Source organism: Dasypus novemcinctus, chromosome 8 (assembly GCF_030445035.2).
Source record: "Dasypus novemcinctus isolate mDasNov1 chromosome 8, mDasNov1.1.hap2, whole genome shotgun sequence".
In the NCBI taxonomy this organism is placed as follows: Eukaryota; Metazoa; Chordata; class Mammalia; order Cingulata; family Dasypodidae; genus Dasypus; species Dasypus novemcinctus.
The window spans coordinates 38081783-39193687 of record NC_080680.1 but is presented as its reverse complement, the minus strand read 5'-3'; the positions used below and the strand labels follow the sequence as shown (position 1 = coordinate 39193687).

The window sequence follows — 1111905 nt, the reverse complement described above, 5'->3', positions numbered from 1 at the left end:
CAGTGTATTTTTAATTTCATTTATTGTGCCTTTCATTACCATATGATCTATTTTTCTATGTATGCTTTCAAAATCTTCTTTGTGCTCATCCAATATCTTCTTAGTATCCTTAATCTCTTTAGCCATCTCATTGAATTTATTAAGGAGATTTGTTTGAACATCTGTGATTAGTTGTCTCAATTCCTTAAGTCATCTGGAGGCTTATCTTGTTCCTTTCACTGGACCATAGCTTCCTGTTTCTTGGCATGGACTATAATTTTTTTGTTGTCTTGGCATCTGGCTTACTAGATGTATTTATTCTGGGTTCAGTTTCTCCCTTTAGTTTAGGGCTTTCTTGCCCTTTCTCCCTTGTGGGTTGTATAATAGGAGCCAAGGATGTAGTTGGTGCTGTAAGCTGTGGAGGCTCAAGCTGCCCTCTGCCCCAGGGCCCGATGAAGCTTCTCCCAACTTTCTCCTTTGCCAGGGGTAGGGACAAAGCCACAGCTGTGTGTAATAATCCAAGTTGTGCATGCCTAGACTGTAGTTGCCCAGAAAGACTGATGAAGCTTCATGCCCCTTTCTCCCCTGCCTGTGGCAGGGATGGAGCTGCAGATATAGGCAGCAATCTATGCAGTGTGGGTCCAAAATGACCACATTTGCCTTAGTAAACTTCCAACTACTCTGTTTGTGCCAACCTAATATACCTGCAGTTACCCAGAGAGGCTGGGACAGGGCCCACCAGCTTCCTCCCTGCTAGAGGTGGCGCTAAAGCCTAGGTTAGGGTTGCAGGCTGATCTGGGTGAAAGAAGCTGATCCCTACTGTCACTGTGATTTTCAGTCAGCCCAGCTTCCCTTCATGTCGGGAGCAGAGCCAAAGGGCGGAAACTGGCCTCCTTCTGTCTTGGATAAGTTCAAACGTTAGCTGTTCTTAGGGTTATACTTTAGTCAACAGAATTTATGAATCAGTAGCTGGAGTCAGTGGCCAATCTTGCATCTCAGGATGATCACTGGCCCCCGTGGCTGCCTTGTATTTTTCCAGAGAGGCTGGCGCAGGTCCCCTCAGCTTCCTCCCTGCCGGAGGTGGGGCTGGGGCTTAAGCTAGAGCTTTGATCTGATCTGGATGGAAATAAGCCGGTCCCTACCAGCACTGTGATTTTCAGTCTGCCCTGCTCTACTTTGTGCAGGGGCTGGACTTAAAATGGCTGCTACTAGCCTCTTTCTGCCTTGGGCGGATTCAAAATTTAGTTGTTCTTAGAATTATACTTTAGCCAGCTGAATTGATCAGTAGCTGAAGTTGGTGCCCAATCATCTCTTTCTTCCTCGTTTTTGGGAAATGGAGCTTCTGATTTCAGCCACAAAATAGCTCCTGAGGTGGCTTGTGCTACCACTGGAGGATGGGCACTGGCCTCTGGGGCATTGAGTGTGCTCTACTTATGAATCTTCTCTCTAGATGGGCAGTCTCCTCTTTCCATTCTTTCAAGGATGGTGCAGAATGCTCTTCTGTCTCTTGGAGCCCCCAAATAGGTGCTTTAGATAGCCCTGGGTGACTACTGCCTTGTAGCAGGAGCTGACTCCTGAAGCTCCTTGCTCTGTTGCCATCTTGCTGGTTGTCTCCAGGGTTTTTTTAAATACAATTTTATCATTTGTTTTGACTTTTTTTTTAACTGACTTCTGGCAGAAACTTTTACCAGCTTCAGTTGTGTTCCTGAACACCACTATAACTTAGCTGAAAGTTACAGAGACCAACTCAAACTAGCTTAAACAAATTAGGAAATTCATTGACACACATAACGGGGAAGTACAGAAGAGGACCTGGAATTCGGGCACAGCTGAATCCAAGATCTCAAAATAACAACTTCAGGTCTCACTCTGGCTCCCTATCTGAGTTCTTCTCTCCTCTCTATTACTCTTTTTCCTCCTGTACCTATGGTTTCTTTCACTTAGCCAGGAAAAATGGCCTTTTTCAGTGTCAGACTCACAGTTCAACTTAGCAAAAAACACAGCAGACAAAAGCATTTTTCTTTCCTAACATTGGCTAGGCCAATCAGAGTATTTGGAGGAGACAGGGTACTAAAGCCCCCAAAGGAAGGGATGTGGGCACCCTACAAGAAGATAAACTAGTCAAGAAATTAAGAGCCTAATGGGAAAGACAAGAGGAACCAAATTGTTTTTTTACTTTATAATGTTGGGGGCTACAGGAGCCCAGAGGAACAAGTGACCAAATCTTTGTTTTAAAAACTGACTGGACTTTTCATGATTAATATCAATGTTGCATCATCTGAAATCCTTTGATCTTTATAGTTCATTTCTCTTTTTTTTAAAGATTTATTTTTATTTATTTAATTCCCCTCCCCCGGTTGTCTGTTTTCTGTGTCTTTTTGCTGCGTCTTGTTTCTTTGTCCACTTCTGTTGTCAGCGGCACGGGAAGTGTGGGTGGCGCCATTCCTCAGCAGGCTGCACTTTCTTTCGCGCTGGGCAGCTCTCCTTATGGGTGCACTCCTTGCGTGTGGGGCTCCCCTACGCAGGGGACACCCCTGTGTGGCACGGCACTCCTTGCACGCATCAGCACTGCACATGGGCCAGCTCCACACAGGTCAAGGAGGCCCGGGGCTTGAACCGCCGGCCTCCCATGTGGCAGACGAACGCCCTAACCACTGGGCCAAAGTCCGTTTCCCCATTTCTCTTAAGTGTAACATTTTCTCATGAAAAGGTCTACATTTTACTTAGCCCCCAATATTCACTTTCATTCTTACCCTTCACTTCTTCATCTGCAGAAGGTGAGTGAAGATTATTTCAACTTTTAAATGAGTGACATTATCCAGTTGTTATCGTTCTCCAAAATGTGTTGGGTTTATTTTCCAATTGTGTTCCTGTACACATTATTATCATTAAGATTTCAAACAGGGAAACAGATGTGGCTCAAGCAATTGGGCTCCTGTCTACCATATAGGAGGTCCAGGTTTTCACACCCAGGGCCTTCTGGTGAAGGCAAGATGGCCTGCACAGTGAGCTGGCCAACACAGAGTGCTGGCCTGTGCAGGAGTGCCACTCCACACAGGGGTGCTGCCCCATGCAGGAGTGCTGTCCTGTGCAAGAGTGCCACCCACGCAAGAGTGCTGGCCAATGCTGAAAGCTGACGCAGCAAGATGATGCAACAGAAAGAGACACAGAGGAAAAACAATGAGACTTAGCATACCAGGAACTGAGATGGCACAAGAGAATGATCACCTTTCTCCCACTCTGGAAGGTCCCAGGATTGGTTCCTGGAGCTGCCTAATGAGAATACAAGCAGACACAGAAGAACACACAGCGAATGGACACAGAGAGCAGACAATGGAGGGAAGGGGGAGAAATAAATAAATAGATAGGATAGATAAATAAATCTTTAAAAAAATAATTTCAAACAGAATTTAGGGTGTCAAAAGCAATAGGAGGGAAGCGGACATGGCCCAGTGGTTAGGGCATCCATCTACCACATGGGAGGTCTGCGGTTCAAACCCCAGGTCTCCTTGATCCATGTGGAGCTGGCCCATGTGCGATGCTGATGCACACTAGGAGCGCTGTGCCATGCAGGGGTACACCCCGTGTAGGGGAGCCCCACGCAAAAGGAGTGCGCCCCGTAAGGAGAGCCACCCAGCGCGAAAGAAAGGGCAGCCTGCCCAAGAATGGTGCTGCACACACAGAGAGCTGACACAACAAGATGACGCAACAAAAAGAAACACAGATTCCCGTGCCGCTGACAACAACAGAAGTGAACAAGAACAAGCAGCAAATGGACATGGAGAACAGACAACTGGGGCGGGGGGAAGAGGAGAGAAATAAATAAAATACATCTTTAAAAAAAAAAGCAATAGGAAAATTAAATGCCAGTTTCAAAAGTAAATCTCAGGCACCCTCATTTTAAAATGATTTTTGGGCTACCTATATAATCTCAGATACTGAAGTTGGAGGACTCTTAATTATTTTTAACTGCTCTGGGGAAAAAATAGCCCATATTTTAGAAACAACAGATTGTATATTAAAGTTGATTTCAACTCAGAAAGATGGAAAAACAATCTAAAATGCACTTACTTTTGGCTACCTTAAAAATGGGGAAGGTAGCTGGAATATTGGGTGACAAAACTACAATATAATGAAATTATCAAATTCATCCCAGAAAATAATAAAAAGCTTGGGGGAGCTATAAACAACTTAGCACTTTCTCTTTGGGGGAAATTGCTGTCCATTTCAGAACTGTTTTGGTTTGTCAATATGTGTGTTCAAATGAGCAAACGTTGAGTCTGGCCTAGGAAGGGTCATCCAATCTGTAGGAGCGGTTAAGAAGAAAGACTCCAACAGAGATGAAACACTGAAACTGAAGGGACTAGAGTTTGGTAAGTTGGAAAGGGCTGGTATTCTGCTGCTTTAAAGTGGGGAAATTCTGCAAACCTCTGATGGTTTGCAGCTCATAAAAATGCAAACCAAATACAAAACCCTAAGATTTTTCTTAGGATGAACAAAGAGAAGCTTCCTTTAAAACTGGGTAAAATGGTTGTTTGGGGGCAATGAGTCTGCAAGTCATGTGGTTTTCCCCACCTGAGATAGCCACAGAATTAGCAAAATCAAGTTAGTTTGACGTGATTATCGTCATCTAAACGTAACAGGAAGTATCCACTGTATTTCCAGTGGCTGTTGCCCTCTAGATTCTGTTCTTCAATATACCCCTTTATTTCGCATCTTTTGTATTTAATAGAGGTTTTTACTTTTATAGGAAAAGTGTATGGGGGGGGAAGCTGATGTAGCTCAAATGGTTGAGCACCTGCTTCTCATGCATGAAGTCTTGAGTTTGATCCCCAGTACCTCCTGAAAAAGAAAATAAACACACACACAAAAAGGAAAAAAACTGACTTTCATTGGGGAGCAGATGTAGTTCAGTGGTTGAGCACCTGCTTCCCATATATGAGGTCCTGGGTTCAATCCCCAGTATCTCCTTAAAAAAAAGGATGCAATGCTGGACTCATCCTTGGATTATTTAGGGTCAGGGTAAATCTAACCTAGGCAGCCAAAACTGGTGGGGTTGCCAGACACTTTCCACCAAAATTCCTGTTACCAGAGAAGAAAGAACAAATAATCTTTCTGCAGGGAAGGGGCCCTACTGTCCCTGTTCTGGCACTTGCCTTTTGCAATATTAAGTAGAATCCTTACCATTAGTATCTGAACATCTTACTTAGATAAACTAGAAGGTGAAAGTAGTCACACTTCACAAGGAATCCTCATATTACAAAAGGATCACAGGTTAAAGTAGCATCTTCTCAAATGTTTGTTTATAAACCATTAAATAACAAGGGAGGACAGTGATGAATTGATCTAAAGCTTCGCTGACTAAATATTTAAATATCAGTTAGAATTTATGATTTAAAAAAATCTAGAATGATAAATTATTTTAAAATGGAGATTATAAGCTAAAAGCTTAACCCTGAAAGCTGGCCATGACCAGTAACTGGTGGCTCCTAACCAACAGGCAGGTAAAGTATCTAGAAAGGAATATACCACCTTATGTGTGCCAGGCGTGCAAACCCAAACCGATCACAGACTTCATCTGTGTTGAAGAAATGAAACAAAAATGGAGACGTTAAAGTCTTCAAAAGACATTTTGTTTAATTTAAAAAATTCAGTTCAATGAGCAGCCCCTTCCTTAAGAAGCTTTCCTTATGAAATACTTAGATAAAAAAATAGATAGCCTAGAGCAGGAGTGGGCAGAGTAAATATTTTGGACTTTGTGGGCTAAAGAGTCTCTGTGGCAACTTAATCACCTGTCAATGTATTGTGACAGCAGCCACAGACATCACTGAAATGAGTAGGAGCACCTGTGTTTCAATAAAGCTTTATGAATACTAATATTAGAATTTCATATGATTTTTACCTTTTTCAACCATTAAAAAAATGTGAAAACCATTCTTAGTGCACTGACCCTACAAAAAGAGGTTATGTATCAGATTCTACCAGGGGCTGAAGTTGGCAGACACAGACCCTGCTCTGTCCCTCTACCCCCAACACCCCCAGCTCAATTCCATAAAGACTGATGTAAGAAAATTGGACTCATCAAGAGGGAGAAAAGGGGTTGTAACTCTCATTAATTGAGGGTCATATTAATCCTGGAGTGAGAGATGGAAAGAACAAATATTTGTTAAAAACCTAATACTGAGCCAAGCATTATACTAGTGCCTCATCTATCTTATTGACCCAATCTGCAAAACAATGTTATAGGATATTATATTTTTCTCATAGATGAGGAAACTGAGACTCAGAGAAATTAAGTAACCTGCCCAGACCTGGTACCCAGCTAGGATGTGAACATGGGCTGGTCTTTTCAGAAAACTTCAAATGTGATATCTTGACCTGGGAAGACCTAAGTGAAAATGCTGGAGGAGCAGAAGCTGCACCCAGATGACTTGAAACTCAAGAAGCAAGAGCTTCAATGCCAGGATGAGCAGAGGTGACATGAAATAGAGCACAGATGAGAGAACTGGAGAACTCTCCTCTGCTGGGGCAGCAGCACCTAGTCATTCAGGAGCAATCTAAGCCAACCTCAGGGCTTGACTCACAGAGTTGGCCTGTTCATGGTGGGACATGCAGACCAGAAGTGAACCAGGAGCAAACTTAACATGAGGTCAGACCATATAGCTAGGTAATCTCTATGTGGAGTTCAATGCTGCTGTTTTAGGAGTTGGTATTTAAATTGACGTTGGGCATTTTGTTTTATTCTTTTTAAAATGTGATACAAATTCTCTTTGTTGAGATGTTAAAAATGTATATACAGATAAGAAGGAATATAAATTAAAAACCATCCATACTTTCATGCCCTGAAATAATCACAGATAACATTTTTGTGTAATATCTTCCAATCTTATAGCCTTTCTTTTAAGCATGTGTACATGTTTTAAAGTGGGACTATGTAAAAAGCACCCTGCTTTTTATACTTAATATAGCATGAATATGTTTCTGTGTCATTTTCTCAAGTTTGATTTGTAAAGTATCCCTAAAAATAAAAAACAAAGCAAAACAATTATTCCATAATCAAATATGTTTGTGCCTTCCCCCTCAATTTTGTACAGTAAAGGCTCTGAAAAGAACTCCAATAGAGAAACCTGGTTTGCCATGCCAGGGTTTCCCAAACTTGTTCAACAATGGGATTCTTCTATAATGCAACATCTGGAAAACTAATGTTCTACAGAATATCTTTGGTGAAAAGCTATTCCATATAATTTGTAATGGTATGTGAGATTCCATTGTTGTTGTTGTTTTACTTCTATATTTATTTCACACGGTTAGAGAATATCCTTAAAAGTCAATCATTCAATTGCTTTCTGCATTTTCCCCTCCCAACTTTGGTATGCCCTTTATTTTTATTTTGTTTAATATACTTAACCATTTTTTTTAAAAAAAGATACTTAAATTACATAAATGTTATATAAAAAATAAAGGGGATTCCCATATGCCCCACTCCCTACCCCTCCTACACTTGTTATTTAGAAATTTATTAGAGTTGAAGTCAGCTTTTCACTATTATAAACTATACTTACCACGTACATTTTTACAGTGGAATCTTTGCAAACATTCATGATGATTCCTTGGGCATGGAATTACTTTTATAGTTTTTTTTATACTTATGGCCCAATTGTCTCCTAGAAAAGTTGTACCAACTTAAATTCCCTCTAGAATAATGCCAATTCTTGACAAACTGCATCCTTAAAAGAAAAAACACTTTGCCAACTGCATAGACAAATAATTTTCTTGTTTGTTCATGTTTTTCATGTTTTTTTTTAACATTTTCTACTTCTAGTTTTGTGCATTTGAGTTCTTCCCCAAATCATAATTTATGAATTTTCACCTATATTTTAAGTGCTTTTATCATTTTACTTAAATCTTTAATCCATACAGGATTTATTTTGGTATATAGTATGAGCTAACTTAATTTTTCACATATAACTAATCTGTTAGCTAAACAAAATTTATTGGCTAATTCAAGCTTTCCCATTGATTTGGAATGCCATTCCCAAAATATATTAAGCTCTTACAATAGGCTGTCATTCCTGGTAGGGCAAATTCCCCTTACTTTTCCTTTGCAAAATACTTTCGGCTATTCTCATAAGTCAGGTATAAGTGAGTTTCCTAAAATGACCTGAGACGTTTCCTATCGTTTCCTTTGCTCTACCTTCTAACAATTTAAATTCTAAAGGAGACAGCAGTTCTTTAAAGGATTGCAAGACCTTACCTATAAAATTATCTGGGTGCCAAAGTTTTTAGATATTTGTCAATTTCTTTTATAATTTTTAGGCTTCTCAACAGTACACATCCATCATTATTGTTTTTTTCCCAGAAGAGTCATTTTATCAAAATGTCCAAAACTACTTTCTTATTAATAGAATGCTTTTAAAAACATATATTTCCTCTTTATAGTTCTATCTCTCCTCATTCATAATATCATGCATTTATATTTTCACTTTTTTTTGCTTTGTCAAAAAAGCGTCTGTTTTGTAGGTCTCTTCATTTCTATGACCATAATTTTCTCTTTTTCATTTGTTCTATTTTTTGGTACCTACCTTTCTGACCCCTCTTCTTCTGTTCTCGGCTCTAGCCTGTCCTCCCCAGCCTGTTACAGAGTGGTTATCCCATTCCCTTCTGCGTTTTCATAATACGACAGCTTCCAAATGTCTTGTCTGGACCACCTGTTTGAGGTCTAAACTTATATATCCAATTGTTCTCCTCACTCTTCCTTTGAAGTCTGATGAGCCTATCAACCTCCACGTGTCCAAAAATGAACCTATGGCTTTTCACTCATGCCAACCTTCTCCTTTCTCCACTTTTTTCCACTTCACTGAACTGCATCCACATGGTCCCCGATGCTCATCCCATAAACCTGAGAATCATTGTGGGTCCTTTAGATCCTTTACCGTTCACATCCTGTCACCACCAAGTCCGGAAGATTCTGCCTCTGAAATATTTCTTGAAACTATTCACTTCTCTGTTTCCATGTGAACACCCTGTTTGAATCACCATCCCTTCTTGTCTGGACAAATTCAGTAGTCTCCCTTCTCATCCCCCACTCTTGCCCTTCTCGGGATCCAGAATAAGCTTGCTGAAATATATGTATATCTAATCCTATCACCCCTCTGCTTTAAACTCCCCAGTGGAGGCCCCGTGCCCTCATCATCAAATTCAAAGTGTGTGTGTGTGGGGAGGGGGGTGAGGTATATGGGAATCCCATATTTTCCATGTAACATTTATGTCATCTGAAGCTTCTTTAAAAATAATAAAAAATAAGAATCAAATTCAAATGCCATATCATAACCGACCTTCATGGTCTGATCCCAGCCAACCACAGCTTCCCATCCTCATTCTCTCTGGTGTTTACACCCCAGGCACCCCAACCTTCCTTTGGTTCCTTCAAGATGCCTCTCTCATTCCCGCCATCTTCCTTGCTCTTGCTATTCTTACCCTGTCCACACATTTGCAGGCCTGGCTGACTTCTTGTCATTCGGTCTTGGCTTAAAGGTTTTAGTCCCTTAGGGAGACCTTTGCTGATCACCCAATCTAAAACAGCCTCTCCTCACCCTCCCCTCCCAGTCACTGTCATCATCCTGTTTTATTTTCCTTGTAATGCTTATTGCTATCTGAAATTATGTGGTAATTTATTATGTGTTTCTCTCCACTAACATATAAACCCCTTGTCTGTTCTTTCCACCTTTGTATCCTCAGTGATAACAGTGCCTGGCACTAACAGGTGTTCAATAAAATTTCTCAATGGGTATTACATCAGTAAATCCTGTACTTCCCTGATGCAGGTGCATGGAGCTGGATGGCAGGATTCTGCAGATATGGATTTAAATGCTGTCTCTCTGCCACTTACTTGATAAGTCACTTAGTAAATTATCTCATTCTCAATTTTCTCATTTGAAATATGTGGATAGTAACAGTATTTACCATACAGAACTATTGTAAGGATTAAATGAGAAAATAGCCGTAAACATGTAGTGCCATGACTACCATGTAATCAGATCTTAATAAATAGGAGTTAGCTGGTATCTAACTACATAAATTACACATACACGCACACAATTTGATATTCACCTTCACTTGGCATCATGTTTCTTTTGTCCTATCTTTGATAAGGATAATTTGGGCATTCTCATCAACATCCTATCTCAAAAGCCCAATCTGAGTCTCCAACATTTTCTGACCAGTTCTTACAAATGACCCCCATTCCACTGACTTCCTTAGAGGTCCATGATTAATACACAGTCTATTCAAATATTGCACATATTGAAAGGCACAGAGTAAAATCATTCTTGTACTTACCATGAAAACCCTGTGAGTGTAATGTTAAAGTAGTAACTTCCATTCTGGGAAAATATGCCCCCTTTATGTCACATAATGGCTGGAATAATATTTATCATTTATTATTTTTATTTGGACAACATATATACATATGTACAAAATACCTACTGTCAGAATCCTCTTTTATAATTTCATTTGATTTACAAAAACAGGACAGCAAAATAACTTAGGTCACTAATACTGTACAAAAATAAAACTGATTAAACAGTTGTAAAGGTCAGTATCTTACAGTGTTACAGATCATTCATCTGTTGTGAAAGAACATGTCAATCTACCCCGAGTGATGAGTACTATGCTAAATCTATCGGCAAACTGACAACTAATCGATTTCTGTAATTATAACTACCAAATATAATTCTCAAAAGAAGCATGATGTATAGCTAGACCTTAAAGCCGGAGCATCAGTCCACAATGGTGAAGGGCTTTCTTCTTCCCTAGTCAAGGAGAGGAGTTATCTTAACTCTAAAACTATTAAATTTTCCAGAATATGACAATTACTTACAGTATTAGATAAAACAATTTTTCTTCCTTTTAAACACCTGCAATAGTCTTTCAAAAATTCAGTTTGGTTAAAAAAGTAAACAAAAATTACTATCCTGCACTTGGATTTTTATAAGTTAAATCCATGTCTTTTTAATATAAAAAGTAATTGCGTCATAGTTTTAGTGTTCAATGAACTCTAGTAGTCCTATTTGAACCATATCTTGATATAGTAAATCTAATTAGAATGCTGGTTCCTGTTTTGTGACATTTTAAAACAGGATTTATCACAAAGAATAAAAAGCCTTGAGTTTATACATTATGTTACTGTGACATATAAGAGAATATCAAATGTGTGTTTTTCAATGACTTGAAAAGGCAGGTAGCAACTTTTTTTGGGAAGTAAATTGTGCATTTTTTTTTTAAACAAGTTGCTGCATTTATATCCATCTAAGTGCTCAACAAAAGCCACTTATAGGTTTACTCCTGAAACTATAAAGATTGTCTTTCACTGACTTTGTGTTTCTTCGTTTCTGTGAGGGAAAGATGAGTTTTTCCAAGCTACTGAGTTGCTAGGCAACCCCAAACTCACTCTCATTAAAGGCAGAGTGCAGGGTTCTCCTAAGCAGAATCATCCCATGAGTTCAGTAAGAAATAGGCAGCTCACCTATCTCATATGGAAGAACAGATGTCCTTAAAACTTATTTTGGACACAGAAATTAAAATTTGGTTTAAAATAAGCGTTTCAAAAATCTGAAACAGAGGTAGAAAGTGTTCTTTATTTTCCTGACATGTTTTCCCGTGAGAAAACACTTTCCTTTTTATCCCATGGACTGCTCCCAGTCCCTAATGTTAAAAGCAGTCCTCTTTATAGAACCACATTGGTTCTATACAACTACATTGGTTTCCAAAAAAAAATACCGTGCTAGTGATGGCTGTTGTATTGGAAGTTGGAGAGTCAGCTGGGACCTGCGCCCGTGCCTGCTCCATGAGCCCACACTGCTTCTGAACTGGAAACGAGCATTTGTCAGGTGAAATAATGAGTTCACTTGTAGGTGGGTACCCTAAATTTACATGACACATTTTATAGCACATGTATAAAGTAGAGTGCACCATAGCTCCCTGTTTTAAATAGCAGATAAAACTGTCAGACAGCATTATTTCTGAAGGAAAAAAATGTAAACATTTCCCCCATGATCACTGCTGACTCCCCTCACTTGAGGTTTCTTCTTAACTCTGAAAACTCAGTTCATTTTTCTGGCCGCACAAGGGCCAAAATTAAGTTTTCAGGTAAATGGCGTTTTATGGATGCAGTGGTTCAGGCCATTGTAGACACCTAGATACAAGATAGAATAGTGGTGAGCCTCTGATGTAAGAAACACGGTCACGTGTTTTCCATTTGTACATATTCCATTTCCCTACATTCTCCAAAAGGGACTATTATGCAGAGCCTCCTCTGAAATCACTGGGGTATTTTCCACTGGCATTCACTATTTATAGGGATATAGTTTTCTTTTTTATATTTCGGCTCCCTTTTCCCTTTACATAAAACTCTTGCACCTGTTAGTGGGAGTTTTGTAGGAACATGGGAAGGAGACCAACAAACTTTTCCTTAAAAAGGAAAAAAAAAGCTGTTTCCAGAGCTCATTCCTATTCTGCACCCATTCAAATAAAACCCAAAGGAGTAAAAACCCTGTCCCCTAGTGGCATTACTACACAGTAAGATGATGTTAACTAAAGGATAGGAAAATTTGGAAAAGTTAATAGAGTTAAAATTGTTCTCTTTTTTAAAAAACACTACCCTCCTTCTCCTTCAGGATCTGCTACATGTATTCTGCCCTCACATCTCTGCCACGATTTCTTAGGGAAACGTGTATACTATAAAATAAGCAGATTATAACGTGGTGGCCAAACAGAATGTCTGCTTTTATCCTTAAAGCATGTATTTAACTTATTCATCCTCTGCATTAGAAAATAAAAGTGCAGCTTATGTTCAAAAAGTACAATTCATACAAAGCAAGTTTTAAAAGTTCTGTACTTAGTGTAACCTTTCAAAGGTTTGTCTTGATTAGTATAAATTCAGACTCTGCATACCCATTGACTATAAGTAACTTTGTTTTCATGTCTTTAGATGACAGATCATGCTGGAGTAGATGTGCTCTTGCTTGCATAAAGACAGCTGTGCTATGGCATTTTCATCTCAAAAGTTAAGGTGATTCAAGAGAGTGGTTTTTGCTAAGGAAACTGAAGCACACTCGTCATTACATCAATAGGTAAGAAAAAAGTTCCCAGAAACAGCAAGCATAAAGGGCCCAGAATCACTGTGTGAGACCACAGGTCAACTCACCCAGTCAGACATATGTACACCAGTGTTGAATCGTTAAAATTCTACCCAGCCTTGGCCTTGACCCCCTCCCCCCACTCCCTGCCCACCCCCGGAAAATAAAAAGGGGAAGAAAAAAAAAGAAAAGCATTTGCCTTCCCTCCAACAGTCAGAGACCCCGGATTGGAGAGTTGCCTCTGCAAGGGGACCAAGTGTTGACTTTGATCTTAGGCTACAATGTGCTTTTAAAAACAAGGCAGGGAGAGGAAAATCAGAATTTTGACCAAAGAGCAGTAACTTCCTGTGCTGTAAGGGCGCCTCCTCCGGGGCTTAGATTCCACGTGTCTGGCTGTTTCCTGGGAGTCGTTTTGTCTTTGCGGGGTCCATCCCTCCTTGACCTCCGTGGGCAGCACCTCACAAGGGGTTGGCCAGCGCCTTTTTCGACCGCTTGATCATGCTGGGGTGGAACTCGGTGTGGCGCCGCGCGTGCTTGGTGAGGTGGTCGCTCCGCATGAAGCGCTTCTCGCACAGCGGGCAGCGGAACTGCTTCTCCCCGGTGTGGGTCCTGTAGTGGCGGGTCAGCTCGTCCGAGCGCGAGAACTTTTTAAGGCAGTCTGGCCACGTGCAGGGAAAGGGCCGTTCACCTAAGAGAAGGGAATCAAGGCAGGGTACGGTTTAGAGGGTGCTCACAGGAAAAGCCCCGCGGCTGCACTTCACCACCAATCCCGCTATGACTCAAAAGACAGGCCCATGCCTCCGAGGACATTTGCTGAGAATAATCTTCTCTAAGCAAACGAGCTTGCTATTTTGCACCCGATGGATCCCTCCTCGGCTGTTATTTATTTATTTTTCTGGTTTGATTCTAAGTGGTTGTTGGTTTCATGAGTTCTCGCAGAGCAGTCAAAAAACTTAGCCCCTGGATGAAATAACCAGAAGAGTCGAATTCATAGAGACAGAAAGTAGGTTAGAGGTTCCCAGGGGCAGGGGGAGGGGGGGGGAGTCGGTGCTTAACTGGAGCCGAGGACCTGAGGTGAGGATAAAGTTTGGGTAATGGATGGTGGGGGACGCAGCACAACATTGTTTTGTTAATGTAAATTAATGCCACTGAATTGTACGCTTGTTAAGAGTGGGAGATTTTATGTTGTATTTATATTACCGCAATAAAAATAAAAGCAAAAACAAACAAAAACTGCCTTTGCTAAAGTTGCTGACATCTCAGGAATGAGGAGAGCTGAGGCCCCCGTTTCTGCCAGCTGGGCACACAGAGCAGGTTTTCACTTGAGCTGCTGAGGGCTGTAGCCACCCAGCCTGTCTGAGCATAAGGATGGGGAGCCCTGGACCCGACAAGGCAGCCTGGTTTGTTCTCGAGCATCTCTGTCACAAACACTCTTAACAATGTGAAATAAGCCTTGCTGTGAAGTCCAGATTTTAAGTCACGCTGTCTTAACACTAGACATGAGCTGGTTCTCTCTGCCACATATTAATCCTTTAAATACCTGAAGACAGCTATTATGTCTTTTTCTCTAATCTTCTCCAGACCAACCAATCCAAGTCTCTGCCACATTTCTCATAAAATCATCACATTATTATAAAATGATAACTTGCATTATCTTGTTGAATTCTCATAGGATACCCCATGAGGTGGGCTCATTTTGCAGATGAGGAAACAGAGGGTTGGGGGACTTGATAATGACTTGCTCAGGGTCACACAGCTACAAGTGGTGAAGCCATGAACTGACCCCATCCACCAGGCTCCTGGACCCATGTTCTTGGCGACTCAGCTGTCTGGCCTTTTGTGGGTCATGAGGACTTGGCACTATCTCCAAATGCCCCTTATTCTGATTGCCTTCCTTGGATTCACTCTATTGTCTTTGTGTCCCAGCACGATCAGGTCAGCACCAGCACTGTGAGCCTGCACCCCACATCTGGGGAGGGCATACCCATGCAGAAAGGCAGAATGTGCTTTTAAAGATGAGTGTAGTCTTGCTTTCTCCTCGTTTGAGTGCCTGCCACCTCTACTCCCAGAGCCTTCCTGCCTATTCCTCACACCTTTCCAAGCACAGCCAAAAGCTATGGCTCCTAAACACGGGGCACACGGACTCCTCCTTTCCATCGAACTCTCCAGATGCTCCTTTGGTAGGTGTGAGGAGTGAATATTTTCTCATCCCTGTCCCACCTCCCTGGAGCCCGGAGACTTGCAGAGGCTGGGTAGCTGTCCAGTGTGGTACATATGAGTCATCCAAAAATTATTCATTCTTTAATCCTCAGATTCTCCTATCCTGTGCCAAAGAGATGTAGAAATAACAACAAAAAGCTCTTCCAAAGAAATGATCATAACGCCCTGTACAACCTTCTTGTTCTTGTAGGAAACCCAACATGGGCAAGACTAATCTGTAGCAGCTGATTTGCTATATGCAAGTCTATTTATAAACCATCACTGAGCTCTGGGCTGAAAGGCTACAGCAGCAAAGAGCAATAACAAACTGAACCTGACTCAAGGTGGATGAGAGCTAAGGTTAATGACATATGGAGATATTAAAAGTCTACTGCAGGGAGGCCAAAAAAAAAAAAGCTTCAAACTTTATGCCTCAAAAAAACTCAACAGTGACATAAGAGTTGAAAACTACATTTTTTGCAACTATTGGATCAAACGACATTTTTATTCAGTTCTTTTGAGCAAAGGGTGAGACACAGGTTGTCACAACTCAACAAGGCTAAGGGCAATGCCACGTATGGTTTTTGTACTATGCATGCTACTAAGCAAATGCCTAAACTTAAAACACTTAGACTGAGTTAGTTAATCCTCCAGGTCCACTCATATTGACTAAAACCTGCTTAGAAGTTACCAGATTACTGGGGAAGACTTCTGGACCATTCCAAAAATAGATGGCAGCCAAGTCTTCTCCTACTCAATGGAGTGCCTATGGAGGAAACGTTCTTCTAAATACGTATGGAATTTATACAGTGATAAGTCATTAATTAAAAAAAAAATACCTTTGACCTTTCCTTTTTGGAGCGCTCTCTCCACTGTTCGACTGATGTACTTTTACTGACATGCATGAAAAAGAAAAGCTCAGTTTCTTAGTGCTTGTTAGGACAGGTTTTCTTGGAGGAGCAGTTATATGGTTTGGCTTACTCATTGGCACATGTACTTGTTTCTTTCAAGTGAGTCACAAGAGGAGGTGGTCAATTTATTTGAGTGCATCTGTGTCTACTGTGGGAAAAAGAGATCAGGAGACCACTTTGCTGTGTGCCAGGACTGGAAAATAAATCTGGCATTCCCTCTGTTTTAGGAAGATGGCTCCACAGAAGTGCTAGTCAGTGGAAAACTGTCATGAAGCCTCAATCAGCTGTATGTGCAGCTGAGCATTTATGCTTATGATCTCCATATATTTCAAATGCAACCAGGAGCCACCCCTACTGAATTAACTTTCAATTTCATTTATGGCCACACACTCTTGACCACCCTCATAGTGGTCATTCTGTGATTGTTGGCATTGCTTCTAATCCAGATGTTGCCAATGACCTCGCCTCCTTAACCCTGAGGCCTTTCACAGAAAGAAGACAGCAAATCAGCACTAACAGTAGCTTTGTTAAGATTCAGGTAATTCGTATAATTCAGATTTACAAATTTCCAAGAACTTAAAAAAAGAGGTGCTCGGACACGAGCTGCTAGTGTAAAAGCCGCGGAATCATCTTGATTCTTTGGGATCCTTTAGAAAAGCATTAGGCACTTTTGTTCAATGATCTACATCTGGTTAGTAAACTTGGGCCCATAGGCCAAATCTGGCCCACTGCCTCCTGCCACCTGTTTTTGTAAGGTCCATGAGCTAAGAATGGTTTCTACTATTCCTACCATTGCTTTTTTACTAAATGGTTGGGAAAAATCGAAAACGGAATAGAGTTTCATGAACATGAAAATTACATGAAAGCTAGCTGAACTCTGAGAAAATCTGAACTTCACCTTGGTGTACACCAGAGCTTGTAAATTCATGTGTCCTCAGGAGCCAGACAGGTAATAAAAAGGGGTGAAGTGGCCGGGTATATGGTCATAGGTAGTGGTGGAATCTGTGGCAAACTGGAGGCATTCGTGGTACTTCAGGGTATGCAAATTTGACACTTTATAAAACACTATGCTGGCCAAACAAGTGTGTGTGCAGACTAGCTTCTGCTCGTGGATCTACAGTTTGCAGCCCTTTGAAATCGTCCATCTCTCCAACTTTGAAATGGAGAGACTTTGCATACAACCTCCTATGGAATACATTTCATCATGTTAATGACAGACACATAATAAAGTACCATCTAGAAATGGAAACATGTTTTGCATATAAGAAAGTATGGAATGGGGCAATGGGGCCAGAATGCGAAATCATATAGGAAGAGAAACAGAATGTAAAGGCCAAATGGGGCATAAGATGATTTGCAGAGGAGGAAAATAGAGGCCAGAGAGCCGAGGCTGTGACTCGCCCTATTTCCCATAGCCCGCAGGAGACCAGGCCAGGCCTTTCTTTTCAGCTCAGTGCTAAAGCTCCAAAAGAGAACGGGCAACACTCTTCATACCAAATAAATCATATGGCAAAGCAACTATCAATTAAGGAATCTTTAAACTTGCCTTTAGTATTAATGAGAGAGTTACCATCCTCCTGGGAAAAAAAGAAAACACATGTACCAGTGTTTTATTTCTGGCCTTCTCAGGAAAACACACCCAGAGGCAGTGACACAATAAACTCTACTTTACTGGAGCACAGCTGTTAACAGCACAAGTTTCTCTGAGTTCTCATTATTTATATACCACTCCTCTCCTCTTTCAGCAACAAACTAAGCACCTCTGGCTGACAGACTCAGCTCAAGAGTATAACATAAAACTTGATCAAAAAGGCTGCTACCGAACACAGCACCAAATGCATAAGACTTTCTTTGCAGAGACTGTCCGGAAGCCTCCAAGGGTTCAAGAGAAGCAAAGTAGCGCCTGCAGACTATGTACCTGCCCTCAGTAAGCACAAGTAACACCCCCGCTGCCGCTAAGAGGGAGCCTTTACTTGACCTGGTGACTGGCTGATCATGCCAAGGGAAGCTCACTCTTCTTGGTAAAGTCCTGAAATGAATGCTGGGTGAGTTGTCTGCACGAGGGCAAGCCTGGGGTTTGCTCATGGGATAAACCCTGCTCTTCTCCACGTGTTTTTCAGACCCTGGCCTGCATCAGTGGGCCCTAGGCTCTTAGACCTCCTTCCCACCAGGTCTAATCTTTGTTGAGGCAGAAGGTTAAAAAAAACAAAACCTAAATCTCCATTGCTTCTAGCAAAAGGAAATGGTTCTGGTGAAAACAAATCTAAGGGAACTAGGCTGCCTTTTCAGAACAGAATAGGAAAAGTGCTAATTAAGAATCACGGCTTCTTGCAGATGTACAAAATCAAGGCTTCTACTTAAGAAAAATACAGTGTCTTTTGATTGCAAAAAGGCAACTAGGATCCCATCAATATATAAATAAAAGGATAATTTGATATTAGAAAATCACATTGATATTATTGCCCATTTTAGTAGGCTCTCACACACACACAATTTTGAATTGATAAGAGACAAATTTATACTTGCTAAGACTCAACATCCATCCCTAATACGTTTTTAAGAAAATAGAAGAATAATTCCCACACAGGATAAAGACATAGCTCTGAAACCTCTCATCAGTAAGTTCAATAGTAAAATAAAGGTAACATTCCTGCATTCCCACCTCTATCATCATATAGTTGTTTAACATTGCTCAAGAAATGCTGAGTGCAATTAGTTAACAAAATAGGAAGTAAATGATGGGAAGGAGGAGGTGAAATAAGAATTTTTTGCAGTTGATACAACCATCTATTTGGAAAACAATAACTGAAAAATTAATATAAATCAAAGGTGCCGTCATATAGGTGTTAAATAAAATAACACACAAACACACACACACACACACACACAATGGATTTCTTATATGCTAATCATAACCATCAGGAAAAACCTAACCATAAAAGTTCAGGATCTTTGTGAAGAAGCTATAATTTAACGATGTAAAAGAAAATGAGTAAGTGGAAGGTTTCTCATATTCCTGGATGGTAAGGCTCAGTAGTGTAAAAATTGCAATTCTATACAAATTAATTTTTAAAATTAACACACCTCAAAGGAATTTTTTTCCTTAAACTTGGCAAATTATTCTACAGTTCATCTGGAAGAATAAACATGCTCAACTTGCCAAGGAAACTGTGCAAAAGAATAATAGTAAGCATTGAATTGTATGATTAAAACTACAATAATTACAATAGTAAGATACTAGTACAGGAGAAACCAGATCAAGACTGAAAGTAAGCCCAAGATGCTATGGGGCTTTAGTATATGACAAAAGGGGATATTTATAACCAGTGAGGAAAAAGATGTTCTAGTCAATAAATGGCATAGACATCTGGTTAAAGAATAATCTAGATCCCTACCTTATATCTTTCTCTTAAATTCTAAATGGGCTACACATGTAAATATATATTTAAAAAAACTCATAAAGATTGTAAAAGAAAAATATAGATGAATATTTTTAGACTCTTAGAGTGGAGAGGGAATTTTCTAAACAGGGAACCAAAGGCAGAATCCTTCAATGTGGGTAGTTTTGAATATATAAAAATGTTAAACTTCTGCAAGGCAAAAATATACGTTAAAAAATTAAAAACCAAAACGATGAACTAATAAAAGACATTGTAGCATATGACAAAAGGTTAAAATCTGTAAAACAAAAAACAAAAAAAAAACCACCCACAAACTTGCAATCAAAATAAGCAGCCCAATTTAATAAAAGACAGAGAGGCAAATAAGCAAATAAGAGAAGAAATATTAATGAGCAATAATTAAATATATGAAAATATATTCAATCTCACAAGTAATGTAAACATGCCAAGGAAAACCTCAATGAAATATCTAGTAGGCTGGTGAAAATGTTACAAAGTCTGTTCCACCTATGACTGGTGGAGGCATGGGGAATAGGCCTTGTCCTGCACTGGTGGGACAATCTGGCAATATATTCTTCTAGGGCTTATTATTTTTTAAAGAATCAGATAGGACTACAAAAGTATATTGTGACCCTAGCATTGTTTACAAGACTAATAATGGGTAACAACTTAAGTGCCCAATAATAAAGAACTAAATTATAGTACATCCATACAGTGGAATAATATGCACCTGGTAAAAATGTATTTGATTGTTATATAACGAAGTGGAAAGACGTTTGCTGTGATTTTTTTCCCCCTGTATTTTCTGATTTTTTACAAGAAGTACAAATTTCTCTTTTAATAACAAGAAGGTGGGTTTTTTTTTAAAGGTTACTAAAAGTAAGGAAAACGAAGAGTATACCTGAGTTTAACCTTTTCCACAAAGGTACTGGTCAAGAATCTATTTCACAGTGTGGGGCTTAGTTTCAATTGAGAAACTACTGGGACATTCTAGGTGTCCAAGACCAAAGGAAGGAGAAGAGTCATTCTGTTTCTTTCTCAGGCAAACTGTTGAAGGTGAACTTCCCCAACATACTACGTTGTTCTCATTTCTGCTCCGCCTCCTTCTCTCCCACTGTTGCCTTCTGTGAAAGGAAAATGGCCCTGGCAAGAACAGATATGAATCTTCCTTCAGATGCTGAATTGCGCAAACAGTAACGCTGGGTGTGCCCAACCAAGGAGTGTCCTTGTTAGGAAGCAGAGGGGAAGTGAGCGCTGTGAAGGGGGCAAGGCCCAGTCGGCTGAAGCGCTCCTCTTGGCCGAGGCGGTAGGGCACAGGGCTGCACGGATCTGTCCCGACCCCAGGCCCATTGTCCGTTAACATCCAGTCTCATTCCCACTGGGGAGACAACATGGACTGGGAAGTACAAAACATGAGGAGTTGCTTTTACTCTAGAACCCACCAGTACAGAGCCACAACCACCTGATTGGGGGGAGGGCTTGTGTGTGATGGGACTGTGTGTGCAGCCATCCCAGGGTGCAGAGAATTCTATACTTTCCTGCACCATTAATACTAGGTTCAAAAATCAAGACACAAAATGCCTCCTGTTTGCCAGAAATATTACCATACGTGTAGATGAAAGAACAAAAATGCTTGGTGGGCTTTGAAAGAATAATCCTGCCTGAATGCCATGCCATCCCATTACCACTGTCACTGAGTCCTTCCCTTTTTATTTTGTCTGTTGACATAACAGAGTCACTACAGGACTTGGATGTGAGATTTTACTTCTTGGTCCCAGGGCTTATCTGTGGAAAGCAGCTCGTCCCATAGTTTAGGATCTGAAATGGGAAGTGGGTGTGTGTGTCTGGAACATCTGTGACGCAGCACTTCCTCCCCGAAGCACGACAGCGTTTAGGAACAAGCCTGTGGGAACAGTGCTTACATGTCCCCAACCTCAACTCATCTGTGCTGGGACCTCAGAACTAACGATGAGACCAACAGATTCTTGACTCTTTAGGCTCTCAACCCAGCAGGAGATACCTCTTGATGTCTCAGCAAGGTAAAACGCAAACCTTAACACAAATATTTTTTACCACAGTGAAGGTCTGCCTCTTGGTGTGGTTCGATAAAAGGCAACACTTAACTCGTAGTCACCGAATTTAGAGCTGGACGAGATCTCAGCGAACCTCCGAAGGTCCACGAGGTGAAAGAGCCGCCCTGCAACTGCACAGCTAGTCCCTGGAGGGCCGAGGTTCAGCCAGATTGTCTGAAGCCAGGTCCGTGTTCTTTCTCCGTCCCAGGCTACATTGCCCCCGTGCTGCTATTTGTGGGAGAGGTACGTAAATAAGCTAGTAGGTACTGAACACGGAACGGGAAATAATGTTCAATGGCAAAACTTTGAATCTGCATTTTTGGTGGTTTTGACGATCATCTCACTCAAACCTGTGAAGTCCCAGCTGAAGTGCACTCAGAGGGATGATTTGCCCAAGGTCACAGGGTACGATGGGGTTAGGGCTGATTTTCTAATCCCTCCTTCAGCTTAATGCATAAAACAAGATTAGATGTGCAAAAAGGCCACGGCCTAACTAAATGCAGGGAAAACCTTTCACTGTGTGTTTTTCCAATTCTCTTACTCCCTGGCCTTTCTTTCCAAATACATTGCTTCAGGGGAGGGCAACAGTCTAGAACAAATAAATTGCTGCTGAACTTTGAGATTCAAAATAGAATTTTAAAAATGTAAAGCAGACCTAATGATACAATCTGCAACTCTTTTGATTTGCCAGGGCTTCCCACCAAGATCAGAGCTGCGGAAAAGAGCAATTGGAGTTTTAGAGTTTAGCCTTAAAGGTCTCCCAGCGCTCTTTCCTTTGGAGACAGCTTGGCAAGTCCCAGAGGAGTGGCCACTGTGGCTCGGGTTCTCCAGGGCATGCCTTGAGCCTTATCTGCTGGGAAGTCCCACACAGGCCCTGGCACCTGAGGAGTTGGATAGCCAAGGTGGAGAGAGAGGTCTCTGTGCAGGGCTTGCAGCCTCAGACTCCCACTCTTCCTGATACAGAGTAGAGAGAAGGGCTGTGCCTTCCTGAACCCATAACCAGGCAGCTGGAAAAAGCCATGGGAAGACCAAGTCACAGAGTACAAGGAACCCCCCCTTCAGCAGAGGATGCCAGCACCTGAAGACGGACACCCAAGCAGATGCATTCCAGCCCAGAGGAGACCACTGAGGTCAAGGGACGGCACGCAAAGCTGATGGCGCTCCCCTCATGCCAAGCCCAGAAGTGAGCCCCTTGCCCATCAAATAATGGATCACTCTCAGGAGAAAGGAAGGGAAAGAGAGAGAACACTGATTTTGCGAATTTACCCAAAGGGTAAATTGCCAAGCTAAAAGTTTTCCACCAAGAGCAGAAATAGAGGACTTGAGAGCTCAGTAGATTTTGGTATTGGACAGTTAACCTCTTTGCACAGCCGATGTCTGTGACTGTGAAATTCTTAACCAATGCACAGTTGCTTTATGAGAGCCAATGAGACTTTTGGCATCTTTAGCAAACAGAGGGGTAATCACTCCATTTGAGCAAGTAAATGAATAAAATTACACGTAGCATCCACAGCTTCCAGTCTAAGGGTAACTACTATCCAGAGTTGAAGCTTCTGGCTCAGAAAAGAGAGAGGGCAAAAAAGGAAAAACAGGGAAGCGGATATGGTTCAAGTGATAGGGCTTCCACTTACCATATGGGAGGACCTGAGTTCGATCCCTGGGGCCTCTGGGTGAAAAAGAAAAAGAGAAAGCATGGCATGGTGAGCTAGTGCCTGCACGAGTGCCCGTGTGGTGAGTCAGTGCCTTATACAAGTGAGTCACGCAGCAAGATGATGAGGCATCAGAAAGAGAGACAAGGGGAGAGTCAAGGTGAAGCACAGCAGAAACAAGGAACTGAGGTGGTGCAGTTGACAGGGAACCTCTCTCCCCATCAGAGGTCTCCAGGATCGAATCCTGGTGAATCCTAGAGGAGAGAAAATGAGAAGAAAACCCAGACAGCAAAAACAGCACGGTGGGAGGAGCGGAAGGTGGGAAAATAAATAAATAAACAAATCTTTTTAAAAAAGGAAAAACACAAGAATATATATATATTTTTTAAAGTAAAAACAGAGATGAGACTGATGCCCGAGTCATAGCAATGCCTACTTCACCTGTCAGCTTGGTTGTGGGACCTGCAATGATTCATACTGACTGGTGATGCTGCCCCGGCATGTGTTTCTAGCATTTTCCCTCTGGTTCACCCTCTGCACACTGTTGGTACCAAAGTTAGGCTGCTAGGACCAGCAATCTGACTCACACACACCACATGAGTTATCCTCAAACAGTCTTTCAAGCATAATTTCTCTGTGTCTAGGGATAGAAAATGAGCCACTAATTCAGAGGGCCTGGCATTCACCATCAAAGGCCATGAAGAACCTCAACCTTTATGAAACAGACCCACAGACTCCCCTTAGTTCTCAGAGCAGGAATGAAGATTTCCTCGGGCAGCCATTCCTGGGCAAGGTTTCGAAATTTGGGAGCAAGCAGGACGTTGAGAAGAAATGACTCAGGATGGTGGGAAATAGCCCGTGCTCTTTTACGCTGGGAACCCCCGGCTTCAGGGGGATAATGGTCACTGGACAAACATTTTGTGGCTGGCCATGGGTATGAAAAAAGAGGAAAAGTGAGCTGTTTGGTTGTCAGTCAGCTTATTTTCATTAAAAACTGCAATGGTACAAAAATACAGTTTGAATTATGGTAGTGGAGGGATTTGAATCATTGTTATGTGTGTTTTTGAAGTTATTCTTAAATTTTATAAACTTTTGCCTCTTAACCAAGACATTTGTGTTTTTGTTGGGATTATGCACAATGAATAGACTTCTGAATCCCAAGAGGAACCACTACAGAAACAGCTCATATTTGTGCATTCTACGCCTTTATATATTAGCCCCTAAGGTAACAAATGTTCATATAAACACAATTTCTCTCGGCATTAAAATGGACAGACTACTGGGGAAGTGGACTTGGCCCAGTAGTTAGGGCGTCCATCTACCACATGGGAGGGCCGCTGTTCAAACCCCGGGCCTCCTTGACCCGTGTGGAGCTGGCCATGTGCAGTGCTGATGCGCGCAAGGAGTGCCCTGCCACACAGGGGTGTCCCCCACGTACAAGGAGTGTGCCCCGTAAGGAGAGCCACCCAGCACGAAAGAAAGTTCAGCCTGCCCAGAAATGGCTCTGCACACACGGAGAGCTGACACAACAAGATGACGCAACAAAAAAAGAAACACGGATTCCTGTGCCGCTGACAACAACAGAAACAGACAAAGAAGAACACGCAGCAAATAGACACAGAGAACGGACAACTGGGGTGGGTGGGGGGGTGGAGGGAGAGAACTAAATAAATAAATCTTTAAAAAAAAAAAAGGACAGACTACGGAAATGAAGACCAAGTGAATGGCACTGCTGATCACACTGCTGCCGCTAACATTTGTTCCACACCAGGCTTTTGGTATTGGTTTCTAGAGCAGCCACTGAGGAGCGCCCAGGGCCGTAAGCCTAATGTATGTTGCAATAATCTATTTTCCACAAAGACCTTTTTGTACATGCACTGATGGCCTTATCTTTCAGGTTGAATACCAGAGATAGTTCAGATCTCTTTCCCTTCAAAGAGGAGGAAAAAAATGTCATACTGTTTTGTCTCTCATTTTGTCAAACTCTGCTCTCGGAAAATCCTGTTTGTAGTTCTAACTGGGCCGATAAATAAATAGCTATTGGTTTTGCCTGCCTGGCATCCAGTCTCTCTTTTGACTAATAAATAGCACACCCTGAATTTCCTTTTGGACATCACCTCTTCCCCACTGAGTCCATGTAATTCCAGGGGGGCTGACCTGGCATCCCCAGCCCGAGGGGTTGGATGTGGCCCGGTCATGCTTTAGTGACTGATTTCAGGGATGGGCACATGAGTCAAGCATAGTCACGGAGCTTTAAGCCTGGCACTTTTACTGGAATCATTAGGAAGGGGGAACTGTCTTTCCACTGGGCTTGCTGAATTGGCAGGATGTGCGTCTGGAACTGCTGGCAGCCATCTTATCACCACCCAGAACAAGCCTACCCATGAGTGCAGCCAAAGCAGAAGTCGGCAGAGTAGAGCCACGGAGAAGTGCGGATTCCTGGGGCCACTAAGTACCTGTATCCAGAGATACCGGAAACTAGAGTTACCTGTAGATATGTTTGTAACTTGAACCTATAAAATTCCATTTTTTCTTAAGCCAGTCCACCTTGGGATTCTGCTGATACAGAACAGGGGTCTCTTTCAATTGTAAAGAAGCAGCTTCTGAATAAACTAGGGAAATTACCGGGTAAGTACGGTCAGAGCTTTCTGCAGACACTCCTAATTAAGGTTCATGAAAACCAACCACAAGCCAGAGTTAGAACAACCCAAGGAGTCCAGGTCAACCATTCAACACAGTTTCAAGCACCTGGAAACATAATGGAAAATTCCAGTGTAACCTTGGACTAGGTTAACTAACTCCAGGTCTGAGTCCTCCGATAGGGAAAGTTACAGTTCCTTTCTATCTCAAAAGATTGCTGTGAAATTAAATGTAACCATGTGTGTATACCACTTACTCTGAACCTGGCATATAATAAATGTTTGATGTTGTCATCATCATTATTATTCACAAAACTCACAGTACCTGCTATCAGCATCTAGCACAGTCCTTTACATTGTAAGAGTCACTATTTTTTAAATGAATAATAAAAAATTATTTAAATGAATGAGACACCCACTGTTGTATTAATCTGGAATTCTAAACAAAAATTCTAGGAATCCCAAGGTCTTCCAGGCAGCACAATCAAATTATTTACTTTAATTATAATAGTAGTCAGTGTATGGGGATATTGCTAAATGTATTAAATACCTCAACTGAATTAAGCCTCAGAATAACTCCCTGAGTATAATTACTGAGCTCCATTTTACAGATGAGAAAACTCACCGGAGGCTCAGAGAGTTTAAGTATTGCCTACATCCTCAGAATTAGAGAGTGATAGAGGTGGGATTCAAACCCAGGTCTGAAGGGCCCTAAAGCTGGTGCATAACACTCCACTATACTCCCTCCCTGCAAAGGCCTCTATTGGAGGCACCTTGCTCACTCAGGTACCTAAGAGTGGACTGATCTCCTTCCTGGGTCCATCAGTGGGTGGGACCTTATTCTTTCTTGATTGCCTCTCCCTCTTGAAGCTGACTTCCCGGGAGAAATGGTGAAAACCATTTTTTTCTTCCTTTCACTCTCTTTGAACAAAAGATGATCTGTAAGATTCCTTCCAGTTTTAAAATGTCCGTAATTCTCAGGCAGAGTTCCTGTGCTTTTGCTCATTGCTTGCCCCACTAGTTCCCATTTTGGTTCAAATGAGGTCCTCTGGGAGGTATTCACTTCCCCAATGACAGAGGCTGCTCACACTCAGTTTAGTATAAAACACTACTGCCTGCTTTACAGTCCTTGCCATTAGGTTTGTGTGACTCAGGCTTCCATGTCTTTATTTTAATTTATTTAAAGTCACTAATCTATTTAAAGGGCTCAATTTGGTCAATCAATGATAAATTCCATTCTACTGTTCAAATTTGTGATGGGTCTCAATTTTATTAAAAAAAAAAAAGAACTCAAAGGCCTCATGCCTGGGCTTAGAAGGTGAGGTAACTAGTTCTTGCAGCTCTAGAACCTTAAGATTTAGGATCCAGATTTTCGATTGTCTTCTGAAAACTTCCAAGTTTAATATGCCTCATATAAACTGAAGTTAAAATGGAGGCCTGCAGGTACACTGTCATCTACACAGCAGTTAGCCCAAATGGAAAGGAATGCCTTAGAAGACCTGAGTTATGAAAAATGAATGCACCTCACTCCCTTAGTGGGGAATGCATTCTCTGTAAATAATAATGTTAGTCCTGTCCTACAGTATGCAGAGAATGCTTGAGGCCCTGATAAGGCCAATGTCCTCTCCTGGCCTTCATGCATCAAAAAAATCCAGGCCTTCATGCATCAAAAAAGCATTAAAGGGGAAGCAGCTGTGGCTCAATCAGTTGGGCTCCCGTCTACCATATGGGAAGCCCTGGGTTCGCATCCCAGGGCCTCCTTGTGAAGGCAAGCTTGCCGGTGCCCACGGAGAGCTGACCGCCTGCGCCTGTGGAAAGCTGTGCAAGATGACTCAACAAAGGGAAACCAGCAGATACAGAAAGAATGCGTGGCGAATGGACACAGAGAGCAGACAGTAAGCAAGCCACTGTGGGGGTGAGGATGTGTGTGTGTGTGTGTGTGTGTGTGTGTGTGTGTGTAAAAATAAATAAATAAATTTTTAAAAAGCACTAAAAGTTTAAGGAGCGGCCCAGGAAAGAAGGAGTAGGAAACCTCCCAAGAGCTCTGCCTGGGGCTATCCAGGAGACCCGCCCTTCCATAATAAAGGCTAAAGGTAGGCAGAGGCTGGCCCCACCTCTGCCCTTTTACTGGTTAATTCTAGGCAGCATTTTGGGCCAAGGTAAAAAAGAAAAATTGCTACCAGAGATTGAAGTCCTCTGGAGGCCGGGGAAAAAATTCAAAAGGAAAGAATTAGAAATGAAATACTTTGCGAGGGCCCAGCATGAAGGCTTAGCACATGATTTCATCTTGTCCACAATCCTTCACAGTACCTAGTAATCTCGCTGCAAGCTGAGGAAACTGAGGCTCAGCTTACACGATCTGCCCAAAGTCCTGGCGGAGAGCCTGCCTCTCAACCCTCCAAGTCCCCGAAAACGTTTAAACGGAACGATACCCATCTCTCTGACAGGGGTGGGGGGATGCACATTTTTCCAGACAAAATGATGGATGTGGTGACCTCCCAAGGTCACTCCCAACCTCCCAGTTCTATTCTTTCACTGCCACCCAGTGCTGTGAGGTAGGCCAGGGCCTGTGACTAACTTCTCAACAAAAAGCGGGGCAGCACAAGAGCCAAGATTGCTCCAAGACCACTGCAGAGGATCCCATTTCTTTCCCTTTTTAACCATCTGTGGTTTTTCCCCTTCCTTTTGCCCCTCCTTTTTTCGTGTGTTGCATAGAAACAGAAAGTGCCTTTGTACCAATTACTAGGCACTAATTTACGCTCTTCAGTGGGCGCTGGGCTTGCCGGAGAAAACATTAGGCAAAGGTGGGAGGGTCGTAGGTGGGGGAGGACTCTAGCAGGGGAGGGCTGGAATGCTGCAAGCTTTCCCTCCAAGCCTGAGAAGAGTCAAGGGGCGTGGGTGGGGGGGGGGCGCAGATTTGGAAGTCAAGATTTAACACTACAAAATAAAAATAAAAAATGTTTATGTTCGTAAGGATTTCAGAAATCAAACTGATGGGCTAGAAAGCAAGCTCCAACTAGGGTTTCTCAGGGTGTTTTAGGGGCTCTGGGAAGAGTGAATACTGGGAAATAATCCGCCCACTTTTCTTCTCAATGAACTTATTAAGGAAGACCATTGTAAGCCACTTTCCCAATATGTCATATGATGTTTCTCCCTGGGAAGTTCAATCTGGGAATTTCCCACAGACGTGGCAGAATTACTAGTTCTTACGATGAGCGTAAGCAGTGGACACAGGAATGTAAAATCTGACCCGTATGTTCATTTCCCTCAGGTTACAGCTTTGTAACGGGGTGTTACAATCAAAACGGCACATTATTTAGCCTGCACACCCCTCCCCCAGTCCAGCATCCTTCTCTTTCCTCACCACCTACAGATTTGAGAAGAAAACCAAGGGAAAACAATGTTTTTACTCTGTAATTTTACTCCACTTTTGTTTTCTGTTGTGAAACAGTAATCGTGCCAGCGGCAGAAGCTTCTCTAAGGCAAGCCTACCCTGTCTTTGCTAGGACAGGAATACAGAGAAGGCTGGGGGTGGGGGTGGGGCCAGCAACTGGTCCTCCCTACCTGCCAGACTAGAAAGGAAGACCTGTGTGGTTTCTCCACAGGCCTCCATCCCCAGGACCTGCTTTCTAGCAGTGAGCTGGGGCTGGAACAGCCTGCCTGGGCCGTCTTTCCTTGGACTCAAGGGAATTTTAGAGCCTACTGTCTGAAACCCACAAGCATACCCTATAGGCAATGCTTGCAGCTCTTAGAAAACCAATTTCCTCTACACCTAGAAACCATCGGCAGCCCTTTGGTCTCTTCTCCAATGTAAATTACTTTCTCCAAACAGGATATCTGAGACTGTGCCTAGACTTTCTCAGAGGGGAGCGGGGAGGGGATGAGGAGGCGTGATAACATTCCCAAGGCGGCAAAACTTGATTCTTGGCAGGTGAAAGAAATCTTAGCTGTTACAATGGTTTTCGATCTCCAAACAGGCATAACTATGCAAACTCTACACAGCATATAAGATATGTAGTACATATGTGGGTATCAATACGTCACGGGAGAGGGCAATTATGAAAAAAAAGTCTAAAAGGGCTCTTTAGGGTAGAGATCATGAAAAAGGCAGAGAAGCAATTACCTGCTCAATTCCCACTCAAGCTTAGTTGCAAACATATATAAGGTGAAGCATGTCAAGTTATAAAATAATCCCCTTCACTCTGGGGAGCCCTCTAGAAAAATTAATGGGGTAGAGAATGTCCTCAAGGATCAAGGCACAAGGCTTCCCTTCTGCCCAGAAAGATAAGAGAGCAGTAAGAACTGGGAAGAGGCTGCTAACAGTCTGCCCAAAGGCCACTTCTGAACTAAGGCCCTTAGTCTGGACCTGCGCCAAAGGAGCTGCTCTCCTGAACCCCATCTCTTGGCCAATGGAGGTGGGTCTCTCTGCAGTCACATTTCTGATGGCACTAGACCCTCCTTAGCCAAAGAGCTAACTCCAAGGCTTTTTGCAGTCATTAAGGGAATGGAGGAGTGAGGGAGTAGAGTGTAAGAGGCACAGACTAGGCTTGGCACCTGTATAAGCAAAAGTTTAACGAGGAAAGAACATCCTCACCTGAGTTAGCGTTGGCCTGTGACCGACATTCCTGGACAGACTGTATCCCTTAGTGGAAGACAACTTCCACTTCAGAAGCTACCCAGGTTCCTTCTGCCAGGTATTCTAAATATCCCAGGGAAATGTTCAGACAGGTAAAGGAGAAACAGACGCAGACACTTTTGGGGTTTTTGTAGTTCTTCTCTCTCCTTGTTTTATATGAACTTCCTTCCCCCAATTAAAAACTGTTGGATTTACATTTTTTTCTATGGAACTGGGGTATGATGGTTGGGATTTAAGGCTTTATAAATTTCAGAATCCAGTAACCATTGTTATCACCTAACCCACTGTCACCACTGGAGGACAGCTGACTTAAACCCCTCAAAAGGGAGCAAAATTGCAAATGGCCTGGCAAAAGAGCCTAAGCTTTCTATCATCTGTACAGCAACGCAGCCTGACTTTAGAGCAGACTGTTGTGGTGACTTTTGGACTAGTATTAGATGGTGGTGGTTCTCTTACCTAAAGGATACACCTCCCTCCCCCAACATGCATATACTCTATGAGGGGGTCCCACAGTGAGTAACCATGATGGACTTGATGTTAATTTCCAAATCACATGCTTAATATGTTTTAGGTGAAGTTCATCTGCAAAAGTACAGTGAATATACTATAAAGTGCATAAAAAGTCTGGAAACAAGGAAAAGAGTGAATTTGTTGCACTTTTCCCCAGATTAACAAATGACCCCTGCTTAAAATTTAGAAGTACTCCACTTAAAAAAGATACCTGGCGTTTGAAGAAAACCAAACTGAGCATATTATTTGACAGTGTAAACTAACATACTGATTAAAAATAAGTTTATTCTTTGTTTCCTGAGTTTGAGCACCCTGTATCTTACTCAAAATGACAAGAGCCAACATTGAGGGCCTGTTGTGTGTAGAATCCTATTAGGTGTTTTATATATGTTGTCTTTGTATACCAGTCTATGTGTTCAGTGATAGTACCCCTAGATACAAACTATGGCTCAAAAAAGTAGAGGTTGCAAACTTGAGTGCTACCAGTGATGACATAAATAAAATGAGGGATTCTGCCCCGCAGAAAGAAGGCTCAGTTCAGGTCAATTGTTGTTAGGTCAAAATTCAGGCCCAGTATTGCCAGATCTTTCGATTTTTCCAGAGAAGCCAGAAATCTGGATTTGTGCCCCAAACCCTGATTTTTAGATAATGGTAATGAATTAAATTTTTATAAACCCTGTGTTGGTCAAGTCAAACAAATTTGGAAAGCAAATTCAACAGACGTCTGAATTTAAGTCACTTGCTTAAGGTCACATAACGAGGCAAATCAGATCCCAACTCAACCTGCCTCAAAGGTGTCTTTTCTCTCAGGACACCGTAGAAGTAGCTGTGTTGCATTAAATGAAATTTGTTTAAATGAATCAGCCTCTAAAGCCACATCTAGTTCTGTAGAAGTGGCAGCTGTAGAAGGCTCCCCCAGGAAGGCAGCAAGGAGCAGGTGGAATTCTTGTTGGGCAGCACTGAGCAAGGGGGCGGGGCTGGGGTTTCAGCTCCGAAATCTTCACAGGACGCAGACATTCCAAACACTATCTCTGTGCACCTTCTGGATTTAATACCAGCAAAACTATAATCACGGTGCTCCTAACCCTATCCCAGGGGGAACTGAACTTGAAGCTGCATGTGAGATTTCCAAATGCATGAGACTTCTTACAAGTCTCTTATTTAGACTATCCTTAAAACATACTTCCTGTAAAGGATTATACTTTTGACAATATTTACAGGGGCCAAAGTTTTTATCCCACCACTGTTCTAGGATTAGAGAGTCCCAAAACATAAATGACAACTGCATCCACCACCACCATATCGCTAGTTTCAAAACACTGACTGTAGCATTTAAAGTGAGATTAACATTTCATTTCTGTTTCCACTCTTGACTGTGTAAAGGATTCTCCTGAAACAGCTGAGCCTACTTGCCTTATGGAGAATTAAAGAGCAACACGCATGCACGCACAAGCAGCCATTTCTATAAATGCCTGAGAAAATCACTCAGCCGAATGGCCCAGGAGGCTGGAAAATCCTTTTCCGGAGTTGGACGGACGTGGGAGGCTCACACGGAGGCCCTGCAGGCTTTGCCAACTGCACGACTGGGCAGCTCCCTAGAGGAGAAAGTGCCTTTGCTCAAGGTGGCAGTGGGTGTCGATATGAACAACTGAACTCCGGGAATATGGCTGACACAGCCAGGCCCGCCCAACAGCTGTTGGTGAGTAACACCCTGGGGCTAATGTACCCCTGCTTCACCCAGGAGAATCACGTGAAAGGTCACATCCCTCAGCTCAAGCACAAGTCTTTCAACATCCCTAGAGATACAAACTTGGAAATGTGCTGTTTTCTGGCAACTGAGATGACAACCCCAAACAGTCTGATTTTGCATTCACCACCGAGGACAACCAGCTTTATTCTTGTGCCAGCAGACACCTTCAAGAAAGGCCTTCCAAAGGAAATAAAAATATGAGATAGCCTTTTTTATCAAACCATTACACCCTAAAACGACTATACTTTCCCAATAACTCCAACAACTACCTCTTCAACATGATGTTAACAGGAGGGAAAAAAGCAGTTATGAAATAACCAAGCCCTTTTCCACCTTATCAGAACAGCCGTTGTAAAAGAACCTTTCTAAAGATGATGATATGGCATGTCCAAGTATGAAGGCTTTCCAACTTTTCCTGATTACGTTGAACTGAACCAAGAGAACTGGCTGACCAAGGTCCCTCCCTGTACATCCCCAAAGCCCATTTTAAACTGCAGATGTCTTTCTAGCCACATTCATCTGTCCAGCCCCGCTCTTTGCTGTCGCTGGGATCGCCTGTTCTGCTCGCATCCAGAATGTCACCACATTCCTTACCCAGCCTTGACCTCCGGCACGGACCACACCTCCGCGCTAACTGCTCTACTCAAAGGTGGAGGGTGCGACCTAAATCACACAAGAAAAAATAAAATAAAATCAGCTCTGAAATCGCGCCCCTTCGGAAGGCTAACTAGTCGGTGGGTGAAGATAACCCAACACCACTACCTGATCAAACTCCTCTGCTGCCTGAAGCAGTGTTATTTTAAACTGAACTCTCTGGGGACCCTTGGCCAAATTTAAAACCACCTTGGCAAGCTCTGAAAAAGTAGCACGCATTCAGCTAAGTGAATACTTAGTCATCCCTAAAAGGCTCTATGTAAGTGGTGCTGCTTCCCCACCAGGTTTCGGCCACCTCGCTACAAGCCCACAAGGAGATGAAATAAAATAGACGCCATTTGACTTCCCCGCCGCAAACGTCTTCCCAGGTGGGATGGCCCCACAATCGCCGGGTGAGGGAGTCCTGGGGGCGGGGCGGGGCAGGGGAGGGGCGGGCACCACTCCCCGCGAAGCCACGCACAGGGGCTGGCACCCAGCACTCTGCCCGCCACTTCAATGCTCTCCGCTGCTTCTGGAGGCTTGGTATAATTAGGATGCGAGTGAGCTTTCTGCAGATACACGGTTAAACCATTTAAAGACTTAAATAGCTTCTTATCCCCAATGTTTGCGCCCTTTAGGCCGAGTGTGGTGTCCTTAACGCCCAGGAACGCTACCCGGCCAAAGGTTAACCCCAGAGCTCGGTGGGAAAGGGAGACGCCGCTAACCTGTATGCACTCTGTAATGGGCTTTGAGATGGGAGGATTTTCCATAGACTTTCCCACAGCCACTGTAGGGGCACTTGTGCCTCTTTTCGGAGGCGTGTTTCCCCTTCGCAGCCACTCCAGGGTGGAGGAGGGAAAGCGGGCTGGGCGCGCTGCCAGGATCCTGTCTCTCCTCGGGGCTGTGGGAAGGACTCGACCCAGATTCGGTGGTCACGTCGCTGTCGGATCCTATATCCTCATCCGGACTCTCTAGACTGTCGCTGCACACCGAGGGGGTCTGGATGGGTCGGTACTTGTTCAGGTCCAACAAGCTCTTGGCGATGGTGACCAGCGTGCAGTAATCCTTCCAGGTGTCCCCCGGGTCACCGTGCTCCTTGGTCACCTCGCACTCAGGTAGTCGCAGCCGCTCGGCGTCCGGAGCGCTCCCATGCTCCGGCACCGCAGCGCGGTTCGAAATGGAAACCAGACACTGGGCAGCCACGAAGTCCATGTAGGCGGCCGCGGACATGGTGCGGGCAACAGCAGCCCGGGCGGAGCGGCCAAACTTCGCTGTGGCTGCGGAGGTTCGGCTCGCCCTGCCCTAGCCTCGGACGACGAGCGCGGCGCGGCGCGGCGGCCAAGGGGGCGGGGGCGCGGGGCGCTTCCGACTCGCAGGAGCGCCGAGGCGACCTCAGCCCCTCATCTTTACGTAACCGGCAGCGCCTCCGCACGCAGCATCCACGGCCCCGGGCTCCGCCGCGCTGCCGGCTCTCGCCGCCGCCCCTGCCCCGCGCCGGGCGGGATCCCCCAGACGGGCGCGCCGGCCCCTCGGAGCCGGCTCCCTTGGAAAGATGCCACACGTGGCGGCCGCAAGTTTATTCGACTGAAAACGCCCCCGAGGCGTTGGGAGAAGAAACTGCACGGGAGGCACACGCCCTCGGCCGCCTCTCAGTCCAGCCGAAGCCCCAATACATTCATCCGACCACCCAGACGCGGGTGGGAAGGGCCGGACAAAACGCCAGGTCTACGAGACACTTTGCCCCCAGTCCATAGACGGCTTCTGAGCCCCCGCTCCTGCCGGTCCGCACCGTTCCGGCATTCTCTTGCTCAGTAACAATTTCGCAGAATCCCATCACGTCACAATCCAACCCCCCTCCAATTGGCCAGTGGGGAGGGTGATTCAACTCTGTTTACTTTCTCCCCCTGCCAGTCAGAACCGCCTTTCGGTGGAGAGGTGCGTCTAGAACTGAGGCGTGCGGCCAATCCGACTGTTCCGTTTCGATGCCTCGTGCTACCCCTACAGCCCCGAACGCTGACATTTAAAAGGGTAATAGCTGGGAGGCCGGAAAGGAGAAGCCTCCCTTCGTGAGGACAGCTCTCTCCCGTAGCCCGGCCAGGTCGACAGGCTCACATTCCAGTTGGCGGAGCCTTGCGACACACCTTCCCAACTCAGTTGCGCCGGTCCCTCTGACAAAAGAGAACTTCAGCTTGGGTTTTCCGGCTCGCAAATAGTTAAGTGACTTCCTGCAAACGCTACAGACCCAGCAACCAGTCTTCCAATCAAAAGTAAGTTGGTTGATGTCACTGACATTGGCTCAGCCAATCAGAAGGGCGTTCCAAAAGCTGGCGCTCAACACTTGTAAACGCGAAGTGCTGTAGTGAAACTGGACACATCCTTGCATTTTGTGATGCAGGTAGTAAACTTGAGGTGCGTTTGGGGGGGTAGGAGTGATGAATAAATGTAGTGTGCATCTATAATGAAAGGAAAAAGAAACTCTAAATATGCCAGGCCAAGGCGTCCAAGAATAAACATAAATGAGAAAGCATCATGTTTGTTTTTGGGTTTTTTTCTACTTAAGTTTATGGCTGCAGTGTACTTTTCGGACTCCTAAAAATCCTTCCATCTAATAGATTATACTATGACCAATTCATCTGAAAAAGGAATGCTGATAAAAGTTCTGTTTTAAAGCATCGTCTTTCAACTATCTAACTATTATTACAGTGAAACCCCATTTTTATTTTGGTGATACCTCTTGATACTTCTACTTCCCTGGTTCAATTTCTTTTAATTAAAATTATTTTATTTTTGTTTTGAAGCTGTGGTAACCCACCTTCAAGTAAAAGGAGACAAAAACCCTCAGTTGTCTAACTCTTTAAAACTCATTCGACTAATTTTCTTTTCACAGACTACTGCATAGTTGTTAAGGGCTTTTCCCTCCCTTCACAAATGTGGGGACTAAGGCACAGAGGTGACTTGTCTACCTTACTCAACTTAAATTATTAAGTCTCCTGATTTCTAGCTCTTTGTGCTTTACAACAATTGAGTCATTTGGTTTTGTGAGATATTAGCTATGCTAAACAGATTTTTATCATCTAGAACCAGGCAGTGATCCTTAGCTCTTGAATATTGTGGCATTACTTGATCAACTGTTGATGTGGGTCTTAGAGTCTAATGAACTAAGTTTGCCTCTTCCTCTGACACAACAATGAGGTTGTTTTCCATCTTGATAGCAAATGAAAGAATCTAGGGCTCCATGGCTCTTGCAGGAGGCATAGTGTCAGCACAGTTGATTAAAAGTACCTTTACTTTCTTAACTGGAAAAGTAAGGAAGTACCTGCTTCTATGTGATGTAGATCCGGTGAGGTCCAACAGTGACCCTACTGTCGGTTAACCTTAATTTCCTGAGATTTGGGGATGTCTCTAAGGGAAAGGTCCCAAATTAACCTGCCCAGTTTGGACGCTAGGGTAGTTTATTTTGACTTTGCTTTTGAAATGGTACAGGGAAGATATTTTAGTAGGTGACTTCATGGAGGAAGGAAGTTGTAGAAAGGGGATGCTTGTCAACCAGGAATATTATCATCCTCACTATCACTGTCATCATCATTATCCCTGCTTTCTTTTATGGAGGGCTCACTCTGTGCCAGGCCCTGTGCCAAGTACCCTGCATAAACCCTCACAACCACCCTGTAAGGGTGCAACCCTAGCTTGTATTCCAACCCCCTTAATTTTAGAAAAGAATCTGCTGAAGCTCAGGGGAGTTTGCCTACTTTGTGATTTTTCTGGGACAAATTCTGTCTCTGAGGATTATTACCACTCAGAACAATGCACCCTAGCTTGAAACCTCTTTAAGGCCCAGCACAACTACCATCAGGACCAGTCTAATGCCAGCAGGATCTCTCCTGGGTCTCTAGGATCATGGCCTGTATGGCTTCTGAGAGTTGCATTTTAACTGGCATTGCAGCAATGAAACACATTCCATCCACCTGGGCACCTTCAAGTAGCCCCAGAGTTAACACTGGGTTGTTGCAGAGAAGAAGAAAAGTCTATCTCCCTTGAAAATTGTAATCCAGGAATTTCATAAATCAGTCACCCTGTTTTTTTTTGTTTTTTTTTTTAATACAAACTTTAGCCTCCAGTACTTCTTGCCCTCTTCTCTTTAATTCCCTTGTTGGGACTGGACCTGAATCCTGAACTCTTCTGACTCATTCAGTTCAGAATGATAGGAGAAAGGTAATAACAGTAAACTAAGATTCCATCCAGAAGGATTTTCTTACACGTTTACAAGCATAAGTACTGCTTCACTTGATTCACTTGCATACGTTTCAAACCAGAAATTCTAGGATTATGGATTGTTCTCCCCTTTGTCCCCTTTTCTACTTATTCATTCTCCAGATATTTATGTTCTTGGCAGTGAGCTAGGCATGGGGGAGTACAGAAATTTTTAAAAGTCTGCCCTGAATGGGTTTATATGTTAAAAACAAATATATATAAAATAACACATCACAGATAATAATTCTTATATCAGGATTTTTCTTGTATGTTCCAAACAGGGTTGCATTGCTGTTTTGGGATGTGTACTGTAACAGTTTTCTGATTAAAACCAGTTTATGCTATTTTGCCAGCATGTGGTTCTCCCAGTTAAAATGTTGGCAAAATAAATTACCTCAAATTAATATGAATCAGTTTAATTAAAGTGAATAAACTACCAGTAAGATATATTTTACATCAGAAAAAATATGAGGTCTTTTTTTCCCCAAATTAGGCTTTGTAAACCCACATCTCAAATCCACACAAGCCAACTGAGATAATCACAAGAATTCAGACTGTAACTGTACTTCTAGTTTATAAATGTATGTTTTCCTCTCTAAATTCTGTCTAAACTTTGCTTTATTATCCAAGCTTTCATAACAATGGCTGATGGGCCTGTAGTCCAAACATGTAAATCTTGTTTCCTGTGCATCCTAAAATTATCAAATTTACTCTAGTAAATTACAATAGAGCCCATAGTGGGCTGTTTCAGGATATCTATGGTAGCAAGGGGAAAAGGCACTGGCCTCCTGGCATCTCAAGTGACCTTTGTCAACCTCTCTGGCTTTTTCCTTGTCTGTGAATTGAGGGGATTAGATGAATACATCTTTGTAGCCCCTTTTGAACTCAAAACTCTAATACTCTAAGAGGTCCATAAAAATCTTGGGGGAAAAACTGGCCAGACTTGGGTTCTTTGAATTCCACCTGATCTGCTGTGCCTCTACAAATGCTGTTCTTTATGGCAGGGAAGGTCAGAATATCTTAAATCAATATTTAATGGGCTAGCAGACGTAAGTATAAATCTGTCAAGAAACAGAACTTTAAAACCGTTCTTCCGTAATTTCACGCTCTTGCCTTTTCCTTCTTTCCTCTATCCGGTATGTGGGAAGTGGCTTGGGGGTCGCCCAGAATCCCATCCTTTCTCCTAGGCAAGTCTTCTCCTCTAGCTGGAAGTGAGGTATTTCCTGGCGAATGCAGGCAGCGTAGATTCCCAGGTCCCTCCTCTGGAGATTTTAATTCAAATTGAGCCCCGGGCAGGTTTTCCCTAACTCTCTGGGTGGAGCAAATCAACTTGGAGTTCAGTTTTTGAAAGGCAGATTGCGGGGTCCCATCCCTGCACCAGACCCTGGGAAGTTTAGGTTAAAATCTCTTTCTATAGGTATTGGGTTCCGCCCACTCTGGCTTTTTTTCATTCTTTTGTGCCAGGAGGCGTGGAGGGTGCTGGGCAGAACTGCCAGCCTCCAGGCGGGAAGCAAGGAGAACAGATGGCCCACTGGGGGTAGGGGATCACATGTCGGACCTAACTCTGGGCTGGATCCAGCCCTCCCTATCCAGACCAGGCCCTTGGATTTCGGCGACTACGCCTAGGCACATGGGACATACTTGTGGAAAGCAGTGTTCATTTTAGAGAAAGCTGGGGAAAAGGGGAAAGCGTCGAGCTTGGGGAGGGGGGAGGCGGGGCTGAAGGGCTCGGGCTTCCAACAGTGGCGTTGTTCCTGAATCTGAAATACTATCAGGTAAAGCCTGATCCGGTGAAACCCCAGTGCTGCAATCGACAGCTAACACCCGGGGGCTGGAGAGGGAAGGGGGTCCTGGCAGGCGCGAAAACTTGCACAACGCCCTACTTTGCTCCCGCCCCACTTTGCAGCCTTCCGCAGAACTCCAGCCCTCTCCTTAGACGAGCTGAAAGGCCACCCGTTCATGCATATGCAGAAGGATAAGTTTAGCTCGCAGCCCCCCGCGCCGAGAGCAACCCTGCGCAGCGCCTGGTGAATCACCCGCACTCGGGGGCGGGCGCTTGACTCCGGCCGTAGAGCGGCGGGCGGCGCAGCCACTAGCGGCCCGCGCGCCACGGCCTGGCATCGCCCTTTTAAAAAGTCTTCCGCAGGCGGCCGCCGCCGCAGCAGCCGGAGGAGGCGAGTTCATCTGAGGACAGTCCCAGTTCTCAGAAATCCCTTCCCTGCTGGAACATCAAGCTCTCTTTACTGCAGTTGAACAAACTGCCCTAGATTGGGGGATGAGGAACCCGCCCCAAAACTCGTGCAGGGAGCTCCGGGCGCCCGCGCCCACGTGAGCTAACCTTGAAATTAGCCCCCACACCCAGGCGGGAGGTGGCCATGGCTCCAGGCGGCCGGAGCCCCCTAGGGTTGTGCCCCCCGCCTGAGCGCACCGCCCCCACCGCCCAGTTTCATAAGTCAAACAGGGCTGCGATCTTTCTTTTTTTTTTTAATCTCCCGGGTAAAGAGGTGTAGGGTGTTGGAGGGGGACGGCAGCAGGCCACCTTATCCATCCCCCATGCCGGCGAAGAAGAGAAAAACCTGCCCTGCCGTCCCCCCTGGGAACACTGCAGAGTAGGGTGTTGAGATGACATCAGCTTCTAAACATAGCCGGCACCGCACCCCAACTCTGAGCGCCGCAAGCGGGGGTGGGGGTAGGGGGACGGAGGGAGGCTGGTGCTGCTATCCGTGGGCGGGGCGGCCGGCTGGCCGGGCTGTGCAGGAGGAGATGACTTTGCAGGAATCGTGCTGTCTGGAGTTTGCAGGCAAATCGCTTCTGCGATGGCCGGGCCACGGGGTTAGGAAACATTCCTGCCATTCCGCGCAGTCCCTTGCCCCACAAAAGACACGCACACACGGGCTTTCACCCAACCCTTGTATCGAATAGACCTTTATTTGTAAATTACCCATTCCCCCAGCCCTAGACCCCCGGGTCCGGTCCCGTCCCGGGAGCGCCCACGCCCCCCAGCCCGCACCAGCCTCCCGGCTAAGCCTGCGAGGGGGTCGGCGCGGCCCTCCCGGTGAGTCAGATGGGCTGTGTTTCCTGTGGTTGCTGTGGAACAGTTTGTCCTTTTTACCACCCCCCCTCCCCACCCCGTCTCCACCCCTTTGGTAAATATAGCGCTCACGTTTCATCATCTCTTTGTCCAACGAGCGCCAGACTCCCCGGCCCGCGGCCTCTGCCTCCTCCCTCCTCCTCCCGGCTCGCGGTTACCTCGCATAACCCGGCGCGGGCAGGCAGCGGGTAGCACCCTGCCCCGCGGCCTTCGCCTGCCCTGCACCCAATCTCTTCCCGTTGCAGCACACGCCCACCCTCTCCTTTCCCTTCCCTTGCTTCCGATTCCCCCTTAAGTTGTGCCCCCAAACCCCTCCACTCCCTCTACCCGGTGCCAGGGGGACAGGGTCCAGCCCTGCGCAGGTGTTGGGAGGTAGACCCCTCTTTCTCACTGCCCGAGGCGTTACCCCACGCCCAGGCCAGTACTGGAGCGTGAACTTAACCACCCCCTTTTCCCCGCACTTTGTCCCCCTCCGCCCAAGACCACCCCCTGTTCCTCTCCCGAATGCAGGTGACTAGCTGCTGAGATACTGTCTGATTCACCGACAGCTGAACCGGCTACTCGTACTTTGGAGTGGGCGCTTGGTGAACCGTCTCGCCCTCCTTCCTCCTCCTCCCGCCAGGGGGAGTGGGCTGGCGGGTCGGGGACTGGGGAAAGGCGAGGTGGGTGGATGACAGCCGAGCGGTGCGTGCTAGCGCTTCCTTCTCTCCCTCCCCCTCCCAGTTTCATTTCCACACATACAGCCACCCACCGGGGACCGGAGGCGGCTGGTGTTCTCTGAACGCAGGGAACTGGCTCTCTCTGTGGTCTCCTGTTTACTTCCCTCCTCTTCCCCCTCCTACCTCCCCGCCCCCACCACCCCACGCTGCCTCCCGCCCCGAGCAGCTGGGAAACCTGCAGCAAACACTGCAGTCATGAGACTTCCCTGGACCGGAGCTGTGCCCCGGGTTTGCCCTGACCTGCCCTGGCCTGTCCTGCTTTGCCCTGTGTCCACTTGGGGCACTTCTTTGTCCTGGAAAGAAAAGCTTTGGGGGCTCCCCATCCAGGAATGTGGAAGAGGTGACAGCTTTCCACCCTCCCTCATCATTTTATCCTCTTCCCCTTGGCACCAGACACCATCCTGTGGGGTCCGCCTGGCTGCCTTTTTGGCCAGGTTTCTGGGCCACCCTCACGAGTGGCCACCTGTCCAGGGAGGGGTGATGAGAGAGCTGACAGTTCCTAAGAACTCTGCATCCAGGATGCTGCAGAGCTGGCTTATTTGCCATCACAGGCTGTCTTGTTCATGACAGGGTCCCAAAGTTCCCTGCTGACCAAGGTTTTCCAGCAGAGCCCCAAAAAGCTGGTCCCAAGGATACACCTTCTCCTTATGGAGCCTGGCAACAACTTCCCCTTAAAAGCTTGCTTCCCAGCGGGGCAGAATTCAGCTTCTCCCCGCAAGTAAGTTGAATGAACAAAGGACTCTAAAGGAGGCCATGAAGGTTCGAGCTCTGGGTGCTGCCTGCCTGAAGTTCAGCCCATTTAAAAACCACCTCTTCACTGCCACCCTCTGCTCCACTACCATGGTTACCAGCTCCCTGTCCTTCAGCAGCACAAATGTTGCACAGAGGCAGAAACAAACAAGAGCATTTAAAATGTTCTTTTAAATGTCCAAAACACTGCGTTGGTATTTTGGTAGCAGAGAAAAGGGAATAAAGCCCCTGACTGTTTCCTGATTTCCTTCTGACTCCATGGCCCTACATAAATCTTTTACCCTGGACCACCTCTCAGCTGCCAAAAGAGAAAAGGAACCTTATTGAGATATTAGAGAGTGGAGTTCAGAACAAAGCAGGTCCAACCATGGCAGGGGAATTATTACCCAAGTAAGACTTTCCCCCCTCCCTCCTCCTGCGTTAAACTCCCCAACTGCTTTGAAGTACCTGCCATCAGACTATACCACCCCCTCCTTGTTGCTGTCATCTGCAGGCTCTTGTGTACTCCCCCTCATTTCCCAAAGATTCTCACACCTGACTCATTGCCCACCCCCCCCCACTCCTGTTAACACTTTTTGTGAATTTAGCATCCACGCAGAATCGTGATCCCATCTGAAACCCTAGTACCCCGAACTGCAACCATCTTTTCCTCTGAAAAGGCCACCATTGAATTCATTTCAGACATCCCAGAGGGCCACTCTGACCAACACCTTTTTCCCTTCTAGCTCCCTTACTCAACCAAATTCTAACAATTCTTACACCCTATTTTGACCACCAATCCATTGATCCAACCATTTTTTGCAGTATTTATCACTGCCCCTATACTCACATCCCTCCTATCCAGCTCAGATTTCATGGTATACCACTGTATCATTCTTTTGCATGTTCCTGCTCTTCCCTGTCCCTCAGACCATTTGGCAAAACCCTGATTCTGTCCAGTTTAACATGTTGGACAAAAACAGCACTGACTATTGTCACTCTAAAATTATGATAAATCTCAGGTGAGCTCTCAGCACTGCCCCTTCTTCATTTCTCTGGTTGGGTTTCCCACACTCTGAAACGACTATATTGCACCTTTTGTCCTCAAATATACAACACCCCTCCCCTCCCTTACTCTGAGCTGAAAACCTTTATTTTCACCTAGAAGATGAAAGCAGTTTCCTAGTTTTCCCACCTCCCTATCTTCCTATCTACCTGCCTCTTTGCCTAGTCTCTGCCTTCCTTCCTGCTACATGGATATATTGTTCCTGCTCCTACCTAGGCAAACCCTTTCACTTGACACCAGAAGCTGCTCCCTCTTGCCAACTTAATGACTGATCTTAAAAACGATACCCTCCCCCCATTTCCTCCTTATCAGGAGGTGTCCCTTCCTCTCTTCTAAATCATTTATTTCATTTCAGCACAAAAACATTGTGTACTGTCTCCTGTCTTTACAAGTATGTGTATGCGTGTGTGTATCCCCTTGGTCCCACCTTCCCTTGTATTATTCCATTTGCCCCTTTTCTTTGCTGCAAATACCTCCAAAAGTTGCATGTATTCATTGTCTTTATGCTCACACCTCCTATTATAATCTCTCAATCTCAGGCCAATCAGACTTTCACCCACATCACTCCACCAAGACTGCTCTTGTCAAGATCACAGATGACTTCCATCCTGCCAAATCTATTGAGCAGGTATTCACCTCATCCAAACTGAAGTAGAACTGGGCACAGCAAGGAAGACTAAGAAGGAGTGGTTGGTAGAGGAAAAGGAAAATAGGAGAATATGGTGTTCTAAAAGCCAAGAGAGAAAAATGTTTCAAGGAAGAATGATTAGATTAATGCTGTTTTGTCTCCTTTGCTGGTTTCAACTCTCCTGGCTCTGTTGATATTGGGTGCCCCAGGTTCCTGTCCTTGGCCCTCTTCTACATCTGTGGCAGTTAGGTATTATTTATGAATTCCAAAAATAGATATTGGATTATGTTTGTAGACCACTCTGTTCCTTTGGGCACATTAGATTGTATTAAATTCAGAGGTTTCACTTTTACTTGATTAAATTATGATTAAGGCTTTGATTTAGCCACATGGGTATGATGTTGAGTCCCCACCCTCTTGGTGGGCAGGGAATTTTAGAGAAAGTGACATTCCAAGGGAGAGAGCTTTAGTTTTCACTACTGGAGTGGCAGGAAGTAAATAGACAGGAGAAAACACGGAGGAATAGAGACAGCTCCATAGACGAAGCAGAGATCCCAGGAAGAGAATGAGCCTGGTAATCTACAGCTGCAGCTGTGCCCAGAGAGAAAGGAGCTCCAAGAGAGAGACAAGACTTATCCCAGCCTACAGCTATGATCGGAAGAAGCTGGGACCACAGAGTCGTAAAAGGAAGAGGAAGGCTGAATCCTCACAGACATCGCTGGCAATCTTGCTTCAACACGTGGCAAGTGACTTTGTGTAAGAAAGTACCTGTTGACGCAGCAAATAGACAACGCAGAGAACAGACAACTGGTGGGGGGGGGGGTGCAAAGGGGAGAGAAATAAATAAATCTTAATATAAATCTTTAAAAAAAAAAAAGAAAATACCTCTTATGGTACCTTGAGTTGGACTCTTTAGGGCCTGGTAGCTGTAAGCTTCTACTCCAAATAAATACCCTTTATAAAATCCAACAGATTTCTGGTATTTGTATCAGCACTCCTTTGGCTGACTAATAAAATATCTATACTCACTTTTTTGGTGATTTCCTCTAGCCTCCAATCTTTTAAAAAATACCTTCTATATACCAGTGGCACTCACATCCTAAATCTTCAGTCCATACCTCTCTCCTGAACTCCACACTTGACTATTCAATTACCAACTCATCATCTCCTCCTGAATATCTAATAGGTAACTCAAACTTAACAGATTAAAATTGAACTGCTAATAATTTCCCCCAAAATGGCTTTTCCCCATCTTAGATGAAGATACTCTTGTGTTTCTGACTGCTTAGGCCGAAAAAACACAGCGTTATCCTTTATTCTTCCCTCCAATTTATACCCCTCATCTAATCCATCAGGAACTCTTGCTAACTGCATTAAAAATATATCCAGAATCTGGCATTTCTCATCATCTTCACTGCTACTTCTTGCCTAGATAACTGCAATAGCCTCCTACCTGATCTCCATGCTTCCACCCTTGTCCTTGTTTCTCTTCTCAGCACTGCCTGAATGCTCTTCTTAAAATACATGTCAGGTCATGACCCTCCTCTGCTTAAAACACCGCAGCAACTTCCATCTCACTCAGAGTAACTGCCAAAGTTCTTGCAATGGCTGATAAGGCCCTATACTATCTACCCTCCCCTAGCCTCTCTGACCTTCTTTCCTTCTAGCCCCATTCCTCATGCCGCTTCAGCCACACTGGCCATCTTGTTCCTCTGGGGACTTATCAGCCACACTTCTGCCTTAGAGCATTCATCCTGGCTGCTTCTTCTACCTGGAAACTTCTCCAAGTCTCTTCTGGCTCACTCTTTCACCTTTCCAAGACTTTGCTCAAATGTCCCCTTCTAAGGTCTGCCTTGGCCGCCTAATTTGTAGTTGCAATCCCTGCAGTGCTCCCAATTTCCTTTACTCCAGTCTAACTTTTCTTTTTTCATAGAGCCTTACTTTTACTTAAATATTGTGTTTTTTGTTTATTGTCTGTCTCCCCCTTCTAGAATACAAGCTGTTTTGTTCACTGAGGTATTCTTAGTACCTGGAACAGTGCCTGGCAGACTTTAAGCAGTCCAGATAAGAAAAGAAGAAATGAACTTATATTTGAACAGCCACTCTATATAGAGGAAACCAAGGTTTGCAGTTTGAGTTCAGTCAAGTTAACTGTCTGCTTAAAGTTTAAAAAAAAAATTGATTCTTTTTGGAGCAATATAGCAGAATACATAGTCTCTGCAACCTATTATTCACAGTGACTAAGATATATTCCATTCTCCTAAGCATACATGAACCCAAGTGCCAAACACAGGTTCAGTAAAAGTGACAGAAGAGGCATGTGTAGAGAAGTTATATCTGATTCCAACACCTTCACACTAAGGAGCACAAATTCTAAAGTAGGGCCCACTGGCAAGGCACTGAGCTCAGGAGCCATCTGCCATGACCATAGGACCTGGGTGTCTCTGTAGCCCTTAAGGAGCATCACTACCTGGGATAATATTTACTTTGACTCTCTCTGAGATCCTGCTGAGACATGCATAAGTGCAACCCCTCTAATGACCTCCCGACTCATTTTGAAGTCTGTAGCCATATAAACTCATTTGTCTTTAGCATTTTCCCTTTTTCAAGGTCTTTTTCTAGTTGCATCACCAGTTGGTGCTTGGTAGTAATCCCTCAGCACCAGGGAGGTTCATCCCAGGGAGTCATGGCCCATCTGGGGAGAAGGCAATGCATTTACATGTTGGGTTTGGCTTAGAGAGTGGCCACATTTGAACAACATGGAGGCTCTCAGGAGGTAACTCTTAGGTACCTTGCAGCTCTAGGCCTAGTTGAAATTTCAAGCACACAGGCTCATAAGCATAGTCATCAGTATCAAGGGCTCATCATTGGACCATCCTTCTTGACTGGTCTTTGCCCTTGCACTTGGGGGATTTTTTCTGCTCCATTGGGGAGTACAACAGAGTTCCCCAGAATGGGAACTCAGCACTCCCTCAGTTGGCATGTGAAACTCTACCCTCTATGTCAATATCCAACAAACATCTGGACACATCTATATACCCTATATGAACCCTGGAGAACTCCTTCCCACCCATACATCCCCCATCAATGATACCCCAAATCAGTGCTCTCCCTTGCCCTGATTGATCCCCTCTGTGATCCAAAATTTATTAAAAAATGAAGTCTAGTGTATTGCCAAATTCAATTAATAGGAAAATGAAATAGTCATGATAGTTTTAAAGATTAGAAATAGTATACATAGTAATTTAGAAAAACTAAAAGTAAAAAATAAATTGGGATATTAAAAAAAATAAAAAATACCATAAAATTTTTTTTGATGTTTTTCCTTTCATCACTGTAATAGGTGTTGCCCTGCATGTACAAGGCAATCTCTTCCATTTCTTTCTCAGAGTTGCTGAGGGCAGGGAGAGGGAAGAAAAGGTGTGATATGGGGGCATTTTCAGGACTTGGAGTTGTCCTGAATGATATTGCAGGGACAGATGCAGAACTTTATATATCCTGCCATAACTCACTGAATGGACTGGGAGAGAGCGTAAACTACAATGTGAACTATAAACCATGCTGTGTAGCAGTGCTCCAAAATGTATTCATCAAATGTAATGAATGTGTGACACTGATCAAAGCAGTTGTTGATGTGGGAGGATTTGGGGGTGGGGTGGGGAGTGTGAACCTCTTACATTTTTTAATGTAACATTTTGTGTAATCTACATATCTTTAAAAAAAAGATAAAGGCAATCAACAGAGATCAACTCCTAGATGGCCTCTATGTTGTAAATTGTAGATATGAATTTTAAAGCAGCTACTATAATGATGCTCATGAATAGAAAGGAAAATTTGCTTTAATAAATGAATAGGAAATCTCAGCAGAGAGAAACTGAAAAAAAGAGAATGAAATAGAAATTCTAGAACTTACAATTACAGTACTGAAAAAAAATAAAAGTATTCATTGGCTAGGCCTAATAGCAAGTAGGGATGACACAGAGTCAGTGAATTTGATAGATTGATAAGAAATTACCTAGTCAGAAGAGAGGAGAGAAAAAATTTTGACCAAAAAAAATAGCCTAAGGATCTGTAAGACAATATCAAAATATCTAAGACATGAGTAATTGAGTCCTAGAAGGAGAGAAAAGATAGAAAGGGACAAGCAATGTATTTGAAGAAATAAGAGTGAAAGATGTAACTATATACATTTAAAAAGCTCAGTGAACACTAAACAGGATTAATGCACAGAAAACCATGCGGAAGCACATCATATTCAAACTTTGAAACCTGAAGACAAAGAAAAATTTATTAAAAATTGTCAGAGGAAAAAAAAAGGCACATTATACTCAATGGAACAATGATTTGAATTACAACTGACTTCTCATCAAAAACAACAGAAGCCAAAAGACAATGGATGACATCTTTAAAGTACCAAAAGAAAAAAAAATTCCTGTCAATCCAATTTCTATATCTAGTGAAAATATCCTTCAAGACCGAAAACAAAGTAAAGATAATTTCAGATAAAAGAAAACCCGTAGGCCTGAATAAAAGAAATGCTAAAGGAATTTCTTCAGGATAAGGAAAATAAAACCTGATGGAGACTGAGATCTTCAGAGAAGAATGAAGAGTATCAGAAATGGTAAATATGAAAGATTTGTAAAAATTTCTTTAACATAATGGTTAAGCAAAATGATAACATTGTCTTACGTGATTTATAATGAATGTAGATATATTACATATGGCAACTATGGCATAAAGTATAGGAAAAGAGTAAATGGACCTATGTAGACAAGTTGTCAACATGTTATGTGAAGAGGTACAATTTTAACTCTAGATATATTTGATGTACAGCATATTAATTTCTATAACTGTGAAAGAGTTCGCAGTATGCTGGAGGAAGGCAGATGTGCAAATAATTACAATGTAGTGTGACAATTTCACCAATAAAAGTTGTACAATAAACTCTGGGATCCCAGGGAATTACTGAGTAGCTTTCCTTGGAGGTAGGTAGGTAAAGGCTTCATAGTAGAAGTCATTTTCAGAAATAACTACTTTGATCATTCTGATCAGCAAAAGTTATCTCCTAATTCTTACTTGTTCATCATTCCTCCTTTCCTCCCTTTTTTTTTTGTTAGAGAAGTTGTAGGTTTCCAGTACAGTTATATATAAAATATAGGATTCCCACATACTGCCATATCACCAGCTCCTTGCATTGGTGTGGAACATTTGTTACAACTAATAGAAACACTTTTTAATAATTATAGTATTTCTTTAGCAGTACTTACTTTTCTTAAAATTGATGAAAGAGTATTGAAAAGTACTATTTTGGGAAGCGGACTTGGCCCAGTGGATAGGGCATCTGTCTACCACATGAGAGGTCCACGGTTCAAACCCTGGGCCTCCTTGACCCGTGTGGAGCTGGCCCATGAGCAGTGCTGATGCACACAAGGAGTGCCGTGCCATGCAGGGGTGCCCCCCCATAGGGGAGCCCCATGTGCAAGGAGTGCGTCCCGGAAGGAGAGCCGCCCAGCGCGAAAGAAAGTGCCACCTGCCCAAGAATGGTGACGCACACACAGAGAGCTGACACTGCAAGATGAAGCAACACAAAGAAACACAGATTCCTGTGCCGCTGACAACAACAGAAGCGGACAAAAAGAAGAACTCACAGCAAATGGACACAGAACAGACAACTGGGGCAGGGGGTCGGGGGAGAGAAATAAATAGAATAAATCTTAAAAAAAAAAGAAAAGTACTATATTAACTATTATCTATAGTTTACTTTAGGTGTGTTTTCCCCATATACCACCCTATTATTAATACTTTATAATGGTGTCATACATTTGTTATAATCCATGAAAGAACATTCTTACACTTGTACTATTAGTCCATATTTTATAATAGGGTTTACTGTGTTATACAGTCCTGTTTTATCCTTCAATTTTTACTCTAGTAACATAAACAACCTAAACTTCCCCCTTTTAACCACATTCACCCATATAATTTAATGCTATTAATTACACTCACAATATTGTACTACCATTACCATCATTCAATTTTCAAACTTTTACAATCAATCTAAATAGAAATTCTGTACAAATTAAGCATCAGCTCCCATTCTCTAAACACAATCTATCCCCCAGTAAACTATAACCTAGATTCTAACTCTATGAATTTGCTGTTACACTAAGTTCATATCAGTGAGATCACACAATATTTGTCCTTTTGTGTCTGGCTTATTTCACTCAGCATAATGTCCTCACAGTTCATCTATTTTGTTGCATGTACCAGGACTTCATTCCTTTCTATGGCAGAATAATATTCCCTTGTAAATATATACAACATTTTGTTTATCCATTCATAGACTGATGGACACTTAAATTGCTTCCATCTTTTGGTAATTGTGAATGCCAGTATGAACATCAGTGTGCAAGTAGCTGTTCGAGAATATGACTTCAAATTCTTCTGAGTATAGGACTAGTAGCAGGAGTGCTGGATCATATGGTAATTCAATACTTAGCTTTCTGAAGAACCATCAAACTGTCTTCCATAGCAGCTGCACCATTTTACATTGCCACAAGCCATGAATGAGAGTTCCTATTTCTCCCCAACACTTATAGTTTTCTGTTTTTCTTAATAGAAGCTGTTCTAGTGGGTGTGAAATGGTATCTTGTGGTTTTGATTTGCATTTTCCTAAGAGCCAGTGATGTTGAGCGTTTTTCATGTGCTTTTTAGCCATTTGTATATCCTCTTCGGAAAAATGTCCATTCAAGTCTCTCACCCATTTTTTAATTGGGTTGTTTTTCTTTTTATTGTTGAATTGTAGGATTTTTTAATATACTCTGGATTTTAAACCCTTATCAGATATGTGTTTCCAAACATTTTCTCCCATTTCTTTTTACTTTTGTGACAAAGTCCTTTGGGGCACAAAATGGGGCACATTTATCCATTATTTCTTTCATTGCTTGTGCTTTGGGTGTCAGGCTAAGAAATCATTGCCTAACACAAGATCCTGAAGATGTTTCCCTCTATTTTCTTCTAGGAGGTTTATAGTCTTTGTTCTTACATTTAGGTTTTTTATCCATTTTGAGTTGATTTTTGTTTATGGTGTGAAATAGGGGTCCTCTTTCATTCTTTTGCATATGGATATCCAATTCTCCCAGCACCATTTGTTGAAAAGACTATTCTTTCAGAATTGAGTGGACATGGCAGTCTTGTCAAAAATCAATTGGCCATAGTTGTGAGGGTCTGTTTCTGAACTCTCAATTTGATTCCTTTGGTCAATATAGCCATCCTTGTGCCAGTACCATGCTTTGGCTATTTGGGGCTACTTACCCTTCCAACTAAATTTGATAATTGGCTTTTCCATTTCTGAAAAATAAGTTGCTGGAATGTTGTTTGGAATTGCATTGAATGTGTAAAAAAGAATTGACATCTTAATGATATTTAGTTTTCTAAATCCATGAACAGCATGTCCTTTCATTTTATTTAGGTATTCTTTAATTTCTTTTAGTAATGTTTTATAGTTTTCTGCATATAAGTTCTTCTGAATAGATTCCTAGTAACAGGATTGCCAGATCATACAGCAGTTCTGTATCCACCTTCTTGAGGTACCACCAAACTGTCTTCCACAGAGGCTGCACCATTCTACATTCCCACCAACAGTGAAGGAATGTTCTTATTTCTCCACATCCTTTCCTGCACTTATAGTTTTCTGTTTTTTCTTTTTAAATAATGGCCATTCATTAACATGTGAAATAATATCTCATTGGTAGTTTTGACCTGCATTTCCCTAATAGTGATGCTGAACTTTTGTCATGTTAATTTGGTTTTGATGAGTCTGAGGAACATTGGGGTGGATGATGTAGTTGCTGTCTTAGTACTGAAACTCCCTTCTCTCTCTTTTATTTATTTATTTATTTATTTATTTCTCTCCCCTTTTCCCCCCCACCCCAGTTGTCTGTTCTCTGTGTCCATTTGCCGCATCCTCTTTGTCCGCTTCTGTTGTCGTCAGCGGCCCGGGAATCTGTGTTTCCTTTGGTTGCGTCATCTTGCTGTGTCAGCTCTCCGTGCATGCGGCACCATTCCTGGGCAGACTACACTTCCCTTCACGCTGGGCGGCTCTCCTTACGGGGCGCACTCCCTGCGCGTCGGGCTCCCCTACGCAGGCGACACCCCCTGCGTGGCATGGCAGGCATCAGCACTGCACGTGGGCCAGTTGCACACGGGTCAAGGAGGCCAGGGGTTTGAACCACGGACTTCCCTTGTGATAGATGGACGCCCTAACCACTGGGCCAAGTCCTCCGCCCTCACCCTTCTCTTGGTAGGAGTAGTTGGCTTGGTTTTTGTTTTGGTACCCATGTTTTCACTGACAGTCCAGGTATTTGGGAGGAATCTGAATTCCAGCTCAGTATCTACAACTTGTGCATGTAGCTTCAGGACTAAGCTAATTAAAACAATTTCATCTCCTAATAGTTTAGAAATGGGCACATGATCCAACTTGGATAATGATCTTGGAGACTTTTCTGGGGGCTTCTGGAAAAGAAGTTCATTTTGTCTCTTTCCTCCTAGAAGGGATAGTAGTATGTGATTGTAAAGCCTAGAGAGCCTGCAGCTATTCTTTCACCATGAAGGGAGCAACCTTGGATGAGTCAGACAGACAGAAGGCAAGTGTAGAGTTGGAAAGGAATTGGGCTCTTGATGACACTGAGTTCCTATACCAAACTGACCCTAGAGGCTATACAATCTATGGACTATTAAGTTACATGAGCCAGTAAGTTTTTAAATTTATTAACCCAGTTTCATTATATTTGCAACATAAACAGGCCTGATTGATATATTTAGGGAAAGGTGGCCAGTAGGCATTTGGAAAGATAGAACTGGACCTCAGTATAGTTTTGGATTTTAGAAAAGTCAATTCCCTAAGTTGAGATTAAGGTTATGATAGTGGATAACATTAGCCAGAGAGTGAATGTCAAGGGATAAGAGAAAATGTCGTGTACATGTAGAACAAGAGAAGTTTTGAGGAAAGTCAAAGGAGACCAAGAAAAAAGTGTGTCAGAAGCTAGAAGAAGACAGGTGCAAGAGAAAGGGAGTGGTCAACAATGATCAGGTAGGATGAGGACTGGATTCAAAAATTAAGAGGTAGGTGGTAAGCTTGGTTGGTCAGTCAATTTATTTCCTACTCAAAGGCAACCCCTCTCCCCCTTCTTACTGGTGCAAACCCCTTGATCAGAAAAGGAAGGCCTACTCTTATTCTGGGGATGGGCATGTGACTCAGTTCTGACAAATGAGAGGGAAGGGTAAGTTTGCTGAGGGGCATATAGGAAAGCTTTTCCTCCATACTCAGAGACAGGCACATGAGGAGAAACTCACTTTATTTAGCCATGTCAGTTCTCCTGCCTTTGAATGAAGTGGTGTGAGGATATGGTGTTTTTCTCTTGTGGCCATGAACATGAGAGAAAGGCCAAGAGGATTTATGAGATACCATCCTTGAGCCCTGTCATCTCTTAAGTGCTGAATTTCTAGTCATGACCTACTTCTGGTCTTGTTAAATAAGAATTAAACTGTTTGTGTTTAGGCCATTACTGGTTGGGTAATCTGCTACTTGCAGCCCCAAAGCATTCCTAACAGAACATTTAGAAAGAAAAGTTTCAGTAGATTAGTGCTGTTATTCAATATCAAGTAAGTGAAGGCATGAACTGTAGGTAAACACATAGCGCCAGATATTGAGAAATGCTTTTCAAAAAGTTGGGAGATTAAGGTGGAAAAGCAGATGAAGAGTTATCATTGAGAGAAGGAATGATGATGGGAACATTTTTTTAGATTGCAAATATTTGAGTATGTTTTAGTCAAGTGGAAGGTAATGGCTAGGAAGAAATTAAAAATAGATGGAAGAGGAGATCATTGACACAACAAGGTACAGAAGAGAAGAAGGACTAAAGGCCCAGGAAGAAAAAGGAAATCTCTGTTTTGCTTTGAGAAGGAAAGAAGGACTTGATTCTGGATGAAGATGTGGAGAAGTTTGGAGGTGGAAGGGAGGAAAGCCCTATGAATTTGCACCAGGCAGAACCTGTTTTCTTTGTGAAGGAGGAAAAAGGTTGTGTGCGTGAGGTGATGAGGAACCTGGGAGGGGGCCTGAGGAGAGTGGCAAAGGCTTAGAGTTCCTGTCACCAGAATGAGCTACCGCATCATAGCTCTCTGCACTATGCCTGGCACATGGCAGGTGCAGTCTGTTAGAAGAATGAGCTGACTAAGTATGAGTAATAGGATTGTTAAACAGCAATAGCTGCCTAGTGAGTGGGGAAACCATGCACCAGTGAGGCTTTCTTAATCATTTTTATTTATTTTTTGTGACAAAGCCAATACATTTTCATTGTTAACAGGTTAAAAATACAGATAAACAAAACAAAATAAATTCATTCCTATTCCACAAATCCAGAGGTAACCATGGGTAATATTTTAGTATATATTGGTTTTGTCTAGTTTTTGCATATACATTTTTTAATTAAAATGAGATCCAGTTTGTGTACTCTTATAATCTACCTTTTCAGCTAAAATTTTTCTGTTTTCACACTCATTTACATTCTTCCACCCTATTATTGAAAAAATAGTTTATCCTTTGAATAAATATTCACATGGTTCAATTCAAAAAGTACAGAAGAATATATGATGAAAGATCTCCACCCAACCCTATTCTGCAGCTATCCAGTTACCTTTCAGAAGAGGAATCAAATGTTACCTTTTTTGTGCATGTGAATCCTTATTTTATCTATAGCCAAGCAAATATACCTATTTTCCTCACATTTTTACACAAATGGTTAATATTATAACAGTTCTACAGTGTTCTGCATCTTACTGTGTTAACTTAATAATATATCTTTAAGGTGACTACTTATCAATATATAGTGCCTTCATGTTGTAAAAGGCTGCCATAGACTTCTAATATAAATGTACATTAATTTATTTAACAAGTCCCCTACTGCTTGACATTTAGGTTACTTGTGTCTTTTGGAATTTCAAACAGTTCTACAGTGAATAACTTTCTTTCACATTGAGGCAGTACACCTGTAGTATACAATTCTTGAAATATATTTGTTGGTTGAAGGAGTACTACATGTATTTGTAATTTTTCAAAAAAAGTTGTTGAAATATATCATTCATACATGGCCATACATAAACAGTAAGTGTATAGTAATTATTGTGAACTTATAAAACAAACATGCATATCATTGTACAGAGCTCCCATATATCACTCCATCACTAACATCTTGAATTGTTGTGAAACATTTTTTGCAAACTATGAAAGAGCACCATCAAACTATTACTACTAACTTTAACCTGTATCTTGCATTTGGTGTATTTTCCCCCAGTTATTAGCACCCTCTGTTAGTATTCTATATTTTCTATTGTTCTTGAGAAACGTTCTCATATTTGTTTATTACCCACAATCCACCTTCCAACACTGAATTCATTGTTATACAGCCCTATGCTTTGTGCAATCCATTCAAAATGTATACTCAGTGGCTTTCATTTTCATTGCAGAGTTGTGCTGACCTCATCTCAGTCAATTTTCAGAAAGTTTTAATTACTCCAAAAGGAAAAATCCCATACCCCATTATATACCCTATTCTTGTCCCTTAGAATTGGTATATCTTCCTTGCCATTGCCACAAAAATATTACAATATTACTGTTTACAATCATCCATAAGTTACCTTAGTTATAATTTTCCCATGTGTCATCATATTCTTAACAGTTTGTAGAACATTCCTATATTTGTACATTACCCACAGTCTTCATCTACCACCAAAATCACTGTTACACATTCCCTAGATTATTCTCTAGGTTCCTTTTAATTGACATTTACATCCACAGACTATGCCTTTCAGTGACAATCACATTCATAAACCAGCACTGTTAGTTATACTTACTATAATGGGTCACTATCAACTCTATTCATTTCAATGCTTTTATAATAAACCTTAATAAAAATTCTACATACATTAGCCATCAGCTCCCATTCTTAACCCACATTCTATTTCCTAGTAACCTATACTCTAGAGTTCCAGCTGGGTGGGTTTTGACAGCCTTGTCAAAAATCACTTGACCATAGATGTGAGGATCTGGTTCTGAGGGGAGGGAGAGGGAACAATAGGTGTAACATAGATCTGTTTCTGAACAATCAATTTGGTTGCATTGGTCTATATGTCTGTCTTTATGCCAGTATCATGCTGCTTTTACCACGGTAGCTAAATAATACTTTGAAGTCAGGAAGTGAGTGTCCTCCAACTTTGTTCTTTTTTCAATCTTTAAATTTTATTTTTAAAGAAGCTTTAGGTTACATAAATGTTACATAAAAAATATAGGGGATACCATATACCTCAACCCCTCCTCCCATAATTTTCCCCATTAACAACATCTTTCATTAGTGTGCTACATTTGTTACAACTGATGAGCACATATTGAAGCATTGCTACCAACCCATGATCTATAGTTTACATTATGTTTTACACTTTTGCACCACACAATTTTATAGGTTTTGACAAAAGGTATAATAACCTGTATCTGCCACTGCAATGCCATGCAGAACAATTCCAATGTCCTTAAAATGTGCCATGGTTATACCTATTCTCTCTTCCTCCCCTCAGAATCTCCGGTGACCACTGCCTTTATATCAATGTTACAAGTTCTTCCATTGCTAGACTAATAATAAATCTACTTTAGTCCATTGTTGCATTCCCTCCTTATATTAGTTCATTCTTCAATCTTGAGGATTTTGGTTGGTCGTGACCACTCTGCTTTCAATTGAGATGGGACTTAGATTCCATGGGACAGATGGGTGGAACTGTCTTGCTTGCAGTTGTAGATACTTTCTTTTTTTTAGATCGGCATTGTCCATTGTCATCCTTTTGTTAGTTGTCCTGGGTAAGTCTGATGAACTGGAGAGTAGGCGTTGGCTATAACTCTGCTGAGATTCAGGGCTCAACCGGCATATGAACAGATAGAAGATTTAAATTTCTGGGACTTATAATTAATGGGTATAGTGCTAATTATAGGTTCAAATAAGAGGGGCATAAGAACCATGTGTAGGAAAATTATAAATGAGTCCATCTCCAATACATTGGGGGGGGGTAGGTTATCATATATTCATATCATATATTATCATATATGATATGTAAGGCCCACTGAAAGGGTGCCAAATTCATGGGGTTGTCTGCTATGCCTATACTTTCCAGCTGTCTCTAGAGCCCACAGGAGTCCCCTGCTTGAGACACTGCTCATTGGGGGCAGTCAGTGAGATCCTCCTGAGAAGTGCAGGAGCATAACCTCTGGGATGACCTCCTGACTCACTTTGAAATCTCTTAGCCATAAAAACTCATTTGAATTAATATTTCCCCCTGTTGGTCAAGGTCCTTTTCCAGATGCATCACTAATTGGTGCTTGGTATTAATCCCTTAGTACCAAGGAGGCTCATCCCTGGGAGTCATGTACAAGTTAGTAAGTTTACATGCTGAGTTTGGCTTAGAGAGAGGCCACATTTGAGCAACAAGGAGGCTTTCAGGAGGTAACACTTAGGTGATATATAATACTAGGTTAAGTTTCAATTTCACAAGAACAAGGTTCATAAATATAAGCATCAATATAAAGGGCCTGGCATATTGACTTTCCTCCTTCCTAGGCATAGCCCATGTACTCTAGGGATTCTTGACACTCTATTAGAGAATGTAGCAGGAGTCCCAGGATGGGAGTTCAATATTCTTTCAGTTATTGTGTGCATCTCCACCCTCTGAGACAACACCCCATGACCACTTGAACACATTCCACAGAGGCATGCCTTGTGGGCAACCCTCCCCACATACCAACTCCCCCCCCCCCCCCCACCAAAACCCAGCTGTTCTTCTTTTTAAAGATATTTTTGGCTATTCTTTGTCCCTTAACCTTTCAAATAAACTTGATAATTGGCATCTCCATTTCTTTAAAAAAGGCATTTGGGATTTTTATTGGAATTGTGTTCAATGTTTAAATCAATTTGGATAAAATTGCCATCTTACTGATACTTAATCTTTCAATCCATGAACGTGGACTTTCCTTCCTTTTTTTAGGTATTCTTTTAATTTCTTTTAGCAGTGCTTTATAGTTTTCTTTTTTTAAAAATTTATTGTTTTATTGATTTTGTAAAAATATTACATTAAAAAAAAAAATGAGGTCCCATTCAACCCCACCACCCCCACCCCACCACTTCCCCCCCAGCAACATTCACTCCCATCATCATGACACATCCATTGCATTTGGTAAGTACATCTCTGGGCATCTCTGCACCTCGTGGTCAATGGTCCACATCATGGCCCATACTCTCCCCCATTATATAGTTTTCTGAATACAAGTCCTTTTTGTCCTTGGTTAAGTTTATTTGTAAATATTTGATTCTTTTAGTGGTTATTATAAATGGATTTTTTTCTGACTTCCTCTTCAGATTGTTGATCAGTAATGTATAGAAATGCTACTTTTTTTTGCATATTAATCGTGTATCCCACCACTTTGCTAAGTTGTCTGTTAGTTCTAGTAGATTTGTTGTGAATTTTTCAGGATTTTGTAGATATAGTATATTAGTTAGCCAAAAGGGTGCTGATGCAAAATACCAGAAACTGGTTGGTTTTTATAAAGGGTATTTATTTGGGGTAGGAGTTTACAGATACCAGGCCATAAACATAAGTTACTTCCCTCACCAGTCTATTTTCAGGTGTTGGAGCAAGATGGCTGCTGAAGTCTATGAGGGTTCAGGCTTCCTGGGTTCCTCTGGGCTCAGCTCCTCTGTTTTCTCCACAAGGTCAGCTGTAGACTATGAGGCTCTCTAGACTTTACCTCTCTCCACAAATTTAGCTGTAGACTATCAGGTGAATGGCTCTGTCTCTCTCCCTGGGGCTTCAGCTTAAGACCTCATCATCAAACTCCAACATCAAAACTCCAACATCAGAAATCCTCCAACTCTGTCCTTTGTCATGCCTTTTATCTGTGAGTCCCCACCGGGACTCAGTGCCCTAATGACATGGCCCAATCAAAACCCTAATCATAACTTAATCATGCCAAGGTATAGACTAATCCAGTGTCTATTTTTGGAATTCATAACTATGTCAGACTGCTACAGATAGGATCATATCATCAGCAACTAGTGAAAAGTTTTATATCTTCCTTTCCTATTTGGATGCATTTTATTTCTTTTTCTTGACTAAGTGTTCTAACTAGAACTTCTAGCAACATAATGAGTAACAATGGGGAGAGTGGGCATTCTTCTCTTGTTCCTGATCTCAGTGGGAAAGCTTTCGGTCTTTCACTGTTGAGTATAATGTAAGCTATAGGTTTTTCATATATATACTTTACCATGTTGAGAATGTTTCCCTCTATTCCTATATTTTGGAGTGGTTTTTTTTTTTTTTTTAATCAAGAAAGGCTGCTATATTTTATGCCTTTCCTGCATCAATTGAGAAAATCATATGATTTTTCTTCTTCCATTTATTAATGTGGTTTATCACACTAATTAATTTTCTTTTGTTGAATCTCCCTTGCATGCCTGGGATAAAACTTACTTGATTGTGGTATATAATTCTTTTTTTAAAAATGTTTTTTCTTTATTTTTAAAGAGCATTAGGTTATAGAAATGTTACATAAAAAATATAGGGGATTCCCATATACCTCACTCCCTCCCCCTCCCACACTTTCCCTCATTAACAACATCTTTCATTAGTGTGTATATTTCTTACAGTTGATGAACACCTATTGAAGCATTGCTACTAACCATGATCTATAGTTTACATTGTATTTTACACTTTGCACTGCACAATTTTATAGGTTTTGACAAAATGTATAATGGCTGTTATCTGTCATTGTAATTTCATGTGGAACTATATCAATGTCTCAAAAATGCCCCATGGGGAAGTGGCTATGGTTCAACTGATAGAGCATCCACCTACCACATAGGAGGTCCAGAGTTTGAACCCATGGTCTCCTGGCCCATGTGGTGAGCTGGCCCATGTGCAGTGCTGCCATGTGCAAGGAGTGCCATGCCACACAGGGGTGTCCCCCATGTAGGGGAGCCCCACGTGCAAGGAGTGCATCCTGCAAGGAGAGCCGCCCTGTGCAAAAAAAGTGCAGCCCACCGAGGAGTGGCACTGCACACGTGGAGAGCTGATGCAGCAAGATGACGCAACAAAATAGACACAGATTCCTGGTGCTGCTGAGAATGCAAGCAGACACAAAAGAACACAGTGAATGGACACAAGAGAGCAGACAATGGCGGGGGGAGGGGATGGGGAGAGAAATAAATAAAAACAAATCTTTAAAAAAAATGCCCCATGATACACTTTTGTTCCCTTTCCCTCCCTTTAAAACCACTGGTGACCATTGTCTTTATAACAATATTATAAGATCTTCCATTACTAGCATAATAAGAAGTCTCCTTTAGACCATAGTTGCATTCCCCCTTATGTTTGTTTATTCCTCTATGTTGAGGATTTGGGGATGGTGATGCCCACTCTGTTCTGATTGAGAGGAGGCTTAGATCCCATAGGGCAGATGAATGGAACTGTCTTGCTTGCAGTAGAAGATACTCTCTGCTTCTTGGGCTGAGCATTGTCCATCATCACCCTTTTGTTAGCTGTCCTGGGTGAGTCTGATTAACTGGAATGTAGGTGTTGGCTGCAACTCTACTGAGATTCAGGGCTCAGTTGGCATATGAACAGCCATATGAACAGATTTAAGTCTCTAGGACATGTATTTAATGTGTATAGTGCTAATTACAGGTTCAAATAAATTTGATAGAAGAATCATGTGTAGGAAAATTATAAATAGTCTAACTCTGATACATTGGTGGAGATAGGTTATTATATATTCCAAGGTAAGGCCTATTGATGGGGTGCTGATTTCCTAGAGTTGTCTGCCCTGCCTATAGTGTCTCAATGTCTCTAAAGCCCCTAGGAGCACCCCTACTTGAGGCACTGTTTATTGTGGCAGACAATGAGATCTTCCTGAGATGTGTACAAGTGTAACTCTGGAATGAATTCCCAAATCACTTGGAAATCTCTTAGCTATAAAAACTCATTTGCATTTAATATTTCCCCCTTTTGGTCTAGGTCTTTCTCCAAATGCATTGTTAGTTGGTACTTGGTATTAATCCTTCATTGCCAAGGAGGCTTATACTTGGGAGTCATGTCCCATGTTGGGGGGAAGGCAGTGATTTTATATGCTGAGTTTGCTTAGAGAGAGGCCACATTTGAGCAGCAAGGAAGCCCTCAGGAGGTAACTCTTAGGCAATATATATTACCAGGCCATGTTTCAATTTCACAAGAACAAGGTGTACAATTTTTTTAATGTGCTTTTGGAATCACCTTGCAAGTATTTTGTTGAGGATTTTTGCATCTACATTCATTAGGGAAATTGGTCTGCAGTTTTCTTTCTTTATAGTATCTTTATCTGGTTTGGTATTAAGGTGATGTTGGCATCACAGAATGAGTTTGGTAGTGTACCTTCCTGTTCAATTTTTTGGAAGAACTCGAGCAAGATTGGTATTAGATCATCTTTAAATGACTGGTAGAATTCACTTGTGTCCCCATCTGTTTGTGTGCTTTTATATTTGGGAAGTTTTTGATGACTGTTTCAATTTCTTTACTTTTTTTTTTTTTAAATGGGGTATTTCTCTCATAGTTTTTACTTACTTATTTGTTTTTATTTTTTCATCTTTTTAGGAGGCAATGGGGTTTGAATCTGGGACCTCATACATGGGAAGCAGTGCTCTGTTGTTGAGCTATCCCCACTTCTCATCAATCTCTTTACTTTTGATTGGTTTGTCAAGGTCTTCTAGCTCACATCTAGTTAGGTCTTTTATATATATATATATAAATATATATATATATTTATATATATAAATAAATAAATATATATATAAATATAGGAGGTACTGGGGATTGATCCCAGGACCTTGTAAATGGGAATTAGGCACTCAGCCACTGAACCACACCTGCTCCCTTCTCTCTTTCTTTTTTTAAGATTTATTTTATTTATTCTGCCCCCTCCTTGTTTGTACTCACTGTGTGCTCTCTGTGTGTGCTCATATTCTTTTTTTAGGAGGCACCCAGAACTGAACCTGGGACCTACCATGTGGAAGGGAGGTGCACAATCACTTGAACCACATCTGTTCCTGCTTTTGTGTCTCTCACTGTGTTTCCTCACTGTGTCTCCTCATTGCATCATCTTGTTGTGTCAGCTTTCTGTGCCTGTCCATTGCATCAGTTCTCTGTCTTGCTTGTCTTTTTTAGGAGGCACTAGAAACCGAACCTGGGACCTCTCATGTGGTAGCAGGCACCCAACTGCTTGAGCCACATCTGCTTCTCTTATTTTTAATTTTTATTTTTTAAAGATTTATTTTATTCATCTCCCCCATCCTTGTTGTTTGCATTTGCCGAGTCTGTTTGTTGTATGCTGGTCTTCTTTTTTTTTTAAAGGGGGCACTGGAAACTGAACCTGGGTCCTCAGATGTGGGAGGGAGGCACCTAATTGTTTAAGCCACTCTGCTCCCTGCTTTGTTGTGTCTCTCATTATGCTTTCCTCGTGTTTCTTGTTACATCATCTTGCGTGAGCTCACTGTGCCTGCTCATTGTGTCAGCTTGCTGACTTGCTCAACTTCTTTAGGAGGCACTGGGAACCAAACCTGGGACTTCCCATGTTGTAGACAGGAGCTCAATTGTTTACATCACATCCACCTACTCTTAATTGCTAACATAAGCATTGAGGGCTATAAATTTCTCTCTCAGCACTGTTTTTGCTGTATCCCATAGGTTTTGCTATGCTGTGTTCTCATTTTCTTTCATCTCAAGATATTTACTGATTTCTCTTGCAGTTTCTTCTGTCCCACTGATTACTTAAGAGTGTGTTGTTTAATCTCTATATATTTGTGAATTTTCCCTTTTTCAGCCTGTTATAAATTTCCAACTTTATTCCATTATGATCAGAGAAAGTGTTTTACATAAATTCAATGTGTTTAAATTTATGGAGGTCAGACTTATATCCTAAAATATAGTCTATCCTGGAGAATGATCCATGAGCACTTGTGAAAAATGTATATCCCACTATTTTGGGGTGTAATGCTCTAAAAATACGTTAGGTCTAGATCATTTATCATATTATTCAAGCTGTTTACTTATTGATCCTGTCGAGGTGTTCGATCCAATGCTGAGAGTGGTGTATTGAAGTCTCCAACTATTATTGTAGAGATATCTATTATATCTATTTTTACCTTCAGTTTTGCCAGTGTGTACCTCATGTATCTTGGGGCACCCAGGTTAGGTGTATAAATATTTATTATAGTTATTTCTTCTTGGAGAACTGGCCCTTTAATTAATATATAATGGTCTTCTTTATCTCTTATAACAATTTTGTATTTAAAATCTATTTTATCTGATAATTAATATCATGACTATGATCTTTTTGGTTACTATTTGCTTGGAATATCTTTTTCCAAACTTATTTTCGGCCTGGTTGTGTCCTGACATTTGAGGGGAATTTCTTGTAGACAGCATATATATGGCTAATTTTTTTTTAATCCATTCTGTCAGTCTATGTCTTTTGATTTGAGAATTCAATCCATTAACCATCAATGTTATTACTGTAAAAGCATTACTTACTTCATCCATTTTATCCTTTGGCTTACTACTGTCTTTTTTTTTTTTAAGATTTATTTTATTTATATATTTCCCCCCTCTCTCCAGTGGTTTGTGCTCACTGTCTGCTCTCTGTGTCTGTTCATTGTGTGCTCTCTGTGTCTATTCATCTTCTTTTTTAGGAGGCACCAGGAAATGAACCTGGTACCTCCCATATGGGAGGGAGACACTCAATTGCTTGAGCAATCTCTGCTCCCTACATATTGTGTCTCTCATTGTGTTTCCTCCTTGTGTCTCCTCATCGCATCATCTCCTTGCATCATCTTGTTGCATCAGCTTACTGTGCCATCCTGTCACATCAGCTTGTTTTGCTTGACTTCTTTAGGAGGCATCTTTAAGAGGCATCGGGAACTGATCCTGGGACCTCCCACATGGTAGGCAGGTGCCCAACTGCTTGAGCAATATCTGCTTCCCATTACTGTCTTTTCTTCTTGAATTTCCCTTCCTAGTAATCTTCATTACTATACTCTTCTCCAAGTTTCTCACTCTTTTTTTTTTTTCCTTTCAGGCTATAGCACTCCCTTTAGTATTTCTTGTAAATCTTATTCTTTTGGTAACATACTCTTTAAATTTTGAAGGACAGCTTTGCCAAATAAAGAATTCTTGGCTGAAAGTTTTTCTCTTTCAGTACCTTAGATACATCATACCACTTCTTCTCACTTCCATGGTTTCTGATGAAAGAGTACCACATAGCCTTGTGGAGGTTCCATTGTATGTGATGCATTGTTTTTCTCTTGCTGCTTTCAGATCCTCTTTTGATTTCTAATATTTGTAATTCTGAATAGTAGCTATCTTGGAGTAGGTTTATATGAATTTGTTTAGGGTGTGTTGCCCTTCTTGGGTATTGATTTTATGTCTTTCATTAAATTTGGGAAGTTGTTGGCCATTATTTCTTCAAATATTCTTTCTGCCCCTTTTCTGTATTCTGCTTCTTCTGGGCCACCAATAACACATATGTTTGGGTGTTTTACATTATCATTCATTTCCCTGAGATCCTGCTCAATTTTTTCCATTCTTTTCTCTTCTGTTCTCCTGTCTTTTCAAATTCAGATGCTTGGTTCTTCATATCAATAATTCTGTCCTCCATAAATTCAAATCTGCTGTTATATGCCTCTAATGTATTTTCAATTTCATTCATATCAGCTTTTTTTTAGAATGTACTAGAGATTGAACCCAGGACCTTGTATATGGAAAGCAGGTGCTCAACCAATGAGCTATATCCACTCCCCAAAAAGAGTTTGCTTTGTTTGCTTGTTTAGTTTTGTTTTTAGGAGGTACTGGGGATCAAACTTGGGACCTAATACATGGAAAGCAGGTCTCAAACACTTGAGCTATATTCTTAATATCATTTATCTCTTTAGTATTTTCCTTCAAGGCTTTGAAATGATTTAGGAGATTTGTGTTATTATCATTGATTGTCTTAAATCCTGTGTCTTATCAGAATTTTTGACTTGTTCCTTTGGCTGGGCCATCTCTTTCCATTTCTTATTATGACTTGCAAATTTTTTATGATGTCTAGGTATCTGGATATGTTGGTGAATTTACTCTGATGGCCAATTTATTTCTTTTGTCTAGTGGTTTGTTTCATGGCTCTTCTTTGATTTTTAGTTCAACTTATTCTAAGTCCTTGAAGTTTCCCTGCTTAAGTTATCAAAATAGAGCTAAGAACTCACTATTGAGATGAATATTCGATTCAATGGGTCTTGAATGAAAGACTCCAAAAAGCATGTTTTTCACGTTGTAGTTTCCCGGTCAGACAGCAGATTGCACTTGGCGTGAATCTTTCCATGGAGCTGCCTATTTCAACCTCCGCTTGCCTGTGATTCTGCTCTTAGCCAAAATTCAAAGCAGGCTCTGCTGGCTGAACTCAATGAATAGAAACCACTCTCTTTCCTCTGCCATACCATCCTTCTTCCCTGGGAGGAAGACGCCTTTTCCCCCTCTCAGTTGGTTGTAGTGAACTATGGGCTTTATTCAGACTGATCACCATTTAGGGTGGGGGATGGGAGCCATTCCTGGTCATGGGGTTCGTCATTCATGGTTTTCATCTCCACTTCTTCATTTCTCTATCCTTTGCTCTCCTGGAGGATGTGCAACACTCCCCTGGTCTGCAGATCCCCAAAGCAGCTCCCTTGGATAGCTTTTTGCCCCTTCTCTGTTGTTTTTGTGAGAGAGTTGAGCCCTGCCAGCTTACTCTGACACTATCTTTCTAGAAGTTCCTGCATTTATAATTTTGAAGGTAATGCCTTCTTTCTTTCCCTAGAGTTTGTGCCGGTTTATAATCCCACTAGCAATATATAAAAGTAACTATTTCTCTGTATCTTTCATAGTGAGTATATAAAAAAATGTGTTTGATCTTTATCAATCTGATTTATACAAAATGATATATCAGGATGCTTTTAATTTTCATCCTCTCATTATGGATGAGGCTGGGAATCTTTTGATATATTTGAGAGATTTTGATATTTCCTTTTTTTCCATACCCTTTGTCCATTTTCTTTTGGATTGTTGGCTTTTTCCCCCCCTATAGACGCTCTATATATTTGGATATTAGCCCTTTAAATGGAATGAGATGCAAATACTTTCCCCAATTTTTGTATACCCTTTAATTTGCTTCTTTTGCTTTTGCCATGCAGAAGTTTGTTCTGTTTTGTGCTGGTTATTATATTCATCAGGTTTTTAAAAAAAATACTTGTAGATTTTATTTCATAATTAGAAAGGCCTTCTACATCCAGATTATAAAATAATTGTCCCACGTTTTTCTCTAGTGCTTTTATGATTTTATTGATCTAGTTACATTTTTTTTTTTCTGGTGTAATTTGTGAGGTGTGTACTCAACTTAATTTTTCCCCAAATGATATCCAGTTGTTCTAATTCCTTGTGTTGATTTTCTACATATACCATCATGCCATCTCTGAATAAAGCCAATTTTCTTCTTTTCTGAGCGTCATGCCTTTTATTTCTTCTTCTTACCTTACTGTACTTGCTAAGACCTCTAGTAAAATGCTGACTACAAGTGGGGTGAGTAGATGTCTTTGCCTTGCTCTCAATCATACTGAGAGCAAACAGGTAAATGATTGACTGGCTTTGTATTGCCAAGCTGCTCTCCACAAAGTTTCTGCCAATTTAAACTACTCTGCAGTATATGGAATTGCCTAGGAAACCATATTACATTAAGTATGATGTTAGCTGTGGGTTTTTTTGTGGATGCCCTTTATCAGATTGAGAATGTTCCCTTCTATTTTAGTTTGTTGAGAGTTTTTATTATGAATTTTGACAAGTGCTTTTTCTATATTCTTGGAGAAGATCATATGATTTTTTGCCTTTATTCTATTAATGAGATGAAGTATATTGATTTGCTTTTGAATGTTTAATCAACCTTCCATTCCTGGGATAAACCCCACTTGGCCATGATTTATTATCCTTTTTATATTTTGCTTTGTTCTGTTTTCTAATACTCTGTCAAGGATTTTTGCATTATATTCAGGAGGCATGTTGGTCTGTAATTTTCTTTTCTTATAATGCCTTTGCTGTATATTGATTTGATATACCATTTTAATCATATGCTAAATTCCCAATATATTTGAGTCCATTTCTGGATTTTATATTATATTCTGTTTCACTGCTCTCTGTCTTTTCTATCTCATTGTGGTAAATGGATTCATTGTGGGACATTTAGGATTTATGTTGTTTTCAGTACTCTGCTATTATACACAATGCTGTGATGAACAGTGTTTTAGCTAGATCTTTTCCTACTCTATGATTATTCCCTTAATATAAATCCTTAGAAATTGAATGGCTGGGTCAATGGGTAGATATCATTTTAAGGATTTAGCTACTTTTGTCAATCAGGAAAATAGAAACCCTGCCAGTTGTTTCAATCAGGGGGCTTAATTTAGAGAATGATTATTATTGTTGGAGGAGTAAAGGAGCACAAAGGGAAAGAAGATAACTACGAAATTAGATGCATGACTGCAGTCTCTTGTCTCCTCCATTTTCACATGGCCTTCTCCCCTATGGTTGTTCTGCTGTGTGTCCAGATTTCCCCCTTCTCCTAAGGACACCAGTCATACTAAATTCGGTTAGGCCCTAATTATCTGCATCTTAACTAACTCCATCTGCAATGACCCTATTTCAAAATAATGTCACATTCTGAGATATTAAGGGGTTAGGACTTCAGCAGATCTTTGGGGGGAGACAACTCACCCATAACAGTGGTGTTACCACAGCCCAGGAAACGCTCACTGCTGACATTGAGGAAGACTGTTCTTGCTGTTGAAATCACTAACATTGCTACTAGAACCACTGAAAGATGTTGGAGCCATAGCCACCCACCACCCAGCTGCTGGAACCACCAAAAGATGCCCCACTGCTGCAGGAGACATCTCCAGAAGCAGAGAGGAGGGAAAAACAATGCCTTCTTCCTTCCTTTCCAGTTGCAATGCAGCTTCCCATTAGCTGAACATATCAGAAGCAAGATGGTGGGTGAGCCTGGAAAATTTGTTGCAAGGTCCAGCTCTCTGGGATACAGAGGAGCAGGCCTGGCTTCATGGGAGTCTGATCTGAGAGGTTACATACGGTCCCAGACTTAGAAGAGCCCTGTACTTGGTTTAGTGTTCACTATGCTGTCTTGAGATTTTTAAAACTGTTTGAACAAGGGGTCTGGCATTTTTATTTTGCGCTGGGCCCACAAATTATGTAGCCAGTCCTGCTGAGCAGAACATGAAAGAGTAGAAACGGACCAGAGAGCACGCAGGAAAATGCCACAGCTGGCTTTGAATTGCCAAATTGCTTTTCACAAAGGGTAAACCAATTTGAACTACCCAACAATGTAGGAAGTTGCCTCGGAAACCATAAACTAGGTATAGTGCTGATAGGCAAGTTCCCAAGATTTTTCCTAAGCAGTCTCTGGCAGTTCTAAAAGCAAAAGCAGAGAAATCAATTAACTGGTTCTCTTGTCTCCAGCCCGTGGTATTAGATTGTAAACCCTCCTTGAGTTGCTATGTGTAATTTCGCTAACTCACTCCTTCAAGGAGGGAACAGGTTAGACTGGGAGAGTGTTGGTCTTCATAAAATTCATATATTACTGTTTTATCTTTGTATATATGGTGGCATTCAATTTTCTATTGTTAAATTTATCTTTTATTTTTCCTCTTTCTATTCAGAGATAGTAGAAAATGGTGGATCAGACACTGAGAAACTCTACGGGTTTTGTAAGGCTCATAAAGTTGGATTTTCTAGTGCTGAGCTCCTGTAGGTAGAAACAAGTCTTCATGTTGGCATTGAATAACCCAGCAACAGTATGAGAATGGGAGAGATGTTCAGAGGATGGTTTTGAGATTTTACCAGAGTAATTAAGTTATAGCAAAGATCAGAGTATGGCCGTGTCATTGAAGGGGAAGGAGAGATGATGTGGAAAAGAAATAGAGCACCCGCACAGGGAGCCCTGACAATGTTCCAGCGTACATTGTCCAAGAAGAGCCCACTTGGGCATATAGCACTTTCAGGTATGCCCTCCCATTGGCCTGCCGTGATTGTCTAAAATATCCTTCTAAATATCCATTTCTTTGCGTTAAAGCATGGAGCCCATGGTGATTTTCTCTAGTTACATGTAAAGGAAGCAATTCATTCACTAATTCATTCATTCAATAGATTAGGCTTACACTATATGCCAGCACTGGGCTTGGCACTAGGGATATCATGGTGAATGGGCCACACATAACCTGCCCTCTCAGAAACTATAGTCTAGAAGAGGAGAGAAATAATCAATTGCAACACAGCATGATTAGTCCTGTGATGGGAGAATTAGAATGCTAACAGGAAAACATAATAGGGGTCACTTCCCGGGTCAGAGCATTAGTGAGGGACTGAAAGCCAAGCAGAATAGGTGTTAGCCAAGTAAGAAGGGGATATGGATTGAGGAGAGATGTTTTAGGAAGAGGGAAGAGCAAGTACAAAGGTCCTGAGGTAAGAGATCATCTCTATATAAGGAAAGAGTGCAGCATGGAAAGGCAACAGTGGAGAAAGGGGAGGCTGGGAAGGTAGGCATGGATCAGATCTTTTTTTAAAAAAGATTTATTTATTTATTTATTTAATTTATTTATTTATCCCCTACCCCCTAATCGTGCCCTGCTATTCTTGCTGTCTGTGTCCATTCGCTGTGTGATCTTCTGTACCTATTTCTCTTTTTGTCTTCTCTTCTCATTTTTTCTCCTCTAGGGTTCATGGGGATTCGATCCTGGTGACCCCTGTTGTGGAGAGAAGTTCCCTGTCAATTGCACCACCTCAGTTCCCAGTCTTTGCTGCGCTTCACCTTCATCTCTCTCTTGTTGTTGCATCATCATCTTGTTGCATGACTCACTTGTACAGGCACTGGCTCATTGTGTGGGCACTTGGCTTGCCTCACAGGCACTTGGCTCACTGTGCAGGTACTGGCTCACCATGCGGGCACTCATGTGGGCACTGGCTCACCATGTGGGCATGCTTTCTCTTCTTCTTTTTCACCAGGAGGCCCCAAGGATCGAACTTGGACCCTCCCATACAGTAGGGGGAAGCCTTATCACTTGAGCCACATCTGCTTCCCTCGATCAGATCTTAAAGTGCCTTGAATGTGCCTCTGGCCTTTATCTTTAGAGCAACAGCAAGCCATGTGGGTCATTAGTCAGGACAGTGACATATGAATGAAGAAGGAAGAGCAAGAGTCAAGGACAGAGATGGTAGTAGCTTGGACTAAAATAGTGGCAAAGGATGGGCAGTACATAGATGCCAGATAAATTTAAGAGGAAAAAGGGACAAGACTCAGATTTGGTGAGTAAGGGCAAGAATGGAGTAAGGATGTCTCCCAGGCTTCTGGCTTGGACAACTGTGGAGAATACAATTTTGTAGGTGGGGATATGGAATTTTATTTTGGGTGACTTGAATTTGAGTAATAAACAATTTGAAAATTAAATAGTTTGTACACCAAAGGTAATGTATTAAAAGTTTATTATACTTACTCTTTTCTCTTCTTTCTTTTTCTTCAAATTTTCCAACTTCTAGTAACTTGTGCCTTTCTTAAAGTCACACTGAATTTAAAAATAAAGTTATAGCACAGGAACATACCCCCAGGACAAACTAAAAGCTAAATATGAGAGTGCTTTGAAATATATGAACACAGGGCTTGTACATGACAGCGTCATATTCTCTACAATAAACAACTGTGTCAAGGAAATTAGTCAGTGCGTCCTTGCTTGAAACTCTAATGAAGAAATACAAATTATTGTTCATTATTTATTTACTGAGGTTTCTTTTATTTAAAAAATTATTGTGGTAATAAATATGAACCCAAATTATCCAATATTAACCAATTTCAGGTGTAAACTCAGTGATAATTACATTCACTATATTGTGCTGCCATCGCCACCATCCATTACTAAAATGTTTTCCAGCACCCCAGAGAGAATCTCTGTACCCATTAAGCAAAAACTTCCATTTACTGCCTCCCCCAACCCCTGGTAACCTGTAATTTACTTTCTGTCTCTATGAATTTGATCATTTTAGGTATGTAATGTAAGTTAAATCATATAATATTTGTCCTTTTGTATCTGACTTATTTTACTCAGCGTCATTCTTTTCTGTGGTTGAATAATATCTATTGTAAACATATATCACATTTTGTTTATCTATTCATCTCCTGATAGACCCTTAGGTTGCTTCCGCCTTTTGCTATAGTGAATAATGCTACTGTGAACATTTTTATACAGTGTCTGTTTGAGTCCCTGTTTTAAATTCTTTTGGATATATACCTTGGAGTGGAATTTCTGGGTTATATTGTAATTCTATGTTTAATTTTCTGAGGAAATATCAAACCAATTTCTGTACCCAGCAAACTGTTTTCCACAATGATGGCACCATTTTACATGTCCATCAACAATATATGAAGGTTATTTTTCTTCATCCTCATCAACATTTATTATCTTCTGTGTTTTAAATAATAGCTACCCTTGTGTCTTTAGTGAGTTTTTGAGTAAAAAAGTTGTTATGCACTGCTCCCCAAAAAGAATCACAAATAAATTGGTATAACTCTTCAAGTGCTGTTTTCTGAAAAGTTGTTAACGTGTAAATAAAAAAATAGAAAAAAATGAATGAAGAAAGGATGGATAAATGCATGATTGGTCCTTAGTTAGAGCCCTTTTTTAGTAGGAACCCTGTCCTGTGAGGGGAAGCCTGAGAGCTCTGAAAGCCATATAATGGTGGAGGAGGTGATGGCATACCAATGAGCTATGGGGAGAAACAAAGCACAAAGAATAGAATATGGGAAAACTCTAGCTATCCCTGATTGGTCACTCAGTATATGCTAGATGTAGTGATAAGAAGATCTCCTATCCAAGAGCTCTTTCTCCTGCTTTATCATTTTGCCGAAGGCTATATACACTGTTTCTATTCTTCAATCATCAGTCATTTTCAGTGGAATAATTCCAATGAACATACTTCAAGTGTTTTTTAAGACAGTCTTAATTTCAAATATTCTGTTCAATTGTCAGGTCATGTGTTTCACTTTTGGTTTGGAAAATACGGTCATTATAGGGAGCCTAGAAAGCCTTGGAACAGGGCGAATAGTATGAATGAAAGGGAAGAAGGGAAGCGGACTTGGCCCAATGGATAGGGCGTCCACCTACCACATCGGAGGTCCATGGTTCAAACCCCGGGCCTCCTTGACCCGTGTGGAGTTGGCCCATGTTCAGTGCTGATGCGTGCAAGGAGTGCCGTGCCATGCAGCGGTGTCCCCCATGTAGGGGAGCCCCACATACAAGGAGTGTGCCCCGTAAGGAGAGCCGTCCAGCGTGAAAGAAAGTGCGGCCTGCCCAAGAATGGTGTCATACACACAGAGAGCTGACACAACAAGATGATGCAACAAAAAGAAAACAGATTCCTGTTGCTGGTGATAAGGATAGAGTGGTCACAGAAGACTGGGCGGGGGAGGGGGGAAGGGGAGAGAAATAAATAAAAAATAAATATTTTTAAAGAAAAGAAAAAAAAAAGGAAAGGAGGGGAACAATTGGCAGTTGGTGTACTTTTTGGCAGTATGTTAAACTATGAGTTGTACCAACTATTTTTTACAGTTTTGCTTTTTTTTTTTCCCCATGATAATCTAGAAACGATTGAGGTAAAGAAGAATAAACTCTCAAGCTTTAAACAATACATCATAACCACATCAGGAAATAGGAACTTGAGATGAATGAATGGGTAGGGAATGGAAATTTTCACTCCACCTTTAGCTTTGAATTTTACCTCATTCATTCATTCTTCTCCAACTTTTCCATAAAAATATTCTAATAGTTCAGAAGAGTGAAACTGAATTTTTAAAGACAGGACTCACAGGAAAACAACGATTCCTTGGGATTTCTTTGAAGACTGGCGTTTTATTACAAAAACTCATGGATTTTTAAATTAATATCATATATATGTATTTATCTTAACTTAAAAAATATATTGTTTCTTATCCAAAACAAACAGTAAAATTTTCAACCCAATATATAGTAGTGCTGGGTAGTATATAGTTAAAGGCTTCATGTCTAACTCCCACCCTATAAATGCCACATTGCCATGTACTTCTAATTTGGGATGCATATTCTTGTGAGTTCAAGGGTAAATCCATCTTTTGGATTTTATTTTAATGTTTTAAATATGCATTTATCTGCCAAAAGTTCTGTTTTTCTTTCTTTAACTGGAAACCTCAGGGGAAGATGATTCTACCAAAGAGATCATTAAGCAGTGGGTCAGTCGGGGTCAACCTTGTGATGGTAACTGCCCCTTGCACTTCTCTTGGTCAGACACTAATCAGTGGCAAGGCTGAACAAGTCCCTTCCCCTAAAAGGTAGGAAGAACATGTGGGCCAACAAAGAAAGTCACAGCTCTATAAACCACAGGTTTTGAATCAACATTTGACACATCACTTTCCCTTCCATGAATGTTAAATTTTTCCACATAGACAAAGATTTTTGCACCTTCAGGCCTGGTACAAAAAAGATTTGAGCGAAGACTCTGTCAAGATAGTATTGTAGGGAAGCGGACTCGGCCCAGTGGTTAGGGCATCTGTCTACCACATGGGAGGTCCGCGGTTCAAACCCCGGGCCTCCTTGACCCGTGTGGCCCACACACAGTGCTGATGTGCACAAGGAGTGCCGTGCCACGCAGGGGTGTCCCCTGCATAGGGGAGCCCCACGCGCAAAGAGTGCACCCTGTAAGGAGAGCTGCCCAGAGTGAAAGAAAGTGCAGCCTGCCCAGGAATGGCACCACACACATGGAGAGCTGACATAACAAGATGACGCAACACAAAGAAACACATATTCCCATGCCGCTGACAACAACAGAAGCGGACAAAGAAGAACACGCAGCAAATAGACACAGAGAACAGACAACCGGGGTGGGGGGGAAGGGGAGAAAAATAAATAAATACATCTTTAAAACAAAACAGAAGATAGCATTGTAAGCTTATTCTCCAATAACCATCTTTGCTCCAGTCACATACCAATGATAGACAAAAGAGAAAATGAAATAGTCAAACAGAACTAGCCATGCTCAAAAACAAGATAAACATCTGTTGGCGACAAACAGAGAAGAAATACAAATAGTGATCAGGGATGAAGCAACAGGTCTACTGGGTCCTGGGTCCAATATTAGGGAAAGGCAAATATATTCAAGTATTATGGTTTATATCAAGAAATCAAAATGATACAACAAAGTTGAAAAACAGAAATTGATAAAAAGATATAGTAGGCAAATCTCAACTCAGAGAAAGTTGTTGTAGTAATATTAATAGCAGAATAAAGAGAATGAGTAAAAAACCAATGAGTGATAAAGATATTACATAATGATGAAATGAATGATTTACCAAGAATTTATAATAATCATAAATGTATATGTTCCTAATAAAGTAGCCTGGAACTAAAAAAAAAAATTGAACATTGATAAGATTAAGAGGAGGCAGGAACATAAATATTCACATATATAGTGGGAGGTAATGTAATAGTTAACAAAAGAAACCTCAAATTTTAAATAATTTAAATAATATAGACCATTTTCTTGGTTGCAATACATTTATATCAGACATTGACAGTCCTGAGTATTTTAATCTCCAAATGTTTTGAAACTAAAAAACATACACACACGTTTGATAATAGTTTTGCTAAAGAGGGAATCACAATGGAAATTATGATTTTCACTTTAGAATGGAATGTCAGTAAAAGAATTGCCCAAGAAAACTTCTGGGACATAGCTAATAAAGAACTTAAAATAAAATTTATAGCATTCAATACATTTATTATAGAAGAGGAAAAATGACAAATAAATGAATTAAGTATTCTATTTGAGAAGCTGAAGAGAGGATAACAGGGCAAATTCAAAGAAAGTGGAATAAAGAAATTAATAAAGTAAAAATAAAACTAATTAAAATAGAAAATTAAAAAACAATAGAATATCAGCATACCAAAAAGCTGTTTTTTAATAAACAGCTTAATAAAATAGTTGTATTTTGGGCAAGCTTAACCAAGGGATAATAAACAATATTGGGATCATAACTACAGATATTAAAAAACCCACACATGCTTATTATAAAGAAATTTATGCCATTAAATTTTAAAACTTTGTTAGAAGAGACAATTTTCTAGAAAAATATAATACACTGGAAGTGAACCGAGAAACTCTCTGGGTTCAGTTATTTTGCAATAACATGGCTAAACACACCAGGAAGGTCAGAATTGTCAAAAAATATGGGACCTGTTATGGCACCTCCCTTAAGAAAATGAAGAAAATTGAAATCAGCCAGTGGGCCAAGTACACTTGTTCCTTCTGTAGCAAAACCAAAATGAAGAGACGAGTTGTGGTTCCTACATAGAAACAGCGGCCAGAGGTGCCAAGACCTACACCACCACCTGTGCAGTCACAGTGAAATGTGTCCTCAGGAGACCAAAGGCACTGGAAGACTGGTAGAATCTGAAACATCTCTAGTTTAATAATAATAAATGGATTAATCTATGTAAAAAAAAAATGAATCAAGAAGAAAGATGAGTAACTATTTAAGATACTGACTTGGTCATTTAAAGATCTTCTCTTTAATTACACTATACCCAAATAGTTTTACAGGCAAGTTTTACTAACTCTTTAAGAAACAGATAATCCCTCTTAATACAAACTTTATAGCCTAGGGAAAAGAAGTGAGTCAATACGTCTAGCCCACACTCAAAGGGAGGAATTATACAAGTGTGATTACAGGAGGCAAGGATCATTGGGACCATTTTGGGGCTGGTTACCACAATCAGGATAAAGGAGGAAAAACACATAACCATTCTAATAATGAAGAGAAAAATTTAGTTTAAATTTAAAATAATAAACATAGATTATTTTTGAAAAATGTATAGGAAAAAAAATGGTTCTTAATAGTGAACCTCTGAATCCAGAAAGCAGATTGGTCAGAATTGGTCAAGTTTCCAGTCTAATGGATGGGAAGGACCTAATAAGTTTTGCCTACTGGGAATTCTCTCTCTTCCCCTGAAGACTGGCCTGGGATTCTTTCAAGTCTGCCACTTTCTCTAGACTAGGAACCAGGATGTCAGGTGTCTCATCTGAAACCACACTCCCGTGTTATTCAAAAGTCTGTCAGGTGAGCCTGACCTCGTCCGGGGCTGCCTTGCACTGTCAGCATACGTGCTGGCATGACTGTCCTCTTCCTGGCAGCCTGTGAAGCACAGTCTCACCCCTTCAAGTCTATTCCCATTGCTTCAGCTCAGAACAGTCTGGAATTGAGAACTTTTTTTTTCTTTCCATTTACCATTTACCTGGCATAAGGATTCCTTGAAAGGTAGGTATTTTATTCCCACCTCTCTCCTTCTTCCTCTTTCCCACTTCTGTTTTTGCATTTGCTTCTCTGGTTTCCTCACCTGAGTTTATTATTTGATGTGTGCATCTTCTTCTCTTTGGTCTGCCCCAATACTTCTATCCTTTTAAATATTTCTATCTTTTTCATTTCTATTCTCTCTGTGGCTGTCCTCTGGATTGGAGATAATGTTGTTTGAGGCTCTGTATTTATGTGAATATCAGTAGGTGCTTTCCATCCCGCAGACCAATGGGAATGTGCATTTCTTGGATGAAGGTGGAAGGCCAGCCTCAGCAAAGTATAGGATCTGAAGTCCCAGGAGATGGTAGCCATTGAAATGCCGTACATTGCAGGTGATTTTTATTTAAGGCTTTCTTTTGCCTTTCAAATTCTACCTAAGGTCTTTTACTGAACAGGAATTAGCTCATAGCCAATGGAAGGTGGGACAAACAGTGGCATAAGAAGCTGAAATAGAGATTCTTCCAGCTGTCTGAACTAATTCTAGGAACCTTTCTTGGGTTAACAAGCAGTGTTTTTCAGCTAGCTTTTCAGCATTCAGCCCCTAGTGTCCAGTGTTAGTACTTGAAAAGGTTTATGACTTCCTGTGGGGGCATCTTCTTTATTGCAAAGTCTTTAATGGGGTTTTGGATTTGACTGCAGACTGAAATAATCCAGTGACCTGAGAAAGTTGTGTCTTGGTGTTAGGCTAATTTCAATAAATTATAAATTGAAGTAGCCACCCTGAGTGAAGCCACCCATCCAGTCCCAGTTATATGAACAGGGGTTTTAGATGTCAGCGCTCTCATATTTCATATTACCATGCTGGATCTAAATGGAAATTTTACTCGGCATGACCACTTAAGAGGGAATATCATGTCTGAGTTATTTAAAAAAGGCAGTTCTGCCTTTCTATAACACTTTTATACTTTCAGTATAAAATTAATGAGAGTCTCTGTTGCCTGAAATGGAGGCAGGCATTATCACTGTGATGTCATGGATGAAGAGATGGGGCACAAACCTTAATTGACTTGCACCTTGCAGGATGATAGCTGAGTCATTCAAGGTCACAGGTCTCCTTCTTGCTGCTTGTTCTACAGGACAGCATCACCTTGTGGTCAGTGAGTTAGAACTCCTGGGCTCAAGTGCTGACTGAGGGAGTCTGTTGGTGACCTTGAATGACTTTCACATTCTCTATGGAATGCTCGTTTTCCTGCCTGAAGTCTAGATAACCAGCCCACACTTCTGATCATGTCCCTTTTGTTAATTAGGAAGAATGGGTTGCTAGTGAACCAGAGGTGAAGAATTCCATATTTCAGAAGCATAGAAATTTTGCTTTACGGCAAAGGGGCACTTACCCAGGATTTCAGGGTGTCCGTGAATTTGAATAGAAAATTCAATAAAACATTATTCTCCGCCCCCCCACCCCCAAGTTGTCTTCTCTCTGTGTCCATTCACTGTGTGTTCTTCTGTGACCGCTTCTATCCTTATCAGGAGCACAGGGAATCTGTGTTTCTTTTTGTTGCGTCATCTTGTGTCAGCTCTCCGTGTGTGCAGGGCCATTCCTGGGCAGGCTGCACTTTCTTTTGCGCTGGGCGGCTCTCCTTCCGTGGTGCTCTCCTTCCGCGGCGTGCTCCTTGCGCCTGGGGCTCCTCTATGTGGGGGACACCCCTGTGTGGCAGGGCACTCCTTGTGCACATCAGCACTGCACATGGACCAGCTGCACACGGGTCAAGGAGGCCTGGGGTTTGAACCGTGGACCTCCCATGTGGTAGGCGGATGCCCTATCCGTTGGGCCAAGTCTGCTTCCCTAATGTATTTATTAAATACTCCACAGTATTGTGTGGACTTAGTATGGGGTCTGTAGTTCTCACCTGATTGGCAAAGGTGTCTGTGGAACAAAAAAGGTTAAGAACCCCTGCTTTACAGGGGAATTAGTGAGGGAATTTAAAAATATGATTCTTAAGACCCCTTCCAGACCTGCCAATTGGAAAATATCAGGGTGAGGACCAGAATTCCATGTTTTAGAAAATCTGGTCTGGTGCAGATTTGGATGCCATGGCTGAGTACAAACACTCCCAGTACTTTGGACAGGGTACACCCTCTGCAAATGATGAGGGGTCAGATGTGCAGTTTAAATAGAAGAAGCCATGGGTCAGAATCATAACCTCCTTGAAAGCAATCAAGCAGATGGGAGCTGGACTGGGAAGAGTTGTTGAGAAACCCTGGACTTTGTTTTTGCCAGTAAGTCCTCAAGCTTAAATATGGAAGCTGAAAGAACATTTAATTCCATTAGGCTCAGCATCAACCAGCTCTGTGATCTTGGGCAAGCCACTTCCTCTCTTTGGGCCTCATCTGTAAAGGCCGTCTGGTAAAATGAGGATGTGGACTTGTTGATCTCTAGGTCGTTTCTATGACACTTTGATGCTTACCTAAAGACCTTTTTGATGCTGACATGCTATCATTCAAGATACAGTGCATTACCTTCTATGGACCCAGTGTTTGTCCCACCAGACCTGTTTTCAGCCATGGTCCTTCCCGAGCAGAGTGAATGCCTTGCCTAGCCCTTGAGTCACTGCTATTGGTCACAGGGCTCAAATCTTTCCCAGAAGATGCTCTGCCATCTCAGGCTAGAAAAGCAACCACTGAGAAGGTGAGTTCCAAGGGAGGGAGGTAGAAATCTAGATTGCAAAATTGTTTGGAATCTCTGCTCCAGGTTGGGTAGTTCTGTTTGTAGCCTGCTATTTAAAAAAGTGACCAAAGAATGCTCCATTAACTGGTAAAAACTAAGCACTTTTTAGTTGCCTTCTCCCCTTGCCCCTGGGTCATGCACCTGTTGGCAGGAAAAGTGTTCCTACCACCTGTTGGGCCAAGCCTGGTCAATGAGAGGAGGCTTAGTGAAGAAAGGATACATCTGTGGCATCATCTTTGTAGGCAAGAAACAATCAGGTGCTCGTGACTGGAAAGGAATGAAAATAAAAGAGTTTACAAAAAGTTACCTGATAACCCAGAAATTCTAGTCCTAGATATATACCGCAAAGAACTCAAACATATACTTGTACACCAATGCTCATAGCAGCATTATTCACAATAACCCAAAGGTGGAAACAACCCAAGTGTCCATCAATAGAAGAATGGGTAAGGAAAATGTGGTCTATCCATACAGTGGAATATTACCCAGCCATAGAAAAGGAATGAAGTTCTGATGCATGTTACAACATGGATGAATTTTGAATATTATGCTAAGTGAAATAACCCAGCCACAGAGGGAAAAATATTATACAAAACCACTTATATGAAATATCTAGAATATATAATTCCTAAAGACTGAAAGTAGATTAGAGGTTACCAAGGACTGTGGGAAAGACGGAATGGGAGCCATTGCTTAATGGTACAGAGTTTCTATCTGTGGTGATGAAAATATATTAGTACTGGATGGTGGCAATGGTAGTATAAAATAAATATAATTGATGCCCCTGAATTGTACACTGAAAAATAGTGAAAATGGCAAATAGTATGTTATATATGTGTTACAATATAATTTTTTAAAAGCTATGCTTTCATATGCATAAGGTTCATGATGATTATATATGCTTTGTGGTTTCTTAGCTTAATCAATAAAAGTATAATAAAATGTTGGGGAAAAAGGAAGACAAAAGAAGTGTTTAGGTAAGAAAGCCGCAGGTTGAAGAGTCAAGTAATAGATTTTATTAGATTTTTGTTAGAGTCAATTGAATTCAATGGAGGAAACATGTATTGAGCACCTACTGGGCATCAAACTGTGCAAGGCTTTAGCAACAAGACAAACGAGGCATGGTCCCTTTCTTTAGATGTTCATAACCAACTAGGGAAGTTCTACATAAGGACAAAAACAATAAAGTAATTCTAATGGTGACAGTGTAGCAGGGGAAGGAGCTTACAGTGTCTTAGGCAGCAGGAAAGGAAGGCAGATGAGGTGACATTTGATGTGCTCTTAGCCTGACATTTGAGAAAAACTTTACTAGGAGAAGAAGGGAGCCTTCCAGGCAGAGGAGAAAGAATTAGCAAAGGCAAGAAGGTGCAAAAGAGCGCAGTGCTTTTGGGAAGGATGGAAAGCAGATTGGAACTTTAGGGACAGTGTGTGCAGGGGACATGAGGATGGAGAGGTGGGGCTTGCAGCCTTGCTAAGGAGCTAGGTTTTGTTGTGTGAGTGTGTGCCGGGGTTTCTAGAAGCCTTGTAGTAAAGGGTTCTCTTATGAAATAGTCGCATTTATGTTCTAGAAACATTGTCCTGGGAGCAGTGTGGAGGGACAAATGGGCCCAGTGCAGAGGACAAGAATGGACCTGGGAAACCTGTTAGGAAGTCAGGGAGGAAAGGCAGTGGCAGAGAGGCTGGGTGTCTTTGGGATTGGGCCACAGCACGGACCTGGGGGCATCTGGGTATGGACAGTGCAAAGGATCATTCTCCGTTTTGTTTTCTGGCTTGGATAAGGGCCTCCCGAGATAGCACCCTCCCTTCCCGTCCAGTCTGCATCAGCTGGGCTGGGGCGGACTCCAGCTCTCTGCTTTCATCACAGGTGTCCCAGATAACCTGGATGCATACGGTCTAGGGACACTTTAAGAAACGGGGTATTACATGGTAAGTTCGTAGAGGCGCTAGAAGAAGAAACTACTTTTAAGCAAACTTTTGCAAAATTTTTTAAGGGACTGTGCAACCTTTAAAAAAATACACACACATTTATGTATGTGTGTAAGTATACGCATTTATATATATACAAATTGTGGCATATTACCCGCATACTGAAATGCATACAAAATAGTACACAGAACAGTGATTCATAACAGAGCAAACATCTGTGGGAGGGGCGTGGGGAGCACTGCCAGCACCCGGGAAGTCCCCTTCATGCCTTTCTCTTGGCCACTACCCTTTGGATGATCCCCCCCCCCAAGTCCTTTAATTCCTCAACACATTCGCAAATTAATACTAAATGAAAGCAAATCTTCCTAAAACTAAGGAAATCTGAATAAACTATGGAGTTTAGTTAGCAATAACAATTTAATTTTGGTTCATTAATTGTGACAAAAGTACCCTACTAATGTAAGATGTTAACAATAAAGGAAACTGGGTTTCTGTACAGTTTTTGTAAATTTGTTGTCAATCTAAAACTATTCTAAAATAAAAAGCGTTATTAACAACAGCAAAAAAACCAAGTCTTCCTTTATTTCTGCTTTTTCGATTTGGTTATTTCCCCCTCACTTTCCTAGCCTGACTGAGTTTAGGGTTCCTGAAACAGCCATTTGGGTCAATAGCAGTAGTTGTAACACAATTGTGATCTAGGCTGCTCTCCGTGCCATGTGTGTATGGACTAAGCTGTGGCCGTTTATCAATTAAACACCTCTGTAACTTTTGGTGGCTTTATACAGCTGTGAGCTTACAGAAAGGCCGCTTATCTTGAGGGAGGCATTTGCTTTTGTGTCAACAGTGGTGAGTGCGCTCCGAACCACGTGAAGAGATGGGGGAGAGGAGACAAGGATAAATTGCTGAGCCTGGAATCCTAACAATACTTAGTTTGGTTCTGGACGTCCTGATTGGTGGGTGAGGAGCTATTTAGCAGCCCATCTTCCTGAAGCTGTTTTGTTTTGTTTTTTTAATATAATTTTTACACGTTTTATTTATTTTAAATCTTTAGTTTGAAATTCTAAAAGTTATAAACTGTACCCACCAAGCCGCTATATATATATTTTAAACAGACTGTTAGAATGATCTTTTATCACAGAAGGGAATTGGAGGGTCTGCTTAGATGAGAGAGTGGGCCACCCAGACCCCTGGTCAAGTATAGTCACGCCAGTGAATGGTTGGCCTGTAACAGGGTGTCGTGACCATTTGGACCAGCAAATTGGTAGGAAGGCAGTGGCTCCTGCTCTGCCGTCCCCAGGCTGGGCTGGGCCAGACACCTCCGAGTTCATGTCGAGGTTTACAAAGGTCTGTGTGTGTGTGTGTGTGTGTGTGTGTGTGTGTGTGTGTGTGTGCGCGTGCGTGCTGTGCTTGACAGTTTTGCAGAACACTCTGCAGTTGTTTTTATTAGTTTTAGCCCAGCTGTTGCTCCAGGGCCCTTCTGGCAGCCAGGCCATCCAGGCCACCTTGGAATCCCTTGTTAACTGACTCAAGTCATGAAAAGGTGCCATCTGCATTGAACTCTTGCCTGTTGCAACCCCAGACAAATCCCAGGAATGCACCAAAGGAAAAGCAGTAATGAGGCTCACACCTCCAGGCTTACAGTGCAGAAATCTGCCACTCAGGTGTTAAGTGCAGGGGTGAGGTGCCAGCCCTGGAGAACCAGGCTTGCAGAGTAAACAGACCCTGAGAAGGCGCTGCCTCCTGGGCCCTCAGCGCCTGGCTGGAGAGGAGGTTTCACAGCATTGCTGTCAGAATCCCGTAGTGAACAGCATCATGATGACCCAGATAAATTCACACTTATCTGTTACTCTCTGTGATTTTACTTCACACCAACTCTCTGAGATATGCCTCAGTTTGGGAGAAACCTGGGAAGAAGACTCAGTGAGATTTTTCCTGTGAAGCTATTAGTTTTGGTCTACCTCATGAGAAGGGCCGTTGGTCATCATGATGTAACTGAGGTGTACTGCTGTTGAGATACTTTGTTTCATATTTGTTAATTAAAAGCTATGGCAAGGGCAGAGACAACAGAGCAACATATTGGCCTTTCTGAAATAAATCTTAGTAGCAGTGTTTTTAAAAAGCATTAACTATGCCTTTCCCCAACCTCAATAAATAGCAGAGAGTTTCCCACCCTGTCAGGCAGGGACTCCTGCCCCTAACCAGCAGGAAGCAGCTACAGAAGAATGACCATTGCCCATCAGCAACCCGTTAAGAATGAGAGTGTAAACTCTCTGAAGGGAGAGTTGAGGCAAGTTAGTTTAGGAAATGAAAGCATGCCACTGGTCAGGATTATGCCATAACAGCTGGGACCCCAGTGGGCCGAACACAGTCACGAGACTGCTCCTGGAAACCCCGTGAGGGAAGGCAGCTAACTGAGGACAAAGCCGTAACCATTGCAGCTAAAGAGCCCACGGAGCCCCTTTTCACAAGGTCCCATCTGAAAGTCCCAAGCTCAGTAGAAGCCTTAGATAACTCCAGACAGAAAGGCCTCCTTATTGGTTCCCTGAAAGCTGACACGTGAAGGCAGAAAGGCAACCCATCAGGACAGCAAAAGCTGGGATCCCTCCTTAATATGGGGAAAGGAGAGGAGGAGAGGCCTTAAAAAGGCCTACCCCATTTTATGTCATCTATGCATCTTTTAAAAAGAAAGAAAGATAAAAAGTAAAAATAAAATTTTTTTTTTTTATTTAAAAAAAGACCCACCCCAGGGTCCCACATTTCATATCTCACCCTGTAGCATGCCTGCACCCATGTCTTGGGTTTGCACTATCTCTTTCCTTATTTCTTAATAAACTCTTTTTACTGGTCTCATTAAAAAAAAAAGCTTTAACTAGAGAATGAAATAGACTACTATTTCTTCCAGTACAATGTATAATCAGACTCTTTCCTTGATACATTTTAATACCTTAAACTTGATCTGAGTCCAAATTTGAACAAGCATACTTCTTAAAGACCAGTGTCCAATATGTTGTGATTTATCAGGAGTGATGAATCACTAGCGGAGACCAGGAAACATCATGGTTTAGAATGACTTGGAAAGATTCTCTCAAATGTAACCAAGTATAGGGCATGATAGGTGGGGAGTAGTGGCAGATAGAGGGAGAAGCCACATATTAATACAGTTTTAGGAGCTATATCAACTAAACGCAATGTATAGACCTTGTTAGGATCCCAATTTGGAAAAAAACCTTTTTTTTTTTTTAAAGTAAGACAGTTGAGAAAATAACACCGACAAGATATACATGACATTAAGGAATTATTTTTTTAAAAATTAGGTGTAAGAATGGTATTGCACCTTACTTTTTCATTTTTTTTAAATGAATAAACATGAATGAATTTTTATTTGAAAGAAAAAAAAGCAAGGGTTTCTCTTCACTTGGGCATACAACTTAACCCCTAATAAATTTATAATTAAGGAAATTAGGCTCTTCTTAATCCTGTGATTCTTTGCTTATGTGATTCTGTGAAATTATGGTCAAGTGATAATCATGAATGCTGACCCCGCAATGCGGTTGGAGAGAGGCAGTAAAGAAAGATAGAACTTGCAACTGGAAGTTGCTGATTTTGCATTTACACAAAAGCAGGGACTTGGTCTGAATATTTTTAACGGGGTTGGGGGAGGGAGGGACAACAGAATGTTATGCTTTGGGGTACTTGTGGATAGGGAGGAGGAGTTATGGTTTGTGTGGTAACAGAAACTCAAAGGCTCAAATAGTAGTTCACCTCTTAAACTGAACTTCTGATGCTATCACATCTGTATTAGTTATCCATTCTGTGTAACAAATTGCTGCAAATCGTAGTGGCTGTAAACCACAAATATTGATCACCTCACAGTTTCCCAAGGTCAAGAATCTGGGAGTGGCTTAATAGGGTGGTTCTGGCTGAGTGTCCCTCACAAGGCTGCAACGGAGGTTACTGGTTGGTGGGGGGTGGGGAGTGGGGGTGGGGTTGCTGTCATCTCAAGCCTCAACTGGGCGAGGATCTGCATCCAAGGTCATGCGCATGGATGATGGTTGACCCCAGATCTTCTTCCAGGTTCACTGATGTCTCCCCACAGGTCTGTCTTAAGACATGGCAGCTGGCTTCCCAGAGCAACAGAACCAGGAGAGAGTGAGAGAGCTTACCACACGGAAGCTGCAGACTTTTAAAACATAATATCAGAAGTAACAACTCATCACTTTTTAAAAAGTGGATGACCAAATCCCCCTAAGGTGACCAACTCATCCCCATTTGCTTGGGAATTTCCCTCTTTTATCACCAAAAGTTCCGTATCTTAGGAAACTGTCAGCACAGGGCAAACCAAGATGGTTGGACATCCTAATTCTAGTTCACAAATGGAAGGGGATTACCTAAGGCTGTGAATACCAGAAGGTAGGATCACTAGGGAGCATAATAACTTTCCTAAGATTTAGTTCTCTTAATTATGGAAAAACAACGTCTATGAGCCATTTTATGATGCATGCATCAGAATACGTGCCTCAGCTGTTTGTTTTTAAACTTTATTTCAACTTCAAAAAATAAAATAACAGACAAAAGGCAGCTTAACACATTGTGGAAGCATTACTTTGAAAAATCCTGTACAGGCACATTTATCTTATTTAGTCCTAAACACCAACTCAGTTGTTTCTCCAGTGTTCCAAAAGATGAATAAATGAGCACAGATTAGTTAAATGGGGTATGACCAAGGTCTCTTTGTTAATGAAGAAAATGAAAAAAAAAAAACCTCAATTTTTTTAATGGTATGACAAATCATGTTAAAGTGAATTGAATAAATATATAAATATATAAGAATGAATTTTAAAAACAGAACTTTTTTTGGGGTGGGGAGAATCAATGAGATGTATTACAAAATTTTTTCTGTCTGGTCATCCTTTCAAAGCATCCTTTCGGTGTTGGTATATTAGTTCTGTTTTTTTTTGCTTCAATTTCTAGAATTCTTGGCCAGATTTATGACCTATTTTTCTTTTAAACTAAAGAAGTTAATTGTTTTAATTATAAAAGTATTATACTTAATTAGAGACTACTGGAATCTACAGAAGAGTTAAATGAAGGATGAAGGACAATACCTGAATATTTTTGCTTATTTCCAGAGTTGTTTAATGTATTGCTTTGGGTTTCACATTACAGTGCTTATACTATACGTACATATTGAATACTTCTTTCCACATTAATATTACAAGCATTTTTCTATCATATTACAAATTCTTCACTGATTTTTTTTTTTTTTTTTTTTTTGAGGTACTGGGGCCAGCTTGGAACCTGGGAACTTATAGGTGGGAAGCCAGTGCTCAACCACTGACCCATATTGCCTCCCAATTGATGTGTTTTTAAGGCTACATAAATTTTTAACTAAGAGCATATGCCATAATTTTCTTTACGCTTCCTCTATGATTGGCTATTTTAATTATTTTGACTTTTAAAATATATTTTAAAATTTTCATTCTGTTTGGAACTGACCATTTTGACTTTGTCTCAGAAAGAGGGTCAAATATTCATTTATTCAGTCATACCAGAGATATTTATTAAGCATCTACATTGTGCTGGGCACTGTGCTCAGTGGTGAAGATATAGGAGTGATTGAGAAGGACCTGCTTATTGTTTGACCTCATGAAACTTGGAGGCTATTGGTCAGTGAAATGAGGCATCAACTTTTTTATCCACCAATGTGGGCTCAGTGCCTATGGCAGTTTGAGATTATTTATAAATTCCAAAAGAAGAGATTATGTTTGTAAATTGGTCTGATTCTCTGGGCATGATAACCCTTTGATTATATTAGATTCCACTGAGACATCTGCTTAAATTTTGTTAAGATTAGGACTCTGATTCACCATGTCACTAGAGTGTGACTCAGGGTTGCATCCCTGCCCGCTTGGTGGACTGATAAAACAGGCTCTCACATGGAATTAGACACACTTCAGAACACAGAGAAGATACACAGAGGAAGAGAGACAGCTCATTAGACATGGCAAAGGTCCTGGGAAGAGAGATGAGCCTTATGCCAGCCTATAGCTGAGATCAGAAGAATCTGGAACCACTGAGCCATAAGAGGAAGAAGGAAGGCTGAACCCTTGTAGACATTGCCCACCATCTTGCTTGAATACATACCAATAAACTTTGGTTAAGAAAGTACCTCTTATCCTCCTGAGAGCCTCCATGTTGCTCAAAAGAGGCCACTCTCTAAGCCAAACGCAGCATGTAAATGCATTACCTTCTCCCCAGCATGGGACATGACTCCTGGGGATGAGCCTCCCTGGCACTGAGGGATTACTACCAATCACCAGCTGGTGATGCAACTAGAAAAAGACCTTGAAAAGAGGGAAATGGTGAAGATATATGAGTTTTTATGGCTAAGAGACTCCAAAATGAGCCAGGAGGTCAGGGGTAATGCTTATGCACATCTCAGCAGGATCCCAGAGACAGCCAAAGTAGATACAACCCCAGGTGATGGTGCTCCTGAGGGCTATGGAGACACACAGGTTCTATGGTCATGGCAGATGGCTCTGGAGTTCAGTGCCTTGCCAGTGAGCCCTACTTTGGAATTTGTGCTCCTGAGTGTGATGGAGTTCAACTCAGATGTGACCTTTCTACACATGCCTCTTCTGTCACTTTTACTGAACCTGTGGTTGGTGCTGGGGTTTGTGTATGCCCAGGAGACTTGAATCTGTGAACTGTCCATGTACCAGCTTGGCCTGAGCCTCAGCAGAGTTGCAATACCTACTCTCTGGTTTGTTGTACTTTCCCAGGCCAGCTAACAGGGATGTGAGGATGGCCAATCACCACACCAGGGAACCAAGAGAGTCTACGACTGCAAGCAGGAGAATTCCATCCATCAGCCATATGGGATCTAAGCCCCCTCTCGACTTAGAGGTGGAGTGGACATCACCATCCCAGGGTCTGCAGGTTGGAGGAATAAAATATGGATTAGAGTGGACTAACTGGTATTCTACTATAGAACTATTATGACTCTAGCAATGGAAGAAATTGTGTCATTGATGTGGAGACAGTGACCATGAGACTTGCTGAGGGCAGGGAAGAATAAGTGTGATATGGGGGCATTTTGAGGACTTGGATTTGTCCCAAATGATGTTGCAGGGATGCAGGACATTATATATTCTGCCATAACTCACTGAATGGACTGGGAGAGAGTGTAAACTACAATGTAAACTATAATCCATGTGGTGTAGCAGTGCTCCAAAATGTATTCATCAAATGCAATGAATGTGCCACACTGATGAAAGAGATTGTTGATGTGGGAGGAGTGTGTGTGGGGGTGGGGAGTGGGGTATATGGGATCCTGTTATATTTTTTAATGTAACATTTTGTGTGATCTATGTATCTTTTTAAAAAAAGACAATTGTATTTTCAGAAAACAAACATTTGAATAAACTACTCTCTGACAAAAACAACAACAACAATGTGACAACATTTGAAGTGGCCTTTATCTATTATTGTAAGGTCATTCTGACCAATTCTAATGCCATAAAAATGTCCCACATTACATCTATATTCTGTTCTTCCCTCCCCCTATTCTTGGAGCCTAGGGTGATCACCAAGTTTCAGTTTTTGAAGAATAAGATTCATAGTTATTTACAAGAAAAAAAAAAGAAAAGAAAGTACATCTTATGGTACTTTGATTTGGACTCTTTAGGGCCTTGTGACTGTAAGTTTCCACCCCCCAAAAAATACCCTTTATAAGAGCCAACAGAGTTCTGGCACTTTGCATCAGCACCCCGTTGGCTGACTAATACAGTGTCCCTTCCTTGTGCGACATCAGTGTCATTTGCCATGGTTATATGACCCCTAATGCTTCACGGAGATTATCCAGATGTGTACAAGTTTCTTCCACTGCAATGTGAGCTCCTTGAAAGCAAGGAACACATCGTTATTCAATCTTTAAAAAAAAAGTTTCAAAAGTTTACAGGAAGTTTACAATATCTGCTATGCCTTGGTTAAGAAAACTAAGATCATCTTAGTTTCCTTTGAGTTTTCCAGTCTGGCAGGAAGACAGACATTAGACAAGTAAATGCCCAAACAAATAGAGTTACAAATTGCAGTAAGTGCCAGGAAGGAAATAAAGGGTATTAGGAGAGAGAATAACAGGAAAACCTGGCTTGGGTGAGCTAATGAAGGAAGGCCTATCTAAGGAAAGACATTTGAGTGGAGATGAAGAGTTGGTGGAGTATTCCATACAGAAGGGATAAAGCATGCAACGATCCTAAGAGGAAATAAAGCATGCAAAAGGGCTTAGAATATTCAAGGAATGGAAAGAAGACAATGTGGTAAAATGTGGTGGGAATAAGGATGGGAGGTGAAAATTGGTGAGGTATCTAGTAATATCTTTCTAGGACAGGTTAAGGATTTTGAACTGTGTCCTAAAGGCAATGGTATTCCATGGTAAGGCTTTTAGGCAGGGGAGTGACTTGTCTTAGACTGGTTTTCCCCCAGAGACAAAGCCTGAGTCAAGAACTGACACACAAGTAGTTTATTTGGGAGGTGATCAAAAAAACTTCAGTAGGAGAGTGGGGAATTGAGACAGGGAAGGAAAGAAATCCAATAATGGTTGCATTATAAATCATGTTATCACTTGGACAACTGAAGCTTAATTGCTCTGGGGCATTCTGGGAGCCACTGTAGAATATGTCCTGCAGGAGGTGTGAGAATTGGGGTATTTATATACCAAATCCTGTCATTGCTTGAGGACTGTTGGGGGTGAGAGTGTGTTAATTCCCTGGCATTTTCAGCCTGCTGCAAAGGTGAGCAAAGAAGCTTTGTGGCTAGAGAAAACCATCTGGCAAAGAAATGCTGGTCCTGAAGGTTGGAAATCAGGCTGATGAACCCTGAAGTCATAAGGGTGAGGGCATATCAGCAGAGCCCTGATGGAGCCTGCTGCAAATATGCCTCATTTTAGGTGTTAAAGATCACGCTGGTTCTTTTGGTGGTAAGTAAACCAGAGGCAGACCAGAATGAAAGTGGGAAACCAATTAAGAGTGTATTTCATTGATCCTGGCGGGACACGGTGGCTGGAAACCTGGTCCTAGTGATGGCAGATGGAGGAGATGAGAAGACATGGACTTCAGATTGCTGTTGGAGATGGTATCAACACCTTGGTGATGGTATGGACATGGAGTGTGAGGGAGAAGGGAGTTAAAAGAGTGCTTTCTGCCCTGTGTATCTGGGTAGATGGTTGTGCCATTTACTGAAATGGGGAAACTGGGAGAGGGTTGGGTTTGGGTCATGTGTTTATAATGACATCAATGAACACAGCTGCATGACTTTCTCCAGCAGTGCTGAGCAGGTACAGGAGAGATGGATCTTAGTTTTCATCTACAGGCAGGAGTTTTCTAGTTGCATGCAACAGGGGAAAGAGGACAAGGGAATTGCAAGGGAGTGGTTAGTACAATGCTTGATTAAGGACTCTAAACTCCTGGACAGGGACATGAAGGCAGAAAGGGGCAATTGATCAAGGACAAGTGAGATGAGTGGATCGACAGCAGGGCTACTTGAGAAAATAAGCTGGAAGAACAGCAATGTATGGTTTTATTCATTGCATAACTCCTGATTTAGCTCCTGGGATGTAGTAAGAGTTCAATACATGTTCGTGATTAAAATAAGATAACTGTTGACCTGAGTGTGGGTCTTAGAGTGATTGAGTTACATATTTCTCTATTTCTTGGGTTTGGCAGTCTTTCTGAATGAGTCCATTCTATTTTTCTATTCAAGTTCTTCTTCTTAGGGCTTAGCGCTCAAGAACTGCCTTCCTTCCAATCCATGGCAAGGTGTAAACAAAATAGTTGCTGCTGCTTGGTCCTGAAGTCACTCTGTGCTCATGTGAAGCTGGATGGACTGTGGACTGGTCTCTGGATATTTCATCCATTCATTCTTTCATTCTCTCAATCATCCATCCATCCATCCATCCATCCATCCATCCATCCATCCATCCATCCACCCATCTATCCAATAAGCCCCCACTGAGTACCTACTTTAAACCTATCTTCATACTAGGTTTTAGGATAGCAAAATCAATGTGTGTAAATGGCCAAAAAAGTTTTGCTCATTAGGGAGCTATAAATAGCCCTTGGGTTTCTGGACATGAACTTTTTGCCTCTATGCCCTTCATACACAGTTATATTGGGACTAAAGAAGGGAAAAGCCTTTATTCTTTTGCCTGCTGTGTTGTTTTAAAATTTTATCAGAATGTACAGTGCTCTGAAGAAACCCAGGGAGAAAGAAATCTTTCTATGGTGTCTAAAAATGTACAGATCCATCTCTCTAAGGGCTGTGGTCAGGTCAGCAGTCACTCTTCCATAAAGAGCAGGGGCAGCCCTTTATGACAACCCAACCCTTTAACATTTCTAAAGTCACTGCATGTTAATGTTTAGAACGTTTTTGTGTACTTAAGGGTAACCCTCACCAAGCCTTCCTCAGAAGTTGTGCAATTTTCCACAAGTGACATTTAATTTTTAGTTATTTGAATCAGCCATTTATTTTGTTTTTCTAAATTGTCCCACACTACCAAAAAATCTGTGAAGAATAAATCACTCTTTAAGGTAAAGGGAGCCAGGCTCCGATGAGCTTCAGTATCACCCTTTTTCATTATTACATTTAGCTGGTTGGCAGGGGTGAGTGAGCTTCAGGAGTTCGCCAGGTGTCTGCCACAAGAGCACATAATAGATGCTCAGTAAACTCTTCTTTGACTAATGGATAAATATACATCTCGCAGGGCCTCCTATATTGTAGGTGCTCAATAAAAATATTTATTGAATGATTGCATATGAATATTGCTGGGGAATTTTGAGCTCTGTAAACCCAAGCACAGGCTCCGGGGTTGACTCACTTGATTTCTTCTCATTCTGAAGAATAATATCAAACATGGCCATGATATTAGAACACTTTTGCTTGCATCCTGCAGACAGAGTCATCCTCAAGCAACACACCAAACTAACCTGCTCCTTCTTCTCCTTTCTCTGTCATGTGGAAAGCACCACACCAACCAAGTCACTGATGTAAAACACCTGGGTTTAATTGGTACGTCTTTCCTTCCTGCAAGATTGTCATGACCCGAAATATAAAGGGGCAGCCCTGAGAGGCTGCAAATGAGAGGGAGCACTAGAAAGTTAGACGTACAATCTGTGAGAATAGGAAAAGGTGAAGGAAGAATAGTTTTCTGAGCCACTCCTGAGAACTCCCACTGTCATCTTGGTTTGGTTTGTATCTTGGTTCAGGCTCATGTTGGGGGAGCACTCACTCCCCACTCATGGTGTTTCTTCAATGGGGAGGGAATCTTCTCTTAAAATAACACCTTTTTGCTAACTTCTCCCAGGAGAGGATGGGTGACTTACTAGACTAAGGAGTTTGGGAAAAAGAATTGCATCTGTCTGGTTCAGTTTCACACTCTCTAGCAACTGAGGTCCAGGCAGAGAGCCCCATTTGGCTCTACTCCTCCTTGCCATTTATTGGACAGCCTTTGCCTCTGCTGGGGGCCTGTAATTATCTAGTGGTGCCTGTGCCTGGGTAGATATGTCTGCTAAATTCTAAGATTCAGTATTAGAAAGCTCCTTATTGCTGCACACCTGAGCCACATCTTCCAACCTAGCCTTTATGAGTAATAAAGATGGTCTTTTCATCTCTATCTACATGACTCCTGAGACTTTCTCTCAATTGGTTCCAAATATGGGTGGCAAAAGGGGTCCCTCAAATCCCAACAGCTAAGGTCTAGTGCTTGGGTAGGGGAGTTGATCTGGCTTAAAAGGCCAGGAATGTGCAGACGCTGTTACTTAGGCTCAACCCTTGCTCAGTTTGCATGGACCAGCTTTCTTCATGCTCTGTATCCAAGATGGCCATGGCACTCTCCTACAGTTGCACTCCCTTTCCTACTCTAGCTGTTATTCTCTGCTGTTGCTATTTGCTGCAGACCTTTCTCCCCACCCTCCCCCACCCCCCAGCATCCTTCTCCTAATAATATCATGGGCAGGGGATGAGGAGGTGAAGATTTTGGGGTGTAAAGGACAGAAGTATTCTGAATAGCAGTTCTAAGACAGCACCTGGTGCCACACTCTTTAACCCCATACTCTGAGACTCTCTGTTTCATTAGGTTGAGTTCTTCTCCATGAGACACCTTGGTTCCTCATGCAAACAGGACTCTTGACTAACCTACCCCAATAGCTGGCCAGGCCATGTCTAAATCTGCAGTGTATATATACGTATCTTAGGATCTGACTCTGCCAGAGGGATACATATGTGTACCTAGAGACACGTGTGTGCACACATTTGTCCCCTTTACAAGGTCTGTCTGTTACACATAAAAGAACCAACAGTCTTAAACTTCATCAGAGACAACGGATTGTCTTCGTATTTCTGCTGTCCATGAGGTTAGCTCTTTTAATTAATTCTGCCTTCAAGTAATGTCCTTGGAAGAGAGTACATGGTAGGCAAAGAAGTTAAGGACCTGGGTCCTCTTTCTGACCACATGCCTGGCTATATGCCCTGGAGCACCATCCACTTCTCCCACTGAGCTTCACTGTTTCTGTAAGGGTGGAGTCCACACTGTATTGGCTCCTCTTAGCTCCTTCTGAGGATATATTCTCTGATCAAATAATCAATGCTTTTTAGGTAGCCAGAAGAAGAAATGGGGGGACAGAGAATTTGGAGTGGTTTGAAGAGACATAAAATATGGTAGCCCTCATCCATGAACAGTGACATATTGTACAATTGGCAAAGGACAAGAATCCAGATAGTCCAACTGAATGCAATGTCTACCTCATCAATTCTTGCAAGAATGGTTTAGATAACCACAGACAGTTTTGAGCCCTTTAAAAGAGGCACTTATAGGTGTGACAGTAGTAAGCAGACTCACTTAACAACTATATCTATTGAGCACATGCTATGCTCTTGGTATTCTGTTGGGTACTGTGAGAGACATGTGGACCCTTCCCAGTTGCTTGGCATCTCTGGCACGGGATGTCACTCATTGCAGGCATGGAAAAAAGCTACTCTTCAAGCATGGGGCAGGTAAAGGGCTATGGAATTTTGATACATTAAAAGTGATTCCTAAAACTTTCTTTAACTCCTCAAACATTCACCAGGCAAATTCCTTCAGGAGAGGCCCCCTATCTGATTCATGTTTCATACTCTCACTTGGCCTATCCCATGGAAAGCATGATAAATATTTGTTGAATGTATTGCCACTCGTTATTTGCAATGTACTATGCTTGGATTGTGGTTAGGCAGGAACAAATTTAGAGCAGTTTTTGTGCTCACCACAACTCTGTGCTTGAAAGATATTACTTATGATGCTTATAGTGGGTTTGTCCTTTCTTTTCTCCACTTTCTAGTCACATGAGCTCTCTCTTTCCCTCAAAATAGTCTAATGGGACAGAGATTCTTTTACTAGAAACACAGTACTTTGCAAAGCTTGAAATTGTATGAGTCCCTTTGATTTCCATATGTAGGCTGTGAACTGAGGGCCGTGCCATCCACCAAAGGCCTTATGCTGGAAAAAAGAGCAATTTTGAAAGTGGGAAGTGCCATGTGAACAGTTGGCTTCTCTGGACCAGCTGTTGCCACATGTGTATGGGCACTTCTGAAGGAGAGGATAAAAATGACTCTAGGTCCCTGGGTGCACATACTAGGTAGATTCTAAGCAGTGGTTGTTGCTACTTATTAACAATTATGAGCAATAATTACTCATTTAGTGTTCATGGCAAATCCCCAAGGTAGGGATTACTGTGACCTGTAATTTATAAAGGAGGGGGCATGCAATTTGACTATGTTTATGTACCTAATAAGTGGCAGAGCCAGGATTCCAACCAGACTTGACAGTTCTTTTCACTGCCCCTTTTGCTGAAGGAATGATTGATTGAATGAATGAATGAATAAATGGTGATATCACGAAGATGGGCACCGGCTGAACTTTCACCAGAAGTTGATCTAACTGGTTCTGAAATTTGAGTGCTTTCCCCCAAGTATTGGCATGATTCATGATCTAAATTGAAGGTAGGTCATTTGGTGGGTATATGCCATAGCACTCTGTTAAAATCATGAGGCTGCTTCTTAAGTAAGCATTTTGGTGAGAGAGGGAGGCATCCTCCATGAATCAACAAATGTTTGGGTCTTTATAAATTGATAACCTAGGTTCCCAATGAGGTGAAATTTCCAGATACTCTCAAATGTTCACTGTAGCCACTTGTTTCTTTCCTAATCTAATGCTGATAATGTGTAGTCAGACTGATCTCTCCTCATTCACATGGGGCAAATGGGACAAAGATGAGTTCCCAGGTAGCCATGGAAAAAAAAAAGAAGGGACTGAGTGATTCGCAACTTGGAAACCAGTGGTTGAATATGTGAGTATTACATATTATAATATGCATTACATAGTATTACAGTGAGGAGTAGCGTATAATTATTCAGAATTCCCTCATTCTTCCTCCTCTTGTTCTGTCTATCTTAAAGTCCAGGGTGTAATTTGTTGTTCCTGATAATATAGGCAGCTAAAATGTGTATAACCCTTAACTCAGACAAGGAAGTTCATGACAACTCTATGAGGGAAGTATTATTATTGCAATTTAGATTTTAGGTGAGAAAACAGAGCCTCTGAGAGCCTATGACTCCAAATTCAGTGCTCTGCAGGTGCCCCAGGATGTTAAGGAACAAAAAGTATACTACAGAGTGCCCCGCACATCCCTGACACTGAGAGACTGTCATGTGTTCTGGAGTAGAATTGTTTTGGAGAGCACCAAAAGCCTTGGATTTTACAAACTATTCCACAGCTGCTCAGACGTCAGCTCACGAGATTTGTCCTGACAGGCGTACACAGTGGTTTCTGGTCTAAATACTGACTTTTTGGTATTTCCTGCTGGAGCTCTGGTTGGGTGGAGTTCCCTTTGGAAGTGTCAAGAGTTTTCCTGTTTGTGCAGTTAATTTTCAAAACCTTAAATAAACTCTGCTGTTATGTGTGCAGTATAGTAACAATTCAATGACTACTTACTAAGCACCTACTACGTTGAGCCTGGCAGCTAAGATACAATAGTGTCCTTAGCAGACCCTGCTTTCAAAGAGCATTCAATCTGGTCCAGCAGACCGAGTAGTAAATTGTGTTGGGGGTCAAAGTCCAGGGTGCTGGGTGGGGAAATGGCAGGGAGTGGCAAGGCTCCAGGCTGTGGGCTGTGCCAGGAGAGGCTTTCCTGAACCAGTTAAGCTGTGTCCTAAATACGAGAAACTCATTTGTTGTAGACTCTGTTTTCAATTATCTGCAAGTGGATTATTCAGTTAATTTGCAAGAAAACTTTGTCAAGGGTGTTGGCATTTTTAAAATTTATTATTATTTTTTATTTATTTCTCTCCCCTCCCTCCTCCCTCCTCCCCCTCCAGTTGTCTTCACCCTGTGTCCGTTCGCTGTGTGTTCTTCAGTGACCGCTTCTATCCTTATCAGTGGCACCTGGAATCTGTGTTTCTTTTTGTTGCATCATCTTGTTGTGGCAGCTCTCCCTGTGTGCGGCACCATTCCTGGGCAGGCTGCATTTTCTTTCTCGCTGGGCGGCTCTCCTTACAGGGCTCACTCCTTGAGCGTGGGGCTCCCCTACGCGGGAGACACCCCTGCGTGGCAGGGCACTCCTTGCGCGCAACAGCACTGCGCATGGGCCAGCTCCACACGGGTCAAGGAGGCCCAGGGTTTGAACCATGGACCTCCCATGTAGGCGGATGCCCTAACCACTGGGCCAAGTCCGCTTCCTGGTGTTGGCATTTAATACCTGCTTTACTGACGTTCTTGCTGCTAGAGAATCTCAGTTCTCTCTACTTACCCTGCATGGTAACAATCTCATGGAGGTGGAAGCACCAAACTAGATATCCTGCTTGAAGGAAGGTTTGGGACTGGGCTGAAGAGTGCATTTACTGCTTGGAATGAGAAGAAAGAAGTGATGACAGTTAGGGAAATGAAGTGCTTCCTAGCTCCCCAAAATCCAGTCTTCATAGGGAACTTTGTTATTTCATTCGAAGTGTGTGTTGAGGATGTCAGGTGGGCACGTCCCTATTCAAATACCATGTAAGCGACAAAGCATATTCCAGAGCCAGATGTGAAGCACTTGGGTACGGTCTTGGGTTTTTAGATTCCCCATGCCATTGTTCTCCTCCATTAGAGCAAATAATAAAGATCAACCACTTACCGAAATCAAACGGTGGCGGTGGGGATGGGGAACAACGCAAAGGCTTCTGTGTATCTGGTCGTATGGCGTTTTCTGCAGTTGGTTTTGGATCTTCTTTTGCTGTCTTGGTCAGGCAATAAAATGCCTATTTATTTTAATTTAAAAATAAATTTCATTGAGGTATAATTTACATAAAATAAAATGCACACTTTCTGAACGTACAGTTCTTTGAGGTTTGACAAATGTATACGCTGGTGGAACCACCCTCACAATGAAGAGCTGGAACACTTCCAGCTCCAAAGATGTGCCCTTGCACCTCTTGGCAGTTTCTCCCACCCCTGGCAACCACTGATCTGCTTTCTGTCACCATCTATTAATTTTGCCGGTTCAATAAATCAAATCCTAACATATGTATTCTTTGGTGTCTGGCATTTTCACTCAGCATCTTTTAGAGATTAATCTTTGTCGTGGCATATTATCTGTAGTTCATCCCTTTTTATTTTAAAATGCCGGGTTTTGAAGTAACAAATAATTGTTCGGTGCGCCGCTCGGCAAGATGAGCAGGGCGAGGAAGTCCCTCTGGTCTAAAAACTGCATCAACTAGCCCAGGAAATGAAGGCCTGGGAATTCCATTAGGTTTGTACAGATGGCATTTAAAGAGCAACCAGGCACAGGAATTTCCAAGCTCCAGGAGCTGAGGCAGACCGGAAGAGAAGTATCCTCGGTGAATGATAGAAAGTTTTACTGAGGATGACAGGGCTATTTGTTCAGCTCTGTTATGAGCTCAGCAAATTGTGACCATCCTGGAAATATAAGTATATATTGCTATATTTTTATGTGTGTTTGTCTCAGGAGACCTAGGGGGGATGGTAGTGGTGGGTGGAAGAGTGGTTTCTTGAAGGACTTGGGGAGGCAGAGATAACAGGGTGGAGCACAGCCAGTGCCAGGCCATACCGATCCGTAACAATTACAGTAAAAATTACAATACAAGGTGATAACTACCGAGCACCTGCTCCACGATGTCAGGCCCTGTTCTATGTTCCTCACGTGCAGTGCTTCAATTTGCCTGCACCACTATCCCATATGGCAAACAACTTCAGATCTCTGTGCACGTCTTGGATCCTTTTGCCATAGTCAGCCAAGGGGGTGCTGTTGCAAAGTACCAGAAATCTGTTGGCGTTTTAAAGGGTGTTAATTTGGGGCAGAAGCTTACAGTCACAAGGCCATAAAGGGGAAGTTATTTCCCTCACCAAAGTCTGTTGTCACGTGTTGGAGCAAGATGGCTGCCATCTCTGTGAAGGTTCAGCCTCCCTCTTCCTCCTAAGGCTCCGTGGTCCCAGTTCCTTCTGATCTGAGCTGTAAGCTGGCATAAGGTTTGGGCTCTCTCTCTCTGGGTCTTGTTCCCCTCCAGGCCCAGCTGCTCTGGTCTCCCCACAAGGCCTGTGTAGCCTCTCAGGCTCTCTCTCTTCCTGGGACCTCTGCCATGTCTATGGAGCTGTCTCTACTCCTCTGTGTTCTCCCTCTGTGTATTTACTTCCCAGGGCTCCAGCATCAAAACTCCAATTCTTGCCTCTGTCTTGTCATTTTTCTCTGTGTCCCCATTCTGGGGAACCCAGTCTTAGACAAGGTACTGTCAGTACAGTCATTTTACAAATGAGGTCACTGAGGCTCTTTCTCCCTCCCCCACTCATGGACTTAGCTAATGCTTTTCATTCTTCAGATGAAAACCCAGACTTCACTTTCTCAGGCAACTTCCCTGACCCCCCAGTATAAGTCAAGTCGCCTTGCTTTATACTCTCAGAACCATCATTTGTAGCACATATTTTGCTTCTATATTTATATTTATCTATATAATTATTTCACCAGTGACCATCTCTCCTAATAGACTGAGGTCAGGGCCAAGTGTCTTTTGTTTTTATTGGTATCTCCAGCACAGCATAGATTCTAGAACACAGTCATTGTCCAATAAATATTTACTGAATGAATGAAGTTCCTTTAATTTCCTTGCAGGAGCTCACTGCCTTCCAGCCACTTCTCAGCCTTTGTGTGACCTGGAAATGCATAATTATTACTATAACCCCCTTCTCTTCCTCAAGAGTGCCCCAGGTTTGCTCTTCACTCCCGTTCCTCCGGGTGTTCAGGGCAGAGCACTCTCCAGGGCAAAGTGACAGTGCCTTGCTCCAAGGACCAAAATTTAAAATCAGCAGTAGAATTGAATCAGGAGGTTAGCCCTGAAGACTGGGTAGAGTTTGAATTGATTATTAGGAGGGAATTTGAATAAAAAAATTTTTTTTTTAGCTTAAAACAACAGAAATTTATTCTCTCACAGTTCTGGAGGCCAGAAGTCCTAAATGAGTATCACTGAGCCAAAATCAAGGTGTCAGCAGGGCCACATGATTCGTTTTAATGAAAAGCACTGCTGTTTAAAAAAATGGTAATAATGAAAAAAAGAAAAACACTGACAATTAAATATGTATTTCTGGATTCTTGTACTACCCAACGAAAGTACACTTTGTCCCAAATTCTTGTTAGGAAGCCCATAAATATCTCTGCCCTTCTATTCCAGCCATGGTGATTCCCCAGATATATAAAATTTACAAACTACATGGGAAGCATTTGTGGGAAAAGGTACCATATAAAAGTATGAAATTATTGAAATAGATGCTGATTTGGAGGTTTCCCAGGGGGATAGTTAAAATATACATGGACACACATATATACTCACACTCCACACTCAAGACACGTTTCCTCTGGGAAAGCTCCGATTAGTGGAGATAAATATTCCCACCTGACAGATGTAAATCAAGAAGTGTGTTTTAATAGTCACCAGCTTTCTGCTTCTGTTTGCTGCTGTCTCAGGCAATCCTTCACCTGCTGGGACTCAGCACCCAAAGGGTCTTGATATATTTTCTCCACTGCACATAGTGAAGCAGTGCTTAGCAGCATGGTAAATATTGGCATAGTGCACGTGAGAGATGACTATAAGTAAGTCAGGATACCTTCAGAAATATTCACCTCTAGACTCACGATTTTTCTTACCAATAGGCTAGCATGAAATCATTAATTTCCTGAGTTTTTGCCAAATCAAAATAAAAGATTTTTGTTGCAAGATGGAAATTGGAAAGTATTTGAGAGGTCAGTGCCTGCACATGCTAGGTACTCAGTAAATGCTGAATGAATAATTATACAGGTGAACACATGCCCTGATTCCCACAATTATTTCTTACTTATTGCATTAGATAGTTGAACTAGCCCCCCTGACATTCTCCCACATAAGCCTGTTCATCGATGTTTGCTTGGAGTTTGTTGAGCAAGCCAGGCTGTTCCATATACCACAGGGCCTTCACACATGCTATTTTTGTGTGCCTGGACTGGAATGCTTTCCATTAATTCAGAAGGGCTGGGGACACTTTCCGATTTTTCAACATCCAGTACAAGGATCACTTTTCACCTCCTTTATGAAAATTTCTTAACTATTTCCCCACTTTGTCCTACACAAATTTGGTTTTTCATCTTCCTTTAACACAAACATGACTGGGCTCCCTTCAGAGATAATGTCCTGTATCCATTTTGAGGCCACAATCAACAATGTAATGTAATCCATTGCCCCTTTGTAACATCTCAAGCCACTTCCAAAATATTTTGAGTGATGTAGATTTTTATTGAAATGTTCACAAGGGAAAAAAGTAGAGGATTTATATTGAACACCACATGGCCAAACTTCATGAAAACCCCCATAAAAAATCTCTGTTCATCCCAAAAGCTTTTCTCCCATTGCCAACTACATTACCTCCCCTATCTCTTCTGAGCTTCCCCTGTCTACACTTTTCAACCTCCTCTCACCCCTGGATCCCTCACCACCACTCCCATCCCACGTAGCAATTTAGCCCTCTCGGCCCTTACTTCTTCATGAACTTGCATCCTTATGATTTTGGTCTTATTCATCAAAGCAGTAGTCTTTGAGATTAATCCCTCCTAAATGGCAGTGCTATTACAAATAACTCACACATTTCTTCTCTTCCAACTAGAGACTGTAGCAACCTGAGGGCAGAATTCACGTTTTAGACAATTTTGCATCTTCTATGCAAAATATTTGTGAAATGAAGGAATAAATAGCTGAAAGAATGTAGGCGCAGATTAAAATCCCTAATCCCACTCTAATCATGTTTTTTCCTGTCTAAAGATCTTCCATACCTTTTCAACTAATGCCTTAGCCAACTGCCACTTGCTCCCCAACTCTAGCACTCTACTCAGCCAGGATGGTCCCTCTCCCCCTCAAGCCCACTATGAAAATTCTTGCCATCAGGTCTTCATTCAGGTTGCCTCTCTGGGCCTGGAATACCCTTCTATGGCATTCATAGGCATGGTAATTGGTTGTGGGTTACCATCATCCTATCAAAGGTCAAGATGGATGTGGCTGGTCTGGTCTTGCAGGTCCATCAAGCCCTTCCACTCCTGAAGGCTCAGTGTCAGTCTTCTCTAACTCAGGGTCCTTCACTGGGTTCTCCAGTCTAGCATGGTTCTCCCTCTCTCGAGTCCTTAGGCCAAAAAGCATGGATGCATCCACTTGGATGGCACTTCCTCATTACAGCCTTACACTGCTGTGGAGTTTGGGGTCTAAGAGTGAGGTCATTCCTCTTCCCAGACTGTGGTCATTTTTAGGGATATTCACCATTTTTTTCTGGGTTTTCCCCATTTTCAGACTTATGGTGGATTTGTACTTCTCCAATCCCTGGATGTTATGTGTAGCAGTTTGACTTGGTTGGGCCAGTGAAATGTGAGCAGAGTTGACACAGGTTCCTTTGAGGAAGAAATTTTTCAGAGGAAGAAGCATTAAGGGCCAGTAAATGCTTGATGGATCACACTCTCTTCACCCCTGACATGGTGGCTGGTAATGTTTGAGATGTCTGATGGGTTGTCAATCAGCCTGGGTTCTCAAATGAAGGCCCAGCCAATCTACAATGGGTGTGTGGCGATAAGCAAGAAATAAACTTTTGTTGTGTTGAGCCAGTAAGATACCGAGGTTGGTTGTTACTACAGCACAACCTAGCCTATCCTGACAGACTATAAATTACTTGAAGGCAGCACTCATGTTTTACTCATCTTTTTATCCTCTGGAGAACTTAGCACAGTGCCTACTGAGTGTTCAATAATGATAACTGATCGGTTATATGCACTGAGATAATGTAAAGTATATGAAATCATAGAGTTAGACTTTGTGTCAGGACTTCAGACTGAAACTGCAGTATCTGAAAAAGTGAAATAAACATATGAGACGATTCCAATAGTATTCTAACAAGAGCCTTGCATACAGGGAGGTAGAGTAGTGTAACGGAAGGAAGCTGGGCTTTTAGGCTGGATAGAGTAGTCAAACCCCACTCTGACATGTACTTGGCTGCATGCTTGGGCAAGTTATTTTAGCTCTTTGAGTCTTGGTTTCCTTGTCTACAATGGGGATAATAGCACCACCTCCTCACTGGATTAGTGTGGGGATTAGGCAGGAGAATGTATGTAAAGCATTGGGCACAGGATGAATAGTCAACAAACGTCACTCTCTTAGGCCTCTCCTTTCACCAAGGATGTGTGGGTTGGTGAATGAACTCTGGCTTCATTTTCTGGCAGCTGCTTACCTTCATTTATTCTCTCTGAGGTCTCGGTTACTTGCCTAGAGCCTGGATTTATTTAGTTTGGTCCCCCTCAGATGCTGAGGAGTTTGTCTTTTGTACCCAGGGCAGACTCTGGCCTTTTTGGAGAGTCCATCTGCAAGTGGCTAGACTTACCAGTTGCTCTTGGCAAAGGACTCCAATAGGGGGGCAGTGTTTTTTAGCCAAAATTTTAGCCATGATCCTCAGAGGGTCAGGGAATTGCAGTGGAGCTGGTCTCTATAGAGAAGAATTCAGGTTGCCATGGAACCATGGTCACCCCGACCCACCTTGGCCTGTGCCTGGCCCTAAGGGCAGGTGATTCCTCTACTGAACCCTGGAGTAGTATCAGAAATGGAAGCAGGGAAGTCTGTGAAATCATCTTCAGCAACTGACTGACTCGTTTGGGCACAGCTGGGCCTGGAGTGGTGGCTTGAGGGCTTGAGGGCTTGTGTTTTGTTAACTCCAGGCCCCAGAGAGCCTTGTGTTTACAGGTTGGCATATTGGAGTCCTTGAGGCCTGCTTCCTCCCACCCCCCTCAGCAGCTGTGATGTGGCCTGTCCAGCCGCCCTAAGGTGCTTGTATAACTTGTTTTCAAAAGTCTTGGCAGGAGCTCAGTCTGTCCTGAGGTGAGAGGGGGCGTTAACATTCTGAAAGAGCAGTGCTGCGCAGCATCCTGTGTTGGGGCTGTTCCCCACCGAGCCCCCAAACCCCCCATCCCAGCTGCCTCTTTCTGTCTGGGATGGCTGGTAGCCACGGAGATCATTTTGGACTAGGAGGGACATGCCCGAGCCTGAAGGAAGGCTGTGGGAAATATTTGCAAAGGCCAGGGCCCTGCCACTGCCCTGTGTGAACTACCCTCGCGGGAAAGGTGAGTCTAAGGACAAGGTTTTTATTTATTTATTTTTGAGGTACAGGGGCCAGGGATTGAACTCCGGACCTTGTATCGGGAAGCCTGTGCTCAACCACCTTGGCTCCCCTGCGCTGGGGTTTTATTTGTTTGTTTTTTTCGTTTGTTTGCTGTTCGTTTTCAGGAGACACCTGGGACCAAACCGGGACCTCTCATGTGGGAAGGAGGCAATCAACCGCCTCAGCCACATCCCCTCCCCAGGACAAATTTTTATTGCCACAGCACCCAGCACCTTGCCCAGCACAGAGCACCGTGCTAGCTGCCCGTGCTCAGTTGACATTCACTATGTAAACTGTGGAAAGGTGAGAGAAAGAAAACATTTCAGAGGACAGATTGATAGAACTTAATCGATACCCCAGTTAACAGCTTCCTCTGGTCAATACTTACGGGTGGATAATAATAAATTAATATTTAGTATACACATAGTCTATGCCAAGGAAAGACACATATTATTTCCTTAAATTTCACAGTAGTCAACAGTTCTACAATATAGGTATTCGTCTCCCCAGTTAATGGCCGAGGGCACAGAGACAGGGGCTCAGAGGCCGTGTATTGAGCTCCAAGTCACAAAGGCAATAATAAATCAGGATCTAAAGCCCCTCCCACAGAAGCCACAGCTTTTCCTCTCGGTCTCCATCTCTCACCGCAGTCCACCCCCCCGCTGCTGGTCTCCACTTCCTGAAACAGCCCTGGGAAAGGGTAGCCTTTAAAGCAGGGCGAGGCAGCAAGTCCCCCGCCCTGCTGCAGGCAGTTTCGCATTCCTCTGGCCATTTCATCCTCTGGCCATTTCGTCCTCTTGCGAACGGGCCTGAACGCGAGGTGGAAAGAACCCTGGGGAAGCAGCCGGGTTCCAGATGTCTGCTTTGTCGTATGTAGGAACACCCACCCACGTCCAGGGCCTTTAGCGCCCCGTCTTGCAACCTCCCAGGAGCATGTCCTCCTTCCATCTCTACATGTGTAGACACTCGTTGCTTTTTAGGGCCAGGTTTTCCTTCACCACGGAAACCTTGCTATGAGTGGGCAAGCCCTGACACAAAATAAGCACTCACTAAATAGTTCTTTAATTGCACACCACATTCGAGACAAAAGCGAAGAAAAAACCCTGGATCCGGAAGAAAATAGAAAAGCTTGGGGGGCGGGGGGGGGGGCAAAAGCACTCTCCACCCTCTTCCTCTCCTGCCTGACTCCCAGTCCGCCCAGCAGCGTATGTAGCATTAATGTTGTCATTTGATTACTGTAACATCCAAATAGATGGAGAAATTCCAATCAATGCCAGAGCAGAACTGCACACGCAGGGGGGGGCTGTTTCCTTGGAAATGTTTCAGCTCTAATTACCCTCCAGAGAGAAAGATCCAACTTCCTTGACCCTCCGGGGAGAAGCAGTTACGACTACACTCCCGTGCGTGCGAGAGGGTGCGTGTGTGTGCACGCGGGGTGTGCTGCCCCGAGCCCGCGTGCTCACACGCTGGGCCGGGGCTGGCGGCACAGAGCCGGCTGCTGCGAGGCTGAGATCACGCTGCTGAGCTTGTTTTACCGAGAGCAGCCCAGCCTGTTGCGCCGAGTACAGAATGTTCTCTTCTGTGAACTGAGCTTGAACTTTTCCAATCCACTTTGTTCGAGGCACCACACAGACGCAGAGAGAAAAGACAGAGACGATAACCCCCGAAACACTGAAATCATCGTGTTCTCTCCGATTTTGGCCCGGATCGTTTGCTTGTCACTGCTCAAAATTAAAAATCCCAAGCATTACAGTTTCTTGGAAGAACAAAATGCCTTTTTCTAAGTCAGGACTCAGCATCGACTTTGGAAATTAACAAGTCTGTCGCTGTTTCGCTTCCCTTTCTTTTTTCCCTCTTGGGCGTTCAAGGAACAACAACAAAAGCTATTTTCCTATAAGGGAAAGGAAAGGCACCCCTGGCCCGTGACCTCTCAGTTGTTGAAAGCAGTCAGGATATGACAAAGAATGTTCCCCCGCTTGCTGGTGTGACCTGGAAAAACTTGCAGGGAGAGCTTCAGAGCACTGGCTTTGATGTAATTGGCAGAGAAGCTGACAAGGGATTGGTGAGATAGTTTGGAATTTCTCTTCATAAAATGCCTTCACCTGGTCTTAGGACCCAATCTCCAGTTTGGAGACACATTGACAAATGGTGTAGGAGAGCTGTTGGAGGACCCGAGGGTAAGACCTGTACAGGATAGCTAGCATGGTGCAGGGCAGCGGTTTGCCAACTTTTTAGTCTTTTTTTTTTTTTTTAATAAGAGTGCATTCCTTTTTTACACCAAAATTTACCAAAAAGTCCACTGGTGAAGCAGGAAAAGCACTGGATTTGCACTGAGAACTGAGGATTTGAGTCTCCTGCAGCTGGGTGTGCATATATAAAAGTCACGTTTTTGAAACTCTGTTGGTGAAAGGGGCATAGACTTGCCCTATGTATCTGTAGCATTGTAGGGATCAATGAGATAGTGTGAATGTTGTTTATTAGTATCAAGTACAATACCATTTACCAATGAAAAATTCTTTTCTTGAATTTGCAGCTCCCATCACCTCCCTGGAGCTTAGTTTGGAGGCTGCTGCCTTGTGGACTGTGTTCACTACTGGCAACTGGGAGATACAAGAGCATCTTTACCTCTGACATGGTTTCAGTTCCCAGAGAATTCCTGTGACATTTTATTTTTTTGAAGAATCAACATGCCATCAGAATACTTAGTGTTTTATTTGTTCATTAGTTTTATAAACTTCCATTGAAAATTGCTATGATTAAATTATTGGGCTCAGATCTGGGGTTTGGGAGATGAGTAAAATATGTTCACTGCCTTCCCAGAGTTTATTGTCCAGTAGACAGAAATTACATACATATGGCTAAGTTCATGTGTCAGCTTGGCCAGGTTATGATGTCCAGTTGTTTGATCAACAAGCACTGACCTGATTGCTACTGTGAGGATATTTTGTAGACTTAAATTGTTAGTAGTTGATTGCATGTATGGCTGATTGCACCTACAATCAACTGAGATTGTTTTCAACAATGAGAGACATCTCATCCAATTAGTTGAAGGCCTTAAAGGGAAAACTGATGATTTCAGCGGTCAGAAGAGAGAATTTCCATTTCTGTTTCAGCCAGCCAGCTTTTCCTGTGGAATTCATGGAAACTTTCATCAGAGTCCCCAACTTGTGGCCAGTCCTATGGAATATGGACTTGCTGATCCTGGGTCATGTGAGACAATTCTTACAAAAATTCCATAATATTTACATTATGTATTATTTATCTGCTGTTGGTTCTCTTTCCCTAGAGAACCTTTACTAATACAGTTGGGGTTCTCCAGGGCAACTGAACCAAAAGAATATGTATTTATGAGAAAGTGGAGGCTGACAAGTTCAAATTCCAAAGGTCTGGCTACAAGCTGGAAGCCCTAATAAGATGATTCTGTAGTCTGGGAAGTCTGTCTTTTTCTGGGAGTCTAGCTAACTAAAGATAAGGAGAAATTCTTCTTTCTGATTCTGAAATTCTCAGTTTTGGCTTTTAAGACCTCCAACTGACTACATGAAGAAACTCCTCAAATTGCTGAGGGCATTCTCTGTTGTTGATTGTAGATGCAATGAGCCACTGGTGTAATCAATTGCTAATGCAAATTCATCTATGAAATACTCTCAGAGTAACAATCAGGTCAATGCTTGCTTGACCAAACAACTGGACACCATAACCTAGCCAAACTGACACATGAACTTAACCATAACAATCCATCCCTTGTCAACTTGGCACCCATATACATCTTTTTACTTACTCTCCTCTTACTGACCAAATGAAGATAATAACATAGTCATACTTTTGCCTAACAATGATACAACCATCCTGTGTACAACTGAAAATGCACTAACCCTTTCCCCAGAATAGGATGAAAGTCTTTGGGTGATATACACTCTTACTGTTAATATCCTCTAACTTAAATACTATGATGGAAAGTTAATATAACCTGTGTTGTATGATAAGGGGATAAGAGAGGGAAGAAAACAAAGATATTACACACACACATTAATGACAAAAAAAGAAAGAATTACTCATAATAATTACAGTCCTCATTTCTGCAGCTGGTCATGTGCCATGGCTGATATTTATAATTACCTTCTTCCACTCCCATTCCATATTCCCTTCATCCTCAGTAATCACCTCAACTGGTCATAGTTACTTTCTCTGGTGAGGTGACTTAAACCTTCCTTCCTGAAGGGTCTGGGCCATCAGCAGTCCTGTGTGGACTGGATTACTGTAGTTTTCCATTGATTTTAGTTACAGGGTATGGTAGTACTAATAGATGCCGTAAGGGATCCCCTGTATCTCAGGCATACCTCCTGGAAATGGATATGCCTACTTCTTCTTTACCTTCAACGTGTAGTAGCAATCCAATATCCCCTTAGTAATTAGGACCTATTACCCCAGCCTGTATAGTAACTTTCTTCTTTGCCTGTTAATTCAGTGGTATGAGGTACCCAAAGTGTCTGGATGGCAGACTTAACTTCCAGTTCAATGAAATCATTGTTATGTATCCTGGTGGAAGCACTCCCCTTTGGAACTCAGAATTCTAGACAAGCAGAGCATATGGTTGTGGGGATACACACATACACAAATGCATATATATACACAAATATACATACAGGCATCCATAATATTTATAACATAAAGGAGGCTGATATTTTCTCAGTGGAGGTACAAATAAGTAGTAACCTGAAGGCAGAGTTCTATAGGAACAAGGTGAGGATTCTAACAGGTGCAAGTTGAGAGGAAAGAATATTCTAGATTGTAAAAGAAAAGAATTTTGAAAATAAATGGTCTCATGGTTAATGGAATTGTGTGGTATATTTGGATAACAGTGAGTAGATTCTTGTGGCTGAACAGTTGATGCTAGAGTATGTAGGAAGAAGCAAAAATAAAAATAAGCCTAGATCAGGAATATCTACTTCTTCCTCTTGTACCCATGGTAAATATTGCTAACCTCTCTTTCTGAGTTTTATGTATTTGTATTTTATTTGGTTGTTGTTGCGGAGGTATTGCATGCTTTTAAGAATCAGAATAAGGTGAATGACAGGGGGAGTGAATGTATCTCAAGTGGTTAAGTGCCTGCTTCCCATGTATGAGGTCCCAGGTTCGGTCCCGCTCCCTCCTAAAAACAAACAAATGAAAAAATCAGCTCTCATTGGGGAGCAGATGTAGCTCAGTGGTTGAGTGCCTGCTCACCATGTATGTGGTCCTGGGCTCAACCCCCAGGGCCTCCTTTAAAAAATAAAAAAGAGTGAATGACATGATTCAACCTCTGTTTCTCTAAGGAAGCTGATGGCCATATGTAGGATCCATGGCAAAGGTAAGAGACTGGGAACAGGAAGTTCAGTAGGAAGAATTAAAAAAAAAAAAACGTTGGCAAGTTTTATTGGCATAAATCACAGAAATTGAAATGGAGAAAAGCCAGGTAGCCAGGTTAGAAGTTTACAGGGAAAACAGAATAAAAATCAAATCATCAAATAACCACCAATCCAGAGCTTGGACCCCTGAAACCTCCGTCTCCATTCCAGCTTAGGTTGGGTTGAAGGTCAGGTGAAGTTGGTCAATTGGTTTAACATGGCTCAAATCATAAATGAACACTGCATTTTTCCACCATGGGAATGCAACCATGGACCAAAGTAGAGTTACTGTTATTGTAGTTATTAGCATGTGGTATTGGAAGAACTTATAACATTCATATAAAGATAGTGGTTATTAGAGGTTCTGAGGGGAGAGGGAGAGAAGATTAGATGGAACACAGGGCATTTTTAGGGCACTGGAATTTTTCTGTATGGTACTGCAATGATGGATTCATGTCATTATACATTTGTTAAACCTATAAAACTGTACAGAGCAATGTGTAAACAATAATTAAACTATAGGCCTTGGTTAGTAGCAATGCTTCAATATTTACTCATTAATTGTAACAAATATACCACAGTAATGTAGGATGTTATTTTTATTTTTAATAATTTTATTTCAAATTCAAAAAATAAAATAACAGAGAAAGGCACCTTAACAAGTTATGGAAGCATTATTCTCCAAAAGGTCTGTCAAGTCACATTTATCTCATCTAATTCCAACTACTAACTCAGTTGTTCCTCTACTGTTCAGAAAGATATAGATGAATGGATTAATTAAATTACATAGACAAGGTCTCCTTATTAATGAAAAAAAACGAAAAGAAAAAAATGCTTAATCATATTCATATTTCACAATCCCAAACCCCATATTCTTTTTTCTTTTACCTTTAGCATTAATACAGTACCAACTTTGCTCTTGCAACAAAAACATTACATTGTTTTAGCTATAGTCCATAAATTAGATTAGTTATATTTTCCCCATATATCACGTTCTCAACATCTTGTAGTAGTAGAACATTCCTGTATTTATATTATGAACCACAATTGTTATCTATTGCCAAAATGATTGTTATACATTCCCTATATTATCCTCCAGTTGTCCTCCAACTAACAATCTCCCTAGACTCCTCATTTCAGCCACAATTACACCTGAAATCAATAGTGTTTGTTACATTAATTATAATGTGTTACCATCAAGTCCAACCATTACCACATATTTATATTTGGCCTTATTAAACATCTGGTCCTGGACTTTTCATTTTGGGGAGGTTTTGGATGACTGTTTCAATTTCTTTACTTGAGATTGGTTTGCTTAGGTCTTCTCTTTCTTCTAGAGTAATGTGGTTTGTTCACGTGTTTCTAGAAATTTGTCCATTTCATCAATGTTGTCTAGTGTGTTGGCATACAGGTTTTCATCGTATCCTCTTATGATCTCTTTTATTTCTGCTGGATTAGTGGTAATGTCACTCTTCTCATTTCTGATTTTATTTATTTGCATCTTCTCTTTTTTCTTTGTTAATCTAGCTAATGATTTATCAATTCTGTTCATCTTCTCAAAGAACCAACTATAACTTCTATTGATTTTTTAATTCTCCATTTCATTTGTTAGTGCTCTAATCTTTATTATTTCTTTCCTTCTGCTTGCTTTGGGATTGGTTTGCTGTTCTTGTTCTAATTCTTCCAGGTGTGCAGTTAGGTCTTTGATTTTAACTCTTTCTTCTTTTTATTTTATTTATTTTATTTTTATTTTTATTTTTTTAAGATTTATTTTATTCTTTTCTCTCCCCTTCCCCATCCCGCCTCTCCCCACCCCCCCTGTTGTCTGCTCTCTTGTGTCCATTCACTGTGTATTCTTCTGTGTCCACTTGCATTCTCGGAGGCACCGGGAATCTGTGTCTTTTTTTGTTGTGTTATCTTGCTGTGTCAGCTCTTTGTGTGTGTGGCGCCACTCCTGAGCGGACTGTGCTTTTTTCGTGTGGGGCTGCTCTCCTTGCAGGATGCACTCCTTGCACGTGGGGCTTCCCTATGTGGGGGACACCCCTGTGTGGCAGAGCACTCCTTGCATGTGACAGCACTGCACATGGGCAAGCTCACCATGGGCCAGGAGGCCCTGGGTTTGAACTTTGGATCTCCTATATGGTAGGCATATGCTCCATTGGCCACATCAGTTGAGCCACATCCTCTTCCCTCTTCTTTATAAATATAAGCATTGTGGGCTATAAATTTCCCTCTCAGCACTGTCTTTGCTATATCTCATAAGTTGTTTTTTTTTTTTTAGTACTGGGGCTAGGGGTAGGTATTGAAGCCTGGACCTCATAGGTGGGAAGCTGGAATTCAACCACTGAGCCACATCAATAATCCTGAGTCAATTTTTTCATTTGTTTGCTTATTGTTTTTTTCTGGAGGTACTGGGGACTGAACTCGGGACCTCCCATGTGGGAAGCAGGCACTCAGTTGCTTGAGCTGCATCTGCTCCTGCTATAAGTTGATTTCTCTTGTAATTTCTTCTTTGACCCACTGATTATCTAGGAGTGTATTGTTTAATCTCCATATATTTTAAAATTTTTCTTTTTTCTGCCTGTTCAAATTTCCAACTTCATTCCATTATGATCAGAGAAAGTATTTTGTATAATTTCAATTTTAAAAATTTATTTATATCTGACTTATATCCCAACATATGGTCTATCTTGGAGAAAAATCTATGAGCACTTGAGAAGAACGTAAATTCGGCTGTTTGGGAGTGCAATGTTCTATATATGTCCATTAGTTCTAATATTCCAACTCTCCTTTTCCTTACTGATCCTCTGTCCAGATGTTCTGTCCAGTGCTTAGAGTGATGTTTTGAGGTCTGCAACTATTATTTTAGAGATGTCTATTTCTCCCTTCAGTTTTGTTTTTGTTTTTTGTTTTTGAGGTACCAGGACCTGCAATTGAACCTGAGACCTTGTATGTAGGAAGTTGGCACTTAACCACTGAGCCACATCAGCTCCCCTGAATTGGTTTTATCGTTTATTTGCTTGGTTTTTTTTTTTTTTGTATTTTATTTTAGGAGGCACCAGGAACCGAACCTGGGACCTCCTATGTGGGAAGCAGGCACTCAACTGCTTGAACCTCATCTGCTCCCATCTCTTCAGTTTTGCTAGTGTGTACCTCATATACTTTGGGGCACCTATGTTAGGTGCATAATATTTATTATTGTAATTTATTCTTGGTGCATTGTCTCTTTTTATTAATATATAGTAAACTTCATCTCTTGTAACAGTTTTGCATTTAAAATCTACTTTACCTGATATTAGTATTGTGACACACTCTCTCTCTTTTTTTTTAATTTTATTGCTCTTAACATGGAATATCTTTTTTCCAACCTCTTACTTTCAGCCTGTGTACTTGCATCTGAAGTAAGTCTCTTATAGACAACAAATAGATGGCTCATTTAAAGAAAATCTCTTCTATCAGTCTATGTCTTTTAATTGGTGAGTTCAATCCATTAACATTCAGTATTACTACTATAAAGGCATTCCTTACCTCAGCCATTTTATCCTCTGGCTTCTGTTTTTAACTATTAATGTCTCCTAATTATGTTCATCATTTCTACCCTCTTCTCCAGGATTCTAACCCTTGTCTTTTCCTTCTAGGCTGTAACACACCCTTTAATATCTCTTATAGATTTGGTTACTTGGTAACATACTCTTTCAGTTATTGTCTGTAAAGACTTTAAATTGCCTTCATTTCTCAAGTATAGTTTTGCCAGGGAAAGCATTCTTAGCTTAAACATATTGTACCACTGTCTTCTCACCTCCATGATTTCTGATGTGAGATTGGCACTTAGCCTTATTGAGGCTCGTTTGTAAGTAATACATTGCTTTTCTCTAGCTGCTCTCAAAATCCTCTCTTAATCTTTGGACTTTGTCATTCTGAATATTAGAGTTCTCAGAGTAGGTCTATTCAGATTTATTCTGTTTGGGATATGTTGTCCTGCTCGAATATTGATATTCCTGTCTTTCATAAGATTTGGAAAATTTTCCATTAGTATTTTCTCAAATATTCTTTCTATCCTTTTTCTGTTCTCTTCTCCTTCTGGGACACCTATAACATATATGTTTGTGTGTTTTGTGTTATCATTCAATTCTCTGAGACTGTTCAATTTTTTGCATTCTTTTCTCTGTTCTCCTATCTTTGCAAGTTCAAATGTTCTGTCTTTGAATTCATTTACTTGCCCTTCTAACTTTTCAAATCTGCTATTATATGCCTCTAATGTATTTTTTAATTTTTAAAAAATTTTATTGAAGTATATCATTCACTTATGAACATACATAAACCATAAGTGTATAGTAAAGTTGTGAAACCTCTATTTTTTAATCTTATCCATTGCATCTTTCATTCCTATAAGCTTTTCTTTTTGCAGGCTTTCAAATTGTTCTTTATGCTCACACTGTGTCATCTTAATATCCTTTACCTCTTTAGTCAAATTTTTCTTCATCTCCTTCAATTGATTAAGGATGTTTGTGTGTACAACATTAGTTGTGTTAAATCCTGAATCTTATCTAGATTCTTTGTTTGTTTTTTTGTCTGGGCCATTGTCTTCCTATTTCTTAGTATGGGTCATCTTTTTTTGATCTGCTTATGCTGATGATTTTGCTCTGTTGATCAATTTCTCTCTTTCCTAGTGGTTTTGTTTCATGGAGCTTCTTTGATTTTTAGTTTAATTTTTTCTAAAACTTTAATATTGCCCTAAATATGTAGTCAAAACAGGGATAGTGAACCACTAATGGGGCCCAACCTAGTCTATCATGCCCGGGTAAGAATTGGGAGAGACTAGTCTGTCTTTTCACTTTCCCGGCTGGCCAGGAAATGATGCTCCTTGGCAAACCCCTCCAGGAACATGAGTCCTTTAATGTCCACTAGCTTTTCTGAACCAGTGAGTTATGGTAGCCATATTCATGGAAGAGAACTACACAATTCTTCACCACACCCTCCCACCTCCCTGGGATGAATCTGTCCTTTCTCCTCTCTGTAGGCTGCTCAGCCACAGATTTTACCAATATTTTACCAAGAAACTTTCCCTTGGGGGTGGGAGGATGAGGAATGAGCAGCATTCCCAGAGGGTTATCAACTCACAGTTTTCTCTTTGGTCTCTCAGTCTCTCTTTCCCCAGTCCCTCTGCACAATGCATGTGGCACTCTCTTGGCTTATAGGGGTCCCCAAAGTGACTCTCTTGAAAAGTCTCCATGCCCCTTTCCCTACTTTGCAAGAGAGCTGTGCCTTGCCTAAGCTACTCCGAAATGATTTTGAATTCTTCCCACGTAAGATGTTATTAAATGGGGAAAATATGGGTGGAGGAGGGATGGGTTATATGGGAATCCCCTATACTTTCAATGTACCTTTTCTGTAATCCAAAATTCCTCTAAAAATAAAGTTTATTGTTAGAAAGAAAAAAGAATAGAACGAGGCTTTTCTTAGCAAAAAATTTATAATTCCAACAACCTTCTTTGCAGAAATGGAAAAACCAATCATCAAATTTATACACCCATGCGCAGTGCTGATGCATGCAAGGAGTGTCGTGCCACGCAGGGGTGTCCCTGCATAGGGGAGCCCCATGTGCAAGGAATGTGCCCCATAAGAAGAGCTGCCCAGCGCGAAAGAAAGTGCAGCCTGCCCAGGAATGGCACCACACACACGGAGAGCTGACACAACAAGATGACACAACAAAAAGAAACACAGATTCCCATGCTGCTGACAACAACAGAAGCAGTCAAAGAAGAACAGAAGCAAACGGACACAGAGAGCAGACAATGGGGCGGGGGAGGGGGAGCAGGTTGGAGGGGAAGGGGAGAGAAATAAATAAAAAATAAATCTTAAAAAAAAATTTATATAGAAGGGTAAGGGGCCTTGAATAGCCAAAGCTGTCTTTTAAAGAGAACAAAGTTGGAGGACTCACACTTCCCAATCTTAAAAATTATTACAGGGGAGTAGATGTAGCTCAAGTGATTAAGTGCCTCCTTCCCATGTATGAGGTCCTGGGTTCATTCCCTTGTACCTCCTAAAAAAATTTATTAAAACCACAATAATCAAAACATCATGGCACTGGTACAGGAACAGACATATAGACCAATGGAATTGAAATGAGAACTAAGAAATCAACCCTCATATTTATGACCAACTAATTTTTGACTAAGAGAAAAATTCCACTTAACTAGGAGGGAATAGTCTCTTCAACAAATGGTGCTGGCAAAACTGGATATCCATTTGCAAAAGAATGAAGAAGGACCCCTACCTCAACCTTATACAAAAATTAACTCAACAATATTTTAATATTCTTTTGTCAATTGTAACAAAGTCATCTACACCAATGTTAAGTGTTAACTATGGGGATACATGGGAATGTATTTTTTATAGACTTTTATGTAAACCTACAAATTCTTGAATTTAAAAAAATTAATTATAATAATTAAAAAATCATGCTAAGTGATAGAAGCCAGATACAACATACCACATATGGTATGGTTTCATTTGTATAAAATGTTAATATAAATAAATCTATAGAGATAGAATTAGATTAGTAGGACTGGTTAAGGATAGAGGAATTGAGAAGTGACTACTAAGGGCTATGGAGTTTTTCTTTTTGGAGTAATGAAAAAAATAGTTCTAAAATTGATTGGTGATGAATGTATAACTCTGTGATTATACTGAGAATCAATGATTGTACACTTTGGATGGATTGTATGGTATACGAATATATCTCAATGAAACTGCTTTAAAATTAACTCAAAATAGATTAAAGATGGAAATATAAGAGCCATAATGATCAAGCTCCTAGAAAAAAACATAAGGGAAGTATCTCTAAGACCTTGTGGTAGGCAAAGATTTCTTAGACCTTACACCTAAAGCACAAGCAACAAAAATATATAAATGGGACCTCATCAAAATTGAAAGCTTTTATGCTGCAAAGGGCTTTACGATGAAAGTAAAACAACCACCTACATAATGGAAGAAATGATTTGGAAACCACATATCTGATAAAGGTTTAATATCCATAACATATAAAGAAATTCGTCAACAACAACAACAAAAAAGACTACCAACCCAATTTAAAAAATGGGCAAAAAACTTGAATTGATAACTCTCCAAAGAAAGACATAAAAATGGCCAAAAAGCACATGAAAAGATGCTCAGCATTGTTAGCCATTAGGGAAATGCAAATCAAAACCACAATTAGAGGAGCGGGTAGTGATTGAGTGCCTACTTCCCATATATATGTGATTCTGAGTTCAATCGCTGGTATCTCCTTAAAAAAAAAAACAAAAACAAAAACCAAAAACCAAAATGAAATACTACTTCACACCTACTACAATGCCTACTATTTAAAAAAAACAGAAAATAACCAGTATTAGAGAGGATTTGGAAAAATATGAATACTCATTTGTTGCTGATGTCAATGTAAAATGGTGCAGCTGCTTTGGAAGACAGTTTGGCAGTTGCTCAGAAAGTTAAGTATAATATTACCATATGGATTTAGCAATACCATTTCTTAGGTATATACCCAAAAGAATTGAAGGCAAGGACCCATACAGATATTTGCACTCCAATTTTCATAGTGACATTATTCACAATTGCTAAAAAGTAGAAGCAACCCAAGTGTCCCTCAACACATGAATGTATAAACAAAATGTGGAATATACAAACAATGGAATATTATTCAGCTGTAAAAAGAAATGAAATTCTGGGACGTGAACGTGGCTCAAGTGATAAGGCCTCCACCTACCATATGGGAGGACCCAGGTTCGATTCCTGGGACCTCCTGGTGAAAAAGAAGAAGAGAAAGCATGCCCGCGCAGTAAGCCAGTGCCCACATGGTGAGCCAGTGCCCACACGAGTGCCTGCGTGGTGAGCCATTGCCTGCATGGTAATCCAGTGCCTGCGCAAGTGAGTCATGCAACAAGTTGATGACACAACAAAAGAGAAACAAAGGGGAGAGTCAAGGTGAAGCACAGCAGAGGCCAGGAACTGAGGTGGCGCAATTGACAGAGAACCTCTCTCTATATCAGAGGTCCCTAGGATTAAATGCCTCTGACTCCTAGAGGAGAAAAATGAGAAGGGAAGACAAAAAGGAGAAATAGATACAGAGGCTCACACAGTGAATGGACACAGCAGGGCAGGGATGGGGGTGGGGGCAGGGGCAGAGAAAAGTAATAATAAATAAATAAATCTTTAAAAAAAAAAGAAATGAAATTCTGATATATGCAACACATAGATGAAGCATTAAGAGATCATATTGAGTGAAATATGCCAGACACAAAAGGACAAATACTGTATGATCAACTGATATGAAATAATTAGAATAAGCAAATTCATAGAGTTAGAATCTAGAATATAGGTTACCAGGGGATCAGAGTTAAGGCAAAAATGTATGGTTCCTATTTGAAATAATGGAAATGTTTTGTTAATGGATAGTGGTGATGGTAGCACAACAGTGTGAATATAATTAAAAGCACTGAAATATATATCTCTATAGTTAAAAGGGAATTGTTAGGTTGTATATATAGTAACAGAAAAAAATAAAAAAAACTAATCAATGGAACTGCGCTACACAAACAATGAACCCTAAATTAAACCCTGGACTACAGTTAATAGTACTATTATAAAAGTGTGTTTTCATCAATTGTAGCAAATGTTCCACACCAATGCAAGGTGTTAGTAATAGGGTGGTATGTAGCAAATCCTGTATTTTATGCTTGATTGTTCTGTTAACCCACAATTTCTTTCTTCTTTTTTTTTTTTTTTGAGGTACCATAGATTGAACCCAGTATCTTGTACATGGGAAGTAGGCACTCAACCAGTGAGCTACACCTGCTCCCCAACTTCTTTAATAGCAAAAATAAAATACATAAAGAAATGAATGAAGGGATCTTCCATCTGGCTCTAAACAATCATATACAAATATAAAGCTGTTTTTAAGTCTTCCCTGGCACTTCTGTGGTGCTCATGTCACCTCTTGTACAAATAGTCTATTCTGCATCTGTACTTGAGAGGAGACAGGATCCTCATTTTGAGCAAGGTTCATAGTAATGCATTTGTAAACCTTTAGTGGGATTATAAACTATAAGTTGTGGCGACAAGCTGGCAACTAAAAAAGAAAAACTTGACAGTAGTTGTCACTGTACTAATACCTATGGGTAGGTGGGGCTATTGAGCTCTGCTCTCTCTGATAAACCTTTATCAATCAATCAATCGATCAATCAACCAACATAAATAAGCACCAACTAGAAATTAGAGACTAACACTTTTACATCATTTTGCATAGGCCCACCCAAGCCAGTGGCTGCTTAATAAATACTTACGGTAATTAATAATGTTATACAGTCTTGAAGTTATTCAGAGATACGATTTTGAACAGATAGAGAAGAAATTCTTGGTACCAAATACAGAAATCATCAAGTATTGATCAAATATTCCTGAGCTAGTAGTAGGTACTTCCCTTTCGCCAACTTTTAGCCTTTGATTTTTGGAATATTATCAGTCAAAAAATCAGAGACCAGGACACATTTTTAAATGCTTTTAACAGAACAGATTATGCCTTGAAATAAATCACTGCCCCACCTTAAATGTCCCAAACTGCAGAGGGCAACGTCCTGTGCCTGCATTTAGCCTCTGGTTAGGTCACACATGGACACATCCATGGCTCAGGCTAAAATCGGAGTTTCTCCAGCAGGAGGTGTCCCTCTCATTTAAGTGCTTCTGCTTGGTGACTTTTTGGAACATTGCAGGCACCCTGTCTGGCCCCTTTTAATCAAATCTGTCTGTAATAAAATCATAATAAAATAATTTCTGTGACCTTTTGCTAAGGAGCCCTATAAAAACAGCTCCCTTTCAGAAGCACTTCAGAAATGAGACTAGTGGCTTATTGTTATTATTAATATTATTGCCAAATGAGTCTGGACCCAATTTGCCAGGACTGCTTTTTTATTAGGAAAACCTACACATTAGGGTTTACATGCAAAGGCTCTCAATTTTAAAAACCCTGAGTGGCAAAACGCTCATTTGGGGTCTAGATCCATGGGCCACTGTCATTTTGTGTATTCTGAGAAACTGTGCAAAATGATAACTTGTTTAAAACCAGGATTTTTTTTTGAAGTGAAGCACTGTATTTCCACTTACTTTCCTTACCACCCCCCCCCCCGCCCCCCAGAGTTGGCTTCCTCATCTGTTTGCTCATTTTCTTTAGGAGGCACCAGAACCAAACCTGAGATCTCCCATGTGGGAGGTGGCTGCTCAACTGCTTGAGCCACATCTACTACCCTTCATGCTTACTTTTTTTTTTTTTTTAAGATTTATTTTATTTATTTCTCTCCTCTTCCCTCCGTTATCTGCTCTTTGTGTCCGTTCATTGTATGTTCTTCTGGGTTCGCTTGCATTCTTGTCATGCGGGACCGGGAAACTGTCACTTTTTTGTTGCGTCATCTTGCTGCATCAGCTCTCCGTGTGTGAGGCGCCACTCCTGGGCAGGCTGCACTTTTTCATGCAGGGCAGCTCTCCTTGCAGGTGCATTCCTTGTGCATAGGGCTCCCCTATGCAGGGGACTCCCCTGCTTGGCACGACACTCCTTGAGCAGGGTAACACTGCACATGGGCCAGCTCACCATATGGGTCAGGAGACCCTGGGTGTAGAACCCTGGACCCTCCGTATGGTAGGCGGGTGCTCTATCAGTTGAGCCACAACAGCTTCCCACCACATTTACTTTTATCCCCATTGTTCTATGTACTGACTCTCTCCTCTGCAGACTGCTTTGCTAGAGGAAGAGTTCTCTATCCTTGGAGGCATTAGAAAACATATTGTTTATTCTTTTAGAATTTCCTAAGTTCCATGGAGTTGAAATGCCAGATGGCCTGTGAAAGAGTTCTGAGCTTGAAGGTACCAAAAGCTCTATCACGTGCTTTTGAGTTTGGCAAAAGCTCTGAACAAAGGTGCTGGGTCAGGGTCAAGAGCCATGGGGTGTGTGCTGGACGTCAGAACAGAGGAAGAGAGAGTCACAGGAGGTCAGGGGGCTGGCAAAGTACCTGCAGCTCCACGGCACTGCTAACATACAGGGAATGGTATTGAAAGAGGGCTAAAGCAGAGAGTGTTTCAGGTTAAGAGGTAGGAAGGCAATTGGGAGGAGTCTGAAAATTATCATTGGAGAAGTAATTAGATTTGAGAAAGACTGCTTTGTCTTCACGTTATTTAAAGATGCTGGATTTGAGGTGAAATGATCATTTTGGCTATGAAAGCAGCTGATCTGCCAGCAACAGTACTCCCTTACTCTTAAGACTTTAGACCAGGGACTCTTAACCTTTCTTGTTCCATGGACCCCTTTACCAGTCAGGTGAAAACCATGGACCCCTTACTAAGTCCACACTATACTATGTATTATTATTTACTAAATATATCACACCTGCACCATTGTGTCCCCACAAGAACAATGTTCTTTTGAATTTCAATTCAAGCTCATGGATCCCTAGTTAAGAACCCCTGCTTTAGAGCATGCCACAGAAGAATAAATATCAGAGGGGAGGGAGAAAAACCACTGTTTGGATACAAATTGTCCTTCAAAGAGTCCAGGAGTGATAACGGACGCTATTGAAACATAGTTAAATTGACTTATGCCGAAATGTGTTGCACCATGTTAAGAGGTTTCCCCCACTTTCTTTGAAAGTGTCCTGAGTTCCTCCCCTTACTCATTGCCCAGTACAGTTTATAATGTCCTCTCTAAAATGGAGGAGAAACAGCAGAAGGCGTCAAACAGAAAGCAAAGAAAAATCAAAAGATTGCAAGAGCAATTTCTCCAATCTTAAGACATCATAACATTTTTTTTTCTATTTTTATTATATTTTTTTCATAACATCTTAATATCTTAAAATGAATAAAGAACAGAAAACTGGTAAATCTCCTTGTAAAGCAAATGTAGGTTTATACATTTGTTTCTGTGGATCTGACTTTTGGGTTTTCTTAAAGTGGGACACACTTATGTTCTGTCAAAACCTCTCCCCCAAAGGGAAGCAAACCTCAGCTGAACGAACATGAGCAATTACCAATTATTACTTTGCTATCTACGCGGTTCTTCTGTTTTGTGTTAGAAGTTGACTAGTCATAGCTTGTTGGAGTAAGGAGTATTGATATCCTTGACTCTGTCTTCTTCCATTTTCAGACAGGTAAACTAAAGCCCAAAGAGTTAACGAGATGAGCCCAGGGTCACATTGTTAATTAGTAGCTTTTACGACATTCTTGGTCTTACCCAACATCTAGACCTTCCATCTTTCTTCTCAACAGAATCACAATTTTGAGATCTGTCCTTCCCCAACATGACTCAGGGAAAACGGATGCCACAGAAGAATAAATGTCATTCTATCTCCAGGATAAGCCAGTCAAGCATGGCAAACCCTGGGCAAGTGCTATTGATCCAACAGTGGGCACATCACCTAAGATGGCCCAGTCAGACTGAAGGGAAGGGCTTATATCCCATGCTTGGGGGAGAAGACTCTCTCTCCTACATGCAACCTCTGTTACCATTGGGTGTCATCTTTTCACCATCAGGGGCCTAACTGCAGATGTCCAGGCATAATTAGATACAGCTCAGCTTCTACTAAGTGAAATGCATTTCCTATGCCTTACAATTTGCAGCAGGCTAGTGCTGTTCCATTGGGCATCTAGGGAAAAGGAACTTTTTCCACTTTTCCACTGCTGGGTAGAGCTGGTGATTAGTCATAGAATAGCACTGAAGGAATTTCTATGGCTCAGTCTTGGGAGATTGAACGTTATGCTACTCCCCAGTGCTGTGGATGGCATTACCTGCATCTGCTATGACTAGTGAGACAAATGGAAGAAACTACTTGAACCAGTCAAGATATCTTAGTCACACATGACAGATGATACAACTCAAAATGCCTAAATCATGAAAGGAATATATTGGCTCAAGTAAATAAAAAGTTCTGGGATATGTGGTTCTATCCAGAGGCTCAGATGATGGCCCCAGGACCCTGCCTCTAGTAACTTCTTGGCTTTCCTATCATCCACACTGGCTTAATTCTTAGGTTCTTCATGGTGGCAAGATGGCAACCAACAACTCCAAACCCACTTTCTCCCATGGGCAAGCCCAATGGAAAGAGGTGGGCCTTGCTTCCATTTCAGGTGCTGCAGACACCTTGCCTCTCACTGGCTCTGATTGGATCTCTTGCCCTTTCCTGAACCAGTCTGTGTTTTCAAGGGACAGACATGAGTTTCATGTTGTTCCCAGGATGGAAGCAGATAGAGTGAGAATGGCAGCAGATCCCCAGAGAAAAACTGCTGTACTGTTACCCAGGAGACAAGCAAATAGGTGCTGGCTATACAACTCAATACCTAGAAGCTTTTCTAAATGTCTCAACTTTTTTGGGTGTGTACTGTGCAAAGACAAGAAAATCTAAAATCAGAAGCTGGGTTTCTGACTCCCAGCTCTTCAACTATTACATGGGAAAGAATAATGACTTTCACCCAGTTTGATCCAGGTGTTGCTCTAAGGCTTGAACGAGATGCTGTATACAGAAATACTTTCTGAAATGTTAAGAGCTAAACAAAAATGAGGAATTGTTGCTGATGTTATCATTATTACTATATCTTTTCTGAATTTCTCCCACTTATGCTTTGATTATGGTTCAAGGAACCTTCAAGCAAGACATAAAGAGTAAATGCACCATTAGCAGTCAGAAAGAATTTGGTCAGGGTTGCTGCAAGCACAGCTAGCATCTTTGGGAGAATCAGAAATAGACCACCTCTCCTTGCCTCTGGTCAGCACAGCCCTCTGGGAACATGGCTTGGCAAATGCATGGTACATTTGTAAAAAGAAAAAGTCACTCCTCCTTTCAGGCTAACACACCTGCAGGCTAGAGTACATGGCTTGGTAAGTGGAGGGCATGCTGGATTTCAGCTGCCACTTATCACCTTAGCTGCACTCTGGATGCCTTATTCCTTATTTTCCTGGCAAAGTCCAACTAAACCTCTAAGACTATGAACCTCTTTTCCCTTTTTGAAGCATTTATTCCTTTGGGCGGAATGAAGCAATCTGCTGTTTTAGTTAATACCCACTAATGATCCAGATTCAGCTGGACTTTTCAGATGCTCACCTGCCTAGCATTCCAACTACAAAGAAGAGAATCCTTCCCTTTTAACTGTCCTGATGAGTGATTTTGCAGAGGGTGACTAACCCTTTAAAATGAATGCAGAGTATTGGTTGACCACGGTTGGCTGTTGTTCGAGAGTCAGATACTGACATCTCTGAAATGCCCAGCAAGAGGGGATGAAAAGCACAGGCAGATTCACCTAAATTGACCACCACTGTCTGCTATTCCAACCCTCCTGGCAATAGAAACGCCAGAAAGACATTATTTGAACTAGATCCAGCTCAGCTCCAGGGTGTCAGGGATGCAATATTGTAGCCTTTGTGTTACCATGCCTTAAAGACTTCCTATTCATACAAGATTATCCCTCCCTTCTGTGAGACATGGCTAGTCAGAGCCAACAGGCACTTATAATGCTGGGTTGTGACCAAGCTGCCCCTTTCACTTCATCACTAGTTTCTTTTGGGGCACCTGAAATACATGAACTCTGACAAATTTTACTGTACTGTTTTAGCCAGGATTATCAGGTCACCCCGAAATCAGTGAGGCAGTTTGGCTGAATTGGGCTTCTGCTTAAAGCATGCTCGGGACCTTATCTCCCTTCTTTGTGCAGAAGACGGCCTAGCCTTAGCCTTCGTTCCCTGAGTGCTAAGTGACCCTTCACTTCCTCCAAGTTGGTGGCTCTTCTGTTTGTTCCCCTCCTCCCACAGATCCACTCTCTGCATTTCTGCCCCTCCTGGGCTCCAAAGCCCTCTGGTTTCTGGGTGGTTCATGGGGGGGTACGTGAAAGGACAGTGCCGAGGAGTGTAGTTACTGCCCGTGAGCCTCCGTCCCAGCCTAACCTGGGGGCTGGCCCAGGCCGCCTCCCTCCACGGGGCAGTTCTAGGCGTGGGTGGTGCGTGGGTGGGGCCTCCTCCGGAGCCAACGTCATCACTCCCTCTTTTGACCCCACAGGCACATCCTGGAAACAGCTTCCAGGATGGTGACTCCCTGCACCCCCGTGCCTTTGAATGTGCTTACACGGTTCATGGACCCTTAATTAAATTCTTTACAGTTACCCTTTCTGAGTGTCCACTTTGACCTGCTGGACACCAACCCATACAGAGTTCATCCTCAGCACTCTCTCTCCCCGACACACATACCCTGCTGTTTTTTGCTGTCTGTGATCTTCTGTATCTGTTTCTCTTCTCATTTTTCTCCTCTAGGATTCACCGGGATTCGATCCTGGGGACCTCTCATGGGGAGAGAGGTTTCCTGTCACTTGGGCCACTTCAGTTCCTGGTTTCTGTTGCACCTCGCCTTGACTCTCGCCTTCGTCTCTCTTTTTGCTGCTTCGTCACCATCTTGCTGCATGACTCGCCTGTGCGGGCACTGGCTCACCATGCGGGCACGCTTTTTACCAGGAGGCCCCAGGGATCGAACCTGGGTCCACACATATGGTAGGCAGAAGTTCAATCACTTGAGCCACATCCGCTTCCCATTACTCTTTTAAAATAGCTCCATGGTTGTCATCAGGGACATCAAAAACAGGTCCGGAAGACAACTTCCCAGCCCTTCTCCTCAGCCGCTGTGTGCTCAGGTTAAGTCTTCCTCTTGATCTTCTTCTTTTAGGTCTCTAGATGCTGCTCCATCCTCCTTTCCTTCTACCTTTTTGCTCACTCTCTGACAAGACCTATTACAGTTGTTTTTAAGTGGTCCCCCAATATCAAGGGTTCCTAACCAGGAGTCCATGCATGTCTGTGAGCTTGAATCGAAAATTTAAAAAAACGTTTTTCTTGTGGGGACGTGTTGGTGCAGGTGTGATCTGTTCATTAAAATAATACACTATAGTGTGGACTTAGTCAGGGGTCCGTGGTTTTCACCTGACTGGAAAAAGGGTCTGTATTTCCATTTTCTCCTATCCCATCTGCCACATAATCCATAAAAATGTAATCTTTTTAAACACCCAGAACCAATTTATGGGGCAGTCTCTACTCAGTGGAGGTGGGTGCTGGATAGTCTCCAGTTGCCCCTCTAGGCTGTTTCCAACCCTCTCCACCCCACTCTAAGGCCTGGGAAACTGACCTTCGCGAATGCATCAAAGGGCTCCCTTGCCCTCCAGCTTCCTGTTGGGTTCAGTCAGCTAGGAGGCACTGGCAAGAGACTGGAAACGAGGTTGGGGTATTTGTTTCCTGTTGTTTCCCGGCTGGGTGGATGGTGGCCAGTGGCTCCGTTTCCCTCCCAAAGGCCACAGCTCCTGTCAGGGGGTCCTCCCCTGCGGCTACAGCTACTCTCACCCTTCTAGGCCTAGGGATGGTGGCATCTCCCCACCACTGCTTGCCCTGCCTGTTCTCCTTAAGCTGCCCGCTGCTCTGTAAATAGTCCCATTCCGTTAAAGCCTTCTTAATTACCTCCATTTGAGGGTGCCCTACTGGGCCCCTGACTGGCTCTGGGGCTGCAATCACTGTCTTCAGTCAAGTTCTGTAGACTCTCTCTTTGCCATCTCTTAGGGAGCTCTAGTCATTTCAATTTATTAAACCTAGTCCAGTCTGGTTAAAACTTATATCTTCATCTGATTTATTTATTTTTTGTTTTTTAAAAAGATTTATTTTTTATTTATTTCTCTCCCCTTCCCCCCCAGTTGTCTGCTCTCTGTGTCCATTCGCTGCATGTTCTTCTGTGACTGCTTCTATCCTTATCAGCAGCACCGGGAATCTGTGTTTCTTTTTGTTGCGTCATCTTGTGTCAGTTCTCCGTGTGTGCGGCACCATTCCTGGGCAGGCTGCACTTTCTTTCCTGCTGAGCAGCTCTCCTTACGGGGCACACTCCTTGAGTGTGTGCCTCCCCTACTCGGGGGACACCCCTGCGTGGCACAGCACTCCTTGCACGCATTAGCACTGAGCATGGGCCAGCTCCACACGGGTCAAGGAGGCCCGGGGTTTGAACCGCGGACCTCCCATGTGGTAGGCGGACGCCCTAACCACTGGGCCAAGTCCGCTTCCCTTCATCTGATTTAATTCTCACCTCCTCCCCTCAGTTCAAGGCTATGGACCTGAGGAGGAGGCAGAGTGTATTCTTTCACTTCCTGCTTCTCTACCAGGCATCTTCTGTTTGTTGGGGAAGCAGGAGAAAAAGGGAAAGGGACAAATTGCTCTGTTGTCCACTAATGTGACGCTGACAAATATCAAGGACCTCTCAGGGCTGTGTGTGGGGCAGAAGTCCAAATGCTGATTCTTCTTGGAGGGGTGTAATAGTCAGGATGGGCTAGGTTATGCTGTGGTAACAAACCGTTCCCAAATTTGAAAAACTTTGGTCAATAATAGCTTATTTCCCTTTCATGTTACATGTCCACTGCAGGTTAGCAGGAGTCTGATCACCATAGCCACTCAGGGCTGAAGGCTGATGAGACAGCTGCCATCTCCAACAGTGTCAGTCACTGTCAAATGCACAAGAGCACCTAGAATATTTTGCATCAGGACTTAATTGGTCCAGTGAGAGTGACTTATCCTTGTATTTCAAAGTAGTGACATGGCCTCATCCTACCAGAAAGGGGCTAGGCAGTACAATCTTGCTCTGTGCCCAGAAGAGGGAGCTCTGGAAATATTTGGGAACAGTACTGATATGTACTAAGGGCACATGTATGAGTTCTGCAGCACATCCAGTATGACAGCATTTTGAAGACACAACGGCCTTATCCCCATCTCCTCCCCCCTCATTCCTGGAAATACACTCTGGCATCTTGCTGTTTGATCCCTCTCCTTGAAGGGAGCCCTCTGGGTAGACTATTGATGAGAATGCTTAACCCCAACTACTTTTTTTTTTCTCTTTTGAAGATTTATTTTACACATTATACCACACTGCATGGCATTTTAAACAGTGACCTATAACCCCTAATAAGATAAAGCAAAGACAAGTTGTTTATATTACTAGAAATAAGAAACACCATCATTTTATAGTCTTTGAACATTATGCACTTTAACTTTCATAATTTTACAATGGAGTCATGAAACAATGTACAGACAACTAGTATTTTATTTTATTATTTTTATATATTTTTAGGACATACCGGGATTGAACCCAGGACCTCTTATGTGGGAAGCAGGCACTCAATCACTGCGCTACATCCACTTCTTAATGAGAATTTGGTTTTTTCAATCATTTGTTTTTGTTTTTAGAAGGTATCGAGGATCGAGCCTGGGCCCTCATATATGGGAAGCGGGTGCTCAGCCACTTTAGCCATAGCCACTTCCATACAGACAACTACTATTTTTAAGGAATCATGACTGTATGTCCTAAATTGGTTATTAGGCATGAATTTTATAAAGAAAAATTGTTCCTTCTACAAGCTATGGCTAGAAACACCAAGGCCGTGGCGCTTAGGGCCTCCAGGTGTCAGTCCACAAGCCCAGCACCTCCCTGTGCCTGTGGACTGGCTTGGTGATCCACTGGATGTCAGGATTGCTCCTGATATCTTTGCAGAACGACTGCAAAGAATTTGACCATGGAGTCTTCACCAACCCAGAGAGAATTCAGGACTCTCAGGGGTCTGCAATGGCATCCACCTTGCTCCTGGGCAACAGACTTGAGGCTTCAAGCAAATTTCAGCTGGCTATACCACGAAGGACAGGCTGCCGTAGGCTGCAGCCCTAGGAACCGGGTGTTTTCAGCCACTACGGAGCACACAAGTACAGTGGATGACATAGCCTTGCTTGGCCTCATATCCCAGTCTGTGCACTTCATTTGGCAGGGTGGAGTGTGGGGGTGTGGGGTTTCGGTGAGAGCAGAGAGCTGGTGGTATTGCCAGCAGTGGACCCCCAGAGAGAGTGCATCACATTGGACTGCTGCTCCCGCCATCCTGGATGTACTTGTAAGCACTCATCTTGACTTACCTTTAAGATAGAACTTATGGCAACTGGCAGACGGAAAGGAAGGAGCCCTTCTCCCTACTTAAAAAAAATTGTAGCAGAATGCACCTAACTTAAGATTTATCATTTTAAACATGTTAAAGTATACAGTGGTGTGATGGTCAGGCTAATGTGTCAACTCGGCCAGGTAATGATGCCCAGTTGTTTGGTCAAACAAGCACTGGACTAGTTGTGTTACAAAAACATTTCATGGACTTTAATCATCAGTGAGTTGACTACATAGATGGCTGGTTCCATCTACCATCAGCGGAGGAGACTGCCATCAGCAACGCGTGATGTGTCATCTAATCGGTTGAAGGCCTTAGAAAGAGCAGTGATTTCAGCATTCAAGGAGAGAATCCCCATCTCTACTTGAGATAGCTTGTGTCTCCTGGGGAAATCAGTGAGGACCTTCATCTGTGTCCCTGGCTGCCTGCCTACAGAATTTGGATTTGTGCATCCCCACGGTCACATGAGACAATTTTATAAAATCTCACGCTATTTACAGCTATCTCCTGTTGGTTCTGCTTCCCTAGAGAACCCTGACTAAAACAAATGGCATTTAGTACATTTACGATGTTGTGCAGCATCACTACCATCTAGGTCCAGAACAATTTCATCTCTCCCAAAAGAAGACCCCCTCTCTGTTAGCAGTCACCCCCCATTCTCCCCTCCTCACAGCCCCTCATAGCTGCTCATCTGCTGTCTTTCTCTGTGAATGTACTACTCTGGGTATTTCATATAAATGGAATCACACCATATGTGGCCTTTTGTGTCTTTAAGACCGGCTACTTTTTTAGGTGTCCTCAAGGCCCATGGGAGACCCAAACAATATTGCTGCCCCAACGGGGAGGCAACACAGGTTCTTCGCAGCTGCCTTCTCTTTCCACCTGCTGTTGCTCCAACTTTCTTTTCCCTGTAGAAGGGGATCAGCATGCTGCTGCTTCAGCAGGAAACCGATTGTCCAGCTCCTCTTCTTTCAAGTTCCTCAGGCTTCATGAGGGACTCTTGGCACCCCCTCCCTGACCCGCATTAATGGAGAGTGGGGAAGAAGATTCCTGGTGCACAGAGGAGGAAAAGCGACCGCCCTCCCCCTAGGCCAGTGTCTCTCCCCTCCCTGCCTGCCCCAGCAGAGGCGTTTTTATAGCTCGAGGTGGCGGGTGACTGGAGTGCTGCTACAGTTAAGAAGTCCTGGGGAAGCAGTGATTCCTGCCCCATTATTTGCCTGTACGCTTTACAATAGGAGTTTTTTTAGCCATGGCTGCTGATACCATTTCTTTTGCAACAGGGAAGGTCTCATTTGATATCTGGTTACACATCATTTTGCTAATGTTCCTCCTCTACTCACAAAGTGGCCGTGTGTCTCCATTATGAGTGGGATGCATTCCAAACTCTTTGCATCTGAATTCTTCCAATTTAGTTTTCTAGCTTTCTCTCTTAACACCCCCAGCCCCAATTCTCAGCTCCTTTTAGCCAGGGTTTGCACACTCGCTGCTGCCGAAACTGTCTTGTTCAGTTTGAGTTGGGGCCCTATATTCATCCATCCCCACCTAAAATGTTCTTCCCTTCCTGCAATGAGACTTTGTTCCCATTTCCTCCTCCCAGCTGCCCCAATCTCTTCTCTGCTCAGAACTCTGCAGCCTGGTCTGCACCCCAGATGGGCACATGCCAGCCCCTCGTGCTGAGTGAGCTCCTTGCTTGTTTGGGGCCGGAGGCAGGTCAGCTGACCACCTGCTGGCCAGCGGAGGCTGACCCCCACCCGCCCGCCAGCATGCTCAGAGAGGAACCCTAGCAGATGGGGTAAGCCATGACCACAGAATCCTCGGGTATTAGGAATGGGTGAAGGAGGCCACTCCGGACAGCTCAGCCATCTCCCCAGGACACCTGCCCAGCTCAGGCTGGGATTGGGGGCCTGGGAGAGATGGTCATAAATTTTCCAGAGGTCCTTTTATTTTGACCCAGATGGACAGTCTATTGTTAATGCGCTTGGGGAAAGCAAGAGAAAGGAGGAGCAAGAGGGGCAATGTGGGAAGGGAGATTGAGACAGACCAAGGGAAAAGGCAAGTAAGGTGGGGCAAAAAGCAGAGAGGGGAGGGGAGATTGATCCCAAATCTTGGGTGAGAGGAAACGGGATCTCCCTTGTGGTTCTGAAGGGTGGAATCCTTGCCTGGTGGCTCTCTCTCTCTCTTTTTTATAAAGATTTATTTATTTATTTCTCTCTCCTTTCCCCCACCCTGGTTGTCTGTTCTCTGTCTATTTGCTGCGTCTTCATTGTCCACTCCTGTTGTCAGTGGCACGGGAATCTTTGTTTCTTTTTGTTGCGACATCTTGTTGTGTCATTTCTCTGTGTTGGCGGTGCCATTCTTAGGCAGCCTGCACTTTCTTTCGTGCTGGGCGGCTCTCCTTACGGGGCGCACTCCTTGTGCGTGGGGCTCCCCTACGCGGGGGACAACCCTGCGTGGCAGGGCACTCCTTGCGCTCATCAGCGCTGCGCATGGGCCAGCTCCACACGGGTCAAGGAGGCCCGGGGTTTGAACCACGGACCTCCCATGTGGTAGACGGACACCCTAACCGCTGGGCCAAGTACGCTTCCTGCTCTCTCTTTTTCTACCCCCTCTCCCCACTCGCGTGCGGGCATATATAGTCTCCAGTTATCCTCAAGTTGATTGCCTTGCTAGGATAAAAAGCAGCCCCAGCCGGGCATGCATTCCTTCTTGGTAATCTTGTGATTTTGTGCTGTGGCTGTTTTTGTTTTTGTATTTCTGGTTCAGTTTGTTTCTGTGAGATGGGGTGGGGTGGGCTGATTTGTGCTTTGGAAGAATTAGTCCAAGCCCTGGAGGAATGCCCCGAGGGACAGAGCTACTGCCACATCCCCTGGCTTAGCCTGACCTTTCTCAGGATGGCCAAGAGCCGCCCAGCACCAGAAGTTCCTGTCCACGTGCCAGCACCTGGCAGCCATCGTGCCTGGTGCCTGTGCCTTGCCCTGGAGGGATGGGAGTATTTGGTTTCCACTTAGGTCTCCCTTAGTCAGGCCAGGTTGGCAGTATTCTGTTTTGAGACACCTTGACCTTTGCAAATCCCTTGCTCCTCTAAAAGTGAAGGCAGAGGCTACAGGCCCAGGGGCTGTCAAGAAAGTCCCAGGGCTCTTCCAGGGATGTCTTCTAAGAGCATTCAAAATGGTCCAGCGTTTGACATACCATCTTAGGCTATCCTACAATACTGCTTCTAACAAAACTAGGCTATCCCGGATCCCTGGTAATAGAATTGTTTACCTTTATACCAAGAAGGTTGGGAAAGCACCAAAATCTGCATGTGGTGTGTGCTCAGGTCGACTTCAAGGGGTTCATGCTGTGAGACCTAAAGTTCTTATGAGGTTATCTAAAACAAAAACACATGTCAGCAGGGCCTATGGTGGTTCCATGTGTGCTAAATGTGTCCGTGACAGGATCAAGCGTGCTTTCCTGATTGAGGAGCAGAAAATCATTGTGAAAGCATTGAAAGCACAAGCACAGAGTCAAAAAGCTAAATAAAAAAATATGAAGCTTTTTTGAGAAACAAAAAATAAAAAATAAAAAAACAAAAATAAGAAAAAAAGAAAGTCCCAGGAAGCTTGAGACTTGGCTAGCTGTCAGGGGCTGTGGCCAGCTGTCCTGTTCAATTGTCTCAACATTATTTCTGCACCCTGCTCCCTCCCCATTCAGAAGTCTCCTCACCTGGACTACTGCAGCAACTTTCCAGGAAGCCTCCTTGCCTCTAAACTCTCTCCTGCAATTCATTCTTTCTGCGGCTGCTGGATTAATTTTGTTAAAGCCCCTCCCTTATCATTCCTCCACTCAAAAACTTTCTGGGGCTCCCATTCTCCATGGAATAAATCCTAACTAATTTGTGTAGTCAAACTTTAGTCCACTTTAGTGGACCAAAAAAATGGCAGGGGAGCTACTGCTATGGGATAATAATATTTAACCAAAGTTTCCCCACCTCCCTTATTTCCTTATACCCCTAGCCCTATCCTAATTTCAGGCTAAAGACATTCTGTTTTTAGTTTCTTGTTGCATGAATGGCTCAGCAAAAATGCAGAGAGAAAGCTCAGAGTCTAAAGAGACTTTTAAAATGCCTGGCAGTGATGGTAATTTGAGTAATAAAAGCTTTTGAAGTTCAAAAGCTTAAGTTTTGAATTTTCAGAAGCATGGCCTGTAGGGGAACTCAAGACATAGAGAATGTATGATGAGTGGAAAAAAAACAAAAGCAGGTGTGTGTGTGTGGGGGAGGGGGGAGACACACAACAAAACTATGCTAGAATGGAAGGGGGAGTGAGGAGGAGAAGAAATGGAGAAAAGTAGGTCTCTAAGAAGGTTGTCTATACCTGGCGTCCCCTGGGCCATGACTGGGAGAGGGAGAACGAATGATGGAACTCTGGACAGATTGGGAAAACTGAGGGCAGAGGCAAACTGTGCCCTTCTCTCCTGGATTGAGCCCAAGAAAATGCCATTGAGTTTCTTCAAGTCCGGGGTGGTGTGGGAGCTGTGGACAGGACCTCCTGTTTCTGAGAGTGGCATGGATGAGGCACAGAGAGATGGTGGATATGAAGGGGAGCTGAGCAACATGACAGAGGACCCACGGAAGTGAGCAGGACCTTTCGGCAATATCAACATAGTGAACGATGACCCATTTAGCAGAATGGGAAAGGAAGATGGAACTTACGTGTGGTTCCAGAAAAAGAAGGTTTATTTTTTTAGCACATTTTAGCTGCTATTTGTACATGCTACACATAGGAAGAAATTACCCAAATTATGGTTTTGAGGTGACACTTTCTCTTCCCTGTGACCTGGGAGGCGTACTGGTGGTCTCTCTTAGGGAGCATCAAGGTCACTGCAAGGGCCCCCTCTCTCTGGAATACTGGGTGTGGACCTCATCACTGTACTTCAGGGAGCACTGACTGGCTCTGGAGAAGGTTCAGAGCTAGGTAGTAATGAGAGAAGCAGGGAGATAGTGGGACTGTGCTGCCACACAGTTCACCTGGGAAATTATGACCAGGGCCTAGAATGCAGACGGCTGATAAGAGATTTAATCAAAGTCGGCAATGGTGAGGACCCATAGACTGAGAATTCCTGGTGCAACCCAGACATATAAACTAGGTTAACTCTGGGCTTGGAGGGAAGAAAAGAAATTCTGGATCAGAGAAGAAAATATATCTCTGTAAATTTATGTAGGTTGAAAATATAAATATGTTCAAAAAGAGCTTAGTTTAGTTTAGGGTTTCTTTACCTGGACATGGTTGGAATTTTGGGCCAGATTCTTTGTGGAGAAGCTGTCCAGGGCAAGGTAGGATGTTTTTTGCATCCCTGGACCATACCCACCCTCACACCTCCCTCCCCCAACTCCAGTCGTGATAATCAAACGTGTTCAGACATGGCCCTGTGTCCCCCGGGGGACAAAATCACCCTTGATTGAGAAACGACGGGTTAGTTTAATGTTCTTTAACAGTGGGTCACAGACTAGGGGCATGCAAAAAGAAAGTGAGATCTGTAGTCAAGTAAGTCTGGAAATACTGCATTGAAACATGCTAAACAGAACATTTTATTTATAGGACTTCTCAGGTCTGCAATATGCCAAGGTTGACTTTACATCTCTGAGAGGGTACGTGTGGGATGAGCAGGCATTGAGGACACTCTGGGCAATGCAGTATCAGAGACAGTCATGGATTTGAAAACATGAGGGTTAATAACAAACATGTTGTCAGTGCTTTACAGATGGTTAAGTGTCTGCGAAACAGATTTTGTATTTTCCTTGTCACAATTCTCCAAGGTAGTTTTCTTCTTATAGGTGAAAGAACTGGGGTTCAGAGAATTAAAAACTTGCCTATGGCCACACAGCCAGCAGGTGGGGAAATTGGGACTTGAACTGGTTCTTAGACTCTGTTCCATATTTCTCACAGGGTGCCATGCTGCATCATGGGCATGGCTCTGTGCTTTTGAAATGGATGTCATGCCAGAGTTAAGTATATCTTATTCTGAGTAGCTCTTCAGAGACATTGTCAGCTGGATCTACATTTACATGGGCACATAGGGAGCTTAAAGGGAAAATAGTGACTATCTTCAGCATAATGAAGAAAGTTTCTTTTTATTATAATTATTTTTTGTTGTTATTGTTACTAATTTTTTAAATAGTTTTTTTTTTTTTTTTTTTTAGGTACCAGGACCGGGCATTGAACCTGGGACCTCGTGTACAGGAGGCCGGTGCTCAACCACTGAACCATATGGCTCCACTGTGATGGCTCCCTTGTCTGTTTGCTTGTTTTTCACTTGTTTTCTTTAGGAGGCACCAGGAACTGAACCCGGGACCTCCCATGTGGGAGGCAGGTGCTCAAATGCTTGAGTCACATCCACTCCCCTTATTATAATTCTTAAGTAAAACTTTTTTCTTTTTCCTAAAAATGAGATCAATGTTTTATGTTTTTTTCCTTAGTTGCCAAGAAGCTCAGATCCAAAATTCCCATCTTGTTGGATGTTCTTGTGCCCTTTCCTCTTGGTTCCATTATTATTTATTGTATGTGTTTCTATATGTTTTGTATGTTGCCTCAAACTTTTTGGTGAATGATAGCGGTATATAAATATATATTATTAATAATTGGAAACTTTCCAAAATATTCACCCGCTTTTAAAAACCACAATGTTCAAAAATGTTTCCATCTCGTTTTGTTTCCTGGTTGTGTTGGAATGTCATGTAATAATGGGTAGAAGCTGGGAATGATTCTGCTTGGGTAAAAGATTAGTAGCCAGCTATATGGGTTGACTTATTCTTACTTTTAAATAATTACATTAAATGGATGTGTGGATAGGGGTTTTGCTTTACAAAGCCCTAGCACAAACATCATCTTATTTGGTCTTGTCAGCTGTCTCCTCTGAGAGCTGGAACAGGTGTATTATTAATAAACATTCTCATTTTACTGCTGATGAATAAACCCAGGCTCTGTTATTGTAGGTAACTTATTCTTACTTTTGAATGACCCAGATTAACTAGTGGAAGAGTTTGGAAGGAGATCTTTGGCCTCCCAATTGGACGTTGGACCTGAGCAGGGGTGACCAATCTGTGGTACATGCATTTGATCCCCCACCACACCCAAATCCAGCCCCAAAGAAGTGGCAGTAGCAGCTCTAATTTATCCAAGCTCTCTTTTTCCATTGACCCCAAACATACTCAGACTCATTCTCAACACTGTGCCCCAGGCACACACCACAGTGAATCAAAGTTGACACAAGACACCCCAGGACTAGATATTTTTTAGGATTTCATTAAACTCAAGCATTCTCAAATTGTGTGATTACATACTGGGTGAGAAACCAGAGCTCCTTGAACATGACGGGTCTTGTCTTAGCATCTGCTTGGCAATTTAAAAAGTAGCAGATAAGTCATCTTATTCCCAAGGCTTATTCGAGTTTGAATGGTGCTAAATTTCTAATCAGCCATTACTAATGGACACTAAAAATAGTAGTCAAAAAAAAAACCCACTTAGATTATACCTTTTACAAAAATCTCCTGGTTGCTTCAGCTATGCTGTCCTGAATTCACTTCTCAGTTGATATTTGGAGTCCTACATTCACAGTCAGTAACTGCAAACCTTGCTTTAGGGCCAAGATTTTAACATGACCAACTTTCCAGTATAGTGAATATAAATAAGTATTTGGGAAAAGAGAAAAATTTCTCTTTTAAGCTTTAGGGAATGGCCCAAGCAGAATTCAGTTTCCTGTCCTTCTGAATATTATGATTTTAAGATTTTGGTTTAAAAAAAATCACCGCTTTCTCTAATGTCTTGCCTTTTTCTGGCTGTCGTAAAACTTAAGAGCAACTAAAATCAATGTCTTTCTCACTGCATGGTATGGTTTATAATAAATTTGCTCCCTTTAATTTCTGGTCATGATAAAAGATCTCCTGTTATCACTAATGGACACGATCATCATCTAAGGGTTGCTTTTTATTTAAGGCCATACTTGTATTATTTTTTAAAAAATCTCATTTGCTCAATTTCATGTGAATGTGCTAGAAAATAGTCAAATGATGAAGGAATCTTTGGACCATTGATTGACAGTTACAGACAGTCCCTGTTTCCAATTTTTTTCCCATCTCCTTCAAGTATAAGGGATCCTGATTCTTTCATGATAAAACCGCAAATTATGCTGAGCAAATGAGGCTGAGCAAAAATAAATTCTTTTACTGAGAATTTCCCAGGAGTTTTGATATTTTTGACTCTTGCTCACTAAATATGGAAAGGATTCAGACACTAAGAGAAGCAGGGGAACTGTTCTGCTTTTTTTAGACTTTCCTTTAAGAAACTGTTTCATCCCTTTAATGCTATGTTCATAATATACCAACAATCTCCTCCCTGTAGAGAAGTCACAGCCCTCTGAATATCAATTTCTAGAGAAGTTCAAGATTTAATGTAAAGAAATTTAATGTAAAGAACAAACTTCCGTGGATTATAATTTATATTCTCTAGTGGGCCAAATGATGCCCAACATGTAGAAATGATAGAAATGGGCTTTTCACAGCATCTTTCTTCTTGGGTGAGTCAAAATCCCGTTAGACCTACTCCTATCCTCTGTCTCCCATCCCACATAGGCTCATAGTATTATCCAAATTCAGAGGTGTGTCAGTGAAAATGTGGTGAAGGGGACTTGTGTCCAAGGGGTAGGGAATGAAGTTTGTACTTCGAAATGAATGTGTAGAACGCATTTTTATGAAGGCATAGACGTGATCACGAACTTTGGTTAATGGGGTTTTATTTTAAGGATATGAATGTGGAAGACTGGTTAAGGTGGAACAGTCTTGACAACGAATTCATTTAGGACTCGTTAAGGGCTTTGAAACTTCGATGGCAGTTGTATTAATCCAAGCACAACTTGCTCACCTGCCACACTGTTGACTCTGTTTCACATCTTCCCCTGCTATTCATTTAACATGTTTCTCTGTCCGTTGTGGTATGGGCAAATTTGTTGTTAGACTTAGAGGTGTGATCAGGTTCAACTTTTGTTTTTGTTTTTGCTAAGACTTCAAAGTTGGTGTGGTGTTTTCCTTCAAGTTGTCTCTTCATTAGGGTTGATCTCGATTACCTAAAGCCATTAATTCATTAGTACTCCAAATCAGTAGTATTCTAATTTTATCATTCTTCATTTATTTGCTGGAATACCTACGAAGAGAAACTTTCCCATATCAACTGTTTCATTGCCTTGATGTTCGTTTGTATTGTCAGAATAAATGCTTGATCCTTTCCTTCTATTTATCAGTTTTGAAGATAGTGAGTTGGTTTGCTATCATCTTCCAAAATAAAGATTTTTTTGAAAAAACATTATGATTATTTTATTTAAGCATATTTGTTGTATTTTCTATTTATTGCCCATTTTGTCTTTACTGATGTCCAAATTTTCCCGTATTTGACCAAGGGGAGCCTCTTCAAGTTGGCTCCTAAGTCCTTTGATGTGATCTTAGTAATCTTGGGTAGTTTCCTTGCATACAGGTATGAAAAGATGTTCTAGGTTCACCTTGTACATTTTTGCCTTCACCCCTAGAATCAGCCACCTGTTCAAATACACCTGGTTCCTTGTAGTGGAAAATGATATTTAGCCTCCTCACTCAGGATGCCAGAGGAGCTCATCTGATATTGGATTGGTCATTGTTCTAAAATTTTTTAAGAAAATCTGAAAATTATTTATAAAATAAAGAAAACATGCATTTAAACTGAAACTTCTAATTCAAATTCAATCCTACTGGATTTTTACTTAAGCTTATCAATCTTATATCTGAATCTGCTTTTACCCATGTTGAAAATTCTGGTTCCCAATAATACCAAAATAACTACTAAATTGCTTTATTCCATTATTCACACACAACAGTCTCAGGATAACAATTCCAGCATCAGGAATAATATTGGAATTTAGTAATATAATTACTAAAAACAGCTTAATGTTTTTGACAGTTTTGTATTTTAGGTGATTTGGAACACTTCATCTCTGCATGGTTATGCCACCAACTGGACACATGGGATTATTTGTTCTTTTTGCTCTTGATTTTGAGGGTTGTTTTCATATTAAATTAACTTTGTTATAATTTTACAAAATATTAAATAGTTCTGAAGTTAAATCTATAAAACAAGGTATAGCTGAAGAAGTCTACCTCTGCCCCTATTCCCTCTACCCTTTTCATCCTTCTATCTCTAGGTAACATTTTAAAAATTATGGTTTATTATTCCATTTTAAAAATAAAAGCAGATATGCATGTATCTACTTATATCCTTCTCCTTCATAGACAAATGGTAGTACATCATACATGCTTTTCTCCCCACCTTGCTTTTTTGTACTTAATCTTAAAGATCATTCCTAAATTGTATATATTCTTCATTCCGAAATGGGAATATTTTTAACTGTGTTCATGCACAACTCAGATCTTAACAATCTTTAGGACCATACAGGAAAAATAAGACCCTTATAGAAGACACAACACAGTTGGTGGCGATGTATATTGTTACAACCATATTGGAGGGCAATTTGACAAAATATAGAAATGATGACATGTGTATTTTCTACAACCCAGCAGTTATTTTTCTAGAGAAATTCTTGTTCAGTGTTGAAGATATACAATACCATTCATAATGCTGGGAATAAAGAAACCTAAATCTCCATCAAAAGGAGAAAAGCTATATTAACTTGTGGTATATTTAAATGATGGAATGCTATACAGCAGTTAAAATGAATGAATTAGATCAGTATACGAAAATCAAAGAAGACCTAAATAAATGAAAGGGCATGCCATGTTCATGCACTGGAAGACTAAGTATCATGAAGATGTCAATTCTACCCAAAGTGATTTACAGATTCAATGCAATCACAAACAAAATTCCAACAGCCTGTTTTGCAGAAAAGGAAAAGGAATAATTAAATTTGTATGGAAGGGGAAGAAGACCAAATAGTCAAAATCACCTTGAAAAAGATGCACTAAGTTAGAGGACTTACATATCCTAATTTGTAAGGTAAAACGACAATGATCAAAAATCAAGGTACTAGAGAGCAGGTATAGCTCAGTGATTGAGCACCTGCTTCTCCTGTACGAGGCCCCGGGTTCATTCCCTGATACCTCCTAAACAAACAAACAAAAAACAGCATGGTACTGATACAAGGTTAGATATAAAGACCAATGGAATCAAACAGAGTTCAGAAATAAACCATCACATCTATGGGCATCTGATTTTCAACAAAGGTGCCAAATATAGTTCATGGGGAAAGAATAGTCTATTCAACAAATGGTGCTGGGAAAACTGGGTATCCATATGCAAAATAATGAAGGTGGATACCTGTCTCACACCAAATGTGAATATTAACTCAAAATGGATCAAAGACCTAAATATAAGAAACAAAACTTTAACACTCTTACAAGAAAACATAGGGCAACAACTTCAGGTTCTTGTGCTAGGCAATGGTTTCTTAGAGTTTACACCAGAAGCACTAGCAACAATAAATAGATGGGGATTTCATCAAAACTGAAAACTTTGTGCATCAAAGGACTTTATTATGAAAGTAAAAAGGCAGCCTACACAATGGGAGAAATATTTGGAAAACATATCTGATAAGGGTTTAACAGTAAGAATATATAAAGAGGGAAGCGGACTTGGCACAGTGGATAAGGTGTCGGTCTACCACATGGGAGGTCCACGGTTCAAACCTTGGGCCTCCTTGACCTGTGTGGAGCTGGCCCACGTGCAGTGCTGATGTGTGCAAGGAGTGCCGTGCCACGCAGGGGTGTACCCTGTGTAGGGGAACCCCACGCAAAGGAGTGTGCCCCATAAGGAGAGCCGCCCAGGGCAAAAGAAAGTGCAGCCTGTCCAGGAATGGCGCCACACACACGGAGAGCTGATGCAGCAAGATGGCACAACAAAAAGAAACACAGATTCCTGTGCCGCTGACAACAACAGAAGCGGACAAAAAGAAGAACATGCAGCAAAATGGACACAGAAAACAGATAACTGGGGTAGGGGGGGTGGAGGGGGTGGGAGGGAAGGGGAAAGAAATAAATAAAATCAATTAAAAAAAATAAAAGAATATATAAAGAACTCCTACAACTCAACAACGAAAAGACAAACAAACCAATTTAAAAATGGGCAAATGCCCTCAGCCCTCCCTTACAAATAAGGACATGAACTCTCTGAGCAGAGAGTTGAGGTAGGTTATCTAGGGAAATGAGAAGGCAAGCCACAACATGGCTAACACACAACATAGCTGCAAAACCTTGCTGAAACCTTGAGTTAAACCTTTTTTTTCCCCAAACAAAAGGTCTCACATATTTATTACTGAACCAACTCTTTATGCCAAAGCATTAAAAAAAAACACACCAAGAAACAACTTTTTCTTCCAATAAAGTCCAACTGTTAAGAAAGAAAGGGTCTCATTCAACAAGATGTAAGTGAACTCAATACATCGTAAACATGTGAGCTTTACATGTGTGATTCCTTACTGACCTAGCTTGGTTCTTCTCCAATGTCTTCTCTTTGAGTTTACCTGATTTTATTGCCAGTTTTCATTAGAATCCATTGAGGAATGGGATGATTCTGTTTTTGTTTCTTGGCCAGGAATCACTTGATTCTAAAAGTCTTATGTGATGACATGGTGAAGCTGGAAGTCAAGAGCCTGAGTTAAATCTTGAGGTTCTAGTTCTTCTTTCTGGGACCTTTTCTTGGCCCTGTATGTTCCAAACAGACCTCACCGTTGGCCCGCACCATTGGTGGGGTAAATGATAACAGTTAGGGCTCATCTCCTTAGCATGAGCAAAGGGGAGGAATAATTAACAGTTTAAAAGGTAACCACACGAGGCAGAGTGTGTGCTCTCTTCCTAGAGGAGCCTGCACTGAATCTTGGTGTGTATTTCCATCTTGCCCTCCCATTTCTCAGTAAGCTCTGCTTTCCCCCCATTTCCTAATAAATTCTTTTTACTGGCCTAAAAAAAAAGGGCAAGAGACTTTAATAGACATTTCTCCAAAGAAGATATACCAATGGCCAATAAATCCATGAAAAGATACTCAACACCATTAGCCATTAAGGAAAGGCAAATGAAAATCACAATCAAAATCACACCCACTAGAATGCCTATTAAAAATTTGGAAAATTGTAGGTGTTGGAGTTGATGTGGAGAAAGGAATGCTCATTCATTGTTGGTGGCAATGTTAAATGGTATAGCCACTGTGGAAGATAGTTTGGGAGTTCCTCAGAAAGTTAAGTATAGAATCACCATATGACTTTGTTAACCCCACTTCTAGGTATATATCCAAAAGAACAGAAAGCAGGGGTTCCAAAAGATATTTGCACACCAATGTTCATAGCAACATTATTCACAATTGCCAAAGCATGAAAGCAACCCAAGTGTCTTCAACAGAAGAATGGCTAAACAAAATGTGGTATATACATACAATGGAATATTATTCAGCTGTAAAAAGGAATGACGTTCTGATGCATGCAACGGCATGAATGAACTATGATGAACACCTCATGTTGAGTGAAATAAGCCGGACACAAAAGGACAAAGATTGTATGATCTCATTGATATGAAATAATTGAATAAACACATTCACAGTGCCAGTAACTAGAATACAGGTTACTATGGTCTGGGTAGTGGTAGGGAATGGTGAGTTAATGCTTAATTGGTACAGTTTCTGTTTGGTATGATAGAAGAATTTTGGTAATGGATGATGGGAATAGGAGCATGACACTGTGAATGTAATTAACACCTCTGAATTAAACATTTGACTGTGGTTAACAGGAAGAAATTTTAGGCTGTGCACATGTTACTAGATTTAAAATTTTTGAAAATGAACCATAGGACTATACAGCACAGTGAACCCTAATGTGAACTATGGACTATAGTTAGTGTATAATTACAATAACATTGTTTCATCAGTTGTAACAAAGCTACCATAATAACACAAAATGTTAATGATAGGGAAAACTGTGAGGGTGAAGAGGGTATATGGGAACTAGGTATTTTATGCATGATTTTTTTTCCGCAAAACTACAACTTTGCTAATAAAAAATAGATTTTGAAAACTTAATATTAAATAAAGAAACCAGTTACTATATATGCGTATAGTTACATCATTTATATAAAGTGAAGACCTGTAAAAAACCCCACATTTTTTATGGCTACATTTATAGGTATTAAGTCTTAAGACATCAACTGGATGACTATCTACCAGTCTTCCTTCTATGAGCTCACTGTGGTGGGAACAGAGAGTTGTACTTTGTAAATTGAAGTGTTTTTATAGTACTTTTCTCTCTGTTTCTCTATTCTCCCTTGCCTTTTAGTTTTCCCCTAGGATTTAGATTTTTTAAAAAATTTCCACTTTGACTCATTCTTGCCAAGGGATACTAAGAAAAACGTATTGAGCATGGTAGGCAGTAATGTACCTTGGAGGCCCTGAGTGGAAGCAGCTGTGGTAGTTGAAGTAAGAGAGAACCCCAAGGCTACAATTATTTGGTGATCGTTGCAACCATCCAGAAGCGAGAAAAATCTGGGGGAAACAAGTCAAAAGTCATGTCAAAATACACAAAAGCAGCTCCTCTAATTGTGAAATATCAGTTACAGTTCTTCGTGTCCTGTAAGAGTACAAAGTGCATATTTTCATCGTTATAAATGATAGTAACAAAGAAAAACAAAGCCCTGGAAGATACTGGATGGGAGCCACAGTTTAGGGTTGGAAGAAACAGTCTACGAGAAAGGAGAGTTGGGCTACAGGACATATGCAACCCATGAACATTCTTGTTTGACTTGCATGGGATTATTTAAAAACAGAAGTTACATGTAAACCTTTAAGTATTAGTAGATTTCATATTAAAAAATCCATAATTCTGGGTTCTCTTGAAAAACCAGAAAATTTGAGAACACTGGCCCCACTGTACAGCATGGTAGCAATCACCTGCAGTTCTCCTCTTTAGGTGGGTGGGTGTGCATCTGCTATGCACAGCCCCCACCTAATAGTGCCACTTATTTACATATATTACCTGCCTGATTTCAGGCTATGAAATTGATCATGCCTAGTTTAGGGTAGGAGATAATGGCATTTGTGTTTCTTGCACCCAAAGCAGTTTCCACCCTTCAAAAATTGTAGTGATGTTTTTCCAACTGTATTTAAATGAAAACACAGAGGGCTTGCAAGTCAGGGCTGCTGGGTCCCCAAAATCTTTTGTCAGAGTATCCCTCCAGGACCACACCCTGGAACTTGTGATCAGTTTTATTTGGGGGTTGGGCAGTGTGAGTCAGTTAAATTGTCAACAGAAGGCCCTCAAATTACCGTTGCCTCAGTGAAAGATTATGGCTTTGGTGCTCATTGTTGGCTCTATGTGGCCATAAGAAATGGCTGAGTAGGAATAGCAGAGTATACCAAGCAACCAGAATTAATTTGTATAATTCTGAATGCAGACCACACTCCATTATTTATAACTTCCACAGAAACAGTTCCCAAGGAACTCTTACTAAGAATTCCTGCTCATTATCTAGTGAGAAAATAGATTGGGATGACCCGAAACTCCATCCAAATGTACTGCATGGAGTGGGGAGAGGGGGGTGGGAGACCCCACGCGGCCTCTGGCAGGATGAGGAGAAAGAGGCTCAACAGTGGGTTTAAATACTGTCATTCAATCAAAAGGACTTGTTTCTGCCAGGCAACCTTCCAGAAGACTTCCTATTCAATGCCGGGGCTAGAAGTTGGGTTTGAATGAGTCAGGGGGGTTGAATGAGTAGACTAAGTAGAACTCATGCAGCCAGAGGTGGGATTTTCCTACGGAGTAAGTGGGCCCAGGCATGACGTGACTTAAGGAATGCTGGAAAGGATGGCCCAGGTGATGCCTACAACCACCAAAAGTTTTTGAAATTCATTTTCCATCTTTGTTTCCTACCCTGCCTGAAATCCCATCATTAGAGAGTCATTCTTTTATTATTCAGGCACTCTCTCTAGGCATTATCTCTTTATATGTAAATATCTTTTGGGGAAGCTTTAAAAAAGCAGTCTTAAAAACACTGCCGTGATGAGTGTACAACTTTGCGATTAAACCAAAAGTCGATGAATGCTCACTTTAGACAGATTGTATGGTATAGGAATATGTCTTAATCACATTGCTTTAAAAATATGGGAGAATGTAAATTACAATGTAAACTATTATCCATGCGGTGCAGCAGTGCTCCAAAATGTATTCACCAAATGCAGTGAATGTGCCACAATGATGAAAGAGGTTGTTGATACGGGAGGAGTGGGAGTGGGGTGGGGTGGGGGGTATATGTGAACCTCTTGTATTTTTTAATGTAACATTTTGTGTGATCTATGTGTCTTCAAAAAAAATACGATTCAAAAATAAATAAATAAAAATATATAAAACTGGGAAAAAACAAACACTTTCTGTCTGTGCCATTCTTTCTTATGCAGGAATTCATGCCCAAGGCCCACATAGCCAGTAAGGGGTCACGAGGATTGGAGCCCATCTAACGCCAAGTTTATTACTCCTATAGGGTGGTTTTCAAATTATGGTCTTAGTACAACTGTGGGTGCTGGAGACCCTCTCATGAATTTGTGATGTCAGCACTATTTTCACAGTAATTCAAAGACATTATTTGCCTCTTTTACTTTCACTGTCTCATGAATTTACCAGAGAATTTTCCAGTCTGTGTGATATCACAATGGAGTGAATGCAGAAGCAGATATGAGAATGCAGCTGTCTTCTATTAAGTCAGACGCTAAAGAGATTTGCAAACGTAGAAAAACAATGCCATTGTTCTCATTAATTTTGTGTTTGTTTGTTTTGGAGCTCTTTGGGCTTCTCAATAATTTTTTGTTTAAAGATTTCTTTTATTTATTCTCCCCTACCCCCCTTGTTTGCACTTGCTGTCTGGTCTCTGTGTCTGCTCATCTTCTTTTTTTTTTTTTTTTTAGGAGGCACTGGGAATAAACCCAGGACCTCCCATGTGGGAGGGAGGTGTCCATTCACTTGAGACACCTCTGCTCCCTGCTTGTTGTGTCATCTTGTTGCATCATCTTACTGTGTTGGCTTGCCATGCCAGCCCATCGCACCAGCTCGTTGTCTTGCTCATCTTCTTCAGGTGGCATCAGGAACCAAACCTGGGATCTCCCATATGGTAGGGGTGCCCAACTGCTTGAGCCACATCTGTTTCCCTCAATAATTTTTAAAGAGTGTAAAACATCCTGAGACCAAAGTATTTGAGGACTACTTCTCCTGTAGCTGAGCTAACATGGTCTCTAGCGATCCTCATTTGTGTATGACCTGAATGATTAATTGCTTTTTTATTTTTTTTGAGATAGTTATGAGAGGCACTGGGTATGGGTATAGGGAGGCGGGAAAAGACGGTGTCTGCCTATAGAGGATGTGATTTAGGAAATGAGAGGGTAACACAAAGGTCCTCAGGAGGGGGTAAGGGCAAAGAGAGGGGAGCCCAGGAGGCATTAGCAATAGACTTTCTTCTTGCTTAGGACTGGTAATTGGATATTCAATGTAGTGGAAGGAATGAAGATATGATTCAGAACGCTTGCTTCAGCAAAAGCACTTGAAAGTGATGTGACTGGGCCAAGTCACTTACCCTTGCTAGACTTTACTTTCTTTGGATGTGAAATAAAAGAGTTGGACTAAATCAGGATATTCAACCCAGTATTGTGATAAAATAATAGATAATACAAATAATAGTAATTAAAATAATAGATGAACTAGCCAAGTTTGTAAATATAATATTTACTTAAGAACTTAAGGTAGATTTATCATTGTCTCTATTCATCATCATATCACTCTATGTGCTTGATTTTTTTAAAAAAAATATTTTAATATGAAATTCTTCACAAATTTGCATGTTATCCTCATGCAGGGGCCATGCTAATCTTCTCCTTGTCATTCCAGTTTTAGTATATGTGCCGCTGAAGCAAGTACTGTACTTGAGTTTGATGTGCTTTCTTGACTGGAACAGTGCTGCTAGCATGGAATTGCCCTTAACTCAGGGAGTGTAAGTCATCATGGCAGATAAGAGCAGCAAACAGCCATTGGAACTAGATATTTTGATAAGGTTCTTTTCCAGCTCGAATATATAAATATATAAAATAGTGTTTGGTACCTAGCCTTTCGATATAACCTCAAAGAAAAGAGAAGAGACCTACTTAGAAGAAGGGTTAGTTAGACTTTCCAGCCAACCAGACCTGGGATGATTTTTAATTTTGCCACCTGATATTTATGTGTTTTGGGGCAAGAGATATCATCTCTCTATAAAAAGGAGACAGTAATGCCCACCTCCCCAAGCTTTTGTAGTAGTTCAATGAGAAAACAGGCCAAAATGGCTGTGTCATAATCAGCAACTAGAGAAAACTTAGCCTTCAATTTTCTCAAAGTGGGAAGTAGAAAACTCAAAGGCATAACATGAAAGGTTTTTCCTTTTGGGTGCCTCCTGACGAAGGGGAGGCCTGAGGCCAGGGTGCTTAGATGATGAACAAGACAAAGACGGGAAACAATTTGATAATTCTGTAGCCTGAAGCCGAGCAGGTTGGGAAAGGTTATTTTGGTGACCTGCTCTTTCTTGGTAGCCACGTGGAATGTCTTCTCACCCATGTCTCTTCCCTTGGGTCTCATTTCCTAGGAGACATGATGGATGAACTACAGCCTACAAAGACTTGTTCCCCATCTATATCTTCTGGCTTGCTTAGTGGAGCCATTTGCTTTCCAACAGGTGAGATGGATGAGATGGATTGCATGGTGTCAAAACAGTAAGTAATGGGATGTTGTGGTCATCCCTTTGTGATATAAAGTAAGAAACTTTTAAGCATTTTGATATAGCTTAACAGTGAGCTCAGGAAATGGGCATTTATGATTCCCAAACTGCCTTCCCCCACCTGTTTTACTTACTGATTTAAAAATTACCATGAGAATGCTTTATTCGTATATTTTTAAAAAACTGTTTTCTTGGCATAAAGTATTTGTAGAAGATAAAGTAAATACTGACTAAAATTAAACACTATGGTCCTTTGTACAAATAAATATGGTACGCAGAGATCTGAGAAGACTTTGTTGCTATTCATTGGCTTCTTCCATCCAATGAGCTCTAACTGAAGAACTACTCCTTGACAGCTTAGAGCCCAAAGAACTATGGAACTCCAAAACCATGGTTGCACATACTACTCTGAGAGGCAATGAAGAAGAGTGGAGAAAGCATAGATTTTGGAATCTGAGAGATCTCCATCTGGATCTGAATTTGGTCTCCACTACTTACTAGGTTTGGGAGCTTGGAATTACTTCTTAACCATGCTGAGCCTCAATTTCCTCATCCACAAATTGGAGATAATGAAACTTATCTTGTGGAGCTGTTTTGAAGGTTAGACATAATGTGTGGAAAGTGTTTTGCATTTGCAGATGCCTAATAAATGGTGGCTCTGATGATGATGTATGCTGTTTGTGCTGCCAAATTCAGTATGCACGTACCAGAGCTATTTACTCTTTAGAGTTGCCCCAAAGTACTGCTTTATATACAACATACTTCTCAATTCTGTCCTCTAGTCTGGCTGAAAATTATTAGAACTTTGGAGAGGTTAACAAATTAATTGACTGGCTTAACATATATGGTTACAAGTCACATAACTAACATTCTGAAGAAAGTAACTTAAAGCTATAAAAGCATATGAACATATGTATGTTGTGTAAAAGTAAAATCAATTGCAGGTCTTATGGATGAGAGCACACAGAGGTTCTGCCACAGATTAAATCTGTGCATTTGTTTTTCTCTGTCTAGTGATGGCAGCAATAATTTTGGAATCATTGAAAATAGAACCCCTTGAAGAGGGTGTAGACATTAGTATCACTTGAGGATACACTCATAAAACGGCACATCTTTGATTCACTGAGTATGGCTTCCTCTAAAGGGTACATGGGGAAAAGGAGTGTCATCGGACCCACTGTATGTGGTTAATAAAGGAAAACCGCCCACCTTGTACTGAATATTTGCAGGTCTTTGGGAAAGGAATGGGGTTAGTTCCATCATGGGGTCCATGAGGAAGAAGATGCTGGCACCACCTGTGAATCAGCTGTGAATCAGCACTCCTGAATTGGGTGGATGTGCTGAGATGAGGTTGTATATGTGAACGAGAAAACTGAATTAAGAGTGGGGCACCCTTCAGTCCACTTAGCACTGATGGAATGGGATTGGCCTCCTTTGCCAAACACAGCAGCACATTCAGGGATCTGGACTAAGGTAGCATCATCTCAGAGTGGACCCTTTGGAGTGAGCAAGACCAGCCTTCAACAGTGACACCCTGTGGCATCACAAAGCAATGACGGTGGCAGACAGAGGAGACCTAATTCTCACTTCACTTGGATGTGAAATAGGACTGATCCTCTTTTGGATGTAATCATTAATTTAGCCAAAGAATACTAAAACCATTAGTGAAAGGTTTTTTGGGGAACAGGATATTTGCATGGTATGTATCACCCACCCATTACGAATTATAAAGGCAACATGTGTTTTACACTGGAGAGTAACTGAACTTAACATAACCAGTAGCAGAAAGACCTGGTGTCATGTGCCTCCTGGCATGATGCAAAAGTATATAAGGGAAGTGGACTTGGCCCAGTGGACAGGATGTCTGCCTACCACATGGGAGGTCCGTGGTTCAGACCCTGGTCGTCCTTGACCCGTGTGGAGCTGGCCCATGTGCAGTGCTGATGCACATAAGGAGTGCCATACCACGCAGGGGTGTCCCCCACGTAGGGGAGCCCCATGCACAAGAAGTGTGCCCCATAAGGAGAGCTGCCCAGTGTGAAAGAACTGACCCAACAAGATGATGCATCAAAAAGAAATGCAGATTCCTGGTGCCACTGATAAGAATAGAAGAGGTCACAGAAGAACACACAGCGAATGGACACAGAAAGCAGACAACTGGGCGGGCCGGGGGGGCGGGGAGGGAGGGGGCGGTAGGGGAGAGAAATAAATAAAAAATAAATCTTAAAAAAAAGTATATAAGATGCTTTTGAAGTATTCTTGTCAGATAAGTTTAACTTGAACCTAATCAGGCCTTTAAATCAAGCTTCCAGTTTATAGGAATCAGAACATTAACAGGAAAGGAGGAAATAACTGGGAAATTCAGAATGTGGATGTTCTATATACAAGGCATGGACTCTTTAAAAAGTCAATGTCATGAAAAATAAGTGCATGCTGGGTGATTACTCGACTCAAAGACTAAAAAGACATAGCAACCAAATGTAATGGTTTGGAAAATAAAAAATAGTCATAAAAGTAAAATTGGAAACAATTAGGAAACTTTGAATATGAATTAGATATGAGGTGACCTTAAGAATTATTGTTTTCTTAGGCTTGATAATGGTGTTATGGTTATAGAGGAGAATGTCATTATTCTTAGGAGATAAATGTTGAAATACTTAGATCCAATTATTTTGCAGCTCATTTTTGTATAGTTTCAGCAAAAAAAATTACATACAGAGAATGAGACAGCAAATGGAGCAAAATATCAGCAGCCATTGAATATAGGCAGAGGGTATGCAGGTAGTCATAGTTCCATTTTTTCCAATTTTTCTGTATCTTTGAAAATTTTCATAATAAAAAGTTTAAGAAAAAGAAGAGGGGGACTCAAAAGGGAATACTAGACTAAGAAGAATGAGAATTCAAAGGATTCACTGATAAAAGAGGAGGTGTGACAATAGTTGTACTGAATATTTGTGGAATAGCAGCTTGTGCTGATTTAAAAAAAGAGCAGACGAAGCCTGTTCTCTTGGGATAGCTGGTTTGACAGAGACAAAATGGAGTTATGTGCCAGCCACGTGCGGTCCTGATGGGAAAGGCGTCTGCTTGAGTCTGGGTGACTGGCTCATTGGCAGGCCCTCACCAGGTGGAGACCTGATGGCCAGGTCAACTGAGAAAACTGACATGACTTAGTTAATCTTCATTTGCAGGCAGCGCTTGCGGTTGGAGGACCAGAGAACCTTTGGTTTGAAGCTGCACAGACTGTTTTCATCAGGAATAGTTTGACTTAATACAGAATCTTAATGCCTCGAGTTCAGTGCATTTGTTCAGCAGCTGTGGGGGTGGACAGTTGAGTGCCTGCTGCTTACAAAATCATGGCTCATCCAGCTGTCGGTGTCCTTTCTTCTACAGGCAGATGTTACAAACTGACAGTGTGTGCTGCTGGCTTTCACAGCCTGCGTGGCGTCTCAGGGCTTCAGAGCCGAAAGGACACTTACTTCGTCCCTTGGGGTGCCTAAATTCTTCCTCTAGGTGACTGTGGATGGGTTTCAGGGAGTTTTGAATCCCCTAAAACAGTCTGCCAAATCTAAGCCTCTCCCCCTTCCCCTGGAAAGGGTTCTTAGCTTTCTGCTCATTTCTGTAAGAGCTATAACTAGCTCAAAAAAATTTAGGAGGCCTGAGCTAGTCCAACCTCTAAGCCCCACTTAAAAGACAGAGAAACTGAGAAAAATCGGAAAACAAATCATTCTTGAATGTTTTGAATGCATGTATACTTTATAGAACTGACCTGGTTTTCCTCCACTGCAGAGTGAGCTAATGGCCCAGTAAAAATGGTTGAATGAAACAGAGCCACTAGGGAGCTTTGCTATCAGCAGAGAAACTCCAAAGAGCAGAGACAAGTCTGCTCCAAGTCCCTAAGAAGGAAAATAGAATTTATGACCCATACTTACAAGTCTCCAGCAGCCAGTGAGACGGGGTAGACCCGTTAGGTTCTTTTGCTTGGATTACATTTGAGCTCTAAGAAGAAAAATCATTGGGAAATATCTGTATCGAATTCCATTCCTTTGCCCACTTTCCACTCCACCCTTTCTACCTTCATTTTAAAAAGTGAGTCCCTTGGCAGAACGGAACATAAAGGAGATAGCCCAGTGCTCTTTCTGAAATAGAACAACCACTCTGTGTGATGAGGCATTGCTGTATTTACTAAATAACACAGAAAAATCTTTGAAGTGAACATTGAGAATGATAGAGGAGGGAATAGGATTGAAGAACAATTGTAACTAAGAACAATGCCGTTTAATTAATTTTGAAAGGCTTCAAGCACCTGAGGCTGCCTATGTATCAGGCAGGAGAGACTCGGGCTTTGGGGAGATGTGCTCTCTGCCATCAGTGTCTCCTCAGTCACCTTCTTTTGCTGTCAGCTCCTCTGGAGCATCTGGTGATGCAGAGGCCTACAGTGGAATTCCTTTTGAGTAACATCTTCCCACGACCCCACTGGCTTTCACGCCAAGTTCAAATGATCTCTTAGGAACATCTGTGGGATTTTACATACAATTTTCATATTCAGACACACCATTGGGGAAAAACACCTTGATGGGTGAAGAATTTATGGCCATGGTCCCAATCACTTTTCAACCCAGATCTAATTTGGGATAGAAAGTTCCATGTGTCTTCTACCTCAACGTTATTCCTATTTTTCACTGCTTGGGACAACGTACCAGCATTCACTTGTTCATTCATTGAACCCATCACTTTTTCTGTAATTCATTTATGTTTCACTCATCCATTCAATTAAAACTTATTGGATCCCAATTGAAATATATATCCATCTACACACACACACCAGAATATTTCTGGGATCCACTTTTTTGGGGAAGTACAAGGGATTGAACCCAAGACTTTGTAAGGGGAAGCAGGCCCTAAACCATTGAGCTACATCCACACCTCAATGAGCATTAGTTTTTTTGTTTGTTTTTTGGAAGTACTGGGGATTGAACCCGGGATCACGTTCATGGGAAGCAGGTGCTCAACCACTTGAGCTACATCTGCTCCCTGGGATCCACTTTTGAGACTCAGAGTCTCAGTCTTTGATTTTCCCTTTTCAGTAGGCTGTTTCTGCTTTCACTCTATTGGATCTGATCTAATCGATTCCTCCTGCTATATTAACCCATTCAATGACCCTTTTACCCCATTGACAAGTCTTGTCTATTTCCCATTTTGGCCCCCTCTATCATTTCCCTGTTGCTTCTGTTCAGCTCCTATCTAGATAAAATTTTCTGGGCTCAACTCTTTTGACTTATGATAGGTTGACATATGCTCCAGTCACAACCACTCACTTTCTGTTTTTCAGGGCTCTGTTGTAGCTTCATTGCTATTGTGGTTTTTCTTGGTCATGGTATACTTTTGCCCCTCTCCCTCTTTACTGCCTCTTGAAATTCTCCTCATCTTTCAAGGCAGAGATATTTGAATTCAAATATTATCTCCTCTGAGAAGCTTTCCAAACTTCCCTTCAACCCGCTCTCCATTTATTACAAATTTAAATACACATTTTAAAAAGCATGCTCTATATTTCAGAGCACTTTGTTTATATAATTTATTTATGGATCTTTGAAAAGCCTGATTTGTATAGTGATATATCTATTTCAGCTCTTTTGGGAACATACTGAGAGCAGGAATTGTCTATCCATTTATTTCTTCATTCATTCTATATGCAGGTACCAACTGAGGCACTGGGAACTGTGCCATGGCACTCACAGTCTACCTGGAGAGACAAATAGATAAACTCATCAGTATTGTGTAGGGTGACAATTGCTCTGATAGAGGGTAAATGAAAGGCTTGATGGATGGTCACAAAAGCAGAATTCATTATGGTGAATTTGGAGAATGCTTCACAGAGGAGGAGGTGGTTGAGTTGGGATGTAAAGAAGATATTGCCTTATTTATTCTAAGCACATATATATTTTTTCATATCCTGAAGTCGAGATGTGTCTTTTGATAAAAACATACATTTTATATTTAATTGGGCAGGGTTTCTTTCCTACCCCAAATTAGGTATGAATTTTGCTGTGTGTCTTTCAATTTGTGGCATCTTAATAACAAGAAAATATGGCACTTAGACTCCTGTGGTTGCAAATTAGAGATACCAACTTGATTCAAAAAAGTAAGGGAAGTATGTGTGTGTGTATGTGTGTGTGGTGTACATTCCAGTCGCCACTTGTATTAGTCAGCCAAAGAGGCGTTGATGCAAAGTACCAGAACTCTGTTGGCTTTTATAAAAGTTATATATTTGGAGTAGAAACTCAAAGTCACAAGGCCCTGCAGAGTCTAACTCCTGATACCATAAGAGGTACTTTCTCGCTCAAAGTCTGTTGCCACATGTTGATGCAAGATGGTGGGCAATGTCTGTGAAGGTTCAGCTTCCTCTTTCCTCTTAAGGCTCGATAGTCCCAGCTTCCTCTGATCTCAGCTGTAGGTTGGCATAAGGCTCATCTTTTCCCCTGGGGCTTGTTTCTTTCTGGGCTCAGCAGGTCTGGTCTCTTCACAAGGTCAGCTGTAGACTATCAGGCTCATCTCTCTTCCCAGGGCCTCTACTGTGTCTAATAAGCTGTCTCTCTTCCTCTGCATTCTTCTTCTTTGTGTATCTACTTCTGTGTGAGAGTCTGTTTTATCAGCCCAAGGGGGCTGGGACTCAACTCGGAGTTGCACTCTAATGATATGATTGAATCAAAGCCCCAATCTTAATAAAAGTTAATCAAACTTCTCAGCTGAATCTATTACAAAGTGTTATCATGCCCAGAGGAACAGACTAGTTTACAAACACAATCTATATCTTTTTTGCAATTCATAGATAGTGTAACTGCTACACCTGCTACACAACTATAACAAATGTTCATAAACCTCATGGCTTAAAACAACATAAATTAACTTTCTTACAGTTGTGGAGGCCAGAAGTCCAAAATGAAGCTTAAGGAGCTAAACTCAAGATGTCAGCAAAGGTCATATCAGTGAGGTCATGTAATATTTGTCCTTTAGTGCCTGGCTTACTTCACTCAGCTTAAGATCTTCATGATTCATCCATGCCATCCGTGTGTTAATACCTCATTCTTTCTAACAGCTAAGTAATATTACATTGTATGTCTATGCCACAATTTGCTTCTTTATTCATCTGTTGCTGGACACTTGGGTTGCTTCCAACTTTTGGCAATAGAGAATATGCCACTATGAACACTGGTATACATATATCTTTGCTCATGTTCCTGCTTTCAGTTCTTCTGGGTATATACCCAGCAGTGGGATTGCTGGATCATATGGCAGTTCTATAGTCAGCTTCCTGAGCCAAACTGTCCTCCACAATGGACGCACCATTCTACATTCCCACCATGAGTGTTCCCTTTCCTTTAAAGCCTTTCCAACACTTGCAGTTCTCTGTTTTTTTTTTTAATAGCCACCAGTCTAATAGGTATAAAATGATCTCATTGTAGTTTTGATTTGCATCTTTTGAGCATCTTTTCATGTGCCATTTGTATTTCCTCTGTGGAAAAGTGTCTATTTTAATCCCTTGCCCATTTTTAAAGTAGTTTGTCTTTTTATTTTTGAGATGTAGGATATCTTTATATATGCTGGATATTAGGCCCTTATCAGATGAAGGGTTAACGCATATTTTCTCCCATTGAGTAGGATGCCTTTTCACTTTCTTGTGAAACTTGGCAATCTTTGAAATGCAAATGTTTTTAATTTTGAGGAGGTCTTAATTTATCTGTTTTTTTCTTTCATTGCTTGTGCTTTGGGTGTAAAGTTTCTGAAGCCATTTCCTACTATAAAATCTCATAGATGCCTCCCTACATTATCTTCTAGGAGCTTTATAGTCTTGGCTCTTATATTTAGATATTTGATCCATCTTGGGTTAATTTTTGTATAGGGTGTGAGATGGTGATCCTCTCTCATTCTTTTGGATATGGATATCCAGTTCTCCCAGCACCATTTGTTGAAGAGGCCATTCTCTCCCAGTTACATGGGCTTGGTGACCTTGTTGAATATCAGTTGACATATATGAGGCGCTATATCAAACTCTCAATTTGGTTCCATTTGGTAATCTGTCTATCCTTGTGCCAATACCATGCAGTTTTGACCATTGTAGCTTTGAAGTATGCTTTAAAGTCAGATAGCATGATTCCTCCAATTTTGTTATTCTTTTTTAATATGTTTTTAGCTATTCTGGGACCCTTCCCCTTCTAAATAAATTTCATAATTAGCTTTCCCAATTCAGCAAAGAATGCTATTATAATTTTTATTGCAATTGCACTAAATCTGTAAATCAATTTGGGTAGGACAGACATCTTAATTATGTTTACTCTTCCAACCCATAACAAAGAATATTCTTTCATTTCTTTAGGTCTTTTTAAAATTTCAATTTATGTATTTAAAATACAACGTTGTATGTAGTACAGAATGTGAACCATAACGTAAACCATTGACCATGGTTAATGGCAAAGCTTCAATATATGTTCATCAATTTGTAACAAATGTACCATACTCATGTAAGATGTTATTAATAAAGGAAAATGTGAGGGGGGGGGAAGAAGGTGGGGTATATCAGAATCCTTTGTATTTTCTATGTCATTTTTTTGTAACCTCAAGCTTCTTTGAAAATGAAGTGGAAAAAAAAAGGAGGAGACACTGGCAAAACATACAGAAGAAATCGTCACTGTACTTAAAAGATAACAGATCTTACTGCGGTGAAAGATATAATGCAAAAAGTTTAAAAAATATTTTTATATATTTTTATTTTGTGTTTATTATTATTTTTTCATTCATATTTTTGACTTTGCTTTTGGGGAGGTTTTGGATCACAGAAGAGTCTCAACTTTGACAGGGGAGGATCACTGGTGTGGGGATAGGTGGTAAGGGGATGTGTGGGGAGGGGTGCATCTGGGGCATGACTCTATAGAATATGAATATCTTCAAGTGGTCATAGGATGTTGTCTTGGTGGGTGGAGACACACACAATAACCGAAAGAATATTCAATTCCCATCCTGGGGAGTCCTGCTACATTCTCTAACAGAGTATCAAGAATCCTTAGAACACATGGGCAGTTCCAAGTGAAAGAGGACAGATCAATACCCCACGCCCTTGATATTGATGCTTGTATTTATGAACCTTGTTCTTCTGGAATTGAAACTTATCCTAGTATTTCATATTGCTTAAGATTTACCTCCTGAATGCCTCCTTATTGCTCAAATACAGTCTCTCGCTAAGCCAAACTCAGCATGTAGATTCTTTATCTCCCCCTGCCTACCCCCCTACATGGGACATGACTCCCAGGGATGAGCCTCCCAGCACTGAGGAATTATTACCAAGTGCAGACTAGCGATGCATCTGGAAAAAGCCATTGACCCCAAGGGGGAAATATTAAATGCAAATGAGTTTTTATGGCTAAGAGATTTCAAAGTGAGTTGGGAGGTCATTCCAGAGGTTATGCTTATGCATGTCTTAGAAGGACCTCACTGACTGCAGCAGTAAACAGTGTCTCGAGAAGGGGGGCTTCTGAGGACTCAGAGACATCTGGACACTACAGGCAAAGCAGACAACCCCAGGAATTCAGTACCCTGTCAGTGGGCCTTACTTTGTAATATATGATAATCTATTCCCCCAATGTATTGGAATTGGACTCATTTATAATTTTCCTACACATGGTTCTTATGCTCTTTTTATTTGTACCTATATTTAGCACTATACCCACTAAATATGTGTCCCAGAGAATTATGTTTTCTGGCTGTTCATATGCTGAGTAAGCCCCAAATCAGCAGAGTTGTAGCCAATACCTGCCCTCCAATTCATTGAACTCATGCAGGTCAACTATCAAAATTATGATGATGGACAATGCTGACTGCAAAAAACAGAGAGCTACAATCCCAAGCAAGACATTTCCACCCATCTGCCCCATGGGATCTAAGCTCCCTCTCAATTGGAAGCAGAGTGTGCACCACCATTCCCAAATCCTCAAGACTGATGAATGAACAAACCTAAAGGGGGAATGCAACTATGGACTAAAGTAGACGTTATTATTCTAGTAGTGGAAGAATGTACAACAATGATGTAAAGGCAATGGTCACCAGAGGTTCTGAGGGACGGGAGAGGGAAGAATAGATGTAACATGGGGCATTTTGGAGATATTGGAATTGTTCTGCATGTCATTGCAATGATGGAAACAGGCCATTATACATTTTGTCAAAAACTATAAAATTGTGTGGTGCAGAATGTAAACCATAATGTAAACTATAGACCATGGTTAGTAACTATACTTCAATATGTGTTCATCAATTGTAACAAACGTACCACACTAATGAAAGATGTTGTTAGTGGGGAAAGGTGTGGGAGGGGGAGGGGTTGGGAAATATGGGAATCCCCTATATTTTCAGTGTAACATGTATGTAATCCAGAAAAAAAAAGAGTTAAAAAAAAAAGAATGTTATTAGAGCTGACTCCTTCTGGAGCCTAGAAACAGGCTCTAGGGGAGAATCTGTTTCCTTCTTGACTTTTCCAATTTCTAGAGGCCATCTATATTTCTTGGTTCATGGCTCCCATCCTTCATTTTCAAAATGTACCACTTCAATATCTGTTCTCATTGTCACATGGTCTTCTCCCTGCCTCCTGCTCTGTCTCTCTTGTGATTAGGTTGGGCCTGCTTGGATAATCCAGGATAATCTTCCCATCTGAAACCTCTTAATTTACTCAAAATCCCTTTTGCCATGTAAGGTAACATCAAAGGTTCCAGAGATTAGGGCATGGACATCTTTGAGCAGTGGGTGGGAGTGGTGGGGGTGCAATATTCAGCCTACCACAGAGGCAGTTTATTTTAAGGATACTGGTAAGTCTTTGAACCCCAAAGATGGGACCACAGCCAGGCCCAAGGAAGAGTATACAATCTTCTGTTTCCCATATCTGCTCTTGTCTTTATGTTACCATTCCTCCCTCCCTCTCTCCCTTTCTTTCTGGATTGACTTCCTCTGCAAGTAAGCCAACATGCAGGAATGTGATTGCTGACAGTACCTGAGAGTCTGTAAATTATGGTTTCACTATTCAAATAGATTGCCCCCCTCTCTCATCTTTATTCCAAATACCCAAGGCAAAAATCTCTGATTGGCACTTTTGGGTCAATGGAATACTTTGCCAAGGGGGTAGCAAAAGCTGTAGTGTAGCTAGAGGGTACAGCTTGTACAAAATGGTTGCCAGCATGGAGGCAGTTCAAGGGATGCTCAGCTGGGCTTAAACTAAAAACAGTCCTCTATAAAGTATAATTGGTTGTTAACAGGGAAGTAAGAAAGAGGGTGACATTTTAGAAAGACTGTCCTTGTACTTAGCCAAGTGTTTTTCAGAAAGTGGTTACCCAAGACATGTTTACTGAAATGAATTAAGTTGTAGACTTTCTTCCAAGTGTCTTTTCATCCATAGGGTTTTACCAGCTTTTGCCTAGAACACTGTAATCCCTCTCATTGCATCTGCCCCTCCTCTGCCTTGCTATATTTTTACATACCACATTTTTGCCCAGTCATTTTCTTTTATCTCAGAATAAAAAACAAACATTTTACCTGGCAGGTATGCTAAAATGATGAAGCCACTTTGCCCCATCTAGATAAGAATAATGCCAATCTCATAGATGTGTTGAGAAGAGGAAATGAATACCAGGGAGTATTATACTTTCCCATACATCTGCATTGTGAGTTTTCTGTCCTGGTCAGTTTGGTTTCCTCCTGCTGCCCAAGCATGATGTCATTGTTCTTGTGGCTCCACCTTTGTTCAGGCTGGAGCTGCAGCTTTGGAGGTGTCTGCCTCTTCCCTCCTATCTTTTCCAGTCCTGCTGCTTGTGCTTCTATGTTCTGCAGGCTACAAATGTTCACTCATTCCTCTTCGTTTTAAGATCATTTCTTGTCTGTTCGACACAGAATCTCAGAGTAGATTATTTAGTCCAATCTCCTTCCTAATGGTGGGAAAACTTTCCATATCTTGCCTTCCTCTTGGCCATTTTTGCTTTTACCTGAGCACTGGTAGTGTTGATGAACTTAAACTTGGACCACTCATTCCCATTTTTCAACAGCTCTAATTAAATAACTACAATATGCAATTATCTTTTTAGTCATGATTGTCTTGCCTTTTTAATTAAAATTTAGTTCTTCCAGAGGAACAAAGTAGCTGCTCAGAAGGCATCGACTGTATTTATGCCTAAAATTATAATTTCATGACTTAGTAGTTAAATCATTGTTACACCTGTATTTTCCTTTATACTAACTTTATGATTCCTTGGAGGAGAAGATGAGATTATTGTAATGATGCCTATAATGCATCTCTGAAAAGAAAAATAAACCCTCTGGGTTGATGTCTACTGATACCAACTTGACTTAGGCTACTTTAGGTTATTCTTAAAAAGCATTTGAATTTTTGAAAAAAAAAATTCTGTTCCAAAACTTTTCTTGATTTCCTTCCTTTTGGCATATTCTTCTAGTCTTTTTACTATTTCTCTATAAATATATCCATTTTAACAAAACATGTGACTAGACAATATATGCTGCTCTATGTTTCCTTTAAAAATACTTATTAATATAACAATAATACCTTTTCATGGCAGTTTACATAAATTTTATTATTTCTAATGGCTTAATGGTGTAGCATAATTGATTTATTTTTCCCCATTGATCAACATATATGCCATTGCTAATTAGTTCTTGAATTTTGATTCCTTTACTTTAAGAAGCAATAAAGTTACATTAAAAAGATACATGATCACCATATTCATACTCAAAAATTCACCTACTCTTAAAACGTGATGTTTAGTGCTTGAGACAGAATATTGGTGAAACAGATCAAGATTTAAAGTGAAGAACATTCTAGGGTGACTATTCTGTCACAGCATATGTACCAGCAATACTTAGTAAGAAAATGACTGTGATACAGCCGAAGCCTTCCAGGACATGGCTTAAAACTATAAGAAAGTAATCTACTTGGGCCGAGGTCAAGTTAACAACCAGAGATCAAGAAGAGTAAAAAAGAAATAATTACTGAGAACTTCCTGTGGGTAAGGGTGTGGTAATCCAGCCCTTATTATATGTTACATTCTTGTTTTTAATCTATAGTGTAATGTAAACACATGAGTAATGACAAATTAGTTTTAGAGAATTTATTCTCCCTCTCTCTTGATCAATATCTACTTAAAAGAAGTCCCACATTGGTCTAAATCAGAGATGTTGGCAGCAAATGATGGTTGACCAGGTTTTCCAGGAAATCTAAGGGCACATGGTTGAATGTTGTGTGTTTTACATAAATGGGCATATTTATGAATATAGACAAGTTGTGTTCAGAAAACGAGCTAATGGGAGGCTGAAAATAGAAGGTGTTGGTTGGATGGGGAGTGTGTGTGGCTCAGTGGTTGAGCGTCTGCTTCAACCATGTACAAGGTCCCTGGTACCTCCTAAAAAAAAAAGCTTTGGAGAAAAGCTCCATTCTCAAAACAGGAGGCCATGCTGGGGATGCACACAAGGAGCTGGGGCCATGTGGCAGTTCTAACCAGGGTGAGGCACTCTGACATTGACATGCTATTAAGCAAGTTAGTGTTTCACTTACCTGGAGTTCCATCTTTTTTCTTAGTTTAATCCTCCCAGTTCTTCAAGGCATATTTCAGTGTAGACACTTTCGCAGAGTCTTCCTTGCCCTGAGCTACAAAGTACTGCCACTCCTCTGAAGCTCTAAACTTTTATTTTCATGCTCTATTCCTTAGGCAATTAAATTGTAATTATAAGACCATATATACATTTTCATTACAGATAAATTATAAACTCCATGGGGGCAGGGACTTTGCCTACTTTATTCACTTTGGCGCATTGCTAGGCATCTAGTAGGGGCTCAACAACTATTTTTTGAATAAAGGTTGAATGTATTTATGCTTTCAATTTCTCTTCCCACTACTGTTTGAAATTAAAATATTTGAAAGGGCAGGGATCATTGCTTATTCCTTTTGGCAGGAGCTGCAACTGGGGTTACTAAGTGGAAATGGGGTTGAGCCCCTTCCTGCCATCCTTCAGCAGTCCCAAAAGTCACTTCAATGACAAATCATAATAATATCCTTAAAACCGCATAATGGAACCATGTCTGCTATATGTCTTTAACTTCAAGACAGGTTCTTCACGTCTCTCTTATCCAACTAAATTACCATCTTCTCAACCTTTCCTACTTTGAAATTCTAGAGCTGCCACTACCTTTTTTAAAAATTTTATTTAATTTTTAAATTTTTTGCCACTACCCTTTAACATCCTTCAATATGGGGGTCGATACTGTACAGTATATAGGGGTCTTCCAGGTAACGTTAATGAGTGAAGGGGACCAGACGTAAGAGACAGTACAGAGAGGGAGGGATTGTGTTAGATTGGAAAGCACATGCTGCTTCTAAAGGGGGAAGCCATGATACAGCTGACTATTATTATGTGGATATACAGGTCTCATTTTATTAGATCATCAGGCTTGTCAATGGAAGCCAAGAATCTGGAATTATATGTGAAATCTATCAATTTTTAAATGTTGTTTCAAATTTTAAAACATATCGTGCTGGCCAACAACATCCCTTTTCAGCTGGCTAGGCCATATGACCCTTATGCCATCAATTTGCAACCTCTGCTCTACTGATAAAAGTAATTTATGGAGTCCCAGGTAAAAATCTCTATGAACATCAACAGTGCTTGGCATGAGGATGGAGGAAATCAGATAGCAGCAAATAAATGCGTAAGAAAGTCCAAATCATGTTTTGAACTACTGAAGTTTTTTTTTTTTATTGCAAAACTGTTACAGAAATTTCAGAAAGTGTTTCCCATGGTGTCTGCCAACTTCTGCTTTGAATTATATATCTAAACAAACAAGCTCAAAGTGCATTGTGAATCCAATAATACACCTTTAAAAAAGAACAATTCCTCTTAGGATTTATATATATTTATAATGTTGCTAGATATGCAAACTGCTGTCTATCCATACACAAAGAAGGAAAAGATGTATATATATTTAACAAACCCAATTTCAAAATCTTTGTATTTATAGGAATTCATTTAAAAATGATATTTGAATAATTTCCCCCATTATAAACTATGGTTAGAACATTTACAAATGAGTGTCTAAATTCTATATTCTGAAATGGCTGTGAGTACATGTGCTGTTTTACACAGCAGGAGCAGCGATATAAACTTGCATCAGGTGCTCTAGGGACAGGAAGCAGGTAATACAGGATACAATGCTACAGTACTCTTCTGCATCTCCTTTACAAAGATTCTGCAGTTGGCTCAGAACAATGCAACTAACAAATACACATGCATATATCATTCGGAAGAACGGGAACAAACCTGAAGAGGGTGAGTTGCCTGTTCCCCTCTTGGTTGTCAGTGTATTTTGTGTATATGCACACTAAGTCAAAATTGAGAATCTGATCCTGGTTGGCCTTTGGGCTGAAATTCTGCTGGCAAGCACACTTGTTTGGCTAGCACAGCGTTGGACAATCTGAATTTGATTGTCTTTGGAGGATTTTCTCTCATGTCCTATGAGCCCTACTGCTTTCTGCAGTCTGAATCATACATTTGTGTTCTGGATCTGACATCTCTGTATATTTGAGTTTGCGACCCTTCGATCTAGTTTCGGGTGGTTTGTTCTGATAATGTGCCTGAAGCTGGGATACAGATGCGAGGACTTCTTTGGGATTCAGATAAGCAAAGAATTGGATGAGGCTGCTGAAACAAACACCAGCCAGATTAGTAGGAGTGTGGGGTAGGGGTGCGGGGAGGCTTTGTCAGTGGAAACATTAGGGCTGCGATGAAGTCCGAATGCTTGTTTTTTCCAAGTTGCTGCTGTTCAGCTTCCTCTACCAGGATCCACAAGCTATTGAGGCAATGGGATCAAGGCCTGCTGGTATGCCAGAAAAGCAGCTAGTGCTGGGATAAGAAAAGGTAGGCCAGAAAAGGGGATAAAGAAGGCCACAAGTCCAAACAGAAGGCTGAGCTTCTCTTTGTGTCCACAGTTCTCAGCAGCCTGCCTCCTCCAGAGGAAGGCCTGGCCATGGTTGGCTTTGAAGCTCTTCAGGAAGCCCATGAAATTCTAGCTATACACATGTTCTTTGCACTTTCCAGCACATTGGTGCAAATGAGCAATGGCCTAATGATTTAAGGTGGCTCAGAAGACTAGGTAAATTAGGGAAGGGAAAATTCACCTCACTGTTATTGCCATCTGGATTGCCTAGTCACCCAAGTCCTCTCTTAGATGAAGTATAGAAATTGTCACCTCTTGACTTCATTAGCAGTGATAAGTGCAAGAAAATCATCAGAGAAAAGATAACACGATTGTCTTCTCAAATGAATTTTTTAAAGAAGAAAAACATCCATGATTCCCATAGAATCAGAATCAACCCCCTCCTCTGGCTGACTCCAATCTGAGAGACAGACTTGCAAAAGGAAGAGAAAGCTTAGGTCAAGTTTTCTCTACGCTTTTTAGGAATAGTCATTTACAAAGCTGTGCAAAATGACTTCCCTTTCTCCCCGCCTTGTTGAATGACTTCTAATAATGAAATGGTGATATATTTAAAGGGCAGACCCTTTAGTCACCCATGGCTTGATCAGACACTTAGCTGCCCACCCCCCACAGCCCAAGCCCATCCACAACAGAAAACCACAAGGCAGAGGCAAATGACATGTCTTATCATTGGTCCACTCATCGACAGTGACCTGTGTCCTTCTGCCTTGTCAGGGAAGGGCTTCTCACACTCATCTCGGGTTTAGCAATTTATACCCAGTGGCCCTGAAGAATCAGAAACATGTCTTTCAAATATCACAGGTGAACCCAAGTGGTGTTGGATAGCCATCTCCAGGTCCCATCCTATATACCCTATGGGTTAATACTTTATTTCATATTATTTGTTCAGAGCTTAAAAAAAAAAGATAAAATAACCCTTGGTTACTTTTTTTGTTTTTAATTTTTAAAAATTGAACATAATCCCCAAACAGTGTAAGGAGCCCAACAATCTGAGTGAGTTCCTAACCCGCTTAAGCATCACAGCAGGCAATAGTATAAGTGCCTTCGAAAAGTCAAAAGAAATGCATAAAGCAGTGCATGCATTTTTAATGCCATAAAATTAAGACTGGATTTGGAGCAGGGTTATTTCATTTAAGCCACATTGTTATTGTTAAAGAATAGTGAGTTATAATGCAATATCTAGGACAAGTATATAACCACCTACACACTAGCATCACTTGATCTAGAAATGACATAGTGTTACTAGATGAACATATTTATAAAATACTGTACACTGCTTCCACATTGGGTCAGCAGATGTAAACAAACAGCTAATTCAACTGGAATTTAAAATACCATTTTAGGTTCATTTGTCATATAGTCTTTTGCATAACATGCCAGTTCATCTTTCACAAAATCACAACTTGCCTACCCTAGCTCACAGGGCTGATTAGGAGATGTACATCCGCTTATATAAATATTTTACAGTGGTCTACAGAAATGTGAAAAACATAAAGCAGATCAGGAACAAAAATGTCTATTTCATGAAGATGTTAAATAACATGGAATTGGGAACTTAGTTCATCCTTGCAACATGTGCTTCTTTATTGAATGTTACAGATTTATAAATGGTTATAAAGCTATCCTGTAACGTTCATTAATACAACCACATGCTACAACTATGCTGGGTTAAACATGGGTTACAAACATGTTTACATGTATTTTATAATACAGCATTACCTGACATATTGAGGGATATAGCCCATAGATATGGCATAATGGATGACTGGATAATATTTATTATCACTGAAGAAGTTAAACAGCCCAGTCTGATGCAGAAAGCTCAGACTGTACAGCCATGGAGAGTAGAATAAATGTACTATCCAGTTATCTACCATAATGTTATCTATAGAAACCACATTTTAGAATACATGTGAAACATTCAGAAGAAACACACTTTGTGTTTTTTATGAGTACATTTTTCCCATTCGATTATTCATATATATACATATTTATTTAAAGGGGGATCTTTCAAAGTGCTAAGTAATATCCTAGGCCTGGAAACTTGGACTATAAAAAACAACCTCCTTTCTGTAAAGTGCTTTGTTCTACCCCTTAATTCACTTCTTAGCTTGGGGAAATACACAAACTAGCCATGATAATCACACTCAACGTTTTCCAGTGCCTTGTTCTACTCCATCAAGGAGGGCTTAACCTAACTATAAATATAAAGTGTTTGTTAATCGGGAAACCTCCATGATCATGTTCATAAAATTTCTTAATTTCTTTTTCAAAAGGAAGAAGCAGCTTCGAATAAATCATTACATAGAGTAGTATATAAAAATTGGCACCTTAGAAGCAGATGATTAAACCTAAGCCATTACTTTCTTGGGCTCTCTGTGACTTTATTTACGTCCCTCAATAACTTGCTGCTCATGAGCGGCTTAATTCACAGAGACAGGTAATTAACATTCCCTCGATCAGGGGCATGGTGGAATAAATGAGCTGAGTACAAGCTGATTGTACAAGGCCACAGAATCAATGCCACATTGGTATGCAGAGAACTCAGGAATGGAGAGAAATGGATTGAAAAACAATACACATGCGTGTGCACAGGAAGGAAATGGCTCATGAAAGTTATACAGCGTGTGTTCAAAATCATTTAACTTTGGCTTATATATGTCACACATTTTGCAAAAGACTTTAGAACTTAATTTTCATGTAAAATAAGGAGCCAGGTAGTTAAGTCACGAGGTCAGGACTGTTAAGTATTTCGTTTTCCAGGTCCTGTTCTTTACTCTCCAGAAACCATGATGAATGGAAACACTCATGCTCATAATTTTTCCCAACTTCCAGTCTCGACTCCGGTGCAGGACGAGGCCCTGGAGGTGCCAGCATGTCCTGCTCTGTGGTCAGAGAACAATGGTTTTACCTCCTTCTTGGATTCTCTACAGTGGCTCTCAGAGAGCCTTTCACTGTTTGTAAGTCTGCTTGCTACTTAAAGTCATCAAAATGTTAGGACACAAGTCTATCGGTCTGGCAAAATATAATCTAAGGAATGAAAATAATGAAAACTTCGTGCAGACTTTAGTGCTGAGATTTGGCCTTCCTGAGAATCACAGAGAAATGGTCTCAAAATATAAGGTGCCTATTATGACGGTATTGATTATGAAAAAATGTGGTTCCTTTTCCTCCTGATACATCAATAGGGAACTGGGGTCCCTGAACTCCTTAAAATGATATTGAAAACTTTGTATATATGTACAGTTTTTCTGGGAAGAAGGACCAGAACTTCCATCAGATCTTCATAGGGATTCATGACTTCAGGGAGTTTTAGAACAACTGATTTAATCTCAGACTATATCCATGTTGGCAGTCACTGTGGGCTCATTAAAAATCTAAGTGTTTCTAGAGCAATTATAAGCAAAGAAGTGATGGCCTGTAGCCTGCTTGTTTGAGACTTTCTGATTCACCTAAACACCAAGGATTGAGAAGGAATTCTTTAATTCTTTCCATATGTGACTTCATCATTCGTACTACATCTGAAAAGCTGTTTCAAAGGTTTTTATTTTTTAATATTTAAGGACTAGAGGTTTTGTCCATGTATTTACTTGAGTTCACAAAATGAGATAAAACTTGGAATTTACAAATATAATTAAACAAAAGAGCCAGCTAGTATCTTGGGTCAGAAACATTAAGTACTATTTTTGTCTCAGTAACCCAAAGAGAAATCTGAAGATTTTGGGTTAAGATTTCTTTCTCCCACTTCAAATCCAGGTTCTGATCTAAAAACCTCTGCATATATTTCAGAGTCTATAATACTAACTGGTTTGGAATTGCATGTCTATTCAGATTGCACTTGGTGAAAGAGCTTTGTGCAAGAGACGCTAAAACTAAACAAGATGCCATGGCAGTGTGTGCTTTTGGACAAAAAGGGGCCAAAGGCAGGTAGGGAGTAGTTTGGACAACTCTAATTTGGTACAAAGTAAAGGTAAGGTCGTAGGGGTTTAAAAAAATCACAACTTGAACATTTGGTTCAATAATATAATGAACTCTTTCAATGGAATTCCCTGGATATTAAAAAAAATCCTAGTTATTCCTCAAGGTGATAGAAAAGTTCAAACCTCTTATCAAAACTATATGTCTGTTTATATACTATATATAAACATGTCTCTCTTTATAAATGCATATATATGTATATAAGCAGCACATGTAATAGAATTCTTTGTATGGTTTATTTATTTTCTATTTTGGTGTACTGGATCTTTTTTTAATAGCTCTGAATATAAGAAAAATATTCATGGTATGCTTACAACTGATGGCTTTGGGTTTATACCAAATTCCTAATCAATTCTAAAGTTACTTATGGTTTTGAAACTTCCTTAGAAAGTAGTGTGGAACATTTCCATAAAAAAGATACCAGCCCTTGAAAAACTCTAATTAAATTTATGCTGAGCTCAGCTTAGATGGCAAAACTTGAGATATGAAAATATTCATATATACCATATATTCATTTACAAAATGATCATGTGAGCCGTGGTGTGAAAAATTGGCAGTTACACATTAGAGGTGTTCAGAAGACATAGTGGAGTCATGCAAATGATCAATGTCACACAGCAGCAAAACACATGAAATGAATGGTGAGAATCCAGCAATATCCCATATTACAATTTTAGGTTAGTTCTGTCCATTATTTTTTTTTTTTAGTTCAATATTATATACTTAGTGAGTGCATTCATTGATGACAAGTGAGATACAAAATAAATTTAAAAATATAAAATTGTTTAATTACATTCATCCTGAGCTTGCTCGACTATACTTGAATGCCCCCTATATATAATAAGTCACTTGACATCTTTTTAACATCAATTCTTCTTTCATTTCAAATGCAATACAAAAAGGCATTTCTTTTCCCCTATTTTCTTCAAAAAAGATAAACAGTTGTGGCACCAGAAGTGAATATATGAGAGACAGGTGAACTATGACTGTTACCTTGATTTTTCTTTATAATGATCAATTACAGAAGTGTTGGCATGAGAAGGATGTGGGACGTTAGGTAGAACTGCTTGCTGCCGGCTTATACTGAATAAAAAGGATGCTCTTCATCGGTCACCACAGTGATGGAGCCAATGTGAAAAGAAAACAGAATTGAAGTTTAGAATATCTCATTTGTATGCTGGCTATTTCATTTTATTTTATTTTGCAATGTAGCCCTGCATCCTAAAACTCCTGAATGGTCAGAGATCAAAGGATGCCTCCTGGCATGGAGAGTGCTGGTAGCCCCTTGATTCCCCAGAGCTCATGGCTCTCTGAAGTGACTGATGATGCTCATTCACCTCTAACCCTTCTTCTCCCCTCTTCTCCCCTCCCTCCCCATGAAGCATGAACATGACTTAAAACCCCTGTGTTTGGCACTGGCTCAGACCAAATGCATTGTTATCTGTGGCCCAGAAGTCACCTTTGAGTTAATACCTCCCAAAGCATTGCTCAGCTAAGAAAAAAGCAGGTAGGATTCAAGGAAGAGGGAAAGGTAGAGCTTGGGGGGAATTTTAGGGCTGGATTCTCGAGCCTCCTGCAACGCATATCAAGAAGGTTTAGCTGTGCTTGCTTTCAAAGCTGTGGAAAGCAGACATTCTGGACAGTCTCCTCATGGACAGGCTGTCCCCTCGACCCTCCGGCTTGGAGGATTTACTCCTTTGGAAGGGGTTTCGCAGGTTTGCTGTGTTCCGCTGCCTGTCGAGTTTGTCACTGATGGAGAAGCTCTTCCTGGTGTGTGCATGTGGCATGCTTGGTTCCTCCGCAGAGTAGCTGTTGGCACGCTCTATCTTGGGCACAGTGATGTTGTTGGACAGGGCTGTGTCGGTGTTATCGCTCTCCTGGGAGGACAGCGCCACGGTGGCTTTCTGGCCCCTGGCCTCGGTCTCCTCGCTGTCAGAGCTGGGGTGACTCAGTTCTGCTTCTCGCTCTGGATGGCAGCAAGATAAGCCCTCCGCTTTGTCACTGAGACCACTGAGGAAGGCGGTTCTGTCAGCAATTGCTTGAGGGGCACTGACACACCTGGTGTCAATACAGTCTGTAATACTTGTGTATTCCGCTGTTTTCACAGGCACCCCGAAGTTGGCATAATAACTCCTCGAAGGAGAAAACATAAAGCTATGAGATTTCACAATGGGGGCTTCTTCCAAAAGAAAGGGCGTGGTGGCTAGATAGCGGCTGCTCTTGGAGCGCTCGATAGTGTGGTACATTGGAGGGTCTGAGTCCCAGGGGTTTTGGCATTCTGGGAGGTGGGTATAGTCAGAAGAAAAAGATCTAGTGTCCATGGAGGTGATGTCCTCGAAATCAATGCTCCGGCTTGGAGGTCTGTCTGTGGGGGCAAGGGTTGCATAGGCACTACTTGAAGGGGCGGTGGAAGATACCGGAGCTGAAAAGCTTGGCTCGCCCAGCCCAAGGATGTTCATGGAATTGTCCAGAGGGTCTATATCACAGTGGAGCTCATCCATGGTGGAGACATAGATATCTATGCATGACGATGGTCTTCTGGTGTCGGGCACGATGGCCAAGGTGTTTGCAGGGGCTGCAGGAGTTTTGGATTCTTTTGAAACTGAGTGGGAACTAGTAGCCCGGTGTAGGCTCAGGGACCTCTCTTTAAAAATACTTTCCAACTTTTCTATACCACCTTTGTCTTTCATATTGACTGAATAGAAAGAATGGCTTCGCATACGGGGCATTAAGGTTGGAGAAGTTGGGGACATGGTCTCCTCACCTGCAGGGTCTATACTCTCTTGGAGTTTGAAGGTATTCCCCTCCTGGCTGTTGAAGCTGCTCTGGCGGACGATGTAGGCTGCATCCGTGCAGTCCGAGGAGGTCCGGGAGCGGATTTTGTTAGACTCAGCCCGCTCCAGACCAGTCAGGCGCTCCAGGGCCGTGGCCATGCGCCCAATGAGATCTTCCAGCTGCGCCAGCCGGATGTCCACCGTCTGGAGCGAAGCCTTCATGCAGTGCTCTCTCTCGTTGACCTCCTCCAGCCGCATGGACATGTTCTCTACCCTGTGGCAGGAAGAGAGAGCCAGAGTCACTCAGGGCTGGGTTTCTCTGTGGGGAGGGTGGAGGTTTAGAGAGCAGGAACAGAGGCGATGGAAGCTGTGCTCCTGGCATCCTAACAGAGAGGAAGAGGATGGAGTTGCAGTAGTGAGAGGGGGTAGGGAGGAGAGAAGGGCATTGACACTGTCCCTGAAAATCACAGAATCCAAATCTTTTAGAGCTGGATGAGGCTTGAAAGATGATCTAATCCAGTGGTTTTTAGTTGCCAGTCTTCCCTCAATGAAATTTAATGTGCAATCCCAATAAATAAACCTGAAAGTGGAGCAGCTCTTATTGTGTTGGAGTGGGGCTGAAGTCTCACCCTTTTACTGCCCCCATGGCCTGCCTACCTGTGCCATCGAGCAGGACTTAATGACCTAAAGCAACTATTAGGGTGTAAGTTTAGCCGCCACCAACCAAATGAGAGTGTTGCACTTTGTTAACTTAATCCAGAATTTTGCAATAATGTTTTAGAATACAACTATTTTTCTTGCAGTGCATATCTAAAATTTGTATTTTGTGTGCTGGGATTGTTTTTATTTTGCATCCCCAGGATAATCCTTTCTGTTATTTTTTATGATAACTTTTTAGAATTGAGTACCTCTTAAGGTCTTAATAGGATTTGTGACTGAGGTACCAGGGTTGACCTAATCTAATCCAAGCCTTTCATTAATAAAAGCAAAATAAATTCAAGAAATTTAACCAAGGTTACATAAAATAATTTGGAGTAAACTCTGGAGTATCAAATGGAAAATTATCCTGTCTTCCCTCACTCTGGATAGCTGTCGTAGATCACAGATGTCTGACCCTCCCCATGGTCTGATATTTGTGCTTCATCTTCTGTGTCGCCAGCCCAGTGCTTGCTAGTTGTCATTACATGTTCACACAGTCAATGGCTGTTATGAAACTGACTTCAATCATCTAATAGTCAGTCTGATTATTTATCTACAAAGACAGAGGCCGCATATTATAAATAAAACTGTACCATAGTTTTCACTTGCCAAAATTAACTCGGAAAGGATAAACCAAAGCCAAGTCATGGTTTGAGCTCAAAATTTCACTTTCACATGCCCAAAGGCAAACCTTTTGGAGAATTTAATGAAGCCCATTCAGAGCTTTTCAGGAGAGGATAAAGATACCTTTCTAATAACCCCAATATACAAATTAAAGCATTTAACTGCTGACTTTTAAAAGACACATACCAATAGGTAAGGCCACTGCCAGAGAATGTGCTTTACAAAGAATGATGGAAATTAAAGCTGGGTCTGCCCGGATGTTCTGGCTGGGGGAGGGGACAGGGTGAAAGGGAAGAGTGGTGTGGGGTGGGAATGGGTTGTCAATGACCTCTACATTTTTAATAGGGAGGAAGATGCATTTCAAAGCCTGAGATTTCATTTCTAGATGGAGATAGAAGAAGCATGCAGATTCCTGCTCTGAGGGAGCTCTAGGCTTTTTTTTTTTTAATCTCCTCTCTTGTTGGCAAGGGGGCAGTGTGGTTTCCCTTGCCCAGGGGCACTTTTCTGCCTCTCTCTAGCCTCTCCTCTCCCCTCTACTCCCTCCTCCCACCCACAGGCCTCCGCTCTTTATCCTTTAGCTTCCCTTCACCCAGCCTAAGCCTGGGAACTGCTCTCAAGAACATGCTGTGGAGACATTTGATGCTGCTCCCTCCTCAGCCACTGCTACCCCATAAACACAACCCTGCGCCTCCCAGGTGTATTCCTAAAAGACTTGCAAATTGAGCTAGTCTGTGTCTGCAAACCTAACCCTATTTACCCAGCTAACACACATAATTCAGGAGGAAAATACAATTTTTCTTTGTTTCACTTCATTTTTGGTATAAACATAGCTCAAGAAAGAAATTACTTACAATAAGTCTGTGTCAGTGTCTTATAAACTTATATTTCAACTGTTTTCACCATCTAGCTTATGTAGTTTGATTTTGCAAGTACTACAATTTCATTTTTGCAATGCAATTGGCTTAGCAAAAGTGGATAAAATACTTGTTCATTAAAGCCAGGAGAACGGCAAATGGTGTGTTTCTATACAACATGATTTATAGTTTAGTATACACTAGGTACTGGGTCCCTCTAGCTCTTTAGCACTGGTAGAGTATCAAAAGGCAGGATAGTTTTGTTTCTTCTCTTGTGGTAGTTTGAGGCTTTTAAGGACCCCAGAAAAATCATGCCCTTAGAGCTAATCCATTCTGATGAGTGTGAACCTATTGTAGATGGGACCTTTTGATTAGGTTACTTCAGTTAAGGTGTGACCCAGGGTGGGTCTTAATCCTCTTATTGGAGTCCTTTATAAATGGGATAAATATGTAGGGAGATGGAGAGAAAGCCAGAGGAAGCCAGAAGCTGAAGCGATGAAACCCAGAAGAGAAGGGAGACCAGCAGATGCCACCATGGGCCTTGCCATGTGACAGAGAAGTCCAGGATTACCAGCAGCTGGTCTTCAGGCAGAAAAGCATCGCCTGATGAAGCCTTGATTTGGACGTTTTCATAGCCTCAGAATCGTAAGCTTATAGGTTAATAAATCCCCATTGTAAATGTCAACCCATTTCTGGTGCATTGAGTTCTGGCAGCCTAGCTAACTAAATTGCCACTTCTTTCCTCTCCTCAAGCCTGGTGCATACAAGAATGGGTTTCTAAGGAGATGTAAATCCACTTTTAACATAATTGCATGTGATTATTGTTTTGAGCACTGTGAAATATCTCCCTGCCATGATCTGCACTGTGAGGGCTTCTCTCCTTGCATCTTACCTCCCTTCAGCTCCAGGATCCAACACTGCAGAGAAAACTAGCATGTGGAAAGCAGAGCTGAGGCACTGACAAGAGGCAACGGAAGAGTCAGGTGGCGAGTGAACGGGACACCTAGACCCAGGAGCTCATGGGGATGGGAGATGAGAAAGGTGGTACAGGAGGCAGAGGCTCCTCAGGGAAAGCAGGGAGGTGCCGTGTGGGAGCCCCAAGAGTGAAGAACAGTGGCCCCAGTGAAGGAACTAGGGGAGGGAAGCTACTGGAAGAGGGCTGAGGAGATTTTCTTAACCAAATATCAACTCTCTTGTGGCTCTGAAGTTGGTTAGAATATAAGACTTGAATACAAGATAATGGACTGACTATTCAACAAATGGTGCTGGCAGAACTGGATATCCATACCCAAAAGAAAGGGACAACTCTTGTGCACTTTATACAAAAATTAACTCAAAATGGATCAAGGACCTAAACATGAAAGAGACAACCATAAAACTCCTAAAAGAAAATGTAGGAAAATATCTTCAAGATCTTGTGGTAGGTGGTAGTTTCTTAAACCTTACACCCAAAGCACGAGCAACAAAAGAAAAATAGATGAATGGGACCTCCTTAAAATAAACAATTTTGCACCTCAAAGGACTGTGTCAAAAGGAGGAAAAGGCAGCTGACTCAATAGGAGAAAATATTTGGCTATCACATATCTGATAAGGGTTTAATATGCATGATATACAAAAAGGTCATACAATTCAACAATGAAAAGACAAACCACCCTATTAAAAAATGGGCAAAAAGGGAAGCCGATGTGACTCAACAGATAGAGCATCCGCCTACCATATAGGAGGTCCAGGGTTCAATACCCAGGGCCTCCTGGCCTGTGTGGTGAGCTGGCGCACGTGCAGTGCTGCCACACACAAGGAATGCCATGCTATGCAGGGGTGCACCCTACATAGGTGCATAGGGGTGTCCCATGTGCAATGAGTGCACCCCATGCAAAAAAAGCACAGCCTACCCAGGAGTGGCGCTGCACACACAGAGAGCTGATGCAGCAAGATGATGCAACAAAAAGAGATACAGATTCCCAGTACCGCCTGACAAGAATGCAAGCGGACACAAAAGAACACATAGCAAATGGACACAGAGAGCAGACAATGGGGCAGGGGGAGGGGGGGAAGCGAAGAGAAATAAATAAAATAAATCTTAAAAAAGAAAAAAAGGGCAAAAGACCTGAAAAGACAATTGTCCAAAGAAGATGTACAAATGGCAAAGAAAAATGAAAAAATATTGAATATCACTAGTGATTAGGGAAATGCAAATCAAAACTACAATGAGGGAAGTGGACTTGGCCCAGTGGTTAGGGCGTCCACCTACCACATGGGAGGTCCAAGGTTCAAACCCCGGGCCTCCTTGACCTATGTGGAGCTGGCCCATGCACAGTGCTGATGTGTGCAAGGAGTACCATGCCACGCAGGGGTGTCCCCTGCGTAGGGGAGCCCCACGCGCAAGGAGTGCACCCCGGAAGGAGAGCCACCCAGCACGAAAGAAAGTGCAGTCTGCCCAGGAGTGGCACTGTACACACAGAGAGCCGACTCAGCGGGATGACGCAACAGGAGATGCAGATTACCAGTGCCGCTGATAAGGACAGAAGCGGTCACAGAGGAACAAGCAGCGAATGGACACAGAGAGCAGACAACTTGGGGGGGAGGAGGGAAGAGGGGAGGGAAGAGAAATAAATAAAAAATAAATCTTTAAAAAAAACAAAAAAACTACAATGAGATATCATTTCATACCGTGGCTGCTATTAAAAAGTCAGTAAATGTTGGAGAGGTTGTGGAGAGATAGGAATGCTTATTCACTCTTGGTGGGAATGTAGAATGGTACAGCCACTATGGAGAACTGTTCAGCATTTCCTAAGGAAGTTGAATATTGACTTGCCATGTGACCTGGCAATACCATTACTAGGTATATACCCAGAAGAATTGAGAGCAGAGACGCAAACAGACATCTGTATACCGATGTTCATAGCAGCATTATTTGTGATTGCCAAAAGTTTGAAACAACCCAGATGTCCATCAACTGATGAATAGATAAACAAATTGTAGTGTATACACATGGTGGAGTATTATGTAAGAGTAAGAAGAAATGAAGTCAGGAAGCATATGACAGCATGGATGAACCTGGAGGGCATTATGTTGTGTGAAGCAAGCCAGGCACAAAAGGACAAATACTTTATGATTGTGCTACTATGAACTAAATATATTGTATAAATTCATGTAGTTAATAATTAGAATATAGGTCACCAGAAAATAGAAGAAGGGTAGAGAATGGGAAGCTGAGGGTTAATTTGTGCAGAATTAGTAAAAAAAGGTTGTTTGTAAATCTTTGGAAATGAATAGAAATGGTGGAAGCATATCTTGGTGTTTGTAACTAGCAGAGCTATTAAATGACACTGTATGACAGTGGTTGAAAAGGAGAGTCTAAGTTCATTCATATTCATTCATTTTATTAGAAGGAAAGCTAAAAACTAACATGGGACTGTATAAGATAGTAAATCCTCATGTAAAACACTAATATGGGTGATATTGCATATATAAGACTGTTTTTACAAAATATAAATACAAGTATACTAGAGAGAAGGAAAAAGAATAGCTGCTATATATGGCAGGCGAGGCATATAAAGATTGAGAGGTGATAAGTTTCGTTTGTTTTTTATTATTATTATTGGAATAATGAAAGTGCTCTAAGAATGATGTGATGAATGCACAAATATGTGATTACACTGAATACCACTGACTGTACACTTTGGATGGATTTATGCTTTATTAATATGTATCAATAAAATTGATTCATTAAAAAATAATGGACTGAACTGTGGTATATCCATGCAAGGGAATATTATTCAGCTGTAGAAAAGAATGAAGTTTTGATATATGTGACAACATGGATGACCCTCGACAACTTCACATTGGGTGAAATGAGCCAGACACATAAGGACAAATGTTGTATGATCTCATTGAAATGAATAAGCAAGTTTATAAAGACAGAAAGAACATTACAGGGTACCAGGAGCAGGGTGAGGGTGGGGAATGGGGAGTTAACACTAATGGATACAGTTTCTGTTTGGGGGTGATGGAAATGTTTTGGTGATAGATGGTGGTGATGGTAGCACTACATTGTGAATATAATTAACACCACTGAATTATATACTTGAAAGTGGCTAAAATGGGAAATGTTATGTTATATGTATGCTACCACAATAAAAAAGAGACTGTTTTATCCACTTTCTTCCAGAATTTAGGGTGTGCTTAATTGTTAAATAGTAAGACCATTTATTTAGGTTGTGGACCAAACTAATAGGGGTTTAGCTTGGGGACTATGAAAGAATAAATGTTCCTAGAGTCAAATTTATATATGTTTGCTCCATAATGTGAGTGCTTCCCTTCAACCTTTTCTTTTTCTTTTTTCATTCTTGACGTGTTCAATGTAAATGCAGAGAAGCAAAAGGGATTTTACTGTCTGGGTTTACAAGAGCTCATTGGTAAATGGACATACACCATGGATGTAAATAGGCCTGAGGAGCAAACCAAGAATTTTGGGTAATGATTGTAGTCCATAAGTATGGAGTCCTGTCAAATATAAATGGAATAAGAATAATCCCAGGAAATAAAATGGAGAAGAGAATGACAAGAATTTATGGATAAATAGTAACTACCAAGGAGATAGATACAAGAAGTGACTAACAACAATGGCAAAAAAGGCTAAAGAACTCTTTATTTTTCCTTCCCTCTTTTACATCTTGAGACTTTGAATGGCTTATTTCAGAATAACCCAGGTGGCAATCACAACGGGGACACATAGGGTCCTGGGAAGATATGAGGTGAGCCCAAGAGGATGACAGTCAGGAGTCCACTAGCGAAGTCAATAGTTTGGTGAAAAAACTCAGGCTAAGAAGATGACCAGCCTCTTCAGGCAGTATGACAAGGAAAAAGATGTCAAAGGAAGATTCTGCTTCAACATGCAATTTCTTAACTCAAGAACTATGTTATTTTCTATGAAGTCATTGTTTCTGACTACTTTGAAATATGGTTAAAAAAGGAAAAAGAGGATGGGCTGGTCCTGTCTCTTCTAAATTTCAAATGTTCGCCAGAGTCCTAGTGGTGAGGTGGGGGTAGGATGGAAGGGAAAAACCATCCTGTCTCCCATGAGCCTAATCCTGGGGCCTTTTGTTGGGGGGCAAGGAAGCCCCAATGTGGGTTTTCAAAGCATAGGCAGAGATGCAAAAGGCTAAAAGGAACTGAAACCTAATTTGTGAATTATTTAAGTCCTTTTGAGTCACCTACCCTTCCCATTCAACCAATTATCCTTCTCATTAACATGAGAAAGAAAAAGGGAGAAAGGTTTAAACTCAGGTTAATCACCAGAGAGACCAAAGATCAGACTTTGGAAAAAGATATGGTGGGAGATGGAGATGGTCCTCTTTTTTGGCTTACACTGGTGTTTTTGCTTATTTGTGAGTTTCAGATATCCCAAGTTACTCCTGGCTCTCACTCTTAAGAAAATTTCTAAGTTTAATAAAACATGAATAGTCACATTTCCATCACTTTTTGGGTCAAGGGGAGGTAAAAAAGGGCGAAGAAACCCTTTGACTTGGGCAGGATAATGCTACATTAAAAGATGATACTAGGAATAAATAGCTTAATTTTTTACCATCACAGGGAAAATCGAAACTGCCCCTTCTGGAGACAAGGAGAACCGTACAGGTAGGGTGATGGTTGACATGATCTGGATGCTTCAAGTCAGGGTGAGAGAATTAAATGCCTTTGGGTGACCCACATCATGTGAGTAAGGCAGGCAGGGTATAAGGCAGTTGAGACAGGGGTCCTGTGGCTGTAAAGTATGCCCAATGCAAAGCATTCAGAGCGGATTTTAGAAATCACTGCAAGCCCCACAAAACAGTCTTCTGTGGGCAGATGCTGCCAATGAGCCACCAGTTGGTGATTTCTGATTAAATAAGTCATGAAACAGAACTTCCATCTGTGAGCACCAGAAAATTCAGATAACCCTGAAGAACCAATGGGGAGAAAAAAGAAATGCCAGGAGACTTGAGATAGGAAAATATTTTCCTGATATTCAAAATTCCTGGATTCTAGAAATTATAGATGTGAAAGTTTGGCATAAATTCTTGGGTAGCATTACAGAATAGCTTAGTGGTGTTTTTTTTTTTTTTTTTTTTTTAAGTTTTCAAGAAGGTAGCATTAGTTAACAGGGGACTGCGTGGTTCAATTGTGTTCTTTTTCGATCATCTAGACCAGTGGACAGACATAGATGCCCAGGGTCTCTGATAAAGCACCTTGTGCATTTAGCAGAGGTTGACCTACTAGACTCAATGTGGAGAAACGTGGACACCTGTCTGGTTGACTAGCCAAACCAGAAATCAAAGAACAATGAGCTGACATGGTCACAAAAGGTATTTTTTGGAGTCGTGCAAGGGGCCTCTGTCCAGGTTCACCTGACTTGTGCTGGTGAACATTTTGGTGAGCTACTTGGATAAAGACATAGGAAGTATGCTTATCAAGCAAACAGTGACATAAAGTGGATAAAATGAATAATTAATAGATTGGATGACAAAATCAGGATTCAAAAGGTACCTGAGATGTTGGAATAATGAACCAAAGGGAAAACAATTAAAGAAAAATTTCACAGCAATGAATATTACATCCTGATTTTGGGTTAATACAAACATTTTACAAGAAGAGGTTTGCGGATGTTTGATAACAGCCTCATCTGATAAAAAGCCCTGATTTTAATTAATTGCCAGCTCTCTATGAACCAGAAACACGACCTGTCTGCTAAGAATGGTAATGTAATCTCACAGCACATACAATGTGCAGATCAAACAATAATAATAATCATCATTTATTGAAAGCTTGGTACTTCCTATATGTTCTCATTAACTTCTAATACCCTGCAGTTAGGTTTTAATATTCCATCTTATAGATGGGGACTCAGGTTCAGAAGAGTTAAGTAACTTGCTCAAGGTCACTCTGCTAGTTATTGCAGAACTGGTATTAAAATCTTCTCATTATGCCATGCTATTTATCCTACTGTCCTATGTAAGTATTAGCCCAGCATATTATAGGTACTCAAAAATAGTAAATGAATGAATAAAATGATTAAGGCTAGACTCAAACTACCACATGGAGCATTAAGTTCCAGTTAGGCACCATAATTTAAGGGCAATGTTAATAATTTAAAATGTATACTGAGACCATGAGTAGGGTAGTGGGCAATCTGCGGGAAAGCATGCTAATTAGTTAAAGACTCTTGGGATATTTCATTTGGAAAAGAGAAAACAAAGTGGGGCGCTGATAGTGATCTTTGCATATGTCAAATATTTTCTCAGAGAGAAAAGAATTTAGCCTTTTTTTTTCTGTGTTCATTCATAAGACTGGTATTTTAGGCAGCTTCTCCTCGGTTCCAGGAGGTGTTGAAATAAAAGCTGAGCTTGCCTTCTTTAAATGTGTCTTCTTTAAAAGTAGAGTCCCCATAGCCCCACACCCTAATCCAGCAGCCCCAAGCTCATCCCAGGTGTTAGCACATATTTGTTAAATTGCTCTTGGTCAGATGTGCAGGAGATAAACCTTGGGAACAAGTATTCTGTACTCTGTGACCACCAGAACACTGCCTTCCAAATCTAAGGTGCCAATATTTTATGAGCACTATAGTAGATAATTTTGTACTCCCTCCCCCCAATTTTTTACTGTCAGTGGTTCTCAAAGAATGTTTCCTGGGACAGGCAGCACCAACACCCCAGGGGAATTGTCAGCAATGCAAATTCTCAAGAACCATCCAGACCTGGTGATCAGACACTGTGGGGGTGGAGCCCAGCACCACTGAGGTTTGAGAAACGGGGGTCAGGTGTTTCTGGCCGCCCTGCCTGGTGTGTAACTGGCATCCAGTGAGCCTGTGTGTTCCTTGAGGCAGGGCCCACTCCAGGTGCATCCACAGCGCCTGGCCCGGCACACAGTGGAAGCCCAGGCCTCTCTGAATTTAATGGAACAGACTTCAGGGAATGGTTATCTTTAGCCAAGGGTCCAAAAAACCCTCGGAAAAGTCAGTCAACAATGTCATTTAATAATTATAAATTTAGTTATTTTAACGTAATTGTCAATAGCCAGATAATTGACCCAAACAAAGCGGAGGGCCCTGGTTACTCAACCAGCTCATTATTTCTAGAGGTATCTTGTCTTAGAGGCATTAGGGTTATTGCTATGTGAAAAATGAAAAGAAGGAATTTTCTGAATCGAGTTCCTATGAGGTGTTAATGATATCCCGAATATTTTATTTAGCTCTCTACATATCATTTAGGTACTAGAATATGAATAATGATCCACTTAAATGGATAATTATGGAAGTATCTTTATAGTTCTAAAAAGTCATGCACATACAAATTTCTATATCAAAAAGAAGAAAATGGAAGAAAAACATAAAAAAATCTCTATAATGCCTATGTCTAGCCCAAAGGTAAATAACTATATACTATACATGTTAATGTATATGTTAATTCACCTATATGTCTCTATCCAAATGTGTGTTTGTAAATAGGACAGATTTCACTCACCTTTCCACTCAGAACAGGCATGAACTAGAGTCTGTATGAGATGGCTAATTTTTTTTTTAAACTTTAAATCCGTTTATTGACACAGTAACACAACACACTTGCCTCCCTCACACCCCCCAGCTCCCTCACCCACGCTAAATCTTCCTCCATACTTAAGCTGTTCAGGGAGAACAGAACAGGGCAGGCCACCTCTATACCCCCAGCCCCACCTCTAGGTCCGCGGAACGGGTGTCGGGCACTCCTTAGAACCTGTTAGAGAGTGAGGGGAGGCAGTTATCACCCCGCTCAGCCAGCCAGAGGCCTCCAGTCCCGCAAACCCCAGGCCCCCACTGGCTATGCTTCCACCCGGGGAGGAGGCTTTGGGGCTTGCGCTTGCTGCCAGGGGCAAGAACTTCTGGCAGTGCTTTGAGAACTGGAATTTGACTACTATTTTTTAAGGCCCAGGTGCTCTGAAAAAAAGCCGGTGGTGGTGGGAGTGAATTTCAACGACCCTAATTAATATGCTTTGACAGCATCAATCAGATGAAGCCAGTTTAACCAAATCCCAGAATTACATTAAAGCCGTAAAGGAGCAGGGGCCAGAGCTGCTTACTCCAGGCCAGAAACAAATGCACGCCTGGAGCAGCCCAGGTGGAGGTTCAGAAAGCTCGAAGACACTGCCCAGGGGCTGATAAAAGCTATACCCAGGAGCCCTGGGGGGCTAGGAAGCAAGGAAAGAAAAATGACAAGGCTGAAAACCCACTGCAGAAAGCCCCGCGGCGCGGCGCCGGGGTTGCCAGTGCTGCGCCCAGCCCTGCCCGGCGAGCTAGAGCAGTCACCGCGCAGTCGGAAACGCTTCCGACGCCAGTTCCCCTTCCTTTCCTATTGTGATTCCAAGTGAACAATGCTTATAATGTTCCTTGTGGAAAGCAATTTCAAGGAGTCAGCTCCGAGAGCACGCACGCAGCCCTCACCCCGGGCCCTCAGTGTCCTCCCCTGGGCGGCGAGGAGCCCTCCTCCCCGCGCTGCCTGGCCTTCCCCGCTTGCCCCACTGCGGCTCTCGGGCAAAGCCTCCTCCATGCCCACGAGTCCTCATCGGACAAGTTCCGGTCCGGGGGGGCAAACGCCGAACATCCCATCTGGCCGAGGGAGACACAGGGACGGCCTGGATGCACAGTCTCAGGGCCCCCGGAGCTGACGGGCTTCGCGAGGGGCGCGCTGCCTTGCCCGCCCTCCCCAAAGCAGGTGATGACAGTGCTCGCTCGTCTCCTCCACAGCCTCTAACAGGGCTAACAATCCTTCTCTGCTCCCATCAGCTAATAATCCATCTGGGATTTCTACTAACAGCCTCTGGCTAGACAGGACGGCATCCCAGGAAGAGGCCTTGGGCTCAGGGACCTCGTACCGGACGGGGGCGATGTGAGGTTTTCCATGGTTCATGGGGAGGTCGTGGGTCTCGAACTCACGTATTAGAGAGAAGCGTCCCTGCCGCCCCTCGCCCACCGGGGAGCTTCCACGGTCAGGAGCACCAGGGGCCCCGGAACCAAGTGCGCTGGAGCTGGGGACGGTTACTCAAAGGCAAAATACCCCTGTCCTGGGTGTTGATCCTCCTCGGGGCTCTGCTCAGGGAGGGAGGAGGCGGCGCAGGGAGGGCGTCAGCGGGGGAGTGGGTGGGCGTGGGGCGTCGGTGGGGGAGTGGGTGGGTGTCGGGCGTCGGTGGGGAGTGGGTGGGTGTCGGGCGTCGGTGGGGAGTGGGTGGGTGTCGGTGGGGGAGTGGGTGGGCGTGGGGCGTCGGTGGGGGAGTGGGTGGGTGTCGGGCGTCGGTGGGGAGTGGGTGGGTGTCGGGCGTCGGTGGGGGAGTGGGTGGGTGTGGGGCGTCGGTGGGGAGTGGGTGGGTGTCGGGCGTCGGTGGGGAGTGGGTGGGTGTGGGCGCGCGGGCCGAGAGCCCTCCTCCTCCGCCGCCAGCGCCTGCCTCCAACGCGCCCTGCCTGGCCGCCCACCGCGCTGGGGGACTTGACTCCTTTCTTTCCTGGGTCAATCTCTGTTCCTTCGTTTGTTTCATAGTGCTGCTGTGTGGAGTGTGATTCTAGTGCTTAAAGACGTTAATTTCTGGTACATTTAAAAAGGAAAACAAAACTGAACAAAACAGCCTCAAACCACCACGGCCAGAAGCAGCAGAAGCAGGAGGAGGCGCGGGCCGAGGTGCTCTTTTCCAGCACCTGGACTTGGCCACCGGGTCGCCCTGGTCCTCCAGGCCCCTTAGTCCAGAATGTCAAGCTCACGCCTGGGACTGGGACGCAGGAGGGGCGGGCCCACCTTCTGTCCCCCACTTCCAGGACTCGCTCCCTGAGGGTGGGGCTCTGCATCTACCCGGGAGGAACGGGCCTGGAGAAGAGTCCTCCTGGAGAGTTGGCAGGCTCAGCTGGGGCTGCTGGAATCCTGATCTGTTTTGTCTGTGGAATTGGCCACAGTACGGGCACTGGTCTGTGCGTCTTTATCCTGTTTCCCAGGTCCGTGGCTTTTCTGAATTTGAAAAGCATTTCCAAGGCCCCTGGATACATGTTTGGGCAATATCAGTGAGCAACAGGTAATGTGTCCACTAAACACAATTTTCTGGGAATCACCTGGGTATTTGTCCATTAATAAATAACTATCTCAAGGCTTCAGAAAGAGAGGGATCTTTTGGATTTCCAGCTCCTTTTTCTATCTGCCAGAAAATTGCTTCACATCATATCACTATAAAATGCTCTATTTTGCCATGACAGATGTGCATAAAATCTGTGCATGGCTTTGAACTTTATTAATATTGGCTGGGTACCTATGGATACAGTGACTCAATAGCAAATGTGTGCCTACTTATCTAGACAGCAATCTTTGGTGAAACAAAGGGTCAGGGAAAGAAAAATGCCATTCATGTAATTTCTTCAGTGCCACTAGAGAATGTTTTAACTGGATAAGCATACAAAATGCCATATCACGAAGACTGGAGGTACTGCCTTGACTCTTAGAAACTTGTGTCATATTGATTAAAGTCATCCATGTATTATATTAGCTTTCTACACTATTTATGATTTGCTTCTGCCATATTTATATCTCAAAGGTTTAAAATTTAAAATTACACCAATGCTTTGTAATACTGTGGGTATTCTTTAGAATAGTGGTTCCCAAATGCTGGGTTTGAGTGTGCCAGTCTGGAATGAAGTTTTTATCACTATATAGCAAAATATGAAAATTAAGAAAATGTAAGTGCATTTGCATAAAGCTAGAATTATTAAATTTGAGGGATTCTTTTTTCATTTTATTTTGAGATTGTTCTTACAGCCTTAATGGCCCACAAAACTATTTGGTCAGTGAGATCTAAAAGTACATAACCACTGGTGTAGAAAATTCTGCTTCTATTTTTTTGCTTTTATCTTGTTCTATAAAAAGGAAAAGCAAAACAATTCTGAAACAAACCCCAGCCATTATTATGAATGATTGACAAGTCTCTTGCTGTCCTTTATTCAAAATGTATTGAGTACCCACTTAAAGGCAGGCTCTAGGACTGCTTCTCTAGTATTCCTCTGGAGAAGACCTCAGCGGGTGATCTGGATGGAACACAAGCATGCTGGGAAGTCTTGAGTTCGGATGGGTCGCTCTTGGTTTGAATCTGGATCAGAACTATCAAAATGTATGGTCTAAGCCAGAAACTCCAACCCTGTCCTGGACTCAACAATCTCCATTGCCCCGGAGGGCAGCTATTTATTACTGCCTGTGGGAAGAGCGTGGATTTTTGGTCTAACTTTGCGCAGACACTCCAGGCAATGTTCTATTCTCCCAAAAGCTTGATGGCTCCTTGGATAATCAGAATAAATACCAGGGTCTCTGTTTTGTGGCTGTGCAAATAAATTCAACAGATAAAAGCATGCCATGGCATAAACCAGCTGCAAGAGGCATGGGCCATGGGCCATACCTTTCTGAAGTCACCCGTATCCTCTCGTCATTGGATGAGTTGAATCTATCATCCTTTTCTCTGAAATACTCCTCTATGCATTGCTCTTCAAAATCGTGCACTTTTTTGAGCTCATCATCAGTTATGAAGAGTTCTGTGAAAAAGAGAGAAAGAACCATGAATAGGAGAAGAAAAAGCAAAGATATCATATTGGTTGTTATGAGAAATTCTAACGATATTCCTATTGTGTTGGATTGAATTATATGCCCGAACAAAAGACAAACTCTTAATCTTAATCTGCATTCCTGTTGATGTGAACCCATTGTAAATAGGAACTTTTGAAGATGTTCATTTTAGTTAAGGTGTGGTGCAACTGAATCAGGGTGTGCTTTAATATTACTGGAGTCCTTTATAAGCAGAAGAGATCTGGATACAGTCAGTAATAGAAGGTCACACGGGAAGAAGCCGAAGCCAGCGGAAATCGGAAGAGCAGACAATGGGAGAGAGAGAGCACCACGTGACAGGAGGCAGGGGTGCAGGCTTAGGAACCCCAACCATTGCAGCTGCACTGCAGACTTTGGGGGGAAAGCACTGTCTTGCCTCTCCTTGATTTTAGGCTTCTAGCCTCTGAAATTGCGAGACAATAAATTGCTGCTGTTTCAGCAAATCCAGTGTATGGTATTTGTCACAGCAGCCTGGCAAACCAAGACACCTAATTAAATCATGGTTAGGAAGGGGGGCCGAGATTCTTTACTAAATCTCAGACTAAATCCAAATCCAATCACACAACTTGCATCACTCTTCTTTCCCCCCATACATTCTTTTCATTGTCAGTCTCTAAAGTTCATCTGTATATATGTGTTTTACTGCAGGGGTTGCTTAGAATTATACAAGTTATAAACTCAAGGATGTAGCTAAATCAAGGAAAGGGCAACTGTATAGAGAATGGAGGTGTCTTAAAAACTCAAAAATTTCTGGATTGAGAGGCGTGGCAGACACATATTTTTGATTGGCCTTACCGAACGCAATCTTGCAACCCCTTTTACCCTCTCCCCTTTCCCACCATTAAGCCAAAAACACATTCCCAGCTTCCCTTAAAGCTGACAACAACTCAAAGTGAAACACCAGAAGTCTGTAGCAGGGAGGGGTGGTGTTTTGGGAAGATATTTTGTTTTTTAAATAAAATAATACAGATATGGCATCTCTTTTTATATTTCTTTCTTGTTTATTTTTTCTTTCCCTTTCTTAGACATGAATGTGATGACTGGAGCCACAGCAGTTATCTTGCTACCATGACACAAGGCAGCATGATAAGGAAGAGCTTAAAAATTGGATTCTGGGTCTTTGATTTCATTGAGCCATTGTTGAGCTTTGGGCTACCTCTTCACTTTTTGTTAAGTGAGAAAAATAATGCCTTATTTGTTTCTGTTATTGTTAGCCTGCCTTTCCATTATTTTCAGGTAAACTAATTCCTTTCTTTTTTAATTTTTAATTTATTTATTTTTATTTCTCTCCTCTCCCCCCCCCACCCCAGTTGTCTGTCCTCTGAGTCTATTTGCTGCGTCTTCTTTGTCCGCTTCTGTTGTTGTCAGCGGCACGGGAATCTGTGTTTCTTTTTTTGTTGCGTCATCTTGTTGTTTCAGCTCTCCATGTGGGAGGCACCATTCCTGGGCAGGCTGCACTTTCTTTCGCGCTGGGCGGCTCTCCTTAGGGGGCGCACTCCTTGCGCGTGGGGCTCCCCTACGCGGGGGACACCCCTGTGTGGCAGGGCACTCCTTGCGTGCATCAGCCCTGCACATGGGCCAGCTCCACATGGGTCAAGGAGGCCTAGGGTTTGAACCGCAGACCTCCCATGTGGTAGACAGATGCCCTAACCAGTGGGCCAAGTCCACTGCCCAGGTAAACTAATTCTTAACTGATACCTTGGTAGAAAGAGCCCAAAGGAAATTCGAACCATTAAATGCTATGGAAAAGCTTTGGGAGAGGAGAGCTGGTTTGGAAAATCTATAAGTGGGCTGGAGGAAGTCCTCTTCTAACACTGTGCCCTTGAGATGCCAAAGGGGTTGTCCCAAATGCTTAGAAGCCCTGGATTTTAGAGCCTCAGGGATTTGGTTTCTAGAGGTTGCTTTGGCTTGCTGCATCGTATTAGTCTGAATCTGTCTGGGGCATAGGAAATATGAATGTATAAGTAGATGAGAGTTAAAAAAATACCAGAAATCAGATCCCTGTTCTTAAATGTGGCAGAACTCTTTGGGAAGGGAGGGGAGGAAGAGGTTATCAAAAGTGAACAGTTGGGATTTAGTCATGAAATTGTACAGAGCATTAGCTTGGAGGGGAGGGAAGGAAGGAAGGCAACTTATAGAGCCCCTGCCCCCAAAGCTCTCCTTCCTGCTCTTACTATATTTTAGACCAAAAGGAGTATATGTAAATTTTTACTCCGCTGGCACCTGTGTGATTTCTTTAGCTATACTAATACTCTTTTTAAAAAATACTATTTTTAGGAAAAAATCATGATAAATGTTAAAAGGAAAATTAAAATTTATACTTTAGAATGCTTTCAGCTGAGGCTTTGCAAGTACTTTTTGACTATGTGGGCACAGGAGATGTCCTGAGGTCTTGTAATTAAGGAACACAGACTGACAGTGAAAAGTTTACCTTCACCTAAATGATTATTGTAATGCAGAGGCCCTCGTTTCTGCCTTTTGCCTTTGCTGACCCAGCCAAGGCTCTGAAGTCCTCCTTTGAGAATGAGCTGACTCTTCGTTCTATCTCTTCCATCTTCCCAGTGACCTGGTGATACTTCTTATTACTACAATTGGTGATAACAAGAACGTGAACTAGAACATTACGTAGCTGGCTCCCACCTAGCCCAAAGTCTGGCATGTTCAGGTTGTCCTGTCTTTTGCAAGCCTGTAGACAATGGAACTGAAGTGGGTCTCTGGGCTGCCCATTTCCTTTGTTGTATCTCCTGACACCCCTTTCTAAGCTCTCTGGAGAAGTGAGGTCCTCCTCCTATCACATGTGAGCCACCCTGGGCTCATGTCATCCTTTATCCATTGCAGGCTATGATTCATTCATATTCCTCTGCCCCTAATTTGGCAGCTAATGTTCTGCCACACAGTCTTAGGCTCCTGAGTACAGAAGCTCAGGGTTTATCTTCATTTTCCCCCCTCTAAGCTTACTATTTGCCTCAAGTTGTATTTCAAATGAAAATAGTGAATTTTGGAATCCCCAGGTCTCTCCAACTCTCTTTAACTCTCCAATTTTAGCATCTAGAAAGGAGTTAGGCACTGTGTCAGGGAGGTGGTTCAGAGCTCCAGGTTTAGAAAAACGGTTGATTAAATAACTTTGGTTTCAAACCTTACAGGCACTGAGTGTGGCCAAGAATCTCTTGGGTAGCTTGTAAAGAAGGTAGGTTCCTGGGCCTCATTCCTAGAGGCTCTGTTTCGTAGATCTGTTGTAGGTTGCCTACTTACCATACTTGGAGAAACCATGGTAGCTTGTTTGAATGGGCTGGGTACCCTCTAATTCTTAAGTGAGGGTAGTACTGCCCCTTTAAGGGGCATTTAGGAATCTACAGGAGCTACTGATATTCACTGTGTGGAGGCCAGGGATGCTAAATCTCCTGCAGATATGGAATGATCCTCCACAATGAAGAATTGTTCTACCCAAATGCCAACAGCACCTCCTTTTAGAAACGTTGTGCTAGGAGGTGGGTGGTAAAGGGTCTCCTGTTTTGTCCTTTGAATAATGGGAACGAGGGCTGCTTTCCTTATGAGTTCATAGGGGCACAGTGCTTAAAACTTAGGAAAATGTTTAAGACTGAAAAAAAATGACAGGTCTAGAAATGGTCATGGAAAATCAGGCTCAGCCAACTGCAACTCAACTCAGCTCGTATGTCACGATGATTAAACTACATAATGTAGCATTGGGTGCCTATTAATGTGATTGAAATGTCTTGTGGTGGAACCTCTGGAAAGTAAGAGAGAACCCATGAAGATGCTAAAACAGTCCTGCTCCAGACTGGTTTTTATCTCTCTAAGAAAGTAGGTGAGGCCAAGGAAGCTCAGTTTCAGCCTCCACTGTTTTCCTTCCAGCACCATTTCTCATGCAAGAGGCTCTCCCCTCCCCGCCCTGCCCAGTCACCGTCCTTAGGAGGGATGGGGTGGTCACGGAGGGGCTGCCCGATTGCCTATGGAAGTGCAGGGATTTCTGACCCTGGCCACTTACTCAGGCCGTAGTCCCTCTCGTCAGGGTCGCTCTCGTGCTTCCTCCAGCGGCAGCACAGGTGCTGGCATATCATGGTCATGTGGCTGAAGATGATGAGCGGTGGGGGCAGAACCGGCCTCTCGTGGAAAGTCATGATGAGCTGATACCGCTGAAACTTCCACACTTGGTTGGATATGGATTTGACCTCGAAGAACGTGTTGCTGAAAAAGAGATCGGAGAGAATCGAGTGGGAAAACCCGCCGTTGTCGAGAGCGCCCCCTCGCGCCCCGCCCAGGGCTCTGCGCTCACTTGAAGACGGCGATGAGGAGGTTGACCAGCAGGATGTTGGCCACCAGCAGGTAGCAGGCCATGATGGCCGGCACGATCCAGGCCCCCGTCTTGCAAGGAGGCAGCTGGATTATTTTACCGTCCTCTCGGGTCTCATTTTGTCCACAGGGAGCTGGAGAAAGTAATACAGGCAAGAGATGAGAAGCTGCGGCCATTGGATTGAAAGAAGAAAAAAGACTAATTTGAATGACAATTTTAGGGGAGGAGAAAGAGAGCCATCTCAAAACAAACAGAAAAATATTTCCAGGCGCAAAATTGAGAAATGAAAGCATGGTGAATATCCCGAGGGGCTGCTACTCCAGAGGGGAGTCAGCTTGCCTGCATCTGGACTTGTCGGGTACGAGGGCGGAGGAGCCGCCTGTTGGATCTCTGTCCGGACACTCCCCGCCGAGGGGCGCAGGGTGTTCCTCAGGAAGCCTGGCGAGGGCTTTCCTGGGCAGTGGCCGAGGAGCAGAGGGCACCCTGCCCTGGAAGTTACTTTGCAAATGTGCCGTGGAGGCCAGAAGCCCACAGCTATGAGAGCAGCAGCAGCAGCGAGGGGCTACTGACTGGGAACCAACACCCCGGCAGCGGTTAATTGTTGCAACAAACAACCCAGGGGCCTGGGAGCCAAGGATTTGCTGCCTCGGTACAGAAGGAAGGAAACAGGACTACACCTGGGGAAGTATTTAGAGGGCTTGTCACTCGGTCCCCGTGATGGGTGGGATTTCACCGGGAGAGGAAGGAGGGGAGATGGACCACGGAGCGGAGCCTGCGGACACCTGCTTTCTTCCAGTAGCATTTCCATTGCAAAAGCATGCTTTTCAGGGCGTAAAGAACAAAACCCAAATGCACTGAATAAGTGTGGGGGAAAAAAAGGCAGGGGGAAGCAGATCTGGAGGTGGTGGGTGAAGAGGAAGGTGATGTGTGGGAGGGGGTGAGCGTGAGTAATGTGCTAATGAGGTTTGCTTAGCGTTTCTGGGTAAATTCAGGGAGAAAAAAAAATCCTTGACAAAGCCCCTTAGTGTTGCACAGACAACGTGGACCAGGCAGTCAGGTGATGTCCCACCCCAGGTGTCCCGGCGCAGGTGAGCTTGCCCTCCCATGGGCATTAACAGGGTCCTTCTGCAATCATTTGTATAAAAGATGGGGCAAAGAAATAAACTGGGGACCTGGAGGGCTCTCAGGAGTTGCCACAGGCTGCTTTTGAAAATCTGCCAGGAAGGTTTGAAAAGTTGACATAGAATCTACTCGGCTGGAGCACCTGGCGAGGGTAGTCCATTCCTTTCTTAAGAGTTCCCGTTGCTAGGCTGCACGCTCTCCAGTGGTTCCAACCCTGGCTGTACACTGGATCACCTGGGGAGCTTTAAAGAATACCCAAGCCTCGCTCTACCCCAGGCAATTAAGTCAGAACCTCTTAGGGCATCAGTATTTTTTTTTTTAAAAAAGGGTTCTCATGTGCCACTGAGTTTGAGATGACTGAGGTAGAATTAGGTTGAAAAATTGCTTGATTTCATAACTGGCCCTCGTGTCCAAAATGTATCCTCTCAGCCCATTACAGTTATAATAATGTCAAGACACCAGGACCTAAAATGGCCAAAGCTCTTCCTTTGGTTCTGCCTGGACCATGCCTGGGAGAAGGAATCAGGTGTTTAAAAGGAGCCAGATCCTTTTTTATTGTTGGCAATTTTGTTGCACTAACCACCCAAGACATCCCTGTAGAAGATCCTGATCATTTTCTCCCCCAGAAGGAAAACCCAGTGACAGAGCCCTCCACTGGCTTCAGGATAAAGTCCAGACTCTGAGGATGGGGGCCCAGAGCCTTCTCTTGCCACTTCCCATCTCTCACTCTAAGCACAGACTGGACTGAGTTCTTTGCATGCTCTCTCAATTCCTGATTTTCAGCCATGCTGCTTCCCTTGTTTCCAAAAAGTGCCTCTAACATGCTGCTCCCCCGCCCACCCTTTGCCTGGAAGAATTCTCTTCATTATTTAGCGCTCACCCAGCTTATTGACACCTACCCCAGCTCCCTCTCTACTCCCTTCCACCCTGGGTCTGGTACCTTCCTAACTGTCCTAGAGCATCTTCTGCTTGCCCCCAGTGGGTCTTCACACACCATGTCACCACGGCCAGTTTAGAGTCCCACATTAGATTCCCAGTGGGAAGATTGTTGTCCGTGGTTTCCTGTTACCTGGCACAGCACACAGAGCACATCTGAGCACATCCATCCACACACAATCAGTGTTTGTTGAATGAATAAAGACGACCATGTGCACATGGTTTTATCGATGAGCACTAACGTATTTCCACACCACCACCCAACTCGTGGTGTGCAGTCCGCCTTCTGAGGGGTCGTTAGAGTCTTCTTTAGGGCCTGTCCAGAAATCCCACCCTCGGCTTGGCAAGAAGCCTTCGTACGGTTAGCCAGACTTCACGGTCTCTGGTACCCACGTGGCTGCAGCCCTCCCAGGATCGCTCGCTTTGATTTTCTCTCCCCTGGGCAGCTTCTCCCACCACGCTATACCCCTGCCCTCCAGGTCTAACTCCGGGGGACTCTCTTATTCTGCCCTTCCTCCGGCTCCTGCTCAGATCTCTACTGGGAAGCAAGGAGGGAGGAACAGACGTAACCATTTGGGGACGTTACGAAGCTTACCCAGATTTAACAGATGTGGTTCCTGAGCTCTGTTTCTTGGCTCCCTCTGAGGAGGCAAAATAAAGTTTTGAGGGGCAGAGAGCCTTCATCTTGCTCCTCTGACCCCATATTTAGTGAAAACCAAGCAGACATTTCTACCTCTAAGGCCCTTCTCAGCCTAGAGATGAAACCGGGGAAAATGGTTGTTGCCCCTGGATGCAAGTGGCCTCTGTGCAATCCACGGGCCTCCTGGTAGGTCAATCAACCTGTCACTAGGTCCCTCTTGCGTTCCTCTGGTCGGTTCATCAAAGGCCTCTTCTGGTTAAAAAAAAAAAAATGGACGAGCTTAAAATCTACCCATGATTTCATTTGGTATGCAACATCACCCTGAGGGACTTAATTTATTCCAGCTCCTCCCCTTTTATCTACCCTGGTTTTATTATTATTATTTATTTATTTTTTTACTTTTACATGGCTTTATTAGTAGGTATAGGTTCTGCTGCAGCCTGTTTAGATTTTGAAAACATTGCAATACAAATCATTATGAGAATAAACCATTATCCACTTACTGGGTACCAAGTCTCCAGTAATTGCTTATTGAAAATGCATCAATTATACTAGTATTATTAATTGAGTGGTTAGGGATATGCAGTAGAATCACACAGACCTATGTTCAAACCTGACTCCACCATTTTCAAATAAGGTGACTAATTTTACTCCATAAACTACAGCTTCCTCCTCTATAAAATGGGGGTAATAATAGTATATACCATGGGGGGGGTGTTGAGATCATGAAATGAGATAACGCACACAAAACCCTCAATATTACCTACCACATAGATCAAGTTAGCGCTTGATCAACTTTAGCTGATGCCCTCATTATTATTGTTATTTTTGTAATTAATAGACATTAGGCTTCTAAGGTCAAAGACTATGTTTTATTCCCCTTTGTTTCACAATCACTAAGTGTAGCATTTATTCTACTAACATTTAGTCAATCATTATAGTGTGACTGGTTCTGGGGATATTGGGGGTCAAAGAGAGTCTCTGTTGCCAGGGATCTCACAATTTAATAAGGAATAATGGGGAGTTAGTGCTTAAATTTTACAGTTTCTATTTGGGTTGATGGAAAAGTTTTGATAATGGATGGTGGTCTTGGTAGTACAACTTTGTGACTGTAATTAACAGTACTGAAATAAATATCTGAATGTGGCTAAAAGGGAAACTTTTAGGTTGTAAATATATTACTAGAATTTGAAAAAACCACATTGGACTGTATGACACAAATAGTAGACTGTAATGTAAACCATAGACTATAGTTAATAGTACAATTATAAAAATGTTCTTTTATCAATTGTAACAAATGTACCACACTAATGCCAGGTGTTAATAATTGGGGGGCTTATGGGAACCCTGTATTTTAAGTATAATTTTTCTGTAAACCTACAACTTCTCTAATAAAAAAGATTTAATGCGGCAAATTGTTAAAAGTTGGTAGAACTGGGTATCTGGGTAGAGGATATGTTGGAGTTCTCTGTGTGGGTTTTGTATTATCTTTGCAACTGTCCTGTAAATGTGAAATTATTTCAAAATGAAAAGCTTATTTTAAAAAAGGGAACAGCTCTTTGCACTACTGTGTGGTAACACTTTCTGGCCCTTTCTAGTGGGGGCCATAAAGCCATCTGGTAGTCTGGACCCTCCTCCTGCCTTGAGACGTGCACAGTCCATCATCTAGATTCTTCAGCAACAGGTGCAGCATAAATGAATTAGATGATCCTAGTGACAGTGAAAATGATGATAAAAGTGCACACAGCATTCATTTGCTAATATTACCAAGAATTAGGAGAAATTATATGTAACGGTTAGTACAAAACTTTGCTCTCTAATGTCTCCTTATGATGTCCTTGTTCTAGCTATTTGCATCAGGAAGTGCTATGAGGCAAACTTACAGATGTCTACCACTGATGAAGATGAGCTGGGTGCCTTGGAGTCCTGATAAGCAGCTGCTTTGGGGAAGGGGGATGTATTATCTGGTCATCACAGAGCACCAACCAGTAGCTGGAAGCTCATGTTCCCAGGTGTTATGGGCTGAATTATTCCTCCCCCCACTCCCCCAAAAAAGATATGCTGACATCCTAATCTCTGGTACCTGTGAATGCTACCTTACGTGGAAATAGAGTTTTGCAGATGTAATCAAGTTGAGGCCAGACCGAATTAGGGTGGACCCTGATCCTCTATGACTGATGTCCCAGAAGAGGAGGAGTGGCACAGGGAGGATAAGACCATGTAAAGGTGGCGCCAGGGCCTGGAGCGACGTGTCTACAAGCCCAGGAACGCCACGGGTTGCTGACAAACCCCGGAAGCTACGAGAGGCGAGGAAACAATCCCCTGCACAGGTTTCTGAGGCAGCCGGCTTCTGTTGGCAGTGATTAGTTCTGGGATGCACATGGGATCCAAGCCTGACCAGTCCGAGCTCTTGTGGATTTAGTTGTGTCCTCCAAAAAGAGGCTCTTCGAAGATGTTCTCAGTTAACATGAGGTTAAACTGCATTAGGGTGAGCCCGATCCCACCCTAATGACTGGAGCCCTTATCAGAGGAAATGTGGACACAGTCGGTAAGAGAGGCAGGCACACAGAGGGTGGCCGAGTGGAGCTGCGCAGCCACATGCCAGGGAGCACGGTGGACTGCTGCTCCTCCACCCACCTCAGGAGCCAGCAAGCATGGCCCCGCTGACACCCTGACTTCAGACTTCTCACCTCCAGAACTGTGGGACAAGAAATCTGTTGTTTAAGCCAATCATTCCATGGCATTTGTTGCCTCACCCCTGGCAAACAAAGACAACAGACAATAGGCATCAGCTCTGGGGCTTTGCCAGAGCTAGCACAAAAGGGAATCTCTCTTTCTACGGTACAATATCAGGCCCCCAAGTAGAGAAAGGCTGACTGAGAGTGACTCTACCACAGAGAAGAGAAACTATTCCTGGTCTGGCCCTGCCTAAAACCAGTCCTTTTCGGTTACACAAGTCGTAAAATTTCTCTTTTGCTTAAGCCAGATTGATTTGGGTTTCTATCACTTGCAACTGAGAGTCCTGACTATTGCAATCACCCCCACCTCCAGCCCCTGCCTACAGACCTGTAAAAATAGGGGTTGACAGCTTGGGCTCTCCAACCCTGAGAGGTTGCATTTCTTTTTTTCCCTATCTGGTTGCATCATCATTTTTTTGGTGCATTGCTTCGCCGTGCAAGGATCTGCACCTGTCTCCATGCCATCTCCACTCAGGTCTGGGTGCCTTTCTCTCTCTCTCTCTTTTTTTTTTTTTTTTTTAAAGATTTATTTTTATTTTACTTAATTCCCCTCCCCTCCCCCGGTTGTCTGTTTTTTTTGTGTGTGTGTCTTTTTGCTGCATCTTGTTTCTTTGTCCGCTTCTGTTGTCGTCAGCGGCATGGGAAGTGTGGGCGGCGCCATTCCTGGGCAGGCTGCTCCCTCCTTCGCGCTGGGCGGCTCTCCTTATGGGTGCACTCCTTGCGCGTGGGGCTCCCCTACGCGGGGGACACCCCTGTGTGGCACGGCACTCCTTGCGCGCATCAGCACTGCGCATGGGCCAGCTCCACACGGGTCAAGGAGGCCCGGGGTTTGAACTGTGGACCTCCCATGTGGTAGACGGACACCCTAACCACTGGGCCAAAGTCCATTTCCCTCTCTTTTTTTTTTTAACCAGGAAGTCCTGGGGATTGAACCCAGGTCCTCCATATAGTAAATGGGAGCTCAACTGCCTGAGCCATGGCCACTTCTCAAAAGGTTGCATTTTGAAATGGCATCTTGAAGTAGTATAAAGTGATTGGAAAGGACAACTAGAAATGTAAAATCTACCCAATGACAAGGTTTAATCTTCATGTCAGAGGCCACTATTGTACCCCCTTCTTCCCAAAAGTATAAAAAACTTAAGGGGTCTGCACTGATCAATGCTCTGTTGCTCAACTGGGGTCTCTCATTAGAAACTAAAGACACAGATTTGACATAATGAGGGCAAATGCAGCTGGGACACTTTGGCCAAACACTTGGGCATATCTAGCTACAACTAAAATGAAGAGAAACGTTCTAGAAGCTGATCATAGATTCACCTGCAGATGCCTCAGGGTGGGGGTACAAGTACAGAGTGGGGGGCTACATCTATGTAGATGTGGTCAAATTAGAAGGGTTCAAACACTTGACAATTCAGATCTATGTGGGTTACTCGGACACATGGCACAGCAGGAAGCTGGAAGTGCTATTTTTGCTAATTATACACTAATAAGCAGAGAGAACAGATGATTGGGTTCTAGAACAAACTGATAGGTTGAAAAGTCACACACATAGGATATGGATGATAGTAGAAAGCCTTTCCTTCTCTGTATATGTTGAAGTTGTGGAGAGCAGTCTTCTGATGGGTGGCATTTTTTCACAAAAAAATTTTATAGGTACTAAACTAAGGTTCTTCATCCTCATTAGAATGTAAGCTTCATGAGGGCAAGGGTTTTATATGTTTTGTTCATAAAACTATCTAGAACAGTGCCTGGCACACAGTAGGTGCTCAATAAATATATGCTGAATGACTGCAGGCAGGAAAATGACATACTGTGCATTTGACCTGCAGTGTCAGGCATTTCTCTAAAGGTCTCACCTGATCAGTTTCCCTGGGTTGCTGTTTATTTTCCTATTTACTTCAAGATTTCAAGTGCCAATGTGTCCTGCCAATGTAGGATGGGTACCATGAGAGCAAAACACTGAGCGAAAAAAATGGAAGGTAGATTTTTGTTTTGTTTTTGCAACTGCCAAGGTTAAACGAACATGCCTAGTCTTAGGCAACGGCGACAGTGAACCTTGCTTGGGAATGCTGTGGTGTAAATCTCCATGGCACGCCTGCCACAATGCTCTATCTTCCACCTGTGGCAGACATTGCTAACCAATCATGAAACTATCTCCCTTTGAGCCATAATGTGACCTCAGAATCCTTTATAAGACAAAACTCCCCAAAGCACACCCAAACAACTGAAGTTGACACAAGAGCTGGAAATTTTCCCCTAGCCTCTTCCAAAATTAGAATGTATCTGAGATGAAAAGTCATTTTTATCCTTTTCAGGATTCTTATCAGGCCCACTTGGCCTGGTTGATACCTGACATATACCAGCTCATAGCTGCCCAGGAACCAAAACGGGGCCATAATCTGACATCCTGGGGAGTGGATGTAGCTCAGTGGTTGAGCACCTGCTTCTCAAATACAAGGTCCCAGGTTCAATCCCTGGTATCTCCTAAAAACAACAAGCAAACAAAAAACCCCAATTCTTATTGGGGAGCAGATGTAGCTTGGTGGTTGGGTGCTTCCCATGTACGATATGAGGTCCTGGGTTCATTCCCTGGTATCTCCTAAAAAACAAAACAAAACCCCCCCCCAAAAAAAAACTGAATCCAACATCCTGCTAATCTCAGACCCTGATGTTTCTGACCAGGAACTACCTTGTGGGACTTCTCTCTCATACTTCCTGCGGCACTGGACACTGTCCACTGCTCACTTTAAAATATAACTTTTTAAGTGGGGCTTCTCCTGGAAATGCAGATCCTAATTCTCCCATGATCTGGGATCCTCAAAAGTGAAGGACAGTGGAGATATGGGAATAAACATCTGTGGAAAACATACAATCAGACTCTGTGCTGGGTGCTTGACATCTGCCATTGCATGTAAGCTTCCTAGCAGCTTTGAAGGAAATGTATTATCCTTGGTAATTCATTCCTTGTGCAGGAAACAGGCACTAGGGGGTGAAATGACTTACCCCAAATCACACAACTAGTAAGGAGCGATGCTGGAATCATTCATTCATTCATCTCAAAGATGCTGAGCTCCTGCTTGGTGCCTGCAAGAACTGGCCCTGGAGATGCAATTGGGAGTGAAACAGAAGTGGGCCTTCTCCTCCCTCTGATCCCAAGGCCTGCATGTACTCTGCTGCACTTCACTTGGCCTTTCCAATAAAGTAATTCTAGTGACCATCTACTGAATGTTTAAATGTAAGACCCTGTGCTATGAGCTTTACTTACATGACTTTATTTTAATATTTCTAGTATCTTGACAGGGTAGCTATTATTACCCCAGTTTTATAGATTGAGTGTGGGCTTGGAAAGCTTTATATATCTGTCAGTATCTCAAAGGCAATAAGAACAGAGTGAGGATGTTTCATCTCTGGGCCTCTGAAGAAAGCTAACAAGGGGCTGAGAGGAATCTCGCAGCCGTGGACAAAATTAGACTATTTGATAGGTATCTGAGTTTTTCTCATTCCCATTAATAAGAGTAACTTGGCCTAAGCTGTTTAGGTAGAGAATGGAATTCTATTCTTACCAAAAGCTTCATATGTAGGCTCCCATGTCTCAGAGATTGAGACACTTACCGTTTTGATTTAGTTCTATAATATGTGAGGAAAAGAAATCTTTATTTAATGTGCACATTACTTGTTCTCAAAAAGTAAGGAGGGAGCAGATGTGGCCAAGCAGGTGAGTGCCTGCCTCCCACATGGGAGATCCTAGTGCTTCCTAAAGAAGACTAACAAACAAGGAGCAGACAAGGAGCAAAAACAAACAAGCAGGGAGCAGATGTGGCTCAAGCAGTTGTGCCCCACCTTCTACATGGGAGGCCCCGGGTTTGGTTCCTGGTGCCTCCTAAGGAAAGAAAGAAAGAAACAGATGAGCAGATAATGCAGAAAAAAACAAAACAAAACAAAACAAAAAAAACAACGAGCAGACAATGAGCAATGAATGCAAACAACTGAGTAAAAAAACAAGCTAACTGATGAGGAAGCCATCTGCAGGGGGAATTCTGTGAAAAAATTTTTTTAAAGTAAGGAGGAATTTAAAATGAAACACCAACCAATGTTGATATCATCAGTGTCATATTTATACATATGATCAAGAAGGATATTTCTTGAAGATTGTCCCTTCCTCTCCTGACTGAAGAAATATCTCAGAGCTTACTCCAAATCACAGATAGTGGAATAAGCAGCTTAGGTGAGTGTCTGACTACATTTACCTTTTTTTTTCAAAGAAAGAATTTTTCAACTAAAAATCCAGCTTGAAAAGATAACAAGACAAAGAGGATTTCTCCATCTCCTTTTGAAAATCTGTACAGCTTGCAATGGAGGATTTAGAATGTCATTAACACAACTCCTGTGGCTTAACCCATGGATGAATTAGACGGTAACTCTGCTCTTTAGTCTCTGTGATGGTTAGGTTCATGTGTCAAATTGGATAGATTATGGTGTACAGTATGGTCAAAAAAGCACTGGCCTGATTGTGGCTCTGAGGGTAACATGGATTGAAATCATTAGACAGTTGACTGCAGCTATGGCTGATTAAATCTACAGTCAACAAAGGAGATTGCCTTCAGCAATGAGGGAAGTCTCATCAGATCAGATGATGAGACTTCATCTGATCTCAGATGATTTCAGAAATCAGAAAAAAGAATTTTGGTGCTATTTCACCCTTACCCAGGATTCACAGTTCCAGGTGGAACTCAGAGTGGTACCAATCACTCCAAGTGATCCACCAGGAAATTTTTTGCCTCCTGTCTGCACAACCTTAAACTCTGCTGGTCTACAAGTCTTAGTTCCAAAAGGAAGAGTATTTCTACCAGAAGATGTAACAACAATTCCATTGAAATGCAAGTAAAGAACTGCTACCAGCAACTTTGGGCTTCTCATGCCTCTGAATCAACAGGCCAAGAAGGGAATTACTGTATAGGCTAGGATAATTGATCATAATTATCAAGGAAAATAGGACTGCTATTAAACAATGGAGGTAAAGAAGTGTTTGCCTATCTTAGGGCATCGATTACTACTATAATGCCTGGGAATTAAAGTCAACAGAGGGAAGCGGACTTGGCCCAATGGATAGGGCATCTGCCTACCACATGGGAGGTCCACGGTTCAAACCCCGGGCTTCCTTGACCCACGTGGAGCTGGCCCATGTGCAGTGCTGATGCACGCAAGGAGTACTGTGACACGCAGGGGTGTCCCCTGTGTAGGGGAGCCCCACGTGCAAGGAGTGTGCCCCATAAGGAGAGTCGCCCAGTGCGAAAGAAAGTGCAGCCTGCCCAAGAATGGTGCCGCACACATGGAGAGCTGAGACAACAAGATGACACAACAGAAGGAGACACAGATTCCCGGTGTCACTGATAAGGATAGAAGCAGTCACAAAAGAACACACAGCAAATGGACAGAGAGAGCGGACAACTGGGGGGGGGGGGGGGGAAGGGGAGAGAAATAAATAAAAAATAAATACATCTTTGAAAAAAAAGTCAATGGAAAACTGCAATAACCAGCTTCAGCAAGCACTGTTGTTAATGGACACCAAACTTCAGGAATGAAGGTTTGGGTTGCCTCATCAGACAAAGGACCAAGCCCAGGTGAAATGCCTTTGGGGGTAAAGGGAATATGGAATGGAGAGTGGAAGAAGGTAGTTATAAATAGAAGCTACGACCATGTGACTAGTTGCAGAAATGAGGGCTATGATCATTATAGTATTTCTTCCTTGTTTTGTTATGAATGTTTGTGTATATACATAATGCAAGTGTTTTTGTTTTCTTCCCTATCTTATCCCTTTATCATATAACATAAAATGTATTAACTTTTTGTCATAGTATTTAAATTATAGGATGTCAAGGTTACGTTTGAATATTACACAAGGACTTGTATCCTCTTGTGGGGAAAGTTAGTGCATTTCCAGTTGCATGCAGTCAGTTGAATTATGTTAAGTGAAAGTATGACCTTGTTTTTCTTTAGAAATTAAATATGGCTGGGTTACAAGGGCTGGACTGTGATGGTTAGTTTCATGTATCAACTTGGCTAGGTTATCAGGTACAGTTGTTTGGTCAGGCAAGCACTAGCTTGATGGTTACTGTGAGTGTATTTTGTGGATTTAAATCATGTCAATTATTGCTTCTATGGTTGATGGCATCTACAATCAATAAAGGAGATTGCCTCTGGCAATGAGAGAACTCTCATACAATCAGCTGAAGGCCTTCAAGGGAGAAGTGATGATTTCAGCAGTCAAAAAGAAGAATTTCTATCTCTACTTCAGCCAGCCAGCTTTTCCTGGGAAATTCATGGTTCATTGAAACCTTCCTAGGAGTTTTCAATTTGCAGTCTGCCCTGTGGAATTTGGACTTGTCAATCCCCATGGTTATGCAAGCCAATTCCTATAACAAATCTCATAATATTTACATACACACTATTTGTGTGTGTGTGTTTGTGTGTGTATGTAGATATATATATATATATATACTGTTGGTTCTGTTTCTCTAGAGAATTCTGACTAATACATTTGTCTTAACAAAATTATAGTTACAAAAGAATTACAGATAAGCTGCTTTCTTCTTCAACTCACCCTCCCCCCAACATAAACAAATCTGAGAAAAGATCAAAGAAACAATTAATTCTTCCAGATTTCATGCAGTGATCCAACTCTGTTGTAATTCTTGATTGTGATGGTCTTGTCCTAACTCCTCTTGGTGCAACAATACACCTTCCAGGTCGATGAGGACAGCTAGAGGTGCATCCCAGGGGCAGCAGAGCTCAACTCCATTCTCACTGCCTTCACCATGGAAGGTTTTCTCTGCAGGTCCACACCGCCTTAACCTCTATGCTTCACATCAAGGAATACATTTGCTGTTTTTGTTTAAAATGGGATTGTATTATTTTTTCAGAAACCATAACATCTGTTCCTTAGGATATTTAAAAAGGGAAGACCAAGGCCTACTTTAAGAGGGGCTTTCTAAAAAAAGAAACCTGCAAGCTCATGTCAGGGCTCTCTGTTGTTCCTGGAAGGATCAGTCTAGTGAGCCAGCCTGTTCACATCTCTGGGCAGGTGCATCTCAGGGCCCATGAGGCTGGACTAGCTCCCCAGAAATAATCTGTGACTTCCACTGACTCCCATTGGATTGCACCAGAGGGGTTATATGGCATCTATGGAAAGAATCAATGAGGCTCCTGATACTCAAGAATGCACATATAAGCAGACCTAAGTTCCTGCTGTCATTATTTACAAATTCCTTGGTAAGCGACAATGCAAGAAATCCACTTGTACTCACAGCTCACAGCCTAACTCTGACCTGCTGGTGCACATGCCTCTCTGAGCCCCTCATTTCCTTTCTGTCCTCTGGACCCGAGACTTTCTTCTCCTGGCCCTCTCTTTTAAGTTCAAGCTACCCACTCTTCTCTGTTTACTGTTAAAACCTGAGTTTCTCATACTTTAAATGATGCTCCTCAAACTGCAAAGAATCCAGATAGTATTCAGTCCATGTTCTGCTCAGAACCTGAATGGCTGTTGGTAGGAGATCATATTCCAGTGCCAATCACTCCCTATCATGTTGTGAATACTAGTTCAATTGTATGCTGAATATAAACAATCTAAAATTATAATAAAATGGTTGGTGGCAGGACACCCTTGTACAGTAGATTAATAAATATTTTTTTCCCCAGAGCAGCCCTGACACACATCAGTGAAGATCAAATAAATAAGCATTTTCATTTGGACAGATTTATCTGTTAAAAATAACAAACTCAGATGCCATTTAAATGGAGACGTGAGGTGGGGAGGGGGCCACAAAAAGAGGGGAAGGGGGAAAAGACACTTCGCGGTTAGTCAGGGCTTGAATATTTTAACTAATCATATTACCCTATGTTTCCTGTTTTGGCATCTGTCCATGACTGATTCATCTTCCTAAATCATTCCTTGAAGTCATTAGACTCAAGGCACTACCTTAGATGGGTTCTTTTTGCATCCTAGAGCTTACATTTGCCATCTGTGGCTAAGTCAATGTGCCTATGGGTAAGTCTGTGGGTGAATCATCTCTTGGGTAAGTCAATTAATGTCTGTAAACCTGATACTATGATAATAGAAATAATATTGATGATGATGATGGTATACATTTCCAGCTTCCCTCCTCTTTCTTTCAACAGTATTTAATGAGCCCTACTATGTGCCAGATACTAAGTGCTTGGGATCCATCAATGAACAAAACACCACAGATTCTTAACCTTGTATAGCCTATTTTCGAGGAGTTAGGGGCGGTGGTAGTGGTGTGTGGATAGAAAATAAACAACAAATAAACTAAGCGATGAGTTAGAAAGTGATGAATGCTGTTAAAGAAAAAGTAGAGTATGTAGGATGGGAAGCATGTGGGTGGCTGGAGATAGCCTTGAGAAGGTGAGACGTGAACACAGACTCCAGTCCTGGATGAGGGAGTTGGCAAGAGGCTCTCTGGCGAAAGAGTGTGCTAGGCAGCAGGCAGGCCCTAAGGCTGTAGGGCATCTGCTGTGCTCTAAGTACCACAAGAGGGTTCCCTTGACTAGAGTAATTCCCTAGGAGAACAACTGGAGAAGACGAAAGCGCCTTAAGGGGTGGAGGGAGGGAGAGCATTGTGCAGGCCTCTGTAAAGACCTCTGGGAAACAAATCAGGCTCAGGGGAGATAAACATATGACACCAGGGCATTTTTAATCTACATTAATCCTTTCTAGGATTTACTAAAGAAACCTATTCCCCTTTGCTTTGGCCTGATGGTTCTTGCTCTACTAAGCCCTCTATTCATTACTTCTAATTTTGTTCCATAGATCTCCAGTGCCCTCAAATGAAACAGGCATCAAGTCCTGCACACCAGTGGGAGAAATGAACCGGTGGGAAGACAGATGAATTGTGTCCTCTGCAGGCTGCCCCAGTAGCTCTCAGTCTCCCTTTCATGTCCACTTACCATAAAGAAATGGAGGGCTAATAAAAACGGGTGCCAGGCCTTCCTCTGGTTTTCTCTGAATCTCACTACATAACTAGCTATCCTGCCTTTATTGGCCAAACAGCAGCCAGCAGAAGGAAAGCTGGATTCTAATTTGATTTGAGTAAAATCAGTTTTGTAGGTAGAAGAAAATCTCACAGTTATAGGCTTAGGGAGAGGGAACAAGGTTCTTATCGATGACTTCGGAGCACAACCCGGGCTTTCTGATCGCAGCTAAACTCCTTAGCAGTTGCTGCTCAGCACAGACTGCTGCACCTGCTGTGTTGAAGAACAATAAGCTTAGGTACAGGCAAACTTTCCTGTCCCTTAAATACTTTAACCCTTTCTGAGGCAGGAAACTCAACAAAAGCTGTGGCCAGCAGTTAGTCTGAAAATTTTCTGCAGTTTTATCTACCAGTGGTGGGTATATCCATTTCAAGAATATATACAGGAAGGGCAGATTTAAATGCTCATTTCCCTTCTTCCTGAATATAGGAATGATCTTCTCTCTCTTTTTTAAGGGGAATGGATGGCTAAATCAATATTTTTCTCTTAGACCTGGAAACACACACACACACACACAGATGCTGCTATTTTCACAAATGATCAACTGAGTCTGTGGTAGAAGTATCATGTTCATTAGAATGTTTTGAAAATAACATTGCTTTGCTTTGCCTTTGCATAAACACTCCAAAATACAAACTAGCAACATGTGAGAGCTGACCTAAGATTGCTTTTTTAAAAAAATATGGCCATCATGGACTATAAGCTAATGCTGCATGCAGCTCCATTCAGATCAATGCTCTCTGAGAGGCATTTTTCTTTAGCCAAGTTGGTTTGAATAGACCTGTGGGAAAGCCCTAAAACTAAACCACAAGCAATGCAAAAATTGGCTAGTTTCTGGGTCCCACATAGAGAGGAAACAAGTTGGGCTTCTTCTACTTCCATTCCTTGTCAAATTGAAACAGAGTCTTCTGAGCTCTGGTAGACCAGAAGCGGCAGGGAATAAACTTGGGGGTTTGTAACTAAATGTCCAGCCTGCCTTTTTCCACAGTGTGAAAAAATATTCACTAAGCGGGGGCTGGTTAACTTCAGGCTCTATGCCGCACTCCTAGATCACACATATACATACTTGCATGTACACGCACAATACATGTACGCACACAGGGTGGGCAGTGAGAGGGAGGGAGGAGAGAGGAGAGGGGGAGGAGATAGAGAAGACAAGATAGGGAAAAGGAAAAGGAGGAAATTTTCAACTCCCTCACTATGAGAAATAGCACAATGTGGTTATTAAAATGATGAAAACTTAAGTCTGAATCCAGGCTCTGCCTCTTAGTAGCTGTATGTCTCATAGTGAGGGAGTTGAAATTTATTTTAAAAGCAGGATAGTTTGAATGCCCAGCCACTTGCATTTAGAGTTTCGTTGTGCTTCTTATATTTGTCTGGGTTAGTGGCTTTCAAATGGTGATATTCATAGGTAATAAGCAATACTCTTCCCATGGTATAAAGATTTTTAGGATAAGTTTGACTATAAGTGATATTTGCCTGATATGCCTATGCTGGAACTACATTCAGGTAGGTAATACATTCAACATAAATGGAAAACTTCAGCACAAACATAATGAAATAAAAATGTCCAGTTGTCTTTTTATTTATTGTCTGATGATACCTTTTGAAAAGAGTAAACTGATACTCTTTGGAAGGGACATGACCAATTTCAGGCAAGAAAATGTCTTCTATAGTGTGTGGACAAGGTGATTCATTTCACAGGCTCGATGATTTGATTTAAGTCCTCTTCAGGTCTTATCACAGTTAACTGTGTACACAGTCCACTTTTAATTTATAAAACTGGAGCCTTCTCCATTTCATTAGACTGTGTAGATGGCCCGAGAATAAGCGGTTTGCTTCGGTAGGGTTATTTCCACTCACCTTGACTGATAGCTTCTTTTTAGCATGGAAGGACTGGCTTTGCAGCAGGATTTCTGTAGAGAAGAGGCTGAGGACCAGCATAAAATAATGCATAAGCAATGAACAAAGCAAAATCTTGTTCACTGTCTGTCATTAAGAATAGCCTATTATTTCACATTACTAGGCAAGTGAAGGAACTCGTTATATTGTCAGTTTCCATGGATATGTACAACTCCAATTGGTCCCAGATTACAATAGGAATCAGTGATGTTCAGTCAAGGAATATCAAGCAAATGGATCTGTCTTTATCAACAAGTGGAAGTCTGTGCATCAGCATCTGCGATAAATCAAGATGTTCACAGTCACCTTTACATCCATCTAAGAGAAGGATTTGCTCTATGGAGGGCGTAGTGGGCAGAGAGGTACCAAAAATCTGTTCACTGCAGTATTCTTTTCACTAATTAATTAATTAATCTGTTATTCCTTTTAATTTTTGCTTCCTTGAGATTAGGTCTATCTCCAATCTAAGGTATGTTTCCAAGGAACTGACTCAATATTGATCCACGGGCAATGGTTCATGGAACATAATTTATTCCATTTTGAGACCTAAAGAGATGAAGTAAAGGATGTTTCCATCTTTGTGTATATCTGGAAGTCTGAATTACTTATGTAGAGCTCAAAATTAAAATTACTCAGATTCTGGATCTTTTATTTGTGTAGGATCTTCTTTATAGACAATCCATAGCTAGCCTAATTTAGGATATAAAGTAATGGAATTGCATTTAAAAAGAATCTGCAATTCAGATTTTGCTAATTCAGATTCACCTTCTCTGTTTTTTGGAATTCCTAAAGTTTTAACTCATATTATTTAATGATATCTTAAAACATAAATTTGCTCGAGAGAATTATTTTTCCTCTTTAAGAAAATCTGGTGTAAATTAAGCAGACTGAATATTGGGCCACTATGACATGACCCCCTAACTATCTGACAGAATAGATACCAGCACCAAAGGTTCATCGAACAGCCAGTGAATGATTTAAGGAGGGAAGAAACCAGTCAATTGCAAATAAAAGACTTGATCCCAAATATCTCCAGGGTGGGCACTCTTGAAATACTTTTTATCATCTGTCTTCCAGTTTTTCACACTGTTTCATTTTATTCCATCATCTTTCCTTTTCTCTTTCACATCGTTGCTTATTTTCGAAGAGAAAATTCCACCTAAATAGCAATATCAGCCATTTTGAGCTGGGCAGAAAATTCAGTGCATCTTCTACCAAATGCAAATGCTTATTGTCCTATCAAATGCAAATCTCTTATCATATATTTTGAGGTTTGGCTGGGAAAGTTCTCTCTCCTCCAAACTATCCAACTACAGCAAAAGCTCGTCTCAGTCCAAATTCTGCTCCATATACAAATGTATGAGAAGCAGAGAACATGGACTCGGGCTCTGGAGCCAGCCTGAGTTCAAATTGCAGCTCTGCCATTTATTACCTGTATAAACTTCGGTGGGTCATTTAAACTTCCTCAACTATAAATTGAGTGATAATCACACCTCCTTCAAAAGCATTGCTGTGAAGGCAAATGAGTTGTTGATGAGACTTGTGAGGCTCTTAGCACAGTGCCTGGCATACAGTGAGCACTGAGTAAATGCTGGTCCTCCCTATGGGAGGCTTGGAGGCTTGCAGCCCAGGCTTCAGAGCCAGGTGTCAGGGTTCAAAGCTCAGCTTTGCCTTTCAAATAGCTGTGCATCATAAGCTAGTTTCTTATTAGGTCAAACCATATGAACTAGCTGACAGTAGGCCATTTTTGACCTACAAAAATGGCAAAGTCATATGGCTCAATCTAATATGTGGACAATAATACAATATAATACAGTAATCTAATATGAAGGCAGTAATCTCTGTGCCTCAGTTTCCTTATCCTTTAAAAATAGGGGCAGTAATCCTATTTCATAGGATTTTATGGGGATTGAATGAATTAACATACATAAAACATGTAGGACAGTCCCAGATAGCATAAAAGGTGCTATTTAAATATGTGCCTTTATTATTTTTATTACCCTCACATCTCATGACTGACATAAACTTTCCCCAAGACTAGCCCCCTTATGGGTCCCTTTTCTTGTTTCTGTTAACCAGCCTTTCTCTCTGGCCCCTCTACTCCTTCAAAACTTGGTCTCAATTTGCCTGATTAACCCTCCCTCGCCTTTCACTCCATTTCCCCAAGGCCTCCTTGGCACTTGTATTTTCACAATGGACGTTGTGTTTTGCATTAGTTGATAGTGAGCCCCGTGTCGTCTTTGTCATCTAACGACAATGGAGAAGGTGGGCCTAGGAGGACGTAGCGTTTCTTCTGTTTTAATTGTGTCTTTCCATGTGATGGTTACTTGAAATCTTTAGAAAAAATCCTTATGTTCCGTTTAAATGCAGTATCCCTAATGTCCCTCTACTTTTTTAAAAACAGATTTTATTTAGAAATAATTTTAGATTTATAGAAAAGTTGCAAAGATAGTACAGAGAATGCCTGGGTGCCCCTTACCCAGTCTCCCCTAATGCGTCTCCTCTTTGGTCTTACATAACTACGGTGCATTTGTCAAGCTAAGTCATTTTCATTGGTATATTACCTTAACGACATCTAATTCAAATTTCACTAATTTCCCACAGATGTCCTCTTTTCTCCCAGGATCCCATCCAGGAGGCCACCCTGCATTAGTCATCCCATCTCCTTAGTCTCCCCTGGTTTGGGACCATTTCTCAGTCCTCTCTTGCTTTTCTTCTAGATCTACCAACTCCTAATCTGCAGAATCTAGTGCTTGTTCAGACTTCAACAATATACATGGTTAATCCAAGGAAAACCCTGAACTGATGCTGAAATGCAGATCAAATCATTCATGTCACACACACACCACCACCAACCCACTGCCTGCACAAAACTCTATAGGTTTCCCATTAAATGTAGGAGAAAATTCAAATCCTTAAATTTGCCTAGAAGCCCACGCATGACTTGATCCTCATTCTATACCAGCTTGCCTCTTGCAAATTATGCTTCTGTCATGCTGGCCTTTTCTCCGTTATAGGAGTTACCCTCTTTCCTGCCTCAGCTCCTTCGGACCTGCTAGCAATCTCCTACTTATTCTACAGATCTTATCTGAAAAGTCACATCCTCAGAGAGCCTTTTCCAGTCCCTAGTATGCCTCCTTGTTAGATATTCTCATAGCACCCTCTATTTCTCAGTCACACACATATCAGCATTTAGGATTGTTTGAATCTATGTTTGACATCTGAGTGTCTCCCAAACCCCCAGCTCTTAAGAAGGCAGGGCCTTCATCAATTTTGCTCATTGGTGTTTTTCCAGCATGCAGCTTGTGCCTAGGACAGAGTAGGTTCTAAATATTTACTGTCCCCATGAATGGGGTAATAGCTGGATTCACTGCTCAGAATGACATTTAGGCTGGCAAGAAGGCAGACACATGGGACAAAAACAATCATGGCTTTTCATGATGAGGACTAGTGTAATACTCTCTATTTTGCTGTGAAGAAAGAGACGCATGCTATCTGAGACTGCTTCTTTTTCCCTAGTTTTAATGGGCCTGAGGAGCCTGGAAAGCCATTGTCTGTCTGGATGAGTCCAGGCTCCTCCACCAACCTTAGTTGGCTTCCCTGCTGGAAGGGACTGGTGAAATAGCTTTTCATGCTTCAGCCTTGTAGGATTCGACCCTCCAAGTACCCTGTGTCATTCTTCCACTGTTACTAGACATTGGTATTATTTTTTAAAGTATAATTCTGTTTCATTCTTTCCCAAACTCCAGTCATTTGGGTGTCATTTTCATTAATTTGGCACATCCAAACAACACCAGTGCTATTATTAAATGCTTTTCTGGGAATATATCTTGCTCTGACATTGATGCAGAATTTAACTCCATCATATTATGCATGAATTCCTGATACGCAAGAATTCTTGTATTTCTTGGGCTTTTTTCTGAGGGGGGGAAGGACTGTTCTTTTACTCAAAAATGTTCCCGTGGAGGAAGCGCACCAAGGAAGATCTCCTTACTGTCCTCAATTCATTAAGGATACCGAAGAAGAGAGAAGTTCAGTAATTTGCCCAAGGTCACAGAACTAGCAGAGGTGGTAGGCCTGGGATTCAGAGCTTCTAGCTCCAGGTTCTGTCCTGGGCTGTCCTTGTCACACTAACTCAAACCATTCTTCACTGAGTTGTCCATCCACACTAGGAACTCCATAATTGTGAATGTCCATGGGACTAATGATCACTTCAAAAAGTAAACTCTTTCTGTAAGGTTTTATCCCTGTGTCCGTTATATTCAGTGCAGCCTTTTACATGCCTCTTTCCAACTATACATGTGTAATTTACTGAGGCTCCTGTGAGACATGTCTCATTTATAGATGCTGCATTCTTGCTTGCATCACCAGGTTGCTCACAATTTTGCTGATGGATGTTCTTTTGACATACAGACAGACAGCTGAATCTCCTCTTGGGAGGTACTATATATATTTTTTATGTTAGCATTTCTAATTCATCCATGTTGGGTGCTTCTGAGAGTAATGCAAGGTGTTACAATCCCAGAGCCATTGAAACCCTTCTGTGAGGCCACAGGATGGTTCCAATGGTGAAGCAAGCTTCCTTCCTAATTCTGGAAGCCACTGGCTTCTGGGAAGTTCTTTTTTTTTAATTAATTTCTCTCCCCTTACACCTCTTCTCCTCCCCCCCCTTCCCGGTTGTCTGTTCTTTGTGTCCATTTGCTGCGTGTTCTTGTTTTTTGTCCGCATCTGTGTCTCTTTTTGTTGCGTCATCTTGTTGTGTCAGCTCTCCATGTGTGTGGCGCCATTCCTGGGCAGGCTGCACTTTTTTCGCGCTGGGCGGCTCTCCTTATGGGGTGCACTCCTTGTGCATGGGGCTCTCCTACGCAGGGGACACCCCTGTGTGGCAGGACACTCCTTGCGCGCATCAGCACTGCACATGGGTCAGCTGCACACGGGTCAAGGAGGCCCGGGGTTTGAACCACGGACCTCCCATATGGTAGACGGACGCCCTAACCACTGGGCCAAGTCCACCTCCTTCTGGGCAGTTCTGAAGTAGCTACCTTCCTGACTGCCAGCACCAAGGGGTTGTTCTGTTTCCTGAATGTTTGCTGATTCAGTTCTTAAATCTAGTCTTCAGGATTAAATGACATACTTGAACACAGGTTGACCTGTTATACCAATTTGAGCTGTTTTAGGTATTAGACTCCAGACACTCTGTCCCTCTGATCCTACTTGAACACATCTTCGTCATTCTTACATGGTCTTTGTCCTTCCTGTTCCCCAGATCTTCCTACACCCATTTTCTTTTTTATTGGTCATATTTCAACTCAATGTTACCTCTTCAAGTCTTCCTCTGACTAACCCACATAAAACTGTAGCCCCAAACTCCTACTCTAATGACTCCCTATCCCATTACTTGGATTTATTTTCCTCATAGAACTTATTACTATCGGAAAGTATCAAATTTGTTTACCTATTTATTGTCTATCTCTCCTTAGCCCCTGTGCAGGAAGATTAGCTTAGCAAGTCTGGGTTGTCTAAATCCTGCACACCCCAAAGGAAGATTTGGTCCTTGCCTGAGTCCTGGGAGTTAACCTTTAAGCCCTTACAACATCCTGCCTGATGAGAATGTCCTCTGTTTACCTGGGACCCTGGACCACACCAAGTAGTCCATGCTAATAAAGTGATTTAGAAGGTGGGGGCCTTGGGCCACATGGTGTCAGTCTGACTTCTGGAGAGTATGGAAAGTAAGAGGAGCCACATGGGTGGTCAGCTAAGCCTATGTGAGCAACCCCCAATAAAAGTCCTGGATCCCAAGGCTCCGGTTCGTTTTCCTGGTTGGCAGCAATATCCCCTGTGTGTTGTCACACGTTATTGCTGAGAGAACTAGGGACTTGTCAGCGTGACTCCACTGGGAAAGGACAACTGGAAGCTTGTGGCTGATCTCCCTGGACTCTGCTTTATTGCCTTTTATTGTTGTTGATTTTAATTTGCATCCCTTCACTGTAATAAACTGTAAAATCATGGGTGTAAAGGCTTTGCTGAGTCCTGTAAGTCTTTTAGTGAATCACTGAGGGTGGTCTTGGGGATTCCCAGACATCCCCCAAGAGAACGTTACTCCTATGAAGGGAAGAAGGACACTTCTCTCATTTACCGCTTTATCTCCAGTGCTGAGGAGGTCACACAATGAGTAGCTGTTAAGCAAACTAAATGAATGACTGAGGTCCCATCACTGCAGTGAGGTGCAGGGGAAATAGTAGGGCTAAGGAATCAGACAGAAACAGCTTCCCATTTTAATGTACAATTAAAAGAATGGGCTTTAGAGTTAGACAGGCCTGTGTTCCAGTCCCACGTCTGCTGCTTCTTGGCTGTGTGCTGCAAGCAAGTTAATTTCTACTCCTTATGTACATCAACAGTAAATCAGGACTAAATGGGTTGTGGTTTATCATGTGCCTGGTCTGGTGCCAGCCACTGTAATAGGATCTCAACAAATGTTAAATGACTTCCTTTCCCCTAGAAATGTCAGAAGAAACCCATGGAACTTGTGGCACAGCCTCTATAGCTGATAAAGTACTCAGGCATCTTTATACTCAGTACAATCTGCTTTAGAACAACTGCTATATGCTTTGCCAAAAAAAAAAAAAAAAAAAAAAAGGTGACATTTTTGACACTTGGTTATATTCTATAGACTCCTGATAGAGTTTATAATCTTAACTCCACTGGGAAAAAAAATCAAATTTTTTAGCGTGTGACCTGTTTGATAGAGGTAGTCCCTCACCCTGTATATTCAATTACATATTGCTATATAATAGAACTGCATGCACCATATATAGTTCCTTCGGTAGTTGAACATTATGTTCCTCAGGTGGCATAAGTGACTTTGAAGTACTTGTCAGCAACTGGCTTTCCTGTAACAGTACTGTAACCATTCAGTTCACAGTGGCATTTTACTTCTGAAGTCCTTGTTCAGAATATTAAAAAGGGCATGCTGCAGACTTTATTCCTCTGCATCAAGGGTTGTAATTTTGCAAGTCTGGACCCTGTGGCCTACTCAGGAGAGAGTCGCTGGCTCTAGCAAATGTTTAAAAACTTTTGATTTTGGTCCAGTGGTGTTAAGCTGGTCAGTAAATATATTCTATCTGATCATAGGGAATGTGATTTTCTTCTGTACTTCATCCCAGATGATGAGCTGAATTGACTGCACTGGAAAATTCATCAGGACTTCTGAAGTCACCCCCAGACCACTAGGAAGAGCATGGGGGCACTTTTTTAATTAAAAAAAAGCAAAACTGGCATCTTTCAGATACAAACTTGGGAATGGAAGTGCTGGAATTTGCTAGATGCCACCTGGATCAGCAATACACATGGGGAATTCTGAATGATGGTGAAGGCCTCTGGGTTCTTCCTGTTCTTCATTGCAATGAAACCTGGACTTACTCTACCCAAAACTAGCACACAAAAGCAGGAAGAAGGATCTACTGGTGGATGTCAACACTAGTTTCATCAAGTAGACCATTCTGACACTGTAGTTGCATGATGTCCTAAATTGGCCTGTGACCTGAAGACACAGTGGGGCCACAGGGGGAAAGGAGGAAGATGTAAAACTCTGTAAGTGTTGGTAAATGGAGACCCAGAGCACATTGTTTCTGGTTTCAGGTTGTAGGATGTGGGGTCTTTTCATATCTATCTTTAAGGACTTTCATAAAGTTGAGGGCAACCACATCGTGCTATTTTTCTTTGAGAAGCAACAATAAGGAGTTAAAGCTTGAATTTCAATATATCAGTGTTTCTCAACCTTGGCAGTGATCACATTTTGGGCTCAGTAATTCTTTGTTGGGAAACAGTCCCATGCACTGTAGGACGATTAGCAGCATCCCTTGTCTAGATACCTATAGCACCTTCTAAGTTGTGACAACCAAAAATGTCTCCAGGCATTGCCAAATGTCCCGAGGGGGCAAAATTGAGGCTGGTTAAGAACCACTGAGATACACCTTAACAGCAAGAGATTTGTTTGTAATTACAAAAAAACTTCTTTGAGAACACTCTAGTTTCTCTTGGCCTTTCTCAGACCTTTGAGATGTTTGGTTTCTTGGAAGTTGCAGATTGAATTACGTCCCAACCCCTGGTCCTGTGGGTGTGAACCCTTATTGTAAATGGGATGTTTGAAGATGTTATTAGTTAAAATGTGCCCAAACTGAATGAGAGTGGGCCTTAATCCAAAATGGCTGAAGTCCTTTTGAGCAAGGGAAATTGGACATGAAAAGAGAAGCCTTGGGGAGCAGCTAGAAGCTGGAAGTCAATGGAACCTGGAAGAGAAAGGGGAAGATGCTGCCATATGCATTCCCATGTGACAGAAAAGCCAAGGACCAAGAAATTGCCAGCAGCCAGACTCAGAATGCTGTTGTCTTCAGGGAGAAAGCGTCACCATGCAGATACCTTAGTTTCAGACTTCTACCAACCTCAAAATGGTGAACCCATAAATTCCCATCATTTGAACTGACCCACTGTTTGTGTTTGTTTTAGTAGCTGGAAAACTAAAAAAACCAGGGAATAGATTTTTCATGTACCTATGGACAGGCAAAGGATGAACCAATGAAAAAGTGGAAAAGGCAAAAGGGTGGCACATGAATGCATTTAGTGCATCTCTCTCTCTTCCTTCCTCTCCTCTGCCCTTCTGTTAGTCTTCTACCAGGGGGAAGGGGGGGGGCGGGTATTGACGAGGAGAAACTTGGTTGGGGTTGGGAAACACAGTGCCTGCACACTGAAGTGAGGGAGCAAGAGGCATTCAGAACTTCAGCAATCCTGATATTTGAATTCAGTCATCAGCAATTTATTTAAATGGAATAGCAGAGAAAATGGTTTTTAGAGGAAAGCCGGGCATCTGCCAGAGCCCTAGGCAAAACAGCAATGTAGGCCAAGTTGTTTTTGCCACCACCTCCCTTTCTGAACCTCCCCCCCAGTCTGTCTCCCTTCCCTCCAGGCACACAGTCTCCTCACGCTGTCCTCTGGCTGTCCAAAGTCCACCTCACCAGGCTGAGCCATCTGCTTCCAAATCACCTGCCCCCATTGTAACTCTCCTTCCCTGAATGCTGATTTTAGCTATTCTGGGGGATTAAAATTAAAGATTCCCAAAGAATTAGTTGGTTTAACCTGTCAAGGGATGTTTGATTCTTAAAAGAGAAGCTTGTTACTCCTCTTTTAGAAGATATTTTGGAATAAAGGGCTTTTCTATGGCTTATCTGGTTTTCCTGAAATGAGCCTTGCAGTTGTCTGTTTGCCAGCCACAATGTCCCCACTCTGCAATCAGACTGACAAACTCCGTGAACTGGAGCCTTAACTTAGAAAGTGACTCCGCAGCAAGGTGAGCTGTGAATTTCCCATAAGAAAAGATCCATTTTTTTTTTAGCCTGGCACATAAACAGATGGTCTTTCTTTACAACAGTCTCCCTTTATAATCGCATCTCCACTCAGTCACTCAAATGACAATGGAAAAGATGGACGTGGACCCTGCCCCACAACTCCCTCCAAATGCATATAGCCCAGCGGTGGATATACATAGGAAACATGGCATCACATGTCAACCCATGTTTAACTGGAGGCTTGGGAAATCCTTGGGGTGAACTAATCTTGACCTGACTGGCTCAGGAAGAAGTCTCACGGTCCTCCAGTCTCCAATGCCTGCACCTGGCCTCCTTCATCAGCCCTCTTAGCTTTGTACAAGACAATGCTCTGTCTAGAATGCCCTACCTCTCATTACTTGTTTGGAAAACTCTTAATATCCTTTATGATCCATCCTAACTGATTCCTTCAGGAGAATTTCCCAGACCTTACCTCGTCTTATCTTGCTTTTCTCTGCTTCCCCATGTTCCCTTTACACCCCAATAAAAGTGTATTCTTTCTACTGAGATAAATCCTAGTACATTACCTCTGTTGGAACATGTATCACACTGATTTGCAATGAACTGTTTGCTTGGCAGTTTTCCCCATTAAAATTATTTCAATGTTGAGGCAATACAGTAATTTTTAAAGAAAATCTCCAGTCCCCTAGCACAATGCCTGGGACACAGCAGGTACTCAGTGTCTTTGAGTGAATGAATCAATTTATATTACCATCTGGTAAATGTGAAAGCAGGATGTCTCCTTTATTCCTTTTTTATTAAATTGTAAGATATATCATATATATAAAAAAGTACACAAAACATATGTGTGCAATATAAAATGAAACCCATGTAACCACAACCCAGGTCAAGAAAGAGCCCCCTTTCAACTCATCAGTGGATGTCATCTATTGGAATTAAATGTATCACTAAGGTGGGGACACACAATCCTGTATCTGCCATGAAGTTATTGGGGTCTTCTTCCAAACATGCAGTCATCTTGAACCTTGGGCTAATACTTGAGACAGTAAATTTTTGACTGCAAGCCAAGCAATCAAGTACAACACCACTTGGCAGACGTCGTCTGAAATGGAGCTGGGCAGGAAGCTATTTGCTCCACTGGATTGTGTCTTGCAAAAAAAGATCTTGAGCACCTCGCTTCACCCTAGGCATTAAGGTTGTGGGCTTACTTGGACTTTGTCACATTGGAGAGAAAACAATAAACATGCATGCCTTGCTGGGATTATCTGTTAATAGTTAACTTATGTGTGCATCAGTCTATTTCTTGGTTGCTGTTAGCACAGATCAATTAAAATCTTGCCACGTTAATCAGAAGGGCTGTACTCTGCTCTGTTTTGGGTGGAAACCAACCATCTGCCTCACTGCGTTTGGTCAGAACACTGTGCCTTTGGAAGGGCCCGTGGTTACAGCATGCATGGCAACCACCGCCAGTGTGGCACAGCTTGGAGCTGGCAGGGCTCTCTGCATGGCCCGCCTTTGGTCCCACTGCTGGACTCACACAGCTCTAGCTTCCTTCCTCAGATGCTCTCAACAACCAAGGGCATCCCCCCTCCCTCGATTCCTTCCTTCTTCTCTTCCTTCCTCCTCCCCTTCCTCCCTTCCTTCCTTTCGCACAGCTGCCCAAGAGACAACTGCACATAGATTAGAGTGATGACTTTGCTCAAAGGGTATTTCTTTAATCTGGCTGTAATTCCTTTCTTGAATACAAATTATTCAGCTAAATTTCAGCAAGTTACCAACTCTAGGATCCCCTTTGATTTCACTTTTCTGGGTATGTGATGTGAAGTATGAATCCACGATTGCTACATTTAATTTAACCCAAATTTCATGTCCCTTAATAACAAAGTTAACTCTTTTTCATTCTCTTCCTTGACATTTCCGGCACTTTTCTAATTCTTTTATAGGTAGCCCATGAAATCTTTGTTTATTTGTTTAAAGTTTGTAACAACCTCACTCTTTCTCTATCCCTTGCTTCAAGGAGTTTAATTCCTGCATCTATGATTTTCTAAGCACCTACTATGAGCCAGGCAGTTTGAGATGTTGGGTGCATAGTCCTGAATCAGGCTGATGTGGTCCCTGCTCTCATGGGCTGGAGTTCTAAAGGGTTTTTTTTTTTTTTAAATTATTTATTATTATTTTTTAATTACATTAAAAAAATATGAGGTCCCATTCAACCCCATTGCCCCCGCCCCCTACTCCCCCCACAGCAACACTCTCTCCCATCATCATGACACATCCATTGCACCTGGTAAGTTCATCTCTGAGCATCACTGCACCCCATAGTCAATGGTCCACATCATAGCCCAGACTCTCTCACGTTCCATCCAGTGGGCCCTGGGGGGATCTACAGTGTCCCGTAATTGTCCGTGAAGCACTATCCAGGACAACTCCACGTCCCAAAAACGCCTCCACATCTCATCTCTTCCTCCCGTTCCCCACACCCAGCAGCCCCCATGGCTACCGTTCCCACAGCCATTCCACATTTTCTCTGTGGACATTGGATTGGTTGTGTCCATTGCACATCTATGTCAAGTGAGGGCTTAGATTCCATATGGGTACTGGATGCACTCCTCCCGCTTCCAGTTGTAGACACTCTAGCCTCCATGTTGTGGTGGTTGACCTTCTTCAACTCCATGTTAGCTGAGTGGAGTAAGTCCAATAAATCAAAGTATAGGAGCTGAAGTCTGTTGAGGCTCTGGGCCTGGGTGTCATATTATCAGTCTAGAGATTCAAATCCCCTACATATATCTTAAACCCAGCACCAACTACAATTCCAATAAAGTAGCATGCAAGTCTAAAGGGTTTTTATATTCTAGAATGATTCAATATGATAGGCACCTACCACATGCAGCTATTTAAAGTTAATTAAAATAAAATTTTAAAAAAATTTAGTTTCTCAGTCAGACTAATCCCATTTCAAGTGCTCAATTGCTTCATGTGACTAGTGGCTACACAGATTGGGCAAGGCAGCTCTAGACCTGGTCCATCATCACAGAGGATTCTATTGGACAGGGCTATTCTGGAAGAATTTATCAGAACTACCACCTATCTGAGAGCTTAAGAAATCCCTATAGCAATATTATGAGATGCTTTATTATGACATCAGATCATAATGGCTTTGCATACCATCCTTCTTTTGAAACAGGGAAATTAGGTCTAGCATGCCTAAAGCGAAACATTTATTTTTATTTTGGGCATCCTCTTTTTATTTGCAAGATAGCTAAATTAGTGTGGTAGAATAGTATTTTGAAATTCTCACTCCTTCCCTCCTGTCTTTCAAGCAGGTATTGGCTCTGCACCCACCATCTCAGGGAAGGGGAGGTTGCAATGTCCCTCAGGCCCAGAGGGACATTTCAGCAATAACCTGTGTGGACAGATGTCTAAAGAACCAGATCCTGTTCTCCCTCCCAGACCATGATCCACCCTCAGAGAAGGTGAAGGGGATGCGCCTGAGATTACAATTTTCTCCCAACTTAGGGTTATGGGTGTTCAAAATAGAATGAGTGAAATTATAACAATAAAGAAAGTTGATTTTCCTGTAGCATCTACGTGGGTGGCTTAGGAGCTATATACCCTACTCCTTAAGCAGTGTGGCTTTCTTTTCTATACACTGATTTAACAACAACAGACAATCTTCTCAATTTGTCTATTTTGAATCAGTGCTAAGACATTTTTTCCTGGGAGAAATGAATGCACAAAGCAGTGTCATCTTACACACTTGAAGAGAACTTGAATTAGGAAGTTGATTTGTCCTGTAGCTCTGCTTTTACACATTACTCAAATGAATTAAGTGGGAAGGAAACCAATGAAATGACATAACTAGATAGTTTAGATCAGGGGTCAGCAAACTACAATCCGTGGGTTAAACCTGGCCTGCATGCTATTTTTTTAAATAACGTTTTATTGGAACACTACCTCCCACATGATTTTATGTATTTTATGTGGCTGCTCTTGTACTGCAGTGGCAGCACTGAGTAGTTACAACACTCAGAGACTAAACAGCCCCCAATACCATCTGACCCTTCCCTGAAAAAGTCTGCTGACCCCTAGCCTACATTACCATCACCTGAAAGACACCAGCAGTGTCTATACATCTTTCTGTTTCCTTACTGGGCCTGCCTGGGGCACAGCACGAATTTGAAAAATATGATAGAATAAAAGATCTTTAGGTTGGACTGAATTCTGCAGCTTCAAGGATGGCTCCTTTCAATGACTCTTGGTGACATAATGCCCTGAGTTACAGCCATTAACATCCGGCATTAAGAAGTACAAGGTGGCAATTAAATCTGTCAGCTGTAATGAGAGATAATCTTGTCACCTTGTTAGTTTAGATAACTGGATCATCCTTCTGCTTTATACATAATCTGGGGCTCCCCATGGCCTCCTGCCCTCTTCCCCTCACTGCAAGGGGCTAGCAGGGACCTGGCTGGAGCACTAATGGTATCTGCTACCCGCCCCCCCCCCCCCCCGCCCCTGATTCTGGCCTTCTCCTCCTATAGCGTGGTTTGGAATTATACGTGCTTTTGAATTATCCATGTAGTTTCTATGAAATTGGTTCTTCTTCCTCTTTTTCCTCATCTGCTTCCTTTTTTTTTCAAAAGCAAATGAATTCTTTGGGGGGAAACAAATAAAAACAAAACAAAACAAGCCACTCTTTGCTGGTGTCTCCTTTCTTATGATCAAAGAGATAAAAATTTCAAAATCCTCTTTGAGACTCTATTATTTCTCCTATAACATTTCTTGGGAGAAAATAAATCCCATACATTTTCTACCCACTCCATAGAATGGTATTGCCTTTACTTGAAGGAAATTTACCTCTTTCACACTTCAAGGGATTCTTGGTTCAAGTATACACTGGGATTTGCTGATCAGTGCCATGATCACTGTCTCCTCTGAGTGACGTACTTTGTGAGTTCAGAGGCTTCTGAACTCCTCACCACTACACTCAGTCTCCAGTTCCATCCTTTCAGGGCACCAGAATGATCCTCCCCCAACTTGAGTAGTGAAGGCACTCAAGACAGACATCACTAACTTCATCTGGTCTATCATACCATGAGGATTTCAGTCGTCAGTTGCCTTGAAACTCTGGGCAAGTTACTTCCATTGTGCTTTTCACTATCTCCTGTTATGGTTTGAATTGTGTTCCCCCCAAAAGATATGTTCAGATCCTAACCCCTGGCCCATGAATATGACTCTATTTGGAAATAGAATCTTTGAGGATGTGATTAGTTAACGTGAGGCCAAACTGGAGTAGGTAGGCCCTAATCCAGTATGACTGGTGTCCTCATAAGGAGGAGAGAATTGGACTGATAGACAGACAAAGGGGGAAAGGCCACATGATGACGGAGGCAGAGATTTTAGCAAGCCAAGGAATGCCACAGATTGTTGGCACACACCATTAACAAGGAAGAGGCCAGGAACGATTCTCCTCCACAGGTCTCAGAGGTAGCACGACCCAGCTACACCTTGATTTTGTCCTTATAGACTCTGGAACTATTAGGCAAAATAGATTTTAAACCACCTAGTGTGTGGTACTTGGTAACAGCAGCCCTAGGAAACTAGACAGATCCTCTATTCCTGCTTCTGAATACAAGCTTCTCCAGTCCCCTATGAGAGCTGCTGTTCTCATATGATGCTGTGCTTTCTGCTCACTGGATTTTCCCATCACAGCTCCTTTTCCTCGCTTTCCATTGTGCCTTCTGGAACCCCCTGTATCATTGAACACAGACTCTTCTGTTTTCTCATGCTTTAATAAGCCAATTCTCCTATTTTCTTTACCTGACTAAAAATCTGCTTTACTGGAACCCACCACCTCCCTATAACCTTCTCAGGTGAAGGTTGTGCATTCTCTTACAGCTACCTTCATGGTTCCCAGGGGAAATGCCTGCATTTGCCTTAATACCCTTTGCCCTTCCAGACCATTGTTTTTCCACTCTTATGCAAGAAACCCTTTCTCCTTTGAGTTCCAGGTCATTCCCCATCATAGTCTTCCTGTTCTCTCCCTCTTCTGCCACTGTTCTGGAGAACTGCCATACGAAAGAACCTAGCTTAGGATGCTTGACTTCAATTCCCACAAATCTTTGACCACATCCTTATAGCTACCCTTGGATCTTGTCATTATCCTAAATTGTTCTACCTCTTACTTAATGCCAATATATCATCCTCAGACCACAAGAGCTTATCATCATGACTCCCAGGATCCTTTGTTCTCTGTGCACTTGCTGCCCAGTCTGGAGCACCAGTCCTCTGACTATTGTTATCCCTCACAACTCTTACCAACATTACCTTTACTTTATTCACTCTCCATCTGAGAACTCACATACACAACTTTAAGAATCCTTGTCAGTATTTTCAGTAAGCTTAGTTCCCATTCTCTCTGCCATACTGGTACAGCACAGCCTGTCTTGGATTAATTCAATGAATTTTCTTTTCTAATACTGTACCCGGGCTGCTGAGGTAAGCATTCACAATTAGGCAAAAAGGTAGCTCTGGACAATCCTTTGATTTGCACCCACTCAATGCCATCTTCCATTTCCCCCAGTGATCATTCCAAAACATTACTTTTCTTCTTAAGACCTCATTTCATTGGTGCATCTATCCACTTCCCATGAGTATATATAACTTCTCTCCATTTTCCCTAAGTCAATGCTTTGCCTTGCTGCTCATTTACTCTTAGTTAGTTTTTGCACTGACGCTGGATTGATAATGCTCTGGCAAAAGTCATCAGTGACTTCCTAAAGGTCAAACTGAATATTCACCTAACTGGGCTTTTCTCTCCGCTTTGGTCTTTTCTTCTCTATTTGTGCTCTCTGAAAAACTCACCCAACCCCAAGCTTCTAACTGGTAGTTTATAGCCTTGATTCCCAAATCTATATTTCCAGGCCAGCATTTTCTATTGAGCACCAGAGTTCTGTACATGAAACAGCCTTCTTCCTGGCTTTCCTGGAATTTCCGTAGGCAGCCTCATCCTCAATCCAATCCCAACTGAACAAATCTCCCCCCAAAGATCCTCTTCTTAGGTTCTCTGATGATAACGTCAGTAAATGACACCACCCTTTGGAGTGATCTCCACCTCCTCCATTTTCAATCTTCATCTAGTTCCCTCACTTCCATCCCCTGAACCATCTGACCTTTTCCCTAATCCTTTTGAATTTACCTTCCTAAAGTCCTGTGTTGCCTAACTTCTCCCCTCCAACTGCTGTTGCACTAGGTAATGTCCTCATCATTTCTCATCTCCAGTCTCAACCTCTTTCATGGATCCCCCACACTTCTGCCTGAGGGCTCTGATTAAAATGTAAATCTAGTCATGGCACCACACTGAACATGGAGTGTAGGTCCTCCAGGATCTATATTCCTGCCTCTTCAGGCCCATCTGTCCTGTCTCCTGCCTCTCCCTCTATAGTCAGCCATAACTGCGGTTTCCTGGAATTTTCTGTATCATCTCAGTTTGGAATGTCATTCTTCTCACTTTAAAACCCCCTGCTCTCATGTGCCTAAGAAACATCTGCTAATATTTCAAGGCTCAGTACAACCTTCCCTTTCTTTGAGAAGCCTCATCTACTGCACCCTTAACTCCATCCCAGGTAGAAATGACTACTTTCCTCTTTGGGATACTTCTCTACACATATATTTTTGATGTCAGTTTGCTTCTCCTGGACAATGTTTTTAAGCTCCTGGAAGACAATGTTTGTGACACATGAATCAATGAGCTTTGGTGTCCAGCTCATAGTAAGAACAAAATACTTATCTACTGAATGAAGAATGAACTAATTCGAAATGAAGTCCTACCTGGGATCAAATGCTACATTAATAGTATGATAGTGGAATAAATGTTGATCACAATAGCCTAACAAATCACCACAAAGGCCTATCTGTAGCTCTGTTACCTGTAAACCCATTAAGTCTCAGTTTATATTAGTAAACAAGCTATATCCATATTCCCTAGAACATGAGCTGAACTTTCAGGGACAGAAAATGGGGGTAGTGTCTCATATTGGCTTGTTTCCTTAGCAGTTCATGGAAGCAAACCCTACACAACAATTTTTGCACTTTTCCAAAACTTGGCATTGGCTCAAGTTTTTCTTCTCCAAAATACTTTCTTTGGCCAGGCAGCATTCCTCACGCTATAGCCGTTAGGCATTCATGTGCTCTGAATCCACTACAGAAGGTCAGCACTGAATACCAAACAAATGCACAGCTCTGAGTTTTGAGAAATGGAGTCAAAGGACTGAAATGCATAACAATGGCCATTTTCTCCACCCATGCTATTTAAGTTCCACCATAAGCAGGTATATTTTAGAGACTGATTCCTTGGGTGGTCCCAATTTCCACACCTGACTTGAAGAACAAAGAATTTGGGGCAGAAAAGTAATTCAGGAGAGTATTTCAGCTTTACATGCACATACTTGGTCCTTGTTTCTTGACAAAAGCAACACTTTAAATCTAGTCGTAGTAACAAAGACAATATGTATACAAGGGATCAAGGATGTTATTATAGCAAAACATTTGTACTACAATAATACTAAAATAAAGTAAAACCAAACAAAAACCAATCAAACAAAAAGACTCCTACTCCAGATTACCTACATGGAAAATGAAAATCCTAGGCTGTAAGGAAAAAAAAAATTGACCCACTCAGTAAATAGATTGGATAGTTAATTTGCAGTGAGTGGAAATGGCAAGATAATAGTAAGTTGTCATGGTAGAAAGTTAGTTTTGGACATTCTGCTTTTACAATACTACCCAAACTTGTAAAAATACTCAGAAAGGCAGAAAGAAAGATTAAATTTAGCTCCTTATTTAATGCATTCAAGGGCATGATTCATTTTCCTTCTGCCTTGGTTCAGTCTGGGGACTGTGAGTATACGGCAGGCAATACAAGGATGCCCAGTAAATAAATGGAAGTCTCATTCACTCAGAGATGAGAGGAAGCCAGAGATAACCCATTTTCTCTGCCAACAAAGGTGTACTTCCAGGTGCTTCACACACTAAAACACAGAACTGTATTTCTGAGTTGGAGAGAGTCCATCTGATTTTGGCTTCACCCCCAGCCTTGGCAGAAATGCTGCTGGAAGTTTCTTCTGTTGCTCCTCTCCTCTAAGTGACATTTTTCCTCTCAACCTTCAGTGGGACCCTGATCAGCTTTTAGAAGCCAGGTTACACCCTAATGAGACTGCCCCAAAGGTCCTTATCATTGGGCAGTGTATTAGTCAGCCAAAGGGGTGCTGATGCAAAATATCAGAGATTGGTTGGTTTTTATAAAGGGTATTTATTTGGGGATAGGAGCTTACAGATACCAGGCCATAAAGCATAAGTTACTTCCCTCACCAAAGTCTATTTGGAGCAAGATGGCTGCCGACATCTGCAACGGTTCAGGCTTCCTAGGTTCCTATGTTTCTGGGGTTTGCTTTCCTCTGGGTTCAAGGTTCCTTTCTTCCTGGGGCTGGCTTCTCTTTCCTCTGTGAGCTTACTTCCCAGGTCTTCAGAATCAAACTCCAACATCAAAACTCTAACATTGGAAGCCCTCAACTCTCTTCTTTGCCATGCCATGCCAACGCCCTAATGACAGGGCCCAATCAAAGCCTTAATCATAATTCAATCATGCCCAGTAATAGGCCAGATTACAAAGATAATCCAGTATCTATTTTTGGACTTCATAACTATATCAAACTGCTGCAGGTAGCAATACATTTGGTAAGCTGGAGCCTAAATCATTTCATGATAGCAAGTACCTGGAGTCAGAGAGAGCTAATATTATATTAATATCTATCACAAACATCTAAAAGCAAGATTGGGCTATTTGAAAACAATCAAACAGCAACCATGGTATGTTCTGAATCAGCCAGATCTGATACCTAGTTCTTCTTCTTACCTGGGTGAGGTATAGAAAATTGCTTCATTCCCATTAATTAGATCAGGGGTTAAGCAAAGTTCCCAGGGCAGAGCAGACCATTACAGTCCCTCCCTCAGCTTCATTATCCTTTGCTTTCAATCACATTCTTGCATTCACCTCTATGTCCCATCACCCTCCCCCAACTAAACCAAATATTTTAGCCTCTACAGATAATTTAGATTAATGTTGGCCTATCATTTGTGTTAGTCTGACCTGCTGTCCAGGTGAAAATACCAAATTTACCTTGTGATTTTACAGTGTCTCCACTCTTAGTTTTTCTTTTTAGTTTATAAGCACATTTAAAAGTAATCTTACAAGTCCCATTTTAGCTTCTTTGGGCTCACTGACATTGATAGTTTCTTTGTGTAGGACAAACTATGGGAAAAAAGATGAAATGTATATCAAGAATCTGCAGTCAGGTAACAGTGAAGGCATTAAATGCCCACTCTTCAGAAGAGAAAGACTTAGGTTAATAATCACTCCCTCAGGGTTCCACTATATATCCACATACATTCATTCCAGTTAAGAAACAGATTATTTTCCCAAACATGAAATGGGTTCAGCAATTTTGAAGTTAAAAACAAAAAAAGTTAGATATGGTGCGCGTGCATTACGTTAGAAATGAGTCTTTCTGGGAAGGTGTGTTTGAATGAGCAGCACTTGGAGAGGCCAGCACAGGACACATCCACAGGATGTTATTGGCAGACCCTGGGCAGGGCCATGGATTCAAGTGGATATGAGGTCCGATCAGCCTGAATACATGCTTCACAAACCAACCTGGACACTGCACAGAAAAGAGGCAAGACACCATTGGGCAGCATAAATGATTTGTACCTTTCTCAAATAGCTTGGTACTTGGATCTCCCTTGCAATTCTTCTGAATGACCAAATGGGGCAGTTACCCAACCCCAACTGGACCTTTCTAGTGCCATAACATGAAAATCAAGTCATTTAGAAGACAGGGCTGTCTAATGACCTTGGCCAAATGTAGTGACAGATGTGGGGGCAGGCTTCTGTACCCATTTGAGAAAGGACAAATATTCTTTAGCACTCTACACAGAAAACTGGCTGATTTAGCTTAGAACACTGGGGAAAACATTAATGATGCCAATTTCAGGACATCAAAAAGGCAGTTAAGTGGTTGGGGAGAGGGTGTCATGAAGGTTGCATCTATCCAAGGCTGTGTCACTTATATACTAAGATACACGGTAAAAATTATTCTCTCATGTGTAGAACACCATAGATCTAAACAACAGTGTGGGAAATCTGTTTTCATACTTCACTCACACAAAACACTTCTTTTCTGTCTCTGGGGGGCGGGGGGTGTTTCAAGTTCTAAACTACAATCAGCCCTTCTTTTAAAATAACAATAATAAATCCTTGTATTCAGCCAGATGGTGGTGTTTGTTGCACTAGGCTGGGTTCATAGTACAACATCAATAAATGGCCACTTGTAGAGGGACAGACAGAATCCTGTTTATAAAACATAAATGCCTCCCTCCTTCCCCCATCCCAATAGGTTGTACTATTAAATCACCCTGGGGTCTTAATCTCATTTTGGGGAAGAAAGGAAAACCAGAAAAGGCAAAACAATGTGACAAAGTGGAAAAGAAATTTCTTGGGGGAAAATATCACATTTAATCTCTGAGGAGAATGACCACAGAGGTGGGCTTGTTAGTGTTGTTTTGCCTTTAGCGATCACTTGAAGAAAGAATCTCAAAAAGATTTTTCCCAGTCACTGGAAAGCTGTCTTGGTGAAGGCTGCACATTGCCAACCAAAGGCATTACAACAGGGAGATAAAGTTAAAATTCTTCCCCAGCAACTTGGCTAAGTCTCATGAAAAGAATATTTGTTTTAATTAGGTGTTCCAAGAAGCCTTGTTTGGCTCAGATAACTGGTTTTGAGAATGAAAGGGTATTTATTTGTTCAAAATCCATCATGGAAGGGAAAATGATGTCCTGGTATGTTCTGTTGCCTCACAGGTCTGGAGGACTCATACCCGTTAGTGCTTATTCCTTTTGACCCTGGTCTCAGTCTTCCCATGTAGGTGGTTGGCAGGGGGAGGAGGTGGTGCTGACTAGTCTCAGCTCCTGCTCTTAATAAGCTATACCACCTGGTTATGTAACCCTAATCCATGTCCACAGTCCAGGGCTCAGATGGCTGACCTGTCAGCAGAAATGTTTGAAAAATGTTAATTCAACAATGTTGGAGGGATGTTATTTCTAGAGCTAAAACTCCTCAGGGAAAATGTGAAATAGTTGCTCTTGGGATTCATCTCCTCCACTCCGAAAGATGTTTCTTTCCTGATGCTTTCTTCCCAAATAATTTTCCAGTGCCTCGTAGGCCCTGACATTTGGTCTAAATAAAATTCTGGAGCAGACTACTAGGATATAATTAACCTTAAGCTCTACAGAAGAGTAGTGTTTATGATGAAGAATCAGTATTAGTGCCTGAACCATTGGGGGCCTGGTCGTGTTTGCTCCTCACAAGGCATCATTTTATGATATAGATACCAATTTTTTTTTCTTCTTGCATTTACAGCAAGTAACTTGGTTTATGACCTAAGGCATTTTCCATACTTCCAGGCAATGAATACTAACTTCCTCTGAGTCTCAATAGCACATAATTTAAGACAGTGGGGGAGGGAGTTGGAGAATAGTTTCCAGTACAAGGAAAACACCATGCAGATGTTTGCCCCTACTCTGAATTCTGATGGTGAAATTGAGAATTGTTTATTTGTTCTAAAGTCAAATCCAGAGAATTTATGCTGGCGTTGGGGTTAGTAGTAGTGACATAATATATTCTTGATGTTGATATATTCAACACATGACCCTAAGATTTTGAATCCCAAAAGAATTTAAGTTTTTTATAAAAATGGTTCATTTCTTAGTCAAATTTGGTATACCAGATGCCGATTTGTGTCACAGAAAGGATATACCTAAAGAAACATCTGAGAACTACCTTCACTAAAATTATATATTCACCTTCCATAATTGTTTTTTTTTTCCTCCAAGATAGTAAGTTAGGAATCAGTCCTCTATCTTGAGCCATTTATTGAGAACAAACAAATGAACTTGGAAAAGATATGACCCAATTAAAGTTAAATACCTGACTTTGGTGTATGAGAATCATAAACTTGCTTACGGTCTATCTGGTCTGCAAACACTTCCCCATAAATCATCCAATAGGGCATGTAGAAGATGTTCTTGGCCAGTTTCCATGATGGCTCCTCATTGGGAAAGAGTATGGCTTGCCTTGCGACTCCAAAGCTCATCAGCACCACCAGCATAATGATGACAAAGTACATCATATCTATCATCTGGAAGGGATGGAGAAGCAGAGAGAAAAACAAAAGAAAACTCATATGATTGAGTGTTCCTTGAATGGTGACATTGATGGAGACCTTTCAAGAAAGTTCACTTCTTAGACTGAAGATAAGGGATGTTTATATAGTGAGTTGAGACCAGATAAGAGAACACTTGACCTATTGAAGCTAATGCCTATAGAATCTAGTCAGCAAATCAAAAAACAATTTCTTTTTAAAGCACATGTGATGGAGCCCCTTCTTCTTTTTTTTAAGGAGGTACTGGGGATTGAACTCGGGATCTTGTACATGGGAAGCAGGTGCCAACCACTAAGCTACATCCACTCCCCCCGCTTCATTTTTCATTGCTGTTTGTGGGACTTAGTCCAGTCTACACATAGCAGTTATATAATACAGAAGGTTGGATCTCTATATGAATCTGGTAATAGTGTTTTCTCTGCTTCTGAGGAAGGCAAATGCCCCTGGGTCTCTTTTGTCTTAGCAAAATTGGAATTGTGATAGTAGAATTATTTAAAGGGCTATTACAGCATTGTAAGTTTCCTTTCTAAGTTCTGGAAGGGAGTTGGAAAGAGTTAGAAAGGAAGAGTTGGAAAACTCAAAAAATAATTGCTTGTGAACAAGACTAGGACAAAACAAATATCCATGATATACCATCTTCTTGTATCTCCACCCTCACTTCATGATATTCCATCACACATCAGTCTCTCAGAGAATCATTCTTTCTGTATTGACTTCTCTTGTTGGTTTCCTATCAGCCATGGAGGGTGATTCCTTAGCCATCAGAATCACATAGCCAAATGACTCATTCTTGTGCCTACTAGTAAAATGTTGGATTTTCATCCTGATGAGTATAAAATGCTCTTCACCATATTCTAGTACTATTTTATAGCTTGTTCCTCTTTGTTCCTTTCTTCCTTGTTTATTTCTGTTATATATGTTATCTGGGATCTGTTTTTCATGTGCCAAATTACTTGCCTCCTGTTACCCAACATAGATGAGGATGTAGTGCCTTTGTGTTTGCCTGGCCAGAACTCATTTCCTCCTTCTTTTAGAAACATTTCCCACCATTTTGATTACAGGATAGGTGTATTTCCCAGCCCCTGGCAACAGTGATAGGAGACTGGCATGTGACACAAGACACGTCAACTAAGAATCCTTTCTCTGGATTTTTTCCAACTGAAGCTGGGAGAGAGAGAAGATCTTTTCCTCTTTGTAACGATGCAAAATCAGAATGAGCACATGTTCTGACAGAGTTTGAGTCCCTGGTTACAGCCGTCATTCAGGCCAAGTCCTTCAAGCCTTTCTGTTAGTCAATATAGCCCTTCTAGACTTAAGTTAGTTCGAGTTTGGTTTCTATCCCTTGCATCAAACCGTCTAATACATAAGACTACCTTCTCTTGGAAATCAGAATTCCTGAAGAAATGGCCACAGACAAAGAAAAACTAATGGTAATTTCATCAGTGATAATGAGGCTTCCAACTAGTATATTTGAAAGGAGTATTTTCCATGGTACTTGTTTTGGATTACTGGAATTCAACATTATAGCTTCCAAATGCCTTAGGACACTTGATATATTCTAAGTCAATTAATTCATAAAAATAATGTTTGACTTTGAAGCTAAATTTTTATCTCTCAAAATTTGACATTCATTCACATTTGCTCATTGTCTTTACAAATATTTGCTAGTTACTTAGTTATTTCTTCCAGAGCTTAGTGGTCTCAGACCTCTCCTAAAGAAAGCAAGCCAGCTGTGTTGAAACACTTTTATGGGAAACATGGGTCTGTTTTTCCTTCTCTCTCAATCATTACCCTTTTTTATTTCATAAAATTCTTTCATCATTTATGTACAAAAAGTTCCATCAATGAAAAAGCACCCATCTAATGGGTCCTTCATGTTACATTTATTTAGATTGATTGAATGATGAAGAGGAGAGAAAGGTGTGTACTAATGAGATTTAGGAGCTAGTTTAATTGAAGGAAACTCAGCTAGTAAGAGCATCAATTGTCTTAATTTTTTAGGATTATTTTTGTTCAAATTGATTGTTAACGCTATCCAAAAGGTCAAAAGAAATAACCAAAGAGAAGAAACATTTTTCCCAAATAGTCAGACTCACATATTTCAAAGAAGTCTTAGCTTCCATACAAATGCCTCAATCTGGCAGAGTAGAACACAGAAATAGAACATTATTAATGGAAACTGAGGCTGATTACTTCTGTTTTTAAAGCTAAATGGTCCAGTTGGTTCAATATTAAGAGAGCTGATTGTTTCACTCTTGCAAATATTTTCATGTTGTGTTCCAGAAAAGAGGCTATATAGTATGGTGGTTAAGCATGTGTTTTCAGGCATCAGGCTGTGTGACTCTGCTAGTAAAACTAGCTGGGTGGCCTTGGTCAAGTAGCATAGCCTTTGTGTGTTCATTTGTAAAGTGGGGATAGAAATAATAACAACAATAATGCATATTATTTTTGTAAGATTTAATCAGATAACATTTGGAACACTTAACATGGTAAATTCTCAGGGAATGTTAACCTATTATTATAACTGGATTAGGGAGGAGGTGAGGCTGTGGAGTCAGAAAGATATGAGTTTGAATCCTGTCTTTGTCCCTTGCTTTGTCCAATTGTTAATAAGGGTTAAAAAGATGTTGACATAACTGACATGGTATCTGGCACATGATAAAAGATAGTTGTTATTATTTTTATTCTGGATTATGTAAGTGAGCTTGTTATTAGGCTCAGGGAATTCTGGTCAGAGTGGAGTATGATGGAAAGAGGTCAGGATTCTGTTAACTGATCCTGGGACCTTCAGTTCAATTAGAATCCAATGAGGGTTTTCCATGCTGCGAGGCATTTGGTACACTGGTTTCCTCTACCAAGCAAAGACTCACAGAACCAATTTCAAAATGGGCTTCTGATCATTGTTGTATCTAGAAGTCCTGTCTGTTCCTATATCAAAGGGCATAATGAATTACTTGTCTGTTGAGCACTGAATGGGGATGCCCTGATGTTGAGAAGCTTTCAGTATAATCAGTCTGGGCATTCTTTTGTTAAGCTTCCAGCCTGTCAGTTCATCTGGTTCACGAAAAATTCTATATGAATATTTTACCTACCTTTTGGATCAATGACTCAATTATTGAACTAATTATCTTATAAGCCCCATGAAGTAGAAGCAAAATCCCCAAATATACTCCTTTCCTACTAATTCTTGACTGATAAATGAAGTCATTCATAAGTTAGAAGGTAGAGGAAATACAGTAAGTCTCTCTTGCTCACTCCTTAGTAAGGTTTCATTCTAGTCAAAACTGGGAATAATTATGCCAATATTAAAATGATAGACATGGATTTTTAAACACTCTTGCCTGCACTGTTGTAACATTAGTTATTGCAAGCACCTAAAAGCAAACCAGTCTTTTTAAAATAATGTATTAGGATTGTTTAGGTCTTATCAGTTTTTACTTATTGAAATAAAATAAGGTAACAGTCAGAAGAGGCAACGGACTGGATTACACAATCACCTAATGCTGTGGTTCTCAATAGGGACTGATTTTTGTCTCCTGCCTCTGCCCCCTCCTTGGGGACATCTGGCAATGTCTGGAGACATTTTTGTTGCCATAGGTGGGGGGAGAGGTGCTACTGGCATTTCGTGGGTAGGGTCACGGTGCTGCTAAACATCCCACAATGCACAGGACAGCCGCACTCCCTGTCCCCAATGATTTATGTGGCTCCAAATATCAATATTGGCAAAGTTGAGAAACCCTGGACTCACGTTACAGCTGAAGTCATAGTTGTTCACTTCCATTGGGTGCTTTTGAGTATACACTAGAGAATCTCATGAAAACTTGACATCTCTCTCTAGAAAATTCATAACCCATACATTTTTATATAAAAATTGGGGAGATGGAGCCTCCAGATCATCTCTCCTAAGCCCATCCTCAGATTCTAGGTCGAGACTATTGGCCCACTACAATCTCAAATTCATTATTAAAGTACAAAGACAAGGATGGGACAGGCAGCATAAGAAAGTAAGATAAACATTTTTCCTAGTTAAAAATCCTGCATTGAACTGGACTTTGGGTAAGTAACTCAAGCTTGCTGAATTCAAGTTTTCCCTTTTAGAATGAGCTAAAGTGATATTTGCCCCAAACAACACTGGTGTTATAAATACCAAGCTTTCTTACAAAAGGGTGAGAAATACAGTGGAATAACCATCTTCACCATTTTTTTTCCATTGTACTTTAAAAAACAGTATACACATAATGACAGATAAAATTTATCAACCATGTACTATGAGCCAGACACAGTGCTGGTCACTTAATGTGTAATTTTTTAATCTTACAATAATCCTACAAGATTGGTATTTATTATTTCTACTTTAGAAATGAGTCACCTGAGTCTCATAGAGGTTAAGTAAATTGGTCAAGGCCTTTTAATCCCTTCGTTTTGGATTCAAACTCTCCCTCTCTTTGCACGGATTTTTCCAGTACTTTTGTAGGAAGAGTCTTGGTTATTTAGGTTTCATTTCAGTAGTTTCACTCCCACCCATGTTTACTAAATACTGATTTGCTGATTAAAATAAAGTAACAATAATATATATAGTAAAATTTGAGTGATGAGTGATAAAGAGTATCTACTATTGATCAATTGTTTCAACAGCTCATACCACAGAAGTCTAAAGTGGGTGGAAGTTAGTAGCACAGAGAATTTTTATTAAGAGGTGTTTGTCATGGTAGGATGGATGTACTTGGCTTTTCCACATCTGTCCTGTAAAGGTGAAGTAAGGTATACACTTAGAAAAGTGGGAGGACTGCCAAAAAGCATCCAGTTTCTGGACATCAGGTTCTGATTCTTTCTCTAGACAGTGTGGAGAGGAAGCTCATCTACCTGTACACCCCCAGCTTCTCACTGATGCTATCCTCATAGGGCTCAATCTTATGAAGAAAGTCTAGAAGCTAGTGTGTGGTTAAAGAATGTTGGCATGAGACCATGGCTATTTGTGGGAAGGATATTAGTTAGAAATTGGGATTCTTTTTTTAAAGAATGAAATAAGTTGGAACATCATCCTGGAACCTAGTTAACAGATATCATTTTCCAGTAACATAACAAAATACATGACATATTGACAGAACTTGATATTCAATTCAAATTCCACTCACCTCAGCACAACTCAGGAAAACTATGCTTTTCTCCCCTTTGTTTATGGGAAGGATTTTTTTAGCACTTCATTTAAAAAAAAAAAAAGATCTGTTAAAAATCTTAAAGTTCTGTTAAAAACTTGGAGTAGAGACTTGTTTCTGCAAAACTCAGCTTAACTGTAACCTCTAGGTGGAGCCCTGCCTGACCTATATTTTCTTTTCTATGCCCCTGTTGTAATTTATATACATCTTTTTTTTTAGATAAACATTTTTTGGGGAATACTTTATAAATATCTATCTATCTATCTATCTATCTATCTATCTATCTATCTATCTATCTATCTATCTATTTTTAGGACATACCGGGGATCGAAACTGGGACCTCGTACATGGCAAGGAGGCACTCAACCGTTGAACTATATCTGCTCCCTATATACACCTTGATTACAGCATTCTCACACTGTGTGGTGATTATTTCTCTCAACTTCAATATCCTGGAAAGAGCATCTCTGTATTCCCAGCACCTATCCCAGTGCCTGGTACAATACAGTTTTTAGCAAATGAATGGATGAATGATGGTTCATTCTACAGATACGTAAATAGATACAGTCAAACTCCCAAATACTCAAAAGAAATAAAAACAATACCCCAGAGATATTTCACTTAGACCTTGATAGCAGATCCAAGTGAGTTATTTTCCTCTTACTATTAAAACGATTCCTCCTCTGAGGACCCAAATCATGGAAATCAGAGGACATTGCTTACCATTTTTCCAATCATCATTACATAAGGGCCCAAATACTTGTTCACGCCGAAGATGTCTAGTAGACGGATATACCAATAAATAATGTTCACGCAATAGATGACCCTCCCATCACTCCTGAAGGGCTGGTCTTGAAGACGAAGGATCATTCCAACAGAGAATAGGAGGATGGCTATGAGATCTGTGACATTCCAATACTCCTGTAGCCACACCTTTACTTTCTGTAGCAATTTCCCTGGCTCAGACATCAGAATCTAAAAGGCAGGAAGGAGAGTGGGTTTAGGGCTAATTCTGTCTCTATTTTCAGTCTGCTTGAAAAGTACTTGGCTTGTTAGTTGGTATTAATAGCTTGCTTTGTCTACCTGTGTCTACTTGAATACTTGCATAGTATGAATGCACCACTGAGCTAAGCTTAGGTTATCCAGATGCAAGTATTCCAGAAGCAGATATAAAGAATAATTTTGATCCTATGAGTACCCTTGCAATTCTAGACTTACACTAGGGCTTTGCTATAAAATTAGTGACAGCTAATACACTGCAAATCTTTTTTCAAATCCTCCTCTACCTAGGTAAATAGTGCCACCAGGTTGCTCAGGCCACTTACTTAGGACTTCATTTCTATCTTCACACCCCATATCCTCTGCTTCAACAAGTTCTATCCCCTCTATTTCTAAATATAACTCAGTTCAACCACATCTCATCACTTCTGCTGCTACTGCCCTATTCTAAGCCCCATCACATCTTGTAGATGATTGCAATGGCCTTCTAACTGGTACGTTCCTGCCATTACTGCCCATCCACCCTCAACCCATCCTCAGCAGCATATGGAATGATCTTTTAAAAACCTATGTCATGATCTGGATGGTGATTACATGGTTGTATGCAGAAGCAGAAACTCATGAAGTTGTACCCTTATGAGCTATTCATTTTGCTATAGGTAAATTAATCCTCAATTTTAAAAAAAGAGACTCAGGAATCATATCGACAAAAAATACCACCACCACCACCACCACCACCACCACCAAAAATGCTAAAACAAATTGTGATTACTATATATACCTTCTGATGGCTGCCATTGTAAATAGAAAAAAGTTCCAAATTTCTCACCATGGCCTCATTTTATGTTCCACCCTATTTCCCCTCATTCCTTACCCTACAGGCACAGTGGTCTGCTCTAAAACTTAAGTCCATTCTATGCGCAGGACATTTGCCCTTGGTGTTCCTTTCAGTTGGGCAATTTCTTCTCGCATATTTTTTTCATGGCTAGGACCCATTCATCTTCAAGGTCTCCATGCAAATGTCCCCTTCTTAGGAAGACCTTCCTAAGTGACCTCTATATCCACAACCACTTTCTAACACATTACTATTTTTTATTTTAATTTTTCTTTAGGTACTGGGGCCTGAGGATTGAAACCTAGGACCTTGTATTTGGGAAGCTGGTACTCAACCACTGAGCTACATTGGCTTCCCTGAGGTGCTTGTTTTGCTTGTTGTTTTTTTGCCTTTTCAGGAGGCACGGGGAAACTGAACCGGGGACCTCCCATGTGAGAAGTGGGAGCGCAACTGCTTGAGCCGCATCCACTCCTGCTATTTTGTAATGCTCCAGTCTCTCACATATCCTGAGAGTTTGTTCCATCTCTTCAAATCCCTTCTCACACTCAGGACGTCCCACAGGAGAAGAGAGAAAAGACCAAGGACACATCTAATCTGTAGCCATTTGAATCATTCATTTCCATTTTCATGTTTTACCTTGGCCTAAAATGCTAAGGGAGGGAGGGCTTGAAAGGCTGCACAAGGAGGCAGGTGCCACCCATTACCTTGTTCTTCACCTTCGTGGCCTCTTCTAAGAGCTTTAGCTCAGGTTTCTTAAACTAGAGCCTGCCCCAGAATCACCTGGAGGGCTGATCAAAACACACATGGCCTGGCCCCACCCCCAGAGTTTCTGCTTCGTGGATCTGGGGTGGGGCTCAAAGAGTTACAGCTCTAACAAATTCCCAGGTGATGCCCCTGACTACACTTTGAGAACAACTGTCCTTCCCATCAGGAATCCCTGCAGCAGGTCCAGTCCTGTCGGCTTTTCATTTCTCCCTGGCTGCAGCTTCCTCAGGGAAAAATCTGTGTCTGGGTGGGAGGGGCACAGAGGGACTGGCAATGCCGTAGGGTTTTTCCAGCACTTTGTCTAATATGGCTTGCTTTCCTAAAATTGTTAAAGGCAACATAATGAACTGCAGAGTTTTGTAGTAAATTTTCTTTTTAAATAGAGAAAATATTTTTGTGAAATCTCAACATAAAAAAGATAAAATCAGCAGCTCTGGGGTGAAGTAGGAATGAAGAGTCAAGAGTCAAAGAGCCCCCACCCTCTGCCCCCTTCACTTTCTGAACCAGTTCTTAGGCACCTCCCTTAGAATCCTGTGGCTCTGGGAAGCATCACAGTTTAGAGCCCACTAGGGGACTGGCTCAGCGAGCCTAGGGAAGGATCAGGCAGATTTAACACCTAGTTCTTCCTAGCTGGGGGAACACAGGAAGATTGCTTCATTCCTCTGAGGTTTGTTTTCCATACCTGTAAAAACGAGGCTGCAACAATAGCTGTGCCATTTACCACACAGAGTTGGAGGCAGGAGAATAAAAATGAGAGAATGCCCACTAAAGTGTGCTGTAAACAGTTACGTGACGTTAAGGACTTGGACTTGCTTGTTTTGGTGACTACACGCAGAAGTATGTAGTGTTGGGAGTGGGGAGGCAGCATGGGAAACCACAAAGCCTTCCTTGTGTATCCCTCGCAGGGCACGGAAGCTTACAAACTTTTCCACGTTTCCCGGCTCTCGTGGGCCTGCCCTGCGGCTGTGAAGGAAGCGCCCTGGCGCCGAGACCTGTGGAGTCCCCACTCCCCTGGGAGCTCGGCGGAGGCAGAGGCGCAGAAGTGATGGTGCCGCCTCGCGGGGCCGCAGGGGACACGCCTGCGCCGAGGTGGCCGCTCCCCACGGCGGCCTCAGAAGCACGGGCCCTCGGCTGGCCCCGTCCTGACCCCAGCCTCCAGATGCCGCCCTCTCAGCTCTTCCATGCCGCCTCAGGAGAAATGGATACCGGGGCCTTGCGGCCCCTGGCAGCCTGGCAGTCTCCGCAGCACAAAGCCTGGAGGACAGGCTGCTCCCCGTCTACTTCCAGTCTAGTCCCGGGAGAGATTCCTAACTCCCCTCTCAAATCCTTCCCTGTTCTACTTCTCACGGGGAAAGAATATGCATTTGGGCATTAAATCGAAAGAGAACCAGCTGGCACTTTACAACATCAGCGGCCCTCGGTTCTCGGAGAGCTACACAAAGACCAAAACAAATTTATGACTGTTTCTCTGTAATCCACAGGATTGGCCAAGAAGTAGAAGGTACTAGGAATGGGAAGACCTAGATGTGGACAACCTATCAGAGCAAGGCAAGACATTCTTTAGTCTTTTCTTTCTAGTCCCTTACAAAATGGGGCTAGTAAACCTGTCCCCTAAGTGCTCTGGAATGGGGGATGTTAGAATTTAAATACCCCCAAGCAGTTTAAAAAAAAACGAAGAGAAGGGAACTAAATAAAGATGAGATTTTTTTAATGATCCCAATAATACTATATATAACAGATACTAAGTGTTCTTTTCTGGAGCATAACATTCTAGAGCTGAAACCCCCTTATTATGTCTGGGTAATGAGGCTGTGGGGAATTTGTGGATTTGTAAGAAACCTACAAATAGGATGGTTCCAGAGCTCTTGAAGACGCAGTGGACCTGGCAGGGAGCAATTCTTCCAGACAAGGCCTCTCTTCCAGGGAAAAGGCAGGGGAATCGCCACCCTCTCACTCGCCAGCCTTCCCTAGGAGTTGTTTTGTCCTGGAATGGGAGTGTGTGGAGTGCATCAAAGCAGGGTTGCAGAGCCCTCTTGTGGACTTTCACTGGACCACTTTCATTTTAGCGGCTCTTTGAATTTGATGGGCTCCTGAGGTTAGCTTTGACTCCAAACAAATCACACAGGGTTGATATTTTGATGGCTCCTTTTAGGCAATGTAGGTGGAGGGAGAAAAAATGCCCTCAACCCCGAGGACAAGAACTGCTCAGTTCACCATGTTGAAAAAAAAATCTGCTCTGTGATGCCCAGGGTTGGTGCTCAGATAAACCAGAAAATGAGTTAAATGAATGAAAGGGTAGTTCCTCCAGAGCTGCTGAAACGCATGTGGAGAATCATAGGTATTAGTGGAATGTGTCCAAAGGGACCCACAGTAGGGGTTTGAAACAGGAGGTAAGAGTGAAAAATTTAAAGAGTCATGCTCATAGGGACAAAGACAGGTGTAAACAGCATGGGAGACAAGCTGCAGTCTACAAGGGAAGTCATCTGGAGTGTTCCCTGGGACAAGAGAGCTATGCTAGCAGAAAATAGACTAAATCCTGAACATCATGGAGTGACAATTCCATAAACATCACACCGTGAAGCTTCCCCTGGTTTCTGAAAGGAAAGAAGCAGTCCTTGAAGCCGAGACCATTATTTCTGCGGCAGCGTGAGAGAAAATAGTTTCTTGCTTAATTTGGATCCTGAGTGTCCCCCTGCCCCCTCCATCCACAAACCTAACCAACCACTTTCTTTCCCCAACATTATCTCTTAAGAAAACGGTTACCTCTCTCATCTTTTCTATTCCCAGGGTGAAAATATAGGAAATGACGATCCATTCTTGGGTGGAAGGCCAGCGTTCCATCTTCACTAACACGATATAGTTGAAGAGCATCAGGTATCCGATATACGCCAGCTGTAAGGAAACACAATACAGTGCTCGGGCTGCGAAGGCCGAGGGGCAGCCCTGTCCTTGCTCAAGGCCATAGCACAGCCCTTAAAATGAGGTCAGTCAGTAGCACATGGGATTCAAGACTAAATGAATGTAAAGACTCTAAACTATCCAAAGAATAAAAAGAGGAGACATGAAACCATTTACAATGCAATCATCTTTTTTTTTTTTTTTGATCCTTACATGTGTCCCTGCCACTCCGGTACCTTGCTTGGACCTCTGAGTCATGGTGCTTCACTTTGTTTTGCAATTACCCAGTTTCTTGTGTCTCCCCCACTAGAGAGGGACCCTCTTCTATCAGGGGCTGCTCTTGCTCATGCAGGGACCTCGGGTTCTTGAGCTAGGACAGCACACTAAATATTTGTCTAATGAATACCAGGCATTAGTGGTTGAATGTCCCTAAGAGGGAAAAGGAAGACATGCCCTAGACCTGGTAATTGCTCAAACCAACTAGGAAATATCCCAGATCTTATTTTGAAGCCCAACTTTAATTCATTTCTGAGTTAATGTCTTCTTTTCACTTCTCCCTTAAAGTGCTTGGCTTGTCAGTGTCTTGGGAGGTTTTTTACCTACTTTTTTATCGCAGCCCCTCCTGCCCTATCTAAGCTGGAATATTCTTTTTCGGTTTCTGGTCCTTTGAAACAAAATAAAATAGGAGAAGACAAAGCAATTTATAGCAAGGAATGGGTATGTGTGACCCACTGTGGATTGGCGCTGACTTTAATTTTCAAGAAGCTCTAGCACCTTGAGGTTAAATCCTGATATGTCTGGCTGAATTGCTGAAAATTCAGAAATTCCCCCCAGGTTTGGTGATAGTCACTGGAGGGTGCAGTTATTTCTCCACAAGTGGAGTATAGGAGGACTGACTGGCAAGGTTCTTGCACAAGGGGCTGAGGAAACTTGGGAGAAAAACATTTCCTAAGGGAAATGACACATGAGCTAGCATATCTCTAGGCAGTGCCTCAAGGTGAGTGAGGCATGGTATCTGGCCTTAGAGGCCTTAGGGGCTGAGAACAGGGACTAAAAGTGAGCTTATTTAAATTTTCTGCACTCTCTGGAACCAGCATAGCAAAGGAGAGGACACAGCATGGGCAGAAGGATGGAGGCCTTGAAGTTCTGGAGGTATAGTGTCACATCTAAGTGGTGGAGGCAAAGGTACAGCCTGGCTGAGAGAAACTTGAGGGAAGACTGCTGGCTGCCCAAGAGAACTAAAGAAATGCTGCTTCTACTAATGCGACTGCTCTCTCTTTTTAAATGAAGAAAGTGATTCTTCATATGAATCAAGTTATCTCCTGAAACCTTAGTCTGTCAACACATTTGCAGAATACCACTGTGCCATATAATTTCCTCTTCAATTAAATGGCAAAACTATGGCAGAGTTCAGTTAGATCATGTGTGAAAGCATGAGAGCAGGTGTGTAGATGGCTGGAGGGTCAGCTGAGCCCACTCACTCTCCATCTGATTGATTGGATCTTGCACGCCCACCCTCAGGAGCAGTCATTCCAATCCGTGCCTCAGTTCCTACCCCTCCCAACCTTGGGATCATTAGAAAATTGTGAAAATCTCACAAGACAAGCCTTTACTCTACCTGAAATTATGAGGACACAATTATAATACACTTGCATTCACTCTGCAGTCTGTGACTACTGTATTTTACAAACTCAAAGAAAGGACTTCAATGGTTCAAACTCTAAAATATATATGTGTGTAGCCTCCTCCTGGCTTGTGGAAAGCTTCTCTTCCTGGCTGCTCTTTGTTGGATCAAATTCCATTGTTCCTGGGTGAGATGAATCTTGTTAACTGCCCCGGTTTTATCATTTTATACAATTCATGGCAAAACATTTCAAAGCATTATCTTCTCTTCTCACATACACAATTCTTCCAGAATCTCTCCATTTTAGTACTTAAGTTACTTTTTCAACTCACCTCTGTTCTCTGAATAGGGGTGCAGACTGAGGCAGTGTGTTTGGTGGAAGGAATGTTGAGGCAGAGGTCAGTGGAACTTGGATCTAAATCCTAGCTCAGGTACTTTCTAGCTGTGTCATTTTTTATAAGTCTCAAACTGTCTGCATCTTCGTTTTGTAAAATGGAGATGACTATTATTTACCTTATAGGTTTATTGGAAGGAATAAGGTAGGGGTTGCAGGGGGCAGGGAGGTAGGACATATATATATATATCATCTTGACACATTGTAGAGCTAGAATAAATGGTGGTTATTATTATCCACCTTTTTTTCCAAGATGCTTCTGCTATTCCTGGTGTCTCCTCTTACCTCAATTCTTGCTTCCCTTTGATGCCCTGTTAACTATTCATATTCTTTTAAAAATTACCCTCATTATTGTTCATGCTTCCTCTACTATCATCCTTTTTATATCCTGCCTATTTTTCACATCACAGTTCATCTACCATGACCTTCTATTTCCATGCTCAAACTACAACATAATATTTTGGGACAACTCCCAAAATATAAACTTCTGGAAATAAGGCCTTCAACATGTTTAAATGGCATAACAGAGGGCTGGCTGTTTCTTGGAAGAAACTTATCTTAGAACTTACCAACATTCATGGGTCTTTCAATGTGGATTATTGTGTATGTGTGTTTAAACACATACATATATACCATATGCTTTAACAAGCTATGTAGAGTATCAAACTTTTGAACAGAAATATGACCTTATGATTTTCACTTAAGTCAGTGGGAGTCCTATAAGAATTTATATTTCATTTGCTTTTATTTTTTATTTATAGATTTGCCATTAACCAAGGTGACTCCTAAATGATCAGATGCAAGCACCAAAGCCTACAGCAGTGTGCTGTGGACCTCTGGTGGGGTTTTACTATTCTTCCTTCTTTCCAGGGCCTTTACCAACTGCCTCTAGAGCAGGTGTTCTTAACAAGGGGTCCGTGAGCTTGAACTGAAGTTCAAAAAACCATTATTCTCACAGGGACGTGTTGGTGTGAGTGTGATAAATGTATTAAATAATACACAGTACAGTGTGGACTTAGTAAGGGGCCTGTGGTTTTCACCTCACTGGCAAAGGTGTCTGTGGAACTAAAAAGGTTAAGAAGCTCTGGTCTAGGGAGAAGCGAAAGCACATGGCGTCAGGAGAGGAAAGAGGCTGACTGACTCTGGGGACCCTCTGACCCGGGGCCACGTCGCGCCATGAATTTGAATCCTTGCCAGCTGGACACTTCAAATGGGCTCATCACAAACAAGGTCTGGGAGCCAGTTGGATTCCTGCCTCTTTTCTTCTTGGACTAGGAGAGGGCCCAGCCTGCTCCTCAGGAAACTTGCTAAGATGTGGAAGGGAGGTTAAGAGGGAAGGAGGTGGTGTCCTACCTGTCAGTACTTTGGGAGAGGGGCAAGGGAATAGTTTTGAAAATCAGGGGGTGAAGTATTCTCATAGGAAAAACAAGATAGAAAAGGAAATAGGATCTTCCACCTAAAGGTGAATTTTATTGATAAGCATGTCTGAGGATTTAAAAGACAGGCACCCATTTCATCTCCATTCACTTCCTTGAAACTTGGTCTTTGTCAACATAGTAATATAAATATGGATTTCTGAAAAACATCGAGTAAGCTCAAGTGAATGCCACGGGGGATCCAGTCTGATGGGACTGTGGCCGCTAACCAAATCAGCTGTGCAGAAGGGGGCTGGAAACACCAATCCCGCCCCTCAGAGGCAACTGCATGAATGGTGGCTAGGGATAGAAGAGTCACAAGCTCCCCTGATTATTAGATTCACCTGCAAAGCTTGTCAAACACCCAGCCACTCAGACTCCTCCCTGGAGATTTGATGGGAAATTTCCAATTCTGACAAACCCCCATACCATCAAGGAAATTTGGAAGTATTGGACTAAAAACTCAGCACGCCCTCTTCTAAGGTGATTCTCAAGTTTGGCTGCTTGTTACAATCCCCTGGGAGCTTTAAAATATACTCATTCTGCAAACCAATGACACCAGAATCTCTGGGTGGGAATCCCAGGCTTCAGCATTTTAAAAAAGTTCTCCAAGTGATTCCAATATGAGACAAGGTTGCGAACCACTAGCCAGGGCATTGGTAATTTAAAAGTATCCCTTCTCTTGACTCACAAATTGCCTTAGAGCCTCAGCTGAGTAAGTGGAACCTAGGGGAACCAAGGAAAATATACTGATATTGAGCACAGATCAAGGGGGAAAAAAAAGAGATTCCTTGAAAGGATAAGAAAAGAAAGTACTTCATTTGTAACAGTGATAGATGATTCTTTGTGTGTGTGTGAGATGGATGATACTTGATACCATTACTTCTACTGTTTTTTAATTTTATTTCAATTTTAATGCTCTAAACCAAGGGTCTGTAAATTTTATCTGTAAAGGTCCAGCTAGTAAATAGTTAAGACTTTGTGGGCCAGGTAGTTTCTATTGCAACTAATCAACTCTATTAGCACAGCATAAAAGCAGCCAGACCATAATAAACAAAGAAGTTTGCCTGTGTTTGGATAAAATTTTATTTATGGACATGGAAATTTGAATTTTCATATAATTTTCACATGCCACAAAATATTATTCTTCTTTCGATTTTAAAATGTAAAAACCTTTCTTAGCTTGCTGGCCACAATAACAGGTGGGTGGGATTGGCCCACAGGCTATAGTTTGACAGACCTTGTTCTAGATTGAGATAGTTGAGGCAGAATAGTATAAGGAAGGAGACGCCCGGGTATAAAATGGCAGTAAAAATACTCCTTGATAAAATTGTGCAGGAGACAGTCTAAACTACAATGTAAACTATAATCCACGCTTAGTGGCAAATGCTCCAAATGTGTTCATCAATTGTAACGAATGTACCACACTAATGAAGGATGTTGTTAACATGGGAAAATGTGGGAGGTGTAGGGAGCGAAGCATATGGGAATCCCCTCTATTTTTTATCTAAGATTTATGTAATCTTAATATCTTTTAAAAAATATATTAAAAATATTATAAAAAATAAACTTACATCTTATTGAAAAAAACCTTGTAAGGACTAGGGTGAGAATATATGAAGTACCTAGAACAGTGCCTCAGACAGAGGTGTCCAATAAATATTATTGTTATGTGTCTGGATGAATAAAACACTGACAATCTATTGTTTCTAATATGAATAACCTGAGAATAACAATAGTTAGCTTTATACTAACATGTGCCTGGCATTATTCTATGGGCTTGACAATATATTTTGTTTTTTAAATACATTCAGTCTTCACTAGCCCCTGAAAGTAAGTACTGTTATAACCCCCATCGTACAGATGAGGAACCTGGGAGATACAGTGGTAAAGTACCATGCCTGAGGACACACAAGTAAGAAGCACTGCTGGGATTCTAACCCAGGCAGTCTGACTCCAAAGTCCATGTTTTTAAGCACTAAACTATTTTCTGCAAGGTGAGTAAATGTATAGATGTATCTGTATAAAATATATAAATAGAAATAATTTTTGCATGCTTTAGTTATTTTTCTGGGAAGAATTTTTTCTATTTGTAACATTAGGCTGTAAAAATATTGAATTTTTAGTTCACTAAATAACCCTAATGTTTCTATTTTGATAACCTTCCATCTTCTTTCAAGGTCATAATTTAAAGCAGTAGTTTTCAAAAAAACAATAAAGCAGTGGTTTTCCACCTGGGCAATTTGGCAATGTCTGGAGTCATTTTCTGGTTGTCCTACCTGGGAGGTGGGGCAGGCTATTGGCACCTCGTGGGTAGAAGCAGGGAAGTTGCTGAACATCCTACAATGCACAGGGCTGTCCCACACAACCAAGTGTCAGTGGCGCGGAGGCTGAGAAACCCCGCTTCAAAGCCAGCGTGAACTGACAGCCTGCTGGACCACAAAGAAAGCACCACACCTGGTCACTTGAGTCACCTGGGCCTCAGACTCAGATCATCCTGTTACTAACTCAAGTGACTTCTCTGTTGCTGGTTGTGCAAAAGGGTTAAAATACAGACTCACACTATCCGTAATCTGGCACAGTTCCCCTGTGGCTGGAGAGAATCAGAGATGACCGGGGTCAAGGCTTACCTTAAGCTTAAAATATCATTGAGAAATAGAAGTAGAAAATCAAGAATCGAGCCATTTCTGCCACATCAGGAGGCTATTTCAGTGACAAACCATTGTTTTATAGGCAGAACATGTTTGCAGTTTTACATACTGGATAAAATTTGTCACGATTACAGGTTGCTTTGAGTAGTTTTCACTGCTTTATTTTGCACGTTGTTTAAATGTGGCAGAGCAAGAAGGGTTGTCTGATTACACAACGAGATTGGGTGTAGTTACACACATAAGCTACCCATATCTAGTGGTGTTACTTCTAAAACACACCTCAGCCTTTACACCCCAAATGTGCCCCCAGACCCAGGCCTGGCATCTAAAATGGGCAACTCTGATCTAGAGTTTATCCAACCAGAACAGGGAAGTGTTTTGGAAAAGGACATCTATTTTCCCACTAGACTAGACTCATACTCATTCTCACTTCTATTTTTGTTAGTTATCACTGTTACCATTTCCTTTCTTTTCTATGAGGAAGAGAAATGTAGCTTATGGAAGCTGCCACACAAACTCCACAAATCTTACAAAGCTATGGAAAAAGCAAGGTCATAGAGATTTCCTTTTTACATGCATGCTACTTATATTATGACTTGTACAGAAAGCTGCCCAGGTGCTTGAGAGATGGACATTGGCTCCTCATGGCCATCAATTAGGGAGAAGAAAGGGAAAGATGCTTACAGTGTAGAACCAGAATTTCACGATGGGTGCATTGTAGAATTCATAGATTTTTCTGCCCAGAGGAATTAATCTGTGCCTGCTCTGAACTTCCTCTTCGTCCTTCTTCCTTGAGGATTCCCCATTGTTTCGTCCCAACATTGCCTACAGTGGAAGAGAATCAAAACCATCATGGCTGTGCTCTGAAGAACATGTAGTTCAATATGCTCATTTCACAGCTGAGGAAAGGATGCTCATAGAACCTAAGAGATTTTCCTGAGGTCCTCCAAAAATTTTATGCCTTCCCTAAATATTGCAATTGCATTATACATATAATCTGCATATAATATACCTTTTGCCTGGGACAGAAGACTTTTGGGATATTTTTTGACCATTCTCTTCGCTTTCATCATGGGACTCTTAGAAGATGTGGGTGATAGGAGATGCCCAGAGTTCAGAGAGGGAGACAGAAAGGAGCCTGGGAAGGCAAGGCTTCAGAAATCTACTTTTCCTCCCCACCCTTTTCCCACAGTGATGGGCTAAAATGAGTCCCCAAGAAAGTTATGTTGAAGTTCTAGCCCCCAATACCTCAGAATGTGACTTTATTTGGAAATAGGGTTGTTGCAGATGTAATTAGCTAAGATGAGGTCATCCTAGAGTACAGCAGGCCATTAATCCAATATGACTGGTCTCCTTGTAAGAAGGGAAGAAGTGACAGTAAAAGAGACTGGAGTTAGGCAGTTATGAGCTATAGATCGCTGGCTACAACCAACAGCTAAGAAGGGGCAAGGAAGGATTCCTCCCCTAGAGACTTCAGAGAGCAAGGGCCCTGACGCTACCTTGATTCAGACTGCTGGCCTCCAGAACTACAAGACAGTAACTTTCTGTTGTTTAAGCCACCATGTTTGTGGTACTTTATTCACTGCAGGCCTAAGAAACTAAAGCACCATGTGTATATGTAGTGAAACAGGCAGATCTGGGCTCAAATTCTGCACCATCACATGCTAATGAGTCTTAAGTCAGATAAATTGGACAAGTGATACCAAATTTATCCAAAGGTTGTGACTGTGAACTATGCAAGAGGTAAAGTTATCTGAGGTACCTGGAGCTTGGTTGGGTTAGGGACATTTCCCCAGACCTTAGGCATATGTCTTGCTTCCCTGATTTCAAACCCATAAACCCTGAATTTCAACTGATATTGGTTCCATGGTAACACCTGGGCAAACTGCCTTTCCCTGCATGGGAGAGTCAACCAGTGGGAACGGGAGAAGGATTCTAGTTAGGACTGACCTGGAGAAGTCCTCATCTCCAACTCCTGGAGACTTCTTAAGAATGGAAAGATTTCCTTCTCATTCACAACAGCAGCAAATGCCACAACAATAATGATTTAACATTGCGACAAAGCAGAACTTGGGAAAAGGCAGGCACATGCTTCTCTGGGTGGTAAGACACAGGATGCCCCTCAGATGGATGAATATCCTAATGGAGAAGGAGCCCAGGCTGTGGGTCACTCAGATGGCAGATTAAGTCTGAACTCAGACACTTAGAATCCATGTGACCTCGGGCAAGTTTCTTAAACTCTCTGAGATTTAGTTTCTTTAACTGTAAAATGAGGATAGTAATGGCACTTCTTTATACATTGATATACAAATCAGTTAGCATCTCTGGCACTTAATAAGTGCTAGTAAATATTAGCTAGTCCTTAAAGTCAACTGAGACATTCTCAGATACCCTGCTGAAATGATCTAGTTGGGATCTCTGATCAGAAAAACATTATTAGGAGTCTGTAACAGTGTAATTCCTTGACTTTAAAAAAGAAAAGTTCGTTCCACAGAAATATGGAAAATGAGATTTTTATTAAATGTGAGAAGTAGGTAAAGCCTTACAACTAACTGCTCAGTGACTGGCCGGGATTTAGGATAAGAAAAATCATGGAATGTGAGTTCAGAGTCAAGAGATCTAAATATAGAAATAATTTAATTTTTGTTTTGAAGTTGAGAATAGAGACAATAACAAGGTAATTCTGGTTTCTAACAATCTTTACCTAAACTACTCAAATATTAGTTTCAACTACTTAGATCATTGTCTCAAATATCCACTTTACTCAAGTATGTAACAATGAAAAATAATGTATCTGTGACCAATAGGATTTCTGGAGAAAGTAACCTCCATTTTCTTTATGGACCCTCTAGCTAATAAAGTACCTTCAGTTAATGAGTAGGTAAGATTCAGTACTGGGGCTGACAGATGCACTTGTTTTGTTCTGAGTAATTGAGTTGAGCTGAGTAAACCTTCAAGATGGATATAACACACGAGACAGCAATGGAGTTCTATAAATATTGGCCATTGACCTCAAGAAACTCTAAGTGAACACGGTATTTGTCCTTCTATAATTTAAAATATATGTAACTTAATTATACTGCTTCTGCTCTGATAATTTACATGATTAATAATACAATGCCCTTTGGGGACCCAATGAAATGGTAGCAAAGGCAGCTTGGAGGGCTGGAGGAATATTCAAGAGTGGCATCTTGCTGTAACTACTGGGGATGGTGGTTTTCTCAACAGACCTAGAGCAATGCCCTGGGTCTGTGGACATGTTGGGACTTTTTAAAGCAATTTACAAGGTGGGGACACTTATCTGGCAATGCAGGCAAAACAAAAAACAAAACAACAAAATGTTTTGATTTTATTATCCAGATACATTCCAAAGTGACTGTTTGGAAAAGGCTTTTTTTTTGTGGGTGTACTTCTCCCACAAAAGACATTTCATTAATTCCAGCCTAAGAAGCTTAACTTGATGAGTTTGTTGATTTGTCTTCCCTTTAGTCAAACATTCCCTATAACATTTCTTAATGCAGAATTTAACAGGGATAAATACAGACGAAACTGCACAAAGATTAGAGAATCTTTGCTGGCTAGGAAAGATCCTTTGAGATGAACAAAGCTCCTAAAGGCTACTAAGATGAAGAAAACTGAGGTTGGTATTTCAGTATATAAAATTTGAAGGGCCAAGAGAGGATATATTTAACACAAAGGTCACATGTCAATCCTATGAAAGGAGCAGAGGGGTCAACAAGCAGCACTCTCTGATGCTGTCCAAGGTACGCATGGGGACCAGGCCAACCTGTGACGGAGTTTGTCATCAGAGTCACAGGAGGCTCCACGTTCATGACAACTGCTGTCCAACCCTGAGCTTGCCGGCCCAACGTTTCTTTCTTTCTCTCCTTCTCCCTGAGGAGCATACCCTCAGGCAGTAATGCCACTGTGGTGTCTTCTCAGTCAACAACAGGGATTATCTTCTAGCAAGCACACTTTGCTCAGTTTACAGATGCATTTTTTCATTGTGGTTTCTTGAAGAATCACGTCTTCAAAGCACTTGACGGAGCAGGAACAGGGAGCTGTCCCTTTTGTTTTCTTCCTTGAGACCCAACCACAGAGGATGCTGACCCAGCTCTGGCTGCCTTCCCAGATGTATGCTGATGTTAAGGCCATGTCACACTTGACACAGGAGGCCCGCTCATCATTTTTTTATTCTCTTTGCTACACGGCGGACAACACAAGCTCAGTGCCTACATCTGAAACTAGGAAGAAATTCTCTCTGTCCTTTAGCTTCCTGGCTAAGAGCGTGGTCAGTGGAGACTGTAAGTCTGGGTTCTAATTCTGGTTTTACAACTAGTTAACTGGGTACCTTAATGCAATTTCACCTCTCTGAATCCCAGCTTCTTCATTTGTAAAAGGGAATAATAATAGTACCTACCTGACGGGATTGCTGGGAGGATTCTAAGAGTAAGCACAAATAAAGTACCTGCCACTGTTACAACAATCTTAGTGGACATTTTTCAAGGCTTATGGGGTGCTAGGCACCAATCTAAGTAGTTAACGTGGATACTTGTTAAACCACACAACTACCTACGTGCCTAGACAACATTACTCCTATGGTAAAGGTTAAGAAACTGTCCAAGGCCACAAAGCAAGTAGGTGATGGGGCAGGACCGGTGCTCTAGAACCTGTACTCTTTACCACTACAGAAGTATTTCATAAAAATTTGGTGTCATTCCTATACATGTTTCTGCTAAGCCTTAAACTATTATTTCCTATCATTGAAGGCATTCAGAGGCCAAACTTGTAAGAGCTTTAGGGAAGACAGTCATGGGATTCTGTCACAGAGGCAGGCAGACTCCCTTCACAGATTTCGATAAGGAGCCAACCTGAAACTGAAAGCAAACATTGGCTTTTCGTAACCACTCAGTGGGTCAGAAACTATGCATGATTAATCAAAAGAGTGATCTGTTGCATATGCCCTGCTCTACTTAGGGCTGGGATTGTGCCTGTAAATAGATGTTTAGGAAGAGCCTACTGCGAGGAAATACTGTTTATCTCCAGGAAAAACAATTCACAGGGTGGTCCCTCTAGGATGATAATGCAAAGGTCTTTTGTCACCTGAGCAAAATCACTTTTTGTTTTCTCCCTTTATGGCTACTTCTGGGTCATTACAGCAAGAATTGTGGGGAATATCAAGGAAGTCCTGATGGAGTTGCTTGATGTCTCCAAAGCTACGAAGCCTGGTTTGTCCCTTTAATAGCCTGCGATATTTTTAGCTTTTGGGTACAATCCAAGTGGCAGTCACGCTGCTCAGCCAGGGTTGCAGGAGGCTGTCCCGTGCCCAGCTGCCCCATTCCCCTGGCAGAACAAAGCATCCATGCTCTATAATTACACCAGGAAAAGCTAATAAAAGCTTTCCATACAAACCTCAAAATTCAATTAGTCCTGCATTTGTGAGCCTGACCCCAAAGACAGATAAAGGCTTAGCTTCTCATCACAGAAGAGTTCCAGCTGAGTGAAGCCGGCTGCTCTCAAACCATGGATTCCCTTTCCTTCTCCGTGTGTGCTGAGACTGTCACATTACCTGGTTATTTATAAAGCATTGCCTGTTTGGAAAATCTGTGATGCCTCGCTTTTGAATTTCCTTGGTTTGTCCTGCACCACCAAGCCTGGCTGGAGGATTTCACATAGAATCAGCCCCTAAAGTCATGTTGTTTGTGCACAGAGAGGAAACTTTTATAGTACCCTGGCCTCAGTGCTTACATGAAAGTACTCCCTGGAGTTTTCAGCTTGGTGGGAGGCTGATCTCTGACCTCAAGAGGTATTGGACCTTAAGCCCTACAGACAAGACAGGTGGGTTAGGGGATGCCCCCAGGGAGACTAACTGCACAATTTTTTCTTACTGTCAATTCCATGTCTTCTTCATCTTTTTCCTTTGTGGGCTTCTCTGGTTCTTCTGGCTCCTTCTCTTGGAGATGGATTTCCTGGGCCTGAGACATATAGGGCATGTCGTCTTTGTTCTTGAACTCCAAGCTGAGAATTGAAGGAGGAAGTAGAATTCCCAGAATTACCTAAAGTAATAATAATGATAATAATAATAATCACATTTAAAGGATTAAAATTAGGGTAGTTGTTTAGAATCAGAGGGCCTGGGGTGTGGGATATGTGGATGTGTGTGTGGGGGTGTAGCTCTGTGTGGGGAGCTGGACATCTGGACATGTTAATAATTAAATACATCAGTGCCAGGCTGGGAAACAGACATAGTAGCTCATTCTGCATTTTAGATAAACAAATGCATTTTACCCAAATTAATGCCCACTTTGCATTGGGGAAACTGAGGAACAAGAGAGAACCTACCCAAGGCAAAAGTGGGAAAGAATTTCGCTTTCTATTTAACTATTAGGCAGCACTTCTCTTTGAATCATGAAATTAATTTAGATATCCATCTACTGGCATTTATTTGCTAATATGTCAAGTGAAATTGTTTATGTGCCATTAGGTCATCTGTATAAATTATGCTGTCTTAAACTGACCTCAGGAAAGTACATGTAGGAAAACATGTTATTCATTTTAGAGCATTCCCATGGCATGTTCTAATACACAACAGAAACACATGCACACATCAGTGGGCTCCATATTTGCCATAAGAATCTGCCTACACCCCCCCCCCGCCCTCCCCCCATACAATTACCCCAGGAAGGGCCACCACTGTATTTCTCTCATGTATAAACAACACACTTAAATCTTTGTAATGATACTAAAAACAAAGACCTTTCTTTCTCATGAAAGGGTGATCTCGGTCTTCATTTGCCAGGAAACAAGCTCATTTCTGATAAGGCTGACATCTGATTTGTGCTCCCTAAGTCTTTTCCTATCCTTTCTCTCAGGTCTGAATTGGTTTTGTTGTATAAAGCTTCTGAAAATGAACCTTCTTGAAGAAACGATCAAGATAAAGGGCTAAGGGGAGCGTCAGTCAAAAGGATCCTCAAGTAATGAGGCAGCAACTCTGGGCTTGGATGCCCACAGGGTCTTGAGAGTAGCTAAGGGAGAAGGGAGAGCCATGACCCTGGACACAGGTGCCTGGCAGGCCTGGGAGGGTGCCTGTGGCGGGCTGGCAGCCTCGGAAGGACGCGCCACCCTGTCCTTGGAGCTGACAGCAGCGCTTGGCTCCTTGCCTGGGGCCAGGCTTTCTAGTCTCCAGCAGTGTGGCTATAGATAGAATGCCTACAACCCTCCTCATGGGACCCTTCTGTGGCTCTGGGCCAAGAGGAGGCTCTTAATTGGGAGAGAGGTTGGTCGGGAGAGGGGAGTGCTGCTCCAAGCAGGGTGGCCTCAGGGGACTGCTCCTGCTGCCTAGTGGCCCTTCTTTTGGCTGGCCTCAGAGTTGCTCACATCAGATTGTTCTAGGTAAATTTGAGCCTACCTTAAGGTGTAACAGCCACAGGCTTTAAATAAAGCATTTTAAAACATTCTTTCAATCTTCACCCTCCCATTTTCTCTTTCTTTTACTTCTTTCATTGTCATTTGAAAAACTGAAAAAATATGTAGAAAAGCAAAAGCTACACATCCTTCTACTTTTAAACAGTAGAGTCCTTCACAACATCCATCTACATCCCATCCCCTCATATGTAACTACAGTGAATATACTCCGTAACTATATACACATACACACACCCTTTTTAAAAAACCAAAAATGGATTCAGGCTAGGCACATGGTGAACAAATTGTGTTTCTTTGCTTAAGAACAGATCATGATTATCTAGCAATATCTTCATGTACAAGTCCAATCTCATATTTGTTTCAATTTAAAAAATTCCTTAAGCTCAGCTGATAGGAGCCAACATCTCTATGAATTGATACATGGGAGGGTCCACAGGTCTATGGGTTCAGACTCCTTCGGCGGTGAAGGGACTCATATGTGAGGGCTCCCTGCAAAGAACAGCTTGTACCAGAAGCAAACTGTACCTCCTATGGTACCTGCATGTTACCATCACCATTGGATCTTCTGAAAAACATTAATGTCTGGACACCCGTCTCTAGAGATTCTGATTCAGCAGGACTTGGGGGAGGCCCTAGCCTCAATATTAAAGAAAAATGCTCTATGGATGGACTTGATGCACAGCAGGGTTTCGGACCACCCTCCTGGGATGGGAAAATGCCCAATTTCACACTTCTGGCTTGGAAGACTCCAACCAACCCTCTGGACCTCGGAGGCGCTAGGGCCTCTGGGCATGCTGACCTTGAGGCCTGAGTTCTTGCGCATCCTGAGCCGGCCCATCCACATGTCGGTGAGCAACATCTGGCTGCACGTGTGCGCGATGAAGTCGCGGTGCTTGGCAGCCACGGCGAGTTGCAGGCAGGTGGCATTGCTCCAGTTCTTCAACTCGTACGTCAGCAGTTTCATGGCCAGCTGCTCGTCCTGCTTGTAGGACTGGTCCAGGAGCTCCACGGCCAGCTGACCAAAGTCCCTGCAAGAGAGAATGTGCAGCAGAGTCCTTGAGGCCTGCTTGGAGACTTAGATGACAAAGTATGGACCCATGGGAAAAGCCACCAAAGGTGCTTACTGGGGTAGTTGTTTCTTATGGGGTACAGTCTGTTTGTTCATTCATTCATTCTTAGCATTCACTAAGAATCTAGTGCCAGAATCTAGTGCCAGTCTTGAGAACTGGGTATATAAGTCAAACAAACATGATCCCTTCTCTCAAGGTCCTGAATTTAAGGCATGTGCTTGGAGGAGGCAGATCAGTAAATCAATGGTTACAGTGCAGTATGTCTGTTAAACATGACAGACCTCAGTTCAAACCCCAGCCATGCTACCACAAGAGTATGATCTTGGACAAATCACTTAACTTCTCTGAGCCTAATTTTCCTCAGCTATGAAATGTCCAGTGTGAAATGTGTGTACTAATAGTCCCTACCTCTTAGAAGGAAAAAGGATGAAGTGAGAATATCTATGTATCTTGTATGTGCCTCCAGCCCCAGCTCTGTGTCCAATAAATGTTAATTATTCATTTCCACCCTCTGTGTGCACCACTTGAGAGAAACTGCCTCCCCTCAAAGTTTGGGTAGCTCAGACCATACGGTATTTGGGGCCCATCTTTTCTTCTTTTCCCTGACCACCCCATTCCATTTGCAGGGTCAGTCAACCTGGAGTTATGGTTCAGCTCCTGGGAGATGTCATCAACCATGTCGTTCTCAGAGGCCTCGTGAGCCATGGCTTTGCAGAGCTTACAGGCTACCAGGGCCTTAGCCATGGCCTCCTCGCCATGCTGCCAGAAAAACAAGGCCATTTTCTGTCGCTTCATCAAGACGGCCCACACCATCAGTTCGTGGAAAGGGAAAGGGAAGTGGTTGATCTCAGGGTCGTCCAAATCAATGTCCACCTCTTCTTCACGCTTCTTGGTCGTCTTTCTCCCTCGCCTCAAGGGGACATCATCCTGCGATTTTAGGGAAACATCGAGGTTGAGTTAGAAATGAATCAATTCCATTCAGCAAGCACTTATTGTATATTGACTAATGTTTCAGCTCTGGGATAAGTACAGAAATGAACTAGGCCAGCTCTGATCCTAAAAGAACTCAAAAGGACATAGACGCCTGACTTTAAAACAAATTATAATAAATGTACAAGCACAGTCCCATGGGAACATGTCAAGGCTATTCTTCAATTTTAAAAATTTATTTCAGGGGGCCATTTTCTTTTTCTTTTGCCCACTTTTCCCCTCTCCACAGGTGGGATTACTTGCATCTCATGATGGACAGCACTGCTCTTTTCATTGAAAGGACAAGGACATCCTATACTTGCATTTGCATATTTAACAATAACCACATGAACAAAAGACAGGAAACAGTCCATCTTGAGTTTCTGCATACCTGTTAGATGCATTTGTGAAATATTTCTGGTCTTTGGATCTGTTGTCATTTGAAAATATCCATGAATAGATTTTACTTACTGGAATTTATATGCTTCCTTGGTTTTTCAAGTTAGTATTTCAAATAGGATTTACATTCTTTATTGTAATGCTCACATAATCTCAGGGGGAGAATTTTCAATGCTGCTGTGACTGCCCTTTTGACACTGGAAATATTTTATTTCATTATTTTGGAATCATGTACTAAGCCCTACCTCTGAAATGAACTTGTGTGTGTATATATATACATACACATATTTTAAAAATTGTGTAATAAGTAAATTTATAACCTCTCTAATAAAAAAATGTAGGGGAGCGGATGTGGCTCAAGCAGTTGAGTGCCTGCTTCCCACATGGGAAGCTCTGGGTTCAGTTTCCAGTGCCTCCTAAAACAAAAAACAAACAACAAGCAAACAAACGAAAAAACCAACTCAGGGAAGCTGATGTGGCTCAGTGGTTGAGTGCTGGCTTCCCACATATGAGGTCCAGGGTTCATTACCCCACCCCAGTACCTCAAAAAAAAAAAAAAAAAAGTAGAATGAAAGAGAATAAATAATTGACATTGATATTTTGAGCAGACACTTACCTCCATTCCCAGAAGTTTCAAGGCTTTGGGCTGTTAAGAAAAAATGTTGTGTACAAAGTTAGGTCTTTCTTTAATAGAGGTAAGAAAAGAATCATACTGTATCTTAAACAGGTATGAAAAGACTCTATTGTACATGATAGCATTTATTCACTTCTCCAAATAAAATACCACAAAAAAGAAAGTATTTATAGAAATTCTAAGAGATTTAGGGATTTGGTGATTTTGGTATATCACAGAAAATTAGGAAGCTACAGAGGCATGAGGTGACCCAAGGTTAGAGCTTGTAGGTTTATAATCTCTTTTGTGTACCAGGGTTTCCTACACCTTCTTAAGACCATCCTGCTTGGCCAATAGCTTGATGATACCAAATGCATGGGTGGGCAATGAGGCATTCAATCAAACGACGAGATATTTCTCAAATCAAGAAAGCCCTGTTATCTGCAGGCTTGGGATTTTATTCAGAAATGAATTTTTAGATGCCCCATGCTGATCACTTCCCCACGCTGCTGCACAGGGGACCAGGAGTGAGTGGGGTTGGAGAGGCATACTCTGAAGGCAGTGGAAGGCATTCAAAGGCAGGGCAAGTGGCAGCCCACACAGTAGCAGCATGGTCTGCGCTGGGAATGTGAAAAGCAGGCCCTGTGAGATAGGGCAACAGCAAATGACAGAACTTGCTCTCTATTTAGCAAGGGAGGTTCACAGTTACATCTCAGAATTCAGGAATACCAATTCTATGTTTTCAAGTATTCCAGAGTGGTTAGGGGCCCTCTGAAGTTATCTGAGTAAGTAGTAAGGTTAAGGCAACTACAGTTACTCCAAACTCTCCATCTAAGTTTGGGTATCTAGAACTTAGTCTCCTTTCTTTTTTAGCTTCTCAAATAACCACCACTTTAAAATCTGAGAGATTTTCTTTTCTTAGGTATACTTTTTGGTGTTATCAAAGTTCTTTACTACCACAAAATACTTCCATAATCAGAAGACAAGCTTAGTTAAAAATAAAAAAATAAAACAAACATGGCCACCACCATCTAGAGTAGCAGTTCTCAAAATGTGGCCTACTGAGACCCTTTGACTGTAAAGCCAAAGCTATTTTCTCTTTAATTTTTTAATTTTTATTTTTTAAAGATACATAAATCACAAAAAAAGTTACTTACAAAAAATAAGATGTCCCCATATACCCCGTTCCCCACCTTCCCACTCCTCCCACATCACCAGCTTCTTTCATCATTGTGGCACATTCATTGCATTTGGCAAACAAAGCTATTTTCTTAATAACACTAAGAAGTTATTTGCTTTTTGTGCGGTGTTAACATTTGTGCTGATGCTGCAAAAGCAACGATGAGTAAAACTACTGGGGACCTTGGCAAACTTTTCTAGTAGTCATGGATTCTTCACTGTTACTCACAATTAAAAACAAACAAAAACAAAACAAAACAAACCCTCCAAGCATGCTAGTTTCACTTGAGAATGTCCTTGATGAGGCATAAAAATTATTTACTATATAAAATCTCAACCCTTTTTAGTATTCTGCGGGATGAAATGCAAGCATGCGTAGAGACCACTACACACTGAACTGTGATGGTTGTCTTGAGGAAAAGCAATTATACGATTGTTTCAGCTATAGCCTTTTTTTTTTTTTTAACAGAATATCATTTTTACCTGAAAGAATGATTAGCAGCCAACTATGGCTCTTTAGACTTGGACATTTGTCAGACATTTTTGGAAATGAATCAAGTGAGACTGTCATATCAAGGAAAACAACTATTTGTTGCCAATGACCAAACTTAAACTTTCAAACAAAAATAAGAATTTTGGGAAACTTGTATGTCCTATCATGACTGTAACAGCTTCTCAGCACTCAAAGACTTTCCAGATGAGATTGGAGGTGATATTATTGAGTGTGAGTTTTTGGTTATTGTATAATGAACTGTCAATATCTGGAAGATCTGCATAAATCAATGAACCAATACTTTCCAAAGACCAATCCCAATGCATGCTACTGAGTAAGACAGAACACTGGATTTTAATGTAGAAGAGTATGAAAAGTTCATTGATGTGGTTTCAGATTTTACATTGCAAGTAATCTTTAAGAAGCTACCATTTCTTGATTGGTGCAGAACCAAAGAAGAACTTTGCAACTATCTGTAAAGATTATTAAAGTATTTCTTACTTTTCTAACTACATATTTGAGTGAGACTAGGTTTTCTTTCTATACTTCAACCAAAAAAATATCTCACAGCAGGGAGAATGCAGTAGTTATGAAATCCGGCTATTTTTAATTAAGCCAGATGTTAAAGAAATTTGCAAAGATGTAAAACAATTAAGATTAAATTATGTTTTTGTTTTTGAAAATACAATTATTTTTCATAAACTTATGTTAACATGTAATGGACTTGCTATTATATTAAAATGTCTCGATTTTAATTTCTAATATGGTAAACCTCAATAGCTAAAACTTACTAGATAAAATCTTTGAGGTCCTCAATAATTTTTAAAGGCATTAATAGATCCTAAGACCAAAGACCCCAAAAACTTAGTTAATAAGAATTGCTTCAATTTCATTTCTATTCTCTGATCATCTAGGCCCATTCTCAGTGCTGTTTTCTGATTCGAATTGGAGCTAGTGGGAAAAATACAATTCTCCACCTCACCAGATATATTCCTGCTTTTTTTGGAAAAGATTTGAAGGTAGAAGGAGTAAGAGGAGGGGCAGATGGCAGGTGCCTCTACTCTGGTCTCCCCTTGAAGACAAGGTAGCCACAACTCAAATACCTCAGGCACCCTAGACCTCTCTGGTGGAATCAAGGAAACAAAACTGCAAGCCTCACCCTCTTGGGACCAAACAGGTTGTGGTAGAGAGTCCTGAAGCGCTTGCGCGTGTAGTTACAGCGATAAGCTCCTCCCATCAGGTACTCGATCACCAGGCCGATGTCAATCAGGCTGATTCTGTAGTCTGGGGGCAGGTTCCCCTATCCAAGGAGGGATGGAACAAACAAACAAACAAACAAATCCAAAAGACAATGCGGTTTACTAGGGATTCTGGTCCATGTGTTTTGTAACTATTTAGAGTAAAAAAATAATTAAAAAAAAAAAGAAACATAAGAATGTATTATTATGCTGGTTAATTAATTCACCTTAAAATAGATCCAACCGAAACCTGGATATTCTCGCTTGGAAAGAAGACATAAGTTAAATAAGAAGATGCAGTAACAGTTGGCAATAACAGAAAATTACGTCTCAATATTTATTCAAGTCTTCAGCTGGGGAGAAAAAAACACCAGTGTGGCAGAAAGAAACACAAGGCTAGACATGGCAGACACTGTCACTCCCAGCCACCACCAACTACGTTCCCCAGAGGTTCCCGGCGCCCCTCTCTGCTTTCCCACCGCTGCTCTGCCTTTTTGACCCAGGCCTATCACCTCCTTCTCACCAATCATCTATTTCTTCACGTTCATTAAATGAAGACTCCTTCCAGAAGATGATTGCTATTACCAGGGCCCTCATCGGGTGGGACATGCTCAGAGCCCTGTCCTCCTTGAATGCAAAATCTCTATTAGCAATTAAAAAATATGTACTGGCACCTTCTTCATAAAAGGATAACAGTGCCTAGGGAGGGGATTTTGAGTGTCAGGGTGAAGTGGCATAGGACCATTTGTGTTTAGAGAGAAAAGGCAGGGAGGGATAGGAGAAGCAACTTTACCAGTGGGATATTTATTTTCCCCCAAATCAAGGTTTTTCATACTTTCTTTTGAAAAGAACAGTCCTTCTTAAAGCCTTGTAGCTACAATTTATCGTTCAGCTGCTTGCCATATATAATGGAACAGCAGAGAAGTTTGTTTTTTTAAAATCATTATCTACTCTTTACTAGTTTCTACTGTACATGGGGCGCTCTATAGAATGTAAGGAAAGCCCTTCCCCGGTTAGACCAAGGAAGAGTTAGTTCCATTTGTGGGAAATTTGGAGCGTACACTGAGTTCTGGAGGGCATGGTTGATCAGCTCTCACCATCTGGTTTGGGGTTCCTCAATCTGGGAGCATCCCCTAAACCATGAATGGCTGGTGTATCACATGGTTTGGGAACCTGGCACTGTTCCTGAGATGTATTTTGGAATGGCGTGTGGGGCTTCACTCACATTTGTCCTTAATAGCAGTGCCCCACCCATGATGCTGTGAGATTTCTGCTACTCCACAGAAGCAACTCTCAAACAATAGTGGTGGCTCTTAAACTTCAGTGGGTGGCAGATTCATTTGGGGACAATACAAAGGCCTTGGCCCTGTCCTCCTTCAATGAACAGGACCTCTACGTGCTTTCTTAGCCCTCCAGTGACTCTGACAAACACCAGAGTCGGAGAATCACTGTTCTCCTGCTGTTCTACTAAGTAAGGTTCAGGTGGCAACGGTAGATTACACAGGAGAACTAAATTATTCTGCGAATCTGAGTTTAGGTTTCACAGTCATCCTTATTCAGCTTTCCTAGGGGCAACAGCATCTATTTGAAGGTTTGGGGATTCAGGGTTAGAGGTGGCCCACTGTATCCTATCTTTAAATCTTTATCTTTTCCATTTTTCTTAATTATTTTATCGTTGTATTCCTAGGAACTATTATGGTGTCTGGTATATGGAGTTGACAGTAGGTACTCAGAATTTTTTTGTTGAAAACGTGAATGAATAAAACAGTGATCATGTTCATTATGGAACATGATCAAGTCTGGGTTTGGGGTTTGAGTATTATGTTCTCAGTAATAGATCATAGCCACAGTCTATTAGTTTACCCTTGGTTGAGAGAGCCCATTCACTTTGAAAAATTGACGGTATGTGGAATTCAATGGCTATTCTCATCCGGCTGGGAATGAGGGCATGGCAATTGAAGAACCACCTTCCAGGGAGTGAGATTCCACTGCTGCTCTTTAGACTTCCTTATGGTCTCCAGACTTAACTCCTACCCAAGCAGGCCTGGGGACCTAGACAGAGTCGGCTTAGCAAAATGGGGCTGTGGGAAGGTAGAAGAACTTTGGGGTCAGAACCCACAGCCTCATTGTTGGTTAATTGCCTCCAGTCTGGGAGCCATTTCATTAGCTGAATTGTCTCTTCACAAAAATAGTCTATGCCCCACTTTGAAGATTATCTCATTAATCTAATTGATTCAGTAGGATAAGCCATCCCCAGGCTATCAAGGGAGACCAGTTGTCTCTCTTTATGCAAAGCATGGTAAAAAGATCACACAGGGAACTCGGAGAAAGTTTTATTTCCAGATAGTAACTTTTCATGGATTGCCTTTTCCATCAAAATTAAACTGCGTTTAAAAATATTACCTATGCAACCACTTTTCTCCCTGATTCAGGGGCAGGTTAGCCAGGCTGTGGTTTCTGTGTCCTGTGGCTCCTATTTTAAGGGCACAAGAGTCCAAGAGCCTGCATGCGCTTAGGTGAGCCTAGTCTCACTTACATTTGGTTCCTATGAGGATGGCCCGCAGAGGAGCTGTGACTGGCAGGCAGGGTAAAGAACACAGACTGCCCGTCAGCTGCCCAGCTTCTTTCTGGCCTCTGCTAACCAGTCAGGTCCCTCTGGGCCTCAGTTCTCTTTCCAGTAAAAGGGGTTAACCTTTGTGGCCTCCGTGATCTGTAGCATTCAAGTACAAGGTTTCAGAAAATCCTTGAAGGATTTATTGATGCTGTTGAAAGGCAGCCATAGAAAGTGTGTGAATATGTGTCTTTTTTTCATCCCGTGATAATTTTCTATTGGGAAGCAGTGAGCCTAATGCCTATGTATTTCCTTTGAGAAACCCAAGCGTGAGCATCAGTTTGATTTCTAAGAACACAGTCAGAAATTTTGCCTGAAGACCAATGGTGAATGACAGTATTTATGCTTTTGAGGCATAAGCATGGGAGTTGCCAGGAAAGTGATGATAATAATACATGGATTTTATTTGTTTTTAAAAATAACTCGAAATTTAAGAGGGGCAAAGAAAACCTTTTTTTAGCAAGTGGCTTTAGTAAAGGGCTGTTAGGGTATATTGCCTCCAGGCATGTGCTGGAATTTCCTTTTTCTGGAAACAGCTCATGTAAAGCTTGATGTTTTTGTAATGATTTAGGTATGGTCTGGCCTGAAGTGGGGGAAAGGATGCGGGTGACCGTTCTGGGGTCTATGAAGTACTTGCATCCTGTTGATCACAAGGGGGCGACGTTCGCCCAAGTAAAGCCGACGAGGGGCCTTCCTTACCAACATGTATCAGCCTGTTCTAAGTGATTTACTTGTATCCTAAAGCAATGAAAATAAATACAGAGGGATTGAAGGATTTGGGGACGGGGGAGAGTCCAGCAGCTTTTGTTGAAGTGAAATCCAGAAAAGGGAAAGTTCACTTTATACTGATTGCCTCTCTTTCTTTCCAGAGGCTTTTGGGACTAGAGAAAGTAAGGGGAAATTAAGTTCTAATTTTCTTACTAGGAAGTGTGGAAACCTCTGGGGAAGAAGAAACTGATTTCATAAATGAATAAAATTGGATACAGTTTAGGCCTTCTTGGGCTAACTGTTACCCCGGGTAGCCTCGAGGGATGGCACCACTGATGCACGTCTGAGGGCTTGGGCGGTTAGCTCTGACCGCCTGTGACCTCCAGACGGCACGGAGTACTGGCGCTGCTTCCCGCAGGACGGGCCTTGCAGGGCAGAAGGGGACCTCACGAGTGACCCCACAGTGGAAACAGCACTGGGATCGACTGTGGGCCTGGCTCTGCCCTCCCATGGGGCCCTGGACAGATCAATTCCTTTCTTTGTACCTGCATTTATTCTCTGAAAATAGGTGGCTTGGACATAGTTACTCCCGAGTACTGTCTATTTATAAAGGTTCAAGTATATGAGCACTACCTGGGAGGCTACTTGGTTTTTATGGCAAAGACCCCAGGGATGTAGTTTCCGGCTATGTCCTGGAGTTTAATTAGTGGAGCTGGGGTCTCAGAGACCAGGGATGGGGAAGGGACAGACAGGACTGGGATTGTGCTTATCTCATCCACTCCCTGCCCCGAAAAAAGCAGAGAAAGCGAATGGTGCCTCATAGGCCTCTAGGTGATATCCAAAAATCTTCTGGAGGAGTCGTACCCTGTTTGGCTGCTTGGGTTGTTTTCAAATTGGAAGTCACAAATGATACTGGAGTACTATTTCTGCCTGATGTTTTTGTTATTTCCCCCTTCACCACTCCCCACCCTCCTCTTTTTATAATTCCTTTGGTATGAACATATTGGTAAAGCCTGAACAACGATTTCCCATTTCATACCTTAGCATCACATAGTAGGCCATGTGATTCAAATACTTGAATCCACAAAGTAAAATATGGGTAGGTGCAATATGACAACTTGAAGATGTCATTTCCTTTTTTGTACTATGAACTACTACTCTCAAGTTAAATTTTAATCCAGAGCATTCATATGCTATGCCTAAGGAAGACTTAATTAAAAGAACTGTACAAATTCACTTGTCAGATCCTTTCTTCAAAATGAACTGTTTTTCAGATGTCAGCTCATGATATCACCATCAGATTTCAGCTACTTGGGAACATTTTTTTTGGGAAATTCAAGCAAACCTTTAAAACAAGATTGTTTCCTTTTGATGGTGTATGCAAGGTATAAAATGGTTGATGGTTGTCAGTCTCACCAAGAGGGTGCTGGGGAAAAACTCTCTTGGAGAGCTTTCTAATAAAAGAAAAGTAGAAGGTGGTTGGTAGTGATCAGATTGGGGCTTAATCTGGTGAAAATTCATGGAAAAAAGAGGTCGTTTGCCCAATGTTCAGCAGATTAGCATGTGAATAGGGCCATTTTTAATAAAAAATAATATTTTTGCAAATTTGCATGAACTTAGCAGATGGAGTTATGAAAATGTCCTTTCTTTATCCACTGTGTGTTTAAAAATGCTTTTTTCCCCCATTCTGCATGCTCTGTATCTTGATTCCCATGTAAATGAATTTTAAGTTATAATTTCACCAGTACTTCTACATAATACTTAAACATTACCCATATTTGGTAGGAGCGAGAGAAGAGTTAATTTGAAGTATTAGCACATTAATTTAAGAACTCAGGAATACTACTTTAAAACATACAGAGGCACAAATTGAGCAGACAGTTAGCTACTAATATGGCAAGTTATATTTCACAGAAAAGCACACAGACTTGGCCACTCTGGCTTAATATGAGAGCACTGGAATATTCAATGGATTTATGCATGAAAACAGTTCAGGGAATTAGGGTGGTATATACCAATTTAAATATCTGATTGATGCTGAACAGCAACACTTTTACCCCATTGCTTCTAGATTGCTCCCCTGATACATATAATTTGAGAGTTTGAACCTAGCTTGGGAGCAATTCTCCAAATTCAGTTCCATCAGCTTCAGAGAATAGTTGAACATGGAGGTGTCTCACTGGTTGATTTATGATGGATGGTCTGATCATTCTAAATATATTTACTGAGTTTGTAGGAGTTTTTAAAACTTAATTGTACAGACATATTATCAAACACTATGTTTAAGGTCCAGAAATGTGTTCCTAACTCGTGAACAGCTTTTTGTACCAGGGTTTATCACTGATGAAGTTTTGTCACAGATGAAATTGATTCATAAATATAAAAGTCCTAACATTGTAAAGCACAGAGCACATGTTAAAATTATTATGATGATGTTCTTTAATTCTGAAAATTGCTTAAACTTCCCAAGATTTCCTTAGCATCTTAAACCTAATTTTTGACCCTCTGAGCATCTTACTGCCTAAATTGCTAGAAGTCATCTGGATGTGTTTGAGACAGCTGTGTACCAATGTTAATTTCTCTCATCAATCCTTTAAAAAAAGAACCCCCTCCCAAATAAAGCCTCATTTTCAGCTCTGTTCATCCACATAACATGAAACAGAAACACTTTCTGCTCCTGTAACCACCATAGTTATCCTACCTTGCTTTATCATAGTCAGACACTCACTTTTATTATAGAAATTAACAAAGTCTGCATTTACTGTCCAGTTTCTTCCCAAAGGAAGAAATTAAACATGGGCTTTCTGTTTCTCTCTACCTTATTGGCAGTCTCTTCTCAAACATAAAAGGATTCCTAGGCCAATTTAGTTCAGTATTGTTTTGTGTTATTTTGTTATAATGTTTTCTGTTACTTAGTTCATAAGTGAATACTTACATAACTATTTTTGGCTCCAGTGTTTGGACTGCACTAATAAAAACTGCTCCTAATACTCCCTTACTCCCAAATTTTTACCATCCTGTTCTTTCTTGCAGGTTTTTATTATTTTTGAGACATAGTTTTAGCAAAAAAGCCCAAAATAATAAAAACCCAAAACAACAGAAAATTACTTCTCATGCCTTTTTTTACAAGTGATGTGAGAAAATGCAAAAGGCAGTTAATGAGATTTCAGAAAATAGAAAATGATATTGCAAAACAGAGCAGTATGGAGAAGAGCACCTAAAAAGAGGGATTTTGAGCTTCTCTTCTCAGTGAAATGAAAGTACTGGCAGACCTGGGAGAGTGGCCATTGGTGAGTGACTTTATTTGAAGACTTGAATTAGCAGGTGGTTGGGATTAAGAGGCAAGGCACAATATGTCTTCAGAAAGCCTAACACTTCCTTTCATGGCCCTGACTAGTTTAAGGTAAGGGGAATATCCTAAACACTTAGAAAAACTCAGAATATTTTATTGAACATGAGCAACACCTATCTTGTCAAAGAATGTACCTTGAATGTATATACTTTTAATAACCTGAGATCCAGTAGTTTCCACACAATTTTTAAGCCAAAATAAATAAAACTGGAAGACTCAAGGAAAAGAGAAATGGGTTTGTTGAAACTCTGGCTTGCAATGGGGCAAACCAAGGAAAGATGTGATCTTGGTAACATGGCTGTTGCATTGGGTGTACAGATTGCACAGCATCTGTTTCCCTTCTCCATCAGTTTGATATGGTTCATTATTCCAAAAATAGATATTAGTTTATGTGTGTAAACTGGTCTATACTGGACTTGATTAAATTATGATTAGGGCTTTGATTGGGCCATGTCACTAAGGTGTGGGGTCCTCATCCATAAAAGACATGGCAAAGGATAGAATTGGAGTTTTGATGTTGGAGTTTTGATCCTGGAGTTTTGATCTAGAGCCCTGGGAAGTAAGCACACAGAGGACCTTGGTCATGAAGAGAGAGAGAAGACCCCGGGAAGAGAGATGAGCTGTTTGCCTGATAGTTTGTTGCTGCAGATACCAGAGAACAATCAGCAAAGCCCAGAGAGAGGCAAGCTCCAGGAAGAGAGGAACCCAAGAAGCCTAAACTCTTGGCAGATGTTGGCAGTCATCTTGCCCCAACACATGGCAATAGACTTTGGTGGGGGAAGTAGCTTATGCTTTATGGGCCTGATAACTGTAAGCTTCTACCCCAAATAAATACCCTTTATAAAAGTCAACAGATTTCTGGTATTTTGCATCAGCACCCCTTTGGCTGACTAATACGCCTTCTTTGGAAAGAACTGTAGCCCTCACAAAGGCAGATAAAAATCCTTTATTAAAGTGAAAATGGAAGGAAGGTTTCCAAGGGCATAGAGAGGAGAGTTTTTTGTTTGTTTGTTTGTTTTACCCTTTAGTCATTATTAGCAAAGGTCCAGCAGGCTAATATGTACATTATAAACAGCCACAGTGCATTTGCTTGGCCTTTCAAAAGATAATTTTTAAAACACAGCTACAGGACACCTAAAGGCCACTTCTAGCTAACAGTTTCCTAGGAGATGATTAGCAGGTCTGACTTTATAAAGGTCTATTTTCGACCTTGTTTTGTAGCTTTCTATGGATTTTGGTGAAAAATTGCTACAAAGTGGTGATGGTATGTATTTGTGTGTGTATATGTGTGCACATGCATGCCTGGCTATGTGGGTGAGGAAAATGTCCCTATTTTATCCTTCGGAGTGACAGCATCACTTTCTGGGAACACTGACAAAGGTTCAGGACCCAAGCTAACTCTAAAGGAGATTGTAGAGGGCAAAAGAATAAACATTAGGCTAAGAGGAAACATGACCTCCTTGAGCCTCATTTTTTCTCATCTGTAAATGGGGATATTCATACAAATTTCACAGAATTGCCATGAAGATTAAATGAGTTAAGATGCATAGAAAGCTTAGGCCAATGCCAGCCACCTAGTAATTACTAAATGTTGGCAATTATTATTTTATTATTATTTATTAAAGGATTTGTACTCTAATCCTAGCTCTCAGTAACCACCTACATAGCATTCTGGGTTTCAGCTTCTTTATAAAGTGGGAATGATTCTACTCAATCCATACCCATAGGAATTTTGTTTTTCATCAAATGAGATAATGAGTGTGAAAAAATATTCTGGAAAAAATAAAGTGTTAGAAGAATGGACTGCATGTGTGTATTTTATTCCATTTCTCTGAGACTTTCTGAGCTATGCTTACTCATTCTGTATAATGCTAGAACTGAGAGTGATACACAATTCATCTAGCAAATGAAGATCCCTTTTTAAGTTCAATTGGACAGCATGGAAATTAGCTCCTCAAACAGGGAGGGGCATATGGAAAAATGCAGGTAATAGCATAAATCCACATGGCATGGGAAAGCCTAGAGTTCTATCTCCAAAGCATTATATCCAATGAAAGCATCTCAAACCATGGAGACTGGAGATTAAATAAACCATTGCTGCATCATAAGCAAAGGTGTTAAGAGTTAAAAAGACACACACACACTGTATTCTGAAATGAAAGGGAGAGGAGTACTCTGGCAGCTCATGCAAAACAGAGGCAGTTTCTAATCACAGGAAGCAGTCAAGCCAGGCCTCCGACTTGCAGTCAAGAGGGTTCTTACCTTTTTGACGTCCCTGACCAAGTGGTACAATGTATTTGAAGGCCCATGTCTCTGAAAACAATAAAGAAGAATCAAATGGATCTGCTAGTCAGGAGCTCTAGCTGGCAAGGGAGGATGGGTTTGGAAGGAAGGGTTCTGGTTGACAACGGGGCAGTTTAGCAAGAAGAGGGACCTTGTTCTAGTTGCTCAGTTGTACCTGTCTTTTCTAAACAAACACCATAGTGGATTTTTGGATTATATTTCCTCAAGAAGACGCATTTGGGGTCCTAGGTTCAAGTTTTGTAAAGGAGACAATCAACTTGGTTGACAGCTTGGTCAAAGTATCATTTGAGGAGCTAGTTCTGCTGCAGAGGGATATAAAGGGGCTAATTTACCTCACTGGAAATGCACTGGCATATTACGATTTCCACTTGTTTATTATCTATATTGAATGAGAAATGGTCTAAAGCAGGGGACAGCATATTTTTTTCTGTAAAAGACCAGACGTAAATACTTTAAACTTTGTGGGCTGTGCAGTTTCTGTTGCAACTACTCAGTTCTTCCTCTGTAGTCTGAAGCAGCTGTAGACAATATGGAAACACATGAGCTTGGCTAGGTTCCAGTGAAACTTTATTTAGGGACACAGAAATTTGAATTTTATGTGGTTTCCTATCACAAAATATTATTCTCTTTTTAACTTTTCAGCCATTAAAAATGTAAATGCTGAACTCTATGATGAAAGTGAAAGCCACTGAGTGCACATTTTGGGTAGAATGTACAAGGCATGGGACTGTATAACACAGTGAACCACGTGGTGGAAGATGGACTGTGGTTAACAGTACAAATACAAAAGTGTTCTCTCAAATTATAACAAATGTACAATACTAATACATAGTGTTAATAATAGGGGTGTATGGAAAACTATACCAAGCATGCGCTATGGACCATAGTTAGTGGTAATAGTCTGATCATATTCTTTTATAATCTGTACCAAATGTTCCACAACAATGTAAGGAGTTGGATGGAAGGGTGATGTACAGGAATTCTGCACATTATGCATGATTGTTTTGTAAGCTCACAACTTCTCTAATAAAAAAAAAGGAAAAAATGGAGGAATAGGAAAAAAATTTTAATGTAAAATTCACCTCGGCTTGCAGGACATACAGCAAAAGGCAGTGGGCTAGATTTGGCTCTTGGGTGATAATTTGCCAAAAACTTGGTCTAAAGAAAAAGCGACAGGTTTTTTGGAAATAAAGAGAGTCACAGTGAAAAAGATGTATGCTTGCTTGGTGTAAGAATAAAATGAAATGGGTTGTTACCTCTTGTCTTCCTGGAACAGGGTTTCCAGGAAAAGTACAGGATGCCCAGTGAAATTTTGTATTTCAGATAAACAAAAACTTTTAGTATAATTATGTCTATATATATAATTGTTTTTTAAATCTGAAATTCAAATATCACTGGGCATTTTGTATGTTTATTTGCTAAATCTGGGATCTAGAGCAGTGATGATAGATCCTTAAGCAATGTTATGACACATTCAAGTATTGAGACAATCCTTGAGTACTGTCTCAACTATCTGCCCATTCATCCAGATATACTCTTCAGAACTCTTTTTCCACTAAGAGAATGCAATATTGTATAGTGGTTAAACATGCCATCTCTGGAGTCAGATTGCCTGGCTCCAAACCTGATTCTTCTGCTTATCAACTCTGACTATGGGCAAGCTACTTAACTATGACTCAGTTTTATCATTCCTAAAATGGGGGTAATATACCATTTATCTGGTTAAGATTGTCATGAAGATTAAATGATCAAATGTACATAAAGCCATTCAAACAGTGCTTAGCATGCAATCAATGTTAGCTATTATTATCATTACCAAGGCCATTCATTATCCTTCTTAACAGAGTACTTCAGCTGGAGCAGATCAATAAGCTCCTTCCCATTTGTGCCCTGGGTGATGAAATAGTGAGGCAATATGATAAATGAGCAGAAGAATAATCTATGAGACAGAAAGTTGGGTTCAGTACTGGCTTCTTCCTTAGGAGTATTGTGACCTTAATTAAACCAATTTATTTTTTGATTTCAATTTCCTCATATGTAAACTGGGGGAGAACAATATTTACTCCTTTAACTACAGTGAATTGTAGTGAGTATCAGATCAGAGCCAATGCACTTAACTTGTTGAATGTTCTCAAAAATTCTTAAATAGCAGAATTTTAAAATGATGACTTCCTGATATTCCTAGTGAATGAATTAAATACTTATTACAAAACAAAACAAACAAATGAAAACTTTTGGGTAACTTCAAATTGGAGATATCTTGTATTTTATTCCATCATAGTAGAAAAGGAATGAACTTTATAGTGTTGAGGATAACAAAATGGTGCAGGATACTTAATCAGCCTCCTTTGCTGGTTGGGAGTTAAATGAACCCTCTTTTGCTGTTTACTTCAAACACCCTATTTCCAGAGCCTTGTGGTTTTGTGTAAGAATTTGAGAACATTTGCTTAGATGTTGACAACTGAGCAATTAAAACAAGTAGAATCCTGTGGGTTGGTGTTTGTTGGCTGTAGAAGGTCCATGCATTGAGGGGAGGGTTTTGGGTCACAGGCATGTGGGAGGCGGGAGAAGGTAAAACCAGAAACTTAGAGAAAACAAAATGTGCCTTAGCTTGGTCCTACCGTATTGTACAATTCCTCTAGTCTGGAGATGGTGAGAAAACGGTGCATGCTTACTCCATTCTCTATAAGTAATTTCACAAAATCCACTCTATCCAGCACTAGGGCATCCAACATGGCTTGCTCCAGAGACCCCACCTGTAAATGAAGTCACTGAATTAGTGTGCTCCACAGGATAGGGATGCAGTTCTTTGACATTCACCTGAGGAGCTTAGAAATTGATGCCTTTGACATCTGGTAAATCTTCAGCACACCCAAGAACATACTAGCTCCACTTTTGGGATTGCACCCTTTCCTGGGTTTAGGGACCTGAGTTTGCAAATGGCAGCCTAGGATTTCTAGTACCAAAAGCCATTCACTCCATGAATCTCTTTCTTGCTCTGGATCCTGAAAAGGGGCAAAGGTTTGAAGGGATCTTCCCCTCTCAGACTTCTCTGATCAAAGTTCTAACAAACACCACCAATGATGTTCCAAGGTGGGTACTCTGCTATCTTCATTCCTATCTTCTTTAGGTCCTGAATAAGACCACCAGGCTGACTTAGAAGAGAATCACAAGTAAATAGACCAAAGGACTGAAGTAGATGCTGGCTTTCCTGATAGAAAGGGGCAAAATGGACAAGGCATGTCACTTAACTAAAGAAGGAAGGATCTGTTTTCTAGATTTGTCACTGGTTAAGATTTCTATTTAATTCTGTTCACATTTTCCTTGATAAATCTTTGTTCTAGCAATTTGCTAGCACTAAATGAAGACATATGCTCAATCCCAGGTAGATGGTCCCTGGGGGAAAAGGGGGGTTAAAGAAAGACCTGCACAAGATTGGTGCTGTCTTTCAGTGATTCCAGGTCCAGAAATCAAATTTCAGGCTGCTAGGCTGCCTCCTGGGGATGCACGCACACACCACCCAATGGCCCAAGATGTTATTTTTGGTTGAGTCAATTGAGGGAAACAAACCAAGAACAGTTATATAAAGCTTCGGTTCCCTCTGTGCTGTTCTTTGGGAATAGGGAGGACCTGTGCTCAGCTACCAGGACCAGATGGCACCTGCATGCCGAAGCCTGCTAAATCTGCACTCCTGATATGTGACCCAGCCGTACACCAGCATGGGGTGCCACCACTTGGAAGAAGCAACCTCTTCCTTTTACCCATCCCCACAGCAACCAGAAACAAGCTGCTAATTCTATTTCCTCCTTAATTTTGGTTAATGAAACTTTGTCTTATAATTTTCTTTTCAGTTCTGTTAAAAGAAATGATATCATTTGCAACTGCAAATTGATGTCAAAGGTCGCTCAGATGGAAATGGACTTGTGTCTAGTCATAATTTCCAGGAGGTGGCAGTATTTCTCTAAACATGAGAGGGCATCGCCACGAGGTTCCACACTGTAAAGGAACATTTCCATCCTGAAGAAAGGCAGTGGTTTTCTGCACTGCTTTCAGAGCCTCCATAAACAAGTACTCTTCCATAAGCAGGTGGGTTTTTCATGGGGGTGACGACGTATACTCTACCGGCCACTGTTGCCCATAAATAAAGATCTGGCTGCGAGCGATGTCAACTCTGTTCCAGGCTAAAGCTAAGCTGAGTTGGTCTGGGGCAGAGGCATTGGCTCCTGTGTGTAGACAAGGGGGAGAGAGAAAACATGAATTAGTTATTATACCAGGAGGATCCACTTCTTTCACTTTCCCATTGACCTCTCTTCCTAAAGAGCAGACATGGCTCCACACTGTGGTTTCTCAACCTCACAGCTACTGACACGTGGGGCATTGCACAAGGTCCAGCAATATCCCTGATCTCTACCCACTAGACTCCACTGTACGCCCCTTCTCAGTGTAACAATCTTAAAAGTGTCTTCAGACATTGCCAAATGCCCCCTGGGAGAAAAATCTGCCAGCTGAGACCACGGTTCTATAGCCATCATACTCAGTGTGGTCCACTGATCAGCAGCATCAGCATCACCTGGGCCCTTGTTACAGCTGCAGAACCTCAGGCCCATCCCAGGTCTACAGAACCAGGGTCCATACTTCAACAAGATCCCAGATAATTCACGTGCACATTAAAGTTTGAGAAGGGCTGCTGCACAACACTTTTTTTTTTTTCCTACTGGCCAATCACTGATTTCAAGGCATCATTAACTTGTATATTGTTTGGAGACGGTGCTCTCATCCACTAGTGGGTCAGTCTGGCCACTATTGAAAAAGAGCTAAGAAGATCTTTCCAGGAAGGCAAACAAGTAGCTGGGGTTTACTTTGGTCTGTGGGTGGAAATCATAGGAGCATTTTTCAGTTTCCTATTATTCTCCAGCCCCTGTCTCTAGATTTGTGCTGTCCAATAAGGTAGCCTCAAACACATGTGGCTATTTAATTTTAAATGACTAAACAAAAATTTCAATTTTTCAGTTACACTTGCTGCATTTCAAGTGCTCATGTGGCTGGTGAATTAGCACAGATTAGAGCATTTCTATCACCACAGCAAGTTCTACTGGATTGAGCTGGTCCAGATAATTGCATCTTGCCCACAGATGCAACCTGCTGAGCTGCTCAATGTGAGGTTGAGGAGGCAGTGTGTTGGGTGGAGGGAACACTGGAATAGTGTCAGGCACCTGAACTTGCCATTTCATGGCTGTTGGACATTAGACTTCTCCAAGCCATGTTCTATCATCTATGAGGTGGGGACAGTAATAATTATCCTGCCCACCCAGCTGGGATGTTGTGAGATTGAACATCATATAAGTGAATTCACATAGGACTTCAACAAGTGTCCTTGTGCCCTGAGCAACATAGACTTTCCTAAATATATGCCCAACTTCATGCTGCTGGGTATCCCCCAGCAGGGGAGGATGGTTAAGAGACACCACTTTTCCCTGACTCAGATTTTTGAACATCTAACATATGGTAGGCAAAGTTAGGCACTCCCACATGTTGTCATACACGATGTCCCACATAATCTTGGGAATTGAGTCTTATTGTCTCTATTTGACAAATGAAGATACTGAGGTCCAGAGAGGTTGGAATGAATAGTCAATGATCACACAGCTTCTAACAGGGGGGAAATGGAACAGGCATTCATCATGCCAGAGGTGAGATCCCATCACAGCTGCTTCTGTTTTTTTTTTACATGAAGGAAAGAGGGAGAGGGTAGCAAATGCGAATGCTGCCCATTCTGGGTTCTTCAGCAGTGGAGGGCAAAAGCAATGAGCTGAGGTCAGGGTTGGTGGGAAGTAAAGTCCCTCAGTGATTCTCAAACTTAGCTGCAATTAGAATCACCTGGGGGAGAGTTGCACCCTCCCTATGCTCAGGTGGCACCCCAAACCAATTAAATCACATCGTCTGGGGTGCGAGCCAGGCTTTAATAGTTTTTCAAGATTTCTAGGTATTTCCAATGTACAGCAGAGATTAGAAACCACTGTGCCATATGCCTCCTTTTCCCCCTGCTTAGCTTTGCCGCTTCCCTCTAGGTTGAGTCAATGGCATCAAGAATTAGGAAAAAAAAAAAAAAGGCATTCTCTAGATAAGTGTTTCTCAAAGAATAACCTGGAGAGATACCTGGGCTCCAACTCCATAGATTCTGATTCAGGAGGATTGGCTGCAGCCTGAGGGTTTGCGCATCTGACAAGCTCCCAGCTGGTGCTAATGTTGCTGATTTGGGGACCACACTTTGAGTAGCAAGGCACTAAAGAGCTGAAGTGCTATTTTTCCTTTGTAGATGAAGGGCATTTCTGATTCTGTTGTCCGTACATTGATAGATTTAGTGTAATTCGCATATTTATAGTAAATTGATTAGTGTTTAGAATTAGTGAATATTCATGTAGTTTATACAGGAATTTTTCCCATCAAGAAAATTATTTCTTATCTCCTTAAGTAACAACAGGGACTGCAGACTCATAGAGTAATTAGCATAAAGAATTTGTCAAAATGTAATGTCATCAATTTGAAGGGAAAGAAAAAGGCTCATTGGGATTTCATGTGGAAAGGTATTGCTACCATTTCCTTCATTTCTTTAGCTGGTCTGTTGGTCATTGCTGGCCTGCTGTAATGATTCAATTGTTCCCTTTGCATTTTTATGCCACAAATTTGTACATCACCCATGTCAATAACAGAAGCAGAAATCTGAACAAGAACACATAGCGGGAAGCAGTCATTGAGCTTGCTGTGAGCTATAGGTCTGAATGTAATTAGATATATGCCAAGTGGAAGTAAGAAGGCAATGAGTATTGGCTTTTCAAAATTTGAAAATATATCACATGAGAATGGTCCTTGGTGTCTGGTGGTTCCTTAGAAAGTTAAACAGAATTACCACATGAGCTGGCAATTCCACTCCTAGATATATGTCAAATAGAATCGAAAGGAGGGACTCAAACAGATATTTGTGCACCAATAAATTATAGCGGCATTATGCGCAATAGCTAAGAGGTGGACACAACCCAGTTGCCCATCAACAGATAAATGGATAAACAAAATGTGGTATATATACACAATGGAATATTATTCAGACAGGAAAAGATTGAAGTTCTGATACATGCCTCCAGATGGCTAAACCTTGAAGACATCATGCTGAATGAAATGTCAGACACAGAAGAGCAAATACTGTGTGATTCTACTTATATGAAATCCCTAGAATAAGCAAATTCACAGAGATCAGTGTTGAGTGGGGGAGAAAATTGCTATTGAGTTTCTGTTGGGGGTAATGAAAAGTTCAGGTAATAGATGGTAGTGATGGTAGCACAACATTGTGAATGTAATTATTTGAATTGTATACTTAAAAATTGTTAAAATGGGAAATTTTGAATGATATATGTATTACCACAATGTGACAGTGACAGCATTAGCACTAAAATGCCTACATCCCAGAAAACTCCTCTGTCCTGAGCAAACCTGGATGGTTGGTCACCCTATTCTCAATCATGTATGTACATTGGAATTGCCTGGGATTCACCTCTAGACATTGGTTTAATCGGCCCTGGACATTGCAATTTTTCAATGTTCCCCAGGTGATTCTAATGTGAAGCCAGGGTTAAGAAACTCTAGTCTAGATAATATATATTCATTCATCTGTTCATTCATTCATGCATTCAAAGCTACTAAGTTCATGCCTGCTCATAAGCCAAGCACCATGCCAATATGAAGACTGAGATCACACAGTCCTGAGGAGGGAGGCCTGTAACACCATTTTATTCAATAATTCATTTATTTATGCATCAGGTATTTACCAAATACCTTCTGTGCCAGGCACCATTTTGGTATTGGGCTCACAATGGTGAACAAAAGGTCCCCCTTTTCACAGAACTTACATTCTATTGGGGTACTTGGAGGGTAGAATGGGGTGGGTTCCAGCAAAAAAACAAATAATTAGGTAGCATACATTGGGGTTGTGTAAGTGCAATGAAGGATCTGTGCTGTTCCCATGGTGGGTGGTCCTGTGTCCAGATGAACAATTTGAGTCACTCCAAATCAACATGGCAGCACCATTCTGGCTGCCCAATAGGATGGGTCAGAGCCTGGAGGCTGGAGGCTGGAAATTATTTGGTTTCAATGAGAAGAAACCTTTCTCAGAGAAAGGAGGGAGAGCAGAGAGGGCAAGTGAAGAAACAAATACTCATGACTAGAAAAGAAAAAAAGGAAAGATAAACCTGAATATTATAAGTCAAGTAAGAGGGGGCACCATCTGCAAAGAAAGGAGGGAGAGGGGACTCAAAGAGAGTGGAGGGGTGTGGAGAATGTCAGAGGGCAAGGTATGAGGAAAGAGGGGGTTTCAGAGATTCAGAGCAGAGTTTGGGATCACCAGGTAAAATATCACAAATATGGCATGGTACCAATGGGTACATGTTGCAGGGAATATTTAGGGACTTGAGCATGAGTTTTTGGGGAAAGGTTGTGTGTATATGTTTTAATCCTGATGATCACTAAACAACTCAATGAATGAGTTGTTGATGGAAGCTGAGGACACTCTTGCGGGGAGGGGAATCTAAATAAAAAAAGATCAGGAGCCTCATCTGACCTGGATAGTTTATTTATGGTCAAATGTGAGGCTCTGAGGGTGGGGAAGGAGAGTAGGATTTGCTGACCTTGCAATGTCTTTATCAGTTGCCACGATTCTGTGAAATATAGGATGAGGCCACCCATCCCCTGTAATCATGTCAAGGAGAATTTCTTTTCATTGGGGTCTTTGAACCTTTTCTTTCCTTCCCTAAAAAAAAATCTTGTCTGGATTATATATTCTTCCTAGGGATTCTATTCATTTCCATCAATTTACTTTATTTGTAAATGTTGCAACTAAATGTGAAAGAGTTTCGGTCAATGAACATCCACCCATTCAGTCATGAAAAGACATCAGATTCTTTGCCTATATGAAAACCACTAAAGTGGAAGGAAACCCCCTGCAAAGCCTGTTATGTGAGCTTGGGTGGCTAGAATACACTGTCAATTATCTTCCTGAGTGGAGAGGATGCCTACTCTGATGAGCTAATTTATTAAAGTTTGAAATACACACATGGAAAATTAGATGAGGTCTATGCACATAATTTATTCTTTGCTCTATATTCTTGCCCTGAAAGATAACTATTTCCTTTTGGTAAAATAAATAGGCAAACTTCCAGAAGAAAAGTTAAAAGAAATCAGGAAAAAATGGATTAACTTTAGTTGAAGAAATCTTATTTGGCTTGTAAGGAACAAATAAAATGGGTAGTAGAGTAGGAGAAACCTTTTGAGACGAAATAGGGTTTTCATTCTTGATTTTTTAGCAAATAAGAAAAGATCAGAATAACTAACATTTCTTTAATGTTTAGCTTGTGCCAGGCACAGTTTCTAAGTGTTAATGTACTTAATTCTCCAAACAACCTATCAGGTGTATTTATCCTCATTTTTCAGATGATAAAACTGAGGCACAGAAGCTTGCCCATAGTCAAGTAGCTCAGAAGTGCCAGAGACTAGATACAAATCCAGGCAGTCTGGCTTCGGAGCCCAAACTCTTGATTTCTTCATCTTACAGCCTCTGAGATTCAGAAGGGGAGAGGCTGACTTTAAGAAGAAGAGCTGGATCCCCACTGACTTATCTCAACACATTTTATTGAGCTCCATTTTTCTGCCAGCTTTTCTTGTGGGCACTGGGGAAACAGGGCTGGACTAACGTCCATACTCACAGGGGGTGGAAAAATCTACACATACACACACATTTTGGGCTCTATTCATGAGTCTCCATTTTGGACCGGGCCTGCTAAGGGCTCCCTAAAAGTCTATATGCCAGTTTCTGAAGTGACTCAAAATGAACTGTCTTCTTAAATTTCTTTTGGAATAGTAAAGATTGGTTCTAAACTGAATTCCCCTCACCCCTACCCAGTCCATTCATTCCAATCATTTTATGTCTATTTCCACCCTTCCCTGCTAGTCATAAATAGGAGTTTTCACTTTAAACAACCATGCCATAGAAATGAATATTTACAAAGCAGTAAATCTGTTGATATTTACTTTATAAAAGGATTCTCTTTTACAAAAGTATTTATCATTCTTCCTTAATTAGAAATTTGTAAGTGCATGGAAAATATGATGTAGTTCAAAAGATACAGTTTACAAATATATATTTTAGGGAAGCTATTGTCTGGATAAAATCATGTACACTTGTACGGGCAAAATGAAACCTGTTGGGCATTGTTTTACTTCATTTATTTGGAGGTTTGATTTTCATTATTAATAAGATTTTTAAAAAATCCTTTCCTAAACTTAAAGTCCCCCTGATAAATAGTTGATATACTGTTTATTTGCAATTCTCCAGGCTATTTATTAGCTTTAATAGATGTGTATAGCACTTTATGGTCTTTTACTGGCATTCTGAACTGAAGCCGCCCATTATAAAATGCACCTCCATAACAAAATTTCCCCTCAACCCAGGAATTTCTTTCATTTGGGCTTTTTTTTTTTTTAACATTTTATTTACATTTTATATCATGGGCTACACTTTGCCGTATTTTAAGACTTTGTTGCTCTTAAGATAATGCTGTATACACAGTAGGTACTCTGGGGATTAGGTCATTTATTTATCCCATGATTTGGACTGTTGGAAAGCTGCGTGAGATACCAGCCAGATGGCAGTTGCCTAACTCAATTCTGGCCCCTGCCAGGTTGCCCTTTACTGCAGCGCAGGTGAGTGGCAAGTGTAAACATTGGCGGGAACAGCTTCCTCGAGGGGACGAGAAAGAGCACACAGCTTAATTCATTAACTGTGGAGCCTCGGGAAAGTTATTTAACTTTCTTCATATATAAAATGAGGTCAATAACATCTCCCTCACAGGGGTACTTTGAAGATTAATTAGAATAATAGATGGAAAAATTACTTGGTTAAATTAAAGCATTGTGCAAAGATGATATTATCTTCAGCATCTTATATATTCCTGACAATACATTTCCCGATCAGACTAATAATGCTGTTGGCCATTTATACACTCCTGGAGGAGAACAAACACCAGCCAGCCTTATTACGGTTTCTGGTAGGATGGACTGAACGCTGAGGTGCCATTGAATTTTCGCTGTACTGTAATTCTAAGAATTCGGTGCACAGTCTCTGAATCACCCAGACCTTATGCGCATGTCAGAATTGCAGATGGCGCTCGGGCCTCCAATCAAATGCTTCCTTACTTTGGGGTTTTCTCTTCAGACACTCCCCTAAGTGAGCGGAAGCTCGTAGGCCCTAACGTGTAAATAAGACCGCGGAAGCATCAGCATTTAGGTACAAACATTATGTTTGAGTTATAGGAATGTGACTGCTTTGTAGGAACGTAATGTGAGAAGATTGGTGATGTGTTAGGCCATGGAGAGGAGGCACACAGCCACAGCCATACCCAAGGCGGCCGATGGAAGGTGCGCCTGCGCCTGCTTCCCGCCGCTGCCTGGTACTAGGACTTCCGCCCAGGCCGCGCCCCTGCGGCCGCCCGCTGACGGCATCGCTGCCCCTGAGCTGCCGGGCCAGAGCTCCTCAGGCACTGCAGGCCGCGTCTTCTCCGCACAGTAGGCCGCCCTTTCTGGAGTGACAGCTGGGCTCTTCCTCTCCCTTGGGCCTTCCTAGCCACTGGGTCCAGGGATGGGAGGAGGTGGCAGTAAAGCTGGGTTTTCCTCTTCTCGAGTTTATGGTGCCTGAGTTTTCTGGGAAGGGTTCACTAAATTTGGAAATCTGTTCTTTCCTAGTTTCATTTTCAGAGCTAGGATATTAGACTTTCATGGACCAAAGACACATAAAAAACTTATCAGTATACCCTATGTGGGGCTATTTGCCAAGAGTTTCTGCTGAAAATATTACTGCTCTTTCTTTGCTCCTAATAAGCAGGCACGAAATTATGTGGCTTATTATTTAATAACACTTTAGAGTAGTATGTTATTTACTTTTTTTTTTTGGCTGACCTACCTAAATGGATGTGGCCTCTTTATCATGCCCTTTCTTCAATAAAAGAAGCCAACACTTTACTAAGTCTACTGTTAACGTGCTAGCAAACAACTTTATAAAAGCGTTACTGTTTTAGGCAATACACAAAGCTGAAAAACATGTTAAAAGCATAAGAAGGAGTAAAAAACTTTCTATTGTGTTAATCTGCTTGCTTGTGATATGACAGAAAGGAATTCACTTACATAGGGAGGCAAGTGAAACATTTATGTCTTTCATCTTGGTATTTTTAAGGAGGATTATAGAAATAATAGTAAGCCTCATTTGAAAAGTAGATAATCCAGGACCATATGCACTTTATTTTTATTAAAGTTATACATGCACTGAGTTTAGAGAGTCTTCATTCCCACAAGCTTTGTTATAAAAAACACGTTTTCGGGACTGGAGTTGTCCTGGGTGGTGCTTCACGGACAATTATGGGACATTGTGGATCCCCCCAGGGCCCACTGGATGGAGTGTGGGACAGTGTGGGCTATGATGTGGACCGTTGACTATGGGGTGCAGTGATGCTCAGAGATGTGCTTGCCACGTGCAGTGTATGTGTCCTGATGGTGGTAGAGAGTGTTGCTGTGGGGGGAGTGGGGGGTGGGGGCGGTGGGGTTGAATGAGACCTCATATTTTTTGAATGTAATATTTTAAAAAAAAATAAAATAAAAATAAAGAAACAAAACAAAAACACTAGTCTTACAGCTCCATTCCTTCTTCCCCAGATAAAACCTCTTTCACTTCTTGTACTAGATTATTTTGGTCTGCTCTGCTAGATGGCTTCCAATGAGCCACCTTTCCTTTGTGATATGCTCTCCCACAGTGTATCTGGGATGGTCTTGTGACCTGCTTTGCCCAATACAGTGTAACAGAAGTGATACCACACCTGTTCCTGCTTAAGCTTTAAGAAGGCCTGGCAGCTCCTGCTTTTGCCTCCCACTGCCTGGTATAGAGCTGTTACCTTGGGTCTCCCTTCCTCCTCCTCCAAGCAATTTCCAACACCTTTCTCCTGATTGGGGCTCTATTTGCCTGTGTTCCATGTTTCCTATTTTTTGGTATCCTCTTTCATTTAGGTGGCACACTCCCTTCAGTAATTTCCAAAGAATTTCAAGGGAAGTAAATTTTTTGGCACCTCATATCTGATGCCTTTTTTAAAAAAACCTTCACAATTGGCAGTTAGCTTAGGTATAGAATTCTAGTTTGAAAATAATGTTCTTCATTATTTTACAGGCACTGCATAATTGTATGAAAGCTTTCTGCATTATTGTTTAGAAGTCTAAAACATTCTAGCCCCCAGGCCTTTACCTGTGATCTGTTTTTCATTCTGGAAGCTCTTGGGATATATATATGGTGCTGGACACTCCGTGGACCCTGATAATCTGGAAACATATACCCTGGAGTTCTGGGATATTTTCTGGAACTATTGTATTGATGACGTCCTAACTTCTGTGCTCTTTTTCTTTTCATCTCCTTGTCTCTTTCTCTACTTCTGTAATAATTCTTCAACTTTATCTTTTAATTCTTCCATTAATTTTTTATTTTGATGCTATCATATTTTTAATTCCCAAGAGCTCTAAATTTTTTATAACACTGTTCTATATTTACTTTGATTTTGGGGGGGATATTAATGATAGTTTTGGTCAAATTTCCTTCTTGTTTCAAAGGTTCTATCTACTCCAAGTTGCATTTCTCTGCTTAAATCTCTATCTTCTATGTTAGAGGTTGTTTTAGTTTTCTTGGCTGCTCGAGCAAATACATGTAATTTGTTGGCTTAAACAATGGGAATTTATTAGTTCATGATTTTGAGGCAGGAAAAGTGGAAATCAAGGCATCAACAAGGTGATGCTTTCTTCTAGAAGATTGGCATTCTGGGGATGGCTGCTGGTGATCCTTGGTCCTGGGCTCCTGTCATGTTACAATGCATGTGGCAGCCTCTCCTGGTCTCTCTCTCCTCTTCTGCGTTCTGTTGACATTCAGCTTTTTGCTTCCCATGGCTTTCTCTCTCTCTGGTTTTTTTTAAAGGACTCCAGTAATAGATTTAAGACTCATCCTGATTGAGTTGGGCCATACCTTAACTGAAGTAACCTCATCAAAAGGTCCTACTTAACAATAGGTTCACACCCACAGAAAATCATTAAGAAATGGTTTTCGGGGAAACGGACTTTGGCCCAGTGGTTAGGGCGTCCGTCTACCACATGGGAGGTCCGCGGTTCAAGCCCCGGGCCTCCTTGACCCGTGTGGAGCTGGCCCATGCGCAGTGCTGATGCGCGCAAGGAGTGCCCTGCCACGCAGGGGTGTCCCCCGCGTAGGGGAGCCCCACGCGCAAGGACGCGCACTCCTTGCGCCCGTAAGGAGAGCCGCCCAGCGCGAAGGAGGGAGCAGCCTGCCGAGGAATGGCGCCGCCCACACTTCCAGTGCGGCTGACGACAACAGAAGCGGACAAAGAAACAAGACGCAGCAAATAGACACAGAAAACAGACAACCGGGGGAGGGGAGGGGAATTAAATAAATAAAAATAAATCTTTAAAAAAAAAAAAAGAACATGGTTTTCTGGGGCACATGCAGCTCCAAACCACTATAGAGGCCTTTCTAGTATATCTGGTAATTCTTGTTGATCTGGTCATATTTAAGAGTGTGGCACTAAAGAGATGATTAGAAAGCCTGAACTCATGAGTGGAGTTCTATCTACTTGAACTTCATTGTGTGCTAAACTGGTTGGGTGACTTAGTTGGTGAATTTTTCATAGTAGTATCTTTAGTTATTTTATCTTAGGAAAATAAAATTTCATAAACAGACTCTTTCATTCTCGTGCTGGCAGGTTGAAGACTCAGCTGCCAGCATTCTGGGAGCCAGGTGAGGGAACTAGACTGGGGTCTCAGCATCCAAAGTACATTAATTTATTTACACCCCTGTTTCCATTACTGTGTCCAAGCCCAAACCTTGCATTTGATTTCACCTAGTCTCAAGAGAATCTGTTTTACCCTGTTAAGAGACTAAATCTTTACTTTGTGGTTAGGGAGGGCTCTGGGGAGAAGGAAAGAGGATATGATATTTTGGCTGCTTCTTAAAAAGAGTATTTCAGCAAATTATTTAACATCTGCCCTCCCTTTACTTCCACTTTACAAGGCTCTGGATGCAGTGATTTCTGGGCCTTTTAGGTATTGTGAAGTATAAATAAGCTTGATGCCAGTGATGTTTTCAGTTTCTTTCTGGTCTACTAGACTATTTTTCATTCTATCTGTGTTTCCTCCTCCAGGTCTAGAAATGGCACAATCACTTCTCATAGCATCCCATTGGTGGGAGCACGAGCTCCTAACCTCCAGCAAAGGAAACTTAGTCTTCCAATGCTCACAAAATAATTTTTCTGCCATGATGTTTAATGCATCAAGGAAGGTTGAGCAAACAATAATCATTCAAAACATGCCATAAGTGGGGGTGGTCCTTACTTTCTGGTCCTGGCCATAGTTGCCCAATATGCAGAGCAAGTGTCTAGACTCAGACAACCTGAATTCATGTCCATAAATTACTTGCTGTGTAACAGTGGCCAAGGTACTTAGCATCTTTGTGCCTCCGTTTCCTCAGCTGTAAAACAAGTGAAAATGATAGTACATGCCTCGTTGTGATATTGTGCAAATTAAATTGTGAATACTTGTAAACATAGCAAGTGCTGTATTGTTGTTTTCATTGCTATTGCTCTTATCTTTATTATTAATGGAAACCACCTATTTCAGAATTGTGCCGCTGCCAACCTGCATGATTAGTAATTCAACTATGCAATGACTGATTTAATGAATGAAGCTGATTCATTGCTCTCAAGTCAAGGAAGAAAAAGTATGATTTTGTAGCCCTATGGGGAAGTCAGCCGTGATGACTTATTCACAAGCTGAGAGTCGCTCAGAAGCTTTGGGTTTGCAATTAGCTTAATGTTCAGGTCACTGAGCACATCATTTGCTGTTCCTGTGCCAGTTCTGAGGCATGAACAAGTTATAGAATGAAAGGATGTTTGGCGTCTGTGTAACAAGGGGTCAGGGATGACCACATCTGCCGTATGGCCTGGTAGCATGGTACAGGGAAGGAGTAATGGATGGGGGAGCTGCAGACCTGGATTTCAGTTCTGCCTCCAAACACCAGCAGAGGCCTCTCAGTTTCCTTCTTAAAATGAAGGAGTTTGAACTATAATCTTTATGGCTTTATCCAGATTTAAAATTTCACAATGCGACAATCTTATGGGCACAGTCACAACGATGAAAATCTGGGAATGGCCTGTCTGATGTTGCAGATGTGGGGGTCCTGGTGTCCATGGTCCTTGCAAGCACCTGAGCCTATGTGCTCTACTTTTCCTGCTGGTGCTTATGACCCTGGAGCAAATACCACCATTATAGAAGGGGAGAGACGTACATTCAAGCTCCACTGTTTCCCTTATGCAGAACTGAAGAAATCACTGTCTTAACATTTGACACCAGAACTCCTCTTAAGGAGGGGGGGCTGTCTTCATTTGCAAAAATACCTTGAAAGTTTCCTTAGGGCAGATAAGCCCTTGGAGATGGGCCAATGCATCAGAAAACAAGGACAAATTGCTCCATTTAAAAGGAGAAGAGGAATTATTTTACCCTTAAGGGGATAAATACGAAAAAAATAATGGAAGAAAAAAGGAAGAGGGGCCTATAGGATAGCATCAAGGCTAAAGGATCCATGGAAGTTCCCTGGGCACAGTCGCCAAAGGATGTCTTGACACTGGGGATACCTGCCGTTCAAGTCACTGTTTGCATTATTGAGAAACAAATCTCTGATCCATCTATACTGACATTTTCAGAAATTTCTACTACATCTATCACATGCTTTGTGTAAGTGAATTTTTCTTTTGAAACTGTGGAAGGGCTAAGTTTTACATTTGGACTCACATGGTAAGAAAAGCATGGATCAGAAGCCTAAGGCTGAATTTACCAGGAGAACTTAAGTCTTTCAGTAATTTGTGGAAATCCTGGGCAGGGCACAGGATTTGCAATTCTGCAGATTACTGAACTGAGAGGTTAGAGCCCATGGTAATGAAATGGAAGGGGAAGGAGGCCCCAGTTTATGTTTAGGCAGTTTATATGCCTTTGGCTAATGGCTGATTGGTCTGGTACTCAATTTCACATCTTTCAATCAATAGATATTTATGGCAGGCATTGGGCTAGGTGTGGGATACCAAGGTGAAGAAGACATGTCCTTTTCCTTAGGGCTTACTAATCAAAGCTGGGGTTGCAACCAAGGTGATCATAGCCCTCAGTTTTCCTGGGACAAATTTTTTACCATTTGTTCTGGCCTAATTATTATTACTATCTGCTTTCATACACAAGGCAGTCCCAGATTGGAGATAAATTCCTGGTAACCCATTCCATAGAGATGTATGTAGATTAGATGATAAAATTTATGTGAAAATGCTTTGTGAATTGTAAAGCATTATACAAATAATAGGGATTATGTGACTTTTCTTTTATTGCATTCTCCTATTAGAGACACACAGAAATGTTTAAAATTACTGTCTTCTTTAGTCTCTGTTATTCCTCTGAGATCTATGTGGGTTTTCAGGAAATAAACTTCCAGAAAATTAATTTCATCCTAAGGCTGCTTGCCAGGTTAAAGTCCTTTTTGTGTTCTGTTCTGAATCCTTACATGTGTATGCTAGAGGGGTTATAGTCTCCCCATTGGGTCCTTTTGAATTTGACATTTTATGATTCTGATGTGCTTAGGACAGGGGACACACCTCAGTGCCCTACAAAAATTTAAAGTATGTTTTAGGAGGAAAACAGTACGAAACTACTATATATTAATATTAAGTAGGATTTCAGTATATAATCTTATTCCAAAGTCTGTTCATTATTGATTCATGAGTTCAACAAATACATACTGAATACTGACTACATGCCAGACACTGTGTATGTGTGTATGGTAGTGAGTAAAACAGATGTGATCCTGGCCCTCATTTCTAATTTGGTGTCATCATCATCACCATCATCATCAATTAGCTCATCCTCTATTAAATAGATTTTCCCAGCTACTGTGGTGACTACTTGCTGGGGATTGAATCATGCTCCCCACAAAAGGCATATTCAGGTCCCAACTCCTGGTCTTGTAGGTATGAGCCCACTTGTAAATAGGACCTTTGAAGATGCTATTAGTTAAGGTATGCCCAGACTGAATGAGGGTGGCTTTAATTAAACATGGCTGAAGTCCTTACAGCCAAACGGAATTGGATAAACACATACAAAGCCATGGCAGGGAGCAAGAAGCTGGAAGTCAATGGAACCTGGAAGAGAAAAGAGAGTACATTGCCTTGAGACAGGAAAGCCAAGGAACCCAAGGATTGCTGACCACTAGAATGCACTGACCCCAGAAGGAAGCAAACCTTCTAGCCATTAAATCTGAAAAAGGTAATAATGATAATAGCAATAATCAATGTATAGTCAATAATGTTAATAAAGTACATATTTAGGTCTACCTGAAATAAACTTTTTAAGTATGCCTTGGATGAATATCTAAACCTTGATTAGCTTTCATTTAATCTAGTTAGTTCCCATCTTTATCTACTGAATAAATAATTTCTTCCTGGTACATAGATTTTGAGGTATTCACATTTAAGGTAAATCTGACACTTTGCTCCTCAGTATTTCTTTTAATACCATTGTAGAGTCATGTGTATAATTTTTTTTTTCAGATTGCTTTTGGTTTTATCAGCACCCTTTCCTCCTCACTTTTCTCATTACAGTCATAATTCTGTGACTTGGGTGGAGCAGTCCCTTTCTCTCATTTCCTGGTTAAAGAGAGTCTCCCATTTCCCCGGCCACCGTGATGGGTTCAGGGATGGGCACTGATCCAAAGCAAGCAAATCCAAGCCCTCTCTGGGACTTTTCTGTTTTAATTACTAGGAAAGATGAGCCTTTTTTATTGGCTTTTGCTCATCTGGTGGGGTGGGAACCTGGGGCTGTTGAGGGCTGCTTTGTTTGACACAGCTGAGAGATGGAGAACAGACCCTGATCAGTGCTCCCAGAGCTTTCATTTCTGTGGCATTGTAGGGCCAGGGAATCCTGGGTCCCCCAGAGCCTCCTAAGTGTAATATAAAGAAAATGGAAAAGAAGTGAGGATATCTGGGATCTAGCTTTGGCTCTACCACTGATTTGCTAAATGATCTTGGAAGAAACGTCTTTTGTGCTCTTGGCCTCAGTTTCCTAGTCTGTAAAATACATGCAGGTAGCAAGGTAGAAGGGGATATTTTGGCTTCAAGGTGGCTTTGGGAGGAGGTGATAAGAGGTGGGTGGCAGACATAGGCTATGCGGGTGCTCATGGCTGGGCTCCAACTGCTGATGGCCAAAGTCACCTAAGTGAAAAGATCTGACTGAAGTGGTCAACTGGACCAGCAGAAAACAATGCCTGTGCTGAAGCCCACCTCCCCACAAGTCAAAGGAAACAGGGAGACCAAAGTGGCTTTAAGCACAGAAAGTCATGATAAGTGCTTTTGTAAACAATCTACATTGTAAAACTTTCTTGGTGAGTTTAGTCCCTAATAAAACTAGTTCTCTATTCTCCAACTGTTTACCCCACACAGCAATTCCTTCCATGTCCCTTTATGCCTACAAAAATGCCATGCATTTTGACCTTGTAGGTCTGTTTTGGACAAATTATGAAATACTTCTACTTGTGTCATATTTGATAACTATGTTGATTTTACCTTTTCTATAAATGAGGAAAATATCAACATGGATGTCTCTTTTTTTGGCCTTAATAAATATCTCTAAACAGCACCTGGTTAAGAAAATAATAAAAAGCAAGCAAGCATATGCTATATTGATTGTCTATGCAGTGGAAGGAGGGGCAGCAAAGATTGGGCACATCATTACAAATATTTTATTTTCAAAACAGGATCATAATAAATTCCCATAAAACTCCTTCATGGAACATCTGCATTAACATGATGCAACATCACAGTAAACATTCTAGGATAAATTAGTTGCTTATGGCATCTACCAGGTTGCTTAGAGTTCTTGGACAGAGCCCTTCAGAACATCTACCCACATTTTTGTTTTACTAGAGACTGATTAAGCCATTTAAAAAACTAAAATGAGTTAGGTGGCAAGACCAATGGTCTATTGATGTCCGTACCAGTTGGTGATAATAGCTCTGCATTTTCTAGTTAATAGATGAGGAGGGGCATGCATTTAGAAGTAGCTATAGAACATTAAAATACATTAAAAAAGATTTTATCCATCTTTTATTTCAGTTTTTTTTAGGATGCAATTTATAGGAAGATGAGTCAGAACACAGTCTTCTTATTTGTTGCTTTTTATTATCTAAAGGCATTCTTATTAATTTTTTTCTAAAGTAAAGCCAGATAGAATATATTGCCTATTCTTTCTGCATTTGGATTCTTATTTCAATTTTTTTCTTGCATTTTCAGCAAATTTACAACTGTGTATCTTAGGGAAGCTGTCCTTTTCCACCTACTATCTATAAGTAACTAGTTTATTAATTATTGATAGCATTACTTATTATGTCTGAAGAATGAAAACACATAAAATAAAATGAAAGCAACCAAGTAATTATCTCTGAAATGATTGTATATCCATGGGAAAATTTGCTTTCCTATACACTGTTTTCTTTTAGTTGTGCTTTCATATATCTCTTGCTTAGATTCCCCAATTGTATTTTTAATGATTGTGCAGCTCAATAGTGATTAGTTATTATTCATACCTATATGATATGTAGATACTTTATATAGATATAGCTTGTACCTGTTATAGTCCTTTGATTACACATGTACTTAACCTTTACAATTAATTCCATAAGATGCTATCTCCTTTTTTTCTTTTTGATATGAGTGTGGAGTTTCCTCGACTACATTGTCTCCTTTTCAGAACCATAATATGTGATAGCATGTCTTTCTTATTTTACCCTTAACACATTTTAAAAAACTAAACTCCATACTTTATTCAGATTTCCTTAGTTTTATCTACTGCCCTTTATCCCATTCAGGATATCACATTACATTTAGTTGTCATGTCTCCCAAGGCTCCTCTGGACTGTGAAAATTTCTCTGACATGTTTTTGATGATCTTGACAGTTTCCAGGAGGAATATATTATTTTTGCACTCTGTTTTATCTCTTATAAAGTGTTTTCCAGAAAAGGAGGTAAGCGATAAGTGTTGTTTTCTCTCAATGCCTCAGATAAACTTCTTACCAAAGAAGATGGAATGCAGAGAAAAAGAATTTCTCATCTCTGGAGGACAGTGATTCATCACATATTATAACTCTAGTGCATGTATATGAATGAAAGAGTAGAAACTAACATGATTTGTTTTTTTATTTAGCCCAAGGTCTACAAGACCCAAGATTAAAAAAAATTGGGGGTAATTTTATTTACAGAAAAGGTGCAAGGGCCACTTAGGATAACTTTGAGCAGATCAAGGCCTTGAACACGTGTCCTCTGGCATTACTGAGCCTGGAGGAAGAGGGATGCAGACAGGACGAAGAGGCTGAGAGCGCAGATTAATAAGCACTGGGACAGTTTATGAACATCTGTTTGGGAAGGAAGAGAAGGAAGACAGAGAGACTTGGTGACTTTCCTAGATTCTAGATACCTTCCCACGGAATCTCTCAAGGTGTCTGCAACCTAGTAGTATTAATGGCACTAGACCTCTTCTGAGTAGGGTAGCTAGCTTATCAAATATAAATACAGGACTCCCAGTAAAGACTGAATTTCAGACATAAGTAGGCTAAATTTTTTTGCTGCTTATCTGAAAATTCAGAGTCACCTGGAAGTCTGTATTTTATCAGACAGCTCTACTTCTGAGCCATCTTCTTGGCCTCACCTTCTTGGGAGTGGGGGTGGTGTGGAGGACAGAGTGAAGGGAAGAGAAGAGTGCATACTCTTTGCGAGCTCTTACCTGAATGTGAAGGATAGATGTGTCATCAGTGATTCTCAAAAGCTACCCTAGGTCAGAATTACATCCCTGGAACAATATTCTCTTTGTCTCCTCCTTATTTGAACAAGTAACTAATAAGCTTTTATCATATAAACAATATGCTCTAATATATACAGATCCTGAAGAAAATCAAACCAAATGGGTTCATAAACAAGGAATAAAGCATTTTCTCCATAGCCACCTGGTTTCTTCTCTGTTGTTTTTTGCAGGGAGAAAGTGCTGGATTTATATATAAGTGGCTAGTTTGGTCATTCTCTCCTCCTATCTAACTTCTGATTTTCTTAGGTGATGAAGAGAATAAAAACAGGAATGTACAAAAGATTTGCCATGCATTAGACAAGTCAAAACTAAATATAATTGCAAAAATAAGTGTTAAACCATGTTTTGTGCCCAGTCATGATTTTTAAAAAATACATAGGAAGAATAAATAAACAAAATATCAGACTTTGAATCTGATATAGGTATGCTCTTGGCCACCAAAGAAGTCAGCAAAAGTCTTATGCTTGCACCCTTCACAAATCAACGCGGTCAGCAGCCGAGAGCATTTAGAAGCCTTCACAAAAGGCTTTTTTTTTAAATGTAGTTTTTAATTTAAATTTTTAAAAAGAAACTTAGATTACATAAATGTTACACAAAAAATATAGGGAAAATAATTTTTTAATGGCCTAAATTCCCATTAACATCAACTGCTGCATAAATAATGTTTATTGTGGTGATTAGAAATGTTAATTTCTTAAAGCAATCATAATTTCCTTTAATCTTCTATGGCAGCGTTTTTGTTTTTTTTTTTAGCAGTGTTTTTTTAAAATTTTTTTAAAATTTTTTTTAAAATTTTTTTAATTGACTTTGTAATAATATTACATTAAAAATATATATATGAGGTCCCATTCAACCCCACCCCCCCACCCCACCTCTCCCCCCCCCAGCAACACTCGTTCCCATCATCATGACACATCCATTGCATTTGGTAAGTACATCTTTGGGCACCTCTGCACTTCATGGTCAATGGTCCACATCATGGCCCATACTCTCCTCCATTCCATCCAGTGGGCCCTGTGAGGATTTACAATGTCCGATGATTGCCCCTGAAGCACCATCCAGGACAGAGCAGCGTTTTTTAAACAGCAGATTATAACACATTAGTGGGTCATGAAATCAGCTTAGTGGGATAACCAATTTCATTGCTTAGAGTCAATATAAATATTGTTTCATGATACTTTCAGTTCAATTTTTAATTTCAGTTGTTACATGTATGTAAGTACTTGATCTACTCAAAATATATTACTGTGTGTCATGCTCAGAAAAGCTGGAAACAATTACTCTATTAATCAGAACAAATAAATTCTAAGACTGATCAAGAGTTTGTGAAGCATGATTTTAAGTCTCACAAGTTGGTAAAGGAAAAAGAAAATATTTTTTTACCAACAATTCACTTGTCTATTTGCTATGAATTTTGGTCCAAAGCTATAAATTTGGTGTTTTGCTTCATTTTATCAGAGGGATAGGGATATCTTGGTGGTGTATGCAAATGAGAGCGATGGCATCAGACAGTCTGTGCTCACATCCTGACTCTATCTACCACTTGTTGACTGGCTCATCTTGGGCACACTGCTGAATTGCTCTGTGCCTCAATTTCTCCATCTATAAAATAGGGATTGTAACAAACTGGACTTACTGAGCTGTAAAGATTAAATTAATTCATATACAGAGTGCACCTAATATAGTGTTTGGTACATAGCAGTTCTCAGTAGATGTTAATTATTATAATTATTACTTTTTCTCAATTTTACTTAAGAATAGAAAATATCATAGATGGTTTCTTGCCTCAGTGTAAGCTATAATCCTCACTTAGTTGCAATGCTCCAATATATGTTCATCAATTTTAACAAATAAACCACAGTAAGGAAGGATGCTGTTAATTGGATAAGTGTGGGAGGGGAAAGGAGTGGGGAAATGGGAATCCCCTAGATTTTTTATGTAACATTTATGTAATCTAAGTATCTAAAAAAATATAATAAGTTTTTTTCTAAATGACAAAGAGAGAATGGAGTCAGCTCGTGCATGGCTCCTCAATTCTCTCCAATGTATGTATTTTTTAGTTCACTGTAATTAAAGGCTTTAAGAGAAGATAATTTTTACCTGGGACACATGGACTTACTTCATGGGATTATGAACCTCCTGAAATGTGGTCAGAAATTTGAGTGAGTATGCATGTATACATTTGGGAGGTGGGTGTAGAGGATCAGTAGCTTCTAGTGCCCAGGGTGTCACATTTGGTATATTAGAAACAATTAAACATTACCGGGACTGAAGTCGAAACTCTCCTAATTAGCATTGTAACCTTTAGAAAGTTACTTTTCATCTTATCATCCTACTTACCACATCTGTAAAATGGGATTAAAAATAGACCCTGCATTGTTCAGTTGTTGCGATACTAATGTTTACACTGTGTAAAAAGCTGAGCACAATGGTTGCAATGATGGACTTCATGTGAAAAATAGCAGTGGGAAAAGGACAGGTAGACTAGAAGTTAGAATACAATGCTGTTTCTGAGTTTTAATTTTGGAATGCTGAATCTATCACCAAATCTTTGAGCAATCCTTTCATTCCTTTATTTAACAAAAAATTGATTGAATGCTGCTATATGTTAGGCATTGTGCAAGGTTCCAAGAGAGAAGTAATGGACAAGACATATTCTCTGTCTTTACAGGGCTCACTGCAGAGGTAGAGAGCGATCAGCCAGGTGGTAAATGCTAAAGCAGGCAAAATGTGGGGCTGAGAGAGAATGTAGAGGACATTTCTAACCTACCTCATTCAGCAGGGTTTGTGGTTTTGTTTTTGTTTTCCACTTCCAGTTTTCATTATGTCAATACTGAACAAAGGCAATTTCCTTTGATTATTTTAATACTTTTTACTAGAGAAAATCAGCCTTTTACTTTATATATTTATTACAATTCAGTAGACACAATTTGTATAGTAGTGTATTTAAACTTTATAAAATTGAGTCACACTTTAACAGGTTTACTCTAACAGAATTTAATAGCGGTACCGGTGTCATATAGGAGAGGTCCTTAATGTCTTCAATGATTGAATGTTTCATGGTATTATTTGGGATTGGAATTATTATTGGGAAACATAAAGTTGTTGTGTTCATCCATTTAAATTATTTTGGCACTGTCTGAACACAGAAACGCTTTTACCTTTGAGTAAAGCAGTCAGGATGGCTAAATCAATGTCCTGGTGTCCTTCCGACCCCATCCGAAATACCGTAATCTGCAATTTGAGAAAGTGACCATTAGCAATGCATTTTTCCCCAAAGAAGTTAAATCAATAAAACCACATCTGAACACCGACTACCTTCACACCTCGAAGGTGAATGAGTCCTCACTGGGCACACCTAGCCAGAACCCAGGGATACTGCTCTGCAGTTCATTCGCAAGGAGAGGCCTCCGTTGCCTCTAAACAGAGATCGCCTCTGGTAACTGCACTGGGTATGAGGATGATGAGGAGAAACCAGAGACCAAGCAAAATGTCACCTGCTACCATTTCAGGTTTTTTTTTTTCCCCACAGAATATAGTTTATTTAACAGAAAAATATATGAAAATGGTGAAAGAAGAAAACCTGGCATGCCCAGGTTTTCCCATGAGAACTGCCCCTTTCAGCCCCAAAAAAGTTTCCCCAAGAGGGTCAGGCAGAGAGAAATCCTAACTTCTAGTCTACCTGTCCTTTCACAGTTTTATAAAACTGAAAGCACACTGATGTACGGCTTGTGGTCAGGACTGTGTGTATATGAATTGCTTCGGTTTTAAATTGTGATTTTCAGGATTGACAAAATGTATACCTACAAAACATGTGAATTGAGAAAGAAGTGTTGAATAATAGCTAGTTAGCCCGCTCTTCACTAAATGGTCCCATGTGTGTACCCAGGAATATACAATATAGCATCGCTACACTCACCCCTCAGCCACAGTTATCCAAGGGTTCAACACTGATTCCTCCAGACCTTTCTGGCCTCTCATTAGCCTTGAATCACCTTTAGAATAACTTAGTAGTATACTCAAATTGTGAGAGGGGAAAGTAGACAATACAATTACACCTTTTCTGTTGGTAATCCAGGGGAGAAAAATCTTCTCTAGGGAAGAATAAGGGGAGGAAAGTTAGGAGATAGCAGTGAAAGATCAATACATGTTGGTGTCTTGACTGTTGATAAGAGAGAAAGGAAGAGGGAACTGGGGCATTCATTCTAGAAGATGTTGTTACTGACAATTGGTACTGCTATCATGAACTAGCCATTGGGTATAGTCTCTGCTTTTATGACATTGAAGAATTTTCGTCATAACTGTACAATTCCTTGCTGCTAACATAAATCGTGGGGAATATTATTTTTATGCACACACTATTGGTCATTACAGACCCGAGTTTGTGCTCCCTGGAAGGATCTTTAGTGGGCACCGAGGAAGCATCACAGCATCCTCGTTGCTGTGTAATGGAGGATTCAATGTTATCTTGTGCACTAAGAAGTGAATCTTCTCACAAAATGTGGTTTAATCGGCCCCTTTTTTTGTCACTTTAAAAAGGCTGATTCAAGAGAGAAAGCTGCCATCCTCATTCTGTATTTAGGTTTGAGAGGCAAAGAGAAACATCATTATATGACCAGGGGTAGCAAGTGGCAGACAGAGTTCAACTACAAAAGACTCAGGATGGAAGGCACGGTCAGAGAACAAATGCCCTGGGAAACAATGAAACTCATTAAGGAGTCCCTAGTATAGGAAAATGATATTTCATTCTAGTTCCAACAATGTAGGACAAAAGCAACGTGGTTAAATATCACTAGTTTCTAGTCAAGAACAGGCTAAAGGTGATTTTGGAACAAAAGTTTGCATAATAATCTGTATAGAAAGATTAGTTTGTTCTAGAGTAAGGTTGAATCTTTCTCAAGGAATCCTTTTATCATCTTTATCAAGACTTGGCTAAGATCCTCACCATAGAAAAGTATAAAACATTTCAGAAGATCAGGAAAGACTACCTTACTAAATGGAGGGCTTATACTAAGTACAATGATGGGAAAATGCACTATAGTAAATATATTGGTTCTCTCTAACATAGAATAAATGGTAGTTTCAAGAATATTCCAATAAATTTTTTTGTGGTCCTTGATAGACTGTCAAATTCATTTGGAAGAGTAAAGGTCTCATAAGAGGCAAAAATTTCGCAAGGGAAAAAGGAGCAGGAAGGGAAGATTTGATGTACTAGTTATGAAACCTTATAAAACCATGGAATTTGAAACAGTATGACATTGCCACAGAGATGGATAAATCAATTAATGAAATATAACAAAACTCCAGAGACATTCCCATGCCTCTCTAAGAACTTGGTGTAAGACAGAGAGGGCATTAAAATTTTGGGGGGTAAAGATTTTTCAGAAAATGGTGCTGTGACAATTCGATTCTGCATCAAACATGTCATTGATTTTGTTGTTATTTTTTACAAAATTCAAATACGGATAAACTAGAGAAAAGGAAACAGAATAACAGCCATGTACTGCAGGGGAAGCATAGAGAGATTGAGAGGTGAAGTGTATTTTTGTTGGTCTGTTTTTACTTATTTATTATTATTGAAATAATGAAAATGGTCTAATAATGATTGAAGTGATGAATGCACAACTAGGTTATTATAACAAATACCACTGATCATACACTTTGGATGAATTCATGCTTTATTAAAATGTATCAATAAAGTTGATGTTAAAAAAAACAAAACCTCAGTTGGTTGCTACTTCAGTCAACAAGGATTAAAGATGTAAGGGTGCAAAACAAAATTAAAATACAGGAGACTATCATAATGAATTTAGGGTAGGAAAGACTTCTTAAATAAGACATAAAATGTACAAATAATACATGGTCATGGTATTATTCTTTGGGCTTTCTATACATTTAATATTTATTTAACAAAATAACTTTTTCATTGTTACATATCTTGATTAGGCATAGCGTACTTGATTTTGGTGCCCAGAGGTACAAAAACATGTCCTCCTTGCAAAAATTCCTCTTTAATGAGCCAATGTTTATTTGATTTTCTACACTGAATTACTATTTTTTAAATTTTTTAAAATTAAAGTTAATAGATCACAAAGAATGTTACCTTAAAAAATATAAAAAAACAAGAAACATAAGACGTTCCCATATAACCCACTCCCCACCCCACCACATCATTTTGTAAATTGTATTTTTTTGAGGATATATACAGCACAAAAAAATGTTACACTAAAAAATATAAGAGGTTCCTGTATACCCTCCACCCCCCCCACCCCACTCCTCCCACACCAACAACCTCCCTCATTATTGCGGTACACTCATCGCACTTGGTGAACACATTTTGGGGCACTGCTGTACTACACAGATAATAGTTTACCCTGTAGTTCACACTCTCCCCCAGTACAATGAATTATACTGTACTCAGTTGCTTCATGCCTCAAGTTTCTCTGCCAGTAAAATTGAGATAATCCTGAGGCTTGCTTATTTTCAACTTCATAGGAAGTAACCTTTACATCATTTGCTAGTACGTGATTCTGAATTTTGCCACTATGGTGTGGAGACTAGTCATGGAACTGTATACTGTTCAACTATCAATTGCCTTAGAAATCTTTTAGACCACCACATAAAGTAGCTTGCTGAAGGTAAGCCAATGAGGTAGAAGATCAGCTGTGATTGGAATTCAAGAGCTTCTGGCTTCCAGACTTAAGTTGTTAGGAAGAAGTGAGGTGAGGCAAGACCAGAGGAGCATCTGACATGTCCTGAGGTCACAGCCTGGGATGAGTCAGGAAGAGGTTGCAAACACAGAAGTCTTCATATGCATTTGAACTTAAAAACTTATAAAAACATAGAGAGCCATTCAGTGGGTTATGGCAGAATATGTAATGACCTGCATCTGTCCCTGCCAATATCATTCAGAACAATGCCAACTCCCAAAAATGCCCCAATATCACACCTCTTTTTCCCTCTCCCTGCCTTCAGCAACTCCACTGGCCACTGTCTCCACATCAATGATATAATTTCTTCCATTGCTAGAGTCACGATAATTCTATAGTGGAATACCAGTTAAGTCCACTCTAATCCATATTTTAGTCCCCCATCCTGAGGAACCTGGGATGGCAATATCCACTCCACCTCTAAATTGAGAGGGGGCTTAGATCCCATACGGCTGATGGATAGGATTCTCCTGCTTGCAGTTGTAGACTCTCGGTTTCCTGGTGTGGTGGTTGACCATCTTCACCTCCCTGTTAGCTGACCTGGGTAAGTCCAACGAACCAGAGAGTAAGTGTTGCAATTCTGCTGAAGCTCAGGGGCCACCTGGCACATAGACAGTCTAGAGATTGGGAGAGAGTGTACACTACAACATAAACTATAATCCATGCTGTGTAGCAATGCTGCAAAATGTACTCATCAAATACAATGAATGTACCACACTAATGAAAGAAGTTGTCCATGTGGGAGGAGTGGGGAGTGTGCGGAGTGGGGTATATGGGAACCTCCTATATTTTTTATTGTAACATGTGATTTATGTATCTTTTTAAAAAACAAAAAAACAAAAACCATTGAGAGCCAAATAAAATCCATCTATATCCTGTGCCTAGCTTCTGAGCCATAGTTGTGCTCTCTGGTAAGGGAGGCTTGGTAGAGGTGAGTCCCAACTCCCTGAGCTTTGCACAGAAATCACCTCTGCCCAGCCATAAGTTGACTTAACTGCCATCTGGCATTCTCCCAAACAGCATTGCTACCCCACAAAACCCACTTGGAGGATGAGATGCACTTCTCCTGATCTCAGGAAGGAGTGCATAAATTGGGAAGAAAATATGAGGTCATTGGAGAAAGAACAAGGGGGCAGAGTGGAATTTTGGCCAACCCTAACATCTGGCACAACCTGGCTATGATCTGACAGGTATTGTCATGCATTTAGCTAGAAACAAGCTGAGGAGAATCAGGACAACATCATTCAGAAGAATGAAAAAATTAGGCATCAAGTGGAATTCCTCAGAACACCCAATCTACCTATTTTGTTAATGGCTAAATTTCATTTCATATTTAGAGAGAACATTTCAGATGCAAATTCTTCTGGAGCAGCAAATAGATAAAATTATCCTGAAGTGTAAGATTATTGGACTTCCCTTGACTCAATTTTATGTTTTGTGTTTTACTTGATAATAAAATCATTTCACTGAGATTTTTAAAATCTCCTCCATATCTGGAATTGCATGTCCACGACCAAAGTCATGGTCATTTCATAGAAACAACTTTTCATTTTATTGGTCAATATTATTATTTACAATATAAAACTATTTTCTGTTTCTGTCAATTATTCATTTCTTCTACTTTGGCTTCCTTAGTGCTCTTTGTCTAGACTCTTAATTTGAATCCTTAGTCAATTTATTTTCATTCTTTCTTGTTTTCTAATGCATTTTAAATTACATATCTCACATTTTCTCAATTAAAAAAAATCCAAACAAATACTCTCCCTTCCTCCCTCTATTAGTCAGCAAAGGGGTGCTGATGCAAAATACCAGCACCATATCTGTTGGTATTTTTAAAAAATATATTTTTTTATTTATTTTTAAAAGATATTTAGATTACATAAAACGTTACATAAAAAAATATAAGGGATTCCCATATGCCCCACTTACCATACCTCCTATTTTTTCCCACATTAACAACTTCTTTCATTAGTGTGGTACATTCATTGCAATTGAACACATTTTGGAGCATTGCCAGTAAGCATGGATTATAGTTTACATTGCAGTTTACACTCTCTCCCACTCAATGCTGTAGGTTGTGGCAGGATATATAATGGCCTGTATCTGTTGTTGCAATGTCATTCAGGACAATTCCAAGCCCCAAAAAGGCCCCCATATTATACCACTTTTTCCCTCTCCCTGACTTCAGCACCTCCAGTGGCCACTGACTCCACATCAATGATATAATTTCTTCCATTGTAGAATCACAATAAGTCTATAGTAGATTACCAGTAAGTCCACTCTAGTCCATATTTTATTCCCCAATGATGAGAATTCTGGGTTGGTGATATTCCCCTAATAATTGAGAGGGGGCTTTGATCCTATATGGCTGATGGATGGGACTTCCTGGCTTGCAGTTGTAGAGTCTCTTGGTTCTTTGGTGTAGTGGTTGTCCATCCTCACTTTCTTGTTAGTTGTCCTGGGTGAGTTCAGTGAACTGGAGAGTAGGTGTTATAACTCTGCTGAGGCTCAGGGCCCAGCTGGCCCATGGACAGCCCAGAGATTCAAGTCTTTTGGATGTCCACCTATCAACTCCAGCACCAACTACAGGTTCAAATAGAAGGGACAGAAGAGGCATGTGTAGAGAAGTCACAACTGAGTTCAACTCTGTCATACTTAGTTGCACAAACTCAAAAATATGGCCCACTGGCAAGGCACCAAACTCTGGAGCTCTTTGCCATGACCTGGGTGTCTCCAGAGCCCTCAGGAGCCCCACTATTTGGGGTAGGCTTTATAAAAGAGTGTTTACTTGGGGGTAGAAGCTTACAGTTAACAGGCCATAAAGTGTAAGTTACTTCCCTCACCGAAGTTTGTTGCTGTTCTGTTGGAGCAATATGGCTGCCAATGTCTGCAAGGATCCAGCCTTCCTCTTCCTCTTAAGGCTCTGTGGTCTCAGCTTCTTCCAGTATCAATGATAGGCTAGGATAAGTCTTGCTTCTCTCTTGGGGTTCATTTCTCTCTGGGCTCAGCTGCACTGTTCTCACTACAAGGTCAGCTGTAGAGTATGAGGCTCTCTCTCTCTTCCTGGGGTCTCTATTTTGTCTATGGAGTCATCTCTATTCTTTTATGTTCTTCTCCTGTGTTTTTACTTCTGGGGTCTGCAGCATCCAAAACTCCAACTAACTTCTCTGCTTTGTTGTTTTCTTGTGTCCTACTGACATGGCCCAATCAAAGCCTTAATCATTATTTAATAAAGTAAAAGTGAAACCTCTGAATTTAATACAACCTACTACACTCAGAGGAACAGACCAGTTTACAAACATAATCCAATATCTATTTTTGGAATTCATAAATAATACCAAACTGCTACACTACCTCCTCCCAATATCTGGTAATCTCTAATCTACTTTCTTTTCTTTTTTTTTTTTCCTAATCTACTTTCTATCCCTGAGATTTTGCTATTTTTAGTTATCTCTTGTAAGTGATATCAAACTGTTTGTCCTTATGTGCTCTGCTTATTTCAATGAACTTAATGTTTTCAGGGTTCTTCCATGCTGCAGTATGTCTCATAATGTTATTCTTTCTTATGGCTGAATAATAATCCATCATGTGTATGTTCCACATTTTGTTATACATTTGTCTGTTAATGGACACTTGGGTTGTTTCCATCTTTTACCTATCATGAATAATGCTGCTATGAACTTTGTTTTAAAAGTATCTAGTTGAGACCCTGTTTCCTTTTTCTTTGTGTATATACCTAGAAGTAGGATTGGCAGGTCATATGGTAATTCTATATTTAACTTTTAGAAGAACCACCACATTGATTTCCACAGTGGCATCACTTTTATATTCCTACCAACAATGCACTAGAATTCCAATTTCTCCAAATCCTCTTCAACACTTTTTTTTTTTTTGGTAACAGCCATCCTTGTGGGTGTGAGGTGGTATCTCACTGTGGTTTTGATTTTTATTTCCCTAATGGCTAGTGATGTTTAGCATCTTTTCATGTGCTCATTGGTCACTTACAACTCTCCCTTGGAAAAATATCTAAGTCTTTTACCCATTTTTAAACTGGGTTATTTGTCATTTTGTTGTTGAATTGTCAAATTCTTTACATATTCTGGATATTAATCCCTTTATCTGATATATGGTTTGCAACTAATTATTCCTATTCAGTAGGTTGTCTTTTCACTTGATCATTTCCTTTGTTGCATAAAGTTTTAAATTTGATGAAGTCAAATTTCTCTTTCTTTTGTGCTCATGCATTTGTTTTTAAATATATGCAATTTATTTTTTCTTATTTAAAAATGTGTTTTAAAATTATAGTGGACATATATGGATGTATTCAATCATTCTTTCTCTCTTTCTCAGTGTCTCATCATCTATCATCATCTATCTCCTATATTTTTATATCCTAACTGTATTATGTATCCTAATGCACAATGTGATTGTTTTGTTTGAAAAAACTGTGTATTCTCTATTGTATATAGTTAAATATATACAATAGATTACATTTACTAATTTTTATTAATTCCTCTTTGTGGTCACTTACTTGTTTATATTATCTGTTGATTTCTGAGAGGCATGTTAAAATTCTCCTATTATGATTATACATTCCACAATTATCCTTTGAAATTAAATGGTTTTTGCTTTGTATGTTGTAAAGCTTTTTATAAGTGTATAAAGTTTCATGACAATCTATGTTCTTGGTGGATTATAGTTTTTATTTACATATAATATTCCTTTTCCTATTTAATGCCGTTACTATGTATTATATTTTCATTTTATTAATTTCTGTTTTATAGTGTATGTGCCACACATATGTTTTAGGGGATTAAGCATTGTCTGGTATATTATCCATTCATTCATTTGCCACTTCTCTATGGTCATTTTGTTTTAGACGTGCATCTTATAAAGAGCAAAACTAAAGTCTTCTAGCCACCTAAAACCTAATCAGAATATCTCATCTCTCAGTTTTCAAATTGTGGAATAGAATCCAGCCATATTTAATATATGATACTAACATTTTGCCTTCTTTCTTCCATCTTAATTTTGTTCTCTTTTCCATACCTTCCTGTCATTTCTTGTCCACATTCTTTCTTGCCTTAAAAAATATGAATATATTTGCATTGGTAATAAGTTCACCCAGCACAGAAAAATTCCAAGTATAAGAAGATATGTGGGGATACATTTACATGCTGAGTTTGGCTGAGAGAGTGGCCACATTTGAGCAACATGGAGGCTCTCAGGAGGTAACTCTTAGGCACCCTGCAGCTCTAGGCCTAGTTGAAATTTCAGTCACACAAGTTCATAAGCATAGTCATCAGTATTAAGGGCCTATCACTGAACCATCCTTCTTCACTGGTTATTGCCCTTGCTCTTGGGGGATTGTTGCTGCTCCATTGGGAAATGTGGCAGGGTTCCCCAGGATGGGAACCCAGCCCTCCCTCAGTTGTCATGTGAATCCCTACCCACTGTGTCAATATCCAGTGAATAACCGAACATATCTATATACCCATATGCACGACCAGCGAACTTCCTTCCGTGCATCCCCCATCAATGACACCACACACCAATGCTTCTCCTCTGCCATAGGCAAACCCCTCTGTGATCCACAACTTCTTAAAAAATGAAGCCTAATATATTGCCAAATTAATAGGAAGATGAAATAGTAATGATAGGTTTAAACCTTAAAATACAAAATAATTTAGAAAAACTAAAAAAAAGTAAAAAACAAAACAAAACTGGGGTATTAAAAATGAAAAATATTATAAAAAAATTTTTTTTGATGCTTTACCTTTCATCACTGTAATGGGTGTTGTCTTGTTTGTACAGTGGCAAGGAAATGAAGCGTATTAACACTGTCCCAGCTCTCCAGCAACTCTCAACAAAGGCAATCCCTAATACCAGTTTTAAGATGCTTTATACATTTATGCATTTATAAAATGCTTTATACATTTATGCATTTATAAAATGCACATGTCTTCCTTTTACATAAACGGTAGCATGCTTACACACACTTCAACCCTTTTCATTTTTTCCACTTGACAATCTGTCTTGGAGACCATTCCATTCAGCCACATATAGATGGGCATAATTATTTGTTGGCTGCCTGATGTTTCTTTATAGATATGTACCCTAATTAGTTAACCAGTCCTCTATTAAAGAACACTTGGATTGTTCCCACCCTTTTGCCACTGTAAAGAGTATCACAGTGAATACTGTATGTACATGGGTGAGTACATCTGTAAAATAAAATTTGTACATGAGGAATTTCTTGGCTCAGCTACTCTGAAGGAAGTTCTTTAATTCATTGCTCTGATGCTGCTCCCAGGTCCTCTTCTGTTCCCTGCCTTGTCTATTTGGTATCTGAAATAACTTCATCTTCATAGTATGCTATTTCCTCTGACAATGATTTGGACTTTGCGTTCTTTTTTTTCCACTCTAGTTTCTATACCTGTTTTAAATCCTCCAGAAATTATTTATATTTCTGGCTGGCTAATATGTTATTCATTTCCCTTCCCACCCCAAAGCACTGATAGGCATGTATTTGTTTAAGAAAAAACATATACATATATATATACACATATATAGTCTTTTTTTTTAATCACTTGAGGGGCAGGAGGGGAAATAGGCACATATGTTGATTCTTTCACATAAATCTCACCGATGTTATTATTATTATTATTTTTTAAAGATTTATTTTTATTTATTTAATTCCCCTCCCCTCCCCCGGTTGTCTGTTTTCTGTGTCTTTTTGCTGCGTCTTGTTTCTTTGTCTGCTTCTGTTGTCTTCAGCGGCACGGGAAGTGTGGGCGGCGCCATTCCTCGGCAGGCTGCTCCCTCCTTCGCGCTGGGCGGCTCTCCTTATGGGTGCACTCCTTGCGCGTGGGGCTCCCCTACGCGGGGGACCCCGTGTAGCACGGCACTCCTTGCGCGCATCAGCACTGCGCTTGGGCCAGCTCCACACGGGTCAAGGAGGCCCGGGGCTTGAACCGCGGACCTCCCATGTGGTAGACGGACGCCCTAACCACTGGGCCAAAGTCCGTTTCCCTTCCGATGTTATTTTTTAAAGGAAAAAGCATAAATTAGAAGTAGAAGTTATACACTTAACTGTTTTCTAGGCAATTTAATGAATAAAACCTGACTTTCCTTTACTATAAAGTTGATAGTTTTAGCATGCATCCTAAAATTAATTCTTGGATTTGTGTCACATAGTTGATTATCTTATCAAAGCCCCATGGGATTGGGGAGATTAAAGTGTTCTTCAAGATACAAAAGAAAAAAGATCTAACTTTTTGTTTAAAAAAATAAAACAATGCTTTCTCCCCAAATTCAGTTTGATGTCTTCTATCTTGAGTTCTCTTGTTAACAAATTGTTAGCCTAGCTGTTCTGATTCTCGCATTGAAGGAAAGCTAAATCTTTCAAAATGACACTATTCTCCCGTCTTCCTCTTGTCCCTGTTCTCGACATCCCCGCCCCCCCCAACTGTCTGCCCAGCTTCTCTACTTATGTTCTTGTTCTCATTTTGAAGCCCCTTAGAAGTCATGCTTGATGCTCTCACTCCACGCATAAAACTGAGTCCCTGAACATGTATTTATTGAGTGTGGCTTTTGTGTCAGGTCCTGTTTAAGTGCTGGTGATAGAGCAGTGAACCAAACTGAGAGAAAGTTCCTGCCTTCATGGAGCTTACATCCTAGTGAGGGGGGGGAAAGTAAGCAAAATAAAATAAATAGCCGTATGTTAGTGTGATAAGTGCTCTACTCACTCTTGTTTATTTCCTTCTCTCAGCCTCACTGTCACGACCTTCATTCAGTTCTTTGCATTTCAGTTATTGCAGCAGTTTCTTACTGGTCTCCCCAATCCTGGTCTTATCCCCATCTCCTTCCATTCTAATTCTCTGTGCAACTCTTCAAGCAATCTTCCATGCCTGATTATATCACTCTCCTTATTGGAAATGTTCAGGGGCCTCCATTAAGCTAAACATTCTTAGCAGGGCACATAAGGACTGCTGATATCAGACTCTGAGGTGCTTCTTTGGTCTTATCTCTCACTGACTACATGCTCACTGCCACAACCCTTCATGCCAATCCCACCCCATCCCCACGACCACAGACACTGATGTCCAACTTGGGCTGAGCAAGCTCAGGACCCCAGCCTCTCCACATTTATTCGTTCAGTTCCTTCTTCCTGGAATACCTTTCCCTCTGTTTCAGGAACAAACTGCAAACCTTTCACTCAACATGTGCTCCCTAAGAAGTCTTCCTTAAAAGTAGACTTGAAGCTTTTCCTCCTAGCATATTACTTTCAGCCTTTTATTTATACAAATGTCTCTTGGTATCCAAGGGAGGTTTATTTCAGGCAGGGATCCTGAGTCCTTGCTCAGTAAATGTCTGTTGAGTTGCTGAATTATTACTAAATGGTTGTGTTCAGGAGACTGATTTGCAGAGAACAAAATTTATAAAGTAAGATATTCTATCAAAGACTGGTAAAGTGAATGGCTGTATTAGGCCATAGGCCAAGAACTCATTTCAAGAGTGAAGAGTGACTTTTAAGTGAGATTTAGCTTTATCTGATACAAATTATTGCTCATGGGTTAAGCACTTAGTCAAGCTTCATGTAATAGAAACTGGCTGCCTGAGTTTTAGAAATTATTTATTGAAACTCGGTGTACATGTGACATTTTTGAGATATAGGCAGTAACAATTCAAAAATATACTTCATTAAAATTGTTTACATCTTTGGTTCCATGTAGATTAAACCATAGTGTAGAAAAAGACTCAAAGCAGAAATGTATAACAGAAAAATGAAACAAATAGGAGTATGGAAATGATTTGGATGAAGAAATTTTATGTTTGAAGATAGTCTGGTTCATTTCTATGCAACAAATAAGGATATTTACCACCTAAATTACAAAACAGTATATATGGCTGAAAGAATCATGGATTTTCATTTCTAAAACTCAGCAGGTCTTATACTTGAACAAGATGAGGGTATGGAAAAATATATTGGGAAAATTAAATTGACTCCCTTTCAATGGACCTATTAATTAGCTTTATATATATATATTTATTTATTTATATCTCATACTGAGCAATGAAGCTGTGAAAATCAACATGGAGATTGAGTAGAGTTGTTGAAAATGAAAATAACCATGATATTAAACTGAAAAACAGCTAGAAACTTCAAGGATACATTGACTCGATCTATCAAAAGTAGAAAAGAACACTCCACAGTTATTTCATGCCATGTTAGATATTTAAGAGATATCTGAGTTTGACAAATTGTTTGCAGCATGTCTGAGAATTTTTAGAGAAATATCATCACTACCCATTAGATAATCTGCAAGGAAAGGTCTTATAAAACTTCCAGATATTTAGAAAAGTATACATATGATAATGGTAGCCAGTAGGCTTAAGGACAATAAAAATGCTACATTTGGAATTTCTTTATCATAAAAGAAACATCTATGAAATGTTTCCTATCTTCCTATTGGATTTCTTGATAAAATCTGAAGATATATTTCCTGAGGACAGGAGCAGGGGGAGAGGGGAGAGAATCAGACCCAGTATGTGAGCAATCACTGCAATGGAATGGCTTTCAAATTAGCAGATCTATTAGAGTATTGCCCTGTTGAATCATTAATAATCTTAAAATAATTTGTAACAATTGAATGATTAATAGGAAATACAAAAATACATGTTCAAAATATAGAATGACACAAGAGCCCTGATAGGGATCCAGACAGGACTCCTGATTGGTCAAAGGCATTAAAGTGAATATTGGCTTCAGTTTTCTCTTGGACACAAAATTCACTTAATCACTATCCCCATAATTGGCCACTTACATTGTTTCTAAATGATTGTGATAAGTAACAATGTGATGAACTTCTTTGGGTATGAATTCTATTCTGTATTTAGCACTCTGTCCTTAGCATAGGTTTCTAGAAGTTTGGGGGTGTGGTGACAAATTGCTTCGTAGGTGCAAATAAGTATTTTAGCATACTTGAACCAGATTTTCTGTGATGGCACTCTGGCCATATTAGTGAAAATCCTGGGGAGGGGGAAGTAGCTTTTACAAAGTCGATTTTCCAACATGGTCATGGAAAACATGGGCAAACGCATAGCTCTTCTGCCTTCACATTCGGAGGCAGAAGAGCCATGAGCAGGATCGGCTGTTGTCCCCTTTCTATTTGCAACACTACCAATGACCTGGAGAAGCATAGGTTCTTATTTCTTGGAAAACATGTCTCAATAAACGGATTGATCCCATAGCTCTCTCTCAGTTTCACTCTCCCGATAATTCCTTTAGGCCTTTGAATACAGAGTAGGTCCCAGGGCAGTGCTGGTTCATGTAACTGGAGGGTGCAAATGAAATAATTCAGTACATGATCTTTGGATATATTGTTTTAGTACGTAAGTCAGGTCACAGTAAGGAAATTATTAAATAGGGGTCAGTAACTCAACCAAGGCTCCCTGGCCCCATGATTGACTTACCCTTCATAGTCTAAAGAGCACTTCGTGATCCTTAATTGACAGGCAGGGAGGACAGGAAAAGGCAATTCAGCTGATTTGTGATAGGTGAAAAACAGGAACAGGTTAAACTCATCTACCAACTCTATGGAGGAATTTCAGCAGGGTTCTTTAGTGGGTTAGAACTATATGACAACCTGTCATCTATTATCTCCTGCTTTCAATTCTTTTCCTGACAGTTGATGTTACCGCTTTCATTTTTATATAACCATGTGGTGTACCTCACTGAATGCCAATGTGACAGATGCCACAGGTCCAGCAATAATATTTCCAGAAGCCTCCTTCTATGTCCTGTGACTTGGCTAACAGAATCAAGAATATTTATTGGCCAACCAGATGGGTGAAAATTCAATTTTACCCATGGTAATATTTTTCATCTCAGGAAGGACATTATTGGATTCATATGCATTTTTTTTCATAATTAAATAAAAACCTAAATAGACATCCTTCTGAGGAAAATGCCCAGGACCACAGATGGTTCTTCTAGGCCAACACCACATAAGCTTCTTATTGGATTGTAATAATTTTTAGTTTTTGTTTGTTTTATCTTTTTTTTTTTCATTATCATTGGATGGATGGAGCTACATCTTATTCTGAATTTCCTGTCATATTTATAAGGATATCATATACTTCTGAAGCTCAAACACTTCTTTGAGGGACTACCACCAGGGGAGAGATTATTAAAAGGAACCATAAAGTGCTATAAATGGAGAGGTTCTCCTGCCTCCCTTCTCAAGCCAGGTCATTCCCTTGGCTCAAGCTTGTTCACAGTTTCAAAGGTTGGTAGGCCAGAATGCCCTTGGCTCACCTTTCTGGGAACCTGCCCACCAGGCCACTGGGCCAAGGCTACCCCTCCTCTCAGGCAGAGCAAACTTAAATTTAAACTAGTGAGAGAGAATTTTGAATTTAAGGAGAACAACATTTTGGATTTTCCTTTCTTACCTCCTGTCTTACCATAAGGAACATCGGAGACATGTTTCTTGAAGGTAAGGCATGCAAGCTCACTGAAGACAGGGCTCTGGCCCCCTTCTGTACCTTGCTGGGTAGAGGAGTAGAAGAGAGTTGCATAAATAACACCCAGCTCAGAGCCTGTGAAAAGGTCTGGGGAAGACTTGTGAAGAACACCCCTCAGCCTGCATGATTGCTCTCAGGTTCCAGAGCTCTTCGCATGGCTGAGGGGGATGGATTTAGTTTAGTATGCTGATCTTCCATGTTTTAAGGCTCTTGATCTAATCGTCTCATTTCTCTGAATCTTGGTTTTACCAACTACCAAAAAATTCTTTTTTGACTAGCTGGTCTGTGGAGTTCTTTTCGCACTAGAGGTCATAAGTTTTCTTACTTCATCATCAGAATGACAGAAAACCAGCATTGGGACCATCTAATACATCTGACCTCTTATCTGATACATCAATTCCCTCGACACAGCCCCTGAGAAAGGACCTTGATTTTCATAGATGATATCCAATGAAAAACTTGCTTTCACTTGTTGTTCTGTCTAATCTGTGTATTAGTTTAGGGCAAATTGTCATTTTTAAAACATTCCCCTTATATGGTGCTGGACCATGGTACCATAATCTCTGTTCCATGCCAGGAAGACCACACTGTTGCTGTTTAGCCTATTACATGCCCTGCCCTTACTCCCATGTGGTTGTGTAAGTGGCTCATGATGACCCCTTCCCTATTCTCTCCCATGGCCCAGGATGGCACCCAAGTCCCTTCCTGTGCACACGAGCACTTCCATGGTCTAGCGCCTGAGTTCTCAGCTTGCATCCCCTCCCAACACAGACATGTTTTTTGTTTAAGCTGAGAGGAGACGCTATAGAGGACAGAAACTACAGATTACATGGGCTTTCGAACTGTGCAGTCTTAGAAGTGAATCAGGTCAGTAACTAGAAGTGTACCCCAGGCCAGAGATGACACCTTTCTGAGGCTTGGCTTCTCCATTTGTGAAATGGGGATAATTCTTTGTCTCAGGATTATTGCAAAGTTTTACGTGGGATCATCTTTTTAAATCATGCAGCACAGTTTCAAGTATCTGGATGGGCTCAATAATTGCTAACTTCCCTGCGCCCATCTCTTTCCCACTGCCATGACTTTGCACTGTCTGTCTTCTCTGCCTGGTATATCTTGTCCCCTGAAGCTGTGCCTGGCTGTCTGCTACTTGTCCTTTGAGGCCCAGTTCAAGCATCACCTTTTGCAAGACCTTTTTTATTCAGTTTGTCTTTGCCTGGGTTAGACTCCCATCCTCTCTGCCTCCACAGAACTGTGTGAAAATACCTCTATCAAAGCACTTATACTATACCCCAGACAATACCAATATCCACAGCAACAGTCTTACTAATGATCATTTATTGTGTATTTACAGTAAGCCAATGGAAGCACTTTACAAACACGACTGCAACCAATCCCACCAAAATCCATCACCTAGTTACTGTTGTTATTCCTGTTTCACAGATAATGGCCTTGAGGTCGAGGGGTTAACTAGCACCTGCAAGGCCAGGCAATTAGGAGCAGTGCGAGCTTTTGGACCCAGACAGCCTGGCTCGAGGGCTTATTCTCCTATTTGCTTTTCCGCCTCCTACAATAGACTCTTCCACCTCTTATTACCTAGTCGTGTGCATGGCACATCACAGGTGCTCAGTGAGTGTCTGGGGAATGAATCCTCATTCCCAGTCTAAATCCGGTCTGTATTTTTCAGGCAGGTAATGTATCTGAGACTGAATGGTCGTGATCGGGTTCAGGTGGGTAGCGCCAGGGTCTTAGGTGTCCAAGGGCTCTGCTGCTGTTTGCCCAAGGCTCTTCTGCATCATTTCCTGCCTCGGGGTTGGGTCTGGTTTACACCCAACATCCATCTCCAGCCTTACAGGTAGCGGGAGGACAAGCTCAATGCTTCATTCTAAGGGCGCTCAAATCCCAAAGGGTTAGGACTCCCTGCGCTTTGCAGGCTCATAAGCAAAAATGATACTGCCATTTGGTCAGGAATGTCCATGTGTGGGTATAAGAACCAGTAGTAAAATAAATTTCCAGCCTGAGAGAGGGTGAAGAAGGAAAACCTCCTGGCTGCTTTGCAGCTGGGTGTGCAGACCCATGTTTGAAGGATTGGAAGAGCTAATGCCAGTACATTCTGGGATTTGTGTCTGATGCATGATAATCCTGAATTCTGTTTGTTGGTTAAAGTTAATAGATTTGAGAGCATTCATAAATGGAGATGTGATGATATATTAGTGTTATGATTATTGTCTTCAATAATGTCAAATACAGGGGAAAATCACACTCTCCCCTGCAGTTAGGGTCCCTGCCTGCCAGGGGCAGCTCTTGTGTCCCTGATCCTGGGAGCCTGACCATCAGTCCCACTGGTAGAGAAAAACCCTTGTTTATTTACACAATGGGAAGCCGGGAGAGGCTGCTTTCCTCCCACTCCTTTCTGCAGTTTTCAATTTCAATTTGAGCTTTCTTCACAGTTTTTTTTTTTTCCTGGGGCCACTTGAGAAGAATAAGAAACAAGCAGCTTCCTTTGTCCTATGACAACAAGGAAATACAAAGGAAGACCAAAAGCAGCCCCAGGAGGCTTTCCCCTTAAACCAGCTTGGCGAATTAAAAATAAAGCTGGTGGGAGAATGGAAATCCTCCCACAAGGCTGGTTTTCTGACCTGACAATAGAAGAACATGACATTTGGTAAATGGTAAAAGGGGCTATTGGTCCAGGGCTGTAGAGTGTCTTATTTTCCCAGCCCTACAAGGGAGCTCATTTTGAAAATGTTTCTGTTTTTTTCCAGCTCAGATGCAAATAATTCACAGAAAGAAGAATTGTTTATCAGCTGTACTGCATCTTTGTAAATCCAGGTAATTCCCCTCTCTTCCCTGGGCCAATAAGAACACACAGTCCTGTGTCCTCCCTTTGAATAGTCAAGTTGATTCTCAGTGTTGCCCATTGTACAAGCCTTAGCTGCTAACTACTCCAGACTACTGTTTGCATAAAAATTGTAGGCTACGATTTTAGGACTGTTAACTTTTTTGAGAATGACTCTTTAGTAGGGAGGGACAGCCTTAAGTGGAGCAATTCTTTCCTTTGTGTTTCTCTTGGGATTGCTTCTAAGTTCCTTGTCACACTTAAGAAATTAAGTTAGGAAGCTACAAGAATACAATTTTCCAGTGTAATTATCACTAATGATAGTTAATATCCTCAGGGGTGTGTACTGGGTCCCTTGTAATGCCTGGTGTCTCCTCCTTTACAATGACTCCAGAAAGTGCCCGCTCCTCACCTTCCTCACCGCACCGCCCAGTCTAAGCTCCTGTGCTTTCTTGCATGGACTAGTGCCATCGGCCTGCTGGGCAGTTTCCCTGCTTTCTCCAGCACCCCTTCTTCAATCTGCTTCTCCATGCAACAGCCAGAGTGATCCATTTGAAACCAGGTCAGGGCCCTCCTCAGCTCAGAACCCTTCAAAGGCTCCTATCTCCCTCAGATTAAAAGTCAGAGAGTCCTACTGTAGTCTATCTATGTGGCCTACATAAATGTCCCCTATCTCTCTCCTTTTTGTCTCCTCTTCTTTTCACCGCCTATATGGGCCTCCTTACTGTTTCTTGAGTAGAGCATGCATGTTCCCACCCCAGGGTCTTGGCACTTACCGTGCCTGTGCCTGGCTTATTTGCTTATTTTTTTCAGGCTTTACTTGAATGCCGTTTTCTCAGTGAAGCTTTTGTGGCCTCCCTATCTAAATTGTCAAGCCTCTTACCCCTTCTTTTTTTCTTTTCTTTTCTTTTTTTTTGAAGACTTAGCATTAATTTATAGCACATACTATATCCACTATTTACTTATCTGTCTAGTTTACTGCCTGTCCTTCCCTAAAACTTAAGCTCCACGAGGGCTGAGATTCTGTTTTGTGTACTGTTATATCCTTGGTTCCTAGAAGCATTCTTGGTAAGCAGTAAGCTCTCAACAAGTATGTGTTGAATAAAATTATGGCAGTGGAAAATTTCTTTATATTACTTGATATTTGACTAGCACTTGCACTTTGGGAATAATGAAAATATCTTTCCTTTCCAATAAAAATATTTCAGATTGATTCCTCGAAATGAATTTTATTTTTAAAATTTTTCATTCTTATTCTTCTGTTAAGACAGCAGAAGAGATGATTTATTTTATATGTGTTTACACTGAGCCACAACTGAGAGCAGAACTAGTCCAGAATGTCACAGGCCCAGGGCAGAGGACCAGAGGGATTTCCGTATTCCGACTCCCCTCATCTCCATACTACCAGTTTATTTGGAACTCTGCTTCATCTTTCTTCTTTGGTGCTTCAGCCTGTGCATTCGCTTCTTCCTCTACTTGGCTCTCTTGGTGCAGAGGTTTCTAGCAAGATGACACTAAGGTTTAGAGCTTCAACAAATTTGAAATCGTTGATGTCTCTAGACAAATTGCATTCTCATCTCTTTACACACTGAAGGCCAGTTTGGTTCCAGGTAATTACTGATAATTTGAGTTTAGACCAGGGATGGCTAATCAATTTTATCTTAAATGAACTATTGACTCCATTGGCAATGTAAATGTGAGACTCTGGGGAAGAGTACCATACTCTATTAACAATGTCTGCTGTGAGTGCTGGATGGGAGAGTGGAACCGCTTGCCACACATGCATCTTCCCAGGTCTAGACCAGCAAGGGTTCTGGAACTCCATCATCTTGGATCACAGTCTTTTCTTCTTCAGAGGTAGCTGAAGGGATGCCCTAGGCTTCATATCCACTAGAGAGTAATCCCAGGAATCCTTTACTAATTCAGATAGTTAAAAGACCTGCAAGAGTTTTAACTCATACAGCACATGGTAAGTGCTCAGTCCAGGTTTGTGGGTGCAAAAATGCCTCCATAGTATGGGGAAAGGGGGACAAACTTCTTCCTAAATAACAATAGTCCCCCGCCCCAAACAGAGGTGCCATCATCAGAAAGGCATAATGACATAATAATGCTCAGTTATCCTGAGTCTTTGTTTTGCCAATAAAAATGGAATGTTTAAGGTGTGACTCACAATTTATGCAATTGATTTTCTATACTATTGCACTTCATATTCTATTCATTATAAATTAATATTATATTTTTTCCTCTGGGAAGTTGGGAGGTCATAGATATTGGCATTGGGCTCTCCTGACTCTAGACTACAGTTTAGATGGGAGAAAAACAGAGTATTGAAATGAGAAACCTCTGGAGTCAGGCTGCTTGTGTTTGAGGCTCTGTTCTCCCTCTTACTAGCTGTATATATTGTTGGGGCAATTATTTAGCTTCTCAAAACCTTAATTTCCTCATCTGGAAAATAGCAGTTATAGTAATTCTTACTCCATTTATTTCCTGCTCAAAGTTAAATGCGATAATGCATGTTAGGTACTTGGCACAGTCTCTAATGTGTTAGATATTATTATTATTACTGTTATTATCACTGGATTAAAGAGTAGAAGGAGAAAGTGCAGATTCATACACGGAAGACATGCATCCTGAGTATCTACATTGTTTGGTTCAGAGACCTTTGGTAAGAGAAAAAAGAAGAGTGAAATTATGCATAGGGTATAGTGAATATTCAAATTGGCTTTTGCAATGGGAAAAGGCTACTTATGAAACAAGTTCAAAAGGAAGGTTGGAATGAGTTGTGGGTGATCTTCAATGCCATGGAATTTGGACACAGTTCGCCATGTACTAGGTCTGGTGCCAAGCACTTCCTATATTTTATCTTGTTAGTCCTCACATCAACCCCATGAAGTTCAGAGATGAAATAATTACCTATGATCAGGTAGATGGTAAACTGCAGACTCAAGATTTGATCTCAGATCTGTCTGACTCTAAAGCTGGTGCTCAGAACCTCTCCAGGGTATCTTGCTAAAGTCCAACACTGCTAGAGGCAAACTAATCTGGCGATGGGGTTGAAGGTGGGGCCCAGCCTCAGAGCTGTTGCAGGAGGATTGCAACGAGATCCTCAGGGCCTGGATTAGGTGGTGGCTATGGGAGGGAAGAGACACTATGGGAGGAATTTCAGGAAGAATCACATGGTGGGTTGAGTTATAGTGGCCAAGGAAGAGGGAGGAATCAAGAATGACTCCAAGCTTTTGAGTTTTCAATGCTGGCATCATGGGGTTGCCCTTAACAGAAATAGGAAAGCCAGGATGATTTGGGGGAAGGTGATGTGTTTATCCAGAACTTTACCCTTTTTGACTCAAAAGTTGAGTGTAGGCCCAGGGCAGGACCCTGGAAGACAGGGGGATTCGGCCAGCATTCTGCCCTGCAGAGAACCCAAAATGAAAGGTGTCTTCCTTGCCCGTTGCCTTAGAAATTTTGTTTCTGTACTGTGAGATAAAACGATGTACTTTTTGTTCAAACACCTGAATGAAGCTACTCTGCAGCGCTGGGGAGATTCTGAAAAGTGGGGAATAGGAAGGATTTGGTGAAACTTAGAGGCTGTCAATAGCTTTTTAGGTTATAATTGCCAGAGAGCAACCCCAAGATTAAGAAAACAGAACCTCCCATCAAGTTGCTTTCCTTGGAGAGCAAGACTAGAAGGAAGTTTTATACACATGTACACACTCATACACGTGCACATAGTGGTTTCATGGGTCACAAGACTGACAATGTTAAACATATTAAATATGCTAATGTCCTAGAGGCAACTCTGGTACAATTTGAGTGGGGTTCTATGGATGGCATTCAGTCAGCAGCATCTTTCCTACAAAGAACCCTCAGAAAAATGTTCTACATTACATTTATGATGTTAGTAAAATGCTAGCATTTTTTTTTCACATATCCACATTACATTTATTGTATAGCTACACAATGATGTCTATTTTGTTCAGATATATTTAAAAAATGAAGTGCTCTGTAGAGGTGAATCTTCTACTTAATTATGGGTTATCCCTTGATGCCAGTTAAAACAATTTAATTCTCTTGGATGGGAACTTTTCTGAAATACAGTAGAATGGAATGTTGTCTGCCTTTTTAGACAACATTTGACAGGATGAAAATCCATCATTTTCTTTTGGTGTGACTTAGCAATATTCTCACTGGCTATCAAGAAAGAAGGCTTTTGGTCCTAAGTAAATGGCCCCAGAATGCTCAGTTTTACAGTTCATGTGGCTGCTATGGTAGAGGTTTCTTGTCTCCATGGTCTGGCTGACTGACTCTTCTCACAGCTTTCGTTATACCTATGCTCTCGCTTCCCCCCAGTTTCTAGCTGCACTGGGCAGGAATACCAGACCAAACTCAGCCGAGGAGAGGTGTTTTCTATAGCGTTTAATGACCATGGCTGTGCAGGTTTTAGCAGAGTGATTGTCTGGTATGGATATTGGCACTCAAATAGATCTTTTCTTATTTCCTGTTTCTTGTATATATTCTGGGTAGTTGAGGATCTGTGTAAGGAAACTTTGGATAAATTAGGTATATGAGTAAGGAAACTTTGGATAAATTAGGTATTATCATATTCTTAGCAGGAAAATCTCCTCTACTAAGGAGTGAAGGATTGAACATATTTAGACCTTTAAGGACAGCAGTTGCTAAGTGACATAAACAGGTCTGCCTAAGGCAGAAGCAGAAGAGAGCTCTTAATAATAGCAACTGCCTGCTTTACCCTGTGAAGCACTGTACACACGTAGATCTCACTTAATCGTCCAAATGACCCTCGGTGTCATCCTTCCTATCTTACAGGAGAGAGAGCTGAGAATCAAAAGGGTAAAGCGATGTGTTCCAAGGTGCATAGCTGGAACCCCAGTGCTGTGCTCCCAAACACGACACTGATGAAGGGTGCCCCCCTCCTTTTGCTGGGTGACTCATCGGTTTTCTGGATTCTATGGAGGGACAGAAGGAAGATGAATGGAAGCCACAATGAAGTCAGAGGAAGGGCTTCCTCTGATGTTGGAGGCCACAGCTTTCAAGCAAACAAAGAGCCTGCTGAGAGTGTGGGTAGGGGAACAGTAGAGAGTCGGCTGGTCACCCTGGAAGCCTGGTGGCTCTCAGGCCTCCCGAGCAGCTGCTCTGTCACTGAAGCCACAGCATCCCTTATTTTGCACAGTGCATCCCTCTAACAGTGGACTCAGGAAAGAAAAGGAAAGCCCACTAGCTGTGGGGAGGTAAGAATCATGGGTGCTAATCATTCTTCCCTTTGCTCATTCTCTAAAGTTCAGAATTCAATCTCGTTTTATTTCCTGGAAGACCATCAACTTATAGAAGAGAGTAAAAAGAATCTTGGTTACAAAGAAAGAGACAGGGTTACTACATAATCTGGAAATTCCCCTCTATTGCCTTGGCAAGAATACCTACTGATGTGTCCAATTATCCAAACATATTTTATCATCGATCATCAGCTCTCTTAGACGTTGCCTTTAAAATAGAGAATTCCCTAGATGTCCACAAGCAGAGCTAGCATGGAATAAAGGAAGTTGCAAAAGAAAATCAGATTCCTAATAAGCTGGCATGGTAAAATGGCATGAAAAAGTATATATTTTTAGCTAGCAATTATAAAGCTAGTACATTTAATTGAGGTAACAGTTGTACAAAGTAGAATGCAATTATTTTTTGTCCAACACCTGTCTTTGAGTCTGTCACTTTGCTATTCATTTCTAGACATGCTGAGAGATTCCTTTTTAACCTCTTCCTTATCAGTGCATTGCAGCAAAGCACTCCTTAGCTTGAATATTATGTATAGATGCATGGGAACATTCAAGAATCATTCAAACATTCAAATGCTGAGTCCCTCTTTCAAACAAACCCTGCGTTTTTGTTGTTTTTTTTTTCAGCCTCCTCTTTCTTTCCTCATTCCTTCTGTCACTTCCTATTTTCAGGCCTTCCAAAAATAAAAAGTGACAGGCACTATTCTAAGCCCTGGGGATAAAATAAAAAATTAAATATACTGACACTGCCCTTAAATCACATGTGCCCTTTATTTCAGGTTTTGGATAATTGGGTAGATAAAATTAAATCAACATGTTCTTACTATTTTTAAGAAAACTGTGACACTAGATATATACTTATTTCTGCAGAGTTGTAACTATAGCTAGGTAGAGTGCAGTTCAAAATTTCTAACTTTGAAAACTGCATCATTAGAGCATTTTTACTAGTTAAAAGAGCAAATTTGTTGAATAGGGACTCTGTTTTTGGTCATCATTGTTTAAAATAAGAAACAATGGGGAAGCATCTGTTGCTCAATCCATTGGGATCCTGTTTACCTTATGGGAGACCCTGGGCTCATGTCCCAGGGCCCCCTTATGAAGATAAGCTGGCCTGGGCCCACGGAGAGCTGATGGCCTGCGCCCATAGAGAGCTGGCCCAGCAAGATGATGCAACAAAGGGAGTCAAACAGACACAGAAGAATACACAGCAAATGCACACAGAGAGCAGAGAGCAAGCAAGCTGCAAAGGGGTGGGGTGGGGGGAGGTAAATAAAATTAAAAATAAAAAAAAAAGAAACAATGGAATATGTTACTAGGTCAATGAAGCTAAATTTCACAGTGGAGAAAAATTACAAAATTATGTACTACTCAGCATGTCCCTGAAATTCTGAATGAAAAGAAAAAGAGTAGGTTTATGCCAGAGCCAATGGACAATTCCAATTCCTTGAAAAGGAACCAGGTTTCTTTTTCATTTACTCTTTATAAAAGAAAAATGAGTTTTTATCAGGTAGTAGAGTCTGTCTGAGAGAATGACATAATCAGTGGCTCTTCATAACTGTGGTGTCAATCAGAAAGAGCAGGCAAGACCAAGTTCATGACTTATGGGCCTAAGTCCTGAGCTTTTCCCTGTGGCCATCTCTGACTTCTGGCTTGCGGTTTCCTTTAGTCCTTAAAAGAAATTAGGCAACAGGAAGATTTGCTTTTCCCAAAAGAAGAAATAAAATGTGAATGGCAAGTCCTTTAGTTATTTAAAAGATTATCTCACGAACTGTCTCATCACTATTTTAATAAAAAGACCACCTAAAACATGATAATGCCGATAATCACAAAGACAGTGCACAGCCACCCGCATCTCTTGACGCTGTGAAGGATGGGAAGGCTTGGGAACATTTTCGAGGCTGCTTTGTTTTTTGAGGCCATCCGTCAGGCCAGCTCAAATCCTCCAAGAATTTCCAGATGTGACAGACTGTCAAGAGCTCTGCTGAGCATGAAAAGTTTCATTTCAAGGAGTCCAGCTTGTAATTTCAAGTAGACTGGCTGCTGTTATAGGCCCAATCAACTTGCGGTTTTGGTTGGCTTTTCGAGTACTGCTTCATTGATTACATTCAGCAATCACAGAACAACCCAGGCCAGTGTGGCAAAGAATGGGAAAAAACTCACAAGTCACGTAAAGGAAAAACATATTTTAGCAGCGTTTTGAAGCAGTCGTTATAAATATGCATTTTTTACAGTGTACCTTACATTCTTCAATGTGGACGAGGAAGAGAAGGCATTTCTGGAACTAGGATGAAACTGAGGGAGGACCTGTCCTCCTCTTCATTGGTGACTGACTTATGCTGACTTGTGAAAGAATATTGGAAGTTCCTGATCTCATTTTGACTCCAAATTGTTATTTGACCTTTACCTACAGTTTCCCAAATAGCTGGGTTTAAAAATTTTACAAGTGCTTTTGCAGATATCAGTTAAAAAAACTTTGAAAATGTGTGTGCACGTGCGCACAGACAGTTTTAGTTTGCCGGGCTGCTATGACAAGTATCACCCTGTAGGCTGGCTTGTGAACTGGCTCACAGTTGCAGAGGCTAGAAGTCCAAAATTAAGGCGCTGGTGAGACCATTCTTTCTCTCCAGAGTCGGTAGCATTCTGGGGCTGGCATCCTGGGGTTCCTCGGCTGGCATCCCCTCCCCTTCCACGTCATGTGGTGATCTTTCTCTCTTCTTTCCTTGTGTCTGCTCTTCCTGTTACCTCTGACTTCCTGCTTCATGGCTCCGCTCTGTGGCCTTCTCGGACTTCTGGCTTCTGGTTTCTTCTCTCTTTAAGGCCTCCAATAATCCAGATTCAGGCTCACCCTGATTCAGTTGGGCCACTAAAACACCAACTAAAAATACCACCTTCTAAAGGTCCTCTTTACAACTGGTACACATAGGGATGAGGAATAAAATTAAGAACATGTTCTTCTTTGGTCAGAGTATATAATTCAGTCTGCCAAACACATACATGCACTCAACCCCATTAAACACACATATGCTGACTATGCAAACTTGAATTTTTCAGAGCAGACCCTATTTCACATATTCTGTCCAGTAGTTATATCACATCTGAGAACATATATGTGGGATAATACATGGGATATGGCATATTTAGTTCCACTTTTCCTTACTAACATAGAATGGATTTGTAATACTCTTGCATGTAATATTCCATATATAGAACCTTTTAGATAAATATATTTTTATAAGTTCTAATATATACTGTAATAATATTTCTTATTTATCATTAGATATAATTTTATGTAATATAATATGTTATATAATATAAATAATGTTATAAGTAATAAAATATCACAATATATAACCATGTAATATATTAGGCCACCAAACTGGCTCTGTGACCTTGAGCACATTTTACAGACAAGGACAGTAATAGTACCTGCTTTATTGGTTTGTTGTGAGCAAAGTGAATGAATATATGTAAAACCCTTAGAAAAGGACTTGGCGTATGCTTGGAGGAACTGAACTGTCCTGACAGATGGGCTCAAAACCAAGCCACCTGAAAAAAGTAAGTGTTCAGTAAATGCTGTTGCGATTACTTTATTCTTATTATTTTTTAATAGTACTGATTTCCTCATTTGTACGCTGAAGGGCCGGATTTACTTTCGACTGTCCCTACAGTTCCTTTCTTTTTGTGATGCTTTGCTGCTTGTCCTTTAATTTTCTAGGGAGTGAAAAACATCCTAGATAGTGGGTCAGGTTAACATTTAACAGAATTGGAAATATACCCCGAGGTGTTAAGAGCCCATGGTAGCAAGTAGAAGCCTAAGAATAACTGATTTGTCTTGCACTATGCAAATAATTTCTCTGTGTTTGCTGTTTTATAATGCCAGAAAGATGCAATGATAACAGGCAGGTAATTTCCTCTGGGGGCTTAAAAACTTGGCCTAGCTTTGAAAGAAGGAGGGATCCAGAAGGGGAGAGCCTCAACTCAGCCTGAACAGGGAGCAGAACAGCTTGCCAATAGGTAGTTTTAGCTCCCCAGAGGCTCACTCTGATACAGTAATTTTGTGTTTTAAATCTGGAAGAATGTTTGGACTGGCTGAGGGCCAGTTGTTCCAACAACTATTATTGTAAGTCCTTCATTCCCCAAATAGTTGCTCTCTTTCAATCAAAAATCTTATGTAGACTAAATGCTAGGCATGGGGGTAGTAAACTGCTTAAAATTAGACTTTGGGCCTCATGAGTGTGTCCTCTCCTGAAAAAGAATTTTTTTTCTGACTTGTCCCAGTATTTTGACTCCACCAATATCCAAGGGCTATATTTTTTGCTCCTAAATGCATAGAAAAAGTACTTTTTAAAAATTGATGAGTGGAAAGTAGTCAAAAAGATACAATTTTTTGAGGAAACAATAGCCCAGATGAGAAAATGATATCTACTATTCATCAATAGTTCAGTTTCAGTGGTGAGTTAAAAAATGAACCACTTTTGATGACAATTGGAAGTACTGCCTGCAAAACAATTCAAAAGGAAAAGAAGGACAAATAAAGAAATATAGTATGCACAAGAAAGGGCATGAAAGGAGACTGATTCTCTTTGGTGGTTCTATTTGATTTCTAACATTGTTCTCTGACATAGCTTTTGTTGAATGTAAAGAAAACACTACACAGCGACCCAATAATCTTCAATAATGGGTCACTGTTTTGTTAGTCAGCAGCTGGTATGTAAGTAACTTTGCTGGTTGTATTACACCCAGGAAGCAGGAGACTGACAATGGGAATTTCACCAGGGCCAGCATTAGAGCCTCATTAATGGAGAATGCAAATATGAACAGAGATGGGATGGGCAGGAGTTCATCAGTGAAAAAGCTGCTTTCATCACAGATGCCAAGTATAGGCTGGGTCTTCCTATTTTTTTTCTGTGGCTCCATCACACAGACCATGTATTCATGAGACAAGGATTCTCCAGTCAGCGTTGACTCAGGTCAGACTTCACAATGCCCAAGAGTCGATGACACTCACCCACTCAGCTAATTGTCTAACAAAATCTTTTGGACATTAAATGCGTTAAAATTATTTTGATACATGAAATTCACAAGTGGTCAGGGCAAGTAGTAAGTGTCGTCTCTATATTATAATATTCACATACAGTACCCTGTATATAAATACCCCTCTCTGAATGCTGTAAATATTATGCAGTATAAATGTGCAATTTTAAGGGGTAGGAAGGACTTTGTTAGGCAGGTGAAGTTGGCATGCTCCTAAATCTCAAAGTTTTTTCAAGTATTCTCAATAGGGCCATAATATTGATACTAGGATAACCCAAAGTTTATATTTGCCAAGGCAGGTTCCTTGCAGAAAGCAGTTTTGAGAAGTATGGTGGAAATAGGGGAAGAGACAGTTAGTAGTTCTGACAAGGAATCCTTATAACCAGACACCTACTTTTTTCTAAAAGCAGGACTAGGAGGGCTTGTGTGCACTATTAGTACCTTTCTCCCAGCTGAAAACTCAACCTAATGTTTTCAGTAGGGGAATCCCACTCTGGAATAACGAATGACCCAACCTTAAAAATGTACATTTATGGGGAGCGGATGTGGCTCAAGCTGTTGAGCGCCTGCTTCCCACATGGGAGTTTCTGGGTTCAGTTCTCCGTGCCCACTAAAGAAGACAAAAATGAACAACAAGCAAAATAAATGAAAAAACTAACTCAATGGAGCCATGTGGCTCAGTGGTTGAGTGACGGCTCCTAAATACGAGGTCCCAGGTATATTCCCTGGTCTCTAGTACCTCAAAAAAAAAGTATGAAAAAATTTTGCTATATAAATATATATAATTTGGTTACAATTGCATTTAGAACAAAACCAACCATAAATATATAGAAGAACATTTAACAAAAGTCATCAGTGATTGCAGGGCTACTGGGCTATGGGTGATATTTTTCCTTTTTATTTTCTGTTTCTAAATTTTATAAACTAGACCTATTTTATAATCAGCATCCATGATTTTCACAATACTCAAGTTCAAGGTAACATTTCATTTAGAGATGTGAAAATAATTTGAAATATGAAAGAAAACTTTTACTATGGAAATGATCCACAGAATTCAAGAACAGCAATGTCAGATGGGACCTAGAAATCACCTAGATTGTATTCCATGTAATCAGGTTATTTGAGGGTGAGATTTTGGAGTTAGAGAGTTAGATGACTGTCCTCACATTAAAGGAGAGTGGAAATGAAAAGGACACAAACTATTTATTCAGTCAGGTCTGTGTTTAAATCCTGATGCTACTCTTTAACTCTCTGTTTCCTGGGGCAAATTACTTAAACTCTCAACTTTTGAGAGGGAGGATGAAAATAATAATACTCCTTAAGTGGTTTTCAGATTTAAATGAGAGAGAGGAATATATGTAATTGTCTGGTGCCTAAAAGGCATCCAATAAATGGTATCTATTTAGCATTATTATTATTTGGTCCTCTTTGGTTCCTCAGTGGCCCTTAGGCCAGAAGTATTTTTATACTATTTCTCTTGGGTTTAGAAGAGAATGAATATAACTACTGAAATCTCTGTCCTGTGTTTTCCAGTATTGTATAGGATAGTTAAGAGCCTAAAACATGACATATTTTATGATCAAGAGTTGTTACTATATCTCATATCTTTTAAAAATCCTCTTTGATCTCCATCTTCCTCCATTTTTTCTTTTCCTTTATTGCAAAATTCCTCAAAAGCATTTTCTTTACTCACTGTTTCCACCCTTCAATTTCTATCCTCTCTTGAATGTACTCCACTCAGAATTTTTCCCATAACACCACTGAAACAGCCTGTCTCAAGGTCACTGGTAAACTCCATCCTGCTAAAATTGATGGCAAATATTTAATCCATGTATTATTTGATATTTCTGCAGAGTTGATGGCTTCCTCGTCCCTGAAACTCCTTCACTATTTAGCTCCCAGGACATCACACATTCCTGGTTTTCTTCCCACCTCACTGCTGGCTTTTCTTATGGGATACTCCTCTTCCCATCCTCTAAAGGTTATAGCGCCCTGTGTCTAAGTCTTGGTCCCTATCTCTGTACACATTTTCTCCTCAGAGGACTCATTCAGTTCCATGATGGAACTTGTCACCAAATTCATATCTTCCACTCTAAGTGCTCCCCTGAAGTCCAGGTTCATCGATCTAACTGCCTCTTTGATGTTACCCCTTGGATGTCTACTAGGCATCTTCAAATGATCATGTCCAAAACAAAACTCTTGTTTCTACCTTCTCCAGAGCTTCCCCTTCCCCATGCTTTCCCATCTTAATAAATGGTGACGCCCTTTTCCAATTACTCAGGTCAGAATCCTAGAAGAGATCCCTGATGCCTCTCTTTTCTCATACTTCTCATCAATTCATCAAAGTCCTCATCAAAATCATTATTCAAATCATCAGCAGCACCAGCAAACTACATCCTCAGTCTAACCACTTCTCACTCCCACCCCAGCCTACCCACCACACATTTTGTCTGGATTACTTAGCAGGCTTCTAACTGATCTCCCAGCTTCTAAGTTTGGCAGGTGCCAGAATGATCCTTTGAAAGCCCAAATTAAATCATGTTATATCTGGTTCAAAAAAGTCCAAAGACTTCCCATCCCACTCAGAATAAAACCCAAACACTGTCATGTACTTGCTGGCCCCTGGCTCCTTCTCCAACCTCATCTCCCGTAATGCCCCTTCACAGCTTTTCTCCAGGCTTGCCAGCCTTCTTGCTATTCCTCAGACCCTACAAGCCCATTCCTGCCTCAGGGCCTTTGCCCTTGCTCTCCCCACTTTCTGGAATGCTCTGCCTCCAGATCAGGGGTTCTTAACCAGAAGTCTGTGAGCTTGAATTTAAATTCAGAAAAACATTATTCTTGTGGGGATGTGTTGGTGCGGGTGGGATATATTTATTAAATGATACATAGTATAGGGAAGAAGTTGTGGCTCAACTGATAGAGCATCCACCTACCATATGGAGGGTCCAGAGTTCGATACCTAGGGCCTTCTGACTATGTGATGAGCTGGCCTACACTCAGCGCTGCTGCGTGCAAGGAGTGCCGTGCCATGCAGGGGTGTCCCCCACAAAAAAAAGTGCAGCCTGCCCAGGAGTAGCACTGCACACATGGAGAGCTGATGCAGCAAGATGACGCAATAGAAAAAGCAACACTATTTCCCGGTGTCACAAGACAAGAATGCAAATTGACACAGAAGAACACATAGCAAATGGACACAGAGAGCAGACAACCAGGGGGGAAGAGGAAAGAAATGAATAAAATAAACCTTTAAAAAATAATAATAATAATACACAGTATAGTGTGGACTTAGTAAGGGGTCTATGGTTTACACCTTCCTGGCAGAGAGGTCCTTGGAAGAAAAAAGGTTAAGAAACCCTCTTTCAGATCTTGGCTTAGCAGTGTCTCCTCCCTTTGCTAAATTCTCATCTTTAGTACATGCCCTCTGAGAGGCCTTCTCCAATCACCCTACCCAAGCACTCAACAAATATCTGTTGTGTGCCAGGCCCCATCCTAGGTGTTCAGGGCACAGCAGTGAACAAAACTGCCCTGCCCTCAAGGACTTGCCCCACCCCATCCCACCCCATTTTGTGGCTCTCTAATCCCCTAATCCTGCTTTTTTTTTTTTTAATCACTGCACATATCATTTTCTGATATTTTGACCCCTATTTATTTTATTATTTCATTGTCTCTTCCTCACTAGAGTGTGAGCTGAGTGAGGACAGGTACTACTATATCCCATACCTTAGGACAGTGCTATAAACAAAATTCAATAAATATTTGTGGAAAGAAGGAATGATCACAAATGTAGTTTGGCTAACAGAAGATGATTGCAGATAATAGACCGAGACTTTACTCTCAAAAGGGGTCCTAAGTGGATTGTGAATGAATGTTCCAGGCTGAAGCCCAGCCCCTGGACCCCACCAACAGTTTCTGGGCACATCCTAGACTTCTGGTCCCCAAGTCAGTGTTTAATCATTTGCTGGCATGTGCGATGACTTGGCCTTTCTTATTTGGATTTTTCTGCAGTGAGCTTTGGCTGTACATGCCCATGTTTGTTTGTGTATGAGGTGTGCTGTGCCTGACATCTGCTGCGCTTCCTGCCTCTCTGCGTGCCTGTGCCGACAGGGCATCTGGGAGTTCGCCTGCACGTTATAAGGTGGTTTAGAAAATCCTCCTCCCTGAGCCCTTTGGTTTAGCTTATCGAGGCTTAGAAAGCTACCAAGTATCACTAATCTGGCAGAGTGACAAAATCAACCCACACAAGGCAAGAAAACAGCTGCAGTGGGGATAGAGAGCTTCTGAGGACCAATGAAAGAGGAAGACAAACATTATGGCTCATGGATGGCAGATGGTTGCGGTCTGGTTAGGAACTGGGTTATTGAGAAACACTTTGTCTTAGCAGCATGGGAACACTGACATTTAAAGCCACAGATAGGCCAGTGACAAGTACTGGCAATCCTAAGTGTTATCTATATTTTACTTCCCCATAATGGAACTTGCAAGTTGGTCCTTGTGAGGCCTGCATTTTTTGGATGCTACTGGATGCATTCATTATCTGGGCACTTCTGTCCTTTGTCCAGGGCACTCAGCCAACCCAGGAACACCAGAGAGATGCTGCTTCCAGCATGGGCTTGGATGTTGTATGCTGAGGTCTACTCCAATGAGGCACTTGACATATAGGTATTAAGAGAGATTTCCCAGGAACCATGGAAAAGGAACTTGCCATTCTAAGTGTGGCAGTTTGATATAGTTATGAATTCCAAAAATCGACACTGGATTATGCTTGTAAACTGGTCTGACCTGGGCATGATTAAATTATGACTAGGGCTTTGATTGGGCCACCAAGTGGTAGGGACTCACAGATAAAAGACATGGCAAAGGACAGAGTTGGAGTTTTGCTGTTGAGCTGGAGCCCTGGGAAGTAAGCACACAGAGGAGCTTGGTTGTGAGGAAAGAGAAGCAAGCCCTGGGAAGAGAGGGACCTAAGAAGCCTGAACCCTGGCAGGCATCAGCAGCCATCTTTCTCCAACATGTGGCAATAGACTCTGGTGAGGAAAGTAACTTAGGCTTTATGGCCTGGTGACTGTAAGATTCTACCCCAAATAAATACCCTTTATAAAAGCCAACAGATTTCTGGTATTTTGCATTAGCGCCCCTATGGCTGACTAATACACTAAGTGACTGATTTCAGTGTTTCCAGAAAGCCATATCCCCAATAAGGATTATTTCCCTGTGTTTTCTGCCAGTGAACACCCATGATTTTGGCAGAGCAAAATGGGGCAGGGGGTTGATGGGTGAGGGCATGGACAAATTAAAGAAAAGGAAGAAAGATAAATGAGAAGCATTTTGTTCAGTTCTTTGGAATGATTATCCATCTTCCCTATTGTTCTTTCTTTTTTCCCTTGAAGTGTCAGAGTGAAAAGAGCAAACTTTTGGAATTTGACACATTTGGGTTCGAATCCTGGCTGTTTCAGTTTTGATGTTGGCTTAGGCGAGAAACCTAATTTCTCATAATCTTAGTTTCCTAATCTGTAAAATTGGAGAATAATACCTATTCCACAGGGTTGTGCTGAGTATTAAATAAAATCTGTGCCAAGTGCCTAGAATGGGGTGTGAAATACAGTCCTCCTGAAATAGTAGCTATACAAAGGGGAAGGGAGACTCTGTAGTATCAGACATGGGAGACCTGGACTTCATATATTAATTTATTTAGCAAATATTTAAATGGAACATCTACTTCATATCTAGAAAGGTGTGACATGCTGTGCCTTCATAGAGGCTACATAGAAGCTGTCTGCAGACGGACAAAAACATATACAAACAAACAAACGAGAGATGTGCAAAGTGTGATGAGTGCCATGAAGTAAAAGCATAGGAGAATGTGCTTTACATAGAGTCAGGGAAGGCTTCCTGGAGGAAGCAATATTCCGGCTGAGAATGAAGAATGAAAAGGTACCAGCCATGTGAAGACTGGGAGGAAAGTGTTTCAGACAGAAGGAAGACTGTAAGCAAATGTCCAACACCAGGGGAGTGGATGTAGCTCAAGTCGTTGAGTGCCTGCTTCCCATGTACGAGGTCCTGGGTTCATTCCCCAGTACCTCCTAAAAAAAAAAAAAAAATCCAACAACCAACAAGATTCAGGTGTGTTTGAGGTAATGCCAGTAGACGAATGCAGCTAAAGTGATTGAACAAGAGGCAGAGAGGCAGAAGGTGAAGGTACTGGAACTAATTCTCAGGAAAAAATCTCCTTGAGAGCTTGGATCCTCCAAGGAAATGCTTCCTTCTAAGGAGATGTCTCTCTCTGGTTGCCCAAAAGTTTTGGAAACAAAATGATGCCATTTTTGTTATTGTGCAGTAGCCTGCTTCTATTTGAATTATTAGCATTTTACTGTTTCTCAGTGTTGTACAAGAGAATGGGTGGATTATTGTGACCACTCCACCACTTTCCACAAGAGCCCGGGCTGGACCCTGTTAGCTCCCTAAAAGGAGAAGCCTCTCCAGCACCTTCCCTGGGTGGCATGATGACCTGGGCTCACACTCTAGTCTGCCATTCATGCTGAATTCCTGCTGCAAGCTGCTCACGGAATTTCTCTTTCTCCCATGGCCAGATGAAACTGACCCAGCTCCCGCTGGAGACCAACATGCTGCCAGGAAAAGTCAGTCTCTACTTCTAGGCTCTCAAGGAACCCTGTCTCCCACCTGCAGGGGTGAGAGCTGTATGCTTTCCTCTCCCGTTTGGCTGGACCTGCTCTTCCTCCCAGCTGGAACTAGGTGGGCGGGAAGGAGCCATGAAATTTTCATTGACTCAGCGGTGGAGAATCTATGTTCTCTACCTAAGAGAACATGCCTCTTGGTTTCATCTTCAAAACTAGGGCAGTACTCTGAGTGGATGACCACAGCAAGGCTGATTAGGCCACTTTCTAGCTGACTGACTTTGAGCAAATGATTTACCTCTCCTAGCATGTTTTTTTGGTCTGTAAAAAACAGAGAAAATATTATTTGCTTCTTAGTGTTGTGGGGAAGATAAAATTTGCAAAAAAGCAACTGGCAGGTTAGATGTTAATTTATTCTCTTCCTTCCCTCCTTTCTCTTCCCTTTCCTCCACTAGTCAGGGACTCTTTCTCCCTCTTGTTTTTTTCAATGAGTGACTCCTTGTTGGTGTGTGCCAAGAACAGGTGGTGTGGTAGTCAAACCAAAACAGTCATTCTCACCACTTGTTAGGAGCTGTGGCCAAGTGCTTGGAGAAAGTTGTGATCACAATATTTAAAATCAAGTTGTTTGGACCAATTTCCTTACTCTGCTCTCTCTGCTCCAGCCCCCACCATGCCTGATCTCAATATATAAAGATGCTTCATTTGGCTCATTTGGAAAATGAGGGTTTCATATAAGTCAATATTTCTTTTACTAAAAAAATGAAGCCTGTCTGACAAATTACCAGGCCTTCTCTAGACTCAAAGGCACAGTAGGAAATGGAATGTGTAAGTGGTAATGGTGCTGAAGCAAGAATACTCTATCAGTCTCCTATCAGTGCATCTCACCTGGGAAGCTTTCAAATTTTTCATGCTCATGTTTCATTGGTCATAAGCTAGACCAATTACATCAGAATCAAGGGGTTGGACCAGGCATCAGTGTTTTTAGAGCACCCCAGATGATTCCAATGTGCAGCCAAGGTGCAGCACCACTTCTCTGAGGTTTCTCAACACCCAAACCTCATGTGTGCCGATGTTTCTTTGATTTTTTTCTTAAGAAACACAAGGTGGTGATTAGCCATAGGCCAACACTGTGGACCACGTGCAGAGGGGTGAATGAAGTGTTAGCCAAAGCAGACACATCATTATGGAAATAAGAATGAGCTTCAGAGCGAGGCAGGCGCTACCAGCCACTTAATGGATAAAAACAACAGTGGATTCTGACAGTGGCATAAAGAAATACAAAAAGAGAAAGAGGCCAGATAAGAAGATGAAAATAAGGGAGATACTATTTAAATATAAAGGAGATTATATGAGGGTAAGTCTTTTGAATTTCCTTCAAGGAAGAAGATGGCCAAGTAAAGAATATAAAACCTAAAGATAAATGGTAGAGAAATAGTAGTAACAGTGATAAACTTTAGGCAATGTATGTTTGTCTTCCCCAGTGAGGATCATTTTCTCAGATTGAGGTTCAGGTTTGGTGAATGCAGATAATAAATTGGTAGAATGATGAGTTGGGCAACATGTGGTCAACATCAGGGTAACGGCCCTGGGATATGATGAACGTATCCATTTACTGAGCATTGCATCTAACAAAGGTGGCATAAATACTAATAAAAAAGGAAGTGGGGAGGAAGGATTTCCAACGATGGATCGTATTTTATACACAATAAGAGCAAGAAAAATGTTCTGATTTTCAGACACCTGGTTTACAAACTACATGTATAAATAGCCTCTCACCACCCACTTTCCCCTCAAAACTCCCCTCCCCTCTTTTTCTCTAAAAACAAAACAAAACTTTGGGCAAATTTTGAGGGATCATAAGTGCGGTAAGAGAATGGGCCAAGGAAATTCTGATTATTTTGGGTAGAGATTTAGTCCTAACACCTTTGTTCAAATAAAATGTAACTGAGAAAGGGTTAGAGAATTGAAGGAAATTTAAAACCAAGATAGGGTGGGCCAGAGTCTTATATATTCAGCATCCTTTCCCCCCCTTGCCTTTAACACCATGCCCCTCAAGATGCTGTAGGAAGCAGTTTGGAAATGATTTGAATATGAGTTGGCACCAACAGGAGATTTTTTAACAAGACCCAACAATCTATGTGATGGCCACACCTCCTTCTTAACTCTTCCCACCTGCATTTCCCCCTTCATTTTGTTACACTACCTTAAGGTTCCCTAATCAATAATTCCTTTGGATTAATATGTCTTCTATTGAAAGTTCAAGTATAACATACTCACAAAGGTAAAGAACTATCAGTCCTGCATACACAAATGTGAATTCAATTATATTGCTGGCCTCCAGATACCCAATGGTCTCCTTTGCGGTGAGGAAATGGAATTGCAGGAGGTAGGAGGTAGGCAGTTCTGGAGGAGGAAGATGGAGAAGTCCTGGTAGGCTGTCTAAAAGGGATTTACAACCCCCTATCCCCTTCCAAGCTGGCAGCGAGAAGAACTAAATGTGGGAAATGCTGCAGAAAGGAGAGAGCAGGTACTGAAAACAAGCTGCTTAGAGTCTGTTCTGCTCCCAAGAAAAGGGTTGGAAAATCTTTTTCTTCTTATTATATTTCTTGGTTTCTTGTTCTCAGTCTCTTTAGAGCAAATCAGAATTTTGCTAAATTATTTACATTGCTTTCTGAGAAAATGGATTCTAGTTTGCAAATAGATCCTTGGACCACAGCCCACTTACAGACTGATGACTTCCTGAAATGCCTTTTTGACTACTTAATGTGGACTCCATTACCTGTACAAAAACTGTTAATGAGAAATGTGCAAATTCACACATTTAAAAGTTACTGAGAGAAGGTTAAGTGTTTATCAAGAGGAGGCATCACCGAGGTACTGGAAGGAATTTAAAGCAAAGCTGATGATTTCTTAATCCTAATTTACCTGCATGCCCTAATGTAGTGGCTCTTAATTCTTTAGAGTTATTGATACATTGGGGAATCTGAGAAATGAATGCATTCTTCCCATGAGAAAATCTTGCCTATATTTTCAGAATGTTCAAAGAACTCCCTGAAGACTTCTAGTTGTTCATGACCTCTAGTCTAGGCTAAGAATTGTTTCTTTACTGACTTGAGACAAAACACCATCCATGTCTAGAAGAAAAATTCCTCTTTGTACCTAGGCTCTAGGGTAGGGGCGGAGAATACATCCTGAGGCTGGTAGAACCTTGTGTGTTTAGTATTAGAGAGACAGCTCAAGGGCTTGTGTAGTTCCCTGATGATCAAAAGGAAAAAAAATGGTGAGTCGGTATTCTGATCCTGTATACCTGGGATATTCATCAAGACTCTGTAGTGCCATAAAGATTGACTTGTGGGTCCCCTGCAATATTTTTCCCTAGCAGAGGATTTAGTAAACACCTACTTATTCTCATTTATTCATTCTTACCACATTTATTTACCACCGTCTCTGTGGAAAGGTTTTGTGCTAGGTGTTGTGAGGGGACACAAAAATGGACAAGCTATGGACTTTCTCCTCAAGAACCTCATCACTGTGTAGCAGACATGAACTCTGTAATCTCAGAATGGAGAGTGTGTTCTGGAATTAAGTCTGCCTTGGTTCCAAACCTCATTGGTCCCTCTCAGCAGGGTAACCCTGGGGAAGTTATCTTGCCTTGGGTGTCCTCATCTGTAAAATAAAGATAATAGTTAGGGTGACCATATAATTAATAGTCCCAATAGGATACTTTTGATAGCAAAAGAGTGCCATTAATAATTAGGCTGGAAACAGGCATATACTGAACTTGCCTCAGGTAAACAGGACATCTGCTCACCCTAGTATGGAAGGTTGCTCCGAGGGTAGTTGAAGCTATGCAAGCAACGTTACTGCAGTGTCTGGGCCTGAGTAAATGTTATCTGCTGCCCTTCCTACTATAGATGTGCACATGTGAAAAGTGGTATTTGAAGTCAGTGGAGAGATTATTATTTTGTAAAATCCAACATTTATTAGGCACTAAAATTTTTATGTATGTCTATATGAAATATATGTATTAAAATAATATTTTTGACCTTTTTTAATGACATGGGAAAATCATGTTATTATGTGTATTATTAGGTAAAAAATCCAGACTACAGAACTATATGTAAATAATTACCTGAACTGTGTGAAAATTATGCATAGAAAAAGTGGAAGAACATGTACCAAAATGATGCTCATGGCTATTTAACCTTATCATATATTCTTTTTATGTGTTTTCCAGGTTTTCAACTAAAATATTATTTTTGTAATTAGAGAAATCATTCAACTATTATCATTATTATTTGTAGTTATACTAGTTGAAAGAAGCCCTAGGCTTGTGTCCTGGTTTCAGCACCTGGCACTGTGTAGACCCAGATAAATCTCTTACTATTTTTTTTCTTTTCTTTTTTTATTAAATTGTCTTTTTTATAAGGTACATAGATCACAAAAAATGTTACATTAAAAAATATAAGAAGTTCCCACATACCCCACACCCCAACCCCTCACTCCTCCTACATCAACTCTTATTATCTTTGAGTCTTAGGTCATCATGAGTACCACATACATAATAGCATCTGCCCTGCCTACCATGAGTCTTGAAGATCGACTCTATGAGCTGATAGAACTGATCAGGCTTTATCACTTGTAGTCAATCTCCTTAAATCAAGTTCCATTTCTGAGTTTCTCTGGATTGCTCATTGGAACCACTATTCTTGACCAATATCTTTCCTCATCCACCACACTCAATTACTCTTTGCTGTGAGTTTCAGGAAAAGTCCATAAAAGAGGTGGCCCTTACCCTGTGTTTAGAGGGTAGACAGAGAGGGTTGACAGAGAGGGTTATAGAAGAGGGACATTGACAGTAAATGCACACAGGTGGGAAATTCCTGACTCTTTAGAAAATCAGATTTGGCTAAACTAGAGTATGAAGACCAAGAGCATTAGTATTGGTACCTGTAACTGGAAAGGTTGATTCAGCTGGATTAAGCAGAGTCTTGAATGCCGGGTTAAAGATCTGCACCTTAATTCTGAGGCCAGTATTTTCCAAGCTACAGTCATTCTTATACATATATCAACAGTATGATTAGATGTTTTCTTCAAATTGGTTCCTCTTTAAAATAAGTTTATTTAGGTTTAATTGTCATGGTTTTGTGTTTTATTATACTTATAAAATTATAATTATTTCTAATACAAATGTAAAAACATAGCCATCAAAATAGTTAATATTTAACTATCAAAATATTAATTTACAACCCACCTAAAAGGATCTCATATCCATCAATGGTAGGCATTCCTCACTTAAGGAAACATTAGGAGGAATGAAGGTGAGATGTGTGGTCACCATAGCACTCCAGTCCCTAGAAAGACCTCTCTAGAGTCGGAACTCAGACCACCAATTGTCATGTAAATTGTTTGGTAATACAATTTGTTTTTGTTTATTTTTATTTATATTATGTTTTATTGTAAAAGTTTTATTTTTCCCAGTAGAAGAGAATACTTGCTATGTTTTTCCATTGCCCCTCAAATGGGCACTTTCTGTACACTTTCATAGACTTCTCCAATTTGTTTAATTATTCTCAGCTGAAAAATAGACACAATTCTTGTCCCACTGTTGTGCAGCTCAAGTGATACAACAAGTGGAAAAGAACATTGTACATTATGAGGTGTTATATATTATACTTCATAAGATGAAAAGTGTTATTATTTTATTAGATTTCTTGGCACAGAATTGTGTGAATGACACTTCTTTCAAATTCCTTTTCATCTTAATGCATATTTTGTGAGAAGATATAGAATGAGTTGATCTCTAATTTTGGGTTTCTGGTTAGTCTCATTAAAATATTATAAATATGAAAAAATAGTAATTTGAATTCATTTTGCTCTTAAGGCAGAAATATCAAAGGATCTGGGTATTGTGTATAAGTTTTCCTTGTAGGAACATAATTATTGGTACATATGGAAAGAGGACATTCCAGGAATACTAATTGACAATGTGTTTTCTTCCCAGGAGTCTCAAAGTCTTGCAATATTTGTCCAGATTATTCCAGGAATGAGAGAGAAAATGGGTTATTGATTTATAGTGACTTGGCCATACCTGAAATTTAAAATATGGACTTGACTGAAATATGATGGAAAGAGGCTAGGATTTGGAGAAAGTTCCTATGGATTCAAATCCTGGAACTGCCACTAAGTAGCTTTGTGATCTTGGTCCTGTCATATCTTTTCTTTGAGTCTCGGTTTCCTCCTCTGAAAATGGGGGTACTAACACTGACCTCAGCAAGGTTGATTTTAATATCAAATAAGTAATATGAAAATGCTCTTTGTTAAACATAAACTGCTATATAGATATCACAATTGTTGTAAGAAAAGTATTTATTATGTTCTCTGCATAAATTAACTTGTTTAGTCCTTATAATAAGCCCATGATACAGGTACTATTTTTATCTCAATTTTACAGAAGAGAAAACCAAGGCACCTAGAGTTAAATAACTTGCTCAGTTCCATATATTAAATGGCAGATCTGGGATTTGAAGCCAGGCAAACTGGCTCCCAAGCCTGCATCATCTCATTCCTAGCATAATGATATTCTAATAATTTAAAGGAGTTTCAGAACCTCCATTAGTTAATCTGTAACCCACTGTGTGTTGAGAACTAATACGGAAAAAACATTTAATAAGCAATGTTTCTTAGGTAGCCTCTTTCTACTATCTCATTTTAAATGTTTTGTCTTATGTTATAAAAATGATATTCAAATAAACTTTAAAATGGGTCTAGGTATAATTCAGCATCTATCTCACAGAGAATTTCTATTGCTCTCCAGATGTTTGTTGGAATGAATTCTTTTTTTAACCTTATACATGACTCTATGACTTTCATCCATTTGGTCTAAAATGTCCCTTTTCATCTCTAAGAGGTTTCTTCCTATCGTGCTTTTTGGCATTCAGTGTTAATCAAGGAAGGCATTGTCTTGCTCCTTTCCTATCACCTGGGAGGGTACATATATGTTTCCTCTTGCCCGTACTCTCGGTCCATGAAGATTAGGAAGGAGGGAAGATAGAAGGTGAGGTGAGACAGAAGGATAATCCTTCACCAAAGCCAAAGTGTGCCTCCTTGACATTTTAACTAGGACTCATGGAGAATACAAGGGAAGGAGTGGACATCTGTACTTATATCAAAAGTAATACTTGTAGTTACTGGGAAATAATTGTAATGATAGTTAACACCTATTGAGTGTTTCCCATGAGCCACACACTGTGCCGATATTCTTTACACATCCAGAAGTGTTTAAGTCAACCAACAATGCAGGGTGATGGGCTATTGAGGATCCTTAGGAATATTTCCTACATGGTGCTGAGACCTGAACCTACCAAGTAACATGACCTGCCCATTCCTCCGTGGTATTAAGAGTCTGACAAGTGTCTATTTTTCTAAGGAACACCTTGGACTTTGTGGTTCTTTCCCAGATATAGGATGCTTCTTTGCAATAGGAAAGGAATCCTTTTCATCCCCACCTAAGTCCTCTTTGGACATCATGCTTGCTGCCTTTTTATGACTGTTAAAGGATAAGTAGAGTGTGGCCCCTCAGTTTCCCAAATATGGTAGGACAGTTGTGATTGGATGTTGGCATAGGCCTCAAATGTGCCCTGAAAAAAATAATCAACACCCTCTCTTTGGAAGGGTAGCTGAATTTGAACCCCAAAGACTCAACCATAAGGAACACACAAAACCCATTTGTTGTCCTCCCAGCCTCTAAGGGGGGGCCCAGAACCCTCAAGCAGCAGATGGGAAGCTGTGTAACACCTGGATACTGCTTGACCATGCATTTGGTTGGGAATATAGGACTTGTGAAACCCTCAGACCAGTTTTAATCTTTGGTGTCTTGATACTTGCATTGTGGTAAAAAGAAGAATTAAAGTGTAGTCTGGATTAGAAAGGAGGCAGCAGCCCCAAGTTTGGTGAACCCTGGGAGAAAAGAATCTTTTTATATCTCTGTTTTATCTGAGAATACTAAGGCTTAATGGAGTGGTTAAATCACTTGAGTGATGAAGTAAGACTTGCAATCAAGGTTTTCTACTTCTACAGTTTGCTCTCATAACCAACACATTAGACTCCCTCCTCTAGGTCCAACAACTTAAGCAGATGGCCCTCAATCGAATGTAAGTCCATAAACCAAATCTATAACCCCCTAGGGAGAAGTGCCACTTGTGTTAATGGAGATTTTAAAGCAATTTATAGACAATGAATATGTATTATCCCCACTAATGTATATTCATCTGAATTCATTCATTCATATACTCATCCATTAAACAAAGATTTATTGCGTGTTTGCTATGGTACTAAGCACAATTAGGGATGATGAGTATAGGAGAGAGAAACAGAATAATGAATCAGACACAGATCCTGTTCTTAAGCGCTTACTTGGAATGATAGAGATAACACAAATAACTTAAGGTATAAATGATAAGTACCACAAGAGAGTTACAAATAAAAGAGCAAGTATATTCCAGGTGTGTGTGTATGTGTGTATGTCTGTGCATTTATTTGGCTAAAAAGAAGGCTCTAAGCTTGAACAAAGGCAGGGAAGCAGGAAATCACAGAATGAATGCAGGAAATAGCAAGGAGATCAGTTTGATTAGCATGAAGGGTCCATAAAGAAGCAATGGAAATGAAGCATGGAATGACAGGCAAAAATATTGTACTTTACATTAAAAAGAGTGATATGATTAGCTCTGCTTCTGCAAGAAGAACCTGGCATTATTATATAACCAGGGCTAGAAAACTGTGGTCTACGGTCAAATTCAGCCTATGGCCTGTTTTTCTATTGTCAGCAAGGGAATGGCTTTTATCTTTTAAAACATTGTTAAAAAAAAACAAAAAAACAAAACATAACCCCATACAAAAATAAGCAACGTAGACTGTCATGTGGTCCACAAAACCTAAACTATTTACTATCTTACTCTACAGAAAAATTTGTCAATCCCTATAGTGTACATGCTGGATTATTGGGGTTATCGGATTGGGCAAGACAAGTTTAGTAGGGAATAGTAATAGTCTAGGCAAGGAAGAATGAGCGTATGAATAAAAGCATGGTATTTGGAAATGCAGGAGCTTGGAGGAAGACAAGGGTAGGTAATTGTGCATTTGGGAGCTATCTCAGTTAAAATAGTATCTTCATTCAAAATAGTGAATAGAAGGAAAAAGAGCCAAGAGTTGATTCTTGATAAATGTCACTCACATCATGGAATCCATTGGAAAGTAACTTTGAAGAAGAGGAGGATGACAGCATTAAATGCTAGAGAGATGTTACTAAAAAGGATGCAAACCTAATGAACTAATATCTTTACTTCCATTTGTGCCATTACTGCACTTTATATGTCCTTGGCTTTTCCTGGCATTGAGGTGTCCTAGCCAAGTGAGAATGTGATGATAATGAGGTGCTACATTTTCAGCTGCTAGGATAAAACAATGACCTACCCCTTAAATTTAGCTTAGGTTACTTGTCCATAAACTTACAAATAAAGGCAGACACCGATTCCCTTCTAATTTCTCCCAAATGACTTCTTCCCCATGTCTACTTGTTACTATTTATGTGGAACTTGGGAGCTTATTGACCAATGAGGTTTAAGGAAAAATAATTTTATTTTCATTTCTGTGCATTCTGAATTAATGGACAGGATAAAAAATATTTAAAACTGTGTTTACAATATTCGCTTCTTGATTTTAGAATCATAATTGCAAAGGAGAAGCATCTAAGGGAGGAAAGAGGGAGGCCCATGTTACCATACCATAGAGGTTGTGAAATGCATTATAAAGAAGTACTAAGGAAATTAAGATTTTAAAGTAATTTTTCCATATAAATTATAATTAGTTCATTTTTTCTTTTTTACATTCAGAACATGAACTCTCCAATAAGTACTCAATATGTGACTGTATTAGTCAGATAGAGGGGTGCTGATGGAAAACACCAGAAAACTGTTGTCTTTTTTTAAAAATTTAATTAATTAATTTCTCTCCCCTTGTCCCCCCCCCCACCCCAGTTGTCTGTTCTCTGTGTCCACTTGCTGCATGTTCTTCTTTGTCCGCTTCTGTTGTTGTCAGCTGCACGGGAATCTGTGTTTCTTCTTGTTGGATCATCTTGTTGATGTCAGCTCTCCATGTGTGCAGCGCCATTCCTGGGCAGGCTGCACTTTCTTTCACGCTGGGCGGCTCTCCTTACGGGGTGCACTCCTTGCGCGTGGGGCTCCCCTACACAGGGGACACCCCTGCGTGGCACGGCACTCCTTGCACGCATCAGCGCTGCGCATGGGCCAGCTCCACACAGGTCAAGGAGACCCGGGGTTTGAAGTGCAGACCTCCCATGTGGTAGACGGACACCCTATACACTGGGCCAAGTCCGCTTCCCAAACTGTTGTCTTTTAAAAGGGTATTTATTTGGGGTAGAAGGTTACAGTCACAAAGCCATAAAACGTAAGTTACTTCTGTCACCAAAGTCTGTTACCACATGTTGGAGCAAGATGGCTGCCGGCATCTATCAGGGTTCAGGCTTCCTCTTCCTCTTAAGACTCTGTGGTCCCAGCTTCCTCCAGTACCAGCTATAGGCTGGGATAAGTCTTATCTCTACCCCAGGCTCATTTCTCTCTGGGCTCAGCTGCTCTGCTCGCTCCACAAGGCCAGCTGTAGACTGTCAGGCAAACAGCTCATCTGTCTTCCTGGGGCCTCTGCCGTATGTAATGGAGCTTCTTTCTTTCTCATGTATCTGTTTCTCTGTGGGTCTACTTCCTGGGGCTCCAGCATGAAAACATCAACTAATTCCTCTGCCTTGTCATTTTCTCTGTGAGTCCCCACCAAGTGGGTGGTGATTCAAGGTCCTATGATGTGTCCCAATCAAAGCCTTAATCATTATTTAATCAAGCAAAAGTGAACCTCTGAATCCAATATAATCTAAGGGTATCACTAGCCCAGAGGAACAGACCAGCTTACAAACATAATCAGTATTTCTTTTTGGAACTTATCAATAATATCAAACTGCCATACTCCATACTTTGAATTCCAAAAAGGCATTACAATATTCAGGAAACCCTAAATCAGTAACAATATTAAGTCCAAAATCATATCACAATCAGTTTAAAGAAATATAGTTTGTCTTAGGCCAAAGTCCCATCTGGCTGTAGACCTCTGATGCTTACAAAACAATTTATCTTCTTCCAATACACAAATGGACAAAGGATAAACATTTTCATTACCAAAAGGAGAAATTGGGAGGGAAACATGAGTCATGGGTCTCCTACAATTCTGTAAACCTGCAGGGCATGCTTCATTAGGTTTCAAAGTCTTAGAGTCATTCTCAAGATGATGGTTTCTTCTCCCTGGAGCCTCATGAGGACCCACCCTTTCCACAGGCTTACTCAACAGTCATTTTCTTGGTTCTACCCTGATCAATCATCTGGGTGGTGACCAAATTCCAGACCTCACCCTCTAAGAACATTGGGGTGGTTGCCACACTTTACCCAATCTTTGGGGTAGAGTCTTAACCCCCCTAGTATAGTGAAGTGAAGACAACATTCTCCCTAACCTTTGGCATACAGGTCCAACCTTCTCAGAGCAATGAGTTGTTGACCTGACCTTCCCTAATCCATGAGGGACAGGTCCACCCCTCTCAGACCTATGAGGTGGGGACCTTAACCTCCCTAATCCTTGGGAAATGAGCTTCACCCACTCTGTACCCCAGAGTGCCAAAACTATCCCTGAACATCAGGTGAGAACATCCACCCTCTTCAACGGCCAGGGCAACCTTATCCTTTCTGTACACATGGGTGGGGGTTCTCTCTTAGGCGGAGGAGATGTCTTAATTCCAAATTTCAGCTCTTAAAGCTGTTTCCCCTTCTACTTCTCCTGTCAATGTCCTTTTTAGTTCAGGATGACAGTGGTTTTGTTCATACAGCTCTCTCAAAATGGTTGTTGGTTTAGCATGCAGGAAGTAGGGGTCCAAGCCATCAGACAGTAAAACTTTCCACAAGTCTTTCCTAGATAACTGCATCTTCAACCCTGATGTACAAGTTGCAAGTTTAATTAAGTCCTCAAATGGGACACTATTTTTCTGGGGACTTGATTTCCGGAGGCTTGGAATTTCCAGAATCAGTTTCTGGTTTCTTTGTGCCCAAAAATTCAGTCCTCAGCTTATCTCACTTTTTGCTATAAGCTGCAAGGAGAAGCCAAGCTACACTCCCTGAGTTTACTTTGGAAAGTTCTTCAGCTAAATGCCTCTTCTTGCCATTTTCAAATTCTGCCTTAACACCAGGAGTTAATCTTGCTAAGTTCTCTGCAACTTGAAAATACTAATTGCCTTTCCTCCAGTGTCCAATAATAGTTTCATCATTTACTTCAAAGCACTCTAGGCCTTTACCATCAAGCATCTCACAATTCCTCTAAAAAATACCTCTTACCCATTTATAAAACTATTCCAGCATTTTGGTAATTACAAAAGCACTTCCCCACTCCTTAGTACCAAATTCTGTATTAGTCAGCTAGAGGGATGCTGATGCAAACTGCCAGAAATCTGTTAGCTTTTAAAAAGGGTATTTATTTAGGGTAGAAGCTTACAGTTACCGGGCCATAAAGCATAAGTTACTTCCCTCACCAAAGTCTGTTGCCACATGTTGGAGCAAGATGGCTGCCAACGTATGCAAGGGTTCAGCTTTCCTCTCCCTCTTAAGGTTCCTTGGTCCTAACTTCTTCCAATATCAGCTCTAGAATGGGATAAGTCTTGTTTCTCTCCCAGGGCTCATTTCTCTCTGGTTTCAACTGCTCTTTTCTCTCCATAAGGCCAGCTGTAGACTATCAGGTGAAATTCCAGACCTTTCCGGGGCCTCTGCCATGTCTAGTGGAGCCTTCTCTCTTTCCTCACATATCTGCTTCTCTGTATGTCTACTTCCTGGGGCTTCAGCATGAAAACTCTAACTAATTCCTCTACTTGTCATTTTCTCTATGAGTCCTCACCCACCAAGGGAGTGGAACTCAAGGTCCTACTGATGTGGCCCAATTAAAGCCTTGATCATTATTTAATCAAGTGAAAGTAAAACCTCTGAATCTAATATAATCTAAGGTTATCACTAGCCCAAAGGAACAAACCAGTTCACAAACAATCAGTATTTCTTTTTGGAATCCATCAATAATATCAGACTGCCACAATGACCAAAAAACAAAAAACAAAACAAAATAAGTAATTAGATTACTACCTTATTTTGGAAACTGTAATAAATAATAATTTGGTTATTATTATTATTGGATCAATTTGCCAAAACATATAATAATAAAGAGGAAAACTACAAAGCACTCTAGTTTGTGAGGTAAGTATAATAAAATTCTGATTATTTCTTGTATTCCATATACCAAGTAGGACTAACTGAGATCATCTTGGAGAAGGTAGCAAATTAACACAAAGTTTTTGTTTTTGTTTTAAATCTTTCAACATAATTAAACATGGACTTACATTTCACTTTAATGGGAAAAGGAACCTGGCATATGAATATTTCATTTGTGTAAGAGAATCATAATAGATCAAGTCCATTTGACCCAGAAGTAGATTTCTGTCTTATTTTTTTTACCAGTACCAGATGAGATGCTTTCATGCCAGGCATCTCATTTAATAATTACTACTCAATTCAGGTTATTATAACCATGAATCCTAGCGGAGGTTATACAGATAATAAAACATCAGCCACCCTGTGTGAGCCAGGACACATGAAGACCTCTGCCAATGAACAGGCCGGACACATTGTATCTGGCAACTGTAAGATTATACCATGCACTTCTCTGTTGGAAAACATAATAAACAATTGTGAGATGTCACAGCTGGGATATTTGCAGCTTCATTTGATTTGAACAAGTGGATATGGCAGGAAGGGAGAATGATTTTCCAGATGAAGAAAACGACTGGAGTTTGGAAAATCTGAATACTACTTGGCAGTGAAAGGAAGTAATGAGAGTGTGGGACTGATTATCCCAGGGTGCATTCAGACTGTGGAGGATGGAAAACACCAGTTTAAATAGATTGGGCATTCATTGGTAGCAGAAAGAAATCCCTGATGGGTATTATATGGTCTCACTGATATGAATTAATATGATCAGTAAACTTACAGAGTTAAAACATAGAGTATAGGTGAGTAGGAGACAGAATGAGTTGAGAAGGGGGAGCTGATGCTGAATGTATGAAGAGGTTTAATCAGGGATTGTAAATATGTGGTAATGGACAGAGTTGATGGTAACACAACATAATGAGTATAACTAACACTGCTGATTTATAAATATGATTGTAGCTGAAAGAAGTAGTCTAGGGAGCTTAGTGTTAACTGAAAGACAACTTGAGGATAATCTTGGGACTAACAGTGATTTTGGAGGTAGATGAGGATTGTGTAATAAGAATGTTTTTCTATTACAAGGTGTTAAGAATATGGTGATACAGACTATGGTTAACATAATACCATAATATTTTTCTATCAAATGTCAAGAAGGTATATCAATGCTAAAGGTAAAAGAAAAGAATATGAGATTTAGTTTTATGAGATGTGACTATGATCAAGCATTTTTTTTTTCATTTTCTTCATTAACAAGGAGACCTTGGCCATGTCATTTACCCAATCTGTGTTTATTTATTCATCTTTCAGAATACTGGAGAAACAGTTGAGTTTGTTTTTAGGATTAAATAAGATAAATGTGCCAGGACAGGATTTTTTAAAGTAATTCTTCCACAATTTGTTAAACTGCCTTTTTTCTGTTATTTTATTTTATGAATTTGAAATAACATTTTATTTAAAACAAAAAAGAATTCCCTGAGAGTATTTGGGCAAAGGAGTGTTAAACTCAGAACTGGACCTCAAGAAGAGCAAACCTGGATCAATGTACAGGATGGCTTATGGGAATGAGAATGAAGAGGCCTGGCAGGAAACCACTGATACGGTACAGGTGAAGAAAAATGGGGATCAGAATGAGGGTAATTATAGCAGTTTGACATAGTTATGAATTCCAAAAATAGATATTGGATTATGTTTGTAAACTGATCTCAACCTGGGCATGATTAAGTTATGATTAGGGCTTTAACGGGGCCACATCATTAGGACAAGGCAAGGGAAAGAGTTGAGGGTTTTTGATGTTGGAGTTTTGATGCTGGAGTTTGATGCTGAAGCCTTAAGCTGGAGCCCCAGAAAGTAAGCTCACAGAGGAAAGAGGAGCCAGTCCCAGGAAGAGAGGAGCCCTGAGCCCAGGAAGAAGCAAGCCCCAGGAAGAAAGGAACCTTGAACCCAGAGAGAAGAAAGACCCTGGGAGGGAGGAACCCAGGAAGCCTGAACCTTCACAGATGTCAGCAGCCATCTTGCTCCAACACGTGAAAATAGACTTTGGTGAGGGAAGTAACTTATGCTTTATGGCCTGGTATAGGTTAGCTCCTATCCCCCAAAAATACCCTTTATAAAAACCAACCAATTTCTGGTATTTTGCATCAGTACCCCTTTGGCTGACTAATACAGAAATATCTCTGGAATCAAAGTAGAGGAGGCAAATGTGAGAGACACTGCCAAGAGAAAATTGAGATAACTCAGCAACTGATTTGCTAGGGTGGCCTGTTGGTGCAGGGAGGAAGAGGGCAGAGGTGAAGCTTTTAAGCTTGAGGGGATGGGAGAGTGGCAGCACCCAGGCAAGATATTAGAAGGAGGAGCTTGGTGGATGGGTGGGGTGCTGGACGATACTGGAGAGGTTGATTTTGTTTCTGAACATGTAGAACTGGAAGTAATGATGGGACAACCAAGTAAGACATCCAACTGGAATGTGGATGTGGAGATTAGGAGAGAAAGGTCGGGGCCAGAAATAGAGTTTTGTGAATAATTTCCAAAGAGATTACTCCGGAAGCCAATGAGAGGTGTATGATATCACCAAGAAGAAAAGGGTCACTCCAGGGTGTCAAAAGTCCTTTTATTGCTTTACCAGTAAAAAACTAGAATCAGCACAAGAGACTACAATATTTGAAAAGTTAGGCAGGGTAAACAGCACACAGCATACACACAGATAGGCTAAATTCACTGTTTTAAAAATAGTGCCTCTAAAAGCAAAAGCTATATGCTGTTTTCAGGAAATTCACCGAAATCATAAGGACACAGAAAGATTTGAAATAAAAAGAACAATTTCTATACCAGACAAACATACTAACTAAAAGAAGCTTGTGTAGGTGTATTGTCAAACAAACTGAATTGCAAGACGAAAGCATGGCCAAGGATAAAGCAAGCCACTTCATAATGATAGAAAATTAACTCATTAGGAAACATAATGATTCTAAAAGTTTATGAACCTAGTAACAGAATCTCAAAATATGCAAAGCAAGAGTTGGTACATTTTCAAGGAGAAATTGATGCAATCATGGGAGGAAATTTTAAATCATTTCCCTAAAAATGTTACTAAGAAAAAAGGGGGAAGTGGATTTGGCCCAACGGATAGGGCATCCACCTATCACATGGGAGGTCCAAGGTTCAAACCCAGAACCTCCTGACCCATGTGATGAGCTGGCCCATGTGCAGTGCTGATGTGTGCAAATGCAAGGAGTGCGCCCCGTAAGGAGAGCCGCCCAGCACAAAAAAAGTGCAGCCTGTCCAGGAATGGTGCCGCAAACATTGAGAGCTGATGCAGCAAGATGACGCAACAAGATGAGACACAGATTCTGGGTGCTGCTGACACAAGCGGACACAGAAAAACACACAGCAAATGGACACAGAGAGCAGACAACTGGGGGGGGGGCGGGGAAAGGGAGAGAAATAAATAAATAAATCTTTTTAAAAAAAGGAAAAAAGGACTGAGAAGAAAGTTTTAGGGGACGTCTACATTTACAGATGAATGCAATGAGAAGATCAAGGAAAAGAGGAGGAGAAACAGCTAGAAAAGTCAAAAGAAGAAAAAAGCCCTGTGTCATTGAGCTTTAGGAAGGTAGGAAAGATAGATAAGAAATCAGTTAAGAGGGAGTAATTGAGAGTGATACTGTTCAAGAGGAGTCTAATTTTTAGGGTGAGATCACAGAAGAAGTACAAAGTGATTGGATGTGTAGCCTGCGTTTAGGGAATGATCTTAGGGAAGAAGAGGGAACACTACTTCCTCTGATGGCAGAGAGGAGAAGAGCACAGGTCAAAAAAGGGTCATGTGAGGTGGAGGAGAAGGAAGGTGGAAAGTTTAAATTTGTAGCCTTAGATTTTTTTCAAGGATAGCTCTTCCGTTGAGAGTGAGGGAAATACATTTATAGGTTCAGTGCAATTCCACTCCAAATCCCAACAATGCATGTGTGTGTGCATATCTCTCTGTGTGTGTATGATTTGACAAGCTGGTTTTTAAGTTATACCTATGAGCAAAGGGCTAAAATAGCTGACAATAATGGAGAAGAATAACAAGGAGGAGAACTTGCCCTACCGTATATCAAGAATCATAAAGATATACTAATTAGGAAAGTGTAGTAATGGTGCAGGAATAGTCAAAAAGGGAATTCAGAAAGATTCATGCACCTACGGAAATTTGATTTATTTATTTATTTATTTTTAAATTATTTATTTATTATTTTTTAAAAAATTACATTAAAAAATATATGAGGTCCCATTCAACCCCACCGCCCCCGCCCCCCACTCCCCCCACAGCAACACTCTCTCCCATCATCATGACACATCCATTGCACCTGGTAAGTTCATCTCTGAGCATCACTGCACCCCATAGTCAGTGGTCCACATCATAGCCCAGACTCTCTCACGTTCCATCCAGTGGGCCCTGGGGGGATCTACAATGTCCCGTAATTGTCTGTGAAGCACTATCCAGGACAACTCCACGTCCCAAAAACGCCTCCACATCTCATCTCTTCCTCCCGTTCCCCACACCCAGCAGCCACCATGGCTACCGTTCCCACACCCATTCCACATTTTCTCTGTGGACATTGGATTGGTTGTGTCCATTGCACACCTATGTCAAGTGAGGGCTTAGATTCCACATGGGTACTGGATGCACTCCTCCCGCTTCCAGTTGTAGACACTCTAGGCTCCATGTTGTGGTGGTTGACCTTCTTCAACTCCATGTTAGCTGAGTGGAGTAAGTCCAATAAATCAAAGTGTAGGAGCTGAAGTCTGTTGAGGCTCTGGGCCTGGGTGTCATATTATCAGTCTAGAGATTCAAATCCCCTACATATATCTTAAACCCAGCACCAACTACAATTCCAATAAAGTAGCATGCAAGTCTTGTGAAAAGAGATCCCCTCTGAGTCCAATTCCATCATGCAGAAACACCAGCTCCAAAGAAGGGCCATCTGTCGGAAATTTGATTTATGATGGAGATGGCATTGCAGATAAATGATGTAAGAATGGACTGTTAAATAAATCATATGGGTCATAGTCCATATTTATGGATGGTACCTCACACCATATATTTAAAAAATCATTTCTAGGTGGGTCAAAGATTTAGTGTAAAATGTGAAACTACATAAATTTTATCAGAAATTATAGAAAAATATCATTTTGATCTTAGGGCAGGGAAGAATTTCTTAAACAAGAAGCATAGAGTACAAATATAAAAAAAGGTTTAATAAAGCTAAGTACACTAAATTTGAGAATTTTTGTTTGTCACCATAAATAACAGTGAAGAAACAAGTTTCAAACTAAGAGAGAGTATTGGCAACACACAAACTGACAAAGGGTTAGTGTCTAAAACTACATAAAAAGAATAAGAGGAATTGGAATAAGGGGATGTAAAAGGTTTAGAACGATGATTACAGGGAATGGGAGAGGCTTTCAATACAAATGAAAAAGGATCGCCCTCCATCGTTGAAACCCATACCATAATATTTCTCTTTACCCAGGAATATTATAGAGAAGTATTAGGCACACAGGGCAGAGGGATAGATAGAAGAGAGAATCAAGAAAAGGGTTGACAAAGAAAGCATGGAGTCACAAGTCATCACAGAGAAAAGAAAAAGAAAATTTAAAATATCCTTCCACGTAGGTCATCTCAGGAGTTTGATCACAGGCTCGTGAATTATGGAGCCCAAGTTCTATATGAATGAAATGGTGGTAGTGGTGGTGGGGAGATAGGAAGGTTGTGTTTGAAGTAGTGTGAGTTTAGAGTCTCAGAGTTTGGAGCAGCATCAGTTGTGAGTGGAGACATATTTCCCAGGTGTAACTGAAGTGGTGGAAAGAAGAACAGCACTGGACCAGAGGAGGTCAGGCAGCTGGAAGGGAGGCAGGAAATTAGGAGAGGCATCCGTGTGGAAGTGGAAGGTTGTGAACTAGGAGTGGGGCGGGCGTTAAAGTCCACCAGGACTTGTTTAGTGCCACAACTACCATGGGGCTTCCATTGGTAAGTCTAGTGTGGGGACAGCAGATTCACTGCTCCAGCCTGGAGTTGGTGGGTTAGAAATGGTGCCAAGGAGGTGCAGTTAATGTTGGGGTTTAAGATATATTTAGGGGATTTGAATCTCTGGACTGACAATGTGATAGCCAGATCCTGAGCCTCAACAGACTCCAGCACCTACAATCTGATTTATTGGACTTACCACACTCAGCTAAGATGGAGGTGAAGAAGGACAACCACCACACCATGGAGCCTAGAGTGATTACAACTGAAAATGGGAGGATTGCATCCAGCATCCAGGTGGAATCTGAGCCTCCTCTTGACATAAAGGTGCAATGGACACAACCAATCCAGTGTCCACATAGAAGAGGTGGTATTGGATTGGGAAAAGTGGACATAATGGACAAAGGGTATGGGGAAAGGCAGGAAGAGATGAGAGGTGGAGGCATCTTCGGGACATGGAGCTGCCCTGGATGGTGCTTCAGAGGTAATCACCGGACATTGTAAATCCTCACAGGGCCTACATGATGGAATAGAGGAGAGTATGGGCCATGATGTGAACCAATGTATATGAGGTGCAGAGGTGCCCAAAGATGTACTTACCAAATCCAATGGATGTGTCATGATGATGGGAACGAGTGTTGTTGGGGGGGGGGGAGAGGGGGGGTGGGGGGGTGGGGTTGAATGGGACCTCACATATATATTTTTAATGTAATATTATTACAAAGTCAATAAAAAATTAAAAAATTAAAAAAAAAAAAAAAAAAGATAAGAATATTAAAAAAAAAAAAAAAAAAAAAAAAGAAATGGTGCCAAGGGAAGCCTTGGGCAGGAGTCCAGAGGGCAGACAGGGACTCTGGGAGGCAGAAGCAGAGAGAAGGAGCTGGCACTGCCCTCTCCTCAGGAGCTAAAAGGCTCTGTGGTTTCTACACACATCATCAGCCCAGACTGAGCGTTGCCACTTGGGGTCCCCTCTTCCCTGCCTTGATATTCTTTATGACCAAGTTTCCTCTAGAGGAACAAGTTAAATGAGGAACACTCAGTCCTGATTCCTTAAATTTGCTCCAAGCTAATACTAAGATACTACCTAAACAGCTATTTCTTCTTTAATTTATATTTTTACTTGATAACAATGATGGAGCTTAGCTGACAGGTTGGTTTTTAGGGGATATATCGCCACAGAAATTGAAAGGTTTTGATATAATCTTTTCTTCCGAGGTGGAAGTAAACAGAGAATTGATTTTCTTGAACTCTGTGAATGAGTAAAAAGAACAAAGAATCCCTGTGATGATGTCCTGAGAGGCTGCCCCACATATCAGGACTTCAGAAAGGGACCATCAAGGCATTTTTTCCATGAATCTCAAGCGTTTCACCAGCTAAATAGGTATCTACATTCTACTTTTTATTAAGTATGTTAATAGGAAGCTGGGATGAGAAAGATGTCAGATTGGCTCTAGACCAAATCCTGTAGCTGAACTCGGTAATGGTAGGATTGATTTCAGAAGGTTATATCCCTTTTGGTTTGTAAAGGGAATTAAAAGCAACTTTAAGGATATAAGAGAGTCTTCCGGGAAGATTGGACTAAAAAGATACGGGACTCTCTTCTTTCCCAGAAAAATAGCTAGAGGACTAGAGAAAAGGACTGGAAAAAAAACCTTGTAGGGTTTAGGACATGTGGGGAAGGCTGGACACGGCCCAGAGGAGAGAGGGCAAAGGAGAAGAATCACAACAGCAAAAACTGTGCGTAGGGTTTAGGACATGTGGGGAAGGCTGGACACTGCCCAGAGGAGAGAGGGGCAAAGGAGAAGAATCACAACAGCAAAACAGTGAATTCCAAGCTGCAGCTGCTGCTGTGTGCACCCTCCCTCACTTTTGAATTCTCGGGACTCAGGGCCAGTGGCTACAGACAAAGGGGGTCCCAGGGATCCTCCTCCCCAAAAAAGGGGAGAGAGAGAGACTCAGTCTAAGGCTGACTCAGCTTTGACTCACAAATTTGGTCTGCTGTGTCCCAGGAGCCCTTCCAGGTCAGGTGGGACCATGCGGTTGTTTGCCTCAGGAGCCAGTTTGGGACCAAAGAAATCGGGGACTACAGAGATCCGCTTTCTCAATCCCCACCTCTCCTGAGCAGGACTGATTGTTGAGGATGCAGACAGGAGGGGAATTATTTCTTACATGGGAAAAGGGAGGGGCTGCCAGCGAAGGTTGGAGAATGGCTTCTGAGAAAGTTTGAAATATGAGGCTCTTAGTCTCCAGGCAAGAACCTCTATCACAGTGATAGGGTCTTTGTTGCAACAAACACTCTAACCAGGCATTGAACCAAGGAGTGCCGTCTACTCCTAGACCAAGGAAGTGACGTGAGGAAATTAAAAGTAACTAAATAAGTGAAGCATTTTCCAGCCTTTCCAGCCTCCCTCCCCAAGGCCCTTGGAAGTGGGTCTGCAACTCATTACTGGGGTCCAGAGCCCAGTTTTGGGCAACCAACAGGGACAATCCTAATGATCTAGAACAGATTGAACCAAGAATCAAAGAACAGCAGTAACACATAGACTTCCACCACTAAAACCCTATGAAAGAGAAAGAAATTGAGCATCTGAGTAAACCTACCATCCTAATCAGATGCCTAGACATCAGCAAAAAATTATGAGCCATACTAAGAAAATCGAAGACATGGCCTAAGAAAAGGAATAGATCAAAGCCCCAGAAGAAACGCAGGATTTGAGACAACTAATCAATGAAACACACAAAAATATCCAAAATCAAATTAATGAGGCTATAAGAGAAGAGGAGCTCCACTAGGCAATGCTGCTTTATTTTGTGTGCTGAGCTATGCAGTGTGGAAGGGAAGATGCTTTGGCTCTGCAGAAAGCCAGGCCTGCTGGGCAGTTGCTGGCTGTGTGCACTGTTCCTTACCTGGCTGAGCCTCCGTTCCCTCCGCTACCTCCTGCAAAAGGAGAAGAATAATGCCTTCCCTGTACCCACCTTGTTTGTAAAGCATCAAATATCCCTCAAAAAGGGGAATTAATTTATAATCATGATGTATTGAAATTCCTAATTTACTTCTATGAAGCTGTAGAGACTTTTTAGCTTTTTAAGAAGATATTTGCTTTCCTTAAAGATAGTACTACCTCACACTTCTTACAATAAATTCCTCGTGTTAAAATGCAATTGACTTTCCACAGGGATGAAGTGAGGGGACAATTATCAGGCAGATTACCAGGCAGAATCCCATGGAACTATCCCAAAAAATGTTTAGAGAGGTACATTCAGCTTCATTTGGCTTTATGACTTCTTACTGGGTCCTAGAATTGTAATCCCAGCTGCCTTTCTAGGAAATTTGTAGGACTACTGAAATGTAGAGCTCTGATGAGTTTTAGTGTTAGCACTGTCCTTAGTGTTGGAAAATCATCAGTACTCAATCAGAGGGAAATCCATGCCATGGCATGCTGAAGCTCCAGATTCAGCTCCTTGGGCAGAGGAAGCATGGAAGCTAACTAGTTAGGGATGGGAGAACACAGGCGCAAGCACTCTCTGGGTGTGTAGAGGCTCTCCTGGGACAACAGCAGTCCTGATGGAGTGTCCCACCTGCAAGCTGGCCTTCTTTTACGGGGGTGGGGGTGGGGGAGGGGGGTTCGCTGGCTGAGTATTTGAGTCTATAGATACTTAAGGATTAGTGGTGTTCTCATCCTTATCTCCACTCCTCTGATCTCCAAGCTCAAGCCTGGAAGCTTCTCACAAAGGCCCTGTGGGTTGCTTTCTGGAGACGGGACTTGCCTAAACGTTTGGCTTCTCAAACTGAGAAGTTCTTTCCCTGCTGCACGCCACCCCTCCTTCTGTCCTCCCCTCCTCTCCCTCCCTCTGTTCTTCCTTCTCTCCCTCCCTCCCATCCTCCTTCCTTCCTTCTTTCTTCCCCCTTCCTTTACTTCCTGCCCTCTCCCTCTGTCATTTCCTTCTTCCTGCTCTTTCCTTCCTTCCATCTTCCCCTCCCTCCCTCTCCCACTCTCCCTCCACACAGTCTTAGTGGGCACCTGTGGTGCCAGGCACTGTCCTAGACACAGAAACATAGTCAGGACCAAGAGGGTCCTAGCCCTAGCCCTTGAGGAGCTGGCAGTCTAAAGGCGGAGCTGGAAGAAAGGATGCTGACTTCATTCGACCCCATCTCTCTCCTGTGGTTAAGACTTTTAGGGTCTGTTGTTCCCAGAAACAGTCAGCTCATGAGAGCTTGGCAGACTTAGGATGATCCAAACCTGGCTGGGACAAGGTTGGATTCACACTGCTCCTTTGCCCCCTTTCAGCATTCAGGCTCAGCTGACCTTGGAGGACAGTCTCCTTCAAGGTCTGGCAGGAACCTACTCAGAGTAGACCATTCATGTTTATTTCCATGAGACAATTTCTGAATAAAACGGTTTCTCACAGAGGTTAAACACCCCAGTTTTGAATCCTGGTTCCTCATTTACTAATCAAGTAAGTTTGAGTTTCCCCATCTGTAAGATGAGAATAATAATTGTACCTCTCACTGGGATAGTCACAGAGATCACATGAGCTAATGCTTGTAAATGATCCAGCACCCTGCCTGGCACATAGCAAGTACTCTTTAAATGTTGGCTCATGCTATTTATATTCAGCCTGTCAGGGCATCTCATTTGTATGACACTTTGCCCAGATTTAAGAAATAGCTCAGAAGCCATTGGAGGAAGTGACGAAAACTATGGACGTTTCCAGCATTCTTTGGGTGCTCTCTCCATTTCCCAAATGTGCAGATTAGTATATTAGCCTGGGCCCTGTATGGCTCTAGTTATCTGACACAAAGCACATCCATGATTCACTACTCATAAGCAAAGTGAAAACCCCAAATCTGCGAGGGTCAGCTGACATACTTTCCAGGAAGAAACCCATTTTGCCTCTTCAACTCATTTTGTTGAAACAGTCACAAGCATTCAGATGAGCTCCAAAAGGCAAAGATGTTAAAACCCTGCTGTACACATTTCATTAAATTCAGGGCAGAAAAAGCAGTGTCCTAGCTATTTTGTGGGAGGAAACTGCAGGAGACAATGAAACCTGATGAGGGTTATTAACTCGACCGGAAAGCAAAACAGTTGGTGTATGATTTCAGAAAGTGGTTAAACTGTCAGAGGGAATGTGAGGGCCCTGCCACCCACTGGGTCACAGCTTACATACCAGTTCCTTCTTCTTCATGCACTCCATGAGGATGATAAACAGATGCTGAGCTTGGGTTCGAGTATAAGTGAAAGTCTTCTGAATGGTCACCAAGAGTTGGTCCCTCAAAGATTCATTTATAAGTCTGCAAGTTAAAAATAATATCCCAAACAGGTCAACATAGCTCCCATTTAATACATATTTCTGAGAAATATTATAGAACACAAAAAAACATTATGAGGATTCACTTTAGAGAGGGTTTATTTTTTTCCTGTATTTTTCTCACCATAGTTGTTTTGACTGTGATAATTTAAAAATTAGTGCATTTGGAAATAACCATTTTAGTATTCTAGAACATAAAAGAGTTAAGTAGGGAGTTTGATTTTGTTCTCTTCCTATGTTTCTCTCTCTTTTTTTTTTTCCCTTTATATGGCATGAATCTAATATACTCTTTTCCCTCAGGTTCTGTTATCAAAAAATGCCTTCAATCATTCACAGCTTAGTAAGAATTTATTATATTACTTATATGAAAGAGATTTAAATTTCACCTTTAAATGTGGAAAGAAAGGTTATACCTTTTTAATGGATTTTCAGGGATCAATGAGCAGAACTGTTTCTTCTAAAATCATTCCATGTAGGTGGTAGCCTATGATGAATCATAGGTCATCTGCACTTATATCAAGCTTTTGGTCTCTTACAGCAAATAAATCTGACCCATAAGGAGGTATAATATTGACTCCTTTATTAAAAAACAATTTTCATGCCATAGAAAAATGAATGAGAGCAAGGAAGTTACATTATTTTCAATCGATGCTCAACCACCTTTATTAAGAGGATCAATTACAACTAATTTTTAACTCCTCTCCCATCATCAATTTATTGGGCTGTTTCTACCTGCCATCAAATGGCAGGTAATAAAAACTCACTTTATTATTAGCAGATATAGCAGATATTGTTCAAAATCAGGAAGTTAAGATTACTCTGAAGAACCATGGCAAAATCACAATTTACCTAGTATTTTGCAGTTTACGAATTGCTTTCATAATAATGTACCAGCCACCCCTAGATTAAATAGTAAAATATAATTATTATTTCATTTGGTGCTTACAGGGACCCTATGGGCAAGTGATTTATACCATTTTATAGACAGGACAGTTTTGGTCATAAAGAACCAGATGACTTACTTAAGGTGACACAGTAATTAAGTGACAGAGAGAGAGAACTGCAACCTAGTTTTTCTGGCTCCCTGTCCAGTGCTCTTTCCATTATACCTCTGCCTTTCTTCATTGGTGTGGCTGCTTGAGCAGGAACTTATGTGAAACTTCCTTTAACATGAAACCAAGACAGATTTTGTTCCATTTGAAGAAAGCAAGCAAGAAGGGCGGTATTTGAAAACGTCTTGATACCAGTGGAATACTGTGTTCCAGGGTTCTTTGAAGACTTTCCCCAACCCACTAGGTTGGGTTTTAGGGTAGCCTCACTTTGAGGAAGGAGGCATTCCCTGTGATAGAACTATACCAAAGATCTTGGAGGTTCACCTAGTTGAATGAAGGATGGGGTTACTCTTTGCCTCCCAGGAAGTTCTCAATCAGAAATATAACATTTAAAAAAAGAGGATGGCAGAGATAAGGCTGAAAAAATAATACCAGATCCTCTCTCAAGATTATCTAAGTTATTCTGATGGATTCTGTGATCTCAGCTGTGGATCAGCTTAAAACAATTCACTCATTATTCATTCATTCAACAAATGCTTACTGAATGTCTGTTTGATGCCAGGACTTTGGTAAATGACAGAGATACAAAGGACAGATGAAATAAACACACTCCCAGCCCTCATTGAGTTTACATGCCAGTGGAGTAAGATGTTAACCAGCAATTCAACTGTGATGACAGAGTGAAAGAAGTAGGAAGAATGTGACAGATGAACATAATCTAATTAGGGGTTCAGGGAAGACTTCTCTGAGGAAGTGCTGTTTGTTTGAAACTTGAATGAACATTGGCACTGTCAGGGGGTGGTGGGGTTGGGTAAGAGCATTCTAGACAGACAAAACACTATTAACAGGCCTACCTTGGGGAAAATGAATGAAGGTCAGTATGGCTGGAGCAAAAGAGCAAAGGAAAGTACAACATGATGGAGGTTTGGAGGGAGTGAGCAGAGATGTGATCATGCAGGAATTTGGAGACTTTGGGTTTTATCCCCTAGGTGATGAGAAGCCACTGAGGGTTTTAAGCAGAAGAGTGACATGGTCACATCTGTGCTGTCAATTAATCTCTTGAAGCACTCCTACCTGCGCATGTGTATACTTGACAGGTGACCCATGTGGATGGGTCTAGACAGCTCTTTGCAATATCAAGTCTACATAAATGCTGTACATGATTAACACCAGAAGGGGCTCCCCTGATTAGCCACTTGACAGATCCAATCATTGGTCTGCAGGTGTTTAATTTTGGTAACAACTCAAAATTTGTTTCCTACTGCCAACCATCTGTAGTGAAATCCCAATTCCCTGAGGTCATTTACTGCTTGAGGGATCTGTCACTTGTTTCCAGTTTGTCACTTTGTAAAAGCTAAAGAAAGATGTACAGCTCAGCTGACTGTGGGCTTCAGTGATTAGTAGAGCTGCAGACACTAAGCATCCTATATTTCTTAATTCAGTTTCACAATTGACTAAGTTGTGACCTTGGATTAATCATTTAGCATCAAGGATCATAGAAAGTCAGAAATAGGATTCTCTCCATTGGTGTTTTCCAATGTGCTGGATGCCTATCTCTGATGGAATAAAGATGATTTTAAGTAGAACAAAAGTGATTTGGTCCATTCGATATCTTAAAATTACTCTCATTAACTGTTATTCCTGGTGCACTTATTTTTCCAACCTTCTAATTGCATCAGGAGGAAATTCTCATTTTTAGTGCAACTTTGCCTTTAATAGCTCCCCAATGTTGACTATCCCCTTTAAAGAAGAAATAAAATAGTTTAGGCTCTACACCTTTGGAAGGAATTTAGTAACAGTGTTTTAAATAAGATCCCCTATGACATTTGATGTGACTATCACCCTCCATGGTTTACAACACACAATGGGTTACAGGGGTAATCTCTTTTGATCTTTAAAACAATTTGTGAGACAAACATGTTTTAATTCCATTTTGCAGAAGAGGAAACTGAGTGCAAACAGGTTAAATGACCCGTGTCAAGTCATGTAGCTTGAAAACCTCAATGCTTGGGTTGAGTCTAATGGCTTCAGCCTTCTTTTCCAGGTTCTGCTTTTCCTGTTTGTATTCTGTAAGTAAGCCTTTTTGTTTTCATAATCATTTGCATTGGAGATAGAAATTTGAGTAAAATTGTTGCGGGAAAATGATATTCCTTTTTTGTGATATATAGAGAATATCTAAAGGCAATCAGACAAGTTTGGAGAAGATAAAGGGAAATGGACAAATGAGAATACCGGCAAAATGCATTCAGTAATTTGAAGATTATATTTGCTTCTAATTTTTAAGGGGTAGTTTCTATGCGGAACCAGATGTTTTCTGTGTGGCAAAAAGGTGTGCTCTGTCTTCTCCAAAGATCTTTTCTTATTTTGTGGCCATATTCTATAGGATATAGGGAAGCCTGTTTTCTTGAAATTATTGCTTTCCTAGTTCTTCACATAGTTTTCATGCACAGAACTGAAATGATTTAAAAATTTTCACTGTGATATTTAAAAATCAGTGAAATGAGAAATAATTAGAAAACAGTTCAATTATTTTCTTTTTATAGCACTAGAATTATGATTGAAAATTTCTTGGCATCAAGATATGATCATACTATTATTTGAATTTTTAGTTCTAAAATTAAGTCCTTGACATAGTGGTATCTATTTATGGAAACAGTCAATTTATGACTGCATATATTCTAGTTTTATTTTTGGTACACCTCAAATTAGAGGGTTTTGTGACTTAGAAAGCATAGTCATTGAAGTGAGATAAATCTCTATACTATAGCATTTGTGTCTACATTTAAATGCTGTACTTATGATATAGAACTCTTTACATGAGTCACAGAGTTATTTAAAATAGGTCAATGCTCATCCAATTGACGAGCATACTAAACTACTTATTAGTATTCTGTTCAAGTGCTGGCAATGCAACCCATGCATATCAATACTTATCTCAGAATGAATTCACCTACAATATCAGGGTTTTGTTCCTTGATTTAACAATTAGAAAATACAATGGGTCTTTAAAAGCTGAACTTCAGTTACTGGCTTTTGTGTACTCGAGAAGCCATTCTCATGACCCCCAAAGACATTCTCTATTAGAATATTCAGATACAATATGAAAAACTTTTACTTATATAAAAAATAATAGTTAATAATACCACAATTTGGTACTTAAAGGACATAATTTTCTGGGGAAGCTCTAAAGAAAAATGAAATTTGATCATTTGCTTAAAGCCAAAGCAAATAACTAAATGTAGTGCTCAGGGCACAGAAAGGTTACATGCCTTGACTAAGGTCACAGAAAAAGGCATTTTTCTTTTCTTTCTTTCCTCTTCTTTTTTAAAAAATAAAATTTACCATGTCCTCTCAAACATTAGGTCTTCTGGGGTCGCAAGTAGCATAGTTCTGCCCAGATTGGCAGGTCAGCATCATGAATAAAGCACATCTGCCAGATGCAGGCTGTCTGGTTTAATTAACACACTTGCTAACTGAAGGAACTTGTGTAAGTTATTTAATCTCTCCATGTCTCAGTTTCCCATCTGTAAAATGGGAATTATAATAGTGCTTACCTTACAGACTTGTGAATATTAAATGAGTTAATCTTTGTAAAGGGCTCAGAAAAATGCCTGGCACATAGCAAGTTCTATGTAAGTGTTACTATTATTAAAACACAACACCACAGTATTCCTTAGGAGAGAATCACTGATGATGCATTCCTTCTTATTCAGTAGGATGATCAGTAGCTGGGGCCTCTGTGTACAGTGCGAGCTTTCTACTTGGATCAGCAGAGCTCACCACACTTGGTGCATGCGATAGAATTAGGCCTTTCCCAGTAGAGCCCACAGAAATAACTTTCCTACTTCAGAAAAGGCAGAGATGAGCCATTCTTCTGGATACGTTGAAAACAGAGATACTTAACAGATTTAGGAGGCTTAATTATATTGATGCTTTGCAAATATCTCATTCAGACATTTCTACATCTGTTTATTTAACCAACAAGCAATATTATGCCTGACATGTATAATGTTCTATACTAGGAGTAGAGTGATGAATAATATTTAGTTCTAACCTCAAGGTGCTTGCATGTTTGTATGCCATATGTTCTGGCAGTCTATTACTAATTAATAAATCAATCCAAAACCTAGTAGTGTAAAACAGTATCTACTTATTGTGTTCATGAAGTTGTGGGTTAGAAATTCAGGTAGGGCAGAGCAGGGAAGACTTGTATTTGCTTCCTGATGTCAGGGACCACCATTCCTTTCCACGTGGCATCTGCTGGGGCTGGAATGTTTAAGATGGGAGCTGGCCAGCATTACTCTCTCCCTGGTGGTTGCATTGCAACTGGACTTCTTACAGGCAGCTGGTTTTTCCCAGAGTAAAGTTTCCAAGAGTATGTCCAAAAAGGCCCAGGCAGAAACTTCAAATCTTCTTGTAACTTAGCCCCAAAGTCTATATATTCCATTGATTAAATCACTAAGAGCAACAACCAGCAAGATGGCAGCAGCATAAGGAGCTCCAAGTGTCAGCTCATGCTATAGGGCAGTTAGTAGTCATTCAGAGTTATCTAAAGCATCTGTTTGGGGGCTCCAGGAGACCAGAGGAGTATCCTGCAACATCCTTAAAAGAAAGGAAGGAGGAGACTGCCCATCTGCTGAGAAAAATTGTGAGTAGAGTCCTCCACACCTCAGAGGCCAGTGCCCATCCTCCACAGGGGGCACGGGCACAAGCCACATCTGAAGATGTTCTGTGACTGGAGTGGGAGGCACCATTTCCCAGGGTCAGGGGAGCAAGAGATGTTTGGGTGCCAACTTTAGCTACCGATTGGTGGATTCACCTGGCTAGAGTGTAATCCTAAGAACAGCTAAAGTTTGAATCTATCCAAGTTGGAGGGAAGCTGGTGGCTGTGATTTTAACTGCCCCCAGCATGAAGGGAAACTGGGCAGATTGAAAATCACAGTGCTGGTAGGGACTGGCTTGTTTGCATTCAGATCAGATTGCAGGTCTAGCCTAAGCATCAGCCCCACCTCTGGCAGGGAGGAAGCTGTGGGAACCTGCTCCAGCCTTTCCAAGAAACTATAGGCTGTGCCACAGAGGCCAGTGCTCATGCTGCTTTGACAGTGCAAGCCACCTCAGGAGCTATTCTGTGGCTGGAGGTGGAAACTCCATTTCCCCATGTAGGGTAGGAAGAGATAGTTGGCCACTGATCTCAGTTACTGATTTGCAAATTTGGCTGGCTAAAGTATAACCCTAAGAACATCTAAAGTTTCAACTGTCCAAGTCAGAAAGAGGCCAGTAGTCACCATTTTGATTCTGCTTCTGACATAAGGAGAAGCCAGGCTGACTGAAATCTCAGTTATGGTAGAGACTGGTTTCTTTCACCCAGATAGGCCTGTAGCCCTAGCCTAGGCCCCACCCCCACCTCTGGCAGGGAGGAAGCTGGCAGGACCTGTATCAGCCTCTCTTGGTAACTGCAGGTACATTTGGCTGACACAGACTGAATAGTTGGAAGTCTACCTGGGCAACTGCAGTCCTTATGGACCCACACAGCATATATTCTTGCCCACTCCTGCAACTCCAACCCCACTCCAGGCAGGGGAGGAAAGGAAGGGGCGTGAAGCTTCATCAGTCTCTTTGGGCAACTACAGAGAGTTTTGGCCTGCACGACTTGGATTATTACACATGGTTGTAGCTCTGTCCCTACCCCTGGCAAAGAAGAAAGTTCGAAGAAGCTTCATTGGTCCCAGGGGCAAAGCAGGCAGCTTGAGCCTCCACAGTTTTCAGCACAAACTACATCCTTGGCTCCTACTACAAACCAGCAAAGGAAAAAAAAAAGCAAGAAAGTTCTAAACTAAAGAGAGAAATTGCACCCAGAATAAACACAGCTAGTAAGCCATATACCAAGACACCAACAAAAATTACAGTCGATACCAAAAACTGGAAGATATGGCCCAGTTAAAGGAACAAGATAAGCCTCCAGACAACATAAATGAGTAGAAACAACTAATCATTCATCGTCAAAAAAACCCCTTAAATAAATTCAGTGAGATGGCCAAAGTGATTAAGGATATTAAGAGCACAAAGAAGAATTTTAAAGCATACATAGAAAAAATAGATCTTATGAGAATGAAAGGCACAATAAATTAAATAAAAAATATACTGGAGTCATATAACAGCAGATTTGAAGAGGCAGAGGAAAGGATTGGTGAGCTTGAAGAAATGGCCTCCAAAAGCAAAGATACAAAAGAACAGATGAAGAAAAGTATGGAAAAAATTGAACAAAGTCTCAGGGAACTAAATGATGGCAAGAGACATGCAAACATACTTGTCAAGGGTGTCACAAAAGGAGAGGAAAAGGAAAAAGGGGCAGAAGGAATATTTGAAGAAATAATGGTAGAAAATTTCCCAACCCTATTGAAGTTCATATATATTCATGTCCAAGAAGTGCAACATACTCCATTTGAATAAATCCAAACAGACCAAGTCTGAGACGCATACTTACAGAATGCCAAATACCAAAGATAAAGAGAGAATTCTGCAATCAGCAAGATAAAAGCAATGCAGAACATATAAGGGATTCCCAATAAGATTAAGTGCTGATTTCTCATCAGGAACCATGGAAGCAGGAAGACAGTGGTCTGATATATTTAAGATACTGCAAGAGAAAAACTTCCAGCCAAGAATCTTATATCCAGCAAGACTGTCTTTCAAAAATGAGGCCAAGGTTAGAATATTCACAGATAAACAGAAACTGAGAGAGCTTATAACAAAGAGACCAGACTTGTAGGAAATACTAAATGGTATGCTACAGTCTGAAAAGAAAAGACAGGAGAGAAAAGCTTAGAAGAGAGTCTAGAAATGAAGATTCATCAGTAACAGTAACTAAAAGTGTTAAAAGAGTGGTGAAAATAAAATATGACAGAAAAAGCCCAAAGGTTAAAGTGAGTGAAATGAGAACTGCCTTTACAGTAATAACATTGAATGTTAATGGATTAAACTCCCCATTCAAAAGACACAGAATGGCAGATTGGATAAGAAAATATCAGCCATCTATATGCTATCTACAAGAGATTCACCTTAGACCCAAGGACACCAACAGATTGAAAGTGAAAGGCTAGAAAAAGATATTCCATATATGTAGTAACCAAAAAAAAAAAAAAAAAAAAAAAAAGCTGGAGTAGCTATACTTATATCAGATGAAATAGGCTTTAAAAGACACTAGTAATGTGCAACCTGAGGAGGAAGTCAGGAAAAAAATTCCATTTATAATAGCAACTGGAAGAATCAAATATTTAGGAATGAATGTAACCAAGGATGTAAAGCACTTGTTTTCAGAAAACTACAATACATTGTTAAAAGAAATTTTTAAAATACCAAAATAATGACTCAAGTGATTGAACTCCTGCCTACCACATGGGAGGTCCTAGGTTCATTTCCTGGTGCCTCCTGGAGAAGATGAGCAAGACAGCAAGCAGGCACAATGGGCTGGCATGGTGAGCTGACTCAACAAGATGACACAACAAGAAGACACAAAGAGGAAACACAATGAGAGACACAACAAAGCAGGTAGCAGAGGTGGCTCAAGTGATTGAACATCTCTCTCCCACATGGGATTCAGGTTTGGTTCCCATGCCTCCTAAAGAGAAGATGAGCAGACATAGCGCACAGCGAATGGACGCAGAGAGCAGATGGTGACTGCAAACAATGAGGGGGGAGGAAATAAATAAATAAATAAATAAAAATAAATCTTTAAAAAAAGGCCTAAATAATTGGAAGAGCATTCTGTGCTCATGGAATGGAAGACTAAGTAAGATGTCCATTCTGGGATGTGGATGTGGCTCAAGCAATTGTGCTCTGTTCTACCATATAGGAGGTCCAGGAGTCGATGCCCAGGGCCTCCTGGTGAAGGCAAGCTGGCCCATGTGGTGAGCTGTCCCATGCAGAGTGCTGATTTGCACAGAATGCTTCCCCATTCAGGAGTGCTGGCCCATGCAGAGAGCTGGCATAGCAAGATTACGCAACAAAAGGAGACAAATAGGAGAGATAATAACAGATGCAGCAGGTCAAGGAGCTGAGGTGGTGCAAGAGAATGATTGCCTCTCTCCCACTCCAGAAGGTCCCAGGATTGGTTCCTGCAGCTGCCTAATGAGAATACAAGCAGACACAGAAGAACACAGAGTGGATAAACACAGAGAGCAGACAATAAATAAATAAATAATAAATACATAAATCTGAATAAATAAATAAATCTGAAAAAAAAAAAGTCCATTCTCCAAAATTGGGATACAGGTTCAATGCAATCCTGATAAAAATTCCATTAGCATTTTAAAAACAAATGGAAAACACAATTATCAAATTTTGGAAAGGCAAGGAATCCTGAATAGCGAAAAACATCTTAAAAAGAAAAGTGAAGTTGGTGGACTCTCACTTCCAGACTTTAAATCATATTACCTAGCTACAGTGTTAAAAACAGCATGGTACTGGTGTAAAGATAGACAAATAGACCAGTGAAACTGATTGATGGTTTGGAAACAGACCCTCACATCTATGGTCAAGTGATTTTTGATAAGCCTGTCAAACCTACCTAGCTCACACAGAACAGTCCATTCAACAAATTGTCCTGAGAGAACTGGGTATCCATAACCAAAAGAAAGAAAGAGAACCCCTACCTCACACTTTATATGAAAATTAACTCAAAATGGATCAAAGATCTAAATATAAAAGCAAGAACAATAAAACTTCTAGAAGAAAATGTAGAAAAATGTCTTCAGGACCTGGTGGTAGGTGGTGGATCCTTAAAGGTGATAAGAGGAGGACTGAGATGGACTATTGATGTTTAATGTATGTAGAAGTTTTAATTAACTTTACTGTAAAAGTGTGAAAATGCATAGAGTTGATGGTAACACATAATAGTGAGTAATAGCTGGTTTATAAATGGGAATGTGGCTGGAAGGGATAGTCTAGGGATGTAAATATCAATTGAAAGAAAGCTAGATAATAATCTAGGGACTGAATAACTCAGTGAACCCAGAGGTGGAGGAGAATTGTGGTGGATGGTATAGGTGCAAGAGTGTCCTTCTGTGAGCTAGAGCAGATGTATGTCACTACTGCAGGGTGTTGGGAATGTGGAGAAGCATAGGAAGAATGCAACTGGAGTGACCTGTGGAATGTGGTGAACAGCATTACTGTAATATTCATGTATCTTTGCCAAAGATGTACTGTGTTGATAATGTGGGAGTATGGAAAAAGTGTGCCAAATGTGTGCTGTGGACCATGGTTGGTGGTAATAATGATATTATCTAATAATCTCTAACAAATGTTTCACCGTGGTGTGGTGTGTTGAGGAAGGGGTATTGTATGGGAATTCTACACATTTGCATGATTGTTTCATAAGTTCACAATTTCTGTAATAAAAATGTATTAAAAATAATAATAGGGTTGGGAGAAAATATACCAAATGTAAGATAATGACTTTAGTTAGCAGTAAGATTTTGACAATATTCTTTCATAATTTGTAACAAATGTCTCACAACAATGCAAGGTTAGTAGTAATATTTTGAGGATGCTCTTTCATCATTTGACAAAAATGTCTCACAACAATGAAAGGTATTGTTGGTGGGTTGATTTAGGTGACCCCTGTGTGATGTTATACATGTTTGTTTTGTAAGTTCACAACTTTTACTATATACTTATTGTTTATGTGTGTCCATGTATGAATGATATTTTTAAAAAGGTGGTTTTTGGAGAAGAATTCACCAAATGTAACATAATTTGGTTAGTAGTAATATTTTGAGGATGCTCTTTCATCATTTGATAAAAATGTTTCACAATAATGCAAGGTATTGGTGGTGTAGTGAGGTATGAGAGCCCTGCATGATGCTATGCATGTTGTTTTGTAGGTTCACAACTTTTACTATACACTTATTGTTTATGTATGTTTATATATGTGAGATATACTTCAATAAATTTTTTTAAATGAAAAAAGTCACTTAAGAGCATCCCAGATTCAAGAGAAGGGAAGGAATAAACTCTGTCTCTTGATGGAAGAAAGGCATGACAGTACAGAGAGGGAAGGAATTGATGGTGATCACCTTAGAGACAACTATATCAAGTGATTCTGTTCAAATGAGGCGTTATGAAGCAGCAATTTTATCCATATTTAAGTAACAAAAAGTCTCAGTTGTATTACTTTGAATTCTCTCTTTTAACATCTGATTAAAATGAGAACTACCATTTTTCTTTAAAAGTGATAGTCTAACCACTCATAGTTTTAAAATATCATTGCTCATTCTATGCATAGAACCTGCAAATAGTTCTTCTGATCTCTGTATGCTTCCAGAGGAAATTAAAGAACCTGAATTATCAATCGCAAAATAACCACAGGTATGAATTCATATTTAGAGCCAATTTACATTTATTTGGCTCCTGGTGTGTGCCAGGTATTTCTTTGAGGCCTTGGGCACCTGGCTTGAGCCCTATCTTGTGGATACCACCATCATATCCCTGCTAAACACTGTATATAAGGGGCATACTCAGTAAAATATTTGTCATCCTTTAAGGCCTGGCTTAAATCACCACCAAGAATAGCTGGGTATTTGCTTGGTATCCTAATCTCACTTTGGGTTCTACTTGGAGAGGCAAAGCAACAGTTGTATCTTTTCACTCTGGCAACTCCTGCTAAGAGCTAGATAAAAGAGAAATCTGACTTCAGAAAATATTATTCTAGTATACCTCATTATCAATCCACCTTGGATTATGCTGAAAGTATAATATTGGCAACTGAGAATTTTATGCATGTCTAAATTGTCTTTCAAAAATGAGGGAAAGATTAAGACATTCCCACATAAACAAAAACTGAGAGAGTTTATCACCAGTAGACTAACCCCACAAGAGATGCCAGAGAGTTCTGTAGCTTGAAAGGAAAGGACAGTAGACAAATAGATTGAAGCTGCATGAAGAAATAAGGATTTTCAGTAAGGTTAGTGAAATGAGTACATATAAATGCCACTACTATAGTATTTTTGATTTGTAACTCCACTTTTTACCTCCTACAGGATCTAAAAGGCAAATGCATAAAATATAATGATAAATCACTGGTTTGGGGCTCATAATGTATAAACATGCAATTTGTGACAAGAACTGTCTAAAGGCAGGGGGATGGTGGGGTATAGGAACAGAGATTTATGTACCACTGAAACTGAATTACTACAAAAGGGGAGTGTTGTAAATTTTGGATGTTAAATTTAAGCTCCCTGCTAACTACAACTAAAATATCAGAGAATATGCACATGCATAGAACAGAAATTTGAATACAGGTTGCCAGGGGTGGGAGCAGGAGGAATAGGGAGTTACTGCATAATAGTTTTCTGTTTCTTTTTTTAATAATGGAAGGTGGTGAGGGCATCGCAACAGTATAAATATGAGAATCCCACTGAATGGTATGCTTGGGAGAGCTTGAGATGGGACAGTTTATGTTGTATATATGATCCCACAGTTTAAAGAAAGGAATGAGCAACTAAATAGACAATAACAATTAAATGCAATATGTGATCCTGGATGGGATCTAATAATGAAGGAGAAAAGGTCCAAAAAGGCATTTTTAGGACATATGAAAAAATTGGAATACAGGCTATAATTTTTATATCAATGTTAAATTTCATGAATTTGATAACTGCCCTTAAGGTGGTTACATAGGTGAATATCCTTGTTCTTATGTGTTCAAGGAGCATGATGTATGCAGCCTACACTCAAGTGTTCAAGAAGATAAACAGCAAAACGGACAGGTGGATTGGTGGATAGTTGGATAGATAAAATTATATGGCAAAGGTGGCAAAATGTCAAGATCGGTGTAGCAGTTTGATATGGTTATGATTCCAAAAATAGATATTGGATTATGCTTATAATCTGATCTGTACCTGGGCATGATTGAGTTATAATTAGGGCATTGAGTCCCCACCCACACTCACAGATAAAAGGCATGGTAAAGAACAGAGTGGAAGGTTTCTGATATTGGAGTTTTGATGTTGGAGTTTGATGCTGAAGACTAAAGCTGGAGCCCCAGGAAGTCAGCACACAGAGGAAAGAAGTCAGCCCCAGGAAGAAAGGAACCTTGAACCTAGAGAAAAGCAAGCCCTAGGAACATAGGAACCCAGGAAGCCTGAACCCTCGCAGATGTCAGCAGCTATCTTGCTCCAAATAGACTTTGATGAGGGAAGTAACTTATCATTTATGGCCTGGTATCTGTAAGCTCCTATCACAAAAAATATCCTTTATAAAAATCAACCAATTTCTGGTGTTTTGCATCAGCACCCCTTTGGCTGACTAATACAATTGATAAATATGGATATCTGGAAATAGGGGCATGTTGGAGTTCTCTCTATGAGTTTATGTTATTTTTCTAACTGCCCTGTAAGTTGCAAGTATTTCAAAATAAATTAAAAAAATAAATAGCTTCCCATCACTAGCACAATAAAACCTCAACTTGGACATGGCATTTAAGTCTTATCATGATATCCCTTTCCACCTAGCCTCATCTGCTACTCTCTCACACATACTGACATCTCCAGAACATGCCAGATTTTTGTATGCTCTAGGCGCTTGTACTTGCTCTACTTTCTCCTTGGGATATACTCTATTTAATTCATAATTAAAAACTCATCCTTCAAAACTCATCTTAAACAATACCTCTTTTGTGAAAATCTCTGATGATTACCCCTCCCTCCCAGGAGTTCCCATTGCACACGGTACATGTTGCTATAATTATTATATTGCATGAAAATTATTTGTTTACTTGTCTGTCTTCCTCTAGTAGATTATGAACTCTTTAAAGCAGTGATTGCATACTTAACCTGCCTGCAATTTAAGTTCTAGAAGGGGCAAGTTCTTATTCACTTGAGTCTTCCCCATAATTCTTAGGGCAATGTCTTATCCATAAAACCTGCTCAATAACTGTTTGAAGACTTCAAGAATTTCAGTGATATAAAGATAATTTCCTTCACATAGGTTTTGATGGTTTTGACAACTGTAAGTAATTATATCACTTAAAAATTGACACATACACACATCTACATTTTTTTTCCACCTAATTCAATGTTATTAGTGGAAGGGATGATATCAGTTTCACCGTCTTCTATAGAATAGAGTATGACATAATTAAAGGCACTAGGGTATGGTGACTTTTGTTGGGATCTAGTCCTTTATTTACAAGTTAGGGACCTGAGGCAAGTTATTTGTTCTCTTTAAATCTCATCTTTTCTGTTAAATAGGGACAGTATATGTCATTTAAGGTTGGTGTATTTGGAAAAAAAAGATTATGTATGGAAAGCACCTACCATTGTTCCTGACAAATGGTTGATGTTTAATAAATAGCAATTTTTTGTTGTTATTATTTTTTCAGTGCCTGAGGGAACTTTAATTAAAGAAGAAAGTAATGTGGTATAAGAACAATATAGAAGGATTCTGTTCCAGGCAGTTTTACCTAGTATATGTAGAATGAAGTCACTGGGTCAGAGTTTTAAAGCTGGGTGCAATTTCAGGCATCATTCCAACCCCTTCACTTTACAAGTGATAAATCCAAAGTCCAGAAGTTAAATATCTTGCTCAAGGTCACACTATTGGAAGCAAAGCTGCAGCTAGAATCCTGGTGTCCAACTCCCAGAACTTCTCCTTTTATTACACTACCATTAGGAAGTTTAAAAAAGAAAAGGAAAGCCTGAAGGGAGATTCTTCCATAAATCAAATGAATTTGAAAAGCTCTAAGGGCTTTCAAACCTGCAGGGAATCCCAGTACTGCTTAGCACAAAGCTGAAGCAGAGGATAATTCATGTGTGAATTAGTGTGAAGCGATCACCCAACAGAGAGTAGAGACTGTTATTTCTACAAAGGCTGGGTGGAATAAATCTGAATGGGATGGAAAAGAGCATGATTCAAAACTGCTTAGCCAGAATTTCAAGGGAGAGAACCCATTTACTCTCTGAACATGTTCATCAAGATCATGCAAATACAAAAACCAAGCACTTGATATTAAGAAGCCCTAAAAGAATTACTCATAATTTTATACAGTTTCGAAATCAAACAGGTATTAGGATCAGAACTATTACTTGATTGTGACCTTCTCCTGAAGCGCAGACTTTGATATTTCTGAAATCCATGTTCTAGGGAAGGTACTAACTGAAAAGTATACTGAGGGATTTGAAATTTAGAAAAATGGTATGATACAACTTTAGAGCATCGTTTTCCAGATGAAGAATCTGAGAAATACAGTGGTGAACCGACTTGCTTAAGATTATGTAGTTGGTAAGTATCAGAGCTGGGTTTAGAGGTAAGAAAATGAGGAAGGGAGTCTCTGATAATGAGTTATACTATCCTAAGTACATAGGCTCAACCCAGTGATTTGCTGGTTTAAATGACTAGATATAAGTTAAGAGGTCTTCAGTTTGGTCCCTAATACAGAATGTTATATATCTTATATGCAAGAAGACTGAGTAATGGGATTTCCAGGATCCACTACTTTCCCAGAGTTACGCCCCTGGCTTATCAAATGCCCAAAGTTCCTTTTACTTAATTAAAAGGGAAACAAATATTTGTTCAACAATTAAATGCTTTAAGAGCCACTTTGGGATAATTGATGGTTTATGGTCAAACTTTACTTAACTGTAACTATCTGATGTTGATTTTCAGAAAGCACCAGATGGATAGAAAGTTGGGGAAGAAGAGAAGGAACACAGAAAAGATCCAATAAAAGGGATGGACTGGGTGGGAGATTACTTCACCCAACTTTTTACTCTGAGGATCAACTCCAGCTACAAATGACCTCAAACAGCCAAAGCCTGTGAGAAATAGAACTGATAATACTACTTTAGACTCTAACATCGAAAAGTTGTTCACCTGGGCTTTTACCTAGCAATGTGAAGTAGTTAGAAGGACCTTAGCAACAGGATGTATACACACTGATGGTGCAGTCTGTTCTCTGACACATTTAATTTACTGCTACCCATAGATTGGCTTTAACTTATGTTTGTCCTCTATCTTTTTCTTTTTTACCCACTCCAGAATCCTGAACTAAATATGGTAAAGGAGGAAGCATAGATACACATACAAAAGGAAACATAAGTTGGGTGACTTGGTGGGGCTGAGAGTGGAAAGGAGGCAGTTAGTATACATCATGAGACCAGCTTTGTGCTGTGCATTTTATATATAGCATTTCCTAAAGACAGATCAATCCAAGAAAATTCTGGCTAGATTGTAAACTCCTCAAAGGCATGGGGTGTACATTATATTATTTGTGTGTTCTCTCCTTTCCCCTTCCTCCAATGCTAAGCAAGGTGCTGAAGGCAGAAAACTTTCCACCATCCTTTTTCTTGATCCGCCTTCCTAGGCTCTTTCCCAACTTCTAAAACATTATGCAGTGTGCTTATTTGTTATGTTTATTATTTATTGTCTATTTACCTCTGCTAAAATATAAGCTCCACAAGGCAGGGATATTTATCTGTTTGGTTCACTGTTATGTTATCCCCAGTGCCTAGAACAGTGCCAAGAACATAGTAGGTGCTCAAAAAATATTTGCAGAATTACTGAATACATATGTTGGTTATATAAAAGGAATGCAATTAAGAGATGAAGGGATCACTGTCAAGTAACCCTGGAAGTCTATCAGACATTCAAGTAGTTCCCATTTTGGTGGAACCCAACTGCAGAAACTCTAGAACTGTGTTATCCAATATGGTAGTCATTAGCCTTGTATGGCTATCTAAATTTAAATTAATTAAAATTAAATAAGATTAAAAATTCAGTTGCTTAGTGACACTTTAAGTGCCCACTGGCCACATGTAGCTAGTGGCTATTATACTGGGCAGTGCTGATACAGAATACTTCCATCACCATAGAAAGTTCCATTGGACAGAGCTGTTCTTGAGGCTTTAAAGAGAGAACTGTCAAACTCTCAAACTTAGGCAGGACTAGCAGGGAAGTTAGGTGAAAAACAGTGTTGGCTGGTGTCTGCAGTGCTCTGTCTTTGCAATTTTTCTTCTCACTCTTGCTTTGGGAAAGAAGAACGGGAATGTGCCCAAGTGTGGAAAGTGAAGTGTTGCTAAAGGATACAGAAACTGCCACACAGTCAGGTAGCTTCACTGATGCCAAAATTATAAGGAATGCATGTCCTCTGAGTCCCATCAGCCAACAATGTACATAGCCAAACAAGAAGAAACGTGAAGCTTTTCATTTATTTAAGCACTGTAGAGAAGACAGAATCAGAGCTGGACTGAGATGCATGGAGTCTCCGGGTACCTTCAGCTGACATGCCTTAAATGTTGACTCAACATGCATTTGGAGGAGAGGTTAACCTGCCTGTGAGAAAATGAGAAAAGCATGGATGCTGGTATAGACCTTGGGCCCTACCCTGTTGCCCCAAAGAACTCAGCTGTGTAGCAAGCATGAAAAATCCCCTGCAGTTACTGGGTCCCATCTTCCTAGAAGGCAATAAGGGGAAGCTGCTAAGTACATAAGTTCCAGCTCCAAGCTTACAGCTTCAGTTGAGAAACATTGAGCAAGTTTCCTAGCCTTTCTGTCCTCAACTTCCTTATTTATAACAGGTATGATAATAATAACTGCCTCATAGTGTTGATAAAATAAAGTGTTTAATTTGGAATTTTGCATGCAGAGGTTATAAAATCTTAATTTCAATTTCTCAAGCATGCTTTTGGGGAGAAGGTTAGAGGTGTGGGGAAAAAGGGAGGGGCACATCCAATTTCTCTCTCAAAGTAATTGGCCAAAGTATTCCTTCTAAACCTATATCCTTTATGAGATGTCGTGGTAAATATAATTTTCTCTATTTTTGTTATATATTCGTTGATGGATTGGTTCCTAAGAGTTACGTTAGAAAATACTCCTTCTTACAAATGATGTATAAGTAGAACTGCTCAGCTGGCTTGTTCCTCAGTTCAGTTCCAAACAGTATTCCATAATAATAAAGAGCTTCTTGTCTTAATATTCTATGCATTATGCCTCTGTGGAAAGCCTATGTCATTAGATAATTTAAAAACCAGGGAAGCGGGCTTGGCCCAGTGGTTAGGGTGTCTGTCTACCACATGGGAGGTCCGCAGTTCAAACCCCGGGCCCCCTTGACCCATGTGGAGCTGGCCCATGCACAGGGCTGATGCATGCAAGGAGTGCCCTGCCACACAGGGGTGTCCTCCGCGTAGGGGAGCCCAACGCGCAAGGAGTGCGCCCCGTAAGGAGAGCTGCCCAGTGTGAAAGAAAGTGCAGCCTACCCAGGAATGGCGCTGCACACATGGAGAGCTGACATCAACAAGATGACGCAACGAAAAGAAACAGATTCCTGTGCTGCTGACAACAACAGAAGCGGACAAAGAAGATGCAGCAAATAGACACAGAGAACAGACAACCAGGGCGGGTGGGGGGAAGAGAAATAAATAAATAAATCTTAAAAAAAACAAAAACAAAAACCAATGCCCTTCACAGCAGTGATAAAAATTATTTCCTTTGCTAGTGTTGACTCTATTTAGGTTTCTTATATTTTTCCATTGGTTTTACAGTTTATTGCACTACTTGATGATCATCTTAAAATAATAGATGGAGTTATCTATAAGATTCAGACTTCATTCTGGTGCAGGAGTGGACATTTGTGGCATGCTGACTGCAAATTCATTTCTCTGTCACATCAGACATATCTAATCTATTGCAATATACTCTGAGCCCAGGTATGGCCTCAGAAACATTCTCAACACACTATTCCAAGAAGCAAGTACCAGATGATTGGAATTGACTCAAAACTATTTTTCCATCCCTTTTATACAGATAATAAAATCTCAAATATGCTACTAAATTGGTGGAAACCAACAAGCCTATAGGGTTAGAGAAGTCCAAATTTTATGTCTGTCTCAGGCACTGAGATGTTGCTTCTATGGATTTAGAGGAGTGGATTCTTTCCTGCTTACCTAAGACCTTCAGGAATCTCAGTTCCCTGAGAGATATTTGCTTTGTATAGGAAATACTCAGAAAACATAATAAGCATGTCTATCAACTCCAGGATAGTTGCCCAAAGATTAGGACAATAAAGAAATGCTTTCTTAAAACTGAATGGAGAATTTTCTAGGCAGCAATACAGATTTGCGTGAGCCCTGGAATCATACTTTAATGCATCTTTAGTGTTTCTCTGGTTAAAGAAGCTTTTTTAGCTGGTAGTCACTGTGTGTAGAAGTTTCATAAATACTGTGGTCAATAACCAACATCTGAGATTTGCATTGGTTTTATGGAGGAAACCTGTTAAGAACATCCCAAACATTATTTATTATTAACAATATCACTGGGTAAGATATTAATCCACTGTATTTCTAGAAGCTGTAGGGTCTAATGTCAGCCACGTTGATTCAGAATCCATTTCCTCTAAGGTAGAAAGTCTAAATACCAGGATATCTTACTATCTCAGCTTCTTGCATATGAGTTTTAAATGTTTCTGTGGATTTTACAACCCATACTCCTGCTTTTCATGAGAGATACTATGACATAGAATGTCAGAGAAAAACTTACTAGAAATTAAGTGACTTAAAATGTATATGTATGACTATGTAGGGATCAACCGAAGTCCATTATTCTATGACAAAGATTTTTAAATGGATTCAAACTTTGGCACAGGGCATAAGATGACTGTGGTAACAACGAAATAAACATATCTTAACTAATATGTGCTATGCTTTGTGGATACAGTTTATTACTACTACTATTCTTAGTAGAAGTGGTGGAACTGGCATAAACATTTTATATTTATTACTCCACTTATTCTTTACTATCACCCTATGAATTAGCTACTATATTTTTTCAAATTTTTCATTTTTCAGTTGAGGAACTTTAATGCTAGTACAGTTACATCCTTGTAAACAAGGACAGAGGAAGCTGATATATTATTATTATTTTTTAAAAGATTTATTTATTTATTTCTCTCTCCTCTCCCCCCTCCCCCCAGTTGTCTGTTCTCTGTGTCTATTTACTGTGTGTTCTTCTTTTGTCCGCTTCTGCTGTCAGCGGCACGGGAATCTGTGTTTCTTTTTGTTGCGTCATCTTGCTGTGTGAGCTCTCCGTGTGTGTGGCACCATTCCTGGGCAGGCTGCATTTTCTTTTGTGCTGGGTGGCTCACCTTACAGGGCGCATTCCTTGGGTGTGGGGCTCCCCTACGTGCGGACACCCCTGCGTGGCACGGCACTCCTTGCGTGCATCAGCACTGTGCGTGGGCCAGCTCCACATGGGTCAAGGAGGCCTGGGGTTTGCACTGCGGACCTCCCATGTGGTAGACAGATGCCCTAACTACTGGGCCAAGTCTGCTTCCCTGATACATTATTAAGCTTAATTAAAATTCTGTTTATTCACTTACTACATGTTTACTGAGCAAATTCTATAAAACAAGTAGCACACTTCAAGCTTTTAAGTTCTGTGTAAGTCCAGAGGAGGGGATTACAGTAGAGGGAGGGACTAGGCAAGGAATTCTGATGAGAGATCATTTCAGTAGGGTTTTAAAGATGGTGTTTGTCAAGTATAGAATGGGAAGAGTTGTGCATGAAGAATCTTCCTGAGAGAATGAAGAGTGTACACTAAGGCAGAGAGGCCTGTGACAGCACAGTGGGTTTTTTGGCAGTGGGCAGGTCAGTTCAGTTGGGTTGTAAAGTGCTTTCATTTTCTAGGCTGCTTAGAGCAAGTACCAAGAAATGGGCTGGGTTTAAAAAAAAGAAAAAGGAATTTATTTACTTATGGTTGAGACTGGAATATGTTCAACCCAGGGTATCATAAAGGCAACGTTTTTTTCCCAAAGACTGGTCATTGGTGCTCCTCTGCCATATGGCAAGGACAGGACAGCATGTGTTGGTCTCTCCCCTTTCTTCTGGGTTTCATTGATTTCAGTCTCTTGCTTCTATGGCTTTCTCCCTTTTCTCTCTGTATTCATTCCATTTATAAAGCACTCCAGTAATAAGATTAAGACCTGCATAAGGTGGGTCACACCTTAACTGAAGTAGGCTCATCAAAAGGTCCTACTTCCAATGGGTTTACACTCACAAGAATGGGTTAGATTTAAAAACATGTTTTTCTGGGGTGCATACAACTTCAAACCTCTACATAGGGTGAATGGAAGGTTCATTGAGTACGTAATAGCTCTAGAGAGAGGCTGAGGTCAGAATGCAAAGGGTCTTGAGTCCAATCAAAGGAATGTGGCCTTGACCTATAGATTAGTGTTCTTCAGCTGGGTCCTATGAGGAAGCCCATGATATTCTGAGGATTAGCTCCAGAGAGGCCTTAGAGCTGCCTTACTGGATGAGAGTAAGGCAGAAAGGGGAGGCTCTCTAGGCCAGTGATTTTTTTCAGTGGTTGCTGGACCAACAGCATCAGCATTTTCTAGTTAGTCCTTTGAAAGGCAAATTCTCTGGCCCCAACCAGACTTGTTGAATTAGAAACTGTGTTTTAACAAGCCCTCTGCTTGATTTTGATGCATGATACAGGTTGAGAACTACTGGTCTTGGTCTTCCACCTCAATTTCACCAGAGTAAATCTGTATCTCCTCTGTTTTATATATTGCATTTGTACTTAAGGTTTCATTTGAGAAAGGGTTCAGGGCTTTAAAAAGTAAAAGTCAATGCTACAGGCAACTGGGAGATAGGAACTCTTGAAACTCTTGAAAGGCTGTTCATTGCTATTGGAAAGCAAAAGAGAGTGAGGCAAGATTCTTCTAATGCTGAGCTTGTCATGGTGGGACTTAATGATTGTCTCTTGAACAGCTGAGAGGATCATCATTTGGAATCAACTAGCACCCTTTCACTTTTAAATAAGTTTCCTTTTCTCTTTGTTTTCCTTCTTTTTCTTTTTAATTGGTCCTATATTTTGAACTAGTCAGAAAGTAATTTCTGGAAGAGCTAAGGACATAAGAGAACTGAATGACCTTTAGAAATCCATGTAAATAAAGATACTAGTAGATAAGTCTACCAGTCCCATCAAAAGGAGTATTATTGTGGTATAACTGTCTCTTCAAGGAGGGATTTTCAAGTCTGACAGATGTTTGGAACCAAGAACAGTTGTGGTAAAGAAAGAAATGAGGTGCATCATGCTAAGTGCATTTTTCAAGTCATCTGGGTTCTAAGGACAAAGTTCGGCAGAGGTTATGAAGTGATTGTCATAAGAATGCAGTGAATTGTGCGAGGAGAATGTAAGTGAAGTAGAGAGTCTGAAGGTAAGTAGCTATTTTTTGAAAATATGAATGAGTATAAAGGGGAATTCAATTACTATAAATTTAGAAGTGTATTGAAAGGATGGTACATGGACCATCGTCCTTGGAATTACCTGGGAATCCCGTTTCAAATAGTGTTCCAGTGCCCCACTCCAGTTACATGAATTAGGATATTTAGGGGAATCTGCATCTCATAAAACTGTCAGGGTGAGTCTCATGCAAGCTCTAGTCTGATAACCACATTATTTTTTTGAATATTTCTGTCAAATGAGTGGCCAGAAATTCTAAGCAAAGCTCAGAGGAACTTGACTGACACCTCTGAAATCATCACTTGGAATTGATGGGCTGTTCACAAGCTGCAAATGATGGTTCTCTGAAAGGGATTTCCTTATCATAGTGGACTATACAACTAAGTGATTTTCTGATGTTTGCTATTTATATTCAAGGTCACACTGTCCCAGTGAGCTTGGAGTTGAACAGTTCTGAAGTCAATTTAATCAATGTCTGAACAGATAGGACAATTGAGGTCAATAAAAGTTCCCCCCTCAATGGTGCTTTCTTCCATGAACTCTAGATAATTTTTTTTTAAGTCAGTGCTTCTTTTCTCCCCATGTTGACATAACATGGGGGGATCAAATAGCAAACAGTAAGACAAAAATATTTATTTTATTTTGCACATTTAAAAATAAATGGAGCCACTCTAACCTTGTGGAATGTGGATATAATGATGTAATAATCTGTTTATAATTTTATATACCACACAGATGAAAACTGCAGTAATACTCTCTCCATGAAATTTTCTCTATCTACTCCATCCTATTTTCTTCCCTGCCTTCTCAGAATTCATTCACTAACATCCAACTGAAAATTATTCATTATATTAGTTCAAATGAGAGTCTAAGTCTAAGTCTCTTGAGGAAAGTTATACTCCTTTTCATTGTATTTATGATTCCTGAAACAGGCATTGAAAAAATACCTTGTGATTGATTAATTTGGAAAGTCATATTACCAGTTCTATTCTTAAGTCTTCTTAAGTCTTCACTTAAATTTTAAGCATACACATATATAATTAAATTACCTGTATAAGTATGTATAATTAATTTTATTGAATCAAATTAAATTTTATTAAACTGAATCTCAGTATCTATATCTATATACTCTCGCATATACACAAAACAGCACAATACCATCTCATAGAATTTGTCTACTTTATCTCCTTTTCTTCAGTCTTATTTAGATTAATTCTTTTTTCAGTGTTGATTTACACAAGAGAGGGTCTACTATTAGCTTTTTCTCTGTCTTCCAGGCTGCCTCTCAGTTTAGGTCTGGTTTAGGTCTGGTTTTTGATGAAAAAAGTTAAGAGGAGAGATAGGTTCATTACATTATCATTTAGAGGATAATTAACATACAGAGTTAAACTGAAAAGATTCTCATCAGGAACACCAGACTTTGCCCCCTGTACTCTTGTAACAAATAAGAACTTTCTTATAGAACTGCAATCCTATACTTGTATTCTTGGCTATGTTTTAATCTCCATTATAAAGTCCTTGATAGCTAAAAACATGCCTTGCTCATCCCCTAACAGTTCCTTGAATACAGCAGGCACTTAATAAATGTTAACTTGGAAAACAGTTTACAAAAAACATCTCTTTAAATAAAGCCATGGCATTCTTTGTCTTTCCAAAGTATTTTCAAGATTTTTTACTTCCCTTCTAAAAAAGTTGCAAAACAGAATCAAGTTTTGATGTGATTTCTTATAGAAAATTCTAGAAAAGAGACAAGGTAAGCTTGAAATGAACAAAAAATAAAATGGATACTTGACATCAGCAGGTTTGATGTTTGTTTCCTTCTTTCTCACTTGACATTCCAATTATCTCTGAATCATGCTGTAATACAAACCATTGAGATCAATTATTTTCAATGGGAAATCTTATATAGACAAATGATAGGGTTTTGACATCCTTCAGCTTAAATGGAAATCTTTTGGGCAGCAGAGAAAACATGAATGACCACAGGGATATGCCCTAGGGAATACACACAAGGAATCTAAGGATAGTCTAACCTGGGTTTCACTTCTGGTGACTTTCTCCTGTCTTATGTCATTTGGAGTGAAACAGAAACATTTGTCACATCTTTGCTAGGGTACATAATTATTGAATTTGAAGCCATGCAAAATAGTTTTCCTTTTCCAATTTTAGCTAGTGTTCGATTCATGCCTTTTCTGAGCTAATCTGAAAATGAAGGGACTCTTACTTAGCTCCCAGGGAAATATTTTTTATTTGAAATAAATTATATTTAATCTGTTTTTATTTGAAAAAATATAAATATGTTATTACCCCCAAAAGCAAGGCAGTGGCTCATTTATTCTTCACAATATCTGATTCAAATTCTGCTGGCATATAAGTATGTGAACAATCTTTTGGAGTTTGCTCATCGATAATTTCTCAAAAAAGTTACTAATTGCTACCAACAACTTCTGTTTCTTGTCCTAGACTGTCTGAATATTATATATCCAGATGATTAGTTTTGGCACATACTCCAAAATAAACACAAGGATCAGTAATAAAAGTTAGATGAATGAGAGGCATCATCTTGGAACACACAGTTTTTCACATGCCCTTTTCACAATGACAGTTTCCTTTGTGAAGTACTCCCTCACTGATTAATAAATGAGGGGTTAGCCCACACTTATCTGCAAGCTGAGATTTAGGTTGACAAATATTAGGCAACATAATCTCTGATTTCAACTTTAAGGGGTCTATGGCCTGAAAGGTATTCTTGACAATGCGTAATGCTGTTCATCTTGCTTCTTCAAAGTCTGTCACTGCAAAAAGTGAAATCCCTAGTATTTAAAAATCTTGGTAACTGAGTCTAAAATCCTTTTACTGAACTCAACTTTATCAAAAGAAATGTCCCACAAATAAGGAAACAAAAAGATGGTGTGGTATGTATGTATGTATGTATGTATGTATGCGTGTGTGTGTACATATATACACACACATATACATATATATATAAACATTAATCTATTGTTTATAGTATATGTCTAGGAATCAAAATTTTATAATATTTCTAAAGCAATGAAATATAGTAAAGGAAATTGATTTGTGACATTCTACATTGTGGCAGAGAAAGAGAAAATATTGTACAACTATAAGGAGAAACTGGCATTTGACCCATTTCTTTCAGACCAGCGTATATGCCACAGAGCAGAGATGAGGATAAAACAACAAAAATAAGAATTTAATTGCAATTGTCTCTTAGCTTATTCATTCATTTTGATTGAAACAGTCTGTCTTTTTCTATGCCAAGTAAATCTCATTTACAAAAGCTAATTGTTTTTGCCAGTTATAATTTGTTTCCAAAGTGATTCTCTTTCAAATTCATATTCTTGGAAAATGGTTAATAACAGGGAATTCAAAGACAAAATAGAAAGTTTTGCAAAGGTTAAAAATAGGTGTGCAAAATTCATTCATTCCTTTAAGATTATAAAATGAAAAAAGCTAAATAGCTGAATATCCACATTTGTAGTCTTTGGACCTTGGTTATTTAAAACCTATCAAATAAAAAGAAAAAGAAATATAAAAAGGGAAAATAGCCTAATAAACCTGTGGGGCACCATCTAGTGCACCAATATATGCATTATGGGAGTCCCAGAAGGAGATGAAAGACAGAAAGAGGTAGAGGAAATATTCAAAGAAATAATGACAGAGAACTTCCCAAACTTAGCAAAAGGTGTGAATATGCACATCCCAAAAGTCCAGAGAACACCAAACAGGATAAACATGAAGAAAAATACACCCCGTCATATATTGATCACACTATCAAACGCAAAGGGCAAGGAGAGAGTTCAGAAAGTTGCAAGAGAAAAGCAACCTGTTATGTACAAGGGAACCCCCATTAGACTGGGTGCCAATTTCTCATCAGAAACCATGGAGGCAAGAATGCAGTGGGTTGAAATACGTAAAGTGCTAAAAGAAAACAACTGCTAGCCAAGAGTTTTATATCTGGTAAGACTTTAAAAAATGAGGTGAAATAAAGACATTCCCAGATAAACTAAAGCTGAGGGAGTTCATTACTAGTAGACCTGCCCTACAAGCAATGCTAAAGGGAGTTCTTCAGGCTGAAAGGAAAGAACACTAGACAGTGGTTTAAAGTGGTATGAAGAAATAAAGAACAGCAGCAAAGGTAACCATTTGGGTAATTAAAATGCCAGTATTATTGTGCTGTATTGTTTGGTTTGTAACTCTACTTCTTGCTTCCTACAGGTGCTAAAATACAAATGCATTAAAAGTCATGATAAATATACAAAAACATAAGTGGTAACAAGTATAATAAATAGTGGAGGGACAATGGGGTACAAGAAAAGCATATATGTATGCTATTGAAATTAAGTGGTGTAGCAGTCTGATATTATTGATGAATTCCAAAAAGAAATATTGGATTATATTTTTTAACTGATCTTTTCCTCTGGGCATATTAGATTATATTGGATTCAGAGGTTTCCTTGATTAAGTAATCAGGCAAACCTCTTGTGCCAGTAGGATGTTGAGTCCCCACCCCTTGGTAGGTGGGGACTCCTGATTAAAGGCATGACAAAGGACAGAACTGAGGGTTTTTGATGTTGGAGTTTTGACTTGGAGTTTGATGCTGAAGCCTTAAGCTGGAACCCCAGGAAGAGAGGAATCCTGAACCCAGAGAGAAGCAAGGCCCTGGAAGGGAGGAAGCCAGGAAACCTGAACCCTTGTAGACATTGGCAGCCATCTTGCTCCAACATGTGAAAATAGACTTTGGTGAGGGAAGTAACTTATGCTTTATGGTCTGGTATCTGTAAACTCCTACCCCAAATAAATACCCTTTTATAAAAACCAACCAATTTCTGGTATTTTGTATCAGGACCCCTTTGGCTGACTAATACAGTGGGTATCAAACCAAATATGATTGTTATAGATTTAGGATGTTAAATTTTAACCCTATCATAATCACACACACACACAAAAAGGTGGAAAATATATCCAGGCTGAAATGAGAAGGTACTCTATATGGGGTAATACAAAAAAATCAAATAAATATAAAAGTAGGCTTTAATGGAAATGAGGGACACAAAAGGTATAAAACTTACAAAAGCTAAGTAGCAAAAGGACAGAAGGAAGTCCTGTGTTATCAGTAGTGACTTTACAAATGGATTAAACTCTCCAGTCAAAAGGTGAGATTGGCAGAGTGGATAAAAAAGCATGACCCAACTAAATGCTATCTGTAAGAGACTCATCTTTAGTTCAAAGATACAAGTAGGTTGAGGGTGAAAGGATGGCAAAAAATATATGCCATGTAAGTAGTAACCGAAAGAGAGCTGGGGTGGTTATGGTAATATTTGGTAAAATAGACTTTAAGTAAAAAACAGTTATGTGAGACAAAGATGGTCATTATATATTGATAAGGGGGACAATTCAGTAGGAAGATGAAATAATTGTAAACATATATATACTTAACAGCAGAACCCCAAAATACATGAAGCAAATATTGACGGATCTTCTGAAGTACACATGGATCATTGCCAGAATAAACCATATGTTGGATCACAAACCAAGTCTTATTAAATTCAAAAATATTGAAATCATACAATGTATGATTGTACCACAAGAGAATGAAGCTAAAAATCAATAAAAAAGGGAGAAATAGAAAATTCACAAATATGTGGAAATTAAACAACATACTCTAAACAACCAATGGGTTAAAGTAGAAATCAGAAGCAAAATTAGGAAATATCTTGAGGTGAGGGAAAATGAAAATACAATATGCTAAAACTTATGGGATGCAGTGAAGGCAGTGCTGAGAAGGAAATTTATAGCTCTAAATGATTACATTAAAAATAAGAAAGACTTGAAATCAGAGACCCTAGCATAAAAACTGGAAGAACTAGAAAAAGAAGAGTAAATTAAACCCAAAGTGAGCAGAAGGAAGGAAATAAAAATTAGAGCAGAGATAAAATAGAAAACAAAAACTAAAAAAATTAGAAAGAATCAAGAAAATGAAAGGTTGTTTCTTTGAAAAGATTAATAAAATTGACAAACCTTTAGCTATACTGGCAAAGAAAAAAGAGAGAATACAATAACTAAAATCAGAAATGAAAAGGAGGACATTACTACTGACCTCACTGAAATAAGAAGGACTATAAGAGGATACTAGGAACAACTGCATGTCAATAAATTAGGTAACCTAGAAGAAATGGACAAAACACTAGAAACACAGAAACTACCTACATTGACTCAAGAAGAGATAGAAGATCTCAACAAACCTATAACTAGTAAAGAGATTAAATCAATAATAAAAGTAGCCCAGGACCAGATGGCTTCACAGGGGCATTCTACCAAACATTCCAGGGACACTTAACTCCAATTCTGCTCAAACAATTCCAAAAAATTGAAGAGAAGGGAACACTCCCTACTTCATTCTCTTAGGCCAACATCACCATCATACCAAAGCCAGACAGAGAAACCATAGAAATGGAAAACTACAGATCAATATCTCTTATGAATATAGATGTAAAAATCTTAAACAAAATAGTAGCAAACCAAATCCAGCAGCATATTAAAAGAATTGTATACCATAATTTAGTGGGATTTATCCCTGTTATGCAAGGTTGGTTCAGTATAAGAAAATCAATTTCCACATTGACAGAATGAAGGGGGAAAAGTATACAATAATCTCAATTGATGGGAAAAAGGCATGTTAAAAACACTTAGAGCACTAGGAGTAGAAAGATACTTCCTCAACATGATATGGGGCATATAGGGAAAATCCACAACTAACATCCTGCTTATTGGTGCAAGACTGAATGCTTTCCCTCTAAGATCAGAAACAAAAAAAGGATGACTACCATCACCACTGTTATTCAATATTGTATTGGAAGTTCTTGCCAGGAAAATTAGACAAGAAAAAGAAATAACAGGCATCTGTATTAATCAGGGATCTGTAGAGAAACTGAACTGATAGGAGATATCTGTAAATAATATGAGATTTTATAAAACTGTCTCACATGTGGGGATACACAAGTCCAAATTTCATAGGGCAGGCAGCAAACCAGGGGCTCCCACAAATGTCCTTGATGAATTCTCCAGGAGATGCTGTCTGTCTGAAGTAGAGGTGGAAATTTTCTCTCTGAATACTGAAATCACTTCCCCTTTTAAGGCCCTCAACTGATTAGATGCGACTTCACTCATTGCTGATGGCAATCTCCTCAGTTGATTGTAGATGTAATCAGCCATCTATGTAATCAAAATCACTGATGATTAAATCCATGAAATTACCTTGTATTACAAGTAGCCCAATGCTTGTTTGACCAAACAATTGGGCATCATTACTTGGCTGAGCTGACACACTGGGGTAACCATCACATCATCCAAGTTGGAAGGGAAGAAGTAAAACTTTCCCTATTTGCAGATGATATGATTGTATATACACAGAAACCTAAAAAATCCACAACAAAGTTCTTGAGCTAATAAATGAATTTAACAAAGTGGTGGGGTACAAAATCAACACTCTAAAATCATTGGTGTTACTATACACAAGCAATGAATAATCAGAAGGAAAAAATCAAGGAAAGGATCCCGTTCAACTTAAGAACTAAAAGAATCACATATCTAGGAATAAATCTAACCAATGACATAAAAGACTTGTACACAGAAAACTACAAAACATAACTAAAAGAAATCAAAGAGGATCTGAATAAATAGAAGGATATTCTGTGTTCATGGATTGGGAAGACTAAGTATCATTAATATGTCAATACTACTCAAAGCAATCAAATTTATATAGAAAGATAAGGGGCCTCGAAAAACTAAAACCATCTTGTAAAAGAAGAATGAAGTTGGAGGACTCACACTTCCCTATCTTAAAACTTACTACAAAACAACAGTAATCAAAACAGCATGGCACTAGCAAAAGGATAGACATATAGGCAAATGGTATTGAACTAAGAACTCAGAAATCAATCCTTGCATTTATGATCAACTGGTTTCTGACAAGGTAGCAATGACACTCAATTGGGAAAGAAAAGTCTCTTGAACAAATGGTGCTGGGAAAACTGGATCTCCATTTGCAAAAAAAAGAAATCAGGCCCCTATATCACACTATAAATAAAAATCAACTCAAAGTGGATCAAAGACCTAAATATAAGAGCTAGAAATATCAAACTCCTAGAAGAAACTATAGGGGAGCATCTTCAGGACCTTATGTTAGGCAACGGTTTCTTAGACTTTACACCAAAAGCATGAGCAACAACAAAAAAATTAGATAAACGGGACTTCATCAAAATTAAAACTTTTGTGTCTCAAAGGATTTCATTATGAAAGTAAAACGACAACTTACACAACAGGAGAAAATATTTGGAAACCACATATCTGATGAAGGATTAATATCCAGAATATATAAAGAAATCCTTCCATTTAACAACAGCAACAACAACAACAATAAAAAGCTGACCAGCCCAATTTTAAAAATGGCTTAAAATAGCATTCTTATTTGGAGAAATGGAAATGTTTAGGTAATGGGCAGTGGTGATGGTAGCACAACATTTTGAATGCAATGAACAGCACTGAAATATATATCTCAATGTGATTAAAAGGGGGAAATGTTAGATTGTATACATGGTATGAGAATAAAAATTTTTTTAAAGTTCTTGGAAGTACTCTATACAAGGAGTGAACCCTAATTTAAACCAAGGACTTTCACTACTAGTACAACTATAAAAATGTGGTAACATCAATTGTAACAAGTGTTTCACACCAATACAGGGTGTTACTGGTGGGGTGGTATATGGGAATCCTGTATTTTATGCGTGATTGTTCTGTAAACCCGCAACATTTCCTAAAAAAATTTTTTAAAAAACCTATTAAATAAACTGAAAACATTTTAGTGATATTTAAATTGCCAAAGTAACTAAAAAGTAAAAAATCAATGATTTAAAAATCCTGATTCAGCACTGAAATAAAGATTCCATAAATAGAGTATGTATATATCCTACATCCAATTTTATATGCACAAGCACACATTTATTTATATAGGTTTGTTTATATAAACATGTAATTATAGATCTATTTTTATTTGTAGTGAAACAATGTACCAAATATGTTGGATTTTGTTGGAAATCAAAGAACAGATAATTCTTGGTGAATGAAGTATAGTTGAGATACTTCTTTTATCACATAAAAAAAGGACACTACTATAAAATAACATTCTTTGGAAATGATTTTTAAATTGATTGTACTTCTGTGGCTAGATAATTTATTATCAAGCTAAATAAGCATGGTTAACTCTGGCAGTTATCCAGATGGCACACAGAAATGTTCAGACTTCATTTTATCAGGATTAATTTATAATTTCTTTCCTAGAGTAGGAACACTTTTATCATGGCATTATATATGTGTGTGTGTATATGGATGTGGGGGTGTGGGTGTAATCAGCCATAGTTCATATGTTTGTATAGATCCCATATAGATCATGCGCCAATTAAATTAAAAGTGCACAGTATTTTTGACTTCTAATTTTGAGGTTGGGATGTAGGGATCTGGTTTGGGGATGGAAAAAAAATTCACATAGTGTAAGTTTGTTCAGCTTTGGACATTAATTTTTTTTTCTTCTTTATTTTCTTTTAAATGTTACATTAAAAATATGAGATCCCCATATACCCCCCACCCCCCTACCCCACTCCTCCCACATCAACAACCTCTTCCATTGTCGTGGCACATTCAGTGCACCTGGGGAATACATTTTGGAGCACTGCTGCACCACATGGACAGTGGTCTTCATTGTAGTCTACACTCTCCCCCATTCCACCCAGTGGGCCATGGTAGGACACACAATGTCCAGCATCTGTCTCTGCTGCACCACCCAGGACAACTCCAAATCCTGAAAACGTGCCCACATCATATCTCTTCTTCCCTCTCCCTACCATCAGCAGCTACCATGGCTACTTTCTCCACATCAATATTACAGTTTCTTCCCTTACTAATCTCAATAGGTCTCCAGCAGAACACCAGTAAGTTCACTCTAGTCTATACTCTATTCCTCCATCCTGTGGACCCTGGGGTGGTTAAGCCCAGTCCCCCTCTATGTCAAGAGGTGGCTTAGATTCCACATGGATGATGGATGTAGTTCTCCTACTTGCAGTTGTAGGCACTCTTAGCTTCCTGGCATGGTGGCTGATCTTCTTCACCTCTTTCTTAGCTGGCCAATTTGGACATTAATTTTTAATCAGGGATGCACTAAGTTTATCTTTCTGAAATATACAGAATCTTTAAGATAGGATTTAAAAAATACAAAAAAGAAGCTGAAGGCATTTAATTGTAGTTTCCTGTTTAAAGGGGTATCATTGAAGTATTATACAAAAAACACTAATGCACATACCACAAAACATATTACAACAATTTTTTTTCTTTTTAGGTACTAAACCCAGGGATTCAAACCCAGACCTTGTATGTGAGAAGTTGGTGCTCAACCACTGAGCCACATCAGCTCCCCTGAGTTGGTTTCTTCATTTGTTTGCTTGTTGTTTGCTTTTGTTTTTATTAGGCAGCACCAGGGATTGAACCTGGGATCTCCCATGTGGAAAGCAGATGCTCAACAACTTGAGCCACATTTGCTCCCCTACAATGTATTTTTATAATGCACCATAAAGAATCCTGGCCTGGGATCATGGGCTGTGTGATCTTGGGTAATTCACTTAACTTCTCTGTGTATCTGTCCCTAGATTAATCTAGAGTACTATCCAGGACTAAAAGTTTAACCTTTCTTCCATATTAAAACAGAATTAAGCCGGGCAACCTTATCAGAAAGTTTAACCATTTTGAGGGTACACAAAATAAATAATTTTATTTAATAAATAAAATAACCTATGAAGTTTAGACTTTCATTATCTATAGGCCTAGAAAACATGAAATGTTGATGTGAACAGCTGACTTTTTATTAGTTCCTAAAAAAGAAAATAGCATTTTGAATTCAAACATGTCTATTTTGTTGAATACAATAAAATAATTGTAAACAAAAGGAAGTGGTAATTAAGTCAAAGTTAAGAATTAGCACCAATCCTTCCCAAACTCTTCCAAAAAGTCAAAGAGGAAGTAACTCTTCTTAACTCAGTCTATAAAGCCAGTTTACCCTACTACCAAAACCAGATAAAAATATCAAGAGAGGGAAGTGGACTTGGGCCAGTGGATAGGGCATCCGCCTACCACATGGGAGATCTGTGGTTCAAACCCCGGGCCTCCTTGTCCTGTGTGGAGCTGGCCTACGTGCAGTGCTGATATGCCGTGCCATGCAGGGGTATCCCCCGCATAGGGGAGGCCCACGTGCAAGGAGTGCGCCGTGTAAGGAGAGCTGCCCAGTGTGAAAGAAGTTCAGCCTGCCCAGGAATGGCGCTGCACACACACAGAACTGACGCAGCAAGATGACACAACAACAAAGAGACACAGGTTCCCATGCCACTGATAACAACAGAAGTGGACAAAAAGAAGAATACGCAGCAAATGGACACAGAGAACAGACAACTGGGGTGGGGGAGGGGGGAAGGGGAAAGAAAAAAGATATCAAGAGAAAAGAAAATTATAGACACATATATGTTATGAATATAGATGCAAAAATCTCAACAAAATACTAGCAAACACAATCCAATAATACAATAATTAAAAGGATTGTATACCACAAGCAAATGGGGTTTATTCCAAGAATGCAAGATGGTTCAACATGAGATAATTAATCAATGTAATACACTATATTAATAGAATGAAGGAATAAAAAACCATGAGATCATCTCAAATGACATAGAAAGGCATTTGATGAAATCCAGCACTTTTTAAAAATAAAAACAGAAAAACTAGGACTTGATAAGAACTTCCTCAGTATGAAAAACCCATAGTGAACATCATATTCAATGGCAAAAGACTGAAAGCTTTTCCCCTAAGATTAGAAATGAGATATAGATACCTTCTTTTACCACTGCTATTCAACACTGTACTGGAAGTTCTAAACCAGGGCAATTAGGCAAGAAAAAGAAATAAAGAGCATCCAAATTGGAAAGGAAGAATTAAAACTACTTCTATTTGCAGATGGCATGATCCTATATATAGAAAATCCAAAAGAATCCACTAGAAAGTTACTTGAGCTAATTAACAAATTCAGCAAAGTTGTAGGGTACAAGATCAACAGGCAGAACTCAGTTGTATATAACACTAATGAACAGTCTACAAAAAAAATCAAAAACACAATTCCATTTATGATAACATCTAAAAGGAAAAAATATCTAGGACTAAATTTAGCCAAGGATGTATAAGACTTGTACACTGAAAATTGAAAAAAATGCAGAAAAAATTTAAAGAAGACATAAATAAATGGCAAGATATTCCATATTCATGAATTGGAAGACTTAACTTTAAGATGTCACAAATACCCAAATTAATTTACAGAATTAACATAATCCCAATCAAGAGTCTATCAGTCTTTTTGGCAGAATAGAAAAAGCAATCACCAAATTCATGTGGAATGACAAGAAGCAACAGATAGCCAAAACCAGTCTGAAAAAGAATAATAAAGTTGGAGGACTCATACTTCCTAATTTCAAAATTTACTGCAAAGTTACATTGTGGTTCTGGCACAAGGACAGTTATATAGGCCAGTGGAATCAAACTGAGAGTACAGAAACAAACCTTCACATCTATGGCCAAGTGGTTTTCGACAAGGTTGCCAAGTCCATTCAATGGGGAAAGAACTATCTGGGAAAACTGGATATCCATATGCAAAGGCATACAGCTGAACCCCTACCTCAGGGCATATACAAAACTAACTCACTCAAATTGGATCAAGGAGTTAAATATAAGAGCTAAAACCATAAAATAAAATTCTTAGAAGAATGTATGGAGGAAAATCTTCAAGATTTTGTATTGGATTTTTTAAAGATATGACACCAAAAGTATGAACAAGAAATAAGATAGATAAATTGGGCTTTATCAAAATTAAAAACTTTTGTACATCAAAGGACATTACTAAGAAAATGAAAAGACAGCATAAAGAATGGAAGAAAATATTTGGGGATCCCATATCTGATAAAGGTTTAATGTCTAGAATATGTAAAGAACTCTTACTACTCAGCAACGAAAAGTCAAACAACCCAATCAAATGACCAATGGATTTGAATAGACATTTCTTCAGGTAGGATATACAAATGGCCAATATGCACAAGAAAAGATGCTCAGTATCTGTAGCCATTAGGGAAATGCAAATCACATCCACTAGAATGACTACTATTAAATAATGGATGTGGAGAAATAGAAAACAATGATTTTTGGTGGGAGTATAAAATAGTGCAGTCACTGGTAAACAGTTTGGTGGCTCCTCAGAAAGTTAAAAATGGAATGAACATATATCCTAGCAATTCTATTCCCAGGTGTTTAACCAAAATAATTGAAAACTGTGACTTGAACAGATATTTGTACACTAACGTTCAGAGAAGCATCGTTCACAATAACCAAAAGGTAGAAAAACCCAAGTGTTCATCAACAAATGAATGGATAAATGGAATGTGGTATAAACATATGATAGAATATTATTCACTATAAAAAGGAATGAAGTTCTGATACATGCTACAAGGGATGAACCTTGAAGACATCATATTGAGTGAAATAAGCCAGACACAAAAGGACAAATACTGTATGATTTCACTTACATGAAACCTAGAATAAGCAAATTAATGAGACAGAGAGTAGATTAAAGGTTACCAGGGGGTAGGGTTGGAGTTAAGGTAGGCTGAGAAATGGGAAATTATTGCTTAATGAGTACAGAGTTTCTGTTTGGGGTGATGAACAAGTTTTGGTAATAGCTTGTGGTGATGACAGCACAATATTGTGAATATAATTGATATCACCTAATTGTACACATATAAATGGTTATAATGAGAAAATTTGTATGGCATATATGTTATCACAATAAAAAAAATTGAAGAAATGAATTAAGTCAATGCTGAAAGTTTTATAAATTCTTTAGTTCATTCCCCAAAAGGAATAAATTGCTGTATTTAAAACAATAAGAACTATGGTTGAACTTTAGCAAAAACAAAGCACACTTGAGGATCTTTAACTCTGGTTGGTAGATATGGAGGTCTTTGGGCAAGTGATCTCATTTTAGTTTCTTAGTTATAAAAGGGACAATATTTACTATCAACAAAAAAGATTATAGTAATTTAATTAAATTTGCAAGTTACCAAACTCCAACTTCCTGCTTACAAATTTAGCTTTCTTCACTTTATTTCTGTGTCATATATTTATAGTTCATATTCTAAACCAGGAAGAGTGCTGTTACAGTAAGTCTCCTATAATGCTGGTCCACTTGCAAAGACAAGGAAGAGAAGAGAGAGCATTGAGGAGATAATGTCCTGAAGTTGGCAGGCTCACCAGTTATTTTTATTATTACATTTACATGCTTGTATATTTATTAGACAGATATGTTCTTCATAAGTGTAGGAATGTTGTATTATTCTTTTTGTTTGTATCTATAGTGTCCAGCATAGTGCATGGCACCCAGTAGATTATATATAAAGTTCATAAATAAAAGATCCCCACTTCCTGTGGGACTCCTTTCTTCTACTAGTTTCTTTTTAGGAAAATTGACTGGGTTAAGAAGCCTCATTTTAAGAAGTCTCATTTTAAAAACTTCATTGGCTCCCTTAAGTTTTCCTCCTTAAACTCATTCACACCTTGGATTGAGTTATTTTGATTTAATAATTTGGAAGAGCAGCTGGATTTCAGTATTCACTGACTGGGAACTCTGACTGGAGGGGAAGGCTGGAAAGAGCAAGTATCAATGAGGTTGTAAACTTTGGACTGGTGAAGGCAGCAATAAGGGGCTGAAGACAAAAGAAAGTATGTGAAGGGTTCAAGAAATGTTTAGAAAGGATCAGAGTGAGTGCCATTAAAAAGATTTCATATTCTAAGCGAGTGTTTTTACAGTAGCTTGACAATACTGATGTCTGGAGGTCAAATCTGGAAGTTGTACATCCCAGCCTTTCCCAAATTACTAACCAGGTCAGATGAGTTGCGCTTTATGAGTTGAAACCTTATCCCTGCTTCTCCCTACTGGCAGGAGGAAAAAAAGAAGAAAAAGGAGACCATCTCTTATGGCTACTTCTTTCCCCTTCATCCTCTTTATTATTAGTGTGGCCCACTAATTATGGAATTTCCCACTTCAAAGCAAATTTAAAATATATTCCCCTGCTTTTCCCCTTCTCCCTCCCATGACAACTTGTTCATAGCTCACTATTTTGGAGGATTTGGTTGAGATGGTGAAAAAAATAATCAATGAATCCACTCTTTCCCAAGCTTTGAATGAAGTCTTTGCACTCAAAAGTTTACTATGGGCCCTTGCAAATTACCTACCCGCCTTCTTCTGAATATTTATGCCCGAATGCCAGGATGTCAGATGCCCTTCCACTCCCATCACAGACCACAACAGGCACGGGTGGGGTGTCTCGAAGGTATTCCAAAACAATGGAGATCACGTTGGGCCCTCCTTCTACGATGAGTGCCACCACTGGAACGCCTTGACCGATTCCTGTATTAAGGAAAAGAAAAGGGGGGAAAAAGAGAGAAAAAGAACGCAAAGCCAGCAAACCAAAGAAACAAAAAGAGAAACAAAAAGCACAAACTAAAATTACTGAGCACAAGGGAAGCCACAACATATGAAGGGATAACATACTGAGCGAAAATAGCAGAAAGCCCTGTAGCAGGATTTTCCCATCAGAGAGTCTATTTGACTTTGCCCTCCCCCTACAACCTCCTGGGCTCTGGGGTCAGTTAAGGTACTGTTTACCACACAGTATAAGGGAGGGCCTAGGGTAAGAAGGGGAGAAAGGAATTGGTCAGTAGATAAACCCTTGGGCCAGAAGCCAAAAGGTAAATGTCCTCTTCAGCAAGTTTCCCTCTATGAAAAACGGGAAGTTAAAAAATACCACCAACCCAAAGTGATCAAAATGGAAAGAAATCACCTAAATAACTCTTTTTATCAAAGACTATCAAAATCAGCTAGGAACGTATTTTAACTTATTGAATTGACTATTGGCAGGCTTATGGATTTATTTGTTTCTGACCATAGATGATCAGCATGATTTTTGATTCTTAATAGCATAATAGTCAGAATACATAACCCAGGAAATATGACATCTGTCATGTAGTATTACTGCATCCTTACTACTGAGCAAGGAAACAGGTACATGATGGGTGTTCGGTAAATATTTGTTGCATTCAGTTGAATTAAAGGATTTTACAGATCTTCCCTAAAGTATTTAAGCTATTGACTCTGAACCATAAGACATTGCTTTTTTGAGATAAAAAAGTTGTCTAATATTGGCACTTACATATGTTCAACCTAACACAATAAAGAAAAGTATTAAAAGCAAATGTCCTTGAAGATATGATGAAAAAGAAATTAAACTCATTTTTAAGTCAGTGTCAACATTTTTCAACAGTAACTTCCTTTTTTTCAATTTAGTATCACACAGTATTTTCTCACCCTGATGCCTCAAACTAGAGAGTCAAGTCAATGCCATAAAAATGAGACTGTTTTGTAGGACACATAAAGCAGTTAATTTAAAAAAGAAATCATCAACATCTGTATTACTTCTATAAATATGAACTAAAAAAGCCCTTAGTAATCTCAGTTCTCCCTCCTCCATATTTTTCTATGGTTTTATCTTGTATCACAAAACTGATTCTTGGTGAGAAAACAATACTTTGGGATTTGGTTTCTTGCTCTATTAATAAGAGATTTTATTTGAGTTATGTGGCCTCTTTTATTCCTAAAGTATAAGTACTTTGGTCTCCTAGGGTTTTCTTCTAAGTCAGTGTTTTTCATGGGTTGATTTTCACCTTAAAGGAATGGTCCAAAAATGCCAGTTCACAGAAAGTAGTGCCATTTTGAATCTACATTAAAACAAAGTGTAAAGAGAATGATGATTGTTGATCAAGGCAGGGTGTCACGATTTCCTTTAGTTCCCCAGAGGGAACTGGGAAAGGGAAGTGACCTGTGGTTCCACCAGAGACTCCTTGAAATCTATGGAGAGGGAAATGAAAAGGTCTTGCTTCTCCCTTCCAATCCCAAAGCCTTTGGTGACCCAGACAATATGTCTCTGTAAAGGTCTGTTTGGATGTCAGTGAAAAGCTGCCCACTTTCCCCGCTGCTGCTGGTTATGAGGGTTTCAATAAGGTCCTGTTGAAAAGCACTTTGAAGATTCAGGGCTAACTTGAAATATTAAAACTGCACACTTCTTTTGGAGGAGGATTTGCTGTTTTACAATACAATTATCAAAACTACCAACCCCAAATAGATTTGCCTTTTAATATGCCTTGGAAGAGATCATTTCTTTCCGATGCTTAAAGTTATTTTTATGCGGTATTTCCCAAAGTACTATGTGATTTGATTTTCCTTTCTTCTTTGCTTTATCATATGCTCTCACACTGTTGACCTCATATCCCGGAACAATACGTTACACCTGCTGTTTTATATCAAATGATTTATTTAGACACATTCTGTGGAGCTTCCAAGAGAAATCTTTCCCAAATTCTGTCTCTTGAGCACTGAGTCTGTGAGTGGGATCTCTACTCCACTTCACAGACCATCTGTGAGCTATGCAGTGTACTCATGGAGGAAGCAATACTAGCAAGACCTGCTAAAATGCTGCAGTGATCTCGGGGCTACAGTCAACAGGCAAGATGACTGGAAACCTCCCCACCTTCCGAGAGAATACATAGGTACAAAGGAGCAATTTCCATAGGTTCTTTTGCTTGAGGCTAATAAACTGTATCTTTCTTGCCAATTTTTGTCAAATATTGTCTAGGAATACAGAAGCATTTTCTGGATGATCAGATTTCCTATATTTGAAATGAAACTAATTATCAATTAAGGTGATGAAAACAACTATATTAACCCAGAGTTTAATACTAATATAGACATATATATATGTGTACATGTATACCAATACATATGCATATATGTATATCAAGGATATCTATCAATTAATATGATAAAAACAAATATATTAACACTGAGTGGAATATTAATATGTAAGTAATTAAAATATATATACACAGGTATATATTCAGTCATGTCTAGTGCTAAAAATTGGATGAAAAAAATGGATGAAGAAAAAGTATAATCTAATTTTTCATAAATATTGGATATATTTATTCCTTCAAATTCTCTCTCATTTCCTTCAGTGATAATACATAAACATTTGTTTTATAAACAAAAGCATTTTTGAGTTTCTTAGTTACGAAAGAGAGAGGATCAGGCTATGTCTAAAAATTTATACTTATTGTAAATTAAACTTGTCAATATGTGGTATCATTAAGCCTTTCTGTCAGGTCTCTTTCTATGCCTCTGTCTCTTTCTGGCTCTCAGCAGTCATATGGCTCCAGTTAAATATCAAGGCATAATACTATTATTATTTGTTAAAAACCTAAACACAATGGCTCCAGGCCCCAAACATACACATACGCATACACATACACATACACATACACATACACATACACATACACACACACATACACATACACATACACATACCCATACCCACACAAATGCATTGCCTTTGTCTCTGGGAAAGAAAATGGTAATGAATAATTAGTCATGACTTAAAGCAGTAGTTCATAGCCTTGTCCGGAAGTTGGATCTTAGAATAGTTTTGTGAATCTGATGAAAGTTAGCGGCCCTCTCTCCAGAAAAATAAATGCACATATGGATAAACAAAAATGTTTCTATGACATTTCAAGAGGTTCCTAGATCCCTGAAGTGTCTCCATAAATGTCTTGTTCGTGGACCCTTATGAAACTCTGCCCTAAATGAAGTATACTGATACATCTGCAATGAGCATCAGTTTGTGTTACTTTATGCAATTCACTAAGACCTGGGAGAGAAGTTACTCTAATGAATTGGGTTTTCAAACAAAACTTGATGTCCAGGGGAAATATATCATGTTATTTTTGCCCAGTTATTCTGATTGGCTAAACTCTCCATGGTAGGTAGAACACTGTTTATAGGCTCTCTCCCCTCCTTCCTACCGTCCTTCTCTCTCTCCTTTCCTTTTTTTTCCTTCTTTCTTTGGTTCAAACCTTTTTTTCCTAAATTACATTTTGGACATAGGCTATTAACAAATTTAGAGAAAATTACAAATTAGATTCTGTAGGACAGAAATTTACTGGTAACAAGAAAAAGCTTTGTAAAATATCAAGAACAGTACATTTTTAACAGTGACATAAAGAAAACTTTTTGAGAATCCAATCATATCCAGCTGGATTCACAGGGCCTACTGCCATTCTCTTTATGCCCATAAAAAAATAAAGATAAGTTCCATTAAAGATTCTCACAAATGTATGCCTTGCTCAGCTAAATCTATTAGCCATTCACCAAAAAAAATAAAAAAATAAAAAGTTTAGACTTTATCTTTAAAAAATATAATCTCTATTATTCAGGAAAATAATTTCATTTTATCTAGATCCCTTAGGGACCTTTTTGTGTGAACACTTGTTCTATTGGCATTGGTGAGAAGTAGGTTAGTTAATTCCTTAGGTGATTACAATAATTTTTTATTTGCTATCATATAACCGAAACTCGCAGTAGTTTTCAGAGATTGCCATTAAAATTTAATTTTAGAGCAATGTAGAGTTGCTTTAAGCAGGAAGAAGCAAATGTTTTCCACTCTCATTAGCTTTTACAGTCTCAGAACCAGGAGTATCACATGGCCTCAGATATGAGTGTGGGAAATTATTTGCTAATTGTAAGGCTTCTAGACTGAACTAGGGCTTTCTTATTACATGCTGAACCACAATTAATCATTCTTTGTAGAAAATAACCTCCTGGACCTTTGTCACATTTGGTTCCTACTGCTACGTGATTCATCCTGGGTTCCCAAAAAGAGGAATAGTGTAGCAAGTGTCGTAAAGATGGAGTTGGAAGTTGTGAAGGAGGGAGGTGGCAAGAACTCCCAATAACTTTTTTGATTGTTTGATTTACAGCAATTATCTCTCTTTCTGCTGAAATGAAGTTATAACCTATGATCAGTTCAGGCACTCATGAAAACATTTGTTGTGTTATAGGGAAACACTTGGATAACTGAGATTTTTGTTCAAATGAAATTAGTACTTTAGTTTTATGTCACTGTCTCCATTCACAATCTAAACTTCTTATGGGCCCAAAGAACAACGTATTTGCTGTTGGAAAATGCTCATATTTACCTGCAGATGGAGAATAGAAGATCAATCTTTAGTTAAGTCTTAATAACTTCCAGCCCCAGATCATATGATTATCATATTATAGGTCACTTATGTGCATGATGTCTTCCTGAAGATGTAGACCAATTCGAAACTGGGTCTGTCAGGAATGAGTGGACATTTCTTTTTGCCAGCTAATGCCATGCAGCGATAAAATGAACACAGTTAACAATTCACTAGCTCTGTCTGAGTCTTGATGATTTAGAAGTTTGTAAGGAGAACTCACTTGATTTGAAATTAAGCCTATAGTAAGAGTTTATCAATGTATTTTATATTGCATAATTCAAAATTTTCATAGATGGAAAAAGATTAACAGTTATGTATGGCAGGAGAAGGATAGAGAGATGGAGGGGTGACTACTAAGGTAGGGTTTTTGTTTGTTTGATTTTGCTGTTTTTCTTTTTTCCTTTTTTTGGAGTAATGTAATGCTGTAATGGTAACTGAAGTGATGATTGTACAACTCTGTACAAATGACATTGATTGTACATTTTAGATGGAGTGTATGGTTTATGAATCTGCTTCAACAGAATTGATTAAAAAATACTATCTGGAGGAAGGTGCAAAATTCCTCCAAAGTTTATGATCTTGATTCCCATAATTAAAGAGCAGTCAATCAAAAATTACACTATATATAGAAACAATCCGCCATGAGTAAAACTCAAAAGAAAAAAAGCTGGAAAAAATTCCCCTAGTTAAATTTTGCATAAAATAAAAAAGCATTGAACATATCCCCGTGTGTAACTGCTCTCTTGATATCCTGGTGTTCACTATGATGGTTGATTCTACCAACAGAAACCTTGTTCACCATGTCCTGTATTTGGACTACGTAATGGGGCGTAAAAACTTAGTAATTCCTCCCAAACCTCGTATAGATTCAGAGAGGTCCCGACATAGACTTGTGGACAGCAGCAATTACTCTAATGATTAGAAGAGAAGAACCCAAGCTGTTTGCCTGATTTTAATGGGCACCAATTGATTGAGAAATAATGGCAGAAGTTTGCAACATACCAGTCTTAGAATTGCCAAAACCAGTCTTAGAATTAGAATCTTGATACGCTTACCCACTTAGCATATCTCTTCTGTGGTGTGGAGTGTGATGGGTTTATGGAAACTAGATAGAACCATCAGTTCTGCCTAAGAGACAATATACAAAACTGCTCCTCTTTACTTAAGTTTAAGGTTCCTTTTACAATTAGGAAGGCTCCCATTGCGAATGCATGAACATTCAGATGCAATTGTAGAAATCTCACTGTTCAGAAAAAGGATATTTCAAAATGCTATATTTTTGCAAAAAATAAATGTGATTGGAAATTGTTGAGCTGCTAAGGAATAGTGAGCTCAGAATAATCTCTAGAGATGACATAAGAAAAAACATTTTATTTTAATTAGAATATATTCAGTGCAAGCAAGCAGATGTTTTACATATTGCCTTCATGTTTTGGAACATTATCTCTCTAAGGAAGCAGAACTATAACTGTAATGACTTTGATCTTATTTCAAAATGGACAATTAACCCAAATATCTTCTAATGGATCCTGACGATGTGGCCAATTGGTGGATGCCGATTCCAAGGCAAACCAATCCTAAGTGCCATTTGTACTACAATTGTTTTTTTGTAACTATGATTCTGCACCTAAATTGATGCTTAGGGAAGCATTCGAATATATAACGTAACACACAATCTATTAAGCAGTCAAAATAAAATCACATTCAACAAGATGTTTCACTTCTAGATATTTTTGGTTCTCTATTGGGGAAAAACTCCTTAAAAGATGGGTGGGGCCTTTCCATGAGGTTGGCACTTCCCTAGGAAAATGCTTCTAACCAATTTAGGGCCAGGACAGGGGTGAATATCACGCAGATTTTAAAAAATAACTTTTCCTGTCCTCACCAATCCCCACAGCAACTCCCTAGTTGTTATTTAACTTAACAGAACCCTTTCATGTACAATCTTCCCATATTTAAAGCTAACACCAACAATAAACATGGAGGTGTATCTATTCCTCGCATTAAAAATCCCAGAAATCTTGGCTGGAGATATGGGGTTGTGAAGACACTGAAAATATATAGTTGGATTCATGGGAATGGCCATAGAGATGGCGATTAAAAAAACAACAACAAACCAAACAAACACTGGAAACTGATGGTGCATAGGATTTATTATCCTGGGGACTGGGAATATAAAATCTGTTGAATTAATATGGTAAACCTCCATTTTTTTCCTGCTTGTTTTCAATACTGTTGAACTAACGTATTTTGTGTTTTATCAATGCTCCAGACATATTCATAGGAATTCTATACTAGCCCCTATCAGCTGGCTTTCATTTTGGGGATTGTGGTCTTGCTTTGCTTTTCTGCCTAGTAACCAGAGACCAAAACACAGAACTGGAATGGAGGAGGGAGTAGACCAGGGAACCTTGCAGCTGGCCACAGAGGTCACTGTGGCATGTGTGCTAGGAATACCCATCATATCCTTCCTGGTTACACTCTCTGTTAGAAGGGGTAATTGTAACTGCTCCTGTCCCATCTGGTGGGTCAGGGGTGAGTACCAAACCCACAGTGGGCCAGATTTGCCTTCCTGGAATTGCAGTTGAGACCCTCGCCCCAAGGTGAGTAACTGGGAGAAGAGGGTTGGGAGCGCATGGATTTTTGGGAAGGGAAGCTTCTGTTAGTGGTGGCACTGGTGGGCCTGTGGGAAGGTGAATAAACAAGCAAAGAAGCCTGTATGCAGGAAGAAAGGATGGGAGCAAGGGGCACCACAGAGGAGAGAGCACATGGTCTGAGAGGGACAAAAGGTGTGTGTGTGTGTGTGTGTGTGAGAGAGAGAGAGAGAGAAACTGGATAATTGATGACTTCTCAATCCCAGTTACAGTCACGTGGCTATAGTTCCTACATACAGTTCCCTATAGACCAGGGGTCAGCAAACTTTTTCTGTAAAGGGATAGATTGTAAACAGTTTAGACTTTGTAGGCTGAGGGATAAAATAGAAGCTATTATGCAGGTATTTATGTAACAAGAGAAAAAACAAATTTCTACAAAATTTTTCTTGAATTTCAAAATGCAATTGAATGCAATTTTAAAAATACAGGTCTACAAATGAGAAAAATGGAATTTTTATATGGAGGATAAAACTTGATTATCATGGGTCATAAAATATTATTATTTTGGTAATTTTCAACCAACCACTTAAGAATGTAAACATCATGAGGTATGGGAGCCATAAGAAAACAGGTTGGGCCTTAGTTTGCTGACTCCTTCTATAGACACATTTCTCTCTCTTTATGAAAAATACCTTTTATTTAATCTACTTTGAGTGAGTTTCTGTTTATTTCTATCAAAATTCTTCCCTTCCCCACCAGCCACTCTCCCAGGACGTCTTCACCAGTCCTCAACTACCCACAAAGTCTTCACTTGTTCTTTTCTAAGCATGAAGACCTCCGCAAGGAGATAGTACTTGAAAATAATTCATAAAGGAGGAACTTGGGTCAGCTGAGTTGATTTTTTGAGGGTGGGGTGCTAAGAGGCATTATTAAAGTTGAAATTGGGCATAAATCTAGTATCTCTGCAGGTGCCAGGCCAGCTTCATTTAATAGCATAATTGACAGTTTACCAGTCATGGTTAAACCACTCTGCTTCTCTTACTTAAAGGGTGAAGGAGTTCACCTGTGAGCTGTATTAAGACTTCACCCTAACAATGGAGGCATTCAGATCTAGTCCTGTTAGAGCTATAAGCCCAGGGGTAGAGGGAGAAATTCCTCCACTCTGAATCTCTCTAAAACCCCTAGACAGCACCACCATTCTACATCCTAATTAGGCTGGGGCATTTGCCTGCTCCCCTTTTAGAAATATGGACATCAAGACGTGGGCTTTACCTTGAGTTCAGTGGGCTTTCATGGGAGAACTTTGCCCAACACCACTACCATATCTACCCTGAACTCTTGAAGCCTTGACTGGTCAGATGGGGCTCTTCCTTAGACCTTGGGCTGCCTGTCTGGAATGGGACTGAATTCTCCAGGTCCTTGTCCTTGGTCTTTAATTCTCAGTTCTATGACTGCCTCTGGCTCCATTTTTCTGCAGGCTTTGTGCTGACTCCCACTTCCCTGGAATAGGGTCACCATTGGCTCTCAGCATGTCTCACTTCGGACTCGCTCACCTCCCTGTTATGATAAACCCTGACAGCATGGGTAGACTACATAGAATCAATAATATTATGTTACTGTAATCACATTCTAGGAAGACAAATAAATCTTGATGTATAATGGTATACCAAAAATATATCTTGGTATCCTACACAGTATCTAAAACACAGAGAGTAGGTACATAATTCATAGAGCTGTTTTAAGTAACGAATTGTTATTTATAAAGCACTTAGAACAGAGTCTGGTATTTAATAAAAACTATATGGTCAAATAAATATACATAATCATGTTTATATTTATTAAACATCAAAAGGTTTATGCTTTAAATATACAAATGATTCATCAACACAAAAGGAAAATGAATGGATTTTATATTTTTAAATCAAAAGGATGTTCTGAACTGAAATAATCTGCAATGTGATTTTCCAAAGTTTGCAAATTCTTTCAGGCAGATCACTAATATGCTTAGAAAGCCAAATAATCTTATATCTGAAAGGCTAAAACTTTCAGCTCTTTCATTGTTTGAAAACAGATTGGATTTGGGTGGGTGACCTTTGATATCACTCCCCAAATGTCTTCTACCAAGGCCCTCTCCTCAGCACTTCAGTCAACTTAAGTCTCCTGAGCTCTGTGGATTGGACATAGAAGTGAATGCCAAGTAACAAACCCATAAACAGACTCCGAGTGAATTATATGCTCATGAAGCTTTTGATTCAATCAATGGGAAGCAGTTATTCCCTTATGGCCTAGACTGCTTTGATTGAAATATTCTGCTATTAATGTCAATATATCATAAGGGCATCCAAACAGCATCCCCCCTGAATCATTTCAAAAGAAAGTGAACAGTCACTCCCAAGGGCTGTAGGGCAAGTATTACTTTCATAAACGGAAAGAACCAGCATTATTTTCTTTGGAGCTATTGTTTGCAGGCTGAATGTTTTAATGTAATTGATCTAAGTCTACAAGAAAACTCTCCCAAACAAAGCTATAGTCTTCTTGGTCTTTGCTTTGTTTAAAACCCACATCAAAAGGCAGACTTTGCCTTCTCAAATGAAAGGTCATCGGCATGGCTCTCACTCATTTTACTTTATAATCCTTTGACCACAGGCCTATAAAAATGTGCCAAGATCTGGGTCCACAGCCCATGCAAGTTCCTTAGCATGTTGGCAGAATTAGTAAGCAGCAGAGCAGAGAAGGGAATTGTGGATTGGAAAAACACAGCTACCGCCCTTGGTGCAGAGTAGAGCTGGCTGGAGGACGTAGATGGTAGGAGAGCGGAACATTTTGCCTGTGGTGTGCTTATTACTTTGTCTTCCCAAATTATTCCACAGTATCTTTTTGCCTCAATTGATGTAACCCTGATTACTTCTCTGTGCCCAATACAAAGAGTTCTGTTCTCTCTTTAAAGAATGCTCTTTTTGATGTTCTGCTGTGTGATGAACTTACACTCATCCATGAGGTCCCAGGTCCAAAGAAAAGTCTTCCATGGACAACTTTTATTCACCCTCAAGAGGAAGAATTAACCTTTCTCACTTGTGTGTTTTTCATAGCATTTGCCTTTTTAAAAGCCCATAAAAATGAATATATTTTATAAATTTGCCAATCAACTAGTATGGCATAAAGAAAAAAATTCTCTGCGTACCTTACATACACAGTATTTTTTGAAGTTTTATCTCTTTAATTACATGCTTAGACACCTCTTTTTTCCTATTAGGTAGAGTTGTCTTTGAATCCCCCTGTGTCTTACAATGCTCTACATGGCTTTGTTGCTCGCTAACATTTGGGGAAAAGAAGGCAAGACACTGAGTTACCATCAAGTATATTCTGATCTCTCATGGGTTAAATGATAATATAATCTTTTCCACAGCACTTTAAGTGTGTTATGACACAAGCAATTTCCCCTCAATCAACTGACCTGAGGTCCAGGGTACTTAGCTCTGATTTCAAAGCTCAGGAAATCAGGAGTTGTGCCAAATGACCAGTGCCTGTGCTCATTGGCTTTCCTGTGACCTCCTGAAATTGCTTCCTCACTGATTTCCCTGCCTCCACAATACTCTTCACATAACTGCTAGTTATCACCCATAAATACAGGCTTCTCTATAAAAACCTTTAGTGGGTTCTCATTGCTTAGAGATAAAAAGCCCGACTTCTTCAGCATGCCTTGCAGGGCTCCCCAATCTCTGGACCCAGTATTTGTTTGCAACCTCCTGTCCATCTGGAGCTCTCTGTTCACCCTGATCCTAGGTCTCACTGGACTCTCCTCTTGACTTTCCATCTCAGATTTTTTTTTTTAATTCCCCCCCTTCGGGCTTGCCTGCTGTCTGCTCTCTGTGTTCACCCACTGTATGCTCTTCTGTGTGTCTGTATTTATTTTTTATTTATTCCCCCCTCCTGCCCTGCCTTGAGGCTTGCTTGTTTGTTTGCTCTCTGTGTCCATGTGCTGTGTGGTCTTCTGTGGTGTTTTAACTTGTCTCCCTTTTTTGTTGTTGCGTCACCTTGCTGCGGCAGCTCTCCTCTGTGCTTGCTGGCTGGTGGCTCTCCGTGGTGGGCCGACAAGCCTGTCCCCCCAAAGAGGCCCCCCAGGGCCTCCCACATGGAGCCCCACTGATTGAGCCACAGCCGCCTCCCTCAGATTATTTTTTAACCTCCTCTTAGCCGTCCTAATTTTTAGAGAGGAGTATCTTTGCCCACTCCTGCTTTCCATGAGTAAGATTTTTTTCCTAAGCAATATTGGGTTTTCTCTGCCCCTATACTAACTTGGCCTCTTGGTAAATTTGAGAAGAAAAACTGTGTCTACTCAGCTCAGCATCACTCTTTTTCTTCTCAGCATCAGCCTGCCTGCAGGGAGCCTGAGATCTCTCCAGTTCCATCAGGGGTCCTGCTCCTAAAGGGGTGGGGGCAAGGGCAAGGGGAGGCTCACTGTGGGGGTCCACCTAATTCTGGGGAGTCATTAAGCTCACTGGGCCAGCAAATCTACAGCTGCATTCATGTTTGTCCCCTATAAGAAATAAAGATGATGTTTTGAGTTCCATCATGTATTTCTGTTACTTTTTTCTCAAATTGTTCTGAACTTGGATGAAGAAGAGGGGTGCTATTTATAGTTGACCTTTGGAGACCTTTGGAGCTCAATCTTCAGACCCAGTTAGATGTTCCCAGTCTCCTGAGACCCGTAACTCTCTCAAGCAATATTAATTATTCATTACTTTGTGTTCGCATCATTTTTTTTTGTTTTTGTTTTTTTAATTTCTCTCCTCTTCCCTCCCCCTCCCCCCAGTTGTCTGCTCTCTGTGTCCATTCACTGTTTTTCTTTTTTTTTAATTTTTTTTTAAAGATTTATTTATTTATTTAATTTCCCTCCCTCCCCTGGTTGTCTGTTCTCGGTGTCTATTTGCTGCGTCTTGTTTCTTTGTCCACTTCTGTTGTCGTCAGCAGCACGGGAAGTGTGGGCGGCGCCATTTCTGGGCAGGCTGCTCTTTCTTTTCACGCTGGGCGGCTCTCCTCACGGGCGCACTCCTTGCGCGTGGGGCTCCCCACGCGGGGGACACCCTTGCGTGGCACGGCACTCCTTGCGCGCATCAGCACTGCTCATGGCCAGCTCCACACGGGTCAAGGAGGCCCAGGGTTTGAACCGCGGACCTCCCATATGGTAGACGGACGCCCTAACCACTGGGCCAAAGTCCGTTTCCCTCACTGTTTTTCTGTGACCGCTTCTATCCTTATCAGCGGCACCAGGAATCTGTGTTTCTTTTGTTGTTGTTGTTGATCTTGTTGTATAAGCTCTCCGTGTGTGTGCGGCACCATTCCTGGGCAGGCTGCAATTTCTTTCACACTGGGTGGCTCTCCTTACGGGGTGCACTCCTTGCTGTGGGGCTCCCCTACACGGGTGACACCCCTGCATGGCAGGGCACTCCTTGCTTGCATCAGCACTGCGCATGGGCCAGCTCCACACAGGTCAAGGAGGCCCGGGGTTTGAACCACGGACCACCCATGTGGTAGGCGGATGCCCCATCCATTGGGCCAAGTCCGCTTCCCCCCATCGTTTTGTTTTTGTTTTTGTTTTTTCATGTCTTTTGGCAGCTATTTTATTGTCTGGCTTTAAAGAGAGTTTCCTCCACTAAATTGCAAGCTCTTCAGGACAGAGACACACCACCCCTCTAAGGCAACATTCTGGTTCCCGTAGTGCCTCACACTCAGAGGGTAGTTCAAATAAATATTTGTGAAACAAGGATAAAATCTACAGTGCCCAGGATCTGAGCCTTGGGACTAGCACAGAGGACAGGAGAGACATAAACTGGCAGTTCGAAAAGGACTGATGGTCATATCTCAATTCTATTGATATATCCTGTTGATTTCTTTTTTGACCCACTGGTAGTTGAGTATATTAATTTCCACATATTTGTGGACTTTCTTGTTCTCACTTTGTTATTGATTTCTAGCTTCATTCCACTGTGGTCAGAGAAGATAAGATATATGATTTCAATCTCTTAAGTGAAGATGACAGTCACTTAAGTGGCCCATGGTGCCCTTCACAGGCCTCAGCTACTGGGACTCCCCAGTGGGCAGAGACCTGGAGAAGAACATGCTCACTTGCAGGAGAACTGGGTGGACACTCATGTTTTGCTTGTCCATCTGGATTAAGTCTGAAAGAGCCCACATTCTTAAGGGCTTCAACAGGCAGTTTCAGTTCAGCTGTACTGCACTTTTAAATTAAAGAAAGAATTTCTCAGAATTTACCTAGCTGGAGCCACAAAGTCCTGGACATGGGGGAGCAGGGATGGAGATATAAACAAGGATTTATATTTTTGCCCTTGCTGGAAGAGTGTTCATAAAATCTATTATTTCCTCCAGTTGAAATGAATAGGGAACTGTATGACAGAAATGGAAACCTAATTCTGCTCCTGATGAGGTGAATGACATGCTTTAGGGGCTCAGGTGCTGTAGGCTGGGAGTGACTTTCATCCAACACCAAAGTTTTAAAAATAACTGTCAGTATCACATTCGAGACAATGGAAAAATATTGATTACTGTGTATCTGGTATTGGTATTTAATTCAATTTTTGATCCACAGTTGGGAAAAGAGGCAATTAAAAAATTTTTATTATCTGGACATCTTTTCTAGAAGATAACAGGTAAAGTCCAATCTGATCAATTTTTATGGTGACTAAATTCTCAGTGGGAAATACGTATGACAACATGGTGAAAACTTCTTTCCTCTTGTTTCATACTTGGCAGAAGGAGCTCCATTAGTGTGACACTTCTAACTTCTTGACCTTTCTTCACTCTTCTCCACACAAATAATCGAGTAGCTTGGTTAGTGGTGACCACCATCTGTCCATGATTCTTGATTGGGTGGAGATAATCTCCTAAGGATCTTTCAGTGCGAGGGACTTATATTCTTTCTTCCTTTTCCTTTGTGGATCAGTGCAGGTAAATGTCTGCTTGAAGATTCAAATTTGTCCTCTGGTGAGTTGTCTGGGGGCTGAGGTGGGCAGGCAAATCCATTTGGCCCTTACACTAAGTCACTATCTCCAACAACTTCATCATTAATAAAAGTGATATTTGATCTCCATCTGTTTGACTCCAGTGTCCAATTCTCAGTTGATGTGAATCTTATCCAGCCAAGAGTCGGGTATAATTTAATAAAACTCTTCAACTTCCAGCACCATGAATTGCAATACTGTCATTTCTGTTTCTGGCACTCATTTTGCAGCAGCATCTAACAAACGAGCTTCTGGTTCAAGTCTGTGAACATGAACTTATTTTTTAAGCACAAATATGGCCATTTCTGAAAGACAATGTTTTCTTGACACCCTTATGGCTCTTGAAAAGGCAATGACAATTGCAGCAGGTTAAAAAAAACTCACTACAAATGGAACAAGAACATGGCTGTCTATCAACTTCTGGGATGTAGAGAATGATTTAATTTAGGGAAGTCAACTGGGCCGATCTCCAGAAGGCAGTTTCTCTCTCACAAATGGGAAGTTGCAGTTGGTGCATATTTATTAAGTGTTGGGCACTTGATTGGCCAGGTTGCATAGACTTTCTCAATCTGTTCAATAACTTTATGGTCGAGACATTTTTATCCCATTTTACAGTGAAGGAAACTGAAACGCTGAGAATAAATTGTAAAATTCATACAACGAATAAGTAGACAAGCTGGGTTTCAAGCAGAGACTTTTTAGGAAATCCAGATTCTGTATTTCTTGGACCATATAACTTATCCTACAACCTAAAACTACTCTGGGATGATAGATATAAACTATTAGGTATTGGACAGACCCCTGTCTTCTTTCTGGATCTCAAACCTCTTTCTGGTAGCATTTAAAAACATATGCCTATACCCTCTATTTAGAGAGGTGCCTGAATTTGTTCACTGAGCCTTTGTAGCTTCTCTGCCTTGATTTACAAGGCTAAGACTCACTCTTTCATTTCTTATTTCCTGGGATTAGGAGTCTTGCTTCATCTAAACCACAGCTGTTCATTATCAGAAATATTCCTTCCCTTAGTTACACGAAGGGATGAAGCTCCAGGGAAGGATTAGGTCATTAAGGAAACGATCATACAGCAACAATACAGCAGCACCTGCATAAATCCTGGAAGAGGAAAATACCAATTTAAAGTTTTTCTCATGTTCTAGCATATCCCTAGATGGTGCTGGAAAGAAATCGCTTCTACTGTTCTCTCTTATAAATGAATGCCCCATTACCATCTATCAGTTAAACACGTTGCAGTCCATGAAGACCAGGAATTAGCAGACAGTCATGGACAGAGTACCCAGCGATGCAATGGGCACTTTGGACCCTTAACCACTGGGGGGGGGGGGGTTAACCTTATTATCCTATTCAATCATGTTGATGCGAAATAGCTACTTGGCTTTTTTTCCTACTGCTGCCACCAAAAATCTTTATGACTGCAATGGTAAGTGCTAATATTATTATTCTAGAAAGCAGCCAATTAAACCCTAATTCTAATGTGCAAAGAATTAGTTTGTGCATTGAAAATTATTACAAGGGGAGTGAATCCTCATTTTTAGTTAACCACTCTTCTTATCAGTGTTTGCTTTAGAACAATTGCTTTCAAACATTAGCATGCTTCAGAACCACTTGGAGGGCTTGCTAAAACCTTAATTGCTAGGCAGACTTTCTCATTCAGTACGGCCGCGGTAGGACCTAAGAATATGCATTTCTAACAAGTTCTCAAGTGAAGCTGAAGCTCTCCATCAGTATCTGCCCAACCAAACAGCTGCAAGGGGAGCAGACTTTCACCTGTGAAAAGAGTGAGCATTAAGATGTGCCTCATGGAACAAATTTTAGGGAAAAGCCCATGAAATGGGGCTGAAACACCCAAGAACAATGTATTTTCAGAAGTATACGTTAAAGGCTAAACCAGGGATCAGCCAACTTTCTCTGTAAAAGGCCCAGGAGTAAACATTTTCAGCTTCGTGGGCCAATGGTTGCTTGGTTGCAACTATTCAGCTCTGCGGCTGTGGTGTGAAAGCAGCCATAGACAACACAGAATAGGCATGACAACCTTCCAGTCAAGATTTATTTACAGAATCAGAAAGTAGGCTGGATTTGGCCCATCTGCAATAGTTTGTCAACCCCTGGGTCTAACTAATGTGGTTAAAATTATTCACAGGAGGCAACACCTGTTTGTTTACCAAGTTCGGACATGCTTGTGGTGAGTGAGAAACTAACCAACTCAGGAATCTGACTTGATAAGCTGAGCACTGACACCAGCTTCCGTGGTACATAATTGATATAGTATCGCCCTTACTGGAAGATATCTATTCTCCTTGCAATTTAGCACCTAGAACCAACTATTTGAGACTTTAAAAACGAATGTCTTACCACTTCACCCTATTTCAGGAGCAAAGAGTTTCAGGGCACTGCTGGAAATTACTCATCTATATTTAGTACATTCTTCACTTGGTGCTTTGCCTTCAAGTAAAGAATATCTCTTCTGTGTAGCAGAATTATTTATTGAATTATTAATTTAGATTGTGTTTTCCATTTGTTTTTCCCTATCCTCATTTGAAAAAAAAGGGTCCTTTGGGTTGTCTTTTCTCAGGGTTTGCATTCTTGGCCAGAGGTTCTAGAAAGGAGAAATTGCTAGTATCTTGAGCTCCCTTGATGGGATTTGTAAAAATCCACAAGAAACTCAAGTGTCTAAGATGGGGGCAAGCTGGGAGCAGGTGAGATAGAGTAGAAATTTATTCACATCTTGAACAGGGAGAAGAGGGACTTGCAGTGGCCCTGATGGTCAGCTACCAGGTCACTTCTTGGTCTATTCTCTCCTCTCAGAGGTTCTAGAAAGGAGAAATTGCTAGTATTTTGAGCTCCCTTGATGGTATTTGTAAAAATCCACAAGAAAGTCAAGTGTCTAAGATGGGGGCAAGCTGGGAGCAGGTGAGATAGAGTAGAAATTTATTCACATCTGGAACAGGGAGAAGAGGGACTTGCAGTGGCCCTGATGGTCAGCTACCAGGTCACTTCTTGGTCTATCCTCTCCTCTCCTCTCTTTGATTTCATCCACTCACATGTCATATACCATCTGCAAACTCACAACTCCTACATTTATATCTCCAATCCAAGTGTCTCCACTCAATCCAGTCTTGCATAACCATGCCTTTCTTAATATCTTCAAATATGCTATTAGGGATCTTAAATTGATTTGTTCAAAACTAAGGTCCTGATATTCTCCCATTCCTGCCTCCCAACCCCTGCAGTCTTCCTCACTCCAGAAATTGGCAACTCCATTCTTTTAGCTAATCAGCCCCAAACAGAGTCATTCTTGACTTGCCTTTTTCCCTTGCACTCCATATCCAATTTGATGGTAAATCTTGCCTGTTCACCTTCGAATGAGAACCAGAATTTGACTACTTCTCACTGCCTCAATTGTTTAGACCTCTAGTCTAAGCCACCACAACCTCTTGCCTGGATTGTTGCAAAAGTCTCTTAACTGGTGTCTGCCTTTCATCTGTGCCCCCCACTTAGGCTACGCTCAGTACAGAAGGTACAGTGATCCTGTTGACAGATATAAGATCACTCTTCTGCTCAAAATTCTCTAAGCTCCCCATTTCACAGAGTGGAAGTAAAAGTCAAAGGTCTTAGAATCCTGTACTGGACCCAGTCTGTTGTTCCCTCTCTGCCTTCATTTCTTGCTACTCTCCCTCTTGCTCATTCCACACAGCCACCAAGGCCTCCTGGAGGTTCTTTGAGCATGTTGGCCACACTGCCACCTGGGGATATTTTTGTTGCTGTTTCCTCTCCTGGAAATGCTGTTCCCTAAGATATCTGCACAGTCAGTTCCCTCACTTTCCTCCAAGATTTCCCCACCCCTCCATTTCAAATGGTGGCCCTTCCCCTGCTCTCCCTTTTCTGTCCTCTCTGCTTTATTTCTCTCTTATCATTATCCAGCACACTATATATTTTACTAATTTATTTTAATTATTTTATGTCTCCTTCCAATAAAATGTACGCTCCATAAGGGTGGGGGTTAGCACAGGCATCTTGTCTGAGGGAACTTCTGTGACATACACCTTGGGATGCTGAGACTGGGGCTGGACAATTATTCTATCAGTGGTAATTGTGACTGAAGGAAGTTAAAAGGCCCCCTTCCTATTTCCCTGTTACCCTCTGAGTGAGTGAGAGAGAGAGAGAGAGAGAGAGAGACAGGGAGAGAGAGAAAGACAGGGAGAGAGAGAGAGAGAGAGAGACAGGGAGAGAGAGAGACAGGGAGAGAGAGAGACCTAATAAATATGTTTGAATTTACAAAAAACTAGATGGAATAGAGGCTTAGAATTAGATTTATTTGAATTAAAGAACATGTTTTTTATGTGACATTCTTAAATATTTATGGTTATGAATAATACTTCATATTCTCTACAATGATTCTTATTTTTTTTGAATAATGGAAATGTATAAATCCACATACTAAAATAAATCCTGCTCCACGTATGCTGAGAAACAGAATCTAAGGTATGGAAATAAAAGAGTGAAGTGAACTTTCTACTTCTCCACAAACTCTTTATGTGGGCATGCCATGGTTTTCTTCAGAATCTCCCCCATGACTTCATAATAAATTCGGATGTGCCCCAGAATTAGTATTCACATCCTGTGTTCTCCCTCTAGGTAGAAGAAATGCTGCTAACGAGATAAGGCTCAGCTCAGATTTGCATGATGACCAGAAAAGCTGACTCTTGGGTTTAGCAAAGGCACACCTGTTTGGCTTTTGTTTTTTTTCCCACCCTGCCTCCTTCAGGCAGGATTGCTCACAGAACCCTGGGTGGACACAGAGATGCTGAGGCTCCTTAGCCAGCACGAGCTGTTGCTCCCTCTGCTTGTGATTTAGGGCTGCAGTGTTTGCCTGCTGGATTGGGGTGTATGGAACTCTTCGCAAGCTTTTGAAATCTGGCCTCCACACAGAACAGGGACAGCCTGTTCCGTGAGGGGAGTGGCTGCTTCCATGTTTCAGCTATGGAAGCCAAAGAAGAAGGAGAATCAGCTGTTGGCTTATTTGGCCAGTGTTAGGGCATAAAATCTCTATTTTCCTCATTTTTCTCAGGGGTTACACATCTTTCTTTGAGGGTTCAAGGTTAGAGTATTTTTATCCCATTAAAACCTAGGACAACTTTCTTAGTGATATCTCAGGAGTGCTATTTCTAGTAATTCTTCAATCCTATAGGAATCAGGCTTCACTTTTACACCCAGTAGTTTCAATGGCTTGAAATAGTCCAATTGATATTTTAAAAAAGATGGACAAATTATTATAAATCCGAGGAATGAACTTGGAAGGATCCTTTGATAAATTCCCCACCTAGAAATATCTTAGGCAAATTAAAATCTCAGCCCTCTTTTCTTTAAGACCCCTAGGGAATGAGGCTCCTTGTCCTATCTAAATATATCTTACTGAAAAACGGTTGGAATGTGGTAGAAAAGTACCCAGTCAGCACAAGTTTTATGATTTACTTTATGTCTGTGGAACTTTCTAAAGTTACCTATGTATTTCTACTGAACGGTTGATCCTAATCTACACTGAAAAGTAGCCAAGGGCAATTAACTCTTTAAAATAGTGGGGGGAAATCAGTGGTTATCTCTTTTCCTGTGTAAATGAGAATCAAGTCATGATGGCAATGGCTGCTACCAAAAAATATACATTTTAGACTTTTTAAGGTCATAAGATGGACATTATTTAACAACAGTCATGATTCAACAGGAACACAGTCAAATTCATCAGAGTAAATGCTTTCCTGCCTGCAAGTCAGAGGTATGCATGATGCTTTTGTCTGTTCATGTTCCTATTTGTTTATCCTCCCCTCTGTCTCTCTGTGTAATTACTATTTTATTATTTGTCTTCCCTTTACAGCTTTTATATATCTTAGGCCTTCTATGATATTTCTACATCAGACTGGAGCACAGAGCTAAAAATAAGGCCAGGAAAAGCAGACATTGATACTCAAAATAAAAATTTATTGAACACCTCTTTGGATATGCCAGGTACTGCACTAGGTTTGCAGGATGACAGGAAAGAATGACACAGGCCCTGCTCCCCAGGAGCTCACAGTCTACAGATGATGGGGGACGGTACAGGCAGGTAGGCAGATGACCATTCTACCCAAAGAAACAGTACTCGACAGATTTTCACAGAGTACTGTGGAACATGGAGGAGATGGCACATAACCTGGGCTTCGGAGGATCTCAGGGGAGCAGGATGGGGCCAGAAAGGTCAGAGAGGATTTCATTGAGATTTTTGAGCTGAAGCTTGGAGGGAGTGCAGGTTTTTGCCATACGGGGAGGGGCTTGGAGGAGAAGATGGAATTTCAGCAAATGTTGAACAGAGACAAAAATAAATCTTATAGTATATGTTGTTTAAGGGAAACTGCAAGTAATTTGGAATTAGTAGAAAACAAAATCCACATGGTGCTGTGGCATGAGATGAAGCTAGAAGAACAGCAGATGAAAAGATGACAGAAGGTCTTTCAGTTAGCAGTGAAGCAGGGGAGGATTGGGACCCATCAAAAAGGTCTATGTTGTCATGATAGGGACCTGTTAAATCTGAATAACCACTGCAAACTTTACTGACTTTGAGACCAAATGCCAGTCAAACATTTGCAACCCAAATCTTCCCAGTATGTAAAAGGGTCTCAGATATCTTATCAGAATGTGGGACTTTTACTCTGTTCAGACTCATTTAAAGAAACCATCCCAGTCCCTTAACAAGTAATTTTCCAAGGTGGAAAAGGCTTTTTTCTTGAAACAAAGACTACTCCTAGCTTGAAAGGGAAAAGAGATCAGATAAAGGAGATAGGCAAATGCTAGGAAATGGGGTTTCACTAAAATTTTCTTCTGCTTCCCCAGCTATTCTTCTGTCTCTATTATTTTCCTGATTGCCAAAGTGACTTTTTCATTAACAAGCATGACAGACATTTCAGTGACACAGCCAACCTGTTAAGCCATTGCATGAGACAAAGATAGGACAAGGGATTAAATTGTGATGTCTTCTTTACACAATCTCTTTGTCTTCACACAACCTATTATTCAGATGCAAGACCCTTAAAAGGCAGAGAAAACTTTGAACAACCCTTCCAGTCGATGGCATCTGAAAAATGGCAAGTCATTTGCAGTCCAATGTTAACCGAACATGAATTAGATATTTGTATTTTGGTAGTGGTAGGTCTTTTACTTAGTTGATTTTGTCTAGGCAGTAAGATCTTTCTTTATACTTAGCTGGCAGTCTGGGTGATAGTACTGAACAGGCTAGATAATCAACAGAATTCAGTGCTATATTCCTGATTTACGTAACCTTCCCAGAGGAAGCTTAACTTCCTTTCCAAGTCATATGGTTTGAGCTAAAGTTTCTTATTTATGAGAGTATAACTTAACTTCTTCCCTCTTCCAGAGCTCCCCAGAAGAAGAAGTTCTGCTAAGACCTTGAATATATAGAGTTGCTATTAATCTCATTGGACAGTTATGGACTTAGAGATGGAAAATTTCATGTCATGGTTATTCCAATGCATTTGATGATGATGCAATGATCAAAAAAGATGCCAGTGATGACAATTGAACGTCCCTTTGCCTTCCCAGCCTCCTTCATATATTCTCAGGCATAGGATGACAAAGGGAAGTCCACGAGTCACATAAAGAAAGACTGTAGCCATGGCTAGATGATCAGAAGCTCCTCTGCTCGCCTCTATCCCCACCCTCCACTCCATTACCCTATCTTATCTTCTTCTCATGTTTTTCTTATGAGATCTTCTATCATCTTGCCACTCACCACCATCCTCTGTCCTAAGTTCTGCTGATGACTCATTCCAACTGTACTAATGCCCAACCCGTGTCTGGCATAGAGTTTGTGGTTGAATGACTCAGTGACCCTCAATCCCTCAAAGGTAATGAAATTTAAGGGATCCTTTCTTTGAATGAAATAATGCTTCCATATGAGGGGTGGAAAGAGTGAGAGTTTTAGAATCACATCAGCCTAGGTTTGCTCCTGACTGTGCCATTAACTGGACCTAAGACAAGGGATTATCCTCTCTGAGCTGCCATTTTATCATATGTAGAAAGACGATAATCCTTACCATGAAGGGTTTTGAGAGCATAAAAGGAGAGAGTATGTATGAAAATGCCTAGAACAGTGCCTAGAACATATTAGGACCTAAATAAATGCTCATTTCCTTCCTTTCTAGTAATCTCTTTAGGATGGTAAATAATAGGGAGTAATTAATTTCTGACATGACTGGATGTCTAGAAGAGATAGAGATAAACAGCAGTCATAGGGAGGGATATTGTTAGGAATTTATAAAGAAAATGAATGTTTCTATGGTTAATTTTCTTGGTTGGGATATAAGGAGAAATTCAAGTTGTCCATTAAGTATACTTACCAATTGGGTCTAATTGGCAACTACCCCAAAATGAATAAAACAAGCGGGAGTCAAGAGAGAAAAACGGCAGGCATCCTGTCAAAAAATAAAATCTTTGAAATTTCTATATCCCAGTGGGTGGATACACATTTATTATAGCAGGTGGATCAACCAATTGTAAATTTTTGCATGTGATGGCAACCCAAGTTGCATACTCAGACCTATTCAAAGTGTCAAAGGGCCCTTCTGTACCAGTTACATCTTGTCTCATCAGTCCTTAAGTTAAATAGGTCCTTAAAATCAACATCCCCTTCTCTGGAGGAAGTGTCCTTCTTTACTCCATTTCAGCATAGACAGCTGCTGATGTGGTGAAAGGGTTAAATGATTAATCCCATGTGAAATGCTTAGCACTTATTAAGTCCTCAAGAAATATTAGTCGTTATGCTAATTATAATAATAATTATTAATCTTCCAATTCTGTGCCTTCCAGGACAGAACAAAAACAGGACTCCCCCCCTCTCCTTTTAAAAACATTTTCCATTATCACTGGAGAAACAAGTATCCTATATTTGGTTGATTTACTACTTTTTACATGAAAAACTATTTTTTCAGAGGCTAATCTCCCTAATTTCTTCCTTTTCTTTCTTTCTTTTTTTTTTAAAGGAATTGAAACAAATACCAACATGTCATTCAATATGTATAACATTATTTACCGGACTGATCTCAATAGTTCCTACTCTTCCTCTTCTCTCATTGGTTAAGAAAATTATATACATACATATATACATACACACGCACACATACCATGCCATCAAAAATGTCCTGAAAATGTCCTCACAGCCATGTCAGTGTATGTGGTTTCCTACCAGTTTGGCTATTCCATTCCAAACCAGGAAACAAATGTAATGGTAATACCACATTTTTACAATTGCTAACTGACTGAACAAGTCAGTCTGGGGCTTGACGGTACAGGCAGCATCTGATTTCCAATCTAAGCCTTAGAGGGGAATATCATGAGCTTTTGCTCATTTTTGTTCCTTCCCTAGCTGCAGTATTTATGGTATATCCCATGCCCTCAAGTTAGGTCTTCTGGCCCTAGCTTTCTCTCTAGCCAGGCATCCAGATCAACCTTAGTTTGGGGCAATAGTTTGGAGGTGGCAGGCAGCTGGGTTGGGGGTAGCTGGTTGGTGACAGGCATTGTAAGGGCTCACCCACTTTTCATGGAATGTCAGTTGGTAATCCTTCAGTGCCTGTACCCTGGCAAAACTGCCTTTTCTTTAGAATGCCCTCACTGGGGAAAACACTAAACAATAGTCCTTGAAATGAAACACAGGGTTGGTTCCTATGGATTCTCAATGGTTTGCAAAATAACAAACCAAGAGTAACTACTGTATATTTTCCAGAAAGTAACTAATTAGCACATTTCTGAGAATATGAATTCAGCTTGTGAGCACATACTCCCCAGGCTGCTCTAACACTGTGTTTGAAAATTAGCCTGCTTGCTAAATACCATGAGCAAAGCCTCAAAGAGCCAACAATATAAACCCTCCCAGAAATTTAACACAAGTAGTTTTTAATGGGACCAAGCACAAAATTGTCTTAACTACATCTTTCCCTTAGAGTTAACAGCACACTGGTATTTTCTGTTTACTTCTTCCCCCACCCCCTCGGTTACCAAACTATAATTATCAAAAGTTAACATGACAATTTTAGTGAAGATCAACCAGGGTAAGATTCGTGGCATGGCTAAAAATGGAAATTTTTGGATATAAGCTTCATGGTGCCCCCAAATGTTCCAATATTTCCTTAATTACCTTTCAGGTTACAGTAGAGAAAATGGCCTCTAAGGAAAAAAACAAACAAACAAACAAACGAGGGGACTAGAAGGGTGAGGATTGTGCATGGTCATGAGGTTCACTCCCCGAGAGTCCTTCTGTGTGATGCTCAGGTGCATGGAGAGCCTTTTCTTGTTTGAGTTCCCCAGGTGCTGTATCAGATAGGCTCAGAAAGGTACCTCTCCAACTAGGCTAGTGAGTGATGTGACGCTGAGCAAAGAGCAGCAAAGCTTCTGGCTTTAGGTAAACGCTCTGCCAGTTAATTCACTGTGGGACACGAGACCTTTTCACATTGGGTTATCCCATCTGCAAAATGAAGGCAATGAGCTAGATGGATACACTGTCCCTCCCATCATTCTGATTCTATATTCTACTTTAATGTCTCTCTATTGGGTGGGGGGGGGGGGGGTCAATAAAATGGAAACAAACATGAATAGTTTTCCTTTTGCTGCTGCTGATCATATTTCCTGAGACACTAATCCTACTTCACAAATGGTCCTTATTCATACTTACAGCTGAAATTTTGCTTATGAAGATGGAAGGTAAACAGTTTAACAAAAGGAAAATAAATTTAGTTAGATCCCATGTTGTACACTAAATACTGGGGTGTTGAAAGCTATCACTTGTGTGGCTTGTACTCCCTTGTCCTCATTCCACCTTATTTAAAATAGCTTACTTAAAAAATCCCTGCCATGTACCCCTGATAACTGTCTGACCCAGAAAGGCTTTCTGTATGAATTCCTGCTGTATCTCATGTTGCTAAAGCACATTCAATAGTTGCCATTTTATGATGCAGCTCTTTGTGTGCTGTGTGGAGCCCAGAGGTTGAGCCTTCTGGGGTCTGCTATACTTACTAGTTGTTTGACCTTTGGACCTATTACTCTACATCTCAGTGCCTCAATTTCCTTATTGGTAAACAGGAACAATAATGGTATCTACTTCGTAGGGTTGTTTTAAATATTAAATCGTATTATTACTTGTAAAGTGTTTAGGACAGTGCTCAATAAAACTGGTTATTGTTAACTTATTCACAAGACCAAGTTCTTCAAGTGCACAGACATGCCTCACTTATCTTGCAACCCCAGGTGAATACTGGTAGAGAAATAAGTTTACTAGAAGTAATACCTGCAGGAAACATAACAGCAATCACTACTCATTTTACACGACTGATATTTTGAGTTCTCGTTTTTGCCATTAAAGCTGAAGAACTTTTGACTGCATTTTTGCCTTCCTAGAAAGCATCTTGAAAGGATACTGGCATAAAGAGTACATGGAAGCCACTTTGTCACAGTGAGCATTACAAACACTATTCAACAGGAAACGGCTGTTGAATGAGCCAGCCCCGTGACCAGGAGTAGGACCCTGGGACCAAGGAGCTGGACTCTGGGATGCTCGTGGGCACGACAAAGCGGGGAATAAACAATTCTAGTTCAGCTATATTGTACTCATGGAAGGGAGATAAAAGTAGGGCATCTTCAGTATCCCCATTACACATTAGATATCTGGTCATGATCAAGAAATGGGAATGAATTTAAGCTGTTTTGTTAGGCTCCAAAGGCAAAAAGGGAAGGTAACTTTGGTTCTAATTTCAGTCATTATCAAATGTGAACATCAAATCTTTTGACAATTGTCTCATTTTCATACCCATCCTTTATAGGAGATTTGAAAATATTGTTCTTGATATGGTGATCTGTGTGCATCCCTGAACCAGCCTCTCTTCCCTTAGGCTCACTGTCTTGATTCTTTTCCCTTGGAGGGAGCTAAGGATAGCAAGAAGACCGAATGAGCAAGAGAAACCAATGTACGCCAAAAACGTCTGTGTGCTCTCACCTGCAGGTCAAGAATGGGAGGAGGTTACCCAACTCCTATGTTACGTGTTTAGGCTGACTACTTCCAAAGGTCCCACCCTCCCTCTCCTCTCCCCTCCCCTCCACTCTTCTCCTCTCCCCTTCCTATTGTAAATGCTATATCTGCTAATTTTGTAAACAGCATTGAGAAGCATAAAGTGAAAAATGTCAGTTCCCTTTCCCTCCTCCCACCTTGAGTCTCACTAATTTTTGTTTCACCTGTGTCCTTTAGGATATTTTATAAGCATATAATTTTTAAAATATATAAATGCTATACTAAACACACTGTTGTAATATTGTATAATACATCAGGTTTTTAACTTAAGCAAAGAAAAAAATACATTTGGGAATCTTTCCATATAAGTCTCAACAGAGCTATTGAATTATTCATAATAGTTTCACAGTATTTCACTGTATGTTTTTATTGATGGATCTTTAGGTTATATCAATTTTTGTTGCTACAAACAATTATTTCAATAAATACATATAGAATAAATTCCTAGAAGTACTATTTGGGGCCACAGGACATGTGCATATAAAATTTAATAGGGATAGCCCTATTGTCTTCCAAGTTAGATTGACTGTCATATTTACATACCAACCAAAAATGTATGTGTACATATTACCGTATATATTTATTGACACTATATCTTTATAATCTTTCGTTTCTGTCAACTTTATGGGTTAAAGAAACATTTCATTGTTGCCTTAATTTCCATTTATTTAATTGAGTAAAGTTGAGCTTTTGCATTTTCTACTTTATAATGTTCCTGTTGATGTATTTTGTCCATTTTCCAGGAAAGTTTTTCATTTTTCCTTTTGATTTGTGGATGCTCTTAGTACATTATGGAAATTATCCATTTCTGATTGTTACAAATATTTTCTTTGTTTTACCATTTGTATTTTGGATTTGTTTATTGCATTTTCTAATGAAGTTTCTAAACATTGAATATATTTTCTATAGAAACTTGTCTGAATATAAAAGTCACAATAGCTCTGAGTTTGGTATTATAAAAACATGAAGGGAAAAGATGCACAAAGCCAGAAACAAGCAAAAAAGTTGTTCTACATATAGTGTATCCAGAGAGGAAAGGCAAGATTTATTTTCAAAGCCTTTGTGGTTTTGTGAAATCTGTAAGTCAATAGGTACTCCTAGACTTTAGTCACGTACTAAGATATAAGGGAAAACCCAACTGTAGATTTTGGGTTTTATTGAATAAGAGAAGCTGAAATCAAAAGAAAAACTAACTAGAGTTGATTAATAATGACACATCTGGGCCTCCAAAACCAGGTGACCCAATTCACTATCTATTAAGAGCAATTCTAATTAATATTTTTATTACTGTCATTGTCAACAAACACTCCCAATTATATATTTCCTGGCATTCAGAAGGCTTTAAGAGGCCTTCCACACTGTCTGTCTCTGCCAAATTGGTAGTTACCATTTATGGGTTATTAAAGTGTAGGAATGCCCAGTTGGAGGGGACTCTTTAAATCCCTCACATGGTCCTCCACTCAGCAGGGTCTCTTCAAACGTTTTCTCAACTGAGTCAGAAGATGGACTGCTCTTATTCCCTAAGACAGGTCTTTTGTTCTTCTCCCCCAACAGGGCCCAGCCCAGCTATAATTGTCCCTCCCCAGGAGAGCTGAGAGGCTGCCTGATCTCCATTCTTCTGTTGCCAAGTTTGCAATCGCATGTAGGTCAGGAGAACTGTTCCCCAGAATTTATCACTGAAATGCCAATAGCAAAGATAAAGTGCCATAGGAATGCAGACTCTGTCCTCATATTTATTTTTCATATTTTTGGATTTAAAATGTTACCAAATTATGTGTCACAAAATACATGGTAAAGGATCTACTATGGAATGCACATGCAGTATATGTAGCATTATTTTGAGGCAAAGAGGGGGGTCTGTTTTGGCCAGTTAACGAGTTAACTATACCAGGATGGTCTAAAATAAGGTATATAATTTTAGGTAGTTTATCCCCATTTTATTTCACATTATTATTTCCAGATTCAGCACAAGCCTTTTCAAGTGCATATCACTAAAATCTTCCTAGTGGAAAAGACGAGAGGGCAGGAGCTATTTGTGGGTGAGGCTCCCCATCTCATGAGTAAAGGTGTAATTTACTCATGAATAGCAGCTATGCTTTATGTCATGTACCAGCTCCAGCCAATCCTTAACAACTGCCCAGAGTTGGTTGTTGAAAAGGTGTGGCAAAAACTGCAAGTGTCCCCCAATATCTGTCTTCCCTCCCTTCATACTAATAGGATTTTACCTGACTATAAACTTGCCCAGGGTAAGGACTACATTTACTCATGCTCCTTTGGCTAGGGGTGACCCTGTGCTCAAACACTGGCACGGGGGATGGAGGCAACGGTGGCGTGGGCAGCTTCTTACTGCGCCTTTCAAGGGAAGGGCTGTGCCTTTCTTTGCTCCTCTTTTAGATTCTGACTGGATTTTAGATGAGGTGATGTGCTCCCATGGACCATGCAAAGAGGGGTGGCAGAACACAAGTTAGAAAGAATCTGGGTTTTCAGTACCACGAGGCCCCCCTATGTGTGTTCAGAATGGCACGATTAAGGAATAAACTTCTGTCTTATTTAGCAGCCATTATCCTGAGCCACTGATAGAGCAGCAGAACCTATATCCTAACTACATCAAGGCTCAGTGGGAAAAAGTGTCATGCTAGCTTGAATGTTGGCCATGGGCAAGGGTCTTATGAACTCATGTCAACTCTAAATCTTACTATGTGGATAGCCAAGTTATTCCAAAATGGAAAACTGTCCAGAAGAAAATTCTCATTGCTGTGTATACAGCAACACAAACCTTCCTTTTTCCAACTGCTTCCCTCTCTGTGCTACTTCTTACCACCCCAGACTTGGCCTCTCTGTATATGGTATAAATATGAAATGAGTCTGATTTAACAATCATAATAAGAATGAAAATGTATAATATAGTATTTATGATATATTGTTTATATTTACAATAATACTATATCCATTTAAAGTAACCTCCTAGGAAACTATATGCTTATTTCAAAGATGCTGCCATCGCTAAAACAGTTTTGGGATTTTTTTTGAAATTGTAAATTCCTGCATTATTTTTTTTTAAATAAAAGGAATGGGTCCAGATCACTTAAATTTCTTTCATGCCCAATCAGCAACTATTTATTGAGCACTTACTATATACAACATTAATGTCAGTGCTGGTATCAGAAAGGTTAGTAAATCTATTGGGGATGTTAAAAGTACTCTTTACAGGTGTGATGTGGGGACATTTTCAAGACTTGGAGTTGTTCTGAATGATATTGCAGGGACAGATGCAGGACATTATATATCCTGCCATAACCCACTGAATGGACTGGGAGAGAGTGTAAATTAAGTGTAAACTATAATCCATGCTGTGTAGCAGTGCTCCAAAATATATTTAACAAATGCAATGAATGTACCACACTAATGAAAGAACTTGTTGATGTGGGAGGAGTGGGAGGTTTGGGGAATGGGATATATGGGAACCTCTTATATTTTTTAATATAACAGTTTGTGTGATCTATGTATCTTAAAAAAAAAAGATAATAAAAACACACACATTAAAAAAAAACATAAAAAAGTACTCTTTACTTTAGATAACCTATGTCTCCAGGGATACATTTGTAATTTAAAGTTCTAATTAAATCAATTAAATTAAATCAAGCTTTGTAATTTAACAATAGAAAAATAATAATACATATAAGGCATTTACTGTAGTCCAGGGAAAAGAAAGTCATCTACTAGGAGAGAAATGTGAATTTTAAAAATCACTTCATGGTGTTTTACTCCATTAATCTCTTTATTCATTCAAGAGTTATTTTACTTCCCTGTCCCCTTATTTCCAAACTGGTTTTCATTAATTTATAGATTTAAAAAATTATAGTTTTCTTTGTATTCAATTTCTAACCCTCTATTCTACTAGGATTATGATTTATTAAAATCGTCCCTGGGTTCTCCACGGCCCTGAGGGTAAAGCCACTGCATTCCAGGGATTTTGCCTCTTGCCCAAAGTCAACTGGTAAGTGTGGACTGTAGGATTTTTCTCTGAGTATCAGGGGCTCTGACAGCAAAGCTCCCAGTGTCAAGCACAGTTCTGGAGTCACTGTGTGAGAACCATATTAAAGCAGCGATGCTACAAGCAATGCTGAGGAATTGGAAATTCTGATCTGATTTTCTTCATGAGTTCGTTCTGCCTGTTAAGCAGGTCAATATGTCTCTTCAAATGAAAAACAGCTTCCTTACAGCCATGATAGCTGAAAGGTCAATTCAAGTCCATTGACAGTTCACACATCCCCGAAAGCTCTAAAACAGATAATGGGCCTCACCCAGAAAAGAACAGGATGAAGAGTTAGTATGAATGAAGTGAGATATAAGGAGGAACTTCCCAACAGCAAGTGACATGAAGATTTGAGGGTGGTACAAAGGTTGATACACAGCTTGGGTCATGGATTTAGAATAGTGGAGTCTACATGCGTTGTTAAATATTTTCACTCTCACTGCAGGCTCACTATTGCTGCTTCTACATATGTTTAAAAACTAGGACAGACTATCTTGGAAGGATGTCATCATGCAAATGAGGTGTGGGCTAGTAGCAGGATTTGAAAAAACGCAAAGAAAACTAAGGGAAACATACATTGAGTCGAGTTTCCAAGGGATGCTATTGGCATTTGGGCCAGGCAATTCTTCATGTGAGACTCTCCTGCACGTAGTAGGATATTTGACATCAACCGCATTAAGGAGTGCTAGAAATTGTGACAAATCCAAATCCTTTCTCACATTTTAAACACATCTTAGGGGAGGCACTATCATCCTTATTGAGAACTACTCTAGCTCTGTCTAAGAATTACCACCAAAAAATGGCGGTAAAGGTATCAGGATATAAACATATACAGTCAAGAGCTCTTTTTTTTTTTGATTATAGATATTTCAGTGAAACAAAATGCTTCAAATTCGTGTGCATCCCCTCATAGTCATGTGCTTTTCAAAATAAAATCTTCTGTTACTAACTGGACATTGCAATGTTTGATGTACTTTGTGGACTAGTAGTATATTAATGGTGTTTGTATATATACAACTCTGGGGAAAAGGAAAATATTTGTTCCTCATGGTAAAGCATGGCTTATTAGGGATGACATTCTGTAATACTGGGAGACATTGTTGTCATTTTTGTTTTTGTTAGTTTGTGTGAATAAGTACCTAATCATATATGAATCAGTGTTTGGCATAAGGACAGCATATGAAAAAATAGTTTTTTCTAGAGAACCCTGAATACCAATATCTTCAAATACCAACTTTGACTATGGTGTTGTTTTTTTTTTTTTTTAAGGTACTGGGGACCAGGGATTGAACCCAAGACCTCATATGTGGAAAGACTGTGTTCAACCACTGAGCTACATCAGCTCCCCTGAGTTGTTTTTTTTCATTGGTTTTGCTTGTTTTTCTTTAGGAGGCACCATGAACAGAATCTGGGACCTTCCATGTGGGAAGCAGACTCTCAACCATTTGAGCCACATCTGCTTCCCTTGAATATGTTTTTTAAATCTGCAATCATTTCTGCTACTCGTTTACTTAGAAATGACAAGCCCATTATAGAGAACAGTAGTCTATACACTTCATCAGCAAAGCCATACTCGAATGTCAGACATTATTCTGGTGCAAAGAGAAGAACATCCAATTCTCTTTCAAGCAAACCCCAAAAGTAGCAAAATCACTGATTATAGAACTTTAAATCTACCCAGTCTCCACAATTAATGTTGTAAAATATTTATATCTATAAGGTCTATGCTGGGGAAATAATACCTTATATTGGAATTAGTCTGATGTGGAGTTTATTTCCAAGAAGAGAGAGAGCAAAGCCAGAAGATCTTAGCCTCAAAATGAAATTTCTCACACCTAAAATTGATGTTCAGAACATAATTTGATATGCAATCCAAACAAAACCAACCTTCAATTCACCCAAACCTAAAATAAGATTCAAACACAAGGGAATGACACCCTAATCAAATGGAGGCCAAAGAGAACTGGATTTCTACCTCCCATCTCCTTTTGCATTAAATGGTAAATTATACAAAAAGATCTGATATTGGACCAAATCTAAACTTTCAAAATATATTCTGGGCCAAGTCACATTCATCCCAAGTTCTGACACCTTCAACAAATAGAGTACTCAGCAATCCTAACTGGAATTAATAATGTTTACTTTGAGGCACTGAAATATCTCGAATCTCTAAAGAAAGTTTAAACTTTATTTACTCAGGCAGTAGGGTCCAACTTTTCTAATTGTTGCTATGATGACCAAGAAGTTAAAATAATTAGTCTTCAACAAGTAGTGTTAATAGACATTTGATGATACTTGCTAGGGTATAATTTTTAGTCTGTTTTCCCTTCGGACATTTTCTGTCACTAAAGGTATATGTGGCGGCTCCTTACCTAGCAGAGTCAGGTTACAATTTGTCATCAAGTATTCTGATGAACAGCCTGGAGCCTGATAGGCATTGAGTGAAAGGGGCTGGGGCTGGTGCTGGAACCTATGGCAGTGAAGCGGTATAATAAACATGATACCTAGCTTCTCATTTGGGACCACTCCTTGCTTTTCATCTTGCCCCCTATCTCAGTCTAATCTCTATACACAGCAGCAGAGGCATAAGGTAGATCCTGTAACGTGCCAGATCAAAACTCCATTAGGATAAAATCCAACTCTTTCCAAAGGATTTCTTGCTCCTCATTGAACTCTCTGGGCGTTGTCCCGGTTTCTGCCTCCTGGGATGCTGGTTCCCTCACTAATTCAGGGCTCTACTTAAATCCATCTCTTCAGAGAGGCCATTCCTGGGCACATAATCTAAATGTCCTGAGTACCTAATCTAAAGTGTGCATGCACACACATACATATATATATATACACTTTACTCAAGTTTATTTTTCTTAATATCACTTTTTCCTACCAGACATCATTTAAGTATTTGCTTATTTATTCATTCTATTTACTTCTCTCAACTTAAGCTCAATGAATTGTTTACTGCTGCTTTTCTAGAAACTTAGCCATGACTGGCACATTATAGGAGTTCAATAAATATGTGTTTACTAAAGGAATCTTTGGACTTGTTAGAGGCCTTGTATATTAAACTTAAAGTTTAGGAAACTGCAGATGGAAGAGTGTTCACAACTAGGCACCTGCTCACGTCTGAAAGAATTCTCTTCTAAAAACAAAGCCAATTGTAATAAATGATAAATACTTCTACATTGACTGAGCATAGGGTACTTAGAGGGAGGCAAGAGAATGAGACAATGGATTCCAGAATGCTGAGAAAAACGTAAAGCACTCAATGTTTGCAAGATGTTATTATTAATAATTGACATGAATGTGAAAGGGTTTATAGGTCTCCTGAGTGGCATTCACTTAATAGTGAAGTAAAGCCTTCTTGGGAAAATTATGCCATTTATGTAAGGAAATAGGCTTGTTGACAGGTTACTACAGTACACAGGTCACCACTAAGTGATCAGGGTGGATGGCACTTTAATGAGGAAAATGCTGCGTGTTCAGATGTCCCCTGGAGCCACCCTAATGTAGCAGTCACTCAGGTAGTGAACTGATCTCCAGGAGGCTGCATAAGGGCCTCCTGAGATGGAGCTGGGCAGTTGTCAGGAAATGAAAACGGAAATGGAGTTTACAGAATGAACTCATAGAGGAAAGTTTTATTTTTAATAGGAAGAACCTTATTGCTAATTATGATAAAGAAGGAAATAGGGTCCAGATTAGAGAGGAGAAATTGCTATTCTAAAATACTGCTTGAGATTGCATCAAGGATTTGTAGTCTTACTTTTTTTGTTTCAGGATATAACCAAGTCAGTGTGAACTTAGTCCCTTCTTTCTCAGTTTTGTTCTGGAGGCTTCTGTGTTCTCAGAGGGCACTTTTCTTTGCTGCTACCTACAGTGAGGGCTCAAGGACCTGCTGTAATTCGGTGAGCCTGGATCACCTCCGGCCTGCTTTGTGGTGTGAGTACAGTAATCAAAGAAGCAGACCCAATGATTTGTGACTCCCTTGTAGGGTGACCTACCATCCTGATTTGCCTGGGACTGAAGGATCCAGAGGCAGGCGACTTCTAGTGCTAAACCCAGGAAGGTCCTGGGCAAACCGGGAGGAGTTGGTCATTCCAGCAATATTAAGTTCAGGGTAGAACTCTCATGGGTGCTTACTGTGGCATCATTCGCTTCAGCTCATGGGCAAATTCCTGTTAAAGTTAACAGTCAGGGATCTCTGCTGAGTTTTTTTAACCCACCTCTTGCCATTCAATTATATTCACTGAATGGGAGAGCTTGCGGGTTTCTGGTAAGTCTCAAATGCAGTTCCTAAAGCAAGAAGAATTATATATTTATAAATTACGTTGATTGCAGTATCCATCTGACTCAGTCTGCCCCCACCCCATTCAGCCTCCACTCTGCAGGCTCAGTCCCTGCCCTAGATTCTAGGTCTAATTCTGTTTGTAAGTGAGGATCTTTTCTGACCTTGTGCCTTGTACCTGGTACCTGGGTCCTTGCCTCTCTTCTGTACAGTACTCTATACCCCTAACTGGGCGTGCCACTTGCCAAAGTGCCCACATGCCAACACCTGCCTTGGTAATCAATCAAGGGCCCAGAGCTTGATCTTGAATTTTCTCCTTGACTACCTTGCTCCCATTTCCTTCAGCTTTCAGCTCACCACTAATTAAAATCTCATTCTGAAACTGATAGTATAAAGAAAAATAATTCTATAGCTTATAAAAACCTAATAGAGGACAATAACACATAACATTTTCCCATCCTATCAAATAATATAATTAAATTAAGGTTTGGCTTTCCAGTAAAACCTACCATCCATTGATAACAGTGCTCTATAAGGTTTGACCTCTGCTGATCAATTTTCTAGTCTTTTCTAATAGTTTTGTCCCAGAAGATGTTCACCTTAGCATATGCTATACTTTCTCTTTCAAAAGACACTTGGGAATTCTTAGATAGAAGGGAGTTCACCACTGCAACTATACCAAAATTTATTTTTCTAAGCTTCCCTGTGAAAAAGATGAAACCGTGAAAACATAACTGCCTAAAACAGCAGCCGTTTCTAAAAGGTGGAACCAGGAATGAGAGTATAGAAAAGAGGAATCATGGTCTGAAAGGCTTAGCGTCGCTGTTCTGAAAGAAAGGTCGCTTTAGCAAGGATGGCTCACCTGGGACAGATGTGGAAAAAAGACTGGAGACAATGAAGGCCATTTGGACAACTTGAGTCACATTACACTAAATTTTTGAAAACTTATCTAGCCAAAGAGAATCTTTTGCTTTTTGGAGTTGCGAACTTTGGAAGTTCAATCAATCAGATCAAAGTTCCCCTGATGGAATTTATAATTACCCCCACAGTGTGACCCTGCCATGAAGTCTCCCAGGCTGCTTCCTAAAAGCAAAATTGATTTTATTTTGTGAAGAGGGACAGTAGATTATTTTAATACCGGTATGACATTTAAATGTAAGCCATTTAGGGATTTGGGGAAGCAATGCTGTTTTTACTATGCTACCTTTATAAAGTTAAAACAATGATGTTGGTAATAAATATAGCATACAGTGCATAAATGCTTAAGAGATTATTTTAGTATAAGCATGTAGTGTGTATTATGTGGTACACATATGCCTACATATATGTAGACAATGAATAAATAGATACATAAAATTAAGTGACAGAAGTAAAGGTTCATCAAGGTATTTCACATGATGCTTTCACTTAGAGAAAGTTTCGTTTCCTTGAAATGCCTTGGCACAGCAATATCTATCCTAAGATCAAAACCTGATTTTTTCCCCCTTTTTTAGCTGCCAAAAAAGCCTAATAAACAGAAGCAATTTCTCTGGGGTCCCTTTTCTTCTTAAAATACTGTATAAAGGATGTAGAAAAAGTTTTGAAAGAAAACTTATCCATCCACAAGCCCCAAATGGGGTTGGATTTCTCACTCATGATAAATGGGTATAAATCTACTAATTGCATAATCAGTTCTTATGCCTCCAATCCCCCTCCTCTGGATGCCTCTCTCTAACTCTCAGGACCAGCCTGGTGGAAATAATGATCTGAGTTTGAACTTGCTGCATGGTGAACTTAAAGTTACCCACTCTCAGCATATTTCCTATAAGGCAGAACAGTGGGAACAGCGACCTACTTACTTGTATTTATTTTCTGGAGTGAAATATGCTTTTCCAGTTGTCTCCGAAGTTTCACCTCTGCTCCATATTTTCCAGTGGTCCCATTGTCAGCCAGAATGAAATGGGAATGCATGCTGTTGAGAATAGTGAGCTTGCTCATGGGATTGGACATAGTTTGATAGGGCCGGACAACCTGCGGGATTTCAAAAGAGGCAGGAGTCAAAAAAAAAAAAAAAAAAAAAAAAAGACAGAAAAAAAAAATGAAAAGGAGAACCACTCAGAATGGAAAGAGAGAGAAAAGGAAATTAATATTTTGATACAGTAAAATTATGGTACACATCCTCTTCCTAATATTGCTTTGAGAAGAAGTAAGATTAATGGTAGAAAGTTCCATTCACAGCAAGATCATGCTTAAAGGACTATATATTTATTTACTCGAGTTATACAGAAACTAGAGTTTGTGTTTTTGATACACTCAAAAACTGGCATGTCAAAGAATGTTTCATTTTAGAGTTGATCTTTCATTTGCTAATGAACCAACATAATTTTTAAAATTTAGCTATTTTCTTTATTGCTCTTCAGTATCAGGTACATACCTGATATAGCATATGCACATAATAGAAGAATCATGATTCTTGAGGTGATGTGTGATCTCTTGTGCCACGTCTATACATTTCTAAATATTACAGCAGTCAGAACCAGAATCCACACCCAAGTTTGCTTGAGTCCTAAATCTACCCTTACTCCAGCTTCCTACAGTGCTTAGACACAATAGGAACATAAGATGATGGGTTGGAATTCTACTCCTAAATTATCGAGGTAGGAACTTCACTTAGGAGTATGTTCTTTTTTGGGGGGGAACTTTCCACAGTGATACCTACAGCTATCACTGTACTAAGTAGTCCAAATTGATAGGACAAAAATAAACATTGCTGGTTATTTTTCCCTATGCTTTTGTGTGGTGTGTATATTAATTATCGAGTTGGGATGCTCTTGTTCAATTTCAGTATGTAACAACTCACTATGAAAAGCTGCAGTGAGATTGAATAGTTTGCTACCAGAATTACAAAATGATATAGAGAAGACAATTTTCAGCAGTGAAGATCTCACGAAAGTAATTTTTTAGACCCTGATGCTGATTTCAAAACCTCTATATTTCTATGTGCCTGGCAAATAGAATGTACTCAATAAATAGTGAATGAATGAATAGAAAAACTTGAGACAGACCTACTTTTGTTCAAACTCTTTTTTCTGAATTGTTTGATAATTGATCAAATCTAAATTTAAAATGTTAATTACGAGCCTTTGAAATATGCTTCATCCCTGTTATATGCCCTATTTGTTAATGTAGCATTAATATAACTTTAATTCACAGCTTCTTCTTAGTTGGTTCTTATTGATTAAAGAAGCACACTGCTTTCTGATTATTGTTTACACCAATTACAAGAAGTAGTATTCAATTACTCCTTTATTTAGATGATGTAAGGAGTGACCCTTAAATACTGAGACAGTGGTTTGCTAACTCCATCCTGAGCGCTCTAGGAAGACTAGGTCACTGGGGGTTGAAGTTCCCATTTTATTGTATTCATTTTTGATCATAAAACATTCATTCTACAGTAGAGTGCAAGTTAATAAATATTAATGTTATGTTGAAAGAGGCTTGGCAGAAAGTTTTTCTCCTGTTTTTCAAGTGGCCCTGCATATGCTTTTGGACAAAAGAAAATGCTTTTGATTACCATCCTGCTCCCTCTCTTCTAACAGAGCTCCCCCAGTGCTCCGTGCTAGGGAGGGAGGAAGACCCCAAAACAGTTCTGAGAGGAGAGACACAGTGGGTTTTGGGGAGATTGAGATATGTGTGGTGTTGCACCCCAGATATTTGGGCTGACTGACACAGTATCCCACATTTTGAATTCCTGAGAACCTAATTAAAGACTTCAGCAGGAGTGAATTTTCAAATGAATAAAGGAATGAAAAAGATTTGAAGCCAAGCTGATGTACTCGCCACAGTCTGAGAATGATGGAACATAATAAAATCCATAGACTATTGTCTGTACATCTACCTCCTTCTACCACTGATTCTAAGATGCATTGATGCTTTAGTCTTTTGAGTTTGCCTTTTTTTTTTTTCTTATGAAACATGGCTTAACAGCTTTTGGGAATATTGTACATCTGCATTAGTCATGGCAAGAGGGTCACATTTACAGTATCACTCATGAATTTTAATTTCTTCATCTTACAGGTCCCCATTCCTTCTGATCTTCTATGACAGATGAGTTAAATGTGATCATATTTTGGCAGAGAGTTTGCCTGCTGAATAATAAGGGCTATAAACCTGAGAAATAAGTAAAATGTCCTAATTTATTTTTCAGGTATCATTAAAGGAAGATGTATAGAATCCTAAAACAATCCTGATCATTTGAGCCACAGAAATCTGTTTGAATCCTTGCTCTACCAATGGCTTTGGGACTAATTTTTTTTTAATCTGTAAAAGGTTTTAATGATAAAACCACTTACCTCATGGGAATCAAATGAGATTATATGTAGAAAGGGCTGGGTAATCATTAAATGTTCATTTCTTCTCCAGCTCTACTTTATTTTACCAACTATAAACTGATTTGCCAGTTGCAAACTAGTGAGTGAAATGAAACGATAGGAGACTAATCATTGACTTTTGTTTGAAAGAAGAGATTTAAACCAATCAATGTGAGTAAAGGGAAAAAGCAATCAGCAATCAGTTGGCAGAATATGCTGTGAATTTTTCTTTGCCAATTCTTTCTAAGCATCTAAGAGAGAGGTGCTCTGAATTATTTGTTGATGAACTGCAAAGTTGGAAATAACTTCCTGAATAGTTCAGAGGAAGGCCTTTGGTCTAAGTCACCTACAAAATCCACTTAATATTCTTCATAGCACACATACCAGCAGTCTATTTTCATTTGGGTTATAATTTGCATATATACAAAAGATTTGCTGATCTTGCTGTTGGGTTTTCCAAATAGAAAAAATAATATATTTTTATCATGTGACTACAAATGAATTTTTCCCTTTGAAAAATGCAGCCTCTTTCATTTTTAAAAACTCAGAAAAAGAGGGCAACTTTATATGAATTATATATACACAGGCACACAAACACATGCATATGTGGGAATGTGTAGTAAATAAGAAAAATATGAGACATGTTCATAAATTCTAGTTATATTGGATACTCTAGCATATTTTTCAACCAGGTTTTCTCAAGAGAATTAAGTGCTAATAGCCTATGGCATCCACTGCAGGTAATGGATTACTGTGTCCCTGAACATCTATCCTGGTTAGCTGTCACCCTTGGGAGAATTGAGAAAATAGCCACTCAAGTTATTTCTGTGTATCCTAGATCAGAGAAGGAGTATAGGTTGGGGTTATGGTGGCTGAGAGGACTTCAGATAGAGTGACCTTTCACTATTGGTAAAGAGCATAGTGTCTATACATGGAAGGGGAATTGGTTTAGTAGTGGATTTTCAACACTATTCTCCAGCCATCAGGGACCAGACTACCTTAAGATAGTGATATTTTGCCTCCCTTTCTTGTCTCTCAAATGTAAAAGAGAGAATTCTTCACTCATTAATCCATTGTACACACTTAGGACTGGTTCATTGGTAAAATTCTGGGTCAAGTCTGCTATACAACCTGGCTCTGAAATACAGAGTGTGAAATGAAATGGAAATGTGAGAACCTGTACAGAAGGCACTAGTGCAGTCTTCATCATTACCAGGAGGTGAGTGATCCAGAGACACTGGAAAAACGAAGCCTCGTGCATGTTGCTGTGTCAGACTGTTGTATTTACCTTCCCTGGATGGGCTTAAATGAGTCATTTGGAAACTGACAGATGATACCTGCTAGTTGTTTTCATGCATGGTCTGATCTCACCCAGGAATACTTAGTAGAAGTCAGGAGATGTGGGTTCTAATTCTAGTTCCTCTGGTCACCAATTTGCAAACTTGGGCAAGTTTCTGAATTCATTCATTCATTCATGTGGTAAGCATTGTGCTGGGTCGAGGAGGTACAAAAGCTAACATCTAGCTTGATAATAGCTCATAATAAACATGCAAAATATGATTCTTGAAAGAAACTTTCTGGACCACAGTTTTCTCATCTATAAAGTAGAAGGACTTGATTGCAATTTCTAAGCTTTCTATCTCTAAAATGGAGTCTGAACAGCCTATGCTAAAAAGTACATTTGCCCTTTCCAAGGACAATAACCTTCCTTGTATGCAGGTTTCACAAAAAGTAGTTCTCTGGTATACTGGGTATCTTTCATCTTACGGTGCTTTCCACAGTACAAGGGCAGTTTGGTCACCTGGAGCTCCTTTTCTAAACAGAAGTGAATGGGACTGAAGTCAGGTTTTTGATCCATCAATCACAGGCCCTCAGCCGTCTCAGATCTCTTTCCCTCCTGAGCTGTGTAGCAACATGCCACAAGCAAGTAGCAGAGTAGGGAATGCCACTGCCCAGAGTCACTCTTTCCCTCCTATTATTACTATCATTTTAACATAGGCAGGACGAAATTTAGCATTCACTGACTACCTACTGTATGCCAGGCACTGTGATAGACACTCTCACATGGATTAATTCATTTCATACTTATTTTACAGGCAAAAGTATAGAAGCCCAGAGAAGTGATGTGTTTTGGCCAAGTTGGTCCTACTAATCACATTCTTTCATCTAGACCAGATGTGGATGTTCAGATTTTAAATTCCATTACAGGCTAGGAAACATTAGGAGACAAGACAGAGGATCCAGTCTTTTTATAAAGGAGAATAGGGTTGGTTTTGCTGCTGGACATTTTCATCATTGGCTCAGCTGGACATTAACATCCTTTACTCTGACAGCTGATCAGATTATTTGCAGATGAGTCATCCAAAACTGAATGTATACAAATGTCAGGAAAGGAGGCAGCAGGGAGGAAAATGGGGTTTGAGCTTTGGAGAAAAAGAAACAAAAGGAGTGGCAATGTTCTCTTGGGATCAGGCATCCATTTCTAAGAGGGGTGAGGCACTTGTTGAGATACCGCTGAGAAATGGGAAGCAATGTCTGCATCTGGAATAAAGAAGTACGGGGACTGAGAGAATGAAATGGAGAAACAGGCTCTGTGTGTCCTCATAATCATAGAGAGTCTGGAGCCAGCAGAGACCCTGCCTTGTTATTTCCTATTCAGGCAGCTCAGTTGTAAGTCTAGGTGTAAAGCAGGGTCACAATCCAAATAAGAAACCAGTGAACCCAGGGATCCATCTTCAAAGAGTGCCCAGATAGTTTAGCTGTGTCACTCCCATTAAAATCCACGGGAGGAATAATTACATCCTTCTGCAGCACTTTGAAAATGTGTCCCTCAGCTCATGTACTGCAGAGTGATCCACAGTCCTCATTCCATGATTTCTACTCAAATAGACCCACCTCCCTTTGCCTTGTCCTGAAAGGAACCATGTTCCATTCAGCCACAGGGTCTACTGGCAGCGAGAAAAGGCACTTGAGTTCTGAAAGGGGTCCCCTGCTTTGGAAATCAACACATATCAGTGTGGTGATTTTAAAACAGGTTCAAATTCTTTGAAAGCCTTTCCCTTAGATTGGGCTGGACTTAGTGACTAGTTTCAAAAGGATGAAATAAAACAAGTGGTGGAGTGTGCCTTTCAAGACTAGTTCCTAAAAAGCTTCCTCCTTTCCCTCTTTCAAATCACTTACTCCAGTGCGGGTGGGGGGTAAGCCTGCAGGTATGTCATGAAGACAATAAAGCAGCTCTATAGAGAGGTCCACATGGGGAGGAACTTAGCAACAACCAGCAAGGAGCTGAGACCTCCTACCACCAGATGTGTAATAAGACCATCTTGAAAGAGGCTCCTGTAGCTCCAGCTGAGCCTCCAGGTGACAGTAGCCCTAGGCGACATCTTGACAGTGACTTCTTGAGAGACTTCAAGCCCAAACCACCCAGATAAGCCACCCCGACCCACAGAAACTGTGAGATAATACATGCTGTTTTACCACTCCCTTTGGGGGTAATTTGATAGCTAATTAGATAGATACAATTAGATACAATAGACAACTAATCCAATAGAGTATTATTGTCTTCTTTAAGACCTCAGAATGAATCCTCTCCCCTGTATGCAGTTGATGCATAAAAATATAATTCCTGCTGGGTCCTCTGTACTGCCCAGCATACTTTCCTAGGCTGTAATCAGTTCTGTTTGCTGTTCTCCATCAGGCCTATAACTAATATCTTTCACATTCCTCACACCTCTGACTGTAGCACCATCCCTCTTCATTTGGCAGATGATCTGACTTGTGTGTCTATACACTTGCCAGTTAGTGAACCTTAGCCTCTGAGTCTCCATCTGTAAATTGAGATTAATTATAACCACCTCATTGGGGGTTTTGAGGATTAAATGAGATATAAAGTTCATAGAACAGTACACGCATGAACTCTGAATAAGTGATAGTTATTACTACCGAGAAGCAATATTGCATACTAGGTAGGGATATGGTCTTGGGAGCTAATGTCCTAGCTTTCACTTACATCTACATCCTTTACTAGTCATGTAACGCTGGACAAGTTACTTAACTTTCTGTGTTTAGTTTCCTTACCAGTAAAATAAGGTGATGATAGTGGCAGTATTAAAATAAACACTTATGAGTGCCAATGTAAGAAGTAAGTGAGTTAGCATTTGTAAAAGGGCTTAAAGGGTGCTGACAGTAAGCTCTACAAGTACTGTCTGATTTATTATTATTTCAGAGATAAATGATAAACCTCCAGGTTGAAACTCATTCAACTTGTTGCCACCAACCCTCTGCATGCACATACTTTCTTTTTCTCCTTCAGTTATAAGGGTGTAGGTGGTTGATCTCTCCCCCTCAGTTTCGGACTCCCTCAGCTCAGGGCTCCTCCAGGATTTCATCAAACATCTTCCCTCTCTCCCAATCTCTCTTGCCACCATCAATGCATAAACAAACTCAAGTCTCTCTCTTCCATCTTGAAAGAAAAAAAATTGTTCAAACTCTGGTTTCTTTCTCTTATCCATATCTTTTCTCTGTTTCAAAGCCCAACATCTTAAAAAGCTGTAGCTACTTGCTGTCTTCATTTCTTTACCTCTTTCTCCTTCCTCAACCCAAACCCATTGATATGTGGCTTGCTCCTTCATCTTTCATTGAAACTGCTTTGATCAATGGTGCCAATAATATCTTTCTTGATAAATTTGATGGACACTAAAAAGTCCTTACCTTTCTCATCCTCTTGAAAAAATTTGCCATTACCTTTCTTTAAAATATTTTTTTTTTTATTTTAAAAGAATCTTTAGATTACATAAATGTTATATAAAAATTCTGGGGATTCCCATACCCCCCCATCCGCACACTTCTTACATTAACAACATCCTTCATTAGTATTTGCCCTTGCCTTTCACTCCATCCTTTTGAAACACACTCTTTCCTTGGCTTCCAAAAACTGATTCTCTGGTTGTGCTCCCACCTCTCTGACATTACACTCTCCCTTGATGATCTCATCTACAATAGCTTTAATTACCACCTATTTGCAGATGCTTTCCAAATCTAAGTCTATAACTCTGATCTCACTCCTGAGCTCCAGACTCTTATACTCACTGGCCTGCTGGACTGTTGCACATGGATATCTCAAAGGAACTTCAAAACTGACATGTCCAAATCCCAAACACACCACTGTCTTCAACAAATTTGTGCCCTCCCACATAAGTGAATGTGACAAATGCCTGGGCATTTAACCCAGAACCTGAGTGTAGTCCAGGCTCAGCTAGCATTCACTCCCTCCTGAATAACTGTAACAGATTTGGGCGGGTCTCCTTGTCTACTCCATTTTCTTTCTCAATTCTGGATACATCTTAGCTAATCTAGTCATAGAAATCCAGTGAACCCCATATATAAACCACTATTGGGTAGCTTTCTGGGTTTACAATATGAAGTCATATTTGACTGGCCTCAGAAATCAGTGACAAATGTGCTGAGTTGATAATTACATCAGAATTAGTAGTCAACTTTTTTCTTGGCTTGAAATATAAAGATTGAATCAAAAGAATACTTTTCAATTAATTCATTCCTAAATGCTATCAAATTCTGAGAAGAAATCCCTAGCATAGAAAAAGTTGAAGCTAACATTGAATCTAAAGATAATTTAATAACACATAAGATGATATGTTAGAAATATCCCGAATAAAATTTTCATCCACAAGTTAAAATGAAAACGGCTCTTTCTTGTGATCATGGCTGGGTTTTTAGCTTGGCATTTGTCTTGTTAATTTGGGTTCAGGAAAAGATAAATTACAAAGGCTTCAGAAATTGTTCAGTTACTTGAAACAATTTTGGTCAGATTGTTTTCTAAGTAAGGAATTTTAATCTAAAATGTATTACATGAAAATATAGTTCATTGGAAATTCTTTCTTGACTTTATACTGGTGGTATTTCCATAATCATCTATCCATGTAGAGATCCTCTAGGGACAGAGAAAAGGGCTTCTGGTCACTCACTGAGTCCATTTTCAGGTTCAATTTACAGGTATAAGATATATGCCAATATTTCAACTGACAATAAAAACATAATATCATTACTTTTTAAAAATTTCTTACCTTACTTGACATTTTACAAGATAAGAATTTGGGCTTTGGAGACAGTTGGGTCTGGGTTCTAGTATTTGTTTAGTTTCCCCTATAAAATAGGTATAATACATACCTCATAAGGCTAATTAATACATGCATCAGACTAAATGTAAAGTTATTTTTATATATTAACATATTCTTATAAAAGTATACTTAATATACTCATAGAAGTCTCATGAAAGTAAATAAAACAGAGAAAGTGTTTTTGTAGTCCACTTATATATGAAGAAATCAAATCTTATAGAGTTTAAATAACCTGTTAATTCTTCAATTCATGGAAATATTACATTAGAGGTTACCAAGAAACAAAGGAAATGAACAAATCAATCCATGTTTTTAAGGAGTTTATGATTAAATTGGAGAAGAAGACAGTTGTGGGAAAATTACTATCAGATATAAATGTTACAGGTAGAGTGAGTTAGGGAAGATGTCTTGGTAGAAATGAACCTGAAATCAAATTTGTTGGAAGTGTAGGCTCATGGGTTGTAAAGGAAATGGAGAGTAGGAATAAGAAGAAATCACAGGGGTGGGTTTAACCTCAATAGCAGAAGCAATATGTTTTCATTCTAAGTGACAGGTCAAAATGATTATGATCTCAGACTTCATAGGCTTACCTCTCCCCAAAGTCAGTTTTTTTGATCTATTAATTGAGAAAAGGGATTGATTAAACAGAGTGGAAGTTATTTACATTTAAAGCAACAATTTATCATCTTCCATAGGGTTTAGAGAAAGATCTACTCTTATTCCTCACTGCTTTGCCCCTTACACCGACTTGCTGAACTTCACCATTCACTTCTCACTTTGAGTTGAGATATAAAAGTTTTATGTTTAAATGCTTGGTTAAAAAAAGACCCCACTATAGTCACTATCATATAATTTATCTTGGGGATATGAGTAGAAATGAAGTTGTGGTAAATCTGTGAACTGATAAGATCGTTCATTATATTTTTTTCATAGCATTTACTTTCCAACTTGAATTTCATTTGCCCAATCCACCTTCATCAACATTTATTGAGCACCTACTAGGTGTGAGTGTCTAAGCTGGGCTCTGAGAATCCAAAGAAACATGTTCTGTTCTCAATAAACTTCTCTAGTTAAGAGATATGAATTGGAGGGAGGCAGAAAGCCAAGTCAAACTCATAAGATGACTGAGAAAAAGCAGTGTATAAAGCGAATGCTTCAAAATATCTTGGAGCTGAACCAAGGACAAGTCAGCTTTCGCTCTTTATGTTTTGAACTAGGTTTTCACCTTTATAGCACCATTCTAAAGGGATATTCTGGTTCTAAGATTAATAGCAACTGCTATATCTACTACTTCTACCAATAAAAAAAAGAATTCTAATAATACTTAGATATTCAGCTTCTAACAGTATTCATCTGAGATCCAGCCCTACAGTAACAAAATCATGTTTTCCATCAATCTGGAAACAAATCCACTGTAAGAAAATAACAGGCCTAAGAAATGCAGCTTTTATTTTAAGCTTGTATTTATTTCAAGAAAATTTCCTAGATTTCCCTTGACATTTATTTTGCACTACTTGTACATTATTCTGGAATGCAGACATAAATTAGACCAAGAATGCAACTTTTCTAATTTTCTCACATGACTGCATTTTGATAGAATTCTGAAGAGGTCAAGATATTTAATAATACATTAGGGTTTTGTTTCCCTTCTACCTAATGTCTGATACTAAAAAGGTTTATTTATTTTTGATGTTTATTATATGTCAGTTTGATTATATAAAATGGGAAAAAAGGATAGAAGACACTAAATTAAGCTAGCTATAAAAGTTGTTGTAACTACTTAGGATGCTTTCCCAACAACAGTTCTGCTTCAAAGATTTTAAGGAGTTTTTCACCAGCATTTTATTCAAGTACTTCTTTAATGGAAACCTAACATCAGACTATTTTTTAATATGCCACATTACCATATTGAACATGCATAAAATCTATCCCAAATGATGTCATAAATCCCATACACCCAAACTAGCACCTTTGCTCCAAATAAATTACAGCTTGAAAAACGAACTATATTGTCACACAAAAGAAATTCTATGTGTACTCCAAATCCCCAATTTTAAGGGAAAAATGTACCAGCATGGTCAAAATTCAATAGATCTTGTTCAAAGTTAGGCAGGTTAGTATAGTGAAAGGGGGAATGCAGCTGAGGCCCAGCAGACAACTTGGCTGACAGACAACATGGCCGTGAGACCCAGCCTGGAAACCTCTTGAGGGATCCCAGGAGACTCTGGCCATGAGAATCCTGTTTGGAATGAGAATCCCATTTGGGGTCAAGGGATAGCCCTGGATACCCTCAAAAGACCTCACCGTTGGCCCCCTGGGAGCTGACAGGTGGGGCAACCAACCAGTACAGTAAGCAACTGGGACCCCACCCCCAACATTATGAAGCGGAAGAGGAAAGACAGACCCACTGTTCATGCCTCTCGTTTTCTTGTTTCTTAATAAACTCTTTGCTTCCTGGGCTACGGTCTGACAGGTCCTTAAATTCTTTTATGGGACATAAGCCAGGAATCTAGATGCCAAGAACCCAGAGCTTTCCAATAACACAAGTTTAACTGAAAAAGTCAAACACAACTATGTCTCCTGTACTCTATAACCTACCATTTCCATTTCTTTTTCCCGATGATCTCTGTGCCTGTTCACCTGGTTCTCTGCAAGCCATCGTTGGACTTTATTAGACATCTAGGAGAAGGATGCTGAATGCGCAGATTTAACTGAACATGAGTGGGTTTTTCTACCGCCTACACTGGGGCCAAGAATGTTTTAATTGGGAAGTCAGATGATGCCGCTAAGTCCACTGGGACTGAGTAATTGAGAAAAATAAAAGGAGAGGTTAAAAAAAGCCATGAAAGGAAGTGAAAACAGAAAAAGTTGGAACTGCAGGGATAAAAATGAGTGGCTCATTTGATTTTAGCCCTCTGGGAACTGATTCAGTTTCTTTTCATAAGCATAGACAACTATGTCATGGGACATAAAGCTGTATTTTTAAAGCTGTAGGTTGTGGCCCATGAAGGAATGGTGAAATGCACTTAGTGGGTCACAAGAGGTACATTTTAGAGTGCATTGCATTTAGTAAGATAAGTATCATTTGGACTACTTTTGTTTCAATTTAATAAATATATGTATTTATGTATATTTGTGTTTTCTGGGTCATGATGTAAAATTTAATTTTTACTAAGAGTTGCAGCCAAAATACGTTTGAAAATTACTGTGGAAAGAATATATTTTTAAATCCTTTCCCCTTTGATTATCCCCATTGCAGAAAATTTGAAAATGAAGAAAAGTACAGGCAAAAAAATATTCATTACCCTAATTTCAGCATCAGAGATAAACACTGTTAACATTTTGGCTTTTTTTCCTCTACTATTTATACACACACATATACACACATATACATGCATATCTACACATGTACATATATACATATATACTCTATTGCATGTATAATTTGATATTTTTGCCTTTCTATATTGAGCTTTTTGCTTTTCTGCTTTTTTTTTTTTTTTTGCTTTTTGTCCTGCTCTTTGTTTTCTCTCCTATGCACGCCTGAATCTGAATTAAACATAGGTGGGCCAGCTATTCTGTTAATTCTTTTATCTGGGCTTCAGATTTTTTGCCTATTTGAAGATGGATGTTTATGCCAGCATGAAGGAAAAGTAATGAATTCACGAAGTTTCCATTCATTATATTTTGAACAAATCAGGATAATTACACAAGCCTTCCATTTCAAATCAAGGAGTCATGTTCATTTAAACTTCCATTTGGCCATAGGTCTAATTGTATGGTAAAACATCTAATGTAACTTAAAGATATTTTTTTAGCCATTTGGATTACAAATAACAGAATAATAAGTCCCAACTTTTCCAATTTCCATGTTCTCTTACCAAACAGTATAAAAAAGCTTGCATGTGATACAATACTTAAAAATGAAAATGAAAAGTCAGATGTTTTCAGACATACAACTACTTGGCATCATGGACTCACTATCACTCTATTTTACTGTTTATTTTCCCTATTAGGTTTTCATTTACAAAATGCTACAAAAATTAGGCTTTGGGTAAATTAAATATAAAATTTAGAATCTATTGCATTGTCCAATAAAATGATTTCTATGAGGCAAAGGTACAGAAAATGGGTTTTTGGGTGTTTACTAACAAAGTAAATCCTAGCTAGTTTTCTTTCTTTCTTTTTTCTTTTTTCCTTCCTTCAAGAATCTTTCTGCAGTCATATAGGATTATCAAAACAAACAAATAAAATGACACAAAAAATGTTGTAGTCCAGCATTCTCTGCAAATACTTAGGCAACTGAAGTGATTATTTGGTTATTTTCTCTGGATAAAGAGATAATCAGCTTCCATTTACCTAGAGTTCATCTTCACAAGAAAGTTCCAAAAGAGTCCCCTCCCCCCACATAAAATTGAATAATGATAACTCAGGTTTACAATAGAAATCCTGAAGCTATGAACATTTCCAAGTAACTTCTGGGTCATCACAACATTTTTAATCATTAACTCATTTGTTAATAAAATGCAACATTAAATGCTTTTGGTGTTGAGGATATTTTAGGATATTTGAATTCTTTAAAAATACATATTTGTTTTATTTCACAAACATACATTTAAGAGCCTACTTGGAGTGTAAGGCAAGTATTTCCCAATATATTCTGGGTAAATTAGCATTTCTATATGTAATTTGATAGCACTGATATGAACACTTTTTAGCACTCAAAAATAAAGGTTGTAGAGGATCTAAAGAGTGTTTGTTTATTGCTTGTTCTTCATAACATTTGATTTTTTAATTCAACTTATTTTGCATTGCATTTTAAAAATTCCATATATTACATAGCATTGCATTGCAACAGACTAGAAGAGCAGTTTAAAACCAGTTAGTGATCGACCTATTTTGATTTTTCTCCTGTTCATTTTTTTTTGGCTCAGACAGAAATCATGGCACTTGAAAAAAAAACTTCTTAGCACATTTGTAATCCACTCTGACAGACTTGATTAGAAGGGAGGGCTGTAGTGATCTGAATCAGAGAAGCTATGATAAATAATTAATTCTAAAATTGTTGGGAGGAAAAGCAAATAAAATATGGCAATCTGTTACAGCTGAATTACTGTACAACTGCAATTCATATCAATATAATTTTGAGAAGTGTTCTATAAGGGGAAAAGTCAGTAGGAGAGAATAAGCCTTTAAGGGAGGCTGGAAATGATGTTTCTGGTTTAAAAAAAAAAAAAGGAAGAAAACCCTGGAAAGAACAGAAATAAGAGTGACTCAGGAAAAAAATGGGATAAAGTTGGATTCTTGGCAAAATCATTGATTGATGAGTGTGTGACTCTGGATGTCAGAGTATGAAATAGGCAGGTACCCTGCTGACTTTGGTGAAGTACTTGTGAGGAGCTCCAGAAGGGAAACAAAGGACCCAGCTGTGCTCACTACCCACCCAGGCTTTCAGTGAATGAATGGTCTACCAGGGATACCAGGGAAGCTACAGTCTTGAATGAAAAGAATCTCTACCTCTGCAGCTCTCCTTAGCTAAGTGAAGAGTACTCAAATAATAAAGAAGCTAGAACTCTGGGGGCAGGGTTAAGAGACCTCCCAGTTTAATGTACCAGCCAATGAGTTTTCCTTGCTATATATGACATGCTGTGTTAATTAATTTTAATGTAACTATGCCAAAAGCCCTGGGAAGATTTGATAGCCGTGGAAAGACCATTATTTGATTCAAACTGAAAAGGGTAGTTGGTAAGTCTTACTTTTGATGTTTCTTGATCATAAGAATTCACACGGAGTTTACATAGGTAGACTTTGAAAATAAGTAGTCTCTCAATAAAGTGCTCCTAACAGGAGTTCCAGTTTGGAAGGTGGGGACTAAGCGAGTATGATAATATGCATATTTTGGATACTAATTTTTATTTTATTCCTCATGTATCCCCTCTGAGAGAAAATAGTCCCTCAAAGACAATCTCGTGAAGGGGCAGCCCCCAGGACTTACATCTCTCCCGATCAGGTCCTCCTGGTTTTCCACAATCCCCCAGGGGGCGATGCCTATGGTACATATCTTCCCCCGAGATTTAGATGCATGGTCCTTCAAGGCATCGCCAACATGACGAATGACACCTAAGAGGAAAAAGAGAATGAATCTTCTCTATCAAAGCAATTACCTTTCCAGTGCTTTAAAGGAAATTGTGGTCACTGTCTCTCTGAAGGTGAAATCCATCGACTATAACATTTTGACGCATTTCTAAAGGAAATTGTGGTCACTGTCTCTCTGAAGGTGAAATCCATCGACTATAACATTTTGACGCATTTCTATACAGATAACTTAAATTTAGGAGAACACGCAAACTTGTTGTTTAATGCCAGGTAAGTTTGCCAGACTTGTGTGTGAGCACTAGCAATGCATTTCCTATTCTACTTTATATGGAGGGAAAAATGAAAAGCATCCAAAATGTATGCAAAAACAATAATAAAAAATTTTTAAATGTAGATACTCTTTTTTTCTTGCATTATCAGCATAGTGAATTGCTAGCATGTCTAAGAATTAAGACCTTGACTCTATCCTGTAAAAAGCATCATATATATTAAATTTATATCATAGTTTGTGGAAAGGTTGAGGTCATTTGAAAAGAGTAGTTATTTACCTAAGATTTCGTGAACCTTAATTTCATCTTCCTATTTATGGACACATAATGTGGAGAATCTTCTTCTAAGGAAAAATTTAGCATATTCTGTGGAAAATTTATGTTAAAATTGTATACATGCATTTTTTATCTTCATTCTCCTAATTGACATCCTCTTCTGCTATCATAACCTTCCCCATCACAGTGTAAAAAGCGAGAAAGCGGTTTACACGATGATCCCTCTCACCTCTCTCACAAGCTATTTAAAGGAGATGCAATTTCTAACCTTTTAATCTCCCTCTCAAATGATCATTTTTGGGGAAGAGTTATAACATATAATCTTTAAAACATGACATTTCTTCTTGTCAAAATTCTACCTATTCCTCAAGGAAAACTTCTCATGTACTGTCATCTCCACATGAAAGCTCAGTTGTATTTGATTCCTTATTTGAGCAAGATTTCAGTTTGTATACCTGGAATAACTCAATACATCACCTAACATATTCTGCCAAGACTCATAGTAATAATCGTGAGGATGTCTCCTCTAATAGTAAAACTCTATGAGAGGAAGGTTAGGGGATTGGTGTTCTACTCGCCTTCAGAGGCTAACATAGAGGAAGGGCTCAAAACTGTGCCCTGAACTCATTAAGCACACAATCATGGGAGAGGACTACAGGTAGTAAAAAAATCAATTCTGATATAGTCATAACCAAATGGAAAGATCCTCCTTTAAAAAAATCCAATAAAATACTACAGCTGGGAAGTGGATTTGGCTCTACTGATAGAGCATCCACCTACCACATGGGAGGTCCAGGGTTCAAACCCAGGACCTCCTGACCCATGTGGTGAGCTGGCCCATGCACAGCACTGATAACACGCAAGGAGTGCTGTGCCATGCAGGGGTGTCCCCCATGTAGGGAAGCCCCACATGCAAGGAGTGCACCCCATAAGGAGAGCCACCACATGCGAAAAAAAGTGCAGCCTGACTGGGAGTAGCACTGCACACATGGAGAGCTGACGCAGCAAGATGATGCAACAAAGAGACACAGATTCCCTGTACCACTGACAAGAATAAAAGTGGACACAGAAGAACACACAGCAAATGGACACAGAGAGCAGAAAACTGGGGCGGGGGGCGGTGAGGGGAAGGGGAGAGAAATAAATAAATACATAAATAAAAAAAAAACAAAAACAAAACTACAACTGACTGCTAACCCATGTAAAACTATGCTTGGAGTATTGGGAAGAAAAACAATTTCACTGACTCATTTATCTATTGGTCTTTTAAGTGAGAGGACTAGTAAAGAAAAAATAAAAACAAGAGTAAAGCTGTGTATTGGTGTTAAATTATTTCCTATTTATTTTGCAAAGCTCCTGTCAGGGCAGTCTCACTTCATGGCATGCCCCTCAGACGGCCAAGACTCGACCATCATCTTTTTCCTCTCCTGAGCGTCCCACCGATAGAGCCTCCCTTTAGGTATTGGAGTGAACACTAAAGCCCAGAGTAAGGCAGAGACGAACTCTTTGGTCAAGAGAATTGATGTTGTAAATTCCTCTTTGATTTTGGACATATTTCCTAAAAGAGGAAAAATAATAAACAATGCCCAAAGTTCCTACAAATAGAAGATGGGTGAGAATTCTTTGGAACCTTTAGTTATTTCAGTAAGTCCCTATAGAAGGTACAAGTTATGACAGGAAAGCAATAGACTGAATAAACATAGGCAAGGGATGCCTACCTAAGCTGTGGGTGGACCTTGGAGCCTAAACCCTGAACAGTCATTGGAATAAAATTGCTTTGTAGATAGTTGAGTATTACAATATAAACAGTAAAGAGCTGACTGAGCAGCCCATTCTCAGATCATGTCCGTTTTCAGACCACATCAGAATTTCACATAATAGTGTGGAATGTGGGTGCTCTGCAGAGATCCCTGCTGACATGCGCCTGCAGAGTGAGAGCTGAATGTTCACAAATTCTGGGTATTTAGGAGAATCTGAGTGTATATCTCGCTCAAACACCATCAAAGCTACAAACAAACATACAAAAAATTAAAGAACATTGTCCAAAACACAAACTTTCTAGCTGGTCCAGGATTACATTCAGAATGCCCCACTAACTTCAAATGTGTCCACACATACAGACTGTGAGCTTTGTAACAGGCTTGAATTGACTTACTGCAGTATTATTTGCGCACTTCCATTTGGCAGTTCTGACTCAGGCTGGGGCAATATGTCACAAAAATTTACAGGCATACATTCCATTAGCTGTTACACTTTAATCATGTTCTGCAGAGAAGCACTTAACTGTAAGCGGGCTTCTAAGAATTGATTTGACAGCCTGCCTGTATCACAATATAGAAACTCATTTGGCAAGTAGAAAAATCTGTTTGGAATTCATAGTGGGGCGTGTCTTCCATTGGTGCAGGGATGATTTAATAAAATCTTAAATAATAACACTGTAATACCCCTGACTTTGCTGTAATGATTTATGTCCCAGATGGAAATGGCATCGTAAAGAAATTAAAGCTATTTGGCACCAAACTTGGAATTGCCTAAAGAACAGAGATTCCATTTAAAGCAAAAGTTATTCCTTAAAAACTTACTGATTGCTAACATGGCAACTTGGGTGGTTGAAGATACCCTGTGAAATCCTGCTAGCACATTCACACATTCTGTATAGTCAACTACCAAGCATTCCAACCTGTTTCTTATATTTAAGTAGTTCTCCTCTGTTGGGAAATAAGTGTAGAGTCATTATTTAGGTAAATAGGGAACAGGAATCAGAGAGAAGAGCAATAACCAGAAAATGTGGGCACACAGGGGTGGGGGCTGTGGTGGAGAATATTAACCTTAGGAGAAAATGGAGAAAACTATCTTAGTCACCACATTCTCATGGCTTCTGTTGGCTTTCTCTGCCCAACTTCTAATTACCTGTGTTAACCCCTCCAGTGAATATCCATGCTCCGGTTGTCATGGCAGCTTTGATCAGACCTTTCCCGAAGACTTGCTTGAGTTTCGGCTGGAGTTCAAAGTTCTGCAGGCCTCCATGGACAGAGATGAGAAGCTTGGGAAGCTCCAGTTGCCATTCCTTGGTCATCAGGTGTAGGAGCAGATCAGGTTTTGTATCGAAGGACACTCGCACATACTAGAAGAAAGGCCATCGATTAGGTTAATAGGCAATGGCTGGTGAAGGTCGTTTACCTTCACTGATTGCTCTTATATGTATAGTTACTTTAAGAAAATGTCTCATGTAAAAATAGGTTTTTACAAAGGGTTAATCATTTGCTTTTCCAAATAAGCCTTCATTAGACAAAGGGATTCACCATTCTTAAAGGCTTTCTTGAAATTGTGAGTTACGAAAACTTTAAAATTACTTGATTTTCTGAAATGCAGGGCAAACACAACCTTACCTGGAATGAATTCTTTGTTCATTTTGTATATTTTATCAACTTTAACATTTTTGCAACAGTTTAAATGTTTCTACTATTTTCAACATAGATAATCCCTTTATACTAATTAGAACCAGATATAGCTGTTTCTGAAAGAGCCTACAATTCTACATAATGCAATGAAAATTTTATAATAAGGTAACAGCTGATTATATTTATTTAAATCTATAATAACTGCTCAACAATTATTTTATCTTTTAAAGAAGCTGAGTGGAAATAAGGCATGCCAATAATTCAGAATAATTGAAATATTAAAGTTTAAAGCAGATATCAATGTGTTACCAGTTCCAACAGGAAATAAAGTCATAAGTATATATAAATGAAACCTACAAACACACACAGTGATAAAAATCTGTATTAACATATAGATAGATATTCATTTAGGTCTCAATATAATTATACAAAGACTTCCATTTCTACTTGGAAACAACTGAAATCCTGGGCAAACATATTTGAAAGCCTTTTGAAATGCATTGTTGAGGTGGCATTAAAAAAAGTAATAGACTTCTAATCAAAGTGGAAACTGTTACCTCTGGTGGTAAGTGAGCACAAAAGCAGGCTTTGTCCTTAAAGGGCCTCTGCTAATCCCTGGACACCTGAAGAATCTGCTTTAATGGCTTTCAGCAGTCCCGGGGAGTTTAATAGGTACCCCACATAAAGCTGGGACTCTTTAAAGGGCTCTACCCTCAAGTATAAGGGTGAAAAAATAAATACATCTGACACACAGAAAAAGAATGCAAGGAAATTGCCTGTTTTGACTTTGGTTCGGGTGAATTGCAAACAATTTCTCCTTTGAGTTATTATAAACTCAGTGGGCCCTCACACAGGTTTTTGGTTCACATTTACACTATCAATGCAGTTTGAAAAATGCCAGAATATTTAATGTAAAATGGTTCTGGCTGGGTAACGCCCCCAGATAAGAGGTAGAAGCACATTCAGATCCTCAGTGGAGGAATGTATTGTCAATCCAGGTCTTAAATAATTTCCATAGAAAGATATGCTTTTCAGAGTAAAAAAAAAAAAAATACATCACCAAGTATACCAGAAATAAAATAGCAGAATGAGAACCAAGAGAAACAACAAGCAACAGATCAAGACCTTCAAAGGTATTGAAATAATCACAGAGTATAAAACAGTTATGTTCAAAAATACAAATAAGAAGATTGAATACATAAGCAAGGAACAAGAGATTATAGAATAGGGACCATATAGATTTGAAAATCAGTCAACTAGAACATCTAGAAATTAAAATTTAATAATTTAAATAAATAATTCAATGGGTAGGGAAGCAGCTGTGGCTCAATTGATTGGGCTCCCATCTACCATGTGGGAGACCCTGTGTTCGCTCACAGGGCCTCCTTGTGAAGGCCCGTGCTGGCGGAGAGCTAATGGCCTGTGTCCATGGAGAGCTGGACAGCAAGATGACACAACAAAGGGAGACAAGCAGACACAGAAGAACAGGTAGCAAATGGACACAGAGAGCAGACAGCAAGCAAGCTGCAAAGGGGGGGGGGCGGTTAAAAAAATTCAGTGGGTAAATTAAACTTCAGATCAGTCATATCACAGAAAGATTCAGAAGATTCAGTGATTCAACTGCAGCCTAGAGAGATAAAGAAATTGAAAACATAAAAGGAAAATGAAGAACATTGAGGAGACCATCAAGATTCTGGATTGAGAAAAAAAGAGAATGAGGAAGAGGAAACATCTGAAGAGATATTGTCCAGGAATTTCTCAGAATTGTTGAAAGTTAACAATCCTCAGATCCAGGAAACTAAATGAATCACAAGCAGGAAAAGTGAAAATGATATCCACTCATAGGCACATCACAGAGAACACACATACACACACACATATCACCGTTACACCGGGAAATAACAGAACATGAATTTCCTTAAAAAAAGTTAGAAAAACAAAAATGCCACATCACTTACAAAGTCAATCAGCCAAAGGTCCATTCCTCAACAGCAACCCTGCACACCACAAGTCAATATCTTTAATGTGCTGAGAGATGTTATCTAGAATTCTCTATCCAGCAAAAAGATCTTTCAAAAAATGAGAGCAAAAGATGAACATTTTCAGAACACCAAAACTGAAAAAGTTTTACCTCTTGCAGACCTCCCTGAGGGAAATTTTAAAGTATATATAGCAGGCAGAAGGAACGTGCTTCCAAATGGATGATCTGGGACTCAAGAAAGAGTGGTAAATAAAGGTATTAGGAAATATATGGTAAATCAAAAAGGTATTGGGGGAATGGATGTAGCTCAAGTGGTTGAGTGCCTGCTTCCCATGTCTGAGATGTTGGGTTCAATCCCTGGTACCTCCTGAAAACAACCAACCAACCAAACAAACAAACAACCAAACAAATAGAAAACCAACTCTCATTGGGAAGTGGATGAAGCTCAGTGGTTGAGTGCCTGCTTCCCATGTACGAGGTCCTAGGATCATTCATCAGGAGCTCCTTTAACAAAAAAAAGGCATTGGCTGTGTAATATAAAATGATAATAATGTTTAATTTATTATTAAATTAAAGAGATAGAACAAAAACACTTGATTATGAGAGTATATAAATTGGTGGGGGATAATCAAAGTTATAGCTTTCTAAGGTCTGTATGTTGTATGGGAGTGAAAAGATACTGATAATTTTAGAATTTGTAAAATAGTAAGACTAAAGTAGCATAACCACAGAAAGAATAGAACTGAATATAATCTAGTAAGACTAAAGTAGCATAACCACAGAAAGAATAGAACTGAATATAATCATACACACATATTATTTTGGATGTATAAATAAAATTATGAATTTATTGCTATTTTTGGATCTGGGAGATCACAGTGTTGCAAATACCTCAAAAATTGAACATCTGTTCCTTTGATAAAGTAGATTCGAAATATATTTATCTGAAATAGTCAAAAACACAGAAAATAAATATAAAGGTGGCTTGATAAAAAACTGCATTATCAAGAAATACCAATGAGTTAAATTTTCCTATACACGTACATCAGAAATCTAAAGAAATGTTGGAATCCAGTATAGGTGGGTCTATATTGATTTGATCTACCTAGAAAGAAACAACTCCAGAATGGGAAGAGTAAATGTTGGCAATTTTGTGCCAACTGAATTTAACTATACTTTATAAATTTTAAAATGGCATATTTTGTGCACAAACTCTCTTATAGTTGTTGAGGACTTCAAGATACTTATCTACAGAAACTCTTAACAACAATGTGCACTTTTGTGCTATGCAAGGAACCTAGGGGTTGGTGAGAGGTTATGGCAGTAGTGGAGGCAAACACAAGTGTTTCTTAAACAAAAACCTCTTTATTATGTCCATGGAGTGACTCTTAAAATATCAAGATAACGAATGCTAAAATATTTTCTGTGCCTGTACACTGCATCTATGCTAATCGAGTAGTTAAAATTTGGTGATTCTGATGGATTAAATTATCTATTATTTTGATTAATTCTAGGAAGGGAAATTTAGTGGAGTAAATTAGAACTGGGAACCGCAAGGCTTCCACACTATACAAACCAAGAAACTTTTGCTGTGAGATATATTCATAAGATGTTTTTTAAGTTACTATCCTCTGATTCAATTACTTTAATGTATCATTCTCTTATTCCTCCAAAAAATCTCAATTAAATTAGGACCTGCATTCTCCTAAGGTGATATATAAATGACACTTTTATTACTGATAAAAATACAACTAAAGTATAAAGATATTCCTAAAATTATCTTTTATCTCACATATCTAGAGAGTAGTTCCTAATTTTCCTGGAGGATTGCATGGATATAGTTTCAATGATCAGAGAATGCATAAATGAGAAGAGTATAATGTTTTGAACAACAAGAAAAGAAGTTGCAATTGTGGCTCTTAAGGCTTCAACATTACCCCACTTCACATCCCCAGCTGTGTATTTCATTTAACCAGGTAAATAATGTGAAATTTAGAGCTATAATTGGTACCTGGTAACCGATATCCATGTATTATTAGCTCACATGGTGTGTGAAGGGAGAATATGATTTATATTGTCATTATAGATATTGGGTAATAATTTCAGTAAGCTTAACCTAGTGAAGTGACATATGATGGAGTCTGATAATTCATTCTTCAGAGATGTATTCACCAAATGCAATGAATGTCTCATGATGATGGAGGAGGTTGTTGTTATGGGGGGAGGAGTGGGGGGGGTGGGTATATGGGGACCTCATATTTTTTGAATGTAACATTAAAAAAATAAAGACAAAAAAATCCAAATGTATTTGATAATTTACTCAATAAATAATTCTCTTTGGGTTTTTAAAATTATGCTTAGAACTTAATCGTAAGGAAACAAACTATTTCTTTATTATGTTGAGCAGTTCACTGGAAAGTGACCAACGAATCTATTGAATACATTGAATTTCCTCTTGACAGTTCATCTGGCCTACTTTTCCTGCTCAGAAAACTAGGCAAAGCCTTGTTCATATCACAGAATTCTTGTTAATTAATAAGTAATCAAGTGATGAATGAATGAATGAATGAATGATCCAATAGATCATCTCATCTATTCCCCAGCTCCTTGTTTTACCGATGAAGAAATGGAGGCACTTGGAATCTGACCTGTGTAAGCTCACATTGCTTGTGTGCTCTCTTCACATATTTCTCCCTGCACACAATATCTTAACTCCTGAGAAAAAACAGCCACAAATAAACAAACAAAAAACCCCCACAAAACTGTGTATTTACTGTCCTCCAAGCACATGCATTCTGTGTGCTTTCCTTTTGTGTACTCCTTCCAACAACCCTATGAGCAAGCTGGTTTCATCCACATTTTATAGACAGGTAACAAGAAGGATCCCTTTTTGTTCTCAAGTTCACACTGCTGGTACATGGTGATAACAGAGTTCAAGCTCCCAGGTCTGTCTGACTCAGGAGCTCTTGCTTTTGACCTCGAAGATATAAATTCCTCCCTTTCTTTACTTCTCCATTTCTTCACTAGCATCTAGTCAGTCTCCAAGGCCTATTGATCTTTTTCGCAAAATGGTGCCCTCAACCAGCCCTTTCCCTCTGTTCCTCTGGTTGCCATTTAAAAAATAGTTTCTCCTTACTAGGATGTCAGTTTTGGTTGTTGTAACAGTTTCCTAATGGCTTCCTAACCCTGTGGTCTCTTTGAGACACCAGCCGACAGGCTTGTTTCTCTATTTCCTTTTTGATCGTATTTCTCAATTCAAATCTTTACATCATATGCAAACTCCCCATCCCGTCTGTCAGAACTCCCCATAATTTGGTAGCCTTACATTTTCCACTCCCCCATCCCCACCTCTCTCTACATTTGGTTCATGCTGCTTGCCAAGTCCTAGAAAATGCAGGTCCTTTCCTTTCATCCACATTAATCTCTCATCTTTCAAAGGCTTTTATTTCATCCAAAAATACAAGCTCATGCTGACACCATATTACTCTCAATCAAAATCAGTCTGATATTTTCTCTGTTTGTTTCTCCTGTCAGTTTTATCTTCCTGAATAGTAAGATCGTTGCATGTAGGACCTTTTCTGACCTGATGATGTTTTTTTTTGGAAACCCCTTCAGTGCTGGCTATGTAGTAGTTACAACCTTAGGAATGGAAGGGAGCTTGGACATGTTTTAGCAATTGTGGGAACTTAGTGTTCATCTAATTCCATTCTTCTGCTTAACAGATGAGAACACAGAGACCCAGAGAAGGTTAGTGACTGACATCAAGATCACAGAGCCAGTTACCTAATAATTAACTGTTGATTTAATTCATTACTAAAACTTTGATACACTGGAGGCACTGCGTTGGGCCATACGTCTCAAAATTTAATGTGGGCATGATTCACTGGAGACTGTCAAAATGCAGCTTGTAATTCAATAGGTCTGGGCTTGGGGCTTGAGAGTCTGCCTTTCTAATTAGCTTCCCAGAAACCATATGAGTAGCACTGATTAGAACCCTCCCTCATATTAAGGATCACAAGTGGTAGATCTTGTGTTTGCCATTGGGCCAAAGAAAAGAAAGAACACTCAGTATTTTACGTGAAAATCAAAGAGAGGAAATACTGGAAAATTACTCAGATCATTATAAATATGAGAGTGCAGCGATAGACAAGCTACTCAGTGTATTTCTGCCCTCCTAACCCCTTTCAACCAGGACTAACTCCAATATAAAGAACACATGATAATAGTCAATACTATCGACCATGGTTGATTATCTAGAAGCTGGTAAATAACACAAATATTGGGTAGTTCTGGTTTTTGATGTTGCCCATTATTTCCAATTTATTGAGCCCTTCTCTTACAGAATAAAAGGCAATATAAAATAAGGGGCACATTTAAGTGAATCGTTTTTACTATGCTTCTTTTTGCCGTTCTTGTTTAGCAACTGAAGCGAATAGTTTTTGGGATAAAGTAACACTGAAATTTTCTGAAGATTTCAATTTTTAAATTATATTCTTATATACATAAAATCATGTTATTCAGGAAGCTCTTCGGATGCTTATAATGCAACAGTTAACTCATATGGTGAATCAGGAGCTGCATGGTCATAAATAGTTGTGCCCAGAGCAGTTCATCAGTTCTTGCTAAATGGTTGATGTGATTCAAAATTAGTAACTATTTTGGTTGCCAAGATAAGCAGTTCTGACTGTCCACTTGTGGCCTCATTAATTTGTAAGGGATCATCTTACAAACAATGACAAATTTTCCTAATGCACATATTAAATTTTGTCACCTGGACATTCTCTGATGTGGTGATGTGTATGCCCATTTATGGATGGCCCAGTTGTGTACACTATCTTCCAATACTGGCATTGCAATCATTTGGCCAATCTCAGCATTCTCTCCTGTTAAACAGGGGTGATCCCAACCACCTCATAGGACACTGTGAGGATTAAATCATAGAACAGGCCTGGTAGGGCAGATAAACCAAAACATAAATTGCATAAAGTTTACATGCAACAACTGACTCCTGCATGAAACAGGATCCAAGTAACTTACCATTAGCTCTTTAACTAGTTTGCCCTCCAAAATAGCCCTTTGTTCTCGACTCTGAGTTATCTAGGGAGTAACTGGTATAGATCTTTATAAAAGTTCCTGTAGAGAAAAAACAATGCTACTGCTGCTCTGGGCTACCAAACCCACCCTCGATCCATAGGTCCTAGTTTATAATTTCCAGAGATAAACCGAGCCCACATAAATTACCCATTTCTGGAATTATTTACTCTTTTCCCTTTCTATCATTATTTCCCAACCTGTCAGGAGGAAACCTGTGTGGTGAGTGAATGACAGTGAGAATAGCAGCTCAAGAAGGCTCTGTGCTGTGGACAGAAAGCAAATGAAATAGAGGTGAGCTCAAGTTGAAACTGTACTATTCGATCTATTCTTAGATGTGCCAATGTGTACAGCATGATTTCCACAGGAATACGTATTTTGAGTTTCAAACAACAAACATCCAAATGAAATTTTGTGACACTACAATAGGAAAACTTGAGGTTTTCTTACATTCAAACGGTAGAGGACTTCAGTAACTAAAACTCCTGGGTCTTTGCTCTGTTTGGTGTTACAGGTCTTTTTGTTTAGCAGGTGACTGTACTGCAGTGTTTACTAAACCCGCTCTTATTGCTATGTCATTAGAAACGTTATGTCATTTACCAAAACAGAATTCAAATGTTCCACTACAGTGTGGTGTGTTGATAGATGGATGTTGTTTGGGAATTCTGCACATGCACATGATTGTTTTATAAGTTTACAAATTCTGTCATAAAAAACATATTTAAAAAATAATAATAGGGTGGGTTGGGGAAAAAAATACACCAAATATAAGATAGGGACTAAAATTAGTAGTAAGATTTTGACAACATTCTTTCATAATCTGTAACAAATGCCTCATGACAATGTAAGGTGTTGGTGGAGGGTTGATGTGTGGGACCCCTATATGATGTTATGCATGTTTGCTTTGTAAGTCCACAACTTTTACTATATACTGTTTATGTATGTTCATATATAAATGATATAGAGATAATAATAATAGGGTGGGTTAGGGGGAAATGCTTTGGTTAGTAGTAATATTTTGAGGATGCTCTTTAATCATTAGTTTTAAATGTTTAACAACAATGCAAGGTATTGGTAGGGTGAGTTATGAGAGTCCTGTATGATGCTATGTATGTCTGTTTTTTAAGTTCACAGCTATTACTATACACTTATTGTTTATGTATGTTCATGTGTGAGTGATATATTTCAATAAATTTCTTAGAAAAAGGAAAAAAATAAACAATTCAGTTTTATGATGGCTTCACTTTGGATGAAACTTGGAGACCAACGGAGGTGTCCCAAACTAGAAACTATCCCTTCCTTTCCTAACGCTCTGAGTGAGCCAAGACTGGAAGATGGGAGAGCAGCCTTTACTTCTTAGAACAAGCTGGAATCATTTAATTAAAAAAAAAAAAACATATAAATCTTTATTTGGTATTCTGAGCTGGAGCTTTAGTGGAGCCATTTGACACTGATAATTAATCAGTCACCTCTTTAACCCTAAGTTTTACCCATGTAACTTGGCCTAACTATTTTTATAAAAATATACAAGAAATGCAGAACAATAAATCTGGCTACACCCTGGAAATGTTAAATGATGAATCTTCTCATATTGTAAAGCTATCTTTAATTGTTAGAAATAATGACTTTGTGTTATAAGTAGTACTTGTTCTGAATAATGGAAATAGTATTGGTAAATCTACTTTAACATTATTTTTAATGTTTCTCTTCCAGGAAATTTGTGCTGTGTTACCTTTTATTGAAAAATGAGAGAAATACCATGTCATTTTATAACTCTTTGTAGTCACATTTTAAACAGGCATTTTAATTAAAGCTGTGGCCAAGCAGATTGCATTACATCAGACTAAGACAATTTTGCTGATATCAGCTGTGCAAGTCTATGGTGCCTTTTGTTCTACAGTGAGTTTAATGCTTATGGTGGATTAATAGATATAAAAGCTCCCTTAGAAAGAAAATATTTGGAATGCAAATATGAGGTGTTATTGTTATTGATGACCTGCAGAATTTTGGAAGTGAAAGTGTCATTGTAATTTATTCCATATCGTTTTTGTGATTCCCCATGGTTAGATACCAGGTACTTCCAGGTGATGAGTTCTGTTAAGCCAAAACTAAATGTGTAGAAAATAACATAACAATTCACTGAGCATATGAACAGGTAATAGGGGTTCTCTATGAATTTTCTATCAGAATAGAATCGTTTAGGGTAAAACACTCTGGAGGTAAGGAGACAGGATGGTTTCTTGGAGAAGGGATTGGTTCTTCCTTCTCTTTATAAATCAGTGATTAGGCTCAGACATATGTGATAAATTCTAATTTCATTCTCAGTTTCATAAAGGCCTTCCAAAGTCACTGCCAATTCACTAGTCTAGAGATTGGAAGGTGGAAAATGGAAATCAATAGAGCAGTTACAAAAACTATCCCAAAAGCTTACCATTCTTATGGTAAGCTGCCTGGTTGGCCACAGAATAGTGATTAGTTATTTGTGTGTGTGTGTGTGAAGTAGGATTGATTTAATTTCATATTGAAGTTTTCAGTCAATTGTGGTTCCTAGGTCAGATTTGCACTAATGCAAAGAAAGCCATTTTTTTAAAAATCTCAATTTCAATCCCAAAGTAGTTTAAGAATGTCAGGTTGTAGATGCCACGCTGCTGACAACCTCTACCCCAATTGCACGTCCATCAACAATGCTTAGAGAATAATGCTTTCTTCCTGGCAGGCAGAATCAGTACTTAGAGCTTTCAGTGTGAAAATGAAAGATAGGAATAATTATTGGAATTACATGAAAAAAATAGCAAGGAACTCACCTGGTCTAATAAGCACAGTACATAGCAAGGCAAAACCTGAAGAGAATTATGTATGACTTGAGAGGTTTAAATACAACTCCTTAATTAGGTTATACTAACCTGGTCCACATGTCAGCTCAGCATTAATTAGAAGAGATGATTAGCAAGCAAATAAGATTCTATCTGTAATCAAGCCCAGCAGGGCTTTCTTTTTAAATAATCAATGGCCTTATCCTCAGATGAAAAGAGCCTTTGAAAAATGACTTAATGTCTGCTGATAGGACATCTTCTTGGTGTACTTTAAGGCAGTTTTTAAGTTACCTGGACCCCTCTCTAGTGAAACAATGCCTAAGTCAGAGCTTTGGCATATTTTTCCTTGGTACTTCTGATCTCACTTTTATAAAGTGTCTGAATGACCTACCAGGTCCTCTGATAGCCCAGGAATGGCTTTTATTTATCCCCATGCAATTTGGTCACATGTGGCTTGGTATTGAGAAAAGAAGGGACTCAGGAACCCTTCACTCACTGTCAGCTGATAATGTCTCTTTTCTGTACCACAATTCCTCTCTCTGTAACGTGAGAGAGCTACAGATTTCATTGCTATTTCACTGGGGTATGTTGAGCCTGGGAATTGAGGCCAGAACAATGAAAAGTACATAGAAGGGGTCAGAAAATGGTAATTTTAATTCAGGATGTAACTTTACAAAGAATTCTTCCTGCTCACAGCTTTTGAGTTTAATTAACCTCATCAACTAATGGTGATTTTATAGTTCATACTACAAAAGTTTGCAAAATAAAGAGACAGAAACAATAGTAATCGTTTCCTTTCAATTTCCTACATGTATCTTCCCAAACAAAACATCTACTATAGTCTGTGCCTTGCAGACAGATGTGGTACAGAAGAAAAAGAACTGACAGGGAGCCCTGAGATGCCTGGATTCCAGAACCATTTTTGATGTTAAATAATTATGTAACTCTGGGAAAATAATTTAACTCCTTCTCTGGGCTCCAGCTGCCTCATCTCTGAAAGCAGTAGAGGGACTGGGATTAATTAACAGTTTTCAAGCCTAGCTATATAGTTGAATAACCTGGGCACTTAAAAAAAAACCACGTCAGATATCCAGGTGCTATTAACAGACCAATGAATGAGGCTCTCTGGAAGCGAGTTTTGGCTGTGGGGGGTTGTGGAAGTCCTGTGGGGTATTCTGAGCCTCTGGGTTGAAAAACCCTACTTCAGACATTTGATCCCTCAGGTCCTTTGTTGGCTAAAGTTCTGTGAGGTCGTATTCTACCGCCTGTCTATGTGGTAGAACAAATACATAGCGTTTCTGAGATATGGTTCTCATGGGACCTGCAATATTTTAATTATGATTCTCTTTTCTCCAACTGCGTCTTCTACCAAAACTCCCACAGATTTTGCCTCACATTGTGTCCAGACCACATTAGGTTTTTGAAGACACAAGTGCTCCAACTTGGGTAGCCTTGAAGGAAAAATATTAATATTGTGTCTTGTTTTTTAAAAAATGTCAAAGCCAATCTCTCTCTCTCTCTAGAGAGTTTTTCCCACACTTTGTTAAAAATTACTTCAACTTTCGAATATTCTTGTTAGGAGCAAGGGAACAAAAGCATAATAAGTTAGTCCACCTACTTGACTTAAGTCCTGATGAATTATTAACTATGCTTTCTCCATCAAAACCCTGGCACACTTTAACAGTGGATGTTGATTTTCTCTTTGTCCAAACTGCATGTTGATTAGAGAGGATGACAGGTAAAGAAAGCACTGGCTGGCCCAGAACTGTGTAATAAAACAAAACCTCTGAACTATGGACAGCATGGCCCCTTTATGAAGACAAGGGAGTCAGAATAATTCAAGGGCAACTTTTCAAAGTAGACAACATGTTCATTTGTGTCTGGATGAATAGCTAAGTCTCCCAGTTGTGAATTATTTGGTTATAAGAGGGAAAACTGGTTATCCTTTGGCTTTATGAGACTTGGAAAGAAAGGTTTCTTCTTGGAAGGGACTGGTCTGAAGCTATCCAAGACAATGGAGACCTAGCCTCAGAGCAGGTGCACAGCTCAGAGGGGTCCTGTGCTTGAGCACTTAAAACTCTTGAGCTTGCTGTCTTGAAATTCTTCATCATTTTATCGTTGAATATGTGTTTCCTTAGTGAAGCCTGATGGGACAAGGAGTATCTGCCCAAGAGCTTGGGGCCTTGGCTCCCACTGGTCCTGCCACCCACTGCCTCCCAGGGCTGTTCTCAGCCACCTGCTCCTACCCTTGATGCCCCAGCCCGGCCAGCTGCCCCCTCCATGCCCCTGCTGAGGCAGCGAAGAGTTGTGGTCCACCATCATCCTCCACTCGTGGTGGGGGCCCTGGGTGCAGGCAAGAGGGAGGTCAGGGTCAGGTGCACACCCTGCAGCATACTGGGGGGGGGGGGGTGGACAAGGTAGCAGCTGTCTTTGTCAGGCTGGCAGCCAAGAGTTTGGTGGGTAACTTAGAGGGAACTCTCACCAACTTGGATACCAAGCCGGTGTGACAGTTGCAATTCACTGGGACTCACCCCATCTACTGCAGGTTGGGCTGGCCAGTCATGAGAAGGGGAGATTGATTTCCCTTCCCCTACCAGGACCCCACGTTTTCATTTTACTCTGGGATCTACAAATCATGTAGTTGACGTTGCCTAACCTGATTACTCCAAATAGCTCTGGGGTTCAATAGAGTTATGCGAGGAATTTGGTGGTGTCTCCACTCTTCTCGAGCAGAGAGAAAGATCTTTCTGACTCTTAGAGCTCTTCCTTCTACTGCTAAATATCATAATAAATGTATATGTTATTCATTTGCTGTGTTGGGTGGGGCAAATTACTTAAAATTTCTAGGCCTTAGTATGTTCTGTTGTATAGAAATAATATTACTAGCAAACATTAAATGAGATAACCTATGTAAGTACTTGGCACAGTGCCTGGTATATAGTATTCAATAAATTTTAGCTGCTATTATTATTAGGATTATCATCATTATTTGTATAGTCTCTAGAAACAATTTAAAAAGTATTTTAACACTTTAAAAGATACACATTCTAAAAAACTCATTTGAAGTTTCATTTTCCTGGGTTCTTATGGTCTCTCAAGTTTACTAGAATTTTTCAGGAAGGAAAAAAATCTCAGGGAGATAAAACTGTATAACAAGAAGTGACCCTGGATTTGTCCATTAAAAAGGCACAAATTGAAGCCCATGGTATCTGTCTGAATGTTGAGATTTACACTGAATAAAGTAGAAAGGACAGGTACTGGTATCTTGCTTTCTAATTTGCTAGAATGAGCAGATGCGGCAGATTCACTGGATGTGTAAGTCAAAGTTGTATACTATGGTTATTTATGTATACATCCACATCTCAATGTTATGGATTAGCTTCTTGCCAGTGCTTGGCATTGAGGCTGTTAAACAGATCAGGGCAGTAGGTTACTGCTTTATACAGCCTGGGGCTCCTGTACCTCACTCCTAACTTCTAACTCCTCTCAGAAATATTCTAACACATCTTTGGACTTCCAGGAAGTAAGGGAAGCTGCTTCACTGCTATTATTTTCATAAACAGTTATTTTCATAAATACAATGATCACTAGCTGTATGTCAGATGCTTTTAGTAGTCTCTCTAATCTTCATTGGCATCCATAAAGCAACTACACCTACCTGTAAAGGAAATCTGAGGCTAAACTAAGTTAAATGATTTGGTTAAGAGTTTTTAGCTAAACAGTGAGAGTATGAGGGCTTAGCCCTAGTTCTGTCTGACTGCAAAAATCATGTGTTTTATTTTAATTGATAACAAAACCCTTAGTTTAGCTATAGGAAGTAAATTCTTTGCAGGAGTAACAATAAGAACAAACACTTGTTTAGCATTAACACCAGGCACTGTTCTAAGCACTTGGCATTTATTGACTCTTTTCATCCTTGTATTACCCTTTCAAGTAGTTAACTACTATTCCCATTTTGCCAATGAGGAAACTGAAGCACAGGGAGGGTAAATAACCCAGATGTAGCCACATAGCCAATAAGTGCCAGAACCAGGATCTAAATTTAATAACGCGATTTCAGAGTCTATTCTCAACCACTAACCTAAGGAGTCAGACCTTCTGGAATTATTTCAAGGGGTTAACTGAAAAAGTGTAATTTGACTTTCTAAAATAATATGCCAAGACTTATACATCCAAATGATGTATAATACTTTGCAATATTAATCAAAATATTTTTTGCAATTTCTTTTAGAACTTGAAGCAAATAATAATGATGATAGTAATAAAAAGAGCAGCTAAAATCAATTCACATCTATTATGTGCCCAGCTCTGTGCCAAGTGTTTTGTATGTTATCATATTTAATGTTTATATTGGAAGTGTTAATATTCTTATATAGCAATAAATTATGAAGGCTCAGAAAATTTAAGTAACTTTTCCCACACCACACAGAAAATACATAATGGTTCTGAGATAAACTTGGACTATCTGAATCTAGAAGCCACATTCTTCACTACCACACTAGTACTCCCTTCTTTTAAATATCTTTAATGGTGGAAACCAAAAATCTGACAGTAGTGATTTGTGAATAAGTTTTATGAATTTCAGTTACTTGAGATAATTTAGTTGAAACAGCATTTGACAGAAATATTGCCTGTTTTTCTCTTGTGACATAAATTTTTGAAATCAGTGCCCAAAAGGCAGATCAAAACATATTCTGGCCAATGACAGCATTGTGGCAATTGGAGTCTCCTAAGGTAATGACTTTGAAGGGATGCTCTTACAAGTATATTCATGCTTCGTGTTTGACAGACCCTGAATGCTAACAGTGGAAATGATGTCCAGATGCTTATACATGCCTGCTGGGCATATGGCATGAAGCTTGCCAGCACCACGCACACATTCTGGGAAGGCATTGAGTGTCCCTCTATAATGATTATTATTGCCTGGTAAGTTACTTCCTCATTCACAGTATTTTTCTTATAGAGAGAACTCGAATGACTAAATGCATGGTTCCAAAGAATCTGCACTGTCTTTGGGTCAATCCCTTACTGTGAATAGGAACTGTACTTAGTTAGGGAACCTGAATTTGATCTCATATGGCTAAATACTTCTCTTAAGTGGATGAGGAACTTGCCAAATCTCCATTTCTCTTTCTTCTGCATAGGTCAAGACTAACTCACTCATTCTTTGTTTATCCAGGGATTCCTGGAGTTTGCAAATAGCATGCTCTTCTTTCTAATATATAGTCCAAAATTAGTTTTAATTTAATATATATCTCAAAATGAATATATTCTGTAAGAAGAGCCTAGTCAGCCTTTCTTGATGAAGAAAATACCATAGTGAGGTAGGGGAGAGCGAGAGGAAGGGAAGAAAAGGGAAGGGAAGGGAAGGGAAAGGAAGGGAAGGGAAGGTGAGGACAGGAGGGGAGGGGAAGGGAAGGGAAGGGAGGGGTGGGAGGGGAGGGGAGGGAGAATGCTTTATTACACATTTAAGACTATGACTGCTATGTGGGGACCTTACCTTGTATTTCACAGTATACTTGTCTAAACAAAGTTTATCCTCCAAACTCAGAAATTTTTGTGACATGCCTAAGAATAACTATGTCCAACTACTGCTCCACCCTCAACTAACTCTTAACAGAAGCAAGCTTGTGAAAATACAACATTTCTAAAACTTTCAAACAGATGCTACACTGGCAAAAATATGTCAGCCAAATAGGGAGTGGTTCATGATGAAAATGAAATTTAGAAGTGAAATTTGGGTATTTTCTGAAGCCTCCTTTAAAAAATCTTTTCATATGGAATTCTTCTACTGAGAACATTACTGAACACAGCCACTTGGAGGAAAAATACTAAACTCAAATGGCAAGCACTTTGTTACAAGAGGGAAGGAAATAGTTTGGGAAATGAGAAATATGCTAGTTACCAACAGAACAAAACAGAAACCTTCAGATAACATATTCTTCACCAAAGAAAAAAAGAGAGAAGCTTGAAAAACATGTCAGTGAATAAGACCGAGAAAGTACCAACAATAAACAGCAAATAACTATAGAAAACTATTTGTTATTATAATGATTTTATATACTGTTATCATATGCTAATTATATTGTTATTAATAATAATAGTCACCGATATATTAATTACCACAAAAATCCTGGGAGGAAGGTTTACCTGCCCCCATTTTATGGATAAAGAGCTGAAACACAGGGGTGTGTTTCTTAGAGCATGGTCATCCTGCCAGGAAGGGGTAGAGTTGGAATTCAGCCCCAAGATTAAATCCCAAGACCTTAAGTATTCCTTGGCAGGATTCAAATCAGCATTTAGGCAGTCGCTCAAGGGCTTTCTGATTACCATAGCTTTGTTGGAATGGCCGCCTCCTTGGAACTCAATGGTCCCAAAAGCGTCTGTTGGGCTGAGTTGAGTGTGCTTGCTGATGGACCACTTCTCAGACTGAACGTCATTTCGGGAGAGGCGGCCTTCATTTTTCTCATTCTGAAGAACGGAGATACTGGGAGTGAGACCGACGTGTTGGCCAATTAGACGCCCACAGCAACACCTACAACACAAGAAGTCAAAGTGACCCCTTTTTATTAGGTGCTACTGGAATATGTACTTGAGCATAGCACTCATTTCAGTCAATTCTCAGGTGGAATTGCATAACGTGGATGTTTCAGGGGATGGTGAACTCAGGATTTCTTTGACATAGACAGCTTCTTTGTTCTCTACCATCTCCCCCCGTATTCCTTTAGCCATATAAGCTGTAACACACCTCCTTTCTTTTCTCCACCTACCCCTTTTCAATCCCGGCATATTGTTTACGATTGGACATCTGCAAACAAAAGTTCTCTGGATTTTTCTACTTCTTACTCCTCCCATGTATCAACTCTTGCACAGAATTCACTGAACAGTGTCGAGGGAAGGATTTTAACGTGCACACTTAAATAAGGAATCGTGCTTATATGTGAGTCACAACCTAACTTATCTTTTCCAAATTGACTTTCACTGTCAAATACTTAGAAGAAAAATATGCAGATTAATATATTCCTGAACAGAGATGAAAATATTATTCATGAGATATTTCAGAACTTAAATTCTACTCTTTCCACCAAGAAAATGTCCTTCACACAACTACTACTGTTAGTAGTATTAATAGGCCCAATACGTAGCTATTGCTATTAAAGACCACGTGTGGGTATTATTGCCACACTCAGTGGATGAAATAATTGACATTTTGAAGATGCCAAATGTTGCAGAGCTGGTCTGGATGACTCTATAGTCCATATTCTAAACTGCTTTGTTATATGGCCTGTTCATAAAGACTTTTCCAGACATTCATTTGTTATATTTTCTCAAATGCTTTCTACCTTAGTTATTACTGATGTTCAGGGAGGTAAGTAGGGTAGTGAACATGTGCTTGCATGGGAATCTGAAGGTCTGTGGTCTAATTCAGCATCTGATAGGAACCCTTTACTTTTAAGTCTCTTTTCCACTAAAGCAGAGCATGTTGGTCCAAGCTAAATATTTTCATGAGCTGCTTAGAAAGGACTACCAGCAACCATACTAACACTTCCCATTCTTGTGTACAGTGATTAATTCCTTCCTCATTGATATATTGGTTATTCTATATAGGTTCTTGGAGGATTAAAGAAGGCACAGCATAGTATAGAGTAGGTAAGAAGATTTCTTCAAAGATGCCCAACAACGTCAAGATAGAGCCGTAGTTTGACAGTGGTTCCCTTGTAGTGGGTACTGATCTTTGTTGCAGGTTTATTCCATAGTTGCTATATCATGTTCTTGACACATTATAGAGACAGCAAGGTTACCTATGGGGGTCTTTGGTGCTGGGTATGATGTGAACACATTCTCTTTTATAAAATGCTCTCTCTATCCAGGATTTCTGAGCCTGAAAAAAAGAAAAAGAAGAAAGATGAGCATAAACTTTAAATATTTTTGACAAGGAAGCAAAATTTCCTAAATAACATAATAGACAAGTGGTGCATAAAGTGAAAATTGGAATTGTGGCTACTTCACATATAAACAGTGCATTTAACAAAATCCTTTGCTCCCAGACCCTGATGATTTGGTTATGTAACATTATAATATTGAAACTAAAAAGAAATGATCATAAAAAAATTATTATAAATTTAAAAAATTTATGCCAAATTCACAGTGATTTCTATAGGACAGAAAGACAATGCTATTTGCAGCAGAAATGCCTTTGCAGGTCTAGAAAACCAGGAGTAATCAGCGGTGGGAAGAAATACACCTAAGTAAGGACAAAGTTTTCATGGCTGACACTTTCAACAGATTGTTCTGGTAGAAGCAAATAAAAATAGTGAGGGAATTACATAAGTCAAAAGCCTAATCTGTCATCATGCTTTTTCTAAAATCCAAATTAGGAGAGCTTACATGCAAAGAAAAAAAAAAACATGAGGAAGATAAATATTTTCATTACAGTCCCAAATTTCACTGGTAGTGGCTTTGGGAAGGAAGTAAGATAGCAGCTTTGCATCCCACATGCCTTTAAGCACAGCAAATACAACCTCTCAGACTGTTCATTGTTGGGACTGTTCACCCACAAGCCCAGCTACTGAGGTTGGGTTCCCAGGCAGACAAAGGCAGTTCCGGCAAACTGTACAATCTTTGTTCCAAAGCCCAGTGTCCACCCTCCCTCCCTCTATGCCTTTCTTTGCCAGCACTTGAAATAGTAGAGGAGTCTCCTATGACATTAGTAAGCTACTCAGGCATTTCGCTCTAAGAGTTTGATGGAAGTTGCTAGAGCAACCTGTAATGTTATTTCTACATGCTCTCATCTTCTCTCTAACCTGGCATCAGGGTTAAATTTGTACTGTTAAAATTTATAGAGCTAAAACAAAGCCAAGCAGATTGCCTGATCTTTCTTTGTGTCTGGTGTCAACTGCTGCAAGTCTCCATTTGTTGGCGGTAATTGGCAACGACTCTGCCAAAGGCCCAAATGTCTGTATAAATTGTGCTACTATCTGGTTTGCCCTTAACTCCTAAATCTTGCACCTCCCTCTTCTCTCACAACACAGGTCTACTCAAGCATTTGGCACTGATGGAAGTATTTGTCTAATGCTCATGACAAGACATGCTTTAAAAGTAAGCACCACGGAGGATGGTTGCGGGGCAGGAAGGAAGAGCATCCTGTTTCAGTCATGGCCCTAAACAGAGCGCATAGCTCCTGAGTGTTTATGCATTGTCAGCGTGAAAAGGAGTTCCCCACCGCCTGGGGATCCATGTGTCCAGCTCTCCCTCTGTGTCCTCACACCACAAAGGTAACATTTGTAATTCTCTTTGTCAGCTGGATTTGAGAAAAGTCTCAGCCTCTCTCAAAGGTTAGTCTTCTCAAACATGTAGGAAAAACTAATGCTGTATCTATGCAACAGGAAAGAACTTAGTAGCTTAGAGACCTGTCTTTATCTTTGCAAAAAGCCTGTAAGTTACACTATTCATAGGCAGTGATTTGCCCTAGACAATGAATACTTTCACTGATAATATCTTTTTGGCAGAAAGACGGTAAAATATTCCTCCCTGGACATTTGAAACCAACTTTTTCTACACCTCAGGAAGCAGAAAAGAGAAAGTGTATTTTCCTTTTCTCCTTGTGGGACACTTTGGCCAGCATTCAGAAGTATCTTTTGGGAGAGCAATGGGAATTTCAGGGAGTGCTGCTCAATATTTCTGAAAGAAAAAGGAAAAAGCAATGTAATGGGTAGAGCATGAGGTTTGCAGTTAGAAAAGGTGGCTTAACTAAGACTCTGCAGTGTGGACAAAGTCATAAAACTTAACTGAGCCTCAGTTTTCCTCATCTGTAAAATGGGGCACAACAGTAATACTTGACACACGTTTGTTATCGTTATTATTTGAGTACTATGCTAGGTTGATTCTTATTCTAAAGGTTTAGATGAGAAATACCATGACATTATTACACCAGATCTGACCTAAAGTGATCTCAATTTGCTTTGGAGATGAGAGGATACCAGAAGACCTGGCTGGCCACTAACTAGGTATATAGAAAAATTATTTAACTCTTCTGTACCTTTTCTATAAAATGGGGATAACCTTAGCTATTTTGGAGAGTTGTGATAGCCAAAGTAGACAATTCAGGCAAAGTACCTGGCACTCAGTAGGAGCTCAGTAAGTAATAACAATAAGTAATAAACAATACTTATTAGAGGCTCATCACATGCCTGCCATTACTTCCATGGCCCTTCATAAGAACCTCTTCAGGGGAATGCTACTATTATATCCATTTTACCAATGAAGAAATTGAGATGCAGAGATATAGCAAATCAAAGTCAGGGTTTGAGCTTGGGTGTCTGCCTCCAGAGTTCATACGCTTACCTACTCTGCTAAACTGCCTCTCCAAAGTAGACACCAATAATACTAATTTCACTTGCTATGGACCATGCCATTTGGGCATGCCTGGAAGTGCCTTGGTATTTGGACAAAGTTGGGCTTCTTGAGGCATGCCTTAGAAGCAGTTCATACTTGCTTCTTTCTCTTCCTTATTTTCCCATTTTAGAGGTGGAGTAATGAACATTCAGCTACCTGGCTTTTCTCTCTTTGGGGTAAAGAATGGAGGTGGAATATTAGGAAGGCATCAGAATATAAGAAAGAAGCAAAAGAAGGGGGCATTGTGATGGCCACGGCAAATAAATATTATCACAAGAGGACTCCTATATAGCTGGAGAATCTGGGGGACCATGACAACTGGGTTAGACTTTTTAAGGACAACTTCACCACTTCTCTCCCACATGGGTCCCAGTTTCAACTTGGAAAACCCTGGACCTTTTAGGCAGACGGCGTGTAAGAAGACTACAAAAAGATTACCAACTTGTTTGTTAGTCGTTAAGTATAAAGTAATTTGACTTTTGTGTAGTTTAGCAACTTAGTTTACATTCTCAAAGGTAAAAAGCTACCTTATTGTTAGCAAAGGGATTGGTGATCAATTTCTATTTATAATTAGCAGATGACTAAATCTTTTTAGCAAAAGCACAGAAAATTGGGAGGAAAAAACAGAGAAGCATAACTAGAAAAATCTTCCCATTTTTCGTAATTGAATTGGATTCTTTTCTTTGTTTAAGAAAAAAATAATAGAAAGAATGCATGTTTAATAAATGAATTAGAATTTTTACAAAATATTGTGCATAATTTACTCCGTTGTGGATTATGTTTTACTGTGCTTTTATTTAGGTCTTCCACTGTGGACAGATATTGGATACTTTTTAAGCAAATCAATTTTATTAATTCAGATTAAGAAAGCATATAATTTATACAAAGTGCACAATCAATATAAAACTACTAAATAAACAAATAAATAATTGTGTAAGAATAACCAGAAATAGCAGTTATCTACAGCAGGGGAAACAGAGATTGAGAGGTGAGGAATTTTCTCATATGCCTGTCTGTTTTTTATTATTATTATTGAAATAATGAAAATGCTTTAATAATGATTGAAATGATGAACACACAAATACGTCATTTTACCAAATACCAGATATTGGATTTTAAAAATTATTTTTAGATAGGGCATATTTGATGTATAACCGTGGTTGAATTTATCAGCTAAACTAATCTCCTTTTCTTTCTTTCAAAGTCTTTGAACTATTCTGTGTAAAGCTTTCTACTTGGCTTTAACATTGAACTAAGTTAGTCCAGAATCGTTATCCTTGCTGTTGGAAGCACAAGATAATTCTGACACGCCATATTCCTAGCTGCCTCCTCTAATGCAAAACCTCAGCAGACAGTGTGGCCTCAAATCTTTATCTTTAAATTTGCTTCAGAAGTCTCATGTACTCTTAGAAAAGATGGCTTCTATCTGCCCTTAGAAAACCATTTTTGTACATTCTTTTCCAAAGGTAGAATGTTCAGGTAACCATGACTGAGTTTGTGAAGGGCTACTTTCTTTCTTGTCTTTCTGCATTATCAGTCATGTGTGATATGTAACAGGGAAGTGTTTTTCTAAGGTTAATATTGGAGGCTAATAATTACTCAAAACAAAAATGAGGTCACTCACATTTTAGATGTATAATGATTACTCTCAAAGGTTAAATTACATAAAGTACTTATTGCGAAAGTTAAATGTACAGTCAAAAAACTATCAGAATGACAGAAACAAACGAAAAGCTGTAAATAGTGCCTCAAAAAAGGAAGAAAAATTAAGTTGTTTCATTTAGGTAGGTTTCAACTGTTTTTACAAAACCTTGGCTAAAACTTTTAATCTTCTGGCTGCGCATTCCCTGCTAGCTACAGAATCAAGAACTTCTCCAGATATGAATGGTTTACAAATACATTCATAGAGTGTGCATTAAATCCATCTCTCGAAAGTCTTGAAAAGTGCGACTGCAGTCCACCCTTTTAGCAGGGCAATGGAACAAAAGTACAACCCAGACTAGAAAGAGCAAGATTAGAAGAAAGAATCCACTAACTTTACATGAACAGACTCGAGGAAAACTTCACCACACTCCTCATTTTCAGACTTTCATGTTTCAAATATACACCCTGTCCTAATCAGAACAAAACACCAAAGCACAAAAGGTACTGAATACGTATGTTCATTTTTTGCTTTTTGCTTCCCTCACCACCTCCCTGGGCATTCCCTGGGTCTTCCTTTAGATCTCCCGAACCAGTATTGGGAAGTTGAAGAAGAGAAGAGTTAGCCGACACAGTTTTACCTGAGCACTGACTCTGGGTGGTGAAGGCAGTTCCACAAGCAGCTCGCGTTGCTTTCATTTTGCTCTGGCTGGGGCTGGTCATCTTGTTAATAATGCTCCTATGACCGCCCACTGAAAAAAAGTCACTCGCCGGGCTCTTCCCCCAAGAGAGGTTTCAAGTAAGCCATGAACTTGGGCAGATTAGCCTCTTGGAATGCGCTGCTTTGGGATTAGCCTCATTAAGAACCCCATGGACATTCCCTCGCAGCCCTAAAACACCACTTGATTTGAACATCTAATCTGACGCCAGAAGCAAAACAAATCCCCTGAGAGATCGGATTTAATTGGCACAAGTCCTGACAGGCTCCCCTGTACGCCCTCTCCCCCTTTTCTTTTTCCATTTTCAGAAAGAAGGCTTGTGAAAGTGTGATAAGGTGCTCCGAGTTCAGAAATTTCAACTTTGGAAAACAAATCCTTCCAAAGAAACAGTGTATTGATGCTCGAAGTGCTTCGAGCACACAAGCGGCATTGTTCATCTCCAGAGAATGGAATGATAGCATTTCTTTAAAGAGAAACTGCTAAAAACTCAATGTTTAAAAAGAACCTTTTGGTCCCTGATCATGAGCCTAAGTAGAATAGCGTCGGAGTGTCCAGTGACTCTCCACGACTTCTAAGATGTCAATAATAACGCTTGTTGGAGCGCACTCTTCATCCACAGCTGCTCCCCGCCCCCCAATGACAAATGTATGATTAGAAACCTACACTCCCTGTTCCCTTATCAAAAAATATGAGCTGTGACCACCACAGCAGTTGGGTGAAGATTAAAAGAGTTACACTGTGCTATGTTTAGCTGGCGTGGCCCAATCGAGCCGGCCTGGCTGGTATTCGGACACCACAGAAGGGGCTCTTTCAAATATCATCCAGGCGTGAATTTTTGTAGATAACAGCAGTTCTTAACTAGATAAGGGAACAAACGTGGGGAGAAAAGAGCAGAAATTTCACAAGGCAAAACTACCTTTTAAAACAATATATGGGCGCCTCATCTCCAGCGCTTTCATATCTTCCCACAGACAAAAGTTAGAGCGGAGAGGTGGTATTCTTCACTGCCAAATCTGTGGACCATAGGTCTGTGAAGGAAAGTACCTTTGTTTTTCATTTTTCCATAATCTTCTCCCACGTGCCTAGTATGTGTCACGTGGACACGAAATGAGAGGAATAGTGTGTGAACTGAATGGCTTGTTTCAAACTCAAATTAGATCCTCAGACTTCATCTTGCCTCTCTGCTGTTTCCAGGATTGATATCCTTCCAAACAAATTCCCACATCTTTGGTCTCCCACTTATTAAGGCTTCCCCAAAGACAAGGGATGATAAACTACGTGGTGAATTTCCCCTGAGGACACACTCTGAGAGGCAAGACCCAAACGGAATCTCAGACAGAGCGTTCACACTGAGCTCATGATCAAGTAAAATCCCTTGGCCTTTGTTCAGGAACTGGCTGTAGAATAATGGGCCGTGAAGGCCTTGATAATGTGCATTCTCTTCCTTCATGCAGCTCTGCCACTTCTGAGCATTTATCTAAAGGGAATCATCAAGAGATGTGAGCATGCAAAGATGTTTATCGCAGCATTATTTAAAATAGAGAAAATTGGGGAATATATTAAAGGCCCATCCATAGGAAATGATCAAAATCAGGTTTCCAAAGACAATTTAATTACATAAAAGAAATGTACTCTTCAGTGTTATTTGAGACAAGCAGGTCATGAAATAGTATGCGTAGAATAATAACAATTATTAAGTAGATATAGAGATGGCAGGTGGGAAACATTAAAGTGGTACCTGGGGTTAATTTTTATCTTCTTTTGCTTTTTTTTATATTTTCTCAATTTTCCCCATGAAACCATATATTTGTTGTTGAAAAGTATATTTTGTGTAGTCAGAAGATTTCCAGGAACTTTTGTTTAGTTGTTAAGTTTAACCTTTAAATTATAGGAAATCTTTGTGAAAGAGTTGCTCAGGAAATGACTTAGAGGGGAGAATTCAGTTGAATAAGAGAGGAATCAGTGGGGGAAGATTTGAAAAGGAAAGTTCTATAATGTACTGGCTGAGTTTTCTAGGGTTGGAGTGAAAGAGAGTTGGAGAAGTGAAGGAGGGCTGATGAGGCAAATTAGCAAGCTCCTGCGAGCTCTCCTGAGCTAGTAGGCTCTGGGGTGTCTGTGAGATTAAATAAACTGGTTCTAGATATAATCTCTCAACTGTAAGAAACATTTTTACAACTAATATTTCTCACCTTCCTTCTTCAGTAGACAACCCTTCTGAATTAATTTAAATCCTGAGTTCAATCACTCACATACAGTCTTTTAAATACTACCCATGTGTATTTATTTTTTTACACTCATCTTCCTATTCTTGTTTTTTTTTTGAAGATTTATTTATTTTCCTCTTTCTCCCACCCCTTCCCCCACCCCCTCCCCCACCCTGCTGTATTTTTGCTATCTGTATCCATTCGCCGTGTGATCTTCTGTATCTATTTCTCTTTCGGTCTTCTCATTTTTCTCCTCTAGGATTCACTGGTATTCTATCCTGGGGACCTCCGATGGGGAGAGAGGTTTCCTGTTAGCTGTGCCACCTCAGTTCCTGGTCTCTGCTGTGCTTCACCTTGACTCTCCCCTTTGTCTCTATTTTTGTTGCATCATCATCTTGCTGCGTGACTCACTTGCACAGGCACTGGCTCACCACGTGGGCACTCAGTTTGACACGTGGGCACTGACTTGCTGTGTGGGCATGCTTTCTCTTCTTCTTTTTCACCAGGAGGCCTCAGGGGTCAAACCCAGGTCCTCCCATATGGTAGGTGGAAGTCCTATCACTTGAGCCACATCCACTTCCCCTTACTTGGTTTTTATTTTTGTTTTTATTTTGACTTCTTTTCCCTTTATGAAGAGAAATGTTCAATAGGGAATAGAATATGAAGCATCTTTCATGAACTTTACACCAAAGACAAAAATACTGTCACTGGAACCCTAGGCAGTTTGTTTAAATGTAAAAGGAAGCCCTAAGTTGGTCAACACAATTATTTTTTTTTTCATATGAGCTTACAGATAAATTTGAGGATCCTTTGATTTAAGAAGGTAATTAGTTCCATAGAGACATGGAGCTCTGGGCCACACTTCCCATCTGGATCTTTTTAAAATCTTTTGCCTCACCCAACAATACAACTCCTTATAGCTATATTACTGGCCTGTTCAAGATGTAGTTTGGTGAGAATATAATATGAATACTAACAGGAAAACACTCCTAGTGTAACACTAACTGTGGTCATTCTTTACTCCTATGTTTTTGTAACGGCAAAGAGCATTATACTCCCAATGCAGCTTTAAAGAAAAATTACACTCAAATAAAATTACTAAAAAAGCTTCTACTGGCACAAAACTCAGTTTTAAAACATGAAACTGGCTTTGCTGTAAGTAGAAACTAGATTTTTTAAATATAAAATTTTTGAACTGTCTCATTCATGCATGACCAGACATCAACAAAACTTTATAGCAAAAAAATTTGTGAACTTACAAAACATGCATATCTTCATACAGGGCTCCCATATCTTACCCTACCACCAACAACTTGCATTGTTGTGAAACACTTATTACAAACTATGAAAGAACATCATAAAAATATTACTGCTGGGGAACATAAAAGAGAAAAAAATACAAAAGAAAAAAGAAATAAATATTACTACTGGGAGCTGATGTGGTGCAGTGGTTGAGCACTGGCTTCCCACACAGGAGGTCCTGGGTTCAATTCCCGGCCCCAGTACCTCCAAAAATACCTATATATATAGATGTAAGAATATATACATATATAACATATATATATGTAACTACTAACTATAGCCCATATCTTACATTGGTGTATTTCCCCGCAACCCACCCAATTATTAACACCCTGTTTTAGTATTATATATTTGTTAGAGTTCATGAGAGAACTTTCTGATATTTGTTCTGTTAACCACAGTCCATCATCTACCACTGGATTCCCTGTGTTTCACAGTCCCATGCTTTGTATAATCCATTCAAAGTATACACTCAGAGGCTCTCATTTTCATCACAGTTATGCTGTCATCCCCTCAGTCAAGTTTAGAATGTTTTCATCATTCCAAAAGGAAAATTCCATATACCCTTATACTCCCCTATTGTCGTCCCTTAGAACCGATATATCCTCTTTGCCATTGCATCAAAAATATTGCAATATTACTGTTAACTATCATCCAAAATTTCATTAGGTATAATTTTCCTTTTAACACTTTATAAAAGAAGAATATTCTTATATTTATACTATTAACCCCAATCTTCATCCATCACCAAAATCACTATGTTTTACATTCCCTAGATTATTCTCTAGAAACTAGATTTTTTTAAAAGATTTATTTCTTATTTCTCTTCCCTTCCCCCCCAACCCCCCTGTTTTCTGCTCTCTGTGTCCATTTGCTGCGTATTCTTCTTTGTCCGCTTCTTTTTGTTGCGTCATCTTGTGTGTCAGCTCTCCATGTGTGTGGCGCCATTCCTGGGCAGGCTGCACTTTCTTTCGGGCTGGGTGACTCTCCTTACGGGGCGCACTCCTTGCGCGTGGGGCTCCCCTATGCAGGGGACACCCCTGCGTGGCAGGGCACTCCTTGCATGCATCAGCACTGCACATGGGCCAGCTCCACATGGGTCAAGGAGGCCCGGGGTTTGAACCACGGACCTCCCATGTGGCAGGCGGATGCCCTAACCACTGGGCTAAGTCCGCTTCCCTAGAAACTAGATTTTGATACAGAAAATGCATGTTCTACTATTATCAAGATAGTAAAAGCATTTTATTCTGTGTTGTCCACATATGACAACAACAACAACAACAACAAAAGAACATGATTTTGAGCAGGGGTCAGCAGACTTTTCCTGTAAGAGACCAGATGGTAAATATTTTTGGCTTGGCAGGGCAGATGGTCTCTGTCATAACAATAAAGCCACAGACAATAAAGCAGGCAGTGGGCTAGAACTGTCCTGCTCCGACTGACCTCCACTATAGAGAAAAGTTCTGCCCAGGGGGAGAAGGCCCTAGGAACTGGGCTTTAGTGGTCCTACCACTGATTTAACATCTTTGCTCTTCCTCAAGTGGTGAGGCAAGGCCTCCCCTCAGGGCCTTGGCTCCTCTTGTTCCTTTACCTGGACAGCTCCATCCTCACATAGCCCCACAACGCCCCCCCCAATGCAGCTGTGTAACTGAGAGGTCTTCCTCTACCATCCCATCGAAAGGCACATACATGGTGTCACTTGCTCTCACCTGCTCACCTCCTTTTCCCTCATGGCCCTTCACATCACCTGACATCATATCATGTTTCTGTGTTTATTTGCTTTCTCTCTGTGTCCCCCATTAGAATGTGAGCTCCTGGGGGCAGAGATTTTGTTTTGTTACTGCTGTATCCCCAGCACCTAGAATTGTGCTTGGTGCATGGTAGGCACATGGGGGCTGGGACAAATGAGTCTATCAAAAATATTTAATAAGTTAGAATAAAATTATCTTAGATAAGAGAAAAATCACAATTATATCTTAAAAGTGACTGACATTTGGGAAACATAGGACCAAAGCCTCTTAAATGTCCCTTCAGGCTCCTTGCTTTTATTCTAGTGCTTGAAAATAAATGTATTTTGTTCAGAATTGCCATTGATCTACAAAATCAAGCAATCAGAGGACCATGCCAAAGCCCCTTGATTCCAGAGCACACTGCCACCAGCATATTCTTTCTAAAACAATTGATGATGCCATCTCCTGGACAATATCCTTCAATAGCTTTCCAGCCCCTGCATGGCTGGCTGTGCATTCAAAGCCTTTAGGCTCTGGCTCTGCAGGTATCTTTATTCAAATCTCTCAATTTCCCTCCAAACCTTCGAGCATTTTATGTTCCAACAAACCAAATTATGGATTGTTCCCCTACAGCAGCATGCTGTTCCACATGTCTACACCTTCGCATATGTTATCCCTGGAATGCTGGTGTCTTCCTTCTGTACTGGATAAATGCCTCTTTGTTCTTCAGAACTCGGGGTAAGACATTTAGCTCTTTGAGAGGCTTGGTTGGCCGCTGCCGGACAGAATGAATCACTCCAGCTATTGCTCTAGTTCCATATTTTGCTTACACTTCCATCAGGGGAAATGCCACATGATAGTATAATTATTTATTTAAATTTCATATGTACATTCACCCACAGCCAATTTCCAATGCAAATACACAATCCTCTAGGTTTATTGAGGCAGAACTGGAGTTTTGTAGCCTAGCCTAGGACACTTCCCTTCCTCCTATTTTTAACATTATTTCTGAGACTATCTATTCCATGTTCCTAATAATTCACCTTTGAGGGATAATTTCTTTGTGAATTGAAATTGTTTGTACTGAAATTCACTTTATAGCCTCTAAGATTAAACACTGTGAATGAACCTTATAATAAAGTTAAACTAGAATATATCTATTTTTCTCATCTGATTGGGAAAAGTAAATGATCTTTACAACCATAAATGAAACATATTATCAATAGGTCATGCTGTAGGCATTATATTTAAATGCACTCAGAAGAATTTTTATGTAGAGGTAATGTGAGTATTTATGTAAAAGTGTTATTCTTATAGGCATTTTCATAAATAATTTAAAAAGTGTATTTGCAAGATTCTTTGGAAAATTGTTTCTTTCCACATTAGAAAGGAGTTAATTGTTTGGCAATAGTGCATTACATTTATAAAGCAATCTACATACTTTTTAAGTATAATGCTTACACAATGGCTTTCACATCATAGTACTTCATACAACCTTTACAACAACACTGTAAAGTATGTATTCTAAAATTCCATTATAAAAATGAAAAAACTAGGGCTTACAGAGGTTAAGCATCATCCCAAAGTCACACAGACTTTTTTGGGGGGCCTTGGCCTGATGGGCCCAAAGTCCTATTGCTTCCATTAGGATAGAGAGACCCCTGCCTCCCTTCCACTCAGTGGCTGACTTTAGGGACGCTGAATGATGTTTTTCTTCATTGTGGTGGAATAAGTGCATTTTAATCATTCTAAACTTAATAAAAATAAACACACTTCATCCAGCCTTACAGACAATGCTGGAAAATAGACAGGAGGATGTGGGCCTAGATTTCAAAAGCATTTATGGTCAACGATTGGTCCTCTGTTTGAACACTATAGCTATTTCCACATACCTGATTTTAAAACTTAAAATCTACACACATAACACACAGGCTATTGCCTTCGTCAACCAAAAACAGAACTACAGCCATGACAGCCCTAGAACACTGGTGTATTTCAAAAAACAGTAGGAAATCAAAGATATGATTATGACCAAAGGAAAACAAAGAACAAAAAGCAAACTATAAGATTGAGGCTTGACGTGCTCCTCAAAGGCCAGAAATGTTAGTGATGGATCATTTGCTAGAAAGCAATAGCTCAGGGACCGTGGCAGTGCATACCTAGCGTCCAGGAGGGCTTCTCCATTGATAGAGTCTGCGCCTGTGGGGACTCTAACTTTGTTCTCTGTCAAGTTAACGTGGAGCAGAAGCAACGTAAAGCCATCCTTTAAGTCCTTAGTTCTTTAGTGTTCACACCCCATCCCTGTACCATTCTGACTATCAGGAGTCAAAGAAATGTGCTGAGTCATGAAAGGAGAACATTATATGTTATATAGTAATGCAAAAGTTATTGGACAAAGAACGTCTCAGATTCAGAGGCTGTTTATTATTTTTTTATGTATACCTCTTTTGCTTGGAAGAAGGAAGGTACTGAGAAAAGTAGAGGGTGAAAATGAATAAATAGCTGCAATTCTATTTGTAGCAGAATTCTCATATCAGTAACGACTGAAGAAATCAATGTCTGTCTACCATCGGTTTCTTTCTCTCCACATACAAATGTAGATATAATGATATATATAACAATACATATAATTTTTAAATTTGTTTTCTTTACTATCAGTTCTAACTACCTTACTCTATGTAGAGGTCCTGGTTTATTTTCATCAACAAGTGATTCAGATTCTAAGGTCAAGCTCTTTATTTTCACAAGGGATAGACTTACATTTGGCTATAGGTTTAATTTTTGAAATCCTGACTTTCTTTATGCATTAAAAGCAGAGACAGAGCCTGGGGGAAGCGTGACTGATTAGGAGTCACAAGACACGCATCCTAGCCATGACTTGGTCACAGCTGGGCAGGTGACCTTAGGGTAGTGACAATCTTGATGGTGTAAGGCCAGCCCCAGGTCTTGGAGTCTGGAGAGCAAATGCTCACAGCTGTGTTGTGTGCCCCTTATTAACGTATAAAAAGTAGGTACAGAGACTTTTTAAAAACAAGAAGTTTCTTTAAAAATTACATTTTTACAAATTCATGACACTCCTTTGATAACTGAACCAAGGGTTGCAGAACACAAGGTCTTGTGTCTGTCGAGCACAAGGTACATAAGGAGATTTGACTTAATAAATAATCTCTGAAAGAATTCTCCCTAGACTCCAATCATTCTTTAGAATGCCCCCAGGTTAGCAAACCCGCACAATGTGTAAAGCTCTAATTCTGTTTCAATAAGACTTCAAGTCTGATTAAGACATTATTGTGATTAAGTAATAATCTGACATCTCTAGTCTTGCCATTGAGAGAGTTTCTTTCAAGACTGGAACCTGGTATTCTCTTGCCCTCCCCCCACCAAATGATAAATCAATTCTTGATAACCATTTGGATTAGAATATGCAGAGACCACCAATGATTTGTAAGTCATTTTAAACTTAACCACCAGAATAATTTAACTGGAAGGACTAAGAACAAATCAATCCTATTTTTATAGTCAGAAGCAAGTAATAAGCAGACAGGTCCAGCAATATAAATATAAAGCATTCCTATTACTCTCTAGAAATGAAAAATGATTAAATATTAAGTTAATGCAGCATAAATGTATTTCTATCTGATAACCATCTTTCCCTGTCAAGTTACTAGATTGTTAGGTAGAAAATAAAGCCATCCATATAAATCCAGCCTTTGGTTACGCTGTACTAATGTGACAGCTTTAAGGTTGTTCAAGGTTATTACGCCCAGCTTCAGAATACTGTCAATGTCTTTCCTGACACATTCACTAGCCAAACTTATAACTTACTGATTTATTCTTAGCTTAGTGTATTAATATAAAATCTCTCTGGAACATTTTAGGTGTGATAAGATACTAATATGTATATTAGCTTTCTATAAATATATCCATCTAGATTGGATTCACGTAGAAATGAACACAGAATCAAAAGCAGATGTAAAGAATTTTAGTTAGAGCAAAAATATAGATTTAGTCTACCATTTGTGTAACATTGGTGGCAAGATGATTTTTTTCTTCCTTTCTGTTTTCTCACCTCCTCACCCTTACTCTACTGTAGAGTTCTAATTTCTGACTATTTTATCCCAAAATGAATTTCTCATACAAAAAAAAAATCTTCTGAGAGAAGCTCTGCCAATAAAGATACTCTAAAAAGAATACTTTACTGGCTTCCTAATTGATCCCCTCATTCCATTCTTTACCCAGCAACAAGAGTGATATTTAAAAATGAGAAATTGGTTCATAGTATTCTGCCTACCCACCTCAAAATTGTTAAGTGGCTTCCTATGAATTCTAGAATAAAATCCTTAAGGTGGTTCACAAGCCTTGCACAGTGAAGTCGTGGCTCATTCTCCAAGCTCTTTCTAGGCCAACCTGATTCAACTCATTGTTTCCAGGCACACCGACCTGTCAGATCTTCAATTTCTCAAAACTAAAAATTTAAGAGGCAAAAATGTCACAATATAAGTTAGTCTTTAATTTGAATACTACTTTTTCAAGGGATACAACAAAGGATATTGATAACTTGGGAGAGAGGGTTGTGGGTATAAATATTCATAAATAGCAATTTCAGAACCAACTCCTTCTAGGAAATGAAAAGTTCCCCAGAGACTGGTTTTATTTGACAGTGTGATTTACTCTAAGATTCCTATATGGCACATGAAGGGTAATTTTTAGAAGAAAAGAAATTAGTTAACTCATTGGGAAATTGTGGGCAGAAACCAAGTATCCTCATTCATCTATTAATATGAATCCCAAACCTGAAGTTTGTGAGAGATACCAGCATTTAGGTAGAAAACCAACTTCTTCCAAGTAGGTGACACCTTGTATTACCTCGTGGGAAAAAATGCTCTAAGGCAGGGGTACTTAACCTTTTTTGTTCCCTGAACCCCTTTGCCAGTCAGGTGAAAACCCAGGATCCCTTACTAAGTCCACACTATACTGTGTATTATTTAATAAATATATCACACCAGCACCAACACGTCCCCACAAAGAATAATGTTTTTTAGAATTTCAATTCAAGCTCACAGACCCCTTGCACTAAGGGGCCTGTTTTGTATGATATAACTGCAAAGGACAAAAATCATAAAACACAAACACAAGAAATTTCTAACTCTGAGATGTTGTACCTGTATTCGAATACTACTGTATTCAAATTTATTCATTCAACTTCAAATTAATTTATTAAAAAATTTTGCCACAGATGAAGACATTTAATAAGCTATGGTACTAATTGACTATCACACCAAAAAAAAAAAAAAAAGGTATGTTTCTTTTGCTTGAACAGTTCTTTCTTACATGACAATTATTGTTATGTGAGCTCTACTCGTGACCCCAGAAGATGAAGAACAATGAGGAAATGTGACATATTCATGCACAGGTGTGTATGTATTTTGTCCAGCTTCTGATTCCAATGTTAATTATTTCTATATACAAGTGATTCTGCCTTGATTGTTACCTGCCTAGGGTGAAAGTGGGCTTGTATTCTACTACTATACAAATCTTATATCTCCCAGGAGAGAACTAGGCAGCAAAAACATCTCTTTGTGCTTACAATTATAAGAAAGCCAGAAGTCTTTAACCAATCACTAAGAAAAAAATATAAATCAAGGCTTAGTTATGAAATTTCTAATTGTACGTCATTGGAATAGATGCTATGTGGAGCTCTTGAGAACTTGAAAATGGACAATCAGAAATGCACTCATTATTTATAATTAATTCACCCATATATTAAAACATATCTGCTGAATGCCAACTTTGTGCAAAGCTCTGTGGTTGCTAAGGAGGAACAAAATTTGCAAAGACCTTAGGTTGACTTTCTATTTTATGCTAGGTTCAAGAGCAATGCTTCTGAAACTATTTGTGGGGAAGGTGCTTTAAACATTTTGTTTCAATCTATTTCTTCTGCCCATTAACACTTTCCACCCTGATTATGGTGTGCAGTTGTCCTACATCCTCACGCTGCACTCTAAGCTCATTTAGAACAGAGTCCCTACCTAATATACTTTTTTTTAAAAACACAGCACATCTCTCCATTTATTTATATATTTGATTTCTTTCATCAATATTCTGAAGTTTTCAGCATGCAAATCACACACAAATTTTATTAATTTATACCTAAGTACTTCATTGGGGACAGGGAGTCCTACTATAAATGGTATTTTTAAAATTTCAAATCCCAATTGTCCACTGTTGATATCTAGTAGTATAATTGACTTTTTTTTTGTTTGTTTTGGAAGTACCAAGGATTGAACCTACGACCTTGTACGTGGAAAGCAGCTGCTCAACCACTAAACGGCATCTGCTCCCCAATGAAAGTTGTTTTTCTTTTTCCATTTGTTTTGGTTTTAGGAAGTACCAGGGATCTAATCTGGGACCTTGTACATGGGAAGCAGGCACTCAAGCACTACATCTGCTCCCCAACAATTGACTTCTTAAAAAAAAGTAATTCATTGAAGTATATCACTCATACATAAACATATATAAACAATAAGTGTATAGTAGTAGTTGTGAACTTAAAAAACAAACATGTATAACATCATACAGGACTCTCATAACTCACCCTACCACCAATACCTTGCATTGTTGTTAAACTTTTTAAACTAATGATTAAAGAGCATTGTCAAAATATTACTACTAATGGAAGTAATTTTCCTCCAACCCACCCTATTATTATCTTTATATCATTTATATATGAACATACATAAACAATTAAATGTATAGTAAAAGTTGTAAACTTACAAACCAAACATGCATAGCATTATACAGGGATCCCATATATCAACCCTCCACCAACACCATGCATTGTCATGAGATGTTGGTTACAAATTATGATGAAAGAATATTGTCAAAATCTTACTACTAATTATAGTCCTTATCTTACATTTAGTGTGTTTTCCCCCAACCCACATATTATTATTTTTTAAATAGGTTTTTTATGACAGAAGTTGTAAACTTATAAAGCAATCATGTACATATGAAGAATTCCCAAACAACACCCCTCTATCAACACACCACACTGTGGTGGAACGTTTGTTACAGATAACATAATATCATCTGATTGTTACACACGTCCATAGTATACAATTGGCTCACATTTTACATACTGCCTCATTATCAACACAGTATTATCTTTGGCATAGATGCAAGAATATTGTATTATTACTGCTAACCATAGTCCATAGGTCACACCAGTTGTATTTTTCCCATGCTTCTCTACATTCCCAACATCCTGCAGTAGTGATGTACATTTGCTCTACCTCACAAAGGACATCCTTGCATTCTGTATCATCAACCACAATTCCCAACCACCTTTTGGTTTACTGTGCTATGCCGTTTCTAGATTATTCTCTAGCATTCTGTCAATTGGCATTTACACACTTCAACTATATTTTCAGCCACATCCCCATTTATAAACTAGCTATTACTCACTATTTGTTACCATTCACTCTATACTTTTCCATACTTTAGTACTTTTCCATACTCTTCTACATACATTAAACATCAGTAGTCCACTCAGTCCTCTTCCTATCTCCTTTAAGAATCCACCACCTACCACCAGGTCTTGAAGATATTTTCCTACAATTTCTTCTAGAAGTTTTATGGTTCTTGCTTTATTTTTTAGGTTTTTTATCCATTTTGAGTTAATTTTTGGATAAGGTGTGAGACAGGGGTCTTTTTTCATCTTTCAGCTATGGATATACTGTTCTATCGGCACCATTTGTTGAATGGACTGTTGCCTGAGCTGTGTAGGTTTGATAGGCTAGTAAAAAATCACATGACCATACATGCGAGTGTCTGTTTCTGAACTATCAATTTGGTTCCATTAGTCTATCTATCTGTCTTTATGGCAGTACCATGCTGTTATTACCACTATAGCTAGGTAATATGATTTAAAGTCTGGAGATGAGGGTTTGCTTTCTTTTTACAATGTTTCTGGCTATTCAGGACCTCTTACCCTTTCAAATTAATTTGATAATTGTGTTTTCAATTATTTTTTAAATGCTGGTGGAGTTTTTATTGAGATTGTATTGAATCTGTATATCAATTTGAGTAGAATTGACATCTTAATGATATTTAGTTTTCCAATCCATGAACATGGAATGTTCTCCCAGTTATTTAGGCCTTTTTTTATTTCTTTTAACATTGAGTTTTAGTTTTTTGGAATACAGGTATTTTACATTGTTGGTTAAGTTTATTCCTATTTGAGTTTTATCTGTAATATTTTATTTCAGTCTTCTGATATATAATCTGCATTTCTAGACTCTTCCAGGCCTTTCTCTCCTGTCTTTCCTTTTCAGGTTCTAGCACACCCTTTAGCATTTCCTGAAAATCTGGTCTCTTGCTTAGAACTTCTCTCAGTATCCATTTATCTGTGGATATTCTAATCCTGCCCTCATTTTTGAAAGACAGTTTTGCCAGATATAAGACAAGGAGAGCAGCCCCACACGAAAAAAGTGCAGCCTGCTCAGGATTGGTGCCACACACACGGAAAGCTGACACAGCAAAATGACACAGCAAGATGACGCAACGAAAAGAGACACAGATTCCCAATGCTGCTGACAAGAAATAAGTGGACACAGAAGAACACACAGCAAATGGACACAGAAAGCAGACAACTGGAGGGTGGGGAAGGAAAGGAGAGAAAAAAAAAAGATTCTTGGCTGGAAGTTTTTCTCCTGTAGTATCTTAAATATATCAGACCACTGTCTTCTTGCTTCCATGGTTTCTGGTAAGAAATCAGCACATAATCTTATTGGATATCCTTTATATGTTATGCATTGCTTTCTTATTGCTGTTCTAAGAATTCTCTCTTTGCATTTGACATTTGACATTCTGATTAGTATGTGTCTTGGAGTTGGTCTATTTAGAATTTTTCGGATGTTGGTACATTATGCTTCTTGGACCGCTGGGAAAATTTCTACCATTATTTCTTCAAATATTCCTTCAGCCCCTTTTCCTTTTTCTTCTTCTGGCACACTTATGATATGCATGCTTGCATGCCTTTTGCTGTCATTTAGTTCCCTCAGACCTTGTTCATTTCTTCCATTCTTTTCTTCATCTGTTCTTTTGTATGTTCACTTTTAGAGGCCATTTCTTCAAGCTCACCAATCCTTTTTTCTACCTCCTCAAATCTGCTACTATATGGTTCCAATGTTTTTAAAATTTCATTGATTGCACCTTTCATTCCCATAAGATCTGCTATTTTTCTATGTATGCTTTCAAATTCTTCTTTGTGCTCATCCAGTGTCTTCTTAATATCCTTAATCTGTTTAGCCATCTCTTTGAGTTTATTAAGGAGATTTGTTTGAACATCTATGATTAGTTGTCTCAACTCCTTTATATCATCTGGAGGCTTATCTTGTCCCTTTACCTGGGCCATATCTTCCTGTTTCTTGGTATGGATTGTCATTTTTGGTTAGTGTCTTGGCATCTGGCTTACTAGAATATGTCTTCTGGGTGCAGTTTTTCTCTTTAGTTTAGGGCTTCCTGCTTTTTCTCTCTTGCTGGTTGTGTAGTAGGAGCCAAGGATGCAATTGGTGCTATAAGCTGTGGAGGCTCAAGCTGCCCTCATTGAACCAGGGACCAATGAAGCTTCTCCCAACTTTCTCCTTTGTCAGGGGTAGTGTAGCAGTTCAATATTATTGATGAATTCCAAAAAGAAATATTGGATTATGTTTGTAAACTGATCTTTTCCCCTGGGCATGTTAGATTATATTGGATTCAGAGGTTTCCTTAATTAAGTAATCAGGTAAGCCTCTTGTGCCAGTATGGCATTGAGTCCCCATGCCTTGGTGGGTGGGGACTCACAGATAAAAGGCATGGCAAAGGACAGAATTGAGGGTTTTGATATTGGAGTTTAGATGTTGGAGTTTGATACTGAAGCCTTAAGCTGGAACCCCAGGAAGAGAGGAACCCTGAACCCAGACAGAAGCAAGACACTGGAAGGGAGGAACCCAGGAAGTCTGACCCTCACGGATGTCAGCAGCAATCTTACTCCAACACATGAAAATAGACTTTGGTGAAGGCAGTAAGTTATGCTTTATGGCCTGGTATCTGTAAACTCCTACTCCAAATAAATACCCTTTTATAAAAACCAACCAATTTCTGGTATTTTTCATCAGCACCCCTTTGGCTGACTAATACAGAATTTGGTACTAGGAGTGGGGTAGTGCCTTTGGAATTACCAAAATGCCTGAACGGTTTTATAAATGGGTAAGGGTTTTTTTTTCTGAAGGAATTGTGAGATATTTGATGGAAAAGGCCTAGATTGCTTCGAAGAGACTGTTGATAGCAATATGGATGCTAAAGTGACAATTTATGATGCCTTAGATAAATGATGAAACTATTATTGGAATCTGGAGGAAAGGCAATCAATGTTTTAAAGTTGCAGAAAATTTAGCAAGATTAACTCCTGGTATTTTATAGAAGTCAGAATTTGAAAATGGCAAGCCTGGGCATTTAGCTGAAGAAATTTCCAAACTAAACCCAGAGAATGTGGCTTGGCTCCTGCTTCTTCTGCTTGCAGCTTATAGCAAAATACTAGATGAGAGAGATATGCTGAGGACTGAACTGTCAGCCACAAAAGAAACAAAAACTGATTCTGGAAATTCCAAGCCTCTGGAAATCAAGCTCCCAGATGAAAGTGCTCCACTGGAGGACTTAACTAAACTTGGAACTTGTAAATCAGGATTGAAGATGCAGTTATGTTGGAAAGACGTGGAAACTCTTACTGTCTGATGGCTTGGACTCCTGCTTCCTGCATGCTAAACCAACAGACTTTTTGAGAGAGCTGTATGAACAAAACCACTGTTAGCCTGGAGTAAAAGGGACATGCAAAGGAGAGATTGAAGGGGAAATGACTTCAAGAGGAAAACCATGGAAGCTGAGATCTGGAATTAAGACATCACCTTGGGCAAAGAGAGGAACCCCGCCCATATGTACAGAGAGGATGAGTTTGCATCAGCAGTTGAAGAGGGTTGGATGTTCCTACTTGATGTTCTGGGAGAATTTTGCCACCCCAGGCTACAGAGAGGATGGAGTACATTCCTCAAGGATTAGGACAGTTAAGGTCAGCACCCCAAAGTTCTGAGAGAGATGGGCCTGTTCCCCATGGATTGGGGAAGGCCAGGTTGTCAACTCATTGCTCAGAGAGGGTGAGCCTGTATCCCAAAGATTAGGGGGAATGTTGTCTTCACATCACTGTACTAGGGGGGTTAAGATTCTAACCCAAAGATTGGGTAAGTTGTGGCAATCACCCCAACACTCTTGGAGGGAGAGGTCTGGAGTTTGGTCGACACCCAAATGCTTGATGAGGGTGGAACCAAGAAAATGGCCATTGGGTAAGCTGGTGGAATGGGTGCATCCCCATATGGTCCCAAGGAGAAGAAATCATCTTCTTAAGAATCACTCTCAGTCTTTGAAATCAGACAGAGGATTCCCTGCAGGTCTACTGAACTGTAGCGAAACCATGACTCATGTTTCCTTCTCAATTTCTCCTTATTGTAATGAAAATGTTTATCCTTCATTTGTCCATTTGTGTATTGGAAGCAGATGAGTTGTTTTGTACATTTCAGAGGTCTATAGAAGACAGGGCTTTGCCCCAGGACAAACTGTACTCCTTTAAATTGATTGTGATATGATTTAGTACTGGCATTGTGACTGACTTAGGTTTTTTAAAACTATTATAATGTCTTTTTGGAATTCAGAGGGTGGAGTGTAGCAGTTTGATATTATTAATGAATTCCAAAAAAATATTGGATTATGTTTGTAAACTGATCTTATCCTCTGGGCATATTAGATTACATTGGATTCAGAGGTTTCCTTAATTAAGTAATCAGGTAGACCTCTTGTGCCAGTGGGGCATTGAGTCCCCATGCCTTGGTGGGTGGGGACTCACAGATAAAATGCATGGCAATGGACAGAATTGAAGGTTTTGATGTTGGAGTTTTGATGTTGGGAGTTTGCTGCTGAAGACTTAAGCTGGAACCCCAGGAAGAGAGGAACCCTGAACCAGACAGAAGCAAGACCTTGGAAGGGAGAAACCTAGGAAGTCTGAAACCTCGCAGACACCAGCAGCCATCTTGCTCCAACATGGGAAAATAGACTTTGGTGAGGGAAGTAACTTTGCTTTATGGCCTGGTATCTGTAAACTCCTACCCAGAATAAATACCCTTTTATAAAAACCAACCAGTTTCTGGTATTTTTCATCAGCACCCCTTTGGCTGACCAATATAGGTAGGGACAGAGTCACAGCTGTGTGGAATAATCCAAGTCATGCAGGCCTAAACTGTAGTTGCTCAGAGAGACTGATGAAGCTTCACATCCCTTTCCCCGTCTGCCTGGGGTGGAGTTGGAGCTGCAGGTGTGGGCAGCAATCTATGCAGTGTGGGTCCAAGATGAATGCAGTTGCCTGGGTAGATTTCTGATTATTCAGTCTGTGCCAGCCAATGATACCTTCAGTTACCTGGATAGGCTGGTGCAGGGTTCTCCAGCCTCTTCCCTGCCAGAGGTGGGGCTGAAGTCTTGTCTAGGGCTCCAGACCAACCTGGGTGAAAGAAACTACCTTCATTGTGATTTTCAGTCCTGGCTTCCCCTCAGGCTGGAGGTGGAGTCAAAATGGTGCCAACTGGCCTCTTTTTGACTTGGGCAGAGTTACACCCCAGCTGTTCCCAGGGTTATACCTTAACCAGCTGAATCTACTAATCAGCAGCTGAAATCGGCAGCCAACTGTCTCCTCCTCTCCTGTTTGTGGCTAGAGATTCCAATTCTAGCCACAGAATAGCTTCTGGAATAGCTTGTGCTGCGGAGTAGGATAATCACTGGCCTCCATGACTTGGCTGGTAATTTCCCAGAGAGGCTGACACAGGTCCTCACAGCTTCCTCCCTGCCAGAGGTGGCACTGGGGCCTAGGCTAGACCTGCAATCTGACCTGGATAGAAAGAAGCTGGTCCCTAACAGTACTGTGATTTTTAGTCTGCCTCACTTCCCCTTGTGCCAGGTGCAGAGTCAAGATGGCAGCTACTGGCCTCTTTCTAACTTGGGCAGGCTCAAACTTTAGCTGTTCCCAGGATTATACTTTAACCATCTGAATTTATTCATCAGTAGCTGAAGTTGGTGCCCAACCGTCTCTTCCTCTCCCATTTTGGGGAAGTGGAGCTTTCAATTCCAACTGTGGAACAGTTCCCAAGGCAGTTTGTGCCTCCAGTGGAGGATGGGCACTGGCCTCCACGGCATAAAGCACTCTACTTATGAGTCTTGTCTGAAGATGGGCAGTCTCCTCCTTCCATTCCTTCAAGGATGTGGCAGGATGCTCTTCTGGTCTCCTGGGGCCCCCAAACAGGTGCTTCAGAGCTCCAGATAGCTCTGGGTGTTTACTAGCTGCCCTGTAGCAGAAGCGGACTCTAGGAGCTCCTTACTCTGCTGCCATCTTGCTGGTTGTCCCATATCTAATTTACTTTTTACCCTTCTTCCTAAACTCAAATACCTTGCATCTGGTAGACCCTCAGGAAACATTTGCTAAATTAATGGGTAATAATTATGCAGTTATCAACAAAACAGATCATTCAACTGTAGATGAGGAATTCTTTAAGGTATTCGTGAATGGAATACCTTGCTCTTCTCTTTTCCTAACATGTTCTGCTCCAGTGGAACTGTCTTAAAACACTGGGCAAATACAACTTTCAGTTTAAAGTGCTGCCACTGAACTGACTGGTTATACCATCACATGCTTGTGTGTAGGCACACACCCATGCATGTATTAATACAAACTTACATGTATGTTTTTTACTGTTGGTGTCTGGTAGACACTCTCCAAGTTCTACTTTTATCCATTCTACATTACAGATAACATGTTGAAAAATACCAAAGAAAAGAAAACTATTTTAAAATGTATTAAACCTCCATTTTCCCATCTTTCAGCATCAGTGCTTATTACACCTGAAGGACAATGGGTTGGTGCCACTATTCTTGAATGCCTGGGCCTTCAAATTAATATTTCATGGTCTGAGGGAAAAAAATCTTAGGAAATCTCTGGATTGTCAAATGCTATTTTGGGGGGTAGGCAAAATCTTTTCTTAAAGTCAGCAGATGTCATCATTATTTAAATTCAGCCGTTCGTTAAATACTATAATTGCCCATCAATTATCTTTTTCCACTGAATTTAGATCTCAAGTTATACCTCCCCTTTGCTCAAAATCTTTCAAGCCTTACAAAAACAGACTGATGTAGACAACCTGAAAAATAATTTTCGTCAGCATAATTCAAAATAGAGAAGATTAGAACTTTGTTAGGTAACTTTTAAATGATGGTCCTTACTAGTTTTTATTTTACCCAAATTGAAAATGCTGCATTGTAAAGAAAAATAGTTGCACCCATAGAATCCTGAATGGGTACTTTATGGTTGGTGTTTTGCATGTGTGTGTGTCTGTGTGTGCCCTGGACAGGCTTAAATGATTTGTCTGTGACATAGAGGACAAAATCCTGAAATGCTTTGTTCAGCTAACTTTTATGGCTCCCTTTCTTTGTATTCTAGAAGCACACAGTCTACCCTCATCTAACCTGCTGCTACTCGTCATTTAGCATTTAAGACCAAACTGATGAATTCATCATGACATCATTGCTATCGACTTGAGCGTTTGTGCCAGACATTAATACAAGTAACTTGGAGAATGTCTCTGGGGATCCTTAGCCACTTAAGTAGTTCTCCTGTTCCTACAGTCCTCTCTTACATGGGCTTTTAACAATAGAGAATGGAGATGAAGTGGTAGCTTGCTTGTGCTCCTGACTATGACTGGGGACAAATCCTTCCATTGCCTCAGTTTCTCCTTTTGCATACTTAAAGAATTCTGCCCTCTTCACTATCTCACACAGGTCCATGGTTGGGGTGAATGAATGCTATGGCAACTCTGGATTCTTTAAGAGTGTCATATAAGGACTGGTTAGCATAGGGACCTGGTTTGCCATATGCAGATTAAAACCTTCTCGTGAAAATAGGTGGCAGAATTTAAGCAGTTTTAAATTACATTCTTGCTTGCCTTACATATAAATGCCTATCTTATTTGGGTTAAAAGAGCTATATCAATTAATATCACTAAAATAAAATAATACCTATCAGGAATTTTCCAAGATTTAAGTAACATGGAATTTGATTATACAGTGAATTCTGGGGCTCAGCCACAGCAGGCTGTAGGCACCAGGCAGGCTGATTATGACTTAAGCATTGTTTCAATGTGATTTTCAAAGGATTTCATTTAATGCAGATTAGTAAGTTTATTAAGCTGTTGATGATTGAAGCCTCTTAAGTTTGGTAAGTACCATCCAGTGAGGTAGATTAGTGGAGTTTAATTTGTTGCTCTCAAATAGCAAATGAAGACTTAGTAGAATAATTACATCTCCTTTGTGTGCTAATAAAAGGCAGTGCCACAATGGTGCTTTTGACCATTTCTGCATTTCTGCAGTTTCCTTTAGAATTTTCACTCCCTGGTCTCTCAAGTGACAACAAATTCCATTGCGTTAAAATTACTTAGAGAGACATCAAAAATGAAATGTGAGTCACACGTGGAGTATTCATTTTAGAGCATTCTGGGCTTATCTTGACCACAGGTTTTCTACTCTTTCTTGAAAATTTCTGCTAATTCCTTTGACCAAGTTAGAGATACATTGAGGGTAGGTATGTCTCTCATCTTATTTCTTAGTGATTTGTACAGTATCTAGCACATAGAGGCACTCAGTATGTTTGTCTAATAAATGAATGAATCATCTTAATCATAAAGTATGTTCTGGAAATAACCACCAAGTTGTCCAGTTATAATATGTTGCTCTTGGCCAGAGAATAAAGTAGGTCTGCTAGTCAAAAGACTAAGAGTTGACTAATAGGAAGGTGAAGATGGTCAACCACCACACCAAAGAACCAAGTGCCTACCACTCCAAGCGGGAGAATCGCATCCATCAACCATGTGGGATCTAAGCCCCATCTCGATATAGAGGTGGAGCAGACATTACCAACCCAGGGTCCACAGGATGGAGGAATAAAATGTGGATTAAAGTGAACTTACTGGTATTCTACCATAGACGTATTGTGACTAGTATGGAAGAAATTGTAGTATTGATTCAGAGAAAGTAGCCAAGGTAGTTGCTGAGGGCAGGGAAAAGGAAGTAGAGATGAGATATGGGGGAATTTTCGGGATTTGGAGTTGTCCTAAATGATATTGCAGGGACAGATGCTGGACATTATATACCCTGCCATAAACCACTGAATATACTGGGGGAGAGTGTAAACTACAATGTAAACTATAATCCTTGCAGTGCAGCTGTGCTCCAAAATGTATTCACCAGGGAAGTGAACTTGGTCCAGTGGTTAGGGCATCCGTCTAGCACATGGGAGGTCCGCGGTTCAAACCCCGGGCCTCCTTGACCTGTGTAGAGCTGGCCCATGCGCGCATTGATGCGTGCAAGGAGTGCCGTGCCACACAGGGGTGTCTCCTGTGTAGGGGAGCCCCACGCACAAGGAGTGCACCCTGTAAGGAGAGCCACCCAGCGCGAAAGAAAGTTCAGTCTGCCCAGGAACGGTGCTGCACACACAGAGAGTTGACACAAGATGATGCAACAAAAAGAAACACAGATTCCCGTGCCGCTGACAACAACAGAAGCGGACAAAGAAGAACACGGAGAAAAATAGACTCAGAGAACTGACAACTGGGGTCGGGGGAGGAAGGGAGAGAAATAAAATAAATAAATAAATCTTTAAAAAAATGTATTCACCAAATGTAATGAATGGGCCACAATGATGAAAGAGGTTGTTGATGTGGGAGGAGTGGGGGAGTGGGAAGTGGGGTATGTGGGAACCTCTTATATTTTTTAATATAACATTTTTTTGTGATTTATGTATCTTTTTTTAAAAAGACTTATTTAAAAAAGGAAAGAAAGAAAAAAAGGGAAAAAAAGAGTTAACACATCAAAGAGATCATATCAATGAGTAAAATGATGATTTATTATCAGCTAGATTCTTGGCCACACACACATTCAGGCCAAGTCAGTTGACTAAACAAATCTAGTTAGTCTCTTGACATGACCAGGTTCTCATTTCAGTTGATTGGGTTACAGGCATATGGTGTCATTGCAAGAGGAAGAGAAAGAGTCCTTATTCCTCTGGGACTCCTCTGTCATATTTCTAGCAAAGTCACAAACAAGTTTGAAGAATGCTACAGTGGGGAGAGCTCACAACCAATGTCTTTTAACAAGAAAGGTCAAATTTATTTGGAATGGCTGGAAATGAATTTCTTAAGTCACTCTTGGTTTCCTTTCGTTTTCATTTCTGAGTGGTTAGAACATCAGCAAAGTTGCAGGTGAGGAGACCTCAAGTCTCAGATGACGTTACTTGTTTCTGTTTTTCCATTGGCTTATTCAGGCAGCTATTTCTTCAGAATGACAGCAAAACTTGAAACTTAGCAAGAAATTTTGAATACCCTGGAAGATAACACCTTCCCTAAAATGCATTTTAAGTGCAAATCCACAATCCCACCCTTCTATCTCCCACTTCATTCTGTTGGTCACATGAGGTCTAATCTGAGTTACTAATATCTCTTAAATATTTTACCAAATAACTTGACACAGATGCTTGACTGTAGGTCATGACAACTATTCCCATTGACTTTATATCACCACAAAAAGCAAAAAAGAATGAAACCAGACTTTGTTCCTTCCTTTTAGTGAGTAGTGACTTTGCTTTTTAATGGGTACCATTTAAACTGTGGCCCTGTTTTCTAAGACAACACTCCTGCTGTTGCCTGTATTATGCAATGCAATAGGATAACAGAACAAAACCTCAAAAAGACATAGTACACTAAATCCAGGAGTTACAGCGAGTTACCCAAGTCAACATTGCAGCTGATGCTTATCTACACATGGATGGACATTTTTATTCCATATATGATGCCATAACAACATCTAGCCCTCATGGGAATAGCCAAATAGACCAGTGGACCAGTGGTGGTGCCAGGCTCAAGAGGAAAAAATCCATAAGTTGGGCCCTGAAGAGAAGCTGACCAATCATATTCCCTGTTTTGGGAATGTGAACATTGAAAGTTAGAGAAAATGAACAAGGAAACATGGGGAATTAATGCGGAGAAGTCTTGACATGGAGTTCCAAATTGGCAGCAACACTTGCACGAGCAAAAAGTGAGAGATGAATGTATGTATTATCAGAAGACTCTCTAGCACATATGCAGAAAGAAGCAGAAATGTGTATAAAAGAGAAATCAGGAAGCCTATAAGAGACACAACATCTTGTTTCCTGATGATTTTCCCATTCCAGTGCTGGTCAATCTCTATGCTCACAATAAACTTCCCTTTCCTGAAGTGACCTGAAGGACTCTCAGTAAAGCTAGAAAAGGTAGCAAACAGTAAAAGCATATGAACCACAAGACACCAAAAAATGTAATTCTTCACACTTCACAAATGTGCTTTTCAAGTGCAGCATCTCGTTTGGTTTACCTGACCCCTGTGGGGGAAGAAACTGATTCCTCAGAGGGTCTGTGACCTGCTCAAGGTTATAGCACTAGCAGCTAGCAAAGCCAGTACTTAAAACCAGTTCTTCTGACCTGAAAATCTGTGCCCTTCAATCATATCACACTCACCTGACAAGCAGAGACTGCTGGCTTCTAAGATATGGTACTTTCAACTCTGGAAAGGGGAGGGGCTGAATTGGTAGAACAAGTATAGCGGGGCTGAAACATTCTGGCTGTAATGGGGGCAGGATCCTAGGCATTATTTTGCACTTGGAAATGGTTACGGTTTCATCTCTGCTGTCCATGGGTCCTGGGCATCCTGATTTTCACTTAAGGCAATTCAACCAAAGGAACTTGAATTTCAGCATTAGGTCATTGTTCTCTGGAATGTATTTAAAAACATATTTTAGAGATCTCAAGAAATACAGAGATGCATTTTTATAATGAAGCTCCTTTAGGTCTCCATCCTTTGCCATTTAAGTAAAAGGCTTCCTAGGAAGCCTGTGACAAGGTATACTTCCTAAGGATCCCCTGCAGGGACAGTGCCCCAAATCCATACTCTTAAAGTTGCTTATTTTAAAATCTATTTTGTATAGTCTTTCTGTATCACATAAGCGCTGCTACTTCATTGAGGACTTTTTGGAAAATAGTAATACAAAAAGAAGAAAATAAATATTACCTGTAACCCTGACTTCCACCCTGAGATAACTCTCTGATAACCTGTTGGCATATGTTCTTGGTAGAAGAGTGTAAAATACCCCACCAGCCTGCAAGGCAGATGTCTGATTTCTCTCTGGTATGCAGTGATCTGGGGAAAGCATGCAGAACTGAATTAACCCTTCATCTGAGAATGTGCTGAGCAGGCAAGTAGGGACAGAACAGGCAATGGCCCCTGTAAGGGGCAAAGTGAGCATGTGGTTTGTGGCAAAGGTGGTCCTCATCACAGGAGGTGATGTAAACACCCCTAGCAGTTCCTATAGAGAGAAGGCATAGTATGTCCTTTGCTCTTTACAACAACATAAATGTGTTTGGTTTATGGCCCTGCTTCACAGAGCTGGGGGATGTGTATCCTTCTAATTTAAGTGATTTTTAAAAATATGACAATCTGGAAGATAACTGCAAGCATACTGATGTTAAAAACGGGTTAGGAGTCAATGACCTGAGGCAAAACTGTTAAGAATCATCCTAAAAATTTGTGAAACATGCACATTATGGTGCCTTGCTGACAGATTCTGAATCTGCAGGTGATGGATCTCAGGGATCTGAAGATTTAAACAACTACAGATAATTCTGTGGTTATGATGGGTTGAAGCTGTATGTACCCTAAAAAAATATGGTTTTTGTTTTTGTTTTTAGTTTCGGTATAGTCAATTATTGTAAAGCCTGTTCAAATAGAAGCAAGGAGATGCATCTTCAACTTGATATAGAATTGCTGCAACACTTTCCACTTGCCTCCAAAGCTGCATTACCGCTTTGACCAGTGACCAGCCTTGTGTCTCTTCCTGTTGGGAAGGATGGCCTAAGGAACTTTTGAGTCCTCCACTCGAGTCAGCTTCAGTGTGGCCTTGCAGGGAGCATGTCCTTTAAGCATCTGAGAGCTGGCGGAGGTGATCTTCACCCGCACAGTCACCAGGCTGGGCTCTGACCCTGAATCCGGGGTTAGTAACATCCTCCATCTCTACATTGGGCAAGATCACCTTAAGATTTCTTGCATTCCAGCCACACAGGACAGTAGCAGAGCATTAGCTGAGCCCTTCCACTAGCATCAGCTGGTCACAGCCCACAAAATCCTTGTTGTTTTTTGTTGCCTTTTCTCGGAATACAGTAATGAGTTCCTTCAAACACCTTAATTTTACTTCTTCTAGGACATAATGAAATTACTGTTGGGGCTCCAACTGGAATAGAATCTCTGAGATGGTGAATCAACTCCACATAACCTTGTCCTGAATATCTCCAATGCATGGCTTCCAATACACAGCTGCTTCCACTCTGGGCAGGCAAATGATCATTTACAGATGTTTTTCTCATGAATCACCTGCAGAACCTCAATAGGAAAGTCCTTGGGGTACGGACCCCAACTAAGTGGGATCTTTTGGTGAGTAAGATCTTAGGTTAAGATGACACCCACCTCAATCAGGGTGGCCTTAATCCTCTTACTGGAGTCCTTTAGAAGAGAATGAAATTCAGACAAAGAGAGAGAAAGCCATGGAAGCAAGAAGCTGAAAGCAACAAAACTGGAAGCAGAAGGGAGAAACCAGTAGATGCTTTTATATGCCTTGCTGTGTGATAGAGGAGTCCAGGATTGCCAGCAGCTAGTCTTCGGGGAGAAAGCATCTGATGATGTCTTGATTTGAACATTTTTCTCAATCTTGAAACTGTAAGCTTGTAAAGTAATAAGTTCCCAATGTTAAAAGCCAACCCATTTTATGGTATCTGCTTTTGGCAATAAAGCAAACTAAAACAGTGGTCTATAAACTACTCTCTAACAACAGGGTTAATGTTTCCTCTTAGGCACTGGTTGGATGTAAGTTTCTTCAAGTTGGCCTACTTGCAAGTACTTGCAATGTGTCAAACCCTCTGCCACTACCATGTTTTAGGTCTTTTCTTATTTCATTCCTAGACTATTACATATCTCTGCCACTAATTTTCTCTCCCTATTCCATCCTTCACAGGGTCATAGAAATATATTCTCAAACCAGGGTTTCTCAGCCTTGGTACTATTGACTTTGGGGTTGAATAATTCTTTGTTGTAGGGGGCTGGTGTGTGCATTGTAGAACATTTAGCAGCATGCTTGGGCTCTATCAGATGCCAGTAGCACCCTTCCAGTTTTGACATCCAAAAATGTCTCCAGACATTCCCAAATACTCCCTGGGGAGCAAAATCAACACCAGTTGAGAACCAAAGTTCTCATACCATGGGGAAGAATGGGTTAATCTCTTCATCCATTATCCCAATGTTTTACTACAGCATTCAAATACCCACATGATTTGCCACCAAACCATATTTTCAGTCTTGCCAACTATTAAAATTCTTAATGCTTCTCTTCCTCCACCAAATTAGGCCATTCCTCCAACTAACTTTCAACAATCAAACCTCTATATGTTTGCTTCTGTTTTTTCTTGGGCCCTGAATGCCCTTCCTTTCTTGCTTGCTTTCCCAGGAAAGCCTGACTGCTTCAAAACTTAGGTCAAAAACCATTTTTTCCAAAGTGTTTCCTGACTTTCCTAATGGCCTCTACTCTTTCCTGGTATGCCACATATTTACTTCTGCCTCTTCATAGAGCTTATTCATTCAAAATTGTCTTGCAAAAACCAGGGCTGTTTGCATTTCTTCACGAGTCACCAGTACTTTGCATAGGGACAGCACAAGTTAGCCTCTAATAACATTTGTGCAAATGAATTAATATTTAGCATTTAAAGTATATCACAGAAAATAAAATTATTTTGAAACCATGTTGTTCACTGACTGACTAAGAATAATGAAATTAAAACAAAATGTGTGTGCTAGAGACCTATGTCTTTACACAAAAAAACAGGATATTAGCCATCAGTATTTTAGAACGTCATTTGCTTTTTTAAAGTTCTTATGTTAAAATCAATTTAAAAAGCGACCAAATGACTCATAAGCATCCCAAATTGAACCAACCAAACCACCCCTAAATGAAATCACGAGCTATGTTCATGTTAGTGGTTTTCCTTTCTTTTAATAGATATAAATTATACCTTAAGTCTTCTTGAAAAAGCACTGATTCAGTAGGTGCTACATTAGCATCTTTGGTGGAATTGTTAAAGAAGGAACGCCCAAGGAGTTATGGGTTTTGGCAATTACTCTATTATTGGCTTAATTTCAGTAATTTACAGCAATTAACTTGTCTCCATTTTCCTTTCTTTGCCTTGTGACTTTGCTTTATGTTGTATAACAAAAGCACACAGTTTATCTTAACCTTCCAATCCTAACTGCAGACCCAAAGCCCTTATTTCTGCCACCACAGTTACCAACAGCTCATCCTGAATTCAGGAGAAAGGGATACGGATAAGGTCTTGAGGGTGAAATAAGGACTATTGACAAAGAAATGTTAAAGGTTGAAGAGGTCCTCTGAGAGCTTCTTTTTATTTATTAGGTATCAACATTTATAATTGATTATTGGGAGGACATGAAACCAAAACAAATTCAGTTAGAAGAAGTGTCATTCTTCTACACTGACATCTCTAGTGGCCTTCTGCCTAGAGTTTACCAATATTAGCTCCTAACTCCTAACCAGGTCATTTGGATTTCTTTAAACATATTACCATATTACCTGGCTGATTGGGCTTCTGCTTAAAAAGAAAGAGGGCTGGGGATTTGCATTCAGGTGACTTAGTTTAGGTTGTTCCAGGTCTTATTGAGCCCAGATTGTGTCATGTCTGCCTGTAGTCTCCTTAAACAATGTCAATGTTGAAGGCGCATAAAGAAAATTGAAGATTATATATTTAAATTCTGGAAATATCTTCAAAGTCCTAATTGTTTATTGACAAAAATGATTCCTAACTCTATTGCTAATTATCTAAAGTGCTTAAACTTAGTGCTATAAGGAATATAAATATCAAAATGCTTTCTCCTCCCTTTTTAGAGCATATCAGAATGGAAATGTGATGCAAATCTAATAGGTAAAATGTTGTGCTATGATATTTATGCCAACACAAATGCCTTTTTAAAAATAAATTATTATAGAAGAACATTTGAATGACAAGAATAAACTTCTGGCAGGCAACTATAAGTTTCTTATCCCAGCAGCAATGATTCTTTTCAATGATGCTACAGTGGGGGGAATGAAGCAACCCAAACAAATCTCATATTTCTTCTGTATCTGTTTTAATATCTGTTTTCAAGTATTAATCCATTTCTTTTTTACTCTGTTTTTTTCTTCTTTTTTTTAACCTCTGTATATTAACATAAACAATTTACATTCTTATATGAATGAAGACTTTAATTTGTGTGGAAGCAGAAATATTACAAGGTACCTTTAAAGTACTGTGTATTTTTTCCCAGAGCCACCATATGATGAAAAATAGTGTCAACTATTGTGCAACTGCAGTATGACAAGTGTGAGTGCCCTAATTGGTCAACTGGACCAGAATGATGAGGTGTTTTTACTTTTTTTTTTTTGAACTAATGTCACTTCTAATCTATTACAACAGTAATGAACAGTCAAACAGCCTATTTCCCACGGATATCTTCAAAGCTCTACAGATTGCCATTTGAACCATTCTTTAATTGCATCTGGCACAGATTGTAACATGCTCCATAGAACCAAAAAAGGCACATTAACTAGACTTGGCTATTGCCGAGTCAATGTAATTATGAGGCTTTATATGACTAAAGGAGGTTTAGCCTCAGTCTTTCCTATGAACTATAATAACCACCAAGCACATAGTAGGTATGTGAAAAATAAGAATTTTTATGGCAATATATTTACTTTTCTTCTTCTTTTGAGTTATTAAATGGGAGTTAGGAGCAATTTTGTTTTTTTTCCTTGCTTTTGTGTGTGTATGTATTTTATCAGACCTTGGATAAAATTTTTCTGGATACATAAGATAAAATCAGGAATCACCAGATATCATATATTCTCCATGACTTTTCTCAGAAATGTTTATTTCTTATTCATTAGGGGGTTTTATTTTTTAATTGATTTTGCCATTGATAGGTATATATTATGTTTTGCTTGCATCTTTTGCTTATTGTCTTACCTCTATTGTTAATGTATATTGCAGAACTCTTCTAAACATTTCAGTGGTAATTAGAAGGGATAGCTGTGAAATACCCTCCTCCTGATAAAGTGATAATTCACTGTTTCCTTCTGCCTACTTTAGCTCAGTGAAGGCCCTCTCTTGATTCCCAGGCCTCAGATGAGAAGAGGAAGTAACCATGGTTTTCCTCCTGAGCTTGATCATTGCCTCAGTTAAGAGACAATGAATGAGAAGGGGACTGGCTCAGTAGCACTTCAGGTCAAATGTGGAACACAGAACATACACATTTTTCCTGGTCCCTCTCAAATATTTTCTAAAATGGCAGTAAAGGGGGAATAAAGGTATAATTCCCAAGGACAAGAGCATGGAGAGGGAGGTGGAGCTATATGAGGGATGCCAACAAAATCTTGGAAGCTTCAAAGACAATGAGTGAGTGGTAACTCTCATAGCAGAATGGGGAATACTCAAAACTAAGGGAAAGGAAATGAGTGGCATAGCCAACAAGAGACTAAGCTGACTTACTCCACTGAAACTTAGCAAGGCTTAGAATTAGATGCACCATATATTTCTGAAGGATGAGACATATGTGGAGTTGTGGGGCTAAGGCCATATGGGACAATTAATTCAAAGTCTTTAAAATAAATGGCAGAGCTTCAGATTTCTTCCTCTACTCCAGACAGTCAGCTAACCGTTCCTCTTCAACCATCAGAATACCAGTGATTTTTTCTTTCTGAGAAGTTGAACCTTCATGGACCTGGTCCTGAGGAACAGCCAAAAGAAGGGGTGAGGCACCAGACTGAAAACAAAAGGATTGCATGGAAGTCTACAAACTACCTGGTGAGATCCCTCAGGCTTCTTACACCTCTCAGCTGCTATAATACTCACATGTGGCTGAATATACTTCTTGTGCCCATCACCACCCCACGCGGCAAAGTAGGTCATTGAAGGATATTTCTTTGGAAATACTGAAGAGCATCAAATAAAGGGCTAACAGTATTGATTTCTGAGGATCTCCCAACAAAATATATGGGTGACCAATAGTCTTGGGAGAACCAAGACTAAAAAGACCACCAGTAAGCAAGTCCCACTTCAGTACAAAGAATTTCTAATCTGTACTTTAGCACCTTGACTTTAAACATCACAACTTCTAAGGGTCACAAGAACTTGACGAAAGCCTCTAACATGAAAGACAGAAACCAATGAAATCAACAAAAAAGAAAACAGTGCAGTGAGCTAAGGGAATATGTATAACCAATAGCCTCAGAGGGATAGAAAAGAACCATACACAGAAGAAGAGTGACTATACCAAAGGGTATTTAAAAAACAACAAATAATTATTAGAAATCTGAAGATATGAAAGGAAAAATGGAAAAAAAAAGTACCAGAAGATTAAGTTGAGGTTATCTTTTGTAAAATAAATAGGGAGAATAGGAGAAAAAATATGGGAAAATTACATGGCCAGTTGTGAAAATTTCCAGAAAAAGAGAATAGAGAATGCCAAGGGAGAAAATGATAAAAAATGATAAAAGAAAAATTCCCAGCAATTGCAGAACTTAAATTTCCAAATTGAAGGGGCTACTGGGTGCTCAGTGGAATGGATGAAGTTAGACATGCACTAAGAATAACACTGTGAATTTTCTACAAACTGGAACAAAGAAGATTCTATAAGCTCTCAGCCAGGGGAAAACAGGATTCAAAAATAAGATCAAGAGTCAGTGAAATCTAGAAAACAATGGGAGATACCTCAACAATATGAGGAAAAGTAATATTTTAATCACCTGTGAGAGTAGGACAATGAAATTTTAGGATATAAAAATCTCAAAATTTAACCTGCTATGCATTCTTTCTCAGGAAAGTACTGGAAAATATGTTCCATAAACATGAGAAAGCAGAGTCCAAGGAATAGAGAAGCACACTCAGGACAGTGGCAGAGGGAATTCCCAGGAGGATGGAAAAGGGAGGTGCCTGGTTGACAGACAGATATGCAGCAGGCCCTAGAATACACTGGAGCAAAACTGTGCTCCAGAAGGGTTATGTGTAGAAAAATATTTGTAATGATGGGGAAATTGATTTGAGATACATTTATAGAGCTGTTGTGGTATGGGGGAAACCTAGCTAAAGACAGAAAAAAAAGCCAAGCAAATGGAAGAAACAGAAACAAAAATAAACAAACAAAAATAACCAGAAAATGTTGTTCAGAAAAGGAAATTTAATAATTTCATAATTTGACTCAGCAGTGAACAAAATTTGCTTGCCCATAAAAGTGAAAACACTGAATATGTATCAAATCTTTATTAGAAGTAGGGAGGAAGGGGAGTTATGTTTTGGAGGATGATAGTAAAACAGGTAAATCTTATTTTCATAATAAAAGTATCTACTATGAAAAATAAAGTCAAATTATAAGCATTCTATTTACAAATGGAGATAAATGTGTTGAGAAAGATTCTACAAGAGTTGAATTGGTTGGGGGCAGGAATGTAGCATGAGGAAGGGTGGGTAGGGGTCTCTGGTTTTTATGCTAAAGGCTTCTTAGTACTATATGCCTTTTAAAGCTATATAATAAAACTATCTAATAAAAATCAAATTAACAACAATAAACAGACTGGATTAGGAAGCTAGAGATTATAGGTATTTTTCCAGCTCCTCTAGGGTTGTTATATAAAGTGAATATTTATTATCTACTATATAATACCATATTAGGTGGTTTCTTATGCACCATCTCATTTAATCCTAATGCCAGCCTTATGAGGCAGGGGTTGTCCCCACATCCCAGATTACAGAACTCAGGCACAGAGTTCCAATGGCTTGCTCAAAGTTACAGTGCTAGCAGAGCTAAATCCAGTCTCAAGTCTTTCTCACCCCAATTCCATGCTTTTACCATGTTCCAAAACTTCACTTAATTATATAAGGAAGCTTGATTTCAAAAACTTGTTATGGATCACCATGCCTCTCCTAGCCCTCCTATAAGTCCAAAACAAGGTAGGTACTGGGATGATAACTTTAATCCTTTTCTGAAGGCTCGAGAGACATCTAGACATTATAGGCAGGGCAGACAATCTCAGGAATTCGGCACCCTGTCAGTGGGCCTTACCTTGGAATATGTATTCCCAAATGTAACAGAGTTAGACTCATTTATAATTTCCCTACACATGTCTCTTTACCCCTTTTATTTGCACTATACTCATTAAACATATATATCAGAGACTTAAATCTTCCAGCTGTTCATATCCTGGTTGAGCCCTGAATCTCAGCAGTGTTGCAATACTTACTCTCCAGTTCATCAAACTTGTTCTGGACAACTTCCAAAATGATGATGGTCAATGCTCATCCCAGAAAACAGAGAGTATCTATAACTGCAAGCAAGACAGTTCTATCTATCTGCCCCCTGGGATCTATGCCCCCTTTCAATCAGAAACAGAGTGGGTATCACCTTCCTAAAATCTTCAAGATTGAAGAATGAACCAACATAAGGGGGGAATGCATGTAAACTATATTCCATGGTTAGTAGCAATGCTTCAGTATGTGTTCATCAATTGTAACAAATGTATTACACTAATGAATGATGATGTTAATGGGGAAAAGCATGGAAGCAGGTGGGGAAGAGGTATATGATGTATCATTCATGTTGTCTAAAGCTCCCTTTAAAAATAAAAGAAAAAAAAAGGAAAAAAAAGACAAGAATATTATAAGAAAAGAAAGAAAGGAAGAAAAAAGCAAAACCAGCCAATTAGCCAATTGGCAAGCATTTATGAGAATCTGTCATGCACACAAAGTTTCCAGGATAGTTAAGACGAGGTCTCAGGGCATCTGGTTCTGCATAAAGATCAACGGTTACTAATTAAAGAGGCCATTATAATTCTTGGTACTGCGATGTAAGTGGTTAAAATTGGTTGCTGTTATTCTAACCAGAGGGTGTGGTGGAATAGAAAACAACTTGAAGGCAGAAAAGAATACTATAGGTTCCTTAATCTGATTGTTACCTATCTTCATGAGTCTAGGAAAGTTACTTAATTCTCTATGACCAAATATGCCCATACATACAACTGGGATAATTGTACATACTCTAACTACTTCACACAAAGTTATTAATATGTTGCAACATGACATAGCCATTTTAAACAAGCACAGAGCATTTGTATACTAAATATTCTGAGAAGGAGCTAACATTGGTAATATATTTAGCTAAAAGACAAGTCTCCTGCACTGAATCTCCTGCACTGGATCCTAGGTGACTGGGACAGCCACAGAACATTGGCTAAGGAAAACACTGCCCAATATAGGTCCTCCATATTGGATGGGTTGCATGACCATTCTACAGAAGTTTACTTGGTGAAATCACGTGGGCTTTTTCCTAGCCACATCACAAAGGTAAATACAATGCACTTAGTGCCAGGGGCTTGAGTTAGAGAGTCCCCTTTGTCATAATGGATCTTGGGCAAATAATTGATATACTCTTAATTCCAGTTTTCTCTTCCATACAGAGGGGATAATATCACCAGCCTTGCTTGCTTCACAAGGCTTTCATTAGGTTCAAGTGAATAAGGAATATGAAAGGCTAGTATCAAGGAAGTGCTTTTATAAATTATAAAGCACCACAGAAATATGTTATAATGATACCACTACTACTACTACTGTTATAAATATCAGCATGACCTATGATGACTGCCAAGGGTTCATGGTGCACTATAGATGTTTTTAATAGCATCTTGATGATGTTGGGATTTAAAGTGCTCCTTTTAGACTTGGAATATTAGGACCTATATTCGTATTTATTGGAAAGGGAAAAGTGTGACTCATGCAAACAAGGTCACATTACTGTGGTAGCAAAGCACCCCCTCCCCAAATAGAACACATGGCCAGATTAAAGAGCTGATGGTAATTGAAGATTGACATAGAGCAAATAAGATTAATATCAGAAAAGGATTACATAAAAAAAAAAGATTCACATCAAAGGATTCTTTCTCTTTTCTCCCAAAGAAAGCCTGGGATACAAAAGAGTCTTATGCAAAATATTCTAAGTCTTTCAGTTATTTTAAAAGGAGCTGAAAAATATGACGAGGTAAGCACAGATTTATCCTACTGGAAAATACCAAGAATTATAATATGCTTAAGCCTTTACTCCACATCCAGGAAACCATACTATAGTGAAGAGAAAATTGGGTCATGGGTATCCAGGAACTTTGGGAATCTTGGAACAAGTAGAGAAGCACATATACACTGGATAGAATGACAAGGTACCTACAGGCCATCCCACAAATTTCAATACCAGTGTGTGCTCCTCGTTCAGTGACAAAGATGCAAGTTTTCTTGTGTGGCATTATGTACAAATGCAGAGTAAACATGCCTGTGTTTCTAAGTGTAACCATGATGGTTTGCCATAAACATATATGTAGAGAAAGACAGATAACCTCTGTGTGTGTGTGAGCATGTACATGAATGTGTAAGCATGACTGTGTGTGTGTGTGTGTTTTCTTTTGGAGGTGATGGGTGTTTTTATCACAAAACAATCAGGAATATGATCTAAAACCAGACTCAAGAATAAGATACGCAGAAACTACTATAAAAGAAGTCTCCTTTGCTTCTCAAGCTTAAAGTTACTGTCAAGCAATTTGCATGACAGGTACGTGCATGTCCCTAATCCACAAGTGAGGAAACAGGATGTTTTTCTAAATTACAAAATCAGTTTTGAAAAGGATGGTAGAAACCAAGAAACGTTTCCAGCAAGGCGTAGGCATGTGGGATTTTTCCTTTCAGAGTAGTTTTGAGGCTCAAATACAAGGTCTATGAAAACTTTGGGAACTCTTACACGAAAACAGACAAGAGGGAACATTTTTCATGGGGTTGTCCGGTGACACTGTTAGCTAGGAGCAGAGGTAAGCCAGAAACTACAGAGATAATCCCTTAAGGAACACACCTGGGAGAGATGTCAAATTTGCCACAAGATGGCAAAAATATTAGATAACTCTAATTTAGGAATGAAGGAGAATGATTAATCAGAGAGGCACTCCAATAAAAGCCTCATCATGTTGTTAAAAAGTCCCTTCTCATAAAGTTTATTACTGGTCAAATGTTCCACACAGCAGGACAGCAACAAAAAGATCAAATAGAAACTAAAAGTATAAGTGATGGGTCACAAGAAAGAGAAAAAGAAGGATCTTTGAAATACTTTTAAAATGAAAGAGGAGATAAAGACCAGTTCCTAGAAGAAAAGAGAGTGTCAATTCATTAGAAGATTTAGGGTAATTTTTGTTGTTGTTCAGGTTGTTATTAATGTTCATTTTTAAAATGTTTTATTTCAAAATACTTTCAAGCTTATAGGACAGATATGAAAATAATACAAATCCCATATAGGGAACTACAACATAACCATTATCTCCCCATCTATCCAGACCAACCATTTTTGCCACATTTGCCTTATCATTCTATCTATCCATCCATTTACCTGTCTGTCTACCCATTTTTCAATCCATTTTATGAACACCTGAGTGTAATTTGTATATATCATATTCCTTGAACACTTAACTCTGCCATGTACATTTTCTTGGAAAAGAGATGTTCACTTACGTAACCAACTTAAATTCAGTTATCAAATTCAAGAAATTTAACATTGATATAAAGCACATGATTTATATTCCAATTTTTCATATGTCCATATGTTCAGTACAGGTTTTTTGAGCCTCTTCCTCCTTATTAGATCTCATCCGGGATTACCTATTGCATTTAATTGTCATTGTCTCTTTAGCTACTCCTTATTTTTTTAATTGTGGGGATGTATATATAACATAAACTTTCCCCTCTTAACCACTCCCAAGCATACCATTCAGTGGAGTTAATCACATTCATAATGTTGCAGCACCTTTGCCACCTTCCATTTTCCCATCTCCCCTAACACAAACCATACATCCATTATGCATTAACTTCCCATCCCATCTGTTCCCCACCACTGGCAACGTGTACCCTAATTTCTGTCTCCACGGACTTGCATATTCTCTGATATTTTCTTTGTTGTTACTATGAGACTTAAATTTAACATCCTAAATCTATAACAACTTTATTTGCTGTGATAATTTAACTTCAATAATATAAAAAAACTATGTTCCAATATCACTCCATCCCCCCACCTTTATATAGTTCTTATCACGAATTACATGCTTATACATCATTATCCCCAAATCACTGATTTATCACTACATTTTATACATTTGCTTTTTAGATCCTGTAGGAAGTAAAAAGTATAGTTACAGATCAAAAATACAATAGTACTGGCACTTATATTTACTGATGTCATTACCCTTACCAGACAGAGTTATTCTTCATGCAGTTTTGATCTATTGTCTACTGTCCTTATCTTTTACCTACAGAACCCTCTTTAATTTCTGTTGTAGGGATGGTCTAGTGGTTATACACTCCCTCAGCATTTGTTTATCCAGGAATGTCTTAATCCCTCCATTTTTAAAAGACAGTTTTTCTGGATATAGAATTCTTGGTTGGCAATTTTTTGCTTTCAGTACTTTAAATATGTCATCCTGCCTTTTTTCTTCCATGGTTGCTGATGAGAAATCTTATCAAGGTTTCCTTGTACGTGACATGCTGCTTCTCGTTCGCAGTTTTCAGAATTCTATATTTTTGGCATTTGACAATTGGATGATGATACTTTGCAGTGAGAGTCTATTTGGCCTTATCTTTTATCCTGTTTGGAGATTTTTGCACATCTTGGATGAGTATATTCATGTCTTTCATTAAATTTGGAAAGTTTTCAGACATTAGTTCTTTGAATATACTCTCTGCCCCTTCCTTCCTTCCTTCCTTCCTTCCTTCCTTCCTTCCTTCCTTCCTTCCTTCCTTCCTTCCTTCCTTCCTTCCTTCCTTCCTTCCTTCCTTCCTTCCTTCCTTCCTTCCTTCCTTCCTTCCTTCCTTCCTTCCTTCCTTCCTTCCTTCCTTCCTTCCTTCCTTCCTTCCTTCCTTCCTTCCTTCCTTCCTTCCTTCCTTCCTTCCTTCCTTCCTTCCTTCCTTCCTTCCTTCCTTCCTTCCTTCCTTCCTTCCTTCCTTCCTTCCTTCCTTCCTTCCTTCCTTCCTTTTTCTCCTTCTGTGGCTGCCACGGTATGTATTTGTATGCTTGATGATATTTCACATGTTCCTCAGACTTTGTTCTCTTTTCTTCATTCTTCTTTCTGTTCCACAGAGTAGATAATTTCAATTGTCTTCCCTTCAGGTTGACTGAATCTTCTGCCATCTCCAATCTGATGATGTTGAACCTTTGTAGGGAATTTTTAATTTCTGTTACTGGGTCTTCAATTCTATTTTGTTCCTTTTCATAATTTCCACCTCTCTATGGATATTCTCTTTGTGCTTATCTATTATTTTCCTCATTTCATTTAGTTCTTTGTCCTTTTTCTCCTGTAGCTCTTTGAGCATAATTAGGACTATTTTAAAAAGTTCTTGTGTGGTATGTCCCATGTCTGGTCCTCCTCACTGATGGTTTCTAATACTTTAATTTTTTCCTTTGCTTGGGTTTTCACTTCCTGTTTATCATACATGTTTTATAATCTTTTGTTCAAACCTGGTCACTTTTATATTTTAATGTATTATAACAGGAACTAAGACTATGAGGCATTTGTTCCCTAAGTTTGCATGCAGCTAATTTTTTTTTTTTTTAAAGATTTATTTATTTATTTAATCCCCCCTCCCTCCGGTTGTCTGTTCTCTGTGTCTATTTGCTGCATCTTGTTTCTCTGTCCGCTTCTGTTGTCGTCAGCGGCACGGGAAGGGTGGGTGGTGCCATTCCTGGGCAGGCTGCACATTCTTTTGCGCTGGGCAGCTCTCCTTATGGGGCGCACTCCTTGCGCGTGGGGCTCCCCTACGTGGGGGACACCCCTGCATGGCGCGGCACTCCTTGCGCACATCAGCGCTGCACGTGGGCCAGCTCCACACAGGTCAAGGAGGCCCGGGGTTTGAACTGCGGACCTTCCATGTGGTAGACAGACGCCCTAACCACTGGGCCAAGTCCGTTTCCCGCATGCAGCTAATTTAAGACAGTGCTTACCTTGAATGCCAGGAGACAACAACAACAACAAAATGAAGGGTCAAAAGAAAACACCTTTCCCAGTCTTTGCAGATTGACTGTGTGAGTGCTCTCTTTTAGAGTTTATCCATACAATGAGGTTAGAGAATAGCATGATGCCAAATCATAGGGGTTTCCCTGATCCCTTCTGCACATGAGTCTTGTCTTGGACAGGCATGTGTAGGAATTTCCCATCTATACGGAATTTTCCTTCTTCTCTAGGTTTCAGTTTCTGGTTCCTACTAGCCAGCAAGCCTTTGCCCCAGGCAGCCACATGGAAGGCTCCATGAGCTGTCTTCTATATGCATGTCAAGTTCTGGATGGCAAGACTGCAATGAACATCCTCATTCAGTACTTCAGGCTGCCACCAGACAGATTGGACCAGATATACATGCTCCCAGCACATATACGAGGGTTCCTCTGCTCCCTCTGAAACCAGAAACAGTGACCTGTATTGGGAGCACAGGCCAGCCCAGCTGAACGGTGAGGGGTCAGGGAGAGGCCAGGCAGCACTTTATGAGATCCTGCTGCTTTTAAGTTACATTTTTCCTGAGTCAGTGCTCATAAGAACTGCAATCCTTTAACTGCTTTCTGGAGCGTTGAGAAAGATGTTTCTGCCAGTTCTTGCTGGTTGTTCAAAGCTTCTGTGGTGGGATGGAGTCTTAAGCTACTCATTCTACCATCTTGATTTGGGCTTGTCATTAATGTTTTGCTATATAGTCTTCTACCGATTAGCAAAACAGCCAAATGATTTTGGAAATTGCTCACTTCTATCAGCCTATAATGCTCTTCTGGGGTAGGCTACATGGTGTAGCTTCACAGCCTAGTACAAAATATGATTTAATCTTACAAATTTGTTTAGGTAAATTGATCACTTTTTGCATCGAAATCCCTTCAAAATATATGGATCTGCATGAATTTTCTACTTCAGCTGCATGTACTGATTACATTAAGCAGATAACTGCTGTATCTTCAGTTTCTTTTATGAGAAACAGACAGTAACAGAAAAGAAAGAACCAGATGTTGGAAGACAAAAGAATCCAAAAGTGAATGTGCATGAATTATTATGTCGAAAAAGTACTAATCAATTTGTGAAAGGGTAAGGAAATGAGTACTTTCAGTAACAAAAGGAACAAAAAATAAGGAGCAGTTTAATCTTCACCAATGTTCATTGTGCAGTTAGATATTTAATACTTATTAATAAAATTCTAACATGTTCATTGCATATCACCCTTAGATTGGATTAAACAGATTTTAATTAAAAGATTACCAGTAAAAATTTACAATGATGTGATTTGTAGGGGCTAATGCTTAAAATCAGGAGATTTATGCCTTATTAAAACTTATTTCTCTAATTTAAAATAAGTTTCTATATGTCAAAGTAGTGTAAAGAATTATCTAACATCACAGAACATTTTAGAGCTAAACAGAGCTTATGACTAATCTTTTTTTCCCCTCCCTCTCCCTCTCCTTCCTGCCCTGCTGGGTTTTTTTTTTTGTTTGTTTGTTTGTTTCTGTTGGAGTCCATTTCCTGTGTGATCTTCTATATCTATTTCTCTTTTTGTTTTCTCTTCTTGTTTTTTTCCTCTAGGATTCACTGGGATTTGATCCTAGGGACCTCTGTTGTGGAGAGAGATTCCTTGTCACTTGCGTCACCTCAGTTCCTGGTTTCTGTTGTGCCCCTCCTTGACTCTCCCCTTTGTCTCTCTTTTGTTGCGTTATCATCTTGCTGCGTGATTCACTTGTGCGGGCACTGGTTTACCACATGGGCACACACGCAGGCACTGGCTTGCCATGCGGACATGCTTTTTCTTTTTTACACCATGAGTCCTCAGGGATTGAACCTGGGTCCTCCCATATGGTAGGCAGAAGCCCGATCACTTGAGCGACCTCTGCTTCCCATGACTAATTTTTATTAGGTGAGGAAATGAGAAAGACAAAGGATGGTAAATATCGGGGTTGGAACTAGATCTAATTTCCTATCACTTCTATTTGAAGAGTTCTAATGATATTGAATTGATGTCTCCAGATGGGATAAGTAACTGAAGATATTTAGTGGAGGGAAGAAGCAGGCAGAGTATACTAATGGTTTGTAAGATTAAAGAAACAATGGCTTCTAAATTATACTGATAACCCAGAAGATAATTCTCTTTACTACTAGGCTCATTGACTCTGAATTTTATTTCTTGTGAAGGTCAAGGAGGGTCAGACTGTAAATTAGAGCAAGGATTAAGTTGACCAAGCAGTTGTCATTAAACCACAGGCAGTTAACAGTTCAAGATTAAAAGTAAATGTTTTTCAAAGATTTACTGCGTTCACCTCTAATTTCTACTGGTTTTGAAGCAGCCTTAGGATAGCAGAATATGCTATAAAGTTTGGACTGAACAAGCGTCTGGAATCTGAAACATGACTGGGGATGAAGGCGGTCCAAACAGCTTTGGAAAACCTTTGCTTAATTGGCAAGCTTGTTTCCCATATGATGTTTGAACTACAGAAATAATGTACTCTCCCTCTGTTGGGAATAATCAGTGGAAAGAACTGAAATCAAGGCCAGTGTCTGTATAAAGTGTTCAGAGAACCTTAATTTGGATATCGCTCAAGAGGAAAAGAAGGAGGATATGAAAGGGCAAGGAAATGACTGGGAAATATTAATGGAACTGGGATCGAAAAGCAATAAGATAAAGCAAAATTCAAGGATGGACAGAGGATTTTCTTTATAGAATAACATAAGCTGCCATCACTGATGGTAAACCTGTCACCACATTTAGTGGTAGTCTTAAAAGTTGACTTGCCATCCTGGGAGGTAATATTACAGTTACTCTTTATTTTATTGAAATATAGTCTCTCAGACAAATCTGATCAAATCCTTCAGTAGCTCCCCACTGCCCAAGTGTTTGTGTTCAAGCTTTGTTTCATGGCACTCTGAGCCCTTTTCCATCTTTATACTTACCCATCTCCTACTATGTCCCTCCTTTACATCCTGCACTTAAGCCACAGAACTATCAGCTCATCTTCCCTGGTTTTTCCTGTGCTGCTCCCTCTGCCCAAACAGATCTTTTGGTTCCCTCCCCATGACCCCTAATGAATCTGCCATCTTGCAAAGCTCAACTTAAACATTATCTCGTCTGTGAAGCTGTTCCATATTTACACCTCACAACCACCTAGCATGGCAGAGCATTTTGAAGCTAAACAGATCTTATGATTAATCTATTTTAGACCACCTTTTTATTAGGTGAGGAAACTGAGACAGATAAAGGATGGTGAATGTTGGAATTGGAACTGACCATTTAGTCCTTTTGTCTGAATGCACCCCACAGATGTTTAGATAACAATAAGGATTCCACTTTATTTATTTGTGCACCTATCTCTACTAGACTATGATTTCCTCCAGGCTGGGAACACTGTCTCCTTTATCACTGTGATATGGTTTTTAACATTATGTTTATATAAAGTCACTTAATGTTTGAAGAATGAATGGAAGAATGAATGGGTTAATCAGCCTGAATACTCTTGCAGCATAATAATTCCTTTAAAATAACTGCAAAGAATATAAGAACAAGAATTGCATAAATTTGCATTTCCTTTTCTTGTTTTGACAGAAGAAACATTTCAAAGAATTTCAGAGTTGGAAGTCACCTTAAAATAAATTTTAAAAAATCAAATAAAAAACAAACAAAACAAAAAAAAAATAATCAAAAAAAGAAAAACCAAGTTCCAAGTATGGAAATCATAATATTTATGAAGATACCACCAAACTTATTTCAGACCAAGAAACTAATCTCAAGAAAATCAAATGAATAAGTAGCAAGCATGAGTCACAGTTTAAAAACTTGTTGCTGAGATTAAGAAGAAGAAGAAGAAGAAAAAAAGAATAGCAGTGACATTTGGAATTTAAGAGCATAAAGAAAAATTAATAGGAAAAAAACCATGTAGACCAGAGCATTATAGATATGTTTTTAAAATTAAAAGATACCCAAGTAAATACTTCACCTAAAAGGTAGATTCTATACATTATAGCACAAAATCTGGAAGTATCTGTAAATATCTTTAAAAAAATTTTTTTTAAAGATATATAAATAACACAAAATGTTACAGTGATACAAATATCTTTTAAGAAGAATCTCTAGTCTCTTTCCACTATCAGCATTTGGTCCTCTTGGAATAACCTTGATGAATATATTTTTCTCACTTTTCTCGTGTCCAAAGTGACTGTACCACCTACCTGTAGGGCAGGACTTCTGGTTCTGCCCTTGAATTAGAGTGATGGTCCAGCCCAACCTTTGCTTTCAGATCCATTGTTACAGGAATGAGAATGAGATGAGAAGAATTAGCCAAGAGGAAGAATCTGTGCCAGTCCTCATCTAGGTGACAAGTCATAACACTTTCATATGCGGCAATATTTTCTTCCTGGGCCAGAGACACCTTGGAAGGCTTATATATGTTCATGTTTTTAAGGTTCATAAAGAATCAAAACCATTTTCTATGATAGTTCCAATGAGATGTAGTGATCAACTTTTCTTTCCCTGTTTGTTTTCAAGGAAAATTACTAATTGGTTTGTCATAACACTGTACTTTGTGTTATTTTTACTCTGCCTTGCTCCAGAAGGTACAGGAGAGCATGAAAACAAGAGTGGTAGGGAAAAAAAAAGAAAAAAAAGGAGAGTGGGGACCTAAAAGGTAGCTGGAAATTAGGTTAAACTGCATACAATGACAAGTTATAAGTGTGGCCAGGGATAACACAAATTAAAGCCAAAGGACACACCTTTGGTTAACAATAGGATAGGGTAGCTTAATGATCTGTAAGCATTTCCAGATAATGAAGGTCAGATCCTAGAGAGAAAAACCCTTGAGGCAACACCAAATACCACCAGGTAATAGAAAAGGCAGCACATGCTGGAGGCACATTTCTAATGAGATGGCTTACTTTGTGATAAGTAAAATTATTAACATGGGACAATTCTTTTTCTCTTCTTTATCTAGGTAGCTTAAATGTGACTTTGGTCAGAAAAATAGTAAACTTTGTGTCCATGTTAGTAAAACATTTCCTGGAATTTAAAATACACTGTGGAGGGAGGCAGAAGTGGCTCAACTGATAGAGCATCCATCTACCATATGGAGGGTCCAAGGTTCGATCCCCAGGGTCTCATGACCTGTGCGGTGAACTGGTCCATGCGCAGTGCAGTGCTGTGCCATGCAGGGGTGCTCCCATGTAGGGGTGCCCCATGTGCAAGGAGTGCACCCTGTAAGAAGAGTCATCTAGCGTGAAAAAAATGCAGCCCGCCCAGGAGTGACGCTGCACACACGGAGAGCCGACGCAGCAAGATGACACAACAAAAAAAGACACAGTTTCCCAGTGCCGCCAGTATAATTCTGCAGACCCAGAAGAACACACAGCAAATGGACACAGAGAGCAGACAATGGGGGTGGGGGAAGGGGAGAGAAATAAATAAATAAATCTTTAAAAAAAAAATTATACTGTGGAAGAAATATACCCAGGAGCTTTATTTATTAGGTTGGTGAAAAAGGAATTGAGGTTTCAGACCAAATCATTATAACTAGGCTCTTTATTAATCAAAACACATCTTTATTAATCAAAATAGGAACCATTACAATCAACTTTTGCCAACAAGAAAAAAGTGTGTGTATTCCTGTAGCAAAAAAACCCATGCTTCAGTATTCAACAAACTCTTAGAAAGCATTTTCTGCGTCCCGCTGTTTGTGGATGCATTTTCCCTGCAAAAAGTTGTTGAGATGCTCGAAGAAGTGGTGGTTGGTTGGCAAGAGGTCAGGTGAATATGGTGAATGAGGCAAAACTTCATAGCCAAATTAGTTCAATTTTTGAAGCGTTGGTTGTGTGATGTGTGGCTGGGCATTGTCGTGGAGCAGAATTGGACCCTTTCCGTTGACCAATGCCAGCTGCAGGCAACACAGTTTTCAGTGCATCTCATCGATTTGCTGAGAATACTTAGATGTAATGGTTTTGCCGGGATTCAGAAAGCTGTAGTGGATCAGACCAGCAGCAGACCCCCAAACAGTGAGCATGACCTTTTTTTGGTGCAAGTTTGGCTTTGGGAAGTGCTTTGCAGCTGCTTCTCAGGCCAACTGCTGAGCTGGTTATAACTGGTTGTCATATAAAATCCACTTTTTGTCACACATCACAGTCCATTTGTTGTTGAGTAGCATAAGAGACAACAACACTTCAAAACAACGATTTTTAAAATTTTCCATCTAGCTCATGTGGGACCCACTTATCGAGCTTTTTCACCTCTCCAACTTGCTTCAAATGCCGAACCACCATAGAATGGTTGACATTGAGTTCTTTGGCAATTTCTCGTGTAGTTTAAGAGGATCAGCTTCAATGACTGCTCTCAGTTGGTCATTGTCAACTTCCGACGGCCAGCCACTATGCTTCTCATCCTCAAGGCTCTTGTCTTCTTTGCGAAACTTCTTGAACCACCACTGCACTATATGTTCATTAGCAGTTCCTGGGCCAAATGTGTTGTTGATGTTGTGATTTGTTTCTGCTTCTTTACCACCCATTTTGAACTCAAATAGGAAAATTACTCAAATTAGCTTCTTGTCTAACATCATTTCCATAGTCTAAAATAATATAATATAAACAGCAACTAATAAGTCATCAGTAAAAAAAAACATAGTGATAAATGCACATTAAAACTATGTATAACACAACCACATTGATTTAAGAGTGTATTCCAATATCAAATGGCAAATTTCAACAATGCAAAATTGCAATTACTTTTGCAGCAACCTAATAAGATCCAGAAACGAAGACATTTGTACTTAGAATCCTAGCATCAAGAATTTATTTGTGTATAATGGGAAAGGAGCAACAATATGTGGAGCTGTGACTGCTCATTAGACTTGGAAATGTGAAAACATTTGAAGCCTTAAAGTTTGGGTGTTACCGAATGGCTCAAAAGAATACAGAGAAGGTGAGTTTTGCTTGTTTGTTTTCCAAGTTATTAATACTTGACAGACGACCCCAGAGGATGACCTGCAATATGAGAGACCATGAGAGCATACATGTGCAAGTGCTTTGTAAAATTTAAACCCAATGCCAAAAATGCTGCTTGTCATCATTACGCTCTTATTAAATGTCACATGCCATGCTTGCAGGGTACGATGACATAAGCAGACACCTGTGGCCACACAAGGTAAGCTTTGTGTAGGACATTCTTTGGGCAGTGAAGGGATGGGTGACAGAGAATGTGAGGGCCAGCATTGAATAGTACGAATTCTATCTAGTCAGCAACGCACAGCCATTTTTATGTAATTTCTTTAAATGCCAAGCCTGCTTCTCTCCAACATGTCTAGCTGATAAAGAACCAAATTCATCACATCTGCAAGCAAAATTGCACAAAGCAAGGGTAGGATTAGAGAAGTCCAGGTGCAACTGAGCATAGTATCGCAAGGTCTGCTGTGACTGGCGCACGGTTCAGGCATGCCCTTCATCTACTCACACCCCATACTCAGCAAAGCTATGGCTGTGCTGGACCTCACCAGACTAGGGGTCTCGGACTCCTCATCTCCTTTGTTCTAGACACTGTACATAGTAAATACATGCTGATGATTGACTGGGAACTGATGAAAATTTATTTTGTAATTCTGAAGGTGAGTTATTTAAATCTGGGGGAGGGCAAGGCAGGGGAGTCAATTTTGGATTTTGCACAAATTCTTTTTTATCAATATCAGACTAGTTAGGGTTGGGTCAGTTTTCCTACCAGTCTTTCACCTATTACTCGAATAAGAATCATGTTAACTGCTCTCCTCCTTCTTCTTCCAGGGGAGCTACAATGAGCAAAGCATAGGCCACTCATTCAGTTCTCAAGGACATATTTGGCCCCAGGCACTCTGGTAGGTGCTGGGGGTTCCTGGTGAATAAGTCATAGTGCCCGGTATCTAATCCATCCTTGACGAATGCATAAATGAATGAATTATTGAGTAACCTGTGACTTACACAGAATAATGTTTCAGGGAAAGAGAAAGTTGACATGAATTTTCTTAGACTAACTTACAGACCCTATTCAAGCACTCATAGTGTTGTGTAATAAACAGCAATGCAGATGCAACCCTGCTCCTGCCTCCCATTTTCAGGCTCTCCTTTTCAGGGGTTGCCACAAGGGCATACATTTCCAAAATACTTGGTACAATGTGTTTGGCTTTAAATGTAAAAGAAGGATCAAAGTGGATGCGGGTTGTAAAGATGTAATCCTCTTAGTTGGCAAGGGAAACATTACAGCCAAAATGCTTTCCCAGGAAAGAATTCAGAAACCAAATCCAATACAAAGGAAAGATGACCCCATGTTAGTTTGTACCTTACTGTCCTTTGCTGTGTTGAAACGTTAACATTTTCAGATGTGATGGTTCTTTTTTCCAGGTCACCAAGCACAGACAATGTGCTGGAGGCATGGACAAAGTTGGCACATCAGCGGGGCTTTCCACTTAAAACAAAGATCTGATCTTTCCTGACTGTTTAAAGTAGAGTTGGGACATTAATACACAGAGAAATGACTGACACGTTTGGTTGTGAGGATTAGCGCCATTGTATGAAAATGACACGTTGGCAGCATGGCTCTCACACCCTGGAACTCTTACTGTGCAAATAACGTGCGAATGGAGGCTTCCACGCACCTTCCTAAAAAGCACTATATTAAAAAGATTCTTGGGGTACTTTAAGAAAGAAAAGGATTACAATTAGGAATCAATATCAAGGGAACTGAAAACTAATGAATTTGTCTTTTTGCTGAGTTTATTATTCGCAAAGGAAATGAAAAAGCAAAATGCTGAAAAGAGAGTGATTAAACCACTAAAGAGTGATTTAAGTTTTACTTACATATTATTATTTAAACTAGAACTGCTGGACAATAAAGGCAGGAATCTAGTCTGACAGTGTTTTTTTTTGTTTTGTTTTGTTTTTGCATATATATAACAGAATTTCTTATATATAATACGTACTCAATGAATGCATTTATTTAAGTGTTTTTCAGATAAAAGTCCATTGAATATCCTCAAAAATAGAAAGGAGAAAAGTTGTCTCTGAATTCTAGACTTGCATAGGATTTGAGGTTGTCACATATTTTCTTTTCTTTTCAGCTTAACTTTTGAAATTAATTGATAAAATATGAAGATACCTTACTTTCTGGCAAACTTAACTATCCAAACGACAATCCCAAGCCATAATAAAATTTGTGATGAATATATGACTGATAAGAAAAAAAAAAGAAGTCTTCTGAGAAGATTCTTTTTTTCTAATCAAAGAAGCACAATTCAGGTGCTTAGTCTGGACCCACTCTCTCTAACTCACTACATGTACCAAGTGAATTAATGTGCTTTCTAAGACCCCAGCAGATTAGAAACATCCAGGGGAAGGATGTGAGGAAGGAAGAGGGATGAAAGAAAGGACCTCAGAAGCAGACAAGAAACAGGAAGTAGCCTCAGAAAGCAGAGGACGCTGAGGCCCTCTAGTGATGGGTAAATAGTCCAACACCCACCAATGGGCCTGGAGCTGCCCTGACTTCAAGGCCCTGAAGTTCCTGATGGTCACAAATAACTCACTGAGCCATCAAAGGGCCAAGTTTTGTTTGGTATACCCAGATTTTGATTATTAAAATTTTTTTTTCTTTTCAAATGTGTTAAAATGAAGTTTTACTAATATGTAGATGTTTTAAAAAGAGGACTTAGTCTTTTCATTCTCTCCGCAACCCAATCTGAGAGGAGATTTTCTTAAATTTTTGTTTACATTCCAGAGCTTAAAGTTTCCTTATGGCTGGGGAAGTTTTCATTATATAGATCCCTGAATCCCTTAACATCTGCTTTATTCGCTGTATTGATTAATGAACCAGGGAAGCACAAACTCAACTCTTGTGGCAGGTTTCAAGATATACTGGGAAGATGCCAGAAAACCCCAGGAGCTTCCTCGAGAACACTGATAACAAATAGATATGGCTCCTGTCAATCTTCAATTATTCATTTTCCTCCATTTGAATTTCTAAGCCTATAAATGAAATGTAGGTTATATTCTAGAATAGTACAGTCAATCCTCATTATTCGCAGATTCCATATTTAGAAATTCACCTATTCACTAAAATATATTTAAAACTCCCAAATCAATACTCTTGGCACTTTCAGGGTCTTTTGCAGACATGTGCAGAGGTGAAAATTTTGATTTGCAAGACATGCAAGTTTCCAGCTAAAGTTGAACAAGGCAACACCCTGCCTTCTTGTTTTAGTTCATACACCATTAACAAGTATTCTTTTTTTGGTATATTAAGTGTCACAGTTTTTGCATTTTTATGCTTTTTGTTGGTGATTTCTCTGTTAAGATGGCTCCAAAGCACAGTACTGAAGTTTTATCTAGCCTTAAGTGCAAGAAGGTTGTTATGTGCCTTATGGAGAAAATATATGTGCTAGATACACTTCCTTCAGGCATGAGTTATAATGCTCTTGATGGCAAACTCAATGTTAATTAATCAATAATATATAATAATAAGGTGTTTTTATATAGAAATACAAATTAAACAAGTTTATGAATTGATTGATTGACAAAAATGTTGTGACTAGAGGCTCGCAGAATCCTAACCTTGTATTTGCTCCAGGAGCAATGGTTCATTGTTTGCCTTTGCAGCAACATTATATTAATAGAACACAATTACAGCAAATAATGAGAATCAATTCTATTTCTTAAATCTATACCTTTCATAGCACTATTTCTGCAAGGTGTTGCAAAGAAGGATTCTGAAATTAAGTATGTTTGAGATTTCAGTATGCTGTCTTCTTCCTTAGATACCTAAATGCATTAGTTTACTCATCTCACGCCCTATACAAAAATTAACTCCAGATGGATCAAAGACCTAAATGTAAAAGCCATGACCATAAAACTTCTAGAAGATAATACAGGGAATCATCTATGAAATACTGTAGCAGGAAATGGTTTCATAAACTTTACACCCAAAGTATGAGCCATGAAAGAAAAAATGGATAAATGGGACCTCCTCAAATTAAAACTTTTGAACTTCAAAGGAGTTTGTCAAGAAAGTGAAGAAGCAGCCTACTCAATGGGAGAAAATATTTGGGAACTACTTATCTGATAAGGGCCTAATATCCAACATATATTAATATAAAGAAATCCTACATCTCAAAAATAAAAAGACAAATGACCAATTTAAAAAATGAGCATGAGATTTGAATAGGCACTTCTCCAAAGAGGAAACACAAATGTCTAAAAAGCACATGAAAAGATGCTCTACATCACTAGCTATTAGGGAAATGCAAATCAAAACTACAATGAGATATCATATTATACCTATTAGACTGGCAGCTATTAAAAAACAGAGAACTACAAGTGTTGGAGAGGATGTGGAGGAAAGGGAAACCTCATCCACTGCTGGTGGGTTGGTAGGGTGTGCATCTGGCAAGTTAAATTAGTGCCATTTTTTGGATTAAGTTTTAGAGAAGTAAGTGCCCCATTATTTGGGGTGTGGGGAGTTCCTGGAAGCATGAGGAATAATCCTAAAAGTCTACAAAGTAACATTTAAATGGGAATTTAAAATCTAGTCAGTCAAAGTGGAGATGAATGATGTTTTAAAAAGAAGTTTAGATACTGAAAAGGGGGTACAGGGAGTGGGATAAATAAGAAGTTAAATCCCAAGGGTATAAAAATTATATACATTACTATTTACTCTTAAAATGTATATTGCTGTAACTCATAGCACATTTTTTAGGGAGTTAAAATTACAGTATAATTTTAATTTTTATTTAGAGAAGAAGAGAAAATTCCATTTCAGGCATTTGTAGACTAGTTTGTTTCAGAGCAACCTTCCCACAAAGAACAACTAGATGAACTGTACAGAATACATGGAAATTTTAAGACACTGGGGAGCTATGAAGGCAGAAAGGACTTGTGAGACCAAGATCCAGGAGAGAAGGGAGTCCAAATATGTGAATAAGATAATTTTGAAAGAAGTTAAATAGGAACTAAATCAATAGAGGGATATACTATGTTCATGGATTGGAGGAGTCAGTGTTGTGGAAATGTTAAGTCTCCGTAAACTGATCTATATTCATTTCAATTTATGTTAACATTTTGGGGCCACAAATAGCCAAAGCAAAATTGAAGAAGAGCAAATTGGGAGAATTTGCACTTGCATATATCAATACTTATAAAACAACAGTAATTAAGACAATGCAATATTGATTCAAGGACAAAGAGACTGATGGAACAGAATATAGAGTCCAGAAACAGACCCACACACACATTGACACTTAGTATACAACCAAAATAACACTTCAGAGTGGTAGGTAAAAGATAAATGGTGTTGTGATAATTAAATATCCATACAGGAAAAAAGTGAGATTACCCTTACCTCATATGATCAAAAAACAATACCAGGAGATTGTAGATCTAAATATGAATTCTAAAAAACAAGCTTCTAGAAGATAGGAAAGTATCTTTGCAAACTTGGGGTAGGAAAAGATTTCTTAGACATGTCACAAAAGCATGAATCATAAGATAAAAAAAGATTGATGCATTGTAGTACATTGAAATGTGAAATTCTGTTAATCACAAACTCCATTAAAATTATATATTTCCAAAAGCAATAAATGGTTTTCAGCCCTAATCTGTCCTTGACTTTGCTGCAGCAATTGAAACTGATAGCATCCTCCCTCTTAAAGTTCTCAGACCTTGACTTTTGTTACTAAAGTGTGCTTCAGGAGCACTAGTCTTATTGGATGTTAATAAGGTTTACTGTATCTGAAAAGTGCTCTGAGGTTCAGCATGTTGGTAAATTCCTGGACTGTATAACTTGAACAACTGTATCAGATGACTTCTCAGATGGGGACCCTTAAAGAAAGGTTTGTAATATCAACGTTTCCCCAGTTTTTTGACTAAGGAACTTCATTTGAGGGGAAGTCATCTCCTAGAAGTAATGCCCTGCAGTTCACACTCTGGGAAGCATTTTATCACTTCAGTTACTCTTGTTTTTTCTCCACCCTTTGTGGTTATTTTTTCTTGGTTTCATTGACAAGGTCCTGTTTTTCTGACCACCTTTTAAATACTGGTATTTCCCAAGGCTCTATTTATCTTATTCTGTATGCTCTTCCTGGACACAAATTGTGCCTTAAATACTATCTAAAATCTGATGATACCAAAATCCTTATCTTAAACCTAGATCTCTCTTCCAAATTCTACCTCAATGCCTTATATAATGTATGTATGCTATCTTGATGATTACTTCAAATGTAATTATTTTTGTCATTGTCCTCAGCTGGTAGTAGTCTTGGGTCCCTGTTCACGCATGATATTTTGTTTATTACTCTATTATAGTATATATATTCTAATTTTATTTGTGCATGCCCATGACTAATATTGATTCATGAAGGCCCAGATCAGTGCTCATGTATATCCTTGAATAAATGGGGTCAAAAGTATCATATATAAATCTGGCCCTCTACAGGTCAGACTCAGTTCGCCTTCAAGAATATAGTAGCTTTCTCTTCTCTGGGTCATGAAGTCCAATGGGGAATTTGGATAAAGGAAACTCATATAATATCTAAAGGTATATATTGTAGATCGTAAATTACCCCATACTCAGCATTTTGTTTTTATACAAAAAGGATGAGGACCATATTGTCTTTTTTATTACTTCATTCCTAGTACTTGTCATGTAGTAGTAATTCAACACATCATTTGTGGGACACAAGTCTTGCTTTCACATTTGACTAAAAGCTCCTTGAAGTCAACATTTGTGCCATTTACACTTGCACTCCTTGCCATACCTGTGTGCCCTGCACATAGTAGGTGCCAGATAAAATTTTGTTTCACTGTTTAGTGGGGTTAGTACTTTGGAAGTTTTTACTGCCATGGTGAAAAATGTATAAATAATGGCGTGTGATGATGGAATAGAAATAAAAGATATAATGGAAAAATGACCATTTAAAAAATGTCAACAACTTCGGCATTTTAAAATCTCTTCTACCAAACTTTTAGCCAGAATGCTTTAACAAGGGACTAAAATAATTTATTTTATAAATAAATGGAAATAGTAATGCTTTCAACTAGGAAAGCTATGTCAGAAAAATATGGTGCTTTAAATTGAATAAATATGAAAAGCTTACTATTCTCTCCTTATTTCTTATTTTATCCTGGACTGATGAAAATTTTGTTGCAGATCAGTATTTTGGATTCATTTTTTAGTAGACTTTTCACATACAGCATGCCCACTGTTAAATAAATATTCTTGCTCACTATGGCCAAGGAAGTTGCCAAAGAAGTATCGATCATTGACCCTAAGCATCTAAATCTTTTACTTACTCTAAAACTTCTTAACTATAAACTGTCTTTTCTTAATTCTTCTAAAAATATTTGTTTGCCCCTGGTACCAGCATTCTATTTAATAAGTAGATTCATTTTTCTCATGCTCCTGTCCTCTTCATCTTTTGCCTATTTTATTCTTCATCAAAAAAAAAATGATTTTACTCTGCTCTATTCTTTCACTTCCAGTTCCACTCCAGTTCTCATTTTTAATTGTTTTCTACAGTGCATTTAAATAAAATTTCATAATCTACTTCTCCGTTCTCTATTGCCTTTAGATAAAAAGGTAACAGGATATTAAAATGGAGTACTTTGTGCCTCAGCTTTTGCTGAGGCCTAAAAGCTGAATATATAAATAATTGCTGGGTACCTTCACATTGTAAAGCAAAGGGCTAGTTCATCCATGTGGGACTTTCAAAGAGGCAAGATCCAATGAGGCTGACATTATCCAGGCCTCCACCCCACAGCCCAAGAGAGAGTATTCTGGAAGAGAATATGGAAGTGCTACGGCATTTCTTCAGTGGAGTGAGGAGGTTGCTCCTTGCTTAATCAAGTAATAGACCCAAGCAGGTCTCCAAGTGGCCCACTTAGAGAGTTTGATGTGTGTCTCTTGGAGGGAAGGCTGCACAGAGAGTGAAGTGCTCTTCTAATACTACCAGGACAATGGTCCATGCCTCTCTATCTTGTACTCACTCCCTCTCTTTCATTTCTCTCTCTCTTTTCCTGTGGTTCTTGCTCTGACAAAGTAAGCTTCCTTGTTATAAGTTGCCCTATGGAGAGGCCCACACAGCAGGGAACTGAGAGTGGCCTCTGCCCAACAGTCATCAGGGAACTCAACCCTTCAAGCAACTACATGGATGAGATTGAAGAGGATCCTTTCCCAAGCAAGTTTTAAGGTGGGCCTGTAGCCTCAGCCAATACCTTGGTTAACTTGTAAGAGACCAGAGCCAGAGGAACCAGCTCAGTCACATCTAGATCCCTGATCTACAGAAACTGTGAGACAATAAATGCCATCTGTTTTAGGGTAATGTCTTACAAATAACTAATACAATAGATAACTAATAACTAATTTTTGACTCAACAAATGGGTGCTGACCGAGGATATCTTAAAGAAATCTCTTCCCAGAGGAGCACCTAGAATGTTGGTTAAAAGTTCCTCAAGAGAGGGATGAAGGCAGGGTGCTGTAGGGATTCCTTCAGTAGGCAGCCAGAGGAGGGGAGACATTGCCTGAGGCAAGGGAGTTGAAGGAAGACCTGGAGAATGGCTGCGAGGATTGGTAGGGGAATCTCTGAGGAAACTGCAAAAGCATTGCATGACTGAAAGTCTGCTCTGTCCATGTATTACATCCAGCGAGCACTGATGCTAAACTATGACCCTACCAGTCACATAATTTCCAGGCCCCTTTGGCTGGACCTCACAGGGCTTTTCACATATATTCAATTTTTTAAAAAAAGATTTATTTATTTATTTATTTCTCTCTCCTTCCCCCCGCCACCCCCATCCCCACCTCCACCCCCGTTGTCTGTTCTGTGTCTATTTGCTGCGTCTTCTTTGTCCGATTCTGTTGTTGTCAGCGGCATGGGAATCTGTGTTTCTTTTTGTTACATCATCCTGTTGTGTCAGTTCTCTGTGTGTGCGGCGCCATTCCTGGGCAGGCTGCACTTTCTTTCGTGCTGGGTGGCTCTCCTTACGGGGCGCACTCCTTGCGCATGAGGCTCCCCTATGCGGGGGACACCCCAGCGTGGCAGGGCACTCCTTGTGCGTACCAGCACTGTGCATGGGCCAGCTGCACACGGGTCAAGGAGGCCCGGGGTTTGAACCACGGACCTCCCATATGATAGATGGACGCCCTAACCACTGGGCCAAGTCTGCCACCCTATATTCAATTTAAAGTACCATATTTTTCTGACACAACTTTCCTAGTTGAGAGCATTACTATTTCCATTTATTTACGAAATAATACTAAAGGTAGATGTTTGATTACTTATGTTGGGGGTTTCATGGTTTCCCTCTTAAGATTCAGGGATTTTTCTTCAGATGGTGGATTTTACCACTTTTTGATGATAATGATTATGCAGTTTTAGGGAAATACAGAATGGTCCAAATCAGTTATTTCAGTCCCTTGCTGAAGCATTCTGGCTAAAGTTTGGGAGAAGAGATTTTAAAATGCCAAAATTGTTGACATTTTTAAATGGCCATTTTTCCTTTTTTATTTCTATTGCATATTGCACTTCATTCTTTTTTTTTTTTTTTATGACAGCAGTAAAGACTTCCAAAGCATGAACCCCGCTAAATAATGAAACAAAATTTTATCTGGCACCTACTATGTGCAAGGCACACAGGTATGGCAAGGAGTGCAAGTATAAATGGCAACAGCAGCCCAGGGACTAGAAGAGCAAGGCATGGCGGGGATGGAGATCAACCAACCTGCCCCTTTCCCACTGCAGCTTTCTGTCAGGCTGAGCTAAGTGAGGGAGGAAATGTTCACTTTGAATGAGTTTATAGTTTGTTGTTTGACTAGACAAGACTGGAATTATTTGAAAATTTGCTTAGAGTGGACATTTTAATGTTCGAAACTTTAACATTTTAAAGCATTAAACTAAAAAACCACAGGTTTTTAGTTACCTCAAATGTCTGGAAAAGCTATGGATGTTGCCTAAGAATTTGTCTGTGATAAGGGACATGAAGAGAGCTTAGAGTTTCTCACCTTCACACTGTTGAGGTTTTTGGACTGAATAATTCCTTGTTGTGTGTGTTAGTGGGAGGCTATCTTGCACATTGTGGAATGTTTCGCAGAATATCTGGCCTCTCTCCACTAGATGTCAGTAGCTACCGGTTGCCCCTGACCCCCCATGCTTCCCCTGTTGTGCCTACCAAACATATCTATAGACATTGCAAAATGTCACTTGGGAAGGGGACAAAATTTTCCTTGGTTGAGAACTACTGATTTCTAGGAAAGCTGTAAAGAAATATAGTTATTCCTGTGTATGTATGTTGCTAAGTCTGGTTTGATCAATAAGCTGATTATAAGGATCAAATGACTCTCTGGGTCTTGCCTGAAGGAAATTCTTGGGAAGTGGATTTGACATCCTGGAAAAATAACTCATAGGAAGAACTTTTATCATTGATGTGGAGGTAGTGGCCATCAGAAGTTCTGAGGGGAGGGAAAGGGGAAAAATAAGTGTAATTTCTGGGTATTTTCAGGAGATTGGAATTGTCCTGAATGATGTTGTAATGACAGATACAGGCCATTATATATCTTGTCATAATTTATAAAATTGTGTGGGAGAGAAAAGAGTATAGACTACAACATAAACTACAGTCCACACTTAGTGGCAATGCTCCAATATGTGTTCATCAGTTGTAACAAAGTTACCACACTAATGGAGGATGTTGTTAATGTTGAAAATGTGGAAGGGGTAGGGAGTGGAGCATATGGGAATCCCCTACTTTTTAAATGTATCATTTACATAATCTAAGTATCTTTAAAAAATAAAATAAAAAATAACTCATTGGAGATACCTATCTATGTACAGGTCAAACAAAGATTTCCTGACACGTGCCCCTTAGTAACTTAGACATCTTTCTCTTTTGTACTAACTACATTCCTTTCTTTTTTTTTATTTTTTATTTATTTTTTATTGACTTTGTAATAATATTACATTAAAAATATATATGTGAGGTCCCATTCAACCCCACCCCCCCACCCCCCCTCTCCCCCCCCCAACAACACTCGTTCCCATCATCATGATACATCCATTGGATTTGGTAAGTACATCTTTGGGCACCTCTGCACCTCATAGACAAACTACATTCCTTTAAAGCAATGCAGTTTTCAGCAAAAGAGATTGTTTACAAAAGAGAGTCAATTCTGAATAAATACCATTTCCCAAGTCCTGTCCTCAATCAAACAAAAAATAACATTAGGTTATTAAGGTTTGACTTAAAGAAATATGTTAGACCTTAAAAAAGAAGCTCAGTTGTTATGATGGTTGCATGTTTATGTAAATTTACTAAAAATGATTGAATTGTACACTAAAATAAATGAATTTAATGTTATATAAAGCATACTTCAATAAAGCAGTTGAAAAAGGAAGTTTCAAGAGCAGAGTTAGTCTTTACATTTTGTGTCTCAGCAGGTCTTCTGCAGATGTTCTTTTACTACTATTTGAAGATACATAATACTTTCCTTTGATGACCATTCTTCTACTAAATCATTTTCAGAATTTATTATAGCTCTTAACTTAGCTTGTGGCTACACCCTCACACAATGCTACTCCACTGATGAGAAAATTTCATTTCGAAAAATTGGAAGGGGAAACAGCTTGCTCATTTTTATTTGATTTCAGTTATTGTTGTGCAGCTAAGTGGTCTCAGTCTCATTTTTTTCTCCACATATTGAGCTTGGATCTCCAAAGAGGTTATTTTTCAAAAAGAGATTTTGCAGGTAACCAGCATGTTATATAGAATATAATATTTGGAGCCTGAGGAAAAAGAAGAGACTCTGTAAACGTGTTCCACAAAAGCTCACCTTCTGTGATTTCATCTGAAACAGAGCAATTGAGTCAGAGCCACTTAAAAAAATAATGGCCATCAAGAGTAAAAGCAATTAAGTGGAAACCATACCTTGCTCTGTTTATTAATTTCTTGGACACTTTGGGTAAACTACTTAATGAAAAACCTGGAAAACCAGAAGAGAAATGTTAATTAAAATAACTACATGTTTTTGCTTTTATGCCATTTTACACTTTTGAATACAAGTTCACATTTACTACTGCAATCACGCAGGTTTATTTTAAGATGCTAAAAGGGATATAAAGAATATATGAAATTCACCTGGATTCCATCAGAACAACATTCGGACATCTGTTTCATAGCCTGCTCCAAGGAGTTCTTAAAACAAATTTAATTTTTTTCTGACCCCAAATTAGTAAATATTAATTGTAGAAAATATGGAAAATGAAGAAAGTACAAAGAAGAAAAAAATAAATCGCCCATAATGTCATCACCAGTTAGTGATGACAGCTGAATCTCTTTTGCTAAGAATTGGCTTTAAAAGAACATAGTGCAAAGGGAAAGATTCTAGTTTCCTAAAGGGCACTTGTCAGGAAATCTTTGTTTGACCTGCATAGAGATATGTTTCTATGAGTTATTCTTGCAGGATGTCAAGTCCACGTTCCAAAATCTTCCTTCAGGCAAGACCCAGAGAGCCAATGAACAACACTCAAAGTTCCACATTTGATTCCTGTAACCAGCTTCTCGATCAAGTCAAACTAAGCAATGCATAGAAGTAGCCTTATTTTTTTTTAAACTACTTTCCTTTAAACCAGTGGTTCTCAACTGAGGGTGATTATTGTGACACATCCCCTCCAACCTTCTTTACACTCCTCTTTCCCCACCCCAGGGGCATCTGGCAATGTCTGGAGATACTTTTGGTTTCCACAAACAGGTGTGGGGTGGGAGGTGGACTACCAGTGGACTAGTGGGCAGAGGCCAGGAATGCTGCTAAATATCCCACAATGTACGAGATAGCCCCTCACTCCCCCTTTCCCCCCAGCACACACACACAGCAAAGAATCATCTGGCCCAAGATGAGATAACCACTGTTAACATTTTGTTGTGTGTCCATCAATATCTTTTTCCTTTCTGGATCCCCTCTTTTCTTTTTACTTCCAAAATTGTAATCGTACTGTTTATCTACTTCAACCTCCTATAATTTTTGTTTAAATTTATATTGTGACTGTTTCCCCATATCATTATTCTTTAAGGCATGATAATTAAAGCTGTACAATATTCCATCATGTGAGTATGTTGTAATTTATTTAATGATTCCTTATTGATGATAATCACTTCTATTTCCAGTATTTCCACATCATAAGTAATGTTGGTATGAACATTTTGACCATAAACCTATTTCCATTTCTCTAATGATTTTCTTTGGATGGATTCCTAGAAGTACAATTACTGAGTCAAACTATATGAGTGTTTTTAAAACTCTTGCTCTTGTTGCCAAATTACTTTCCCAATTAACAGTCTCTCTGGCAGTGTATTAGAGGATTCATCAGGCCTGGGCACTTTCTACTACATCTCATGGTGTTAGAATTTGATATGCTAACATTAATACTCATGTGTTATAGCTCTGTTGTGATTTACAGGGTACCAAGTACTTTAACAACCATTCTCTCAGCTGACCAGTGTGAGGCAGGAAATTCAGATACTATTGTCAACCCCCATTTCTATTCCCAATACCCAAATGAAGAACTCTTATGTTAAAGAAGTGATTTCTTTAAGATTTGCACAGGTTTTTAAAAAAAGAGAACTAGGACCAGAAGCTAACTTTCATTCTATGCTCTAGCCACTGAGCCATAATCCTACATAATCACTGAAATAACACAATAGCCATTTCATAGTGCGAATTACATGAAAATGAATATGCACAGACTCGTTTGAGCCAGTGGTGGTTTTTGGCTTTCAGAGTCTTCAATACTTGACTAACAACTGCTTGCTGTAGCCCCTTCCCAGCAGATGGTGCTGTTTTTCCAACATTTTAAGTGTGCTACACAGCAAATAACTCTTGATTGATTTGAGCAACATTGCTTAACAATGTCCAATGAAATCTACTTTGCACATTGGTATTACTGAAATTGCTCACAGGCCTTAAACCAAATCTGAAAATGAGACAGCATACCTCAAACACAAAGTCAGCCATTGTGCAGGATTGATGGAAACAATGTGTTTCTGAGAGTACTGAAGGTAAATAAATGATGAATCACCATCTGACAGCAATAATCTACTAAACTAGATATTTTCCCCTCTAAAAACAGAGAAGTAACTGATTTTGGCAGGCTAAAGCAGTCAGAAATATATCTTAAACAGGGTAATTATAAATAGATTCAGTCATATACAGATTCTATATTGTACAAATATTGGTGAGTTATAGATTGTATGCCTTGTGTGTGAGCAGTGACTTGTTTTCCAGAATAATTTGATGTTAACAGGGAATAAGCAGCACAATATTTCCTTTTAGCCAGTCCTGCGGAGATAAATTTCCCACGGTCAATATTGGTTAGAAGTCCCATTAAACACAATTAGGACTTGGAGGAGATCAGCATCTATCAGGCTTAAGAAATTGTTTATAATGTGGAAAGTAGGCCAGTCCAGGTCATCTGAAAACAGTGCCAGTTCAGGTTAGGGCTCAGTTTCAAAAAGGCATCTTGTGATTGACTCATGAAAATGGGAGAAAAAGGTCTGCTTGGAGGGAAAAACCCAACAAAAAGAATCCACCAGCTTTAAACCCAATCAGCATATCTCAAACAATTGTTGCTAATCCAAATAAGAAAAGTCACCCATGTTTCAAGAAGACCAAAAATGATCCATAAATTGTCTGCTAAAGAGATCGAAAATCAATGATATTGGCCACTAGATTACCTAAAATGGCTTTCTTTCCAAATCTGTAATTCAACAAGAAAGGGAAATAAATTACAATTCAGAGTAATGTATCTGGAAAACCAAGTGGGACAATGTGGCACTTGTGAATATTTCAAGTATCAGCCAAAATTAACATATTTATCCATGAAATTATCTGTTTTCATTGTAAAGATGTGTAATTATGCAATTCAGAGATATCATTGCATGAGTTGTTTCCTTCTGTGAAATCATGAGTACATGTGATTCATTTGGTACAGAGACTCACTAAAACGAGGAATATAGCTCTCCAAAAGGAGGTGTTGGGTATTTGAAAAAGAAGCAGAGAGATAATAAAGAGAGAATTACACTTTTTAGATCTTAAAGCATCCCAGAAAAAAGCCACAACTTTGGCTTTATGTAGTACTGCTGAAGAAATGTAAAAGGACTTTCTACTAAATGCATATCACAGTCTGGGGCTTCAATAATAGAAGTTAATAAAGCAGAATTATTTCTCTTAATTCATTATTTTTAAGTAAGCTTTTGAAATTTGTTTTCATTTAAGTTAGTCATCTGCATATGTGCTCTATCTGGATGGGTATAACTGGTGGGGAATCTCAGGCCCAGATGTGGGAAAGGTGTCAGCAACCTTGCAGATTTTGGATCACAAATATCTGCACTACCGAACATGTCAGCTAAATCTTCCAGTCAGAAGAGACCTGTGTTGACAGCTGTCCCCACGGCAGTCATTGGACTTAATCAGAAAATTTCCAGCCTAGAGGTTGGATGTTAACCTGAAAATGCACCATATCTAAGGCCATTCCATTTTAAGCAACATGAAAATTTATTCCACAATTTTTCATGATGGCTCGGTCCTTTTACTTATTAAAGTTTTGTAAAATACTTTATCAGTAATATATTAAAACCAGTTTTGCTATCAGCACTTTGTATCTAAAGTTATTGTGCTTCGGGGAAGCAGATGTGGCTCAAGCAATTGGGCACCTGCCTACCACATGGGAAGTCTCAGGTTCAGTTTCCCATGCCTCATAAAGAAGACGAACAAGAAGGGAGCAAGACAGTGAGCTGGCGTGGTGAGCTGATGCAACAAGATGATGCAATTAGGAGGCACAATGAGGAAATACAGTGAGAGACACGACAAGCAGGGAGTGGAGGTGGCCCGAGTATTTGGGTTCCTGCCTACTACACAGGAGGTCCCAGGTTGGATTCCTAAAAAGAAGGTGAGCAAACACAGAGTGCACCCAACGAACAGAGAAAGAGAGAAAACAATGAGCACAAACAGCGTAGCGAGGGGGCGGAAATAAATAAATAAAAATAAATCTCAAAAAAAACATTAAAAAATAAAGTTATTGTAATTCAGTTCTCTTTCTAGGGCAACTGAAGGGGCTAAAGAAAAGTTCTCTTACATGGAAGACTGAAAGACAGTGTCTCGTTATCTTTTTACAGAAATACAAATTTACTTTCACATTATCGCATTCTGCACACAGGAGGTGAAAAATACACTAAGCCACGAAAAAGGCACTAGTAAATGTTACCTGAATAATAGCAGTAAAGACATCCAGACACCAACTGTCAGACAGCTATGCAGGTCAGTAGATACAACTTCAGGCAATTTATAGCAGAAGGAAAGATACAGGAATGTCAATGCAAATAACAAAAAATTCAAGATATCTAAATCTTCCAAGGTAAATGAGAAAAATACATTAAGGTTTTCTTGAGGAGAGAGAAACTCTAAGTTTTGTATGCTTTCCTGGGCTCTCAGTTTCCCATGGTAGTTTTAATGGTCTTTGCTACTTGGAGGGACATTCTAAATATTTTTCTCTTAGTCCCCCTTTGAATGTTTCTCTTAGGCCTGGGAACAAAGTCTGGGGTGCCCCATTTAATACAAAAGAAAAGGGTACATTTGGCAAAGTCACTGTCCCTGGTAGGTTCCACCAGCAGCGGTGATTCAGGGAAAAACTATGGGGCAGGCACGATCCACTTGGGTCTCTCTTTTCCTTCTGAGCATCATCCATTCCCCCCCCCCCCCGTTTTTGCTGCCTCCTGCCTGTTTTCCGCTCCAGTCTGTCTTGCCCCTCCCCACTGGGCCTATTCTCCTAAGAAGTCACAACAGCCCCTCACTCTGGCTCCCTGTAATCCTTGTTCCTGTTTTGCCTTTCAAAACTCTCCTGTTCTGTTGTCATTTTTAGCCCCTTTACTGTCTTGCTCTGTATCTACTGACTTCTCCATTATCTTACTATTGCTAATTAATAGTTTCTAATAACAACTATAGGCATCATTTACTTTTTAAGTGTTTTCTGGAGACATCTTGTATTTCTAAGACAATGAATACACTCCTTGGACATGTGGAGACTATTTTGGAGACTGATTCTGTCTGAGTTCATGTGAATGCAGGGTAGTTGACCCCACATCATTTCAGTATTAAGGCTAGATGGGAGGAGCACGGGCTTCTGGTTCTGATTAATCTGCCATTTGCACCATTTACCAGGCATGTGTGACATTGGCTGGGGGCTTTATTATCTTAGAGCCTCCATTTTCTCATCTGTGAAATTCAGCTAATGGAATTTAGTTTATAGGTTGTAGGATTGCAGACTATAAAGTTATTGTAGAAACTTCTGACCTATCTGAACAGTCCATGTCCCCACTCATTCTTTTTTAAAAATTGCCATCTCTCTACAACTCTTACTAAAGAGGTGATCCTGGGGGCAGCCTGGTTTTGTAGTGACCTTCACTCTCCAGCCACAGTGGTAGGTCAGTGTGGAAATCTGACCTCGACGGAGCCTGTCTATAGATTAAGTTGGGTCAATGAGATATCTATGTTGGGGATTTACTCTAAACCCACATGGAATATAGCTGAGATAATAAGGACCATTGGAACTATTGTGACAGTCCTCCTCATCGTGGGATTGCTTCCCTGTTTACACAGCTGGCAGCTGAGCCTTTTCAATAGTCATGGAGACTTGGATCCAAAGGAAGTATCATGACTTATATAAGAATAATAATAAACAATCCAACTTTTGGTAGAGAGAGTTCAGACTCTTCAGAAATTTATGTCTGCTGGGTTTCTGACATAATGTAGTTATAGTAAATGTGTTTATATGCATGTGTAACAAAAGATTTAAGCATAATTTTAATATTAGATTTGCATGTGGAAAATATGAAAAACTGTTTATTTTCTGAATCCATTCAGGAAACAAGAATAAAAGCAATAAAAATACAAGGTTATATAATTTTTTTTTTTTTTATACCAGGGTCCAGGGATTGAACCTCACATGTGGGAAGCTGGCACTCAACCACTGAGCCACATCCACTCTCCTGAGTTGGTTTTGTTTTTTGGGGGCCCCATGTGGGAAGCAGGCACTCAATGGCTTGAGCCACATCTGCTCCCTGCTATATAATTTTAAGAGCAGATTTTCCAGGAGAATATATCCATTAATTAAAAAATAAGATTGGCTTTATAAATATGAGCTCTTGATGCCTAAAACTGATTAGAGAGAGAACTCAGAAAATAGAGCCACATCTAAAGATGTATACCCACCAGCTTCCAAATAAGAATGAAAAAATGAAATTTCATGAACAAAATGATGATGATAGAAAACCCCATTCAAAGAAACAGGGTATCTACAACTGGGAGCAAAACGTTCCTTCTATCTGCCCCATAAGATCTAAGCCCCCTCTCAATCTGAAGTAGAGCCAGCATCACCATCCCCAAATCCTCAAGTCTGAGGAATGAATAAGAGTAAGGGAGGAATGCAACCATGGACTAAAGAAAACTTAATATTGTAGTAACAGAAGAACATGTAATATTGATATAAAGTGGTGATTACCAGAGGTCCTGAGAGGAGGTAGAGGGATAAATAGGTGGAACATAAGGCATTTTAGAGCACTGGAATTGTTCTGCATGATATTGCGATGATGGATATAGGCCATTATACATTTTGTCAAAACCTACAAAGTTGTATGGTGTGAAGTATAAATCATAATGTAAACTATAGGCCTTGGTTAGTAGTAATAACTCAATATTTATTCATCTGTTGTAACAAATATACCACCCTATTTTAAGATGTTATTTAGGGGGAAATGTGGGGGCGGGGGGGAAGAGGTGAACTACATGGGAATCCCTTATACATTCGATGTAAATTTTCTGTAATCTAAAACCTCTTTAAAAAATAAAGTTTATTATATGAAAAAAAGAAGTAAAAGATCAGCATTTTACTTTTTTATTTTCTGTGCTATATATTCTTTTGCAGCATATATGAATGATCAGAAAGTAATGGAAAAATGAGCTCTCTGGAGATAGATAGCATTTTCTTGAAATGACTTGTAACATCCTGATGAACACTTTTTAGATAAGTGCAAAACTTTAAAATCCAAGTTTTGTAGTAAATCTTGAATGTTTGCCTATCACATATGTTTGGCTGTTTATTGAATAATGATCATACAATCAAACTTTCTTCTTGATGAATAAACTCTAAATCCAGTCTCTGAAATCAAAGAAGTCTTATAACTGCATTCCCTGACCTCTATTGCTTTACTGATGTGCTGAATGCTGGAAATTTTCTCTTGGCTTTCCAACACACATATTTGTTAAAATCTGTTTATACGTGTATCAAAATCTTGGGAATGAACAGGACAGCATCAGTGTATGCTAAGTCCCAGGGAGACTCAGGAATAATAAAGAATGGTACAGATGATAAGCATAGGAAAATAATGGAAGGATTTGGCAAACATATAGCATTTGATGCTTCTTGGACTAGGTCTGGGAAAAACTGAGGAGCAGTCTGGGTTTGCTTTAGATGCCTCTCTGCCAGGATTTTATCATTACATTGTTGCCAGCCTTCCTGTTGGGTCCACTGCTTTCCTTTGGACTGGGTGTGATGGAAGGAAGATGAGGAGTGAGAAAGAAAGTGTTGCATACACATGCTCTAATACCTTCCTTTCTGTCTGTCTGCTTGTCTGCCTGCCTGTCTGCCTTTATCGAGGTTTATTGGGTATTTCTTGTTTTAGGCACTGTATTAGGAGCTGCGAATATAATGATGAGCAAAACCAATCACATTCCCTGCTCACATGGGCCTGTAGACTCATGATGGAGACAGACATCACAGATATTCACACTCTTGAATGTATAATAGCAACCTGAGGTTAAACCTGGGGTTAGATGCTCTGAGAAAAAGGGATAGGGCCCCCAAAAGTTCAAATAATACAACTTGACTTAGACTAACGTGGACTCCTCCAAAAAAGAGCTATTATCAAGAGAGGAAGTACGAGACTTCCATATAGGCGGTAATAGCATGTGCAAAGGTCCTGTAGCAGATAAGAGCATGATTCTTAAAGGAGACCAGTTGAGCTGACAGAGGTAGGCACCAGATCATGGAGGCCTATGGTAAAAACACTGATCTTTATCCTAATAGAGCAAAGTAACACCTCTGAAGAGCTTTTGGTAGGGCAAAGTGGGTGTATCATACTCTGGTTGATGAGTAGAGGAACATATTGGACAAACTGCTGAATGTAAGAAGGTCATTTAAAAGATTATTGCTTTAGGATAGAGACAATTTGATTTAGGTTGGTGCCAGGGGAGATAGTGATATGTAGATGGGCTTGAGTTACATTTCAGAGTTAAGATCAAGACTTGGTGATATGCTGATATATGAGGTATAAAGGAGAGGATGGTTTCAAATAGGAGTCTTTGATTTCTGGTTTATACAACAAGATGAGTGATGATACCATCCAAACAACAAGATGAGTGATGATACCATCCAAACAACAAGATGAGTGATGATACCATCCAATGAGACAGATGAGATTAGAAAAGTTCAGAATTTAGTTAAGAAGGTCATGAATTTAGTCTAGGCATGCTGAGTTTGAGGTTCATTTGAGATGTTAAAGGTTCATTCTAGATGTACAAGTATCTAGTAGACAGTATGATATGTGGATCTGCACCCAGAGAAGAGGTCCAGAGTGAAGACAGTGAACTTGAGAATCATTTATTTATAGATGGTAACTAAATTTATGGTATAGATGAGATTGCCTAGGTAGAGTATGAAGGGTGAGACCAGAAGAGCCAAGTTTATGTCCAAAGGAACATTAACATTTAAGAATCAGTCTTTGAAGGAGTTTATGTGACCAGAGATTTAGGAAAAAACCCAGGAGTGTAGGAAAGAGAAGCCAAGAGAAGAAAGCATTCCCAGAAGGCAAGGAATGGACTAAAAAATGCTGAGTGGGTTTAGTTACACAGAGAAGAAAGCAAAAGCTCTCTTCATGGAGTGATGGAGTAGAAGCCAGACTGGAATGAATAAATAGAGGTGAAAAGGAGGTGGCAAGAAAAAAACAAGGCTTTTAGAAGTGTGACTCCAAGGAGAAGACAGATATAGGATCATGCTGAGGGTGATACAGGGCCTAAGAAGTGTTTTGTTTTAAATGAATGTGTTTGAAGATGGATGAACAATTAATATTCAAGTTAGGAATAAACAAATTAGGAAATGATAAGCAAATTAGGAATATATGGCTAATAATAATTTAAGTGGCTATCCCCCTAGGTTGTATTTTAAGATCTTTTTTTAGAAAATTTTGGAATTTTGGCAAGAAGAAGTAAAAATTGTTTGTGACCTAGGAGTTTTAGTGTCTGTCAACTGATAAAACATAGGCAAACTCTCGGTCTGTGATTTTTAAGTCCAGTCTGATGATGCTACAGAAAAGATTTACATTTGGCTTCCATCTTATAAAAGTTTATCATGGAGAAATTAGAAATTACATAGGGATGAATGAAAATGAAAACATGATATACCAAAACTTGTGGGATACAGTGAAGGCAGTGTTTAGAGGGAAATTTATAGCTATGCATGTCTATATTGAAAAAGAAGAATGATCTCAAATCAATAACTTAACTTCACATCTTGAGGAACTGGAAAAAGAAGAGCAAAGCAAATCCGAAGTTAGCAGAAGAAAAGAAATAATTAAGATTATAGCAAAGAAGAATTAAATAGGGGATAAAAAACAAGAATCAAGAAAATTTAATTGTTTTTTTTGAAAAAAAAATCAATAAATTTGACTAGCCTTTATCTTGACAGGCAAAGAAAATAAGAAAAAAATCACAAATAACTAAAATCAGAAAAGAAAATGGGGATGTAACTACTGACCTTAGAGAAATAAAGTATTAAAAGAAATATTTTGAACAATTGTAAGCCAACAAATGAGGTAATTTAGACAAAATGAACAAATTCATAAACACAGAAATTATTTAAACTGAAGAAGAAATAGAAAACCTCAACAAGCCTATAACAAGTACACAGATTGAAACAACAATAAAAAAACCTTCTGCCAAAGAAAAGCCTAGGGCCACATAGTTTCACTGCTGAATTCTACCAAACATTTAAGCAAAGAATTAATACCAATCTTTATCAATCACTTCTAAAAAATTCAAGAGGAATGAACACTTCCTAATTCATTCTGTGAGACCAGCATTACCCTAACACCAAAGACTAATAAAGACATAGAAAAATTACATGCCAATTTTCTTTAATATAGATGTAAAAATCCTTGACAAAATACTAGCAAACCAAATTTGGCAGCATATTAAAAAACTACACACCACAATGAAGTTGGATTTATCCCAGGGATGCAAGGGTGGTTCAACATAGAAAAATTAATGTAATGCATCACATAAATAGAATGAAGGCAAAAAAAAACCACATGATTATCTTAATAGATTCAAAAAAGGCATTTGGAAAAATCTAGCTCCTTTTCTTAATAAATACACTCAGAATACCTGGAATAGAAGAGAATTTTCTCAACATGATAAAGACAACTTATGAAAAATCCACAGCTAACATCATACTCAATGTTGAAAAACTTAAAGCATTCCCCCTAAGATCAAGATCAAGGCAAGGATGCTCACTTTTACCACTGCTATTCAGTATTGTACTAGAAGTTCTAGCCAGAGCAATTAGGCAAGAAAAATAAATAAAAGTTATTCAAATTAGAAAGGAAGAAGTAAAACTTTCCCCATTTGCAGATGACATGGTCTTATATAGACCGTATCCAAAGGAACCCACAAAGAACTACTAGCACTGATAAATGAATTCAGCAAAATGGCAGGGTACAAGACAAATACACAAAATCAATTGTGTTTCTATACACTATCAATGAACAATCCAAAGAGGAAATGAAGAAAACTATTACATTTACAATAGCATTTGAAGGAATAAAATACCTAGGAATAAGTTTAAATAAGGATGCTAAAGATTTGTATACTGAAAATGCCAAAACACTGAAGAAATGAAAGGAGACCTAAGTAAATGGTAAGACTTCTATGTTCATGGATAGGAAGATTTAATATTGTTAAGAAGTCAATACTACCCAAAACAATCTACCTATTTAATGTAATCCCTATCAAAATTGCAGCAGTTGTTTTTTTTTTTTAGAGTTGGAAAAGTTGATACTCAAATTTATTTGGAACTGCAAGGGACTCCATATAGCCAAAAAAAAAAAAGGTTTAAAAAAGATCAAAGTCAAAGGACTTACACTTCCTGATTCCAAAATGTACTACAAAGCTACAATAATTGGACTCACCTCACTCAGCTAAGATGGAGTTGAAGAAGGACAACCACCACACCATGGAGCCTAGAGTGCCTACAACTGAAAGCAGGAGGATTGCATCCAGTAACCATGTGGAATCTGAGCCTCCTCTTGACATAGAGGTGCAACGGACACAACCAATCCAAGGACCTCAGAGAAAAGGTGGCATTGGAGTGGGAAAAGTGGACATGGTGGCTGATGGGTATGGGGAATGGCAGGAAGAGATGAGATGTGGAGGCGCCTTTGGGACTTGGAGTTGCCCTGGATGGTGCTTCAGGGGCAATCACCGGACATTGTTAATCCTCCCAGGGCTCACTGGATGGAATGGGGGAGAGTGTGGGCCATGATGTGGACCAATGACCATGAGGTGCAGAGATACCCAGAGATGTACTTACCAAATGCAATGGATGTGTCATGATGATGGGAGTGAGTGTTGCTGGGGGGGGGGGGGGAGGGGTGCGGTGGGCGTGGTGGGGTCAAATGGGACCTCATATTTTTTTAATGTAATATTTTTACAAAATCAATTAAAAAAAAAAAAGAATATTTTCACCAAAAAAAAAAAAAGCTACAATAATCAAAACAGTGTGGTAATGGCATAATAATAGACAAATGGAATAATGGAATGCAACTGAAATTCCAGAAACAGATCCACATAACTATGGTCAATTGATTTTTGACAAGGGCATCAAATACTTGGAGAATAGGCTCTTCAGCAAATGGTGTTGGGAAACCTGCATATTAACATGCAAAAGAATATATAGTTGTATTCCTACTTCAGATCATTCACAAAAGTTAACTCAAAATGGATCAAGGACCTAAATACCAAAGCTAAAATTATAAAATTCTTGGAAGATAACATGGCGACAAATCTTCACGACCTGGGATTCTGCAACAGATTTTTAAATATAACACCAAAAGCATGTGCAACAAAAGAAACAATAGATAAATTACACTTCATCAAAACTAAAATAATTTTTCATCACAGGACATTATCAAGAAAGTAAGAAGATAATAGTTGCAAACTGTATGTCTGATAAGGGCTTGATATTCAAAATATATAGAACTTTTACAATACATCCATAAAAGGACAAAAATCCAATTAAAAATGGGGCAAAAGATTTGAATAGATTTTCTCCAAAGAAGATATACAAATGGCTAGGAGCCATTATGGAAATGCAATACAAAATCACAACAAGATATTATTTCATACTGATTAAAATGGCTATTATTTTTTAAATGGAAAATAACAAGTCACTGTGGAAATTGGCTATGGTTCCTTAGAAAATTAAATGATAGAACTACCATATGAACCTGCAATTCCACAACTATGTGTATACTTAAAAGAATTGAAAGCAGAGAATCAAACAGATATTTGCTCAACAATGTTCATAAGGGCATTCCTCACAATTACCAAAAGGTGGAAGCAATCCAAGTGCCCATGAACAGAAGAATGAACAAACAGAATGTGGTATATATACACAACAAATTTTATTCAGCTGTAAAAAGAAATGAAATTCTGATACATGCTACAACATGGATGAAACTTGAAGACATCATGTTGCATGAAATAAGTCAGACACAAAAGCACAAGTATTTTATAATCTCATATGGAATAATAGAATATGCAAATTTATAGCCAGGAATTAGAAAACAGGTTATGAGGGGCTTGCTTGGGAGTCTGGAATGGGGAATGAATGCTTAATTGGTACGGAGTTTGTTTGAGGTGATGAAAAAGTTTGGTAATGGATGGCGATGATGGTAGTACAACATTTTGATTATCATTATCACCACTGAATTGTATATTTAAAGTGGTTACAATATTACCAGAATAAAAATAAAAACACATTGACCTGTACAACACAGTGAACCGTAATATAAACTATGGAATATAGCTAAGAATATAATTATAATAATACTTATAACACTTATAACAAAGGTACCACACTAATACAAAATGTAAATCACAGAGAAAATTGCATTCAAATGGTGGGTATTTGGAAACTACTTTCTGCATGACTTTTCTGTAAACCCACAACTGCTCTTGCACAAAAAGAATTAAAGATGGGCAAAGGACTTGAACAAACATTTTTCCAAAGAGGCTATGTAAATGACCAGTAAACATAAGAAAATATGTTCAATATCATTATCCATTAGGGAAATGCAAATAAAATCCACAGTGAAAGCCCACTTTACACCCACAGGGATGGTGATTATTAGCAAGGTGGAAAATAAGTTTTGGAGAAGACATAGAGAAATTGGAATGGTAGTGTATTGTTGGTGAGAATGTAAAATGGTGCAGCCACTGTAGAAAGCCCTATGGCAATTCCTCAAAAAGTTAAATGTGGCTTTATCATATGACCTGGGCCTTCCACTCCTAAGTATATGCCAAAATTAAGTGAAAACACGGTCTCAAACAGATACTTGTACACCAGTGTTCAGAGTGGCTTTATTCACAGCTGCCAAAAGGTGGAAGCAATCCAGTGTCCATCAACAAATGAAGGGATAAACAAAATTTGGTACATATACACAATGGAATATTATTTGGCTGTAAGAAGGAATGAAGTTCTGAGAAATGCTATAAAATGGATGAATACTGAAAACATTATACTGAGAGAAATAAGTAAGGCATATAAGGACAAATATTGCATGATGTTGCTTATATGAGATATTTAGAAATAAGAACTTTGCAGAGACAGAAAGTAGATTATAGGTTACCAAGGGATGAGGAAAAGAGGGAATGGGAAATTTCTGCTTGTGGGTATAGAGTGGAAATAAGAATTAATAAAATAAATAATGAAAAAACCCCTTCACCATGGGTACTCTTCCTTACAGTATTGCTCCCTTACTGAAAATAAAAAAAAAATAAGACTGTAGCTGATCTCTACATCACTCTGGAGAATATAAGCATAAGTGGCAGTAGTAAAAAAATATATATTTTATAATCAGCTAGACTCAGGTTCAAATACCAGTTCTACTATGAGCAAGTTATTTAGCCTCTTTTGGCGTTGGTTTCTTCCATACAAAATGGGAATCAAAATAGGACATTATAGTGCTATGAAGATTAAAACAGATAGTATATGAAATATACCGTATATCATAGTACCTAGATACATTATGTGTAACTTTATACAGTTATTATAATGGTGAATTTGGGCTAGTCAACACGCTTTCTAAACATTCATTTTTTCAACTTCCTCATCCTAAAGGTGGGGATTTAACAATTCTAAAACCACAGATTTGTTGAAAATTAAATAGGAAAATGTGTGTAAAAATTTTACTGCCATAAAACTGCTTTTCCCTCAGAATAAAAGTTAAATATCTTCACTTCTTTTTTCCATGTGCGTTTGCTGCTACATATTCAGTAAAGAGACATTTGCCTTTTCTATGGTACCAAGTTATTAAAGGATGAAGTATAAGATCCTGCCATTGTCAGACCCAACCTACGTCTTAGCTTCATCACTTCCTTACTTTGCAACCACAATTTTGCCTCTTTCCACATCTTCCAGCTATGTGCGTGCTGCTCTCTCTACCCAGAGTCCCACTGCTTCTTTTCTTCACCTCATAAACTCCCACTCACTCATTTGAAATAGTCTTTTGTGTGAAGACTTGTATAATTTCCTTAGGCAGTTTGTTTTTCTATGTTCTCTTGGCTTATACCACTTTGAAACGTTTGAACACACTTCCATTGCAATACTGACTGGATTGGGGAAGTGGACTTGGCCCAATGGATAGGGTGATGCCTACAATATGAGAGGTCTGCAATTCAAACCCCGGGCCTCCTTGACCTGTGTGGAGCTGGCCCATGTGCAGTGCTGATACATGCAAGGAGTGCCGTGCCACACAGGGGTGTCCCATGTGCAAGGAGTGAGCTCCATAAGGAGAGCCTCCACCGTGGAAGAAAGTGCAGCCTGCCCAAGAACGGTGCCGCACACACGGAGAGCTGACACAAGATGATGCAACAAAAAGAAACACAGATTCCTGATGCTGCTGATAAGGATAGAAGAGGTCACAGAATAACACAGACAGCAGACAACTGGGGGGGGGGGGGGAATAAATTTTTTAAAAATCTTTTAAAAAAAGTACTGGATTGTACTTAATTTACCAGTTCATTGGATTGACTTTCCCACCAGACTTTGAGCACCTCAGGGGCAAAGGACCCAATTCACTTTTGGAACCACCTAGTACATATACTATGCTACTAGAGCATCATGGGTGGGCAAGTAATATTTTAGGAAGTAAAGAATGAATGTTGGGTAATATAAAGACGGTGGCCACCAGTGGTTCTAAAGGGAGGGAGAAGGAAGAATAGGTGTAACATAGGTTTTTTTTGAGACATTGGAATTGTTCTGCATGATACTGCAATGACAGATACAAGCCATTACACATCTTGTCAAAACGTATAAAATTCTGTGGTACAAAGTGTAAAACAATGTAACCTATAGCAGTGCTTCAGTCTGTGTTCATCAGTGTTTCAATATGTGTTCATCAATTGTAACAAATGTACCACACTGATAAAGGATGTTGGAGTGCATGTTTGAGGGGGGGTGTATGTGTGGGAGTCCCCTGTATTTTCAATGTAATGTTTATGTGATCCAAAGCTCCTTTAAAAATAAATTTTAAAAATTTTTGAGAAAGAATGAATGTTGGAAATATTTTTAATAATAGGAATAATTTACATAATTACCTTACGTGTTTACCTTTTAGAAAATGATGCTATCTATAATAGGGTTTCTTAACCTTTTTTTGTTCCATGGACCCCTTTGCCAGTCAGGTGAAAACCACGGACCCCTTCTCAGAATGTAGCAGCAGACAGCTTTATGACACTCAACATTAGCATGTCTAAGTTAAATTTTAGGATTATTCAAAATTAAGTTTTACAACTTTCTCATAATTGTGATACCTGATAACCTAATATGGTTCAACATCTGTTCAGTCATTTTCAGCAAACATTTAGCAATTCGAGTTTTCCCATGGCATCATAAAATCCTCTCAGCCATCCTTACCAAACTTTTTGCAGGGAATTATCCACTGTACCCATAAAAATAAAAATCATACTAAGTCTACACTATACTGTGTATTATTTAATAAATATATCACACCTGTGTACCAACACAGCCCCACAAGAGTAACATTATTTTGCATTTTCAATTCAAGCTCACAGACCCCCTGAAATCTTCCCATGGTGCCCTTAACCATGGACCCCTGGTTAAGAACCCGTGAACTACAGAGAAAGCTGATAACACTTTACAGATCAGCTGCAAATATACCTAAGTTTTGGTCTATTTATAATGAAGATACATAGTCTTATCCATTACCATTTTGTGTTTATCTTTTGTTGGGGAAATCCAGGGTATGCTCAGTGGCAATCTCCCAGCACTCACCTATACCTTTCCTTCTCCCCTCTTGCTTGCTTGTGTGCAGGAGCTGGGCATGTTTCTATTTCACTAGGAATAGCAGACAGCTGGGGGAGACATTAAATCTTACCCAGCCCCAGCTGCTTGCCAGGACAAAAATGCTCACTGGCAGAGCCCCCACCCACCCCCCACAGGATGTAAAAGCTCAGCACTCAGTCAATGCAGGTGGCCCTCACCTCTGACACTGAGAGAGGTGTGGGGAGCTGCTGGGCAGCTGGCCTGCCAGGGGGACCAGCCACGACCAGTCTCTCATCTTCGATGCGAAGAGAGGTGTGTGAAGCTGCCATCACCACCCCAGATCCAAGCAGTTGACCTCCGTGGAGAACAGGTAAGGTAGGATTTTTTCCCTTGACCTTTTGGACCCTTCGTGCTGTGCAGGCAATAAAGCAGTCATTTTCTGGGAGCTTCTGCTGTGCCTGAGTCCGTGTTCCCAGGACCCATTGTAGAGCAACTTGCTCCATGCCTTCCTCCCTTACTCACTTGTGCGTGCCCTATATGCTTGCTTGTGTTACTGGGTACCTGTATTCTAAGATAGTAGTATTCTGATTCTAAGAATAGTAGACACTTAGATGTTTTCTGGATGAGATTTAAACATAATCGTATTTATATCTAAGAACCTTTTAAAGAGAAGTGGTATTTTTCCTCAAGCATGACAAATGTTCCACATCATGATATCCTTTGGTATGCTTTTCATTCAAATCAGTTACCCATTTCCAAACTGGCTCTAAAGTGCTCCAAAGAAGCAAGGCTTAAGAAAAGGGATAGTAGTGGTCCAGTTACTGACAGAATAAGAGGTCTGTGGATACTTGTGTGTTTATAAACTTTCTTTCCTTAATTGGTTTCTTATAATGCCAAAGACACTGGCATTGCTTTAGCAATAGGATTAACTTTGGCCGCAAAACACAGAACAGAGTGAGCTTTCTTAGGGTAACTGCTCCATGGTGGTACTTCTATAACTTAGTCTTCAACTTCCAAGGTTATTATTAAAGTTGATTATGCAGCATAAGTATAACTAAGCTCAATAAATGCAGCAAATGAGGAAGTAAATAAGTGACAAGTACCAATCTTTAGATTTGAACAATAGTAAAGCTATGCCTTGATTTAATTTTTAGGAATTTCTAAAAAAGCATAACAAAAACGTCATTCAACTCCATTGATCAATTTCTGTATATAGACCTGGCAACCATAGATTTTTTTTTCCCTTGGAGTGGCAAGAATTGTTTGCAACCTCTGCAAAAATTCAGCTAAGCATGGGGTGCTGTACTCTAGTAGCTCATGACATGAATGTTTTCTTTAGTAACCCTGTGGAATCAGATAAAGACATTCAGGCTGAATGGGTAGAAAAGGGAACGCTCAGTGATGGATTTATTCAGAGACCAATAATGAGTTAGTGGAGGACTAGAAATCAGAACTCAAAATGGTTTGATTACTACCAGGCTGTTGGATGTTTGGGACAATGGTGCATGTCTCTTCATTTTTTTTACTCTATCTTTCATCACTCTGGGTCTTCTATTTCCCACAAGCCTCCTATGCCTAGTACTCTCTTGACTCAGTAAACAGATTTTCTTTATGACTCAACAGGATATGCCTCTTTGCTCAAGAGGAAAGCTCTCCCTGAAGGTGTAGTGAACTAAGCTCCAACTCATTCAGACACATCTCACATCTGACTCAAGGCTTTGGCACCCAGGAGGAAATTCAAATAACACTTCTTTGCTATAACTCATATCTGTCAAAATCTTTGAGGTGCTCAATTCTCCAAACCATACCAAAGCTACACAGCTTTTCACCAATTTTCACCAAATTATCTCAAAACCTTTCAGAAGCACACTTAGCCTGATGCATAAATTATCTTATACTTTTGGTCAGGTCAGCATTCACTAATAAGAAAATGTGCCAGGAGCTGAAAATAGTTTTAAAGGAATTAATGCATTTGTTATAAATTCGATGCAACTCCATCACATGGCAAGAACTGATAAAATAACTTTTCATAATTGTATACTTCAAAATGAAATGAAATTTTAAAAATGGTTAGTTAAAAGTGGCTAGATGGGTTGGCTAGAAATAGGCATTGAGCTCTGAATTAGGTTATTTATGTTCTATTCTCTTCTCCAGCTTTTCTTTGCAGTTTGATCATAAACATTGTTGGGCAAATCTCTTAACTGTTCCTTTCTCAATGTCCCCATTCCTACATGAAGACATTTATTTTTTGACTCTAAAATTAATCCTTTAGGATCTAATCTGTAAGATGCTATATTGGAACAGTATGGTAAACATGGTATGTTTTAGAGTATTTCATTTCATTCTTGCTGAGATAACTACAAGTATTTTAGACAAGTGTCCAAAGTTACTGTGTTTATGCAAATTTTCTTGTAGACAGGAAAAAAAATGGACTTGCCACTCTTGACTTAAAAGAAATTAAACATATTGGTAAGTAGCATGTTTAATTGACTCATTATACAAATGACTTTTCACCAGAAAAGCAGCAGTGTGCCTGTAAATATGGTCTCCACTGAACAGACTTCAAAATCCTGTTCTAAAGTTGCAGGGGTAGGAGGGCTGCAGCAGTATCTGTGATCCTTTGTGACCTTTCTGCATCCTGCAGAAACTGACTGAGACCCTGACTGGTTTCTCAGACTAAAAACTAACAATGTTTTGCAGACTATATCTTCTCAAGAACTCCTCATAATTTAATAAAATTATAAATTTTGACTTTTCAGTTGACTTCTGAGGATTATATTCTCTTATTTGTGACTTAACTATGAGAACCTCTCTTTCCAGACATGGTAACTCAGTATATTTTATCCAGTAAGTAAGGGGAATTTGGAGGACCACTTTCAGAACTGTTAGCATGTATAGTAGGACTTGGGATTGCATTACTTTTTATGGTGTAGGAAAGTCCTGGTTATTTTGGGCTGGGAAAAGGGAGTTAGAGTGTTTAAAGATTTTATTCTGAGTTTGTGTTGTTTTTGGAGCAACCTCATTTAACTGCAGGCAGCTGGATAGGTTCCAAAGAGCAAATTCCAACCATTAGTGACCATGCCGTATCTACTTCCTAGGATCGTATTTTTTTCTCAGGTCACTGAGCCTTGGCTTTTATCTCCACTTCTCCAATGAGTCTGCCCTCTTTTATGTCACCAGTGACTTTTTTTGTTAACTCCACAGGATACTTTATTGTCATAATCTTCTTTGAACCCTTTGCAGCATCTGCCGGTGCTAACCATAACTTCCTTCTTGATCTACTCTCTACAGTGGGTGAATGTGTCTCCAGTTAATTTTGGTTTTTGTTCTACCTCTCTGTTGATTCTTTCTCAGTCCTTGCAGATTTCTTATACTTGGAGCATCCTTTCAATGGTGATGCCAATTTCAACCCTCTAATTGAGCAATTATATTAGTTTCACTAATATTACTCCTTTCTTCCTCTACCTAGGTGTCTCAGGGACTAAAATTCCACTATTAGACATCCATTTCTTTAAGTTTCACCTTCTTATGCAAATATCCTATGAAAGGGATACCTTACCAAACTATTAAAAAATGCATTTGCTTTCCAGAGACATTCTTTTCTATGGAAGGTGAGTTAGGGAGATGATGGCTTTCTATTTTAAAACTACTAGGTGAAAAGGAAAAGGGCATTGGAAAAGTGGTGGAAAAAACCAAAGATAAACTTCGTTTCCTTTACAGTTTATGGCTGTTGGTCTTCAACATAATTCTTTCTAAATTCATTGTCTTTTTTTTTTTAATGACATAATTTTCCAAAGTGAGCAAGAGGGTCTACCCATTCTTGCTGCTAATTGCCTGCCAGTACCTGAAAACTTCTCTTAGATGTCCATAAAACTTCTTCGCTTTTTCTTGTATGTTAATATTCAGGAGGATTAATGACATATCACTCTGACCTCAGCAGTAGGGCAAATCTTAGCCCAACTGCTTAGAGCAATACAGGATCTTAACAGCAACAGAGATTTACCTTTACTGCTTTAAGGAACAGTTTTTCTGAGATTAATCAACAAATCCCTAATTGGTTTATAGTGATCATATGCTCCCACAGGGGTTGATTTTGCAAGTGAATGATTGAAAAGAGAAATTTCCTAAGATAATCCAATTAAAATTTATATTGAGAGGCAGAACAGGAAATCTAAGTGAGACAACTCAGTTTTTTAGTTTCAGATGAAGAAATAAGGTTGCTACAAGCATCTTTATTCACTCATTCCCTGGCCCTAGGGAGTCTCTTCTCCTTGGCATCCTGCTCTATTAAGGTGAAATTAATTAATCCTGCTAATGATGTAAGTCATTGCTCCTTGTAGCATAAAGGGGGCATGGAAATATATTGCTGAAAGTCCTTTGGAATTCAGCTTGATGAGACAGATTCTCCATTGTAATTACAGTAAGCCACTTTGCAGCTAAAGTTAGGAAACTGAATTGAAGAATCCAGATGATTCAGTATTTAAAACAAACATTTGGTAGCTTTATTTGGGTAGCTTCAACCTCCCTGCAATAAACATAGGGTTCCTAAGTGTTCTAGCCCCTCTGGATGCAGCTTTTAGAACTGTTTCCTGAGGAATAATAGTCATAGTTCATGTGCCAACCAGTGTTATAAGCATATAACATTAACATGTGTTGACTTAAGTCTCATCGCAATCTGTTGACTTAGATATGATTATTCCCAATTTATAGAAGAGTTAGTTGAAACATGGAAAGGTCACCAGCTATAAAGCGGTAAATCTGGGTTTCAAGCTTAAGGTCTTCCCCATCTGCCTGTTTTAGCTGTTTCTTCAAAACCTGGTTAGGATTCCATTAGAATATAAAGATAGCATGATTGGGGAATAATGGGTAAATATTGGAGAAAAAATAATTGAATCTTAATCCTTTGTTCTTGTTGGTCCCTTGATTCAAAAACTTCTTGAGCATATTTTACATACTAGCACTGGACTAGGTGACAGGGTTTTCCTTGGTGAATAAAACAGATATGGTCCTTGTCCTCATGGTGGGGAAAGAGACAATAAGGAATTAAAGAATTATATCGGTATACAATGGTGTAAAACAAATGGTGTGAAGGAACTAGTCATGAAGCAAATAGAACACCAAGGTTACAGACCTGGTTCTATAAGGTGGTCAGGAAAGGCTACTGTGAGGAGATGGCCATAGAACTGAGACCAAAGGATGAAGGCTCTGTCATGAGAATTTGGGGGATGGAGAGTGGAGGGAAGAGAATGTTTCATGACAAGGGAACTTGTGTGCAAAGGACTTGAGGTGAGAAAGAGCTTATTAGTAATTTATTAACTGAAGGACAGCCAGTGTTGTTGCACCTTGGTGAACAACAAAACTGACTTTTAAAAAACGTTATTGCAACTGATGTATTGACTTAAGGAAATGAAAGTTAAGGTGTAAAATTGTGCATATAGAGACCAGGGGTTTGAAAATCAGTGTATGGTGTGGAGGAAAACCTGAGGTGGTATCAGTGTGGTACCTGCCCTGGGCTGAGGGCAGCTTGCACACCCAGATGGCTTCCCATGATCAGAAAACCTTGCAGTATATAGGCTGATGCAGAAATGCAAAGTGGTTTTTACTAAAGGCAGCAAACTGTCAGCTTCCTATCTACACTAAAACCCAGAGGGTCTAGATAGTACCAAATAAACATCTGCATCAGATTTTGTTCCCCTGAACCACAAGCACTTCTGAGAACTCATTGCACTATTTGGAAAATAGATACAATTAATGTTTGGCTTGATTCCTCAATTTGGCAAGAAGTTCCCAAACCCCAATCTTGGAAAAAAATTAACCTGTCTCTGTCTGATCCAAAAAGTATTAGCAACCATGACTTTAAAATGCTGTTTGACCTAAAGTAAGGGGGAAATGGAAAGGAGAAATGAGTTTATATGGCTACGAGTTTCTAAAAAAGAGTCTGGAGGCTGGCAGAAGGATTGCCCTCATGCACAACTGAGCAGAGTCAGAGAGACAGATAAAGCAGATACAACCCCCAGATATTGGTTCCTTTGAGGGCTAAAGAGACCCATGGGAGTTATGGTCATGGCCGATGGGGTTAACTACCAGGGCAGATGGCCCCTCTTTGGAAATGGTGTTTATGTGTGATGAATCTGGACTCAAATGGGATCTCCCTTCATAAGACTTTCATGCTAATGTGCTGGAGGTGCAGTTAATGTTGGGGTTTAAGATATATTTAGGGGATTTGAATCTCTGGACTGACAATGTGATAGCCAGGTCCTGAGCCTCAACAGACTCCAGCACCTACAATCTGATCTATTGGACTTACCACACTCAGCTAAGATGGAGTTGAAGAAGGACAACTACCACACCATGGAGCCTAGAGTGATTACAACTGAAAATGGGAGGATTGCATCCAGCATCCATGTGGAATCTGAGCCTCCTCTTGACACAGAGGTGCAATGGACACAACCAATCCAATGTCCACATAGAAGAGGTGGCATTGGATTGGGAAAAGTGGACATGGTGGACGATGGGTATGGGGAAAGGCAGGAAGAGATGAGAGGTGGAGGCGTCTTTGGGACATGGAGCTGCCCTGGATGGTGCTTCAGAGGTAATCACTGGACATTGTAAATCCTCACAGGGCCCACTGGATGGAATGGAGGAGAGTATGGGCCATGATGTGAACCATTGTCTATGAGGTGCAGAGGTGCCCAAAGATGTACTTACCAAATCCAATGGATGTGTCATGATGATGGGAACGAGTGTTGTTGCGGGGGGGAGAGGGGGGGTGGGAGGGGTGGGGTTGAATGGGCCCTCACATATATATTTTTAATGTAATATTATTACAAAGTCAATAAAAAAATAAATTAGAGTATATTAAAAAAAAAAAAAAATAAACAAAAAAACAAAAAAGTATTAGCAGAAGCCCTTCTAAATCATAATAATATATTGTACTCTAGACCTGTAGGTTTTCCCCCACTAAAATCTCACTACATACTCTTTACAACTTCCCTTTGGATGCCAGTTGATATTTATCTGTGAGACAAATGGATAATACAATTCAGGTTTAGCAAGCACTATTGAGCGATTGGCCGTTCCTCAACTGAGATACTTCCCAGCAACAGAGTGTTAGAAAAGTGAGAGAACTTTCCTTCTCAGAATTCACCACAGGAACATTTCCTTTGATATGCCTTTTTAGAGCAAGCCTTAAGACTCTCAAACAAGTTGTGTGTGCATGTGCACATTACACAGTTGAATTAACCATTCAGGCACAATCAGGAGCTTCAGGCAAAGAAGAGAGTGACAAATGCAGTAAGGCCAAAAAAGTGTGGCAGTTCAAGGAGAGAGGCAGAAGCAAAGGATTGGAAGATTCAGAAGGAAAAGGAGAATTTCTCAATCATAAACACCCATATTGGCATACTGCACAAGGCTTTTATGAATCAACTCTGACTCCTGGAAAGTCAAAACCTTGCTTGTAACTTCACTGTACAGTGAACCATTTCTTTATCAGTGATGACTCCATTTTTTCTGTCTTCAGTAATGAAGACTAGCCCCATGTAGCATCCACCTTCCATGCCTTTTCCACTGGCATTATACCCCAAGGTCAGAAGCAAGGACTTTGGGATCAGATTGGGGTTGAATGCTGGCTCAAATATTTATTAGCCTTGATTCCTTAAGCAAACTAATAACCACTGTAGATCTCATATAATATGGAAGGTTTCACCTAGTGGTTCTCAAATTTTTGTGTAGAGCTGAGAAAAAGCACTGATGCTTGGGCCAATTGAAAGAGGACAGGGTCTGGAACTTTGTATGTTCACTGATAGTCACCAAAGGACTCTGAGGATTCAATGTGTGCTATCGAAACAAGCATCTGGACCTCACATATTTTATAACTTGGGTCCTGTGGTAAAATGGAAAGTGGTTTTGTTTTTGACATCCAAGACCTGCCTGCATTCCTGTGTGGGAAATCTATTGCTTACTAATTCTGGGAGTTTGGCTAAATCGCATCACTTCTCTGACCCAAGGTGTCCTCCTTTTGTTAAATAGGGATAATAGTGCCTACATCCAGGGGTCATCAAGAGATTTAATGAGGTAAGGTGCTTTGACTCACAAGAGGTTACTGATGAATGCTGGCAGAAGTAGAATTTCTTCCTGACATTGGATTTGTTTATTTATATTGAATTTTCCAGACATAGATTTATGTGGTTGATTCTGTGAAAACTCTCTCAGGACTGCTATGATAGATTACAAATTTTTTAAAGGTGAGAACTGAATATGACTAACCCATGGAACTCTGGAACTTTTGACACAAAATAATCTTGACTGCATAACACATTGCTCCTGTAGGCCCTTGCTTTAAAACTTCCACCTGGCTTCTTATAGCCATTGAATAACTTGAGTTGACTTTCCCTATAGGACATAAGAAATATTTTGCTTTACTGGGTTAGAAATTATTTTTATTGACTGTGCAAACTCCAACCAATTCCTCTTAGTTTGTGACCCAGATCCTAGTTAACTGTAAACATAGGTCCCAATTGTTGAACTATGCTTCAGAGTTTAGCTATTCTCCCAGTTTATTAAACTCCCCAAATTCTTACTGTTTTACGATTTGTAGACATCTCAATGTACTCAAAATGTCTGATCCTGAATATCAATTTTATGTCTTGGCCATTATGATGATTTTCAAGCAATGTTTCCCCAAAAACATGACTCCGTAAAGTTCTAGGGGTTACAGCAGTAACAAAGAAGCAAGCTCAATCTGGTCTCTGTTGTAGCTGGCAGGACAAAGAAGGAAGTAGTTGAAGAGCTGGAGGCAGAAGGATGAAAGCAAGAGAAGAGAGGAGCAGCCACTTTATAAATGACCGCACTGCTCCACGACCCTGCCTCCAACAAGCAAAAGGATGCCCGGAGCTTAAGTGAGAAACAACCTTGGTGCACGGCACGTGATTCTCTTGGGTTTCCATATTTTGTTCTGATTTCCAAGCTGGCTCAACTGCCCTAGACAGATCCCATGTCACTCCCCTTCATTTCTACATGTGCCAACATTCTCTTATTTTTTCATTCCTTTCCTTTTTCTCCCCCCCCCCCCACCCCCACCCCCTTTCTCTGCTCTCTTTCTCCAGTGAATGAGGTCATTTCTCCAGTGAGTGAGAGGTCATGAGTGAAGAATTATTCTAGAGTCTTTCGGTAAAACCTTTCCTTTTTCTACTCCACAAACACCCCTCCTGGCTTGAATGGGTAAAGAAAGGGTAGAGGATAATGACATTTCACATCAATACAAATTCTCCCCAGTTTACAGCTTACACTAGCCAGAGAAGTGTGAATTAGGGACACTCAAAAATACATAATAAAACATTTGATTTCCCTTCAGTATTTCCAAAGAGTTCTGATTAAAATGGCCAGAAGGATGACATTAATCCCTTAGACCTTAAATTCAACAGTGATCTTTTGATGGTTTGCTAGCAAATGCTTTTGCTCTGTTACGTTTTGAAGGTTTTTGTCTTCTGACATTCCTTAGAGACAGATTACTCTGCTCACAGAGGGGAAAGCATTCACATAAAAACCTCAATAAAACTAGATCTAAATTTGTTCTTGTTCTACACTGAACTTAAAGCATCAACAGAAACAAGTGCTGGCCATATTCCAGTTCTGTTTTGTTTTTGTTTTTTCCTTTCTTTTTAAAGATATAACTAATTTAAAAGTTTCTCAGGCACGGAGCCTGGACATAAGTATTTTTAAAAAGCTCCCCAGGTGATTCGACTGTGCAGCCAGAGCTGAAAAACGCTCTGAGGAAGTGTGAAGGCAGAGGAAAATTTGCTTTGAATTTCTCAGGACAAAGTCAAGTTTCCTGCCTTTCTATCAGATAATCCTGTCTTATTTTTGTAGCTCTACCTACCATATGAAGTTGGCTTTATATATTGAGTACTACGTGTGTTCTGCCAGTCTCTTCCCTTGAAGGTAAGCTCTGTGACGACAGGGATCTCGTCTCTCCCTTTCACAGGTGGTGAACTTTTGTGTCCAGAACAGTACTCGGTACAGGGTAGACATTCCATTTACAGTTGCCAAATAAATGTATTTAAACCCATTTAAAACCAGCTCTCTCATGTACAATGAGAAATAAGACTATCTGTCCTGCTGGATCACTGTGATTCAATGAAATCTTGTCTGTGTAAAATATTGTGGGTAATGTGAAATGCTAAGAAGTATTATCCTCATTAGTATAAGATGTTCTCCAAAATGTTTTCCCAAATAGCTCATGGCTAAAAAATTTCAACATTAGATTCCCTTATTTGTTTTGTTTTGTTTTTCCAGTTGAGTTCTGTTAAAATGCCACAGCTTACCTTGGAGGAATACTACTGATCAGATGAGTTCACGTCACTTAGTAGTCATTAGTAACCCTAAAGTATAGTGTTGGTTGATTTTGAATTAAATATAAAATTTAGGGATGTTCTATACCATTCAGGCAGGGCAACCTCAGTGAGGTTGAACTGTTTGGGAAAAGGGAGATAGAAATGGGGCAAAATCCAAAGGACACTGGATCCCACTGGGATCAGAGATGAGAGAGAGAAGCACTGGATCCAATGGATCAGAGATGAGAGAGAGGAGCAAGTGATACTCTTTAGTGCCTGAGCTAGGAGGATCTAGAGCAGGCCTTCATTAGGAAGGTGGAGAAGTCATGCTTTGTGTCAACATTAATCAGGTGCCCAGTGTGCCAGACAACTGCCATATATTATCTCATTTAATCCTTGGGGAAACACTTGATGTATAATGACCTTATAAAAGAGAAACCGGTAGTTCGGTGATGTGAAGTTCCTAGGGAGTCAGCATGGAATAGTGGTTAAAGGCACTTAATTCAGAGGGAGATGCAGTTAGATTTCTAGCTCCAGCAAGCACCAGCCATGGGACTTTGGGCAAAGTACTTACCATTTCAAACATCAGTTTCCTCCTCTATAATGAGGGGATGATAATACTAGTAATTGTCTTCTAGGATTATAATTAAATGCATTAACATTTATAAAGCACACAGAATATTGCTTGGCAGCATGTAAGTAGATGCTTATAAGCTAGACTTATATAGCTATAAAGACTTACAAAGACTATATACTAGATACCTAGCTAGTGATTGGGAGCACCAGAATATTTAAAGCCTTTTATTTAAAAATACATATATATGTGTGTGTGTGTGTATGTATGTATGTAATTTTGATATAAAAAGGTGAACATTGAACATTCATGTAACCAGCACCCTGAAGTCCCCGTTATGCTACCTTCTAGTCATGCCCCAATTCCATGGTAACCAACACCTTGACTTCTTTTTTTTGTTTTAAGATTTATTTTATTTATTTCTCTCCTCCCCCACTCCAGTTTCTGCTCTCTGTGTCCATTCGCTGTGTGTTCTTCTGTGACCTCTTCTATCCTTATCAGTGGCACTGGGAATCTGTGTTTCTATTTGTTGCATCATCTTGTTGTGTCAGCTCTCCGTGTGTGTGGCACCATTCCTGGGCAGGCTGCACTTTCTTTCATGCTGGGCAGCTCTCCTTATGGGGTGCACTCCTTGCACGTGGGGCTCCCCTACGCGGGGGACACCCCTGCATGGCAGGGCACTCCTTGTGCGCATCAGCACTGCGCATGGGCCAGCTCCACACCGGTCAAGGAGGCCCGGGGCTTGAACCGCAGACCTCCCATGTGGTAGGCGGATGCCCTATCCATTGGGTCAAGTCTGCTTCCCAACACCTTGATTTCTAACAGCATCAAATGGTCTTGCCTGTTTTGTACTTATGTAAAAGGAATAATAAAATATGTATTTTTTTCCCATTCAATGTTATGTCTGAGTTTCATTCATGCTGCTTAGATAAGAATCATTTGTTCTCAGTGCTATATGGTATTCAATTGTGTGACTACAATTTATATATCCAATCTATTGTTGATGGGCACTTTAGTAGTTTTAGTTTTAAGCTATCACAAATGGTGCCCTATGAACTTCTACCAATGTTTGTTGGTAAGCAGGTATATATATCTTTATTTGTTATATACCGAGGAATGGAATATCTGGCTCAGGAGGGGTAGATATAGTCATCTTTAGAATATACTATAAAACAGTTTTCCAAAGTAGCTGTACAATATATAGTCCCATCAGGAGTATATGTGAATCCCATTTTCTGTCTTTTTCAGCGTAGCTATTCTGGTGAGGGTGGAGTGGTATCTTGTGGCTTTACTTTGCATTTCTTTGACTAATGAAGTTGGATACTTGTTTATTGGGTATTTGGATATCTTCTGTGAATGAGCACCAAGATGAACCTAGGTTTTTCTAGGTCAAAAGCCTATGCTGTTTCTACATCCTCACTTTTTGTTTTTAATAACTGCCTCCTTTCAATGTTCTTCAGAGAAATAAAAGTCCTAATTTAGAAACCAAGAATTGTCATTCTTTATTTTATATCCTTTTCTTTGGTATTTTAGAGAAATATACTCTGGTAATGCAAGGGACAATGGGGGTCTTCCATGAAAGACATTTTTGCTCTTCCTTTTGTTGCTGTTCAACAGGGTATTAAAAAGAAATTATCTTGGCTCTGCAGGCTAGTTCATGGGAAGGGGGAAGGAAGACAATAAGAGAACCTCATCTACTTCTGGACACTCCACAACGTCACTTATACTTGTAAAACATTTATACATGAAACTGAGCCAGGTGTTTGTGGGGAGAAAGGTTGGGTATATGGGTTAGAATGACAAAATGGAAAGCTGTAGGTATTTTGTAGGGCACTCTGTGATTGTATATTGGGTTTTATGTTTCACTTTCAGTATTAACACATGCACAGGTATACCTCCATTTCCTGTACTTCCTCTAAAGAATTTTGAAGAGAAACTTCGTAGAGAAAAGTTGCTATTATAAGAAACAGCACTTGCAAAACTCTTAAGTCAGTCCTGCTTTTCTCTATATAAAAGAGACTACACGGGAATACCACTAGATTCCTTAACATGTTGTGACTTAATAAGCAGTCTTGGTATTATACAGGATATAGTTACTATACATTTTTTTCTCACCCTCAAATCTATTATTCTTTCAGATGGAACACTGAACTGCTCTTCATTCTTATAAAGGGTTCTAACTAATATCTTATGCTCAAGCCATTTAACTGTATCCCCTCAACCCCCCCTTGGACCTGAAAGAAATTCTTCCACTAAGAACTCCTTCCAAATGTGAATTTAGAATGTTTTTGGTGGGGGAAGTTTGAACAGGAGGCACATTGACTCAGTCACCTTTGTCATTCCCAAACATTTCTGAAAATAATACTAAATAGTATTATTGTATCCAGAATTGTATCCATTCAGCTCTACCCAGAGTTTTGCCCTGTCTTTTTTAAAGTATATATTTTTATTAGAGAGGTGTGAATTTACAAAACAATCATAAACATGTATGGAATTTCCATGTAACTCCCCTCCACCAACATACTACATTGTTGTGGAACATTTGTTATAGATTATGAGATCATCAGACTATTATCGTTAGCTATGGTCTATATTGTACATTTGGAATATTTTTTCCATACCCCACTATTAACAGAGTACATCTTTGGCACTGATGCAAAAATATTACAGTATTGCTGTTAATTATAGTCCATAGGTTACATTAATTGTATTTTACCCCTGCTTCTCTACATTTTTACCACCTTGCAATAGTGATGTACATTTGTTCTAGTTCACAGGACATTCCTGCATTTATACTATTAACCACAATTCTCATCCACCTCTGGGTTTACTGTTATTCAGTCCCTAGATTATTCTCTAGTTTTCTTTCAATTGACATTTACATTCTTAGACTACCCTTTTCAGTCACAATCCCATTTATAGACCATCTATGTTAGTTCTACTTACTAAAATGTGTTACCATCAAATTAATTAAAACTTCCACATACATTAAGCAACAGTACACCTTTTCAGCCCTCCTCTTATCTCTTAACACATTTACTCTAGGTTTTAACTCCATGTATTTATTCTTTGTATTTAGTTCATATTAGTGAGACCATGCAATATTTGTCCTTTTTTTGTCTGGCTTATTTCACTTAACATAATGTCTCCAAGGTTCACCCATGTTATCATATGTGTTTCATTTCTTCTTACCGCAGCATAGTATTCCATTGCATGTATATACCACATTTTGTTTACCCATTTACTGGTTGATGGACACTTGGGTTTCCCTCTTTTGGCCATTGTGAATGATGCTGCTATGAATATCGGTGTGCAAATGTCTGTTCATGTCACAGTTCAGTTCTTCTGGATATATTCCTAGTAGAGGAATTGCTGGATCATATGGCAGTTCTATATGAGCCGCCAAACTGTCTTCCACAGAGTCCATACCATTTTACAATTCCACCAATAGTGAAGGAGTATTCCTACTTTTCCACATCCTTTCTAGCACTTGTTGCTGTTTTAATGGCCATTTTATATGGTATAAGATGATATCTCTTTGTAATTTCGATTAGCATTTCCCTAATAGCTAGTGACAGCAAACATTTTTCGCATGCTTTTTGGCCATTTTTATTTCCCCTTTGGAGAAATATCTATGTCTTTTGCCCATTTTTAAATTGGATTGTTTGCTCTTATATTGTTGAGTTATATAATCTCTTTATACAGAATGGAAATCAAACCCTTATTGGATATGTGGTTTCCAAATATTTTCTCCCATTAAGTGGGCTGCCTTTTCACCTTCTTCATGAACAGTCTTTTGAATCACAAAAGTGTTTAAGTTTGAGGAGATCTCATTTATCATGTTTTCTTTCATTGCTTGTGCATTTGGTGTAAGGTTTAAACATCCACCACCTACCACCCAGTCTTGAAGATGTTTCCCTACATTTTCCTCTAGGAGCTTTATGGTTGTAGGTTTATACTTAGATCTTTGGTCCATTTTGAGTTAATTTCTGTATAGGGTATAAGATAGGGGTCCTCTTTCTTTTGGCTATGGATATCCAGTTCTCCCTAGCACCATTTGTTGAACAGACTGTTTGCCCCAGCTGGGCGGGTTTGACAGTGTTGTAAAAAATCACATGACCATAGATGTGAGGATCTGTTCTGAACAATGAATTTGTTCTATGTGTCTATCTTTATGCCGTTGCCATGCTGTTTTTACTACTGTAGCTAGGTGATCTGAAGTCTGGAAGTGAGAGTCTTCTAACTTCACTCTTCCTTTTTAAGATGTTTCTGGTTATTGGGGACCCTTACCCTTCCAAATAAATTTGATAATGCCCTGCCATCCATCCATCCATCCCCCTTCCTCTCCTCCCCCCCTGCTGTTTTTGCTGTCTGTGTTGTCTTCTCTTCTCATTTTCTCTCCTCTAGGAGTCACTGGGATTTGATCCCAGAGACCTCTGATGCGGAGAGAGGTTCCCTGTCAATTGTGCCTTCTCAGGTTTTGGTTTCTGCTTCACTTTGACTCTCCCCTTGTCTCTCTTTTGATGCATAATCATCTTGCTGTGTGACTCACTTGCATGGGCACTGGCTCACTATGCAGGCACTGGCTTACCACATGGACACTCACATGGGCACTGGCTCGCTGCATGGGCAAAATTTCTCTTCTTCTTTTTCACCAGGAGGCCCCAGGGATTGAACCTGGGTACTCCCATATGGTAGGTAGAAGCTCTATCACTTGAGACACATCCGTACCCCAATGCCCTGTCTTCTTAAAGAAACACTTATCTTGGAAAAACGAACTACCCTTCGACTGTAATAAGTTTTTGTAATGTAACATGCCCTCTGGCTTGGGTGCATCTATAAAGAATTGGACTGTGACCAATTCACAATTGGATGTTTGGGATGTGGGTTAAAAATGATTGCATCTGTTAACAATTGGGGAGATAGTGTCTTCAAAAGCGTGGCTTAATTCACTGAGCGACTACTAAACAAACATCACCTCCATTAAGAATTTTGAAGCAGAAACAGAATCTCTGTTGCCATACAGTAGGTGTTCCAGCCACTATTCATGCTAGGTGGAACGTCACTGGAGAAACCAGTGGTAGTCCCTGTTCCTGCCCCCACACCACCCCATGAACTCATGCATGACCTTAGACCCAAAGTCATTCATACCATTTTTTCTTAAATATTTAAATCATTGCCTTATTGCAGAAGTATGGTAATTAAAGCAGGAAGATAACTTTGACTTCAAGAACTTGCTTATATTTTATCCCTAGTACAGATAAGCCTACTGTTTTTGCTGATTCTGACTTTTTCCCCCTCTACTTGTATTTTTAAGGTGAGGAAGTCAGTGCTCTCAGTATTTCTCATGGCATCTCAAAGAGTCAGCAATTAATATTTAAATACCTACTATCGATTGTGCATGGAAAAAACCCTGGGCAAAGAGTTGCCCAACAAATAGAAGTAATCCGTATATTCAGGGAAGTCACAGGTTGCTGGGGAGAGGTGGAAATACATAGGGCTATCCGACATGGGTTGCTTTAGAACTCAAGTGCTTTAAAAGAAATTATAGGCAACAATCTTGAACAAGACTAGTTGGAGTGGTCGGGGAAGACCTTGCTGAGGAGCCTTGAAGAATGAGAGTGTCAGTCACGGGAATAGTTAGAGGAAGAATGCTCCATGCTGAGGGAGCCTGATGTGCAAGGTTTTGAGGCAGGAACAGGCACAGTAAGTTTATAGAACCGAAAAGACCATGTGGTGGAAGCAGAGTATATCTGAAACAAAGAGAAGGAACACGCTGAGAAAGGGAATTTAAATAAGGAGATAACCTGGATGATCATGCAAAGATGAACACTACAAAACTATTTATCATAGCAGCATTTATCATACTGAAACGGAAACAGCCTAAATGTCTAACAATAGGGGAATTGTTAACTAAGTTAAGATTCATGCTTACAACTTAAAATTGTGTATTCAAAGTAAGATTGAGGATGGATGACAAAGTAGACTAGTGGTTCAGAACATTGATTTAAGAGCAAATTGCCCAGGTTCAAACCAAAGTTCAAGCACTTAGTAGCAAATTGCATAACTTATTTGTGTTTAGTGTTCTTGTCTGTGACATGTAGGTGACAATCCAAGATAGATTTTGTAGTTTAAATGAATTAATATTCATAAAGTGTTTTCAGCATAGTATTGTAATTGCTTTCATTTATTGATGAAAGTTGGCCATTCTGAAGCCTAATATTTAGGTTATACAAATATACAAATAGTATGTGTAGCATTTTTTAGAAATATCTTTGCAGAGAAAGAATAGTATATTAATGGTGATTACCTCTTGATTTTAATTTTCTGTATTTTTTGAATTGTCTGTATTGTATGTTTAAATTAGCATGTATTACTTTCATAATCAGATATAATAAAGCAATTCCCTTCTATAAAAACACATATTTTAGTGAAATATTGCCTCATTTTCAAAATCTTTCAGTGAAGTGATTTCAAAACCATTGTTACAGAAACCTATGAAAGTTAGAGTTAGCAGCAGCAGGTCCTCCTTTTATGGCTAGCCTCCTTATGCCTTCATTCAACACTAAAAAGTCCTCTCCAATGTGCTGAGCACTACCCCAGGTACTGGATACAGTGATAAATAGGATGACACTTCTCCCTATAGGCAGTTGACAATGTAGTTGAGATACTCAGGTGATAATAGGTACATTGCTCAAGAAGTAGAAAGTATCTTCAAGCAAGGCAGTTCCAGCCATTTGCCCCATGGGATCTTAGCCCTCTCTCAATTACAAGCAGAATAGATATCACCATCCCCAAATCCTCAAGATTGAGGAATGAACAAACATAAGGGAGGAATGCAACTATGGGCTAAAGTAGACTTATGATTATTCTAATAATGGAAAAACTTGTAATACTGATATAAAGACAGTGGTCCCCAGAGGTTCTGAGGGGACGGAGTGGAAAGAATAGGTATAACATGAGGAATTTGAGACACTGGAATCATTCAGCATGATATTGCAATGATGGATAGTAGTCATCATACATTTTGTTAAAACCTGTAAAATTGTGTTGTGCAAAGTATAAACTAATGTAAACTAGTCTATGGTTAGTAGCAGTGCTTCAATATGTGTTCATCAATTGTAACAAATGTACCACACTAATGAAAGATGTTATTGGGGAAAGTGTGGGAGGGGGAGAGGAGGAGGTATATGGGAATCTCCCATATTTTCGATATAACATTTATGTAATCTAAAGCCCCTTTAAAAAGAAAAACTGAAAGTTTTAAAAATTAAGTGGGATAAACTTATGTATGAATACTCAAAAAAAAAAAAAAAAGGTACATTAAAGGCCTATGGCTGCCAAGAGCAATCCAATATGCCTGAAAGGCTTCTTGGAGGAGGTAATTCACCCAGAGATTCTGAAAAATAAGTATAACTGGGATTGCTGAGTTGGGTAGCCTGGCATTTTAAGTGGGTAGACAGCTGTGAGGCAAGAGACAGCATGGTGAGTACGGAAACAATAAGGTCTTGTGTGTGGCTGTGTGGCCGCCACTTCTGGAAAAACAAGGAAGTGAGGGGGTCGGGTGCGAAGCACAAGATCCTGGAAGGACTCCACCATGCCAAGGAGTTCTAATTCAACCCCATAGACAATGAATGGGGAGCCAAGGAAAGATATTAAGGAAATATAACATAATCGTGGTCAGATGTGTGTTCACATGAGATTTTAAAAAGAATGATGTAGATTTTTGGACACCAGAAGAAATTCACCATTCTTTTATTTCTAATGGTAGAAATCATCTTTCTTTGAGACAAAGTCACTGCCTGCTCAGGCTATATCTGCTTTTCTTTCCTGTGTCTAAGCTACAGGGCAGACTGATTTGTGTTATGAAACTTGGAAACTCCCTGTATGCTAATTTGGCACTATAGTTTGGATGAACGCTAAGGCAATTCACTCTGGCAAGACTGATGAGATGTTTGCATCTTGTTGACTAAGATTTCGAAATTTTTTTGAAAGGCTCTCTGTATGGTCTTGATTTTTTTTCCTCCTCTTAACCTGAGATGGCGAAGACTATACTATTCCAATTTCTAGCAAAAACTTCTAAAATTGCCTTATTTAAACAACTTAAAGTATTTAGGTAACAAAATGCTCTCTTTTAAAGCAATGCCACAGTACAGACACATCTAAATTCAGAGCAGAACATGACTTGTAGCCTCAAACCTTTTATAGAAAACTCTATTTGCTCTTAATAAAGACCTGTCAAAAGCTCATGGTGTTATTTTCAAGTGGCTATATCATATGTTTGACTTGATCCATCAAAAATAGATGGGCAAAACTCCACTATATTTCCATGGGCTTGGGTGGCATATTAATTGGGTGCTCCTGCCAGTATCACAGAAGGAAAAATAAGGTGGTTCAGATCAAATAAAATTAAGAGCACATAGTATGACAGGAATTGCACAGTAATCCTTACTCTCTGGAAAAATGTGTCTTTTTAAAGAACAGAAGACTTGAATTCAGACACTGAGAGTGGAGGTTGCTCTATAGTTAATGGGCAGATGGGTTCTGAAGCAAATGTAATTTACCAAAATGAACAGAATACAGAAGAAAGAAGCTAGATTTTGCATTTCAGGATTCATCCTTAGTAGATTCTAAATAAATTATTGGGTGGATAATCAGTCAACAAATGACAAACATTGAGTCTTCTTCAGTTCAAAATAGCTTTAATCTGAAAACCATGTGATCAAGGAAATTCTATTTTTTAAAAGATTACAGTAACATTAAAAGTATTCTATTGTCCTATAAGTAATCAAAGCACGGAATAGAGTTTGATATAAATGTCAGTGTATTATGCATGTAAAAGATGAAAGGAAATATAGGCACGACAGTATGAGATAAACAAAATCATTTAAAGAACATAAATATATTCTATTTTATTCTATTTCTTTGCTGGTTTATCTTCACTCAGCACACTTTAAACCAGGCATATACCATTATGATCCTTTTAGAATTTGACAAACAGGACAACATAAGTAGCAGTGTTTCCACAATGCAGGGGCAAAGAAGTCCCTTGATATTATTTCTGTTACAGTGTGTTGTTGAGTTTCTGCAGCAACTTCAGAGTCATACAGATCTTGCAGGACTAAAGAATGCCTTCCTGAAGACCTGCTCCTTCTTTCCGGTTTCCTATTACTTTTTTTTTTCCTTTTCTTATTATTTTTAATTTTTATTTTTAAAGATTACATAAATGTCACATAAAAAATATAAGGGATTCCCATATGCCCCACTCCCTTCCCCTCCTACATTTTCCCAAATGGAGATTTATTAACAGGTAAACTGACAATTCTAAGGCTGTGAAAATGTCCAAATCAAGGCATATCAGGCAATGCTTTCTCCCTGAAGACTGGCTACTGGCAATCCTGGACTTCTCAGTCATAAGGCAAGGCACATGGCAACATCAGCTGGTTTCTCCCTTCATTTCTACATTTTGTGGCTTCCAGCTTCCAGGTTTCTCTCACCTCCTGTGGCTTTCTCCTTTCTCTCTGAATTCATCCCATTTATAAAGAACTCCAGTTAGAGTTTTAAGACCCACCCTGGACCAAGCCTTAACTGAAGTTACCTAATCAAAAGTTCTCATCTATAATAAGTTCAGACCTCCAGGAATGAATCAGCTTTATTTACTTATTTTTGCCTCTCTCTTTTTTTTTTTTCTTCTTTATTTTCTTTTAAATGTTACAGTCAAAAAATATGAGGTCCCCATATACCACCCACCCACCCACACCACCCCTCCCACATCAACAAACTCTTCCATCATTGTGGCACATCCACTGCACCCGGCAAATACATTCTGAAGAACTGCTGTAGCACATGGACAGTGGTCCACATTGTAGTCCACACTCTACAGTCCACCCGGTGGGCCACGACAGGACACACAATGTCCAGCATCTGTCCCTGCAGCACCACCTAGGACAACTCCAAATTCTGAAAATGCCTCTACACCATATCTCTTCTTCCCTCTCCCAACCATCAGCAGCCACCATGGCCATCCTCTTCACATCACTGCTACAATTTCTTCCCTTACTAATCACAATAGTTCCCCAGCACAACACCAGTAAGTCCACACTAATCCACACTCTATTCCTCCATCTTGTGGATCTGGGATGGCTATGTCCAGTCCCCCTCTACATCAAGAGGGGGGTTAGATTCCACATGGATGATGGATCCAATTCTCCTGCTTGCAGCTGTAGGCACTCTTCGCTCCCTGGTGTGGTGGCTGACCCTCTTCACCTCCCTGTCAGCTGGCCAGGGTAATTCCAAGAAACCAGACGGTAGGAGCTGCAAGTCTGCTGAGGCCCAGGGCCTGGCTGTCACATGGACAGTTCAGAGATTCAGGTCTCCTGAGTATACACCAACCCAAATGCCAACCACAGGTTGGTAAAAGTAACAGAAGAGGCATGTGTAGGAAGGTTATATCTGAGTCCAACCCTATCACACTCAGGAACACAAACTCCAACGTAGGGCCAACTGACATGGCCCTGAACTCCAGAGCCATCTGCCATGACCATAGAACCTGTGGGTCGCTGCAGCCCTCAGGAGAACCAGCACCTGGGTTTCCATCTTTCCATCTTCCTGGTTGTCTCTGGTAATGAGGATGGGATTCTATTCAAACATTCAAACAAAGAAGCTGGAAGGTTGTGCCACTGCATTTCTGTCCTCAAGGAATTCTGGTCAGTTGAAAAGAGACTTCACCCTAGACCTCAAGGCTGACTATGCCAAAAATGGCTGCTTTAGGGGTAACCAAAATGTTCAAGGTTAGGATATTTCCTGAGATCCATAATTGGAGAAGGCTTGACTCTACTTCCAGAAAGGAAATGACTACTGGGTTTCTGAAAATTTTATTTTTCTTCATTTATCCCCTCTTCCCCAGATGGTTCTCTTGTCTGTCTGCTCATTGTTTGCTCACTTTCTCCGGGAGGCACCAGGAACTGAACCTGGGACCTCCCACATGTTAGGAGAGTGCCCAGTGGCCTAGGCCATACCCGTTCCCCATGGGCTGTGGTGTTTGCTGTCTTGTAGTAACTGCTAGTTGTGGTGGGGCCAGCATCTGCTCATCTTCTTTTAGGAGGCAACCAACTGGTTGAGCCACATTGCTTTCCAACAACTGAATTTTGTTCAAAGACATAGTAAAGCATTCACACCATCTTCTGCAGGTATGCTTAGTGCTGAAAAAATGGTTTCTCTACTGTCCCAAACAACAAAGAAATAGCTTCAAATGGTGCTTCCTTTCTGATTAAAAGGGTATGTTGGCTAAAGTTGGAGGACTGCCTTTAGCTATAGATCCCAAAATACTTCATGCTTCATGGCTACTCAAAAGAACTTCTATCTCGTCAGTAAATGACAAGGTCTATGATATATCTCAAGTATTCTATTTCCTTTAGCCATGGTGGTAAAGTTGTTCCTGAGAATGTTTTATTTAACGGCCATCCATTTTGAAAGTTATTTGCTTTTTGGGGTCACCTAATAAGCTTAGGCTCTGATGAGGAGGCTGTCATGTTAATATCTATGACTTCAGAACAGTGTCTGTAGATATTTTTTCAAAGTGAAACCTACTTCAAAATGAACCAATCAGCCCTCAGGAGGATTACTGGGAGGTAATACTTTTCTTAAAAAGTTAAGATAGGTCATAGTACCATTTCCAGAAAAATCTGTCACATTGCAACACAAGGAAAAAAGCCATCCCCAAGCTATAGATTCAGGCTAATGAGCAATAAATCTTCCACTAAAGGAAAGAGTGCTTTCATTAGTGCTTTTTGAAGTATCATCATGAGCACATACATACTTTCTTCAGAAACCAGGAATAAATAAATACATATATATGTATATATGATTATGTTAAATCTTAAGTTATTTTGCAAGCAATAAAATGGCATTATTAATTATGAGGTGAGATTACTACAGGATTACCAAGAATCTGGGTCATAAACTGGCCGTCCCTCCCCACCAGGTTCCAAAGGACATATGTACATATAATCCCCAAACTCCAATGCAGAACTCTTCAGTGAGCCAGGAGCGACCCTGTGTAGGATTTCTATGGCCTAAACAAAGTAGGCTAAAAAGCCACTCTGCCATCGTAACTCCTGTCCCAAGCCCAAATCTCACACGCCACCATACCACTGCAAAGCTTCTCGTTCTGAGCAGCCACTGAGAGCCCAGAGAGGAAGATTAAGGAAACATTTCTATAATGCCTACTGCAAATTTAGTCTAGACAAACTCAGTACGTTTTCTTTGTCTGAGACATCAGCAACTTCTCCTGAAAGATAGCATCCTAAAAAGAAATGCAGAGAGATTTCTCCTAGGAGAAAGTAGGCTGCCTTTACTCTGGTCTCAGGCAGACAAAGGTCAGCAATGGGCAGAGGAAGAACTAGTTATTCCCTCTAGTATATTAAAAGGATATCCATGCTGAAGGAGACTGAGACTGTGACAGTTCATCACACACACACCCCTTCCTTTGTTGCTCAGAACAGTGAAATGTTCCCTCCATTCCTCATCTAGTCCTATGGTCAATAGAATATCCCTCAGGATAACCACCAGGCCACCTCCTTGATGGTGGAGTGAAATTCTTAATCTTGACCCAACTTTGTGAAAGGACTGGATTTAACTATGTAGATGTATGGTAAGAAGGGATGAAGGACAACTTTCTCCCCCTAATATCCTCTAAATTGCATTAACATTATATTTCCTTGTATCTAAGATTTGTTTTCAAGCCTATTATCAATAGTTTTTTACCTATTTTCAGTAGTTTGGGGGTAAGTCTTAAAACTGATATGTACTTTTTACGTGGCACTTATTTTTGAAAAACTCTTATAATTAATGGTACAACTTCTAACTCTTGGAGTCTTAGAGTTGTGGAAGTAGTGTAACATTAGTGTAGGAATAAAGTTGTGTTTCATACTTTCAAATAATTGATCTAACACTTGAAATCCTTGGTGTATGACTTTATCCTTCTCGGAAAATTGTTATGGCAGAAATGGTTTTGTATAGCAGTGCTGTGCCAACTCAACATCATCCCTCATCCTTGGCAGTTACATTTCCTGGGATCTTTTGCCACGTAGGTTCCAGGTTGATTCATGCCCACGGGAGTTGCTTGCAGGTCATCTGGAAAGCAGAAGGGGAGCAGCTTTCACTCTCCTGCGGTAGTCAGGTGAAGCTGACACATGCTATGTAAAGCTTTGCCAGGGGCTTTCCAGGTGATTGCCTGGGAATCTCTCACTAGGTGTGGTAGACAAGATCATCAGCAATCGCTTCTTTGTGTTTCTCTACTTCCAGAGTTCCTGAAAACCAGCAGACCTTTTTTTTCCCTGACCTTTGCTTCTGCAGCCCTTCCAACAGTTGTATTGGCCTCGAATTGCCTGTATTACATTCTTTTCTGCTCCAACTACTTGGAGTGACTGAAAACAAGTGGCAATCACATTTCTTTTTTTCCTATATAGCACTCTTTTTTGGAGGCTGTTTCTATGTAAAAAGCCATTATGGGAGCACTGACTACTCGTTGGTCTTATTTTGTTCTCTTTTCTCATTTATTGTGTTTTCGTACTTCATGCTCCTCTCTGGATAGTCTCCATTATCTCAGCTGGCTGGATAACAATAACTACAGCAGCAGTTAACATCTCTGTTCTTGATACTTTTACATATGGTTTTTCATTTGATCTCCACAGCAACTTTACAACTTGGGGTGGAGTGGTATCATTTTTTCCCTATTTTACAGGTGGGAAACTTGAAATCCAGAGAGGTTATATGACTTGTCCAAGGTTAGGGAAGGTGCTAGGCCTAGAATCTACCATTTTGACCACTATTCCAGGGTGTCTGATAGTATTGCATTAGCTTAGCATGTATGATGGCAAGTTTCTGCATTTAAGTTTTCTTATCTAGGGAAATTTCCTATAGAGTAAGCCCAGTGAACTCTGAGATACCACCTGTCTTTTCCTGCTGAACAGAATTCAAGTCTTTGTCAATGTTCTGAATCCCACTCTTCAAATTCATGTGCTCAGTGGATAACTGCAGCATCATTGGGGGAAGTTCTAATCGTTATCTGGCACCTAATGTACTAGATATCCTGAAAATATATAATAATAATAATGAGTGACAAGATGTCATTATCTCTGACAACCTTTTGGTGGCTATTGCCAATTAGTCAGTGGTCTAATATCTAGTGAATGACTTTTCATATTGGAGGCGCTTCCAAGATTGTAATTGGACTACTTGTCAATGTCACTTGAAGGGTACCCAACTGAGAATCATAGAAACTTGAACGTTTGCCTGCTCAAAGCTAAGCTTTCTGAATCAGGATAAAGACACTTGGTAATGTTGAGACAAACAGGCCTCAGGCTGTGCTTCTTAAGTGAATAAATGGAGAATTTGGACAGCTCTTAGGATTTTTTTTTTAATCATATAAATAAATATAGTCAGGGTGCAACAAAGAGAAGTACCTATTTTTAACCCCAGAAACCATTGGTTTCTATTAATTAATTCAACAATTCCACCTAAGGATAGTAAATCTTAAATAGAAAAACAAGGTCAAATATATAATTTCCAATAAGTCAGCAAGGCAAAAAGGATAGTTGGAGCAAGCCTTCAAGGCAAAGTTAAAGAAGTGGGAAATCCGAAATAATGAAGTATTGACTAAGCTAGAAACGTGTGTCTATATATTTATATGCATATCACATATATACACACATATATCAATGAAGATTTTACTGGTTTGCTTCTTCAAAAATTCCTCCAAATATTGAAGTTTCATTTCTAAAGCAAATTATTAGCTAGGTTTGTGTATGACTGCAGTGATAGAGTCATCTTAATCGCAGAACATGTGATCTGTGAAATTCAGTCCCAATAAGCTCTAATGAAGCACCTACTCTGCACTCCCCACGATGTCAGGCGGTGGTATTGTTGAGGTGAGAACCACTCGGAGGTTAAAAAGACTGAAATCAAAACCCAGCTTTGCCACTTAGTGTTGTAGAACAATAATGTATTTGGGTTATTTGGGTAATTTCTTGAAAATCCTTAGTTTTCACACCTATTAACCTCACATTTTATTTCAAAGATTATAGTGAATGAAATAAGTTATTTAAACAATTTAGCCGAGTATCTGGCTGGCAGTGAGTGTCAAGGAAGATCCATCCCCCTGTGTCCTACTCTCTCACAGTTGGCCCATTCTCCTTCCCTCCAAGCATCTCCATACCTTACCTGGGCTGTGGTGTCTGTATAGAGAAAATCAGAAAGAAGAGGCAAAACTATATACAATGAGGAAACGGAATTTTCTCTACAGTAAAACTCCTTTAGTTCTTTAGCCCTCCTCCCCAAGACTTAGCCTATGTGAAGGGATGTTATGTAAAACGACCGTGCTCTGCTTCCAGAACCCACTTCTCTGAGATGGTCTCTGGATGCAGATGAGAAAGAGTTTAACAATGAGAAAGCTAGGAATAGCATATTTGAGACATAATTAGACAGAGAGCCTCCAAAGTAGACCCAGACAAGGACATGGGGACCTGAGTTGTCCGTCCCCCCGGGATCTCTCCTTGTTTACCACTGTGGCCACTGTGGCCTCCCAGTGGTGGTCTCCTCCCCTCCACCCCAAGCGTGGGAAACAGACTTGCATAGTTTATTTGGTTTTGCTTCTGCATGGGTCTGGAACTCTTTAAAGGCATCAAACATGCATGAATTGACTAGAAACTCTCTCCCTTGATAATAATGATGCTCCCATAGCATCTTGTAAGTACAAATGCCTTGTTATATTGTACAATAATTATCTGCATGCATGTTTTTCTCCTTCTAGTGTATCCCCAATGTCCAATATTCTAGGTCTTAATGGATACTTATTAAGACTTAATGCACAAATTAATACTAATAACAGTGCTGATACTAATAAACACAGACCTGTATTTGTCCTCTTCAGGCACAACATATTTTGAAGTGTGAGTACTAGGTGATGGCTGAAGAGCAAGATGTTCTTGGGTGAAGGAAATGGGAAGAATCAGTTTTTGTTTTTTTAAATAAAGATTTAAAAAATCCAAGTAAGAAAGAGGCATGCTCATTTGGCAGCCAAGGAATACATTTTCCTTAAAAGCAGCCCTCTGCCAAGTTTTTGGCTTCTGTTTGTTGTTGTTTTAAAGGTAAACACAATTAGGAAAGAAAATAGAAAGTCTTTAAAACACAGCTGAATATTTATTCTTTCTCTCTGAGATTTCTGGGCTTATTCCTGAGGCTGTCTTTGCTACTGAACATCATAACAGTTAAAACACCACCAACTTAAGTCTGTGGTACCATTCTGTCTTGGAAAGAGGGGGACATTTTCATTTCACAACGTCCATCCTTTCAGACAGTGTTGTCATTCCTCAAAATCTGAATACCAACATTATAATTTTCTCTCAATTCTGAAAATACACTCTTTTATGGTCTGAAAATTCCATGTTCTCAAATTTTATCAGACTGTTGGGTAGAGCTATCTGATCCCACCTTAATCATTTTACCCTAGAAATGCAACTATACCTATGATAGGACCCCCAAATGGGTTATTTAACCATTTGGGCTTATTCTTTTCTGAATAATCTGAATTTGTCTTGCCAGAATGGCAACTTCAGCCCCTGCCTTTATGTTAGTGAGAACTCCCCTAACAGTCTTTTTCCACTGTAAGTCTCTTAATTCATTTGATTTTTTTTTTTAATCTCATATCCTGGTAGAGCCATAACTACAGCTAATTCCAATAAAGTGTCTAAATCAGAACTCACTGTATATAATTCACTTCAAATTCTGAACAATGTAGAAAAGGGAAAATAATAGAGAGTTAATGAATAACATCACTGCTTTGCTCTGAACACCACACAAGGCTTCTTTGTTATTAGTCAAATCACTTCTTCCAGCTGCCGCCATGTGATGGGTACCCCATCCATGAAAACAGTCTCTTTGGGAGATAATTGCAGTTTGTGTAATTGTTTATCATGGGCTACTTTTTCATCTCATTGATACTGGACACACTTTTGGGTTGTTTGGCCCTTTCAGTATACTTTCTATCCATGTTTGAAGTAGGACTCTTTGGAGGCAGAGTCCTAGGCTGTTTTCCCACGGTGAGGTAAACATCCACTCGGAACAGGTTCAATTGATATTCAAAAGTACAAGCATGGGTGGGCGTGAAGATTCTATCTTGCTCTCACATGCAACACACACATGAGACATGCACACTATCCATTAATAGAGTTTATACTTTCTTCATTGGTCTCCTTTGCCTCTATGCTCTTCCTGACCACTGCTCTGCCTTTTTACTCTGTGCTTTGGTCACGTCACTCCCCAGATCAAAATGCTCAATGATTTTGTATCCTGCAGGATGAACTTCGAAGTCTAGTACTTAAAGATCTCCTCGATATGGTGCAACCTCACTGTGGTGGACAGACTAATGATCCTTCCCCTAAAGATATTCAGTGAATATCCCAAGAACCTATGAATATATTATTGTACATGATGATAATTTGTAGATGTGATTAAGTTAAAGATCTTGAATTGGGGAGATTATCCTGAATTACATGGGTGGGTCCAATGTAATCACAAGGGTCCTTATAAGACAGAGGCAAAATGGTTAGAGTCAGAGGAGATGTGATGATATAACAGATATTACAGTAATATGCTTTAAAGATGGAAGGAAGGGGCCCTAAGTCAAAGAATGTAGGCAGCCTCTAGAAGCTGGAAAAACCCAGGGAAACGGATTTTCTCTAGAATCTCTAAGTGGAATACAGATCTTCTAACACCTTGATTTTAGCCAGTATGACCAATTTTTGACTTCTGACCTATAGAACTTTTAAGTATTAAATTTGTATTGTTTTAAGTCACTGTTTGTGGCAATTTGTTACAGCAGCAACAGGAAACAAATACCTCTGCCCAATCTCTCTTCGTCTATTTGAATTCTTGGCTAAAGTCATGTTCTTTCAGCCAAGGATTTTTATAGTCTCCTGCCTCTGAAAATCCTGTTCATCCTCTAAAAGCTCCTTAAATCTCATCTCTTTGCTGACTAGGTCTTCCTGAAGTGATTTCTTTGCCTTCTGGGATCTGTAGTATCTATTCTGAGGCCGTATATTAGATGTCCTCTTATAGGTGGTATTATGACAGCTCTATTATTGTTTGAATTAATATTTAACTTTCCATGCCTACATGTATGCTTTCCCCACCAACTAAATTAAGTTCTCTGTAGAGGGGACTTGCTAAATTTTTTCTTACCTTAGGGTCCTTAGGGTGACACTGTGCACAAAAAAAGCAATAAACAATTATTTGTTAGTTTGGCTTTTATAAACCAAGACATTTTTTTAAATGCTGGAAACCTAGCAGTGACTCTGTAGGGTTGCGAGTGTTGGTTAGTTGTGGAAAGTAAAAAGAAAATATTGTAAAGATAATAAGAAGGAAATGGTGGTAGAACTAGAGAGAGTGCACTACAATCTGCAAAGTCACTTTCCTAGATAGTATGGCATGCTCTAGTGCAAATATATGGTAAAAATTAGACTTTAAAATTTAAGACTTTTAATGAGGAATTTGTGGTCCAAGCTCCAGTCAGTGTCAGATGTCAAAGTCCTAACTTCTTCACTTGGTAATTGGGTAAACTTCCAAATCTTTTCAGTCTCAGTACTTCTTCTTTAAAATGGGGATAAGAATACCTCCCTCACTTGGATATAGTGAGGATTGGATGAGATGATGTGTATAAAGTAATCAATAGAATGCCTGCCCCGTAATGAGTCTTCAGGAAAACTTAGTTGTAACCAGTGTTATCTCTGAAAATCTGCTTGGATCCCTTATAATCTTCCAAAACACAAACCAACTGAGGTTGCTTGGAGATGAAGAGAAGTGGGGCAGTTCTTCCATAGGATGAAATGCCTTACAGAAGAAGAGAATTAACTTCCAGGATGAAGGCCCTTGTCTGAGTAGTAGATGTCAAAGCAAGGAAAGGTCCACCAAATGTTTCCAACTCCATCCCATCCTTGTCACTAGCAGTTTGCCAGCATTCCCAAACATGTATGCACTGCTAGTCAACACACAACTAGGGGGGTTCAAACACTGGGCTTTCTAGCAACCAGTGGGGAATGAAGCACTTTACTCTTTGCACAGCTCCAATATCAGATACAGTGTTCCCCATTTTATAGATAAAGAAATGTGGCTCAGTGACAGAAGCCAGACACCCAAGAATACCTAAGATTTGATTCCATATATTAAAAAATTCTTAAACAGGGTGCAATGTTAAATTGTGTTTGCAATCAGGAAAGTGGTTACTCCACAGAGAAGAGAATGGAAGCAATTTGGGCTCAAGAAAGGATTCTAAAGAGTTGACATGGCCCATGCCTTTGTCTGAGTGTGGTCACTAAGGTTTTTATGCTTGTCATAATTTGTTGAGCTATAACTGATACCTTAATGCATTTCTGGTAAGTGTGCTATACTTCAACTAAAAAGCTTACCAAACAAGGTTGAGAAGGGCTAAATAACCTCTCCAAAATTACACCAGAAATATGTGGCAGATTGGGTTTCATACCAATGTTTCTAAACCTGGGCACCAAAATATATGGCCTTTCCCCAAGCTCTACTTTCTTTAAAGAGGATGAATAAAATAAGTTTTCTGCACTGAGAGTAGGCCATGCTTTGATCTGGAAAACTGTCTGGGGTCAGATAGAAATGTGTTAAAACAAGATTTTTTAAAAAAACTAATGAGAGCAGGCTATGACATCTAATATGAGCTTTATATATTTTTCCTTGCAAAATATATTTTTTGGATGGTATTTTCTTTGAGTTAGGAAGGTTTATGACCTGAGTTTTGTATTTTATAACTCTTTACTAGAAAATCAGTAGATACAAATCAGTTTAATGTAGTGGCTTCTTGAAGGAAAGGTGAAATTTCAGTTCAGCTTAGAGCTGTCATTCTGAAGTCATACACCCTACCTGGATATTGGTCATCTCATTTTTTTTCCTCATTATCATTATTTGTTCCAATTGTGATTATACACATGCATATATACACACACATAAATATAGTTATCTTGTTTACTGTCTGTCTCTTCTACGAGATCATAAGCCCTAGGACAGCAGGGAACAAGCCTCTTATATTCCTTATATATATTCAGTGACTGGTACATACAGTAGGATTGAAAAAGTGGTTTTGAGTGAATGAGTGAGTACTTAAGCAAATAAATTAATGAACAGAGAAGAAACGATAAAAAGTTTAAAAATTATGATGAACTTGAAGACGACAATCTCAATACGATGGTGTTTTCTTTCCTTGTGGTTCTTCATTTCTTTTTATTTCCCCAGATGACTGGTCTAGAAAGAAAGCACTTACTGAGCACTTACTATATTCCAGGCCCCGTGGATAGGGCTGGGAATATTTGAGGAGTTCACAGGCAAACTTTCATTTTTATTCTGAGCTGATACGAATGATTATCAATTACCACAAGTTTGAATGTCAGCCACAGGTATGGTTCCTATTCTTCACTAATTTTCATAAATCATAGCTTGTTGTTGAATAATAGATATTTTAATTAACCACAGAGTTTCAAATAAATCGCCCTTTGCAGTCCAAAGATTCTGCTTTGTTGTCTTAATCTATTTTAACAAATTATGAGAACTTTTTAAAAAATCAAGCTTTTTCTGGACCTTGCCTATTCATATGAAACAATAGAAATTTGCATCTGTATTCCTCTGCCTAATCTTAATTATCTTTCCATAATACGATATATACCCCGTTAGTCTGTGATCATTTTGCATATAGTATAGTGAACTAGTATTTGACATAATCTCTTTGTACTTACACCCCATTGTTGCTGATCTTACTACTCTCTAGTTCTCTAGCTCATTCATTCTTCCCAACTTAATCCCCCACTTTTTCTAGGATCACTGCAGTGTCACATCTTCAAACTATCCTTTATTTTCTGACATTAACAGCAAAGGTGTTTATGGGCGTTTCCCTTTAGCACATATGACATTTCTATTCACGCATAAATCAGAAGCCAAAGGGTGTCTCACTTGACAAGATGAGCACTGAATGTATGTATGCCATTTAAACTGAGCAAATGTTGTACTTTGATTTTACGACTTTAATAAAGACTTAGTAATATAATGATGTATTAAATTTCAGTTAGAAAATCTTCATTTATCATTTTTTAAAATGATTTTTGTTTACAAATGCATAGATTTTAACAAAGCTGAGTAGTGATAGTTTAAAACAATGAGTACCAAAGGGCAAGGGGTCATAATATTTGCAGTTGCATTTTTAAAGATGATAAATGTCAATTTTAAGTGTAAATTCATGTCTAGGATTAGAGACCCAAACTGAGCACCTGTTTTGAGTAAATGACATTTTTTAACTGTAAGCTATAGACTGGATCACAAAGCAAAGGAAGGAAAGAAAGAAATGAAGCAGCTTCTCTTCTTCTTGTGCAATTGTTCTGGAACTCTGAGGAAATGTTGTCTTTTCTTTCAAAACTGTAGTTTTCTAACAAATTTCACTCTAATCCTATTCAACTCAGTCAAATGTGAAGAATTTTAATTATGCAGATTCCCAGTTTCTTAGAGATGACTCCAAAGTCCTAGTTTCTTGGGGACAGTCAGTGCCGAGACAGGTCAGAGAACAGTGAGGTCCTGTGGGCAAAGGGTGGGGGGGGGGGGGGGTGGCGGGGGGTGCAGTCGGAAGGACTGTGAAGAAGGAAATCTTGACCAGGGTTTCGGTATGTTGAGTTTAGGTGGTAAGACATCAACTGTAAACATACTTTTTATTTTAAAAATCCAAGCAGGCAAAGTCCATGGATAGAGTGAGAAGCTAAAGTTAAACACATTTTCTGGTCCAAATTTTGTGCTTATGTTGTAATTTTACACTATAATTGTACAAAATAATGTTAATGAGCACACCACTTTATCTATAAAGGGCTTTCATGTATATTAGCATTTCTCAAAATATGCTTGATGAAACTTGGAATATGTGGATAGAGAAACTCTGAAGACAGAGATTCTTTGGTCAAAAGATTTAGAAAATCCCTGTGTTAAAGTCCAATTTATTTCTTTTTAATCCTAAATACTTCTCAGCATCATTATAATGTGAATGTGCATTATAACTATCTAAGAGGGGAATATATGTAGGATTTCCCAAATTCATTTTAGCATAAAACCTTTTCCCCTAGGATATTTCAAGGGTCTAGTAAGCCCTACAATACTCTTTGGGAAATATTGACCCACATTATCTCATGTGCATCTCAAGGAAACCAGGCAGGTATTATCTCAACTTTATAGATGAGAATTGTGAGTCTCAGATAAGTTGTCCTTTAAGGCTCTTGACTCTTAATATAATTTCTCCAGACCATCAAAGTTCTCACTTTTATTTTAATAATGATATATGACTTCCAGATTGTGTATTTCAAAGATACATGTTAATGATACGATATCTGTACTTTAAAACAAACAAACAAACAACACGTGAAAATAGAAATGTTTTCCTAACTCATTTGGCAACAAAACCAGACCAAACCTAATGTGAAGCCATTTAGAGTCTTTATCCTATTTAGTACTATCTACATTTAGTGCTATGTTTGATTATGGGATGTTGCTGCAGACTCTGCAGGGCTATTATATAATATATGGCATATCTAATGTATTACTTTTCTAAAATCTGAAAAATACTGAATTACAAAATATGTCTGGTTCCAAAGGATTTCAGGTCTGTATAATTGAAGAACCCTAATTTTGTATATTTAAACAGTTGGTTTTCTTCCCTTTCCCACCGAGTAATCTCTCCACGATTCCTGACAGTAGTGAGCTGACCTATGCGTCGCTTTCTTCTACCTTCATCATTGGCCAGCATTTTGATATGGCTGAAGCTCATTTCAAGTGGCTTTGGCATCTAGGTTTTTGCCTTTCTATTATTCATTTGGTGATTCTAATTTTTTTTTAATTAGGTACTTAGGCGCTCTATTCATCCCTAGGATTGCTCTCTACCTATCACCCTACTAATACTTGCCTAGAAAATATGAAAAATAGCAGTAGAACCCCTATTAAGGAGACAACTGTCATTTGTGGGCAGGGAGTGGAAGTATATTCATGTGGGGAAGAACGTACAGAAACCCTGAGGTTATAAGTGTTAGCAGAAACTCAAAGAGGAGGTAAAGTTAAGCTGTGGTGCATGAGAATATGAAAGAGATTTGTGTTTTGGTTGGACTTAGGTAAAAGAATGGGGGGAGAGAGAAGGACCAAGAAGAGGAGCCATTTGTGAAATGGATTGTATTGAGGAAAATTCCCAGTGAAATGTCCAGTGGCCAAAGAAGGCCAAAATTTTAAAATGTGATTTTAGGCTGTTCATTCTGTGATACTTGATGTCACTACTAAAGTTTAGTAGGTCTACTATCTCAAGGACGCTTAGTGGGAGAGGAGTTTTGTGTCTATCTATGTCTGTGGAAATAAAGAAGGGCTGTGTGCTATTGTGAGAGCAGCACATGTAGAAGGAGGAGTCCAAAGGCATAGGTGACCGTGAGAGCACTGATGTGATACCATAGGCAAAAATTAACTCAAAATGGATAGACCTTAATGGGACTTCTTAATAGACTTCTGAATAGAGGACATTTTATCCTTTTCATAATATGAAAATATTCATGAATTTTATAGCAATTCATTGAATCATTTGACTTGTTAATATTTTTCTATTTTGTTCTCACAGTATTTAACTAAATAAAATCATGGCAATTACTACAAAAAGAAAAGCAACTAGAATTTGAGTCCCAGGCACTGTGCTTGATGCTTTGGGTAAACTGTCAGACTGAATCCTCACAGGGGCCCCTTCTAGGAACTTTCCTGGGGCTACTGAAATAGAGAACCACAACTGAATGGCTTGAAAAAGCATATTATAGTCTCACAGTTATGGAAGTCCAAAATCTGTAGGAGAAAATCCTTCCTTGCCTCTTCCTAGCTTCTGGTGGTTTGCTGGCAATTCTTAGGCTGCAGTCATCACATGGTGTTGTGTGTGCAGTCCTTCCCTTTTTTATAAGGATGCCAGTCATAACGGATTAGAGCTTACCCTAATCCAGTGTAGCCTCATCTTAACTAATAACATTATCAAAGACCCTATTTCCAAATAAGTCACATTCGGAGGCCCAGACATTTGGACATGAACATGCTTTTTTTGGGTTCACAGTAATATCAGAAGTGTTCTTAAAGATTAGGGCCCTGAACTCAGAAGTTAGGTAACATGCCAAAGGTTTCACAGGTGTTAGGTGATAAACTTGGAGTTCAACTAAAATCTGTCTGGTTCCAAAGAATATGTTCCTTCCACAATGTCTCTGTATACTGAGAGGAAGGGTACCCATGGAGAGTAGAGGTGTATCTGGAGGTCCTAGGTGACCCTAACACTGAAAAAGGTTGAGTCTTTAACCTTTGAGCTTTATCCACCTTTCAGCAAGTGAGAACTAATAGGATTCTCCCTGAGAGGTCAATAGGATCTAAAGACTTACAAGATGCTTGAATTAAACTCTTCAGACATAATTAATGTAACCAGAGCCAAGATGGTATATATATATAATAATAGTATGTTTTGGGTCTCTGAAAGCTCAACTACATGGAAATACTGGAGACCATTTTGTTTGCAGGAAAGAGGCTTTGCCTTGCATCTATCAGAGGTTTAGGACTAGGAGATGCTTAAGCTGCAGAAGCTTCTGTTGTACTTTTGTTTTGCCCTTTTTTAATTTTTAATTTTTTGGAGGTTCTAATTTATAACAACAGCTATCTCAGAAGACACATTTAACAGTGATTAACTGTCCCAGCATTTTGTCTCAACTAAAAGCCATTTGAAATTTTGTTTGTTTAGATTCAAGTTTTGTGGTATAGTCACATGTTAGGGATGAGTAAAATAATTCCAAAGGAGCAGTGCTAGAGTAGTTTTAGAGAAATGCATTTGAACTAGTGTTACATAATTCTAAGTGTAAAATGGCAATTTCATACAGTTGCAAAAGTTCTGGGTTTGGAAAATTAATTTATTTGACATCAAATGCATACATTGATAATAAAATAAGATGTTAATGCCCATTAAAAACAAAACAAAACTAATAATAGAAACTTGTTCGGATATTGTGGCTATACCATGTTTGATAAGTATACTTTATAACCACTTACTATTTTACCGGTATGGAAAAAAATACAGTATGGTTTTGGGGCCCTGGGTAGAATTCGTGTTCCAAGAAGCATGCAGTGGTCTTTAAGACACTGTAGATATTCAAATAGTTTTTCTACTGGGTAATTCCTAGGAACGTCTATGGGTACAATTTGCAAATTCCTTTTCTTTTAAAGAATCCTAAATTAACCTCTTATTTCTTACTCTTAAAGATATCTTTGGAAGATTTAAGTGTTCTGAGATACTGTAAAATGTCTTATCTCAACTCCCTTGCTCAAGTTTTCTTTAGCTTTCTAAAGAAACTGTTGTTTTTAATTCTTGTGGGACTGAAATCAATTGTGAATTTTTGTTTTTGTGTAAGTTAACCTTTTCTGAATTTCACATTTCTTCTCTTTAAAAAGAATGCTCTCATATCTGAAAATTACTGTATCAATTAAAATAGCACATGAAAATGCTTTGATAAATTTAGCATACTGTATTAAAAAATAATTTTCCTTCAGATTTTGACAGGGTTACTCTTCAGGATTAGCCTTCAGGTTTCTTTGGGTAGCAGACAGTTAATAAAATAAGCACCATTCATTTTTATTTATTTAGCCCGAACTTACTCAGTGCCAGGTATTCTATAAATAGTGACTCATTAAATTTCTTGGGAATGTTGTCCTTTGTGGCATCAACAGTTCTCTATGCATTGGTGAGGAATTTGTCTGATACAATTCTATGCTGTGATTAGAGCTTTATAAAAACTTATTTTGTGTGTAATCCTTGCTATACTAAGTAGCCTCCTTCCAATGATTCTAGTCAGAATGCTTTACTTCCTTTCAATGGGACATAGTTCTTACTCAGATGTGTGTTGGTAAATGTTTAATAACCAGATGGATGATGTTTAATAACCAGGTTGAGAAAGGTGATATAGACCCTGATTTATATACCCTTTACTGGTTTCTGGGGTATAAATTCTCCCACCATTTGGTTTGATTAATGCTACCAGCATGATGTCCCATTGGGGAGTTGGGAATCATGCTAACAATAGTTCCTGTGATCTGCTATAAAAGGACTCTAGCATGCCACTGCCTTTAGCCACTTAAAAATGCTAATGTGGTCAGCTTATTTCTTATCTTAAAGATGCTGTAAGTTAGAGTTTAGTGAAAATGACCTAGATACCTAGATAAGCTCAGAAAAAAATGTTTCATGAAGTGAAGAATATTGCCCCAAATTTACTCCTTTCCTCTGTAGATAAGATTTGAAATCTCAAAAAAATACAAACCAATAGGAGGACTCTTAATTAGGATGTGCACACTCACACGAGTCACTTTTACTAAATATTAAACATAGTTATAAATAAATCTATTTGTGCTAGCTCAGCTAAAGTCAGCAGAGGAAACAGTGGCCTTCTGAGTATGATAATGAAGACTGAGAAAAAGAGGCTTCAGATAATATTAACCACCCACAACAACCTGTCATCAATGTGATACGTAATCTGTCATCGATGTGATAAGAAACTTAGTTGTTTCAATTAAGAAATGGTGGTGACTGGTAAAACATAATAAAAAGACTTGACCACAATTCAGTAGACCCAAATTCCAGGGTTGCTTCCTCTCTCCATCAATTAAACTCTGATTTGGGCCCCAGTTACTCCATCTTTATATTGAAAATAATTATTCAAAGAAAAAAAGATACTAAAATGCTTTTAAAGCCAGAAGCATTATACAAATACACATGAATGATGAAGCATTGACTAGGTTCCAAAATCAGAGCCTGAAGAAAAAGAAACCATGTGAAACCTCAATCTGTGCTTCCTGATCCTTTACTTCACAACTCCCATAGGAAATAATGTTAAATACTTGAGGACCCCTTTCAAGTGTTATAAGTCAGGTACCATCCCAGCTCTCTGCCCTTGAGGTATAGGAAAAACTCTACACACAAATGTAAATACAGAGCATTCAAGACATTAGTAATTTCCTGGAGCACTGACACTTTTTTTATTAGGTTGGTGCAAAAGTAATTGCAGTTTAGCATTGTTGAAATTAGTTGTTTGATCATGGCATACATTCTTAAATAAATGTGGTTATGGTATACAACATTTTAATGTGCATTTCCCACTTTATGTTTTGTTTTGTTTTTTTTTTGCTAATGACTTTTTACTTGCTGTTTCTACTTATTTCAGACTAAGGAAATAACAGACAAACAGCAAATTGGAGTGAATTTCTTGAGTGCAAACAGCAAATTCATGAGATTTTCTTATTTGATGATGAAGACAACTTACAACATCAACAACGCATTTGGCACAGGAACTGCTAATGAATGTACAGTGCAGTGGTGGTTCAAGAAGTTTTGCGAAGGAGACTAGAGCCTGGAAGATGAGGAGCATAGTGGCCAGCCATCAGAAGTTGACAACGACCAACTGAGAACAATCATTGAAGGTGATCCCCAACTACAAGAGAAGTTGCAGAAAAACTCAACAGTCGACCATTCTGTGGTTGATCAGCATTTGAAGCAAATGTGATGTGGGGGCATTTTCGGGACTTGGAGTTGTCCTGGGTGGTGCTGCAGGGACAGTTACCGGACATTGCATGTCCTCCCATGGCCCACTGGGTGGACTGTGGGAGAGTATGGGCTATGATGTGGACCATTGACCATGAGGTGCAGTGGTGCTCAGAGATGTATTCATCAAATGCAATGAATGTCTCATGATGATGGAGGAGGTTGTTGTTATGGGGGGAGGAGTGGGGTGAGGGGAGCGGAGGGTATATGGGGACCTCATATTTTTGAATGTAACATTAAAAAAATAAACAAAGCCAAAAAAATTTAAAAAATAAAGTATTGTTGCTATTGTGATAATAGAGATTTTATATATTTTTTCACCTGTTTTTTTAAAAAGATAATTTGATTACATAAATGCTACAGAGGAGATTTTATATATTTTTATATTAGCTTCTATTTGTGAGAAAACCTCTAATCAGTTTGGGTTTCATCAGATCTATTTTGCTTGTTCTTGGAACATCTTTCATGTTTTTGACATTTCTAGCTGAAAACATTACTGTAAAAAAATTTTTTTAAGTATTGTTTTTACAGGATAAATTCATCAGAGTGTATTTAAAAAATAAAAATAAAATTTTTATATGTGCTTTCTCTAGAAAAACAAAGTTTGATAAGTGGCTACCTCATGAGCTGACTGAAAATCAAAAAAATTGTCATTTTGAGGTGTCATTTTCTCTTATTCTACTCAACAACAATGAATGGATTGTGATGTGCAATGAAAAGTGGATTTTATATGACAAACGGCAATGACCAGCTCAGTGGTTGGACCGAGAAGCAGCTCCAGAGCACTTCCCAAAGCCAAACTTGCATGAAAGAAAGGTCATGGTCACTGTTCAGAAGTCTGCTGCTGGACTGATCCACTACAGCTTTCTGAATCCTGGCAAAACCATTACATCTATATATGCTCAGCAAATTGATGAATTGCACCAAAAACTACAATGCCTGCAGCCAGCATCTAACTAACAGAAAGAGCCCAATTCTTCTTCACGACAATGCCCAACTGCATGTCACACAACCAAAGTTTCAAAAGCTCAACAAATTGGGCAACAAAGTTTTGCCTCATCTGCCATATTCATCAGAGCTCTTGTCAGTCGACTACCACTTCTTCAAGCATCTTGACAACTTTTTGCAGGGAAAATGCTTTCACAACCAGCAGGATGCAGAAAATGCTTTCCAAGATTTCATCAAATCTTGAAGCATGAATTTTTACACCATAGGAATAAAAAAAAAAACATTTCTCTTTGGCAAAAATGTGTTGATTATAATGGTTCCTATTTTGATTAATAAAGATGTGTTTGAACCTAGTTATAACAGTTTAAAATTCATGGTCTGAAACCACAATTCCTTTTGCACCAACTTAATATTATTAACAGCTTTGTTGAGATATAATTCATATACCATAAAGTTTCACCTTTTAATACAGTTTAGTGGATTTTGGTATTTTCAGAGTTGTATACAACAGAGTTGTGCACCAATCACCATTATCTAATTCCAGAATAGTTTCACTATCTCACAAAGAAACCCTGTACCTATTAGCACTCTCCCCTCAATTCCCCTTCATACCAGCCATTGACAAACACTGATCTAATTTGTCTCTATGGATTTGTCTATTCTGAACATTTCCTTAAAATGGATTCATAAGGTGGTCTCTTCTTTCACTTAGCATATTGTTTTTAAGATTCAACCATGGTGCAGAATCATTCCTTTTTATCACTGATTAATAGTCCATTGCATGTTGCACCATGCCAATTGATGGGCATTTGGGTTGTTTCCATCTTTTATTACGAACAATGCTACTATGAACACCCATGTGCAAGTTTTTATGTATGACATATTTTCATTTCTCTTGGACTGAATTGCTGGGTCAAATGGTAACTATGTTTAACTTTGAGGAACTGACAGTCTAGTTTCCAAAGTGGCTGCAACATTTAACATTTACCACCAGCAACAAGAGTGTTTCCGTTTCTCTACATCCTTGCCATCACTTGTTATTGTCTATGTTTTTTTATTATTATTATAGCTATACTAGTGGGTGTGAAATGGTATTTCATTGTGGTTTTGATTTGCCTTTTCCCTAATGACTAATGATGTTGAACATTTTCTCATATGTTTATTGGCCATTTGAATATATTTTTCAGAGAAATGTCTATACAAATTCTCTTCCCATTTTTAAACTGGGCTATTTCTCTTTGTCATTGAGAGGTGAAAGAGTTCTTTATATTGTATGGTACATGTTCATCCTCTCCCAACCCTGAGCTTCATTCCTAGCCTAAGAGATATAATCTCATTTCACTGTGTCCAGCACACATTTTTAGTCCAATTAATTACTGAAAATGAGTTTCCTCCCAATGTAGAAAAGACTGGCCATGGTGAGATTCCCTAGACAGTAAGAGGAAAGAGAACACAGAGAGGCTCTCACTCCTGCTGCCAAGCAACTTGGCATGGGACATGAGTCAGGAAGTTACAAGGTGAACTGGTATCATCCCATAAACCCAAACCTCTGCCTATCTCAGGAAGTGAAGGTTTTGTCTACTGTGAAGGAGAACCTAGAATAGGGGAGTTAATCCCACTGCCCAGGAGGTCACACCATTAGTGATTTCTTCACTAGATTCACCAACATCTTTATGGAGAAGAAGAAATTCTCATAGGGCCAGGCCACCACATAGAATGTTCACAGTACATGCTGAAAATTCAAATAAGTTCGTAGAGCTAGGCTGCCTCCTGATGCTGCTCTGACAAAATCCTAATCCATTTCAGATACCACATATCTAAACAACAAAGGAGTTCAGAGTGTGGGTCCCAGCCACAGATACCTGAATCTGCATAAACATTTCTGGGTCCCCTCCCAGACCTGCTGATTCTGAAGCATTCTAGAGATTCTTAGGTACACCAAAATTTGAGACTATCTAAAGAAGCTTATTTCTTTATTGCTTTTTCAAAGATTTAAGCTTCTTCAAAGAGTAGTAGCTAAAAGCATGGAAACTTGAGAGCAAGACTGCCTGCTTTTAGTGCCTGGCTCCTCTTCTTAGTAGCAGTGCGACATTGGGCAAGTTACTTAATCTCTCTGCCTTAATTTTCTCATCTGTGAAAATGCAAAACAAGTCTCTAGCTCACTGAGTTATTGTAACGATCAAAAGAGATAATGCACCACTAAGCTCGTAAACAGTGAGTGCTTCAGAAATAATAGTATGACTAATAAGCTTGTGTAAAGTGAGTTCTTGCCTGAGAATGGAGGAGCCAAGGTGCTACTGCTGAGAGGGGCAATGTGCAAGACTCTGAATGATCCTCTGAGTCTTGATGTCCTCATTTGGAATTGCTACAATGTGATTCTCCTTTAATTCTAGGGATTACCTTTTTTTCTTTAACAAGAAAAGCACAGCTATACTTTATGTGAGCAATCTTTAAGAAATGTATGTAAATATGGATTTATGTAGAAATATATATTGTGGAAATGGGAGTGCACCAGCCATTTCTATCTATGGTGCAGTAATGATTAATCCTGTGGAATTTAAGAGGTGGTTTATGCTTCTCAAGGCCACTGTCTGCTCATATATTTATGTCTAGTAACCTAAGAAAATGCAGTGCAGCCAGGTGATGTAAAGACAACCAGTACATGCCTATTCCCCTCTCCTTCAAAATAGCATATTTTTTCCAGCCCAGTTGACATTATTCAGAAAATCTCTTGAGGGTTTCCCTATTTCTAAAGGCTGTGCTCTTTCTCTTTTCCAGCAATTCACCTATTAATTTAGTGCATTCGCAACAGAGAGGCTTTTCGTACTTCTGAGACAGTAGTTATATCCAGTGCCTTCTATTGCAGCACAAATTCCTGGAACACTACAGCCACAAGGAAATATTATTCTAGTTCCCGTCATGGGGTAAGGCATTTGGCTCAGTGTTAATTTGCCATCAGTGTAATTTAAACAAGATCATAAGACATAAATGGCATGAAATGGAAATGCATTTGTTTTGGTGGCCGGCAGCTCTGTGCTACGTGAGGAAGTCTGTCTCATGGCTATGGGCACACTGGGAGTCCTGCCAGTCTCTTCAACACAAAATATCCAAGCTGGACACCACCCATATTACAGGGAAATGGGCATAATTGTTTCAAAATGACACACTGATACCTTTCCTACACATGTCAGAGAGAAACATGTTCAAATGAGATTTCTCTTTTTTCCAGAGATGAAAGAAAATCAGAAGATTGTTTTGGGGCTGGCATTTATCTTAAGATGAGTCATCTCACAGGAATACTTTTCTATAGCAGAAAAAATGTCCAACTAATACAACCATCTCTAATGTTAGGTTGTGTACTACTTTTTATTTTTTAAAGATGTAGGCTTACAGAAAAACCATGCAAAAAATAATTCCCTTATACCCCTCTTCCCCCATTATTAACACCATGCATTAGTGTGGTATGTTTGTTAGAAATGTAAGATTATTATAACTGTATTATTAACTACCCATGGTTTATATTGGAGTTCATTGTTTATATTTCACAGTCATATGTTTTCTCCTTAAAATTTTTATTCTAGTAATACATATACAACCTAAAAATTTTCCTTCTTAACCAACCTCAAATATATAATTCAGTGCTATTAATTATGTTCACAGTGTGGTGCTATCACTACCATTTATTATCAAAACTTTCCCATCATCCAAAATAGAAACTCTGTACATTTAAAGCATTAACTTCCTATTTCCTACCCCTACCCCAGCCCCTAGTAGTCTATATTCCTGTTTCTGACTCTATGAATTTCTTATTCTGATTATTTCGTATCAGTGAGACCATATAGTATTTGTCTCTTTTGTCTTGCTTATTTAACTCAACAAGATGTCTTCAAGTTTCATCATGTTGCATGTCTCAGAACTTCATTCCTTTATGCAACTGAATAATATTCCAATGTATAGACCACATTTTGCTTGTCTATTTGTCAGCTGATGGGCAATTGGGCTGTTTTCATCTTTTGGCAATTGCAAATAATGCTGCTATATATACACCAGTGTGCATATATCCATTTGAGTCCCTGCTTTCAATTCCTTTGGATATATATCATAGACCTTGGATGGCCAGGTCACATGGTAATTTTGTACTTTCTGAGAAACTGCTAAATGCTTTTCCACAGTGGCTGCAACCATTTTACATTCCCACCAACGAGTGCCCATTTTTCTCCATATCCTCTTAAACATTTGTAATTTTTCCATGTTTTAGTAGTAGCCATTCTAGTGCATATGAAATTGTACCTCATTATGGTTTTGATTTTCATTTCCCTAATAGCTAATGATCCCTATTCTTTTATGTGCTCTTTGGCCATTTGTATATCCTCCCTGGAGAAATGTCCATTCAAGAATTTTGCCCATTTTTAAATGTGTTGTCTTTTTGTTATTGGGTTGCAGTATTTCTTTATATATTCTGGATATCAGTGTTTATTGGAATTGTGGTTTCCAAATATTTTCTCCTATTCTGTAGGTTGTCTTTTTCATATTGGAGTCCTTTGCACAAATTTTTAAAATTTTAATGAAGTCCCATTTATCTATCTATTGCATTTATCTACTTCATGTGTAAAGTCTAAAAAACCATTACCTAACACAATGTCCTGGAGATGCTTCCCTATGTTTTCTTCTAGGAGATTTATAGTTTGGTTTCTTGTATTTAGGTCTTTGATCCATTTTGGGTTGATTTTTGTATATAGTGTGAGGCTAGGGGTCCAAATTCATACTTTTGTATATGGACGTACAGTTTTCCCAGCACCATTTGTTGAAGAGACTATTCTTTCTCAAATTGAGTGGACTTGGTACCCTTGTCAAAAACCAGTTGATCAAAGATGTGAGGGCAGATTTCTGAAATATCAATTCTATTTCGTTGGCTTATGCCTGTCCTTTGTGCCACTGTCATGCTGTCCTGATTACTATAGCTTTGTGATAAGTTTTAAACTCAGGAAGTATGAGTCCTCCAACTCTGTTCTTTTTCAGGATGGTTTGGTTACTGGAGGCCCCTTACCCTTCCATATAAATTTGATGTTTGGCTTTTCCATTTCTGCAAAGAAAGCTGTTTGAATTTTGACTGGGATTGCATTAAATCTGTAAATTTCTTTGGGTAGAATTGATATCTTAACATTTAGTTTTCTAATCTATGAACACTGAATGAATGCCTTTCCATTTCCTTAGGTCTTCAATTTCTTCTAGCAATTGCTTTCTGTGTACAGGTCCTTTACACCCTTGGTTAGATTTATTACTAGATATTTGATTCTTTTTGTTGCTATTTTAAATGGATTCTAAAAAAATTTCTTCTTCACATTGTTCATCCCCAGTATATAGAAACACAGACTTTTGTGTGTTGATTTTGTACCCTATCACTTTGATGAATTTGTTCATTCTATTAGCTTTTTTGTGGATTTTTCAGGATTTTTTGTATATAGATCATCTCATCAGCAAATAGGGAAAGTTTCACTTCTTCCTTTCTGATTTGGATGGCTTTTATTTTTTTACTTTTTACTTTTTTAAAGATTTATTTATTTATTTCTCTCCCCTCCCCCCCCCCCACCTCCATCCCGGTTGTCTGTTCTCTGTGTCTATTTGCTGCGTCTTCTTTGTCTGCTTCTGTTGTTATCAGCGGCACAGGAATCTCTGTTTCTTTTTGTTGCGTCATCTTGTTGTGTCAGCTCTCCGTGTGTGCAGTGCCATTCCTGGGCAGGCTGCACTTTCTTTTGCGCTGGGCAGCTCTCCTTCCGGGGCGCACTCCCTGTGCGTGGGGCTCCCCTACACTGGGTACACCCCTGCGTGGCACAGCACTCCCTGTGCACATCAGCACTGCGCATGGGCCAGCTGCACACAGGTCAAGGAGGTCTGGGGTTTGAACCGTGGACCTCCCATGTGGTAGATGGACGCCCTAACCACTGGGCCAAGTCCACCGCCTATTTTCTTTTTTTACCTAACTTCTCTGCTTAGAACTTACAGTACAATGTTGAAACAGTAGTAACACTAGACATCTTTCTCTCATTCATGACCGTAGAGGGAAAGCTTTCCATCTTTCCCCACTGAGTATGATGTCAGCAGTGGGGTTTTCATACATGCCCTTTATCACTTTGAGGAAGTTTTCTTCAATTTCTAGTTTTCTATGTGTTTTTATACCAAAATGCAGTGCTGGGTTCTATCAAATGCATTTTCTGTATCAAAGGACATGTGCTCGTGTATGTGTGTTTATTTCTTTCATTCTGTTTAGGTGGTAAGTGACAATAATTGATTTTCTTACATGAACTACCCTTGCATTCCTGCGATAAATCCCACCTGATCCTAGTGTATAATTAATTCTTTTACTTTGCTCTCAGATTTAGTTTGCTAGTTTTTGTTGAGGATTTTTGCATGCATATTCATAAGGGGTATTGGTCTATAATTTACTTTTCATGTGGTACCTTAATCTGGCTTTTATACTAGAGTGATATTGTCTTCATACAATGAATTAGGGACTGTTTCCATCTCTTCAATTTTGTGGAAGAGTTTGACCATGATTGGTATATATTATTCTTGTAATGTTTGGTAAAATTACCCTGTGAAGCCACCTGGTCCTGGGCTTTTCCATGATGGGGGGTGGTGGTTTGGGTTGCTGATTCAATCTCTTTACTAGATCTTTTGAAAGCATCAATTTCTACTTCAGTAAGTGCAGGTAGTTTGCATGTTTCTAGGAATTTGTCAACTTCACCTAGGTTATCTAATTGAAGTATTTTCTTAAGATCCTTTATTTCTGTGGTGTCAGTAAATGTTCCCCCTTTTATTTATGATTTAGTGATTTGTGTCCTCTTTTTCTTTGTCAGTCTAGCTAAAAGCTTTCTGATTGTATTGATCTCTTTACGAACTAACTTTGTGTTCTGTTGATTCCAGTCTTTTTTTTTTTTTTCAATTCTCTATTTCATCTATCTCCACTCCAATCTTTGTTAATTCCTTCCTTATTCTCACCTTGGGTTTAGTTTACATTATTTTCATTCTTAAGATATTTCTTGATTTTCCTTGTGATTTTTTTCTTTGACGCATTGGTTGTTTTAAGAGTACATTGTTTAATTTCTACATATTTGTGAATTTTCCGTATCTCCTTATGTTAATGATTTCTAACTTTATTCCATTGTGGTTGGAGAGAATAACATGGTATTATATTAATATTTTTGAATTTATTGAGACTTGTTTGGTGACTTAACATAGGGTCTATCCTGGAGAATGATCCATGTGCCCTTGAGAAGAATATGTATTCTGCTGCTGTTGGGTGATGCATTCTATATATGTCTATTAGGTATCATTGGTTTAGACTATTGCTCAGGTCTTCTATAGCCTTATTGATCTTCTGTCTATGTGTTCTATCTAATATTAAAAGTGGTGTATTGAATTTTCCTACATGTTCTATCTAATATTAAAAGCGGTATATTGAATTCCCCTACTGTTAATTAGATCCATCTATTTTTCCCTTTATATGTAACATTTGCTTCACACATTTGGGGGCTCTGCCATAAAGTATGTGTTTTAGTTTCCTAGGTTGCTCAAGCAAATACCATGAAATAGCTTGGGTTTGAAGTTGGGGGAAAAGTCTAAATCAAGGAGGTATCAAGGCAGTGCTTCTTTCCTGAAGACTGTGGCATTCTGGGGCTGGCTGCTGGCAATTCTTGGTTCTTTGCTTGCCACGTGGCAAGGCACATGGTGGTCTCTCCTCATTTCTCCCTTCTCTTCTGGGTTCAGTTGATGTTCAACCTCTTGGTTCCTGTGGCTTTCTTTTTCTATATCTGAATTTCATTCTGCTTATAAGACTCTAGAAATACGATTAAGACACATCCTGACTGAGATGGTCCACACCTTAACTGAAGTAACTTCATCAAAATGTTTTATTTACAATGGCTTCATACTCACAGGAATTGATTAGGTTTAAGAACATTTTTCTGGGGGGTGGGGGGTGGGGAGGTACATACAGTTTCAAATTATCACAGTGCATATATATTTATAATTGTTACGCATGCTTTTTGGATCAACTCCTTTATCAGTATGTAGTGACCTTCTTTGTCTCTTGTAAAAATTTTTGACAGAAAGTCTATTTTGATATTAGTATAGCCATCCCAGCTCTCCTATGGTTACTACTTGCAAGGTATATATTTTTCCATCTCTTCATTTTTAATCTACTTGTGTCTTTGAATGTAAAGTGAGTCTCTTAAACAGCACTTAGTTGGGTCATGTTTTTTTCTTTTTTTTTTTTTTTACATTTTTTTAAATTGATTTTGTAATAATATTACATTAAAAATATATATGTGAGGTCCCATTCAACCCCCCCCCCCACCCCACCTCCCCCCCCCCCCCCCAGCAACACTCGTTCCCATCATCATGACACATCCATTGGATTTGGTAAGTACATCTTTGGTCACCTCTGCACCTCATAGTCAATGGTCCACATCATGGCCCATACTCTCCTCCATTCCATCCAGTGGGCCCTGTGAGGATTTACAATGTCCGGTGATTGCCTCTGAAGCACCATCCAGGGCAGCTCCATGTCCCAAAGACGCCTCCACCTCTCATCTCTTCCTGCCTTTCCCCATACCCATCAGCCACCATGTCCACTTTTCCCAATCCAATGCCACCTCTTCTATGTGGACATTGGATTGGTTGTGTCCATTGCACCTCTAGGGTCATGTTTTTTTCAATCTCTGCCTTTTGATTCTAGATTTTAATACATTTACATTTAAAGTCACTACTGATAATGCAAGATTTTCTTCTGCAATTTTGCTATTTGTCTTTGCAAGTTTTATACCTTTTCTTAACCCTCAATTCTTCCATTAATGCCTACTTTCATATTTATTTGATGTTTTTTGTATTATATCATTTTGAATCCCTTGTCATGTCTTTCTGCATATATTTTCCTTGTGGTTACCATGGTGTTAAAATTTAACATCCTAAATCTGTAACAATCATATTGGCTTTGGGTGGATCCCAGAAAATCATTTCCTTAGAACCAATCCATTCCTATGGGTGTGAACCTATTGTAGGTGGGAACTTTTAATTCAGTTACCTCAGTAGGGTGTGATCCTCAGTGGGTCTTTATCTTCTTGCTGGAGTCTTTTATAATCAGGATAAATGCAGAGAGACACAAAGAGAAAATGATACAGGAGCTGAAAGAGAAATCCACTAAAGCAAAGGGAGAAAGCCACAGGACCAGAAACAAACCCACAGAAGCTGAGAGAGGAATCCACAGAAACCAGGAAACTGAAAGCAAGGAGACCCAGAAGAGAAGGAAGATGCCACCATTTGCCTTCACATTTGACAGAGGAGTCCAGGATTACTGGCAGCTGGTCTCTGAGGACTGAATGTTACCTGATGTCTTGCTTTGGACATTTTTACAGCTTCAGAACTGTAAGATTTTAAGCTAATAAATCCCCATTGGAGAAACAAACCCATTTCTGGTTTATTGATTTCAGCAGCTTGCAAGCGAAAATAGTTTAATACCAACTTACTTCAATAGCTTACAGGTACACTATTCCTGTAACCCTCCATTCCCCCATCTTTTTATTGTACTTGTTCAAATTATGTCTTTTTACATTGTAAGTCCAAAACTGTAGATGTATCATTAATTTTTATGTTTTTGCATTTTAGAGCTTGTAAGAAGTGGAATTATATCCCCCACAAAATACAATAGTATTGAAAGTTATAACTGTCCATTTTGCTACATTTACCCGAGGTCTTTATTTCTTTATGATGCTTTGATCCACTATCTAGTGTCCTTGCCTTTCAGCCTGAGGGAGTCACTTTAGCAATGCTTGTAGGGTATATTTCGCAGTGACAAACTCCCTTAGCTTTTGTTTATCTGGGAATATCTTAATCTCTCCTTCCTTTTTGAAAGAAAGTCTCTTCAGATATAAAATCCTTGCTTGGCAATTATTTTCATTTTTCTCTTATATTTTTTCAGAATTCACACCTTGTCTTGGCATTGGGGTTTGATTACTACATGACCAAGTGTGATTTTTCCTTGAGTTTATCCTGTTAGGGGTTTGTTGGGATGCTTGAATGTGCATATACATGTCTTTTTATTCTTATCCTCAGTCTAAATTATTTCAATTGTCTTGTCTTTGCCATCACTGATTCTTATGCCCGCTCCAATCTGCTGTTGATAGCCTCTAGGGAATTTTTCATTTCAGTTATGTGGTCTCAACAGCAGTATTTGTTTGGTTCCTATTGAGATTCCCATAATATTCATTGGTCTACTCATATCCTTTGGTCCTTTCTCTGTGTTTTTATCTCCTTGAGCATAGTGAGTTGTTTTTTTTTTTTTTAAGTCTTTGTCCAGTATGTCCAAAGTCTGGTCCTGTTTGTTGGTGGTTTCTGAATTTTTATCTTGTTCATTTGGAGAGGCTATCATTTCCTATTTGTTTTGTAATCTTTTGTTGTGCATTGTGTATTTTAATATTTTACAGTGCTAACTCTGGAATTTAGTACTGATCTGTATGTCTCTTAATTTTGTACGCTGCTAGTGATATGACTGAGATTTTCTTGAATGCCAGGAGCTAACCGAAGCAAACCAAAGCAAAAAGCACCTTTCACAGTGCTTGCAAATTGGCTCTGCTTTGGCTGGTGGTCTTTCTCAGAGCTTAGCCCTTTTGTCAAGAAGATCAGCCTGAGGTGAATGCAAAGTGCAGGGTCCTCTCTCTTATGAGCCTGAGTGGAGCACCAGAAACTTCTTCCTTTCCTGGACCTGGGCTTGCCCATGGCCTTAGGCATCCCCAGGTTTATAGTTTGCAGGAGTTCAAAATGCACCCTCTAATTCCTTTAAAATAGACATTCACCCCCCTCTAGGTATAAGGTAATCCTTGCCCCAGCCAGCTTTGACTTGTTTATCATACTGCCCCAGCATACTGCAAGCTGCTTTTCTGCCCTCAGGACAAATTCTCGGTGGTTGAGTCTGAGACAAGTTACCCGATTCAGTCCCTCAGGTTTCCATCTGACTCCCTGGCACCAGGATACCGACACCCTAGTAAGTGCACAGGGGCCACTCCACTCCCTCTGGAACAGTGCTGGGGACCCACAATGGAGCACAGGCTGGCTCTACCCCACACCAGGAAGAGCCAGGGGGAGGGATCGTAAAGGGAGCCCGGAACTTCTTCTGTGGCTTTTGAAGCCGTGTTTTCTTGATTTAGCACTTACCCAGTTACTGCAATCCTTTAACTGTTTCCTGTAGTTTCAAGGAAACTCTCTAAGTTTCCACCTTCTGCTTTTGCCTGAAGGTGTTTGGAAGTAGCTGATCAAAATCAGTGATCAGCGATCAGAGCACATGTGCCAGGAGTTTGGAGGACTAGGTCCTGATAGCCCACTCTGGCATCAACCAGCTATAGCAGGAATCCAGGCTGCAGCCCCTGCTCTGAGCCTGGGGGCTGGTGGCTGTTGCAAGGAGTATGAAGATCACTGAAGTTTACCAGAATTTACCAGTTTCTTCCTCCTGCTCTTATTTGGATGCTGCACAGTGTTCCACTAGACTCTGGAGTTTCAAAATAGCTGATTCAGATAGTTATTGCCAGTGTAATAGTTATTTTGGTAGAGGGAGTGATTCCAGGAGTTTCCTCTTCTGTCATCTTTCCACAATCCTGTCCTATGTACTGCTTCTTAATATCTGTGAATAGTAAATATTTGGAGTGCCCTTCAGGCTGAAAGGATTAATCTTTTCAAGCCCCTACCTCTTAAAAGTTCTCCTTATTTCCTGTTAAGCCTTTCCATTTGCCATTCCATTGCTTATTAATACCTACAGGATTGGAAAGACGACAGGGTGGCAGGGTCATGGTGAGTAGTGGGTGACATGGGGAGGTTTCATTCATTCATCTATCAAATATTTATTATTTGCCTGAATGTGCCATCGATTTTCTACTCATGATGAATGCAAAGATGAATTGTCATATTTCTAATTTTAATTTGAGCTATCCTACTGCATTATGAGGTATCTGTATGAACTATGTAATAACAATTAAACTCATAGGCTTTTGCTTAAAGCCTTCTGTTCAGTCCTCTTTTGTATCTAACTGGATTGCTGAAATCTGGGGAAAAACATGTGCTGAATTGTGGGTTTCTCTACTTCTTACTTCTGATGTCTAAAGACTGTTGACATTTCAGCTACAGCTGCTTTTGCAAGAGGCTTTCTCTCACATCTCACACAAGATCTGAACTCTTAATCCTTCCTCAATAAACCTGTTTATCTACAGCCTTTCCCATCTCAGTTGATGGCCAATCCATTCTTCCCATTGATTGGGCCCAAACCTTGAAGAGCCAAGGACTGACTCTTCTTTCTCTCATATCTCATATCTGTTGTGTCAGGAAATCTTGTTCATTTCTACCTTCCAGATGTACCCAGACTGTCATCACTCTCTATCTCTCTGCTACCTCCCTAGCCAAACTGCTGCCATATTTGCCTGTATCATGGCAATAGTTTCCTGTAAGGTCTCCCTTCTTCTGCGTTTGCAGTCCTAGAGTTTATTATCAATACGGCAGCCAGAACAATCATTTTAAAATTTAAGTCAGATCATATCACTTCTCTCCCCAGATGCCTATAATAGACCCCACCATTGCAGTCAGAGCAAAAGCCAGTGTCCTCAAGAGCTTGAGATCTGGTTCCTTTACTTCCATGACCTCATCTCCTTTCTACCATTCCCCATTCTACTCACTGTGCTCTGTCACAGAACAGTTCTCTTTGCTACCCCTGAACATGTCATGTATGCTCCAGCCTAAGGAAATTTGCATTTGCTTTTTGCTCTGCCAAGAATGCTCTTCTCCCTGGTATCTTATTTTCATGGCTAACTCCTCTTTAAGTTTTTGCTCAAGAGTCACCTTCTCCTTGACAAGCTAATTTATTATGCCTTTTGTTTAATATGATTCCTCCCATGAGTAAGGCCATGTAACTAGTTCTCATCAATGAATTATAAACAAGTGTGTCACTTCCAGATCAAGAGCATTTAATTGTTGGCATCAGGCACTCTAGAGCTCTTTTGTCCTTTTCACGGAGATCAACAATGCTTGTGGATGTTGACTTTCATCCTTGAGTGACTTCAATGAGTAGAATTCTCCTACTCCTTTCATCAAACTATGAAGGACATAAAACATGAGGAAGAAATGAGCATTTATTGTTTTCAGTCACTGAGATTTTGGGGTTGTTTGTTACCACAACATAACCTAACCTACCCTGACTGACATATGAAAGATGAGAAATTATTTGGTCAATGTCACACAGTCAGAAACTCTAGATATTCTATTATCATATGTAACATATTTCTGAAAATATGTTGGAAACACAATATTTTGAAGGTCAAAAAATACATTTACATGCCTTAAACTGAAGTCCATTCCCAAGGAAGGAAAACATTTTGTAAAACCCTACCTGAGACTAATTAAGGTGCTGCCCCTTTCAGAAGCAGGCAATTAGGCAACTGGTGAAGACTTTGATAGACAAATAAACTCAGTTGGAAGTGACTGTCAGCAGGGGCATCATAAGTCATCCCTATAGGCTAGTTAAGTCCATCTTGGAAACCAATTCAAGAAAATCCCTGGAAAATCTCCTTAGTGTGCTATCTTCAGAGGTGGATTGATTTGCCCAACAGTGCTCAAACTTTAGCTAGTATCAGAATCATCTGAAGGGCCTGTGAAATCACAAGCTGCTGGGCCCCATTCCCAGTAGGTCTGGGGTAGACCTAAGACTTTGCATTTCTAACAGATTCCCAGATGATTTTGATGATACTGTGATCCAAGGACCACCACACGTGGAGAACCATGGACTTTAATAAAAATAGACCATGTATCAACACCTTCAAAAAAGAGAAAAATTTTTATCTTTAAAGATTTTGATATTTCCAAAAGAATACCAAATTAGTCACCATAGGGGAGAAAAAAAAACCCACAACAACTTATATCTCTTTTCTGGTTCTGGATTAGGATAATAATGTATCCCAATTTGCCCAGGACATTCCTGGGATGAGATCCCTGCTCTCCTAGCATATACCAAAAGCAACTCTTTCATATTCAACAACTGTCCAGGTTTGAATGATAAAGTATACAGTGACACCATTTAGGCTTGCTTATATTTTTTATTTACACATGATAAATGATTATGTAATGGTTTCACGGTTTAGAACCTCAAAGTTCATAATCCCACCCAGGCTGCAGTGGGGGACTAGGATGTGGATTGGGAGGATCTGTGGTCAGGAAAGAGCTACAGGTCCAGTTACTAATCTCTGGCCCCCTTTTGGCTTTTGCAAGGGGGAGTAGAGAGTGGGAAGGGGAAGTGTTGGTGGGGAGCCTGGCTTCTTCCTCTCCCTGCCTCCCCCTAACTGCAAGAGCTAAGAATCCACATTGCTCAGTTGATACATGAATTGTAAAATGTGGCACAAGAATTACTCTTGTGGTGCTGGTATACAGTGTAGGAAAACAATGGTTGTAACAAAACTGAAGATCTCATGCTGCTCCCTACTCCCAAAAAGAATAAAGCCAGAACTACTCTTGCTGCTAAGTGACTGCTGCCCTTTTACCCTCCAAGCTGACTCTGCAGCTTTACGGAAGGCAAGTATGTGCTTCCTGCCAATCTCACCAATATTCTTGTCTGAGGCCCATGTTGTTAGATTGGAATACCTGATGGTTAAAGAGAGTAAGTCAGGGCACATGGATTCCCCATGAGAACCCCCACAGAGGGCCCTCCTCATTCTGAGTCAGAAGTGAAGGATCCCTGGATGTAAATTATGGTGTGTGGGTGTGTTGGCCCAGGGTGAAGGAGGAGACATTGTCCTTCTGCTTTTAGTAGCACTTAATTACTTCTATATTTCTCCTAGTCAGGTTTTTTTTTTTTAACATACTCATTAAAATAGGGGGAAAAGTGCTTTTTAGGCTAGGCTATCTTATAACACCTAGTTTTTGCTAACTGCAGGTATCCTTACTTGAAATAAGTTATCTGACTTGATTTCTATATCTCAAAGTGTGTATAGTTGGTTATAGTATTAGTTTAGTAGAAATGCTAAAGAATATGAAGATCCATGCCTAATTGGCACATCCTCCCAACTCTCCAGGTTTTTGGATAAGTACCCCAAGCTTGTCCTGTAGAGTCCAGAGCTTGCAGTTTTTTTATTTCTGGGCACCTGGTTTCAGGTAAATGTATAAGCTTAGGGGAAGCACAGTAAAGGAGAGTGTCAAGTGGTTGCATAAATTAAAAGAGGCAGAAGATATTTGTCACCTCCAAATTAAAATAAGCAGCAGAATTTACTGGTATTTATTAGGCACTTGCTTTACATAAACTCTGTACTCCTTGTTGTAAATAAAGTAAGTTAAATTTGACAATCCTTGCCTAGTGGGAGTTTTATTCTAGCACGGATGACCTAAATCCAACTAACACTCTCATAACTGCCATCAGCCTCTACATATACAGAGCACCATACGCCAAGCACTAATAAGAGGGGAGAGCACTGGTGATAAAATATTTACATGGAGGATAACCTTTCTGAGTGAGATGCTGCAGTGTGCTCTGTGAGACATGCTGATAGTCTGCTGGAAGGAAGAGAGGGCAGCGCCACCTCTTTTCATCTAGCCAGGAAAGGCTTTATGGAGGAATTGGGATTTCAGGAGATCTTTGGAGAAAGATTTGATGGGTAACAAAGAGGATAATAAGACCAGAGGGAGAAGCAACATGAGAGAGATCAGAGTCAGAAGAGAGATGAATGCAGGGGGCAGTCTGGAAGAGTGCTCGTATTTTCCCTTTGCTTTTCTAAAGTGGTTTCAAAGTGGCTTTCCTTTGTCTTCCTGATGTGGGAAGTGAATCAATTCTTGCTGGGTGGAGGTGTTCATATTCCTTGCCGCCTCAGCTCATTTCTTCTCTGGGCTGCTCCCCAGGATTCTCAGGCATCTTCTTCCTGTACTTATTTTGCTCCAATCTCTATCCATTCTGACTGATTTACTCATCACTCTCCACTTGCTCTTGTTTCTATCTCCTTGACTTCCCACCCCCAATTCAGCTTTTCATCCTGGCCCCAGCCAACACAAACACCTTAGCTCACGTTCCTCTCCACAGAAAGGGTAAAAGTGATTAAAAATTAATGAAACTATTTCTTGTCGCTCTATGCTATTTTTACCTTAACTGCCAAGTTAGATGTTATTTTTACCACAGAAATAGTCACTCTGCAATGGCCTCTTCTATCTTTTGGGACTCCAGAACTGCTTTACAGCTTATTTTTTTAAAGGTATCTGAAGTATTTTCAACATCCACATACACAACCACACAAGTACACTCATGCACGTACACACACACACACATTCACCAGAGTGTTTGATAAGCTCAAACAAGCACATCTAAGCACTTGTTTCCTAATTAGCATGTGCTTTGAGGAACCTAGAGTGTGTGTCAATTCCCTGCTTCCTTCTCCCCACAGACCTGCTCACTTCTGAGGAAGACGAAATGTGATTTGGTCCAGAGTTTCAGAAGACTTCATTTTAGAACCACAGTGTTTGACAGTGTTACTTACTGTTACCCATTCTTGCAGTCTCACAGCACAGCAGAGCTTGAAAATGAGAGCATAAAAACACCATTAGCGCCATCCCTTTGATTTAGGCTACTGTCTCCAGAAAATCTCCTAATAAATAATGAATATGATGTCTGGAAGTGCACGATTACCCCATTAGCCAAGTTGTTTTATTGGCTTAGTTGGAAAGAAGATAGATGATGGATCATCTCAGGGAGGCTGGAGTGTCAGGCAAGGTCTGAGAAGGTAGAGCTTAAAGGAAAACTACTGCACAGAGAATTGGGAAGTCCCTGAAGATTACTTTTGCTGACATCACGATATTGCCTAGGAAGCTCCTGGGTTCTAGTTCTGGCTCCATCACTTTCTAGCAATGAGATCTTCAGAAAAGCACCTAGCTTCTCTAAACCTCACTTTCCTTGCCTGCAATATGGAGATAATAGTAGCAAAACTACAAAGTTGTTGGGAGGATGAAATGAGGTCATGTGAGCAAACACTTGGCAGTGTGTCTGTCTCACTGAAAGTAGTCAACTAATGCTTATAATTATTAGTATGCAAGGATGAAAGCATCTTTCCCCCCATTACATTTTGAAAGATTGTGGTTTTAAGGCATAGGTAATAGAAACTTCAAAAAAAGTAAAATAAAATTACAGAAGCCTCTTAATCTCAGAATATATTTTCTTTGTATGTTCCCCAAACAAATTGGACTCCATCCAATAAAGCACTAAAAATTTTCTTAGATGGTTTATAAGTTGTCTTCAAGAGGACATATTCTAAAGTGCCTTGGTATACTGGAGTGACTCATGCCATTCTCACAAGTTTCCTGCCCTTTCTGCACCCTTCAAGGACTAGAGCTATTTCACCATTTAAACCTCACCATTCCTCAGTTCTGGCTTGTATCAATGCCCTCCACTCTCCATAACTTATTTCATCTTATCCATCATGAATGTTTTCTTTTCTCTCTCAGCCCAGCCCTGGTATCTCTCTGGTGACTTTATTTCTCCACGCTGGTCATAATGTACAGCCTTACATTCTTGGGTTAATTTATTGATCTCACATGACAACAATTCAAGATTATAAATCTCAAATGAGCCTTCAATCCTGATTGACAATCCTTCCACCACATCCTTGGTAAACTACCTCTCTTAACTTCTGCAGCGACTATTCGAAACATTTCCAATCTCACATATTACTCAGAGAAAATCAAAGCTTTCTGAAGCAATCCTCTTAACTTCCCACTCTTGAAAATAACAAACCCACTGAGCTAGACACCAGTCATTTCCTTTCCTGTTAGTGTAGAGGAGCCTTTTATCTAAGTTTTAGATCCTTCGTCCCTTGTTTCCTAGGAACCTGACATAATGGTTATCCATTTTCCTGTCCTGTATAATCACTTAATCCCTTGGAAATGTGTCTTTCCTGTCAACATTTAAATGCGCACTTGCCTTAGTCATCTTCAGGTAACCCTCCTTCATCCTCACATGCTACCGCAGTTCCCGGCACATTTTCATCCCTCTTCTCCACAGCCAAACTTGTTGAAAACTCTCTATACTTTACCTTTTCCTTACCTCTCACTTCCTCCTCAACCTCCACCAGTCTAGAATCCACACCACCACTTATCATTTCTTCCATGGTCACAACTCACCTCCATACATTGTTAAATGTACTGAACTCCCATCAACATTAGACACTGGATCACTTCCTTCTTCTAAAATCTCTTTACCCTTGATATCCATGATCCCAATTACTTACTTTCCCTCCTATCTCCCATCATTTCTTCAGACTTACCCTGCTTTGTTCAGCATTAAATGTAGGAATTCCTCCAGGATTATTTGTAATCGTACTTCATATCTTCTCACTTTTTACTTTCCCCCAAGCAACCTCATCTACGCTTCACAGCTTAGATCCTTCAGGCAGTTATTCTAAGTGTCTATTTGATATGTCCACTTGGATTGCTCAAAGGCATCTCAAAGGTAGACTGTCCAAGATTCCTATTTCTTTCGACAGTGCTTCCTTTCTCCCTGATAGATACCTCCGTCAGTCCAGTTTGTACATTTGAAGCTAAGGAGGCAATTCAGCATGGTGACAAAAATGTGAACCCGGGGATCACACTGTTCATTTCACAGGTCTACCACATATTAGTGGTGTAAATCTGGACAAGCAACTGACATTTTGTTTTAACTGTGTTTTACTTACCATAAAAATGAGAATAAGAGATATATCCGAGTCAGACAATTGTTGCCAACAATCTCTGCTCATGCTTCTTTTCTAAAAAAAACATTACCTATGTGCCTGTTTTAGGGAAATCAGGAATGGAGTATTATAAGTAGGAGACACTAAAATGAGAATTTGATTGAAGGCAGAAGATAGATGGAGGGTAGTGAGAACTCCACTATTCACAGATTGGAAATTGAAAAATCTTGCCATTCAGTGGCAAAATACTTGGTTTGATTTTTCCCCTATGACCTTGAATTGAAGACAGATTTACCACTAAAGCTGTAATTTCAAGAAAAATAGTAAGAAAAATTCAGTCTATTGGTATGTGCTAGCTATTGCCTTGTAGATTTCAACGTAACTGTAGGAGGGAAGCTTGATAAGAAGATCTTTTTGCAAATTGCTTGAAATTTAAATTGAGAGTTCTATAATTTGAAACCTTGCAATGTTGGACTTAAATTAGTGTAAGCAGAGAGAGGCAGGAGATTCAGCTGAAAAAATGTTGGGGTCCCAGTAGTCTTCTAATCACTTCCTATTAATTATTATCTTCTTGACAAAGGGAACAAGACTGATGGCAAAAATAGTTTAAGGGAGCTGTTTCCCCATCCCACTGAGGCTATTTTAGAGTACTTTAAATTGAAGTCAGTAAAGTAAAGGGTACCGTGATAGCAGAGGAAAGTGGCCAGTGATCAGAAGGCAGGTATTCTCAAGGATCATGCAAAAAGAGATCTTTGGCATTGGTTTTACAATAAGGGCCAGATTATAAGAAAACAGAATGGAAGCCTAAATTTTTTGAGTACTATATTGACAAATACATGGCATTTTTTATGGAAATAATAGGGATTGCTTAATCTTAGGAGTGATATTGGGCTTAATATCTCATACTGATAAGTAGAGTGCTGAAACTACATGGTTCTAAAGGCTGACAATCTATCCAATGTATATCTCAGATGTTGAATTGGGAGACTACGGATAGGAAAGTTCCTCCCTTAGGACAGGATCAGAGATGGCCAGATTGGCAGACAATTACAAGGGCAGAGGTGCCTCATATTCCTATGTAACAAGATTATGGTATATTCCATTTTTCAGTGTGCATTGTTTCTCATTTTTCCCTTTTTCTGAATTGTGCTTACTGTAAACAGTTACTTTTTGATGTAATTTGATGTAATTCAAGTCTACTTAAGACTTGAAGTTTTCTTCAGGGAAAAGGAGAAAAATGTGTTTTATGTAGGTGTGCATTTTTTTTTTAAGTATATGAGGGGTAATGGATGCTGTAGCAGTTTGATATAGTTATGAATTCCAAAAATAGATATTGGATTATATTTGTAATCTGGTCTATTCCTGGGCATGATTGAGTTATGATTTGGGCTTTGATTGGGCCTCATCATTAGGGCATTTGGTGGGTGGGGACTCAGATAATAGGCAAAGGACAGAGTTGGAGATTTTGATGCGAGGGCTTTTGGCGTTGGCATTTTGATGTTGGTGTTTGATGCTAAAGCCTTAAGCTGGAGCCCCAGGAAGTAAGCTCACAGAGGAAAGAGAAGCCAGCCCCAGGAAGAAAGGAACCCTGAGCTCAGGAAGAAGCAAGCCCTGGGAAGGAAAGAACCTTGAACCCAGAGAGAAGCAAGACCCTGGAAGGGAGGAATCCAGGAAGCCTGAACCCTCACAGCCACAAGTGGCCATCTTGCTCCAACATGTGAAAATAGATTTTGTTGAGGGAAGTAACTCATGCTTTATGGCCTGGTATCTGTAAGCTCCTACCCCAAATAAATACTCCTCATAAAACCAACCAATTTCTGGTATTTTGCATCAGCACCCTTTGGCTGACTAATAGAGATGCTATGGACATTGGTAGTCAAAGGGATAGACCAATAAATGCTTTTGGCAGCCAATTCAACAGTCATTTCCTATTCTCTCCCTTACCACTTTTTCCTTGCTAAAATATTATGTTCAAATATGAATCACATGTGTGTTTCACGGAAGGCAAGGTCTTATTTCAGCACCAGGGTAAATCTTGATTAATCTGGACCAATCTCAGTAATTTCATTTCCCTTCCTAGTGAATGTTTTAGGAATTGACATGTGATGGAATCTTGTCAATGAGATAGGATAAGAAATGTGCTCAAAGTCTCCGAAAATGTTTTCCTCACTTTAAAAAAGTATACTTGAGCAAACAGAAAGACGAATGTGTTCTTGGAAAGGAAGACTCAATGTGATAGAGATGTCAGGTCTCTAAAATTTAATTTATACATTTAATATAATTGCAATCAAAATGTCATTTGATATTTTTCTGGAGCCAGATAAGTTGACTTCAAAATTTATTTGGAAGAATAAGCAAACAAGAACACCCAGAAAAACCTTTAAAAAGAAGATAAATGGAGAGGGATGGCTAAAAGAATATAAAATATTATACTATTTAAGCTCCTGTAATTGACATAGGGTAGTATTGGTACATGAAATGAGGGACAAACAAGTGGGACGCGATAGAAAATCCAGAAATAGATTCAAGTGAATGGGGAGACTTAGGATATAATAAAGACAACTTCTCAATTCAATAATTTGAAGAGAAAAAATGAACTTTTTATCTAGTTAGGATAACTGAGTAACCATAGGGGAAAAAAATAAAATAGGATAGATTTCTCACAGCACACATCAAGATAAATTCCAAATGGGTCAGAGAATTGAAGTAAAAAGTAAAACTTTACATGTGATTTCATAACCTGAGAGTAAGGAAAAAAATTCCTAATTATAAGGAAAAAACTGATACATTTGACTACATAAAAATCAAAGTTTTGTTTGGCAAAACAGCATCAGCAGAAAAATGAAAAGATAAGTAACAAGATAGGAAAAATATTTGCAAGTTAAATCACAAAAAGCTATAATCTATAATATATAAATATCTTCCTAAAACTTAGGAGAAAAATGCTAACAACACAATAGAAAGATGGGTAAGTTCTATGAATGGACAGTCCACACATGCACATAGATAATACAAATAGCCCAAAACATATGAAAAGATATTCATTCATACTTGTAAAATAAATGCAAATTAAATATAATGGATTGCATTTTTCATCTATCAGACTGGCTAAAATCCAAAGTCTGACAGTATTCATTGTTGGCCAGGCTATCAGGAAACAAATATCTCATATGTTACTAGTGGGAAGGCAAAGAGTACAGTGTGTCTCTGTGGAGGGGAATTTGCCATCAACAAACAAAATTACACACGTGTTTACCCTTTGGAGCAATCACTCTTCTGAGAATCAATTTTGAAGATACACCGGAAAATCTATGAAATGTCAGATGAACAAATCTATTTATTTTAGCACTATTATTAATTGCAAAAAATAGGAAATTATCCACATGTCTATTAATAAGAGACAGGTTGAATAAATTACAGTGCAACCACAAAAGGAGTACTATATAGCTATAAAAAGAAACAAGGAAGAGCTTTACATATAGGACAAACTATTAAGGGGATAAAACTAAGGGACAGAACAATGTGTATAATGTTATATTTTTTGAAGAAAGGGGGGATATATACCTCTACACTGTTGCTTCTATTTTCAGAAAGGGAGGATAATTCCCAACCTAAAACAAATGTTTACCTAAAGGAGAAGGAATGTGATATGGGGAGGTGATAGGTGGAGAGTTTTCCTCTCTGGATTCAGTTTTGTGAGCAGTGATGAGGGGAGTTTCTGCATCACCTTGAGGGGAGGGAGTCAAAGGACCAAGGTGCACACTGAAGGTGGCAAAGAAGATGGACAGAAGGAATCTGGGCCCCAGACATGCTTAGAGTTATTGAATTAATCAACACCAAAACTACCATACTTTAGAATTAGGTAGATCTTACATTTGAATCCTAGTTCTGGTGGGCTGTACCACCTTGGGGAAAGTTGTCCCTGAACCGCAGTGTCTTTACTATACAATAGGACCAATGATACCTCTTGCAGATTGCAAGGTTTTGCCATTATCTGTATAGAGAGTCTAGCAGAGTTCCTAATAAATGCTATTACTGTAATTCAGGGGTTCTTAACTTTTTCTGTTCCACAGATCCCTTACTAAGTCCACACTATACTGTGTATTATTTAATAAATATATCACACCCACACCAACATGTCTCCACAAGAAAAATGTCTTATTTGAATTTCAATTCCAGCTCACAGACCCCTTGGGGTCTGTGGACCCCTGGTTAAGAACCCCTGCTGTAATTCATCCTCTCTTTTGTACTACATTCCTCCTATCTCCAGGTCAATTCTTAGGAATTTTTCTCAGAATAGCTCGATGCACAGTTCCAGACTCATGCATCTCATCTCCTTCAAAAAGCTCCTGTAACTGCTCTTTCAAGGCACTGTAAGTCTATGTAGCTCTTACACGCATAATAAATCCTGGTAACATGGGTAATCAATAGTTCAAATCATGCTTATCCTTCAAATAGCCCTTAATTTGGAAATTTTCTTTTAGAACTAGGAAATGACTTCAGAACAGTGAGTAACCTTCAGAAACTGTTCTCCTAGGACATTATACTTTATCTGTTCTTGGCACTGACATCCAAATTGCCATTTTTAAAAAATTAGCCTGACATAGCAAATGAATGAATTTGTTCATCAAACAACTTCATCAATAAAGTAAAAAGACAACCTATAGAATGGGAGGAAATATTTGGAAACCACATATCTGATAAGGTTTAGATATCTAGACTATATAAAGAAAACCTATAACTCAACAACAAAAAGACAACACTAGTAGAAAAAAATGGGCAAAAGACTTGAATAGACATTTCTCTAAAGGAAATCTACAAATGGACAAAAAGTACATGAGAAGACACTCAACATCATTAGCCATTAGGGAAATGAAAATCAAAACCAAAATGAAATACCATTTCACACCCACTAGAATGCCTAATATTTGAAAACAGAAAATTACAAGTGTTGGAAGGGATGTGGAAAAATATTAGGCTGGTGTAAAAGTAATTGCGGTTTTGCATCATTGAAATTTGCCATTTGCCATTGGCATACTTTCTTAAATAAATGTGGTTGTGTTATACATCATGTTAATGTGCATTTCTCTCTTGATGCTTTTTTGCTAACAACTTATTGTTTATTTTATATTTATTTTAGACTATGGAAACGATGTTAGACAAAAAACTAATTTGAGTAATTTTCTTATTTGAGTTCAAAATGGGTAAAGCAGTGGAGACAACTCAGAACATCAACAATTAATTTGGTCCAGGAACTGCTAATGAATGTACAGCACAGTGGTGGTTTAAAAAGTTTTGCAAAGGAAACAAGAGTCTTGAAGATGAGGAGCATAGTGGCCAGCCATCGGAAGTTCACAACAACCAACTGAGAGCAATCATCAAAGCTGATAACTCGACATCAACCAGTCTATGGACGTTTGGCACTTGAAGCAAATTAGGAAGGTGAAAAAGCTTGATAAGTGGATGCCTCATGAGCCGACTGAAAAATAAAAAAAACATTGTCGTTTTGAAGTGTCATCTTCTCTTATTCCATGCAACAACAGCGAACAATTTCTCGATCGGATTGTGGCGTGCGATGAAAATTTGATTTTATACAACTGGTGACGACCAGCTCAGTGGTTGGACTGAGAAGAAGCTCCAAAGCACTTCCCAAAGCCAAACTTGCATCCAAAAAAGGTCATGGTTCCTATAATTTGGTGGTCTGCTGCTGGTTTCACCCACTACAGCTTTCTGATTCCTGGCAAAACCAATGCATCTGAGAAATATGCCCAGAAAATAGATGAGATGCACCAAAAACTGCAATGCCTGCAGCCAGCATTGCTCAACAGAAAGGGCCCAATTCTCCACAACAATGCCTGACAGTACATCTACAAAGTTTTGCCTCATGTACCATATTCACCTGATATCTTACCAACTGACTACCACTTCTTCAAGCATCTTGGAAACTTTTTTGCAGGGAAAAAGCTTCCACAACCAGCAGGATGCAAAAAAGTGGTTGTCGAATCCCAAAGCACAGATTTTTATGCTACAGGAATAAGCAAACTTATTTCTTGTTGGCAAAAATGTGTTGATTGTAATGATTCCTATTTTGATAAATAAAGATGTGTTTGAGCCTAGTTAAAATGATTTAAAATTCATGGTCCGAAACCACAATTCCTTTTGCACCAACCTAATACTAACACTCATTCATTGTCAATGGGAATGTAAACTGGTGAAGCCTCTATGCAAATCAGTTTGGTATTTCCTCAGAAAATTAAGTATAGAACTACTATATGGCCAGAAATTCTACTTCTGGGTTTATACCCCAAATAACTGAAATCAGAGACGCAGCAGATATTTGTACACTGTTACTCGTTATTACATTATTAACAACTGGCAAAAGATGGAAGCAACCCACATGTCCATCAACATGAATGAATAAACAGTATGGTATATACATATATTGGAATATTATTTCAGTATAAAAATGAATGAATTTCTGATACATGTGGCAACATGGATGAAACTTGAAGACATATTGAGCGAAATAAGCCAGACACAAGAGTATACATATTGAAAGAGCTCACTGATATGAAATAATTAGAATAAGCAAATTAATAGTCAGAAATTGGAATATATGTTACCAGGAGCCAGGTTGGGGGTCAAGAATGTGAAAATGTTTTGGTAATGGATGGTGTGATGGTAACCCAATGTTGTGAATATAATTAACATCACTGAATTATATATTTGAATGTGGCTTAAAGGGCAATTTAAAGTTGTATGTGTTATGTGTTACAAGAATAATAAAAATCAAACAAACATAGGACTGTATAACACAGTGAATACTAATATAAACTATGGACTATAGTTTATAGCATAACGATAATATTATTTCATCAATTGTAACAAAAGTACCAAAATAATACAAAGTGTTAATAATAAAGAAAAACATGTGTGGTGGGGGCATGTATGGGAATGTATATTTTCTACAAGTCTTTTCTGTAAATTTACAACTTCTCAAATAAAATAAAAAGAATGAATATGATGTTAAGAGTGAGTAGAAAATAGACATGATGCTGTGTGAAAACAGTAGTTCCTCTTCCCATTTTCCCATTTCCTAGCCCCAGGGTGAGTCTTTCCCTCAGAGTATTACAAATGATGCTTTAAGCAGAGCTTCTGGGCATATCACCTGCCTTGGCAGGTATGACAACTTTAATATACCAGTCCATATGATGGGTCACCATCACCAGTCCATATTTTAAGCTGCGACTCACCTGGTCTTGGGAAAGAATTTCCACACAGTGACTTCAGGTAAGTTATGTCTCCCTATTTGCAAAATAAGGGTGATCACTGTTATGCTATTTAATTTACAGGATTAAAATCCCACAAGAACAACATTCTTTTAATGCTTTATAATTACTAAAGACTTCAGACAAGTCTTGTTGCCTTGGTTGCTTATTTGTTTCCTGCTTTCCATGTATTTATCATGGTATACAACTTGACTTACCATCTGTGGTAAGCTGACTAGCACCTCCAAAGTTGTCTACATCCTAATCCCTAGAACCTGTGAATATGTGACCTTACACGGTGGAAGAAACTTTGCTGATGTGATTAAGTTAAGGATCTGGAGATGAGGGGATTATTTCGGATTATCTGCATGGGTCCAAAATGCAATCACAAGGTCCTTATAAAAAGGATGCAAGAGAGTTAGTGGAGAAGGAAATGTGATGACAGAAGCAGATATTGGAGTGACGTGGCTGGGAACCAAGGAACATGTAAGCTGGAAGAGGCAAGGAATGGATTCTCCCCTGAAGCTTCCAGAAGGAATCAACTCTGCAGACATCTTGATTTGGCTCTTTAAAATTCATTTTGGACTTCTGACTTTCAGAGTCTTAAGAGAATAAATCTGAGTTGTTTTAAGCCACTGAGTTTTAGGTAACTTGTCACAGAAGAAATAGGAAATGAATACACCATTCATTATCATTTTCGCCATAGGGTATAAGTCATGCAGAATGTCTGCACATCTGTGCTAGGTTCCAGCTTTACTGGTGGGTTTCTTTATCTCAAATTAAATACACTTTAAGATAAAGATGCAAACAATACACAGCATATGGCATAAAGTTTCAAAAGAATGGAATAGAAATGAAGAAAGAAAATATGGGAGGAAAGGAGATCACAAAGAAGGGTTGACTATAGCATTATTTGTAGGGATAAGAGAGAGCTTTACTATGGCTAAAACTGTTGAAACCAACACCACATACCTTTATCAGGCTGAAAATGTCAGGGTAACCCTGACACCCAGTGCTGACTAATTTAAAAGGATCTCTGCTGGAAGATGTCTGTAAAAGAATTTTCTTCTTAAAGAAAAAATGGGTTAAAGAGGGTTTGTTCTTCCCGCCCTTCCTGCTTGGTAAGCTGTGAGTGAGGACACACCATGAGGAATGGCTGCTGCCATTTTGAAGTCATGAGGGAGAGGCCAAGCGACTCCAAGAGAGAGCAGCCTCTGAGTCTGTGAACCAACCCTGGGAAGTCTCATATCCAAGCTTCTTGTTATGTAGACAATGAAATGCCCATATTGACATATTTAGCCAGGAACTTATTCTCTTACTTGTAGCCAAAAGCATTGAGACTTTAAAACACCACTTTAAAAAAGTGAAAATTGGCTTCAAAATCCATCTAAATTACTTCTTACTAATCTCAGCTCAACAGAGAAGCATTTTCTGAGAACTGACTTGGTGCAAAACATTGTGCTCAGCCCTTTGGGAGATATGAAAATGGGCCAGATCACTGTACTTAAGGATCTTATCATCTAACAGGGGAAGAGGAACATGCTCTATTTGCAATATTAAAGCAGTCTCTAGCAAATCTAAGAAAAGAAATGAATCAGAGAGCTATGAGTTTGGAGGAAGAATGAATCACTGGAACAGGTACATGGAATAGCTAAGTTTACCAAGGGCAGGATGGAGGGAAAGAATTTAAAACAAAAATAAAGCTTACTAAAAGTCCACTTTTTTATTATCACCATGCAACAGTAACTCTGAACAATGTCAGTGATAAAATACTTCTGGAGGGACGCGGACTTGACCCAAAGGATAGGGCATCCACCTACCACATGGAAAGTCCGCGGTTCAAACCCTGGGCCTCCTTGACCCATGTGGAGCTGGCCCATGTGCAGTGCTGATGTGTGCAAGGAGTGCCCTCCCATGCAGGGGTGTCCCCCGTGTAGGGGAGCCCCACACGCAAGGAGTATGCCCTGTAAGGAGAGCCGCCCAGCGCGAAAGAAAGCACAGCATGCCCAGGAATGGCACCACACACATGGAGAGCTGACACAGCAAGATGATGCAACAAAAAGAAACCCAGATTCCTGGTGCCGCTGATAAGGATAGAAGCAGTCACACACAGCGAATGGACACAGAGAGCAAACAAGTGGGGGGAGGAAGGGGAGAGAAATAAAAAATAAATGACTTAAAAAAAAAACTTCTGGAAAAATTACCTTATGGGTCTAAGTTCTAAATAGCTTTGCCTTTGCTGTTGAGTTATATGTATTAATATTTGCATTATATACAAGCTTTTCATGAACATATCTTTATTATGTAATTATGCATGGACTTAGTTACATGCATTCATTTCTAGAGGACGTTTATAATGGTTTGGAATCATTTGTGGCTATGAGATTTCCCCTTGAATTATCTAAGTCAAGTTAAACAATTTCCATGTGAGGTAAATATCTCATTTCACAGTCGAGGAAAAGAGAGACCCATGGTGATGTATAACTGATAATTAGATTAGTAAGTGAATTGACCAGTTTTGGAAGCTGCAATATTTTTCTTTAGATCCACTATGTTATTCTGCTTCTTTTTTTAGCATTTGTAATTTCCCAAAAGTATGTACAAGTAGAATACAGATGTAGATGTAGAATCTACTAGAGCCTCTTCATACCTCTGGTACTTAAAAAAAGCATTAACACCTCAGAGGAATGTAGGCCACATCAGTCTCTTATTACTTCTACTTATGCTTCAAACATCATTTAGCCAAAGGTGGGTCATTGTCTTCTAATAGAACTTTCAGTGATGATGGAAATCCTCTGTATCTGTGATGTCCAGTATGGTAGCCTCTAGTCACATGAGGCTATTGGGCACTTGAAATGTGACCTGTGTGACTAAGGAAGTAGATGTTTTATTTTAATTTACATGTCAGTTCAGATGAAATGTATTGAACAGTACAGATAAAGATTGATATGGTATTACAACTCTCTTTGGAAAAGTCCTACATTGGAATACTATCTTGTATCCATTAAAATTGAGTGCATTCATATGAACTCAGCAAATGTTAACACAACAGTGATGACACAACAACATAAATAAATAAATTTTTTTAAAACTGTATATGTGGTACAAAATAGCCCCTAAACTTAGGCCAACTCCTATCTAGTGCTTAAACAAAAAGTGTATGCCGATCCATTCCAACTCTGGGAGGAAAACTGGTTTTGTTAAACTCACTGTTTTTGAAATTTCCCTTTAGTTTCTTAGAAAAAATTATCAGAACCTTTATGGGATTTTAAAGGATAATTTGGACTTTATGTAATTTTTGCATGACCTGCTGAGTTTTGAACACAGATTTTGAATAAGCTCCTTGTTCTATCTACTCCATTTGATGTAGATGGTACTTGAAACATCTTGAAAATTTGGAAAATTCTCATCTCATTCTTCATTTTTTTTGTCTTTTTCTAAAGTATCTAAAATCTATTACATTCCCCAGCTTTTCATGAGTAATTATTTGTGATGTGAAATGATTATATTACTGCCGTAGAGAATATGTTCCATTGACTAATTCTGCTATTTTTGAAACATGAAGGCCAGAGACAAGGACATGTGATACCAAAACTGTCACTAATGAGTCAGATTCACACATATATGGTTATATTTAGGTAAAAATACACATATTAGTTACTGCGTCTTTATGAAAAATAAAATCTGTTTGGGAATAGAACCTGTGGAAAAAATATAAAAGATCTTCTTGCTGCTAACCATTCTGAGGATATAGTTACAAAGCATATTATTAATCTAGTAATCCATCAAGGGAAACTTTCTTAATAAGTAGTCCTTTTACTGCACACCATTTAGAATTATAAATATTGTCTGTCAGATCATGGGATGTCTCTATAGTTTTCAAAATCTTTAACATATTAAAATATTCATATATTCAAAATTTAAACTGTACTTCATAGGCAATTAATAAATTGTGCATGTTTTGCAAATAACTAATTAAAAAACTTCCAAATATGAGATTTGGGATTCCAAATCTGAGACCTGGGATTATCGCACATCATAACAATTTTGTTATTCCATGAAGAAGAGAAAAATGTAAGGGTGTAATAGATTACCTTTAATTCTATAATTATGTTCTTCCACATTTCTGAGTAATTAGAATGACTGTTTTTAAAGTAGACAAGCTTATGATAGCCACTGAGATTCTTTGGAATCTCTGTGAAATATTGCTGTAGAGCAATCTATCTCAAATAGTGATTCCCAGGCCTGCCTCCTGAATCAGAGTGTTTGGGAGGAGGGCTTAGAAATCAGCATGTTAACGAGCTTTCCATAGATTCAGATACATCTAAATGTTTGTGAATCACTGATATGGAGGAAAACATGCAGGCTTTGAATTCAGATACCCTTAGAATCTTACCTTTCTATTTTTTAGCTGTATGACCTAAGTTTCTGTAAGTCTCTGAGCCTCTATTGTCTCATCTATAGAAAGAACGGACTATTAGGAGAATGAAAGATGCCTGTAAGTGTTAAGTTCCTAACAGCACTTAGTCCAGAACAGAGACCCAAGAAAATTAGTTCTCTATCACCGCCATTCCCTTCAATATGCTAGTTAAGTGGCCACCACGTACCTACCATAAGTGCATTGTGGTAGCAGGATGAGATGACAGATTCCTAGCCTCTAGTTACTCCATCAAACACTAATGCTATGAAAGAATTTTGCTCCTGTAATTTAAGTCCCAAATCAAATGATGTTAATATAGGGAGGTTTTTCACATGGTCCTGATCTAATCATTTGAGTCTTTTTATTTTTTAAAAACTTCACTTCAACTTCAAAACAAAAAAAGTAACAGACAAAAGGCAGCTTAACGTATTATAGAAGAATCACTTTAAACAATCCTGTCTAGGCACATTTATCTTATTTAATCGTAAAAACAAACTATATTGTTTCTCCAGTGCTCAGTAAATGAGCACAGATTAAATGACATGATGAAGATCTCCTTGATAATAAAGAAAATGAAAAAAAATGTTTGATCACATTCACATCTCATAAAACTAAATCCCACATTCCTTTTTTACCCTTAGCACTGATAGAGTGCCATCTTTGCCTTTGCTGTAAAAATATTACAATATTATCATCAACTATAGACATAAGTTGTATTTTCCCATATATCACAATATTCCTTATGCCTTGTAATAGAGCGATATCTTGGTATTTGCATTACTAACCAAAATCCTCATTTACCACCGAAATCACTATATTGTATAATACATTCTCAAGATTATCCTCAATCTTTCAATTAACATTAATCTCTCTAGACTAACCCTTTCAGCCACAATTAATTTATAAATCAGCAGTGTTATATTTATTGTAGTGTTACCATAAACTCTATCCATTTCCATATATATTTCCATATATTTCCAATAGACCTTATTAAACATTCTACATACATCCAGTATCAGTTCCCTTTCTCAACCTACATTGTCTCCTACTAACCTTACTCTATAGTCTATAGAATAACTCCATAAGTTTACTCTTTGTATTTAGTTCATACCAGTGATTCCATACCTTATTCATCCTTTTGTGTCTGGCTTATTTCATTCAACATGATACCCACAAAGTTGATCCACATTGTTGCAGGCATCCCAAGTTCATTTCTTCTTATAACTGAATAGTATTCCATCCTATGTATATATCAAATTTTTATTCATTCATTGGTTGATGGGTACTTTAGGTTGTTTCCATCTTTCAGTTCTGAATATATTCCTAGTAGCAGACTTCCTGGATCATATAGCACTTCTATATTTAGCTTCTTGAGGAACTGACAAACTGTCTTCCACAGAGGTTGCACATTATACATTCCCACCAACAATGAAGGAGTGTTCCTATTTCTCCACATCCTCTCCAGCACTTGTAGTTTTCTGTTTTGTTAATAATGGCTGTTCTGTAAGGTATGAAACGGTATCTTACTGTAATTTTGATCTGTATTTCCCTAATAATGAGTGATGTTTTTCATCTTTTCATATACTTTTGAACATTTGCATTTTCTCTTTGGAAAATATCTATTCAAGTCTTTTGCCCAATTTAAATTGGGTTGCTTGTCTATCAATGAGTTGTGTGATCACATTATATAACGTGGACATCAAACCCTTTATGGATATGTGGTTTCTGAAAATTTTCTCCTATTGAGTAGATTGACTTTTAACCTTCTTAAAGTCATTTGAAGTACAAAAGTGTTTAATTTTGAGGCAGTCCCATTTATATTTTCTTTTTTTTTTAATTGACTTTGTAATAATATTACATTAAAAATATATATATGAGGTCCCATTCAACCCCACCCCCCCACCCCACCTCTCCCCCCCCCCAGCAACACTCGTTCCCATCATCATGACACATCCATTGCATTTGGTAAGTACATCTTTGGGCACCTCTGCACCTCATGGTCAGTGGTCCACATCATGGCCCATACTCTCCCCCATTCCATCCAGTGGGCCCTCATTGTTCATGCTTTGGGTATAAATTTGACCACAAGATTGTGAATATGCTTCCCTACATTTTCTTCTTGGAGTTTTATGGTTCTAACTTTTATATTTAGACCTTGATCCATTTTGAATTAATTTTTGTACAAGGTATGAGATAGGGGTTCTCTTTTTTTCTTTTGGATATGGATATCCAGTTTTCCTAGTACCATTTGTTGAGAAGACTGTTCTGGCCCAGCTGGATAGGTTTGACAGACTTGTTAAATATCACTTGACCATAGATGTAAAACTCTATTTCTGAACTCCATTCAATTCCATTGGTAAATCTATCTTTATGCCAGTACCATGCCATTTTTTCACCACTTTAGCTACATAATATGCTTTAAAGTTAGGAAGTGAGAGTCCTCCAAGTTTGTTCTTTATAAAGATATTTTTGGCTCTTCAGGACCTCTTACCCTTCCAGATAAATAATTGGCTTTTCCAATACTGCAAAAAAGAATGTTGAAACTTTTATTGGGATTGAGTTGAATCTATAAATCAGTTTAGACAGAGTTGATATCTTAATGACATTTAATCTTCTAATCCATGAACATGGAATTTCCTTCCATTTATTTAGGTCTTCTTTGGTTTCTTTCAGCAATGTTTTGTAGTTTACTGAATACAGGTCCTTTATGTCCTTAGTTAAGTTTACTTCTAAATATTTGGTTCATTTAGTCACTATTGTTAATGGAATTTTTCTGATTTCCTCCTCAGTTTGCTCATCAGTATTTGTTTCTTCATATTGATCTTGTAATACACTGCTTTGCTGAAATTACAATTAGTTTCAGTAGCTCTGTGGATTTTCTAAGTCTAGGATTATATCATCAGTGAAAAGCAAAAGTTTAACTTCTTCCTTTCCTATTTGGGTGTCTTTTATTTCTTTTTCTTAATTGTTCTAGCTAGAATGTCTAGCACAATATTAAATAACTATGTAGGCAGTAGGCATCCTTGTCTTGTTCCAGTTCTCAGCAGGAAAACTTTGTCTTTCACCAATGTTAGTTATATGGGTTTTTCATATATGCACAAATAATTTCATATACTTACATACTCAAACAGCAGGGTATACATTCTTAAGTGCTCATGGATCTTTCTTCAGGATAGACCATATGTTGGGTCACAGGATGGGTCTCAATAAATTTAAAAAGATTGAAATTATACAAAGCACTTTCTCTGATCATAATGGAATGAAGCTGGAAATCAATAAAAGGTGGAAAAAGGGAAAATCACAAATATATGGATATTAAACAATACACTCTTAAGTAATCAGTGGATCAAAGAAGAAATTACAAAAAAATCAGTAAATATCTCAAGACAAATGAAATTGAGAGCAAATGTATAAAAACTTATGGGATATGGTGAAGGTAATGCTGAGAGGGAAATTTATAGCCCTCAATGCTTACATTAAAAAAGAGGAACTATAATCAAAGACCTTACTGCATATCTGGCAAGAACTAGAAAAAGAACAGCAAACTAATCTCAAATGAAGCAGAAGGAAAGCAATAACAAAGATTAGAGCAAAAATAAAGAATTAAAAAACTATAGAGAGAATCAATAAAATCAAATGTTGGTTCAAGAACATCAATAAAATTGACAAATCTTTAGCTAGACTGACAAAGAAAAGAGAAAATGTAAATAAAATCAGAAGTGAGAAGGGGAGTATTATCACTGACCCCACAGAAATAAAAATTACATAAGAGGATACTGTGATAAGGCCAACGAACTAGAGAATGTTGTTGAAATGGACAAATTCCTAGATAAACATGAACAAATCATACTGACCCAGAAGAAATAGAAGACCTCAACAAACCAATCACAAGCAAAGAAATCGAAGCAGACACCAAAACCTTCCTCAAAATGTGTAGGACTCAGTGAGTTCACAGATGAATTCGACCAATCATTTAAAGAAGATCTAATACCAATCCTCTTTAAACTCAGCCAAAATACTGAACAAGAAGAAATGTAACCAAACTCATTCTGTGAAGCCAGCATCACCCTAATAAGAAAGCCAAATAAATATATAATGAAAAAAAGAAAATTACAAACCAATTTCTCTAATGAATATAGATGTAAAAATCCTCAACTAAATACTTGCTAACTGAATTCAAAACCACTCTAAAAGAATTATCCACCATGATCAAGAGGGTTTTATACCAGTTATGCAAGGTGGTTCAACACTAGAAAAGTCAATCAGAATAGCACACCACATTAATAAATTGCAGAAAAATCACGTGGTCATCTCAATTGATGCAGAAAAGGCAGTTGACAAAATACAACATATTTTCTTGATAAAAACATTCTGAAAGATAAGAACAGAAGGAAACTTGCTTAACATCATATGAGTCTTTTTAAAAGCAATGAGTTTTCTCTGGCTGATTGCAGAAAAGGAAGTCAGACTGCTAGACACACACACATACACACACAGGAAGGCCTGGGATAAAACCAGCATTGATGTTGTGACATGCTGGTGAGTATCATGTGGCACGGATTTGCAGAGGCTTTTAGAGACTGACAGTCATCCCCGGCTGACAGCCAGAAAGACAATGGGGCCTCAGTTGCAGTTCTACAACTGCAAGGAAATGAATTCTCCCACAACCTAAAGGAGCTTAGAAGCAAATCTTTCCCTAGTTGAGCCTCCAGATAAGGACACAGCTGGATGATATCTTGATTTCAAAGGTAATACCCTGAGCAAAGAACCCAACCATGTTGTCAAAGGCTTCTGACCAATGGAATTATGGGTTTTAAAGTAGTTTTGGGGGGAAGTAGATGTAGCTTAAGTGGTTAAATGCCTCCTTCTCAAGTATGAGGTCCTGAATTCAATCCCTGGTACCTCCTTAAAACAAAAGCAAACAGAAAATCAACTCTTATTGGAAGGTGGATGTAGCTAAGTGGTTGAATACCTTCTTCCCATGCACAAGGCCTGGGTTCAATGCCCAGTAACTCTTTAAAAAAATCGGGGTGTTTTTAAACCCCTAAATTTGTGGCAATTTGTTGCACAGCAAAAGAAAACATTCATATATATGATGGAAGTAATGTTTTTAAAAGGTAATATTACTTGAAAAACAAATTCCTGATTTTGCTCTTTTTCACCATTCACCTAGACTTATATCTAATGACATAAATAAGAGGTGACAGTTTTTACCTTCCAAGGGACAAATGGAAAGAAAAACAGCACATCTACTATTTTGCCTTATCACCAAGGACTACATAAATGCACATCTCTTACACTCCAGCTCCTTTAGTTTGTTATACATGTCCTACAGTGAAATATCCTTCCCATCTTACCCACAGGCTTAGCTGAGATTCTAGAAAATGACAGCAACTGAGCCTTTAACTGGGTGAAACAGCAATTCCCAAAGACAACTGTGAAGAACTTTCCCCCTCACTATTCTTGTTGACTTCTCTTTTTCATAGTTCTTCCACATGATTGGGGGATGATGGGTGGACTCTTTGTCTTTCTGACCTAGACCAAAATTAAGACTTTCTTTGAAAATCTCAGGACTTAAGTAAGAACAGTAAGCATTTATGCCCTGTTCAAGTTAAATTTCTATTTGTTTGGCTTATTTGAACTAGGAAATTGGACCTACAACTAAACTCTATCTTCCAATGTGCCCCAAATTTAAAAAAATCATGTATCCAGGTTCAGTGAAATCAGATCTTATAGAAGAATAATGATCTCCTTCCCCATTCCTATAACCTAAAACAACTATTTATAGGAATCTATGTAGGAAGCATATATGCCTTCCTTAGGCAGATAATATTTTAATACAACATTTATTAAGCCCCGACTATATGCTAGACGGTGTTCTGGGTTCTTTGTGTTTATTAATTTGTTTAACCATCACAACACCTTTCTGAGGTAGATACTTTAAGCTCTAACCTTATGCATATTGTACAATGAGAAACCTATGAAGTGTTTACGTTTCTCAAGATCACACAGCTTATCAGAGAGGAGTTGGGAACCCAGGAATTCAGGGACTACAGCTGTGCATTAATCTTATGCTATTCTGAGATGCATTACTCCTGTCAGTCTTTAAAGCTACTGGGTACAAAGTGCAGGATTCGGCAGAAGACACAGGACCTTTATGTCAAAGCATGTTGACTCTGCTCAGAGGCAAAAAGCACAGGCATGAAACCACTAACCATCTAAGAACCCGTAATTGAGTCTAAACATTTCCTTCTCCTTCACCACAGCTATTGGCAATAAAAATGAAGGATGAGAGAGCCCACTTGACAATTTCTACTTAAAGGTCGGAAAATTCAATAAAGTGCCATAAAACAGACAGGACAGTTGAAGAGTTTATAACAAGATAGATGCTCTCAGCTCAGTTATAAGATAAATAAGTCTTGAAAGGTGATTCCCTGGACCCCTCTTGCTTTAAAACATGTTCTTGGGTCCAAACCACCCTGCAATATGATTGAAAAGCTTGTGTTGAAATGAGGGAAGGCAAAATTCACATCTTGTGCTCCTAGGCCATTCGTTACTGTCACTGATGCCATGATATAAAACAATGTGTATGTGGGCACGCACACACATGTTTAAAAACATGAGAAAGGTATAAAAGGCACAAAGTTTGTTTTTTTTAAATTGCATAACAGATTTGAGAACTAATCACCTTTCTTCTGGCCCTGTTCCAAATAAGCTTTGAAAATAGAACAAGCTCAACTATGTCTCTCCTCACATACTGTTATTAAAGCTTGAACATTTCAAAGTTCCGTAAACTAAACGATATCGTAATGGAGAATACCTATTAACAGAAGACTTTCGATGTATATTTTCAGTACAAATAATTACCCTTTAAATGGTCGACTTACGGAGTTAATATGTGCTAGACTGGGTTTAAGAGAACTGCTCAGTTTAGGTTTCCTCATCCCTTGTCTGCGCTATGATGTCTTTCTAACTGCTTTCTCTGTTTCCACTCTCACAACATGCCCCCCTATTGTTTCCCATCCAAAGCTCATTTTCCATATCACCTCTACAAGAGGAGCTCTTAACCTGGGTTCATGGACCGAATTCAGTGGTCTAAAAACTTGGAAGCAAAAATTGACATTAGTAATTGCTAAATAAAGTATAGAATTTACTTCTGTTATGAATGGAGATGACAAACTTCAGTGTTAGCAGTTGCTGTGATTTAGTCACCAAAAAAAATCACAGAAATTTTTATCTCATTATGGTTGCGGCAAATATTGCTGAATATCATTTTTGCTCATCCATTTCAAAATTATGATAGTTGTTAAACCTGCTGCTAGATCTTGCTATTTAATGCATTAATAATGAAACACATAATCACTGTGGTAGCTTGAGTTATGTACCCCAGAAAAACATGTTCTTAATCTTAACCTTCATTATTGTGGGTATGAACCCATTGTGAATAGAATCTCTTGACTACGTTACTTCTAGTTAAGGTGTGGCCCAGCTGAATGAGGGTGGATGTTAATTCATATTATTGAAGGCTTTATAATGAGGACCCAGAAGTCACAGAAGTATGAAAGGAAACTGCCATGTGGCAGGAGGCAAGATATTCCAAGGAACCTCAAATTAACCATATGCCACCACCAGAATGCTACAGATTTTGGGGAGAAAACAATGCTTGTGGAAGCCTTGGTTTTGGACTTCTGCTACTTTCAAAACAGTGATCCAATAAATTCCCATTGGTTAAGCCAATCCTTTGTAGGATATTTGTGATAACAGCTCTGACAAACTAAGACAATTGCTGTATCACAAACTTGTGCTTTTCCCCTATATTTTGGTAACTACATATCAATGTAATTGATCTTCTTTGAAATCCTATGTGCTTGTTTAAAAAAAAAATCCAGAAAAGCGGTCAAATGGTGCACAGGATTTTCCACATTGTTAAAACAGTCCCTGGTACACAAAAACTCAAGAGTTATAAACCTTTATTCTGAAAGAATATTTCTAAAATAAAATTCTCATTTCTTTCTTAACTTACACCTCTTCAGTGGATCCAAGTTTTCCTCCAAATAGAATCCAAATCCTTTGTGGTTCACAAAAGGCCTCCCATGATTGACATGTCTTCCTTGACTGCCTCGTCAGCTGTGCAGCCATCCCTATACTCAGCATCCCAGCCATTCCAAACTGCTTCAAGTTTCTAAATGCCCCAAGCCATCTCAAGTATCTTGTGTTGCTGGTCACACTGATTCCCCTGATTAAAAATATATTTCCCTGATTTACTCTTAATGAACTCCTTCTTATCCTTTGGGACCCAGCTCAAGGGTCATCTACTGCAAAAATTTGCCTGGTTTACTAGTTCTTCATTCCTTCCCTTTCTGAGACCCAGGCAATCACTCATTACTTTGCTACCCTCCTGTTTATCATAACTGTATTGTAGAAGTTAACACAGGGCAGCACAATTGTGTATTTATAGTTTTTTAAAAGGGCTGTGAGTCTGGGACTTCTTGTACCTTGAGTTCTATAATAGTGTTCAGCACTATTATGTACATGGGTTGCTTGTTTACTGCCTATTAGCGTTAAAGAAGTAAATCTTGAGTCAGCCCAAAAGCTGGTTTTATAGTCTGTGTAGGTCCTTCAACTATGAGGGAAGTGGGACTCGTTAATTTGCTTTGCAAATAGTTTCTTTGTGAAGCAGATATAATTTTTTTCAAATACTAGTGCTGAATCCTCCTATCCCCACTGGGAAGATTTATTTTCAAGAACTAAAGTCTTCAGAATGCTCCTAGGGAAATTTCTCTGATAGTGGAACTATTATGTCAACAGCTTAGTTCTTTGTGCTAATCTGAAGTGATCTCCTAAAAAATTAGACTTCTTTTATATACACCATTCATCTATTCTTTCATTCAGCAAATATTTCTGAGTGTCTATTATCGGCTAGGCACTGTCTGGGACATTCAGCAGTGCATACAAACCTTGTTCATACTTTCATGAATCTTAAAATCTAGAGCTGTGACATCCTAGAACTTCTGCAAAAATAGAAATAATCTATATCTGCACTGTCCAATACAGTAGCCCCTAGCCACAGGTGGCTGTTGAACACTTGAAATGTGAGTAGTGTGACAGAGGAACTGAATTTTTACTTTTATTTAACTTAATATAAATTGATACAGCCATGTGTAGGCAGTGAATACCATATTGACAGCACAGTTCTAGAGGGTGTGTAGTAGAATGAGTAATTAAGAAATAAGAAACCAACAAGCCAATGAGAAAAATCTAAGTAGAATGATGTACAGTCACAGGGTAGGACTACTTTTGTTCAGGTAGTTGGGAAATTTTCTTAGAAGGTGGCATTAGAGCTGAGATTTAGATACCAAGAAAGATCTACCTATGGAAAGAACTGGAGGGACAGAAACAAATACAAACCTCTAAGAGCTGTGTCTGTGGCTTGTGAGGAATATAGAGGCAATGCACCTGGAATGCAGAAGGTAGGGCATCATTGTAGGAGTTGAAGTCAGAGGAGGGCCAGGGCCAGAAATTGTAGAAATCTCCTAGCCAGTGTAAGTTTAGAGTCTTTCCCCAAGTTAATAGGAAATTGCTGGATGGTTTTAAGCAAAAGGGTAGCATTAATTTACCTATATTTCATACATCTCACTTTGGTAGCTTCAATTCTCTGAAGAGTGGATTGCAGGGTGGAAGCCAGGAGTGCAGTCATAAGGATTACTGTAGTCCATCTGTAAGATTGTGGTGGCTTGGTTTTAGGGTCATGGGGGTAGAGGGCAGCAGATGGCATCACCATATATTCTAGAGATAAAGTCATCAAGATTTTCTGATGTAATGAATGCGGGAAGTGGCAGGAAAAGGAGAGGAATTGAGAACAACTCTTGGATGTGAGGCTTCAGCAGGTGGAAGGGCCATGCTGTGGACTGAGATAACAACTGGAGCAAGAGGAGGATTGGGATGCAAAATCAAGTTCAGCTTGAACATGCCAAGTGTTAAATACCTATTAGATCTTCTCATGGAGATGTCAAGTTTGGAGCTCTGAGGAAAGGTCTGGGCTGGGGAAGTGCATTTGGGAGTTAACTTCGAGAGGGTCTTTGAAAGCTGAGGGACTCAGTGTCACCTGTGCAATGGGGTCTAGGAGGGCTGTGCAGCTGTGCAGCACCTGCATGGGATGACCCTGCCCTTCAGATGAGGGTCATTCTCTCCCTGGAGCACAAGAGCAAATTCCAAGAGCCCAACTGTCAGTGACCCAACGTGCACACCACAGATGTACTCTGATTTTTGCACCACACAAATGATTGTAGTTGGGAAGAGAGAGAACCAGCAGTTATTACCTGTCACTCTATCTACTCACAAACTATGAAATCAGCAAAAGCATCTCTATTTCACAGAGAACATAATTGGAATGCAAATAAATTGCCATATATATAGACCGTGTTTAAAATCCTAAATCCACTCTTCATTGGCTTCATGATCTTGGACAAGATACTTAATTTCTCCCAAACTTCATCTATAAAATGAAACTGTAGAGAGAATTAAGTAACACAATGCTTAAGATCCTAATACCTACCATATAACGAATGCCCAAAATGTGGGAGCTGTTGCTACAAAGTACTTTGGCCAGTTTCTATGGCAGAGGCCTAGGAAAATTCCTTATGTCCATACAACTCCAGACCCCATGATTTTCCATACCACCGTGACCTCTAGACCTGAAACCACCTGACTTTGGCTCCATCTCTTTTCTCTCATGTTCACTTCTCTAAAGCTCCTTAAAAGTAATTTTAAACTGTAATTTATTTTTTAAATAGGGAGGTGGGTCTATGCTTTGTCCTGAAGTTGGCTCTGCCTTCTGTTCTTCAGCAGGCAAGTCCACTCTTTCATGTTCCCTTTCAAATACGGGCCCAGGGAAACTCTTCTCCTTCATTGTTACCGCCTTTCCCCCCTGTTCTCTTACTCTTCAGGGGTACCTCACAGCTTACTCAGAATCCAGGGCTCCCCAGTAAGGCATAAAGCACTGTTCTTTTCACAAGCTGCCGCTAAATTCCTGCTGACCCTCCTTTCTCCATGCATTTTATTTAATAAACTGAAAACTGCTTTGGATATTAAAAAAAAACAAACAAAAGCATGCCGGCAACTTATTTATCCCTGATGATCAGTTGGAATCATGGAGCCAGCCAGGCATGGTTAGCCTCAAAACTCCTTTTCCTGTTTCCTGCAGGCATGTTCTCCACCTAGGTTTGCAGTTGCACATGTGATTCATTGGCTCTGTGGAGGTGCTATTAATGAACCACCACCGCCAAGGCATACCGGGAACTTTTGGAGAAATCAAAGCCTGTAGATTTCCATGGTTCCTTCTCCCTCCTGTGTGTGCACATATACGTTTGTAATTTCATCCTTTAGCAGCATTTTCTAGCTTTACATTTGGCTAAGAATTAGTCTAGGTGTCTTTGTAGTACAGCACATGGGTGATGCACATTTTTTTTAAGTCATCATTTCCTAAAGTAAGAGGATCTAATTAACTCTCTTTGAGCTGTCCCCATCAAGGTTTCCTAAAAGGCTTTATTCAGGAATGCATTCAGATCAGCAAGTCAAACAAATTTCCTCTGTATCAAGGCAGATAAGAAGTAGAAAAGGATAGATCACTTGCTCCTTTTTAATGTGTATGTCTTAAAAGTGAGCCTGTTAGAGGATTACTTGCATTTTAACACTCAACCTCCAAATTCACCAGATGGGCTCCATTTTTTTTTTCTTCTAATTTTTGTTTTGGCATTTGTCATCCCTGTGCCTTGAATATCTTCATAACCATTAGGGAAGATATCTGGTAGGACTTTTTGACATTTTTCTCTTATTAAGCTGTGGCAGAACCCACTAAAAAAGAGTGAGATGATACTTGCTGAACCATTCATAAAGCCATGACAAGAGCCATTTGTTTTAATTAGTTATGTCAGAGGTTCCTAGCATCTTCCAGATGTGTGGGCAAGATGGGGAATAAACTCAGCATGCCATGTTCCTAAAAATAATTGCTCAAAATAAAGCCCTGCAAAACCCAGCTGCTATCTGCCCCCATACACACTGATTCACACATACACTTGTGTTGCTGGACTTATTTATTTAACTGTCCTGTCTTGGTATCTCAATATTGCTTCTTAATTTCTACCATTTCTGACAATTCTAGGGAAAAACTTTAATCTTGTCACTTTTTCCTGTGGATCCATTAGCTCTATTTATTTCTTTTGCTGTAGTGCAGGATGCATTTTTAAAAATTGTGTGGGCTTGTTTCCCACAGTTGACTGAGAACCACATAAGTGCAATTATTGTGTATTATTCATTTTTGTAAATTACAGAATCTAGCATCTCATACATTGAAAGCACTACATTGTTGAATTAATGAAAGGTCCTTCTTAACCTTTTCAAATGATTGGTCAATGATATCATCTCCTCAGAAAAACTGAACACATACAGAAAAAATTCTGCATATCATGTTAGGGGATTAAGAACTTTGATCTATAGATACAAACTCATTTTGCTGAGTCTATCTAGAGGACGAAGTCTTAAGTGGCGAAATGCATGGGTTCAATATTACAGTTGGAGGTCATGGGGGATCTGATCAAAAAATGCCTTCCACCTATTCCCTGCTCTATAATGACACCAAAAGGACTTGCCTACTTAACTCCACTTGAACAAATCCCAATAGTCAATCTAAGAGCAAGACACCCAGGAGCATTTGCTGTGTTGGCTTTTGAAGGATTAAGCAAACTAGGATGCTGATTATAAGGTCCCACCTTTTACGTCCTATGGCCAGAGCATTCAGATTATATCAAAGGGTAGCAGCGAATTGCTGCCAAGCCTCAATGTTAAATCACATGAACTTCTTACCTTTTGGTCAGTTCACTGGGTCATGGAGTATCTCTCAAATGAGGCATTTCTCAAATTCAACTTATGGAGAGCTAGCATTTTGCAATTAGATGGAATTAGAGGTGATGTTGATTTGTGCACATACTAAATTCTCAAGTCACTTGGCAAAAGTGTCTGTGTGTTTTAGATACTTGATTTGGTCATCTACATTGTCAGAGTGAAAGAAAGGGTGGACTCATCCAGTTGGTATCATTTATTGGTCAAGGGAAATATAGAGAAGATTTTAAAATCCAATTTTCCTATGGACTACAGCCACAATTTTGTTTCCATTGGAGTTTAACCATAAAGTTCTGGACAGGTTCACAAGAAGGCTCAGAATGTGGACCTATGTCCAAAAAATTGATAAAATTCTGTCTTCCAAGTGTGCTTATTGAATGGGCAGATAAAAGGTTAATTTAGGCAAAATAAAGTTTGTTTTTTCACAAACAAAGCCTTCTTAAGACTTCAGGTCATAAAACATTAAATCACAAGGGCAGGTTCTGTGTGGTTAACATAGAGAAAGTGATTTAAATATGGATATACATACAATTTGCTGACTGAATGTATGACTACCACTCACTGGCTGCTATCACGCATTGTGCTCAACACTCTTTGGGCGTGATCTTATCTAATCCTTAAGGGTCTGAGTTAAATATCTTGATTTGTGCTTTCCAGACGTAGACACTGAAGTTTAGGGAGGATAAGTACCTTATGAAAGTTACACAACCAGCAAATGGTAAAACCAATATTTTGAACTAAGTTCAGCCTAATTTCAAAGTCTAATTCTCAAACTCTATTGTATGCTGCCTCCTGCTTCAGCATTATTTCCTCAGTGCCTAGCAGAATTCTTTGCTGAAATAGGTTGCTATATAAATGTCTGGTGATCTGGATTGTTGGGCACAAGTCAGGAACTCATTGGAATTTGACTGATTATCATAGAGCTTTCATGCAAAAATTACTTATTTAAGGCCATGAAAATGTTTGCTTTTCATTGTGTACATTCAAGTCACCAAGAAATTGAAGATCTGTTATACAAAGGAATTTTTCAAAGACAGAAGGAAAGGATATGTATTGCCTTCTTATTTTCTTTCCCTAGTTATAGTATAATAAACAAAATAATTAATTAATGCTTCTTATATACCAGGTCCTGTGGTAAGTACTTTACATGCATTATCTTTTTGCACAGAGTTGGAAGAAAGCTTACTCATTCTTACCCTCAAGGTAGAATGAGCCCCTTTTAGACATCTCCCATAGGGGTGATTGAGCTCTGCTGGAAGGTCCAGGTGGTCCCCACTAGTCTTAATGTGGTCATCGCAGGTTGGCTCCCCTGCGCAGGCACCACAGGCTGCAACTCCAGACTTCCGCATGTTCCTCAGTCCTCAGGGCTCCTCCCAATCCTCTTGCTTTCAGCAGCTTATCTCCAGTTTCACTGAGACACTAAAGCACGAGTGCCTTTAACCTCTCTATTTTGGCCCTTAAAAATTACTCTTCATGCTCATTCTCAGATGTTCTCCTTGTAGGAGGATAACTTTCTAAGCCAATGCTCAGAAAGCTGAAAGCTCCCATTCCCGCTGCCGCCTGCGCTGTAATACACTGCTTTAAAGGCAAAGACGCTGATTCTTTGCCCTTTTATCTTCATACAAATGCTCTCTCTGTCACCTTCCTCAGGCTTGTGACATTCCATTACCTTAATGATTGAATTCTCCTTTCCCTCCCAGCTGGATTTCTCTTTTGAATAAAGTATGCCTTTCCTCTTGCTTAGTCTAATCTTGAGCTTCATCCCACTAGGTCTTAAAAATAGATTTTAGATTATATTTACTCCCTCAAGTAAAATTTCAGTTCTCATTATTACTCATCCTAAGTGTCTTAATATACAGCTATCTGAGGCTATGAGTACTTTTTTTTTCTTAACAGTTCTCCAACTTGTTAGGGGATCCTCAGAAAAGTTTCTTTATACTTCATCATTTCTATTGTACTGAACACTATGTGGTTTAATCATTATTTAAAAATTTGTTTCTTCCCATTTTAACAGTAGCTTTGTTTTCTTTTGTTGGTTGGCAATTATCTGGTTAAATTGTCCCCAAAGCTTTAGCATTTACATTCTTAGATTTCAAAGTAACTAGAAATGTGTAGTATTTCTTCTGATGCTAGCAGAACCCTATGACCAAGTAGATAAAGGGAACCTATTTGGGGTTTCAGGAGTTTTGGGATTCACAATTCTTTTTTTTAACAAATGAGAGCAAACTTCTAATCAGTCATGTGTGTCCCTTTAATAGTGGTTTGTGGCTTCTGTTTCTTTCTCCAAAGTGCAGTAACAGGATTTCTTCTGCTGGCCAAAGGCAGTATGTCCTCCTTAATGCTTTACTGAGTATGGTTTGTTGACCTAGAAGACCTAGAAGGACAACATACTTTGCAACAACAGAGCTCAGAACTCTTTTATAATGTCAGCAGTGTATTCCTTTTTCTTTTTTTCTTTGCCATATTTTAATACTCACGGATCTTCATGATTTCTTTGGTTTCCTTAAGTCTTCTCAAAATCTGACTTACTTGAACTATCATTCCCATTTGTTTTGGAATCTAGTAAATCAGAGTAGAGAAATTCCCAAGCCTTTTACCTTCCCTTTTAGGAGGGAGACCGGCTTGTTTTGCAGGGCACACAACTGATGTTTGGTCCCAGATGATCTTCCTAGCACTGGGTAGTTATTTTGAGGGTCTTCATTGTGCACGGTTCCTGGGAATCGATCCAACTGTGGATTTCTAGTAGACATGTCACCATTTTGGTGTTTCCTAGGTGAACTATAATGTCCTTCCATCTACTTGTATGCCTACCTTCTTCAGCTTGATAGTAATTAACAAAGTGTTACCAATTCTTCAATATACACAATACAGCACCCAACAAGATCTCTCAAAGCCTCACAATAGAATATCCCACATCCCACGGCATACAGCCCACACAGTAACAAGAAATGCCTTGTCCATATGCCTTTAAGCTTTTATCTATTGTTCTTTGGTTATGGCTGCTACTGGAAAATTCTGTCTTTAATTTTATTCTCTTTATATCCTCTCTATATTATAAATCAATTTTACTTTTTGTTTTTTCCCTTTTATCCTGATATAACCCTTTTTATTGAATTTGATTTGTATGCTATTTTTCAGTTGTTTTCTAGAATGTCTGTTTCTGCTGTTTATCCTATTCCCATGATAAGGATGCATTATTTACTCTTGGAACTCAAATTGCAACACTGAAGTGAGGAATGTTACTAGTATGGTTTACAGCTACATTTACACTTCTTTTAAAGTAATGGTCTTTATAACCTCTTCAAACTTTTACTCTTTACATTTTATACCCTGCAATATTAGAATACACTTGCCTTTCTCATTCTCGCCATGATTTTTTTGTTGCATGCCTGCTACGTATAAGGCACTGCAGGGAGTAGGAAAATTTATAAGGTATGGTTCTAGAAGTGTCCCCCATTTGTGCCTAACTGACAACCACTACTTCCTTTAAGCTCTTTGGTCCCTTCGATTTCACCTAAGGTAAGTCCTCCATTTTTCTTCAATTCCAATTACTTTTTAAGGTAGGGAGCACATTGGAATGAAGTACTCAACAAAGACGAGTCCGAGCATTTGGCCGATCCCCACAGGACCCCATCGGAAAGAAATAGATTTATGAAGGCATTCACCTAATATTGTGCTGTCCATCACACCTGGAACAGATTACGTGTGTGCTTTCCATTGAACTGGTTTTTCCAGCTGTGTGAATGTGTAGCCTTTGGAAATCCATGCTTTCTCGTATAGAACCATTCAGGCAATTGCCCATGCCAGAATTTGACATCATATTTAGAATTTTTCAGGGCAGGACACAGTAGCTTCTGGGTCTAATAATGATGAGAAATAGTAAGCAGAAATGGTGATGTTACCCTGGATGAATCCAGAAGAGGAGAATATTGAAATCCCTACTTCTTTTCAAATGCAAAATGGTGAAGAGTTCAGCAAGTTTCATCAGGGGACATGAGAAGCTGGAAACTCCAGTACAATTATTCCTCCATAATGGTGTTTCTTGAGAACACTGGGCTACATACATAGTATCATGGATTTGGTATACTATAATTGGCTGTTATTTTCAGCAAGATGGCATTTTAAGTTTTTGTTCCTTGACTGCAGAATGGATAAATACAGCGATTGACTCATATGTTGATACAGGATTATTTTTACTCTCCAGCACTTTCTCATAACACACCAGAGAAAGGTGCACCTTTTTCTGGGCAGTCCTCCTACAGACCATCTAAAATGTCCATGTGGGGTGGCATTCTTACAGCTTTCAGGAACAGCTGAAAACAATCCACAGAGTGGGTCAGCAGGAGTCCCTAAAAGGAAAACATGTTTTTATTTCTTTGACTTCAGCATTCAGGCCGTTTCTAAAATCAGAGGCCTTTGCAAACGGAGGGACTGTGCCAAGTATTTAGTTTCAATCTTGTGACAACCTGGTGTTTTTCTGATCTCACTTATCCTGAGAAAGCTGTCAGGGACTGCCCCTGCAGAGACAGCTGACCCAAATTATGACTTCTTTCATGGAAGGGAAGTCCCTCTAGGACAAACAGGAAGAAATCTCTCAGCATAATTTATTCCCACTGGGAGCAAGTAAATGGTTCATTTTTCAGTCCAAAGCATAGAATTCAAGATGCACAAGTTGGTTTTGGCCCAGTGTGGCCCTAAAATCAAATCATATGGAGTAAATTTACAGTTCAGAGCTTTATTTAGGAGTCTGTTTGGTTGAAATGTTGAATTCCATCTCATTTTAGTTATTTTTAACCATTTTCAAACTACTGCTAAAATGTGGAAATAAAGTGCTAAATTTGTTTCCAGATCCATGACCAGATTCCCTTGTGCAAAATTAGTTCTAAGAACGGTGTTCAATGAAAATTAAAAATTAAAGTACGTAATAACAAGAAGAAGAAATTTTTCTTAATCTATTTGGGATATAGAGAAATTTGTTTTTCTTTAAAATTGACTTTTCTCTGGCAGTTAATAGTCAAACTTTTCTAGTTTTATTGCCTTTAGAGCTAATTAAATAGTTTACTAGTTAAATAATATAATCATCTGCCAACATAAAAGAAAGGGGATATTGCCTTTTACTTCATTAACCAAGACCCCTTATATAGTTAAAAAGAAACTGACAATAGAATGTACATCTGCTATTCAGTCTATAAGGTTGACACATTCTGAAAAATGTTGTAGGTTATTTTTCTAGCTTTCTCACTAGTGTGCATAATATCACAGTCTTCACAGACTCATGATAAATTGCTATCACCCCATCTTTCCCATCTATCAGTCCTGTCCCTCCCACAGAAGGAACTGATATTAGTCTGATAAGTTTTGTTGTTATAGATACTATGTCAGTTTGCTAACAACCAAAACACTTTTTCTTATCAGAAGGGTTGACACAAATTAAATAAAGAATACAAAATGATAGTTGGGCCTGCTAAAGTTCCTCAGTTCTAACTAATTCCCTTCCATCCTAATTTGGAAAGATTGGTATACAAGTTGATTGAGTCGTGCTTGATAGATAGGTGATTGAGTGAATTCTGATGATTAGTGCTTTTGGAACACAAAACTAATCTCAGGTGGCTCTAGTCCTAGAGACCAGGAGTCCAGGCTGTGATAGAAGGTGGGAGGTCTGAGAACCCTTGGGTCCCCACAACAGTAAGCCAAATTGGGGTAATGCCTATAATCAATTCAGTAGTCACTGTGCCTTCTGATTCAGTTTATAAACCCCAGGATAACAGAGATCTAGATGTTTACTCTTTTTAAGGACATCTTAAGCTTTGCTGTATCTCAGCAAGCCTAGGACTTCTGGTACCTCATAGTTCTAGTTCCAGGAAGTACAATGCTCCTGAACTACTTCTAAGTGTCTTGGTATCACACAGTGTCCATAAAAGGGAAAAGCCAGGAACCATAGAGGTCTTGTAAAAAATAAAACCAAACACTGTCCTTTGTTTCCTCTAAAAACAGCAAGTCCGTAAGAATGAAAAATTAATCTTTTTGATGTTGAATCCAAAGCAAAATTAAAAAATCATTTTATACTCGAAAGAAAAAAAAAAATCATTCTAACTGAAGAAGGGTGGGACTATTGATTCACATGTGTCCAGGAATTGTTTTGATTTCTAACCCAAGAGGTGTGTGGGACACAAATGTCATGTCTTGTTTGGTAGTAGCAACTTGAAACTTAATTGCTTCTGCTGTCCCTTTGCTGCCCAGTTGGCAGGGGCATATGTGAAAGCGAGGGACATGTCCAAAGGTGGTTTTGCATAACCCTAAAGAACAAAGGAAATGCAATTGGGATGTGAGGCAGGCCAGACCAAGTGTCAGGACTTGGCGCCCCCATGTGGTTGACATAATACAGATGGGAGAGCCATAGAGCCATCATGAAAATGAAAAAAGTGTGGATAACGTTACTTATAGTCAACCCATAAGAGGCATGATCTCATCCTTGCCTTCCTCTTGAGCCGCATTTTTTACTATTCATCTTTTCCCTTTCTGTGTTCCAGCCACACTGGCTTCCTCTTCATTCTTAAATGTGCCATGTTCCTTTTTTGTTTTTGTTCTTTGTACATGGACTTCCATGTGACTGTAATACTCTCTCATCCATCCCATCTGCCTCATTAACTCCTATTCACCCTTCGGAGTTCCCCTTTGACATTACGTCATATTGGAAGCATTTCTTGATGCCATGATGTAGGTCATTGTTACTTATTATAAGGTATAAGCTATCATCGCATTGCTAGATTTTTCTAGATTGAAATTGGACCTTTTGAACTTGACATGGAATATCACTCTCCAAGTAAACATCTGATACAAGTGACCACATTTCTTTTCAATGAAAGCCCTCAATGAATGGTTCTGCATTGATGTTCTCACTAAAACTTCATCCACTGTGCTAATAACTTTTTTTCTTTGACTCTTTCTTTTCCTTTTTTTAGACATGTCTAGTCTCTAGTAGCCCCACTAGATTCTTTGGTAGACAGGTTTCTGATAATCAATATTCAAGGTTTTTTCTCTTTTTTCCTCATTCCATTCACTTTTTCATACAGTGAGACCAGATTCCTAATGATATCAGTTTATTTACTCATTTGCTCTATCCTATAAACACATACAAAATAATCTGAGAATTAACTGACCAATACCACAAATAATATATCTATTAAATAAAGTTCAAGATCTTATTGCATTGACTTTTTTCCTATTTTTGTCCTAAGAATATGTTATATTAATGGTATACAGAGTACTATATTAAAAATTACATAAATTCCTTTTTCTTGTGTAAATGTTATCAATTTGATAGATTTATTTGGATACAGTTATATACAGTTTCAGGATATGCTTATCGTTTTCTTTGTCTTGGATTTAACTTAATTTTTAAAATGTAAAATAAGTACATAGTGCAAGAGTTAAAATCAAGTGAAAAAGTTTTTCAGACTAGTCTTTACACCCAATTTCCACTCACTTCCTGGAGTAACCATTTTCATTAGTTTCTGGGTGATTCTTCCTGTATTTCATTTTGAAAAAAAAATCGTAAGAAGAATATTTGGTATACTCATTTGAGCCCTGCTTTTTCACTTAATAGTATATCCTGGAAATAATTTCATAGCAATTCAATGATACATTCTTCTTTCTCTGTGAATCTATGTGTTCTTTATTGTGCATAGGTTATTCAAGTATTCTTCTGTGGATGGGGCATTTGGGTTCTTTTTAATATTTGCTATTACAAATATTGGACTATAAATTGCACACATATGTTTTGTACTTAAGGTGATTTTCAGGATAAACATCTAGATTTGTGACTGCTGAGTTAACTCTCAGATGTGATCTTTGTTCACAAGCCTCTCCTGTTACTTTTACCAGAACTATAGTTGCTGCTGAGGTTTAATATATACCCAGGGGACCTGAATCTCTGGACTGACCATGTGATAGCCAGGCCCTGAGCCTCAACAGACTTCAGCTCCTACACTCTGGTTTATTGGACTTACCCTACTCAGCTAACATGGAGGTGAAGAAGGTCAACCACCACACCAGGGAGCCAAGAGTGCCTACAACTGAAAGCAGGAGAATTGCATCCAGCATCCATGTGGAATCTAAGTCCCCTCTTGTTACAGATGTGGAGTGGACACAACCATTCCAAGGTCCACAGGATGGAATAATAGAGTATGGATTAGAGTGAACTTACTGATAATCTATTCAAGAACTATTGTGATTAGTAATCGAAGAAAATTTGGCATTGGTGTGGAGAAAGTGGCCATGGTGGCTGCTGGGGGTAGGGAGTGGGAGGAAGAGATGAGATGTGGAGGCGTTTTCAGGACTTGGAGTTGTCTGGGTGATGCTGTAGGGACAGTTACCAGACATTGTATGTCCTCCCATGGCCCACTGGGTGGAACGTGGTAGAGTGTGGGCTATGATGTGGACCATTGACCATGAGGTACAGTGGTGCTCTGAGATGTATTTACCAAATGCAATGAATGTCTCATGATGATGGAGGAGATTGTTGTTATGGGGAGAGGAATGGGGTGAGGGGGGTGGGGGGTATATGGGGACCTCATAATTTTTGAGTGTAATATTAAAAAAATAAAGACAAACAAACAAACTCCAACATCAAAAAAAAAAAAAGAGTAAATGAATATATAATTTTATGAGAAACTGATAAAATCCCTCTGCAGGGGTGGTATAATTTTGCACTCTCACATAAGAACATAGAAGAGAGCCTGCTACTCTGCAGCCTCACTAGTAGAGTGTGTTGTCAATCTTTCGAATTTTACCAATCTGGTAAATGAGAAATACACCACAGTGTAGTTTTATTTACATTACTCTTACAATGAATGAAGCTTTTATCTTTTTATTTGAGTGAAGATTTCTGTATATGTAATCATTATATTTTAAGGACCATTAAGGAATCATGCTAAGGAAAGATACATCAATTCCTATTTCTTTAAATCAGGAATGAGTGGTAAATTTTATTGAATACCTTTATTTATGGATAGTGTCAAATTTTCTTTAGATTTGTTACTATGGTAAATTATATTGATAGATTTCCTGTTACTGACTCCTCTTGGTCATAAAATATTTCTTAATGTGCTATTAGGTTCTGTGTTCATATTTTTTATGACTTTTTCATTGATACTCATAAGTGAGATTGGGCTATGATTTTACTTTTTTGTGCTCTCTATATTATTACATGTTTAGGAATCAATGTCATACTCATTTTATGAGAATACTTCGGAAGTTTTTTTTTTTTCCTGTACTTTTATGCTGTGAAACCATTTAACTACAGTTGGGATTACCAAGTCTTTAAAGGTTGGTAGACTTCATGTGTAAAAAATCTCTAGACTGGTTGCTTTTTTTGTGAGGTAGAGCTTTGGTAATTATCTCTGTTCAATGGAAATTGGACTGCTTGACATTTTTCTCTCAAGGTCAATTTTGGTAAATTGTATTTTCCTATTAAAGTATTCATTTCAGCTAGATTTTCAAATTTATTTGCATAAACTAGTACGAAGAAGCTTTAATGATTTAAAATGTTCTTTGTTTCAATGGTATTTATTACCATTTATATCTATTTTATTTGTGATATCCCTTCCCCTGCCCCATACATGCACTTTTTCCCTTTTAATTAGATTTGGTAAGGACCTGTCCATATTGATGACTTTGTAAAGAACTCAAATTTCTACTTATTTCTTAATTTTACTGACCTTCCATTCTCTACTGCATTAATTTCTGCTTTTATATTCATTATTTCTTTCCTTCTGCTTTCTTTTGACTTATTTTGTGTCTTTTTTTTTAGTGTTTTGAATTGGAAATTTAATTAATTTTATTCTTTCATTTTTACTGATATAAGTATTTAAAACTATAAAATTTTCCTCAGTGTTTCACCTTGTTCCATAGAATCTGATATGTAGTGTTTTCATTGACTTTATTTTGTAGAAATTCTGCAGTTTTGTTGTACAATTCTCATTTTATTCCAAGAATGGTGTGATAGATTTATATTTAAATTTGAAAGGGGAAGGACATTTTTGTTGTTAATTTCTTGTTTTATTAAATTGTGATCATAAAATACTCTTCATATTTTTCCACTTTATGGAACTCAATGTTCTTGACCTAATATATGATAGTGTTTGTGAATCTTCCTTGTGTAGTCTCTATTACTGTAGTGCAAATTTTGATACGTATTCAAGAGATCCACGTTATTAATTACTATGTGGGATTTTATATCTTTATTTATTATTTTTGGTTCACTTGGTCTTCTGAATCTGAGAATGGTGTATGGAAATGTCTTATTAGTGTTTCTACTTCTCCTTTCATCTCTGTTAATTTCTGCTTTATGAAGGGGGTTACTTGATGAGAGATATTAATTACCAAGGGTTTCACTGCAAATTATAACCTTTAGCATTATAAATATGGCCTGAATTCTACACTGACTAATTTCAGGATTGCTTGGGATACCTTTGTCCACTTATTTTTTTTTAGTCTTTCAGAATTAGTTGAACGTATAATTTGTATACAGCATAGAGTTGGATTTTAAATTGTGATCTTAACTGAAAATCACTTTTGTTATAATCAGTTTATGTTTACATTTACATTTATTGGTATGGTCAAGAAGCCTGATCTCAATTCTTTCATATTATATTATGCTACCTTTGCTGTTGTATTTGTTATCTTTATCACATTTCTTTCTCTATATGCTTATTCTTTCCTTTCCTTCTTTTGCCCTCCCCGCCCCCCCATCACCTTCTTTTGGTATTTAGGAAAGTTTCTGATTTTGATTCACTTGTTACCTTTACACTAACACCTATTATAATGCCCTTATACTTTGTTAGCTCTTTAAAATATAAACGCAGTGAGTCTCAAACATCCTCCTGTAATGTTTCCTCAAGTTCATTAGATAAGCTTATGGTGGCCTTTGAAACTTGAACAATAGATGGGCTTAGAGTTGTAGAAGTTGACTCACTCTATTGAAAAATATTGTCTTTTTAAGATTTAAATTACATGAAGAAAACTGTCCGTTCTTCAGTTGAAGACTCCCAGACTGGTCATTTTTACAATATCTAAAACCTTCAGACACTGAGCATCCTCCTTGCATCTTGGTAGCCCCTCAGAAGCAGTTTTCTATGCTCTGATTAGCTGTGGCTGATGCTATGGTGGAGCCTTGAATGCTCAACAGTTGACATAGTTATCAGTCTAGCCAGGGCTTGAAATAATTCCTTCATGTCCCAGATAGCCACTCTAGCCAAAATCAGACCTCTGGGGGAAAGAAGCACTCATTCAGATCAGGTGGGAATGATTCTGTAACGCTCTAAGAATCTGACACACTGATTGTCACATAAACAAGTAATGGTGTCAGCATTTAAAATCAAGTGATTATACACTGAAGACTTATTTGGTTTTGATGACATTTAAAAACTGCCCTCTTAATCATTATACTTTACATTTTATGGTTTGGAGTCTCTCACAATTTTTCTGTGTTTTCAATTGATAAACCAAAGATTTTCTAGTGAAAATGGGCAAGGCAAAAAGAAACCCAGTTAACCAGAGTTGTTTAATTCAATTTACTAATGATTTTGGACACATTTGTTTTCAATGGAATATTCCTGTGTCATACTGTGGAGCAGGTATTAGGCAATTCTCCAGATACTGTTTTCTTTACTTACTAATAATCATGAGAGAGGTAAAGGAAATTTTAAAGACATTATCAATCATCAGTATACTGCTTATCTCAGTAACATCCCTTTTTGTGCTTATACTGTACTTATGTTCCATATTAAGTTATATATGCATGATGTTGATTCAACCAATTAAGTAGACATTGTGCCAAACACTATTATATACTCTTACAAATATTTTCATGTTCACTACTTACAGTAAACTCAGCTAGTCTAAATCTTAGGCCAATACATCGAAGAAACTTACCAAGATATGCCTAAAAAGATACACATAGAATATCCATGACATATCTCTGCTCTGCTAGGCTTTCTGACCTCTTTAAATAAATTGATTAATCCAAAAGAAAGCAAGTAGGAGAAAAAAAAAGGAACATAAAACAGAAAGAGAAAATGATGGTTTATATGAAATAAAATACACATGAAATTATATAGAATGTAAAAAGGCTAAACTTAAAAGACCATAACTGGTATGCTGGATTAGAAAAGTAAACAAACAATAAAACAGAAATGAAAGCAAGCAATAACCAATAAGAAAGCTATATACTGATTGTAATAAACATCATAAAATAAGGGTAGAAATAGGTTTAAAATAAAAAAGATGGAAAATATATATCATGTAAATATGAAGAGAGATGCTGATAGTAAACAAAATAGGCTTTGAAGCCACAAGCATTATGAGAGATGAAGCCTATTTCATAATAAGAAAAGGTCAATTCACATAAAATTAATTTCCATATACCAAAATATAAAGCTTCAAAATTCATAAAACAAAAATTGGAATAGCCAATTAAAGATAAGAATTCTACAATAATAGTTCATATAACTGAGAACACAAGTGGGAACAAGAATCATCAAGGATATAGAAAATTTAAGAAATATAACAACAGATTTGCCCTAATGACATACATAAAACTATATTCTCAACAAATGAAACCATTCTTTTCAAGAGCAAAAGGCCTGCTTGCCAAAATTGTTCGTATTCTGGACACTCAAGGAAAGAAATTATGTAGAGTGTGTTCTCTGATCATAGTAGACAAACTGGGTAACTGTTTAATGCTTTAAATTAAGAAGTACATTTCTGAATACTCATGGGTCAACTATAAATCAAAATGAAAATTAGAAAAATTTTAACCTGAAGTATAAGAAAAATATGATATATTAGAACTTGAAGAATATATTTAAAGCTGTACTTACAGGGAAAATGTACAGACAAGGCTGAATATATTAGAAAAGAAAAAAAGAAAAGTCTGGAAATCAATGATCCAAGATTCCATCTTAAGGAGCTAGTAAAAGAATAGCAAATTAAATCCAAATAAAAAGGAGAGAATAATAAAGAGTGCAAATTAATAAAATGAAAAAACAAGCATGAAATGGAGGGACTCAAAAAGAACCAAAACATGGTTTTTAGAAAAGACTAATAAAATTGATAAAATCCTGGGCAAGACTGATAAAGGGAAAAAAAAGAAGGCTCATATAACCAATATTGTGAATGTAAAAATGGTTATTACTATATAACCAGCACTTAAAAAAAAAAGGTGTGGGGGCTGGGGTGGGGGAAGTTTGTGATCATTCTTACGCCCAAAATATGAAAACTCAGAAAATTTAAAAAAAAAATACGCACCTAGATATACAATTGACCAAAGTGATGTAAGAAAAATAATAAAATATGAAAATCCTACATCTTTTTAAGAAGTCAAAGACAAAATTGATTCCGAAAGAAATCTCTACACCTAGATGAAACCTCTTGCAAAGATTTAAGGAAAACATAACACTGGTTTTAGCCAAATACATCTGGAGAACAGAAAAAGGAGAAAATTTCTACCTCACTATGCAGCTAACAAAATCCTGATACTGAAACCTGGTACAAAACTTATGAAAATGATAAATAACAAGCCAGCATCACTCAAACTTAGATGCAGCTTCCAGTGGACATAGACAGTAGTGTAAGATACCCCAGGGTGCCATTCTCCCACAGAATCCTTGAACAACTAGCAAAGACTGGCAGCGATATATTTCCCCAAAAGTCCATAAAACAGTTAAAGGGTTGCAGTAACTGGGAAAGTGCCTTGTCAAGAAAGTGCAGCTTTAAAAAAGGAGTCGAGGCTCCTGGCCCCTAGTTGCCCCTCCCCAGCCCTGGGAGGCACGTGTGGAGCCCGCTTGCACTCCCACTGTGTGTCCCTGGCCCTGTGACAGATGGAGCAGAGCAACCCCTGTGTGCCTCATGCAGTGCCTGTATTTCAGTGCCAATCTCTCTGTGGCAGCCTAAAGACTGAACCAGGAAATCAGGTGCAGACTTGCCCTTCCAGAAATTGCCATTCAGGCAGAAGCAGCTTGAGGACATAAAAAGCAGTATAAGAAACAATTCAGGCAAGGCAGCCTAGAGAAAAGGATTACCTGCTTTAAATCACACAATAGAGCGCCCAGAAAGAGAAGAAAGCCTATTTCATAGGGAGTAGGAGGGGGAGGTAATGGGAGAATCCAGGGCCATGCCATGACCAAAGATGAGCTCAGAAAAGACAGAGATGATGGCACTTCAAATCTGCCTCGGGCTGAGCTTTTTAATAGGAGGGCTAAACTCTGAAGGAGAAGACTAGGTAACCCAGAGCCAATTTTCAAAGACTGTTAAAAAGATGTGGGTTTTTTTGGTTGTTTATTCTCTCCTTGCATTGGTTTGTTTTTGTTAAATCTCTGTCATTTCACTAGCAGGATACAAAATTAAGAGAAAGCTCCAGGACTAAATTCCACTTTAAAATGTTAAAATATACAGTGTTCAGCAAAAGTTTATAAAACAAAAAAAGAAACAGGAAATAATGGCCCAAAGGGACAAGTGAAAATCCAGAAACTATCATTGAAGACCAGATTTCAGACATACTTAAAGGAAATGGTCCTCAGCATGCTCAAAGAGATAAAGGCAGACATGGAGGAAAAACAAGGATATCGGGAAAAAAATGAAGAAACAATATGTGAATCTCAAAAAAGAGAAATTTAAAAAGGAACCAAAAAGATAGTTGAGCTGAAGACCACAATAACCAAAATGAAAAATTCCCTAAAGTGTTTCAACAGATGGGAGCAGGCAGAAAGAAAAAATCATAATGTGTGAACAGAGACCAAGAGACCCTTAAGATACCATCAAGTAGTCAAATTGTCAAGTGACAAGGACAAGGAGAGAGTTCTGAAAGGTACAAATACAAAGCTATGGAATCCCAATCAGATTAAATGCTGATTTCTCAGAAGGAAACTTGGAGGCAAGAAGGCAGAGGGACAAAATATTTGAAGTGCTGAAAGAAAACAATTTCTACCAAGACTTTTATCATTTTGAATCTGGTAAAATTGTCTTTCAAAAGTGAGAGATTAAGACATCCCAGATAAAGAAAAGTAGGGAATTTATCAGCATTAGATGTGCCCTACAAGCAATGATAAAAGTTCTTCCAATTGAAAGGAAAGGACAGTAGAAAGTGGATCCAAGTGGCATAAAGAAAAAAGTCCTCCAGTAGAGGTAACTGAAGCAGGCTAATAAGATAGGGAATTAATAGACGGATCTGGAACCTGGTAAAGCATCCACGTGGCCACTGGTAACCCCCAAGATGGCTGCCGGAGGACCCCCCACCCCTGGGATTCTGCTATCCAGAACAAAGCCTTCTTCCTGAAAACAAGGAAAAGCTTCGATGTTCCCTAGGAACTTTATCTTTGGGTCCTCACTAAGGGATTGATGGGTGGGGTAATCAATCAAAACAGCAAACAGCTGGAAGCCCCTCCCCTGCCATTAGCAAAGGGGTGGAATAATTAACAGTTTAAAAGCCAGGCACAAATGCGAGTGCAGGTTCTGGCCCTACTCTTTTGCCTACGGACCCATCCTGCCCTCTGTGTACCGCTATTGCCATTTTTCCTCTGCCACGTGGCCACACAAGTAAACCTAGGGATTTATAATCTACAATGTGGGATTGTAGCTTGTAAATGAACCCTCTTCATCCCTTTTCACCCCCTTCTTCTCTACCTGGGACCCCTGCTCTGTTACTTTCAGTGATTTTCTCCCATTTCTCTTCCCTCCCTACCTGAATAAATTACTGGCCTAACTCACCTGGCATGCTCTTGAAATTCATTTCTGCAGCATAGCCAAGAACCTAAATAAAATCTGGTAAGATAACCATATGGGAAATGATAAATGCTGGTATTAGTGTATTTTGTTTTTTGTTATGTAATGACACTTCTTAAACTTCTTACAGGTTCTTAAATGCAAAGGCATAAAAAGCAATGATAAATCTATGGTTCTGGACATGCAATGTATAAAGGCATAATTTGTAATGAGTGCAACAAAAAAGTGGGGGGATGGTAAGATATAGGAACAGTGTGCCTTCTACTGAAGTTAAATAGTTATCAAATCAAAGTCTTGTTATAGATTTAAGATATTAAATTTAACTCTCATGATAACCACAAAAAATCTGAAAAATATTTGTAGAAAGAAATGAAAAGGAACTCAAAATGGTATACTATAAAAATTTAAAAAATATGAAAGTATGAATTAACAGATGAACTGAGGGACAGAAAAAGGCTTAAGACTTACAAAGACAAAAATAGTAAAAAGGTAGGAGATCCTGCAATATCAGTAGTTACTTTATGTAAACGGATTAAGCTGTCCAGTCAAATGATAGAGTTTGGCAGAATGGATAAAAATGCATGATCCAATTCTATTCTACTTAAAAGAGAATCACCTTAAATTCAAAATACAAGTAGACTGAAAATGAAAGGATGGAAAAAATATATCTCGCATATCGTAACCAAAAGAGAGATGGGGTAGCTACATTAATATCAGATAAAATAGACTTTAAGTGAAAAATTGTAACAAGGGACAAAGGAGGTCACTATATACTGATAATGGGGGATATTTACCAAGAAGATAAACAATTATAAATATATATGCACCTAATAGTAGGGCCCAAAAATATTGAAGCAAATAATGACAGATTTGATGGGAGAAATGGATGGTTCTACATTAATAGTAGGAGGTTTCTATATACTGATTTCAGTAATGGATAGAAAATAAAGAGAACATAAGCAATACTATAAATCAACTAGACCTAAAAGATATATATATATATAGAACACTGCACCCAAGAGCAGCAGAACACACATTCCTCTCTAGGACACATGGGTCATTCTACAAGCTTGACCATATATTAGGTCACAGAACATATTTCAATAAATTAAGTCTCGAAATCATACAAAGTTTATTTTTCTGACCACAATGGAATGAAGCTAGAAATCAATAACAAAAGGAGAACTTGAAAATTCACAATATGTGGAAATTAAACACTGTAATCTTAAACAACCAATGGTTCAAAGAAGAAATCACAAGGGAAATTAGGAAAAATCTTGAGGTGAATAAAAATGAAAATACAACACAAAGTTTATGCAATGCAGCAAAATTGTTGAGGGAAGTTTATAACACTAAATGCCTATGTTAAAAAAGAAGAAAGATCTCAAATCAGATACAAAATCTCACAACTGGAGCATCTAGAAAAAGACAAGCAAACCAGACCCAATGTGAACAGAAGGAAATAAAAAATACAAAAACAACAGGGAGCATCAAGAAAAGCAAAAGTTGGTTCTTTGAAAAGATCAGCAAAATTAACAAGTCTTTAGGTAGACTTAAAAAGGAACAAACGAGAGGACACAACTCAGAAATGAAAGGAGTGTTGCATTGCTAATGACACCATGGGAAAAAAAAGGATTATAAATGGATATTATGAACAACTGTATGCCAATAAATTAGATAACTTAGATGAAATGGACAAATTCCTAGAAATACACAAAATATCTACACTGACATCATCTTACCAGAACAATAACAAGTAAAGAGATTGAATCAGTAATCAAAAACCTGTAAATAAAAGAAAATTCAGGACCAGATGGTTTCACTGGTGAATTTTAGCAAACATTCCAAGATGAAACTAGTACCAGTCCTGCTCAAAATCTTCCAGAAAATTTAAGAGGAAGGAAAACTTCCTAACTCCTTCTATGAAGCCAAAATTACCCTAATAGCAAAGCCAGATAATGATATCCCAAGAAATTTACAGACTAATATTCCTTATGAATATAGATGCAAACTTTTCAATAACATACTAATAAACTGAATCCAAGTACACATTAAGATAATTATACACCATGATTAAGTGGGATTTATCTCAGGTATGCAAGGATGGTTCAACATAAGAAAACCAATTAATATAGTATACCACTTTATCTCATTTGAAACAGAAAAGGCATTTGACAATCTAGCACACTTTTTTGATTAAAAAAAACTAATAAAACTAGAAATAGAATCATAGTTTCCCAACATAGTAAAGGGAATATATTAAAAACATACAGCTAACATCATTGTCAATGATGAAAGACTGAAAGTTTTTCCTCTAAGATCAGGAATAAGAAAAGAATGCTGACTGTCACCACTGTTATTCACCACTGTACTGAAAGATCTAGCTAGAGCAATTAGGCAAGAAAAAGAAAGAAAAGGAATGCAAATTAGAGAGGAAGAGGTAATATTTTCCCTATTTGCAGATGACATTATCATATATAAAGAAAATCCTGAAAGATCCACAACAGAGCTACCAGAGCTAATAAATGATTTTAACCAAGTGATGGGATTCTAGATTAACAAAAATCCATAGTGTATCTGTAGACTAATAATGAACAATTTGAAGAGGAAATTAAGAAAAAAATCCATTTATAATAGCAGCTAAAATAATAAAATATCCTAGAATAAATTTAACCAAGGGTGTAAAGGACTTCTACATGGAAAACTATAAAACACTGCCAAAATAAAACAAAGAAGACCTAAATAAATGGAATGATATTCTGTGTTCATGGATTGGAAAACTAAATATTGTTAATATATTATTAGTAATTCGACCCAAAGCAATTTACAGATTCAATGCAAGCTGAATCAAAATCTCAACAATCATCTTTGTAGGAAAAAAAAAGCTCATCATCAAATTTATATGGAAGGGAAAGGGGTCCAAAATAGCCAAAAACATCTTGAAAAAGAACAAAGTTGGAGGACTCCAAATTCCTGATCTAAAAATAGTTTTTATTACAAAGCTATGGTAATCAAATCAGCATGGAGTGGAACATGGTCAGACATGTAGACCAATACATTCAAATTGAAAGTTCAGAAATTAACCCCAAGTCTGTGGCCAACTGACTTTTGACAAGGGTGCCAAGTCCACTCAATGTGGGAAAAATAGTCTTTTCAACAAATGGTGCTAGAATAACTGGATATTCAAATGCAAAAGCATGAGGTAGACCACCATTTCATACCAGATACAAAAATTAACTTAAAATGCATCACAGATCTAAATAAAAGATCCAAAATTATAAAACTCCTAGAAGAAAACATAAGGAAGCATCTTCAGGACTCTGTATTAAGCTATGACTTCTTAGACTTTACATGCAATGATGAGCAACTGGAGAAAAAGAGATAAATGGAATTTCATCACTCTTAAAAACTTTTATGCATCAAAGGACCTCATCATGAAAGTAAAAAGACAACATACAGAATGGGAGAAAATATTTGGAAATGACATATATGTTAAGGGTTTAATATTCAAGAAATATATAAAAAACTACAAATAAACAACAAAAGCAAATAATCCAATTAAAAAATGAGGAAAAGACTCCAAATGAGATATACAAATGGCCAGATAGCACATGAAAAGATGCTGAACATCATTAGCCATTAGGAAATGCAAATCAAAACCATAAGATACCATTTCATACCCAATGGAATGGCTACTATTTAAAAAATGGAAAATAACGTGTTGGGGGGATGTGGAGAAATAGGAACGCTCATTCATTGTTGGTGGGAATGTAAAGTGGTGCAACTGTTATGGAAGATAATTTGGTTGTTCTTCAGAAAGTTAAGTATAGAACTACCAAATGACCTGGAAATTGCACTTGTAGGTATATATCCAAAAGAATTGAAAGCAGAAACTTGAACACATATTGCACACATAATGTTCATCGCATAATATTCACAATTTCCAATAGATGGAATCAACCCAATGTCCATCAACTGATGAATGGATAAACAAAATGTGGTATATACATAACAGTGGAATATTATTTAGCTGTGAAAAAGAATGATACGTGGGACAATATGGATGAACTTGAAGACATCACGTTGAGTGAAATAAGCTAAACACAGAGGGACAAATATTGTATTATCTCACTGATATGAAATAATTAGAATAAACAAATTCATAGAGTTTGAAGCTAGAATACTGGTTACCAGGGACTGGGGTAGGGAATAGGGAGGTAATGTTTAATAAGTATAGAATTTCTGTTTGGGGTGAAGGAAAAGTTTTGGTAAAGGATGGTGGTGATGGTAGCTCAACATCGTGAATGTGATTAACATCTTTGAATTATATATTTGAATATAGTTAAATGGAGGAAATTTAAAAAAAACATGGTACAACATAAACAATGAACATTAATGCAATTATGGACTACAGTAAAAAGTACAATTATGATATTCTTTCATGATTTGTAACAAAGTTACCATACTGGTATAAAATGTTAATAATAGGGAATATTTTGCATAATAGGCATTCTATGGGAACTATATATTTTCTGCAAGATTTTTCTGTAAAGTTATAACCTCTAATAAAAAAAAGTGAAAAAAAACTTAGATGCGCAATTTTTAAAGAAAAATTAAATCAAGGCCAGAAATACATTAAAAAGATAGTACATTACAACCAATCAGCTTTATTTCAGGAATTTAAAGTTGATTTAACATCCAAAATTCGGTCAATTCACTGCACTAATAACAACAACAAATGTGGGGGGTTGGTGTGTAATCAAACTCATATGATTAACTTAAAAGATGCATATAAAAATCAGGAATAAAAGGAAGTATCTTTAATCTAATAAACTGTATCTACCAAAAATCCTATAGTAAATAATATTCTTAATGGTAAAATATTGAAATCTCTTCTTTGGAAACCTGAAACAAGACAGAGATGCCTTATCACCACTTCTATTGAATATTTTATTGGAGGTCCTCTTCAGTAGAAGAAAGCAAGAAAAATAAAATAAAAAGAATGAAAATTGGAAAGGAGTGACTAAAAAACTAAAGAATTCAGAAAATCCAAAGGAATCTACAAGTCAATTATCAGAAATAATTAGTAGTTTAATTTATTATTATTGATGAAAAGGTATATATACAAAAATCAATTTCTTTCTATATACCATCAGCAGTTACAAAACAAAATTTTAAAAAGTTCTCATTTACATGAAAAAATCTTCACATACCTAGTAATAATTGTAATAAAAGGAGTACAAGAATTGCAAGTACCCAGAAAATAAAATTTTAAAAAATGTGGATAAGCTTTAAAAAGAAATAACTGGGAGGATATATAACAGATTCATGACTGGAATAACAGTATTTCAAAGATGTCAAATCTCTATAAATCTATAGATTCAGAACAATCCCAATCAAAATCCCAACAGGATTTTTAAAATTGGCACTATGATTCTATAATTTATATGGAACTCAAAGAGTCAAGAATAACTAAATTACAATGATAAAAATGTGCTTTCCTCAGTTATGACAAATGGTCCATACCAATGCAAGGTGTTAACAATAAGGTGGTACATGGGAATCCTGTATTTTATGCAATTTCTCTAATAAAGAAATAAAAGCAACCAAAGAATAACCAAATCATAAACTGGAAGGCTTACACAACCATGTTCCAAGACAAACTATGAAGCCAGAATGCATATTGGTGCAAAGACAGACAAATAGAACAATGCAACAGACCAGAGTGTGGGAACAACCCCCCACAGATATTGGCACTTGAATTATGACAATGGTTCCACTGCAGAATTTGGGGAAGGGATAGTCTTTTTATATATGGAAAAATACTTTTTTACTATTACTTCATACCATACACAATAATTAATTTCAAGTGGATTATGGATCTAAAAATGAAAAGTAAAACAATAAACCTTCTGGATGAAAACAGAAATGTAGGATAAGCAAATATGTTTTAAATGGGACCCAAAGACACTAACCAAAATAGAAAAAAATTGATAAATTGGACAACATAAATTTCCATTCACATGGACACTTTAAAGGATTGAAAAAAGAGTCTTAGGGACAAGATATTGCCTTGAACGTAGCCATAATCTATAACACAGTAATTGCACTCCTAGCATATACCCCACAGATAGTTTCCTATAAGAGTATTCATAGCAACATTATTCACAACAGTCACACTGGACAAAACCTAAAACCCCATCATTGTGGGAATAAAGGCATTGCAGTTTTTTAATACAAAAGACCTTTTTACAACAATAAAAATAAAAGGTTTTCTGCTAAATGAAACAACATGGATGATTCTCACAAACCTAATGTTAAGTAAAAGAAGACCAAAAGATTAACACTATATCACTCAATTTTAACAAAGTACAATATCAGATAAAAACAAATGTATAGTGTCTTGAAGCCAAACTAATGGTTACCTTTGGGGAAAGACCAGTGGATGGGGGATACGGGTGCTGGTAATATTCTATTTATTGTGAAATCCCATCACACCACCCAGTTATAATTTATACTTTTTAGGTATGCATATACTTCTAGTAAAAAGTTAATTCAAAAAAGATTGAATAGTTTGTAACTTAAGGAATAACAAGAAATGTGAATGTCAAGTGTGACATAGTGTAAAATGTGTTATAATTTTGAGCAATTTGTTGGGAAAGTATTTCAACTAGGTGTTAGGAACATTTGTATTGGAATGACACAGGGGTTGTTACTTGGGAAGGCAGAGAAATGCATAATTAAATATTTATGGTTGTAAAAGCTAATAATGTCTATTGGTTTTCCACTTTTTCAAATGAAACTGTATTTAAAAAGACACATTCTTTTTGGTAATGATAAGAGTTGAAAACAGTGTAAAAGACAAAGGAGTTGAGGTGGAAGAGTTGGGGGTAGCAGTAATGTCTTATCACAAAGTGAGAGAAGAGATGAAAGTTTAAGTATGTCTTCTGAAGGTGCAGAGGTGAACAAACTGAAAACAGTGGTTTAACTATAGGGAAGGAAGAAAGGAAGGAGGGGAGAGGTATAGATATTAGTGAGCTAAGACCTTATATATCATGCAGAATATAAGTGCATAATATTGAAAGTTGATAACCCAAGAGATAGCAATGTGTGAATATTATTTAGAGATAAAGAGGCAACAATAAAAGAAAAAGATAGAAACAGTTGTCAGTTGTTGCCTCCAAGAGGTTGGAATGAGGATGCTGAGGAGTGGAGCAGGGGCTGTTATATCTTATTATAAATTAAAAATATAAAGGATGGAAAGGCACAGGCCAGAAAATAATTAAAAATCTTGAAAAAGAAGAATAAAGTGGGAAGAATCACTATACCCAATATTGTCATATTATGTAACTATAGTAATTAAGATGATGTGGTATTGGCAAAAGGAAAGAAACATACATTAATGGAACAGAATAGAAAACCCCAAATAGACCATGATTTATGGTCAAATGACTTTCAGTGAAGGTATAAAAGCAATTCATTGGAGGAAGGATAACACTTTTTCAACAAAGGACACTAGAGCATTGGATACCCAAAGGCAAAACAATAAAACAAAACTTGACCTAAACTCATACCTCATAACAAAATTAAATAAAAATGGATCACAGAATTAAAATGTAAAACAAAAAATTATAAAACATTTAGGGAAAGAACAGATAAAATCTTTGAGATCTAGGTCTAGGCAAAGAATTTTTAGGCTTGACCCTAAAAGCATGATCCATAAGCGGAAAAAATTGATCATTTGAACTTTATAAAAATTTTAAAATTTTGCTCTGTAAAAGATGCTGTTAAGAAGATAAAAAGACAAATAACAGATCTGGAGAAAATATTTGTAAACCAGATATCTAACAAAGGACTGTTACCTAGAATATCTGAAGAACTCTGAAAATTCAACAATGAAAAAAATTAAAATCCAGTTAGAAAATGGGCAAAATACACAGTCATTTCACTAAAGAGGATGTACAGATGGCAAATAAGCACACTGAAAGATGTTCAACATCATTAGCTGTCAGAAATGAAAATTAAAACCACAATGTGATATTACTACATGCCTATCAGAATAGCTAAAATATACAAAAGTGACAATACCAAATGCTTGTGAGGGGAGCAATTGTATTACTCATACATTGATGGTGGGAATGTAAAATGATATCGCCACTCTGGAAAACTGTTTGGCAGTTTCTTAAAAAACTAAATGTGTAACTGTCATAAGCCCAGCAATTGCATTCTTGGACATTTATCCCAGAGAAATGAAAACTGATGTTCACACCATCTGTACAACAATGTTCACTGAAACTTTATTCACAATAGCACTAAACAGGAAACATTCCAAATGTCCTTCACTGGGTGATCATTAAGCCAACAGTGGAATATTACTCTGAAATAAAAAGGAATAAACCTTTGATACAAGGAACACATTGAAAGAATCCCTGGAATTATGGCGAATGAAAAAAGCCAGTCCTGAAAGTTAACATACTGTATGATTCAAACATTTGAAAAGACAAAATTAAAAGTCGGAGAACAGGCTAGTGCTTGCCAGGACATGGGGTAAGAAAGAGGAGACACAAGAAGGAAGTGAGTGTAGTTATTAAAGGACAACACGCAGGAGATTTGTGGTGATGGAACTGCTCAGTATCTTGGTGCAGTGGTGGATACATGAACACACACATGCAATAAAATTGTACAGAACTAAGCACACACATGAGTGTAAGTAAAACTTGGAAAATGAGTAAGATTGGTGGATGATAGCAATGTCAGTATCCTTGTTGGGACGCTACACCATGGTTTTGCAAGATGTTACCACTAGGGAAAACCACGGTGAGCTATCTCTCTCTATTATGTCTTAAAACATATGTGAATTTACAATGATCTTAAAAATATACAATTTTGTTTATAATAAACACATGACACTGAAGGAATTTATATATGCATATAACTATGTGTGTATGTACACTCACACGTAATGGGACAGAGGGGTAAAGTGTCAAGAACTGAGCCATTATCAGTTTCTGGAAAAGAAAAATAGGAGACACAGTAGTATCTGAGAGCTAGAAGAAGTGCTGGGTAAGACTAAAACCAAGATGTCAACAAGTGGACAAACTTCACTTAAACAGGGATGAAAACCCAAAGAAGGAATATCATGCTTTCTTGAGCAAAATACATAATAATCCAAAGTATGCAGAAGAGTGCAAATGTTAAGACTGTGAATTCTGACTTCCTGGGATTCAACATCGACACTGTCAGTTTTTAGCAATATGACCCTGGGAAAGTGATTGAAACTTCTCTGTGCCTCAGGTGCACCATAATATATGAATCACATAGGCTTTGATGAGGACTAAACCAGTTAGTGTGCATTCAAAAAGCTTAGGAAAGTGCTTGATATTCAGTCAGCCTCACTAGTAGTATAATTACCTGATAGCAGGGCATCTATCATACATGATAAAATCTGTGATTTTCTTACTTTTTTCTTATTTATTGCATTTTGATGCTTTGACTCTCTGAGTTCATTCTACAGTGTTTATGGGGGGTACACCACGTTTTGGATTTCTAATACCCTTTGAAAATATGCCAAAGAAGAACAGTTATTGTATAGATGGCTGCTCACTTACAAGGTTGCTTAGAAAGGGAAACTAGTTTGATACATTTCATTCAAACCTGTCCCATTTCCCTGATTTCATTTCCAACATATCTTTAAGAGAGTCCAACATAAGTTAGAGATAACTTGTTGCTGCTTGAACCCCTCAGCAGCCAACAACCCATTTATTCCTTGCCAAAGCCCTACACATCTTAGATAATGCAACACTCATTCTCCAAGTAGAAGGTATAATCATTGCTTTTCCAGCCCTGCTGATTGATTTTTTCCCCTTATTTTTCAAACCTATTTACTAATGAAGATTGCCAGACAGTAATGAGCCAGACTGAAGTTGTTGGATTTGAATCCCCTACAGGTAGACCTGTTCTGCTTGTCAGAGTGCTGCTGCTGAACTAGCTGGCAAAGTAGCCTTGAAGCCTGTGGATGACAGCTGGCAGAATTCCACTCTATGGAAGCCTGAGCTTTACAGGTAAGGAATAATTGATCCCTGGGAAAGGAATAACTATTTTCTTAAATTTATGGGCATGAGATATAAGACTCATATTTTCTAATGAACCATAAGTTGATCCCTCTTTGGAAAATGCCATTTTCGTTGTACAGGCACATTTCTTCTTTCATAAAGACAAGCATTAACTTAGCAGCCATCAGTTTTGGCATAGCTACACGACTTTCAGGGCATAGAAACAAAAAGTCACACTGTGGGAACACCAGAATCCCGCCCAATGAGTGGCTCCTGCTGGTGTCACTAAAGCACATCTGTCACTGGCACTGACTGCCCTTTCTGTTGGTACCTGCAGGAGTTTAGGTTCAAAGTGCTACCACTTTCACTTTCCCTTAATGAAATCCCCTTACCATCAGCACAATTATCTTGTTTTTGAACCCCTTTTGTGTTTATATTGACAAATTATCACCTGTAGGGATAATCAGTTCCATAATTTATTACTTGTGTGTGGTGATTATGCCATTTATTTTTATTTAATTTCTTAAATCCCTGTAAGAGAAGTATTATGTTTCAGAATTTGATTAATAGAGCCATTTCAATCTTTTTTTTTTCTTTTAAAGATTTATTTTTATTTATTTAATTCCCCTCCCCTCTCCTGGTTGTCTGTTTTCTGTGTCTTTTTGCTGCGTCTTGTTTCTTGGTGCGCTTCTGTTGTCATCAGCGGCTCGGGAAGTGTGGGCGGCGCCATTCCTCGGCAGGCTGCTCCCTCTTTTGCGCTGGGCGGCTCTCCTTACGGGTGCACTCCTTGCGCGTGGGGCTCCCCTATGCGGGGGACACCCCTGCGTGGCACGGCACTCCTTGCGCGCATCAGCACTGCGCATGGGCCAGCTTCACACGGGTCAAGGAGGCCCGGGGCTTGAACCTCGGACCTCCCATGTGGTAGACGGACGCCCTAACCACTGGGCCAAAGTCCGTTTCCCTCAATCTTATTTATACCCTGCAGAATTTTATAGGCCCTGAGGTTGTTTCAGTTTTCATATTCTCAAATTCAGGTATGCACCCATCTCCTGATCATTTTGCCTAGTCACAGAACTTCCTCCATAGCTTTCATTCCTTTTGTGGAAACAGAACCAGAAACAAACCTCCAGATGAGGGATGTAATGATTGGACACTTAACCAGAACAACACTTTAGCTTTTTAAAAAATTTTATTTTCTTTCTGAAACTCTTCCTGAATCTGATCGGCTTTGCAGGGGAGGGAATAGGAGGAAAAGGGGAAGTACTTCTCATTGCAGACTTTAGCATGTTGGGAAACAGCCAACAGTGACTTCTAGTCCCAAATGTCCTCTTCCTAGAATTAGTTTATGCAAATTTATCACCTTACCTCATGAAAGCACATCTGCCCATGCCTTACCAGGTCTTTTTGAAATAATTCCCATTAATCTGGTGGTTCACTCCCTGGATGAGATTAGTAGCATCTATAAATAGCAAGATTGGATATTTCCTCTTCAAGATCATTTGGGATCATCCTGGTTTGCTCTTTATCCACATTTTTGATCCTTGCCTTTTGTTGCTTGTTAAGTTAACTTTCTTTCCAGTTCCTCCGAGTTCAATACTCATCAATTTTTTTTTTTTAAGTACAGAAAATAGTAAAAAGCTTTTTTTGACGTCTAAGTATCAAGAGATATTGGCTCGGTTCACTGGGACAGTTTGAAAGGCATCTAATTAATGGCATCTCTGAAACTTTTACCTGAGGGTCTATTCTTTGGAGTACCAGCAGTTCAAGAGTACCTGGTACTGTCCTTTTTACAGGACGTGGGCACGGTCCTTCTTTGTTCTAGCCTGTAGCTTAGAGTGTAACCTTCAGACAAGCATCAGATAAAAACAGAAATGATCACGAGACTGAAAGGCTGTGATTAATTTCTTACAAAAACAATATCAGTAAAATTCTCCATTAGACCATCCTACGTAATTTTTCATTAAAAAAATTGGCCAATATTTTTCCTGGGGGTAAAACCATAGTATAGACAACAAGGGTACTAATAAATCTCCAAGGCTTTTCTATCAAGCATACAATATCTGAAATATTAATAACAGTTTACCCATACAAATTTAACCTAGAGTAGGTTGGGCATCTCTGCTGTCTTGACAGTTCTTTCCATGCAGCTCTTACAATAATATTGAGCTTATTAAGAAATACAGAGCACACCAAACAGACCTGATTGCTTCTACCATCTCTCTTGATACAAAGTGAAATAACAAATCCTCATGATCTTTCAAGGGCCCTCTGGGAAATATTAAAGATAGTTTCATGTATACAGGACCTGGAATTATTTTTCCCTCAATTTAGGATCTGATCTGGGGAAGGCAAAATCTAAAGGGTTATCAGAGAAGATTTAGTAACTTTATTAAAAGAGAGAGAGGCAGGCTCAATATGGTACCTCTATATAAATAATATTATGTAGCCATAAGATAAAAATAGTTTCTTAATAAAAAGTTCAAGATTCATCCATTCCATATTCAAACCCTATGTAAAGAAGTAAGTGAAGAGAGAATGCCATAACAGAGTTTAGAGGATCTAAAGCTTATTCTGGAAAGAAGAAAATAGATTTTCAGTGTATGTGCTCTTGAGAACAGTCCTTCTGGCATTATATAATCTTTGTGAATCGAGGCATATAATGATGTATTGGGAAAGACCTTCATCAAGAGACCATATTAAGTTCACTTCAGATCCTTAGATAGGTATTAAAGTGTCAATATTATAGAGATTAATGTTAAACAGGCAGACAACTGAAATTCAATAAAGAATATTTAGTAGGAAAATTACAGTTGGAGTAGAGCTAGGGCACTGCGGTTGGCACTCTGCTTTGGTGAGTTGCTCTTACTTGAGCCATACACCCGGATGTAGACTGACCTCTTAACCAAAAAGAGGTCCAGATACCTGCAATGACATGTTGAGGCATCCTGTAAAGATTCACATTCCCTCATGTAACTATAAAGAAAAAAATAAAGTCTCCAAATACCACAAATAAATATTAATAAATGTTCATTGTGTTTATCTTAGTTTTAGGAGATACGTTTAATTTCTCAGTTTTGATTACACTAAGTTTGTTCAATGAACATATGCTGGCTTTAAAATTACAGAAAATTATTAAACTTATTTAAAATGATTTGGCATCATTTTGTTTTTAGAGATTACAGGGACATTTTCTTTAGGAAGAGGAGTTCTATTTTTCACTTAGACCAGAATCCTAAATTGTACTGAAGCTTAATGATTGCTAAAATGACACCCAGATTTTCCTTATCTAATCTGGCTAAATATGTTAAGAACACAAGACAAGGTTATTCATTTTGGAATTTAGTACAGTGATGCAAGCATAAATATAAAGAACAAATAAATTAATTTGTAACAGAAAATTCATGAATTCAACATCCAGAATGTAGCTGATGCTAATTGGCAATTTCATCTGGGCTACAAAGACTGAATGAAGATGAAGCTATTTCTCATAGAGCATTTCATTTTTATTCTTACATTCATTTTGCTGATTTTGAAGCACAAAACATTGGAAAAGGAATTATGTAGGGACAGGATATTTACTGATCACCAAGGAAACTGCTTGGGTCAAGGTGAGGTGTTGAGCTCAGGGAGTTTTGGATTTATTTCAGTACCTCTATAAATTTTAGTCTTTTTCTAGACTGCATCTGGGTTCTACTCCTTTCAGCTGTATGCTGAGAAATTGAAATGCTGCAAACACATTAAAGTCACATAATCATATTAAATGTCTGAAAGTTGGCCAAAAAATTAACATTATAATTCTCACTTTATAGACAAGAAAACCAAGATAGCTAACAAGAACTTTGGAGAGGCATTCATTTATTCTTTTTTCAAAATGAATTTCCCATCTAACTTTATTTTCAAATATACTTTCTTTTAAAAAAACAAACAAACAAAACTTTCCACATAGTTAACAAATATCAGTATTAGGAAATCCAATTATACAAAATACATCTAGACTGGGGTAAATATATTTATTTTTCGTAACAAACATTAAGTGGCACTAATTACACAGTAACTTTAAGGTAACTAACATGAAACCACAGAACTGTAATTGCCACAGCTGCATGGACTTGGGCCTTTCTGGCTGAATACACTTTTTAAAAAAAACTGGATGCACACCCCAGGGCTATGCTAATAGAAAGTTTAGGAGGAATGACGGGGTGACTCACCAGAGTACATTGCAGCTGACAGATGATGGGCAGGGCATGTTAGTTATAAAGCAGTTACAGCCTAATTCACAAAAGTTACCAACTTTTTCTCTTTCTCAAGAAAAACAAGAAGTTAAGAGTTTCCTTGAATTAGCCCCTGGTGTGTCAGCTGGGAACACAGAGGAGGGTTGTTAGAGGGACCCTGGCGGGCCAGACAAGTTGGATGACATTAATAATCACGGCTAGCTTCTAAAATACTGGTAGCAAGAAGGCTTTCAATTTGTCATCTTTGGTAAATTATTGATAAATGAAAAAAGGTCGGTAATCATACATGAAGATGAATAAATAGCACTTCAAAATTAACCTCATGAGGGCTGTGCTTGCAGTGAGGTTTCATAAGACAAGGCATCCAGATTTTTCTTCCCATGTCTGGGGTGCGTTGCCACTCCTGGGACCATTTCCAAACCTCCCTCAATCCATTGTTGGCCTTGCTGAATGCAACATGTACCCCAAAGCACCTCGCCTGTTTGCCGTAGCTCTGCTTCCTTGGGATTTACAGGTCTCTGCTTCTCTTTGGCTAACTCCCACCATGTGTGCACATTGTTCTGAAGATCTTTCTGTTCCCAACCAGGATTATGGGCACTTTGGGACATAAATGCTTGGCTTCCAGAGTCCATTTTTCGGGGATGTTTTTTAAACTATCAGGACTGTCGATGGAGAAACACATCAGTGTAACATCAGTGTCCTGGCAGAGGAGAGACCTAAGGTGAAAATCATCCTCCTGCCCAGCCATGTCCCACAAAGCCAGCTCTACCTACTTTCCATCCACTTTCATATCTGCCACAATGTTCTCAAACACCACGGGCACATACACCTCTGGGAGCAGGTCCTTGCTGACAACTATGAACAAGCAGGTCTTGCCACAGGCTCCATCACTGACAATCACCAGTTTCTTTCAGATGACAGCCGTCACTTACAGATGGAAGAAGTTCTAAACAGTGCGTTGGACTTCTCAGATGAAAGGCACTCAGGTGGCAACTCCAAGTCCAGCCTCTTTGTGCCCAGGATGCCGCTCCAGGAGTTACGAGTTCAGCAGCGCTCTCGTTTATGCTTTCAATTCACACACATACACTGAATATCACGCAAATTACTAGGTGCTAGAAAGAGAATGATAAGCACGACTGACATGGTCTGTCCTTTCAGAATTTACAATTTAGTCATGGCAATAAGAGAATATAATTAAGGTCAGTCTGATTGTAATTTGAATTTTGGTTCTATCAATATTACTCTGATCCTCATTTGTAAAAATAGGATAAGTTCCTTAGTGAATTGCTAAAAAGAGTGGTTGTAATATATATGAAATACCTACCACAGGGATTAGCCCATAGTGGGTACTTACAAATACCAAGTCCTTGGCACAAAATAGTAAGTACTTAAGAAAGTAATACCTACTTATTATTTTTGTGATTGGTATTGATAATGTTGTTAGAAATATTAAAAATATGCTGTTATATTCCACTAGAGCCATGGAATTTTCAATTACTGAAGTCATGGGAAATTTGCACGGTCCCTTTTCATATGTGAAAATCTCAGCTTCAGAGGGCAGCCTGGATATGTTGGGCTAGTCTCACCATAAGTGTGCTTCATTACTGATTCTTTCAGTACATGTTTTTCATGAAGTACAATTTGAAAACCACTGAAATTTGGGGCTTCTGACTTATTACTAACTTGGTGATAAGATATTGGGACACATTCTCCATGAAAATGCATCATTAAACATAACATACTGCTGGAATACAGTCTGAATATGGCAGAAGTGAAGCAAGCTAATAGCACAAGAGAATAGAGGAGAGACTGAAGGTAGGATAAGAAGACAGTCATTCTAAGTCTCCATAAATGTAATAAAATTTTATTGTCTAGAGATGATTTAAGTGTATGCATGGTTAAAAAGAGAGGTACCCACAGGTTGAAAAAATGATCTCCTGTGTCCAATTAACCTCAAGCCTGAAAATGTAGGCATTTATCTTTTGTACAACAATACTGAGGGTGTGTGTGTGTGCATGTGTATTTGTGTGTTGTTTTAAATTTGTTTACAGCATTTTTCTGTGATGATCCTAACTATTTGGAGTTAACAAGGTATTTCCTTTCTTTATAAGGAAAATCATGCTAGATGTCCCATTCATTGATTTTGCATTATAAAATGCCATCAGGGACAAATGTACATCCAATTTTTTAATTGACTTCAATAGGGATTTTATTAGGTAGATTTTGGAAGACATTTGTTATTTAGAGGTAGACAATCATGCTTTTTGGTGTGTTACATTGTGTTACAGGGCTATTTATATCATCATGGACTCTCAATAAATATTCATTAACTAAATTTCCAGAATCTACGAAGGTAATATTCTTCCTTCTTGTCAGGTTCTTTTTTACATTTCTGGGTTAAATGCCACTTTTCTTTTTTATTTATATGCTATGACTTCCTGGACTCTGTTTAGTGACCTATTCATCACAGTCCCATTTACTTTGATTAAAACTCACTGCTTTACTTATTGCAATTATTGATTATAAGAAGAGTTAAACAATCAGATTGTATTTCCATCTGACTCTTTTGGCATCCATCTGATAACACATTAACAAGTCATCTCACCATCTCAAGCAAGTTGGGACTTGCAGTCCCTGAAGCAAGAGGGAACACAGGAAAGAAAGAGAAGGGGTCCTCAAATGGTGGGAAAGTACAACAGACAGAGATGTTCTAAGGAGCAAGTTGTGTTGAGAGCAAGGCCCCTGGTACACAGCTGACTTGATATTCAAAGCCGGGACTTTGAAGCTACGTTTTCTGATTATAGCAATGGTTATGCTTCTGTTCTCCTTAGACCAGTGGGGATCCAGGTAGCACTCTACTTGGTCAGTAAATCTGGGTCACTGGCAAAATAAGATTAAATTTGGTGGGTGTTTCATGCTTTGGGGTATCATTTATCAATGGGATATAAGCCTCGTTCCACTCAACTGAGCAAAACACAGGGAAAAGAAAGGTGACTATTTCATTCATATGGACAGTTGTTTACTGGGTTTTCATCACCTTTGCCAAAGAAAAATCCTGCACTGGACAACGATAAAGTAGGCAAGGAGGACTTTACTCAAAGTTATACACTATAGAGGGGAGAGAGACAGACAGACCAGAAGGCTATTGCGATAGAACATGCACCACTGGCTATCGATCACAAAAGGGGAGAGCGTAAAGGCTCAACTCTGCTGAAGCAGAGAGTGGGGAAGTTTTTAAAGACTGGGGTGAGCTAGTGTGGAGAAGCCCTGGAGGGTGAGAATCAAGCAATGGGGTGTCCCCATTAAGGGATGTTATCTCTGAGTTTACTGTGAAAGCCAGGTGCAACATGTTCTAACTGGATTCTGTAGAGGTCAAGGTGAAGGAGGCCAGAAGCCTTGGAGTCAGGAAGAAGGCTGCCTCAAGAAGTTAAGGCCATCCTGGTCAGTAATACAGTGGGTGGGGGTTTCTGAACCTGTGCTGTTTTCTAGGATCATAGGATGCAGGTAAAATTCAAAGTAGCTTTATTTTAGATTCTAGCTCTAGAATGGTGAGAAAATACATTTCTCTTGCTTTAACCAGTCATCTGGCTACTTTGCCATAGCAGCCTTAGAAAACAGATACACAGGGCATTTCATTACTTTCATGTTTTCAGAGGCTATTAAACAGTTACCAGCATATTTCGGTATTAAATTCTGGAAATTTAATTTCTGGAAAATTTACATCATAATAACCTAAACTCTTGATCTAGATAACCTTTGCTTTGAAAATAAAATTGCCAGATAATATGATTTAGCTGCAATAAATCTCTCTCAAAACTGTTTCCTCAAGTTTAGTCTTTTTTTTTTTTTACAGTGGACTGTTGGTAACAGTGGCCTAATTCTAACCCGTTGGTAACTCTAACTTGATTCTTCACTTTGGGAGGCCAACCCCTTTGTTAATCAAAGTATTCCAAAACCTTCTTCTGTTAAGATCGTTTATGAATTTTTGTTTAGTAAAAATCTGGTTGACAACTATGAACTAGCACAACCCACAAGTAACCAGCAATTAATAAAGTTTAGATTGGTCAGGCAGAGAAAGTTGAAATTACCCAAAACATGGATGGATACAAGGTTGCAGTCTTCCCAAAAGATTTCTAATAACAACATAAAAATTCAGGAGCTACTTTTAGGGACTTAACATATCTTAAGAACAAGCACTAAGAGACACTAATCTAGCAACTTGTATATTGTTTATAAAGGTACAACATGAAAATAAAATTAACAAAAACAAATAACCACAATATGAAAATGTATGCCTTCATCAGGCTTGCAATGGGGGCTGCTATAATTAGAATCATATAGAGATAAAACACCTAGTCCCTAACCTTGAAGAGCTTACAATGTAGTCAGAAGTCAGGCTATTATTAAAATATAGTATAATACTTACTGTATTAGTCATTCAAGGGATGCTGATGCCAAATACCAGAAATTGGTTGGTTTTTATAAAGGGTGTTTATTTGGTGTAGGAACTTACAGATACCAGGCCATAAAGCATAAATTACTTCCCTCAACAAAGTCTATTTTCACATGTTGGAGCAAGATGGCTACCAATGTCTGCAAGGGCTCAGGCTTACTGGGTTCCTCTCTTCCAGCGTCTTGCTTCTCTCTGAGTTCAGGGTTCCTCTCTTCCCAGGGCTTGCTTCTTCCTGGGTTCAGAGCTCCTCTCTTCCTGGAGCTTGCTTCTCTTTCCTCTGTCGGCATACTTCTTGGGGCTCCAGCTTAAGGCTTCAGCATCAAACTCCAACATCTCTGTCCTTTGCCATGCCTTTTATCTGTGAGTTCCCACCCCTTTGCCCTAATGACGTGGCCCAATCAAAGCCCTAATCACAACTTAATCATGCCCAGGTACAGACCAGATTACAAACATAATCCAATATCTATTTTTGGAATTCATAACTGTATCAAACTACTACACTTACTAAATAGAAGTAAAGAATATTATAAAAGCACGTATTAAAAATGAAACTATTGTAACTGAATTTATTGTATACCATGTTAAAACTCAATGTGGTGATACAAACATGGACTTTCTTATAATTTTTGGATGTTTTTCAGGTTCTATAAGAAACAAAACAATAATAATTGCCAACTCTAACTTTATGATCTAGAAATGGAAGATTTCAGATCACATTTTTTTTAAAGTTTCCACATTCTAAGTACTTAAAAGATTTGCCCTTTGTCACACTACATTTTAATGACTATGGGCATTAATTGATTAACCCCTCAGTTGATTGGAAGAGTCAGCTAAATATAATACCTTATTCCCTAACCAAATCAGCAGCCTGAAAGTTAAATGTAATTGCTTCTTATCCAGATGACAGAAAGCAATTTCAGTGACTGCTTTACTTAATTAGGATGCATGAAGCCTGGACCTCTGGGTCACATATCTCAGGAAAGTATGTCTCTTCAATTTTCTTGAGAAAGCACTTGTGTCTCAGGTACATTGGCATGATTTTTTAGTTAGACCATACAAGCTCAGGGCATCCAATTCTCACTTATTTGAGGATATTTTATCTACACTGTCTTGTTTTTCTACAGATTCATGTTCATTTAATAATCTCTTATTTTCACTTGCTGGGCATTAACTCTGAAAAGATAACAGCCAATAAACTTCATTACACATTTATTGTCACAATGTATTTGAAGGAAATGGTGAATGCATGAGGAAAATCCTTAATTTACTGTACATGAGTACTCTTTGTAAAAGAAACTTTTAGCCCCATGTCCAGATGAAGGGAAGTTTTGCAAGAAGGCTAACTTTGTATTAGTCCAAAGAAAAGTAGTTACCTAGCATCATGAAGGAACTTGCGAAGATGGGGTGAATGGTAGCTCGGGAAACTGGGAAACTCCTTGGCAGCCTGAGGGTGTCACTAGGTGGCCAAATTGGATTTGCAGACAAAGAAACTAAATCAAATATGAGCAAAATTACATACTCCAATGTCAACACAAATTGGTGGTTTTAAAATTATGTGATATTTAGAGCAACCCACTACAACATGATTTCAAGTATTTACTGAGCATCTGTGATAATAGGAAACTATGATTGAGATACCAAGAAATGAGATGTAGTTGTTACACTCAAACAGTTCATAACCAAAACAGTAGCAACAAAAGAAGCGTCAGCAATAACACAAAGCATAAGAAAAGGCACCCCAGGTGAAGGGTATACTATATTATCTATAAACTCTACATTTATTTCCTTTCTCCATATGGTTAATTGAAAATTAACTGCCTCTTGATAATTCAGGTTTTGCCAGTTTTCCTCATTTCCTATGGAGAACTTCAATACTTAGGTGCTTAGGTATGCTAGACTGGGCTATTTTAACCAATTAGCAGCTACTCCTAACCCTCAGAGGAAGTTTTGGTATCCTGAGAAATACCACATTTGTATTTTGACTAAGTATCCCAAATCCAGTGTTTTAACTGGATTTATCTGGATTTAACTTTCCTGGGTGCAATCTCTTTCCTAAAATTCAGTGGGGTTATATGTATGTAGACATGAACACTTGCAACAGTATGTGATATGTGTGCTTCAAATGGTCCAAGCTTACAAATGGGAGTGTGTGTGTGGACAGGGAAGGATGCCCCAGTTCAAGTCCTTGCTCATCCCTTCAGCACAACTCTTCCAAAATGGAGTTACAAGATTGCAGTTCTTTGGTACTCAAGTCTTAACCATTGTAGCTGACTGTGGTTCACTTTGTTTCTTGGCTAGCAGCCTGCAGAACTTGGTATGATGCGCAGACACAATGCAGAAGCCTCTCAGTGAAATACATCATGCCGGATCTAATCAGTAATGTACAAGAGCCCACCAGCTGGAAAGTACAAGCTCTTCCCGTCTACCTACTCACAGTTCCATCAAGCATGGATACCGCCAGAGACGAATCAAGGAAAACTTGGCTAAACAACATCAGCCCTTCCAGAAAATGACATTTATGCATTCAAATAAGTGGTCCAGTCTATCCTTGTTGGTACTGAGTCTTACATGCTTTTTTGTCGTTTTCAGTCAAAACAGTAGTGCTTACTGATTACAAGGGAACAGAAATCCAAGGATTGATTTTAATGACGCTACTGAATTTTCAATAGTCTTAGCTCAGTGAGATAAAAACTGGAGTGACAGAGCATAAAGTGTTTTCAAACAGATTTGCATTGTTCAGGCTGTGATTTGTTTTATACTTTGGGGAGTTGGAAAAGAAGCAGAGAAGAGCATATTAGGCATTTGAGAACCCTTACCCACTAACAATTGTAGATCCAGAGAATGATAGAGTTTGAAGAGATCTGAGATACCTCTTGTCTTTGAGATCAAACACTAATTTTACTGATAAGGAAATAGCAGTGCAGAGAGGGAAATAAAACTCCTCCAAGTCCAAAGTGAATGCAAGGGCTGACACTTGAACTCATTTCTATTAGCTTCAGGCCAGTATTTTTTCATTAAAATGTGTTTATTATATAACCTGCCTGGGATGTTTTCTTTCTTTCCTTCTCTTCCTTCCATTCTCCCTCTCTTTTCCATCCTTCTCTCTCACACACAATCTCCTCACTTCTTTCCTTCCCACTCTGTCTCTCCTCCGTTCTTCATTACTTTTTTTTAAACTCTTCTCTCTTTCATCCATCCACTTATCCATCTATAAGGACACAGGTGTTTCCCTGGCCCCATGGATCTCATAGTCTATTAGGGAACATGGACACTGAACTGGTCAGGAAAAGCTATCTGAGGAAATCATATTTATACTGAGACCTGAAGCATGAGTAGAAGATAGCCTACTGATAGTCACAGAATGCGGGAGAACAGCATTCTGTGCACAGGGAGCTGTGTGCTAATGGCCTGAGGCCGAAAGCTGCTCAGTCAGTCTAAAGACTAGACTAGGCCAATGGTAGCTCTTAGCAGAGCTGGAAATACCAGGCAGTGGAAAAATAGTATTTGGCCCTATTCTCAATGTCATGCCCCAATTCCCAGGCCTGAATTTCCTCTAAAGTATTTTCATGCTTGTATAATCCTTAAAATTCACACAAATAAGTCAGGAAAAGAAGATTTTTGAAGTATATTTGAAAGAGAGAGGAAAATGCCTCTCAAATTCAGAGCAAGACCCTGTCACAATAACCAGGCCTGCTGGTCTACCACTCATCCTCAGATCCCTGTACTCTTGGGGAAGGCAGCATGGTCAGTGTATTAGATGGGTAGTAGCTTCTGAAATCAGAGAAAGCATGGATTTTAACCCTGACTCTTTCTGGTGCTTTGTTCTTGAGCTGTTCTTATTTTGCTCAAATCTGTCCTAAACATCAGTATCCTCATGTGCAGAATCAGAATTCAAAACTACCTTTCAGAAGATAGCACATGTGTGTCAGTTTGCCAGAGCTGCTATCACAAATACCACAAACTTGTTTTGGAATAACAACAGGAATTTGTTGGCTTGTGGTTTTAAGGTCAGAAGTCTAAAATCAAGATGTCGGCAAGGCTTGCTTTTTCCCAGCGTCTGCAGTATTCTGGTGCTGGCTGCTGGCAATCCTTGGACCTCCTTGGCTTCATTTCTACTCCACATCACTGGTGGTGGTCTCCCCTTTTTGGCTTCTGTGACTTCTGGGTTTTCTTTGTAAGGCCTCAAGTAATGTGGATTAAGACCCATCCTGATTCTGTTGGCCACACCTTAACTAAAAATAACATCTTCAAAAGGTATAATAGGTCCATGCCCTCAGGGATATGAAATCTAATTAAGAACATGTGTTTGTTAAGTGCATAATTCAATCTATTACAATATGTAAGGAGCCCAGCACAGTAAGGACTCAGCAAGTATTCAATGAGTAAAAAGATATATATTTTAAAAGTATTAAAAGTTGTATGTTATAATATTGGTAGATACTCTTTAATAGTAGCATCTTTTAAAATCTATATTCTTTTAGCTTGATAATGGCAGGGATGAGAGAATGCAAATTTTCAAGGATCATATTAGGTTTGGAAATGCCACAAGTGGCCACACAAAAGTAGAAAAGGTCCATTAACTCTGGGGTCATAGACATGGTCAGTTCAGTTCTCAAAACCATTCTCATTAATATGGTCGAACTCAGGTTCCAACTCGCAGCATCAATGGATAGGGCAGGATACACTAGAAATGAAATGAACACTTTACTTTTCCATGTCTGATTTTCTTGCATGTCTCTTTTTTGGTTTGGGATTAAATGAAATTTTATATAAATTATTTATATTATCATACCTATTCCCAGAGCATAATAAATGTTCCATAGATGTTATGGTTTCTTATTCATGGCATATGAAAATTATGTCTCAAAGTTTGAAATGCTAACACTGGATAATTTGATTTTAAGGACAATACTAAAAAAGGGACTGAATTTTTTTTTCTTTAATGCATCTCACAGGTCTTATGTGGATAATATTTTTTTTCCAATAATATCCAAGTAAGGGAAAAGGAGAATTACATTCTCTATGCAGGGTAAAGAAAGCTGGCAGCTATTTCAAACCAAGTTTAAAGGCTTTGAATATGTTTTCAATTGTATATAAACAATTTTATTGCTTAAGTAACAGCAAAAGACAAAATTCTTCGTGTTTAGGAGAAACATTTCCTGATGGCCAGAGCTGGAATTCCTCATAAAAATAGATTCTCCCCAAAGCATATAATACTTCTCAATATGTTTAAGGTAAGCATTAGTGGACAAAGCTTCCCCTAAAGCAAAATCATTGAAATGAATAGCTGATCTTCAACATGATATTGCTTCCCGGACCTTCTCAGCAGTGCTATCTCCTGGCACTAACCATCACAGCTGGGGATTAGGGATGTTTTCTCAGGCTACATATAAAACATATTAACCTCAGGGTGATATTTTGTAAATTAGACTCATTCATGTAACGTAGCACCATTTTGAATGATTACCTTAGCTTTGAAATTAGAAAAATCACCATTTGACAACTGCATGGTTATAATAGATTTAGAAAGAATCATCGATGGAGCTAAAACTAATCTTTGATTAGTACCAGGATATTTACATGAGTGTAAAGTATTTCCCCTTAAGACATTTATTAATTACAAAGGAAAAAAGTAACCTTACAGGGGAAAAACCTAGCAGACACCACTTTAGCCTAGTGATGAAAATTAGTATCATCAGCAGTGAGAACAGATATCATGCACCTCCAGATATGATGCATTGGGAAGGATACAATACACTTTTGAGGAAAAATGAAAAGGTCTGGGAAATATTGCATTTAATTAAGCCAATTAATTAACTTAGCTTCTCATGTGTTACCTTGTATTGCTATTCTTCAGTGTGTGTCATGCCGTTCAACAGCTAATTTTCACCCAAATGGATGGTGAATGACTTGAGGAATGGGGCACCTTATACCTCAGTTTCCTTTATATGTTAAGCACATAGTACGTGTTAAAAAAAGTACTCCATGATTACTAACAGAGACACACTGAACCACCTACACTGTCTCTTTTCTTTTTGAGTATTCTTCAGTAGTTCTACTTGAGTTCTCATTCCTTCAATTTCCTGTTCCTAGCTAATATTTACATGTAAACTAAGTGACCTTTGGATGTCCTGAAGCTGATTTATTAATATAAGCCTTGGCCTTCAGAGAGCCTTTGGTTTGTGCAACTCTTCATTCTCTTCTTACCTAGGTAGGAGTCAATTTTGCAAAGAATAGAGTCCTTATAAAAGCTTTTGAATAAGAGGAAAATTTTAATTTAAATAAGCATTACATATCTGGTAGTTGGGAAAAATGAGAGAGACATAAACAGTTCCTCAGGAAGCACCATGGTGTGATAAATTATAGGTAATAAAATCATAGTGTCATGAAGAAAACCACTACATAGACCTTGAAATGACTTTTCTAAACTGCAAGAGTTGCACTAATTCCTCTTTCTTGGGATTACTTACAAGCATGACTACTTTTGGAGGAAAGCACACACTTTCTGCCAAGTCCTTGTAGTTTTATAAGGCAGAAATTTTGATATCTTTGGAAAACAGATCTTGAGCTTTTAAGCCCATAAATGTAAGTAAGAATACACTCATTGCTAGTGAGTTCAAGGCTAAAATGAAGTCTGACATATTCTCTTCTATTTTCTTCAACAGATAAACTTTTTGCAGAGAGGTTCAAACTTTACCCCACCTTTGGTTGTTAGTGGGTAATTGCTACACAACTGGTATATTTTGGATATGAGGTGGAATTTTGGGGGAGTTTGGAGATTCAATGTAAAAATGGAGAGGTGAGTACATTTAAGAAGTCTTAGTTATGAAAGCAAGTGGAAAGAAATGGCTATTGTTACCTTCAATATATAAATATTCCCCAAGAGCCTGTAATGTATAAGCTACAGTGCTTGGTACTATGGGACAAGAAAGTATCCCCTAGTCTTCTCCCACTTTCTTTTCACAGCAAAAACATTTTGAATTTGTCTTCATTTGCTGCAGAGACATCCTGAGGATCAATTCTTCCCTTATTTTCTTGCATTTGTTACAATCTTTCATCACTCTATTGCAGTGGTTCTCAAAATGTAGTCCCTGCCCCAGCTATATCAGCAGCACCTAGGAATCTGTTAACGTGAACATTTTCTGGCCTCACCACATATCTACTGAATCAGAATCTGCATTTGGGGTGGAGGTAGGGGATGACCTCACTTAACTGAGAACTCACTTAAATGTTCTCAGTGACAGTCACCAAATCTAGGAGTTTTTCCTCAGACCTGATCCTTCTTTGCTGCTATACCATTTCACATCACTGATCACTTGTTGATGCTTAAGAATTCCTCAAAACCTTGTTTTCTGTGACTTTGCCTTTTTAGCTCACACTAATCCTCTATATTTTTCATTAACTCATTTTCTTCTGTTATCTAGAGTTTTCCACAATTATATCTCATCTCCTTTCCCTTTGTACTTTCTCCAGTGAGGATCTGATGCTTCTCTGTGATCTCAGTTATTAACTTAAGTCACAGGATTTTTCAAATTTATTATTTATCCGAGCCTTGCTACTAGTCTCCAAGTTTGCATTTCCAATTGCTGGCATAGAAATGCCATCTCTCTGTCCCATGGCTTCTTAGAAAAAATACATCAAAACCCAAACACCCAGTCCTCTCTACCCTCAGGGCAGCTGCTCTTCTGCTTTTCCTATTTTTCTCACTGGACTCTCAGACAAGAAAATTCAAAGACTGAGAGTCATCTTTGTTCTTCACTCATTCTAAGACCAAGTAATTGCTAAGTCTTGTTGAGTGTGTTTATAATCCTTCCATTTCTACCAGCTCCTCAGTAGATCCAGCTTCCAGTCATTTTTCACTTTAGTTTTTCTAAGTAATTCCTACAAGATTAATCTTTTCAACGTGTTATTCCAATGTTTTGATCGTATCATTTTTGAAGTCATTCATTTGTTCTCTAATACATGCCACTGCATTCCACATAAAACCCTCATTTGTTAGCTTGACATTCAAGATTAGGTATTATATGACTCCAAACTTCCTTTCCAGGTTTAGCTCATACTTTTTCCTGTTATGTTTCAGTCAACTCAGGAGACTCTCCACTGAGAGGTTTTGTTTTTTTTTTAATAGTTTCTGCAGCTTTATTTTTTAATGCTTCCACCCAATCTTTCTCCTCCATGTCATCTTCCTTGGTTGTCCCCATATGGACATTAACTTTCCCTTTTCCACCTTTGTGGTAGCTTTCTTATGGCAGCCAGCACGCTTGCAGTTCATTACACTAATGTATATAATGACTTATCTTCTTGGCTAGGCTGTAAAGCTCCTGAGGACAGGTAATAAGCAGGTCTCTATCTTTTTAAGTACTCAGTGCACAATTTTCCATATCATAAGTGTTTAATAAATATTTGTAACTTGAATAAATAAATTCTGTCTTACACTGCTTATGAGCAGTACATGACAGTAGAAGACGGTGACTGATGGGTCTTATAAGAGAAGCAGCCAATGAGAAGGAGGGAGAGGGACAGCTGTGTCATAAGGCATGCAGACAAGGAATTTTAGGGCTGTCGGGGAAACAGATGAGTTTGCCTGGTACTAAGGCTTAAAGTATTTTGGGTTTGTTTTTGATTGTGAAAAGATCTAAATGCAGGCTAGGGGACTCTTAGGGAGGAATTCTTAACAGGGGTATTTTCCACAGAGTGGATTCTACTGGGTAAGATTAATTCTGAAGGGAAATTAATGGGTGTTAACCCATAAGTTGGGGGAGTCTATATCAAGAATTTGGGAAAATTTGATGAAAACAAAAATGAAGAGGCTCCTTTCTGGTAGGGTTTCTCACAACTTTTACTTTGCTCATGTGTGACTTTATAGGAAGGACTTTAGCATGTAATATTTCCTATACTTATAAAACCACAAAAATCTTTTATCACAGAGCATCCCTTAGGAAATCAATTCTGAGGTATTCATATTGGGACACATAGTGTGAAAAACTATTTGCAACTTGTTATTTTGTGAGCTTTTAAATTAAAAAAATAAAAGTAATTAAAAAAATTTAGTACCCTAGAAATGAAAAAATAAATAAATTAGTTGTCCCACAAAGTGTAATAGAATGGGGCACTTCCGTTTCAAGCATCCAAATAATGTCAACTATCTGCTTTACACTCCCCGGGGACTTTCCAAGAAAGCTTCTCAGATTATCAGTTATTTGTCTCCTGTTTTCAGCTTTATTCTCCATCCTCAGCTACCCTTCTTTCCTACTCTCACTTAATAAGACACTTTTTTTTTTTTCTGGGGGGTCTTCTTAGCTATCCAAGGAAAGTGAGAAAAGGAAAATTAACTACACACACAACACTCAAACCCTGATAATTTAAAATGGATGTGCCATGACTTGAAAGTGTTGCTAAAGTAGCACATAGGAATTATATAATATATTGAATATGTATTTGCCTGGGGGTAAAGAATAATAGATTGGTGAGCATAGAATGGAGCTAATATTCTATATGATCTTTAGTATTTCATAGTTGTCATTTTTCCCCTAAATGCCATATTTACTTAAGAAATGTTCAAAATAATTCATTAAAGTTATAAGCACCAAATAGCATATATATCAGTTCTAGAGTTTTATTCATATGCCAACTACTCTTACCCTTGAAAACCTTAAAAATTGACCTCTAAAGTATCTTGAAGGTAATATACGAGCTGCTTTTGCAAAATTTTCTTTTTAAAGATTTATTTATTTCTCTCCCCTTCTCCTCCCCGCCCCAGTTGTCTGTTCTCTGTGTCTATTTGCTGCATGTTCTTTGTCTGCTTCTGTTGTTGTCAACGGTACAGGGATCTGTGTTTCTTTTTGTTGCGACATCTTGTTGTGTCAGCTCTTCATGTGCCTGGTGCCATTCCTGGGCAGGCTGCACTTTCTTTTGTGCTGGGTGGCTCTCCTTGTGGGGCGCACTCCTTGCGCATGGGGCTCCCCTATGCGGGGGACACCCCTGCGTGGCAGGGCACTTCTTGCGCGCATCAGCACTGAGCGTGGGCCAGCTCCACACGGGTCAAGGAAGCCCAGGGTTTGAACCACGGACCTCCCATGTGGTAGACGGACGCCTTAGCCACTAGGCCAAGTCGCTTCCCTGCAAAATTTTATGAAGATAAATTCCTCAGAGCTACTCTTTTAGGGAAAAAAAAGGATATATAGCAAATAAATTTACTGGAATGTTTTCCAGCAAATGGAGAGGATTCCAAATTAAGCAGAGAAAGGAATTGATAGGTATATATCTTCCTGCCCAACTTGGAATCAAGATCACTAGGGACCACTATATTCCTAATTACTTAGATGTAAAACATGGGATAGATTTTATTTATTCATAAAACATCAAATATATGTGTGTGCGTATATATATATAAAACAATTACCCTTGTTATTGTTTATTTTTCTTCAAAATACTTAAATGCTCTAGCCTGAACTGGTCATTAGATTTTCTTTTATGATTACTACTTTTCCTCAAATTCTTGTGAAATATTTTACTTGACTGTCCCAGAATCAGGATCCACCATTAAGTTTTAAGCCATGCCACAAATGGTGTTGGAAAAGAATTCAATCGATAGGTTGACTTTGCTCAGGGATGGAAATCATTTGGCTGAGTGAGGCTGTCACTAACCCCTGCCACTTAGGCTATCCTCCATGTATAGGTATGACAAACATATTACTCATTTATTTAACTTAAGAGTATCTGGAGAAGACACAACCTGGGCTACAGGTTCACCATATGCAAGATCATCTTTTTTCATGATCAGTGAAAGCTAGCAATGGCTAAATCTACCCCATAATAAGAGCTATGCAACTGCGAATTTATACGTAAGTGCTCTCTGCAGACAGTTACTGCCTTCAGGATGCAAGCCCACCTGCTCATCCCATGAGGACCAAAGCTTGGGAAGGGCAGTCTTTAATTCACTTATTCACCAACGCTTTGCAGAAAGGAGATACGTAACAAGTGTTTGAATGAATGAATGCCTGATTTCATCTTTCCAATGCTGCTCTTATACTATTATTTAACTCTAGCATAGATATTTAAAGTAGAGTTACTGACACCTTTTTTTTAAAGGCAGGGAGTATGTATTTTCCCCACCACACCCCCTGCACAGCCTAGCTTGGTATTCTGCTCAGAAGAGGGACTCAATATATGCATTAAGTGAATGGATGGCTAAAACCCTTTAATTTTTTGGATCACTTAGATATTTGAGCACCTACCTTATTTCATGCCAAAGAACTAAGTAACTACTCTAGTTGAAACTGCCCAGAAAGTAGAACATCATGTAGAGGTAGGTAGGGTGACTGGCTCACACCCTTAAATCTATAGGAACACTTTACTCACTAGCTATCCACGACATGCCCGATCTTTCTTCCCCAAGAAGGATGGTGTGTGCTTTCAGCAACAATCCTATAGTTCTTATTTTATCACATAAATCAGAATTCCCATTTGGTTCTCCTTCCTCTCCAGGCACTTAATCTATAACTCCAGCCAAAGGGTAGAGCCTTGCCCCACTTACCCCATTCAATACATGATTTGAATTCACTGTGTTTTATGTTTGGGTTTGAATCTGACACTTGCACTGGAAAGAAGATGAAAAACGGCTGATAATCACACTCATGCATAGAAACTGCAGGTGACTGAAAAGCAGGGCCCAATTTTTTTCAGGAAGCAAAAATCTCACTTTGATGCTGCTGCGAGAGGAATGCCAAGATGGATTGCTGTGGGATATTAAATAACTAAAGGTACTGGAAGTCATTCATTCCTAATGTACAGGGGACATAGGACTTTTTAATCAGGAAGTTGAGCTATAGCTCCATTCTGTCCCGTATTAGCCATTATGGAAGAAAGCAGATGGAAATTATTCATTCCTTTCAAACTCACATTCTTAAGTGCCACCTGTTAAAATAATGTCACCATGATCTTTGGTTTCCAGGGAAAAATGACAAATGACCTCCCCCAGAGCAGGCTGAGGACCCTCGCCATCACCACATCTTTGCTACACTAACAATTTTAGGCACTATTCTCACTCATGTGTCTCAGGCATCATATATGACTCCATTTCATTTATCTTTATTATTACCAGGCTGTTCTGATGTGCCTTCCCAACTTTATTTCCATAGCAATAGCCATGACACCCAAAATACTCAAGAGTCATATTCATCGAGTTAAGTGCACATCTTTTAGGGTGCGAAAAACTCTCCAAAAATTATAGTGTATTATAACACAGCTCTAATATTATCTATATCTGGAAAGAGTTTTAGTTTCAGAAATGTCAGTTTATATTTGCGCATAAACCAAATTAATGAACGATTGTTTGGCTCATGAGAGGAAGGAGGAGCCCCAAGGAGCCAGGCCCTGGAGGAAGCCATATGTAGTACCTGGGATTTGGGGAGGAGGAGGGACCAAATGAGAAGTGCCTTGGAGCTGACTGATAATTATTCATTCTCACCTTGCCTGCCCATTATGTAGGTGTCATACTGGCCCTGCTAGACTTCAAGTTCTCTAAGGGCAGAAGCACTGTGGCCTAGTGGAAAAGAGCACAGGATCTGGAATGCCAAGGGCTCAGACTACAGTCCCGATCCCTCACTTTCTAACTGTGTGACACTGGGAAAATCATCTCACTCTCTGAGCCTCAGTTCCCTCACCTGCAGCACATATAATAATCCCCCTTCCAGGTTATTGTGGGGCTCAAATGAAATAATATAAAAGAAAATAACAAAGAAGGAACCAAGAATGTGCTCAAAAGTTCTTATTAATTGCATTCTACAAAATGCCTCCTTCAGTGTCATGCACATAGTAGAAAACAATACATCTAGGAAATTGTTACAGGGGATTGTGATTTTTCCATCATTGTTTTGCTGGCTTGGGACAAAGGAAGCTCCCAGCTAATATTTACAGGTATAAATGAAATCTATCAATTATTTTTTATTAGAATCATGTAGATCTCAGATGCGGGTATCAGAGAATTAAAGATAAAGAGAAAAAAGTACAATTCACTCCTTTAAGAAGGGCAAGAATAAGATATGGTATTGCTTGTTGAAATGGAAGTGTTTTTCAGAGTTCTAACAGGAAAAACAAGAGAACCACAGTAATGGAAAATAAAAGGACACAGAGAAATATGGAACAAAAAGGATCTCCTGAATTATTAAAATATAATTATTGCAAAGTTATCTAATAAAAAATTTTGTCTCTTACTATATTACTGTTGGCCACGTTTAAAAAACACATTTCTGTATACACACACACACACACCGTGTCTAACATGCATCCACAACTCTTGTATATACTCATTTTTCAGAGATTTTCTACTAGTTTGCATTTGCAATGGGCCCATGCTAACAGAAAGTAGGCTGTCCACTATGCCAAATGAGCTAATACTATTGCAGCTCAGGCCTCAACCCAGGCCTGCTTTAAATGCCTCTGAACATTGCTTCATAGAGAGGGCTCCCCTCATTCCAGATAAATTTATAATGCAGTGAGGGTACCTGATAAGATGGGATGGAGAAGCCCTGGGTTATAGATCGACTAGCACTTGCCAGTGAGGACACTGCCTTCAGCCTCACTTTCCTCATCTGTTAAATGAGAGATTTGGACCTTGTCAGTGCTTTGAAAACTGTGTCCCAGTGGTTCCATGGGAAGTCCAGGCCAAGGGGGAGGATGACTGGGCTGGGCTCCAGGTTGCCTTATCTTTTTACCTGGATAGCTTTTTTTCATAAAATTCCATTTTAATTATTGGCTTTTCATGGTAAGATTTTCTTTGAACAAAGCACACTATAAGGAACCTTGAAATCCACTAGATCCTAGAAAATCACTTAGTTTGGTGGTCTTGGCACTACGGCCTAACTGGTTTGCATTCATTCAACATATCTTTGAGCGTCTCTTTTAAAACTCAAAATTGCTTTTAAAGGCTTTGCGTTTGCTAAATGCTGTGATGCCCATTATCTCACTTAAACACTGTAATGACAATACCGTCATTCTCCTTCGATTTAACAGGAAGCTTCAGAGAGGGCAAACCATGCACCCAAAGGTACATAGATAGTCAGTTATGGAGCTGCCACAGGCCACAAACATCTGATCCCAGGGCCAGGATTCCTCTTCCCATAACACACCGCCTCGCCCACAGAAGGAGCTGTTCTGCTGTAGGCTATCAGGCACCAAGGAGGGAGAGAAAGGCAGTAAGGGGATTGTATAGAATTATTCTGCATTCCCAATATCTTCTGAATATTAAGGCCCATACAGTATTTGGCTCTTTCTCTTTTTCATCACCACAGATTATTGCAGAACACAGAGTGCTGTTCATTTCAGTCTCATCATCTAGGGAATACAAGGAAAAAATTAATTATCACTTAATTTCTTCCCCATTGGTGTTCAAGTCCAGCATGCCACAGCTATATCTGTATTCCATCGCTTAATTAAACCTATTCCTGACACTAGACTAACCAAGTAAGAAAGGGAAGGAAGCTGGGCAAGTGGGGAGCAATATGTTATCACTGATTGTTGGTACTGTGTCATCGGGGAAAGAGAAAAATTGAGCGTAAAATTTGGCTTCCTGTCAAGGAGGACCCTACATATAGATTATAGATTAAGTGGATAGGTCTATAATTTCTGAGAGTGTATCTCAAAAATGAGAATTTGGGGCAGGGAGAAATAATTAAAAGTTCTAATGGAGGAAAATAACATTTATCAAGTACCTACTGGGTGGCCTGAAGCATGAAAGGTACATCACCCATATTATCATCACCATTTAATTCTAGAAGAATCTGTAATTCCGGTAAGTCAAGGAACTTGGCCAAGGCCACATAGCCAGTAAATGGCAGAACATGGATTCATACCATTATCTCCAAAGTACTTTTAAAAATATAACTAAAATTAAGTAATAATAAAAGAGATATGAGCTCATTAATCCAAATAAAGCAAAATTAAATTTGTCGTATTTAGAACCCATATCTGCCCTAGAGTATGTTTCAAAGCCTGCAGGCTGCACCCTGATTTGACTCTAGAGCAGGGGTTCTTAACAAGGGGTCCGTGAGTTTGAACTGAAATTCAGAATACAGTATTCTTCTGCAGATGTGTTGGTGCGGGTGTGATATATTTATTAGATAGTACACAGTTTAGAGTGGACTTAGTAAGGGGTCCCTGATTTTCCCTTGACTGGCAAAGGGGTAGAACTAAACAGGTTAAGAACCCCTGCTCTAGAGCCTGGTGAGCAGAGGCTGGGGGACAAATACTTCTTCAGTGTCCTCAAGGGATGGCCTTGGGAGAGCAACTGAGTTTTGGGTATCAGTTCTCCTTAGCTGGTAGTAGTTTCCTGAAGTTCTGTATTGAGAAGGGTTCTTGAGGTTCCCCCCAAGTCAGGGGGAAAGAATGCCCTGTTCGATTATCTATGTCTACAAATGGGTGTGGTGCTTGAGTGTTCCATGTTTCATGACCTTTTCTCTGTTGAAATCAGAAAATAACATGGTTGTAACTAATAGTTTACAGTACTTTTTAGTAATGAAAACCATACTAACTGCTTGTTCTATCTCTATTCACTATTTGGACCCAAAATCATATAACCATCAATTAAAACAAAACAAGCACCTACAACTGTAGTTACCTAGAAGTTTGCTGCAAATGGCCAAGGCACCATCATTTACTTTCCTTAGTGCATAAGCACAGCACAATTTACTCCCACCAGAAAAACAAACAAGTCCATGTGAGACAATTATTCCTCTTATTGACTGATATGGCAATCAGAAGCTCTATTATGATGGCAAATAAAATAAAACAACTTTTACAGTCACCCAAAATGGTTCTCAGCAACTCTTTTGGCACCAGTGATGTATATAGATTTCATAATCAGCCAACCAATATACCTCCTCTGTAGAACCGTGCTATAAAAAAACTTGAGCAGTGAGAGTGTAAGAGGGAAGTTGTCTTCTAAGGTAACAGTAGATGTTCAGAATCATGCAATTAATGAATTGGAGGGGACCTCAACGTCATCGATTTCAGCTTTCTCCTGAAGAAAAGTGTGGTCAAGAGAGCCTCAGACTAACCCCTGAGGATGACTGTGCGCTGCTCAGCCTTTCCATCCAAATCTCCCTGCCTTGGTATCTGAACATGTAAAGTACTATCCATGCATTTCCCATCACATTCTTTTAAGTACCTCTTATGTCATTCTAGTCTCTAGATTTTGAAGGGAAAGCATCCCAGAAATGAATAGATTTATTGTTAAATATACCCACAGAGTTTGTGGCCCTTTGTATGTAAAGTCTTCTCCCAACCTCATCCAGAAAAGTGGTTGCAGAGGCTGCCATCTGCATTTGCTGATACTTGCTCATTTTGTATCAAATGGTACACTATAACCGATACCACCTGAACTTCCACTGCCCAGTTTTGCCAATTGTTGTTTTTCATATTTATTGGAGGTTTTTTGGCGGTATAAAAATACTACAAAACTACTGTTTAAGTGTGGAATTGCCTCTCAGTTACATAGTGTTGGTAAAAGAAGCCTTTTTTTTCTGGTCCTTGCCTGCCTTCTTGCATTCCCGACCAGCACATTCTCAATAGCATGTAAGTCAAACCAGCCTACATAACAGCTAAGATTTTTCTAGCAAGTATCCTGTCTTAGTTTTCTTGAGCTGCTATGACAAGGACCACAAACTGATTTTGACCTAACAACAGGAATCACGGTTTAGAGACTAGAAAGCTACCCCTGGAGGTTGGTAGTATTCAGGCTGGCCAGCAGGCAATCCTGGGCCACATCTTCTCCTTTCTCTTCCCATTCTCTGGACTTCCAGCTCCTCCCTAAGGCCCTTTTCTCACTTTGGCTTCTGGTTTCTTTCTCTTTATAAGGCCTCCAGCAATCTGGATCAAGACCCAACCTCATTCATCTTAACTTACTACAACATCTTCATGAGATCCTATTTACAACGGAATGTGAACTAAGATTATGACCTTGTCTAAATGTGAACTAATATTAAGACCTTGTCTAAATTGGCTTATATAATTCAATCTGCTACATACCCCAAGGGTTACAAGCACACACACTATCTATATAATTGGCCAATCATCACAAAACAGGATGGGGAACCTTCAGACACAAAGTGCAAGAGCCATCTGTCAACTCAAGAGTTTCAGAGTAACAGAGAACCTTTGGGAGAATCATTAAATTTTAGAGCTGGAAGATGCCTTAAAATGGCATCAAAAAGGTTTTTAATTCAGTTGAGATTTTGAGGGTTTAAGTCCTGGCTTTGTCACATATTAGCTGGGCTATCCACAGTTGATGCAGAGTCTGGCAAACAGTAAATAGCAGCTGTTATCTAAACCAGTCTCTTCATAATAAAGATGAAGAAAGTGGTCCAGAGAGTGAAGTGGCTTACCAAAGAAGATCCAGTAAGTAATGCTGATTCTAAGGCACAAGTAACGGTGCCCAGGGGGTGCAGCAGCCTGAGTTTGTTGACTGCCTTGAAATGTTTCCCATGTGTAGGGCTTCTGTGTCTTTGGCTATAACTCAGGATGCTGGCCATGAAACTCTATTCCTCCTTGCAGGAGACCACACATCAGCAATTTCTTTCATCAGTGTGGACACATAAAGTTCCACAGAATTTGTTTATTCTACCCTTGAGGTAGACTGCTGAGGTAGTTGGGGGGCGAAATGAAATTTGATTCAACTCAGCTTTTTGTTTATATAAGTCCATACATATGATGGAACTAGGTGCCACTTCATTGTTTATTTTTGGTTTTGTTCTGGTTTTTCTGAAATCATTTGTTCCATCTATCCATTCATCAAACATTTATTGAGTACTTGCTGTGATGATACTTTTTATGAGTAATAAAAAATAGTTTGCATCTCATTGGTTCCAATAATAAAGGAGATGAGAGTTTTATTAGATGAGAGGCTTCAGATGCACCTTGAAGGTCTGACTGATAGATTTGAATAAGCAGGGATTAAGGCAGAATGGCTGTGGAGTCAGGTAAACCCAGCTGTATCACTGCTAGTTGCATAATGAAATGTAGATAATAGCAATCTCTGAAAATGATTTCTTATAGCGCTATGATAATGATTAAAAAAAGACTATGCTGCTCAATACCTGGCAGATAGTAAGTGATCAATGAATGCTAGCTATGTATTTAAACAGTGAGGTCATCATAGCCCACACTCTCCCACATTCCACCCAGTGGGCCATGGGAGGACATACAATGTCCGGTAACTGTCCCTGCAGCACCACCCAGGACAACTCCAAGTCCCGAAAATGCCCCCAAGGGACCATTGACCATGAGGTGTGCAGCAGTGCTCAGAGATATATTCACCAAATGCAATGAATGTCTCATGATGATGGAGGAGATTGTTGCTATGGGGGGAGGAGTGGGGTGAGTGGGGTGGGGGGTATATGGGGACCACATATTTTTTTAATGTAATATTAAAAAAATAAAGACAAAAAAAAAAAAAACAGTGAAGTTTCCAGTTCGTTGGACACACAAAGGAAGGGGGAAGGCACTGTTAAGGTATCTGAGGCCAGAGCCTGGGTTGTGTTTAAATGATTTTGGAAACAATTTATTGGCAACAAATATATTTTATTTCAAGTGGTAGTGTGAGCCCAGTTTTAATTTGAAAAACTTAATCAGGTAAGAGGGATTAATTTGAGGGGGGAGAGAATAAAATTGGGGACTCCGGTATTAAAAATAAAGTAATAATCTGGGCAATCATTAGTAGAAACCTAAGGTGAACTCAGTGCAATAGACAGAAACAATGAAGAGACAGAGCTGAAGATAAATAGACATGATTGGGGATAGAAAATAAAATGGAAGGCATAGGTATCTCCAAGATTTCAAAATAGTACCTGGAGAAATAGAGATTTCAGTATGAGCAATAGACTCAAGGGGGGAAGACAAGATGTGTAGTGTCCTATCCATCAGCCTACATTTTTATAGCCACAGCTCCTGTGCAGCGAGAAAATACCCAGCACACATCCTTTCTTATACCCAAGTGAAACCTTTCCTAAAGAATAGCACAATGCATGTGCACAAATACATGTGCATCTGCGAATTAAAACTTACTTCTTTGTGCTACCTGCTCTAATATAGTAGAATCTCCCTCTTGCCCTCTTAATGGATTTGGTGAGTTCGATAGGATTCAGGGAGTTCAGAGTGCTGGCAAGTGCTTAAAGATGATATCGCATGTGCTGGGGTAGCTGCAGTCACACAGTAGTGTGTTTTTTGAGCTCATATATGAATGTAATAATGAGTTGGGGTTAATCCAGAATAGTTTTTAATCTTGACAGAGAACTTGGGCTGAAAAAGGGACCACCCCTGTCTGTTTACTGCTTCCCCAACCCAATGCCTAGGTGCTGCCTTCCTTTCCACATATACCATATACAATAACCTATCTGGCACTGCCTATCATGTATTAAGCCCACTTCATACCAGGTATTGCACAAAACACTTCAGAATTTTCTCCAGCCACCCCTTAACATCTCAGGGAATTACACTTAACGTGTGAATGAACTGAGACCCAGACAGGCAAACTTGGCTAAGGCCACACAAGTAGTTGGTGGTAGAGCCAAAATTCAAAGCTAGCTTACAGAAGTATTAAAACAACATGACAACAGGGTAGAACTGGGACTAGAAAAACTGAGGAAGAATGTATTATATTCTAGTGTTTGAAAGTGCTCATTAACTGCAGATGGAAATTAACACAGCAATCACAGTGTGCTGCCTCACATTCTAATCTTTTTATAATATGTTCATAGGAAATCTAATTCTATTCATTTCAAAACTTGAGAGAATGGAGGATTATAGTATTCTGGTCCTTGGGATATACTGCAGAGATCAGGATAATCAGGCACTTTTCAAGGAGATGAAGATGAAGCCTGTGGTTTGGTCAGCAGGTCACGATGGGAATTCTTCCTTTCCAGGAGAAGTTAATGGGTGTGTTGGGATCCACCCATGGGAAACTGATCCGCCTCGCGAGAAAATGTCTGCGAGTGATTTGGCGAAGATGGACAAAACAGTAAGGAGATCTGGAGGCTGAGCAGTTGAGTAGCAAAGTCTGAGTGTTCTCTTTTAGGTTTCAACAAAATAGAGGAAGGGGCTAAATGATTCATTTGATTAAGTTCCCAGCCACCGTGCAATCTGCTCATGATTCAGACTAGGGTTTCCTGCCCCTCTCGATGCTTCTCTGCTTAACCAAGGGGGATCTGGTGGCCACTCGCTCCCTTTCCTTTGAAGGGCTGGGGCAGGCAGTCTGTGCTTCCTCTCTTCCACTTTAACAGGAAGTTTCATACTAAACTTTCCATACCATTGATGGACTTTTGTTTAGGGTCTACCCTCGCCCACACCCTGTCTTCTGCTTGTGTAGTCAAGCCTAGTGCTAGATAATGAAATGCTCTAAACAGGGCTAGCTGGACTGCTGCTTGATTACATTACATGGATTTAAACAGTTTTCTGTTTTTACAGCTTGCTGCTAGTTACCCTTTGTTCTCATCATTTTAATAGGTGTGCCATTTTCTTCTAACAGATCTCTAATACTAATAGCAATAATTTCTATTTATGGAGTTTCCATGGTATGTCTGACACTTTATATTATTAGTTCTAATCTTCAAAACTAAAGGTTAAGTATTATCGTTTCCATTTTATAGATGAGAAAAGTATAAATTTAGAGAGGCCATAACAGAACTGAAATTAGAATCATGGTCTGATGGTACAGCCTGGCCTTCTTCCACTGGACAAGTATTTTCTGATTTTAGTTGTCACATAACTGTCACAACTTTTACCATATTTGTGTATTGTCTGTACTATTATTTACTATACATTCTCTTTAAATAGTCTCAAAAGTTTACCATAACATTGCTTTAAGCAACGTGCAATTGTGTGTTTGATGTAATGGTTATAGTTCTAAAATATGCATTAAAATGAATACAACTTTACACTGTATTAATAAAGGAAAATTCATTAAAATACATAAATACACAATCCTACAATAAAAAAATAATTATTTGGAAAGTGTCTAAAATTATCTTGTTATATCACTAATGGTGTGGATATCATATTCTGAAATACTGTACTACATATCATTACCCCTTGTACAATAGAATGAACCTAGGGCGTGGCCCAATATGAGCCTTGACATTTTCCCAGATAACACCGGATACATGTTTTAAGAAGTTTTGCAGCCAAATATACAGATTTGGGAGCAGATGTAACTCAGTGGTTGAGTGCCTGCTTCCCATGTCGGAGGTCCTGGGTTCAATCTCCAGTACCTCCTAAAAAACAAAAAAAAACAAAAAAAAATTATAGCTTTGACAGATTGGCATTGCAGACTTATACTATTTTTAAAGCAACACACTCAGTTCTGATTTCTTCTGCTGATTCTACAGCTGCCCAGTCCCTCCTGATATTTAGAGAGGAACTAAGAAACCAAAGCAAGAACAGAGGCAGCACAGCTGCAGAGATGTAGGTTGGCTGGCCAGGTAGGAGAATTGAGAGTTTGTAGTTCTTGGAGAGGTTAGCCTCCGAGTGAACACATTTCAGGAACGGAGAATAGGACCCACCTGGATAACCTGATGAATCATGAGCAAGTTTCCAAAAATAGCTTCTGCCCTGACTATCTTTGGAGTCTGAGTTCTGCTGCAATAGATCCTTTTTTTTTTTCCAGACATGGTTTTCAAGTTTCTAGAATCATCTATTAGGTGGTGAGTAATCTGTAGGAGAAACTTTAAGCCATAATTCATCAGTACCATGCTGGTAGGTTCTAGGTAGTAGTTAGGGGTCTAGGAAGAGAGGGCCGTACTGGAGATAAAGGAAGAGTATGCTAAAGGGTACTGAAACCCAAGTTGGAGTATGTCAAAGCACGCTTTCTCTTTCCCTTCCTCCTGGCTTCTCAACAGCATCTCCCTCTCTCTGCCCATCTTCCCTCCAGACTGGGACTTTCCCTTATTGCTAAATATCTTGCCATCTGGGACAGGAGCTTTCCAGCAGGTTCCAGATCTCCTGCTTACTAGAGTACTATATCTGTTTAATGCAAGTATTCAGTGTGGTCAGGCTACTTAATTTTTTAAAAAATTAAACCTTAGACCACATTAATAAAAACTTAGTTTCCATGTCAAGGGAGCCAAAATCCTCTCTGTATTGGGCCCTTGTGAAAGCACACGTTTTGTGTTTAGTTCTGGGTACCATGTTTAAGGATGCTGTCCGGTCGGAGCATGTGTAGAAGAAGGCAGCCGGGACTTCAACAGGTCTGGAAATCCTGGTTTGTAAGGAGCAGTTGAAGCCATTAGATACTTATTCTGGGGCCTGAGGGTAACCTGACAGCTATCTTTATACATTTGAAGGACAGAAACATGGGATAGAGGCCAGATGTGTACTGTGTAGCTCCAGAGAGCAGAACCAGGCCCTAAGGTAAGATGTTACAGTAGGGAGATTTGGATCCAAAGCAAGCAAGAACTCCCTGACCACTGGAGCCGAAGCAGCTTCCTCTTAAAGCAGTGAGCTCCCAGGAACTGGCTTCCATCAGAACCGTGATATGCAGGAGGGAAATTAGCAAAGGAGCTCCTCCATCAGGCGAGAGGAAAGGCAGGGCCGCCTGAAACCCTCCCACTCAGCTTTCCATTCCTAAGACCACAGCTACCATTTATTGAGCATTTCCTATGTGCGGGGCACTATGCTTGGCACTTCATAGTTTTGATTTCCACTTTATCTTTCTAATGCCTAAGACAGGCATTGGTATCCTCACTATACAGACAGGGAAAACCAGGCTCTCAGAAGTTAAGTAACTGACCCAAAGTCCTACAGGAAGTCCAGGTTTCAAATCGAGATCTGTCTGACTCCCAAGGCTCCAAGGTAATCTACGTGCCAGAGGGCACCCCATGTGGAATGCCTCTGCTTACTGTGGGATTGGAGGATTCCAAGTCACAAGCATGAGCTTACAGTCATGGTCTCTTTGACCCTCAGAACATGCATCCTAATTATATGTTTGCTTATCTGCTTTCAGCCTGATGTGAATTAATCTTCAACAGGGCCATATGTGTGCTTTCATTAAACAAATAGTTCACCAACGGGCACTAATTATTTAGCAAAATAGCTGCAAACCAGATAGACATGGTCCCTACCCCATGTAGAAGCTTACATCTAGGAAAGAAGACAAATAAAACTTACTAATAAATATTTAATTACAACTACCATCAGTTCTGACAAGGAGAGAAACAGAATATTCTGAGAGTGAGGAACAAGGGGATGCTTATCTTGTGTGGAGGTCCAGGGAAGGTGGCCCTGAACAAGTGAGAGGGGAAGCGTGTGTGCTACTCAAGCCAGGTAACGCAAGGCCCTGAAGTACTAAACAAGTTGGAGCATTGCAAGAACTGAAAGAAGGCCAGTGTGGCTAACTCATTGTGAACAAAGAGGGCAGTGGCCTAAGATGTGACTGGTGAGGTAGAAACACTTAATGCGGGGCTAATTAGGGCACTCAGTCTTGGTTAAATGAGTACATGAATGATAGAGAAAACCTGACAGATTGAAGCATCCCAACAAAGCAGTGGTACACGGGTCTTGGCGTGTGTGCAGAAAAGAGTTCACATGGGTCTGAGTTGCTAACCTTAGGAAGGCTGGCTTGCAAAATTGGACCTTTGCTGGCATCAGGAAACATAGAGCTCAGGAAGTTTTCCACTATTCCCAGAACTGATAAGAATGGCCCACTCTGCCTAAACGGTTGTGCACACAATATGGTTTATGCTTAACATCTGCTTTCCTTCTGGAAGTGTAGGAATTTCATATGCACCCGGCAGAGTGTGACAAAACCCCAACACAAAACCTTGGCCACTGAGTTTTTAATGAAATTTCCCCAGTAGACAATATTTCACACAGGTTGTCATAATTCATTGCTGTGTGGGGAAATTAGGTGAATCCTCTGTGAAACCACTGGGGGAGGGCTCTTGGAAGCTAGCACTTGGTTTCTGCTTACTTTTGTCCTAAGTGTTTCTTTTCTCTGATGGTTTTCCTTTGTGTTGACTGTAACAAATCACAACCAGGAGTAAATCCATCCACTGAGTCTAGTGATCCTCCTAGCAAACCACAGGACCTGGAGGTGATCTTGGGGACCCCTGGCACAGGGGCCATGACCTTGCTAAACTAAAAACCCATAGGGACCATGAAAAAAAAGGCTTTCCTTCTGACCACAAAGGGCTTAGAAAAGTAGATTGGAACAGTCTCCCTACTCCTTGGGAACTCTAGCCTCTGCAATTGATTTACTAACCTAGCGTCTAGAAATGCCTGCAGGGATCCACAGATGGGTGATGAAAATTTAAAGACATACACCAACTTCCAATGAAGATTCATAATGAATATTAAACAACCACCTGCAATCCCCAGCGCCACTGTCCTGGATTTGCCAGCCACATGCCATCTTACCTTCAGGAAGTTCAGAAAGTCAATTTTGTAATGTTCTATACCTTTAATATCTCTGCCTTTTATTAAAATGCAGGGTGCTCCAAAGCACCTAATAAGGTGGTCTTAAGGCAGCTCAGCTTTATATCTTTATATTAAACCAGCCAATGCCATGGTCTAAATGTTCTCTTTCTATGCTTTATATTGATTATTCAAGACCAAACGAATTAATCCTATCTTTTACTGTGTACTCTGCTAATTATGAGAACAATCAATACGAACATCCTAGAAATCCACACAAAAGCAAATTTTAAAATATACATGTCAACTTTACTTAAGTCAGTGAAACAATGCTAAAAACTGTTGATTTTGCTTACTAAATGCTTTTGTTTCTTTTAGTAAATAGAAAATTCAATATACTTACTCTCTTGTTCTCGGGAGACACAAGAGGCAATAAAATATTGATGAGAGAAAAATTGGCATGGAAGACAAATCTTGCTTTCTGGAGTAACAAGCAAACAACACTACTGCCTCTTCTACCTCTGGAATCCAGCCATTCTGATCTCATTATCAAAGCAGGGCAGAATTCCTATCACAGCACTCACATTTCCTCTCATGAACTGCCACTTGGGAAAGTCACAGAGCTCTTAAATCTATCATCTTTGAGTCTGGCATGCCCTACCTATGGTGGTTCACACTGGTATGGATCAATAAAATGTCCTCACCTTTGCTGAGCAGAGGTGGCATTCTTTTAGGAAATTGGTGAATATTTAGGGGGCACCTACTTCATGCCAAGCATGTGCTGTGTGCTGAAGGTGACATAGTCCTTGATATCCAGAGACTTTCAGGTCTAAGTGTGTAATCACATGTTGCAATACAATGAAATGATGGAAGGATTGTGTGGTTAATAACACATGAGAATTAATATTACGAGGTCAGAAGTGGGGGGAGGGGAGCCTCTGTGGACTTCAAACATCTTTCCTGGAGGGATCTATAATGAAATATGCAGATTGGTGGGATTTAATTCTCCATGGTGAAACAGCACTTCTGATAATGTTCATAAATACACATTCTGGAGACAATGAATAGACTACGGTGACTGAGTGGAGGGTATGTCCAGGGAGATAATGCAAGATGGTGGGCTGGGGTCTGGCTGAGAACAGCCTAGAATACAGACTAAGGAGATTGACACTTTCTTGCTGATGATGGGAGATCACCTATGGTGTCTGGGAAGCAGAGGCCTTTTTCTTTCAAGATGACATTTCCAGATGCTTAATCTGGAGGCATGGTATAGGAAGGACAAAATGGGAAGAGAGGGGTGGAAAGGGGCCATAGGTCATTGAAATAGAGATCTGGAAAGGTCTTGGGGTTTAAGGACAGCATAGCCTATCTATTGAAATGAAAAAGAGTTCAGAGTAGGTTCACAGGAAAGGGGCAAAAATTAATGGATTAGCGAGGGAAGATGAGGGAACAGGCAATAAGCATTGGAAACTGTCTGGAAATGGAGTACCTATAAAAGAATTTTTTAAAAATTTGGTTTTGATACTTCACTTTCATAACATAATGTGCTGAACTTCTAATTCATAGCTCTTATACTTGTAATAAATTATTCATGTAATTATTGATTTACTTTTATTCAATTTTGGACCACAGGCTGTATAGGCTGGGATTGTGGCTGAAGTGCTTGGGTAGGGTATGGCACTTTGCAATACTGCATAACTGGAATATATAGTTGCAGGAAGATAGTTTGAAAAAACAAATATGATAAACCAGTTTTAAACAAGGTGAATTTGAAGTGAAATGTCTAGAAGGATTAGCTTGCTTATAACACAATTTTCTGTAGTTAGGTGATAAGATTTCTAAGCAATTGCAGATTTCCTGGTATTTTATGGGTGACATTTGTCCATATTCCTGTAAAAAGTAATGATGCCTTACAAAGTAGTTTTATTGCAGAAGGTAATAGTCACTTAAGATTCTCAAAGCTAATGAATGAAGAAAATATGTTCAAGTAAGATTGTCAAGAAAGGATGACTTTTCTTTGTAAATCATTGAAAATGCCTCTAACTGGTTTAAAGTTCCTTCAGCTTTATATTTCTAAGAAGCAGTGATCTCTCTTCAGTCTGTATAACCTTGAAATCATTGTGCATACAATTACAAAATTAATCCTTCTTAAATACTGCATTGATAAGTGAATGAATGGATGAATAATTTAGTGTTCTGAACTTAAGAGGCTTTGGAGGTCATCCATGCTGCTGCTGATAGTCTAAAAATATGGTCAAATATCACAATCACAAAATTCTATGATCCAGTTGTTCGTTCATTCTGTAATTCTAAATAATGAGGATACAAACATGTTTTCTAAATACTTTGAGGGCATGTTATTAAATGAATTCATTAAAACATATTTTAAAATATCTACTGATGTTCATAGAAAATATCACTCATCTAGAAGTCATTCAGCCAATCACCTCAATTACCTGAAGCAATCCTGAAGCCCAGGAGATTCAGGAAAGTAACCAGAATTCTTATCACATGTCTTTGCACTGCAGCTCATGCATTTTATTCATAGGAACACACACCAATTCTCATATAGAGCCTTATTTATGCACTCGTGTTTCTCAGTTCTCTAAGTCCATAGTAGGGCAGAAACAACAAAGCATGTGTGATGTGGGGCCTTTCTAGAGACTAGTACATTGGCAAGAGCAGGAATGACATCTGGCAGCTACATAGTACATTGGCAAGAGCAGAAAATGACATCTGGCAGCTACATAATAAGAGAAGAGCCCCCCAATCCAACATACGCAGGCATGCAAACTCCAAGAGCACAGTTGTCTGGGACTTGAGTCTAGTCCTCAAGAATAACCGAGTGCGATCCCCTAGCTATCCAGAGCACAGTGCTGTATTTCAAAAGGGACAGAAATGTATCACATATTTGTGAAATGTTCCTAATTGTATGCTTAAAGTTAAAGAAAATAAACTCTGACACCTTAAAATTCTGAAATTCAGTCTTCTGAAAAAAATCCACTTAAGTGAAATACTTTATTTCCTGACTGTAATAGTATCTAAACAAGACTTGATTGTGTGACCTTTATGAGTAAAGTATGAGCAAACATCCAATATTTGCTTATGGCATAGCTTGATACTTGGGAAATGGTAAGTTTCCTAAGAAACTAGGGTATGGTCTGGCTTTCATACCAAGACTTAAAATCCTAAGAAATGGATTCCATGCAGACTTTCCTAGAAATTGCCCATCTATCTGAGACTTGATATTATAACAAACTCCATGACACAGACCTTTTCTGACGGATTATAAAAATGTTTTGTAAATGAGGTCTTGGCAGATGGGGTGCAGTCTCTAAGTTGTGCTAATATTGCTTTGTGACACCAGCATGAAACAGAGAAGGCCTCCAAGGACCTTAAATGCAGAGCAGTGTCACATTCCATGCTGCGTCAAATTAGTTACTCTTGAGTTTTGTCATATCGAGACACACACTGATAAATCACTGTTGACTAGCATTGGAAGCTGTTGCACAGCAAATATTTCCCTTTTTATATAGAAGATGAGGAAACAACAGCTGAATATGATTTGTTTTTCAGTCAACATTTTCCTAGACAGACTATTTCAAAGGTTTTCTTCTTGCCGGACTCTCCTGAGTCCTGTTTCCTCTTGTCATCTCCTCACCACAGTGTCCATTCTTTCCTCACTTTGCTGAATGGTTAAGTTAATTCCTGCAACCCATCTGTCCATAGCCTGCATCACTTCATCTTTTTGGTGCTCTATAGCTAAATATCTGGAGAAAACCTATTTCCTTCGGTTGAGTTTAGGAAGTTAGCGCTATGGTTCATCTTCTAAGCTGTGACTGGATTGAAACAGTTATGTCACCTTTTGAAATTCCCACTTGCATAAAAACACTCTGAAGAAAGACAAAGATATAATACAGAGATCCCAAATCTGGCAGCAAATGTTATGTAGAGGTCAGGATTTCTTTTCCATGGGTTGAGGAAAAAAGGAAGCAAGGAACCTCGAGGTTTCCTACATTGAGTACAGTGTTTTTAAAGTAGTATTAAATTTTCTTTTTGACTACCAAAGTAGCATCTACACTTTATAGAAAAATTGGAAAACAGAAGAAAACCAAGCAAAAATAAAATTGCACATTATTGTAGGATCTAGAGAAAACCATTGTTGGCATTTTATTTTATATAGCCTACCAGTCTTTTCTCATTGAGAAACTTCTCAATAGTGTTTCTTCAATTGGGGGCTCATGTTTGAGTGCGGAAATCAGCTTTAAAAAAAAAATCAAGGTTACCTTCTCCTGTGTTTCATGAAAATGTGGATCTGTAAAACTGTCATTCTCCCAGTTGATGTTAATCATCCCTTCAAAGAAAGATGGCATAGTGATGCAGAGCACAGGCTGGGAAGCCAGTCTTCTGGGGTTTGAGTGCTGGCAAGTAACTTAATCTCTTTGTATTTCATTTTCCTCATAAATAAATGTGTCTGATAATGATATAATAATACCAACAACAATACCACCTGCTTCATGGGGTGATCAGAAGAAAAAAATAAGTTAATAAGTAAGTACTTAGAACAGTGGCTAACACAAAGTGCTCAGTAAATGCTTCCTATTATGAGGATTGCAGATTCCGGCAATGGCATGTTCATTGTGGAGGGTTCTTAATAGTCCACCTTCATGTATTATCTTCAAAGTCCTTGGAGATATCAATTACCAGAAATTAAGCTCCCATGTTTTGTTCCCATCCCTGCCACTAATTATTGTGTCACCTTGGTAAGTCACTGCAAACCTTTCAATCATTTTTTCATCATTGGTAATATGAGGGTGCTATGCTATATTGGCATTATTAATCCTTTTGGGGAGACCAGAAGTTCCTTTGACACAGCACTTTAGCCATGATTTCAGGGGACCACTGACCCCTGGAAAGCCTTCTAGGAGTCTCAGGTTAAGAATCTCCATGTTAGTATGATCTCTGAGGTTTCTGAAAGCTCTGACATTTTGTGGGATTTAGTTCAGGAAAATAGTCCCATTCTTACGATTCCTGACCTGACAAGAAAAAAGTGAAAGGTAAATTCACAAAGCAGTTCTCCCTCACTGAAGAGTTTCCCATTTTCCATCTTAGTGGAGATTGGAAGAGTTTCCTAATTAAGGCCCATGCACAGACTTTCAATTTCTGGTGCACTCAGGATTTGGGAATCTAACAACACTTATTTATATGCTAATTTGCTACAGAGAACTGTACTGTCTCAAATCCAGAGGAACAAGAGATACCCAGCCTCATGCTTTGTTGCATCTACCAGAGTCTAAGGCAGCCTATACACAGGCAGGGTGCAAGATACACTGGAGCACAAAATCTGGCAGAAACCCTCTTACTGAACCAGGTAACTGGGGAGTCAGGGAAGGCTGCTGCCTACCAAGAGTGATGCCCTGCATAAATATGTGCCTCTAGAGACTATCTTTAAGTATAACCTGGGGTCATCTGCCCCAAAATCATTTGTCGTGCATGTGCATATGAAAAATGAAGTTTGCCAAGCAGGACCTCTCTGCTACGTTCTATGTGGGCCCATCTGGAATTGGACAATCTGCAATAGCTGTGCTCCAGTAACTCAACTCCAGACACATTGGTGAGAATTTATGAGAATGGAGCCTAAGAATCTGCATACTCACAGCATTAAATGACTCTACTGTAGTCTGAAGTTGAGAAGCTCTGGCACAGAAAACCTTGTTTGTGAACACATGGAGGAATGAGATTAAGAACACCAAGCTTTTGTTTTTTAAAAGTTCAGACTATTGCTTTCTCTGATTTACTGGACTCTAGAATACAGAGATCATCATGGAAGTACTACAGAAGTTCCCAGGGCTTTGGTCCTTCTGCAAATTCAGGATAATAGTACCTATCTCACAGGATAGTTGAGTGTTTAAATGATACCCCTTAATCCAGTTAAATAAACTGTGCCACATCCCCTCAATAGAAAAATATGCAGCTGTATAAAAGAATGGGGAATTTTCTAATGTATTCATATCAGAAGCTCTGCAAGATACATTAGTGGAGAAAAAAAAAAGGAACTACATATTTGTGCTTATACCTAAATACATAAAGAAACTAAAAACAATGGTTGCCATAGAAGATAGCTTGGTTGAGATGATCATGTTGGGTAGGAACAAAATAAACTATATACACAAAGTAATTTTTTTTTAATGCATGCCCTTTAGTCACACGGGTTTAAAGCCACCAGTCTAATAACTGAATATACTATTATCATTCTAAGGCTTAATTTAGATGTTAATGAGAGTTGACCATTAAATTATTATATTTCACTTTAATGGCTGCCAAAACACTCGTCACCCAATTCAGCTTGCAAATGAAGGGAAAATATCTGGATGAAGTATTGTCATTAAAATATATCAGTAACTTGCTTCTGAAATGAGAGAGGGAAATGTCCTAAATCAGCGGAAAACAAAATAGCAGAAGTCCGTAACCTCCTGGTGCACTTATTTGAACGGCAAGATTTCTACATCGATTGCTATGTACTTTGCCTACTCTATCAAGTCATGAATGATGCATGGTGCTACAAGAAGTTCAGCTCTCCAGCTCTCCAGTGCTGATTGTAACAGAGAGGGCTGTTAGAGAACATGTCTTTACTTTGCTTTTAGCTTTGCACCAGCTTGTGGAACAAATCCACTGTAATTTTGTAAGCTTTGTTCCCTAAATTCTTTTGGGCCATATTTCTTATCCAATGTATTTTCTTTCAAAAACAACAAAACGATATGAATCCACAGCAAGATATTTTAGAACAACATTTGCAAAACTCTGAGTTGCCCAATATTCATTGTCAACTGAACAAATAACAATATAGCTACTTTTTCTTTTTTAATGAAAAGGAAAGAGGCTAAGCAGAGACATTCAACTTTTGACATCATCCTTTCAGTGTAGTTACTGCCTTTTTATAGCACAAAGGTAAATCTTTATCTCCATAGCTGGTATGAACAGCAACCTAATTTTCCTCATCAAACATGCAATACTCTCCATCCTGGAAAGCGGCTGAAGATATTTCAAACTCAACTGATGGGATTGCAATATACTGACTGTTATATATGCCAAGACCATAATTGCTGCTTTAAAAGATTTTTTCTCAGTGCTAAAATTAATATAATCCTATGTTGGAAAGTGTCCAGAAGAAAAATTGAATAGATTCCAGAGGGTGTGGAATGTACTTTGGCTTCAATGAAAGAGATGGTGGGAGTCTTAGCGTTCCTTTAGTTTGGAAGTAGTAAGTCAGAGACCATTGATTGCCCCCCAGTATGTGATCTTTCTTTCCTTTAGCAGAAAAACTTCCAGCCTCCCATGCCAGACACTTGGCTAGAGGCTTCTCTAGTCTTGTAGTTAGTTTTGCTATGTGAAGTTATTTTGGACAAACGATATGTGCGTGGCAATCACATATGCCCATTTCTGGGTCATCTCTTTGCTTTGGACTTCATAATTCTCCCTTCCTTGAGAAAAAGGAAACTTTAGAAGCCATGTTTTAAGGATGCCAGAGCTGCCTTATGAGTCCTGGACATGAGAGAGAAATAACTTTGTCTTCCTCAAGCCATTGTGTTATACAGTCTTTTTTTACAAAAGAATTACTGTACCTTAACTGATACAGATGGCAAGATATGAGAGAATGCTTTGAGACATCAGCTTACTGTGGGTAATCAAGAATGGATAGGGTTACCAAAAATAAAGGATAAGAGACTCGTAGAAGGGTGTAGATGCAAGAGTACAATTGTGAAAATGAAATGAATAATATTGAACCAGCAAAGGTCTCTTAAAAAATGTACAAAAGGGAATTATAACCCAGATCTCTGTATCTATTGCTATATATTCTTGAGTAGTCTAGATTGAATTAATGCATTATAACTACATCTTTTTTTTAGTAGAAACTTAATGCAGATTTTATTCAAAAGCACATGGAAAAATATAATCATAAAACATTTTTCACTGTTAAAAATCAGCCCTTAGTTACTTAACTCTGACGGTACTAAGAACATTTCTTAGTACCTTATTTGCAAACTGCTTTCCTAAATGGTTTATAAGGTATGGAAGAAAATAGGAACCTTTCCACATTTGAGCAAAGGAAGTATTTCTTAATTACACTTATTTAAGCCATAAGTAATATGACCTATTCATATTCTAAATAGTTCTTGGCTCTTTTAAAATTGAAGCCTGACACCCAAAGATGAATGTGCATTACAAATATCTTTACAGCTACTTTTTCAGTTTGACAAATCCAGCCTCCCATGTCATGGGTACTGTATGTTTTATCAAAGAAGCTAATGTACATCATGATGTAATAATATTTACCAAGCATATTATGATTGTAGAAACAGTGAAGGAGAATAAGAATAGAGGCTTCAGGATCGAGACATGAGTTTTATTTCTCACTGTGCCACCATCTCATTCTATGACCTTAAACTGTCTTGCCATTTATAAAGGCAGTTTATTTAATTCAGAAGGTGTTTCCAAGTTTTTTGATTCTGTTAATGCCATTTTTATTACCCTAAATATTGTTAATATATATATTTTCCCACACTCTTTTTATTTTTTTTAAATGTTACATTGAAAAAATATAAGAGGTTCCCATATACCCTCCATCCCCCCTCACCCCACTCCTCCCACATCAACAATCCCCACCACCACTGTGGCACACTCATTGCACTTGGCGAACACACCCCAGAGCACCACATGGATAACAATCCACACTGAGTTTACACTCTCCCCCAGTCCACCCAGTGGGTTATGGCAGGATAACTACATCTTTATCCACAGACTGTGGTAGAGAGGTTAGGGGTATGGAGTAAGAAGAGAATGGGCGTCAGAGCCATATGGACTGAGTTCGGATCAACTTGCCACATACAAACTATGGGGCCCTTGGAGATTCATGTCACTCCGCTGAATCTGCGATGTAAATGATTATGTTAGCACCTGCCTGTGGCACACGATGGGTCCTGGTTCATACAGAGGAAGCCAAAATACGTCAAGCTGTCTCTCTCTCTTTTCTACTTATTAGAGGAGACATCACAGACTGCTTGGTGCCAGGAAAGAAAGAAAGGAAGAGATAAGAGGAAAAGGTAGGAAATGGTATTCAGATCTTTTTGATACAGGATCTCTTGATTAGGTATCAGGTGTTAGCATAACTAGGCCCAGAACTGAGGTAATTGAGAGGAAATTCACAAAATACTCATTCATCTGATATTTTTATGGGAAACCCAAACTTTTAAGATCTAGTTTCCAGCAGTTTATGGAATGTTCTCATTGATAACCCACGGTCTGAGATTTCTCTATTTGCCATTTGCAGTCATTTAGTATCAGGACCATATTTTGCTTTGAGGGTGGCCAACAGTTAAAAAAGTAACTTCAAGTAGTTAGACCTACTGTCATTTCTACAGAGCATTTATCTTCAATTTGCCTACTTATATTCTCATTGAGCATTTCTGTCCATGTATCACTTCTGTGGTTAAGACTTATTGAACATTTAATGTGTGCCAGGCCCCCTTCTATGCTGTTAATGTGTAGTAATGCATTTAATTGTCACAATAAAGTTATTACTCCCATTTTACAGATGAGGATAATGAACAGTAGAGGGATTAAGAGATTAAGCTGGCTGCCAAAGATCTACAACTCTTGAGCAGCAGAGCCAAGAGCCTGACCCATCTAGCTTGCGTACCTAGTCTGCCTCTTTAGGAACTCAAAAGGATTGGCCACACCTAAAACAGTACACAGCAAAACAACACGGAAACAAGAAATAAGGGACAGAAGACTAAAAATGAAAAAAGTAGTAAGGATCAGGATTAATGGGTGGAGGGGAGATAAGACCTCACTTAGATAATACAAATGCCATGCAAACTCCGGAATCTGAGCCAAAATCTTACCTCTGAACTTGGCAGTTGGGGGAAAAGGGTATATGACATGGTTCTCACTCTCTAAGAAAAAGAAACCTACTAGTTTACAAGGAGAGACATACTGTATCCTTCTCAGCTCTACATTTAATTTCCTAGCTCTGAGGTTGAGAAAGTACAGAGGTCTCATCAGTGATTAGCCCCTGACACTATCTAATTGCTTCAGTTTTGCTGGCCGGAGATATAACCTCACCTAATTCCCAATAGCGCATTGATATTTTCTTGAATAAGACTTTAACGCAAGCTGTAACGCTTTCCCCATTCCACTCTGTAGATTATCAACAAGCAGTAACCAATTTGTTTAGAAAATTTTATTTCTTGTATCACATACTATTAAAGCAGAGAGCTTTGCATTTCAAACTGGCAGCTTATATATGACCAGAACTCTGAGATGCACGGATTAAACATAATTTCAAAAAAAAAAAAAAAAAAAACAGAAGAAAAATATTGCTGAGATAATGCTGAATAGGGATGCTGAATTGTACAGTGGCACAAAGGCATTTATGATTATTTTGATTCTATTTCCCTAGGGAGCTATTAAAAAGCTGGAAAAGCATTAATTTAAGGAAAAGAACGTGCTGCTATCATATAAAATTGTTCTAATTTATTTACTTTGCCATACCATTTTTTTGTGTGTAAAGAATACATCTTTTGATTCTATTAAATTAGAGGCTTTTAGATAATAATAAATAACTTCAAGAGCTACAACATGTTATTTTTCTCCCTCTGATTAACAAAGGCCAGCAGCACCATGAATAGTGTTGACAATATAATTCAGCAGCCTGTAATTAATTCTATTCCAGCAAGTACCAGAACAGGTAAAGTATATATGGTTAGCTCTTATTTAAATTATTGTCCAAATAGTGTACAGTATTTTTCTGCACAAGAGGTAAGCAGCCTGTGCAGCTGTTTCTTGCAGTGTTTTGTTCCCACTTGTATGTGAAAAAACATTACGAGAATTTTTGTTCTATGAATATATTTTTTTATTCATCTCCATATTCCTTTACATTGTAAAGGAGAAAAGATTTTGAATTTTGGCCACTTCATCATCAGATTTTGAGGAGCTGAGTTTTTGTAGTTCTTGGTCCTATGATATCAATGTTAAATACACGTATCAAGCTCCAACATCACATTACCTGGTCCAAACCCTGCTTCCCCACCTTGAAAATTACTTAATATCCTCCTGCTTCATATACTTCTTAAGTAAGATGAGGATAATAATAGTTGTAACCTCACAGAGCTGTTGTAAGGATTAAAAGAGATGGCACAGGTAAATTGCTTAGAAGAGTGTCTGGTACAAAGTAAATTCTTAATAATTGTTACTGTTGTCATTATTACTAAGAAGTAGAAACCTTGCAAGATCTGGAGATAGAATTCAGAAGTGTACATTGTGGTTATTACCAGGAAAAAGCCAACTTGAAATGACCCTATTTAAAGCAGGAAAAAAAAAAAAGTTTCATAATAGCAGAGGATGAAATGTTTGAATGGAATTTAACCCAGAAAAAATGAAATTTAAATTATGAAAATAACTTATATGTAAAAAAAATTAATACTTAGAATTAACCTACTATTCCTAAGAACAAATGACTCCACTGTTTTTGCTTTTTGTTTGTTTTCAGTGGAGAGAAGTACTGGCTAATCATCTTGACAAATTTGCATGATATTTTGCAATACCACTATAAAGATAGTGATTTTGGCAAAAATATTTATCAATTTTTGTGAAGGTTTCTCTCTGTATGTTGATATTCAAACAATTCACTTTTGAAGAACCTATCCTGTATTCACTCCTAGATTTCTTTTCTCCTTCAAATCTTGACTCATCTAACTTATCCAGATCATCATTTATTTATAGCTTTGCACAAAAGTCAACTTGTTCGCCAACATTGCTTTTAGTGCAATTCCTCATATTGAAGGGTTTTCAGCTTTTCTCTGAAGTGAGTTTGCACTATAATTTGTTCAATGTTTAAACAGATAAGATGTTAAGGGGAGAGGATTGTTTGAAGGGCCTAGTTTTACAAGTGGTCAATTTATTTGTGAATGTTTGTATGACACACTTATCTTTGCTTTCTGTTAACGTTCCCATGAGAATTTGGATAATAAATCCTCAGAAAACTACTCCCTCTCCTATAGTATTTAGTAGATTTAAATTAATATAAGTCTGTTGTATCTTAAAAGACTTACAAAACTTCCACATCATGAGGTAAGGTATACTTCATAAAAACCACCTAATTAGTGGCTTGTGGGTCATAAATAAACCATAAATGGTGGCTGGGCCATTTATCTAAATTTAGAAATAAGGTATATATTTAAACCAGTGGGTTTTTTTTTTTTTCAGTTTAAGAAAAATGTAACACTATTGACAAAGGTTTTGTAACAGGACCTTGCTGACAAAAATGTCTTATACTATTCTTAATTGTAAAGTTCATGTCAATGGAGAGTGAGAGAATATTAATCTAGCAACAAGATAAGTGGTCTCTGTAAGCAAAACACAAACAGGGCAGAGGTGGAAATCACTAGTTATTTTAAAGGAATGACACTTTAGCTTCAATACAGGCTCTACTGTGTTCATTTTAGTTTTTGCTTTATTTTTAATTGAGAGGTAGCTTATATACAACGAAGTACCAATTTAATGTTTATGAATAAGAAAGTATCAAAATTAACAAAAGACTGGAACACAAGAAAAAAATACATAATCCAGTAGTGTACTGGGGCCAGTTTATAAAGGCTCAGGAGAGCCGACTGTTAAACTTTCAGGAACTTTGCAAGTCAGTTGTTAAACCACTCTCTGGTTGAGATCATTCACGAGGGAGTATTTACACCATGAAGTCAGCCACAAATTCTACAAAGCAGGGAATTTTTTTCTTCGAGAGTTGGTTGTTAAACATTTTCTAGCACATTACTGAATCTTATAATAAAAACAATGAACTCGTTTTCTTCTGGGTCAAGCAGCCATCCTTGGGAAGAAGAGAAATGCTTTAATTGATTCTCCAATTCCTGGATAAGGAGGAGTTTTCTCTGCAGTAGCCCTTCAGCCCGGAAAGGGAAGATAGTTACACATGCAGGAAAAAGCCTTTGGGAGTCACTGAAAAGAATGTTTATGTTGCTGTTAGCATTTTCCACTTCTTAGTGTGCTGAACAACATATTCTCCTTCCCACTCTCAAATGGTGTTCACATTACTAGCATGTTTCTATACACCACAAATCAAAGAGACTGGGGTGGGGAGAGGGGCCCTGAGTTGGGAGAGGAGAAAAGCTAGAGAGAGAGAAGTGGATGTGGCTCAAGCAACTGAGCTCCTGTCTACCATAAAGGAGTTCAGGGTTCAATTCCCAGGGCCTCCTGGTGAAGGCAAGCTGACCTGTGTGGAAAGCTGGTGCAGCAAGATGACACAATGAAAAGAGATACAGAGGAGAGACAATAAGAGATGTAGCAGACCAGGGAGCTGAAGTGGCGCAAGAGATTGAGCGCCTCACTCCTACTTCAGAGGGTCCCAGGATTGGTTCCCAGTGCTGCCTGAGAGAAGACAGGCAGACACAGAAGAACACACAGTGAATGGACACAGACAGCAGATAGCAAATGCAAAAGTGAGGGGGCAGGAGAAATAAATAAATACATCTTTTAAAAAAATGCAAAGCTGAAGAGAGGTGGTAATTCCCTCTTCACCCCATGCAAATTGAGGCAGGGATTCTCAAACTTGCTGTCCCTGAGAGTCCCCTGGGATTTAAAAATTTACTAATGCCTGGACCCATGCTAGATGTAGTGAGTCAGACGTTAGACTGGTGCCTTGTTGGGCACAGTGTAGTTGAGAATCACTTATTAGGAACATTAATTAGAGCAAAAATTAGAAAATAGCCTCAAATATTTTTTGCAGAGACTTTCCCAGAGCACAGGTTATATGATATATACTTTTCAAAAAAAGGAGAAGGTACTTTCCTAAACTATGAACATTCCCTAAATTACCAACATTTGGCCTAAACATAGTCTCCTTACTTCATCAACAGGCTGCACTTGTCCTTCTGTTTCAACCCCAGGCTATGTGGTCCTTCCTTGTAGTGGGTCTCCCTTCCTGGCTATGCATCAGCAACATCTGGGCAGCTTTATGAAAACAAAGATTCCTGGGCTCCACTCCCAACCTCCTGGATCAAATTTCCAGCATCGGTGCCTAGGAATCTGCATTTCTGAAGTTTCCAAATAACTCCTAAGTACTTCCAGATTTGGGGACCACTGAACTACCAAAGAACAGAGAACTGCCAAAGCTCATCCTCCCTCCCAACACCAATGTTGGAACACACATCATGACCTGTTAGTCAACTTGCAGAACTATCTGACTCTATGCTTCATCATTTCACTATTCGTTATACAATCCTCAATTCCATTTCAGGACATCTCTTTCTCACACAGATATGCACATACTATTTGAAGTTATTTTTGTTCTACTCTTTCTTCCAACTTCTCCCTTTCCACCTCAGGAAAATCTCTCCTTCATGCCCATTGTGAATCACAAATGCAAGGCAATGCAGATGTCAAAAAAAAAGGAGCAATTAGTTTGGTAAACTCTTAAAACCTCTGGAACTTTCCAGAAGCACAGCCAGTGCCATTCAGAATATCTGTACATCTTTTCATCTTCCTCTAATTAAACCTGATCTTCTTCAAGTGCAGTTTTGATAGTAAGTCATTTAATTTTTAAAAATCTCTCACTTAATTACATGTTTTTACCACAATATTGTTGTCTTTTTTAACCGAAAATGCAGTTTTCAGCTACCTGGTGGGTAGATATGCTTGCATGTACTGCTTTAGGAATTCAAACGTAATTTATGGCACCCCATCTTGTGGGGAATGGACTTATAAACCAGTTTGGAGTTTGGCAGATGGGTCACATCAGCTTGTCCTGAATTGTATATAAATGCTATAAAGTAAAGCAGAAAGATGTGTGTGATACAACAAAGGTGCTATAAATGTGAGTTCCATCCCCACGAACCCCACACCTATCGTAAGAATGTCGCACCTGTCCTGTTGTAACACCTGTGTCTTCACCACAAACAAGAGTTTCTCCCCACCATACACCTTCCTGCCCACCCTGTCCAGCTCCTCCTCTCCGTCTAACACTGCCCAGCATACAATAGGCACTATATAAGTATTTGGCAAACTGAAGTCGATGACTGTTTTAAGATTTTATTGACATTACTGGAAACATGTATGCTTTTAATACGTTGGAACATATTAGTTAACTTCATAGTCAATTGTCTCAGGTTTCATTTGTATGTTTTCTACTTATTTCAGTCAGTTTTTGAAGTACTAACCAATCACACAAGCTCCTTGGAAATATTTATTTGGAAACAATTATTAACACTTTCAAGTCAGTAACTCCACTTCTAGAAAATCACCTTTTGCATATCTGAGCACATGTGGACAAAAATAGACACATGAGGTTTTTTGTTTGCTTTCATTACTGTGTCCTCTGTAATTGCAAATGCTCTGAAACTATCCCCTTTAGATGATTTATTACATAAATTAAGATGCATCTATGAATGAAATATAGAGAGAGATGCTAAAAAACGGGGCAGACCTATTTGTGCTGATATGTAACTGTCTCCTAGGCATAATTTTAAGTGAAAAAAAATAAGGTGCAGAATAAAGTAAAGCATCTTCCCATGTGTATAAACATGCACTTTTGTTTATGCATGACAAATTTCTAGGAGGATACAGAAGGAGTTTTTTAAAAAGTAATTACCTCTTGGGAGGGAGAATTTGGAGTTATCCATCATGAGATGTCAGTATTTTTCATTGACTGTTTTCTTGCACTCTTTAAGGTTTCGTCATGACATGTGTTACTTCTTCAATTAATAATTTTTAAAAACGTTAGAAGTCATAATTAAAAAGAAACAGTATTAAAGCAATTTAGGCCTTGAGTGTAAATGTAGGTATAATATTTTAAGTGTTTGCAATGCTGAGGGGTTCACCAAAAGTGTTTTCTCCTAATCACCGTGCTTATTTAAATAGTATGATGAGAGTATTTCTGCTGGCAGGGCTTGAGTGGGGAGCCCATTATAGCAGTTAATCTATAAGCCTAGAAATTCAACTAAAATATTTTCCAATATCATTTAAATTTATAGCACTATAAATGTAGGAAGAAATCCAGAGCAAGTGCCTGTGTTAATACAAAGCAAGCAGGTAGCACAAGAGCTATCCTGCCCCTGGCACCCACTGAGTCATGGCCTATCTCCTACAGAGTCTGGACACAACTTCAGAATCCTTCTCAAGGCACTCAGACCTAATCTGTGTACCACACACCCACCTTCAATTCCTGGGGAGGGGAAGCCACTGGACTGGCTGAATAGTGTTCTGTTTGCACAAACCACCCATCTTAAGGCAGAGGAAATGTATGACTGCCCATTAGAACCGGTGGCTGGTCTTTGGATTAACCACTCAAGCAACACACAAGATGAAGAAAGAATGTGTTCTCTGGGAAAAGAGAAAGTATATCTGCTTGGTCTGTGGGCACTGGTGAGTTTGGGGCTGGAGTGAAAGAATGATTGTGAGCATCATGCTATGTACTGTTCCCTCAGGTTGGCTTCTGTCCCAGTGAACTTTTGCCAAGTTCCTGGGGAGAGTTGTGCTGTACAATTAGAAATTGTATCTCTGGAGTTGTGTGACCTTGGGCAGGTCAAGTTACCATCCCAGGTCTTGTTTTTCTCATTGGGAAAGTGCCTGGGTTGAGAGGGATAATCTCTAATGTCCCTTTCAGTTTGCATATTCAGAACTGGACCCATTTGGAGATAAGCTAGAGAGCAAATAGTTCTTTATTAGAAATGCATGGGAGTCTTTCCAATGGAGCCTAGTACTCGGTTATGTAAATTGTCTCCACTACTCCCCCTAGAGCTTTCTTAGTAATCAACAATGTTAGTACATCCACATTCATGTGGACACTTTGCACTCAGAGTGGTGTGGCTCCTTTCTTTGATGGGGTGAAAAGACTAGCCCTTCCAGAAGTGGACTTGACACACAGCCCACATTATCCCAGTGGTCCTTAGGTCACTTTGGAAGACACGGAGAAGACACTTTGCAAGGACACGGAGAAGGATCTTTGCCCTCTAGGATGCAAAATCCAGGCATTAGAATGAGATGACAGAAACCACCTTAAAAAGGATAAATATGGCAGGGCCAAGAGATGGCTTGGAGGGGCTGAAGCCATCCTCTCCATCAGCTCCCTGACCCCCCAGTCAAACTGAATAAATATGTACCAAGGACCGGTTTCATAGGCATGCAATCAGTGTAGTCACAGGGGTCTCCACACACAGAAGGAGCCACTCTGCTCTTGAGGTTTAATAGTCTGCAGTCACTATCCTGAAAGTCTTAATAATTTTATCTTTGAATGTGTTTTTTATACATGAAGTCTAATGGGTCAATGGAGCATGCATTGGGGCTTTGGGGTCTGGGCTCAGTCTCAGTCCCACCACCCACTGCCTCCTCCGGATGAATTCTTGGTCATCTGCAACCCCAGCCCCACCCAGTAATTACCTTCTCCTCCCACTCTCCCATGGGGGCCTGGCTACACTCACCCCATGGGTCTCCCCATGCCCATAGGAGCACAACAACAAATAGCAAATATAAAACATCATGACAGGTCAAGATAGAGACCAAAGAAGAAAGAAAGAAACCTCTGGCCTGCTTTTTGAACACAGAGGCCTACATTTTTATTTTGACCTGGATCCTACAAATCATGTAGCCAGTTTATATGTACAAATTAAAAGCAGTGAACGTGACAGTCCCAAAAGCACTCCTTCTATCCAGATGGTTAATACCACACCCCTCCTATACACACATGCAGGAGTCACCTGTGCAACTGAGAAGAACAGATGCAAAGAGGAGAAAGTGAGGTGAAAAAGTAGAAATACCAAGCTAGTTGGAGGCAGGGCTACCCCTCCTGGCTCACTTTCCCATCTCAACTTTCAGGATATGAATCTATCCTGGTCTTCATCAAACCAAAATTTACTGAAGACCTATTATATACCTTTAAGGGTACACAGAGGACCAACACATGGCGATAAGGTATTTACAAACTGCCAGAAGACAAAATACAGTCACATAGAAAAGTAATTAATAGTAAATGTGGAATGTGGTTAAATACAGTCACACAGAAGAGTAATTAATAGCCAATGTGGAAGTAATTAAGACAGTACACACTCTAGGAAGATGCCTGGATTCCGCTCCGGTGGAGTTGCTAACTGCATGCCCTTGGGTAAGATGACCTCTGTGAGTTAGTGTCCTCATCCTAAAAATGGGATACTAAGAATAGCTCCCCCAGTAATTGCTGAAACAGTTAAATATTCAGAACAGCGCCCAACATGTAAAAGTGCTTAAACAATGTTAGATATAACAGTTCAAAGAAGGGAAGTTACTTAGAGATTTGGAGTAGTCAAGAAAAATTTGCAAGGTGCCAAGGTCATTCACAGGACTAGAGTTCTTTATTGAATTTTTTTATGGCATTACTAAGAAAGCAACTGTGTGGGTAATGTAAAATACTCATTTAGAAGGATCCTTGCATAACACTAAACATATTAACAGCAGTGAATTATGTATCTGAATGTGGTCAAGAGGGGAAATTTTAGATTATATATATGTTACCAGAATTTTAAAAAAAAAATCTTAGTATGAATAACAACAGCAAAAAGAAGCATCCTTGGTAGAATATCTGGATGAAATCTAAATGAAAATACTTTACACCATTGTTGTTTGAACACACACACAAAGGGGAGCACATAGTCTAACTGCATGTTTTGTGAGCTATTTCTGAAATGACTACCTTTGGTTTTTCCAACTTCACGGTGTATCAATTTGCTATTAAACATTTCTAATGAAAGTTTGCAAACATCTGTCTTACATTCTGGCTCATTCCTTAGCTACATTGCCACACTGACTTATTGGAATTACAATTTAGGATGATAATGAGTAAGATAACAGCCACCCTGCCTACTCACAAATCTTCCAATTTTTGTCCTAATGGAAACTTATGCCTCTGATAGCTGTAACATCAATTGATGTTTTTAAAGAAATCCATGTTGGAAAGAATGCAGAAAAAGTACATTTATCTGTATATCAAGGTTTATATGTAGTAGACAGAGTTCCTAAAATACCAATTTAATTAACTCTGTTAATTGTTGCGTTCTTTCAACTAACCTCAGAGTCAATCTGAAGTATCAAGGGTATATATTAAATATACTAAGGGCAATTTACTTGGTGTTTGTTGGTTATTTGGCTGTTTTGGATTGAATTATCTAAAGGTCATTCCTAAGAGTATATGCACAGATGGCCAAATAGCTGATGTCAAAAATACAATTTGGGAAGCCATTTTAATGAAGTCAATATTCTTGACATTCATGGAATGTTATCTTATTGAGATGGCTGTAAATTTTTACTGTTGTGCAAAGTCTTTTCATCTTATACCTACTGTCACGAGGAATAAAAAGAGGATGCCCACAAGGTAAGTTAGAGCTGTGTGTTCAAATTTCATTCTCGGTAAGTTAAAGGAATCAATAGCAAGTCTCAAGACATAAGTCACAGACACTACTGAGTAATAGTTTACAAGGTGCCTTGACTTCTCAAGACTTCTATTTCCTCCTGTGTACAAGGAATGAAGTGAACTAGATAATCTATAAAATGCCTTCCACCTCTAACAGTGTAGGATTCTGTCATTAGTGGATGAAGAGATCTTACGAGGCTTGTCCCCTGTGTTTAAGTTTCCTAGGCTGCTTAAGCAAACACCATAAAATGGGTCAGGTTGGACAACGGGATTTTATAAGCTTACAGTTTTGAGGCTAAAAGACAGTTCAAATCAAGGCTTCATCAAGGCGATGCTTTCTTCCCAAAGACGGTGTTCTGGGTCAGCTGTCCACAATCTTTGGTTGCTCTGTCCCATGGCAAGGCACATGGTGGCATCTCCTTGTCTCTCCTTTCTTGTCCCCGTTCTGTTTCAGCTTCTTGCTTTCTGTGGCTTGCTCTTTCCCTGACTGAATTTCATTCAACTTACAAGGAACTCCAGTAATAGGATTAACTGGTGGCTTCATCAAAAGTTTCTACTTATAATGGGTTCACACCTACAAGAATGGATTGTATTTAAGAACATTTAAATTGTATACAGCTTCAGACCACCGTAGCCTGTCAAATCAAGGAAGAGGAAGCAGGTTGTTAGTGGAGTCCATGTGATTCATGTCAGGGAAATGAAGCCAAAAGGCTATAATGTAACCAATAGTGGTGCCACAAGAAGAGTGTCCTTGTGGTGGTGAAGACAAGGAAAAGTCATCGTACTGAATTTGATTTCTGTTGCAAGCAACTTGGGGTGGCAGGAAAGAACTGAACAGGCAGGAACAGAAGAGATAACATCTTAGAAAACAGTTGGAAAAAGTGTTCACATGGAGATTTAATAGGGGTATTTTTCTAGCTCGTCATTAATCAGAGAATCTTTCAAATATCTCTATGTGTGTGCACTCCAAGAAACAGCCTTCATTTAGATAATACAATATGACAGGTAATGCATTTTGCAGAATCCATTGAATGCCTAAAGGAGGTAATAGTCTGAATTCCAAGTAAAACTTTCAGAATTTACCGGGATTGAAGTGGCTGAGTGGTTGTGTGAGATGGAAATGATTTCATAAAATATAATAAACATTAGTCTGATAATAATTACCATTTATTGAGTGTCTTCCATGGATCAGGGGCTACCCTGGGTGATTTACATACATCATCTTATCTAATCCTTATAGCAACATTGCTGTGGGACAATTTAATATCTGAAATGAATGTTCAGAAAGGCAAGCTACCTACCCAAGGTCACAGCACTGGAAAAAGAGGGGGGAGGGGTGAAATCCAAACTTTCTGTTTCAAAGCCTGTGCTCGTTCTCATCCTCTGCCCTGCCTCACTCTGCATCTTATTAGATGAATCAATCTTAAGGGCCTCTTATTCTGAAATAGCAAAATGCTCTAACCACACACAATAATTTTTTGGATGGGTAGGAAAGTAGAGAGAAAAGAGGTGAATGTAACTGTTATTTTTAGTGACTATTCTTCTATGCATTATTTATTGTCTTAGTAATTAGTAGGTTTGCACAATGGAATTTGTTATACTGTTATACTGTTATATTTAAGTCTAAAAATTTCATTTTGCTCCCTTCTCTCTAGATATAAAATAATGATAATATGTATATAACTTTTTTAAACTACATTTTCTTCCAAGTGGTAAAATATATTAAAATCAATCAATTGCCTGGCACAGACATTCAAACAATACTTTAGAAGAATTATCTCAGCAGAGGAATCTTGAAGTAAAGTGATATGGGTCTAGCCTACCAGGAGATAAAAACCCTAGGGGAAGACAGACACTCTACAGAGGAAGTAGATTTTTGAAAGAAGGGAAAGGGAGCCAGCATTTGAGTGGGAACCTACAATACGCCAGTGCTGTGCTAGGTGTTTCATGAATTCATTTCATTCTCATGACAAACTTGAGAAACAGGTTAGCTGATGGCAGTAGAGAATTTTGGTTGGGCAGTCACAGATAGTGTATGCTAATTATAACAGTGGACTACACAGAATAAAATTGCTCTAAGATGCTGCAATTTTACATGGCTCCACATAGGCCATCAATAATGAATTGGTAACGATATGAAAGAATCTTCACATGAAAGAGCAAATTCTCGGGGTTACCTACTTCTTGGTTTTAAAAAGAAGAGGTTCATTCTAATTCTCTTCTCAGTGACCTTAAACATGGGCTATCAGTCTAGGTCATCTTTCTGGACATCTGACACCAGTCCATTTTTCAGAGTCAGGTACTCATCACCAATCAGTTAGAAATGTCCTTTTCTAGACTCAAACCCAAAATCTTATTGAAAGGCATCAGAGAACTAAAACTCGGGAGTCGTACATGCCCTGAAAGGGAAAGTGGGAGCTTCATGGTGATGAACAGTAAAGACGCCATTGGTGCGTTTCCTAATTGACCTGGGTCTCTATTATATCTCACTGTAGTGCAAGCTTTCCATGCAAAGCAGCACTTCCCCTCCCCTGACAAAAATTGAAATTCACTTATTTTCAATCTAGTCAACTGTGTTAAGAGTACTGATAGGAAAAGAGATCAGAAATGTGATTAATATCTCTTAAGGTGATGCTAATTTAATATTCTAGGCAGGGCTAGGACTAGGGTGAGGACAGTGAGGTAACATTTCATGCATCTGCATGACCCAGAGAATGAGAGTCTTCTTAAATTTTGCACCCTAGGGGCCTCTATTCACCGTGCCCCAATCCTGAACCAGATTTGAGAAGATGAAGTTTATATCTGAGCATTTCATTTTCTTATGAAAATATCAAACTTCCCTCAACTTAAAATCTCACAGGACATCAACTTTCAAGTCTCTGATTCTTTAAAAATCTTTGAACACCATGGCTTGTCTCTTCTTTTCCTTGCCTCAAAATCACCCATTATCTCCCTGGTCTTACGGAATTACAGCCAGATCCTCACCACTCATCAAGAACTTTTGACCCAAACCTTACTTTGTAGCCTTACCTGATACCCCGTCTCCACAGGTGCATCTCCCCTGTGCCAGCATATCTGCTTTTCCCAGAGGAGACTTGACATTTTTCCAAAGCCCAACCTTGTCTCCAAGTTGCATCTTCCTCTTGGAAGTTCCCTTATTTAAGCTCTGCTTATACTATACACTTCCAAACTCAATCCATGAGCCATTTCCTCTGAAAGACTTTTACAGATACTACCAAGAGGAATTATTTTTGCATTCTTGTTCTACCACTGCTCTTCATTTACAACATTGAGAGGACATGTATGTCAATGGGCCTTTTATAAAAACAACACCAATGCTATTTGCATTCATGTCTAATTTATGACTGCTCTTTACACTCCACAAGGGAAGAGTACATTTTATTTGACCCTGTACTCCCAGAGAACTCAGCAGTGAGCTCTACATGGTGGGTCCTCAATATAATTTGCACCTCACTGAATGACCGGGTACATTTTTTAGTAATGTAAAGTATACTTGGATTAATAAGTTTTTTGGGAGAGCAAGTGAGTGCAAGCTCATTTTCTCCTTTCAGTCAGCAAAGTAGACTTTAAACGTAGGCTACTGCACGTTTAGGTCAATTCTAGTGGGTATAAAGACTAGGAAAACACTTATAACTAATAAATGATTTCAGGGTGAGTACATGGTGTAATTGTATTTTGAAAATTACAGTCTGCCTGAATACAAACCAAATAAGTATTGGAAGCTCAAATATTTGAAAAGCTCAAAAATGTAGACATAATGTTCTTTGGATTCAAATGTTAACAGGAAGAAATTGTGCCAATGGCAGTCCATCTGCCTTAACCCTTACACTGTTATTTATTCTCTAATCATGTGTTTACTGTGTCTCATTGTGCTTGTTGGTGTGCTAGGTGCTGGAAATACAAAGAGGACAAAAAACTCTATTTCTCAATTAGCTCTTTCAGCATTGAATCACAGTTATTACACATTGGGTTTCAGTGACTCCATAGTCACCTGTGAAAAGAGACACTTGAGAATAGCAATGATAGAGAGAAGAACTTATGAGCCCAAATTATACAGAGGAAGGAACACTTGATTATACAAGATAAGAGAAAATGGATATTGGGATAGAAGCTGTTCAAACAATTTGTGAGGGTTGAGTGGGAACTGCAAAGGAGGGAACTGCTTTCTATGAAGTGGGAACAGCATGGAAAAATATCTGGAAGTCTAAATCAGTTTGATGTGGTCAAAGATCAATATATCATGCTCTCCAAGATTTATATGAAATATCTTTGGGAATCCACATTATCAGTAAATATAATCTAATGATAGTTTATTATACAAACTGTATACTTGGTTACCAAAATGTTTCCAAATATATTAATGACACCGCTCTTGACTTGGCTATTTAACATTACCTAATTTTACAAAGTTTACAACAGCCTGTGTTAACCAAGAATCAAAGTGACATTTCTAGGTTAAGCAACAGAAGTTCAAAGGCAAAATGAAATTGTATCATTCATAACTAGCTCAAGGTAATATAACTAGCTTGAAAGTGAAGGTAGGTATCGACTTTTCCAGCTCTAAAATTCTATACTTCTCCTTCACATAATTTTCCCCTTTGAGAGATTCTTCATGCTTTTTAAACTTGAAATTTACTTGTACAATGAGACCAAATGATATCATGATAACATACATAAGCAGAGAGATGAAAAGGGACTGGGAGGAAGGTGTAAGGGAGACCTGATGAGAGAGGAAACAACTGCTGGTGGATTGCTCTTGCTCTCCTCTGCCTCCAGTTCATTCTCACTGAGAAATGGTGCTGGCAGTATCTTAGCTGCTCTCCATGGTAAAAGGTAACACAAATACTGGGCCAAATTTGTAAATCACTGTAAATATGGATATGTAGATACAAAATGGACATATACATGCATGTACTTATATGTATGTTATATATATTTACTTATATGTATTATATACTCTCTATATTACTATAAAATGTGTTTAGCTTTCAGTGAAAAAGGATTTTTGCAAAAGTACTTTATAAACTCTAAACATGCTATGCGATCATATCACACAGACAAGAATATATACACACAATACCTCTTTTTCTTTACACAGCATTTTTATCTCCATTGTAACTATATAAATGGTATGGTTAGGGATAGATAAGACAGTGACTGATTCTACGGTTATATTACATGTATCTTCATTTATATTACCTAAAGATATCTTTTTCTAGCTAGACATTCAGATTCTTCAGTGCCAAAAATTCATTTAGGGATTTTTTTTTTGTCAGATGAATGTAATTATAGTTGAAGAATGATGTGAAAAATATCAGAAAGTCATAGAGTTATGTAATAAAAACCATAGACTCTTAGAATGAAATGTAGTCTTAAAAGTCATACATATACCTCAACCTAAGGTATGAATTAACCTCAATACCCACGGTCTCCAGGTGTCTGTTGAACAAGCCCCAGGACAAGGAGCTCAGTAGCACACAAGGCAGGCCACCGCGGCAGGTGTACTGAGGAAATGCTTTGAATAAGAGCAAGCTGGGCACTTAGGAAGGGCTCACATGTGAGGCTGGTGAGGGGCTTGTCCTCAGAGCGCTGGTGGGCTCGTATCAGAGACAAGCCCTATACCCAATACATGACTGTACAAGCAGTGGATGGTGAGGGAACACAAGCAAAGGCTCATGGACTAGGTGGTATTTCAAGCTTTGAAGGACACATTGAATTGAGACCAGTAAAGAGAGTGGAGAAGCATTCCATACAGAAGAAATGGCATATGCCACAGGGCAATTACTAACAAGTCTTACCTTCCATCGGGCTGCAAGCTATCTCCCTGAAACACCCAGCAAACATTCTACTTAGAGTGTAAGTCTAACTCTGTACCCACAAGCTAGATCTCACAAATAGGGGAAGTCATTATGTCCCTCCCCTCTGACATGAATCTTCTCATCTGCCAATCTCCAGACCCATCACCATCACCATCTTGGCCATTCTTCACACCAAGCCCTTGTGTTTTCCAGGTCTCCTAAAACATGCTTCCTGGACTCTTATACTGATTTTTCCTATTTGGCCTGTACAATTGAAAAAGCAATGGGATTACTATTTTCCTTGCTTTAGATTATTTCTGCTTATGGAGGATGCTACATATAGCACTGAGGCTATCAATCAAACTACACTGAAGTTCAAAGGCTGCTTCTATACTCAGCCACTCTGTAATTGTAGACAAATTATTTGGCTTCTCTAAGTCTTAGTGTTCTCATTTGTAGAATGAAGATAATGACTACCTATTCCCTGGGGCTACTGCAGATTAAATGGTACTATATATGCGAGATATCTGGCATAGCACCAGGTATATAGGAAGTGCTTTAAAAATGTTAACCACTGCTAATAATACAACCCTCTGAAATCGTCTTAGAAGTTCCAACATAACTGTCAGATTCTTAAATCATATCTACGGTATGGAAATTTTTTTAAACTTCCCTTACCCCCTTTTAACAACTATAAAAACTTACTGGCATATTCCACATTCTAAATTAATTTTTGCTCAATGGCCACTGACCCTACCTTTTAACTCTTGTCTCAATAGGGAACATTTTGAAATATCAAAACATGGAAATACTATACTAGTAATTTCCTTGCAGCTATGTTACCTCATTCTTTGATATATTGATAGCCTTTATTATAAAAGTCACATTGATTGTAGTAAAGGATATAGATAAGGAAGAACATAATTTCTCTTTATGTTCTCTTAAATTGTTGTCTACTGTTTCTACTACCCAGAATTCCTTTCAGCTTCACTTCGCAATGAAACTCAAACTTCTCCACTTGGGGAACCCATCTGAAGCATGTGACGTAGGTCTAAGCTTGTCAGAGTGTCACACACCCCTTGCAACAGTGATTGGTTTTGACTTTGTCATAGGACCTGACCAGAGCCTTTGGAATACTGTGGTGTAAATCCAAAACCGTTGCAATCCTCCTGAGCCACAGATTGTATCCTGGGATGGATACAACCGAGAGGAGGTATAGTAATAAAAAGAAGGAGAAAGGGAAACTGGATACAGTAACAGTGTTTCCCTGAAGCCAAACAACTCTTGGGATTTTGAGTTTAGGACCCAATAAATTTCCTTCGTGCTTTAAATTTCTCGCAGTTGAAACTTCTGCCATTTGCAGCTTGCGAAAGGACTTAATTGATAAAAATGAAACCACCAGTTCCATGTATTGCTAAAGAGAATAAAAAATATAAGGCCTAGAAAAATGCAGTTTCTAAGAATCTTCTAATGTGAAAGTCCATGAAAGAGGGAGTTTTGGTTAGTGTATGTGGTGAGGGTATATATGAGGGATAAAGAATTTTTTGCTGGGATGCCCCAAACTTAAAATATCATGAAAACCTTGGTTTCTAGCTATCCCGGCTTTGATGCATATTATTTATATCTGTGTCATCTATGTATCTGTACTATATCATCAATCATATCTGTTTGAAGATAAGGATGCAAACACCTGGTTTAGTCTTTTCATTCTAAGAGATTGTAAGTTTCTTTTAGGGGTTATATCTTACTCATCTGCAAGCTTTCAGCACAGAATATGTCATAGGTACTGACATGAATTATTACATTAATATGGAAAAATTCCCTGGATAAATTAATATTTTGTGAAAATATGAATCTCCTGGATGGGCCCACATGAATCTATCACATTTAGCCTACATGGAGAGAAGGGGAGGCAGACTGCTGAGGATGGCTATGGGCCAGGAATGTACCTTTACTCCAGGGCACCTACCATTCAGAGACTGCAGTGTGAACTTCACCCTCTGGGGTTGTGCAGTATACAACCTGAAGAAAGCTTTTTAAATTATAGAGAACAAAATGATTATATATCTTTATGATAAATATGAGGAGACATGGACTTACTGAAGTTTAAATGTGATTTCTCACGAACCTGTTTCCCTAATCACAATAAGACCAGCTTCTTCATCAAATATGGAGTTTTCTGTTTTTTTTCCTTCTAAAGACTTTATGAATTCTAAAATATACACAATCTGAAATTTCAGGGCCTGATTAATTTACCAATTTAGTTATAATGTCTACCAATTAACTTAGTTATATTTGTTAGCACTGTAATACTGACTTAAGAACAACAAAGACAAAATTAATTAGGCATTCCATTTCCTTCTGCTTTGATTCTAAATTTCTGAAACTTCAAGATCGTTATGGTAGTATATATTTGAATTGACAAAATTAAAATCCTCTAAGTTTTATGTGTGCAGCTCTTATACTTAATGCAGCTCTTATACTAAATATTGTGATAAAGTTGTAGACAATGCAATATAGACATCCACTCATTTTTAAATACTTGGGCGTATCCATTTGCCAAACACTGCACTAAGTGCTAGAGATGCAAGAATGAACAGAATTGACAAGGTCCTTCCTCTTATAGAGATGAGCTCTGACAGGCATTTAGGATTGGAAAATTGGCTCTTCTTCTAGTCCTGCATATTTCTATTTTATTACCTTGGTCACTTTTCTATTTCACTTTTATCTCCATGTGTGGGGCTTTCTTGTAATAGAGAATTCCTGTTCCACAGAAGAGGCAGAACATGGCAGGGACAATTATATAGCAAGAGGAAGTTGGTTAGCGGTTAAGGGCACAGACAAGTTCCAGAGCGCAACCCTACCGTTTTCTAACAGGGTGACACCTAACTCCCTAGATTCCTTTTATGTAAAAAGGACCATTCTATGACATAGGGCTGTTGGGATGATTAAATGAGGTTAATGCATGGAAGGTGTTTAGCATAGTGCCTGCCAAACAGTGGTGACTTTGTGGAACCTCATTTTATTATGAAGGCACATACTAAAAGGCAAAGCAAATGTTGGCTCATCTCTGGTTTAATCATCTATATCATTAAAGAAAAAAAATGTGTCTTCAGAATAAAACATAGACAAAACTCAGCAATATAACTTTGGTTTTATGGAATATAGTAAAGGTTTACTGCAAGGGACAGGAAAAGGACAGCCACCGAGCTCTCCAGATTTGGAAGCACACACAGCTCTAGGGAAGACTTAGTCCTTTTACACTCCCTCCAAAGTAACTACTTTGTATTCATAGGATGAATCATATCGTCCCCACAGATGACTATCTACAAAATGGATTGTAATCCAAGCCCGGGAAAATGCCTTGGCTTTTATCTGGAGTGGGGCTCAAAGGACATATTATTATTTCCCTCCTTTCTTTTTGGACTTCTGAGTTTCTGATTACATTTGGCTGTTAAAAGTGAGGTGAACAAAAACTCTCCTGTTTTCACCAACAAAAGATTTGCTTACTAAAGGAATACAGAAGGGGTCAAACTGACTCTCCCATTCATGTATAAGAGATGGAATTTTTTCCAGACCCCCTTCTTTTTCTTCTCATGCAAGAATGTGGGATGATGTTAGGGACGAAAGGGGATTCTTCCATTAAAGTCCCTGGACTGTTTCTTATGAACTCATAAGGACAAAACTTAAAGAAGAAGTAGACAAAATGACTGGATCATTGCCTCATCCAGGAGAATTCAAGAATTTTCCACTTAAATTCATTGCTTCTAATAGCCATGGGGACCTTTCCATTGCTCTTCTAGATGGCTAAGACAGATGTGGAGAGGACATTAAGATTTTCACCAGAATAACTTCTTATGGACCTACAATTCTCCTCTTCCACTATCAGATAGAGCAATTGTTAAAATCAAAGAGGTTCTGTGGTTTCCTTTCCTGGGCACCATCATGGCTTTATTCAGGTAAGGGTTAAACAAAGGTATTTATTCAAGCAGGATAACTTTCCAGATTAGCTTTCTTGCTTCTGGAGGACCAAATTTTGATTTTAAGTGAAGTTAACATTTCAAAAATAAGTTTTTCTGCTCCTGTCTAAAAATAGATCAGGGTCAGGAAAAAATAAAAATCAGAGCAATGTTACAAACGCTACCCGAGGATGTTTAGAAATAAGAAGGGTGGTTCCTTCTTATTTTAGTCAATCCTCACATCTAGTTGCTTTTCTCTTTCTTTAACAACTAAAAACTGCTGGAACAGCCCTGCTGTGATCTGAAAGAAGGTAATCATGTCCATAGGCAAAATTTTAATTGAATATCATTAGAATAATCAGAGTCAGGAAAACTGAGAGAAAGCTTAGACTGCACTGCCTGGGGGTGCTCATGGAACTCTTCCAAGGATTGAGAGCTAGAAAGAACCCAGGCGGTGAGAAGCTTGCGGGATTCCATGTATCCCCTGCACATACGCATGCATCCACAAATACCCAATCGAGTGAAATGATAAAGGAGATACAGGGATCGGTGCAGTCCTGGCAAATATTGTTTACCTGAGTTGCTGCAATCATTACTTGTAAACAAAGAGTACTTCAGAACTGAATGCTAACTTTCAGATCATCTGGTGCTCACCTTAATTTATGTTTTTGCAATTCGGTGGGTGAGAGAAGAGAGTATCTGGCACTACTTGAGAGAAAAATCAAAATTTAGAATTCAAACCTCAGACTTTGCTTCTTGAGCAATTGCTGGAGTACTCTGGCCATACCATACATCGCTTTACTGACCACATTTAAAATTTTGGCTCAAAAGTAGATACTGCTTCAGAGAAAGGGGACAAAAACAAAAAAACCCATCAACAACCAAACCCAGAAAATAAATCAATTCCAGTGACCTATTTGGCCAGGACTCAGCCAACACTAGCAATTTCCTATGCCCTTCCTGACTCTGGCAGTGTTCATGGATTGTTGTCAAAAATACTCAAGGATGGATTATTCTTTACAATGTTCATTTGTTCTTTTTAATAAATGTGTGCCAGGCTCATTGAAAAACACAGGAAATACAAAAGAAAACATAAATTGTTTGCAATCCTGTCATTCTGTGATACTGTTAACATTTTGATATATACATGCTAAGTTGGAGGCATGATAAATTTACATGTCTCTACAGTGTTTCTTTACATATAATATTAAGCAAATTAAAAATATATGTGTATATTAATTTTAGATTTTATGGATGCATAGTTTATGGATTCTTCCAAACATCTTTGAGCTTAAAAATCACCACAGAGAATTTTCTGTTGCTTCTAACTGTATCCTCCTTATTCTCATTTACCATTGAATTTCTCAGAGTAACAAATATACTCTCACAGGAGCAAAAGAAGCTCCCTATTCAAGCTTATTTGCCTCTTCATTTTAGGACCTAAAAGTAGCTGTAAATGGAGGTCCAAATCTCCAACAGTGCCTTATACAAGGAAGATGATTATTTTAATGTCATAGGTGATATAATAACCAGTTATGGTCTATAAAAACACTGTCAAAAGATGAACATCTCTGGCTTCATCCAAACTGGATAGATGTGAGACCAAAGGGGTACTTTGGACATAACTAGCATGCTGCCAAATTTCACAGATGGCTCAAAGATGTTAATGTATAAAAGGGATCTATGATTAAATCATTACGGTAAGGAAAAGATGTGGATAGGAATGCTCCTAAAACCATCCAAGATTATGAATTAATTCCTGCTATGAAGAGGAAGAGAATATGATGGAAAAATTCACCTAATACCAGCCTGGCCTCTTTGAGGCATGCTCACCACGTGCTCTGCATTCAACACTGAGATAAGTCCACTGTTTACTTATCTCCTATTAGCCCCTTTGTTGGGGACATGGATCATGTCTGATGTCCTCACTCTAATGACAACGCCAAACTAAAACATAATAAAAAGAAAATGAAAGCAACCATAAAAATTAAGTGTTAGAAATCAACAGTCCTCAGTATGAGCCTAGAGGCCCCTCAATGTTAATGTATTTAAAGTGTAGGAGTTCAAGAAGCCGTTTTCACATGGTCAGTGAGCTACAGACTCTTAAAGAAAGATAAAGGAGCAGATATATGTCTGGAAACAAAACAAGCCAGGCAGCCTGGGTGTTCACACTGGTGTTTTCTGGTTTAATGTAGCCACTTTACACATTCTTCAGCTGAGTCACCCTTGACGTAATGCTAGTAAGCAGTGTGGAGTATGCAGTGCTGAATGATCCCTGGCCATCCAAGCTTTGTTAAGCAGATTCTCATTATAGGGAATCTTTGGAAAATGACATGGCTCAGGTTACAGTATAAAATTGGACCACATGACCAGTTATAATCTTTTCAGCTCTAAAATTCTATACAATTCCTTTTGCCCAGACCTCCTTTGCCTGGAAGTGGGTAAAGGTATGCATATAACTGTACCATAGTTCTCTGACTCTATCTTCAACCAAAGGTCTTGTCCAGAGATTTCTTTGACAAAAATTCAGTGGCACTGCAACTCAAATGTCACCTCCTGGTCCACCTTTCAAGAATTGACACCACCTGTACCTCCGTAGATGCCCCACCCCTCCTTTTCTCCCAGAGCTGTGGGTGCAGTGCTAGTCCTCAGCAAGGCTGCCCAGTGAAGGGAAGTGCTTGCCTCCATTCCTTGGGCCTCATAGAAGGAGCCAAAGCAATGCGACCTGGTACTTCCACTCTCTCAAGTGCTTTATAGGAAATGAGCTCCCACCTCTCCCCACTACGTTTAACTTATAACCCCTCTCTCTCTGAAGTTCCCTGAGTGAACTGGCTGTGGAGTCAAGAGAAATGACAGGTGCAATGCTGTATGCCTTATCACCCCTCTTTGGTGCTGGGGCCTTTTTAAATATCCAAGATTGTCCATGTATTTAAATTTTGTTGAATTCTGTCCCAAGAAGCCTGGGCAAAGGTCATTGTAATAGGCATCCACATGCTGGATAGAAAATGCAGCTTAGACTCAATCTGAGACCTATGTTTTTTTATGGATCTATGCTTCCTGACATTCATTCAGTATCAAATAGTTAACTGTTCCTTGAGCATTTACTACGTATACAACATTGAGTTGAATACTTTATATATAAAGCTTTATTTGATCTTAATAACACTAGGAAGAAGGTATCATTAAAATCAATAAAGAAATTTAGATTCAAAGAAATTGAGAATTTACCCACAGTTACCAGTGGCTGAGATGGGGTATGAATTTATGCCATCTGACCCCAATGCCTATGTTATCTTGCTTCTCTACTGATGTCTAGTGAGACTATTATGTGCCCAGTATTGCGTGTGGTCTCTCCCATAATTTTAACACTGGAAGAAGTTGAATGTGCCTTTATTTTAGAAGTTTTACCAAACCCAGCAGGATCTCAGATCTTATTGGTAACACTTCTAAGGATCAGTATACTTCTATGTTTCATCATGTTTTTCAAAAATTCTTTTCTGATGCTCAATACCTAACTTCATATCCCAAATTTTAATTCCCTTGATTAATCAGTTCATCAATAAATATTTGGCTGGCTATTATGAGCCAGGCATTTTCTTAGTCCCTGAAGGAGATTCAAAGATAGCAAGTCAATGTCTTCACCCTTAATGGGTATATAATACACATAGTAATAGACATGTAAACCTCAAAAGCTAAGAAACATCAGAACATTTTAAGTAAAGGATGCTCAAATCTCCCAGCCTCATTCTTTCACTGTCAGGAAGTGATGACCCCTGGAAGCAGAGTCTCTGATTTCAAATTCTAGCTCTGCCACAATGGTTTCTTATAGTCTAGTAAACCATAAGAATAAGTCTAGGGAAGCAGACTTGGCGTAATGGATAGGGCATCCGTCTACCACATGGGAGGTCCACGGTTCAAACCCCAGGCCTCCTTGATTCATGTGGAGCTGGCCCATGTGCAGTGCTGATGTGCACAAGGAGTGACGTGCCACGCAGGGGTGTCCCCCACACAAAGAGTGTGCCCCATAAGGAGAGCCACCCAGTGTGAAAGAAAGTGCAGCCTGCCCAAGAATGGCGCCGCACACACGGAGAGCTGACACAACAAGATGACATAACAAAAACACACACAGATTCCTGGTGCTGCTGACAAGGATAGAAGCGGTCACAGAAGAACACACAGTGAACGGACACAGAGAGCAGACAACTGGGGGGGGGGGGAAAGGGAGAGGAAAAAAAAATCTTAAAAAAAAAAAAAAAGTCTGGTACCCTTAACTATAAATGACAAGAATACTAACTCCTGCCCCCATTGTAGGTTTATAGTAAGGATTCAATGAAATAACATTTATGAAGTACATAACATAATGCAATCATTTCCTAAATCTCACCTACTATTTTCTTGTATGATTAAAGCATGAAATTCCTGAATTGCCTCCCTTCTCCATCAAAATCTTGGTATCTTTAGCCTATCTTCTTTCTGTCCTATTAATAAAGTATCATTCCTTGCCTATTGGATTATTGAACAAATAATTATTGTGAGCTCAGTTAGCATTCTCCATTCCAAGAAAAACCCTGCCACCCTGTTTTTGACTCTTCTTTTCCACTTTTCAAACTGTACTTGAATCTTAAATCTTTTTCTCTATTTGCTTTCTCTTGTGTATCTAAAACCTAAATATACCTTTCTTCTGGACCCTGTAACCACCTGAATCCCACAGCCTATTTTTCCTCTCTTCTGCTGTTTAACCCCTTGAAATATATACCCACTGCCTTGACTTCCTGCTTACTCATTTATGTATCCATTCAGGAACCTTATAAACATTTGTGGCCTTAGTATTTGTGTCATGGAATGAGAAATGAATAGGCGTGATCCTTACTCTTGGCTACGGGTGTTTGCTTTCCTTGAGTGCACTACCATATCTTCTCACGTAGTCACTCTTGATCACCCTAAGCACTCAACCCAAGGGGTCTTCTGTTGGTTGTCACTGATTTCCCCCTTCCAAGAAAACTGAGGTAAGGAAATCTGTTGAAAAGTCTAAAGCAACTTTTAAAGATTGTTTCTAATGACTGAAGGGACAGCTGAATTGTATGTGTATGTGTAACTGAAGACAGGGACAAGAGAGAAGTGGGAAGCACAGGATGTGGAATGATTAACTCCCAACGAATTAGTTCAAACTCAGTTAAGGAAATCTAAATATTGTCACAGAGCTATATCGCCAAAGGTGAACATCACAATACACACCTTCCCTCATGTGATAGTTTGTTGTTCTTTTGTAAATCCCAAAAAGAAAAAGATTATATGTTTCTGAACTAACCCATGCCTGAGGGTGTGAGACCCTTTCAAATGGGCTATGTCAGTGAAGTGTGATTGAGTTTCCGCCCTCATGCTGGCTGCGTCTGATACAAATGGAAACACTGGGAGAGACACACAGGGGAAAAGGAAGCTTCCAAATTGATCCTGTCACGTGAGAGAGAGGACTTCAGGAAAATAGGGGAGACCTGAAGTTGGAGGTCCCGAGTCTGGAACCAGCAGAGCACAGAGTCACTGAAAGAAGCCCCTGAGAGGCTGAGCCTAGATGGAAAGAGGAAGCCTGGTAAGAGACAAGCCCTATTCCTGGCTGCCCACAGCTGAGCTCCAGAAGACAGTAGATTCTGGAGAGGAAGGCTGAGACCTCCACATAGATCAACAGCCATTTCACCGCAAGGAAGGACCCCAGAATCACCAATAGCTGACTTTGGTGAGAAAGCATCTTTGTTGATGCCTTGATTTGGACATTTCGTGGCCATGGAACTGTACGCTTTCATCCTAAATAAAATTCCCATTATAAAAGCCAACCCATTTCTGGTGCTTTGTATCAGCAGCCCTTTGGAAAACTAAGACACCTCAGAAGAAATTTGTACAGGAAATACAATTCATTTCTTCAAGGTAATGAACACTCAAGATCTCACTTCCTGAAATGGGAAGAAAATGCTGTGAATGCGCTCTTTGTAGGCCTTCTGACCTAGTTTGGTGACTTGTTTAATATTCAAAGGGCAGATGTGTCCTCTTCAGTTGAGAAAGTTTGATGTTTGAAGACAATTTAGGTCATTGGCTCTAGTGACAGTATTTCCCCCCGTGAGAAAGCTACATTTAAGCATGTATCTTTTCTATTATTGATAACAAAACTGGTAAAGGTCTGCGAAGTCCAAGGGCTTTCTCTCTGAGCCATTCAGAAGAAATTAAATCAAGACTCTATGCCAGCTTTCCTTTTATGAGGGTATGTCTGTGCTTTGAACACCAAATCTGTGGAAAATGGAGTTCTAGCATGAATTTTTTTTTCAAATATATTTTAAGCATCCTCTCCATAGCAAAGCAAAATCAGAAATGACATTACAGATACTTTATTTTTTGTTTAACAACATGATCATTTTTACCTTAGTAGAGAATGGAATATGTCCTTTCAGTGGTAAATCCAACAAAACCCCCTCCCTTGTACTCCCAACTGCAATTGCATTAAGGGAAGGGAACCATCTGCCCTTGAATCAACTCTTTTTGTTTCTATATTGGTCCCACTTGGGATTTGTTGGTCCCACTTAGGATTTCTGAGAGCTGGGAATGAATATTTATTTATTGTATTCCTAGTGCCTAGTCTAGACTCTGCCGCACAGCTGATTTCTGTACGTATTTGTTGAATATATTTTCCCCTAAGAACATTTAAGAAAAAACTTAAATTGTAAAGTTCAAACTACTGAGAATTATGCACGGGACCCTTCCCATTGTCTGTCCTACTTCTGCCGCACTACTTTACTTCAGCGACACTTATCCACTTGAATTCACCCAACACACCATGTTCTTTCATATCTCCATGCTTTTGCACATACTCTTTCCTATGCCTGGAATGTCCTTCTTTTCCTTCTCTTCTTAGTCATCTTTTCAGATCCATCCAACCCCAATATGATGCCTTTTCCCTTAAGCAAAATTCATCGTTTCACATGTTGTTCTCTTATATCTTCTAAATTCCTTTATTATATTTTTATTACAAAGCATTGTCACAGTATGACTACTTATTTGAGAAGCTTGGCAAATAAAGTCTGTGATTTATAAAATGAACATAGAGAGAAAAAAACTATCAAATACTGGGACAGTGATTTATGACATTGTGCTATTTCAAATTTATTTACAGAGGACCTTAAAAAATTGCCCCAGATACAAGATCTTGCTGCCTGCAGAGCCATGGAACAAAGGAGAAAAAACAAAGATCCAGTAGGTTTATCCATGCACTCTAAGTGGTGAGGCATAATAGATTAATGAAGAAGATGGGATAGAGATGGGGAGGTGGCATTCCTGCAGAAAGTTCTGCTCCATGACGGCTAACCACACTTACTATGCAAATTTGTATTTCCAGCACAGTATGGTATCTGATACATAGTGTCCTTTGCAGAAACTTGGTTGAAAGAGTGAATTCATCACTCAGCTAGCAACAAGCTCTTCTCTCTTTCTGAAATGTGGACACACTCTTCATCAAAACCAAGCTCTGGGGAATAACTTTAGCTGAGAACAATCAGACCCATTCAGCAGCCCTTCCTGGGTGACTATCACTACTAATATGGGTCCAACCCTAGTGGTACAGCCACTAGGAAGTTTGTAAAGGTTCTTAATGTTAACATCAGTAGCGTAAGTGTATAGCCTACGACATCCTGGTTTTCCCTAAAGGCCACTAGCTAATTTGGTTTTATTTGTGATTGGTAGCATTAGATTTCAAGACAACAAAAACAACTAGTAAATATTGAGTACTTCTCATGTACTAGTCACTTTTCTAATTAGTTTCTATCTATTAACTATTTTTCCCAATCACATTGTAAAGCAATTGATAGTGTACTAACCCTACTTTCTTTAATGCACTCAATCTCAAATTCTTCATCTAAAAATGGGATATAAAACTTCATTGTTGAAGGTTAAATGACAAGATATAAAACATGTATCTTGGTTTCCAGTCCCAATTATAGCTCAAAAAAGTTCATTTTCTTCCCCCTTCCCTCAATTTCACCCATCATTTTTTTATTATTATTTAAAAAAATATCTCTTGCATATGAAATCTCAAATCACATTGCTCATCAGGGAAATGCACATTATTATCACAAGATACCACTACACATTCACCAGGATGGCTAAAATTTAAAAACAAAACCAAATAAATGACAATATTAATTTTGCTGAGAATGTGCAACAACGGAAACTCTCAGACATTGCTTTAAAGGCAATATAAGTATTTGATCACCTTGGTTTAGCAGTTTCTGCTAAGGTCAAATATATGCCTATGGTGTAGCTCAGCAGTTTCATTCATTGGGTAGGTATACCCAAGACAAATTAGTGCATATGTCCACAAGAATGTTCATAGCAACTTTGTTCATAAGAGCCCCCAATGGAAAATTAAGCCAACTGTTCATTAGCAGGCGGAAGAATAAACCAGTTGTGGTATATTCATATGATGTGATATTACCTGGGAATAAAAACAGAAGGAACTACTGATATACAAAACGACATAGGTGAATCTCAAAAACATTATGCTGAGTGGAAGAATCCAGACACAAGAATGTATACTGTATAAACTCCACTTAAACAAACTCCTAAATCAGGCAAAACTAATAGTGATAGAAGGCCGGCTGTGGTTACCTTGGGGAGTGGTATCGACTGAGGAAGGGCATCGGCTATCTCCCGGGCTTCACCCACCCCTGCCTCCTTCTCTATGGTGTGCAAGTGTTTTAGTTCATTTCCATTCTGCAGCCAGGGGAGATGTTAGGGCTAACGAAAGACCTGACCATATCTTAAATGGAAACCAGGAACAAGCAGCCCCCAAGGCTTACCAGGGCAGCGGTCTCAATGGCAGCGCCCCTCCCCTGGGTGGTATCCATACCCCGCCCTCGGACAGCACAGCTTTGTCTCTCCTCTCTGATGGAGTGGGGCGAGTGGCTGCCATCCACCGACCCTCTCCTGAGCAGATGGCCTCCTCGGGATACTGGCCATGATGGGCTCTCTTCCCCTGCTCCTTTGGACCCGTCGTGCTGTGTATTTAAGTGGTCATTTGCTGGAAGTTTCTGTTGTGCCTGAGCCTGTGTTCCCATAACACACTATACAGCAACTCCACAGCATCAGGGAACTTTCTAGGGAGATATAAATTTAATATGTCTGACCTGGGTACTGGCCACATAGGTGATGGCATTTATAAAAATTATTGAGGTATATTCTTAAAATTCATGAATTTCTCTTTAAGTTATACCTCAACTTAAGAAAATGTCTTAATGTACAACTGGTCAGTAAAGTAGCCACTAGTGAGAGGCTTTCCAGGATGGTGGTGAAGATGACTATTTTGGGTTATATGGAATTCATTTGCTCATTGATTAGGATCACATTTAAATCAATACCTATTCCTTATACTCTGTAATATGCCATAATAGACAATTGCAATGTAAGCTCACATATTCCCTTTGCTTTTCATACATATTTTATACTGCCCAGAACAAAACTTAGAAGTTCTGTACCATAGCTCCTATTTACCGTATTTCTCATCAGATGATTCTCTCTCTGGATGGACAAACACATTTTAATGTGTATAACACAGGACAAAATATTTCTCCATGAAGAGGCAGTTTGCAAAGTTGTTTAGATATGGAAAATGAGTTTGCCAAGGGCACAAAAGAAAGAAGAGCCGAAGATCCCTCCTACAGTGCAACCTCTTAATAGAGCATCCTGCGGCTGCTCAACAATTCCTACGTTTAATGACTAATGTATTCGGTTTCTGCCTCTGCATTTGTGCAGCTGGGGGCAGTGGTGCTATCTACAGAGCTTCTTTGAGGCAGAGGGTGAGGAGGTGGCGATACTGCACTTCAACTTGAGCAGCCTAAACTAAACAGGCTGTTAAGAAAGTACGAGCTGTACACCAGAGCAATATAAATATACCCCACACCTACCAGCAGAAGCAGTTTTCTTCATAGATGGTGGAGCAGTCCTTTGGCTTTATGCCACTTTAATTGGCCCACTTCTCCCCACTATCTTTACACTTTATCTTTCTGCTTCCCTCTTGGGAATTCCCTTCAGGAGCTATATACTCCAAGAAGTTTCTTTGCTTTATTACTTGCTACTCTGAACAGTTAACTCCTGGGTATAGAAGGAGATACCTAGGATAAGATGGAGTAGAAAGATATTCTGCATCATCTTACACAGCTTTAGAGTTTACTTTCCTGTCCTTCCAGGCTGTATTTGGTACCCCTTTTCTGCTCACCAATATGAGAACATATATCAAATCACATTATCATTTCCAATTTGCTGGTCTGTCTCCTCCACTCCATTATTAGTTCCTTTTGATTAGGGACCCAGTTCTTTTCATCTTTGAATTTCTGCTTCCTAGCACAGTTTCTTAAATATAGCAATAGGTCACTATAGAATGAATAAGTGTGTAGATACTGAATAAATGAATGACAGAAAAATGAATGACAGAAAAGCTAATTTTATATCCTTTTCTGAATTGGTGTATTGCTGCTTACCTGAAAAATAAAACATGTTTTGACCATATTAAATTTGTATGAATTTTTCTCTTTCAAAGGAACTTCAATAAAACTATTGGCCCAGTGGTTAGGGCATCCATCTATGACATGGAAGGTCTGCGGTTCAAACCCCGGGCCTCCTTGACCTGTGTGGAGCTGGGCCATGTGCAGTGCTGATGCGCACAAGGAGTGCCCTGCCACGCAGCAAATGGACACAGAGAACGGACAACTGGGGGGGAAGGGGAGAGAAATAAATAAAATAAATCTTAAAAAAAAACCCATTAATATCCTTTATACTGAACAACTTTAAGCATAATTAATTTCTTAAAAAATCATAAAATTTTTTTGTCCATATTCAGTTTATGATCACTTCTAGACTTCTCAGGTATATAAATGTGGGACAGTGCAATTTCATTTAGCCAGAAGAACTGACAAGCCCCTTACAAGTTCCGTGGGTCCTTTTTGCAGTGGTGAAACCATGAACAATGAGGGCAATTCAAGGAGGCAAGTAAGGGAACATTTGAACCACTCATGCTGTCTTAAAGTGGGATTCTTAATTTGTTTCTTCATGATTTCAGTTGTGTTACTCCAAGGAGGAGAGCCTGCTACTTTTCTGGGCTTGCTAAGCTGCCTCATCTATGCACCTAAAATCAGTTTCTGCAGTTGGAGTCCATTTCTTCCTATTATATATTAGCAAAAGATGGAGAATAATTGGCAATTTTCTCTTGCAGAGTCAAATCATAGGTTTGGATTATTTACGGTACCTTTTATGGCTGGGTGACTTCCAGAACGACCAAATTGTTATGCATCTAGGGAATTCATGCTAATTGAATTAGAGAAGCTCTGTACCTACATCCTTGTTAAGATAATCTATTCCCAACACCTGGTAGAAGAACTAATCTAGATGTCCATCTTTATATCTGATGATTAAATTTCCCTAACTAGAGCTATGAAGACGAGTAGACACCTGGTTAAACCTGAGTCTGTAAGATTCCTTAGGAGAAAAGGAGAGACAAACTGTTGAGCTATAAAGACAAGAACTGCAATATCATATAGCACTGGGCACTTCGGCAAGTGTTAAAGGAATACAGAGCAAAGAGGAGGCTGGTCTTTAGAGAAAAACAAAAAACTATAGAGTAGATTGGCCAAGAGAAGTGGAGATGAGAGACTGAAGGGCCCCTTAACAGAGAATTCTGGGTCCCTCTGTTTTGTGACTGTTCTTTCTTTTCAGACCTTGGGTATCCTAGAGATTAGTTTTAGAGGAAGAATTTTTATTTAAGTTAATATGAATTGATGTCTGTTATTTCCAAGCAAACTAAATCTAAAACCATAATTTTAATAAAATTGTAACAATAGCCTACAATAAATACAAAATGAAATCAGTTGTATATAAAAAACATCCATTTCCTAAGTTCAAATTATTACAAAAAACTATTACCATGAATTCTTTCATTTGTATTATAACATTTCTGCTTTATTTGGTTGAAAGGATGAGAACTCATTTACAAACATCTGCTATGGTCTATCAATACCAAACAGGTATTGATTGTTGAACAATACAAAGCAATCTATATTTTTATTATTCCAAAATATAGCTAAGGAAACTAAGACTCAGAAGTTTTGTATTTTGTCAATGACCATTTTGAGAGTATTTCTTTAATTCTTTTTGTTGTCAAGTACCCAAGTAATCTACAGGCTTCTATTAACGCTGACATTACTCTACAATCTGGCTAAATCTTAGATGAAGAGAGTAAAGGGTGGGGGGCAGATATAAGATGCAGATGAATACAGAGGAAGGAATTCTGGGTTTGGAGTCAGAAAATCCACTAATACGTTGCTTAACCTCTCTGGGCCATAATTTTTCAGCTGAGAAATGGGAGTAATTGTCTACTACACTTGTTTCACAGGGTTGTTATGAAGTTCAGTTCATTTGACATGAATCAAAGTACCCTGTAAATTGAAAAGCACTTTAGAAATGTAGGTTATTAATGTCATTCACTTTTAGTCCCTGTATATTTCTGTATAGTTCCTGAGCAATGGCACCTTCCAAACAACAAACTGTATCATTTTCTTTAGAGAAGAAAGAAAGCCAAGTATTACCCTACCTAATCGTTACCAAATATGAGAAACATTGTGAGTGTCTTGCTCCCCAAGGAACACAAGATGATATCATTATCATTAGTGCCTGATCTTCTATAAACTTCCTTCAAATATTAAAGTAGTTTTAAGGTAAAAAGGGTCAATGGTTTTTCTATAATATCATTCCTACTTAAATGTAAGGACGTTAGAGCTGGAAGAGATCTTAGTGGTAATTTCCTGGTTGGCAAACTGTGGCCCACAGGCCAATTCAGGCCTACTCTCTGTTTGTGTATCGCCATTGAGCTAAGGATGGTTTTTACTTTTGAAAATGGTTGAGAAAAAATGAAAAGAAGAATGATATTTCATCACATGTGAGAAGTAAATGAAATCTGAACTTCAGTGTCCATAAATAAGTTTTATTGGAATCCAGTTATGTCCATTTGTTTACCCATTGTCTACAGTTTCTTTCACACTATAGTGGCAAAATTGAATAGTTGGAACAGAGAATTATGACCCAAGAAGCCTAAAATATTTACTTTCTGGCCTTTTAATAGAAAAGGTTTCCCTGATCTAACCTAATCCTGTCATATTGCAGATGAGAAGACTGAGGCACTGAAAGATAAAACTATTCTAAGTAATACAGCAAGGATATTGGTTAATGGCAATATTTGGGCTAAAATCCAGTTTCTGTTCATTTAATCATTAGTTATACTCTAAATTATATAGCTTGTCAAAATTACTGGATTTGTCTTAAAATCTTTGCTCACATAAGCTAAAGGCATATGAAAAATTCATCCTGATGAAGTAAAATATTTTCTTCACTTATTCATTGAAATGAACTTCATATTGCCTTATTCTTAAACAGTTGTAGGTAGAAATTATTATAGAATGAAATAATGGTGAAAATTAAATATTTCACTTGATAGCATCAATCAAATTGATGGTTATGCTCTGCTTTTAATTAACAAAGAAATAATACTTAGAACATTGAAACACTTTCAACTAAATTGACTATGTTCAATTTTCCTACAAGAGATGATTGACAGTAAGATGCAAAAATACTTCCTTAGTCTATGTTTAGTGACTAGAACTCAACCAGCATAATTTCCTAAATGTAAGCTGAATTTTCAGTTTTTGTAAAATGTGAAAGAAAGTGTGCCAAAAGTTGAATCACTACCTTTAGATTACTAGGAAATCTCTCTTGGGCTCTCAGTGAAATCAATTACCTACCCCACCTCTTAAAATGCCCGTCTTTAAAGGGAAATGTTTTAAAGCAGTGGTTCTGGATTGGGGGCAATTTTACCCCAACCCCACCCCAAAAAGAACATTTGGCCATATTTGCAGACGTTTTGGTTGTTAAAACTTGAGAAAGGGATGTGCTCTTAGTATCTAGTAGTCAAAGATGCTATGAAACATTCTATAATGCACAGGAAAGACAGCCCCACAATAAAGATTTATCCAGCCCCAAAGTCAAAAGTCCACAATTTATTCATATAGAGCAAATATATCTGGCAGAAGCCTGGGTGATACTCATTTTTGAAATATTTTCTTTCAGTAAGGTGACAGATAATCATAGAGATTACACCAACAAATAATTATTTACCTTCTTGCCACATATATTATTGATCTTAACCAATAAGCAGCAAGAAAATTTTCTGATGATTCTGATCTCTTCCACGGGGGATTTATTTTTTTCTCATGAGAACCTGATAGAGTACGATTTCTATTTGACTTATACCCAGGATACTTAATATAGTCAAATAACCTAATGGTAACACAAGATAAATCCTAAATCACATTTACCTTTAAATGGAAATGCCAAGATATTTCAATAGTATTATGTCTGCAGAGTTATCTCTAGATATTTGCCAAAGGCATATTTAAAGGATAAAGCAAGGACAGCCTCTTCAAGTTTAACAGGGTAACTTTTCTTCTAGTAGTATCTTTTTTATTTCCCAGTGTAGCCCAGCTAACAACATTATTAAAGGAGATATATTAAAATCTATTAAAGTCACTAAATTAAGGAGTGAAAATGCCCTTTCACCAACAAAATCAATCAATGAGGCAATTGCAATTGCTTGCTTTCTCTTCAAGTAAATATTTTGGAAGCAGACATCTGGTACTACCTAGTTACAGCCTCTGCCTTGACTACATATTTTATTCTGTATCACTTTTATTGAGTACTAATTATTGGTTTAATTCCTTTAATAATTCTCTGATTTGTGGGACATATTAAGTGAGCCACTTCAAGCTCAATGTATTCTTTAATGATACAAAAACAAAAACAAAAAAACACCAAGACCCTATACCACCATTTGGTTCTTCTAAACGACAACTCAGAGCACTGAAGCAAGAGCAAAGCTATTTATTCCCTCCAAAATTTACCTATTTAAATGTAAGTCAACTAGCACCCCAAATTTTCTAAACTCTCTGCTAAATGCTGCGTATACAAAATTGAATAAGACATGTTCTCCGACTTCAAGATTTTCAGAATGAGGTGGAGGAGCTAATAATACCACAGCATGCTAAAAGCAATGAGAGTAACACCCACTAGCTTTTATGGAAGAGGAAAGCCTAACTTGGCTTTGGGAGTTCAGGGAAAATTTTCCTGAATTTATGCAACTGACTTGAGTTGAGTATTAAAAGTTGAGTAGGAGTTACCTAGGAGGAGTGGTTCAGGTTTTCCAGGCAGTGGAAAGAGCTTGTTCAATAAGCTCAGCTACTGAGGAATTCCATGATGTGAGGCAGGTGAAAACAAGTTATGAAGGCTGAGCAGTAGGGGAGACCAGATTACCAAGGGTCTTATATGCTATAGATTTTATTACATAGGAGGTAGGGAACCACTAAAGAATGTCAAACATGGCAGCATCATGGTCTTACTTGCATTTTTAATAGACCTTTCTGGTGACTGTGAAAAGGACAGATTTGAAGCAGACAAGACTGGAGGTAGCTCTAGTAGTTCAGGCCCAAGAAGAGGAGAGACTGTTGTTCTTAGAACTAGGAATAGACAGAAGGGGAAGTATTTTATACACACACACACACATACATACATATATATATATATATATATATATATAATATGAAGATCTGGCAGAATGGATTGGTTGATTACATGTGAGAGATGAGAACAAACAAGACAAAACACATATACCTATGTTTTCCAGTTTGGGCAACTTGACAAAAAGGTGGCTATGGCAATTAGGAGAAAGTATAGTGGGAAAGGAGAAAATTTTGAGGGGAGTTTGTTTAGTTCAGTAATGGCCATACAATTAGGACAGAAGTTGGACTTAGTGCTTTGTCTACTGCAATGTTTTTCTGCCTCCAACCATAAAGTAAATAAGAATGAGGTTAATGTACTGTCTGCTCCTAATCCAGGAGGCTACCTATTAACCACACATTTCTGGTACCTAAAGATGTTTTCCTGCATGGTCATCCAAGAGGCAAATTTTAATGAGCTAACATCTCTTTATTAAAGAGTCACACTTCAAAACATTAGTCCTCAAATTTTACTAAGTATAAGAATCATCTGGGTTGCTTTTTAAATGCAGTCACAAAGTCCTCCCAGAGACTTAAACTTTGAGAAATACTCCAAGAGCTCAATGTGGTAGATAAATTTACCACCTAAAAAGGCAATGCAATATATAAAATGCTGCTGTTAATGGATTTATGAACAAGAGAATACATTTCATTCTATCTTCTACTTACTCTATATATTAAAACTTGCAGAATCTTAATTTTAATCTTAATTTGGGGGAGAAGAAGCAAAACTGGTCAATGTTATTGCTAAACTGTAACTGCTATGCATGTGCTTCCAAAAATGAAAGCAGAGTAGAGCCAATGGTTAAAGAATTTACTAATGCTTTTAAACATAGATATCTTTGTCTGATAAACACATTATGTGTCCCTCCTAGACACTGTTATACTAAATGCTACCCAACAATCATAGCACTGCATCTTTGTCATGTACTTGAGCGCCAAGAAAATTTTGCTCAGTTTTATTTTGCATATTTAATACTATGTATCACTTTTTAAAATTTCCAAGTATAAAATTAATTTTAATTTTTGAATGTGCTTTTCCAAATGAAACCTTTGGACATTCTCTCCCTTCCCCCTCCCTGGGTAGTTTTGAAGGCTGTGTGGTAAAGTTGGCAGGGGGAGATAGGAGATTCTAGCACTAGGGGGGTATCAGTTGCAGCTGCTTTGCACTTGGCCCCAGAAGTCATCTGGATTCTGCTCAATTGGTACTGTCCTAGACCACTGGAATCTAAGGGACATGAACTTGAGTGACTATTACATTTCCAAGGGAATCAGGGGAAGGGTAGAGGGAGCATATGCAGGATGTTGCAGAAGTTTGACCAGGGTTACTGTCTTTAGCAGCCCTGGTGTATAATCATAGCTCCATACGAACTCAATAGAATGGGAAAAAATCTGAAATATCATGTGTAGCAGTTTGATATGGTTATGAATTCCAAAAACAGATATTGGATTATGTTTGTAATCTGATCTGTACCTTGGCCTGATTGAATTATGATTAGGGTTTTAATTGGGCCACGTCATTAGGGCACTGAGTCACCCCACCATGGGGCGTGGATTCACAGATAAAAGTCATGGCAAAGGACAGAGTTGCGGGTTTTCTGATGTTGGAGTTTTGATGCTGAAGTCTTAAACTGGAGCCCCTGGGAAAAAGACAGAGCTGTTCCCCTGATAGTCTACAGCTGACCTTGTGGAGAGAGGCAAAGCCTAGAGAGCCTCATGGTCTACAGCTGACTTTTGGAGGAAACAGGGGAGCTGAGCCCAGAGGAACCCAGAAAGCCTGAATCCTCACAGACATCAGCAGCCATCTTGCTCCAACATGTGGAAACAAGTTTTGGTGAGGGAAGTAATTTATGCTTTATGGCCTGGTAACTGTAAGTTCCTCCCCCAAATAAATACCCTTTAAAAGCCCAGCAGATTTCTGGTGTTTTGCATCAGCACACTTTTTGGCTGACTAATACATCATATCACACAACTGAAACTTTTTATGAAAAAACACAGAAATAATCATATAAACAAAAAAAAGCAATAGGGACAAACATCTCTTCATATTATATCATCTATAAACCAAAATATGGCAGCTGAATCCAAGTTACATTCTATCTATAAATGACTGTTCATGATTAAATTTTGAAACCGGTGAGCTTTTTCCTTGAAATCTTTTACCTCTATGGTTGCCTAACACAAAAATCTGTTCTGCCCAGAGGCCAGCCTGAGAGTAGGCATTTACTGGTTTCACTCCATCTCGCTGAAGCTAGAGCATTTCTCATCTAGTGGTCCAAGGGCCACCTGCATCAGAGTCACTAGGCAGCTTGTTAAATGCAAAGTCCTGGGCTCACCACGTTCCTATTGAATCAGCATCTCCTGAAGTGGGTGGCAGGGGTAGGGGTGTGGCTTGAATATTTATCATTCACACATTCATTCATTAATTTGTTCATTCAGTATTGAATGATTTTTGTTGGTCACAGTTTTTAAAACTCTTTTTCATATTAGATAATGGAAAGGAAGAAAGGATATGGACCAACTGTCTGAAGATTAGCTTGGAGCCAGTTGAGATCATACCAACAGACTGGGAGAGGGGGTGGATATGAAACCACTGTGGGAGACAGGGTGTCTCTCCCTGAGAGAATCCATTTCTAAGGAAGGCAGTACCCTTTCCCCTTGAGATGGATCTTGCCCCTAGGATCACTATGACTCCATAGGTCATCCTGGAGTGAAGAGATCTTGAACTTGCTCATCCCAGCCATTTCCTTCCTTATGTACCCCGCAACCACAAATTTTTGTTCCTGTTTCCACAATGGAGGGCATCAGAAGATAGAGGTCACCAAAGAGACAGGAGGGTTTCTTATTGCCTCAGGAATTCCCTTCAGGCTGCCTAAGGATCATTTCATGAAAAAAAAAAAAGCAAGTCACATGGTTCACTGTTCAGCAGCTTGAATTGAAACCACCGTATGAAACATGCCAGACAATTTTTCCTCTCTCCTGGATTTTAGTTCTGTCACATTTTATTTTCTTCTTTGTTTTCTTTCTCTTATTTTTTTTTAAAGGGAATCTTAACACTGAGTTGGAAGGGTGGAAGTTTCTTTATTTGTAACCGTTATCAGTTCTTCCTCAAAATAACTGTATTTTCCTAAAAGCAATTTACTCTTCAAGTTTCCCATCTTCAAGGCTTAGTGGAATTGGTTCATAGCGAGTTCCCTTGCTATGTCTTCCCATGTCTAGATAAAATAGGGTGTGTGTGACAGTTGGAGATTATTTCCATGAATCCCAAAAAGAGAAAATATATAGACTGATCTATTCTTCTGGGTATAATACCTTTGATTATATTGGATTCAGTTGAAGGGCCCTTGATTAAATTACCTGTGAAGATTAGGGCTTTGATTGAACCACTTCTGTAAGGTGTGACTCAGATTGAGTCCCCACCCTGTTGGTGGCCTGCTATAAAGGGCCACTCACTGAACAAGATATAAAGGAAGAGAGAGAACTCTGTCATTTTTCATCCTGGGGCTCTGGGAAGAGAGACGAGCTGTTCACTTGGTAGTTTGCAGCAGATGTTGGGAAAAGAGTCAAGACTGATATAGGGAGCTCTGAGAAAAAAGAGATATCCTATGCCAGCCTACAGCAGAGATTGGGAAGAAGGTGGTTCCATGGAGCCTTAAGAGGAGAAGGAAACCCAGGAAGGAGAGACCAGGCAGAGATCAGTGACCATCTTGCTTCAGCACGTGGCAACTGACTTCGGTGAGAAAGCAAGCTAGAGTTGGACTCTTTAGGGCTTTGTACTTGTAAGCTTTTACCCCAAATAAATACTCTTTATAAAAGCCAACATATTTCTGGTACTTTGCATCGGCACTCATTTGGCAAACAGTGTATGTAGTTCCTCTCTTATGATGTAACCTTAACTACTACTCCCTAGCAGATGGTTCAGGAGTGCCCTGTTTTGGCTAAGTAAAAATTCTGTTTTACTGGTTTTATTCTACCTATCACATACAGATTAAGAACTGTAAACAGGAAAGGGAGGCATTGGAAGTAATAAATTTAAAACAAAATACTGAAACAAAATTCAACATATATATATTTTTAATTGAGAACACAAAGGAGAAATCAGTTTCTGGAGTACCTGATATCAGCTATAGAAAACAGATCCAATTAATTTGGTTGTTATGATCTTGCTATATTTCAGAGACAATAATGGGTATTGGTTATCATTGTATAAAATTACATAAGTATGAAACATTGGCACTTGGACAGAATTAGTGCTGATCTGGTAACCTAACTTGATCATGTTCTTAGGTCTTTCCAGTATAACTCTCATTTTGCCCAGAACATTTTCATTCATCCTTGTGTATAAGGAGAGGAAGAAGGAAAGAAATTGAACTTGTTGACTGGAGTCCCAATAGATGTGCATTTACTATACATAATTTTATGAAAAGTCAGGATATGAATTATAAAATACTATCTAAGAAAATGAAAAGTTAAGTTACTGATTTTATATTATTTACTTCAAAGAATTCTGCTATCAGGTATTCAGTGGGATGCATACCATCAATGAGATGGAATAATTTTCCTTGTTTTCATCTCAGTCCCACTATAATAAAAATGCACATAACCTTTCTAGCTCACCAAAGGGGAACCACAAAGTGAGAATCCTTGCTCTTCCTTCTCAGGCCATTTATTCTTAAATATTGGGACCATCATCCAAACAGGCAGCAAAGAGAGAAACTTGGAAGTTAACACAAAGTCTTCCCTTAACCACAACCAATTAATGAACACTGTTTATTTTACCAACATTCATCAGTTCTCTAGGCCTCCAAACTGGTTGGTTTCTCAGCTTTCAGTTATACCATCTCCCACACATTCCAGCTGCTACAGCCAAAGCAATCTGATAGCTGACTCTGGCTGTCACCTTCCTACTACAAACCCTTTCATGGCAGGGTAATGGCCAAGTGCCCAAGCTTAGAAGACCTGGCCCTCTATGATTTAAACCCTGAGGATCTCTAATTCCATTTACTTTGTCCATTTTAATAGTAAATGGAGTTTAACTACTTTTAGCCCTAATACACTATTCTCTTCCAAGTTCATAAGGCATGGCAGGCTTGTGGTTCACCACAGGGAACCACAGCACTGGATCTAACTCAAATCAAGACCCAAGCTTTCATCTAAAGAGGACACTAAGTTGCACAGAGGTTAATTAACTTACCCAATGTTGCATAGCTGGTTTGAAATACAGTTGACATTAAAGCCAAATTATATTTTGAATATAATTTCTTTATTCTCTCTCTGACATTGCTCAGTGTGGCCAATGTCATACCTTTTTCAATGTGAAACTTGATAATCTTAAAATTATATTAATCATTTGGTCTTCATCAACAGACTGACTTTAACTTATCCAACCCAAATCTGCTACAGAGGTCCCCTATTTTCAACCTTATTTTCTCAGAAGCCTCCCCTTCATAAGTACACCAAGATTTCAGCCCTCAGAAGTACAAAGAAAGCTCTCTGCCCTAAAATTATGCTTCAAATTCAACAGAAATTACCAAAATAAAGTCTCCCAAATCAAACAATGGCAGAGACAGACCTGATAATGAATACGAAATATGCTAAGAACATTCTGTCATTGAAACAAACTTGACTTTTTGTGATTAATAGCAAGATGAAATCTTGAAACACAAAAATAATGCAAATGACAACAGAAAAATAGTTTGGAAAGGGTCCCATTTGAAATGTATCCATTTGAAAACAGTACTTTCTTTTGGCTATGATCACCATGTGCATGGCCAAAGATTCATTTTCAAATGTTACTCCCAAAATGCAATCCCAAATTCAAAATTGTTGGCATGATCAAAATTTCTCTGAGATGGACAAAACAACAAATGAGATGTTTTCAGAAGGAAAAATAAGTATGTTCCAACAGTCATTGGGTTTAATTCATGCTTCAGATGCTAGCCTTCCCCTTCTAATTCTTTAGTATTCTGTTTCTATTAGGAAATGGGAAGTACAGGAAATAGGATTAAAAAAACATTTCTAAACATTAGCATTTGACAAAGTTGGCAAAGAAACATACATTTTCAAGGAAAGGATCGGGAGGGAAACTGGTCCGAGCCCAGTTTATGAGAAATGGTGTGAGATCCAAATTTGGCCAAATTTGGCCAAAATGGAGAGTGATCCGAGTTTGGTCAAATAATGCCCTGCACTGCATTTACTGACAGGTCATCACTTGTGAGAGGATTTCACATCAGAACAATGCTTACAAGAGGAACAAAAATTACCTGTTGAATAGGAGACTTGGATTTGTTAGTCTATGATTTCAATTGACCCTTGGATGCCCAGACAATCCATCAATCAATTTAACATGGTGCTGGTGAGAGGGAGATGGAAGGAGAGACTTGGGGGAGGGGAAGCAGAAAGGAAAGTAGGAACAATAAGAATATTTGGTTATATAATAAACCAGGAAAAACACTGGCCAAAAGATGCAAATTATTACTCATGAACTTTAATTTTATTTGAAAGAAAAAGAATGCATAGCACTAATCCAGAGGACTAAAATTACATAGCATTCATACCCCAAATATGGATAATACAATTGCTCATATACAAAAGCATCTTTCATTCCTCCCTAATTATTGCTGGAAGAATGTGCTATCACATTTTTTTTTTAAGAGTTTGAAATGTACTCAATATCCAAAATCTCCTAGGATTACTATGCTCTTTCAAAATTACAGATGCCATTTGGAAAGAAAGTTCTCTAGTAAAATGCATCCTGTCTGTCTTTTGGATATTGAGAAAATTGGAAGGAGGCTCACTAATGCACTTTATTAGATAAATTTTCAAAAAGCACCACCTCAATAAAAGGTGGTAGGATTGAGCTGTGTGCCAATGACAGTATTAGTATCATATTGACAGTGTCCCTTGGTATAAAATATGGGCAGTACTTTCAGTTAAAAAAAAAGATTATAGAACTCTTCCAAAAAATAATGTAACTTGAATAGATACTTCTCTGCCAGTTTTTGACCAGTGAATGATGAATAGCATTTTCTGTTAAAAACAAACCTACAATATTAATTAATAATACATTGACAGTGACATATGCACACCTCTTAAGATGATCATTATCTAAATTAAAGGCATGTTTGGAGGTAAATCCAATGAATAATTTTAACTGAAAAAGGTTTCTCATTGTACCTTGCTGGTGCCAATTTTCTCAGTCACATATTTGCCAGGACATTACTTGCCCCAGACCCTTTACTCACTAGTGATTCTGGAGGAAAATTTACATTCATTTGTTAATTCCCTGGCCTCATTCATTTTGTGCACTATCACACACATTCCAATAGAGCAAAACCACTTATATCCAAGAAAGCTTCTCTCCTGTTTCCCATGCCCAAACCAGCTTTTTCTCCTAAATATTCCTTTAGGAAAGCAAGCAGTCGCCATGACAACCACATGATGGGGGTTCGAACAGTACTTGGGGGCAGCCTTGGTGAAAGTTAATATCAGTTTGTGTTTAACATGATAAGGGGAAATCAGACAGTGGGTAATACTGTTGTAAGGGGCCACTTAGCTCTATGGAACTAATTGCTCACGTAAAACTTAACCCAACCAGAACAGATACTGAAAGAAAAATGTTGCCTGTGCAACTTATTCAAGACTAATTCATTAACCTTCTATTGTGATCAATCGGACTCAATGGCTAGTGATAATTAAATCAAAATATCACATTTGATAAGGAAAAGAGAATTAAGAACTTTGTCTTGCCTTTTTAACTTCAAAGGTACGTAAAACATCAAAAGACACTTTTCCCCAATATGTAGTGTCAATTCTCTTTTACGGGGAAAACACTTGTTTTCTGTACCTTTTTTATTTTATTTTTATTTCCTTCCCTAAAAAGTTATACAATAAAGGTGACTTATGGAGTTGTGGGGACTTTTTCAGTGTCTTTAATTTATATGCTTCTAGAAAGAAGTGTTGCAGACACAAGGTGGCAATTCCAGCTCAGGTGTAACCGCATTCTTTTGTGTGCCTCAGAGGCAGTGAGTACTTGTGAGGGAGCTGCAGGCTTTCATTCAGTGTATGTTTAACAATACTTCCCCACTATCTCTGACTTCACTTAGGAAACTAAAATTATCATGCCTTTAAAAAGAGAAAAACAAGGGCACCCAGAGAGTCACTATCTGATGAGGCTCTTTCTTTGTCTTTACCTGACAGACCACCTAACTACAAAGGGCTTTTTAAATAATGAGGAGAATCCTTTGTTCTCTCAGGTTCCATTTAAAGGGAAAGTGGGTCGAAGGGATTCCCCAGGGAGGGGAAAAAAAACCGGGAGCCAAACACATGGGAGTAGGATTTTACTCTCACTACAGTTCCCACCCTCCTGAAGCAGTTAATCTAATTCTATTTTAGCTATGGTAAGAGGGGTGGGGGAGCACACAAACAGCCCATTTTCTGAGACCACAATCTCATGCTCGAGTGTGGTTCAGGCCATTCTCTCCCTGACACCATGGAGGGGGGTGATTAGAGCCTCTCTCCAGCCATGGGTGACAGAGCCAGCACTGCATGCATTTGTGTTCCCCAAAAGGTGCGTCCCAGCCCAAGTGCGAAGTTGGATATTGAGACCTGAAAAGCATCATTAGCGCCGTTCAAAGCAGCAAGTTACAGTACCTTAAGAAGTCTGACAGATGGGAGAAAGGCTGCGTGGCACAGCTTCCGGATGGTCCAGTTTAGGGGTCGAGGAGCATCAGTTTGATTCATGACCCCTTCCAAATTCCACCGGGAAAACAAAAACTGCAAACCTGAGCAATGCCTAGAAAATAACCGGTCCCCCACGGCCCTGGCAGCCCATGGTCATCTCCACACCTGCAAATTCCATTAGGGCAGAGGCTTCCTGGAACTTGGGAGACTAGTCAAGTGGCGTTGCTGGAGCCACTGAACCTTCTCAAGAAAGCCACCTCCCCTCTCCCCGCAGCCGTGCTCGTGCATACCAAATGTGGCTGAATGGAGGCACACTGCCTGCTGCTTCTGGGAGGGGATGCACGGTTTTAAAGGAGAGGGAGAGCCTGCACAAAACAGCCTGTGGTCGGAGTCAGAGCAGCCTGCTCCAGACTGAGCGCTCCCTCTCCCGCTCTCCTCCCAGCACACACACAGGTCAGGCATTGGAGGGAGCCCGGGCCACTGGCTTTGCTACCTTGGTTGGAGGGGGGAGATGGGAGGTGAGCGAAAGGGAGGATAAATAAAGCCAGCATGGGGAACTTGCACTTTCTTGCACAAAGCATCTTTGAGGAGCTGGAAACTAGCACAGGGGGAGGGGCTAGGACACTGGGAGAGCAGGGATGCCTCCGGAGAACAAGATAGATGCTTCCCTTTGGATTTAGGTAGCATAATAAACTGAGACCCACAGTCAAACGGAGCCACAGTAAGGGGTTCTCTGTCACGTTTGGGTTTTTTTTTTTTTAACTGTGATTGACTGTCCTCACCCTGATACATACATCATATAGACAGATGAACTAACCACACACACAATGTGCTGCAGTGAGTCGTTGCTTTCTATGAAAGCAACGTGAAGTGTGTATATTTGACTTACATTTTAGAAACAGCAGTTTCTAAATTCAGAGTTATCCTGACCTAGAAAGCCACTGGATACCCTTGCTCTCCCACAAAAGTCTAACCCTGAAGGGGCCATGTGGGATGCTTTCTATAAAAGATGGGGTTTCCTGAAGTGGTTATTCCTTCCCCTGCCCCCATCATTTTCTAAGAATGGCTTTGAGAGAGAGATGTTATGTTGGGGGGTATAGTCTTTAGGGTTTCTGGGATAACAGAATAAAGATGAACTTTTCAATTTGAGGGTAAAATTGGATAATTTCACTTAAAGTTGGGAAGTTGGGGGGAGGAGAGCAGGAGGGGAGGGGGCAGTTCATACAGAGACTGCCCTCAGACTGACACCCAGCCCCCACTCCACGTGAGCACCCAGAGGGAGCAGCTGGCCTGCTGCTGTCCAGGAGAAACCTCACGTCCCTTAGAGCATGGCTATCTTACCCCCAGCCTTTGTGTCCTTCAGTCCTGACTACTGACTTCCATTTCTAATTATTTCCAAGAGACTGGGTAAATGCCAGCTCCACGGCCATTATCCATCCTAAAGCACAGAGCAGAGGAGGGAAAGGACGGAGCAGATGTGAAACACTGCGCCCTGCTACAATTCCGAGTTTGGGATAACACGGATGGTCCCTGGGGTGTAATCAGTTCCCGACACATGCATTATAACCCCATTTCTCTCGCAACTGTCCTCAGCTCTAAGGGCAAAGTTGTAGAAACACTAGTCTATTGGTGGAAACCAGACCACTGAATTGCCTCCTATCATAAAATGCACGTGTCTGATTATCTTCTATTAAACACTATCACTTTAATAGACCCATTACCTAGCTGGTTCCTGTTCTATCATCATTCTATTTCCACGAAGAATTGAAGGTAGATTTAAAATAATGGCTAACACACATCAGGCATGATGCTTTGCCCTTTATTTATTTTTAAATTTATTTTTAAAGATTTATTTTTATTTATTTCTATCCTCCCCCCCACCCCCCCGCCCCAGTTGTCTGTTCTCTGTGTCTTTTTGCTGTGTCTTCTTCTTTGTCTGCTTCTGTTGCTGTCAGTGGCATGGGGATCTGTGTTTCTTTTTTTGTTGCATCATCTTGTGTCAGCTCTTCATGTGTGCGGCGCCATTCCTGGGCAGGCTGCACTTTCTTTCACCCTGGGTGGCTCTCCTTATGGGGTGCACTCCTTGGACACGGGGCTCCCCTACACATCAGCATGCACGCGGGCCAGCTCCACATGGGTCAAGGAGGCCCGGGGTTTGAACTGTGGACCTCCCACGCGGTAGACGAAGCCCTATCCGTTGGGCCAAGTCCGTTCCCATGCTTTGTCCTTTAAATGTGCTAGATACGTTCATGTCAATGACAACTCCATGAAGGAGATGCTATTGTCATATCCCCATTCCATGGATTAAGCAGTGAAGACCAGAGAAATTAGTAACAGGCCTAAGTCACATAACCAGTAAAGCCAAAGTCTAGACTGGAACTGTCTACTAGGATGTGAGACAAGTTCTCCCTTTTCCCCTCTTTCTTTCCTGATTAAGGGGAACACAGAAATAAAACTACTGCCCCAGTTTTCTGGTGATTGAACCTTATGTAAGAGTTGAGCTAAGGGACTTTGAAGATAAAATGCTTAGTGTTTATCTCAGATTATTGCTTTGGTGCAATGTTGATGTAGCAAACAGCATAAATTCTAGAATCAAGCTATATGGTTCCCATTCCTTGGGCAATTTACTTACCTTCTCTGAGCCTTATTGTCCTCTTCTACAAAATAGAGATAAAAATAAAAGCACACTCCTAGGGTGGTTATGAAGTCTAAATGCACTGAATAAAGTGCCTGGCACATACTAAGACCCTTAAAAATGATTTACCTTATAAGATGCCAGAGGTTCAAGGACTCACATTGAGGTGGAAACCACTGACAGAGTCTCATTAAGGATGCACAGGTGTGCATAGTTATAGTACCAGGTAATGAAGTGAAGCATGACAAATGAAACCTGAATACTTCCTATGAGTTATCGTGAGTTTAATAAATGTGGGCACCTACAAGGGCAGCATGGCTTTCCTCGTGCTATGTGGCTAAGTGGTAATCACCAGACCACAAGACGTTGCCTACAGGGAGGCTGTAGGGCTCCAGCCTTCCTGAGCTATTAGATGCTCTTAAGCGGTTCCATTGTGGTTGTGAGAAGCCTGCTCCCACGATGCTGAAACACTGCAGTTCCCATCTCTTGCCCTTCACTGTTTCCAAATGCTAAGTGCCACACAAAAATGACAGCATCTTTCTGAAAAGGCACAGTTTTTGATTCTCTTAGCTTTGCTAATTTTTACTGAATAACTTGGTCAAAGAGAATACTTAGGAAGTAGGCAGTAGGAGGATCCCCCAGTCCCCTCTAGTGACAATTAGTGGAGAGAAGCATAGACGCTCCAGGGGTTGATTTGGAGACTACTGCATTACAAAAGACTGGAGGGGGAACAGATGTAGCTCAGTGGTTGCGCCCCTGCTTCCCATGTACGAAGTCTTGGGTTCAATCTCTGGCATCTCCAAAAAAAAAAAAAAGATTTGAAGATCAAAGAGGGATGACAATGCAGAAAGTTTCTCTTCCATCCTTCGGGCAGAATTGTTTGCTATCAAAACATCTAATGTAAAGTTTTCAGGAGTCCCCTCACTTTCAAGGAATGATGTCTTACCAAGCTGTAGAGAGGAGTCTAATTGGGAAAAAGCAGAGAGGAGCAAGCCTAGCCCCAGAAATTAGCATCTATAAATCCAAAATGGTTGTTTATGAATTTTATGAATGTGGGTGTTTACAAATTTACAGAACAAATTCTAGCAGACTTTAAACTCTGACACTATTATATTAGCTTTCAGGACCCTTAAAAATAGCAAAAGGAAAATGCAATTCTCCTCCTTTCCCATGCTACAAAAGCCCACCTCTCACTTCCCTTTATCCGTGTGTAAAATGATGCTAAATTTAAGAACCATGGTAAAATTTTAGCTTAGTTTGCATCTGAAAATGAGCTAAGTATAAACACTTTACATTTCTTGCTTTTGAAGACCATATTCCCTCTCTTGATTGAAAAATCCTGGCATCCTTATTGCATCATTGCCCAACTTTGCAGTCTCCCTTTAGGCCTTTGAAATATAAAAGGGACAGCACCATGGAAACCAAAGAAAAAAAAGGAAATGACCCAGTGACCAAGTGGACAGGGCACTCAAAAGTCTCCTGCTGAAATATGTTTTCTGCCCATAACACTCAGGAAGGGCTGGACTGTAACTCCTCACAATTATTGTTATAACATTGAAATCCATCTCTCTCCTGGCCACTCACTGGACAGGCATTTTCAGGTTCTAATAGATGAAGACAACGTGTAAAGTGCAGAAGGACGACATAAGAGCACCCAAAGGTGATGCCACAAACTGGCCCAATGGGAAGACTTTGAGGATGATTTTATCTCCCTCAATATTTCATATACACAATATTAATATCCAGCCTACTTTACTATTGGCCTCAGTTATTACCTTTGTTATGTACATTATGGTAGCTCACCATAGTCAGAATTTAATTTATGTTGTGAACTTTATGACGATATATCATTTTCTTCAAAAAAAAAAAAACGACAAAAAATTTTCACTGCATCTTCCCTTTAATCAGAGTCAAATAGAGCTTTCAAGTTTGTAGGAAATGTTAGATGCTTTTGGAATATTTTTCAAAATATTAAATCTCTTTATATATTCTCTTCACCTACAAAACTGTTCTTAATTATTTCCAAATACATGTTTTTCAAATAGATAAGGTAACTTTAAAGTATTTTTCCCTTTTTAGAATATTTTCTGTATAATAGATTATAAAATACATAAAAATCCTTTCAAATAAATGATTTGATTTGACAGTAGCTTAAACAGCATTTATTCCATGTAAAATAAATTAGTAAAACAGTTGTCCATTCCATCTTTCCTCCAATTTTGGGATTTCTTCCCCAGCTTCTCTACCTACTGTCCACCCTCTCCATAAACACTTGCTGTGGCAGGGAGTGGGTGAGATTTTGAGGCAGCCTATTCCATGGTTGGCCAGCTCTAATTGATAGAAAGTTCTTCCCAAGACTGAGGTGAAATGTGCCACCCTTTTAATTTCCAAGATGAGTTTCTCTTCCAGAGAATAGTTCTCCAATTATATAAAGAAGTTAAAAAGCTCCACTCCAAACCTCCTCTTCTCCAGACTAGATATCTTGGACCTATAAATCTCCCTCATGTGATAGTTTTTATTTAAAAACCCTCTTTGTGTTATTAATATATTCAATATTATGTTATATTAGTTTTTTAAATGTAGTAGTACCTTCCTATTCTTAAAGACCTTGAATTTCTTCTCATAAACCTCCTGTAGGGGCTTTGAGGAGAAACTCACTAATAATTTAGCTTCTTTATCAAATTTTCTTCATTAATTAGTTACTTTACTCAATAAACACATTAATTGCTGACCGCACACTCACACACACAGTTGTGTGCACACACAAAGTGAATGGGGCAAATAGAGCATCTGCTGAACGGTGACCTCGCATCATTGCTGAAGCCTGAAGCCTGGGTTGAATTCCATTATTTCGACCCTGATTCATAAGGGAAGTAGTGATGGGTCCTGACTAATGGGAAGCCTGTGCTTACATCAAGAAATGGGTAGGGATTAGCTGGTTTGTGTTTCATATTTCCTATCTTTATCTTCTATCCTTGAAGTCAATCAGAGTTCAAACTCAATCCCACTTCTTACTAGCATTGTGACCTTGGGCCAGTTATTTAGTCTCTTGGAGCCTCAGTTTCCATGTAGTAAAATTAGGGTCTACAACAGTTGCCATCTGGAGGTTTTTGTGAAGATTTAAAGTAATTAGCATAGTGCCTGACTATAAAAACTCATTTAAAGACTATTTTTTTTGTGATTGTTTTTATCATCTGGCAGTTCAGCCTAGTGCTTAAGTGTATAAGCAGACCTGCATTTAAACCCCAGCTTTACCATTTACTGCTTATGTAGCTCTGGGCAAGTTACTTCATCCTAGGGCACTTCTTCACATGCAAACTGTGAATAATACTACCACCTATGTCAAAGGAATACTGTGAAAATCAATTAGCTAATACGTGCAAAGCCTTTAGAAGAGGATCTATATAGTAATATTAAGTCATATTTATTACCCTTCCCAAAGGAGGAAAAGCAAAGCAAAACAAAATCACATAGCTTTGTTTCCTTCTTCTTTGCTTCTAGTAAATGGAGAAGCTGCAGAGAACAGAAGAGAGCTACACCTGGCTTTCCTTCCTGCCCTTCCCTGCAGCTGAAAGAGAATCACACACTCCATTAGTAGAGTGCAAACCAATATATATAATGTGTCACTTTGGAAAACACTAGAATATAGAAACAGCTACCATCTCACCAAAAATAGAAATTCTAAATATTCAGATAACAAATAATTCAAAGGCCAAGTGCCAAAATACATCTTCATTCAGCTTTGAAATCCTAAAACTTCCATCCACAAAGGAGATGATTTTTTTTTTCTTTCACGAATCTGAAATTTTTAATGAGTCCACGGAGGCTTGTTAAAAATATAAGTAGTTGAGATGTGTATTTCTAACCACTTAATATTGACTCTCATCTAATATCTATAATAGTATTCTTTACTGTAAAATTTCTCTCTGTATCCTGAGCCTAGCACATGCCAACACACACATACAGGCATGCATACCAAGAATATAGATATTTCAGATAAATTTCCATTATGAAAACCATAAATCTGAACAACATGGTAAACTACTCATGAATAAAGACCTTGGGGGGAAGGAGAATTGAGCAGTGACTCTCCAATTACTATTTGAATAATTTGTAAGAATTGGAGGGAAGCTCAGCATTTCATTGCAAACGGTACAGTACAAGTCAGATTTGTTGGCCTGTGGGTGCTCAAATAAGTCTCAAATTCAAGCTCAAACCTCACATATACAGTCTCAGATACCATCTGAGCCTTGCAGCAATGGGAGCAAAGAGCCTGGCCCAGCAGAATACCTTGCCTTGTGCATCTGGGTTTTTTATGCTAATGGACGGCTCTGGGCTGGACCATAAGGTCCTCTCACCTGGGAAACCAAGACATGCTGTGATTTGGAAAATCCTCAAAGTGGTAACTCTGCTCAATAGAGGATTGCAATGAAAAAATGTAATGGGTTATATATTTGCTATCTATTTTTGTCATCCTTCCATAAAATGCATCACTGTTGATTTATTTTGGTATATTTTTCACTACCATGAGCATTTCATTTTAATTTTTACTGGTGATAGTGGCAGGGATTACATGTTTTTAGTTTTTGAGAGACAACTGTTACAGATCTTATTTTAGTTTTGTTTTTCTCATGAGGATGTATAACATCAACACAAACAAGAAGGATTCTGAAATCAGGCAGAGTTGGGTTTGAATTCACATTGGGCAGTTCTTAGTTCTTATAACTCATGAGCCTCAATATCCTCATCTTTAAAAGGGACATAGTAGCTAATACTAATAGTAAAAATCTTGATTGATAGTTTTGAACTTATTATGTGCAAAAGTGTATGCTGAGCCCTCACTGTCATAATGCATTAAGTTCTTATTACAAAACTATTAAGTTTGCAGCATTTTTATCCTATATACAGAAGAGGAAATAGTCCTAAAGACTATTAGACTTAGAGTCAGAGAGGTTAAGAAACTTGCATAAGGTTACATGGCTGGTAAATAGATTTAAATCCAGGTCTATCTGATGCTTTAAGCTCTGCTCTTACCCACTACAATATGCTGCCCATTTTTAAAAAGGTAGATTTATATGAGGTTCCTATGGCTTTCTAAAGAGAAGCTAGTATTTAATCACTGATACAATCTGAAAAAAAGAGGAAAAGCAGCTCAGTGGAATGAACCATAACTCTAGAACCTTGAAGGGCAAAGAGGTACCAACAGTTCATACAATAGCTGCGGGTTTCATGTTTTTACTGCTGCCTCGCACATCCTTTCCTCACTACCAGTTCCACACACCTCGGGAAGCCTGTCCTGTCTCACCAGGCCTCTCTGGTGAGACGGGGATTGTCCTAACTTCTTTGGTATGCCCAATAGGGAGCGCAATGCCAGGCGCACGGTATTTGGTAAGTGGGAAAGCTAATGTTTCTAAAGGATTTGTATGATTCTTATGAATGTGGATTAAGTTATTTATACACATTCACTCTTTTAATTCTCACTACTATCCTACTTTTATCCCCTTCCGGACTTTCTAGATGAAGAAACTGCACAAAGAGAGGTACTATACTCACCCAAATTCTTATAGTAAGTTTCAGAGCCAAGCTTTGAACTCAAACGTAAGTTCTTAATATATTGTAAAGTGTTCTATAATACATAAATATAAATAAACTTATCTTTAAGGTAAGTGAATTAGTTTCAGATACTCTAGTAAGACACTTCATAAAATCACAGCCTATCATGTTTCATGTCTGAAAGACAATATTCTGTATACTTACCATGGCAATGGGAGGTTTCAATCACATGAAAGATATCCTTGGCTGGAAAACCTGATAACTATCATAGCAAGTAAAACACAAATATATCTGTGCAATCATATAAATTGAATTATGATGATTGAAGGTTGCTTGACCTTCACATAAAATGTAGAAAGCATTTGAGGGGGAAAACAAAACATCAAACCTCTACTACTGACATGAAACTATTAAGCTGGAAGATGAGGTACTAAAGATTTTAATTTATAATAGCTTCTAAATTAGTTAATAAATCAGATTCTGACTGCTGTTATTCAAAATTCAGCGAAACCCTCCACAGGACCCTAAACGGTACGTGCGTTGGCATGGTGCATCTGGTTGGATGCATGGGAACCTCAGCTGTCCTTGGGAAACCTTCAATAAGAAAATAGAGAGATGATAATAGAGGAAATAACTATAATGCTTTGCAATACCCAATGATATCCCAAGAAGAAACCTTGAAAAATTGTTTTAGGAAATACAAGTAGATGGAAGCTTTACTGTTTATATATTCCTTTGCATCTTAAGTCAGTTCTTTGCAAGTAAGCTGTTGGCTGCAGGTCAGGAGAGAATGATATATTCAATTTTATGAAATTTCCCAAAATTAAAACAGATCAAGGTACTTCCATGAGTAAAATCATCCAGTTCTTGCCCTGGATTTAGGAGAAAATCCAAGCTCCTCATCTTGCTCTATAATGCTGTGAGTGATTGGATCCTGCTTATCTCTCCAGTCTCAGCTTTTCCTCAACTCATCAGGCTTCATCCACATTGATTTTTTCACCTACTTGTGTTTGTGCCACAGAGCATTTACATATGCTGTTCCCTCTTTTTCTAATGCTACTTCCAACTCTTCACTAAATTAGCTCCTTCTCATGCTTTAGGTCTCAGTTTACATGTAGCCTCCCTAAAGAGGCCTTTCCTGATTTCTCTAGTTCCTATTCATAACCCATTGTAGCAATTTGTTTGAATTCTTCTTACACTTATCCAATTTGTAACTGTATAATTGGTTGGTTTATTTATTTGTGGTTTTCATCTCCTACATGAATATAAATGATATTAGGCCATTTATCAACTATATCCCTGCTCCTAGCAGAATGCCTGAAACATAATAGAAACTCAATCAATAATTATTGACTGTAGGGTAAAGGACTGATGAATCAATGAACTAGACATTGGTTACAAACATACTTTCTCGAGTCACTTACAGTTCTCTCCATATGCCTAGTGCTTACCTGAAAATAGGTTAGAGTACTTATTGATTCCTCAGTGCCTTTTCTTTTCCCCAAATCTCAACCCTACAGTTTTGAAAAGATATCAAAATATAAATAAAAAGATCAAGTTCTCAGTTCTAACCTGCACATATAAACCAGGCTCTAAACACAAAGGACTTGGGAAAAGAAAGCAAAAAAAAAAAAAGGAAGAGCAGGATATTAGAACTTGAATCTAAAAATGACCATTGTAGCAGTCTGATATGGTTATGAATTCCAAAAATAGATATTGGATTATGTTTGTAATCTGGTCTGTACCTGGGCATGATTGAGTTATGATTAGGGCTTTGATTGGGCCACGTCATTAGGATATTGAGTTCATCTTAAAATGGAGAGAGAGAGTGGGTAGGGACTCACAGATAAAAGGCATGGCAAAGGACAGATTTGAGGGTTCTTAATGTTGAAATTTTGATGTTGGTGTTTGATGCTGAAGTCTTAAGCTGGAGCCCCAGGAAGTAAGCTCACAGAGGAAAGAGAAGCAAGCCCCAGGAAGAAAGGAAACTTGAATCCAGAGAGAGATAAGACCCTGGAAGGGAGGAACCCTGGAAACCTGAATCATTGCAGACATCGGTGGCCATCTTGCTCCAACACATGAAAATAGACTTTGGTTGGCAACAATTAAAAACCACAGTAGGGGGGGTACTGGGTTCCTGGCCAGTGGTGCTCTGTCGTGGTCCCTAGGGGAGCAGCGACAGTCTCCCAGGTACAGTGGTGGGGACCGGGAGGGAGTGAGGGTTCAACAGTGAGCCCCTGATACTAATGACTATGCTTGTGAGCTGATAAACCCAAAATAATAACAAGGCCTAGAGCAACTTTGTGCCTGGGAATTTCCTTCTGTCAGCCTTCATGTTACTCAAATGTGGCCAGTCTCGAAGCCAAACTCAGCATGTAAATGCAATGCCTTCCCCCCAGCGTGGGACATGACACCCGGGGATGAGCCTCCCTGGCAACGAGGGACCACTATCAACTACCAACTGATGATGCAACTGGAAAATGACCTTATACGGAAGGTTCAATGCGGATCAGCAGAATATCCATGTCTACATAAAATACCATGACTTTAAAATGCTGTTTGACCTAAAGTAAGGGGGAAATGGAAAGGAGAAATGAGTTTATATGGCTACGAGTTTCTAAAAAAGAGTCTGGAGGCTGGCAGAAGGTTTGCCCTCATGCACAACTGAGCAGAGTCAGAGAGACAGATAAAGCAGATACAACCCCCAGATATTGGTTCCTTTGAGGGCTAAAGAGACCCATGGGAGTTATGGTCATGGCCGATGGGGTTAACTACCAGGGCAGATGGGCCCTCTTTGGAAATGGTGTTTATGTGTGATGAATCTGGACTCAGATGGGATCTCCCTTCATAAGACTTTCATGCTAATGTGCTGGAGGTGCAGTTAATGTTGGGGTTTAAGATATATTTAGGGGATTTGAATCTCTGGACTGACAATGTGATAGCCAGATCCTGAGCCTCAACAGACTCCAGCACCTACAATCTGATTTATTGGACTTACCACACTCAGCTAAGATGGAGGTGAAGAAGGACAACCACCACACCATGGAGCCTAGAGTGATTACAACTGAAAATGGGAGGATTGCATCCAGCATCCAGGTGGAATCTGAGCCTCCTCTTGACATAAAGGTGCAATGGACACAACCAATCCAGTGTCCACATAGAAGAGGTGGCATTGGATTGGGAAAAGTGGACATAATGGACAAAGGATATGGGGAAAGGCAGGAAGAGATGAGAGGTGGAGGCGTCTTCGGGACATGGAGTTGCCCTGGATGGTGCTTCAGAGGTAATCACCGGACATTGTAAATCCTCACAGGGCCTACATGATGGAATAGAGGAGAGTATGGGCCATGATGTGAACCAATGTATATGAGGTGCAGAGGTGCCCAAAGATGTACTTACCAAATCCAATGGATGTGTCATGATGATGGGAACGAGTGTTGTTGGGGGGGGGGGGGAGAGGGGGGGGTGGGGGGGGTGGGGTTGAATGGGACCTCACATATATATTTTTAATGTAATATTATTACAAAGTCAATAAAAAATAAAAAAATTAAAAAAAAAAAAAAAAAAAAAAAGAAAATAGACTTTGGTGAGGGAAGTAACTTATGCTTTATGACCTGGTACCTGTAAGCTCCTACCCCAATAAAAACCAACCAATTTCTGGCATTTCGCAACATCATCCCTTTGACTGACTATTACACCCGTGATAGAGAATTTAATAACTTTTCACTCATGACAATCTGGTCCATTCTCAAATATCTCTCACTGATGGCAAATCATTAAGGACTTAGTGTCAGAATATGTCTTTCTGAAGGCAATTCTCCATTTGAAGAGGATAGGAACACTGACCTACATGTTAGCAATATTAATCAGACTCAAAGATTAATAGAGGGAATCATTGATTCCCTCTATTAATTTAGTTTTTGACCTATTTGATCATAGACGAATAAATGTACTTTGTATTTATGCAGGGGGAAGGATTGGGCAATTGTAGTTCTTTCAGTAAATTACTTGCTCTTTCTATTGGAGTTTTATTTTTTCTTATTAACTTTAAGTGCTTTTTTAATATTAAGGGCATTCGCTCACTGTCATGTGAGTTGTAAGTACTTTTGCAGTTCTTTTAATTTTGTTTATTCTCTTTTTGTTATGTATAGGAAAACTTTAATATTTGTACATTCAAATCTAATGGCCATTCTCAACCCAGGTTCAGATAAACGCTCATATAGGTCTTCTCACAGCTGTTCTGTTCAATCAGCTGCTCTGAACATCATCTCTGTTCCATCCACCTTCCTTCCCGACATTATTTTGCCTACAATCTAAAAGTTTGTGTATATGACCACCTGCCTCCCTTTCTCTCCCTTTCCCTCTCCCTCTCCCTTCCTTTCTCTCTTCCTCACTCTCTCTATTTTAAGACTTTTGACAAAAATTCCCTAGTTGCACTGAAACAAACCACAATCCTAAATTACTTTTCTTTATTTTAGGCCCATCAAAAAGATGTGATAAAATTTTTTAAACAGCAACTGAGAATTCAAGGATCTTCTGTTCTACAATCTGTCATCAATGAGGCCTCTTGGTTCATATTTTCAAATATTATTCAGGTTTTCTTTCTCATAAACACTAATCTCCCTAGATTAAAGAATCAAAATGCCTTGAAATACCTATTACCTTGGCCTCTGGTAGATTCAATGTGGTGTTGATTTCTGCCATAAAAATGACTGGTAAAAGTACTTCTGGATGAATTGAGCATTATTCTGCTGGCCCATTACTGAATAAATATAATATAAACTTCTGAGTTTGCCAGAAAATCAGGCACTTGAGACTTTGAAGATCAGAGCCAATACCTTGAACTAAGCTCTGTGGACTGGTAGCCAGAAAATAGAGAACTTCAGTTTCTAGCGTTCTCTACTTGGCACCAAATTAGTGGGGGGAAAATCCTATTTGGAAGTTCACTAAACTCTCATAACAGGAAAATACATTTGTTTATGATGGGCAAGAGGCAAAGACACTTAGGAAGAAAGTCAACAAGAAGAGTTCTTATCATAAACATGGCAATACAGGAATATACCTACCTAAATCCAAAAATTCAGGAAATAACAAATAACAGTTTTTAGCCACCTTGAACTACAATATATTAGTGAGTCTTCATATTTTCGCCTAGAGTCAAAATTTATCTGGGTTTTAGGCTGGGACTCCTGTATTGTCATATTCTGTTGGCATCTTTACCATATATTGGATCACAAATTTCATGGGAACCACTCAGTCACCGTTCAGCTCCTTGTTCCCTTTTATTTTGCTTTCTCTTTACCCAAGTCCTGACATACGTCACTTCCAATTCTGATGGGGGAGGGAGAAAGGAGAAGCAAGAGAGACATGATTGCCTAAAATGGTAGGTATATGGATTGTAAGACAATTGATTTCTCTTCTAAACCACGAAGGCATCTCACTTCTTGGGCCTCAGGACAATGCTGTGAAATGAGAGTCAATTTTGATGCTCTATGAAGTTCTTTCCAGAGAGACCCATTTCCATTATTTTTCTAGTATGCCACAAATAAAACATTTTCAGCACAGCATTTTTGAATAGAAAGTGAGTATTGCTTAATATTTTCTATAGGGTCCACACAGCAGGCTAGTCTAAGAGGTTAAACTCACCTGGAGCAATATGGAATCACAGATGTGAATGAGACTTTTCCCAGCTAAGGGAGTTTATGCTGTGAAACATCTGGCCCAGATACACAGAGCATATGCTTCTTTTTGGGCAAAAGGAAAAGCAGCAGATTTTTAATTTTTTTCAGTAAATAGAGTCATATTTCCAGTGCATTTAATATAAAATGCAAATATTATTTATTACTTGCTGAGGAATTACATAAATATTTTTCTCTAGGTCTAGAATTTATCTGATGTTATGCTCGCAGTAACAACCATGAATTTAAGATTGAAGCAAGTTTACCAAGCTGTTGAGCTAAGCAGATTAATTTGTTAGGCTCCTTGAGAGGAGTGCTAATAAATTTAATGTAGCCCTTCATAGGACATTTCCAGGGGTATTATGGTATATCTAAGGAAATTCAGGCACAGGTGTCTGCTTCTTAATCTTGGTCTAAATGGTGATAGGGACAGGATGCTAAAAGGGGCACCGGGGAGGAGAGAGATCAAGGGGTGACCTTGTATTCTGGAGCACAGGGAGATATGCAATTTCTTGTGCATCTGGAAGTCAAGAATTCTGTAAATTCAGCCATAGACACAGGGAAAAGGACTCTAGGTAGTGAGCATGGCCTTAGTAAAGGAAAGAAAGTGAGAGGGTCTGTATTAGTCAGCGAAATGGGTGCTAATGCAAAATACCAGAAATTGTTTGATTTTTATAAAGGGTATTTATTTGGGGTAGGAGCTTACAGATACCAGGCCATAAGGCATAAGTTACTAGCCTCACCAAAGTCTATTTCCATGTGTTGGAGCAAGATGGCTGTCAACACTTGTGAGGTTCAGGCTTCCTGGGTTCCTCCCTTCCAGGGTCTTGCTTCTCTCTGGGTTCAGGGTTCCTCTCTTCCCAGGCTTGCTTCTTCCTGGGCTCAGGTTCCTCTCTTCCTGGGGCTTGCTTCTCTTTCCTCTGTGTGCTCACTTCCTGGGGCTCCAGGTTAAGGCTTCAGCATCAAACTCCAATATCAAAACTCCAACATCAAAAACCCTTAACTCTGTCCTTTGCAATGCCTTTTATCTGTAAATCCCCACCCACCAAAGGGTGGGTACTCAACGCCCTACTGGCACAAGAGGTTTACATAATTACTTAATCAAGTAAACCTCTGAGTCTAGTATAATCTAATATGCACAGAGGAGAAGATCAGTTTACAAACATAACCCAATATTTCTTTTTGGAATTCATCAATAATATCAAACTGCTACAGGGTCCATAATACATTTTGAAGCTAACAAGTAACTTTGTATGGCAGAAGAATAGGCTAGGAGGAATAGATGATGGATCACTAAAATGGATGAGCAGGAACCGTTATTGTTTTAATGGATGGGGATAAATGTGATCAAGATTATGTTTTAATAATCTAAATATGAAATGGCTTTAGTATTTAGAAAATGAATTGGAGTAGGGTAAGACTACAGACAAGGAAAGAAAACATTGCCAGTTACAGAAAACAAATAACAAAACAAATATTTTAGTGGTTGAAATGACATTTTTCTTTAACCTCTAGACTCCATGGTAAAATTTGCTTTTAGGGTTGAGGTTAGCATAATGTTCCAAGCATATGCTTAATATCACAAAAAATACTTTTCATGTTGTAGCTTTTACTTAAAATTAATTTTTAAAAAAGTACTGAAACTCACACAAGAGATAAAGAGGAAAAAAGATACTATTTCAAAGATATAAAGATTGTGCCACCATTTTAATGGCCCTATAGTAAAGCAAAAATATATTACTTTTGATATAGCTTTTCCCTTGTAGAAAGATCAACTAAAAATCTAATAGCCTAATAAAGGTAATCTGTTCACTTGATGTTAAGTATTTAGGATTGAAATAAAACAGTAACATAAAGAAATGACCTCTGAGTTTTGAAGATCCATTAATAGGGTAATATGCAATGGCAGTATATCAATATAAACTTTGGCACATTGCTAAGCAATATCACATAAACTCTTTTTCTTGGGGAAAAAACAAACAGTTCTTCCCTTATTTGTCTCTAATTTTCTTAATGTAAGAGTACATGACTTTGAGCTTTAATTCTCATCAATCCTTTGTTTTGGTGATATGTCATTGAAGGATTCAAGAGTTCTGCCCAAAAGGAAGCTGTCGGTTTGGACAACACATTTCAAGCGTTGTTGTTGTTTTATTATTGAAGAAGATGTGATTTTACAAAATAATCCTACGTACCATATAGGATTCCCATACCACTCCCCACCACCAACACCTTACATTTTTGTTACACATTTGTTACAAATGATGAAAGAGCATCATAATAGTACTGCTGTCTATAGTCCATAGTCAAGTGTTCTTTTTAAAAAGTAACTTTTTTCACAGTGTATGAACAGTTTAAAATATATGTTTAAGCAACTTTTGCAATTAGAAATAGGCAATGATGCTCTGGAAAGTGGAAGATTCAAAATCAAGTAAAAATGAACCGGCAGTGTAAGAGGATAAATCCTCCTTTCTCAAATTCACCTATCAAAGGTGTCCTGTGACCTTTTTCTCCACCTCACCTTCCCTCTCTGCCTTTGTTTACCTTTGCTCCAGGCATTTGAGGAGAAAAAGCTGGTTCTGTGCACAAGCCAGGAAATCCTTGCACATGCTTAAGGGAACCCACTCTCCGAACACAGAGAACAATGCAGTGTGTAAAGATTATTTTTTAAACTGCTTTTGAGTTGAAATGAAACTTTGTCCTCCAACTGATTTTTCAGTAGTATGTGAGCCTCTAGTGGGAAATCAGTAGCTTCTAAATATTCCCTCCTTTCTCTCTCTCTCTCTCTCTCTTTTTCTTGCTTAAAAATAGCAGGTTCAACCATTGGATTGTATACTTTAAATGGGTGGACTTTATAGTATATAAATTGTATCTCAATAAAACTGATTTCTTAAAAAGAGCCGATTTTAACACAGACACTTGCATAAGTAGGTCTGGATTATAGGCCCTATTGTCATATTTCAACTACTCTTTAGGTCGGAATCATATCATGTTGGTCTGGGGAGATTCTTTCTCTAATAGGCCCTCTGATCTCCTCAGTGTACTGATGACATGCATGTCAAAATAGCCATGCACATTTCTGCTTGCTCCAGAAGAAAAACAGATTTTTAAATGGTGATTATTTGTTTTCAATAAACCCTGACTTTGCAAGTTATACTAGGATATAACTTGTATAGCATAAAATCTTGTGATTAGTACGTATAAGGGGGCCTTTTAATTTGCAAGTCAAATAAACTTAGTTTTAGCTTTTATGATTTTCATCCTCTCTCTTCCCTAGAGGTTATTTTTCATTGTGTTTGTTTTGTTTACCTCTTTGGTATTCTTACTTGATTCTCTGAATGCAGGCTATTTTATCTTCCCCAAATGCTGTCCTTTCTCACCACAATTCATGATAGAACTGAAATAGCAGTGTCCTCAAAGAAGAAATTGCTGGGAACAGCATATTAGATGAATTTTCCCATGAGCAAAATCATCCACACAGTATCTTGTCACATAGCCATTTCTATCTCAAAAGGTATCCTGCCATGAAAATTTTATAAGTTGTGAAGCTCTGGGGGGTAAAAATGCAACCTTAATTTCTGAGGATACATTAAAAATAATTAAAACAAAAATTTCCACTCTTGATTGATATTTTAGAAAAACTATTGCTTACATTTCAATCCTGAAAGCAGGATCAAACTGCCTCTTGTATTTGGGAATTTTCACAAAAACAGTGGAGGTGGGGTAGGGAAAAGGTGGGATGACAATAATACTAAAAGGACAAAAGTGCTAATATCTGAGTTAAAAAATACAGAGTTGTGAGAATTAGCCTATGCTAGGATGGAAACCTTAACTTACATTGGACTTCTTTATTCAGTGTAGTCCAGAGTAGTTATAACAATAATAGTAATGCTAACAGAATACTTACTCTGTGGCATGCACGGCAATAAGCAGTAATAACCTGAAAGCATCAGCGATAAATACTGTTGCTTGTCTACTCAACTGCCATTCTCAACATCCTACTTACTTGTCCCCTTCTGCTAGAGAGGTGAAAAAATAAGACATTTGTCTCCCAAGCCTTTCTTAGAGTTAAGCGTGTCTATGAGATAAGAGGTCAATAAGGGAAGTAATATTGGAACTCAGGGAGAGATTTTCTCTACCCGAAAACCGAGAAAAGTACCCAAATTCTCTTGCAGCTTTTGCCATGCCACTTGTGGTCCCTCTACTTGCTCCCTATCTTCGGGATGCTGTTGTTTAAGGATGTGATGCCTGGAGCTATAGCAATTGTCTTGAAACCAAGAGGGAGAGACTAAGAGAAAGACAGAGATGGTAGCCCAGCCCCCTGGGATCCCAAGCTGTTGAACTAACCAAGAACGAAGAGCCTCTAAGGCTTCTATTTATAAAATACAATTGAACAACTTTATTATTTAATCTATGAGGTTTTCTGTTACTATCAGGTGAATCCTCCCTAAATAAAACATACAGCCCTATGAAGCAAATTATAGATGAAGCAACTGAAGGACAGAAAAGTTAACCTCTTCAAAACCACACAGCCTATCAGTGGCAGAGCCGTCATTTGGATCTCGGCACTGTGTCTCCAGTATTTTAAATCCCTGCTCTATATTGTCTGTCATTTCCAAATAAAATGAAGTGGGGTTTAAAAGTAGAGTTACTTCCCCTTTCTTCTTCATTTTCCTAATGTGTTCCAATTCTATCCCTTCTGACCTTCTGTCCTTCCTCTGAGTGTGGATGCTTATCCCATCCTAGAATAATGTTTGAAAATACTATATGTCACAGTATCTTTAAAGACAACAGGCATATAACTTTCCTCAATGGCTACTCTAAACTGACATATTATTTCATTCATTTGTCCATTCATTCATTCAAACACTGACTGAGCTTCTGCAATGTGCCAGGTACTGAGATAAGTAGCAACGATAAAGAGGAACAAGCCTAGTGTCGAAACATTAAGCCACACAAGTACTTATACAGGAAAATGCTCTATGTTAACATATATTGTATAAGGACATTACAGTGAAAAGCACAATAATATAAGTATAAAGAAGTCATTATTTTAGCAGAGAGGAGGGAAGCAACTGGCTCTGGGGGGAATCTGAGGGTTTCAGAGGTGGGTGTGTGCTGAACTGGACTATATCATATTCAAAATTAATTAGTTTCTAAACTCAAAAGTAGGCAGATAAAACACTGTGATGTCCATTTCATTTGTCATTTGTTCATTCATGTTAAAATTATATATAAGGTTATGCATAGCATATTATCACCCTTTTAAGTTTACAAGAACCCAAATGAAGTACGTTGCACACAATGTTTCTAACTTTGACATTTCCATGAAATTTGACACTTGAAATTTCCATGGAAAACTAAGAAAGCTAGACTGTTGGTATGTTCTTAAGTTTCTGATTCTTATGTACTCTAATATTTTTAATAATTTTATGTTGTGCTTGAGTATTATAACTTGTTTAAAACAAATCAATTTTATTCATACACATTAATAAAACATAAAGCCATCCAAAGGGTACAATCAAGGGTTTTCAATATTAGCATATGCTTGTGTATTCATCCCTTCAATAATTTTTAGAGCATTTTCATTATTCAATAATAAAAATAATAATAATAAAGAGCATTGTAACTTTTAATCAATACACTATGCACTTAGTTTCAGAAATCTTTATAAATAGTACCTAGTTGAGTGGAGTTCAGATATCTTGTGTGGTTTACAAACATTTTGAGCATTCAATATAAATACAAATAATTCTGATAATCATATGCAAACTGGATCTTAATGGTTAGATAAATCCTAGAGCATGAATGCTTATGATAACACTGAACATCAAGTTTTTATTTTGGGGAATGCATTTAACTTGCTCTTTGAACTCTGATATTCTGATTCTATTTTTTTACTAATGGTTTCAAAATAGATCTTTTCTATCTCCCATTTTAGTTCCAAAACATCTTTTTTCCATGCACCATTTATTAAGTTAAAGGGACTTTGCAAACACAAACCTGGAATATTTTGAGTTAATGAGATTATATGTACAACATCTGATTGTCTGAATCCACAGCATCTCTGAGGACTTGAAAAGTGGAATTAATAATATTACTGATACTATGTATCTTTATTAAATTTCATAGGTTGATTACATTTTTCACATATCATTTTCACTTATGTCTGTGGTTCTGTTAGGCTGTCATGTTGTAAAACCTCAATTACCTTGACATGGCCTTTTGATTTCCCATGAAATGAAGCTCCTTCTTTTATAAGAACATCTTTAATATTTTGTTACTGCACTTGCTAAGTTTTGATTTTTTCTGAAATTCCATTCACTGGACCTGAAACATATCCAAACCCCTTGTCTATGAAGTATATCAAGAAAAACAACTGTACTTGATATCTGAAAGTCTTTGCAACTAAGCTGAAAGGGTTTTGTCTTATCTCTGATAAATAAAAAATGCTAGGACCTTGAATACAGTCTCAAGAACCCTAAATATGGAGTCAAAAGGGCCTCTCCGGGCTTCTGGTTTCCCATTGCTCAAAAGAGAGGCTCATGCTGGCCTATACTTGGCAGGGCATCTCCAGAATACCTTTGCACATGGTGGCCACTCTCCCTGAGACGGTTTTCTGTCTTAGGTTGGGTTTCCCACCTGGGGACCCAGGCTACCCACCCACCCCCACCAAGTCCTTAGCATGTAGCTGGGGCATGATCTAGATGTAAGGTAAAGGTTAACAACCCTCCTTTGAGGGAAGAGAATGTATAGATGTTATCATAAACTATACTCTTCCCAAAGCAGTTAACGACCTTGGTAAGCATTCTTCCTATGAGCATAGTGGAAACGTCACCACACCCCATGTGTACCCTTCACATGACCCTAGGAGAAACTCTGTTCTCATACCCTGTGGAATGTCCTCGTTCTAGAACTTCTTATATATCACCCTTCATTTTCTCATTTCTTTGTGGAGTGCTAACTTCATTCATTCTTTGTCCAGCCACTGTCAAAGCTTCTCTCTTGTCCATAAGTCCCAATAAGTAAGCTTATATCTGACTAAGCTTTAGCAGTGCCCTTCAAGAGTTGGGTTACAACAATTGGTGAACACGAGCCAGGAGACCAAAGGATCACTGGCAGTAGCAGGCATGAGCCCAGGGAAAGGAGAATCCTGGGAGGAAGCCCTGGGCCGGCCTATAATGTCAATATGGGAAGGGGTAGTTGCCCTCCAAGACCACTGGGGACCACCGAGAGACTATGAGGACACCCAAAACACTCCAGCGGGTATGCTGGCTGTGCTGCGGCAAATAGCAGACCAGCTGCACTTAACTAAGGAAAAGGGAGACTGCCAGATAGTAGCAGCTATGGTACAGCCCCTGTTAGACTTGCAGGTGGCAGAAGAAGCTGCAAAGGCCTCTGTGCACTGGTTAGAAGGAAAGTTAAAGTTAGAAAGGATAAGGCCTAGCACAGGCAGAGAGGAAAGATTCTTTAACTGATCGTCTGTGCCAAGTGGATGATCTGTTGTAGTGCAAAACTGTATAAACTGGAAAAGTTTAATGGGATGCTATATATTTTGACAATATTTTAAGTTTTGTTCACATTTTATTTTTTAATTATATTTATTTATTTTTAAAAGATACTTAGGTTACATAAAATTTTACATAAAAATATATAAGGGATTCCTATATCCCCCACTCCCCATACCTCCCACTTTAACCCACATTAACAACTTCATTAGTGTAGTACACTCACTGCAATTGATGAACACATTTTAGAACATTGCCACTAAGCATGGATTGGAGTATACAGTGTAGTTTACACTCTTCCACTCAATTCTGTAGGTTATGGCAGGATATATAATGGCCTGTATCTGTCATTGCAATGCCATTCAGCACAATTCCAAGTCCTGAAAATGCCCCCATATCACACCTCTTTTTCCCTTTTCCTGACTTTAGCACCTTTAGTGGCCACTGTCTCATCATCACATTTTATTTTGATCAGAATTTTTATCGAAATGTTAAAAAGAACTTTCAGTTTTGAATTAATAGCTTATGCCTTAATTTTGAGTCTAAGTGTACTCCTGAAGAATAATCCAGAATATATGTGTTAAATGTTTGTCTGTCTAATTTGCTAAATTAGCACTTAAATGCATATATACTGCTCAAGTATTCCTAACTGGTTGCTGGTTACCAATAAAAGTGTTTCCAAAAATGAGCTTGCATATTACAGGCAACACTGATTCCAGAGGAGAACTTAAAAAGTAGTAAAAATCCAAGGTGTGAAATGATAGAGAGCTTGGACACAGCTTCACCCAGGGACTGAGAATAATGACTCAGATGAGTGAGTCTATGTTTCTGTTGGTGTGTCTTAATTCTTTTTGTGCCTGTCTGTTTGTTCAGTGTATATTTTAATACTTCTGGATGGTAACATTAAAGTAATAAATGAATATTATTAAAAGAGCTTTATTCAAATTGCTAAAAATTAAATGAGTTCTTATATAGCTAAATGAGTACTCCTGAAGCTAAAATTAGAGAAGTCAAACAGGATAAAAAGTCATATAAAATCTGAATAAAGGAACTATTTAAAGGAAAGAAACGAAAACATTTATCCTGAATTTTCTCAATCTATCTATAGCCTATTGTGCCCCCAGGGTCTTCTAACCTTGATTTAATTCCAGTGACTCATTAAAACCAGTTGAGGAAACTAAGGGGATGGGCTGGGTATGAACAGATAGGGGAGATGTGAGGTTAGCCTAGAATTCTGTCTACTAGGCCTGGAAATTAAAATAAGAGACAGACAAAATATTACTGAATAAACCTTGTTTTGTATAGTCTGTCCTGTAACTCCCCAATTAAATTTTAACAGCTTTTGAGATTACAGTAATAATCCAGTGGTCAAATTTCAGTAAGAAAAGAAAAAGTCCTTGAAAGCTATGGAAAGACTTTTCTAAATTATTATTCCAGAACTTGGCAGTCAGTATGCTTGTAAGGTTTTAAGGTTATTCACAATTTTAAAATTTTATTAAAGAAAAAAAGAGGTTTTAGCCTCCTGTGGAGGAAGGAAGAAAAAAGAACATCTCTTGCATAAACTATAATCGTTTCAATTTTATTTAGCTTGGATGTAATCTCCCTGGGTTTATAGGATACTAATAAAATAAATTAGCATTATATGTATTAAAGCTTTAAGATGATGAAAATTGTATGTTTTTAACTAATGAAATTATTATAAACTTTTTTTTAAAATTGTTTTTGCCTAAATTGAAATGAATAGTTTTTTTTTTTTTCCTTCATGGAACAGAATGAAGGATATGAGACTTAAATGGATATAGAAAGAAGTAAAAGATATGTGTTAGTGAAATTACAGTCAATGCTGACTAAAATTTGTTAAGTTTTTTTAAGGGAATATGCTTTGTCCTAAGATAAGATGGCTGGTTTTCATAAAATCAGGATGGAAATATGTAAGACAAGGCTTGAATAAACATAGAAAGTTGTAGAAAATATTGTAGAAGATAGTATTAAATAAGGGAATATGTTTTGTAAAGGTGAAATTTGTCTTGAGATAAAGTAACTATAGTCTATGTGGTTATGGTTGGTTATAGGAAGTTTGCAAAAGCATATTCTAAATGGAAATATTTAAATGGATAATTTTAGGAAGACATTATTAAATAGAAACTTAAATTGATATTGATAACAAAAAGTAACTTTATAACAGAAACATGTATCTACATATTGAAATAGTGGTAGTGGGCAGATAATCTTGATTCCATTGGGAATTTTAGGTTCTCATAAAATAATGAGATAGTAATTTTTCCTATACTCCTAAAGTAACATACCTGTTAAATAACACAATCATGGTAAGGGTGTAGAAGCAAAAAGGAAAGTACTAAAAGAAGTTAAGTCCATTTAATATGCTGTAAACTGCACAGAAGTATTTAGAAAGTGTATAAAAATAAAAAGATAGACTTCAGTGTTGTCAAACTCTCTTGGGCATTCAAACCAAGCCCCAGTATCCTACATGGTGCCTCTCCATTTGAGCTATTGGCTTGGTTGGTCACTACAACCCCTAAAATAATAAAAGTATCTACCACATCTCTGGACATGGCTCCTGAAGTGTGTGGAAAGTATGTCTTCAGCTTCGGACTCCTGTAGCAGGTGATGGTTTGATAAGGCCAGATTCACAATGCCTTCAAGTTGGCTCTATTTCATAGTGCCAAAGGATGCTATGCATCAGCCCAGTGAAACACTAGAGGTTTCCTCCAATGGTGCTGCAGCATCCTGGCTGTGTGGAGGATATACCAAGTGGAGTAATAATTACCCGAGTAACGTGAGTAGAACTAAACTAACACAATTGGCATTATGGCCTGCTCCCATGGAGGGACAACATGTATGGTATTGTAAACTTGGAGCTTAGATCTATTAAATGTAGCTCAAAGAGGAATTTGTGTATTGATTAGTGCATTGATTAGTATTAAGTGATATGCCTATATACCTGAAGAATATAATAATATCTCTTCTATTCTAGATTATATGCAGAAAGATAGCAAATATGTTAAAAGTTCTTGTAAACTTAATTCATTTTCTAATTAATGAACATGACTATAAAAGAATGACTCTCTTAAATATTGTCTTTATTTTGCTTTCCATAAGCTTGTCTTATTGTTGCCTATCTTGTTTTTGTGACTTTCTGTCTAGGGCAGTGCCTCTCCTCACAACTCTCATAACTGTCCTAGGCATAACCACCACCATGGGAACTGGGAGTGTCCATTTCCTAGACAGCATTTGAAACTTGCAAGATCAAGTCTACCAATTTCAGGAGAAAGTAGTCTCTGGAGGCCCCTGGCCTTTGTAATTCCCATGGTGCAGTATGTCATGGCTGGCATCCTTTTTGGGGGCTGCTTATCATCATTTTCTTTATCCTTTTAATAAGACCATGTATCTTCAGAATTCTAACCAAGTTTATTTCTTCCAGACTAATACCATCTAGAACAAGTTATTAGTCATGCAGGGATTTCATCCAATTCCAACCATGGTGCCAGAGCTGCCTTCCCTCAACCTCAGTAGAATAGCCAGGGAGTTTTATATGTCCTCAAGCAGGGTCTTCTGCCTCTAACCAGCAGGAAGCAGGCACGGAACAATGGCCATCGCTGATCAGCCCCCCTTTAAGAATAAGGGAGTGAACTCTCTGGGGTGAGAGTTGAGGCAGGTTAGTATAGGAAACAGGGTAGTATAGGAAACAGGCTAGTCAGAATAAAGACCCTGGACACAAGGTCCAGTTTAAAAGTCCCAGACTCAAAAGAATTCGCAGGTAACTCCAAACAGAAAAGCTTCCTCATTGGTTCCCTGAAAGCTGACAGGTGAAGGTAGAAAGGAAACCAATCAGGACAGCAAACAGCTGGGGCCCTATGTATATCTCCACAAACATCTTTTTTTCACCTGTAGAGCCCTAGCCAATACCTTACTGCAGTGGGCCTCAGCAGTAACCCATGCCCACAATCAAATTCAATGTTGGATTTGTACAGACTTACCATCCTTAGGTGCTACTGGCCTTTTTTGGACCATAAATCCTGCAAATTGGACAGTGTGGAATACCTTGCTGGCATGGCAAAATATGACTCATCAACAAGTTTGGAACAAGACATTCTCATTTAAGACTGAGATTCAGCTGCCATTTTCATTGAAACTCATAATTTTTCTCTTGTAAGGGAACAGGTGAATAAGCTCAGGCCTTTATTAGGACGTGCTGTATATGATGGTTTAGGATGGTTAATGGCTGAGTCTGCCACCCTAGATCACATTGCTCCTGTCTGCATGGAACAAGAGGGAATCTGTGATGTGGGGTGGTTATCCCAGTTGCGTAATTTTACTATCAAGGCTAGATATAAAGTGCGCCCCCTGGTGGTTCTACTCATTGGCCATTTTTGTGCCAGGTGGTGCTACAACTATCAATGAAAGACACATAATGGCTTTAGTCAGTCACACGGCTCAAGCCCTTAATGACTCCCAAGTAGCAACTTCCTTACTAAACAAAGAAACTACCCAACTTCAAAATGTAGTTTTATAAAACAGGATGGTGTTAGATATTCTTACTGTGTTAAAGATGGGACCTGTGCCCTCAATTAATGTTCAGTGTTGTATATATATATTACTCTTATTATTCTGTTGTCTTTTATAGTGTTCCCGTGGAATGTGGATGCAATGCTTGTCCTATGGTCAATGTAGGCTGCTACATGGGGGTGGATTGCAGGGACCCAGGTCCCCCTAAGTCCTTGCACATGACCTAGGAATAACGTAAAGGTTAACAACCCTCCCCAAAGGGGAGAGAATGTATAGATGTTATGGTAAACTATAATCTTCCCAAAATAGTAAACATCCTTGGTAAGCGTCCTTCCTACGAGCAAAGTGAAAACATCACCATACCCCATGTCTACGTTTCACATAACCCTAGTAAAAACTCTGTTCTCATACCCAATGGAATATCCTTGTTCTGGAACCCCTTATATATTACCTTTCATTTTCTCACTCTTTGCAGAGTACTAACTTCATTCATTCTTTGACTGGTCACCATCAGAGATTCTCTCCTGTCCTTAAGTCTTATGCCTTACTAAATTCCAGGTGTGTTCTTTTGTCTTGCAGCCTCACCAACTAATGCCCTTCAGGAGTTGGGTTGTAACATGCCAAAACAAGAATTTGAGTGCAAGTACTTCATTTGGTAGTTATTTCAGGGAATTCAAGGAAAGAAGGATGTTAACACTGAATATCTGGAGCTTCATATCACTGAGATGCTTTGGGATACCCTGGAGAAACTTCTCTTCAACTTATTCCATCTAAAGTCTGAGGGATCTGGAGATTTGTACACCAACTCCTGTCAGTTACTGGTTGAAACTTATCAAAAGGGGAGGACCTTATTTCCCTCAGCTCTTCCAGCCTGCTCTGCCAGGGTTCTAACAGCCAGAGGAAGCAAGTATTCAAGCATGAGATGCAGGATCAGCAGGTGTAAATCAGTCTGCCCAATATGAACTGCAATTTTAAGGGGTGAAGGCATGAGGGTGGAGCTCTGACAAGGTCAGCAGCACTACCCTTCCCATCCCTCTCTTTCAATCTATCTGGCAAGCTCCTGATCATCTTCCAGATCAGCTGAAGTATTACCTCCTCTGTGAAGTTTCCCTTGACTCCCAAACTCCTAGATTACCACATTCTCCCATTACTGTAATAGTCACATTGCACTATCCCTTTTGTTTGCATGCCTACCTCCCCTCTAAACCCTAAGCTCTTCGATCTTTAGCCAAGTAGTATATTTATACGGATTTGATAAATGCTGTTTGATAAGCACTTATACAACATGGTTCTTCTGTAAAAATTCAATTCACCAAACTGCCTCTTGCCTTATTTCTCTAAGGAAACAATGTGTGCAGAAATTGCTGCAGTGTTAATGTTAAATAGATATTCCTGTCTGTGACTCTTAAACTACTCAGACATGCCAATAGTGGAGTAGATTATTCAGACATTTTAAAGTTGTTATCAAATTCATAACACCAAAACTGGCGAGCCATGATTTTGAAAATTCTTTCAGCAGTAACAGCACTGATAAGCATATATTGGATGCCTACTATGTCCAAGGTGCTGTGCTGCTCAAAACTGATTCTTATCCATCATCCTGCTTTTTTCTCCATAGATATTATTTAACCTGAGAGCAAGTCTAATGTTTAAATTTTAATATTAAAATAGAATTTATCTAAAAACATCAACCAAGCTATTTTGAGTATGTTAATTTTAATTAGAGGTAACATCCTTAGATTTGCTTTTCTCTGATAATTTACAAAAGGAAGCTTGCCTGGCAATTTATATTAAAGTCGTGTCCTCTGTTCACGTGAAGATGCATTTCTCATGCACTGTCAGGTTCTGTTACTCTATGTACACACTAGACGGTCTCCATAGTAGTTTTGTATTTTTACCTTGGTAGAACTTTGTCCTATTGTAACAATTTTTGTTAATGGAGCTGCTTTTTTTTTTTTTTAATACAGTCTAAACAACATAATTTCTTTTCATACTGGTCAGTGTTAGAATCCACTTTTCCTTTGCTATGTTTAAAAAAATGGACTTCCCTTACCATAATAGCCCTTACTATATGACCAATCCTAGGGAAAAGAAGTTCAAAAATTGAACAAGAGTTTTAAATCTCATAGGATTGGTGGTTTGTACACTTTTTATTACTTTTGATCCTTAGCACTTAGTAGCAGTATGTTTTGAAGGAGCAAGCAGGTAAATGAGCCTGGGACCCCTGGGAAGAGGGATCCTGAACCAACCAATAGGATGAGAGGCCCTGAGTCAATCAATACAGTAAGAGAGTTTTCAACCAATAGGATCCATTGCTTTACTTAATAGACAGCCAATCAGCATTGCCTAGTTAGGATACCCTATTTACATAATTTGTTAATCTGGTTTTCAAACCCTAACCAATGTCCTTGCTCGGAACCAGTGGTTGACCAATCAGAGCATTGCAACTGGGGGCTCCACCCCCAGGGGCAGCAACACAGCTAAACTATATTAAACTGAGCCCCCAGGTCCTGAGCATGCATTCCATCTTCCCCGCAGCCAGAGGAACATCTAGCTGCAAAATGAGCTGCAACACCAAGTCAAACTGCAAGCATACCAAGCCAAGCTGCGATGACAAACATTGAGCTGCTAGATGTGAAGCAACACCGAGCTGTGTATCTTCCTCTTCACCCCAGACGCACTTGCACTAGTGCCTCAGCCAGGCTTGTGCCTTGGCCCAGGGTTGAGCTGTAACACTGAAGGCACAAGGCACTTCTACCAATGCCTCAGCCAGGCTTGTGCCTTGCTTAGACTTGAGCTTTAACACTGAAGGCACTTCCACCAGGGCCTCAAGCCAGGCTGGCACCTCAGCCAGGCTTGTGCCTCAGCTAAGCTTGTGCAGCAACACCAGGGGATGTTTCCATGACCACCCTGACCAGGTTTGAACTGCAACACTGAGCTGTGATTAAATAAAATTTGACTGCACTGAGGTTACAATTCTTCATTTTGAAGTCCATCCAAACCAGAGAATGAAAGTGGTGACAACATGATCTATCCAAGTGAGTTATTATAAAAGACCTATCCAATCCTGCTAACTTTATTTTTACCCAATCTTGACCTAGTCAAAAATCCTTCCCCTGTTCCTTCCATCCAATTCTTCATTCTCCTACACTCTGGTTCCATCCACCCATCCACTGTCTTTCCCCTTCCTTCTTAGATGTTGGTCAAATTCTTTCTTTACTTCTGTTCTATTCTTAATTATTGTTATTTCACCACAAAATAGGCAGAGAACAGTAAGATTCTGGACTTTTTCTTAGGAGGAGCTGAGGTCCCCCCACCATGTCACTTAGATTCCTAAGACTCCTCGGTGGGCTGGTCTAACCTATTACCTTAAGCATTATTCTAAGAGTTATATATAAGCCTCACTTGGGATACCAGCTGGAGAATGGAAAACTAAGAAAAGTCAGTCTGGGCTGTTGATCCATCATTTTGACACAGATTAAACTGTTGCCTTTGGCAATAAAATGTCTTTAAGAGAAAAAATTAGGAAGAAAAAATATTAAGCAGTAATATACCTAATAAAATAAATTTTGTGGAAAAGAAATGAACCTCAATTACAGCATTGGAATTTTTGGATTAAACTACATTATATGATAAAAACAGTCAATTTTATAATACGTGGATGAAGTAAGTTTCTGCATATTTGTATGCACAACAACTCAGGTTTAAATCTTGAGCTGCAACTAGCTATTTCATCAGTAAAATGTAAATTATCTTTAAAACTATGATAAGATAAAGGGCTTGTTTACAAAATATTAGTTGGCTAATAGGCCAGGAAAAAATTCACAGCACATCACAAATTCTGAAATGTTTTGAATATTATTCTTAGAGAAACTAGAAAAGTTGTTTATCATAATTATAGTGTGGAGCAAAGAGTTAAGAGTCACATGCCCTTCAGCCTAATGTGAAGTCAAAATGATATGAAAGTAAGAGAAAATGTACAAGCTACTTATAAATATTGATGAAACTCTGTTTGTAAGTCTGGTAGTCTCTTCCCAGAAGTTGATATACATCAGAGATTAGGGATAGTAGAAGAGGGAATGAATATAGGCATTTGGGCAGGGCCTTTTGCTATTCTTTCCTTTTTCCAGTAAGTGGTATAAGTTCTTTCAGATATGGAACTTTGAGAATGGATTCTGGAATGTTCTGTAAGTCAGGGAGCAGCAGATACCACACCACTGGGTTGTGTTAACTCAGAGCACTCTGAAAACCCTAGCCAACTGTTATGACACCTGTGGTGAGCCCTCAGGAAAAAACAAATTTCTGGGAAAAGGAAATACAGATAATACAAAGAATAGACAACACAGGCATTTCCAGTGTGTATTTTCTCATGTAAAATCCGAAATTTTATTTTGCATAACTCAAAAAGGAAATGAATACTATACTGCTCATCGTAAGTAAAGCATGGAAAAACAGGCATGGAAGGAAACATATGTTAAAACATGAAATTTATATTCCAGATTAAAGTTTCCCAGCAATATATAAAATTGTCTTTTAGCAAAGAAAATGCTTTTCAATTTATTAGAATGAAAAATGAGAATGAAAAGGAGATCCCAATGTATAAAGTTAAACATTATAATTGCCCCCACTATTAAATTGTTGTGTTTTTTTTTTTTAACTCATTAGGTTTGGTGAAAGGTTCTGCAAAACTAAGAAAGAGTGCCTAATAGCATAGGTCTTTAGGGAGGTATGTGAGGGCAAAGCCTGAGGTACTCCACAATTCTAAGTAAGGTGGATATTTATTGTTTTTGACATATGTTTGCTATTTAAATCAATTCTCCACTTGCTGACAAGATGAGCAAACAAGCATCTCTTTGTTTATTTGGGTGAGTAAGAGTAAAATGTTACCAAATCATTTTTTATGGTCTACATACTTCTTCACATGTCCCTTCACTTTTTAAATTTTTTTTGCCCAGAAGAGTATCAAAGCATTTTTATTAATTAACTGCCTGGCACACCTGTATAATACTTTTTAAAACTACATTTTTTTAAACTTCATACTCTGATCACTACTTGAGATGACATTTTCTATAGAGAAAGTAAAAGCTAATTCAATCTTTTCTCTAGCATGGTTGGTTGAAATCTGTTTTTTATTATTGATAATTTGAATAAAAAATGAGCAGATTCACACATAGGTGCATAAATAAATAGCTAAATTTTCTCCTCTTGATAAATTCTAGTTTGTACATTTCCCATCAGAAACGTTAAAAAATATGGTACATTGTAATTCTCTGCATGATATTGAGTATATTACTGACAGAAAGAGAACTTCCATTTTGATTAGGCATTATTGAAAACTAAATCCTCCACATACAATATTTTTGCCTTTTGTTTGATTGCATTTATTTGGTGAACAAAGTGGGTCATTTGTGCTATAAACATTCCCTGTAGAATTTGCTAATCCTTGCGGTGGCTTTTAACATATTCCTCTGTTTCCCATATTCCTCTATATCATTTAATTAGATCTAGAGACATGATCAGATTCTAGTTAAAGTTTTGGCACAGGAAGTGTTGTAAGTTCCCTATTTCATCACATCAAGAGATGCAGTCAGTGTTTGAGTGTATCTTGTATAATATAACTCTGTCCCTTCCCTTTTACATTCCCCTGATACATATCATGGGGTTATAAAGCGAGCTCTCACAAGCCTGGAAGTAAGTATGATGATGGAACCTCAGAATCTTTGTGGTGCCATTTGCAATTTTAGCCAATCCGTCAGGCTGCTATAATGCATCCCGAGAGTCCCCTCTATACCAATTAACCAGATATCAAAGACAAAAATGTAAATCTTCCAGAAGCAGCTTGTACCAATCTATTAGGCTTTAACTAGAGAGTCTGGTCTCCTAACACTAATGTTCTTTGTTACTATTCTTCTAAAAGAATACATTTCTTTTCAGTCATATCAAGCTGTGGCTATGTAAAAGGTTCCTCTTAGAGCTCATTTATGCTCCACGGTGCTCCTGAAATATCAATAGTAGACATTTATCTTTTGTCCTGACCAGTATCCTCCTTCCCCATTCCTCTGGAAACAGAACCATTTTTCCCTGAAGGCAGCCAACTGCAGGGTTTCCTGCCAAATCGATCCCACCCTTTACCCCACCATGTGACCCATCTGAGTGTCCAAACCCTGATCACGGAGACTGATTTAAGAATGAGCCTGTGACCCAAACTAGGCCAACCAGAGTTCCCCTGAAGCTTTTCTTTTAACTCTACAGACAAAGGCTATGTCTTTTCCCTGGGGTAACTATGTGGGTAAGATGTTTACCTGGGGCTATGGGATGTTATCTTGTTACCACAAAGAGGAACACAGACTGATGATAAAGCTAAGGAGGGGTAAGCAGAACTTGAGAGATGGAAAGAAACCTGATAACACTGTTTGATTCCCTGGAGCTTTTGTCCAAAATCAGCAAGACCAAAGTTGGCTTCCTAATCTGGGAGCCAAGTTGTTCCCTTTTGCTTGGACTAGATTGAATAGGTATTTTTGTCACTTGCAATCTACAGAGATAGGAGATAGTTCCATGAATTTCTTATTTTATATATATATATAATTAAAAAACAAGAAATTGTTTAAAGCATTTTCCTTATAAAATATTCTATATACAGATAAAGCAAAAGTTTCCCTTTCTCATTCTTCACCACCCATCCTAACCATATTTTATCCCTTTAGTGTGTATCTTCAGGATTACATTTTCTTTTTGTTTTTGGAAAGACAAGGTGAAGGGGGTGTGGTAAATAGATAGTAAATCAATGGACACATTCATGGGTATCTAGATAGCATGATCTATAGAGATATAAAATGTATAGATAGATCAGTGGGTGAGTAGGCAAATGGATAGATATAGATTCATTTTATTTATGGGTTCAAAATGATTGAATCATCTTTATGTATTGTTACGTGTTTCAGCATCTTGCTGTAATTGCTTTTCAATGTGTTGTGGCACTTCTCTAAGTGTCAATATATGTTGATCCTTCTTTCTTTAGGTGCTAAATGATTTCATTGGTATAGACTTATTGTTTGAATATCCATTTGGCTATGGTTAGAGATTTGGATATTTTCTTCTTTTTTAATATAACTGTATACACTTACACAATAAATATCCAATCCATGTCTTTCAAACTCAGGTTCTGACTTACAAGCCACTGCTGGTCACTGGAAATTAAGCACCATCCAACCTTGTAACCTTGAAAGAAGGTTCTCTTTCCTAAAGATCTAAGCAGCTGGTAGCGTTTCATAATTCATTAACATTCCCTAATTGAACAAACACTTGTTAAAATACTGCCTCATGTAAAATATTGTGCCTAATCCTTCGATAGAAAATTGAATGGATTTGTTTCCTCCTGCCTTTGAGGAGATCACAAGTCATTATAAACAATAATTATGGGAAAAACATATTCCATAATTATATAATTTATTGAGTATTATGTGCCAGGTACTGTGCTACGTCCTTTACCAATATTACTTTATTGAGTCTGTATAAAGATCCTCTACATCATTCCCATTTTACTGGTGAGATTATGACCCTGTCCAATGGCACATATTAGTAAGTGTCAGAGTTGCAATTGCTCCCTAACCCCTCTGTTGGGAAATATTTGCCTCATAAGCATTTTATAAACTGCATTTGAGTAAGTGAAAATTTTCAGTTTTCTTATGTTGGGTGAGAACTGATTAGGGGGGAATGGAGTAAAGGGAAGGACATGCCATAGGCCTGACCTAATAACAATATATATATACGCAGGGAGGCCACTGATTTGGAAGAAGGAAGTTGGAAGATTCTGAAACTTTAAGGGAAGGAAATGCCAAACGCACCACAGAGTGCCCAGTCAGTTCCATGAATTTCATAGATTCTTGAAATGTATAGGTGGTATCTTCTTTACTTGTGTTTCCCCAATTTCCAATACTCATCAAATATTTGTTTAAAAAAGGAATGAAAAATACAACATATATCTAACAATATCGTAGGAAGCTAAGAAGCCTGCAAATTACTGTAACCTTTTATAATGTATTGAAAAGCATGGGTTAAGATACTCCTGTTTTAAAATAGCTATGTGTTAAAATAGACCTTGGATCCTTTCAAATGTAAATTCCATAAAGTAAAAATGTACTATAGTCTAGGTAACTATTTCTCTTTACTATTAAAGCAAAATACATAGACCTGTCACTAAAACCCCCACCCACCCACACACACATACCCAGAGCAATAGAAGTTGTGTTGGCTGGGAAGAGGTTAGAGGAAACCAAACTCTCAACTGCTCTTCTTCATAAGGGAACTCTGACCCAGGGTTTTTCTGAAGTCCTATGCCAGCACTTGACAGAAACCCTCAAGAGACCTTTGTTGGGTACTGAGAGATTCTCTTAAACCATTTTCCAGTCTGAATGAAATCAGGTTAATATAGAATTTTGGAATTCAGCCTGTTTCAAGTGCTCTAATCACATAACAGACTTAAGAAGTAGCTTCATTTGCTGCCATCCCTGCTGACTCAAAGGCTCACAAATAGAAAATGCTGCCTCTGGACAAAGACAGGTGCACAGCTCATATCTCAGACCTGCGAAAGCATTAGTAACACTATTAATGGGGGCCTCACACTAATTGTGTGGCATTTTGGACCATCTCATTTTCCAGATACTTAGAAATGTTCTCTTCTCTATATACCTTGTCTAACTCTATTGAGCTCAAGAGCCTTGTCATTGAGAGGTCTGCCTTGAAATAACCAGCTAATAATGCTCCCTCCATCCTCTTACTATCCATATCTCATTTGACATTTGTTACTGATTTTCAGTTGGGGTTGTCAGGGTATAGTGTAACAGAATTGTCTGAAGTTTGAAAAATCTTCTCCAGCTTTTATGACATACTTGTTCCCCCATTTAAGTAAAACCATTATAGACAGACAAATATATCTCCCTTTTCTAGAGTCCTTAGGAAATAAGAAATTTCACAAAACAAAATTTTTAAGATCAGTTAAAATTACCAGATGATATTAAAAATGATAAAACATGAATATTTCTTGAATTACTAGGCTAATAATTCTAAAAGAGATTATATATGCACCTAAACTTTTAAAAATAGCATCAAAAATAACTTACAATCTTATTATGACCTGAGACATGGCAATAGATATCATTATTATGGAATATGTTACAATGATATTTTCAGATTCAGCTGAGGTTTGCCAGATGTTATTTTGAAATGCTGTGATTTTTTGAGTCTTTATTTTAGTTTTTGATGTGTTTTTGTAATCTCCTTTCTAGCTCTTTTGTCAACTTCTCACAGAATTCTTTAGAGCACAATGTAAAACTAGCATTTTTACAGTGATACCTGGGAAGATCTCAGGAAACCCATGAACCATGAATTTTATTCCCAGCCAAGCAATCATTTGAGCATAAAGGCCACAGACAAACCTCTATGAACATACAAGAATTCATAGATTATTATTACAACAAAGCTTTATTAAAGAAGCTACCATAGAATGAATTTCAGCTGAGGAAGAGAAAAATGGAGAAACAGAGCAAAATGGCAGTGGCTATGGAAGCCACCTAATTCTAGAATAAGGGGGGAAAAAACCCACCACCAAAACCTGTGGCATGATGGTAACAGAACCAAGAAATATAGAAATAATATATCAACCAAACTCAAATGAAGAAAAAGAAGATGATTCTGGTTGTATACTGATATCCTCTCTTTTTAGAGCTGGGTATGCAAAGGTATCATATAAAGCCTGATTTTTAATCTGGGTGGAATCTATAATAAGGTTGATGATAATGGTTTGGCAATGGATATGTGCAGTGGTATGACTTGAACCAATGGGGCTAAAGTGTGAGTATGAATGGAGTTGAAAGGGGAAGGTCTGGGCCATCCATGAGACTAGAAGGAAAGCTAGAGGATAAAATAGGTGACTATACAACTCAGTGAAATCTGGGGTGGCTGAAGACTGTGGTTAAAAGTACAAATATAAGAATGTTCAGAATCTATAACAAGGGTATGTCACTAGTACAGGGTGCCAATGGTGGGGATTATGGGGGGAAATGCACCTAAAACATACCTCTATGGCACATGAATGTATTTGATTGTTATAGGTACTTTTTTCAATAGATAGAGAACCACACAGTAGCCAACAAAGTATTAAGTGCCTATCCATGGGAATCCTACTACTTTCTCAAATAAAATGGCAAAAATTTCCTGAATGTATAGGCAGTACCTAATAACAGAAAACAAATCAATATGCCAAGCCCTCACTCTTAATGCTTGTACTTATGAATGTTATTCCTATTGAAATGAAATAGCCTAATTAAAATTAATGTCTAAGAGTTACTTCCTGAAAACCTCCTTGTTACTCAAATGTGAGTTCTCTTTAAGCCAAACTCAGCAAATAAACTTACTACCTTCCCCTCAACATGGGACATGACTCCCAGGGATGAGCCTCCTTGGCACCAAGGGATCATTTGCAAGAGCCAAGTAGTGATGCATTTGGGAAAAAAACCTTGACTAAAATGGGGAAGCATTAAATACAGAAGAGTTTTTGTGGATAAGAGATTTCAAAGTGAGTGGGAAGGTCATTCCTGAGGTTACAATTATGCAGGTCTCAGGCAGATCTCACTAACTGTAGATCTGTAGTAAACAAAGCCTCAAACAAAAGTTTTCTGAGGACTCTAGAGACCTCCAGACACTATAGTCAAGGCACACAATCTCATGAAATCAACATGTCCTTGGTGGGCCCTATTTTGGAATATGTGATAATCTATCTAACAGAGCTAGAATCATTTATAACTCCCCTACTTATGATTCTTCTCCTTTAATTTGAACCTATAATTATTACTATACCCATTAAATATAAATTTCAGAGACTTAAATCTTAAGTCTGTTCATTTGCTCAGCAGAGTTACAACCAACACCTACTCTCAAGTTCTTCAGGCTTGCCCAGGAAAAGAAACAAAATAATGATAATGGACAAATCCCATTCCAAAAGAACAAGGAGTTTCTACAACTGCAAGCAAAACAGTTCCTTCCATCTACCCCAAAATATCTAAGCCTCTCTTAATCTGAAGTAGTCAGAGTAGACATCATCCCAGATTCCTCAAGATTGAGGAATGAACAAACATAAGGGGGTAGTGTAACCAAGGACCAAAGTGGATTTATTGTTATTGTAGTTATTATGTGATAGCAGAAGAACTTATAACATTGATATAAAAATAATGGTTACCAGTGGTCTTGAGGGGAGAGGAAAGGATGAACAGGTGGAACCCAGGGCATTTTTCAGACATAGGAATTGTTCTGTGTGATACTGCTATAATAAATACCTGGCACTATATATTTGTCAAAGCCTATAAAACTGTACAGTGCAAAGTATAAACCATAATGTAAACTATAGCCTTGTTGGTAGCAGTACTTCAATATTGGTTCATCAATTGTAACAAATGTACCACACTAATATAAGATGTTAATAATAGGGGAAAATAAGTGTGTGGGGGGCAGGGGAGCACTATATGAGAATCCCCTATACTTTCTTTTTTTAAGATTTTATTTATTTATTTATTTCTCCCCTCCCCTCATTGTTTGTGCTTGCTGTCTTCTTGTTGTATGCTCAACTTCTTCTATTTTGGAGGCACTGGAAACTGAACCCAGGACCTCCCATTCCCATATGGGAGGGAGGCACCTAGTTGCTTGAGCCACCTCTGCCCCTTCCCCTATACTTGCTTTTTTTTTTTTTTTTTTTTGCAGACAGGCAGGAGTTTATTGGGAAGCTCTCCCAACAAAGGGAATATGAAGATTAGACTTCAGCCATCACCCTATACTTTTGATGTAACTGTTCTGTAACCTAAAACTTCTCTAGAAATAGAGTGCATTATTTAAAAAAAACAAGCAGATAAATCACGTAATAGACATTTAGGTATATTAAAGATATAAAGAGGTCAGAGCTAATAAAAATGATGTAATCAACCAAAGCTGCACAGTTAAGGGAAAGATAAGAAAGAGGGAAAGTAAGAGAAAGTGAAAGTACGCAAATAACTACATATAGTGAAGAGTCAATAAATATTGTTTAAATAAATAGAAGGAGCACACACTCCTCAAAATACAGTGACAGAGGCCAAACCAATTGGTCTTATCAATAATTATAAGAAGGATACCCACATCCATTGAAAGAATATTCTTAAAAGCAAGACATAACTATACGTGATAAACAAAAGACACACTAGAAACAAAGAGACTAAGGATGGTTGGAAACAAAAGAGTGGGCAAAGATATATGAGGCAAATGCAAACTAAGTGAATTTAGAAGTTATGACCTTAATATGAAACATGGTTAAATCAATATGAACTTAATAGCAAACAAGGCCATAAACATTAAATTTAAAAGGACATTTAATAATGATTGAGTCCAACCCACAGAAGCTTGAACAGTTATGATAGCTGTGAATAAGATAATATAGCAGTAAAATTCACAGAGGATAAACTACTAAAAACATAAGGATATATAGACAAAATCATATCAGTCATAGAGGATTTTAATTCCTCTTTCCCAGCCCAAAAATCAGCAAGTGAACCAGAACTCTTCAAGGGCACATTATACCTAAAGGGCAGAATTAATAAAGTAATTGATATATATTTCTATAACCTGCAAATTAAGATTATATATATTTTTGAAGTACTGATGAAATGTCTAGAAAAAAGTAAAGAAGTTTTAAAACAGAAAAGTTTTAAATCCCTGAAAAGTAAACTTAGTACAAATACATGTGGAAGTAGAAATAAAAATGAATTACGGAATACTTAGAAAATATTGGTAATGCAAATATTTTCTTAGAAGCTATATGAGAAAGCTAAATTCAGAAACAAAATATATAATAGTCTTAAATATTATATTAATAAGCAATAAAGAAAAATACTAAATGAGAAATAAATTGTTACTTAAGAAATTAGAAAGAGAAGTACAAAATGAAAGTCCACATTGTAAAAAGAAAGACCTAGCAAAGAGAAATGTAAAACAAATAATTAATTAGAATACAGAATGCTGTAGAATTAATTAAAAATACAAGAGCACTTTATTTTTTTTTAAGATTTATTTTTATTTATTTCTCTTTCCCCCTCCCCCACCATTGTCCTTTTGCTTTGGGTTCTTCTGTGTCCGCTTGCATTCTTGTCAGCAGCACCGGGAATCTGTATCTCCTTTTGTTGCATCATCTTGCGGCGCCACTCTTGGGCAGGCTGCGATTTTTTCACAAGGAGCAGCTCTCTTTGCAGGGTGCACTCCTTGCACATGGGGCTCCCCTACATGGTATAGCACTCCTCCTGTGTATCAGCACTGAGTGTGGGCTAGCTCACCACATGGGTTAGGAGGCCCTGGGTTTGAACCCTGGACCTCCCATATGGTAGGCGGATACTCCGTCAGTTGAACCAAACCCACTTCCCGAGAGCGCTTTAAAAAACACCATAGAATAGGTAAACTCTCAATGACCATGACCAAGAAATAATGGAGCATAAATATACAAACATACAAGGAGAAAGGAAAATAACCTTAAGAACAGAGAAATGAAAGGAAATGAGAGACTTCAATTCTCAGAGTCTTAAAAATGAATTTGAAAATCTGTATGAAATGCAGAGCTTACTATAAAAATATAATTTACAAAAATTACCCACAGATAAGCAGAATATGTAAAATCCTAATTGGTGAAAATAAAATTGAGGAAACAGTGGAAAAGTGCGATCATTCCCTCTTCCCTACTTGGCATCTCTGAAATAGCTCCAGTCCCAGGTAATTCCCAGGTGAAATCAAACTACTAAGGATTAAATAGATCTGCTACTAGTTCAAATTTGAAAATGTAGATTCTGCCAACACTATTTAAACAGTTCCAGAGCACAGAAAAAAGAAGACATTCTTTCAAATGATTATATGAAGCCAGTATAACAAGGATAATAAAATCCAATGAGGATAGCCTCCCTTTAAAACAAAAAGGAAGCACTGAAGAAAAGATGTACACACCCTAAATTACCTAAATACAAGGGTAGCATATTTTTTAGATCTATCTCAAATCATTTATTTAATTCCTATAAAAAAATTAATGTATGCAAATAGCTAGGGAATTTATTTAAAAGTAATTCTGATGAAGGGAGAATAGTGGAGAAAGAACTAGTTATAAATCTACTACACTTAAAATATGGAGGTTCCATTGCATAAGGAGAGATTAATGGAACAGAATATCACCTAGACATAGTTTCAAATACATAAAGGAGTGTAGATAATGGTACAAGTGACATGTTGATTAGCAGGAGTAAATAGATTAAATGATGTTGGGATAACAGGGAATTCATCTGGGAAAAACTAAATTTCAGATAAAAGCACTAGAATGGAAAGTCACAAAATAAAAGATGCATAAATTGAATAGATAAAAATCTAAATTTCCTTCATGACAAAACATAACACAAAATACCCAACTAATGATAAATGTGGAAAAATATGATTCACCAATCCTAACACAAAGGAATAGATTTCCCGATACAGAAAGGGTTCCAACAAATTAGAAAAAAAACAACAATCCAAGAGAAAAATGGACAGAAAAATACAGAGAATTCATAGACAATGAAATATAACTTTAAATGTTCTTTTTGTAACAGGATTTATACAAATTAAAAGTATTATAGATACCAGTTTTCATCTATCAGATTGGTAAAGATCTAAAAGCTGGATAGGTGTGTGAAGAATTAAGTACCTTCTTATGCTCTTGGAGGGAATATAAATGGATACAACTTCTATGAAAGGCAACTTGGCCAGCTTTCTCAAAAATTTTAAAAAGAAATGTATTTACCCTAGGACCCAGGAATCTTACTGCTACATGTATGTTCTACAGATTACTCACCTAAGAGCTCAATGACACACCTATAAGGATATTATTTGTATCATTATTTACAGCAGCAAAAGTTTGGAAACAACATAAATTTACATCCATAGGAAAATGAGGAAGCATTTTACATAAATCAAACAAAGGATATTAAGCAAGCATTATAAAGAATGAGCCAATTCTATATGTACTTATTTGGAATGAATTCCAAGCAAAAAAAGCAAGGTAGATAGAGTATTTCATGTTTCCATTTTTTCAAAAACTCACTGAACTCCACTGTGAGGGTTCTGAGTTTTTACTTCAAATTATCTGCCACCAACAAGTGAAAAATATACGTTATAAAAACCATACAATGACATATCTATGTTTCCTTTTCAAAAGAGATATAAGGACTACAGCTTTGCTTTCAATCAATTTATATGTCACAATCGATTTTATGATAATGAGGATTTTAAAAATCTGGACACAGGTTATAAATAACAACCAGTTCATGTCCTTAATCATGTAAGAAGCTGTGAACTCCTTGTTGATAAGAATTTTATCACCTTCAACCTGCTCTGCTATAAACTACAAGAAAAGTGATTTTGAGATTTATGGCATCATAACTTAGAGATTTGTATTTCAAGTCAAGGCCACTCCTAATAACCAAGGCACTTTAGAGGTTATGTTACGTATACTAAGGAAAGGTGCTAAATGTTGATTGTCTTGTTATCTGCTTTGCTTCTAAGGGCTTATCTGACAAATTTCCTTATATTTATTACACTTCTGTGAGTAAATCATTTTTATTAAAAGGTTAGAATCTCAAAGAAATATTTAAATAGGGGAGTAACTACAACTTGGATAAAAGGAATTATGAAACTATTGTTTTTTTCCTTGAAAACTTTCAAAGCATTAATTTTTAACTTTTGAGTACTTCTGATAAGTGAGCATAACTATTATCCATTTTAACTAGATCATTAATGTTCAATGAAAATAACAGAAATAAGAAAGAATTTTATTATAACTTATGAAATTTCCACCCACTATATTTCAAATGAACTGAAATACAGAGAGGATACCCAGTGGGAGGTACTGCATTGACAATCTGTCTTCATGGAGGAATGATGGCCACTGGCTCTTCCAGCCATCTGGGGAGAGTAGAATTGCTGCTCACCGTTCCTTTATCAGTCCAAATGTTGTACTAGGGCACAGATTTGAGTTCTCAAAATGATAATATCGCCAATTAAGTAAAATTTGCATGGCTGTTACTCAGTGATTCCAACTCTTTTAAAGAGACCTATTCCAAATCAGACCTGTCCTTGGTAAAAAGGATAAAACAACAGTGGCCTCAGCCTGCTAGAAATCTAGTAGAAATGAAAATAGAATGACAAGAAAAATCAGCATAGTATTAAACTTGGAAAACCAAGGAGTCCATAATTTACTCAATAACCAATGGCCATTATTTCTAGTATTTTACATGACATTTCATTTAATCTTTATAGCACTCCTGTGAGGCTGGCAACAGCAGAGCTTTCATTGGCACTATTGGGGCCCAGGGGAAACAACAGCATCAGATCATCTTCATCTTGGAATATGTTATCAATCACAGTGCTTGTCACTTGGTAGCTTCCTATTTTGATTACTTTTTCTTGCTAACTAGGTACAAAGCTCAGTCACTTCCATCTATCTGAAGAAGTTCATATGATGTCAGTATGTAAATGTTACACTATTTTAAATGGCACCATTCAATTTTTATTTTTTAGAATGTTTGTGCTTCCCTAATGTTGGTATTTGGGATACATCTTGTCCCACTGTACTCTTCTCAGGATATTTTTGCAGCTGAGGCGAAGGAAGGTCATCATTTGCCCAAGATCCCTGGCTCATATACAACAGAGAGAGAGACTTGCACCCTGCTTGACCTGACCCTAAATTCAATGCTTTTCCACAATATCTTCTAAGAGGTAACTGTAATTCTATGTCCCTAAAATGTCTCCCAACAACAGTAAGCCCCTTCATTTTTTCTTGGAACTTGAGAACCCAACATACTTGCTCATATAATCTAATTTAGGTATTTCATGTCAAACCCTAGTGTTTAGCAATCTGAGGTATACGTAACCATCGTCAAATAAGGCTGTGTTTCATCACCAGGGACATTCGTTTTGGCACTGTGGGAAAGACTCTATAGGGAGCTGTAGTGGCAATGGGTAAACCTTAAACAGCAAAAAACAAAATAAAACAAAAAGAAAACCTTTTCAGTTTAAAATCCTAGAGTGCTCCAAATAAAAGTAATTCTCTTTTAGGTATACACCCAGCCACCCGCTCACCCACATACACACACAAATTGAGTTTCAAAATGGCACTTCAAATAACTACTTATGCTTTAGATCTCTTTTCCAGTGATAATCTGAATTTATAATATGAATATACACTTATGTTGTCACATTTAATACATGTATTTTCAGGTTTTATAAATACAGAGCAAAGCACTTATTCTAGAATAAACACCAAAATATAGAGTGAAAAATCCACTACTTCAGCTAGGAAGGTAGAACATGTGGCCATGTGGAAGGCAGGAGTTCCAGTTCCATGTCTTCTTTCTGGGCCTGTTACCTCAGATGAAAAATGAAGTGATTAAAGTAAGTGACCTGTAAGGTTTTTTGAAACTTAAAATTTTTTTTGCTATTTACAACTTAGCAAACTTTATAAGCAGATTGTCTAACCAAAAATCCATCCTAAATTTGTTGCTCATTCATTCATCTGACAGTTATTTACTGAGCACTTTCTATGTGCTAAACTCTACTCTATGTGCCAGGGATACAGACACGCTAAAACAAGACACATGAGCTCTCTGCTGACCTGCTTCTTACATTCTAGTGCAAGGAGAATGGCAGTGAAAAGCATTAGTAAAAATAAGATCATTTCAGAAAATAAAACGTGCTTTAAAGGATGTGTTAAAAGGGAATGAGATAAAGAATTTTAGGAGGATTTCTTTTGGGGGCCACTCATAGTCAGTCTCTTTGGAGGAACATTGGAAGAAACCAGCCAGGCAAAACTTCAAAGTGTTTTAGGCCAAAGATAAAAACCCTGAGGTTAAAATAAGGTTGGCCCATTCTGGGATTCGGGTTTTCTACCAAATATGTCCAAATGTATTTTTATGACAATTATTACATAGTTCAAATGTATTTAGTTTAAAACTAAATTAAATAAATTTCCATTGATGTTAGTAACCTCAAAGACACTTTGGCTCTAAATAAATGTATCTAAACCTTGGTTGCATATTAGCATCAATTTACGAGCATTTAAAAAAATACTATGGCTCAGTCCCCACCCAAGACCAATTGATCTCAGTATGTTCTAAAATTCCCCAGATAATTCCCATGCCCCAAGAAAGTTGAAAACCATCATCCCAATTTAATCTATAAACTGCCACCTCTTAGCAACCAGAACATGGTGGGGCTTTTTTTTTTTTTTTTTTAATTTTTTTATTTTTTATTGACTTTGTAATAATATTACATTAAAAATATATATGTGAGGTCCCATTCAACCCCACCCCCCCACCCCCCCTCTCCCCCCCCCCAACAACACTCGTTCCCATCATCATGACACATCCATTGGATTTGGTAAGTACATCTTTGGGCACCTCTGCACCTCATATACATTGGTTCACATCATGGCCCATACTCTCCTCTATTCCATCAAGTGGGCCCTGTGAGGATTTACAATGTCCGGTGATTACCTCTGAAGCACCATCCAGGGCAGCTCCATGTCCCGAAGACGCCTCCACCTCTCATCTCTTCCTGCCTTTCCCCATACCCTTTGTCCATTATGTCCACTTTTCCCAATCCAATGCCACCTCTTCTATGTGGACATTGGATTGGTTGTGTCCATTGCACCTTTATGTCAAGAGGAGGCTCAGATTCCACCTGGATGCTGGATGCAATCCTCCCATTTTCAGTTGTAATCACTCTAGGCTCCATGGTGTGGTGGTTGTCCTTCTTCAACTCCATCTTAGCTGAGTGTGGTAAGTCCAATAAATCAGATTGTAGGTGCTGGAGTCTGTTGAGGCTCAGGATCTGGCTATCACATTGTCAGTCCAGAGATTCAAATCCCCTAAATATATCTTAAACCCCAACGTTAACTGCACCTCCAGCACATTAGCATGAAAGTCTTATGAAGGGAGATCCCATCTGAGTCCAGATTCATCACACATAAACACATGGTGGGGCTTTTATGGTCAACCCTAGTTTGTTTTTTTTTAGTTCAGGTACAAGGGGAGCTTGAGAAAGGCACAGAGTGCATTGACTTCTTAAGCTCTAAGCCTTTATTTCTTTCTACAAAAAAATGAGGCCATCACCAGGATCTACCTCACTGTTCATGAGCTACTGTACATACAGTGCTTATCACAGTACCAGGTACATAGTAAATGATCGGTAAATGTCAACTATGGTTATTAATAAGTACGCAGCCTATTCTTTTAACCAATTTTTAAATCTAATGTTTTGGTTTCAGGATTGACTTTTAACGGTTTAAATAAGAGGAAGTGATTGAAATTAGGTTGCTACCCATATAACCTCATGTAATCCTTCTATTAAATGTTTTTCAAATTATGAGAAAGACAAAATGAACTTACATTTCCAAATTTTTCACCCACCATATTTGGGAAAACTTTCTACAAGCATTCTTCAGGTTTCTTAATTTTTAATATATGAGAGAAATTTTTATCCTCTTGAAAATATGTAAATCCTTATGGAAGAATGCTCAATGTCATTTGTGAATACATTCCAAATTGCTTTTGGAAAGGAAAATTATGATGGTTTAATGTAGTAATAGGTGTCTTCATGAAAAGCATCCTTCATGACCAAATTATTTGAAAGGGTTTTTAAGCCACATGGTATCTAAGTTTCAGTATATTTTCCATAAAACACATTTTACCAAATATTTAAAAGCTTTACTTCTGCTTCCTTCCCACACAGATGGTTGAGTGAGGACTTTCTAACTGTAATAATCCACATTGGATGTGTACTGACTTTCTTAGACATTAGTTTTATTTTCCAAACATCAATAGGAAATGAAAAACAGTACATTACCAACAAAAAGCATAACACCTACACAATGTTGAAGGAACATTTTGGTTTGCTGGGCTAACAAATGTTACAGTTCTGAAGGCAAAGAATATTTTTGCTAAACAAATAGCAAAGTCTCACAACTTGAAAAAATAAGCAGAAGCAAATTACTATGAATATGTCTAAAATATTATCTACATATCTTTAAACGTGTTACTTTTTATTTCAAAAAATTCTAAAGGCTATAGCTATTAATTTCAAAAAGTATTAATTTCTTGTATTTTTTTTAATCCTGTAGTCACCTACACATACAGATAGTATTGTTTTCCCAAATCTTAGTTCTTTCACAGTAACATTAGGATAAGATTAAACCAATGCTAAACTCTAAGAAATCTTATTACTCTACAAAGATGATTTCAATTAAATCCACAAGTCAAAGCATCAATTTATTTTTTTCACAAATCCAGTAGAAACCCTGGTCAAAGACTGGTAATTAGCCAAATCATTAACCTACAAATGATTTGCTAAATTGATAGTTTTTCAGTATTTAAAAAAAACTATAGATTTGTGATGACCTAACATTTAACTGATGCTTAATGTTTGACTGTACACTGTAAGCAATAAAAGGAATTGGGTTAAAGACATGCTAATTTCACAATTGCCAGACATTGTATGTCCTCCCATGGCCCACTGGATGGAACGTGGGAGAGTATGGGCTATGGTGTGGACCACTAGCCATGGGGTGCAGCGATACCCAGAGATGTACTCACCAGATGCAATGGATATGTCATGATAATGGGGGAGATTGTTACTGTGGGGGGATTGGGGGGGTAGGGGCGGTGGGGGTGAATGGGGACCTCATTTTTTTTAATGTAATATTTTTTAAAAAATGAATAAATAAAATTAAATTTTAAAAAAAGACATGCTAATTTAGTTATCTTTTGTGAGTAGGAGAATCAGGTAGTTTAGTAAGAGAAGTTCTAGGCTTAAGGGCACACAGATTGTTGAAACTGAAATAATTCAATTATGCAAAACTATGAGGACAGATTGTCAAAAATGTCTGCATTTGGCACTATGGATCACTAAACTGGGTTAAATGAGGTTAATACAACTTGCCATGCAAGATTGATCATGAACTTCTCTTACTGAAATACCAGCTATAAAATTATCTAGAAAGATATATATCACATGTAATCTTAAACCTGTGACCTCACATAGACTATTAGTACTTGATAGAGAAATAAGCCTTGCCAAACATACAAAGAAAAAGTCCCACCATATTCCATTAACAAAAACTGAAGGTTTACTGAGTCCAAAATTTATTCTTAATTACCTTAATAACTCTTCAAGGTAGATCATTTATAGATCGGGAAATGAAAGCTCACAAATGTAAACTAAATTAAAGTTATATCAATCATGTGGAGCAGAGCTAGGATTTGAACCGTGAACTTCTTGGTTTAGAGTTTATACTACCTAAATTAGTGAATTAGTAAATGCCACACCCGTACAGACACTCAGTAGCTATCAACTTGTTCACAATTTTTACCTTGTACAGGATTCTAGTTAAATATTGTTCGAAGAATTAAAAATAAAGACAATTCAGTGATGTGGACTTTACAAAGGATTTGGAGTCCAAGCAATGTGAGCTGATGTCAAAGCACCATAATGAATAAGCTATGCAACTTGGGCAAAATTATTTAACATCACTAATCTTCAGGTAACTCATCTTTAAATTAGAATTAAAACCTCTCTCCTATAGAGTCATCGTGAGGTTGAGATAAAAAAAAAATACAGTGTGCTCAGTACTGAACACAATGTCCCATTGAAGGAGGCCCTTAACACACCCACCCAGGCACATTCAAACATATGTTTCCTTATCGCCCTGCTATAGCTAGAGTGATGTGGACAAACAAGGCTTGGCTGCACCATCTGTTTTTATTAGAAGAAGAAATTCGGATGTCAGTATACAGAATAAAAAATATCAAGGATGCATGCTCCAATGTTTTGTCCCAAAATACCAAATGTACATTAACGAAAAAAAATAATCCTAACAAACATAAAACCTAGAAACATCTCATTCTACTTTCCATATTTTGTTTTTAAAAAGGTCATTGTAATTCTTTCTAATCTTTCTTTCTTTCTTTCATCATTCTTTCTAATATGTTTCCCTTGAATATTCTTGGGGTAGAGACCCTTTTCAGTGAAAAATAACTCATACCTGTTTTGTCTAATGCAACATAGGTATGTTTTCACCACCAGGATAAGGAAGGGGTGACAGAAGGAGGAGTGAAGGCTAAGTGGACTGGTGAACAATGTTGCCATTTACCAAGATAGGTCACGTCAGAGAGGAAAATTTGGAGAACAATGATGATGAGTTTGAAGTGCTTGTGAGATAACCAATTGAGATGACAACTAGACAGATATGGGCCTGGAGATCAGTAGAAAAGTCAAAATAGAGGGTATACATTTGGGGATTAATAGTACAGATGCATTAGCTCAAGTCACGGGCATGGATAAGCACATCTAAGAATGTCAATGTGGTGGCTTGGAACTAGGAACGCCATAAAAACATGTTCTTGAACTTACTTCCATTCCTGTGAACCAGACCTTTTGATGAGGTTACTTCAGTTAAGATGTGGCCCAGATGCATCAGGATGGGTCTTAAATCCTATTACTGAAAGGCATTATAGGGAAGGTCAAAGAGAAGGAAAAATCAAGTGTGAGCAGCCAAACACTGAATATCAATGGAACCTGGAAGAGAAGGGAGAAGCCAGGGAGGCTGCCTTGTGCATTGCACATGAGAGAAAAGCCTTGGACCGAGGATTGCTGGCAGCTAGCACCAAAAGGTCACAGTCTTCTGGGACAAGGCATTGCCTTGCCTACGGCTTGATTTTGGACTTCTCCTAGCCTCAAAACCACGAGCCAATAAATTCCTATTGCTTAAGCCAACCTATTGCATAGTACTTGTTTGGGCAACTAGGAAACTAAAACAGTCAAGGAAAATGATCAGGTCAAAGCCTGAGTCCTGGAGAAAGCCACTGTTTAAGAGAGCAGGTGGTTGAAGAAAGAGCTGTGAGGGTGACGGAAATAGCAGTTAGAGAAGTATAAATCCTAAAATTGATTCTGGAAACCAAAGGGAGAGATTTTGAAATGGCATAGAATGGCCAACAAGGATGAAAGCAATAGAATGATCAATAAATAAGGATAGGAATGTAGCCATCGGATTTGGCCTATGGATGTCAATGGTCACTTTAGCCAGCGCTATGTCAGTGGAGAGAACTGACCCCAGCAGGTTAGGACCTTTTCCATTAAGTGACAGATGACAAACAGAGCCATTACAAGCTTAAGCATAGATCACTCTGAAACTGAACCACTAGGACTCAGGAAGACAGAAGCCATGGCAGCCTCGAGGCTAATATTCCAAGTCAGCAACCGCTGAGCAGCTACTTCATTTAAAGGCAATGTGCTAAAGACTAATTCACTGAACAGCCAGCTCACTGAATTTACTTGTTTCTTTTAACTATACCAAATCATTTACAGAAATCTGTATTAGATTGGCAAGTTGTAACAGTATGAGTTTGAAATTCTTTTATGAACCCCCAAAATGATTATGCTCTTAAACTAAACCATTCCTGAGGGTGTGAGGCTTTTTTTATTGGAATACATCAGTGAAGTGTAACTCAGGTTGTGTCTACCCTCTTACTAGAGCTATGTAACTGGAGACACACAGGAAAAGGGGGCCAAAATATTTGATCCTGCAGTGTGAAAGGACAAGAGTTTTGCCCATAGCTGAGCTTCAAGGAGAGAAGCCCCACAGAGTCTCAAAGAGCTGGGGCCCTGGGAGAGAAGAGCCATATGCCTGACAGCTTACGATGAACTTGGGAAGAAGCTGAGCAGCAGAGACTGATAAAGACAGCCGGGAAAGTTATAAGCCCTATGCCTCGTTGCCCACAGCTGAGGTCTGGAACACAGTAAATTCTGGAGGGGAAGGCAGAAATAGGTAGCTATCTTGGCCACGTGGCACCATGCTAGGACCAACAGTAGCTGACTTTGGTCAGAAAGTATCTCTGCTATGCATTGCTTTGGACATTTCATAGCGTTGGAACTGTAAGCTTTTCCCCAAATAAATTTCCCGTTATAAAAGCCAACTCATTTCTGGTGCTTTGCATAGGTAGCCCTTTGGAAAACTAAAATGAACAGCTTGTAAAAATTTTATGTTGCATTTCAGTTAACAGTTTTGTTTTCTCCATAATAGCACTGTCAAGAAAGTTCAATTTGCCCCAGATACCCATTGTCAGAGCCTAAGGGAGTTGGCCAGAGGAGGGGTGGGGGCAGGGAACTCAGGGCTGCAGAGAGGCGGAGGGGTGGGTGGGCACACATCACAGCCTGCACGCTGCTCCCAGAGCGCAGAGACTGGGGGGCACACGGGGTGGACAAGCCTGAGGGGCAGAGAGAGTGGAGTGAGAGGATGGAGGGATACGGCCTGAAAAGCGTTTATTTAAAGGTAGAAGAAATCAGCAACTTTAAAGAGAAGAGTGAGAACAATGTTCATTGTCCTAACCAAAACTTTGACTGACTTCTTTTCCTATTGACAAAACAGAGGCATCAGGTAGTGTCCAAGACTAGATAACCATTACATTTTGAACTTTTTAAACTTACCTTTATAAGCACATCTAATACATTCTAATAAACAACTGCTCTGAATCATAGCTTTGGAAATATTGCTTTAATGTTCTCAATTCTTCCATAAGTTAACCATTTTGCTTATATTTTGTTCATAAAGTATCATACTCACTGAGTTCAACAATAATTCATGAAGTTACATGAATAAATAATAGTAATTTGATTTTCCTCTTAAGTAAAATAATTCATTTAAATTAAAATTTGATGTGTTCCCTCCCACACCAAGTCTGATAACTAGGTGAGAAAATCAGGAAGGACAATCAGTACAGGCCGACTTCAGGGTCAGGCAGTCTGGGTTCAAATCCCAGCTTTATATCTGGTCAGTTGTGTGTATTTTCACAAGTCAACAATACAGCAATAAAATTACCAAACTCATGGGGTTTGTGAGGATTAGTGCATTAATAGATATAAAGTTTCTGGTACAGGGTCTGGTCTATAATAAGTACGACTCAAGTGTTTGCTATTATTATTGTTTTTGTTGTCATTTTTATTATTACAGCGGTAGTAGGGATGCAAAAAGCTGCAAGACACGGTTTCTGCCTCGAAGTAGCTTAAACCCAGTGTAGAGAGACAGGATATTGCACATGCACACACACAATTCTAACGGCATGTAGAATGGGACCTTTTATATTGCAACAAAGGATCCACAATTATACTAACAACAAGCCACCAAGGATGTTCCTCTTCTCAACAGATTTATTAAGACATGACAGAACCATTTCCACCACCCACCCACCTTTCTCTCTGCCTTCCATTCCTCCAATAAGTATAAGAAGGTGCTGAAGGGCAGTCTTAGATTTTATGGGTGTGCCTATATATGGTCATATGCATTACTCATGTCTGCCTCAACCATAAAAGAAAGGCAAGAGTAGTTTATTTCAAAAGTCAAATGTTTCTGGGGGTATCCAGGAGTCTGGTTTACAGCAATTGGTGAGGGTATCAGGCTGGTTGTTTCCTACTCTGGAGTTGAGCATGATGATAGTTCTTTGGCAAGGTGAACATCTATCAGTGGAATGTGGGAGAAACAATAAAGAACCTGGTGCCCATTTCTGGGTTTAGGATTTTCTGAAGGTAGAGCGCTTACAGAGTAACCTATGTCAACAGATCTCAAAAGGTCTATGGTTTATAATACTTTGTGAAGAAAACTGTTGAGGCAGCTCCTCCCAAGTTCCCAGAGGCCCTCAGTGGGCACAGAAGAGGACCCCCATGGTTTCTGTGACCCCACATGAAGGACAAGGTGGATAGTGGAAGGGCAAGGCCAAGTGAAGTGGTACCCCATCATGGGAACATGGAAGCACAGCCTTCTGTAGGAGAACAAGAAGATTAAGTCCTCCCTCTCTGTAGGAGTCATCAGCAACTAAATTCAACAAAAGGAAGATGAATAATTCCCCCTACCCCTTAAAATGTAAAACATCTGTATAGGCAGCATTCTATCAGTATAGCAAAAGATGGAACCAAAAGTAACCAGAGAAGCCACTATTCTCCTCTCTATTCCAAAGAAGTAGGTCATGAAAAGGGAGAGAGAATGAAGATCCAGAGGCCAGACCTCCTCACAGAAGTCCAAGCAGCTAAGATTATAGCCTACACTTAGAAGGGGAGAAGAGAACTTTGAATCAGATATGACCTTGGATTAGATCTATTTAATTGTGTAAAACTAATTGTAATAATCAAAAGTGACCAGAAAGTTATTGTATCTGGCCAAAACTGACTGGAAGGAAATTCAAGGTTGAATTGAATGTTTCACATTTGTATGTTCTTTAATACAGTATTTTGAAGAGAAGAATTTTTTAAAAACTAATGGATCATTAATGTAAAGGTTCAAAAGTAAAATTTGAATATATTACTTCCTTTGCAATGTAAAAGTAAATCTAGCCATATGTATCAAGCATAAACAAGCATAAGTATTTGGAAATTGGCTATTTAAGAGTAGGACAAAGTAAAATAATTGCTCACCTAGACTGATATTTCATATAAAGAACCTAGAATCATTTACCTGGGACTTCAGTTATGGCATTATGGTAAATAAGCAAATATTCAAGTTCTGTCAACACCATTTTAATTTTGTCTTATCATCTTGTTTGAGAAAAAAATTAGGTAAACAGCAGAAGGGATATAAAAACTATGTTGATTATTTCATTCTCACACCAAGAATGGCCCACAGGTAAGAAGAAAAGTTATGAAAAAGGAATGGAGGGAAGTGGATTTGGCTCAACAGATAGAGTGTCCACCTACCACATGAGAGGTCCAGGGTTCAAACCCAGGGCCTCCTGACCCATGTGGTGAGCTGGCCCATGTGCAATGCTGCCATGTGCAAGGAGTGCTGTGCCACATGGGGGTATCCCTCATGTAGGGGAGCCCCATGCACAAGGAGTGTGCCCTGTGAGGAGAGCTGCCCCGTGTGAAAAAAGTGCAACCTGCTCAGGAGTGGCACTGCATGCATGTAGAGCTGACGCAGCAAGATGATGCAACAAAAAGACACACGTTAAAAAGACTATTTGGGCAGAGAGGGTGAAGCTCAGTGTTTGAGTGCCTGCTTTGCACATACAAGGTCTTGGGTTCAATTGCTAGATTAAGGGCATGTGAGTGGTTGGTTAAAAACCAGTAGAACAATATCCAGGTAAACCTGTAAAGATGTATTCATTTCAGCCTGACCTATTAAAATGATTTTTTCATTTATTTACCTTATTTTTCTTCTAGATCACTAGGCATGATATGAAGTTATTATCTTTCATTAACAATTCTTTATTATTTTCCTTTGGTTGCCCAAAATTTAATACTAAAAGACTTCAAGAACACAAGAATGAAATTATTGGAATAATTCCAGATTTTTTCATAATGCTAACCAAACAAATATCAAAAAAGAAAAAAGAAACAAAACTCTTTTTTTCTCCCATGACACATTTCCTTTTGCATTCTTTATGGCTATCACTCTTCTACAGAGTGACAACACATTCCTAAATTCAACAGTCCTCTGTACACAGAGGTTAATTTAGAACCCAATTAACAGCTTCCAGAGTTCAGAAAATTGAAGACTCATGGTTGAGGGTCCAATTAAAACTCCCTAGTGATTTCTCTCCTTGTACAAGCTGGGTAGTTAAAACAATTATGGAGGGAGCCATGACAGCATAATTAAAAAAAAAAAAAAAGTCTAACAGCATTCTCATAGCATTCTGCAGGAAAAATAAATCTGTGAAATTACAAGAGGTAGGTAAGGAGGGTGGGGTATAGGAGAATAGGGGATGTAAAACAAAAAGTTTTAGTAAATAAGCAGCCATCTAATCAATAGCTGTATAATACCATGACATATAGATTGTTAAGGAATTGTTTGTGCTGAGGGTGAAAATAAGCACACTATGGCATACTTCATTTCGAGGAAGAACAGTTATTATCAACTTAGAATACCAAAATGGCAGGCCACAAATGTTACTTTACTGGGCAACATAAACCCAAATGCCTTGTGTCCTTTTTAGTGCTATCGTTTGCATGGCTTTGAAGCCATCAGACAATTCTGTTTTAAGTGCCATACAGTCTACAATGACCCTGAATATTCAACTTACCGGTTGTCATTCTTTCTGGTCTAGTTTTCCCACTTTTGTACCTGATATCAGGAGTAAATTGGGACTACTCCTATACTATTCTACCTTTTTCCAATTACAGCCCCCACAGCCCACTTGGGTAGAAAAGATAAAATCAAAGAGTATTGAATGGAAATCTAAAGTTGCAGTGAGTTGAAATTAAAGTGTCTTCATGATTATTTGCAACAACAACACTCACCAACACCTTTTTTTTTGAACCCTGATGTTCTTTTGACATGGCATATATTGTGCCACTGGCAATGGAGTGTTTCCTGGGGTATTGGTATTAATTTTCATAATAATATCATGCGCTTTATTTTCAGGAATCACAAAGTTAAATGCTTGCAAGAACAAGGAGGTATCTTAAATGAGTGAGGAAGTCTGGATGAAGATCTAGACACACTTTTTTAGTGTTTTTGCATTAAATATGTGATAATATATTTTGTTCACACAAAAAAATAAGCTGGCTTCCAGTTTTATCTTTTTCTTAAAGTAATCTGTTCTCGCCAGCCTCTCCAGTTATCTGCCATTTTCCTGTAATTAACAAAACCATGATGCAAGGAAATATTTATTGACAGTGAAAAAATACTGTGGAATGGCAGTTTGGACTGGACCTCCATGTCAGGGAGAAAGCAGGGAATGGTGAGGACCGTGGTCTACTCTGAAGGTGTTGATAACAGTCTAAACAAGGTCACTGCTACTGAGCTCTAGCCGATTTTTCCATGTTGTGAAGAGAATCATCTGTGCCTAGACTTTTTAAAAAAGAAAACCTGGGAAAATGAACTTTCATATGAAATCTTCCAATTTTCATATGTTGAAAAAAGAAAAAACTTTTCTCAGTGATGTGCTTTCCAAATAAAACACATTTACAAGTCATATGCGACCCTCAGGCCCCCAGTTTGCAAGACCTGCTTCCAGGAAACTTATTCCATATTAGAGGAGATTGAGAAATGCAGTTTTGGAATGAGAGAGTATGTGAGTGAATATTATTTACACACAACAGACAATGTGCATAACGTGGCCGTATCTATGGATCAAAGGATCAAGAGTCAATTGAAAACTTGTTCAGATAGGGCCCCCAAAAATCTAATTAGATGTAAGATCTCTAATCAGTTATAGTATTTCAGATAGACAAACAGATTTGATTCCTTACTGATGTTATTAAATTTATGAATTTTTCCTGTTATTAAATTTAGTTTTACTGTGTTATTTTACTATTTATTATATTACATTATTAAATTTAAGGACTTTTTCCTAATTGGGAAAGAAGGCAGAGAAGGAATATATACAGTGACATAAAATTCAATTTGTTGCTTAATCTCTAATTTTCAGTGGCAGATAGAGAAGGGGAAAGTTAAAGATGAATTACAGGAAATAATAAAGCCCTGGAGAAGAAACTGGAGGTGGTAGATTTTTTACAAATTCTCTAGCACTCTTTTTATAAAGTTAATGAGAGAGATGGAAAGGAGATTATGGCAAATGAACATTAAAGAAGGATAGAAAACAAAGATACAGGGATAGCAAACAGATCAGGTCAGCCATATGATGACTCTTAGGAAATGGAAGCCCTAGTCTTTTGAAACAGGAGTCAGAACTGGGGACAAAATCTGGACTACTAACCTATGGTTAGGATCTGTATCAAAGCCTAGATCTGTAGAACCATCATCATTAAAATTTAAGTTTTGCATTTTACAAAGAGGTTCCCTATAGCTTCAATTTCCTCATTAATAAAACAAACTTTTACCATGGGCTAAGAATTTAGTTGCAGTGTCTATCCCTGAGATAATTACTATGAGTTAGGGGAAACTTAAAAACAGAGAGAAACAATACTGTAACGGAGGAAAGTACAGGGTACTGTGGAAGCTCAAATACCCAAGGCTGCTATACACTACTATTCAGGTTGTGAACTGCACAAATCCAGGTGGTGCCATCTTCAAGACGAGGAAGTACAAGGTCTCTTGAGCTGTGCAATGTGGCAGCTGCCAGAATCCAACTGAGGCTTAGTTGGCATCACAGAAAGCTTTTTGGAGGAAGTTGTTCCTAGACTATGTCTTAAAAGTGTCAGTAGAATTTAGCTAGACGGAAATTAGTTGGGAGGCAGAGGAAGGGCAACAGGGAAAATCTCAATCCTGAAGAATTTGTGAAAAAGAACAGATTAAATGTCCTTAATAGTTTCATCATTGCTATGCTTACTGGACCTTTGCCATCAAATAGCGAGTCATGATCTTTTATTGTGAGGGTAATGAGAGGACGATAAAAGCTCTCCCAATGTAGTCTAAATTTACTGGACATGATGTGCACAAAGGAAATCCCCAAACAGTATCTTAAATAGATACTCCCTACTGAGATAACATGGATTGAATCAGCGTGCGGTAGAAGAAACACAAAAAATAAAACTGTGTAAAGGGCATTACAAACAGAAAACAGGGGTATCAGAAGGGTGAAAGCACCTAGTCCCATCTTCAGTTCTTGCCCATGTGCTCTAATCTTCCTTCTATGCCTCTAATGCTTCCACCTCTTTCTTAGACTTATTAATTTAACTTTGCCCCAAACTCTCCAAACTTGCATATACATACCTTGCTACTCAGCTGATAAAGGACTCTTCAGTTCCAAATACCCATTTTCCTTGGTAATTTAATTAATTTTTCCTAATTCAAAACAATAAGAACAATGAGAGACAATGCAAGAGGTAAACTGGAAATATATAAAAAGGCAGTATATTTACATTATAAGTCTTATATTTGATACCTATGAAATAAAGGTGGTATACTATGTGTAGCAGTTTGACATAGTTATGAATTCCAAAAATAGATATTGGATTATGTTTGTAATCTGGTTTGTACCTGTGCATGATTAAGTTATGATTAGGGCTTTGACTGGGCCATGTCATTAGGGCATTGAGTCCCCACCCCTTGGTGCATGGGGACTCACAGATAAAAGGCATGGCAAAGGACAGAATTGGGGAGTTTTGATGTTGAAGTTTAATGCTGAAGCCTTAAGCTGTACCCCTAGGAAGTAAGCTCACAGAGAAAACAGAAGCAAGCCCCAGGAAGAGAGGGACCCTGAACCAAGAGAGAAGCAAGACCCTGGAAGAGAGGAACCCAGGAAGCCTGAACCCTGGCAGACCTTGGCAGCCATCTTGCTCCAACACATGAAAATAGACTTTGTTGTGGGAAGTAACTTACTCTTATGGCCTAGTATCTGTAAGCCCCTACCCCAAATAAATACCCTTTATAAAAACCAACCAATTTCTGGTATTTTGCATCAGCACCCCTTTGGCTGACTAATACACTATGCAAGACCACTATTCTATAACGTGGAGTTGCAGACCCCATCCTAAATAAGATGGCAAAGTAAGATGCTTCAGAGACCCATCCTCCCAAAGAAGCTTTGACCAACCAGCAAGAACGGGGAGAAACATCTTTCTCAAAGCTCTAGAAAATAGTGAAAGGACTGCAGTAACAGCGAGAACTGAGTCAAGGAAAGGACTACTTAAAAGCAATAGGATTTCATGGCACTGTCCTCCCACACCACTTACCTGCTTGGCACAGAATCAGCTCATACTCCCAATGTCACCCCCTAGTCCTTATTTTAGAGGGAAAAGAGTAACCCTAATACACATTGTAGGAGCTTGTATTTCTGGTTGCCCAATCTATCTAGAGATTGCCCTGAGGGATTCACTGCCTTAGAACTTGCCCTGCATCTAGAAGGCTATCATAGAACTCTGCTACAGAAGACAGGGAAAGCAGTCAAGCAGCTGTCGAGGCAAGGGACTGCAGGCTGCAGGGCATACAGGGCAGTGCCTGGGACCATGAGGAAACAGTTTTCTAGGAAAAAGGGGACATTTGTAACTGTGTGAACAGGAGAATGCCCAGGGCCACATGTGCATGCGCAGAAAGTATCAGGGCAGTCCCTATGCTTTTGCCTTGAGCTATTATCTAAACTCATTGTTATCAATTTTGAAAGAGAGAACTGGCACAAATTAATCTGCAAAGTTTTTCTTTTCCTGTTGTTAGCTTCTGGCAGTCAAGGAAAGCTCTGAAATAGCAGTAGCTGGACATAAGCTTAAGGAACACATGCCCCAGAGTCTAAATTCCAATGAAAATATATTAAAATATCAAAATGTAAAAGTTTCAACAACAAAAAAATTAAAAACACACAAAGAAACAGGATGTGACGGTCCAGGCAAAGGTGAAAATGAAAGCATAAGAAGCCACCAGTGAGGAGAATCAGGTCTGGGACACACCAGGCAAAGACTTTTTAAAAATTGTCTTAAATACACTCAAAGAGCTAAAGTAAAACATGGGCCAAGAACTAAAAGAAGTTAGGAAAACAAAGAGACTATCAATTAAGAGATGGAAATTGTGAAAAGGAATCAAAGAGAGCTAAAGACCAGAGTAACAGAAATTAAAAATTCCCAAGGGACACTTTTGGGAAGATGGAGACTTAGAGGGGCAGAGGATCAACTCCCAGAAAAAATACCTGGAGGAAAGATGGAGACTGTCTGGAGGGCTGCTCTGGGGCTTAGGATTCCAGAGGAAGGTGAGACACTACCCAGAAAAGAGAGGGGTGAAGAAAAGGAGTCTCAGCTGGCTGAAAAATCCTGTGAGTAGAGCTACAAAAGCAGCAGCAGGTGCCCATCCCCTCCCCTATGAAGCAAATAGCAGCCTGTGGACTGCAGTGGCTGTGAACTGTGATGGTTGCAGACTGAGGGTGTGGTGGTCCTCTTCCCCAAGAAAGGACAGAGGGAAGGGCACAGACTACAGTAAATTCAGATTTTGGCCAGTGAACTTGGTCTGCTGCATTGGAGGAGTCACACACTTCCAGGCTAGGTGGGGGTCACGACATTGTTTGCACTGAGAGCAGAGAGCTAAAGATAATGCCCTTTCTCAAACACCTTCCCTACTGCCCTTCGCTGGTTGTTGAGGAGGAAGAGGGAAGGTGGGTGCAGTTGGCAAATGGTGGGAAATAGCTTCTGAGAGTTTGTTTCTGAGGCTTGACTCACATTGAGGACATTGCTTCTGTACCATCCACCCACCTACCAAAGGGTTACACTGAATGCATTCCCCCCTAGCACCTGGGTCTGAACTGAGTGGCCAGTCACACAGCTCCATCTGCTGGCCAGAACAGAGAAGTGCACTAAAATGGAAAAGTAATCATAAATAATAAATAAATAAAAGAGGCAAGCAGGTTCCTTTACTGCCCACCTCTCCAAGGCCCTTGGAAACTGACTGCATGCCATTACTGGGTTCTTAGCCCTGGTTTGAGCAGTTAAGCAGGGACAATCCTAAATATTGAGAGCAAATTGAACCATGAGTCAAAGAATTGTGGTAGCACATAGCTACTTAACAGTAAATTCCTAGGCAAGAGAAAGAAACTGAACATCAGAGTAAACTCAGCATCAGAACCAGAGGACTAGACAGGAGTGAAAAATTACAAGCTATAAAAAGAAAAAGGTAGATATGATTCAGGCAAAGGAACAATTCAAAGCTTCAGACAAGACACAGGACTTGAAAGAGCTAATCAGTGAAGTTCATACAAACCTCCTAAATTAAATCAATGAGTTAAAAGAAAACATGACTAAAGAAATAAAAGATATTAAAATGACACAGAGTGAACACAAAGAAAAATCTGATATCTTGGAGAGAAAAATAACATACCTTATGGGACTGAAAGACACAATAAAAGAGATAAAAAATACAAAAGAGGCACACAACAGCAGATTTGAAATCATGGAAGAAAGAATCAGTGACATAGAGGAAAGAACAACTGAAATTAAAGAGAAGGAGAAAAGAATGGAAAAAACTGAGCAGGGGCTCAGGGAGTTGAGTGATAACATGAAGTACATCAATATACATGTTATGGAAATTCCAGAAGGAGGCGATAAGGGAAAAGGGGCAGAAAAAGTACTTGAGAAAATAATGCCTGAAAATTTCCCAACTCTCATAAGAGACATGAATATGTGTGTCCAGGTAGCACAGCATACTCCAATCAGAATAAATCCAAATAGACCTCCCCCAAGACACATAATATGAGGAATGCCAAATGCCAAAGATAAAGAGAAATTTTTAAAAGCAGCAAGGGAAAAGTAAAACATCACATACAAAGGACCCCCAGAAAGACTTAGTGCAGATTTCTCTTAGAAACAATAGTGGTGAGAAGGCAGAGGGATGATATAGTTAAGGTATTAAAAGAAAAACTGCCAGCCAAGAATTCTTTATCTAGCAAAACTGTTCTTCAAATATGACAATGAGCTTAAAATATTGGGAGATAAACAGAAACTAAGAGAGATTTTAAACTAGAATCCAGCTATGCAGGAAACACTTGAGTTCTGCAGCCAAAAACAAAAAGAAAACAACAAAAAAAAAAATTTGAGAAAGAGAGAGGCTTCGAGGAGAGTGGAAAAGTGTAAGACTATCAGAAAGGGCAACCAACAAGGTAAAAAGATGGGCAAAAATAAGATACATGAAAGCCAAAGGATAAAATGGCTGAAGTAAGACCTTTACAGTAATAGCATCTTAGTTAATGGATTAAACTCCCCAATCAAAAGACATAAGCTCACAGAATGGATAGGTAAACATGAGCCATCCATATGCTGTCTGCAGGAGACTCACCTTAGACCCAAGGATGCAAATAGACTGAAAATAAAAGGCTGGAAAAAGATATCTCACACAAATAGTAACCAAAAGAGATCAGGGGTAGCTATATTGGTGTCATACAAAACAGACTTTAAATGTTAAAAGTGGTAAGTGATGCAGAAGGCCATTATATATTGATAAAAGGGACAATCCACCTGTAATGAGTAATAGTCATAAATATCTATGCACCTAGCCAGGGTGCCCCAAAATAAATGAGGCAAACTGGCAAAACTGAAAGAAGAAATAGACTCTTACTACAATAAGAGGTGAAGAATTCAACATACCATCCACATCAATAGAAAGAGCTAGACAGAAGATCAACAAGGAAACAGAGAACTTGAACAATATGATAAACAATCTGGACCTGACAGACAATTACAGCACACTGTACTCCAAACAGCAGGTTATACATTCATCTGAAGTGCTCATGGATCTCTCTCTAGGATAGAACACAGCTCTCAATAAATTTAAGATTGAAATTAAACAAAGCACATTCTCTAACAATAATGGAATGAAGCTGGAAATCAATAAGTGGGAAAGGGGAAATTTTGCAAATATGTGGAGACTAAACACCACACTCCTAAACAGTAAACAGGTCAAAGAAGAAATTGTAAGAGAAATTATTAGTTATCTTGAGATAGATGAAAATTAGAAGACAATTTATTAAAAACTAGAAAAAGAACAGCAAACCAATCCCAAAAGATACCCAGAAGAACTGAAAACAAGGTCATGAAGTGATATATGCACACCAATGTTCATAGTGGCATTATTCACTATTGCCAAAAGTTAGAATCAACCCAAATGCTCATCAACAGCTGAATGGATAAAAAAATATGGTATATACATATAATGGAATACTACTCAGCTGTAAGAAGCTGGAATACTACTCAGCTGTAAGAAGGAATACAGTACTAACACGTGGATAACATGGATGAATCTTGAGGATCTTATGCCAGGCATTGAAGGAAAAATACTACATGACCTCTCTGATATGAATTAAGCAAATCAAGCTGGCTCAGAGAGCTAGAAACTGGAAGACAGACTTACAGGAAATAGGGGGGAAGAGGAAGGATGTGAGCCAATGCCCACATGGGCAAAATCTATGATAAGGTGGAGGTAAATAGTTATAAGTGGAAGGGATAAGACAGGGGCATAGGGACACTATTGGATTGGACTTTGCAGACTTGAGGGGGCTAGGGTTGGGAGGATGGGTCATTTTGTTCAAGGAATTGGGGGAAGGGTTGAGGGGGAGCAAGTGAATACAGGAGATTGTTGGGTATGTGGTTGAAACTATAATGTTGAGAAAACTCTTTAGAAAATATAACAAGGAAGAGTTACTGATTTAAGGTGTTTGACAGGGAGCATCTGGCACAAGGTGTACCTGGGCAGGCTTCTAGGGAGTGTGTGAGTGCTCATCATGTCATAGTGTGTTATATCAGTGGGTGGAGACCCACACAATGTGTGGGAAGGTGTTATACCCCCACCCTGGGGAGGCCTGATGTTCTCAAACAGAGGGGAGTATATTTCTCAAGAGCATGGGTGGCTCCCAGTGGAGGAGGACAGACTAGTGTGTTAAGCCCTCAGTATTGTTACAAATATCTAGGAATCTTGTCCTTCAAGCAGTGAAGGATGGTTGTCACTGTGGGCCCTGAGGGGAGGGGGGTGAGAAGAATAGAATAGTTGGAAGAGGGGATAAATGGGGGGTAGTGGAGGTCTTCTACATAATCCAGCAATGATGGATACAGGCCATGTTAAATTTCACCAAAAAATTTATAAAAGTGTATAGTCTAAAATGTAAACCATAATGTAAGCCATAATGGAACCATGGTTGGTAACTATGTTTCAATATCTGTACATTATTTGCAGCAAATATAACATCCACATGTAAAAAGATAATTGCTGGGGAAGGGGGAAACAGGTTTGATGTTGGGCATATGGGAGTCCCCTGTATTCTATATGACTTTACTATGACCTAAAACTTTTTTGAAGACATAATAATAATAATAATAAATAATGTAGACACTGAGGAAGAAATGGAAGAGATTGCCTTGCCACTGTATACACAGAATAACACCTATTACAGTGATGAAAGACAAAACATTAGAAAAAAATTTTAATGATATTTTTCATTTTTTAATAGCCCAATTTATTTTTTACTTTTAGTTTTTCTAAATTATTATGTATTCTATTTCTAATCTTGAAACCTATCATTACTATTTCATTTTCCTATTAATTGAATTCAGCAATATATTAGACTTCATTTTTGAAGAAGTTTTGAATCACAGAGGGGTTCAAATATATAAAAGAAAAAAAAAAACTTATGAGATTCAGTGAAGGCAGTGCTAAGAGGGATATTATAGCCCTAAATGTCTATATTTACAAAAAAGAGCTAAAATCAAATATTTAACTGAACTTGAAAAACTAGAAAAAGAACAGCAAACCAACCCCAAAGCAAACAGAAAGGAAAAAAAAAAAAAAGCTTAGGAACAAATGAAATTGAAAACAACAAGAACAAAAAAAAGAATGAGAAAAATAACCAAAACCAAAACCTGGTTCTTTGAGAAAAATCAGTAAAATCAACAAAATTTTAGCAAGACTTACAAAAAAAGAAAGAAGATGCAAATAAACAAAATAAAGAATGAAACGGGGGACATTATGACTGACTTCACAGAAATAAAAAGGATCATAAGAGGATATTATGAGAAACTGTATGCCAACAAATTAAACAATGTAGATGAAATGGACAAATTCATAGAAATGAACAGCCTATATTGACTCTACAAGAAATACAGGAACTCAACAAACAAATCACAAGCAAAGAAATTGAATCAGTCATCAAAAATCTTCCAACAAAGAAAAATCCAGGACCAGATGGCTTCACTGGTGAATTCTACCAAACATTTCAAAGATTAATACCAATCCTGTTTAAACTCTTCCAAAAAATTGAAAAGGAGGGGAAATTACTCATATTTTATAAAGTCAACATCATTCTAATACCAAAACCAGATGAAGATACTATAAGAAAAAAAAAATTACAAACCACTCTCTCTAATGAACATAGATGCAAAAATTCTCAACAAAAATGCTTGCAAATTGAATCCAACAGCATATATTGTACATCACAATCAAGTGGGTTTTATTCTTGGTGTGCAAGAATGGTTCATCATAAGAATATCAATTAACGTAATACACCACATTAAAAAACTGAAAGAAAAAAAACATACGATCATCTTGATTTATGTAGAAAAAAGCATTTGACAAAATCCAGCACACTTTTTCTGATAAAAATGCTTCAAAAGATCGATTTTAGAAGGAAGGTTCTTCAACAAAGAGCATGTATGAAAATCCCACAGCTAACGTCCGTATTCAATGGGCAAAGGTTGAAAGCTTTCTTTCTAAGATCAGGAACAAGACAAGGATGCCTACTGTCACCATTGTTATTCAACATTGAGCTAGAAGTTCTAGTTAGAGAAATAAAGCAAGGAAAAAAAATAAAAGCCATCCAAATTGGAAAAGAGGAAGTAAAACTCTGACTTTTCCACAGGTGACCTGATCCTATATTTAGAAAATCCTGAAATACTTACAACAAAATCTATTAGAGCTAATAAATTAATTCAGCACAGTGGCAGAATACAAGGTCAAAATACAAAATCAGTTGCATTTCTATACACTCACAATGAGGAAGCTGAAGAAGAAATCGAGAAAAAAATTCCACATCCAAAAGCAACAAAAAGACTCAAATATCTAGGAATTAATTTAAGCAGGAACGTAAAGGATTTGTATTCAGAAAACTACAAAATACTGTTAAAAGAAATCAGAGAAGATCTAAATAAATGGAAGGACATTCTATGTTCCTGGATTGGAAGACTAAACATAGTGAAGATGTAAATTCTACCCAAATTGATTAATAGATTCAATGCAATACCAATTAAAATCTAAAAACCTACTTTACAGAAATAGAAATTTCAATTACCAAATTTCTTTGGAAAGGAAAGGGGTTCTGAATAGCCAAAAATATTCTAAAAAAAGCAAAGCAAAGTCAGAGACTCAGACTTCCTAATCCTGAAGTATGTTATAAAAGCTATAGTGGTCAAGACAGTATTGGAATAAAGATTGACATTTTGATCAATGGAATTGAATTGAGAGCTCAGAATTAGACATTCAACTCTATAGTAAACTGATTTTCAATAAGCCTACCAAGTCTACTTTTCTGGGGCAGAAGAGTCTCTTCAATAAATAGTGCTGGGAGAACTAGATATCCATAATCGAAACAAGGAAAGAGGACCCCTATCTCACTCTCTATACAAGAATCAATTCAAAATGGATAAAAGGCCTAAACATAAAAACCAGGACCACAAAATACCTAGAAGATAATGTAGGGAAACATCTACCAGACACTGTGGGAGGTAGGGGTCTCTTGAACATTATGCCCAAAGTCCAAGAAACAAAAGAAAAAATATATAAATGGGACTGCCTCAAAATTAAATAGTTCTGCACCTCAAAGGACTTTGTGAAGAGGGTAAAAAGCAGCCTACTCAATAGGAGAAATATTTGGAAAGCACACATCCGACAAGGGTCTATATCTGTGACATACAAAGAGATCTAACAACTCAACAATAAAAAGACAAATGAAAAAATGGGCAAAAGACCTGAATAGACATTTTTATAAATAAGAAATACAAATGGCAAAAAAAAAAAAACATGAAAAAATGGTCAACATCACTGGTTATTAGGAAAACGCAAATCAAAGCTACAGTGAGGTATCATTTCATACCTTCTAGAATGATCACTTTTAACAAAACAAAAAACTGTAAGTGTTAAAGATGATATGGATAGAAAGGAATGTTTATCCACTCTTGCTGGGAATGTAGAACGGTAGTCACTGTGGTAGTCTGTTTGGTGGTTCCTAAGTTAGGTATAGATCCACCATGTGAACCAGCAATACCACTACTAGATATATACCCAGAAGAAATGAGACACAGACAACTGCATGCTGATGTTCACAGTAACACTATTCACAATTGCCAAAAGATAGAAACATCCCAGATGAACATCAGTTGATGAATGGACAAACTGTGGTGTATACACATGATGAAATATTACTCAGCTGCAAGAAGAAAAGAAGCCATGAAGCATATGACAATGTGGATAAACCTGGAGGACATTACGTTGAGTGAAGCAAGCCAGGCAAAAAAGGACAAATATTGAATGATTTCACTATTATGAATTAAATATAATGAGCAAACTCATGGAGTTAATAGCTAGAATATGTTACCAGAGAAAAGAATGTGGTTAGAGAATGGATACTTCTGATTTATTTTGTGCATAATTGGTAAAAATAAATAAATAAATAAAGTGGCTTGTAAATGTTTGGAAATGAATAGAAACAGTGAAAGCACATCATAGGATTTCTAATTAGTAGTGCCAAAATATGGGCATGATAATGATTTGTTTTATGTTATTTTTCCTTTTTTTGGAGTAATGAAAATGTTCCAATATTGAATGCACAACTTGGTGATTATACCAAATGCCATAGATTAAACACTGTAGATAAATTATATGGCTTACGAAGAAAAAAATATAATAGGGTGGGTTGGGGGAAATATTAATATACCAAATGTAAGATATGAACTATAGTTAGTATTAATACTTTGACTATGCTCTTTCATAATTTTGTTACAAATGTTTCATGACAATACAAGGTATTTCTGGTATGATGGATGGCAGCTATGCATGCTGTTCTGCATGTTTGTTCCATAAGTTCACAACTTTTACCATACACTTATTGTTTATTATATTCATGTGTTAATGATAAACTTCAATAAAAAGTTTTTTTAAAATTCCCAAGAGAGATTATACAGCAGACTGGAGCAGGCAGCAGGAAAAATCAGTAAACTTGAATAAAAGACAATTGAAACCACCCAGATTGAGGAGAAGGAAGATAGAATGAAAAAATGTGAATACACCCTGAAAAACTATCAAGCATACCAATCTACACATTGTAGGAGATCCATAAGGAGAAGAGAGAAATAGGCAGAGAGAATCTTCAAACAAGTTATATGTTCCAAGTTTAACAAAAGAAATGAATATATACATCCAAGATACTCAACAGACTTCAAACTGTATGAGCCCAAATAAACATATACCAATACATATCATAAAGAAATTTGCCAATGCCAAAGATGAAGAAAGCTGCAGAGAGAAGTAACTTGTCACATATAAGGGAGCCACAACAAGAAAATTATGATTTCTCATCAGGAACCATGAAGGCATGAAGGCAGTGGGAATAGCAAAATAATTGTCAACTGAGAATTCTATATCCAGCAAAATCTTTCAAAAATGAGAGGATTAAGACATTCCCAGATAAACAAAAGCTGAGAGTTTATCTTATAGATCAGCCCTATAAGAGATACTAAGTAGGGTTCTGCAGGTTGTACATGAAGAACAATAGAAAATAGATCAAAGCCTCAATGAAGAAATAAAAGTCCATGGTGAGGGTGATGACATGAATAAAAATAAATGGCAGAACCACTGTATTTTTGGTTTGCAAAATCGATTTTTACTTCCTACTGGATCTAAGAGGCAAAGGTATAAAATGTAATGATAAACTAGTGGTTTTACATTCAATGTATAAATATGTAATTTGTGACAAAAGCTACATGAAGGTGGGGGTACAGAGGAACATAGGAACATAGTTTGCGTATACTACTGAAGTTAAATTGGTATCATAACAAACAAGACTTACAGATTTAGGGTGCTAAATTTAAGTCCAATGGTAACTACAAAGAAATGAACTGAATATGCAATCTCATAGGGACAGAAATTGGAGTGCAGGTTGCCAGGGGAAGGGAGACTGGCGATTTAATACATAATTGGTGTTGGAATTATTTAGGGATATGGGAACATTTTAGTAATGGAAGGTGATGAGGATACTATTTAATACACTATTGCAAGTGTGGTTAATTCCATTGAATGGTATGCATGGGATTGGTTGGGATGGAGACATGTATGTTTTATATATGTTCCCACAATTAGAAAAAAAAAGTATGAGAAAATAAAGAGATAATGACAATTGAGTGTAATACATGATCCTGGATGGGATCTTAACAATGGAGAAGAGAAGGCCCAAAGGACATTTTAGGGGCATATGAAATAATTGGAACATAGACTGTAAGCTTTATATCAATGATAAATTTCTTGAACATGATAATTGCACTTAAGGTGGTAGCATAAGTGAAATCCTTGTTCTTAGGAAATATACATGGCAGTATTGAGGGTTCAGAGAGCATAATACATACAACCTACACTCAAGTCTTCCAAAAATGGACTGATAAATAGACAGGTAGATTGATAGATACATAGAAGGATTGATAGGTTACTGGATAAATAGAATGATAAGGCAAATGTAACAAAATGTTAAAATTGGTAGATCTGGATATTTGGGGAGATAAGGGTATGTTGGAGTTCTCTGTGTGGGGTTTGCATTATTTTTATACTGTCCTGTAAGTTTGAAAGTATTTCAAAATAAAAAGTTTTAAAAAGCAACGTAGTTGCAAGTACCATCCCTGCATTTGGTGGAAGATCCATGGAGGTATATTGATAGATGTTCTTTATGGGAAATTTCATAGGGTACCAATGGGAAAGGCAGATCATTTGCTTGCTAGTAAAGAAGTTTTTGGAGACTAGCACATCAGAAATTGCCCAAGTGGTTTTTTTTTCCTACACTCATCTATGGCAAGTGTTCTTAACTTTTTTTGTTCCAGAGACCCTTTTGCCAGTAGGTGAAAACCATGGACCCTACACTACACTGTGTATTATTTAATAAATATATCACACCCACACCAATATATCCCCAAAAGAGTAATGTGTTTTTGAATTTAAATTCAAGCTCACAGACCTCTTGTTAAGAACCTCTTATCTATGGTAAGAGTAATATCAGATGGTTGCAGGACATCTGAGTTAACTTCTAATTTGTTTTTAGATTTATTACCTAGGAAGATCAATTTATTTCTTGAAATAACTCTTCTTACTTATGAGCTTTTATTTGTATAAGGACAATAAATTTGACTAGCAAATCATTGACATGATCTGGGCATTGCTTTGCATTATACATTGCTAAAAATAAAGTCATTCTACATTCTCTACATTCAAAGATAAACCAGAGCACAATGACACAATAATCATCGGCAATACAATGTATTTTCTGGGAAGGAACATGTTTCAAAGCCTGTGGAAGTGATAACTTGCACTGCATATGATTATTTTAGCACCAAGTTAAAAGACTATGTTTCTACTACTGCTAATATTTCTTCTCTCAATAAATAAACTAAAATAACTTTGGAAATAAAAAATCATTTGGGGAAAGAATGTCAAAGGGGAAAGTTTTTGAAGAGAGATTACATTAAATTTTAAAAGGCTAATTTGGAGAAAAAAAAATAGAAAATCCAGTTGAAATACCTAGTAGGCCTTTGCAAATGGAGTCATAGTTTTGGAGAGAAATCTGTGTAGAGGTGTATTTTGTGGCTTCATAAAAATATAGTTGATGATTGAAACTGGAGAATACCAAACAAAGGACAAGGAGGAAATTAAAGGACAAACTTAAAAACAATCATATTTAGTGTCTGAAGGTAAATGAGAAGCCATCAGGTAACTAGAGGAAAAGCAGAACTGTACTATTGGGGAGAAAAGTGGGTTTGGCTGGGTTGGAAACCAGAGTCCAAGGAGATATGAAGATGCTAATGAAGAAGATTATACAGCAAGCAGGTGGGGACCACACATTCTAAAAGTTTGACCAAAGGGTCAGAAACAAGGATAGGAGTACTAAGAGAGGACCATGAAATTAATCAAAATTTATTTGACTATTTTGATTTTTGGATAGTGACTGCTAATCCTGTTTAAAAGTAGAAGAAAGGGGTTGGGCTTTTGGAAGTTAATGAGAGACCAAGAATCTTCAGGCAGTAATGTGAAATGACAGGCAGAATTACATGTAGGCATGAGGCTTAGAGGGAGGAGGACTAGGAGAAAGTCAATGATAGAGAAGGCAAAGAACAGGGACGAAAAGAACATTATCAAAGATGCACAGCAGCTCCCACCAAACTGCAATGATCTTTGCCATACATTTGGAAGTGAACGGAAAGCAGGATTGGGAGTTGGAGAAGATCAAAAGGTCATAAGCTATGAGAGTGAGTTTAGGGTTGCAGAAAAGAGAAATAAATGGTTGGTGGAATTACATTAATGGCCACACTAAATTTGTGCACAGCCTGCACAATTCTATACCCCCCTCTCACCATGCTTAGCAGTCAGGGAGCAGAAGGAAACGTGAGCTCTGGATTGGCTCCAAGGGTTATAAGAGCATATGGGAAACCATAGGGGAAATTGAGGGACAAGGGAACTATGAATAGGAAAAACAAATCTTTAACAAAATTAAGATGAAGGCAAAATAATGGAAAGAGTATAATGAGCTGGAAGGCAGCCAGTGATACAGGTCTGGCTGGCAGGCTGGAGTGACTACTGGTCTCAGTGACAGGAAGCAGTGAAGACAGTGATTGCAAGAAGAGAGAAGACAGGTGAGAGATCTCTGAAGCAAAGCAATACTCATTGATCAGGCCAAGTGCCTGGGCTGTGGGCAAATGGCTGTACCTGCAAGGAAAGCCAAAAAATGTGATGGAGATGTGGGATTGGTTTTCAATGTAGAAATTAAAATCAATGATACAAGACATAGAGAAACTAGCATTAAAATCTGGACAAAGAGCAGAAATTCTGGAAGCCGTGGCAAGCACCTAGTGATTCTATACCATACAATGGGAAATATTTCTTAAATGCACTGAATACCTAAGTTTTCACACACAAAGGCAGGACTGTATGGCATTCATGTATTAGGAAAGACTAACTCTCCCACACTCAAATACTCAGCTTAAGGAAGATAAAATTTATGTATTAAATATTTTTAAATAATCTCAACCCAGGCACCAAATTTCAACGGGTTTTAGATTTTTAGCTCTGCTTTGTGGATTTAGCACCAACACACTAAATCCTCAATTTTAGGCACAGGGGAATGCCACAGAGAGGTATCTTACTTTGACTTTTATAAGGTTTTCACCTTATTTTTTCTTAAGCTATAAGGAGACTGTATTTTGTACCACAAAGGATAGTTTAAAGCAAAAAATGCTTGTAACAAAACTTCCTTTTCTAAAGATTTATTATATTAAACAAAGAGATGATCTTAAATTCAGTACAAGTATAGGCATTACTCACTTAGTATTTCTTGCGATTTATACGCCTTGAAAGATTTTTATCACTTAGCTACACTTTAGATAGAATGTAATAAACCAACACAAAGGCAGGCAGATATCATTGGCTAACATATGATTTGTAATGTGCCATTACATTTATACTGACAAGACCACAACTCAAGGAGGAATTCTCATGCGTGTGTTATGTGTATTTAACAACTTAACATAAAACAGAATTCAGCATATTCAAAGAAAATGGGTAAATAAGTTCAGTAGGCTTTGTTTTAGGTAGTGTAACATAATAAAATGATGTTTCTCATAATAGGCTAACATAAAATCTTCTGAACAATATGCTATATACCCAAGAATTTTAAAATGCAAAAAGGAGTAAAAACAAATACAGTTTCTCTCACCTCTGTAAGATGTCAGGCAGCTTAAGCTTTTATTGAAATTAATCATTGTTTCATATTATCTAATAGAAACCCTGTCAAATAAGATTTTAGCCTTGTCAATATCAAAGACCCTTAAGATTCAAAAATAATTTGTGACTGAAATATGACATTTGTAAATAATTACTTTAAAAACATAATGTCTCCTGTGGAAACATATAGGCACAGTGTTTTTTAGGATATTTTTAAAGCACTGTTACTTAAAAGATATTATTTAAAGAAGTAATCACGACAGAGCAAATTCTGAGAAAATGAATAATAAGCCAGAAGAGAAAATAGAAAATTTTAAAGATTCATTCCATCCTAAGACTACGTTCCAAATAAATATGAGGGACAAATGTTAGAGAATCCCTCACTATTTCCTAGGCATCAGGTACTTATCCGGGCTATTCCAATCTACTGTGCAAATGTTGCCTTCTTCCCTCCAAGGTCCTGACAAGCGGGGATGCTTCTCTTACTTCAGAGGAGTTTCTTCTACAAAGTCAAGCTAACTAATCTATTTATTCCCACAGTGACACTCCTGCTGCCAAGGAACCTAGATTCTGAAAGTTAATTTTTATTTAAAAGCATTTTTAACCCTTTAGAGGATGGCTTTGTCTTTCATTAAATGGAAATTTCATTAGACTGATGGACTAGAGTAAAAATGAACTTTCAGAAGATTTTTTTTGTTAAGATTTATTTATTTCTTCCCCCACGCCCCTCACCCCCCGGTTGTCTGTTCTCTGTGTCTGTTTACTGCGTCTTTGTTTCTTTGTCCGCTTCTGTTGTTGTCAGCACAACGGGAATCTGTGTTTCTTTTTTTGTGTCATCTTGTCATGTCAGCTCTCCATGTGTGCGGTGCCATTCCTGGGCAGGCTGCACTTTCTTTCATGCTGGGCGGCTCTCCTTACGGGGCGCACTCCTTGCGCGTGGGGCTCCCCTATGCGGGGGACACCCCTGCTTGGCAGGGCACTCCTTGCACGCATCAGCACTGCACATGGGCCAGCTCCACACGGGTCAAGGAGGCCTGGGGTTTGAACTGTGGACCTCTCATGTGGTAGACGGATGCCCTAACCACTGGGCCAATTTCGTTTCCCTCAGAAGATATTGAATTTTTAATTTTCCTTAGTTCTTATATCTCAGCATTTCTCCTGCCTTCAACAAATCTACAACCCAATTTGGGAGAAAAAGTTTACACACCCAAAACAAAGAGCAGCTTAGTGGAAGATGCAGCGGGCCAGCATCATTACTTCCACCATGGGAGACTGGGCTGGATACTCAGAATGGGTCTGCAAGAAGTGCTAGGACTTGCCTCAAGAGGTGAGGGCATCACAGCTCATGATCCTGAAGGAAGTTAAAGTCCTCAGACAGTCAGACACTTAACCCGCCATATACAAGGTTTTACTCTAAGAGCGCCTCGGAATGTTCTTGTTTGTTCTTAATTTTGTTTTGCTTTATCAGGTGCCAAGTCCAAATGTGTACCAAGTGAAATAAAAAGGAGGCTTCACTATTTATCTGGTAGATTTGAGCAGTTAAGATAATTCTGAACAAATCAGTTCTTTTTAAACAAAATCTACTCAGGAAAAATGGAAGCTATTAAACAAAATGGTACTAAGGAAATTCTGGCCATAGGGAAATCACAGACTCCTTATTTTCTGCTCACTGGATGCTGACTTAGCTAAAGACTGCTGTGAGTTTTAGTGGTCTAGAAGTACTTTACTTGTCATGCCAATTAAACATAACCAACGTATATTCTCAGTTGGGAAACTATTTTTCTATAAACAATCTGGCCAAACAAAATCCTAAAATCATAATGAGACTTCCCTAATCAAATCTGCCTCCCCAAATGCAAAGTAAATGTTAGCTGTTCACCTGACAATGGCAGCAGGATCCGCCAAATGGCAATAAAATATCTGGGACGTTGGTGTTCATTATTAGAGGAAATTGCTTTGTTGTAATTACCATGTTGACGTCATTTATTTCTCAATAGAATATAATAAGTTTTATAATACGCAATGAAGGGGGAAAGCCTTATCACCCATCCCTTTTAGAAAGAGACATCTGTCCTCGCTTTCCAGGCTGCTATGACAAATACCACATGATGTGTAGGCTTAAAAATGGGAATTTATGGACTCAGCTTCAGAGGCCAGGTCTAAAGGTTTATTTCTTCTGGAATTGGTGGCATTCTGGTTGGCTGGCAATCCTCTGGCTCCTTGGCTTTCCTATCACATGGCAATGTCTTCTCCTTTCTCTCCTGGGTTCTGTTGACTTCTGGCCCTGGCTCTTCCCCACAGCTTTCTTGCCTATTATATCTGAAACTTGTCTGCTTATAAAGGACTCCAGTAATCAGATCAAGGCCCACCCTCATTCAGCTGGATCACATCTTAACTAAAAATAACAGCCTCTGGAGGCCTGTGTACAGTGGGTTCATCCCCAGAAGGATATGGATTAAGAATATATATAAATTGAAGTATGTAATTCAACCTACCACAACATCATTCCTGCTGTGGACTGAATGCCATGTGACAGAGGCTTGGGGGAACACAACAGACTCCGAGAGAAAGCAAGTCCTGTACTATTCTGATGTCGGGCTTCTAGCCTCCTAAACAGTGACATGAAAATGTCCTGCTGTCTAAGTTTAGCAGTAGGTGGTATTTGTCAAAGCATCCCTGGCTAACAAAGGCAATTCCCTGTGTATTTCAAATTCAATTCCTCTGAAAAGGAATTTAATTTGGACCTAATTCCCTAAGGAGTGGGTTATATTCTGACCCCACTTCTGGAAAGATGCCTGTACTTTGTAAGTATCATACTTAGTAAGAAATGTGAATAGTAATACCTCTTCTGGGAATCCCTAACACACATTCCAAGGTCAAGTGAGTTTCCAAAACCTGAGCCTTCTGGATCTAGGGAAGGGGCAGGGTGGATAACACAGTTTCCACTGAAACTAATAGTTGTGAGGATGTTTGAGATGTCCTAAGCCAACTGGTCTTTCTATGCCTAAGACATTCTGAATATTTTTACCAAAAAGAATAAAGCTGTATCATAAGGCATTTCTCTCTTGTGTAAAACAAGGTTTGAGTCTTTTTGACCCCAGTTAAAACTTCTAATTTTCAAGATTAGGTAATTACAATAAAAAAGAGGCTAATGGTTTTCGAAAAGAGTCGCCACAAAACCCAAAATATTTCTAGCATTTGGATCTTCTGAGAACAGAATTTAAGTACTATTTAAAGGTCTAGCCTTTCAGTCCTGTGAGAATTAAATTACCAGATTTAAGGCAAATGGTTCATGAAGGCTCTAAAGTGTTTATTTTCACCATGCTAATCAAAAAGGTTGACAAGACTGCCCTTATTTGGGGGCCCAGTCAGTATAGAAGTTGAATTCGTTTTCATTAAAACGAATTCATTTAGGCATTTTAAAACATTCCCACTTTATAGAACAAGACACGTGAATGTCCTACGAAAAAAGGAATCAGTCACTCACCATTCAGACTAAGCAAGGATCTCTTTTAAGTTGCATGGGGACTGATCTTGTCTTACTTTAGCCTTCCATGCCTTTGAACCATATAAGAAAAAGTATGTAAGTCTTTTTTTTACCCCAGCTTCTGTTTCAATCAAATATTCATTTTGTTTTTAAAAAGAATAATAGAGAGGAAAACATCTATTTTCTTTTGATGAGGAGAAAGTGTCGTTCTTCAAACCACAAGATGATAAAGAGGATCATAAACCTTGCCCTTAGGTCAACTTACTCAGTTAAAGATAAAGCAGCAAACAGGAAATGCATAAGCTTAAATAAGAACAGAATGATATTAAACACCTTATTATCAGATACTATGTAAAAGACTATGTGAAGGATTTTATAATCACTGTTTTATTTAATCCTCTCTACGAAGTGAATACTATAATTATTGCATTTCTATAGATGACTTTTTTTCTCTGAAACTTATGAAAGTGATGTCAAATATGCCATTGTCTTTTAGCAACACAGAGGTCATTTTCTACTTCTCTTTTTATTCTATCTGCTATTACCACTCACTCACAAGTGATCACTATGATTGAATGAGTTGATGAGTAATCTTTAAATGTAACTTTTGCTCAAATTCCTGGCTGGAAGGAATGCTCTTAACAATTATCTCCATCAACCAATCACTACATCACCTTGCTTTATGGGGGTTTCTGTTTAGTGATACCATATTTAGTATGTACAGTTGATTCATTAACAACACTATAGCTCACACCTGAACAAAGCTTATCTGACACACGTGTTTTCTCCACGCAGCCTTCCTGTGCTTGGGAGCAACAGATAGCACTTCCACACTGAGCTTGGGGGGCCATTTTAAACAGCAAAATCACCAACAGAAATTTCAGAAATGCTGAAAGCATGGCACTGAAGATACCTGTTCAGTGTGAGAATGCATACGAGAAGACAGAGTGGCCTTGTTCAACCTCAGCTGGAAACACATGTGCCAGGTAATTCAAATTTCTCACTGCTCTGAGCATGTCCTTAAATTACTGCTAATGCACCACGAGCATTGATTTCTGGGTTAAAAATACCTGTTAGTGAACAGGCAAATTTTAAATATGGGATCCACAAATAATGAGGATTAGCTGTATTTGTGTGTATATGTGTGTGTCACAAACATTGTCAGTCCACCAGGTCACACCTCACTAGACCTGCAAGCACATCTTGCCCCTTGAACTTCTCTCTACAAATAACAGCCCAGGAGGAGGAGCAGCTACGCAGTGTTCAAGGCTGTGGAAGGAAGCTGGGTCCCTCTGAGTCGTTAAATAATTCTACATGGCTAAGTAAAATCTGGTAATTTTTTTTTTCTTGAACATAGACTGGGCTTATTTCTGAAAGCCATGGCCAACATGGCATCCAAGAAAAAGATGGTTCTCAAATCACATATATCTATCAAAAAACATAAAACAGTTTGTTCTGAAAGGCATCTCTATTTTTGCATTTTTGAATCCTATTTTATTAAATTAAGCATGGTGAAACACAAAATAATATAATGCCTTGCTTATGAGACTAAATCTACTCACTATTTAAAATGTAAAGACCATATCAGGGAATGGAATGATTTAACTCATTTCCCAATTGGGGTAAAAAGAGAAAAAAAGCATTAAGTAGTCTAATTGTATGGAAATAGAATATATCTAGCAAGGCAATAAAAAATCAGGATTTTCAGCATAAAAAGGATACTTTAGAGGTTATCCAACATTGACCATTTGAGTAAGATCTAAAATTAAATAAATGTTCATGATCCAGATCTTAGCATATTCAGTGCCCCTGCAAGGTCAAGGCCATAGCATGTAATGTCACTTCTGGTTCTCAGCACCACTTGTTCATCCCCTGCCAGGTTCCCTAAGGATAACTGAAATACAAGAACAGAGAAGAAAAGTATCTCACTTGAATCAGATCTTTCTCTTGGAAATTCTCCTTAGAGTGGTGATGCTGGAGGCAATTTTTCCCCAGTCATAGCCCCTTTGAAAATGCTTTTCCACTTCTGCTCTTTAATTTTTTGTCTTATTACAATTATTGGTTCCTTCTGCAAACCACACTAACAGTCCTAGCCAAGCACAGATACATAGCTTAATATTTTTCCTTCTTTTATACCAGTCATTCATTTCCATGCAAATCCCAAAATTTACATTAAAAATATTTTATTTAGATCACTTCATCTAAATACACAAAGCTAGGAAAACCTTTCCCTCCTGCATTTTCCAATCATATCATTACAGCTAGTCATACTGCCCACTGGTAAGATGAATAAGGTAGATGGTATGATTTTCTCAACATCCTCTGTCTTAACAAGTTTGTCGATCACTGTTTTTACATATTGGGGCATTTATAACAAAGTGTATCAGGAGGTTTTCTCTATGGAGAATATAGACTAAGGAATAGAAGAAGAAAAACAGTTAACAGCTTTCGGACATCTCTCATATGCCCATTCCTGTGCACGATATAGATCATGGAATACCAATTCATTCAGGGCCCCACTAGACAAAGAGCGACCAAAGTACTGTGTCTTTGTCACATCTCTCAGATCTTTCCAGGAAATGTCAATTTCCATCATTTCAGGTCAACCAAAGCAGGACAGGTTTCCAGCTTTTTAATATAAATCTCCAAACACAGCCGTTGGGATGCTTTTCCAGGTGTCACCAGTGCATGGACATCAGAGAGGAAGTGAGGGACACCTCCTGCAACGAGGTGCCAAAGACCTTGTAGAAATGGATCAACACAATATCAATGGATACCATATCCATCGATGCCTGGACTGTAATGGAAGCTCCAAGAAGCCCAGCTAGTCCACTGCTCACAGTCAAGGGCCTCAAAGCTAGATTTCTGGCTTTCTCTCTAAATGAAAGAACTGTTAGTCTGTTTAATGTAAACATTTTAAATGTAAACATTTAAAACATACTGTAATTTCTGTGACCTGATTATTGGCCTTCCTTCCTTCCTTCCTCCCTCCTCCTTCCTTTTCTCTCTTCCTCCCTCCCTCCCTTCCTCCCTCCATCTCCTTCTTTCTCCCTCCTTCTCTCTTTCTTTCTTTTCCCTTTTTTAAAAAAATATTATCAGAGTCCTGGAAAATGGAAGTGGCCTAGGCTCTCTGGATATCTGAAAGTCCCTGATTCATTCATAATTGTTCTCTGTGATGATGCCATTTGGGCCAACTCTGTGTCTGCACATAGCAAGCACACTATCTTCCTGCTGCAAAGTTTTTTGTTATTTTTCATTTTTTGGAGGTTCTGGGGATTGAACACAGGACCTCATACATGAGAAGCAGGCACTCAACCACTGAGCTACACCCACTTCCCACTGCAAAGTTTTGATCCAGAACTAGCCCTGGGCAAAACTACAAAAAAGGCAAAAAAGTTCTCATCAGTGGTCCCAGGCCTTGCCTTGTTTTCTATCTTATTGACCGCTTCCTTCTCCTTATAACCAGTTGAATCTCTGACCTTTTAAAACCTGCTCTCAAACAAGGGCCTTATAACAGTTTTGCTTATTCCAGAAGAATTTGTATTTAAGTCTTATTTTTAATTGCTTAAGAAATGGTTTTGCTTCATTCTTATGAAAAAAAAAAAAAGAGTTGAAAAGAGTGAAAATAGATTGTCAACAAACACAGGTTAGAACAGCTGAAATCAAGATGTGGGATGAACCTTGGGTAACATCTGCTGTCTTCTATGACCACCAGGTACGTAAGTATACGCATTGATGAGCTAGGTGTACACTCAGCAAAACCAAGGATCTTTTGAAAAATAGGGCTCTCCAGTGAACTGTAGGGTTTATAAGAAGGTGGCTGGGGAGGGGGGGGCGGGCAACAAACTCTGAAGTAATAAAAAGCCAAAGTGCAACTGATGCATGAAAGAGAAGAGAAAACATTATGAAAGAAATTAATTCAGAGAAATCCTGTTACAAAACTTAGTATCACCAGAGTTGTTTCATTTCTACCCTTTCCTTCCCTGATTCCCAAAACTGAAAAACATATCCAGTCACTTGATCTAAAGACAATATATTAAATTGTAGAAATTCTATAGATATCTATACCTTTATGTAGGGTGACGACAACAATATAAAAAATAAAACCGAAAAAGCTTGTTCTGTAAGTAGACAGACCCTTTTTGCTGCTGCAGGGGCTGTTTGGGCGACTGGGGAATAAACCTCCCTGGGTCATCATAGTCAGGCACTAATTGAGACAGATTTTGGGCAAAGATTCTCATACAGCAATTCCCTGCCCTTTGGAATTTGCAGAGAGATAACACAGGAGAACTTGGTTGTTGTTTAAGCATCTATGTGCCAGGTTCTGGGCTATGTGTTTTATGTGTGGCCTCCTTTCATTACACTTCTGTTAGGTATTGGTCTAAATATTTTATAGATTGATAAACTGAGGCTCGCAGAGGTAGGTAATTCACCCATGAGTATACAGTCCACTCTGTACACCAACAGCACTTTGCAGACAACAGAGCACACATATGGGAAAACCATTGAAACCACGACAAAATTATTCTAATTAAATGTTGTAGTCCTAGATCATTTAATATATCAAAAACCTTTTAGAGACTAACCAATGCATTTAAACTATTTTCAAACTGTAAAATTAAAAATGTCTGAGTAATCACATTATAAAGCCTACCTGAACCTCCATTTCTCTTTAAATTCATGTCTTCTCTGCTATTAGACTTCATGCCTTTTAAGGGCAAGTTTCTTGTCTACCTTAACTTCGTATCTCCAAGGGCATTTAGTTTGCAAATTAGCATCCAGAAAGGCAACTGATTCATGTCCAATAATGACTTGCTTCTGAGTGAGAAAATAAATGACACATGGCAATATGAGTTCAGCCAGATCAAGATTAGAGAGGGATTAGATGGGATTTTACAAAAATGTGCAATATTCCTAATTAGAAATCTATTAGGGGTAGAATTTGCTATTAATTCTCACAGTTAGCTCCTTGATAAAAGAATAGATTTGGATGACTATAAACCCTGTAAGCTTTTCAGACATGTACTGCTGTTGGATTGGTGCTCTGTACGTGAGGATGAGCTAGCAAGTCTAACTCTCATAGTATTCAACCAGATCTATGAACAAATCTGAGAAGGCCATGGTGTTTTAAACATTATCTCATAAACATATTTTCTCCTATAATGCAACAACTCTTCTTAAAAATCATTTATAATAGGGCACAATACTTTATCATGTGGATACAGAATTCTAGGTCAGTTTTAATTAAAAGATAAGCCTGATTTATAATTACTAGTGTATTTGCATACCCGGAATTAGCTCACTAAATCTTTAATAGGAGTTCTGTTGAGCAGCTAAAACAAGCCTGTGGCTATACCAGTATGAGTGCTTGGCAGATCTCTTCCTTTTTTAAAATTTATTTATCTCTCCTTCCCTGCTTCCTTTCCCCCAGTTGTCTGCTCTCTGTGTCCATTCGTTGTGTGTTCTTCTGTGACTGCTTGTGTCAGCGGCATCTGAAATCTGTGTCTCGTTTGCTGTGTCATCTTGCTGCGTCAGTTCTCTGTGTGTGCGGCGCCATTCCTGGGCAGGCTGTACTTTTTTAGTGCTGGGCGGCTCTCCTTATGGGGCACACTCCTTGCGCGTGGGGCTCCCCTACACGGGGGACACTCCTGCATGGCAGGGCACTCGTTGCACGCATCAGCACTGCGCGTGGGCCAGCTCATCACATGGGTCAGGAGGCCCAGGGTTTGAACCTTGGACCTCCCATGTGACAGGCGGGCACCCTATCTGTTGGGCCAAGTCCGCTTCCCAGATCTCTTGTTCATACATCAGGTATAGTTAAACTTCAGTTCATCTCAGGTCAAATTATTCCCTCATTTCTAATTGGCTGTTTTAAATTCAAGGCAGTCTATGCTGGCATTACAGTCTTTGTTCAATAATACATCATTTGTCTCAAGTGAATTATCTTTCCACATGTAAGCTGAAGTTTCCCCCTCCTTCTAAGAAATCCCTAGTGGCAGGGCCAGCAAGAGCCTGCCTCTCGTTCCACCACAGCCTCATGGGTGCTCAGCACTCCAAGCCATGCCTGGACTGGAGACTGGGAGATGACAGGGATGAAGGAAGCATGTGAGCTCTCAGTCCTCTTAGCCAGGCACATGTACTTTGTCCTATCTCAAGAAAGCGTGGGGGAAGCGGAGGAAGGCTAGGATCAGGGAAGCTGGAAAACACAGCGTCATCTCAGGGAAAAAGAGAAAACTGTAATAAAATCAAAGGATTTTTAAAAATCTATGTTTTATTTTTATTTTAAAAAAATGCCCTTTATGAAATAAGAAAATTCAGACAAAATAAAAGAATATTAAACAAAATGTAAATGTCCCCTTCTCACCTTCCCCATGACCCAAAGCTTACCATTCCTAAGTTTGTTATTCCTTCATTTTCCAAACATATATGAGCTTATATAGGCACATAATTTTTACAACACAAAAAGGATTATATTCTCCATATATTCTACATTTTTTTCTATGAACATATCTTTTTCCTCTTTTCATTTCAAGATAGATAGATAATAGATAGACGGATATAGATTAGATAAATCAATATATGGATAGATGATAAATAGACAATAGATAAAAAAAGATTTGGATGTATAGGTATATATATAGATAGATTGATCTCACTTTTTAAAAAAATAGGTTAACCAGTATTCAATTTTATAGTTATTCAATTTTAGAGTTATAGCTAAATTTATTTAATATTCTTCTCCTGATAAACATTTAGGTTGTTTCTATTTTTACTAGTACAAACCACTCTAATAAACATCCTTACACACCTCCCTTTGGACACATGTGCAAGTATATCTATGCAATAAATTTCTAGAAGGCAAAGTGCTGAGTGAATATTTTGTCCATTTTAATTTTAATGAAAAATATCAAATTGCTTTTCTGACAGGCTGTACCAATTTACACTCCAGGCAGCAATGTGTAATTGTAAATGCTCCTCCACACTCTTGCTGACACTGGATATTATCAGACATCTTAATCTTTTCCAATCTGATCGGGAAAAGGGAAATTTTTAATTAAAAATACCTTATCACACTACAGCAGTGCTCATTTGAGGAGTTAAGATGCATAAGCTGACCCTATGTTTATATTACAGAATACAACAAATTTCATATTTTTACCTTTTCTTTTAATATTGACTGGATGATTCTTTTGATACTCTTGTGCTATTTATGATTATAATGTTGTGTAAGAGAAAAATGTAATTGTAGAGCTTGAAAAGCCCTGGGAGAAAGGATTTTAGAGTGGCCTGGGAGCTTGGGAGAAAGCATTTTGCTCAGACACCTACAGAAATGCCCTAAGGCCAACCCAGAGCAATGTCTCCGGACATCCTGGCTATCTCCCACCAAGACCAGCAGCCAGGATGCCTCCTCACCTGGATATCAATCAGAACAGCTGCTCACTGACTCAGTCTAGGAGAAAGTTACTTAACATTGCTAAGCTTTGCTTTCATCTTCTGTAAAACAGAGATGATAAATAAAACTTTTCTCTTAAAATTGATCTAAAGATTTAAAAAGATGACGCATAGGAAGTGACAGGCACAGTAAATGTGTAATCATTGATATTATTTTTGTACATCTTTGCGGTCACCCCTCGGGCTGAAGTGTGGTTTGCTGGCCTGGCGGGGGAGCAGCCGCGGTAGGCCCAATTCCTAGCCGCTGCCCCCATAATAGGGTGGCTGGTCGGACTCACCGCCACCCCTGAAGGGAGCTCGGCATGGGCGCAGAGTGCCCTCGGGTCTCCCCTTCTCGGCAGCCATGCTTCCGCGGCCGACCCTCCTCCCGGATGGCGCCACACGATGCCTGTGGGGCGGCACCCTTCTTCTTTCTCCCTGCGCAGGCGCAGGGCGGAAAATTCCAGTCTGCCCTTTTCCCCTCCCCCGACAGCAGCAACAGCCAGGCATGGGCGGAAAAATCCAGTCTGTCCTTTTCCCTCCCCCCGACAGCAGCAACAGCCAGGCGTGGGCGGGAAACTCAAGTCTGCCCTCCACCCCAGCAACAGCAGCCACCAATCCCTAAACCCTGCCCCTTCCCCCAGCAACAGCAACAGCCAATCCCTAATCACCACCCCCCTCCCGTCCAGTACTGCCCACTGACCTTTCTCCGGCAACCAATCAGAACAGGGCGTGGCTTCGACCAATCAGCCTTCCCCAGCCCCTATAAAACTGTTGCCTCTCCCTCAATAAAGTGGACTTGCGTGTTTACCTTGTCTCTGCGGTAGTTCTTCTGCCGTGCGCCCTCCAGTCCTGAGAGCCCCCGACAAGGGCCTGGCCTCCCTTGTCCCCAGTTCGTCACCTGCTTCTCCGGGCGACCCCCTCGTCGCCGGCTTCGCCGGGCGACCCTGTCAGCCGAACCGCGCAACCCCTTGTGAGACCGATCCCTCGTCTGCTGCCGGACCGACCCCTCGTCCCAAGTGGGACCGACCCCTCGTCCCAAGCGGGACCAACCCCTCGTCCAGAGCTGGACCGACCCCTTGTCCGCAGCCAGACCCCACCTCTACCGACCGAGCAAACCGTCGCACATCTTTTTTTGTGTGTGTGCACTTGTCCACTGAAGGAAAAAAAAGATCTATTTTGCAAATTCAAGAAATGAAGAGACTGTTCTGATCCTCAAGCCTTGAATCTGTAATCCCCAGAAATGGTTTTAAATCAATCTGAGCCAACTCCATTTAAGTAAGTGTGCTTATGAAACTCAATAGCCTCTCAATGGCATCCAGGATCTGTGGGATAAAGACATGCCAATCCCTAAACACTCTCACTTTTAAAAGTTCTTCAAACTCAACTCCAGGCTTCTCCAAAACCCTGTATAACATTATTCATTTGCTTTGTTCACTGTGCTTTAGAAGTACAGCTTTCCCTTGCATAATAAGCAATATATTCGGCTTTTGTTTCAGTTACTGAATGGTGGTTTCTTTGAACAGCATATATAGTACATCTGTATAAAAACAAAAAGGCCAACATACTCAGGAAAATTTATTTGCTACCCAGGAAAATTCACCTCTTTCCCCTTTCACTATTAAATTTTCAAACTCCAGGATAAGCTAGGTTTAGTCAAAGGAAGCTATCTTGAGAAATGAGAAATACAAGCTTATTGCTTTTGCGAATCTTAGACCACCCCCCTAAAAAGAGAGAAAACAATTTCATTTTTCAGTAGAGTACAAAAGTAGGTCAGTTAGTATGGAAGTCCTGTCCCATAATTTAATCAAGATAGGAATATACAATTTTATTTTAGAATATCTGAATATGTTTTAAACAAAATTACCTATATTTTATGTCACTGGTACTAAAATACATGCCAATACACATATACATACACACAAGCTCACTCACATAGTCTGTACAGATCATTTTGTGGATACACAGGTTCCTTAGGCCAGAAAATAAGACGATTTTCACTCTGGATCTATCTCACCTTTCTTGTTTTAACCCATCACTCTCACTCCCAAGGTCCACCCTGCCATGGCACCCTGACAACTGCCACTCCTTCATGTCTCTTTAACTTTGACCAAGTTGTCCTACCTAAAATCCCCTCCATCCTCTCCACCCAATCACTGACTTCTCACAGTCCCCCTTATCCCACAAGTCCCAGCTCAATTATCTCTTCCATCCCTTTGACCTCATTCCTCCCTCTCTTCTCCTATAGCATCTATATATGTCTCAAGTTAGCTCTCGTCAAAGTATATCTTAATTTATTTGTTTATCTCCCCATCCATTGAGACTCAATATCCTTTGAGAGCATATACATATGATGCACTTCAATTTTTTCTTATCTCCAACACTTTACATATCAACAGACATATATAGCATTTCTATGAACATGCAGTATTCATATAAAATCCATCTGTAGCTCAAAGTAACTTGAAAGAACTTTTGAAAAAATCAGCAGAGAATTTGGTGTTTTATCCTCTTAATAGATCTCAGTGTCGTTTTTGTACTTCTCAGGTTAAAAATTGAATTGAATCAGTGATGTAAGGATTTGAAAGAGCTAATAAAATGCCTTGCCTTTTGCTTTGACAGAGTATTAAAGTTTCAGATTTTGGTCAACCAAGATGGCAGTGTAAGATATTCCATGATAATGACCCCCCATCCGCAACAGAATCTTTGAACAACTAGCAACAACTGGTAGAGCCATCTTCCTCAAAATTAAAAGCAAAAAAACAAAACAGTTAAAGAGTTACATAACTAACTGCCAAATCAAAAAAAGCAGCTTGAAAAGTGGTAGGCAAAGCTCATGGTGCCCTTTCTAGTACCTCTTTCACCACCTTCCAGTGCTATGTGGAGTCAACCTGTGTTCACATTGTGAATCCCTGGCTCTGTTCCAGTGGGAGAGGAGTAACGCTATATGCATACAGTGGTGCCTATATGTCAGTGTCAAACTATCAGTGGAAGCTAGAAATACTAAACTAGGAACCTTGTCTCAGGCTCTTAATCCCAGAATTTGTTCTGAAGGCAGAGAAGCACCTTGCAGACAACTAAAGCAGTGTAAGAAATAAATAAGTCAAACTGGCCTGGGGCAAAGGACTGCCTGCATTGAGTCATACAACATAGTACACAGGAAGAGTTGAAAGTCTATTTCAAAGGAAGTAGAGGGGGAATTTGAACTTCTCTAAACTGTAAATGAGGGAATTCCTAAGGCTACTAGGAAGCACAGGCACAGGAAAAGAAGCAGACTCCCGGGGAGGCTCAATAAAACAGAGAGCACCCTGTACTTCACATTCGCCTCAGGCTGATCTTCTTGATAAGGCTGTGAAAGAGGCCGGCAGCCAGAGAGCAGCCCATTTCTAAAGACTGTGAAAGGTGTTTTTTTGCTTTGGTTTGTTTTTGTTAGCTCCTAGCATTCAAGGAAATCTCTGTCATATCACTAGCTAGATACAAACTTAAGGAACACATAGCTCATGGACTAAATCCCAGAGTTAACTTTAAAATATTAAAATGTACATTGTGCAACAAAAGATTAGAAGACAAAGTAACAGGAAATGATGGTCCATCCAAAGGAACAAGATAAAATCCTGCCCATCCATGAAGAAGGCCAGTCTTTGGACATACCAAACAAAGACTATAAAAACATGATCCTCACTATGCGCAAAGAGATAAAGGAAAACATGGAAAAAGAACTCAAGTATACAAGGAAAACAGTGAAGGAACAATGTGAGAATCTCAGCAGAGAAATTTTTTAAGGGAACCAAAAAGAACCAGAGTTGAACACCACAACTGAGATGAAAAATTCCCTAGATAGATTCAGTAGCAAAGGGATCTGGCAGAAGAAATAATCAGTGATCTCAAAGACAAGATAAATGAAATGATTCAGGCTGAGGAACAGAAAGAAAAATGGGGACAAAAAGCACACAAACAGTGTGTAGAGCCTAAGAGACCTGTGAGCATACCAATATACATACTATGCGATTCCCAGAAAGAGAAGAATGTGAGGAAAGGGCAGAAGGACTATTCAAATAAATAATGGTAGAAGACTTGCTCAATTTGACAGAAGACATGAGTTCGTACATTCTAGAAATCCAACAAACCCTAAACAGGATAATTCAAAGAGTATTGCAAACAGACACATATTAATCAAACTGTCCAATAATAAAGACAAGGAGAGAGTTCAGAAAGCTTCAGGTTCAAAGCAACTGATTGCATACAAGGTTATCCCAATAAGATTAAGTGCTAAATTTTCATCAGAAACCATGGAGGCATGGAGGAAGTGAAATGAAATATTTCAAATGCTAAAAGAAAATAATTGCCAACCAAGAATTTTATGTCCAGAGAAATATACTTTCAAAAATGAGGAAGATATTAAGACATTTCCAGATAAACAAAAGCTGAAGGAGTTAATCACCATAGACCTACCCTTCAAGCAATGCTAAAGAGAATTCTTCAGACTGAAAGGAAAGGATGCTAGACAGTCAATCAAAGTAGCATAAAGAAATAAAAACTTCCGGTAAAGGTAACCATACTGGGTAATTATAAATGCCCACACAATTGTATTATAATAATTTGCTATAGAACTCCACTTTTTACTTCTGACAGGTTCTAAAATGAAAATGCATTAAAAAATTGTGATGAGCTAAGGTTTTCGACATGCAATATATAAAGATATAATTTGTAACAAGTAAAACAATAAGGAGAGAGCTATAGGAAAAGTGTATGTTTACTCTGTTGAATTTAAGTTGGTATCAAAGGAAATGTAATTGTTATAGATTTAGGATGCTAAATTTTAGCACCATGGTAACCACAAAGAAAATATATGAAAAATATCTGAATATGATTAAGAGGGAAAATGTTAGATCATCTATATGGGAATGGAATAAAAATATAAAATAAAAATCTATGGAATTACACTATAAAAACGGTGAACACAAGGAATTGTGGGAAGATGACATCAGACTGACAGGCAGAACTCAAGGCTATCAACAAAAACAATGGAGAAAGAGCCAAAATCTGTGAGGGACCTGCTCTGGAGGTCAGCAACTCAGGACAGTGCTACACAACTCCCAGGAGGGTGAGGGACAGAAAGAGAAAGGAGCTGTAACAACAAACATGAGTTACCAAGTCCTGGCAGCAGCCAGGAAGGGCTACCCTCCCCCACCCCCAAAATACATTAAGCTGGGATAAAGCCCCTGACTCACTGCAGCAGACAGAAGGGGGAACAGATATCTTCATTCCTGTCAGCTGTTTCAAGGGAAAAGGGAGGGGAGGTCATGGTGCTTTTCTTCAGTGAATTCAGCCAGCAGAGCCTACTTTAAATCTCTGCTCTGTAGATTCAACACTAGAACACAGGAAAGCACACACTGAAACAACTCCTTGGAAAGGTGTGCTGACAAGTGCCACCTGCTGGCCAGTCTGGAAATTGCATGGACAAAAACATGGTTCTCTCTGTGTTTTACCCCTGGGAGAAAATCTGTGCCCTGATACTGAGTCCCTGGCCCTATTTTGATAACTTAAGCTGGGCAATTTTAAAGACTTAGAATAAGTTGAACCAAATATTAAAAAAAGAGCTGTGAGGGACAACCAGCAAAATGGCAGCAGAGCAAGGAGCTCCTAGAGTCAGCTCCTGCTACAGGGCAGTTAGTAAACACTCAGGACTAGCTGAAGCACCTATTTTGGGGCTACAGAAAACCAGAAGAACATCCTGCAACATCCTTGAAGGAATGGAAAGAGGAGACTGCCCATCCGCAGAGAAGTAGAGTGCCCTACGCCATGGAGGCCAGTGCCCATCCTCCACTGGAGGCACAGCTGCCTCAGGAGATGTCCAAGGCTGGAATCTGAAGTTCCACTTCTAAAAAATGGGGGAGGAAGAGACAGTTGGGCACCAACTTCAGCTACTAATTAGTAAATTTGGTAGGTTAAAGAATAATCCTAAGAATAGCTAAAGTTTGAGCCTGTCCAAGTCTGAAAGAGACCAGTAACCACCATCTTAACTCCACACCTGGCATGAGGGGAAATGGGGCAGACTGAAAATCACAGTACTGGTAGGGACTGGCTTCTTTCATTTGAGGTCAGTTTGCAGTCTCTAGCATAAGCTGCAGCCCGACCTCCAGCATGGAGGAAGAAGCTGGGGGGACCTGTTCCAGCCTCTCCTGGAAATTACAGGCCGAGCCATGGAGGCTGGTGATCATTCTACTTTGGCAGTGCAAGCTTCCCCAGGAGCTATTCTGTGGCTGGAATTGAAAGCTCCATTTCCCAAAAACAGGGGAGGAAGAGATAGTTGTCCACTGATTTCAGCTCCTGATTAATAAATTCAACTGGCTAAAGTACAATCCTAAGAACAGCTAAAGTTTGAACCTGTCCAAGTTGTAAAGAGGCCCGTAGCTGTCATTTTGACTCTGCCCCCAGCATGAGGGCAAGCTGGGATGACTGAAAATCACAGTGATGGTAGGGACTGGTTTCTTTCACTCAGATCAGAATACAGCCATTGCCTAAAATTCAGCCCCACCTCTAGCAGGGAGGAAGCTAGCAGGCCCTGCACCAGCCTATCCAGGTAAATACAGGTACATTTGGCTGGCATAGACTGAATAATCAGAAGTCTACCAGGGCAACTGCAGTCATCTTGGACCCACACTGCATAGACTGCTGCCCACACCTGCAGCTCCATCCCTGTGCCAGGCAGGGAAGAAAGGAGTGTGAAGCTTCATCAGTCTTTCTGGGCAGCTACAGTCTAGGCCTGCACAACTTGGATTATTCCACACAGCTGTGACTGTCCCTACCACTGGCAAAGGAGAAAGTTGGAAGAAGCTTCATTGGTTCCTGGGGCAATGAGGGCAGCTTGAGCTTCCACAGCTTACAGCACCAGCTACATCCTTGGCTCCTACTGCACAACCAGCAAGGGAGAAAAGGCAGGAAACCCTGAACTAAAGAGAAAACCTGCACCCAGAAGAAATACTGATGCCAAGACATCAACAAAAAATTACAATCCACACCAAGAAACAGGAAGATATGGCCCAATTAAAGGAACGAGATAAGCCTCCAGATGAACAACTAATCATAGATGTTCAAATAAATCTCCTTAATAAATTCAATGAGACAACTAAAGAGATTAAAGATATTAAGAAGACATTAGTTGAGCACAAAGAAGAATTTGAAAGCATACATAGAAAAATAGCAGATCTTATGGGAATGAACAGTGCAATAAATGAAATTAAAAATACACTGGAATCATATAATAGCAGATTTGAGAAGGCAGAAGAAAGGACTAGGTGAGCCTGAAGAAATGGCCTCTGAAAGTCAACATACAAAAGAACAGATGAAGAAAAGAATGGAAAAAATTGAACAAGGTCACACGGAACCTGATGTGCAGGAGACATGGAAACATACATGTCATGTGTGTGTACCAAAAGGAGAAAAGAAGGGAAAAGAGGCAGAAGGAATATTTGAAGAAATAATGGTAGAAAATTTCCCAAGCCTATTGAAAGATATAGATATCCTTGTCCAAGAAGCATAACACATTCCCATCCAAAAAAAATCCAAATAGATCAACTCTAAGACATATACTAATCAGAACATCAAATGCCAAAGACAACGAAAGAATTCTAAGAGCAGCAAGAGAAAAGCAATGCATAACATATAAGGGATCCCCAATAAGACTAAATGCCAATTTCTCATTGAAAACCATGGAGGCAAGAAGACAGTGGTATGATATATTTAAGATACAGCAAGAGAAAAACTTCCAGCCAAGAATCTTTTATCCAGTAAGATTGTCTTTCAAAAATTAGGGCAAGTTTAGAATATTCACAGATAAACAGAACCTGAGAGAATTTGTAACCAAGAGACTGGCTTTGCAGGAAATACTAAAGGTTGTGCTATAGCCTGAAAAGAAAAGACAGGTGAGAGAGGCCAGGAAGAGAATCTAGAAATGAAGATTATATCAATAAAAGTAACTAAAAGTCTCAGAAGAGTGGTGAAAACAAAATATGGCAAATAAAATCCAAATAATCAGGAACAACCTTAACCAATGATGTGGAACACTTGTATTCAGAAAACTACAAGTCATTGCTAAAAGAAATCAAGGAGGGCCTGGATGGTTGGAAGAACATTCCACGCTCACAGATTGGAAAACAAAATATCATGTCAATTCTACTCAAATTGATATACAGATTCAGTGCAATCCTGATTAAAATTCCACCAGCATTTTTAAAAATAAATGCAATGCACAATTATCAAATTTATTTGGAAGGGTAAGGGGTCCAGAATACCCAAAAACATCTTGGAAAGGAGAAAGGAATTTGGAAGACTCTCATCTCCAAACTTTAAATCATATTACCTTGCTACAGTGGTAAAAACACCATGGTGCTGTCATAAAGACAGAAATGTAGACCAGTGGAAACAAATTGATGGTTCAGAAACAGACCCTCACATGTATGGTCAAGTGATTTTTGACTAGCCTGTCAATCCCACCCAGCTCATTCAGAACAGTCCAATCAACAAATGGTACTGAGAGGAAACGGACTTGGCCCAGTGGTTAGGGCGTCCGTCTACCACATGGGAGGTCCGCGGTTCAAACCCCGGGCCTTCTTGACCCGTGTGGAGCTGGCCCATGCGCAGTGCTGATGCGTGCAAGGAGTGCCCTGCCACGCAGGGGTGTCCCCCGTGTAGGGGAGCCCCACGCGCAAGGAGTGCGCCCATAAGGAGAGCCACCCAGCGCAAAAGAAAGTGCAGCCTGCCCAGGAATGGCGCCGCCCACAATTCCCATGCGGACGACAACAGAAGTGGACAAAGAAACAAGACGCACCAAACAGACACAGAGAAAAGACAACCGGGGGAGGGGGGGATTAAAAAAATAAATTAATCATTAAAAAACAAACAAACATAAACGGTACTGAGAGAACAGCAGATCCATTGCCAAAAGAAGGAAAGAGGACCCTACCTCATACCTTATCCAAATATTAACTAAAAATGGATCAAAAACTTAAATATAAGAGCAAGAATCATAAAGCTTCTAGAATAAAATGTAGGAAGGTATCTTCAAGTCCTGGTGGTAGGTGGCGATACAAGGAGGACTGAGATGGACTACAGATGTTTAATGTATGTAGAAGTTTTAATTAGCTTTACTGTAAAAGTGTGGAACCGTATAGAGTGGATGGTAATACATAGTGAGTAACAACTAGATTATAAATGGAGGTATGGCTGAAAATGGTAGTCTAGGGATGTAAATGCCAATTGACAGATGCTAGAGAATAATCTAGGAACTGAATAGCACAGTAAACCCAGAGGTAGATGAGAATTGTGGTGGATGGTACAGATGCAAGAGTGTCCTTTGTTAGCTACAGCAAATGTTCATCACTGTTGCAGGGTAGTAGGAATGTGGAGAAGCATGGGAAAAATACAACTGGAGTGACCTATGGACTGTGGTTAGCAGTAATAATGCAATATTCTTTGGCATCTATGCCAAAGATGTACTGTGCTGATAATGGAGCAGTATGGTAAATGTGTGCCAAATGGACACTATGGATGTGGTAACAATCAGATGATATTATCTTATAATCTGGAACAAATGTTCCACCACAGTGTGGTGCATTGATAGAGGGGTGTTTTTGGGAATTCACACATGTGCATGATTATTTTGTAAACTTACAACTTCTGTCATAAAAATATATTTAAAAAATAGTAATACGGAGGGTTGGAGGGAAAATATACCTAATGTTAGATAAGGACTATAATTAGTGTAAGATTTTGACAATATTCTTTCATCATTTGTAACAAATGTCTCATAACAATGCAAGGTGTTGGCGGAGGGTTGATGTATGGGACCCTTTTATGTTATGCATGTTTGCTTTGTAAATTCACACAACTTTTACTATATACTTATTGTTTATGTATGTTCATATATAAATCATACAAAGATAATAAATATAATTGGGTGGGTTGGGGGAAGATATTTTGTTAGTAGTAATATTTTGATAATGCTCTTTAATCATTAGTCAAAAATCTCTAACAACAGTGCAAGGTATTGTGGTAGGGTGAGGTACAAGAGTCTTGTACAATGTTATATATGTTTGTTTTGTAAGTTCACAACTATTACTATGCACATATTGTTTATGTATGTTTATGTATGAGTGATATACTTCAATAAATTTTTAAAAATAAAAAAGAGCTGTGAAAAGAGAACAATAGCCAAGAGAGAGAAATGAATCATCAGAGCAAATTCACATACTCAGATGCCCAGACATCAGCAAAAATTTACAAGCCATACTAGTAAACAGGAAGAAATGGCCCAGCCCAAAGAACTAACCAAATATCCTGAAGTGATACAGGATTTAAGACAATTGATCAGTGATAATCACACAAATCTAAATCACTTCAAAGAATTTTTTAAAAATATGACCAAAGAAATAAAAGATATTAAGGTAATACTGTGGAGCATAAAGAACAACTTGAAAGCCTGCAAAGAAAAAGTAACTGACATGATGGGAATGAAAGGCATGATAAATGAGATTAAAAATACTATAAAGGCATATAAGAGTAGATTTGAATTGCTCAAAGACAGAATTAGTGATTTCAAAGACAGAATATCTGAAGTGGAAAAGAAAGGAGAACAGAATGAGAAGAGAAAAGAAAAAAATGGAACAGAGACTCAGGAAATTGAATGAAAATACAAAATGTACAAACAGTTATATTATCAGTGTTCCAGAAGGAGAAGGGAATGGAAAAGTGGCAGAAAGAATATTTGAGCAAATAATGACCAAAAACTTCCCAACCATTATGAAAGATATAAATATCAATATTCAAGAAGACAAAAAGAATAAATTCAAATAGACCTACCCTGAGACACCTACAATTCAGGATGACAAATATCAGAGATAAAGAGAGGATTCTGAAAGCAACAAGAGAAAAGGAAATCAACACATACAAGGGAAACTTTGTAAGATTAAGTGCCAACCTCTCATCAGAAACCACGGAGGTAAGAAAAAGTTGTATGATTTAAACAGGTACTGAAAGAAAAAAAATTGCCAGCAAAGAATTCTCTATCCAGCAAAACTGACCTTCAAAAATGAGTGTGAGTTCAAATTCTTCACAGATAAACAAACAAAAACTGATACAATACGTTACCAAAAGACCAGAATTACAATAAATACTAAAGAGAATGCTGCAGTCTACAAGGAAAAAGCAAGGGTGAGAGACTCAGAGAAGAGTGTAGAAGTGAAGTTATTAAGAAAGGTAAATTAAAGGGTAAAAAGACAGACAATAGTAAGATATGACAACAAAGAGCTGAAGGACAAAATGGATGAAGTAAGTAATGCCTTTACAGTAATAACTTTAAATGCTAACTTTAAAAGAAAAAACTTTAACTCCCCAATAAAGAGACATAGATTGATAGAATAGAAAAAAATATATATATATATATAAGCCATCTATTTACTGTCTAGAAAAGACTCACCTCATGTATAAGGACACAACCAGATATAAAGTGAAAGGTTAGAAAAGGATATTCTATGCAAGTATTAACCAAAAAAAAAGAGCTGAAGTGATACTATCAGACAAAGTAGATTTTAAATATAAAACTGTTATTAATATAAGGATTGAAGAAGGTCATTATAAATCAATAAAATGGGTAATTCACCAAGAAGAAATAACTATACTAAATATTTATTCACCTAACCTGAGTACCCCCAAGATAAATGAGGCACACACACTAGCAAAACTGAAGGGAGAAATAGATGTCTCTAAAATACTTTAATATACCACTATCAGTGTTGGGTACACCATCTAGACAGAGGATAAACAAAGAAACAGAGAATTTGAATCATATGATAAATGAACTAGACCAAACAGACATCTATAGAGCAATACACCCCAAAAACAGCAGGATATCCTTTATTTTCATGTGCTCATGGAGCCCTTTCCAAGAGAGACCATATGTTGGGTCACAAGACAAGTCTCAATGAATCTAAAGAAACTGAAATTATATAAAACACTTTATGATCATAACAGAATGAAGATGGAAACCAATAATGGACAGAAAAGGGAAAATTCATAAATATATGGAGTTTAACCAACATGCTCTTAAACAGTGAGTGAAAGAAGAAATTGCAGGAGAATTCAGCAAATATTTTGATATGAATGAAAATAAGAACGCAACATATCAAAACATATGTGACGTCTTAAAGGCAGTGCTGAGTATAGCCCTCAATTATTGCATTTAAAAAGAAGTAAAATTGAAGGTCCAACTGTACACCAGGAGGAACTAGAAAAAGGACAACAAACTAATCCCAGACCAAGCCAAAAGAAAGAAATAGTAAAGATCAGAGCTGTAATAAGTGAAATCGAGAAGAAGGAAGGAAGGAAGGAAGGAGGAAGGAAAGAAGGAAGGGAGGGAGGGAGGGAGGGAGGGAGGGAGGGAGGGACGGATAGAGAGAATCAAGAAAACCGTAAGTTAGTTCTCTGAGAAGATCAACAAAATCCACAAACCTTTAGCTAACTGACAAAGAAAAAGAGAGAAGATGCAAATAAATAAAATCAGAAATGAGAGGGGGGATCATTACCACTGACCCTGAAGAAATAAGAGAGATCTTAAGAGGATATTATGAACAACTGTATGCCAGAAAAACTAGACAAGGCATACAAGATGGACAAACTCATAGAAACACATGAACCACCTACACTGACCATAGAAGAAATAGAAGACTTCAACATACCAACCACAAGCGAAGAGACTGAAATAGTATCATAAACTTCCCAAAGAGGAAAAGCCCAGGAGGAGATTGCTTCACAGGTGAATTCTACCAATCATTGAAAGGCAATCTAATACCAATCTTGCTCAAGCTCTTCCAAAAAATGAACAGGAAAGAATGCTACCAAACTCATTCTATTAAGCCAACATCACCTAATACCAAAACCAGATAAAGATACTATGGAAAAAGAAAATTACAAACCAGTATCTCTAATGAATATAGATGCAAGAATCCTCAACAAAATACTTGTAACCCTAATTTTTAAAAAAAGAAAAAAACACTCTAAAAGAATTATATGCCATGTTCAAGTGGGTTTTATTCCAGGTATGAAAGGGTGGTTCAACACTAGAAAATCAATTGGTGTAATAAACCACACTGATAAACTGAAGAAGAAAAATTACATGACCCTCTTGATTGATACAGAAAAGGCATTTGACAAAATAAAGCACCCTTTCTTGATAAAGTCACTTAAAAAAAAGGAAGAAAAGGAAGCTTTCTCAATATGGTAAAGGGCATATGTGAAAAACCTACAGCTAGGCTAGTACTCAATGGTGAAATACTTAAAGCTTTCCTGCTGAGATCAGGAACAAGATAAGTAGGATTCTCACATCTCCACTGTTATTCAATATTGTTCTAGAGGTTCTAGCTAGAGCAATTTGACTAAACAAAGAAATAGAAGGCACTCAGATAGGAAAGAAAGAAGTAAAATTTTCACTATTTACTGATGAAATGATCCAAAATCTAGAATCTCATGAAAAAATCCTCAACAAAGCTACTAGAACTAATTTATGAGTTCAGGAAAGTGCTGGGATACAAGATTAATAAGCAAAAATAAAAAACAGAGAACCCTAAGTTAAACCATGGGCTTTAAGTAAAAGTACAATTGTAAAACTGTGATCTCATCAATGGTAACAATTGTCCCAAACCATTGCAAGATATTGGTGATGGGGTGGTATATGAGAATCCTGTATTTTATGCATAATTGTTTTGTAAACCCACAAGTTCTCTAATAAAGAGTCATCTAGATACTATAAGCAGGGCAGACAATCTCAGGAATTCGGCACCCTGTCAGTGGGACTTACTTTGGACTATATGCTCCTCAATGTATCAGAGTTAGACTCAATTATAATTTCCCCATACATGGCTCTTCTGCCCCTTTTATTTGAACCTATTATTAGCACTATGTGTCCACAGACTTAAATCTTTGGTCTGTCCATATTCCAGTTAAGACTTGAATCTCAGCAGAGTTGCAACACCTACTCTCCAGTGCATTGGACTCACCCAGGACAACTAAGAAAAGGATGATGAAGGACAACATCCATCCCCCAAAAAACAGAGGATCCACAGCTGCAAACAAGACACTTCCATCCATCTGTCACATAGGATATGAGACCCTCTCAATCCAAAATCCTCAAGATTGAGGAATCAACAATGGACTAAAGTAGACTTACTATTATTCTATTATTAATCTTTTATAGACTTATTATTATTCTAATAATGGAAGAACTTATATCACTGATATAAAGGCAGTGGCCACCAAAGGTTCTGAGGCAGGGAGAGGGAAGAGTAGGTGTACCATGGGGACATTTGGGATATTGGAATTGTCTGATATGACATTGCAATGAAGGATACAGGCCATTATACATTTTGTCAAAACTTAAAAAATTGTGTGAGACAGAGTGTAAACTACAATGTGAACTACAGTCCATGGTAGCAATGCTTCACTATGTGTTCATCTATTACAACAAATGAACTACACTAATGAAAGTTGTTGTTAATATGGGAAAGTGTTGGAGGGGGGTGTATATGGGAATCCTATATTTTTTATGTAACATCTATGTAATCTAAAGCTTCTTTAAATTTTTTTTAAAATTAAAAAGTATTAAGAATAAAAAAAAAGAATATATATGCAGTTAGAAATATGAAGGGACTCAAAATGGTACAATGCAAGTCAAATAAATATGCAAGTAGGCATTAACAGAAGAATTGAGGGTGAAAAAGGTATAAGGCTTACATAGAAAATTGGCAAAATGACAGAAGAAAATCCTGCATTATCAGTAGTTACTTTAAATGGAAGTGGATTAACTCTCCAGATAAAAGGCAGAGATTGGCAGAAGAGTGCCTACAACTGATAGCAGGAGGATTGCATCCAGCATCCATTTGGAATCTAAACCCCCTCTTGATATAGATGTGGAGTGGACACAACCATTCCAAGATCCACAGGATGGAGGAATAGAGTATGGATTAGAGTGGACTTACTGATAATCTATTCATGAACTATTGTGATTAGTAATCGAAGAAAATGTGGCATTGGTGAGGAGAAAGTGGCCATGGTGGCTGATGGGAGTAGGGAATGGGAGGAAGAGATGAGATGTGGAGGCATTTTCAGGACTTGGAGCTGTCCTGGGTGATGCTGCAGAGACAGTTCCCGGACATTGTATGTCCTCCCTTGGACCACTGGGTGGAACATGGGAGAGTGTGGACAATGATGTGGACCATTGACCATGATGTGCAGTGGTGTTCAGAGATGTATTCACCAAATGCAATGAATGTCTCATGATGATGGAGGAGATTGTTGTTATGGGGGCAGGAGTGGAGTGAGGGGGGTGCGGGGTATATGGGGACCTCCTATTTTTTGAATATAATATTAAAAAATAAAGAAAAAAAAAACATGAAGCAACTCTGGTGTTTACAAGAGACTCACCTTAAATTCAAAGACACAGATAGACTAAAAATGAAAGGATGGAAAAATATATACCAGGTAAATAGCAACCAAAAGAGAGCTGGGATAGCTATACTATTATCAATTAAAACATGCGTTAAGTAAAAAATGGTTACATGGGACAAAGAAATTCATTATAACTGATAAAGGAATGGAGTCAATTCAACAAAAAGATATAACATTTATAAGTATATATGCACTTAATAATAAAGTCCTAAAATATACAAAGCATATATTGACAAATTTGAAGGGAAAAATAGATGGTTTGACATGAATAGGAGACTTCAAAACAGTACTTTCAATAATGCATAGAACATCTAAGACCAAATTTCAGTAAGGAAATGGAAGATTTGAATGATACTATAAATTAATTAGGCCTAACAGGCATATAGAGAACACTTCACCCAACGGCAGCTGAATACTCATTCTTTTGTACTGTACATGAATTATTCTCCACAACAGACTATATAGTATGTCACACACAAGTCTCAATGGGTTTAAAAATATTGAAATCATAAAATGTATTTTCTCAGATTCCAATGGAATGAATATAGAAATCAATTACAGAGGGAGAATGGAAAATTCACAAATAGTCTGAATTTTAAAATGCATTCTACCAATAGGTCAAATAACAAATCACAAGTGAAATTAAGGAATATCTTGAGGCAAATGAAAAGGAAAGCTCAACAAACCAAAACATATGGGATACAGAAATGACAGTGCTAAGAGTGATTTTTATAGCACTAAATGCTTACATTAAAAATAAGAGAAAAATCTCAAATCAGAGATGTAACCTCATAATTGGAGGGTTTACAAGAACAAACTAACTCCAACGTGAGCAGAAAATGGAAATAACAAAGACTGGAGTGCAGATAAGTGAAGTAGAGAACTTTTTAAAAATAGAGAATGTAAACAAAACCAAAACTGCATTCACTGAAAAGATCAATAACTGACAAACCTTTAGCTAAACTGACAGAAAAAAAAAAGAGGACTCAATTAAATCAGAAATGAAGAAGATTATAAAAAATAAAAAGAATCATTAGAGGATACAGAATATAACATCATTTTCCTATGTTAAAACTTATTACAAAGCCACAGTAATCAAAACATCACGGGAAGTGGATGTAGCTCAACTGATAGAGCTTCTGCCTACCACACAGGAGGTCTAGGGTTTGATACCCAGGGCCCCCTGGCCCATGTGGCGAACCAGCCCATGTGGAGTGCTGCCGCATGCAAGGAGTGTCGCCCCACACAGGGGTTCTCCCTGTACAAGGAGTGCCCCTGTGCAAGAAGTGCCCCCTGCACAAGGAGTGCAGCCCTGTGCAGAAGTGCTACTGCCCATGAGTGTTGCCAGCCACACGGAGAGCTGACACAGCAAGATGATGCAACAAAAAGGAGACACAGAGAAGAGACAATATGAGATGCAGTGAACGAGGGAGCTGAGGTGAAGCAAGAGAATGATCACCTCACCTCTCTCCCATTCCAGAAGGTCCCAGGAAGGGTTCCCTGAGTTGCCTAATGAGAATACATGAATAGGAGATTTCAAAACACTACACAGCAAGTGGACACAGAGAGCAGACAATAGAGGGGGGTGGAGGGAGGAGAAATAATAAATGAATAGATAAATAAATAAATACTTTTTAAAAACATCATGGTAATAGCACAGGGAAGACATATAAACAAATAGAATCAAATTAAGAGTTCAAATATCAACCCTCACATCTATGACCAACTGATTTTTGACAAGGGTGACAAGGTCACTTGAATGGGAAAGAATATCGTTTCAACAAATGTGCAGGGAAAACGGGAGGCTCATATGCAAATGATAGAATGTTGATTCCTGCCTCACACCACATACAAAAATCAATTCAAAATGAACCAAAACTTAAATATAAGAACTAGAACTATAAAATTCCTAGAAGAAAGCATAGGAAATCATTTTTAGGACCTTGTGTTAGGCAACAATTTCTTAGTCTTTATATTCAAACCATGAGCAACAACAACAACAAAAAAACTAGATTAATGGCATTTCACCAAAATTAAAAACTATTGTGTCTCAAGAAGTTTATCATGAAAGTAAAGACAACCTACACACTGAGAGAAACTATTTGGAAATCTAATATCTGATAATGTTTAACACCCAGAATATATAAAGAAAATCTAGAACTCAACAATAAAAAAACAAACAACTCAAAAATGGGCAAAAGTCTTGAATAGACATTTCTGCAAAGATGATATACAAATGGCTAAGAAGAACATGAAAAGATGTTCAATATCACTAGCTATTAGGGAAATGCAAATAAAAACCACAATGAGATATTATTTCATACCCACTTGAAGGGTTACTTTAAAAAAAAAAACTAAAACAGAAAACTAGAAAACTACAAGTATTGGAGAGGATGTGGAGAAAGAGGAATATTCATTCATTGTTGGTGGAAATGTAAAATGATGCAGCTGCCTTGGAAAACAGTTTGACAGTTCCACAGAAAGTTAAATACAGAACTACCACATGACCTGATAATCCTACTTCCAGGTATATACCTGAAAGAATTGAGAGCAGGGATGGGAACACACATTTGCACACCAATGTTCATAGAGGCATTATTCACAATTGCCAATAGATGGATGCAATCCAAATGTCCATGAAGAGAGGACTAGATAAACAAAATATGGACTGCACATACAATGAAATATTACTTAGTCATAAAAAGGAAAGAAGTTCTCATACATGCAACATCATGTTGAAGGAAATAAGCCAGAAACAAAAGGAAATATATTATATGATCACTGATATAAAATAATTAGAATAAACAAATTCATATAGTCAGAAATTAGAATACAGGTTACCAGGGGATGGGTATCTGTAGGGAATTGGGAGTTTATGTTTAAATTGTACAGAATTTCTATTTGGGTTGATGGAGAAGTTTTAGTAATAGACGGTGGTGAACATAATGGGTGGCGATGAATATTTTGAATGTATCTAATAGTACTCAATTATATACTGAATGTGGGTGGTTAAAAGGAGAAACTAAATTTTATATGAATTAGAATGAAATTTAAAAAATAAGAGTATACAACATAAACAGTGAAAACTTAAGTAAACCATGGACCACAGTCAATAGTGCAATTATAATAATATCATCAATGATATTATTCATCAATGATCGTAAATGTACACTAAAGCAAGGAGTTAACAATGGGGGAATCATGTGGGAACTCTATTTTGTGCTTGATTTTTCTGTAAAACTACTACTTTTCAATAAAATAAAAAAGTATGCAGGCTCAGTCATGTTGACAGTTTGGTACACAAGGCCTGAACAGTGCCACACACATTTCATTTTGCACAGTTGTTCAATGTAGACAAGGTGGCAATGAAGCCAAAATCTTCACTGGAGTTGGGATCCACAAGTAGCTAACACACCAAGTAAAGCAGGACAGTTCTAGTCTATTCTGCCCCTGAAAAACTTGCACAAATGGCTAACTGGATAAAAAGCATTCAATTAATATTTACTGAGTGAAAAACATTCCTTTTTGAATTATCACCAGTTAAAGTGCTCCCTTTCATAGCCAAGCGACATACTGAAATTTTACCATGGAGACTTACTGCAGTTAACTCAAGGTTAACAATCTGCTTCCCACATTTGATGATTTTACTTAATTTATGAAATATGTGAAAATATACAAGTCTTCTGGGTATCTGAGGCCCTTCTACAAGGAGGGATGGACAGGGTATTGAAGGATGGGGTAGAGGGAACTTTTAATTTTGTATAAACTCTTTATAAGCTCCTGGAGATGATAACACACATTTCACAAATTCATAAAATGCATTTCTTCATGAAATAGTTGTCTCCCCAACCACCTAAATTCAGAGAGCCACAACGAGACACTAGAACATGAAGCTTTACTAGCCACCTGACTCACGTCCTTGTTCTTCTGCTCCGGTCACTTAACCTCTCAGCAACCATCTGAACATCTACAGAAAATGTCCATATTCCTTGGCTGACACTGACAACAATTCACAGGGTATCTCCAACCAAGTCCCCTGGTGAAATCTCCTACTGTGGATTAAACATAAGCTCCAACCCAGGAGAAAGCAACCACTGTTTTTGGTGCTTTTCCTATATATACACCAGGCACTGTATTTAATACTTTAGAAAGATTTTCTCATTTAATCCTTACAATAGCCCTGTCAGGCAGCCTGGGTTTAGAGATAAGGAAACTTAACCCAAAAATGATAAGCTACCTTTCCTTGGCCAAGCAACTCAAAACTAGTGGAGACAGAATTTGAATACTGGCTCCAAGCCCTCTTAACTCTAAAGCTGCATCCAATAGGTCTGTGCTTTCTGACTCCATCTCTTGCCTCTATCCCCAGGGCCCAGCCTGGTGCTGGGTAACAGGAGCCTTTCAATAAACTTTTGTTCAATAAACAAAACATGATCCCTTTAATTTGTTTGTTGACTATAGAGACAAAGCCTGTCCACCATTCCTTTTTTCCCTTTTCAAGGTCACCTTCTTCCATAATGGTTTCCCACCTCAGCAGTCCATCTTGATCTCTCCAGGATTCTCTGCTGGACATGCATAATGAATGCCTTACTGCTTTGCCACATTTATGTATTGTTATCTCTATTTTTCAGTTATTTGTGTTCACATGATCTCATTAATCCTTAAATTTTGAATTCCTTACACCCCATAGCTGATGCAGGGATTTTTCTGTGCTGGACTGGACTATACTGGCCTGCAACAAGAATATAAAAGCCATGTATACTAATTGCTCTTTTGTCAGGTCTTTTTTTCCCCCAATATGAAAATAATCACTTCCGTTGGGGAGAAAATTATTTTAACTTTAATCTGTCTTTATTTCCATAAGAAACAAATGAACAGTGATTTTCTGAACCTACCACATCGTAAGAATTGGAAAACTGAAGTGTGAATTTTGGCCACAGAGAACCTCAACCTCAGGGTAATGCAGTATCTGTAAAATGCCTTACCGTTCTCATTCTTGACCTGGAAAGTTGATGAGTAGGTACCTTTGGATGCTTTACTCCCTCACACAGAAATGAATCTTACATTCTAACAGATTTGTTACTTTTTTGCCCTGCCTTTTCAATCTTGAAATTTTTTTAAAAATGTATCTCATATGGTAACCTTTATTTCTGAGCTTAAGGAAGGCAGTGACTTAAATTTTTGTAAATAAATATAGCAAAAGCACATACTACTAAACAAGAAGTCCAAAGGTTATCACTGTGATTCTCTCCTCTAAACAGCATTTTAATGTTCTCTACATCCAAATTTAGGTGTCTGGGGAAAGAATAAAAAGCATAAATTTCTGTTCTCTGAAAGAATTTGATAATTTAAGGTTTAAGTTTCTAAGTAAATGAATAAAAACTCCTTTCAAAGAATTTATAACAGGGAATTAACTATACAACTATATTTAATATAACTTTAAACAACTATAAATGTAACTATATATAATAGATATACATATTATACTTTAGCTTTAAATTAACTTTAAAGAGTTAATATTAATTATTTAAGAGCCATAATAGTACTAGAGACTGCTCCTAATGGTGAGAGAAAATTAACTTTGATCTTATTTTAATTTTTTCCACTCCAAAGAGTTCTCCCTTCAACCCCATCTTCACCATAATGATGTGGCATCCCCTTTCTCTTTCATTTCCCATGCTGCCATCATTTTTTTTTTCCATCTCTGCTGTTTCTTAATCCATTTTTAAGGCCTCCTGACTCTCCTGAAAATGCCCACAGAAGATCATCAGTGCTCATCTTGGATTCTGCTTAATATGGTAATACACTCACCCATCCTCTTAACTTTTGAGACTTTCTCTCTCCTACTCGTCCAAATTCTCTCTCAGTTAGATTTGGTTTCTTTAACAGATTCAAATTCCCAAATCTCCCCCTCAATATTTGGTGTTTTGCTCACTTCTCATCCTCCTCCTCTTCTATCACTGCTTCCTAAAATAGCCATTTCCCTCCATTAAATTCAAATGACAATATTATGCTAATTGTGCCTATGATGGTTAGGCTAATGTGTCAACTTGGCCAGGTAATTGTGCCCAGTGGTTTGGTCAAGCAAGCACTGGGTTAATTTTAATACAAGGGTATTTATGGACTTTAGCCACCATTGACTTTACTGCAGTGGTAAATCATAGATAGCTGATTACAATTACATCAGTCAATTGCCATCAGCAATGAGTGATGCTTTATGCAATCAGTTGAATGCCTTAAAAGGGGAAGTGATTCTAACATTGAGTGAGGATTTTCCAGCTTGTCTTTGAACAGCCATTGTCTCCTAGAACTTATCAAGGACCTTCATTGGACTTTTATCGTAGCCCCTGGTTTGCAGTCTACCTGTGAAACCTGGACTTGGGCATCTCCACGGTCACATGAGAGACTCTGATAAAATTTCTTACTATCAACAGATATCTCTTGTTGATTCTGTTTTCCTAGAGAACTCTGACTAATACAGTGCCAGAGTTCTGATGCTCAACTCTCAATTACTCTCCAAAATTGAAGTTTTCGTTATCTGTTAAGTCAGTCCATAAGATACCATGCCCTCACTTCAAACTCGGTTAAGTCCAAAGCTAACCAAAAAACTGTCCCTTAAACACCTCAAACTTTTTCTTCTCTTGTATTTCCTAAATTAGCAAATGTTGTTACTAACCCCCAAGTAATCCAAGTAAGAAATCGAAAATGCAGAAAGGCAGTGTGGAATAAGGAAAATATACCACCAATAAGCAGTTCCATATTAGAAATCACTTGTTCTTGCTGAAGATTAATTTCTTTAATATTATAAAGAGGTCGCCATGGTTTGGTGCTTTTCATATTTCCCATATTCTCTGAAGGACCAATTAATGAGCATTCAGTGTATACTGATCACCAAATTTAGGTAAAGTTAAAATGAATAAATATACAACACAAATTTTAAAATAAGAAATACTCATTATATATATATAGATGATGCTGACAATTGTTTCATATTGTTGAAAAGGATGGCATTGCTTGAAATTTTGTAATTTGTTACCATGCTAGCTACTATGTAGCTTGACATGTTTCTTTATTTCTTTCTTTTTGTTTCTAACAAATTAGAAAATCTGAGTTAGAAGATCACTGGATATTTTTTAAGTACTTGTTGGTTCTCTGCAATAGTTGAGAATTTTGTGGGGGAAAGGAGTGGGAATGCTTCATGAGTGGCAGGAAGAATAAAATACATACACGGCAACCAGGAGGGTAGATGCTCACTAAGTCCTGTTTCCTTTTCCTTCTGGGCACACAGCTCAACCATTTTTCTCAATCTCCCTTTAAGTTAGATATGGCCCTGTGGCTGAATTCTAGCCACCAGAATTGGCAGAAGAAGAATGCAAGCTATTTGCAGACAAGGTCCATGAAAACCTCCGATGGGTGATCTGGCTAGTCATATATGCTTCCCAAGGTGAGCCTGGAAACCATAAACTGATGATAGAAAGGGCCTGAGTCCTGGAATCACCACTTGGAGGAGAGCTGCCCCCTCAGGAAACATTCTCACTGCACTCTGATGTGAATGAGAGATAAACTCCTATTGTGTTAAACCATTGGATTTGTCTGCTACACCAGCACACTTCAACTGATAAACATGAATTAGAAAAGATTTTTTATCCATATATTATGATATAATACAGTTGATCATACTACAATATTGACAACACACTCAACAGTTGTAAGTGTGCTGAAAATATACATAACTTTGATTTCAATTATTTTTTAGAACTTAGCTAGATTTGAAAAAGGAACAAGATGTTACTAAAACAGATACATCAAAACTCACCAAGAAAAACAAAAATTTTTTCAAAAAACTCACCAAGAATAATTGCCCTGAACCAATTTCTAAGAATGCCATTACAGATTAATGGCAAATATTTTACACAAAGAAACATCAACACCTCATCTCTAATTTTATTAACTATAAAGAATATTATAAAATTCATATGCCTTGAACTGCTATAAAATAGTGTTTTGTTCTTATTTCTTCTACTTGTGGCATAATAATTTGGTTTATCCAATTTCTTGGCCTTAATGTTTGCTTTTTTTTTTTCTTTGTTTTTAATACTTTTTCAGATAGTATTGAAATAAGGGAAATCCAAAAAGAAAATCATTCCTATTCACAGACCTCAATGCATTTTTCCCTTTATCTTTGTCACTCTCTGGACTCTGCCCACATGCATATTCAATATTTACATCTCTGGCTTAATATCATGGGTGGAAAGATATTATCTAAATTTTCTGTTAACATTATGTCTTGTGTATTTTGCCGTATTGCCACATTCCCTCCTTCTTCCCTGTATTTTGACTTTCTAACTGCTTTCTTCTCACCCCTACTTCTACTCCCAACCAAACTCCAATATTTAGTTTCTATATTGATGCTTAACAATTAAATTCATGCTAAACTAAATAAATGTCAGATCATTGATAAAGGGCTTTTTTCTTTTTCTTTAAATTTTATTTAGCAAAACTTAGGTTTCTATTTATTTGCAGGTAAAACTAAGATATGGGTGGGAGTTTAAGCTGAAGTCTATACACATGGGAGCCATTGCTCAGCTCTTCTTACTGCCTCGCAGAAGCTGGTTCTTTCTGTGCCTGTTACAAAAGGACTCATTTACTAACATTTCAACAAGACCTCATATGAGGTTCTCTGGCATGGACTTCATTGCTGATATCGAGTGATCTCAGGTTATTATTTTAAACACTCCCTTCCTTTTGTTTTATGCGTGATCTGAGCATCTTTCCCGGTATAGAGTAGCAGGGCCATATAAACCTCATGTGGAAGATGATGGGCCTGGGCACTCAGTTGGACAATACAAGACTGTTTCAATTAGTAAAAGTCGGTATTCTTGGTTGTAACAATTTTAGTGAAGGCTAGAAAAGGACAGACTATGGAGCAGGACTACGTGGGCTTGAATGCCAGTTATGCCACCAAGAATACCCTTTGCCTCCTTGTACCCTTTTCTGTAAGATGTACCTAATGATACAGTTGACCTCATAGAGGCGTTGAGAGGATTCGATGAGAAAATGTATGTAAATAGTTTTAAATAGTGCCTGGTACATTGCAGGTATTAGAAAAAAGTTCTCTATGCAAGAACATCGTAAGTACTGAAGTTTGAATTTCTTTTAATAACAGAAAAATCCCCAACTCTATAAGTAATATTATGGTATGAAAACATTACTGATTACTTAAAACCAGGTTGCAGGTTTGTGGCCTGCAGGATGGCCCACAGAAGTGTTTGGTCTGCTTAGCACTGTATTTATACATGCATTTGGATACACAGACCCCGTGCCATTGCTAAAACCTATAGATATTGTGTTGGACTAGCTAGATTGGACTTTCTCCCTCACCTATTTTCCCAGGATTTGCATCGCCCACTCCACGATGACCTTTTGATGTGTCATCCTAGTTAGGCTATAGCCCCCAGTTATTCAAATGCTAAAGCCAGTGCTGCTTTGAAGACAGTTTGCAAATATAATTAAAGTCCCTCATCAGCAGTGTTAAAATTAGGAAGATCATCCTGGTGGCCTGACTTACTCAGTTAGGCCCGAAACTCATGGCTAAGAATTTTCTTAGGGAGAGAGACGGAGACTCCTTTTGGTAGACACAGCTTTGGCCTGTGCCTATGGCGTCCAGCCTGTGAGCTTCCCTTCCTGCAGGTCTTTCCTTGCTTAGCCAGCCCCCACAGCTGTGTCAGCCAATTGCTTATCATCAGTCTCTTTAGATATACATATAATGCTGGATCTGCTTCACTGGTTGAATCCTGGCTGAAATATGCTCTCTGTGGATATACCTCTCTCTCCAGAGAAACAGGAGAGAAGCAGCAGCATTGGCATTAGAGCTGAGCAGATTTGGTTAGAATGCTCATTTCACCACTTACAATATCACCTTGGGATCATTTCTTAACTGTTCTGAGTTTCATTCTCCCTTACCTCCAAATCTGGAAAATATTCCCTTCCCAGGAGCACTGTGGCTAGCTCTTAATGCATATTCAATATTATTGATGATCCTCTTTACCTCTCAATAGGTTTCAGTAAATTGCAGTAAAATTCATCATGTTAAATTTTGTACCCAAACACAATGGATGTAAACTCCACTCTATTTTCAACTTTTAATTGCTCATTTTTTTATTCAGTAGAAAATATGTCTTGAAGGTCCAGTAGGCGCAGTAGAAAACTGAGTAATAACATTGGAAAAGCAGAATAACTCTGAAGACAGATTGTCTCAATTAAAATCTCACCTCTGCTGTGTTTCAACTAGTTGTGTGACCTTGAACATGTTACTTGGCCCTTTTTGTATCTCAGTTTCCTTGTCTGAAAAATGCTTATTATAGTTGTATCTACCTCTTAGGGTTGTTGTGAGGGTTAAATGAGCTAATAAATATATATATATATATATATATATATATATATATACACACATACATATGTATATATGTATACACACACACACACACTGCTTGGGACCAGACCTGGCACAGCATGAGAAGCATCGTACAAGTATCAGCAGTGATCATCAACCATCAATCATTGCCATAATCATCATTAAATAGATGCCAATTCAGTGCCACATATAACAATGGAATTGTTAGCAATATTTCAATTTGAGTGTAAAAGAGGAAAATGAAAGTTTGTTTCTATGAAAATAAATACCAGTCTTTACTCTCAGAGCTTAAATAAAAAAGCCACTCATTGAGCTCAAAATGAATTTAGCATGTTCTACTCTGCTGTTCTTGCTTGAGATTTAGAAGTGCCCATGCCTGAGAATGCTCCTTTTGCTTAGTGGAGTAGAGAGTGTTTGGGAGGAAATGGGCCTGCACAGGGGAGTAAAGGAGATGGAATGACTTCCATGCCAACTTGGCTGGCCAAACACTTTTAAAATAAAATTGTGTTCAATACTGTATGAAGTGTTAAAACACATTAAAGGTTGTTTGAGGACACAGAGAAAACAAAAGCTACACTTACCAATTATGCATTTTCCCTCAAAAATATGCTGATGCATTTTGAAATACATACTATGTATTCAGAAAGATAACTCAGCTCTAGAAGTAATTACTCATCCTTCCCAATTTACATTTTGTGTAGTGGTAAAACTGATTCATTCATTCAAATTAATAAATGTCTCTTCTGTCATCAGAATGAACAAATTGAACTGTCTAGTTAGTGGTGGTTTCCATGAGAAATGACATAAATTCCTCTGCATGCTCTGATTACAGTAAAAATGGAAGTGTGAAAGTGTCACCTCAGGGGAAGAAAATAAGCAAAAGGAAGCCTAGGCTTCCATTCCAAGAACACTCTTAAGGAATCTGAAAGGAAAATGGAGTTTTAAGATGAGGGGTACTAGATGGCTGAGTTAAAGAGAGTTTATCAAGTTAAGAAAATATACAGGTTTGTAAAATGCTTTACAAGACAAAAATGATTTAAGAGGCACAGAATGGTTTCTCTAACTTACCTTAAGGAATAATTCAAGAACCAAAGCTACCTCACAGAAGGTTCTCCTTCTGGGCAGTTGGCTTAGACACAAGCTAAGCAAGGGGACTGAAAAAATAACTCCCAGTATAAAATAAAGTATTGATCTTTTCATCTTTATCACAAGGTTACATACCTCGGAACTGTGATTAGGAATGAGAACTTTTTTCCTTGAAATTTTATAGAATGGACAGCCAGGTTCTACTAAAATTCATCTCTATTAAATGAAATGAGTAAGGTATAGTGATATGTAACATTCTAGTAACAATTACAGACTTAATTCATGAGATAAATAATACATCTCATACATATTTTATCTTTTTAAATAATGGAGAATATATGCCTATTTAATTTTAAAATAATTGATTTTGTCGTAAAAGGTATTTCTCACTGTAATCTATAGCCACAGATTTCATTTAAGGCTTATCAAATGAATGACACTTTAATTACCATAGTCTGTCAGTTTATAACAAGATGGTGGCCAAAATTCCTCAATAGTGTGCCAAATTAAGTAAAATCTGTCATCTCAAAGTGATATTTGGTGAAAGAGATAAGGAGATAAAAGTGAGATAACCAGTATGCACTGAAAATTTGGCATTTTATAGATGTATACTATAAATTTCCCATGCAGAAATGAATAGTATAACCAAAGAAATTCTCTGAATCAGATGTCATTCAAACCAAAGATGAACTTTAAAGTATTTAAAAATATGTCATATAAAATTATTTGGTCTTATTCATGCTTTTCAGCAGAACTTCATAGTCCTTTTCAAAAATCAGTATAGAGGTTCCAGGAAGATGGTACTGGAGTAGGTGCTCAGGGCTCAACTTACTCACAAAAACAATGGAGAAATGCCAAAAACTGCCCAAGGGAATGGCTTTGGGGGTCAACACATCAGGACAGTGCAACACAACTCTCAGGAGGATAAGGGACAGAGAGATGAAGAACTCAAAACAACAAACAACAATTGTGAGTCATCAAACTCCTGCAGCAGTCAAGAAGGCTCCCCTCCCCACCCCCGATATTAAGTTTGGTAAAACCCCTGGCTCACTGCAGCCAACTGAGAGGGGAACAGACATCTTATTCCCAGTCAGCTGATATAAGGGAAAGGGAAGGAGAGTTGGGGGCTTCTCTTCAGTGAATTTGGCCAGCTGAAACTGAATCTTTGTTCTGGCCAGACCAAAACATGGAAAAGCAGATATTGAAAGAAACTCTTCTGATAAGCACTATCTGCTGGTTGGTCTGGAAATTGCATGCAGAAAAAAACGCTTATAGGTCTCACTTAACCCGAATTCCTGAGTGAAAATCTGTAACCAATTAGTGAATATCTGATTAAAAAATGGGCAAGAGTTGAAAGAACAACAGTCCAAAGAAGAAATGCAAATGGCAAAGAAAAACATAAAAAAATGCTCAACATCACTAGTGATTAGGAAAGTACAATTAAAAACTACAATGAGATATCATTTCACACTTACTAAACTGCCACTATTAAAAAGTCAGAAAACTATATATATTGGAGAGGATGTGCAGAGATAGGAACGTTTATTCACTATTGGTGGGAATGTAGAATGGTGTAGCTACTGTGGAGGACTGTTTGGCAGTTCCTAAGGAAGTTGAGTATAGACTTGCCATGAGACCCAGCAATACTATTATTAGGTGTATACCAGAAGAACTAAGAGCAGATGACATGAATAGACATCTTCACACTGATATTCATAATGGCATTATTCATGATTTCTAAAAACTGGAAACAATCCAGGTGATCATCAACTGATGAAAGGATAAAAAAATTGTGATGTATACACACAATGGAATATTATGCAGCTGTAAGAAGAAATGAAGTTATGAAGCATATGACAACATAGCTGAACCTGGAGGACATTATGTTGATTGAAGTAAGTCAGACACAAAAGGCCAAATACTATATGACTGCTCTATTTTGAACTGAACATTGTGTAAACTTAAGGAGTTAATGATTAGAATATAGGTCACCAGAAAATAGATTAAGAGTAGAGAATGGAAAGCTAATAGTTGATCTGTACAGAATTGCTAAAAAGTTTGTAAATCTTTGGAAATGAATAGAAATGGTAAAAGCACATCATAGTGTTTGTAACTAGCAGAGCAATTATATGGGCATGACAGTGGTTGAAAGGCTAAGTTTAAGGTCATGTATATTACCAGAAGGAAAGCTAACAAATATAATATGGGACTGTATAACACAGTGAAAGCTTATGTAATATTTGAATATGGGTGCTATTGCATATATAAAACTTTTTTTTTTTTACAAAGTATAAATATAAATAAACTAGAGAAAAGGGAACAGAATAGCAGTTACATACAGCAGGGGAATATAGAGAGATTGAGAGGTGATGGGTTTGTTTTTTGTTTTTCATTATTATTATTGGAATAATGTAACTGCTCTAAAAATGATAGAAGTGTTGAATATACAACTGTGACTATATTGAATACAGTTAATTTTAGAATTTAGATGGATTTATGATTTATTAATATGTATCAATAAAATTGATTTGTTACAAAAATCAATATAAAATCATATTTCAAGCTTTCTTATTTTCATCAGTTCCCCAGTCCAGCTTAATTCCACTTTCCTTCTTCATTTTCTTAAATTATCCAAAATTACACAGGACCATTCTTTGATGGGAATTGTTTCCTGTTCTTCTCCCATGTCCACTCTTGACCAAAGGAGTAAGGCATCTCCACACCAGGGTGGGGGTGGGGGGCAGTTGACAGAACAGGAAACCAACTGAATGAATTTCATCTCTTTGTCTCCTTATGTCTACCCTCAAAAAGGAATAGGGAAGAGATCCTGAAAATAGAATTAACTTGATGCACGTGTTTGCCAAAGAACAGGGGAGAGAATACTGCCAGTATTTAGTCCAGTTATTAGGCTTGCCTGCAAAACAAATAATTAATGTTCACCTTAGCAGGAACTGACTACTGCAAAAGATGCTGGGGTAAGGGGGATAGCAGAATACAGCTTGTTAGAGTTTTAAATTTTTGTTTTGATCAAAGCAGTCACCAAAATTATCAGTAAAACTTAAGTTTTGAAAGGCTTTAGAAACACTAAGTGAAATATTATACCTTGACTTTCAGCCTTAAACCTAAAGCCAGTAAAAGAAGTCAGTGAAAGACATTTCTGCTTCAGGAAAAAAACCCAAAATTTGTTGGGGTCATGTGGGGTATGGGGTGGTAAGAAGAATAAATATTTCAAATATTTTAGGGGACTAGATGTAGCTCAAGTTTGATCCCTGGTACCTCCTAAACACAAAACAAACAAATGGAAGAAAAAAAAAAAAACTCAGGGGAGCTGGTATAGCTCAGTAGTTGAACACCATCTTCCCATATACAAGGGCTCAGGTTCAATCCCCAGCCGCAATACCTCAAAAAAAAAAAAAAAAGAATATTTCAAATTGCCCTATGGAGATTTGTATTAATTAACATTGACTACCTGTCAAGTCAGGTTCCAAGAAGAAATCAGAGAGTTCACTTAGGCCTTTGAATTCAATCAAAATAATATATATTATTCATATTGTTACATGCTTAGAAAAAGAAAAAAAACATTCAATTTCCTAAATCACCTCACTACAATTATGTACTATCACAAAAGTCTTCCATGTGGTCAGAACAATATCTCTAAGTAGCTCTATGATTTTTGTTGAACTAGACACTATAATTCTCCCTTTCATGTCCTATTTTTCAAGGTCAAAATTAAAATGGCCAGGGACATATAACATGTTACCAGTGGTTTTAAGATTATTATGAAGTTTTATTATATGCCTCAGAGATCCTAACAAATCTAAAATACCTCCAGTTGTGCAAATCTCAAGGCATTTGGTGTGGTCTCTGAGACTATTCACTCATGAAGAACTTTTGTGAACAGGGAGGTCTTAGTCCATCCAGACATAAGGTAAATCATAAAACATCAGTCCTTTAAATTATTCAGATGCCATTGCTAGAAACTGAATTCCGGTTGATGCTAGAGTGGGAAAGAGTAATGAGCAAATTGATGCCAAATTTCTTTTCTGATCATGATTTCCAAAACCAACTGCTTGCCTTTTAAAAAATAATCTTACAACTGCTTTAGAAATGTAAGGGAGTGAATAGGAGCTTGCATTTCCATAAGAAAAATATTCTTACATCTTACTTATCGGACCAGGAAAGCAGTGCCAAAATTGATTGTATGAGTTAGAACATTCTAACCAAAGAAAGAGGTTTTAAATTATAAATAAGTAAATAAATAAAAAATAAATAGGAAGATTTGATTAACTTGTTTTCTTCTCTGACATGATTACCACATCTATTAGATAAACATGCACTAAATCCTTTTCAAAATAATCTCAAACAAAAAAGCAATCCAGGCAATAGAGCCCATCTGACTTGCTCCCTAACATCTGTCAAATATTGTTGGCACACAAAGAGGCTGGCAAAACTTGAGAGGCAACGACTACCTGCTGGTAGGGAAATGGGGGTGGTGGCTATCTGTGGCAGTCACAAACTATGGCCCACAGGCAAAATCCAGCCTGCTGCCAGGTTTTGTACAGGCAATGAGGAAAGAATAGTTTTTACATTATTAAATGGTTGGGAAAAACCAAAAGAATGTTTTATATTCTTAATATTATGTACTTAATATTATATACAATTTAAATGTCAATGTCCATAAATAAACTTTTATTGGAACACAGCCATACTCGTTCATTTACATTTTGTCTGTGGCTGCTTTTATGCTGCAATGACCAAATTGAGTAGAGACCATAGGGTCTACAAAGTCTAAAATATTTCCTAGCTAGCCCTAATTCGCAAACAGAAAACAATTTGCCAACCCCTGATTGAGGGAGTCCCAAGTGTAAATCACCCAGGGCATTTTCCTTTCCCAGCCCAGCTCCCCATGGGCCCTTCATGTCCTGTATACAGGGCACATGAAATTTTTAATTGTGGTTACAGCCTTTAGTGCACACCCTATGGAAAAAGGTAGTTTTCCTATCAGAAAGGACCAAAACTATATAATAAAACAGTGGCAAACTGAAGGAAGAAGGAGTTTTAAAGGAACACACCTTCTGGAATAAGAGAGGAAAGTAGAAAACTAAATGGAATGTTCTACGGACCATTTAGAAAGTGTCAAGGCTTAGAGATCAGGGAGAATGAGTTGTGAGATTGCTGTTAGTGTGGGGGAAACTAATCAGCTTGAGTTTATTGTATTTTTTCCTACTTATCTTTCTTCATCATGAATAGAAGCAACACCCTCAAAAAGAAAAAGAAAAGGGCCATGTGCTAACTTCAGAGAATTCAAAAGTATCCCACATATAGATCCTTAATTATATTGATTTTCAACCCATTCCATAAGGCCCTAAGAGGTTGGGGCAGGAAGACTTAGGCTGAGAAGCCAGAAATATGGGGTTCAAGGCCCCCACAGGTGCTTCAGCCTGAACAGAGATGATTCTGTGTGTTTCATATAGTAAGGTTCTGTGTAAAGCTTGGTTTCTAACTTAGTTCTCCTGATACAAAAATAAAATATGGAAAATCAGTATGCTGTAAAAGTGTTTCCCTGAGTTTGTTATTAATAAGAAGTACGTGGAAAAGAAGTTTCCAAGGGAAAACACTGAGTCAAACATTGTACCAAGTTTTCTTTCCCACAGGACTTCTCAGAGCCTTCCTTATGAAAATGTGCAATATAGATTAAGGACAGCTGCTTTCTACCCAAATGAATTTACTCCCTGAAACGTCTAAGGATGTGCATGTCTTGAGACTAGTATTCCCTAGTAAAGGCTCCTTTTATAAGAAAGACTACTTTCAACCTACAAGTTTATGAATCCATTGAAGAAATCCATGAGTTTAACTCAGGTTAGTGATAATTATCAGCAGGAGATTTTTCTGAAAGGAAAATGTCTGGGAGTAAAACTCTATTTTAATATTAAAGTGATTTGGAATTTTACAATTCTTACAACATAGAGATTTTATAAAGTGCTAAGAAAGATCATAGTCAGATGTATTGATTAATTTATTGATGGACTGATTTAAAATAACAGGTCACAGGAAGGATTGAGATTGATGAGACATTTAAAGTCTACAAGGATACATCCTGGAAGGTGGAGAAGCACAGGCAGTCTTCAAGGTAAAGGCAAACCCAGAAATCCATAACAAAAATAATACATTAATCCTTCTTCTTAATCAGATGAATAAGGCCAGAGTGAGTTTTGTGCTTAAATATCTAAATCACGAGTCAGTAAATGTTTTCTGTAAAGGGCAAGCCAGGGAATATTTTAAGGCTTGCTATCTGTACAATTTCTGTTGCCACTCCACGACTCTGCCATCATAGTATGAAAATAGCCACAGACAATACATAAATGAGGGTATGACTATGTTCCAATAAAACTTCATTGTTGGACACTGAACTTAAAATCTCATACAGTTTTCACAAATCACAAAGTATTATTTACTTTTTAATTTTTATCAATCATTGTAAACATGTAAATAAACGTTCCTGGCTTGCAGGTTTTACAAAATAGGCAGCATGCCAGATTTTTCCTGGGGGCCACAGTTTGTTTACTCATGCACTAGATAATTGCTTTAATTCTTTCCTTGGTTTATCATGTTTAGGCTCAGAATAATTTTTAAAGATGTTCTATAGTGTTGTCAGGAATTACAAGACTATTATTTTGTCTTTTTAACATCTTTTTAAGGAGAGGTAATGAAAAACATCAGTTCTTGGAGTAACTAGGAGGTGAGAAATGGGGGTCTTCAAAGAGATATTACAAAGAGACACAACTTTTACATTCTGAAGAAAACAAAGACACTGCCCATATTTTCTACTAGGTCTCTAACTTCTTCTTGGGTAAAGAAATTATCTCATCCATTGACTTTTAAAAAGTCAAGAACGGTCTCTTTTTCTCTGCTAAATCCACCATATAGTAGAACCTCTTAGCTACACCAGGACCTTGCACATATTTTTGTCACTTTTGCAAACTGAAGTCTAAAGCTTCTTATACTGCAAATGTTTTGATCCTTTCTTTCAACGCTTCATTTTCTGTTTCAAAACAAAATAATTTTTCTTGGGGCATGAAACACTTTCTCTTAACCACTATCTCAAAACACAATTTCTTAAAAGACGCAGAAACCAGTAATTAATGTAATAGACATTTTTGGAGAAAAGTGCCTCCAACTCATTTGACTTCTATGAACAATGTCTACGGCAGGCTGCCAGCCTCCCCAGAATGAGGAAAGTGAGAGGACTGGAAACAAGAGTTGGCTTGAAAAGAGCACCATATTCAGGAATGGAACCTGAATCATAGCCTACTTTAGCAGATAGATAAGAATTTCCAAGCATTTAAAAAAATTACTAGTAATAGGGAAGCTGTTTTAATTTTCCTAAAAAGCTAAATATATATATATATATCATACAACCCAGCAATTCCACTGCTAGGTATCTACCCAAGAATAGTGAAAACATACGTCCACACAAAACTTGCCTGAAATACTTATAACGGCATTATTTGAAAGAGCCTCAAGGTAGTAACAACCCAAATGTCCAGAAACTTCTATGGACACTCTAACCATAGCCATTAAGTCATCCAACCTTTTTTCTATATTTGCTCCATTAGTTTTTCTCAATTTTTTACCTTACCATGTCACTTCCCTCATCAAACTTCAATGGCTCCCGATTGCTGGAAGAATAAAGTTCAAACTATGGAATATGGTACACTACGGAAACTTCTTCATGGGTATTCTCTCCAGCCATCGAGCAGCCTGCACTCTAACCACATCGACTGACAACCTATCCCTGAGTAATCCACACACTTTCATAATTCCATGCCTCTGCTTCTGTTGATCTCTCTGTCTGAAAAGACTTTCTCTATCTTTTTCACCTGGAAAATTTGTATTTCAAGGTCAAATGAAATAATATCTCAATGATGTTTCATTGAGTCCTTCCCCTTTCCCTGGCAAAATTAAGGTGTTTCCTAGGATTTTGTACCCAGAGGCCTCTGCACTATTGTCATAATTCTACCATTATTTTACTTTGCATAGCTCTATCTGCCCCTCTCCCCCAAAACTGTAAGCTTCTTGAGCTCAGGAAAATGTTTTATTCACGCTTAACACAATACCTGGCAGAATGTAGTCGTTCATAAAGTATTCATCAAACGGCAAATATTAATATCCCTGAATATTAATCACATTCTCACTAGAAAGCTTCATTTAATAAAAATTTTTTCCTTCTTAATGTGTCTTAAAAGGCATTGAATTTGGCTTGCACATGAAGATGTTGAATTGCACTTCATTTTGAAGCATATGAATAAACTCAGTGAAGACAATGTTCCATGGTGCATCTGCTTGTAAGATGACAACAGGCATTCCCTGTAGTCTTATCAGCAAAAGCTTGTGAGTTAAGTTACACTCAGGGCTCTCCTTTACAATTCACTGTTGTTCAAGTTCACCAAGTTCAATGTTGGGATCTACTGAATTACAGAACCTTATTAACACCCTTTATTTGGTAGCTTAAGAGATTCCTCCCAGAAGTGATCAGAGTTTAATAAAATTTGTCAAGAATTTAACTTAACTAAATTCATTATTGGACCACTACCAACAAATACACTAAATTGTCTTGACTCCTTGGGAATTGAATAAGACAACTATTAAGAAATGGGCAAATTTAGGAGGCAGATTCACTTAAGTGTGAAACAAAATTGCATGAAATCTCTGGAGTGCTCAGTGCTACTTTTGGGAGGAACAAGGGATTTTCTTTATTTGTGGTTTTAATTGCATAAGGCACTTGCTCATTTACTGTTTTAAAGCATTTCTATGTTTGTTTGTTTTTTGTTTGCCTTTTAACACGAGGATGAACAGTCATTTCAGTGCAGAGAAAAGGGAGAAAGTTAATATCATTGAGCAGCAGGGAGAGCTTCACGTGGGACCCACTAGTGGCTCCCAGAATGGGAGCATAGAGGCACATGCCACAACTAAACGTGGATCCAAAACTAATATACTAGAACCAGCAGAGATCTGTGGAAATGAGTCCTGGGCATTTTACTGTACAAGCTAATCTTCTCATGGCTTAAGTGAGAACCTAAACCTTGATGGTAACTGAAGTATAAAATTGCTAACAGAATTTTGCTCCCAGCTAAGGGGACCTGAAAAACTCTTTGTTGTTTATTATCAGATGTGATTTTGTTGAAAACAAGAGAATAACCACAAACAATTAAACTATAAACAGGTTTCCAACTAATGGAGGTATTTATCATCCTCCTACTAATTTGTGCATATATTAGAATCAGCTGATCTCACAGATCCCTAGCAGGTTAAAATATATTCAGAGATAATTATGCATATTCTTTCTCATAATTGCCTAGTTCTTGGTGAGTGATAACGTTTTGTTACTGAAAAAGAATAAAAGATTATAAATCACTTTCACATAGCAATAGTCTAAAGGGGCAATCTAATTGTTATACTTTAATTTACAAAAAAAAAAAATAACTATGGCGATTTCCTTTAGCAGAATGTTATGAATGTGACTTTAGGCCTTTGTGTTCAGGTTTAAGTATATATGTCCATAATGACTTTTAGATACATCTACAGGGAGAGAAGAGCAAATACTTTGTTAATTATTCTCTCTGGCTGAATGGAAGTGAAGAACTGCACAAAGGACATGTTTGCCTTGAACTTAGTACAGTACCTGACATTTACATTGAGTTAGTTCCTTTTCCCTTCTTCCTCTGTAAAGTTCCTTAGGGAAGGAATAAATCTCTATTTTATACATCTCTGTACCTTAACAGCACTTAGTACATACTAGGTACTCAGTACATGTTTATGATATTTAATTGAATATCATATTTCTGTTTTTTCCACTTGAGAAAGAACAAATACTTCCATACTGATTCAAAAGAAAATATATTGATAAACCCAAGGAAAATACTACAGTAGAAATTTGTCAGATCAGTTCTGTGCATACATATTCAATGGTCCTCTCTTACAGCATTCTCTTTCTCATGGACTCTAGAAAGTATTATGTGGTTCATGGTCATGTAGCCATGTTTAGCATAGCAGATATCTTGTTACACTTCTTAGGGGGGCACTAAAATTTGCATGTGTCAGAGGTGGGGAAAGGGAACCAAAGGCTTTTCAGTGTTTGTCTTCTTCTGTGATCAAGTAAAGGGTTAAGTAAAGCAGACTTCTGCCAAAGCCCCTTTACTTCCCTGTGAAGCAGGATTCATGTCCACAGTATTTAGCACAGTTATCATTCTTAAATACACACAATAAAAATTTATTGATTGGTGAATGCCATTTAATAAAAAAAAAACTAGGCTAAGGATAATGAGAAAACTTATCTAAGGATGTAAATAAAACTTTGAAGTTCAGATTAAAATCTAGTTTATTAATAAATTGAAGAAAAACCACATGATCATCTCAATTCACACAGAAAAGGCATTTGACAAAATGCAGCTTTGTTTCTTGATAAAAACACTCTGAAAGATAGGACTAGAAGGAAACTTTCTCAACATGATAGAATACATACATGCAAAAGCCACCACTAAAATTGTACTCAATGGTCAAAGACTGAAAACTTCCAGATCAGGAATAAGATGAGGATGCCTACTGTCACACTTGTATTCAAGCTAGAAGTTCTAGCTAGAGCATTCAGGGAAGGAAAAGAAATAAAAGATACCCAAATAGGAAAGGAAGAAGTTAAACTTTTGCTATTCACTGATGACATGATCCTGTACTTAGAAAATCCTGAAATACCACAACAAAGCTACAGGGCTAATAGATGAGTTCCGCAAAGTGGCAAGATACGAGAAAAATATGCAAAAATCAGTAGTTTTCTATACATAAGTAATGAGAAAACTGAGGAGGAAGTCAGTAAAAAAAATTAAAAATTCCATTTACAACAATGACTAAAAGAATTGATAATTTAGGAATGAACTTAACCAAGGACATAAAGGACCTGTGTTCAGAAAACTACAAGTCATTGGTTGAAAAAAAAAAAAAAGAAGAAAAAGAAGACCTAAATAAATGGAAGATCATTCCATATTCATGGACTGGAAGACTAAATACCATTAAAATGTAAAATCACCCAAACTGATTTACCAATTCAAAGCAATCCCAATTAGAATTCCAACAGACTTCTTTACAGAAATGGAAAAAACAACTATCAAATTTATTTGGAAGGGTAAGGGACACCAAATAGCCAAAAACATCTTTAAAAAGAAAGACTCTTTTTAAAGTGAGAGGACTCTCACTTCCTGACTTTCAAGCATATTATTTAGCCACATTGGCAAAAACAGCATAGTACTAGCACAAAGATAGATAGATTGACCAATCGAATCAAACTAAGAGTTCAGAAATAGACCCTCACATCTATGGTCAAGTGATTTTTGACAAGGCTGTCAAACCCACCAAGCTGGGTCAGAATAGTCTATTCAACAAATGGTACTGGGAGAAAGGAACATCCATATCTAAAAGAGAGAAAGAGCACCACAATCTCATACCTTATAAAAAAATAGTAAATATAAAAGTGACAGCTGTAAATAAAAGTCCTTGAAGAAAATGTAGGAAAACATCTTTAAGGTCTTGCAGTAGGTGGTGGTTTCTTAAACATTAATGGTAATGCAAAGCCTGAGCAATGGGAGAAAAAATTTAAAAATGGGACCTCCTCAAAATTAAACACTTCTGTGTTTCAAATGACTTAATCAGAAGGTGAAATAGCAGCCTACTCAATGGCAGAAAATTTTGGAAATTACATATCTGATAAGAGTTTGATTTCCATGTCATACAATACAGCTCAATGAATAAAAGACAAGCAACCCAATTAGAAAATTGGCAAAAGACTTGAATAGACACCTTTCCAAAGAAAAAATACAAATGGCCAAAAAGCACATGAGAAGATGTTCAACATCACTAGTGATTAGGAAAATGCAGATCAAAACTGCAATGAGATATCATTTCATACCTTATAGAATGGTCATTATTAAAAAAAAGAAAAAGAAAGAAAGAAAACTACCAGTGCTGGAGAGGATGGGAAAAATAGGAATACTCCTTCACTGTTGGTGGAAATGTAAAATGGTGCAGCCTCTATGGAAGGGGTTCCTCAGAAAGTTAAATATAGAACTGCCATATGATCCAGCAATCCCATTATAAAAAATATATCCAGAAGAATAGAAAGCAAGGATGCAACAGACATTTGCACACTAATGTTCATAGTAACATTATTTACAATTGCTAAAAGATATAAAAGACCTAAGTGTCCATCAACTGATAAAAAGATGAATAAAATGTGTTATATACATGCAATGAAATATTATTCAGCTGTAAGAAAAAATGAAGTCAGCGTGCTCATGACCACATGGATGAACCTTGAGGACATTATGTTGAAAAAAATAAGCCAGACACAAAAGGACAAATATTATATGGTTTCATTAATGTGAACTTAATATGAGTAAACTCAGGGAGTTAAGCTATATAGTACTCATTATTGGGAGATAGAATTGAGGGTTGAGAAGACGGAGCTGATGCTGAATGTATGTAGAATTTTTAATAAGGTTGATTATAAATTTGTGGAAATAGAATTGATGGCAAAACATTATAGTGAGTACAACTAACAATGCTGATTTATAAATGAAAGGGATATTCTAGGGAAATAAATGTCAACTGAAAGAATGCTAGAGAATAAACTAGGGACTGCATAAATTAGTAATTTTGGTGGTGGGTAAGGATTGTGGTTAACAGTACAAATACAAGAATGTTCTATTACAAGGTGTTAAAAATATGGTCATACATGGGAAAAATACAACTGATATAACTTATGGACCTTAATAACATTAATGTAATATTTTTGCAGCAATGACAAAGAAGGCACTATATCCATGCTAAGGTTCAACAATGGGGGGATATAAGGAGATTTGGGATTTTCCCTTTTGGAGTAACAAAAACATTCTAAAATTGATGGAGATATAACTGTGCATAACTGTGATAAAACTTACAGACACTGAGTGTACACTTTAGATGGATTGTATAAGGCAGGGGACCATATAACACAGTGAACCCTGTGGTGGATGATGGGATGTGGTTAACAGTACTCATATGAGAGCATTCTATCATGATCTGTGACAAATGTACAATACTAGTATATGGTGTTAATATGAGGATGGTTTGTAAGAAAAACACACCAAATATAAGATGGGCACTATGATTAGCAGTAATATTATGATGATATTCTTTCATCATTTATAACTAATGTTCCACAACAATGCAAGGTGCTGCTGGTAGGATGATGCATGGGAATCCTGTACTATATGCACAATAGTTTCATAAACTCACAACCTCTCTAATAAAAAATATCTAGCTTTTGTGATTAAATTCAATGATCTTTTGATCTCAGGAAAAAGGCAGACAGACCACTGGAGGACCAGACCAGGAAAATTGGTGTCACAGGTATCAGCCTTCAGGCAACAGTATTTCCTGGCCACAGTCTCCTCTCCAGGGTCCTTCTGCTGGACAGTATGGAACATCAGCCTGAGAATCTGGAAGTATTCATGAGCCTCCTCAAAAACCCAACTCACTACCCCAAGAGACCAGGGCCAGGAAAGATGGATTCACTGCCTCTGTCCAAACATCTCCTTGCCAAATTACAAACAAATTCATTTGAATCCAAACAGGTGGAGTTACTTATAAATCAATTTTTCCACTCAGAAGAAGATGGCTGTGCTTCACTGACAATCATCGTGTATTATCAGCAATATTTGATTAAAGGCAAAAGAAGAGCTAGGATATGTGGCTATTGAAATTTTAACTTATGTCAGTCTGGGTCGTGCTCTACATTTCCCCACCTATCCAGACATCATAGTGCCTTGCAAATAGAATTTGGAAAGTGGAGCCAGGCAAATGATTTATTTGCTCATTCTTTTTTATTCCAAATATATAGATAGCTTATATTTACAATAAAAATAACAACAATAAGTAGTCAAACAGTACTTATTACATATAACACAGTTGATTTTACATATATTAGTTCATTTAATCACAATAATTATATAATTAATAGAAAAGTTTAACTTATTTGTATTGCCATTTTCAGATGAGTAAATTGAAACATAGTGGGGTTACTAACTAGTCCAAGGTAACACAGTTAGCAAGCAGCAGTGTCAGGATCTTTACCTAAGCAATCTAGATTCTGAGTCCCTAATAACCACTCAGTTATATTGCTGAATTTCTTCTTTATCTATGAAACTTGCCAAGGGATATCACCAAGAGTAAATTTTAATTTTTCCATCACAGACATTTCAGTCCTTCATTTGGCCATCTGATATGACCATCCTCTTTTATGCCTTCCTAATAGATATTCATCCATTCACCCATGCATCTAAAGCACATTTATTGAACATCTACTATGAACAAGTCACTGTACTCAGTGTTGGGGATACCAAGATGGATAAGACAAAGGTCACAATCTACTGGGTCCATTTATATCCCAATGAATGCTATACATCCATTCAAAGTGCTACAGTGCTACAGGAGCACAGGAGAGTAGGTGATTAACTGCTTGCCAGGGCAAGGAAATATTCACACAGTGGGTCACAATTTATCCAAGTATAAAAGGATGAGAGACATATTTACTTGTGGTTTTGTGGCTATATTATTTTTATACAGAAAGCTTTCCAGTGAAAAATGGCTGCATTTCTATTTATTTGCAGTGGATATATTCAGATTAAGTAAGCTTTTTAAAAAAGTTGAGAGAAAAACACTTCTTAAATTCATACATCTCAATTGCCATTATTTAAGCATCTTCCAAAATATATAGTACATAAATATATCATGAACTTGATACAAAATAACATTATCAATCCTACAAGAGTAAACAGATAGTTGATGCTCTTTGCTGTTAGCTGTAGGCGATATTGATGATAATTGGTGCCATTTAAATCTACGTCTTAAGTTTTTAGGGCATAGGGTCACCTAACCTAGTCATTCTTAAAATATTTAGACCATTGGCGAGTAAAAGTGGCTGTCACATGTTGTCAGATGCTGTGAATTCAGGAAAACTAAAAATTGCATACTCACGTAGACTTAACTTCTCTCTGCCTCTGTTCAATTGATGCAGTGAGCCACCTGACACAAGTACTGAAGCATGCTACAGGATATCACATATGTCTTTTAGTGTCTCAGAAACTTTGTCTTAGATATTGATATAATTAATATAAACAATATTAGTTTGGGAGTTGGGAACCAGTGAATCCTGGGTGAACTTGGAAAATCACTATAACGATCATATATATGAAGATGAACAGAGGATGTGGGACAATGATACAACTCAGAGGGCCTTAGAGTGGAGTCAATAGGTGGCCTGATATTTTGTACAAAACTCGGTGTGTATATGTGTAAATAAGTCTACACTTTTCTGGAATTTATTTTTATCAGGACTCAAAAGGGTTTGTATCCACCCCCAAAAAAGGTTTAAAATCATCAGGCCAAGAATTTTCACTAGTGAGAAAGAAGATATTGTGTCCCTTTTATTTTAGAATTCATTGCTTATTGTATATATTTAAGCCTAGTTAACTATATAATAAAATGTACACATGAAATTCCCAGTTTAAAAGCTCCTTCATTGGCCATGGGGTGCAGCAATGCCCAGAGATGTACTCACCAAATGCAATGGATGTGTCATGATGATGGGGGAGAGTGTTGCTGTGGGGGGAGTGGTGGGGTGGGGGCAGTGGGGGTGAATGGAGACCTCATATTTTTTGAATGTAATATTTTTAAAAAATAAATTAAAAAATGAAAAAAAAAGCTCCTTCAAGTTTTGTTTTGCAAATAACCGGACTCAAGACAGCCAAACCATAGTTAAAATGAGTCACTAATCCCACATTTGATACCAGCCACCCTATGCCAAGGCCATGTCTAGGCTCTGAGTATCATGCCTTAGAGTTATTAGGGAAGCAGTTGGTTGAAAGCTTTACTTCCTTTCTTGTCCACCATATTTAATAATAACAAACAGTCCTTTTAATTTTAAAAGTCTGATAATTTTGTGCTCACTTGACCTAAATAAGTGGATGTGGAAGGAATAACTTACTCAATAGCCTTAATGTGTTCACTAATTCAGGGACAACTGGAATTTTCTTAGTTTCTGTCCTGTTCTGAGACCTCAACTTATACCTATAGACTTTCAGTCTCAAGTATATTGCTATAAGCAGGACAACTGAGACAGGTGCTAGTTCCAATCCCTGCTCTGCCTCTTACAAACCATGCTTCTTTGAACACATTACCCTTTCTAAATCAATGTCTCCTTATCAATGGATTTAATAACACTTTACAGGTTGTGATGAGTAAAGGTGAGACTGTATGTGTCCCAAAAGGCCTACACGCAAAAATATATGACTGCTGTCTAATAAAAACATACTCTCAAGGAAAAAGCTAACAAATGTATTACCACCACCACCACCCTCCCCCATTCCACAATCTCCTTCTGTGCCCCACCAGCCAGGTGTGGCTACTGGGCATTGGAAATGTGGCTAGTCCACCATCTGTACTCTAACATTTATCATATTCTGGCTCTCCTTGTTGTGGGGAACTCCCCCATAGGCCTTTATTCCTAGGCAGTTATAAAATGTGAGAGTATCAATCAAAAGCATTGCTGGCGGGAGTAGACTTGGCTCAAGCATTTGGGCACCTGCCTCCCACATGGGAGGTGATGTCCTGGGTTCTGTTCCCTGTGCCTCCTAAAAGAAGACAAGCAGGTGCAGCAAGAAGGGAGCAGATGTGGCTTAAGTTGTTGGGCATCCACGTCCCACATGGGAGGTCCTGGGTTGGGTTCCTGGTGCCTCCTAAAAGAAGATGAGCAGATACCACAAGCAGACAGCACAATCAGACACCATGAGCAGACACCATGAGCAGACAGATGGAGCTGTCTCGGATGGGGAGAAAAGCATAGCTGGGATCACACATAGTTGTGGGCATGTGTTTGTAAGTTACTGAAAATGTGGAGAGAGACAGTGGTCGAAAAGCTAACTGAAGTCAGCCTCTGTGAGGGAAATATTCACTGATTACTTGAGAGTCTAGTTTCTGATGTCCAAAAACTATAGCCTATGGGTCAAAAACAACCCAGCTGTTCTGTACAGCTCTCAAACAGAGCTAAGATCATTCATTACATATTGTCTATGACCCTAAGCAAAACAAATATAGTATCTGGATGTTTACTGGAAAAGTTGTCTGTTCCCAACTCTAAAGTAGAGCTAATAGAAATGTGATTTTAAATTTTATGTAACAAATGTATTATATAAATATATGTGTATTAGTCACCAAAGGGGTGCTGATGCAAAATACCAGAAATTGGTTGGTTTTTTAAAGGGTATTTATTTGAGGTAGGAGCTTACAGATATCAGGCCATAAAGTGTAAGTTACTTCCCTCACCAAAGTCTACTTTCACATGTTGGAGCAAGATGGCTACTGACGTCTGCGATGGTTCAGGATTCCTGGGTTCCTCTGGGCTCGGCTCCTCTGTTTTCTCCACAAGGTCAGCTGTAGACTATGAGGCTCTCTAGACTTTGCCTCTCTCCATAACATCTGCTGTAGACTATCAGATGAATGACTCTGACTCTCTTCCTGGGATTTCTGCCATGCTTAACGAGCCATCTCTATTCTTCTGTGTTCTTCTCCTGGCTCAGGTCATCTCTTCCCAGGGTTGGTTCTCTCTCCTCTACATGCTTACTTCCTGGGCTCTAGCTTAAGACTTCAGCATCAAACTCCAACATCAAAACTCCAACATCAGAAACCCCCAATTCTGTCCTTTGCCATGTCTTTTATCTGTGAGTCCCCACCCCTTAGTGGGGACTAAGTGGGGACACCCTAATGACATGGCCCAATCAAAGCCCTAATCATAACTTAATCACACCCAGCTACAGTTAGATTACAAACATAATCTAATATCTATTTTTGGAATTCATAACCATATCAAACTGCTACAATATGCAATTAAAATTTTTCTCCTAGCCATATTTTTAAAAGGAAAGCAGAATTACTTTTTAATATTTTATTTAACCCAAAATACCTGTATTTCAGACTAAAGTCTCTGAAATCTGGTGTTTATTTTGCATACATAGCACATCTCAGGAGGGACTAGCCACATTTCCAATGCCCAGTAGCCACACCTGGCTGGTGGTGACACACTGCCCATGCAGAACTAGAGGCCCACACGGGGCAGAGTCATCATGAAGACGAGAGTCCCTGATCCCAAAGACCTCAACCAGGTCACTGAGCAAATCACGAGCAGATTATCTCTGGAAACACTGCCAGGAGGCGAGTACCTCCACAGCCTGCACGAGACAAACCAGGGAATCAAAACCAGGTAAGATGAGCCCAGGACAGTTAGAATATGCCTAATGGAGAATGATGACAGGCAATGACGAGCCTGAAGACAAAGCTGCCAGAGCTGCAGTGGGTGAATGCGCATGCACAGTTGCTTAAAGTCCAACAAAATTAAATGTACATTTCTCTACCGCTTAGATTTGGAATCATCCTTATATTTGTTATATGTCCTTCCAAGATCATTAGCTCTTGGAAGGCACAGACAATGTTTCATTCAACTTCACCTGTGAGTGTGGCACCTAGCATGGTGCTTGGCTTAAAATATATCAGCCGAATGTGAAACTGAGCTGCATACTGTCAATAAACAGAAAAAGAACAAATGATTGTCTGAATGAATGAATGACTGAAAGTATAATAGTAAACCAGTTTTTCAGTGATGGTTCAAAGTTTTATTCTCTCCAGGATGCTTGTGGTTTAAGAAGGTTCTGAGTCTGAAAGCTAAAGAAATAAAATTCCATTGAAAAACACCAGGTATCATTCTTTCAGTGGACTAAGTGATCCTTTGTTCGTGTGGTAGTTTTGCTTGTGGGGCAGTAGGGGAAGGAGAGTGGAGGTACCAAGAGCTTCTCGGTCTCCTGGCGATCACTCATACATATTCTTTCCAGTAAGTGAAGTGATAGACAAATTTAACGCAACAAACCAATACAAAGGTGTTTGTGAACCAATTGGGCAGTAGACCAATTTTTGTCCCAAACTGAGCACTAGCAAGTGGACTTGATCCACATCGCTCATGATTGACTCTAACTCAACTAGGGTTCCAATCTGCATGTACTTCAAGGCAGCAAGATTCCATGTTGGACATAAACTACAGACAACGTAAGGCCACAGGCATGCTTCCGCATTAGGATAGTAAATGCTGTTCTTTAGTTTGCAAGCCTCATGTCTCCAAGCACACATTTCTGCTTTGGCTTCTGGGTTGTCTTTCTTCCACATCTGAAAGGCAAACTTCAAATTGCTCATACCACAGGAAAGTATTTGTGGAACAACAGAGGGGAAAATATCTACTTACCACTCTCCACTTTTACTAAGTTTAAGAGTCACAATTTAACTAGTATCACTTAGCTAAATTTGCCAACAGAGAAACAGGTAATTAAATAGTATTCTCCTATGCAAGATGCCAAGTCATCGATATCTTTAATGTGGTGGCATTAGGAGTAAGACAATAGTAAGCTGAATAATGGATGCCCAGAGATGCCCAGATCTTAATCCCCAGAACCCTGCATGTCCAAAAGGATTTCAGAGATGTGATTATGTTAAGGATTTGAGATGGGAAGACCATCCTGGATTAGCCAGGTAGACCCAGTGTAACCACAGGGATCCTTATGAGAGAGGCAAGAGAGTCACAGACAGAGAGCTAAGTGACAAAGGAAGCAGAGGGAGAGAGAGAAATTGGAAAATGCTGTGCTGCTGACTTTGAAGAGAGAGAAGGGGGCCACAAGCAAGGAATGAGGGCAGCCTCTGAAAACTAAAAGGCAAGGAAAGGGATTCTTCCTTAGGGCCTCTAGAGGGAATGTAGCCGCCCCGGCCCCGTGGGGAGTTCTCACCTCTAGAACTGTAAGAATAAATTTATGTTGTTTTAAGCCCCTAAACTTGTAGCAATTTCATACATTAGAAATAGGCAACTGATACACATTATATATACACATATATTTTCATTTGAATAATAGATTTAATAATCAGGTTCTTACTTAAATATAACATTTATATTTGTCCTTTCAAGGAAGTCCAAGTATTCATTGGCATTATGCTTCTTTGGAAATTTAAGGGATGCCTGACAGCTATATGCTACTGTATCTTTCACAAATTAAAAATGAAGGCTAGCCTGAAAGAGCAGGATTTCAAGCAGATGGTGATACTAAATGGGAAAGACTCTAAGAAACAAAGTGATGTAGAAAATAGAGGGAATCTAAATTTCCAATCTAGAAATAGACGGGAATCAGTCATTTTAGCACCAATTACGTTAGTCAGCACTAAGCTAGGGATCTCATTGCAACCATGACAGCCTGCCGAGACCACACTCTTAGCTAATAGTGCAACCCACAGTTAAACTGAAGTTGATGTGACCCCAGTGTCCACACACCCGATGCTCTCCCACCCTGCCTCCCATGTTTTACAAGAATATTGTCTGCTCATTTTCCTTACTCTGCCTACTTCCTGATGCATATTCTAATGCATTTATAAACTGGTACCCATTTTCTATCTTTCTTCTCTCTTGGCCCACACTGAACTTTGTTAAGTTTATACATTTTACTGTCTTTTGCTCCTGTGCTGTGATGTATGCTCACCACTCAGGCTCCATTACCAGACGGTGGAGTTGGGGAAACCAGGGCTTCACCATTTGCTTCTCTTCTGTGAGCAGGTTTATATCTGCTCTCTGTTGTCAGCCTCCATCCAGACTTCCCTTAGGGCTATATTTGAAAGTGCCACATGTAACTAGGAAAAGGCAAATCAGGCCCTTAATTTTCCTGACCATCTCACAATATACATTATCTTTATCCAAAATAGCTAAGGAAAATAGAATCACTGAACCTGTTAATGATAAGAGATGATGTGCTTTCCAAATCATTCTTCTTTCCCTCCTTTAAAAATCAAAGAAGAATAATAGATCCATATTAACTTATCAAAGACTCTCTGCTTAACATTTATTCAGTAAAAGCTGCAATAACCTATGGTCAGCAGACATCGCATTTGTCTCCAAATCACAATTTGATAATCGATGGACAGTTTTCAGTACCAAATATTCATATCCCAGTCAATCTATCTACTTTAATCATACGCAGATATCTTCAATTGCTCATTTGTTGGTATAATTAGTGCTGCAAAATTAAAATACCTATTGGTATGAGAGGGAGTTTTATTTTACTTTCCAAATGCAGCTAAGCATCATCTATATCATAAAAACAAAGAACGTCATCTTATACATCAGTCTATGGGGAGCAACACTGAAGAATTTAGTGAAGTAACTGCATGAAAATACTAGACAACTGCAAACAGAACTGATATCTTCCAAATTAAATTAAATGAGGAAGTTTATTTTGAAAGGTGTTTAAAGTTAGAGTTAAATAAATTGCAGATGTTATTACTAGCATTAGAAAGTCTTCCAAAGTTTGAAGAAAGCCAAACTTTTAAAGATCATCTAGCAAAAATTTAGTTAGGCTTTTTAAATATCATTGCAGTTTTGAGAATCCACTTTGCAGTAAATGTTACGCAGAAAGTTATCCTTTGATTTAGACATGAAATCCCGTTGTCCTGTTTTCTGATTCTCAAGAAAGAACATAATTATTTTGCTATAGTCCACTTCTCTTTAATTGTTATATTACTTATAACTCAGTGGCTTACAACTGTAATCAACATCATTTATTATTTCACTAGCCCTGTGGGTCAGGCATTTGGGAGAGCTTAGCTGTGTGGTTCTGACTCAAGATCGCTCATGAGGTTGCAGGAAGATGTCAGCGAGAGTTGTACTATCTCCTTCTAAGCTTCCTCACTTGCTCACAGGCCTAGCAAAATGATTCTGGTTGTTGGTAGGAGGCCTCAATTCCTTGTCCTGTGAACAGCTTTACAGGGCTGCTGGAAACTTGGCAACTGGATTCCTCCAGAGTGAGTGAGTGATTCAAGAGAGAGCAAAGGCCAAAGACAAAGTCATTTATTACTAGCCTCAAAGTTACTCTCATTTTCTATTGCTTACACAGCTCACCCCTCTTCAATCAGACAAGAGTGGCTACACCAGGAGGCTGGCACCACTGGAGACCTTCTCAGGGGCTGGCCACCACAGCTACCACAATGGAAGTTTCTGATGAGACCCTGTTATCCACCTTCCGCACAACAGAGGTCCTCTGTCCTTGGACTTATAAATCAACTGCTTGTTGAGGAATTCCATGTACCCTTTAACAAACAGAGAACATGTAATTACTTGACAGCTCTCTATATACATATAGGTTATTGGTTTGCAAGAGTAAGTTCTGAGAAGGGAACACTAACTTCAGATTGCTTACTGTGAAGGGGGATTCTCCCTGCGTGATCTGGCACCTGCCCACCTCAGCAGCCTTCCTCACTCTAGTCTCCTCCCTGCACCTTGAATATGCCAGGACTGTTGCAGGCACAACCTTTGCCCTTGCTATTCTCTCCCCACTAGAATGTTCTTCTGCCAAATCAGTGCGTGGCTTGTTTATCACTTATTTAGAATTCCACTCAAAGAGCGCACCCTTGACCACTCATTCTATTAGAGTATGCCTCCTCCTCCCCGGTAACTCTCCAAACCTGTACTCTGATTTATGTGTCATCATAGAACATACTACTGCTGGAAAGTATATATTACATTTTAATTTATTTATTGTCTGTCTTCCGCAGACATTGTGGGCACTTTGTTTATCATGTTCACATGTGTCCACGGTGCTTAGAAAATAGGACAGTAGATAATCAATGCAAAATGACTTTATCAATCAGGTTATTTTGGGCAGCCTGACTGATAGATGAAAGAGAGAAGGATGAATTAAGGTGATATCTATGTGTTAAGAACAAACTCTTCCTGGGTTTCTGATCACTAACAGGATATGTTCTTTGCTTTGAAGGAATAATTTCAGTAAATTGCTTTAATCACATTGGAAATTGCCAATAAGTGTTTATTTTTCTAAGATATGAAACTCTGAGGTTCAGATATAATATCTATCTTGTTGATCCAACACATGAATGGGTGTCAGTCTGGAAATGTTTCCCAGAAAAGCTCATTATTGAAAAACTCAGGTTCCTAGCCTAGCAATGGGCTCTCTGCTGATGCATTCTGCCTCTGAACATTCACCACACTAGACCATGGATATGGAAAAATGCTCTTTACTCTAATGATACATTATGCACTCCAAGTATCAAGTTTACAAAATGCTGCATAACTTCCTTTTTTCTGTTGTACATTAGTTTCTTACTTGAAAATAAAATCGTGGGTCTGTAAATAATTGGTACTTATCATGGTAGTGACAAAAGTTGAATGGGCTCAGCCTACATATGTCATATAATAAGCTAATAGGCGTAATCTACAAAAAAACACTTTCAGGAACACATCAATTACCTGTCTCCTTTTTTTTTTTTTTTTTGAGGTACTGGGGCTGGGGATTGAACCTGGGACCTTATATGAGGGAATCCAGCACTCAACCACTGAGCCACATCAGCTCCTGTGAGTTGGTTTTTAAAATTTGTTTGCTTGTTTTTGTTTTTGTTGTTGTTTTAGGAGACATTGGGAACTGAACCTGGGCTCTCCCATGTGGGAAACAGGTGCTCAACTGCTTGAGCCACATTGGTTCCCACCTGCCTCTTTTTTTTCCTTTTTTCCCACTCTAATCCATATTTTATTCCCCCATCCTGAGGACCCTGGGATAGCAATGTCCACTCCACCTCTAAATCAAGAGGGGCCTTAGATTCCACGTGACTGTTGGATGGAATTCTCCTGCTTGCAGCTGTAGACTCTCTCGGTTCCCTGGTGTGGTGGTTGACCATCCTCACCTACCTGTTAGCTGAACAGGGTAAGTCCAATGAACTGGAGAGTAGGTGTTGCAATTCTGCTGAGGCTCAAGGACACATAGACAGTCCAGAGATTCAAGTCTCCTGAGCTTACACCAACCCCAATCCCAGCCACAGTTTCAGTAAAAATGACAGAAGAAGCATGCATAGACAGGTCACATCTGACTCCAGCTCCATCACACTCAGGAGCTCAAATTCCAAAGTAGGGCCCACTGACAAGACACTGAACTCCAGAGTCATCTGTCATGACCATAGGACCTGGGTGTCCCAGAAGCTCCACTACCTGGGGTTGTATCTACTTTAGCTGTCTCTGAGACCCTGCTGAGATAAGCATAAGCGCAACCCCTCTAAGGACTTCCTGACTCATTTTGAAGTCTCTTAGTCATATAAACTCATTTGCCTTTACCATTTCTGCCTTTTATTCAAGATCTTTTTCTAGTTACACCACTAGCTGGTGCTTGGTAGTAATCCCTCAGCACCAGGACGCCCCATCCGCAGGAGTCATGTCCCATGCTGGGGGGAAGGTAATATATTTACATACTGATTTAGGCTTAGAGAGTGGCCATATTTGAGCAACATGGAGACTCTCAGGAGGTAACTCTTAGGTACCCTGCAGCTCCAGGTCTAATTGAAACTTTAAACACACAGGCTCATAAGCACAGTCATCAGTATCAAGGGCCCATCTTTGGACCATTCTTCTTCACTGGTCTCTGCCTTTGCACTTGGGGGATTGTTGCTGTTCCATTGGGGAGCGCAATGGAGCTTCCCAAAATGGGAACTCAGCACTCCCTTAATTGTCGTGTGAAACCCTACTCCCTATGTAAATACCCAATGAACATACGTACATATCTATATACCCTACATGCATGCCCTGGAAAACTCCCTCCCACCCATGCATCCCCCATCAATGACACCCCACAGCAGTGCTCCTCCCCTGCCATAGTCAAACCCCTCTTTGATCCAAAATGTCTTCAAAAGTGAAGACTAATATATTGCCAAATTCAATTAATAGAAAAATGAAATAGTAATGATAGGTTTAAAGATTAGAAATAGTACACATAATAATTTAGAAAAACTAAAATAAAGTAAAAAATAAATTGGGGTAATAAAAAAATGAAATATGTCATAAAACATTTTTTTTGATGTTTTGCCTCTCATTGCTGTAATAGGCATTGCCCTGTAAGTACAGTGGCAAGGCAATCTCTTCCATTTCTTCCTCAGTGTCTACATCTTTTTTTTTTTAATATATCTTCAAAAAAGTTTTAGGTCACAGCAAAGTCACGTATAGAATACAGGGAACTCCCATATATCCAAGATCAACTCCTTCCCCCCCCTTTTCCAGCAATAATCCTTCTACATGTTAATGTGTACAGATATTGAAACATAGCTACTCACCATGGTTCCATTATGGCTTACATTATGCTTTACATTTTAGACTGTATACTTTTATAAATTTTTGGTTACATTTATGGTTTACATTTTAGACTATACACCTTTATAAATTTGTTTTATAATGCATGTTGTATATTGTGGCAATGCCCCCTGGCTGGGATTTAGAGTGCTTGGTTTCTATTATTGGATCCACAACTATCCCTGTTTATGGATTGTAGTAAGTCATTTACGATTCTGGACATTAGTTTCCTTATTCATATACTGAATTGTGATTGTTCAATCTGTATTGTTTCTTTCTATTCTAAAGTCCTAACATTAACCTCTCCTCCTTCCCTCTTTTTTCTCCCCACAGATTTATAAAAGGAAATAAAAACTAACTGGAAAGACATTAAAAGTTTAGGAAGAGCAGTGGTATGTAAATAAGTCATCTTATTTCATTTAATTCACTTTCTAATTAAAGTATGTGAAAAATGCAGCATGAAAGATTTTTGCTGTAGTTCTGGGCTAGAGAAAGCTTCCCTGAGGCTGGGCATGGATTATGATGTAGGTTCTCAGTTCAGAAATCAATCTCCTCCTATAGTTTTCTGCTATAAGTGACAAAGAATGGCAGTAAGTATCATCTAGGAGCCATTGCATTTCTCATGATGCAGCTCTCCATTTCTTCAGACAAGCAGACCTTCTAGATTCATCTAGATTCCCTCGAATTGTGTGGTTCTTGCTTAACTACTAAACAATCTTCCTTCACTCACCACTGGAAAATAGATGCATATTAATTTATAATTTGTCTGTTAGCCTCATTGAGACTTTACTGTGTGTACAGTGCTACTAATTGGGATATGGAGGCATATATTCTAGTTTAGGATTTAAGGCTTGCATAATTTAAAAAGACAGCATACATTTAATTCTAAAACATCCAACTAACGGTAGGTAAATTCTTCTCATCTGAATAAACATAGCTAAAGCACTTGCCAATGTCCCATCAGAAACCTGAATGGAAAAATGTCAATAAAAGCTGTTTATTTTTTAAGATTACAAGAGATTGTTATTCTCATCTTGGCTTTACTGTATTTTCCTAGAGTTTCTAAAATGAATATGCTTTACATTCATCAGGCAATCAATCAGTCAATTAATAAGGCATTTAGTTAAAAAAAAATTTGAAGCGGCATTTAAATCTATCTAGGGCATCAACAAAATGCCTAGCCCTTCCAATGTGTTCCTTATCTAAAACCAGGAGAAAAATATTATTCAAGATTCTATAGGGGAGTATCCAACCACATCAATCAACGAAGTTTTCAAAATCATCAAATAACTATTTTGAAGAAAATTAACTTCACTGGAGAAAAATAGCAAAACTGAAAAATAAAACCTTTCCACATCAAAAATCATGAATCAATTCAGGGATTTATATAATTTAGAGGAAATATTTGCCTGTTTCCTTTGCTACAAACTCAGAATACAATTAAACAGGAAATGCAATATGCTATTCATTCCTTAGAATGAGCAACTTATTAGTGGCCTTTTCTTTGTTAATAGTGATTTTTAAAAAGTCTCCATGCAATTTATCAACCCCATGTTCTTAAGCATAACAACTATAAAAGATGTGCATTGAAATTTATATCAGAAGCACAGAGTCTCATGAACTGGAATATTCAAAGATTGCCTTGCCTATTTAGGTCTTTGTTAAAAGAGGGATTTCATTGTATTTAGAAAATGGAATTAATTTAGAAAGCCTGTGGAATTTATTCACAACATTTGCTACATACAAATTTATTTGCCTGAAAGGTTTCATTCTTTTGTCAAGATTAACTGAGGAGAACTTTATGACATCTAAATATAGCTCAGGGGGATAATTTAGTGCATCTTGAAATTCATTACATAAATGTGAGGTTTCTTTACCCCAGAACTGGATGAGCTTTAAATTATCTCTCTTTGCACCTGTGCCAGATTTGTTCCCTAAACTATATTTTGTGAATTTCAAAATAGTTTTCTCCTTCAACAATGAATTCTTTTAGGAAAAACTTTAATTGTTACATTTTCAGGATAATAACCAGAAGAAGAGAGATTGGATAGACTGTAAGTTCCTGGAGGGCGTTCATCTTTTGAATCCCTGGAGTCCCGCAGTTTCTACCAGAATAAGCAATAAAGCGTTGATTTGAATGAGTGAAAAAATAACTGAGTGGTGAATCCAATCATGACTGCCAATAGGACACATTATTGTTGCCATCAGATTTTACCACCATTAGTTTAGTATCTTTTATCCAAGTCTAATACTGACTCTAAAGTAGACAGTGTATGAAACTATCACTACAACTTTAAATGTTTGCATTAAACACCAAGATTTAAAGAAACATGTATCTTCTCTTGTTCGAAAGAAAGATAGGAATTTGAAAAAACTACTTTGTTTCAGACTTTCACTAAAACATTTTTAGTGGCAAGGTTATTCAGAAAGAGAGGGAGGAAAAGAGAAGAGAATACCAACATTTTGAGGGGAAAACATAAAAAAAAACAAAATAGAAGTCTGTAGTCTACCCATCGTAGAATTAGTTTACTAAAAAGACTACATAGAGTGGTATCTAGGTCATGCCAGGAATAAAATTTTAATTGAACTCTTTTGGATCCTAGAAGGAAAAAATTTGTTGAAAATTCCCTACACTGAAGATGGTACCTTATATTATTAGCTGATCGTTAGAACTACTTTTTTTTTTTCCAACATTCTGCTCTTTTTAAACTATTTCTGTTATTTTTGAAGACATAACTGACTTTTTAAATGCTCTGAGTTATTTGGCATCCAAGAGAATTTCAAATGGAGAACAATGCATCAAAATTATTGGGTCTTTGTGGGATTAAAGTTAACAGCAGAATCCGTTACTTCACCTAAATGCAAAGTCCTACAAATAGACTTCAAACGTCAGGTTGCCTCATACTCACCAGTTCTCCAATTTCCCACCTTCAAATTTAAAATCTTCTTTGGTAGTAAAATCTGGCAAAACTGCCAGAGCTTTTACTGCGTATCCTCTTTGTAGCTCCTTTCATGATAGTCCTGGTGGCCTTTATTGAACCACGTCTAATCAACATTTCAATTGGCTAAACAACATTTTAATCCTGAATTGAAATCTGGGTTCATATTTTTTTATTTTACAGAATATATTGGAATTCTGCTGTGTAATGCATTACCAAACTTCTTAAGTTTACTGATTTGATAGGCTATGAAATCTAAACATCTTACAAAAAAGCAACAGATCAGAGAAATGAATGTGATAGATGCAAACTCTCCTTAAAATGAAAGGTTTAAGACATAAACTTTGGCCTTTGTGTGAGTATTGATTTAAAATATTCTCAGGCATGTGACCACATTCTGGACATTCCTTTCATCAGATCCTCAGCAGCAATGCTCACCGCACCAGTGGGCACATAGACTCCGAGTGAATCAGATATATTACTGCTTTTGGAAGGAGACTCTAAGACAAAAACATCTCTTACATTTGCATATGTGCCAACTTGGGAAATCACTGCCTCTCAGCAGCCTTATATAACTTTTTGTAGCAGACAGATATGGAAAGCAATATTTTAGGCATACGCTTCCACTGTCCTTCAACAGCACAAGGTACAATGCCTGACTATGATACACACAAGAAGCCCTAGAGAAAACATTCTGAAGAAGCTTCTCAAGCAGCCACTGTGAGACTGAGGCATCTCCAGCTTAGGTCACTAGCTTCATAGATGCAGTTTCTTCACTGTTAATAATTATCTACCGGAGATCTTCAAGCTTTAAGTGGCTGATTCTATTAAATGGTCAGTTAACCTATAAATGCCTGGTTCCCTGCAGCCAAACATCCTGCATAGTCCACAGCACTGTTCTGGATATTCTAGAGCATTACCAGATAAAATGAGGAAAATTATTTATTTAGGCATGGCTTTACTTAACAGAAGAAATGTTAATATTAGAGTTTAGACTTGGATGGAAGAATTTAATTTTTTGACTATCTAAAAATGGTTTCTATAATACTCAATTCAGAACCTGACCAAGAAAGATAATTCTACTTAATTTTATTATTACAGCTATTATTACGGATACTCATATTGACTTTATAATTGTTAGTAGTACTTCTCTCATTACTATGACCACTGCTACTATCTTTGCCGTATCCATTCTCCGCCTGGGCCTTCTGCAATAGCCTTCTCAAAAATCTCTACATTTCTATACTTGCCCCTTTATCATCCATTCTGCTTCTTGTCTTCATCAATCTACATCATCTGTTCTTCATATTGCAACCAAATGGAGCTTTTAAAAATGTGAAATGAGGGTTGGCAATGGATGCTGGTGATGGTAGCACAACACTGTGAATGTAATTAACAGCACTGAAGTATATATTTGAATGTGGTTAAATGGGGGAAATTTTAGGTTGTATATATGGTACCAGAATAAAAATTCAAAACAAAAATCCATGGACCAACATAACAAACAGTGAACCCTAAGTTAAGCTATGGGCTGTGTAGTTAATAGTACAATTGTAAAAACATGCCTTCATCAAGTGTAACAAATGTTTCACACCAATGCAAGGTGTTAATAATAGGTAGGATGGTACATGGGAATCCTGCACTTTATGCATGATTGTTCTGTAACCCACAACTTCTCTAACAACCAAAATTAAAAACTAAAAAAAACCATTAAAAAACAAAACAAAACAAAATGAACTAGATCACATCTTTTCCCTGCTTAAAACCCTCCAACTTCTGCCATTGCCTTTGATCTTCTTTTCCTGTTAGACATACATCATCTTCTCCCTGTTTATTTGATTCGTTTCACAGCACTCTGGTGTAGTGCTCTCACTACACTGGCCTTCACTGCCCCAGGGTCTCATTAAACTCATTTGTGCCTCAGAGTTTTCGTACCTGTTGTTCCCACTACCTGGAATTCTCTCGCCCTAGCCTTGGTGTGGCAGGTCCTTCCTGCCTCTGTCCTCTCCCTTGTTCAGGTGTGGCCTCCTGAGGGAGTGCTTTCCTGCCTGCACACTGCTGCCCTACCATGCTTGAGCATATGTTTTTTTAGGAGGTACCAGGGTTTGAATCCAGGACCTCATACGTGGGAAGCAGGCACTCAACCAAGGAGGTACATCCACTCCCCAATGAAAGTTGGTTTTTTCATTTGCTTGTTTTGTTTTTAGGAGTTACTGGGGAGTGAATCTTGTACATTGGAAGCAGGTGCTCAACCACTTGAGTTACATGCAGTCTCCTCAAGCATTTCATTTTGGTTTTTAAAAAAATTGTCTTTATCATTACTTGCAATTTTTCTGTTTCTTTGAGACATTATTTCCTTTCTCTCTAAGATATAAACTTTATAGGGCAGGAATCCTCCCTGCTTTGCTGACGTAAAATCCTGCTGGAGGCATTTTAAGTACTCAGTAAATATTTGTTGAAAAAACAGAGGAACACATTATTATCAAAACTATCTCATAGCTATTCATCACTACCAAGTACAGACAGTGTGCTATACTTGCATTAGCATAATTAATCCTCACTTATAGCTGGCCTGAAGTAACATAGGCAGGGTCTAGAGAGGACAAATGGAAACCACACACCTTATGTCTAAATTCTCAAAAATTTTAAACTAACCTTATAAACCGTTAGATAAAACATGGTTGCTACTTCTACTTTGGTGCTACGCCTTCACAACAACACATGAGCCCACGTTTGAACCTAAGTGCTTGACTTCCTCAGATTCTACCCTGGCACACGGGGGGCACGGGAGGAGACCACCCTGGGCCTCGGCCCCTAGCCTGCCTCCTTTACCCCCCACCCCAGGCTCTGTCCTGCCCTGGGAGGGACCTCACGTGCGTTGGCTGTGGACACACCAGCTGGCATGTCTCAGCTGAGGCCACACCCCCTCACACAGCACTTAGATAGCACTTTGTGGCTGCCGTCTACCTGCTGGAAAACAGGCTGAGGAGAGAGGCTGGCACAAGCCCTGGAAGTGGGGCGAGGTTAAGTGGGCAGAAAATCCCAGGAATCCAGAGCACTTTCCAGAAGGGGAAACACAGGTTCCAGGTAAGCGTTTTCCCTAGTAGCATGAACTCATCTCTTGAGGAAGCCACAAGAGTTTACCCCTTTGCCTGAATATAAAAATAAAACTTAAGCTTGGAGAGGTTAAACAGAATGAGTAGCAGAGTCGGATTTCCTATCTTGCCATTCCAGTCACCACGCCCATGCTCTGAAAGGCTCAGAAGACAGGAACAGATGTTACCAAAGGCAAAGAGGAGTGACCCAACTGCCTCAGAGGAAAGAAGAAAGGAAGAGAAATTTAAAGAAGCGAAAGAAGGGGTAAGGATATTTGATGAAGTTAATAAAGAATGGCTTCTAATTTCCCAGTAAGGCAGAACCTAAGTTATCATTTGAGAGAGAAGGGATTGGAATGTTTGACGTTTTAATTAATATTATAAAACTTTGAAAATTATGTAACCCTTAGATGACAGTTTGGGAAATGGAATGTTGCATGATTTGGATCCTTATCAGATTGCCTAACGTACACTTTTACTTGATCCCCTGGTACACAGAGAGACAGTTCAATGAAAGTCTACATCTACTGGTTTATAAGAATGTTTAACATTCCTCCCAAGAGTTTGTAAGACTTTTTATTTTTTTAAAGATTTTATTTCATTTACTTATCCTCCCCCCCACCACCACTTGCTCGCTGTCTGCTCTCTGTGTCCATTCACTGTGCGTTCTTCTGTGTCTGCTTGTCTCCCTTGTTGTGTCATCTTGCTACGCCAGCTCTCCGTGGGCACCGGCAAGCTTGCCTTCACAAGGAGGCCCTGGGAAATGAACCCAGGGCCTCCCATATGGAAGATGGGAGCCCAATCAATTGAGCCACAGCCACTTTCCTGTATGACTTTTTTAATGATGTTTTTTATTTGAAAAGCCTTTATATTTTAGAAAACTATTATTTTTTTAAAAAGACATGTTTGTCAACAACTCTGCATAAAACTGATCACATTTCGGATTTGTGAATGGATGAAATAGACAAAAATGAGACTTGATCAACAAAGCATTGTACACAGACTAATTAAATTACTTAAGGTTCTGCCCCTTCACACATTTCCACACCTGGTTCTAGGAAATGATATGTTTCGCCAAGACCTTCAGTCTTGGTTGAAATACAAAATGGATTAATTGAGATTTTAATTAAAAGAAAGAAAAGAAAAGAAAACAACAGTTTAGCAAACAATAACTGGTTTCACAAAATTGACTGACATTCACCTACAATTTTGTCAGCCTACTTTCAGGGTGTGAATAATGATGGGATTTTATCTTGCCATCTCAATAGTGGCCTCCGTGAATTTGCACAGTTCTAATTTATGTACCCTAATATCAGAAAGGTTTAGTTATAAGACACTTTAATTAGTGCTTTCTCTGTACTTGGTAGTTAGTTACTCCCATTTTAGCCTCTTCAGGTTTTATGTGTACCACATAATTCTAGTGTACTGAGAGGCAAATATAGAATACCAAAAGGTTACCTCTCAGAATATTTAATAAAGCTTAAAAAAAGAGCAAAATAGAAACTCCATTTCAAAAGCCAAACGATTGAGAGCTAGATTTAGAGGATGTAGTCTGCTGAACTCCAAGAACCTACAACTACTTCAGCAAGAGGTAAGAGCGGCAGTAGGACTGGAAAAGAGCAATATCTGAGAGGAAGAAGCAGTAAATAGAAAGGGGCAGGAGCTGTGGGAAATGAGATGATGGCATGCTGAGATAGATTCCTTTCTGGGACCTAGTATTCAATTCTAGGTGAATGGCCTAGAATCATCACCCCCAGCAGAAATAAGAGATCTGGCAATTTTGAACTAGGTTTTAAAACAAGGAGGCCCAGGACCATAAGTTGTTATTTTTTCAGAAATTATTGATTTTAATAGCTAAAGTAAAGGTCTTGGAGCGAGTGTAAGGGCAATTTGTTTGAAGGGTTAAAAAGGAGGTCAGCCTGCCCTGAGCAGATACACAATATCAAAAGAGCACTTCAAAGAGTACAAGATCCAAGAGCATTAGGACTCCTGAGAGGTGGGCAAACTTTCATTCTTATCTGATTAATGAGTTTGTTCACGCTCCCCCAAAGTTCCAACAATTCAGAGAAGGGTAGAAAGGTAGGGCATCAAAAATTATTAGTCTATTCAAAACTATTTGCTCTTCTTGGGTGTTTTTCATTGGAAAATTCTCCCCTCCACGTGTGACTCCGTGGTAAACACAGAGGAGTCTAAGCAATCACGGACATCAAATTGCTTTGCCACAGATTGGTTTAGAAAGGAGTATTTTACCAACTCTGGCCAATGAGACCCGAGGGAATTGGCGGCAGGGGCTCTAGGAATGGTTAGATGGTGTCTTCCTCCCCTGAACATTCTGGTTTTCAAATGTGACTCCTGGAAACACACTATTATCTAGTGGCAGGAGAGGACAAGCCTGAAGGCAAAGCTAACAGAGGATGGCTGAGGAAGAAGACAGAAAGGATATCCCTCAGGCCTTTTTAGTAACCAACTCTGGAGCCATTATACCTTAGAGCTTCTTTTTATTTTCCTTATAGTCTAAGTCAGTGGAGTTACTTTTTTTCTTGTTGTTGTTACTTGGAACAAATCACATCTGAATTAATTTAAGGGATGATAGAAATAAAATCCCTATTCCCACGTGATCATCACTGTCTCATTGTTTGACTCTCCCATTCAGCTAAGGCACGTTAATAGAACACTGTGCAACTGTTATAATATATGCCTAATTATTGTAATACCTTTAAAGAGCTACATATGGGTGTCAACCTCCCTGAGCACCAACATTTTGGAAGAGCCCTCAAGACCAAAATTCAAATCCTGTTGATACTGTGGAAATAGGAGTTTTGAAAGAAGAAGAGCCTTATAGTGCACAGCATTTATAAAAAGCCATTTAGGGAAACAGGAATAAAAATCTTCTTGAAGGAAGAATATGAAAATGGATTTATTTCAAAACAGATGATCTCTAATGAGCATTAAGATTGCTATGATTTGATTTAAACAGTAGGAAATGAAAACAATGTTTCATGTGGAATATAAGTTCTGACAAAAATAGCATTTGGAAAACTTGCTCATTTCATTTGCTAACTGCTAATAGCAAAACTCATACAGGGGAGCCGATGTGGCTCAGTGGTTGAGCTCTGTCTTCTCACACATAAAAGTCCCAGGTTCAATCACTAGCCCCAGTACCTTAAAAAACAAAACAAAACAAAACAAAACAAACAAACAAAAAACTCATAGAAAGCATCTTTAAAATGCTCAGAAAAAGTGATGTGATCACTCAAAATTTCATTTTATAAAATGCCAAACTTTCTATTATAAGACAAAAGTAAAAAACTTAATGAGTATGTATCCAAACCCAGAAGAAAAATTCCCAGTCTTTAAGAAAAGAATATATTTTTAAAAGTTTAATTTATCTGCAGATACTATTTGCAGCCCATAAAACCAAACTCTAAATTACACTGGAGCTTCAAGGTGGTTGTACATTTTTACCCTAATTTTTTTTTTTTAAATCAGGGGAGGTTATAAAAAGCAAAGGAGGTATAAGTATTTGATATTTTACTACAATTAGTACAATTTGCAGCTCCTAATATGGAATCATATTATCATAATTATTCAGCAATGGTACTATTGTGTAAGCTAATCAGAAAGCCTTAAAACAACTCTCCCACACCACTCACATTCTCCAAATTTTGTCCATTGAGATATATTTATATGTATTTTTCTCATAAATGTTAAAGAAGCCAATACAGCTGTTTATTTTTTTTCCTTGTTGTTTTCTCATTTATAAGTCAAGTTGAGACATTTAACTTTAATTGGTGTTACAAATGAAGTCAGTGAGGTTTTAGGGAGTGAGTTAACTAACATAATGCTTGTACATACATTATAATTTCTGGATTAGTAAACTTATTTTTTCACATAATAAATATCTCAAAACATTTTTTCAAAGTAAACCTATGTAGAGGCATAGGAATAGGGTTATATTTAGAAGATGATAACCTCTGAAATCATTGTCTCAGGGAACTTCTTATAAACAAAATAACCACAACACAGTTCATGATCATAAGTATAGATCTGCTAAGATTGGACTCTCACATCAATTCAGTTCAATATTTATATTTTTAGAGACTTTATGTTAGATGTCTTGTAAATAGTCTCCAGATTGATCCCTTTACTAACAGTATATAATAGCTAACTCATTGCACATTGCTTTATCCTTTTTTATAATTTTTTTTATTTTGAAAGAAGCTTTAGATTACATAAATGCTACATAAAAATATATAAAGGATTCCCATATGTCCTACTCCCTCTCCCTCCCACACTTCCACCCATTAACAACATCCTTCATTAGTGTGGTACATTTGTTACAACTGATGATCGCATTGAAGCATTGATACTAACCATGGAGTACAGTTTATACTTTGTCCTGGACAATATAGAAGGGAAAATTAATCTGTTTCAAACAGCAGTTTAAGCAATCAAAAATGGGAAAATTTTCACAACAAATGTCCTTTAAAGAAGGTCTGAAAGATCTTAAACAGGACTGATGGGAGCCTATGCGATAGAGACCTGCAGAAAAGAAAGCCATGCAGAAGGGAACACAAAAGGAATCAAGATTAGTGGGTCAAAAGAGTTTTTGAAAACAATGGAGAGATGCCATCAAGCGACTGAAGAAAGAATTCTTTTCGAAGTGGAGAATGGTTTTCCCAGGCACTGCCATCTGGTGGTCAATTTTGAGAATCTCTTAGACTTTGGTAATACTATTAATATACACAATGTGAATATTTGTTTTTCATGTTGTCCATAATTTAAGACTTGACAGTTCCCTGTTGCCATTAACAGATTAAACACCATTAACAAAATTTATTATGCAACTTAAAGTAATTACAGATGCATTAGGAATATTAAAGGAATATCAGTCATAATTCTACAGAGATTACAGATGCATAAGGAATATTAAAGGAATATCAGTTATAATTCTACAGAGGGAAAGGTATTTTTAGACTTATTGAATCTGATTTTATAAATGCATTTTAGGCATATTTCCCATAACAAATTCAAACTGAGTAGATATGCGCAACTGTACATAGCCTGGAGGCTATAATTTTTAAATTATCTCAACAAATGTTTACTTTTGTTTCCCATGCTTACTGATAGTCTAATGGTAGGATCACAGGTTTTCACTGTTGTTTTCTTTTTCTCTTTTCTGGTTTTTACATGAATTAGATTAATTTCCATCTTCAAAACAGTATTTCTTGACCATCTTCATTGAACTGGGCACGGTTCTAGGCATTGGTTAGACAACAGTGAGGAAAACAGTCATGACCACCGTCCTTAAGCAGTTTATAATCTAATGCCGGATGATGAACAATTAAAGACATGTATTTGCTTATTCATTAAAAATATATATTAAGGGAGGGGATGTGGCTCAAGCAGCTGAGCACCTGCCTCCCACACGGGAGGTCTTGGATTTGGTTCCCGGTGCCTTATAAAGAAGACAAACAAAGCAACAAGTTGAAAATGAGCAGACATTGAGGGAAAAAACAACAAACAGAAAATGAGCAATAACAATGCACAGACAACAGGGAAAAAAACACAAAAAACAACAAGCAGACTAGCAGACAATGCACACAGAAAAAAATTACAAGTTGACAGCGAGGGAAAAAAACCCAAGCAAGACAATGAGCAAACAACGAGCAGAAAATGAGCAAAGACAAATGAGCAGGGAGTGGATTTGGCTCAAACAATTAAGCATATGCCTCCAATATGGGAGGTCCCGGATTCAGTTCCCAGTGTCTCCTAAAGAATAAGCAGACAATGAGCAAAAACAAATAGGAAAACATTGAGCAGGCCCCGGAGTCTGGTACCCATCCTCCACTGGAGACACAAGACGCCTCGGGAGCTGTTCCGCAGCTGGAATTGAAAGCTCCACTTCCCCAAAATGGGGGAGGAAGAGACGGTTGAATACCAATTTCAGCTACTGATGAGTAAATTCAGTGGGCTACAGTATAATCCTGAGAAAAGCTAAGGTTTGAGCCCGTCCAACTCAGAAAGAGACTGGGAGCCGCCATTTTCAGTGGGGTGGATTGAAAATCCCAGCGCTGGTGGGGACCGTATTCTTCCTACCCAGATCATATTGCAGGTCTAGCCTAGGCCCCAGTGCCACCTCCAGCAGGGAGGAAGCTGCAGGGACCTCTGCCAGCCTCTCAGGGAAATTACTGGCTAAGCCACGGAGGCCGGTGACTATCCTATTCTGGTGGCACAAGCCGTTCCAGGAGCTATTCTGTGGCTGGAATTAGAAGCTCCATTTCCCAGAAGCAGGGGAGGAGGAGACGGTTGGCTGTTAATTTTGGCTACTGATGGTAGACTCGGCCAGCTAAGGAATAACCCTGGGAACAGCGGGGGTCTGAACCAGCCCAAGTCAGAAAGAGGCCAGTAGCCGCCATTCTGACTCTGCCCCCAGCCAAAGAGGAAGCCAGGCTAACTGAAACTCTCAGTGTTGGCAGGAACCAGTTTCTTTCACGGATTGGCCCACAGCCCTAGCCTACACTTCAGCCTCACCTCTGGCGGGGAGGAGCCTGAGGCCCCCTGCACCAACCTATACAGGTAATTGCAGGTAACTTTGGTTGGAATAGACTGAAAATCAGAAGTCCACCAGGGCAACTGCGGTCATCTTGGACCTGCACTGCATAGATTGCTGCCCACACCTGCAGCTCCATCCTCATCCCAGGCAGGAGAGAAAGGGAAGTGAAGCTACATCAGTTTCTCTGGGAAACCACAGTCAAGGCCTGCACTTGGATTATTCCACATAGCTGTGACTCTTTCCCTACCCCTTGCAAAGGAGAAAGTTGGAAGAACCTCCCTTGGTCCCTGGTGCAATGAGTGCAGCTTGAGCTTCCACAGCTTATAGCACCAACTACATCCTTGGCTCCTACTGCACAACCAGCAAGGGAGAAAGGGCAGGAAGCCCTCAACTAAAGAGAAAAACTACACCCAGAAAAACTACTCTAGTAAGCCAGATGTGAAGACACCAACAAAAAATTACAATCCACCCCAAGAAACAGGAAACTATGGCCCAGTTAAAGGAAAAAGATAAGCCTGCAGATGACATAAAGGAGTTAAGACAACTAATCACAGATGTTCAAACAGTTCTCCTTAATAAATTCAATGAGATGGCTAAAGAGATAAAGGATATTAAGAAGACACTGGGTGAGCATAAAGAAGAATTTGAAAGCATACAAAGAAAACTAGGAGATCTTATGGGAATGAAAGATGCAATCAATGAAATTTTTTTAAAAAAATGGAATCATATAATAGCAGATTTGAGAAGGCAGAAGAAAGGATTGGTGAGCTTGAAGAAATGGCCTCTGAAAGTGAGCATACAGAAGAACAGATGAAGAAAACAATGGAAAAAATTGAACAAGGTCTCAGGGAACTAAATGACAGCAAAAGATGTGCAAACATATGTGTCATGGGTATCCCAGAAGGAGAAGAGAAGGGAAGAGGGGCAGAAAGAATATTTGAAGAAATAATGGTAGAAAATTTCCCAACCCTATTGTAGGACATAGATACCGTGTCCAAGAAGCACAATGTATTCCCATCTGAAAAAATCCAAATAGACTAACTCCAAGACACATACTTATCAGAATGTCAAAGGCCAGAGGTGAAAAGAAAATTCTGAGAGCAGCAAGAAAAAAGCAATGCATAACATATAAGGGATATTCAATAAGATTAAGTGCTGATTTCTCACCAGAAACAATGGAGGCAAGAAGACAGTAGTCTGATATATTTAAGATACTATGAGAGAAAAAGTTCCACCCAAGAATCTTATATCTAACAAAACTGTCTTTCAAAAATGAGGGTGAAATTAGAATATTCACAGATAAATAGAAACTGAGAGAATTCCTAAGCAAGAGACCAGATTTTCAGGAAATACTAAAGGTGTGCTAGAGCCTGAAAAGAAAAGACAGGAGGGAGGGGCCTAGAAGAGAGTCTAGAAATGAAGATTATATCAATGAAAGTAACTAAAGTGTCAAAAGAGTGGTGAAAATAAGACATGACAGATAAAACTCAAATAGTCAGTAATAAACTTAACCAATGGTATGAACCTCTTGTATTCAGAAAACTACAACTCAGTGTTAAAACAAATCAAAAAAGCCCTAAATAACTGGAAGAACATTCCATGCTCATAGATTAGAAGACTAAATATCATTAATATGTCAATTCTACTCAAATTGATAGACATATTTAATGCAATCCCAATAAAAATTCCACCAGCATTAAAGAAAAAATTAAAAACATGATCATTAAATTTATTTGAAAGGGTAAGGAGTCCTGAATAGCCAGAAACATCATAAAAAAGGAAAAGTGAACCTCCATCTCCAGACTTTAAATCATAATACCTACCGATAGTGGTAAAAAGAGCATGGTACTAGCCTAAAGACAGACACAGTAGACCAATGGAACCAAATGTATGGTTCAGAAACAGACCCTCACAGGTATGGTCAAGTGAGTTTTGACTTGCCTGTCAAACTCACACAGCTCGGGCAGAACAATCCATTCAACAAAAGGTGCTGAAAGAATTGGACATCCATATCCAAAAGAAGGGAAGAGGTCCCCTATCTCACACCTTATCCAAAAAATTAATTTAAAATGGATAAAAAAACTAAAAATAAAAGCAAGAACCATAAAACTTCTAGAAGAAATTGTAGGAAAGTATCTTCAAGACCTACTGGAAGTGGTGGATTCTTAAAGGAGATAAGAGAAGGACTGAGGGGACTACTGATGTTTAATGTATGTAGAAGTTTTAATTAGCTTTATTGTAAAGGTATGGGAATGTATAGAGTGTATGGTAACACACAGTGAGTAACAGCTAGTTTATAAATGGAGGTATGACTGAAAATGGTAGCCTAGTTATGTAAATGCCAATTGAGGAATGCTAGAGAATAATCTAGGAACTGGATAGCACAGTAAACCAAGAGGTGGATGAGAATTGTGGTTGATGGTACAAATGCAAGAGTGTCCTTTGTTAGCTAGAACAAATGTACATCACTACTGCAGGGTGTTGGGAATGTGGAGAAGCATGGGAAAAATACAGCTGGAGTGACCTATGGACTGTCGTTAGTAGTAATAATATAATATTCTTGCATCTATGCAAAAGATGTACTGTGTTGATACTGAGGCAGTACGGAAAATGTGAGCCTAATGTACACTACGGACATGATAACAATCATATGATATTATTTTATCTGTAGCAAATGACACACCACATTGTAGTGTGTTGATGGAGGGGTGTTGTTTGGGAATTCTGCACATGTGCATGATTGTTTTATAAGTTTACAACTTCTGTCATAAAAAAATATATTTAAAAAATAATAATAGGGTGGGCTTGGGAAAAACACAGCAATGTAAGATAAGGACTATGATTAGTAGTAAGATTTTGACAATATTTTTTCATAATTTGTAACAAACGTCTCATGACAATGCAAGATGTTGGTGGAGGGTTGATGTATGGGACCCCTGTATGATATTATGCATGTTTGCTTTCTAAGTTCACAACTTTTACCATACATTCAATTGTTTTTGTATGTTCATATGTAAATGGTATAAAGATAATAATAGGATTGGTTAGGGGGAAAATACTTTGTTTAGTAGTAATATTTTGACAATGCTATTTAATTATTAGCTAAAAAGGTTTAAAAACAATGCAAGTTATTGTTGGTAGGGTGAGATGTTATATATGTTTGTTTGATGTTATATATGCTTGTTTTGTAAGTTCACAATTATTATACACTTATTGTTTATGTGTGTTTATGTATGAGTGATATATTTCAATAAATTTAAAAAAAGCAATGAGCAAACAGATGAGGGAACCATCTCAGAGGGAAGAAAAAAATATATATATAAAGCATATATTTGCCTTGTTCTATGGTACATCAATAAGAATAAACAGAGAAGTTTCCCTACTCTCAAAGAGTGCTTTGAAGTGTGAAGAAGGAACTGAACAAAGGTTGTAACAGGTACCTTTTCTAAGGAAGTGGCAGTCAAACTGTGATGTGAAACATGTGGAGGCACCAGCAAGGGAAGGGCAAAAGCAGAGGGAACAGAACTGCAGGTGCAATGCAAAGGTCCTGGAACATGATGAGCCAGAGAAAGAAGGCTATTACCTGGGATCAGAGGGAGAAGGGGGAGCAAGACATGGCAGTATCTTGTAGGTCATGGGAAGGAGTTTGACACAGGTCATCTGGTCATGGCAGATGGCTCTGGAGTTCGGTGCCTTACCAGTGGGCTCTGCTTTGGAGATTGTGTTCCCAGGTGTGATGGAAATGGACTCAGGTGTAGCCTCTCTGCACATGCCTCTTCTGTCACTTTTACTGAACCTGTGGTTGGTGCTATGGTTGGTGTGTGCTCAGGAGACTTGGCTCTCTGGACCGTCTATGTGCTAGCTGGGCCCTGAGCCTCAGCAGAGTTTCAGTGCCTACTCTCCGGTTTGTTGGACTTGCCCACGTAGGCTGGTAGGGAGGTGGGGAAGGTTGACCACAAACCAAGGAACCAAGAGTGCCTACAACTGCAAGCAGGAGAGTCACATCCATCAGCCATGTGGTATCTAAGCCCCCTCTGGATTTAGAGGTGAAGTGGGCATCGCCATCGCAGGGTCCTCAGGATGGAGGAATGAAATATGGATTAGAGTGGACTTACTGGTATTCTACTATAGAACTATTGTGACTCTGGCACTGGAAGAAATTGTATCGTTGATGTGGAATTAGTGGCCATGGGACTGGCTGAGGGCAGGGAGAGGGAGGAAGAGGTGTGATATGGGGGCGTTTTTGGGACTTGGAGTTGTCCTGGATGGTATTGCAGGGACAGATGCAGGACATTGTGTATGCTCCCATAGCCCACTAGATGGAATGGGGGAAAGTCTGGACTACAATGTAAACTGTAATCTATGTGGTGAAGCAGTGCTCCAAGGTGTATTCATCAAATGCAGTGAATGTGCCACACTGATGATTGTGGTTGTGGGAGGAGTGGGGAGTGGGGATAATATGGGAAGCTCTTATATTTTTTGGTGTAGCATTTTGTGTGATTGATGTACCTTTTTTAAAAAAAGATAATAAAAAAACTACAATGCAAACCATAAAAAAAAAAAAAACAACGAGTGAAGGGAAGGCATTGAAGGGATTTATTCACAGGAGTGACATGATTTATGTTTTCAAAAGGTCAGTACAACTGCTATTTGGAGGATGGATGGTAGATGGAGAGAAGGAAGAAAGGACAAGAGAGGGTGCTTCACATTTTAGAGAAACATTTTCACATTTCTAAAAATGTTTTTGTTTTTGTTGTTGTTTTAGAGAAGAACAAATTTGGTAAAAATCTGCTGGAACCAAATCCCAGCTTCCCACCAGCTTTAGTAATACTTGCAGACAACACTTTTTGACCTAAAGAGATTTCTGTTATATAGTCCTGCACTCAGGAAATCAGAAAAAGCAAGCGTTAAGTATACCTATTACCTTAGTCACTGTTACAGTTCATCACTTCTTCATCTTCCCTACCAAACTGTACATCCATGAGGGCAAAAGAGTGTCTTCATGGTTTTTTACAATCCCACAATAATTAGACCATAGATTTTTAATTTTTAAAATTAGAATTCTCACCCCTCAAAGAAAAATTTAAATAATTTGAGTTTTAAAAATTCTCTTAGGTTTTGTAATTATGATCAATTGTGGTAGAATACTTGATTGCTTATAAAATCTGCTGCTCAGTTCTTCATACAAGGTAAAAACAGTATTGGATAACCAAATGGATTTTCTTGGGCTTTTGGTGTGCCATCCTGGGTTCTGTTCATTTCTTTTAGAGATATGACACTTTATCTGATGCTGATTTTGCTTTCATATTTTTGAAAGAGATGATAATTTATATATCAACCACCTCTGTCCCAATTAATCCCCATATCATTGCAAAAAAAGTGTGTGAAAGTCACTCTGCAACACAAACATCTTTCATGAAATTGAGAAATCTTTAATGAAAACAGATTTAGTTAGGGGGAAGAATTCAATTAATGACTTTTGTGTACCCACAGGGCTAGGAGGAGCATTATCTCCCTGGATAGACCTAACACAGATCTTACACAGGAGAAACATTCAGAAAACAACATAGAGTTCCTTTTTGTTGTAAGACTTCCTGAGTGCTTCACTTGAACTTAATTCTGCGGGCTTTGGATTCCCATGTTTCCATATACTTGCCTCCACAGAATTATACTTTAACCCTATAGAGAAATGATTTACTTCATACATCTGTCTTTCTTATTAAAATGCACTTCCTTGATTTATTTTAAGATGTTCAACAAATGATGGATTTTAAAAAAAGGTATTTCAGGACTAGTTGAAAACTTTTGCTGACTCAAAGGCAAGTTTTTACTTCATAGTAAGTGCACAGCAACACTGTATGATTTAGATCAATAGTTCTCAAGTTTACCCTCCCCCTCCCAGGTGTTATTTGAATAATTGAAGACATTTTTGTTGTCACAACTCAGATATCTAGTGGTGAGAGGATAGGAATTTGACTAAACATAGTACCCTGCACAGGAGAGGTCTCCACAACCAAGAATCACAGGTCCCAAAATGTCAATAGTGTTGAGGACAAGACACCCGCTTTTCTCGAGTTTTCAATTACACTTACACAAAGAGAGACAAAAATGAAACAGCAGCCTCCCAAATTTTAGAAACTGACTTGCTTTTATCTTAAGTCTTACCACCAACCAAATCATTATTTTTAAAAGGCATGATGCAAAAACAGTTTTCCATTCTGGCCTAGAACACCTTTAGATAGTTTATAAAAGCTTCATGCGTACACGATAAGATCAAATCTCACACAGCTACTAATGTTCAGAGGAGGAAAGGACAAGGAGAGGCAGGAGAGGCAGGAACATAAAAGAAGATGAGGGGAAGCAGACTTGGCCCAATGGATAGGGTGTTTGCCTACCACATGGGAAGTTCATGGTTCAAACCCTGGGCCTCCTTGACCTGTGTGGAACTGGCCCACGTGCAGTGCTGATGCGTGCAAAGAGTGCTGTGCCACGCAGGGGTGTCCCCTGCATAGGGGAGCCCCACACGCAAGGAGTGCACCCTGTAAGGAGAGCTGCCCAGTGCAAAAAAAAGAGCAGCTACCAGGAGTGGCGCCGGAGAGCTGACGCAGCAAGTGACACACGGAGAGCTGACGCAGCAAGATGACGCAGCAAAAAGAAACACAGATTCCCATGCCACTGACAACAACAGAAGCAGACAAAAAAAGAAGGACACACAGCAAATGGACACAGAGAACAGACAACTGGGGCAGGGTGGGGGAAGGGGAGAGAAATAAATAAAATAAATCTTTAAAAAAAAAAAAAGATGAGAGCAATGAAGACCATCTGCCCTTCTTTACTCCTTGTCTTGATAAGGTAGCTGACACTTCCCAAATTTTAAAGGGGAATTCCCTACTTCTCTCATAGTTAGCATTTATTCTGGCAACACCTCACCCAGTTTTGGGTTCTGCCAATTTCCGCATCTTTCCCTCAGCCAGCCTAACTTAATCCACCAAAGTTTTGTGTCTAAGACCTTAGTTAGTACCAAACCATCAATACATGTGCTGTGAGAAAATCAACCAGAACTACTTCTTTGAACATTTTTGGTCATCCCTGCATTGACACTACCTCATGTCTAAACTATCGTGTTTCCATGACAATGCTCGTTTTAAAAAATTCCATGTCAAGAATGTGGAGTCTCCTGTGACAGGAAACAAAAATAAATGGAAAGTGAAGAAGAATGTTTTAAATCTGGCAAAAACTTTTTATAAGTTGGTGATCCACTATAACATGTATTGGCTGGCCAGAAATTCAACTATTCATCCCACGTTTCACAAATACCACCCATCCCTTCCTAAATCATTCCTCGACAGCCTCTCCCTATAACTCTACTAAAACAACTATTTACATGAAATATTAGTATGAAAATAAATGAAAAGAAATGTGGTCATACACAATAGAAAGGAAAGAGGCTGCAAAACATTGCTATTAATATTACTGTCCCCAATGCTCTTAATGTCTATACTGGTTTCTTTCTTCACTCTTTTTTGAACTACGTTTTTAAACATACATAAAAGAAAATACTCTTGTAACCCACTACATAAAAATGTCTGGTTCTTGTGACTTTGGGTAAGTCTTTATCTTCCTCAGTATCCATTTTTAATGGGTAATATAAAAGGCTCTATATGCACCTTTAATTAGCCTTTATAAGGTTACTGTTTTGAGTACATTCATTTTCCAAATCTCATTTCTCTTGGGACAAAACTGGCTCTGCTGTTTGTTTCTTATAGACAACTGTGGCTGTGATGGTTAGGCTATTGTGTCAACTTGGCCAGGTAATTGTGCCCAGATTTTTGCTCAAGCAAGCACTGGGCTAACTGTAATACAAGGGCATTTATGAACTTTAGTCACCATTGACTTTACTGCAGTGGTAAATCATAGATCGCTGGTTATAATTACGTCAATCAGGGAGATTGCCATCAGCAGTGAGTGACACTTAATCCAATCAATTGGATGCCTTAAAGGGGGAAGTGATTCCAGAATTGAGAGAGAATTTCCCTGCCTGTCTTGGACAGCCAACATCTCCCAAAAATCGCCAAGAACCTTCACTGGACTTTCATTGCAGCCCCTGGTTGCAGCCTGCCTGCGGAACCTGGACTTGTGCATCCCCATGGCTGTGTGAGAAACTCTTATAGAATCACATACTATTGACAGAAATCTCTTGCTGATTCAATTTCCCTAGAGAACCCTAACTAATACAGTGGCCATAATGATATGGTTTTCTAAAATCGATGATCTACAGCACGCTGAGACAAGCAGAGGGCTGCTGGGACTTTTAATCATGCCATTTGACATTCAATAACCCCCCATTATCTCCTGTCCTGATCACTGAGTAAACTGTTTTAATTTTCTTTCAGAGATCTGATTGCTTCACATCCTAAGAATAAAGTAATATTTCTTATAAGATACATAACAATATCTTATAAGGAAGTATTTTCTATGTTTTAAATTTCTCTGTGGGATGATTTGCTTGTACATATTCAAAAAGAATTTACACCTCAAGAACACACATATGAAGATTTTACTCTCTAATAGCATCGGGGCCTGCATTTGTCAAGGTTTGTATTTTATTTTATTACTACCCTAAGTGGTATTGTTCATCACAGCAAAAGTGGGTAAATGGCTAAATGAAGATACTCTAAGGCACATAGTTTCATAGGCACATTTCTAGAAATAATATGGCACTTATTTACACTGTTTTCCAATCTTTATACATATTGACTCATTTAAACCTTACAATAACATTTTGTAGTGGATGCGGTTATTAACTCCAACTTAGAGATGAGGAAGGAAGTAGCGTGTCCAAGATCAAGCAGCTGGTGGCAAAGCTGGGACCAGCAGCTGCCAGAAGCTGAGAGGAACAGAACCAGCTCTCCCTCAGAGCCTCCAGAAGAAACCAACACTGCTAACACTATGATTTCAAACTTCTGGCTTCTAGAACAGTGAGAGAACATTTTTCTCTTCTTTTAAGCCTCTCATTTTGTAGTAATTTGTTACAGCACCCTAGGAATCTAATTCCTTTCCACTAAACTTCAAAATGTTCTCCCCTTTCTGCCTGCTTTTAGTCCCACATTATAAAAGTATTTCCTTTTCCATCCTCTATAACTCGAAGTAGAAAATTTCTATCATAAGATAGAATTTGAAAATCTACTTAATGTCAAAGAAAAAAAAATTCTTAGAAGCATGTTGATTGTATGTGGGTGTATAATTTCTCATTAATACTAGGGAAATAATGTTTAAATTTTGCTTCAAGGTGCTTTAACAATGAAATACATTTACTTTAGGTGCAAGCAAGGAAGGCACTTTTATAAATATAAAACACTCGCTCAGTTCTCTTAAATTCAAGTGTACAACCTTTAATATTTTCAGCATGAATTAAGGGGAAAATGAACTAGAACTTTCATTAAGCAAAGAAAAAATGTAAAGGTTAATAAAGCCACTCTCATACTATACTTACAAATTGTTATATATTTTAAATATCAAAATTCTTTTTATTTCCTGTATAGCACCCTATTATTAACACCTTGCATCGGTGTGATCCATTTGTTACACTTGATGAAAGCATATTTTTATAATTCTACTATTAACCACAGTCCCTGGTTTTACTTAGGGCTCACAGGGTTGTGCTGTTTTTTTTTTATTCTAGTACCATATACAAAACCTAAAATTTCCCCTCGTAACCACATCCAAATACACTATTCAGTGCTAGTAAGTCCGTTCACAATACCGTGCTACCATCACCCCTCTCCATTACCAAAACTTCATCCCAAACAGAAACTGTACTTTTAAAGCCTTAACTTAAAATCATTATTTTGTAATTTCAATTTTCTTTGAGAATAGTACCGAGGTTTCCCATAGTGGCCAGGAAGATTATCTATGAAAATGTGGTTTATCGTTCTGACTCAAATTCCTCGTGTAGTTTCTTAAGGATTATCACAATGGTAGAAGAGGGAATCACTTGGATAAGGGATGGAACTATAAATTAGTAAGAATGATTTTTAAAAACTCTTTTGAAAAGGGTGCCACTTTGGGATGTATATGTATGTGGACTAAATAGCTATTACTTTATTGTCCCATCTAGCTACATATACGAGGTCTTCCAAAGTACGAGACACCCTGATCCAGTGTCTCTAACTTCATTTCCAAAGTCTCCTTCCACATCATTTGTTTGCAAACATTTGTTTTCAAAAGATGCTCAGGCCTCTCACTTGTCTTAAATCCTCTATGACATGCAGCCAAGGACTGTTCACAAGTCTCTTGTGAGTATTTGAGCATCATGGGAAAATCCTCTTAATGTTAGCAACAGCAGCTTCATTTGGGTATTCACTGTTTTCCTTTCTTATGCCCAACAGTTGACTGGGTCATTTGACTGTCTGCTCTGATTCTTTTCTCACGCTGTCTCCTGACCAATGACGATTCTTTCTCTTTCCCCTCCCTCTCTCTTCATTTCCCTTGCTCTTTCCCTCCCTCTTTCTCTCTCAAACACACACCTCTTTTCCTCCATGTTTTAAATTCAAGTGACAGCACCACCTGAAATCCCAAACTGTCACTCCTATTACCAACTAACGTCACATCCCATTTGCCCTTTAGGATGTAGGTGGTCTGTGTGACAACTTGTCTTACCATGGGGTGTCAGTCAACTTGTACCAGAGAAGGGACCTGAACTCTATCACCCATTGCAATGCCATGAGGCCATAAGCTGTGGAAGTCTGCTCAACTTTTTAAAACTAAGGAGTCCATTGCAGGCAAAACCAGAATCCTAGGGTTTCTACTGTTTCCTGGCTAACTGTACCTTCTAGTTCACCCCTTTGCAATCTGCTGTAAAGTTTTAATAAACTGAAGCCTGTCTGGGCACTTGCCTTCATTTTATGCAGCCCTCAGGATTATATGATTCTGGGCACTAAAATCTGGAGAATTATTTATTTGAAGATGCCAAAATAAAGAAAAGTTAAAGGCTATAAACCAGGACTAACTCTGGTCATTTTCAATGAGAGATGATAGAAGATAGCAGTCTGCACCTTGATCCTCCAGCAAGGAAGGATATAGCCAATGTTAAAAAGACTCTGACACCTGTAGAGCATTATGTATTTACATTTTCCTCTTTCTAATTTCTGTTTCTGTGCTTTTATTCCTCCAGCAATTGCTTATGAGATCCCTCTCCCTCCCTTTTTCCCTCTGCCTTTTTTTCTCTCTTTTCCTTACTCTGTCCTTAAGTGGCAGAATAAGCACAGAAGCATAAACAAAAATATTTTAGTGTATTCTGTGTTTTCCTTAAGGACCACACATTCAAATCTTGATGTCATCATCTTCTGCCTCCCAAAATGTCCTGCCAAACTATAAAACTTATTTTCAATTCCCCATGATCTAATTCTTTTTAATAAAAGAAAGCTAATGCTGTTAGTCATCTATGGCAAATTCATGGACAGTGGCATGGTATACTTTCTAGGCCCCTTTCTCTTTGCCTAACTAACATCTACTTATCCTTCAAGACTCAGCTGAAATGTTACCGCCTTAGAAAAGCCTTCTAAGGTCCTTGACTCAGTTAGTACCTCTCAAAGTACTACTTAGAGCACATATCAAAAATGTAGTAAATAAGCTATAATGTCACATCAAACCATTAGACCTTGAGAAAAGATGTAATCACCTTGGCCCTCCTCCTAGACTGGAAGTGACCTGAAGACAGGACCTACTTCTTTTTATTCATCAGCAAACCTCTGACAACCAGCACAGTGGCTGCCCACAGGGAGTGTTCAGTAGATATTTGTTAAGTGAATGAAAATGGATAAATAAATGGATGATAATTCTCATATGGTCTCTGACCTTCTTGTCTTCCCCCAGGCCACAGAGAGGTCTGGAAGTCACAGGGAGCCTCTTTACTCAGACACTACTCGTTATCTCAGGCACTTTCCTCCAGAGATAAACCTCCACAGCCAACCTCATTTTAAATGCCAAGACTCACTCCATTGATGTGGTTAACTATGCTTGTTTGTTAAAATGCCCAGAGACACAGTGGAAGTTACTCCCTTTGTTTACTGTCACATAATTTAAATGGACATGACAGAAGATGACTTGTGTGTGTCATTTTTGGTAATATTCCTAGTGGGTGATAAATGATGAAGACAGCCATCACATCAATAAAATGAACTTCAGGACTTCCTGAATGTTGTTGCCACATCTCCCCGGGTAGATCAGACTGGAATGTGTTTCCAATTTAGTACAATTTAAATCTCCAGAGATCAAGCACCCTGATGTTGTTGCTTTTCTTGAGGCTATTACAGGATTCCGATGAGCAGATGACACAGGAGCACATTTGCTGTGAACATACTTTACACTGAGTGCTTGCAATCGTTTTGGCTGACTGGTTAAGAAATAAACATTTATGGAGCCTCTGATATGTTGGAGTCTATGAATCAAGGGAGGCAGTCAAGAAATTATGGTGGCTAGGACTACTTGCTCTAACCAAGGCCTCAGTGTGCAATGGTGGAGGGAGGAGCTGGATCTGCTTACAGGGACTGGGGAGCCTTCTCAAGGCAAGTGACATTTGCACTGACCTTTGAAAGAGGAATATAAATTCATGAGAGAAGTAGGTTAGAGACATTTTAGGCAGAGCAATCTGCACGTGCAAAAGGGCAATGACCTCAAAGTTCATCGCATACTTAGCAGGGAGTAATAGCACAGGGTGTAGGTGTAGAAGAGGGTGGGCATAGGGTGAAACAGAACCAAGAAAGAAGTTTTGAATTCTAGAATGGAGGTGTATTCCAACTCTTGGAAATACTTTGAATAGTAAAGACACATAGATGAATCACTGCTTTTACATTACATGCAAGACACTGAAATGTGCACGTGTTGCTGTTCTTAAGTAAAAAAAAAAAATGTAAGCATTGAAGAGATGAATATGTCACATCAAAACATTAGACCTTGAGAAAAGGTTAATTTTGCATACACAGTTGGGATCAGAGACTATGAACATTTATATCTGCTACAGTCTGTTCCCATTGAAGGGTCATGGCAGGTGGGTCTGATTTAAGAGAAAAACCGAAGACATTCCTTCTCCAGGTCAGTGATCCATGGTCTTACTCTTACCATTTGCACAGAACAATGGAGCTGAATGATTTCATTTGGAAAAAAGTCTATATTTTTTTCTGGAGATCAAAACCACCTTTAAAACAGCAAGACTAACCAACCATTGGCCAGCAAGCTGGAAGTGTAAGAGAAGAAAGAGCTATTCTTTTATATATGAAGTGGATTTTTTTTTTAATGAGTTAAAGCCTCTAACAGCATGAAGAGGAACTGAAGAGGAACTGAAGAAATTGGAGTGCATGACACCCTACCTAAAAAACGAAACGGAGAACACTCAGATGTTCAAACGGGAATATAACTTGGCACACAAAATATTTACAAAAAAAATACCTTAAAGGTAAATTTTTGCCTGAAATTTTCTGTGGACATTTGCTTTCTGTAAGTGGCCCGGCTCAAAAATAAACTTATTTTATAATGGCAAAATAGGAGCTCAGGGCTTATTCTGACAATCTTACTTCATATTTAACTCACTCTGTCACTTTTATTTTATTGCTCAACAGAGAAGAATAAATATCTGAACATCACCTGTTTAGATGAGCTTGCATGCATATAACCATCAAGGGTAAAAGTTCAGAGTCTTGACTTTTAGCACTGTACTGTAGTACTGTAGTATTATAATTCCACAGGGCCAGTCCAATTCTTTCTCAGAATTGTACTTTTAGTTCAACATGTAGTCATGCAGTTTATGTCACCCTTTTGCTTAAAATCTTCCAATGGTTTCTCACCACACTCAGAATAAATTACAAACTCTTATAAGGTCCTAAATAATCTGGCCCCTGCCTCCCTCAATGACTCATCCCATATAACTCTCCTCTTGCTTGACCTGGTCTTCTGTTTATTCCTTGAAAACACCAAGCTTCCCCTGCCTTTCTGCCATTGCAATTGCTGTTTTTTTCCTGCCTGGAATGCCTACCCCTCTAGAACTTCATCTGAGAGATTTCTTCTAATTATTCTGGCCTCAGTTCAACTATCCCTTCCTGAGCAGCCAGTCTCCCAGATACCCCCTGATCCTCCTCCTGGTATTCAGACCCTCGTATAGCCTCCCCCCAGATTTGGTGGAAGTGATATTGGGTGACTCCCAACTAAGACAAAAAAGGTATTGCTCTTCTATCTTTCTTTCTTGGATCACTTGCTTTGGAAGAAAACAGTCATCAGGTCACTTATATGACCCTAATGGAAAGATCCTGTAACAAAGAACTGAGGCCTCCTACTAACAGCCATATGAGTGAACTATCTTAGAAGGAGATCCTCCAGCCCCATTCAAGCCTTCAGATGATTAAGGTCTCAGCTGACAGTTCGACTGCACCCTCTTAAGAGACCCTGATCCAGAACTACCCACCAGCTAAGCCACTCCTGAATTCTTGAACTACAAAAAACATGTGACATAATAAATATTTATTGTTGTTTTAAACTGCTAAGTTTTGAGGTCATTTGTTACACAGCAACAATAACTATTACACTTCTTCATTTAGAAACTCCTTGGCCACCAATCTAAGGAGCCCCTACAGAAGTGTAAGCTTCTTGAAAGCTGAAACTTTGTCTACCTGAGCCATCAATGTTTGTGCCTAGAATTGGGTCCTCTAAAGCAGGTGCTTAGTAAATACCCATTGAAAGAAGAACTTTCCACTTTGTGAAAATTTAATTCACTTATTCCTTCAAGGCATGTAGGAGTTTGCATAGTTAAAATCCTCTTCCAACTAGTGTGTGCCTTCCCTTGCCTTAGTTGTAATGCAGGATAAAGATATATTTGTATTCTGCAAGAAATGTTCTCAGTTATCCTTCAAGCAAAAACTTCCATATTCTGAAGCAATGAACTGTAGCAAGGATAAAGATTTTTTTGAGTGATAACCACTGTTTAGGGAATAATTCAGGGCAGAGAATAAGATCTAGTAGAAATGTACATGGTATAGGAGTGAGGAATTATTATTTTTTAACAGGAACAAATTGTAGAAAACATTTGGGGATCAGGATTAAGGCAGATAAGGTGATCACCAGAAACTGAGAGAAGATAAATATTTATTAGAATAAAGTGGAAAAAATAATTTTTAAAAATGTAACAAAGGGAATCTTCTGGTTAGCTTCAGATCATCTAGAAGTTTTATAGTTGAGCTGTCCTAAGCAATTTTAGGAGCCTAAGGTGGGAAAACTCTTTTATATTCAGCCATTTTCTTTGTTAAATAAAACGTACATTTTAAAGAAGCCTACATGGATATACAGTTAAGACTTCAATGCATATAGTAGGTAGAGAATATACATTTCCTTGACCAAAAATAAAGTAAAAGATCCATACACATTCAGCATGCACAAGCTCTTTTCATGTGGTTTCTTACAAAGGTCCAGTGGGAATGAACAGGATCTGTATCTTGGCTTCCTTTCAGAAAACTCTTTCAGCCCTTCTGGCAGGGTCCTGCCATCTGTACCAAGTCACAGCTGCAAAAAGCGCCTGTTTAACCACAGTGCTCAATAAGGAAGCCACTCCCACTCCCACACACAATCAATACATTTCTATATGACTTCCCAATCATGCTGCCTTGGGAAGTATATCAGTATGTATGTTCCCACAGAAACTCAAACCATCCAATGTACTGCATTCCTATCAAAATCAAAAAGAAATGAAAGCTCCCCTAAATTTGAGGTGGGGATATTTTCCACATAGTTAGAAGATAAATTTTGGAGAGGGATGATTTTTTGGATATTTGAATCTGTCATCTTAGCCAGATGATTTTCATAAGTGCTACAACGAGTTCTGCTGGACATAAATGAAAAAAAAATGTTTTTCTCCTTTTCCTGTCCAAAAGTCAAAAGTCCAAGCAATGAATAATTTCCCTATATTCAAAATGAATTAGTTACAAAGTTTTACATCGAATTCAGAGAATCATCATCAGAAAGGGTCTCTTATCTTTGATCTAACACATTTTCTGAATTTCTCCACTGTGTTTGCAAACTTAGTGCCAGCTCAGCAGGTCCATGGAAAGCATCCTTCTAGTAAGGAAAAGAGATGAGTGTGCTTCCAAAGGCCATACTAAGTGAGGAACACAAATTCCTCTAATGGAGCAGAAGAACGTCTGGCTGGGGAAAGATCTATAAAAGAGACACACAGGGCTCCCAGTGGGGCCTGGCTTTGGTTTGGGTAGGGACTGGGCTGACAAACACCCTCCATGGCAGTGCGCAGTGCACAGACCTCAACACAAAGTCCCAAACGCATGGAGCTGAGTCATTTTTCCCCTGGATGAAGAGCTACAGAACCTGTCTCTTTACATAAAAAGACATGAAAGAAAGGAATGATGGGAGGCATGTGATGGGAGGAGAAAAAGGATTAGGATCTATATTTCTCTATCTTTGTTTGGGAAAGGGCTACAGGTTCTTATCCTTCCTCTTGTGTGGAACAGACTGGGTTCCTTTTATTTCATCCTTGGTTTTCTCCAGCTGGATAGTCTGAGATAATTTTGGGTAACAGGAACGCCTTTTAATTCAAAAGTTAGAAAAGTAAGAGTTCTGTTTGAAAGGAATCTTAGCAAATGAACCTCACAGGCAGCAAATGGAAAAGATAAGGTATCATATTCAAGGAAAGCATTTTATTTTATTTTTCTTATCTTTGCTTTCTAATGTATAAGACATCAAGAAAGTAGACATGGGATAGTGAGAAACTTTGACACTTTTTAAATGTGATTTCTATTTCACATGGATAGATTCTAGACAATAATAAAAATATTAAGAAAAGTTATAAATACAAAAGCCTATACATTAACAACAGGAGTATTAAAGAATAGTCTAATTGGCAATATATAACATGAAGCCCAAATAAACCAGTAAAACTAGTCACTTTTCCTAGAAAAATACCAGGCATTAGTATATTTAAATATTAACACTTATATAAAAACTCATTATAATTTATTCACTCATCCATGTATTTATTCATGTGATAAATACTTAAAAAGGTTTGGAGGGAAGCGGCTGTAGCTCAACCAGTTGGGCTCCCGTCTACCCTATGGGAGGCCCTGGGTTTGCATCCCGGGGCCTCCTTGTGAACACAGGCTCGCCTGCACACTGTGGAGTGCTGCCCGGCCTGCATATGCCACGGAAATCCAACTTAGTAAGGTGATGCAACAAAAAGGGAGACAAGTAAAAACGTAGAAGAGTGTGCAGCAAACAGACACAGAGAGCAGACAACAAGCAAGCAGCAAGGGGTGGGGAATAAATAAAAAATAAAATACAGGCACAGAAAAATGCACAGCGAATGGACACAGAGAGTAGACAGCACGTAAAAAATAAAAAAGCCATGGGGGGGGGGGAATTAAAAAAAAAAAGTTTTGGAAATACAAAGATGAAATGATCCAGAGGTTTAAAACCTATGGTGGAAAGGTTAAACTCAGCATTGTCCCTGGAACAGGCTCACATGCCTGTTCTGATGCTGTAAAATTGGCCCACCTTGTAACTGGAACCATATAAATAGGAATAATATATATTATTTTCATAAATTTTTATTTTGTAGTACATATTTTATCGTTTTATATGATTATTTATTATGTTGCTATATTATTGATTCATGATTATGTCCAAAGAGAGCTCAGATGCAAAATTCTGATAAGGAGAATTGGGAGCCAGAATCTAAAAATGTGCATGGATTTTAAACCTGAATATTGTATTAAAGCATTTTTAACTGTGATAACAATTTCTCTTGATCAGAATCCTAAAACCAAAAAGATAGCCCATAAGTTTGGATATGATATCATGATTAAGAAATTCCCCAGCAAGGTATTTATCCCAGGGAAAAACTCTTGCACATATGTACCAGGATAAATGTTTAAGAATACTTACAACTGTTTATAGTATACTTAGACTATTTATAGTAGCAATAAAACTTGAAATCTCCTATGTGTACCTCATAAGTAAAACAGAAAAATGAGTTGTGATATATTTATACCATGGAATGCTTTGCTGACATGAAAAAGAATGAACTTAAGTTCCATTCATCAAGATGGATAAATCTCAAAAGCATAGTGTTGAACCATGGAATCAATTCTCCTGAGAATTCATACAGTATGATTTTGTTATCATTATATAAATTGCAAAAAGGGACAATACTAAACAATATAATATGTAAGAATTCCAACAAATATTGTCAAATAAAAAGTTACTAAGAAAAGCAAGGGAATTACTAACACAACATTCCAGATGGTGAGCACCTCTGAAAGTCTGCAGAGAAAGAAAGATGAGACTGAAATGAAAATGATCAGTGTACTTCTTGCTCTGGGTGAAGTACACACCGATGTGTATTCCTTTATTGCTCTTAAACTGCATAAAGTTTTCTATTATTTTTCATATGTAGTCTTCTCAGTAGGAATGCTTTTGTTTATTTGTTTTGATTTTGTTTTGAGTGATAATGGTGAGATAACAGATGGGAATGGAAATGTTTGAAAGTTTGTTTTTTTTTCTTTCCAACTTGGTCTTCATGGCCTCCTAGGGTACCCATGGATGGATTTCAGGGTTCAGCTAGTGTTTTGAGATTATTTGCTTTTTTTCTGAGAGATTCGAGACAACTTTTATCAAGTTCTCAAAGGACACTGTGCTCTAAAGTTTAAGAGTAATTAATGGGTGTCAGATGGGATCTGAATGATGTGCTACAGAAAGAAGATGTGTTATATTTAGTCATTGATTAGCAGAGTAGGAGAGAAAAAGACAAAAATAAGTAGCAATAACTTAATGTTCTTATATAACACTAATGCTATGTTGAATTTGGACATACCAAAGTAACAGGCTATTTTAAAAAGCAAACAAATAAAAACCCACACCCAATATGTATGCTGACAAAATTGCCACTTGGAAATATTTCCATAAAGTTTTATGCTTTGCTTAAGCTCATTTATAATTTTATGCATCCATAATGTCATTTTTAACAATATTCACGACCATCTTTCCTATCCAAATGATTTTTCACGATAATAATGATGGGTTATTGAGCCAATTAAGGAGACGTCATCTTTTAAAGTATAATTGAAAAAGTCATTTGGGATACTTCATAAATCCTGGTGGAACTACCCATTCCTACTTCTCTTTTCCCTTTCAGATGGCAGAACTTGTAACATGAAAACAAGTCGCCTCTCTGTCTGTCCAATGATTTTATTCTTCATCTTCCCTTGCCCTTGGAGGAAATGCAAAAAAGAAAATCATTTCTGAAGGCAGGGTGGAAAAAATACACTTATTTCAGAATCCATGAAACAGTTCCTTGTGAACATCATTTTGCCAAACTACCGAATCTCCAAAATGGACTGCATTTAGCAAGTGAGCCATTTCCTTGAAATAAGAAACAAACCTGGGGAAGTGGAAGTGGCTCAATCAGTTGGGTGTCCACCTACCACATGGGAGGTCCCAGATTTGGGTCCTGGTGCCTCCTAAAAGAAGACAAGCAGATGCCGCCTTCCACCACAACAAGCAGATGCCACAAGCCAGCAGACACTGTAGCCCGTGAAAAATGGATATGGCTCAGGCTGTTGGGCATTTGCCTCTCATGTGGGAGGTCCAGTGCCTCCCACATGAAGGCGGGCAAACAATGAGCAGTTAGATCAAAGAACCATCTGGGGGTGGTGGGTGATAAATAAAGAAAAATAAAGTGAACAAATAAGTATTAAAAAAATATCAAACCCAGAATGATTGATTCATCTTTTTTGTCATAAGTTTGGAAAGAACATTTACATGAATTATGGTTAACTTTGTACATTGTAGTAAAAGGGATAAGTAATCTATATCATTCAAAACTCATGAAAGCATGCATATTTATTTTTAGAAAAAGTTATAAATAACTAGGGTATAACTTGATCTTAAAATATATCCATTTCATGAGCACACAAGAAAGGCACAATAGAAGTGAGCTTGTGTAAAATAACCTGATATCAGAAAAGCAAAGGAGAAAAGAAACAAAGCTTCATTGAGTGTATAGCAAAACCTAGGCTCTCAAAGTTTCCAATTTAATTACCTCAAAACCTTGTAACAGGCAAAATTTAAGTAGAGGTCATTTTTACTCTGCAGTCCACACCCTCCTGCTGCCCCCAAGGGACTGATTTGTAAATCGATTGATCGATGTTCACCTGCCCATATAAATTGTGAGATGCGCCCCATATAGAAAATACCTGTGGCCCAGGCTGAGTATAATGGTATGAGGCTTCTAATGACATCTTTTCAACAAACGACTAACTAAATCAAAGTAACATGAAGAACAAATTATTCAAATAGGAACACACTTCATCAAAGGGTCACCCATACACCCATACAGACATGAAATAGCTAAACCTCACACTCCATGGATGGGCTACAGGACAAGAAGGTGCAGCAACAAAAATTGTAAGGCAGGAGATTATTTTTAAAATGTATAAAAGAAAAGGAATCAGAAGGAAAGAAAAAAGAAAGTGATCTGATTATAAAGAGTGGAGGAGAACAATGCAATGAAATTCAACACTTTCTGCCTGGATGTTCTTATTATTTCCATCAGCTTTGTGCTGGGGAGGCTGCCCAGATGTGTATCACATCTCACTAAGCAGTGAAAAGAACTGCTCTGTCCCTTGGTTCATGGGAAACTCCTGTTTGGTTGGTTCAAGTCAGGTAAAAGGAACAACAAATGGGGGCCTATTATGAGATAAGCACTGCCTTTGATCCCAGGGGGCTTGGAAGTCAAGTCCCAGATTGTAGGTGGAAAAATCAACAATCCCAGGATATGTGGTACGTTCCAAGGGAGAAGTTGGTATAGGGTCCGACAAAAGCACAGAAAATAACTATTAGCACAAGAGTAAAAGTTATTATTAAATCAAATCAAAGCAGGCTATGCTACAAGAGAGTACTTTTTTACCACAAGGAGGAATAAGGTACTGATTTTCAAAGAAACATACATTTCTTGAACAAAGGAAAAAGTATTATAGGTTATTAGGCACGAGGAAGAAAATGTACATGCGAAACTTTAATCTGTGGTGAGTACCAACTTTCGAAGTCTGCCATCAAAGGCATAAACATTTTAGGTTGAAGTATATATGACCACCGGGTTTTGACCACATTTGCGGGACTGAAAGAACAATTGCATATGGTTCAACCTGATGTAACGGAATAGCTTGACAAATTAGATCAGAAATCACAACTTAGGAACATATATAACAGAGGTTTAATAATTATGCACAGACATATATTTGTAACATATATAGAAATCTTCTTATCAGTAAGAAAAGTCAAACCTCAAAAGCAAACCTGGTAAGAAACAAGAAGAGGCAATGCCCAAAAGAAATACCAGCAGCCAATGAGTGTAAATAGAAATTGTCAATCTCGATGCTGATCAAAGAAATGCATCTTAAAACAGTAAGATACCACACATTTTGGTGGTCAGATTAGTAAAAATTAAGTGTATTTCTCAAGTTCCCTCCCCACCAAAGTTACGCTGCTTAGGTACAAAAAAATGACCATCGATGCTCATGCTTTCCTTCCACTAAAATTGCTGAGGAATATCCCAATGTGGAAATGAAGGAAGTTACTTAGTTTCTTTAACAGATTGGCCTTTATTACAAATATTTCCTTTGGCCCAAGTACTGAGCCCAAGATGCATACACAAGCGGAGGAGGGCAACCCCTTCCTGAGAAAATGTTAACAGCTGGAGTGATATCCACTGGGCAAAACATACACGAGGAAAAGAAAATTTCCCAAACATGGATTGTTACAGAACAGAACGCAAGGGTGTTTGGCTTATTGAAGATCTTCAAGGCAATGCAGGGTGTGGTTAAATATTTGACCATCGGGCACTTTTGGAGAATAAGGTATTTGAAACAGAGAGACTTAAAAGGTAAACTTTTCATCTGCATGAAACAAATCAGAACTCTGTTTTTTAACAAATGTGTTTGCGACAAGGGTCTCAGAAGAGTGTTGGGCCGTTCAGGAGGTCTGGTATGACTCGGGGGACCCTTAGGGACGCTGTGGTGGCCTGAGGAGAAATGGAAGTTTCAGTCCCTCCCCAGCATCTAAGAGAACTACCCTGAGGAAGGAGAGGGTATCGGCGGGGGCTCTCGGCATAGACCAGAGAGATGATTTGGAGAATGATGCAGAGTCAAACCTTGTAGGATATACCAACATCCAGCCTGAATAGAAACAACACCAGGTTCTTGAGAGAGGGCTTTGTGAAAAAAATTTTAAATGATGGAGTCAATAAAAGAACGTAATACCTAGTTTACTTTAAGAAACAAATCCAGGTCCCCCTGAATTCCAACCTGAATGCAACACCACAAAGGCCTCTTGCTGGTTTTCTGTTCCTTTTGGCTAAGGATGTTTGCATGTGGCGTTCTCATAGTCTGAAGTGCAACCCTCCTCTCACATAAATACAGACACACTTATACACATAAATGTATCAATAGAAAGGCTGGACCCTTTCATTTTTCAGATCTAAGCTTACCTCCCTAGCACTACCTCCATCCAATACACTATTTTATCTATGCATTTTGTTGATTTTCTTTTTTTATTAATATTTATTTGGTGTTTTTAAATTTTCACAATTTTCCTCTCTCTGAGATGGCTCTCTCATCTGTTTGCTCATTGTTTAAGCATTGTTTTTTTCCTTGTTGCCTGCTCATTGTCTGTTATCTCTTTAGGAGGCACTGGGAACCAGACCAAAGACCTCTCATGTGGGAGGTGGATGCTCAACTGCTTGAGTCACATCCACTCCCTGCTTGTTTATTTTTGCTCATTGTCTGCTTGTTGTATGTCTTCTTTAGAAGGCACTGGGAACCAAACCCAGGACCCCCCATGTGGGTGGTGGGTGCTCAACTGCTCAAGCCACATCTGCTACCCCTTGAATAAAGCTTACATATAAAAGCATTTTCTTCCCTGCTGTCTCCCAGGTATAGAATCTAGCACATAGCAGGCACTCAATAAATATGTGATGATTGAATGAATTCTGCTGATGGGGGTTTAGACAAAGTCTGTTTTCATTATTACTTTTATTGTTATCAGCATTTCCTTAATTGGGCTTTTTCTAAACTAGAGAGGGGGTATATTTTATATGATTTTAGATTTTGATGTATCCCTGAGCCATCATAGTCCTTATTCCCTACTAAAGTCATGAAAATGACAGGAGAATGCCACGTTCAAGTATAAATTAACATCCTCAACAGGCAGATACATCAAGATGTGGAAATTGTAATCATGTAGGAGGTCGCTCACCCCAAGTGGTTGAGTGTTTAATACAAGAGGTATGCCAAGTAATTATAAAGCCTTTGCCTATTTATGTTTGAAACTTCAAGTAGAATGTGACTTTTAGAAGCTCATTGTTTGGAAACATCTGTTAGCACCATCTGTAAAGAAATTCAAAGTCAAAATTAACAGCATGATCTTTCTTGTTTGAGGTTCGGCAGCATGAGAACTTAAAGTGAGGGTCCTTACTCAAGGGATATCCTCGCTGGTACACACAATCTGCCTTCCTGCTTCCTCCTCCAATATGAAGTAACTCATTTACTTACTATCTGTCAGATTCTAGCTGTGGCTGATGTGACCAGATGCCTTTAGGTCAAATTGAGGTGCCCTTACCTACAGAGGCTGTGTGTGTGTGTGTACACACACAGCCCACATTGCCAACAACTCCAAACTTGTAGTAACATCATTCCCGCCCTCAGGGGCACTGCCAGATGGCAGCTCTCCTACCTCACTGACTTTTTATTTTCAGTTCTTTCAGTTCCCCTTTCTCCTTCTCTGCTGTTAACATAATCAGAACCTTCATTTTTTTACATTTAATTCCTTTTTCTTGGAAATCTTATCTGCTCCCATACTTTTTACTAATACTTCTTTTCAGAATTTTAACATTTTAAGTTGCATACTCCTACTAATACACCAGCATCAATGTGGGTACAGTTATTGCTTTCTACGTTTTAGGAAAGTGCCTATATACCTTTTTTTGATGCTTGAAGCTGTCATGTGCTGTGCAGTCAGAGTTCTCCAGAGAAATGGAACCAATAGGATACATGTCTGTATGAGTGTGTGTATATATATCTTTATATATAAAGAGATTTATTTTAAGGAATTGGTTCACTTGATTGTGAGGGCTGGCACACACATAGGGCAGGCTGGAAATCCCATAAAAGTTGACGTTGCAGTCTTGAGTACTAAATCCAGAGGGAAGGCTGGCAGGCTTGAAACAGAGAGGAGATAATGTTGTGCTTTTGAGGCAGAATTTTTATTCCTCTGGAAACCTCAATTCTTTCCTTTTAAGGCTCTCAACTTTTTGGATGAGTCCCACCCACAGTACTGAGGGTAATCTCCTTTGCTTAGTCAGATGATTGTAGATATTAATCCCATCTATACAACATCTTCACAGCAACATCTAGGCTAGTATTTGACAAAACAACCAGACACCATATAATTACCCATCACATATGCCCAGTCTCCAGCAGGTGTCCTCAGAGCCTTCAGACAGGGAAGCAACAAATCAGAAGGGTTAAGAGCCAGACGGTGGCCTGGATTCGGTCCTGGTTCTGCCACTTGATATTTAAATGATTCTGGGAAACTCACTTAACCTTTCTTTCTGGCTTTTATTTTTCTCATCTGCAATATCAGCCTCAATGGGTTGTTGTAAGGATAAAAGACAATAATACAGTGAAAGTATAAGCACTATAATGACCCCTGGAATGATAACTAATATATTGTAAAAGCAAAAAACTTAGCTGTTACCTTAGATTTTAAACTGAAATAAAATATCTTTGTAAAAATAAAATCAAATTTTATTTCTACATAAAAGACAGGTTAATAGTCCAGTGATTTTAATACTTCAGAGTAGAATGCCTTCATGGAAATCAAGAAGTTCAATTTAAGTTTTTCTTTAAAACCAACCATCATTTTGCCTGAAAAAAAACATGGAGAACAAAACTCTTGTTCTGCCTAATTGGCAGAGATGATACCAGATGGCCTTATAAGTTGTCTCTCAGCTTTAGTCTCTCAGAATCTGATTCTAATAAATTTTATAGTGTTATATTAGTTTGTGGTTCTTCTGAACAGTAAAAGGCCACATTTCTCAATTTAAGGAAACACATTTGCTAGATATCCTATCCATCAATTTAGCTGTTTGAAAAAGTAAACTTACCTATAAATCATTATCTAAGAGCTTATTTAGTACTGAAAATGCCATACTTTAAATGTTACTTAATGCTTTTTTAAAAAATTTTAATTGAGCACAAAACCACAAAAATATAAACCCTTTAATTCAATGAAATAGCTAAAAATTTATTGCTTCTTTTGTTTCAAAAATTGGGGGAGGGGAGTGTCTTTCAATTAATGTTTTGACACATCAAGCCTGAGTTGATATTTTTTCTTTATTTGGCAGCTTCTGTCTCCCACTTTGCAAGTCTGTAGGTCCATTTTCAAATTCAACATTTCTAATTATGAGACTCATCTATTTCTAGAGCTACTGATAAGTTCAGCTGAACACGACAATCTCTAAAATACTCTTTACATTAATGAGAGCAAAGTACTTTACTAACATTTACTAATTTCTCACCTTATGATACTTAAGATTTTATAGGTTAAAGATTAATGAGCAGTAAAGCCCTTAGCACAGACAGTTCTGAACTCAGCTGGGAAACAAAAGAGAATATTAACTCTCCAGTATTATAAAAGATCATGTTACTCCCAAGAAAGAAATAATTGTGAATTAAACATGAATTTTGTCTTTGCTTAAATTCATATTATAATTTTGTCCCAAATAACATACATTTATAGAATAAAAGCTGCAATACTCAATTTTTTAAATGATTATCCATAATCTCAATTTCACTTAAAACCAATAAACATAGAATAGGTCAATCCAGCGGCAGATTTACCAGGGTGCTAACGAAGCTCTCAGGCCCATTCCAAGGCCCTGGAAAAGACCCTAGTAATGTGTTCACACCATTACATGTTTGTATAAACCTTAGAAAAAGAAGATATTCTATATTCTCTTTATAAAAGGGAAACCCCAAGTTGCTTAAGCTTTAGGCCCCACAACATCCATCTCCCCTCCTGCCCACATCACCTATTCAACCTTTAGGGAAAAAAAAATCTTTCTGGCTCAAATTGCCTGCTTTTTAACCTTCGACCACTAGAGGGCGCTAGCTGCATTATATTAAGAGGCCCACAAACACCCATTTTCCACCTTTTTCTTTCTGTTCCTTTTTGTGTTCCCAGCCAAGCGAGTCAACACTGAACAAACAGTATAAGCCTTAGAGGTGCCTACGAGCTCAAACCGCTGCCATCGAGAGGCTGATGTGGCTGAAACGACGTGCTCTGTTCTGCAGCTGCCAGTCCTTTTATTTGGCAAACTCAGAGTGAAGCAAGGCCCAGCATGCCCTTGATGTTTAGCAAAGTTGAATGAAAGGCCATTTCATCTCCAGGTGACTTAGCCCAAATCCGATAATGCTCCAGTTGTTTGGTCCAAGCCATCTCAAGTGCTCCGACATCATACCAGGCTTTCTTTGCTGAGAACAAGCACCGACATGACCAGTTTCTATGCATACTGCATGCCCCCGCTGATTTATCTAACCTAAATCCCCTGCTGGAATTTGTACCAAATTTTAAAATCAAGCCTCAGTGCAGATAGTCAGCCAGACTCTCCCGACCCTGCTGGCACAAATGAACCCATTATGCCCCCTAATTTCCAAACAGCAATACGTCCATTTCACAAAAGCGAAATATAATGCCACAGCACCTAATCACTCACATTTGCCTGTAACTTCCCTCCAGTGCTAATCTGGAACCTGAAAAAGCCATGTAACATTCACAAGAGAGTGATCACGTATCATACTTTTCCAGAAACCGGTAAGCCTGAGATCAAGGGCCCCAAATCAATTAATGAAAAGGTTTGACAATTTTCCCCAAGATCACAAAGATGCCCTTTCATAATACCCTGGTAGGGGCCTAGGGCCCTGATGCCCACTGCAATTACAAAAGGTGTCTTCACGCCAGGGATAGTGGTTTTATCGATTTCCAAACAACATAGATAAATCATGATTTATCATATTAGACAAGAGTAATTCAAATTAAACTAAACCAAGGGAGGGAACATCATCTATTCAGATTTACAATCTGTTTGTTACAAGATGCCAGAATCTTGCTGGGATCTGTCCTTTATGTGCAAAGCTCAATTTGCAGAGCCTGTTTTCCATAAAGAGGGAAAATCTCTAGCCAGAGAACCCAGCCCATTAATGCATTTATTCTTCAGTACATCATTAAGGAAACTGGCTTGTGTGTATGTGTGTGTGTATGTGTGTGTGTGTAGTTATTTGAGACTAAAAGAGTTACTCTAGGTGTGGAGGACTGGGATAGGAAAAGAAGTATTCACTGGAAACAACTTAGGCACAGGGAATAGTTAGAGGAGAAGAAGATAAAGGAAACAGAAGTAAACAGGGTAAATTCAATTCAATTGTACCTGGAATACTGTTAATAAAAATCATTTATTAAATAATCTAGCCATTGTCTGCTGCTTCTCAGATTTGATCTAGCACCTCTCTAGCTTTGTTTGTTGTACTTCAGAACTACTGGCCTTCTACCTGTTTTTCAAACATGCCATCTTCTTTGCCCTGCCTGGAAGTCTCTTCTTGTATACTCACTTGTCCGACTTCTATTCATTGTTTACTTCAAAGCTCAAATGTCACCTCTCACAGAGACCTTCCTTCTGACTCCACAGTACTTACCACTATTAAAGGCCTCGCTAATTTACTTGATTACTTGTTTATATGTCTCCTCCTAAGCATATATACATTCCATGAGACCCACGCCTTGTCTTTCATGTTCACTCATATCTACCCTGACCTCTAGAAACTTTAGTTTGTAAATGCTAAATAAAAACTTATTGAATTAATGAATAGGTGAAGGAAAAGTTCATTCTTAAAAACTTGCTCTGTATTAAAAATCTGATATAAGAAAACCATATCAGGACACCCATCCTCTGGGAATTTATCAGCTAACTTGATAAACACAGTATGTAAATAAAGTAAGTAGGAGTAAAAAATACCCAGATTTACTGCACAAATGCCAATAAAATGGAGAGAAGGAAAGGAGTTTAAAGAAGAAGAATTTAGTTGTCTCTCCTTCCTGAGTCTCAGGAATCTCAGAAAATACACCAGAGTGCTTCAATGGCCACACATCAAATTGATTTTTACACTGGCAATTGCTAAGGGGTTGGCATGCAAGTACCATCTGGTTGCAGATGGCTTTATTGGGGGGGTATAGAGAAAACATTAATATGAGTATAAAAATCTATGTGTGCCCACAAGATGTTTTATGAATGTTGAGCTACATGAGAAAAGTATGAACATGACAAGTATCGGTTCTCAATTTGGAAAGAGGGAGGATGGAATAGAGAGGAAGCCTTTTAAAATTCAACTTCTGGACTTCAACATAGGGAAAGGGCTAAAACTTGAGAGTCATAAAACATGTTGGCATTTACTTAGAAAAATAAGAGCTGGCCTGCATTACTGTACACTAGCTACACACTGCATATCCACCTGACTCAGCTTTTTTATTTTGCACAATGGCAACATGAGACAGGTATTATTTTCATTAAACCATTTAATAAATAAGAAATTGGTGGTTAGAGAGGTGAAGCAATGCTCCCCAGGTCAAGTACATGGTAAGAGGAGAGATTTGAAGTCTGGAAGCACGCCCTCTACAAACAAGGTTGCATTTCTATGAAACCCTATGCCAGTTTGCCCAAACATTTATTTCCACTGCCAAACACAGGGCCCTAATTTAAACTTCTAAAAAAGCAGATATATGCTGTCTCTTTTCTTTTCTGTGATCGACTCCAAACCGAAGTGTTTGTTAAGGTGGTATATTCTTTGTTTGCTGGATGGAAATTTTATAACATTTGCTGCTTTTTCATTATTTCTCTGTTTATACACCTGATATTTTATTCAAATTATGATATTAAAGAGGTGATACCTTGAGGAGAGAAGACATTTTGATACAGGAATAATATCTGAACCCATAATGTTATCTATAGTATATGCTATATTCTGTACGTAGAACTAAAATCGTTTGGTTATCAGCAAAACTAACGTTTACTGATGCTTTTTCTCTAAAGCATTAATTTATGTTTCTAAGATCACACACACACACATATATATACACTTATATGCATACATATGTACACATACACGTACTTACAGAGATACAATAAAAATAACGCTTGTCTGAGTAAAACAAAAAATGCTTTAGTGGAAAATGCACACAAATGGTTTCCAGGAGGATGAAGCACTAGTTTTATACACACACACACACATGCACGCATGCACATATATAACTCTATAATACAGAAGAACTAAAAATGATGGATTAAAAATTCATTTTATTGCAGGACTGAACTGTGAGAACTGAAGAGACTATCTTGTCAAAAATATCAAAAAAGGATGAATCCAGAAGAGTGAGCAGCACAGAAGCCAGTATTTGCCCTGGATTTATCTACCAATTTGCAGTGGCCCAGAGTCTAGATTTTGAAGGTTGCATTAGCAAGACATGGAAGCAAAAAGCTCAGGGTCCAAGAAGATGGGAGATCAGACAGAAGATTTCCCTGCAGCGGATGAGCTAGGAAAAGAAAACCTTTTGCAGAGGGAGACTGGACATCCATGCTCATCTTGGCCTGGACTCTGGGGGGATTGGGAGGAAAAAAACTTTCCTCTGAGTGAGTCTCACCTCAAGTCCAATTGTGTTTGGGAGAGTACAATTTATGCAATCCAAGTGGCTCAAAAATCCCTAATGCGTAATTGATTTTAAAGAGGTAATGGATAGGTGGTGTCTCTAGCAACACAAACGCATATTCAAATCCTCCCTGAATGAGCATACTTTAAAACTAGGCCTCAAAGAATTCTCACAGATGGAGTTCCAAGGAACAGAGGCTTATAAGAAAAATTACTCACTGAACATATGAGGAAACAGTGAGGGTGAGCAGAAAATGCAAAGTGTAGAAACAGACCGGCAAACCCCACAAATATGTAAAATCTATAAATGCCTTTAAAGAGATAAAGAATGACATTGAGAGTAAGTCAGAGAAAAAAGGGACCATCAAATATGGCACACAAAGTTTTGTCAGAGAAAGCAATAAAATTTCCAGAGAGACATTACTAGGTATGTACCTAAAAGAATTGAAAGCAGGAACTGTAAAAGATGTTCGTATACCAATGTTCATAGCGGGATTATTCACAATTGCAAGAGATGGAAGCAACCCAAGTGTCTATTAAGCAATGAATGGATACATACAATGGAATATTATTTAGACATAAAACGGAATGAAGTCTTTTTTTTTTTAAGATTTTTTATTTATTTCTCTCCCCCCTCCTCTCCCCCCTCAGTTGTCTGCTCTCTGTGTCCATTCGCTGTGTGTTCTTTTGTGACCACTTCTATCCTTATCAGTGGCACCGGGAATCTGTGTTTCTTTCTGTTGCATCATCTTGTGTCAGCTTTCCATGTGTGCGGCACCATTCTTGGGCAGGCAGCACTTTCTTTCACACTGGGCAGCTCTCCTTACGGGGTGCACTCCTTGCGCATGGGGCTCCCCTATGCGGGGGACAACCCTGTGTGGCACAGCACTTCTTGCACGCATCAGCACTGTGCGTGGGCCAGCTCCACACGGGTCAAGGAGGCCCGGGGTTTGAACCAAGGACCTCCCATGTGGTAGGCGGACACCCTAACCACTGGGCTGAGTCCACTTCCCACGGAATGAAGTCTTGATACATGGGACAACATGGATGAACCTAAAAGACATTATGTTAAGTGAAATAAGCCAGACACAAAAGGACAAATACTGTATGATCTCACTGATATGAAAGAATTAGAATAGCAAACTCATAGGAGTCAGAAACCTAGCATCTAGGTTACCAGGGGGTGGGGTAGGGATAGGGAATAGGGAGTTAAGGATTAAAATATACAGAGTTGCTATTTGGAATGGTAGGAATGTTTTCGTAATGGATAGTGGTGATGATAGTACAACATTGTGAACACAATTAACAGCACTGAAGTAAATATCTGAATGTGATTAAAAGAGGAAATGTTAGGTTGTAGAAATGATAATAGAATAAAAATTTCAAAAAAAAAAAATCCATGGAACTGCACTGCAAAAAACCCTAAGTTAAATCATGAACTATATTTAATAGTACAAATATAAAATCATTCTTTTATCAACTGTAACAAATGTACCATGCTAATGCAATTCATGACTGTTCTGTAAACCCAAACTTCTCTATTAAAAAAAAAATTAAAAAAAAAAACTTCTAGAGAGAAAACCTTCAATAGAAATCAGAACTGCAAGGCATAAGTTTAACAGATTAGGCACAACTGAAGAAAACTTTATGAACTTGAAAGATAGGTCTCATCTCAGTTTCCTAGGACTGCTGTAAGAAAGTACCACAAACAGGGTGACTTAATACAACAGAAATGTACCATCTCCTGTTCAGGAGCTGAAAGTCTGAAACCAGTGTCAGGAGAGACATGCTTCCTTCCAAGTCTGCAAGGAAGAGTCTGATCCAGCCTCTTGCTTCTGGTGATGGCTTGCTGCCAAGCCATGGCATCCCCCTCCATCTCTTTCCATTTTCCTCTTTGTAGAAAGATAGAAGGACATCAGTCATATTGGATCAGGGCCAGCCTCATCCTGTCTGGTGCATCTTAACTAACAGTATCTTTAAGGATCTTATTTCTTAATAGGGTCATATTCACAGAACCAGGTGTTAGGACTTGAACATGTCTTTTCCAGCGATACAATTAAATCCCAAACAGATTCTGAAGAAGTTATCTTTAATGTAGCACTAAGAGGCAAAGAGTGGCAAAATATAAGAGAGAGGCTAAAAGACTGGAGAACAGAATGAGAAAGCACAACACAGATCCACTCAAAGTTCTCAAAAGAGAACAAAAAGAAAATGGTTAGAGGCAATATTTGAAGAGATAATAACAGAATTTCTCAGAACTGATGTCACTGATCTATAGATTAAGAAATCCAAGATATCCCAGGAATCAATAAAAAGGAACCCACACTAAATACATCATGGTGAAACTTCAGAATACCAAAAACAAAGAGAAGATAGTAAAACGAACAAGAAAGGAAGACCTACATAGTAAAGATGATTATACTGAATGATGATTTTGCCTGCAATGATTGAAACTAGTAGGTATAAGAATACTTTCAAATACTGAGAGAGAAAAATTCAGACAAGAACTACACATTCTATGGAATGATATGTCAAAATGAGGGTGAAACAAAGATATTTTCAGATCAACAGAAACAGAGCTTATAATCAAGTAACTCTCTAAAGGCCAATTTAGAAAGGCAGCAAAAAGGGTAATTTTTTTTAAAAGCCAACAGAAGAAAATGAAATTAAAAGCTGAAAGTGGTTAAATAAAACCAAAGATAAAATAGAGAGGATGAACAAAGTCAAACCTGTTTTTTGTTGTTGTTTGTTTTGTAAATGACTGATAAAATTGAGTAACGTTTAAAAGATTATTTAAAGAAATGAAACGCAAATAAATCTTAAAAGTGAAAAGGGGACAGAAGTTTAAAGGAAAGATATTATAAACAATAAAATGTAATATGAAAATGAGGTGGAAAAGATAAACTTAGAAATATATAAATTATTAATTGACTCAAGAAGAGATAGAAAATATGAATAATCACATTAACTTTAAAGAAATCAACATTTAAAATTTTCCCTCAAAGATAACATCATACCCAGAACATTTTATAAGTCATTTCTACCAAATATTCAAGTAATCAATAACCCCAATATTTTATCACCTCTTTTAAGAATCAAAAAGGGAGGAAATATTCTAAGGACTATTTATGAGGCTAATTCTTTTTTTTTTTTTTTTTTTTAAAGATTTATTTATTTATTATTTCCCCCCCCTCCCCTGGTTGTCTGTTCTTGGTGTCTATTTGCTGCGTCTTGTTTCTTTGTCCGCTTCTGTTGTCGTCAGCGGCACGGGAAGTGTGGGCGGTGCCATTCCTGGGCAGGCTGCTCTTTCTTTTCACGCTGGGCGGCTCTCCTTACGGGGCGCACTCCTTGCGCGTGGGGCTCCCTTACGCGGGGGACACCCTTGCGTGGCACGGCACTCCTTGCGCGCATCAGCGCTGCACATGGCCAGCTCCACACGGGTCAAGGAGGCCCGGGGTTTGAACCGCGGACCTCCCATATGGTAGACGGACGCCCTAACCACTGGGCCAAAGTCCGTTTCCCGAGGCTAATTCTTGATACTAAAACCATGTAAGGCTATAGTAAGGAAGGAAAATTACGGCCAATTTTCATCTTGAAAATATATTAAAAAGTATTCAACAAAAATATCAGCAAAAAACTAAATACATTATGACCACATTGTATTTAACCCAAGAATATAAAGTTGGTTGAACATTATAAAATCAGAAATATAATCCATTACTTTAAAAGTTAAAAGGGAGAAAATCTACACATTCATCTCAATATATTTGGTAAAAGCATTCTAAAAATTTTAACATCACTTCATAATAAAATTTTTTTTTTTTACAAAACTAGGCATAGAAGGCAACTTCTCTTTCTTGATAAAGGGCATGTATACAACAAACATCTTACTCAATGGTGGCATATAAAGGCATTCCCTTTAAAATTAGACGAAAGATCAACTATCACCACTTCTATTCAACAGTACTTTAGAAGTCTGAGTCAGTGTAGAAAGACAAGTAAAAGGATTATAGAATAAATCATTTGTTAATGAAGAAATAAAACATGCATTATTCACAGATGGTAGGATTAAGCATTTACAGCAAATTAATGAGTACATTGCTTTCCAATAGAGCAAATGAGGAATCATAATTTTTAAAAGATATCATTTACTAACACAAAAAATGTGTCTAGGAATATATCTAATAAAAGACAGACAACGCTTAATCTAGAAATTATAAGACTGTACTCTAAGACCCTAAAGAAAACCTAAATAAATGTAGGGATATTCTATGTCCATGGATAGGAATGCCCAGTACTATATCAACCTCCCGAAATTGAGCTACAGTTTCAATGCAATTTCAATAAAAATACCAATAGAGTTTTTCATAGAACTTGACAAACTAATTCTAAAGATTTTCATGTAGAAGTATGATTATGTTACAAAGTGCCTTCTCAGTCATCAAGACTTATTATGAAGCTATAGTAGTTTTTATATTGTGGTATTGTTCCAGGGTTAGACAAAGGGACCAGTGAAACAAGAGAGTCCAGAATAACACCCACTGTGTCTATAGAGAGTCGACAGATGATAGCACTGGACTTGTACATCTGGGGGGGATGGATGGACTTTTCAATAAATTACAATTCTATATGGAAAACAACACAAAATTGATTTCTTCCTTGAAATACATACAAAAATCTATTCAAGGACCTTAACAGAAAAGTAAAATTTTAAGTATTTTTTTTAAATATGAAAGAATATCTTTATCATATCAAAATGGAAAATGATTTATTTTCCAATTGAAGGAGAAATAAAGAAAGGTAAAAGAATAATAAATTTGTCAATAATGAAACTAAACTTTGTTCATCTAGAGGAAGCAGGTAGAATAAAAAGACAATACAAAAACTGGGAGAAGATATTTGCTGTACATATAACATACAAAAGAGTAGTATCTAGATATCTAGAATAAGCAAAGAGAACTCCTATAAATCAATAAGATAAATACAAATAACTAGTAAGGGAGAAAAACAAAAACAGGAACAAACATTTACCAGAAGAGGGAGTGAGAATGGGAAATAAACATATGAAAAGATGCTCAGTCTTTTCAGTAGGCAAGGAAATGCAAATTAAAACCTCAAGAAGATACCATTTTACACCTACCAGACTGGAAAAACTTAAATAGCCTGACAATCTTCTTGACAATGTTCAGAAAGATATGAAACTCCATGAATTTTCATGCACTGGAGGGAATATAAATTGGTACAACTTCTTTGGAAAAGAAGTTGATATTACATAGAAGAATTAAATATGAGAATATCCCATGGCCCAACAATACCAAATAGAATAACTCTTTACATGTAAAACAGGAGACATAAGAAAATATTCATAGCAGCACTGTTCAGAGTAGCAGAAAACATCAAAAGCTCACGTATCTATCAACAGGCCAATGGCTAAATAAATTGTGATTTATTCACACAATGAAGCTCTACAATGCTGAGGATGATGGAATCACAATTAATACGGATAAACACAGATGAATTATAACACATAACTAAAGTGAAAAACAAAGGTAAATCACAGAAAAACAAACACATAATTTCATATATGAGAAATGAAAAAAAAAATCCCATAGTCAGGTAGGTCCGTGGTTCAAACCCTGGGCCTCCTTGACCCGTGTGCAGCTGGCCCACGTGCAGTGCTGATGCGCGCAAGGAGTACCCTGCCACGCAGGGGTGTCCCCCGGTAGGGGAGCCCCACGCGCAAGGAGTGCGCCCCATAAGGAAAGCCACCCAGCACGAAAGAAAGTGCAGCCTGCCCAGGAATGGCACCACACACACAGAGAGTTGACACAACAAGATGATGCAACAAAAAGAAACACAGATTCCCATGCTGCTGACAACAACAGAAGTGAACAAAGAAGAACACGCAGCAAATAGACACAGAGAACAGACAACTGGGGGTGGGGGGTGGAGGAGAGAGAAAAAAAAAAAATCCCATAGGCAAAACTAAACTTACATTGTTTAAGGATAGACAGAACTGTAAAGAAAAAAGTATTACCAAATTCAAACATGGATACCGCTGGAGTGAAGATGCACATTGGGAATACTGAATGTACTGCTCAGGTTCTATTTTTACAAGCTGGGTGGCAAAAATGAACACATTCCTTTTATTGTTATTCTTTCAACTACACATGTTAGAGACCCTTTTGTATGTATAATATGACCCATAATACTGTTTCTTCAATATGCAAAATTGTGATCAGCAATACAGGTACCTGAATAAGAGTCTTACTAATTCATTTGACAAATAAAATGAAGTCTGGCAGGGCAGAAAAGGGTTAGGCATGGAAAATGGGAAATGATGATGATCAGTACCTTCATAATTTAGAAATTAAAAATTATATTAGGAAGTTGAAGGAGTCAAGAGTATAATATTACAGAATGGAAACTAATGCCAGATATTGGACACTAGATGAGATGAAAAGAATATAAACAATTAGCTATTAAAAAGATGTATTATAAACATTTATAGGAGTGTGAATTAACTCTTTCATGGGTTTGAAACATTTTTAAAAAAGATTATAGTTTATCTTTATGGAATACGAAAATGTGCTAATGTTTCTTAAAAGTTACATGCTTTGTATATCCTACCATAGAAGTTGGGTGATACAGTGAAAGGAATCCAGAACCAAAGATCCATGCTTTAGCCCTGACTCTGCTTCCTCATATCCTTCAGACATTAGGAAAGTCTCTTGAGTCATTCTCATAGGGCTTCTGAACTGACAGAATAGGAAAATGCTTGTAGAAGTAGCATCAAAAAATAAGGAAGTGGACTTGGCCCAATGGATAGGGCATCTGCCTACCACATGGGAGGTCCGCAGTTCAAACCCAGGGCCTCCTTGACCCGTGTAGAGCTGGTTCATGCACAGCACAAGGAGTGCCCTGCCACACAGGAATGTTCCCTGCATAGGGGAGCCCCACACGCAAGGAGTGCGCCCCACAAGGATAGTCACCTAGCGTGAAATAAAGTGCAGCCTGCCCAGGAATGGCACAGCACACACGGAGAGCTGACACAGCAAGATGACGCAACAACAAAAAAGAAACACAGATTCCTGGTGCCGCTGACAAGGATAGAAGCGGTTACAGAAAAACACTCAGTGAATAGACACAGAGAGCAGACAAGTCGGGGGGAAGGGGAGAGAAATAAATAAATAAATCTTTAAAAACAAAACAAAACTAAGCAGTAGAGACAGGTATGTAACCACTTCTCTGGGCTAAGCACTGGACTCAGGTGCTTTACATCTAGTTTCGTTTTTAATCTTCATAACAGTCCTTTGAAATAGATATTTTGGGTCAAATAAATCTGATTCTTCACTGTAGAACATCATGAGCTTCCAATATAACTTGTGTTACAAACCTGCAAGAGGAATAGAGGATGTATTGTACCCAAAACTTGTTTGATCTAGAAATCTGTTTTTCTTTTGTTGGTATTGTTGTTTGTTGGTTTAGTTTGCATGATATCAGAAAATCTAATATATAGACCTAGCTGGACCAATCTAATATTTCCTCATTATGCAGATGAGGAAACTGATGTACTAAGTGAATTGCCCAAGCTCAAAGGGTAGACAATTATAATATCTCACAGTTCTGCTGATAGTAAAACATGATCCCAAAGATTATCATGGAAGAGGAAAGGTTCTTAGAAATCATCTGGAAATTGGGGTACAAGGTTTTAGGTTCATCAAGGGGCAGTTTATGATTAATATGGTACTTCACTAATTCTGGGGTCATCATATACTCCTTTATTTTTGGTTCTGTTTCTTTCAATATTAAGAATTCAGAGCCCAAACAGATGTCCCATCACTGCTTGGCTGAAGCCCAACAGCAAACTGCAGGGAGCAACACAGGGAAGATTTTCTAATGTCACCCCTACGATCTTTATCTCTAGCTCTCTCTAGCTCAAAATAGGCCTCCTTCAGAGTATTTGCGTCACTAGGCAAATGCGCTGTCACCTGCAGAATAAATCTGAGTATTTTTATTGGAACCATCTCTTTTAAGGTAAAAGAAGATACAGAATTTTAGAAAAAAAGCCAATGGGCTAAGAACCAATTCTTACAACCCACATTGTCCTACTTTGCTCAGTAAACCCAACAACTCAGTATTTTATTCCTCCCATTGCCACAAAACTAATACCAGATACATCTTTATCCAAAGCAAAGAAAAATAAAGACACTCTCAGATTTGATTACTCAAGATACTTGGAATACATAAACAAATTGTTTACCTGATTGAATGACCCTTGAAAAGAATAGATGGTGGTTAAATTTCTCCTGGAACCCAGAAAAATGCTTTTCCACTCAGGGCCAGCATTTCCTAATGCACACTTTCTGAAAGAGGCAAACCACTGAACTAGTTTTGCTTGTGGAGTAGAGAAGGGGCTGATGATATCAGAGCCAAGAGGTCTGACTTTGTCACACTTTGCTTGTAACTAGCTAAAATATCATAAGCATATCAAAGAACTCGGAGACTAGGACTTTTAGAACTAATGATGGGCTCAGATGCTCAGTCTGTTCATGTTTTGATTGAGATTATGTTAATTTAAGAGCAAAATCTTGCATTTAATTTTATCGCCAAAAATTGGCTGAATGCTTACTTTGTGACAAGCACTGTGGTAAATGCTAGGGCACACTAACCTCTTATTTTGAGGAACTTTACTGTTATTCGGGTACTAATAGTATCCCAATTTCACAAAAGAGGAAACTGAAGCCTAGAAATCTCCTATGAATGGTACAGTTACCTCATTTTAAAAGAAAACTGATTTTAAAGGGCTTTGCATGCCATGCCATGGAGTCTGAGTTTTATTCAAATAAAGCAGAGATTCCCAAACTTGTTTGCAGCACTCTTACTCTCAGTAATTTTTTCAGTGAGACTCTGGGCCAAAAGTAATTCTGAAAAAGTAATTCTTTTTTTTTTTTTTACTTAGTTATGTCCAAATAAGTCAACAAGTATTTATGCCCTAACAACTTAGTAGCCATTTGAAAAAATAATAAGTCGCATAAATTGAAATAAAGACTAACATTTTTATTTCATTCTTAAACAACCACATTATTTATTAATGCAATGTCTGCTGCTGGTCAATGCACGTTGTCACAAACCTTGGAATAAGACTGGACCCCACCAGCTTCCCTACTGTTCTGAGTTGTTTTCCATGTCCTGCTTCCTTTTAATCACAGCAACCATTGAAAACCCAGCCTCAAAGGTGACATCATTGATAGGAATGCAGACAATCTATTGTTGAAACTGAACTACCTTGATAAGGTTTACCTGCTGTTGTACAGACATCTGGTATTGCTTTGTTCCCCCCAAATATTTAGAATACCCCATACCACCTATGTAAGGTCACCACAGTCCCTGGGTCAACTTAGTGGACAGTTTGCAAACCGGGACTCTAGTCAATGAGAAATCATTGTTTGTGATATTGGTTTAAAAGCTTAAAAATAATTCTAAGTTACAAATTTTCTCATATTTCATAGTTTAGAATCTTTAATTAAAGGTCAAGCATTAGAATATAGATGTTCATTAAACAGAAAAATCCAACAGTTTCTTTCCATAATGGGTAATTAATTCCTAGATTAACATTTCAAAGATCATTTTTTTGGTTCATGAAATGAAAAAACAAAACTAAAGGCAATAATGCTCCCCAAAGATGTATGGATTTAAGGGTTTAGGAGTCTACCTGCGATTGACCCATGTTCTCGGGAACAGATTGAACCCAGGATAATGAAACCTAAACTAAAATCCTGAAATTCAGTTCAGTGTATTTAATGCATATTCAATAGCTAACATGTGTTAGATACCACACTACCAAATGGAGGTTCCTTTTCACCCTAACTTTCAGTCCATCACTATCTAATGAATAGGGACAGAGCACTTGCTATGTATACAGCATTTAATGAGTATAAAAAAGAATGTAGCAAAATAGAATATCTGCCCTCAGGGAACCAGTTCATGGTAAAAACAAGCCAATAAATTTTAATTTCATGTCAACATCTAATTAGATGTAAAAGATTATGTCCTATTCAACTTTGTCTTCTGAGCACATATCATAGCCTCTACCCATTGGCACCCAAGAAATGTTTTGGGACCTGAATGGTACTTTGACTGATTTTTTTCACTTTTAGGGTAGGATAAAGCATGGAAGGGGATATCTTTCCATTTCTAGAATAATTTCTGAGAGGAAAAACTGACACATTATGTTTATTACAGTTATTCCCAACTCTTTAGTCACTGAATTTGTGCCAAAGTACTATGTTCAATTGAAAATCACTTACATCCAGTTTAAAAGTTACATACCAAGTCAATATATTAGAAGAGCCAGGCTAAATTTTCATATTTTATGGCAAAATATAATATTATTAAAATATGTTCATAATTCAATCATTTTCTTGGTTAAGTGGTTACCTTTTTTTTTTTTTCAATGAATGACTATAAGTTTAAGATATCCTTCCATTCAAATGTCACTTCTTGCTCATCTGATGGAAGGACAGATTATACTATGATATTTGTGTTTGACAGTGTGGTGTAGGGAAGAGCTCTAAGTTTTAATTCCATCTTGGCCACATGCCAGTTTCTTCACTAATAAAATAAAGGTAAGAACTACCCTTGTAATAAGGAACAAATAAAACATCATATACATATGAGCTGTTGTTAGCTTAGTACCAGGCATATAGTAGATGCCTGATAAGTAATCTCTTTGTTCCAATGAATACATAGATTCTCCCTCAAGAGGTTTTCTTATTAGTTAGAAAATCTGATCAATTATTCTCCCTGCCAATTCTGTATCGAAGGAAACTTATTAAAGAATTTTTGTTTTTATGCCCTTCTTTATTCTGAACCATTAGAGATAACTGCCATAGATTTGGGAATAATAGATATAACTCCAAATGTATAGTTAAAACTAATGGAAAAAAAAGGTACAGTTTAGTGTCGCAAATTAACTCGTGCAATGTAGGTTTTTAGATTCTTTCCTATATATCTATAGCTTTAAAAATGTACACAGCTTGAAAGCCTATATTTATAACATGGTTAGAACAAAGTTTATTGCAGATGCTCTTTAATACATCTGAGATCATAGAAATGTGCCAGGAAATAGAAATTATTCTGGCATTCCCATGTCCTGCTGCTTAATTCTCAGTCAGTTGTTCTACTAATTGATGGGATTAGAAATGGAGAAGTCTAGAGTTAAGATACCAACTAGTTACTGAGAAGGGCCCAAGAGGACATTATAAGATCTACCTTATACTGGAGTTCTGAGAGGAGACATAGGACAGACAGAGTGGAAATGAAGGGCACAGAGTTTTGGACCTTGAGGCCCAAGGTCATGGTAGACTCCAGGGATGCTCAGTGGATGCTGGTCAATGATCAGAGGCTGAAGAAACCTAGTTACCTGACCCATAGAAACAGAGGAAGCCCAGAGCACTTGCTGAACACCCCACCCAATCTACGTTACCACCACTGCGTTTCAGTGTTCCTAAGGCTTCCCTCTCTTCCCCAAGAGGAGAGGGGGATGGAGAAAAATGATCCTGGACTGACTGCACTGTAAAAAGTTACTTTCCTTACCATCACAGACACTGAAATTCAAGACCAAGTTGAGTTCAATTACAGAGAATAATACTTTTGTAAAGTATAAATTTTAATAGGCTTCTGTGGTTTTCTAGATATTAACTTTTGAACACTAGTATAAAGGAGAAGTAGAAAAGCCCAAAAAGAATCTCAAGGTAGAGAACTAGAGAGATGGCAAGAAGTCAAAATGGGCCCAGGTAGACGATGTGGAAGCCATCCTCATACTGGCAGTCATAACCTGTGCATTTCTTGGCACTTCACTGTTTTTAAGTTTTTAGCTCATTGAGAGGAAAAGATGAGCTCCCTGAGGGGCTGAATACAAATGGAAAAGAATGATAAACCTTTATAGGGAAAAGCTCAAGCCTTGCCTAGAGTGAGGCAAAATTAAATCTAATAGCCTAACGTGTTTCACTAGCTTATTAAAATCTCAGAGATATGGAAAATAAAATTCTAATATCAAGACCTCAAGAGAAAAAGTAGGACATAAAGGTTTTTATGTTATTTTAAATGTGTTTTTATTGGAAATATTTAAGGAAAGTAAAGTTATGCCTTATTTTTATTATTTTATTTTGATTATTCGAGGTTTGTTTCTGTGGACTGCAAAAATCAAGAAAACTGCTCCCAGACCTATACAAAACCCATGAATGAACCTACATGCATGGACACTGACACACACATCTTGGGAGTAAAGTAGAAAATGCCTAAAGAAATTTCACACTTAACCTATGCAATAAATTTGACTTATTATAACTCAAATAAATTGTCTTTGTGCAACAATACGTATACTTATTAGGGTAGGTAACTGTATTATTTAGTTATGCAGTTATATTCTGTTAAATTAATATACTGCTATAAGATAAAAGTAATTAGAGTTCTCCAGGACTGGTTGAGATTTAAATTTTAGTTCTAGTTTTCACAGAAACTTTATTTCTTCCAAACTAACAATGGCTTTGAAAAGCTTCAGTAGCCTGCTGTGTGTGCCCAACTCATTTGATGAAGGGTAAAATTCCGAAATGCTTTTTGTTCAATGGGATGAGAAGTCTGTAGTATAAGCTATAAAACAAGCGTAATCCCAAAGACATCAGGCAAATGATAAGTACAGTGAAGATTTACAAACTTCAAAGAAACCAACCTAGCTTTATTGTCAAGGTAAACTTTTAATTAAATCAAGTTCCTTTTTCAATAAAGCCTAAATGAATTATTCCCAAGATTACACATTTCAAATAGTGCCTAACAGACATATTATGCCACCATGTAAATAATGAAACATAGCATGAACAATTAGGTCAGCAAATTTATTTGCAAAAGCCATTTTTCAGATCCAGGACCTGCCTGCAGTGTTTGTCTTGCGGCTTACCTAATAACTGAATACAAACTATGTGAAGTAATGGAGACATGCATTGAATTCATGTGCCAAAAGAATGGAGTCGCACATTTTTTTTTTTTGGTTTACATTATGGTTTGTTTTAGACTGTACAATTTTCTAAATTTTTAATTACATTAAGGTTTACATTATGGTTTACATTTTAGCCTATAGACTTCAATACATTTTTGGTAAAATTTAACATGTCCTATATCCATCATTGCACGATCTTGTGGAGCACTTCCATTGCCCCACAGTTACCCTGCTTCCATCTATTTTATTCCTTTCTCCCCCTCCCCTCAAGGCCCACAGTGACAACCAAGCTTCACTGCTTGAAGAACCAGATTCACAGGTACTTGCAACAATGCTGAGGGCTTGACACACTAGACTGTCCTACCCCATTGGGAGCCACCAATTCTCTTCAGAGACACAATTCCCTGTTTGAGAACATCAGGCCTCCCCAGGAGACCACACATTGTATGGGTCTCCACCCAATGATGGAACACACTATCACAAGGTGAGCATTCACACACTCCCTAGAAGCCCGCCCCTGTGCCAGATGGCCCCCATTAAGCACCTTAAACAGGAACGCCTTCCTTATAATATTTTCTAAAGAGTTTTCTCAACATTATAGTTTCAACCACATTCCCAACAATCTCCCATGTTCATCTGTTGCTCCCACACATCCCCCCAATTCCTTGAGCCATCTGACCCATCCTCCCAACCCTAGCCCCCCTCAAGCCTGCAAAACCCCACCCAATAGTATCCCTATGCCCCTGTCTTATCCCTTCCCTGTACAACTATTTACCCCCACTTTATCATAGATTTTACCCAGTTAGACATCAGCTCACAATCTTCCTCTCCCTCCCCGCCCAATTTCCTGTAAGCTTATCACCCAGTCTCTAGCTCTCTGAAACAGCTTGGTTTGCTTATTTCATATTTTTGATAATTAGTTTGTCTTGATTCTGTGGCTTCAGTGAATCTCTGCTCTGCTTAGTGCTGATAATGGTCTCCTCTGATTGCAAAATATATGAAAGCACAGATGGGATTCCGAGAGCTTCATAGCCACCAACATTGCCATCTCACCACAAGGAAGAAAAAAAAATGGCTCCCATTTCACTGAGCACTTACTAGCAGGCATAGTGCTGGAGATTTGCCATTTCCTGTCTCCCTTGATCTTTTTGCAAAATGCCTATGAGACAGGGATTATTCTCCCACTTTACAGATAAGAAAATGAGTCTGAGAGAAATGAAGTAATCTGTCTGAATTTGCATAACTAGTAATAAAAACATGTGTCTCTGAAGTCCTTGCTCTTCCCATTACACTAGCAAGAGTGGCATGACATTTGTTACTGTTAGAAAACTGCTATACATTTATGTTTTAAAAGGTTTAATTTTAATAAAAATATACTGAGAGTGTTACAGGAGCAGGGGAAGGTCAAAAGCCAAGATTTGGAAACTGCTAAATAAGTAATGATAAAATTACATGGAAAAAAGCCTTGGGGCTTTTTTTTTCCATGTAAAAAGCCCCTCAGAACCAAACACACACACACACACACACAAACACAAATGTGTATCCTACTTCCTTTTTGAAGTCCTCTCTAGAGTTCCTCTTGAAATCTTTTGAGATTTGAAATCTCCACCAAGGTGGCAGACCAGATTACATGTTACCAAAACAAAATAAAGCCCACCTGCCCTAAACCCACCCCAATAAGACAAACTCCCATCCAAACAATAGGACTCAAGCTATCTTCCTTTTTATGTCTACAAAAATTGCCTACCATCTGTGGCAGTTTGATATTATTTATGAATTCCAAAAGGGGATATTGAGTATGTTTGTAAACTGGTTTATTTCTCTGGGTGTGATGCCCTTTGACTGTGTTAAATTCAAAGGTGTTATGTTTACTTGATTAAATCAAGATTAGGGCTTTGATTTGACTATGTCATAAAGGCATGCAGGATTGAGCCCCTGCCCCCTTGGTAGGCTCAATCAAGAACACAGAAGAATATACACAGAGGATCCCACAGCTGGGGAAGAGAGATGAGTCTTATAGTTTACAGCTGACCTTGTGAAGAGACCAGAGAAGCTGAGCCCAGAAAGAAATGAGCCCCAGAGGAAGAGAGAAGCCCCATGCCAACCTACAGCTGAGATTGGAAGAACCTGGGACCACAGAGCCTTAAGAGGAAAGAGGAAGACTGAACCTTCGCAGACATTGCCCGCCACCTTGCTTCAACACATGGCAAGAGACTTTGGGTGAGGAAGTACCTCTGATGGTACCTTGAATTGGACTCTAGGGCCTTGTGACTTTAAGCTTTTATTCTAAATAAATATCCTTTATAAAAGCCAATAGATTTCTGGTAATTTGCATCAGCACCCCTTTTGGCTGATTAGAAACTCAAAACTGCTTCAGGTTTTACAAGTGATTGGCTTCCTGGCTGCAGCAAAACTTTGGGTGTCCAGAATAAAATTCTTTCCTCTGCAAACTCGACTCGACTCTGATTTATCTTTCATTGGTGAAAAAAAAAAAAAAACAACTTACAGGTGAACTTCATAAGAGAACAAGTGAATTCATCCATTTGAGGTAGGGGGAGTGGAGGAGTGGGAGTATAAGGAGGCAGAGATGATGCAGAAAACTGCCCATATATATATAATTTATTTTAGGCCTCCTGCAGCTGTCACTGATACTGTTATTTTTCTCCAGTTTAAAGGTTTAATAAAATTACAGGAAAATATAATGGAAAATACCAGCAAAGATAAAGCTCTTGGAAGCTAATTGGAAATAGAACTCACTAAAGTGATAAATTTTGATACAAATTATAATTTTACTTATAAAAATTAAATTGCCACCTATTATTATTGCAAACTCCCAAGAAGATTTTCAGGAAAGGTTCATGGTGGATACACAGGTTATTAATTAGCCTGATAGGAAAACCAGGGTAAGTGAAATAGCTATTGCTAACAGCTGAGCTTAGAACAAAGGTTTCCCCTGCCCACGCTTATGCGTGGTTGTGCCTCGTAACCAGCAAGGGCACTGGTCCTCAAAATACAGTCCCAGGACCAGTGCAGCAGCACCACCTGGGAAACTGTTAAAAATGTAAATTCTTAGGCCCCAACCCTGGCCTACTCCATCATAAACTCACTCATAAATTCAGGGGTGAGGACCAGCAGTCTATGGTCTAAGGAGACCCCCAGTCAATTCTGATGTAGGAAAACTATGAGAACCACTGATGTAGGGAAGAGTTTCAAATACACTGTCAGGCTCCACCACTGATGCATCCAATTCAGTTAGTGCGGGGTTAGTTCTAGGTATTATTCTCCTGAAATTCCCCCAGGATATCCCAACCAGCATCCCAGCCAGAACTGAGAACCCTTGACCTGTTTCTTTAAAGATTTTTTTCCCCCAAATGGTACTGATACATATAGTATGCCTCCTGGAAAATAATACAGAAAAAACTCAACTTAATATACTAATCCTTTTCCTCTCTTAGTAATTCTGACCTCAAAAGAGTCCAATTACTGGGTTCATGCCACTGTGACAAATGGCAGCTCTACTAACATCATAATAGCAAGGAAATCATAAACAGCTTCCAGGATGCCTCACTGATTCAACTCTTAGAAAATAACATCAGGTATATAAAGAAAAAGGAAAAGACAGCAAATTTTCAACCAGACAATCCAATCACATGTGTTTGGACAATGTGAGATATGGGATCTGTGGCTCACCAGACCACACCATTCCTGACAATGTATGGGCAATTTGGAAGTGATGAAACAGCTTCCATTGCATGCTGTGGAAAGCTTATATGGATGTGTTATCACGCATGCTAGGAAATCAAGTGGCTCATAAAACTGTCAACTAATAAAAGCCGAAGATCAGTAGGTACCATAATGAAATACTTTATAATTTAATTCAGCATATGTGTTTTGTTTGAGTCTAAGAAGCACTCTATCAAGAATACCTAAAGAAGCTGCCCTGGATGGTGCTTCAGAGGTAATCACCGGACATTGTAAATCCTCACAGGGCCCACTTGATGGAATAGAGGAGAGTATGGGCCATGATGTGAACCAATGTATATGAGGTGCAGAGGTGCCCAAAGATGTACTTACCAAATCCAACGGATGTGTCATGATGATGGGAATGAGTGTTGTTGGGGGGGGGGAGAAGGGGGGTGGGGGGGGGGTTGAATGGGACCTCACATATATATTTTTAATGTAATATTATTACAAAGTCAATAAAAAATAAAAAAATAAAAAAATAAAAAAAATAAAAAAAAAAAAAGAATACCTAAAGAGCATCATTTCCCACTGATTCAGAGAAAAAAAAGTACAAAACAATCAGTAGAAAGTTGGAATTAAGAAGATATAAAATTGTGGTGCCCTGACCAGCAGTATCAACATAACCAGGGATCTTGTTAGAAATGCAAATTCTTGAGACTCATTCCAGACCTACTGATCAGAAGCCCAGAAATCAGTTTTAGCATCTCATCCTGGGGATTTCTGGTACATGCTTAAGTTTAAGAACTAATGATCTCTGGAAGAAATATTCTGTATTTTGTCTAGCCTGCCAGAGGAGAGAAAGCACTTTTTTTCTCCCTAAAGTCTCCCCAAGAACCAACCTCCTGAACTCCAGTGAAACACTCCAGGATGCTGTTCTCCCATAGAATCTTTGAATATCTAGCAAAACCTAGCATACCATCTTCCTCAAAACTCTGGGAAACAGTATAAAGGGAAAGACAGCTTTAAAAAACATAGGAGTAGGGGAAGCTGCTGTGGCTCAGCCAGTTGAGCTCCTGTCTACCACATGGGAGGTCCTGGGTTCACGTCCTGGGGCCTCCTTGTGAAAGCAGGCTCACCCACATGCTGTGGAGAGCTGCCCGGCCTGCAAGCGCCACGGAGCACCACCCAACCTGCAAGCGCTGCGCAGAGCAGGCTCAGCAAGGTGATGCAACAAAAAAGGGAGACAAGCAAAATAAACACAGAAGAGTGTGCAGCAAATGGACACAGAGAGCAGACAGCAAGCAAGCTGCAAGGGGGGAGAGGAAATGAAAAAATAAAGTAAATACACACACAGAAGAATGCACAGCGAATGGACACAGAGAGCAGACAGCATGCAAAAAGCCACAATGGGTGGGGATAAATAAATAAAAACAAAAACAGAAGTAGTCTGTTTTTCCCCCAAACACTTTTCAACATGGGGTGGAGCTTAACTGCATAACCATTATGGGTGTCTGGAATGTTCTAGAGAAAGCAGAATAATCCCTCTGTTTATACTGGTGTTAATCTATTGGGTGGCAGCTTCAAAGAATAAACCAGGAAATTCTTTCTGGTTTACCCTGATAGAATTTGCCCTGCAGGCAAAAGCACCTTGTAAACTGCCTGCCTGAAGAGCAATTCTCTAAACTCATTGTTGGGATAAACCCTAGAAAAGAGTACCTGCATAGGTCAATCTGCAAAGACTAATAAAGGTGTTTTCTCTTTTTCCTCCTCCTCCAACCATGCCACCTCCCTGCCTCCTCCTTCTCCCCTTCTCCTTCTTCTCCTCCTCCTCCTTCTTTCTTTTTTCATAGGTTCCTGACAATCAAGGAAAGCTCTGAAATAACACTAGCTGGATAAAATTTAAGAAACAGAAGCCCAGGGTCTGAATTTCAGTGACAACACATTATTAAATTATCAAAATATCAAGGTTTCAACAAAGATTATAAAACATACAAAGAAGCAGGAAGATATGGTCCAGGCAAAGGAGAAAATTAAAGCATTAGAAGCCATCAATGAGAAGATTCCAACCTGGGACACAACAAATATTTCTAAATGGTTCTAATAATGCTCAAAGAGCCAAAGGGAAATATAGATAAAGAAGTAAAGGAAATAAGGAAAAATGACAGGTGACCATAAAGAATATCATCAAGAAATAGAAATTATGAAAATGAACCAAACAAAGCTGAGGACCAAAAAAAAAAAAAAAATAGATAAATCATAAATTCCCTAGACAGGTTCAACAGAAGATTGGAGCTAGCAGAAGAAAACATCAGAGAACTTGAAGATAAGAAAACTGAAATCTAATCTAAGGAGCAAAAGGGTAAAAAAAAAATGAAAAGAAGTGAACAGAGACTAAGGAACCTGTGCAACATCATCAAACATAATAATACATGCCTCATGCAAGTCACAGAAAAAGTCAGATAGTGTATTCAAAGGAATAATATCTGAAAACTTATCAAATTTAAGGAAATATAAAAATATACATATCCAAGTTGCAAACAAACTACAAACAGGAAATACTCAAATAGACCCAATGTGTCATTTTATAATCATATTTAAAATGCTGAAAGAAAATAACTGCCAACCAAGAATTTTATATCTGGGGAGAATATCTTTCAAAAATAAGGGAGAGATTAAGACAAAGAAAAAAAACAAGAGGGAATCTATCACCACTAGACCTTCCATACAAGCAATACTAAAGGGAGGTCTTCAGACTGAAAGGAAAGAATACTAGACAGTGGATTGAAGAAGCATCAAGAAATAAGGATCTCCAGTAAAGGTAATCATATGGGTAATTATAAAAGCTAGTTCTACTGTACTGTATTTTTTGGTATAGAACTCCATTTTTTACTTCTACAGCTTTTGAAATGCAAACAAATAAAAAGTAATGATAAATCTATAGTTTCAGGCATAAAATGTATAAAGATAATTTTAACAAGTAAAAAAGATTGGGGGCAGATGGGTATGCGAACAGAGTGTATGCTATTGAAGTTAAGTTGGCATCAAATCAAATGTGATTGTTACAGATTTAGGATGCTAAATTTAAGCCCTATTGTATCTACAAAGAAAGTATATGAACAATATACACAAAAGAAAATGAGGAGACTGAAAATAGTGCACTATAAAAATTCAAATAAATGTGAAAGTAGACATTTAATAGAAGAATTGAGGATAAAATAGGTGTGTGACATATAAAGACCAAAAGGCAAAATGGCAGAAGAAAGTCTTGCATTATCTGCAGTTATTTTAAATGTAAATGAAGTAAACCCTCCAGTCAAAAGGCAGAGATTGGCAGATTGTATAAAAAAGCATGACTCAATTATATACCCTTTACATAAGAAACATTTTAATTCAAAGATAGAAGTAGGTTAATAGTGAAACAATGAAAAAAAATATTCCATGCAGATAGAAAACAAAAGAATGCTGGGACAGCTATACTAATATCAGCTAAAAGAGACTAAGTAAAAAACTATTATGATGGAGATGTGACTCAAGCAGTTGAGCTTCCACCTCCCATACGGGAGGACCCAGGTTCGATTCCCAGTGCCTCCTTAAAAACCAAAAACAAACTACAAGCAAAATAAGTGAAAAAACCAACTCAGGGAAGTTGATGTGGCTCAGTGGTTGAGTGACGGCTTGTCACATATGAGGTCCCAGATTCAGTCCCCAGCCCCTCGTACCTCAAAACACTATTATGAGGAACAAAAAAATGTCACTATATACTGATAAAGGGGCAAATAAAAAAAAGGCAAATTATAAATATATATCCACCTAATTGCAGAGCCTCCAAATATCTGAAGCAAATATTGACAATTTGAAGGCAAAAATAGATAATTTTGCATTAATCATTGTAGACTTCAATATACCACTTTCAATAGGGATAGAACATTTAGACAGAAGATCAATAAGGAAATAGAACACTTGATTAAAAAAATCTAGACATAACAGACATATGTAGAATATTTTACCAAATAATAGCAAAATACACATTCTCCTCTAGTGCACATGGGTCATTGTCCAAGATATATGTTAGGTCACAAATCGAGGGCTAGTAAATTAAAGAGAATTGAAATCATCCAGTATCTTCTCCAATCACAATGGAATGAAGCTAGACATAATTACAGAGGGAGAACTTGAAAATTTACAAATAGGTGGAAATCAGACAATATACTCTTAGACAACCAATGGATGAAAGAAGAAATAACAAGGGAAATTTGGAAATCTCTTGAAGTGACTAAAAATGAAAATACATATTCCAAAACTTATGGAATGCAGCAAAGACAATATTGTAAGAGAAATTTACATTGCATAAAAGAGAAATGAATCAAATCAGAAACCTAACCTTGCAACTGGAGGATCTAGAAAAATAAGAGCAAACTAATTCCAAAGCAGCAGAGAGAAGGGAATAAACATTAGTGGAGATAAAAAGAAAATAAAAAAACAATAGAGATTCAACTAAACCAAAAATTGGTTATTTGAAGTGCACAGGAATAGCAACAAACCTTTACCTAGACTGGCAGAAAAAAGAACATGAAAATGACTACAAGAAGAAATCAAAGGAGGGCCATTACTACCAACATCACAGAAATGAAAAGGATTTGAAGATACCATGAAAAACTGTATGCCAATAAATTAGATAACCTAGAGGAAATGAACACATTTCTAGAAGTATACAAACTATCTACACTGACTCAAGGAGAAATAGATTTCAACAGACCAGTGATAAGGAAAAAGATTAAATCAGTAATAAAAAAATTTCCAACAAACATCCAGAGTCAGATGATTCACAAGTGAGTTTTACCAAACATTCCAAAAAAATCTAATACCAATCCTAGTCAAACTCTTCCAAAAAATTGAGAGGAAGGAACACTCCCTAATTCATTCTATGAAGCCAATATCACTTTAATACCAAGGTCAGATAAAGACACTACAAGAAAAGAAAATCACAGACAAATATCCTTTATGGATATTGATACAAAAATATTCAACAAAATACTAGTAAACTGAACCCAATCACGTTGTATAAGAATTGTACACCATGACCAAGTGAGATTTACCCCAGGTATCCAATGAAGATTCAAAATAAGAAACGAATTAATGTAATATACCACAATGTCAGAATGAAGAATAAAAAAAGAAAAACAACATGATTATCTCACTTGACACAGAAAAAGCATTTAACAAAATCCAGCAGCCTTTCTTGATAAAAACACTTAGAACATTAGAAATGAAGGAAACGTACTCAACATGATAAAGGGTATATATGAAAAAGCCAATGTTAGCATCATACTCAATTTTGAAAGACTAAAATCTATTGCTCTAAGATCAGGAGTAACACAAGAATGTCCACTGTTACCAATTTTATTCAACTTTGTCCTGGAAGTACTCACCAGAGCAGTTAGACAAGAAAAAGAAACAAAAGGCTTATAAATGGGATAGGAAGAAGTAAAACTTTCCCTGTTTGCAAATGGCATCATCCTATATACAGAAAATCCCCACAACTCCACAAATCTACTAGAGGTAATAAATTAATTCAGCAAATGGCAGGATACAAGAGCAATACTCAAAAAACAGTTGGCTTTCTATACCCTAGTATTGAATAATTGGAAGAAGAAAATAAAGAAAACTGTAAAACATTGCTAAAGAAATGAAAGAAGACAAATAAATGGAAGAACAGTCTGTGTTCATGGATTAGAAGACTAAACATTGTTAAGATATCAATTCTACACAAGTGATTTACAAATTCAACATAAGTATCCATCAACTGATGAATGATCAAAATGTGGTTTATAGTGCCAAAGGGTGCTATGCACCAGGCCAGTGAAACACTGGTTCCTTTCCTTCCTAGTCTCCTTCTAGGATGAACAGTGCTGCAGAATGCTGGCTGTGTGAAGGACACATCAGGTGGGGCAACAATTACCAGAATACTGTGAGTAGAACTTCAACACAATCGGCATTATGATCTGCTCTCACGAAGAGATAACATGAATAGTATTGCAAGCTGGAGCTTAGATCTATTAATTGCAGCTCAGAGGAACTTGTGCATGGATTAGAATTAAGTACTGTACCTATATGCTCGATTATGATAGTATCTTTTCTATTCTAGATCATATGCATAGGATAGTAAACATGTTAGTATAATTATAATAATATTGTCTCATCAATTGTAAGAAAGATACCATACAAATGCAAAGTGTTAATAGGGAAAATGAGTTTGTGAGGGGGTTAGATGGTAATTCTGTATTTTCTGCGTGATGTTTTGTAAACCTACAACTTCCCTAATAAAACAATTAAACTTAAAAAAAAGAGAAGCACCACCTGGTAAAAATGTCACACAGCAGGTAGATCAGCTGTTCAGAGCTTGGAATTAACAGGAGACAGTCATGGTTGCTACATCCATGGGCCATTTAGGAATTAAAAACGTAAAGATCTTTTCCAAGGCTGCAGATTCCACTGATGTCTCATTTGTTCCCATAGTTTCCACCTTCCCTGTAATTTACCCCTGACTAAATCTAAGCAACCTGTCCTGCCCCTAGTTAAGAGATGATCTGACATCACTATTTGTGTTCACCCATTATCATAACTCTTTGGTCAACTGTCTAATTGTGCCTTAACTCTAGGAACTGGACTGTATTTTTGAGACCAGATGTCTTTGAAACTGAATTCCACCTGGTTTACTTTACAGCCATTGATGAATTTTTTCTCAAATGATGCAATGAGGTTAATTGATCATGGAATCACTCTGCCAGCCAGATTTAACCTCTGAGCAAAAAATGCCCACAGATGTGTTGTTTTGTTGGATGTTGGTCTACACTGAGTTAAAGCATTTTGAATTACATGCCAATATTTAAAAATTGAGTGACTTGATATGCAAATGTCAATTTTTGTCTTCACCTGAAATATCAGAAAATATAGTATGATTGGGTTTGCATTCTGCATGATAACCGTAGGGCAAGATTGAAGAGCCATTGTCAGTAGTGTAGGCTACAAATAAAGGTCAGTCATCCTTCATTCCTTTATTATCACTCTTGTGTTGATGTTTCCATACATTAAAGTGGAAAGTGAAATAGTTCTTATGCACGAGTCCCTTTCAAAATTGTGCAAACAAAAGAATACCAAATGTCCGTGTGTTTTAAGAAAGATAGAAGACAACCTTTTTTTGTGTGTAAGTACAAACTGTTCCTATACATTTAATATGTAAGCAAAATATTTGTGTCAAAAGAACACCACTGAAGACATTATTATGGGAAAAAAACCTGGCCAGCTTTACGCATTTGCACTACCTGTCAAGACCCTGCAGATGAGTGTGTTTGCAACCCCAGAAAGAAATACTTTTTCAAATAACTCTCATAATCCATCAGTAGTTGATTAAGGAACAGGTTCTCAACATTGTCTGCATATTGGTATCACTTGGGAAGATTAAAAAATACTGATGCCTGAGTTCTACCCCAGAGATTCTATTTTAATTGGTCTGGGTCGGGGCTGGGTGTCAGGAGTTTTTAAGTGCCCTAAAGTGATGCTAATGCTCAACCACAGTTGAGAATCACTGTAGGTGAGGGAGACATGAGATGTGAGGTCTCACATTTTGTTGTGAAGTTATGGAGGGTTCGAGTGGCCCTGCTTTCTTGGTTACTTTAGGCCACAGTGACTGTTCTTAACAGCCATATCTTTTCATAACCAGGAATTATTTATATGTGTAATGGATTTTTTTAAAAATTCCTTTATTAGATCAGGACTATTCCTAATCAAAACATTCTTTTTTTCAATTCTGCTAATTGCAAAGAAAACATCTGAGAAAAGTGGTTCATGTACCCTAAACATTCTCATTCTGTATTTCAAGTCAGCAGTTAAATCCTCCTGTACATTTACCCACTGATAATTACAAGGATGTCTGAAGCCTACTCCTATTGTCTTACAAGTTTCTCAAGTAGAAATGCAGAGGGGAAATGGCCTGGCTTTGCTCCTTGGTAACTATCTCCACCAGGCTCTTTGATTCGCTCTAGTTCAGCAGGTGGGAAAAGAAACATTGAGGCTACTGAGATCAAGTCATAATCCTGTAGTCTAAATTCCTGACTGCATAGGAAATCCCAACGGATTTGTTGGGCTTTTCTGTAACAGAAGCTTTCCTACTAGCAGCTCACAAGTTTCTTGCTAGCCCTGTGCCAGATTTGTATGGAGAGTATGCTCACTGACATTTAAAAAAATTTTTTTCTCTTGGTTTCATATTTTTTTAATAGGCAGATATAATCAATGCAAAAAGTTTCCTTTATTTCTGTTTAATTTCAATACTATTTTTTTATATTAAAAACCAACTAATTTTGGAAAATACAATAGATTATCTACAGAACTCATTATTCTTATATAATAGCTATAAACTCCTATATATCCCTTTTCAAATATAGATAGAGCTTTTAAAAAACTTGAAGCATCTATTAAAACATATTTCCATAATGTTCCTTATTTATCACTGCTAATGTCTGTAAGATTTCCCTTTGACATTACTATGATAACTAACATAACTAACCCTTCCTATATAACATTCACTCTTAAGTTTGCTTTCGATGTTTTGTTAGGAAAAATGTTGCTAGGCTGAATATTTTGTACATTTTTCTGGTCTAGCCCCTAGGCCTAATTATTTTGGCTTTCCCCTCAATCGGATTACTTCTTAAGCCTTGCATGTCAGAAGCGGGGCAATTGGGTCAAAGGGGATGAACACTACTGTGAGTATTGACAGTATTTGTACTTTTTTGGTTTTTATATTTTAATGTGAACTGACCCAAGTAGTACATTTGACTCATGGTTTACGTCAATCTCTAAAGAAGGTCATTTTCTTCTTTCTTACTTTTCTTTTTGTTTGTTCTTTTATTTTTTCCCTAACAGAATAGGGTCTTTAAGGTTCACTATTTCCATGTTTATTTAGTGGACATATTTCCTGTTTTGTGAATTTTATCTTTGACTTTTCCCTTTTACCCATTTAACTAAAATGTCTTATCGGGTTACATATTTAACTAATAAGTAAATTTTATTTTCATATAACAAATGTATTCTCTGTAAAATTATATTTGATCTTAATGTTTTTCCTATCTACTACTTCAATCTAATTATTTTTATTATTTTGGGCATCCTACCCTGTGTTTCATTTTCAAATAATAAAATTTGTTGATCACTTTACTTTCTGATTTCCCCTAGAATTTAAAAATAATTTTCACTTAAGAAAACTTATATTCAATTATATTTTCTTTTAATATTTTCCCAATAGTTACTTGTAATTTAGCTCTTTGGAAATTATAATGGTAAATTATATAAAATGTATATCTTAATATTTTTTTCTCCAAAGCTGACAACCACCTTTTAAAATTTTATTTTATATAGTCCATCTCTCCCCTTTCTTAATTAAGGTTTGAGGAAGGACACATATTATAATTGAGTTTGTTCAGTAGTTATCTATTCTGTTCCAATAACTATGTCTTTTCTTGGGGAAAATTGTCATTTAAAAAGTTAAATGCACTTTTATAATCATAACTATTGTTGGTATTACTCTTATTCTTTGGAATGTTCTTTGATATCATTTCATGGTAATTCCTCCTCTAAATTTGGAATTTTTGTTGCATGTTGCTTGGATTATTATTCAGATTTATTAAGCAAAGTCAATTTTGGATGTATTGACATATATTTATAAGTTTTAGCCTTCCCACCAGAAATACGTTATACCTATTTATTCACATTTGCTTTTATTTATCTCAGTATTTTCATAAGAAATTTATATTCTTTTTTCAGCTTTTTTTTTTTTTGATCTTTCATATATATTCACTACTACTGTGAATAGATTTTTTTTCATTATTTCTAAATGACTTGCTGGTAAGGTATTTATTTTGTGTTTATTTGTTTGTTGAATTATTTATCTTGTATTCAACTACTTTGCTGAGGCCTTCTATAAGAATACTTTTGTTGTGGTGGTTGTTTTTAAGGAGGTACTAGGGATTGAACCTGGGACCTTGTATGTGGGGAACGAGCACTCAGCCACTGAACCACACCAGCTCCCAGAAATACTCATTTTTAATGGATTACTATGTCCTTTCATGGTTATTTAATACTGATAGTTGTCGATCAATATTATATTGCATTTGTCAAGCATCTAAAACATTAAAAATAATATGCTTCAATAATCAGGACAAATGTGTTTTGTGTTTTATATTAAAAGGAATATTTCTCCCTAGCTGAAATTATGTATTACTTTGTAGTACATGTATTTATTATGTCAAGGAAGTATCCTTTAATTTATGAGTGGCTTTATAAATTTGTGTCATTGTTGACCTATTAACATAACCCTATCTGTTTTCTCATCTATACTTTTGGTCTTCTCTCTCTTCCATTAGTGGATTTACTAATACTGGGCAAATCCTGGTACAAATCTGAATTGTTTTAGTAGGTTTATTTTTTTTGCTACACCTGTTTAACCTAACTTTTCTACTTTAGGATTTGTATGTCTCCCCAAGTGATAGTAGTCATGTCTTAAACTTAGGGTTTTATAGCTTTATATAATTTCCTCTTGGTAATATTTTTATCTACAACTTTACTCATATTTCAGTAATCTTAAATGTTTAAGATTTATATGTTTCAATATTTCAATATTCTGAACCATCAAATCAATAAACTAATTTAAACCTACAGTCTATATGAAAGTGTTCATGAAAATAGAGAAATATTTATCTAAAAAGAAAAACAATTATTACTAGATTTGTTTTTACATATTGTCACAGCTTAAGTATAGAGGGTTATTTGAGATGTTCTCAGCATGAATCCAGGAGAACTTAGAGGAAGAGTAATAGAATTGTTTATGTGTATGCTTTAAACATCAATTTGTGATTACTATATTTACCCGGTCTTATTACAATTCAGGCAGATTCTAGTTGTCATAACTATTTAATGCTCAGTTATCATTAACATGCCTATCCTAAAGATAGCATATAACACTTTCAAATTAAAGGACTAATCATTTTCTTTTCATGAGGCCAGTCAGAGGTAAGGCAGTGACTTGTTCTGGCTCAGACTGTTACACTTCAGCAAACAAAGTAGTGGGGGTCTTTGACATAAATAGATTGCCATGCTCTGTAACTGAAGCTCAAAAATGGACTGTGAAGTCACAGAAGCAGAAAGAACGAACAAGCTTCCAATGAGAAGAAATAAAGAACAATGGTGCTTCTGGTTAAGAATTACTCCCAATATTTAGGAATATAAGATTGTAAAGTCAACTGCAATGCGTTGGGACCTTGCATTGGCATTAAATCACACTCCTCCCTTAAGGTCAGTCTTCAAAGACACCAGAGAATATATTATTCTAGGATCAAGGGACATCATGACATAAGAATGACTGGGACTTTAATTGGCAATCAAGTGTTTTGCAATGTGTAAGACCTGCTCTTGTCTAGTCAGGGTTTGAAGGTGAGGCGACATGTTCCAAAGCACCATAGGAGTTATCTCAAGAAACAGGACTTGATGTAAGGGCTCTATATAAGCATATCACCTTCTGAAACCAACATTTAATACCTTTTTTAATATGCATTTAATACTGTAGCTTCCTTAGATTTCTTATTTCTTTTCAAAAACACTCAAAATAAACAATCTTGTCTATTGTTCTTTTCCATGCACCTATAATATTTCAGGCACAGACTCTCTGAGGTGAGTTTTGTGATATTCTACTTTTCTGTTACACTCATGGCAAAATTTCCATTTGTTTCATATAAGCTCAAAGTAATTTAATACAAAAGAATTTTTCATTTTTTTTCCAGAAAGATGCCCAGGCAATAGTTTGGTATTGTAATGCAAGAAAAGTGGGCATATCCCCATAAAGGTTGTTAAAGGTGAAATCATTTTATTTACTTAATAGACACATGCTAAGTAACCTAGTCATAACTATAAACACCTATCACCCCAAGATATGGAGTGATTGCATGATGACAAAATCCACCACAATTGCATTATTCTAATGCTGTGTCTTCTGTAATTTCCTTGGTCTTACAATTTTGGTATAATTCTGAAACAATGTGCACATGAGCAACACACTGAATTTAATAAACACTTCAGGGAAAACTGCAACTTGGACTTGAATTCATCATTTTTATTTTCTCAGAATGACATACTTCCTGTATCCTACATGCTGACATGTTAATTTACAGCTGAAATGCACACACATTCATTTTCATCAAAATACCTTGAAAACATCATGGCAGAATTGGCAAAAAAGGCAACAAAAAAGACTCCCTCAGCATGTTATTTATTTTTACTTTCTAAAGATGATTTGTGGGATTCAAAACTGAATGAGAGATTCCTATTATCATCATAGAGTTCATAAGCTAAATTATAAAAGAACTTTGTGGTAGAAAATCAACCTTTAGATTAAACCTTCTTAATCTAACAAAGCTAACATATAAAATTAAAATTCAGATCAGAGGTAGTACATCATTTAATATGCTACAGAGAAGCATATTTGGCTACAAGAAGCCAAAAGAGTAGAACAGAATCCTAAGTCAAAGTATACCAATCTCCGAAATGAAATGTAGTAAGAATCAATACATAATAGCTGAACTTCATTGTAAACTCTCTTATATTATGATTGAGATAGCCTATTTTTTAGACAAAGATATCTTTCTAAAAGGCAGCAGAGAGACCCTGTAGTAAAAATAAAACTAATCAAGAATATGCCATAATCTTGGAAACAGAAGCCAACATTTCATGAAGGATGATTTATTAACAGTATGTTCAAATGACCTCAGAAATCTAGAGAAAGAAGAATGGAAAAATAAGAATTTGTAAGGGGAAATCTAGGCAACATCTTTGGTTACTACATTTTAAAAATCCCCAGAAGGGCAAAGGGTAAATTATCAGTCTTCTCTAGGTGGAAAAGAATATCTATTAATATTCAATTCCCTTTGCTCTAATTTCATACCTTCCAAGCAAGCTTCCTATCTATAATTTGGCCACCAGAGTTCATGTATTCACCCAAAGGGAGTATCTTGTTCAGTTAACTGATACAGTTATTACATTAAATATAGCTCCCATTGTAAATTAATAAGTGGGCACTGAGACTTATAAATCAGTCTCTTGTGACTTTGGCTAGTATGACTCAATCACTCAGGCTATATCACCTCCAGCTGACCAGACATGCTCTGTGGCTTCAAACATAATACAACATTCTGAACAACATCCTTGACCAAAATCCAGGCACTAAGGAAGACCCAGCCTGAAACAGCTTGATGTTTTTATTTTTCCTTTGCCATAATGCAAGAAACCAGTAAAACAAGAGATGGAAGAAATAAAACAATTTTTAACTTGGTACTGATTTGTTAATTTCTCAATCTGTTTCTTAACACAGTGTTATTATTGAGCAGAATTTCCCACTAAAAGTTAGTAGAAAGATTATTTTAGAATTGTATTCAATGGAAACCCATATACTTTTTTGGAGGGTTAATTCAAAGACAAGACCAAAAAATAAAATAAAATAAAATAAAATAAAAATCCAATATAATCCTAATCATTTATTCCATGCTCATTCCTGCAGAAATGAATAAGATTTTTGTACACATAACAGATAAACATGAAACCAAATTATTACTAAGTATATTTTTCTGAAAGTTCTTGTTGGACACGAAGTTCTCAAGATCTTAGGACTAATTTCAACATTACAGAAACATGTTCTACAAGCACACAACTATTTTGCAGAAAATATGAATCATGCTCAGTTAGAAGGAATGCTACTTCACACTAGTTTTAGTAGTAAACCTTCATAAATTTGCATAAATCTACAGGACTGCATCCCAATGTAAATATCCAAATCTGGTACTTTAATATTTTTAAAAAGAACTGAGACTTTATAACGTCCTAAATTTCTGAATGATCTGTCTCATTCCTTAATACTGTCTGGTTCCTTAGAAAGAGATATCCTTATAATGAAAGAAATTATAAAATGGCAAAATAGCAAATTTACTAATTAAGATGCTATTCATATTTCACCTCAAAATTATTTAAATTGTATATTGCCCAAAAGTAAATCATGTCATCTTTTAACGTCTAAAATGTGTACCTTTTTGTGATTCCTAACTCTTTTTCTTGATTTATCACAGTTGAGAAACTTCTGTTGCATAACTTTTCCAATTGCTTTTGTCTATTGAGGAGATAACATGGTGTTTAGATCTACAGTCATTATCTGAATTGTGCTGATTTTAATCTAAACAAAAAGATCATAGAATCAGTTTACTTTACAACAATGTTAAGTCCCATCTGGCTGGAAGAATCTTTATTACTTCCCCATTGGTCATTTGAAAACATGCATTCTTCTGGCTTCCTTTTTCATTATGGAACTTTACTTAATATTCTGGTTATAAATATTAGAAAAGTATAATGAAACAGAAAAGAAAAGAAAAAAAAACTCAGCAATAAACCAGGACTTCCCCAGGCAACCGCTATTAACATTTTAGCATTTCTGTTTAGAATTTTTATGCATTTTCAAAATGAAGAAAATATTGAATCCCTAAATTTCAATCTTGGTTTTTAAAATATTTAAAGTCTTTTTCCATGTCATAGATTTTTATAAACGCTACTGTTAAAGGTTAAGAGGGCACCACATCAAGATACATACTTTGGGGAAACGGACTTGGCCCAGTGGTTAGGGCGTCCGTCTACCACATAGGTCCGTGGTTCAAACCCCGGGCCTCCTTGACCGGTGTGGAGCTGGCCATGCGCAGTGCTGATGCATGCAAGGAGTGCCCTGCCACGCAGGGGTGTCCCCCGCGTAGGGGAGCCCCATGCTTAAGGCGTGTGCCCCATAAGGAGAGCTGCCCGGCGCGAAAGAAAGTGCAGCCTGCCGAGGAATGGCGCCGCCCACACTTCCCGTGCCGCTGACGACAACAGAAGCGGACAAAGAAACAAGACGCAGCAAACAGACACCAAGAACAGACAACGGTGGGGGGGGGGGGGATTAAATAAAATAAATAAATAAATCTTTAAAAAAAAAAGATACATACTTTGTTTGGCCATTTTCCTATTGCAATGAATATCTATTCACAAAAAATGGCTCTCTACATTTTAACTACTCCTTACAGGTATGTTTCTAAACAATACTCTATTGACTTAAAAGATAATTCAGGGATACCTGTGATAAATACACCATGAACAAAATCATATTATTTTTTCTCAAAGAAAATATATAGGTCTCTCTATTTTTTTAAATAAAGGATTCCCTTTAATTGTTTTCCTCCTCCTCCCCTTTCCCCTCCCCTTTCCCGACCCTCACCCTGCTGTTTTTGCTGTCTGTGTCCATTCACTGTGTGATCTTCTATATCTATTTCTCTTTTTGTCTTCTCTTCTCATCATTCTCCTCTAAGATTCATCAGGATTCGATCCTGGGGAGCTTTCAATTGTGCCACCTCAGTTCCTGTCTCTGCTTCACCTCGACTCTCCCCTTTGTCTCTCTTTTGTGGCATCATCATCTTGCTGCGTGACTCTTGCCATGCCGTCACTGGCACCACACAGGCACTGGCTCACCACGTGGGCACTCTTGCGGGCACTCAGCTCACCATGCAGGCACTCGCGTGGGCACTTGGCTCACCACATGGGCACTGGCTCACTGTGCAGATATTCTTTCTCTTCTTTTTCACCAGGAGGCCCCAGGGACCGAACCCAGGTCCTCCCATATGGTAGGCAAGGGTCTTATCATTTGAGCCACATCTGCTTCCCTCTATTTTTATTTTTTAAGTTTTTTCCCCTTTCCCCTTTGTCTGCTTTCTGTGTCCATTTGCTGTGTGTTCTTCCATGTCCACTTGATTTCTTGTCAACACAGGAAAACTGTGTCTCTTTTTGTTCTGTCATCTTGCTGCATCAGCTTTCTGTGTGTGCGGCACCACTCCTGGGCAGGCTGCACTTTCTTCACATGGGGTGGCTCTCCTGGTGAGGCACACTCCTTGTGTATGGGGCTCCCCTATGTGGGGGACACCCCTGCATGGCATGGCACTCCTTGAGTGCATCAGCACTTTGCGTGCGTCAGCTCACCCATGCCCTAGGTTTGAACCATGGACCTCCTATATGGTAGGCAGACATTCTATCAGTTGAGCCAAATCTGCTTCCCCCTCTATATTTTTAATCAAACATTTCCCCACATATTCTGCCCTTCCTTATTCCTCAGCACATAAAAAGATTATCTTCATTTCAGTAGCTTATGTGATACTTTCTTCTGTTCTCTAGTTTCAGCAGTATCAAGTTAATTTGAAGCTATAGGCCAACATTATGGAAGTTCTTTTAAAATCAGGAAAAATATTTTTTTGCCCCACTAACCCCTCAAGTGCCAGGAGAGAATAAGGAAGGGAGGAGGGAGGAATAGAGAAGAAAATCCTCTGAGAAGTCTCATGCAGGTTAATGATGGATTGGGCAAATCTGAGCTGTGTGTGATGATGCCCCATCTTCCATCTGCTCCTGGAGAAGACTTGAGAAGACTTAACAACTTGGCAGTGAGGCCTTTGGTTAGAGGAGTAACTAGATCATAAAGTGAGTTGAAAATGGATGGCTCTGGGATTTAAAGGCTTTTCTGATGCAGAGGTGTTGAGGAACTCAGCCTGATGTTCTTTTCGGCTGACAGTGCCTTCTGTTTGAGAAGGGGAGTAGAAAACTGGGTTTCAAGGCTTTGGAAGGCAGCGTGGAGGTGGTAAGAGCTGTGAAACTTTAGAGTCAAGCCAATTTGAGTTCAAGTCCAAGCTCAGGGCATGTTTGACCCTGCACAAGGTTCTGAACCTCACAAGTCTCAGTTTTCTCTTCTGGGTAACAACTAACTTAAAAACTTGTTACAATGAGCACAAAGCATGAGGCAGTGGGCCTGGCACATGCTAGGTGTTAAGTAAGCATTAATGCCATTCCCTGCCTCCACAGCCTCTCGTTCTCTTAACCCTTCCCTTCTACCCTCCAGACAGAATGAAAAGGGAGATCAAGAGATCTGTGGACACTCATCCTAGGTTGTCCAGCCCATTCCAAGAAGAGTATGTGAGAGTAAATATGGTATTAATTCACATTCCCATATGAATTAACTTTCAGAGATAAACCAAATAACTCTGTTGCATAATTCAGCTATTTATTATATGTAAAAACAGCCACTGCCTTTATAGAGAGCTGAAGTGACAGGTGTTAGGTATAAACACCCTTCCCCAAATTTTAAAATTTTCTACACATTTGAAAGTGAAATATTTCCTATGACATGCAAAAATATCTTCTCACCTAGTCTAAAGCTCTGCTTTTTTTTAACCTCTTGCTGATTTTATACAGTAAGCTGTAAATAGCAAAGGACAATTAATTTAAACCCATCAGATCTAGCTATATTTGCAGCTACTACTTTTACATGTATATTAACTTTATCTAGCTCATTTATAAAATCAATTTAAGTTAGAAGAACACAGTTTAAGAGGAATATGTCAGAAATGAAAGGCAATTAACTAAAACCAAGAGGATATTACACAGCAAAGAGTTTGAAAGTATAATCTGCCTTTCCTAAACCACTTTCATATTTTGCTTATTTAAAAGCTAGAACTCTTGACCTTCTATTGATGTGCACCTAATAAAATTTTGTCTAAGTCAAGAAACCCTTTGCCAAGTAGACCAATGAACTGAGTATAATTCTAGACCCTGGTCACCACAGAAGAAATTTTAATATATCCACAAAAAAGGTGATGTGCTCACTTTCTATTGAAAAATATTATTTTGGGTATATCCAGCATTCCATTAGAACTTGGACATTTGCAGGACATACAAGGATGGTGATGTTCTATTAATATCTGAGTGTTTTACAGCTAAAATGGCTTTTTCTTTAAAATCTAAAATTTTGGCTTTTCACATAAATTTGACAAGATTTCTAAAACTTTACTTGATGAGAGTTTTTTTTTTTACTGCATATAATTAAAGGACCACTGAATGATTGTAAAGTGTTTTATTTAGCAATAATCATGTTCACGGAGCAGGTAGTTTTTCTTTGGCCAAGAAGTATTTTAAAATTTCAGAGCACCTTTCTCTTGCTAGATAAGGTTGTAAGAAAGAGCTGACCCTGTGTGATAATGGAAAATGGCAGTTGGGAACTCACAATCTAATGTAGGTGTAGAAATAACCTCTGTTCTAAGATGCATTGTCCTTTGCCTTTAGTGCCCTTATCTCTAAAATAAGTGAATCATAAAATGTGAAGGTTGGAAGGGATTTTAATGTTTTGTTTTGTTTTTCCCTCCAGTCAACTTGGTAAGTTTTTTTCTACATTATAACAGCTATAAATTTATATTTAAAGTTATAATTTGATCAGTTTTGACATTGGAACCAATACCACAATGAAGATAATGGATATTTTCATCACCCCACTAAAGTTTCCTCATGCCCCTTGAAAATCCATCCTAGGCCCCTCTCCTACCACTATCAACTTTTTTTTCCTGACTCCTTTCACTAAGTATAATAATATTGAGATTCATCTATTTCGTTGTATATATTAATATTCCTTTCCTTTTTATTGCTGAGTAGGATTCCTAAAGTTAATTTTTTTCATTCATTTAAGATGCCTCAAAAGGTGCATTAATGAGCTGGGATTCATAATTATCTCCATGCCCAAACACTGCATACAATAATATTTTTTTTTTTTAAGTTAACTTCAGTCTAGGAAATCCTACTACTTTGCCAACAAACAAATGGCCCTTAAGGGTCAATTAGGCCTTGGCTACTGACGAACAGGGAAGGGAATTTTGAGGGGAGAAAACAAAAGCTCTCCTGTGCCAGCCTTGAAGTTTCCTTAAATGCCTGAAAAGGAAGAATTACAAAATCCCAATATGAGAAAACATATATTTTTGTATTTTGTTATTTTAAGAACATATGAGCAAGGAGCAATTAAAACACAACTTGCAACGAAGCTGCTAGAAAAACGAGAGGGATTTGAGTAAGGAGTGAGAGTGATGTCTTCTGGGCCAAAGCCATCCCAGATGATATTCGTCTTTCCTAGAGACTGAAGGGTCTGTTTAAAAAAGAGCAGCCTCACAAAGCAAAGCTAATTCTAGAATTATACTTCCTGCAAGTCTGGTATTGCAAATATATTTGCAATATTACTTAAAAAGGAAAAATATGTTTTTGGTGTAAACATTCAGCAATTGCTCATGAAACTGAAAGTTGTCTTCTTATCAGAAGAGTCTCCAAGAATGGATCAGACCAACATAGATTAATATGGACATAAGAAACACCAATGTTGATCAGAGACAAGAGACAGGAAAAAAACACAAAACAACCAACTGAAAACCCCTCAATATCCTGTATGCTCTGATTACTTGTACTTTCATTGTTCCCACTCAGTAGAACCCCACCTTGGCCACTCTTCCTCTCTCTCCTTTACAAGTTTAACTTCCTCTCCTAGTGTATAAATGCTAAAGTTTCCCTTAGCTCAACAGCCAGCCCTCTTCTTGTCTCACTCTGAAAATCTCATCCACTTCTGTGCCTTTAATTGTCATCTGTACACTGATACATTTGTGTATCTCCAGCCCAGACCTCTCACAGCTCTAGACCTCTATATCCACACACCTACTTGAAAAGTCTTCTTGAATGTCTCAAAGTCGTCTCAAAATTCACATACCAAGAATGAAATTTTGATCTTCCAAACAAGATCCTTTTGCACAATTCCTTATCTCAGTGACTGATACATCCAGCTACCTATATTTATACAAGGGCCATTCTTGACCATTCTTATACCTTCATTCTCCTCCCATATACAAGCCATCATCAGTTCTTGCTGACTTTACTCTCTAAACACACTCTCTCTCTAGAATTGATACACTTTTATCCATTTTCATTGTTTTTTCCCTAGGTCCTAGTTATCATCATGGACAACTGCAGTAAATACCTAACAAGTGAACAAGTACCTCTTCAAGCCACCTAGAATTCAGCCCAGAGAGAATTTTCAAAGCACAAGTTCACCCCATCTTGCTCCTCAGCATATCTCAAATTCAATCACCAACAATTTTCATTCTGCCTACTAAATATCTCAAGTCTATCCACCTTTTCCCAATCCCATTGCCAGGAAAGTACACTAAACCCTAACATCATCATCATCATCATCATCTGTTGCCCAGATTAACAACAGCTTTGAAACTGGTTTCCCACCTTCCGTTTTCCCCTCTCTCATTGTTTCAAACAATGCCAACAAAGAGAATGTGCTAAAAGCAACAAGTTATGACTCTCCCTTGCTTAAACTACCTAGTTGAAATTATTTAAAAAGAAAAATCAATAACATGAAACTAGGAATGTAAAAAAATAATACTTCCATTTCATATGAGATATCCATATAGGGGATTAGTTCTAGAATATATCATAACACATAAAGAACACAAAAATAAACAAGATTAGAAACTATGCAGTTGCTAGAAAGATGTAAAGTGTATTACATGCATGTTTCATTGATTAAATGACAAATAGTTTCTGTGAAAAGAACTTTTTGTAAATATAATAGTGCCTAACAGTTGCTAAGATGTCTGTAAAGAAGGAAAGCAAGTCATTTAGTAAATGCCTTTGAACACCTTGTACATGCACATAAATTTTCTGGCAACTTTTAGCACTGATAGAGGCATAAGAAGATTCCTATCCTCAAGGGGCTTATTATCTAGGAGAGGAGAAATGACAAATACATGACAAAAACTTTAAAAGCATGAAACCAGAAGATAGCACAAAAGAAAAAAATGAAATGAAGGAAAAGGATTGATAAATGTACTACAGAAAATAAAAAGAAATAGGAAAGCTAAACAAATGCTCAATAAAAAGTTGTTGATAAAGTAATCTATGGGTTGGGACAGGACCTTTGACTTATGGAGGCTTTTATCAAATAATTTTTGGTTGTACAGTCAACTCAGGTTTTTTGCAATGAGAGTGAGGAGTAGTGGTATACCACAATCTTTAATCTGGTTTGAGATTCCATTAAATATTTACCAGTAGCCTTAACTCCCTAATTATTTTAGATCTTTAAAGTCAGTTGTCATTCACTTAATGGTAATCATCTTAGAGTTCAAGAGGGGTCCTACTGCTATGCTAAGTGAATATTGGTCTGTTAATTTTTCACAGATAATTCACAAATGGACAAACCATTCAAATGATTCATCCAATCAGTTGGTGATACCTTAGTTGTTGGGATAAAATATTCTTATTCAAAATATTTCTTGTAAGATTATAATACATTTTATTTAATGAAAATTCATTAAGCATCTTCGATGGAACTATCGCCCCAACCTGATATATTATTCTAGAAATGGCATCTGAGCAAGCCACATCGCCTCAGGTAGCAGAAAGCGAGACTACGTCAGTATGTTCTGTGTGAGTAAAGTGGCTACAGAAAAATGTCAAATCCTGTCTCATGAACAATATTTGGGAGCAAGGTTGAGTCAGTTAGATTTTTCCAATTTATATTTTATGCAGTCAATAGAGACCGATAAAAATACACTACATTGGATCAGCATTTCTGCCAGGATTTCTTTCTTTTTTAAAAAAAAGCACCATATCAGCTAGTTAAATTTTTGGCAATATCTAAGTTCTGATAGACTTTCAAAATAATGAGTTGCAAATTTAAACAATTCCCTCAATATCTTAGCATTTCCAAAGTAAAATATTCATTTTTTTCTAAAGCAAACCATAAGTTAAGTATATTGACTTGATCAAAAGAAGTGGTCAAGTCAAGGGTAACAGTTCAGCTAATAAAATGTGTTTGCTGACAAAAATAAAGATTGTCTACTTTCACTCACCTTTCTGTAATATTTCTAATTCTATTTTTATCATTTATAATAAAAAAGGTGACACATTCTAAATGTCGAGATTGGGCAGCATATTAAATATTCCAACATTTGGTACTACAAACAGCTCCTGAACAGTTCACTCTAATTTGTCCTGTTTTCATAGCCTAGTAAGTTAAACATCATTGGAAATCTTTAGGGACACAACTGCATTTGGCTTCAAATCTGGTAGCACAATTTGAAATAATTTGGAGTGATTGAAAGGGGAATAGCTGTACTCTCAGGAATACCAGTTACCCAGTAGCCTCTACCCTAGAGTTGTGCTTTCTTGCTATAAAACTCTTTATACTTAACCTGATAATATCACACATATTTTATTTGATCTGCACAAAATCTTTTGAAGGAGGTGATGTTATCTATATTTTCTTCAGATGAGGAAATTTATCTGTTATCCAAGTTCACCAAACTAGTAATAGATTTGCTAGATACGGCTTATTACTTGCATCCTTCCCAACTCAAACTGCAAAATGAATCAGGACTAAATATTTGACATCAATTAGCCAACAATCTATGAGACTGTCTCGAGAATTTGAGCCAGGATGCAATGAGACTGCCATCAGCTGCAGGTAGCCATTGGAACTCAAAGACCACAGTGTAGTTGGAGACCAAGAAATGACTTTGTTAAGCCATAATTAATATGAGCAAGCAAAATAAACTGGTTAATAAAATAAAATGAATTTGACACACTATGATGAAAGGGAAGATATCATGAAGGGAACCATGTGTAGCCTACATAAGCAGAAGGAAGGGATCTCATTTCCTGGCTTTCCGGCTGTGATCTCCATGAGTCCTGGCTGTACTTTACCTCCTGATCTAGAATGACAATAAGATTGATTACTGGAGTCTTACAAGAAATTGTTTTGCTTAAGCTAGTCTCACATGGCTCTGTCACAATTAAAACTGCCTTCACTAGAATACAGAGGTAGAGATGTGACTTGAATCCTCAGCCACTGGATTATAATCCTAGTACCCTTGGTCATGCACAAAATTGTGAATTTCCTTTCCGGATAGAATGCAGTCACTTGACACTTTGACTAGAGTTAGTGTGCTCACCTGGAATGACTCTATTCAAGATACAGATATTAAATAGAAATACTATTGTTATATAAACATACATATAATAGAGTTATTAATATATATAAATAGTAAAATAATTATTAGGTAACATAATTAGAAAAAATAATCAGTAATACTAATTACGAAAAATAAATAGGAAATGTATATAAATGAAGAGTCTTGGAAATTATATCTCTTTAATAAGTGGCTTGATATTATCAGTATTTTCTGTAACCCAAACCAAAAGAGCAGACCTTCTCTGGCACAAAAATTAACAATTAAAATTGTTAACATGTAGCCTCCATATGACTGTGAAACAGGACTAAAGTCAGCAGAAGCCAATTTCTACAGCTTGAGTCAATGTGAAAAGCAAGGAAAGGCACTGACATGTCTTCAGTCACCAGCCAACTTTCTATTATACGTCACCTTTGAAGGCTGTTGGGGTATTTGTGACCTTTTCTGACATATATACTTGCTAAGTTCTCAGAATAACCCTCTGAGGAATGTTCCCCCATTTAATAGGAGAGGAAATTGAGGCTCAGAGAAACTAAATGTCCAGTCTAGGATCATGGAGATTGGGAAATATGAAACTAAGAATTGAAGGGGCCATCATGCAACCTTCAGTTCACTTTGGCCCAGAGGTGAGAGAGGGCAGGATACATTTAAAAACCACCATTCACGTAACAGGTAAATAAATTTATTAATGAATGAATTTCACAGGGGGAGGGAGAGAATCAGGGCAATGACCAAGTCCACAAAGGTGCCATTTCCTTTCTTAAAAATTCTGGCCATATTCTTTGTCTTTCTCTATCACACTCTTATCTCTCTCTCACTCACATACACTAACACACATGGAGTATAGAATCTGCCACATATCTTATTAGAAAGGAATAATTTCACGACGATTTGCTTTGAGGGCTTTATTTCTCTCGCTATCCTTATAACAATGCACTTTCAGTCGCTGATCATAACTGAATTCACCCAGAGATTTTGCACATTTGTGGCAAGCTTGGGTAGAATGTAGGACTATCTTTAAAGGATGTTTCCGCTAAAACAGAAGTCCATTCTAAAGAATGGATTCCAGCCATGTGATAAACATAGCAATCTATCTGACCTATTTATTTCTTCCAGTTCAGTAAATAACCTGCACATGTCAAAGAATAGATTTACTTCTCAATTTTGAAATGAAATACAAATATTGAGCGTACTTAACATAAGCTTGTTGGTCAAGGATTTAATAACTATGGGCAACAGAACATGTAGTGACTAAACTGACAAAACAGTGTTGTCTTATATCAAACAAAACATTCTGCATTCCAAAGGACCATGACATTTATTGATGAGAGTTCACAAGGAATCATGGAACATCTCATCTGGAAAAGAGCCAAGAGACCATTTCATACCATATTTCCATTTTACGGATGAGAAAACTGTGGCTTTTCCAGATGACCAGCAAATGAACAATGCTTTGTACTACGTTTATTTATCAGATGAGCAATGCTTTGTACTGCATTTATTTATTTAGCTTAATTATAAACACTTGGAGGGCAGGAAATGTTTAGTCCACTCCTCTTTTGAAACCTGGCACCCAACAACTTGTCTGTCTTGGCATGAGTGCTCTGTAAGTATTGGTTGAATTAATAAAGAGCTTATAAAATTCAATTCAAGCTTCTTAGGCAGAAGTTAGAGTAAAGGCAAAGTACTAGATGATCGTTGTTTCAATGCGGTCCTTACCCTGGTTGATATGGCTTTTGAATATCCCTGATTGGCTGGCAAAGTATCCAAAGAAAATTCTTTTATTACAGGTTATATGAACTGGAGAGGTAGTTGCCAGCTGCAGAGAGCTGCCTTGGTTGCAGGCTAGTTGGGCTACCAGATCCCCAGGAACTCTGAGGTCCTGCTGTTGGACAAGAGCCCCTCTCGCAACTTCCTCTGATCCAGCAGAGGAGAAATAGGACTAGTGTCCCTGGTGCTGCTCTGCAGTGACTGAATACAGAGCAGAACCACTGTCCATGCTCACTCACCCCAGGTGTAAAACACAATGATCATGAATTCACCACATTGTGGAGTAACCTCTGGATCAGGCTCTGCCGCCTGCCCAGCCGTGGTGTGCCACCTGCAGAGCCTCTACTCCTACAGAAAACTCTCCTAAGCAAGAGAGCCCAGAGTCTACTCTTAGCTTTGGGGAGTTGTCAGGGCCTGCTGTGCTGCCCCAGGTTATGCTGGTTCTCTGTCTCCTTGGACCAGAGCGCCTGCCTTCTCGTGGTACTGAGGCTGAACGTCTTCACTTTTATTAAAGAGATACTGAAGATTTTGAATCAAGTTAGGATTTTTCCCAACTGTAATAAGCTTCAAAATATCATTGAAAAGAGGTGAGCTGTGGAGAGCAATGGATAACTATCCAATACCTTTTTGCCAGCAACATAAATGCTTGTATTTATGGGCTTTTTAAGAACCTACCATGGGCTGAAATAGCGACATCATACACTCTTTGTCTCCAGCTAATGTTCCTTCCAGCAGAAAAGGAGTGACTTTTCCAGGGGTATAGAAATATTTTATCTGCAATATATGAGTCCCACTTAGAGTGTTTGGGACAAAATGTGCCACATAAATATGGATATAAGATTAACAGTGTGGATTAGAATAGTAAGGCTTCAAACTGAAAACCATACAGTGAATTAGTGTTTTAAAAGGTTTAAATGATGTAGCCTGGTTTTTAATTCCATGTGTAAAGAACAAACCACACACTGTTCTTTAGCATTCTTCTATCCCTCTCCTCAACTTCTGAATTTCCTTTAGAAGTCAGCTTTGCTTCTGAAACAATCTGTGCCTACTCCCATCTTCTTAAGAGTTTTATCAATGCTTTTAAAAAAAAAAAGTTGTAACGTATTAATCATTATAGCTTGCCTGCTTCCAAAAGAGATATAAGAGGAATAATTTCCTGAGTATTAGCCATTCATGGTATTTAGCATTAAGTAGCACAAAAGGAATAGCAGCCATTCAAGAAGCCAGTTTTCCTGCCCACAGCTGTGCTAGCTGTTCCACAGGACTGCTGGGTTGGATTCATTTGGAAGATGAATTGCCTCTGGATAACAACAAGAGTGGGAGTGACCATAGATGGCATTAGTTAAAGAAATGATGGATAATTTCTCTGAGGGGAAAATGCCTACATAAGAGAAAAGGGGACAAAGGACCCCCAATCCCTTGTCTATCTATATTCTCTGATTTCTCCATCATCTCCATCTTTCTAGAAATTCATTTTCACTAGGGCCACCTATTGCTTCTTCTTGATCCTTTCCCCGCCTTCTTCCTTCTCATCAGGCAGTGGGGTATAATGACAAGAGTTCAACATGTGATGGAGGTGAGATCACTCTGAGGTTGGGTGGGGAATGTTTTACTTAACTAGCTAACAGTTAAAAATTAATAAGCCAGAAGGGTCTAAATACTGCTTCTCACTTATCCTAAGTAACTGCCACCAAGTGTTATACAATCTGATTTGAATTACTCTAAAATTGCAATAAAACAGAACATGATTGAACAAGTAAGAGGTTTAGGTCTAATTCCAGGGGCATTTGAAAGAATACTGAATGTTTTAAAAATAAATGTGACTAAAGACTCCATGTACAAGTTGTTGAGGTTAAAATCGCATCCAATATTCCTTTGCCCAGCATTGACTATTGTTATAGATCTTAAAATTACTACTAATAAAAATATTCAGGTAGCCCACACAAAAATATTTTTTCTTTTGTCTCCCAGTTCTGAAGAAAGCTGAGGTGGAAAGGAGTTTGGAAGTCTGAATTCAATTTCCAGATCTATTGTTACCTTCTTAGTGTAGGACAAGTCGTTTGATGTCTTTTGGTCAGTTTCCTCATCTTTCTGAAGGGCAAAGCAATATCTGTAACAACTCAATAGCTCCAGATCCATTATCAGATCCATGATAATGTATATGAAATGCTTTCCATAATTCAAAAGATTATTCAATTAATTTGTTACATTTTTGTCTCATGTGTTGTATTACAACACAGATATCATTTGTATTTTAAAGTCTATCTTCAATGCTATAACCCAAGGAAATGCATCCCTATAAAAACATCCTAGAGGCCATATTCACATGAATGGACAACTTTGAATGCAGTAAAGTGTAATAATTTAAGAGTATGGACCTGGCAGGATTCAAAGCTCAGCTCTCTGTGAATATAGGCAAAGCACTCAACCTCTCTGAACTTCAGTTTCCTTTTCTGTAAAAGAGGAGAAACAATAGAGTTGTTGTGAGGATAAAATAGGGTAAATCAAGAAAAGTGCCTGGTATTATTGAATAAATATTAGATGCTACTTGTTAAGTTGTACATCACATCACACAAACAAACAATAACAACAGCAACAACCCTCTAGAACAACAGCGTACTAATACTTACTTATCAACTGCCTTATGTTCAGTTTCAATTGTTCATGAACCTGGAGAGAAGTAACTAGTTCTTATCCTTTGTATTTTGTACAGTATCTGAAGTGAGTATGAGCATATAGTAGAGAGCTGGGATAAAATATAGCTTCAATTATCTGACAATTCTTCAACATTTGACTGAACAAGAAGAGTTGGGCATGGAATAGCTCAAAGCCATTTTAGCTCAGTTGAGCCTTATGGAGTCAGCAAAGGGCATGAGAGGTGCCTAGAAGATGAGACTTCAGCTATAGGAACTAATGGTATGTTTCCTAAATTGAAGATCTGAATGAAAGTGGATAAAAAGGAGGAGGCTTCCGGTTAAAAGAGTCAAAAACCACTGTCATGGGTAATCAAAAATTGCTCATGCAACCATAAAAATTTTTTAAAAATCAACATGCACTTTAAACAACTTGCATAAAACCACTTATTATCTCTAATTCTAGAGTTACCTTCCATTATGCTCTTCCTGCCGTCCTTATCCTGAATAAGAGAGTTATGTCTGGTCCCAGAATTATGGGGTGCCATCTCTCTTTGGCAAGGTGGAAACTTGTTTAAATGTTTCCCCAATTCTATTAAAGGAGCATTTCTGAACACCTGCTATGTGCAGAGTTTCTAATAATCCAAACATGAGAACTCACAAATCTTTGTACATATAAATATAGAAAGTTTCTTGGAAGCATCACACTCTGAATTTTATTTTGAAGGAGTTGTGGGATGCAAGTTGGCAGACCAGAAAAAAAAAAAAAGTGAGAAAAAGGACCCAGATTTAGAAAAACAATAGATAAAAGCCAACGCACCAGAAAGCACAGCCTGGTCCTGCTGTAGCCTGGTTCCCAACGAGCCCCCAAAACCACATTCCTTATGCACAGTCCTCGTACATCCTTCATGCAGGAGACACTCATTATCTCTTAGACCACTCACAGGAACATCTCACTAATGTGAGTTAATTAGAGGAGAAATTGTGGTCTAAATTTATGAAAAACTGAATTTTAGGATTTTTTTAGGTTATTCAAGAACACATAGTAACTGCATTAGGCTAATAAAAAGTGTTCAATTCTGTGTAGGAACCACCTTTTTTAAAAATGATTATTGTATCAATTCATATATAAGCAGCACTGCTAAAAGTCAAAATCCTATACTAATGATTTACACCAAGGAAGGATAATTTTAGTATTATTTATTGAGTGCCAAACACCTACCAGGCAATGTATTACTGATGATCACAATATCCCTGAAAGATTAGAATTTATTACTGCCAATATTTTTCTAAAGCCAAGGAAACAACTGCTCAGAATGGTGTAGTAGAAAGAGCACAGAACACATTTCTGATTTCTTTGTCTCAGAGAAGCAGATGTGAGGGTGATGGGTACTGATGGTTAATGCTAAGGTATGCACTAAAGGCTATAGTCTGCACTGGAGTCAAGGATGTAGATGTGTGATGGGAAGATCCCTGGGAAGAACCAAAAGGCAGGATGACCATCATAACAAGATAGCCATCCATCCACATGGGCTAAAGGATGATGCCACTGTGCAAATGCACACTGCACACTACCAGGGGGCATAGTCACACCGCAGTCTTTGTGAATTGCATAGCCTATGAGGTCAAGTGCCTACCCCAAGAGAGATGGTTGGAATTGGGGAACAAAGGATAAGATCCAAAAATACCAGATGATAGTGAGGAAGATTCAAGCAGATAATGGGAGGCAGAGACTACAAAAATTTCTAGAGTTAGATGGAGCCAGTCTTTTCTGATTGGGTTTCCATAGCCCCAAATGGGGTTAATAAAGACCTGACCTAGACAAGCGTCTACTTTTCTTAAGGCACTTGCCTATATATTAGAAAAAGTCTCTATATATCATTATTAGGTAAGGTGCTTAAACTCCTAGGATCTCAGTTTTTCACCTCTAGAATTATGAGGACAATTTAGAACTCCAAGTAATTTTTATAACTTCATATACTTTAATATTACAGAACATTAGTAAATTATCTGGAAGAATACTTTGAAAATAATCCTAAATGTGTGTTATTTATACCTCAGTAAATTAGGTATAATTTATCCTAAATTAGGCCAAATTTCAGATGAATTTATAAAATTAATACAAAAACCAATATTATACAACAGAAACTCTTACATCCAAAAAGTTAGATTGTGAACTCTTAATGTATCAGCATTTAAAAATATACAAGAATTTTGCAAATGCTCCAATTAAAAACTACTTACAACGAAGCACCACTGTAGTGGAAGAATTGATATATAACTTTAGTGATGTACCTGAACTAAATGACTGATGCTTTAGGGGTACTTAGAAATCAACACAATTTGCATGAAATTTTGAATTGAATTAAGTATTTTTGAACATGCCTCTTCAATAACCAGTGGTATATTTTTCAGATCAACACAAAGCACAATGATTACTCTAAACTGAGTATTATCAAATTCATATATTTAAAATCATGCAAGCTGCAACTTCCCTGTCAGAATTACTGGCTGCAAAAGTTATACCTGCTTGTTCACATATACCTTTAGATATTTTGAATTTTTTAATTTCTGTAAAGTAGATTTGTAGGATGTAATGTGTTCACTGTCCTTGTGAGGCAATATATAATTGTAAACTGAATGCTTGGGCTTTCAATACAGTATTCATATAAAGCAATAAATACTAATGTTATGAAAAAAACTACTTATATATTTATTTTGCCTAATAATAAACATACTTCAAGTTGATCTAGGTTATAATGCAGCCTTATAGTAAGTTTGACCAAAAAATATTTATTTGCTAACATAGGAACTGTACGTAGCTGACACAAATCTTTACTAAATTCTACAGAGGAAAATATCCAATAGAAAGAATCCCTGTAGATACCAAGCATGCATTCTACATTTCTTACTACTTAAGTTACATCATAAAATATTGAAAAGTATGGTAAATAAACTAATATTTACCCATGTAATTGTGCAGGCACAGTGTGTAGAAAATAAACTCTCTACCGCACAGTATGGTCAAGGAATAGAAAACTGTTTTACTAAATATAGTGGCCAATTAACATAATCAGTACCCCTGGAAAACTGATCACCTCTAACATGAGAATTATGCTAGGCACATTAAAATCTTGGATGATTAAAAAATATACTTCAGTATCTTACCACATCTCACAGTTTTTATTTTAAATATTATTTGTAGATATTACAGAAGAACAAGCTTTTATTCTAACTGGTTGTTTTATGATTTGGGTTAGATTTTACCTGAGATGTGTTTTGCTGAAGTCTCTTAATCTAACCCAAAGTAAAATCAGTCTCTATCAGGGGTCTTCGATGTTATTTGCTTTTGTATTTAAGCAGTAAAAACCTTTGCTCAAGGGAAATCGTACACAGTTGTCCAAATGAGCTAAAAGTGGCATTTTATTAAATAAGTTCACATTTTTAAATATTGATTATTCTAAAGTCAATGAGAATACATTCTGTTCTGATGAAGAATGTGAAATTAGGAGATATAAATGAAGGTGACAGCACTATGTCCTCTTTATCATCAATTTACTCATATATTTCATTTTAGTTGCATAATTTCATGAAGACCTTGCTTCATACTACTGAGCAGTCATGTACAATTTTACAGGACCTGTGGCAGTTTGAGATTAGTTATGAATTCCCCCCCAAAAAGAGAGATTGATTATGTTTGTAAACTGGTCTGTTCCTATGGGTATGTTAAACCTTTGCTTGTTTTAGATTCAGCTGAGATGTCTGATTAAATATGTCAAGGTTAGGGCTTTGATTCATTAGAGTGCAACTCAATGTTGCATCTCCCCGCCTTGATGGGCTGATAAAACAGACTCTCACATGGAAGTAGATACACAGAGAAGATACACACAGGATTCTGTGGCCCCAGGAGAGAAATGAGCCTGATAGTTCACAGCTGATCTTGTGAAGAGACCAGAGCAGCTGATCCCAGAAAGAAATGAGCCCTGGGAAGAGAGACAAGCCTTATGCCAGCCTACAGCTGACATCAGAAGAAGCTAGGACCGTGGAGCCTTAAGAGGGAAGAGGAAGGCTGAGCCCTCACAGATGTCACCTGCCATCTTGTGTCAACATGAGGCAACAGACTTTGCATAAGAATGTACCTCTTATGGTACCTTGAGTTGGACTCTTTAGGGCCTTGTGACTGTAAGCTTCTACCCCAAATAAATACCCTTTCTGATACTTTGCATCAGCACTCCTTCGACTAATACAGAACCAAACAAGCACAGTCCTAAATTCTTTAAAAATACTTGTGCAGTGCCATAAGCTTCTAATTAGCAACACAGAAGAATTTTAAATGCATGTGCAAAGTGGAAGCTTTACCCAGAAAAACACAAATTAAGCTTTATTGGTTTCTATGTGTGACATTTATGCTAGCAGGTTGCCTTTTACAGTTGCTAAATGATTGAAATATCTATGTTAATAAAATTTGAATCAAAATTTGGAAAATCCCTAGAGAAAACTTCTGGAAAACCACTCAATATTAAATAGCTGGTCTATATTAAATCTGGTCCCTTCAAAGTCTAAAACTCTGACTCCATGTTGTTGGTTTGGAAGAGAAGGGAAAATTTGGAATTGTGGAACAAATATTTCCTCAAAAAGAAGATAGTGAAAATGACATTAAACAGGGATCACAAATTCAATAGCACTTAAAATCCCATCAGAGAAGACAAATAGGTTAAAGGAACTCAAAACGGTTGGCTGTGAGCCAGAGAGTTTGTGCCTTGCTTATAGGAAGCCAATCAGAACACAACTCTAACAAATTGTTGTGTTGTCAATGTCAGAATTTGGGAGTGATAGACAACTTCTGTAGCAGTTTAATATTATTGATGAATTCTGAAAAGAAATATTGGATTATATTTGTAAACTGTTTTTTTCCTCTGGGCATATTAGAGTGTATTGGATTCAGAGGTTTCACTTTTACTTCATCAAATAATGATTAAGGCTTTGATTGGGCCACAACAGTAGGACATTGAGTCCCTGCCCCCTTCGTGGGCTGGGACTCAAGAGAAACCACACCACAGAGAAGGGAGGTTGGAGATTTGATATTGGAGCCTGGGAAGTAAACATACAGGAGAAGAACACAGAGGAATAGAGACAGCTCCTTAGATATGGCAGAAGCCCCAGGGAGAGAGACAAGAGTTGTTAGTCTGATATTATTCTATCTACAACTGGCCTTGTGGAGAGACCACAGCAGCTGAGCTTGGAGAGAAAGAGAGCCCCAGGAAGAGGAACCCAGGAAGCCTGAACCCTCGCAGATGTCGGCAGCCATCTTGCTCCAACACTTGGCAACAGACTTTGGTGAGGGAAGAAATTTATGCTTATGGCCTGGTAACTGTAAGCTTCTACTCCAAATAAATACCCTTTATAAAAGCTAACAGGTTTCTGGTATTTTGCATCAGCAACCCTTTGGCTGACTATTAATAACACAACTTCTAAAATGGCTCATGATGTATCTATGCCCTTGGGTTATTCCTTACCCTGGAGTGTGGGCTGGACCTACTGACTTGCTTCAAACGAAAAAAAAACATAGCAAAAGCAGCAGGATGTCATTTCTGAGATTACATAACAAAAGACTGTGTCTTCAGTCTTTCTAGCACTCTCTCTGGCTGGTCTCAATTTTGCTCTCCGTCTTGTCAAGACTTGATCTATGGACTTGGCAAGAAACCAATGAGCCTGGAGGATCCTTTTCCAGTTATGCCTCAGGATGACTGCAGCCCCAGCCTGGGAGAGGACCCTAAGCTAGGGGATTAAGCCAAACTGCCCCTGGATTCCTGACCCACAGAAGCTTTGAGATAATAAATATTTCTGTTTTAAGCCACTAAGCAATAGCTAACAAATACAGACAGTTCCCAGGTTTTCCATTTTTTGAAAGAAGCTAGAAATCCAGATTTATGTTATGTGAAATCTCCTGGTCTTTGAACTTGACAACCAATTCATTTATTAGGTAAACATATAACACGGAGGAAAATAAAACATCTGAGGGCTAAAGGGGGATGCAAATTTCCATTTATTCACTGGTATATTAACCAGGGAAATGCCAGAAATGATGAACAAAAAGTGAATAGGCATTGATAACTATGAGGTACGAGGAAGAAATTTCTCTAAGATAAAATAACAAAAACGAAACTTTTTTCTTCTAGTCCTAGAGGATAACATGCCAACAGAGATGGTATATTAAAAGGTAAGAAGTTCCTGTTCCAAGTAGGTATGATGGTCAGTAACAAAATTAGGAAAAAATAATCATAACTGAGCAATTTTCCAGGGAAATCTTGAATCAATCAGAGGTCTAATATGAAATCTGCTTAATGTTTTGCTCATATGTTTCTACCAAATAGTAATAAACAAGGAACAAAGTCAATCCACGGGATTTTTACTGTTTTTAAATTTGAAAGACTATATCACGGTTAATATACATGAGCTGCAAATTGCTAGGAAAAGAGGCTGATTTCTAATACAGAACATTATCGGAGATATAAATCATACAAAAATATTTTCAGACAAAATGTTTCTATAAATTTGCACCACAGAATAACCATAACATTATCTACTCTATTACAGTTGATGGCTAATCCCCTTTTACACATTCTCAATATTTCATTTATTATTTCTATTAGAATAAATCTCAGATATGTATTTCTATCTCTGGCTATGTATCTAAACTAGAATTTTTATCTCAAATTTATTTCCTCTTAGCTATCCTACTTCTCATTCAACCATCTTTCTCTCCAAATTGCTTCCTGTTGCTCTACTCCAGCACAGTCATTTTCATTCAGTTACCAAATCTTATTAGATATTATTTAATTCATTAATTTAATTATTTTAAATATTACTTCCTTTATATTTCTGCAAAAACAGTTCTCTCGCAAGCCCTCAGCAACTAATACCCTAATTACCGTGTTATTTTCTTCTACCCATCTTTTTATGTCTAGATATTCACTGCATTATTAGTGTTTATTCTACACACACACACACACACTGAGCTCCTTAAAAAATCACTGGATGCAATACCAATAATTAGTGATAATATATGATAGATTTGTGCCCCATATTACAAAATGCAATAACAACCACTTAAAGTTTAACTGCTATAAGGGGCTGAAACAAACGGGACATTACTAGATGATAGAAAACCAGAAAGTTATGAACAAAAGCAACTATAATCAATTTAAATGACCTGACCATAGATAAACTAGTTTTCAGATAGGAGACATGGCCAAGGCTCACTGGGGACCTGGGGTAAGCACTAATCCTTAGCAATATTTACTATTTAGGTATAGCAGGATTGTTACAGATTGCAGTAAACCTAGACCCTTTTAGATTATATTTTATTTAAATATATAAGATCACTTAAACAAAACCAATGTTTAGGAAATAACACTTCATAAAGAGAGCAGTCAGCCTTAAACTTAACTAGAAGTTAAATTTGCACATACTACTCTTAAAATAGGATGTACGTTTATAATGTTCCTATTATATGACTCATACTGAACACATACTTTAATGATGCTACCTATAAAAGTATCTCCTCACCACTGATATGAAATAACTCTGCAGATAATTATCAAAATTAAATTCACCATGCTTTCATTTGAAATAATATGAGAAAGAAATCATAACTTAGTTTGATATTTTTCAAATTTTTCAAGAACAAATAACTCCCCTTTTATGAATTCATTCCTACATATTTACCAAATATTCCCAAATCTTCAGAATTTATAAATATAAAGGATGTCTATTAAGTAAATCAAAAAAAAAAATTGAAACTTTAGAAATGAGTTTTAGACTTGAATACTGAATATACTTAACTCTTTTCAAAGTGAGAAGATACAATAGCTACAGCACTCTTTGTTTTCAGATACTGTTTATATACAGTATGAAAGCAGTTCTCCAAAGTCAGATAAATTCTCATGACCTAAGTGAGACTGAGCAGTCTAGGAGAAAATATTCAAAGTTGTTCCTCCAAACTACCAATCTATTCATTCAAGACAAACTTAGTTTTGTTTTGTTTTTTAACATTTCTCCAAGATATTTACCATCTATCTTTTGGTAACCCAACATTGAATAATAATTTTAAAAAATAGTAAGACTCATTCTTCAAACCTGGAGGTACCAACTGAAGTAGGCAGAGCAGTGTTGAATAACGGAACGGCATACAATTTGGAATCAATTTCACTGGAATTAAATCTTGGCTCTGGACTTTTGGATCAAGTAATTGTAGAGTAGCATGTATCATGTATCAGGCTAACCTTCTTGCCAAAAACAATTTAAAACTCCAGGAGAAAATATTTTTTAAATGTGTTTGAAGGCATTGGAGAGTGATCAAACGTAGACAGGAACTGGAAAGGCTCCATCCCTTGAAAGAAGGAAATCACATTGGGTGAGATCCACATTTATACAGCAGTTCCTCTGGGAGCACCATGCATTCTTCCCAGAGCAAGTGCTAGAACTCAAGCAGGAAATTGCAATCTTAATGCACTGTGGAGTCAGATGTCAGGTCTAGGGTTATCGGAGAAACTATAAATCAAAAGGAAAACTCCCTGAATGCAGGGAGTCCCAAAAATCTGCATAATAAATTCCCTCCAAATGTCTGGATGATTCCTAACTGCACATGTTCAAGGCAAGACTCCAAATACTTCAGGGTGAAACTGTGCATGGAAGGCTCAAACACCTGACTAGAGACTTCAGGAGTTGCTCATAAAATCAAAGGGACTTTTTGTAATCTTCTCAGTCTTTCCACTGAAGCCTTAGTAGAACCATACCTTAGGAGTAAAAATCAAATCCCACGACAAAGAGATTTACCTTAGACTAGGAGCAAATATGAAATAAAACCACTCAAAACATGAAAACAGGCCTCCACAAGATCAAGGAGCTCGGCCAGTGATTTAACTGCCTGCTAGAACACCCAACACTCTTTCAAGGGAAATGACAGAGTACAGAATGTCCTCAGTACATCATATATAATCCCCAGGATACTAGCAAAGAAACATGAAAACATGACTCATGGTCAAGAAGAAAACCAAGAGAAAAATGACAGGACAGATTTTAGAATTAGAATACAATTTAAATAAATATATATACTTAAGCAAACTATGAAGACAATAAAGATTTTATGTATAAATAGATGGGGATTCCAGGAGACATATAAAATCAAAACAAGGAAGAAAGAAATGGAAATCCCAGAACTGGTAAAAACATTATCTGAAACAAAAAATTTAATTGGTTGTGAATAAACTGACAAAATCAGCACCACATTCTAACAAAAACTCCTGGTAAAGTGGGATGTATGAATATTAACTTAGCCTGAATGAATGAAGACACACAAACACACACACAGTCTACCTCAGTAAGCATCTTACTTGTTAGGGAAACATTACAGGTATTCCTAGTAAGGCCAGGACCAAGACATGGATGTCCAATATCTACTATCTCCAATAGTATTTTACGTGGTACTGGAGGTATTACCAATGCAATTAGAGATGAGAAAAGAAGACATAAAACTATCTTTATTTTCAGACAACATGATATCTGAAAATGTCTAGAAAATCAAATGGTAAAAAGTTAGACAAGGTAACAGGATACAAAACTAGCATGCATAATCAATTATAATAGTCATAATAAATGAAGTTGAGAAGTAAAACTGAGGCAAAACTCTATTTACAATAATAATGAGACTCAGAAACGAATTTAACCAGAAATGTTCAAAATCTCTACAAAGAAAATTATTTAAATACTCCTAAAAATACAAATGCAGATTTATATAAATGGAAAATACCCCTTGTTATTGATATGAAATTTATAAATTTAATGTAAGCCCAATAAAAATATTTTTTTCAGGAACTAGACAAGATAATATCAAGCTCATATGGAAAAATAAATACACAATAGCTAGTAAAACAGAAAAGGAAGAGCTAAGGGAAATCTAGCTCTGCCTGATATTTAAATATACTTCAAAGCCCCTAAAATTAAAATTGCATGGGTACTATACCAAACAAATAGGCAAACCAATGGAACAGAATAGAAAGACTTGAAACAGACTCAACTATTTACAGAAATTTAGCATATGAGAAAGGTGGCATCTCTGAACACTGGGGCAAAGATACACTCTTAATAATTGTGTTGGAACACTTGTACAGTCATTTAGAAAAAGATGACATTAGAGCCATCCCCTATACCACATACTAGACAAATCTCAAACGGATAAGAGACCTAAATATTAAAAATGAACCCATAAAAGGTGAGCATTGTGCTTAAAAGAAGCAAGCAGTCACCTCAGAGAGAAAACATCACATGATGATGCCCCTGGAAGAAAGCCCTTGAGGAAGCCAGCCAGGGAGGAGGTTACAAGAGCCACTGACACAAGGGAAAAAAGATAAAGAAGATATGATTTGTGTAGAGAAGGATGCCAGGGAAAGAATTCCAGTATTTGATAAGCACAGGGAAAAAAGACCATCTGCAGGAACAGCTGAGGAAGATATGGGAGTCAAGTCCATAAAACGTTGAAAAGTTTGGCAGATTACATTAAAAAGTCTCTTCTTGCAAAGAGGAAAAGATATAAAATGAACACCAGTGATTTGCTCAATGCCAGTAACCAGATAATTGATCATGTTTGGAAAACACAGCAAGAGCAATGGAAGAATCTTAATTATGAATATTTTTAGCAGTTTCCAGTTTTCTTTCAACAGTGGGATATAGATGTGCAGAAAGCTGGGGAACAAGAAGAAAAACCAAATGATATGTTTTAACAACAACGGAAGAATTTTCAACAATCTAGAATTATTTAGGTCCAGACTGAAAGCAATTAAAAAGTTGTAAGAGCAGTTTTTAAAGAATATGGAAGACATGGAGAAGAATCAGGAAAATCTTACTGAGGCACAAGGTGAACCTGTAAAAGAAATGGCTATGTTGCTCACAAAAAAATGTTGATGGAAACTCAACAAGAGGTGACAATTATTCGACAGTCTATTCAATCAATCTCTCTTACTCTAGAGATGACAGTTGTTTGAAAGGCACTTTGATCCCTTTTATTCTGGCTCGCTGAAGAAAGAAGTTGAACTTAAGCAGCGTGTATAATTATATAACAGTAGCTATGTTAAACCACATTACAGCGGTTTGAAAATTCTTCTTTAAAATATTTCATCTAGTTAACCATTTCCTTGTTTAATGGTAAGATTTCCTGTCTGTTGTTTTACTCCAAATAATGCCTAAATAGTTATGTAAACAACAGCAGCTCTAAAATATATGGGCCAAGCTTAAGGCCAGTTGATAGTAATGGTGAAAATTTTCCCCCAAAACTGTCAAGTGACTTTTAGCAATAAAGATTATTTAATTTTAGGGGTGAAATGAACCTATGCAATTACTAGAAGAAAAAAAAGTAAACAAATTGTTCTGTAATCTGAGTGTTTAAAATTCCACTGGAAATAAGTAAATAATAGGAATCCAATGAAAATGATAAAAAGTAATATTAAAGCATTCAATTAACCCAAAGAAAGACTAGAAATGGGTAATAACAGAGAAGGCAAAGGAAAAACACATAACAAAATGATAGTTCTCATATCAATAATTATGAACTAAAAATTCCAATTAAAGGAAGAGAGTCAATATGGTAAAAAGAAAGCAAGACTCAACTATAAGTGTTGCACTTTAAAAATAAACACAAAGACTGATTTGAAACCTAAAAGATGGGAAGAATGTACCATACAAACACTAAAAAAACAAAAGCTGATGTAGCTCTATTAATACCATGTGACCCAGACTTCAAGACAAGACACAGCATATTAGCAGAGATGAAGAAAGGAATTTGATAAGGATAAAAGGGTCAATTTATGAGTATACTGAACACAGCCTAAAAATACATGAAGCAAAGGCTGATAGAATTAAAAGTGAGGACTAAACAAAGCCAGAGCCATTGTTCAAGATTTTAATATAAATATAACTCTTATAAATTCATAGAAAAGTAGACAAAAGTATCTGCAAAGATATAGAGGATTTGAATAGTGTCGACTAATTTTCTCTAATTAAAATTTACGCAAACTGTACTCAAAAATAGCAGAATATACATTCTTCTCATATACATGGAACATTCACATAGATTGATCCTATACAGGGAAGCACAGACCTCAATAAATGTCAAAAGATTTAATTATACAGAATATGTTCTCTGATTACATGGGAATTAAATTAGAAATCAGTAACAGAAAACTTCCTAGAAAATATTTGGAAATTTAGCAACACATCTAAATAATCCATGCATGAAAAAAAAAATCACAAAAGAATCTAAAAATATTTCAATCAAAATAATAACAAAAATTCAACAAATCAAAATTTGGGAGATGTGGCTAAAGCAGTATGTAAAATAGTATTTAATTTCAAGGTTTGTATTAGAGAAGAAAGTTTGACAATCAATGACTAAATCTTCCATTATAAAAAGCAAGAAAGTTAATATATCCAAAGTCAGTAGAAGGAAGGAAATAATCTGTATAAAAGCATAAATGAAACAGAAAACAAATAATAGAGAAAATCAACAAAGCCCAAAGTCCTTATTAATTCCCAGCTAGAGTAAGGAAAAAAAGAGAGAAAACACAAACCAACAATATAAGGAATGAACAGGGGCATCATTGCCAATTATTTCAATATTAAAAAGATAATAATGGAATATTTGAATAATATGAACAACTTTTGCCAAAAAAATTGATAACTTAGATTAAATGGACAAATTATTTGAAAAATTCAATTATCAAAACAGACTCAAGAAGAAATAAGTAAGTACTATACCCATTTAAACAAATTTATAATTTAAAAACTTTACACAAAGTAAACTTTGGACCCAGATGATTTCATTGGTGAAAACTCTCAAGCACACAGGAAAGAAATAATACCAATCTTATACAAACTTTTTCAGAAAATGGAGAAGACTTCATCACTTGTACGAGGACAGTACAACCATGAATCAAAACTGACAAGGGCATTAGAAGAAAAGAAAATTCCAGATCAATATCACTTATAAACATAAATGCAAATTTTGACAAAACATTAGCAAATAAAATCAGCCAATACATGTTTAAAAAATTATACATCATGACTGACTTATCCAAGGAAGTTTATCCTAAGAAGGCAAAGTTGATTTAAATTCTGAAAATCCTGGTATTACATAAAATACCAGAAGTTAAAAATGCTTTTTGGCCTGAATAAAAGGGGGAAATGGAAAGGACAAATGAATTTAAATGGCTATGAGTCTCCAAAAAGAGCTGGGAGGTTATCAGAGGGGTTGCCCTTATGCACACCTCAGCAGAGTCCCAGAGACAGATAAAGTAGATACAACCCCAGGTATTGGTTCTTCTGAGGGCTACAGAGACCCACAGGTTCTATGGTCATGGCAGATGGAGTTCAGTGCCATGTCAGTTGGTCCTACTTTGGAGTTTGTGTTTCTGTGTGATGGAGCTGTACTCAGATATGATCTTTGTCCATAAGTCTCTGCTTTTACTTTTACCGGAACTATAGTTGTTGCTGGGGTTTAATGTATACCCAGGGGACCTGAATCTCTGAACTGACTATGTGATAGCCAGGCCCTGAGCCTCAACAGACTTGCAACTCCTACACTCTGGTTTATTGGTCTTACCCCAATCATCCAACATGGAGGTGAAGAAGGTCAACCACCACACCAGGGAGCGAAGAGTGCCTACAACTGAAAGCAGGAGAATTACATCCCGCATCCATCTGGAATCTAAGCCCCCTCTTGATATAGATGTGGAGTAGACACAACCATTCTAAGGTCCACAGGATGGAGGAATAAAGTATGGATTAGAGAGGACTTACTGATATTCTATTCATGAACTATTGTGATTAGTAATTAAAGAAAATGTGGCGTTGGTGTGGAGAAAGTGGCCATGGTGGCTGCTGGGGGTAGGGAGTAGGAGGAAGAGATGTGATGCAGGGGCGTTTTCAGGACTTGGAGTTGTCCTGGGTGGTGCTGCAGGGACAGTTACCAGACATTGTATGTCCTCCCATGGCCCACTGGGTGGACTGTGGGAGAGTGTGAGCTATGATGTGGACCATTGACCATAAGGTGCAGTGGTGCTCAGAGATGTATTCACCAAATGCAATGAATGTCTCATGATGATTGAGGAGGTTGTTGTTATGGGGGGAGGAGTGGGGTGAAAATTAAATAAAAATATCACTTACTATATATTAAAAATAATTGTTTAAAAGTAAATTTAACAAAAATGTGCAAAGATAAATAAAAGCTCAATAAATGGAGATACCATGTTATGAATAAAAGATTAAGTTATTCATCTTTCCTAAATTCATCTATAAATTCAGCGAACTATCAATCAAAATCTCAGCATACATTTGCGTGAAAAATAACAGATTCGAAAATTTATATAGAAATGCGAATCACCTAAAACAGTCAAAACATCTTATAAAGAAGCATAAAGTTGGACATGAATGCTCCTGATCTATCTGATCTCAGGATTTGGAATAAAGCCAGCATAGTTTTGCCTGGATAGACAAATAGATCAATGGAAGTGAACAAACAGAGAATCCAGAAATAGATCTATGAGATACATGGTCAAGTGATTTTGATAAAAAGTTCCCAAAATTTAATTCAATGGAAAAGGATAAGCTTTTCAGCAAATATTGCTAGAAAAACTGGATATTCATTTGGAATAAAATAAACTTCCCTCCTACCTCACACCATGCAAAAAATTATTTTGAGATGGATCTTACAGATAAACAAAAAGCTGAAACTATAAAACATTTAGGAAAATAAAACCCATGAGAATATGTTCACATCACTTAGGTTGAAAAGATTTCTTAGATAGGACTCAAAAAATGCACTAACCTTAAACATTTATAAACTGGACTGAATCAAAATTAAGAAATTCTATTCATGAGAAAACACTATTAAGGAAATCAAAAGGCAAGGCACAGATAGGAGAAAATATTCATAATAAACATATCTGACGAAGGATTTGTTACCAAAATACATAAAGAACTGTAACTCAATAATAGGAAGACAAATACCTAATCAAAATGTCAAAATATTTGAACAGACACTTCAAATATGTTTAATTACATAAAAACATTCCCAACACTATTAGTCACTGGGGAAATGCCAACTAAAACCACAAATAACACCACACGCCCACTAGAATGACTCACATTTAAACAACTGACTAAAAGTGTTGACAAGGTTGTAGGACAACTAGAACTCTTCGTAAGTAGTATAATCACTTGGAAAATTCTTTAGCAGATTTTTCTTAAAAGGTTAAACATACATTTAGCAAAAGATTCAGCAACCACATTTAGGTATCCCCCACTCCCACCCCCACCAAAAAATGAAGATATATGTCTATGAAGAGAGTTGTACAAGAATATTCACAGCAGTTTTACTCATGATATCCCTAAACTGGAAACAACCCACATGTTCCACCAGGTGAATGGATAATAACTCCTATGATATATTTATATGGTGGAACCCTACTCAGCAATAAAAAGGAACGAACTACTGATACATAAAACAAGGTACCTTCAAAGTATCAGGCCTAATGAAAATAAACAGGCACAAAAGAACAGACACTCTATGATTTCATTTAAATCAAGTTTGAGAGGAGACAAATCTAAACTAATGTGATGCAAATTTGAACAGTGGTTGCCTCTGTGGAAAGAAGGGCCTAGTGGGAAAAGAGCAGAAAGGATTCTGGGTAATAGAAATGTTTGATACCTTTTTTGACCGTGGAAGTGATTATATGGATGTATACAGTTGTCAAATTTTATCAAACTACATTTAAAATCTATTCTTTTTACCGCATGTAAATTAAACCTTACTTTGTAAAAAAATAATAATAAAAATGAAACAAATCTTGGTTCTAGCTGTTACGGCCATTTCACTTAAGCTCTTGAATCTTTGCCTATCCTGATCTACAAATTTAAACCAAGGCCAGATCCAGGTTTAAAGGGTCTGCCTGCTACTCATCAATATCACGAGTACATATTGAGAAAAGGAATACAAAATTACAAGTACAAAATTAGGCACAGGGTCTAATTTAGTTCCATTAGCTCCTTGGTAAGTCCATTTTTGAATGTCAAAGTCCTTAGTTCTCTAAGACAGTGAGCCCAATCTCTTTGCAAAGAATGCACAAGTTACTTTAGTTCTTGTGTCACTATCGACTGTTATAAACTAGAAAAAATAAGCAAAGAAAAAATTGTGACGAGATGCCTTCTGGGAATAAGTGGAATCATTGGCCATGATCCAAAGGAAGCAGAGAAAGAGGACTTGACCTCAAATGAAGTGATGATAAAAGATGTAAAGATTAAGATGAGTGAGTAAAGATAGTTCCGTCTTTTACTGTCTGGGTTAAAACAGAAAAGCAAAGAGATAGCCACCTGATGTATATAAGAAGGAACAGAGCAGTAGGAATTCCCGTATGCTTTAGGAGAAAATACATCGATACAAGATGGGAGAGGCATCAAGGCAGAGATTCTGTCAATCTAAATGACAGTAATGAAACTAAAAAAAATTTTTAATTTAAAATTTAAACTAGTTTTTTAACAGTTGTAAAGATCTTATTCTTGTCGATAGGGCATGCATGGAAAAGTTCAAAAGACATTAAACATTTCCTACAAATAGGGCTGATTGATTTGCATGTTTACTAATAAATTTTTTGCTCCCCTTTGGTTGAAGAAAAGTCAAAACGAACTCTCATGAGCATTAAGGAATATTTTCTTTTCTAAAAGTGTCAAGTGACTTAAGAAAATATGAAACCACGAAAATTAACATTTGCTCAGATTACTGGCAGGGAGTTTAAAGTTTAAAGCTCCAGAAAGACAAATCTACATTTTCCTTATTTTTACCTTAATGGTAGAAATTTAAAAGCTACACACACACAAACATACACACTCTTCAGTGAACAGTGATAATTCAAATTATCACATTAATGATAATGTACAGATTACTCAGAAGAAGTATGTGGTTTATTTATCAAAGCATTGTTGCATTTTATTAATAGTTCCTGTATCCATTAGACAAACATTTCTTTTGTCTAATGACTAAATACCTTAAGGCAGCAAAATTATCTTTAGTCTAGTGACTAAATACCTTAGTCTAGTGACTAAATACCTTAAGTCTAAGGTAAATTACCTTTAGTCTAGTGACTAAATACCTTAAGGCAGCAAAATTATCTTACTTCACTTTCTCCTGGATAGCTATTGCTGCGCTAAGCACTTTCACAAAGATTATAGCTCGTTGAATCCTCAAAATAATCCAGATAAAAAAGTATTTTTACAGAGAGAAAGTTTCTAGAATTCTGTAGGTCATGCAGTCATTTCCAGAGATTGGCTTTTCTGAAAACAATTTTGATTATTTCTCACAGGATAGGAATATAAGCAATCTCCAGACCTTGAATTTGTAGTGAAATAAAACTACTGAAGATCAGTTGGTTAAGCCAACACATGAAACCAGAAGCAATTAAAACACCATAGTCTTTAAATCCCACCAGAACATCAACAAGCTTCATATTAGACCAAGCAAAGACTCCAGTTCTTTTGAAGATGGCCTGCTCCACCACTGTTTTGGACTAGAAAGAGATGGAAATCATATGAATCCAGAAAGGTATCTTATATTAGTTAGATGATGGCTCTGAAATTTCTTCTCTATTATTCTAGAATCAAACTAAAATTCATACCAATATTTCTGACTGAGAATAAAACTGTTTTCAATAACAGGACCTTGTATTCTTGTCAAAGTTTAATAAAAGAGAGGTGGTCAGGAGGCAGGAAAGGAAGCCCCCACACCTGCCTTAAAGAACAATTGAAATGTACATTTCTAGGGGCCTCAACGTTGAATACCTTAAGAACAATTCATTTTCCAGAAAATGAGTAAAGAGGAATTCCATTAAGGAGAATTCACTGTAACATTCAATAAATGGTTTCCTTACATGGAGAATCACTTTGAATTTTTGAAAATCCAAGACATTATACTTCATTATAGTGTATTAACCTCTCCAATTAAAGGTAATGAATGAATACTCTTTCAGATGTCTAAACATATTATTACAGTCAATAATTATTCAAATATCTTTTCAGTGGACCAATTTTCTTTCTAAAATGTGTTTGAAAGGAAGACTCAGAAGCAATTCTCCCACATTGTAGAATTTTCTCCCTCCCCTGCTTCTTACACTCTGCTCCAGATCTGGACAAGGTTCGTCTCCTTCTTGAACAGACTATTCTGTTGCCAGCCACTGAGAAGAAAAAAGAAAGCAATAGCACAGGAACCTGGGGAGCATACCCCATTCTAATTGCATTCCATATTGCCGTACAGAAATATGAACCTTGAAATAACTTGCACAGAAGCTGAAAAATTAACACTTTCCTTTGACATGGGGATTTTTCAATTCTCTCTTCAACAGTATATATACCTGAATTATAATTTTACTCCATGTATTTGTTACCTCTCTATCAACGGGTTAAGGGATTATCAAATTGATTCTTTTTTTCCCCAACTTCTTACTTATTATTTGTTTTGCCCGGAGATGTCATAATGAGATATATCCACAGAGAAATTAGCAAAATAGTTTATATAGTCTATGAAAAAACTCACCACTGACACTGTTTAAATCCAATCTGTCAAAAGTATTCCATGTCAACTACTGTTCCATCATCACACTAGAACTGTGGATAATTACAAAGAAATTCGATGTCATAAAATTCTTCTTTAATGGTACTATTTCCAAACCTTGAACTTCAGATTACTAATTTATCAATGTGCCACTGAAAATGCAGATTCTGGAACTGCAAATAAGTTTCCATGTGTTGCCTGACTAGTCCCTGAGTACAAAAGGCTGATTAACTCTCTGGATCATGGACTTAAGACAACTATTAATTTTACCTTGTATTTTTAACTGTAGGGGAATAATTGAAATGTTGTTACTGTAAATCATTAGGTATTTATCATATGAAATATTGTAAAGTAGACTTGACCCAATCCAATGCTTTTTTACTGATACTTTGAATTTGTCCATTTGTTTCAATTCAATTTCATTTTGTTGATTTGGGCTTCTATTCCCAGCTCTTACCTAATATATAGATCATTTGCCAAGATTTATGTCTTCCAAATTCAACAAGCATTACCTTTAGTCAGTATGTATCTTTAGAAAGGACATCTTGGATGAGAATATTTGAAATGTCAATGATAGCTGATATGGACGTTACATTGGGGAGAGAATGATAGATAGCTCCCTATACCCCCTGGAAATTAGGCCATATTGATATCTACCTCCATGCTCATAAAGTAAATGTTTCTAAAACTTCTGGGAAATTAAGAATGACTACAGACAGGGCTTTTTAAAACTAGGAATTCAAGACTGAAAAAGCCATGAATGTGACAGCATCTAATAAAGTAACCTTTTCTTACAATAAGTAATTTTTTACAGGTGAGCTTGCTGAGTTGTCCTGAACAAGTTGATATGAATTTTTCCTATAGATAGCTACCAATTTATTTAGCCCCTTCAATAAGAACTTTGGCTTTATTAGGCTAAACTGCTTTTAGAAAGTCTCATTAGTTCAAATTATAAGCAGAGATAAACAGTGTTCAAGTTGTAATTGGAGTCACAGAAACAAATACAGTGGTTATTGCAAGGTTGTCTCTCTTCTTCTTTAATCTTTCTGAAACAATGGTTGTTTAACCTAGAAGGAGGCAAAGCAGCTAGGAATTGTAAAGACTGGATAATTTAAATTGTATCTAGGCTTAGATTAAGGACTTGACATACCAGCTGTTTCTACTTTAAATGCCTATCACTAGGGAAATGAAAAAATAAATCATGGTCTTTTAAAAGAGTGAAATACTATAAAGCAATTGAAGTGAAGTAGTGTTTTATCCCTATATATGTGTATATCTCAACATAGGTCTTCGAAATATAATGTTGAAAAAAAAGGTTCCTGAAAGATATTGGGAAGAAGCTTGTGATTAGACTTGAATGTGTTCTCATTCCTTGAGGAAATCCCTAATTGTGAAATTTCAGGCAACAGCCAGCAGGTGGTTCTCTCTGCCACTCCTGAAATCATGACAAGTAGGACTAACCCTTCAGCCAATGGAAACTGACTGTCGCTCTGAATAGCATGTGCTTTCACTGAATCATTTCTGTGTGAGGCCTGTGACCTAAGGAACTCAGAGGTTAATATCTCCATATCATGGAATGATAGAAAAAAGAAGTGGTAAGGCAGAAGGATTTGAATTCAAATCTCAGCTCTTTCCCACCTTTATGAGCAAGACTCTTCTTTAGGCTAAGTTTCCATTTCCTCAGTAAAAAGGGAAGAGTAACATTACGAGGTTGCTGTGGGAATTCAAGGCACTCCAGAGTAAGTGCATGGGCAATCAGTGACCAGCACACAGTAAGTTCTCAATGCTAGCAACTGTTATTATGAACACTGCAACTTTTTGACATAGCACACAACCTGGATATTTGTACCATTTTCTGCTTCTTGTGCACATTCAGTTGTGAATCTTCCTTACTCCCAGTTCTATCTAAGCCCTAAGCCCCAAAGAGAAAGGTCAATGAAAAAGCAGGAAACATGATATGATTAGACTAAATGGAAATAAGAACACTCTTCCAGGGCAGTTCTTGGCAAACCATTAGTCTGACAACTCGATGGCATCCAGGAAAAGTAGAGCAGTGAAATAGGATGTATATAACACAGAGTCCAGCCCCTTGTAAACCAGGTTTCCCATGATTCTTATATTGTTATGAGGAAAATCAATTTTTAAAAAACTAAACTTATTACTCAGTTGAAATATTTTTTCTGTGACTGCTTTTCAAATATCACAAGCTTTATTATGTGCTTCATTACCAATATTTTCTGTGCAGACAGTTATTTCCAAAGACATAAAAGGCACTATGTAGAGGGATACAATTTCATGACATTTATCTGCAAGCCAAAGTGGTAATATTTCCTAAACAGCATGTTCATGTTATTCAAATGCATTAACTCAGGGAAAGATGTGTAACTTGATGATGAACCAAAGCTCAGCAGCTCCAAATACAAGGAGAAGCAGACATGTTTTATCATACAGCAATTAATAGCAATTCATCTATCACATATAAAAATAGCACTAATACCCTCTTCACTTTGACATGAATTTGAACCATAGACATTTTCCTATTCAGTCTCTCTAACAATAGCATGCATCTGCCAGATTGTTTTACGAGAATTGGGAACACTCTCTGTGGGCATATAACACACCAAAAATTAACAAGCCTTCTTTGAAATACAAATTATGCCCTTTTCTCACTGGTACTATGCTCTAAACAGAACTATTTGAGTTATACTGAAGAGATAAACTATCTGTGAAAGAAATTTATCTTTGTATTACCATTATATAGACAGATCCAGAGTCAAAGCACTATTCAGTTCTAAAGTTCTCCCATAAATCTGTTATGGAGAGAGTGATTCCAAAAGGCCTTGGACTACAATATGGAAGATAATTTGTTGCAAACAAATTTCAGTTTGTCAAAATGGGCTAGATTACTCACTCTATATTTTCTGTCCTATGTCTTGATGCAACAAGGGCCTTGGGGAATGGGAACAAGTGCAAAAGCAAGTGAAAAATATAATGGAAGTAGAATATAGAGAACCCATCATTTCCTCATCAGAACCAACTTGCTGACTAGGTGGTAACAATCATTTCATATTCAAAAAGTTTGGTAAACGGGTTCAAATCTCACTTTTGGGAAAAAAAAATCTGAAAATTAAGCAACTACCAGAACATTATAATTTGCAACATTACTTATTTTTTTTCCTGTTTTTGTTTTTTTCTTTATGATGTTATCTGTAAACAGTTTACCCATTGGTCAGGATCAGGAAGGACAAGGTTATAGGTTCAAGTCCACTAAGATCTGTTCACTTTACATCACTTTCAAAGTCACAGACTCACTGTTAACCCTAGACAAGCTTTTGGAAAACATATACTGTTTATCAGTCAGAGTCAAGTAAGATATGTGGCTAGAAAAATGCACACCCATTCCAATAACAGAAAGGCAACCAAAGTAATCTACCCTACTGATTGTGAATTAGGATATAATTTTCAAATCAAGGGCTGCAAGCACATCCATTTGCTCAAGCTTTCTGTTTTGCTCTTCAGATTAAATAGACCATGAGCCCAAACCCTTTATAATCTATTGAGGGAACCCTCCAATAACAAGATATTTGAAATTGCAAACCCCGAAATAAAAAGGTGCAGGGAAAAAAAGAGAGAATAGAAAATACAAATAGTCAGGAGACCTAAAGCCTGCTAGTTAGGGAATAGGAATCTATAGGGAGAAGAAAGAAGAGCACTGTAAGACTCAGAGCTTGAAAGTGAGGCAATGAATCCATTGGAATTTGCAAACTTCATTTGGTGAAGAATCAAGTAATGATTAGTAAGGAAAAAGGAAGAAAGTGCTTGTTTTTTTATGCCAAATCTGTGATGTTAAAGCATGGCTGCATCCATGAAAGAAAGGAAATCATGAAGGGAAGTCACTAAAATCTTGCAGAAAAATAGAACCTGCCTAAGTAAATGCCTCAAGTTGACTTAATTCATCTCATCTAAACAAACATACTTTAAACCATACTTTACCTAAGATCTATGCTATTACGTATCACTGTACTTCAGTGTTCTCAAAGTAAACAATGCCACACCCACTGCATTACTTTTCCAGTTTAATAACTAGTGAGAAATGTTATGGTTAATCCCCAAGTTCTTATGATGCCCGTGTTTTCAATTTTCACTCTATCTTTCCACAGTAACTTTCTCCTTGGGCACCTGTTTCCATGCAGGATTTTAAGATATGCCTAGAACCCCACATTACGAAGAAAATTTCACTATATTCAGGACTCAGAATAATAGGAAAGGGACACGGGCAGTATTTGATATCTGCACAAGAGTGCCAAGTTAAAATCACATGGTTTGTGTACGCTGTTAGAAAAAATTAATTAAGCATCACCCTTGAATTTGGTTACAGCATAAATATCTACAATGTCTAATGGCTTCCATCTATTCCAAAGTTCTTCATGTATATTTCTACAAACTTTCAAGATCTGACTTTATAATATCCTTAACACATATTTAATAACTCACACTTAGGAGGGAAACTACACTTATACTGCATGAACACTTGAAAAAGAAAAGCAAACCTAACTTTAGGTTCTGCAAGATTTTGAACTCAAACATCTGCTCAATTGACATATTTTCTTGGAACAGTTAAGAGAGTGCTTTTGTTGTAAAAAACAACTTTTTAATTTCCATGTTGTCAATTTCAGCCGCTTTAATCCATTTGTGAGACTGAAACCAGCATATCTTACATTCTGATGTACCCTTGATCAGACAATAATTAGAAATATGCTAAATTTTTTCCTGTTTCATGCTTTTCTCCCAAAGGAAGTTATTTTCTTTTAGAAATAAAAATTAAAGTACTTAAACTATGTTTGTGATAATAAAAAAAAAATCCACCTTTCTTCCCTCTAAATACAATTCTATATTGGCTGTGTGAAAGCTCAACACCTGGGTAACTCAAATGATTTTGTGAAATCAAGTTTTTCAAATTTTGGCACAAGCTGGTGTCTCTGTGCTACCATCTGAAAAACCACTATTACAATTGAAGTTCTTAACTAATAAACCAATGCTCAGACCAATGTGTGGAGACTAAACTATCCCCTAGCCTCCAAAAGAAGTTCCCTGGCAATACTGCCGAACCAGGACAAATTTTCTTCATTATTTGCATCCATTTATGTAATAATGAAGTAAAATTTATGGTTTTGCAGTTTTTTCTAGGATTGCTGTCTTTGATACAAAGCTCTATTGGTTCTGCTTCAAATTCTGATTCTATTTATCGATGTTTGTGACTATACTGAACAATGGCTTAGGCTTCTTTCCCCTGAAACCATTTTCCTAACACTAAATTTCCAGTGACTGGTCAACCATGAGGAAAGGTATAAAGTCAGGTGGGGGCCCAGGGCAAAGAGATGATTACTGACTGGGGGATGAGTTCCAGCCCATGTGGGGATAGTACCTAGAGGTAAATTAGGTGGACCCAACATCTGACATGTATGTGTTGGAGGGCAGAACGGTAGGGTGCAAACAGGAGCAGTCTCCCAGTGCTTTTGGAGAGCAACAGGCCCTGTAGGTTTTGGTGAGTCTGCTGCACCTGCACCTGACTGTCTTTGCCAAGGCCATGGATATTAAAAGTGCAAATCACCTCCCTTTAACCCAGTCACCCCAACCATCAAAGTTTTAATGTTTTTAGATTTGACCTGTTTTTGTCATGGCTTTACCCCCGCAACAAGATCCATTCAACAATCACTCATTCAGTATATATAGTGAGCGGCTACTCTGAGCAAGGCATTGATCTTCTAGATTCTGATAACATAGTAGTAAGCAAAAGAGATGAAAAAATGCTGTCCTCATGGGCTTAAATTCTAGTAGATGATTCACATGTAAGACAATACCATATACTAATCTTAGAAATTGTCTCTAAATGTATTATAGCATTATCTTTCTTTGGAGTAGAACAAGACAGCTGATTCATATTCTGTACCTTCAACTAATTTTTTCTAAAGAAAACCTAATAGCCAAAGCACAGGACAATGCCATCAAGATAAAAATGTTTACTAACTGTAACAGTGGGATTGCATCAAAGCACTCCGGAAAAGTATTCAAGAAGAAAGGAGATTGTCAAAATGATGATAATTGTGGAAGCCAGATGATAGATATGCCGGGCTTCATTGTACTACTCTTGTATATAGTTGTATATAGGTGAAATTTTTCATTAGAAACTTTAAAAATTAGCCATTAACAAATCTTAAGTATCATCCAGCTCTGTAATTCAAATAACTAATAAACGCATCAGAACACAAAATATCTCTATGATATTTTTGAGCGACTATAACATAAAAAGGTCTCAGGGACCTTAGGGGGAATGAAAAGTGCAAGGTAGAGATGGGCAAAGAAAAACAGACTAGAATATTTTATCCAAAAACACTACCTCCCCAAACTGGAAGTATTTGATGGCAGGGATTAATTCACGCCCAGTCCTTGTAAATGTGGTAGCCATGGGTGTTTCACACACAAGGGACTCGGATGGTAAGCTGGCTGGGAGAGAGAGCAAGGTGCCTTCCCTTGCATGTGTGTTTATATGTCCAAGTTCACTGTTTTCACTAGACTACTGTGACACTACACAGCAATAGGGAAATTTCTGGTGTATACAAAAGGTTTCTATTGTTTCTTGTACCTATTAATTATTGTCTGAAATTTCTCTAGACTTTTCAGAGTCTACATTATTCTACAACTTCTACCAAAAAACTGACACAAATTAAGCTGGATTCATTACGGAACTGGAGGGATAAGCGTTTCTCCTTGATTCGTTTCAAATATATTTGAAAAGTAAAACCTTGCCATTTTGTAAAATCTGTAGCCCAGGGGAAACAAGGAGTATGAGAGAGAGAGAGAGAGAATCACAGAATGTCCCAAAGTCCCTTTAATTCATAGGCAGGGGAATCAAGGCTCTCATCTAGGAGGTGATTTGCTGGTGCCCTGCCAGTGGGCCCTACTTTGGAGTTTGTGCTCCTGAGAGCAAAAGAGCTGGACTCAGTTATGGCTCTCCTACACATAGCTCATCTGTCTCTTCTACTTTAATCTATACTTCATGCTGGAGTTTGTAGGTATATGTCCAAGGGACTGGAATCTTTAGGCTATCCATGTGGCAGCTAGGCCCTGAGCCTCAGCAGAGTTGCAACACCTACTGTCCAGTTCATTGGTCTCACCCAGGACAACTAACAAGGAGGTGAGAATGGACAACCACCATACCAAGGAAACAAGAGAGCCTGTAACTGCAAGCAAGAGTCCCATCCATCAGCCATATGAGACTGAAGCCCCCTCTCAATTAGAGGTGGGGTGGACATCACGATCCTGGAATCATCAGGATTGGGGAATGAACTTATGGACTAGAGCAGACTTATTGGTCTTCTACTATAGAATTACTGTGATTCTAGCAATGGAAGAAATTATAGCATTGATGTGGAGACTCTGGGGGCAGGGAGAGGGAAAAACAGGTGTAATAAAGGGGCTCTTTCAGGACTTTGGAATCGTCCTGAATGACATTGCAACAACAGCTTTGGACCATTTTATATCTTCCCATAACATGCAGAATTCCGTGGGAGAGAGTGTAAACTACAATGTGAACTATGGTCCATGCTCAGCAGCAATGCCCCAGAATGCAGTTATCAATTGCAATGAATGTGCCACACTAATGAAGGATGTTGTTTTATGTGGGAGGGGGTGGGAGGTAAGGGGAATGGGGCATATGGGAATCCCTATATTTTCTGTGTAACATTTATGTAATCTAAGTATCTTTTAAAAAGTAAAAAAAATTCTATTATTTAAAAAAAAAAACACTACTTAATGCCACAATGAGTCAGTGCCTGAGGCACTGCCTCCCAGCTAGCGTTCTCTCTAATGCATTACCCATGCCCCCTGAGGCCCCTGATGCCAGAGCATTCAGGCATACGGGTGAGGAAAGGGGCATCACTCAGAATCCCTCTATCCCCTATCTAGGTCTGTTCACACGATCTGGACATCTCTCATTGTAAGGGAGGTTCCTAGGTTTGTTTCCTTATTCAGGAATAATTATATAAGACCAATTTCCCTGGAAGAGATGCACCTTCAATCCTTAACAGTAAGCACAGAGCAAAGAATGTTGGCTTTTCGGGGAAGAAGGACTCCAGCGAAGAAGACAAGAATGCCCGTCTCAGTGTATTCTTCAGAAGCAACATGGAGAATTGTGGTAAGAGGAGCCTGTACAGGCTGTACAGGAGATGGCTGTATCAAAGATATATTCTGCCAAATGGACTGTTTCACTAGTGGCTGACTGTGAAGGACGGTATTCTGTTACTATTATCTGGTTAAAGGATAAGGGCAGCCAGTACACTTAAGCACTCTAAAAATATGAGTTGAAATTTAAGTTCCAAACTACCATCAATCAAAATGATCCTTTCAATTTAATATTACTGTCTGTCACTATGACTACAGGAATAACTTCTGAACATAACAGATAACAATTCACATAACTCCTAATTAAATACATTCCTTTCTAACATAATGAATTAGATCCACAGTTTCAAATTAAATAGTACCTGTAACTACCAAAGCTGGGTAACTTGTGAATACAATTATGGTTCTAGCTAATGACTGCGTGTAATTTAGTTCAGAATTTATAAAGGCAAAAAGTCATAATTATAACCACCTCAGGAAATGTAGCTTAGTAGACATGAATTTGGTAAAGCATAGCGACATTTCACTTTGATTGCTTACAACTATAAACAGTGATTCTTTCATTTAAAATAAGCAAACAAAAGCAAAGTCATCTTCACAGCAATACTTGGAAAACAAGTATCCTTGCTGATGTTAAGGCTGAAAAATCAGAAATGCTAATTTTATTCATTTTGTTACTTTGTATCACTCCTGAGGGATCATTCTCATAAAATTTTCATGTGGTAAAATTTCCATATTTGGGCTCTATTAGAACCCAGCAAACTACTATTGAAGAGTTAAGAAAATACTAAGAGAAATACCCAGTGAAATAAGAGGGTACCTGCTCTTACTCCCAGGTTAATAATACTGGTTTGTCATCATTTTCTGGCGTGAGAATGGAATTGCTAGTGTTGTGTTAGGTCTTGCCTATACCAGGCCTGAGTATCCCATCAACTAACACACCTGGAGTCATGTTATATATATCTGTCCCAAACCAAACTGAAAGATTATAGTAGCTATTTATTTTAGCGCATGCTGCCTTCCAATCATGTGCTAAGTACTTTAAATGTATTATCTTAATTGATCCTGAAATCACCGTCAGATTACTTTTATTCTGCCCATCACACAGCACTGGGGGACTGGAGGCTTAGTGATGTCAATTTAGCAAAGCCAGAACTAAAACACAGTCAGGGAGACTCCAAGGTCCAAATTGCTAACCTCTGCCCTGAGTTCCTCCCGTGGTGACGTCCCTGCATGCTGCTTAAATGTGTCATGCCATGGTAATTCTTTCCACAGAATCTAGTTGAGAAGTTGTTATGGTCATACTCTTACTTCCACTAAATTCATCTTTTTTTAAATTAAAGGAATAAAACATAAAACTCCAAAAATGTGTCCAGAAAACTGCATAATGGTAGGAGAGTACTCTGAAAAAGTGGACATAGATTCTTGAGTCTCTAAGGAATGTATAAAACTCACTTTGTGTGCAAAACTAACATTATTTGGATTCACTACTAATTGCGTGGATATTGCAAATGGTCACCACCATCTTGCTTGACATGGGGTAATTTGATCCTAAAAAAGGTACCCAAGGCATAAATAATATACAATAGTAAATATTGCTCAACTTGTCACTTACTCAAATGCCATTCAGCAGGGTAAGGCGTTCATCTTGCTGCTCAGATATATAGTGAAAGATGGCTCTCAGATCCTGCCCAAAAGACCCATGATACCTCTATATTTCATTTACTCTGAACAGGACCTCCATTCCATAGAGATCAGTAAAGGTTGTCATACTTAAGTAGTGTGTCCAAAGGCACTCAATTAATAAACAAGGGTGGAATTGGAACCCAGACCCCCACCATTCCATCATCATTCCTTTTTCATTTCACCATACCACCCCATATGTCTGAATTACACACTTATTTTTCAACTCACTGAGTTTTTTGTTTGAAACAAGTCTTCTGGCCAGTGCACATCTACATAAAATACACTTGCTAGAACTAGAAACTCATAAGCCTGAAAGCAATAAAAGTGTGCTTTACAAAATCTCTTTTTCTCAACTAACTCAATCTCACCTGAGTTTCATTTTACACAGCACCTCCTCTCAGCATTCCTTCCTGTCCTCTGGAAAAGAGGCCCCTTGTAAATGTCCCCATAGGTCTGTGCACTCCCATGACACAATCCCACTGGATTTAAGGGCTTGCTAAGCCTGTGGCCCCACTGGTCTGTAAGCTCTATGAGGCTAGATCCTGAGTCTGACTGATGTCCTGCTATGTCCCAGGCCTAGCACATAATTAATGTACAAACATATCTATGATATAAATAGATGAACACATATGCTAAATTTGAGGTATTGACATTCAATTTTGAAAGCTTTACTTATTAATGATAGCCCAGAAAAACAGTAAAACTAGAAAAAACATATGGGGCTATCTCCCTGTAGGATGATGAGACATTTCTATGCAAACCAAAAACAAACAAACAAAAAAAGAGAATGAATGATTGATGGCTATAATGGCTATGGACTGTTTTACAAAGGGAGAGAGAAAGAATAATAACAGAGTATACATACATACATACATACATACATACATTAAATAAATAAGTAAATAAAGTTGGGTCCTACATTCAAGAAGAAGTACTGTCGTTGCTGTGGCAGCCTTAATATTTCTATTTGCTTACTCTTAGGGTTCATTAATTCCAAAATAATATTAAAAACTGAATATATTTGAGTACCACAAATTTTAGTATTCAATTTTTAATACTGTTTTGGAACTAAAGGTTATATATCACTAAGAGTTACCTCCTGAAAGCCCCTTTGTTGCTCAAATGTGGCCTCTCTCTAAGTCAAACTCAGCTTATAAGCACACTAGCCCCCCTGCCCCAGACCCTGACGTGGAACATGTCTTCCAGGGATGAGCCTCCCTGGCAATGAGGGATTATTATGAAGCACCAACTAGCAATGCATTTGGAAAAAGACCTTGACCAAAAGGGGGAAATATTAAACATGAATGAACTTTTATGGCTAAGAGATTTCAAAAGCAAATTGTGAGGTCATTCCAGAGGCTGTGCTTATGCACATCTCAGGAAGATCTCCTTGACTGCCATGGTAAACAATGCCTCAAGCAAGGGGGCTCCTGAAGGCACTAGAGACATCTAGACACTATAAACAGGGCAGATAACCTCAGCAATTCAGTACCGTCAATGAGCCTTAACCTCAGAAAGTATGCTCCCTGATGTAACAGAGTTAGACTCATTTATGATTCCCCTAATCATGACTCTTCTGCCTCTTTATTTTGAACCTATAATTAGCACTATACTCATTAAATATATGCACCAGAGACTTAAATCTTCAGTTTGTTCATATGCCAGTGGAGCCCTGATTCTCAGCAGAATTGCAACACCTACTTTTCAGTTCATTGGACTCAACCGAGGATAACAAAAAGATGATGATGGACAACACCCATCCCAAAAAACAGAGTATCTATAATGACAAGCAAGACTGTTCCAGGCATCTGCCCCAAAGGATCCAAGCCCTCTCTCAATCTGAAACAAAGTGGGCATTACCATCCCAAAATCCTCAAGATTGAGGAATAGACAAATATAAGGGGGAGAATGCAACTATGGAGTAAAGTAAACTTATTATTCTAGCAATGGAAGAACTTGTAACATTGATATAAAGACAGTGGTCACCAGATGTTCTGAGGGGAGAGAAAGGGAACAATTGGTCCAACATGGGGCATTTTTGGGACATTGGAATTGCCCTTCATGATATAGCAATGATGGATACAGGCCATTATACATTCTGTCAAAACCTATAAAATTGTGTGATGCAAAGTGTAAACTATAATGTAAACTATGGACCATGGTTAGTAGCAATGCTTCAATATGTGTTCAACAATTGTAACAAATTTATCACACTAATGAAAGATGTTATTAATGGGGCAAAGTGCGGGAGGAGGAGGGAGTGGGATATATGAGAACCCCTCTATATTTTTGATATAATAGTTATGCAACCTAAAGCTTCTTTCGATATAATAGTTATGCAACCTAAAGCTTCTTTCAAAAAACAAAGTGTAGTATTAAATATCACCATCCAAGGGAGTTTGAACATTTAAAGATAATATGAGACACATGTTGTCACTGTATGTTTATGCCTAATTAAATGGAATATTCTTCTCGACATTGTCAAACACTAATTGGTTGGAGGAAACTGTGCATGTGGTGGACAGATTACCCTACCACATCTGCCTTCAGCAGGGTTGGAAAGGGAGAGTCATTGGAAGAAGGCTGGCTAATTTGCTCGCTTATCTCAGAGTCCAACCGGTTGTTCCGAATGACTATAAAGGATTATAAATCCTCTTAGAGTTTAATGTGAGGTTCAGAGCTAAACTGGGATGAGGAAGTAATTTTAAAATCTTCAAAAACCCAAGAAGAGGGTAGGTGGTAGAGATCCCATGGGCAAGACAATAAAAGAATATTTATACCTACAGCTTGAGAAGACTATGTCTCTCTCCTTTTTTTTTTTTTAATCCTCCCTGGTGTCTGAAATTACTGACCCAAGGCACTGAAAGTGATGACGAAGTCTAATTAAACAAACCAGCAACCCTATGAATCACTAAAGATTTACGCAGACACAAGAATAATCCTTTTCTTTCTAACGAGTAATCACATGAATGTTCATAAGCTTTCACCTGGGGGAGAGACTATTCTTTTTCCAAAAGGAAATAAAATAATATAAGGATACAATCTTGTTTCTCTCTGAGCTCATTTTAACAATGTGGAACCACAGACACAAAGAAAGGCCTGTGCTAGTGACACCAGGTTAGAAATAAAAAAACTAAAAAAGAGAAAGAAAAATGAAAGGGTTCAGAAGGAAATAAACTAACTAACAAGGGACTTAAAAGCTGCAGAGCCCATTTCTCCTTGAGCTCAAGACAGACAACAGGCAAAGACATCTCTCCCTCCACTCCATGATCCTGGGTCCCTGGGATGAATAAGCAAATGGAGTCTACCCACAAACATCCCATTAGTTCATAATAAAGGGTGTTTTGTCTATAAAATCACATAATTGCAAGTTTTGGGGTGAGTTTTATCTTCCCACAAAGAAAATCTCAAGCCCAATGCAGAGATTATAAGAAAGAATTATTTCTCCACATTTTGACTATTTTCCAATGTTGGATTGATCATATTACTTCTCTTGTCCTAGAACAATGTTCCTTTTAACTTGATTTCATTCGAGACATCACTTTATCTTGGATTTTCAAAGTTCCCCAAATAAGAGCATATAAATAATAGACTAACTGCACAGGAAGAATAGATGGCAACCTATGTTTTATGATTTTAGGGATTTTGAAGGGTATAGAGCTTACCAAAAGCCTGTCTCTTGAAGAGCTATTGTGTGAGTTGCCATTATTTAATCCTTGTCATATTGACAGTGGAGCAAGTGGCAGCATGAGGTAAGGACTTGGAACTAACCAAGCCTGGATTCTGGTCCATTTCTATTACTTTCTAGCTATGCAATTTTTGAGCTCATTGTTTAACTTCTCTGAACCCAGTTTCCTCAAATGTGGAAATTGGGGTAATATCCAACTTTATTCAACCTTATGTGCAAAATATGCTCTAAGTTTAGGGATACTGTGGCAAAAACAAAACAAAACTATGGTCATGCTGTCATAGAGCTGCACTTACGTGGATGTGACAGAAGATAAACAAATATACAGATAAATAAATGTCAGCGTGATACATGATAGGAAGTATATGACATAAAAAATAGAAATAGAAAATGAAATAGAAGAGAGAATGGGTGTCATTTTAGATAGAAAGGCCTATCCAAGGAAGTTACACTTGAGCTAAAACCTGAATAAAATGTGGTAAAGGCTGCTAAAAAGGCTTTTCAAAGATGAGTCACTACAGAAATTTTATAAAGGACCTTGTACGGTAACTGTCTAGCACTTAGTAAGCATTAAAAATGGTAAAAAAAAAAAAAAAAAAAAAAAAAAAACTTCTTAAAGTTTGAGGCCATTTCCTTTCTATAGTTAAGACTCATGTTACTAAAATACAAAAATATCATTTAAATGGTTGAAACAGCAAATTTTGTGTTTTCCATCTGTTAACCATAACAGAATTTGAGAGAAAAATAAGTTTTTAAAATACAAAAGTATTATTACCTATAAAAGAGAGCCCTAAGCACTTTAGCACAGAGGACTTGATCCTATTACTGTTTTCTTTGAAGGCACCAGGGGTTGGAGGACCAGGGAGGTGTGTGGGTTTGAGGCGTGCATTGGCCAAGGAAGGGAGTAGCCATGAAGGCTCTCAGCCACTCAGTAGACAGTCTAGGGTTTCTTGGCACAAGTATGAAAAAGCGATCCAAGTGCTGTGGGGAAAAAACATGGGAAGAAGAGTCTCCATCTCCAACCCACCTACGTAACCAGTTTGCTTAAGGCCTGACCTTAGAGAGCTATTATTATAATTGTCCTCGTATTTTAAGGACACACGTTCATTTGCTGTATCAAAATTATCTCTCCAAGAGAACATTCTCCTACTAATATTATAATTTATTTTGTTGGGTGGCAGGTCATGGAAAGAAGAGTTTCTTTCTGTTTGGATGTTTAAAATATTTCTTATTATATAACAGGTCTGTCAGAGTGATTTCAGTAATTTCAATGCAGATTACCCTCTAATAGAAATAACTTGGCAGTGTGGAAGCTGCACATTCAGAAATTTAAAAGGTCATTACAAATTCAAATGATTTTTTTTATAGAAAAGATTCACCAATTGAAAGGATTTGAAGACTTTTCTAAAGCAAATGAGGCTATTTAATCGACTTTTTCAAATTGCCACAAATACAGAGGACATTAACTCGTATATGATGAATAGAATTAATCAAGAATCTCTAAACGTCTTTTTTCCTTTAGAACTGTCTTATTCCTACAAGAGGATAAACAAAACAAAATGGTCCTAAGAAAAAGATTCAATGCAATCCCAGAATCAAACTTTCTTTCTTAAAAGAATATCTTGAAAAAATTGTAGATACTAACAATTCCTTACCCCAGGCTAAGAGCAGATTTTGAGAAGAGTATCTGTGAACAGTCAAAAGACACCATGTATACAAAACCATTTTAAAACTAACAGCTGCCCATCCCCAAGTGTCTACCTGCATCCCAGATGCTGGGAATAAGGTCATTAATCCTCAGCAGAATTTGATAAGGAAGATTTTATTAGTCCATCCCCATTTTGTGGAAAAGGAAATGGAGATTTGCTGAAGTTCATCAAATTGTCTATGGTTTACAGAGTACAAGGCAAGTGTATAAATACAACTATTTGGTGAAGTCATTTTAAAATTATTTTTTGATTAGGAATAAAATAGTATAGACCAAAAAAAAAGAGCTCTAGTTATGTTTTTTTTTAAGATTTACTTTATTTATTTCTCTTCCTTCTTCTCTCCACCCCCCCCCCATCTCCCCCCAATTGTCTGCTCTCTCTGTCCTTTTGCTATGTTTTTTTGTGTCCACTACCATTCTTGTCAGGAAGCACCAGGAATCTGTGTCTCTTTTTTCTGCATCATCTTGCTGTGTCAGCTCACCATGTGTGCAGCACCACTCCTGGGCAGGCTGCATTTTTCACATAGGGCAGCTCTCCTTGTGGGGCACACTCCTTGTGCATGGGGCACCCTTACATGGGGGATACCCCTGCATGGCACGGCACTCCTTGAACGTGGCAGCACTGCACGTGGGCCAGCTTATCACATGGGCCAGGAGGCCCTGGGTACTGAACCCTGGACCTTCTATATGGTAGGCGGACCCTCTACAGTTGAGCCATGCCCTCTAGTTATGATTTTTATCATTTAGTAACAATGTTTTCAAGTCTTTTTTCTCTTCCTTAAAGTTCTAGTCTAGGTCCAAAAATATCAAATAAGAGGTTGAAGGCAAAAGAACTCTGTAACTAAAGAAAGAAAGGCGTGAGACATTTGCAATCTTCCCTGTTGCCAAGTTACTAGGGAATTTCCATAGGGAAGTTACCACCTCTCTCTGGGAATATGTGTAGATAGTGCCTGCCCAGGCCCCTGAGTAAATGTGTTCAATTACCCTTAAGACAGTCAGATGTTTTTTTCTGTTATTCTCCTAATTTTTCTCCTTCAAATATTTTAAATAAGTGGTCTTTCTAATTGCTATCTTAGTATCTTCCTAAGTTAAAAAAAAAAAAAGATATTTAAGTTTACCAATTGTTAAGAAATATCACTAACCAGGGTTGGAACTACAGCCTTTGATGTGAGGACACGGATTTTAGATGTGTTTTACTCACAGCACTAATTACTCTGTGAGTAAAAGTATAGAAGCTGATTTGGACCTTTTTTTTTTTGAGGTACTGGGGGTCAGGGATTGAATCCAGACCTTGTATGTGGGGAGGTGGTGCTTAACCACTGAGCCACACAGGCTTCCTTGAGTTGGTTTTATCGTTTGTTTTACTTGTGTTGGTTTTATGGTTTGTTTTTTTTTCAGGAGGCACCAGGAACCAAATCTGGGACCTCCCAGGTGCTCAACTGCCTATGCCATATCCGCTTCCCTGATTTGGAACTTTTGATTATTTTTCTGACACCTGTAGAGTTTATCCATTTACTCAGGGGAGTTACTGCTGCCTAGAATCACTCACTCACAAACTGAGTGATTGGGAAATCACACAGCTAGATAAATTCCAGGCCTGAACTACTGTGTGAATTCTAGAGACCTCAAGAGAACTTTTAACCCCAAGGTCTGAAGAGAAAAAAAAGTTCCACCATTGGACTTGTTTGTTGCAAGGGAGTAGAACCATGCCCAACCCACTGGATGAAAAGCTTCCTGAGAGCGGGGACCATGTTTACCTTGTTAAATCGTGTTTGCCTCACAGGTAGCAGTGCTAGCACATATTTTCAGATGTTCTGGAAAACATTTATGGAAGGAAGGAAGGAGGGGGAGGAATCTGCAATTAAAATGAAAGTTTCAACTTCATGCAGAGTCCCTGGAAGTATATAAATTGCGACTGAGAAGAAAAGAGGAAAGAAAGTAGAGAAATTTTATGGCCAGAGTGTCACATGAACTCCAACAGGGAAATTCAGAATACTTGAATTTGTTTATTCATTATTTATGCCATGATTTGTTCCAATAAAGTTTAGAGATGAAAAAAATTGCATTTTCCTACTGCTCTCAATATGCTATAAGAAGTTCTGTGTGTCCTGATAAATAATATTTATCAAATTACATACTGTTTCTAACTTACCACAAAGAGTCATGTATTTACACTGCAACTAGCAGATGTGGTCTGCATCTTCAGCAAGATATACTAGCTAGAAGGTGATATAAAATAATAATATGCACATATGGTCTTGTATACTTTAAACCACATTCTTGATTCTACTTGCCCACTTTCTTTGCAACATAAGACATTTTAAAGAAGCACATCTCATTTCTCAAGGCAATGGGTCAGATTTGAAAGAAAAATATTAGTTCAATAACTAAGTCTGTTGGGTGATAAGTTAGCTTGCTAGTTAACTGGCTAAGTAAACAAAGCTTGCTTACAGCATTCACTGAATATGGTAGCCACAGAACAATAGTCTATAAAACCATATTCATAATCATATCTTCATCTAAATAAAACAAAATAGTGGGTTTTTTAAATTGTATATTTGTAGAGTTAGGTAGTGTTCACCAATAATCCACTGTCCTTTAAAAAAGTGAAATAATATTATGAGGCAGAAGTCCTTTTACCCATTAATTCCTAGGATTTTAAAATGAGAGAAAATTCAAAGCTAAAACAGGTGTAAGAATTCCAAGTTCAATGTACTCATAATCAAAAGCCCTCTGAGCATGTGGAAACCATCCCAATATAGTACAACAGAAAAAAAGTTACAGCTGCTGGTCACACCAAAGAACACTCTTGGAAAAAGTGACACAATAGGAGGGTTGTGAGATTGCTTCACACTGCAGATATACTAAGCCCAAGCCAAGGTGTTACATTTCACCAAGGCCTTCTATTCTTTTAGTAGATTTCTAATTGCTTCTGAAATTGTTTTCCCTTCTTCCCTCTCCCCACCATACCAAAAAAAACACAGGGCAAACAGCATAGTCTATGTAACCATATCGGAAAGACCCTGAAGGGAAGATCATTGGTGCAGGGTATCAGTGATGGGGGATGCATGGGAGGAAGTTCACCTGGGGCATGCATATAAGCCATATGAATATGTTCAAGTGTTCATGGGGCATTGTCATGGTGGGTGGACATTCACACAATAACCCAAAGAACATTGAATTCCCATTCTGGGAAGCGCTGCCACATTCTCTAATGGGACAGCAAGAATCCCCAAGTACAGGGGCAGTGATGAATGAAGAAGGATAGTTCATTGACAGGGCCGTTGATATTGATGACTGTACTTATGACCCTTTACTTTTGAAATTGAAACTTAGCCTAGTATTATAGGGTGCCTAAGAGCTACCTCCCTGAGAGCCTCCTTGTTGTTCAAATGTGGCCTCTCTCTAAGCCAAACTCAGCATATAAATGCATTACCCTCTCCCCAGTGTGGAACATGACTCCTAGGATAAGTGTCCCTGGCACTGAGGAATTACTACCAAGAACCAACTTGCAATACAACGGGAAAAAGACCTTGACCAAAAGGAGGGAAATGTACAGACACATAAGTTTATATGGTAAGAAACATCAAAGTGAGTCAGAAGGTCATTCCAGAGGTTAATCTTATGCATGGCTCAGCAGGAACTCACAGATGGCTGAAGTAAATACTACCTCGAATAGTGGAGCTCCGGAGGGCTCTGGAGACATCCAGACACTGTAGGCAGGGCAGACAGCTCAGGAGTTTGTTGCCCTGCCAGTGGGCCCTGCTTTGTAATTTATGCTCTCCAGTATGACAGAGTTGGACTCAGTTGTGGTTTCCCTACACGTGGCTCTTCTGCCCCTTCTATTGGAACCTATAGTTAGTACTGTTAGTTGATAGGTATATGTCCAAGAGACTTAAATCTTTCGGCTGTCCATGTGCCAGCAGGGCCCTGAAACTCAACAGAGTTCTAACACCTACTCTCCACCAGTTCATTGGACTCATCCTAGACAACTAACAAAGACATAATGATGGACAACGAGAGAGTCTACAACTCCAAACAAGATAATCCCATCTATCTGCTCTATGGGATCAAAGCCCCCTCTCAATTAGAGGTAGAATGAGAATCACCATCCCAGAATCCTCAGGATGGGGGAATGAACAATGGACTAAAGTAGACTTACTGGTATTCTACTATAGACTTACTGTGATTCTAGCAATGGAAAAACTTATACATTGATGTGGAGGCAGTGGCCACTGGAAGTTCTAGGGGAGGGAGAGAGAAAAACAGGTGTAATATGTGGACATTCTTGGGGCTTGGGAATTACCCTGAATGACATTGCAATGACAGATACAAGCCATTATATATCTTGCCATAATCTACAAAACTGTGCAGGAGAGAATGTAAACTACAATGTAAACTATAATCCATGCTTAATGGCAATGCTCCAAAATGTGTTCATCAATTGTAATGAATGTACCACACTTAACAAGGATGTTGTTAATGTGGGAAAATGTGGGAGGGGTAGGAAGTCGGGCATATGGGAATCCCCTATGTTTTTTATGTAATATTTATGTAAGTATCTTTTTAAAAAAAAATTTAAAAAAAGAAAGTCCCTTCAATAATTGGCAACAAAAAATCGCATTAAAATTTCAAGCTAAGGAAAGAGAAGGCATAATAAGTAATTTAAAGACAGATGCAGCACAAACAAACATCAATCACATTTTTACAAATAAGGAAATTTATTTACCCACATGATAACTTAAAAACATTTTATGTATCTTATTGTCTTATGCCCTTAAATATTAGTTTAAGAACATTTACAAATTTATCACCAGAAATTGTAAAATACACTATATGCAGTTGTTACGTGAAGACCCATTCTATTTTTAAAGTCTTTTCACATTACTCTGTTATACGAGTCCTCTCATTTTCCTAACAATGAGGTTCATCTTCAGTATAAGCATTTTGTATTTATGTCAAAATTCTGGTATCAGACTTTAAGTCAAATGTCAAATGGAGTTTACTCTAATAAAAAAGTATTTATCTTACTCTATAAATTTTAAAATGGCATATTAATTCTACTGCCTCTTAAAAATTGCTAAACCATCCTTTGATATGTAGAAATACAGAGTCATGACTTTAAAATTACTATTATTATTGCTCCTAGAGTATTTAATATAACATCCATCACTTTTGCCTTTTTTTGTGCTGAAAGGTCCATTTAATTAGTAAAATTTAAACAGCAGTTTTAAGAGTACATTTAAGAGTACACCTATTAGTTTTCCTAAAGTTTTTCCAAACCTCAAGCACTTCAGAATTTCCTTTCTGATCTCCTATAAATTATATTTGATAAACACCCTAAGCAGAGCCCCAAGTATTCAGCAATTTTTGTTAGGCCAGAATGAGCTTGGTCTTCCCATGTTGGATCATATGCATTTTAAGATTTTAAAATGATTAATAAATTAAAACCAGATATTATATACAATGCTAAAATGCAGTATGATTTATAATGCCTTTATTATTCTAGCATCTCTAGCCTTAATATAATTGCATGTAATTGTTTTAATGATTTATTATTCTCAAATATTTGCTTTTACACTTAATTTTAGATAAATAAGTGTTCCAGACTTTGGTTCATGAAAAAAAGCACATTCTTTTTTTATGATCCAGTAAAAACAACCAATCAAACCATTATAGTTATAACAATTTCCATGCAATTTCATAAAATAAAAATGTATGGCAGATAGAAGAGCCCCAAAATAAATAACACATTGGTCAAAGAATTTACAATGGAAATGAAAAAATTGTTAAACTGAATAATAGTGAAAAAGTGACATAACAAAGCATGTGGAATGCAGGAAAAAAAGGTTTATAGCGTAATAGTCTTAAATATGTATATTACAAAAGATTAACTAAAATAATCTAATTATCCATCTCAAGAATTTATAAAAAGAACCACAAATTAAACTCCAAAAACATAGAAGGAAAGAGATGATGAAATTAAGAGCAGAGAGCAGAGATGAATTAAATAGGAAACAAACATAATAGTAGAAATAAACAATGAAATTTGCTTTTCTGAAGGGACTAACAAAAGTGATTAACTCCTAGTAATGATGATCAAGGGACAAAAAAGAGAGGAAAGGCCAATTCTAATATGAATTTAAAAGTGGGCAAGACCATACACATTTTTAAAAATGAGGAGATATTATGAACAACTTCAGTGTCAATTCATTTCAAATAAACTGAAAAAAAATCTAGAAAAGTAAAACTTAGAAAAACTGACCAAAGAAGAAATAGAAAACTTAATAGTGCTCTATCTAAGTGGGTGGAAGGAGGCAGAAGGATGTTTCTTGATTGGGGTTATGGTTATACAGGTTATTCCACTTTGTGGAAATTCATCAATTTCTATACTTACAATTTGTATACTTTTTGGCACATAGATTATACTGGAATAAAACATTTATTTTAACATTCATTTTAAATCATGTATCTATACACTTCCTAACAAGAATACAATTTCTTTCCCCAGTTTATAATTCATAATGTTGGGTGGTAAGGGGTGGGGTGATATTACAGAATCTGCTAAATTAACCTAGAAAATATCTGGAAGAAATTCACTTTTATATCTCATTATTTTCATTTGAGATTAAGGGAGACCAAATAAAATATAATACTGCCTTAAGAATTTTAAGGACAATTCTTGTTATTTCAAAAAACAACTTTCCCCTCCAAGTGATTTACATGAAATCCCTTAATAGAATAATATCTTAAATCTGCATCACTGTGTTTCATAATTATCAATAAATTGATATATAATTTCAGTCATTTCCCAAGAGTTCTGTATTTGTAGCTTATTTTAAATAATGTCTTAACCTCTCTCTTTCCTAGTCAGCATAATAGGAACATAAATGTTCTTTTAATATAGATTATTATGATTAAATAGGTAAATGCATATAAAATTAATACAACAGAGCCTGGCTCATAGCAAGGGTTCAATAAATGTTAACTATTTTATCATCATCAATAGTATCTTCATCATTAGAACCTTAACTTCTTTTCCTCCAAGTTAAAGGTAGACTTTTAGATTCTATTCAACAAAAAAAGTAATAGGTTTACCAGCAATTCTATTTTAATTTAAATATATACCAAGAAAACTGAACATTTAGAAATTCAGTAGTTTCTATTAATTAAGCCATGGATTAAAAAGTAAAATATTTGTATATCTATGCTCAACATTTAAGTTAAATTTGAAAGTGTTTTCTATTTTCAATTCCAACCAAGAAATTTGATTTTTCTCTATACCACTGCACTTGAAATCCTCTCAAAAATAATCTGAAATTTGAAAAGCTACAAAATACGCATTTAGGTAATAAAAATAGCTACTAATTATTATGTACCCATTAAATACCATGAGAATGTTACTTAGTTTACAAATGAGAAAAAATAACTCAAAATTTATGGGATTTAAACAAAAGCAAACAGCGATAAATGGTAGGAATGAGTTTCAAACCACTTTTTAAAGATGTCAGATTGTTTCTTCTCTCGACCACGTTACACGCCTCAAATGGATAGATAAAATTTAAACATAATAGCCATTAACAAGTCATATTAACCAAAGATAGCCTTGGCAACAGATCATTGTAATGTCTTGACTATACATTTGTTAAAAGCCCTCTAAGAAAGTATCCTTTAACCCCAGAGATGAGGTATTCACCACCACCCAAGCACAATCATTTGCGTAATTTTTCAAGAAAAGGGATCAACTACATGGAGGTTCTCACCTAAGTTCCTTTAGAACAGATGCTCTTAACATGCGGTCCATGGAAAGATTTCAGAGGGTCTGTGAGCTTGAATAGAAATAAATCAACGTATCTTTATTTTCTCTGACCTCTAACTGAAATCCAGAATTTCCTTCACTTATGAATGTGTAGGGACTTAGTACGATTTTTATTTTAATGCAGTGTGTTCTAAGTGCAGTGGATAACTGCCTACAAAAAGGTTGGTAATGATGGCAGAGACGGTTTTATGACACTGTACGAAAACTCGAATTTCTAAATGTTTGCTGAAAATTACCATTTGAATAGGTGTTGAACTGAGTTAGGTTATCAGGTATTGAAATATGGAAAAGTTGTAAAATGTAACTTTGAATAACTCTAAAATTTAATTTAAAGACAGGCAGATCTTGAGCATCATAAAACTATTTGCCTCTACATTCTAAGATGGAGTTTTCACCTGATTGGCAAAGGGGTCCATGGAATAAAAAAGGTTAAAAATCCCTTATATAAAACAAATTTCCAGTGTAAGCTTAATATGAAATACCATTATTGGCCCCATTAAATTGTTTGCATTCAATATAAACAAAATTTTTATTTTAAGCTTGACCAATACCAACTAACCATGATAACAAGTTATCAAGCTCACTACTTTTCATCTTTTTTTTAGATAGTGTCTGGTCCTTTATACATTATTCTCCTACAAATATGGTTATCTACATCTTTTTTAGGTGAGGTTTTCATTGAAATATAACGTAAGTCTAGAAAACTATGCATACATACAGAAAAGTGCACAAAATTTAAGTCTACACTTTGTTGACTTTTTACTGGGTAAATTCACCAATATAATCAATATCCATGTCAGTAGCACCTAGGTTAAGAAATAGAACATTACCAGCCTCCCAGTGATTACTTTTGCCTGCTTACAAATGTTATATAAAAGGACTCATACAATAGGTACTCTTTGGGATCTGACCTCCTTTGATCAGCATTATGTTTGTCATAGCCAACTACATTCATGTAGCTGTAATTCATTCTTCTCATTGCTGTATAGTATTCAACTATACGAATGTACTATTATTTATTTCCCCCTTTTTTATAGATAGACATTTGGACTGTTAAATGACACCATTCAGAGTAAAATGGCAAGCTACAGAGTGAGAAAAGACATTTGAAATATACCAATCAAGAGGACTCATATCCAGAATATACTTTGAAAAATTCATAAATCAAGAATAAAAAGACAGTCAGCCATATAAAAAAGAATCAAACAAAAATTTTTAAAAGTTTCTTCACATAAAAGAGGATATACAGTCAATAAATATATCAACAGGGACTTAATTTCATTAGTGATCAGAAAGAAACAAATTAAAACACAGTAAGATACCACTAGCTATACAGACTGGAATGCAAAAGTGAAGAGGATAAAAATATTAAGTGTAGACAAGGATGTGGAACAATTGGAACACCTGCACACTGCTGGTGGGATTGTAAACTGGTATTATTTTGGAAAACTATTAGCAAAAACGTTGATGGCAGCACCTTTGTAATAGTCTTCATTTGATAATCTTATTTATTTTTTTATTTTTTTGGTGTCCCTGGGTGGGCTCAAAGATAATATTTTAGTAAGAACCATTTAAAAACACATAATTTTCCTGGTTATAACAAAACAGAAGTGCTATTCATTCAACAAACACTCACTGAATACCTAGTAAGTTACAGATACCATGCCAGGTTACAAGGATACAAGGGAGCTAAGTTGTAACTTAGCTCTCCCCAAGTTTTCACTCAGAAACACTTCTTCCTGCTTTCCTTTGGCTAATAACATATAACTATTTCTGAAACATAGTCTATGATACTTCTGTACAGATCATGTGATTGTATCTATGAAAAAGACATATTACAAAATAATGCCAGGCTGGGAAAATTCAATACATTTTATTAGCTCACAAGTCTATTTAAACATATTAGTCTTCAGAGTTATATCTTCCTTCTTAAAAGTCTAGTAATAGTAAAATTGGAATTATGTAATATAAGTTTGAAGATGTAGATACTAAAAGAATACAATCTTTTACATAACAAAAGTGAGCATTTTATTTTTAAAAATTCATTTTAGGTGCAATATTGAACCACCGAAATTTATAACAATAGCCATCTTTACTGGAAACTAGACCGTATTTCTGCTTCCTTATTATACAACACTTTCTTTTTTAACTTTAGATAAATGCAGAACATCAAGTGAGAAATTTATAGCATAAGAGAAACATAAATGCCTAATCATAACTTTACATCACATTGCAGAATGTATCTGCATTTTTCAAGCAGATCTTAAGCAGATATTAAAAATTGAAAAGCATTACTCGGAACAGTACTTTAAATCGTATCACTTTTTCTCCAACAAGATAATGGCTGCTCAAGTTTTTGAAAGCATACATTAATTTTCACTGCCTTAACAATCCTTCAATACAGTCAACAGCCTAGTTGGCATTTATTTATGTTCTGATTCTCTGAACAAAAACACTTGTAATGGAAATATTTTGAAATATGCTTTTAGAGATCATACTTAACCATTGCTGGGTGTCTAGTAGTTATTGTACAGGGTAAAGGGTTGTCATTTACCATCATACTTGCTCAAATAGCCAACTAGCAAAGACAATTATAGTCAATGGAAGTTAGCTACAACAGCCAGAAGCAAAAGGAAAGCTGCTGAGTTTCATGACTGCCTGGCTTTTGGATGTTCTCTGTATTCCCTGTTGAAACCATAATTCTCTCTGGAAAATTTTCCAAGTTATTTCCCTTCAAGAAATAATTACTTGGAACTAACTATATAGGACTGTGATCAATAATTCCTGTTCATATAGTTATTTTAAATAAATGCATGAAATAACCTGATTATAACACCCTTGAAGAACTAAGTTGAAAAGAGTTTAATTTTTCACTGATGAATTTTGCGAGGGACTAATATATGCATTCTGCTATAATTTGATTTAAATAAACACAACCCTCAGTCCCATCCATACAGTTCTATGACCTTCACAGGGGTTAGTGTGCCATCTTTATATCTGCCCACTGTGAGGAGAAGTACTCTGAGCTTGGGTCAAAACCCTGGAGTGAGTAATATAGAAATGGTGGTTGAGTTATTGCTCAAAGGGACTTCAATATTTAGTAAAAAGCTTTAGTCATAAAAAGTAAATTAAATTAGACAGCCCCCATCAAGTGTTCCAGAGACCTGAAAGGGTCCACTGGCTCAAGGATTACTCGGCAGACAAGAACTACGTGGAGGGTTATGAAACACCACAAGCTGATGTGGCACTATTTGAAGCAGTCTCCAGCCCGCCACCTGCCGGCTTCAATCATACCATACATTGGTATAATTGCATAAGGTCTTAGGAAAAGGGAAAAACCAGCCTCCAGGAATGAAGATAGCTTTGGGCAAGTATGACCTGCCTAATGTGGAAATACCACAGAAAGTGTAGTTAAAGATAGTAAAGATGATGATAAGATTTGATCTCTTTGAATCTGATGAAGAGGAGGAATGCAAAGAAGGGAAGACAGTAAAGAAGAATGTCTTGTATGAACCAGAGAAAGCCAAACCACCTACACTTGTTACCAAGCCATCCATCTTATTGGAGGTGAAAACCTGGGATGAGACAGATAAGACAAAATTAGGAGTATGCATTCAAGCAAGATGGATTGTTGTCCGGCTGTTCTAAACTAGTTCCAGGGGGACAGTGAATTAAAATAGACTTCAAATACAGAAGATAAAGTTGGAAAAGATATACTTGAGGAGCAAATAACTGCCTTTGAGGACTATGTGCAGTCCATGGATTATGTCTGCTTTAACAAGATCTAAAATCCATCCTGGATCTTTGCAATTAAATGAAAGTTTGAAAGTTTGAAAAATAAATTAAATCAATTTAAACTTGTTTATTTGTTTTCAATTAGTTTATTTACTTAGGTTAAATATACAGTATATAGTTCTGCATTTTTTAGAATTACTGAACTATTAATTAAAAATATAAATTTAAAAATCATGATACATAAGTTTCTTTAAGTCTTTAAGCCTCCCTTTCCTGTATCCCAGACAATTTCTTACCCCCAACCATTACATAATATAGTATCACAAGTGCTTCCTGAAAACTTAATACATACAGAGTGTAATATTGACATGGCCTCGTTTTGATATTTTGTAGTCTTTGCATATCATCTTTCACACACCAGTCACTCAGTGAATGAAAATTGCCACCCTTTTCATTTTCAAGTATTAACCCATTGAATAATTATTTCTTGGAAATCTATTTGGTGCCCAGATCTTTGCTAATTTTACCAAACTCTGATTTAATTTATGAATATTTACTTTGATTATATATATATTAATTCAAATTATATAGATAGAGAACCCAAGGAGCAAATAACAATAGTTTTTTTGATGAAATTGCCATTAAGGAAAGTTAGCATTTCACTTTCTTTTTTTATGCTACAGTATTCTTCCATTTCTACATGTGCCCTAAGACACTTTGCAGGAAACATTTAGATTATTTTTCCCCTTCACTTCTCTCAAATTAATATTTAGGATTCCAAAAATTAATTACAGATAGGCAACATAAAATAAATCACAGAATCCTTTTTTACCATCCCAACATCATCTCATTAAATAAAAAAATTAAAGAAGGAAAATGTTAAAATATATGTCCTATCTCTCCAACAAAAATTATTATTAATGTTTCCTATTAAACCTAGATGCCCCAAAGCTAAATAAATAATACAAAATAAACACAATTTATCTAACTTTCAGAAGTACCAAAAGTCTCGTGGTTTGACAGATAAATTTTGGTGCTACTGTCTGAGCAAGTAGTTCTCAATTCTTGCTCTACATTAGGATCACTGGGGAGAGCTTTTCAAAAATACCCAAAATAGCCCCACACATTTAACTAACCTGGGGTGGACCCTGAACTGGCAATCACTGGTCTAGAGCATTTTCTTTCCTTCCCAGAGTTCTTTATGTTTGTTTGTTTGTTTTAATGAAAATAAATACTGGATGAGGATTTCTTAAAAGCACAAGTTTGGGTACGTGTTGATAAATCAGACACATTTGACTTTAAAGACATTACGACCTTGCAACAGGATGCTCAGTCAGACTTCTTGTAGTAGTCTATTAAAATGGGTCAGGAGAAACCATAGGTTTGGCAAGTCATTCACTCCTAAGAGTATTCAAGTAAATCTGGTATGTATAAGATTTGCTTGTATAACCACTACGCACTGTCATGTGTGCATTTCATGATCTCTCGTTCTATCTTCATCTAATTTTATCTAATTTTAAGATAAGGAAGCAAAGCAATCAAATTCTATTGATGTCATTCTGGGAGTGCACGTGTAGATTCAAGATTTACAAGTTCTATTAAAATTATTAGAGTTCAACATATTTAATATTAGAGGGGATCCTAGCTTCTCCTTAATGTGCTCTTTTGTTGATTCTTTGGTTTGGGTTTTCCTGTCACGGTAAGACATAAATTTTGGTGCTACTATTTGAGCAGTAGTAGTGAGAAATAGTGCATGCTTGTGAATTTATTACACTGTCATGAGTGCATGAGGAAGCCCAACTCTCAGTGCCACAATTGAAAACTTTGTCAGTTTTTTCATTGATTGAGGATGGAGATAGGTAATAGTTTACCTTGACTTTGAAGAAGTGGACCATGGATCAACCTCTTCAATCTACCCTCCTCAGGGATAAAGATCCCTGATAAAGATCTTCCCAGGGAAAAAACTTCATCAACAGAGATTTGAAAAACCAGTAGGGCTGACATCTGGTTATTGATTCATGTTACCTTACATAGAAAATAAAAGTGATTTAATAGTAAAGTCCCTTTTGCTTGAGTTCTGTCTCTTGATGTTCTTAAATCTTTCACTCACTGCATCATAAATAAAACCTATTTAGTAACCTAGAACCTATCAAGGAGAAGGGGGTTCCCTGATCTCTGGCCCGGAAGATCTCAGAAGTACACAGCAGCTTGACTTAAAACTGCTGAACATTTTCTAGGGAATCACTTTTTCAGCTTGGCCTTGGGAAGTAGGGAGTAGGGAGTTTCTCCTGAGGGTGAAAGAATTCAGAACTAGAAATACTCCCGTATCAACTGGGACACATTTGACTTTAAAGACATTATTCACACAGGATAAGATAAGCAATCAGAGTCAGCTTGGTGCCTGGGTTGAAATAAGGGTCAACCATGACCGTTCCTAAGAAATACAAGAGAGTCACTGCCCATAAAGCTTCATCCATATGAAAAGGTACCAAATGACTCAAGATAGCATAAAATAGAATGCGCCATTATGTGGTAGAATCTAGAACACTCAGGCATCAATACATGCTAGCAGCATAGTGTAGACTTTGTGGAAGAAGCAAATTTGGAATTAAGTGTTGAAGGACTGGGGACATTCAGATAGGAAGAACAAAGAAGGAGAATTATCCTTGCCATCGAGTGAATATAATTAAAAGAACAGAGGTAGAAGTGATCAAAAGGGCACATCAATGGGAACTACTAAGTGGTATGAAAAAAAGGGAACAGTGTATTATTTAATACTCTCAAATAATTATTAAGTGGGACTCGAGCCAACTGCCAAGCTCCGAGTAAAAAATATTTGTTAGGTTGAAAATCAAATGCCACTAGAATATTCTTTTAACTAGTTATTATATATTAAGTGTATTTGTCAAGTATATTTACATATACTTGGAACAAGATAGTCTTATGCAAATAGGCAAGAGGGTTAAGTCGTGTACTTGATGGAACCAATCTATGGATAGAGTCGTGAAACTGAGTCCTTGAATGGGACCACTTATTATACCCAAGAGGAAATGAGTCATGGATCAGAAAATCAGTGAGAATCTGGGTTAATCAAACTTTTGAAAATGTTGCCTCTCTATTCCTACATGAAAAACTTGTTTCAGAAATAAATAAAAAAGACAGTAATCTACTTCATTCTTAGGATTTATTGAATTCCTACTTCACATGAAAAACTTATTCATTATCTAATTTAATTTCACATTCTATGCACAAGGAAACTGAGATACTAATGTTAAGATGTAGGTCACACTACTAGAAAATGGTAAAGCCACAGTCTTATTTCATGTTTTCTGTTTTGGAAATCTTAAATAAGAAAGATAAATTTATATCTGTTAAGTCCTCTTTTTTTTTTTTTTATGCATTTCATCATTTACTTTCATTGTCCTTTACCATCGAATGTAGATCCAGTTTTCTCAAGTAAATGATTAGCCCTTTAAAAACCAGAATAATGTCTTCTTTTTCCACCCTCCCTCAGAAATGAGTATGCATCACATTCATCAGCTACTCATTGAGATGGCTTATATAGCATTTTGGTTGAAGTCAGAAAATAAGCATTAAAATAATGTCTAACAATCCTTTTCAGGCCCATGATACTGTTCTTCCAAAAAAGGTGGACTATATTCTTTAATATACATTGTATAAGCCTAAATGAATAATGATGGTGAATGATCAATCAATGATTATCAATAATGATTAAGTTATTTTTAAAAACTTTAGTCAATATCCCACATTAATAACATTCTATTTTGTATTTTAAGAGTGTATAAAAAGAATTATTTCTCTAACATTTACATCAATATTTACATCACTATCAACCCAAACTGATGTGTGTGTTTGTTTAAATAGGGGGTGTGAGTGTGAAGTCTGTTTTGTTCATTCTTGACATTTGTGGTGGTGCAGCATATTTTGTTTGCATCTCCAAATCCAGTTTCCATTATTTTCCTGTTGAATGCCCAGGTACACTGACCTTTAGGGTCTGTTCCTATTTGTGTCTTTATTTTCTGGTTTCTGGGTTCATCCAATGGGACACATCAGCAGGAGACTCAAAGAGAGAGAGGTTGGGCATTTACTTTCTCAGTTCCTGTCCTCTTAGGCAGGTCCCCTAGGAAAGGCCTCTGTTCCCTCTGGCAGCCCTCTCCAGCAGCCACTCTTTCCAGGTTCTCAGATAGGCTCTCTCCCCTTGCCCCTTTTAGCCTAGGGGTGCTAACCTCTCCTGGCTGGTACTCACCCTGAGGAGACCTTCCCTTTTTTGCTTCTCCAACCCTGCCTCTGGCTCTATAAAATTTACATTTCAACATTAACACAAACAAATCAATTTTACCAAACAGAGCTCAAAAAATGATTGCACAAGCATCTGCCTATGAAACAAAAACAAAATTTGTTCACAGAGAGTTTCAAACCTTAGATGTAAGGCTAGTGTTCATTTCTAGGGCTGGCAAGATCCTTTACTGATAGTATATGTCTCCTTCATTATGCATACAGCACTCTAAAGGCACAGCCTCTTTCCCTAGTGTTTCCATTAAGTTAGAGTTTTTCAAACTACAGTAACAAGGAAGAGTCACCAAAAGCTGCTACAAATCAAACATCGGGAAGAACGTGAGTGGTAATTAGTCTTGAGTATTGTTCCACTCCACGGCCACTGTTGGAGTAATTTTGATGCAACAAGAGTAAAGCTTTAACACACTCTGCATTCTGGTGTTTGATTTATGTTTAGAAACACTAGAAAGTTTAAATAATTGAACTTATTTTCATGTTTGGCGGCACTGCTCCTTAAAGTAAACATTCAATTTTTAAAGTAATATGTTTGAAAAATCTGCCTTATTAGGGTTCAGAAATGCTGCCAAAGGACATATTTGTAAGTCAATAAACCCTTTTGTAATACTAAGATTTGAAAACGCTATTTTTATAAATATGGGGGAAAATGGAATCCCTTATTTTCATATATAATAGAAAAAATAATTTGGCAAGGATTTTCTTATAAAGTAACCCAATAGGCTTTTAAAACAAAATCTCATAAGCATAGATTTCCCCATTCACACTGCTGTTGTCATAGAGACCAATCTCTGGCACATTTGATGGTGTAACCTACACATCTTTTTAGCTGGAATATTCCATTGTTGCCATGGAAACTGCCAGTCACTAGCCTTTTTATTCCTTTGTGCTCCCACAGATACCACAGAAATTTCAGCTATGATTTTCCAACCCCTTAGCAGTCAAGCAATGACAGAAAAACAACAATAACAACAACAACAACAACTCTTGGTATTTTGTGACTATATGTCACAATTTATTAGAGTTCAAATCCTTTGCAAGGGACACAATATTAGGTATAATTTATTTTCATAGACTCCCAGGTGAGCCTTACAACCATTCACGTACTCTCAAGATTCTAAAAGAAAAGATTATACCTAATGTCATTAAAAAGAACCATTAGTCATAAAAGGGATTACTTCTTCAGATAGTAAAAATCTTCTAAGTAAGAGAGAGAAAGTTACTTAATGTAATGGGATTCGACATCTATCCTTTCCAGCAAAAAGTAACCATGAAATGACAAAATGTTGAGTCTCCTGACATAATTCAATGGAGCACTCAGGCTACATCACAGCCCATTTTGGGACTGAAAATAAACTCCCAGGATAAAGGGAAGGATAAAGAAAAGTTCTAAAAGTCTTGACTAGCACACATTGGGAGCCCTAAATTCTGATTACAGACGTTTTTTGAGGTCCCAGGAAATGGTTCAGAATATACAAGAAAGGGGAATAATCTCTCCAGATTTGTTTCTTAAATTTATTTTCAAAACATCAATCTAAATAACCAATTATTTCTGAAAAATAAGAATTTTCATTATTTCTTTATTTACTATTCAGAAAATAAAACAATTTAAATAAATTTGAAACTTTAAATACAATATGATCTATATGTACAGATCTAAAACTGGCAAGTTCTGTTTGATTTACCCAACTTTTTAATTGGCCTGACATATTCCGCATTTAAATTAGAGGCTTATACTTAACAACCAGGAGGTCACACAAAGATCCAGATTTCCAGCTTAATTTAAAACACTGGAAGATCTGGATATACTGGGGCCACACTTCCACAATCTATTTTCAGTTTACCAAAATCCCTGTCATTCCTAATCATATTACAATCAGGCTACAATCTTCATTCATATGAAATGACTAGCCCTAATGTACAATAAAAAAATATATCGAACTACAATGGAATTGACAGACTTTCTTTTAAGTGATTAATAAAATATTTAGGCATAAAATCAACAAAAAGTTGATTGGTTGGATATGATAGTAAGAGTGGATTAAGAACAATGTAAACATTTTGGGGTTAGCTGGGGGAAAGAAGAGTATTGGGATATTACCAAAGATAGAAAATGAATAAAGAGAACATGTTCAGAGGGAGGTAAAAGAATAAATGCAAATAAATTTAGAAGAGGTGGTTTTGTAGTAGCTGTGCAATATTGAGGTACAGGTATATTTGGTAGGCAATCGGATATTGGGATCAACTTTCATTGATTTTCTTCATGCTGTTAATAAAGGTAATTCATGGAAAATTAACACTATATGATATAGTTTATTATATAGTCCTAGTCAGTCATTATATATTGGTCTACAACTTAAGCCATGGATAAGGCCCTAAAATGTTAATTTAACAAATATTCAAAAAATTAGAAACATATTATAAAATATCTGAAGAAAATAATAGTGTTCCGTACAGATCTGTTTGATTCTTAGTTTTCCATGTGGTTTGACTGACAGATAAATACATAAAGTGCAAACATGTATCCTTTTCTAGTAAGAGTATGTTATCCTCCATGGACACTGAAAGCATCTGCTGAACGACAATCAGACCATCCTTATATGTTGCTTGTTCCATATATACTATTTACTCAACTGATGATTCCAACACTCAGTAGGGTTATCTATATATCAAATTCCACATATTAAATTCTTTTTTGGAATGAGGCCAAGTATAAAGAGTTCAAACAACTCTGAGTTTATAAGGAGACAAATGGGACTCAATTTAAAAATATTTAGTGAGCATACATAAAGATAGCAGTATTTTCCTGATTATGGCAGGATAGTAAGCGAGTTAAGCTTCCTCAGTGGCCTTCAGGAACCCCTGAAGCACAGATCACTGGTTACCAACAAGCTGCTAGTCATCAAGCATGATGGTTTCTGAACTCTAAATCCTTATGGTCAAATAAAGCCAGATATTAGACCCTGATCTTTAATTTGATAGCAGCAAATCATCTGTGGATATCTCTCATGGAAGCACATAGTATGAGCAGATCCATAGGTGATCATGAGCAAAGGACCCTGAACATTACATCTTTATTATATTTTACCAACACAGATCGAGTTTATGAAGTGGTTACTCAAAATGTAAGGGAATAGAAAAGGAAGAATTCACATCTTCATGGAAAGAAATGTCAATGTCACAACTTCTCTAAATATTTGATGTCCACACACATCACTTTCTAAAGAGTTGGCAAATTGTGGGGAAAGAAACATCAATGTTCTATATTGTCTCATTTAAATATTTCTTGCTTCTTATTGAAATATGGATAATATTAAACAAGGTGATAAATGAAACAACTTAGAGCAGCCATTAACAATGCCTGACACACAGCAAGCACTCAAGAAAGGTTGCCTACCATAATTAGCTATGATTACTATAAAAAGTTTATGTAAAACTTCAAAAGCCATAATACTATCTCCAGAGATAATTCTAACATCAAAATGCATATCCATGTAGACAAGCATATACACAAGCATACTCAGATCATATATATATAAGTAGATTTTTACAAAAATGAGACCACACTTTATGCAGTATGTTGTAAAACACTTTTCCACTCAATGGTATATTGTGAATATGTTTCCATGTCAACATATATTCATCTACATTCTCCAATAACTTTTCCATTGCCAAGTAATATTCTTTGGACAGCTCTGGTTCTAAGAAGTTGAAAGGACTTTTCCTGTCTTCAAAGAAACTTCAGTAATCAAAAGACTTGTTAGTCAGGGATATCTGTGACACTGCTTAGAAGATCTTATCAGTACCCATCTTACATAGTTAGACAAACAACTACACAGGTGCTACCAGCTACATCATGCCCCAGGAGGGGAAAAAGCATTGCCTTCCAGCTTGTCCTCTCAAAGTTTTTATTTTTACATTCACACATAGAAATGCACATAGGCACAGAAAATTTAGGAGAATAAAAAAGGCAAAGAGCATCATTCCTTTGTTCAAGAAAAGTACCAAATCTCGCTGTTCAAACACTTCTATCTGGATCAAATTGAGCTCAGGCTATGAGGAAGACTTGGAGCCTTAAAGGATATGCATGAAATTTGCTGTTTTATCTTGGTTTCTTTTTATAGGATAATTGCAGGAAAGGCAAAAATGGTATGGAAAATCCCTGAAGGAACATTCAAATCATCAATACTAACAGAAATTAATCCATGTTCCTGCCAGGTCTACCTATTTCAACCTTGAGAATAGTTGACACAATGTATTAAGGTGTATAGGCACAATTTACTAGCCTCCACATTGTGTAACAGCTCAACATATACCAGCCAAGGGAAACTTTAGCTTCAGAGCAAAGTCATTTAAAACACAAGAACAAAAAGTAATTTTTGCCTTCAATTTCCCTAATGCGGTTTCAGTGCCCCAGGAGAGATTACTCTAACAGTTTGAGGAAATGCACATTTGCAGTCCAGAGCCCAATCTGCTGTTTTTCAGAGAAATCAAAATGAGAAATCTGGGGACTTGAACTAATGTGAACAGGATTGGCCACTTGAAAAGTATCAGATTTTGCTGTAAGAATTACAGTGAAGTGACAGAAACTTCGAGTAAAAAGAAAAGAACAAAATGTCATGTTATATGATAAAAATAAGAGAGTTTCATTCTCTCATTCCTACATGAAATAGGAACAAGCCATCTAGAAAACTTATTTAAAAAATCATTTTAGACAATCTTGGCAAATCACATACATATTTACATGTAGATGTGGTACATCTATATACACTCATTTATACATTCTTATATACATATATAAACTTATGTTTGCGTAAAAAATATATATATATATACACCCACACATATGTATCTGCATCACTGATGAATAGAAGAGAAAAGGAGGCAAAGCTTGAAGGAGTCCCTGTATTTAAACAAAGAAAGAAAGGGAGAGGACGTAGAGGAAAGGAATGAATTGACTATGTCAAGTCTGTTGAAACACATAAAGATGGCAAATTTGTTTAATCACAATCATAAACACAGAATAACAAGAGAACTTTGACTTTCCTCACCTGAGTTTACAAATGAACTTGACTCTCGTAACCTAGATAACACTGTGTAGTTCTAGGAGTTCTCCATATTTCCACTTTAGTCATTTGCTAATATTTAAGTTCTGACCATTCAATATGCAGATCTCACATCTCTGTTTTGCCCAAGCACAGGATTCTTTCTGCCAGCTCCATAAATAAGAAACTGTAGTTTCTTCTTTAGACACAGTTCTTAGCTAGAAAATTTACCTGGATTGACCACTTGACAGACTCTTACTCCATCCTAATTGTAAGTTCCCCATCTGGACATTCATGCACTAAATTTGTAATCCAGTCTGGCACTATTCATTAAACACTACCCTACACTGGCCAGGCACCATGCATGGCCTGCCTGGTAGTGCCAACAGCGGATGAAACTGACAGGGTCCCTGCATGCATGGGTCTTAAATCTGGTGCAGGAGGAGACGTTAAACATTTAAATGGCATGATTATGTGTTCATTGCGACTGTGATGGGTGCTGCAGAGAAGTACAGCATATTGAGGGACGTGACCTAGTGAGTGGGGGGAAATTCTAACTAAAATTAAAAGAAGAATTAGAGTTGGCTGGAACAAAGAGATCAATAGTAGAATGAGAAGGTAAAGGTGTTGAGGCTCAAGAAGAGAAATATCTATTAGGCAGAGTTAAATGAATACATACAAATAAATTAAAAAGCAAACAATAGTGTTTGAATACAATACAAATAAATTACTTCTACAACCTTGATGACTAATGCTTACCTTCATTCGCAACTAACATTTCCCCTAAGATCATCCCTGACTGAACCAAAACAGGAAGGAAACCAATAGGAGTGTCTATTAACTATTAGGCACCATTCTTGGCTTTTTCGTATATGTTATCTTCACGATCCTCCCAACAAACTGTGAGAAAGATACTATCGCCATTATCTCTATCTTAGATAACAAAAACTGAGGCTAAAAAAATGAAGTGACTTTTCCAGAACCAGAATTTAATTTCAAATAAGCAACTCCACAGTAATACCCATGCAACTACAACTGTCTACCTCATGTTCTTTTGTAAAAAAAAAAAATCCATACAATGTATACATAATTCTTTTAAGATACTACCTTTTCTCTAAAAATAGTTATTTTTCCTATTTTAAGTATAGGTTAATAATGTCTATTATTCAGGTCTCTAGATTAAAAATTATTTTTAAAAATTCTAATTTATAAATGTAATGGGCAAGTTCTATTGAACACTGTTAGAATTATTTCACATGAAGGATGGTAAATAAATATATTATTAGTCATAGAACCTAAAAATCCATTTTAGGATGTTTCATAAATTTGCAGGTTAAAAATGTCAAATTTGACTATCATTAAGTTGAACTAGGTGAAATGCTGATATTCAACAATTTCGACCTAAAATATAGCAATTTAATATGGTTCAACATAATATTTGTTACACGTATGCTGAATATAAGGCATTCATGTGGGGATGAAATAGTTATAAAACGCTTCTAGTTCCTTCAGCTTGCTGAAGAGAAGAGGCATAACAGTTACACTGTTAAACAATAATTTAATAGTTAAACTGGTATTTTTAAAATAGTACATAATTGGTTTCCAGCTGAAAGGCATAGAACAGTATGTTCAGAGAAGGAAGAGGATTCAAAGACAAAAGGCATTTCCACGGGCTACCACGGTTTGAAAAGTCTTCATTAAGTATGATTTGAATGGTCTCATAAGGATCATAAATTTACATGTCTGGAAGCAGGTACAGCTCAGTGGTTGAGTGCTGACTTCCCATGTACAAGGTCCTAGGTTCAATCCCTGGCCCCAGTACCTCCAAAAAAAAAAAATTCAAATGTCTGTGAGGTACTGGGTGGGAACTTAAAAGAGTAAAGCCACTTAAAATATCATGAAAACAGAAATTAGCAGGACTATGGTGAATTAAGTTTAAAAAATTAGTTTAAAAAAGCACTATACCTATGAAACCAAACATATCTATCTTCAGGAATGAATCAGGATCTTAGAGCCAATAGTTTGTGAACTTGTTGGTTAGAGTGAAAATTAAGAAAGCCTACCAGCAGAATAGATTGGGCAAAGGCATAGAGAAAAGGAAATCAAGGTACTGTCAGACAAGAAAGAGTGGTCCTATTTGATGAGGTCAAAGGGTACATATAAGGAGATACATGGAGATAAGTCCAGAAAGAAGGTTGGGGCAGAAAGGGTATAACTGTAAGACTAACCTGTTTGAACTGGATTATTTAGAGTTCCCCAAATGTGCAATGGCTCAGTATGGGTCTTTGTTCAGATTATCTCTCAGTTTTCCAAGCCGGATGCCTTAGTTGTCCTCTTGTCTATATTCCACTCCTTTGAGAATGAGGCACAGCTTCCATCAAGCCTTCCCTAAGCCTCTCCTCAAACATAGTCACCATCACTCTCTCCTCTCAAATCCTATAGAATTTCCATGACCTTTCTCAAGGCTTACAGCATTCTATATAGCATTATAAATAACTGTACATCTTGTTTTCCCTGCTGAACTGTGAGCTTCTTGAGGGACTAAGTTTTAATCACATCTGCACCCTATATGGCATTTAAGAAATGTTAGTTGAATAATTATTCAGTTGAAAGCTCTTTATCCTCTAGGAAATGGGGAAACCATTAAATGTGTTAGAGTAGGCTTTTAATACAATAAAAGTAGTGTTTTGGAAAGTTATTTGGTAGTAATGTGGAATGATATAGGAAGGAAGCAAGAAATCAAGGTCAGAAGTTATTGGCTTTGACCTGGAATGGAAGGACAAAGACTGGATTAAGGCAGGAGGTACAGGAGTTAAAAGAAAGGGATGAATACAAAGTATTTGTTTTCCAGGAAGAATTAAAAGGATACCATGGTTCTAAATGGCCAGTAAGATGAATAAGTCATAAGTAACTGAGAGGATTGAGGCTGGGGGATTGGAATTGTACAGTAGTGAGAAGAAAAGAAGCTAATTCAGGCCCAGGAAGTGAGAAAATGGCAATAAAAGAACTAAGGTGAAGCACAGAATTGAAATTTGAGAGAAATCACCTCTTCCAGGGTGGTTCTACAGATACCAACAGGCATAGTATGAGGGAAATGGCCCATGTAATTGAGAAAAATATTTCCAGTCTCAGATCCTAGAACTGCATCTGACCTAGGTTAAAAGGAATAAAATGGTTGAGATAGTGATGATGAGGAGAGAAATAAAAAGGGGAGTGCTGTTAGCCCTACTCGGCAATGTGCATGCAGGAGAAAGTGGCAGGAGAGCTTAACCTCAGGATGGAATATCAGACAAAAGGTTAACAACATCTGAAGGAAAGGTGGGAATCCCTAAAGAAAAGTTTGGCTACTTCCCTATTGTGTGGCAAGCAGCAGTGCCCATAGAAAGAGAGTTAACTTCAGATGTTTGAAAATGTGGACGTCATAGGTCTGAGTTAATAACTTAGAGAGTTTCCATACTCCTTCCAACTCCACACAGCCACCTCTATCAATAAACCGACTCTGTACGAAGAACTAGAATAAACAACTACAAAGATGGCCTCAGGGCGTCAAACAGTCCTGTGAAGTATTGGCAATCCTATACTTCACAGCACACTCAGATCACTAAGTTCCACTGAGACCAACAAGTGATAGACATTTCAACACAACCATTAATTCGCTCCCTGACTTTTCCCATGTTTGATAAAAATTAACTGCTGAAAAATGGATGTTCATAATCCAACCTCTGTACTCCTTTAAGGGATCCATAGTCTTCATGAGACCTGGAAACTGCCTTAAAATGAAGAAAAGTTTTCTGGGTATGAGCATTTTCTGAGGAGACATCCAAAGATTTCCTTAGACCCTCCAAGGGATATGGAAATACAAAAGATAAGGAAACACTTCAAAATATTAGAAAATTAATGATGCCTACTTACAAGGGTTCATTTAACATGAGAAACTTCACAGTGTCAACAATAGGAAAGCACACTACAATTTACTCAACAATTCATATTTAATATTCTATTACTGATGCAACAGAAATATGTTTATAAAAAGTTGTCAACATATCTGTAAAATACTTTTATCATAATTTTATGTGAAGAAAGCAGGAAAATGAGCTGTAGACACTATGTGATTTTGATGGTAGAAAAAGTTCTGCAAAAACTAAAAAGAGCAAAAAAAAAATCCTCATTGGTGAAGATATAAATTTTAGTTTCCTTTTCAAAAGATTTGATATTCTCCAAATTTTCTTGACTGTATAATTCCTAAAATTACATATTCAACATATATACTTATACATAACTTATAAAAATGCATGGAAGCTGCTGAGACTAATTATGAAAGTATTTTCCTGCAATGATATATCAGTCAGCCAAAAAAGACTATTCTCAGATTTTTCTGGAAATTAACCAATTTAGCAAATTATATATATTTTTGGCATCAGTGTTGTCTTTACACATCCTAACCTTTTTTTATTACATATCATCTGCCTATCTCATCAAAGTTTTTCTCTAATGCCAGTAATGTTAAGGAAAATCTCCTGATTGACTGAAATATTAAATTTAGAAATAATTTAAAGAGAAAAATTCAATTTGCCCTTTAAAAGCACCCAATTCCCACACTCTTATCAAATATGTTACTGCATTAAAAAATAAACCTCTGCTTCCTGAAAACTGACAGCATAAAGCCAGAGCTTGGGAAGGTCATAATCAGGACCATCCAAACTAGGATGAAAGTTCTTTCCAACAAGGGCAGTACAGTACCCAAGGGAATGTTTTGGACTTGCGTGGGGCATTTTAATTGGTACTGAAACTGGAGAGTATTACTGTTTATTAGAGTGCCAAAAGGGCCAAGATGCTAAACATCCTGTAAGGACTAGAATAGTTCCTCACAATGAAGAATTGTACTGCCAAATTGTCAGTACTGAGAAGTACTGAACCTTTGCTGTGCTCCTCCCATCCTTTCCTCTTCTCCTGCAGGACTTGAGTCCAAATCTATCTTCTCAATGAAATCTTTCTAAAACACCCCAGTGCATCCTTTTGCTGTATTTCCAGCTCATATACTCAATTTAATACTTACTTTCTGGTTTCTTATATAATGATTTAACATTTTCATATATAAATATTTGGCCTCCCTCAGCAGAACTGTGAGCTCTCATGTGCATGATCATTTTGGAAAAATTCTGAATACTATCATCTAGGAAAATTAAAAATACTATCTTCTAGGAAAGTGTTAAATACTATCTGAATAAATCAGGATAGATTGTACAACAAAAGGTGAAATGCTGCAAAAAATTTTAGATTTTCTAGGACAAATGACTTTTTTTTTTTAAAAGAAAATCATTACTGAACTACAGTGTGGAATAGTCAATCATAACTTAGTATAAATGGTAGCAACAGTCATTGTACTCAGGTCATACTGGAACCTAATTAGGAGGTTGAACACTGTTAACTATTTTCCTTTCTGATTTTTCTAGCTGTTAGCAAATTAAGGAAAGCCTACTTCATCATTTGCTAAGACATCAGGAATAAGGTCTTAAGCCTCTAGTTCATTCTTTATCATCATGATCAAAATTGCACTTATTAGTTTCATATTCTGTGCAAGTTTCATACAAGTTAACACTGATCTAATCCTTATCTTTTCACAGTTTCCCATAAGCAAAAGAGACAATTTTACCATACGTGTAAATAAAAGACTTAAAAACATTTATGAGGGTTAAGATTATGAGTGGCAGTGAGAGTCTTGAAGCAAAAGAAGGGAATAAAGAAGAAATTGCATGCTTTGGAAAAGATATGGCTGGAGGGAAAAACGTCCCTCTTTAACAATCAGTATGGTGAAGAAGTTTTAATGGAGGAGATGGTTGTTCAAAATTAATGTAAATTTTAGGAGTTGGCAACCTGAAACCAATATGTAAAAAACTAAGAATAGTAAAAATTATTGTTAATGAAAGGACTGATTTAAAGAAGAGATTGGGAACTTTGGTCTTATTCAATCACCAATGTGAAGTAATTACTGAGAGCATAAAAGGGACTCAAGTAGTCAAATGACAGAAACAATTTCCAAATGTTTTCTGCTCTGACTGGTAATATTTAGAGGTTATGAAAGATTACTGAGAAGATATGCATTTTCTATATTCACCTTTGTAAATATTGCTTTTAAGAACCGTGGCATGAAAATATTCTTCTTGAAAATTGTAGGAAGATGTTGGAGTAGGAAGCTCCAGGAATCAGATCCTCCACCAGAACAACTATAAAACAGACAGGAACAGCCTAAATCAACTATTTTGAAATACTCCATAAAAAGAAGAGCAAAATAAATTCAAAGCAAGCAGAGGGAAGAAAATAAAGATTAGAATGGATATAAATGAAATAGAGAATAAAAATCAACAGAGAAAAATTTTAAAAACCACAAAAGTTGGTTCCTCAAAAAGATCAACAAAATGGAAAAACCTTTAGCTAGACTGAAGAAAACAAGGAAGAGGGCATAAATATAAAAACTAAAATCAGAAATGAAAAGGGGATATTGCTACTGAACCCATAGAAATAAAAACGTTTTATATAATGATACCATGAATAACTGTACGCCAACAAATTACATAATCCACACGAAATGGACAAATTCCTAGAAATATACATACAAACTACTTAAGTGTACTCAAAATGAAATGTAATATCTTGACAAACCAATAATTAAGAGATTTGATCAAAAACCTCCCCAAAAAAGAAGCCAGGACAAGATGACATTACAGGAGAATTTTACTGAACATTCCAAGAAGAAAAAACACCAATCCTGCTCAAATTCTTCAGGAAAAAAAAATTGAAGGGGAGGGATCACTCCCTAACACATTCTGTGAGGCCAACATCATTCCTCATACCAGAGCCAGACAAAGATATCACAGTGCAATATCTCTTATGATACAGATGCAAAAACCCTCAATAAAATACTAGCAAACTGAATCCAACAGCATATTAAAAGAATTACAGGCCACAATCAAATGGGAGTCATACCAAGTATGAAAGGTTGGTTCAACAAAAGAAAACCAATTATTGCAATATACCATATTAACAAAATGAAAGAAAACATCCATATGATGAGCTTAATTGATGTAGAAAAAACATTTGACAAAATCTGGCACTCTTTCTTGATAAAAACCCTTAGAAACCTAGGAATAGAAAGAAACTTTTTCAACATGATTAAGTGCATATATGAAAAAGTCACAGATAGCTTAACACTCAATGTTGAAAGACTGAAATTTTGCCCTCTAAATCAGGAACAAGACAAGGATGCCCACTGTCACCACTGTTATTCAACATTGTACTGGAATTTCTAGCCAGAGCAATTAGACAAGAAAAAGAAATACAACACATCCAAACTGGAAAAGAAGTAAAACTTTCCCTATTTGCAGATGATATGACCCTATTTGCAGAAAGTCCTGAAAAATCCACAACAAAATCTATTAGAGCAAATAAATTAATTCAGCAAAGAAGAGTGCAATATCAATACCCCAAAATCAGTAGTGTTTCTACATACTAGTAATGAGCAATCTGAGGAAGAAATCAAGAAAAAAATTCCATTTACAATAGCAACAAATAGAATCATGTTTCTATGAATAAATCTAACCAAGGACATAAGGGACTTGTACACAGAAAACTACAAAGCATTGGTAAAAGAAATCAAAGAAAACCTAAGCAAATGGAAGGGATTTTCCATGTTCATGGATTGGAAAACTAAATATTGTTAAGATGTCAATTCTACCCAAAGCAATTCAAAGATTCAACACAATCCTAATCAAAATCCCAACAGCATTCTTTGTTGAAATGGAAAGAACAATCATCAAATTTTATGAAAGGGTAAGGGGTCCTGAATAGCCAAAGCCATCTTGAGAAAGAAAGACAAAGTTGGAGGACTCATATGTCTTGTTCTTAAAGCTTATTACAAAGCCACAGTAATCAAAACAGCATGGTACTGGCACAAAGACAGAAATATAGACCAATGCAATCAAATTGATGTTTTCAGAAGTCAGCCCTCATATTTATGACCAAGTGACTTTTGACAAGGATGAAAAGTTCACTCAATTGGTAAAGAATAATCTCTTCAACAAATTGTGCTAGTAAACTGGACTTCCGTATGCAAAAGAATAAAAGTTGACCCTATTCCTATATATTTGATCATATACAAATACCAACTCAGAATGGATCAAAGACCTCAATATAAGAACCAGGACTATAAAACTCCTCAGAGAAAATGTAGGAATTCATCTTCAGGACCACATGTTAGTCAATAATTCCATAGCCTATCCCCAATCATAAGCAACAGAAGAAAAAATAGATAAATGGGACTCATAAAAATTTTAAGTCTTTTGGGCATCAAAAGATTTTATCATGAAAGGAAAAAGACACCTACACAATGGAAGAAAATATTTGGAAACAACATATCTGATAAAGGTTTAATATGCAGAAATATTTTTCAAAATCTTACAACTCAACGACATAAAGACAAAAAACCCAATTTTAAAAATGGGCACAAGACTTGAATAAACATTTCTCCAAATTTATACATTTGGCCAAAAAGCACATGAAAAGATATTCAATATCATTATGCATTAAAGAAATGCAAATCAAATCCACAATGAGATATCATTTCACACCCACAAGAATGATTACTATTTTTAAAAAAAACATAAAAGTTACAAGTGTTGGAGAGGTGGAACGAATGTGGAAATAGGAATAAGAATTCTTTGTTGGTGAGAATATAGTTATTATAGAAGGCATTTTGGTGGTGCCTCAGAAATTTAAATATAGAACTACCATATATCCCAGCAATCCCACTTCTAGATATAAACAAAAAAGAAATGAAAGCAGGGACTTAAACAGGTATTTCCTCACCAATGTTCACAGTGGTATTATTCACAATTGCCAAAACATGGAAGCAACTCAAATGCCTATCAGTCAATGAATGGATAAAAAAAATTGTGGTATATACTAACAGTGGAATATTATTCAGCTGTAAGAAGGAGTGAAGTCCTCATACATGAGAAAATATGTATGAACCTAGAATACATTAGACAGTGAAATAAGCCAGACACAAAAGGACAAATATCGTGTGAGCTCATTGATATGAAATAGAATAAGCAAACTCAGAGTTAGAATCTAGAATACAGGTTACCAGTACTGGCTGGGGTATAGAATGGGGAATTAATGCTTATTTTGTACGTAATTTCTATTTAGGTTGATTATAAAGTTTTAGAAATCAATTATGGTGATGGCGCAAAATACTGTGAGTGTAAACAGCACCGAATTATATATGTGAATGTGGTTAAAGGGGAAGATTTAGGAGGTATACATGTTACTAGAATAAAAATTAAAAGATAAAATATAGGACTGTATCACACATTGAACTCTATTGTAAACAATGGACTTATAGTTAATTGTAGAAGTATAAAAATGTTCTTTCATGAATTTAATTAAGTTACCACATTAATGTCAATTATCAACAATGGGGGAGGGGGTATATAGAAACGCTATATTTTTTACTGATTTTTCTGTGAACCTAAAACTTCTACAATTAAAAAAATAATTTTTTAATTATATTGGACAGAAGACCAGGAGGAAAATAAACTAGAAGGGTGACAAATATATATACGCATGTATTTAGAAAGAAGAGGGCACACACACTTCACGTCTGCCAGGCCAACTGGAGATACAAGAATGAACACAACAAACAATTCCTGCCTCAAGGAAACTACATTCTAGGGTAGAGTGAGTGACAGTAAATAAAGCAAATAAGAAAATACATAGTACGTTAGATCACAGTAAGCGCTACGTAGAAGGGTCATAGGAAGTTCTGGTGCATCAGGGAAGGCCTCACTGAGTTGGTGTTGAAGGAAATGGGGGAACAACACAGCACGGGCTATCTAAGCAGAGGGCAGACGCTACAGACAGCAAGAACAATGGCTAAAGCTTGCCTGGCATGTACAAAAGAGTAAACAAATGGGGCTGGTAAGAACAAGGGGATGGTAGTGTGAAAGGAGGGTAGAGAAATAATAGGAGCCATATATATGTCCTTGCAGAGTTTTGTAAGGACTTTGACTACTCAATAAGACAGAATGAAATTTAAAAAAGAATAAGATAGCATTCCAGAATGTGTTAAACCCTACTAAACTGTATACTTGAAAATGGCTAAAATTACTAAATTTAGACTGTATATATGCTACCAAAATAGAACTGTACAACATAAAGAGTGAAGCTTAATGTAAACTATGGACAATAGCTAATAATGTAATTATAATAATAATTTTCCATCAATAGTAACAAAGGTACCACAGTAATATAAACATTAATTATAGAAAAAACTGTGGGTGAAGGAGGGAGGGAGGGATATAAAAGCTTTATTTTCTGCATGATTTTTCTGTTACACCTATAGTTAATATAACAAAAAAAATTTAAAGAGAGAGAAGAAAATATGGAAGCAGTCCAAGTGTCTATTAACTGATGAATGGATAAACAAAGTGTGCTATATATACAAAATGGAATATTATTCAGTTGTAAAAAGGAATGAAGCTACAAGATGTGGATGAACCTTGAAGACATCATGGTGAGTGAAATGTTGTACACAGAAGGGCAAATATTGAGTAATCTCACTGATATGAAATACTTAGAACAAGAAATTCATAGAGCCAGGAACTAGAATACAGATTTCCAAGGTCTGTGGTGGAGGTAGGGAAGGGGAGTTAATGCTTATATTATATAAAGTTTCTCTTTGGAATGATGGGAAAGTTTTGGTAATGGATGTGGTGACAGTAGCACAACATTGTGAACATAATTAAGCACTGAATTACACATTCAAATGTGATTAAATGGACGGATTTTGAGTTGTATATATGTTACTAGAATAAAAATTTTTTTTTAATTCATAGGACTTTGCAACATGAACAGTGATCCCTAAGGTGATCTCTAGACTATTGTTAATATAACACTTATAAAACTGTTCTTTCCAGAAATTGCAATAAATGTACCACCCACATGAACATAAGATGCTCACATAGGGTGGCATATAGGAACTATGTATTTTTTGCAGGGTTTCTCTGTAAACCCACAACTTCTCTAATAAAATATACATGCGTATATATACATTCTTTATGTATGCAGGGTCATAGGCATCAGTATTATCACAGCACATTTTTATTTAATCAGCAATTTTAATAGTATAGAGTGTGACACAGTTTGGCCTTAAATAATTGCAAAGTAATCAAAACTTACAAAAACTTCCATTTAAATTTCATTTTTAAGCAATAGGTTTATTGTTATGGAACAGAAAATTTTAAATCAGAGGATGGCAGCTTTAGTTGTGAGCCAAGTTATTACACTCTTACACTTTGGAAACAACAACCACAGCAATATCATCTCAAGACAAAGATGCTTCTCAGAACTATATCTAGAAAACTAAAATATTTATACCAAATTTCCTCTACAAGAAAAAAAATCAAACCTAATGCACTGTGGAAGTTCATATACAATTAATCAAAATTTCTATGTCTTTTTGGTCAATGTTTTTATTTATACCTAAGTACAATAATTTGTTAGACAAAGATAAAGTTCTCATATCACAACTAAAACATAATATGCTTTCAACAAAGAGAATTAATACAGTAACATTAATGTAATTCAATAAAATATTTCTAAATAGGAATAGCAGAATTGGTAATCAGAATAAAACCATGGCACTTCAACAATGAAATGTATCTCCATTTAGATAAGGATCACTTTGGTAGCTACTCTTATACTCCTTCACAGCTAGAACAGTATAGTCTCTATCTGGCAGAAATTGGGCTAGGATAACTGATTTTGTTTATAAAACCTTTATTTTCTAGTACTAGACTGATATCTTTGTTTGTTATTCTTAAAGTCTATAATATAATCATGTTTCTCAATCTTTTCATTTTTACTCTTAAAGCTAGAAAGTCTTTTTGAAATCACATCATCTTATGAACCATATCTTAACTGTGATTCTTAACACCCTAGGGACTATTGAATAGTACATACAATATCAAAGTGGCAAAGTGTTTGTCTGATTAAAAAAAAAATCAAACTCCCCTATCTCCCACTCCCAAGAAATGCTGCAGGTATATTCTTTCAAAAGCAGAAGGAATGAGAAAGAATTAAAACTCTGGTATGATATTTCTGACTACCTAAGTGAAAGGAGCTTGAAATGAAATTCTGCTGTTCAATTTGAAGAGTTATGACCTAAACTCATGACTCTAACATTACAATACATTTATTCAGAACTCACAAGTTCACATAATAAAGAGAAAGCCTGAGAAAGAGAAAGTTGGAGAGTCTCCATTACATATTCCAGAATACGGAGTAACTCAGCCCCATTAAGTGGGAAGGATGGGCTCTGCTCATTTCTTCACTGAGCGACCATGCATTAAGTGCCTACCCTTTATAACACTTTAGCATTGGCACTGATGAGTTAAACATCACTGCTTTGCTCAGGATAAACTCCACATTATAGGTATTAAGTATATTTGAAACTTTCATGTAGTTCTAATTTCTCTTTCATCTTACAAGTCCAAGGATCTTTCCTTCATGCCAGGGCTGTGTGGACTAAAAATTGCGGGGATAATAGTAAAAAATAATTTTACAAAGCTTGGTTCTGGTTTCAGTTGCATCTTTGTTAGCCCATTATTATGAGCAAGTAACTTAACTTTTTAAATCTCTCTACATATATAAAATAAGGGTTCATATCCTGCCCTATTTCCCTTGCAATATTGTTACAATGAATATATGAGGAACTATGTATACTCTGACAACTATAAATCACTATGTAAGTGTAAAGTGGGAAGAAAAAGGAAAGCCCTTATAAAATAAAGAGCAAAGGGTATGGACAGGCAATCAACAATAACGACAAATGATAATAACAAAAAAATCCATAAATGTTAGAAAAATATTCAATTACATGGATAATCAAACTAATGCAAACTTTAAAAATAAGATTCAAATTTTAATTTATTAATCAGAAAGAAAAATCTCAATATTGACAATATTCATCAATTAACATAGTCTATGATGTGTACTTAAGTAAAAGAATTTTTTGACCATACAATTTGCCCCAGTAATTCTAAATGGACAATGTTTATCTTTTAAAACTCAAATATATAACAAAAGATTTGTGTTCAAGAAGCTTCAGAGCAGCCGCATTTATAGGAACAAAATACGGCAACATCCTAAATGTGTAACAACACAGGAAATAATTGAAGTATTTGAAGAAGATGTTTAAGATATAACTGTAAGACTGAAAATAATGAAGCCATTAAAAATCATGCCTTTGAAGACTATTTAACTGGGAAATAAGCACAGCAGTTTGCTTTTGCCAATGTCTAGGATATGCCAGAAAATGTTTAAGGCACTAGAGGTAGAGTGGAGAATAGACAAACTCCCTGCTTCACGGGGCTAAAAGTCTGCATGGAACTACATAAAAAACTGTACCTTTCATAAGGCTACAATGATCATAATTAAATTATATTATATATATATTCAAATAAAAGACTTCAAGGAAATCTATAAAATGGAAACAGCTATCTTTGGATAATTAGAAAATATATGATGTTAATTTTACTCTATACTTTTTTACTTCCAGAAGATATAATGACATGGAAAGTAATAAACTTTTTAAAAAATACATTCATGGGAAACGGACTTGGCATCCATCTACCACATGGGAGGTCCGCAGTTCAAACCCCAGGCCTGCTTGACCTGTGTGGAGCTGGCCCATGAGCAGTGCTGATGCGCGCAAGGAGTGCCCTGCCACGCAAGGGTGTCCCCTGTAGGTGACCCCCACGTGCAAGGAGTGCGCCCCATAAGGAGAGCTACCCAGCGAGAAAGAAAGGGCAGCCTGCCCAAGAATGGCCCCGCACACACAGAGAACTGACACAACAAGATGACACAACAAAAAGAAACACAGATTCCCGTGCTGCTGACAACAACAGAAGTGGACAAAGAAGACACAGCAAATAGACACAGAGAACAGACAACAGGGGCGGGGCGGGGAGATAAATAAATAATCTTTAAAAAAAAAATACATTCAAAGAAAGATTTTCTAATTTTCATTAATAAAACTAATACAGGGGTTTGAAGCAACCTGGACGGTGAAGTTCCAGAGTCAGCAGGGAGCTTGGCGTCCAGGGCCCGCACGGCCTGAGCCACAAGCTCAAAGCCAGGAGAAGCGTACCAGGAGCACGAACCCCGGCTCTAGGAGCCTTCCCAGGTATCTGCCTTCATCACCATGGTGTGTGTGGAGACATGGGATTCCGAAGGAGAGCGGAAAGCTTCAGGAGAGCATAGATCTACCGATAAGGAGGTGGCCCCTCAGCTACCTGGTAAGAGTAATCTGCACTCAGTTCTCCTCCGTGTGGGCTTCACTTGGCAAGGCCAGGCCCTTTTGGCCTGACAAGAGGCAGAAGCGTCTCTAGTTCATCTCTTTGAGGATACCTACTACTTCTTCTCTACACATACCAGCCTGGTCACTCTTTTCCCAAAGAAAGTACAACTGGTTAGGAGGATCCAAGGCATTGAATGGGACTCGAATGCATGAGGGCTGAGCTCCTGCAGCCAGTGTCCCTGTAAGCCTTTCCTGCCCACCCAGAGAGCCAGTGTATTTGAAAGAAAAACACCTAGCTTCTCATGGCTAGAGATGAAGTTTTCTGAAGGAATTTTCCTTCTCCATCCTTTGTCCCTTGTAGTCTTGCCTTCCCCTTTGTTCTTTAGAAAAGGCTGGACTTGTTTTTAACTTACTGCTTGGGACTCAGTGGCTAAAGGCCCTTTTGTACAATGTTAAGTAAAGATATTCTTCCCTTAAGTAATGTTCAGACGACCTGAATCACTGACAGATTTAAGCTTTTCCATATTATACGGACAAGATGACCTCATTTAAAGAGAAATTTTTCTTGTGAAAATGCATTGTGAGTGAAAATGTTACTAAAGTTTCAAGGATGATACCAAAGATGGTCCCTAAAGCCGTGACAGATCCATGGCGTCTGGAATCAGCTGACTCTGGGCAGTATGTGAATGTGGCATGTTGCTCTGCTTTTTCTTTTTCTTTTTTTCCTCCTCCTCCAAAGGAGGAGAAGATTGAAGATTGCATGGCTTTCCTCTATAACTGAGGTCATTTATGAAAAATCAACACAATTCCAAAGACTTCAAAATTATTTTCAGATAAAGAGACTCCAGGATTGGTTCCATTCACAAATTACTTGAATGACTGTTTTAATGATTTTGAAGACATCAAATTTGCTCATTAATGAAGAACATTTACTTGTTGTTTTAGAACTTCTGTACTGCTTATGATGTTTACCATGTGGATATTTAACTTTATTTAAAACAAAGGGCAAAAAAATGAAGAACGACCATTTCATTAGTTGTACGGAAAGGTCAAGCATGTCCAGCATGCAAATCTCCATCGACCAGATTAATCTCATCTTTAGTGATGACATCAAGTTATCGAGTGACCTGTTCCTGTCAACAAATGTATAGCTTTTCAAAAACTTAACTGGGGTTGAAATAGAGAATCTTTAAGGTTTAATCTTCTAGTTCCTTCCAGAAATCCCTATTAATGTCATTCAGAAATTCTAACCTGTAGAACTTAACATCTTATTCTTATTTGTAAATCAAGATGTGTAATAATTTATACCTTGGAATTTTGTATAACTCTTATGGACAGGTAATAGAAATAATTATTTAATGAAAAATTTAAAACCAAGATTATTAGAACATACAGAGATTATACTTTTTATATGTGTGTTATTTTGCATGTTTGCAAATTTAAACAAGAAAATTGAGCAATGTTTGTGCCTCCAATGGAGTGAATATGAGCAGGTAAAAACGTTGCCTTTTTGCAACCGGAAGCATTTTAAAAGATTTCCAGAGAAATGAGAAGTGCCATCCAAAGACTTCAGGTTTTGCGCATACTAACAATGATTCTTGATGGGAGGTTACTTCCAATAAAGAGTCAGTGGCATTCAGAGACAAACTGAAAGGCAGGACCAAGTACTATTGTTTTGTTTTTGGTTTGTGTGTGTGTGTGTGTTTTAGGAGACACTGGGAATCAAACCCGGGACCTCTCAATGTGGGAAGCAGGCACTCAGCTTCTTGAGTCACATCCACTCCCCCTATTGTTGAGAAACCTGTAATTGTTCCACACTGTCATATTTATACAGACATTGGAATTAAGCACATCTCTCCATGGAATATACTTTCATATAAAACAAACAAAACCAATACACATTCAGTAAGAATCAATGTCCTGGCCAGTGACCTCTGCCCTGAAAGTTCTTAGAGCTCCATTTAATGGGAACAATCCAACAGGGAACTGCTGGGTTCCAAGTGGGAGGGAAATGATAAAAGGATGATATCAGGGAAGGCTTGAGCAGTTAGAGAAGTCAGGGAACTGGAGGGTCTCAGAGGTCATCTAGTTGTCATAGGAGTAGAATATTGCAGAAAGGGCATGCAAATAGAGACACGGTGTTGACAGGTCTAGGGCACAGTAAATAAACCCATCTGGTGGGAAGAGTGTTTTAAACTAGGTAAAAGTAAAACTAGATAGACAGGATGGGATTAGAATTTTCAAATCTTAAAAGCTCAGTTGAAGAGTTTGCTCTTGAAGTAGACAGCAAGAATTCTTTGCATGTTTGGAAAAAAAATGGTATTTTGAAAGTAGTGCTTTAAGAAAATTAGTAAGTAGTATACACAGTGGTTAGAGAAGAGAGAAACTAGAGGATGGGAGATCAGCTACAAGGTGAAGATACAAAAGATTTGGACTTAAGTGGTAACAATTAGAATGGATAGGAAGGCAAGTACCTGCTTGCCATTTTAAAGGAAAACACCATCTGGGATTCCTTAGGCTATGTCAGAAAGTTTAGAGTCAAATCTGACCACATACTATTGAATAACTGAGGAATTATTTCAATACATTCAATATTTCAACATAAATTATTTATTCAGCTATACAGCCATCAGGCAGAAGCAAAAAATAAAAATTCCAAAACTAAATATTAACCCCTCAAATCACTTTCATGGGTCACCAGGGGAAAGACAATTCTAAAAAGGCACACCACATATGATCATTCGAAAGCAGTAAAGTGCAGGCTGATCTACATATCAGAATTGTCTTTGCCATCTTTCTTTCCAACAAGGCTGAAATGGAAAAAGAAATGAACATTCAAACAAAATGTCATCGATTGCTTACCACAAATCAGAATTAGCATGCAAGTCTACATAGACTGGAACTTTGCTGCTTATGTATGCCAAAATATATTATCCAAAGCTATTTTAGATATCTAATTCATTTTTATGTTCAAGACAACAAATCTATGAAAAGTTACTACAAAATGATGCCACTATAATAGTCAACAGTGAAAAGTACACAAAATATTCCAAAACTGGAAAAGTATTTAAAATTTGATCATTTCTTTTCATCTAGTTTGTCACCTCCAGATCAAATCTTCTTTGATAGACTTTTCTCTTTTTTTCCTTTTTTTTTAAATTTAAAAATATGTAGCTTGTAACTAATCTTGATAACTCCTAGCCTCAACTGTCTCCCTACTCAAAAGTTACACTGAAGTCTTTGTGGTGACTTAGAACTATGTATCCCAGAAAAACACGTTATTAAACGTAATCCATTCCTGTAGGTATGAGCCCTTTATATATAGGACATTCTGACGAGGTTACTTCAGTTAAGGTGTGGACCAACCTTAACTGTTATTAAGACCAGGATGGGTCTTAATCTTATTACTAAAGCCTTTTACAAGCAAAATAAAATCCAGGCACATAGAGAGAAAGCCATAGGAAGTACCTAGACACTTTGGAACCCAGAAGAGGAAGGAAAAGCCAGGAGGGTTGCCATGTGACAGAAATGCCAAGGACTAAGAATTGTCTTCAGCCAGATAATGCCAAAGTCATCTGGGAGAAAGCATTGCCTTGATGCATGTCTTGAATTGGGATTTCACCTAGTCTCCAAAACCATGAGACAAAGAATCCCCATTGCGTAAGCCAACCCACAGCATTATATTTGAGTTAGCAGCCAGGAAACTAGAACAGTCTTGTACTACATGCATAAAGGTCTACAGCGTTTCTTTTCTCTGTTTCTATTATCTATTTGACAGGTATTTCCAAAGCATGCAATTAACTAAACTTCCCTTCCCAAACTTTTTTCTAAACTACCAAATTTTAAATTGCACTTAAATTAATCGGCTCATTTCTAAGAAATGAAAGAACAGTTTCACTTCAAAGACTCTCCTTAAAAGTTTTAACCATTTATAAGGAAAATAGGTGTGTTAAAGCAAGCATTAAAGAATGAGATATGCCTATTTTGCATTATCTGTGAGGCAGGGAGGCCACACCTTTTCTAACTATGATCCATGCTGGTTTAACCTCCATTTGAACCTTGTACTCATCTTACCAGTACAGAACAGCTTTTTTAAAGAGCAATTGAATCACAAATCCAGTGCACAGTATCATGTTAATGAAATTCATCCATTCATCCAAGAAACATTAATGGAGCTTCTCTATTCTTAGGGCAGGTATAAAAAGATGAAAGAGACAAGACACAATCTCTGTCCTCAAAGTTCTCAGTCTTCTGAGTAAGAGGCATGAATAAATAATTTCCATAGAGTGTGAAGATTGCTCTGGTTACTGTAAACAAGTATGTGAAGAGGCCATTTATAATGGCACTCAACTCAGACTGGGAGCTTCAAGAGAACTTTATAGAACTGGAGTCAGCAATCTTCACCTGCCGGTCAAACCCAGCTAGACAATTGTTTTTGTAAATAAAGTTTTATGGGCAATCAACAATGTTCTTTTAAGTATTATCTATGGCTACTTTCGTGTATAATCCCAGTGCTAAGTAACTTCTATGGAAACTATAGGGCCCTCTGCAGAAAAAAAGTGTGCCAATGTCAGTTCTAGAGAAAGAGGCAACTGAGGATTTGGAGTTCGGGATTGGCCATGTAGGGAAGCTTGTACAAAGACAGCAAAGTATAAAAAAATAAAATAAAGTGGTTATTTCTGGGAACAGTGAGTGGATCAATGTGGATAGAGCATAGAGAGTCCTTATAGATTGAGGAAGGATGTGCCAGAGGCATGGCCATGGACCAGACTACAAAGTGCTGGTTAAATATTAATAATAATTACTCCTATGGATTAAATTGTGTCACCCAAAAAGACATTTTCAATTCCTAAGCCCCAGTCCATGAATGTGACCCTATTTGGAAATAGGATCTTTGAAGATATTATTGGTTAAGATGAAATCAGAGTGGGTCCTAATCCAATATGACTGGTGTCCTTACAAGGAGAAGAAATTGGACACAGACAGAGATGGGAGAATGCCGTGTGACCACTGAGAACTGAAGCTGAAGGATTGCTGACAAGTCACCCAAGGCAAGGAAGAGTTGGAAAGGAGTCTTCCCCATGAATTTTGGACTTCTAGGCTACAGACCTAGGAGAATAAGTTTCTGTTGTTCAAGCCTACTAATTTGTGGTACTCGGTTAAGGTAACCCTAGGAAACAACGAAAACTACCAATTTTAATGTTTACTAGAGGCTATGCTAACCATGTCACATTCATTATCTCACTCGAGTTTCACAGCAATCCTGGGAAGTAAAGCTATAACCTTCATTAACTGAGTGAGCAACCTGAAGCACAGAGAGCTCAAGTGGTCACCCAGCTAATAAATAATACAGGGGTGCTCTGAACCTGAGCCATATGACTCCTATGCGGGACATGACTTGTAAAGCATTAGAAGGTGAGTGAAGAAGGTCTCACTTCACTCAGGACAGGTACTGTGACAAATAGAAAGTAGTTATCACCAAAGAATACTCCAGGAGATGCCATCAAAAGATTCTGCTAGGGCCTATGGAAACCCACAGACACCTGCAAGGTAAAGACTATGAATATCTCCCAAAGGAGAATTACTGGCCCACAGAGAAAAATATCCAAATTAAAAGGAATTCAAATGATAGAGAAAAGTTGGTGCTTTCTAATGGCCAATGAGGATTATTTTTCCACTCAAAATCCTGAAAACATGAGGTATATGAAATTCTGGCATCCAGAGGCAGAGTAAGCTAGCAAGAAAAGTAGAGTGTTAGAATCAGAAATATCCAATTTTTGTCCTAGTGATATAATGTCTAACAGGCTCAGCAAGTTACACTGGAAACTAGTTAGAACCTTGCCATCCTCATCTATAAAATGAGAGCTGCAATATACACATCCCAAGGTGATGGTGAGGATGATAAAAGTAAGGTCGATGGCACGGTGCCTAACCAAAGCATCAGCCCAATAAAACCTAGTTATTAAATTTCTAAGGAGAGAGGAGTGTCCAACACATAAGAGAAACAAACAGGTGCTCAATACTGATTTGTTACATTAATAGATTTTCTTTAGGAAATACATTCAATTTAGCTAGTATCAACCTTTATCAGACACATTCCATTTGGGTAGTGAAATATAATCTTTCTAGGATTTGAAATTGCCCAGATGACTTCCCCTTACCCATCTTTCACTTCTCCCTTTCCTGTGAGTCAATTACTCGCCAAGTTCTTTCAAACTGACCTCACTAAATCTTAAATCTTCCCTCCCTTACTTGTCCCCTTGTCTAATTTCAGGCAGACCCACATCCTTTCTTGGCTGGGTGGATGCTAGGACCTTGTGATTGTTTTTACTGCCTCCAATCTTTTTCTCTCCTCCAGCTGGTTAGCAACCTGGCTCCCAATGGATGGAGAATGAAGTCTGAACTTCACATAGCATAACAGATCTTTCCTTAACAACTGGTCTGCATCTAATTTCCCTACCTCAATTTCTCCTGCTTTACCACACCAACCAAGCTCTCTTTGTACTCTGTGGCTTGTACAAGCTCTTCTCTCTGTCCGGTACACCCTTCTTTTGTTCTCCACCTCTAAATCTTTCTAGATCAAAACCAAATGTCCAAGGTGCTTTGCAAGGCCCACTTCAGCTTATTCCAGACAGTACTGGGCCATGCACCCTACACACAGTGCAATACTTTGTATAAATCTATACTTTGGTATTCTAACATAGTATTGTATTTAACATTTGTTGCATGTAAACTTTCGGTGCCTCTCCGTCAAGGATTCTGTCTCATTTGACTTTACACCCTCAAGACCTTGTGTATTTCCTGTGTCACAATAATGATAAATATTTATTGAGTGGCATATGAAATGATAATTACAACTTGCTTGACTTTCTGCACAGATTCTACCATCATATAGAAAAAAAACAATCTGAGTTTGTTAGAAATTAGTACTTTCTTACCCATGTATCTAATTATGCTACTATCCTGGACACAGTGGGACATACAAGAAGAAATGGGAAGGAGCAGGTATATTTCAGTGGTTGAGTGCCTGCTTCCCATACCTGGTCCCAGGTTCAATCTGCAGTACCTGGTACCTCTTTGGAAAAAAAAAAAAAGGTAGAAAGAGAAAAAAATGAGATCTTCCCTCCAGGAATTTAGTAAAGGGTACAAATGATTATTAGACATATGGGTTTAGATTAAGTAGAGATGCAAACCAGCTGCCACATCCTACCCCAATTCCCAAAAGTATTTCAACACTACTAGATAATTGTTAGGTTTTTCTCTTCATGTAAACAAGATATTATCCTGACCTTATAACCATATCTTGGATTTTTTTCATTTTTTCCACTGTTGTACAAATGGATTTGTATCTTCTCTTTTAGGAATGTGAGAGGAAGAGAAAAGTTATCTAGAACCACTGTTATGAACCATAAATTTGGAGAATTCTGTTGAAACACTTTTTAAATTTTATTTTTTATATGTTGAGATCTACTTATAATTGCTTTATAAAAAAATTTCATTTTATGTATTTCCTCTCCTCCTGATGCTTTTTTCTTTTATACAATGCTGTATGAAATTTCAACTCTATTTGTCTTTATTCCCAGTAACAGAGCTGCTACAAAGAACAGTATGTGGTAGAAGACAATACCAATTCTATTCAACCAAGATGGTGACCTAGACACTTCAGGGTGCTATTCCCCCCACAGAATCATTGAATAACTAGAAACTGACAGAGCCCACTTCCTCAGAACCCCAGAAAAACAGTTAAAGAGCTGAAACAACTAAGCAAGTACCAAATCAAGAAACAGCAGCATTAAAAAGCCAGGAAGAGCAGCTCATAGCACCCTTACTAGCCCCTCTCCCAGCAGTCCTTAATTCAGTGTACAGCCAGCCTGCACTCATTGTTGGTCCCGGGACCTGTTCCAGGGTCCCTTTGTCAGTGGCAGACTATCAGGAGGCAGCCTCAAAGACTGAACCAAGAAATTTCTTCTGGGGTTTGACCTCTTAGAACTTGCCCTCTAGGCAGAAGAATTTTGTGGATAACTAAGGCTACAAGAAACAATTAAATCAAGGTGGGATGGATGAAAGGATTACCTGCTTTAAGTCATAACATAGAGCACTTCCAAGGGGAGCAAAAGTCTATTTCATAAGCAGTGGAGGGAGCATCCCAATTCCTGTAAATGGGTGGAGTTTACATATTTGCCTAGGGCTGATCTTCCTGATAAAAGGCAAACTCTGAAGGAAAGCACCAGCCAATGTGGAACCAATTTGTAAACAAAGTGGAAGCAGTTTTATGTTTTTGTTTGTTTTAGCTCCTGCCACTCAAAGACATCTATCATATCACTAGGTGTACACACACATAAGGAACAAGCAGCTCAGGGGCTAAATCCCAGAGTTAGCATTTTAAAATATTAAAATAAGTAGTGTGCAATAAAAGATTAAAAGACAAAGTGAAAGGAAGTGCTGGCCCATCCAAATAAACAAAATAAAAATCCAGAAACCATCAACAAAATTTATCAGACTTTGAACTTATTGAACGAAGACTTAAAAAAAAATGATCTTCAATATGCTCAAGAAGATAAAGGAAAACAAAGAAAGAAAGGAACCAAGAAAACAATGAAGGAACAATATGAGAATCTCAATAAAGAGACATTTTAAAAAGGAACTGAACTGGGAGTAGATGTGGCTCAAGTGATTGAGCACCTGCTTCCCACATGGAAGGTCCTGGGTTCTGTTTCAGTGCTAAAAAAACAACAAGCAAACAAATGAGAAAAACCAACTCAGGGGAGCCAGTGTGGCTCAGTGGTTGAGTACCATCTTCCTACATAAGAGGTCCCAGGTTCAACCCCGGCCATGGTATCTAAAAACAAAAAAAAAAGAACTGAACTAAAAGAATAGAGCTGAAGTCCACAACAACTGAATGCTAAATTCTCTAGAGGGTTTCAATAGCAGGTTATAGCTTGCAGAAGAACCAATCAATGAACTTGAAAACAAGACCATTTAAATGAGTAGACTGAGTAGCAGAAAGGAAAAAAAAATGAACAAAAATGAACATAACCTAAGACAACTGTGGGACAGCAGCAAGCATACCAATATAAGCATTATGTAAGTTCAGAAGGAAAAAAAAGAGAAAAGGAGACAGAGGATTATTCAAAGAATAAAGGCAGAAAAATCCCCAAATTTAGTGAAAAACATGAATATGCACATTCAAGTAGCCCAATGAACCCCAGAACAGAATAAATTCAAAGAGATACCATGTCCAGACACAGTAGTCAAACTGTCAAATGCCAAGTACAAGGAGAGATTCTGAAGCTGCAAGAGAAAAACACTGTGTTATGTAAAAGGGAAGCTCAGAAACAATGGAGAAAAGAGGCAGTGGATCAAACTATTTAAGGTACTGAAAGAAAATAATTGCCAACCAAGAATTTTATATCTGGTGACACTGTCTTTCAAAATGAGGGCGATTAAGACATTATCAGACTAAAAAAGAAAACTGAGGGAGTTTGTACCAATAGACCTGCCCTACTTACAATGCTAAAGGGAGTTCTTCAGACTAAAAGGAAATTCTTTAGATAATGGATCAAAGTAGCATTAAAAAAATGAAGACCTCTGGCTAAGATAACCATATCAATAGTTATGAAGGCCACTACTATTGTATTGTAATATCTGGTATGTAACTCCACTCTTACAAGTTCTAAAATGCAAATGCATAAAAAATTGTGTGAGGAACAAAAGAGAACCCTTTATACTGTTAAATGGGTCAATTCAACAAGATGACACTACAATATATGTACCTTATAGCAGAGTACCAAAATATCTGAAGTAAATATTGACAAGTTTAAAGAGAGAAATAGATTGCTCTACATTGATAGTAGAAGAATTCAATACACCACTTTCATTAATAGATAGGATACCTACAGAGAAGATCAGTAAGGAAGCAGAAGTTGAAGGATACTATAAGTAGACCTAACAGATCTATATAGAACACTTCACCCAAGAGCAGCAGAATAAATATTCTACTCTAATGCACATGGATCATTCTCCAGGATAGACCATATGTCAGTTCATAAAATAGGTCTCACTAAATTCAAAATTATTGAAATCATATAATGTATGTTCTCTAGCCACAATGGAATGAAACTAGAATTTAGTAACAGAGGAAGAGCTGGGAAATTCACAAATATGATTAAAATAAACCAGAGACTCAAACAACCAATGGTCTAATTTCCCAAGGGAAATTAGGAAATATGCAAATGAAAACACAACTTATCAAGACTTAAGGAAAGCTGCAAAGGCAGTGCTGAGAGGGAAATGTATAGCTCTAAATGCTTACATTAGAAAAAGATCTCAAATCAGAGACCTAAACTCACAATTGGAAGTTCTAGAAAAAGAAAAACTAAGCCCAAAGGGAGCAGAAGGAAGGAAATAATAAAGATTAGAGTGAAGATTAACAAGAAAATTTAAAAAAACAACAATAGAAAAAAATGTTGGTTCCTTGAAAACATCAATAAAATCTGCAAACCTTTAGCTAGACTGACGAAGAAAATACAGAAATAAGAAAATGAATAAAATCATAAATGAAAGGGCAGATATTACTATGGCCCCATAGAAATAAAAAGGATTATAAAAGGATACTATGAACAACTGTATACCAACAAATTAGATGATTTCATCTAAAAAGAAAAATTCCTGGAAACACACAAACTACTTATACTGACTCAAGAAGACATAGAAGATCTCAGCAGTGCAATAACTAGTAAAGAGATTGAATCAGCAATCTAAAACCTCCCAAAAAAGAAAAGTCCAGGACCAGATGGCTTCACAGGTGAATTTTACCAGCATTCCATGAATAATTAGCACCAGTCCTGCTCAAACTCTTAAAAAAAAAAAAAAAAAAAACTAAAGAAGGGGAAACACTTCCTAACTTATCCTATGAGGCCATCATCACCCTAACACCAAACCAGATAAAAATACCATTAGAATAGAAAATTAAAGACAAATATCCTTTAAGAATATAGATTCTCAAAATCCTCAACAAAATACTAGCAAACTGAATCCAACAGCACATTACAAGAATTATACACCACGGTCAAGTGGGATAATGTTTATTGACTTGTGTACCCCAGTTTGAGTCTCTGTCTGCATATTGGAATCATCATAAATAAGAAATCTATGCTACTTCAAATAAAGTGTGGCCCAACTAAATCAGGTTTGGTTTTAATCCGTAGTCATTTATAAGCAAAGTGAAAGTCAGAGTAAGAGAGAAGCAATGGAAAGCTGTCAGAAGTTAATGGAACCCAGAGGAAAAAGAAGACATCAACATATGCATTGTTGACTGATGGAAAAGTCAAGGAACTGCAGATGAGACTGACCCCGGGGGATCTAAACCTTCTAGCTTCTGGAACTGCAGGCCAATAAATTCCTCTTTTTAAAACAACCCACTGTATGATATTTGTTTTAGAAGTGAGGAAACTAAAACATAGCCTTTATCCTAGGTATGCATGGGTGGTTCAACATGAGAAAATTAATTAATGTAAGACACCACATTCCAAGTTCCTGGATTGAAAGATTAAATATTATTAAGAGGTCTAAATATTAAGATATCAATTCTATCCAAGGTGATTTACAACTTCAAAGCAATTGCAATCAAAACTCCAACAGCCATTTTGTCAGAAATGGAAAAAACAATCAACAAATTTACATGGAAAGGTAAGAGGTCCCAAATAGTGGAAAATATTTTGAAAAAGAACTAAGTTAAAGAACTCACAATTCATGATTTTAAAACTTAGTACAAGGCTAAAGTAATCAAAAACAGCATGGTACTGGCACAAAGACAGACATATAAACAAATACAATTCCATTGAGAGTTCAGAAATAAGCCCTCAAGTCTATAGCCAATTGATTTTCCACAAGGGTGCCAAGTCCACTCAAGGGGAAAAGGATAATGTCTTCAAAAACAGGGCTGGGAAAACTGGATACATATACATAAAAGAATGAAGGTGGACCCCTACCTCACACCATATACAAAAATTAACTCAAAATGGATCAAAGACCTCAATATAAGAACTCCTAGAAGATAACATAAGGAATCATCTTTAAGACAGTGTGTTACACAATAGTTTCTTATACTTTATACCAAAGTACAAACAACAAAAGAAAAAAATAGATAAATGCAACTTCAACAAAAATTAAAACTTTTCTGCATCAAAGAACATCATGAAATAAAACAGACAACCTAACAATGGGGTTCAATATACAGAATATATAAAGAAATCCTACATGTCAACAACAAAAGACAACCCAATTTAAAAATCGGTAAAAATCTTGAATAGTCATTTCTCCAGAGAGGATATACAAATGGCCAAAAAGCACATGAAAGGATGCTCAACATCATTATCCATTAGGGACATACAAATCAAAACCATAATAATATACCATTTCCTACCCATTTCAATGGCTATTTGAGGTGGGGAGATAACAAGTGTTGGAGAAGATATAGAAAAATAGGAATGCTGGTCCATTGTTCATGGGAGTGTGAAATGGTGCAGCAACTGTGGAAAACTGGCGGTTCCTCAGAAAGTTCAGTATGGAATGACCATTTGACCCAGCAACCCCACTTCTAGAATATACTCAAAAGAATTAAAAGCAGGGGCTTAAACAGATATTTGCACACCAATGTTCATAGTGCCATTATTCAGAATTGCTATTAGATAGAAGCAACCCAGTGTCTATTAACAGATGAATGGTTAATGAAAATGTGACTTATACATACCATAGACTATTACTTAGCTGTAGAAAGGAATGAAGTTCTGATACATGCAACATGGATGAACCTTGAAGACATCATGTTGGGTGAAATAAGTCACGAACAAAAGGATAAATATTGTAAGATCTCATTGATTTGAAATAATTAGAATAAGCAAATTCATAGAGTACGAAACTAAAATACAAGTTACCAGGTGCCTAGGTGGGAGTAGGAAATGGGGAATTAATGCTCTTTTGACACAGAGTTTCTTTTTGGTTTGATGGAAAATTTTGGTAACGTATGCTGATGACGGTAGCACAATATTATAAGCATAATTAACACCACGGAATTATATATTTGAATATGGTTAAGGGGAAATTTTTAGTTTGTATATAGGTTAGTACACTTAAAAAAAACAAAAAAACAACAACATGGTACTGCACAGCACAATGAATCCTATAGCCCTCATGCAAACTATGGACTGTAGTTACTAGTATATCATTTCACTAATTGTAACAAAGATACCACAGTAATTCAAAGTGTTAGAAATTGGTAATACTGTGTGTGTGAGGCATGTATATGTAAATTCTATACTTTCTGCATGATTTTTCTGTAAACCTACAACATCTCTAAAAAGAAAAGATTTTAAAAGGATGAAAAAAAAAAGAAGCATCTTCTGGATATTTGCCACCTCAGAGTTCATATCTGCTAAATCCTTGATCCTAAGTAATCTTAATTAATCAGGATGGTAATTGTCATTCTTAACAGAGTGGCAACTTCATTTAACTGAGGGTATAGGTCTTCAAGTAAATACATAAACCCTAGGAAGATTGAGAATTACGTGCAGGAATAGTTGAGCAAATTAAAGATGTAGTTTTAATATTTTCCCCTTGGAAGGAATCTATTTGTATTTACTTTATGTACTTGTATCATTTTTATGAAAATCAGCCCTATCAATGTGGCAGCTTTTTAACTCCAATTAAAATTTATAATTATGTAATTCATTTAGACTCGTGGTTAAATATCATTGGTTTGTGCAATATTGGAACATTTCAGGTTTATTGTATCTAAAAGTTAAACTTGTTGGAATTTTGGAGTATAAGGACCATAAGAAAGTTTAACTTGTTAATTCAGATAATTAAAATAGATAAGAAGAAAATAAAATATAATAAAATTTTTAATTCAGTTTGAAATATTGACAATGCTTAATTTATAAGTTGGAGGAAATTACATAATAGTGTGAATAAATCACTTATTCACTCAACAACTGTTAAGCATCTAATTTTTTGCCAGGAATCATCCTGTAAGCCCTGAGAGGACCCTATCTATTTTGTTCACTGTTACATTTCTAAGTGTCTACCACACTACCTGGGATCTAGAGAGTGCTTGATAAATATTTGTTGAATGAATTAATTAAATGATGAATGTAGAGCAAGACAAGAAGCTATACAATACAGCCTCCATATTCTAGAAAGATAAAGTATACAAAAAAGAGAAAGTAAGTAAAAGAAAAGTTGATCCAAATTTTCTTCAAGGAATAATAGGACTTTATGAAAAGTGTGGTATGTTGGAAAGGGAGAACTTTAAAAGAAAAAAATCTGAAAGTTAGCATATGTAACCTTTACCTATCTCAGTACTCAGCCAGGGCAGTGCTTCCTAAACAAGGAAACCACTGACATCAGTTTATCAAGGGAAAAATACACCACAATACTATACAGATACAAACAAGTAAGCACAAATGACTCTTTTTTTTTTTTTTTTTAAAGAGGAAAAAAGGAAATTCTGTCCATGGAAAAATCAATATGACTAAAATTTCTTCAGAGATTTAGAGTACCTGAAATCAACCCAAAGACATCTCTTTGTTTTGTCCAGCTACCTTTGTGTTGTAATCATGTCATCTGTGTTATTGTCTTTATGAATCACAGGAAACAGTTTCCATTGGGTGAGGGGACTTTGATTTCGGGTACTCAGTCCTTTGAAAATGGATCAAGGACTGAAGTCAAAGACAAGATAGCTTGCAGCTGGAACTCAGAATTTAGGGTGCAGGTTGAGGGCAATTATTAGGCTTGATACATGGGGACTCAAGGGCTAGTTTGGGAATTTTGAAGGAACTCCGATCCATATTAAAGGAAAAACTTTTGTTAGGTATAGTCATTGAAATACGGCCTACTAGTTATTAATTTAGACAGGGGAGGGAGTGCTTAAGTATACCAACCTGTTATTTTCTCCCACTTGGTTTTGAAGTTTTACATCTCATTTAGAACCTGAAATGACTCATACTCATTGAGCACCTACTATGTGCCAGTTCTGAGTGCTTTATATACTTCAACTAACTTAATTAAAATAATGAGGTGATTTCTATTAGTATCCTGTTCTTATAGATAACAGAAAAATAGGGATTTGGGTAGCTGAGATTAAGTAACTTCCTGAAGGTTATAAAATTAGCAAGAAGTGACAATGTGCTTTTTACCCAAGTGGTCAGACCCCCAAAACTATACCCACAGCCATTGTGCAGACTCTTAATATTTAATAGGTGAATGAATAGTGCTGAATGGGCATGTTCATCTCCTCACTGGTTCATATACTTCTCCACTAACCATACCTATTGACACTAATCTAAAAGGCTACCCAACCATCACTCTGTGCTATGCAATATTTACGACTATAACATATTAACTGTATAAAATAAAATGTAATTTGTCCCATTCTATTGCACTTTTTGTAGCATCATTCCTCATAATGTACAGAATAGCTCTAATCCTTGCTCTCACAAAGCTAAAAGATGCTATTAAGATGCAAAAAGATTATTCCATTTGAGGGCAGAAGCCAGGATCATAGAAATGAAATTTTAATGTGATGCATTTTATTTCTGCTACATCAATGCTTTATTACAAGAATGAGTTCATCATAACAATAAGTTGTCATAATTTGATGTTGTAAAACAGACTTGATATCACCACTCTCTTAACAGCTTATTCATTGCTTAACTTTCTAGTTACTTTCAAAAGGGGAAAATAAAAGTAAGGCATAGTGAACTAACCTGAGAAAAAGCAATGTCATTTTTCCCTTGAATAGATATTTTTAAAAGCCCTACTCTGTCAGATGGTTTGCATACAGTGATATTACTTTAACCAAAAATGTAACTTTTAATGGATATATTGGTTAACAACAGTACTGAGCACTTTAAATAGCTACTGTCAGGGAAATTGCTGGGTACATGATAAGTGTCATAATATATATGTAGGCCTTATGTTTAAAATCTCTATCTTCTGGCAGAAACAAGACATTAACTCATGAAGCAGAGAAACCCAAAACCCTTGTGATTACTATGAATGATAGCAGTCAGTATCATATGACATAAATAATATTTTTTAATAAATGAATAATATATTTAACATAAAAAAGTGTATAGGAAAAACAGCAATGTAGTTAAAATAAGCTTCATTTTTTGTGCACTATAGTAGGCTAAATATCAGTGCTCTAAAATGTCAGGTTCGAATCCTTGGAAGCTGTAAATATTATCTTCTTTGGAAAAGGGATCTTTACACATGTGATTAAGTTAAAGACCTTGAGATGGAGAGACTATCCAATTACCTGCGAGGGCCCTCATGGGAGCACACGTGTCCTCAGAGAGGCAGAGGGAGATGTGGCAAAGACAGAAGACAAGAAGGCAGGCAGAAGAGGAGAGGCCAGTGTAAACACAGAGCAGTGGTTGGAGGGATGAACCACAAACCAAAGTACACTGGCAGCAGCCAGGAACAGATACCCCCGGAGCCTCCACAGTGAGGGCATCTCTGCTAACACCTTAATTTCTGCCCAGTGAAATGATATCAGACTTCTGGCCCCCACGACGAGGACAGAAAACAGACTTCTGTTGTTGTAAGCCACTCAGTTTGTGCAGTTTCTTACAGCAGCCACAAATAAATGCAATCATTAGATTTCAAATATGGTATAACTGCCTAATTCATCATTGAAATATTGTTTCAAATTTTCTAGGTTTCTTGGGTAATTTCCCCATCCTGCGTCACTGCAGATGAATAGGGACTTTTATCTAAGATTCTTCAAATAGTATACAATCTTTAAAAATATAACTAAGTGCTTTATGATGTTTCCATTTATTTACAAACACGTTTCAGATATGACTTGTAAAATTAAAAGGTTTCATAAGGACAGTATCTACCTGTATTTTTGTCAACTTTGAGGTATAATTTTCCTCTAGTAAAATGCACACTTTAAAAATGTATATTTTGATGGGTTTTAACAAAATTATACACTAGTGAAACTACCACCACAGGATACAGAAAGTTTCCCTCGTGGCCCATTTCAGACAATTCCTCAGCTTTAGCCAATCATTGATCCATTGCCACTATAGACTTGAGTTGACTCTTTCTGGCATTTCATAAATAAAATCATGCATTATGTACTCTTTTGGGTCTGGCTTCTTTAGTCCTGTATAACATTTGAGGTTCATCCATGTAGTTGCATGTATCATAGTTATTTCTTTTCATTAAAGAAGTTGTCTAATAAAAGGTTTACAGTGTTCATTTCTTTTTTTGCTGAGTATTCTATTTAATGGATAAATTATGATTTGTTTGTTTATTCATCTATGACTAGACATTTCGGTTCTTTCCAAAATGTGCCACTATTATGAATAAAACTTATGAACGTTCACATGATGGTCTCTGTGGGGTCATAAATTTTCACTGAGATCCCTGGGCCATAGGGAGAGCATGTTTAGTTTTAGGAGAAACTTTCAAACTCTTTTCTAAAGTGTTTATATCCAGCATTTATATTCTCACTAACTACACATGAGAGTTTCGATTGTTCCTGCATCCTTATCAATACTTGTTTTGTTTTTTAATTTTATCCATTCTAGTGTGTGTATGTGTGTGTGTTAGGACCTCGTTATGATTTGATTTGCATATCCCAGATAAACTAAGGATGTTTAGCATCTTTTCTTGTGCTTATTGTCATTTATATATCTTTCCTTGTGAACTTCCTATCCAAATCTTTTGGAAGGCATGAAGGTTTGAAGCTGGGTGGACCCCAGAAGATTATGTCCTTAAAGTTAATCCATTCCTGTGGGTGTGAACCAATTGTAGATGGGACCTTTTGATTAGATTATTTCCATAACTCACAACCCAGGGTGGGTCATAATCATCTTACTGGATTCCCTTAAATGGGGTAAGTATAGAGAGACAGAGAGAAAGCCACAGGAACAGAGAGAGAAAGCCACGGGAGCAAGAAGCTGAAATCAAGGAAACCCAGAAGAGAAAGGAGAGACCAGCAGATGCCACATGTGCTGGTCTTCAAGGGAAAAAGCATCACCTGATTATGTCTTGATTTGGATACTTTCACAGCCATAGTACTATAAGCTTGCAACCTTATAAATTCCCATTGTAAAAGCCAACCCATTTCTGGTATATTGCATTCTGGCAGATTCTGCAAAATAAAAAAAGAGGGTAATGATTGTCTATTTGGGTGAAATGTGATCATATCCTAGCACAATGCCTGTCCTGCAGGCTACTCAATAAATAGTAATTGAATGAATGACTGTTGGTATTCCAAAATGTCATCTCATTATCCTATGAAATCTCTGCCCTAATCTAAGTTAGTGAGTAAAGAATCAGCCAGAATGAAGTAATGGAGACAGACATCTGAGGAGGGTATTTAAAAAAAAAAAAAAGTGCTAACAAAACAAATATTTGAGAGCACAGCACGTCAGGCTCTTTTATTATCTAATACAGATTTCTAAACTAGAAATATTCAATTTCTAAAATAATTACTTTATTGCAGAGCAAAGTATAGAAAGAGACATAATTATTCCTAAAGACAATTTCATGTCCTTCTCTCTTTAATTACTACTGACATATCAAAAGCTATTTATTTCCTCTTAAAACAAATGATTTGTCTATATATAATAAACCATTACTCTTTTTCATATTTTGCTGACAGCAAAACACATGAAGAAAAATTTTTTAATTTTAAATCTTTAAGGTTTTTAAAGTCTAAAAACTTTTTGTAAGAAGGCATATTAAAGGAGACAAGGGATGAGGAGAAATATTAAAGTAATAGGAGATAATTTTTTAAAAGGATGAGTAATTGTTTCTTTTCACTTAAACTTAGTAGTGTAGTATGCTTTAAAGAAAAGATCATTTGTCGGCAGCATGATATAGTGCTATGAGCAATGGAATTTCTGGGTCCCAGCCCCAATTTCCAATGCACAGACAGTGGGACTGTCCAAGCATCAGTTTTTGAGTGGCAAGCAATAGGAAAAAACTTTGACAAAGTCAGATAAAAAATAATTTATTGAAAAGATATCAGGGACTCCCAGGATCGCAAGGATGTCAGAGAACCTGGAAAATGGAATAACTAGGGCAGGAACCATTGCAACCCTGGAAGAAAATAGTTCTCACAGGAGAAACAACTTCATCAGGACAAGCCTTTTTTGAGATGGTAGAACTCGACCTCTAGCAATCTCAGTGTTCCTCTGCTCAGGAATCACATTGTAGAAAGGGAGCCTCTAGTTGCCCATGTATTAGGTCTCATACCTGCGCCCATAATCAGGTACTGATGGGTCCCTAACTATATCCCTAACAGACTATACCCAAGAGGAAAAGGCATAAGTATGTTCTTAGAAAGGAGAAATAAGTCCTGAGCAGTCAGTAAATAGCCATCTCCACTACTAATCTCAGGAAATCAAATATTTCAGTCTGTAAAATGCAACTGAAAACAGTCCCCTTTCCAACCAAAGGGATCCCTAAAAGCCCCCACCAATAAAATGTGTGTACATAAGTATTTTTAAAACATAAGGCACATAACGAATATTAACTTTTTATTATAATGATCTGAACTTAAAGGAGAAGTATAAAAATACATTGTAGAAGGTACAAACCTAGAAGAAAATAAAATTAAAGGGCCATCATAATATGTAAACCAACAGGGACGTTATGGGATTAGTTCATCCTAATACAGCTTCTACTTCCCAGAGCAATCTTTCTTCCAAAATAACTTATAGAACTAGTCAATAGAGAGGCCTTATTGATAGGATCTAATGCAGTACAATCATTACTTATAGCAGTAGTGACATGTGGATAAGATTTGTTTATTCCAAAGAAATTGGGAGGGGGCATGGAAAAGTGTGTTTTCTTTCTCCAAAGAACCCAGAAATCAAATGGCTGTTCAAATATTTCAAGATTAGGAAATGTGCAGAAGAAACCATATTTTCTAGTGATGTTTGCTGTTTCTTTGTCTGAGAAATGGAGCTCTGAGATAATTTATTCCTGAGCAAGTTGAAAAATCGGTCAGGTATCTAGTGTGTTATTTTTTTGCATTCTCTTACTTTACATTCAGAGCTGAGTAAGTAGGAGTAAATTAGGAAAAAAAACCATTTTCAATAAAAATTTGTAAACTGAGGTAACTATAATAAAGCATATATTTCTTTAAAAATTCTGATGTCTTCTCAATTCTGATGTGTTATTTCTTTTCCATAATATATGAGACTAATGCTTTCCATTCTCTAATATAAGTCAAAATAATAACTATGCTCGTAACTTGTTTCAGATACATGTTTGAGGTATAATTCTGTCACTCCTTGAATGTCAATGCTAAAAAACTTTTAAAGGTCCTGATGTTTATTTAATGAAATTCAATAGAACTATTCTTTTACATCAAATTATGAATTATGTTATGAATACTCAACCAATCACAGTCCATTCTTACATTAAAAATTTCTGCAATATTTCATTTATTTTTTATCTTTTTTTTAATGTTACATTAAAAAAAATGAGGTTCCCCATATACCACCCAACCCCCTCACCCCACTCCTCCCCCCATAACAACCTCCTCCATCATCATGAGACTTTCATTGCATTTGGTGAATACATCTCTAAGCACCGCTGCACCTCATGGTCAGTGGTCCAAATCATTTTCATGGTTTCCATATCTAAAATCTTCATAAACATTAGCCATCTCATATGGAAACAGGAAACAGGAAACAGGAAAAGAACAGTAGGAATCCAAGAAATCACAGGGTGGCTGGCTGGTGTGGCTGGAGAAGTGGGTGTGAAGAGTAGGGAAATGGAGAGAACTAGGGGACTGACAAGGAAAACATTGAGGAAAAGGACAAAGCATGGATTTTCTCCATTGACTACGAACTTCCTCAAAAAACCACCTCATTAATCATAAACTAATATTTCTCATATAATCCCCTTCTTTCAGGATGATGTTTTGGGCAAATGCAAAAAGCATATAATATAGCAAATAGCACAGAGATATGATAATACAACTAGTAACTTACAAAGGAAACATGACTATTCTTCCATCAGAAAGGGAAATATGAAAAAGATCATGCTGAAGCAAAATGTGACATTATCTATACAGTTATAAATAGATATTCACAGCAAGCAATGCCATCTGCATCTGCTATTTAGTGGCATGGTTTTATAGTCTTTTGACTTGGGATACCTTTCTGCCTTTGAAAGCCATCAATCTCCATTCACTACTAAGTTAGTGCTTAGCAGTAAAGGGTTATAATCCCTTCCCTGGAATCCCAAGAGATAGTTTATGAAAAGCTAGGATTTCACCAAAATTTGAAAAATTACTTCTCCCACCATTTTAATACTTTACAGATACCATAATTTGACAGAACTTTGTAGTAGTAAAATACCAAAGACATCCATGACCATTGAAATTAAAAATGAAGTGCATTTGATTGAACCCATGTCATACTGCTATGCCTGGCTTGTTAGAAACAGCTTTTGAAATTATTCAACTAAAAATGAAAACACATACATAATTTGATATTTTCCAGTATCTATGAAACTTCAAGACAACTATAGATTATAGGAACTCAGATACCTTTTTGCTCAGTGGAGATTTAAGAATAATTTCAAAACTTTTGACTTTATCCGAACACCACACACTGTAAGATAGACAAGCTTTGAAGAGCTACGCAAACTCATATTACCACATCAATATGTACTATCTATAAAGCAAATCGACTCTAAGTCTTTAGCCCAGTAAACTGATAAATGTATTCTATGATGATCCCCTGTATAGCTGATTATTAAAGAGTTTTGTTCAGTTCCCAGCACTTTCATTTTAGTCCACCATTGAGTGCTCAACAAAGCAAATAATCTAGAGTAAAAATTCATTCCCTACTGTAAGCAAGTTGCTTTCATTAATGTTAAATACAATTTCTCATGTTTGCAGCAAATTTTCACTTTTTGACAGATAACTTTAAAAGTCTGAAAAGAAATGAACAGAGTAGATTTGTGAAGATGGGCAGAAAAACCATAAAAGGAATTAATTTTTTATGAACTATCCTTTAAAAAAAAATCAAAATTTGCCATTTTTGTTTTCAGATTCATCCTCTTTAAGACTATCTGTGGGAAACGGACTTGGCCCAGTGGTTAGGGTATCCATCTACCACATGGGAGGTCCGCAGTTCAAACCCTGGGCCTCCTTGACCCGTGTGGAGCTGGCGTATGCTCAGTGCTGATGCGCGCAAGGAGTGCCGTGCCATGCAAGGGTGTCCCCCGCGTAGGGGAGCCCCACGCGCAAGGAGTGCGCCCGTGAGGAGAGCTGCCCAGTGTAAAAAGAAAGTGCAGCCTGCCTAGGAATGGCGCCGCCCACACTTTCCGTGCTGCTGACGACAACAGAAGTGGACAAAGAAACAAGACAACAAGACGCAGCAAATAGACACAGAGAACAGACAATGGGGGGGGGGGGGGGGATTAAATAAATAAATCAATCTTTAAAAAAAAAAAAAAGACTATTTGTGTTCCCAAAACACAGAAGTGAACATCCCTATCTAAGCTGTGAAGAAACATGTACATTTCCTTTGTTTTCTCAGACTAATTTACTGTCACCATTCTTTACAAAACAGTCTTCCAGAACTAAAGCCTGACACCATGAGAGCAGTTTATGTTTGTTCTCTCTCAATATTTTATGCTCATTACTGAATCTTTGTGGATAGAAAACATTATCTATGATCTTCTTGAAATAAAAAAACCATGAACAGTATACCTTTTCTAGTTTATGAAATTTCAGAAGCATATATAATTTGAAGAAAGGTAAAAGGATGGTCTGTGATATTAACATTAAAGAGAGGTAACAGTTTGGCCCAATCCATTTAATAACAACTCTGCTATTTCTTCTGTATATTTCTTCCTAAATCTTAGTCTCAACCCCAGTTTCTTTTTTTTTAACCCTAATTTCTTAACACAGAGAAGCAAAGTTTTCTTAATGTGGCTAAAATTATTAAAATCTCAACCAAATCTTGGTATTACTAGCCTACTTCCTTCATCTGCTTTTCTTCCAAATCCAGTAATGTTTCTTCCCTGTCTGGGAAAAGTTGACTGAAGTGGCTGAATGAAATTAGGCTGGCTGAGCTTCTATTGACTGTTCCAACTGCAGTGAGAACAACTCAGCAGTTTTCTAACCTTCCAGGGTCTACCTTTTGGTTTCCAGCCAGAGAGCAAATCATTTGGATTCCTACAAAGGTATCACACACTACCATGAACAAATACAATCATTCATGTGGTTCCATACAGATAATTCAGCACATACTGGGTCTTCTGTAAAGAAATCATCTTGTGGCCTTTTTAACCAACTCGTTTTAAGAGATCTAGATTCATTGTTCTGTACAACATTTAAAGAAACCCATTTTGACACAGAGCCAAGGCACTGTGCTAGGTGTCAGGAGTTAGTTACAAATTAAACATGGTCTTCTCCTCTAGAAGCTGACAAACCAAGGAGAAGACAAAGAATAAATGCACAAGTTAAATAATGTAAATGTATGCAATATCATTAGGCAGGACACAGTTGCAAATATATCGACAAAGATAGATTTACTCCAGTTTCCTCTTACTCTCAGTAAGTCACCTTAATTTTCTTACATAGTTTTCTTCTATAGTGGACAATCCCTCTGGCTTTCTCTATGACTTTATAGTTTACAGCTTTCCCCTCTCTCTTCCATCAGTATCCTCATCCTTTCCATGGAATCATTCTTGTCAGCACAGGAACATGCCTTGGTATTATTCATTTTAAAAGAAAAAAAGTCTCTTCATTGCATATGCCCTCAAAACTCTCATTTTCCTGCTCCCTCATACATTAACCTTCTCAAAAGACTGAGTACAGGCACTTACTCTACTTGCTCACCTACCATTCATTCCTCAGTCTATACTAACCTGGCTTCTGTCCCCATTACTCTAATGAAACTGCTCTTGGAAAATTCACAAAGAATCCAAATTGCCAAATACAATGGGCTTTTTAAAACCCTCATCTTTCTTGACCTATCTCAGTGGCATTCAAACTTGATGACCACTTCTCCTTTCCTGAAAGACCCTCCTTACTTGACCTCTGACATAATTACCTCTACAATCATCTGGTTGTTTTCGGTTTCCTTGGATGGTCTCTCTATTGAATAAATCCACAAGGCTCTTTTCCAAACCCTTTATCATCTCTCCCTGTCTCTCTGCACTGTCTTCCTAATTAATTTCAGTCATTCAAATGTCCTTAATGCCATTTTTTAATATACCTTTTAAAAGAAACTTAGATTATATAAATGTTACACAAAAAATGTAGGGGATTCCCATGTGTCCCACTCTCAAGCCCATATCAACAAAATCCTACATTAGTGTTGTGCATTTGCCAAAATTGGTAAACACATCTTGGAGCATTATCACTAAGCAATAATTATAGTTTACATTGCAGTTTACATTCTCTCCTGTGCATTTTTGCAAGTTATTACAAGATATACAGTGGCCTGTATCTGTCATTGCAGGGTCATTCAGGATAATTCCCAAGTCCCCAAAATGCCCCCAAATGACACCTATTTTTTCCTTCTCCCTCCCCTCAGAACCTCCAGTGGCCACTGCCTCCAAATCCATGATAAAAGTTCTTCCATTTCTTGGATCACAACAAGTCTACAGTAGACAACTGTAAGTCTACTCTAGTCCATTGTCCATTCCCAATCCTGAGGATTCTTGGTTGGTTATGTCCACTCCTCCTCTAATTGAGAGGGGTCTTAGATCCCATGGAGCAGATGGATGGGACTTTCTTGCTTGCAGTTACAGACTCTCTGTTCCTTGAGATGGTCATTGTCAGTCATCATCTCCTTGTTAGTTGTCCTGGTGAGTCCAATGAACTGAAAAGTGGGTGTTGCAAGTCTGTTGAGATTCAGGGCCCACTGGCACATGGACAGCCCAGAGATTCAAGTATCTTGGACATACAACTATTAACTCTAGTACTAACTCTAGGTTCAAAGAGAGGGCAACAGAGGCATGTGTAGGGAAAATACAATTGAGTCCAACCCTATCACACTGGGGTGCATAAATTCCAAAGTAGGGCCCAGTGGCAGGGCAACAAACTCTTAAGTTGTCTGCCCTCCCTATAGTGTCTGAATGTCTCCAGAGCCCTCAGGAGCCCCATTATTTGGGGCAATATTTACTTTGGCAGTCAATGAGTTCCTGCTGAGACATACATAAGCATAACCTCTGAAATGACCTCCCAATTCACTTTGAAGTCTCTTAGCCATATAAACTCATTTGTCTTTACCATTTCCACCTTTTAGTTGAGGTCTTTTTGCAGTTGCATTGCTAGTTGTTTCTTGGTAGTAATCCTTCAGTACCAGGGAGGTTTATCCCCAGGAATCATGTTCCACACTGGGAGGAAGGTAATGCATTTATATGCTGAGTTTTGGCTTAGAGAGAGGCTACATTTGAGCAACAAGGAGGCTCTCAGGAGGTAATATTTACGCACTTTATAATACTGTGCTAAGTTTCAGTTTCAAATGTAAAGATTCATGAGCACAGTCATCACAATCAAGGGTCTATCAATGGTCCATCCTCCTTCAGTAGTTGACTGCCCCTGTACTTAGGGGATTCTGGCTGTCCCATTAGAGAATCTGGCAGGGTTCTCTAGGATGGAAAATCGATATTTCTTTAGTTTTTGTGTGGATCTCCACCCACTGTGTCAAATGCCCCATGAACACTTGAACACATTCATATGCCTTATAGGTATGCCCCAGGTGAACCCATGCATGCCCCATCTCTGACACCCCACACCAATGATCCTCTCTCACCACAGTTGCAACCCATCTGTGGCCCAAAATTTCCTCAAAATTTAAGCCAATGATATAATTGAATACTATTAATAGGAAAATGATATAAAATAATGATGGTTTAAAAAGGAATGAATATAATTTTTTTTTTAGTTTGAAATAAAAAATTTTAAAAATGTCTTTCATCACTGTAAGATCTCTAGTCTTGTATGTGCATTTGCTTGCATTTATTCACCCAATGTCTTTGTTTAATTTTGTCTTCAAAGAAGCTTTAGGGTACAGAAAAGTCACATACAGAATACAGGTGATTCCTATCTACCCAACATCTTCTCCCTTTCCCCCTCTCACTTATTAATAACATTTTACACGTGAATAGTACATTTGCTACAATTGATGTACAAATATTGAAACATTGCCAGTAACCATAGTCAATGACTTACATTGTGGTTTACATTCTGGACCATACAGTTTTATAGATTTTAACGAAGTTTGATGTGGCCTGTTTTCATCCTTGCATAATAAATTAACACCCAGGTTATCGCTAACTCTGACCTATCTCTAACTCTGACCTCTCCTCTGGACTCTAGTGAGATATATTCAACTAACCAACACAAAGAGAGAATTGTGGGAAGATGGTGGAATAGCAAGCTCCAGGAATCATTTCCTCCACCAAAACAACTATTTAACTGGCAGAAACTAGCTAACTCAACTATTTTTAGACTCTGGAGTCAAGTGGAATACTGTGCAGAAGAGTGGGAGCTGGTAAATTGCAGCGAAAACCAATGAGTTCCACCCTCCCTGCCATGACCATAACCCCTCATCTCCCATCCTCATGAGAAGCAGCCGTGGGGAGTGCAGCTCAGGCTCCTAGCTTAGTTTGCTGGTACAAGGGTAGGACAAAGACCTTGTCCTGCAATCTCAGGGGAAGGCGTTACAAATTGCTGATCACTGCTTTTGATTAGCTACTTCAGATATTGAGGACTGGCTCTGAAGCCAGGCATAGTTCCAATCCCCCTTAGGCAAAGGTGGCAGAGAAGTCTTAGAAGCAGTAATCTTCCTCAAAACTACAGAAGATGGTTAAAGGGCTATACTAACTAGGCAAATGCTGGTTCAAGGAAATGAAGCTTCAAAAGCACACTGTGTGACAAAAGATTACAAGACAAACAAAGAAACAAGAACTGATGGTTCATCCAAAGGCACAAGATAAAATCCAGAAACCATCAATGAAGAAGACCAGGCTTTGGACTTATGGGAAAAGACTTTAAAAATTACCCTCATTATGATCAATGAGATAAAGAAAAACACAGAGAAAAAACTAGAAGGTATGAGGAAAATAATGAACGAACAATATGGGAATCTCCTTGAGATTCTCAATAGGAACCAGCAGATAAACTAGAGTTGAAGAACACAATAACTGAAATGAAAAGATGGTTTCAACAGCAAATTGAAGGCGGTAGAAGTCTCAGGGATTTTGAAGACAGACAATTGAAATGATTCAAGCTAAGGAGCATAAAGGAAAAAGAATATAAATGAGCAAACAGAGCATATAGATCTGTGTGACGTCAAATATTCTAATATATGCACCTTGGGAATCCAGAAGGAGAAGAAAGAAAGGGATCAGAAGGAATATTCAAAGAAATAATGGCAGAAAGCTTCCCAAATTTGATGAACGGTATTAAAATGCACATTCAAGAATCCCAATGAACCCAAAAAGAATAAACTCAGAGACCCATGCCAAGGCACATAGTAGTCAAATTCTCAAATGGCAAGGACAAGAAAAGAGTTCTGAAAGCTTCAAGAGAAAAGCAATGAGACATTTATGTGGAATCCCAATAATACTAAGTGCCAATTTCTCATCAGAAACCATAGAGACAATAAGGCAGTGGTATAAAATATTTAATGTACTGAAAGAAAACAATTGGTAACCAACCATTTTGCACCCAGCAAGACTTTCTTGCAAAATTCAGGAAAAGATTTACACATTTCCAGATAAACAAAAGCTGAGGGATTTCATTACCACTAAACCTGCCCTACAAACAATTCTAAAGGGAGTTCTTCAGATTGAAAGGAGAGGACACTAGACAGTGGATCAAAGTGGCATAAAGAAATAAAGACTTCCAATAAAGGTAACTGTATGGGTAATTATTACAGTGTTGTATTTTATGGTATATAGTTCTACTTTTTACTTCTTAGGGGTGTTAAAAGGTAAATACATGAAAAAATGTATTTTTAATACATTTACTAGGGTTTGGGAAATACAATGTACAAATATATAATTTGTAACAAGTGAAAAATGTCAGGGACAGAGAGGTATAAGAAAAGTCTATGTGTATGCTACTGAAGTTAAGTTGGTATCAAATCAAATATGATTGCTATATATTTAGAATGTTACATTTTAACCCCATGGTAACCACAAAGAAAATATCTGAAAATATATATTCAGAAAGGAACAAGGATGAAAAATGGTACATTACAAAAATCAAATAAATACCAAAGTAGGCATTAATGGAAGAATTAGGGATCAAAATGTAATAAGATCTACAAAGACAAAAGAGCAAATGGCAGAAGAGAATACTGCATTGTCAGGAGTTACTTTAAAAGCAATTGTGTTGAACTACCTACAGGCAGAGATTAGCAGAATGCACGACCCAGCTCTATGCATGACTCAACTCTGTGTTTGTACAGAAGACTCAACTTAAATTCAAAGACATATGTAGGTTGAAAGTAAGAGGATGGGGGAAAAAAGTATATGATGCAAGTGTAATCAAAAGAAAGCTGGGGCAGTTGTGGTAATATCAGATGAGATAGATTTTAAACAAACTGCTAGACAAAGACAGTTATTATATACTGAAAAGGGGCTCAATTCAAGAAGATGTAATTATAAATATATGTGCACTTAACAGCAGTGCTCCAAAATATATAAAGCAAATATTGACAGATATGAAGGGAGATTTAAACAGTTCTACATTAAGAGTAGGAGACTTCAAGGACAGACACACAGAACAATGCAATTGGATTGAGATTTAGAAATCAACTCTCACATTTATGGGCAACTGATTTTTGACAAGTGTGCCAAGTCCACTCACTTATGAAAGAATAATCTCTTTAACAGATGGTGCTGGGAAAACTGAATTTCTATATGCAAAAGAATGAAGGTGAACCCCTACTTCACACCAAATACAGGAATGAACTCAAAATAGATCACAGACCTAAATATAAAAACCAGAACTATAAAACTCCTAGAAGAACACATAAGGAAGCATCTTCAGGATCCTGTGTTGAGCAATGGTTTCTTAGACTTTATACCCAACATAAAAACAAAAGAATAAAATAGATGAATGAGAACTCACCAAAATTAAAAACTACTCTGCACCAAAAACTTCATCAGGAAAGTGAAAAGACAACCATTCAATGGAGAAAATATTTGAAAACCACTTATTCAATACGGGTTTGATATCCGGAATATAAAAGAAAATCAAATAACCCGATTTAAAAATGGGCAAAAAGCTTAGGCATTTTTCCAGAAAGAATATGCAAATGGCCAAAAAGCACATGAAAAGATGCTCAACATCATTAGTTATTAGAGAAATACTATCAAAACCATGAGATACAATTCCATAGCAATTAGAATGGTTACTATTTAAAAAAGGAAAATTATAAGTGTTAGGATATGGAAAAATAGGAATGCTCATTCGTTGCTGGTGGGAATGTAAAATGTTGCAGCCACTGTGGAAGACGATTTGGCAGTTCCTCAGAAAGTTAGGTATAGAATTACCAGATGACCCAGCAATCCCACTTCTAGGTACATACCCAAAAGATTTGAAAGAAGGGACCTGTGATGGTTAAGCTAGTGTGTCAAGTCAGCCAGGTAATTGTGCCCAATTGTTTGGTCAAGCAAGCATTAGGCTAACTGTAATGCAAGGGCATTTATAGACTTTAGTCACCATTGACTTCACTGCAGTGGTAAAGCATAGATAGCTGATTACATCAATCAGGGAGATTGTCATCAGCAATGAGTGACACTTAACCCAATCAGCTGAATGCCTTAAAAAGGGAAGTGATCCCAGCATTGAGAGAGAATTTCCCAGCTCATGTGTAGACAACCAACGCTTCCCAGAACTCATCAAGAACCTTCATTGTACTTTCATAGGAGCCCATGGTTGCAGCCTGCCTGCAGAACCTGGACTTGTGCATTCCCACAGCTGCATGAGAGATTCTTATAAAATTGTTACTGTTGACAAATACCTCTTGTTGATTCTGTTTCCCTAAAGAACCTGACTAATACAGGACTTAAACCAATGCTCACAGAGGAATTATTCACAATTGGCAAAAGATAGAAGCAACCCATGTATCCATTAACCAGTGAATGAATAAATATAATGTGGAATATACATACAATGGAATATTATTCAGCCATATAAAGGAATGAAGTGCTGATACATGCAACCACATAGATGAACCTTGAAGACATCAAGTTGAGTGAAATCAGCCAGACACAAAAGGACAAATATTGTAAGATCTCACTGATCAGAAATAATTAGAATAAGCAAACTCAGAGTATGAAACTAGAATTTATTTTATCAGGTGCCTAGGTGGGAGAAGGGAATTTGGAGTTAATGCTTAAAATGTACAGTTTGTATTTGGGCTGATGGAAAAGTTTTACTAATGGATAGTGGTAATGGTAGCAAAATGTTGTGAATATAACATCAACGAATTACACATTTGAATGTGTTTAAAGAAATTTTAGGTTGCACATGTGTTAGTAGAATAATAATTTTAAAAACCACAGACTACAACACAGTGATATCCAATGTAAACCATGGACTATAGCTAATAGTGCATTTATAAAAATGTTCATCTTTCATCAATTCTAACAGATGTACCACACTAAAACCAAGGTATTAATAATAGAGTGGTGTATTAGTCAGCCAAAGGGGTACTGGTGCAAAAAAACAGAAATCCGCTGGCTTTTATAAAGGGAACTTATTTGGGGTAGGAGCTTACAGATACCAGGCCATAAAGCATAAGTTACTTCCCTCACCAAAGTCTATTTTCATGTGTTGGAGCAAGATGGCTGCCAAGGTCTGTGAGGGTTCAGGCTTCCTGGGTTCCTCTCTTCCTGGGTTTTGCTCCTTTCTGGGCTCAGGGTTCCTCTCTTTCCCGGGCTTGCTTCTCTCCAAGCTCAGGGTTCTTCTCTTCCCAGGGCTTGCTTCTCTTTCCTCTGTGTGCTTACTTCCCAGGGATCTGGATTTGGCATCAAATTCCAACATCAAAAACCTCCAATTCTGTCTTTGCCATGTCTTTTATCTTTGAATCCCCACCCACCAAGGGATAGGGACTCAACACCCGACTGACGTGGTCCAATCAAAGCCCTTATCGTAATTTAATCAAGCCCAGGTACAAATCAGTTTACAAACATAATCCAATATCTATTTTTGGAACTTATTACTGTATCAAACTTCTGCAAGTGATATATGGGAACTCTGTACTTTGTGCATCATTTTTTCTATCAACTTCTTTAATAAAAAAAAATCATCATTTATTTCTCAAGATGTAGAATAAAATCCAGATTTCTTATTTTGATCTAGCAGGGACTACATAATCTGCTTTCCCCTTCTAGAACTCACCACCTCATTCTCTGCCTTAGTCTCTCCATCTTCATCCAATATACCAAGGTCTCTCCTGTTTAAGAGGCTTTAAACATACTGTTCTCTGCACCTGGAATGCTTTTCTTCTCAGAGTTCAGTTTCCTCCTCCTTAATTTGCACCTTATATTCTGCTCTTTAGAGAAGTTTTCACTGGCCTCCCTCTTAAATAGATCACTCCCCTTGTATCAGTTCCTTTCTGCCACTCCACTTGGTATTTCAGAATGATGTTTTCATCTCCTTGCTTATGGCCTGTGTCTCCCACTTGACTGTGACCTGCACAAGGACAGAAGTACCTGGGACACTGCCTTGTACCTTACAATCAATAAACATTTATATAATACATTAGTCAGCTTTATAAGAACATGAGAAATGACATATTCATACTGGATCAGATCAATAATCTCTCCAGCCCCAGACCTGCCAACTATTTTTTATGTTTCAGACTATTTTTAATGTCTATGCCAAGCATTACCATAATAACTTTCATATATATAATGTAATAGGATTTTCTCAATAAATTTTCAGGGATCAGATTATTTTCCAAACTGTACCTAACAGGAACCTGAGATCAAAGAGGTAAAATATTTCACTCATGATAATACAGAGTACCAGGGATAGAAATCAAGCCTCACTCTAACTCCAAAGCTTTTGAAACCCTAAGGGGAAAACATCTTCCAGACCTAAGCCCAGAGGTAATTCACTATTTCTTTTTTCCTCATCTTTTGCTTATCTCCTTTTTATGTGATGGATGTGTCATTAAGTCTGATATTATCTCTGTATAAAAGATTGTCTCCCCACCTCCACTGTTTCCAAGTCCATGAAACTATTATTTTATACATTTTTTGTCTGGAACCCAAAGGCTCTTTATAATAAACACCCACATGGGTAACCAGGCCCATTTTCACAAACTTACTAAGATACAAAAAGCCAAATTGATCAATTGCACCTTAGAGTGATAACATTGCCTCACTCACCACAGTTGTTTTTTTTTTCTTGAGTGGTCCATTTTTCTATCCTGTATCTTAGAATCTACCCAACTGCTGTTAGTGAAAATGATGATACTCATCAGGTAGGGTGAAGTGCTAATGAATCAGTGGTTCTCAAAGTGTAATGGCCAGACCAGCCAATCAGCACCACCTGGAACTTGTTAGAGATTCAAATCCTCACACCAGTCCTCAGGTCTACTGATTCTGAAACTGGAGGGGTGGGCCCAGCAATTTGTGTTTTAAGAAAGCCCTCAGGGTGATTCTGAAGTTGAGAAGCACTATTAGACATAATAGTCCCTAAGACAGTGGGAACCCAAGTTTGGGTTATCGTCTGAATCACTTGAGGAATTTTTGAAAAATAAAGTTTTCCTAGCACAGCTACAGATATAGAAACAGTGTGGTCAGTCCAGTACTCTGAATTTTTAAGCAGTTCCCCAGGTAATTCAATGGCCCGCAGATCTGCGAAACCTCTAATGGAGTGGCTGTTTCCAATCCATTGGGATGGACTCACTGTGATGATCAGATTTACTGTTCTTTCACAGTTCCTGGGAGGTAGTTTTTTCAACGTCTTAGATTTATCTCTTTAAAGCTTAACATATTTAATCTAAAGCTACTGGTTCTAATGACCCTGGCATATTTCAGTAGCCAGTTCACAGGTGAAACTAGTCTGATAGTCTTGCTTACGGAAAACCGTGAACACACAAAACCTAAAAAAAAAAGTAACAGCAGCAACATATTCTCTGTGTTTTTGCCCCTTGAAAAATTACCAAATACATTATAGTCATCAGATTACCCCAGGTTTAAAAAAATTGGCTTCTTGACTTAGTTTAACATAAAGGACTTTTCCAAACAGATTTAAAGAATTTATCAAGTACCTAATATGTGAACAATACTGGACCTCATCGGTTAATCCCATTTTTTGTCTACGTCATTGTCCTTAGGAAAACCAGAATGAGAAACTGCTTTCACTAATAGAGGGTCTTCAGCAGCTTCCCCACTTCATTCCTCCCCACCCAGCTTCTTTTTATATTCTTCAGAAGGAAAAAGGAAACACTTTTCACTCATAAGTTATCTTGAATCATTGCTACATATGTCAGGAAAGAGTTGGATGAAGCGGGAAGGTGGGGGGGGGGGGGGTAAGCTCCAAATTTTATTTCATTCCCTCCATTTTTAAAAAGTACAGAATGTGGAGCCAGGCAGCCCAATTTCAAACCTAAACACCATGATATTGGCCAAGTTAATTTCTTTGTGCCTTAGTTTCCTCATCCATAAAATGGAGACAGTGAGGTTATGTGAGAATTATTCATTACATATAAATTCACAAATAGTTTCTGATACATGGAGCTCAGTATGTGTAACTATTAACATTCCCATGCCACTGCTCTCTTCACTTAAATCTACACTTTGCAGTTTAAATTTGTAAACTCAAGTATCCTAGAGCCCAAACCATGCCATTTTGCCTCCAACAACACATTCTGAAGTACTGTTCTTGATTTTGTATAATACTTACAGTCTGTATAACAAAGTTTGTTTTTAACTTCCTGTGCCACTCTCTAATTGCCACAAATTTTATCAATTCATGGTGTGAGGAAAACATGGTGGACATAGGTTTGGAGTCAGCTATATCAAGATTCAAATCTTCATCTCCTATCCCTCTCCTCCAGACTCACTCTGCTCCTACCTCTCTGGCCCTTTTGCTCCTCAAACACACAAGGCACGTGACGGCCTCAGGACCATTGTAGTTGCTGTTCTCTCTACCTGAAAATTCTTCCCTTCGGAATCTCCATGGCTTGCCCCATCACTTCACTCTGACATTTGTGTATGCCACCCATGGGAGTGACTTTCCCTCTAATGAAAATAGCGCCTTCTTTCATTCTCTACCTCCCTGTTTTGCTGTATTTTTATTCATAGTACATAAAACCACTGGACATTTCACTGTATATTTATTTGCTTACTTGTGTGTTCTGTTTGTTGTCACTACACTATCAGCTCCAGGAGGGCAAGAACTTGGTAAAATAAAAATGACACCTACCTAACAAGGTTGCTGTGTGGATGGAATGAGTTATATAAAACATAACGTTTTTATAAATGTTTTTTAAAAAGTCTTAAAATGATGAACACACAGTAAATGTTCATTTTCTCCATTTTCTTATTATAACAAATCAAGCAACCATGCACCTTTTGCTTCTCTCACATTTCTATCAAAATTGTCATTCCATGCAAACAGTGCCCTAGAGGCCTGAGAAGAATGACTGAAAACTTCACTTATATGGTCACCACTTAGATTAACAGCAAAAAGTCAACATGCCCTAATCAGATTTTAAATATTCTTGGTTATGAAGATGTAGGCATATACTTTTTTCACAAGCACATGAAGTAAGACTAAAGAAAAATGCTTGTAGTTTAAGATGTTCTGATTAGGTGATTTTTCTAGTTAATCAACTCATTTTCTTTCATCCATTGTTGGTGAAAAATCTCTCTTCCTGATCTTAATACAGTTTCTTGCCTAGTAAGTAAGAAACATCCTAAATTCATCTTTCTCTTATGATTGAGTATGATATCCTAGCTGAGGGTCATTGTTATGGATACCAATTCCCATTTGATATAATTGAAAACACAGCATATTGACCTGACTTTATTCTGACCTTGACACAAACCAAGGTAATTACTCTCACTAATTAAACTCTCTATAAAAGCTCTCATTTGCTTTTTATTTGTCTTATTTTCCTAAATGTAGATCAAAAACACACACACACACAGAGAACCTTTTTAACTAGGTTGTATTCAGCCTTCTCTAATAACACTTCCTATTTCACTAGTATTTTTTTTCAAGTTTCACCCAATGAATGTCAAAGTTTTCTAAATCTGGTTTTGACTGACATCACAAATGAAATAACCAAAGTTGATTTAAAACTTGAAAGGACAAGTAAATGACTCATATATTAAAAATGAAAATGGAAATAAATTCTTCAGATCATATAAATACAACTATATTACCCTATTCTCACCCAACAATGCTAATGAAAAGGATTATAACAAATTAACACATTTTTCTTACAGTCCAGTAGTTTATTCTGAAAACTCAGTGGGTTCTCAGGACTGCTAACAGTATAGCTCCATTTCTTTCATTGTTTAGTACTGCCCCTGACTTAGTCTCATCATCTATTTCAAACTATAAAGTCATTTCCAAGAACAATTAACATTTGTGAGAGAAAAATTATACATAAACTTTGTGCTCTTTCAAACATCTTACCCCTAATTCACAGGCCAGCAGAGTACTGAAAAAATAAATTAAAGGCAGCTGGTTAAATTTGGATTCTGTCTCTAACATTTTCCAGATGAATTTGGTTGAAACTGATTTTGCCTCTCTGCAATTTCATTTCTTCATCTGTAAATTGGGTCTAGGAAACAAACAAAAGAACCTACCTTGGAAGGACACTGAGGTAATTACACAAGAGAATATCAAATGTGCCTGGAACTCAGCAGGTGCCTAAATTATTTTCACTCTCCTTCTTTCTTTCCTCCTCTCCTTGAAACACCTAGGCCTAGAGCATTTTCACTAGGTCTTTAATTCACTTCACACACAATTACTCAGTTTCCACACCATGTCAGGCACTGAATTAGATCTGGGTATACACCAATGAATAAAATACCACCCTTGTTATGAAGGGTATCCTAAACCGAAGGCTTAGATTATACTCTAGCTACATATGAGGTTATATTTGACAATCAGACAGTTTCTCAGGAAGAAGATATAATGCCCAGCCTTTCAGAGTTTTTACAATGTGTATAATTCACAAAATATGCAGTAATTCGATATTCTATGAATTAGGTCACTGCTTAGATGAATTCAGAATTGTGATGTTATCCTACCAAACTGGTAGTCTGTCTCCATCAATGGACCAAAAGGTACGAAGTATACAAAGCACAGCATGGTCACAAAGTGTTAGGTTTTCCCTTTCCCCATATTGTATTTAATGGCTAATGAAACAAAAGTGGGCCTTAACCATCACTTATCTGTGATTCCTTCTGTGTTCATTTTTCATGTAAGTTCTTGTTTTAGTTACTGTTACCACTGCATTCTATAATTGCATCCAATAATTTGATTAACCTTTTAAACAATGAGCTCTTTTTTGTGGCTGTAACCGAAATCATTCCCACTTTGTCTTAGGCCCAGATAATTTTTTAAAATGTATCTTTATGTGGAAGGACAACTTTATGACATGACACCAAAACAAATGGGAAGAGACCTTCTGAAACAGTACATAGTCTGGATAATGAGTTGGTGACAACAAATGCCTGTAAGGTCCAATTCTACTGCTTCCCTCAATAATTCCTGAAGGGCTTCTTTTATGGTAGACTTTATAAAGACAACAGGAAAGGAACGAAATGAAGTGCTTGCTCACCAATTACCTTCAGCTTAATCATATATACAACGTGTTATAATACTAAATATAGCTTTAACCAAATTAACACCCAGGAATCATAAAAGGAAATAACTCGAACCTTACAGAAGGTCCAGGTCTTTTATCTTCATCATGGTTCTTGCCTTACTCTCAACCTTGTCTTCAGTCTTCTCTAATAACTTCCATATTTCGCTGGTACTTCTTTGCACCGAGCAGTAACCAATTGCATAAATTCTGATCTTCATACCCAACCAGATACACTGGTCCCCAGCAATTGTATTTCTAAAAGTGTACACACCTGTTTACTTCCCCCTATTTCTGAACAAGTACTATAATTTCACACTTAAAACTTTCCCCAGGTATACAAATATCACTGTTGACTGTTGCAGATACATAGACCAAGAATTCCTGCTTAAATGCTGCAGTGGGAAGGGTTTTGTTAAGGGTTTCTGACTTTTAATGAGAAGACAGCCGCTTTAGGTTGGGATGCCCATCACTCCTTAGCTATCTGCTCTGACAGTTTAGAGACTCCATACACATTAGAAACTTTTTCAGTTTTACCCTAGAATACCTTCCCTCCTCTGTGACAGGTAATCTAGGGGAAACTAACTGCTGTTTCCCTGAAGTTTTACAGTTTAATTGTTTGTTTCCCAACATGGTATGGCTTAGGCAATCACAATCTGGTACCCTAACAAATTATTATCAACAACTTTCATAAAATGTATAATCCACCCTTTTGAAGAAACATTGCTTCAGTTGCAGTTACAGTAATTTGGTCATTCAGAACAAAATTTCATGGACTTCTTCACACAACCATACTTCCTTGAAATAGACATTTTTTTTGAAAGAGAAAGGGAAACTCACCTCAACTTTCTCATTATTCGAACTTGGCATTTTGAAGACTCACTCTAACTGTTACATCCGTACTTGGTTCTAAATTTTCAGCCTTTTCCCCCTTATTACTAGCAATGTATAATTATTATCTATCGCTATAATGATTACCTACAGAATAAAGGATATTCTTACTTATATAAAAATAAGATATCCTTAGATGACAAAAGGAGAAGACAGTAAGCTATTTCAACAGTAGCTGTAGGGAACCAATGTGGCTCAGTGGTTGAGTGCCAGCTTTCCACATAACAAGGTTGCAGGTTCAATCCCTAGCCCCAGTACTTAAAAAAAAACAAAACCTGTAATTCAAAATTTCAAGGTAACAGTCATTGTTATTTATTAAGAAGACATCCAAAAATTATTTTACATATACAGTTTCAATTTAGTGAGTCAAAAACTAAAAATTCAGTTATTTGTTCATTTGTTCATGGGTCCAATCAAGTGAGTTTTCTCACTTGACCAGTCTTACTTTTTAGCAGACTAATTAAAACAAATACATTTGTGCTATGAATAATATAGTCATATTTAATTAACTTATAATTGCTAACAATATATCTAATATATTTATATGTTAAATGCCAAATTATAATGCTCTCTCCCATCCCCAAATAGCAAGTAAGTCTTCTAGAAATCCCTACTACATTTATTTCTCTGGCAGAACCTGAGGTTTATCTTATAGAGAGTAGGTACTCATTAAAATGTATGTCAAAACAAAACATTCATATACCAAAATCCATGAATATATACTGGTATTAAAAAAAAGATAAATTTCTACCTCTGTAGTCATTATTATGAATTTAACTCTCAGAGAACTAAGGATTGCAATGCATCCTCACCTTTTCATTTCCTTTTTCTCCTAGAAGAACCTCATTCCAGAGACTAGAGTTCATCATGGATCTAAAGGCACCTTAGAGAGGATCTTTCATCACCATCTCCATAACATTGTCTAGTAAGGCCACGCAGTAATACTTTAATGCCTGCGGTCAGCAGAATAATGGCCTTCCAGAGATGTCCAGACCCTAATTCCTGACTGCTGTGACCATGTTAGGTCACATGCCAACAGGAATTAACATTGCAGGTAGAATTAAGGCTGCTAATCATCTGGCCTCTAAGATGGAAAGTGCCCAGGATTATCCAAGTGGGCACCTTGTAATCACAAGTGTTCTTAAACATGAAAAAGGGAGGCAGAAGAAGAGCATCAGAGAGATATGAGTTATTGTGAGCAGGGTCAAGAGAGGCAACCTTCTGGCTTTAAAGATGTGGTGGGTGGGGGGAGTGCCAAGGAATGGGGACAGCGTGGAGAAACTGAAAACACCAAGGAAACAGATTCTCCCCAGGTCCTCCAGGGGATGACATCTTATGACACCCATGTCAGACTTCTGCCCTACCAAAGTGTAAGATGACAAACTTGTGTTTTTTAAGCTGCTATTTTTAGTTATTTCTCTTGGCAGCAATAGAAAATAGATACAGCTTTGGATACCTCAAAAGGGGGTGCTGTTGTAATTAATATCTAAAATCATGGAAATAGCTTTGGAATTGAGCAATGGGTAAAGACTGGAAGAATTTTGAGGCGCATGATAGAAAAAATCCTATATTGCCTTCAACAGGCTGCCAGCAGAAATATTGGCTTAAAGGCTCTGCAAATGATGACAAGTAAATAAGGAAGAATGCACCACCTTCAAGAAAACCTAAATCGTTAACAGACTGTCAGTAGGGACCGTTATTAAAGGTATTGACCTTAGAGGTGGTGCTGCTGGTGAGGGCACAGAAGGAAATGAGGAACATGTTCTTGAAAACTGGAGAAAAGGGGATTCTTGTTATATAGTGGCTGAAAGATTAGCAGAACTGTGTCCTATGGTTAGGTAGAAGGAATTTGTAAGCAAAGAACGGGTATATCTAGCTGAGATTTCCAATCAAAGTATTGAAGGCATGGTCTTCTTACATCTTAGAGCAAAACAAAAGAGTAACAAGATAAATTGAAGGAAGAATTTATACAAAAACAAAGCAAGTCTTGATGATTAGGGAAATTCTGGGCCAATCCAGTTTGCAAAGGACACTAAAATTAAGAGAGTCACTGTCAAGAAAGTGTTCTAAGTGAAAAGTCAAGGTTAGCTGAACAGCCCTTTGCTATAACTCAGAGAGATCAAATAGTCAGAGTATTCTGTCACATGAAAGGCTTTTTGAAAAGATTAGTGTGTTATTCAGAGAGTCCTCAGCTATTTCAGCAGAAGCCAAAAGTAGAGACAGGAGTACTTAGGAAAGATCTGTAGCATAGCCTCTTGCCTAATGGAGTGAGTCCCTGTGACATACATGGAGACACAAAAGGTCCTTGATAATTTTATATCAGCAGGAACCTGCCATCTTGGACCAAAAAGGACAGAGAAAGGATGGGATGGAAAAAAAGGCTTTTGGATCCCTAAAATTCAATAGGAAATAGGCTGATAAAACTACTCGGCTACAAACCTATGCTACCTTTAATGGAAAGTAAAGGATGACTCAGAGGACAAAGCCTCAAGCCACAAAACACTATTCCCAGACCTTCAAACCTAATGGAGTTTACCCTGCTGAGTTTCTAAATTTCTTGAGACTGGTGACATTTTTTTCCTTCCATTTTCTCCCTTTTTGAAGTGGAATGACTGTAACTGTTATGCCTATCCCACCGTTGTATTTTAGGAGGAGAGAACTTGTTTCACATGTTCACAGATGGAAAGAAATTGCACCCAGGATGGATTATATACAGATACACACCCATATCTGATTTAGATGAGACTTTGAACTTTGAGCTGATGCTGTAATGGAATGAGTCCTCTGAGGACCTTGGGTGAATATATTTCTCATGTGCGGCAGATGTGGATCTCTGGAAGTCAGAGTAAACTGTTGTAGGGAGAGTAATGGGGTACCAAAGATGCCCACAGCCTAATGCCCAGAATTTGTGAATATGTAAGGTTACATGGCAAAGGAGAATTAAGGTTGCCAATCATCTGACCTCAAGATAGGGAGATTATCCTGGATCATCTGAGTGAACTCAATACAATCACAGGTATCCTTAAAAGTGGGAGAGGGACTCAGAAGACGAGAATCAGAAATAGATGAGACAATGGAAGCAAGATCAGAGAGATGAAACATTGCCAGCTTTGAAGATGGAGGGAGGGGGCCATGAGCCAAAGAATGCAGGCAGCCTCTGGAAGCAAGAAAAGGCAAGGAAAAGGATGTACCTCTAGAAAGGAGCCTCCAGAAAGGAGCATGGCCCTGCCAACCCCTTGATTTTAGCTCAGTGAGACCCATTTCAGACTTCTGACCTATAGAACTGTAATATAATAAATCTGTGTTGTTTTAAGTCACTATTTTGTGGCAGTTAAAGGAGCAATAGAAAATTAACAAAATTCCCAACATATTTTTTAGTCCTGAACGCAAAAACTTTAATGTAGAAATAGTTTGACAATGTATATTTACATATCTTATTTCTTAATGACGCTTTAACTGGTTTCCACAATAAATGGGTCAACTATTTTCTGATAGTTAATTGAACACAATGAAAAATAAAAATCTAAGGCCTGACAGCAATCAACAGATCAGTGCTACCACATAGCTCCTATTCTTATTCAACTTTACAAAATGGTTACTCTCAAGCATTTCTCTTGCTTTTACTATGAATTATAACTCAGGCTAAGCAAACACTTGATGAGGAAGGTTATACTATTTACAAAAGTATTCCAACTAATAAGCGAAAAAGGAAAGACAGAATAATATCACCATTGCAATGATCTAATGACATCAGAGATCTAGGCCTGGGTTTAGTAAACTATAGCCCAGGGGCCAAATCCAGTTTATGAATATTTTTCTTAGACTGTGAGCTAAGAATAATTTTTATACTTTGAAATGGCTGAAAGGAAAAAAAAGAATAACATATCATGACACTTAAAAATTATATAAAATTCAAATTTCAGTATTTATAAAGTTGTATCAGTTCACAGTCACGCGTTTCATTTTCCTATGGTCAGTGGCTATTTTCACACCACAACAGCAGAGCTGAGTAACCATGACAGTGTTCATGTTCCCCAAACCATAAATATTTACTGTTTGGCCCTCTGCAGAAAAATCTTGCTGACTCCTACTCCAGGCAATGGTAGCTAGTACCTGAAAGTGAGAGGCAACCAGAATATCAGTTATTACGGATTGAAGTATGTCCCTTAGAAAGATACGTTCAAGGCCCAACCCCTGGTCCTGTGAATGCAACCCTATTTAGAAACAGCATCTCTGAATATGTTATTACTTAGATGAGGACAAACTGGAATAGGGTGGGCCCTAATTCAACTAGGACTGGGCCCTTTTAAGAAGAGGAAATTGGCCAAGAAGAAGGGAGACAGAGGAGAGAATGCCACGTGATAACTGAGGCAGAGAATACCACGGATTGCCAGCAAGCCCCCACCAGAAGCCAAGAGAGAGGCATGGAACACATTCTCACCTACAGATTTAAGAGGAAGCATGGCCCTGTTGATACCTGATTTCAGGCTTCTAGCCTCCAGAACTGATACAACAAATTTCTGTTGTTTTCAAATACCCAGTGTGTGGTAGTTTGTTATGGTAGCAGTAGGAAACTAAGTCACCTCTGAGTTTTCCTGAACAATAAATCAAATTAAAACAGATCCAGCCTCCAGGTCAAACTACCAGTTCATAGGAAATGTCATGGACAGAGGGACATATAAGATGAAACCATTGGGATGCATTCAGCAAAATATACAAGAGAAACTCTACAAGACAAATTTCTCTAGCAAATAATTTGAGAAAATAAGATATGGAGTGGTAACTTACTGGTTAAAAAGGACAATTATGATGTGTCAATGGCAGCTGAATTCAAATACAAACAAACTTGGATGGGGGGAGAATTTAAGACTAATCAGGGAAAGGTGATCTTAACTTGATATTTTCAGGTATTGAGAAATTATTATTATATTAATTTGTTTAAATGTGATAATAGTATTTCAGTTTTGTTTTAAAAAGGGATCCTTATCTTTGGAATATCCTTTAGATGAACTGATATATCTGGGATTTGGCTCAAATATAATAGTTAGGAAAGAAGAAATAGAAAAAAATAGTGGTATAGAGAATAAGATATACCATGATTTAATAATTGTTGAAGCTAGGTTATGGATACACAGGCTCATTCGCTCTATTTTATGTTTGAAATTTCTCATATTAAAAGTATTTTAAAGAGTTTTATTTCTCAAAGACCTTGTGGTTCATGAAGAGAATAATTTTATGACCATAATTTCTCTCAAAACAAAACAAAAAAAAACAATAAAAAATACCAAATGCAAAAAGTATTCTATATTGCAAGATTGTAAAGATTTCACATTTTATCTCGGAAAAAAAGTCAGTAAATTCAGCTTAAATAAAAATAGAATAATGGAACTTTCAATGACTGAGATCCGCTGTGAAAAACAATCATCTTGAAGACAAGCTGATTTAATTTTCCAGCACTTTCAATACCAGAAGCCCAATAGAAACAATCATTAGCCTTTTATTACATCTTGGCTGTAACCAACAACATTCTAATTTAAGAAGAATTAAAAACCAAAAATCATTTCTCAAACAAATTTCAAAATTTGTCATAAGACATCTAGTCAACACCAGCAGTTAGGTAACTACTTCTATTTAGTAAATGGCTCTTGCCAGACATTAACAAAAAGCCTTCATAATTCATACCGGGGCAGGCATTTCCATCCTCATTTTATGATGAAGGAACTAAGACACGGAAAGAGTAAGTGGCATGACCAGTTAACAACCTGAGTCAGACTCAAAATCAAGTCTGCCTGGTTTGAAGGTCAGTACGATGTGAAGTGGATGACCAGCACACTCCCCTCCAGACCCTAGTTTTGACTCACTTCAGAGGTTAGGCCTGGACAAGGCTTAACGCTTCATTGGTGGAAGACAATTCTAGAGAGAGAAAAAGCTGGTCCTTATGTCATGCAAAGAGCAAGATCTTTCCCTGAGCTTACATCCTGTCAAAAGTATTTGCAAATTACTTTTGTTCATAGCAAAATTGTTCCTAGCAATGTTGTTTGTAATAACACACACACGCACACACCAAACGAAATAAACTAAATGTTATCTAATGGGGTAATACAAATATATACTGGAAAAACATGAAGTCTACACTTAACACTTTGATATATCTCAAACTATAATGTTGAGTGAAAAGAGATACATTGCAAAAGAACACATATCACGCAACACAATTCATTTAAGAAATTTTAAGTGCACAGAACCATACTATTTATTATTTTTATGAGTATATAAACATGTATTTAAGTAATAAGAGAAGAATGAACCTCAATTTTAGAATATTCCTTACCTTTGGGGAGGATTAAGAGGAATGGGAGGGCCACATTTTAGCTTTATCTATAATGTTTTATTTCTTTAAAAAATTATATGAAGAAAATATGCCAATTATTAACATCTGTTTACTGTATATGATGACTAGGTGGGTTCATTTTTATAATATTTTTTATTTTTGTATATTTGAGTATTCAGATTTTAGAATAAAAATAAATACAGCAAATATTTTTTCTTTATAAGAGAAAAAGAATTAGTTAATCTTAAACTCAGTGGGAAAGGAAGAAGCAATTCTCCTAATAGAATTAGAGAAGCTTAGAAATATAATTTACGTAAGATCACAAAACCAATAATTGTAAGAGCCAGGATTCCAATCTAGATTTGTTAAATCCCAAAGTCACTATACTGTTCTTTAAAGGAATGCAGATTTTTCCATAAAGTTCTCAAAGCAGAGATGACCTGCATTCAAATTGGCTTCCTGGGGTCATTCTTATTCAATAGAGCCCTCTCTAATCTCACCATTATAAAGTTTATTCCCAGGGAAGACCTAAATAGTTAACCTTCAGGGAGGGCAAAATCCTAAAAGATTCTTACCATGAGTGTGTTATCTTTTGTGTGACACTATTTTATGGTTGAAATTCTGGTATTCTAGAACAACATTTCTAATGAATAAGGTTGGATGCTCATCATGGCAACTCTGAAATTATCAAATAACAGTCTTCACTTATCCAAAATAATGATTCCTACCTTTTTGAGTTCTCAGAAAATTCCTATATACCTTGAGGCATTTAAAGAGATCAGAGAGAGCTACAAAATAAAATTTCAACCATCTCTGAATCATTAACAAGTTTCCATTAAATAATACGTATTTTCTTGCATGACAACTAATGAATTAGCTCACCATCATTATAGACTAAATATGTACTAAGGAAAAGTAAAATCAACAACCAGGTTCAATATTCCCCAAGCAAGTCCATGAGAGTTTGGATTTAACAGGAGGAAAACTGGTATTCAACTCTATCCCAAAAATTAACCCTATCTCCTCCAAATTTATGTACTAGTTACATTGCTATTCTCTCCATTATCAATTTATTTATTTTTGTGATTTTTTTTTAAGATTTATTTTATTTCTTGCTTTCCCTTCCCCTCCCTGCCCCCACCCCACTGTCTGTTCTCTTGTGTCCATTCCCTTTGTGTTCTTCTGTGTCTGCTTGCATTTTCGGCGGCCCCAGGAATCTGTGTCTCTTTTTGTTGTGTCATCTTGCTGCTGCATCAGCTCTCCGTGTGTGGGGCACCATTCCTGGGCGGGCTGTGCTTTTCTTGCATGGGGCGGCTCTCCTTGCAGGGCACACTCCTTGCATGTGGGACTCCCCTACACGGGGGACACCCCTGCATGTCATGGCACTCCTTGTGCATGGTAGCACTGCACATGGGCCAGCCCACCACATGGGCCAAGAGGCCCTGGGTTCAAACTCTGGACCTCATATATGGTAGGCAGATGCTCTATTAGTTGAGCCACATCCACTTCCCTCTACTATCAATTTAAATCCTCTGTCTTTAATAGTTTGTTTCCTCAGCAAGTAAATATACTCACATCATTCCCATTTTGAGGAAAATATTCTTCTGCCTCTAGCTACCTCTGTCTCTTTCACATCACAGCCAAGAATTTAAAGTCAACCTTGTATTAATTGGAAAGTATTATTTTAAAATAATGTGTTTAATGATTGGTTAATTCATTCTCTGAACAAATATTTGGGGGTTTACTATGTGCCAGGCACTGTTTAAGGCACTTTTATACCTCAATGAAAAAAACAAAGATCACTATTTACGTGCAGTAATTAGAATCTAGCGCCAGTGAATAAGGGGACTCCTTCAACGGGAAGTCAGACAATAGACAACAACATATGTAATGTGTGTAGAAGAGTGCCTGGCACATAAGTGCTATATAAGTGTTTGCTATTATTATTATTATTTCTGCATCCCTTATTTTGACCACCATTCACTGTATTCAGGCATCTACCTCTTGAGAAGGCATTATTGACTTTTTCCTAACTGTCAAATCCAAGAAACTCTTTTTCTTCCTCATCTTTTGAGAATCTGGTACCATGTCTAAGAAGCTTTTTATTTAAACCTTCCATCACCACCTGTTTTAAGTTTCCTAGGCAGCTGAAAGCAGATACCATGAAATGGTTGGCTTTACAATGGGAATTTGTTAGCTTACAGTTGGAGGCTGAGAAAAATGTCCAAATCAAAGCATCATCAAGGTAATGCTGAAGACCAGCTGCCAGCGATCCTTGGCTCCTCTACCACATGGCAAGGCACATGGCAGTGTCTGCTGGTCCTTCCCTCTCTTCCAGGTTTCGTTGCTTTCGCCTTCTTGTTTCTATGGTGTTCACTCCCCCTGCCTCCCATTTATAAAGGGCTCCAGTAAAAGGATTAAGACCCACTCTTGGTCACACCTTAACTGAAGTAAGCTCATCAAAAGTTCCTACTCATATTAGGTTTACACCTACAGGAATGAATTAGCTTTAAGAACATGATTTTCTGGAGTACATACAGTTTCAAAACTCCACACCACCACTAAAGAGGCAATAACAACTTTAATCTTTGCTACAATGTGCTCTGACTATAAAGCTCAACTATGTCTCTTTATATATCTGTCTCATATTAAATCTTAAGTACTCTTAGGGAAGCTATCCAGCACCTACCATGCTAATACTTCCTAGGTGACCAACAAATGTTGGATGAATGGAAATTTCTTTAAATATTGTTCTTTCCTACCCTTTCATTTTTGTTCTACTCGCCCTTCTCTGACTTTGCAAATAAAAGAAACAAAAAGTAAAGCCAACAAAGAGACCATCACAGCTGGCTTAAACAAATAAATATAATGTTTTGCTACTATTTATAAATGATTAAGTGATTCAATTTTTGATAAAGATCTCAATAAATAATGGCAGGAAAACTGTTCTAATACATTTTGGAATAATTGAAAACAAATTTAAAACCATTGCTACAAAAGGATATTTTACTCCTCAAAACTTATATTTGAACTATTTCCCATCAAATATATTCATTATTCTCAAATTAACGATAAAATTAAATTTTTTAAAATTCACTATGTTCAATGAGAAGAGACTCATTACTTTTTAAATATTTTAATAGGAAAAAATAACATCAGAAATGCTTAAACAAAGAGGACCACTGTCAGAAAATGGTTTTTTCCCTAACAAAAACCAAAGTAACAAAAAAATATACCTGTATTCCTGAAAGATACAGCGTTGTCCTTTTTTTTTTTCTTCATTTTTTTAAATACAATGAGCAAAAGGCAATAGACAAAAATCAACCTGTCAAGACATAGTTTATTCGGTAATGGAGAAGCACAGCAGGGAGTCACTCAGCTTTCACCAGGAGGGCCCATTGTGCAAAGACAACAAACTATTAAGGGTTTAATGACACTGCAATAGCATATTAGACACTAAAAAAGGCAAGTAGGATTCTTTTCACCTGGTTACTGTTGTTTCTACCACAGCCACCACAGGATCTACTATCCATACAATCCTCAAATGGGCAATTGGTTGGGAGATGAGTTTTTGTGACTTCAGTCCTGCCTTTGACTCAGCTTTTACTCATTTATTTTAAGACCTTGAGGAATCCAATTTTTGGCGGGAACAACTAAAAGCTACCCACTAGACCTAGTGGGGCAAGTCAGCTTCGGAAATGGAATCAGGTTTGTGCATGGCATCTCTAACAGCTATGGAAAGAGCAAATTTGGTAACCAGTTGAAAAGGACTTGTCTATTTTGCAGCCCTGCTGTTTCTGCGCACTCTTGGTTGCCTACTTGTCTGCATAAGGTGTGATATTCTGTGGTTGGCACCTGCTGATAAGAGCAATTACAGCATTAGTGGAAGCAAGCATGCTATCTAAGGTTGAAAAACAACTCTAATTACAACCCCATCATTTCACTCTTTCAGACTAGTTTTTTTTTTCCTTTTACACAAAGCTTACTCAGAGATTAAATTAAATCTAAATTTATTTAGAAACAAGCCTTTAAATTGTTATGGGATTGGAGAAGAAAATCGGCCTTAAAATTAAAAATGCACACATGCTGAGGTCAACATATGATGGTTGTAAAACCAAAAGGATCTTGTTGAATCACCTTTTGATATATTTCATGCAATTCTATGTGGATGGGCTAAAACCAAATTATAGGATAACAAGAACAATATTTCAAAGAGAAATAGAAAATTCAGATCTTATAGAATGGAGGCAAAGAAGTATTAAGTTATTTTCATACCTGTTGACCAATTCAAGAGACATTATTTAAAACGCTAATATCCAGAAACTCAATTTGATATCCAAAATTCAAATATATAACTTTCATATCAATCAAACTATAAAATTGATAGAAAAACCCTTAACATTTAGTAAAAAATACTGTTCTTGGTTTTTAAAAAAAAATCTATGACTCAAACTCAGAGAGGAACAATTTCCCAATGAATGACTATTACAAAATCCTACTTCTCTGCATCACAATTTTGCAAGGTGGGTTGTCATTTGAGTATTGTAGATTACTGGAGTATATCAAAGCAACATGAATTCATGGTTTCCATTGCAAACCAAGAAGCCTTAAAAAAGGAGAGATGAGTGCTTCTTGAATTATACAACTTTAAAACATGGCTTTCCAAATCAATAAGGATTGACTTGCTAATTGCACCCACAATTGTGGTCAAGAACTTGAGAACTGGTCCTTTGAAGGTTACTGTCACCACTTAACAGTTGTCCTTTCCTCCAGGGCACAGGACAGCACTGCTTCTGCCTGGCACCAGGAGAGAAGATGACCCCAAGGAGCTGTGGCAGGGATGGCACATACTGCCCTACTAGACTCCTGCCATAATCCATGTAGAACATGAGGAGGCCATTTTCTGAGTACTAAGAAGATTGCTAGAAATGTAATTTTTCAATATCTAATATTGGCATTAAGATCATGGAGAGCTAGCTCAACCTCTAAGGAAAGAAATCCAAAACAGTAGGTGGCAAGCAGGTGGGAAAAGTATTTATCAATGTTGACTCAAACAGACCTCCTCTACAATTCACACACAAAAACACTATGATTCAAATTGTAGAAAAGTTACTTCTGGGTAACTAAGAATATGGCAGACCTCTCTTTGCTGCAGAAAATCTCTTCCATTAGCTATGCTGTACACATGCTTTGTTATTAGTGATGGAAAATAATGCAATCATATCCATTGGGGACAGAGTCATGGACTGCCTCTCTTCCTGGTTATAACTTTAACTGGAAGTCATTTCAAGACTCTAAAGCAGAGAAAAGGGTATCAAAGCCATATTAATAAAGCTACTATATGATTCTTTTACATTCTCAAAGATGTAAGAAAGCCCCCACATTTTATTAATAACTAAATTTATCCATGTTTATCTGCTTTGTCTTCAAAGGAAAGAGAATATCCTATTATTTTTATCTGGATGGGTGTCACAATATTTCTGAGTATACACAAAATGAATAATTCCACAGCAACAGCATATTTATTCACAAAAATAAATAAAATAGCATTAATCATATTAACTCCCTTAATCCTTTCTCTTAAACTCTAGAATTAAACTATTTTTTGCATGAAATACAATGGAAGTTGAAAATAACACCAGCTCACCTTAAGGAGAAGAAAACATCTTACCTTGAAGAGTACTAAATTTGATAAGCATATCTGCTACAAGCATTATTATTCTCTTTCTCCATTTGTAGACTTAAGTTGGGTGTCTCACTTACAAAGGGAGTAGAATGTCTTTGTTAAAAACTAATGACATCAAACCTTGGTTAAAACTACCATTTCATCTCTCAGATTTACAAAACCTCACCATCTTTGTTTTTTAAAAGTTCTGATAATTAAAATCATAGTTAGGAGCACCTACTAGATTTTTAGAACAAAATCTATGTAAAACTTAGTTACCATGCAATGTGAGAATAAGCACAGGTTTTTGTCATAATTGGTATTTAATGAATTACCAGTGTTTCAGTTAATAAGTACTACAGAAAAATACAGCACCATCACCATTCTTTGTACAGGAGAACACGATTACTTTTTGAAAAGTCTTCTGTCTGTCATAGTATTCCTCCTATGCTCTCTCTCGTATTTTTTTCTTCTAGGTAACAAACCCGCAATCTGTTTAGCCTAACTTCAAAGTTTTATGCAGATTTTACATGTTCCCAATATAGACTCTGTACACACCTGTTGAGCAGAATCAAAGCCCATAAGAAGTTACTTAGAATAATGCTTAGACTCTTTATTAGAAAAGAGTTGAAGCAAATTCTTAGTTCACACAACGGATAGATAGCAGAATGAGATCAATTTTTTATTTTCTACATAGGCTACTTCAGAAAAAAATCTTCAGATGAATATTCTTTAAAAAATATTTTCAAGTTTACATTTCTAAACAAATAACATTTCAATGCCTGAAATAAAATTAATTGCATTTTAAGTGCACCATGTCAATATTTAGATCAGAAACCTACCCACAAAACATTAACTATTAGAAAACTATTTGATTTACTTCTTCTGCTACTAGTTTTTGTGAACAACAACAACAACAAAAAACACACCAAAATTTCTTAAGTGTTTATATGTTTATATTTCATTCTGTTGAAGTGATGTTTTAAGCATCCTACTTTTTAGGAACTAATTTTTATCCTTCAAGAACGATCCCTTAAAAATAGAGCAGTGGAACATTAATCACGCTGTGAGAGCCATTGCATATGCACCATTCTTTAATTAAAATATTCTTCACTGTGCAATGTTTGCTGTCAACTCTCTGAACGGGAAATGTAAGTACACACATATGTGTCGATTTCTAAATAATGTTCCAGAAGTTAGTGGTGTATCCTCCTTCCTGTGCGCAACAGGAGGATGAGCACTCTCTGCTAGGAGAGAATTCTTTCCCTCTCAGCTGAAGAAAAACATCTAATATTTAAATACTAAAACTGCAAATACAGCTAAAATTTTTTATCAACTGCACTTCAATACACACATACGATGCCTGTATTAATTTCACTTGAGTGCTCTGATTGCACTAATTAGACAATGAAGAGGAGCTGACACATGGGAAAACTGCTGAACGCTGTATATGTTAAATAGTCGGGTGAAAAGCACCTGGGATATTCTTGCTCTTCTCTGAATGTAAATGACATTCTGCAAACAGTTAAACACACCCATTAAAATACTGGGGGTGTGGGATGGAAAGAACAAGTGCTAAGAGAGTGAAAACACGACATGCCCTTCCTATTCCGCAGACCCCGAGTACCGTCGAAAACGCGGCACAGACAGACCCTCGGGGACGTTCACATGAATCACAGCGATGCCCGCGACGACATCTCGCACGCTCTGTTGATTACAGAACTCTTACGCTCTGACAGCTAGCCCCTCGCCTCTCCGACGTTGTTTTTCATTTTTGCAGACACCAGAGAAGTCAGGAGTCTCTCCGGCGGCTGAGTTGAGGAAAGCCATTTCCTCTCGCTCCTCCCCACACACCCCGACACTTCGTGGCTTTAGAAGCGGCTCCACAAGTTCCCTGGCTCGAGCCCCGAAGGAGGCAAGTTCAGCACCATGGAAAGAGCTCGAGCCGCGCGACGAGGAGAGACCCGCGGGCCCCTCTCCCACCCCACCCCACCCCCGCACCCACTCACCGGCGTCTGCTGCGACGGGAGTCCCGAGCGCTTGGTGGACCCCTGCTTGGAACTTAACCTTTTCCACGACTCGGCAAACCTGCCCCGGCTGGCGCTCCGGCTGCGCCTGCGGCTCTCGGCGCTGTCCTCGCGGTCCGAGCAGCCGCGCTCCACCTCCGCGGCATCCCTCCACTTCTTGCCCATGCTGGGTCTGCCTCGTTGGGCCGGGGAGACACCCCTGCGCCGAGCGCTCGCGCCCGCGCTCGCGCCGCGGGGCCTCAGCCCAGCCTGCGCGCAGCTGGTCGCTGCTGGCGCCGCCTTTGCCTCGGGTTCCTGCCCGAGCCGGGCGCTCGCTTACCGCCGCCGCCGCCAGGCTGCGCTTGCGCCTGCGGCCGGCTCCGCGGTGGGCTGGGGCTGCGAGCGCCACCTGCGCCTGAGCGAGCTTCCTTTTGCGCCCCCAAATTGCTCTCCACCTCACAGGCGCCGCCTTTTCTGAGGGGCGCGCGGCCCACGCCCAAGACTGTTGATGTGCCTGCTGGCAGCTAACGCAGTCCCCCGCCCCGCCCTGTCTGCCAGTCCGCAGGACCACCCTCACCCCGCCTCGAGCTTCGGGTGGGTGACTCGATTGCCCACACCGGGTGGGAAAAGACCCCAGGTGACTTGGAGAGAGACAGAAAGCGAGGACCTTTTCCTTCCTTTTCCCTTTATTCCCTTCTCTTCTTTGCAACAACAACTGTCTCTTAAGTATCCTTGGGGAGAGCAAAGACTCATCTTCCTGTCAGACGCCACGCTAATTCTTTCTCACGCTTGCTTAGTCTAGCCCACAGGTTCTCAAACTTGACTGTATATTGATATTACCTGAGTAGTTTTTTTAAACGGTGATACTCCTCAGTCTGATTTAATCAGTCTGTCTGTAGCCTGGAAATCGAAATTATCTAAATGCTCCCCAGGGGATTCTTTCTGCTCCAACCCCTGTTAAGCCTTGGAGGATTGTACTTGGGGGGGGGGGGGGGGCACTTAGAGGGAAAGGATGGGCGGTTGAGACTTCTTACATCAACTCATTTTTCTCTCCAGGGTGGTAATGGGATATTCAGTTTACCCTTCACTCCGGGGACAGGGCGTGGGTACACCAGTTGTCAGTGAAGATGATATGAGATGGTTCGTGATTGAGCTCATACGTTGTGTATTTTCTGGCCGTCTCCCCACCCCCGCCCCTCACTTTCATTTCTGCCACACCTCCACCTTGTCCTCGGCTCCTGTGTTTGCCTTCTGCTCATTAAAAAGAACGCCGGCAGACCCTCATCAGTTTCGGGTCAGTTATTTTATCAGACTTAGCTGGCCTTACTTTCAGGGACATCTTTGATTAAACGGGAGAGAGCTTTTGAAGGCATCACAAATTCACAAAAACTGAAAAAATGACCTTAGTCAGTATTAAAGAGAGCAAGGTCTAAAACTGCTCCTAGCTGAAAAGGGCTGTCTGGTTGCTTATCTGTTGCAATGGCAACATGTATTTTCATTTCTTTGGGCAACAGTGTATTTCCCCTCCTATTTGAATACTGCCAGGTCTTAGGTGGAGAGGGATTAAAAGAGAAGGGAAGAGCATGAGAAATGCTGTAGGAAAATTGGTGTTGTGGTGCTAGTTGTGAAAATCATAATCTGACTTGGTCATGTCAGTCTGATTAAGCAGAGGATTTGGAATTGGCTACTTTGCAGTAATGGACTACACGACTCTGAAATCCCACAGAGGTGCACCTGTGCATAGTGCTACATTAATATTAATCCTGTCATTTTAAGCAAAGGGACTTACAGAGCATATATCCTACTTTTTAAACAACCCTCAGTGTCCAGAAATCACACACCCATATTAAACAAAATGAGATACTAAACAATGTTTACAATACACAATCTCATTTAATGAGAAAACCACAGGCTCCATTTTGCCTTTTCTTCCTCCCTATCTTAGTCCATGGACTTGAAATTATTAGTGACATTTTATAGAAACACAAATAATTCAGTCCAGATTCCTCCCTCCCCTGCCTCAATTCAAAATGATTATGAATGGATTACAAATTAGAATGATACTGGGCTAACCATGGATGAGAGGGTATTTAGAATAAAAGTCACCAAATTATAACTTAAAGCAAAACTTTCCCTTCTCCTTTAGATAAAAACAAAGGAGCAGAAAATAATATGTGTGACTGTGCAAAAATTCTTTAAGAGATGAAAAGCTTGTGTGATAATCTGGAGGACTAGCAAGTCCCTTCTTTATGTCTAATGATAAAATCCTTGAACAGGAGCGAAGAGGGGCCTTAACAGATGCATTAAGATTCACTATTCAAGAATGCTCACCTCAGACAGCCAGGAGGCCCTGGGTCACCAGCATCAGCCTTTTAAGTGGGAAACGGCTCTGCTACCAAGGGTAGCTCTGCTGCAGAAGATGGCATAAACACTCCAACAAGTGCTAAGCATCTGATAATAAAAGCAACTGATGAGAATTGTTTTAGATGCACTAAAAATCTTTTAATGATGGGTAGTGATAGCATGTGTCAGTTTTTAGTTGTTTGGTCTTAAAGCAAGCTTTCTTTTGCCCTTAGAGCAGTGTTTTTAAAGCCTTATTTGAAGATGATCTCTGCATTTCTTTTTTGTACTTGACAAGTATCAAAAATGTCTGGAAACTGTATGAGAAGCTAAATTAGATGAGATTGTAGGCAAGCAGGAAATTGACCCTTTCCTCTTCTGATGTTCGTTTGTCTTTTTATAAAGGAACTTGAAAGTTATATTGACAGTCTACGATATTTCTTAGGAAGTTAGCAGCGAATGACAGCATCAAAGCTAAGCACACATTGACTATCATCTGCACCAAAATTCTGGAATCAAGGTTAGAAGTTTTCCTGGAAAAGGTGGATGTTAATACATTAGAAAAAGGCAAATAGGAAGTAGAACATAAACCTTTTTTTCTTCATGGTTTCTAGGCATTAAAGATAGTGCCCACCAACAGAACAAGATTAAGGTACAAATTACTTCTATTGTTAAATAGATATTTTGTCTGAAATGAAAAGGTAGATACATAAACTTTTATGTATGAATCAATAAAAACATAACATTGTAAAATGTTTTGGAAAGTAAACTTCAAATCACATTCCAAAAAAATTCCTTAAGAAAATAATCAAACCCCAACTGTTCTCTGTTAGACCTACTTTCTCCATAACCTGAAGCTTGTCTGGTCTTACTGGCCTGTTGATAAGTCTATAATCAGAAGGAACTGTCCCTAAACCCCATTTGCTTTAGGTCACGTGTTTATGTACTTTGTTACAAAAGAGGAAAGGGAAAGTATCTTTTCCTTTGGTTATTTCCAGTAGGTGTAAACCAGAGGCATACAAAGTACAAACTAGACTAAGCAAAGTATAAGAGCAGAATATAAACATAGAAAATGATGGAAACATCAAAGCTATGCTTGACCCAAAAACTCTATTCACAAGTAAGAGAGTATGAACAATACTTCATTTTAAAATACACAGTTTTTCACATTTTAACCTCTCTGAAATCAGGAGGCTTTTTATCATACATGGTATCTCAGATTCAATGTTGAATTAGAGTCTGAGTGAAATAGATACTCAGAGGTTCAGCTGTAAATAACCTGATACTGTCTGCCTAAACTTAGGCCTTCAGCATAAAATGCATTCTTTCTAGTAAGCATAGCACTTTCCTATTGAACAGCTTTAAGTAGAAGGGGGCCCATTCTTATCAACTAAACTGAAAACCCTGCCTTCTACCCATGTGTAGTTAAATTTTGGAGTCACACTAACTTAATATGTTTCTTCCCTCATGATAACTTTCATTAAGTGGGTGAAGACAGTGTTTACATGTAACCTAAAATGTCTCTTCTCTTAAACAGTGTCTAGTACACTCTGTCATGCCCTTACACATGTTGGGGAACAAAGTGGAGTTGGCACCCACTCACATTAAGAGAACTTTGAAAAGGGTGAGAGTTAAATGAATCTGAGGCCAACTGCTTCATAGCATTTGCTGGAAGCTTGACCACTGTGACTAAACTCACAATGAAGTAGGATTAGTCAATACCTAAGAAGGAGGAGACAGGATGTAGGATTTATGTTTGGTTGTGGTTAGATTCCCTCCAGTAGACATGAGGGCTGAGTCTCAGACAAGTCAGACACACAGGAAAATTGAAACAATTACCTCTGTAACTCAAGTAAAAAAAGTCCCCAAAGCCCATGACTATCAATCAAGAAAAAGAGAAGTAGGGTTAGCTTGGTTACATAAATTGGCTATATGGGTAAAATTCTCTGGGTGACAGCTTCCTGTCCTTCTTAGGGAAAAATCAGTTTGGTTCTTCCCTATGCTACCTGCTGAAAAGCCTTCTAGTTTCCACATTCCATCAAGTCTGCCCTGTGGAAGCCAGTGCAGGCCAGAAAACCTAGCTCCAATGCTCCCACCCCATCCTTCCTTTCTTCCCTCCCTTGCTCCTTCCCCTCCTTCCTTTCCCCTCTCTTCCTCTTTCCTTCCTTCTCTTCTTTTCCTCTCCTCCTCTTCCTCCTTTTTCCTTTGTCTCTCCCTCCCTCATTTCCTCTCTTTCTCTAACTTTTCCATAAACCATTGCCTCAACATAGAACAAATCAAATCCTCCAATTCTTCTAGCTATCCACTCTTTAAACACTATTATTATTTGTAGTAATTTTTGGTACCGATGATCTTTAGTTTGTGTTCATGCATTTGCATAAAATTATATGTATATAAATGTTTTTCCTCCTTCTAAATCTATAAGTAGACAGCTTTCTAAAATTCATTTGCAAGATTGAGAAATAATAACTAAAGTCAATGGTGCAAGAATTATAAATGATAATAGCAGTAGAGTTTAAAAAATAACATAGCCATTAAAATTGGGATGAGAAGGGAAAGAGAATAGAATAGAGAAGACATGGGGGTGGAATGGGGTGAGTGACCTAAATTCTCACTTATTGCTAAATAATGCCTAAAATAATTATTAAATACTGTCTAAAATGATGAATAAAGAAATATAGATGTAATACTCCCATCAGAATAGCTAAATTATGCAGAAAAATTTAAACAAACAAAAATACTAAATGTCTCTGAAGATGTGGCACAACTGGAGCTCTCACACACTGCTGGGAGTATATATTGGTACAACCACTTTGGAAAACTTTTGGCACTATCAATAAAAGCTGAACATATGCTTACCCTAAAGACCCAGCAATTCTACTCCAAGGTATATACCCAAAAGATATGCATGTATATGATCAATAAAGGAATTGTACAGGAATGCCCATAGCAGCATTATTTATAAAAGTCCCAAACTAGACACTATACAAATGTGCATCAAGAGCAATAATAGACAAATAATGATTTATTCACATAATGGAGTAATGTTCAACAATGAGAATGAATAAACTGCTAATACATGCAAACCCGTGGATGATAAAACAATATTGAGCAAAAGAAGATAGATACAAAAATACATATTTTAGAATTCCATTAATACAAAGTTGAAATTAGACAAAAAATAACCTATTATATTAGAAGTCAGAATAATGGTTACCATGGGATACATGTCCTACAGAAACTGGAAGAGAGGCTGAGCAAGGCTTCTGGGGTACCAGTAATGTACTGTTTCTTAATCTGAATGGTAGGAAAATGGTTTATTCATTTTGGAAAATGTATAGAGCTGCATAATTGTAAATAATATGCTTTTTTTTTTTTTTTTTGGTGTGTATGTTTTACCACCAAAAATAATTTGCCAGGAAAGAAGGAATTGATCTACATTTGTTTTTTAACATTGTGCCTTTTTACATATTGTTCTTTGCTACAGTTACAAATGTCAACTGAGGGAGTGCTGAGTTCCCACCCAGGGGAGCTCTGTCACATTCCCCAATTGAACAACAATAATCCCCCAAATGCAATGGCAAAGATCAACAAGGAAGGATTCCCAGTAATGAACCCTTGATACTGATGACTATGCTTAGGAGCCTGTATGCCTGAAATATAAACTGGGCCTAGAGCTGTAGGGTATCTAAGAGTTACCTCCTGAGAGCCTCCATGTTGCTCAAATGTGGCCACTCTCTAAGCCAAACTCAGTATGTAAATGCATTACCTTCCCCCCAATATGGGACATGACTCCTGGGAATGAGCCTCCCTGGTGCTGAGGGATTACTACCAATCACTAACTGGAGAAGCAACTAGAAAGAGACCTCGAATAAAAGGGTCAACTCAGCCCAGAAGAATATCTCAGTCTACATGTTGGATCAAGTGTTAAAAACTGCTCTTTGACCTTGAATAAAAGGAGAAAATGGCAAAGACAAATGAGTTGATATGGCTAAGAGTCTTCCAAAAAGAGTTGGGAGGTCATCAAAGGAGTCATGCTTATGCACACCTCAGCAGGACCCCAGAAAAAGCCAAAGTAGATATAACCCTAAGTACTGGTTCTCCTGGAGGCTACAGAGATCCACAGGGTATATATTCATGGCAGATGGATTTGGAGCTCTGTGCCATGTCAGGGGTTCCTACTTTGTAATTTGTGCTCCTGAGTGTGATGGAGCTGGACTCAGATGTGACTTTTCTACACATGCCTCTTCTGTCACTTTTACTGAACCTGTGGTGGGTGCTAGGGATGGTCCATACTCAGGAGACTTGAATCTCTGGATTGCCCATGTGCCAGCTGGGCCCTGAGCCTCAGCAGAGTGGCAACTCCTACTCTCTTGTTCAGTGGTCTTACCCAAGTCAGCTAACAGGGAGGTGAAGATGGGCAACCACCACAACAGGGAATCAAGAGTGCCTAAAACTGTAAGCAGAGGAATTGCATCCATCATCCATGTGGAATCTAAGCCCCCTCTTGATCTACAGTTGGAGAGGACATCACCATGCCAGGGTCCACAGAATGGAGGAATAAATTATGGACTAGAGTGGACTTACTGATATTCTACTATAAAGCTATTGTGACGAGTAATAGAAGAAATTTTAGCATTGAGGTGGAGAAAGTAGCCACAGTAGTTGCTGAGGGCAGGAAGAGGGTAGAAGAGATGGATGTGGGAGCATTTTGGAATTTTGAGTTGTCCTTAATGATATTGCAGGGTCAGATGCTGGACTTTATATATCCTGTCATAACCCACTGAATGTACTGGGGAAAGTACGACCTACAGGGTAAACTATTATTTGTGTAGTACAGCAGTGTCCAAAATGTGTTCACGGATTGCGATGAGTATGCCACAATGATGAGGGAGGTTGTTAGTGTGGGAGGAGTGGGGTGGTGGGGTGGGGGGTATATAGGAACCTCTTATATTTTTTAATGTAACGTTTTTTGTGTGATGTATATATCTCCAAAAAAATACAATTTACAAAAATGATGTGGTGGGGGGTGGAGAGTGGGTTATATGGGCACCTCTTATGTTTTTGGTTTTTTTATGTTTTTTTAATGTAACATTCCCTGTGATCTATTACCTTTAATTAAAAAAAATAAAAATATGAAATTCAAAAGAAAAAAATACTGCCCTTTGCATTTTATACAGTCATGTGTGGTACTTTTTAATTGTCAAGATAGTTCCATGTATTACCTGCTAAAGTAAATATTACCTGCCCTTTCAGAAGTGGAAAGAGAGTGAGCAGAGTTACCTAATTTGCCCAAAGTCTTCCAGCTTATAATTAGGAGTCTGGGTGTTGAACCCCAGATTTTCATCTTCTAATAACAAGTTCTCTTTTGACTATATTGTAATCTTTATATATTTATACAGTATATGTAATATATTATATAACATATTCTTTAAATATATAATATGTATTTATAAATATAATACATACAATGTCAAATATTGGTTTTGAAAATAAAAGTCACTCAGATCAAAAGGTAGATATTTTAAGTGGGATATACTAATTTTGTTTCTCCCTAAAATTTAGATATATTTGAGGAAGAGTTAAAAACATTGGGAAAATTTCCTCTGAAGCTGTAGGATAAGAGCCCAATTGGAAAACTGACAGACAGACCTTCATCACTGCTCCAAATGAGCTGGACCAATGGTGTTTACAGAATAAAACCTCTGAAGTAACTTCCACTTAACAGATATGAAAAAACAGATCTCGTTTCTCTAATACTCTGAACACTAATAAGTAATCAGCTCTTCTCTGCTAAACATATACCTTTTTGGTCCTCCCAATTTAGTTACATATTTCCAATTATTCTACTCTATTTTCTTCTCTAGTTCTTTATATTAGTTGTATTTGTAATTATGATTACATAAATGAATACCATGTAAAACAAAGAAAGTGCCATTTCTAAGAAAACCAAATAAAGCGTTTTGGAAATAAAAAAGACATTACTCCTTCCCCCAGTTTTCTTTTAAATATGCTGATATAATGTGGCATGGACAAGACAACTGTAAAAAAAAAAAAAAAATGAAAAAAATACAGAGGTTGGCTTCCCTTAGAATGCTTTGCAGTTATTTTTAATTTCTCTCACTACTTTAGAGAAATGAAACTAGAAATTATAGATCCTGTATGATGGGTTGTGTTTATGAAAAAACAAAGACGAATCAGAGTTTAAATTATGAGTGTTACTCAGATGTAATCTTATATCAAAAAATGGTAAATAAATATAATGTTTTACGTTAAAATAAGATATTAAACTAACCAATTTTTCAAATCACAGCCAAATATCTGCCCAGACAAGAAACTTTCTATCATCCCTTTTTTTGTGGAGGGGGAGAATAGGGAGGGAGAATCAGTAGAAGACTAAGCTATCTCCAGGAGGAATGGGTCTTGTTAACAATGAAAGGACTTGGTTGCTCCCCCTCTAGAAGGGGCACATATTTCCTCAAACTGCTTTTCTGGCATCACAGATGCCTCAACTTCTACCTTTACATTTTACTACTTTAGCTTCTATGATGGTTAGTCTCATGCATCAACTTGGCCACGTAATGGTGCCCAGTAGTTTGATCAAGCAAGCACTAGGCTAATTGCACTGTGAGGACATTTCATGGACTTAAACCGTCAGTGAGTGATTGTATCTATGGCTGATTACATCTACAATCAACTGAGGAGCTTGCCTTCGACATCTCATCCAATCAATAGAAGGCCTTGAAAGGGGAACTAATTAGAGAGAGAATTCCCCTTTCTACTTCAGACAGCCAGTTTCTCCTGGGGACCTCACTGAGGACCTTCCTCTAGTTCCTGGCTTGCAGCCTGCCCTACAGAATATGGACTCATGCATCCCCATGGTCATGTGAGACAATTTTATAAAATTGCATAATATTTACAGAAATCTCCTGTTGGTTCTCTTTTCCTAGAGGACTCGGATTAACAAAGCTTCTTTAAAAATGCAACTTGTTCTGTGGTGAGTAATCCTTTAAGCTCTATCGCTCATTACCTTTCTGAGGTCAGAATTCTGTAGATGGGTAACAGAAATCCAGAATATTGGTAGGGAAGGTTACACAACAGAGGTGTGGCAAAGAGAGTTGCAGACCCCAGAGCGTGGGTATTTCTAAAGGTAAACAATTATTTCCTTCCTGCTCTTGAGTTGGAACATGAGGCAATCACTTATGCTAAACTCCAGTGTCTTCTACTTGTACGTTCAAACAGTAGGAAAACATCAAAGGTCATTTTGAAAAGTAACACACAGTCTTATGTCTTAGAGTCTTAGAGGCTTTTAGAGTCATTACTTTTACTTTTTTAATCTTTAAGAAAGTATGAATTTCTAAAAGTACTATACAGATTAACAAAATACTCACTGGCATCCTCAACATTTAGGATCAGCTCTTAGGCACATCTAGTTTCCCAAACCTAATTGTGTTAAATGGTTTCATGAAACTAAAATCTTAAATTATTTGAACAATTAGTTTTCGTAAGAGGACAAAGAGCAATGTTGTTTGGTCCATTACACAAAACAGAGTAAATAGGGAACATAAGATTTACCATGCAAAACTCTCACATGTCGTAGAATCGCAATTTCTATTCATGCTGAAAAAGAATTACTTAAGTGTGACTGAATCTGGGCATATTAATTAGAGTCCTATTAAGCATTTTTCACTGCTCAAACAGAACAAATTTAAGCATTTTCCCCTCCAAAGTACAAAGGTGAATGAAGGGAAAGCAATTAGTTTAAACAAGAAGCAGCAGCTTAGTTACCTTTTCATCTTTGATATTCTTTAAAAACTCATTTCCTCCAACTCATGCAAAATTGTTATTAGAGCCTGAAAAGAGTCTGAACTAACTAGAATTCCCAAGTACCTCAAATGTCTTCTTTGACTTCCACAAAAGAAACAAAGCCAACGATATGCTATAAAATGAGACAAGCTATTATCATTAACATGCTATATTCCATTGATAACATCTTTGCCAAATGAATAGAGCTTTAGGACATTCAGAAGGAATTCCAATTCCTACTATGACACTTGGGATTTAAAAAAAATGTTTTCTATTAAGTTGAGCTTTAAAGGGAATACCTTGTATTAGATTATGACGAGTTTTGCCAATTATTTAGTTGGAAAGAAAGCTGACCATACTGGCTAAAATGTATGAGCTATGCTGTGACATTTAAAGGGTTTAACAAAGATATGTTTGCAGATTGGTGATGTGAAAACAAAACATCCCAGTGTGCTGAAAGCACAAGGAGTTGTAAAGAGAAGTCAAACTGACTAAAAGGGAAAAATATATCTAAAATGAGAAAGGCAAAGGGGGAAGCCAGAGTTGTTGTTTTTTCTAAATTCTTCTTTTCCAGAAGGGTTTATAGATAAACAATTCCTTTAAGCAAAGGTGAACAATTAAGTGACTTTCAAACTTCCATCCAACACGATGCGTCAGTATTTGTTGATTGGTTAGAATCAGTTTCACTTCTTACTTCCACCAGTGTTTGCCAACCAGATCTAACCTGAAGACACTGCTAACACATGGCGTGTTGTTGTTCTCTACTTTCTTCACACCAATCGTTAATGGCACTGTTGGATGCTACTCATTGTTCACTGCAGAAAGATTTCAGTAGCACATTTCTAGCTAGCTCTGCAGCAGTGATAAGTCTTGGTCAGGTGGATTTCAAGAGTTACCAATTTCTGAAATTTTTAAAAATATTCTCAGAATTTCAACTAAACTTGAAGATGATGGGTAGCACAAAAACTCCATGAGTCTGCCATGACCACACTCTTTCAAAAATTTCTTTGATTATGATGTAAAGTGAATATATCAGTCGAGATAATGGAGTCATATTAGTTCAAAATGTCATCAATTTATTCAGGTAGTATTCAAAAAGAGAAAGAAAAATAGCAAACCAATGAAAGGAAGAGTAGACTGTGAAACTAAAAACTATTAATGGTAGTATTAAATAGTTAACATTTATTAAGCACTTATTATATGCCAGGCACTGTCTCTTTAAATGGGTTAATTTGTTTAACTCTCAAAATAACACACTTTTACAGATGAAGAAACAGAGGTAAAAATTAGGCTAAGGAATTACTTAAGATTATTGAGCTAGATACTGGCAGACCTCAGACTTGATGGCAGGAAATCTGGCTCTACAGCACAGGCCTTGACACCATGTCATCATATCTAGGGAAGGCAGCAAAAGGAGAAACAGCCATCACTGTCCAGTATGGATTGGGTACTACGTGCCAAGCACTGTGCTGGGTCCAAAATGAAATCACGAATCTTCTGAAAACTCTGCCAAGTGGGAAGTCCTACCTTCATTTCACAGATGAGTAAAACAGGCTCACAAATGGTAAGTGATATGTCCAAGCGACTTGACCCTGAAGTTGGAGCACTGAGATTCCACCATTGGTCAACCTGACCTCTTAATACCAAGAGTGGCAGCCATGACAATGAAAAATTAATATGATACTTGAGTATGTGCTATGTAATCAAGCCCTGTGCAAAAATTCTGCTACACATGTGCTTATCTCAAGCCATCCTCTCATCCATACTGCAGAGTAAGAAACTGTAGTTTGGAGAGCGCTGAACAAGTTTGCCAGGTTGCACAGGTGGTAACTGATGGAGTCTGGATTCTAATTTAGTTGGGGCTGGTCTTGATGGTATGTGCACATACCATCACACATTGCTACTAATTGAGTTTAACTTTTAAAAGCCAAGCCTGTTGCTATTAAAATAAGGGACGGTCAATGTTGGCCTAGGAATCAAAGTCAGGATGGAATGGCTGTGAGGTTCTCCATTTTCTCAGGAATTCTCTCAGTCAATATTATTTACCTCACAAGGGAGTTGTGAGGAGCCAGTGAATTAATATAGGTAAAGCATTTTGCTCACTGCCTGGCGCATTCTTAGTCCCTTTCTCTTCCCTAAAGAATAGGTCTTCCTAATAGTTGATGGATCATTATTTAGTTTTTCTTTGCATAAAATAGAGTGCCACATTCTAGACCAGCCTGTCCAGCAGAAATATAATGTGGTTCTCATATGCAATATTAATTTTTCTTGGAACCACACTTAAAAGTAGAAATAAATTGATAAAATTAATTTTAATACTGTATTTTTGTTTAACCCAATCTATCCAAAATAGTATCATTTCAACATGTAACCAATATAAAAATTAATGAGACATTTTACATTCATTTTATTTTGCACTCAGTCTTTGAAATACAGTGTGCATTTTATACTTACAGACCAACTCAATTAGGACTGGCCACATTTCAAGTGCTCAGTAGCCACATGTGTCCAGTGGCTATCACATTGGATAAAACAGTCTTAGATTGATACAAAAATACCACCTCTGTATTTGTGACTAGTTTTAAAATAAAAACATAAAAAACATCCAAGTAGGGGCTTTTCAGCATGGCAAGGGGTGGGGCATGCAGTTAATAGTTCACAAACCTTCGGGAAACCCTAATTCTCTTCCAGAAGAGAAGCAGAGCAGCACACACCCACAGACATTTGCAGACAATTTCAGGAGGTCCAAGATCCAAGGCTAAGGAACTTACTTCAAGTAATTTGTTTGAGACCTGATTCACACTTGAATCATTTCCAGAACCTGGTTGAAAAGGTATGTGCCTGTGGTACCAGCCCCAGGGAGATAACTCCTGGTTTGGCACAATGTAATTTGGAACAGGGGTATTAGCTGTGATCTTCTGTCCTGATAGCTCATTCTTGCACCTATTTTGCTATGGGGAATTTATCCTGCTTAGCAGCTTTAAAGACTCTAACATAGCGGCCTAACTCTTGCTTTCAATAATGTGTTTCATTTATAACATCGTTTAGTCTCTTTCACCCACTTTTGGAATGAAGTAATTCAAAATACTCTGAATCCATATTTCATGTTTCTGCTTATCTTTTAAAAATAAAAGCATCCATGAAATGTTATTTAACTCCATTTGTCAAATCAGGTATCAAATATTTATTTATTCTTCCTCAGTAGCATCTGCCCTCCATCAATTCCATATTAATTTGACAGAATAAATGATTATTTCTAAGTGGAGAGGCACCTTTGAGAATTTCACTGTTTACAAAGGACTTTGTACTAAATGTGGCAATGCATTTTTCAGTGACTTAATGAGAATACAGTTCCGACTCAAAGCTTATTAGCTTGGAGAGAAAAAAGAAAACTTTTTAAGCTTTCCAGTCTATTCCTCTCTATTGTATTTTATAACAAACTGTGGATTCATACGTTAGAGAGAGAGGGTGCTTTCTTTTTCTATTTGTAATATTGTAAAGAATCTAAGGTCTTTTACTTTCTTTAAAAAAAAATTACAAAATCTCCAAATTCCCTTTTGAAGGTTCATCATTTTCTTCACTATTTTACCCATTTTTATCCAGGTGTATTTCACTCCCTTTACCCTAGGCTATAGATGTTTCTATATGAACCTTTATGCAGAACTCTAAAAACAGGAACAATGATCTTAACAAAGGAGAAATTCTTTGCTGTTGGGAAAACGTACATGGAGGAAAGTGTGTGTGAGCGCGTGTGAGTATAAGTGAGAGAGTGTGTGGGTTTCAATCCCAAAGATGGGCCATACTATTCAAATATCTGATTGACAGATATCCTACCATACTCACTCTCAATCATACTCTGGTCTCTTTAAGACTAATTATGTTTCAAGAAGAACTATGAGATTTTGAGTCAGTGTATAACAGTCTGTGGGAAAGTCTGCACCAAAGAAGCCCCAGGAATTCCTGATTCTTCAGGAGTGTTGTAGGGTATTCCCAGAATAGATCCATCACCCTGGTCCTTATTCTACACTAGACTGAGAAAGTCTTGTGATCTTTTAGTTTTGCTTTGTTTGAGTCCCTCACTACCAGGACTCACACTTGGAGATACTCTAGAGTTTTCTGTGTCTTTAGACTGGCTGGTAACTTGAGGGACGCACCTGTTGATGGACTGGAAGGGGCTAGCAAACTCTTGCCTTGGAAGCCTGGCTCTATGGTCCCATAATATTGAGGTTGGTCTTGTACCCAATGCTATCCTCTGGCTGATAAAATGGTATACCACTTCTTCCCACATCAGACTTGCCATGTGGTACTCATTACTTCTCCCTAGATAAAATATCTGGAATTAAAGAGTCTTTCCTAGCTGCAAAAGACAATGGATAGCATTTTTATGCCTTTGTAAAAAAATATTATGATGATCCCCTGAGGACATTTACAATCTTCTCATAAATTCAGAAATTTTCTGAGGAAAATACTCTCACCATAAGAATAGTCCTAAGCGATCTGGCACTGCAGTTGATCAAGTTTTTCTTTATCAGCTCAGCTTTCAGAAATGACAGTATTGGAAAACACAGAACACACAGAGTTTCCTAAGTGAATCTTCCCTTCACTACCACAATTATTTTCAAGAAAGACATGCTTTTATTTGTAGCTAAATCTTGTAGTCAGGAGAGGCCAAAAGCAGTCTGACCTTTATATCAGCTTTGTCTTTGAAAAGAAAAATAAATTCTGAATCTATGAAAAAAAAAAGATTATGTGTAGAGAGCGTGAATTGGGGGTCAGAAAGATCTATGTTCAAACTCAAGCCCTTCCTAGCCACATGATTTGAGACAAAGAATTTCATTTCTCTGATGCATGGTGTCCTTGGTGATTAGCATGGTATAAAATGGGCATAAAAATACATACCCAGTAGGAATGTTGTGGTAATTATAAAGCACAGAGTACCATGCATAGTTTGTAAAAGGTGGTTAAATAAAACCTGTCTTTTCCCAAGCTTATAAGAATTACTTATTATAGGTATACTATTTTCACAATTTGATATATATTTTTAACTTATTTTTGGAACTGACAATTGTTTAATTGGCATTATTCTTTTTTGCTCCAAAACAAACAAACAAATATACCCCTTCCCTTCTTAAAAAGATTCCCTTTATTTTGGCAAGAAATATATTTTCTTTTTATATGTGGCCTAGAACTTTACTGAAGCAGAATGCATAAGACAAAGGATCTTTTTCTAAGGTGATAAGTCTCAATACCTTAGGAGCCAGAATGGGTTAGTCAGAAAACTATCTGTACTCTGCTTCTGTAAAGGAGTTTTACAGTGACAGTGATTTATCACAACACTGTTACTGCAAAAGTAACCTTAAGGAAATAATACAGGTTGGAGAGACAATACACACTCACACCTTAAAAGCAAATGAAAACATAGTTGAACCATTTAAGAGATGCAACCACATAAATCCAAAGCATTAAAGAGCCAGAACATAAATACAAACTTTAGAAGAAAGAAAAAAATCACTACAATGTTTGTCACAATTTCAACTTTGTCACAAGGGAGCAAAACAGTAACATTTAAAGATTTGGGTTGGTGGATTTAGACAGGAATTTCAAATAACATATATTATAGGTTCTATCAGTAGAAAGGATTGACAAATCTGATCTGTTTAACTTGGAGGGGAATACAATGTTGGCAGTAAACGATTCAGTCACAAGGGAACTGTCACAACATTGTATGTTAGTACACTTCAAGTGGCTGTCTGGCAAATTCACTCCCTGTTTTCTCTGCTGGTCTCCTTCTCTGCCTTGCTGGTTGGAACCTATAGGCCTTAAGGGTGCCCAGCACATATGTATGTGAAGATGAGAAAAAGAGTATCCTGAATCTTCACTGGAAGGACCCAGGCTCTACCCACTGATGTCTGCAGCACCCTGCATCAGGGAAGAGAAGGAGAATGGAATGGAGTCACACTGAAACCACCAAAAGACAAACGTCCATCTCTCCTAGAGTTATCAACTCATCCACTTCTAATTTTTCTAGCAATTTTATGGAGATATATTCATGTACCATAACAATCCATCCAATGTGTACATTCAACACCCACTTCTGATTTTTAAGACTAAAACCTTACTCTTTGAATAAAGGTCATCTTTGATAAAATCTATAAAAGACCCCGAGTTAAAATATAGTATCCTGAAGAACTTTCTTTTTTTGTTCAGCAGAGATTTCTGAACTGAACTTTTGTTTAGCCATTTTCTCTTTAGTATCTTAGCCTAAAAACGAAGAGTTTATGCTACACTGAATACAAGAGAAACTTCATGTATACCAAAGAAGATGAAACAGTAGCCTTTCAATGCCTTTTGTTTTTTTCAGGAGGTGCCAGGGATTGAACCCAAGACCTCATACACAACACCCTCACTGCAAAAGTAAACTGAAGGAAATAATAATACAGGTTGGAGTGACAACACACACTCACACCTTAAAAGCAAATGAAAATGTAGTCGGACTGTTTTAGAAATGCAACCACATAAATCCAAAGCATTAAAGAGCTAGAACACAAATAAAACTTTGGAAGAAAGAAAAAAATCACTACAATGTTTATCACAATTTCAACATTGTCACAAGGGAGTGGCTTGAGGAGACATTCAAACCACTGAGCTACACCTGCTTCCCACCTTTCAGTGACTTTATACAATAAAGCCAACTTTGTTCAGGTGAAAACCCTAATGGTAAGCACACTTCTAGCCAATGGAGACACCTCCATATTTCACCTGTCAGTGAAATATGTACCAAATAACATTTATTTGGGACTTACTATGTGTTAGGAACTATTCTCAACCCTTTGATAGCCATGACATATAAATAATATTGAAGATAATAACAATAACTAGCACTTACAAAGCACTTATTATATGCTAGTGCTGTTCCAAGTGTCACCTCTATTAGCTCATTTAAGTCTCACAACAATCCTCTGATGTATGTGCAATTCTTATCCTCACATTACAGAAAAGGAAACTAGGCACAAGAAGTAACTTGTCCTTGGTCATCTATCAAGTAAATGGCAAAGCAAGGAGTCAAGCCCCAAGCAATCTGGCTCCACTTAAAACCATCATACCATATTGCCTTTCTATTTAATGAGTACCTATTATTTAATGGTTTACAGTGGTATTTATGTTCATTCAGGAAGTATATGTCATGGAGATAATCAAAGATATAAGAAGCAAATGGCTCAAGAGCCCCAGATTATGACATCCATGAAAAGGACTTATACATTTTATTCATCACTGTATTCCCATCACTTACTGAAACAATAAACACCTCTTGAAAACTGTATGCAGTAGAAACTCTCCTAGTAGGGCTAAGTTGACTCAACTATAGAAAGATTTAAAAATTATTTTCCTTTATAGCTGGAATTCCAGCTGGACCTATATCTTATTCTGGAGAATCCCAACAAGTCTTATCTGTCTAGAGACTTTTGTGGCAATCATTTAGAAGTTTCTTTTTTTTTTTTTTATTTTTTATTTTTTTTATTTTTTTATTTTTTATTGACTTTGTAATAATATTACATTAAAAATATATATGTGAGGTCCCATTCAACCCCACCCCCCCACCCCCCCTCTCCCCCACCCCAACAACACTCGTTCCCATCATCATGACACATCCATTGGATTTGGTAAGTACATCTTTGGGCACCTCTGCACCTCATATACATTGGTTCACATCATGGCCCATACTCTCCTCTATTCCATCAAGTGGGCCCTGTGAGGATTTACAATGTCCGGTGATTACCTCTGAAGCACCATCCAGGGCAGCTCCATGTCCCGAAGACGCCTCCACCTCTCATCTCTTCCTGCCTTTCCCCATACCCTTTGTCCATTATGTCCACTTTTCCCAATCCAATGCCACCTCTTCTATGTGGACATTGGATTGGTTGTGTCCATTGCACCTCTATGTCAAGAGGAGGCTCAGATTCCACCTGGATGCTGGATGCAATCCTCCCATTTTCAGTTGTAATCACTCTAGGCTCCATGGTGTGGTGGTTGTCCTTCTTCAACTCCATCTTAGCTGAGTGTGGTAAGTCCAATAAATCAGATTGTAGGTGCTGGAGTCTGTTGAGGCTCAGGATCTGGCTATCACATTGTCAGTCCAGAGATTCAAATCCCCTAAATATATCTTAAACCTCAACATTAACTGCACCTCCAGCACATTAGCATGAAAGTCTAATGAAGGGAGATCCCATCTGAGTCCAGATTCATCACACATAAACACCATTTCCAAAGAGGGGCCATCTGCCCTGGTAGTTAACCCCATCGGCCATGACCATAACTCCCATGGGTCTCTTTAGCCCTCAAAGGAACCAATATCTGGGGGTTGTATCTGCTTTATCTGTCTCTCTGACTCTGCTCAGTTGTGCATGAGGGCAAACCTTCTACCAGCCTCCAGACTCTTTTTTAGAAACTCGTAGCCATATAATAGAAGTCTCTTTCTAAGGTAAGAGCTGGATGACAAGTTTGACTCAACCACAAAAAACCTAGTCATTCAAGAGAAGAGGTGATTCTAAAATACTTGATGTTTCCCATAATGTGGTCTCCTGGTCCAGTCTCCTGTAGTCATTCAACAAACAGGTATTGAGTCCCTACTATGTGTAAGACACTCTTTCAGGTAAGGGGGATTCAGTGGCAAACAAATTTGAGCAAGCACACGCGGGAAGGGAAAGACCACTAAAATGCTAAGGCAAGTGTGAGTTTCAATCTATATAGCTGAGTTAGGGGGAAAAAAAGCAGTTTTCATAGCCTTCCTCAATGTTAAATCAGACCCCACCAGGAAATTCTATTAGAACTTCCTTCATCTCCCCAGATTGTGCCCAAATCTTTGCCCAGACTGGGAGGACAGTGCCTTGGATCTGTGCCTGTCTCCCTTGTTTTCTCATGAAGTCATTTTCTCACTCATTCGCCACCTCCCTGGGGCTCTACTGTGATTTGATATTAAGATTCCCATTACTCTGGAACCCCATGACCTTGACTTCCATCCCCTTCACCCTCTCTTCTCTTCCTGGAGCTCTCCAAGGCATTCATACCTCCCTTCCCACTTCAGGCCAGTCCCACCGTCTTCTCAATGAGCATTGGCTCTTTCAACAAAGAGAAACAGCTTTTGATTTCATGCAGCTCTGTTTTAGGCCCTACAAAATTCTCCAAGGAAAAGAAATGTCAAGAGTCAGGCTCCTCCTTGAAAAGGGAAAAAGAGTGAAACTTAAATTCTTATCACACACATGTAGAACTCTGTTACCCCAAAAATGATCACTAACTTCTCTGAGATATTGAGGTATAAGGAGCATTGCTTTGGGGTACTGCTGAAAGAGAATAAACTGATATTATAACCATAAACTATTGTGATTAGTAATCGAAGAAAATATGGCATTGGTGTGGAGAAAGTGGCCATGTGCTGGGGCTAGGGAGTAGGAGGAAGAGATGAGATGTGGGCGCATTTTCGGGACTTGGAGTTGTCCTGGGTGGTGCTGCAGGGACAGTTACCAGACATTGTATGTCCTCCCATGGCCCACTGGGTGGACTGTGGGAGAGTGTGAGCTATGATGTGGACCATTGACCACAAGGTGCAGCGGTGCTCAGAGATGTATTCACCAAATGCAGTGAATGTCTCATGATGATGGAGGAGTTGTTGTTATGGGGGGAGGAGTGGGGTGAGGGGGAGTGAAGGGTATATGGGGACCTCATATTTTTTTAATGTAATATTAAAAAAATAAAGACAAAAAAAAGTCAATAAAATCTACATTCCTGAAGACCCCCCCCAAAATAAAAGTTGACTCTGAAATAGGGAAAATAGTGATTTTTAAAGGCTCTTAGAGTTAGTGTCTTAGACTTTTAGAAAATGCAAAAGAGGTTAAGGAAAGGGGATCTTATAAAGCCTCAGGACCCTTCCCCTTCAGATAATCCCATTTTTATATATTAGAATTCAGGTATGACTGCCTTTTTTTATTCTTTATGCTCCTTTTTTTTCCAAGTGACTTGGCAGTAGAGTTATGTAGACTGCCACCCTCTTTCTGTATATATTCATGCAAAGTCACAGGCATACATTTTCCCACCCCAGGATATTTGAACAGGAATTTTTTTTGGTAAGATTTATTTCTTTCTGTCCACCCCCCTCATTGCCTGCTGTCTGTGTCCATTCACTGTGTGTTCTTCTGTGTCTGCTTGTATTCTCATTATGCAGCTTCAGGAACTGATCCTGCGACCTTCCAGAGAGGGAGAGAGGCAATCATTCTCTTGCACCACCTCAGCTCCCTGGTCTGCTGCATCTCTTATTGTCTCTCCTCTGTGTCTCTTTTTGTTGCATCATCTTACTGCATCAGCTCTCTATGTGGGCTAGCACTCCACACTGGCCAGCTTGCCTTCACCAGGAGGCCTGAGTATCGAACCCTGGACCTCCTATATGGTAAATGGGAGCCCAATTGCTTGAGCCACATCTGCTTCCCTAGATAGGAATGTTTCAGAGAAAAACTATATAAGTACTGTTTTCTACTATTTATAACAATTTTCATACATGTTATACATTTATTTCTAAGTATTTGTATAGCCTCAAACCACCTAAAATCTGACATTAAAATCCTTATCACCAGATTCTTGTGGTGATGGTATAGTTGAATACCTTGACTGTGGTGGTGGCTGTGCAAAGCTACACATATGATAAGCTAGAGGCACATGCATGGACATACACATAAATGAGTGTGTACATAACTTGGGAAATCTGAATAAGCTCTATGGACTGTAAAGATGTCAATTTCTTAGTTTGGGTATTTTACTGTAGTTTCGTAACATGTTACAATAGTGGAAAACTGGGGGAAGAGTATAAGAGAATTTCCTGTATACTTCTTTGCAACATCCTGAGAGTCTGGTATTATTTCAAACTGAAAATTTTTTTAAATCCTTACAATTTATATCTAAATTTAGCCCATATTTTGTGAAAGAAGGGTATTCTGTTTCTTTAACATAATTATCCTCAATACATGAAAACATTTATTGAGAATATTCTGTGTTTAAGGCATACCACTTTACCTGAAAATAAAAGTTAGCCGGTTAGTACTTTTGGGGAAGAAAGGAAAGGGTCTCTTATTAAAAGTAGCTTTAAAATCCCTCTTCTTAATTTATCAATATAAAGTAGCTGCTCCTTTTTTATGTTATTGAAGTATATCATTCATATATGAACCTACATAAATAAGACTATATTAAAAGTTGTAAACTTACAAAACACACATGCATCTCATCATACAAGGCTCCCATACATCACCCTGCCACCAACACCTTGTGTTGTCTTGAGACATTTGTTACAAACTATAAAAGAGCATTATCAAGGTATTATTACTGACTATAACCCATACCTTACATTTGGTGTATTTTTTCACAACTCATCCAATTATTAATAGCCTATATTAATATTAAATATTTGTTATAGTTCATGAGAGAACATTCTAATATTTGTTCTGTTAACTACAATCCTTCTTCTACCACTGCATTCCATGTGTTATACAATCCCATGCTTTGTACAATCCACTCAAAGTGTGCACTTGTTTTTATCACAGTTGTGCTATCATCATCTCAATTTTAGAATGTTTTAATTTCTCAAAAAGGAAAAATCTCATAACCCTATATAACTCCTGTTGTTCCTTAGAATCAGTGTAATGTATTCTTTGTCTTTGCTGCAAATATATTACAATATTACTGTTAACTATCGTTCATAAGTTACAATTGTAATTTTCCTGTGTATCACCATATTCTTACCACTTAGTAAAAGAACATTTATACTGTTAGCCGCAATCTTCATCCCCATCGAGCTCACTGTTATACATTCCCTAGATTATTGTCTAGTTTCTTTTCAATCGACATTTATGTCCACAGACTACCCCTTTCAGCCACAATAACATTTATAAATCTGTAATATTAGTTACAAACACTGTAATGTGCTACCATCAACTCTATTCATTTCCACACTTTTACAATAAATCTTATTAAAAATGCTATATGTATTAATCATCAGCTCCCATCTCATCTCACAGTCTATCTCCTAGTAACCTATATTCTAGAGTTTATCTCCATGAGTATACTCATCATATTTCATATTAGTGAGACCATTTACTATTTGTCCTTTTGTGTCTGGCTTATTTCACTCAACATAATATCGTCATGGTTCATCCACGTTGTCATATGCATCCTGATTTCATTTCTTCTCACAGCTTAATAATATTCCATTGTACACCACATTTTGCTTATTTATTCATCAGCTAATGGACACTTGGCTGTTTCTGTATTTTAGCAATAGTGAATATGCTGTTACGATAATCAGTGTGCAAATGTCAGTTCACATCCTTAAAATATCTATTTTTAAATTTTGTTTTAATAAAAATAGTCTTCTTAAAATGAAAAATGGAAAAACCATAGTTCATTTTTTTGCGTCTCAAAATTTGAGCTATTCATTACATTAAAAAATGCCATCACAGTTTGTGATAGTTAACTGTAGGACAAACTGAGAGGAAATATGACAAATGCACCTCTTAAAAGAATAAAGATGTCTAGGACTCCTATATTGTTTACCAGTTTGCAAAGTCTTCTTATTTATATAATCAATTTTAGATTCTCCCAATATCCCTATGAGGATAAGGAAGCAAATCGTATTAACCAATAAAAATATACATCATTAAACTGATCTAGGACAAAGGTTGAAAATTGACTCAGGTTTTTTTTTACGTATTTTTATTTTTAAAAGATACATAGATTTCATAAAATGTTACATAAAAAAATAGGGGATTCCCATTTGCCCCCTCCCCAAACCTCTCACTTTTCCCACGTTAACAACTTATTTCATTAGTGTGATATTCATTGCAATTGATGAACTCATTTTGGAGCATTGCCACTAAGCATGGATTATAGTTTACATTATAGTTTACATTCTTTCCCACTTCATTCTGTAGGTTATGGCAGGATATATATGTCCTGTATCTGTCTTTGCAATGTCATTCCGGACAATTGCAAGTCCCAAAAATGCCCCCATATCACATCTCTTTTTCCCTCTCCTTGCCTTCAGCACCTCCAGTGGCCACTGACTTCACATCAGTGATATAATTTCTTCCATTGCTAGAATCACAATAAGTCTATAGAAGAATACTGGTAAATCCACTGTAGTCCACATTGTGGAATAATGTGGACTAGAATCCTGAGGATTCTTGGATGGTGATGCCTACTCTATCTCTAATTGAGAGGGGATTTCGATCCAATATGGCTGATGGATGGGACTCTTGCTGCAGTTGTAGACTCTCTTGGTTCCTTGGTGTGATGGTTGTCCATTCTCACCTCCTTGTTAGTTGTCCTGGGTGTGACTCAATGGAGAAAGGCCACCCAGTTCTTGATTTCTTGTCTCCAATGAGATGGTTGTGATGATGGTGGAGATTATGAATGATAATGATGCTAATACATATATTCACAAAATATGGCAACATCCTTTATCCACTGCTTGGTTTCAACCCAATCTGGGATAGTGTCATCTAGCATTTCAGTGCTTCAAGGAAACACTTCTCACCATCTGGCTTTTTAGCCTAACACTTCAGCTGACGACTAAATACACTATATAAGGTCCCTATCACCCAGCCACCCCCATTCCTGCTCCCCTGGCTGATGGAAAATGGGCAGTGAGTCATGAGGCAGTTGGTGGGGAGGTGGCAGTTCTACCCACCAACAATTATTTTCTAAAATAACTGAGGGTTCTTATACCATCAACCCACAATTTCCTTGCATCCATAAGCAAACCAATGTGGTGAAATATGCATCATTAATTTATTATTTTTTATTTTTAAAATTTATTTAAGCTGGATTTTTTTAGCATTTTGATATTAAAGTAGACAGGAAGGAAAAATGTACATAATAATTGCCTTTGGTTCTTTATCACCCTATCAAAAACCAAGATCCCTAAATTGTACTATTTTCTATACTTGTTAATCTTAATACAGATAATTATATTCTACGGAAGGTACAGTATAATAACTATTGCTTAGATGTTGATTAGATTAAATTCCAAGCTCTAGTTGTAGGCTATCTTGGCTTGCCTTTGGAAAATGGAAAACTAAAAATCTGGAATTCCTTTTATTAGTCATCTTTTAAAAGTTGGAACATTAAGTATCACTTGTTTATGGAGTCTTATATAGACAAACCACTCAATCTTGTTATAAGGCTCAATTCCCATCAACATCCCAATTTTCTCTACTTATTAAAAGAAATGTAATGCAAATCCATTACACTATTTTTTTAAATCTTCATGCCTACTTGTTCCTCCTCAGATGTATCAATCTTCTACTTTGGTCAATGGTGCAGACTCTAGGAAGCATTTGTCATTCATCATAGCAGGGGGATATTTATTGAATAAAAATAATTTTGCAGGTTAATATATTTCTCATATATTTTGCCTTTCTCTAAGGGAATACAAATTATTAAACCTTTTATCAACTTTTTGCAAGGGAGGGGCTGCTTATTTATAAGTGGATTTGCTCTTCATTTCAACTCTTCCCATTATCCTAATCATTGCTTTTATTTTTCCTTTTTGTCAGTAAGAGATCCCACCCTCTGTCTCATTTAACTGTAATTAGCTTCTCTATTTGGTAAGGTTATTATATTTTATATTTATAGTTTAATCACATCTAATAGTATAAAACTGCTGCAAATGAAGTTTTTAAGTTATGAAACAATAGCCTACTTTTTAAAAATTCCTTTATTTTCTCCAATATCCTATTTAGTCTTCTAATCACCAAATTTACTCTACTTGCACATTGACTTACTTAGTAAATGCATGTTTGCTTTTTAAAGTCTGGTTTTCAATGGATAAAGTCATGAAGTATGCAAGTAAATATGAAAAACACACTTAAATGCAGAACAATATCACAAAACTGCAGTATGCATCCTGAAATGGGAAAGGTTGGACTGTTCAAGATAAAACAGCATCCAAATGACTGTCATATGGCTTATGGCTTATGGCTTCAGAGGCTATTTTGTATGAATTCTTGGAAAATGGTGAGATACAAAAGATAAATTCATTGTGGGAGGATAATATTCTACATGGGAAATATGAGAATTATCATAAACCAGTCTGAGAAATAGGTGCAATTTGCCTTTTATATCAGCTCACCTTTCTATTAAGCATCTTTCCATTCAATTTACATCCACTGGTCAGTCTCTCTTTCCTTCTCTCTTCCTCATTCTTTCTCTCTCTCACACACACAACTAGATATTTCTCTAGTCATTGAGTGATCATTACTTTAAAAAATTGCAAATACAGTAGAAAGAGCCCACATACACTTCACCCAATTTTCTCCAATGATTATAGTGGTTATATTGTACATGACTACAGTAAAATATCAAAACCAGGAAATTGACATTGGAAAAATGTATGTGTATCATTCAATGCCATTTTATTACATATGTAGATTCTTGGGCCTGCCACCAGTATCAAAATATAGAACTATTCTATTATCACAAAGATATAGCAATGTTGATATTTCACCAGAATGAATGAAATCTTATCTCCCTTTTAGTCCCTTTATCCTTCTCCATTTATAACAAAATTAACCTAAATATTTCCTCTATATACATTGACATCCAAATCAGATGGCATACTTTTTGCTTAATTTGGAAAATAAGAGAAGGAAAATCTACTGTATTTACCCATATTTTTTATACTTTTCATTGTTCTTTCTTTCTTTCCTGATGTTTCAAGATTCCTTCTCTTATCATCTCTTTTCTGTTTCAAAAACTTTCTTTAGGTATTTTTTTAGGATAGGTCTTCTGGAGAAAATTCTCTTTGTTTTCTCATGTCTGATAGCATATTTTCTCTTCATTCCTAAAGGATAATGTCATGGCACAGAGAAATCAGGTTGAGGGTTCCTTTCTTTTATCTCTTGAAAAATGTGGTGACATTCCTTCTGACCTCTGTGGTTGCTGGTGAGAAATCCTATGTCAGTTGAATTGTCGTTTTGGAGGTGTCATTTCTCTCTCACTAATTTTAAGATTTATTTCTTTGTCTTTAGGTTTCTGGAGTTTAATTATGATGTGTCTTTATGTGGATATCCTTGGGCTTATGCTGTTTAGGGTTCACTCATCATTTTGTTTAAACATTATTATTGAGATATAATTCACCTGCCATACAATTCACTTACTTAACATGCAAAATCAATGGTTTTTAGAATACTCACAGAATTGTGCAATTAACACTACAATCTAATTTTAAAATACTTTAGGAAACCTCATGCCCCATCCTGCCCCTACCCCCCACCCCAACCCAGGCAACCATTAAAATACTTTCTTTCTCCATAGATTTGCCTTTCTGGACATTTCATATAAATGAAATCCTACAATATGTGGTACATTGTGCCTGGCTTCTTTCACTTAGCATAATATTTTCAAGGTTCATTCATATTGTAGCCCATATCAATATTTTACTTCTTTTTATTACCAAATAATATTTCATTGGATGGATATAACACACATTATATATCCATTCATCCTAGGAGTGGAATTGTGGGGCCTTATGATAATTCCATGCTTACCTTTCTAAAGAACACCAAACTACTTTTTACAGTAGCTGAAACATTTTATGATGTATGAAGTTTCCAATTTCTCCACATCTTCATCAATATGTGTTATTATCTGGCTTTTTTGTTATAGCCATCCTACTGGGTGTGAGTGGTATCTTATTATGATTTTGAATTGCATTTCCCTACTGACAAATGATGAGGAGCATCTTTCCATGTGTTTGTTTGCCGTTTGTATATGTTCTTTGGAAATACGCTTATTCAGGTCCTTTGCCCATTTTTATTTGAATTTTATGTCTTTTTATAATGGAGCCATAAGAATTCTTTATACATTATAGATACAGGTTGCTTATCAGATATAGGATTTGAAAATATTTTCTCCCATTGTGTAGATAATCTTTTTACTTTCTTGATTTCAGCCTCACAAACTTCCTTTATAATTTTTGGTAAGGCAGATCTGTTAGCAACAAGTTCTCTGGTTTTGTTTAGCTGGCAATATCTTTATTTTACCTTCATTTTTGTAAGATAACTATGCTTGGTAGAAGATTCTTCACTGAAGATTTTTTGCTTTCAGCACTTTGAATATATTATTCCCCTGTCTTCCAGCCTCCAATGTTTCTGATGATAAACCAGATATTAATTTTATTGTGGTTCTTTTGTATGCAAAAAGTAATTTCCTCTTACTCCTTTCAATTTTCTCTTTGTCTTTAAACATTTTTTTCCTATGATGTTTCTGAATGTATAACAGATCTTTTTGCCTTTATACTACTTAGAGTTCAGTGAGCTTCTTGGATGTATAGATTAATGTTTTTTATCAAATTTGAGTCGTTTTCTTCAAATAAATTTTTCTTCTCCTTTCTCCCTCTCTTCTTCTTCTGATACTCCTATTATACCTGTGTTGGTGAGCTTAAGGATGTCTCACACTTTCCTGAGATACACTTTTCTGAGACACTTTTTTTTTCTTTCTGTTTTTCAAATGCATAATCTCTATGATCCACCTTCAAGTTCTGATTTTTTCTTCTGCCAGCCCAAATCTATTATTAATATTAAAGAGTGCCTCTAATGAGTTTTTCATTTAAATTACTGTACTTTTAAACCCAGAATTCCATTTGGTTCTTTGTTAAGATTATATCTCCTTATCGAGATTCTCTTTTTAATGAGACATTGCTATCTTATTTCTTCAAGTTTCCTTTAGTTCTTTGAGCATATTCATTCAAATTATTTTGAAGTCTTTGTCTGCTAAGTCTTATATCTGGTACCTCTCAAAAGCAATTTCTGATAATTGCTTTTTTTTTCCTGTGTATTAATCATTTTGAGATCTAGACGTCTCAAGTAAAGTATTGTAGCAAATCTGGATATTGATTCTCCTCTCCAAACTTGATCTTAGCTCATTTATTTGTTCAGTATGTTGGCTGGACTATTTTACTGAAGCCTATGTCTTCCACAATAGGCAACAGTTACTCAGAAGATGCAGCCTTAAGTGTACACACAGTCAGCCTGGGATGACAGTGCTTTTAGCAGCATCCCCTTAGTATTTTTTTAAGGCAGTACCAGGGATTGAACCCAGGACCTCATACGTGAGAAGCAGAACTATATTCAGTACCTGATGAGACTTTGTTCTTTTTTTCTATTTTTAGGAGGTACCTGGGGGCAAATCCAGGACCTTGTACATGGGAAGCAGGCACTCAACCTCTTGAACTACCTCCACTCATCCATATAGTTTCCTGATTTGGCAATTAATCTGTTTGCCTCCGTTATTATCATATCCAGCTGTTGGCTTCCACTAATTATCCATTGATTGTTGTACTGTTTCTGAGAAGGGCCTGGGGTAAAAATTGCACTACAGTCTAATCCAATTAAACATGCCTTCTTTTGTAGGGGTAATCTCTGAGACCAACCTTTGAGGTTTGTTCTGGCTCCAGAAAGTCTCTTCTTGGCTATCTCTTTCCCTTCTACTTGGTTTACCATTTAGCTTATTATTCTGAGAGCTACCAGTCTCCTTAATTGCTTACCCCGACAATGTACAACTTTTAAAAGACTATCCTTAGCCCTCCCCCCACTCTGTTTCAAATAAAGTGGGCTCATGGGGGGAGGACTTTGGAGGTTTCTGTTCTTACAGATTGCTTCTCTTTCTGAGCAAAACCTTTGCAGCACTGCTCCAAAGCTAGAACAGGAACAGTGGCCGACTCTTCTCAGAATGACAGCCCTGCTATATAAGGAAGGCATTGAGTTGGAGTTGTAGCCTCTGGTCTTCACAGCATGCCTCTCCCAGTGTAAAACCTCTGCTTTATATTGCTCAGGTTCTTGAATCTGTTGGGTTTTGTCTTTTGCCAAATTTGGGGGATTTTCTGCCATTATTTCTTTGAATTCTTTTTCATTCCTGTACTATTTCTATTCTCTTTCTGGGACTCTGATGATATGCATATTAAATCTTTTATTATACTCCCAGCCCTTGATTGTCTTTTCTTTCTCTTTTTTTTTCTCCCAGTCTATTTTCTCTCCATTTCTCAGAATGGGTAATTCTTTGGGGCTATTATCAAGTCTACTGATTCTTTCCTCTGTCCTCTCCATTCTTCTTTGAGCTCATCTGGTGACTTTTTAATTTAATTTCGATATTGTATTTTTCATTTTTAAATTTTTATTCGGTTCCTATCTTCTTTTTTTAGTGAATCTTTCCATTTCTTCAAGCATTTTAAGAATTGCATCTTGAAGCATTGTTATAATGGTTACTTCTTTATCAGAAGATTCCAACAACTGTTTATCTTGAAATTGGCATCCATTGATCACTTCTCCCCATAGAGATTGAGATTTTCCTTTTTGTTGGTATGATGTGTGATTTGAAATCTCATATTAGAAGCCTCTGGATATTATATAAACCTTTGCTCAGCAAGCTTCCTCTGACAAGGTTCAGATTGGGTGAAGCAGGCTCTACCTCACATTGACAGGTGGGGGTGAAAGTCCAGTCTTCCCACTAAGCCTTTTTTGATACCTTGGGAGGGGGAGGAATATCCCATTACTTCAGAGTGGGTTTGGGATTTGGAGCTCCCCACTTTGACTCTGCTGAGATTTCCCTGGCTAGGAGGAGGAGAGGCACCTCATCACTTCTCCCCACATAGCCCCTATTGGCACTATGGTATCTGACCTTGTTACCACTGGAGAGTGAAGAAATGCTTAGTTCCCTCTTTGGCCTCCTCTGACATCATCCTTAGTAGGGTGCCTTCTTACTGCAGTGTAGAAGTGGAAGTTTGATCCCTCCAGGGCCTCCACTGACACCATGATGGGGGGTCATTACCTTGGCAGGAATCAAAGTCCTGACTCCACAACTGGTCCTCTCTAGGTGATGGGGGCTGAGGGCTGTACCTCTTTACAGCTGGGTGAGTAGAGGTCTAGACTCCACACTTAGCCTTTGCTAACAGGTGTGGGAGTGGGGCTACAGTTTCTTCCTTGGTATTTAATGGAAGTGGTGTAGTTATTGTCTAAACATTTTATGTCTTGTTAAGCTGAACCTCTCCTAGTCCTTTGGCTAGAGAGAGCAATCTTCTCTTAGGGTTCCCTTTGTCTGTTCCCACTAGTATTTCCAGGATGCCTGCTTCTCCAACACCCAGTTCAGCATATATGAGGCAAAAAGAAAACTTATATTGCCCTGTTGTTCCTTGGGTCCTGAGGTCTCTAGCTGTTCTTCTTTAGACCTTTCAGAGTCCTCTTATGCTTGCTTTATACATAAAGCATTTTTAGCTTACTTAGAGGGAGAAATAGGGAAAAATACATTTACTCCATCTGGTACAGAACTCTAAGTTCATTGTTACTTTTTAAGAATTGCATATAGCTAGCTGTCTACCAAGAGTAAAAATAATCTACATTTTGATAACTTAGTTTTAGTCCCTTTTAATCATATAAGAAAAAATGGCTTCAAGAGGTTCCCTACTTTGGGAGACTGCATTTTAATACGGAATTTTCAAGGACTAAAAATAAAGTAACATTCAAGTACACATTCTTCTGAAAGTGTAATTGTAGGTACTATCTCCAGCCAGTGGAGGAATAGATACCTTGCTCACAGTAATTAGACAGCCATGAATCACTGCAACTCATTTTAAATTCAGTCTTCAGTTGCAGCATATACAAAGTTAGAATACAGTCTCATCAAATGATCTAGTTGTCAATGACATTTTTATATCTAGGTGAAAGAAATATTCTAGAACCACAATCACAGGTGAAAGAAAAGCTATAATTGTTCAATGAAGTTGACAAAGTGCATTGCTTTCATTGCTTCTATCGCCAGAATAAAACCTGATCTAGAATACCATGTCTGCAGGTGACTGTCCCTGAGTCTTGTCTCTATCTTTATGAATACATATTGTTTCCCAAAGGGAAAAGAAATAAGAAAAGTGTTATGAAAGCTAGGAGGAGGATATAGTCATCAACATAATTAAAAAGAAGGCAAGTAGTTTATCTGAGGCTCTCACACCAAGAGGAAACAAGTAGAGGAAATTTCATTTTTATGCATACTCTGAGGACATAATCAACTTTATGAGGTGAAATGTAATATCTTCCCAACTTCGTAACTATAAGACATTCCCTGTAGACCATGAGAACACAGGCCTAACCTTTCCCAATGAGAAAGGAGAAGATGATGAATACAAGAAATGAATATGAAAGAATATAAATACATCCACAGGAAAGGATTCATTATGGGTTAAATCTGTTCTTGAAAAACATAGTCTGGTTTATATCTTCACCTATTCTTTTCTACTATACATGTTGTTTTCCCTAAAAAGAGAAGCATATTTTTAATTCCAAAAGTATGTCTTGTGAATTCTGCAAATTATTGTTACCATGGAGCTCTAAGTATCCCATAGCAAGTTAATAAGTTCTCAGGGCCAGTGCTGTTTTGGCATTTAATGTGTTTGCTACTTCAATAGAGAAACGTGGAAGGAGAAAAACTGCCTCCATTCCCAATTATTTTCTTTTTAACACTTTGGTGTCTGTACTTGTTCTATAGAACTACGTTAAAAGAAAGGCACATAGATGAAAAATTTAAGAGATGATTTCTTTTCAGAGTCTGTCTTTTGATGTATGTTGTACAAATCTGAGTATGGTAAAACAAAAGTCATATAACTAAAGAGATTAGAAAAATTTAAAAAAACTTTCCATTGTACACTTAGTTGTTGAACATCTCTAAAAAACAATGTAACAGAACATACTGTTATTAAATTGCCTCTAACACCTTTTATCTGAAGCTTTTAAAGCATGTTACAAATTTATCTATCCCACAAATAATCACGGGTGGGAGGAGGAAAAAGGAAAAAAATAGATGTAGATCCTGGACATTTGTCCTTCTTCAATAAAATTACCATTTCCTGGGTGATACAGCAGTAATCCTGAGGCCTCAAGGGGAAAAAAAATACTATCATGTTAAAAGTTAAAAGATTACCATGGCTACTTTATAATAGAAATTTGAGGGCAAAGAACATTGGGATTTTCTTTTGATGTGTCATCAGAAAGTTAAGTGCTTAACAAAACCTCTTTGTGGCCTTATTATTACTATTATTGATACTGATGCTATGGTTGGTGTTATTTTAAGTATTAATACCTTCTTAGACAGTTCAAAAAGAATTTTCAAATACATTCTAACTTAATCCTGAGAACAATCCTATATGCTCTGTAGGCAGGTATCATCTTCATTGGATTAATAGAAAATACTGGAATTGAAGGGTTTATTACTTGCCTAGCTGTACATAACTAGTAAGTAAGTGAGTGAATGAAATTTTAACCTAGACAGCAGAATATAATGGTTGTGGGCATAGGTTTGGGGGCCAGGCTACCTCTGTTCAAATCTCAACTGTCACTTACTGGCTGAATCAATTTGGACAAGTCACTATACATCTCTGTGACTCAGTTCCTCATTTGTGAAATGGGTATAATGATGTTACCTATTTGAAAGTGTTGTTATAAAGGTTAAATAAGTTTAAAGCATTTAAAGCAGTGCCTGGCGTATGGTCAATACTAAATGATGTTAGCTCTGTTTATATTATAACAACTCATTATTGCTCTAGATTTTTCATCTTGATGCCTACAATGTCCAAAACCCCTTCAATGACAGTCTTATCCATGACACCAGTTTTAGTTAGCCATTGATGGATGATTGATTGGACCAGGA

At 38.6% G+C, this 1111905-nt stretch overlaps 3 protein-coding genes, 2 long non-coding RNA genes, 1 other non-coding gene and 2 pseudogenes across 19 annotated transcripts; 4 read left to right on the top strand and 4 right to left on the bottom strand.

The window, feature by feature from the left end:
* Positions 1-10407: 10407 nt before the first annotated feature.
* Positions 10408-38248, bottom strand: KLF9 (KLF transcription factor 9). The gene is made up of 2 exons (XM_004454745.5): positions 34241-38248; positions 10408-13803 (listed from the first exon to the last, which is right to left on the bottom strand). The coding sequence occupies exons 1-2, from the start codon at positions 34743-34745 to the stop codon at positions 13574-13576; spliced, it is 735 nt and encodes a 244-aa protein (XP_004454802.1). The 5' UTR covers positions 34746-38248; the 3' UTR covers positions 10408-13573.
* Positions 21528-24901, top strand: LOC131279432 (uncharacterized). 2 transcript variants are annotated; one of them, XR_009186775.2, is made up of 3 exons: positions 21530-21941; positions 22662-22881; positions 23992-24901. It is a non-coding gene; the product is annotated as an uncharacterized lncRNA (long non-coding RNA). The 2 variants fall into 2 exon arrangements; XR_009186776.1 differs by having other exon boundaries at positions 21528-21941; positions 22662-24901.
* A 64882-nt stretch (positions 38249-103130) lies between the features above and the next one.
* Positions 103131-108715, top strand: LOC111763254 (uncharacterized). The gene is made up of 2 exons (XR_002796153.3): positions 103131-103847; positions 106419-108715. It is a non-coding gene; the product is annotated as an uncharacterized lncRNA (long non-coding RNA).
* Positions 108716-131457: 22742 nt separating this feature from the next.
* LOC105745788 (large ribosomal subunit protein eL34-like) lies at positions 131458-131811 on the top strand. Its single transcript, XM_058301325.1, has one exon. The coding sequence runs from the start codon at positions 131458-131460 to the stop codon at positions 131809-131811; it is 354 nt and encodes a 117-aa protein (XP_058157308.1).
* A 14323-nt stretch (positions 131812-146134) lies between these two features.
* Positions 146135-146241, bottom strand: LOC111763261 (U6 spliceosomal RNA). Its single transcript, XR_002796158.1, has one exon. It is a non-coding gene; the product is annotated as a U6 spliceosomal RNA (small nuclear RNA).
* A 17779-nt stretch (positions 146242-164020) lies between these two features.
* Positions 164021-1079460, bottom strand: TRPM3 (transient receptor potential cation channel subfamily M member 3). 13 transcript variants are annotated; one of them, XM_058301684.2, is made up of 27 exons: positions 737115-737718; positions 462625-462704; positions 461153-461357; positions 444447-444660; positions 440891-441015; positions 426248-426419; positions 389465-389639; positions 351648-351771; positions 292258-292330; positions 271199-271299; positions 269698-269832; positions 267035-267085; positions 258329-258364; positions 258023-258163; positions 255195-255224; positions 253848-254137; positions 252940-253168; positions 250604-250771; positions 245400-245540; positions 238497-238625; positions 233858-234109; positions 227780-227954; positions 188959-189109; positions 188671-188870; positions 184462-184594; positions 169843-170126; positions 164021-168179 (listed from the first exon to the last, which is right to left on the bottom strand). In XM_058301684.2, exons 1-27 carry the CDS (start codon positions 737202-737204, stop codon positions 168157-168159), a joined length of 3927 nt encoding a protein of 1308 aa, XP_058157667.1. In that variant the 5' UTR covers positions 737205-737718; the 3' UTR covers positions 164021-168156. The 13 variants fall into 13 exon arrangements, with proteins under 13 accessions (XP_058157667.1, XP_058157666.1, XP_058157664.1 ...); XM_058301683.2 differs by lacking the exon at positions 258329-258364 and adding an exon at positions 412376-412450 and having other exon boundaries at positions 737115-737467; XM_071216688.1 differs by adding an exon at positions 734726-734841 and having other exon boundaries at positions 164660-170126; positions 737115-737467.
* Positions 655183-663416, bottom strand: LOC139439436 (transforming protein RhoA pseudogene; annotated as a pseudogene).
* LOC139439435 (elongation factor 1-beta-like) lies at positions 993725-1003625 on the top strand (annotated as a pseudogene).
* Positions 1079461-1111905: the final 32445 nt, after the last annotated feature.

Bases quoted from the DNA above. Each gene is read 5' to 3' on its own strand.
- KLF9 (XM_004454745.5), bottom strand. From the start codon at position 34,745: ATGTCCGCGGCCGCCTACATGGACTTCGTGGCTGCCCAGTGTCTGGTT. The intron at 13,804-34,240 runs GTTAGCGGCGTC...CCCTTCTCTTAG, and splicing joins CCATTACAGAGTGCATACAG to GTGAACGGCCCTTTCCCTGC.
- LOC105745788 (XM_058301325.1), top strand. From the start codon at position 131,458: ATGGTCCAGCGTTTGACATACCATCTTAGGCTATCCTACAATACTGCT.
- TRPM3 (XM_058301675.2), bottom strand. From the start codon at position 1,079,217: ATGGGCAAGAAGTGGAGGGATGCCGCGGAGGTGGAGCGCGGCTGCTCG. The intron at 441,016-444,446 runs GTAATTAGAAGT...TTTTCCTCTTAG, and splicing joins CACTGGAGGGGTTAACACAG to GTGTCATTCGTCATGTTGGC. The intron at 255,225-258,022 runs GTGAGGCTTGCA...TTTTCTTAACAG, and splicing joins ACCTGTTTGGTCCCAAGAGG to CCCAAAGCCTTGAAACTTCT.